The following is a 1,116,266-nucleotide window of genomic DNA, read 5'->3' as shown; positions in this document are numbered from 1 at the left end:
GATGTTGAAAATCTTTTCACGTGCTTGGCCATTTGTATAACTTCTCTGGAAAAATACCTATTCAGATACCTTGCCCATTTTCCAATTGGGTTGTCTTTTTGTTACTGAGTTGTAACTGTTCTTTACATATTCTAGATACAAGGCCCTTATCAGATATATACTTTGTAAGTCTTTCTCCCATTCTGTGGATTGTCTTTTTGCTTTCTTGATAGTGACCTATGAAGCACAAAAGTTTGTAAAGTCTAATTTATTTTTTTCATTGCTTGTACTTTTTGCTCATATCTAAAAATTCATTGCCAAATCCAAGTTTACCAAGATTTAACCTGTTTTCTCATAAGACTTTTATAGTTTTGGCTTTTATAGTTAGGCTCTTTTTAATCCATTTTTATGTAATTCTTACATATGGTATGCAGTAAAGATCCAACTTAGTTTTTTTGCGTACGGCTGTCAGTCTGTCCTAGGACCATTTGTTGAGGAGACTATTCTTTCCTCATTGAATGATCCTGGCACTTCTGTTGGAATAAATTGATGATAGATGTATGGGTTCATTTCTGGACTCTCAATTTTATTATATTCATCTATATGTTTATCCTTGAGCTAGTTCTACACTGTCTTGATTGATTATTATAGATTTGTATTAAGTTTTAGAAATCAAGAGGTATGAGTCCTCCAGCTTTATTCTTCTTTCTTCAACAGCATTTTAGCTATTTGGGGCCCCTTTCATTTCCATATGGATTTCAGAATCAGCTTTGTCAACTCCTACAAAGAAGCCAACTGGGATTTTTTTTTTTTAAGATACGGTCTTGCTCTGTTGCCCAGGCTGGAGTGCAGTTCTGCAATCATAGCTCACTGTAACCTTGCTTGAGCAATCCTCCCATCTCAACCTCCCGAGCAGCTATTATTACAGGCATGCACTACCATACCCAACTAATATTTTTAGTTTTTTGTAGAGACAAGGTCTCACTATGTTACTCAGGCTGATCTCAAACTCCTGACCTCCAGGAATCTCCCATCTCAGCCTCCCAAAATGTTGGGATTACAGGCATGAGCCACCTTGCCTGGCCCCAACTGGGATTCTAGTAGAGATCTCTGTACAATTTGGAAAGTTATTACCTACCATGTTTCCTGATCCATGAGCGTGAGATGGCTTTCCAATTTTTTTAGTCTTTAATTTTCTTTAACAGTATTTTGTAGTTTTCAGAGTATAAGGTTTGCAGTTCTTTTGTTAAATTTATTCTGAATTTGTTTTCTTAATTTCATTTTCTAATTGTTCATTGCAAGTGTACAGAAATGCAATTGATTTTTATATCCTGCAGCCTTGCTGATTTCATTAGCTCTGATAGTTTTTTAGTAGATTCGCTAGGATTTTCTACATAGTAGATCATGTCATTGCGAGAAGAGATAGTTTTACTTTTTCCTTTCCAATCTGGATGTGGCTTTTTTTTTTCATTGTCTTGCTTAATTGTCCTGGCTAGAATGTTTGAAACAATGTTGAATAGAAAGAGCAGAGAGGACATCATAGTCATTATCTCTTCAAATTTAAAATTTAAAATGCTTTGACCCAGTAACCTCATTGTTGTCAAATTTATGAAAGTTCAACAAGACATATGTACAACTATACTTATAAGGGTTTAAAAACAGATGAAAAACTTAATCAAAATATATCAATGACCTAAGTATATGCATTAAACCCACAAACATCTAAGCAGAAAACATAGGAATACATCTTCATAACCTTGGATTTGGTAACTGATTCTTTGATATGATGCCAAAAGCATTAGCATCAAAAGAAAAATCGATAAAGTGAACTTTATCAAAATTAAAATCTTTTGTGCGTCAAAGTATATTTTGAACAAAGTGACAAAACAACCTACAGAATGAAATAAAATATTTGCAAATTGTGTATCTCAGAGGAGCTTAATATCTAGAATATATAAATAACTCCTAAAACTCAACAACAAAAGGACAACTCAAAAGTGGGCAAAGGATGTGTTGGGATAAATATAGACATTTCTACAAACAAGATATATACGTAGTCAATAAGTACATGACAGGACGCCCGACATCCCCTGTCACTAGGAAAAAGTGAATTGAAAACCTCAATGGGATGCTACTGTATACCTACTAGAGTGGCTACAGTAATTTTTTTTTTAAGGAAACTAACACTTGGAGAAATTGGAACTCTTGTACATTGCTGGCTGGCATGTAAAATGGTACAGCCACTGTGGAAAACAGTTTGGTATTTCCTCAAAATGTTAAACACAGAATTACCATATGAACCAGTGATTCTACTCTTCATTACACATCCTAAGGAAATAAAGGCAGGGACTTGACCAGATGCTTTTTTGGCCAATATGCTCCCCAGCACTATTCACGATGCCCAAAGGTGGAAACAATGTAAGGGTCCAACCGCAAATGAATGGATAAAACAACATGTGATATGTACATACAATGCAATTATTTTATTTGGCCATAAAAAGAATGAAGTTCTGACCCATGTAACAACAGGGATGAAGCCTGAATACATTACATCAACTGAAATAGGCCAAACATAAAAGGACAATTATTGTATGATTCCACTTATTGAAATATCTAGAATAAGTAAATTCATAGAGAGGGTAAGGGCCGGACGCAGTGGCTCAAGCCTATAATCTCAGCAGTTTGTGAGCCTGAGGCAGGTGGATTACCTGAGGTCAGGAGTTTGAGACCAGCCTGGCCAACCTGGTGAAACCCTGTCTCTACTAAAAATACAAACATTAGCTGGGCATGGTGGCACGCGCCTGTAATCCCAGCTACTCGGGAGGCTGAGGCAGGAGTATCACTTGAACCCGGGAGGTGGAGGTTGCAGTGAGCCAAGATTGCACCACTGCACTCCAGCCTGGGCCACAGAGTGAGACTCCGTCTCAAAAAAAAAAAAAAAAAAAAGTAAAAGTTACCATGAACTAGAGCAAAAGAGAAATGGGGGAGTTATTGCTTAATTGCCACAGAGTTTGTTTTGGATAATGAGAAACTTTGAAAAAGGATAGGGGTGATGGTGGCACCACAGCATGAATGTAGTTAATGCCGCTTAATTGTACAGTTGAAATGCTCAAAAAGGCAAATTTATGTTATATATATTTTACCACATAACAAAATAAAATAGTTAAGAAAAAGATTTAGTAGTGGTTACCTTCAAAAGCAATGAAAGAGTGAGATTTCTCTTTTGAGAAACCCCTCCTGCACTGTTTGAACTTTTATCACATATATGTGTACTTTTTAAAAGTCAGCAAGATCATCTGTATGTGAAATTGTGAGTTGGTTTTATCTTCTTAGATATGATTTCCCTTATTTTAAAAAAATCTATATGTTAAAAAACATCATTTTCTAGCAGTTTTCTGTTTCTAGAAGTAGAGACATCTTTTGAGCAAATTTTGCTTTGGTAAAATGACCAGAATGGGTGCCTTGAAAACATGTATAAAACAAGCGGCCGCTCATTAATCTTAGGGAAATCTAATCTTAATTATAGCTAATCGTAATTCAAGTCTTTCATTTACAGAGTTTGTTGTTTAGTTTATTAATTGTGGTGTAATTTTGAGTAGTACTATACTCTTGCAGATTTAGAGGGTATTTTTCTCCTAAATTCGAATTAAGGTTTGTGCTTCCTGGGAGATGTGTGTGTGTGTGTGTGTGTGTGCATATGCACGTGTGTCTGGTCCTCTGTACACATATGCTCCACTCTTGCCTTATGCGGGAGGAGATGTTGAACAGGAGCTGGGCAGGGCCTCTCACAGCACACCAGGGAGCATTATGCCAGTGCCTACACCTGGCGCTGGAGCACACCACCGATGCTCCAAACTGCTGGAAATGTGCCATTGTTTGCTGTGACTGCGTAAATGGGCCACAGACTAGCAAGAGACTGGATGAAGAGAAGCAAATCCCCTTCTGTCTCTGGGATTGAGAGCCTTGGCCTAGACCCAGGTCAGGGGGAACTGGTCAGGGGTGTGCCTTTTGATTGGAGGTATATTGACCTCTGTAATCTGCTCATCAGTTTTTATGTATCATGGCTTAGCCCCTCGACAACTTCTTTTTTTCTTTTATCTTTTTGTAAGGCAAGGTTTCTCTCTGTTGTCCAGGCTGGAGCGCAGTGGCATGATCACAGCTCACTGCAATCCCAAACTCCTGAGCTCAAGCAATCCTTCCACTTCAATCTCCCAAGTAGGTAGGACTCCAGCCTAGCAGTTACAGCTGCCTGATTTCTTTCTTTGTATTTTTTGTAGACACAGGGTCACACTATGTTGCCCAGACTGGTCTCAGACTCATGGCCTCAAGGGGTCCTCTTGCCTCGGCCTCCCCAAGTTTTGGGATTACAAGTGTGAGCCACTCTACCCAGCCTCAACTTCTTTTTAAGTGTTTTTCTATTTTCCCCACCATGAGGATTTTTTTTTTTTCATAATGCTGAAGCCCAGGAACTAATCTAGGAAAAAATAATTGTTCCCCTTTCCTTTCCTCACACCTTTTCTTTCTTTTCTATTTTTTTTTTTTTTTTTTTGAGACAGAGTCTTACTCTTGTTGCCCAGGCTGGAGTGTAGTGGCGCAATTTCAGCTCACTGCAACCTCTGCCTCCCGGGTTCAAGCAATTCCCCTGCCTCAGCCTCCTGAGTAGCTGGGATTATAGGCAAGCGCCGCCACACCCGGCTAATTTTTGTGTTCTTAGTAGAGACAGAATTTCATTGCATTAGCCAGGATGGTCTAGATCTCCTAACCTGGTGATCCGCCCACCTCAGCCTCCCAAAGTGCTGGGATTACAGGCGCGAGCCACTGCGACTGACCTCCTCACACCTTTTCAATCTTTCTCTCCCCATTCTCTTTATTCGAAAACATGAAAATCCACCATCAAGGATGGCAAAGACAGAATCACCCCACAGGACTGAGGTGGAGGCAAAGTAGAATGCCGCTTTGGTCTGGACTAGAGAGGAGACTGGGAATATCCCACATGAACGGACCTCATCTCTATGATGTTGACATAGTGTATAGTTCTTCTAACATAGCCTTTAATAAGCAGCACAAGTATCTTCTTGCCTTTTCTCCCTCTGGACGGTAAGCTCCTGGAGGCCAGGGACTTGTCCAGAGCTGTTTCTCCAATACCTGGCAGAGTTCATGGCGGACAAATGGGCATTCAAACATTGGCTGCATAAGTATTTCATGTTTCAAAAGAAAGTGACTTCTCTAGTTGTAATGGCCATCCAATCAGATGATGCAAGGGGAAATGATAACCGTTTTAAAGACCCAGAAATATAACACAGTTTTCAAAAAGACATTTCTTAAAGAAACAAAGTATGAGTAGGATATCATCTCAATTTTCTAGTGGTGTTAGAGTCACTTCCCTGAACAAGAAATGAGAGCAATGATGCAAATGAAATATGATTACAAACACATTGAATTCAAAATGTAGTGGTTCCTAGGATATCATGTGCAGATTCCCAATTTCAACATGTGTTGTTTAAATAAACGACAAAAGATCAGATCTTTTGTGACTAAACATTTATAGCACTGTATATTTTACATCTTATCTTCCCACAGCTCCCTCTTCATACTAGTTTGTTTTTATTGGACCACCAGCAGCAAATTCCTGCCATTTTATAACCTTATGACATTATTGTCATTGCTTTTAGCACAGGCACTGCTACATCTGTTAGTAAAAAAACTAAAAGTATTCTCTCATGAGTCACTAAAACACAATTGCCAAAACCAATTAAACTCGTGCCAAATATGACAAGTCACCAGAAGACTTTTAGCAATTTACAATGTTTTTGCTGGGAAAAGGAAATAAAGAAAAGAGAGAGGTACATTTGCATAACACTTTTTTTTTTCTTTTTTGCTAGTGAGCTTCAAAAGTTATAATCACTGAAATTTAGTAATGCTGACTACATCACTTTCTTCTGGTGTTTTTTACACTATCGTCCAGAGTTGATCATTAAAATTCTCGGTGGTTGGTCCTTCCCATCTCCACACTGCAAAATATTCCTATTCTTCCTGAGCTGGAGGTACTCACCAAAGATGAATGAACAAAGTATAGAAGAAGCAATGGCTGGATTTTAGGTTGAATAATCAAAGGATGGCCAGATATTTAACAAGCAATAAGGTAAACCAGCAGTGAAATTCTGCATATAAACCTGCCTGGGGATAGGAAATTTAGCTCAAATAAAGGCTAGGGATAGAGTTAAAAAGTGCCAACAGGAGAGGTATTTTCCTATCCTCACCTCAGCCAGTTCAAGATGAGTAACACATTGGCAGGACTTGGATACAGGACATCTCACTACATGTAAGCTTTAAGAGAAAAGAGTGTAAATTTATTACAGTGTGGAAAGTACAGGATTAACTAGACTACTCAATTGGCCTTATATCTTACCACCTAGATCTTTGCAGACTCATCCAGCAGAGAACTGAAGCAATTATTTCAACAAAACTGAGGCCCCAATATTTTTTTCCAAAATATTCTAAAAGTAGAGGAAAATATGTACTTAGTTAGACAATCAGTTGCACTATCCACATTTCAAATCCTGCATACATAAGTGTGGCTACTGGCTACCCTGCTGGACAGCACAGATACAGAACATTTCCATCACTGCAGAAATTTCTACTGAATAGTACTAATCAAAAGGATTTGGGGCCACAGTGGCTCATGCCTGTAAACCCAGCACTTTGGGAGGCTGAGGCAGGAGGATCACTTGAGCCCAGGAGAAGGAGGCTGCAGTGAACTATGATTGTGCAACTGCACTCTGGCCTGGGTGGCAGTGTGAGACCCAATCACATGAAAAAGAGGATTTGGGTCACTGAAAAGACAATAGAGAAGGAAAAATTCTTGGCTATTTCAACCTGTAAGAGGTGAGGAGAGTGAGAGAAGCCTGAAGATTTAGGAGTGTACAGAAAGGAAGGGGGAAATCAGGAGTATCAGAAGTCAAGGGAGAAAAAATTTCAAAAGACAGTAAAGAAACAAGAATGCCGCAGACATAAGTGAGACAGTCATTGAAGAGTACCATTGAACTTGGTCATAAGAAGATCATCCATGGCCTTCGAAAGACTCCAGATCACAGTGAGTTCAAAAATCAATGGGAGGGTATGAATTGGAACTGATGAGTATAGACAGTCTTCTAAGAAATTTAACTTTGTAAATAATTGCGAGAGTAACACTGCGCCTGGCACATCCTCTGTGTGTCATCTCCGAATCTGAAGTGTCCCTAACAAGGTGGCTTCTGCATCTCACGGCTTCATGTGGACCTAGAGATCTTATGAAAGTATCATGGAGCAAGATTGTCATAAATAGCCCCATAGCCCCACCTTGTTCCTTTGTGGTAACTTAAGCACTGGGAGGGTCAAACTCACTAAGTGTTCATATGTGGGTCTTATAAACTAAAAGATTTTTTTTTCATTTTTGGTAGCAACGAAACGAAAATAATTCAGCTAACTTTTTCACTTCAATGGAAAGGGGCACCTCACTGGTGGGAAGACAAAAGGTTATCATATTTTGCTTATTTTCCCCTTGTATTAAAGAAATAATTTTATTGGGTTTTTGTTGTTGTTGTTGTTGTTTTGAAACGGAGCCTCACTCTGTCGCCCAGGCTGGAGTGCAGTGGCATAATCTCGGCTCACTGCAACCTCCACCTCCCGGGTTCAAGCAATTCTCTTGCCTCAGCCTCTCAAGTAGCAGGGACTACAGGCACCCGCCACCACACCTGGCTAATTTTTGTATTTTTAGTAGAGACGGGGTTTCACCATATTGGCCAGGCTGATCTTGAACTCCTGACCTTGTGATCTGCCTGCCTCAGTCTCTCAAAGTGATGAGATTACAGGCATGAGCCACCGCGCCCGGTCCGATTTTAGTGTTTTATTTAATATTACAAAAGAAATACATTCTCATATAAAAAGACTTAGAAAACTCATATGAGCCAAAAGAAGAAGTTAAAATTACCCATTATATCTGTTTGTGTGCTTCAGCTCCAGGAGAAAGAAGCCCTGGCTTAAGCAATACAGACTACTACATAACAAGGAGTCCAGGGCCAGGTGGGTGGGTTTCAGGGCTGGTTTTTCCAGTGGTTCATTGATGTCATTAAAAATCCAGATTTATTTCATCTCTCTGATCTGCCGTCTTCAGTGTGGTTTTAACATCAACCCATTGGCTCTTACAATGGTGACAACAGTAGTTCAAGGTGTTACAACAAGACATAACCACATTGAAAGGAAAAAGAGAGACTTCCTCATCTCTTTTACAAGCAAGACATTTTCTTGTAAGAGCTTTCTAATGGACTCTTCCTCAAATTCTATTGGCCAGAACTGGGTGACACGCCCACTCCTTAACCAACACTTACAAATGGGTGGGATTCCTTTTTGAGCAATCAGAGAGAACCATGAAAGCAGTCAACTGCCCGAGACACACGAGTAAACAGGGCTTGGGGAGATATTGAGCCCAAAGTGACAAGTTACTCTAAAGGAAAGTAGGGGGGATGGACACAGGAGAGGCAATCAACATTATCCATAGCTAACAGTCTGCAGGATTAACCTTGGTTAACATCTGAATAAACATCCCTTCTTTTCCTGGGATTGTGTGTGTGCTTCTGGGCGTGTAATAGTACTGTATTTGCTCTCGTAATTTGGAGTTTTCCCCCTCAGCAATATATTGTGTCAGGCAGAATAAAGCTGTGAAGAAATTAAACAATACAAATAGAAATAAATACATTATGGAATTCTGCCATGCCATAAACAATCTTCTACAATATCATTTTAATGAGTACAGATATTCCATTTTTAAGAATATGGCATAATTTATTTACCAAAAAGGAATTAAAAATAAATATTTCCAAGTCTGAGATGAAAATTTTTATTTTAATTCTATGCACTGAAAAGATATTATAAAGTTAAGGTCTTACTTTCTTTGAAGGTAAGTAATAAGGAAGGAATCTTGTATTGACATTTATTTTAACAACTTATGTTTTAAATTAAAACATGACCATTGAAGCTGATGCTGTTGGACCATAGACCAAACTTTAAGAATCTAGGCAGGTGCGGCCAGTCATGACTATAGTCTCAGCACTTTGGGAGGCTGAGACAGGAGAATTGCTTGAGGCTAGGAGTTCAAGACCAGCCTGGAAATCATATAGTGATACCCCATCTCTACAAAAAAATTGAAAGCCGAGAATGCTGGCATGAACCTGTAGTTTCAGCTACTTGGAAGGCTGAGGTTGAAGGATTGCTTGAGGCAAGGAGTTCAAGACCATCCTGAGAAACATGGTGAGACCCCATCTCTACAAAAAAATAAAAAGTTAGCCAGGCATGGTGGTGTGCACCTGTAGTTCCAGCCACTTGGGAGGGTGAGATGGGAGGATTGCTTGAGCCCAAGAGTTCGAGGCTACGGTGAGCTATGATCATGCTACTGCATTCCAGCCTGGGTGACAGAGCAAATTCCATCTCAAAAGTAAATAGATAAATAAATAAATAGCAAGGATCTGCAGCAGTGCTGTTCAGTAGAACTTTCTGTGCTGATGGGAATGTTCTATAATCTGGACTGTCCAGTATGGTAGCACACGTGGCTACTGAACACTTGAAATGTGGCTACTGCATCTGAGGATCTGGCTGGGTTTTTTTTTCATTTTAATTAATTCAAATTTAAATAGTTACAACATGACTGACTAGTGACTACCATATTGCATAGCACAAAATCAGAGTGTTTCACAATCAAAAATATTCTCCCTCTTGCAAATCAAAATCACAATAAGATATCCACCTCACACCTGTTAGATTACCAAAAAGGCAAAAGATAAGAAGTGCTGGTGAGGATGTGGAGAAAAGGAAACCCTTATACATAAGGAATGCAAATGGGTACAGCCATTATGGCAAAAGGTATGGAATTTTCCCACAAAATTGAAAATTAGATCACATTTTAATCCAGCAATCCTACTTCTTTTATTTATCCAAAGGAAATGAGATCAGTATTTCAAAGAGGTACCTCCACTCCCATCTTCATGGCAGCATTATTCACCATAGCCAAGATATGAAATCGACTTTTGTGTCCAACAATTTGGATGAATGTATAAAGAAAATGTGATACATACACAACAGAATATTATTCAGCCTTTAAAAAGAAGGAAATCCTGGCTGGGCCGGGTGGCTCACGCCTGTAATCCCAGCACTTTGGGAGGCCGAGGTGGGCGAATCATTTAAGGTCAGGGGTTCGAGGCCAGTCTGGCCAGCATGGTGAAACCCTATCTCTACTAAAAATTCAAAAAAAAAAAAATTTGCTGGGCATGGTGGTGGGCGCCTGTAATCCCAGCTACTGGGAGGCTGAGGCAGGAGAATCGCTTGAACCCAGGAGGCGGAGGTTGCAGTGAGCAGAGATCGTGCCACTGCACTCCAGCCTGGGCAACTGAGCGAGACTGTGACAATATGGATGAATCAGAGGACACGGAGCTAAGTGAAATAAGCCAGATATAGAAAGACAAATTCTGCATGATCTCACTTACTTGTGGAATCCAGAAAAGTGGAGCTCATGGAAACAGAATAGAATGGTGGTTGCCAGGGGCTGGAGGAGGGAGAAATGGGAGATGCTCGTCAAAGGATACAAAACAAAGTTTCAGTGATGCAAGGTCAATAACTTCTGAAGGTCTAATGTACAGCAATGTGAATATAATAACAATACGGTATTGTATACTTGAAATTTGCCAAGAGGGTAGATCTTGTGTTCTCACCACAAAAAAAAGAAAAAAATGGTAACAATGTGAGGTGATAGATATATTAATTAGCTTGATTGTGATTTCCCACAATGTATGTGTATATCAAAACATCAAGTTGTGCAAGTTAAATATAAAAAATAAAGTAAAATAAAATCAGGCCAAATAAAAGATATTATTGTTAATTTAAAAATGTAGATTCTTCCTCGTTCTGAAAGGTATAGGTTTTCAAGTACTTCCAAAAGAGTAGAGGAAAAAGGAGAGAAGGGGCCAGAGAGAAATGAAGGTCTATTTGCCTGCACTGCATATGATAATATGCAGTATATCTCTAAGCAGAGATGCCGGCTGAGCTCTGCACGGACAGTGACAGGACTCAACCTCACCACCTGTGCCAAGTGGATCAAAGATGCTTCTTCCCACGAGCAGGGAGACTGTGCCAGCAGCCAGTGAAAAAAATGTTCTTTCTCATCAAATGAGGATGCTATAAAGTGCTGACCTGAATTGGGCTTTCCCCTTTGTTCTGTAAAGGGATGGAAGCCATTGAAAATGTATTTCCAGCTGAACTGTGGCTCATTACGCATTGACCTTGCATGGGGACCTTTTGTTCAACAGCAGAGGCAAAGTGGGCATGCCAGCCAGAGCGTAACTGTCCACCTATCTCTCTATGAAAAGTCTTTTTTTTCAGTCCTTTTTGGCTCTAGCTAACTCATGGCAGCAGTTGAAGCTTGGCAGAACTCTACCCACTGAATGAAGATCTGGTGCTGGAATCTCAGACAGGGCATGCTGTATTTACTCCACGCACACTGAAAGCCAAAAACTGTCTTCAGTTGGTCCCGTGATTTTTTTTTTAACCCCTTTTGGTTCTCTATTAGAATCACTTCTCCAGGAATTATATAAACAATATTCTGTTCATGAGTATTTTGTGATCTAAAGATCTAGGCCCTTGTCAGGAGGATTCCCTGGTGTCACTAACACCACAAAGATCTGAAACCTGTCTTCACTTTACATCTTTTAAGTGTGTCATAGCCAGCTCGACTCTCCCCAGGACTTCGGCCATCCTTTGCCAAGAGCAAGGGGAGGAGCCGGGATCTAAAGGCATCGAATGTCCACGGGAGGGTTGAGGAATGTCGTAGAGTTCTGATTGAGTGTCAACACCCAAGACATTCCAGAAGTGATATATCTGCAGGACTTAACATTTTTACTTGAAGCATTCTCTACAATTGAAAGACTGGTTCTACTCTAGAAGATGCCTTACGTTAAGTGAGGCACTAATTGGGTGCCAGCTCTTACTTTTAGGTGCTAGCAATGAACTAAGCCGACAAGACTTCCTGTCCTAGTCTGGGCGTGAGCCACCGCGTGAGCTCTTTGGGAGGCTGAGGAGGGCAGATCACGAGGTCAGGAGTTCAAGACCAGCCTGGCCAACATGATAAAACCCTGTCTCTACTAAAAATACAAAAATTAGCTGGGTGTGGTGGCGGGCGCCTGTAATCCCAGCTACTCTGTCTGCTGAGGAGGGAGAATCATTTGAACCCAGGAGGCAGAGTTGATAGTGAGCCCAGATCCCGCCACTGCACTACAGCCGGGCCACAGAGCAAGACTCCATCTCAAAAAAAACAAAAAACAAAAAACACCTTCCTGTCCTAACATCATCTTTCTGAAAACAGTTTCAGAATGTTGATGTTTATTTTTGCCAAAGGAAAAGAGTTAACATTTCCTATGAGAACTGAATGAGAACTGAAAAACAACGCTAACATTTATTATCATTTTTGTGTGTCGGAAGCTATAGAAAGTGATGTTACATAAATTATCTCAGCTTAGCCTGTAACAATACCATGTATTAGATACTCTATCATCTTCAGTTTACAGATGAGGCATAATAATATTGGGGAGATGATAAACCAGTGGACTCATGGCTTCAGCAGTGGGGGCAAGCCTGACGGACTGAGAGCAGAGAAGACCACTCCTCCGCACCCTAAGGAAGTAAAACATGCAACGTCAGAGCTCTGTCCTGACAAGAAAAGAAAGCCAGTCACAATGAAGGTGTGGAACTTAACCATCTTTGCTTGAGGAGAGGTTTTGGTTCTCTTCTGAGGGCTGTTAACAGGAAAGTAAACCACACTGTTTTCCACTGAAAATCATTTTGTGGCAGGGTTTAGGGCACAGAGCAGCTTCAGGATAAAGAGAGTGGAGGGGGAAGAAAGACCCTATTATTGGTGACCACAGTGTTCCTGGAGGCCAGTCTGCCTCTAGACTTCTCATGATGTAAGATAATACATCTTCCCATTGCTTCATACAGTATGAGTTGAAGTTTTGTATTGTTACTTGAAACTCCAAAATCCTAACTGCCGGCAACCCTGTCTTGGGGATGGCAAGCCACGCATCCTGGCCAGGGGCCCGATGGAAGACACTACTGAGGTTCAGAAGGGCCTGGGGCATCGGGGAGAAATGACATGAGGCCAAGTCAAGGAGGAGAACAGCCACAAACCAGGAGAACAAACCACAGGTTACCTGGAGGAACACCAGGCCCGGGAGCGGAGGAGCTTAGGGGCCAGATGACACTACCCAAAGCAGATGGCAGCAACCAGAATCCCAGGGCACCTCCCAGCCTGAGGCTTCTGCCCTCGGTCACAAGGTCACCGCCACCCCTTCCCCATTTCCACAGACCCAGGTGCCCTCTTGGGAACAGCAAGCTGAGGAAGAGGAAACATGAAAGACTGGGTTGCCCTCCCCACTCCCCTCCCTGGAAGACTGTTTAAACACGAAGTAACCTAAACTCCGAAAGCTGGCAAATTAAAGGAGTTCCCAACCACCTCCCTCCTCTTCCTGAAACTCATCCTTTCCAGCCACCCAGCAAGGTGAGGTTTGCAGGGAAGATTAGATACCTTTAGAAAATAAAGAGGCGATACCTTTTTCTGCCCCGCTGAAATAGCATATGTAAATTTAAGCTCCACAATATAAGGCCTACGGAAGTCTCAAGCGATGTCACTCTAAACCCCTTACTGGTCATCGCAGTTCTATTCCACAGGGGGTGACACATATCTGGCCTACCTGCTGCCTCTTTCCCCTATTGAGACCCATGGCGGGGATCACTGATTGATCATCACACTTTCCTCCTCTGAGCCCGCATAAGGCCTCAGAAGCCTTCTCATCACATGCTGCGTGAAACCACTACCAAGTGATCAGAGCTGAGAAATACATGGAAACTATTTGCAAACAGCAATTTGACGAATGCCAGGAATCAAGATCCTTGCCTTCATTCTTATTAGAAGGTAGTACTGGTGTAGCAGAGGCTCCAAGGCTCATTCTGCAGGATACCAACGCTCCTCCAATGCAGAGGGCAAAGCCTGTGGCACTTAGCTGTGCTTAAGGCAATCTGCATTTTCATACTGACTCCTTTTAGCTCAGCAACAGGCAAGCCTTTTATTCCCCTTTCCTCCCACCTTGTCCTGAGGCATCATAAAGCACACGGGCTCTCCTTCCAGGCTTTCAACTGGTTCCAGAACCCTAAGTAACACCACTGTTTTTAAGACACCTTGCAGCAGCCAAAGTTTAGCCTTCCTGGCGTGGGCTTTCCTTAGCTCTCGGTGTGGTTGAACATCTGACAACCATTTGGTGGAATAAGTGAAGGGATTAGAACAAGAAACACAACCTTTTGTTGACTTTTCTGCTGATCCATTGGAAATTCAGTTAGGCTCCCCAAAGCATGCCGATTCTTACTTAAATATTAAAAATGCAATTTCTGCAGAAGCCGGTTCCCACCTTGGAGGTCATAAAGGGCTGTCAACACAGGATCCCTAAAGGGAGTCCTCTCTCACTCTTGTCTTTGCCCAGCCACCTTTTAAAATTATACCAGAGTTCTTGAGAAGCCCAGATGGATGGCCTCAGCCAATGAGGTCATCTGTTTACTGCCCAAAACCGCCAGGCTGGAGGCCGCATGAGGCTGCTGTGTCACAGCATGGGAAGCCACCTTGCCCAAAGATGCCTTTGCAGGAACACCTCACTCCAAGGGAGTCAGATTCTACCCTCTCTATTGAAATCTGCAGTCCTTCTACAACCCACATGGTCAGGTTCTTGAGCATATTAATCTGAAAATCTTTAGACATCTCCTGGCCCTTCCATAACTCTGAAAGCTACACACAAACCTAGACAAGCTCTGGGAGAATTTCCCAGCCAAATGGGCATGTCCCCAAGGTAGAAGCCTCCTGAGATAGTCAAGGGGGTGGCTTTGGGGTCAGATGGCCAAGTTTGAATCTTATAGCTCCGTCACTTCTAGCTGTGTGTGACCTTGGACGGGTTTCTCCATCTTTTTGAGCCTCAGTGTCTATATCTCTAAGGAGCAGCATAGTAAAACTGGCTACTTGGATTTTTAGGATAACTGAGCAAAGCCAGGGGAATGAGTCTCTGTTCATGATTCTTGCATCCCTGTTCTCTCACCCTCCGCTCATACACACAGGTCAGGACATCTTCCAAAAAGAAAACCCGGTATCATTTTGTTGTCGTTCCTTTCTGAAGGGGAACAGGGTTGCTGTGAGGAGGAAGAGGATCTGTTTGCAGGAAACCCGGAGACACAGTCTCAACCTCGTGGGACTGCTGGGCACGCCGCTAATATATGAAGCCCCGCTTAAGTCCGGAGCTCCCGAGAGTGGCGATGCTGGAGCTGTTGAAGGACCCCGCTGGAGGAGGGGGCCTCCCCGTCCCCGCTCGGCCACGTGGACCCTGGGGCGGCAGGGCTCGTCGTGGCCAGGGAAGCCTGAACCCGGGGGTGCTATCGAGTTATGCTGCTGCATAATGAGGTTTTCACACAGGCCTCCTAACCGGCGGGAGCCAGCTGAACCGGTGCCCTCCGGCCGCGGGAGAGGCGGGGGTGGCATGACCGCCTCCCAACCCCTCCACCCACGACCCCGCGTGGGCAGCGCAGCTGCGCTTCCCCCAGGCCAGTGCGGTGACAGTGCCCCCCGCTGGGTGCCCCCAGCTTCCAGGACCCTCGTGGCCCCCAATAAGGAAGGGCGGGAAAGGGTGGGGACGACTGCAAAGCGAGCTTTAAATGCGTGTGTATAATCCTAGTTGACCCCTAAGAAGATGTTCAGTCAGTGCTGCTGTCCTCTTCTTTAAACCTTGGGAGGGCAGAGACTTAGTTTAGTGGCAAGCAGGGCAGGTGGGTGGCAGCTGCTGGGACCCAAGTCCAGGGGCATGGAGCACATGGTCCTGGGCGCAGATACTGGACGCCAAGAGCTGGCTGGGAAGGAAGAGGGGATGTGGGCCCGCCCTTCATTTTCCAGACGATGAAACAAGGCACGATTGCTGTATTCGCGGGGGAGTGGGCCTGGGAGCCCACTGTCCTGCCTCTCTCCCGTCCCCTTCCCACCAGCCTTTCCCAAACTGTGCTCCACGGAACACACGCTACTGGGGAGCCAGGGTGAGAGGAGTTCTGTAAATATGGACTCTGATCAAGAGGCTGAAACTGGGAAGGAAAGGCCGCCTCCCACAGGCTGCGTGCCATCCCCAACCACCGGTGGCTCAATTCCTGGGACCTGCGCTGTGGGTAACAGGAAGCCCAGAGGCGGAGGCGTGAGCTCAGCTCTGGGCTCTGCAGTGTCAGGGCCACTCGGACAGCCTCCCGTCTCTGTTCTCAGCGCCCCCACCTCCCCGTCACAGGTGGGTGGCCACCGCTCCAACCGCTCCAGGTGTCCTGTTCCCTCACCCTATCTCACGCAAAGGCAGCAGACTCTGGGGCAGCTCTCCCTGCGTTTCTCTCTGTATTTCCCCAAACTCCCAAAGCCCCCCTCCCCTTAAGTCTCACTGACCAGAAGGGCTGAGTCACATGCTCACCCTGTACTGATGACTGGCAAAGGGGACTACAGGGCCTATGATTACCACAGAAATAGGATGATTCACCCACTGGGGCTGGGCCCGGTCTTTCTTTCTTTTTATTTTATTTTATTTTATTTTATTTTTTTAATTGAGATCGAGTCTTGCTCTAGAGTCACCCAGAGTGCAGTGGCACGATCTCGGCTCACTGCAACCTCCACCTCAAGTGATTCTCCTGCCTCAGCCTCCCCAGAAGCTGGGATTATAGGTGCCTGCCACCACTCCCAGCTAATTTTTGTATTTTTAGTAGAGACGGGGTTGCACCATGTTGGCCAGGCTGGTCTCAAACTCCTGACCTCAGGTGATCCACCCGTCTTGGCCTCCCAAAGTGCTGGGATTACAGGCGTGAGCCACTGCAGCTGGCCCTGTGTTTCTTGAACAAAATCATAGTTCTGATCGCAAAAAAAGGAGAAACAGTTATTCAGAAGATACCAATGGGGTCCGCCATGACATAGTTTTTCACTTTGGGACTTCTGAGTGCCTTTCCATGTGTATGTGCACTGTCCATCTCAAGAGGTGAAGTTCACATGCAGCTTCCTAAACTCAGTTGACCACAGAACCCCTCTGTCACCAAGCATCTTCTGAGACTTGTGTTCTATGAACACACTTTGGGAAACACTGCCCAATGCGTCCTCTCAGGGTTTCCCTTCTTAATTTGTGTGACATCACTTTTAGGCTAGACAGAAACCTTCTCTTCAGCCTTGAGTAAACACCATTTCCATAAATGTCTGTCTCCTTGTTTTTTTTAAGTCACTCCCTGTCCAAGTCAAACCTGGATTCTGAATGACAATTTTTCTGTTTCAGCCAAAAGCCTTGCATTTAGACATTCATCCTCAAATATTTTCAGTCCCTACAAAACTCTTCAAAGGTTTAAAACACACACACACACACACACACACAGTGAAGTCCTGAACCTAAATTCCAGCAGCTGTTCTAAAATGTTTTAACAACTCCATCCACCCATGAATACCATGTTCACCCTTACAGGAGGTTCTGTGTGTTTCTGTGTTTTCTCTCTAACTAATTACATGTTTAAGGTTCCTTTCTTCCAGGAGCCTGAACGTGGTGTACACTCAAAAATAGCTGCTACAAGTTCTGTAGCTCAGGATTAAAGGAAAACTTACGTTTGCAGTGAATTTGCAAAATGTTCTCATTCTCTGCGTGATAATTCTGAACTACTGTAGCTCCCACTTCCAGAGCTGTGTCCAGGAGCTGTGCAAAGCATCTCGCCTGCATTATATCCATTCTTTTTTTTTTTTTTTTTTTTTTTATTGACACAGAGTCTCACTATGTCGCCAGGCTGGAGTGCAGTGGTGCACAATCTTGGATCACTGCAACTGCTGCCTCCCGGGTTCAAGCGATTCTCCTGCCTCAGCCTCCTGAGTAGCTGGGATTACAGGTGTGCGCCAGCACACCCAGCTAATTTTTGTATTTTTAGAAGAGACGGGGTTTCACCATGTTGGCCAGGATGTTCTCAATCTCTTGACCTCGTGATCTGCCTGCCTCAGCCTCCCAAAGTGCTGGGATTACAGGTGTGAGCCACTGCACCCGGCCCATTATATCCATTCTTACACGAAGCTGCAAGACAGGCATTCCTATCATCTATCATCCCCAATTTTACAAATGAGAACAGAGTTTGGGGAGGCAAACCCAGGCCAATCTGATTCTGAAGCCTACGTTCCCAACACTAGCTCATTGTAAGATTATCTGCCAGTTTCTGGGGGAAATTTGGGGTGAAACCTTTCTTCTTAGGAAGTGAACCTGGGTGCAACACCTCCCTTTATGAAGTTATAACCACGTAACTAGTAAAATTCGCTCATTGGTTGTATAGAATTTCTACTTCTACTTTTTAAAGTCTAGACTTGACGCAAATTGCAAAAAGTGTAACCAACCTCTCCCTGGGAAGATTTGGTGTTTTGTGTGTGAGTGTGTGTGTGTGTGTGTGTGTGTGTGTGTGTGCATGTATTGGGGGGAAGAAGAGGAAGGGCAAGAATCACATCGTTCCCCTGATAAGTCAAATTAACTTAAAATGTACATTAGGAGCAATCTTGTCTGATGATTTCAAAGCAGGAGAGCACTACTCCTACTTATTAAAAAAAATAAAAATATTTAAATCCAATGTGTTTTGAACATTTCCTAAATGGGAGACATAGTGCTATGTGCTGTACTTATTTTTTCCAAGTTCTTGCAACCATCCTGAAATGTGGGTGTCATTGCTCGAATTTAATAAATCAAGAAACCACAGTTTCAAGAACTTAATCGAGTAAGCTGACGTCACAAAGCTAGATTTGGCAATAAATATGATGGAGTTGAAAAACAAAGGGTGATTACAGAAAGAAGAGTCCTGGCCTAGCTTTGAACTGGCCACAGTAGTTAAAGCCACCTACCAGGTACGGTAGACTCTCTGAGGCACTGACTAGCAGAAAAGGGCCAAGACACGAGGTCTGAACAGTGATGCTGTGATCTCTTCAGCTTGGGTGCAAGACTGGGCAGGATCAGCCTGGCCTGGAACATGTCTGTACATTCAGGCTAAGACACCGGAATCTCTGAAGGGTCACTTGCTTCCTTGGTTGCTCATCTGCAAAGAAGGGCAGTCATCGCTGCCTGCTTGTTCAGGTGATGAGGTGCTTGCCTTGTGAATTAACAAGGCTTATAAGTTACTGTGAGCGCCTTTGAGAAAGGTGCCATTCCACCCGAAGCATTGTTGGACTGTTACTCTTTTTGCTTTTGTTATTCAGCCTGTATTATTAAAATATAGTCTGAAATGTCAGCTTAAATTAAAAGATCCTTTCAATGGATCATTTAAAATGCCCATTGTCTTGATTTCTGGAGAAACTTTGTCTGTGCCACAAAATCTCTTAAAGGAAAAAAAAAAGAAAAAACAGAAGTAAATTCAAGTCGACTTGGTGAAATAAAAGAGAATGTCTTTTCATAGGGCCATGCTTAGGGTTGGCCGCTTTTAAGATGTTTCAAGGGATTTTCTTTCTTTCTTTCTTTCTTTTTTCTTCTTCCCAAACTACCTTCTTTGTTTAGGGGTCCCTATTTGCCCTCCTGCCTTTTCTACAGTGTCACTTATTGCTTTGCCAGAGACTAACTGAATGTGAGGACACAAAGGGACAATGAGGCTCATTACCCAAGGCAAGAAGCCACCTGCATGCATTTAGAGAGGCTCCTTCTCATATGTCCTGCAGTTTGTACCAAAGGCATTAACAAGGAGGGCCACCAGCAGCTCCCTTACTCAGGGGGAACGAGGAGGGAGTTAGCCCCTCAGTGCTCCCAAACTGATGAGTCCTCAGGAAGCCCCGGGAAGAGGCAGTTGAATTATTATTACTGTTATTATTAATTCAGGCCTCTTCTACTACAAAGACATTGCAAAGAAATAGCAGAGCAATTGATCTATCCTGATTCACACTAAGTGCATCTGATAATAACATACGTTCTCGATACCAGCCTGACCAACATGTAGTCTCTACTAAAAATACAAAATTAGCCAGGCGTGGTGGTGCATGCCTGTAATTCCAGCTACTCGGGAGGCTGAGGCAGGAGAATCGCTGGAACCCGGGAGGCAGAGGTTGCGGCGAGCCAAGATCATGCCATTGCACTCCAGCCTGGGCAATAAGAGCAAAACTCCATCTCAACATAAATAAATAAATAAATAAATAAATAAATAAATAAATAAATAACATATTTTCAGGGGCATAAAGAGGCCAGTAGTGTCACTTAGGCCAGATGGCCGGGGCAGATGTGTTCAGCAACCTTCCCATCATTGACAAGCTTTACTGCTATTACCTAGAAAGTCAAGACAATGTGAGTAATTCAACATGTGTTGTTCCTGATAGGAAATGCTAGCTAAGGAGACTGCAGGCCTTTTTGTTTTTCACCCAAACAGTTGGCTTTGTTTTGCCCTTTCCCTCCTTATTTTCTCTCATCTCTGCTTCTTGCTGAATTCTACAGAAATGGCAGTTTGGAAATACTAGGCAGAAAACACTGCACAAAGGCCACATACTAAATATTTTCAAAGGCAAAATAAAAAGGAAAGGATAGCATGGGATGTCTCAACATAAGGGAAGACTCATCTGGGCAATGACAAGTTTATCCAAAGTCATATAAATGAGAGTATCAAGAAAGTAAGTGGTGATTGTTGACATGGACTAAATGGATGAACTATTTAGGCAAGGAACTGGGTTGCATCTAACTGGAAAGGCAAAGAGAGAGACAGAGTCTGCATGGTTTGCTCGCTTCAGATTTTGCCAAGCATGAAACACATCTGCGAGGTTGAATCATGAGGTGATTGTGCAATGACTAGGGGCAGGTGGTCTGAGTCCAGTAATGGCATGTGGCTGTCAGCACAAACCCTGCAGAGGAAGATGCATTCTAGCACAGGCCCCCTGGCCCCCATCCAAGGTGCTTAGTTACCAAATTCCCGAAAGGACCTCTAATCAGGCAAGGTCAGCCACAGTGCCACCCCAAAGATTGTGTATCAGCAGGCCTTGTTACAGCTTTCATTGGGAAACTAAGTTGCTTCCCAAATGATTGGTGTCTAGAATGAATCAATGTCCACAGACATTATGGTGTCTGGCTCATAGTAAGCATTGAATACTCATTGACTCAATGAATGGTTGGCCATAACCTCACCATGACCTGCATTGAGATTTAGTTATGCTGATGGTTTTATAAAGTGCATGTATCTTAGAACTAGCACTGTCTTCCTTCATCATTCTATAAGCTATGATATAGCTGCTATACGTTAAGTGTCACAAAACAAAGGAGGAAAGGGAGGGAGGAAGGAAATTTTTTTCAAAGTTATTGAACAAAATACTGTGTTTAATTATTCCGGCTAGGGAAGGGGGAGGGGAGCCTGCCCAGGTGGTCATTCCAGTGAGCTGGGCCACTAGGGCCAGGACTCTTTCTGACTCATATTCGGATCAGGTATAGCCTAGGGGGTAGCTCCAGCCAGAGGCACCAGAAGCCACGTATTAAGACTTAGACATAGACCTAGACAGAAGCCAGAACATAAAGGGGCAGAGAAATGGAGGGAGTCGGGGCACTGGGTGTAGGAGAAGTAAGTCAGGATATGAAGAACCAGAGGAGTTCTGAAGGAAGGCTGAGGAAAGAAGAGTGATGGGCAAAACCAACTCCTCAGGACAGACATGCTGTGAATTTCAAAAATAGTTTAAAAAATAATTGCTCTTTTTCTCCCTAAACCTATTTTCTCCCAACATTATTAATGTTTTCAAGTACACAGAGAAGTTGAACATTTTACAGTGGACATACTCACTGCCTACCTAGATTTCCCAGTGATCATTCCAGCATACCTGCCTTCTCGTGTATCCATTCATCTACCCATTCTTCTCTCCTTCTATCAATCCATTCTAGTTTTTGATATTTTCTTTTCCAGCATTTTTTTATGAAAACACAACCTTATTGTTAATGCTCATGATTTTTGTTATTTATATAAAGGTGAGTGTAACAGGGGTGGCTAACTCTCCAACAATATATATCCTCCCCTTTATAGTAATTTTTTAAAATATGGACATAGAAATTTAGTATAAAGACTACATTGCCCAGCTCATTTGCAGCTAGGTGTAGCCATGTGACTAAGTTCTGGCCAATTAAATGTAAGAAGGAATATCATGAGACAGCTTCCCGGACCCTTGTCTAAGGGGCAGCATGCCAGGGCCTGTGCCCAGTTTGCCTTCTTCTTCCCGTCTTCCTCCATTCTGCTGCCTGGAACACAGATGTGGCCATCTTGGACCATGAGGATGAAGATGGCAGCCTAGGGATGGCATTGTGGAGCCCTGAACTGGAGGAAGCCTAGGGCCCTGAGGGCTCTGTACAACAGGGCCACCACAACAGTCCTGAACTGCTTATCCCTGAACTAAATTTACATGAGAAGACAATAAACATCTTTCTTATTTAAGCTGTTATTTGCAGCATTCTGTCACTTGCTACTACACTTAATTCTAACCAATGCAACAAGACTTAAAAACTCCATCAGTACAAAGAGCTTATAAAGAAAAGCAGTGAACAAATCCTAATGCCTCCTCAGCCCTGCTCCAGAGGCAAACCCTTTTAAGTGGTTATTTCCACATCTCTAAACACTAAAAATAGAAAAATGTTTCTATTTTTAGGCACTGTCTATTGACTTCAGCTCCCTTGAGCCTCTCCACTACTTCTCCTTAATTCTTCCTGCCAATAAAGGTTCATCACCATTGTAGTCTCTCTATTGTTCCTGTTGGTCAATGTAGTTTTATTTACTCCATTATTTCTTTTTCCATCAACTAAAGATGAAATCTCTTGTCTCCCTGCTTTGTAAGATAGGGTCATCAGGCCACATACCTTCAATTCTTTCTACTTCTACTCCTCTGTCGTCTGCCATCTCAGTCTCTATAGTTTTTATGTTTACACTGTCAGCGTTGCTGGGACATACATCCTTTGGCTGACAGTTTCACTACAGAGTGAGTGTAGGGCATCCTGACATGCCAGAATGTGAGAGGCTTTGCTCTGCTGCATCAAATCCCAACTTAGGTGCTCTAATTTGTCTGTAGCCCTATAACCTCCAATCTAGAATTCACACAGAATACTGTAATTGTGTGTTTACATGTGCATCAAATCCAGGCCCTTTATTCTCAGCAACACACATGGAGGTGTAATGACCTACCAAAGTTTTCTGAGTGATAAGACTGAGCCAGAACCCAGGTAACTTACTTCATATTCATTGCTACTGAACATTTCTTGATAATTCAGTGCTTGAGGATCAATATGGCAGGCCACATTCTCCTGTAACACAATAAGCTCTATCACTTCTTAGCAGATTAAAGCTGAGTTTGCATAGGCACACTTGACATGCTGCACTTCCTCCAGGCTGTGCAGGCTCTAACAACCCTGGAAGACCCCCTGTTGACACCATCCATATCTGAGCTGAAGAACTATGGCTTGGCAGAGTTAGATTCAGGCTGAGAGCACAGAGTGCCCACCATGAATATCTGTTTGGTGGATCACAGAGGGAAGCTGTTGAAATCATAAGATACTGCTCCAGACATGCTATTGGTTCAATGCATGTTTTCTCTACAGAGAAACAGATGAGAATGCAGAAACACATGTTCAGATACATTTGGCTGAAAAGAATGGCAGCCCTGTCATGCATATTCTTGGCACAAAAATCCAAAACCATAATAAACACAAGAAGCAGATGTTTATAAGAATCATTTTTAGCTTGGGGCTATCAAATTGAGGATGGAGATGAAAACTATAAAAGTGTTTTTTAAGTGTACTGATATGCCTTCCCTACATTGTTTCATGCCAGTTTAAATCTGTCTGACTTTATATTGCAGTTTTCAACCACCCAAATGGAGGTTTTAGGATGATAAATTTGGAGATTTTGGAAGGTGATTGCACCCATCCTTTTTAACCAAGTCAAGGTCACAACTAAAACACCTCAGAAAGTCCGTAGTCCAATGGTACCTCTTGGTAATACTGTTACATTGAGACAATTGGCAGTAGAGATTAGTGAGAAGAGGTCATATAAAAAAATAGAAACAAGAGTGGAAAATCAATGAAGTGACCCCATAATGAATGAGCAAGGAATTCACATAGCAGAGAAAAATCCCAGACAGAACCAGATTTTCCCAGAAAAGACACTGAGGTGCTGATGTGCCAGTCCCCAAACCGTACTTTCTTCTACAATCCCACATAGTCAGTGTGCCCACCATGCTGCAGCACCCTGCAAAACGTCCCAGTGAACCCCAGGTCCCTGTCTTTGCTGGCCTCTTATCACACTACCCTCTTTACCATCCAGATCACAGGGTCCTCAGTGGTCAGCGGCTTCGTCCCCACCGCCATCAGCTGTGATTTCTGCCTTCACATTTTCCACTCTCCCTTATGTGCCCAACACTGTCTTCCTCTGCTGTGTGGATGACGATATGGCCGTCCCTCCTAATCTATCCCTTTGATTGCCTTGTTGTCCCCCAAACATTCTCTCTTTCTGCCTTTAATAATGAAATCCCCGCATTTTTGCTGGTCACAGGACAACGTAGCATTAAGACTACATTTCCCAGCCTCCTTTGCTAACTGTGGTCATGTCACTCAGTTAAGGTAGGAAGCTGGGTAAGTTCCAGGCCATGTCCTTCAAAAGAGTGGTTGCGCCTTCCCTCACTCTTTTCTCCTTCCTGCCTGCTGGACTGTGAAGGCATTGTTCATGTCAGGGAGCCACCTGGACCAAAGGAATCCCCTAGGAGAAGGTGGAGTAACAGGGTGGAGAGCCTGGCTCCTTGCCGCCATCAAGCCACCGCTGTAGTGCTGGGTCACCTGCTCCATCCTTGAGTAAGATAAATAAACTTGGTTCTCAGCCACCACATTGAGTCTCTTTGCTATTGCAGTCCGTCCTGTATCTGAATGCAGCACTATTCCCATCACTTTTCACCATGCAGGCTACCTGCTCCAAATGCCAAGGCTCTGCTCCCACACCCCTGGCATCCCGCGGAACCACTCCTCCATGACCCTCAACAAAGTCCCAGCTTTCCCTGTGTTCACTTTCCTTTTGTGCACTGCAGCTGGAGATCTCAGTATTAGAGCAGTGGGTAGGACTTGGTCAGGCTGCTGCTTCATTAAAGGAAACCAAAAGGCATTCTGGATCTTGTAGGGGAAGAGTAACTCCCGGTAGGTTCTTAGTTGTAATGAACCCCTGTTACAAAGGACAGATAAACAAGAGAAAAACAAACAGAAGTTGATTAACATGTGTATTTTATAAATACATGGGAGATACCCAGAGAAGTATCCAGAATCATTCTCCAAGAAGTGGCCTTGACTCCCAGCTTATATAAGATCCTCAACAAAGAATAGCACATTTTTAGAGAAGGGACAAAGGAAAAGGACTGTAAGTCTCTGCAGGCAACTTGTGGGAAGGCAAATCCATGGCGGACAAAGGCTGGCTAGACAGCTGGTGAAGTAGAGTCCTCTGTATCACCTCCAGGCTGATGAGAGTCTAAAGCAGTCTTCATTGGTTAACCTTTGCTCTCCTGGGCAGGAATACTCTTTGTCTCTGTAAATCTATGTCCTGCTTTTAGGCAAATAGAGGGAAGTCTAAAGGGTTCCTGCATCTGCTTCTTAATCGTCTTCAGCTGAACAATCCTTCGTATTTGAGGATGGCATATTCTGATCTCCTAAGAGCTCACAGAAGGTATTCAGTAAATGCTTGTCAAATGAATGCATGACCAAGAGAAAGTCCCACCACTAGGTGCACAGGAACTCGTAGGTGGGAATTTTCTCCCTCAAATTCCTTAAAATAATTATCAACATCATTATCTTACATTCATTTAATCAATGTGCAAGATATCATACTGGTAAGCAATTTGTGAATGTTGTCTTTTAATCTCACAAGAATTGTATCAGCTGATTACTATTATTGTTGTTGTTGTTGTTGTTGTTATACCTGTTTTACAGATGAGGAAACTGGGCTCAGAGAAGCTAAGCTAATTGGCCAAGCCAGAACACAAAGCTCTGTCAGTCTGTCTGCAATGCTACCTGCATCCTTAACCCTTGTGGTAACTGTGATGGTTTAAGGCAAAAACAAGTAAGTAAAGAGCGCAGCGTAGCCCTTACTATTCATGCTTGCTGCACTGAGAAGCCTTCCAAAAGCCTGAGCCCTTAAAAGAATATGTGGGGCCCGTAGGGCTGATCATGCAGGGACCACCTTTTGCCAACCGAGAATGAATAACCCAGATATCCAGCTTTCTTGATATCTGCAAGTCTAGAAGCACTTTATACTGCTTTCAAATTATTTGTTAAAGCACAATAATTCACATTGTGTAGCATTTTACGGTGACTAAATGTTCTGACGAACATCAGCCTAATCACAGAACTGTCTTGTAAGGTAGTTGGGCTGTCGTATTATTCTTCCTGTTCTCCAGAGGAGGACACTGAGGCCCACAAAGCTTGTGACTCTGCTGGGCAGAGGCCGAACAGGGCCCGCCCTTCCTTCACACTACGCTTGTCTTGGTTAGCATGTTACCTTTCCTTTGTCCCTCACCCACCCTCTTCCGCAAAGCAAGCTATGGGGAAATTATGATAGATTAGCCTTTACAGAGGGAAAACCAAATAATGCTAGGTTCCAAAATATTATTTTGAAAAGTTTTTTAAAGGCATCCAGTCCTGTTAGCTAAGAAAGCTGTAAAAAAAATAAACCACAAGAGTTTAGTGGTTTGAATTCAGCTGAGGCTGGGAAAAATGCCATCGATGGCTTTTACTTCGGTGGCCAAGCTGCCTACATTTTTCTAGCAACTTCGGGAGTTGGCCAATATTCACATCTGAAAAACCATCTTGGGCCCTGAGAAACCTCCTGCTTGCCCAGCTCCACAGACAGAAAGACTGTGATGGGGCCCAAAACAGGATTGGCTGAGATCAAGGTCGCGGAAGCTGGCAGAGCAGGTGGGCTGCACGTTGTGACGCCAGCGGGGACCCACACCGGGCACCCACAGGATGAGGGTTTCAGCGGGTGCCAGTCCCACGCCCAACACCCTGTCCTTTATTCCTCTCTCTTCAAACCGGCTGGATCTCGAGCCCACTCACCTGAACGCTGAACTTTTTAGTTGAAAATTTACCAGATACGAACAGGGAGTTTTTGTACTGGGTGTTTATTTCCTGGACCATGGGTACTGCCGGTCGGGGATGGGAAGAGGATGACAAAGCAGCAAACAAAAAGATTTTACAGCCGCCCACCTGCCGAGGACTCCAGCGAAAGCTTGAGTTGCTGAGGATTACTGAGAGGCCGGGGGCTGCCATCGGAGCTAGCAGCCGGAGGGCAGAGAGAGTGGAGTGCTCAGTGCAGCGGGCGGAGGCTGGGAAGAGCTGTCCCGGGCTGTTTTCAGGAGCAGCTGCTCAGCTTCAGCGGCCTCTTCCCTGGGCTGACAGGGCCACAGGCATCGAAAACCCGGCCTAGCCCAACCTCTGCCGGCCAAACAGCCCTCATAAAACCACAGACTCCTTTTAAAAAGCAATAAAAGGAGCCATGCCCAGAACACCAGATCAGGGCAGGACATGGGGTGAAGATGTCTGAGGCAGAGAACTGGGGGAAACAGTTCCAGGAACCTGCGTCTGTGTGCGTGGTGGTGGTGGCGGGGGGCATGGTGTGTGTGTGTGTGTGTGTGTGTGTGTGTGTGTAGAGAGAGAGAGAGAGTTCTTCTTGTAGGGGGAAACCAAGTGAGATGATAGACTCTGGTGAATGGCAGACAATAATTCCACTGTCTCCTGCCCCTCCTGTGGCCTAGTGTCCAGCCCAGGTACACGGGCCCTGCAAAGCGCCCCCTCCTCCCAGCCCCTCCCCTCCTGCCTTCCTGGCCCTGAATGCCCGGGACCACTCAGGCCTTCATCCATACTTGCAAACGGCAGCAGCCACCTCTTGTTTCCCGGCACTGTCGGAGAAGGCTGGGACACTCTGGACAGTCTTTTGGGCACCTTCCAAAACTATGTGTGCAAAAAGAAACAGGGCTTTTAAAAGAGACCTTTAAGAATGAGGGCTCCCTCACCTTCCCTGAATAGGAACAGACTAAGAAATCTCTTCTGCAGCTTCTTTGGGTTTCTCTTTGGAGAGATGTGTTTCCCCTGGCTGTCTGTCGGCAGGAGGGAGGTTTGGAAAGCCTGCAGGATAAGCAACAGTGGGAACACTGCGCATTCACCCGCAGGAGGCCACCCACGGAGACTGCGGGGAACACACACACACTCACACACACAAATACGCGCAAACACAAAGAAACCTCCATTCAGCCCATCTCTCAACATGAAGCAAACGCATGGCAAACATTGCAAAATCTCGGTTTTGCTGGGGAGGCCGCCGGGCCTTTAGATGGGTATTAACGCAATTGGTAGACATTAACCCGTTGTGTGCCGCCTGCTGGTTTATTCTCCAGCTGAGAATGAAGGGAGAAGCTGGGTTTTAAGAAAGTCTCAGAAGCAAACGATGTCATGGCGAACACTGTATACAATTCAGGGAGAGAAGCAGCACACCAAACTGAGTATTTGAATAATACTAAAATAAAGTTAATATCACATTTTTAATGATTCCAATTGCAACACTGATTATTCAATATTAATCCCAACTTTAATAGAAGTATAAGATGCTACCAAGAAAGACACTAAATTGCAGTTGTGGAATTATTAGCTCGGGGCTTCTCAAACTTGAACAGGCACACAACCCTCTGGGGGTCTGGGAAAAACACAGATTCGGATTCCGAGGTCTGCAGCGGGGGCACTCCTAACAAGCGCCCAGGTGGTGATGACGCTGAGACTAGCAAGGTGTGGGTAAATTTTTTTCTTCTTTATAGTATAGCTTTTGGTATCTTACAATCTTCTGTAATGACCATGTTACTACTTAGGCAATCATGAAAATATTTTCCTTTTGAAGATAAGGTATTTGTAGATTAAGTTCCATGCCTCATCTGACCAGTGCCTGGAGCGCTAGGGTATGAGGCTTATCAACAGGAAGGGCAATTCAGAGCTTTGATTCTCAGCCTAGAGTGGGGGTCTCCAGGGAATCCCCGGGAAGCTTTACAAAGCATTTGCCCCCTGGGGACTTGTCAGAATCTGGGGGAGAGGAGGGCTGTGTAATTGGAGAGCTCCCTGGACCACACACCACGCCAGTTGCCCAGGCCTGAGCGCCACTACTGCAGACTTCCCACTTTGCTGTCCTGTGTCGCATACCTCAGTCTGTTCGGATCCAGGCCTGCTCTGTAGCTGTCACTGGAGTGGCTGAGTGCAGGGTAAGAAATATACGATTTGGTGTTTCAGTCAGGAAGATCCAATGTTTCATGTTTATCTGGAGTAAAAAGGGCTATTTGCTGCTCAGACTTAATGTTTGTGCTAAAGAAACTATCGCACAACTCACCTGCAGATCAGTGATTGAGAAGCAAAAAGAATGGTGAGGACCCTGTTGCTATCTTTAAGACACTGTGCATATGGGGACAGGTGAGCAGACTGTCCTCTCCGCTGTGGCTCTTAAGGTTTACAAAGTAGCTCAGTGGTACCAAGGGTCTGACAGTTATAACACCAGACAAACTGGCAGCTTGGTGAGTCCTTCTGCCAATGGGACAATGATCAGGAGCGTGGCTGTGTAAAATGTTCCTCTTCTGTAGCCCTGTGCCATTCGGAATGCCGTCAGAGATAATGCAATGTTAACTTAATCATCAGTGACACGTGCACCGACATCTTTTTGTTGCCTTGCATTGAGGACAAGGAAAACGAGATGGGCTGGTTTGTAAGCTATATCCTCTGTGTATTATTGGATTAGAACTCTTCCCATTCCAACTGGCATAAGCAAGAAAATGGAAACTATTGTCTTATGTAACTGAAAATCCTACCTTCAGGCACAGCTGGATCTAGGCACTCAGATGATGTCATCAGAACTTTGCCTCAATCTTTCCACCTCTTCATTCAGCTTTCCTTCATGCAGGCTCTTTTATCAGGCAGCCTCATGATCCAGAGACAGATGCTGGAGGTTCAGGTTTATTCTCTCTCCTTGCAGAAACTGCAATAAAAGAAGAAAGCTTTTCTCACAACAATTCAAAGGAACATCCCTAAATGGAGTCTTACCAGCTGGACTTGGATCACCTACAGGAATCTGGACCAACTGCTGTGACCTGGGGAATCCATGTGTCCAGTCCTAGCTCAGGTGCCCACCCCTGAACCAACAAGCAAGGTTATGGAGAATCCATCCTCTGACTGGCCAGGCCTGGGTCAGGTGTCCACCATGAACCAATCACTGAGGCTATGAAGAGTCCATGCTATGATAGGCCAAACTGGAGTCAGGTGTCCACCAAAAACCAGTCACTGAGGCCATGAAGAGTCCATGCTATGATTGGCCAGGCTGAAGTCAGGTGTCTACCGGAGTGGACCGATGAACCACTCACTGAGGCCAAGAAGAGTCCTACAGGATTGACCAGGCTGGAGTCAAGTGTCCACCATGAACCAATCACTGAGGCCATGAAGAGTCCAAGCTATGATTGGCCAGGCTGGAGTCAGGTGCCTAGCCCTGGCCCAAATGTTGTTAGAGGTTCAGGAGCACAGAAGTAAAGGCTCTTCTAGAAAAATATACATTCTATTACTAACAGAAGAGTAGTAAAGTCTAGGCAGGAAAAAGAATAAGTGTCCAATTCAGTATATAATTATCAACAGACTAATATTCACAAATGGTCTGTTTTGAACTTCATAATTAAGGTTGATTAGCATTGCCAATGCTTCCCAGCCTTCCTGGGTCACATAGAAAGGTATAATGTGTGTAGGCAGCCTAGGAAAATGGGAGGGGATTTGGGATTCTTTTTTTTTTGAGACAGAGTTTTGCTCTTGTCACCCAGGCTGGAGTGCAGCAGCTCGATCTCAGCTCTGCAACCTCCGCCTGCCAGGTTCAAGCGATTCTCCTGCCTCAGCTTCCAGAGTAGCTGGGATTACAGGTGCCCGCCAACATGTCCAGCTAATTTTTTTTCTTTTTTGTATTTTCAGTAGAGACGGGGTTTCACCATGTTGGCCAGGCTGGTCTCGAACTCCTGACCCCAGGTCATCCACCCGCCTCTACCTCCCAAAGTGCTGGGATTACAGGCGTGAGCCACCACACCCAGCCAGGGATTTGGGATTCTAATAGAGGCTGTCTTAGTCCGATGGACTAACGGAATGCCATAGACTGGGTGGCTTATAAACAACAAATTTATTTTCCAAAGTTCTGGAGTCTGGGAGGTCCAAGATCAGGATGCCACGATGCCGCGTCTGGTGAGGCCCCACTTCCTGGTTTATAGACCTCAGTCTCATTGAAACCTCACACGATGGAAGGGGCAAGGGAGGTCTGTGGGGATTGTATAGGGGTACTAATCCCATTTGTGAGGGCTCTGCCCTCATGATCTAATCACCTCCCAAAGGCCTCTCTTTCTAATACCATCACATTGGGGGTTAGGATTTCAACACATGAATTTTGGGGGGACACAAACATTCCATCTATAGCAGGCTTCTCTGAGATTAATTGGTCAGGGGCTCCAGACTTTCCAAGGGCTGAGGGAGCAATAACTTGTACTGGGTCAACTCTTGGAAAGCTCTGTGTTAGGGCATAATACTGGTGCTTAAGATCCAGTGTGGACATTTAATAATTTTTTTTTTTTTTTGAGATGGAGTCTCACTCTGTCACCCAGAGGCTGGAGTGCAGTGGCACGATCACTGCTGACTGCAACCACAACCTCCCAGGTTCAGCGATTCTCCTGCCTCAGCCTCTCGAGTAGCTGGGATTACAGGTGCACACCACTGTGCCCAGCTAATTTTTCTATTTTTAGTAGAGATGGTGTTTCACCATGTTGGCCAGGCTGGTCTTGAACTCCTGACCTCAGGTGATTTGCCCGCCTCAGCTTCCCAAAGTGCTGGGATTATAGGTGTGAGCCACCACGCCCAGCCTAATAAAAAAATTGTAATGCAGCGCAGTTCAAAGTTTATTGTGACTTGTATCCTAATACCTTCCCGTCCTTACCACACCCTACCTTGCCTCCCCAAAACAATTGTTTATTAAGCAATTATTTATTGAGCACATGCTGTGCTCCAAAAACTATTTTAGGTGCTTGGAATACATCAGTGAATCAGACAGACAAGGATTATTGCTTGGCAGAATTTCTTTTGAGTATATGTGGGTGGGTTGAGACAGACAATGTGCAATGAACATAATAAATCAGTAAATAACAAAGCTCATTAGATGGTGGAAATGTTAGAGGAAAAAATAGAGCAAGGCAGGGAGGCTACCTGAAGAAGAATTCAAGAGGCCAGGCACAGTGGCTCACACCTGTAATCCCAGCACTTTGGGAGGCCGAGGCAGGTGGATCACTTGAGGTAAGGAGCTCTAGACCAGCCTGGACAACATGGTGAAACTCTGTCTCTACTGAAAAAAAAAAAAAAAACAAAATTAGCTGGGCATGGTGGCAGGTGCCGGTAATCCCAGCTACTCAGGAGGCTGAGGCACGAGAATCACTTGAACCCGGGAAGCAGAGGTGGCAGTGAGCCAAGTTCACACCATTGCACTCTAGCCTAGTCAAAAAGAGCAAAACTCCTTCTCAAAAAAAAAAAAGAATTCAAGAAATGCTTCTGCTTTCATAGTTTCAGAGGTACTCCTAGTCTACAAATGTTAGGCGATTTAAGAACGGCTTATCTCATTTTACAAAGGGTTTCAGTGCCCACCTTTGGGCATTAGGGCATACCTGGAAGCTCCGAGCCTGGGCCTACAGTGGCAAGAAAGGGTAAGGCTTTTGTGCAGGAGAACAGCTCATTACGTGGTAATGCCAGCAGGTATGTAGAGTTCTAGACCTGGAAGGGACTGGGGTCCACCCTCTTGTGTTGCAAATGAGGGCTCACACTGCCACGGCAGTAGCTGGCCTCTGACTCAGGGCTTGGGGTGAGAGGATGCAAGTCTCAGCTGGGGTTTGTACTGTTATCTATCACTGCATAGTAAATTACTTCAAAATTTAGTAGCTTAAAAGAATGCCATGTTTTGGACTCATAGTTCCTGGGGGTCAGGAATCTGGGTATGCTTGGAGGACCCCCTCCCTCAGGGTCACTCATAGGCTGCAATCATGGTGTGGGATCCCAGTGTCCCGTCCCGCATGGCTGTCATAGAGACTCAGCTGGGGCAGGATCCACTTCCAGGCTTGCTCCGTGGTTGGCCTCCAGTGGTGGCAGGACCCAGTTCCCTGCCAGCTGTTGGCCAGAAAACACTCTCAGTCCCCTGCCATGTGGACCTCTCCAGTGTGGCAGCTTGCTTCATCAAAGCCCACAAGAGAGAAAGAGTATGTGCTAGCAAGGTGGAAGTCACAGTCATTTGTAATTTAATCACAGAAGCAAGTCACTAGGTCCAGCCCATACCAGGTCAAGGATGACATCAGGGTGCATCTACCAGAAGGTGGGAATTGTGGACCATCTTCAAAGTCAGCCTACCACAATTTCCATAGCTCCTCTCGCTCCATTTTCTAAGGGACGGCACATCCTGCCCTCACCACCTTTCCTTTTGTTCTGAATGCTAGGGCACTCTTTCCTTCTCACCCTGTCCTCAGCCCTCCCAGGTTTCTCTGAGGAGGCATCCGTCACCCACCCTCTTGCAGAAATTGACTGCATCTCGGCTAGGACCACATGATCAATCCACGATCACTTACTCAGATGGTTTTAATTCTACTTCAACCTTCTAGGCCCAGCCAGACTCAACACCGACCACAGCCTCTGAGACATTTGGGGAGAGGGAGTTTTCACCACAGGGAATTTGGAATAGGCAGCAGTTATCAGATTGAGAGGGGAGCCCTGGCAGGGAGGGTCAGTGGAAACAGTCACTGGCAGCTGCTACTGAGGCATTTGCTGAAAGGGAATGGTTCCTTTTTTTTTCTTTTTTTGAGACAGGCAATCTCAGCTTACTGCAACCTCTGCCTCCCGGGTTCAAGCGATTCTCCTGCCTCAGCCTCCTGAGTAGCTGGGACTATAGGCACACACCACCACACCTGGCTAATTTCTATATTTTTAGTAGAGACAGGCTTTCACCATGTTGGCCAGGCTGGTCTCGAACTCCTGGCCTCATGTCATCGCCCGCCTCAGCCTCCCAAAGTGCTGGGATTACTGGTCTGAGCCACCGCGCCTGGCTGAGGGAATGTTTTCTAGGTTTCTAACAAGCTGTCAGATAAAGTGATGATGGTGGAAAATTCTAAATTAAAGAAAATTCTAACAGCCTCACTCCAGTCGTGTCTCTGCAGGTCAGATTGCATGACAAAGAAAAGATACAACTGAGCTTTCCTTCTGAGATCCAAGCAAGGCAATTCCACAATTCCACAATTAATGGGACACAGTTTGGGGGGATGGCTGTGGTCTGTGTCATATTCCATTCATAAGGGGATATTTAGAACAATTGCACAGTATGTCTGCTGTGTGCAAACCAACAGCACTCTAAATACATCCAAGTGCAAAGTAACCTGGGCTAACACAGGCTTCCTTGGCCCCTCCTCCTTAGCCCATTGTGCATGTTTTATTATATATTTTCTTCACAACTCCCCTTCTCATTTTGACATCCACCCATAGTGGCCATTTGAAACTGTCTGCTAAACGTTTGAGTTGTTTATTTCCCTCCCTCCCTCCCTCCCTTCCTCCCTTCCTTACTCCTCGTCCTTTCTCTTTCTTTCTCAGTCTATGATGCCACCCCTCTTGTAACCTTGAATGCCCTTTGTAAACTCTACTGCCTTTTCCAAAGCAGTTTCAAAACTCATCAGAAGGAGACAGGTAGTGGCTACGCTACGAACGCATCCACCGCAGCCCTGCGTGCTTCTCTCCGGACTAAATCCTCTGAAGGCTGGGTGTGCTGAGCACTGTCCGCCTTCACGGTGAGATGTGTGCGTGTCTGGACTTGTCAGGCCGGAGACACTGAAATGTCCTACCTGTATTCCTCTTGGGGGATCCTTGTTTCTGGAAAATGATTTCTCCTCACATCCTTACAGCTACTTTTTAGACAGAGCTTTCATTTCTGCATGGAGTCTCCAGGGTGTTGACGGTGCCTCCTTTGCCTCATCCTTTTAAAGCATTTTTACTGTTTTTCTTCGGCGGGGGGGGGGTTGAGGGGGCGGGTGGGTTCTGTAACTATACGGCTGTGTACACATATTTCTATCCTGGAGAACAGCCATTGTATGAGTTTGCCAGGGCTGCCATAACAAAGTCCCACAGACTGAATGGCTGAGACAGCAGAGATGTATTTTCTTACAATTCTAGAGGACAGGAATCTGAGATGACAGTGTGGGAGGGGCTGTTTGCTCTTGAGGCCTCTCTCCACGGCTTATAGATGGCCGTCCTTTCCTCCCTGTGTCTTCATAGAGTCTTCTCTGTGTGCAAACGTGTGTGTGTCCTCATTTCTTTTTATAAGGACACTAGTCATAGTGGATTAGGAGGGTCCACCCTAATTACCTCACTTCCACTTAATTATCTTGTAAAGACCCTATCTCCAAATCTAGTCATATTCTGAGGTACTGGGGGTTAGGATTTCAACACGTGAGCTTTGCAGGGGACATAATTCAGCCCACAGCAGTCATAAAACAGAAATAAGCAAAATAATAATAAAAAGCCATCTATAATCTCACACTTTTTGATCTTCCAGTGGCTCCCGATGACACTCAAGGGTCAATGCCAGCTCCTTGACCTCAGCCACATCTCCCCACTCTCCCCGCCCCTCCCCCTCTGTCACCTTCTCCTGCATGCTCTCCATGCACAGGCCAATTCTCATCCTGCTGGGGCCTTTGCCCCTGCTGTTCCCAGACAGCTGCATGGCCATGGACACAGCCCAAACCTGGAAGAGCAAAGAGGCCTCCCACAAGCCCTCTCCCCAGGCATTTGAGAGCAGGGTGTCTCCACCTGGCACTCAGTCCATTTGGGGCTGGAGAATTCTCTGTTATGGGGCTGTCCTTTGCATTGTAGGATGTTTAGCAGCATCTCTGGCCTCTGCCCACTAGAAAGCGGCAGGACTTCTGCAGGTGCGACCACCTAAAGTACCCCCCGGTATTGCCCGAGGCCTCAAAAGAGATGGGCTAGGATAGAGCTGAAGAGCGGGGTGAGGCTCTCATCTCAGTGCCTCAACTCCCTCATTTATAAAATGAGGATAAAATTATTCATAATATGTTAGTTCATGCAATGTGAGCTAGTTTAGTTTAATAGGAGGTAGACTGTGGTGAGGCTTCAATGGGAGAAGATGTATTGAGCAAGTAGAGGAAGGCCAGACCCAGAGCAGGTGTCCAGAGAGCTGGAGCCTTCTTATTCTCTCAGGACCCTGATATTTTATTTATTTTTATTTTTATTAATTTTTTTGTGTGAAATGTAGTCTTGCTTTGTCACCCAGGCTGAGTGCAGTGGTGCGATCTCGGCTCACTGCAACCTCTGCCTCCTGCATTAAAGCAATTCTCCTGCTTCAGCCTCCCAAGTAATTGGGATTACAGGCACATGCCATCACACCCGGCTAATTTTTGTATTTTTAGTAGAGATGGGGTTTCGCCGTGTTGGCCAGGCTGGTCTCGAACTCCTGACCTCAGGTGATCCACCTACTTTAGCCTCCCAAGGTGCTGGGATTAAAGGCATGGGCCACCGCACGCAGCCAACCCTGATATTTTCCTGTACATGCTTATTCATTTACAAATGCCACAAAGCAGGTGCCTGGGAGACTTCATGGCACATAGTAGGTGCTTTATATCCATATGCTGAATGAAGAAATGGAAGTCTGGCCCAACTATGGTAGAAGGCACTGTCTGTTGTGTTCCGGGACACAGCTCCAGTGCAGATGGCACACAGCACCTGGCACATAGTAGGTGTTCAATAAATGTGTTGATTGATGGCATATGACAAATGAAGGAGATTTGTTATAAACTCTGGCCCCTATAGCTTCATATTTCCATTACCTGCCTTTTGTTACTGATGTCTCTTCCCATCATTTTTCTTCTCTCCTATGAAGTTTTGAGGAACTTAGAAAACAGACTTGGCCTTTTTCCTCCTGTGATGGGACTCCCAGGTGCAAGTGACATTTAAGGTCCCTGATCAGCTAGTGAGTCCAAGTCCTTGTTTGACTTGTCTGATGTCCCCTTCCCCAAACCCTTCCCGGCACACAGGACTACTCCTATCCCATCTCTGTCCGTGCCCAGGCGTGGTCACCATCTTACCTGCTTCATCAAAATGAGCATGGCCTCCCCCCTTTCCATGGCTCACAGGTGAGTCTATGGCCACCCTACCTTCCGGGAGGTACACTCTTTATTCGGGACCCAGATGTCACAACTGTTACCACACAAGACATACCAAATACTTGTTTTGCAAGCATCTCAACCATCAACCACACAGTGAAGGAAGGTTCCAATGAACGCTTCACAACATCCACAAGTGGTGTCTGTGGTCTGGTCTGGTTTTGGTTGCGTTCTGCCACCACATGGCACCAGCCCTCCAATGCCGTGTGTAATGTCAGGGGGCAGAATGGAGTGCTGCTGATGAAAAAATGACAACAAACACACAGGTGCCATGTGCCAGGCCCAGTTCCAACTGCTTTAGGGCCACACCTCCTGAGTCCTCCAACAACCCCACAAGGTAGCTCACTATGACTGGCAACCCGCAATACAGGTGAGGAAGCTCAAGCTTGGAGCAGTAAAGTAACTTGCTCAAAGGCCAGGATGACCAGCTGGCCTCAGTTCACCTGGGTCTTTCTTGGCTTTAGCACCAAAAGTTTCACATCCAGAAAAATCCCTCAGTCCCTGGCAGGCCAGGATGATTGGTGACCCAAGCCAGGTCACCCAGATGATAAGTAGCAGAGCTGGGATCTGAATCCAGTCAGTGAGACTCCAGTATGCACACTCAACTGCTGTGAAAAGCAGCTTTGGAGATAACTGTGATGTGTGTAACCAAGGATGGTAACCAGGAAAAATCAATTGGCCAATTAGTCAAATTCAGGGAGATACTCTGAAATGAATCTTGCATCCATAATGACAAAATAGGGTGAGTCTGTACACCAAAACCACGGGCCCTATAGAGGAAATAACACTGGTATTTCTCTTTGTCTAGAAGTATCCAGGCCGGGCATGATGGCTCATGCCTGTAATCCCAGTGTTTTGGGAGGCCAAGGTGGGCAGATTGCTTGAGCCCAGGAGTTCGAGACCACCCTAGGTGACTTAGGAAGACCCCGTCTCCACAATAAAAAATAAAAAATAAGAATACTAGTCAGGTGTGGTGGCGTTCACCCGTAGTCCCAGCTACTCAAGAGGCTGAGGTAGAAAGATCACTTGGATCTGAGAGGTCAAGGCTGCAGTGAGCTCTGATCGCACCACTGCACTCCAGCTGGGCAGAAGAGTAAGACCCTGTCTCAAAAATAAAATAAAATAATCCAGTTCACTGTCTTAATTTCCCCCTTTGTCACTGGCCACAGAGACCTAGGAATTTAACTTAGGGTCTTGATGCAGGAGATGTCTTTATTTCTAAAACCATGAGTCAGTCACCTCACAGGGGGACATCAGGCAAAGCTGAAACATCCCTTGTTTTCGTTCCCACACTACATCACATGCCTAGCAAAGACTAAAGTAAACTGCTCCTTAAGTATTTCCTTCTGCCAACAGGATTATTTCCCATAACCAATAATGCTGGCTTAGAATAATGAAATAGGGACTCGAAGGTCAGCTTTCAGGCTGAGTTTAAGTCTGTCATTAGAGGGGGAAAAAAACCCACGGAGTTGGATAGTGCCACGTGTCTTTTGCTTAGCACGTATTGAGCTTGTCATAAATATGCAGACACATCCCTCGGCCTTACCTTTATCTTAAATTAAGAATGGCATGCTTGGCCTCTTTCTGACTACGAATGTCTTAGTTAAAAACCAACTCAGAGCTCTTGGGCTGCGAGGCACTCTCTGGCTTGTGTTCACTCAGTTCTGAGTGCTGCCGGGCCTGCTCCTCTGCTGTCAGGGAGCATTCTTGATGTTTAAGACAATAAGCAACCCAGGAGATTAAAGAAGAGCCGTCCTCCGTAGGGCTCAGACAAACTGTAGGACAAGTTTCTGAGGGTTTACTATGCCTGAGAATTAGCTAGGAAGTTTATCTAAAATTCCCTGGTGATTCTGGATCTGCATTTCTTCATCAGTAAAACGCAGGTTTGGCACATAAACCGTAAGGGTTTTCTTGCTCTAGAATTCTCTGTAACGATAGCTCCTTGCCCTATTAGCAGACCATGAACCTCGGCAGATCTTTTATTTATTTATTTATTTATTTATTCATTAGAGTCAGGTAAACATGAAACCTGGAGATTCTGATTCCATAGGTCCAGGGTGGACCCAGGCATCTTCATTTTTTTTTTTTTTTTTGAGACGGAGTCTTGCTGTGTCACCCAGGCTGGAGTGCAGTGGCGCAATCTCAGCTCACTGCAAACTCTGCCTCCTGGTTCAAGCGATTCTCCTGCCTCAGCCTCCCCAGTAGCTGGGATTACAAGTGTGTGCCACCACGCCTGGCTAATTTTTGTTATTTTTAGTAGAGATGGGGTTTCACCATGTTGGCCAGGATAGTCTTGAACTCCTGACCTCGTGATCGACCCTCCTCAGTCTCACAAAGTGCTGGGATTACAGGCGTGAGCCACCGCGCCCGACCTGCATCTTCATTTTTAACAAGCTCCCCAAATGATTCTCATGAGGTTCAAGGCATGTTACCCCCAAATCTGGCACCTTGGCATTTGAGAAAATAGCAGAAGCGGGAAAGCCCTCCTGCCCTGACACAGGTCCTACAACCTAGAAGGTCACTCTCTGACTTTCTCCTGCTCTTCTCTCCTGAAGCCAGTCATAAGACCCTCATTTGAGAGGTTCCCCCTGTACCCAGAGGAGAGGAGTATCCTTATCTCAGAAGATGCAGGGACATAGAGAAGAACCTGAACAAACGCCTTGCAAGTCCCCCCAGGCTAGCACCGCTAGCTCTCCCCTGTCCAATCACACTTCCGCACGCCTGACCACTCTTCATCAAACCTAAGCTTAAAAATATGCAGGTTTCCCACTTTCTTTGGGTCTTCATTTCCACAAACTCTCATGTCAGGTAAAACTTACATGAAGTCAATGTGTATGCTTCTCACTTGTTAAGCTGTCTTTTGTTATAGGTGCCTCAACCATGAACCTAGCAATGAATGAGGAAAGAAATCTTTCTTCCCCTACAATTCTGCTGGGTTTTGCAATCACACTGTGAGAAACTCTACCCTGAGACGTCAAACCGAGGTTTGTCTCACACACGTTTCCTTAAAATTTCCCATATAAGAAAAAATAGAAGCCTAAAATTTAAAGCATTTTCCACATTTTCTCTTGGGTATATGTTTTGTTTAACTCTCTATCCATGGGTGCTTGGGTAGGCAGGAATGTTATCACACCAGTTGTGGATATTAAGTAATTGGCCTTATTTTTTTTTTTTTTTATAGAAAGAATGCTATTGGCTCCAAGGTGCGGTTTGGAAGACGACCGACCTCTATTCCGACCTGGAGGTCAGCTTTGAGGATGCCTCTGCCTGCCATCTTTGGGCGTGTTCACAAGGCACATTTCTTTGAATAGATTTCAGCAGCGACGCATTTTCACTTCTGTGGGGTGGGTGCAAAAGTCATTCAGAGCTGAGTCTGGTGGAGAGGACGGGTGATATGCTGGGAATACTTTTTGCTTTAAAAAGCATTTAAAGTACTTAAATACTTTTTTTTTTTTTTGAGTCAGAGTCTTGCTCTGTCGCCCAGGCTGGAGTGCAGTGGCGCGATCTCGGCTCGCTGCAACCTCCGCCTCCTGGGTTCAAGCGATTCTCCTGCCTTAGCCTCCTGAATAGCTGGGACTACAGGCACCCGCCACCACACCTGGCTAATTTTTGTATTTTTAGTAGAGATGGGGTTTCACTGTGTTAGCCTTGATGGTTTCAATCTCCTGACCTTGTGATCTGCCCACCTCGGCCTTCCAAAGTGCTGGGATTACAAGCATGAGCCACCACGCCCGGGCTTAAATACTTTTAAAGTACCCTTAAAATTAGTACTTTGGGTCTGGGTGTGGTGGCTCATGCTTGTAACTCCAGCACTTTGGGAGGCTAAGGCGAGAGGATCACTTGAGCCCAGGAGTTCGAGACCAGCCTGGGCAACATAGGGAGGCCCCATTTCTCCAAGGGTAAAAAATTAGCTGAGTGTGGTGTCATGTGCCTGTAGCCCCAGCTACTTGGGAGGCTAAGGCAGGAGGATTGCATGAGCCCAGGAGGTTGAGGCTGCAGTGACCTGTGATTGTGCCACTGTACTCCAGCCAGGGTGACAGAGGAAGATCCTGACTCAAAAAGAAAAAAAAAAGAAAAAGAAAAAGGAAAGAAAAAAAGAAAAGAGCACTTTTGTTTATAAGAGTAGGTAAGATTACTAAAATAATTCAAGTTAAATTTGAGATTTTTTGAAAAACGCTGCATCATCATGCTTTTCTAGAGAAAAAACATAACTAAACACCTGTCAACATTTAATCATCACACAGCAAATTATATTCTATAAAAACAGTAGCCTGGGCTGGGCGTGGTGGCTCACACCTGTAACCCCAGCACTTTAGGAGGCCGAGGGGGGCAGATCACCAGGTCAGGAGATTGAGACCATCCTGGCTAACATGGTGAAACCTCGTCTCTACTAAAAATACAAAAAATTAGCCAGGCGTGGTGGCACGCACCTGTAGTCCCAGCTACACAGGAGGCTGAGGCAGGAGAACTGCTTGAACCCAGCAGGCAGAGGTTGCAGTGAGCTGAGATCACACCACTGCACTCCAGCTTGGGTGACATAGCGAGACTCTGTCTCAAAACAAAAACAAAAACAAAAAAACCCAGTAGTCTGGGCAACACAGTGGGACCTCATCTCTACAAAAAATTTAAAAATTAGCCTGGTGTGGTGGCGTTCACCTGTGGTTCCAGCTACTGGGGAGGCTGAGGCGGGAGGATTGCTTGAGCCCGGGAAGTCGACTGGATGACAGAGCGAGACCCTGACTCTAATAAGCAAATAAATTAAAGATCTGCTAAGGTTCATGGATGGCTCATGGGGTGGGGGCTGTTGTTACAGTGAATTCTAGAGCAGGAGAGAACCTTAAGGTTTATGTACCAAACCTTCCATTTTATGGATGAAGAAATACAGATCCAGAAAAATGTAGTAACCTGGCCAAGTTCTCACAGCCAGCTTGTGCCAGCGCTGGAGCTAGAACTCAGGCCTAGCCTGGTTTGTTAAGAGAGAAACCAAGCGCTACGGTTTCATTACCTGTTACTATATGGATGCACGCCTGAGCTAGAAATCAATATGAAGAGAGGGTCAGATATTTCCCTTATGCAAAACTGCTAATTCAGGGACTACAGGCATGTGCCACTGCACCCGGCTCTGTCTCTCTATTTCCTTACAGCTTAACTTAATTTGTTTCAGACATCTGTGGACATATTGACCTTTATGATTGGGCTCATGGGAGAAAAAGATCATTCATACAGAGCCAGCGGTTTCATCAAGCCAACTATTGACCCCTTGTCTAGGGTTTTTCTCTGGTGAACAGAAATTCCTTGGGTAAAAGAGCAAGGTGCATTGACAGAAAATGCTAATTCTCCAGTAAATGAATAGAGATCGTCCCTTTCTCTCCTGTCAATTGGCTGTGGAGGAAGGAACATGTAGTCAAAGGAGAGACATGTCATAATATCCTCTCAGAGCTGCTTTCTCCTCCAATACTACGTCATGTGCCCATGATTCAGAGTAAAGAGGAGAGCAGGAATGGTTGAAGGAAACAGATTATACAATAGAGGATCCCAGCTAAGGACTCCTGGGGAAAGCTGAAAAAAATGCAAGGTCTCTGCCAAAAGGCCCTGTAGGGAAATTCCTTTCAGAACCCAAATTTGGCAAAAACTTCAACGCTGTAAAAATCGCCATAGCTAGGTTTCTGATTGCATTTTCCCCTGAAACTATATGGGATGTAGCTTGGCTCTGGCATGAGTTTAAGAATAGAAGCGGTAAATACTAACTTTAAATTCTGACTTTTAGCTACTTTGAGACCTTGCATAATCTGTGTGTTTTCCTTCCCAAATATGTAAATAATGTTTTTACATGTATAAGGATTAATTTGGCCTGAGAGCTACATCGAAGAGAGGCCCAGAAGTTTTGCTTTCAGAAAATGTGAAAAGTTTTTCCAAACGGTTCTGTTAACAAAAACTTCTAGATAAATACTTCCTAATAAAGACAAGGAGTAAATTTATATTGTCTCTTGTCTTTCAGAAATTCCCTTTGCTTTGCCAAATAAAACACAGTGTAATTTTTTAACTTGATAAAGAATGATGAATTTGATGTCTTGAATTTGCATACTTTTAAGAAAAAGAGGCAAAGATTTTTGTTGTTGTTTTTGTTTTACTTTTTAAAATAGTTGGCTAATAAAATCTGGATATTTGTTTGTAAGAAATTTGGTAGCAGAAAAAAGGATTAATAAAACACACATATCAAAAACCTGACCCAAGACATTGTGTAAGTTCTAGAGAAGCAAAAGTTCAGTATGAAAGAATTCCTGCATTAAAAGGCCAAGAGAGGATGTGAGGGAGAAAGGGAAAGTCATGGCCTTTAGCAACAGCTAGACCTGAATTCAAATCCCAATTCAACCACTTAGAAGCTGTGTGATCTTGGATAAATTTCCTAACTTCTCTGAACCTCAGTTTCTGGACCTGAAAATTGGGCATAACAGCTATCGTAATCCTGCTGTTGCAGGCCTGTGGCTTAACAAGAGCAAGCCTTCGGAAAGTGATAGCTAATGATGTATTTTATGATTGATGCCCGCTCTAATGCTCATCCCATCCTGGGACATTCCTGTTGCCCTTGAAGTGCTAGCAATCTAGTAGGGGCACAGAGAAGCAGAAACACTTTTCAACTCCAGTTCTGCCTTTCCAACTTCTAACTGGGCATTTCTATTGGAATGTTTTGCCCCAAATTCAAGGTGTATGAAACGAAGCCTTCCTTTCATTATTCAGGCCTTGCTAGCTTCTGTGGAAGGTGCTGTGCCTTCCCAGTTGCTCAGGGTTGGGCCTGGTCCTGCTGATTCTCCTCACTGAGTCCCTTGGCTCTTTCTCTAGGATCTCTGCAGTCCCCCAGGACCCCGCTGTGTAGTCCAGCTGCCTCTGAGCTGCCCACCCTTATGCCTGGATCAGCAGCAGTCTCTATCTTGAGCATCTTACCTTTTCACCAGACCCACCTGCCTGGAATCACTGCTTTCCAGTACTTCCTCATAAGACATGACAAGGGAGAGACTGAGCTCCTCACCGAGGACTCAAGCCCCTCACAATCTGATCACAACCTGCCTCCCCAAGGTTAACGTGCACAACTCCTTCCTGTTCCTTTAGGACAGGTAAATGGATTGTCCCTTGGAAAGCCACTGTGAACACCTGCTGCTGAGCACCTGGCCATGCTGTTCACCTGCAGGTTACCATTCAAGGTGGCCTTTCTCAAGTCAAATCTCCTCCTTGAAGCCTTCATGCTCTCTCCAGACCCCCGTCCCTCCCTTGACTAAACCCTGGCACCGTTTATTCCCTGTAGCACTGCTGGCTTTTCCTATGTGGCCTTGACTAGTAGATAATCTTGTCAGAGATAAGGTTTATCTCCGGGGCAAGCATGAATCCCCTGAGGGTGGTTTGTATGCCAAAATTCTGTAGCTTCCAGCAGTGCCTTGAGCCATAAACATCCCTGGTGTCAAATAAGGACGTGGGCAACAGAGAATTTCAGATTCTTGGTGAAGATCACATAACCTAGTAGGAGCGCAGTGAATCTGGAACTGGACTCCTGTAGGCCCCTGCCTGCAGCCAATTCCTACACCCAGACACTGCCTGAAATTAGTGATCCCCGGACCCAGCACTAGACACTCAGAGGCACTAGAAACTGGTTGTACCCAGTTCCAAGCTTTGGCTTCCCTGGGAAGACAAAGGCAGAAATTCCTTCACACTGGGACGCAGGGCCGGACCAGCTGCCCCTGCCCGCTCCGCACTAACCAGGTGAGAGAACCAGTGTGGTGTCACTTTTGTTATTTAAATGTCAAGGTCCTTATCCCCTGTTCCGCACATGATTTTCATTTCCAAATTTCTCCTTTGAGCCTTTTAATCCAATAGCTGCCAACCCAAGGTCATAAGGCAATTCAATCGCCACCACATTGAGTTCCCGACATGCTGCTTCTGCCAGCCCCCGCAATCACAGTTCTGGATCTGCAGTAGCCTCAGGCTGTCAGTTGATGGTTTAAATGTAGCATCCCTATACTCACCTTCTTTTTCACAGGAAAAAACACGTCACATTATAAACTAACAAGTGCAGCACATAAAAGCTCACTTTAAACAGCTCAGAGCCGAACACTCTGTCCATACATTTCCAACAAAACGGAGATTTGAGATTCCAAAGTACATGAAATACTTTAGGGCCTCCTACCTTTAGAATTTTCTTTTGACCCCTAAGCAGAGTTAAGGAGAAAGATCTGATGCCTAGGAAGGCTGAAAATGTCCAAGGCAGCTCTCATTATCTGTGGTCTGGATCAAGACCACAGACACAGCCCTTCAGTAGACACCCCTCCCCACAAACAGCCATTTGGACGTCCTGTAACCTGAAACACATACTGCAAGCAGTTGAGAGCGGGTGCAAATGACAGTCAGCTACACAAATAATTGGCCCCCAAATGTTTATCAGCTCCCTGCCATGGCCACTTCCATTTATAGCTTATAAACAGTTATTAACTGGCTCCTTCCCATCTGATAGCTAGGCCCCAGAACAGGTGGTGAGAGCGGTGGGTGATTCCAGGCCTCCCTGGGAGGTGCTGTGTGTTTGCCTGTGGGTGGTCTTCCTGCCTGAGCCCAGTGCCCACATGAGAAGACATTGCAGAAAGCCTCCAATTTAGGAGATAACAGTCTGTGTTGTCTGTTTGTGTAAAGCACTGTCCAAGTTACAGCTGGCTTTGCTTTCTGGCCAGCAAACATTGCCAAGAAGGGTTGAAAGGTCAGCATAATCAGCCCCCAAACACAATCCCTTCCCCCTTCTGGCCTTTGCAGATGGGCCACAGTGCTCCACGGATTCTTTTGGAGGTTTGATTATAACAAAATGTTGCTCTAGCTGCGGCTTTGCACAAACCCTGCCAGGAGACGGAAGCCAGAGGGATACGCCCAGTGGGAAGGAGGCAGGGTTTCTAGGGCTTTGGTCCTCTGTGATTTTGTTCTGTGCTAAAAACAGCTTTGCAGGTCCCCACAACTTGCTTTTCTCAGAAATAGTTCCCAATGCAATGGACCACAGAGACATCAGACCTTGGTTCCCTTGGCGTTTCTTTAGGAGAGACCGCAGGAGAAAGAGATGTCAGGGCAGTTTCTCCATCTCGCCACTATTGACATTTTGGGCTAGTCTCTCTTGTGGTGGGCTGTACTGTGCGTTTTAGATTTAACATCATCCCGGCCATCACCTACAAGATGCCATTAGCAACCCCCTCTCCAGTTGTGACAGAAATGTCTCCAGATATTGCCTGGGTAGTAAAATCAACCCCAGTTAAGAGCCAGGGTGTTGAGAGTCTATATATACATTAACTAAAAAACAACGTCCTGAAGTATCCGAATAGGACAGTAGAGGTTTGACAACACTAGAACAGTCTAGTAAAGCTACGCAGAATAGACCGGTGGTAAACATTTTTCATCAGCCAATAAAATCCTGATTAATTTATCTCATAGGGTGGGGGGGAAATGGTAATCAATGATCATAAAATTTGAAAAAGATTTTTAAATAATAACTTCACGGTGAAAAATTTTTAAAAGACTATGGTGATGATGCTGTGATTAGCTATAATGCGGCTAGTATTTTTGAGCACTTTCTATGTGAAAGGCACTGTGCTAAAATCTGCATTATTTTCCTTAGTCGCAGCAAATATATAGGAGGTAGGTCCTGATATTATCTCCATTTTACAAATGCAGGGCCTGGGCCTGGCCCAAGACTGTTTCCAAAGCACTCTCCCGAAGGTTCTCTGACTACAAATCATTCCCCACTCCCTGAATCCAAAACTGAGTTGAAAAGATGGTATGTATTTGGATAATTATGGAATGGGTTTTTTAAATCCCAAACTCAAAATAATAATAACGGCTACTATGTAGCCATTGCCTGGGGGCGGCAGGTGCATCCTCCCTTTCAATGCTCGCAGTTGTCCTGGGTGAGGGACTTGCTGGCGGTGGCCCAGCGGCCGAAGCAAGATTTCAGGGCAGGAGCCGCTGCCCCTGCCTCCTCCTGAGCGGAAATTAGCTCCGAGGGTCTCCAGGTGGGACCCAGTCCCGCTCCGCGCTGTTTCTGGCTGCTTCCCTCCTTCTTTCTTCTCCGCCACACCAGAGAGGGGCACGAAGGAGTCACTAGACTTGGCCTGACCCCCCGCGCCTGGCAGTCCCTGCCCCGGGGTGTCTTGCTTGAAGGTCGGGAAGACAGTCCTTGGCAGGGCCTGACCCCCCCACCCGCTGAGGGCCCTCCTTTTGAGGCCTCTATGGCAGCCCCCGCGGGCTGACCTGGCCGCCCCCACTGAGCTCCCTGGGTCGGTCCTGCTGGTCTCCGCCTCGCTGGGCTCCTCCCGGGCAGTCCCCTGCCCCCCCACAGCTCTGCGGGACCTTCTCCCCGGAGGCGCCGCTCTGCCTCCCGGGGCCCCCGCAGGTCGCTCCTGCGCTCCCCTCGCCTGGGTGTGAGGAGGACCCGGCCTGGGGACCTCCTGCGCTGGCGCCACTCTCCCTGCTCGCTCCCAACCCGCGCCGGGAGGCTCCCGTCTGTAAGAGGACGGGACACTGAGAGGGCAGCGGGAGGGGGGGCAGATCGTGCGTGACGTGCCCCACGCATCTGAGAAGGGGGTGATGTCTTTGGCACAGGATGAACAAGTTAGTCGCATTTTTCAATGTTTAATGCGGCCCCTTCCCTGCTACCTGGCTGTGCGAAGGCGCACTGCGCCCTCCCTCCCTCCCTCCCTCCCGGAGCTCAGGCTCCCTCCCTCCCCGCATCCCTCTTCTCCCTCCCTCCTGCAGCTCAGGCCCCATCCCTCCCCTCCCTCCCTCTCGCAGCTCAGGCTCCATCGCTCCCCTCTCTCCCGCAGCTCAGGCTCCCTCCCTCCCTCCCATCCTCCCTCCTGTGGCTCAGGCCCCATCCCTCCCCTCCCTCCCTCCTGCAGCTCAGGCTCCATCCCTCCCCTCCCTCCCTTCCTCCCTCCCTACCTCCCGCAGCTCAGGCTCCATCCCTCCCCTCCTTCCTTCCCTTCCGCAGCTCAGGCTCCATCCCTCTCCTCCCTCCCTCCCTCCCTCATGCAGCTCAGGCTCCATCCCTCCCTCCCATCCTCCCTCTTGCAGCTCAGACTCCATCCCTCCCCTCCCTCCCTCCCTTCCACAGCTCAGGCTCCATCCCTCCCCTCCCTCCCTCCCACAGCTCAGGCCCCATCCCTCCCCTCCCTCCCTCCTGCAGCTCAGGCTCCATCCTTCCCCTCCCTCCCTCCCGCGTTCAGGCTCCATCCCTGCCCTCCCCCTCCATCAGGCAGCTCAGGCTCTGTCCCTGCATCCTCTCTCTCCCACAGCTCAGGCTCTATCCCTCTCCTCCCTCCCCTCCCTCTGCTGCTGAGCATCCCGACTCACAGACACCACTGCAGAGCCCGCACACGCCTTGGTTGTGGACAGAGCACATTTGTACACATTGGTCAGAACTGGTCAGGCTTTTCCACAGCCTGAGGAGGAGAAAGTGCCCATCTGACTGAGGTACTCAAACGTGACCATAGTTACCACCATGAACAACTTTAGAGTCTGTGTTTTCTTCCTTGGACTAAAGACATACAGGTGTTTGAACTACTTTTGGTTGACATGGTCTTAGAGTCTATAACACGTTGGCCAACAAGCCCATGGCACTAGACTCCAGGGCTTCAGGACTGGTCAGCCCCGGATACTGAGGCCCTCCCAAGATTTCCTTCAGGTAGGAACCTTGTGGAGGCCTCTGTGGGCCCCTGCACACCCTAAGGTGAGCAAATTCAGCCTCTTTCATCAGGAAACCACAGTTTCCTCCGCTCCTCTGTGGGTTTTGAAGCCTCACCTCAGAGTTCCAGTAAGAGCAATGGTTTCTAAACCTGGATGTGTAAACAAAGGGCCTTGAATTCAACATAATTTTAAAATGCAAATATAGGCCTTACACATGTCCTTGAGGGTTTAAGGCTAGACTTGGGTTGCGAGGCCTTGGGCACGTCACTTAACTTCTGGACTCTCCCATATCCATCTTCCAAATGGACCCTAATGCCAGCCCACTCACTCAAAAGGCTTTATCCATAACCAAATAATGTCAGCAAAAGAATTTATAATTTTTTTAATCACATAAATAAAATTTTCTTTTCTGACAAAAGGTTCTACACAGGCCCCTCTTTGGTCCTTTCCATCTCTAACTTGCTGTAATTGCTGGATGGAGGGGCCGCGCCATTGCAACTGAGACTCGTGGGAACTCACCATGTTATGTGCATTTGACAGCTGCCTGTGACTACGAAGGATGACAGATTCTCCCAAACAGGGAGAAATGATCAGCCCTAGCAGATAGAGGGTGAGGCTTGGGAGCAGCCCCGCCCAGGGCACAAAATGGTGCATTGTTTGAGAGACATTAAAAGCAACCATGAGGCCAGGCACAGTGGGTCATGCCTGTAATGTCAGCACTTTGGGAGGCCAAGGCGGGAGGAACACTTGATGCCAGGAGTTTGAGACCAAGCTGGGCAACATAAGAAGACCCCATCTCTGCTAAAAATACAAAAATTAGCTGGGTGTGGTGATACACGCCTGTAGTCCCAGCTACTCGGGAGGCTGAGGTGGGAGGATCACTTGAGCCCAGGAATTTGAGGCTGCAGTGAGCCATCATCTTACCAATGCATTCCAGCCTGGGCAATAGAACAAAACCCTATCTCAAAAATATTAATAATTAATTAATTTTTTAAAAAGCAGCCATAAAACCCACTAAAGGGTCTGCTTCTTATTTTCACCTAAACAACACCAGTGATGAACTCTTCCTTCTTGGCCAAAAAACCTTTTCTTGGTCTCGGTTTTAAAAATTGCTGCGATTTTGTCTGAGCTTTAATAATATAGCTGTAGATTTCAAATCAGCACATTTTCATGCTTACCCTTCAATAACATTCTATTCTCCACGAGGTTAATCTGGTTAATCTGGAGCACTCCCACCTCCAACACGTGCGGACTCAGCCAACGGCATCTGTTTCAAGCTGCATTCAGGAGGGCCCAGAACCGAGGTGGTTTCAGAGCAGGTCATTCCACAAGGCCTGCAGGGCTGCACGTGCCTGCATGTAAGCAGCAGGTTTGAAAGAAAGAGTGACAGCACAGTGATCGTAGAGAGGAAAAACTACAACTGCAGGGACTTGAATTCTGTCACTGCAGGTGACCACTTTCAGTTTTTATTTGTGTTTAAAATTTAAAACAGTGAGACAGCGTACAAACTGCGGGGGGTAGTATCTTTTTATTAAGTGTAGATTGTACTTCATTCATGAAATATTTTACTGGATGGGAATCATATCTTTCTGTTGAAATGTATTTTCCTTTTAAAATTTTTGTTTTAGATCTAAACACTAAGGAAATGATGACTACTAATGATTATTACTTGAAAATAATATTATTGTACAGAGGAGAATATTAAAAAAAGATCCAAGCTAGGTGCAGTGGCTCACACCTGTAATCCCAGCATTTTGGTGGCCAAGGCAGGCAGATCGCTTGAGCTCAGGAGTTTGAGACCAGCCTGGGCAACATAGGGAGACTCTATATCTACAAAAAAATTCTTAAAAAAAGATTAGCCAGGAGTGGTGGTGCAAACCTGTAGTCCCAGCTACCTGGGAGGCTGTGGTGGGAGGATGGCTTGAGTCCGGGAGGCAGGGGTTGCAGTGAGCCGAGATTGTGCCACTGCCTTCCAACCTGGTTGACAGAGTGAAACTTCATTTCAGGAAAAAAAAATTGATTCTGCTCTGAAAGTCAAGTACACCACCAATGATGAGAAGATGTTTATTTCTCTCTGTTGCTGTGACTAGTCAAAATTGGAAGAACAGGTAATAGGAAATGGCCAATCTTCTTCAGGTTTCTAATAAGTTTCAACTACAATGGAAAGCTAATTAGCTCGATGGAACACTTGCAGGGTGTTTCTAGTGAGACATGCCGCAGTTTGTGCTCAACTATCGCAGAAGGATGGGAAGGACTCACTCATCCATCCACTCATTCATTCATTTGACAGTTCTTCAGGGGGTGCTTAAAGACACTGTTCTGGGATTTGGGGGCATAAAATCTCTTGCCTTATGGAACTTCCATTCTAATTTGGGGTGTGAGGACTCTGGCAATAAACAGGTAAAACAGACAGTAGGGTCGGAGGTGTTAAGTGCTGTGGAGACCAGCAGAGCAGGGAAGTGGCAAACAGGAGCCCTGGAGGACTCTTCTTGCTAAGCTGAGGGAGGTGAGCAGCGATGGGAAGGTTGGTTATGGAGGAATGCCATTGTCCTGCAGGTGTTAGGAGGACTGGACTGTCTCTAGGTATTAGACCGGCGGATGCAGGCAAAATACAGTCTGTGGGCCAAATCTGGCCCTCAGCCTGATTTTGTGCAGCCTGAACAAAAGAGTGGGTTTTGGAGAGAAAAGTGAGTTTTGGAGTTTGTTTTTTTGAGACAGGGTCTCACTCTGTTGCCCAGGCTGGAGTACAGTGGCACAATCTCCTCCCCGGGTTTAGGTGATCCTCCCACCTTAGCGTCCCCCGAGTAGCTGGGGCTACAGGCGTGCACCACCACACTTGGCTAGTTTTTTTGTATTTTTTGTAGAGATGGGTCTCCCTATGTTGCCCAGGCTGTTCTCGAACTCCTAGATTCAAGCAGTCCACCCACCTCAGCCTCTCAAAGTGCTGGGATTATAGGAGTGAGCCCCCTCACCCAGCCAAAAGTGTTTCTTACATTTTTAAATAGTTGATAAGAAGTCAAAACAGAGTAATACTTTGTGGTACATGAAAACGACGTGAAATTCAAACTTCAATGTCCATTTGCTTATTTATTTTCTGTGGCTGTCTATGTGCTGTGAGGGCAAAGCTGGGTAACTGCAACAGAAACCATAAGGCTAGCAAAGCCTGAAATACATACTATTATGTTGGTGCGAAAATAATTGCACCAACCTGAAATATCTGGCTCTTTACAGAGGAAGTTTACCAACCACTGATTAGACCATAGAGGGATGAGGGTGGGAGCAGGGAGATCAACAGGGGGCTCTTGCAATAGTCCAGGTGAGAGGATCCTGGCTTGGACCAAAGAATAGAAGAGGAGGCCATGAAAAGTGGTTGTATTTTGGATATACAGATGGTTCCCGACTAACGATGGCTTGATTTATGATTTTTTTTAACTTTACAATGGTGCAAAACAGATACACATTCAGTTGAAATCACAGTACACATTTTGAATTCTGATCTTTTCCTGGACTAGCGATATGCAGTATGACACTCGAGACGCTGGGTGCAGCAGTGGGCCTCAGCTCCCAGTCGGCCACGCAACCACGATCACCATCACTTTATAACCAAGTGTTGAATATCTCATGTAATTTACTAAAGCAGAAAAATCATTTCAACTGAAAGATATGACTCCCGTTCAGTAAAATATTTCATGAATGAAGTAAAGTCTACGCTTAATGAAAAGATATTACCCCTCACAGTTTGTACTCTGTCTCGCTATTTTACATTTTAAACCTGACCAAGACTAGAGATCTTCCTGAAGAAGTCCATGCCGGCCAAGCCATGGACAAGTGTGGATGCCCCAGGGCCTGCTACCAGGTATTGTTGAGGCTCATCAGAAGACAGACATGGATGACCCTGTCACAGTAGCATCCCCATCATCCAATTAACTGTAGTTCAATGTGTCCCATATCCTTCAGGCCCTTTGTGATTTCAGCTGTGGATGTCAGGCCCTATACAGCCCTTTTGTTTTCCACCTCCAGTACAGTACTTAACAAATTGCATGAGACAGTCGACACTTTATTGTAAAAAAAAAAAAAAACAATAAAGGCTTTGTGTTAGATGACTCTGCCCAACTGCAGGCTAACCTAAGTGTTCTGAGCATGTTTAAGGCAGGCCAGGCTAAGCTCTGATGTTTGGTAGGTTAGGTATAATACATAATTTTTTGACTTAATGATGTTTTCAATTTATGATGGGATTGCTGGGACATAATCCCATTGTAAATTGGGGAGCATCTGTATTTTGATGGCAGAGACATCAGGATTCACTGATAAGTCCAGTAAAATATGTGAGAGCCAGAAAAGGGTCACGCAGAAGGCCAAGGGTGTAGCTTGTACAGTTGGATGCTGGGGGTTGCTGTTTACTCAGATGGGGGAAGCTCTAGGAGGAGCAGGATTTTTTCGGGGGGGTTGGGGCAGAGGATCAAGAGTTCAGTGAGATCATATCATAGTCCTGTTGTAGTAGTGAGGGTTGGGTATTCTTTTTCCTATTCACCTAATTCAGCTCTGGTAGCTGCCTGGACCTATAATAAATGGCTAGGTATACTCGCTGACATGGAACCTAATGTCAGTGGTATGTTAGACAGACCAAGAGACTCAGACTAACCTAAGGGACATCACATGGGTTGCAATGGACAATGGTGTCAATAAAATTAAAAACAACAACTATTAAGCAACATTGCAGTAGGTTGGGTTCCCCCAGAAGCTGATTTTGAGACACAGGTTCATGTGCAAGAAGCTCATTTGTGAACTAATCTCAGGAACCACTAGCAGGAGAGGGGGTAAGTGAAGACTATGGGGAGAGGGCCGCCTACAGTCAACAGATCGCTGTTCAGGATATGGGGTTCAATCCTGCTGGGGACCTCTAGGAGACCGTACCAAATGTGCCTCTGAGTTGTCCTACCCAAGGTGAGGCTGTTGGGGTATTTATCCTCCAATTCCTCTTTATTATTGGCTGAGGAGATGATAAATGCCTGGCACTTCCACTTCCCAAGTGTGACCTCGGCATGTTTTTGTAGGTAGAGAAAGCTCTCCAGTAAAGTTGCAGGTGCCACTGGTGTCATTGAGAAGGGCAAGTGCCAGGGAGTTCATATTCCCAGTGAGACAGCAAAAGCATCTGATGGAACATGATAATCATGGAAGTGCAGACACCTGCCACCAGCACTCGCTTGTAATGCCCAGAGCCCTGGGGAAAGCTCGACTAATCCCCAGGCCTGTTTCAAACTACAGCCAAGGAGCTTTCTCAAGACCAGAGAAAGTTTTTGAAGGCCCAAGGCATGGTTTCCATATTTGGCCTCATTAAGTCAATTCAAGACCTTTTTATAACCAGAGCGAAAATGTTTTCATGTGATGTATTTCCTAAATTGCTATAAATATTTTTCACGTATGTAGCTTCAATATCGATTTTATTAGAAACAACATGGATTATCTTTTCATTGCTAATGAAAAGAGAAAACATCACTTCATTTACTGAGAACAGTGGCAAAATATTCTAAGATATTGATCAAAAGTTGGGCTGACTACCACTTGTGTTAGCCAGTAATAGAAGCTTCAAAAGGCAGCCCAGGGATAGGCTGAGTTCCATGAAATGAGAAGAGGATTTAGTAGGCAAAAAGTACCTGGATATGTAGATGCAGGTTCCATGGATAGCAAGGCTGACTTTCAGCTTCAACTTACAGGTAACCGAAAGACTGAATAGATCCCATTCCCTGATACTTCCTGATCTCTTTAGAAATGGTTCCAGTCCACCTACAATGAGATATAAGGGAAATAACAGTCAGGCTGTCCACCTAGAGGGGTGAACAAATAAATGCAAACCTCAGAATCACGTTAGTTATTGAGAAACACTCACACTCACACACCAGATGCTCTGAAGGCCAAATAAGTTGCTGTCTACCAAGTTCATGGGCTTAGCGCTAACTACAAGTTGCTTAGGTATTCTGTTAAATCACCTGGATCGTTTAAGGATTTTCATATTTTCGTAACCGTTAAGAGTGTATACAATGTACAGTGATTTAAAGAAAGCAGAACTGGCCAGGCATGGTGGCTCATGCCTGTAATCCCAGCACTTTGGGAGGCCGAGGCGGAAGGATCACCTGAGGTCAGGAGTTGAAGACCAGCCTGGCCAACATGGCAAAACCCCGTCTCTACTAAAAAATACAAAAATTAGCCAGACGTGGTGGCAGGTGCCTGTAATCCCAGCTACTCAGGAGGCTGAGGCACTTGAGTCACTTGAACCTGGGAGGCAGAAGTTACACTGAGCCAAGATCACACCACTGCACTCCAGCCTGGGTGACAGAGACAGACTGCCTCAGAAAAAACAAAAACAACAACAACAAAAAAGAAAATAGAACTCCCAGGTCCATGAAATCATGACGATTGTCACTAAAAATATATCCAATGTATGGAGGCAGGAAGATTTTGTCATCACACATCACAGAGGCCATAAGCCACTGACCTCGTTGCCTCCCTCTTCTGGCAGAGTATGCCTGGCCTTCAAAGGTTGAACACTTATTTTTCAATATTTATTAGCTTTTTAAATTTGTCTTTGAATTGCCCATTTACAGTTTTGCCCGTTTTCCTGTTAAAGCGTTTGTCTTTTTCATATTGATTTGTAAGAGCTGTTTAAATAATTGAGATTGAACATTTATCTGTTGCAACTATTGCAAATATTCCTTTAGTTTTTCATTTCTAAAACTTTATGTGGCATTTTATGACATGTAGAATTGTATACTTTTATGAAGTTATAGCCAAGGTCTTTATGATTTTTTTTCTTGACTTTTATGTGACTAGATGAATATCCACTGATATTTTTCTAATTCATTTAGGTTTTTATTTTAAGTAAAACTCTTCAGACCATCTGGGATGTATTTAGGCAGGGGGAAGGAAATGTAATATTTTTTTTCCCAAATTGTTAACCAGTAGTGTCAGCCATCAATTACTGAATAATCCTTCCTTACTGATTTGTTAACAAGGTGGAGAATTTTATTCCCCAAAATGCTCCATGAGTTTTCTGTTGAAGTGAGAAACAGATTTGCTTCCTAGCGGCTCTCATGTGCTTTTGCCCAGAGGGTGCTAGGGATGCTCGGGAGATGAGGTGGTTCTAGATGCTCTGGCCATCCTAGAGAGGTCTGGCATAGGGGCAAATGGAAACAGAAGTCCTAGGGGACAATTCTGCTGTCCACTGTGGCACAGAGGAGAAAGAAGCAGAGCATTTGAAGGAGAAAGTCAGTGGGGATGCCATGAGAAAGCTGCGTGGGCGAGAGAAAGGAGAGGTAGCTGGTAGCTACTGTGAGTACTGAAGTTTGGGGAACAGAAATATTTCCAAAGAAGATCTTCAGGAAGTTTTCTAAAGATGAATTTCTTTCAGAAAATCTGTAGCAAAATTTCTATCATTCTTGAAAGTGTCTTAAATTGAATGTGTTTTCTTGGAATGAGACTGCAAAAACTGGACTACATGCGACATATATCTGGGTTCACCATATATCACGAGGCCATTTCAAAGACATTTGGAATGCTGCCTCATTTGTTAAGAAACTTTATATATTCTTTACTTAAGATGTATTGCTAAATTCTTAAATATCATAGCTTCTTTCTGAGATTTAGATTATATTATGTTCTTGTACTAGGTCCTACTTACTTAAATGCTCATCCTTTTAACTTTCTCTGTTACCGCCCATAAGGGATCTTCATCTATCACAAATGATACATCTAGATTATAGTAGAATCTAACCCCAGCCAATGAAAAACATAGCTGGAAATCCATACCTTATTTGCCAGGTAAGAGCTGAGGGGAACTCTTTCCTTGATCTGAGTGGAGCACAATCGATGCTGCTGGTCCTAGGAAACTCCTGGCTGCCAGAACCAGTGGGCTGTACAGACAGCATGTCTGGCTGGGGCAGGATGAAGGGCGACGTGAGCAGGGGCAGAATATGCGGAGCAAACACTGCGACCACAGGATGGCTGAGGCAATGCAGATAAGAGGTCTCAGGGATAGCATCCTGGGACTGAAACTTGGGAAGGAAGAGGAAAAAGTTGTATGTTTCTATTACTATCACTACAGAGTATAAGGAATGGCCCTAAGAATGTGATAAACTTAGAAGAAATTCCGATCTTTACTATGATCTGGAGTTATTCCTTTTATTTTTATATTATGTTATTCTTTTATTTGAGGTTCTTTTCTTTTGCACAGGACTTTTATTATGCAATTTTTAAACACATTGAGACTTAAAGTCAGAATTTTTAAATCTGAGTTTAAAAGAAAGTATGATGGTAGTAAATGTGGGGTAAAGCATTTCAATAAAATTCCAACAAGGATTCTTTTGTGCTGATGAATATCAAATGCGCTGTCATTTTTATTGCCCATGTGCTATTTTACTGTATAGATATTCAATGAATGACCGAATCTGTCCTCTGATTATGGGCAGCTTTTTTTTCCCCTTATTGGTTGCTATTGCAAACAAAGCTGGATTGAACACTTTTGTTTATAAGTTGAATCATATCAGTCAACTGCTTTAAAATCCTTATTGGCTCCCTGTTGCCCTCAGGATAATCCATCCTTTTACATCTGGCACACAAAGCTCATTAGAACCCAGCCAGAGTCTGCGTTAGAGGCTCCTCTCCAGCCAGCTCCATTTCCCAGCCCCTCAAGACCCAGCTCTCGTCCCCTTCTTTGTAAAACCTTTCCCATGGTTCCCAGGCCTGGTGACATGTCCTTGCTCTGAGAAATCACAGCACTGCACTCTCACATCGACGAAAACAAGTATCACATCACAGCACAGTTATTTGGGGGATCGCTGTCTCTTGACCTGGACTCAGCATTCTCTGTTTTGCTTGCTATTGAATACCTAGCCCAGTACTTGGCACCTAGCATAGTGCCTCACACAGAAAAATAGTTGCTCAATAAATGTTTGTTGAGAGATATATGATTAAATAACAGAATGGAATTACACAATGGGTAAAATGTTGAATCACTGCTTTTTTTAACTGAAGTTTAAATTCTCTCTTGGGCTTGAAATGATAGGATTTCATGCATCCCTTTAAAAAGTTAGTAGACTATGACCCAGGAATGAACCGAAAAGACTAGGCTTTGCCATCCTCTGGAGAGTTCTCTGGCTGGGAGGTGGAGCCCCAGTGAGAGACCTCGTATAGCTGCTACTAGAGCTTCACAAGGCCATTTCAAAGACTTCCCAGCAGTGGTGTAGCTGGTCTGGGGCTGGAGGATGAGAGAATGTGTGTGAAGGAAGAGGAAAGGACAAAAGTCTTTCTGTGAGACCATCCCAGGTCCACATTTTCAAGAGTTTTCTAGCCAGCAGAACTGGCTGCCCACCTTAAAGCCAGTCACTGCTGGACGGGCCAGGGGGTGGCCCAAGCACTCCCTTTTCTGAGGCCTGGAATCTCAGTGGAGGTAGATATCTGAGGACAGGTGGTGGTGAACAGCCCTTTGGGGGACAAAATTAGAATTGGAAATGATTTTGAGAAATCGGAAACCTGGAGATAGACAAGGACCTGAAGGCCAACAGGGCCCCTGGACACCACCTCATTCAGGCCAAGCCTTCATGGTAAAAACTTAGCTGTGAATTGAGGAGTTTGCCCTTCAATAACCTTTGTTTCAGTGGCTTCACATTTTTTCATGATCCAGAGTAAGAAATACAGTTTACACCACAAGCCAATATACCGCATTCAATAAATAGGCACAAATGAAACAAAGGTCTCAGATTCATCTGAGTCTATGCAGCATAGCCTGATATTTTCAACTCTATTAGATTTCATTGTTTTAAAAATTCTGGTCATGATCTTGCATTGATTTCAGTTTTCACCCTGCTGTGTGAAAACCACTGCCCAAGGATAACTGCAGAAAGAATGGTCTCCCAATTTCATGAGACCTGGGAGAGAAGTGCTCAGCTGTCAAGTGTGAGGTTAGCAGCCAAGGGCACTGCCATGGGTCTCAGCCACTATCAATCTTAAGTAGGCGAGGAAGGCTCGGAGTTCTTGGTTGTTAGGAAAACACCAACCATAACCTGTTAAGTATTAGTTATGTTTGTGGAGAAGGGAGAGAGAGAGGAGAGAGAGAGGAGAGAGAGAGAGAGAGAGGGAGAAAGTAAGGCAGAGAGAGCAAGAGAGACCAAGATTGGGAAGAGGAAAGGCCTTGAAAACGTCTGCGCCTTTGCCCCGGGGCTGTCGTGAGTGGATTGGTGGATGCCTCAGCAGAAAGGCATAAAAGACACAGCAGAATGCCAAAAGAGTCATTCTGAAAGAGAAATCACTCACACGCAGCTTTTTGTTAACCACACAAAATCAGAATTTGTTAGCCTAATTGAATTAATCTGGACATCGAAGCTCATTCTTGGTCCAGAGAACTGATGGGATTATAGGTAAGAGCTAAGCGGACAGACTGAACTTTTTAATAACACAAAGTTCACAAATATTTGTTCTCCCACTCTTGGGAAAGTAGAAGGAAATAAATTAGAGGCACATGCCAGGACCTTCAACCTCCTTGCCTCCCACCAACTTCTAGAACAACTAAACATCAAGGATCCTTAGTGGCTTCCTCTTTGTGTGAACATGCATGAGCGATGGGAAAGAGATATACTTGGGGCCAGTGCATTTTTAACTCCCTGGGAGGTATTTTTTTTTTTTATCTAAACACGCTTTCATTTGGGCCTTCAAAGATGCAATAATGAAGCAACTTTCCCAAGTGCCATATCTTATTCTATCATCAACTTTTTATAGACTTGCATACTACATCAATTAAAACCTTTTTACTCAGGACAAACTCCTCCTTCGGGAATAGATCTATGGTAAAGGCCATGCAGATAAAGAAGGGGCTGAAGTTGCACGGTAGTTGTGGATTTCGGCACTGTCCTTTACCTAACACAGCAGTAATAAATTTTTTTTGGAGGGGGGAGACAGGGTCTCACTCTGTCACCCAGGCTGGAGTGCAGTGGTGCAATCATGGCTCAGTGTAACCTCCACCTCCTGAGCTGAAGTGAGCCTCCCATGTCAGCCTTCTGAGTAGCTGGGACCATAGGTGCACACCACCACACCTGGCTAGTTTTTTTTTTTAACTTTTTATTTTTTGTAAAATTTTGTATAGTCTCCCTGTGTTTCCCAGGCTGGTCTCAAACTCCTGGGCTCAAGTGATCCTCCTGCCTTGGCCTCCCAACGTGCTGGGATTGCAGGTGTGAGCCCACCAGGCCAGGTCAACAGCAACAGAATTTTCTGTGCCTATGGAATATGCCACTCCCAAAGGCAGGTGCGCAACATTTTAAAATAGCCTTTTTTAATTAAATAAAATGTCATTTCTATGTGAAGACCCCATTCTGGCACATGTCCGAAGCTTAACCTTCGTCAGTTCGGGATAAATTCAATGTAGCATTTTCCCACTTCCCATTTCTCTCCAGGATTGCACCTTATGCTTGACTTCTGGCTGTCAATGACCATCTCCCACACTCCTCTGAGATGTGGACATCCTCCTGAACCCCCCACCTCTGCCTGGGCCATCCACACTGCATCCCTGCTGCACACCCTCAGCTAAACAGTGAGTTCTGGGCAGGTCTGTCATCTAGCGTCTATGACTTTTTCAATATCATGGGAATATTCCACCACTCTGCATGGAAGTGGAAATCCTCATGAGATCCCAGGAAAACATGGCAGAAGCTCCAGGAAGCTGTACTCCAGCAGCCTAATTTCCTTCTACTTTTTTTCTTTTTCTTTCTTTCTTTTTTTTTTTTTTTTGAGATGGAGTTTTGCTCTTGTCACCCAGGCTGGAGTGCAATGGTGCGATCTCAGCCCACTGCAACCTCCACCTCCCAGGTTCAAGCGATTCTCCAGCCTCAGCCTCCCGAGTAGCTGGGATTACAGGTGTGTGCCACCACGCCTGGCTAATTTTTGTATTTTTAGTAGAGATGGGGTTTCACCGTGTTAGCCAGGATGGTCTCGATCTCTTGACCTTGTGATCTGCCCGCCTCAGCCTCCCAAAGTGCTGGGATTACAGGCGTGAGCCATCGCACCTGGCCATTTCTTTTTACTTTTAACATATTTTTAATAGCTTAAATGTGATCAATAGGGAAGATGCTACTTCTTGAGCCCGAGTCTGCACTGTCACCTTGGGGCAGCGAGTGGCTCCCGGCCAAGGTGTGTGTGTGTGTTGCTCCTCCTGGGTCACCCTCCCTCCCTTCCTGCTGTGGTCTGGGCCCCCGACTGGCCTCTACACAGGCCTCACTGGGTTTCCTGGCCCTTTGGCTGCAGTTTGGGTTAGCCAGAGAGTGGCACTGGCAGTAGATCAAAGGGCAGGAGGAAGGGTGGTGGAGATGTTGATCTTGCCGGCTCCCTTCCTTCTGAGTCACAGGTGGGCAAAGGCTGCTTTCCTCCCCTGAAAGCCATGTGCGGGCAGGGGCGAGGGGATCATCTCCTGCAGACCCAGCTGCAGCGAGGGCTCCGGCTCTCTCTGGCCTCGAGTGTCCGTTCCCTGCCCTGCCCTTTCAGCCTGGAAATGGTGACAGCTCTCCAAAGCGTGGCCCCAAGACGTGTCGCCATCCCTTGTTGGCTTCCCTTCATCCTGCCCATGGCTGTGTAAATAGCTCCTCCATTCAGCTCACTCCAGTCACCCTGCTTGCAAGTGCCATCTGTTTTCTGCTGGGGCCTGAAGGAAACAGTTAGTTTTACAGATGCTCAATCATCGTAGGGAGGATGCTCCTGCTTCTGGCCATGGAGTAATATTCCTTGGATGTGGAGTGGGTCAGGCTTTGAGGGAACGAGGAGACTGTCCACACCCCGGGGTGTTGCATCGGACATGTGCAGCCCCTTCAAGGAGACTGCCTGTCCTCATCCCCTGATGAAGAGGCAGCCCCGGGGGGCCTGTTTCTTTCCCCAACTGTCTCTGCTCTGCCTCCTACCCTTGGTACCCATGTGCCTTCCTAGGGCTGGCTCAGCCACTCACACCTGAGCCGAGGAGAATATGTTCACAGCTTGGCCCGTAACCTACACCACGCTCAGCTTAAAAAACTGAACTAGGCTGGGCTCGGTGGCTCATGCCTGTAATCCCAGCACTTTGGGAGGCGGAGGCAGGTGGATCATCTGAGGTCAGGAGTTCAAGACCAGCCTGACCAACGTGGAGAAACCCTGTCTCTACTAAAAATACAAAATTAGCCAGATGTGGTGGCCGGTGCCTGTAATTCCAGCTACTCGGGAGGCTGAGGCAGGAGAATCACTGGAACCCAGGAGGCGTAGGTTGTGGTGAGCCAAGATCGCACCACTGCACTCCAGCCTGGGCAACAAGGGGAAACTCCGTCTAAAAAAAAAAAAACAAAAACAAAAAAACAAAAAAAGAAAAAGAACTAGGCCTATCAGTATCTTCCTTCCAAAACCAGAATCAGGAAAAGTAAAAAGAATAAAATGATTTGTGGCTGAGACAAGTGCGCAGGAGGAACAGAGAGTGAGCAGCAGGCAGAATCCAGTCCACGGTGAGGGGGCCGCAGGGGCCCTGGCCATCGAGGCCACGAGGAAAGTGGGAGCCCAGGGAAGCAGAAGCCATGAGCAGAGGATGAGAACAGCGTGGGCAGCTGGAGGCGGCAGACCCCCTGGGGAGAGCAGCTGAGCAGGGGAGTGACAGAGCCCCTGGGGACAGAGCCGTCTGAGGGTTCCAGTGTCCGCCCAGAGGAGGCTGGGGCTGCCCTCCGGACTGCCTGCCAGGAACCTCGTGTTTCCAGGGCAAGAACATCGCAAACTTAGATGTGATGTCTATGCAGAGTGACTTGGGCTAGGCTGAGGGTCATTATTGTGGGCCCTGGCTGAGGTCCCTGAGAACCCCAAATTCCTCTTGCCCTCGAGGCTCTGGATCCTGCCTGAACAGCCAGCCCTGTCCTGGCTTCCTGGGAGGTTGCCGAGCAGGTCGTTAAGAGCAGGTCTCTGGAGCCAGTCTGTCTGGGTTTCTATCCCAGATTCGCCACTTCTTAGCTCTGTGGCCTCTGGGCAAACTTCTAACCTTGCTGTCTGTTTTCTCATCTGTAAAATGAGGATAATAATTGCAGCCCTCTCACAGGGTCACTGTGAGGATTAAATGAGTTAATACATAGAGCCGTGATTGACACACAGTAAGGGCTGCCTAAAATTATTATTATTGCCACTTTAATAACCCACCCTACCCCCCTTGCTCATTAAAAGGCAGGCGGGGGCGGTGAAACATGAGGCGCCAGCATCAGACCAACTGGCTTCACATCCTGCTTAGCTTTTTACCAGCTGCAGGACTTTGTAACTTACCTCATTGTCAGTTTTCCTACCTGCACAATGGGAATAATAATAATGCTCCCTTTGGAAAGTTGTTGGCGGGGCTCTGTGGCAGTGCAAAGGGAGGGCTTAGGAGGGTCTGGCCACAGTGAGCTGTGAGTAGAGCTCAAGTGTGATCGCTCCTGGAGTTGTCGGCCTCCAGCCTCTCCACTAGGGGAGCCTATCTAAAACAGGACTTTTTCATTTACAAGGAGCTCTTCATCCTAAGGTGTTATCTCCATCTTTGCAATAGTTGTAAAGGTGAATTTACTTTAATACCTACCCAGGAAATAAAGAAAATTTATAGGGCCGGGTGCAGTGGCTCACGCCTGTAATCCCAGCACTTTGGGAGGCCGAGGCAGGCGGATCACGAGGTCAGGAGATCGAGACCATCCTGGCTAACACGGTGAAACCCCGTCTCTACTAAAAATTCAAAAAATTAGCCAGGTGTGGTGGCAGGTGCCTGTAGTCCCAGCTATTTGGGAGGCTGAGGCAGGAGAATGGCATGAACCCGGGAGGCGGAGCTTGCAGCGAGCCGAGATCATACCACTGCATTCCAGCCTGGGCGACAGAGCGAGACTCTGTCTCAAAAAAAAAAAAAGAAAAGAAAAGAAAATTTATATCAATTGTTGGTGGCTTCAATTACTAGATGTCTCCAAAATTTAAAACAAAGGATTATATTCATCAGCCCCTGGAGTTCAATACATGCATTCCTGCCCTGCCCTGTTCATTGAGCACCTGTGGGCCTTGATCTAGGAACTAGTTTCACAGAGATGAGTAAGACCTTATTCCTGCCCAAGAGGAGTTTATAGTTTACTGAGGGAGATGGACACAGGAGCAGGTAATTCCCCTACAATGTGATGCTTCCTCCAAAAGAGAAACTCACAAAGGGACAGTGATAGCTCAGATAAAAGGGGTGAGTAACTCTGCCTCCAGGTAGAGGTAGACGCAGTCTCTAGAGAAGCCTTGAGATATTACATTTAAATTGAATCTTAAAGGACGCACAAGAGTTCACCAGAAAGAAAAGAAGGGAGATGGAAAGGAAAGAAATGCATTCCAGAAGCAGCCATGGGTCCACAGACCTGGAGCTGTGTGGAGGGAGGTAGGGGTAGAAAGGGAGATATGATCAGAGCCAGATCAAGAAGGGCCTCCCAGGCAGGGCAAAGAAATTTGGACCTCATCTGCATGCAGTGGAGGAGTTTTTAAAGAGAAGGTGTCCAATTTTTTGTTCCACACTGGTGGTACAGTGGAGGAGCGATTGAAGCAGGAGAAGAAGATAAGAAGACAGGACATGCAAAGTGAACCTGGTCCCAGCACACCTGAAATGCATAATATGTGGAGAGGTCAAAAATGCACATCGCTTTCAAAAGGATGTTTGGGAGCCTCTCACGTGTGAAATTTTTAGAATCTCTCGTGAATAAGAATGCTGTTTGGAAAGATAGAATGAAGTAAAGTGTTTGCAGGAGAGGCAGGGAGAAGGATGGCCTGAGGCCCCATTCCATGGCCTTGCTTTGGTCAGGACCTCTGTTTTTATGCATGAGGTTCAAGCACCTTGCAACCAGGTGGTGATTAACCCAACCCAGGTTCAGAGACACCCACCATGATAGCCGTGAGTAAGACCAACTATTGGGCCTCCTTTCTTAGGCTTAGACTTTGGGCTACGGTGTACAAATCTCCACTATTCTCACAAGTCATTTTGTAAGAGTTTCCAGGTCGGTGGAGCTCTGGGCAGCCACAGAGAACAGGGAGGAAATGCTTTGGGGCAGCAGGGAAAGCCATTGGAAAGAAAGAAATGCAAGTCCACTGGGACTCTACAGAGCATTCAGAAGCAAGGGCAGCACGCTTGTTTGCAGGAAGGTGGCTCAGCTCTGCCTACATTGTCTCTGATGCCCAGCACAGCAGAAAACCACTTCAGAGGAACTGTAACATTCTAAGTGACTTTGACTGGTGAATGCAATAAAGTCCAAAAGGAAAGGGCAAATTCCCAAATTCCCCTTCCTTGCAGATGCAGTGTTTGACCAGATCTCCACCATGAGAGGGGTCCTCAGATGCTGCCCAGTGGAACTGAGGCATGCTCATTCTTTTTCGTCTTTATTCTTAAAATACACCACAAAAACATATTACTATTGCAGAGGAAAATTCTGCACCATAGCTTACTGATAAGAAATGCCTGATATTGGGATGAGCTCTTTCGTAGCTGTGGTTGCCATGGCAATATAATTCCCAGCCATCAGGGACATACTCCCCTTCCCTGGACATTTTTTTTTCTTCTGTGCATCTATTTACTAGTCATTGATCCAAGACCTACCAGGTCACCTCCCAATTCCTGCACTGCAGACAGCAATTTCACATAGAAACAGCCCATGACTAGCTGAATGGACCCCACATTTAGCTTTGGACCTCTCACCAAAGGCTGCACATCGGCGCCACACACACACACATCTGTGTCCCCATATCACAGCTGCATCAACAGAGGCGCAGGGCGGTTAAGGGACAGCCCTGGATCACCCAGTGAGCCCGTCTGCGCCAAGAATAAGATCTGGGCCTCATGACTCTTGCTCCATTCCCTTATTGCTCTCTGCCCTTATAAGGTGATTAAATGGTTCTTTTTCTCCTTGAAAAAGGCGAGGAGGGAGTGGTGGGAAGTGGAGAGGGGAAGGGTAGAAGGGGGCAAAATTAATTTGAATGCAACTATTTTGCCCAAGTCTCAGAACACTGTAGTTCTTTTATTCGTTTGGAATGAGTGGGTATACAGAACAGCTTTGTTTTTCAATTCATTAACTTCCACAGAAAAAGACCATCCTTTCTGTTTATACTAAAGGAACTGGATGTCAGAGCCATCGCCATGTGTGTGGTGTAAATAAGAAAGGCCACCAATGGAGATCCGTCCCTTTCATGATGAGAAAATAAAAGTTAGTTACTTGGGTTCCAGGGGAAGTTTCTTACTTACCAGATGTCAGCTTTTATGTTTTTTTTTGTTTTCAAGAAGTAGGTAAAGTAGCTGTGTTTTTAAATTCATTCCCTTTAATTTTTAGAACCCCAGTGACTTCTAAAGCACTTCTCTGGACATAAATGCTTTCTTTAATGGAAAAAGAAGGCATCCAGAAACTGCAACAGAGATGAGACATTCAGAGAACAAAGAGCCCCAGGTTATCATGGGGTAATTACCTCCCTGCAGCATGGAGCACAGAGTTGGGTGTCAGTAATTTTCCTACCTAGATAACTAGGCCCCCAAGGGGTTCTGTTATTGCTGTTGTAACATTTCTGTGGTAAAGGAATGTGTTATTTGGATACATCTGTTGAAAGAAGATGAATCTACTTGTGCACGTTGGCCAGAGATGACAAAGGGACATGAATACCAGATCTGGACTTTTCAAATGTTCCATCTGGACATTTTCTCCAGTCCCCGTTCTTGAGCTCTCTTGCCCCAAACAGCAATGTTTGGCAAGCTTTGTAATGAAGACGATGGTGTCGCTCATTTCATCTGTCTAGAACACTCTAAAAACAAAACTCTTAACTGCAGTGTGTTTATTACCCATTTCCAGTTCTACTTGCATAATTAAAATATACAGCAAAGAAAACATTTTTGTAATGTCAGTGATGACCCTTGAACTTTTGCTTTGCTCCATCAGTGTTGTTTGATTTACAAGGAAATGACAGTTTATTTCTGTCTTAAGCTTGTAATTTTCACCCGAGTCCAGCAGTGACCTCAAAGGCACAGGCCAACTTCCTGGGATCAGGGGTGGATCAGCAATTCAGACAAACAGGCTTCATTTCCAACTAAAAACTCAGGAAGCTTCGATGAACCTAAACTTCTCCCAGTCTGGAAGTTCAGAAGCCCAGTGGTTCACTCTAAATTTTAAACTGATTTTGGAATAAGTCAGCTTCACCTGAGCCCAAAGATAACATACCACCTAAAATAGGTGCAGATTTGAGGAATAAGTCTCCTCCTTTCACTAGAACAATTCTCATTCCTTTCATTCTCTTGTTTCCAGTTTTTTCCTGGTTGCTCCTAGCCAGTAGAAGTGGCTTATCAACAGACCTCTACTTCTGTTGAACTTCATTACGTAGCAAATAGAGAAAAACCTGCTCTGAGAAACCCATCTTCTCATTCTGTGACTCTCTGATCCTAAACAAGAAGCTTCATTAGCAGCTGGAAGCCCTTGTCTCCTATGGATTAGAGAGACTCCCATGGCTAATAACTAACATGCATGGGATTTCTTGGCTGACAGTGCTCAGTGTTAACCATTTTACCTGGAGCACACTCTTTTCCCTCACCACTCCCCACACTCAGTCCTTTACCAGATGATTTACTAAATCAAATTCACAACTTGTAACATGACTCCTAAAGTTCCTGATAATCTGGAGCTGCCCCTGAGTGCGCCCCCCAACAACCCTGGACTACACCACCACATTCCCCCTAGACTCATGGGATTCCCATGTGCTGTGCCCTCTGCCAGGAATGCTCTTCCTCCTGTTTCTATACCTGGATAAAACCCACTCATGAATCAAGTATCAGCTGAGAGTCCCCTTTTTAAGGGTAGCATTTCTTAAACACTCCTTGCCCCTGCAAACATAGCTTTTTATCCACTTCAGTAGTTCTTTATCTCTTTCATAGCACTTCTCATGACTCATCATTATATTTTTGTGTCATTATTAGATAAATAACAGTCTCCCTCTGTGGCTGTCTCCCAATACCCACTATCCTCTTCTTTAATGAAAGAATCCCAACTTTTATCTGGGCACATTGTTACCCACCTAAAAAGTCCACATTCTGGCCGGGCGCGGTGGCTCAAGCCTGTAATCCCAGCAGTTTGGGAGGCTGAGAGGGGCAGATGACGAGGTCAAGAGATCGAGACCATCCTGGCCAACATGGTAAAACCCTGTCTCTACTAAAAATGCAAAAATTAGCTGGGCGGGGTGGCATGTGCCTGTAGTCCCAGCTACTCGGGAGGCTGAGGCCGAAGAATCGCTTGAATCTGGGAGGCAGAGGTTGCAGTAAGCCAAGATCACGTCACTGCACTCCAGCCTGGTGACAGAGCGAGACTCTGTCTCAAAAAAAAAAAAAAAAAAAAAAGTCCACATCCATATTCCTCACCGTCTCTTATGGCTAGATGTGACCAGGAAATGAAATGCTGGTCAATAACATGTGTCCTTCCTTGTCATTTTTTCTGCTGACTGGAATGGAGATAATGAGGAGGGCTGCAGCTTGGGTAGCCATGTTGGATCATGAGGTGGAAGTCATAGGCTTAGAAGGTAGCAATGAAAAGAAAGGAGCCTGGGTTCCTGGGGATACCAAAGAGCTTCCACACCAGGCTTGGAGTGTTACATTTTAGTCTCCTCTTCATGTGAGAGAAATAAACTTTCATCTTGTTTAAGCTACTTCTGTTGTCATTAACCTATCTTAAATGAATAGTTTCAGAAGCGATGACTGCACCACCATTTTGCAGGAGAGACAAATAGCTGAGCACATCCTACGTCTTCTCCAGTGTGAGCCGGGGAGGAGACAGGCGCACGGGCAAGGTTCTAGGTCATCAGTTTTTGTTCTTCCTCATGCCATGGATTTGGGATCTATACAACATCTTTTTAGTCTCACAAGAAATCTTTTGGCAAAGATTTCTTTTCTCTCCTTGAATTTTTTTTTTTTTTTTTTTTTTTTTTTTTTTTTTTTGAGATAGAGTCTCACTCTGTAGCCCACGCTGGAGTGCAGAGGTGCAATCTTGGCTCATTGCAACCTCCGACTCCCCAGTTAAAGCGGTTTTCCTGCCTCAGCTTCCCGAGTAGCTGAGATTACAGGTGTGCCACCACGCCCAGCTAATTTTTGTGTTTTTAGTAGAGACGGGGTTTCACCATGTTGGCCAGGCTGGTCTCAATCTCCTGACCTCGTGCTCCACCCGCCTCAGCCTCCCAAAGGGCTGGGATTACAGGCTGAGCCACTGCCGGCGACCTTTGCTTCTTAGCACAGCCTGCCTGGCAATGAGGGCACCAAAATCATAGAATCAATTTTTCAGAGTTCATGCGTTAAAATTCTTAGGTGATATTACATTTGAAGATGCTGTAAATATGGCTTCATTACTTTAACTTGCAAAGAGAACAAAGAGAACTTGCAAAAAAAATACCTCAGGCGAATGTGCCTTGCAGAGCATGTGCCTTAAAAACGTCCTAGACAAAGGTGTGTAAACAGTAACTGGCCTTATCCAATGCAGGATTCACAGCGGCTAGGAAATGAAGCTTTAAGGTCAATCGAAAGGAAACAGGAGATAGTGCCTTTACAGGTCATCACCTACAAGAAGAAACCCATAGAATACTACTTTTTTTTTTTTTTTTTAGAAAAAAATAATTTATGACACCAATAAAAATAGGACTTGTGTTTTAGAAAATTACATCATGGGTTGGTAAACTGTGATCTCAGTTTTGTAAATAAAGCTTTATTGAAGCACAGCCACACCCATAACCTTCCTGATTCTGTGTGTCTGGCTGCTTTGGGACTTGAACTCCAGCAGTTGCAACAGAGACCCTATTGAGTCCGCAGTTTCTTTCTTCCTGCTGTAGAGTTCGTAGTCTCACCAACTCCAAGAATGAAGCTGCAGACCTTCGCAGTGAGTGTTACATCTCTTAAAGATGGCACAGACCCAAAAAGTGAGCAGCAAGATTTTTTGTGAGGACTGAAAGAACAAACCTTCTACAAACGTTCCCACTACTGCAGCACGTTCCTGTTACTGGCTGGGGTGGCCAGCTTTCATTCCTTTATTTGGCCCTGCCCACATCCTGCTGATTGGCCCATTTTACAGAGTGCTGATTGGTCCATTTTGCAGAGTGCTGATTGGTCCATTTTACATAACACTGATTGGTCCATTTTACAGAGTGCTGATTGGTGCATTACAATCCTCCAGCTTGACACAGAGTGCTGATTGGTGCATTTACAATCCTCCAGCTTGACACAGAGTGCTGATTGGTGAGTTTACAATCCTCTAGCTAGACAGAAAAGTTCTCCAAGTCCCCTCTCCACCCAGGAAATCCAGCTGGCTTCACCTCTCACTATTGCCCTCAAAGGCAAATATTTCCTCTCTGGTACTTCACAGAAAAAGATTTCCGACCTCTAGCTTATGTGATGGGGAGGCGTCTTTCTCAGCTCCTGCATTATGGTCCTGATGACTAGAGAGCAGAATGTCCTCCCACACACCGCATTGCCCCTCAGCCCTCACCTGGGCGCCCAGCATTTCCAAGCGGGCCTGTGGGGCATTTGCTGCCTCTGGCCTCTGGCCGAACCTGGCTCCTCTTTCCCCCGGGGTCTGCGGAAGGGCGGTGCGGGCCTCCCACGCGCACCCCCACGGAGTCCGGAGAAGGTGGAGACCCCAGGGAGGCCCCTGGGGACTGTGCCGTCCGCAGCGGCTCCTCCCCTCCTTGCAGCCCGCGGGACCCGGGCGGTGGAGGGGCCGGCAGTGAGCTGTCTCCAGCCCTACGGGCTCCCGCGGGGTCCTCTTCGGGACTCCTCTCCGGCTCCCGGAGGGTCCGGGCTGGCTTGGGGCGGGGCGGGCCCCGGGCCAGCCTGCGGGCGTCCTCCTCCTCCGCGATCACACACACTGTCACCGCGGAGGCTTAATTTCCTTCTCACTGTGTCCAGCCCACACACCAATGCAAAGTAGTCAGAAGCGCCCTTCTCCCCTCCCACGCAAATGAAGTCCTGTCCTGAGGGACACCTCAACGTCTCCCTTGGCCGAAAACAAGAGGCAGCTGCCCGCCTTCCTTGGTGCCCTGCTCCTTCACCGCACACGGGGACCTCGCCCGCTCTCCACCAGTGGGTTTGTGGGTGGTGGGTCTCATTCTCCAGGCTGCTGGGCCGGCGTGACCTTCGCTGGTCGCTTTCACTCGGCCCAGGTCGTTCTGTACCTCCACGTCCAGGAAACGGTCAGCAAGGAGCCTTCCTAGGTGACCGAAGGCCACCTTCATGTACCCCCTCTTCTAACGCCCACTCTTGGGAAGGTTATCCTGTCCATTACCAGTCCCCTTGACTTAAGCAGATGGCCCTGGCAAAAAATATAGAAGCGGATTTATGGATCATTGGCATGTAAGGACCTGGGACGATGGCTGAGCATGCAGGAAAATAATAATAACAGCTAACGTTTGCTCAAGGTTTACAGTGTCAGGCTTGACATATATTCTGTCACTTGATGCATAAAACAACTTTATGGTTGTAGGACCTAGCATTTTCCACAATCATAGGGAAATTCTTCAGAGACAGAGAGATTAAACGATATTCCAGGGTTGACTCAAACTCAGGCAATCTGACCGCCAATCACAGTTTTAAGCACCTGTGCTGTGCCTATCTTAATAGAGTCCTGTCGCAGGCTGCCGCTGCTGACGCACAGTGGTGCAGTTTTCCCAGGCAAACCTCATGAGTGCCTTTCAAAAGCTTTCGGCTTACCAGTTCCACATCTTGGAAATTTTCCAACCCAAATAATGAAAGGTATGGGTAAAGATGTGTGTGTAAGAATGTTCATAAAGTTTTTTTTAGTAATGTGAAAAATTAGTAACAACCTGAATATCCAACAATAGGGGACTAAGTATACTGTGGAATGTATTTCTGATAGACTATCACAAAAGCATTAACAATTATTTGTAAAAAATACTGAAATGGGATATTGTTTATATTGCTAAATGAATGTATCAGGTTATATAACAGTATTCCATAATTATAGGAAAATGCACATATAAATACAAAAAAGACTGGAAGATCATCATCATACCGAAAAATTGTTAACTGTGAGTTTTCTCTGGGTAGTGATATTTGGGGACTAATTTTAAAAAATGATGTTCTATCTCTTCCAAGTTTTCTGAACTATAATTAGAAAAAAAATCAATAAAAATCTTTATACGTATAATTGAGATAGAGGTCCATTCTCACATCTCTCACACCAAAAAGGATTACTCTATCACTTACTTTCACTTCCATGTAACTTACAACAAAGTGTGGAAAATGAAAGTCTCTGGATTCTATGTGGGCAATTGTCTTTTTTCCTCAACTCTGAAAGCATAGAAATAGATCTCTCATTGGTTAAAATAACTTTATAGTTGGGGTTGAAGAATAAAATCAAATAGCCTCCACCACCAAAGACAAAATGTCACCCATCTACTCTGGCCTAGCTCAGCCAGAACTGCCATTACTCAAAACTAGCTTCATCTACTTACACAAAATGCAATATATGCAAAAAGAGAGAAGCACTTCAGAAGAAATGCCCCTGTTTCTCTAGTGTTTATTTCAACAATAAATATCAGTGCTACCAAGCTAGATCTCATGAGGAAAAGCTGTAAACACAAATGGTTGCAAAGGTGTCCTTTGAGAAGATTGAGAGCTCGGAGTAGAGCTGGCAGAAAAAGGAGGAGGAGGAGGAGGATGAGACCAGGAAGAGGAAAGAGAAGGGGGGTGGGGAGAAGTGGAGGATCTGAGGATATAGGGGCCCAGGCTGGATTCCTGCAAGGGAGCTGAACTGATCTTGAGACCTTCCAAAGCTCTAGCACCTCACCTCCTGCACCAACAGCAGCATCATGTGGGAGCTTGATAGAAATGTAGACTCTGAGGCCTCGCCCAAGACCTACTGGATCAGAATCTCCACAAAACCACCAGGTTATTCATATGCCCATTAAAGTTAGAGAGACACTAACCTTGTATTTTGTCCAAAGCCCATGGCTATTTTGGAATTATTTAGACAAGATTGAGACTGTCTCCCATCTCTCTTTAGTGACCCCTAGTGGTAAACCCAAAAGGAACAAGATCTATATTACAGGATGACTGAATTTTGGTCTCCAACCTAAACCAACAACTGTCCAACCTTCAGCCGGTTGACCTATCCAAGGTCCAAGCACTTGGAAGATTAGGATCCTAGTTGGCCATCCTGGTTTAGAAAATCTTATGTAGTCCAATCCAAGCTGGAGTGTTTTTCTGCATATTGCTGCTGTTGGAACTCAAAGACAATGTTCCTGAGTGAGATTATTCTCTGTGTCTGAAAAACACTGATCCAGGTAACTTGGGATCTCTTGATAGAAGACATATCAAGATGGGCTATTACTCATGTTACTAAGTATACCTCATGTGCTTCCTCTCGGACTAGCCCTCATTGAGAAAGCTTTAGCTAAAAAAAGAAAAAAAAAGTGATGTTTCCTTGTTGCAGGCTGCTCAGGGTTCAACTGGACTTTCAATTTATATTGGGGTTTGAGTTTTGTAAGAAAAGTGGAAAAATTCAGGGCATTGTAGAGGTGAAAGAACTACCCTAGACATCATTTAGAACACTACCCAAAGTGTGTTTCACCTGTAGAATATTACTAGAAGTTACAAATAAGGGTTCCAGAGTCAAACTAGTTTGAGAAACACTGGATTGAACAAAGTTGGAAAGTTTGTTTTTTTACTGCAGGACATCTCAGGACTTTTATTCAGGTGCCTTGTAAATTCCTCGAGTTATTCTCTCATAGAAAACACACACACTTTTTTTGGACTCCTGGGGAAATATGATCTACGGAGCCTCAGGGCTGTGAAATATCTCAGTATCTCACCCCCAGTCATTCTTAGAGCAGCACCCAAGCCCCCTGATCCTCCATCCGTTTCTCTGCGTGCTGTGTTATGCTGCACCGTAAAATTGATTCCCATTCTTTTCAACTCTGGTCTTATCCGTCAACCCATCCACCATTTTGTGCTCTATGGATAAATGTAGCAATGTGCAGGAGGAAAAGCAGGAATAAAAGAAGGGGAAGGATAAATTAGAGGAAAAAAGAAGAGAAGGTACAAGGAGAACTTTGCACTCATGTAGAAGTGGGAACTTGAAAATAAAACAACAAAATGGTGACCTGATTGTCTTCCATGCTTTCCTTATCAAGCAGAGAACTGGTGAATTGGTCACAGTGATCATTCACATCGGACCATTAATGCGCTGGCTCAAGTGGTCCAAATTACTACCCCATGTTGATGGACACATAACACCCATTCCTTCAATTAGTGGGCAGGTTACAGACAGCTTCCATATACATCCCCGCTGGGCTCTTCACGACTCTTGGCAGTGTGTCTTTAGTGGTGGGGTCTGTGCTCTTCAAAGGGAGTCCATCTACCATAAGCATTTTCCAGGGGAACGTTTGGTTATTGAAAACACCATGTTGTCTGGCATTTATGCCTTTTCCACCAAATGATTTTGGGTTTGCCCCACTGGGGGCTGGATTATTCCATTGTCAACCTATGTGGTTCTAGGTTCGAGTTGGCAAAAGTGACTCTGCATGATATTTAGGAGGCAGAAGAGAAACCACAGCCACTATGTCCTGAAGGTCATTGTTGAGTGTGGGGCCAGAAGTGCTAGAGAGTTCCAGTGTGTCCTCACCCCTTCCCACTCCATACCCAGCTGTCCTTCCAACCAGCAGCGCTGCTGCCCAATGGTAATGCCAGCCCCCCACCAGAGGCACTGCTGTGGCCTGACACAGGCAGTAGCTTCAAAGAGCCAATGACCTTTGGACTGATATCAACCCCTTGTCAACTTCTCAGTGCAGATGCTCCATGTGCTTCGATTCAAGACTTCCTGCAAACTCTGACTCAGTCACCAGCACCAGGGCTGCCTAATGACTTTTCTCCAAATATTAAACGCCCATTTTCAGGCGCTTGCTTCCTTCCCCATCTTTGCCCACAAGGTCTAATATCTATATTAAATGTTTAGTTCTAAAATATTCATAGTGAGTCTGCTTCTCTGAGCCCTGTCTGATACACCTATGAACTCTGGCTGTTATGTTCTTCTGCTCACAGTCTGGGGTTTCCTGTTGAGACATCCTAATATCGGATTCTGGTTGTACCTCACTCGGCTTTCCTTTGGGCAGATGGTGCCCAGAGTGAAAGAAGCGTTCACTGCTCTTTGAACTACTGCTCTTTTATCTTTATTTCCCTTTACTTTTGCTTTGATCCTCCTGTCCAGGAAGTGGCATCTTTAGACACCGCTTCCTGCCACAAGCCCAAGACTTACTCTATTTCTCACTCTCTCACCAGTGTTTGACAAAGGTTGCTAGTCATAAAGAAAGCAGGTCACTGAATGCTATATTTATACTACTACAGAATTTAAGGCAGTATGAAGAAGGCTTTGCTTTATGTGGCTGGAAACTTAAAGTCTGGGTTTGTAGTGGAAATAAAGATAAAAGAGCAGTAGTTCAAAGAGCAGTGATCTTTCTTGTTGGAGCCATGAGAACAATTAATTATAGGTTGTAGGTTAGCCTGGTTTGGGTGCTAATTTCTAGCTCATAGTCATATGTGAACGCTTCTTTTCAATCTCAGTACGGTGGCGGAATGCTAGTTTCTAAACATCCTTGGGATGATCATATGGTCATAAAATCCTTGGCAATAAATAAGTGCTCTGATCTTTTTAGAGTTAATGCACTGTATACAATGTGTTTTAAAGGAGGGGGGATATGGGATGTTTTATTAGTGCAATGTTTCTGGGCGTGTACTTTTGACTTTCTATTGGCAGTGCTGTAGGGGTAGAAGTTAACTGGTAAAAAACCAATAGCAACATAAAGTAATTCTTGTCAGAGAATCATGGAAATGATTCCAGCTCATTACAATGCAAACGGATTTGACCTGGTAGAGATTAAATTTATTTTCATCTAATAGAAAAGCTAACCCCCAAACATTACAGTTTATTACTGTCTAGAATGTTAATCAGTTTACATTTGTTGGCAAGTTTATTTCAGCATTCTTTTGACTGACCATATAAATCTGTTTCTTTCAATAATTTCAACTTTTATTTTAGATTCAGGGGTACACATGCAGGTTTGTTACATGGGTATATTGCATGACACTGAGGTTTGGGGTGTGAATGGTCCCATCACCCAGGTAGTGAGCATAGTACCCCATAGGCAGTTTTTCAGTCCTTGCCCCACTCCCTCTCTCCCGCCTCTAGTAGTCTCCAGTGTTTACATCTGTTCTTCAAATTCTCTTTTGAACCAGTCTTAACATTTTACTGGTTCCCTCATCAATTAATGAGTCACATACAATTTTGACATGGATATGATTTCTATATCTTTGAGAGTCATGTTTTTAACTTTTTTTTTGAGATGGAGTCTCGCTCTGTCATCCAGGCTGGAGTGCAGTGGCGTGATCTCGGCTCACTGCAACCTCCACCTCCCAGGTTCAAGCGATTCTCCTGCCTCAGCCTGCCGAGTAGCTGGGATTACAGGTGCCTGCTGCCACACCCAGCTAATTTTTGTATTTTTAGTAGAGACAGAGTTTCACCATATTGACCAGGCTGGTCTCAAACTCCTAACCTCAGGTGATCCACCCGCCTCGGCCTCCCAAAGTATTGAGATTACAGGCGTGAGCCACCGTGCCTGGCCTTTAACTTTTTGAAAAGCTCGTTTCATTCACATTTGTTTGTTGTTATTTATGTGATGTTAAGACAACTGAACTTGAGGTTTCAGCTATAAACCCAGTTTCAAAGTACAGCTCCCCTAGTCTTAACTTCTCTTCATATACACTCGGAAACATTTGGATGTCTTAGCACCTAGTATGCCTCGATATTCTAAGCACTATAACACACACCTGGAGAGGTGGGAGGCCCACCTGTACAGGCTAGACCATCCATCTGGGCTTGGCTCTCCTGACACTGATGAGGTCATGCAGAAACTCCTGGGATTTGGAGCACCAAATCTCTCAGTTCTTCCTTTAGGATACAATGGTAAGAAGAGGGGACCGGGCAACCACTGTTGACTTATTAAAGTGGAACCAATGGTTAAGAAGTAGCACAGGATTTATATTATCAAAACAGATAAAGAAAATAAACAAATCAAGCACACAATTGCACAAGGGAACTAAAACCATGAAGATTCATTCCTAATTTCTCTCTTTGCCTGTCTAATGGATCTTATTATCCAGTTCTTTACCAGACTTACTTATGATCGGGCATTGTCCAGTCTTTCTACGGAGGTCCCTTGAGGTGGAGGGATCTTCCACAGTGCCTCACATCCCAGTTTTCTTGCAGTCTCTGCCCCTCCCTTCTTCCACATCCCTGAAGGTGACCTGCTCTTTCTCTATTGTCTGGAAAGTTCAGCATGTGTGTACACATGCACAAGCATAGGCACACACAAACACAGAAACAAACACACACCCCTCCATGATTCCTGCTCATCCTTCAGCTCAGACAGCATTTCTCAAGGAAGCTTTTGAGGCCACTCCAGCCCAGAGCAGGCCTTCCTGTTTTACACCGCACAGACTCGCTGCTTTTCCTTCTGAGCTCTTGTATGTGATCATTTGTCTGTCTCCCCCATTGTCAATAAAATCCGGGATCATTGTATCACTACTGTATTCCCAGACCTGGCAGGATGCCTGGCACATAGAAGGTGTTCTTGAATGAATTAATAAGAACTCAATGCCTGTTTGTTACAGTGATGAATAGATGGCTGTTTGGTCTGTTATGGTCCCAAAAAGCAAAAGAAGCTGTTAAAATAGTGTGACTCTGACTTACTGTTCACGTCTGAATAAAAGAAACCATTCAAATTTTGGACTGAGTTTGACAGTCTACTATGTTGGTGAGTTGTGAGGAATCATTTCCATACATTTCTAGGGGGAACTGGTAAACCTGGGAGAACAATTTGGCAAATCTTTAAAGATTTACAAATTTAAAAACCTTCTGACCCAATAATTTCACTTTCAGAAATATATTCTCTACTTATGCTTGCACTTGCATAAAATTATTTGTGTTCAAGGATGTCTATTGAACATTCCACACTGAACTGAAACATTCCACAGGATGTTTCTGGAAGTATCTATAATAAAGTGGCAGCAACAGTTGCTTTGGGGAGGCGAGGTGTGTGGCTGAAGGGTAAGGGTGAGGAGGAGACTGAAGTTTCTTTACAAGGATACTTTAAAATTTGTAATTTTGTGCCTTAATCATGCATGACCTCTTCCAGAAATTCACAAATGTAAAAAGGTTACTATGTAGTAACTGCAAAAAATATGTATTCATAGGAGTTAGATCTAGATTAAGTTTTACTGATGTTCCTTTGATTTTTTCAACCCCAGATTTTCACACATGTACTGTCAATGTATCATTGGCTTAAGCAGTCCCTGCCGTTCATTCCTTCTCTCCTAATCTCCCCCAAACCTTTCAGTCTTTGCAGCACTCCCAAAGTCTTATCTAATTTGGAAACAGGGGACTCCTTCAATGGGAGGTCCAGAAATAAGACTGCATCTGGATGCACATTGAGGTTTGTGACATAAAATCTCACCACCCTCGTGAAACCTGCCTAGTGCATCCTGGCCTACTCTATTGACTTTGGCATCCTTGCCAGCCTTGTCATGCCAATAAGGTTATTGCGACTAAATTGAATGAGCATGTGGCTATGTCCTCCAAATGTTTTATGATACAGTTAAATGGAAAACTGTAGATTACATTTATTTATTTAGTGATAAACCCTTTGTTTATGTTGCTGGTGATCCAGAAAAAGTGGTCTCCTACAACACGCCATGACCTAAACAACGACAAGTTGAATTACTCTTTCATTTACCATAGGAGACTTTCTACCATGTGTTTTGCAGCAATGATTTCTGACACAGCTTAAGAAATGATAAATTACACCCAACGAAAACAAAGAGAAACTCAGAATTTCATAGCATAATTGTAAAGAAAACAGTTATTTGCATCTCTGTCTCCCACATTTTCAAAAAACAATGTACTTGAAACGAAAAAGACCCAAGAATAGTAAAAACAATTTCATTTTCCTCTTATAATTGGAAACATTTGGAGAAAGCACTTTGTCTACTCGGCCTGCATATTTATGGCTTAATTTTAAATAGGGAATGTTACTGTACCTTTGCCTCTCATTTCATTGTTATTGTAATTTTTACAAATGACCAATATCATGTTATTAAAACAAATGTCACAAGTACAACAGCATTCCTGTATACACACACACTAATATAGCTGTCCTTTGTGTTGAAAGACATTCTATGGCGTGCTAACCTTGTCTGCAAGGTCATATAAAAGTGGGAGGCAAAGATAGCAATGCTTTCCACACCCCTTTCAGCAATAATAACAATTGTGTGGCCAAGTTACACGAGGAAAACATGAACTTCTGGTCATTGGTGCTCACACAAAATCATCATAAAAATCCAGATTGGTGGCCGGGCGCAGTGGCTCATGCCTGTAATCCCAGCAATTTGGGAGGCTAAGGCGGGCAAATCACGAGGTCAGGAGATGGAGACCATCCTGGCTAACACGGTGAAACTCCGTCTCTACTAAAAATACAAAAAATTAGCCAGGCGTGGTGGCGGGCACCTGTAGTCCTAGCTACTCGGGAGGCTGAGGCAGGAGAATGGTGTGAACCCGGGAGGTGGAGCTTGCTGTAAGCCGAGATCGTGCCACTGCACTCCAGCCTGGCGACAGAGCCAGACTCCGTCTCAAAAAAATAAAACATAAAAATAAATAAGTTAATTAAAAAAGATTGTTATGAAAACACTCACAGGGTCTTCGTACATCAAAGGACTTTTTTTCTTTCTTTTTTTTTTTTACAGGTTCACAGTGTTCTGCATTCTCCTTTTCCTTTGAATTATCTCTTATTTGAAACTGCATTGAAATAAATCAAATGTATGTTACTTCATCAATGAGACAAATGCTTTTATTGTTAAGAACCAGTAACAATTTCTACTTTCAGAAACAGTGACTTTAGAATTGTATTAACATTTTGAAAGCTAACATCATTATTTTTAACAGTTCCCAGAATTTATTCTACTAATATCGACTAACCTCAAGCTGCAGATGCATTAATTTAATAACCCAGGAACACATTCTCCTGCTCAATTACCCCAGGAGGTTCGCTATGTTTTTCTTCAAATCAGTTGATCCAAGATAGAGATACTGAAGCTCTATGGGTAATTAATTATTTCTGCTTAAAAAGTTTTAGTGATCAAAATCACCTTAGCCAGGGTTTATGGCATTCTCCACTGAGGACTCAGTTAAGCAGTTACTCCCATGTGGTAGTTTCCTGAAAATTCTGACTCCACTTGGACTCTGCGCCTGCTCACGTCGGAGCTCGTATTCTTGACTGGACTCCTCGTTTTCACCAGAGTGTTAATCTCACCCACCACTTCTCCACTTGTTTAAAGTTCACAAATTCTCTCCTTACACTGGTAAAAGGTAAACTGTTTTCAACAGCAAGGAGTACAAAGTCTCAGCTCCAGGAGCGTAGACCATACGGTTATTTTATTGCTTACTTGATAAGAATCTGCAGGAGAGCTCTCTCCAGAGTGCACTCCCAGCTCCATGTCAGCAAGGACCCACGCTCACTGTTTTTTCTCTTGACCCACCTCAGCTAGTTGGCTTTTCTGTTGCATTTCTATTACCTACTGCAAGGCTCTTGTATTGGTTCGAACCCCAAGAACGCGCCAACAAACAACACAAGGTGGAGTGGAGCAACACGCTGTTTTAATGAGCGCCTGGGTGCAGACGGGCTGAGGCCCAAAATGCCATCAGCCTCAAGTGAGGATGGGGCTAGGGTTTTGTAGTCTCCTGTAAACAGTAAGTGTCCCAGTCTGACGTAACTGCTACGTGGTACACCGAAGGACTCTCTCCATTTCCAGGGGGTATGTGTCTTCTGGCCAGCTCTCTTCCTGCTTCTACCATCTTGCTGAAGCATGCTGCTGGCACAAGTGGTCTTGTGCCTTGGGACTGGGCCCGAGGAGGAAGGAGTTATTCATCTCCCCAAGCTTTCAGGCCCCCAGGCTTTCACCTACCTCATGATAGCCACCATTGCACCAGACATCACATTCATGTTCAAGACAGGAAGAAAGAAGAAGAGGCCATGCCAACATCTTTCTTCTCACATCATTCACTTTGTCAGTAGAGCAAGAGCTTTCCTAGGAGCTCCCAAACCTATTTCCCCTTAGTCTTTCTGACTACATCTGTGTCATCTGGCCACTCCGTGTTGCAAGGAAACCTAGGACATGGACCATCAGGCTTCTATTTTTAAAAGATAGACAAGGGAAATGGGGTTGGGAGTAGCTGTTGAGATAGCTAAGTAATGAGTGGCTGTCTCAACAGGCAAACAGATTGTTGGAACTCCTAGGCTTAATCAGAGCACCACCCTGGGCTGAATTTTACTCATCTTGAGAGGTGAAGCCAGCTAGACTTCCTGGGTCAACTGGGGACTTAGAGAACTTTTCTGTCTTACAAGAGAATTGTAAAATGCACCAATCAGTGATCTATAAAAATGCACCAATCAGCATTCTGTAGCTAGCAAGAGGATTGTAAAATGCACCAATCAGCAAGATCCTAAAAGTAGCCAATCACAGGGAAGGTTGAAAAAAGGGCATTCTGATAGGACAGAAAAGGAACACAGAAGGGGACAAATAAGGGAATGAAAGCTGGCCACCCCATAAAGCAGTGGCAACCTGCTTGGGTCCACTTCCACACTGTGGAAGCTTTGTCCTTTCGCTCTTCACAATAAATCTTGCTACTGTTCACTCTTTGGGTCGATGCCATGCCATCTTTAAGAGCTATAACACTCACCGAGAAGGTCCGCAGCTTCATTCTTGAAGTCAGCGAGAACATGAACCCACTGGCAGGAACCAACTCCAGACGCCATCTCCCCTCCATCTTATGTGTGGTCAGGCATTCTCTTCACTCTTCCAGAAACTCTGAGATCTAGCCTTGAAACCTGCTGGATCAGTAGAGATCACACATTTTTGCCCTTTGCAGAATCACTGTAGCTTACTTCAATAGTAGTGCTAAACCATAAACTTCCATGGAAACTCTTATACTGCAGGGCCCAGGCCCATGAAATCCACTATTGAGCTTGGCTGTAAAGATGCTGTTGAGAACCCTTTCCCTGCATTGCTCCCTGCTCCCTGCTCTCACAGGTAAGCCCTAAGAGATTTCTTTCAGAATTTGGTGCTGGGGAAGGTTTGCTTGCTCTAGGGCAAATTTGTCCATTCCATGGCCTACCGGCCACATGTGGCCCAGGATATCTTTGAGTGCAGCCCAACACAAATTCATAAACTTTAAAATATTATGCTTTTTTTTTTTGCTCATCAGCTATCGTTAGTGTTGGTGTATTTTATGTGTAGCCCAAGACAATTTTTCTTCTTCCAGTGTGGCCCAGGGAAGCCACCCCTACTCTAGGGAAATTTGCACTCCATCTTCTTTCTGATAACACAAATAACATAAAGCATGGTCTCTTCTACCTGTCCTTGGGTACCAGGAAGCACAGATCCAAGTTTGAACCATGACTGTAACAAGTGTTCACCCCAACCCCGGGATCTGTTTGTCTTCTTGTTCTTCATGATATGGGGTTCATTTTGTTATTGTTTTGTTGACTGTATTTTGTTGTAACCCATCACACATTTTCTGTAGAGAAGGGGTAATCGGTAGACAGGGAAGAGAGAAACATTTACTTCAGCACGTTTTATCAAAGCAAACTTCAAAGGCTGAAATAATCACAGCGGTGAAGCAAAGGGGTCATTAGTGGAGAGTAGGTTGACAGGATATCATTATTTCTCAGTCTATAAAATACTTCCAGTTTAAATGGATCCCTACTGACCAAAGGTTGAGTTCTAAAATCTTCATTTTTATATTTTTTATACTATTTCTACCTGCTGATACTTTTATGTATTTCATTTCCCAAATTGTTCTTTTCACTAATTTAATACTTAAAAACCACCAAATGATCAATATTGACATATGTTGATTTTCAGGACTGGCCAGTTGCCCATCAAATAAGCATCCTTTTCTTCTGTGAGGACAAAACCTTGATTTAGTTGGGGGTGCCAAAGTGCCCACCTAAAAAGCCTGTATTTCCCAGCTTCCCTTACGGTTAGGAGTGGCCACTTGACCTGATTCTGGCTCTGAGATTAGCTAGAATTTGCTAGGAGGGATTCTCAGGAAAGCCCTTTAAAGGGGCAGACTCAGCTGGTATCTTAGTTTGAGCTCCCTCAAGAAGGAGCTTGAGACGAACTTGGGTGCAGGTGGTTTATCTTGGAGTTCATCCCAGGTAACAGAAATGGGGGAGAGGGAAAAAAGGAAGAGAGGAAAGCAGTGAAGGAGGCATTAATAGGCCAGTTGCCAGTGAGTACCTCAGTCTGCCGTGGGACCCTGCACACAGTGGACCATGCCTCACGATCGTCTCAGTGGAGGACTACGAGGCTGGGCTGCCTAGTTCCCCATTGCTTGGGATCTCCCTTGGGTTCTTAGCTCCCCCATACTAACTGATTGTTCTTTCATGTGGTTGGGTGGTCTTCTGTGGCTCCAGCAAAGCAAAGAGGCATCATGGTGTGGCTGGTGTGTGATGCTTACCACGTGTGTGGATCTATGGACATGGCTGGCTGGAGTGAAGATGGCCAAGGGAGTGCCGCCAGAGCATCCCAGGCACCCCAGAGCCAGTGTGCATACCTATGCACTCCACTTCTCCTCCTGTACTCTCCCCAAAATGTCAACATGACAGCTGGGACTCTAGTAGCTGTGAACACAAAATGAAGGCCACACTCTAAAAAGGGCTCTGGATTGAAAAACTAGAAAAAGCCTGATGTCACCATGGAGCTGATAAATCCTTGGACTATGTAACTTGAAGCTTGAGAGAAAAATAAACACTCATGTTGTTTAAGCCTCAGTCATTAGTTTTCCTTTTAAATAGAGCTGAACTCAGTCATAATGGATACACATCCCTAGTGCCAGACACATTCACTGGATTCAGGCTTCCTGGTACCATTAATAAGCCAGTGGTCTTCACTGTGACTCACTCCCTCTGGCTCAGCTCAGGCCGAGTTCCTTCTTTGTGAAAATGACCCAGAGGAAATCTTTCTCCCTTTGAATTTTTCTAAGCTGTCTGGAAATCAAGTTGCATTTTTCCTTCCCCATGAATGCTATCGAAAACATCACTAAACATCTGAGTTTACTGTGTTTTTTTCTCTTCAACAGATTTTGTGTTAATCAGAGTAGATGAAGTGCTATAACAAACAATCTCAAACTCTCGGTGACACACCATAATGAAGGTTTATTTCATCATCATTTCACAATCAAGGTTGGTTGGAGGGGGCTTTGATCCATGCAGTCCTCCAGGGCCCCAAGCATCTGCTATCGAGCGGTTCTGCCATCCCCTAGGGCCTTGGAGGCCTCCACTGGATCATCCATGTCTGACCAGCAGGAGAGAGAAGAGCAAGAGTGTGGAGGATGCCACAGGCAGTTTCATGGCCTGAGCTTGGATGTGGTGGATCCCACTTCTGCCACCTTCACTGCTTCTCAGGTCACATGGCCTCACAGACCTGCGGCAGAAGCTGGGAAATTCAGTCCAGCTGGGTTTCCAGGAGGAAAAGAAAGTAGAGCTTAGTGAGTACTTAACATGCCACTGCCATACATGTTTAAAAGCTCCCAAGGAGGCCAGGCATAGTGGCTCACACCTGTAATCCCAGCACTTTGGGAGGCCAAGATGGGTGGATCACCTGAGGTCAGGAGTTCGAGACCAGCCTGGCCAACATGACAAAACCCTGTCTCTACTAAAAACGCAAAAATTAGCTGGGTGTGGTGGCACATGCCTGTAATCCTAGCTACTTGGGAAGTTGAGGCAGGAGAATCACTTGAACCTGGGAGGCAGAGGTTGCAGTGAGATCACGCCACTGCACTCTGGGCAACAGAGTGAGACTTCAATCTCAAAAAAAAAAACAAAAAAGAAATACTTCTAAGGAATCCTCCCAACAGGGCCGGGACAGTCTGGCTACCACGATCTTGAGACTTGTGCTCACACCCTTCAAAAACTGCTTTTGGCCGGGTGCAGTGGCTCACGCCTGTAATCCCAGCATTTTGGGAGGCCAAGGTGGGTGGATCACGAGGTCAGGAGATCAGACCATCCTGGCTAACACGGAGAAACCCCATCTCTACTAAAAACACACAAAAAATAGCTGGGCATGGTGGCGGGCGCCTGTAGTCCCAGCTACTCGGGAGGCTGAGGCAGGAGAATGGCGTGAACCCGAGAGGCAGAGCTTGCAGTGAGCCGAGATTGTGCCACTGCACTTCAACCTGAGTGACAGAGCGAGACTGTCTCAAAAAAAAAACCAAAAAAAAACAACAACTGCTTTTACACATTGTAGAACTTTGTGTTTTAAAGTTTACACCTGGAGATTTTCATCATAAATTTAAACCATTGTGAATGGATATCATTTTTGGCATAGTATAGACACTGAAATTTGTGGTGGTCACCAGACGATGCTCCACCCAGATCCCCCATCAAGGAAAGACTTGTCCCAACCCCCTCCACTGCTGGGAGCACTACCAGCTTGCAGCTGGGTTAGGATGGCCTCAGGCGCAGAGCTGCCTGGCCCTGGTTCATGCCCTTCCCCAGGCAGCCCCCCTCAATGACTGGCTGTGGTGGGAGTACAAGGCTCGAGGCAAGGGTGGGGCAATTCTGATGACCCTTTCAGTGGCAGAGCTTCCCTGGGGCTGCCAAGTCTGCTGGGGACCTGCATCGCAGCTAACTTCTTCCTCTCCCCAACTCCTGCTTCCTTCCCCTTCCTTTCTCAGGGGTTCCCCCCAAGGGCACCCCCCATAGACATTCTACACACGAAACTCCAGCCCATGATCCCCTTTCCAGAGACCCACCCGACAACAGCTTTTCAAAATGAAATGGTCATCCTGTTCCGCTACAGCAGAAATACATAAATATATTTAAATTAACTTTAAAAACAATCCTTAGTGCCATAAGCTTTCAAGCAATTAAAAATGTGTTCCAAGTTGAGTTGCCATTTCAAGTTAATGTCAATCATTATTAAAAAGAAAAAGTAATTTTGGGGGGAAATGCATCTGTAATGGACAGGAAGTTGTATGCTCCCTAGAAGGAAACACCAACACTGGGGGACACCAATATTTGTATTACGTCCTTGTTGGGCACTCTGAAGGTGTTTCTACCTTGAAGCAATTCACGTAAGAATATTCAGGAAGGATAAAGATATGCCTTGCTTTTATAAAGTGGGAAAAGGCCAATTTTAAAAGTAAAGAAAGAAAAACCAACCTAATACCTCCTGACCAATTTTAGAAGAGTACAGCTGCCAATTTATTTTCTGAAAACCATCGGGGTCTGGATTACAAATCTCAGAGCTAGCAGGAAATGTTCACACCCCCGTTTGAAGATCGTGTCCACTGCACAGAATCCTCCTACCCTGTGTTCTTTCCTTTATTTCTGTTTCAGACATGTTGGTCATGTCGATCAATTACAAAGCACTCCCCAAGAGGAACGTCCCTCCCGTGGTGCCTCCTGAAGTGACGCCCCTCTGCCATTGTGCATTGCACCTGCCACAGCTGATTAGACCAGGGGTGGCGTCTGATTTCAGTCTCTCTCTGTTGCCTAGGCTGGAGTGCAGTGGTGCAATCATAGCTCACTGTAGCCTCCAACTCCTGGGTTCAGGCGATCCTCCCCACTCAGTCTCCCAAGTAGCTGTGATTACAAGCATGAGTCACCGTGCCCAGCTGGCATCTGATTTGACAACCACCAATGTATAGGCCAGCCAGTGATCGATGCCTGCACAAAACGATGAACAGAGCCAATCAGAGCCTCTGTTTTGAAGGAATCTGAGTTGTGGACATGGAGAATACCATGCAGTTAGAAAAGAAAGCAGGAGGCAAGTCGACCCAGGAGAGGAGCCAAAGGCCAGAGTCACAGCCACACAAGGCCACTAGGTGAATGGGGGTGAGTCTATAGGGAGGAGGAGATGGGGAGAGAGGTGCTGCTGCCCCCCCTCTCAGGAGCTCAGCATGCTGGGCACCAAGATCTCCTGGATCCCCACAGGCGCCTGCACACTTGACGATCCCTAGTTACCATGGTATCCATAGGGATGGTGGCCATCTCTTGCTGCGTAACCAACCTCCCTTAAAACGCAGTGGTTTAAAACAACAGGAGTCACTTACACTGTTTATGTATTTGCGAGTAGGGCGGGGCTTGGCGGGGACTACTTTTCCTGCTCACAATGAATCTTAGCTGGGATGTCTGGGGGCTCAGATCCCGGAGCCAGTGGCCCAAAGTCAGGTCCCTCAAGCTGTCCAGTGCTCCTCCCAACCCCAGGTTGCTTCTTAGGTGAAGGGTGGACATTACCAGTAACTGCAAGTTGCTGGAGTCCTGTTGCCCCTTCTTTGTTCTCCCTGGAGCCATTTCTCACCACAGGCTTCCTTTTCATGGCCAGCACAAAACTCCCTGAGTTCTGAAGGATGTAGAATAATCGCAACAGTTACGTCCAATTGTCTGCAGTTTGACCTGAATGCTGCTGATTCAGGGCACGGGTGGAGACCACACCCCATGGGTGGTCCAGGGCTATTACTTCACTTTGGAAGGTGGTCAAATGAGCTACCACTTTACCTTGGAAGAATTATCAGTGGAAGCGCTTGGGGCACCAAGGAAAGAATACAGAAAGTTCTGTCGCATACACAGTGCTCTATAAAGATGTCCCAGTTATCTTTTCATCCAGAGGCTCGAACTGCCGGCTTACAGAAAAAATACAGCTTATACAGATATTTATCTTGCTTGGCCTATACTCTGCTTAAAAAAAATTCCCGACTTTTAAAACCTGGGAGAGTTGTGTTCAAAAAAATGGCTTTATGGCCGGGTGTAGTGGCTCACGCCTGTAATCCCAGTACTTTGAGAGGCCGAGGCGGGCAGATTGCCTGAGCTCAGGAGTTGGAGGTCAGCCTGGGCAACATGGCGAGACCCCATCTCTATTAAAAATACAAAAAAAAAAAAAAAAAAACAAGCATGGTGGTGCGCACCTGTGGTCCCAGCTAGTCGGGAGGGTGAGGTGAGAGGATCGCTCGAGCCTGGTGGGTGGAGGTTGTGGTGAGCTGAGATTGCACCACTGCACTCTAGCCTGGGTGACAGAGCGAGACTCTGTCTCAAAAAAAAAAAAAAAAAAAAAAAAAAGGTTTTCTGACTTCTGTTGAAGAGACTGGAGGCCGTGGAAATACCAGGCCACTTTCTCGCATGGACTGAGTGGTTCCTGAGCCCCCGTCTACCTGCCTCGCTCCTTCAGGCTTCTGAGTTTGAGGTCCCCATGGCTTTCAGGGGAAACATGAGTGGCAGGCAGTGGCTGGAAACAGTGTGTAGCCACATTTTAGTCTTGCATTTCATAGACTGCCATGCCAGCCCCCTGTTAGTTTTGAACTGCTTGTTCAAGGCCTGAGCTGACACACATGAGACAGGGTTGAGGCTGATGGAACAAGAGGGGAGCTGGCCTAGGGAGTCAGCCAGAGGCCACAGACTCTGTGCCATCAAGCACAGGCTCTCCCTCTCCAACAACGCCTTGCGAACCTGGAGACTGGCAGGTTACCTGGGGTGAAGGTCCCAGGTAAGTAGGGCCACACGGGCTGCAGTTTAGCATAAAGATTGTTTCCCAGATGCCGGGCCAGAAGATTCTGCAAGTGTAAAGGAAGCATATTTGTCGAGTGATACTAGCTTCTTCCTCCACACATTGACATGATTTTTACTGCATTTCTCATAATCATTTTATTACCTATTAAGTGCAAGTTCCCAGGTCCTAATGCTTCTCGCAACGATGGCATTGTTGGCACAGCAGGCTGTTTCGGTCAGGGCTGCTGTCTGCTGGAGGGGAGTCCTTTGTCAAGGAGCAAAGCTTGTTCTCAATCTAACATCACACCAGGCCCCAGAAAAACCACAAGTCCTCGGAACTGAATGTTGAACCACAGTGTTCTCCCCAGGGTCTGGTCCTCAGCTTGGATTGCCTGCAGGAGGAACCTGTGCCTCCTGAGGACATTCTAGTGGGGGGTAGATGTCACATCGTCATATTTCTCTGGCTCTACCACCACTAGAAGAACCTCAGACCCCAGTTAGTGCAGGGACGCCCTGGAAGGTAACTCACATGTGCTCCACAGGTGCCGGCTGGCATCGGCTGTTTTCCCTCTCTGATGCTGCTTCTGACTGCTGATGCCTGCAGCAGAGACCACCCAAGCTCCAGGGAGGCTGGCATTCCTGCATGACCACATCTGGACCTCTGGCACCCCAGCCATGCGTGGCCTCCAACGGGGACCCCAGGGAGAGAGCTGTCTTCACTCCCCACCCCACCGCTGCAGCCCGGTCACCCAGAGCAGAGCTGCCTGGGCCCCACACCTGGAGCTCTGAGTGTCACTGATCTTTGGAACTTCGTCTTCCAGGGCTCAGCTCTGGTCTATGGGGCTGGGGCTGAGGACAGCCCAGGCAACCAACACCATGCAGCGTGTTTCACTTGCCCATTGCTCATGAACCTCAATTCTTTCTGCCATTTATTCAAGTCCCTCCAGCCCCCCACACTGGTCTGGATCCTAGGCCTGAACACGGCTCAGGTTCCCAGTGGGACCCTGGACTTGGGGCTACACATGGGCTAACCCAGAGCAAAAGCTGCACAAGGTGTTTTCCTGACCCCTCAGATAAAATATGGCCCTTCACCCCTCCCGGTAACCCTCTCAGTCCCTTCCTCTGCTTATGTTTTCGTCTCATTGCTTCCTGTTCTATTTTACTTTATTTTTTATTTATTTTCTGTCTCCTGTCACGAGAACGTTAGACTTTGAGAGCAGGAAATTGATATTGATGAGTGCTGTATTCCTAGCACCCCGAACAGTGCTGGGCACAAAGTTGGTGCATAATAAATGTGTTGAGATAAAAAAGTAAGAGTGGACAGGGGTTGATTTTCCATTCTATAACATGACTTCTTTCACTTATTAGGCATGGCTAAGGAACCGAAGACGCAGAGTGGAAGATAGGATGGGAGGGACTTGCTGGGCTCTGCTTTCTGTAATCTGCCTTGGCAATAAAAATGGCCAAGGAGAGAAAAGATGCTACGATTCTTTCCAAACTGATACAGGTTTGATCACTTTGAATGACAATGACATTCCCAGGAGACAAGGAAAAAGCTAGAGTTCCTGGCCCAAATGTAGCAGATTGTTCTGTGTCAGATTGTGCCTTCTCTAGCATGGACACACCATGTCTTCTACTTGGCCCAGGGTTCAATATCAATCAATATCCATAGAAGGATAATGTGCCTGGCACTATGCTAGGTACTAGGTAGAGAGTGACAGATGACATTTGGGAGTGACACAAGAAATGAATAAACAAATAAGATAATTTCAGGTAGTGACAAGTTCTTTATAGACAATAACAGCAGGTGACATGATGAGGGTGGCATCTTATCTGTATTGATATATGCCCACTGTGGAAGGATGCCTCTTGGATATCTGACTCTGAGTTTTCAGAAGACTGTAGAACTAAGCCCTTTACATTGCATTTTAAAATATCTAAACCCAAGCAGGAGACTAAGAGAGCTTAATCTGGAAGGCTTCGCTGCACTTACAAATTCACTGGAAATTCACCAGCATCTGTTATTTTTCTGTTGAAGATGGTTTATATGTCAAATCTGGGCTCATGAGTCTATCCCACTTAACTTTCTTACTCATTTCCAATTTTTAACTGCCTCTTAAATAATAAACATTTATTGAGTTTGCCATGTGTCAAGCTCAGGAGCAAGAGATACGAAATGAATGTGATAAAGGTGAGTGGGTCTTCTTAGTGGCTGAGGGCAGAGACTATGGAATCAGGCAGGTTTGGGTTAGAATCCTAGTTCCTGCCCTTCCTCCCTAGCAGCTAGCTCCTGCCTATTGGAGCCCTTTTCCTCTCTTGTAAAATGGGAACGATCCTATCCAGCTTGCAAAGTTGTTGGGTTATTTAAATGAGATAAATGTGGTCTCCCATAGGAGATATTCAATAAAGGGAAGCCATTTCTTGCCTGAGACACCTGGTTTCCGGGAACAAGCAGGAACTTGAAGCGGTTCAGTGATGCATTCTCCTGAATGGGGACCTCGCATTTAAGGAATTGGTGCAAATGGAGGCTCAAAATGCTGTCTATTGTCCCAGAATAGTGTGTCACAGAAAGCCACGGTGGTGACTGGGGGCGGCACATTCTCTGTGCATGGGACATGGACACTTCATGTAGGAGCAGCCGGCTTCTCTGGGGCCATGGCTCCCTTCGGGCACAGTTATCAGATTCGTGACAATGTGGAAGATCTAATAATAGTGTTTTCCACCCCAAGAGCAGGGGGCTGCTTTGCATATTTTGCATCTTTTGTAGCTCCCTAAATGACTTGGTAATCTGAAACATGCCCATGGAGAGCCTTGTTTTGTTTGTTCTTATGCTTTCATGCAAACATCAAGCAAGAGGAATTTGTTATAAATAGCTTGCAACTATTTAGTGAAAAAAATAGAAAAATAAAGTTGGGTGGTCACTAGGCAGACTTCTGGACAAATGCAAGCTCCCTCAGCAAGAATGGTCAAGTGGAACGGCATGCCATGGGTGCTGGCTATGGACCTATGTTCATCCTAACTCAACCCTGAGGAATGTCTGCTTCCAGGGCCTCGTGTCTGTGAGTGGCTTGGAATCACGGGTGAGGGAAAACATCTCCCCAGAGCCCACTCACTGGGACACGTTCACCCACATGGAGGGTCAACCTTAGACAGATTTGGAAGAGTAATTCTCAGCTTTAGGAGGCCAGCGGGGGAAAAACTAAGAAATTCTGTAAAAGGAATAGTGTGGAACTTTCCATCTAGTTTTTTCTCTGTAATTGCTGGTTCAAATTTTCATATTTAGAAGTTGCAAGCTCAGTGTGGCAAACATGTGAAAGGGCATCTACTCTTTCTGCCACTTCCTTCATCGCCAGGAATCTACTGTTGGAAAAGGACAAGCATGTGTGTGTGTGCACGCGTGTGTGTGTGTGTGTGTGTGTGTGATGAAGAACCTTCTCTTATGATTCCATTATGGTGCTATTTCTGGAGAGTAACTGCAGCAGTAGGAAAGTCCTGATTTGTGTGTTCAGTAGGCTATTGTGACAGAATAACCCAGGGAGTGGATCTTTCCAGAGGCCCTTGGGACTGCCTAGGTGCAGAGATACTTTGCTAATGGTGTTGATACCATTTTTCATAAACACATTCTTCTTTGTGCTGTAATTTGCATATGACATTTCCATGATTCTGCAGAATTCATGAGCTGAAATCTCTATTGTTATAAACTTTGCAAAGTATTTTAGAAATAATTATATAAACTCAGCATAAGCTCGATTTCCATTCTTGCTTTATCACTTTTCTGGTCTCTGCTGGGAATGCCTCATGAATATTTGATGCATCCATGGTACACTCTTAAGGAGAAGAGCATTTTCTGCTGTAGATGAAGTAGAAGATTTTTCTGTCCACGAATGGAACCTGAGAGGAGCTATTTTCCTTACCTTCTTTCTCAAATGAAGCCACCAGTGCAGACGATGTAAATGACATAATTGTCTGTATGTTGTGTGCGCATGTGTATTTTGACTAACCATGGGAATACTGTTCAGGTATTCCTTAGATTGATTACTTCTATCACTAGATTTTGCTGCCAGCTTGGGCCTTTCATCAGAGGCCTTTCTGGTTGAATGAGAAAAGCAAGGCAGTAAGGCACTGCGTGGAGAGAACATGTGCTTTCTGTTCACTGATGGGGAGAGGGTCTGCCACCCCAAAATGACAATGTGAAGACAAAGCAAACACAGTCTCCACTTTCTGGCCATACACATTAGCTTTGGAAAATGTGTCTTCTGAAATTCCACCTCCTCCCACTCTGCCATCCAAATAAGGCCTCTTTCCAAGAAAAACATCAGCGGTTCCAGTTCTGCTTCCAGTATCTTGCATGGGAAGTCTCTGTTTTAATAGGGGTACTGCTGGGTATATTTCACTGTTTCCAAGAGTGGAATAAAGCAGTGTGCGGGCTATCAACCTTATTAGTAGCTGATGACAGGTATTTGCAATCCACGGAGAAATATGTAAAGATGGAGTAGACTGAAGCAGATTCTGGTGATACTTTAATAATAAAACACATCCCCAACACGGCTCACACAGGCAGAGTTTGTCATCTCCTCCTCTGTTCCCAGAGGTTTCTATCCATATTGCAACTATGGAACTCATATGTTAACATGACTACCCAGGCCACGTAGCCTTGAGCTCTGAAACCTAAGGATATGACTTGCTGACTTTGGATCCTCAGTGCTTAGAGCAACTTCTAGCACATAAAATAGATGGCTACTGACTAAGTGGTTGAATTTCAACTGCTTTATCATTAACAAGGATTTCCACATGTATTAGCATATCTATCTGAAGATTCTGAATGTTCTGTCCCTTTAAGCTCTCTTTGACTCTTCAGTTCAGCCCTATGTTGACCAAAATCAGAGTTCAGCATGGTGGACACCAAACAACTAATCAATTAACTTACCACTCTTTCATCAATTGACTTTATGCTGTATGTAAATTTTAAAATCAATCATTTATAAACACAAGCAGCTCTAAAATTGCTTTGGCATCTTGGGTTTTAATCTTTAAGAAAAACAAAATCATCTTTGAAGAAAAATCAGAAGAAAATTTTTTTTTACATATTCCATATCATCTGAATTTCTCTGAATCAAAGTGCTTTTTTCAAAAAAAGCACCTATTTTGACAGAAATAAGATAAAGAAATGATTAAGCGGAGAATGCACAGTTAGCCTACATATGGGATTCTCAAACTTTAGGGAAGCATCTAAACAGAAAAAGATGTCTGGGTGGGATCCAAAAACTTTCAGTTCTAGCAAGTTCCCAGGTGACGGTGATGATGATGATAATGGTGATGGTGATGCTGGTAATGGTGATGGTTGTGATGATGGTGACAGTGGTGCTGGTGGTCATGATGGTGGTGATGGAATGGTGGTGGTGGTTATAGTAGTGATGGTGGTGGCAGTGGCGGTGGTGGTGATGGTAGTGGTGGTGGTGGTGGTGATGGTGGTGGTGGTGGCAATGGTGGTGGTGGTGGTGGTGGTGATGGTGATTGTAGTGGTGGTGGTGATGGTGATGGTGGTGTTGGTGTTGGTGGGGGTGATAGTAGTAGTGATGGTGGTGGTGGTGGGTGGTGATGGTGGTGGTGGTAATGATTATAACGCTAAGTGGTAATGATGGTGATGGCGATGATGGTGACGTCAATGACATTGGCCTGGAGACCACACATGGAGAACCCTGAATTCAATCAGAGAAGTAGTATAAGGGTTTGGAATTGAATTTATCAATTGTTTGATGTGATGCAACAGATGGATGTCTTGTCATTGGACAAAGTCTCTCTTTCTATATGTCTTATTGTTTTCCCCATTAAAAAAAAAAATCTGGGCCAAGTGTGGTGGCTCATGCCGGTAATCCCAGTACTTTGGGAGACTGGAGAGACTTGGGAGACTTTGGGAGACTTGAGCCCAGGAGTTCGAGACCAGCCTGGGCAACATGGCGAAAACCCTCTCTACAAAAAGTTTAAAAAATGAGCTGGGCATGGTAGTGCACACTTGCAGTCCTTGCTATTTGGAAGGCTGATGATCTCCTGAGCCCAGGAGTTCAAGGCTGCAGAGAGCCATGATGACACCACTGCACTCCAATCTGGATGACAGAGGGAGACTGTGTCTCAAAGAAAAAAATCTGTATATATTTGACAAAGACACCAGATTGGGAGGATGGCAGAATAGTGCAGTGGTGAACAACCAGCTCTCAACAACAGTAGCAACAAAAGCCCTGATTTGCAGCATTTGCCTCCATGGTGCAGCTCCCTCTGCTGTGGTCACCCTCAAGTTGCCAGCATGAATTCAGGGGACCTGGAGTCGGGAAGGGCTAGCAGCACACACTTCGAATTAGACACAGGCCCAGCCCTGTTCCCTAAAGCCATGTGTTACCTTCTGGGCGTGAGGCTTAATCTCCTTAAGCCTCCTTCTTCTTATCTGTAAAACAGACATAGTAATAGCCCCTTAGGAGCTTGGAGGAGCTGCCCAGCGCCGGGCTCCAGCACTCCACAACAGTAGCTGCAATGTCTAAGCAAAGCATTGCCTGGTCTCAGCCACCTGTGCGGAAGCGGAGAAAGCCTGTTTGAAATAAGGTCTTCTGTGGCCGGGCGCGGTGGCTCACGCCTGTAATCCCAGCACTTTGGGAGGCCGAGGTGGGCGGATCACAAAGTCAGGAGATCGAGACCATCCTGGCTAACACGGTGAAACCCCATCTCTACTAAAAATACAAAAAATTAGCCGGGCCTGGTGGTGGGTGCCTGCAGTCCCAGCTACTTGGGAGGCTGAGGCAGGAGAATGGCATGAACCCGGGAGGTGGAGCTGGCAGTGAGCCGAGATGGTGCCACTGCACTACAGCCTGGGCGACAGAACAAGACTCTGTCTCAAAAAAAAAAAAAAAAAAAAAAAGAGACAGAGAAATAAGGTCTTTTGTAAAAAAGCTCTCGCGTCATCTTTGTCTCTGTTTTATAAACCTTCCCGTGGGATGTTCCGTAGGTCAGCTTCCACATGATTACTGAATTCGCTTTCAGAGCAAATTAAATTTCTCTCCAATTCGTTCACTTGGTTCTTTGTTCTAGTACCCAGAAGGTTTTGTCTTCTGGATGCTAGAAACATACACCATACAGATAATTGGAGTTTCAAAACCATTGATGCCCTGATTTTCTTGGGCAAATTCATAATCTGAACATGGGTCTGGTACTTGGATTGTAAACTTCCCTGCATTCCTTCCACATATCAGTGAGCTAACGGGTTGGCAACCTGTGAGCAGTGAAAAGTAGGCATGGGATTTATAACGGTGGAAGAAACTGGAAGCGAGGCAGAGGCCCCGGATGGAGGGTTGGTGAGTAAAGTTGACCTCATCACAGGATGCTCCTCACGCAGCAATCAAAAATGACATTTGTGAAGTGTTTCTAAGAACATAAAAAAATGCTATGACTTGTTCTGTGACAAAAGCAGCACACACACACACACACACACACACACACACACACAGACACACACATATATATACACAAATGACCCTTGAACAATGTAGTGGTTAGGGATGCCAACTCCCCACAAAGCTGAAAATCGGTGAATAACTTTTGACTCCCCCCAAACTTAATGATGACTCACAAGAACAGTGTATAAATCAGTGTCCCTATGAGCTGAGAACCCAAGCTGAAGCTGTCTCCACTCGCCACGCAGGTGATTCTCTGAGCGTCCCCGGTGATCCACAAGTCTTTGCATATCTCTGTCATCCTACAAACCAAACTTTATTTTTTTTATTTTATTTTTTTTTATTATACTCTAAGTTTTAGGGTACATGTGCACATTGTGCAGGTTAGTTACATATGTATACATGTGCCATGCTGGTGCGCTGCACCCACTAATGTGTCATCTAGCATTAGGTATATCTCCCAATGCTATCCCTCCCCCCTCCCCCGACCCACCGTCCCCAGAGTGTGATATTCCCCTTCCTGTGTCCATGTGATCTCATTGTTCAATTCCCACCTATGAGTGAGAATATGCGGTGTTTGGTTTTTTGTTCTTGCGATAGTTTACTGAGAATGATGGTTTCCAATTTCATCCATGTCCCTACAAAGGATATGAACTCATCATTTTTTATGGCTGCATAGTATTCCATGGTGTATATGTGCCACATTTTCTTAATCCAGTCTATCATTGTTGGACATTTGGGTTGGTTCCAAGTCTTTGCTATTGTGAATAGTGCCGCAATAAACATACGTGTGCATGTGTCTTTATAGCAGCATGATTTATACTCATTTGGGTATATACCCAGTAATGGGATGGCTGGGTCAAATGGTATTTCTAGTTCTAGATCCCTGAGGAATCGCCACACTGACTTCCACAATGGTTGAACTAGTTTACAGTCCCACCAACAGTGTAAAAGTGTTCCTATTTCTCCGCATCCTCTCCAGCACCTGTTGTTTCCTGACTTTTTAATGATTGCCATTCTAACTGGTGTGAGATGATATCTCATAGTGGTTTTGATTTGCATTTCTCTGATGGCCAGTGATGATGAGCATTTCTTCATGTGTTTTTTGGCTGCATAAATGTCTTCTTTTGAGAAGTGTCTGTTCATGTCCTTCGCCCACTTTTTGATGGGGTTGTTTGTTTTTTTCTTGTAAATTTGTTTGAGTTCATTGTAGATTCTGGATATTAGCCCTTTGTCAGATGAGTAGGTTGCGAAAATTTTCTCCCATGTTGTAGGTTGCCTGTTCACTCTGATGGTAGTTTCTTTTGCTGTGCAGAAGCTCTTTAGTTTAATTAGATCCCATTTGTCAATTTTGTCTTTTGTTGCCATTGCTTTTGGTGTTTTGGACATGAAGTCCTTGCCCACGCCTATGTCCTGAATGGTAATGCCTAGGTTTTCTTCTAGGGTTTTTATGGTTTTAGGTTTAACGTTTAAATCTTTAATCCATCTTGAATTGATTTTTGTATAAGGTGTAAGGAAGGGATCCAGTTTCAGCTTTCTACATATGGCTAGCCAGTTTTCCCAGCACCATTTATTAAATAGGGAATCCTTTCCCCATTGCTTGTTTTTCTCAGGTTTGTCAAATATCAGATAGTTGTAGATATGCGGCATTATTTCTGAGGGCTCTGTTCTGTTCCATTGATCTATATCTCTGTTTTGGTACCAGTACCATGCTGTTTTGGTTACTGTAGCCTTGTAGTATAGTTTGAAGTCAGGTAGTGTGATGCCTCCAGCTTTGTTCTTTTGTCTTAGGATTGACTTGGCAATGCGGGCTCTTTTTTGGTTCCACATGAACTTTAAAGTAGTTTTTTCCAATTCTGTGAAGAAAGTCATTGGTAGCTTGATGGGGATGGCATTGAATCTGTAAATTACCTTGGGCAGTATGGCCATTTTCACGATATTGATTCTTCCTACCCATGAGCATGGAATGTTCTTCCATTTGTTTGTGTCCTCTTTTATTTCCTTGAGCAGTGGTTTGTAGTTCTCCTTGAAGAGGTCCTTCACATCCCTTGTAAGTTGGATTCCTAGGTATTTTATTCTCTTTGAAGCAATTGTGAATGGGAGTTCACCCATGATTTGGCTCTCTGTTTGTCTGTTGTTGGTGTATAAGAATGCTTGTGATTTTTGTACATTGATTTTGTATCCTGAGACTTTGCTGAAGTTGCTTATCAGCTTAAGGAGATTTTGGGCTGAGACGATGGGGTTTTCTAGATAAACAATCATGTCGTCTGCAAACAGGGACAATTTGACTTCCTCTTTTCCTAATTGAATACCCTTTATTTCCTTCTCCTGCCTGATTGCCCTGGCCAGAACTTCCAACACTATGTTGAATAGGAGCGGTGAGAGAGGGCATCCCTGTCTTGTGCCAGTTTTCAAAGGGAATGCTTCCAGTTTTTGCCCATTCAGTATGATATTGGCTGTGGGTTTGTCATAGATAGCTCTTATTATTTTGAAATACGTCCCATCAATACCTAATTTATTGAGAGTTTTTAGCATGAAGGGTTGTTGAATTTTGTCAAAGGCTTTTTCTGCATCTATTGAGATAATCATGTGGTTTTTGTCTTTGGCTCTGCTTATATGCTGGATTACATTTATTGATTTGCGTATATTGAACCAGCCTTGCATCCCAGGGATGAAGCCCACTTGATCATGGTGGATAAGCTTTTTGATGTGCTGCTGGATTCGGTTTGCCAGTATTTTATTGAGGATTTTTGCATCAATGTTCATCAAGGATATTGGTCTAAAATTCTCTTTTTTGGTTGTGTCTCTGCCCGGCTTTGGTATCAGAATGATGCTGGCCTCATAAAATGAGTTAGGGAGGATTCCCTCTTTTTCTATTGATTGGAATAGTTTCAGAAGGAATGGTACCAGTTCCTCCTTGTACCTCTGGTAGAATTCGGCTGTGAATCCATCTGGTCCTGGACTCTTTTTGGTTGGTAAACTATTGATTATTGCCACAATTTCAGAGCCTGTTATTGGTCTATTCAGAGATTCAACTTCTTCCTGGTTTAGTCTTGGGAGAGTGTATGTGTCGAGGAATGTATCCATTTCTTCTAGATTTTCTAGTTTATTTGCGTAGAGGTGTTTGTAGTATTCTCTGATGGTAGTTTGTATTTCTGTGGGATCGGTGGTGATATCCCCTTTATCATTTTTTATTGTGTCTATTTGATTCTTCTCTCTTTTTTTCTTTATTAGTCTTGCTAGCGGTCTATCAATTTTGTTGATCCTTTCAAAAAACCAGCTCCTGGATTCATTGATTTTTTGAAGGGTTTTTTGTGTCTCTATTTCCTTCAGTTCTGCTCTGATTTTAGTTATTTCTTGCCTTCTGCTAGCTTTTGAATGTGTTTGCTCTTGCTTTTCTAGTTCTTTTAATTGTGATGTTAGGGTGTCAATTTTGGATCTTTCCTGCTTTCTCTTGTAGGCATTTAGTGCTATAAATTTCCCTCTACACACTGCTTTGAATGCATCCCAGAGATTCTGGTATGTGGTGTCTTTGTTCTCGTTGGTTTCAAAGAACATCTTTATTTCTGCCTTCATTTCGTTATGTACCCAGTAGTCATTCAGGAGCAGGTTGTTCAGTTTCCATGTAGTTGAGCGGCTTTGAGTGAGATTCTTAATCCTGAGTTCTAGTTTGATTGCACTGTGGTCTGAGAGATAGTTTGTTATAATTTCTGTTCTTTTACATTTGCTGAGGAGAGCTTTACTTCCAACTATGTGGTCAATTTTGGAATAGGTGTGGTGTGGTGCTGAAAAAAATGTATATTCTGTTGATTTGGGGTGGAGAGTTCTGTAGATGTCTATTAGGTCTGCTTGGTGCAGAGCTGAGTTCAATTCCTGGGTATCCTTGTTGACTTTCTGTCTCGTTGATCTGTCTAATGTTGACAGTGGGGTGTTAAAGTCTCCCATTATTAATGTGTGGGAGTCTAAGTCTCTTTGTAGGTCACTGAGGACTTGCTTTATGAATCTGGGTGCTCCTGTATTGGGTGCATAAATATTTAGGATAGTTAGCTCCTCTTGTTGAATTGATCCCTTTACCATTATGTAATGGCCTTCTTTGTCTCTTTTGATCTTTGTTGGTTTAAAGTCTGTTTTATCAGAGACTAGGATTGCAACCCCTGCCTTTTTTTGTTTTCCATTGGCTTGGTAGATCTTCCTCCATCCTTTTATTTTGAGCCTATGTGTGTCTCTGCACGTGAGATGGGTTTCCTGAATACAGCACACTGATGGGTCTTGACTCTTTATCCAACTTGCCAGTCTGTGTCTTTTAATTGCAGAATTTAGTCCATTTATATTTAAAGTTAATATTGTTATGTGTGAATTTGATCCTGTCATTATGATGTTAGCTGGTGATTTTGCTCATTAGTTGATGCAGTTTCTTCCTAGTCTCGATGGTCTTTACATTTTGGCATGATTTTGCAGCGGCTGGTACCGGTTGTTCCTTTCCATGTTTAGCGCTTCCTTCAGGAGCTCTTGTAGGGCAGGCCTGGTGGTGACAAAATCTCTCAGCATTTGCTTGTCTATAAAGTATTTTATTTCTCCTTCACTTATGAAGCTTAGTTTGGCTGGATATGAAATTCTGGGTTGAAAATTCTTTTCTTTAAGAATGTTGAATATTGGCCCCCACTCTCTTCTGGCTTGTAGGGTTTCTGCCGAGAGATCCGCTGTTAGTCTGATGGGCTTTCCTTTGAGGGTAACCCGACCTTTCTCTCTGGCTGCCCTTAACATTTTTTCCTTCATTTCAACTTTGGTGAATCTGACAATTATGTGTCTTGGAGTTGCTCTTCTCGAGGAGTATCTTTGTGGCGTTCTCTGTATTTCCTGAATCTGAACGTTGGCCTGCCTTGCTAGATTGGGGAAGTTCTCCTGGATAATATCCTGCAGAGTGTTTTCCAACTTGGTTCCATTCTCCACATCACTTTCAGGTACACCAATCAGACGTAGATTTGGTCTTTTCACATAGTCCCATATTTCTTGGAGGCTTTGCTCATTTCTTTTTATTCTTTTTTCTCTAAACTTCCCTTCTCGCTTCATTTCATTCATTTCATCTTCCATTGCTGATACCCTTTCTTCCAGTTGATCGCATCGGCTCCTGAGGCTTCTGCATTCTTCACGTAGTTCTCCAGCCTTGGTTTTCAGCTCCATCAGCTCCTTTAAGCACTTCTCTGTATTGGTTATTCTAGTTATACATTCTTCTAAATTTTTTTCAAAGTTTTCAACTTCTTTGCCTTTGGTTTGAATGTCCTCCCGTAGCTCAGAGTAATTTGATCGTCTGAAGCCTTCTTCTCTCAGCTCGTCAAAATCATTCTCCATCCAGCTTTGTTCTGTTGCTGGTGAGGAACTGCGTTCCTTTGGAGGAGGAGAGGCGCTCTGCATTTTAGAGTTTCCAGTTTTTCTGTTCTGTTTTTTCCCCATCTTTGTGGTTTTATCTACTTTTGGTCTTTGATGATGGTGATGTACAGATGGGTTTTCGGTGTAGATGTCCTTTCTGGTTGTTAGTTTTCCTTCTAACAGACAGGACCCTCAGCTGCAGGTCTGTTGGAATACCCTGCCGTGTGAGGTGTCAGTGTGCCCCTGCTGGGGGGTGCCTCCCAGTTAGGCTGCTCGGGGGTCAGGGGTCAGGGACCCACTTGAGGCAGTCTGCCCGTTCTCAGATCTCCAGCTGCGTGCTGGGAGAACCACTGCTCTCTTCAAAGCTGTCAGACAGGGACACTTAAGTCTGCAGAGGTTACTGCTGTCTTTTTGGTTGTCTGTGCCCTGCCCCCAGAGGTGGAGCCTACAGAGGCAGGCAGGCCTCCTTGAGCTGTGGTGGGCTCCACCCAGTTCCAGCTTCCCGGCTGCTTTGTTTACCTAAGCAAGCCTGGGCAATGGCGGGCGCCCCTCCCCCAGCCTCGTTGCCGCCTTGCAGTTTGATCTCAGACTGCTGTGCTAGCAATCAGCGCGATTCCGTGGGCGTAGGACCCTCTGAGCCAGGTGTGGGATATAGTCTCGTGGTGCGCCGTTTCTTAAGCCGGTCTGAAAAGCGCAATATTCGGGTGGGAGTGACCCGATTTTCCAGGTGCGTCCATCACCCCTTTCTTTGACTCGGAAAGGGAACTCCCTGACCCCTTGCGCTTCCCAGGTGAGGCAATGCCTCGCCCTGCTTCGGCTCGAGCACGGTGCGCACACACACTGGCCTGCGCCCACTGTCTGGCACTCCCTAGTGAGATGAACCCGGTACCTCAGATGGAAATGCAGAAGTCACCCGTCTTATGCGTCGCTCACGCTGGGAGCTGTAGACCGGAGCTGTTCCTATTCGGCCATCTTGGCTCCCTCAACCAAACGTTATTGTAACAATCTATTTATGTATCTGTTTCAGATGTTAGACCAGAAGTTCCTTGAGGGCAGGACTGTGTCTTCCTTTTTGTACCCCTGGCACATGGATTTGGTCAGAAAGTGTGTGAATGATCTCATCTCAGGAATGGAGAGGCCAGTCATACAGTGCAGTCCACAGAGGTGTCATGAGCCCTTTGGGACATGGTATTCTGAAAGCTCCTTGTGAGTTAATGTGTGGGAGGACACAAAATTCTTTCTTAAGTCCCAGCAAACCTTTTCCAGCCCTAATATAAATCCCCTTTTTCACAGTACTGAAGACCTCAAAGAATATTGATTGGTATTTGGTACAAAACACACTGATGTGCCTACGTATGTACTCATACTTCTCTTGTAGTAAAAAGGATTTCAGTTGACTTATAAACCTCCAACGAAATAACGTGAAAGCAGGAACAAAAAGAAATGGAAGCCAGTGGAACAGGGTGGGGACACAAGCAGCTGGACCTCAAGGAACTGGAACACAGAGCTCAGCCCTGCCAAGGTTTTCCCTCCACCTGCTGCTTTTTGCATTTTCACTTACCTTGCTCAGGCTGGCTTTGTCCACATGGTGACTAAGAGGTTTCCAGGCTCCTATATACCTCTTATCTCTCAGCATCACATCAGAGGGTGATCAAATCTTTTTCTCTGGTTACACTTTAACAAATCCCAGGGAAGGACATAATGGATCAGGATTAGGTCAGGTGCCTAACTGGAAGCAATCAACCATAGCCGGATGAATGTGGGAGGCACCCTAGGGCTGACTGAAGGCTGGTCAGGGCACTTCCTTAGTCAACAGGGTCTAGCCCAAGAAAGGAGCTTGAGGAAGAACTTGAAAGCTGCATTTGAAACCTAAGGCTGGAGAGGTGGAAGAAGCTCTTCTTTGATGAAGTGGGGAGAAAGGTGAACAGACAAGACACAGACATCCATCACAGCTCCTAACCCCTCAGGGATCATATGGATGGCAGTCACAGTGGAGTGAATAGGATGGGCAGATGGCATATTACAAAGCAACTTATTTACTGATAGGTTGCTATGGCCCTCAGAAGCTTCTCAAGGTATGGGAAGGACAGAGGCGGGGGCCCTATAGCCCAAGGACCACACTGTCTTCGTTCATGTATAGAGTTCATATATAGTGTAGAGCCTAGGAAGAGTATAGTCGGTTCTTCTTTCTCAATTTTTCTTAGGAAATAAATAACAAATATAAGGTCAAAATAAGAAAATGTTTATATCTGTTTTTATATGCTATAGAAACCTTATAAATTTACATGCAGCAAACAATAAAAATGTGGTAGTGAAATCACTTTTAAAGACTGCTCTACAATAAATGCATTTTAAATATTTAATAAAAATATTAACCCTTAATAATTCTCAGTCCTTAGTTTCATGGCTTCTTTGTGACCTCCTGCAGCTCTACCAGGTTTCACAAGACCTTCATGCTACAAAGATGGCAGCTTCTGTCACCATTTAACAATAATAGAGTGCATAAACAATCTGGGTCAGGCACTGTGCTAAGTGCTATGTGTACAGTGCTGGGCTAGTCAAAAACTGTCCCTGCCCTCACAGAGCTTATGTATCAGTTCGTTCTCACATTGCTAGAAAGAAATACCTGAGACTGGGTAATTTATAAAAGAAAGAGGTTTAATTGACTCACAGTTCCACATTGCTGGGGAGGCCTCAGGAAACTGACAATCATGGCGGAAGGCAAAGGGGAAGCAAAGACCTTCTTCACATGGTGGCAGGAGAGGGAAGAGTGAAGAACAAAGTTGGAAGAGCCCCTTATAAAACCATGAGATCTCGTGAGAACTCACTCACTATTATGAGAACAGCATGGGGGAAACCTCCCCCATGATCCAATCACCTCCCACCAAGTCTCTCCCTAGACACGAGGGGATTATGGGGATTACAATTCAAGATGAGATTTGGGTGGGGACACAGCCAAACCGTATCAGCTTACATTCTAATGGGAGATACAACTGGAAACAAGCATTATAGATGTTTCTTTAAGGAGAAAACATTCAGGGAACCATAAAAGTTTCAAATGAATGAACCTATGACCACACAGCAAAAGGACTCATACCGTAGAAATGGACTCCAGGCCTGTCCTGGTCCAGGTTACCTAGCAATACACTTCCTCTCCTCAGAGGAGAGGAGAGCTCGAGGCACACACAGAGCAATTGGAATAGGGGTTAGAGAGTTGGAAGGGCAAGATGTGGATTTTCCTTCTCTGTAGCAACTTGTATCTCTCAGTTCCCAAACTAAAAATAAAACCAAGCAGGGTATGGTGACATGCACATGTAGTTCTAGCTTTTCAGGAGACTGAGGTGGGAGGATCACATGAGCCCAGGAGGTGCCCTGAGCTATGATTGCTCCACTGCACTCCAGTCTGGGCAACACAGTGAGACCCTGTGTTTAAAATAAATAATAAACTTTAAAAAAAAAACCATAGATGGGATAGATCTCATTTACTTGCAACAAAAATGTCTTATACATGGTAACTGTGTTCAATTCATTGGCATACTGCAAGAGAAACAGAAGAAAGCTCTTCTCTCTTGGATTTAGGGGAGTGAGTTATGACCTTTTTAATTCAAGATTAAAAAGAAAAAACGCCAGGCGAGATGGCTCATGCCTGTAATCCCAGCACTGTGGGAGGCTGAGGCAAGCAGATTACCTGATGTCAGGAGTTCGAGACCAGCCAGGCCAATATGGCAAGACCTGTCTCTACTAAAAATACAAAAAGTAGTCGGGTATGGTGGCACATGCCTGTAATCCCAGCTACTCGGGAGGCTGAGGCAGGAGAATCACTTGAACCCAGGAGGCAGAGGTTGCAGTGAGCTGAGATCATGCCACTGCATTCCAGCCTGGGCAACAAGCGAGACCCTGTCTCAAACAAACAAACAAACGAAAAACTCCCTAAGCTCATTATAAACAAACAAATAACAACTGAACTGCCTAGAACACTAGTTAAGAAAACATAGGCTGCATTGGGAGTGTGAGATGTTTTCATAAATACCATAAAAGCTTAGAGAAGATGGGTGTTTTTGAAAGGTTCATTTTTAAAGAATAACTGTATCAGTCAGGGTAAGTCTAGGTTATGCTGCACTAACAATGATCCTGAAACTCAGTGGCTTCAATAACACTAGGTTGTTTTTTACTCACGCTACGTAGACATCACCTGTTGGTGGGGGTTTGACCCATGGTAGTCCCTCAGGGGCCCAGGTTGGAGGTTCCAAACTGCACACATTTCCACAGTAAGGTGCACGGTGAATCATGCATTTACCATTAAAGCTTCTGCCTAGAAATGACACATGTCACTTAACTCACCTTTGGGCTAAGCAAGTCACACGGTTATACCTACTTTAAGTGGGACAAGAGAGTGCAATACTACAGCAGTGACTGGCTTCATGAAAAATGGGAATAATTGGAGTGTTATTTTTAAGCGTAGGAAATCTATCTCAACTGTACTTAATTCCATATGTTTTAATTTTTAGAAGATATTTTCCAAGGCTTTAATCATCTTAACTACGCACTTGAATTCATAGAGAGATGGAGTCTAATTACCCTCCTCTTGAATCTAGGCTGAAATTAGTAAACTGCTGGAGCAATAGAAAGTGGCAGAAGTGATGTTCTGGGAATTCTGAGGTTAAGTGTTCAGAAGGCTTTGCAGCTTCTTGCCAGCCCCTAAGGACCTGTGATGGGCAGTGCCCCCTGCCCACCTGGGATGCACTGGCAGTGAGACGCACTTGCTCCTGCAGCCCCAAGCTGCCATATAACCAGACCAGCTACCCTGAAGCCACCATGCTGGGGAGGCCACAGGAAGAGATCACACAGTGTGGCCCAGAAACTACACGAGGAAAGGAGTGCCCCCAACTGGAGACGAGTTTACTTCTTTGATTTGAGTGTTTTGACGCAAACAAATGTATTTCTGCCTTCTAAATGTTGTGTGAAGATATAAGTATCCCGAGGAGTGGTTGTACCTCTAATTGATTTCTTTGGGCTCTAATTCCTTGTGCGAATTAGTGGATCAGAAGATGTTTTTTCTTGGTTGCTGAGAGCCCTGGGGGAAAGGAGTTTTGGTTCTCTAAAGGAAAAGAGAGGACAGGAATAATTTTGAGGCTCCAGTTACTGTCTAGGAAGGCACATGCTTGTGTGGTTGGGATACGCACAGGGTGTCCTGCAACCAGCACAGAAAAGGAACACACCCAGAAGCCCAAGAGCAGGGTGCCTGGAGGAACCCCCACCCCATTTTGCCAGGACCACCCTGAGCTGGTAGCGGCGTGGGCTCTGAGCAGATGTGAGATACACCATGAGCTCAATCTTGTCTCCTGGAAACCTGCAGCCATCCCATGGAATCGGCTTGGGTCTTTTGAGCAGAAATAGGTAGAAGCCACCCTTTTCCCTACCTAAGTTCTAAAAATATTGACCAAAAAACCCCCCAAAATGCACCTGAACTGGGGATTGAAACAGCACATTGGTTCTGTCAAAGCTGACAATGTCGAGACGGCAGTTTCTGGTCTTACAGCCTCATGGGCTTACCCTATGAACCCCAGAATGAGGCAGACTTCATCACCTGGTCACAGACAGCATTGGGTGACAGTGGGACAGCTGATGTGAGCAAAACTTAAGATGCAGAGGAGCGTAGGAAAACACACGCTTCCTGTGAGCCTCTCTCCCCCGAAAGAAAGTAGAGAGGGATTGAAATGAGCAAGCCCAATGTATTTCTCCCAAATTTGTGAAAAAGAAAGTCTTTCCACATTCCTGGGATGCAGTAAATAAAGTGGGAGAAAGAGGCTTGGAGTGTCACACTAGCTGAGCTCCCTCCACAGGGAAGCAAACAGTAGCAGTGGAGAGGAGCATCTCACCCACTGGTGGAGTTGACGGTGCCTCACAAGACGGGCATGCACCTACACCCCTAGCAACGCAGCGCTGAGCAATTGCATTGGCCTGGAGAACCTGGCAGGTTCATCAGATCTTACACTTGCTTGGCATGTCATACCAGCCCTCATTGATTAGATGTCTGCTGTAAATCTCTCTCTTGGTCGTGTGATCCTAACTCTAAGAACCTGTATTAGTGAAGATACAGGGGAGCTTTTATAACCAAAAAGCCACCAACACAAAGGCTCTATGCCAGGCACTCATCCAGGCTCTGGAATAAGGAGATGAATAAGACAAATATTCTGTTATTAAGGAGCTGTCTGTTCAGTGAATGAGCCAGGCAAGTAGATAGAATTTTTTTTTTTTTTTTTTTTTTGAGACAGGAGTCTCGCCCTTCACCCAGGCTGGAGTGCAATGGTGCGATCTCGGCTCACTGCAACCTCCGCCTCCCAGGTTCAAGCGATTCTCCTGCCTCAGCCTCCCGAGTAGCTGGGATTACAGGCATCCACCACACCCAGCTAATTTTTTGTATTTTTAGTAGAGATGGGGTTTCACCATGTTGGCCAGGCTGGTCTCGAACTCCTAACCTCATGATCCACCCACCTCGGCCTCCCAAAGTGCTGGGATTACAGACGTGAGCCACCGTGTCCAGCCCAGTAGAATATTATAGAACAACAATAGTGCTATCCCAGGGCCACGTTCACAACATCACAGAAGTAAAGAAGCCATCAGCTCTGCCTGAGAGGCTGGAGGAGGTGCACAGAGGAGGTGAGGGCTAAGCCAAGAGTGGTAAGAATTTGCCAAGACTGGGGAACAGCCTGTGGGAAGGCATAGCACTGGGAAAGAGAAAGCCCTGTGCCCAGACTACAGCAGTTTCTCTCACTCAGCGGGTATTTATGAAACACTCCTGCCATCCGTTTTAAGGGTTTGATGTTGAATGAGACAGGCACAATCCCTGTCGTTGGGGAATTTATCATCTCACTCTATATAGAAAAGGGAGTAATAGGAGACAAGACTGGAAAGATAGACAGGGGCCAGATCATGGAAGGTCTTATGTGTCATGCTGTGGAGGTTGCAGTTTCCACAAAACCTTTTCCTACTCTGCTATTGTCCACACCATACTGCAGGACTGGCTCATGATGGGGACATGCCACATCCCTGCTCAGGGGCCAAAGTGGCCATGGGTGATGGAAAACAGAACGTCCAGCATAGCAATTGCCTTTTATGTCCAAGCAATTCTAGAGGTACAAGGAGTCTCTTACATTTTCCCCAAGCCCAGTCATAATAACAATGAGTAAAAGCACTAGGAAAATAAACCAAAGTTAAAACAAGGATTTGTATCCTTATTACACTTAATGGTGGGAAACTTTTAGCAAGTCTTTTGAAAGTACCACAGGATTAAGTCAAGTCTCAGAAAAGAATGGCTTCCTGGCCCATAGAAAAAGAAAAGGAGGGAGCTTATGATCCCCTGCAAAGACCTGTCCAGATTTCTTCTAGTTTTCAGGATTCTATTATAATTTTTTTTCTTTATTTAGACTCAGAAGATGCTGAGACTGCCTTGCTAGGTTTTTTCTTGGAGACAGTTAGAGTGAAAACCAATTCAACAACAAATACTTATTGGGCACCTGTACACTGTATGCTTGGTACTATAGCATGTGAGAAAGGTACACTGTCTCTTTAGTGGATATTCAGTGTTTAGAGTTGAATAAATAAAACTTCATTATGCTCAGCCTAAATATGTTCCTAAAAGTAAAGTTCCAGTCCATTTAGTTTTTTAAAAGAGGAAACTGGGCATGTCTTCTTTGGAAATAAGTTAATCTGAAACAATTGTAGGGGCAGACTGCTTAAGTGTTTATGAATAAATATAAGCCCTTGAGCAAGTTTCCAGGTTTTTCTGATGCCCCAGGGATAGATCTTGCTTTTGAAGGGAGACAATTAATCCCTTGTGACTGGGGAAACAAAGATAATGATGGAAATTTATATTGCTGACCTGAAAATGTACTTTTTAGTGTAATTGTCTCTCTGTTCTGGCTTTTTTCAAGCTGCAGGGAAGGCAGAAGCCTGGGTTTTGAGGTTCTCATTTCAGTTTTTAAGCAAAAAAGACAGGCATCACTGCATTCACTCACAAACATTACCCCAGGATACTGAGGTGACTGTTAGGATCTTTCACAAATATCATGGTTGCCCTCTCCTTCCAGCTCAGGGCAAGTGCGAGCCTCCCCACCCTCTTTGAAGTTAGGTGTGGCCGTGTGTCCTGGTTTAGAATCAGGCCTGTTTGGAGAGTGGAGAGCTGGAGAGCTAGCCTGTTCCTCACCACATGTCCTTCTCCCTGCACAGGCCCTCTGCGAGGGTATGACAACATAGCACCTCTTTCCCTGATTTTTTTTTTTTTGAGACGGAGTCTCGCTCTGGTTGCCCAGGCTGGAGTGCAGTGGCGTTATCTCAGTTCACTGCAACGTCCGCCTCCCTGGTTCAAGCGATTCTCCTGCCTCAGCCTCCCAAGTAGCTGGGATTACAGGCACCCACCACCATGCCCGGCTATTTTTTGTATTTTTAGTAGAGATGGGGTTTCACCATGTTGGCCAGGCTGGTCTTGAACTCCTGACCTCAGGTGATCCACCCATCTCAGCCTCCCAAAGTGCTGGGATTACAGTGTGAGCCACCACACACCTGGCCACTGTCCCTGAAGTAATTCTACGAGGAGAGCCTCTCAGCAAGAAATAAACTTGTTGCCTTAGGTCACTAGATGTGTTATTCCAGCATAAGGCGCCTATGCTGGCTTGCCAGATGTTCACATGTAACCACCCTGGTGCCAGGCTCTGAGGGTACAAAGGTGTCAGACAGCACCTGCACTCTCCTTAGGGAACTTCTGTTCCAGGGGGCAGGAGAGCCAGGAAAACAACTCTGAGAGAGCCACACCCACAGGGGAGAGGAAATCCAGCCTCAGGGGACCCCAAAAAAGAAAGGCAGTGAGATAAGTCTCTTTCCTTTAAAACAAGAGGTGGATCGACTAGGAAAAGCTCCTCTACGTATTCAGTTACAACCTGACCTATACTCAGTTATAGTCTGTGCTATTTATAGTGAAGTGATGGGATTGTTTATATGCTAGCAGAAAGCTTAATATTCTACTTAATATATTTAAGTGTTTCTATGGAAATCCAGTTCCAAGATGGCAAATGGGGGTCATATTTTGGATTGTCTGATAGATAAGGAGTGGTTGCCTGATTTTACTTAAGAAAGATTATGATGCTGCATCCAAGCTTGGGAGAAGAGTGATGTGATCAATTAGCAATGTCTGTCTTGTGGTTAGCAGACGGGATCAGAAAGCCATATGTTACTATTTGCCAACCTACATCTATCTGAAACAAAATGACAGTTTATAGATTGGTTACGCGTGTTTTAGCAAAATGAATTTCCTGGTTTTGATAACTGTACTCTACATTTGGAAGATGTTTGCTTTAGGGAAAGCTGGGTAAATACTACGTGGGAACACACTACTATTTTTGCAATTTTTCTGTACGTTTAAAGTTATTTTTTTTTAAGTCCTGTCATGTCATAGCAACACTTTTCACATGAAAGGCTAATGAAAGGCATGGAGCCAGAGGCCTAGAGCCCTTGAAGGACGCCCATCTCCTCTCCATCCTGGGCTATTCCAATAGTTACGTAACTCATCTCCAGATCTTCATTCTCTCCCCAGCCGCTCAGTCTGCCTGGTCCACTTCCTGTACAAGCACAATTATCTTGATGTCCCATACAGAACCCAGCAGGGGCTCACCATTGCCTAGTAGAGCAAACCCACACTTTTTTTTTTTTTTTTTTTTTTTTTTTTTTTTTTTTTCAGATTTTATTTTAGGTTCGGGATAGATGTGAATGTTTGTTACATAGGTAAATTACATCTCACAGGGGTTTGCTGTACAGATTACTTTATCACCCAGGTATGCTTATGCATAGCACCCGATAGGTAGTTTTCCTATGTTCCTCCTCCCACCATTCACCCACAAGTAGGCCCTGGCATCTGTTCTTCACTTCTACGTGTTCACGAGTACTCAATGTTTAGCTCCCACTTATAAGTGACAACATACAGTATTTGTTTTCCTGTTCCTGTGTTAGTTTGCTTAGGATTATGGCCTCCAGATCCATCCATGTTGCTGCAAAGAACATGACCCAATTCATTTTTATGGCTGCATACTATTCCATGGTCTATATGCACCACATTTTCTTTATCCAGTCTACCACTGATGGGCATTTAGATTGATTACATGACTTTGCTATTGTGAATAATGCTGCAATGAGCATACATGTGCATGTGTCTTCATGGTAGAAAGATTTATATTCCTTTTGGTATATATCCAGTAAAGGGATTGCTGGGTTGAATGGTACTTCTGTTTTAAGTTCTTTGAGAAATTGCCAGACTGCTTTCCACAATGGCTGAACTAATTTACATTGCTACCAGCAGTGTATAACTGTTCCCTTTTCTCCCCAACCTTGCCCGTAACTGTTATTTTTTGACTTTTTAATAATAGCCATTCTGACCGGTGTAAAATTGTATTTCATTGTGGTTTTGACTTGCATTTCTCTAATGATTAGTGATATTGAGCATTTTTTCATATGCTTGTTGGCTGTATGTATGTCTTCTTTTGGAAAGTGTCTGTTCATTTCCTTTGCCCACCTTTTTTTTTTTTCTTTTTTATTTTTTTTTTTGAGACAGAATTTCACTCTTGTTGCCCAGGCTGGAGTGCAATGGCATGATCTTGGCTCACCACAACCTCCACCTCCCAGGTTCAAGTGATTCTCCTGCCTCAGCCTCCTGGGTAGCTGGGATTACAGGCATGCGCCACACATCCAGCTGATTTTGTATTTTTAGTAGAGACGGGGTTTCTCCATGTTGGTTAGGCTGGTCTTGAATTCCCAATCTCAGGTGATCCACCCGCCTCAGCCTCCCAACATGCTGGGATTACAGGCATGGCCACTTTTTAATGGGGTTGTTTGTTTTTGCTTGTAAGTTTCAAACTCACACTCCTTACAATGGCCTACAAGACATTTAATGGTCCAGCCCAAACTTAGCTCTCCACTCTTAACTTCTGCCCCTTCTAGACATTCCTTCTCCTCTCAACCCAACAGGACTTTTTGCCTATTTTCAAAGATTCCATTTTAGGCCCCACCTCCCAGAATTCACACATACTCTTCTGAGTGCCTGGAATGCCTCCTCAGCCTCCCCTCCGTCTGAGATTTCTGGGTTAATTCCTATGTTTTCTTAGAGATCCAGCCTAAACATTACTTCCCCTTCAACACTCTGCACCATTTTTAAAAAACTCTTCTAGTTCTTATTATTAATATTGTGATTCATCTAGTCAGTCATGGTGAGGAATTCTGCTTGGTTCTTGGATGACAAAGACAAAGGACAGAATAGCCCCTGCTTCCTAGGAGCTCCAGGTAGGGGGCGAGGCTGGTGGGGAGCCAGCAGCTGTAGTACAGCGTGATGGATGTGATGGGGTCAGCACAAAGTGGTTCCTCCAAGGGGGAGGATGCAGGAAGGCTTGCTGGGGACATTATTCAAGAGTTCAATCTTAAAGGGTGAATGGAGGTTCCCAATTCTCCTTTCACTTAAAGGTCAATTCTTCCCACATCTCACTGCTCTCCTTCTTCTGCTACTCATTCTCTATCTGTTCCATCATGGTTCAATTACCAGTTCAATGTAGTTCAACAACTTCCCCATATGGTCTTTTATGAAAAGCATGAACTTTAATGACAAAAGTTAACCTGTTCATGCTGAAATATGGATGAGGTCCTCAAAACTGTAGGAGAGAGAACTACTTGTTTTGACCCTAGTACCAATAGAGTGGAAGTTTTTTTGCAAAAAAAAAAAGTATTACAGCTGTTCAGAACATTTAGACATCAAAGAAAAACACAATGAAGCACAGCTTTCAAAATAACTACTTAAGGATGATAAAGATTGTCACTGTTAATGATGACCCAACGGTGTTTATTAATATTGCTTATGCCTGTGGCTCTTAGACTGTGTGTCAAGGCACCCAGGGTTGCTGCAGTAAACATCCAAGAATATGACAGGCTTTTTTTTTTTTTTTGAGACGGAGTCTTACTCTGTCATCCAGGCTGGAGTGCAGTGGCATGACCTTGGCTCACTGCAACCTATGCCTCCTGAACTCAAGTGATCCTCCCATCTCAGCCTCCTGAGTACCTGGGACTATAGGCACATGCCACCACATCTGGCTTTTTTTTTTTTTTTTTTTTTTTTTTTTTTTTTTTTTTTTTTTTTTAGGTAGAGACAAGGTTTTGTCATGTTACCCAGGCTGGTCTCAAACTCGTGAGCTCAAGCGATCTGGCTGCCTTGACCTCCCAAAGTGCTGGGATTACAGGCATGAGCCACTGTGCCCAACCAACAGAATATTTTAAAATTTTGAAGGAAATACAAAGCTACTTAACATCTGTCAGACACTCAGTGAACTAATAGCTGAGCAGAATTCACAGTTTCAACATGAGATTATGCTAGATTCCTTTTCATGATATCATATTTTTGTAAAACCTAGGTTTCCAGTGGTTTTTGTGATAAAAAGCCAGTACTGCATGAAAACCAATGTGGATGAGGAAATGATGGGGAGATGGTCAATCTGATTCCAACATTTGGGAAGTCAGGCAATGCCAACAGGCTTACACATCCCACGATTGTGGTTATTAAAGAATGAAATAAAATGATATTTTTTCTTTCAATCTATGTGTCTTATTTTTTCAAACAGCTACTGAGTTGTTAGAACATAAATATTATTAAGGTGTTTGGACTTACTTCATAAATGGAACTGTTGGGTGTTTCTTTTGGCTTTGAGTGTCACAAGGAAACTTACTGGGAAATGAAGGGAGCCATGAACTAAGAAAGTTTGAGAACTTCTGACCTATACTGTTACTGAATTGACAGTGATGTTGCTCCTTTTATAACTGTTTCATCTGAAGGCCACGGAAAACCTTTGGATTCCAAGGATTTCATGGGTCTTCAAGTGTAAAGACAGAAACACAAAGAAAATCCTTATATAATTAAAGGAAATGTGAAGGACCTGGTTTATTAGTTTGGGCTTTACTGGTGAGTTCTTGCAAACTAAAATGTGCCCGTTCTACAGATTCAGATGCCATTGCTGAGCCTCATCAGAGGATATGACAAGGGGTTTGTGGTATCTTGCCCTGTCTACTTGTGACAAAACAAATAGGCTTGCCATCTGCAAAGCCAGGTTTAGGGTTGCTTGCTGCAACTGATCATGATACAGTGAAATATTTTCTTATTTTTCCTTTTATGATACTACTTGCCTCATTCAAGTTTAAACTCACTACCCTCATCAGCACTGAGACTGCTGTGATTTTAACCAGGGAAACCAGCCAGCTCTTCTCTAAAGCTGCCCTGGCCATGCAATCTTACGTGAGCATCACCAGCCACTGGAGAGAATTGGGTTTGGAAGTGGCGTAGGAAGGGGAGATGATAAGTGCATTTGTTTCACCAAGAGTGGTTTAAGAACATTATCTTCTTCCTGTGAAAATGGAAATAAGCAAAATTACAATCAATGGAATAAAGAACCTGTGTTCTAACAGTTCCTTAATTCTTTTAAAGCTAAAACAAATATTTAATACTAGTATTTCAGTATTAGTGGCACCTACATTGTTGGCTAATAGACATACATTGTTTTTGCACCCTGGAGGGCTCACTATATCAGGCGATTTACTTGTTCATTGGTTATCCATCCAATGCGCTTATTGACAGTTTTTGAAAACCTGCCATGTGTCAAGCACTGCACAAGATCACACTGCTGGCAAATCTGGGGCTGGGGAAAGGGCATGAATCCAATTAGCCTCATCTTTCTTGCCCAACAATGAGAATGTAGGGAATTACACTGTGGTTACTAACACAGTGTCCTCTGTAGATCAAAGAAGGGCGTTTTCCCCATAGGGCTCAATGACACATGGATTTGGGCAATGGCAGAAAGAGTATGTTCTTCCTTGGCTTAGAGGAATCTGTCCAAATATCATAAGAGTGCTTGTCATGAGAGGCCACCACTGATGAATTGTAGGATTGTCCAAATGTTCCCTGTTTCTTGGAACCACATCCTGTTTCTGAAGATTCAGGCAACAAATTAAACAAAAAGTTCATCGTTTAAGTTCCTCCAGGCTCCTGTTCATTTGTGTTCAAATTAGGATTGATAGATATTAATAAATAAATGATATTATCTAAGAATTACTGTTAGACTTTTATAAAATGGATATGGGTAAAGTCGGCTGTGTCATTCCAGGTTATGGAAACCTGGAGTTGATTTCCTTCAACTAACAACAGGGTTAATAGTCTCAGTTATACCAGAGAAAGTTCTTTGGAGGACAGTGATAGAAAACCCAGCCCAGGATGTCTTAAGTAAGAAGGAAATATGCTGGATCGCATAACTGAAAAGTTGGCGCCAAGAGTGGGCTTCAGACAGGACGTCAAAAGAGGGACACTGCCACCAGGCCCCGGTGGCATTCCTCCATCCCTCGAGGCCACTCCCTTGGAGCTGCTTTGCTTGCCTGTGTTTGTGCTCTTGTGGTAATAAAATGGAAGCAGCAACTCCAATCTTTGTTTTTTAATAAATTTTATTGTGTATATTTAAGGTGTACATGATGTTATAAGATACATTATATATATAGTAAAATGGTTATGATAGTAAACAAATTAACTTATGTAACACCTCACATTGTTACCCATTTTACCTCCCATGACGAGCAGCTATAATCTACTCATTTAGCAAAAATCCTGAATGCAATATGCTGTCATTAACCAGGGTCCACCTGTTGCACCTTAGATCTTTCTTTTTCTTTTCTTATTCTTTCCTTTTTTTTTTTTTTTTTTTTTTTTTTGGAGACAGAGTCTCATTCTGTTGCCCAGGCCAATCTCAGCTCACTGCAACCTCTGCCTCCTGGATTCAAGTGATTCTCCTGCCCCAGCCTCCTTTGTATTTTTAGTAGAGACGGGATTTCACCGTATTAGCCAAGATGGTCTCGATCTCCTGACCTCGTGATCCGCCCGCCTTGGCCTCCCAAAATGCTGGGATTACAGGCATGAGCCACCGCGCCCGGCCCCGACCTTTTTTTTTTTTTTTAGATTCCGCATATAAGTGAGATTATGTACTATTTCTGCTTCTATATCTGGTTTATTTCACTTAGCATCCTATCCTCTAGGTCCACCCATGTTGTGGCAAATGGCAGGATCTCCTCCTTCCATAAGCCTCAGTAACATCCATTATATGTAATGGAATTAAGCATACATGCACCACACCAGTTTCTGCATCCATTCATCCATTGATGGACACCTATGCTGTTTTCATATTGGTTCTTGTGAGTAGTGCTGCAATGAACATGGGAGTGCAGACATCGTTGCAAGGAAGGGACTTCATTTCCTGTGGGTATATACCCAGCTGTGGAATTGCTGGATTCTACCATAGTTCTACTTTGGGATTTTTGAGACAATCCCTTAATGTTTTTCATAATGGCTGTACTAATTTGTATTCCAACAACGTATATATTAGTTCCGTTTTCTCTACATCCTCTCCAGCATTTGGTATTGTCTTTTTCATAGTAGCCATCCTAACAGGTGTGAGGTGATATCGCAACTTGCTTTTGGTTTGCATTTCTCTGATAATTAGTGATGTTGAACACCTTTTCCTATATCTGTTGCCATTTTTATGTCATATTTGAATAAAGATCTATTTAGATCCTTTGACCTTTTTTCCATCAGATCATATGTTTTCTTGCTATTGAATTGTATGAGCTCTTTATAAATCTTGGATCTGTAAATTTTTTTTCCCAATTGGTAGGGTCTTTTCATTTTGGTGATTGTTTCCTTTGCTGTGCAGAAGCTTTTTGGTTTTATGTAGTCTCATTTACTTATTTTTCTTTTGTAGCTTGAGATTTCAGTGTGATAGTCAAGATATTACTCCCAAGGCCAATGTCAAGATTTCCTCCTATGATTTCTTCTAGGAGTTTTATGGTTTCAGGTCTTACATCAGGTCTTTTATCCATTTTGATTTTGTTTTTCTGTATGGTGAAAGGTAAGGATCCATTTTCATTCTTTTGCATGTAGAAATCCAATTTTCCCAGCAGCATTTATTGAAGAGACTATCTTTTCCCCATTGTGTCTTCTTTGTGCCCTTGTCAAAAATTAGATGACCATACATGTTAGGATTTATTTCTGGGCTCTCTACTCTGTTCCATTAGTCTAAGTGTCTGTTTTTATGCCAGTAAGCAACTTTAATTTTATATCTTGTCATTCAATTCCAGTAGAAAAAGCACATGTCCCTCTTCCAGAAGTTGCAGCAAAAGTCTCAAACGCATCATCATGCCACAGGGGCCACATGCCCGTACCTGAACCAGTTACTCTAGCCAGAGGAAGACAATGCTCTGATGGGCTTTGACCTAAGTAACAAGCTCCATGTCTGAGCCAGGAGTGGACACCAACCAAAGCCCCAGGCTGTTGATGAAAGATGGAATGATGCGCAAACAGAAGGTGGAAGTAGGGGTGCAATTATCCAGTGAAAGGTAAATGGAGGCAGGAAGCCACATGCTCACCACAGAAATAAAACTCATTTCCTTTTCCAAGGAAGGGGATTTCCAAGAAGCCATCTTCATAGATTGTGGAGTACAAGAAGCGAATGTCTTAGAATAGCAGCCCAGCCTCAGCTGATCAAGTTTTGAAAAATATGATAGGAGGCAGAGAGCCAGGAAGTGTTTGATGACAACTCTCCTGGTGGATGATTTGTAGCATCTACTGATTCCCATGCGTAAATACTCGCACTATGGCTGATGTCAAGCTACCAAAATGGCTACACTGAGCATAGGTTTTGGAGAAGATGCAGCCAGCTCTCATGAGCCAGTGAGAGCCGATGCAAGCTGCCTCCCACACTGGCAATTAGTGATGGTCACAAAAGGCTTGCACACTTATGCCACCAAAATGATCAGAAAAATCCCCCAAAACTTTCCAAATTAAGACAGATGTGAAGGTTGAGGTGAAGGAGGGAACAATTATAAGAGACAGCTTTTGTCACCAGGTCAAAAATACACATATTTTAGATGCTTTTGATGGAAGCCAGAGAAATAAATCCATCATTTGGCTGGTCATATAGCTGTGTCCGGACTTGATGGGTTTTTGGTCTCACTGACTCCAAGAATGAAGCCGCAGACCCTCGCGGTGAGTGTTACAGCTCTTAAGGCAGAGCGTCTGGAGTTGTTCGCTCCTTCCGGTGGGCTCGTGGTCTCGCTGGCTTCAGGAGTGAAGCTGCAGACTTTCGCGGTGAGTGTTACAGCTCATAAAAGCAGTGTGGACCCAAAGAGTGAGCAGTAGCAAGATTTATTGCAAAGAGCGAAAGAACAAACCTTCCACGGTGTGGAAAGACACCCGAGCAGGTTGCCACTGCTGGCTCGGGCAGCCTGCTTTTATTCTCTTATCTGGCCCCACCCACATCCTGCTGATTGGTAGAGCTGAGTGGTCTGTTTTGACAGGGTGCTGATTGGTGCATTTACAATCCCTGAGCTAGACACAAAGGTTCTCCACCTCCCCACCAGATTAACTAGATACAGAGTGTGGACACAAAGGTTCTCCAAGGCCCCACCAGAGTAGCTAGATACAGAGTGTCGATTGGTGCATTCACAAACCCCAAGCTAGACACAGGGTGCTGATTGGTGTGTTTACAAACCTTGAGCTAGATACAGAGTGCCGATTGGTGCATTCACAAACCCTGAGCTAGACACAGGGTGCTGATTGGTGTGTTTACAAACCTTGAGCTAGATACAGAGTGCCGATTGGTGAATTTACAATCCCTGAGCTAGACATAAAGATTCTCCACGTCCCCACCAGACTCAGGAGCCCAACTGGCTTCACCCAGTGGATGCCGCACGGGGGATGCAGGTGGAACTGCCTGCCAGTCCCTTGCCATGCCCCCGCACTCCTCAGCCCTTGGGTGGTCCATGGGACTGGGCGCCGTGGAGCAGGGGGCCGCACTCATCGGGGAGGCTCGGGCTGCACAGGAGCCCATGGAGCGGGTGGGAGGCTCAGGCATGGCGGGCTGCAGGTCCCAAACCCTGCCCTGCGGGAAGGCAGCTAAGGCCCGGTGAGAAATTGAGTGCAGTGCCAGTGGACTGGCACTGCTAGGGGACCCAGTACACCCTCCGCAGCCACTGGGCTGGATGCTAAGCCCCTCATTGCCTGAGGCCGGCAGGGCCCGCCAGCTGCTCCTAGTGCGGGGCCCGCCAAGCCCACGCCCACCCGGAACTCCAGCTGGCCGCAAACGCCGCGCGCAGTCCCGGTTCCCGCTCGCGCCTCTCCCTTCACACCTCCCCGCAAGCTGAGGGAGCCGGCTCTGGCCTTGGCCAGCCCAGAAAGGGGCTCCCACAGTGCAGGGGTGGGCTGAAGGGCTCCTCAAGTGCCACCAAAGTGGGAGCCTAGGCAGAGGAGGCGCCGAGAGCGAGCCAGGGCTGTGAGGACTGCCAGCACGCTGTCACCTCTCATAGCCACACTAAAATAGTCTTCCTCACTTGACACAAAATGTTAAAGAAAAACAGCAATTACGTGACGTCACTCCAGTTGCCTCTGTCCGCGTGAACTGCTGCATAGTCAAGCATTTCTGCACACACATCTCCAGTCCCTTACTCCTCAAGAGGGTCTCCTAGGTTTAAAACTTTCTGGCCACAGAAGACACATCTGTTTGTTGCTATTTTTCTAGACTGCTCATTACAAGAATCCTATGATTTTCCACTCTGGTGAATGAACAAAAACAAGACCCTCTGTCAATAATGTGGCTCGGAACACGCTGGCTTGATCCAAACGCGGAAATAACCACAATGGCTAAGCCTAAGGTAAAATGCTCACTAAGAAAACGCATCTGAAAGGTTTAGGTTTTCCCTTTGCAGTCAGCTACTCTGACTGGGCACCAAGTGGAAATGGCATAACTTGTCTTCAGGCTTATTTGGGAAATAAGAATAAATTCCCCTTTAAAATTTTTCTGGAAAACCAACTTTCTGTGGCAGGATGTGAGTCCAGAACTTGCTTATTAGAGTTTGGGGTGTGGCTGACCTCGAGAAAAAAAGCAACGTTCCTTGATTTGCTTCATTTTCTGTCATGTTGGGCCCTGCTTTGGGGACATCTGGATCACAGATATAAATCAGTCAGGACTATGATTAGCAGGAAGGATGCATAGCTGGAGGAAAGAAACTAAAACTTTTTAAGATCTCTTTTTCCCTCTCTTTCAATGAAGATGCTAGTTGAAGTAGTGCCTAAATGTAATGACACAGCTCTGAATATTTGCCTTTGCGTTTCAAATTCCAGAGCACCAAACTATGAGAAAGTCATCAAATTCTTCCCGAAATGGCTAAGAATCACAAAACTTGTAGTAGCTAAACTGTAGATTTACTAGAAAAATAATATTTAGTGTGTATCAGAATGCCATATGGGGGAAACCTGGAATTGAAATCCTTTCCACCTACTAAAGATAGGATATTAATAAACTTCTTAGTCAAAAGTCACACTCATCCCAGCTCTCAAGTAATTCAGAGTCAATCTACAAAAATAATCTTATTATTGATAGTAATGATGGCAGCAGTGGCCCACCTGGAGTGGCTGCTGCCAGGACACTGGCTGCAGCAGGGGAGGCGCAGCTGGGCTATGTGCTCCACAGAGCCCACAGGAGCTAGGAGCAGGCAGGAACCCCGCCCTCCTGGATGCAGATGCAGCTGCAGCTGCCCAAGTCAGGCTGTGGACCCAGGCCTCCTTGTGCTCTTGAGGGCCAAGAGTACAGCTGTAGCCACCCAAGCTGCCACTGCAGACCCAGACATTTCTGCACTCTCAGGGACCTGGGAAGGCCCCTGTGTCTGGGCAGGCATGGAGGTGTCTGCTTCTGCTGCTTGGCCTCTCCCTGCTCCCTGCACCCATTCTCCCTGCACCCACTCTCCCTGCACCCAGCCTGTTGTGTGTACCACCAGCTCTCTGCTGCCTTGGCTCCCTCCCCACTTTGGACGCTGAGGCGCATGGGAGGGAGGCTGAGCAGGGAGCTGAGGAGAGCTCAGTGCTGGCCTGCAGGAGCACCTTGGCACCAACAGCCTGGACATCATGAATGGGGGCAGGAGGCAAACAGGCTCCTGGGTGGAAGGGGGCAGGTCCTTGGTGAAGCCCCACCTTCAAGCTGGAGAGGACCTGAAGCCTGGGGGCAATTCTGCCAGTCCCACAGACTGAAGTGGGAACTTGTGGTGCTTTTTCCAGGGCCCATGGCTGCCTATGGACCAATCAGCATGCACTTCCTCCCCTCTGAGGCCCATAAAAGCCCTGGACTTAGCCAGACCCTAAGACACAACAGGAGGACCAGCTGCAGAGAGGAGCTACCCACTCCAGGGTCTCCTTTCTGAGAGCTGAACACTGCCCACTGGAGAGGAGCTACCCAATGTGCGTATCTCTAAGGTGTTCTGCAGGTCAATAAATCTCCCTTCGCCTTGCTCACCCTCCACTTGTCTGCATACCTCATTCTTCCTGAATGCAGGACAAGAACTTGAGACCTGCCAAATGGCAGAGCTAAAAGAGCTGTAACACAAATAGGGCTGACACATGCCCCTTCCTTGCCACATTTCAGGCAACAAGAAGGAAAGAAGGAAAGAAGAGCTGCAGCGCTCGGGGAGCCCAGACCTAAGAGCTCCAAGCCAGGGCTGTGACACCCTTTTTGGGGCTCTGCAGTTCCTGGTGTCTCCAAGCTTCCAGGTAACATGGTGTTCTTCAGTGCCAACCTCAGTGGAAGCTGCTTATGGTACTCCTGGACCAGATGCAGTCTTGCAGGGAGCCAGCGCCCATGCTGGTGCCTGGAGCTGCCTGCCCCACACAGCCAAGCATGCCTGGCTATGCACAGTGGCTGGACCCCACGCTCGCCCACACATCCCTCACCACTCCGTGCCTGGCTCACCCTTGGCAGGCATGGGATCCAGTCCAATAGGGCTAGCCGAGCACAGCCTGCCAGGTTGAGTGGGCCAAATGAACCCAGCAGGCCTGAGCAAAACTCAGGCAAAAGTGTCACTGGCCACAGAGATTTCCAGCTGGCAAAACAACACCCCAAGAATCCCATAACAGTAATAATAGCTAACTTAGTTTACAAGTATGCTTAAGAGGGGGATCAAAATATCTTCACCCTCACAACAAGCCCATCAGGTAGGTTCTATTGTCCCCATTTCATAGACAAAGAAACTGAGGCTTAAAAATATTTAGCGATTGGAACAAAGGTCACAAAACTAATACATGTCAGAAACAAAAATTGAAGTTTGAGGTTTTTTTGGTTTTGTTTGTTTGTGTGTTTTTTTCTTGTTGTTTGTTTGTTGTTGTTGTTGTTTTTTGAGACAAAGTCTCACTCTGTCACCCAGGCTGAAGTGCAGTGTTGCAGTCTCGGCTCACTGCAACCTCTGCCTCCCGAGTTCAAGCGATTCTCATGCTTCAGCCTCCCGAGTAGCTGGGATTACAGGCACCTGCCACCACACGTGGCTAATTTTTGTATTTTTAGTAGAGACAGAGTTTCGCCATGTTGGCCAGGCTGGTCTCGAACTCCTGACCTCAGGTGATCTGCCTGCCTTGGCCTCGCAAAGCTGAGCTCTTAATTATACTGAATTTCCAAGTCAATTTCCAGAATTTGCAAAGTACATAGAAAATGAAAGAATAAAGGAAAAATAGAATATTTGGATGCAATACAGCCTTAAACATAAAAACAGTTCAAACTTTGAATGTAGAATGCAAGTAATAATTATTTTAACAACAATTTGTATAGCATGTCAGAATTTGAAAAATATTTTCATGTGCATTTCATCTTCTTAGCAGTTCTGAAAGCAGAAAAGATCTGTGGTTCTCATTCTGCAGAAGCAAAGACCAAGCCTCAGTCAATGACTGAGGAAAACAGATCACTGCTGTGCTATTCTAGGCCACTGAGAAGGATAAAGAGTTTCTCAGCTCATTTTCAATTCTATGCCATAATACACAAATCAGATAAAGACAGACTAATACTATACATGAATTTCACTTATAAATACAAATTCTAAATCAAACATTTCAGATTAATATAAATGCAAAAATTCTAAATAAAATATTTGCAAATAGGATCCAGAAGTATATGAAATAATTACATACCACAGCTCCTGCTATTGTTTGGGTGTTTGTACCTCCAAAATTCATGCTGAAACTGAGTAGCAGTGTGGCAGTGTTGGCAGGTGGGGCCTAATGAGAGGGGATTGGATCATGAAGGTAGAGCTCGCATGGGTTAATGTTGTTATTGTAGGAGTGGGTTAGTTACCAAGAGAGTGAGTTGTTATAAAGTGAACCTGGACTCCTGCTTTCTCTTTTTTGCCTGCACTGGCTTGCCCTCCCACGTTTCTGCAGTGGGATAACACAACACGAAGACCCTCACCAGATGCCAGCCTATGAACCCTGGATTTTCCCAGCTTCCAGAACCAAGAGCTAAATAAACCTGTATTCTTTATAAATTACCCAGACTGTGGTATTCAGTTATAACAACACACAACGAACAACGGCAACTCCCTAGGGCATATCCTAAGACTTCAAAAATGGTCCAACATAAGGAATCCTTATAACGTACCATATACATATGTTATACCTCCAAATTAAGGTAGAAAAAGTACATTACACTGCCAGCTTCCTAAATAGACATTTAATAAAACTGAGTAGCCATTTTTATTAAGTTAGGGAAAAATTATGAAATGGCTACTGAAAGCCTAAGAAGTCTTCAAGTATTCGTTGAATCAAGTACATGTGCTCTAGAATAAGAGAAGAAAATGAGCAGTTTATTTCAACCACATCTGCAGGGGCAAATACACTATATATCTGAAATATATGCATAATTTACCTGAATGAAAAGCCTGCAAACAAAGCCAGTAAAATAACAGGGAGCAACCTTGCTCAGCCCTTCCCATCACAACCGCTTGGGTGTAGGAAGGTTCAGGGAAGCAGCCAGCTCTATCACCAACTTTCTCTGATGGTGAACTGCGGTTGGGTCAGTCCAAAGTCTAATAGCCATGTTTTTCTCGTCTAACCATCTAACTAACCTGTTTCACATACTGACATCATCTAACTGTCTAACTAACCTATTTCACATACTGATGAAGCCCTAATCAGCCCATGAAGAGAGGACATGGAGGCATCTCTTAGTGGAGGGTGCTCCGGCAGCCTTCACAGTCACTGGTCCCTAAAGTCTAAAGTCGTGGGTGGCAGAGAGAATGGTGACAACCTTCATTCCCTGGTGGAGAGTGGTGAGATCCCCCACCAGATCACACCGTTTAAAGCCCATAGTAGCTTTGCCTGGTTGTGCAACAAGTCCAAGTAGCCTTCATCTTCACAATCACAACTCTTCCACAGAACATCCAGCCGGACCCAGTGGGGAATGGACAGAGCCAGCTTTGAGGACAGTCTTGCCCCTCCACATGTAGGCTGCTGTGTTTGCAGAGTTAGCACAGTCTTGTGCACAGGTGTTTTACACTAACATCTGTGGATGAAACAGATCACTGTGCCATCTTTCCTGGGGTGTAGGAAATGGACTGGTCAGTGTGTCCTAAGGGGTCTTGAGCCAAAGTCCGAGCTCCGTTTTCTAATCTTGTTAGCTCATTAGAGTGCTGAAAGAATGGGAAGAGCAGTAAGTATAAAATAAGCAGTATTTTCCAATCTCCTCCTTCCCTAAGTCACAGATGGAATGCCAAAAAGCTCTACCTGGTCCACAATTTTTATTTCAAAATGCTGACCAAAAAAGCTGTTCCACTCTTCTCTGAGACTTCTATAAAGAAAACCCCCAGAAAATCAGTAGCTGCCTAATTATTACACTAAGATCGAGCTTTAACAAAAGTAAATTATTTTTTTAATGCAGTAGACTTTTCAAAAATTAAAATTAAACAAAGTAGCTTTAGCATAATAGTTAGAGAATGTTATTTCTTTGGACTCAAGTTGAAATGTAAGCCTTACATTGCCTTCGACTTTATTTGTTTATCATCTTTTTATTTTTTTAATGAGGTTCCTTTGGTGCATTTTGAGCACTGTGCAGAACTGTTAGACTAACTCATGCGGCAGCATGCCTGTTCCAGTTGGCATGTTTTTTTATTTTACTAACCTCCGTGTATCCTTAGATATTTGGTCAGCTGGGCCAAAACTGCAGAGGCTATTCTAAACAGCATGACCCAAGTATTTTAGCTTAGCAATATTACAAATCTAAAAAGGCAATACTGCCAATCAGACTAAAGCAGATACGTAAAAGTGATTCATTAAACTTATATGTGTTTTTATTTATCTAAATTAATTAAAATAGATAACATGTTTAAAATGTGCCCAGAAGCAAGTTCTTTTTTTATTTTAAGACTTGCATATTATAAAATAAATATTCTAAAAACAACTTGTCAATTAATTATAGTCTATTATGGAGTGACAATATTACATTTGCTATGGGTGAAATTTATGTGTTGGAAACAATCCCCAAAGCAACAATGTTGAGAGATGTTTAGGTCATGAAGGCTCTGCCCTCGTGAATGGACCAATGCCACTATAACAAGGGCTTATGTGAGTGGGTTCAGTCTCTTCCAATGTTCTGCCATGTGGGGAAGAGCATTCCTCCCCTCTGGAGGATGCAGCATTCAAGGCGCCATCTTGGAAAAGGAGACTGTGCCCCTCACCAGACACCAAACCTGCCAGCATCTTGATCTTGGACTTCCCAGCCTCCAGAACTGTGAGAAACAAATTTCTGTTCATTATAAATTACTGTCTCAAATATTCTGTTATAGCAGCATAAAGCAGACTAAGACAACATTCCACTTTTCTCAGTTAGAAAATCGATTAATTTACCCTAATTATTTCCACTTGCTAATTTGCTTCCTCGAAGATTTAATACATCTCAAATATACTCATGTATTAAAAATTACCTCAAAGACACAAAGTTAAAATAAAATTCCATGTTGAAAAGGCCCTTTGTAGGTGGCCAATATTTTCTATGCTAAAGGGAAAGCATTATGTTTGTTGTGGAATTTGAAACCCCAGTTAAAGTAAAACAATAATACCAATTATCTGAGTCTGTTCATGTTTCATCTTTATCAAACTGTGAGAGTGCCTCTCTTTACACATATTATGACATGCACATTTACACAAGACTGTACATTTACAGAGTTTAAAAATCAAGAGGAGTGCAGGGAAAGAGTTGACTGGCAGCATGGAGGTAACCAAATGGAATGAATCCAACTTTGATTAAGTGTTCCCATCAACTCCCATGAACTGGAGAGCAGAATGGTCCAGTCTTGGATGTACCCAGACTGAAAAACAAGCCACAGTTCCTTGAACAACAACAAAAAATCTTACAAAAGTATAAGAGCCGTGCATGAAAATTTTGAAAAAACAAGTGAAAGGCTTTGGTGCATTGGAAAGTTACACGTCATCTGAAAAAATGATTTTGATCACCCTACACATACACAGTCTTTTTTTCACACAGTCTGATTCCCCCTAACATTCTATGAGTTGTACGCAAGCAGGCCACAAGGCATAGCTCAGCACTCATTCATACATTTAACAATTTTGAGACACCTAGTATTACACCCACTAGCAGACTCTGTGCAGATAGAGGGGATACAGGGATAAACAAGGAGTCTTTGATGAGGATATCTGGTAGTTAAACCAATGATTATCACACAACATGATAATTTGCTATACAATGAGAAACGAGAGAATGAAAGAGAATCATGATCTCTGAGGAGAAAAAATGACATCACAGAAGAAGTGAGCTGAGTTGTTCAAGAATGAAGATGCATAAAAGAGGGAAGTAGAAATTATCACCCTGGGGTCATCCTTGAGCAAAGAGTAGAAGAATCTTAATGGCCACAGGAAATTAGGAACCCTGTCTTTATGTTCTGGTCAAGAGCAAATGCAGTGCTGAGAAATGGTGGTGACAAATAGATTTATAGACATTAGAGCAAAATGATGGCTTGGGATTTGGATGACAGGGTTATGGACTGTGGGCTCAGGCCATGCAAGTTTAGACAAAGTTGAGGATGACAGTCTTCTTTTGCTTTCAGTCAAGTACACGAATATTGAGACACATTGACTGCCCTGGCGATTTTAGCTTGGTTAGGGAGGGACCTTCCTTAGCCTTCACTTACTGTGCCCTCCAGTTTTTTTTTAATATACATAATTTCAGCTTTTATTTTAGAATCAGAGGGTACAGGTGCAGCCTTGTTACATGAATATACTACAGGATGCTGAGGTTTGGGGTACGACTTATCCTGGCACCCAGGTACTGAGCATAGAACCCAGTAGTTTTCTAACCCTTCCCCCAACTCACTTCTAGTAATCTCCAGTGTCTACTGTTCCCATCTTTATGTCTGTGTGTACCCAATGTTTAGCTCCCATTTCTAAGTGAGAACACGTAGTATTTGGTTTTTTGTTTCTGTGTTAATTCCCTTAGGATAATGGCCTCCAGCTGCATCCATGTTGCTACCCAGGACATAATTTCATTCTCTCTTATGGCTGCATAGTATTTCATGGTGTATGTGTACCACATTTTCTTTATCCAATCCACCGTTGATGGGCACCTAGGCTGAGTCTATGTCTTTGCTATTGTGAATACTGCTGCGATGAACATACGAGTGTATGTGTCTTTTTGGTAGAACAATTTATTTTCTTTTGGATACATACCCAGTAGTGTGTACCCTCCAGTCTTTGGCATCAATAAAATAGTTGAGATGAATATTCCCCAAGTAGATTTTTGTAACAATTATAGAAGCTACTAACGAAAGAAGAAATAAAAGAGATCCTTCACGCAGTGTCCAGAATGATGATAAAAATCTTTTTAAAGGTTATAAAATTTTCATAAACTTAGTTCTGAGATTTTGCCTTCCATCTTCTTGTAAGCTTCTATCAAATCCTAAAACATCATAATTTGACCCAGTCATTCCACTTGTACAAGGGTGTTTAGTGTTTATGGCAAAGTTGTTTATGATAATAAAACATTTGAAATGTAGGACAAATGGGAAATATTGAAATACACCATCTGATAGAACAATATGCTATCATTGTAAAATCATCTTACCTTTAAAGATATGAGAAACTTTTCATAATGTGAAGAGAACAAAAGTTTACAAGCTTTATCCAAGGAAGACTACAAAGCAATAGCCCAGTGCTTAAGAGTGATTCTCTCCAGTCAATGCAATTATGGGTGAATTTTATTTTATTCTCTATACTTTTCATCATTTTCCAATTGTTCTGCAATTAACCTTTATTCACTTTATAATCACAGAAGTGCTTTAAAATGTTAGTTAATTGAATAATTAAGAAAATACATATGTTCACAACTCTACTTGCAAAATTAATCCTGGAATTCTAGAGACAAAGGTCCACCTTCTGTGAGTTTGACAGTAGTACTCAATAGGGCATGATATGGGATATGGTATGTGCTGTTAGGATAAAGATCCTCCCATTCTTCCCCACACAATGAGGAAACAGTGCATTTGTGGTGATGGATGATGATGATATTAATGACTATCCACCTAAGGTCCCCAAAGTAATGGGGGAAGCACGAGAATCAGACCAAGCAACATGAACTCCATGTGCAAACTGAACTTTACATGTTTACAATGTTTCCATTTATTGAACTAAAAACAGTTGCAAACTCTAGAGATGGCCTCGAAACACCTGGAGGCCTCTTAACTGCAAGGGCAAACTATCTCAATAGCGCTTTGGGAAGGCCACAAGGCATTCCAAGACTCATTTGAAAAAGAAAGTCTTGAATATGGAGCTAAAGCCTAAGATGGGAATTGTTCAGGAAAGGGAATTCGAAAAATCAGGATGTAAAACTGGAAGGAGGAAGAAGGACAGGCACAAAAAAAGATTATCATCTAAAATGGAGATTACTTGGTGAAAAAACTCAATGTAGGAGAAAAAAAAACTGAAAAGTTAGACCCAGAAATGAAAATGACAGAAATCGACACCGAAGGCCAGAGGATTCTAGATCACTAGAAATAAGTATGAACTAGGAGTGGAATTTTTTTTTTCAGAAATGGACAGAAATTAGAATACATTTCTTGCATTCAATTTCATCCATTAGCCTTTAAAATGCTTTATCCAAATGAAATTTACAGCACTTGCTGATTTTTAATGGGGTTCTCTAAGCAGAGCGTGATCAAAGTTGGCTGTCTCCTGGTAGCTGGAAGCCAAATTCAGGTTGGAGAATGACACAAAAAGCGAAAAGCCTCCAGGCAGAAGAGGTGGTCCTTGCGCTCTCCCCGAGAGGAGGTCAGACATCTGGCGGCCACACCTGGCCCGCAGCGAGGCAGCCCAGAAGGCAGCGCCATGTGCAGATGGTTACAGACGCACCTCCCAAGGAGAAGGGCACCGGATCGAGCAGAGATGAGTGTCTGGACAGATTGCTTTAGGCTCGGAGAGAGCTCCGAAGGAACAGCGGCTGCGCCACAGTCACAAACATTTTTTAAAGGATGAGGGCACAGCCTTCCAATGGAAAGAGCTTCTTTATTCTAAGAAATCTCACTTGAAGACCTAAAATCTGACTAAACTGGTTGTCTTGTTTTAAACAAAACATGTATTCAATTCATTATCTCCCTCCCTTCCCTTATGACTTTTTCAAAACACAAATAAGAACAGTAAAAAGCATGTGAAGTGATTTTTAAAGCATTTTAGTAACTTTCAAAACCATAAGTTTGGGATCTTACTGTCACTATGGGGGATCTTTCCCATTCCCTCACTCTCCTCCAGCCTCCCCCGACCCCACGCACCGGTCTTGGGCCTCCCTTCCATTCCCAGCGGTAGCTGCAGGACTCCATCCTCCCGTTCTCCCCGAGAACCACAACCCACTGACCCTTCCCCCCATCCCTCTTTCCTCTTCAGCGCTCAGAGTCCAGGACGTGTCACGGTACCCACTCCCCTGACTGTCCCTCCCCTCTCACCCTCCTCAACTTGCCCCCCGCCCCCGCCTCCCCCTTGTAGGTGTCGGGGGCACCGTGGTGGCCACCCTTCATGATGGCGGTGCTCACTCTCCCAGCTGCCAGATCATTGCTGCTGAAGACTCACAGCTCACTTGTTCTTTTGGAAAAGCCTTTGGCAAAAGGGAGTTGTCCCCTCCAAAGTAACAACCCATCCCCAGAGGCAGCCTGAAACCAATGACAGGGATACAAAAGCAGGGCCTGTGGCTTCGATCCTGTGCAGCTCGGGAACAGCCCTCCGGGCTCCAGGATCCCAGCAGATCAGCCCTGCCCGTGGCTGCAGCTGTGTGGCATTTCAGCTTCTCCCTCTGTCTCATCCTGTTCTCCCACTCCTTTCTGAGTTTTCTTTCCAAAAGCACTCCCCGATAAACCTCCTGCTGGCAAATCTCCTCAGGGTCTCCTTCCAGGGAGCCCGGGTTATCCGGGGTCCCAGAAACAGAAGGCACAGGGGTCACCCAAGAGAGTTCACAGTCTACAAGGGCTTGAGCAAGGGTGTGCAGAAAAACGAGGCTTGGTGAAGTGGCAGGGAATAGGAACAGGGTTGACACAGAAGAAACATTATTCTGTATTCTTTAGTTCTTTAGCTGCTGATTCTAAATATAAATCGATCTAATAAAAAATGAACATTCATTTCAGCTCTACCAAAAAATCAATTAAATCTAAGTGATATTAACTAAGTAGCTACTATGTATAAAATAATCTGCTAAGCACAGCACACCACCAAAATAGCCAGGTAACAACAGAACAACTCCAACCTTCAGCAAATTATCTTGGCTACATGCCACTGGTTGATTTGAAAATGAAATATACTGATTCAACACATTCTTCTCGAATCTGGTAAACAAAGCCATAACAAAACATACATAATTGGCACACCATTTTTCGTACAAGATTAAATTTAATCACCAGGATAAAACTGTCTTGCAGGCATTTCTTTTAATCCACCAATCCATGTAAATACATCAAACACCTGTAAAAGAGAAAGCTCCTCTCCACTACCTCCCACCTCCCATCAAATCTGCCTTTTGTTATATTTTATACTATTTAACACTTTACTTCTTAATTCATAAAGAAACCTTCCGACTACATTTATGTTAAAATTTGGGGACTTGATTTTAGGATTGCATTTTTTAAAGAAGTTGTATTCTCGTAAAAGCTCTAGTATTTATTAACAGCCACTTGAGTGACTTGGCAACACCCAATATATCAATTTCATTAATGATATCATTGCAGTGTTCAGTGGGGAATGTCCATTTTCATACATTTGTTTTCTCAATGCCATTATTTCAGATTTCACTGCCGGAGGATGCTCAATATCTGTTCATTACTCAATTAAATAGAATTTGCTAAGTGTGTTTCATGTCCGAGTCTGTGGAGCACTGGGAAGGTCAAAGAAGTGGAAACTATGGTGGGGAAATAATACAGACCCTTAAATACTGAGAGACAAGGACAAACCCTAGTCTTCAAACTATGCCGAGACCCGTCCAATTCCCCTTGCCTCTGAGAGGTAATTCATTAAAAACCATAGACAGAAGTAAATAATTTTTTCTTGTCTTTGCCACCTGATTTCAGGAGAGAGTATTTTAAATCCGTGCCCTGCAGGGAACATTTTAGAAGAGGCCTGCCAATCTCTGATAATTGCAAAGTAAACAGATTTTTCCAACAGAGATAAAGCCTGAGTTGGCATTATTTGTTCCTTGTCTTAGTATGCACATTTGTATCAGTTTCCAGGCTAAATTTAAAGAGGGAAGATAATTTTGAAGTAAAATTTAAAGATAAAAACTGGTGAGGCAGTTCACTAAAAATGCACATTTCATGCTGGGTCAGAAAACAAATCTCAGTAAATTTCAGTAGCTTGAAATCTGACCACAATGGAATTGAATTAGAAATCAGTAACAATAAGATGTTTTAAGAAAGGATACTTAGAAAATAGCTAAGTATTTGGAAATTAAGTACACATTTCCAAATAACACATACCGTTTTTTAAAAAAGGAGAAGTCTTTAAGGAACTAGAAAATATTTCAAACTGACTGATAATAAATACCCAGTATGTCCAAGTTTGTAGGATGCACCCTACACAATCCTTAGAGAAAAATTTATTCTTTTAAATGTCTGTATTAAAAAAGAAAAAAGTCTTAAATCACTGTTCTAAGTTTCCACCTTACAAAGCCAGAATAAGAGCAAATTAAACCCACAGTAGGGGAAGGCAAATAATAGAAATATAGATAAAGACAGAAACTAAGAAATAGAAAACAAACATACAGAAAATCAACAAAGCCAGATGTTGGCTCTTTGAAAAGCTTACTTAAAAAAAAAAGTCAGCACATATGTACAGATATAGCACATTCCACTTATATACTTTGTTAGGAAAATAAATAAATATATTGCTTCAGGAAGATTAGAAGCCATTAATACTTCTTTCTTTTAAAAGCAGGAGAAGATCATGTTTATGCATGCCACAGACGCAGTTTGGCTTCATATGTCTAGTCAAATGGAATAGCCACAGAAAATGCCCAAAACCATCATTTAAATTGAAACACACACACACACACATGATATAAGGGAATTTTCTGAAAATATTGCTACTTTTGTTAGAAAAATAAGGTCCAAAGTTGCTTTTAAAAAGAGAGGATTGTTATTGCGTCTCCGAGTTCCTCCATCGTGCCTCTGCAATGGGGCTGTTTGCATTCTCTTGAAGCCACACTTCCCTCTCCCTCCTATTATGGACCTCACACTGCGTTGTTTTTTAGTGCAAAAGCTCTGCATAACTAAAAAAGTTTCCTAGCCTCTGTTAATGGCATACTTGTTATGAGTACTGGAGTCAATATATGTATATTTTTAATCAAGAATGCTGAAGCCCCTTAGACTTCAGCCTGATGGGACAGTGTTCATATTCATTCCGGGATCCTGGTACACACAGGGGCTTTCCAAAAATTCAGCTAATTGCAGGCTAGTGGCAATTGCTCAGCTTCATGGGAGGTCATTGTCACAGTAACTGGCTGGGTGCCCCGGGCAGGCAGATTCTCCTGGATTGTGGGAGAAAGACAGAGAGGGGGAGGGACAAGTGTTATGGGGAAGCTTAGCCACCGTGTTGAGAGCCAGGAAAGAACAGGTCTCTCAGGAGACCTGGGTCTCCCTGCACTCCTTTCATCCCAGCCCAAAGGCAGGGTACAGATGATCCAGGGCAGAAGGCAGCAGGGAGATGAGACCCCTTGAGTTGCCTGGAGCAACTCAAGGACAAGCCTCAAAGCAAAAGAAAGCCGGAGCTGGCCTTCTGATGGACTCCGTATGGGCCAGAGCATCCAGGTCCTGTCTGGTAACTCCACATACAGGACCAAACAGTGCCCCGTCGGGCGGTTCTGTCGCATTGCCAGAGTGCATGAGTTAGGAGAAACAGCAAGTTTATCGACAACTATCCGCAATAAATTCCCTTTTACATTTATTTACTCTATCAACAAATATTTATTGAAGGTCTACATGTACCAGTTCCTGCCCTAGGCATGGAGACAATTAGGACAAGCTTTCATGAAGTTTACACTTTCGCGGTGGACAACAAAAACAGACAACAGGTTAAAGGGATCATTTCAGAACCTAATTTTGTCTAAAGGACATAAAACAGGGAGGTGTGATGGGGTGTGACTTTTGCAGTTAGATGGAATAGGGCTATTTTGGATAAGGGGATCAAAGCGGGTCACTGAGACAGGGCTGGCTTCACAGGCATGTGGCTCGCATGGTCGCATAAGGTCCCACATTCAAAAGAAGCCTCGCAGCTGGGCGCGGTGGCTCACGCCTGTAATCCCAGCACTTTGGGAGGCCGAGGCGGGCGGATCATGAGGTTAGGAGTTTGAGACCAGCCTGGCCAACATGGTGAAATCCTGCCTCTACTAAAAATACAAAAAAAAAAAAAAAAATTAGCCAGAGGTGGTGGTGCATGCCTGTAACCCCAGCTACTCAGGAGCCTGAGGCAGGAGAATCGCTTGAACCCAGGAGGCGGAGGTTGCAGTGAGCCGAGATCATGCCATTGCACTCCAGCCTGGACAACAGAGACTCCGTCTCAAAAAAAGAAAAAAAAAAGAAGCCTCGCATGTGGAGACTGAAACTCTTCAGCAGTCATGTTGAAATTCTTAATAACTTTATCTTTGATTTTGTGTTTTGTAAGTGGCCTCTGATGGGACAATGGCACATGCTCCAGGAGTACCCCATGACAGGTTCTCAGCCACCTCCTGCCTCACCTGCCCAGCAACTGTAACTGTCCTCTGCACCCTGAAGGGGCACCAGTGCCAGGTGGGACAGGTTCAGTGTATTTCCCAAGAGCCTGGGAAGGTCTGTATTTGCCCCAGAAGTATCTTGTGCCCCAGGAAGCATGGCAATGAATAGCTAATTTAAAACACCATGATAGTGTGGCCGGGGCTGGTTCCTGCGGGTGGGTTCGTGGTCTTGTGTTCTCGTTGACTTCAAGAATGGAGCCGGGGATCTTCGCAGTGAGTGTTACAGCTGTTAAAGATGGCACGGACCCGGAGAGCGAGCAGTAGCCAGGTTCATGGTGAAGAGCAAAAGGACAAAGCTTCCACAGCCTGGAAGGTGACCCCAGCAGGTTGCCACTGCTGGCTGGGTGTAGCCAGCTTTTATTCCCTTATTTGTCCCCTTCCATGTTCTGTTTCTGTCCTATCAGAATGCCCTTTTTTCAATCCTCCCTGTGATTGGCTACTCTTAGAGTCCTGCTGATTGGTGTGTTTTACAGAGTTCTGATTGGTGCATTTTACAGAGCACTGATTGGTGTTTTACAGAGTGCTCATTTGTGCATTTTATAATCCTCTTGCTAGCTACAGAGCACTGATTGGTGCGTTTTTATGGATTGCTGATTAGTGCATTTTACAATCCCCTTGCTAGCTACAGAGCGCTGATTCGTGGGTTTTACAATCCTAGCTACAGAGTGCTGATTGGTGCATTTTACAATCCTCTTGTAAGACAGAAAAGTTCTCCAAGTCTCCACTTGACCCAGGAAGTCCAGCTGGCTTCACCTTTCAATAGGCCAGGTGCAGTGGCCCACACTTGTAATCTCAGCACTTTGGGAGACTGAGGTGGGAGAATCACTTGGGCTCAGGAGTTCAAGACCAGCCTGGGCAACACAGCAAGACCTCGTCTCTACGAAAAAATTAAAAATTAGCTGGGCATAGTGGTACAAACCTGTGGTCCCAGCTACTCAGGAGGCTGAGATTAGGAGGATCTCTTGAGCCTGAGAGGTCAAAGTTTCAGTGGGCCGTGATCACGCCACTGCACTCCAGCCTAGGCAACAGAGCAAAACCCGTCTCAATCAATTAATCAAAAAAACACTATGACAGACAAGAGAGACTGCAGAAGAAAGAAACAAGCTAATTCCCTGCTTTTTACACAAGGGACTCCCATTTTCATTTTGCACTGTGCCCTAAAAATTACGTTGCAGGTTCTACTCTGAGAAAGTGTCATTTGGACTAGAGGCAAGAGCATTTCAGGAAGAGAGAACTCCAAGTGCAAAGGCCCGGGGCTGGAACAAGCTTGGTGTATTCCACCGTGAAACAGAAAGACAGTGGCCAGAGCCCCGTGAGCAGGTCCCAGCCTGGAACCAGGTGCAGGAAGGAGAAGGCAGACCCGAGGGGCTGAGAAAGGAGGAGCCCTGGGAAGTCCAGGCTGGGCAGTAAGCACATTGGAGTCCAGGTGTTGGTGCTGAGGAGGAAAGCAGAGACGCAGGCCCTAGAGGGAAGGGGACATGCGGGGAGGAGAGGGAGGAACATCATTGCTGAAGACTCAGCCCACTTCACTTCCTGACTTTGCCTGTTAAGTCCTGGAGGACTCTCACACATCTGAGATCTACCGCCTTCTGGCTCAGCTCCGGAATCTAGGAATTTTTATTTCTATTCCCAAGCCTGCCATGAGCTATGGGTGCCTCTGGTCTTCACCTTCATTACTGTGTAATGGGCACTAAGTGGTGTATCCCGTGCCTCTGTGCTAGGACCTGTGTTCCCTGTGCAGCTCCCCCAGATCTTCATGCCACACTCGCAGGCCTTCTTGCCTGTTTCAGATAGGCCACTCTCCACCTCATCCTGGGCCAGCTTCTGCCCGGTGACTCTCACCGCTGCCGTACCCAGCCAACTCTGCTCCCCTCTCAAGACTGTGCCTAAATGTCCCTTCCTCAGAGCCCATGCCAAACCCTCAGCCAAGCTTAGGTCTTCAGTCTTGGTCCCTTTCTTTTATAGCAAAGGTACAATTCTGTGTGTGTTTGTTTCATCAATGTCTGCCTCTCCAAATGTACTGAGACATCCTTGAGGGCACGGGGTAAGTCTGTTTTGCCTGCAATGGTGTCCTGAGCACCGGCTCAGAGCCTGGCACAATGCAGACTCTCAGTCAGGAAGGGCTAAGGGAGTGCGGGAGAGAGATGACCAATCCCTGCCAGGGAAGCTGGTGACCTCCATGTTGGGCCTTTGGAAATGCAAGGAATGGTCTGAGGAAAGAAGAGGCCCTGCCTAAGTATAGATTTTCTTTTTTTTTTAAGTCAGAGTCTTGCTCTGCCACTCAGGCTGGAGTGCACAATTATGGCTCACTATATTCTTGATCTCCTGGGCTCAAGCAATCCTCCCACCTAAGCCTTCCAAATAGCTGGGACCACAGGCATGTGCCACCACAAGCAGTTAATTTTTTGTTGTTTGTAGAGATGGGGTTTTGCCATGTTAACCAGGTTGGTCTCAAACGCCTGGCCTCAAGTGATCCGCCCACCTCAGCCTCCCAAAATGCTGGGATTACAGGCATAAGCCTGTAAGTTCCTGACTTAACTATACAATTGAGCCAAGTGTGAAGGCAGAGAGGAGGAAAGAAATGAACAAGAGATGGCCTTCCCTGTGTCAGGAAGATCGTGAGTGTGAGAGGGGCCTGCCCGCCCAGGACAGCCGCTTGCCTCTCTCCTTTGCCTGCATCTCCACCATCAGCCCTTGCAGATCCCCTCACCAGGCTTTCTGCTATTGTCCCATTTGACCCATCAAAAGTAGTATACCATGGCTGGGTGCAGTGGCTCAGCCCTGTCATCCCAGCAATTTGAGAGGCTGAGATGGGCTGATCACTTGAGCTCAGGAGTTCAAAACCAGTCTGGGCAATATGGCAAAACCCTGTCTCTACAAAAAAATACAAAAATTAACTGGGCTTGGTGGCTCACACCTGTGGTCCCAATGCTAGGGAGATGGAGCAATTGACCCCAGGAGGTTGAGGCTGCAGTCAGCCAAGACTGCACCACTGCACTCCAGCCTGAGTGACAGAGCCAGACACTGTCAAAAAAAAAAGTATATCAAGGTTCTCCTTGGGAACACTGGGGTAGAATCCAATACCGTGGGCTGGGTTGAGACACACTTTTAGGAAAGTAGCCATTAAGTATCTTATCGCTCTGATAAGAGCAGAAATGAAGAAGAAAATAACCCTGTGTGGCAGGCAGCCTCTAGAATGGACTCAGAACCCCCACCTCTGAGTATCCACACTCTTTCATGGTTTCCCCCACTGAATGTGAGCTGAACTTATTGACTTGCTTCTAAAAAGTAGAATATGACAAAAGTGATGAGGTTGAAGTGACAAGTCTAATATTAGGCTATAAAATATTGCGGTTCCTGCCCTAGGCATCCTCTTCTGCTCACCTTGAGGAGGCAGATGCCCAGTCCTGAGGCAGTAGCTCTATGGAGAGGCCCACATGGCAAGGGGCTGAGGCCCGCCAGCAACCACATGAGTGACTCAGAAGCAGACAGAGCCCCCTGAAGTCGAACCTTCAGATGAGACTGCAGCCCCAGCTGATAGCTTAGCTGACAGCAATCTCATGAAGACTTTGAAGCAGAGGCAACTAGTTAAGTGAAACCCAGGTTCTTCACCCACAGAAACTATGAGACAAGTAATGTTTGTTGTGTTAAATCACTGAAAAAATTTGTTACCCAAAACTAGATAACATGCATTGTGGTGGGCAGTTTCTCAACTCCACACCTGTGCTGAGACTTGGTCCTTGAGCAGCAGCAATATGCTGGACATGTGGGCACATGGCACAGTGTTTGCTGGGACCCCTGCTCAGTGCAGCTCAGTAAATGACAAAGGCAGACAAAAATAATTTCTGGCTGAGAAGATTTTATAGCACTGGTTTTGTTAAGCAACATTTAGAAATCTGTAACAATTACGAATATCCCCTTCCTTAAAAAAAGCAACTTATGTAAGAGAAAGGAATTTGGCAGTTTTGACTCCTTTTTAAAGAATCTATTGAAGCATGTGTCTACAATATGTAATGCAGAGTTGACTTGACCAGTTCTTTCTTATCCCATATTTACAAATTGTGAATAATCCATTATATACATGGCCTTTGAAGATTCTTTCTTTCTCTCTTTCCCTCTTTCTTCCATCCTTCCTTCCTTTTGTCCTCCCTCCCTTCCCTCTATCATTTCTTCCTTTATTCCTTAATATTACAGGCAAAACATTAGTAGCCTTTTGTTCATTGAATAAAATGTCCTTCAATTTTGGCAATCCTCAACTTACCTTTTAAACTTGGACATCACTCCTAAAGCATATGTATAAAGAATGTTTTATAAAAGTAAGAAAACTTATCCCAAATCATATTAACTTAGTACTAACTGAGCAGTGCAGCATGTTCATTAATTTCCTTGGAACAGTGCTTCTCAAGCTTGATGTCTACAAATCACTTGGGAACCTAGTTAAAATGGAGGTTCTGATTCCACAGGACTGGGAAGGCTGCAACTTTGCATTTCTAACAAGCTTGCACCCTTCGAGAAGCAAGGCCTTAGATGCAGTCGTTTCTTATTCCTGGGCCTGAGTATCTGCAACTATGAAGTGAAGGGGTTGGACTCATTGATCTCTTAACTTCTGTAGTCTTGTGATCTTCCCCCTTTTTCTACCCCCACCCCCCACATTCCTTGTTGCAGTACATGGCACTACCTCCATCCCCATTTTCCTCTAAAAATATGCAAATGGTCCTCCCCCAGCCTCTCCCCGATACTTGATCCACATGCAGGTGCCGTCAATTTTGCCTCCAATATCACTTATCTCTATCCATCTCTCTTCCCCTTGACTTCCAGGCTCCACTCTATGTTGAGCCCTGATAACCTGCTTGCTGTTCTCCCAGGCTAATAACACCAACCTCCAGGGCCTTTTGACAAGGCAAATCCAACCATCTCGTTTCTCTACTTAAACCCTTTGGTAATTCCTTAAGGCGGCTTGTAATGCAGTTCTCTTTGAATTTCTTAAAAACCACAAGGTTTTTCCATCCTTAAAAGCTTTTGCATGGGCAATCTGCTTAGCCTCAGAATGCTATTCCCCAGCCTTGTCACCCTTAGGATGTGGCTAGCCTTGGAGAAGTCTTGCCTGAGCCTCAGAATGGTTTGGGTATCTTTGGTGCGCAGGCTTTCAGCAGGTTGTGTTTTTCCTTCCTAGCACTGATGATGATTAATTACATTTTGTTTAAGTGTCTGCTTTATGCGTGGGCTGACATCCATATTGGTTCTTGATCACCAACCTATCCTCACTGTCCAGTGCAGGACTAGCACATTTGGGCACATGATCAAGACTTTTCTAATGAATAAATGCTTTTCCACCCACATTCAGAATTCCTAAAAGATTTCTCTACATTGTATCTATAAGCTTTTAATAGAAACTATGGTCTTATTTAAAAATTTAACATGGGCCTCTCATAAGTGGCCGACATTCCCATGTTGTCTTATAATTCTTGTAGCAATTTCCTTGCTAGGAAGGCTGAGACTGGCTAAGTGTGATAATAATTAGTGGATGGAGGCAAGGGGCCTGTGGCTCCTTATTGAAGTTCCAAGTAATTGATGTTGGAATTTTAAATATTGACACAAACAACACATAGAGAACACGTGGCTTCCAGGCCCCCTCCTTCAGAACTTTAATTTGCTTCTGCATTTTTTAAAACAATGAATTTAAAAAGTAAAGTATTGTCTATCAAAAACCCAGACCAGTCCCAAGAACAGAAAAAATGTATGGCCAAGGAGCATGTGTCTACCTAGGAGGTGTGAATGGAGGACTGGGAGCCCTGCAACCACAGTGCCTTCTCAGTCACTTGAACTCTACCAGAAGAAATGTGTTTTTTGGTTTTTTTTTTTTTCTTTTTTTGTTTGTTTGTTTTTTTGGGACAGTCTTGCTCTGTCGCCCAGGCTGGAGGGCAATGGTACGATCTCAGCTCACTGCAACCTCCGACTCCCAGGTTCAAACGATTCTCCTGTCTCAATCTCCAGGGTAGCTGGGACTACAGGTGCCCGCCACCACACCCAGCTAATTTTTATATTTTTAGTAGAGACGGGGTTTCACCATATTGGACAGGCTGGTCTCAAACTCCTGACCTCATGATCCGCCTACCTTGGCCTCACAAAATGCTGGGATTACAGGCATGAGCCACTGCGCCCTGCCAGAAATGTGTTTCTTTAGACCTGAGAGAGTGCTGTAAAAACACAAAGGCCTTTTAGACAGCTGAGCCATCTAAGATGAGAGAAACACACTATGTTCTCAAATCAGAGTATATGTGTACTCACAGACAAAATAGGAACATCTTCCGAAGCCATTTGTTTTTTTCCTACAATAAGAATCTTTAACATATTTTAAACCAAGGAGAGAAATATTTATTTTTTTAGAATAGTGTCAAAATTTGCATGAGTCTTCAGATGAGAGATTGAAGTAAATGTAATGATTGTGGAAGGTATTCCCTAGGGATACTAATTCAGTCCTATGGTATCAAGGATCTCTCTTGCAACATTTAAAAAGCACAGGCAAAGTGTATTCTCTAACCAAGCAGTCAGGCTACAGAGCTGTTGGATGATAGTACGTGTTTGTAGGATGATGTGTGGCAGGGACTGCTGTTCTGTACTTTCCATCTTTCTGAGAATAGAATCCTTCATTTAAATCTTGGACCATCACTAACCATGACAAAAAAAAAATCGGTATTTCCCAGCCTCCCCTAAAGCTAAGTGTAACCCTGTGACTAAATTCTGGTCAAGGTGATGCAAGCTGAAATGTGATGAGACAATTTCTGAAAACTTCCTTACAAGACAACTGATAGTCACGTGGTCATATCAATAGATACAGAAAAAGCATTTGGCAAAATCCAACTCCTATTCATAATTAAAAAATAAAGAACTCTCAGTAAACTAGGAATAGAGGGGAACTTCCTCAACTTGATAAAGAATTCTACAAAAAGTTTATAATGAACATCATACCTAATGGTGATAAATTGAAAGCTTTCCCACTGAGATCAAGAACAAGACAAGAATGTCCCTTTCACCACTGCTTTTCAGCATTGTACTGGGAGTCCTAGCTAATGCAATAAGACGAGAAAAAGAAAAAAACCAACAGATTTTGAACCATAAATAAAATTGTCTTTGTTTGCATATGACATGATTATTTTTGTTAAAAAAAAAAAATAAAAGAATTGACAAGAAAAAAACCTCCCGCAATTAACAAGCAATTACAGCAAAGTTGCAGGGTGCAAGGTTAATACACAAAAGTCATCACTTTTATATATCACCAATGAACAAATGGAATTTGAAATTAAAAACACACATACATTAATACCCCCAAAGTGAAATATTTAGGTATGACTCTAACACATATGTGCAAAATCTATATGAGGAAAACTACAAAACCCTAATAAAAGAGATCAAAATATAACTAAATAAATAGGGAAAAATTCCATATTCATGGATAAGAAGACTCAAGATTGTCAAGATGTCAGTTCTCCTCAACTTGATCTTTGGATTCAATGCAATCCTAATCAAAACTCTCAGCAAGTTATTTTGTGGCTATCATCAAACTGATTCTAAAGTTTATAAGGAGAGGAAAAACATCCAGAATAGCCAACATGTTATTGAAGGAGAAGAATAGTTGGAAGACTGACACCACCTGACTTCAAGACTTACTATATATAAAGTTACAGGAATCAAAACTGCGTTACTGGTGAAAGAATAGGCAAATAGATCAATGAAACAGAATAGAGAGCCCCAAAATAGACTTACATAAATATAGCCAAAGGATATTTGACAAAGGAGCAAGGGTAATGCAATAAAGAAAAGGTAGTTTTTTAACAAATGGTGCTGGAACAACTGTAAATCCACAGGCAAAATTTTAAAAATGAATCTAGACACAGACCTTACACCCTCCACAAAAATGAACTCTAAGTGGATCACAAACCCAAATATAAAACACAAAACTATAAAAATCCCAGAAGATAACATAGAAAATCTAAATAGCCTTGGGTTGGGCAATGACTTTTTAGATTCTAACAACAAAGGCACAATCCATGAAAGAAATAATTGATAAGCTGGAATTCATTAAAGTGGAAATTTTCTGCTCTGAAAAAAAAAAACCATTGTGAAGAGAATGAAAAGACAAACCACAGACTGGGGGAAAATATTTGCAAAGGATATATCTGATAAAGGACTGTTATCTAAAATATACGAAGAACTCTTAAAACTCAACAATAAGAAAACACAGCCTGGGCAACATGGTAAAACCCCATGTCTACAAAAAATATGAAAAAATTAGCCAGACATGGTGGTGTCCACCTGTGGTCCCAGCTACTTGGGAGGCTGAGGTGGGAGGATCACTTAAGCCCAGGTGGTCAAGGCTGCAGTGAGCCAAAGTTATGCCACCACACCCCAGCCTTGGTGACAGAACAAGAGAACAAGACCGAAGACCGTGTCTCACAAAAAAAAAAAAAAAAAAAAAAAAAAAAAAAAAAAAAAAAAAGAAGAAGAAAGACAACAACTTAGTTAAAAATGGGCCCAAAGACTTAATAGATAACAAAGAAAATATGCAGATTGCAAATTAGCATACAAAAAGATACATACATAACATGTCATCAGGGAAATGCAAATTAAAACAACTATGAGGAACCATTACACACCTAATTAGAATGGCCAAAATCCAAAATATTGACCACACTAAAGGTTGGCAAAAGTGTGAAGCAACGGGAACTCTCATTCATTACTGGTGGGAATGCAAAATGGTGCAGCCACTTTGGAGTTCAACTTAGCAGTTTATTACAAAACTAGACATACTCTTAGCATACAATCCAGCTATCATACTCCTTGATGTCCACACAAACACCTGCACACAGATGTTTCTAGCAGCTTTATTCGTAATTGCCAAAGCTTGGAAGCAACCAAGGTGTCCTTCAGTAGGGGAATGAATTAATAAAAAAACAAGGTGATATCTCCAAACAATGAACTATTACTCAGAGCTAAAACAGAAATTAGCTATTAAACCATGAAAACTCATGTTGGAAACACAAATGTATTATGAAGTGAAAGAAACCAATCTGAAATGCCAACACACTGTGCAAGTTCAACTCTATGACATTCTGGGAAACGCAAAACTATGGAGACGGTAAAAAGATCTGTGGTTGCCAGGGTTTAGGAGAGAGGGAAGGATGAACAGGCAGAGCATGGAGAATTCTTAGGGCAGCAAATCTACTCTGTGTGATCCTATAAGGGTGGATACATGTCATTATGCCCACACATAATGGGTTATCCATGGGTTGTCCAAGCCCATGGAATGTGCACCACCAAGAGTGAATCCTAATATCAACTCTGGGTGACAATGATATGGCAATGCAGGTTCATCAAATGTAATAAAGGCACTACTCTGGTGTTGGATGTTGACACTAGAGTCTATGCATTAAGGCTATGCATGTGTAGGGGTATGGGAATTATCTTTACCTTGCACTAAATTTTGCTGTGAATCTAAAACTGCTCCAAAAAATAAAGTCTATTAAAAACAACAGGCAGCTGGCACCTGTCCTTCACTGCCTGTCCTCCCTCTGCCTTCCTTCCTATTGACTGAATTTTCCTGAGGTAGCTGAAGATGGAACAACCAGACATGGCAGTGGAAACTACGTACACTAGAAGAATAAGACAGGAGGAGCAGGACTTACATTCGGGTCCCCAACAACTGACCCCAGACTTCTACAGAAGAGAAAGAGGCATCCACCTTGCTTACACCATGGCTGTCAGGGGTCTGTAACTTGTAAACCTAAACCTAACTAACGCACAAGGTAAAGATTTTTGAAAAGCAATTTATCACCCTACTTCTGGAAGGAAATGGGGTATCAAAACAATATAAAATCTTTTTCTGAATTGCTATTTCATGTTGCTAGAAACAAAATTATATGATTTTTAACTTTTTATTGACTAATAAATTGGTTTTATTATATTGATAGACCTATGAAATAGTTCAACTCAAAGACTATTTTTAAAAATAAACTTTCTAGAAAAATAAGTAGCATATACCTTTGTAGTGTATGTAAATAAAAATCGAAAATTTCTTCATATTGATTATCTGAGTGTTAAAAATTAAAATAAGCAGAATTACTTTTGGTGCCTATTCACATGCTTTGATCAGTTTCTCAGCTATATCTTGAATGCATGGCACTCATTTTTTTTTTTTCTGAAAAATGTACTTTCTTCAAATTGGTCTTATTATCCTTTCATCTTTTTTATAAAATTGCCAGCAATCTTCTTCAAAGTCACTTTTTATCGTTAATAATTTGTGGGTTTTTTTAGACAGAGTCTTACTCTTTCGGCCAGGCGTGATCTCAGCTCACTGCAACCTCTGCCTCCCGGGTTCAAGCGATTCAAGCCTCAGCCTCCCGAGTAGCTGAGATTACAGGCACACGCCAACACACCCAGCTAAGTTTTGTATTTTTAGTAGAGACGGGGTTTCGCCATGTTGATCAGGCTGGTCTCGAACTCCTGACCTCAGGTGATCCCCCCCACCCCAGCCTCCCAAAGTGCTGAGATTATAGGCGTGAGCCACTGTGCCTGGCCAGTTAATGAATTTTAAATTATTGATACCTTCAAGTCACCTCAATAGACCATAGTATCTTTAGTTGAGAAAAAGTCTTCTCTAGGGACAGAGGTACACAAATGCTCCTAACTAGAGAATATTCTCAGTACTGATTTTCCTAATTGAAATGTGTAAATATTTCCACCCAAATATAAATATAAAAGATTTATATAAAAAATATAAGACAAAAAATATAGTTTTTGTCTTTTTAAACTCTGTTCAAAACACTTTTTACAAGGTCAAACGTTTCAAACATGCCAAATGTAGACGCAGCAGAATAGATTTAAAAATGTCATTTCACTAGGGTTCAGAGTAAAAATTTATCTAATTAAAAACAGAATCTTCGGCTGGGCGCAGAGGCTCACGCTTGTAATCCCAGCACTTTGGGAGGCCGAGGCGGGTGGATCACGAGGTCAGGAGATTGAGACCATCCTGGCTACATGGTGAAACCCCGTCTCTATTAAAAATACAAAAAATTAGCCGGGTGTGGTGGTGGACGCTTGTAGTCCCAGCTACTCGGGAGGCTGAGGCAGGAGAATGGCGTGAACCTGGGAGGCAGAGCTTGCAGTGAGCTGAGATGGCGCCACTGCGCTCCAGCCTGGGCGACAGAGCGACACTCCGCCTCAAAAAAAAAAAAAAAGAACCTTCGGCCGGGTGTGGTGGCTCATGCCTTTAATCCCAACACTTTGGGAGACCGAGGCGGGTAGATTGCCTGAGGTCAGGAGTTTGAGACCAGCTTGACCAATACGGTGAAACCCCATCTCTACTAAAAATATAAAAATACAAAAATTAGCTGGGCGAGGTGGCCTGCGCCTGTAGTCCCAGCTACTCGGGAGGCTGAGGAAGGAGAATTACTTGAACACAGGAGGTGGAAGTTGCAGTGAGCCGAGATGGGGCCACTGCACTCCAGCCTGGGCAACAGAGTGACACTCGGTCTCAAAAAAATAAAAAATAACAGAACCTTCTTCAAAAATATTTTTCCCACACACAAGATTTTTGAAATGAAACTAAAGAATCCCGAAATTAAACTTTATACCTTATCTGAGCCCTTGCCTTCTAATTTATTCAGTTACTTCCTCTTGTACGTGTAAGTTATGGAGTCTCTGCTCTCAGCTTTGTTTTCAATACCAGTAATGCGTAATATTACTTGTAATTTCAATACATGTAATAGCTAATACTTTTTTGTGCTCCCTTCTTTAAATACTTTGGCCACAGATTTCCAACAGATTTTGAACAAAATGCAATCAAAATTTAGAAGACTCATTTACAAAAATATCCACTGCCACGTTTAGAGACTTAGGTTTTACTTGTAAAGTTGACCTGCAAAACTCAACCATTTCTAAATGCAATTGATGGCAGGCAGCCAAGGAAGCATGCTTAGCCTGCTATGCTCACTTTTTAAATTCAAATATGGAAGTTTACTGTAGGACCCTCAGATGGTGTGAATAAAGGCAATGGAAATGCCTACATCATGTAGATGTAGACTCATCCGTGATTTGAATTTAAAAATTGTTACAAGCAAGAACATTTTAGTCATCATGATGCTTTCTTTTCTTTCTTCTTTTCGTTTTATTCTTTTTATTTTTCAATTTCAGCATCATATTTCTCAATTTCTTCAGGATTTAAATTCCTGAGGGATTGATCTCGCCTGGTGACAGCAACTTCAATGTTTCTACCACCTGAGGCACCCACTTCCAAGAGCGCCTTCATCACCAGCCTAAGGGTCAGGCCACACCTTTCCATGGCTTCATCCCTTACTTCTTCTCCAGGCACTCACTCACTGCCTTGGTGCCCGGCCTGCAGCACTGGCCCTGCAGGCACGGTGTATACCTGAGGGGTCACCCTGATAAAGTCTAGGGGTGCCATCAAAATCAAAACCAACCATGAGGGCACAGGGGCCCAACAGCCCGGCCCATGCTTGACCCATAAGGCTGCTCCAGACAGTGGAACTATGAAGTGGAGGCCTACCAAACCTACCCCAGCCAATGTATGTTAGTTCAGCCACTGTGAAGAGTAGTTTGAAGATTTCTCAAAGAACTTAAAACAGAGCTGCCATTCCACCCAGCAATCCCACTATGGGGTATATACCCGAAGGGAAGTCATTCTACCAAAAAGACACATGCACTTGTATGTTCATTGCAGCACCATTCACAATAGTGAAAACATGGAATCAACCCAGGCGCCCATCAGTGGTGGATTGGATAAAGAAAATGTGCCACACAAACACCTTGGAATACTATGCAGTCATAAAAAAATTAAATCATGTCCTTTGCAGCAACATGGATGCAGCTGGAGGCCATGCTCCTAAGCAAACTAATGCAGAAACAGAAAACAAATACTATGTGATCTCACTTATAAGTGGGAGTTAAATATCGGGTATACATAGACATAAAGATGGGAACAGAGCACTGTGAAATACAAGAGGGGAGAGGTAGAGAGGAGGGCAAGGGTTAAAAACTACCTCTTGGGTACCATGCTCATTACCTGAGTGATAGATTCATTCATACTCCAAACCTCAGCATCATGCAATTGACTCGTAACAAACTGCACATGTACCCCTGATTCTAAAATAAAAGTTGAAGAAAAAAAACCTACTCTGACTTATTTTAATGTGACCATTAATAATATTTCCTCATTAAGGAATGGAAGACCTGGGACCAATATTAAACCATGTAGAACCCCAGAAAAAGGCTTAAACCAGGACGGTCCAGGACAAGCAGGAATTTTGTATTTCCTCCATAAGGGAAAAGGTAGAACAAAGAAAAATGTCTTCTCCCATTTTATCTAAAGTGTACTCTGAAAGGAGTCATCAAAGTTGTTCCCTTCTATGGGTCTCTTAGCATATCACTCAAGTTGTTAAATCCGATTTTTGTGTTTAATCCCATGAAATACTGTGATTTTTTTCAAGAATTTTAATGTTCTGTAAAACAGACGTCTACAGTTATTATGAATATTTTGATTTTCACTCAATTTCATTCTGTATTTCTTTATTCTCTGAATATGAGCCAATAACATAATTAGCAATTTATGCAATAATGGCCATAACACCAAGAAGATAAATACATTATAGACAGCCCCAGAAGATATAGGAATGGATCCAATTTAAAATCCGGAGCAAACTGGAAGTTGAGGCTGTTCCTGGAAATTAATCAATACATGTTGGACAAGGTGCAAATTTTACTGATTGACATTGTAGAAGAAGAGACAGTGGCTATTGGAGATCTAGTGGAGTGAGTTTCACTATTGCACAAGGGAAAATAAAAGAAACCTTTTTACTGGAAACACATCTTTACTTGTACCCTTACTTTGAAAGAATTAACCAATTAAGGCTGTCAAGCTGCTTTGACAATAATTTTTCAGTGATGGGACCAGGTTGACTTAATTGACTTCTTATTTTTGCATCATACAGACTATCTGTGTTTTGTACAATGAAAACACAAACTAACCTACATCATGCATGTGCTTAAACTTTTTTATGTTTTTATTTTTATTTATTTATGTATTTTTACCATCAAATTTACATAAGCATGCTTAAATATTTTTAGTAGCTCTACATTGCCTACAGAAAACACATGTCTAAACTCCTTCAACTGGCTCTTCATGAGGAAGTCCCTCCTTGCTTTTAGCCTCTTCTCACTTCAGCCCCACCACACCACAGGCCGGCTGCTCCCCTACACACCCACGAGCTTCATGGATGCTTTCTCCATCTCTAAATACCTATCCTGATCTGTGACCACATGGCTCACCTTCAAGATTCAGGCCATGCCTTATTTCATCTCGAAAACAACTTCCAACACCTCTTGTCCATTTCCACCCCAACCTGGGCATAGCCCAGCCCCTCCCTGGGCCGCCTCTGCCCCCACCAACCTGTGGTGCACTCCTGTTTGTGGACCTCATCACACAGTATTAGGTGATTGCTTTGCCTATCACCCCTAGACCCGAGCTTTATGAGGGCTGGCTGCCAGGACTGTGTCCCTGGAATCACACACAGTTCCTGGCCCAAGGTGGAGACACTCAGGAAGTGTTGGGTAGATGAAAGAATTTGGATGGATTCAAGCTCCAAGAATTAAACTTATTGCTTTACAAGAATCACCTCCCGTTTAACTTTCAGAGTCAGACTTCATCCAATGCTTGAAGCTGTATCTGATGACATGTTTTCTAGTTTAAATGGTAGTTTCATAAATGGTGCCCAAGTCTCTAATCAATCAAATAGTATTGTCCAGCAGCGGGGGAACAGCCAGACACCTTCCATTCTCATAGCTTTGAAAGTGTCTAAAATAGAGCGGCTTGGGGAGCAGGAATCAAAGACACTTTCTTCCCTTTTCAGCAGAGCTTTCTGAACATCTGTGTATTATTGTAAGGAGAGACACAGAGAGATGAGACCACAAACCAAAAGTTACACCCTTCTGGTCTGAAAGGTTTGGACAGACACTAGTGTTTCTGGAAGACAGAGAATCCACAAACATAAGAATGTGGGTGTGAATGTTTGCACACAAAGAAAGGCACGTTTTGAAAGCACGTTTGCAGACCACGGTGTGAAATAAAAACTGTTGAGACTTACCGGTAAGAGCACACGTCAACTGTGGGGCTCTGACTGCAAGAAGGGGACGCAGAGGACTCAGCAGAAAGCGAGACAACTCCTGCTCCCATGGACCCACAAAACAAAGCACTAAACAGACTCCATAGTCATTTTCCTTACACGTCATTTCCTGGTAGAATTCCCACCTCCTAAGAGGAAACCTCCGTGACCACATAAGAAAAAACATTTTTTAATTTCATTCCAATTTTTAAATGAGTCCAAACTAAAACAAAGATTTTATGACTCTCCCTCTCAGTCTGCCATGCGGATTTCCGCCTCTGACAAATGCCAGGAATCCTTGTGGCTACTTTAGATGTTCAAACCATTTATTAAGAAGAATGAGAGGGTGCCATGTCGGAAATCGGGCTCCAGAAAGGTAACTGTGGCCACCACTTTGGATGCCAGCCAGAAGAAGACTTCTTGGCAATGAAGCAGGCAGTTTTAGGAATTTCACAATTGTTTAAACTCTCCTGTGCAATTTAAGAAAAGTATTTGCAATGGCAAGGAGGTACCATAGAGCTGGAAATACAGATGGAAGTATTCTCTCCACATAATTGTATTATGCTGAAAATGAAAACTAAAACCTGATAAAATGCTGCCATTATCCACCAGAAGCTCAGACAGAAGCCAATCTCATTCAAAGGATTATCAGGCCCTTGGATAAGAGGAAGAAGAATAAACTGAAGGTACATTTTGAAGAGCACAGACTTGTTAATATCCCATCTAATTGGTATCGGACTTTTGGTGGGAGGAAAAGGTATATACTCTGTATCAGATGCTATTGGCTTTAAACTAAGTAGTGACTGGACATCTAGAAGATCATCTCCTCTGGAAACGTGTGGGTTAAGGATTGAATATCACTAAGGGCACATGTGGATGGGAAATAGAGAGGGGGGAATAGAAGTTAGATCATTGATTAGCTGGCAGCCAGATGAAAGAATAACTTGCTAGTGATGGGGGCCACTCAGCTATCTAGACAGAAATCTACTCCTAGGGTCTAGTGCAGTGCCTGGGACACACACGCACATAAAAAGTGAAAGTCTTGTTTAGTTAAAAGTAAGGCATATTTTTTAAAAATGTGTATCGAATCAGGTGAAGAGCAAAAAAGGTCCATACCCGAGTTAAGAGTATTGGATCAATGTTAGTGCCCAGGTTTTCAAATATGTTCTATGGTTATGTAAGACACTATCATTTGGAGAAGTGTGGGAAATCGCTTGTATTTCATTTCAAAATAAAAGTTATAATAATAATAATTTACAAACAGAAAGGTGGAAGATAGATTCTTGACATGCCACATGTAGAAGATGACTGAGTCTCCAAAAGCCTGGACCCAGAATGGCCAAGTGGAGGAAGGCTGTCCCACTGACCTACTGACAAGCCCAGTACCATCCTGAGCATGACAAATCAACTTCCTTATTATTGCCATTACATGTTTGGGTGTCTTTTTCCTGCAACCTCACCTACCCAAACTAACAGGGTCCCGCTCCTTCTTCTCCTGCTAGCCCATTAAATAGTTGGAAAACCACTCTAATAAAACTTAACATTGGCCTCTGGAAGAGTAGGAAGGAGGGCAAACTTTCAAAGGAGCTAAGCTTGCAAAAACACTCTGAGGACAATGGAAATGACTGTCTTGAGTTATACTCAAATAGCAGGTGCTAGAGAGACAGAAATTTGGCTACAGAAGCTGCATTTTTTAAAGCTGCCTTTTGGGTTGAGACAGGAAGACTTCTTAGAGCAGGGCAAGGTCACCTTGTCATGCAAATATAAGAAGCCCACGCGCCCTTTACCCTGGAAGGGAGAGGGAGGGGCCTTTGTGGCCTGGCAGAGGCTGCCTTTGCCCCTGTGGTTTGCAAGGGTGGGAAGGTTAGTAAACCTGTACTGGAGACCAAGGATCCTGCTGTTGGGAATGAAATGGGGACTCCGCTCTTCCCTTTAGCGTTTCAGCATTGAGGGACCACTTTACTGGGCCCGGCATGCTCTGGTTGATGTCTGCTGTCAGGAAAAGCACCAAGGCCCACAGAGGAGAACTGACTACAGGGAAGGGGAAGCGTGGCTGGCAACCTTATCTCACACCAGGGTCTGGCGGATCTTGAGGGGAGGGCTCTTTCTGTCCCAAAGGGTGGCTGAGCTTAGATGGCCCTTCTAACCCAGCTACCCTGGTGTTCACAGACTACCTTGGGACAGTGCATGGCTTGAGAGTGTGAACCCAAGGGCTCTAGCCTTGGAAGGCCAACAGTGGAGCACAATACATCAGGAACTAGCAAAGGCATGGACTGGCCAAAGCCCCATTACAGTAGTGCACAGGGCAATAAACTGGTGCCAGGATAAGTGGCACAAGTGGGTTAACCAGATTCTCTGACACTGTCTACACCAAACAAGAACAGCACTTGGACTGTGTACCACCCTGGGAATCCTGAAAACCTGACACTGGTGAGAGGCAGGGAGGGCAGATGTTTCAGAGGAACTGGATACCCTGCTAATTTAATATTCATAATTTGTATTCATAGTTAATATTCATAATTTAATATTATATTTTAATATTTGACCCTTTAAAATAGCCATGACCATTTTTGCACTTTCAAGCTATATAGTGGATCGTACCAGCTTCCCAGGGAAAACCCGTTAGGAAAGGAGAGACCTGCAGTCAAAACCTACAGGGTAAGGTTGACAGATGGCAAAAAGCAAGCAGGGAGATTGCATCTTCTTTTACAAATATAGTTATATTTAGGTCAAAAAAAGTAACATAAATGTTAGTATGAGGGAGTGGGACCCCAGTGTAGACAGCGTATAAGAAAGCAGTGAGTGTTCCTATTGAACACTCTTCTCCTAATCTGTACAAATAATACCCAGGCCACAGGCAGAAGCAACCTTTACCAGCAACCACGGAGGACAACTGGGGCCAGAAGAAGGGCCGAAGACCAGAGGCGGGCAAGTGGCATTTCAGTTTCCTGAAAGAGGAAAAAGGTAGATTCTGAAAACCATGCAATTTCAATCTCGGGCAAGTCACAAGAATAGATCATTTAAAGACCTGGGTGAGTAGTAGAAGCTTCGATAGGCTCACTGAGAGCAAGCCATTGCAGATGAACCACGTTTCTTTTTCCAAATTGTTAGAGTAGTAGCTCAGAGAAATGTGACTGACGTAGAAAATGTTGACATCAGAGAAACATTTGACAAAAGCACAATAAAATATTGGCAACATGGGGATATTTGGGGTTAGAGGCCACTGAGTCGATGAATGACTGAATCAAAATGAGTGGGTTCGGTTCATTAGTGATGTGTCATAGGCCTCAGAGCTGGACGTTGTCTCATTCAACTTTTTTTAATGATGTAAATGAGAATATAAATTACAATTTACTACAATTGCTGAAGCTGGGCGGAATATCAGAATCCAAAATTACCTCAAGTTGAATCAAAGGACCAACGAACACCATAGAAATGGAAAAAAGTTCCTTAACAGTTAGCTTTTTATTGCTATTCTTAGTGCCAATTTTTTTTTCTAATCATAGCCAGAGCCAAGGCTAGAAATTTAAAACTATTTTGTAAATTTAGTAAATCATTTCCAAATTATTCTGGTAGGGAATGCATTGCTCACTGCACAACTGTACATAGTAGGAAATTACATCCATTTTCAAAGGCAAATGTATTCCTAAATCTTTCAAATTTAGTGCCCTTCAACTTTCAGTAACTCAAGAAAACTAAAAGAACTTTATATTATTTTTCTTAATCCTCTCAGCAGAGATCTTTTAAATAAAACTTTCGTGCTAAACCATCATTTCTTAAATGGATATTTCATTGAATACTATCCCATTAAAGGTTAATAGTATAGCATGAAGAAAGTGTTCCACAGTCAAATAGATTGAGAAACCCTGGGTCAAACTTGGCTGTCAGACTTCATTTCTGCAGGAATTCTCAAAGCCTTTGAGTTTAAATATGCTAATGTGAAAAGAGCTCAAAGAAGGGGGTACAGCAGAGGTCCAGTCTACAATCCTCAGTCCTCAGGCCAAGTATGACTCAATGCCTGTTTCTCTTGGAACACAGCCACACCTATTCATTTACATATTAACTCTGGCTCTGAGGACAGACTTGAGTAGTTGCCACCAGGACTGTATGACCCTCAAAGCCTAAAATATTTACTTTTATCTCACCCTTGACTGGAGACATTTGCCAACCTCTGGGCTATAGTATGCAGTGTTCTTGAAATTTGTCTGGCCACAGAATAATTTTGGGGAGCACACCTATTATGAAGATTAATTTTTGTGTGTCAACTTGACTGGGCCACAGGGTGCCCAGATATTTGGTTTCACATCATTCTGGGTGTGTCTGTGAGGGTGTTTCTGAATGAGACTGACCTCTGAATTGGTAGACTGAGAAAGCAGATAGTTCTCCCAAATGTGGGTGGATCTCATCCAACATGTTCAAGACTCAAATACCACAAAATGCTGAGTAAGGGAGAATTCACTCTGTCTGACCGTCTTTGAGAATAGGCCTTCTGCATTTGGACTCAGACTCAAGCTAGAATTTACACCATGGACTCTCCTGCTTCTCAGGCCCTTGGACTTGGATTGGAAGCACACCTTTGGCTCTCCTGGGTCTCCAGATTACTGACTACAGATCTCAGGGCTTCTCGGCCTCCACAATCATGTGAGATTGGTTCTGTTTCTCTGCAGAACCGTGACTAACACAGATGTTGATACCAAGAATAGTTCTAGAGAACAGAATAGAATGTTAAGTATGAGTTTTCTGAATTGGTTCTGGGGTTTCTAGAATTGGCTCTCTAAGCTGACTAGATTTAAAGCTTCCAGTAGTAAAGAGAGCATTGAGAGTCCATGGTGTGACCTAGCAATAGAGATGTGCAGAATAGCTCCACTGGATACTCTAATCAGCCACTTTTAAGAAGCAAGGATGACTATGTGTGTGATATTTTCAAACACTTTTTTTAAAACTAATGAATGTAATGAGACTGGCATCAGTCAATGGGCTGCTGACTTCTGGTTATAAAAGGGAAAAAGTTCCTTGGTTGTCACAGTTGACATCAGTCAGTGATATCGTATTGATAACTGACATCACACTTTCACTGAAATGCATACTGGTATCGCATCCTCAGCTGACACCGAGAGATGCCCTATAGAACTCTTCCATGGCAGTTGCAACTGTATTGTGTTTATTGCCCATTATGATAACTGGTTGCTTTGCATCCAGTCTTGCACCCTCCAATACCTTCTCTATTCTGCAGCCAAGATGGTCTTTTTAACATTCAAATTTGATTATACCTCTATCTTGCTCACGACCCTCCAGCGGCCTCCTGCAGCATGAACAGATAATCATGCACTAAACTCCGCGCCCCCTTTCCAGAGTTGAGCTATTGCCGTGAAGTGGCTGCCCAGCCAGGGACTGCATTTCCAACCCACGTTGCATTTAGGCAGGGTGTTGTGACCACTTGCCAGTGAGTTATGTAGAAACAATGGTTCATTTTGGAGGTCAGAATGATTAAGACATGCTTCTTCTCCACTTTCTCTCTCCCCTCCACAGTTACAGGTTGGCTGTAGAAGACATAGGAGACTCATGACAGAATCACCACTGGGAAAGCTGCCCAGCCATCAGAAACATCCCATTAGGCTAATAGGGGAGTAAGGAGAGTAAGCTACAGTGTGCACTGAGCTACTGAAACCCCGAGGTTTATCACAGCAGCGGAGTGTTCTAACTATTAATAACACAATTTATGTTGGATACAGTCCAGAATCCTTACTGTGGCACTCCACCATCTGACACAGCACTTGCTCTGTTCTCTCATCACTCCAACTATACCAGACAATGACACAGACAAGTATAGGTGTCTCCATTGGTCTTCTGTCTGCCTTGCCTGGCAACTTCCTCCTCTACTCTTTGCCTGATGAATTACTGTCATGCCATGGAGAAATGACTTTGGATGTCACCTCTTCAGAGAGACCTTCCCTGACCAGCCCATAGAAAAAGTCCCCCTGGCATACATGCCTGTGCCTCTGTTCTTCCTCATCCATAGCACTCCTTGGACTTGTCAATAATTGCACATCCTGCCAGGCTGTGAGCTCCAAGAGGACAGAATCATTTCTATCTGGTTTATGACATATCTTTCTGGTCACTAGGACAGTGTCAAGTATGTAGAAGGCAATCAATGAATATCTGTTGAGTGCATGAATGAATGAACTGATATTGTGAGAATAACCCTGAGTGTCCCTGTTTAGGAAGATCCAAGGAAAATGTCACTTCAGGCTGTCGAATTCCTAGCAATTTTTTAAAAATTCTATTAACAGTGTTATTCTTACACAATCATCTTTCTGTCTTTGCGTTTGCCTCTAGGAAACTCACAGACGGAATTACAGCTCGTTTTTAAGAACCACACAAGCCCTGAGGGCATGCCATACTGGATAATCTCTTAATCTAGCTCCATGTAATTATTGAATCCTCCCTCTCTCATTCTGAGTTCATTATTCTTTATCCTCAGAGAGTGAAAGTACTTTTGTGGACTTCTCAAGTGCTTTTCTGTACAGAGTGGCATAAAAATTTTAGTTTCATTCTGAATGAGAGGGTTGGCCTGTAATTTCCCCATGCTTATACTAACTTGGGAATAGTTCAAAATTTATTTCTGCCTTTATTTTGCCTATAAATATTGAATCTTCCCTGATACAACTTAGAACAAAGCTGCTCTGAATAGATTTAAGCCACATCACTTATAACAAAGGTCACTATGACAGAGGCAGCTGTTGAAAATACTCCTCAAAAATCAAAAAATTTAAAGATGACAGAGCTAAAAAGAGTCTCAGGGGGTCATATAGTCTAATTCCCTCACATCACAAATGGAAAAGCTAAAAGCCAGGGAGGTCCAATGACTCTCCCAAGACTGTGCATACAGTGACTGGAGCTGGGCCTCTGGCTCTGGTGAACTTGCTCCTAAATCAATGTTCTTTTTACAGCAATCCCCCCCACCCCTGCCTTTTTGTTACTTCATGCCGGGGTGTAATAGGATGAAAAATGCCCCCTCACCCCAAGATATCCACATCCTATTTCTGGGAACCTGTAAACGTTACCTTATGGCCAGCCGCGGTGGCTCACGCCTGTAATCCCAGCACTTTGGGAGGCCGAGGTGGGTGGATCACAAGGTCAAAAGATCAAGACCATCCTGGTCAACATGGCGAAACCCCACCTCTACTAAAACTACAAAAAATTAGCTGGGCCTGGTGGTGCGCACCTGCAGTCCCAGCTACTCAGGAGGCTGAGGCAAGAGGATTGCTTGAACCCGGGAGGCAGAGGTTACAGTGAGCTGAGATTGTGCCACTGCACTCAAGCCTGGTGACAGAACAAGACTCCATCTCAAAAACAAAAACATTACCTTACAAGGCAAATGGATTAAGTTAAACGCCTTGAGATGGTGAGGTTAGCCTCGCTTATCCAGGTGGGCACTAAATGCAACCACAAGGGTCCTTGTGAGAGGGAGGTTTGATTACACAAGAGGAGAAGGTGATGCCATGATAGAAGAAGCAGAGGTTGGGATGATGGAGCCACAAGCCAAGGAATGCTGTCAGGCCTTGGAACCTGGAGCAAACAAGAAACAGACTCTCTCCTGGCACTTCCAGAGAGAGCGTAGCCTGCTTGATTATTTAGCCCAGTGATAGTGATTTCAGACTTCTGTCTTCCTATGAGAGAATACATCTGCATTGTTACAGGCCACTAATTTCTGGTCATTTGTCACAGTGGTGACAGGAAACTAATACACAAACTATAGCCTGTGACCAATTCTGGCCCATTGCCTGTTTTTGTAAATAAAGATTTATTGGAACACAGCCTTGCCCATTCCTCTGTGCAGTATCTATGACTGTGTTAGTTGCAGAGTTGAGTGATTGCCACAGAGACCATATGACCTGCAAAGCCAAAACTATTTACAATCTGGCTCTTTACAAAAAAAGTTTGCTTTTAATGAATTCCACCTTTTCACATATTTTCATTGTCCTTTTGGACTAAAAATAATACATATTCATTATACAAAGTTAAAACATTAACAAATCATATTCCCTAGAAAGTAAGTGTCCCCTACAATTGTTATTAAAAGTTGGGAGTATATGCTTCAATTTGACATTTACTATTACTGATGCTGTTAATCAGTTTTTCTTGTCTTCAGATATTCACAAATTACAAGACTAAACACTTCAGAAAGATAATATAGCTGGGAAACTTTTCAGTGAGCGAGCCAAGGGCAAAGAGAAAAGCATGAAACTGACGGGTTCCCAAGGTGCTCGCAAGACACTCTCCCTGGAGCACCCCAGAGGGAGCAAGTGGAGTAAGTGGCTGTGGCTCGAGTCTTTGCCTTCACCAGACCAGGTCCAGATCCAGATCCCCTCCTTTCCGGAGGAATCATCCCTTAGCCTCTCTGGGCATCAGTTCCGTCATCTGTAAAATGGACATAAAAAGACACGCAGAGCAAGGTCTCATGTAACAAGTACAGAGACAACACTGTGAAACCCTGGCAAAGTGCCCAGTACACAGTCACACTGCATAGAAACAGCTGCCATCACTTTTAGTAAATGAAACAATATTCAAGGCAAAATATTCAAAGCAAATGATTTAAAAAAAAACTGCACAAAAAGTTAATTTTTTTCTAAAAAAAGCTTAATAAAAGCAATGCATGGTTATTGTAGATAATTTGAATTTGACAAAAATCATAAATTTTAAAAATTAAAATTATCTTTTAATCTCACCACCCTGAAATTGCCTTGTTTACTATTTTTTCACATTTCCTTCCAGTCCTTTTTCTAAGTGCATGTATCTGTGCCTATTTATAACAAAAGTTGAATCCTATTATGTGTAAAGTGTGTGCTTGGCTTTTTAAAATTAAACCTGTATGTGCCATTAAATATTTTTGGAAAATATTTTAATAACTTCTCATGTGTTCCCCAGAGATATATTTCAAGCATTTTAATTCCACAAATACATCCCAGGCACCTATCACATGTCAGACATTCTGGCTGATGTTGAAAGGGTAAAAGAGGAATGGATGTTTTTCCTGCTCTCAAGGAGCTTATAATTTTGTAAGAAATGAAAGAGCAAGCAGGCACTTTTGTAGTCCATAATACAAGGTAGGCTCAAATAAGTACAATTTTTAAAAAATACAGTGGGTTTAGGTGTGAGTACAAAGTGCATTTTTCTCCCCCTTCTTTGAATTTTCTGTTGGCTATTTCCTCAATAGAATTTGCAAATAAGTTACTATCATTTGAGGAGTAACAGAGCTAGCAAGAACGTTCTTTGCCAAGAAAGGAGAATTTTCCTCCCAGTGAGCACTCTTTGGGAGGTATTTTGAAAAATGCAGCACGTCCTTTTAAAGAGAGAGGAAATGAGGAGATTGTCGTGTCTGTCTCACCTTAGATAATAAATGCTGGGTCGACATCAGAAATTGGAAACAAATTCTAGGAAAACCTCTCTGAAGTTTCCACAAGGTGATCCAATTAAGATATGACTGGCAGCCATGAAAAGCTTTGGTCCTGCCAAACCACAGAGAAATTTTAGATGTAGAAACACAAGAAATATCTTTCTGGATAACCAAATATTTTTTAAAAGAGCCATATAGTGTAGGCTTAAACTTCCAAGACATCATTGACTATTTTTCTTGCCCTCCAGCCAAAGATAACCTAAAACAAGGGAAAACACTGGCTATCCCACGAAAGCCAGACAAGTAAACAGAAATTTGCAATGAATCTTTCTTAGCCTCCGCAAAGGCCAAGTTGAAAATCCATCTTCAGCACATTGGAATGGAATCTCTTAGGTCAACTAACAAGACCCCGCCTTGCAGGGGTGCTGACACCGAACCACTCCGGAATCTCCTGCGACATGTGCCTCCATCTGCCATCATAAAGTACTGTGTCAACTAGGCTCCAGATGCTCTGGGCATCTTCTGAATGCTTCCAACTTCCCCTGACTGCAGAGAAGACCCAGTTCCCACTCCAACAACAGCTGGTGCCATATATGATGAAACTGTCATGGAGGCATCCTTGAGTCAGATTACCCCACATGACAAGGAATGGAGGCCAAGAGAAGTCGCCGTCAAATCCCCTCCTCTTAAGCAGGAACATCACCCTCACATGAGAACCCTTAAAAAGTCAGACTCCTGACTCCTTCCCATTCTTGAGTAGTCACACTGGGGCCAAGTGGAATATCCTGGGAACCTAGGAAAATCTCCTCAAAACAGGCTACACAAATTGATTGCTTAATAAAATCTCCTCGTTCTTCTTGAAAGACATTGTTTTATGGACATTTCAATTGTATTCTTAAACCTGTCCCATCAGGTAGAACATTTTGAGATCATGGAATGTTTGTTGAGTTTTTGCTTTGTTTTGTTTTGTTTTTTGAGATGGAGTCTCCCTCTGTCACCCAGGCTGGAGTGCAGTGGTGCGATCTCGGCTCACTGCAACCTCCGCCTCCCAGGTTCAAAGTGATTCTCCTGCCTCAGCCTCCCGAGTAGCTGGGACTGCAGGTACCTGCCACCACACCTGGCTAATTTTTTGTATTTTTAGTAGAGATGGGGTTTCACCATGATAGCCAGGATGGTGTTGAGTTTTGACTGAGCAGAATTAAATGTTTCTGGAATGAGACTGGGCATCACTGAGTCAAGAGAACCACAAAGCGCATCTCCAGTCACTGATGGTGTTGGTCTTTCTCATTTCAGGTGTTCGGGCAGGCATGTCATAGTGTCTTATGATAAATTGTGCATTTCCCTGGTGGCTGATGATGTTGAGTACATTTTCATATAACCATTGGCCATTTGTATATGTTCTTTTGTTTTGTCAGTTTTTTGCCCATTTTTAAAAAATTGGGCGTCTGTCTTTTTATTATTGTGTTACAGGAGTTCTTTACATATTATTGATACAAGTCCTTTGTCAGATGTATGTGTTGCAAATATTTTCTCCCAGTCTGCAGCTTGCCTATTGATTTTTCTTGATGGAGTTTTTCAGAATTTTGATGAAGTTTCATTTACATACACTGTTTTCTTTTATGACTTGTGCATTCTGTAACCTCCCCAATAAATTTTTGCCTACCTGAAGGTCATGAAGATACTCCTCTGGGTTTTCTCCTAGTAGCTTTATTGTTTTAGATATTATATGTAAATATTATACCCATCTCAAATTGATTTTTAGATATGGTACAAAGTAGGAATTGAGGTTATAGACACACACAAAGGGATATATATATACATATATATATATGAATATCCCATTGTTTCCATACAACTTAGTAAAGAGATTTTTCTATGTACATTAAATTGCTTTCACACTCATCAAAAATTATTTGGACATCTATTTGTGGGTGGTGCGTCTCTGGGCACTCTATTCTGTCCCACTGACTGACATGTACAGGCTTCCACCAGTGCCACCCAGACCTGATGCGTAGTCTTAAAGTCAAGTACTGTGAGTCCAGAAACTTTTTTCTTCTTTTCCAAGATATTTTAGGCTATTGTTGGTCCTTTGCTTATCCAGACAAAACTTAAAATTGTCTTGTCAATTTCTGAATAAAAGTCTTCAGGCTATATAGTAAAGGCACAGAAACAAGGCTTTGCTATGAAAAACATGAAAGAAACTTTGAGGTGAATATCCTGGTGGCAAGCATGTGGGGGAGGAGAACAAATGACAAAGTAAGGAACATGAGCCAGTGTGGAGGGTGCTCCATGGACTGACATGCCCTACCCCAAGAATCATAAGTTGAACCCCTTACCCCTAGTGTAATGGTATTTGGAGGTGGGCATTTGGAAGATAATTCAGTTTGTATGAGGTCATGTGGGTGGAGCCCTCATGATGGGATTAGTGCCCTTATACAAAATCATGCCAGAGAGCTTGCATCCTCTCCCATCTCCACTATATGAAGACACAGCAAGAAGGCAGCCACCTGCAAGCCAGGAAGAGAGCCCTCACCAGGAGCCAATCAGCCTGCCTCCAGAGCTGTGGGAAATAAATCACAGTAGTTTAAGCCACCCAATCTGCAATATTTTGTTATGACACCCCAAGCTGACTAACAGGCTTTAGGCATAGAGGGGAAATTATCATGTGCCTTAAAGCTGACAATTTAATTTGATTCAAGGGGCCATTAGAACTTACAAATGGCAGATTGATCACAAGCATTATCTCCATTCCCTTCCAAAACCCCACTCAAATAACAGCAAAGGAAAATAGTAAACCCATAAATGCTAAGAGAATGGCAGAAGAGATAATTCAATCAACTTTTTGAAGGTGAAAAGCACATGAGGCAATAGTAACTAATCTAAATTTAACAGAGAAAGCTAAAACCAAGAGGCTGCAGAGGATGCCAAGGAGTAGCAAGGATTTGTTCTGCTGAGCCCTGGAAAGGATCAGGAACTTGAGGCAATGGCTCCCATAGACACATGGGACTAAGACAGGAGCAGGGAGGCCACTGGATCCCTTTCCCAGCAGCCACAGAAGGGCAGCATTGTCAAACAGGAATATAATATGAGCCCTGGATGTAATTTTAGATTTTCCAGCAGCCACATTGAGAAAGGTAAAATTAATTTTAATAATATACTTTACTTAACCTAATATATCATTATTTCAATGTGTAATCAATACTTTACAAATTGAGATAAGGTATAATCAGTACTTTAAAAACTGAGATATTTTACTGTTTTTTGTAATGTCTTCAAAATCAGGTATGTATTTTACACTCACTGCACATCTCAATTCTGACCAGCCACATTCCCAGTGCTCAGGGACCATCAGTGGTGAGAGGTTATGGTATTAGACAGCATCAGTCTAGTGTAACACAACTAAGGAGACCCTGAGCACAAAGACTCAGGCATGGGGAGAGTTAGGCATCTGGAATGAACTGAAAACAGAAGCTCTAAATAAAAACCTTCATTCTGAACAGTGATACTCACAGCTTCCTCTCACCCCCAAACCAGAACACAAACAATGAATCTCTTCTCTCCCCAGCCCCCAGTTCAGGAGATTTGGTCCTTTTCAGTACCTTGGAAGAAAGAGAAGCAATTTAGAGGGCAAAATTAAAACTTCAGAAGTCAGTAAACTCAAAGAATTAATAGAAGATATCACGTCCCTAAAGCAGTACCAGGATACCCTAAAAATGAGGAAGATATTTTGAAAATTAAAAATAGTACAGCTAAGTAAAAATGTCAACAGAGGGTTGGATTTAAAAAGACAACATAATCCGGCAGACAGGAGGAAAGATAAAAAAAATGAACTACAGAAGAGAAAAAGATAAGCAATTAGAGGATTAAGCCAGGAGATTCAACATGCAAAGGAGTTCAAGAAAAAGACAGTAGAAAAGACACTGACAGGAAATTAACAAAGAAAAATATGAGAAAAATTTCCTGGAAGTGATATCTGACTTTCAAAAGTATGTGCATATATTACTTCGATAACATTAAAATTTATTTAAAAACAAAAACTATTATAAAAAGAAAAAAAAAGAAACCATTAGACTTTGCTGTGGTATCTAAGGATGGGGGTAATGGGGTTATCGATCCTTCATGATGAACACAATTTCTGTTCCTAGCACCTGGTAAGTATTAACTGACCAGAGCAGCAAAGCCATCGGAGAGGTTGCCTCCCTGTTTCCCACCCCACCCCTTGTTCTATGGCACTGCTTTAATGCAACAACAACCAAAAATCCTCTGGGCTTCACATTGCAGAAAATCTCTTTTGTACTTTAAGGCATTTTTGTTCACATTCAGAATCTGTGGTCTAGACATTTCTTTGGCACTTGTCATCATCATCCCAGGGAAATGGAACTCAAATGAAAGGAAGGGTGGGGAGTGCCTTAGAATAATCCCCTGGAAGAAGAAACTGCAGAGCACATTCCCGCCCTCAATAGGCAGGCCTGGCTCCAGTGCTGACTGTACCAAGGGTGCAGGGTGGGAAGGGCAAGGAGGTGGTCTTGGAATCCCTGGGACCGGGGGAGTGGCAAGGGGGTGAGTCCATGGATGCCCTCAGTGGGTCCCTGTCTTCAAGGGCTCCCACATCAGAACATGCAGAGGACTCTAAAGGCAAGGTCCAGGAATCCACCTTTAACGGGAACCCCACCCCTCCATGTTACCCCCATTCATTCTCTTGCACACCTGCCAAAATTAGAGGACCACTGGGACACATAGGAGCACTGGAATTGGAATCACAATGGTACTTCTTCCAAATGCAGACATCTGTGATCCACCCCCAAATGTATTAAATGAAAATCTGCTAGGCACAGTGGTTCACCGGGTGTGATGGTGTGCACCTGTGATTCCAGCTACTCGGGAGGCTGAGGTGGGAGGACCGCTTGAACCTAGGAGGCCAAGGCTGCAGTGAGTTGAGATTGCACCACTGCACTCCAGCTTGGGTGACAGAGCAAGACCCTGTCTCAAAAAAAAAAAAAAAAAAGACAAATATATATATATGTATATATAAAGAGAACAGAGTGCTGAGAGTGATTCTCATGTGCTCCTCTACTTAAAAATCTCTGGATCGATGGCTCTCAAACGCATATATATTTTAGAATCTCCCAGGAAATATTATAAAAATGAAAATACCTAGGTTCCATGTCTTCTGAGTTGTGCAGTCATGAGTGAGGCCCAGGAATCTGCATTTTGACTGGCTCCCCATGATATTAGATGCAGGTAGTCCTGAGAGCTCACTGCTGAAAAACACAGCTGTATGCTCTGGAGCTTACATTTGCCTCAGACCACATCTCCAGAAGACCCCTTTGGTGTGCACCCATCTTCCTCAATGGGCTGAAAGAATCTTACATGGGAATCTGGGTTCAAATATCCAGATACTTCCCCAGCAAACACTCATCCGATTGCACCTACACTCACAGCTTAAAACAAGACAGGTTGAGAACTTTAGGCTCAGGACTTTTTACCCCATTTGCTTCTTGCTGACCTTGAGGATGTGCGGCTGGGAGAAGTACTTATGTTGTCCATTTATTTAAACCATCTCTGCCGGAAAAAAAAATAGGCTCATCATATGCTTGGGACCTTTATGTTATGACGGTGGGTGGTGTGGCCATATGTGTGAGTATATGTATGTATTACACAAATGCCTCTATAGACAGTGCTCAGGAATTGGATCTGTGCCAAGGGCAGATATTAAGGAGACATTTGATTAAGATCAAGCCCTGCCCAGTCATTTGAAGTGTATGTTAACAAAGAGTCAGGAAAAGGGGTCTGAGTGCCAATTCTCCAAGAACATGTGGAGGGCAGCCCCAGCTTGTGTGTGTGCTGTCCGGGAGGCAAACAACACTCCCTACCCAACTGCTGGAAACCAGATGAGAGAGTGGCCGTGCCACACTACTGCTGCAGGCGAGGGAATGGGCTTCTTGAAGAAAACATTTTGGATAAGTTCTAGAGGCCAGATAACTGCTCTGGGGAAGTTCAAAGACCTGCAGAGAGAACACAGCTCTCCCTAAAGGCAAGCGTCTGGTCATCGCTTCCCCAGGGGCATTCTCATCGAGGCCAGCACAGCTCTTCATGGAGAATCAAGACTGACAGGAATTAGAAAAATGACCAGAATGAGGCTGTCCGCAGGGTTTCCAAACAAGACAATGCTGCCTGGGCCCAGTGCCTCTGCCTGCCCTCCTGCTTCTAAAGGAGGGTGCCCCACAGGCTCTCAAATCTGGGCCCTTAATTAATCCTCCTGTGTCTCCAGTGCTCTGCATGTGAACAGCAGCAACGATCTACAAAGAAGCACTTACACCTAGAACACATTTACTAGTCCGTTCTCACACTGCTTTAAGGGAATACCTGAGACTGGGTAATTTATAAGAAAAGAGGTTGAATTGGCTCATGGTTCTGCAGGCTGTACAGGAAGTATGGCAGCATCAGCTTCTGGGGAGGCCTCTGGGAGCTTTCAATCACTGCAGAAGCCAAAGGGGTGTGAGGTGTCTCACATGGTGGGAGCGGGAGGAAAGGGGGGAGGTGCCACATACTTTTAAATGACCAGGTCTCACGAGAACTCACTCACTATCACAAGACGAACAGGGAAATCCACCCCCATGATTCAATCAACTCCCACCAAGCCCCACCTCCAACACTGGGGATTACAATTTGACAGGAGATTTGGGCTGGACACAGATCCAAGCCAGATCAACACACAAGGACAATCATCATACTCCGAAACACCTTAGGCACTAACGGGGTTACAAATCCATCTTTCGCATGGGATGTTAATGATCTGGGGAGGGCTTCTATTTGGGAAAGGTGGGTCATACAATGAGAGACAAAGTACTGAAGCTGATGTTTCCTGGCATTATGGTGGGGCATGTACACGTTTTTTTTTCTTTTTCTTTTTTCTTTTTTTTTTTTTTTTTTTTTTTTTGAGATGGAGTCTAGTTGTGTTGCCAGGCTGGAGTGCAGTGGCGCAATCTCAGCTCACTGCAACCTTCACCTTCCACCTCCAGGTTCAAGCGGTTCTCCTGCCTCAGCCTACCAAGTAGCTGAGATTACAGGCACACACTGCCATACCCAGCTAATTTTTGTATTTTTAGTAGAGACAGGGTTTCACCATGTTGGCCAGAATGGTCTCGATCTCCTGACCTTGTTATCTGCCCACCTCGGCCTCCCAAAGTGCTGGGATTACAGGTGTGGGCCACCATGCCTGGCCGTGTACAAGTTTTTAAAATAGAAAAGAGTGCAGCAATATGACAAATTCAGTCAGTCAAACCAGAACTCTCCAGGGTTTATCAATGCAATCTGATTGCAGTTAGAATTTTGCAGTGCACCAAGTATACTATCAACATATCAAAATGATATTGATGACAATGGTGATGATGACATCCTCATCATTTTCTGAGCATAGACTATGGTCCAACCCCTTAATATTTTACATGTATTTACTTTATTTATTCTTACAACAGTCCTGGTATTACCTCCACTTTATTAATGAGGAAACCGAGGCCCAGAGAAGTGAAGTTACTTGTCCAAATCCACACAACTAAAACTGAGAACTTGAGGCAGCCTTACATCAGTACCCATGGCTGTCACCACTGTTCAGTCAACACAATAGACAGTCTATCATTTTTCAGTTTTGCTCTTTGTTGGAGAAAAGAATGAAAACGGAAAGGGTTAGAATGGATTTGAGGGAAATCTGGGAGGAGTTTAAAGTCTAAAGAAAATGAGTGAAAGAGCTCTTGGATAGTTCCAGGGCCTGACAGTGATGGAGGGAAGCTCACAAGTTCCGTCTTCCTGGTAAAAGAAACTATGGAGTCAGATTGCTCCAGGGCCCAAGCCTCACTCTTGGAAACCACACTCAGATCAGCCCATGCAACACCTTTCCCCGGGGGTCGGACTGCCCCCTGAGACATCACACAGACCTCCAAGCAGGGTTTTCCATGCAGAAGCCTCTGGAGGATGAGCGCAGAGATGGAAGCCCTTCTCTCCCATGCGAATGGGCACCTGCAGCACCATCAGGCATCATTAAGGAGCATGCCGGCTGCTTTTTCCAATGGCGTTTGTGATGCTGAAGGACTCTTCTCTATGCAGATTCACCCCCGCCCCCCGCCTTTTTTTCTAATAGATTTCTTTTTACGTAACATCTATTTACATTTCATAGAAGCATTCCATGGCCCATACTAGGGGAAGCACACACTGGCTTAGGTGCTGCTGGTGATAACAAATGCAAGACCACCTCTTCCGTCAGAGATCTTACACTCCCATTTCCAAGACAGGATCAACTCACACCAAACTAGAGAACAAAGTAAGGAGAGTCCCTTCTAGCCAAAAGGTGCTCTGTGCAAACTAACAGGAAAATGGGGACATGTCCCTTACTCCAGGGGCATTTAGCCCCACACCAGGGCACACTGCTGTGAGCAGAGAGCATGGACTAGACTTTTGTCCCAGCTCATCCTCTTGGCCAGATGCCTTGTGCAGTGAGCAGCTTACACAACCTTACATGAAAATAAGACCCAATAAATTAAATATAACCCCATTTCAGTAAGTTTATTACCAATAGTTGAAAAAAGGACAAGAAGGGCATAGTTATCAAAGAACATTCCACAGCTAAATCTCCAGGTGCCCCAGCCTCACTGCAACTTCCCCTAGACTCTGCCTTCCTTCCGTTTTGCACGCATTGTCTGTGTTTCTGTCTCAAAGCCCAATTCCCCTCCCTCTCGCTGACTCGAAGACCTCTCATCTTCAGTTGACCCTTCTTTCAAGCCCCAGCAGTCTCCTCTTTCTATCAAATCATTCCAATCAATTAACAAATGCTGAGATGGCTCTCAGCTTAAAAAACAAACATTTTGACCGCATCTTTTCCAACTCTTGCCCCAATTCTCTCCACTCCCTTTCTTGGTGAAGCTCCTCAAAGAAGATGTCTGTACGGGCCATCTCCCTTCCCTGCCCCTAATCTGGGGGTGCCTCTGCAAGCCTGGCACAGACTTGGTCCCCCCAACCAGCTTAGGATACAGTGGTACCTGGCACTTACTGCACCAGGCTTGGCCTTTGGGGCATCAGTGACAACGGAGACAGAAGTACTCCCAGCTTATCCTCCTGACACATGACCATCATAACGCATGAATTCCCTGAAGCAATGAGACTCCCGTGATTCTATTTCTCTTGCTCTTCCCTTGTATTCAAGTGTCTGTCATCACCAGTCCATCACGGTCTTCAGTGCTCTTCAGCAACTTGCGAAGCATAGAAGTTCCCTAGGTCAAGGCTTACAGACTCAAATCCTTCCAGAGTCCAAGCAACAGTATGAATAGGGAGACCCACCGGGACTGAGAAATCCCAGATGAAGAGGAGTGACATGGAGGCTTAGTGCAGGGGAGCCATAGGGAGGGGTGGGGCCATTGCCAACTTGAAGGCAACAAGCCCTGCCCTGTCTGAAGGGGCAGCTCCTGCTGAGTTCAGGCCAACTGTTGCTTTGCTGGAATATGGGCTTATTGCTGTTCCAAACTCTAATTTTTCAAGAGAAGGTGGAAATCTGGCTTTTTATGTGAAATCTCCAGGTATTTAAAAGTTGGCTACTAATTCATACTTTCTTCAAAATACTGTGTGGACCAACAAACCAGAGGCCAATCAAAATACATATGGGCACCAGGGCTGGCAACAGGCCTTCAGGGTGCTACCTTGGCCTGATGTTTTCATCCTGAGTTCAACCTCCCTTTGATTATTTCTCCCAAGTTCCCCACAATTTTATTATTTCCTTTTCGTTCGCTCCAGCTCTCTTCTTGGGTCTTAGACATGGAACCAGGAGATAGATGGACAGAAAAAAATGTTCTTCCCCACATACTGAACTTAGAGATTCATTACTGATTCACATTGTAATTATGAGTCAAGAAGACTTTTTTCTCAACTTCTTTCTTATATTTCTATTCTAAATCAGAGCACAAAGAATAAACTTCCAGGGTCACCCACCAGATGACAGAGCCACCCAATGGGAATCACCCACATCATTTGTGAGCTCAAAGCCCCAAGCATACGTCTGACCAGAAAATTAAAAGGCAAATGGGACAAGCACTGAGCCAGAGGAACCAAAGACTGAGCTCTCTCCTCATTTAACACAGGGATCTCCAATGAGAATGCCTTCCACGCTTGTTACTCCTAAGAGTGATGGTTGCTAAGGCCAGGGGTGGGCCTGGGGACTGTGTGGTGCTGAGCTGTCAGCAAGGCCATTCTTACCTGCATTCACCTGCATTTCAGAAGCCTGGAAATTAGCAGAACTCCAGCGTTGCTCAGCAGAAGCTTATCCTTCTGCATCAAAGTAGTAGCTGAAAGAGCTGCCATCTTAGGTTAAGATGTTTAGCCTGCCTAAAACAGTGTATTTCTGAGGAAGAGTACATGTCACTCATTTATACTTCCTTTTTACCTTAGTATTGTGTATGTTTCAGACCTTTCCTAAGGGATATGTGTAGAAGAGAAGTTTCTCCAGGAGTCGAGAGGGGGATTCGCTGAAGAGCTTGGACACTGAGGCGCTACAGAGCATGCCGTGCTCACCAATGTCCATGGGCTCCTTCCACGGTTAGGTGGGTGGCATGATGGTTGTAGCCAAGGGCATCGCACTTCTGATTCAGGTGGTTAAGAACCTGGTGCTCCTTTTACTCTTTCTCTTCTGTCCACATGACTAGAAGTACCTGAGCCAACTCAGATCACAAAGCCACACCATGATCCCTGAGTCACTGCTTGGAGGACCACTGCCATGGAGCCACCCCGTTCTCGACAGACTTTGCACACCTGAGAAACACACTTGTATTCAGTTATTGGAATTTGAGGACTATTTGTTATAACAGCTAGCATGAATTACTATAACTAATACAAAAGAGAAACTGGAAAGGGTGGTCAAAATGTATCCACAGTCCTTTCCACAGCCGCTGGGCTGAGCTACAGGAAGTGGAAGCTGTGGTTATTCCACCCCTGTAACTGCTGTCCCCAGGTCCTGAGATAATGTCCACCTGTTCTTTGAGATAATGTCACCCAGATCTCCAGATCTTAAGGACCCATCTGGAATGTGGCCCCCTCCACTGTAGAACCCACATGGTTGCCACGGTTTTGCCTCATCGCGGGCACATTAACAGGTAAGGCCTGCGCGATTTTGCTGAGGAAAATGCAGCTCCCTTCAAGGTTGCCTGTGAGCTTAGGCAGTGAAAAGTTGTCTTAATAGAAAAAGTAGACCAGGTAGGACAGAGGAAGATTTGTGCCTGATTGCAAGAAAGCCACCCTATCTGCCATGGGTGAAGAAGGAGGGGAGAGCGATGACTTTACCTCTTCCGCTTGTTTTGCTAAATTGGTTTGACAGAGTTTCAGCAACAGCTTCAACTCCAGAGAAGCTACTCCAGAATGGCAAATTTGGTTTTCAGGCTCCAGTTATAGAGGCATGACCCCTGATCATCCAGATAGACAGAGAGAACCTTAACTTGGTTAAATAGATACTGTAAAGGATATAGATTAAACTGGCTTCCATCAAAAAATGTCCATCTTCTTTGCCCCCTAAAAGAAAGAAACAAAATAAATAAATAATAAGAAGACAAGGGCCAGGCATGATGGCTCATGCTGGTAATTCCAACATTTTGGGAGGCTGAGGCAGGAGGATCACTTGAGCCCAGGAGTTTGAGACCAGCCTGGGCAACATAGCAAGACCACATCTCCACAAAAATAAAAATAAAAACAAAAATTAGCTGGATGTGGTGGTGCATGCCTCTAGTCTCAGCTGCTCAGAAAGCTGAGGCAGGAGGATCACGTGAGTCTAGAAATTTGACACTACAGTGAGCTATAATCGCGCCACTGTACTTCAGACTGGATGACAGAGTAAGACCCTGTCTCTCAAAAAAAGTTTTTTTTTCAAAGACAAGGAAGGAGCAGAGGAGGAGAAAGAAGAGATGAATGACCCTCCTTATTTGACACAAATGCAGAAAGATACACAGTTGACCATTGAGCACTGTCGGAGTTATGAGTGGTGATCCCTTGAGCCGCCAAAAATTCACACAGAACTTTCAACTCCTTAAAAACCTAACTACTAATAGCCTACTTTTGACTGGAAACCAAGAAGATAAGCAGTTGATTGACACATATTTTGTATGTCTTATGTATTACATACTGTATTCTTACAATAAAGTAAACTAGAGAAAATAAAATGTTACTAAGAAAATCATAAGGAAGAGAAAATACATTTACTAGTCTATAAGTGAAAGCAGACCATCCTAAAGACCTCATTGTCTTCATGTGGAGTAGGACGAGGAGGACGAGGAGGAGGAGGGGTTAGCCTCGCTCTCTCTGGGGGCAGAGATGGAAGGAAAACCATGTACAAGTGGACTCGCGCAGTTCAAACCCGCGTTGCTCAAGAGCCACCTGCATGTTTTGCGATCCCAGGATCCAGTTTCCATTATCTGGAAAGAGTTCTAGCACTTCTGAGTCCCATTGTCCCTTGCTCAGGCAGCATTTGTGGATTAATTTCTCATCCTCAGCATGATGATGTTGGGTGCCCTGTGGTTTGACCCCTCAGCTCACCCATTCAGGTGGGAAGAACTTTTCTTTCTGCTTATTTAGCACAGGCGGGTAGGAAACTAACATCAGTCTTTTTCAGGTGGCCACTGCCCCCGGCCAGAGTGAACAGGACCAGGGACTCTCTGGGGGGTCTGGCAGGAACCATGGCTGTGGCTGAGGAAGCACTCTGGTATGTATCAAGTGCAGCGTGTGTCCTGACTCGTGAGGCTGCCCCAGATCCAATGCATAAAAGGGAGAATCCAGTTGGCCCCACTGTAGTAACATGCCTACCGCTTGGCCAGGGAGAGCAGGGCGCCTTGATTGACAGTCTACCATGCGGGTGAGCTAATTCCCTGGAATGCACAGGACGGGGATGAGGTCATTTCCTGGAAAGGAAATGGGGTGCTATTAGCATGAACGGGGAGCAGCAAAAACAACAAATGTCCATTCTACCTCCTTTCTAAGTTCATAGATTTGATTTTAGCCCAAGACTCCTGGAGACTGATGCTTTCATTCAAAGGCTTGGCATCCATGGAAAGGTGGAAAAGCATGCCCTGGTTGGGTGGTAAAGAGAGAACACCACTCCATGCAGCGTCCTGACACTGGAAACTGATGACTGACCTGGATGCTCATTTCCTCCTGTGAAATTATTCCTCTCCTATTTCAGAAATGAGGAAGGTGGGGCAAAGATGAGAAAACTGCCCAACATCATCAGCTAAGCAGAAACCCGCCATGCGTCCGAGATCTCTGTCTTAAGGCTCAACCTCCCGACCCCAAGCATCCCTCTCGGTCAACTTCCCCTGCTGACAGGAGGGTCCTGGGGGGCTGAGGGCCTCACCACCACTGGAACCATTTCTGAAAGCACGCATCCTCCTGGGGTAGGGGCATGGGGCGTGGCTGTAGGCTTGACTTGAGGCTGACTGTTCCTGTCAAGGCTGGGGAGGGAGGGGACCAGGAAGGGGGTCAGGAACGGGAAGGAACACAACGTGACAGATTTCAAAAGGTGACAATATTTTCCTGAAAATATAGTGTCTATGTGCAGTAGGTTTCGATATAACTAACCTTCTCTCTTGAGTTTGAGCTGGGAATTGATTTTTTTTTTTTTTTTACAGGAAAAGGAAATGCATGGGTGTGGAGCTGCCAGCAGCGAGGGAAGTTCCCAGGCGACTTGTCATGATGCAATTTATAGACCCAAGTCTCAGAAAGGCTGTGGCGGGCTGAGGAGAGGGTGTGATTTGCTGACAGTGGAGCCTGGCACCTGGCACCCATCCACGCCGCTGAGCTCAGCATGCACGTGTGTCGCCGGGACACGACGGCATCAGGGCCATTGAAGTGAAAAGGGCAGAAGGCAAATGCACTCATCCAGAGCGGACATAAAAAAGGAACCCGGAAAGCAACAGAGAGGGGAAGGGGAGCTGGCTCCAGGGTGAGGGGCCTCCCACGACCTCTCCGAGACCTGACTTGCCGCAGCTAATTGAACCTGCCCTCCGCTCCTGAAACACACATAGCATGGATGCTGGCAAGGTCTTCCTGCCCAAGAGAAGAACGTCCCTTTCGCTGTCAGTCCAGCTCTTCTGGGAAGTGGACAAATGGACCTCAAGGGACAGAATCAAATAACTTGACTCCCACCCTGTCCCCGAGGCTTTCCCCAGAGCCACAGAGACCAGAGGAAGCGGCTGGAAGACTCTGCGAGAGCCCATTAGGCAGCAAGTCCTGACAGTCCACATGGCGTCCCGGCCTAGGGCCGCAGCGGTGTTTACAGAGCCCGGGGGCCCTGCCAGAGCTAACATGCCACACGCTCGGCCCATCTGGGCAGGCTGGAAAAAGTCAACCATTTTCCTCTGGATCCCGATGGCTGTGGCTCAAAACATTCCGCACAGCTACATTTGCTTCCCTCCCCTCACATCTCTTCAGAAAACCCACACATCTGTATACACACTTGAAAATAAATAAGCATAAATGCAGAATCCACACTGAAGGTGGGGGGCAGGACAGGCCTCGGGGGCTCCTCTCTGCACGGACCCTGCCTGAAGCTGCTCTCCTGCCCCAGGACAGCCCACCCCGGGCAGGCTCCAACTGCAGCATTTTCTAGAAGTGTGAGAACTCTTACCAACGTGCTACCTGGCTCTGTGGCTCCCCAGTCAACACAAACACAATTTTGAGGTCTGCAGTTCAAATTTGCTTCCCCTACAAGCTTCTGAGCTGGGTTCATAGGGCAAAAAGGCCCGAGTTTCTTTTCAAGTCAATTGGAAACCCTCCAAGCCAAGACCCGTCCCCATACACCAACTTTACCAAGGTTTTCCTTCTCACTAACACAACAAAAGATAAAGCCTCTGCTCTGCTCTTTTTGAGCTTATTCTTGTCCATTTTTCAAACTCGGCCTCGTTGTTTTGATCCTCTTGGATCCTGGGGATTGAAAGTGCCACCTGATTTCTGGAAGCCTGGGGGTGCACGGGTGGTCCTGTCCTCTTAGCATGCTGTGGGGCAAGGGAAGGCAGTTGGGGTTTGAAGCCAGGCTAATTCAGGGTGCCGCTGAACAACAGCCACCACAGAGAAAGCAGAGAGCCATGCACACACACTCGCCAGGGGCCAGCAAAGGGTGCTGCCATCTGCAGCTGCATTGTTGACCGTCACATAGCTGCTTCTCACACTTGGGTGTCTACAAAATGGCCACGATATCAGTTGCTATGGTAATGGGCATCCTGGTGAGTGTGCCAGGAGCCAGCCTTTTGCCCCTAAAACCTCAGCCTCCAGTAGGCAACTGGCTGGGCCCTCCTCTGACTGGCAGACATCTTTCTCCTGTCGAAGTGCAGCTCCCAGCACCTCCTCTGCAAAGCTCCCTCACCCCGGTACATCCAATCACCCCTCAGGATTTGAAAACCCATTTTCTCCCTCACAGTTTTAAGATGACATTTTTAAAAACTTTTATTGTGAGTTTAAATAGTTGCAGAGAATGTCATTTCCTTACTATTGTAAATATTAGCATTTTAAAATAAAACCATTACATCACTCTTTTAAACTCTGCCAATGGAACTAAGTAGCGGAGCAATTCTGTACCCACAATGACCAATTTTTAAAATACATGAAAAGTCTTCTTTATTTGCTTCTTGTTCCATTTTCTCCTTGAACTCATATTTCCATTCCATTTACTCCTCGTACTTCTTAGCAATTGTCATTTGCTAAGGAATATCTTAGCAATTGTCATGTTTGAAAGTTATTTTCATAAATGACCATCATTATCATTCTATTCTGACACAAAAATGCACATACACTAAAATTTTAATTTCAGTATCATTGTAAGACTGTAAGGTTTAAACAGCTTTTTCTAGACCAAGTTTATAATTTCAATAATCATCAGAATACAATTGATCAAAACAACATAGCTCTATAATGTGTTTAAATAAATAATCAAAAAGGTGTTTTTTTCAATCAGCTGATATACTCACAGAAGAAAATTACTTATTGCTAAAATGAAATGGGGTCCAAAATTAATTCTATTTCTATTTCACATTTTTAGAAAAACATTGTGAGAAACTTTGTTCTCCTCAAAAACAAGAGATCAATGAAAGGAGTTTTATGATGTCAAAAATTACATTATAAACTATTATCAAAAATTAGTAATGACCTGTCACCTGACAAATCAACTTGGTCCCCCTTCAATTTTGTCAAAAGAAAAGAAATGGAAACCATGAGACATGAAAATGTATTTGTTACCCAGTCATTTGTCATTCACTGTCTTGATTCTGGGAAATACACCAAAAAGACTGCCCCCAAACTTCTCAGATGACTGCTAATTATACCTGCTACTCATTTACTTAGAGATTCCTTGTTAACATGGAAAAGGTTAGGAAAATTAAAATACTAGTCATTTTAACACAACTTTGCCAATACAATTTTTTTTTTTGCCTTTCAAATTGAGATGTAATTCACATACCAGAAAGATCACTCTTTTAAAGTGTGCAATTTAGTGGGTTTTAGTATCTTCAGAAAGTTGTGCAGCCATCACCACTGTCTAATTCCAGGACATTTGCATCTCCCCAGCAAGAAATTTCATACCTATTAGCAGCTACTCTTCATTCCCCGCTCCACCCTCACGATTTTCAATGAAGTTATTTTATCTCATCATATGCTTTAAGTACATTTTCATCCAAATCATGGCATTTTAGGTGCAGCTCATTCAGTTCATGGAAATGCCTGCCATGTAACCTATTTGGCAAAGCAGTCCATTCATCAAGACAGCAGCCAAGCCAGATCTAGCTTCAGTTAGGAAAAAACTGACTTCAATTTCAAAGCAATGTGTTAATATGCATCCCTTCCCAACCATCTTACTTCTGAATTCTAATTCTGAGATGAGAGATTGATGTACAAGGCGTATTGCATACCTCAGGTTTTATTCCAGACCACCGCAATAAAACAAATATCACAAACATCACAATAAAGTGAGTCACACATTGTTTTGGTTTCCTAGTGCTATAAAAGTTATGTTTACACTACACTGTAGTCCATTAAGTGTGCAATAGAGTTATGTTTTTTAAAGATGTACATGCCGTAATTCAAAAATATTTTATTGCTAAAAAAATGCTAATGATCATCTGAGCGTTAAGTGAGTCACAGTCTTTTTGCTGGTAGAGGGCCTTGCCTTGATGTTGATAGCTGCTGACTGATCAGGGTGGTGGCAGCTGAAGGCTGGGGTGACTGTGGCAATGTCTTAAAATAAGACAACAGTGAAGTCTGCCACATCAATTGACTCTCCGTTTCACAAAAGATTTCTCTGTAGCAGGTGATGCTGTTTGATAGCATTTGACCCACAGTAGACCTTCTTTCAAAATTGGAGTAAATCCTCTCAAACCCTGCAGTGCTTTATCAACTAAGATTATGGAATATTCTAAATCTTTTGTTGTCATTCAACAATGTTCACAGCAGCTTCACCAGGATCAGAGTCCATCTCACTTTCTTTGCTCATCCATGAGAATCAACTCCTCATACACTAAAGTTTTATCATGAGATTGCAGCAATTCAGTCACACTTTTGGACTCCACTTCTAATTTTAGTTTTCTTGCTATTTTCACCATATCTGCAGTGACTTCCTCCTCTGAAATGTTGGCCCCTCAGAGTCATCCATAAGGGTTGGAATCCAGTTCTTCTAAACTCCTGTTAATATTGATACTTTGACCCCTTCCATAAATCACAAATGTTCTTAATGGCATCTACTATGGTGAATCCTTTCTAGAAGGCTGTCAATGTACTTTGCCCAGATCCATTAGAGGAATCACTAAGTATGGTAGCTAAGGCCTTATGAAATGTATTTCTTAAATACTGAGTCTTGAAAGTCAAAGTGACTGCTTGATCCATGAGCTGCTGAATGGATGTTGTGTTCACAGGCATGAAAACAATGTTGATCTCCTTGCACATCTCTGTTGGAGCTCTTGGGTGACCAGGTACATTAACAATGAGCAGTAATATTTGGAAAAGAATCTTTGTTTCTGAGCAGTAGTTCTCAATAGTGGGCTTAAAATCTTCAGTAAACCATGTTGTGAACAGATGTGCTGTCATCCTGGCTTTGTTGTTCCATTTATAGAACACAGGCAGTGGATTTAGCCCAGTCCTTTTTTTTTTTTTTTTTTTTGAGAGGGAGTCTTGCTCTGTCACCCAGGCAGGAGTGCAGTGGCATGATCTCGGCTCACTGCAACCTCTGCCTCCCGGGTTCTAGTGATTTTCCTGCCTCAGCCTCCCAAGTAGCTGGGACTACAGGTGCACACCACCACAACCAGCTAATTTTTGTGTTTTTCAGTAGAGATGGGGTTTCACCATATTGGGCAGGCTGGTCTCGAACTCCTGACCTTGTGATCTGCCCACCTGAGCCTCCCAAAGTGCTGGGATTACAGGCGTGAGCCACTGTGCCCGGCTCCTAATTCTTAAGGGCCCTGGGATCTTCAAAATGGTAAATGAACATTGGCTTCAACTTATAGTCACCAGCTGCATTAGCCTCTAACAAGAGAGTCAGCCTGTCCTTTGAAGCCAGGCACTGACTTCTCTTCTCTAGCTATGAAAGTCCTAGGTAGCATCTTCTTTGCATTTAAGGCTGTTTTACCTACACTGAAAATCTGTTGATTGGTGTGGCCACCTTCATCTTAGCTAGATCTTCTGGATAACTTGCTGCAGCTACTACATCTCCACTTGCTGTTTCACTGTGTACTTTTATGTTATGGAGATGGCTTCTTTCCTTAAACCTCGTGAACCAACCTCTGCTAGCTTCTGACTTTTCTTCTGCAACTTCCTCACTACTCTCAGCCTTCACAGAATTGAAGAGATTCAGTACTGAGCCTTGCTCTGGATTAGGCTTTGGCTTAAATGAACATTATAGCTAGTTTGACCTTCTATCCAGACCACTCAAACTTTCTCCAGGTCAGCAAAAGGGGTATTTTGCTATGTTATCATTCGTGTGTTCACTGGAGTAGCACTTTCAATTTCTTTTACAAACTCTTCCTTTACATTCACAATTTGGCTAACTGTTTGGCTCAAAAGGCTTAGCTTTTGGCCTGTCTCAGCTTTCAACATGCCTTCCTCATTCAGCTTAATCATGTCTAGCTTAATCATTTAATGTCAGAGATATGCAACTCCTCCTTACTGGAACACTTACTAGCCATTAGGGTTATTAACTGGCCTACTTTTAATATTGTTTTGTCTCAGGGAGGCCCAAGGCAAGGGATATAGACAAGGAATGGGCACTCAGAACACACACAGCATTTATTGATTAAGTTCGCCATCTTTTATTGGAATGGTTCATGGTGCCCCAAAACAATTAAAATAGGCCAGAAGCAGTGGCTCACACCTGTAATCCCAGCACTTTGGGAGGTCAAGGTGGATGGATCACTTGAGATCAGAGTTCGAGGCCAGCCTGACCAACGTGGCGAAACCTTTTCTCTACTAAAAATACAAAAATTTGCCAGGTGTGGTGGTGGGTGCCTGAAATCCCGGCTACTGGGAGACTAAGGCAGGAGAATCGCTTGAACCTGGGAGGCGGAGGTTGCAGTGAACCAAGATCTCACCACTGCACTCAAGCCTGGGCGACAGAGCCAGACTCCATCTCAAAAAATAAAAATAAAAAACCCACAATTACAGTAGTAACATCAGAGATCATTGATCACGGATCACCATAACAGGATATAATATAAAAAGTTTGAAATATTGCTAAAATTGCCAAAATGTGACACAGAGACATGAAGTGAGCACGTGCAGTTGGAAAATGGCTCGGTTAGACTTGCTCGATGCAAAAAGCCTTCCATTTGTAAATAAAGCAATATCTGCAAAGTGCAAATAAAGCAATATCTGCAAAGTGCAAATAAAGCAAAGAGCAATGAAACGAGGCGAGGCCATGGTGGCAAATGATTGGTAGACCAGCTGTTCATCTCAGAGAGGGACATCAAGAAAGTACAGCACCACGCCATGAATTAATTGCCTCCATGAAAGAAAGTCTTTGCGATTGCCTTTGATACCCTCCTCCCTTCATTTTTGTGGACTCTTTCTTTAGGGACATACGTTCTTTGATATTATTTATTTAGGGGATGGAAGAAGTGAGCTTCTTGGACAGAAATTCTCATCAATCCTGCTGCCTCACTCTGCAAAACATCTGAGTTCAAAACACTCCAACTCAGGTCAAAATATCCCTCTTCCGAACACGACATTTTGCCCTTAGCGGAACCACGCTAGCATAGGGAGGTGTGCTGGACAGAGTGCACCGTGTGGCTCTCCTCCAGGGAAGCCTTTGTTACCCAGCTGTGGGATTGAGGCCAGCAGATGGCCTCCAGCTGTCAGCTCCTTCAGAGTCAGCCTCAGCTGCAGGGAGGCCAGCCTAGTCTGCCTTTTCTGCCCAAAGAGAGCCACCTTGGTGGGCAATGCTTGCTCCAGCACATCCGCCGGGGCTGACTAAGCGTTTGTCGGGTCTATAGCGAAGTTTGACTTCTTCTGCCCAATCTTGCTTCCTCCCCTGTTCCTTGACAGTTGTTGACCCCTAATAAATATCTGGCACCCCTAACTCTGTCTCAGCTTCTGCTTCTGAGACCCCCCTAAACAGAAAGACACTGGTGGTCTCTCTGCAGGTCAGCAGTGTCCAGTCACAGAAGCTTTGCCTACACCAGTATGTTGAATCATAGCTTTATTGCCCCCAAAGACTCTCACAGTCCAGAGCAAGACCCCAAGGTGAGGTTCAGCATGAGTGAGGGGTGCCCTGAGTTTCTTTGGCCAAGTGGGAGAAGAGAACTGTGACGAGGCATTGGGGAAGGCCAGGGGCTGGCACCCCGTCACAGCTGTGTGCATGGGCAACGCATCTTAGGAGAGTCAATGGAGAGTGAGCATCCACAGTTGACTCCCTTAAAACCAGCTCAGGCCACACCCACCCCAAGAAGTCTCTGAGGACATCTTGAGGGATGCAGGCCCAATTTAAAACTCCTGCCTACAGCAAGGTGTCTGTCTTAATACTAACACACTGCATTCTATGGGTCTGGTAAACATCTGCCATCTCCACCCCATGGGAGCTTCTTAAGGGAAAGCATTGAGCTTCCTTCTTTCATTCACTCCCTCAGTCGATCAGCTGGTCAGTCGGTCAGTCACCAATAACTTTGTTTTTTTTAACAAATATGCCTGAGTACCCACTGTGTACTGGGCAGATACAGCTGAACAATCCTCTAGGAACTCACAGGTTTATAAGAGAAACAGGAAAAAGTGGAGGAAGTGGAAGGAAGCCAAAGCATCCATCCTTTCACTTTCACTGACCACTGAGTGGGTCTCGCTGGGTCTCAGTGAAAAGAAAGCCGTTTCTACTGCTTTAACCCTTTCCAATGCATGTCCCTTCAGACAGAGTAACCCCTGTGAGCTGGTAATCAAACAGAATTTTATTCAAGTGAAACAAACAATGGAGAAATATGGAGTACCCCAAATTTCCTCCCTTTAATTTGCACATTTTGAAGTGCCGATATTAGTAAGTAGTTTATTTACATGAACATACAGGAAATTTAACCTTTAAGAGTTTGTAAAATACGGCTTAGTTTAAATGCATTTATTTGTCTAAAATTCCTGGTAGTTAATTGTACTTTTTTTTTTGGCAAGTTTTCACTTGAAATCTCAAAGTACTTTAAAGTAAGATGGCATTAAAAACAGCAACAGGAATAAGCCGACGTGTCTTAAGGGCTCACCATGTTTAGACACTAAGTGCCGTTAACATGTATCACTATTTACTCCTTGAACTCGTCCTATTTGTTATTATATACACACCATATACTGTATTATTATTATTGTCTCAGCTTCACCGATAAGGAACCCTAGCTTGGTGAGTTCAGAATTGCTGGCAGGTTAGGGAGGAATGGACAGTGGAACCCAGCCCTGGCTGTGCCCAGACCCCCTCTCCTCTGCAATACTGTCTGCCTCTGAGGCGCATGGAGTCCTTCTCCAGCTCTTCAAAGCGTTGCAGGTCCATGTTGTCCCAACAGAATTTAAAAGTGCAGGCCAGCATCACCTGCAAAGTCCCAGGTTGGAAGAGAACCTCGTCTATACTTCTACGGGCAGATAAGGTCAGAAGTACATTTTCCAGTCGCCACGTAAGCTGCAGCTCTCTCTAGATAAACCCGTGTCTGGAATAGAAGAAAATGCTCCCCACGTGCTGGTCTTCTCTGTGACCTTTTAATTCTGGGGCCCGGGGCTCCCTTGTTGGTCAGCTCTTCCCTCCACACCATCCATGTGCTGAGGCCTCAAGCCACCACTGCTCCAGCCTGGACCTCACCCCTAAACCCAGTCTTGTGAGTGCATTTTCTACACTCCCACTAGGGTGTTTAAAGGACTTCTCAACCTTAGTGTGTCCCATAGAGGGTTCCTGAGCGCCCCCCAGAGCTCTGCCTCTCCCAGTCTTTCCCACCTTAGTGAAGTCACTCCAGATCACTTCCTGTCACCTGGAAAATGTGGAGGGTCCTCCTGGAGTCCTCTGTTTCTCTCGCAACTCACACTCTGCACACAAGCCATGGAATGGATCAGGATCCAGCCCCAGCTCCACCCTCACACAGCACCCCACACTCCCACCCCGGTCCAAGCACCATCATCTCTCCTCTGGATCACCACGATGGCTTCCTGGTCCCTGTTTCTGTCCTAGCCTCCCTTCAGTCTATTCTCAACACCCAGCCAGAGTGGCCACCTTACACCATGAGTTGGAGTGTGACTCCACTGCTCAGCTCCCTCATGCCCATCACTCAGAGAAAACGCAGACTCCTCACAGCTGGCCACTGGGCCCTGAGCCGCAAGCACTGCGGCCCCACCATGACTCCTGGGACCTCACCCCCAGTCCCAGCCACGCAGCCTGCTTGCTGTTCCTTAAACACTCCTGGGCACTTGCACCTGCTATTCTCGCTGCCTGGACCAGCCTCCCCCAGGGATCCACCTGGTTCACCCCCCGCCCTCTTCCGTCTCTCCCCAAGGCACCCTTGGTGACACCCTTTCCAGCCACTCTGTCTAAAATGGCAACTCCTATAGGTCGCTCTCCCTTGCTCTGTTTTTCTCACAGCACTGACCTCCATCTAACAACCCACATGTTCGTAACTTTAAACCAAAAAGTGTCTGAGACACTTCTCAGTCAACTTAGTGGCTCACGCCTGTAATCCCAGCACTTTGGGAGGCCGATGCAGGTGGATCATCTGAGGTTAGGAGTTTGAGACCAGCCTGACCAATGTGGAGAAACCCTGTCTCTACTAAAAATACAAAATTAGCTAGGCGTGGTGGCGCCTGCCTGTAATCCCAGCTACTCGGGAGGCTGAGGTAGGAGAATCGCTTGAACCCGGGAGGTGGAGGTTGCAGTGAGCCGAGATCGCACCATTGCACTCCAGCCTAGATGACAGAGCAAGACCCCATCTCAAAAAAAAAAAAAAAGTTTATTTCACCAAGGTTAAGGATGCACCTGTGACTCAGCCTCAGGAGATCCTGACGACATGTGCCCAAGGTGGTTGGGGCACAGCTCAGTATTATACATTTTAGGAAGGCATGAGACATCAATCCATGTGTGTAAGATGTACATTGGTTGGGTCCAAAAGGTGGGACAACTTGAAGTGGAGAGGAGTCTTCTGGGTCATAGGTAGATAAGAGACAAACGGTTGCATCCTTTTACGTTTCTGAGTAGCCTTTCATGGAATACACAATTTACAGCCACTTATGCCTTGTCTGGCTTAGCAAAACAATAGGACAAAAGAGGTAATGGGATATGCATCGGACTCACGTGAGCAGAGGGATGACTTTCAGTTCTGTCTGTCCTTTGCCCACAAGAAATTACCTTGTGGGCAAATTATGAGGGAAGTATGTAGCTTTTTTATCTTTGTAGCTCTCTTATTTAGGAATAGAATGGGAGGCAGGTTTGCTCAGTCAGTGCAGTTCCCAGCTTGACTTTTCCCTTTGGCTTAGTGATTGTGGGGTCCCGAGATTTATTTTCCTTTGACATAACCATCCTGTGTCCTGTGCCGTTGGGATGTAAACTCCAGGAGGATGCAGAGTTCTTGTCTGTTCAGGCACTGTTATTTCTCCAAGTGCCTGCCACACAGTATATGCTCAGAACACCGAGGCTGAAATAAGTAATAAAGTTGTAGGAGAGGTGAGAGGGGCTGCCTCATTCCAGGGAAAAAGTTATGCCCTATGGTCCAAAGTTTGGAGTATATTCCCCTAAAGCCAGCATGCCTCAAGTGGAAGCTTTGTGTCTGTTGGTTTCCCCTTCTCTGAGAGCTGCTTGAGTCAGCTCCTTGCCTTCAGATGGGCCTGTTAGAATCACAGATGGTACTCAGGATGAGATGCTGTCCTTTGAGGGGCCATGATTCCCCAGCAAAGCTGTTTCATGGGTCTGTGAGCTACAGAGGAGGTGAGAACTGCATGCTGACAAAGGCTGGGGCACATCTTGAGCTAGAGACCCAAACTCTCTGCACCTCTATCAGATGAGAAAACCAAACCTGGAACACGCCTGCCTGTCTACCCCAAGAGGCATATGAGATCCAGTGGAGTCAGGCCATGAAAGTGCTTAGCACTGAGCCCCACTGCTGGCTTGGTCATAACTGTGCTCTCCTCCCAGGGCCCATGGTGCCTGCCCTCTCCAGTCCAGAATCCAGTGCTCCCCAGCCACTCCCCTCAGGGACCTCAGTGCCCTGCTGTGTCTCCCCACTACCCCAGAGTGCGTCCCTATGAGGAAGGCAGAGAGAAACCATCACAGCCCCATTCATTAACTCAGGAGGAATCCATGCATCACTCTCGCTATCTCCCTCTCTCACACACAGAAAAATCCAGATAAAATTGGCACCTAAACACCCTTGATTTCTTCCTGATTTTTTTTTCTTTTTATTAGAGACGTGATCTCGCTCCGTTGCCCAGGCTGGAGTGCAGTGGTGCGATCATGGCTCACTGCAGCCTTGAACTCCTGAGCTCAAGGGACCCTCTAGCCTTGGCCTCCTGAGTAGCTGGGACTACAGGTGCACTCCACCATACTCGGTTTTTGTTTTTGTTTTTTTCCTGGTAGAGATGAGGTCTCACTATGTTGCCCAGGCTGGTCTCCAACTCCTGGCCTTAAGCAATGCTCCCACCTCAGCCTCCGAAAGTGCTAGGATTACAGGTATGAGCCACTGCACCTGGCCACCCCCTCCTGATGCGCTGTCCTTCCAGCAATCCAGGCAGAAACTTCCTAGTGACCACCGGATGGCCCTTGGTGGAGCAGTCATCTGCAGGGATTCCCTTCCTTGGGAGCCCCTCGCAGGCCTGACCACTCACTTTACTCTCAAAATCTGCCAAAAGGAGAACTACAGAGAAGCCAAGCAGGGGTATTTATCTCAGACTCCCCGCTCTGCTAAACTGGACCCCTCCAAAATCACTCACTTCCTCGTTCCTCCACCAGTTTCCAAGGCAGGCTATGGGCCCAGATCTCCTCCCCTTCCTGCCGTCATCCTCTCACCCTGGCACCTCACTGCAGCCGCAGCTTTCAGGGACCCCCGTCCATCAAGCATCCTGCTCTCATCATCCTCTCTTTTAAACATACCCAAATATGTCTGCAGTCCTCATGTAGGTTGATGGCTTTCACAGGTAGAATGTTTTGGCTTTCTAGAGGAAAGGTATCTTGGTTGGCACAGTCACAAATGGCATGTCAACAATTTTGATTCTAAAACCAGTTCTCCCCTTCTAGGTGAGAACAAAGTCCCTGAATTCAGAGGTACTGCCTTCTGGTGCCAGGCAGCTTCTCTCACTCCCTTCTCTTTAAATCTAGGTGGGGAACAATGGACACCTCCCGCCTCCCTGCATAAGCACCCACAGGCCGAGCAGGGGCTGGGGCATCTCTCAGAGCCCAGGCCTGGCTAACAAAGAAGACTCAAAGATCAAGGGAGAGACTCAAAGATTGATGTGGGGTAGGGAGGGTAACGGGGGGATATTGGTCAAAGGACACACAATTCTACAACTTGGAGATTATAGTTAATAGCAATGTATTCTTGAAAATTGCTACAAAAATGATAAGTATGTGAAATAATACATATGTTAAGTACGTGAAGTAATACACATGTTAAATATATATACATTGTGGAATTTAGCCATTCCACAATATACACATATTTCAAAACATCATGCTGTACATCATTAATAGGTATAATTTTGTTAATTAAACATTAATTAAAAATTATTTTTTTACAAAAGGCAGATGTCAGGACATGACGCACAGGGAAGACTCCAGGGACCCTGAATCACCCACTGACCTGGTGGGGACTTCTTTTTCCTCTTCTGAATTCTCTCAAGCACCCAAAGCAGGGCCTCTGACAGAGACCCATGAAGGCAGAAAAGTATCTCCTGTTCTGTGAGCGAGCTTGTTCCCAGAACAGTCTTTTTTCCAGAAATGGACAGGTGGCAGCCAAGAAAGCAGAACCCCAACTAAAGCCACGAGAGGGTGGTACGTCATGGCGGAAATTCAAGCCCAGAAGCCTTAAACCTGGCCTTGACAACATGCTGCCCTCTGGGTTCCCTTTTAATCAGGTTATAACAGAGCAAGGCTCAAGCAATTTTTTTTTAATTTCTTTAAATCTAAAAAAAGACTTTTCAGGGCACAAATTAACAGGCCATGATAAAAGTGTATGGAGTGGAGGAAGCGATCCAAGTGACTGTTGAGAATTTCAGCCTTCATGGTTCCAAGGGAGCCATCGCTCAGGCAGAGACCTGCTGGACACTGTGCTCCCATCAGCTCAGAGAAGGGGAAAGTCTTTCTTATCTTTATGCACTTAGTTAATGAATTATAACCCATTTATATGTAATGTTAAAATTGCAAGGTGTGGTGAGACTCCAAAACTTGCAATGCATTTGATCCAGCTCCCAGATCCACCCACAAAGCCTACCACACACAATGCAAGGAAGGCTGCAGGGAGAGAGGTGCACGCATTACAAGGCAGGTCACACCTCTGAACCAGAAGCTCAAATCAGAGCAAGCCCTCAGGAGAGGTTGTCTACTATTGGGAGAGGCACTGTTTATTTTTGAGCTGTGAAAGGAGAAATCTTTTGTTGGCTTGAATCCTACAAGACATCTGCCCAGGTTCATTCAGCCAGGAAGCGATTCCACCAACACAACCTCGCCCTTCAAAGTCCATCTCAATGTTCTCCCTTCCATGAAAGGACTTTTGCACTCGCAAAATGATTATTATCCTTTTCTGAATCCCCATAGCCCTTCATTCATTTTCCATCACATTCACATTCTGTCTTGTATTAATTATTTGTGCACTTATTGTGCCCTTTGGGTAAGGGTTTTTCTCCTTTGTATTGTCAAACTTTGCTGCTAGGTCAATCATTGCTGAATTAGAGCAAATCAAACCCAGTGTTCTCTGATGACAAGAGAGCCTTCTAGTATTTTAGGAACCTCCACTCCCAAAGACACCCAACTAATAAATAATTCGTGGCAAATGAACTGGTGAAATATACCCAAAGCAGGCTGGAGGGTTGGGTGTGTCTACTAACTTCCCTCCACATTGATAGTAAGAGCTAAAAACACGTCCTTGAAGTCCGTTCCAATTATATTTTTTTTTCCTAGACAGAGTCTCTGTTGCCCAGGCTGTGGGGCAGTCACCTCAACCTCTGCCTCCCAAGTTCAAGCGATTCTCCTGCCTCAGCCTCCTGAGTAGCTGGGACTACAGGCACGCACCACCATGCCTGGCTAATTTTTGTATTTTTAGTAGAGATGGGGTTTCACCATGTTGGCCAGGCTGGTCTCGAACTCCTGACCTGAAGTGATCCACCTGCCTCAGCTTCCTAAAGTGCTGGAATTAGAGGCATGAGCCACCATGCCTTGTCCATTCCAATTACTTTTAAAACTCGGTTTGATTACTCCCATGGAAATTTAGGACAATGGGGAATTTTAAATGATATTCTTGCATATACATTAAGAAGAACTTGTTAATTCAGCTACTCATTTGCATTTCTGAAAAGCTATGAAATCAGAAAACTTACAAAGAGCCAAGGAAATCAACAGCAACCCTCTATAGAACAATAATCCTCCACGGTGAGTCCATCTTGCAATTAGAGTCCTCTAAACGCACCCCCTGGTCAGTCGTGGGAGTCTGTTGTTTTTACCTGCCTGGCCTCCATGATCCTTTCTTGGGAGATCAGGGGACCCATATCCAGGGCACACATACCTAGTTTTCCCTAGGATTATCCCCTTAACCTCCCCCTGGTTCATGTGGGGTATACCCCCGTGCCTGGCTGCAAGATCCGACACAGGATGAAGGCATGACCAACATATTCTGATCCTCAGGACATGGTAATGGGCTTGAGGATGGACAGATGATCTATCCAACACATGCAAGTATCATCTGGGAATTTGAAGCCAGCTCAAATGAAAGAGAAAGCTTGATTCTTCAAGGTTCAGTTTGAGCACCTAGATTAAGCCATGCCTGAAGCTCCTAGACTTTTAAGTGAGATAAGCCAATAAATTGCTTTTTAAAAAATATCTTGCTGGGATTGGGTTTATGTCACTTGTGACTATGAGTTCTGACTAATGTAACATAAACGGTACTATGATAAGAGTTATTGTTATATATATTATTTTTAAGCTTCACATTCATGGAAGGGCAGTTATTGTAGCTGCTTTTCCTGGTGAGGAAATTGTGGCTCAGAGAGGTGATTGGTTTGTCCAAGATCACACTCTTAGTGAGTAGCAGAAATGGGACTCGAACTCAGTTCTCCTGCCTCCAGAATCCAAATTCCTGTCTCTGCACCAGGCTGCCTCACCAAGCACAGCACATCAGCTACATATTGCACCAGGGAATAAAGATTCTTTGCAGGCATGATTAGCCACTCATCCATTACATCCAAATAAAATGTAATTATTTTCTATTGAACCATCTCTTTGAGCTTCCACATCCTCCTCGAACTCACCAGTCATGTCTTTTTCTCACCGAATGAGTCCTTTGCTGCACTGTGTGACATTGCTACCTGACAAGAAAGTCTGGGTTTCCTTGCCACTCCAGTGGGGGGCCCAGAAGGAAAGCCCCCAAGAGCTGGACTCTGATCCCCCACAACATTGGGCTGTGTGGTTTGGCACTCATGGAATACGAGCACTGAGACGCTGTCACACAGTTAGGAAAGAGGTGAGGATTTTACTCTGAATCAGGTCAACTTGGCAACTTGCCAGCTCCTGGGTCCCCTCCAGACACTGGACACGTCCCTGGAGGGAGGCAGTTCATGCTGCCACAGGCACCTGGCTGCCCAAGCCACAGGCATATGAGTCAACCCCACGGAGGACTTTGTCATCTTTAGTAGGGAGATTATTTGGGATTACTGGAGATTAAGGTAAAGGGGAAACACAGTATCTGTTTAATCCCATGTCTAATGAGTTGAGAAGGAATTCCCTGTAAGAAAGATCTGCCTGCTTTGCAGGATTGAATGTAACTTATAGACACGTTGACTGGTGCCCTGTGGCCGAGGCTGGGCCAGCCTCGGTGTGTGCGGCGGAGGCACCAGCATAACCGCCCCCCACACACACCGTGGCAGCCCAGACGCAGGCTACTTGCCCCTCCTTCCAGAACGTCTTGTCTGGACTCTCTGGTAAGGTTCAGGTGTGTGTGCAAAGAAAGACCCTTTAAGCCTTTACTGAGCTCCCTTGCAGCATCAAAAACAATGGGTCAGAGAGACTTAAAAGACAGGAGGTAGAAGAAGTAAGAGGTCTGTGAGAAAGGGAGGGCGGGCTGGGCGAGGTGGCTCACGCCTATAATCCTAGCACTTTGGGAGGCCGAGGCGGGTGGATTGCCTGAGCTCAGGAGTTCAAGACCAGCTTGAGCAACATGGTGAAACCCCGTCTCTACTAAAATACAAAAAGAATTAGCCAGGCTTGGCGGCATGCACCTGTAATCCCAGCCACTTGGGAGGCTGAGGCAGGAGAATCACTTGAGCCCAGGAGGTGGAGGTTGCAGTGAGCTGAGCTCAAGCCACTGCACTCCAGCGTGGGCAACAGAGCCAGACCGTCTCAAAAAAAAAAAAAAAAAAAAAGGAAGGGCCCACCGGGCCGGGGCAGGACTTCCCAGTGTCACGACAGTGGCCTCCGACCCAGACCCAAGAGCAGTGGGAACTCGCATAGCCTCAACCCATTTTGCTCTTTACTCCAAGACTGAAGTCACAGGACTTCACAGAGACACCGCCAAGCCTCAGTTACTCAGGGGATGGTCAATGCAGAGTTTGTCAAATGGCAGCCCTCGGGGGGCAGTCAGAGAAACGGCAGCTTTTTATTTAACTGCCATGTTAAGTGTAGGTTTCCACTGCCAAAATAATACACAGATCCGCTCTACTCTTTAAAATTAAAATATTTGGATAAGGCTAAAGTCCTTCTTGACCACTACTCCAATCCCACCCTCTGGGGTAGCCCCGGTGAGAAATAACTCCTTCTAGACACACATGTGTTTGCACGAATGCAAGTGTGGGCACATATACGCCCACAGAAACTTTATGGTATTTTGTGTGTATATGCATCTTCACATAAATAGTGTGCTATCTACCTATGATTTGTCTTTTTCACTCAAAAAAGTTGTCTTGCAGGGCCGGGCGCGGTGGCTCACACTTGTAATCCTAGCACTTTGGGAAGCTGAAGTGGGTGGATCACTTGAGGTCAGAAGTTCAGACCAGCCTGGCCAACATGGTGAAACCCCCCTCTACTAAAAAGCACAAAAAATTAGCCAGGCATGGTGGCGGGTGCCTGTAATCCCATCTACTCAAGAGGCTGAGGCAAGGGAATTGCTTGAACCTGGGAGATGGAGGTTGCAGTGAGCCAAGATTGCGCCACTGCACTCCAGCCTGGGCAACAAGAATAAAACTCTGTCTCAAAAAAAAAAAAAAAAAAAAAAAACCTGTCTTGGGGATGCGTCCATGTTGAGAGCCGCTTGCACCTTCCACGCAGACTTTTTGAGGCAAAGCCAAGTACAATGAAATTGAGCTGCATTGAACATGCCCTCCGCCCACCACCCTTGCTTCTGCCCTTCCTCCCTGGAGCTGAATCAACATTCCTTCATCAAACACTTCTTGGCCTCAAGGAGATGTCAGATTGAGTCCTAGTCAGGCTGAGACTCGTAGCCCATGAGACTTGTGGCCCAGGAGTGTCCTCCAGCACCTGTGAAAATCCTCCAGCCTCTTGTGAGCTCAGGGAGACCACAGCCGCTCCCCACGAGTTGCCCCTGGAGAGACCATTACTAATGTCTGGGCCCAGTCTCTTTCCGCGAGCAGCAGCACAGAATGGGGAAAGCAATGCATGTTTAGAGCTGGCCAGCTTAGGTTTGGGTGCTTCAGCCCAACCATCTACTTACATGCCGTGTTCTTAGACACATTATGTAACATCTTTACATCTCAGTGTCCACATCTGGAAAACGTAGAGAATTCAGTGTCTCCTTAGACGAGGAGCTAGAAGGAATAGCTACTCTGATGATGACGGCTGGGCTGATGTGGCAGCAGGGAGGCTCGAGTTACTCAGTTTGGGGATCACCAGGTTGGGCACCGTTTTTGGAGCATCAGTGGCTCAGACTCCGCCTTTGTCCTCTTTCTGCTTCTGGGATCCCCTTGCTCTCCCCTTTTCTCTCCTTCTCCCATTCTTGAAGTATGTCACACCACTGGGCTTTGGAGGATAGGAAACTCAACAGGAAATGAAATAAGCATCTGTACTCACCTGTTTAGAAAACAGCTGAAGCTGAGAGAAGAAGAGGGAGAAGATTCTCTTTCCAAACTTAGATTTTGTAAAATCAGTGGTAGATTTTGTTTTTTGATACAGGGGAGATTACATCAGAATGGCTAGGAGAGCTGGCTTTGGAGGCTGAGCTGCACAGGGTCAAATGCAAGCTTGCACAGGTGACCTTGGGAGCCTTGGTTTCCCCACATCACGCCTCCCCTCATAAAAGCTGTGATTGGCACACGTAGTAGGTGCTTGATAAATAGGCACTATTAACATTCTCCTCTAGTGATCCCTGTTCTTCCCTAACATGCTTACATGCAAGTTGACTGAACAATTTCTTAAATCCCCTTTTAAATGCCTTAATTAGTGTTAAAAGAAGAAAAGAAGTGAAATGATCTATAAATCACAAGCTTTCATGTTTCAAAATGAAAATAACCAAGATTTAGTTTCATCAAAAATGATGTTTTCCTAGCCTGGCAATATAGCAAGACCCCATCTCTATTAAAAAGAAAAAAAGAAAAAAAAAAGACTCTTTAAATTAACTGGTCTTGATGGCACACATCTGTAGTCCCAGCTACTTGGGAGGCTGAGTAGCCCAGCTACTTGGACTCAAGATCCCTTAAGCCCAGGCAGTTGAAGCTACAGTGAGCCATGATCACACCACTGCATTCCAGCCTGGGTGACAGAGCGAAGCCCTGTCTCTTAAAAAAAAAAAAAAAAAAAAGTTCTGCCATTTCAGAGTTAAACAAAAATCACTAACATTTGTCTTGGTCTGTGGGACATCCACAATGGACAGGAGCAGCAGCCTCGCTGTCCTCGGCCCTCAAGTGTCTCCCCTTACTCACTAGGAAGACCAGCAACAGCTCACTCTGGGACAACCCTGGACACACATTCAACCCTCTGCACAGACTATGACAGAAAGACCCTTATCCTCATTTAATGGGTGGAGAACTGGGTGCTGACTGAATGTTCAGGACTCCAGCTCTCAGCCTCTATTTTAGGATTCCTTTCTTCACCTGGTTCCACGTCTGCCTCCCCCAAAGAGCCTGTATTCTATTGTGCTGCATTGAGACCACTTCTCTATGATGGAAAACAGAGGTAGGCAGCTAGGGTGGAGCGAACAGACCACAGGACTTAGCATCCAAAGGCCTGGCTCATGGTCTATAGGCCGCCCTTTGGACATAGGTAAATCATCATCTTAGTCTCCATGTCTTAATTTATGAAATGGGCAAAACCATACCCCACTGAGCCAAATAACATGATGCATGTATATGAGAAACCACTCCACGAATGTAACATGATGCACGTATATGGGAAACCACTCCATGAATGTAACATAATGCATGGAAATTGAAAACACTCCACAAATGTAAGGTCGCCAAGTCCTTGGCAGGGAGTGAAACAGGAAAATTGGGTAGCATGAAGTTTCTCATCAAACATTTACTGAACCCTCATAAAATCCCAGGCTGGAAACTGCAATGCTTCCAGGCTTCAGAGAAGGGCTTAGGCAGAGACATTGACAGCAGTGCTGCTCACAGCAGGTCCGGGGGCCAGCAGCACCATCACAGTGCCTGCAAGAAAGAAAAATGCATGGGCCTCGCTCCAGACCTGCTATATTAGATTCTCTAGGGGTGAGGCTCTGGAATCTGCACGCTAACAAGGCCTCCAGGTGATCCTCATCGTTCCCAGGCACCACAGCCTAGCGCACTTTGGTTAGTCACAATCACTGCCTTAAACCCAATGTTATCAAGTAGATTGATCTAATACAGAGGCAAACTTGACCCAGGGTGAGGGTGAAATGTCAATAGGCCTACAACCAGGGCAGCTGGGGTTCCCTCGTGGTGAGAAGCTGAGCCGGGTTTGGCTTGGAACAGCAGTGGGGAGGAATTAGTGAGGCGCCTGGCAGGAGAGGTATCCATCAGTGGGGTCTCGACTGCACTGGCAGCTGCCTCTGGCCCCCCAGCTGATGACACGTGGCTAAGTGTTGTTGCAAGAATTAAGCGAGATAATATATATAAAGCACGTGGTAAGTATTCAATTAGCTACTGTCATCATCATCATTATTCTCGCCGTGGCCTCCACACCTCCAGCTTGGGCCGTGTCCATGCATATCAGTATGAGTCAACTCTTTTACCCTTCATGTGTGCCCATGTTGAGAAAGAGGTCAGGAAAGGGCATTTGCATGTTTTAAAACAGGCCCTTTGATCATTCGTAGAAACGCCTATAGTCAATAGGGAACCTCAGAGGGAAATTGGGGTCCTGTTTTGTGCCCTCCAGGCCTCTGCTAACATTGACCCCTTCATCAAAGAGATCGTGGTAAACCAACTGCAAACCAAATGAAACTGGTTTCTGAGATGAGAAGTGATTCAGAGTGTATAGCAGCTCATTAAAAAAAAAAAAAGGCATTTGCTAATGAGTGCGGCAAATGCCTGTAAATGAGACAGACCTGCTCCATTATGACGGTCTCAGAGTTGTGCAAACCTAATTTTGCAGCAGCAAGGAGAGAATAAAAACGTCTAGAGCTGGTCATCCCCCGCTCAGAGACAGGATAATCTTGGGAAACATTTTACGGTGTATCGCTTGAAGAAAAGTGCATTAGTCTTTCCTGGAAAAACATTTGGTTGACCTTGAAAATAAAAGCATTCATGAGAAGTATGAGCAGAAGTTTTCATTATTCCTTAAGCCCTTGATTCAGAGAGACAAAAAATTCCACCCTCCACTGCAGCCCCACAATGCCAAGTTGCCAAGCAACGGATCTTTTATGGTGAATCGCCACGGAGACTGATGTAAACAAAATCATAAATCCCATTACCCTGCTAAATACTAGGTCTGGGTTAGAAAGGGAGCAAAAGAGCTGCTTTTCAGGTTAAAAGAGATCATATGAAACGGTGAGTGGCAAGATCTTAGTCAGAGTAAATTGTCATGGGTGAGACTGTAATTAATGTCGCGCTTTTATTCTTTCAATGGCCAACAGCCCCCAGTTTTCTTGTATCAAGGAAAGCAGTCATCGTTGGAAGAGTCATTTCCAGCTAAAAACTTACCTCCAGTACCCCCCAGGCCCAGGCCCGCCATGGAAGGAGCAGTTCCTTGTGGTTCTTCCCTGCACTTCCCAACTGGACTTTGGCCAGGGCCCACCCAGAGCCAGGGTATGGTCATTCAGAAAACAGCTCCAAGAAGGAGACCCTCGGGAACAACATTTTGTACTTTATTCCCCCTTTCAGACAAAGGGAAAGAAAAGGGACATTCATGGAGCCCGTCTCTATGGCAGACTGTGGCAGATGACCCAGTTGTGGTACCTCATTTCATTCTCGCACAGTTCCAGGAGCTCCAGGCTACCATTCCCATCAAACAGACAGAAAGCTGGAGGCCTGAGGATGAAGACATCTTTTCTAAGGTCACACAGTTAACTAGCAGAAAAAGGGAGATTCCACCTTCAAAGTTGAATTACAGACTCAACGTGGCCCCCACTGAGTTGGACCTCAGGCCTTCTGCGGGTAAAAGCCTCTGCCTCAAAGTGAGCAACAAATCCCACGTTGGGACATTGACCCCTGCAGAGGGAACAGCTCACGTTGTGGCTCCCGTAATAATGACACAGGGCCTCTTCAGTGGTGTGCCAGGAGTGTTTAACAACCAGCTCTCTGGAGCGAGGGGATGAGTTCTGGTTTCTGTGATGCGAATATTTCTCCCTGGCCAATTTCAAGCTATCAGCAAGAGAACATTGGCCCTCCTGAGCTGCACAAGTCAGCTCCAACACACGCTAACCAGCATTCTTAGTGCTACCCTGGCCAGCCCCAGACCCGTCAAACCTGAATTCCTAGGGGTGGGGCCCAAATCTTGGTATTCTTTAAAGAGGAGAGCCAAGGGTTGAGAACTGCTGGGCTCAAAGCTTCATGTTCAGGGGCCAGTTGGCCTTTTGGGTTTTGTCCTGGTGAGAAAATACTAGGCTCCGGAATTAAGTGCTGACCGTCAGATCTGCATTGGAAAGATACTTCTGTTCTTTCCTGAGTATGGCCTGCCACCAAATCTCAAGCCCCGGCCACCACAGCCACATGCCAGCCATTTATTCCAGGCATTTTGCACACATTCAGTCACCTCTGCCCCAGACATAGTGCCCAGTAATTCCTGCACAGGGTCACAAACCCAAACATCCACAGGGAAGACAATAAAGGGATGTTCCCAAGCCAGTTTCCACAGGACAACTGCAGTGTGATGGGAACTCTGGAGGCTGTGCAGAATACCCCTCAGAGTCACCCCAGCCACGAGGCAAAACACTAGGTTCTCATCCAATACCTTGTCTGTCATTGGTGAGAGATGCTTCTGGGACATTAACTTTATGGCACTTTTGGCTGGCCCCGAGCTCAGGCCAAGCACCTTCCAAGATGAGAAAAAGTTCTCACATGTCTTAAAGAACTAAAAATAGAACTACCATTCAACCCAGCAATCCCCCTACAGGTATTGGAAACCAAAGGAAAAGAGATCATTATATTAAAAAGACACCTGCACGCATATGTTTATTGCAGCACCATTCCCAATAGCAAAGCCACGGAACCAACCTAAATGTTCACCAGTGGCGGATTAGATAAAGAAAATGTGGGCCGGGCGTGGTGGCTCCCGCCTGTAATCCCAGCACTTTGGGAGGCCGAGACAGGCAGATCATGAGGTCAGGAGATCGAGACCATCCTGGCTAACACGGTGAAACCCTGTCTCTACTAAAAATACAAAAACTTAGTCAGGCATGTTGGCGGGTGCCTGTAGTCCCAGCTACTCAGGAGGCTGAGGCAGGAGAATGGCGTGAACCCGGGAGGCAGAGCTCGCAGCGAGCTGAGATCGCGCCACTGCACTCCAGCCTGGGCTACAGAGCAAGACTCCGTCTCAAAAAAAAAAAGAAAATGTGGTACATATACACCATGGGATACTATGCAGCCATAAAAAAGAATGAAATCATGTCCTTTTCAGCAACATGGATGGAACTGGAAGCCATTATCCTAAGGGAAATAACTCAGAAGCAGAAAATCAACCACTGTCTGTTCTCACTTAGAAGTGGGGGCTAACCAGTGGGGGCACTTGGACAGAAAGATGGAAATAATAGACACTGGGGACCCCCAAAGAGGGGAGGGTGGGGAGGGGAAAAGGATTGGAAAACTACAATTGGGTACCATCTTCACTACTTGAGTGATGGGTACACCAGAAGCCCAATCCCCACCATGATAAAATACACCCATGAAACAAGCACAGGTACACCCTGAATCTAAAATTAAACATGTTTAAAAAGCAAAGGCTTTCAGGGGTGTTTGCAATAAGCAGCCTCTGGGGCACACGTGAATGTCAAGGAGGTGTGGGCAGGGCACAGGCAGCACCTGCTACACACAGGAACCAAAACACTAGTGCCAAAGCCAGGATGCTAGGTAAGCAGCTCACTGCAGGGCACGGGGAGCAAGAAGACTGCACAGCGAGTCATAGGCAGCGCAAGATGGGGAACTGGGAGACAGCACATAGCTGAAGAGAGAAGAGCAGAGAGCGGGGGCATGACACAACACCTCCCGTGGCCACGGATGCCAGGAGCTCCGCTGCTGATTTCTGCCCCTGCCCTTCTCTGGCCTCCTAGGTGGGCTTCTAAGTGGGCCCAGGACTCAGCATCTGAGAGAAGAGTCCTACAAAATGCAAGACTAAGGCAACATTGTCAGGCATCAAAGGTGTCTTCAGGGCCTCTCTTGATGCTTGCTTCTCTCCCTTTGGAAACTCTGAGTTGTGACCCCTGTGCTCAGTCACCTCCAGCTGAGGCAGGGGCCAGGATGATCCAAGGGAACCACAAATTGTGTAGGAAGCAATAGGCAACCTGGGAGAAGGTAAGTGCCTGTGTTAGTCCAGGTCTGAGGATCACATGCGAAGACAGGATGAAACATGCAAGGGTTGTATCAGCGGAAATGCCTGGATGGAGACTAGGTGGAGAACTGGAGGAAGCTGGGGGAGTTGGCAATGCAGGGCTGACCCACAGAGAAGGAGAGAAGGAAGGAGGGTGGGGTGGAATCGTCCTAGACTGCCATGCAGTGGAGGGAGGCACTACAAGGCTCTGGGGACTCCTGGAGCCAAAGGCAGTTCTCAGAGCAGCTTGTTATCTGTCAGGTGGTAGCTGGGAGCGGCCTTCAGAAAGCGTGACCTTGGCACACACACTGCCATCCATTGATCCATTTCAGATCCCAGCAGAGGATGTCGTTGGTCAATCACACTCACCCCTCTCCCCACTAGAGAATGCTCAGAAATATTGGAAGGGCACTGGATTTCCCACAAGTCGTGGAGGGTAAGGGCTCAAGTTATTTTAATTCAGAGTTAAAGAAGAAAGGATAATACAGTGTATGAAGGATTATTATCTCTAGGCTGTAAGGCAAGTAATGATCTTTCCTTAACCTTTCTTATATTTACGAATCCCTTCGTAGTAAGCACTCGTTGCCTTTGTAACTGGTGGTAGGAGGTATGGTAACTACTATAGATGCCCACTCGATCCCATTTACCAGGACATGTCCTCCAGCTCCCAGTCCCCTTCCCGCTGCTGAGAGCTCAGAGCCTGCTCTCTGCGCCCTGAGTGGGAGCCCCTCTGCCCTGGCATTTCCTCCAGCCCCTACCTCCCCTGGTAGGGGGAAGGGGGCCCCCTGCCTCAAGGTGGGACCAGCGCTGTGTGCAATCCAACCTCAGTGGCCACACCCTTGCTTGCTCCTTCCCCTGCCCAATCCTGCAAAAAATCCCTTGCACCAGAATCCTTGGTTTGGGCTCTGCTTCTAGGAAACCCAACCTAGGCTGGGGTATTTTTTTCAAAATCTTGTGTAGACTCCATTGGGGGATTATTCTCGGGTCTGTAGCCCTTGGTCTGCTGTACAATTTATTTGTGCTGTGAAGCAACTGCTTTAATTTTCAACTTCCCATGCTTCTTGAAATAAAAGATGACTTTATTTCAGGAGTGGCAAATTCAAATTCTCCTGAGGCAAAGGCAGTTAACACCAGTATATAAGGCCAGCCTGGTGGGGACCGAGGTGAGTGGGAAGCAATGGCCTCATCTGAAAGGGGCGTCATTGGCTGCTGCCACACAGGAGTGTGGACTGCAATCACCAGGTCTCCTGGACATCTAGGACATTCCAAAGTTTCAGGTATTTATGTGAAATTCCTGATGTTTAAGCGTTGGCTCAGATTTTTCAAAAAGCTCTGCATGGGCCAAACAAAACACGTCTGTGACTCAATTTGGCCCATGGGTTGTCATTTCAAGTCATTTGTTTTCTGGAACAAGTTGGGAAAAAGAAAAAAATCCCCTTCAGCACTGACTCCCACATGCACGCTGATGAAGGGGACATTCCTTTGCCACTGTCTCCTTTTCTTATCCCAAACCTGATTCTAAACCCCTGACAAGTAACCAACACGACCCTGATCCACACAAGGGGAATTCAAAAAATAAACTCCATCTACACTTTCGAGGTGGACTTTGGGTGATCTGTTGGCCTCCAGAAAATGTGCTGGTTTTTTTTGTTGTTGTTTTTTTGTTTTTGTTTTTGTTTTGAGACGGAGTCTCCCTGTCGCCCAGGCTGGAGTGCAGTGGCTCGATCTCGGCTCACTGTAGGCTCCGCCCCCGGGGGTTCACGCCATTCTCCTGCCTCAGCCTTCCGCGCAGCTGAGACTACAGGCGCCCGCCACCTCGCCCAGCTAATTTTTTGTATTTTTAGTAGAGACGGGGTTTCACCGTGTTAGCCAGGATGGTCTCGATCTCCTGACCTCGTGATCCCCCCGCCTCGGCCTCCCAAAGTGCTGGGATTACAGGCGTGAGCCACCGCGCCCGGCCAAAATGTGCTGTTTTTTAAACGCACTGCATGTCTCCCCACCTCCAATGAAATGGCTCTAGGCTGTTCTTGTGGTCTTGGAGGACTGGCTCTGCACCCAGCTGGCGGTAGTAGCCTTTGCCTCCCGTGGTGCTTGGAGAGTGAAGTGGGTGGTGCACAGGAAGGGCTGAGCCCAGGGCCCGGCCTGCGGTGAGTGCTGAGAGGACGCCAGCCTTGGTGCTGCTGGCAGCGGTGGGCAGGGCTGGACTCAAGCCCTGGCCAGGCTGCCGTTCTCCAGCTGAACCAAATAGGTTCACAGCAGCAGAGGGGTAAAGGCATGAACAAGGATACTCCTGCCCTGGGCAATCCTGCCCTTTTGTTCATTTCACACGTGTTCCTGGAGCATCTTCCTCACTGAGAACATGATTTTTCATGGAAGACCTGAAAGAAGAAGAGCGTGGACCTCCCTGACCCTTTGGGGAAGGAAGGGCATTCCAGACAGCAGGAGCAGCAAGTGGAGAGACCCAGGCGAGAGCAAGCTTGGCAGGCTCTGACAGCTCCCCGACAACAAGGAGGAGACCAGGGAGTGAGGGGAGGTCAGAGAGGTAAGAAGTATCCTGGTTCACGCCTTACCCCCTGCTGGTCTGAATCTATTTGGTTCAGCTGGAGAACGGCAGCCTGGCTGGTGCTTGAGTCCAGCCCTGCCCAACCTGGGCGACAGAGCGGGGACTCTGTCTCAAAAAAGAAAAAAAAGTAGAAGAAGTCAACATGACTCCATGGCTTTTGGCCTGAGCAATTGAAAGGATGGAGTTTCTATTCATTTAGATGGAAAGGGGAAGAAATTATTAGGGAGGGTGAATATCAGTTCAATTTCAGACGTTCAGCAGGTGGTACCCATTATACATCTCAAGATATTATACATATTCAGTTGTGTTATACATATCAATATATAGAGTAATATAAGATTACGTATCTTACATACATAATTATAAAAATATTATATATACAACGTATATTATACATGTGTAACATCTGAGTTATACACTACAACTGAAATCCTCCAGTTGACCATTAGATGTAAGAGATTGGAATTCAAGGGAATCCTTGGCCGGAGATAGATGTATTAATATTTTTCAACTCATCAGGATCAAGACGGGATCTACAGCCATGGGACTGAATGGAATCCCCTGGAGAGTAAATGCAGAAAGAAAACTAAAGGTCCAAGAACAGAGGCCAAGCCCACTGTCACTGTCACAGGGTGGCTTCAGGCGATCATTCAAATACAGGTTTACAAAAGAAGTGATCCTTCCTAAAAAACCCACAGCCAAAGAGTCAGAAGGACCACTCAAGGAGGCAGCCCCTGCCCCCCCCCCGACACACACTCAAGCCATTCACTTACCTCCCAGAAAGCAGAATCTTGAGAAATTTCATCCTGAAGAACACACGTACAATGTTCCTTTTTTCTGTCACCATTTATTTCATGATTTTACCTCAGCCGTGAACTTCACAGTCCTGTTCGTGACTGTTACATTTCACTTCCTCCCCTCTGGGCCAAGCAGACATTCCTGGGTGGCCACTGTTCAGCCTTAGAAGGTATTCATCAATTTTATATGATCACATTTCAGCATTTGAGGTTCTGCAAGAAGAGTTCTGTTGTTGACACCATTGGGTCAACTGGAGACTCCACAGAGTTGCCACAGAGCTGCAGTATGGAGCATTGGTTTCTTTCTTGAGTTGTGCTAACAAAATTAAAGATACGAATTTAACTGGTCTCGAATGGACTGTATGAGTTAGCACTTGCCACAATACTACTGCAAAACAAAACACCTCACAATCAGTGTCTGCAACAATAAACATGTATTTCCAACTCTCACATGTGCAGTTGGCTGGGGTTTGGCTCCTCTTGGTGGGGTTTTGTGCTGGGCTTGACTCTAGACTGCAGGTTTGGTTTGGGTTTGCTTCTCATATTTCGTTTTCTCCTGGGATGAACAGGCTACCCGGGACATGTTTTCATGGTGGTGATAGGAGCCAAAGAGGCAGACCCAATCACACAAGAACATTTCTGATTGTTGCTTGCATCACATTCACTAGCATCACCATTGGCCAGAGCAAATCACATGGCCAAACCCAACATCGTGGAGGCAGGAAAATATTCTCCACCTCTGCTCAGAAGGGAAAGGATATAAAGACAGGGAGGGTTGAAAAGAATCAGGAACAGTTCTGCAATCCACCATGTAGACTTTTCTTTGCCTCTACTCTGTGTACCCATGCCACATAGCAGCAGACATTTCCCAGTCAAACCTATGCATGCATCCATATGTTTTGTAAGTCAGTCGTAACAAGACAGAGTACAGCCTGGAACTCTGTTCTTTGGGGGCAGAGCTTTTGCCATGAACCTGACTTGCTAAAGCAATGAAAACGTTTGTGGGATTGAAGAGAGAATAATGTTTCCAGAGGGGCAAGCTAGGCCAGAGATGCAGACGACTTTCAAAGGGAAGAGTTGGATTTCTGCAGTGTGCTGTGGAGTGGGCTGAGACATGTGAAGTAGGAAAACCACTCAAGGGATTTTTTTCTTGTTATTAATACAATTTTTCTCACCCAGGTTTTACAAATAGAGGGAGTAATGAAATTGGCTCTGGACAATTCACACCCAAGTGTTTTGCTGATTTGACCCTCTAACCACAGGATTAGCAAGACCCATTTACCCTGGCTAGTTCTGCAAATTCTTCCGGTTTCATAATTCAATCCAAGATAATAGTAAATGGAATGAGAGGTTGCTCATAGGAGAGCCAAATGCAGGAGAAACAAAAATCAGGGGAACCAAAGACTTAAATTTTATGTATGTCTTGAATCGGTTTGGCAGGGAACCAACCAGAAAAAAATCTCATTCCCTGTTAGCTGCCTATTTCCAAATCACAAAAGCCTTGTGGGGTCTGGCCTAGCTCTGCAGCTTCTTCTCATAAAAGGCCCAGACTAAAGGAAAGCCCACTGCAAAATGCAAGTTCCCAACAGAGCTATGCAGGGAAATTATTTGGTGGCTTCCTGAACCCAAGGGTGTCCTTCAGCCTTCTGATAAGTCTCCCAGAAACCCACCAGCCAAGAACTCAGAGGAAACCATCCTTCACATCAAGGTCTCCTGTCCAGTGTAACAAGAGCATGTGCTTTGGCGATATCTGGTTCAAATGCTGTAATTGCTACTAACTAACTGTAGGACCTTGGGCACATTACTTAACTTCTCTGAGCCCCAGTTTTCTCATCTATACAATGTAGAAAACAATGACACTTGCCTGGCCCTTCCTAAGGGCTCAGGAAGTGGAAGTTATTATTACTAGGCAGTGCTAAGGAAGCTTTGTGTAGCTACAGGTTCTACCATCCAACAATTCCTCTAATTCCAATCCCCCCTGCTTAGTGGAACTAAAAATAACAAAATATCTTTCATCTTCATAAGTACCAAAGACATGCTAGTGATCCATCCAGTCTCCCCGCAAACCTAACAAAATCCATCCAAAGAAAATAGCCCCGGCTGAGCATGGTGGCTCACACCTGTAATCTCAGCATTTTGGGAGGCCAAGGCAGGAGGATTGCTTGAACCCAGGAGTTAGAGCCCAGCCTGGGCAACATAGCAAGACTCCATTTTTTAAAAGAAAGGAAAAAAAAGCAGGCTGGAGACTGGCAGAAGCAGCCCACCTACAGCCAGGTAGGCCAGGAGCCCCAGCGTCAAGCCAGACATCAGTGGACCTGATCAAGAGGGCCCCTGCGCTGGAGCTCCCACACGCTTCAAAGAACGCCTATGGCCCTTCTCTGGCCACTGTGATCCCCCCACCATGAAGCAAGAAATCTGCTAGTTTAGGATGGGCCCACCAGGAGCCCAGATCCTCTTTTGGAGGCCACGCTCTAGGGTCCTGGGGCCCCAGGTTTCCCTGCCCATAGAGCCCCAAGCCTGCTTCCAGCACTTGTGGGGCCTCTTTCCCTGGTCCTCCGTCCCATGATGGACTGTGCTTCTAGGGCATAAACTTTCAAGTCCAAGAAGTGGCCAACAGTAGATGTTTGCAAGGTACGCAGAAGGAGCTCAGAGGTGCAGGCTGCGGTGTGCACATGCATACATTTGAAGCCCTTTACAGTGTGGAGCAAAGCCGGGGTGTGAAGCCAGACAGGGTTTGCTTTGAGGGCTGAGGGATGGTTCTCCCCACTTAGGAAACTCCCAGGAATTCAGGAAATCCAAATTCAAATCTAGCTTTTCAGTTCATTAAGAAGGATATCTGCCAAGATGACAGGATAAGGTAGTCATTTAACAATTAGTTTGCTTTATTTATAAACTGTAAATATTTAGACATATGGCAGGTAGAGCTCCATATGTACTCTTGCTTTGAGCCTGCAAAAGTTAGGGGTGAGTCTGTCACCTAGCAAACCCCAGAAACAGCATATATTGATGGGATTCTGACACTGATCCCGTTAATTCAATTCAGTCTCGGCTACAGAGGCCACAGCTAGCTCATCCAAACCCCAAACACCTCTGCGATCCCCAGGGACCCTGGGAGCAGCTGCCAGTACTGTCCTTTGGCTCACGGTGACTGCTGATACCAAAGGGCCCAAGATGGCCTCAGAGTTCCAGAATCCCTGGGCCTGTGCTCTGCCCTACAGACCTGGGCCCCATCAGGAGATGGTGGCAGGTTTATTTTCCAGAACTGGCCTCGCACAATTACCCTTGCCATACACTCTTCCAGAACCTTGCCCCTCCCCTATCAAGAGGTGGAGTCCATACCCCCTCCCCTTGAACCTGAGCAGAATTGTGTGACTTCCCTGGCTGGTGGCCTAGGTGGAAAATGCCACGTGACTTCCACTAGATCATACACGGCAACAGCATTGGCTCAGTCCTCCTGGGATATGTCTCTTGGGAGCCCTAAGCCACGGAGTAGGAAGTCCCACTGCTCTGAAATTAACATGGCTAGAGGGACCATGTAGATATAGGGATGTCGGTGGCAAAAACCTGTCCTTACAGAATTGCTGCACGACCCAAGACAGGGCCGCCAAGGTGGAGGCCAGCACCAAAATGAAACAACCCAAAGTCAATTTCTATATTTACAGAGACTAATTTAAAAGATTGGCTCTGAAATGATTGTTCCAAAACTGCTCGGTGGAAGCCGGTTCCACATGCGAGAGGGTGAGGCAGAGTCTATGGGAAGGATCTGTTCCCGCTGCTGCCTGTGGCTACTGATCATCCTGATGGCCTATTGCCTAGTAACAGGCAGCGCTCTCCGTGAATCCGGCCCAAAGGCCCCGCTTGGCCCCCGCGCTGGTCTGAGTGGGCTCCCAGGTCACGCAGCCTCAGTGGATCTCTCCAGCAAGCGAATACTACCACACCTTGGCCCCAGGCCAGGCCCAGGTCAGGGGCCTCGCACAAGGGCTGGCCTGCTGAGTCCTGGAGCATCTGCGGCTTGGTCATGCAAGTGTGAGGGCCAATCATGCACAAAGGGGCCCTGGATCAAAGCCCTGGCCCACCCTAGACTTAAGGGAGGCTCAGCAGGAACTACATATATGAAAATACTGGCCAGAGCTTTCAACACTCACAAGTCAAGCATGTATTGGTCATAGCCCTTTGGGGAAAATTTTTTTTTAATTTATATCTTGTTTTTTTTTTATGCCTCTTTTCATAGGGCACGTCAGTTCAACCATCACCCATGCAATTCAGGCTAGGAGTTTTGTGGTCTCAGGCACAAATCACACAAATCACAAAGCAAGTGCCCACCGGGGCATTGTCAGAGATGTGGATACCTGCAGCAGGCTGGAAGGGGTGATAATGAATCGGATCCCAGGCCCCTGCTCAAAACGGCATGGCCAGCTGTTTGCAGCCTAGTAGGAATGTCAGCCAGTTTTGCCAGGTCTTCACTTTTTTGCCCCGAGAAACAAGAAATGTATATTTTGTCCTATTTTTTAAAATATTGGCAACCAAGGAGAAATGATGGGTGCCACACCCACAACCCCAGGGCCTTACAACTGCAGTGTGTACAAGCTGACTTTCAGCTGCCAGGCATTGCATCTCTGGACCTGGGGGCTTTTTGAAAGCATTGGAAGGCCTCTGGGCCTGAACACAGAGGCTGGAATTGTCAGAGCATTAACTCCTCCCAGGAGCATCCTTCTGGGACTGATAGGACTTGGTGTATACACGCTCCAGCTCCCTCGCCCCAGGCTGGGAGAACCCTGGGAGCCTTGTGTCCTGCAGTGCTCCTCAGCCTTTCCACCAGGAGGAAGCACCGTTGCTAACAAGTTTCATCATCAGTCCTTAACTGCTGGCTGTCCCTTCCCTCTCTCACAGCCCCACTCCCCACGAGCATTCCCTGAGACCAGCCCCATAGAAGCTGTGTGCCCTGGACTCCCTATCTCACACACCAATTCTAAAATGTTTAAATGCATAGAACCATGGTATAGGGATGTCCATGCTGCATACTGTTTTTGTTTTTTTTTTTTTTGAGACGGAGTCTCGCTCTGTCCCCCAGGCTGGAGTGCAGTGGCTCGATCTCAGCTTGCTGCATGCTCTGTCTCCCGGGCTCATGCCATTCTCCTGTCTCAGCCTCCGGAGTAGCTGGGACTACAGGCGCCCGCCACCACGCCCGGAGAATTTTTTGTATTTTTAGTGGAGACGGGGTTTCACCGTGTTAGCCAGGATGGTCTCAATCTCATGACCTCGTGATCCACCCGCCTCGGCCTCCCATAGTGTTGGGATTACAGTCGTGAGCCACCACGCCCAGCCTGCTGTATACTTTTTAAGAGCACTTGGGAGGGTTTACAAGGAGGCTAAAATCCAGCTGAGTGTCTGTTCTCCCCACAAATCCTTCCCCTCAGCGGTGGGCTCAGTGAGCGGGAAATGGGCCAGAAGACAGGCACCCTTCTGGAATTCACACAGCGATGCTGGGTGGGCTGCCAGAGCCTTAAAAACAACCTGAAGCTGGAGGTGGCCCCAGTCACCAGCCTGCACCTTCCGACTTAGGGGACAGCAGAGTCCACTCACAGGGAGGTGGCCCCGGTCACCAGCCCGCACCTTCCGACTTAGAGGACAGCAGAGTCCACTCACGGGGAGGTGGCCCCAGTCACCAGCCTGCACCTTCCCACTTAGGGGACAGCAGAGTCCACTTACGGGGAGGTGGCCCCAGTCGCCAGCCTGCAACTTCTGACTTAGGGGACAGCAGAGTCTGCTCAAGGGGAGGTGGCCCCAGTCACCAGCCCACAGCTTCCGACTTAGGGGACAGTAGAATCCACTCAAGGGGAGGTGGCTCCAGTCACCAGCCCTCACCTTCTGACTTAGAGGACAGCAGAGTCCACTCATGGGGAGGTGGCCCCAGTCACCAGCTCGCAGCTTCCAACTTAGGGAACAGCAGAGTCCACTCAAGGGGAGGTGGCCCCAGTCACCAGCCTGCACCTTCTGACTTAGGGGACAGCAGAGTCCGCTCATGGGGAGGTGGCCTCAGTCACCAGCCCACAGCTTCTGACATAGGAGACAGCAGAGTCCACTCAAGGGGAGGTGGCCCCAGGCACCAGCCTGCACCTTCCAACTTAGGGGACAACAGAGTCCGGTCATGGGGAGGTGGTGCCAGTCACCAGCCTGCACCTTCCGACTTAGGGGACAGCAGAGTCCACTCAAGGGGAGGTGGCCCCAGTCACCAGCCCGCACCTTCTGACTGAGGGGACAGCAGAGTCCACTCCCACCAGGCCCAGCTTACGTCACCACAGCCCGTCCTGCCTTCTGCCTCCCTGGCCAGGCACCTTCCAGAGTTATCTTATTTTGTTCACTATCTCCTACCAAAATTTCATCTGAGGAAAGTAGCACATCAGTTTTTTATACTTAGTTTTATAGGATAGACCATAGCTAAAAGTAATGTCCGGCTGAAGCGTATTTATGTTTTTCTGAAATAAAAAACTCAACAAAAATATCCCTGTATTCATTCATACATCAAATATGTGTTCAGTCCCAGCCACTGCTCTTCCTGCTGGGGAAGACACAAGCAAACAAAACACATAAGGACCCCTGGTCCCTGCACTCGCACTCCAGGTAGTAGAGACAGCCAAGGAGCAACAGACATAATTTATTTGAAGCAGCTTCACTGAGATATAATTCATGTACCAGGAAATTCACCCATTAAAAGTGTACATTTACCTGGCTTCTATGATATACAGAGTTGTGCAATCATCACTTTCATCACTCCAAGAAGAAACCACACATGCATCGGCAGTCACTCCCCCATCCCAGCCCCTCTCACCTCACCTCTGCCAGACACTAATCTACTTTCTGTCTCTATGAATTTGCCTAGGCCGAACATTTCCTATAAGTGGAATCACACAATAAATACGTGGTCTTTTGTGTCTGGCTTCTTTCACTTAGCATCGTGCCATCAAGGTTCATCCACGTGTGGCACTGATCCTTCACTCTTTGCTATTGCCAAATAATACCCCACGGTATGAATATACCACATTTTATCTATTTATTTCTCAACGGATGAGCATTTAGGTTGTCTACCCCTTTTTGCTGTTGTGAAGAGTGCTGCCATGAACATTCATGAACAAGTATTTGTTTTCAATCTTTTCTGGGTGTATACCTAGGTGTGGAATTGCTGGGTCATATTATGATCCTATGCTTAACTTTTTAAGGAACCACCAAACATTTCTGCAGTGACTGTGCCATTTTACATTCTCATCAGCAATATACGAGGCTTCCCATTTCTCCACATTCTCAGCAACACTTGTTATTTTTCTTTTTTAAAATTTATTAGAGCCAGCCAGGCACAGTGGCTCACTCCTATAATCTCAGCACTTTAGGAGGCCAAGATGGAAGGATAACGTGGGTCCAGGAGTTGGAGACCAGCCTCAGCAACATGGCAAGACTTCATCTCTAGAAAAACACAAAAATTAGCTGGGTGTGATAGCATGTGTCTGTAGTCCCAGCTACTCTGGAGGCTGAGGTGGGAAGATCACTTGAGCCTTAGAGGCAGAGGTTGCAGTGAGCCAAGATCTCACCACTGCACTCCAGCCTGGATGACAGAGCGAGACCCTGTCTCAAAGAAAAACAAACAACAAAAATTTCTTAGAGCCATGCTGGTGGGTATGAAATGATATCTCTTTGGGATTTTAAATTTGCATTTCGCTAATGACTAATGATGTGAAGCATTTTTTCATGTGCTTGTTGAGTATTTATATACCTTCTTTGGAAAAACGGCTATTCAAGTCTTTCACCCATTTTTAAATTGTATTGTTTGCCTTTTTGTTGTTGCATTGTAACAGTTCTTTACATATTCTGGATATTAAATCCTCACCAAACATGATTTGAAAATATTTCCTCTCATCCTGTGGATTGTTTTTGTTTTTTTGTTTTGTTTTGTTTTGTTTGCTTTCTCAATGGTAACATTTGCAGCACAAAAGTTTTTCAATTTTGGTGAATTCATCTATATTTTCTTTTGCCATTTGTGCTTTTGGTGTTATATATAAGAAAGCTTTGCCTAAATCAAGTTCATGAAGAGTTACTGTTATGTTTTTTCCTAAGAGCTTTACAGTTTTAGCTCTTACATTGAGGCCTATAATGCATTTTAAGTTCATTTTCATATATGATGCCAGGTAGGGATCTAATTTCATTCTTTTGCATGTGGATATCCAGTTTTCCCAACACCAAAGCTTAATTTTCATCATTGAATTGTTTTGGCACCCTTGTGGAAAATCAATTGAACGTAAATGTAAGGATTTATTTCTGGACTTTCAGTTCTGTTTTATTGATTAATATGTCTAGCCTAATATCACCAACACACTCTCTTGATTACTGTAGTTTTGGAAGCTTTGAAATTTGAAAGTGTGAGTCCTCCAACTTTGTTCTTTTTCAGACTTGTTTCGGCTAATCTGGGTCCTTTGAATTTCTATATGAATTTTACAATAAGCTTGCCTATTTCTGCGAAAAAAAAGAAAAAAGGCAGCTGGGATTCTGATAAGTGTTGTATTGAACCTGGAGATCACTTTGGGGAACATTGCCATCTTAACAATATTAAGCCTTCCAACACAGGAACGTGGGATATCCTTCCAGTTCACTTCTTTCAACAATGCTTTCTAGTTTTCAATGCACAAGTCATGCACTTCTTTTGTTAAATTTATTCTTAAATACTTTATCTTTTTGTGCAATTATGAATGAAATTGTTTTCTTAATTTCACTTTCGGATTGTTCAATACAATAATTTTTGTATATTGTTCTTGTATATCCTGAACCTTGCTAAACTCGTTTGCTAGTTTTAATAGTTCTTTAGGGGATTTCTTAGGATTTCCTATATATCATGTCATCTACAACTAGAGTTAGTTTTTTGTCTTTCTTTCCAATCTGGATGCCTTTTATTTCTTTTTGTTCACTTAACTGCCCTGGCAAACATAATTTTTAAAAAGTAAATTTTATAGTATGGTAGAAGATGATAAGTTCGGTGAAGAAAAGAAAAGGTGTATCCTGGTAAGGAGGGTTCGGAATACTGAGGGTTAGAGTTGTAGTTTTAATTTCTCCTCAATGAGGAGGTGACATTTGAAGAAAGACCTAAAGGAGGTGAAGGAGTTGAATGTGTTGAACATCCAGGTGGTTAGAGTAGCCAGGGCAAAGAGCCATGGTAAAAATGTGACAGGCAGGTTGTCCAGGAAGAGCCAGGTGTCACTGTGGCTGGAGCAGAGTAAACAAGGATATCCCACAGAGGGTCTTGGGATTGGAGGGTTCGGAACAAACGTGTGACCCAGCTTAGGTTTTGAAAGCATCACTGTGGCTTCCGTGCAGAGAACAGACTGAAGGCATGAAGGGAGCAGCCAGGACACAGCTGGGGGCTGCTGTGGCCATCACGGGGCCACATGATCATGGCTTGGAGCAGGATGGGATCCACGGAGGTGGTGAGAGCAGATTGAATTCTAGCCATATTTTAAAGACAGAGTTGACAGGATTTGTTGACAGGTAAGATGAAGAGTGCGAAAAGGAGGAGCTAAGATGAGTTCAAGATTTTTGGTCTGAGCAATTGAGAGGCTGATGTTGCCATCATCTCAAGCTGCAGGTTTTGAGACGAAGACTAGGCATTCACTTTGGGACATGTTTTATTTGAAATGTCTATTAGAAGCCCAAGTGGGGATCTCAGGTAGGGAATTTGATATGTGAATCTAGACTCAAGAGAGAAGCCTGGACTAGAAATGGAAAGGGAGACTGCCATCCAGGTGGCACTAGAGGCTGAGCAATGGAGTGTGGTTGCCAGGGGGGTGGTGTACACAGAGAAGACAGAAGGACCGAGGCCTGAGGTGTGGGTCCTTCCCATGTTGACAGGTGGAGGAAGAGAACAAACCAGGAAAGAGGCTGAAACAGAGCCACCAAGGAGGTAGGAGGAAACCCCACAAGCGTGCCATGACCTGAGACAAGTGAAGAGCTGTGTTAGGGAGGCAGGGATGATGCGCTGTGGCAAAGGAAGAGGAGGACTGACGATTCTCCACTGGTGAACAAACCAAGGCATGAGTTTGTCATTTCAGATACCACAATGTAGAGAGGTTTTTTTTTCCCACATTTCTTTTTGGTAGGGAGAAGCTCAGGTGGGCAGGGCTGGGGATGAAAAATGAGGGCCATCCAGAAGGGTGCTGCCAGAGATGGTGCCTGACTCTCTAGCAGGCATTTAGTATCTACTGCTGCATAACTAATACCCCAAAACTCAGTGGCTGGAAGCAACAGTTACGGTCTCACGGTTCCTACGGATCACAGGCCTGGGAGGGGCTCAGCTAGGTCCACTGCTTCCCAGTCTCTCCAGGCTGTGATCAAGGTGTCAGGGACAGCACTCTTTCCTCCAGACTTGCCCCAGGAAGGGTCTGTGCCCAGCTCATGCACATGGTTGCTGGCAGGACTCCGCTCCCCACTGGCTGCTAGCCAGAGGCCTCCTTAGTCTTTTGCCACATGGGCCTCTCCATCGTGCAGCTCAAAGCATGGCCTGCTTCTTCAGAATGAGCAAACAGGAGTGCCAGACATATCCTGCAAGGAATGGACAACCAAAGTCACGAGTGTTTTGTTATTTAGTCACAGAAGTGATATGCCAGCATTTTTGCCATATTCTATTAGCATTAGGTCGCCAGGTCCAGCCCATATCCAAGGGGAGGAATCACATAAAGGCCTGAACACCAAGAGGCAGGGTCACTGGGAGCCAGGACAGAAGCCGCCTCCCTGCCCAGCAGGTCCAGTGCGGTAAACGGGTTGAAAAGCAGAGGCATTTCACCAGTCTGCATTAATCATTAATCATGAAAAACAAGTTAGAAAACCTACTCAGGAAATGAACTCATTGATGAGATTTTTGACAAAACTTTTAAAATGTAAATCCTGGAGCCGGGTGCAGTGGCTCATGCCTGTAATCCCAGCACTTCAGGAGGCTGAGGCTACAGTGAGCTATGATTGCACCACTGCACTCCAGCCTGGGAGGCAGAGCAAGACTCTGTCTCTAAAAAAAATAAATAAAAGTAAAAAAGAAAGTGTAAATCTTGGCCTTAGTATGCAAAAAACCCACCTTATCAGAAAATCAGCTCTATTTTGCAATTGTTTTATTTAACTTAGAGCCTTGATGTTAGTTCTAAGCACCACAACTAAATGGAAAACCTGGAGTGCAGAGACTAAATCTTACAATATTCAGTGCCAGCACATTGCCTTGCTGAGAAATATGTGAATGACACATTTTCAATGTAATGATTCTTTTAAAAAAGTAGGGGGACACATTATGGAAGAGTTACGTTGTATCATCCCTGTGATTCAGGTTTTATAAGGTCAAATGTGGGCTCACTACTTATCAGCTGTGTGGTTTGGGGCAGGTCACTCAGCCTCTCTGTGTGTCCATTGTCACATATAAAATGCAAATATTCATGCCCACCCCTCAGATGGTTGTGTTGCTTAGATGGGATCCTGAGCACAGTCTTCAGGCATCTGGCCCGTCTTCCGTGCTCAGTGGGGGTAATCATTATTACTGCTATTTTTATAAAAATAAACATAGTGGCCGGGCATGGTGGCTCAGGCCTGGAATCCCAGCACTTTGGAAAGCCAAGGCAGTGGATCAAGAGGTCAAGAGATGGAGACCATCCTGGCGAACATGGTGAAACCTCGTCTCTACTGAAAATACAAAAATTAGCTGGGCGTGGTGGCACGCACCTGTAGTCCCAGCTATTCAGGAGGCTGAGGCAGGAGAATCACTTGAACCCAGGACTTGAACCCAGGTTGTAGTGAGCCAAGATCATGCCATTGCACTCCAGCCTGGCGACAGAGCAAGACTTGGTCTCAAAAATAAATAAATACATAAATAAATAAAAATAACAAAAATAAACATAGCAACTGAAGGAATTTGTGTGGAATGTGACGATTCAAAGAACTAATCCATGAAAGTAACTGTACAAAGTATCTGGCTCATACTATATGTTCAATAAATGGGAGTTACCACTACTACAGTGAATTTTATAGTGCACACTAGAATTCCTGAAGGAATTTGTGTGTGTGTATTCTCATTGACTCTGTTAAATCACATGAATTCTTCAAACAGTACTCAGGTCACCTCCTCCAGGGAGCCTTCTGGGTTCAGTGCCTAGAATGAAACTTTGACTGTCATTGACGTGGGGAAACAGAATGTGCTGTGCTCCATGCTCATGTGCCCCAGGCTGGGAGGCTCCATTCTCAGGCCTTTTCTTGGCATGTCCTATTTCTCCCATTTGGTTATGGCACCTGGAGAGTTGAGTTGTGTATCCTCCTTTTACGTGTCCCCAGGACCCACCAGTGTGCTGTGTACTCCATTCTGTTTCACCTGACATGCGTGCCATACAGCCCCAGACACTGCCCCACAATGGACAGCTGAAATAACTACAGACACCTAGCCAGGTGGTGACCAGCAAGGTGGGTGGAAGGCTACAGGAAGGGCCAGAGGTGAAGGAAGAGAAAAAAGCATGCAACTAGAAGGGCAATCACAATCTATTTGGATGCATTCAATCTTACAGAGAGCAGCAGGAGCCGTGGGTAACAACTGCTCCATGCCAAGGCCACCCACGAGGTTGTGCAGCCGGATGATGGAGAATCAGATGTGGCCAGTCAGGCCACTCCATGAGGTGGGGTCACTTCGTGGTGAGAGGAGAATTTGCAAATGAAGTTGGTTCAACACTGCGGAAGGGTCTTGAGTCAGGCAGCACAGGTCTATCAGGAATGGGTTCAGACAATTAACTTCTCTGAGCTTCTTGCTGTTATAACTAACACGTATGGAATGCTTCCTGTCTACCAAGCCCCTTTCTTAGCATTTGCATGTATTATTTAATGACACAATAACCCAAGAGGCAGGTACTATCATTGTAGGTATTTTACCAGTGAGGAAACTGAGGCACAGGGAGGTAAGAAACTTACCCTTGTTCAAAGAGCTCAAAAGTGGTACAGGCAGGATTTGAATCCGTAACACACACTCATTGAAGTCCTAACTTCACAAGGGTTATTTAAGAATTACATGAGACACTTTATGTAAGTAAAAGTGAAAAAAAAAAAAAAAGAGCAGAGCCTAGCAAATGGTCATCAGTGTTAGCTAAAATGCAAAAGAAAAGATATTGAGAAGAGTTGAGTGATTCAGTTTCAGTTGCTAACAAAGGAGTTTAGGGGCTCAGGGCTTGGCATTGCTCGCAAAGGAAACTTTCCACCTGACTCATTTGCTGCTAAATATGCAGCTTGAACAAGACCAATCTATGCAGGGAACACAGAACTTCTGTGTCAGGTAGTTGAAGGCCCTGAGAGAAGGCTCATGCATCCACTCAAATCCAGTTTCAGCTGGCATCGATTCCGTGCTTGCTGCCTGCCAGGGAACATGCAGGGTCGTCGTCCTCTGTCAACTCCTGCAATCCTCACCATACCTGTGCAGGAGTTGCCGTCATCCTCATGTGGCTGACAGCGAACCGGGGGCACAGAGAGTTTACTGTGGCCCATTCAGGATCTCACAGCTGATAGGTGATGGAGTCGATATGAGAACTCAGATCCACTTTCCCTAAAACAACTGCCACTACTTCTGTGCCCCAGATGTCTGTCTGGTCTCCAAGGCTTGGGCAACAGCACCCCCAATCAGGGCCTAAATTGCCTTATCCTAAGAGGCGGCCCACAAACTCAATTTGATCAAGACAAAATAAGTATGCTCGGGCTGAAGTTTCGGAAATAGCCACTTTGGAGCCTGATCACGGGAGCAAAGAGGAAGGGCGTTGGTGATTTCAGTGAGCTTGCTCTGCTCCAGGCTGGGACGGACATGCTGGAGAGGTCTGATGTCACAGTGCTGTTACGTCATACGATGCCAGGCCCCCGTAGGCACACTGTTCAGAAGACGAAGCCCAGGGCAGGAGCCAGAGGCTGCTCTGCAGAGGACCTCCACTCCTAGAGGGGCGGAAATAGCTTGCTCCAGGGCAGAGGGTGGATGCAGTGGGTCTTTTGAGGGGGTCTTAAAGCCACAGGGCCATTTGAGGAGATGGACCTTTCATGCGAAGGCAGTGAAAACTTCACACCCCATGAGAGCAGCCTCCCATGGACTGCTTTGGTGTGAGGTGGTCTCTGGGTGTGATGGTCTCAGTCTCAGCAGGGGTCCATGTAGCTCTCAGGAGCACATCCAAAGAGCCCAGGGTGGGGTTTCAATATTTGGAAACTGAGAGAAGCATCAGAGGCCAACAGCCCAATGCTGTTCTCTTCCTCTGGCATCAGTTCTATTTCCAGAACCCTCCTGGGTCCAGTGAGTGACCTCTAAACATCTCCTGAGGGACCAAGACCAGAAGGGCGAGTGTCTGGCAAAGGCCGCCAACCATCTCCAGAAGGCCTGGGCTGCCTCTTGTCACTTTCACACAGCACACAGGTTAACGCTCCTATTTCCTGGGTAGGCTTCTCTGAGGATAATGAGCACAGTATGAAACAGACCCCTTTGGGAGGCCAAATCCCAAAGGATCAAAGCGGGCAGATCACGAGGTCAGGAGATCAAGACCATCCTGGCTAACACAGTGAAACCCCGTCTCTACTAAAAATACAAAAAATTAGCTGAGCATAGTGGTGGGCGCCTGTAGTTCCAGCTACTCGGGAGGCTGAGGCAGGAGAATGGCATTAACCCGGGAGGCGGAGGTTGCAGTGAGCCGAGATCACACCACTGCACTCCAGCCTGGGCAACAGAGTGAGGCTCCATCTCAAAAAAAAAAAAAAAAAAAAAAAAAGACCCCTTCACCCACCCCTGCTCCTGATGATGCCTGGAGGGGAAGAGCAACAAAGCAACAGCCAGGACCCACCAGCTTCCAGGCTTCTTGCAGGAGGGCAGGTGTCCCACAAGTTTTCTTTCTTTTGCTCAGTTTGGAGACATTTTCCCAAAAATCATTCTGTCAGCCCAAGTTCAGCCACCAACTGGCAGAATCTGCAACACTACTTCTCTTGAACTTTAGAAATACAGCTTCCTAATTTTTTCCAGTTCCAAATATAAAACAAACCAAAAAAGTATTAAAATAATTTGGGCTTCAAAGACTTTCTCATTCTTAGTGGCCATAATGAAATTAATAAGAATCAGCCTCTCTTTTTAGTCTCTCTCTTTCTCTCTCTCCTCTTCCCTCTCTCTCTCCCTTCCTCCCACCACCTCTCATTTTTCTCCCCTCTTTAAGGAAAAGAAAATAAAGCGAAGAGAACACAGGGCCCATGCAGCCCCAGGAATTGCTTGCACGGCGCTTATTTACCTTCTAACTAACATTTGTAACCCAGGATTAGTGGAGCAGCCTCTTGTAATTACCCGTGTTGCCCCATTTGAGGCCGGCTATCTCCGTGAGGCCAGTAAATCTTGAAATTACAGGCTGACCACCCGGGAGAACTGAGACAGAGTCAGCCACATCTCTCAAAGGCGCTGCCCTGGGTTGCTTCCCGCCCCCCGAAATGACTCGCTGGCCAGGGAGAAGGCCCTGCCTGGGAGTGGCTCCCAGACCTCACTGTGGCTGGGAGGTAAATAAAGCCAGGGTGGCCTAGGACACCCTGCACCCCCTGTGAGTGGGACAGAGGCAGCTGGCCAAGACAGAGCCTGCTCTACCGCCCATCCTCCCACCCAGCGTGGACTCCTTCTGGTTAGGGCCCCAGAGATGGACAGGAAGAAGGAGACAGGACTGAGATGGGGGGATAGGAATGCACTGAAAAGGAGATTCTGCCTCTTGAAATGCTGTTCTCTTCTGTTGAGGAACAGAACACCCACAGAGGACTTCTAGGGTAGTGTGGCTGTCATTTTATAGAAATGGAGATCGTGGGCCAGGTGCGGTGGCTCACGCCTGTAACCCCAGCACTGTGGGAGGCCGAGGCAGGTGGATTGCTTGAGCCCAGGAGTTCAAGATCAGCCTGGGCAACATGGTGAAACTCCGTCTCTACTAAAAATATCAAAAATTTAGCCGGATGTAGTGGTGCGGGCCTGTGGTCCCAGCTACTCAGAAGGCTGAGGCTGGAGATTTGCTCTAGCCTGGGAGGCGGAGGTTGCAGTAAGCTGAGACTGCGCCACTGCGCTCCAGCCTGAGCGACAGAGACCCTATCTCAAAAAAAAAAAAAAGAAAAAAGAAAGAAATGGCGATCACAATTTGACTTGAGAGTTAACCATAATCTTGATCATACCTTTAGAATGAGTGTCAGATGGACCTATGTAACATACACCTGTTCTGGAGCTCTGGGGAATGTCAAGGTATTTTGAATCAAACAGCAAATGTTGCTCAGGTCCAGGCTGTTTTGAAATGAGATATGCTTGGCTCAACCCTCACTGACACCTTTACAAGGATGAAGCCATCACTAAGAACATTCTCCATTTTCTATCTGCAAGTGCCCTACATGGAGGCTCTTTTTGTTATTCCTCCCTCTGATCTGAGACCTTAAACACCACATATAACTTCATTAAAACACAACCAGGATTAGGAGATGTTAAAGCGTCTCCAATGCCAAGAGCCTATGATAATAAAGCGCTCAGCATTCTGTGCATTGCAGGTGGATTCCATGATTTTGCCTTTGCAGAACGCACTTCATTCCATTTTTCAATGTAGGTGTGGATACCTATAAAATCTGCCTTACTGGTTGGGCGTGGTGGCTCACACCTCTAATCCCAACACTTTGGGAGGCCGAGGTGGGCAGATTACGAGGTCAGGAGATTGAGACCATTCTGGCCAGCATGGTGAAACCCCGTCTCTACTAAAAATACAAAAATTAGCTGGGCATGATGGTGTGTGCCTGTAATCCCAGCTACTCGGGAGGCTGAGGCCGGAGAATTGCTTGAGTGAGCCGAGATCGCGCCATTGCACTCCAGCCTGGGCGACAGAGTGAGACTCCGTCTCAAAAAAAAAAAAAAAAGTCTGCCTTACTATGTGCTACTTTCTTTATTAATTCTACTATTTACAAAAGCTCAGCGGGATCTGACACTTAGTAAAAGAAAAAAACGCACAGTTAAACAATTGAAATAATTAATTTAAATGTGTATAAATTTAGTATATTTAATACTAAATATTAGTATAAATCTGGATCATACCTTAAAATAATATTCCCCAACCCATTTAGCATCTATCAATGGCCTGTGGTCCGGATGTCCCGTCTTATCTACTCCACCAGCTCCTCCACCATCATCCTAATTCCCCATATATGTTCTGTTCAGCATCTCCACAAAAGGTACCACTGGCTCTGGGAGGCCCTGTGCCCTTCCCCCATCCCCCCTCACCCATTTACCCCCCCCCGCATTCAAAATCTTTAGCAATCCCAATCTTCATATTATAACTTGAATTGAGGGGACAGGTCTTTGCCGTCTACTGAGAATGGCCCAGAGGATTAGATTCCTTGCCCAAAGCCACACAACAAATCAATGAAATGAGTTCTTTCTTCTGTTCTTTCTGTTGTTCTTCCAACCTCGTAAGATTTCTTCTTGCCCCAGAACATGCGAGTCTGAGAAGCACTGTTCAGATATGGATACTGTTGTGTTTCCATTTCAGAGAAAGCAAGAGACAGCCATCAACCGATTTGCTTGCCACACTCCTAAACTATACACAGACAGCAGGACGTTCCGCATTATGATTCCCATAACAAGTTTACTAACACAAAAAGAAAAAAGAATGACAGAAAAGAAAGAAGAAAGAAAGGAAAAAAGGAGAGAGGGATAGCGAGAGGAAGGGAGGGAGGGAGAGAGAGCCTGCAGGGGAAGTTGTGGAAAGTCCCCTTTGCAGGGGGGATTAGGTTTTAGTTGCTCAAGGAGCTGTAGGGAGGGGAAGGGTGGAAGCCGAGGAATTCATGCCACCCAGTTGGTCAGTTGGGAATTGTTTACAGCCCTGAAGGAGATTGGCTTTTGTGCTGCTGACTTCAAAGTGTAGTCAGATATTAACATACTGACCCCTTCACCGTTTCCACCCCCAAACACAGTGGGGGTTAGGAGGACCATCTCCAGTGGGGAAACTGAGGAATGAAAAGGGGAGCTGGGAAAAGGGAAGTGAGGAGACTAGGAATGCCCCCAAGACTGTGCTGTTAACCCAGTGCTAACATTGGCCACCAAAGGCAGGACCCCTTCCTCGTAAGCCAGCCGGCCTGCATGCTGCGGTGTTGAAAGATGAAAGGGTTCTCTTTGGGACCAGAGATACAGAAAGTCCCAGGTGAATGATGAAATCCAGCAGTCTCCAGGTGCCTTCCCTTCAAGGTGGGCAGTCTCGGTGACCCGCTTTCCTGCTGGCCCTTACCAGTCCTAAGGCCTGGCAGCAGCAGGCCACGCCCTCCCTGCAGCCTTCAAGATATCTGCCTCCATGCCGTGCTTGGATTCCCCTCTCCGTCTCCTAGGAAGAAAGGCTGCTGGAAATCCAGACGCCCCATGGAGGGGACTGGTGCCAAGTCGTCTGGGGCCCTTTCCCCGGGGAAGCAGGAGGCACAGCCAGCCTTGCCACCGTGCCCCAAAGTAGGATGGATGGCCCCGTAAACCGATCCTCACTAATGTAGCCTAGGTGCTATTTCATATAAATACATCCACCCAGACATTTCCCATCAGCACAGCGTCTTTCCCTCAAGGCCTGGCTTTCGGAGGTCTCTGCCCCCACCGACAGCCTCCAACCACCCGAGTTAATGACATACTAGGGTGGAGAAGGGAGTATGTTAATTGTCTTTGCAATGGCAAATAAGGGAGCCCCAAAGCCTTCCCTTTCTTCATTTATCATCTTCTATAATGTACCTATCACATCCCCGGCTTCTCTCATCTTTGCCAAACTAAACAGCCTTAGTCTTGCTAATCTCTCCTCAGATGGAGGCCTGGGCCATAAATCTAATCACTGTAGAAAGAAGGCCTTCCCCAACAGTGCCTTGGGCGCTGGGTACAGCACACATTATAAAACACACAGCAGATAATGACAGAACTGCTGTCACAGGACATGTTATAAAGTGCAGATGTTGTTACCACAATGTGCCTGTTGTGAAGTTTACGCTGTAAATGGGTAAATGGGCCCGCTTGCTATGGGATAAAGGCAATTAAATTTGCTCATCCACCCCACCTACTCTCCTCTTTCTCCTAGGTCCCTACTTGGTACCTTATGTTTGAATGAAATTGTGGGTGGAAAGTGGAAAAGGGGAACTCCTCACTGGTTTTGCCAGAATAACATGAAATTAAATCCCATTCGCTTTTTGAATCAATTTCAAAAGGTAAAAGGACTTCATGGTTTTAGTTCAACGTGTGGTCTATATGCATTTTTTTCAGTAATGGGACACCTTCTCAGGACCCCAGATCTGATTTAACACTCCCCCATGACAACTTCTCATTCACCTCTTCCTCCCAATCGTGAATGTATTAATGCCTTTTTCAACAAGTACTAAATTTTCATGGTGTTCTGCGTTCAGAAAGCGAAAGGAGCTGGGGGGTCTATACATCCTTAGAGAAGATCTTTAGGCCTGGTGACGTGGCTTATGTTTATAATCCCAGCACTTTCAGAGGCTGATGCAGGAGTTCAAGACCAGCCTGGGCAACATAAGGAGATCCCATCTCTAAAATATACATATATATATATATATATATATTTTTTTTTAAGGCTATCTCTAAAGAATAGCACCAAATGGGTTAAATCTCTCATAGCACATTTCAGGGATGCTAATAAGGTCTTTAAGGAAGGCAGATGTGCTGAGAGTATCCCTTGGGCCATCAAGGAAATCTTCAAATTCTTCTTTGTATTTCTTTCTTCTCCCAACAGTCTTCAAAAGAAGAGAACAGTTCCAAGAGACAGGATGTATTGGCAAGAGGAACTATTAAGACCATTGTTACTTCTGTTTAAGCATCTGTCCTGGAGCAAAGAACCGAATTTGAGATTTGGGGAGCACTGAGTTGTGCCCCCATGCCAGTGACCATGGAGAAAGTCCTCTGGCTCAGCTCTCCCCAGGCAGGGCCACATCACAACTGAGAAGCTTCGTTTCTGGAACTTGAGAAATTCCAAGATTGCATCTTTTCTAGCCTTCACCTTGGGCAGTAAATAGATTGAAAAAGACCTAGTTCCAAGTTACCTGGTGTGTTAGTCAAGGTTCTCCAGAAAAACAGAACCAATAAGACAGAGACAGAGAGAGAAATAAGAAGAAGTATTATAGAAAGTGGTCATAACACCAGAGGATCTGCCATCTGCAAGCTGGAGACCCAGGAAAGCTGGCATTGTAATTTAGTCCAAGTCTGAAGGCCTGAGAACCAGGGAGGCCACTGGTGTGAGTCTGGGAGTTCAGAAGCCCCAAAGCTGGGAGCTCCGACATCCAGGGATAGAAGATGGATGTCCCAGCTCAAGGAGAGAGAGAATTCACCCTTCCTCCACCTTTTGTTTTATCTTCGGCCTCTATGGAACTGGCGACACCCACCCTCATTGGTGAGGGCAGAGCTCCTTCACTCAGCCCACTGATCCCAGTGCTCACGTCTGCTGGAGACACCTTCACAGACACACCCAGAAATCAAGTTTCATCAGCTGTCTGGGCATCCTTAATCCAGTCACACCGACACCTGAAATTAACCATCACATCTGGTGAACCGTGCTTCTCCAACAGGTCACAGTAAGAAACCTGAGGAACTACCAGGAAATCCTCAATTCCAAGAGTGAGCACAGACCATCTTACTGAGCCATCAATTCTACCCAATGGCATGTCATTGAAAACATTAATGTGTACATTAAGACAAGCACTTTCTTTTTTTAAGAGCACATTTATTTGTGCATTAAATGCAAAATTCACATACACTTTTAGGTGGGGGGATGATGCAATGAATTTTGAGCTTGTGAGCTGCTGCAGAAATCCCATAGCCCTCTGCTCATATATCTCCCTCTTCTGCAAGTCAAGTTTGAGAAGCGTCTTAGTGGGCCATGCCCAACCCCTAAGAACACAGAATGCAATGGGGGTGGGGTTGGGGGGCTGGATAGAGAGGCCAAAAGAACTGAATTCATGACAACATTGCAGAAATATGGGTGAGGAGTAGCTTAGAAGCACAGGAGGCTGTTCTGAGGATCACAGGGTCCAATCTTGGAGCCCAGGTGTTCCAAGAGCCATCCTCATGAGGTTCAGAAGCTAGGACAAGATAAAAACACTGGAAGGCTGATCCTTCTCATAAACCAAAGAGTTTCCCTTCCCCGCTTAGTCTGTGTTCTCCTGACCGAGACCTTGAGACAAGAATTCAAGGGCAGGTAATTTATTTCGGAGGGGATCCCAGCATGGGGAACAACAGCAGGGGAGTGGGGAAGGGAGACGGAGAAGGACAGCCAGCCAAATAAGGATCCATTATCCAGCAAGTTCCCACCGTGGACAACTGGAGCTTGACCCTCTTGGTCTGCAGAATTCTGGAAGGCACTATGGAACACAACCTCTGATGCATCCCACCCGAGGGGCAAGGGTGCTGGGGTACTTGTACACCACACTCCATGGCCATTGGTGGAGGGCAGCAGAGGGGAGGAGAGTGGTCTTTAATTCCCTAGCACTTTGGCCTGGCTTGAGTAGAGCTACCCCAGGAGACAAAGAAAGCCCTCAGGCAAAGCGTTGCAGGGTCTGGTGGTTGGAAAGCAGCACGCACTGCGAGGATGAGGGTAAGGGTGCTGGCGAGGCACAAACAGCCAACCGCTCTACCCTCTGCATGGAGGAATCTGGTCCTCTTTACTGAGGGTTAAGTAGCAGACATGGTGGCAGAACTGGGCTTGTAGATAAAAACGATAGACTACCGCCACTAAACACATAGGTCAGGCAGTGTGCTTGGGGCTTCTTATTTGGTCCTCCCAGGAAACTTCTGGGTAGGTACTGGGATTAAAGATAAGGAAGTTGACCATCAGAGCTTGAGGACCTTTGGCAGTGTCCTACAGCAGAGCTTGAGGACCTTTGGCAGACTCCTACAGCGGGTGAGGCTGGGGCTTCAGCCTAGAGTCCATGATTTTAACCTCTGCATCTGCAGCAAGAAGGGACTGCCTGTCCTTGTGGTCACTGCCAAGAGGCATAATGAAGTTTTGTGACATGTGACTGAGCCCTCCCACCTAGCCACAGTTTTTTGGACCAAGGGGTGGGAAGCTGACCATTTGACTACCCAGGGCCCTGCGTGGCCTGACTTGGAAAGATGAGCTGGATAAAGCAGATTCCTATGGTGAGATTTAGATTGGTACCTGGAGACCTAGGCAGTTAGCAAAGTGAACTGGGGGTGGGGATGAAGCCACATACAAAGGCAGCATTTCTTGGTTTGGCTTTCCCAGTACCATTCCTTCCCTCCCTCCCTCCCTCTTTTCCTTCCTTTCTTCCTTCCTTTCTTTTTCTTGAGACAGGGACTCACTCTGTTCCCCAGGCTGGAGTGCAGTGGTGTGGTCATTGCTCATTGCAACCTCAAACTCTTGGGCTCAAACAGTCCACTCGTCTCAACCTCCCAAATAGCTGGGACTACAGGCATGTGCCACCTGCCTGTGTAATTTAGTTGCTGTTTTTCTGGTCTCCTCACTTCTCCATTTTTTTTAAAGAACGACCTTCCCCATTGTATGCAATCTTGAGGTCATTGTCAGTCAAGATCCCCTGCCATCTTGGACCCAAGATTCCACTGACTCATGATGGGACAACTGGGACTCCCTCCCTCCAGGGAATTTAACTCCTGAGCAAAATGACTCAGAGAAAGCAGCCATTGAGATCAGTGCTCTAAAGTGATTGTCCACTCTGTGCCACTACAGAGATCCATGGCATATCGTCTGTGAGGCCGGGACACAGGGTTTCTCTTTCACTGCACGTGCTGCCTGCAGCAATGTCATAGGCGTCCTGCCCACATCCCTGGTACTCACTGCTCCCTTATGCGGTTCCTGTTATCTGGGGCTGCATAACAAGCCACCCAGAAACTTAACAGAGTACAGCAATAATTTATTGTTACCTCTCATGGTTCTGGAGGTTAACACAACTGGCTGGTTGTTCTCATACAATTGCAGTCAGTCTATGACTGAGGCTAAGTTCATCTGAAGTCTTCTTCACTCACCTGTTGGTGTCTGGTCTGGAATAGCTGGAACATCTCGGAGCTAATCGAGCCTCTCTTTTTCCTCTTTCCCTCCCTCTTCCTTTCTTTTTTGTTTTTGTTTTGTTTTGTTTTGAGACAGAGTCTTGCTCTGTCACCCAGGCTGGAATGCAGAAGTGCTATCTCAGCTCACTGCAACCTCTGCCTCCTGGGTTCAAGCAATTCTCCCGCCTCAACCTCCTGAGTAGCTGGGATTACAGGTACGCGCCACCACACCCAGCTAATTTTTGTATTTTTGTACAGACAGGGTTTCACCATGTTGGCCAGGCTGGTCTTGAACTCCTGACCTCAGGTGATCCGACCGCCTCGGCCTCCCAAAGTGCTGGGATTACAGGTGTAAGTCACTGCACCAGGTCCCCTGTCTTCTCTCTCTCTCTCCATCTCTCTCTCTCTTTCCATGCAGCCTCTTCATATGGCTAGCTTCGGCTTCCTCATAGCATGGCGATCTTGAAGTAGTTGGACTTCTTCCAAAGCTGCTGATTCCTCTCAAAGTGAGTGTTTCAAGAGACTCAGGCATAAGCTGTGAGACATCACTTTCACTCAATTTGATTTCAGATTCAAGGTGCAGGGGCAGTCAAGGAATAGACTCCATCTCTCAATGCAGGAATAGCTTATGCACACAGAGAGGGAAGGGGATGATGGACAGGAACCATCTTGGAGATAAACCACCACATAGCCATCGGCTCTTTTCACCTGGACTCTGCCAGAGAACATTCTCTGACTGGAACTGTATTCTGCTTGCCTGTGGCAGAATTCAGGAGAGTTAACACCCCCAGATTAACTAAGGATAGATGGGAGTTTGAAGATAAACGCCCTGGCTTCTCCCAGCTCGGGGGCGGGGTTCATTCAGAGGCAAGTCTGTATAGTTCCCCAGAGGCCCCTAAAAAAACCTGCTCTCCTTGTGCCCTGAAATCGCGGCCTTCCTTCCTCAACTCATCTCCCCACTCCACCTGTGCTTCCTGAGATCACCTCTCAGAAAAAAAATCACTTGCACTCAAACCCCTTTCTCAACATCTGCTTCCAAGGTATCCTACTGAACACATGCCCCGCATTCTTCCCAAGTACTTCCCTCTTGGGTAGGTTAACCGGAGTTGGTTTCTTTTGCTTACAACCAAAGACTAGTAAGGGCTAGAAGGAAGAAGTGGCTAGAGAGAGGATGGGGGGGCCGTGGGGTCTGGGTGCCAGTTAGCGTTGGAGGGACATGGTAGCGGGTCCGCAGAGGAGGCTGCTCTAGGGAAGAGTGTGCAAACGGAGTGTCCACACGGAGAAGCCACAACAGAGAGGCCGGGCTGCAGGCCCTGCTCCCATTCCCACGTGTGGTGCACGGTCTCTGTGGACTTCCAGGTCCTCACAGTTCCACAAGATCCCTTCTCCTTCTAAGAAGGTGGCTGAACCCCCTCATGAAAGCAAGCAATTCTTAGGTGTGAAGGGCCCAGTAGAGCCATGCAGATAACCCTCCCGGCAGACAGCAGTGTCCACAGAAACCTTCTTCCTCCCTCTTCTCCTCACTCCCTCCCCACCCCTCAGGGACTGGCCTCCGTGTGAGCTCCATGACTCCATAGCACATGGGATATTCCCCAAAACAGCTCCTTTAACAAGGCCTAGGAGGATTCGTGGAAATGAGGGCATTAGGTCCTTCCCTAAGGCTCATGCGAGGGCAATAAAAGTGGGAAAAACTATCTCAATTAGGAAAAAGTGGGAGATTCAGTGAGAGCTGATGCAAGAGACTGTGGGAATGCAGAGGACAGCCTGGGGGCGGTGCCATGGTCTGTGGGACTCAGAGGACAGCCTGGGGGTGGTGCCATCATCTGTGGGACACAGGAGAGAGCCTGGGGGCAGTACCTTCGTCTGTGGGATGCAGAGGACAGCCTGGGGGTGGTGCCATCGTCTGTGGGGACGCAGAGGACAGCTTGGGGGCTGTGCCATCGTCTGTGGGACGCAGAGGACAGCCTGGGGGCGGTGCCATCGTCTGTGGGACGCAGAGGACAGCCTGGGGGTGGTGCCATCGTCTGTGGGATGCAGAGGACAGCCTGGGGGCGGTGCCATCGTCTGTGGGACACAGAGGACAGCCTGGGGGCGGTGGCATCGTCTGCGGGACGCAGAGGACAGCCTGGGGGCGGTGGCATCGTCTGTGGGATGCAGAGGACAGCCTGGGGGCGGTGCCATCATCTGTGGGGATGCCGAGGACAGCCTGAGGGTGGTGCCATCGTCTGTGGGACGCAGAGGACAGCCTGGGGGTGGTGCCATCGTCTGTGGGATGCAGAGGACAGCCTGGGGGCGGTGGCATCGTCTGTGGGATGCAGAGGACAGCCTGGGGGTAGTGCCATTGTTGTGGGATGCAGAAGACAGCCTGGGGGCTGTGCCATCGTCTGTGGGGTGCAGAGGATAGCCTGGGGGCGGTGCCATCATCTGTGGGGATGCCGAGGACAGCCTGAGGGTGGTGCCATTGTCTGTGGGACGCAGAGGACAGCCTGGGGTGGTGCCATCGTCTGTGGAGATGCAGGGGACAGCCTGGGGCGGTGCCATCGTCTGTGGGGACGCGGAGGACAGCCTGGGGGGCGGTGCCATCATCTGTGGGGACTCGGAGGACAGCCTGGGGGTAGTGCCATCGTCCGTGGGGATGAGAAGAGATGGAACCTGAGGGTAGGAGGTGGACAGAGAAAGAGAAGCAGGAAGGCACCAAAAACCAGCTTGGCCTACATGGGAATCTGCTTACAGCAGGTCTCTCCACTCCTTCCTTCTTTGAGAGAGATGAGGAAACCATGGTTAACTTTGGAGCAAGGCACAATGTAAGAACTAGGTGGTAGAGAATTATGTGCGCACTCAGCCAATGCTTTGAGCCTGCATTAGGTATTTCTATCAGGAAATCTTCAAAGTCTCTGAAAACAGAGACATTACTCCTCAAAACAGGAAAACACCCATTTGGAAATGTTTGTGGGAAGCAGCTGGGATGGAAAAGTTCAATGATTTATCCAAATAAAACCAGAAAAATCTGTCCCTTTTAGACTGGATTCAGAGAAGAGTATCCGCATAATTCATCGTCTCAAGCTGGACACTGTTGAGAGTGAGATGGGGCGCGGGTGGTGCTTACACATTGACCAGGATGTCCCAGGCAGCAATGCAGGAGTTCAGGAGCCTGGGGCTCGTTCTGCTTTACCTGCGGGAAGGTGTGTCTGGCTGGCAAGTGGAGGTCTGAGATCTGAACGTAAACAACACTGGTAATTGTCACATTCCTCCTTGGTAGATGTCGAATACTGGGAAATGCCCTAGGCTCAGAACTTCAAGATCCAGATCAAATCCAGCCCTACCCCTTCCTGACTGAGAGACCCTGAGCAGATCTCACCTCAATCCACCAATTCCCTCTTCTGTAAAATATGGGTGATTCACCCCATTCACGAGGTTGTGTGTGTGAAAGCACCTTGTAGACTCTTGTTGAACAAATGCACAGTATCATTATTATTTGACCATTCACTGGGAAATTTGGACACTCCAAAGCATAAAAAGCTTAGACACAATACAGGAGTTCTTAAAAGCTCTGAAGAGAATTGCACCTGTTTCCATTCTGGCCTCAGCATGCATGGATTCTTTCTTCTGGAAGCACGTCCTATGACAGCCCAGGCCCTTGAGCTTTCAGCTCCTTTCTCATTGGAGAGGAAGAGCAGCTCAACCTCTAAGGGAAGAGGCATGTATACCCCCGACTGCCTGACACCAGGCAGCGTCACCGAAACAGACCGGCGGCAGGAGCAGCTTGCGTTCAGCAATGGGATGCCTCCGTGGCCAGCTTGTGGGTAACATGGAAAAACTTACAGGACATGAGAAGAAGGAGACGGGGGTTTTCCGCTGTAAGGGAAGACCACACACATAGTCCCATGAGGACTGTGCCCTGGACCATCTTCAAAACCATGGAAGCCGCGCTCTCTCCAGCCATGCGTAGGCCTGGTTTAATTAAATGTGGGCCATGAACGGGCTGGCAACGGCGACGCAGAGACGCTGTCCGTGTCTGCGGGAGAAACGTCCCGCAGCTCCGTGTCCCTGATAAGATGGTCCATGTGGAGAGCAACCTGAATGCCTGGCAGATGGTTCCATCTGTTTTTCCATCATTTTGAATTTAGCAGGAAACCCTCAAGATGTGTTTTGACACAAGTGTGCTGCTTCCCTTCCCCAAGTTTGGAAATGGCTGTGTTTGGAGGCTAATTAAATCCAGATGCTTCTGATTCATTTACACTTAACTCATCAAAATGTTTTGTAATCGCCATTTGAAGTCCAAGGCGCCTCTCTTGAGCCTTTTTTTTCTGAAAACCAGGAAGTTTTGATTTGCCAGCCAACAGCAGTGTTCATGTACCAAAAGGTTCAAATGCGGTTCAAGACAAGATCCTAGACCCAAGAGATCATAATGGCTGGAATTGTCCTAAAGCATCATTGTCAAATGTGGGGTGTGACCAGGCACGGTGGCTCACGCCTATAATCTCACCACTTAGGGAGGCTGAGGCAGGCGGAACACTTGAAGTCAAGAGTTCAAGACCAACCTGGCCAACATGGTGAAACCATCTCAACTGAAAATACAAAAATTAGCCAGGTGTGGTGGCACATGCATGTAGTCCCAGCTACTCAGGAGGCTGAGGCATGAGAATTGCTTGAATCCAGGAGGCGGAGGTTGCGGTGAGCCTGGATCATGCCACTGCACTCCAGCCTGGGCACAGAGCAAGACTGCATCCCCTCTCCTGGTCCTCCTCCTCCCTCTCCTCCTCCCTCTCCTCCTCCCTCTCCTCCTCCCTCTCCTCCTCCCCCCTCCTCCGCCCTCTCCTCCCTCACCATCTCCCCCTCCTCCCTCTCCTCCTCCTCCCTCCCCTCCCCTCCTCTTCCTCCCTCCCTTCCCTCTGCTCCTCTTCCTCCCTCTCCTCCTCCCCCTCTCCTCCTCCCCCTCTCCTCCTCCTCCCCCCTCTCCTCCTCCTCCTTCTCTTCCCTCTCCTCCTCCTCCTCCTGGGATGGGTTTGCATAAAGTGTCCTTAGCCTGGAAACTGCCATGGGGGCTTTCAGCTCTTGGGTGCCATAAAAAACAGTTACTTTGAAATATTTGGTGGCCAAAGAGAAATCCAAGTCATTAGGGAAAATTATAACCAAAATGACAGCAAAATTCTCTCATCTGGAAGGGCTTTGAGTCCAGGTCGTCAGTCAGACATTGCTCCCATTCCTTGGGCTTTTATGAGACTGTGGAAGAGCGAATGTATGTGGACGGTTCCAGAGCATTCTAGCAATTATCATTTTAACCCTTGCAGAGCACACTAATTCCGGGCCGGTTGCCCATTTGTTCTTCTATGAACCAGGCCCTGTTCTAAGCCCTTTGCAGTACATGATTCAGAAGGCCTGATTGTCTTCTCATTTGCCGGCAGGAAATCTAAGGCACAGAGAGGTTAAGTAAGTAGCCCAAGGCTTCCCAGCCTGGGAGGTTGTAGAGGCCAGATTCAAACCAGGCCGTTAGTCTGACTGGAACTGGAGAAACTTCCTCGCTCGACCATCAGGCCACGATGCCGCTCCGCATGGAGATCTAGGTAAGTGGAGGCGCGCACCCCAGCTTATTAGAGCCAAGACACGCAGATGTTTTCACCTACTAAAACTCTACCCTCAGCCATAGCATGGACCCTTCACTTAGCCCAAACAAAGCCTGAGAGGAGACCAAGGCCCGGCAGGCTGCGTTCTTTCACTCCTTCCTTTCTCTCTCCGCTGTGTGAATGAATTGGAAAACTCCCGCACCACACTTTATCTGCAGGGTAGCAAACAAATGTAAGGGTGCAAGGAGGCAGCTTGTTCCTGGGACTCTCCTGGCAGCTCCCAGGAGCAACTGAAAACCCGCAGGTGATCCCAGCCTCCAGCGTTGGCACTAGAGGAGCGCCAGCATCTTACAAACGCTCTTCCATGAGGGAGGTGAGCTCACTTCCTGAGGAAGTGGCTGCAGGGGGTGTCTGTAGGGGCCAGCCAGGCCTGGCTTGAAAGCATCTGAAACAGCCTGCGGTGTAATCGAGCATGAGTATTGGTTCAAACACATGATGCATATTTGTCCACTTGGTTATTAGTTATTCACGCGATCGTCCTTAGCCCGTGAACTGCCATGGGGGCTTTCAGCTCTTGGATGCGGTAAAAAACCAGTTGCTTTGAAATATTTGGTGGCCAAAGAGAAATCCAAGTCATTAGGGAAAATTATAACCAAAATGACAGCAAAATTCTCTCATCTGGAAGGGCTTTGAGTCCAGGTCGTCAGTCAGACATTGCCCCCATTCCTTGGGCTTTTATGAGACTGGAAGAGCGAATGTGGACGGTTCCAGAGCATTCTAGCAATTATCGTTTTAACAAACAGGGCTCTTTTCTAATACTCACATTCCTTTCGCATGGCCTCACGAAAACACAAACATTCACTCCATCCGCAAAAAAATGCAGGCGCTCTGGGAGGAAAGAGCCACCCGCTCAGCCCCTTCGCCGGGCTGCAGCCACAGGAGATTGTATCTGCTCCCGGTTTCCCGTGCGGACTGTGTCTGACTCCGCTGAGAAAAGATACCGCAGCCCTGGGTGGCCACTGCCACGGCCAGGCGAGAGATCCGGAGCGCTGGGGACCCTCCATGCAGGAGGCCGGGCTACGGTGGTCAGAGTCGGCCCTGCAGATGGGGCTTTCCCTCCAGCATCTTCATTTTGGAGAGGAAGGAGAGGGCTCCCTGAACCCTGTTTTGAGGACTGCACTGATACAGTTCATACAGTTCTTTCATTTTCGTCTGATTTTCTTGGGTCTGATCTGTTACCAATCTCAAAGGGAAACAGAGTAAGATTTTGGACTCAGCCACTGCAATTAACCTCATAACCTACCCACACGTCCAGAAGTGTTATGAACGTATATGTCAACATGAATTCACCTCTACAGGTCCATTTTAGCTGGGGGGGGGGGGGGGAGGGTGTCAAGTAAAATCAATTGGCAACCTATATTGATGAGCTATTTTCAAAACATTATTATCTGAGAGAAATGAAAGTCAGATCCAAGAACGTGACATGCTCTCTCCGAAAGCAACATCAGGGATTTTCACCTTCTATAGTAGGAGTTTCTCACTCTTCCTGACACAATCAGGTAAATTATTATGTGATTTTAAAATGTTTTTAAAGAAAGGGAAAACAGCAATACCTAGAGACACTCTCCCCCACAAGGAGAGTATTTTGCAGATTCGCTGGATGTTCAGTGTCCTTGTGTGCCCAGAGTTGGTTCCTGCCAGTGGGTTCATGGTCTCCTGACTACAAGAATGAAGCCAGGACCTTCGCAGTGATTGTTACAGCTTTTATTCATTCACTCATTCATTCATTCATTCATTCATTTTTTAGACGGAGTTTCGCTCAGTCGCCAGGCTGGAGCGCAGTGGCGCGATCTTGGCTCACTGCAACCTCCACCCTTGGGGTTCCAGCGATTCTCCTGCCTCAGCCTCCCGAGTAGCTGGGATTACAGGCGCGCACCACTGCGCCCAGCTAATTTCTGTACTTTTAGTGGAGACAGGGTTTCACCATGTTGGCCAGGATGGTCTCACTCTCCTGACCTCGTGATCCACACGCCTCTGGCTCCCAAAGTGCTGGGATTACAGGCTTGAGCCAAGGCGCTCAGCCATGTTACAGCTCTTGCACAGACCCAAAGAGTGAGCAGTAGCACGGTTTGTTGTGAAGAGCGAAAGGAGAAAGCTCCCACAGCCTGGAAGGACATTGGAGTGGCTTGCCGTCAGTGGCTGGGGCTGGCCAGCTTTTATTCCCTTATTGTCCCGGCCGATGTTCTGTATCTGTCCTATCAGAGTGCCCTTTCTTCAATCCTCCCTGCGATTGGCTACTTTTAGAATCCTGCTGATTGGTGCATTTTACAGAGTGCTGACTGGTGCGTTTTACAGAGCGCTGATTGGTGCGTTTTACAGAGCACTGATTGGTGTGTTTTACAGAGCACTGATTGGTGCGTTTTACAATCCTCTTGTAAGACAGGAAAGTTCCCTAAGTCCCCACTCGACCCAGGAAGTCCAGCTGGCCTCACCTCTCACTTGCACAGCACTCCACATAGAGAGAGAAAGGCTGTTCACTCAGCTCGCTGTGCATTATCCACTCGGAATAATTGTTCTAGGAGTGGGGAGATGCAGTGAGTCCGGGAAGGAAGGTCTCTCACCCCTTCACTCCCAGGGTGACCTCCCTGTTCCCAAGAGAGGGCCAGCGCCAGGAGCAATGATGTCCATACACACCCCACACAACACCACAGACACCCAACACAACAGACGCCACACACCAGTACATGCCCCCCACACCTCATAGACTCATACTACACACATCACACATCTTGCACACATTACACACACACCACACAACAGACACACAACACACAACACACACCACCACATGACCCCCACATGCCCCATAGACCATGCATCCTACACACATCACACACACACCACACGCACTGCACACACTACACCTGCACCACACAACAGACACACACCACACAACAGACACACACCACACAACAGACACTACCACATGCCCCCCACACTCCTCATAGACCACACATAATACACATATCACACACACCACACACCCTCCACACACTACACATACACCACACAACAGACACACTGCACAACAGATGCCACAACCACCACATGCCCCCCACACGCCCCATAGACCACACATCACACACACACTACACACACCGCATACATACACATCACACACCACACACACACTACATCTACAATACACACACACCACATAGACCACACATACCATACACATTAAACACACACCACCCAACACCTCCCACACACCTCATATATGCCACACACTATCCCATACCATATGCACACCACATGTGCCACACATACACATACACCACACATACACAGCACACACACACCACACAAACCACCCACCACCCTGTACCCTACACGCACCACATATACCACACATACCACATACCATGCATACACACTGCATGCACTACACATACACACAACACACATCACACACACACCACCCAACACCGCTCACACACCACACATACACACTACACACACACGTCACACACCCATACCATACACACACTACATACACCACACATACACACTACGCACCCACACCCTGTACACACCATAGATGCTACACATACACACCACACAAATACACAAACACACCTGCGAGTGCTGACTTCCCAGGCAGTGAGCCCACTGTGCTGATCTGTGGTCAGTATCTGAAGGGCAAACAAGGGCTTCAACTAGCACCGGGCCTAATTTCGGAGGCCATTATGCAACTGCGTAGCCAAGTGTAACAACATCCTGTGCTACTTCCAAGAGCACAATGGCCGGTCCCCCTCTGTGAGAAGGGGGACCAGGAGGTGGGAAGACGTTGTGAGGCACTAATTTTACCAAAACAAAGTGGAGGCATTCCATATTCTGGAAAGTGTGATTGGCGCTGATTGTGTGAGTGTGAAAAGGAGCGTAAACCTCAGCACTAAATGAGCGCTCTTATTGTTTGGGGCATTTTTTAAAGCAAGTAATAATTTTTTTAAGTAAACTGTGATTTACAATTTTTCTGAGAACAACCCAAATTTCCATCACTAAGGGCGGTGTATACTAGAAAGCTCTTAAATAGAATGAGGCTGATCTGTGATGTGGCCCTGGAAATGGTCACTAAGACGTAGGGTCCACCGGGGAGAAAGACTAAGTGAAGAACCGTGCACAGAGTATGCCATTTACATGAAAAGAGAACTTTATTCCACGGCTATAAACACGTGTGTGAATGCAGAGAAAAAAGACTTGCAGGATCCAAACCTGAGGATCGTTATCTCCCAGGAAGAAAGTTGGATTGTCCTGCAGAGAGAAGCAAGCAGCAAAGAGGCTTTTCCCATTTCACTCTATATGTTTCCAATCTACTTAAATCTCTGAGAATGGAAAATACATTTGGGTATCAATTGCATAACTTTAAAAAGCAACAGAAAAACAGAAAGGGACGTGCTTGCTTTGGCAGCACATATACTTAAAAAACAAAAAACCCAGAAAGTTGGGGGAAGAAGTTGGATTCATACCCATAAATGAGAAGTATAATTTGTTTAAACGGCCGGGCGCGGTGGCTCACGCCTGTAATCTCAGCACTTTGGGAGGCCAAGGCGGGCGGATCACTTGAAGTCAGGAGTTCGAGGCCAGCCTGGCCAACATAGTGAAACTCCGTCTCTACTAAAAATACAAAAATTAGCCAGGCATGATGGCACACACCTATAATCTCAGCTATTCAGGAGGCTGAGGCAGGAGAATCGCTTGAACCCAGGAGGCAGAGGTTGCAGTGAGCCGAGATTGTGCCACTGCACTTCAGCCTGGACAACAGAGCAAAAACCTGTCTCAAAAAAAAAAAAAGAAGAAGAAGAAGTATAATTTGTTTAAATGCATGCCTAAATTGGCAGGACACCCTGGGTTTGGCGGCTCTTTTAAAGCTGAAGACACTTGCTAGATTGCTAGTAGAATACAAAGAGGCTTATAAAACACCAAAGAGGCTTATAAAGCATCTTCAGTGTGCTGCAGGCCCCTAACCCACTGCACAGCAGAGGACCTCCTGGGACTTGCAGGCAACAGGTGTCACCGCAGGCAGAGAGGTCACCAGTGTGAGTCTGGAACCAGAGTCCAGCTTCCAACCTGCATCGGCCACATGCCTGCTGTATGGTCTGGGCCATTCGCTTCACCTCTTTAATGGAGTTAAAAATAGTACCTACCTCAGTCATCAAAGAGTGACTGAAGCCAGGTGCAGAGGGTCATCTCCGTAATCCCAGCACTTTGGGAGGCAGGCAGATCTCTTGAGTCTAGGAGTTTGAGACCAGCCAGGGCAGCATAGTGAGACCTCATATCTACAAAAAAAAAAAAAGCCTGGTGTGGTGGCACCCACCTGTAGTCTCAGCTGCTCAGGAGGCTGAGATGGGAGGATCACTTGAGCCTAGGGAATTGGCGTGCAGTGAGCTGAGATCACATCACTGCACTCCAGCCTGGGTGACAGAGCCAGACCTTGTCTCAAAAGAAAAAAAAAAGTGAGCTAAAAACATGGGAAGTGCTTAAGCACTTCGTGGGACAATTTCTAATTGTTCTAGAAATATTGGCTATTATTATTGAAGCACCACTAGGGATTCCTAACCGAATGCATAACATCACCCCAAATCCAGAATGCAGGAGAAGTTTCCACTAGCCAGAGTCAGGTTTCAAGGCCCCACACTCGGCACTGGGCAAGTATTTGTTAAGCACTGTCAGTGTGTCCACCTCGGAGGGCTCTGCCAAGGAGTGGAGCCGGAGCCTCTCCAGGACCCTCATTCAGGGACATTAGCAGCCAGTACCAAAAAGAGATAAGGATGCACTGCCCAGGCCCAGCACTGGCTGCCCTGGGAGTGGATAAATGTGGGGCTCAGGGCGTCCAGTCCTGTCCTGGGGAGAGGGCAATCAGGTCAAGCTTCTCAGTAGAAGCAACATCTAAGTGTGGAAAAGGCAAGAGGAATGAGAATCTGTCCCAGATAGAACTCAGGAGCAAAAGCGTAGTGGTGAGAGGGACCGTGGCACACACCCAGCCATGCAGGCGCTGCAGGTGGACTTGGAGAAAGGAGTGTGGGCAGACAGGCCCACGAAGTAACAAATAAAAGACGGTTCACACCTAATAAATTATCTGTCACACCACATACCCTACAATAGCAGAGCTCCCTGCTGGGCTGAACGTGGGGCCTGGATAGCTGCACCATCAATGGAAAAAGTGTGCACGGACGCTGGGGCATTTCCAGCAGCAGCCAAAGGGCACTCCTGGGCTGGGAGATATGGAGGAAATTCCATGCCCACAGAAATCCCTTGGAAAATGCCCTCAACAGCGAATCAGCCTTGTTGCACAAACGTCAGACAAGCCAGAGACAACTAAAACCTCAATGATGCAGAACTCCCATCGTGCTTCCCCTCTGCAGGCACCGGCAGGTCGAGGTTTCCCCAAGCCTGGACCTCAGGGCTCTTCTAATGCAGCGTCCTTAGCTGTATGCTGCAATGGGAAAGCTGGTGACGTGGAGGAGGGGACAGGCCCCAGCTCCTTTCAACAGTGGACTCAAACAGCCCGGCCCAGGAAGGCCATCAACGGGGAGGAAATAGACCTGAAGGTCGAGAGTGGCTGAGTGAGCACAGGAGGGTGAATTCCTGTCCTAGAATGAAACCAAGTGAAGTAGAGATGCTGGTTCCCAGACAGAACTCATCCCCAGCTCTCCTGGAAGAAAGAATAAGACAATCAAGATTTATACCTGACCATTTGTTTCCTTTTCAGTGACTTGGGCAAATCATTGCTTGCTGTCCTAGTTTTCCTTTCTGCCCATGGTTTGTTATGGATTCACCTCAAAAGAAACGATAGCCTGAGGAATCCCAGAGCCCAGCTCACCACTTTCCCCGCTGTCTTCGAAGACCCAGCAGCCATGTGTCATCACAGGACTCCAACCCCCCATGCCCAGGGGACCAGATCTAGTGTGGCCAAAAGGAGCTGGGCCAGTGGAATTCCCAGTTGGGAATCTCACTCAAGAAAAGAGAGAATCGGCAGGGCACAGTCGATTACAGCCTCACGCCAGCACTTTGAGAGGCTGAGGCGGGCGAATCACGAGGTCAAGAGATAGAGACCATCCTGGCCAACAGGGTGAAACCCTGTCTCTACTAAAAATACAAAAATTAGCTGGGTGTGGTGGCACACGCCTGTAGTCCCAGCTACTCGGGAGGCGGAGGCAGGAGAATCGCTTGAACCCGGAAAGCAGACATTGCAGTGAGTGGAGATTGCGCCACTGCACTCCAACCTGGTGACACAGCAAGACTCCGTCAAAAAAAAAAAAGGAAAGAAGGAAGGAAGGGAGAGAAGAAGGGAGGGAGGGAGGAAGGGAGGGAGGGAGGGAAAGGGAGAATCGCACTGTGGGAACCCAAGCTGATGGGATATAGGAAGAGTCAAGCTGAGAAGCCATGTCCCGAGGAAGGAGCCAATGGGTGCAGAAGGCAGAGGAGCCCCCTAATAATAAAAAGAAAAGAAAACACAGACACAGAAGCAGAGGCTGAGAGAGTAGCCACACTGGGCTGGGAGTGGAACACTACAGGGAAGGTGCTGGTGCTCCAAGGAACTGGGCTGCGTCCACGAGGGAGCCCCAGGGAGGCCCCAGGTCCTGCTCTCCACTGACGCGGTGGCCTTACAATACGCCTCCCCATAGCCCGCCTGCGAGCGCTTGTGTTCCTTGGGATCCCAGTCTCCTGGAAGATTCAAATGAAAGACTGTGAGATGCCTGGTGAAAAAATGTACCCCCGGGGGCTGGAAGAAAGTGGCTATTTGGTTTTTTTCACCAAATCTCCACTACGGATTTTTGAGGAACTGTGAATCACAGGAGTGGTGCAAAATACATGTACATGGGAACATTCTGTCCATGTTGTATAAAGATGAGCAGGTGGTAGATACCACCACCTTGTGAACTCTGGCTCTATACTGTGCAGGTTCTAGGAAGGAAAAACCAGAGCAAAGGACGTGACCCAAAGAGCTAGGAATGGTTTAAGAAGAATCATTTATGGCAGATTAAGCTCATTGATTTTTTTAAAGTGGCATGGAAAATCAGAGTTTCTAGTAAATGTTTTTATGAGAGTTGACTTTCTTTACCTTTGCCCCAATGTGAAAGCCATTCTTTAAAATACAGACTTCAAAAATCAAACACATCATAAAACGTGGCGAATTAGGCACTGTGAAATCAACCTTCTCCTCAGCTCTTGAGCCTTCCCCTCTTGGAGTCTAATTTTCTCCAACAATAAATAATATGTAATTTGTCTGCTTTCCCTAATTCTTCCTGCCAAATTACCCCTTTCTGTTAGTAAGAGAACAAACAAAATCTCTCTCTTAGATAACCACAACTGTATTAGCAGTTTTCCAAGGATTCTCTTCTTCCTTCTCCTCCTCTTTCTTGTTTTTGATTAGAAGCAGCTTTTATCAATAGATCATTTCCAGGAGTCCAAAAGGCTATATATATATAGGTTCAACTCCTCTCCCCAGAGTCCCCCAGGCCCCCACCCTGGGCAAGGCTGCAAGGTGCCTTGTGGTTTTCAAGGGGCCCTGTCCCAGCCCCTCTTATATGGGCATCCCAGCTATGACACCCAGTAGTGACTCTGGGCTTTGCATCAGTGCCGGCTGCAGCTTTAGTAGCACTGTTTATGGTGGAAGCGGAGGTGTCAGGGCCCAGGTCTTATTAGAGGCAGAATGATGAGAAAGTCCCTGAAATGCAGGGACTGGGACTACCAAAGGAGGCTTCTCTTTCTGTCTTAGGAGCTTGATCCTTGACAGGCTTCATCATTCTTTCTGCAAGACCACACCCTTCTCAATCAGACGCAGGACGTCCCTGCCAGCCACAGGTCCAGTCCTAGAGTGATGAGGTGAGCCAATACAAACTAAAGCATATTCCTGGTCTGCAAAGACTTGAAGTGATTAATTAGACGATTAATTAGACATCCTTTCCGTCTTCCCGCCTACCTTAGCGAAATGCAATTTCTGCTGCAGTGTTATGATAAGTGGGGAGACGTCAAGCTAGACATCAGACGCGTTCCTGAGGAAGCCATGGAAGTACTCGCTTTACCTGGGTGTTTGCTGTGTGCTCTGTTCACAGTGATGTTTAGTTTAACTGGTCTGAAAGAGGAAGTGCTCGAAAGGAAACACTTGGTAAATGCAGGCAAAATCTAGGTAAATGTTTCTCCGGAACAGAATTAGTGCTGGGAGCAGGAGAACAGTGATTTGGGAAGATCATGTCTTTCGGTGGTTTTGTTCACTGTCTGCAGCGGTTCATGCAAATTATTTCAAACATCATCTCCAGCATTCACACAGTCTATTTCCCTGCTCTGCAGACAGTAGAAAGGTAAAAGCCACGCCTCCCGGACTCCCTTACAGCCAGCACTTGTTGAACTCAGGTTGGAACTGATTGCCGTCTGTGTTGTGGGAGTAGGCAGGAGTTCTAGATTATACCCAACAAATGCAGCCATCAGGATGGAAGGTGCCATGAGAGGGGGAAATGGGATCTTCTGGCAAGCCTGGAGAAGGACGTCTTTGTTCTGTGGCAGCCACGGCCAGCGCTCTTCTCTCTGGTCCCAGCAGCATACAATCTGAGTGTTAGAAATATCTCATTGTGTGGTTGCTGTTTCTTCTGGTTGCTTATTCCTGACGATGTAGTATCCAAGCTTCATTCTCTGGTCCTCCTGAAAATTCTGTACTGACTCTGCTTAAACTAGCGGTGGATTCTGTCGTCTGCAATTAAGAAAGCCTGCCTCTTTATGATTTCCAGGAGACAGAGTGGCATCAGGACAGCCACACCACCAGCTCACAGCTTTCTTCTCCAGTGCTCCCAGATGAGACTCCAGGGCCCTGAAAAATGACTCTAGTGGGTCAACTAAGAGACCTAAACCTAATGTTTTCATGCATTACATTGAGCAAACTGAAAGGGTAGGAATGTCCTCACAAACTCCATGCTGAAAATACTTCTGATATCTTTGTGTTCCAAGGAGTATATTTTGAAGAAATTGATCACATCTTATGTTTTTATACAATAAGTCCACTCCAAATGGCATCAAAACAGTTTAAATTGTCTAGGCACAGCGGTTCACACCTGTAACCCCAACAATTTAGGAGGCTGAGTTAGGAGAATCACTGGAGGCCAGGAGTTGAAGACCAGTCAGGGCAACATAGGCCTTGTCTCTACAAAAAATAACAATAATAAAAAAATTAGCCAGGCATGGTGGTGCATGCCTGTAGCCCCAGGGACTCGAGAGGCTGAGGTGGGAGGATCACCTGAGCCCAGGAAGTCGAGGCTGCAGTGAGCTGGGCTGTGTTCACGTCACTGCACTCCAGTTTGGGCAAAAGAGTGAGACGCTGTCTCAAAAAAAAAAAAAAAAAAAAAAGAATAGTTGGAATTCTTTTAAGAAAAAGAAATTCGAGAGGAAAATATTGTGTAGTCCAGTTCATTAGTGAAAAAAAATGGCTGAAGTCGGTGTTTATTTCCTGTCACTTCTTTTACCTTTCTGAATGCAGAATTCTTATTAGGTTTTAACTTAATATTTCAATGTTTCATGACTGTTCTTCTAGAAAGATCATTTTAAAGCAATTGCATTTGTTCTGAGAGCCACATCTAGATCCTCTACCTGGGTCTATAGGTTTATAGAGTAAAAAGAACTCTTTCACTAATTTACACGTTAAAACGATGACCCAGTTGCTCTGGGCACGGCAAGCATACAGATGGTCACTCAGTGAATAAGTAATAACAGTGGAAGAGGGTGAAGAAAGTTTGTTAACCAAAACCAGGAAGTGACTTTTACTTTGAGGTTGACCGTAGGGAGATATTGGCACCACCGGAGAATGAGGTAGAGTAGGCTTTAAGTGCTATAAGAGGGGTTTGATGTCCATAGAAGAGGTTTCCCATCTTTGTCAATGACAACTCCCTTCACCCAGTTACTCAAGCCAGAAGCCTAGGAGTGCTTTTCATACCTGTCCCTCCTTCACGCCTCATATCTGATCCATAGCCAGGTTTGTCTGTTCCAGCTCCAACATGTTCCCCAAATGCATCTTTCCAAGTCTATGGGCAGCATCCTAGTCCTGCTGAACATTGTCTCCTGCCTGGATGGCTGCAGAGGCTTCTCACCGGCCTCCCGTTTCCTCACTTGGCCTCATACAACTCTTTCTGCTTGCAGTAACCAGAACTATCCTTCAGCCCTGTGCAGCAAACCACAGCTACCATTCCGTGGCCTCCCCACGGCCAACCAGACTCCAGGCCAGGTCCCGCCCGCCTTGCCAGCCTCACATCATGCCATCCTCCTCCCCCACACTCCTCCCAGTTCATCCATGTGCCCAGGTCCTCTGTCCCTCGGAGGCCGAACATGAGAACATCTTGCTGCCGGGAACATCCTTCGCCCGACTCCTCACAGGAGGCACTCAGGCCTGAGCTTACCTGTCACTTTTCAAACCAGGCATTCTCCCACTCCTGCCCACATCTTTGGGTCTAAACAGTGCCATCTCTCCCCACAGCCCCTTATCCTCTCCAGCACCTTATTCGTTTCCTACACAGAATGTCTCGCCATTTTTAATTATATACTTAGTCTTGTTTATATGCCTGTCTCCCACCAGACTGAGAGCTTCACACAGGCCAAGCTCTTCCCTGTCTCATTAAATATTGTGTTCCCAGCACCTTGCACTGGGCCTGGCATATAGTGGGTTCCTGTGCATATACATTTTATTTTCCGGACAGACCAAGAAAAAGTGTTGCCCACTTAGCAGCCTGGACAACATAGGGAGACCCCATCTTGACAAAAAAAATTAAAAATTAGCCAGCCGTGATGGCACACGCCTGTAGTCCCATCTACTCAGGAGGCTGAGGCAGGAAGATCACTTGAGCCTTGGAATTTGAGGCTGCAGTGAGCTATGATCACTGCACTCCAGTCTGGGTGACAGAGCAAGATCCTGTCTCAAAAAAAAAAGTCACTTAGGATATTAATTCAGGAGGATTTAGCAATAACCAACAAAAAGGGGATTAAATTGGCCAACGGAACTCCAATTGAAAACAAATCTGGCCAGTACCTTCCAAAATTGGGGGGCTGAGGGATGACAATGAATTACATATACAGCTGGTAGGTTGTTTCCACCTACCAGTCTGCAAAGATATAGACAAAGGTTCTTAAAATTGTACTTACAGTACAATTTTACAGTTTGTAAATTTTACAATTTTACAGTTTGTAAAACAGTTTGCATTCTCTACAAATGTTGAAGAGAAGCTCACCCAGCAATCTCACTCTTAAGTATGACCAAGAGAAATGTGTTGGGCAAGAGTGTTCAGAGCAGCATTATTCACAACAGTCGCATGCTGGAAAGAAGAACCCAATGTCCACCAATGGAATAGATCAATAAACTGTGGCTTAGTCATGCAATGTAATTCAACTACAACTACAGGCAGAAACATGAATGAATTTCACAAACCTAATGGTAAGGAAGCAAAAAAAAAAAATCCAATGCCAAGCTACATGCTGCATAACTCAATTTATATAGAACTCAAAAAAACAGACAAAACCCTACTACGATGTTGAGAGATACATGTTTAAATAAATCCCTAAATTTTAATGCATGCCCTCTCAAGAAAGGCATTGAAGCAACTGTGTAAACTCAAGATAATAGTTACCCTTGGGGAGGCTGGATACGAAGGGATCTCTGCCATTGATAAAGTTCTGTTTCTTGACAAGGGTCATAGCTACATGCATGTTCGTTTTCTGGTAAATAGCTGTTTTTAATAAACTAAATATGCATAAGAATCACATGTTGAAAGTACCAGTTCTTGGACTCATGCTCAGGATACAATGGGCCCAGGAAGCTACCCTTTAACAATGAACTTGAGAGCTTCAGATGGAGGTGGGTCCTTGCAGAAATGATGACTGACAACCTCATGGCTGGAAAGAGTTTTAAGGGACAGCCAAAAAGTTTACCCTGATTCTGAATTTACTGCCTTGGCCTGATCAGCTCAAGCTGTTTGATCCAGGCAAGGCTCTTGTTGGTAGAAGACAGAGATACAAAGAGCAGCAAGATGTTAGGAACATCTCGCAACCCAGCAAGGGTTTAAATCAACTCTGAAACAAAGTGAGGGTGAAGCTGGAAATTGCATTATGGTGTCTCTAAGGTCAGAGCTGTGTGTCTCATGGGAAAATTGATCCTTGCACATTTTCTCAACTCCATTTGATCACTTTCCTTAGCTTTTGAAAGAGCAGTTGCATGCCCATCATTGGGATCATTGTTGGTGATATGTCATGTGCCAAAGGCCATCATTTTGCAATATAGAAAACTAAGCCCAGTCCTGATGTGGGCATTCAATTCATGAGCGCTCATGTCCAGCACAACTGAGCTCCTACTGAACAGGCTCCGGTTTTCCAGGGTAATATACCTGCAAAATGCAAGAGCATGGGACGCACAGACCCAACATTTCCTTGCGTTTCTGTCAGTCAACTTTGCTGAGCTTTCTCTCTGGATGACAGCTCCTGAGCTCCAAACTTCGAGGAGCCCTTCCCCCACGGGACTCTGGGCTTGGCTGACTGGGACTATTGCAGGAACTACAGCTCAGCTCCACAGCACTCCAGGCTGAAGTTGCATTGAAAACCACTCAGCCATAACTAGGCAAATATACCCATTCATCAGAATGACTCTCCTCCTAAAGGTAGGCCCTAACCCTAACTACTCACCAGAGAAGCCTGGGTTGTGTTATGCTGTGTGGTGTCGTGTTGTGTTGTGCTGTGCTGTGTGGTGTTGTGTAGTTTGTTATGTTGTGCTGTGTGATGTGTTGTGTAGTTGTGTTGTGTTTCGCTGTGTGATGTTGTGTGGTTGTGTTGTGTTGCACTGTGTGATTTGCTGTGTGGTTGTGTTGTGTTGCACGGTGTGATGTTGCGTTGTGTGGTTGTGTTGTGTTTCACTGTGTGATGTTGTGTCGTTGTGTTGCACTGTGTGATTTGCTGTGTGGTTGTGTTGTGTTGCACGGTGTGATGTTGTGTTGTGTGGTTGTGTTGTGTTTCGCTGTGTGATGTGTGGTTTGTTATGTTGCGCTGTATGACGCTGTGTTGTGTGGTTGTGTCGTGTTGCGCTGTGTGATGTGTGGTTGTGTTGTGTTGCACGTGTGATGTGTTGTGTGGTTGTGTTGTGTTGCGCTATGTTGTGTTTAACACACCTTGGAGACTTCTGAGATTTGCATACAGCAGAGTCTTCCCTTTGGTTCCAGTCTGTGCTCCTCCTAAGATATTACAGATTTTTGAGAACCTATGCTAAGGATTCCTACAATATTGACTAAAACCAGACATGTTTCGAGAATATCTGGAATCCCGTGTTTTTATTTTCCTGGACCCAGCAGGCAGCTTTCCCTGAAAACCCCCAGTCTGATGATCCCACCTTGCCACCTGGTATTCCCCACGCGCCAATCCCTGGCCCCACACTTCCCAAGTCCTATTGTTTCCAACAAGCGCCTTCTGTGTTTTGACATCCACCTCCCACCAGCAGCCCTCCAGCGCAGGCAGGCCGAGCAGGGAGCAGGCTGGCACAGGCGCGCTCCTAATCCCTAGCATTAAATCCAGGGTAAACTCTGAGGAAAGCGATGAGGGGGACTTTGCTTCCATCAGCGTATTGAATTTGGAAAGTCTGTGGGGGAAAAAGAATTACACATATGCAGGCATAACCTCTTAACACACTTTCCAAGGATCTCAATACTCAAAATGGGAAGAACTGCAACGTTGTGGGTGGTATCATGGAAAAAGCTAGGAGGAGAGAGAAAAAGATTTTCATCCCATTGTCTCTGCCAATAAGTAGTTCTGGTCCTTAGGCAATCTGCTTGGTCTTCAGTTTTCCTCATTTCTGTAAGGAAGTATTTGGATGTACCAACAATTTCTTCTAGCTCAAACATTCTGTAAACCTATGGATACATGTTCTTATCCATACTATCTTTTACATAAGACTACGTGAGCAAAAACTTGATCTCAGTACTTGACTGAACTACTTGTACCAGCCATCTTTTTAAAATCTGTCCCAGGCAGTATTAAATTTCCAACTGTGCCTGCTGGGCCAAAAGTCCCAGCAGCTCGCCCCAGAAGTACAGGCAATCAAGGAGTGTCACCTTCTTCAAGTGTGTGTATTCATCTGGGACCTCAACAAGTGCCTTACTTCTCTCCCGCCTCTTCCTTCGGTTATGAAAAAAGCAAACTCCACAGCATAACATAACACAACAGGCACAAGAAACGAGGGTGGGGAAATGTGAATAAGTCTGAAAAATCACAGCCAAAGAGAAAGACATCAAAGTCCTACAGAGTTCTTAGAGTTCACCCTCAAATTTGGCCCCCAAGTTTCTGGAAGCCAGAGAGGAGAAGGAAGCCTGGGGAAGAGCAGACCAGGTACTCAGTGACATCTCTGCAGTGCAGTCAGTGGGAGAAAGCAGCTGACTTATTTTTGTATTATTTCTCACAAAAGCTGTGGTACAGTCTGTCTGTCTCCCTATGGCTGGAAAGTCAGGTGACACCCAGTACTGGAGAAGTGAAGGAAGCAGGGAAGAGCATGTGGTGGGTGGGGCAGGTGCCACTTGCGTAGGGTGGCTGGGGAAGCTCAGATCAGGGGCATGTGAGCAGAGGTCTGCAGGAAGTAAGGGAGAAGCCCGGATACCTGGGGAAGAGCACTCCAGGTAAAGGGAAGAGCAAATGCACAGGTGCCGAGCTTGGTGTGTCTGAGGGACAGGAGGGAGGCCAGAGACTGGAGTAGGGCAGGTGGAGGAAATAGTGACAGGGGATGTGATTGGGGAGGAAGAGTCTCTGGGGTGGTGTGAAGGAGCAGATCCTGTGTGGCCAGCAAGGACTTTGGCTTTCACTGTAGGAGACATGGGGAGATATGTAGGCTTTGGAGGAGAGTTCCTGGTGTATGTAGCTGGAAATAATCACTACAGCTTCTTCCTCCTTCTGAAATACCCAGAAGCCTCAAAGAGAGAGAGCCATGACCCCTCCTCTGCCCGTGTCTGGGTCTTCACCATCCAACCTGAAGAGCTCCTAAGCTCTGCGAATGAGCACCTCCATACCTTTTCACACACATGCCTTGCCCTCGTCCTGGCTGCCTTAGTCCATTTGGGCTATATAACAAAAATGCCACAGACTCCATGATTTATAAAGGACAGAAATGTATTGCTCACGGTTCTGGAGTCTGGAAGTCCAAGATCAAGGCACTGGCAGAGCAGGTGTCTGGTGAGGGCAGCTCCTGCTTCCAAGATGGTGCCTTGTTGCTAGGTCCTCATACAACAAGAGGCAGAAGCACAAAAGACCTAGCTAGCTCCCTCCAGCCCTCTTACAAGGCACTAATTCCATCCCTGAAGACAGCCCTCATGGCCTGACCACCTCCTAAAGGCCTCACCTCTTAATACTTTTGTTTTGGGGACTGTTTCAACATGAATTTTGGAGACGACATGAACATTCAAACCATGGCATTGACCTTGGTTTCCAAGGCCGGATCCCCAGGAGGGCTAAGATAGTGGTTTTCAATTTGTCTTTGTGCCTTGTAGTCTGTGGGTTCCTCGGAGAGATTGTAGGAGCAATAGTCAGTGGATTCCAAGCATCCCACCATGGCTGCTTCAACAAGCCTGGTTCTGTTTCTACCTGTGTCAAAGCTTACATTTCCTATATATTTGAGTACTTTGTCACTTGGAAAGTGTCTTCCTAGAGAAAGGACTGGAAGGGTCTTCACCAGAGTGTTCTTGGTTATCACTGGTTACCATGGGCATAGGAGGTGTGATGGAAGAAGGGCGCAGGGGGTGAAGGCAAAGCTTATTCTTCTAGATTGTTTCAATTGTCTACAAGTCATTGTACAAGGCATAAATTTTGCTCATTTTAAAAAATGATATGAAAAAATTAAAACCTGCCAAGTCATTTTTCAGCTCTAGGATGTGAGCCTTCTGAGGTGGTTTCTGGTGGATGCTATTCAGTCTGGATAGAGAAGAGAAGGCTGGAAGGGAGTGGAAAAGAGGGAGGCTTTGCTGTTTGGGGACAGCCCCAAACGCTCTAAATATAATAAGAAAAGGCCAGCTTTGGTGAGTTCGTTAAGTGAGTCCAAAGGAAGCGTGTTGAACTGGATGGCTTTCAGCCCTAGATACAACCAAGCAGAAAACAGCAGCTTGAGAGGGTGCCTCTACCAGCTTCCCAGGGCTGCCAACCAATGACCACAGATCACCGAAGACCACAGACCTGGTGGACTAAACAACAGAAATGGGCCCTCTCACAGCTCTGGAGGCTGGAAGTCCAAGATCAAGGTGTGGGCAGGGCCATGCTCCCCACCAAGGCTTTAGAGGAGAATCTTTCCCTGCCTCTCCCAGCTGTGGGTAGCTCTGGGCATTGCTTGGTTTGTGACTCCAATCTCTGCCTGCCTCTCCACATGGCCTTCTCCTACTTTGTCCCCCCGACCCCCCGTGCCTCTTATAAAGACACTTGTCATTGGATCTAGGGCTCAGCCTAACTCCAGGATGATCTCCTCTCAAAAACCTTTACTTGATTTAATCCTCAAAAACCCTCTTTACAAATTAGGTTCCCGGACATGGACGTGTCTTCTGGAGAGCCACCACTCAACCCACTACAGCCCCCCAAATGACACCTCCAGAGACAGTCACCGCTCGCGATAGGTGGTGAGGAGAAGGGAGGATGCAGCCCTTCAGAATCAGGCAGAGGCACCGAACCAGAGGGCAGCCCGTGGGGTGGGGGGCCGCGGCGGGGCGGCGGCTGGGGCGGCCCCGGAGTCTGCAGTGCTGGCTGCGCGCTAGGTCACCTGGGAACTTTACACAATGTACGTTCGCACTCAGGCCCCTCCCTCAGAGATGCTGATGTAACGGGGTTGGGTTGGTGCCAGGGCATTCGTAGTTTTTCAAAGGCCCCAGGGGGTTCTCATGTGCAGCTAAGGCAGAGAAACCCTGGCAGCTGAAAGGGGGCTGCGGGCAGGAGTCAGAGGCCGGGGTCCCCTCCGGCTCCGCCGCTCATGCGGGACAAGGACATTCCCATCTGCGGGGAGGGCAGGCGTGAGGTCAGAGAGGAGAGCCCAGGCTTCCTCCTGTCGTGCGCGTCCACTGCCCCTGGACGCCACCCTCCTGGCTCCGCGCTGGCCGGGCCTATGGGGAGCCGTCCGCGGAGATGCGCTGTTCCGGCCCTGCTGGCCCTCGGTTTCCACCCGGCCCCAGCCTGCTGTGCCTGCAACTCGGCCATGAGGAGTCGTTCACATTCTTACAAGGTCTTAACAATTCAAGCAAGTTGTCTTGGGTCCTCCGCAGAGCCGTGGATCCATTTGATGTTCATCTGTAAGGAGATTTTCATTCTTTCAGGGCCTTCCCCAAATGTCGGCCACAGTTATGCTAAGGACCCCCCACTCTGTCCACAGCTGGGTACGATGGTGCTCTATTTTATCCCTCTGCGCCAAACACTCTTCTCTGGGGCCTGAACTCTGCAGCAGTGACAGAAACTCACTCTCTTCTAGTTTTTTGAAAGGAAGACACAAATTCAACAGGGCTTCTTGTGTTGCAGTAGTTACCCATCCCTAGGCCTCGGGTTTTACTACATACCTAAAACTGTTATGCATATGAGTGGCTGTACAATATCTTGAGATACTAAATTAAGTGCATTTTTCATCCTCTATTTTACCCTTTTCTTCCCCCCACCCCCCGTTCAAGCAGGAAGGCTCTTCAGTGCTCATTGCCAGGAGCTTGCCCTGGTATGCTAGTGGGCAGGGAATGGGCAGAGTGTGGGAACTGTGGAACCAGAGCCCTTGGCCAAGAGCAGCCTTGCGTGGGGCTCCGCGGAGGGCAGCTCAGGCAGAGCGCAGCCTCCAGGGTGCCTGGTGCCCTGCAGGAGGCAAGCACAGCCTCCCCTGCTCCTGGTAACCCTCCGGTTTGGCTGAGGAGGTCTTCCATTGGGAAGTGGCCCTGCCCCCTTGAATAAACATTCTAACCACCAGCCCTTCACTAGAACAACTGAGTTACTCCGAAAGTTAGATAAATAATCTGTCGGGGATGGAGAACTGACTGAAGACAGAAAACAAAGAATAAATGAATGATTCTTGGGATAGAGAAGTGGTAAAGGCAGGCATTTCCTGAGACTAAAGTGGCCTAAGGTTGGGAAGGCTTTTTTTTTTTTTTTTTTTTTTGAGGCAGAATCTCACTCTGTCATCGCCAGGCTGAAGTGCAATGGCGCCATCTCAGCTCACTGCAACCTCCGCCTCCCAGGTTCAAGTGATTCTCCTGCCTCAGCCTCCTGAGTAGCTGGGACTACAGGCGCCTGCCACCACGCCCAGCTAATTTTTGTAGTATTAGTAGAGATGGGGTTTCACCATGTTGGCCAGGATGGTCTCGATCTCTTGACCTTGTAATCCACCCGCCTCGGCCTCCCAAACTACTGGGATTACAGGCGTGAGCTACCGCGCCCAGCCCAGGAAGGCATTTTTTTAAATATTCTGAGCGCCTACAGTGAACGTTCCAGGTTTAAAGATTATAGCTAAACACTTTGAGGGACTGCAAATTACAGAGACAGAAGACAAACTAATCTCATAAGTTACCATGATGTGGTAGATAAGCGTTGAACTGAGAATGGGGATCCCCAGCTTTCAGGGCTGACATCACCATTACCTAATTATACAACCTCGGGGAAGACACTAACATTTCCAGAGCCCAAGTTTTCTCACCTTCAAATGAGGAAGTCAGTTTACAAGGTTACTAGGATGGCTTTCTACAAAAATCATAATCTATATCCATGGGAGTGAGCTGGAAATTAGAAGGGAACTATAGTATGTATTCCTGGCATTGAGCTGGGTGTTCAATGAGATGGGTTACTGCAATCAATTTTTACAACATTTAATGACACATAGGAAGTTCCCCCACTCCCTCTACTCTGTCTACAGTTGAGAAAACTAAAAATTTTGCCCACAGTCACACAGCTAGTAAAAGGTGCACTCACCCACGTTTATTTGACTCCACAATTTATTAAAACATGATTCCTCTGTGTTTGGAATTGTATTGATGAGTTTTCATCAGCAGTTAGAACCTAGCACAATTCATGAAAATAACTGGATGCTCAAAACATGCTTTTCTGGATGAGTCAATGTTGAATCTAAAATATATTTATCTAAAGTAACTCTATGAGATGATAAGATGGTAATTTGCTTAACTGTAGTAATTAGTTCACTATGTCTATGTGTAGTAAGATAAGTATATCAAAATATCCTGTACACCTCAGATATATACAATTTTAAAAATACAATTCATTAAAATAAAATTTATTATCAAACCAGATCACAAATCCACAGCATCTGGAATACACCCTGGCACATAGTAGGTGCGCAACAAGTATTTGTCACAGCAGACTACTCCCTGAACCTATTAGTCCAGCATGCTGTTACAGCTAAGAGGATCAGAGACAAAGGTTTTATTGGCAAGGATATTGGGAACCAAAGCATAGGTAGCATATTCCTATCCTAGCAAGAGGCTGTGTGCTCCTCACCACAATGTGTGGCTGCCTCTTCAAGGCTCTTCTTGTCTCTGCTGTCTGTACCTACAACCAAGAGGTGAAGGAGCTGGAGACAATTCCGAGGGGAAAGCATTTTTGCGTATGAACGACCTCCAGTGCTCTGTTTTCAGTCTTCATTTTCTCAAGCTCTCGGCAGAGTGGATGGCTCCCCTCAGTCCACAGCCTCCTGCTCAGAAAGCTACCAGGTGATCTCCACGGCAATGTTTGTCTTCAAACATTCCAAAAATCTAAGCTGAATAAGACAATTGTACTTGACATGACACTTAAACTCATTCAAAGACACACTGAATTACATCACCACAATCTAATTTTAGAACATTTTCAATGCCCCCCAAAGAAACTCTCTGCAGGCCTGGGCAACATAGTGAGACCCTGCCTCTAGAAAAATTTTTTTGATTAGCTGGGTGTGGTGGCACTCACCTGGGAGGCTGAGGTGGGAGGATCCCAGGAGTTAGAGGCTGCAGTGAGCCATGATCATGCCACTACACTTCAGCCTGGGCAACAGAGCAAGACCCTGTCTCTATTGAAAAAAGTGGTGGGAAGTGGGGGAGAAACCCTGTGCTACAGCAGTCTTCCTGATTCCTGCTTACCCATCTCCTACTCCATCCCCAGACAATCTCTCTATGGATTGGCCTATTCTGACATTTCACATCAGTCATCTGTTGCTTAATGACAGACACACATTTGGAGAAATGTGTCATTAGGCAATTTTCTTCATGTGTACACATCAAAGAGTGTCCTTACACAAACCTAAATGGGACAACCTACTGCAGACCTAGGCTGTATGACAGAACCTATTGCTCCTCGGCTACAAACCTGTACAGCATGCAACTCTACTCAACACTGTAAGAAACTGTAACACAGTGGTAAGTACTTGTGTATCTAAACTTACCAAATACAGAAAAGGTATGATAAGAAAATGGTATAAAAGATAAAAAATAGTACACCTGTGTAGGACACTTACCATGAATAAAGCTTGCAGGACTAGAAGTTGCTTTGGGTGAGCCAGTGAGTGGGTGGAGAGTGAATGGGAAGGCCTAAGGCATGACTCTGCACCACTGTAGACTTCATGAACACTGTACACCTAGGCTACTCTCTATAGAAAAAGTTTTTCTTTCTGAAATAATAAATTAACCTTAACTTACTGTAACCTTTTTACTTTATAACCTTCTCAATTTTTGTCAACTTTTGGACTCCTTTGTAATAACGGTCAGCTTAAAACACAAACACATTGTACAGCTACACAAAAATATTCTTTCTTTATATCCTTATTATACAAGCCTTTCTTTGTTTTCAGTTTTTTTCTTTTTACTTTTTAAACATTTTTGTTAAAAAATAAGACACAAACACAGACATTAGCCTATGCCTACACAGGGTCAGGATCCTCAATATCACCATCTTCCACCACCACACCTTGTCCCACTAGAAGGTCTTCAGGGCAATAACACACACGGAGCTGTCATCTCCTGTGATAGCAATACCTTCTTCCGAGGGACCTGCCTGAGACTGTCTTACAGTTAAATTTTTATAATAAGTAGAGTATACTCTAAAATAACAATAAAAGTATAGTGTATTACATACATAAACCGTAACATAGTCATTTCTTATCATTAGCAAGTATTATATACTATACATAATTGTATGTGCTAGACTTTTATATGACTGCCAGCACACTAGGCTTGTTTATCCCAGCATCACCACAAACTTGTGAGTACTTTGTTGTGCTATGACATTATCACGGCTCCGACATTACTAGGCAATAGGAATTTTCAGTTCCATTATAATCTTTTTTTTTGAAACTGAATCTGGCTCTGTCACCCAGGCTGGAGTGCAGTGGCATGAACTCAGCTCACTTCAACCTCCGCCTGCCAGGTTCAAGTGATTCTCCTGCCTCAGCCTCCCAGGTTCAAGTGATTCTCCTGCCTCAGCCTCCCAAGTAGCTGGCACTACAGGCGCATGCCACCACACCCAGCTAATTTTTATATTTTTAGTAGAGACAGGATTTCACCATGTTGTCCATGCTGGTCTCAAACTCCTGACCTCAAGCTATCCACTCGCTTTGGCCTCCCAAAGTGCTGGGATTATAGGCATGAGCCACCACACCCAGCTGTTCCATTATAATCTTATGAGACCATTATCTATATGCAGTTCATCGTTGACTGGTTGTTATGCACCACATGAGTGTAAACAGAATTATACAATATGTGGCCTTTGCTGTCTAGCTTCTCTTAGTTAGCAAAATGTTTTCAAGGCTCATCTATGCTGTCACATGTGGCAGGACTCCATTGCTTTGCATGGCTGAATAACATTCCATTCCATGGACATACCACAGCTTGTTTATCCATCGATCAGCTGATGAGCATTTGGGCATTTGGGGTTTTTCCACTTTTTGGCTATTATGAACAATGCTGTTCATTATGAACAATGCTGTGAGCATTCAGGGACAACTTTTTTAGTTTTTTGTTTGTGCGCATGTGTGGTCATATGTTTTTTATTTCCCTTAGGTTTATACCTAAAAGTGAAATTGCTGGTCATAGGGTAACTCTATATCTAGTATTTTGAGTAACTGTGAAGCTGCTTTCCAAATTGTCTGCACCCACTTTCAGATCCCACCAGCAATGACTGTGTGAGGATTGCTGTTTCTCCACGTGCTCACCAACACTTGTTATTACAGTCTTTTGATGACAGCCATCTTAGTGGGTGTGAAGTGGGATCTCACTGAAGTTTGATTTGCATTTCCCTAAAGACTAATAATGTTGGGCATCTTTTTTTTTTTTTTTTTTTTTTTTTTTTTTTTTTTTTTTTTGAGACAGAGTCTCGCTCTATCGCCCAGGCTGGAGTGCAGTGGTGCAATCTCGGCTCACTGCAAGCTCCACCTGCTGGGTTCACACCATTCTCCTGCCTCAGCCTCCCAAGTAGCTGGGACTACAGGCACCTGCCATCACACCTGGCTAATTTTTTGTATTTTTAATAGAGACGGGGTTTCACCGTGTTAGCCAGGATGGTCTCGATCTCCTGACCTCATGATCTGCCCATCTCAGCCTCCCAAAGTGCTGGGATTACAGGCGTGAGCCACCATGCCCAGCCTCAATGTTGAGCATCTTTACATGTGCTTATTGACCATTTGTCTATCTTCTCTGAAGAAATGCCTATTGAAATCCTTTTTCAGTAGGTTGTCTTTTTATTACTAAATTGTGTTTTCTAGATATTCTAGATTTAAATCCCTTGTCAGAAATATGATTTGCAAATATCTTCTCCCGCTCTTTGAGTTGTCTTTCTCCCTTTACTGGTGGTACCCTTTGATGAACAAATGTTTTAATTTTAATGAAATCCAATTTAACTCTTTTTTCTTCTCTTGCTTATGCTTTTGGTGTCATTTTTAAGAAAATATCTTCTCACTCAAAGTCAAAAACTCCTGTCTTCTTTGAATGAGTTTTATACTCCTGGCCCGTATGTTGAGGACTATGATTCGTTTGTGTTTTATTTTTGTGGATGGTGTAACAGCAGGTCCAAGTTCTTCAGATGTCCACGTGTTCTGGTACTGTTTATTGAAAAGACCAGTTGTAATGGTTGGAATTACAGGTCAATTTGACTGCTCCAGCAGGTGCTCGGATATTTGATTAGACATTATTCTGGGTGTATCTGTGAGGCTGTTTCTGGATGAAACAACATTTGTATCAATAAACTGAGTAAAGCAAACTGCCCTCCCTACGTGAGCTTTATCCAGTGTGTTGGAAACCTGCTTGAAACAAAAGGCAGAGTAAGGGGAAATTTGCTGTCTCTGCCTGACTCTGCCCGAACACTGATTTTCTCCTGCACTTGGACTAGGGATCAGGCTGGAACTTACACCATTGGCTGTCCTGGTTTTTGGGCCTTCAGACCCCGCCTGGAACTACACACTGGCCCCCCAGGGTCTCCAGCTTGCCAACTGCAGACTGTGAAACTTCTCAGCCTCCATCATTGTGGGAACCAGTCCTTATTTCATACATATCCATCCTATTGGTCTTGTTGGTTCTGTTTCTCTGAAGAGCCCTGACTAACACACCAGTCTTTCCCCTGGATTTATTCATCGTCAAATTCCTATGTCTCAGGTTGGATTTCCTGGGAAGCCGCTGGGTGTTTGAGCACATGGGTGAGGGTGTCTGGGGAGTGCTCACAGCAGCAGTACCCAAAGAAACAAGGCAGAGGGAGAAAGGGGACTGTGGGGAGTCCTGGAGTGGTGATGGCCCATCAGAACAGCCCCAAATTCCCACTTACAGCGGGTCCTGGAGAAGGCGTGCCTATGTCAGGCGGCTTCAGCAGCTGAGGGCAGTTCTCCAGGAGGGCCTCAGCTGAGCTCCCATCAGCCAACACTCCTGGCAGCCTGGAGCAGCAGTGCCCGGCCTCAAATAGGGACCTGGGCCCCACGCTGTAGCATCCACTACACCTCCAGTGTTTACCCAAATCAACGGGAAATTGGGGGAATTTTTAACTAAATCAATCAAGAGACAAAAATCATCCTTTCTGGTCTGTGGGAGGTCTTCCTTAACTGTTTAAGAGCTTTAGCAGGAAAAGCTGAAAAAGAAACAAAAAAAAAAAATTGCCCTCACTAAGTGATGAAAGAATTCTACAGCAGTTGGCAAGAACACTGAGAAGCGAGTGTTTAGATACGAAAACAAAACCTCTAAGGCACTTCCACAAAACACTGGCATTCACAGTGGAGACCCTCACACACGTGGGCAGGCAGGCTGACAGACGGCCAGGAAGACCAGCGGCTTTCAGGACACACAGCTTCGGTTACAGCAGCCAGGGCTTATTTATCCTCTCCATTAGGTGCTGCATTCAAAGGACCTGCATGTGGTTCAATGAAGATCAAAGCACATTCTTTCATAGTAGAAAAACAAAAAAAAAACAGAAAGAATGAACTATTCCAAATATACACATGTTCTGAGTTGTGACTATTTTCCATCCTTTGTTGTAGGAAAATAAGGGAAGACAGGAAAGAACTAGGTGATAGAATCCATTGTGTACGTATCATTGTCAAGACAGAGACACCCCATTCAACACAATGTTAGCCCATCCATGGGTCCAAGCTTTTAGAATTTAAAATCATCAGTGATCGCCTTGCTTAGGATATGTTTTGCTGTGATTACATTTGAGATGTTTGTAAAAGATGATTTCCTTTAAAGAGTTTTCCAGCATATTGAATTGACTTATAAATACCAAAGCATTTTCATAGCGGGTCTCACATCTCACATCTCACTTTTTTCCTGCAGATAATAGCCTATCTCCACAGAAAGCCATATGTAAAGGAAAATAAAAATTATGCACTATGTTCTTGAAATGTCCCCAACAGAAAAGTATTTCCAAATAGTACACATTCAGCGCACAGCCTAACACGTATTAATGGTTGCCTTCTTTGTGCCAGGTATTGGCACTGAGGATCACACAACTAAATCCCAGTTCCTACATTCTTTTTTTTTTTTTTTTTTTTTTGAGAGAGAGAGAGGGTCTGGCTCTGTTGCCCAGGCTAGAGTGCAGTGGTTCGATCACAGCCCACTGCAGCCTTGACCTCCCAGGAGATCCTCCCACCTCAGCCTCCCAAGTAGCTGGGACTACAGGCACGTGCCACCATGACCAGCTTTTTGTGTGTGTGTGTGTGTGTGAAGTTAGGTTCTCACTGTTGCCAGGGCTGGTCTCAAACTCCTGGGTTCAAGCAACCCTCCCAACTTGGCCTCCCAGAATGCTGGGATTATAGGCGTGAGCCGCTGCACCCAGCCTAGTTCCTCCTTTCGGAGTGTAAGGAAGACTGGCAATTCCAATGTTAAGGAAGGTATTCAAAGGTAGCGTGTAAAAAGGACGATGCTTTGGAAACCACCTGCTTACCCCTGCGGAAGAAGGTGGAGGATGAGGAAAGGTTTCGTGGAAGAAACCTTTTTTAAACTAAATCAATTGGACTTAGTTAAGTCTGATTATCTTAACTAAGTTAAGTTATAGGATAAGTGGGAGTTGGATGGGGGAGGAGTCCCAGAAAGGACCGTCCAGGCTTGGGGAATGGTAACTACATACACATACTTGCTGTGTATGAAAGAAAGTGCAGTGAGGAGGAGAAGAACTAGACAGGTAGTCAGAAAACAATTACGGGAGCTCTGAATGGCATGCTAAGGAGCTTGGGGTCATTAAAGAGTCATATGGCCGGACACGCATTTTAGAACGGCTGTTGAGCAACTCCATAGAGGAGGGATTTAAAGGAGACAGTATAGACCTGGGCTTCAATGCATAAGGTGGTTCTTAGAGCAGTCCAGGTGGGAAACAGTGAGGGCCAACTTCATTAGGCAGGGCATGTGGGACCTAGATGATGGGACAAACATGAGAACTATTTCAGAAGCAGTAAGAGACTGGGTACTGCTGGGATTTAGGAGTGAGGGAGAGGGCGAAATTACATATCATTCCATGGTCTCTGGATTGGGCAACTGGCGGGATACACGTATGGGCAGACAGAGAATCCAGTGGAGCATGTCTAGAACAAAAGGATAAGGAGTTTGATTTTAGATATCCAGAGTTGGAGGAAGCCGAGGAATAGGTGAATGTGGGCATGTGTGTCTGAATCTCTGAAGAGAGGCCTGAGCCGAACAGGGACTCGGGAGTCATTCCCATGCTCAGGCATTATAAAGGCATGGATTTGTGTTTGTTTGTATGTGGGTTTTTGGATTTTTGTTTGTTTGTTTGTTTGTTTTGAGACGGAGTCTCATTCTGTTGCCCAGGCTGGAGTACAGTGGCGCGATCTCAGCTCACTGCAAGCTCTGTCTCCTGGGTTCAAGCGATTCTCCTGCCTCAGCCTCCCAAGTAGCTGGGATTACAGGTGCCCACCACCACACCCAGCTAATTTTTGTATTTTTGGGAGAGACAGAGTTTCACAATGTTGGCCAGGCTGGTCTCGAACTCTTGACCTCAGATGATCTGCCCACTTCGGTCTCCCAAAGTCCTGGGATTAAAGGTGTAAGCCACCATGCCCGGCCTATTTTCAACTGATTTTTATGCGCTAAAGTGAACATCATAAATAAATGAGAAATCCACCCAACCACATGCAAACAGAAACCCTGCCTATTTCACCTAATTTTTAAGAACTTCAAAAAAATAAGTTATATAATAATAAAAGGGCGCATCTTGGTTTCCAGATCCATATTCTCGTGCCTACTCAACATCTCCATTTGGATAACTCAAAGGCACTTCAAAATAATTATGTTGAAGATCAAACATGATCTTCCCCCAACTCTTGGTGAATGACACCATCCTCCATGCAGAGTCAAGAGTCAGAAAACTAGGATTCATCCCGGCATCTTCCTCTCCCTCACTTTTCACAGCCATAACACCCCCAGGTCCTGTCAAATTTACATCCTGTGAGCCTCTTGAATGCAGTCACTATCTCTCCCCATCACCCCACACTGGTCCAAGGAACTGCCACCTCTCCCTTGGACATCTGCAATAGCCGACTCATTATTCCATTCCACCGCTTACCCTCTCTGCTCCTCTAGATGCCAGATGCCGATCTGAGCTATTTGTTTGTTTCAAAACACAAATGTGATCACATTTCCCAGCCATGGAGAGCCCTTGTTGGCTCCCTGAGACTCATAGGAGAAAGACCTACCTGTGTACATGGCTGTATGGCGTTCATAGGCATGGCCTCTGCCTCTCTCTCCAGCCTCGTCTGGCTGGCTCTCCCCTGCTCTCTCTGCGCCCAGCAGCCCTTCGCATCCTCAGGCATATTGTGTGCACCTGCTATTCCCTCCACCTGGAACCGTTTTCTCATCAGCCTCCCAAATCCAGCCCAACCCATTTGTCTTAAATAACTCCACTCATCCTCACATCTCAGCTCAAACACCCCTTCCTCAGCCTCGGTTCCATTCCACCAGTAGGTGATTCCATGAAATTCCACTACTATCTCTCAGAGTACGTGATCTCACTTTATAATTACACCCATTCTTCACTGTATAATCATACATTCTTTGTGTAATCAAACAACATCTGTTTGCTTTCCACTGAACCCTAGCCCCCTGTTTTTTGATCACTGATACCCACACCACCCAGCTCTGTGCCAGGCACATGTGTAATAGGTATTCAGTAACTAATTGTTGGAGTGATGGGTGAATATGTGTGGGCATGTGTCTCTATCATGTCCATTTCCAAAGGCTTTGGAATTATTAACCAAAAAATATCTCCCCAAACAGAAGTACTGCATGGTTTTTTTGCTCCTATCTCTCAGTTATTACACAAGCTTAAACAGCATGTGCCTGTACATGCTCCTTGACAAAGTGTTTGGCTATTGTAGATTCATCTGATTTAACTTCCCAAGTTGAACTAAAAAAACTAGAGCAGCTGGCGCAGTGGCTCACGCCTGTAATCCCAGCACTTTGGGAGGCCAAGGCGGGCAGATTGCTTGAGGTCAAGAGGTCGAGACCAGCCTGGGCAACATGGTGAAACCCTATCTCTACTAAACTACAAAAATTAGCCCGACGTGGTGGCAGGCACCTATAATCCCAGCTACTTGGGAGGCTGAGGCAGGATAATCACTTGAACCCAGGAGGTGGAGGTTGTAGTGAGCTGAGACTGCGCCACTGCACTCTAGCCTTGGTGACAGAGTGAGACTCCCTCTCAAAAAAAAAATTAAAAAAACTTGAGCAACACCCATGTAAAAATTTCAGTGAGTCTCTTTCCTTAGATGTACCTCCATTACAAAGAAGAAATCAACTAGAAATGGCAAATGAAATGCTGTTTTATTCTACCCTTTACCATAACACAATATGAACTCTTTTTATTTATTTTTTATTGTATTTACTTTATTTTTTCTGAGATGGAGTCTCACTCTGTCACCGAGGCTGGAGTGCAGTGGTGCAATCTTGGCTCACTGCAACCTCTGCCTCCCGGGTTCAAGCAATTCTCCTGCCTCAGCCTCCCAAGTAGCTGGGATTACAGGTGTGCACCACCATGCCTGGCTAACTTTCATATTTTTAGTAGAGATGGGGTTTCACAGTGTTGGCCAGGCTGGTCTGGAGTGCCTGACCTCAAATGATCCGCCCACCTCAGCCACCCAAAGTGTTGAGATTACAGGCGTGAGACACCATGCCTGGCCTGAACTCTTTTTAAATAAAAAGAAATGTTTTAAAACATTACAGTAAGCAATCTATATATTATGAAAATTTAATCAGGATATTGCAAAGTAAATACTATAGAATTTCAAAAAGGCAAGACAAGCTTTGTAAATATATTTAAATAATTCACAACCATATTTAGTGTTTCACATGGCTATTTCCTCAATCATATAGAGAGAGGAGGTCTTATTGATCTTTTTATTGCCAAGGGATAGGCCCACATGCTTTCTACCCAGTAGCAACAAGTGTTCATCAAATAAATAATTGCCAGCCTCAAAACTTTCACCAAATCTTTCCTTTTTTCAAAAATAAATAGGAGACCAGATGTGATAGCTCATGCCTGTAATCCCAGCACTTTAGGAGGCTGAGGCAGGAGGATCACTTGATGCCAGGAGTGTGAGACCAGCTTGAGCAACATAGTGAGTCCCTGTCTATAAAAAAAATTTTTTTAATTAGCTGGGATGGTGGGCACCTGTAGTCCCAGCTACTCAGGAGGCTGAGGCAGGAGGCTCACTTGAACCCAGGAGTTCAAGGCTGCAGTGAGCTATGATTGCGCCACTGCATTCTAGCCTAGGCAACAGAATGAGGCCCCATCTCAAAAACAAACAAACAAACAAAAAAACAAAAAAGTAAGTAGGAGGCATTCAGTTTAAAACAATATCCACAGGCAGGTGTGGTGGCCCATGACTGTAATCCCAGCACTTGGGAGGCCAAGGTGGGCAGATCGCTTGAGCCCAGGAGTTCGAGACCAGGCTGGGAAACATGGTGAAACCCTGTCTCTACAAAAAATACAAAAAATTAGCCAGGTGTGGTGGTGCATCTGTGGTCCAGCTACTCGGGAGGCTGAGAGGTGGGAGGATCACCTGAGCCTGGGGAGGTCAAGGCTACAGTGAGCCATGATCATGGCACTGCACTGCAGCCTGGGCAACAGAGTAAGACCATATCTTAAAAAACCTAAAAATCCAGAGATTGAATCTCCAACGTTTATAGATATTCTTGTTCCTTTTTTTGCCTCAAAAAAAGATTATGTTTAAAGAGAGAGTTTTGTTGTTTTTGCACAACATTCTAAGACAGGACAACAGAATTCTCTGTTGAAAGGTGAAAAAATATGGCAAATAGAACATCAGAAATCACTGCTGCAGAAGAAACCAACCTATAGGAAAGATGTTTAATATGTTTATTGCCGCAGCACCCGGACAGTTGGTGTTGGATCCAGTGTACTCATTAAGTAAAAACCCTTTATGACTCAGTTGATGACAAGGCCTCATATCTTGCTTGCAAGAAGCTTCCTTGTAGAAGTTTTGGGAATAGGATTCATGTAAATGTCCATGACTGAGTCCAACATTCATAATGGAAATTCTTCCTCATGTTCTAGGTGATTGTCTTAATGTGGGTTTCCCCAGAAGTGGCCCTGAGGAAGGACTTGAGTGCAAGTAGCTTCCTGAGAAGTGGCGAGTGGAAAAATGCAGCAGGGAAGTGGAGAAGAGAGAAGCGGAAGGGAAGACAGTTGCTAAAGCTGCATTATCACAAAAGCCACCCCTGTGGAAAACTGGAGCTCGGTTCCACTGGGGAACTCATGGAGCCAGGGTAAAGCCCGAGAGTCAGTTACTCCAGTCAAGTGGCAGGGGAGCTGGGGTATTTATACATCAGTGGATTCTTGTTTGAAGGTGGCCTCCAGAGTTGTTAATTCCCTAGCTCTTCCAACCTGTTGTGTGAGAGCCACAGAAAGCCCTTGGGCAAAGAAGGGCAGATGCCAGCAGCTGGAAGTCAGGCCTGTGATTTCTGAAGTGGTAGGAAGGGGTAACATATGGGCACCCATAGCATCTGCCATAGGGACAAATCGTTCAAAATTAATTCCCACTTATTTAGTGCTTGCTCTGTGCATAGGCCCTTGCATGTCTTATTTCATTTTCCAACTCATAACAACCCTCTGAGGTGGGTATAGTTGTTAGGAATTTACAACTAAAAAGCAAAGGTAGCTAGCTTTTCCAAGGCTGCACTCCAGTGCACAGCAGAATATATTTGGCTGCAGTCTCAGTTCCGAACCACTACCCTGTACTGGCAGGACTATCCCTGCCCTTCCACAAACACATACAGACCCCCGTTCCATACACAGTGGCGTTGATGCAAGATCAACATGTCCCTCCTATCAGGCACTGTACTCTGCCTTTCCTGATTCTTTCACATTGGCATCAGAGCAGTGCCAATTATTCAACAGTCAGTTGACCAAATACAGGACAACTTTGTGCGGGGTAGCAGAGCTCTATGGGCCTTTGACTGAAACTTCCAAATGAACATTCCATGTGGCCAAGGGCTCAGTGAGAAAGTAGGTTTAATGAATCTCCATGGTGTAAGAGTAAAGGCAGTGCCTGAACCACCCGAGCTTGAATACAATTATAAGGGGGTCATCCCAGTGCTTTGGGGCACAAAGTAACTGTTATCTGAAGTCGGGAAGGAATTTCCTGAAATAGCTGGCAATTGTATAATGAAGCATATCATAAAAGCTTGTTGCCCCGCAGACCCTGGTCACGAAGACAAAATTGGACCAGTTAGGGCATGGATTTAGACCATGAAATTATTTTCAGAGACTTTTCCTCCAATGGAGAAAAAAAAATCCACCTCCCTAAAATAGCCTCCATTTAATAGACCGTTGCAGTTCATAAAAGGCTTTATTTTATGGAACCTGCTGTGTATTCAGAATGAATTTGGACCAACCAAATTCCCAACCTTCTGAGAAAGTACAGTAATGACCTGTTATATAAGTCACAGCATTTTAAATTTTGTCTTGAGAAAACCTGAACTCTTTAAAAGTTAAGTGCTAACTTTTCAGGGTCCTCATTTTTTCTTCTAAATTATGCAAAGAATCTCTGTAGGCTCTTTGTTTCCATGGAAAGCCCACTGCTAAGAAAAAATAAAAAATCATTTTCCCTGTACTCCTTTTTGAAAACTAGACAACTATAAAATGATATTCAAGAGATAATCACACCAAATGCAGTATCAATTTTTTTTTTTTTTTTTTTTTTTGAGACAGAGTCTTGCTCTGTCACCCAGGCTGGAGTGCAATGGCGCAATCTCGGCTCACTGCAACCTCTGCCTCACGATTCAAGCTATTCTCCTGCCTCAGCCTCCTGAATAGCTAGGATTACAGCTACAGCCACCATGCCCAGATAATTTTTGTATTTTTAGTAGAGAGGGGTTTCACCACGTTGGTCAGGCTGGTCTCGAACTCCTGACCTTGTGACCCGCCCACCTTGGCCTCCCAAAGTGCTGGGATTACAGGTGTGAACCACCGCACCCAGCCAGGATCAAATATTTAGGAGAAGAAGCCAGGAGCTTGGCCGACACTAATCCTCCAGTTTTGGCCTGACACTGGTTAATTATCTCTATCATACAAGTTGTCCATCATGGTTCGCATTCTCTTGAGGCAAAAAAAAAAAAAAATGTGAACATACTCCACTCTCTGAAACAATTAATTCAAAGGAATATTGCTGCAAACAGGCATCTAGAACAATTTGGAACTCAAATTAGAGTGTGAAATGTTAGGGTCTTCTGTATTCCAGCAGATACAGTCTCCTGACATCTGCTTTTCTACAGGGAATTTGGTTTCTTGTGCCTTTAGCATAGACATTGTAAAAGCATCAGTTGATTGTAGGATGAAAGCACATTTAAAGTACCGCTGAGAGGAAACCACCAAAAAGAGGGGCCCTGGGAATGACGGGTTCGTAAACCCAGCAATAGGGACTTCTGAGGTTCTGCATTGCCCCTGCCCATTTAAACAACCGACCGCCTCCTTTTCTCCAGCTGAAAGTGGAGAAATGCTTGGAGACGGGCTTTTCTGAAGACCAACTCAAGTATTATCTGTGGTTGGTGCTCATTTTTAAAGGATGCTCTTTCCCTACTAAAACATTTGCCTTGATAAAGCAAGGAGCAGCTCCGACTGTGAGATGTCTAGCTGGAGTTCCTACGACATAATAACTCCTGACCTGTAAAGACCTGGGCAGAGTAAACAAATGTGTGTGAAGGGTTTGTTCCCTGAGGAAAAACTGAAGTACTGCCACTACCATCATCAGGACAATCTTGCGTAAGCATTGTGCCTACCAAATGACATCACTTGTTCCAGCCAGCACAGATTGGGTGACCATAGCACTGGGCTGTGCTAAACAATACTCAGAAATTAAAAAGTTAATTTTTTTAAAAAAAAGCGGGGGATGGAGGATAAAAAGTGGTTTATCTTAGACCTCAAAAAAAAGGTATTTCCGGCTGGGCACGGTGGCTCACGCCTGTAATCCCAGCACTTTGGGATGCTGAGATGGGCAGATCACTTGAGGTCAGGAGTTCGAGACCTGCCTGGCCAACATGGCTAAAACCCATCTCTACTAAAAATACAAAAATTAGCTGGGTCTGGTGGTGCGCGCCCATAATCCCAGCTACTCGGGAGGCTGAGGCAGAGGAATCGCTTGAACCAAGGAGGCAGTTTGTGGTGAGCCAGGATTGCGCCACTGCACTCCAGCCTGGGTGACAGAGTGAGACTCCATCTGAAAATAAAATAAAATAAAATAAAAGTATTTCCTGTCTTCAATCTCAGCAGTTAAGGATCATGCAAAAAATTAGAAATAACATATAGTGATATGGAAAGGCATATTTAAAAATAGTTTAAAACCGAAGATAGATTACTAGTTTTCTATGCCACCTTTTTATAAAGAAAGGGACATATACACATACACATCTAATTATATACAAAACAATCTTAAGAGATAAATAAAGTCCCAAAATGATGGCTGTCTCTGGAGAAGGTCATGAAGGATTTCTTTTTTGTTTTTAACTTTTATTTTAGGTTCAGGGGTACATGTGCAGGTTTGTTATACAGGTAAACTTGTGTCATGGGTGTTTGTTGTATAGATTATTTTTTCACCCTGGTACTAAGTCTAGAACCCAATAGTTTTGTTTGTTTGTTTGTTTGTTTCTGTTTTGTTTTGTTTTGAGACAGAGTCTCAATCTGTTGCCCAGGCTGGAGTACAGTGGTGCAATCTTGGCTCACTGCAACCTCCACCTCCCAGGTTCAAGCGATTCTCATGCCTCAGCCTCCCGAGTAGCTGGGATTACAGGCGTGCACCACTATGCCTGGCTAATTTTTCTGTATTTTTATTAGAGACGGGATTTCACCATGTTGGGCAGGCTGATCTCGAACTCCTGACCTCAGGTGATCTGCCTGCCTCAGCCTCCCAAAGTGCTGGGATTACAACCGTAAGCCACTGTGCCTGGCCCCAGTAGTTATTTTTTCTAATCTTTTCCCTCCTCCTACCCTCCACCCTCAAGTAGGCCGCAGTGATTGTTGTTCCTCTCTTTGTGTCCATGTGTTCTCATCATTTAGCTCCCACTTATAAGTGAGAACATGCAGTACTTAGTTTTCCTGCACAGCTCCATCCATGTTCCTGCAAAGGACATGATCTCATTCTATTTTATGACTTCATAGTAATCCATGGTGTGTATGTGCCATATCTTCCTTACCCAGTCTACCACTGATGGGCATTTAGGATGATTCTATGTCTTTGCTATTGTGAATAGTGCTGCATAAACATATGCCTGCATGTGACTTTATAGTAGAACTATTTCTATTCCTTTGGGTATATAGCCAGTAATGGGATTTCTGGGTCGAATGGTAGTTCTGATTTTAGCTCTTTGAGGAGCCTCCATACTGATTTCCACAATGGTTGAATTAATTTACACTCCCACCAGCAATGTATGTGTTCCCTTTTCTCCATAACTTCACCAGCATCCGTTATTTTTTGACTTTTTAATAATAACCATTCTGACTGGTGTGAGATAATATCTCACCGTGGTTTTTATTTACATTTTCTAATAATCAGTGATATTGAGCTTCTTTTCATATGCTTCTTGGCTCCATGTATGTCTTCTTTTGAAAAGCATTCATGTCCTTTGCCCACTTTTTAATAGGGTGGTTTGTTTTTTTCTTACAGATTTGTTTAATTTCCTTATAGACACTGGATATTAGGCCTTTGTCAGATGCATAGTTTGAAAATATTTTCTCCCATTCTGTAGGTTGTCTGTTTACTCTGTTGATAGTTGTTTTGCTGTACAAAAACTCTTTAATTTATTTAGATCCCATTTGTCAATTTTTGCTTTCCTTGCAATTGCTTTTGGCATCTTCTTCATGTTATCTTTGCCAGTTCCTGTGTCCAGGATGGTATTGCCTAGGTTGTGTTTCAGGGTTTTTATAGTTTTGGGTTTTACATTTAAGTCTTTAGTCCATCTTGAGTTTATTTTTGTAAATGGTGTAAGAAAGGGGTCAGTTTCCATCTTCTGCATATGGCTAGCCAGCTATACTGGCACCGTTTATTGAAGAGAGAATCCTTTCCCATTGTTTGCTTTTGTCAGCTTTGTCGAAGATTAGAGGTTATAGGTATGTGGTCTTATTTCTGGGCTCTGTATTCTGTTCCACTGGTCTATGTGTCTATTTTTGTACCGGTATCATGCTGTTTTGGTTACTATAGCCCTGCAGTATTGTTTGAAATCAGGTAACATGATGCCTCCAGATTTGTTCTTTTTGCTTAGGATTGCCTTGGCTATTTGGGGTCTTTTTTAGTTCCATATGAATTTTAAAATAGTTGTTTCTAGTTCTGTGAAGAATGTCGTTGGTAATTTGACAGGAATAACATTGAATCTATAAATTGCTTTGGGCAGTATGGCCATTTTAATTATACTAATTCTTCCTATCCAGGAGCATAGATTGTTTTTCCATTTGTTTGTGTCATCTCTGATTCCTTTGAATGATGTTTTTTAATTCTTTTTGCAGAGATCTTTCACCTAGTGGAGGATTTGAAGTCAAGGATAGAACAAGGACACTTACTCTTCTTTCTGTACCTTTGGCACTCTTTGACTTTTTGCCATGGATGTGTATTTCTTCCTTTTAAGTACTAAATATTCAGAAATGTACAGCCTCTAGAAAGCAGGAGGAGAAGAACGTAGAATTCGGAATGTGTTGTGCATGAGTAATACCTCTGGACATTGACGGGAGGCTGAGGCTTAATCCTGCAGGGAGACTCTGGGCAACTGCACAGGACATAAGCCTTGGAATTATGCCAACCCAGGCTGGGGGGTCTAGTCGGGGTGTTTATGCACCAACTTCTGAAGGTCCACCACCTGCCACAATTAGACTCCACTGAGAGCTGCTGGGTAGGAAGGGGTTATTGATTCCTCGGCACTGCAAGGTAGTGTGACTTTGGCTGCTGGGAAGGCAAATAGTCCTCAGGCCCAGAGAGAAAGATCTGGGCAGCTGGAAACTTGCACAGCACCCACAGCACCCCTTCAGGCCTCATCCTTTGAGTGCCATGACAGAGTGGCCCACTAACAGGCACTGAGTGCTCCAGCAGATACCCTTGGGACAGCGCCTCACATTCACAGGCCTTGAGTCACACCTGGTAGAGCTTTGCTTGTGCTTTTAGGAGACGTTACAGGGACTTTGTGGAAAATAACAAAGCAATGGAAATGAACAGTGAACCTTGAACAGAAGCAGCAGCTCCATGTGCCATCACCACACCCGGGGTAGACACCACTGCTCAGTCATGCCACTCTCCCCTTTGACCTGACTTGGCTCAGAATCCTCTTCAATAGCAGTCGCTCTCAGGTTATCAAAATCAGCCATTGAAATGTCAACTACTTATCATGTCTTTCCTGGAGGATGCAAACAGTTCCGCCAGACTAGGGAGTATTAGTAACATTTTTTCTTTTTTTAATTGATAAATAAGAAGTGTACATATTTATGGAGTACATGTGGTATTTTGATACATGCATACCATGTATAATGATCAAGTCAGGGTAATTACAATATCTATCACCTCAAACAATGATCATTTCTTTTTATTGGGAGCATTTCTTCTCTTCTAGCTATTTGGAAATATACAATACTGTGTCGGTAACTGTAGGCACCCTGTGACGCTATTGAACACTACGTCTTAGTCCTTCTATCTAATTGTATGTTTGTATCCGTCAACCAACATCCCCCGCTGCTCCCGATTCCCAGCTTCTGGTAGCTATCACTCTATCACCATGAAAACCACTTTTTTAGCTCCCAAATATGAGTGAAAACATGCAATATTTGTCTTTCTGTACCTGGCTTGTTTCACTCATGATGATCTCCAGTTCCAACAATGTTGCTGCAAATGATGGGATCTCATTCTCTTTTATGACTGAATAGTACTCCATTGTGTATAAGAACCACATTTTCTTTATCCATTCATCTCTGGATGGACACTTAGGTTGATTCCATATCTTGACTATTGTGAATAGTGCTGCAATAAACATGGGGGTGCAGGTATCCTTGTAATAAACTGATGTCCTTTCCTTTGGATAAATACCCAGGAGTAGGGTATTATTCCATATGATGCTGGATCATATGGAAGTTCTATTTTTAGTTTTTTGAGAAACTTTCATACTGTTTTCCATAAGGGCTGTACTAATTTAAATTTCCACTAACAGTGTGTAAGAGTTCCCATTTCTCCACATCCCCACCAGCATTTGCTAATTTTTGTCTTTTTGATAACAGCCATTCTAACTGAGGTAAGACGATATCTCGTGTGCCTTGGGTTTGCATTTCCCTGATGATGGGTGATACTGAGCATTTTTCATATACCTGTGGGTCATTTGTATGTATTCTTTTGAGAAATGTCTATTCAGATCTATTGCTCACTTTTTAATGGGATTATTTGTCTTTCACTATTGAGTCATTTGAGTTCCTTGTAAATTCTGGATACTAGTCCTTTGTCATATGAGCAGTTTGCAAATATTTTCTCCCATTCTAGATTGTCTCTTTACTCTGTTGATTGTTTCCTTTGCTGCACAGAAGCTTTTTACTTTAACACAGTCCCATTTGTCTGTTTTTGCTTTTGTTGACTGTGCTTTTGAGGTTTTAGCCATAAATTTTTTGTCTAATGTCCTGAAGTATTTCCCCTATGTTTCCTTCTAGTAGTTTTACAGTGGCAGGTCTTACGTTTAAACATGTTTAAAATAAGTTTTCTTTCTAAGCTTTGGTGTGTTGCCTCAGGCAACAGAGGGCAGGTGGGTAAGGAAGGGAGAGAGAGTATCTACCTGAATATCCTATACTGCCGCCACAGTGACCATAGACTTGTGGCTTACAGCAGCATGAATGTATTCTCTTAGAGTTCTGGAGTTCCGAGTCCAACACACAGCTCACTGAACTAAAATCAAGGTGTCAGCAGGCTGCATTCCTCCCTGTAGACTCCAGGGAGAATCCATTTCCTTGCCTCCTTCAGTGTCTAGAGGCTGCCTGCACTCCTTGGCCGGTGGTCTCCCCCTTCATCTTCAAAGCCAGCAACAATAGGTCAAGTCCCTTTCACATCCCATCACTCTGAGCTCCTTTTCTGCCTCCCTCCACTGTTAAGGACCATTCTGAGTCCATTGGGCCCACCGGGATAAATCTAGGATGATCTCTCCATCTCAGGGTTCCTAGCTATTCACTACCCTGGCAAAGTCCCTTCCCAGGTGAGGATGTGGACGTCTTTGGGGGACCCGTACTTCTACCTACCACAGGTCTTTATCAATAGTATTTATCAATGTCTTAATTTTTCATAAAAGGCACCTAACTCTATGCCATCTCCCTTATTCTTTTTAATCTGTGTAATTTGTGGAACTCTATCAAAGCTATCTATGACTCTTGGCTCATTTGTTCACCTAGAGTTTTACCAGATGTATTCCTCTGACTCCAACTTTAATAATTTTTTAAAAGCATGATTGTGGCACTCTACAGAGACTGATACAGCCAAAATCCTACCCCAAGTTGTTGGTAATTGAGATAAAGTTTTAGAGCTAATCCAATATTTCCATTTAATAAATGAGGAAATAAAAGCTGAGAGATGCTACTCCTGGTCATACAGCTGGTCAGTGGCAGGCCAAAGATTGGATTTGGAGTTTTCAGAGCTCTTTCTATGGCATTGTCTCTGGACAGCTATTCATCCCAGAGAGCAACAGTGCTTTAGTGCTTGCCATTACTATTACTACTACTATTACTATTATTTTACCTGACTCAGATAAACATCCTATAACCCATATCTTGACTATACCTCTTCTTTCATGCTTCAGAACCAAGAATTTATTAGAAATAGTGATGTATCCAACTAAATACTCAATTTCCCAGGCTCCCTTGGAGGTAAGTGTGGCTTTGTGAACAATTCTAGCCAATGAGGTGTAAGCTGAAGGCCAGCCACTGTGAGTGGCTTCTTATAAAAAGGATCAAACTGAAAGTGAGCAAGTGCGTTTTGCAATTCTTCCTTCCCAGAGCATGCCCATGATGCCTGGGTGCTGGTCATCTTTGAAGCATGAGAAAGCACATGCTAAGGCTGGCAGAGTGGAAAGCTACAGAGGGGACTGTGCCTGTGACATCAGAGCCCCTGCACCTTCCCAGGGCCACCTATCTCCAGGCTACTTGGGACATGAGAAAAAGAAACCCTTACTTGTTTTAGGTACTCCGGTCAGAGTTCTGTCAATGCTGCCAAAAGCAATCCTAACTGATGCAGATGGCATCAACAAATGCTGAGGTTCGGAGAAGAGTCTAATTATATGTTTTCAGTCTAATAGGAAAGGATAGAATTATAGCTTGAACTCTCTCTGCCATTCTCATTCATTATCTCCACTGAGTAGGAACTCAGCTTTCTAATTCCAGATTGCATGTAAATTTTCTTTAAGATTTTGAGTTTGTATACTCTTTGTTTTAAATTTCCGAACTTGATTTTCTCTTTTGTTCCAAATTATGAAGCTCTTAACTAATTTTTTTAAAATTGTTGTTTAGACAGGGTTTTGCTCTCTCTCCCAGGCTGGAGTGCAGTGGTGTGATCTCAGCTCACAGCAGCCTCAACTTCCTGGGCTCAGGTGATTCTCCCAACTCAGCCTCCCAAGTAGCTGGGACTACAGACATGCACCACTATGCCCAGCTACTTTTTTTTTTTTTTTTTTTTGGGATAGAGATGGGGTCTCCCTGTCCAAAAGACCAAGTGGTCTCAAACTTGTGGGCTCAAGTGATCCACCTGCCTTGGCCTCCCAAAATTCTGAGATTACAGGTGTGAGCCACCATACTCAGCCTAACTTCTTTTATAGTACATACATCATTGTAGGTTTTAGACCAAAGAGCAATATTCTCCCAGCAAGAGTTCAGTTTAATCATGTTTGATAAAAATTGAGTTGGTATATTAACATTTCTTTAGCTCTAAATTCACCTATTTCCAAGTTCCATATTCACAGAAATATTGTGGAAATACTATAAGAATTTTAATAAATATTTTGGATGCTGCTGATACATTATTTTATATCATTTTTTAATTTTTGTTTTGTTAAAAGATAAAATTTTAAAGGTATTTATGACTCTCATAAAGATATAAAATAAACACCTGTCAAAGATTTTATTGAACTGTAATTAATGAGGGAACTAGTAAGATGTTACAACAGAGTCAGAGGTGAATTGAAGTATCATACTGATGGTCTGATAAGGAAGTGTTGAAATGAATTTACAAGTGGATGCAAAAACTGGCAAAACTGGTCACTGTACACCAAAATAATCAGTTTTGTTTCACTAGAATATTTTTGCATTTTTATAGACAAGAATCGTTTGTGTTACTATCCATTTTCTATGACTTGCAGTTATAAAGTAGCTCAAGGAAATGAAAGTGTGAATGAATTTAATTCTCACTGAATTAAATTATCTCCCTTGTCGGATATTACATTCCTGTATTTACTAGGATCTATTTCTGTGTTCTCTATTCCATTGACTCAACTATTTGACTTTCCTTATGGCTAGGAATAGCCAGACAAAACTCTAAAAGTAAGCTGGAGGATAAGCATGAATTCAGGCTGTCTAGAGAATCTGTCTCTAGGTCCTTAGAGGAAGACAAATAGAATGAAGGAGGACTGAATACGTGTGAATAGTTTGGGGTAAGGAAATACAGCCAGTTATGGTGACACGGAATTTTGAATTTTGGGGAGGTAGCTACATGATGCTGGCTAATTGGCTGTTGAATGAGAAGTCAGGCAAGGCAGTGGATCAAAAGATCACTCATTTAAAAGGAGAAAAGACCTAGCAGTAAGACGAGAAAAACAAATGCAAGATCTGGGCCATCAGTGCCAACTTCCTGATACTAAGACCAATTTCTATCCCATTCGGAGGGCATCTGATGGTCTTCCTGATGGGAAAGGAAACTGTCTCAGGCTATGTGTGAGTCAGGTGACTGACTGCAGCTGGGAGAGACAAGGGCTTGGCTAAGGGACGCCCCATCCGCTAGCTACAGTGGCTGCATTCACAATGCAATTCCATCTCCCCTTTCTCCTTATGCCAGATGGAGACTAGTGGTTCTCAAATTGGAGCAGGCACCAGAATCACCTGGAGAACTCACACAGATTTCTGGGCCCCACTCCCAGAGATTCTGACTCAATAGATCTTGGCGGGGGTGGGTGCTGAGAATTTGCATTTCTAACAAGTTCCCAAGTGAGGCTGCTGCTGCTGCTGCTCCAGGGACCACATTCTGAGAACCACTTCTGTAGACTTTTTTTTTTTTTTTTTTTTGAGATGGAGTCTCCTCCTGTTGCCCAGGCTGGAATGCAGTGGCGTGATCTCGGCTCACTACAACCTCCGCCTCCCAGGTCCAAGTGATTCTCCTGCTTCAGCTTCCCAAGTAGCTGGGATTACAAGCGCCTGCCACCATGCCCAGCTAATTTTTGTATTTTTAGTAGAGTCGGGGTTTCACCATACTGGCCAGGCGGGTCTCAAACTCCAGACCTTAGGCAATCCGCCTGCCTCAGCCTCCCAAAGTGCTGGGATTACAGTCGTGAACCACTGCGCCCGGCCACTTCTCTAGACTTTCACACCTAAATGACTACTAATACATTAGAGATTTAAATGTGATAAGAGAAAGCCTCATTTGTGAAGTCCCTCTGACTCTCTCATGTAGAGTTGATGAGCCCCCATATGCACTGATGAAGTGGCATTTGAGCCATGTGCATCTTAAAGGATACGTGTAAAGTAGAAGATGCAGGAAGTAGGTGAAGGGAAGGACAACGAACAGGTGTGGGAGAGTGAGAAAGTCATAAAACTGCACATCATTCTGTTTCTTCACTAAGGAAGAGTGGCAGGGTGTGGAGACACGCTGGAGAGGAATGCAACAAACAAACTTACCAGGGGCCTTGCAAAACACCCCTGAGAATGTGGACATGGTGCCTGACAAACTCCTTTGGGAACAGAGCAGGAGCTGTCAACGGTGCTGCAGAATTGCTGGCTGTGTATCTTGTGATGGGAAGAGCCATTAATTGAGTCAGAAGAGCAGGTGTGGGGTGTGAAGACGTGATCCTGAATTCAGGTGGAGGAGGCGGGGCAGGGACATGTCAGATCCCCCATAGATCTGAAGCTCAGGGTAGACAGCTGGGAGGAGACGTGGGTAACAGTGGGCTTACCGTCCAGCCTCAAGAGTAAACAATAAGTCAGCAGAAGGAAATGAGGCAGCGCTGGGACCCCAGAAACACCCAATTTGAAGGAGTAGGTGGAAGAACAGGAACCAGTGGAGAGATTGGAAGGAATAGTCAGAGAAGTAGGGCAACAGAGGCCAAGAGAAGCTTGCCACCAGGAGCTGCAGGATGCGAGCACTCCATCGATGAATGTCAGGGCAGTCCTGCCGGTGAGATGGCTGGAGCCCCTGGGGCAGCATCTCCAGCCACAGGGCAGCTTTCCCCAGAACTCTGTGAGTGCAGGTCAGACCAAATTAGAACCTCACTGTTATTTTGAAATGCTTGCTTTGAAAAAGTTCCGCGGTGTTATGTGTTGACTTGTGTCCGCCAAAAAAGAAATGTTGAAGTCCTAACCCTCTGCACTTCAGGATATGACTTTACTTGAAAATAGGGTTGTGGCAGATGTAATCAGTTAAGGTGAGGTCACACTGGAGTAGGTGGGTTCCTAATCCAGGAAGATTGATGCCCTAATATGAAGAGGTGGGGACACACAGGGAGAGCTCCATGTGAAGACAGAGATGGAGACTGGAGAACATCTACAAGCCGAGGAACACCAACCATCAACAGCGGTCACCAGAAGTTAGGAGAGCAGCCTGGAATAGATCCCCCCTTGGAGCCCTCAGAAGAAACCAACTCTGGCAACACCTTGATTTCAGATTTCTTGCCTGCAGAACTGTGAGAGAATATATTTGCTTTAAGCCACTAGTGACTGGTTCTTTATTATGGAAGTCCTGAGAAACAAATGTACATGGAAAACTAGAAATCCATTCGTTATTAAAGTCATACTCAGAGACTGCATGCTGCCATTTTAGGCATTAAAAAATTGATATTCATGGAAGGAAGTTTAGGGTTCTCAATCAAAGACTTGAAAAGCTTTTATTTGGAAGTTTTATATGAATTTCATATTTAATATTTTTTCTAATGCTTTGCATCTTTAAAAACTTTATAATATAAAAGATATAAATTATCTACTAAATCCCCCCATAGATAAGTGCTTCAAACCTCTTCCAGTTTATTCCAGTGTGCATAGCAATATTATTATTCTTTCTATGTGTACCATGACATAAAAAGTTGGAAAGCACTAGAAACTCTAGAAGAGAGGGTGTTAAGAAGTGATTAGGGGAGCCAAATAGAATTGTATGTCTGCGTAAGTGGGGCTGGGAAGGCGTGCATGTCTGCATGGTCAGAAGGGGTCACAGAAATGAATGGGACGATCCGTGAGGGTGGGTGGGTGGCTGTTTCAAATCACAAAGCTTAAACAGAAGTGTTCACCTGTATAAGCAAATAACGAGCTGCAATGTGTGAGCCACCTTCTCCTTTGCTTCCTCCTGGCCAATGCTATCTGTAACTGAATATTTCTGAAGAAGTCTGTCACTTTACGTGACTTCATCATAAAACTTCCTATTGATGTGCCAATTGACAAGAGAGTTAAGGTCACAATTTTATGGATTTTCACTACCATATACATTTATAACTCCTTCTAGTATTTGTAGTAAATAAGTAACATTGCCTTATACACAAGGCACCACTGCAATGTCATTATAAAATGACCCCATTAAAGGGTTGACTTATATATGCAGAATTTTTTTTTTTTTTTTTGAGATGGAGTCTCACTCTGTTGCCCAGGCTGGAGTGCAATGTCGCCATCTCGGCTCACTGCAACCTCTGCCTCCTGGGTTCAAGCGATTCTCCTGCCTCTGTCTGTTGGGTAGTTGGGATTACAGGCGCCCACCACCACGCCCAGCTAATATTTGTATTTTTGGTAGAGACAGGGTTTTGCCATGTTGGCCAGGCTGGTCTCAAACTCCTGACCTTAGCTGATCCACCCGCCTCCCCCTAAATATGCAGATTTTTAAAAAACCACGTTGGGGCTCATAAAGTAACATTGCATTTGCACATTTTCTAACATTAAGCTTTGTATGGCTTAAATCTCTGTAGGAATGGGCTTTCCTCGTTCCCTTGGAGGAGACTGCGTGGGTTTCTAGACTATACTAAGGTTGGTGAGTTGATATGCAGTAAGCATGAAGTCAGTTACTCCCGACGCCAGGGCCTGGGGCCAAGGAAGGGGCTGTGTTCTGGATACTCCCCACTCTCACCGCCTGTCCCGGGGGAATGCCCTTGTCTCGTTTTTTGTTTTGTTTTGTTTGTTTGTTTTGAGACAGAGTCTCACATTGTCATGCAGGCTGGAGTGCAGTGGTGTGATCTCGGCTCACTGCAAGCTCCGCCTCCCTGGTTCAAGCGATTCTCCTGCCTCAGCCTCTCGAGTAGCTGGGACTACAGGCGCCCACCACCACGCCCGGCTAATTTTTTGTATTTTTAGTAGAGACGGTGTTTCACCGTGTTAGCCAGGATGGTCTCGATCTCCTGACCTCATGATCCGGCCGCCTGGGCCTCCTACCGCGCCCGGCCTTGTCTCTCCCTTTGACCTGGTCAGTAGCCCCTCCTCCTCTTCTCCAGCAAGCCCCTCCCCACTTCATGCAGTCTCAGGAGTCAGGACCCAGGCACACTTCCCACTGAGCTCCCACGGTATTTTCTGTGTGCGGCGGCCTCCGCCTTTCTCAAAGTATAGTTTCATGTTCTCCTTCACTCCTTCACTCCCCACCGGACTCTGCATTGATCCGGGACTAGGATGGCATATTTAAAATAAAAATGTATGAAACAGAACATACGATAAAAAGTGTTATCACCTGTATGCACATTTTAAAGAACAATAATAAAATAAATACTTAATGGAGCTTCTCCTCCCTTCACCTCCTGCATTCCAAGACATAACTGCTTCCCTGAATGGGTTTTTCACTCCCTTTTTAAAATAAGTATTACTCTATACAAATGGAATTTATGAATGCATTCTGGTTTTTTGTTTGTTTGTTTGTTTGTTTTTGAGACAGAGTCTCGCTCTGTTGCCCAGGCTGGAGTGCAGTGGCCAGATCTCTGCTCACTGCAAGCTCCATCTCCCAGGTTCAAGTAATTCCCCTGCCTCAGCCTCCCGAGTATCTGGGACTACAAGCATGCGCCACCATGCCCAGCTAATTTTTGTATTAGTAGAGACGGGGTTTTACCATGTTGGCCAGGATGGTCTCGATCTCTTGACCTCGTGATCCACCCACCTCGGCCTCCCAAAGTGCTGGGATTACAGGCGTGAGCCAGCGTGCCTGGCCATGAATGCATTCTTATGACACTTGCTTCTGACCTAGGTATTTCACCCAAGATTATGTTTGTGCGGTTCATCTGTGTTGCTGTAAGGTGGCTGTGGCTTGTTGCTTTTCACTTCTTTGTAGAATTGCATTGCAGAAATTCTCTACTGTTTATGTTTTCTACGCTGATGCACATTGTGGTCATATCCAGTTTTATGTTTCTACAAGCAGTGGTGCTGTGGACATTCTGGTGTGCATCTCCTGAGCCCCAGGGAGAACAGTTTTCTCTTGGAGAGACCCCTAGAAGGGGAATTCAACCTTTCCAGAGAATCCCAAGTTGTTTTCCAGAAGTGATTAAACCAATCTATGCTCAAGGAAGTCATGCGCAAACGTTTCCATTGTTTCACAATCTTGCTCATCTTTGCTGCAGTCAGACTTCTCAATTTTGACAATCTGATGGGGATAAAATGGTATTTCACAGTATTTTAAAAGAAAATAGCCTTTTTGTTCCCAAATTCCCATCACCTAGCAGAGGATGATGCATTTAAAAGCTCACAAACCTTGTATTTGGTGAATGAACAGCAATAATGTAATGTGACAAATGCTGTAACAGAGAACAGCATCAAGAAGATATTCACCAAATAACCAAGTGTCCCTTAGGTCCTCAAATCCAGTTGCACAGCAGAATAATTCAGGTATCCTTTTATTTTCTTTTTGACATTTTATTATGAAAAATTTTAGGCCGGGTGCTGTGACTCACACCTGTAATTCCATCACTTTGGGAGGCCAAGGTGGGTGGATCACAAGGTCAGGAGTTCGAGACCAGCCTGACCAACATGTTGAAACCCCGTCTCTACTAAAAATACAAAAATTAGCCAGGCTTGGTGGCATGCACCTGTAATCCCAGCTACTCAGGACGCTGAGGCAGGAGAATCGCTTGAACCCAGGAGGCGGAGGTTGCAGTGAGCTGAGATCATGCCACTGCACTCCAGCCTGGGCAACAGAGCAGGACTCCATCTCAAAAAAAAAAAAAAAAAAAAAAAAAAAAGAGAGAGAGAGAGAAAAGAAAAAAGAAAAATTTCAAACATACAGCAAAGTCGGAAGAATTTTTCAGTGAACACCGTATACCCACTCCTAGATCCTACCATTAGCATTTTACTGTACTTGCTGTAGTAGTCTGTTCTCACTCTGCTAATAAAGACATACCTGAGACTGGGTAATTTATAAAAGAAATAGGTTTAATTGAGTCACAGTTCCACATGGCTGGGGAGGCCTCACAATCATGGCAGAAGGCAAGTGAGAAGCAAAGTCACATCTTACATGGTGGCAGGCAAGAGCAAGTGCAGGGAAACTTGCCTTTATAAAACCCATCAGATCTGGTGAGATTTATTCACTACCATGAGAACAGCACGGGAAAGACTCACCCCCTTGATTCAATTATCTCCCACCGGGTCGTGGGAATCATGGGAGCTACAATTCAAGATGAGATTTGGGTGGGGACACAGCCAAACCATATCACTTGCTTTAGGGGGATTATTTTTAAAAATACTGATTCCCCAGGGCTGAGAAGTTGATTCTACAGTTCTAGGATGGGGTCAAAGAATCTATTTTTGTTTCTTTGTTTTTAAACTCCCCAGGTGATTCTGATGAACAGCAGCCTTGGAAACGACTGCCTTAGGGGACTTGCTGCTATAAATAAAGAAGACAGATTTGTAATTAGCCTAGCAGTGTTCATTCTTTGTGGTTGGGGGTTGGGGGAAATTCTGCTGGGTGCCTAAAGCCATTTTCTTAGACCACCAACATTCTTAGAAAATGTGTCAGCTAGTGTCTGTTTTGTGGAGGTGTAGACAGGTCTCTGAGAGGGGGTGGGTCAGGTCCTCTCAGCACTGGATGCCAGGAAGGACCCAGCTCCAGTCTACCCGGAGCCCCCCTCCAAACACAGAGCCGAGAAATGAACTTGCCTTTCAGATGCAAGCCAGATCTTTTCAACCTTTGGTTGCTGTTGTGGGCTGAACTGTGTGCCCTCAAAATCCTTCTGTTGAAGTCTTAACTGCTAGTGCCTCAGAATGTGACTGTATTTGGAGACTGGGTCTTTAAAGAGGTAATTAAGCTAACATGAGGTCATTAAGTTGGATCCTAATCCAATATGACCAGTGTCCTTGTAAGAAGAGGACATTTGAGGGCTGAGTGTGGGGTCTAATGCCGGTAATCCCAGAATTTTGGGAGGCCAAGGTAAGAGGATCGCTTAAGGCTAGAAGTTTGAGATCGGCCTAGGCACCATGGCCAGACCTCATCTATATGAAAAATTTAAAACATTAGCTAGGTGTGGTGTCACATGCCTATAGTCCCAGCTACTCACAAGGCTGAGGCAGGAGGTTCACTTGAGCCCAGGAGTTCAAGGCTTCAGTGAGCTATGATCGTGCCATTGCACTCCAGCCTGGGCAACCAAGTGAGACCCTAACTCAAAAAAGAAAAAAAAAAAAGAAAAGAAATTTCAACACAGACACCCATAGAAGATCAAGCGAGGGCACAAGGAGAGAGGCCTCAGGAGGACCCAACCCTGCCGACACCTTATTCTTAGATTTCCAGCCTCCAGAACTGTGAGGAAAATTCAGTATCTGCGTGTAAGCCTCCTAGTCTGTGGGATTTTGCTATGGCAGCCCCAGCAAACTCACACAGGTAGAGAAGAAGGCACTGAGCCTGGGATATGGATGGCAGGGCAGGGCCAGCCCAGACCCAAGCTCCCACCTCCCACACTACAAGAAACCGGCCTCAGTCAACAGCTGGTAACACATCCTTTCCACCTCACAAACACAAGGAATGCCACTGTCTGGATATATGTGAGAAGGGTCTTCAGAACCACCCGCAGATGGCTGGCTGGGTGTCCCCCAGGGCACAGCCTAATGAAAGGACTGTTGGAGGCTCAGCTTCTCCCACATGGCTCAAACTTGCTCCCTTTTTAGGAGTCTGCTTTACACAACTTCTTTCACAAATGGAGTGGATATAAACTTTGACTCACCCCTCCAAATTTTCAATCACGTGACATAATTCAGTTCTGCACCTTCTGCCACCAATCTCAATGGAAACAAGTGATGAATGCTTAGTTGCAACAATGCAGAATGTGTAAGCAGCAACTTTCATCAGATGGAGGCTGTCATTCATATTCACGACATTTAATCTCTTTATTCAGGGCCTCTTAGGTCCAGGTAGAACCTCATGATAAATTTTGGGAACCTACTTGATCGCAGTGGGCTATGTCTCCCGGCACTGACCCATCACCCTCACCACCAGCCACCCTGGCCACACCTGCCTCCCACAGTTGACCAGGCCCCTTGGCATTTCGTTTTCTCAGCACATTCTTCGTTAACAAGGCTGCCCCTGCAGGTCTTCTACATATGGGAAGGTCATCACTGGATGAATAGGAGTCAGTTTGTATGTGTACCTCTGTTGGAGGAAGAGCAACTTGAGTAAGTGTTGTTTTTTGAGGTGAGAGTTCCACAGGTATCTATCTCTCTGTTTCTTCTTGTCCTGAAATTATCATCTGATTTTTCGAACACCTCCAACTGCCTTCCTACTCCTCAGCAATGGGGTCCGACAAAGCCTATATTCCATAGTATTCCAGGTTTCACTCCACCCACTCTGTTTCCAAGCTGTATGTTCTGGTGTTTCTATTCATACAACATCATCGCCTTTTCTGTTTTGCAATCCTATTTTCTTTCTTTTTGTTGTTTGTATTTAAACAATTCCTTTGTTTCAACTCAAGTTATCTTCAATTGTTCATTGGGTCTAATTCGATGTTGTAACAAACACCTTTAAATATTTCTTACCTCTCCAGTCCCCAAAGCCCTAATTCTGAGAGTTGATTTGGCTTGTGAATATCCTCCCACAAGGAAGAGGCCAGGATAGGGAGTGAGGGGGGGCAGTCATTTTAGAATTGAAATCCCCACATTGAGCAAGAGTACTTTTATGAAAGCTTGTGAGGATCTGTCTGATCCAGAATCAAAGACTGACCACGCCTAAGGTGTGGCCAGTGTGGTATGGCCACTGACCATGTGCAAGAGCAGCATTCATCTTGAGGTGGAGAGCTCCTTAAATGTGGGCAACTGTTTCTTCTGAACCCTCAGTTACTCATTTGAAAGCCTTCCAATTGCTGGAGGTTACCGTGAGGGAGGAGATGAATGGAAACTCTTAGGCACCCATTTTTATTGGGAGCCAGAGAAGAGGGGAGCTTAAAATGAAGAATGTGTGAACACATGTATGCATGTGCAAGTGTGTGTATAAGTGTGTATGTTGATGGTACAAGAGTAACACTGGGCCAGGCACAGTGGCTCAGACCTGTGATTCCAGCACTTTGGAAGGCCAAGGTGGGCGGATCACAAGGTCAGGAGATCAAGACCATCCTGGCCAACATGGTGAAACCTCATCTCTACTAAAAATACAAAAATTAGCTGGTGTGGCGGTGTGTGCCTGTAATCCCAGTTACTCGAGAGGATGAGAATTGCTTGAACCCGGGAGGTGAAGGTTGCAGTGAGCCAAGATTGTGCCACTGCACTCCAGCCTGGTGACAGAGTGAGACTCCATCTCAAAAAACAAAAACAAAAACAAAGAGTAACACTGTATCTCCAGTAGCAACAATATTCAGAAAGACAACCTCGCCTATGCATACTCATTGTGGTCTGTTTTCAGTCGGTTTCAGGCCTGTTTCAAAAGTCCTATTGTCCTGTCTTCCAATGCCCCCTAAATCTCCATCTGGCCCTGCCCTGAAATCTTCAGCTTTGGAATTATTCTTCTGTGTATGGCTCCAAAAGTCCAAGTTAACCAGCAAAAGTATTGTCTAGTAGCCTCATCAGCCATTAACACCTGGATGCCAATTGGCTTATCAGACTGGGAAGACTTGGAGCTGAGCGGTGTTGTCTGGTAGCCTTGTGTGCCATTAACACCTCCATGCCAATTGACTTAGATTGGGCAGCACTGGAGCTGGTTTTTGGGAAGTGGGGAGACATAAGCAACTTTAGAAGTGTGGAGGCAGCTGTTTGATGAGAGAGGGCCCACCCTGGTGGGAGTCTCAGAGAAGCACTAGAAGGTAACACATAAGGGTGTTGAGTCCCTGACCCCCAACCAGAACCTATATCATTGACTTAATGCTTCTAGCATCTGAGAGTGGAGAGAAGAGAGGCACAGCACTGACATAATCTGCGAAGATTGATTTCAAAGGAAGGAAAAGAAAGACAGGTTGCTTTTGGGAGACGTTACATGGAAAATGTTTATTTAGAAACAGAATGCTTGTTCCCTGGTGCTGCAAAGAAACAGCACTCGAAGAAACAGCACTCGAACATAAATTTAATTCTCTCAGCAAGGCCATTATTACTTTCTGCAGAAAGGGTGCTCATCAGAGATGAAACAATGTGACAGCACACCTGAACAAAGGAGGGAAGCAATTTTTATCCCTTACATAGTTTGTTCCTGAGACTGTGTCCTGTCTCCATTGGCTGGAGCCAGACCTCACAATCTAAACTAAAACCAGATTGGCTAACAGTTTAAAACTTTTCTAAATAGGTAAAAGTAATGAAAAGACAAAGGAAAACAGGAAGTTGCTTGTGCCATACAGGGAAGGGCCATAGGCTGCCAGCTGGAACTTGCCTGTGAGCATGTCCAGCATAAATATCTTGGTTAAGGTACAAGGACATAGAATGTACTATGTGCCTGTGAGCATGTTTAACAGCTACATACGATAGGGCTTAACAAAGAGTTATTAGCACAAAGCAAGGAGGCTTGAAGGAAGTTAGTTTTTAAAAGAAACTATTATTTTTAACACTTATGATTTATTCTTTAACAAGAAGGGAAGGGGAAACTTTGAAGAGGAACTTTTTACATTCTACAAGAGAGAACATTTCCAGGGGCTTCCCTCCTTCCTATACTTGTACGTTTTAACACCAGATTTTCTACTCCCTGCCTCATTATGCCACTCCTGCCCAACTCTAAGTACTTACACTCTTGTACAAAACAAACTTGTCTTTGCTCCCAATTGTAAAGCCTTGGACTAAGATAAGACTCATATGAACACATTCAGTCCTAACTAAGGGACAGCGTAGACCACCAGGACCACAAAGACTGGGTAGTTCTGTCGTCCTCCTGTCTGCACACTCAAGAAAGGCGATTTCCTAGAAGCCCAGGTAGCTTTAGGGCTCCTCCCTGCCCAGGCCACTTCAAGGCCCTGTACTTAATTTTGTGTTTGCAGTTTTGAGTTGCTAAAGAAGCTCCCCACTCCCCGTTCACTCTGAAAGCTGCCTAAGTCCTAGGCCACACAAAACTAGTGTCCACTCTTGAGTATCAGCCTTGGCCACAACTCAGCAGGAGCATGTAGCCAAGTGTGCTTCCATGAGGGTCTTCATTTTAACTAGAAAAAGCAAACTCCTCAAGTTCTGCTGTAATTTTCCTAGCAACTGTATATTGTGGGCCATTTAAATGCCCTTTGTCGGCTGTTTCTCTTTTTTCTTATCCCCCTTTCTCCCTCATATTCTAGACCCCTCTATTTGGAGATTATGTATACCTTCCTGTTCATAACCCCACTCACATTTATAGATAAACAGGGCCCTTTGATATGACACCAAAAGACAGGGGGAAGTGTTTCGAAGGGAAATGTTGGGTTTTTTGTTGTTGTTGTTACAACTATTGTGACTTTTAGAATCCATGGTCAGCCAATATGCATTTGAGTCCATTTTTGACTGAAGTCACTGGTATGAAAATGACCTTCTGGACCAGCCAAATTCACAGGGCTGCCCCCCTTCTAATGCTTAATTACTTAACGTGTCTCAAACACATACATTCTGGAAACTCAAATGACTCTGCTCAAGAATGGCTACGTCATCTTTGTGGGAGGGAGATCCCAAAACTCCTAGGATGATTATTATTATTTAATAACACATGGGGCACCTCTTCTACCCCCGCCCCGCCCCCCCCGCCCCCAACACACACACACACCTAATCACACTGTCAGCCCAGAATGAAGTGAGAAGAGTCTGGCTTTATTTCAAGACCAGCTAGTCAGCTCTTCAGAGCTGCAGTAAATGTTCTCACTCCCTCTACCCTGCCCTTGTATCTGTAATTCATCTTTATTCATAATGTGGCCCATTTAAAGTCGCAGTGTGTGAAACACCGTCTACCAGCGGCGGGGTTGAGCAGATAAAATGTCAGACATTGTAGCGGGGGCGCTCCCGAATAGAACGCTTCAGTCTTGAGCGAGAGCAGGGTTATCCGCGCGACCCACCAGCTCCTAGGTTTAGGCCAGTCACCCAAGGCCGCCTGGCACAGGACGGCACAGTAGGTGGGAGCATTTGGGTGGCATACCCCAGAAACCACAGGAATCAGAAGAGAAAGGGAGCAAATGTCAATCCGTGATTCTTCGGACCAGGTACAAATCTTGGTTTCCAAGGGACGCCACCTTGGTCTCTTTCAGAAGAAACGGCTTCCGAGGGACCGACACGAATCCGCACACATCTCGTGCTGAAATTTCCCCGGGAAGGCGCTGTGATCTGTCCGGTTTTCCTGCTCCCCGCCCCTCTGGCGGCCCGTAGGCCTGTCATCTAGAAGGCTCCCAGCTTTTCCGCGCTTCCGTGGGAATGCGAGAAGGAAAGGCTTTGAGAATGCAAGCATGAAAGGTGGTGTTCTTCTGCAGTCCTCTGGGAACCCCCCACTTCCCGGACCGCTGAGGATGCTAAAAGGAGCTTCCTTGCTTCCCCACACCTCCCCCGACCGGCGTTGGGACAAGATGGCCAAATGTTAGCAAATAATGTGTGCGGGGGCGGGGGAGCCGAGCACAAGGTGGAGAAGCCGCGGGAGCGCGCGGAGACCCCCAGCCCGGCGGCCCCCCGCAAACACGGCCGCGGGGGGCGGGGAGAGGGTGGCTAGGCTCGCGGGAGCTCGCCGGGCAGGGCGCCTCCCAGGAAGGCGGGGAGGGGAGCGCCTGTTTACCCAGGAGGGCTGTGCTGATAGCACGTTCCTCGAGTTTACTTTGCTTTCCTTGAGTTTATTGTAAAGGGGTAAAGTTTTCGGATCCGTCACGTGACCCTGACAGGTCCTGCCTATGGCGCGGCAGACCACCCACGCCGAGGGCCATGGAACTGCTTAATAGAAACAGGCTTGTAATTGTGAGTCCGCGCTGCACTCCGCCGAAAGCCTCCGGCGGCCCAGCGCGCCGGGGTTTTTACACTTTCCGTTCCTTTTGTAAAGACGGAGGAGGAGGAGAAGAAGAAGAAGAAAACGGAGGAGAAGAAAAAGACGACAGGGGAGACAAAGAGACCCGCAGCGACAAGGCAAGGGGGAGACGAGGGAAGACTGGGAGAAGACGGAGGAGCGGAGGACGAGGAAAGGGGGGCCAGGGAAAAAAAAGGAATTGATGTGAAATCCAAGCCCAGCGTCCGCGCCATCGGCACCCGCGCTCCGAGCAGGGGTTGACGGCCGGCTATGGTGAGTGCAGCCAGCGCGGCGGCCGCCGACGCCACCTCGCCTCGCGCGCCGTGCTCCTCGGGCGGCGCGGGGACACGGGGACGCGGGACGCCCCGCGCGGCGGACGGAGGAGCGAGCCCCGAGCGCCGGGCAGGAGGGGCGGGCCGCGCGCCGGGGCCGTGGAGCCGGGTGGGCTGCGCCGCCTGGGCGCGGGAGCGCGGGTCCCGCGCCTCCACGCTCGCTCGCACGCCCGGGCCCCCGCCCCCGAGGCCAGCCCCGCGTGGCGGGGAGGGGGCTGGCCGCGGCGGGCCCCGGCTGAGGAACGGCTCCGGGGGGAATTCTCACGGAGGGGGTCGCCGGAGCTCCCATTTTCACGCCTGAAAGGGTCGCCACCTTGGCTTCCGCTCATCAGCCTGGTGGTGGCTACTGACTCGCCAGCGGAGGCAGAGCTGGTGATGGAAGGGCTGGTGCGGAGAGTGACAGCGCCGAGGGGAGGGGGCTCAGAGCGCGCGCGCGGAAGCCGCTGCCGCCAGCTCGCGGGAGCAGCCGCAGCCGCAGGGAAGGGCACGCTCGCGCCCCGCAGACCCGCTCTCGAGCCCGCACGCACGCCTAGGGGTGCGGGACACCCGGGCTAGAAGAGACGCACCTTACCCACCTCCCCTCCCATGCTGCGGGAAAAGGGCCAGAGAGGCTTTTGGAGTTCTGGAAGGGGCGGTGGGTAAGAGAGGTGGTGTGTGTGACTCTTATGCCCACCGATTCAGGCGCTTGGGTGGCTGCCACCCTTACAGAGATGGGCGACCAGCCCAGTGCTTAGAGTGCAGAGTGCGGCCTCAGGGGAGCCCGGGGGCGGGCCGGACCGATTCTCACTTTACAGGCCCGGGCCCAGCGCTGAACCCCAAGACCCCCAGAAACTGTGCCTCTGGGTGACATGCGCTGTGTCTCCACGTATTTAGTACGTTCATGTTTAAAATGATGCTAGCGTGTGGATGAGCACACTCTCAGGGAAACTGATCTGTTTCCATCACCTAAGAAGAACCATATGGGTGGGCGGCTGTGGAAGACACCCACAGACCTGTTTTCCTGCACCTGGGAGAGAAGACCGTCTTCCTCCCTTTTTATCCTTTCTTCCTCCCTGGGGAGGAGAAATACAAAAGAACTAGACATAAATAATAAAGAGCCACAATGGGTGGCTCTAAATATTTGATAATTGGATCACTGAGGTCTTGAACTACCACAATAGTCCTTTTTCAGCATTCTGTGTGTGTGCATTTCTTTTAGGTTTTTATTTATTTCTGTGTTTATTGGCGACAGTAGTTCAGCATGCAATTAATCGCCTCCACAAAGAAAGACAATGCTTTATGGTGTCATCCTTTGTTATTGCAACTTAAAATTTCTGGGTGGTACTCCGGATAAATTGTTGCCTCAGGTGCATGGAGTGCCCAAGTTGTAAAACAAGGGGCTTTCGATTGTGAGTTTATGTGTGTTCCAGTTGTCACCCAGCTTCCTTCCACAAGGCTATAAAATGCCTTTGAGTCCATGATCTGTTTCAATTAAAATGTTGAATCAAGGTAGACATCAATAGGCCCCGCCATTCTCAATTTGGGGTATTAGCTTCATTTCAAACTCACTGTGAGTGGTGTATCTAATTTCTGGTTATAAAGTAGTCATAATCTTTGAAGCTATTTGAACAAAACTTAGAACCATTTGGAATTATTTTCTGAAAAGAAAAAGGCTGTTTTACAAAATTATCTTCAACTTTCTACAGATAGATAAACTGATGAGGTTAATCAATGTGGATTAAAATATGTCTCCCGTTTTTATCCTCATTCCTCTCTCTCTCTCACACACACACACACACACACACACACCTTTTATTTTCTCCAGCCTCTGCCACAGTGTATAATGCCCTATTGAGACGTGTAGGCGTGATGTGTAAACCGGATTAGCAGTATGAAAGAAAGACACACAATAAGCTGGAATTGTTTTACTTCCCTTTCATTTCTCATGCCTATATTTCTGATAAATTTGTTGCTCCAGCAGTGGGTCAAAGGGATCATGTTGCTCAGCTTCTTTTTCATGCAGGACCCAATAGCAGAGATCACTGAAATGAATGGTGTGCCTCCTAGCAAACGCAAAGCTTGATAGAGATATATTAGACAGGGAGAGGCGAGGAGAGGGAAGGATGCAAAACATGTTCAAAGTCTGGGTGTTGTAGGAATACATCTCTATCCATGAGAGGAAAGCAATGTGGGTAAGAATATATTTGGAGAGAGAGGGATCAATGCAGGGGTCAATGCTCTGTTTTCTTTCAAGTTCATAGTAGGCTCTGAACATTCAGCAGTTGGTGACATGCTTAGCAAGAGAATACCAATAGCTTTTGGCAATACATAAAGTCTAATTCCCCTTTCAAGCTAGTATTTAGACCTGGAGTAATCAATGTGGAGATTTCTGGGACCTTCTCAGGACACTCCCCTCTGCCGCTTTCCCCACCCCCAGCTCACTGTAAGCTCAAAAAATGCCAGTGCTCCCGGGTTTGTGCTGTAGACCCCTCATTTACTCCTTTGTGGAGTTAGGAGCAGCTTCCCATTAAAGGAGATCAGGGGTAATTAGCAGCATTATTTTGACAAGTTGGCTAGAGCTGTTCCCTTTCCTCCAGCCTGGGGAGGGGGTAAATAAGGGGAGGAAACAGAAGGTGGAAGGGAGTAGGGGAGGGGAGTCAAGCCCAGTAGTTTTAAATTTTGTAGCTGCTGAATCTCCCCCCACCCCGTCCCCGACTTCCCTGAAACCTTTTAGACTCATTTTCTACCATCACCTTTTAAGAATATACAAAAGCTGCCAATGAGAAAATAGTAAGGCATTCTTAGGGAGCCAAGAAAATGTGGTGGATGGTGGCACATTGGCTTGAGTTGAGTCGACTCAACTCATATTCAAGGTACCTGCTTGGAACTGCTGAAGCCCTGCCTTGACCATCACTCACATCCTGTATCCTGGGCTCCCCATGCAGTAAAAGAATATTGCATCAAATCCCCAATTCCTCTCTCCATCCGACCCTCTCAACAAAAATACTGTAGGACTTAAAATCATGTTTGCAATTCCTTGTATTTCTGGAAGAGTATTAAACTCAGTAGACAAAATTATAAATGGCCCCAGGGTCAAATTACTGGAATACATTAACCCCTTTATTCATTTATACTCTGCAAAACTTGCCAAATTACATTGGATTTTAAAGACTCATTTGGTTTGATCTGAGAAACCAGTGAAAAGTTAAATCTCACTGTGGTTTTTCATAACTCCACCAAGTCTGGCTTCCACAATTGCTTACCATTGGAACATCCCAACACAAAGGGCAGATGTTTTATTTCATTGTCATCATTTGGATAATCTGATGTCATTTTTGAAATGTGTGTGGTGTGGCCATGGATATTTGTAGTATTGGAACAGAGAAGGGAGGAGATGTGAGGGAATCCGGAGAGCTTAAGGCATCTGCTTTGAAAACTACACACTCCAATGAGAAGTCTTGGATCATGACTGGGAGACCAAAATGACAATTTATGCATTGAGATGAACTTTACTTGGAAAGGGGAAATGGAACACTCAGCTGTTGCTTCATAAAGGCTGGCAACTCCTGCTGGCTGATAAGGCCCCAAGTTCTCACTTATTTTTATTTGGTAACTGTCACAAGGGGTGCCAGAGGCAGAAGGGCCATTTAAAGGGACTGTCTTCCCGGAGGACACCTTAGCAGGTCTGGCTGCCCCAGTCTGCATCTCAGATCTGTGGAATCCTTGTGGTTAGTTGAAGTTAACAAACCCGGTGTGGCACAGCAGTCCCCTGCACAGGGCATGCATATTAAAGCCGACAATGCTTACAAATGTAAATAAGGGCAGATTGATTAGGAACAACATTATCGCTGGGAATGTCGCACTCGCATGCATCAGCAATGAGGCAAATTGGGGGCAGCCTCAGCCCTGACCACCCAAGTCGAGCAGGCTTTTACACTGGCTCCTCTTCCCTTTCTTAAAACGTTACAGAAACAAGGCCAATTAGATCCTCAAAGTAATTCATCTCTAAGTATGAAAAAAGCAGACCACAGGGGAAGCGGCGGGTGGGGGGTGGGGAGATTAAGATAGCGCTCGTTAGAGCCGAGGCTCCGGAGTGCGTCCTGGAACCCACGGGTAGAATTTACAGGCCGGGACCATTGTCTGAGATGCTGAAAAGTTAACCCATCAAACAGCGGGCGAGGGGGCTCAGGGCACTGAAAGCTCCGGGGATCAATGTTCAAAACGTTTAGGAATTAAGTCAAACTAAGGGATATGGGCCTGAGTGGAAGAGGCTTTGCCACTGAAATGACGTGCATGTGGCAGCCGCCGGAACCAGAGGACATGCAGCCGCGTGCGGAGAGTGAGGCGGATCCATTACGGGCACACAGCTTACCATTTCCTTCCAGAATTCCTTCTTCCAAACAAGCTATACTGAAATCCCTCTAGTAAAAGATTGAGACGAAACACTAATAGTTTTGGGCCAAAACGTGGTGGAGAAGTTTGAAAAGACAAACATAGCAACGTGTCTTTGGCTATATGGTTCCTTGCCCTCCAGCAAGCTTGAAATATAAAAAGGCTAACATGCAAAACTAGGGGTACTACCCCCCTCCCCCAGTTTTTAAAAAGCAATTTCCAGAAGCAAACACACAATGGTTCGACTTGAAGTGTCGGCATAACCATTCAGTAAGAAAAGCTAGAATAGTAAACCTCTTTTCCTGTTTTGTGCTATTTATCAAACCTAATAAACATCAGGATCGTACTCAAAGATGAAACTGGCAATGTGTGGAGCCGTCTGAGCTCTTTATCAACTCAGTGTCATTTTCCTCGCATGCTGCCCGCCTGCTTTCCGAGTTTCCGCAGCCCTTCCCTGAGGCACTCACAAAATCACGTGCTCCTTAAGCGGTCTGAGTTTTGAATTTCCGCGCTGGCCCGGTGCTCAGGTCCCCCTCCGGATCCCGCGAACGCCCCCAAACACCTCCACCCCGTCTCCCTCTCTTCCTCGGGACATCCCGCCCTGACCCCGGCACCGCATACGGTTTGCGGGTTAGGGGGTCGGGGGAAGGGCCTCCCCCTGAAGCCGGGGAGGAGGAGAGGCTGGAGGGAAGGTGGCCAGGCTGGTGGGGGAGGGGAGATTGAGGGAGGGAGCGGGGCGAGGGAGGAAGGAGAAGGCGCAGGCCGAAGGAAGGAAGCGGGGAGGGGAAACCGCCGGGGAGGAAGGAAGGGGGCGGGGAGAGCCGGCGGACGGGCCCCCTGCGGGAGCCGCGTGGACCGCCCCGGTGGCCGGCGCGCCCCGCCGCAGCCCCCAGCGCGCCCGGGCAGCCAGCGCGGGGCCGCTGAATGGGCAGGGACTCGTGAGCGCGACCATTGGCCGGTCGCGGGGAGGCGGCGCGGGCATTGGGCAGCGTAAGGGGGCCGGTCCGCCTTCAGGAATGTACTACGGCGCGTCCGGCACGTCCGTCCGCGCCGGCTGGGCGCGCGCCTCGCCTGGGCTCTCGGGAGACCGCGCTGGAGGCCCGGAGCCGGCCCGGCGCATCCGCCTCCCTACCTACTCTGCCCCGGCCGCGCGGGCGCGGGGAGTCCGGGAGCCGGGCGCGCGCGCGCACCGGGCCTCCTGGCGCGGGGTCACGTGGCCACCGGAGCTCCGCCTTCTCCCTGCTCCTCCCCCTTTCCCTCCATCTGGGTTTCTTTCTTTCCTTTCCTTTCTTTCTTCTTTTTTTTTCAATGAACATACACCGTGCGCATCTTAAAGCCACACCGCCCCATTTCACGACTTCACTAGACTTCTCGCTACTGCCAGTCCCTCTGCAGTTCAACCCCGTTTAAAAAAAAAAATAAAGTGAAGCAAATCAAGGGTTTGCGGGTCGGGTTCCTACCGCAGGGAGGAACGTAATAACTTGGAAACGTAAGAAAAACACATTCCACTTTCCGAAAACAAAAATTTTTTTAAATAAAAAGCCTAGTTGTGTAGACGTGTCTGGCTCCAGAATCCACCTCAAAGGGTCGCGTGTTTTCCCCCTCCGCGGGAAGCGAATCCCCGGGATGCCTTGGTGACACTGGACGCGGTGTCGGGACGAATCCTCGCGATCCGCGCACAGTTTGTTTTCAATGAATCCAGCATCGGGGCATTTATAATCTCCTACGTCATACTATTATTAAATATAACATGCATACCGAGTTTTGTAAAAAAAAATACTGACTATATAAACATCTGGTTAATAAAAAGGGGTGTACAAATGAACCCAAAATAATCAGGAAAACTTTACTCTCTCAAGGAAACAATTCCGTTTCTCTAAGTTGTAAAAAAAGATTCTGTTGTTTCTCTTTTACTTATGTCACATTCGAGATTCAAATAAAAACGCCTCTGCCTCTACAAGACTGCTTCGGTGTCTGGATTCCACGTTTATAGAACACTGACTCCTTCAAACCAAGACTGTGTTTTTTTTTTTTTTAAGTTGGGGGGAGAAAGCGGCTGGGGGGCAGACGGATTTTAAGAAAGATGGCTTTTCCCAACGTCCTTGCTTTCCTCTTTAACTTTCCATTCTGTTTATCTTAATGCGAGGCGTTGTTCCCTGCAAGAGCCTAAGTCTTCCCTTTAGTTATAAAAGAAAAGAGAAGAGGAAAAAAAAATCTGGCACACACTGGCGCACTATCCAGCACGCTGTCATTATTGGTGCAGGCCTGGGAATGCGAGCCGGACCTCCCAGTATTTGCTGCAGCTTGAGGCCAAGGTGCCTCTGAAAGGCTTTTCTTTGAGGAATTTCAGAAATTGTTTAAGCGCTTAAAAAAATATTACATTTCCCCCCGTGTCTACCGCGAGGCAAATGTTCGTGTGTGTGCGTGCGCGCGCGTGTGTGCGCGCAAAGGCATCCCACAAAAAGAAGACACTGTTGAAAAGAAAAGGAATAAGAGAGAAAGGAGGGGGAGCATTCCTTAATGGAAGTATTGCATGCGAGAAGGTTGGCGCTCTCAGAGGCTGCCCCGAAGCCGAGGATGCACACACTGGGTTGCCTACCTGGGTGGTCTCTCTACTTTGGTGAGCTGTTGCTAAGCAGCTAATAATAGTCATGTTTGCTGAGTAATTTCTGCCCTCCGCGAGCCAATCGCGTCGCAGAAACCCAAGCCATCTGACAGCCCCGGGGGCGGGAGCTCCAGCCTTTTTCTCTTTCGCTCGCTCTCTCCCCCTCCACCCCCTCCCCTCCCCTCCTCCTCTTCTTTCTCCAAATGGAGAGAGTTCTTTTTTTTCTTCTTCCATCTCATCTATTGAATCAAGGAGCTGCTGCGGCCGCTGCCCGCTGCACACACACAGAGCGGAGTCCCCAGGTCCCGGGAGCGAGAGAGGCGCGCTGCACGGGGACAGAATGGTCCAGCGGGTTGCCGAGGAGCACAAGAAAGCAGAGTCCGGGACCGAGCAGCCACCGCGAACCCAGCAGCCAGAGCCCGAGCAGCCCGAGCAGCAGCTCCTGGAGCCGCCACCGCCAGCAGCAGCCACCGCGGGAGCAGCGGCAGCTGCGGCTGCCCGGGCCCGGCAGCGCTGAGACCCGCCGGGCACCCTCGGACCCCGCGGCGGCGGCGGCTCTGCGCTTGCCCTCCGCGGCCGCTCGGGCGACCCGGGAGGCGCCGAGAGAGCCAGCGCGGCCGGCGGGAGCAGCGGGGATTCGCTGGCTCTTTCTGCAGTGAAGGGGTCGCGGCGCGGGGCGGGGGGCGGGTAGGGGGAGTTGGGGACCGCAAGGAGTGCCGCGGAAGCGCCCGAAGGACAGGCTCGCTCGGCGCGCCGGCTCTCGCTCTTCCGCGAACTGGATGTGGGCAGCGGCGGCCGCAGAGACCTCGGGACCCCCGCGCAATGTGGCAATGGAAGGCGCAGGGTCTGACTCCCCGGCAGCGGCCGCGGCCGCAGCGGCAGCAGCGCCCGCCGTGTGAGCAGCAGCAGCGGCTGGTCTGTCAACCGGAGCCCGAGCCCGAGCAGCCTGCGGCCAGCAGCGTCCTCGCAAGCCGAGCGCCCAGGCGCGCCAGGAGCCCGCAGCAGCGGCAGCAGCGCGCCGGGCCGCCCGGGAAGCCTCCGTCCCCGCGGCGGCGGCGGCGGCGGCGGCAACATGGCCTCGGCTGGTAACGCCGCCGAGCCCCAGGACCGCGGCGGCGGCGGCAGCGGCTGTATCGGTGCCCCGGGACGGCCGGCTGGAGGCGGGAGGCGCAGACGGACGGGGGGGCTGCGCCGTGCTGCCGCGCCGGACCGGGACTATCTGCACCGGCCCAGCTACTGCGACGCCGCCTTCGCTCTGGAGCAGATTTCCAAGGTGCATTTCAGACTCTCTCCTCCCACTTTCTCTTCCCTCCTCTAACTCTTTGGGATCGCCCCCGCCACACACAAACACACACACTCTCTTCCTCTCTCTCTCACACACACACACACACTCACTCACACCTCTCCAGGAAAAGCAGCAGACAAATGGGGATTGAAAAATTCAAACCCTCCCTCTGGTCCTGGGAGGAAAGGGCTGTCTGAGGTCCGCAGGGGGTGGAGGTGTGTGTGTGTGCGTGTGTGTGTGTGTATACACACGCCCTCCCTGGTGTGCCTTTTCCGGAGCACTGGAAAGCCGTCCACGGCGGACCACCTCAAGGGCGGCCGCGGCACTGTCCTGCCCCGTGCCCCCTGCCCTGAACTTCTTCCTCCTGCGCCCCTGCCCCTATTTGCAGCCTAAACTCCTGTACGGCTGCCACATTTCTTAACATCTTGGAGGGGGAGGCGGAGTGGAGAGAGGCGGAGAGAGGAAGGGGGGAGGGAGCCGAAATAAAGGTGGTTTCCTTTTTTGGCAGCCAGTTTTGGTTTTGTTGAGCATGAAATCTCTGCTCCCTTAAAAAATTATTCTCGGAAAAAGATATCCCCCCCGTTTTCCAGGTTTTGAGCCGCCTCTCCTTAGGGCCTGGTCGGGGGAGGAAAAGTTGTAAACAAATTGCCACCTTAAATTCGCGGTGCGAGTCTGCGGAGCTGCCGGGTTCATTGTGTTTACGAGGCTCGCTGAAATGTGTGGAATCCAGGGAAGGCGAGCACCCAGACGGGGGCCCGCCGGGGCCGCGGCCAGCGCCGGGGAAATGCCGCGCCGGGGAGCAGCCTGCGCCGGCCTGAGCCCTTCCCTTTGCACTCGGCTGTTTTTTACGTTTAACCAGAAAGGAAGGGAGAGGAGGGAAAGATCCATGTGGCTGCCCTCTTCCGATCACAAATATTGTCGTAAGTTGCAGCTGGCTGCCCCACTTCCTAATTCAGCTCACACAGCCTCTCCCCACGCTATGGAAATGCGTCGGGAGTGAACTCCGGCGGCCGCGCTCACCACGTGGATCCCCACTTACTACCATTCTCGGCGGGGGTCCAGTTGGGGGAACCCGCAATATGTTGTTCCAAAGAGCGCTCGCCCCTAGCGCCCGTCCCCGAGGGTGATGGACAGAGCAGGACTGGTTTGCTGGCTCCTGAACCTTGGGCTCCATCGCTGGGATTACGCAGCCCCTCCCTTCTCAGCTCTGGGGTGAATATTGTCTGTGTCGAGTGGTTTCTCTCCTCTCTACCTCGGCTTCCTCTTCTGTATTGCAGCCCCAGTGCCCCAAGTCGCTCAGGGATCCCGCGGGTGGGGGCGCCCTGATGTCCCCGAGGTGCAGCTCCCACGCTGCGGCCCGGCTTTATGACCGAGCCCCCCATGACGCTCAGATCCGCCGGGGCTGCAGTCTCGAGGGCGAGTCCGTGTGCCGCGGCCACCCGCGCCCCCACGGCTGTTGGGGGCTCACCGGGCGGGTGCGCGCAAGCGGGCGTGGGCGCGCGGGCCGCGACTCCCCGGCGCTCACTCCTCCCTTCTGCTTCGTCCCCAGGGGAAGGCTACTGGCCGGAAAGCGCCGCTGTGGCTGAGAGCGAAGTTTCAGAGACTCTTATTTAAACTGGGTTGTTACATTCAAAAAAACTGCGGCAAGTTCTTGGTTGTGGGCCTCCTCATATTTGGGGCCTTCGCGGTGGGATTAAAAGCAGCGAACCTCGAGACCAACGTGGAGGAGCTGTGGGTGGAAGGTAAGAGCGCCCGCCGCGGCGCCCGCGCCCCCGGCCCGGTCCCTCCTCGCGGTTGATAGAGATATTCGCCAGCGCACACCTAGAGCCTGGCTGCGGCCGGCGAAACCCCCTGCCCGCACCCGGGGGATTGTTTATTGTTTGGGCGCCTGGCCGGGAGCCAGGCCCGCCCGACAAAGGCCGCGCTGTAATCTACTCGGGGCGCTGCGCCGGCCGAGGTGTGGTGGGAGAGAGCGGCGGGGGCGGGACGGGGGCGCGGGGCCCCTCCGGGACGGACCACTCTGCGCGCCGGGGGCCCCGGGCCCGCCGCCGCTGCCGCTGTCCGCCTGGGCCGCGCCCCGAGAGGCGCCCCGGGGCTGGCCTCTCCCGGCCCCGCTCCGCGGCCCGGCTTTCTTCTCTCCCCCACCCCCACCCACCGCGTCCAAAGAAAAAGGAGTCGGGGAGAGCCAGAGGCCACCCCTCCGGCTGGCTGGAGTGTGCGCGCCCCCGGCGGCCGCGGCCGCCGCGCTGGGGAGGGCCGGGGGCGGGCGCAGCGCGGGGCTGCGGAGGCGGCGGCGTGTGTGGTCCTGTTTTTGGACAGCTTTCAACTCTGAGGGAAAAAAACATTTGTCTCAAGGTACAAAAAACGCGGGGTGGGGGTGGAAGGAGTGGAAAAAAAAATAGTAAGGCACAGACTGGAACGCATGTTTGCAAAGTAGATTAATGTTTCCTCGCGGGTGGGGGCTTTTTACATGGAATTATTCTGGGGGAAGGCTGCATTTTGCAGGCAAAGAAAAGAAATGTTTTAAGAACGCGGGGTTGAAGGGACCTCTCAGAGGGGTTCTGCCAGTCTTTTATCCACGTTCCTCAGTTTTGGGGTTCTTGAGACCTTAGCAAAGCAGTTGCAGATTTAAAATAGATATATATTTTTTCGAAGACAAACATTTTTACATTATTTTGGTGACAAAGGTTTCAATTTTTTTCCCCCGCTGGTTTCTTATTTATCTTTTTGGCAAGTTCCAAATCCTGCTATTTGGAAACACTTTAACCCTAAACACCACTTTGGGCATCCCTTACCTTACAAGAGGGTAGTAGGGGAGGGTAGAGGTGACTAGGTAGATAATTCAAACCAAAATACCTGGAGCATTCCTCCGGACAGCATGTGGAAGCTGAAGAGTTATGCGCATAATCGCTTCAGTGATCCCTTTCAGGATGCTGTTGGAGACCTTGAAGAATATTTCCTTAATCTCTCCTTGTTTGTGAAGATTCAGCTTGCAGAGTTTTGCAAGCCTGGGGTGGAGTTGGAGTATTTAGTTGAGAAGTGACAATTAAAATAATAGTCTACATAATTAAGACAAAACATTCCTGCCTTAAGTAGTTTGGTAATTAATACAAAAGCGTTCTTTGGATTGAATCCATGGAGTAATTTACCTCAGTTCAGCGATTCAGTATCACTGGTAGATAAAAGAAGGGTTTTATCGAGCAGCTATTATGCTCCTAGCAACAAGTTTCTTGAGCACCTATGATGTCCCTAGCACTGTGTTAAGCACCATAAGAGACTCAAGTGTGTGCGACACTGCACAATTTAAAACTATTAGAATTCGATGCATTTGGACTACATTTGGGTTCACAGCTGAAATGGGCTGTGAAAGTTACAAGAGGGTGGTAGGGGGTGGGGGGAGAGAACTGGAGACGGTAGGGGAAGGAGGGCATTTTAGGCATGGGCGGGACACCAGCAGGGGCCCCAGCTGAGGAGTTTGGAAGTGATGTGATTGGCTAGACTGTAGGGGCGCTGCCGTAGATTCTAGGACAGAATAGGGCATGAGGACAGGGAGGGCCGCTGCCGTAGATTCTTGGACAGAATAGGGCATGAGCACAGGGAGGGCCGGCTCATCCACCACTTGATCCAACCTGTATTTGTTGCCATCGGATGAGGATGACAAAACGTGATTTTGTGGTGTTCTTAGCAAGAGTTTTCAGTGGACCTTTGACATGTTGAAGGAGATAGAATGTGATTTATTTTCTTAACATTGCATATTTCTGGAAATAACTTGCTTTCTGCATAACACGACCCATTTCAAGTCCTGGAAGGAGATGCAGTGTGCTTCCTAGCAGTTTTATGGGAGCTGCCAGTTGTGTAGTGAGAGGGAGTAAAGTTTTTCTTTTTCAATGGACTGGATGAGGACACTTCTGAGGGGCACACTCACTTTGCTTACTTTTGGCAGTTTCAGCATGACTCACTGGTCTTGGGCCAAATGTTATTTACTCAGTACTAATACTGTCACTTGTTGAGCAACTGCCATGTACCAGGCATTTGTTATATATTATCGCATGCCTTACGATTCAATAAAATAGCTATTATTATCTTTTTTTTTTTTTTTTTTTTTTTTTTTTTTTTTTTTTTTTTTGAGACGGAGTCTCGCTCTGTCGCCCAGGCCAGACTGCGGACTGCAGTGGCGCAATCTCGGCTCACTGCAAGCTCCACTTCCTGGGTTCACGCCATTCTCCTGCCTCAGCCTCCCGAGTAGCTGGGACTACAGGCGCCCGCCACCGCGCCCGGCTAATTTTTTGTATTTTTAGTAGAGACGGGGTTTCACCTTGTTAGCCAGGATGGTCTCGATCTCCTGACCTCATGATCCACCCGCCTCGGCCTCCCAAAGTGCTGGGATTACAGGCGTGAGCCACCGCGCCCGGCCCTATTTTGTTTTTATAACATGATAGTGGATGTAATGTCTTTATGATGAGGATTGTCCCATTTTACAGATGGGAAACTATGGGTTGTCTGTTTGTCTCCAGGTCTACTTTGCCTACTAATGACATAAGTCACTTGTTCTGTTGCCCTGTCCTTGATCTCTCATTCATTCATTCATTCATTCATTCTGTGCTAGATTCTCCCCCTAGAGAAGAAGCGACAGTTTCATAAATGCAGATAGACCCAACTAGAGAGGTGACTATACAACAGTAGCCATATAGATTTAATTTCATTTTCAAAGCAGAAGTGATTGTGTAGAGATCTTGTTTGTGACAGAGTGAGCTGAGTGTTCACGTCAGCAGTAAGTAGTGTGAGCATTTGCATTCAGGAGTAAGATTTCCCTGCTGTCCTATACCTCAGTGGACGTCCGTGAATTGAAGTGAGTAATAGCTCCACATTTAAGTTCATTTTGTGCATCAGTCTCATAGATAAATTCCTCATCACTATCAGCAAAGAAATCTGTTAGATGCTGCTTTCTTGGTAGGTTGTTCTTAAGGTTCTAGACATGAATTTTTATATGAACTGGGCATCAACAGAGTGCTTGCTACACAAACGAAATGGATAGAGGTAGCATATTGCCCTAGTTAGAAAACAACAGAAGAGAGGAAAGTATGAGATTTTAAGGGGAGAGGGATGCTGAGGGATAGTTTGGAAGAAGCTCCTTCTCCTGCGGTTTAAAATCACAGGAGCGTGTGTGTGTATGCACATTGTCTTATTCTGCATATCCTCCTATCTGCCAAAGGCATGTTAATGTTATCTTTTTAATACAGCCAGCAAATTAAAGGGATCCACTCGAAAGGCTGTGTCTTCAAATTGACTTTCATGCTTTGTTTAACATGCTGGGGAAATGTGGCTTTATAAAGAGTTGGCTTTATAAAGAGGGCAGAATACATCAGCCACAATGTGCAGACTAATATATGCTAGATGAGAAAGAGTCCGTGTGTGTGCATGCGCGTGTGTGTGCGTGTGTAGGAATTGGTGATAAGAATTATTGTATTCTGTTGTTAAAATGTCCATATAATGATTGCCTTTTAATAAACTGTCAATTATATGTTAAGATACCAGCTTGAGTTTTAGGGTTATAGTGTTTGCTAATCAAAATTGTCAAATCAGTTTCACATATGTGCGGAGTAATGAGGTTTGATAGAGAATATGTTGACTGATGTAGTGGACATCTGCTGTTGCAGAAACACATGACCATGGCAGCAAGGTGGGGGAGAAACTAATTGTCATTGTATAAAAATAGAAGCGTTCATTCTGCACATGTTCTCAGTACCTACTCTGCACCACCATTGCAGAAAGCTCTCCAGAGAGATGTTGGTGAAAAGCCACAGTCTCTGCCCTCAGGGGAACTCCATCCAAACATTCAGCAGGTACACGGACTGGTGTGTGGGTAGTTAACATGAAGGACAGCAGTGCCAAGATGGCAGGAAAATCGGGGACATCTTCCAGGATGGCCTCAAGGGTGGAGGCCTGAGCTAGGCACAGGGGCTGGAGGGGAGAGGGTAGGGGGCATTCAGGGCAGAAGGAACAGCATAGGCAAAGGCTCAGAGAACAGGAATGTGGCCTCCTGGAGGGCAGCCTCCCTTTGTGGGTCGTTGAGGTTGGGTGGGAGCCTGGAAGCTGGGCTCGTCCCTCAGGGCCATTTCACAGAAGTCTCCCTGCTTGGCTGGGGGCTGTCAGCTCTTCCTACTAGCCATCCCTGTCTCACGAGTGTGCTCACGTGTTGGCCTCTAGTGTTTTCCCTGGAGCCACGAATGCTTCACCTGGATCTCACCTTTCTGGGCACAGACTGGTGTTATTTTTAATCTTGCCTGTTTCTTTGTTGGTATTTCCTTTTTGTTAAGCAGTTTTAACCCATCTCCCTCAGTATCTATTTCTTTTCATATCAGCCCCCTCACTGCAGCCCTCCCTCAGAACAAGTTTCTTGTCAAGCTTCTCCAGCGATAGAACATTCATTTATTTCTTTGAGCTTTTTGTTTTTTCTAAAAGCTTGCCCAGCTCCTGGCCTCCTTTTCTGCAGAGGGCAGCAGCCTTGTAATGAATCCATATTGCTTTGGTGTTTGGATGTTAACATTGCTGCAGGCCAGCGTCAAGGAAGAAGGAGGCAAGTTGTGACTTTGACTTTTTTTTTTTTTTAAGAAAAATAGAAGAAATTGTTTTTTAAAATACATGCTTGGTATGTGTAAGTGCTTTCAAGTTTGTACCTTGCTAGTGTTAATGCTTTCAGTGTTCTTGAACTCAGGCAATCAGTTGTAGGAGATAACTGAGTTTCACCACTCCTTCAATTTGGAGCAAGGTCCCTCAACCTCAGGACTATTGACATTGGGGCTGGATCATCCTCTGTTGTTGGGGGCTGTTCTGTGCACTATAAGATGTTTAGCAGCATCCTGGTTTCTACCTACTAGATGCCAGTAGCACCCTCCCAGTTGTGACAACCAGAATGTTTCCAGTCATTGCCAGATGTCACTGGGGGAGAGGGTGTCCCAAATCATCACGATTGAGACCCACTGGTTTAGATGATAAAAAGATTTTGATTGGAAGACTCATGCTGTGCAGATGGAAGACGTTTATTATGATGGAGTTGTGGCTACAATGCATTGCAGAGATGCAAGAGTATTAATCTTCTTTAAGATAACTCCCCCATCCCATTCCTGTATTTATAGACCCAGATAACTATTTTTCTTAGAATGACATTAAATGTCAAAGAAAAACACCGTGATGGGTCGAAAGAGGAAAGAGGCCATGGAAGAAAGAAATAATTTATATTTGGGTACCTTTTGGTGGGGGGTATCTAAATTTGCAGAAAGACTGGTTGCACCTCAACCCCAGTAGCCTGAAGGTTTTTAGCATGGTTGACTTTCTGAAAAGCTTTAATAGAAGACACCACTGCCTTTGTGCATATTGAAATAACAGCTCCTTCAGAAGCCCGGCTAGTGTGTGAACTCCTTGGTGGTCTCATTCTCCTCCAGATGTTTCTGTCACAAACCACTCCCCCTTGTCCCCCCAGGAGCCCTTGTGGAGCAGAACCAAGGGACAGCAAGGGACCAGTCCCAGCCAGAAGGGCAGAATGGATTCTGCTGTCACTGCCCTTCCACAGTGAGCACCTGGTTTCTTTTCTCTGGGGTTGCCATTGTGGGGGCATTTCACAAGGGACAGGAAGAAAAATGCAGCTCCTTTCTGCTCCCTGGACCCCCATACATGGTTTAGAAGGGAGAATATGTTTATAGGTATTTATTAGTTTCTACTACTGGGTATGCACATTTAGGTGGAAGCAGTTGTGATATTTCTTTCATATTTGGAGAAAAACGATTGGAAATGAGAAGCCACCAATGATTGTTTAAAAAAGAACAAATAGCCCTCAGGTGTCTTCTACACAGGGCAGTTGACCCTGCGAATCCTCCCTATCTCTTTGCTGTCTGCCATTCTTGACCCTTCACCAAGTTGAGAGGACAGGTTGGGTAATGGGGTGTTTCAGATACATAGGATGCCGCTCAGAGGTTCCAGAAGATGACAGCTTCCAGATGTATGAACAGCCTGATCCGTGTGTTTAGATTATGCACCACAGCTGATGCCGAGATTAATGCTGGCTGGACAAGCCATGGGAGATTTGTCTGGTTTCCACAATGCCATGTTTATGTTTCATTTGAGTTTCTCCTTCAAAGCTGACCTGCCTGTGACCCTGGGCTCTGTCCACTCGGGCAAGCTGAAACTCGGGCAAGCTGAAACTCGTCTGCCCTGTTCTCCTGCTTGTATTGGGGTAGGGGAGAGTCACAATTGGGCGGAGAAAGGGGCGCTTTGGTGGCCGCCTTCTGCCTCACCATGCCAGCTATCTGCCCAGATTTAGCCCCTGATGAGTGTTCAGTTCTCCTCGGGGATGTGTTTCACTGTAAAAGGTTTTTTGGCTTTTAAAACAAATATGGAAATATTATAAAATAACTGTAAAGGGGACCAGATTTAATAGAAGCCACTTTGCATAAATGTAGTATTTTAACTTCTGGCACTCTTTTGACACTATTTAGGGGGAGAAAAAGTTGAGGGAATTTCAGCTATGTCAGACACCCCCACATAATAACCATGGCTGTGTCATCCTATTATAATACTATTAATGTTTCCTGTGCCCCTCGCTGGCTCCCAGAACCTCTGCTGCCTCCTCCCTCTCTCCCCTGCCCCCTTCCCTCCTGCCCCTTCTCCCGCCCACCCACTCTAACCTGCCCACGTCATTTCCTTCCAAGTGGATCTCTGCAGTTACTAGTGTGAACTCTGAAATGGTAGTAAGTCTGGCTAATCACAACCTAAGAGGAGGGAATGAGAACATTTATTATTTCAAGCCAGCTGTGGGAGATACTAGATACAGAGCTGCCATTTGCATCCTTGGCATTCTTATTTTGGTTAGGGTTGGTTCCAAGACCACACTCTTTGATGGGCTCTTGGCAGAAGATGTGATTCCCCTGTTGAAGAATCATGACTTTTTTTAATGGACTGCTGAGGCAACTTTAAAATCCATTGACAAGTTTCTTCAACCCATACCACACCGCCAGAGAGAGTGGGAAATAAGTCTTGGTCCCCTGTGCTTACCGTGGCGCATGGACAGTGGAAGAACTGGGTTCCCTAGCATTTCTGAGACAGTGAGTGGAGCACAAACCATGGCTTTCCCTCCCAGGTGCCCCACTTCAGGTCTTCCTTGCTTAGAACTCCCACCAAAGCCAGTGGGCACATGGAGCTTGGCTAGATTGAAGACGATGGAATTCCTTATCCAGATTTTGGCCGACTCTGAAGCTTTATGTGTTCCATCCTCACGAGAGGTCTTGGTTGACATCCAGAGACCAGAGGGCCTTGCTGGTGAGGGCACTTCTGCCTGCAGGAGGAGGAAGCTCTGCGGGATTCTCTCAGTGGGAACATTCCTTGAATACACAGATATAATCAGGGTCATCAAAATATAAACACTTCTGTTACTTTCTCTTCTAATCTTTGAATTTGGGTGCTTATGATAATACTCACTGGATTTTTTTTTTCTCTTTAAATTGGATTTAGGGCACTTTTTTTCCTTTACACTGCAATGTCTAATGCCTTCCGTACAGCAGAATACTGCCATTGAGAAACTGCTGGGCTGTGGTGGAGGATTTTAGGAGCCTGGTGTACAGGAAGATGCGCCCCATCCTTAGTCCCTCCAGGAGGGAATATGACTGTTCCATTTGGGGTTTAGAGCATGGCTGGAAAAACAGCTGTCATGTGTTAGGGAAACTGTATTGTTGGTGGGCAGTCAGATACCTGCTAATGAATGGCAAGTTTGTTGTTGGAGAGATTTATAATGTGGGGGCAGGACCTTATTTCTAATCCAGAAACCCAGGTGTGAGTTGGCCCAAATAGTCCACTCTGCATGTGGGTCCCATAATGCCACTGCTATGAAAGCAAGGCTAGTGAGAAGCAAGTCCCCATACCACAGCGCAAGCTTTATTTATTATTGTTCGGATAAATGAAAAGAAGCAGTAGACTTACCCAATTTAGCAACCAAGATAGTTTTCAGTTATTAATGAGACATGTATAAAAGTAAGCAAAAGGAACTGGAAATGGGCTTTGTTAAGTCAATGTGCATGATTTTTTTTCCCCCTTAAATCATTGCTTAAGGGCTTCTGGCCCCTAGCTCAGGAATCCTGCCCAAAAATGCCAGATGTATTACACAGTCAAGTATTGCAATGTAAACACCACTCCGTGCCACGAGGCAGGGTGGTCCATCTCCTATTTAAGAAGAGTGCGAGATTGAGAGGATGGGGGGTGGGGGGGTAAACCCTCTGCTCTGTAGTGAGCCCAGTGGTGGTTGTGTCATTTGTGTTTTTGGCTGCACAGTCAAGATTTGAAACTACAAAACCCAGATAAACACATTGGAATGGCAAAGAATAGCAACTTGAATTGGGATGCCAAACAAATCAAGATGTGGCTTGGATAGTGTTGCTTCATTGGGTCAGATAAGTTTATAAAATGTGGGACAGAATGGAGGGTGGGGAGAGACAGGAAGAGCGCTCTTGTCACAGCAGCATCTTTAAGTTGCATGAGCATCCTGTTATTCATTTGCTGGTGGTTAAATGGAAAGGTGAGTGGAAGCGAGGCGGAGAGAGCCCGAGCCTCCAAGATGACCTCCTCCGTGAGAGGAAGCCCTCCCGGGTGGGTGCACCTTCCAAGCCTGGAAAAGCTGATGGGTTGCAAAGCCAGTCTGGTGTTCTGTGGCACTGAGGGATGTAGCCCACGATATGTTCTGAAGTAAATGGCTTTCCAGTTTTCTCCTGCTTTCTGCATTTCTGAAGTAAGAAGTCTGCTAATGATGATTGTTCGGAGCTGAGAAAGTCACTGGCACTTTGGGCCACCCTCCGGTATAACGTGTCGTACGATGCTGCCAGCAATGACAGGAAATTGGAGTACCCAAATATTACCTATCCTTCCAGATAGCCTAACATGAAGCAGCCCTGAGAGTGACTACACTCAGGGTTTTTAAAAATTAATACGAACATGTTTTGTGAGTTAGGAAGAAATAGGATTTCAGTTTGAATTTGCGGAATTGTTGAAATACCTGCGCCAATATTCTCCTGATTAAGAAATTTATTCTACAGAGTGATCTGAGAAAACGGCTTTAAGAAATAGTGATGATAAAAACAGGAATTTTGAGATGAAGGAAAATGTAGGCTTCTTGACTCCCTCTTTCTCCTCCCACCGCTGTTTTTTTTCCTTTTGTGAATTCTTCCACATTCCCACCCCCACTCCCTGATTTCCTCTGCTCCTTTACTGGGAAACCAGCAACCTTCACAAAATAGACTCAAACATCACACAGCCTCTTTTTAAATAGAGGCTTTCTAAGAGAAAATAACAAAAGAATTTTTCCTAGCTGCCTAAGAAATTCTTTCTTCTTACTTTATTTTCCTCATGAGATTTACACATTGTTGTAATAAGTAAAAAATGATAAATATGATACCATCATTTTGGTCTACACATGATCCAGAAAAAAAAATTGCACATGTTTAATACCTTGCTTAATTGCAAACAAAGCTTGCAATTTGAGAGAATTGGGATTAGGGCTAAATATCTATTAACTGCTCTTTCTAGAGATTTGGGGACTAGGATGACCCTTTTTTTTTTCTTTTTTTTTTTTAATAGGCTACAGTTTCACATGGCTCCCAAAAGAAATCTCTCTCCCTTTTTGTTTCCCACACCAATTGATTTATCATTTTGCTTGCAAGCAGATCCAGAATGTTAGGGCAAGAACACACTCACTTTTTTCTCGTAACTTTTTTGTTGCGGACCGAAACCAGTTGACTTGAATAAATTTTTCTGAGGCCTGAATGTAGCCAGCAACGTGGAAAAATCTTGCCATTCAGGGCCGTCTGAATGTACATTTCAGCCACACAGTAAGCTGCATTGGGAGGCGCTGGACTGCTAAATGCAACCATTTTTCGCAGCAGCGAGTTAGACAGGTGATTAGCATAATTAGCACCGAGCAGCTATACATATGGTAATGCTGAGTGTGTAAATGCCAGCTGCGGTGTAAAATTTATGTCAGGGGTCGGCAGGGCTGTGCGAAAGTATTGTGTTCCAGCTGCAGGTCAGGGCCGCCAAAGCTTACCTCCTTTTCTCTTGTTGGTGAATACGCCAAACAGAAGAGAAAGACAGAAATATAACAGATACGGCTTTGATGGGACAGCCCAGTTCTGTGCAAGAGGGACTGCTCTATAAAACACACACACTCACACACACTTGCAGAAATCCCATTACTTTCTGTAGAAATCGTGTGTGTACTTCATGCAGGGTCCAGATGAGTGGGGCCGGGATGGAGGTAGGTAAATGATTCCCTGGGAGGAAAAAATTCAGTCATTGAAGTTTTAAAAGGAGTTAAAAGTTCTGTTTTGTTTTTCTTCCCACCCATCCTTTTACCCCCCACACCATTCCCTCCACCACTCTCCTGCCCACATTGTCTTATTTCACATTAGATGGGGGGATATCCTTGCTGGATGGGATAGCATTGGTCCTTTAGAAGAGGAGGAACTAACCGTTCTGGAGGTGTTAGCCTTGAACAAAATATAAGGTTTCAGCAGTGCAACTCTTCCCAAACTGCTTGACTAGCTTTAGAAAGGGGCTAAAAAAAGCTTTTGTGGGCTTTTTGTTCTTCCTCTGGGTAGCTATACTTACTCGCCTACCTATACTTACTCCCCCTACCTCCACTGTCAGACCCACCAAATTCTTTATAGATTTAAAAAAAAAAAAAGAATCACATGGGTTTCTTGTTTGAAAGGATAGTCTTGAATGGCTCACATACTTTGAAATGCATGATGCGGGAATTTATTGCTATGATGAGTTTATACATTTTGCACTTGAGGTATTTTCTCTGCCACGCCCCCACCTCCACCCTTCCGTTTTTTGGTTGGTGGCTATAAGAAGTGGTGGTGTTGACAGAATATAGTTCACACCATGCTGACCCGGTGATGAAACTTCCTCACGGCACCAGGGGGTCCTTATGTACTGGCCCCTAATCCAGCTAATCCTGATGGCAACAAAATCATGAAAGTGGCCCCCAGTGACGTGAGTCTCCCTGCACAGATGCAGAGGGAAGGAACAGTGCAGGAGATAAATGAGGCCAGCGTGGTATTCACCGGAGGCCAGGGAGCCTGCGTGCGAAGGTGGAGACTCGCATTGTCTTCTCCCCCATGTCGGCTCAAGTGGGAGGCCAATGAAGAGAGGCCCAGGCTGGATAATGGCAAGAAGACTGTTCAGAGCTGAGAGGTGATGTCAGCCCCACAGAAGCTGAGAGAAGGAAACTGGGGTTAATGTTATGCAATGCCTTGAGTGCTGTGATGGAGAGCCTGCCGTGGAAGCACTTGGGTTTTGTTGTTGTTGTTGGGTTTCTTTCTGTTTCTATTTTTTTAATGAAGACTTCAGGAGGTTTCAACTAAGCTTGATGAAAACACGCTGTGTTGGTTCCTGGGTTCTGCTGCCTGCTGCTGCTGGAGTGTGGCCTCTGAGCCAGCGCGCGCTCGTCATCACACCTCTGGGCCCGCCCACTTCCTGCAGAGCGACGGGACCTGGGTGTGCATCTGCCTGCCTGTTGCGCTTGAGCGGCCTGGTTGCACCTGAGGTTGTGGTAGAACCTGGGACAGTTCCCAGCTTGGAAAGTACGCTGTTCCGGATGGAAGACATTTCCGCCTGTGCTCTGCAGGAAGTCAGCAACGTTCTTGGGCCTGTCTCAGGTGGCGCGGTGCACAGCCCTCATTTGCCAGTGTGGCAAGTAACCAATGAAGAAGGGGCCTCCTGGCAGATGCAGCGTCGTCTCGGGAACTCGTGGCTCCTTGGGAGCTGGTGGGAGCTGCGACAGGCAGCAGGTCCAGCGTGGGCAGAGTGCCGGGCTGACCTGATTGCATCTGACAGGGCGAGCAGGTCTGCGTCAGGGAAAGCCATTCAGAGGGAGCAGCCTGGGCAAGGCTGATAACAGATGGCACTGCCAGCAGCTGGTGGGGGCGGGGAAGCTTGCTTCCGGCGCATGCGCGTTGCAGAACCCCGCGCGAGCGCCTGCGCACTACCTGCGCCCAGCCTGCCACATGCCCCGTGCGGTCCCGTGCGGTTCCGTGGGCAGGTGGGGGTGTCCTTTTCTCGTTATGCTTTGGTGGTTGACCTCTCACTGGGCTCACTTCATGAAGGCACATTCTCTTTGGGCTGATTGTAGCGTTTTTCCCATGGCAACACGCAGGGGCACAATCTCATAAGGAAAAAAACGGCCCAGAAACTTGGACAGCGGTTGGCTCCTCCTGAATAAAAGAGATGGGTGGGAGAGGACTAAAATTCACAGCCCGTGAATTTTCAGCCAATTGCTCACATTACTGAATTTTCTTTTTTTTTTGTTTTTCGATTATAAAAAAGAGGCAGTGCTAATAATTTTGCAGTTACACCCGCTTAGAGATTTGTACTTTTTCGGCCTCACAGTAAGTAAATGCAACATTGAAAGGAGGACCTGAGCAACTAAAAGAAAAAGAAAATCTCTCTAGAGGCTGTTAGATAATTCATGGGATTAATCAAATGCAAATGCAACGCTTGCATATACACAGACCCTATTTTCCTAATTGGACTCTGAGTGGGTACTTTTCAGGCTGAAAGGGTCATTTGTTTTGACTGATTGACTTTTTGAGGCTTTGGGGGGAATTAATAACTTATACAGATGACTGCCTGTTCCCAAGGCTCTGTATTGAGACTGCGCATTCATTTATTCATTCAGCACACTTGGTGTGCCATGCCCCTGGTGCCCCTCTGCGTCCCTCACATACGGAGGTGCATGGGCAGGACTTGAATTTTGTGGAAAATAACTTCGGTTGGTCCCTCAGATCATCTTTATGTGGATCACAATAAGCTTTTGCTAAAAGGTTTTTGTGTGAATGACACAGAAGTTTCTTAAGCTCTGTGCAGAAGGCTGTGCTGAGGAGGGGCACAGCAGGGAAGCGTGATGAGGGAAACATCTCTTGTCTACAGTGGATTGGAATCATATTGGCCTAGAAGTATGGGCCTCTGGGTCAGCTGGCATCCCACCTGAGCTAGCTAGCCTTTCTTCACTTTGGAAAGTTAAGCCTGGCTTGATTTGGGGATGAGAGGATCAGCAGAGCTTGATCAAAAACTTATTTGCAGAAGTGATGCTTCTTTTGCCTTTCAAAGAATTGGCTTAAGCCTTGGATTTCTGGAGAATAAGATGGCAGAATTTGCAGGTAAAGAGGCTTAGGGCTGCATGTTCTCTGTGTGCCTTCATCTGCCCCCTCTAAGACAGGACTCTCTGGGGACCAGAAGGAAAATGAGGCCTGTCCACTGTGACCCAGGGAGCCCTACTGAAAAAAATGCATCTCCTCACTGGCTGAGAAAAGTCTTTGATGCAACATGGTTGTACTTTAAATAAAAATACGGATTATTGTCATATTTCACGCATTCTAAAATTCTAGCTGTGAGCGTAATACAGGTTGAGTATCCCTTATACAAAATGTTTGGGACCAGAAGTGTATGGGATTTTGGATTTTTTTAAGGGGGGGTGATATTCACACATAAGCATGATGAGAAAGCTTGAGGATGGGACCCAACTCTAAACATGAAATTTGTTTATGTTTCAACTACTTTATGCATCTAGCCTGAAGGGAATTTTATACGATATTTTAAGATAATTGTGTGCCTGAAACAATGTTGGTGTATATTGAACTGTCTGAAAGCAAAGATGTCACTATCTCAGCCACCCATGTGGACAATCTGGTTGTGTGGCATTCCCATCCTTCCTGACTTAAAATTTATATGCTGCCGATAAGCAATCATTTTCTTAAACTAATTCACACCTACGTACTTACCAGTAAAAAAACCACGACATTCCATTAATGCAGTGAAAAAAATAATGTGTTCAGGGTACCCAAGCAGCACAATAGCATCACCAGATACCTGCATCAGTGGCTAAACAACAGCAGCTTCCGGTCTCCACCTGCAATGCTGTGTTTTCACTGAGAGGTTACTGTACACCATGTTTTATTTTTTTAGGTGAGAAGAAACATCAGAAGCAGTTGAAGGATCAGGGAGTGGGTTGTGTAGGGGCGAGGAGACATCTGCTGGATGGCTTTTCAGAATGTTTCCTCCAGCATCACCGGCCTCATTAACAATAGTTTCTGTCTTAAGACGTCTCTCTTTGATTTTATGAATTGACATGATTTCCTGTTTGGTTGTGAATGCACGATGCGTTAGTTTTCAATAAGCCCATCACACATTTTTACCAGGTCTGCTATAGTTAACTTTTTGTGCAGTTGTAACATGTCATCTTCATGGTTGTGAGCCTGTTTTGACTGTGACTGATTACATGAGGTCAGATGTGGAATTTTCCACTTGGAGCATCATATTGGCACTCAGGAAGGTTTTGGAGCATTTGAGACCTTCAGATTAGGGATGCTCAACCTGTCTAGTGTGCTCTGTGGAATTTGGCACTCCTAGGCTACCTCCTGCTGTACTCATGTTCTCAGCTGGTGCTCAGAAACCATGAGGCTCGCAGGGTAGTTGGACTCTGGGTTAAAGGGTCAGTTCTGCCTCTTACTAATAAGGTGGGCAACCTTGGGCAAGCCACCCAAACTCTGCAGCTATGCCCCCTCCCCTGTAACATCAGGACAGTGAAACAATGCTCTGTGACAAAGGCATGGGTGAACTGACACTTGCTCCGCTCTTGGGTAAGGGTCTGGGAAATTTCACACACATTGTCAGCTAAGGCTCTCACAGTCCTGTGAGGTTCATCACAGCATTTGTTATCCCTGTTATCCTCAGCAACCAGGAAAGGTGGCTGAGGCTCAGCTGTGTCAGGGACTTGTCCTAGATCTCTCTGCCACTAGTGGCAATGCTGGGGTCTTCCGGTTTCCATTCTCACTGCCTGTCTGGTACAGCTGGCCCCAGCTTGATGGAGGAGCAGCAATGATCAAAATATTTCCAAAGACGTAAAGAATATGGTCTCAAAGGGCTTTGCAAATGGAAAGCACCACCCAAGTATAAAACGTTATTTTGTGTCTCAGGATCCTGAGATAATGATTTTTCTTGAGTCTTGTTCAGAGGGGTTGTTATTTTATTGTTAATATAAAAGGACTTCAGAATATGATGAAGATGCATATGATTATTTTTATAGTTTATTAGTATTATTGATACATAATACTGTATATATTTGTGGTGTACATGTGATGTTTTGATATAAGCATATGATGTGTAATGATCAGATGAGGGTAATTGGAATGTCCATCACCTCAAACACATTCATCATTTTTTTGTGTTGAGAACATTCTAAATCTTCTCTTCTAGCTATTTTGAAATATACAGTGTATTGTTGTTAACTGTAGTCTCCCTACTATGCTATGGAACACTAGAATGTATTCTTTCTACTTAACTGTATGTTGGTACTCATTAACCCACCTCTCTTCATTTCCCCTCTCATTCTTCCCAGCCTCTGATAACCCTCATTCTACTCTCTAAGTCCATCAGATTAATCTTTTTTACCTCTCATATATGAGTGAGTACAGAGATGCCTATTTTTTTTTGCATTGAGTTTGTTTTTAATTCATATCTCTACCAAGTAGCTCTCATATCTATCTTTCTTTTGTGTGTGTGTGTGTGTGTGTGTGTGTGTGTGTGTGTCACATAGAAGGTTTTGTTTTTCTGGGTTTTGTTTTGTTTTGAAGTGGGGTCTCATTCTATTGCCCAGGCTGGAGTGCAGTGACACAGTCACAGTGCACTGCACCCCCCAACTCCTGGGCTCAAGCGATCCTCACACTTCAGCCTCTGAAGTAGCTAGAACTAAAGGCAGCCTCCACTACTCCACAGCTATTTCTTTAACTTTTTATTTGTAGAGATAAATACGTTTATCTGTGTTGCCCAGGCTGGTCTCGACTCCTGGCCTTAAGTGATCCTTCCACCTTGGCCTCCCAAAGTGCTGGGATTACAGGCATGAGCCACCATGTCCAACCATAGAAGCTTTTAATTATACTCTTTCATTGTAGAAAAATTGATAGAAATAAACTCAAAAAAGCAAAGCGGGTAAATATTATCCATAGTCCGGCCAGGTGCAGTGGCTCACGCCTGTAATCCCAGCACTTTGGGAGGCCGAGGTGGGCGGATCACAAGGTCAGGAGATCGAGACCATCCTGGCTAACACAGTGAAACCCCATCTCTACTAAAAATACAAAAAAAATTAGCCAGGCCTGGTGGCGGGCGCCTGTAGTCCCAGCTACTTGGGAGGCTTAGGCAGGAGAATGGCGTGAACCCTGGAGGCAGAGCTTGCAGTGAGCTGAGATGGGGCCACTGCACTCCAGCCTGGGCGACAGAGCAAGACTCCGTCACAAAAAAAAAAAAAAAATTATCCATAGCCTACCACACAGCAAAAATGGCTATTAACTTGGTTCCCTATGCCTACATCTACATAACAGATACTAGATTTAATAGTTATTTTCTTCTGCACTATTTCACGAACATTAGATTATTTTAAAAATATGTTAGGACTTTGATCCTGACAGTGGAAAAAAGTCATGCCTGAAATCCCAGCACTTTGGGAGGCCAAGGCAGGAGGATTACTTAAGCTGAGGAGTTTGAGACCAGCTTGGGCAACATAGTGAGGCCCCCGTATCTACCCAAAAAAATGAAAAGTTAGCTGGGCATGGTGGTGTGTGCCTGTAGTTGGAGTTATCTGGGGTATTAGGGGAGGAGGATCGCTTAAGCCCAGGAGGTTGAGGCTGCGGTGAGCAGTGATTGTGCCACTGCACTCCAGCCTGGGCAACAGAGCAAGACCTTGTCTTTAAATAAAAGAAAAAGAAGGGGGAAACCTATTTCTCCAAGACCATGACCTTCATCTCAGTCATCTAAAATGGGTTCTGTGGGACTTCCTGAGCTCAAAGCTTCACACTTAGGGATGATAAGGAAGACAGCAAGATAATGAACAGCTTTCAGCTGTCATTCAGCAGTGATTTAGGATAGGCGTTTGCTAGGGTAGCAAATGTCAGACGAGTCAGTAAAATTGCTCTATCCTGAAGGGTTTCTGTTTCTGGCAGCTTGCTCCAGAGTGCCTTGGGTCAATACTGATGTCAGAATATATGAGTGTCGTGCACTTTATGACACAGTTATACCCGAGAGGGAGCTGATTCTACCAGTTCACATGGTGAATGACACAAGACTTAATTATGGTCTCACCAAGCTCCGCCACACTTGCCTCCCTTCTCTCCCTGCAACAAGCCAAACCTGAGGGCTTTGCAGTTGCTGGTTCTTCTACCCAGAACGCTGTTTCTCCAGCTCTTCAAAGTCACCTAAATGTTGTTTCCCTTTAGGTCTTCCCTGCTATCCCATTTGAAATATCTTTTCCCCTTCCCCACTACCCAACATGGCATCACCATCTTCGTTTTCTGCATCACACTTGTGCTATGAAGGTATCTTATTGTTTTGCTTGGCTGTTGCCTGTTCCCTTCACTGACCAGCATGCCTCTTGGAGAGAGACTACGCTGACTGGTTTCGTCCACCACATCCCCACTGCCTGGTCAAAGTACCCACCCACCCACCCACAAATGCTTGCTGGATGAATGAATCATGTTACAGCTATTGGTCAGATAAAATGGGTGGCAACTAAACTTCATTAACGTTTTTGAATCATTTTGCAAAACATTCATATTTGGTTAAATATAAGATGAAATATTAGATAAAATATAACCATATAATATGTAAAAGTGAATTGCATTTAATAGTATATATGGCATAGGTGGTTGAGAAAACCGTAGACTTCAGAGTCTCAACTCTAGTTGCTTGGCCACCCTATCATGATAGTCTTAGTTGAAACATCACATTGGCAAAATATTTGTGTTCATCATTAGAGCAAAGAGATGGGGGAGCGACAGGTTTTCCAATTCCAGAGAAAGGACAAATCTATACCTTTATTAAAATGTTTATGTAAATATACATCTTAAAACATCTAAAAAGGGGACATGATGGAGACCCTGAGGTACATTTTATATCTTGTAGAAAATAAATGCCATTTCTGAAACACCCTGTGATAAAATAACTGCTCCATTATGAGGTTGGTCTGGAAGAGTCTGGTAAAAATTTCTTAGCAGCACAAACTTTGTGTTTGGTTTTGCCATTTTTGTGCACACTGCACTCTCAGGTCACTTCGAGGATTATATAGTTAACAGGCGGCTGCTCTGCCAAGGCTCGAGGGGCAGAATCTTGCTGAAGCCAGGCTGTCTGTCATGGACTGCTCCTCACTATAACGGCACCTAGGTCACCATAATAAGGGTGGGGGGTGTGCTTTGTTGCTGCTGTTTTTTAATTTCATGGGTTTAAGTCACCTGATATGTTAAGCTTCAGTAAAGGTGCAGGAGGTGCAACTTTGTAATCAGAATGAAAAACCACGTGCATGCTGATGTTCGAGGAGGCAGTAACAATGGGAATGATTTCTGGGTTTGTGGCATTAGATGTGATAACACAAAGAAAGGGTGAGCAAAAGCTGCATTGAGCTCCTTGGTGGGCAGCTCTGCAGCTGTGACCTCTGGACTCATAACTGGCTTTTTAGCCTCATACAGCTTCTGCACTTCTAGGGGATGTGGGCTGGCTCAAATTCAGTTAATTGGTTGGAAGTCTGCGTGGTGTTAAGTACTGTGCTTTCTGCTAGAGTGAGCAAGCCCCTGCCTTCAGGCAGCTTTCCCAGGGCTTGCAGAAAAGGCCAGCCGAGTAGGTAGATGCTTCTCTGTGCAAGTTGTTTCCCAGTGTTTTCCTGTGATTTTTCCTTAACTTCACATTGATGGCAAGGCCCTCGGCAATGCCCCCTGGCATTTTTCAAAGTTTTCTGCACACAGAAGTCTTATTCCTTTTTATTAACCAACTGATATATTCCTCCCTCCTTCCCGACCCCACACGCAGTATGTTAAACCTCACCTCACGGAGCTCCTGGCCTTGGCATCCGCGTGGACCTGCACAGAGGGTCCTGCCAGGCGGTGAATTTGTACTGGTTTTCCTAATGAGGGCATTATTTGCTTTTTAGCCTGCCCCCTTGTTTATAAAATATGCCAAGAGAACTAAACAACCCGCTGTTCCCAGTCCTTATTTACTTGTCCAAACCAAATGTTTATGTCCTTGAATACTAAACTTGAAGAAAAAGGATTCCTCCTCGTGGGAAAGCTATGATCACTGAGTTTTTTTCTAAACTGTCGCTGCAGGCCTGCTTTTCAGTCAACATGCAACTTATCAATGACTTTAGGAACAATTCAGACCCGCTTCCTTTGCCCTAGACTGTGGAGTGGGGGAGCTCTAGGTTCCTGGGTCTGTAACTATTAGTATCTCCCTGAGACACCTCCCAGCCCAGGTGCAGCATTCGGAGCTTGGCTTGGCCCAGAACCGTTCATTGAACATAACCTTGGGCCTAAGGATGTAAAAAGGAGAGGAAGAGAAAAGGCATTTGGCAGTCACAGTGTTGATGGTTTTCTTTGGTCACCTGCTCCTGCGCTGGCTTTGGGCATACCCCGTGCTGGCCAGCTTGCTGGAAAGCTGGGTTGGTGTGAGGCAGGACTTCTCGGCCTGGGCAGCAGGTTCAGGGTCACCTGGGGTGCTTCCGGAAAACAGGCTGCTCACCCCCAGCTGACTGAGAACCTGGCACCTGTGTTTTCTGGATGCTGACCAGGTGCGTCTGATGGAACCAGGTTCCAGGGACTGCCCATGATGGCTGTGGCTGATACAGTTTGTTCCTCTCAATTGGGATTTCCCCATGGGCATCTGACTTGAATCACTTTATTTATCTTCTCCTGGCAAGTTTTGTGCTGAACACACACTGGCCACCTTTCCTTGTTTCTTTTTCCACAGAGGAGAAACATTTCCTTGTTACCTTTGCCAGTTTACTTAGGAGAAGAGTGTAAATTGAAGCCATTTATCTTGAAATCTGCTGCAGGGGCGCATTGTTTATACAAGTGAAAGAAATTGTAACAGGGTTATTTGGTCTGGTCTGCAAGGAAAAGGTGTCTCAAGTTTTCCTTTCTGCCCCCCACTTTCGTCACACAGTGTATTAGTTAGAATTAGGTTTGTGTCTGTGACAGGCGGGACAGCCATTAATGGGCTTAGTGAGTATTTTTTATGTTTACTATTGGTGAAGTTAACATTGCCATTAATAAAGTGAATGTTACTGCTCACACATCAGCCAGTCTCATGACTAGAGTTCATCTATTGTGTATCCTATGGCAGGTAGTCAGATAACAGATAAAACATGAGTTTGCAGTGATTTTGCTATTCTAATTAAACCTGTACATATTTGTCAGTTGGAGGACGAGTAAGTCGTGAATTAAATTATACTCGCCAGAAGATTGGAGAAGAGGCTATGTTTAATCCTCAACTCATGATACAGACCCCTAAAGAAGAAGGTGCTAATGTCCTGACCACAGAAGCGCTCCTACAACACCTGGACTCGGCACTCCAGGCCAGCCGTGTCCATGTATACATGTACAACAGGTAAGGCCCGCCGCGTCCACCTACTAATGAGCAGCAGGTAAGGCGGTGGGAGAAGGCTGCTGGTTTAGGCCCCGTTATTTTAGTAAATGAAGTTGCCCTGGAAATGCACCTGGAGTATTAGTTCAAATAGCTTTGCAATGAAAGGATTTTTTTCATCTTGATTTATCGTTTCTCGAGTTTGGTAACAAAGCAAGTGCATTACTTGATAATGTATTGCCAGTAAGTATCTTGGCACTGTCCCCAAAAGAGGATGACGCTGAGCCACTTGGGGACTATACACCCAGGCTGTAAGATGTTTCATTGCTTAAGAGATTTTTGGAGAGTGATATTTTGAATTGCCCTTGCTGAACTTAAAAACAATGCGAAAAAGAAGAGCTGCTTCTTGTGACTTTGTACTCTTAGTTGTTTTGTGTCACACAGCACGTTGGGGGCTGAGCCACCATGGGAATTGTTGCTGACACCTTTTTATTTATTTTTTTGAGACAGAGCCTCACTCTGTTGCCCAGGCTGGAGTGCAGTGATGTAATCTCGGCTCACTGCAACCTCTGCCTCCCGGGTTTAAGCGATTCTCATGCCTCAGCTTCCCAAGGAGCTGGGGCTAGAGGCGCCCACCACCACACCTGGCTAATTTTTGTATTTTCAGTAGAGATGGGGTTTCACCATTTTGGCCAGGCTAGTCTCGAACTCCTGACCTCAAGTGATCCGCCTGCCTCAGCCTCCCAAAGTGCTGGGGTTACAAGCGTGAGCCACCATGCCTGGCCCGCTGACACCTTTTTAAAAAGTCATGTTTTAGCATCGTATTGCTAATTTCACAATGCTGTGAGTAGAGTAAAGCATTAGGAAGAGTTCAAAACTCGGTCCTTTTTCTTATGTATCTAGACTGTTGGTTACTACAGGGCAGGGGCCACCTCTTGTCTGTTTTCACCCCAGCATTGAGAACAGAGTGGGCATTCAGTTTGTTGATTGCTTTTGAGGTTGGCATCACTAAACCCCATTTCCAGGGGACCTCTGAGTTGATGTCACCCAACCCCATCACCTCCCCTAGGCTTTCAGCACCTCTTCACTGAGGCCTTTGTTAGTACTGTTTATTTTTCCTGGAAGAGGTGAGGAAGTAGCAGTATAGGCATATTCAGCAGCCAGGGAGAACCAAAGAAGAGAATAAAATTAAGATTTTTCTTGTCCCTTCTCTAACCTCTGCTTACATTCCAGCTCGACAGGATCCTAGGGACAAGCACAGCCAGGGTCGAGTCACATGTCTTTGGCACATTCTTGTTTGTTTATCTGTAACCTGGGCTTATGGTCATGTGTGCTCGTATCCTTCATGGTTCCCAGAACAAGACCAGATACATGAATGCAAGGGCCTTAGAAAATGTAAAATCATGTTTCTGCCAGGCAAACTTGCCCTGTTGGTCTGTAACAAGTATTGTAGGGAAGCAACTACCTGGTACAGTTTTGCAGAATGTGAAGTGGCATCCCTGTGGGGAGCCAGGTTGTCCTGGGGCCACTGCAAGCATGGCCAATGCATTCTTAGTGTTTGTCACCTACATGCTTCAGGAGAAGATGTGAGGGTCTGTGCCATTAAATTACACTCTTAAGCTGAGATGGGTCCAGAGTAATTTTATGCATTGGAATGAACTTTAAGAACATGTAGTTCAACCCATCCCATGTTTTAGGTGAGAAAACTGGGAATTAGACTAATTAGAGCATTTGTCCAAGTTCATGCAGTTATGAAATGAGAGAGCCAGGTTTCAAAGCCTTTTTCTGGCTTCAAGCCCATTCATTTTTCTAATGCACAATGATGTCCTTCTCAAGTGTAAATGAGAGTTGATCAAGTAATATAAAGTGAGAACCTACTCATGCCGGATAGTCTATGTTGATGCTGTATAGAATTAAAATATAAATATGTCCATGGATGTGTGGCTAGGTGGAGGATGGCGGAGATATGGGTAAGTTAGGCACAGCTCTCAAAGAGAGGAAAGACATCAGTATAGATAGACATGGACAAAGGAAACGTGGGCGGTCCCCATGACAGCTGCGCCAGGTTTCAGCAGGAGATCTGCCCAGCCAGGGCTCTAGAGTTCAGGAGAAGGGGGTCATTTTCAACAAGCTTAACATGGGGGTGACATTTCAACAGGGCGCTGAGAGACAGGAAGGCACAGGGAAGAGGACACAGTAAGCTCCTTGGGTGAAGACAGGCCTCCCTTAGGAGGCCAAGAATAGAGCAGTTGGGAGGGAAGTTTTTACTGTGTTTCTTTCTTTTTTTTTTTTTTTTTTCCTTCCCTTGGACTTTTCCATCCCCACTCTTCCAGATTTTCTTTTTTTTTTCGTTAGACTGATCTCCCTAACACACCTGGAAAGATATGGGCTTATATAACACTTTTCTAGAGACAATAAAACTCCCGATTAATTCTTTTTTTTTTGAGAGATAGGGTCTTGCTTATCTAGGCTGGAGTGCAGTGGAGCAATCACAGCTTACTGCAGCCTCGAACTCCTGGGCTCAAGTGATCCTCCACCTCTGCCTCCCGAGTAGCTGGGACTATATATGTGTGGCACCACGCCTGGCAATTTTTTTTTTCATTTTTTTGTAGAGATAGAGTCACTCTCTGTCACCCAGGCTGGAGGGCAGTGGCATAATCACAGCTCACTGCCTCAGCCTTCCAGGATCAAGTAATTTTCTTGTCTGTATAGCTGAGATGACAGGCATGCACCACTGCGCCCAGCTAATTTTTAAAGTTTATTTATTTATTTATTCATTCATTCATTTCATTCATTCATTATAGAGATAGGGTCTCACTTTGCTGCCCAGGCTGATTTCAAACTCCTGGCTTCACGCTGTCCTCCTGCCTGCACCTCCCAAAGTGCTGGGATTACAGGCGTGAGCTGCAGCACCCAGCACTAAATTAATTCTTGATCTGTATATTTATTCACATTTCTGTAAGATAGGAATAGAAGAGACTGTGAAGTTAGAATTTGACCCACCTGGCACATGTTGTTGTTTATAATATTAATGGTTAAGAGCAGGAGAGTTCATTTTGAATACTACCTATTAAGGACATGATCTGCCAGTAAAACATCTCCGCACCTGAGTATGTGTCAATACTTTGCAAACCTAATTTAATCCCCGCCTATTTTGAATTTATGATAATTCAGCTGGGCTGCCCTGAAGTTGTTTAATGTATGTAGAAAAGCAGATTAATGGTGTAAACAAGATTATTGGGAGAACACTTAAGAAAACAAGACTTTTCAAGTACTTTGGTAGCATTCATTTACATAAACACCCTACATGTTAATTACGATTGAGTATTATCTATTCATTAAAGCAAGCTTGCTGGGTCTCTACTTGGCAAAAGCTCTGCTCGTTTTGACAGATGCTTAAAAGTGATCGAAATTGCAGTTCTTTTTATATGTTCTATCATTTCGAATTTGCACTAATTTTCTTATTACAGTGAGAAATTTTTGTCTCTGCTTTTCATTTTATTAGGCAGTGGAAATTGGAACATTTGTGTTACAAATCAGGAGAGCTTATCACAGAAACAGGTTACATGGATCAGGTATATTTTCTTCTTGTTGGCAAAAATTTCTCAGGAACACCCCAGTAGTGTGCCTTAACCTAACGCATGGCCTCTTCTTTTTAACTTTGACAGATAATAGAATATCTTTACCCTTGTTTGATTATTACACCTTTGGACTGCTTCTGGGAAGGGGCGAAATTACAGTCTGGGACAGCATACCTCCTGTAAGTGTGTGATCATGCTTTCTGATGTCTGTGACTTCTCTAGGACTCAGTGTTTCTAATGTTGCTTATCATTGTTTGTTCCATTTCAGTTTTGAACAAGAAATAAAAACATTGAAATTCCATGTGCATTTTTTGAGTGAATAGTCGGGGGAGAGGGGATTTCAGCAGAATGTTTTTTCTCTTTTCAAAAAACAATTCTGTAGGCGTCATTAAATTTCATTCACTTTTACCAACCTATTTATATGCAAATAAAATGCAAATTATTGCAGAGTACGTGTGATTTTTTAACTCTTTAAAATGTTCGTAGTTTCGAAGACGAGGCATTTAGACACTTATTTTTTAAGGAGAGACTTTATTAGTGAGTGGGTTCACATCAGAATGAAATATTTTGAGTTTGAGATCTTCCTGTGAAGTAAAAAGCTAACCTTTCTTTAGATCACACTAATGGCATTTAAGGGGGAAATCCACTATCTGTGAAGGCCACAGTAGGGAATGTTTCACCGTTTAGCAGTTGGATATTATATATACCGCATCATTTAGAGAATAATTGTTAATCAGCATAGACATTTTCAGTTAATTATGCAAGAGTGAGAGCTTGGGTTATTGTTTCTGTCCTGGCTTGCACATATCTGCAAAAGCAATTTGCAGTGGCCATCCCCTGACCTTCAGTGTACAGTTTTAGATGGGAAATAAGGGGTTTTGTGTTTTCTGGTTGGGAGATTCCGAATAATGACTTCAGCCTGGTTAAGCAGCTACAGTGTGGTTTGAACCACATAACAGGCAGCCAAAAGCCTTTCTGGTCTGTCAACAGCACAGATTCAAAAGTGAGTGTGGGGGGAAGTGGCTGTGATGGTGGTGATGGCAGAGGCTGCAGGGGGCTTGCCCATTCCATTGCCAGGCTGTCAGAGAGCGCTCATAAGTATGGGATTGTTAAAGGTAGCAGAGATCAAATATTTTGATTGATGACATTTACAAAGTATTTATTTGGCTGCCAAGTGCTAATTTGATATTGTGACGCCCTCTTTTTTAAAAAAAAAAAAATTTAATTTTGGATCTGTCTTTTTGGCTAATTTTGTATGTAGATATTAAATATACAATATCAGCAATTAAAGATTATTCAGTGCCCTCATTAACTTATGAGTCCTCTCTCTGCTTAGCATCTTCAGTCATGAATTATTTTCCTGACCTAAGTTTTTATGCAGATATGCTGGAAAGGAGCATTTGTTTTGATGCCAGAGTCCCAGAACTGCAGCATTGCCAGGAACCTCCTACAAGGTGGATGCAGTGGGCGCAGCCGTGTTACTTTACGATGCGTTTAGAAGGCTCTTTTCATGGTCTCGTCTCCTAATTTCTTTTGCAGAGGTAAACCTCCTTTGCGGTGGACAAACTTCGACCCTTTGGAATTCCTGGAAGAGTTAAAGAAAATAAACTATCAAGTGGACAGCTGGGAGGAAATGCTGAATAAGGCTGAGGTTGGTCATGGTTACATGGACCGCCCCTGCCTCAATCCGGCCGATCCAGACTGCCCCGCCACAGCCCCCAACAAAAATTCAACCAAAGTGAGTACCAGCAGTGAGCGCTCTCAGAAGGGTGGAGAGCAAAACACTTTTTTGTGTCCATTCATCGTTCACTTTATTATTTTCATTTTTAACATTTCATTCTCCATGATCGTCTTTGTCTATGGAACTAAGTTTATTTATAGAGCTAAATTTTGCTGTAAGATTTGCCATACACCTCCCATTAGCCTTGCTATTAATGTTCTCTCTGAAACACACAAGCCCTTAATGCACTGGATTTTAACAAGGCATGTGACCTGCCTACTAATTCCCATAATTATGTGGCTGTCTTTTTATTTTAGCCTCTTGATATGGCCCTTGTTTTGAATGGTGGATGTCATGGCTTATCCAGAAAGTATATGCACTGGCAGGAGGAGTTGATTGTGGGTGGCACAGTCAAGAACAGCACTGGAAAACTCGTCAGGTAAGCCAGCTCCCGAGGACAATCTATGCCCTGTAGTCTTCTTCCTTTCCTCAAAAGCCACTTCCCTCCTGACATCGGCAAGTGTATTTGTATTAATACTTAAACCGTTATCCTCGCTAGCCAGGTGGCGTCATAGAATATTAAGAAATAGTAGCAGACTGCAACAGCTTGAAAAAGCACCTTGTGGGGAATTTTTCAAGAATGGATTTGTAGTTTTCATCAGGACCATAGTTCCTGACTATAGGGTTTAAGGAGATCTGCCCATTAGGTAGAGAATGGGAGCAGGTGTAAAGTAGGCCGGGACACACTGGTCAGAGAGAGTTGGTGGTGCGAGCTGCACAGTGTCATAGACTGTTAGCAAAAGATGGAGAGCCAGCGGCTCAATAAGAATTATCCTTTGTGCACTTGTGGACTCTGGTCAGTCAGGTGTCTGGCGTTTCGTGTAAGATTTCTCCCTTGGGAACGCCACCGTCTGGGATTTCTGCACAGCAAGTATGCGTCACTGAGCCCGGTGTATCTGTTCAAGCTATCTGCTCCTCTCCCCTTCCTGTTTCATGGAATGGAAACTGTGAAAGGAAATTGCCTATTAATTTAATTTTGGGGTATATCTGTAAAAGGTTTGTAAGGTTATACCTTTAATATGGTACATCAATCTATTAAATAAAATAACCATCCTGGTCCCATTTTAATGGAAACATGTGCTCACAGAGAAGGAAAAGAATTGCAGCCAGTGAGTTGGGGGAGCTGGCTGGGGATTTGAGGCAGTGGAAACTGCTTCCTGGGAATACTGATGATGTGCCTTCCCTTGGACTGTGCTGCAGCGCCCATGCCCTGCAGACCATGTTCCAGTTAATGACTCCCAAGCAAATGTACGAGCACTTCAAGGGGTACGAGTATGTCTCACACATCAACTGGAACGAGGACAAAGCGGCAGCCATCCTGGAGGCCTGGCAGAGGACATATGTGGAGGTAAACCCACCTTCGAATCGGCGTGCAGACTCGCTGGTTATGCAATTCTTCATTTTCACCATTATTTAAAACATTTCTTTCCATTCGCTTTATTTTCAAAACATTGCAATTCTGGGAACTTGATGGGATGAAAACTTTTTTCCTCTTCTTTGATATTGAAAATCCTGGGATAATATCTAAAAGACTAGTTCTAATTGGGGTGCCCTGAGACATGTTTAGTAACCAGTTGTGAATTCCAGAACTAAAGCACATAACAGTGTTTAAAAAAACACTTGGTTAGCAAAGGTGTCTGGAAAACATTAGCAAGGCATAGAATCTGTTCACAGCTGCAGGCCCCTTGGTCAGGTCATGTGACAGGAGCTGGCCTTTGTTTCCCAAGCAGTGACCTCTACTGAGCTGCATGTGACCTTTTAAAAGTGGCCAGCAAATGAACAGGGGGAGGAGGGCCATAAGAATGAGTTGTTTTGGATTAGTGGGGAGCCGATGGGACCGCAAGTCAATTGTGAAGTTAACGGAGAAGAGACGAGCAGTCTCAGCCCTGGAGTAAATACAGCACTCAGAGTGAACTCCAGCGACACCAGCCCTCAGCAGCACCCACTGCCACTGATTAGCCATGGCCCTTGTCCTAAAACAGGGTTCTTTAATGTTAGCCCAACTTCAGCTTCTCTCCCTGCCCTGGAATCACGTAGAACTTTTTTAAAAAATGCATCAGAAAAAAAGAAGGGCTGCGCTGTGTCACCTGAGATCTGTGCTGTCGAGGCTTGTGGAAGTGTTCATTGCATTTGGGCATTTCGCATTCTGTTGTGACCACAGGTGGTTCATCAGAGTGTCGCACAGAACTCCACTCAAAAGGTGCTTTCCTTCACCACCACGACCCTGGACGACATCCTGAAATCCTTCTCTGACGTCAGTGTCATCCGCGTGGCCAGCGGCTACTTACTCATGGTAACGCTCGATGCCATGCTCCTGGGGGCTGGAGTTTGGTTTGGTTGTTTTAGTCTTTACTTTTCCATGACTGCTCCTGCTTCTTAACTGCTCTTAACATCGATGTGCATCCAGGACAGAGAGAGCGTGGCTTCACAGTGGTTTAAAAGTGGTCGTGTAAAGCATTTTTCCCATTTGCCGTTTGCCTACCTTTGACTCCTGTCATTTTATGTGACGCCCTTGATGTAAAGTTTTGTTGTTGTTGGATAAGTTCTGCCTTTTGATTTGGGGTGATGGGTGGAGGGAAACATTAGAATCACAACACATTCTAATGTTCGGCTTTTGTTCTGTGCCCCCATTGTTCTGCTTGCAGCTCGCCTATGCCTGTCTAACCATGCTGCGCTGGGACTGCTCCAAGTCCCAGGGTGCCGTGGGGCTGGCTGGCGTCCTGCTGGTTGCACTGTCAGTGGCTGCAGGACTGGGCCTGTGCTCATTGATCGGAATTTCCTTTAACGCTGCAACAACTCAGGTACTAAAGGAGCCATTTATCTGCTGTCCGTTGACAAATGCCACCCGGCCCCCAGGCTTGGCCCAGCCAGCCTCCTGTGTGCTGTGTGTCCTTCTCACCGGAAGGGTCTTGCAGCCTTTTCCACTAGGATGCTACTGGTTTCAGGGGAATGCTGTCTCTTGATGCTGTCCGCCCTCAGGGAAGTGGGTAGGAAGTCTGTTGGGCTTATTGGTTAGTAGAGACACTTGGCTGATAGGAATGTATGTCATTGACCAGGGTTGTGGCTCTTCAGCTCTGGTGGGCATTTGCATGGCTTGCAGGGCTTGTGAAAGCTCCGATTGCCAGGCCCCACCCCCAGAGTTTCTCAGTAAGTCTGGGGCCGGGGCTGAGAATGTGCACTTCAGGGCAATTCCCAGTGATGCTGGTCCATGGGCCACACTCTGCCAATCATTGCTTAAATGAGTTGGATTCCTTCTCATTTACTAGCTTAAAAAATGATAGTACACTGACTTTCGAAGTAGAAACGTGCAGGATCTCCTGTGAGCTGAAATGGCTAGGCTTTGGGACGTCAAGTGAATTCTTCACCATGAGGTTACGGAAGCCCTGCTTCAGGAGCTGTTAGGTGCTGGTGGCAGAGTCCTAACTAGCTTTAGAATCATCTGAATTGCATCTCGCATGTCTAATGCCACCATCCTCTGTTTTTGCTGTAGGTTTTGCCATTTCTCGCTCTTGGTGTTGGTGTGGATGATGTTTTTCTTCTGGCCCACGCCTTCAGTGAAACAGGACAGAATAAAAGAATCCCTTTTGAGGTAATGCAAAAACAAAAGAAGAGAGCTTTGGGGACATCACAGCTTCCTCTGTTCCTAAGTATTTGTCCTTTAATTTTCCTCAGTCTGACCCAGTAAAGATTTCAGTCCCATGTCAGATGATGTGTCACTGGCTGCCAGTCAATGAAATAAGCTGGAAGACTCTCAGGACATGTATTTGCTATGAGAAGTCCCAAGAGCTGCATCTCGGGTGCCTTTAGGAATACGGGTGTTTGTTTTAATGTGACACTTTATCCCTAACTGCCATACATTCCCAGAGCCTGCATTTGCTTCTCTGGAGATGTCTGTCACTTAGCCATCACCTCCCTCCACTCCCTTTTAAAATTATACTTAAGCGTTAAGTCATTATCTTGCAGCTTTCTTCTCTGGATGGTAATAACCATGAAGAATTGATGACTCTGTAGATGGTACTGAATAATGCTGGTGTTAGGGGGTAAGGCAGGTGGCTCTGTTTCCCTAATGCCAGCATGATAAGCTGTAATAACAGTTGTGTTATTCTGCCACGTATCTGCTCACACAGTCTGTGCTCCAAGGGGACCATGTCCAGTGCAGCTCTCAGCGCTGTGTTTTTTTATTCCCAGGACAGGACCGGGGAGTGCCTGAAGCGCACAGGAGCCAGCGTGGCCCTCACGTCCATCAGCAATGTCACAGCCTTCTTCATGGCCGCGTTAATCCCAATTCCCGCTCTGCGGGCGTTCTCCCTCCAGGTGAGCTTCTGGTGATGAAGGCTGTGGTGATCCTGAACGGGGCACTGACTTCCAGCATCCCATGTCTGCGGTCTCTGCTAAGGCACTTCAGTTACTTATGAAGTGAAATAGAAATGCCTGTGTTTGAGGCTCTGTTTAACTGGGTGGATGCTGCTTTAAGCTTATAACCCTGACACTCCCTCTAAAAAACTAAGCCCTTCTGGAGTTTTTCCTTCCTTTCTAGCCCTATGAAGCCCAGACGTCTGTTGCCTTATAGAGTGGCCATGTCCTTTATGCATGGCTTTCGGGGCTACTCCATGTTGCCCTCTGGGGTCACCAGCGCTGCAGCCAGCTTCTGGGCCATCCCCTGCTTCCAAACACCACTCCCAGTACCTGCACTTACCCCCTCTCCCGCTGCCCACTTGATCCCAAACAGGCTACCTTTTCTTTCGCTTTTGCCAAAGCACCCCCAACCCAAGACAGTATTAAGCTGAGGTCGCATGTCAGACGGCACTGCAGGACCGCGAACTGGCGAGGCTCTGTGGAGAATTTCCTGCAGGGTCCGCCTCGGTGGGCCCTTTCTTTCCACCTCCCTTTCCTAAGTTGGCCGCCACAATCTTTCCTGTCCCCTCTTCTCTTTCCTTTTGGTCCCCTGCTCCCCTCTCAGGCTGCCCAAGCAGACTCATGATCCCTCTCACCTTCCCATGCAGAGCACGTGGGCCCCTCGTGACTTGTCCTCTCCTTCCAGACCAGGCCCCGTCACCCCCAGAGGCCGTCAGGGTATTTTCTAATCCAGACTCAGCTTCTGTGAATTGTAAGCATGGACAGTTCCCTGGGATGGGGATAGAGCTGTAGTCCGTTCTGCGCCTGGAGTAAATTACTGACGTTGCCCTTGAGCTACCTGAAATTCATAGGAATCCTAAAATTAGTTACTGCAGCCAGTAAAGCAGAGACTTCACCAGTTTGTGCCATGGTCTTCCTGAGCGCAAAGTGGCCTGGAGTTTTGATATCTCAAGATGTTGTGGGGGTTTTGTGAATTAATTTCAAATTTCAAAACCTCAATTGTTTCCCCTTTCTTTCTCTGTGATGATATGATGTCTAATTCTCAAGCTGGCCAGGTTGTTAAAGGAAATGACTTCTGTGTCACTTTTTCACTTGTTGTTAGGATGCCCGGCACACTCACACAGCTTTACTCTACTCACCAAGAGTTCCTGCAGATGCGAGCAGGAAGAGAAATTGACCAGTCTTGCATCTGGTTTCTGTTTATATTTTGTCAATATGTTTAGCTCTTTCCTAGTCTTTCCATTTGTCATGTAAGAGGAACCAATCAATCACGTATTTGAATGTCATTTCGCTAGTAACCAAGAGGCCTGGGCAACTACTGATCCTACTGGGTTTGGGAATGGAGGCATCTTTAGTATTTAGTGTGAGGCACAGCTGGAGAAAAGATTCTATGCCAATTACCGTAACCGCCAGCCCCAAAAGAAACATAAAAAGAAAAGAAAACAGGGTTTATTTATATTATAAATTTATATAGAAGTAAAAATAGTGAATCAATGAATAACGTTCAGATCTGATGCTCGAACCAAAGCACAGGACAAGGAAACTCTCTCTGATTGCTCAGTGGCATGAAAGGTGAACCAGACTCGCAGTGCAGCTGAAGTTGTAGAATGCCTTTGTGCGCAGGTGTGTGTCTGCTCAGCACCCTGTGGTACCCCAGTCTCATTTCACGTGCAGCCGGTGCTGGTATTGAGAAACTGTTCTAGAGTCTTTTAGTCATGGGACCCTGTCTGCCCATTCTCTCTCCTCTCCCCTTCTTTTCTGCTTGCCTTTTTGCTCACTGTCTTTCTGTATCTGCTCATACTCCTTCTTTTCTTCTTTTCTCTCTCATTCTCTCCTCTCCTCTCTTAGTACATACTGATGGCTCATCGAGGCCGACTCTCCTTTAATGATACCCTGTGGTGTGGTGGTCTGAAAAGCTACATGAGGTTTCCTTACGAGGAGTAGCCTTGTAGAAAATCCAGTGCGCTAAATTCTCCCAAGGTAAGCACCTTACAGAGACAAAAATGAGTACTGTTGGTTTTTGTGTTTCTGTTTCAAAGCACCACAGTATCACTGTAGAAAATTGCAACTATAGCTTCCAAGAGTCCTCATCTTACTGAAGAATACCTCCTCATGACACTGGTTAATTCTCTGTCAAAAGAAAAAAGGAGTGCTTCGCACGGTGGCTCACGCCTGTAATCCCAGCACTTTGGGAGGCCGAGACGGGTGGATCACGAGGTCAGGAGATCGAGACCATCCTGGCCAACATGGTGAAACCCCGTCTCTACTAAAAATACAAAATTTGCCGGGCGCGGTGGCTCACGCCTGTAATCCCAGCTACTCGGGAGGCTGAGGCAGGAGAATCGCTTGAACCCGGGAGGCGGAGGTTGCGGTGAGCTGAGATCGTGCTATTGCACTCCAGCCTGGGTGACAGAACAAGACTCTGTCTCAAAAAAAAAAAAAAAAAAAATAGGATAGAAAATGCAAAGAAAAGAGAGAGTGTGCAATGATTTTTGCAGTGGCCATCAGAAAATTTTCCCTGGTTCTCTTTTAAATGTATTGACCCTCAAAATTGGCCATTATGTAGCTTCTCTTTCCATTGATGAACAGTATCAGGTTTGACTCTGGGTGTTCAGTTGTGTTTATATTTGCAAGATGCTACAGATTAAACATCAAAAGGGAGTGACCCAAGGCGGTTCTGTCCAATAGTAAACCTGCGTTACCTTCAGAATTTTCCATATAAAACTCCTCCAATTTTGTAGCCTGACCAAATAATTAGATATTTTTTTCCACAAGGAAACTGTCTTAAACCTCATCAGCCTTTATCCATCTGCCTAAATGCCATCTCTACACCAGAAATCACTGGCATCAGCTGTAATTCTTTGTAATTAACTAGGGCTTGCTGGTAGCCCAGTAGTGTTTATTCTTCAATGAAAACTCACAGAACAGAACCCCTTGTTGTTCTGTCTGGTCTAGGAGGGTTCAAGTGGAACCTCCTCTGCATGTGTCCCAGCCTTAGCTGCTTTGAGGGGATGGGGCATTTCCTATGAGTACAATAACTAGAATTGATTCACAGTTGCAGTATCATCCCCATCATCTTCTCTGGTTTACTTACACTCTCTTGCCTTTGCGACAACCCTTCTTGCTTTCTGAGCAGCCCTTGCTGGTTGTTTTACTATTTTGGTGTACACCTGGGGACCTGGCACTGAGAAAATACTCCGCCATACATGTAGTAGGTTATGAGAAAGTCAGTAAGATGGGACGCTGCTTGGGGTTCTTCCCTCATCCCTTCATTTCCGTCATGGACACGGAGCAAGGTGCCCAGCAGGCTTCTCTGACCGATGAGGCCGGCTGGTGCCCATGCCTGTGCCCGTGGGGCTCCCTGTGTCACGAACCTCTGCTCTCCTCATCCTCATGAACACCTGTCCAAATTGGGATGCCCAGGGTCTCTTCTCTACATTCCACTCCTCCATTCTAAACATGACTGATTTTAAAAGCTAAAAGGATTCGGCCCCCAGGATGACATCTGGAAAATCTCCGTTAGAATCCTACCTGTTCTTCCTGCCATCCCCTGCTGTCTCACGGTCAGGTGTCCTAACCCCGTCCACAGACGTCCTCTCAGTAAGGGACCAGATCTCACAAAACTCCCGGTTCTCAGCTGAGCTAGGGGCTTGGCATCAAGTCTTTGTTTGATCTGATTTACTGGATAACCTCAGGCAGGTGACTTGACCGCACTTCGGGGACTTTATCAGGTAATACTGTCAAGAGCAGTGAGAACCTCCTGTTTGCTATGAATCAGGTATGAACGATCTGATCTTCATAGCTTCTCCTTTCTCTTCCCCAAAGTGAATTTCAAACCCCAGCAGTACTGAGGTGCTTGAGCCAGGTGTCTCCTCTTGCACACTCTGTGTTTTTTTCACAGGGAGCACCTGCCATTCCCCTGCTCCTGACTGATCTCTTTTGCTTTTCTTTTTTGAGACGGAGTCTCACTCTTGTTGCCCAGGCTGGAGTGCAATGGTGCGATCTCGGCTCACCACAACTTCTGCCTCCTGGGTTCAAGCAGTTCTCCTGCCTCAGCCTCCCGAGTAGCTGGGATTACAGGCATGCGCCACCACGCCTGGCTAACTTTGTGTTTTTAGTAGAGATGGGTTTCTCCATGTTGGTCAGGCTGGTCTCGAACTCCAACCTCAGGTGATCTGCCCGCCTCGGCCTCCCACAGTGCTGGGATTACAGGCATGAGCCACTGTGCCCGGCCCTCTTTTTCATCTTATAAACCCTGCTGAAGCCTCTCCCGGGAAGCCTGCCTTGACTGACCACCCCTCCACCCCACTGAGCTGCTCTGCAGCCTGACACCTGCCTTCATGACGCCATCCATCATTCGAGATTGTCATTTGTGTATAGGTCTGGCTCTGTGAGAATTGAGAGTAGGATTTTGTCTTATTTATCTTTGTGTCTCCAGCACCCAGCACAGTACTAGACTTTTCTTTTTAAAAGATCTCTCTCTTTCTCAGGTAAATTCTCTTGTCACAGTGGTGATGAGCTTATTTGTGTAGGTCTATCAGACAGGTCTTAAATACATTAGAGTGGTAAGCTAACATGCTTCATATTTTTCAGTTGATGAAGGATTTTCAAGATAGACCAAGAAGAAAGAGGTTAGGTAGTTTTTAGAAGAACGCTCTTGAGAGGGAATTAATTATTGGAAGACATCTCTCCGGAACTCAGGCTTGCTGGTTCACCTTCAGCATAAACTCACAATTCCCATCCAAAGCCCTTTGTGGAAGTTCTCCCTGGATTGTGTTAGGTGGCAGTTATAGCCAGGTTTTCTTTCCTCACCCTAGGACGTTTATCAGTTTGAGATTTGTGAACTAAGCAGTTCTTTGAGAAGCCTCGTTTTTTATTTTCTTTCTTTCTTTCTTTCTTTTTTTTTTTTGAGACAGACTCTCACTCTGTCACCCAGGCTGGAGTGCAGTGGTGCAATCTTGGCTCACTGCAACCTCCATCTCCCAGGTTCAAGCAATTCTCCTGCCTCAGCCTCCCAAGTAGCTGGGACTACAGGCATGTGCCACCACACTCAACTAATTTTTTGTGTGTTTTTAGTAGAGACGGGGTTTCACCGTGTTAGCCAGGATAGTCTTGATCAGGAGATCCCTGACCCCGTGATCCACCCACCTCAGCCTCGCAAAGTGCTGGGATTATAGGCGTGAGCCACCGCGCCTGGCCTCGTTTTTTATTTTCAAAGCCATGTCTGGCAATTTCCTGGCTCCTCAGCATTGCCAGTGCTTTTCTCTGTGGTGCCCCTTCTGCCGTGCCCTTCCGAGCTGGGTCGACTTCCACCGGCTTCTGTTGGCTTCCCCTATTAACAGCCCAATTTTGTAATTTTTACTAGGTCAGCAGAAGATTTGCCAACGCACTGCAGAATTTAGCCCTGTGTTTATTCTAGGTTATGGAGTGACTTTTGAATCTGTACTTATTTATTCTGCGTACTATAATCACACACAGGAATTTCTTTCTGCTTAACTCTCCTTGACCTTTTATGTTTCTTGCTCTCACACCCCACAGGCTACTCCAGAGGCAATTTGGAATGTGCCTATTAAAACCTCAGGGGACACGTGTGAAATTGTATTTCACGTTTTAAAGGGGGACATTTTGATATACTCGATCCACTTTATATAAAAATGTTTAACTGTAAAATCAGGGTCGCGTGACCTCTTGGAAGCATTCTGGAAGGGAACTGCTTCTGTTTGTTTTAAATTCTATCTCGAGTGTGCTCTCTGTTCTGCCTTTGTGGATTTGGTTTGGTTAGGTTACTAGCAACACGTTAGTAGTTTAGTTCCCAGGTTTGTGCCTTATCGGTTTATGGAATTATTAGAGATAGAAAGGCCCAGAAACAGTCAAGACTATTCCTATCAAATAGGCTCTTGATGATGTAGCAAAAGAAACTCTTAACATCTGTCACGGTTTCAAATGCTTCAAGAGGAAAGGGAAAGAAAAATATTGTTTAAAAGCATCTTTATTTTCGAAGCAGTCCTCTGATTGGGCGGAGGCATGTTGGTGACCTCTGAATTTTTTTTCTGCTCCCAGGCAGCGGTAGTAGTGGTGTTCAATTTTGCCATGGTTCTGCTCATTTTTCCTGCAATTCTCAGCATGGATTTATATCGACGCGAGGACAGGAGACTGGATATTTTCTGCTGTTTTACAAGGTACATTTTCAGACTGCTGTGGCCTTTTGATTGGGTGCAGAATGGTGCTGTGAGAGAACTCTTTCAGCCTGTGGACTTATAAAGGAATGTGGGTAACGGGGTTTGTGCTGGTGTGGAGAACGTAGGGGAGAGATTGGACAGAGGCTGCTTCCCTAGGGGGACATCAGAGTCCCTGGGCTTCCTTCTCCCCTGCCGCAGCTGAACAGTCTCACAGCCCTCAAGATGCTGGTTCCGATGACCCCTTTTTCCATCATGAACTGATGTTGCCGATTGTAGGAATGTTTCATATCTCTGCATTAGAGCAGAACAAGATTGAAAAACACCCATCTAGAAAATATATAGTCCTTTGATGGTGGTTTGGTTTTGTTTGGAATTGTGCTTTGAAGGATTCATCATCATGGAACTTGCTTTTGAAAGCCAAATTTAGGATCAGTCCTCCATGTGGCCTCCTCAGACTGACTTTTATCTAGTTCACCAGGCGATGAACCAGGTGATGTTATCAACCAGGCGATGTTTCTGGAATTCAGCAATGTGATGTTTCTCTCCTAAGTCAGAGCTGTGTAAAATGGGTATTCTCCGTACACAGTGAAAAATGGCAGAATGAAAGCACCATTTCCCTGTTTCAGCATAACATTGCAACATGTTTCCCCTCCTTTCAGCCCCTGCGTCAGCAGAGTGATTCAGGTTGAACCTCAGGCCTACACCGACACACACGACAATACCCGCTACAGCCCCCCACCTCCCTACAGCAGCCACAGCTTTGCCCATGAAACGCAGATTACCATGCAGTCCACTGTCCAGCTCCGCACGGAGTACGACCCCCACACGCACGTGTACTACACCACCGCTGAGCCGCGCTCCGAGATCTCTGTGCAGCCCGTCACCGTGACACAGGACACCCTCAGCTGCCAGAGCCCAGAGAGCACCAGCTCCACAAGGGACCTGCTCTCCCAGTTCTCCGACTCCAGCCTCCACTGCCTCGAGCCCCCCTGTACGAAGTGGACACTCTCATCTTTTGCTGAGAAGCACTATGCTCCTTTCCTCTTGAAACCAAAAGCCAAGGTAATCTGCCACAACTTAAGGCTCTTCCTGTCTTCAAAAAAATAACAGAACCTTTGGAGTTCATCAGATTGCTTCTACTTTTCTTCTTTTTCCTTAAAAAAAAAAAAATTTCGTTTAAGTATGATACATTTCAGTCCTCCAAAAGTCAATGCTTTTAGAGCATAGGGCCATTTTAATGAGGTCATCTTCCATGGGAGTGAACCTCTATGCAGCAAGTCTTTTTATGAATGAGGTTGTTTAAAAATGTGATTATTGCCACTTGCGGTGGCTCATGCCTGTTAACCCAGCGCTTTGGGAGGCTGAGGTAGGAGGATTGTTTGAGCCAGGAGTTCGAGAACAGCCTAGGCAACAAAGGCCAACCCTGTCTCTACAAAATATTTTAAAAATTAGCCAGGGACAGGTGTGGTGGCTCACGCCTGTAATCCCAGCACTCTGGGAGGCCAAGGCCAGCGGATTGCTTGAACCCAGGAGTTCGAGAACAGCCCAGGCAACATGATGAAACTCCATCTCTACAAAAAATTGCCTGGGCATGGTGATGTGCCTATAGTCCCAGCTGCTTAGGAGGCTGAGGTGGGAGGGTCACTGAGCCCAGGGAGTCGAGGCTACAGTGAGCCGTGATGGTGCCACTTCATTCAAGCCTGGGTGACAGAGTAAGACCCTGTCTCAAAAGAGAGGGGGAAAAAAGGCATGGTGCTGTGTACCTGTAGTCCTAGCTACTTGGGCAGCTGAGACAGGAGGATCATTTGAGCCCAGGAGTTGGAGGCAACAGTGAGCCCTGATCATGCCACTGCACTCCATCCTGGGAGACAGAGTGAGATCCCAACTCAGATACATAACAAAACAAGGCTGGGCATGGTGGCTCACGCCTGTAATCCCAGCACTTGGGGAGGCCGAGGTGGGTGGATCACCTGAGGTCAGGAGTTCAAGACCAGCCTGGCCAACATGGTGAAACCCTGTCTCTACTAAAAATACAAAAAAAAATAGCCAGGCGTGGTGGTGCACACCTGTAATCCCAGCTACTTGGGAGGCTGAGGCACGAGAATTGCTTGAACCTGGGAGGTGGAGGTTACAGTGAGCCGAGATGGCACCACTGCACTCCAGCCTTGGCAACACAAGACTGTCTCAAAAAATTATATATAAAACAAAACAAAATAAAAATGCGATTACTATGATTTTATCCTTTTTCCTATGGGAGAACAACCCCTACAAGATAAATCAGTTTAAGTGTGGTGGTGAAAACAAGGTATTAACTAGACAGCTTCTCTTTGTCCAGGAAGAGTCAGTGGTGCTCCCTGGGGTCTGACCTTGTGCCTCTTCTGTTCCAGGTAGTGGTGATCTTCCTTTTTCTGGGCTTGCTGGGGGTCAGCCTTTATGGCACCACCCGAGTGAGAGACGGGCTGGACCTTACGGACATTGTACCTCGGGAAACCAGAGAATATGACTTTATTGCTGCACAATTCAAATACTTTTCTTTCTACAACATGTATATAGTCACCCAGAAAGCAGACTACCCGAATATCCAGCACTTACTTTACGACCTACACAGGAGTTTCAGTAACGTGAAGTATGTCATGTTGGAAGAAAACAAACAGCTTCCCAAAATGTGGCTGCACTACTTCAGAGACTGGCTTCAGGGTAAGACGGCGTGGGAGGCTCTCGTCCTTTCGGTCTTTTGCGTGTTCAGCTTCAACAGGTTCCTTTGTCATGATTATGAGAGCGTTAGATTAGAATGTAACACTGACGTGTTTCATGGACTTTTAAGAGTTGCTCAAGATTCTTACATGAACTGTTTCTGCAGCAGCCTCCCAGATCTGGCTTTTACCTATAAAATGATGCAGATAATTCAGATGAGCTTCTGTGAGAATGTACAAGTGCACGTCAGGAAAAGGGGAGCATGTTGTAACAGGTGGAGCCGAGGCTTCTGGTGCTCTTTCCTCTTGGATAGACGGTGGCTAGTTTGGTGACCACATAAAATCAAAGTGCGGCTGGGATTTCCAGACTGATTGCCAAATTATAGCTTACTGCACCAGGAGATGCTAGATAAGCAGTGGACATAGTCTTACACTCCATATTTTGACCATCTCTTTAAAAATTATCTATTTCTAATTGACTTTGTTTTTAGAGCAGTTTTAGGTTCCCAGGAAAATTGAGCAGAAGGTGCTGAGATGGCCCATATCCCCCTTCCTCACCCACACACAGCCCCCTCGACTGTAAACATCCCGCACCAGAGGGATGCATTTGTTACAGCTGATGAACCTGCACATTATTACCCAGGCTCCATAGTTTACGGTTGGGTTCATTTTGACCATTTTTTGATTTGGTACTTGAAGTAAAGTTATAAATGCTTAGTAACATTTCACATTATTTTATAAATAATTAAATTCTGTTTTAAAATGCCTTTCTTGGTGGGGCACAGTGGCTCACGCCTGTAATCCCAGCACTTTGGGATGCCAAGGCGGGCAGATCACCTGAGGTCAGGAGTTCGAGACCAGCCTGGCCTACTAGTGAAACCAGCTCTCTACTAAAAATACAAAAATTAGCTGGGCGTGCTGGTGGGTGCCTGTAATTCCAGCTACTCAGGAAACTGAGGCAGGAGAATCGCTTGAACCTGGGAGGTGGAGGTTGCGGTGAGCCTAGATTGTGCCATTGCATTCCAGCCTGGGCGACAAGAGCGAGACTCCATCTCCAAAAATAATAAATAAATAACAGTGCCTTTATTGGCTTCTTCACTCTTAGAAATGTTTCTAGGAAATATTCATCAGCTGGAGGGGAAAAAAAAGTCTAAATTTTCTCCTGACCGACTGCACGTAAATGTATGCAGTGATTCCAGGAACATCTGTTCATTTATTCTGCATTGACACATGCAAAGCCAAGTAGAGAATCAGGATAATTATCCACCCAATTCAAGCAAAACACTTTTACTGGAGTACCAAATCATTATGGCCCCCAACATTTTTTGGCTTGGATTATCCAAATGATTGTCTTAATTTCCCACTTAATTAGGCTTGTTTAAACACAGATGTAAGTGCCTTTTTTGGTCTGAAGTCAATACACTTGTATGTAAAGACTCAGCAGCCAGTTTCCCTGAGAGTTTGCAGGAAATGGTCAACAACTTGAGGTTGGTAGAGGATGGTTCCATACAGCTTCTGGCCTTGACTTGTGTTTACCAGAACTTTGTGTCTACATGTACACCCAATTTGACTTTCCTTTTGGAGGAAGGTACAGAGAACATGCCATGATTATTATTTATTAACACCCTCCTGAGACGAACGTGAATTTGTTCCAAGTTTTATTTTTCACATTTAGTTTAGAAAGCAATGGTTTTTGGGATAATGAGTTAAAAGAGAGACAGTGGAGAGAGTCCCTGCTTTCATTTTCCCCCCATTGACCAAAGACATATAAATAACTTGCCACAAATGACAAAGAGATCTGCTGTGCCCTGCCAGTCTGTGAGCAGAGAAGGGTTATTGTAGAGTGTATTTCAGTGTCTTTGGCCATTGCTCTGGAGGCTCAATGTGGCATGTTAGGCAGGGATTGGGAAGGGGGTAAAGGGGGATTGTCTCGAGGCAGTGCAAAGGGTTAACCTTTTTATAGAGCATTGTAGATCATCTCTATACGTTTCTTCCTTTATAGATGTAAATCAGCTGGAGTTGAGTTTTTTTTTTTAAGGTGCATTTGAATCATGTTTTGATTGCTGTGTGAACAGCATACACCTAGACCAAGTGAGATCCATTGGTGCTAAGCAATCAGGGTCCCAGGCAGCCCTGGGACTCCATGACTGACTCTTACAGGGTCCGCTAGAGCACTCAACACAGAATGACCAGACACTGGAGCCCTTTGCTGCCTACACGTTTTTCAGGCCTGTTGAATGGTTGATGTGGTGTTTGAACATTTTCTACAAGGAAACAATTATCCTTGAGTCAGCTTTCCTTGCTGACATTTTTGTGTGGCTTTTAAATGGTGGGAGCCTCATTGGTTTTTAATGGAATTCCCATTAAAACTATGTCATCTCATTGGTCTTTATCGACATTACAATAGTTTGTCTTTGATTTTTTTTACTCCTAAAACTATATAATGGTTAATTTCAAAACTATCCCACATGTCACATCTTAAAACATACATGCAAATAAGGCAGAGTCAGATAAAAACCATGCCTCGAGTCATGTACAAATGTGTTCATTTTTATTTCACACTGGATTATGCAAACAAAATTTTGATTAACATTTTACTTCTAGGGTCCCATAGCTGAAGGAAAATGGGCAATTGGGGTTATTCCTTTGGCCTAGAACTTTACATTAGAAAATAATTATTGACACAAAATATTCATAAGAGGAGAACTTCTAGCTAAGATATTAAGGTTTGCTGTAAAATAAGTAAAAAGTCACAATTTTCTAGAGTGTGCATGCATTGGAATATGAAGCACTGGCTAAAGGGCAGTGGAAACCCAACCTTATCCCTTGTTTTGTATCCAGGGTCGTACCTTGTACATGTGCTTAGGCCAGCCCCTTGTTACTTGAGCTTTTTGGTGATTAGTCAGAAAATACTGTAGTAATGGGGAAAGAACTTAACTGTTCCAGAAAGTCGATGACTGTTTCGTATTCATCTTTGAACCCCCAGTAGAGTGAATGGCACCTAAGTGACCAGCAGTGTGGATTCTGAGTTGAATCGAGTTTCCAGCAAGGCTGACCTCCCCAGATAGGATCTTTCTTCCTTTGTTTCACCCTCGGGTGTCCCAGAAGTCTTTGTGTGTGAATATCATAAAACCGCCCCCAGATTTTGGGGACCCCGTTTGCCACCAGATGTTATTGATGCTGGAGTTGAACCTGCTTGTCTTACTCCTGCCTTTGACACATCCTTGGGTACCACGGTGTGTCCCCGCACTGTAGGCCAGTGAGTGGCTCCAGCTGCCTCTGGTGACTTGCTGCCTGGGTTTGAGCTCCATCCAACACTCACCTGCTGGGTGGCCCCCTCCAGTCTCCCCTTTCCAAGACTCAGTTCCTCCATCTGTGAAGCCGGAGTGATTAACTCTAACGGGGCTGTCCCTTGGTTGCCGTGGGATGCCCAGCGCCACCCCACACTCACCAAGTGTGAGCCTCTCTTCAGGATTAGCTGGTTAAGGGAGAGGGGCTTAAAGCCCAGGACACGTCATGACATCATGAAAATTGTTACAGCGAGGAAAACAGACGAGGCCTCCCTTTTTGAGGGGAAAGGAGGCGCAGTAATTTTTCTTCTGCTGTTTATTGTTTTTCAAAAACAGAAAGAAAGGGCTTTCAGTAATAAAATAACATCTGCTCAGTACCCTGTGTGTGCATGCCTCCCTATGAAAACCCGTCTGTCTGAGAGGTGCACGGCCCACCCGGTGGTCTCCTGTCCCGTCTCCCCTCCACGCTCACCCTGACACAGACTCCTTTCACCACCGAGCCCACTGTCATCCCCAAATTGTTCCTCTAGCCAGTAGTGTCAGAAGGAGGGTTTCGCTTCTTAGAGAGACAGAAGGGGGCCTGTGCTCCCCCTCCCTCCCCACACTTCAGACCCCAAGAGCTTAACCATTCTGAGCACTAACGCAACCAGATTTTTTTTGAAGCCTTTGAAATCATCCAAGGCATGTCCCGAAATGAAATAAACGCTTCTCCCTTCTTACTAGCCGTGTCCAACCCATACATGTACAGCTTGTTCAAAAGCTGTGGTTTCCTGAGCTGCTGGGGCTTGGGAGCTCTACTTGGGAGGTGGCTGGGAGGGGCAAGGGTGGGTGGGGGGAGGGGGGTGTCCCGGAGAGCGTGCGCACCAGCCAGCGCTCAGACCCTAAGGCCGGGTCACCGGGGCCCTGTTTTCTCTTCCAACATGCTTATCTCTTTACAGCTGCAGCCAAACCGTCAGGTCTGTAATGATGGTTTTGATTACTGAGGCCAAGCGCAGCTGTGTGTGGTGTGCTGGCGGGCTCGCCCATCCCCCAGGCCCAGAAAGCTCTTTCCTCCCCCTCCCCGGCTTGTGGTTTGTCATCTGTTCTCACAGAGCCTCCTTGTATTGGCCTGTGGCTTCCTGTTCTCAATCGGATCCAAATTTACCCTGTGAGGTATTTCCCTGCGTGCACACGAGCGCCTTCCCTTCCTTCTCCTCCACCCCCTCTCCTGAGGAAGGGTGGCAGAGAGGAAGAGAGCAGTCGAGAGTGAATAGGTGTTGGCTGTGATCTTTACACAACCTGGCAGCGGATCCCACAGCTTGTGTTAGCTCCACAAGTCGAACAGATGGAACAAATTGACAGAATCGTGTTCGCTCACCCTGGGCTCCAGAAGCAGCTGAGCTGCTGTTTGAAGTTGGGGGAGTTTGAATGTGCTTTTTCCCCTCTGTGTGGAATTTCTGGTTGTATTGAAGAACTCATGACTTAGCACCCCGAGTGGCACGAAACGGTTAATGACCCTGGTGCGTGTCTTTCCGTCGCACTCTTGCCTTCTTTTGTAATTGTCATGGGGCGAAAGGAGGAGAGTGGTTTTTCTTAAGATAAAATATGAGTATTTGTTTCATAGAAACAGATAATCTCCTTCCCCCCTTTTGAGCAGTGGCTGGCAGCAGCTGCAGTTCATTCATGAAAGATCCAGTGCTTTCAGTCAAAGTGGATGTGGGACACAGAGGGTGTGTTTCTGATGGACGTCTAAGAGCCCCCTGCCCTGCTCAGTCTCCTCAGCCCACCCCGCTAGGACCAGGGTCCTTCTGGCTGCGAGTTATAATGTGTTACAATCATTTGCCATTTCTAGGACTTCAGGATGCATTTGACAGTGACTGGGAAACCGGGAAAATCATGCCAAACAATTACAAGAATGGATCAGACGATGGAGTCCTTGCCTACAAACTCCTGGTGCAAACCGGCAGCCGCGATAAGCCCATCGACATCAGCCAGGTACTCCAGCTGCTGGGCACTGAGGGCGCTTCCAGGGCTGCGGGGCCGCTGCCCTGGTGGAGGCTGCTTGACAGCGTGTGACCCCACCCTGTGCTCTCTGGAGACCTAAGGCACTGGGAGCTGGTAGAAAGAATATTGGGTGACTCTAATTCACCTCCTCCCACCAGCTAATTGTGTGACCTCAGGCCAGCCAGTGCACCTCACTTTCCTCATCTGTCAAATGGGACAGGCGTGTTCCTACCACCAGAACAATTGTCAGAATAAAGTGCAGCCAAGAGAGTGCAGGCTCTTTCCAATGTTAGAAATGCAGCGGCGTGTGATTCTTTCAGTTCTAGGACTCGGTACCTTGTTGGTCTTGATGGTATTCAAGCTTGGAAAGATGGATTTCTTGGGTAGCAGTCATTTGGATGAGCAGAATTTGGGGTAGGTGGGTGGGTTAGGAGATTGGAGAGGTGACAGAAGGATGGGAAGATTTGTTACATTTGAGATCTTTGGGTGGCCCTGGCCCCAGGAGTAGACAGATCGCTCTGTGATGAGTGAAGCAAACGGAAATGTGCACCCTTGGAATCAGAGTGGCTGCGCCATTCTGCTCACTCCTGCAGTAATAACCGTTTCTGTTTGGGAATCATATTCTCCACTTGTGTTTGCATCTTCTTGCTGCCATTTGGATTCCAGCATACCCCTTTTGGTTCTGCAGGTGTGTTCAGGAGTGTGTTTTGGACTCCTCCAATTGCACGGGGCCCGGGCTACCTCAGCTTCCTCGGAGCCTCTTCCCTTGGCTCTTTGTAGCTTGCTTGCTTCACCTTCAGGCAGAAAACCGTCATGCTAATGATCTTCTCAGCAGCTATGTTTATTGTCTCCCCTTTTTTGCTGGCATTCAAGGTGACAGATTTACAAAGTACATTGTTCAGAGTTGTTATGGAGTGTGAAACTCTGAGCTCACAGCAGCAGGCAGCAGACCATCACGTTTCCCAAGGATGCAGGCAGAGGAGTCTGCCTCAGAGACACCAGGAAAGTGCCCAGGCAGCAGGGCTGGGCGAGGGACCAGGGATACTGTGGGACAAATGGGATTGGGCCAGACCCCCAGATACCATTTCCTCCTCCCGGGAGGGAGAAAGGCGTGCTGCATGCACAGAGGCCACGGGCTGCGCTGTTTGATTCCAGGGATGTGTTGAGGACATGCAGTTGTTACATATCCTGTGGATTAATTGAATCCAGATCCCCGAAATCCAGTTCTCTCACTCTCTCCCTGCTCCTTCTTCCTTCACTCCTTCTCTAGGAGCCGCTGTCACTGGTGTTTTTCATTTTGTTTAAAAAAGACCCAAAGCGAGGAATGAGGCCTGAATCTAAAATAAACAGGAAACGGAATTTTTCTATGTATATAAAACGTACAAACACATACTGAGTCCCACAGAGTTCCCCACCTCAGCAAAGCCCACAAGCCCTCCTGCCGAGGGAGCACATTTGGCCACGCAGAGGACGCGGCGTGCGGAGTACTACGACCTCCGGGAATAAGATCACCTGGCGAGGCTTGAGGGTGTGCACTCGTCCCTTGCACTTTCTGGCGCTGGGCATTTTTTGAATCCACAGGTCATAGGAGGCTAGTGTTAGCAAAATTTATACAGATGTTGTTTTATTTTTATAGCTCTCCTCCATTTACTGGGTGGCATTTCCTTCAGTGTTAACAACAGAGGTTAACTGCACACAGACGTGCATGGGGATTCTTGCCAGGTTTCTCCCCCTTCCCCTCCTATAAATATGTTTCTCCAGATTGTTCATTCTCTGCCTTGGCTGCAGACGGTCTTTTAGCATTCAGATTTAATTGGTTCAGCCAATTCCTGGGCCATCTGCAGAACTGTGTTTGTTATAAACACGCCAGTGATTGCATCCTCCGATAAGTGCACATTGAAAGAAATCAAAGGTGTTCTGATGGGATTTTCGACACTTTCAACAGTAGGCATTCTATTCTTTGTTGTAATGCTGTGCGAAGCTCAGCTTCTGTGCTCTCAAGGCAGAAGTGTGTTTACCCCCAACCCCATTCTCAAAGGCCTCTGTTCTTCCCGTTTTTGTAGTTGACTAAACAGCGTCTGGTGGATGCAGATGGCATCATTAATCCCAGCGCTTTCTACATCTACCTGACGGCTTGGGTCAGCAACGACCCCGTCGCGTATGCTGCCTCCCAGGCCAACATCCGGCCACACCGACCAGAATGGGTCCACGACAAAGCCGACTACATGCCTGAAACAAGGCTGAGAAGTAAGTAGCGTTTTATCGGGAGGTCTGGGAACTTACAGAGGTGCCTTCCCTGGTTCTCCAAACTCAGCAACAGCCTTCATCCGTTGACGCTACCCAGGGTTCAGAAGTGTAAACAGAACAATCTATTTCTTCTCGTTTAAAACTCTGGGAGACGAGGATGTGTAATGGGATACAACCCCCGCACTCTATCACATTGGGAAATCAGTGTCTCGTCTCCATTCGTAGCTTTAATGCTAAGACGTTCATTAGGCGTTGCTCTCACGTGCCAGCTGTTCCCTGTGAACACCGGGGACGCCTCCAGGTTAAGTGTTATTTTACTATTGCAGAGTTTTATCGCTGGGGATTATATGTTTATCTTAACTTTGTCAACTCTGGTGTTGAAGGGATTTTTGGCACATTGGGTCATTCCTATAAGCCACCAAGCACCTGCACTGTGTCAAAGCTGTTTAAACCGGAGCAGAAAAGTCTGTATACAACAGCGTCCTCTTCCTTTCACCTCTCAGCCCAGAGTTTGAAAGGTGGTTCTGTGTGGATTTCATTTGCATTTCTGGTGGAGATATTAGTAGCGTATGCTTTGGATACCGGGCCAAGGGAGGATGTGAGAAAGAAGACGGGTCCCCTTGCAAACATGGCTGGAGACTCAGCGAGTAGTGCTTCCCCGGATCCAGTGCTGCCCAGAGCCCTGTGGCAGGCAGCCAAGGCTTGTCTTAATGAAAATTTATAGTTGAGATTATAATAGGGCAAATCATGTTTAGCAAGTCAACTGAATGACCCCAGAGGGTCTGGAACACACAACGGCAGTAACTAAATGCTTGTTGTGTAAGGATTTCTTCCCCTGTTGCTGAAGACTTAGCATTGCATTAGAAAAGAAGCATACAAGGTTGAAGTTTGTTCAGGCACTAAAAGGATAAGTTAAGCATTTTTCTCAGGAAAGCATGACTCTTGAGTTCTTTTGCTCTTGCAAGTGATTGAATAAAACTGTGTGAACTTGGTATTTTCATATGTGTCAAGGGAACAAAAAAATGTTCCCAAAATGTAAGCCTGGAGTTTTTAGACCCCTCACAAAGAATGACTGCTGGAAGATTAAAATCAAATCTTAAAAAATACACACATCACAGAGTTAAACATTTTTAAACCAAATGGGAAGATCGTAAAGGCCTGGAGGCTATGATCAGCATTGTTTGTTCTTTGTATCATGTAGAAGAGCAGTCAGTAAGCTTTCATGCAAAGTTCTTCTCTCTTTCCATTGAAACTGTGATGCTCTTCTACCCTGGGCTGCTCCTAACCTGTGCCCTTCTCTGTCCAGTCCCGGCAGCAGAGCCCATCGAGTATGCCCAGTTCCCTTTCTACCTCAACGGCTTGCGGGACACCTCAGACTTTGTGGAGGCAATTGAAAAAGTAAGGACCATCTGCAGCAACTATACGAGCCTGGGGCTGTCCAGTTACCCCAACGGCTACCCCTTCCTCTTCTGGGAGCAGTACATCGGCCTCCGCCACTGGCTGCTGCTGTTCATCAGCGTGGTGTTGGCCTGCACATTCCTCGTGTGCGCTGTCTTCCTTCTGAACCCCTGGACGGCCGGGATCATTGTGAGTGTATTATAAGGGGCTTTGTGGAAGTCAAATTCCTTTCAGCATAGCTCTTTCTGCAGCCGGGAAGTTTTGTTTATGTCTGGGCCTCTGGAGGAGGGTATAGCTTGCATCATCCGTAATATGTTTATTCTACTCGAGGTGGTGAGGTCCATGGTTAAGGTAGAACCTCTAATGGCCTTATTCGTAGGTCCTCTCTCCTGTAGCTTGAAGATTTTTGTGGAAAGATAGGGGACTTTTTAAAGCACACCTTCCATCACAGCTCTGAACATTTATTAAATCAAAACACTCAAAGCCTAGCTCATTTTTTCTTTAATTGAAAAGTGTCATTTTGTGACCTCATCCAGGCCTAATAACGACATAGCAGGTTCTTCTGCATTTAACATGAAGGGACAATCAGAGAAGTTAGGAGAGTGATATATGGAGAAAATGATTTTGTGTGTTTTAAGTCCTGGGGGAAAATGATAAACTAATATTACGAACCTGTTTTTTGGCATCCCTTCTCCAAAATACTCTCAGATTTTGATGTAAGTTTCATGTAGAGTCTAATAAAACCGTGGCAATGTTTAAATTCTGTGAACTATGGTATAGCCTTTAAAATGCCAAAATTATAAAAACAAAGGCCAGATTTTGTGTCTGCACCGTGAGTCTGTGCAGCAGGTACATTAAAAGGTAAATGTTTAGTCTGTGAGAGTTTTCATGGCACTTAGCAATTGATGTTGTCCATCTTTCATCATTCCTTCCCCTCCCTCCACCTCTGCCCACCACCCACCCCCAGAGAAGAAAGATCATTTTTCTCCTTCTCTTCCATCTGGTAACTTGTTGTTTATTTGTATCTTCTCCGCTTTGGACCAAGAAACTCCAAATCTAACTCACAGATTTTATTTCCATTTCCCCACAAATTTTTACAAGGAAGATGAAAGGCAAGAAGCTTTTCCTTGGATTTTAACAGTTGGCTCAGTCCACCCCAGCTGTCCCCAGCTCTTCAAAGTGCAGGGCTCCTGTAACCTGACAGCGTCAGCTGATGACGACCTCCCCGCTTACCTGGCCCCCACATCATCTTTGCTTAGCCTGCAGGTTCACTCACAAAAGCAAAACTACTTTGACCTGCAAATCTTTTATTCACCCCGTCCTATCAGCTTTCTTTAGAATGGAGAGTGAGGCAACCAAAAACTTAATGATGGGTTCACGGATGGTCTCTGGCGGCTGAGACCCAAGCAGGAGGAGAGATGGGTCTTGTTGTAAACTGTGAAATTCGCAGCTAAGTGATGCGGCCATGCTTGTGCAATTCCTCGTGGATTGCGCTGGTGGAGTTGTTCTGTATGTTTTTTGCTTTCTGGAGAAGGTACATTGGAAAATAATTTGCATTAGAACACTCTACTTTGCCTTCTACAGCTTTACACATCAGCTGTCCCACAGTCTCCCTTCCCAGCGGGAAGATGAATTAGGCAGTAAAGGCAGTGTCCAGAGTTAAAGCAAGTCAGTCCATTCATTGTTTTGATCTGAACCGAGGACACCTTAGCCCTCTGGCGACCTCCCTTGTGGGCAGCCCCAGAGGGTGACCTGCCCGCCCACTGACCACTGTGTGCCCTGCTCCAGGTGATGGTCCTGGCGCTGATGACGGTCGAGCTGTTCGGCATGATGGGCCTCATCGGAATCAAGCTCAGTGCCGTGCCCGTGGTCATCCTGATCGCTTCTGTTGGCATAGGAGTGGAGTTCACCGTTCACGTTGCTTTGGTATGGGAGACATTTGAAGCAAAAACTTTGTGAAAAAACAACCCATTTCCTCTGGCTCTGTTTGTCTCCAAGTGGGAACCTTGCATTCTCCCTGTGCGTGGCAGTGAAAAGGCCTCAGGGCACAGGGGCCCCCTAGGAGAGCCTGCAAGATTTCTGGATTCCTTTCCCTCAAGGGAGGCTAAGGAGAGGGGTATGGAAGGTACATGGCAGCGGGCCCTGTCAGCCGTAGGCAGTGCAGGGTTGGTGTGTTGGAGTGGGCCTTGAAGGGCCGTGCTCACCTGACTTTGACTGTCATTATACCCCCACGATTCCTGACGTTGTGACGTTTGTTCATAAGGCGGATTATGTGGTGAGTGTGTGGGTGGGCATACACAGAGTTTTAAAAACAACAGGAACAGTGGGGATAAAATGAGACCACACTCACAGGCTTGGGGATGGCATCACTGAGGATGAGGTGAGCTGGCAGCCAAGGAAGTACCCTCGGGCTTAGGAGTGGAGGCTCCATTGTTCAGCCCCGGGGAACTGGCTCTTCTACCTAAGCCCACCCAGTTCCTCAGACCTCCCAGCCTCTACATTCATGATAGCAGAAAGTAAGAGAACCAGTGTTGCTTTCAACAGACATTTTTTTCCCTCTCTTTTTCTCTATCTTGCCCTGTGAATGCTTTGTTGGAGGTAATTAAACTTCAGAAGGAATCTTTAGTCCAAGAGATAAATCTGTTGTATACATTTATCAAAGAATTATCCAAAACATCACAACTGTGTAAATTATGTTCTGTCTGCAGATTAGAGCCTAAGAACTTGGGGTTATCAGTAGGCATTCAATAAGTAAATGCGTTCACCTGTTAAATATCGACGTGCGAAATACCCTAGCTAGGAAGCCAGCACTGGGCTTGACCAAATCACTTCCGCCATTGCTTTTGCAATCTCTAGCACAGGTTTCCTTTGGGCTCAGCACATGGCACATGCATGTCTCCACATAGGCTGCAGCCTTGTGCCTTCTGCAGTCTTTCCAGGGCTACTGTGATACAATTGAGAGATTGTAAACTTTTGTGTTTTGGAAGGAATGCTTTGTTGAAGTTATCCCATTTTTTTTACAGTGTATCATAAAAAGCCAATAATATGGCAACAGTATTCTCTAAATTTTGAGCCTGCTCAAATTATTTTCTTCCTTTGAGCTGGGAGGAGGGACTATTTTTTTAAAAAGAAGAGTGCCAGCCTAGAGTTTAGAAAACCCATAATTCCAATACAGTTCTTCAAAAGGGAGATAAATTTGCATGTGAGTTAAGAATCCATAAGTTATTTTATTCTGATGCAAATGGAAACCACCTTTTTTGGAAGCTAGCAGGGCAAATGGGTATCCCAGAGCAGATTTTTACCATGGAAATGCTAACTGCAGTCTCTAAACTCTAGGACTTCTAGTCCAAGTCATTTTCAGTATTCTGATCCTCTATGTGAAATTGCATTTAGAGTTGGCAGTTATTGCTCTTTCAAGGTTTGTAAAATGGTAGAATAAGGCTGTGAAGAAGAGTCTTCTTTCATGAATGTCTTTAGGAAATCAGTGGGTTCCCGTTCATTTGCTGTCTCAGTAACATAGAAACAGTGTGTGACAGGGTAGTCACAACTAGGCCCTTATGGCCTCATGGCCCAAATATGATGCAAGCCAGCATGGCTGAAAAACCCCTTTGGTGCCTTGCCCCAAGAGCAGAAGGCAGCTATATTGACCCTAATGTCTTTACCAACTCTGAAAGAGTAGAACCTGTTTGAGAGAAAAGTATGAAAACTCTTAGCACACCTTTGTATATTTGTATTTTTTCATCTGTTAAGGAGAACGACCGTCTCAGTCCTTCTGCAGGTAGGTAAGGGATAGAAACGCATCCTGCCAAAGACACCCAGCCCTCTCCTCTCGGCATAATCCAGAGCAGCCTGAACTTCAGAGAGAGAACTTGTGCCAGGTTCAACACTCCCTGCAGGGGTCACACGTTCAGGCCAACAGTCTGATCTTCCAGAATTTACTCTGCAAAGTTCCCGTTTAGTTATCAACAGCATTTCTGGCCTAGGAGAGCTTTAGGACTGCAGGAGAGACAGGGATGTGTCCACACAATGTTCAGAAGGGCTTGATTCAAATGTACGGTCCTGTGTATTTCTTGCAATACACTCATAGTGCTTAGATGTACTACAAACATAGCCTGAAACAGTGACAGAAGGTCTCACCTCTGCATAATCGTGAGGAAGTGTGTGTAGCACCCAATTGCTTGGGACACTGAGCTAAGCTCTTAGCCATCCAATGCATTAGCCAGAATCCTGTGCTGTGGGAATTGGAGGTCTCACGTGTGAGTGGTGTGAGATCATTTAAGGAGGGGGGAAACTTCGGGGTGAGTATCAGTGAAAAGAAGGGGACATTTCTGTCCATTTTTATATAGTTTTGATTTTACTGTGTTCAAGATTTACGTCAACACCAAATATGACCCAGTGTCATGAAGAGGTCATCTTAGTTTAAGTCTAGGTGCTGCTAGTTGAGCTACTCTGATTACACATTCTAGCAACTAAAACAGTAAGATGTGAGCAGTTCTGAGAGCTTGTAACATTTAGGACAGAGCTGAGCATTTACCAGGTGAAGTCCAGCAACCTGATCTTGTGAACATCCTCATTGCACAGGCCTTTCTGACGGCCATCGGCGACAAGAACCGCAGGGCTGTGCTTGCCCTGGAGCACATGTTTGCACCCGTCCTGGATGGCGCCGTGTCCACTCTGCTGGGAGTGCTGATGCTGGCGGGATCTGAGTTCGACTTCATTGTCAGGTAAGCAGGCGTGTGCAAGGAGACATGTTTTAGAAATCATTGTGATTGGGCCGGGTGCAGTGGCTCACGCCTGTAATCCCAGCACTTTAGGAGGCCGAGGCGGGTGGATCAGAAGGTCAAGGAGTTCAAGACCAGCCTGGCCAAGATGGTGAAACTCATCTCCACTCAAAATACAAAAATTAGCCGGGCGTGGTGGTGGGTGCCTGTAATCCCAGCTACTTGGGAGGCTGAGGCAGAGAATTGCTCGAACCCGGGAGGCGGAGGTTGCAGTGAGCTGAGATTGCGCCACTACACTCCAGCCTGGGTGACAGAGCGAGATTCTGTCTCAAAAAAAAAAATATTGTTATTAGCTCAGGTGATCTTCGTTGCTTATTTCCTTCTGTATCTGGTAGATTGCAGCACCTCGTCATCGTGACTCTGCTTTCTTTTGAACTTGTTAACGTAGAGATATTCGGAGGTATAAAGACAAGCTCTCTTCTAGAGCTGTCTTGGGGAGTATCTTGAAAACAGAAGGTAAAGGATTTGGGGCTGGCAGCAAAGACAACTCTGCAGCTTGAAGCCAAAGGATCACCCAATAGGTGGCCCATTATTGTCTCGGGTTAGAAACACTGCAGAAAGAAATGCCACATTTGACCTACGCTCCCTCTCCTTCAAACTGTAGAAAGGAAAACTTAAAAATACCTAAAATTGTCACCTGACTTTATTCTTTTAAGAAGTGAAAATGACGTGCTCAGATTTCATATTCGAGTCCCCACAATTAGGAAGCATTTAGCATTGGACTTTGGTGTCAACTCTTGGGAATCTAAGCCTAGTTTGGATCTCAAGGCAAGTCGTTTCCAGTTGATTTAATTAAGAATATGACTTTGTGAAATATAAAAGAACAGTGAGTTTTCCTTTTGAAAAGAATTTGAGAACTGCAGAGGAGGAAACCACTTGCTTCTTTGAGCAGCCTCCATGGCTTTGTGAGGGACCTGCTCTTGGATAGAACTCTGCTACTTTATGGAGCTCTAAGGCCAGAATCACCAATAAGTAAAAGATAGTCCAGGATTAGAACCATGACAGGGCAGAACCAGATGTGAGAAATGATTGGTTTGTTTGGCACGCTTCAGTACTGAGAGGTTGTGTGTGTGTGTGTGTGTGTGTGTGTGTCAGAGAGAGAGATACGCTTCTTATCTTCAAGTAAAAAGAAGAGGGTTTCAACTAGAAGTTTTAGCCAAAGTTTTATTACGGGAAAGAGATGAGTCCATTGGTTGGCCTGTGGCATAGCCCACTGGGCAATTTGGCATCATGGAGGCCGCCTTCTTAGAATGAGTGCCAAGCTTGCTTATTGTAGTTTTTGCATAGAGTGAATGGTGAAGTGGAATCGCTGTAGACCAGCGCTTCTCACACCGATGTGCTGAGGAATCATCTGAGGGTCTAAGTGCAGGGCCGATTTCGGGGGGCGGGAGGTGGGATGAGGGCTGGGTCTGCATCTCCAGCTACCTCCCTGCAATGTCCATGGAGCTAGACTTCTCAGCACAAACTACTGCTAAGCCAGCAAGCCAGTTCCTAAATTCCTGTTTGCCAATACCAAGTAGAGAGTTGCCCAACTGAGTTAAATGTTTTGGTCTGTGTTTTATTTTAGTTCTTAGTTTGATTTTAGCTTTTCCTTTGTTCTTAGTATACACTTTTTCAGGCACTAACGTTATCATTATGATATAAAAGCTCAATGTCAAGTAGAGTTTCTTTTGCATATTTACTTTCTCGTTTAACACAAATATAACAAGCACCCCATAAGTGCCATTTGCACAACAGCAAATAATGGGGACCCCCATATCCCTCTGTGTAGCCTAAGGTCTTTTAGGGGAGAGACAAGTTCACAGGCAAAACCAGGGGAAATGCAAGGTGTGCTGGGGTCTCATGAGTTACAGGAGGGTCTCGCTCAGCCTTGTGGGGGATGCTGAATGAGGAAACTTAGCCTGAATTAGAGCCCCCAGCTGGAAACCTGGCAGCTGGAATCCCAGCGCTCTCCTCTCAGCCGGGGTTGTTCCCGCCCAGAAATATCAGGGTTCCTCTTTCAAGCACTTAAAAGGGCTTCCCATTTTCTAGGATGGGATGGATTAACCTGATAAAGGCCTCACCAAGGTCAAATAAATGAGCAGACACTGTATATGCTAAGCCGTCAGAAATCTAATTGGCCTGTTTATGCTTCAGCTAGATGGATGGGATGCAAATGTCTTAATGTGGCTGCTGATACATGCCCCAGCCGAAAGTTCCAGCAGTTTACATTAGACCAAGACATTGGCTGCTTGGTTTTTACTAATGTAGTTCAGAAGTTTCTAGTGTTTACAATAGCTGTGAGGTATTTGTATTTTTATGGGGATTCTCTCTCCTTTCATCTGATGTCAAAACATATATAGACATGGCAGCACTGGTTGCCTGTTCCATTTTATGAACCAGAGGACCATTAACAGATAGATATCTTGCCCCCCCCTTCCCAGAACATCCTGAGCCTCTCCCCTACCCCAGCCCACTTCCATCAGAGTTGCCCTAGAAATCATTAGTTCCAGAAACGCATCCCTGCGTGGAGTCTGTGCCCTCCAGCCATGCAGAGTGTCTGCCAGAGGCTGTCCCTGGCTGACAGGTTTACCTTGGTATTCATGAAGGATTCCAGACCTTAGCCCTCAATGGTGGGAAAGCAGAACTACTTCTGCACTCTCCTCCTCTGCCATGGTGCTGCGGCCTTTATGTTTGAATTGGCTGACGCAAAACAAGAGTATTCAGAGATGCTAAATTGTTCAACAAAAGATTGGCCCGCAGAGCAGCCCCGCCATTGTGGAGTGCCCTCACCCAGCACAATGCCCCAGCTCCCACAGAATGGGCAGCATTTTCTTTGCAGAAAGCTGGTTCCTGTGTTCTAAAAAGGTTGCAATTGGAGCTATTTGGTAAAACTGGAACTCACAGAATTCTAGGCAGAAAGTTGTGATTAATGAAAGGCCAGGGAAAGCCTTACCTGATATGCTAGAGACTTAATTAGAGATTCTGCCGTAAGATGCAGAAGCATTTCACAGTGGATTAGCAGCCTGCAGAAGTGGGCTGCTTTTCCTCCTGGGCTAAATTGTTTAAATTCTACACCCTTCACTTCATTTGTTTGCTTCTGCTGGGTTTTCACGAGCGGGGCCCCTCGGCATTGTGTTTGTGCTTTCAGTCTGCCCAGCCATTCAGGTCGCATTCCATATTTTTGTGTTTGTGTAACACATTCATAAATAACATTACATGCCATCAGAGTTCAGCAAATTAACAAACTAATTTTTTTTTTCTTCCCTTCATGAACTAACACTTTGGGTTGTGGAATGTAGTCCTCAAAGTCATAAGGTAAAGAAACAAAAAGCAAAAACTCACCTTGTGTTGAATGTGAACTGCGGTTGGATAACAGCCTTTTCAGTGGGGTGGGTTTTGTTCATTTCTGGCGTTGCCATGCTGCTGTGTCGGGCACACGGAGGGTGGCGCGATCCACCCTGTCACAGCGCGTGTTCCCGTTTCCTCTTGATCTCCCAGGTATTTCTTTGCTGTGCTGGCGATCCTCACCATCCTCGGCGTTCTCAATGGGCTGGTTTTGCTTCCCGTGCTTTTGTCTTTCTTTGGACCATATCCTGAGGTCAGTAGTGACACGGGGATGTCCCACGTGTAGGCCGGCTGAATGCTGTGTTTCCTGTGCCGCTCTTCACTTCGATACTTAGGTGCCTCCCCACTTGCTGGTGGTTCTTCAGTAAACATCTCAGAGTCATGTCTGTTTTCCTCTTCGGTGTACTGGCTTTGAGGGCTAGAGGGCGGGTTCGGTTTGGTTCCTCTAAATCAACTGATTGGCAGCCTGGGTCTTACAGATCTTTATACAGTAAATGAAGACTTTCCCCTTGAGATGCATAATTGGACTTCACAAGAGTAAAAAGTACACATCCTGCCTTTCCAGTGTGGAGCAGAGGACAGTTCTTCTGCTCCAGCTGCGGGACCTGAAGGTCCTCCAGGTGGTAGAGAAGGGGAGGTTAATACGGCACAGTGCGCAGGGCCCCAGGGCAGGGAACAGAGGCCCCTGAAAAATACCGTGCTTTGAGCTTTGAGTGTGGCCAGCAGGTAAATGGACAAGAACACTTTTAACATGGAATCCCCTTAAATAGGTGTCTCCAGCCAACGGCTTGAACCGCCTGCCCACACCCTCCCCTGAGCCACCCCCCAGCGTGGTCCGCTTCGCCATGCCGCCCGGCCACACGCACAGCGGGTCTGATTCCTCCGACTCGGAGTATAGTTCCCAGACGACAGTGTCAGGCCTCAGCGAGGAGCTTCGGCACTACGAGGCCCAGCAGGGCGCGGGAGGCCCTGCCCACCAAGTGATCGTGGAAGCCACAGAAAACCCCGTCTTCGCCCACTCCACTGTAAGTGACTCTGCAGAACCAGGGGGAGGGGTCTTCCCACCGTGGTAGTGGGCCTGGAGGTCCAGCGGGGGCTCCTGTCTGCTGAGCAGCACATCACACAGGCAGATGGGATGCAGAGATAAGGTACAGACTAGGTCAAATCATAGGAAATAACCAGTATTTAACTCTTTCTCAACTATACAAATGCCATCTTCCTGTGGTTTGATCTCATAAAGGATAAAAAGGGCAGGGGCCAGTAATGTCACTGCACAAAGCAGTAGCATCTATCTTGTTCAGGGTGAGGACAGTTTGGGCTTCAAAGGCCAGAGATAAAGCATTCCTGCCTTTTTTTTTTTTTTCCTCTTAAGGTGCATGTCATTTGAGAGTGATATTTTCTAAAACTAGTAGTATTTTTATTGCCAACAGAGGTCAGGTTTTTTCCTTCTCTCATTTCTGTTAGGTTTCAATGCCCTTGATACAACATTCATTATTATTGTCTAAATACTTTACCATAGCTTTTGGGGCTCCAAGCTCATGTTCCAGGTGGCAGGAAAGAGCAGAGAGGCCAAGAACCACCCCTGAGTTCTTAGCCTTCAGTGATTCAGGAGGTCACCAGGAGCCTGGGAGCCCCTCCTCGGAGGCTCCAAGGACCTGGGTCCTTTCCTCCACCCTGTGCTCCCTGGGATGGGCTCAGCCCTGAAAACTCAAGGAAGGTTCTGGGCTGATGTTGCTCCACTGAGGGCCCCCTGCTGTCCCTCCAGGAAATGGGTATTCCAGTCCCAGGCCAGAGCAGCCCTTCCGTGAAAGAGAGAAAGGCCAACCAAATAACCTGAATTGTCCTCCTCCTACCCCCCGCGACGACGCCCGCTGAGCTGCAGTGTGAATCTGGTTTTGTTCAGCAGGAGCCTAAAAATAGGTACAAGCTGAACGACTTTGAAGTTGGTCACGGTCCTTTTGATTGATGTGGCCACTGTGTTGCTCTGTGCTTTGTATAGAGACGCAGAGACCAGATTCTTAACAATCAGATGGAACAGGCTGCCCGCCACAGCCCTCCGCAGTGACGAAAATGCCCTCTCTGCTTTCCAGGATGGGAGCCACCGGCCACACGTGGCTGTGGAGCACTTGAAATGTGGCCGGGGCTACCGAGGAGCTGGATTTTGGATTTTAGTTCATTAAAACTTAAGCAACCACATGTCTGGAGCGGCTACTGTGTTTGACAGAGTAGGCAGAGACAGTCCTGCCAGCGTCCTGCACTCAGGCCAGCCAGGGCCGCACACTTAGCAACTTCGGGAGAGGGGCAGCTCAGAGCCTGCAGAACCTAACAGGGTCGGGGGCAGGTTGTGGGGGGCAGCAGCTTGGATGCTCTGACCACAGCCCACATTTATGGGCAGCAGCAGTACGTGTCCAGCCAGCCGTGTCAGAGAAAGCCTGGAAACAGGATTTTCAAACAACACGCTCCTCCGCCAGGTCCTGGAGGTTATTAGAAGGACAGGCTTTTCTTTTGTGGGTGGAAGGCCCCCATTGGCTCCCCAGGGTTGACTGAGTCTTTGGTGAAACCCAAGGAGGGAAGTGTGGGAGCTGCGGGGACCATGCCCAGCCTGGGATACCACCCTTCTAACCCACCCTCACCCTCTGCAGGTGGTCCATCCCGAATCCAGGCATCACCCACCCTCGAACCCGAGACAGCAGCCCCACCTGGACTCAGGGTCCCTGCCTCCCGGACGGCAAGGCCAGCAGCCCCGCAGGGACCCCCCCAGAGAAGGCTTGTGGCCACCCCCCTACAGACCGCGCAGAGACGCTTTTGAAATTTCTACTGAAGGGCATTCTGGCCCTAGCAATAGGGCCCGCTGGGGCCCTCGCGGGGCCCGTTCTCACAACCCTCGGAACCCAGCGTCCACTGCCATGGGCAGCTCCGTGCCCGGCTACTGCCAGCCCATCACCACTGTGACGGCTTCTGCCTCCGTGACTGTCGCCGTGCACCCGCCGCCTGTCCCTGGGCCTGGGCGGAACCCCCGAGGGGGACTCTGCCCAGGCTACCCTGAGACTGACCACGGCCTGTTTGAGGACCCCCACGTGCCTTTCCACGTCCGGTGTGAGAGGAGGGATTCGAAGGTGGAAGTCATTGAGCTGCAGGACGTGGAATGCGAGGAGAGGCCCCGGGGAAGCAGCTCCAACTGAGGTGAGTGCCACTGACAAGGGCAGCCAAGGGACCTAGAGCCAGGCAAAGAGGAGGACAAGGTTCTCCTGGGGTTCTCGGCATCCCCGAGGGGCTGTGGCGCTCGGGCACATCCCACGCTGGACCCCAGTGACCTTTTATCCCCAGAGCAAGGCTGATGTGTCCAAGCTTTGTCATCCTTGGGGAACCAGTCCAGCTCCACACTGCTCTCTTCCCCCACTGCTAACCTGCGGAGGGTCGGTGCAGCGCCACAAGGACACAAACAGCACCACCTTTTACCAATATTTGCCAGTCTTTATGGAGGTGCATGCCACAGCGAATTGGTCACATGGGAACGCATCCGTGTAACCAGCCCCCAGATGAAGGGAGAGGTCACAAGCAGCCCCCAGGGACACCTCAGGCCCACACCCCACTCTCGTGATTTCTAATACCAAGGTTACTGCTGCCTGCTTTTGTACTTTATAAATACGGACTTGCACACCTCTTACTCTGTTCAACTTCCTTTTTTGCTTCCTTTTAAAGGGTGATTAAAATCTGAAGCAAAGAGGCCAAAGATTGGAAACCCCCCACCCCCACCTCTTTCCAGAACTGCTTGAAGAGAACTGGTTGGAGTTATGGAAAAGATGCCCTGTGCCAGGACAGCAGTTCATTGTTACTGTAACCGATTGTATTATTTTGTTAAATATTTCTATAAATATTTAAGAGATGTACACATGTGTAATATAGGAAGGAAGGATGTAAAGTGGTATGATCTGGGGCTTCTCCACTCCTGCCCCAGAGTGTGGAGGCCACAGTGGGGCCTCTCCGTATTTGTGCATTGGGCTCCGTGCCACAACCAAGCTTCATTAGTCTTAAATTTCAGCATATGTTGCTGCTGCTTAAATATTGTATAATTTACTTGTATAATTCTATGCAAATATTGCTTATGTAATAGGATTATTTTGTAAAGGTTTCTGTTTAAAATATTTTAAATTTGCATATCACAACCCTGTGGTAGTATGAAATGTTACTGTTAACTTTCAAACACGCTATGCGTGATAATTTTTTTGTTTAATGAGCAGATATGAAGAAAGCACGTTAATCCTGGTGGCTTCTCTAGGTGTCGTTGTGTGCGGTCCTCTTGTTTGGCTGTGCGTGTGAACACGTGTGTGAGTTCACCATGTACTGTACTGTGATTTTTTTTTTGTCTTGTTTTGTTTCTCTACACTGTCTGTAACCTGTAGTAGGCTCTGACCTAGTCAGGCTGGAAGCGTCAGGATATCTTTTCTTCGTGCTGGTGAGGGCTGGCCCTAAACATCCACCTAATCCTTTCAAATCAGCCCGGCAAAAGCTAGACTCTCCTCGTGTCTACGGCATCTCTTATGATCATTGGCTGCCATCCAGGACCCCAATTTGTGCTTCAGGGGGATAATCTCCTTCTCTCGGATCATTGTGATGGATGCTGGAACCTCAGGGTATGGAGCTCACATCAGTTCATCATGGTGGGTGTTAGAGAATTCGGTGACATGCCTAGTGCTGAGCCTTGGCTGGGCCATGAGAGTCTGTATACTCTAAAAAGCATGCAGCATGGTGCCCCTCTTCTGACCAACACACACACGACCCCTCCCCCAACACCCCCAAATTCAAGAGTGGATGTGGCCCTGTCACAGGTAGAAAAACCTATTTAGTTAATTCTTTCTTGGCCCACAGTCTCCCAGAAATGATGTTTTGAGTCCCTATAGTTTAAACTCCCTCTCTTAAATGGAGCAGCTGGTTGAGGCTTTCTAGATCTGTTTGCATCTTCTTTAAAACTAAGTGGTGAGCATGCATTGTGGTGTAGAGGCAGGCATTATGTAGGATAAGAGCTCCGGGGGGATTCTTCATGCACCAGTGTTTAGGGTACGTGCTTCCTAAGTAAATCCAAACATTGTCTCCATCCTCCCCGTCATTAGTGCTCTTTCAATGTGATGTGGGAAAGCAGGAGGATGGACACACCCCACTGAAAGATGTAGGCAGGGGCAGGTCTCTCAACCAGGCATATTTTTAAAAGTTGCTTCTGTACTGGTTCTCTTCTTTTGCTCTGAGGTGTGGGCTCCCTCATCTCGTAACCAGAGACCAGCACATGTCAGGGAAGCACCCAGTGTCGGCTCCCCATCCAAATCCACACCAGCACCTTGTTACAGACAAGAAGTCAGAGGAAAGGGCGGGGTCCCTGCAGGGCTGAAGCCTAAGCTACTGTGAGGCGCTCACGAGTGGCAGCTCCTGTTACTCCCTTTTAAATTACCTGGGAAATCTTAACAGAAAGGTAATGGGCCCCCAGAAATACCCACAGCATAGTGACCTCAGACCCTGATACTCACCACAAAACTTTTAAGATGCTGATTGGGAGCCGCTTGTGGCTGCTGGGTGTGTGTGTGTGTGTGTGCGTGCGTGCGTGTGTGTGTGTCTCTGCTGGGGACCCTGGCCACCCCCCTGCTGCTGTCTTGGTGCCTGTCACCCACATGGTCTGCCATCCTAACACCCAGCTCTGCTCAGAAAACGTCCTGCGTGGAGGAGGGATGATGCAGAATTCTGAAGTCGACTTCCCTCTGGCTCCTGGCGTGCCCTCGCTCCCTTCCTGAGCCCAGCTCGTGTTGCGCCGGAGGCTGCGCGGCCCCTGATTTCTGCATGGTGTAGAACTTTCTCCAATAGTCACATTGGCAAAGGGAGAACTGGGGTGGGCGGGGGGTGGGGCTGGCAGGGAATTAGAATTTCTCTCTCTCTTTTAATAGTTTTATTTTGTCTGTCCTGTTTGTTCATTTGGATGTTTTAATTTTTAAAAAAAAAAAAACTTTGCTGATATTTATAATTTTGTATCATAAGAATGTTTTCCTCTACAGTATTTGTCATGCCAGTTTATAACAAAAAAAAATGCAGGGATTTTATTTCTATTGGAAACATTACAGCTATGTTTTACTTTTGGACAGAATTTTTATTTGTATAGAGTGCTTACTAATGTTAAATAGTTCAGAGTATATAACATTTACATTAAGGACTCATGGTAGGTTTTAGGGTAAGGAGTTTAAAGGAAATAAATATTCAAACTGGGTCTCATTGCCAATTTTGGTGGAAATGAGTTTGTGTCATTTCAATTACAAAGATAAAAGTATGCCATATAATTTATTTATATGAAGATTTATTTTTGTAGTGTACATAGTAGTCATCAAGTCTTTTGACAGAAGTATATTTTTAAAGAATTTATATGTGATGAATCCATAATGTCTGGAACTTTGCTGAGACATGAGTGGGCACAGTTTTCATTGTAAATTACAGCAAGGAAAGAAAATGTTTAACAGTGTTAAGAGAGTCAGAGCAGAGTGGATATTCATGCGATTATGAAGTGTTTATTAGTTACCATTGGCGACCTAGCATGCTTCTCATTTCAAACCTTGGAAGGTGAAAATGTACAAACTCTCTAAATAATTAATGTTCAAACACTGATAGAAATTCTAACATGAATAAAAAATAATATAACTTGTTGGTTATATCTTTGTTTGTAGAATGCTTTTTTTCTTTAAAATACTTGGGAGAGACAGTTAGTGTTGGAGCCATCAGAAACTGTTGTTTCATCTTGCTGACCTTGTGACACTCTTCTTTTTTGCTCTATCTGATGGAGAGAGTTTTAGGTTTTCCTCCTTTTTGTTTTGTATAAATAGTGGGTATAAGCATAGCTCTGTTACATGGATGTATTACAAAGTGGGGGCTGAGCTTTTAGTGTGATCATCACCCAAATAGTGTACATTGTACCCATTAATTAATTTCTTATCACCTGACCCTATTTTTGTTTTCTCATACCAAGAAACTTCCTAAGTTAACCATCAAAATTAGTCCTTCTGTCATCTCTCTTAGCATACTTATTTCCCTTATGTGATGCCTAATAATGAGGGAACATAAATAAAGCCAAATTCAAAGATGATTATCATCAGTGAAGGTGTCATACTTCTAAACAGTGTCAAAGATAATATGGAATTGATTGAACCTGATACAGAACAGTTTTTGAGTGTTTCCTGGTAAGCAATGATTTCATCATAGGCATGGAGAAAAATATGGCCAGGAATATCATGTCCATGTTACAGCTGTGTAAGCAAGGAGTGGTGGGGCTGAACTCAAGGCCCACACTGCTGTGCACATGGGCAAGTTGCAGAGGGGTCAGTGAGCCACAGCCGGCTGGCCATGTCCTGTTGCACAGGTTCATGAGGAGAGAGTCGTGCCTGTTGCCGCACATGTTGTTGATGGCTGTTTTTCTGCTGCAACGGCAGAGTTCAGTAGCTGCAACACAGACTATGGTCTGCAGAGACTATGATATTTACTATCTGGCCGTAAGACACCTGCCAATCCATCTCTAGACAAGGTAACATAGGCCAGTGCTAGTCAAGTGTGGTCCACGAATCAGCCTGCCTTGGAAGCTTGCTAGAAAAACCGAATCCAACACCACCTAACTCAGAATCTTGGAGTGAGGTCCAGGAATCTGCTTTAACGATCTGTCCTGGTGGTTGTGATGCACCAGCGGAGGCGATCCCGAAATTCCAGCTGAGTGTGGCCAGGTTCTATCATTTGGCTTCGGCTCCTGGGCCAGTGCGGGCCGGATCTGGAAATGGCACAGAGATACCGACTCCACTGTGTGGTCCTTTCACAAAACACATGCTCCTCTGTGGGTGAGCCCAGGCCAGGAGCTTGACTGTTACGTCTGGGAGTCCAGAGTGAGGAACTCCCTTCTTAGTGCTCACCCCACAGTGAGGGAGGACCTGGAAGGAGAGTGTGGGCCCCTTTCCTAGAGGGGAGGGGGAGCCACGCCGGGCCCTTCCACGGAGAGGGCTCCCTGTCACCCACTTGACTGGCTTGGGCAAGTCTCTTAAAACCCCAGAGCCTGTGTGTCCTCATCTGTAAATTAAAGAGATAAATATCCCTTGAAAACTTCTGAAGGGTGGCAGCAGTGATGCTGGTGACGAGGTCTGGATCTCAGGGGCTGGCCGGAGTCGTCTGAGTGAGAATTGGACAGCCCCATCCTGAGGACCCCACTCCAAACCCCAGTTCAATCACCAGCTCTGCCTCAGGGTTCCCATCTTGAAGATGACAAGGGCTCCCCATAGAAACAATGGGCGCTGCTATGGGAATAGTTCATGTTTACTGAGCCCCTCTTGGGAGGCATTTGAGGTAGCACAGTAAATTCTGACCAAGGAATAAGATGTTCAGGTAATACACTGTCCTCCTTAATACTACACATAACAGCTAATTTGGCTCATTTAAGCCACAGAGAATATGTTCTCCCTGAATCTGAGTACGGGAAATAGTAATTGCATTAATTGGAATTCAGATTGGGACATGCTTTCCCCAAGACACGTTTAATACCACCAAAATGACCATTTGCTACCATCCAATTTTATATTCCTTATAAATGACACATAGCTAACTAGCTAACTTAGTTTTTAACCATGTTGGCCTAGGGAGAAGTTTTTAATCAGATTTGTGTCCCCAAATCCACCATATTTATTCAGGACTTAGGTCAACACAGAGCTCCATTTTTTTTTTGGCACAACAGATGTATGTAACAGCTTTGTGAAAGCTGCGTCCTGCTACGTTTCGGCAGCAGCACGTTGATGTAAAGGCAGGTGTTTCATTTTTGATAACTGGTAACCGACCTCCCAAAAGGAGAAGTGGAGATGGTCTATTAATCATCCGAGATGAGTATTTGCCAAGTTTTAATTACTTTTAATGAAGGCTGCGCATAATGAGAACATGCCTTGAACATGAATCTGTTTCATCCTTTGCACTGTCGTGACGGAGGGCATGTCAGGTACCATTTTCTGCAAGGGTTCCCTGCCAGGAAATTCCAACGACTGCCACCATAAGGATCTGGAAGGGATATTCTGGCGTGTCAGGAACACGCTGGGCCTCAGGAAGGATGAACTATAGAGATGACCCAAATCAAACTTGGTGCACATGGGAAGCACATACAGAAAGCGTGCACTTTCTACACCATGAGGTGGCATGTGTATCATAGATTCCTGCCCGCTCTCAGGGAGGTCCCTTTTCAGGGAGGCAAAAGGAACAGGGCCCTTCAGGTGAGAGGCTGTAGAGAGAACCAATTTTGTCAAGACAGTGTTTGCCCTGAGAATGAGTCGTCCCTCTGCAAGCAGTGCCACCCTGCAGAGACAGCCACAGCCACATCCACAGTGGTAGCACCATCACGCAAGCAGGTCTCACAGGTGACCCTGGAACAGCATGGGTTTGCAGTACATGGGTCTACTTATACATGCATTTTCTTCCCCCTCTGCCAATCCTGAGACAGCAAGACCAACTCCTCTGCCTTCCCTCCTCCCCCTCCCTGTTTTTCTTCCTTCTCTCACTTTCCTCCTCCTCCTCTTCTCCCTCCTCCCCCCTTCTCCCTCCTCCCCCCTTCTCCCTCCTTCCCCTCCCCCTCCTCCACCTACTCAACATGGAGACAACGAGGATGAAGACCTTTGTGATGCTCCACTTCCACCTAATGAATAGTAAATATGTTTTATCACCTCCTTATGAGTTTCTTCATAACATTTTCTTTTATCTAGTTTACTCTACTTTAAGAATAAGTATGTAATACATGTAATATACAAAGCGTGTGTTAGTCACCGTGTTATGGGTAAAGCTTCAGGTCAGCAGTAGGCTACCCGTCTTTGAGTAGCGTTGGTCTTTGAGTCAGAAGTTATACATGAATTTCCAACTGCTAGGGGATCAGCACCTCTAATTCCCATGTTATTCAAGGGTCCACAGTGCATCCCACTTTCCTGGAGAGTGTTGTCTTAATTTTTCTGCTTCCCATCCACAGGGCTTGAGGCTGAAGATATAGGAATGTGATGTAAGCTACCAACAAGGCAAATTTCGTGTGCTTGCTTTCAAAGAAGAAAGCAAGCACACGAAATACCTAAGTCAACACACCATCTCTCAGGATAAACACTCTCTTGACAAAATTATTTCTCTCTACAACCTCTCACCAGAAGGGCCCTGTTCCTTTTGCCCCCGCAAAAGGGAATTTCCACAGAGTAGGCAGGAACCAGTGATAATAACACCACCTCGAGATGCAGAAAGGACAACAGCTTGTATTGTTATGGAGAGGGGGAAGGTAGATAATAACCTGTTATACTCTTATAAGGAAAAAAATCCTGTAGTGGGAGAGGGATTGATGAGCAAGTTCTAACTGGTGAGTTATTATGTAATAATGAGGAGTGCAGCATGAAGCCCAAGTCAAGATGCCAAAGAACCCTCTTGGTAATTATAGACCTCCATCAGCAGCAGTGGTCGGTGGACTTGTGTTGAGAGCCTATTTTGCAGTAAGAGGAGAGGAGAAGCAAGACAAGGCAGGAATGGAGACCACCAGCAGGCTCTCTGCTGCGGTTTAAGAGTGAGAGCAGAACTATCCGTCGGTGAGGACTGGGTCAGACATCCAGAAAGTGAGGCCAATACTGGGGAAAAGACCAACCTACCACCAAAATTAGGAAAAGGCCATTGAAATTAGGGAAGAGGTATGAAAAATGATAAAATGGAAGGGTGCCAAGAAACAAAGACCTTCTCCTTCAAAAAAAATCCATGGACTGCAAGAGCAGTGGCCAGCCCCAATCCTTGTATTGTGACCGTGCCGTGTCGACAGGCATACTCGGCCCTTTTGTCAATAGATGCTTTTGCTTTTCCCACACAGCTTCCACTTACATGGCGGCATGGTAGGTTACCATGAATCATAGAAGCTCGTCATGAATCATGGAAGCTCGTCATGAATAAGCTGTAAGAGACCTTTGCCATCTTGTATCCAGGAAGCCTGGAGAAGTGATATGACATGTCCAGTGTTAGCCAACAGCCCCAGCCCTTGGGTCAGCTTGAGAACCTGGATCTCTGGAGTCCAGTCCTATGTTTTTCTCTCTTAGTGTCCTCATCTTTTTCCCTGTTTGTTTCATGTTGCTAATTCCAATATTATGGTGACTGCTGTCTACACAACGACTCTAGCAAGAGTTTCCAAGCCTCTCAGCCATCCTTGTGTGTGTGCAGCATCATGCAGATGGTATATGTTTGCTCTAAAGGCAAACAGCTGCAGTGGAGGAAGCAATTAGCAAATTTCTGAATTATCCTTCTGATTCCACTTAAATTCCAAAAGCTAATTGGCCAAAATGTTCCTCCTTAATTAGAAGCAATTAATATGTGAAACCAGGTTTGCATTTCACAAGAGAGTGTGCATTTCACAATTGAAATTGCATAGTTCATTTACCAATGGTCTCTAATGGTCTGTAATCATAAGGCACACACAATTAAGGTGGGATTTTCAAAGTGTAAGTACGGAAGGAAGCCTGAATATATGAATTATTCTTCTGCTGCTGAGAATCCACTTTGGGCTGTAAAGTATCCACTTTGGGCTGTAAAACATACTTCATGCATGCACACGGTTGCCCAAACACATCCACATGCATAGGCAGTCCTGACCTGTCACCTTTGACCCCTTCTGAATTCCCTCCTCTCTACTCTCGCTCCCTCTCCCTAAGGCTTGTCCTCTCTCCCTGACTCCACCAAGACACTCCCCCTCAGCAGCAATGCCAATAGAAATCTGTCCATGATAAAAACACTGATGGTTGGACCCCATCTTGGGTAGCAGTAATACCGATAACCAAAGCCACCGTTTCCTGCTTAATATGTGCCATGCTATAGCTTCTCTCACTAGATGAACCCAATAAATAAGATGTTGGCAGAGACTAGAAATGAGCAGGAAAGAGCGCGAAGATGCAGGAGGAAATACAAAAGATGAGAAAGACATGGGGCAGGGCAGCGAGGATGAGAAATAAAGAATTATGGAGGTGAACTCAGAAGAACAGAGGAAAGGGCCACACTTGAGTTAGAAGAAGTCAGAAGAATTGAGGCAAGGGCAGGCATTTCTCACTACACCACCCAAGTGATTTTAATGAGAAAGGCGGTGTTCTAAAGTGAAAGTAGAAAGATGGATCATTAAAAAGCAGCGTCTTTGTTTTATGTACTGATGTTTTCCACTATTTCCTTTTCATTGTCCAAAATCAGAGCATGATAGATGTGTTTAGAGTAGGGTCCACAAACTATAGCCCACAGGCCAAATCTGGACCCAACTTGTTTTGGTAAATAAAGTTTGCGCAACACAGCTCTGCCTATTTATTTATGTCTCGTCTAGGCCTGCTTTTGAGCTATAATGGCAGAGTTAAGTGATTGCAACAGAAACCGCATGGCCTATAAAGCCTAAAACATTTGCTATCAAGTCCTTTAAAGAAAGAGTTTGCCATCCCTGATCTGGAGCGTGGTATCTCCACATCAAACCAAATAGGCACTTTTAGCCACTGTACAGACAGGCGCTGCTATTTCTTGATATTCCTCAAACATACCAGGCACTGTTCGGCCTCAGGGCATGCACTTATTCTTTCCTGCACCTGTAATATCAGTCTCCCAGACAGACACGTGGTTCATTCCCTTATGAAATTCAGGTCTTTGTAGAAATATCATCTTTTCATTGGGACCCTGCCTGACCACCCAGTTTAAAGTTGCAAATCCAGGGAGGGCGCACCTGTAATCCCAGCACTTTGGGAGGCCAAGGCGGGTGGATCACGAGGTCAGGAGATCGAGACCATCCTGGCTAACACGGTGAAACCCCATCTCTACCAAAAATACAAAAAATTAGCCAGGCATTGTGGCAGGTGCCTGTAGTCCCAGCTACTCGGGAGGCTGAGGCAGGAGAATGGCGTGAACCCGGGAGGCAGAGCTTGCATTGAGCCGAGATCGCGCCACTGCACTACAGCCTGGGCGACAGAGCGAGACTTCTTCTCAAAAAAAAAAAAAAAAAAAGTTGCAAATCCAATCCCCACCCCACTCAACACATCCCCTCTTCCTTTACTACTTAATTTTCTCCACAGCATTTACCAGTATCTAACATCCTTTATATTTTGCCAATGTATTTGTTTCTCTTTCTTATGCTGCTAGAATAATGTCAGCTCTTGGAAGACAGGGATTTTTTACTATTGTATCCACTACTTATTCCCAAAATCTAGAAGAGAGCCTGGAACATAGTACTCTCAGTTTAGGACAGTATTTGTTATTTTTAAAAATGAGCCCTACAATGCATCTGCAGTATTATTCCTATTTCACAGATGAGAAAGCTAAATTCTATGAGGTTAAATGACTTCCCAGAGATCGCAGTGCTAGTAAGGGGGAAAGGCAGCCATGGATTCCTGAGTTTGCAGGCTAAAGGATCGCGATGGGAACGGTTTCCAGAGCTACTGGTTTCTTCCACTGCTTGCTCATGCTGAAGCTAGCTCAGAGCATAGCACCCTGCCTAGCCCCAGGCACCATGCTAAGTTCTGTGCAGGCTAAAATGATGAATATGACAGTTCCTGACAAAAAGAACCTTAAACTTCTTTAAGTTTCAGTATCGAACTCCTGGGCTCAAGTGATCCTCCTGCCTCGGCCTCCCAAAGTGTTGGGATTACAGGAGTGAGCCACCACGCCCAGCCTACGATGCATTATTTTTAAGAAGGAGTATATTAGGTACAATGAGGCTCAAAGGGATGGATAGATCAGAAAAGATGTCCTGGAAGACGTGGCATTTGAATTTGGCCTTGAAAGCTAGGATTTCAGCAGATAGAAATTGTGGGAAGGGCATTATCAAAAGGAAGGAAGAGCTTGAGCTGAGTCCCAGAGGTTAAGACAGTAGAGGTGGCGTGGCGCGGTGGCTTGCTCCTGTAATCCCAGCACTTTGGGACCGAGGCAGGTGGATCACCTAAGGTCAGGAGTTTGAGGCCAGCCTGATCAACATGGTGAAACCCCGTCTCTACTAAAATACAAAAATTAGCCAGGCATGGTGGCACGCACCTCTAATCCCTGCTACTTGGGAGGCTGAGACAGGAGAATCGCTTGAACCTCGGAGATGGAGGTTGCAGTGAGCCGAGATCGTACCACTGCACTCCAGCTTGAGTGACAGAGAGAGACTTTGTCTCAATAAAATAAAATAAAATAAAATAAAATAAAGTAGAGCTGTGTCTGAAAAACAAACAGCCCATTTTGCAGGAAGAGATGCCACCCATGAGCTGTGGTTCTGAGTGTGGTTCTAGGACTGACAGTTTCAGTGCCAAGTGAGAAATTGCTAGACATGCAAACACATAGGCCCCGTCCCAGCCCCACTAAGTCGGAATTTCTGGGTTGGAGGCCCAGAAATCTGGGTTTCAATTAGCCTTCCAGGAGATTCTTAATCTTCTGAAAGTTAAGAAGTGCCCATGTAAGGTGCACTGGAAGAAGGTGACATTGAATGCTAAACTGAAGACAATGGCCGTTATCTGTTTGCAAAGCAGTGACACCCTCTCGAAGACTGTTGAACAGATACGTGATTGTACTTGTGATTTAGAGCTCCACCAGATGGATGAGAAGTGCAGAAAGAGAACGTTGAAGTGGGAAGATCATAGAAACTTTTTATATTGGTTGCAAAATGGAAACAAAGAAGCAACCTGTTATTCTTCATAAACATGTTTCCCAACATCCACTCACTATTCAGGTCCCCATAACCTAATTTCCTTCTAGAAGAACCATCCCATTTCCCACTCTCAGTCTGTTTGGTTCAGACAGTGCTACCTTCATCGCAGGGTCCAGGGTTGTTCATGTGACTCAGACAGTCCAATAAGAGTATCACATTCTCTTGGCCAACGTTATTGGTTTGAGGATAAGAGCATGGACCAATCAGAATGTGTTACATGTTGTGAAGCTTTGTCTGAAACATAGAATGTGCTTTTCCATGGGTCTTTAATCTAAAAATCTGTAGCCTTAAGGGAATTGAGGGTGGGGGCCTTTTCTGAGAAAGGAGCGAATACAGCAGAAAACAGATTAAATGAAGGAAGAGGAAGAAGTCAACTCTGATTACATCATTTGAACCCCGGGTCAAGCTGTACCCAAAGCTAAATCTATTTCTGCTAAACTTTCCTTTCTAACAGGCCTTTGTGCTCAGGGCAATTGGAATGAGATTTTTTGTCTTGATTGACCCAAACTCAGTCATGGCTCTGGACTTCAGATAAGGGAGTCACAGACTCGTAAGATGTTTGCAGGCTTTGGACTATGATTCAGAGAAGAGAGGGAAAGTCAAGGGCAATTGACAGTGTTGCAGGATGGATTCCATGAGAAGCAGACTGTGAGAGGGAGCGTTGTGTGCGCGAAGAGCACACGGGGGTGGTCCCAAGTCAGCGCCTGTGGGGGAGTGAAGAAGCAGCACTGCGCAGTGGAGGAAGTCAAATTGTCATGCGGCTGAGGCTATGCGGAGCTGAGATGCCCTTTGGAGTTGGCTCAGGTTAGGGCAAGGAGGCCAGAGCCTCATGCCCTCACATTGACCCGTCATTGTATGCAGGTGGCCACCAGGAGACATGATCTTGGGCCACACGTTTCTCTTCCATACAGTGCAACTCTCAAAGAAGGATTCAACTGAGCCATCGGCCAGCGCACTCCCGCAGCCGGAGGACAGAGTGCTGAGTCAGGGTGTGGGTGGAGGGGCAGGGCGCTCAGGACCGCCAGGTTCCCAGCGGGGTGAGCAGCTGTGAGGAGACTGAGCCCTGCAGCTGGAATGAGGAAGTGGGAGGAGCAGATGGCATCAGAGAGAGGACAGATTTCGTTTTGAGCTGGTGGCATTTAAACGCTGGAGAAGGTGTCGACCTGGGATCAATGGGAATAGAAACCACGGTTGATGAACCCTGGCCCAAAGAGAGCGCAGACAGAGACAGTGGGGAGCTCAGAGCTCAGGGAGTGGAGGGAAGAAAATCTGGAGCCCATAGGCCGGGCGCGGTGGCTCACGCCTGTAATTCCAGCACTTTGGGAGGCCGAGGCTGGCGGATCACGAGGTCAGGAGATCCAGACCATCCTGGCTAACACGGTGAAACCCCGTCTCTACTAAAAATACAAAAAGAAATTAGCCGGGCGTGGTGGCAGGCGCCTGTAGTCCCAGCTACTTGGGAGGCTGAGGCAGGAGAATGGCGTGAACCTGGGAGGCGGAGCTTGCAGCGAGCAGTGCTCGAGCCACTGCACTCCAGCCTGGACGACAGAGAGAAAGAAAGAAAAGAGGAAGGAAGGAAGGAAGGAAGGAAGGGAAGGGGAAGGGAAGGAGGGAGGGTGGAAGGGAGGGAGGGAAGGGAGAAAATTTGGAGCCCATGAAGGGGAGGGAAGGAGTAGCTAAAGAGGCAGCAGAAACCAGGCCGTGTTGCCAGATGATAACAATATAAATAGCAAATGCTTATAGACTCTTGACTGTGTGCCAAACAGTATTTACTGTAGAACGTTGTTCTACATTCTTAGCTCGTATTATTTCTTCATAGGAAACAAAGGAGGTGACGGCCAGTGAGTGGGGTGGGTAATCTGCTGATGAGCAGTTAAATCAGGGAAGTTAAATTAGCAGTTAAATTAGGGAAGCATCTGGACTCTGCATGTAAGGTAGATATTTTAAAAGTCATCAAAAAGGAGTTTGTGTGTTTGCTGAAGAATTGTGTCCCCACTCTCTTCATTGCTGTTCTTTTAACAGCTTTATTGGGATATCATTCACATACCATACAATTCACCCATGTAAAGTATATTATAATTCAATCGTTTTTATATTCACAGAGTTGTGGAACCATCACCATAGGCAATCTTAGGACAATTTTGTTACCTTCAAAAGTAACTCCATACCCTTTAGCACTCACTCCCCCCCCACTCCCCCCCCACACCCCCCCCGCCCCGTCTGCCACAACCGGTGCCTGTTCACCTGTGCAACCCTAGGCAATCATGAATCTACTTTCTGCCCTGCTCTGGATGTTTCCTATGAATGCAGTCTTATAGTATGCAATCTCTTTGTGTCTGGTTTCTTTCACTTAGCATAATGTTTTTTCCAGTTTCATCCATGTGATAGCATAAATCAACACTTCATTCCTTTTTATGTCCAAATAATATTCCATTGTATGGCTATCCACATTTTGTTTATCTTTTATCAGTTGATGAACGTGTGGATGATGTCTGCCTTTTGACTATTATGAATAATGCTGCCGTGAACATTTGTGCACAGGTTTTTTCAAACACTTGTTTTCCATTTTCTTAGGTGTACACCTAGGAGTGGAGTTGCTGGGTCTCTGTTTGGCTTTTTAAGGAGCCACCAAACTCTTTTCTGCAGTGGCTGCACCATTTTATCTTATCACCAGCAGTGTAAGAGTGTTCTGATTTCCCCATGTCCTCACCAATATGTGTGATTATCTGAATGTTCATTCTAGCCATCCTAATAGGGATGAGGTAGCATCCCAATGTGATTTTTTGGGTTCCGTGTAGATTAGACTGAACTTCTTGCCCATGCTGACATTAAACTCACATGCAAAGAGATGGACACACACACATCTCACATGGGGAAACAAGCTCAGGGGGGCGAACCAGGGTAGTCCCTTGGGAACGTCCAGCTCTGAAAGAGGAGAGAGGCACACAGGAAGAATAGGAGTGCTTGGCATCTGAAAGCACAGGGCGAGAATAAAGCCAAGCACCGACCATCCTAAGGAATGACCCGACCCTTGACCTTCCACTTCAGCAGTGCGAAGATATTCTCCATTTTGTTTTTGAAGTGGCCATGGATTTAGTCCACCCCATGTTCCACCCCCGCCCATCACCACCTGTTCTGAGGGCTGGGGTGAGGAAGGAAGGAGCAGGATGGGTCCTTTGAGCCCAATTAACACACACATTTTGCTTCCAAAGCTTATTGTGCACCTTATGCCAAGATTTGAGTAGGACTCAACTTAACCAGTATATGTAAAAGTCTTCTTAGAACTTGGAGAAAACAGATGATGCATAATGCTGTGTCGCAGATTATTAAATAATACTAACAGGCAGATCAGGGGCAGGCTTCAGGAAGGGGTAAGCACAGCCTAGAAATTCAGAGGCAGGAAGGATCACTGTGGGCTGGCAGGGCCATTTTGATATTTCTGTGGCAGGAGGGACTGGTTTCTGAGATGACCTTTCTGGCAGGGCTGTAGTCACCTGCCAACCTAAGAATGAAAGTTTAGGAGAGGATGAGAGCAGAGATAGTGTCCAAAATAGATTTGACGTCTTTGCCAAGGACTGTGCTTTACATTTATTCTCTATGTAACTTTTAGAGCAGGCCTGTGTGCCAGACATGAAGTGCCAATTTGCAGTCGAAGAAGCTGAGGCTCAGAGAGGGTATCAGGTAGGGTTCAACCAGAGAAGCAGAGCCAATAGAAGAGATGAGAAATAGATAGACAGACAGACATATAGATGATAGATAGATAGATGATAGATAGATAGTTAGATAACAGATGATAGAAGATTGATAGATGATAGATAATAGATGATTGATAGATGATAGATGATAGATGACTGATAGACAACAGATAGATGATAGATGATTGATAGATGATATATAATAGATCATTGATAGATGATAGACTGATAGATGATAGATGATTGATAGACGATAGATAGACAGATAGATAGATAGATGAAAGATAGGTGATAGATAATAGAGGGATAGATAGATAGATAGATAGATAGATAGATAGATAGATAGATGATAGATAAATAGATAGATTAATTACCAAAAACACTGGCTTATGCAAGTCTGGGGTTGTCCTCAGGACAGACAGTCAGGAAGGGGAGATCATGAGCAGGCTGGAGCCCCATAGGCATGAGCTGAAGCCTCTTATTCATATACCATCTCTAAACATAGGAAAGCCTATACCTTATTTTAAAGGTCTTCAAACTGATTAGGTCAGGCTCACCTATAATAACCTCGTTTTTGATCAGCTTGAAGGGGATTGATCTGGGACTTTCATCACATCTGTAAAATACCTTCACAGCAGTACCCACATTAGTGCTTGAGGGAATACCTGGGAGAAGGTGCATGCATGCTACAAAATGGCCACTGCTTCCCTTCTATCCTCCAATTCTCCAAAAAGAAAATCTCTTGTAGCCCACCCTAACCAGAAACATACTCAAAAGAGAATGCTGGGGTCTGTAGCTGAGCCTAGCCCAGGCAACACATCAGAAGCTGTCACCATCACAGATCACAGACAGGTTAAGGAACTCTGTTGGTCAGGATTCCATTACAGGGAACAGATTTCACTCTCCCTAGTTTAAGCAAAAATATTTATTACAAGGTAATGAATGGTTTACAGAATTATTGAGAAGGCTGGAGGGAAAACTGTGGGATGAGCTTTCAGAAGCAATGCCAATACCACAGAGGCAGACCACCAAGAGGGTTTCTGCCTCTTTTAAGATCAAGAAGCCACCAGTCAAACTGGAAAGTCCTTGACAACTCCTGAACCAAGCCACCAAAACCATGCTTCCCAGGAGAAATACCAGTAACAACACAAAAATGGCCTCGTACTCATTTCTGCGTTCTGCTTTCTCTGACCACACCAAATGTGTAGGACCTAAACACTAGGTCCTAACCCCTAGCTGCAAGGGAGTCTGGAAAATGTTTTCAGTTTCTCATCTCTGAGATACAAGATGAATGGACATAGAGTACCAATCCACGGCAGTAATATACTCAAGATCCTTCTGCCATGAAGGAGCAAAGTCAGGATTCAAACCCAGGTCGTGCTCTTGACCCCCAGAGTGCACTTCATCCCACGATCTGGAATGGCCTTTCTTCCCTTGCCACATTGGGGGCTTGTCTCAGTCTGTTTGCACTGCTATAACAAAATACCACAAACTGGGTAGCTTCTAAACAAAGACATTCATTTCTCACGGTTCTGGAGGCTCAGAAGTCCAAGATCAAGGTGCCGGCAGGTTCAGTGTCTGGTGAGGGCCTGCTTCCTGACTCATAGATGGCCCCCTCTCAATGCACCTTTGTAAGGTGGATGGGGCAAGGCAGCTCTTCAGGGCCTCTTTTATGAGGGCACTAATCTCATTCATGAGGCCCTCCCAAAGGTCTTACCTCCCAATACCATCACACTGGTGATTAGGCTTAACATGTGATCTGGGGGGACACAACTCACATCATAGCAGGCCTCTTTCTTGCAAGTATTTCTGGTCTCTTCTAAGTATACATTTACTGGCTATATCCACAGTTTCCATTCTTGTCATCAGCTGCAGAATATTCTGAAACAGTCCATACGGGAGGAAATGAAAATGATCAGTTTTTGTCTCCAGCCCATCTGCATCACCTCAGGATTGGGAAGGCTGCAGTGTGTACAATCCACTTTTCTTCCCGAGCCAGCCATGTTAAAATGCTTCTGTTTATGGATGTCTACAAAGCAGTGACTGGGCAATTCAGTCCAGTGGTCTCAGGAACCCCTGGAAACGTAGGAGGCACTTGGAAAAAAACAAAACAAAATCTATGGCCATGATAATAGAAAGTACCTGTAGTGAAAACCCTGCCTTCCTCGGGTCTTTTCTTTGTGTCCTAGTCTATCAGCCCCACACCCCAAAATTCCTAAATAAGCCCCAGTGAACAAACTTGGGCAGCTTCTGGGCAGGCACATGAGTGCCGCAGCACGGCGTTCTCGAAGGAGCTGCGACAGCCATGGAGGGCCAGTTCCTGAATGAAGAAAGACCTGCATGAGTCAGTGATGCTCCTTCACACCGGGAGGAACCTGGAAATAAACAGTTTAAAGGCTCTCAAGGGAACCAAATTCACATTCCGGGCAAATGTCCCTGTATTAGTCAGTTCTCGCACTGCTATAAAGAACTATGTGAGACCGGGTAATTTAGGAAGAAAGAAAAACTTCTTTCTTCATAAAGAAAAACTTGACTCACTGTTCCACAGACTGAACAGGAGGCATGGCTGGGGAGGCCTCAGGAAACTTACGATCATGGTGGAAGGGGAGGCACATCTTCACATGGCTGGAGAAGGAGAAAGAAAGCAAAGGGGAAAGTGCCACACACTTTTAAAAACTAGATCTCATGAGAACCCACTACCATGAAAACGGCAAGGGAGAAATCTGTCCCCATGATCCAATCACCTCCCACCAGGCCCTTCCTCCAACATGGGGGATTACAGTTCAACATGAGATTTGGGCAGGGACACAGATCCAAACCATATCCATCCCTAATAGCAAAGTTTCAGGTACATGGTGCAGAACTCCAAAATTTATAAATCCAAACAAATGGATTTTTCCGACACAATTGTACAACTTCTTTGCAGGGAAGCATTCACACAGTAAACCTTTCTTTTAAGGAAATAACCTTTCCTCAGGTGGTTCATTATGTAAACACTGCACATTTGTATTCAACTGTATACACCTAAGGGTGGCATAGCAAAACCTGTGTACATATTTATTTGTGACAATTTATCTGGAAGATTAGAAAAATCCTTGTGGGTCTGCAGAGACCATATATTTACTGACACTGAAAAATGTTCATGACCTACTATCAATGAAAACGTTAATTACCCAAAAATGTAGGCACATTATAATCCTGTTTCTGAAAAAAAAAAAAAATGTATCTTTATATAAGAGTAGAGGCAGGCCCGGCACGGAGGCTCATGCCCGTAATCCCAGCATTTTGGGAGGCCTAGACAGGTGGATCACTTGAGGTCAGGACTTTGAGACCAGCCTGGACAACATGGTGAAACCCCGTCTCTACTAAAAATACAAAAATTAGTTGGGTGTGGTGGCACACACCTGCAGTCCCAGCTACTTGGGAGGCTGAGGTGGGAGAATTGCCTGAACCTAGGAGGCAGAGCTTGTAGTAAGCCGAGATGGTGAAACTGTACTCCAGCCTAGGTGACACAGCAAGACTGTATAAAAAAAAAAAACAGAAAATGTACATTTTTATTATATTATTATAGTATTCATACAGATGAAATTTAATATTGATTATTGATATCAACTTTATATTATTGAATAATTATAATTATTACTTAATATGTCATATATTATTCATTACATTATTTCCTTATATGATTTTAAAAAATTGTTTTAAATTACTTTTAAAATTTGTTGTGGGTACATAGTAGGTGTATATATTTATGGGGTATATTTGGTGTTTTGATACCAGCATGCAATGTGAAATAAGTACACCATGAAGAATGGGCTATCCATCCCCTGAACATTTATACTTTGAGTTGCAAACCAATTAACACTCTTTAAGTATTTTTAAATGTACAATTAAGTTATTATTAACTATAGTCACCCTATTGTGCTGTCAAATAGTAGGTCTTACTCATTCTTTCTTACGTTTTGTACTAACCATCCACACCTCCCCTCAGCCCCGCACTCCCCTTCCCAGCCTCTGGTAACCATCCTTCTACTCTCTATGTCCATGAGTTCAACAGATTTGATTTCTGGATCCCACTAATAAATGAGAACATGCGATGTTTGTCTTTCTGTGCCTGGCCTTTTTCACTTAACATAATGACCTCCAGTTCTGATATGACTGTTTTGTGGGATTTATACTTTGCATGTATTTTTTGTTTGTTTGTTTTTTGAGAGGGAATTTCACTGTCACCCAGGCTGGAGTGCAATGGTGCAATCTGGGCTCACTGTAACCTCCGCCTCCCAGGTTCAAGCCATTCTCCTGCCTCAGCCTCCCTGGTAGTTCGGATTACAGGCGTGCGCCACCATGCCTGGCTAATTTTTGTATTTTTAGTAGAGACGGGGTTTCACCATGTTGGCCAGGCTGGTCTCGAACTCCTGACCTCAAGTGATCCGCCCGCCTCGGCCTCCGAAAGTGCTGGGATTACAGGCTGAGCCACTGCGCATGTGTATCACAGAGCCGTGTATCAGTATTTTTAAGTTAGTCCGTCAAAAACAACCTTGATTTGCACGAGACACATGTTAAAGAGATTTTGTGATTGTCCTTTCTCCCTTGCTTTCCTCGTCTGGCTCCTGGCTGCCCCTTGGGCCGGCGCCTCTCGCTCGCTCTATTCCTTCTCCCCGCGGCTGCCTCGTGCCGGCCGCACCTTCTCGCCGCGGACCGGAGCCGGGGCAGGAGCCGGGGCAGGAACCCGGGCAGAAGCCGGGGCAGGAACCAGGACAGGAAGCGGGGCAGGAACCAGGACAGGAAGCAGGGCAGGAGCCCCGCAGGAGCCAGGTGTCTGAGCCCCGCCCCGCCGCGGGGGAGAGGCCTCCGGGAGCCGGGGCCGCCCAGAGCCGCAGCCGCCGCGCAGGCAGGGCCGGGCCGGGCCGGGTGCGCGGGCACAAAGGGGCCGCTGCACATGGCAGGCAGGCGAGCAGATGCCAGCAGACAGCTTTTGTGAGTCCCTTCATGTTAATTAACTTTTGTGAGAACCTTCATGTTAATTAACTTTGCTTGAGCTTTCCCTAGACTTGAAAGCTCTGGAGTGGTTTGTTTTTGTAAAATGCTTTGACTCCAGGGAAAGCCGCTTCAAGGGGGAAAAAAGGAGAAACAAAAAGAAAGAAAGGGAAAATTTTTAAGTGGGGCTTTGCTTACCAGCAAATTTCTTCCCCTTGGCTCCGTCTCCCCCTCCCCCACAAGCAGGGACTCAACCATCAGAGAGAATTTTAATGGCCTTTTTCTTACCCTAAAACATAAACCCGAAGCAGACCTCCCCGTGGCAGTGGGGGCTCGGCTGGCCGCATCGGGGACAGGGAACAGGTGTGTGCAGGCAGGGCCGCCTGTGTTTCTAAGGAAGCAAATCAAAGTGTGAAGGGCCCTGGACTAATGTACTCCCAGTTTAGAGAAATGGGGACATGGAGCTAGATTTGTGGGGGCCAGTTCTGATAAGTAACAAATGTGCTCACCCACAGAGTCTCAGGGCCCCAGGGTGAGATGCAGGGGGTGGGTCTGCTGCTTCCAAGACTTCTTCCTGGGACAGGACCGGTTGTTAAAGTTTAACCGAGGCCAAGTAAAAAGAGACAGTGCTGGAAAGTGGAAGATCTAGCCAGCCACCCAGCTGTTTATTAATATAAAGGCGGCACAGCATCAAACCACTGACTCAAACCACTGACTCACCTCTTCTTCCCCCAACATCTTATGAAAATTTTTGAACAAACGGAAAAAGTTGAAAGAATTATGCAATTAATACCCATATACCCACCACTTACTTTCTGTAATTAATATTTTGCTATATTTGCTTTTATCACGCGTATGACCACCTGTCTGTCCCCATCTTACCTGTCCACCAAGTCGTCTTATTTTTAAGAATTTCAAGTTGCTAACATCAGTATTCTTCAATCTTTAACACTTCAGCATGTAGTTATCTAACTCTAGTTAGATAACTAGAGTTCAATCTTCGTTTATCGCTCATGGATTTTTTTCTTTTTCTTTTTTTTTTTTTTTTTTTGAGAGGGAGTCTCGCTCTGTCGCCCAGGCTTGAGTGCAGTGGCGCGATCTCGACTCACTGCAAGCTCAGCCTTCCAGGTTCACGCCATTCTCCTGCCTCAGCCTCCCGAGTAGCTGGGACTACAGGCGCCTGCCACCACACCCGGCTAATTTTTGGTATTTTTTAGTAGAGACGGGGTTTCACCACGTTAGCCAGGATGGTCTCAATTTCTTGACCTCGTGATCCGCCCGCCTTGGCCTCCCAAAGTGCTGGGATTACAGGCGTGAGCCACCGCGCGCGGCGGCTCATGGATTTTTTAAGGTAAAACGTACATACAGTAGAATGCACAAATAAGAGGAAATTTGATGAGTTTTCACAATGCATACAGTTTGCTTTTTCTTTTTACTTTTAATTTTTTTTTTTTTTTTTTTTTTTTTTTTTTTTTGAGATGGAGTCTCGCTCTGTCGCCCAGACTGGAGTGCAGTAGCACAATCTCGGCACACTGCAAGCTCCGCCTCCCAGGTTCACCCCATTCTCCTGCCTCAGCCTCCTGAGTAGCTGGGACTACAAACTCCCGCCACCACGCCCGGCTAATTTTTTGTATTTTTAGTAGAGATGGGGTTTCACCGTGTTAGCCAGGATGGTCTCCATCTCCTGACCTCGTGATCCGCCAGCCTCGGCCTCCCAAAGTGCTGGGATTACAGGCGTGAGCCACCGCGCCCGGCCACTTTACTTTTAATTTGAAGTAATTTCGCACTTGCCAAAAAGTTGCAAGCACAATCCACAGATCTCTTATTTGCTCTTTACCCAGATTCCCACTTTTTTAACAAGTTGCAAGTAAGTTGCATACATCATATACCTTTATTTCTTAATAATTCCATATTTTCTAAGGACAAGGCTATTCTCTGATTTAGAAAATTTGATTTTGATATAACACTTTTATTTAAACTACTGTCCATATTCCAATTTTGACAACTGCCCCAGTAATTTTCTTTATAACATTTTCCTCCAATACAAGTTCCAGTCCTTTGCGAACTATGGTTTCAGCTTTACTAAATCTCTTTCATCTTGTTTAATGCTTTTTGGCTTAAATGCTACTTTGTCTTAAACTGTCATAACAATCCCTGAATTCTTATTGTTTCTATTAACCTGGTAAATTTTTGTTTTTATTCCTTATTTTTTACTCGTTTTGAATCACTGTGTTTTAGATGTGTCTTTTGATCACAGCATAGACTTCGGTTTTGCTGTATGAGGCAACTGTTCTGTTTTGTTTTGTTTTGTTGAAACACAGTCTTGCTCTGTTGCCCAGGCTGAAGTGCAGTGGCATGATCTCAGCTCACTGCAATTTTTGCCTCCCAGGTTCAAGCGATTCTTGGGCCTCAGCCTCCTGAGTAGCTGGGATTACAGGTGTGTGCCACCACGCCCAGCTAATTTTTGTATTTTTAGTAGAGGCAGGGTTTCGATGTATTGACCAGGCTGGTCTCGAACTCCTGACTTCAAGAGATCCACCTACCTTGGCCTCCCAAAGTGTTGGGATTATAGGCATGAGCCACCGTCCCTGGCCCTATATGAACCAATTTGAAAATCTTATCATAAATAGGTCAATTAAGTCTACGCACATTTAATGTGACATGTTTAATCTCGACTCTGTCATATTACTTCATGTTATAGTTTGGTGTATATTTTATACTATTTATTGTGCTTCTTTCTCTATTTAGTATGTCATTCATATTAATTTTTTTTGAGACAGAGTCTCGCTCTGTTGCCCAGGCTGGAGTGCATTGGTGCCATCTCGGCTCACTGCAACCTCTGCCTCCTGGGTTCAAGTGATTCTCCTGCCTCAGCCTCCCAAGTAGCTGGGACAACAGGCACACACCACCACACCTGGCTAATTTTTCTTGTATTTTTAGTAGAGACGGGGTTTCAGTATGTTGGTCAGGCTGGTCTCGACCTCCTGACCTCAGGTGATCTACCTGCCTTGGCCTCCCAAAGTGCTGGGATTACAGGCGTTAGCCAACACGCCCAGCCATTCATGTTAATTTTTAAGGTTTCTTTTGGTATTTAAGAATATTTTTGTTCTAGTTATTACCTTTGTTTTCATATATTTTATGTTATGGTTTCCCTAACTCCTTTTCTTTCTTTACTTAATCTTTTATGATCTAACCTGTCAGTAGTGTCTTCTGATTCCCACATATTACAACTGGCAGTGATCTTATTCAGCCTTCCCCCTCCTCCTGTTCCTATCTCCTCTCACTTTTACTGGTATTCTTCCTCTCTGCCAGAATGTATCACCATTATATGTTTTCCACCCATGTTCTCTCCCTTGTTTTACTCCTGGCTCTGCAATTAAACATATTAAGTACTGGTTATTTTGCTGAAGTTTCCTCTATGATCACTTAAGGTTGGATGAAGTCTACTCTCCAGTGTATTCTTCAGGAAGAGCATTAGCACACTGTTCCATGGATAGCTTGGATGGATATTAAATCTGTGACTGGCACTTTCTTTCCTTGAGTCCATGAAAATGCTGCTTCACTCCTGCCTGACCTTTTCTGTGGCTGTGAGAAGCCTGATACCCTGCCTGATTTTCTTTCCTGTAAGTAACTGGATCTTTTTGCCTGGAGGCTCTGATGATTTCTTTCCTTTGTCTTTAAAGTCTAATCATTTTACCAGGATATGTCTTAGAGTTAATTGTCTGTTGTCAATTTTCTCATTTACACAGTAAGTTTGCTCTATATGTAGAATGAATTTTTTTTCATTTCCAGAAAGTTATCTTAGAATATAAACTTAAATATTAGCTCTGTTCCAATATTTTGCTTTCCTCTTTAGAGAGCACAATTATTCATATGTTGGACCTTCTCTGTCTGCCTTCCATTTCAACCACTTTCTCTCTGACTCTAACTTCTTTACCTCATTTTAAATCTCTTGGTCATTTGCCTACTTTTCTTCAGTATCCCTTATTAAATTTTTGTTGAATTCTGTTTTCCATTGGGACTTATAATTTGTTCTTCATTTCTGAAATAATTCTTTTTCTTTCGATATGTTTTTTGAGATTAGTCAATTTGTGTGGTATTTCTTCCTGTTTTATGTCCATTTCTATTCTTGGTTTTCTAAAAATTATGATTCTAACATTTTAAAAAAATCCATCTTCATGTATTTGGTTTAGGATATTTAACTGAGTTTGGAGAGTTGTGTAAAGTTTTATTCTACTTTCTGAATTTTTTTTTTCTTTTGAGGCAGGGTCTCACTCTGTCACCCAGGCTGGAGTGCAGTGGCACAAACATGGCTCACTGCAGCCTCAACCTCCCAGACTCACACAGTTCTCCTACTTCAGCCTCCCGAGTAGCTGGGACCATGAGTGTGAACCACCATGCCTGGATAATTTTTTAAAATTTTTTGTAGAGATGGGGGTATCACTATGTTGCCCAGGATATGAATTTTTTTTAGAAAACACTTTCATCAGTCAAACATTACAATTAACACTTTCTGTTTTCTTCTTACATTTGCTTTATAGGAAGTCAGTTTGATTTTTTTCTATCTCTGGGTGTTTTGTCAGGAGGGTTCCTAGTTGAGTGTCGTCTTAAGATAGTTTAATTGAAGTGCAATTTATTTAATGGAAAATATTGTTGGCAGTTGTGGTGGTGATGGTGGTAAAGAAAGGGGACTGACAGATGCAGTGGTCAGCTGGTAAATGTTTAACAGCCAGATCTCCAAGAAAAAGTAGCCTGATTGGTAGCATTTGCCATGACACGTGTACTCCCACTACAGCTGATTTTAACCTACCAATGGGGTGTCACCGAACACAGAGTTGTGAAGAGATGATAATAACCAGTCCTCGTGAGCCGTTATGTTTACCGCACATTTTATTTCTCCTTTAATGTGCCCGTCTCACTTCCTTCTTCTCCGTCATGGCAGCATCTTCAAGGGCGAATCCCTTCTCTATTCTTTCCCAGCAGCACTGCTTCTTCATGGCTGTGGTTTCCAGTGCCGTTCACTGCAAGCCCCCATGCTGTAACTGTGGCTTTCCACTACTATGTCCCAGACATGTGTTCAATACTTAGACACTTACTGTTGGGCTTTTCCGGGGTGAATTTGCCTGTGCTTCATCTGTATCTTCTACTTCCCTGTCTCATTTTTTTATGGGCCTCTGAAAGCCCCTTCTCCATACTCTCAGCATCCACAGGCTTGTAGGTGGATGGTAGGACTCTCCTGGGATTTGGTATTTATTTCTCTATCTACAAGTAATTTGAAGACCATGGTATTCTCTGCCACTAATAATGCTAAAGGCATGATTCACGTGTAGTTTTGGGGGTGTTTTTGTTTTTGTTTTTTTAAGAGACAGGGTCTCACTCTGTCACCCAGGCTGGAGTGCAGTGGTGCAATCATAGCTCACTACAGCCTTGAACTCCTGGGATCAAGCCATTCTGCCTCAGCCTCCCAAGCAGCTGGGACTAAAGGTGCATGCCACCACACCCAGCTAATTTTCTTTCTTTCTTTTTTTAGAAACGGGGTCTCACTATGTTGCCCAGGCTAATCTCGAACTCTTGGCCTCAAGCAGTCCTCCCAGCTCAGCCTATGTATGGTTTTATTGACACTCAATGGTGATTTTATATTTTGAGGGTGGATGTAGAAGAGAGATTTGGATTTAGGCAGCCACCAGTATCTCCCAGCCATCAAAACCCTTCTGGTTTTACTTTTTACTATCAAATTCATTGATTTTTTCAGTTTCATGTTGACCCAGGATGTGAGCTTTTCACTTTATTCCACTTCAAGTGAGATCTAGCCCCTTAGTCTGTGTGCCCCAGTAAGTAAAGCATGGTTTTAATATCCAGTCAGATTGATTAATATGGTGAGTGGTAAATGCCATACCTACAATTCTGGGTCAGTGGGGTTGGTGAATTGATCCAACCAAAACTTCAGGTCAAGTCTCATCCAGCTGTTCCTGTCAGCCTGACCTCAACATATGCCAATTAGGCAGAGATGCTTGGACTTTGATGGCTGTGACAGAAGGAGAGGGAGGGGAATGTGTCAAAATAAGAGCATTTTGAAGCTGTTTTTAATTTTGATGTCTAATAGAATAGGACAAGTCCTCAATTAAAAGCTATTCAGTGTTCCTGTGGCCTCAGTATTCACAAATGCATTTAATCTTCAATTGTTACTTCATCCCATCCCAGTGTGTCCCACTTATTAAAGATTTACTCATCTTTCCGTTTACCACAGTGCCTAGCAAAGATCCATGAGTAAAGTTGCTGATTTGTTAATTAATTTTATTTTACTTTGATTTTATATTGTAAAGCCGTTTTTTTTGAGAACCAACATAGTAAAATCATTGACTCAGCAAAGCACACAGGCTACAACTCCACACGCTCATACACTAGGTCATTCATTCAGTCAGTCAACAAACATTTTGAACACAAGCTCCAGGGACTGTTCTGAGGAATATGGTAATAAGAAAACTAATCTGGCCGGGTGCAGTGGCTCATGCCTGTAATTCCAGCACTTTGGGAGGCCGAGGCGGGCGGATCACCTGAGGTCGGGAGTTCGAAACCAGCCTGATCAACATGGAGAAACCCCACCTCTACTAAAAATACAAAATTAGCTGGGCGTGCTGGTGCATGCCTGTAATCCCAGCTACTTGGGCGGCTGAGGCAGGAGAATCGCTTGAACCTGGAAGGCAGAGGTTGTTGTGAGCCGAGATCGTGCCATTGCACTCTAGCCTGGGCAACAAGAGCAAAACTCCATTAAAAAAAAAAAAAGAGAGAGAGAGAGAAAATGAATCTGACACAGATCCTGCTCTGAGGTACCTGGAATATCGGTTCCTTTCTACCTCCAATTTCTGTTTTAATTCTGTGCCTATACAACACTCAAGCAATTGAATGAAAATTTGAAAATCCAGTTTATTGTTTGCATCTATATATTTTGTCTATAACTTTAGATTTTTGCTAACATTGAAGCAACTTGTGACTTTTATGTATCACTGCCATTGCTATGGTAAAGCACCCACATCTGATTTCATTTCCATTTTCATTTCTCTGTTTTGACACATCATAGGCACCACCACAGTTTCATAGACCTGGAAAAAAAATTCTGCTTTCTAATTGACTTAAAATGGAACACTTTCCATAGAGTACATAAACACTGATAGAGTTTTGAAGTTCATCTATTCATTTCTTCTTAAGAATTTATTGTAAACTTTAGTATGTTGTTTTGATGGAAAGAGATAAATACATCTGCAGAAAGACTATAATATTTTTAAAGACTTTATTCCAAGATTGCCTTCTAGTAATGGAAAAAATCAGACTTCAAACTAACTAGACCTAAGGTAGTTTGGTTTGGTGAGGTAACATTCCAGATGGAAATTCTGAAACTCAAAGAGAGTAACACAAATCAGATGTTCATCCAAGGGATTGAAGATGTGTGTGTGCATGTAAACACAGCCTCTGGATTATCAACCTGTGATTTTCTTACAGAGATTGTCATGCACAGCATGATACAGGCCGCTCTTGGTAAGCAACCTGCTTTGAAGCAATCCATCATGCTTGGCTCCGTAGATCTTGTAATTTTTCTTTACCCGTGATGCATTTACCAACATCCCCTTGAATTATACATAGGACTGCAGACTCGTGCTATGCGCCTCCTGCTTCCTTGGCTGCGTGAGGGAGACCCTGTGTGATTCCCTAGCTTCGTTGAAGGGGAGAAACACTTCAGTGCCCCTCACCTTCAATGTACAGCTACAAAGCTGCCTTGCTTGGGTTATATAAAAGTTTATAAAGAAACACGATGATTAAAGCTGGGGAGGCGGCCGGGTGCGGTGGCTCACGCCTGTAATGCCAGCACTTTGGGAGGCCGAGGCGGGCAGATCACGAGGTCAGGAGATAGAGACCATCTTGGCTAACACGGTGAAACCCCGTCTCTACTAAAAATACAAAAAATTAGCCGGATGTGGTGGCAGGCGCCTGTAGTCCCAGCTACACGGGAGGCTGAGGCAGGAGAATGGCGTGAGCCCACGAGCCTGAGCTTGTAGTGAGCCAAGATCGTGCCACTGCACTCCAGCCTGGGCGACAGAGCGAGACTCTGTCTCAAAAAAAAGATCTCTTAGCATCTAGATTCCCATTGTTTTCACATTCTACTCCAGGTAGCGCTTCTTGATACGTTAAGATTTAATTTAAAATCTTGCAGCCTTCTTGACTGTTTAAGTATTTTCAACATTTCTGACTATTCACTCTGCATCTTTGAGGCTTCTGAAAAGCAAACCTATTTTTCTTTCTCTCCAAAACACACACACACACACACACACACACCACACCCATACACGTATACACACAAATACTCACACCTCACAGTGGCGATCTCTGGCTAGCAGAAATATGATTTGTTTTGTTGGTTTGTTTCGCTTTGCTTGCCTATATTTTGAAATTTTCTTCGCTGTAGCAATATGGTTTCTGTAATAATGAACAGTTTGCCTGTTTGTTTGTTTTAACAATAAACTAAACATCAACATTTAAGTTTGCCTCCCAGGCAAATAAATAAAACACCGTTCTGTATTCTTACCAACACGTGGCATTATCAGAAGTTTCCAATTCTGGAAATCCAATGGGCATATAGGGTTATTCAGAGTGGTGTTAAGTTGCATTTCCTGATTATTAATGAGACAGCCATTGGTGCTTTTGTCTTGCTCTGCGTAAAACCTACCTTGTTTTAATTATTACATTAAAATTTTTAAAAAATAATAAATCCTGATATCTGGTAAGGCAGCTTCTCCAACCTTGGTCTAAATCTACACTATCCAATATGGTGGATACCCTCTACATGTGTTTATTGAGCCCTGGAAGTGCAGAGTGCAGCTAGTTCAAATTGAGACATGTTGCGAATATAAAATACACATCAGATTTTGAAAGTTTAGTACCAAAAAAGAATATTTGCTGATAATTTTTATATTGATTACATGTTGAAATGATATTTTGAATATCCCTGGTTAAGTAAAATATATTATTAAAATTAATTACAATAATTTCCTTTTACTTTTTAAAATGTGGCTACTAGAAAATTTAAAAATGCCTAATGGCTTACATCTTTGGTTCATGTTATATTTCTCTTGGACAGTTCTATTCTAGAACAATCTGATTTTTTAATTTCTTCTTCATTCAAAATTGGTACGTTACTTTTTCTCCTACAAAATTTTCCATTTTGTCTAATCTTTCAAATGTATTAGCATAAAGTTGTTCATAATAATACATTATGATCTTTTAAAATATCTATAGCATTTGTAGTGATGTCTCCCTTTTTATAAGATTCCCAATTTGGGTTATTTGTGGTTTCTCTCTTTTTTCTTGATTAGTCATACCAGAAGTTTGTCAATTATTAATCTCTTTAAAGAACCAACTTTTGACCTTGTTGGTCCTCATTTTATATGTTTGCTTTGTATTTCACTAGCTTCTGCTCCTATATTTATCATTTTCTTTCCATCCTCTTTGTGTTTATTTTGCTGTTTCTTTTTCCAGTTATTGAGATGGAAGTTTGAATTGTTGATTTTCAGACTTTTTCCTATTACATTTTTTTTTTTGACAGGGTCTCACTCTGTTGCCCAGGCTGGAGTATAGTGGTACAATCGTGGCTCACTGCCGCCTTGACCTCCTGGTCTCAGCCTCCCAAGTAGCTGAGACCACAGGTGCACACCACCAGGCCTAGCTAATTTTTTTAAATGTTTTTGAAAGATGAGGTCTTGCCTTGTTGCCCAGGCTGGTCTTGGGGGCTTAAGCAGTCCTCCTGCCTCAGCCTCCCAAAGTGCTGGGATTACAGCTATTCTATGTTTTATATTTCATATGTCTTAATATGTATTATTTCATTTTAGTTCAGTTAAGTATTTTCCAAATTTCATTGTGATTTCTTATTTGACCATAATATATTTAGGGTTGTCTTACATAATTTTCAACCAAGTGGAAATGTTTCCTTTTAATTACTGATTTTACTTTTAATAATTGATTTCTGACATAATTTCATTGTGATCAGAGAACATTCCTCTGTAAAATTTATTGAGACTTGCTTTTTACCTCCAATATATTGTGAATTTTTGTATATTACTTGTTTGCTTGAAAATAGTGTGTATTGTGCAACCGTTGGGGACAGGATCTACACATCATTTAGTTTAGGCTTGTTAATCATACTCAAATCTTCTATATCAACAATTTTTCTTTCAACTACTGAGCAAAGCGTTTTAAAATTTCCCCTATGATTGTGGGTTTATCTATTTCTTATTTTAGGTGTCACTTTTTGTTTAATATATTGAGGTTATACTATTAGGTACATACAAATTTAAATTTATTTTTATTGTGAATCTAGCCTTGTATCATTATGAACTGGCCCTTAAAGAATACATAAGTAATTATGAACAGAATGTTGATGGAAATATGGAGGTAAAAGCCTTTCTGATGTTGTCTCAGACGTAAATGAAGAGTGTTATTGGATGACGGTGGAAAGGCCATCCTTATTATACAGTGGCAAATAACTTGGCTGAATTGTGTTTGTGTCCTAGTGTTTTGTGGAAGGTAGTACTTGCAAGGGATGAAACTGGATATTTTACTGAGGAGATTTCTAAGCAAAATGTCGAAGAAGTGACTTGGTTCCTCCCAGTTGATTGTAGTAAAATGCAAGAAGAGAGAAATGAATTGAAAAAGGAATTGTTGAGCAAAAATGAACCAGAGTTTAAAGATTTGGAAAATTCTCTGTCTGTTCATATGACGAAAAATGAGAAAGTGTGTACTGAAGAGAACACTAAGGGTGTGGTGGACCAACCATTTCATAAAGAGATTAGTGTGGCTGTGTACCATGAACTTAATCAGCCATTTCAACAGAGGCCGGGAATACAGATGGGATTACACCTGCAGAGACACTGCTGGCTGGGACTAAAAAAAACAGAACATGGAATGGAATGAAGGAAGGCCGTGACTTTGTGCTATCATCTAGTAAAAGGGATGAAGGGCCCCGAGGCAATTTGGAGGTCCTCTGCCTCCAATTTGAAGGACTATTGCCCTGGTTTCAATAGTCCAGACAGCTTCCAACCAAAGATGTGGAGGCACAATCTTTGCCTGGTAGAGAAGCTAGGGGTGCAACATCTGGCCAGGAATGCTGCTGGGGTGGGACCTTTACCCTAGTGGCTCCAGAAGGCAGGGCATCAAACCAAGGATTACTCCCAAGCCTTAAGATTTCATGGAGTTTGCTTTGTAGTTTGGACTTGCTTGGGACTGGGTCACCCCTTCCTTCTGTGTTTCTTGCTTTTGGAATGGGAATGCCTATCCTATGCCTGTCCCACCAATGTATTTTGGAAGTATACAACTTGTTTGGTTTCACAGATTCGCAGCTGGAGAGGAATTTTGCCCCAGGATGAATCATAACTCAAGTCTCACTGTACCTAATTTAGAAGATATTTAGAAAAGACTTTGGACTTTAGACATTAGCGTTGTTGCTGGAATGAGTTAAGACTTTGGAGGATGGAATGAATGTACAGATGCTCCTTGACTTAGAATGGGGTTATGTCCCAATAAACCCATTGTAAGTAAAAAAATATATAAGTAAAAATGCATTCAGTACCCTGATAAACCCATGGTAAAGTCAAAAAATCAGAAGATGCTTTTCAACTTACAATGGGGTTATTTATTTCCTGATAGACCCATCGCAAAATTTAAAAATTGTAAGTTGAACCATCATATGTTGAGGACAATGTGTATTTGGCACATGAGAAGGACATGAATTTTGGGGGGCCAGGGGTAGAATGCTATGGACTGAACTTATGTGTCTCCCTAAAATTCGTACGTTATGACCCTAGTTCCTAATGTGATGAGGAAATAAATGTTCATTGTTTAGGCCACCCAGTCTATGGTATTCTTTTTGTATCATCTTGCACTGACTAAGACAGGCATTTATGAAATACAGTTGCTCTGGCACTAAAAGGAACAAATGATATGCAGCAGTAAGGATGGGTGTTAAAAAATATTGTGCTGAGTGAAAAATGCCAGACCCTCCCACAACATATCCTCTACGTAATTCCATTTATATGAAGTTCTATCATTGGCAGGACAAATCTAATGTATGTGATTGAGATCAGATCAGTGGTTGCTTTGGGAGTATGAGGTGGGATTAACTGAGAAGGGGTACAGGGAAACTTTCTAGGGGATAGAAATGCTCCGTATCTTCCTCAAGATATTAATTTGTCAAACCCCATGGAACTCTACAATTAAGACCTGTGCATTTCACTGTATGTAAATGATACCTCAGTAGTGTGGTCTCTATGTGTGTGTATATACATGTGTGCGTGTGTGTGTATCTGTTCTTTGCCCTGCCCCCTTTCCATTCCTGCCCTGAGAAGATAGAAGACCTAGGAAGTAGAGAATGCAGTCCCATAGAAAGGAAGGCAGTCCCAAGGAGGGCCATAAAAGAAGTCCTAGAAGGACCGAGAAGGAGAGTGGAGGGTTCCAGCAGGGACGTCTACAAGAAAATGGTGGCCCAGATGGATGACTTCATGAGGAAGCTGGAGGAAGTTGTGGGAAGTTATACCAGGAAGTTATTAAAAGGTGTGAGAAAGAAAACTAAGGAAAAAGAAAGAAAAGCAATCATTAACATGAGGAGGCAGGGGGCAGTAAGGACAGGGGCATGGTCACAGTACCCTACAGTGCTCGGCTGGGAGTAATATGTACATAGGATAATGTAAACACTATGTGTTATTTAATCCTACAATTTGCAATATAATTATATTGAAGGACTGCTGAGGGAGGGCTGAAGGATGGCTCCTTGACCATCATGTGAAGTTAGTAGTTAAAACGGATGAATCAGAAGAGGTCAGGGTGCACACATTACTTAGAATCAAGAACATGTGAATGCCAGGAAAAAAAATTGCTTAAAAATTATGTGGACTTTAAATTCTATCTACCAGGCCACATTAGTCTTTTCCAGTAACAAAGTTGAACCCTCTAAGGAGATTTCTAGGGCAGTTTGAAAAAGACCCAAAGCTGTTTACTAATGTAGTTTATTAATTAAAGTGGCCCTGGAGTCACACACCACAGGTACTACAATTTGTCATGACATTTGGCCCTCCATGTCCAAGGGTTCCACATACACGGATTCAACAAACCTCAGATCAAAATTATTCAAAAAATGAAAATAAAAAATAATAATGCAACCATATGACACCTTCCAGTTGCCTGACTGCCTCTTCACCTTTCCCATGGGAACTCCAGCGTCTCCTTTGCTCAAAACGGACCCCAACAGCTCCTGCACCACTGGCGGCTGCTGGCCCTGTGCTGGCTCCTGCAAATGCAAAGAGTGCAAATGCACCTCCTGCAAGAAGATCTGCTCCTGCTGCCCTGTGGGCTGTGCCAAGTGTGCCCAGGGCTGCATCTGCAAAGGGGCAACAGAGAAGTGCAGCTGCTGTGCCTGATGTGGGGACAGCCCTGCTCCCAGATGTAAATGAAGCAACTTGGATACAAACCTGGATTTTTTTTTTCATATGACCCTGAGCCATTTGCTACATTCCTTTTTCTATAAATATGTAAATAACAGTAAAACACTTTTGACTTAAAAAAAAATGCAACAATATGAAGTAATACAAATAAAAATACAGTGTTAACAACTATATACATAGCATTTACATTGTTCTAGGTATTATAAGTCATCTAGAGATGATTTAAAGCATGTGGGACAGTGTGTGTGGGCTATGTGTACATACTGTACCATTTTATGGAAGAGACCTGAGCATCTGCTGCTTTTTAGCATCCACGGGGGTCCTGAGACCAATCCCCTGAAGATACTTAAGGTTGGCAGTACTCATTTATTTGTTTACTTGTTTTCAGAAGTTCAGACTAAAACCAGGTAAGCAAAAATTATTGACGGTAGCTCTGAAGCAAGCAAGAGGGAGGAGCCCTTACCTCCCTGCTGTGGTGTGGCAGGAGTCCCTCTCCTGAAGCCGTTGGCAAGACTAGACCTCTCTCATACATCCCCCACCGCAGCCTCATTATCAGCCAGTCAGTTCAATATGATGTTTCCTCAACTCTCAGATCTTCTGTTCCAAAACCCACCAACAATTTAATAACAGCTTTGCAGCTGACAAGCCTACTTTGACCTGAATTGCAAAATGCATCTCAATTTCAGAAATATTAATATGTGGAAAACCATGTATCTCTCCACCAAAGATTCCGTTAAAGGACCCTGGTTTGGGTCTTGTTCCACACCTCCCATCTTGGCCTATTGGTGGAGGTATTTTTGTACAGCTGAACAGTGTCCCAGAGTCCCCCGACAGCTCAGGCCTTCATGCTCTTGGCTATACCGAGTGTTGGCTGCCCACAGCTCTCAACTGAATTCCTCTCTGTGATTTGCCTTCAGCTCAAAACAGCCACTTTCCCGAGTTCATGCCCCTTCCCCAGGACAGCTGTGTCCAGTGGGCAATGGGGCAGGGGTACAAAAGCCCCGCCCTCTGAGGGCTCTTTCCACTTCAGACTTGCCCTGGGGTTGTCGGAGGCCTCGTGGAGACTGCCTTGCAGCTCAGCATCTCTCTGCCTCATCCTGCCTCTTTCTCTTCCTTCACAGATGTTGATCCTGGGAGTACCTCAATAAACTTCAGGAGGCAAATCTCAGAGTCAGCTTCCTGAGGTCCCAAATGGGACAAAGTCTCATTTCAGCCTATTGTCGTTCCCTTCATGCCGTAGGCATTTCAGGGGTTCATGACTGACCACCCCGTCCAGTCTCTGTGCAGACATGAACCCATTACACCTGGAGCCCTCCCTGACTTCCTAAGGCCCTGAGCTGGTGCTTTTCTGGGCCAAGCCCATCATGAGGCTTCTGACAGATGAGGTGACCATCCTGCTCTGCTACTGACGTGACATGTGGCTTCGGCAGATTGCTCACGGTCCCTCCGCCTCCAGGTCCTCATCTGTCAAACGGGAGGATTCAGCAGGAGGACTGCGGTGAAGCATTAAGCACAGGCCTGGCACATGGCAGGGGCTCATTCCTTTTTCCTGTATCCCATTCCAGGTCGTCCAGTCTCCCAGTCATCCGCCTGACCTGCTCCTGTCTGAACATCCTACCGCGAGTCAAGGCAAATGGGCTCAGCCGCTGTTCCACTCCACCCAGGCTTGGAGTGGACTCCCCGTGAGCCTGCAGAGGGGCAGGATGCTGAGTAGCAGGCCATGCGGGTGCGCCCGGGGTCTCACCCCAGCCCCAGGGAAGAGGCTGTTTCATTCAGTGAACCAAGAGGTGATGAAGGGGAGAGCTCAAGCGGCCTCCTGTTCCCTTGGGAACTTGAGGGGGTGTCGGGATGTGTTCCCTTTCTGCACTCAGCTGGGAAAGAGCTGGTGGAGAATTTTCCCTTCTGAGCAGAGAGAGAATTCTCTTCACCTCCCCCGCCCCGCCCCCGCCCACTCCCACAGCCACCAGTTCTCTGGGCAACCCTAGTTAGCAGTTTGGGCCTTTCTTTCTGCACACAATTGACCTGGAGGGCCTGAGTCTGGTCCATTCAGAGGCCACATGGAACACTCTGTTTTTGTCACTGCCCTCTCATCTTCTAGAAGCATAACCTTATCCAACAGAAAGAGGCAAAAGCGATTGGGCCCGACCTCTCCCAGTGACAGTGTTTGCACTTCATTCCATGGCACAGCGTCTTCTGTAACTTTAAGATTTAACATTTCAGATTATTTTCCACTGGGGCTCCCATCGATGCTGAGTTCTGGCTACTTTTTTCCCCTGATGCTGAAAGGTTCGATTCTTCCATCTATCCATCAACAAATCACATTGAATGACGGTGCTCAGTGACCCAGGATGCCACTGGAGACAAAACACACTATACATATTTTCTGGTCTCCCTGGAAAATTAGTGCAAACACTTTCATCACTGCGGAGAAGGGAAATATGCGCGGAGCTGTGAAAATCTGCTTTGTTTTTTGTTTTTCTAAGAGGAGATTTCCCCCTCCTTCAAACAGTGAAATTTATATTGTTCTTTGTCTGCAAATTAACCAGTTAAGTAGAATTCCTGTATGTCTCTTTCACTTTCTGCAAGCCAAGGCCCCTCTTTCTCTCCACCCTGTATTCATACATAGTCCAGGATCACCCCCTGTCCCCCTCCAATGCTGCTTGAAATTTCATTCCATTTTCGTCCTGACTTGTTCAAAGTAACATTTAAAATATTTTAATTCAAATTCTTATCTCATCCATCCTGTTTAAGTTCCATTTTAAAGAATCTTCTTTTCTTATGAATGGTCTGTTTTTGATTCAGTGGAAAACTTGGGCTGCTCAACCCTTTCTCTCTCCTGTTAAATTTTCACTTTTATGAAGAGATCAGATGTCACCCTCTGGAAATGGAGCGGGAGGAGACCCAGGAGCTCTGGCCCTCCCTGCAGCCCCGCGTGGTGCTCCCTGTGCAGCCGCTCCCCCTGTTCAGTGGAGAGGACAATTAATCTCCCACTACACAGAAGTGGTGCCTGAATGCACCAAGATGAAAATGTTTGTGTACAGGGTGGTCTATTTAAAACAGTTCCCATATGATGCAATGCAGCTTGACAAGGAAACTCTTTCAGATGACTCACCATTTCACAATAACAATTAGCATTTGAGAATCTTGCATAGAACACCCAGCAGAAGAATATTTTATTGATTTCTTAAGAGTTTCCACACGCTGGCTGGGGCTTCAATCAAGACAACCTATTAAAGACTGATGTCCAATTTCATTTGTATGAGTTCGCAGTAAGGGAGATAAAGTTTAACAGTGCAAAAGAGAAGGACTTAGGAAATGCAGACTTCAAATTCAGATAAGCCATCAGTGGGACCTAGTTTTTCAAAAAACCAATAAAATGTCTGGATGCATTAATGAAGGCATAATATTTCAAATGAAGGAGGTGATAATCAATCACATTATATTCTTTGATGGTCAGGCTATATTTGGAGTATTTTTTAAGTTACAGGCAATGAATTTTAAAATAACCAGAAAGCATCCAAGGTAGACAATCTAAATAATGAAGACTGAAAACTAGATTCTCTAGAAGAACAGGATTCTGCATTAGAATTGGGTTGCAGTCCTAGCAGTCCCTTACCAGCTGTGAGCTTAGGCAAGTTACCTAATCTTGCCTCAATATCCTCATCTACAAAAAAGATGATAATTTTTAAAAACCCATACCATGGGGTTATTCTGAGGGTTAAATAATTCATACATAGTTAGTGGCAGAGTGCCTGGCACATAGCATGTGCTCAATAAATATTAGATATTGTTATTAATGTTGACAACAAAAACAGTGATTATGATACCACCTTATGGTGGTATAGCGTTTTCAGTTTATAAAGTGACTTTATATCATTATGTTTTCTAATGTTCATGTTTAATACGATTTGGTCATTACTATCCTCATTTTTGGAGGAAGAGAACTTTGGGGTCATCTGCCCTGAGAGGGCCTTTCCTTCCTGCTCAGCTTGGCTGGGCACCAGCCTCCTATGCCACCTCCAGGCAGTCCTCACAGCCTGGGGCGCCTCTGGCCCCCAGCAGCTGACCCTCCTCCTGAGGAGGAACCAGCCCTGGAGGGAGGACCCCTGACGATGGATTTGGCCATCTTTGTGATTACAAAGTTTCCAGTCAGCCTCGCCATTCAAATCTCATTGGTCCATCTATGCAAAAAAAAAAAGCAAAACAAAACAAAAAATTGTGTGTATGTGTATGTGTATGCACATACACATCCATGTTCGAAAGAAAATACACCGCAAGGTTAACACTGGTACTCTCTGCGTAATGGATTATAGGTATTTTTAAATCTTTCTTTCTAAGGTGTATTTTCTAATTTAAATTTTTTTTTTCACTGTGGATTTGTATTGCCTGGGAATAAAGAACTAAGAAGTGCTTCACAACAGCATGGGGCTGTTGTGACCGGTTCATTGTAACTAACATTAGAAAGGCCCACAGTTTATAAAAGATGATGAATGGGCAGAACCTGCTAGCATCCATCCAATATCCGTTCTGTCCTTCTCCCTAACCATGGTGATTTTGACAGGGCAGCACTGGGCCGAAAAATTACACACCTTCATTTGCAGCCAGGGGTGGTCACACAGCCCAGTTCTAATGGATAAGATGAGAGCAGAAGTCTCTGAGTGAGAATTTAACTTTATCCTTTTGTTTTTGTTATGATTTTCTTCTACCATATACTTGCAGCAATAGGAAGACTTTATTGTTGTTATTGTTTTGTTGTTATTGTTTTTGAGTTGGAGTCTTGCTCTGTCACCCAGGCTGGAGTGCAGTGGTATGATCTCTGCTCACTGCAACCTCCACCACCCGTATTCAAGCAATTCTCCTGCCTCAGCCTCCCGAGTAGCTGGGATTACAGGCGCCCACCACCAAGCCCAGCTAACTTTTTGTATTTTTAGTAGAGACAGGGTTTCGCCATGTTGGCCAGGCTGGTCTCAAACTCCTGACCTCAAGTGATCTGCCCATCTCGGCCTCCCAAAGTGCTGAGATTACAGACATAAGCCACCACACCTGGCCCAGCAATAGGAAGACTTTGTATGAAGCATGAATTGCAGCATTTTTTTTCTACCTAAGAAAACATTACAGCCCAGGCACGGTGGCTCACGCCTGTAATCCCAACACTTTGGGAGGCCGAGGCAGGCGAATTGCCTGAGGTCAGGAGTTCAAGAGCAGCCTGGCCAACACGGTGAAACCCTGTCTCTATTAAAAATACAAAATTAGCCTGGCATAGTGGTGCATGCCTGTAATCCCAGCTACTCGGGAGGCTGAGGCAGGAGAATCAGTTGAACCGGGGAGGCAGAGTTTGCAGTGAGCCAAGATCATGCCATTGCACTCCAGCCTGGGCCACAAGAGTGAAATTCCATCTCAAAAGAAAAACAAAAGAAGAGAAAGAGAGAGAAAAAAAAGAAAGAGGAAAGAGAGGAGAGAGAAAGAAGAAAGAAAGAAAAGGAGAGAGAGAAAGAAAGAAGGAAAGAAAGAAAGGAAGGAAGAAAAAGAGGAAGAAAGAAAAAGAAAGAAAGAAAGAAAAGAAAAGAAAAAAAAGAAAAGATTACTGCAGAACTGAAGATTGTGCAAACCAGGTGGGAAACACCTGGGACAGCATATGGGCAGGATCCTCAAGAAGGTGCAACTCCCCTTTGCACTCCTCACAAAAATGTGGGGTTGTGGTTAGATTCCAAATCTGGAGGTCTTTTCAATTGATCTAGACCAAGCAATAGAAGTAGACCAAGGAAAGGGAGGCAAGCAAGGTGTGAGTTTTTTCCTCTCCTAAGTTTGGTAATTCTGAATGTCACAAAGGTCCTTTGTTTAAGAATCCTGCATGTTCCAAGCAATTCCTGGAATTTCTTAAATGGCTTCCATTTTCCTGGAGGAGAAGCTCGTAATGGTCTGCTTGGCTCTCTGCCTTTATAGCCTCTACTGGAGCCACTTAACCCGCAATTTGTAGGTTCAGCTGTACCCCCAGGCCTAAGGCCACCCCTGTCCCTAGGTGAGGGAAGATAAGTTCAACCCAGCCTACCCTGCCTCTGTCCTCCCTGGTCACCTGGCTCATCTACAAAAAGCGAAGATTCCCCCTTAGTGTCTGGCAGAGATGCACATTTACTCCTGGGTAGAAGTTAAAAAAACAAAAGATGTATTTGCTTTTTTTAAATCTGCTTGGAAATATAAACAAAGGTGAAATCTTATAAAATAAAGTGTTCCAAAAACACTTGCCCAGGTATCAGCACTCCTAGGTGGTCAAGCCGTTTAATGCGTGGGGACCTTCTGCTTCCAAGTGGTCACAGGAGGCTTAGGGGATCCTTTAGGGTTCATTCTAATTTTCCAGGAAACATCCCATTTAAAGGGAGAAAAAAAACACTTACAAAATTTCCCATGAAGCCTCCACTATACAACACTTAACAGAGAGGCTCTTCCTTTAAAAGCTTGCACATTTTCATACTATCCCATTTTTATTCACACTGGTCAAAACTGTGCTATTTTTTAACTTAAGGAAAGTAATTTGATGAAATTTAACAGCCCTAATGAACTAAGCGGAAGAAAATGCAGAAGGCTTTAACAACAGCAAACCTATTGAAACGAAAGACCCTATACATTGTTCTACTGACAGACTTACCAGCAGAGCAAACCAGATGTAGGTTGCCAAGGGAAGTTCAGCTTGTAAATTGTAAGAAAAGAGTATACTGCCAGGCTCTGCTGGGCTCTGTTATTTCTTCATTAAAATGCACTGTCAATCAGATTGAAAAGAAATGTCTAATTAACACCATAGGGCACCAAAAATTTAGCGTCAGAAACTCAGCTGCTATCCCTTTTTACAACTGTATCTCTCTGAGCAACTCCAGTCCTCTTTCCACCCTTTCCCCACGCCATTGCCCCTCCCCCATATCCTACTTGCTTATGATTAAAAGCATCAGAGAAATTGCAAAATGCATTGCATTACACAATTCCTTCTTTATAGCTGTGAACCCACTAGAACTAAAAGTTTCCAGCAACTTCATTTCTTTTTATGCCTTGTATCCATGCAAGAACCCAAAGACAATGGAACATAATGAAAACCAACAGGTTCCATCCTGAGGTCTCCCCTTTCAAGATGTGGAAGGAGGAGGACAGGTCTAACCTGGAGTAGCCTAGTCCAGGCTCCCCGACTCCCCAACCTGTTTGACTTTGGGGATGTCCCTTCATGCTGATGAGCCTCAGGTTTACCACTCAGAAAACAAGTAAGGACGAAGGGCTCAACCACCTACTTCAAGGATCCATTGAGGCAGGGTGTGTGAAAAGGCTTCGTAATATTTAATGCACCATTAGTACGACTCCAGTCTCAGAAGGGCTGGGTGGAGTCCATATTTTTTTTGTTAATAGGAGGCTGACTGCGTTCTGGTGCTTCTTGAAAGGTCATGGTTCCCAAGGTCTCCCCAGGTCACAGTGGCTGAGTGGAAGCTGAGGATGAACCCAGGGATTTGGGTTTGGGAACGTTCTAGAAGGGAATACAAGGTATTAGTGACTAGAGTCACTAATACCTTGGAGGCTTAGAGCAGAATCCTCCCCCACTCCCTTGCCATCCGGGCACCAAATACTGTTGATTTCTCCATTGTGATGCCTTCTCCACCTCCATACACTCTTTCCACTCTCATCACTTCTAGGGAAACACACTGGTACTCCTACGATGGGATTTGTGGTTGATCTTTACGCTACCCTCACCCTTTTTGTCCCTTCTGCACATGCCTACCAGATTAGTCCTGGTTAAACCCCACTTAGCATATGTCAGGCTCACTGTTTGGAGATTTCGGTGGTTCCATCATGTTCATATACAAAGTCCCTCTTTCTTCACTGGGCATTTTAGGTCCCACAGTGATGCACTGTCTGCTTTGCTGACTCACTCTCTTCTCTTCCATTTTAAGTCCACCTGGTCATTTGAAAGTCTCTTTTTCCGTAAGTGTATGTTTCATAGCCTCTTTTATTTCTTGAAATATATTTCTTCAAATATATTCCAACTGGTCATTGTGCATTCTGTGCATGGGCATTCTTTTTTTAATTATTATTTCAATAGGTTTTTGGGGAACAGGTGGTGTTTGGTTACATGAATAAGTTACTAAGTGGAGATTTCTGAGATTTTGGTGCACCCATCACCCAAGCAGTGTACACTGTACCCAATGTGTAGTATTTTATCCCTCACCCCCTCCTATCCTTTCCCCCAAGTCCCTGAAGTCCACTGCATCATTCTTATGCCTTTGCATCCTCATAGCTTAGCTCCCAATTGTGAGTAAGAACATACGATGTTCGGTTTTCCATTCCTGAGTTACTTCACTTAAAATAATGGTCTCCAATTCCATTCAGGTTGCTGCAAATGCCAATATTTCGTTCCTTTTTATGGCTCAGTAGTCTTCCCTGGTGTATATATACACCACATTTTCTTCATCTACTCGTTGACTGATGGGCATTTGGGCTGGTTCTATATTTTTGCAATTGCGAATTGTGCCGCTATAAACATGAGTATGCAAGTATCTTTTTTGTAAAATGACTTCTTTTCCTCTGAGTAGATACCCGGTAGTGGGATTGCTGGATCAAATGGTAGATCTACTTTTAGTTCTTTAAGGAATCTTCACAGTGTTTACCACAGTGGTTGAATTAGTTTACCTTCCCATCAGCTGTGTAAAAGTGGTTCCCTTTTCACCACATCCATGCCAACATCTATTATTTTTCAATTTTTTTATTATGGCCATTCTTGCAGGAGTAAAGATATCGCATTGTGGATTTGATTTGTGTTTCCCTGATCATTAGTGATATTGAGCATTTTTTCATATGTTTGGTGGCCATTCGTATATGTTCTTTTGAGAATTGTCTATTCATGTCCTTAGCCCACTTTTTGATGAGATTGTTTTTTCTTGCTGATTTGTTTGAGTTCCTTGTAGATTCTGGATATTAGTTCTTTGTCAGATGTATAGATTGCAAAGATTTTCTCCCACTCTGTGGGTTGTTTACTCTGGTGGTTATTTCTTTTGCTGTGCAGAAACTTTTTAGTTTAATTAAGTCCTATCTATTTATCTTTGCTTTAGTTGCATTTACTTTTGGGTTCTTGGTCATGAAGTCTTTGCCTAAGCCAATGTCTAGAAGGGCTTTTTCAATCTTATCTCTTAGAATTTTTATGGTTTCAGGCCTTAGATTTAAGTCTTCAATCCATCTTGAGTTGGCTTTTGTATAAGGTGAGAGATGAGGATCCAGTTTAATTCCTCTACATGTGATTGGCCAATTGTCCCAGCACCATTTGTTGAATAGGGTATCCTTTCCCCACTTTATGTTTTTGTTTGCTTTTTTGAAGACCAGTTGACTGTAAGTATTTGGCTTTATTTCTGGGTTATTCATTCTGTTCCATTGGTCTATATGCCTGTTTTTATACCAGTACCATACTGTTTGGGCAACAGTGTCCTTATAGTATAGTTTGATATCAGGTAATGTGATGTCTCCAGATTTGCTCTTTTTTCTTAGTCTTTGCTTTGGCTATGCAGGCGCTTTTCTGGTTCCACATGAATTTTAGGATTGTTTTTTCTAGTTCTGTGAAGAATGATGGTGGTATTTTGATGGGAAAAGCATTGAATTTGTAGATTGCTTTTGGCAGTATGGTCATTTTTACAATATTGAGTCTACACATCCATGAGCATGGGATGTGTTTCCATTTATTTGTGTCATCTATTATTTCTCTCAACAGTGTTTTGTAGTTTTCCTTGTAGAGGTCTTTCACTTCCTTGGTTAATTATATTCCTAAGTATTTTATTTATTTATTTATTTATTTATTTATTTGCTGCTGTCGTAAAAGAAGTTGAGTTCTTGATTTGATTCTCAGCTTGGTTGTTGTTGGTGTAAGCAGGGCTACTGATTTGTGTACAGTAATTTTGTATCCTGAAACTTTGCTTAGTTCTTCTGCCAGTTCTAGGAGCTTTTTGATGAGTCTTTATGATTTTCTAGGTATACGATCATGTCATCAGCAAACAATGACAGTTTGACTCCTCTTTACCTATTTGGATGCCCTTTATTTATTTCTGTTGTCTGATTGCTGTGGCTAGGACTTCCAGTACTATGTTGAATAGAAGTGGTGAAAGTCGGCATCCTTGTCATGTTCCACTTCTCAGGGGGAATGCTTTCAACTTTTCCCCATTCAGTATAATGTTGGCTGTGGGTTTGTTATAGATGGCTTTTATTACCTTAAGGTGTGTCCTTTCTATGCCTATTTTGCTGAGAGTTTTAATCATAAAGGGATGCTGGATTTTTAAAATGCTTTTTTCTGTGTCTGTTGAGATGCTCATGTGATTTTTGTTTTTAATTTTGTTTATGTGTTGTATCAGATTTATTGACTTGTGGATGTTAAACCATCCCTACATCTCTGGTATGAAATCCACTTGATCATGGTGGATACTTTTTTGATATACTGTTGGATTTGGTTAGCTAGTATTTTGTTGAGGATTTTTGCATCTATGTTCATCAGGGATATTGGTCTGTAGTTTCTTTTTTGTGTGTGTTATGTCCTTTCCTGGTTTTGGTATTAGGGTGATACTGGCTTCATAGGATGATTTAGGGAGGATTCCTTCTTTCTCTGTCTTATGGAATAGTGTCAGTATGATTGGTACCAATTCTTCTTTGAATGTCTGATACAATTCAGCTGTGAATCCATCTGGTCCTGGACTTTTTTTTGTTGGTAACTTTTTAATTTCCATTTTAATCTCGCTGCTTGTTATTGGTCTGTTCAGAGTTTCTATTTCTTCCTGGTTTAATCTAGGAGGGTTGTATATTTCCAGGAATTTATCCATCTCCTCTAGGTTTTCTAGTTTATGTGCATAAAGGAGTTCATAGTAGCCTTGGTCTTTTGTATTTCTGTGGTATTGGTTGTAGTATCTCCCGTTTTGTTTCTAATTCAACTTACTTGGATCTTCTCTCTTCTTTTCTTGGTTAATCTTGATAATGGTATATCAATTTTATTTATCTTTTCAAAGAGCCAGCTTTTTGTTTTACTTATCTTTTGTGTTTTTCTTTGGTTTCAATTCCATTTAGTTCTGCTGTGATCTTGGTTATTTCTTTTCTTCTGCTGGGTTTGATTTGGTTTGTTCTTGTTTCTCTAGCTCCTTGAGGTGTTGACCTTAGATTGTCTGTTTGTGCTCTTTCAGACTTTTTGATGTAGGCATTTAATGCTATGAACTTTCCTCTTAGCACCACCTCTGCTGTATCCCAGAGGTTTTAATAGGTTGTGTCACTATTATCATTCAGTTCAAATAATTTTTTAATTTCTATCTAAATTTCATTGTTGACCCAATGATCATTCAGGAGGAGCAGGTTATTTAATTTCCATGTATTTGCATGGTTTTGAGGGTTCCTTTTGGAGTTGATTTCCAATTCTATTCCACTGTGGTCTGACACAGTACTTGCTATACTTTCAATTTTCTTAAACTTACCGAGACTTGTTTTGTGGTCTATCATATGGTCTAAAATTTTGGAGAATATTCCATGTGCCAATGAATAGAATGCATATTCTGCAGTTGTTGGGTAGAATGTTCTGTAAATATCTCTTAAGTCCATTTGTTCCAGGATATACTTTAAGTCCATTATTTCCTTGTTGACTTTCTGTCGTGATGACTTGTCTAGTACTGTCAGTGGAGTATTGAAGTCCCCACTATTATTGTGTTGCTGTCTATCTCATTTCTTAAGCCTAGTAGTAATTGTTTTGTAAATTTGGGAGCTCCAGTGTTAGGTGCATATATATTTAGGATTGCGGTATTTTCCTGTTGGACCAGTCCTTTTATCATTATATAATGTCCCTCTTTGTCTTTTTTTAAACTGCTGTTGCTTTAAAGTTTGTTTTGTCTGATATAAGAATAGCTACTCCAGCTCACTTTTGGTGTCCATTTGCATGGAATATCTTTTTCCACCCCTTTACCTTAAGTTTATGTGAATCCTTCTGTGTCAGGTGAGTCTCTTGAAAACAGCAGATACTTGGTTGGTGAATTCTTATCCATTCTGCCATTCTGTAACTTTTAAGTGGAGCATTTAGGCTATTTACATTCAATGTTAATATTGAGATGTGAGTTACTATTCTATTCACTGTGCTATTTATTTCCTGAATACCTTGTGGGGTTTTTTTTTTCATAGTATTGTTGTTTTATAGGTCCTGTGATATTTATGCTTTAAGGAGATTCTATTTTGGTGTATTTTGAGGATTTGTTTCAAGACTTAGAGCTCCTTTTAGCAGTTCTTGTAGTTCTGGCTTAGTAGTGGTAAATTCTCTCAGCATTTGTTTGTCTGAAAAAGACTATCTTTTCTTCATTTCTGAAGCTTAATTTCACTGAATACAAAATTCTTGGCTGATAATTGTTTTGTTTAAGGAGTCTAAAGATAGGACCCCAATACCATCTAGCTTATAGGGTTTCTGCTGAGAAATCTGCTATTAACCTGATGGGTTTTCCTTTATAGGTTACCTGATTTTTTTTGCCTCCTAGCTCTTAAGATTCTTTCCTTTGTCTTGACTTTAGATAACCTGATGACTGTGTGCCTAGGCAATGATCGTTTTGCAATGAATTTCCCAGGTGTTCTTTGAGCTTCGTGTATTTGGATGTCTAGATCTCTAGCAAGGCCAGGGAAGCTTTCCTCGATTATTCCCTCAAATATGTTTTCCAAACTTTTAGATTTCTCTTCTTCCTTGGGAATATCAATTATTCTTAGGATTGGTCACTTAACATAATCCCTAATTTCTTGCAGGCTTTGTTGATTTTTTAAAAAATTTATTTTTCTTTGTCTTTGTCAGCTTGGGTTAACTCAAAAGCCTTGTTCTTTAGCTCTGAAGTTCTTTCTTCTATTTATTTGATTCTATCGCTGAGACTTTCCAGTGCATTTTACAATTCTCTGTGTCCTCCATTTCTAGGAGTTGTGATTGTGTTTTATTTATGCTATCTATTTCACTGAAGATTTTTTCATTCATATCCTGTATCATTTTTTAAAATTATTATTTCTTTGAGTTGGACTTCTCCTTTCTCTGGTGCCTCCTTGATTGGCTTAACAGTCAACCTTCTGAATTCTTTTTCTGGCAATTCTGAAATTTTGCCTTGGTTTGGATTCATTGCTGGTGAGCTAGTGTGATCTTTTGGGGATGTTAAGGAATCTTGTTTTGTCATATTACCAGAATTGTTTCTCCAGTTCCTTCTCATTTGAGAAGACTGTTTCAGAGGGAAGATCTGGGGCTCAAGGGCTGCTGTTCAGATTCTTTAATCCCATAGGATGCTCCTTTGATGTGATACTCTCTGCCTTCCCCTAGGGATGGCGCTTCCTGAGAGCCAAACTGCAGTGATTGTTATTTCTCTTCTGGATCTAGCAACCCAGTGGCGCTACCAGGCTCCTGGCTGGTACAGGAGAATGGACAGACCTGATCCATCTTCAGGCCTGTCAGCCATGGATACCAGAACCTGCTCTGGTGGAGGTAGCAGGGGAGCCAAGTGGACTCTGTCAGAGTCCTTGGTTGTATTTTTGTTAAGTGCCCTGGTTTTGTGTTGGTTGGCCCCCAGCCAGGAGGTGGCACTTTCAAGAGTGCATCAGCTGTGGTTGTATAGGGAGGATACAAGCTTGCCCTAGGGTAAGGCAGTGGGCAGGGCCATAGAGCTCCCAAGGGATTATGTCCTTTGCCTTCCACTGCCAGGGCAGGTAGAAAAAGACCATCAGGTGGGGGCAGGGTTAGGTCCGTCTGAGCTGAGACTCTCTCTGGGCAGAGCTTGCTGCAGCTGCTGTGGGGGATGGGGGCATGATTCCCAGGCCAATGGAGTTATGTTTCCAGAGGGATTATGGCTGCCTCTGCTGCGTCATACAGGTCGCCAGGGAAGTGGGGGAAAGCCGGCAGCAGCAGGCCTCATCCCACTCCCCTGTGCACAGGCATTCTGTTTGGTGTCTTTGTTCTCCTGGTTCTGCTGTTTGTTGCTTTGCTGGTGCTCACTCACGATACCTTGTTCTCTCACGTGCTCCGTGACTGCTTTCATCGTGATTCATGTTGGCCATAATATGATCTGAAGGAATTACTTGAGGCCTGGGTTTAAGGTCATTCCCCCAGAGAAGATTTTAGTTTGCACCACCATGGATCTCAGATACTATCAACTCTGGTTCACTTGGAAGTAAGTTCTTGGCTTGAGATTTATCAAGCTACATGGACAGTGTAAACTGGGGCCTCATTTCTTCATAAGTGAAGAACAGCAACCTCCGCTTCCCGAGTTCAAGCAATTCACAAGGGCCTGCCCTGTGGTTACAAATTTCAGGGACTTTTTATTTTTTCCTGTGTAAAAGCCAAAAGAGGACAACTTTTCTTCCAATGCCCCATTGAGGGTCATATGTTTGTCTAGGTCACACATTGAAGGTGTGTTATACAGGACTTAGGTTTATGGTGGGAGAGATCCCCAATGTGACTTCTCTTCTCCCCTGTCACCCTGTGCAACCCTTTAAAACCAACACTCAGGCCAGGCGCAGTGGCTCATGCCTGTAATCCCAGCACTTTGTGGGGGCTGAGGCAGGCAGATAGCTTGAGCCCAGGAGTTCAAGACCAGCCTGGGCAAAAGAGTGAAACCTCATCTCTACAAAAAATACAAAAATTAGCCAGGTGTGGTGGTGCACATCTATAGTCCAAGCTACTTGGGAGGCTGAGGCAGGAGAATCTCTTGAGCCCAGGAAGTCGAGGCTGCAATGAGCTGTGATTGTGCCAATGTACTCCAGTCTGGGCAACAGAGCAAGACAAAAAACCAACTCCACAGGCAATCAGGGAGGGATAAAGGCCCACAGAGCAGCAGCTGGCTTCAGTGCTCATCACTGAATTCATGATTTAAAAAAATTTTATTTAGTACACAATAGATGTACATATTTTGGGGATACATGTGACAATTTGAAACATTCATACAATTTGTAAAGAGCAAATTCATGTAATTAGGATATCCATCACCTTAAATATTTGTCTTTTCTTGGAGCTAGAAACATTTGAGTTATTCTCTTCTAGCTACTTTGAAATATACACTAGATTATGGTAAACTATAGTCACCCTCCTGATCTAGCAAACAGTAGGTCTTATTTCTTCTATCAAACTGCATGTTTGTACCCATTAATTAACCTTCATTCACCACCACTGCCTCTTCCTGGCCTCTGGTAACCACTAATCTACTCTATGAGAGTATATTGAATAGGCACTCCATGAAATCCACTTTCTTTTTTTTTTTTTTTTTTTTTTTTTTGAGACGGAGTCTTACTCTGTGGCCCAGGCTGGAGTGCAGTGGTGTGATCTTGGTTCAGTGCAACTTCTGCCTCCTGGCTCAAGCAATTCTCCTGCCTCAGCCTCCCAAGTAGCTGGGATTATAGCCGTGAGCCACCGTGCCCAGCTAATTTTTGTATTTTTAGTAGAGACAGGGTTTCACCATGTTGGCCAGGCTGGTCTCAAACTCCTGACCTCAGGTGATTCACCTGCCTCGGCCTCCCAAAGTGCTGGGATTACAGGCGTGAGCTGCCATGCCTGGCCAAGACCCACTTTCTTAGCACCCACATATGAGTGAGAACATGTGGCATTTGCCATTCTGTGCCTGACTTATTTCATTTAACATAATGACCTCCAGTTCCATCCATGTTGCTGCAAATGACAGTATTTTATTCTTTTCTATGGCAGAATAATATTCCATATTGTATATATACCACATTTTCTTTATCCATGTATCTGTTGGTGGACACTTAGGTTGATTCCACATCTTGGGTTTCGTGAATAGTGCTGCAGTAAACATCGGGGTGCAGGTATCCCTTTGATGCATGATTTCCTTTCCTTTGGGTAGATACTCAGCAGTGGGATTGCTGGATCATATGGTAGTTCTAGTTTTAGTTTTTTGAAAAACCTCCATACTGTTTTTCATAATGGCTGTACTATCTTATATTCCCACCAACAGGGTACAAAGGTTCACCTTTCTCTGCATCCTCACCAGCATCTGTTATTCCCTGCCCTTTTGATAAAAGCCATTTTAACGGAGGTAAGGTGATCTCTCATTGTGGGTTTGACTTGCATTTTCTGATGATTAGTAATAATGAGCATTTTTCATATACTTGCTGTCTATTTGTATGTCTTATTTTAAGAAATGCCTATTCAGATCTTTTGCCCATTTAATAAATCAGGTTGTTTTTTTTTTTTTTTTTTTTTTTTTTTTTGCTATTGAGTTGTTTGAACTGCTTATATACTCTGGTGATTAATCCCTTGTCAGATGGATTGTTTGCAAATATTTTCTGCCATTCTATGGGTTGTCTCTTCACTTTCTTGATTGTTTCATTTCCTGTGCAGGAGACTTTTAGCTTGCTATACTCCCATTTTTCAATTTTTGCTTTGGTTGCCTATGCTTCTGAGGTCTTACACAAAAAAATCTTTGCCCAGATCAAAGTCCTCGAACATTTCCCTAAGGTTTTCTTATAGTAGTTTCATAGTTTCAGATCTGAGATTTAAATCTTTAATTCATTTTGTTTTGATTTTTGTATATGGTGAGAAATAAGGATCTAGTTTCATTCTTCTACATATGAATATCCAATTTCCCCAGCGCCATTTAAGAGACTGTCCTTTCCCATTGTATGTTCTTGGTAACTTTGTTGAAAATGAGTTTGCTGTAAATGCATGGATTTATCTCTGGGTTCTCTATTCAGTTCCACTGGTCTATATGTCTGTTTTTTATGCCAATACCACGCTGTTTTGGTTATTATAGCTTTGTAGTACGTTTTGAAGTCAGGTAGTGTGATGCTTCCTTTGTTCTTTTTGCCCAGGATTGCTTTGGCTATTCAGGATCTTTTGTGGTTTTTTTATAAATTTTAGGACTGTTTCTTCTATTTCTGTGAAGAATGTCATTGGCATTTTGATAGGAATTACATTGAATCTGTACATTGCTTTGGGTAGAATTGTCAATATTAATTCTTCTGATCCATGAGCATGGATGTCTTTCCATTTGTTTGTGTCCTCTCCAATTTCTTTCATCAGTTTTTGTCATTTTCCTTACAGAGAAATTTCACCTCCTTGGTTAAAGTTATTCCTTGTGTGTGTGTATGTGTGTGTGTGTGTCTATTATAAATGGGATTATTCTCTTGATTTCTCTGTCATATTCTTTGCTATTGGTGTATATAAATGCTACTGATTTTTTTTTTTTTTAGACGGAGTCTGTCTCTGTTGCCAGGCAGATCGTGCAGTGGCGCGATCTAGGCTCACTGCAACCTATGCTTCCCCAATTGAAGTGATTCTCCTGCCTCGGCCTCCTGAGTAGCTGGGACTACAGGCCCACTGCCACCACACCCAGCTAATTTTTGTATTTTTTAAGTAGAGATGGGGTTTTACCATGTTGGCAAGGATGGTCTTGATCTCCTGACCTCATGATCCATCTGCCTCAGCCTCCCAAAGTGCTGGGGTTACAGGCGTGAGCCATCACACCCAGCCTCAGTGATCTTTTTAACGAGTTGTTGAATTCAGTTTACTAGTATTTTGTTGAGGATTTCCCAACCATGTTCATCAGTGATATTGGCTTGTAGTTTTCTTTTTTGGTCTGGTTTTGGTATCAGGGTAATGTTGACCTTACAGAGTGAGTTTGCAGTTATTCCCTCCTGTCCAATTTTTTTTTTTTTTTTTTTTTTTTTTTTTTTTTTTTAGGAGTTTGGTTAGAGTTTGGTTTAGAATTCAGCACTAAAGTCATCAGGTCCTGGGCTTTTCTTTGATGAGAGACATTTTATTACGGCTTTGATCTCCTGATTCATTATTGGTTTGTGGATGTTTTCTATTTCTTCATTGTTCAATTTTGGTAAGTTGTATGTGTCCAGGAATTTATCCATTTTTCTAAGTTCCCTAGAATTTTTAAAAATTTGTTGGCATGTAGTTGTTCATAACAGTCTCTAATGATTCTATTTCTGTGGTCTCAGTTGTGTCTCCTTCTTTGTTTCTAATTTTATTTGGGTCTTCTCTCTTTTTTTCTTAATCTAGCTAAGGGTTTGTTGATTTTGTTTATTTTTTCAAAAAACCAACTTTTCATTTTATTGATCTGTATTTTTAAGTCTCAGTTTCATATATTTCTGCTCTGATCTTTATTATTTATTTCCTTCTACTAATTTAGGGTTTGGTTTTTTCTTTTTTTCTAGTTCCTTATGGCACATTTTAGGTTGTTTATTTAAAGTCTTTCTACTTTTTTGATATAGATATTTATTGCTATAAACTTCCCTCTTAGTACTGCTTTTGCTATATTCAATAGATTTGGTATGTTGTATTTCCTTTGTGATGTAGTTCAATAAATTTTTTAATTTTCTTCTTTATTTCTTTTCTCACCCATAGGTTGTTCAAGAGCATGTTGTTTAGTTTCCATGTGTTTTGTGGTTTTCAAGGTTCTTCTTGCTACTGATTTCTAGTTTTATTCCATTTTTGTTAGAAAAGACACTTGATATGATTTATATTTTTAAAAAATCTGTTGAGACTTGTCACATGGCCTAAGATATGATCTGTTCTGGAGAATGTTCCATGTCCTGATGAAAATAACGTGTATTCTGCAGCATTTGGGTGAAATGGTCTGTAAATGTCGCTTAGGCCTATTTGGTCTGCTATGTAGTTTAACTCTGATGCTTGAATTCATGCTTTTAAGTACTTTTTTGGAATTTGAGGATTTCCCTTACTTTTTGAAAATGTAACTATAAAGTCTTTAAAAAATAAGCATTTTTAGGGATTTTGTAGAGGAATGATTTTCAGGACATCTAGTCTACCTTATTGCTATTACTTCTGTACAAGATTTCTTGGATCATCCAAGTAATCTTTTTGTTTTGCGAGCCTGCCATACACATTGCAGCTTCCTAACCATAGCTCATTATGTCTTGTCTCTTTGGAATGCCATAACCATGTTCACTCACTCTCACCTCGAAGCTTGTCTAAGCATTGTTGTTTTGTTTTGTTTTTTTTGAGATGGAGTTTCACTCTTGTTGCCCAGGTTGGAGTGCAATGGCACGATCTCGACTCACCACAACCTCCACCTCCTGGTTTCAAGCGATTCTCCTGCCTCAGCCTCCCGAGTAGCTGGGATTACAGGCATGTGCCACTGTACCCGGCTGATTTTGTATTTTTAGTAGAGACAGGGTTTCTCCATGTTGGTCAGGCTGGTCTCGAACGCCCGACCTCAGGTGATCCGCCCACCTCGGCCTCCCAGAGTGCTGGGATTACAGGCATGAGCCACTGTGCCCAGCTAGCGTTGTTCTTTTTTAAGGGCTAGATCAAGTCCTGCTTCCTCCATAAAGTCTTTCCCTACAACTTTAGGTTTCCATAGGCGTTCCTGTTATACTTTGTGTAACCCAGTTATCACTTACCTGTGCTGTAATGCTGCTTATCATTTTCTTTAGTCACTACCAGTTTTGAGGGCTTCCTACATGTCAAGCACAGAGTCAAGTACTTTTCATGTATTATACCATTTAACCTTATAAAAACCCTGACAGGTGACTACAGCCAGCACCCAATTTTTTAAATGAGAAAATCCTAGTGTCAGAGAAGTTAAGGAACTTTCCCAAGGTCATATAGCTAGTAAATTAATGGAGGCCAGATTCATATCCAGGACCACTGGATTTCAAATTTCATTCTAATACCCACTAAACAAAACCACATTACACAAAACTAAACGTGTAAGTTTCACATTAAGTTTTCACAGTCATATAGTTTGTTCTCTAAGGGTAGAAAAAATACCTCATACATATTCTCTGCATCCAACACAAAATTATTTTCTCAACAAATATCAATTACTTGTTTATTAATCCGACATGTATTAAACCATCTACTGTGACAGACAGCATGCTAGACTTCATGTTGCAGAAAAAAAGCAGACAAAATCTCTGACCTTGAAGAGTTCAAAAGCCAATAGAGAGTCCTCCTTACCTGCAAGAGATACATTCCAAGACCCCCAGAGGATGCCTGAAACCACACATAGTACCAAACGCTATATATACTAGTTTTTTGGTCTGATAACCAAGAGGACTACCAAGTAACTAGTGGTCAGGCAGCATATGCTGAGTAGATATGCTGGATAAAGAAATGATTCACGTCCTGGGTGGGATGGAGCAGAAAGGGGCAAGATTTCATCATGCTACTCAGAACAGTGCAAAATTTAAAACTTATGAATTCTTTATTTATGGAATTTTCCATTTAATATTTTCAGACCACTGTTGACCACAAGTAACTGAAACTAACTTTCCAAGCAAAAGCATGGATAAGAGGAGACAACTGTAATAGGACTTCCAATTCCACCAAGATGAAGTAGCTCCTTTTCCCCCAGGTCCTCTCCTTTACAACTAAAACCCATGGACATAACACAACAAAATAAAAAAATGCTGACAAAAGAAATCAACCTATATACCTATAATCAACCTATAAGAAATGACCTATATAAATGGAGAGACATACTAATTCATGAATTGGAAGATTCAGTATAGTAAGCATGTCATTTCTTCCCAAATTGATCTACAGATGTAATGAAATTCCTATCAAAATCCCAACAAGGTTTTTTTATAGACAAAGGTAAGTTTATTGTAAAATTTATATGAAAAAAGCGCAGGCCCAAGAATAGCTAAAACAATCTGGATGAAGAAGAAGAAAGTGGGAGAAATCACTCTATTTGATTCATTAATTCAATTTCATTACAACTATTATCAAGTTGGGGAGAAATGACATCTTTACTATACTGAATCTTCCAATTCATAAGTACAGTATGTCTCTCCATTTATTTAGTTCTTCTTTGATTTCTTTCATCAGCATTTTGTAATTTTCAACATACAAATTCTATTCATGTTTTATTAAGTGTATATTCTAGGCATTTCATTTTATTTGGAGCAATTAATTATAAATGACATTGTGTTTTAAATTTTGCTTTCCATATGTTCATCGTTAATATGCAAAATGTGATTGACATTTGTGTATTACTCTTGAATCCAGCAACCTTGCTGAACTCACTTACCAGTTCTAGGAGCTCTTTTTTGGAGATACCTTGGGGTTTTCTGTGTAAACCATCTTGCCATCTGAAAATAGGGACTGTTTTATTTTTTCCTTAAGGCTTACAATAATAGCTGTAGTCATTAGACCATATTATATTGGCAGAGGCATGGATGCAAAGATGATTGGAGCAGAATAGAGAACCCAGAAATAGAGCAACAAAAAAATGCTCATCTGATTTTTTACACAATTACAACAAATGGTGCTGGAGCAACTGGACATTGACCTAAACCACATAAATTACACCAAAAACATAGCTCAAAATGGATGAGGGACTTTAAAACTATAAAACAGTCACTCTAGAAAACAGGTTGGGCTGGATGCAGTGGCTCATACCTGTAATCCCAGCACTTGGAGGCCGAGGAGGGAGGATCACTTGACCCCAGGAGTTCAAGACTAGCCTGGGAAGCATGGCGAAATCCATGGTCTCTACTAAAAATACAATAAATTAGATGGGCGTGGTGGTGCATGCCTATAGTCCTAGCTACTCGGGAGGCTGAGCTGAGAGGATCACCTGATCCCAGGAAGGTCAAAGCTGCAGTGAGCCATGATCACACCACTGCACTTCAGCCTAGGTGACAGAGTGAGACCCTGTCTCAAAAAAAAACAAAAAAGAAAAGAAAACAGATTGGTAGTGCCTTAGAGAACTGAACATGCAACTACGATACGACCCAGCAATAGTTCTCTTGGTGTTTACTAAAGGGAACTTCAGAAGCTTTTCCAAAATTCACATGGAGAAGCAAGCTGCCAAGAACAGCACATGCTAAGGAAAAGAAGAAAATTATAGAAATAAACAGGCAGCATCATTCTGTTTATATAACGTTCAAAAGCAGGCACTAAAGGAGATATGGTTCACAGATACACACACGAGTGGTAGACGTGCAAATCCCTCCAATCACCTCTGGCTGAACGTCCTAAAGGTACCAAGTAGAGTAAAGCGAATCAGATGCTTCCCACTATCGTATTCTGTGCCTGTGAGTCTGAAGCCACCTATAATACTGAGATGTCTCAGGAAGGAAATATTCTTGTAACATGGTTTCACTGATAACTCTTTTAAAATCTGAAATCCTTAATATCTGAAATAATAAAGAATTTCTTTCCATATTATGACATACAGTGCATACCCATTGGCTGGTGATAAAACTATTACAGAAATAAGATATAAATTGCTTGAAAAGGTGTTTGGAATTTTGTAAGATAAAAAGTATTTCAGTCTCCTATTTCTTTGTAACTTACAAATTAAGAATTAAAAGATATTCATTCCAACATGCAAATAGCACTCTTCATACTAGAATAATCTACAGTTGAAATGCAGAAGTCAGTCCTAAATTAAAGGTATGGTTTTACTTTTAATACTTTCTTTCTGAAAATCAGGCATGTTTAAGTTAATTTAAAATTATTTTGAGAAAAAAGGAGTCACTATCTTCATTACAAATATTTGTGATCATGCATCCTTTAGCGAAGTAATAATGAATGGTTGGACTTCTTTAGGCATGAAGACAGTCTAAGCTTAGGGCCTAGACCTTATTTCCTTCCAACACAAAAATGGCAGTCTGAGTAAATTAACCTAAGTAGTGACACAGGAAACAAATCATGCCCAATTCCCAACCTCGAACCCAACAACTTGCTTCCAACAGTTAATGGTCTTCCTTATCACTCTTATTAGGGCACGACAGATTCCATCTAACAGATCTGCAATTACCATAGTTCCTTTTCTTTTAATCCAGTATTTAAACCATTCAATGATTTCCAGTTTCACAGAATCCATATCTACCTAAGCCTAAGTGGACAAAGTATAATTCAGCGAACAATTCCCATCTGCAGGAAAACTAACCATATAAAACATGTTTTCGGAAACACTTGTCCCCATTACATGGTTAGGAAGCAAAATTCAACAAGTAGTCATTGACAATTTTGCCTCTTTCATAAACCACACTTTGAGATGTATAAAAGTATTGCTAATTTCAAATAAGAGAAGAAGCCAAGTCTAATTAATTTTTTCCTCAGAAAATCTGAAATCTTACCATATGTTTAAAATGGACTTATTATTCAGCACTCTTTTAATGTTTTTGTTTTTTTAGGAGATGGGCTCTCAGTATGTTGCTCAGGCTGCTCTGGAGCTCCTGAGCTCAAGGGCAATGTTCCCACCTCTGCTCCCAAGTATGCACTCATTTATGTAAAGGTTGGTGTTGATAAAACACATATTGACCAAGCCCCTTAATAAGACGGTTGAAACACAATTAAGATAAGTAGGTTTAAACCAATCACATTTTCTCAGTGCTGCCACCATTGACATTTTGGGCCTGACAATTCCTTGTTGCAGGGGCCTGACCTGTGCCTTCCCGCCTTCTACCCCCTCAATGCCAGGAGCCCCCTCACAAGTTGTGACAACCACACATGTCCCCAGACATTGCTCAAATCCCCTCAGCAGCAAAACCGCCTCAGCTGAGCAGCTCTTGTTTAAACACACACCCATTTTTAGAACTGAGTTTGGATTACAGTTTTTGAACATTCATCTTGTCTCTGGGTTAAAGATGAATGTTACCAATATAAAGGAGATTTGTGTGGCTGATAGAGAAACACTCAGGAGTTACTATCATGTGAAGAAAGCAAGTCATATAATACAGTCAGCATAATTCCACTTATGTGAAAACAAACGTAAAAGTTATTTCCATATATAAAGGCAAAGAAGACTACAAGAATCTGCACAGCCCACTGATATCAGGTTACTTCTGAGGAGGCTTTTGAGGTTAGGGGGAGACTGCTGTGCTTGGACTGTTGGATTTTTTTTTTTAGAAACTGTATTGATGTATTAATTGTGTAATTAAAATAATAAAGGAAAGAAAGGTCTTGGAGCTTTAAAGTTAAACAGACTCTCAGTCCTAGCTAGTGACCTTAGGGTAATTTTATTTATTTTTATATTGTTATTATTATTATTATTATTATTATTCTGAGACAGAGTCTCACTCTGTGGCCCAGGCTGGAGTGCAGTGGCACAATATTGGCTCACTGCAACCTCCGCCTCCCAGGTTTGAGCGATTCTCCTGCCTTAGCCTCCCGAGTAGCTGGGATTGCAGGCATGTGCCACCACGCCTAGCTAATTTTTGTATTTTTAGTAGAGACGGGGTTTCACCATATTGGCCAGGCTTGTCTCAAACTCCTTACCTCAAGTGCCTTGACCTCCCAAAGTGCTGGGATTACAGGTGCGAGCCACCGTGCCTGGCCTTAGGATAATTTTTAAAAACGGTGTTAGGTCTCCTCAGTTTTCAATTCCATAAAATGTAGATGATAAAACTGACTTTGAGGAAGTTCACAGAAGTGAGTGAGGCACATGCACGGGAAGCAGCGAGCATTACGCGCTCCCAGCACGTCTCCCATCTGATGCTGCTGTATCTGAAGTCGCAGTTCGGATGAGCATGGAGTATAATCTGAGAGCTGCGTAACCCCAGTTCCTGGGTTCTGGATACCTCTAACCTTCTCCCTTCTCCCTCTTCATGGTCACGGCCAAGGCCCACCTCCTGCCCTCTGGCTCATCTCCAATGCCTGCTCCTGCATACATACACTCACCTGACGATATCATCTCTAGGTCTGCCACAAATGTATGCAGAGGCCCAGGAGGAGCCAAGACTGAAAACCGGAGGGCCTAAGTCAGCGTTTCTCAGGATGTGATGTGCAGAGACCTCAATCTGAATTATCCTGCAGACCACCTTGGTCCCACCCAGCCCACTGAATCCAAACCTTTGGGGGTGGGCCCTAGAATCTGCTCTTCCAACAGGACAAACACCCCCTTTCCACTGCACTGTAAAGTCTGGGGCTCACCAGCCACAGACCTGACTATAGCTCAAATGCTGTGTGTCTTTATCTCCTGTGCACTAGGGAAAGAACCAGGAGAGGACAGCATAGGGGGAAGCCCAGGTCATCCTGTGACCTCCCCACCTCTGCCGGAGTGACCCCTTCCTCTGGTTCAAAATCTCCAACAACAGGGTGCAGACATGACCTAGACCACCGTGTGTGGTGAGATTACTTGAGGACCTGAGGTAGAACGCTTTCAGGATGGAAACGTCTCAAGACTTGGAGTCAGACCCATTTAGGTTCAACGAGTGGTTCTGCCACTCAGTAGCACTGAGCACACGTAGAGTCCAGATCTTGGTTTCCAATCAAAGGAATCAGGGCTCCTTGGAAAGATGGCTGATTCTAAGGCTGGGGCAGGAAACATGCAAGATGAGCCTGGAGCTTCTCGTAGTGACAGGAAGTAAGGAAGCACTCAAGTGTCCCCCCCACCCCCACACACCCCCACCATTGGTGGAGCTATGTCAGAGGGGCGCAGAGACAACTGCAAGGCTTCTAATGGCCAATGCTGGAACAATGACAGCAAGGAATAAATAAAGTGATATTTAATTATAACCCAAAGCATACTACAGCTGTTCATGATCCCATACTGACATAAATAAATTGTTGAATAAATTAATAAATGGAGAAGAAACAAACCTTCCAGGCAGAAGAATTCCAAATAATGTATGTAGATGCTGCACACTGAGAGAGATAAAGCATAGCTCCCCACTCCTAAGTGTGGGCTACACATAGTCACTTTCTGCTCAAGAGTACAGGATGGAAAAAAGGAAAAAAAGAGTAACATTCCAATCACCTGCACCATTCAGGTGATCGAGGTCCTCATCAACAGTCATAAATGGGCCAGGCACAGTGGCTCATGCCTGTCATCCCAGCACTTTGGGAGGCCGAGGCAAGCAGCCCACTTGAGGCCAGGAGTTCGAGACTAGCCTGGCCAACATAGTGAAACCCCGTCTCTACTAAAAATTAAAAAATTAGCCCCGAGTGGTGGCACACACCTATAATTAAAGCTACTTGGGAGACTGAGGCAGGTTCAAGACTCGCTTGAACCTGGGAGGCAGAGATTTCAATGAGCCAAGTTCGTGCCACTGCACTCCAACCTGGGTGACAGAGTGGAGACTCCATCTCAAAAAAAGAAAAAAAAAACATAATTCATGTTGCTAGAGTGTCCCCTTGATATGGCACTTTCATTCTGTGACCTTCCTCCCCAAAATCTATAACCCGTGTCCAGTCATGTAAAAATCATCAAACAAATTCCAGGAGAGGAGCATCCTACAATACACCTCCCTAGCACTCCTCAAAACTGTCAAGGTCATCAGAAAAAAGGAAAGTCTGTCACGGGGTGTCCAATCTTTTGGCTTCCCTGGGCCACACTGGAAGAAGATGAATTGTCTTGGGCCACACATAAAATATGCTAACACTCAGGATAGCTGGTGAGCTAAAAAATAAAAAAGGTCCGTGCATCAATCTCATAATGTTTTAAGAGAGTTTACGAATTTGTGTTGGGCCACATTCCAAGCTGTCTTGGGCCACATGTGGCCCATGGGCAGAGGATTGGACAGGCTTGGTCCGTCACAATCAATAGGAACCCAAAGAGACAGAACAACTAAATGTCCTGTGGTATCCTGGATGGGGTCCTGGAACAGAAAAGAGATACTAGGTTTAAAAAAAAAACTAAGAGAATCAGAATAAACGATGGACTTTGGTTGCTAATAATATATCAATATTGGCTTATTAATTGTAACAAATGTACCATACAATGTAAGGTGTTTATAACAGGGAAGCAAGATGGTGGGGCTGGGCTGGGAACTCTATCTGCTCGATTCTTCTGAAATAAAGAACTGCTCTGAAAAATATCATAAGTGCAAATCTTATAAATCTGGGGAGAAATGTTTAAAAGGTATTAATAATAGATGCAGCCCCTAATGCTCCCTAAAATCCTCAACAGCCTGGAAAATTGCCTTTGATGCAAAATAAAACGAATGATATGTTGTTGTTTTTAGAGGTAGAGCAGGAAAGTAGAGAGCAGAGCTGCCTGCTGATGAGGAGGCAGCAGGAAAATCTCATTAGCGCCTGAACCTCTGGTTCCTCAGGGTGTCCATGGGACCTGGTTGGTGAAGCTGTTTGTTATTTTTCCCAATTTTCCATGTTTTCCTGGTACTGAAAATACCTCTCCAGTAACTCTCCTAGAAACATGTAACCCCATGGAGAAAGCTAGACACACCCTGGGGCTAAACAGGAATGTCAGGACACCTTGCCTGGGTGGTCAGGAGAAGGTGCTTTAGTTACACCTACAATAAACTCCCGCGTGTCAGCAACCTGAATGGGTCTCTGCTCCTCGCAACAAGAAAGAAGCACAGAAAGGACGGAAGTTACTCAATGTACAGTGGCACATTGGTGATTTCTTCTCAATGCAGCGGCATTATCAGAACCATGTGTTAGGGAAATAATGGCTTAAAAAAGAAAACTGGAGTTTGGAAGGCCCATTACAGCAGTGCTTCTCAGCTGTAGGGTGGGTGAGAATCCCTTAGAGAGCTGCTTCACATGGATTCCCAGGCTCCCGCCCCAGAGATTCAAATCCAGTAGGTGTGGGCTGGGGCCTGAAAATGTGCTTTTCTGGCAAACTCCCCAGTCCTGTGGCGGTGGCAGCTGGTCTTGTCCCACTCTGAGGAATTCTAAGGCAGGAGGGCTTTGCAAGTCTGTCAGGAACGAGAATGAGAACAAGAGGACAGGGTCAATAAATGACTCTCCTCTTCTGTGGTGCAGGATACCGTGTGCATTTTAGTACCTGGTATGTGGACACTAGACAATGATATCCTGGGACCTAGGACCACAGGGAACTCACTGTTACTTCCCCAGTGTTACATGCTGTCCGGTACAGAGGGTGAGCTTCATAAATAGTTGTTAGCTGAACAAGTGAATGTAACATGACTTAGCGTTTGCCTGGGTATTGGGAGTGATGACGGTTTGAGTGTTTATGTACCCCCCAAAACTCAAGTGTTGAAACTTAATCACCACTGTGATAGTATTAAAAGAAGGGGCTTTTCAGAGGTGACTAAGTCATGAAGGCAGAGCTCTAGTGACTAGGGTGAAGGCCTTTATAAAAGAAACATCACACAGCATTTGCCCCTTTTTTGCCCGTCCACTTTCTGCCGTGTGAGGACACAGCACTCAAGGCACAATCTTGGGAGCAGAGAGCACCCCTCACAGACACTGGACCTGTGGGTGCCTTGATCTTGGACTTCCCAGACTCCAGACCTGGGAGAATATACATTTCTGTTCTTTTTTTTTTTTTTTTTTTTTGAGACGGAGTCTCGCTCTGTCCCTCAGGCTGGAGTGCAATGGCGCCATCTCGGCTCACTGCAAGCTCCACCTCCCGGGTTCATGCCATTCTCCTGCCTCAGCCTCCCCAGCAGCTGGGACTACAGGCGCACGCTGCCATGCCCAGCTAATTTTTTGTATTTTTAGTAGAGACGGGGCTTCACCGTGTTAGCCAGGATGGTCTCGATCTCCTGACCTTGTGATCTGCCTGCCTCAGCCTCCCAAAGTGCTGGGATTACAGGTGTGAGCCACCGCACCCGGCCTTACATTTCTGTTCTTTATAAATGGCTCAGTCTATGGTATTTTGTTACAGCAGCACCAGTGGACAAAGACTGGAGTGGAAGTTAAATGTTTTGTTCTGGTGGAGGGGGACATGGAACAGTGGTGTCAAGAAAAGGACTGGAGATAAAAGAGAAGACTAGAACATGAAATAAAGGAATCAGCAGGGGCTCTTAATGTCAGCAGCTGAAACTTACTCCTGCTGCTTTAAGCGAGGAGAAAATTCACTGACAGGTTATAGGGTGGTTCATGGAGGCTAGAGAGCCCCGCAGGGCACCCACATGGGCGGGACCATAGTTGGGATTGCCCCGCAGAACTGCTCCAGGAGGACCCGGGTGTTATGGGTGCTGTACACAGGCTGCATTTCTTGCCCCGTGCCCACCTTTCCCGTGGGTGTCAGACACCCCCCCATACTGCCCCTTGAGTTCCCTGCCACTAAAGGTTCTCTGCTGTCACTGCTGGGCAGAACCTGGTAAGCCAAGCCTTTACCTGGTGTCAAGCGAGGCTGGGGAGGCAAAGATATGGAGGCTTCAGCCTCCAAGATGGGAGCCAGGATCAGGCAGGGCATCTCCCAAGTATAGAAAAGGGGCTAAAACTCACAAGCATCCAGGACATCTGGCTTCACAGATTGGTCAAGAGCACTCAGTTCAGCAATCAGAAGTGGCCAGGACAGGGGGAAAAAGTTCAGTCTGTGTTGCCTTCTTCACTGGCATTGCCAGGGGCACCTCAGTCCCCCAGAGGAATCATCCAAGAATACAAGTAACCAGAAAGTCAACTTAGCTTAAATGAAACCGTGTCTATTGCAAACCATTTTAGTAAAATAAACTTGCCCATACCAAATTAGGAAATCTGGAAGTAACTTCTGAATTACAATCTATGTAATTATTTTGTTGGTGAAACAATTTTTTTCTCATATACAATTGGGAAAAATAAATGGGTCAATGCTGTGATGTGAGACTACTGTGACATGGAGATTTCTATAGTATCATATTTATTATAGCAGGATTTTATTGGTTTTTAGCAAAGTGGCAGTGACATTAAAGGAATCTAACCAAGCTGCTTTGCCTGAACACTTCCAAAGGGAGGTCTGAGATTCCAGAACACGTTATCATTTTGAAATGCTAGTCAATCCAAAGATGGGATTAAGATAAGCAAATTAGCTTACTATCCACATTGGAATGCAAGTCTTCCAAACAGTGAAATATCTCAGAGCATACTCTTATCTCATCATCTCGTTTTTTGGAATGAATTATTCTGCCTACAAAAAAGCCTCGCTGAACCACCAGGGTAACTGGCAACCTGTGGAGAAACCACAAGCTACCCCGAAACTAATTCACGAGAGTCCCCTCAGCAGATCCTATTTTATGTAAATAAATTTTTTCATTGTTAGGTGTAAAATCTGCAAGTCATTTCACCAACTTTGACTGCATTTCTCAGCCACGCAAGTCTGCAGCTGGCAAGGATGCAAACAGCAGGCCAGCAGCTCGTAAACAGGGTTGGGCAAAGCTGTCAATGTTATTCAGGTATTTTCTGGTTTTAGCCTTTAGCTCATCTAAGATCCTTTGCTTATTTTCCGACTGCAGGCTAAAACTAATTTGTTGAGCTTTTATCAGGGCTGGCTGGCCCTATAGAAATTTAGAATGTTGTTGGCTGGGTGTGGTGGCTCATGCCTGTAATCCCAGCACTTTGGGAGGCTGAGGCGGGTGGATCACGAGGTCAGGAGTTTGAGACCAGCCTGGCCAACATGGTGAAACCCCGTCTCTACTAAAACTACAAAAATTAGCTGGGTGTGGTGGCGCATGCCTGTAATCACAGCTACTTGGGAGGCTGAGGCAGGAGAACTGCTTGAACCCAGGAGGCGGAGGTTGCAGTGAGCTGAGATCACGCCACTGCACTCCAGCCTGAGCAACACAGCAAGACTCCGTCCCAGAGGAAAAAAAAATTTAAAGGTGGCCCTCCTTGTATTTGACCTCGAACTCGTCTTCCAGCAGTTTATTTTCCTCCTTCACTTCTCTCTAAGCGCCCAATATTCTCGAGCCGCCGCTTCCTACCTACCCACCGGCTCCTATGACTCCACCTGTGGGTTTGGCATGTTGCCAACCTGACCAGGCCAGAGGGGCTGAAATGTAATTAAGTTGTAGATGAGCTTTTGTTTTAAATCAACTTGGAGAAAAGATAAAAACCAAAATGTGATGGCCCAGGGAGATAATTACTTTCCTGTGGCTGTTTGATGATCCAACGCAGGTTGGCTCCCAATTTGTCAAATAGCATGTACTGAGCTTCAAACACACAACAAATCTTTATTAAGTACCTTCCGTGCGCTAGAGGCTGTGCTAGGTTGTGGGAATAACCAGAAGAGGTAATCCATGCTTTCAGGTAGCTCAAGGTCTGTGAAGAACACGGGGACCAAGGGAAATAATTACAACATGCAATTAGTTTCTCTACCTTGGAGTTTCCATTGCATTAGGTACAAATGTCTGTTGGCACTTACCTCACACCATGCTTTCCCAGCTCCTAACATGGTGTCAGGCATATAGCAGACTCTCAAAAATGCCCATGAAATAATGAATGAATACACAAATGAACAAACAAAACATTATGGGAATGCCAATATAGAGTGTGGTGGGAGCAATTAACTCTGGCTGGAGGAAAAAGGAAGTCTTATAAGAAATTGTGATTTGAGTTGAGGTTTAAAGCATGTCTAGCGCGGTGTCTGACCTTGAATGAGCCCATAATAAAAGTCAGATGAATTCACTTGGGTGGAAGCTCAGGTGGAGAAAGAGGGCATTCGGAGGCGAGGGTGTTCCAGGCAGAAGTATTCCAGCACTTAGCCTAGTGCCTAGCACGTGGCAGGAACATAAGAAGTACTTGTTAAATGAATGAATGGACCAATGAGTGTAACACACGGCACAGACAAAGTCACCAGTATTGTGAAAAAGTAGACACATTTAGGGAGTGACATATTTGGAAAATTCTATGATTATAAGAGAAGAAGAGAGAGCGAGAGAGGTAGAGAAAAAAGAATGGAAAATACAAGAAAAGTGCAATGCAAGGAGTGGAGCTACTTGGGGAAAGAGGAACTTTGCAGGGAGGAAAAAGCTCCAATGAGAGCATGGAAATAAGCCAAGGACTATAGAATCAGGTGTGGTGTCTGTGAGGAGGAAACCTAAGGATCATGTCTTAATATGACTGTGGCCAAGGGGGCTTTCCGGCAGCAGGGCTCGGGCGAGGAACAGAGTGTGGTCAATCACTGAGGACAGGCAATCTCTCAAGGGACTCTGGCCCAGAAGGAGCTGAGTCATTGAGAAAATAAAAACAAGGAGAGTTAAGAAAAAATGGATTGTCTTAAGCTGGGGCAAATCGGAGTGAGCTATATTAGACCACGTATTCGTTATCTATTGCATGTAACAAGTCACCTCAAAACTTTGTGGCTTTAAGCAACGATCAACCTTTATTACCTCAGACAGTTTCTGCAAGTCAGGAATTTGGGAGCAGATGAGCTTGGTGCTAAGGTCTCTCATGAGGTTGCAAGAAACATGTTGGCTGAGAGGCAGCCATGGGAAGGCTTGGCCAGGCTAGAGAGCAGCTCAAACACATGTTGGTGGGCGCTCCAGTTCCACCTCACACAGGGAGCAACTCACATTAAGTGCATTGATGTCCTTGTGATGTGCAGCTGGCTTCCCCCGGAGCATGTGTTCCAAGAGAGGGCAGAGTAGAAGCTGCAATATCTTTCATGACCTACCTTTGGGAATCGAATGCCATCATTTCTGCAATATCCCATTGCCTACATTGATCAGTCCTGTTCAAAGTGGGAAGTGGGGCTGGGCACAATGCCTCACGCCTATAATCCCAGCACTTTGGGGGGCCAAGGTAGGCAGATCACCTAAGGTCAGGAGTTCAAGACCAGCCTGGCAAACATGGTGAAACCCCATCTCTACTAAAAATACAAAAATTAGCCGGGTTTGGTGGTGCATACCTGTAGTCCCAGCTACTTGGGAGGCTGAGGCATGAGGATCACTTGCACCTGGGAGGCAGAGGTTACAGAGGTTGCAATGAGCTGAGATTGCACTATTGTACTCCAGACTGGGTGACAGAGCAAGACTCTGTCTCAAAGAAAAAAAACAAAAAACAACAAAGGGAGCCGACCACGGTGGCTCACTCCTGTAATCCCAGCACTTCAGGAGGCTGAGGCGGGCGGATCACAAGGTCAAGAGATGGAGACCATCCTGGCCAACATGGTGAAACTCTGTCTCTACTAAAAATACAAAAATTATCTGGGCATGGTGGCGGGCACCTGTAGTCCCAGCTACTTGGGAGGCTGAGACAGAAGAATCGCTTGAACCCGGGAGGTGGAGGTTGCAGTGAGCCGAGATCACGCCACTGCACTCCAGCCTGGCGACAAAGCAAGACTCCATCTAAAAAAAAACCACACACACACACAAACGGGGTTCAACAAAGATGACTAGAAGGTGGCAAGAATCACTGGGGGTAACTATCTTGGAGCACTATCCAAGAGACAACTCCAAGGTGATATTGGAGGCTGGTTACCACAAACTGCATTCCATAATTACCTAATCTGATGGAGTTCTCTAGATTTGACAGGCAGGTTCAATAAAAGACGACAAAAGTAGCCTTCCACAGCTCTGGGCTTAAGATATCCTCCCCATAGTAGCTAATCCCTTCAAAAGGAAAACATCGCATCCTCATTGTAATGAGGCTCATTGGCCTGGCTTGGGCCCAGTAAACAACCGTGAGCCCATTTATTGTGACAGGATGGCTCCATTCCATCTGAAGTGCATAGATGGAGTGTGAGGGACCCACCAGCAGTGACTCGGGCAATTCACTCTTTCTGGTTCCATTACTGGCTCTGTTCCTCCAAAAAGAAGAGACGCAGAGCAAATGAGAGAAAAGGTGGCAGGTGCCCTCTACTGCCCCAATGGAAAAAACCGCCCACTCTGCCCATATCTAAGCTTTTTCTTAGCTGGCGTAACATCACATCCTATATCTACTTGTCTTTTTTTCAATCAACATTTTGTTATTATCTGAATATATTGCAAATATAGATATATCACTACACCAAAGATTTATGAGACCTGGAGGCTGAAAACTATGAAACATTGTTAAGAGAAGCCACAGGGCTGGGCACAGTGGCTCATGCCTATAATCCCAGCACTTTGGGAGGCTAAGGCTGGTGGATAAGTTGAGGTCAGGAGTTCAAGACCAGCCTGATCAACATGGCGAAACCCCATGTCTACTAAAAATACAAAAATCGGCAAGGTGTGGTGGTGTGCGCCTGTAATCCCAGTTACTCAGAAGGCTGAGGCACGAGAATTGCTTGAACCTGGGAAGCAGAGGTTGCAGTGAGCCAAGATTGTGCCACTGCATTTCAGCCTAGGCTAGGCGACAGGGTGAGACCCTATCCCAAAAAAAAAAGCCACAGGAATAATGGCTCACACCTGTAATCCCAGTTACTCAGAAGTTGAGGCAGGAGGATCGCTTGACACCAGGAGTTCAAGACTAGCCTAGCCAACGTAGCAAGACCCTCACTCTAAAAAAGTAAAATAAATAAATTAGCTGGGCATGGTGACATGCACCTGTAATCCCAGCTACTTGGGAGGCTGAGGTGGGAAGATCACTTGAGTCCTGGAGTTCATGACCACAGAAAGCAAGCTATGATTGTGCCACTATACTCAAGCCTGGGGAACAGAAAGAGACCCCATCTCTAAAAAAGTAAAAATAGCCCAAGCATGGTAGCTCACACCTGTAATCCAAGCTCTTTGGGAAGCCAAGGTGGGAAGATCACTTGATCCCAGGAGTTCGAGACCAGCCTAAGCAAAATAGCAAGACCTCTTCTCTACAAAAAAGAAAAAATTAGCTGGTGTGGTGGTGCATTCCTATAGCCCTAGCTACTTGGGAGGCAGAGGCGGGAGGATCACTTGAGCCCAGGAGTCCAAGCTTACATTGCACCATGGCACTCCAGCCTGGGCAACAGAGCAATACCTTGTCTCTAATAAAATAAAAAGAAAATTATAAAGAAAATTAAATAAACCTAAATAAATACAGAGATATCCTATGTTTATAGATTGGAAAACAGAATATTGTTAAGATGCCAATTATCCCCAAATTGATCTATAAATTCAATGCAATCCATCAAATCCAGGAAGACTAGATTTTTATGTTCAAATTGATAAGGGGATTATAGAATCCCTACGGAAATGCAAAATACCTAGAATAGCCAAAACAACATTGAAAAACAAGGACAAAGTAAATAACTCATATTCATAAAGCTATAGTAATGAAGACAGTGTCTTATTAGCATAAAGATAGACAAATAAATGAGCGAAAACAGAAAGCAGAAGCAGACCCAGATATACATGGCCAGTGGGCTTTCAACAAAAGAGCAAAAGTGATTCCATAAGCAAGGATTGCTTTTTCCACAAATGGTGCTAGAACAAATGAATATGCATATGTAAAAAAAAATTAATCCATGTCTCACACAATATATAAATATTAACTCAAAATGAATCATAGCCATAAATATAAATCCTAAAACTATAAATCTTCTAGGAGAATACATAGAAGAAAATCTTTGAAACTTTGAGTTAGAGCTTTTTTAGAATAACAAAAGCACAATTTATTTTTAAAAATTGTTAAGTTAGACTCCATCAAATTAAAAACTTCTGCTCTTCAAACAACACGTTAAGAGAATGAAAAGACAAGCCACAGCTGGAAGAAAATATTTGCAAATTACATATCTGATAAAGGACTTATCCAGAATATAAAAAGAACTCCCTCAAAACCCAGTAATAAGAATATAAACAATCCACTTTTTAAAAGTCACAAAAGGGCTGAAGAGACTGATGAAAATATTTAGATGGCAAAAAAGCTGTGGAAAGATCTTCAACATCATTAGTCATTAGGAAAATGCAAATTAAAACCACAGTGAGATACCAGTACATATCATTAAAATGACTACGATTAAGAGGACTGACTATACCCAGTGTTGGTGAGGATGTGAACAACTGCAATTCTCCAGCCCTACTGATGGGAATGTAAACGGGTACAACCACTTTAGAAAACAGTTTGGCAGTTTCTTAATGAGGTACACAAATACCTAACGTGGGACCCAGCCATTTGACTTCTAGGGATCATAGACCTACATTTCTTGAGATTTACTGAAAAGAAATGAAAGCATTGTGCATAAAAAGAGTTGCACATGAATTTGTAATGGCTCAAAACTAGAAACAACCTGTATTAGTCAAGATTCTCTAAGAGAAACAGAGCCAGTAAGATATGCATATGTGTATCTGTGTGTGTGTGTATTTCTTGTGTGTCTCGTACATGTCTGATAGGTAAGTAGACAGATAGACAGATAGCTAGACATCATGTTGGTTCTACCACTCCGGGGAGCCTTGGCAAATATGTATTTGTGTAATTTATTAGAGAATTGGCTCGTGAGATTATGGAGGTCAAGAAGACCCACAGTCTGCTGTCTGAAAATGCAGAAAAGCCAGTAGTATAATTCTGAGAACCAGGAGAACTACTATCTGAGCACAGAAAAAAGATGGACGTCCCAGAGTGAATAGAGAGGGCAAACTGCCCTTCTTCCACCTTTTTGTTCTATTCCAGCCCTCAATGGATTGGATGGTGCCTGCCCACATTGGTGAGGGCGACCTTCTTTACTCAGTCTACTGATTCAAATGCTCATCTCTTCTGGAAACAACCTCAGAGCTACACCCAGAAACACTGTTTTACCAACTATCTGGACATCTTTCAGTCCAGTCAAGTTGACACAGATTTAACCATCACACAACCCCGTTGTCAGTTAATAGATGAATAGGTAAGGAAATTGTGGTATATACCATAGAATACCACTCAGCCATGGAAAGGCATAACTACTTATATAACGCAACATGGATGCAGCTCAAATAGTTCTGTCACGTGTATACTCTATGATTTCATTACATAAAATTCTAGAAAATACAATTGATAGCGTTGGAAAGACAGCAGTGGTTACTTGGGGGTAGAGAGGCACAGGGAGGGAGAAGAACGGGGTTACCGAGAGAAATGGGGGCTTTTAGGGGATCATGGATACGTTTATTATCTCGATTGTGGTAATGGCTTCGTAAGTGTATACCTGTGCAATTTATTTTAAGTCAATCATACAATCATACCTCAATTAAGCTTAAAAAAAAAAAAAAAAAACAGGTATGATGGCTCATGCCTGTAATCCCAGCACTTTGGGAGGCTGAGGCAGGCGGATCACTTGAGCTCAGAAGTTCATGATGAGCCTGAGCAATGTGGTGAGACCCCGTCCCTACAAAAATACAAAAAATTAGCTGGGCATGGTGGTACACACTTGTGGTCCCAGCTACTTGAAAGGCTAAAGTGAGAGGATTGCTTGAGCCCGGGAGGTGGAGGTTGCAGTGAGCCAAGATCACACCACTGCACTCCAGCCCGGGCTCCAGAGTGAGACCCTGTCTCAGAAAAAAAAAAAAAGAAAAGAATGCAAGGTTTCAATTTATCTCCTATAAATCTGTATCCCCAAAACCAGGACCCTTTCTCAAGAAGCTGCCTGCAGCCAGGTGGCACGGTGGCTCACGCCTGTAATCCCAGCACTTTGGGAGGCTGAAGCAGGCGGATCACGAGGTCAGGAGTTCAAGACCAGCCTGGCCAACATGGTGAAACCCCGTCTCCACTAAAGATACAAAAAATGAGCTGGGCGTGGTGACGTGCGCCTGTAATCCCAGCTACTTGGGAGCCTGAGGCAGGAGAATCGCTTGAACCCAGGAGGCGGAGGTTGCAGTGAGCCGAGATCGCGCCACTGCACTCCAGTCTGGGCAACAGGGCGAGACTCCGTCTCAAAGAAACCAAAAAACAAAAGAAGCTGCCTGGATGATGGGGATAGCATCTTCACTGTCATATGCGTAATTCCCTACAGCTGACCATCCCAGGCATGAAGGTCTGGTCTATTTCAGATGTCCCCACCGACCACTCCAACTTGGAGTGAGCGCTCATTCTGCCCCACTGGTTTTATGCTTATGACAATCCAGAATGTTCTTTGGTTCTTCTGGTGCACTGGCTCCTTTGTTCGTTGTTGTTGTAACTTACATTTTGTCGAACACCCACCATGTTGCACTGTACTAGGCAACTGTGTAGAAGGTGCCCGTAGCAATCGTTACAGTTCAGAGTGAAAGTAGTGCAAAGTCCAGAAAAAGCAGTGATTGACTCTTCCGGCGAAGGACACTGGAGGAGAGCCAGGTAGGAGTCTTGAGCTGATTCTTGAAGGATGAATATGGTTTTGTTTTGTTTTGTTTTGTTTTGAGATGGAGTCTCACTCTGTCGCCCAGGCTGGAGTGCAATGGCGCGATCTCGGCTCACTGCAAACTCCGCCTCCCGGGTTCACGCCATTCTCCTGCCTCAGCCTCCCGAGTAGCTGGGACTACAGGCGCCTGCCACCAAGCCCGGCTATTTTTTTTTGTATTTTTATTAGAGACGGGGTTTCACCGTGTTATCCAGGATGGTCTCGATCTCCTGACCTCGTGATCTGCCCACCTCGGCCTCCCAAAGTGCTGGGATTACAGGCATGAGCCACCGCTCCCGGCCAAGGATGAATATGGGGTTTTTTATGAAGTAATTTTTATCTTCAGTTACATTGTAAGCAATTCAAAACAGGCACCGTGTCTTATACTTTTTGGTTCCCTCATATTTGTTACCGTTGCATGGAATAAATGTTGAGTATTTATTTGTTAACTGATTAATAAATTCATGTAGATGAACAGAGATGTGGACTTCTCAGCTCAGAAATTCCGTTTTCACAGAGCAGTTCCCACAGATGTCATTAAGCATTACAAACTTGTGTTCTGTGACCCGCACTGAGATAGTCCAATGTGATTACTGACTTTTTTTAAGGCCATGGTCACTACGTTGCAGAAATTAAAATCATAACATCTTAGGCAATGTGGAGATAAGAGCTGCCCCTCTGTTATGTAAAAGTATGAATCTTGCCTCCTTTAAACATTTTCAATTTGGGACAGAAAACATTCATTGAATTAGCCAAGCCCTGTGGCACACAACTGTAGTCCCAGCTACTTGGGAGGCTGAGGCAGGAGAATCGCTGGAACCCAGGAGGCGGAGGTTGCAGTGAGCAGAGATTGCCCCACTGCACTCCAGCCTGAGTGACAGAGTGAGACTCTGTCTTGAAAAAAAAAAAAAAAGAAAGAAAACATTTATTGAAATGTGGCATAGTCATATGTCACAATGATGTGAAATATTTCAAGCTCACCCTTTAAAATTAAAGTCCGCAATGACCCTTGGAGCAGGTCATTATTGTTAGAAATAACTTGTGGGTGTCCGTCTGCTGTATCGCCACAACCATGCCTCACCTGGGAACACTGTGAGTTGAAAATTACACGCTTATGAGAGTTTCAAGCACCAAGTCAATGAAAGAAAGAAGTGTTAGCAAACCCATTAACAAATCTGTAAGATACAAATCATAAATTCTGCTTCTTTATGTGGGTGTCTGCCTCCCACACCCCCTGTTATTTTTTTACCTCTGGGTGTTTCATGAGTCAAGGGGAAGAGAAAGAAATACAGGGATTGAGGGTGTTTCATGTTCAAAAGGTAACATTCGCCCCTAAGTTACCCCAGGCGATAGGAAGGAAAGAGGTTTCTGGCCTCTGGTGTAAAAATCAGGTTGATACTGGCTAGTTCACTCTTTTACCGTGGGGTTGGTGGTGATAAATCATACATAAATCATTAGCAGTAGTTTTTCCCAGATGAGGTGGGCTCTGGAAAAATACACAACACTAAGTCACGTCTGAAATATGAGACTGGCACGGCCCACTTTGATGTCATTTAATGTTTTTAGAATCAGTGTCAGTTTTATTTTGCAATTGAAGCAGACATTTCCTCCTTTGGTGTCTAAGAACTCACTGAATTCAATGTTGAACTATTAAAATATATTTTGGTCCTATGTACTTGAATTAGTTCAAAATAGGGGCTTTTTTTTCTTGCTATTGCCAATGTATGCAAATATATCAAGCATGAAATCATTCTCCTGGTGCCTTCTTCCCACAGATGTTTTGAGTTCTCATTCTTTGTACAAGAGACATACAGGGAGTGTGATAAAATTGGCATGATTGTCAAAAGGGCAGGACAGGTGCACTTCCCAGGTGGAGATATTGTGAATGAATGTCAGTCGGGAGAGACAACTCCAGAGTGCTTCCCAGCAACCAACCTGCGCCTGGTTGCTGAGAAGGGATTCATTCTCAGGCCCTCTGAATCTGCCAGCAGAATCTCTTTCCCACATGATTTCCCAGCCTGGTCCAGAGGTGAGCTGGCTCAGAACGAGGTCCATACACTTCAAAAAAGATCTCCACGTTTACAGCTGTGTTTCTGTAATCATTCTTAAAATTCAAAGTTGCCAGAGACTAGGTGCATCTTGTTTACGCAGGATGTGGGTGTGTTTATGCAGTGCTCTGTTAAACCCACCACTTGCCAGCCTGGCTAACTGCCCAGGCATAGCCTCCTGGAAAGCTTCCACAGGAAGTGGGCAGGGGCTGAAGCAGGAGAGTAGGGATACTGAGAGATTCATGTGGCTCCAGGTGAGATGACACAGATGTCAGAAAAAGTAATCAAGCCTTGGAATTTGGGAGACGCTGGGATCTGCAAAAGGTGAGGAAAGTAGGTTTTTATTTCATTACTTGTAAAAATAACAAGAGTATAGTGCAAAAAAGTGTTTTCCTAAAACGAACTCAGGCAACATTTATTGAGTTCCAACTGAGCTAGAAACTGAGCAAGGCTCTGGGATCACAAAGATGTTTTTCTATGGGCAGAAGTTAGGCAGACACAAAATTACTCCGGAAGCATTGATGAAGACACCAATGAGTAACATAGGTATCTGTATCAGCTAGGATGCTTCTGGCTGGAAATAATAGAAAATCTAATTCAAACAGGCTTATGTGATCAAAGGGATCTACTGGCTCCAAGACTTGAAAAGTCTAGAAGCAAGAGTATCTTAAGGCCTGTTCCAGAAACATAGCCACATGACCACGGCCGGAATTTCTCCCCAGTTCTCAGAGCTGCTTTCCCAGTGCTGGCTCCGTCCCGAGGGTGGCTCCTCTCACCAGCCAAAGACAGCTGCCACCAGATTCCAGGTGACAGGCTTTGTCCACATCAGTAGGAAAGAAAGAGTACTTCTGTCCCACCATTGCAATAAATGTCCTGAGAAGACGCTGATGGAAACAGGGTGGCTCATAGGACCCCCCCACCCAGGAAGCAATCACTGTGACGAGGACATGGAATGTATTATTTAAATTAACCTCCAGGTCACACGCCAACCAGAAGAGTAGGAAAATAGTTCAGTTTATCAGCAAACATATGTTTGGGATGCTGAGTGCAAAGGATGTGGAGATATCTGACTCTGCCCGAGGAGGGTGTGGTGTAGACTGGGAAAGAGGAGGTTGGGGAAGACTTCACAGAAGAGGAGATGTCAGGCCAGGCGCGGTAGCTCACGCCTGTAATCCTAGCACTTTGGGAGGCCGAGGAGGGCAAATCACCTGAGGTCAGAAGTTCAAGACCAGCCTGACCAATATGGTGAAACCCATCTCTACTAAACATAAAAATACAAAAATTAACCAGGCTGTGGTGGTGCGTGCCTGTAATCCCAGCTACTCAGGAGGCTGAGGCAGAAGAATAGCTTGAACCAAGGAGGCGAGGTTGCAGTGAGCCAAGATTGCACCACTGCACTCCAACCTGGGCGACAGGAGACCCTGTCTCAAAAAAAAAGATGTCACTTGGGACCAGAATGTGAAGAACCCTCAGTGTCATGCTAAGAAACTTGAACCTTTAGCTCATCTAAAAAGAAATAAGTTGTTAAAGCAAATCCACAGCATAAACCAGACGGGCTGACTTATGCTACCGATAAAGCATCATTTTCAACAAGTTAGTTGTATGAGAGTCATACAACTATAGGATGAGTACATATCAAATTTTATTCAACTAATTAACGAGGCATCCAGTAAGAGTTCAAAGCTGGTTTTAAGAACATCTGAGGAGCCCAGGAATTTGAGACCAACATAGGCAACATGGAAAGATCCTGTCCCTATAAAAAAATTTAAAAATTAGCCGAGCATGGTGGCGTACACCTGTAGTTCCAGCTACTTGGGAGGCTGAGGTGGGAGGATCATTTGAGTCCAGGAGTCGGAGGTTGCAGTGAGCTGAGATTGTGCCACTGCACTCCAGCCTGGGCGACAGAGTGAGACCCTGTCTCAAAAAAAAAAAAAAAAAAAAAAAAAGCTGGGCACGGCCGCTCATGCCTGTAATCCAAACACTTTGGGAGGCTGAATAGGAGGATTACTTGAGGCCAGGAGGCTTGATTACTTGAGACTGCAATGAGTTATGATCACACCACTGCATTCCAGCCTGGGTGACAGTGAAGCCTTGTCTCTTAAAAAAGAAGGAAGGAAGGAGGAAAGGAAAGAAGGAAGGAAGGAAGGAGAAAGAAAAGAAACAATAAAGAAAACCTAAAAAAAAGAATTCAGAATAACATTACTTGATCAGACATACAAGTAGCTAGTTGTGTTTCAAAAAGAGATGGAAGCCTAACTTTTGGGGTTTTCTACCTGAGAGAAATAATTGGTATTTCCACTGCACACAAATCTACAAGTTAATACTTACTTGCATAGAGTCTGAGTCTTTAATTAAAATAACAAGCAGAGTAAAATAATAGTACAACCTTCTATCCCTAGAGAATGAAATAATCTTTAGATAGGCTTGTTAGACAACGCTTTAGTATGGCCTTAAAAAGACAGTCATTCTCTTGGCTTTATTTCTAAGTTTTGGATAATTTTTCCTAACACCAGAGCAATCTATTTAAGACAGTTTTGTTTTTTAAAGTGGACTTAAGCATGACAGTACTTGCATATCAGTGAATACTGCTAATTGTAGTCAGTTTTAATATTGTCATTAAGAGAGGGCTGGGCGTGGTGGCTCACGGCTGTAATCCCAGCACTTTGGGAGGCCGAGGCGGGCGGAGCACGAGGTCAAGAGATTGAAACCACCCTGGCCAACATGGTGAAACCTCGTCTTTACTAAAAATACAAAAATTAGCTGAGTGTGGTGGCACGTGCCTGTAGTCCCAGCTACTCAGGAGGCTGAGGCAGGAGAATCACTTGAACCCGGGAGGCGGAGGTTGCAGTGAGCCGATATCGCGCCACTGCACTCCAGCCTGGCGACAGAGTGAGACTCCATCTAAAAAAAAAAAAGAGAGAGAGACTTGAAGAGGTTTACAGAAGTAAAGAGCCCAGCAAGAGGAGGCCCCAGTGTCACAGAGACATCTCCAGGGCGTTATTCAGAAAGCAGCTAGCGAGGGAGACATCAGCTCTGAACCCAGCCCAAGCTGTGGGAGTCCCACTCCCTGGTGTCTCTTCTGCCCCTGAAGTGTTTTGGTTAAGAGAGAAAGACATTCCAGACACTCAGTAATCAAGTGCAACCACGCTAAGCCACGTTTAGAGCCACATTTTTGGATAACAGATTTATTAATGGGCTGGTTGAGAGAACTGGACCATGTGGTGTGTGGAGAAATTCAAAATATTTCAAATAAATACTTGGTGTACTTTCTGTCTGACTGCTGTAATGTGTTCAGTTACTCTTATGTTCCCTGTTGAAGATTAATTAAATAGAAATTGCTCACTAAAAATATAGTTCAGAATATTAAAAAGCTAATTAATATAAATTTTTCTAAAAAGGAAGGCATTTATTTCAATAGACGCTCACCTGTCCAAATCCAATTTTTTTGTTTACTGATAAAGTTGTAGGTGGAGTAATTGCCATAGAGAAGAGAATACACCCTATCTACACTTCCAAAAATGAGGATTGCCACATTTAGCAAATAAAAATATGGTATCCCCAGTTAAATGTGAATTTCAGAAAAACAATGAATAATTTTTTAGTGTAAGTATGTCCCATGCAATATTTAGGACACACTTGTGGCAGGTAGAAAAGGGGCCAACAAAGATGTCCATGGACAGATATTCCTAACACTTGGAACATATTCCCTTACATGGCAAAAAGGATTTTGCGGATGTGATTAAGTTAAGGCTTTTCAGAGGGCAGGTCGTCCTGGGTGAAGTGACTGGTCCAAATGTAACCACAGAGTCCTTAGAGGAGGGAGGCAGGAGAGCCAGAGTTAGAAATTGAAGGTGGAGGAAGGACCAACCAGCTGAAGGATGCAGTCGTCTTCTAGAAGTGTGGGAATAGGCAAAGAAACGGACTCTCCTTGAAGTCTTCGGAAGGAGCATGGCCCTCCTAGACACTGATTTGAGCCCCAGGAGACCCCGGGGCTAGCTACCTGCAGCAGTGTTAGATTAATTTGTGTTGCTTTACACCACTGTAATTTGTTACGGAACCAATAAGAAACTCAGATAATGCTTATACTGAAAAAGTTATTTGTTGTTTATCTGAAAATCACATTTACTTGGGGCATCCTGTATTTGTCCTGGCAGCCCGACCTAGAACGCCAGAGCAGGAAGCAGCCGGCAGTGGTGGGAAGCACTGAAACAGCTTCGGGAGGTCCCACTGTCTCGCCTGGGGAGTCTCTTCAGATTCAGGCCTCCAGTCCCTCCAGGGAAATCTGAGGAGCTGTCTGGCCTGGGTGATCACTGAGGCTCCCTCGCAGTCCGTGAGCCTATCTAAGAAAAAGCCTTTTGCCAATACGAATAAAACAACCAGCCTAATTAGCGAATGTTCACAGTTCAGACAATTGCCGCCTCTGGGCTGTGTGCCCCTCTCCTGCCGTCCACTACCCCCTCCGGGAGGCGGCCCACCTGCTGGTGCGTCTGCATTGGGCCCTGCCCAGGGCTGGTGTCCTGGTACTTCTCCCTGTCTCCTCACACCTCCTCCTAACTCTGGGACAGACAACGCCAGGCGGCACTGCATGAGTTTCGTATTGCAAATTACCACACAGCGGCTTAAGAACACAAACTTACTTTAAAGCTCTGAAAGAAAGTCAGAATTCCAAAAAGGATCTTGTGGACCTAAAATAAAAAGTGTCCAGAGAGCTGTGTCCCCACCTCTAGATGCCGCCTGCTCTCCTGGGCTCGCAGCCCCACACCATTCTGCCCTCTGCTTCTAAGAGCGCATCTCCCCTCAGACGCTCACCCGCCCACCTCCCTCTAGTGAGGGGCCTTGTGATTACAGTGGGCCCTCCAGGTAACCCAGGAGAATCCTCCCGTCTAATCACATCTGTAAAGTTGCCTTTGCTGTGGAAGATAACATAATCACAGGTTCCAGTGATTTAGTCATGAACATCATTGGGGGGCCATTATTCCACCTATGACACCTACCTAATGTCTATTCTTCCCTTCCTTCTAACAGAATCATTATTTTGTTCAGGGTGACAATATGCTTGGCTAAAGAATTTTTTTTTTTTTTTTTTTTTTTGAGGCGGGGTCTCGCTCTGTCGCGCAGGCTGGAGTGCAGTGGCGCGATCTCGGCTCACTGCAAGCTCCGCCTCCCAGGTTCACGCCATTCTCCTGCCTCAGCCTCCCGAGTAGCTGGGACTACAGGCACCTGCCACCACGCCCGGCTAATTTTTTGTATTTTCAGTAGAGACGGGGTTTCATCGTGTTACCCAGCACAGTCTCGATCTCCTGACCTTGTGATCCGCCCACCTCGGCCTCCCAAAGTGCTGGGATTACAGGCGTAAGCCACCGTGCCCAGCCAAGAATTTTTATTTACAAAGCTGCCTTGAAGCTTCCTGCAGTCATGTGGCTGATGAGATGTTAGTAGACGTCTGCTGGCCAATGAGAAGTAGGAGTCTGGCTTCCCAGAAGGCTGCTGTTTTCCCAATTAAAAGATGGAGACTCACTTGGCATATACCTTTTGTTCTCTCTCATGACCTCTTCATCCTCATGGAAAATGAACGTGATACCTGGAAGGGCAGCCACTATATTGTGACCTTGACAATGAAAATCACTCAAAAAAGATGACGAAGCAAAGAAAAGTGGATAAATCTGCAAGGAAAAGTGGACAGCTCCACCATCCCTGAGACACTGTGGAAAAGACTCCTTCTTCCCTGTCTGCCAAGCTTCAGATTTCTAGATTCATGAAAACGGAGAAACTTTATTTATTTATTTATTTAAGGCAGAGTCTCGCTCTGTCACCCAGGCTGGAGTGCGATGGTGTGATCTCGGCTCACTGCAACCTCTGCTTCCTGGGTCCAAGCCATTCTCCTACCTCAGTCTCCTGAGTAGCTGGGATTACAGGCGCCCGCCATCACTCCCAGCTAATTTTTGTATTTTTAGTAGAGACAGGATTTCAGCATGTTGGCCAGGCTAGTCTCAAACTCCTGACCTCCAGTGATCCACCTGCCTCGGCCTCCTAAAGTACTGGGAGTACAGGCGCATGCCACCACACCTGGCTAATTCTTGTATTTTTGTAGACAGGGCTTAGCCATGTTGGTCAGGCTGGTCACAAACTCTTGACTTCATGTGATCCTCCTGCCTTGGCCTCCCAAAGTGCTGGGATTACAGGCATAAACCACTGCACCTGGCCTGGGAGGAACTTTTAATTGTGGGAGGCTGGTAGTCAGTTAAATGCAGCGGAAACCAGTTATAACAGATGCAAGCTCTGTCTAAATCCTCACTACTTAAAGCGTGCTCCTGTGGGAGCAGCAGGGACAGCCCCTGGGAATGTGTTGGAAATGCAGAATCCAGGGCCCCCCACAGACCTGAACCAGAATCTGCATTTTAACAAGATCCCCAGGGAATTGCTCTGTATGCCCTTCGGAGTCACCACAGCTCTGGAGCCCACAGAAGCTGAGAGGGAAAGTGCCCTGGATTCCTTCACCCTGTGCTTGAAGACACGGCCTGTCTGGCAACAATAGTAAGTACTCTTGGAATTTACTGGAACGAACGTCAAACCGTGGGAGGTGGGTGCAAAATTGTATATACAGTCGTCAAGTCTGCTTCTCACCCCACCACCACCAATTACCCTGATTTAGTTCTTTTCTTTTCTCCCTAAAATTGTATATTTCATGATTAGTCAGCCTAAGACTCCTACATCCATTTCATTCAATCAAGACCAACATTGATAAGAAGTTGAAGACCGGGTGAAATCAGGAAAAAGTGGAAAATTACCTCCTTTTAAAAGTTTCTTAAAACTTTTAAAAACTTTTGGTGGTTTGTAAATAGACCTGAAATTTCTTTGATGCTATCAGCCACCCAGATGAATGAAGTGCAGTATATAAAGCCCCCGACTTACGATTCAACTTGGGATTTCTTTTGACTTTAAAATTTTTTGACTTTATGACTTTAACCCCATCGTAAGTTAAGGAACATCTGTAAATATATAAATCCACAGAGAGGAAGAAAGATCCAGAGAGCCTTTCAACACACTGCATTTCTCATTTCCATTAAATCCCTCAAGTTATACATTTAATATGGACTGTAAATTGTGTACTCATTTTTCTTCAATGATTTCTATTCAGAATATTACAAAGAAAGAGTTAGATTAAAGCCCAGCTACTGTTTCCTGGGGACTGGAGGGGACGTCAGGGAAGTGAGTAGATCATCCAGCTGACTTTGCCCTCTTGTTCTGGGAGGGTTTTTAAATTTATTTTTTAAATAGGTAAATCCAAAAGGTATATAAGCATATATATAGACAGTGAAAAGTCTCCTTTTCCTTCAGTCCCTCCCTCCAACTGCCAAATTTCCCTCTCTCAAAGCAACTCTGTTACCGGTTTCTTGAGAATCCTACCACGTGAGCACGCTGCATGCTGGAAGAGGCTAAAACATGTGGCTGAAAAACAAGAGGGGAGTGTGTAGACGGCTTGGAATTGTTCTTGAGGGCATGCATTAAAATTAATCTTTGTCATCATCCAATTGCTTTCTGTTAAGATCTTCTGCTGGCATTTAATTTTTCCAATCATAGATAAAATATCTGTCAAGTAAAGAGCCAGAGTTGCCACCTACTTGTTCCAGAGGATTAAGGAGATAACGTTTATAAAACACTTGGAGCATCTCAGAGGAAGGCTCTGAATAAACAGAAACACTTGTTAAAGCTGCAGCCCTCTTCTACATAATTTACATTTTATCACTCTGTCCTCACCCCCAGCCCACTACATACTTGCCCCCACCTCCTTGCAGCACGGTTTAAGGGTGAGAGGTTAATAAGAAAGGGTGATTGATGTAAGGCAAGACTAAGTAGACTGCTTTGAGGATTTTTGCTTTGTTTCCTAAAGCTTCCCAACTCGTCTGCTCTTTAAAGAACCTGGAGTTTTTTTCAAAAAGAGAGACACCTAATTGCATAAGTCAACTTTGTAGTTGTGTGGCTTTATTTAATAATTCAAATAATTTAAGAATATTTTCTTTTTTTAAAAAATGGATAATTTACATCCTTTCTTGTTTCACTTATTAATATGTTATGAGCATTACTGTTGTGAACAGCTGTGTTGATATAGCATGATTATTTGAAAAATAAGAAGTGTTTCTGTAATTAAAGATACCCATAAGGAGACTTGGTTCACATTTATGCAGTAAATTGATATATGCACGTTCAGGGCCTACTATGTGCTAAAACAAAAATGGACACCACAGAGATACCTAAGATGTTTTCCCTGCCCAATACAAAGCCCTCGGTGACAAGTGTGAAATTGGAGGATTCAGAGGGCATTTTCTTGCACCTGACAAATAAGGTTGTTTGCTTAAATTGCTGCACTTTAGGAAGACTTTGTTTTGTCCTAGATCACTTTGAGTACCCCAGTGGTCTTATAGACAAATGAATAGACTTTTCTAAGAGATAAAAGCCCCCACATAAAGATTCTAGGAAAAAATATGAAACCATCTCTGGGAAGGGATATAAAAATCATAAGTTACTAAAGTAGATAGAAATAATAGACTATCTACTATCTACTACTAAATATAATAGAATATTTAAAAGTATTTCCCTTTTAAATATAAAATCTTTAATTGTAAAACTGTTGGGCAAAGAGCTGAATGATGGTTTAAGCCATATGAAAGGCAAGTCTGCAGATCAGCTAATTATTGGCCAAAACGATAATTGCCCTGTACCTTCCAAATTAAAGGACACAGCCCATAAAGATAGTAGTAAGAGTTTATGTTTCCTTCTCCTTAATCTTGTACAAGAGTTAACCTCCTAGACCCAAGACATTTCCAGCAATTAGTGATGGGTTGAAGTTAACAGTGCTGACAAAGCCTTGGTCACTGATCCCTTCGGCTTGTCATTAACCTCTAAAACTGCTAAATATGATGCAAAAAAAGTATTTCACCAATATTATTTAAAAGACTGTATCATATTTCATACATAAATTTCCAATGTAGAAAAATCTCTTACAATGTATATATGTGTGCAAGGTAGTTTAAAGGTTTTTTTAGTTTTTTATTTCCAGAATTTTCTTCCAGTATAAAAGAGTAATTTGAGGTAAATATTCTATGTATATAGGGAAGGAAAACTATTACTAAGATCAGGCATTCCAAAATGTTTTTCAAAGAAAAGGGTTATAAAATTCACTTTAAAAAACGGGAATCTTTGTTTTTGCCTATTAGCACTTTGAATGAATTTATTGAAAGTTTTAAGCAGAGTGAAAAATTGGATCATAGGTTAGTGTCCTCTTGAAAATGGTGGTGTATGTTTCTCATACTCTTAAAAGAACAAAAGGTAAAATATCATTGAAAGAACACAAACATAGCCCCATTTATTATTATAACTACAAATCATATTTTCGTAGTAACTTGTTCTGATTTAAGAATTTTCATAAGAAAAGATATGAAGTCTCAATGGATTGTAATGTTACTGACTCTATTCAACATGTAATAAGCTTTACTCTGATTTTATATCCTGAGTCCATAAAGCTTATTAAATGACACTTCAAAATTTCTTTCAATGGTGGAAGCTTTGGTTAAGTGAAAAAGCCTGTTGGGGTTTTCCCCCTGTAGTTTTCTAATTAGGGCTTCCTTATTACATCACAAACATTAATCACCACATTATCCAGTAACAGATCAGACTTACCCTATCTTTCAGATCCTCATTAATCTACTAGTAAAGTTATGAGCTCCATTAACATGGTTACATTTAGAAAGTCTCCCTGAAGCACAGTACATCCATTACTGGGGCTGAATAACCCAACAGCTATGTGTCTTATCCAGTCCAGATACGTTTTTGAAATGTCAACTTTGACAGAGAAACTTTCTGTGCACCCCCCACATAGGAATCCTACAGAATATTTGCTTTATTTACTGCTTGGGGTACTATTTTAGCAGAAGATAAATTCTCCGAGCAGGATCAAGTTTGCATTTTGCAGAGACGGAGCCATCTGTTGTTGTCCAGAGCTTGGCTGTGTTCCATTTGGAATGCAGGGCCAGCCCCGGTTAAAAAAGAATGTGAACTCTTCCTAGTGTGATCACCCCCACAAACAGAGAGAACGCTGCAAGTTCCTTGCAATCCTAAACCAGCCAGCACTTCCTGAACACCTGCCCTGAACACAAATGTTCCTTTGGTGAGTGACAGTGAAAATGACAGGGCGTCAAGTTCACCTGGCCATGTCCACATCGATGAACCAACCTGGCCAGTAGACGCAGAGCCCACTGTGGTTCTGCAAGAGCACACATCGGGGAAAGGTGCTCTGGTGCGTTCACACGGTCTTCAGATTGCTCAGAAAGGCGTATCATTTTCTAGATTTAGGGAGTGTGGGCTTTTATTTCAGAACTTTACAAAAAGAAGTGTCTAAGTCTCTCAGCTTACCTTGGAGTTGAATTTATTGCATTCATGGCTGGATTTGTCAATTACTGTTTGCTTTCCGTCCTTCCATAGGGTGCTATATAGACGTAAGCAAGCCATTTCCTTCTAGAGGATGCAAAAATGAATAAACAGTTAACAACGTATGCTACATACATATGGCATTTATCATCAGACTCATTTAAGAGAACCTAGATAAATAGAAAGACACTCTTTTTTTTATGAAGAGGGAGTCTCACTCTGTCACCCAGGCTGGAGTGCAGTGGCGCGATCTCAGCTCACTGCAACCTCTGTCTCCTGGGTTCAAGCGATTGTCCCGCCTCAGCCTCCCAAGTAGCTGGGATTACAGGCACCCACCACTATGCCCAGCTAATTTTTTGTATTTTTAGTAGAGACAGGAGTTTCGCCATGTTGGCCAGGCTGGTCTCAAACTCCTGACCTCGTGATTCACCCACCTCAGCCTCCCAAAGTAGGCATGAGCCACCGCACCCAGCCTAGAAAGATACCCTTAAGGAATTTTAAAATATTAGAAAATATTTTCCTGAGGAGAAACATGTTGAAGTCAATGAATATTTTGTTCAAAATGTCAAATGGATAAGACAAAATTCAAAGATAGACAAGGTGAAGGAAGGGAAATACCAATAAAAAAAAGAAAGTCTATTAAAACAAAACTCAGGAGACTTAAAAAAAAATTTCAAAGATTAGAAATTACGTATTTGTGAGCAGAGTAATGTGGTTATCAAATTTTTCTGCAAAACAATCTAGTTTTGGAATTTGAGGACTGTGTTTCATTCTTTTTTTTTTTTTTTTGTAAGTCGGAGTCTCGCTCTGTTGCCCAGGCTGGAGTGCAGTGGCCCAATGTCGGCTCATTGCAAGCTCTGCCTCCCGGGTTCACGCCATTCTCCTGCCTCAGCCTCCCGAGTAGCTGGGACTACAGCCACCAAGCCCGGCTAATTTTTTGTATTTTTAGTAGAGACAGAGTTTCACCGTGTTAGCCAGGATGGTCTCGATCTCCTGACCTCATGATCTGCCCGCCTCAGCCTCCCAAAGTGCTGGTATTACAGGTGTGAGCCACCACGCCTGGACTGTGTTTCATTCTTGAGGTCAAGGACATCCTATATCATTTAGTGAGCTTCATGCAAGAAATGGTAAGGGAAAATGAAATAAGCCTGGAAATAAATGAACAGTGTCCTGGTTTCAGATAGGTGCTTTTTCAGTCGTTTATGATATTCTTGTAGAGCTCATGGAAAACTGAGGCCTGAGTAATAGTACAGTTCTGTGGATTTATAGTTGATTAAACCAAGAGGTCACAGAGACAATAGATCAGTGTTACATGTCCAGGAGAGCTCTAGGGCTTTCTATGTGACTTTGCAACAGAGAAACATGCTTCTCAGATTTGTAAGGTGTGTAGAACTCAGGATTCAAAAAGATCTCTAGGCTGGGTGAGGTGGTTCATTCCTGTAATCCCAGCACTTTGGGAGGCTGAGATGAGAGGATTTATTGACACCAGGAGTTTGAGACCAGCCTGGACAATAATATGAGACCCCCATCTCTAGAAAATTTTTTAAAAAATCTGTAACGACTGTGCAGATGAATGGAAATCAACAAAATGAAATTGAATGTAAATAAAAATAGAAACCTGCATTTAGGTTCAAAAAGTCCACTATAAAGTATACAACCTGGCGTCAGAAGTTTATATGGGAAGACAGACACACATACCTCAGGTGCTTTAGTTGATTTCAAGGCAGAATGAGTCAGGAGTCTGTGAGCCAGAGAATGAACTAGCTAATGAGATCTTAGTTTGTATTAACAAAAGGATGGCATCCAGATCAAGAGAAATCATCATCCCCACAGACGCTTCCCTGGCCAGGCCACATCTGGAGTTGCAATTCCATGTGCCACCCTGGGGAGCGCAGGCTGGGCCGAAGGGTAATGGAGAACAGGCAGAGGTCAGCGACGAGGGAGGTCGAGGGGACAACTTGCAGGGATGCTGAGAGAAGCTGGCTAATGAGAATCTAAGTCTTTGAAAGCTGGGACTTTCCCTTAACAGGGGCCCAGGCTCATTTCTTCCAGGCGAAAGGTGGAATGTTAAAGGGGCTAAGAAACTTTAAAATAAAAGAAATTCACCGTTATGCCTCCTACCACTCCAACACAAGTAAAAAATAACCTGCTATAGTAATTAAGGGGTTTCTTCAACAAATAAGTGGCATGAGGAAGAAAAGGGGAACCTGGGATGGATTTTCAAAGAGGCTTTAGAGACTTAACCACATTTATTCTGTGGGCTTTGTTAATTTTTTTTTTTTTTTTTGAGACAGAGTCTTACTCTGTCACGTATGCTGGAGTGCAGTGGCGCTATCTCAGCTCACTGCAACCTCTGCCTCCCACATTCAAGCGATTCTCCTGCCTCAGCCTCCCGAGTAGCTGGAATTACAGGCGCCTGCCACCACCGCAGGCTAATTTTTTATATTTTTGGTAGAGACAGGGTTTCACCATGTTGGCCAGGCTGGTCTCGAACCCCTGACCTCAAGTGATCTGCCCGCCTCAGCCTTCCAAAGTGCTGGGATTACAGGCGTGAGCCACCATGCCCAGCCTGGCTTTGTTAGATCTTGATTTCAACAAGATCTACCTGGTAAAAGAAACACTTTTTGAGATAATCAGGGGAAAGATTTTGTAATAATAGCTTTATTGAGATACAACTCACATGCCATAAAATTCATCCTTTTCACAATGTTGGGCACCATTCACCACTATTTAATTCCAGAACATTTTTATCATCCCAAAAGGACACCCCATAGACATTAATAGCCACTGCCCACACGCCTCACTCCAGCACCTAGTAAGCATTCATCTTTTCTCTCTATGGGTTTGCCTCTTCTGGGCACTTAATAGAAATGGCATCATGCAATCTGTGGCCTTTTATGAGTGACCTCTTTCACATTGTCTAATACTTGCAAAGTTCATCCATGCCGTACCATGTATCAGTACTTCATTCCTTTCCATGGCAGGATACTATACCATTGTGTGGAGAGACCACACTTGTTTATCCATTCATAAGTTGTTGGACATTTGGGTTGTTTCTACTTTTTGACTATTATGAATAATGCTGCAATGAAAATTCACCTACAAGTTTTTGTGTGGACATATGTTTTCAGTTATCTTTAGTATATGCCTAGGAGTGGGATTGCTGGGTCATATCCTAATGCTACGTTTAACATTTTGAGGAATTGTGAAGCTGTTTTTCCGAAGAGGCTATGCATTTTGCATTCCCACCAGTAACGTGTGAAGGTTCCTTTCTCCACATACTCGTCAACACTTTATATTATGACTTTTTTATTACAGCCAGTGTAGTATGAAGTAGTATCTCATTGTGTTTTTTGTTTGTTTGTTTGTTTGTTTGTTTTGAGACAGAGTTTTGCTCTTGTTGCCCAGGCTGGAGTGCAATAGCGCAATCTTGGCTCACTGCAACCTCCACCTTCCAGGTTCAAGCAATTCTCCTGCCTCAGCCTCCCAAGTAGCTGGGATTACAGGCATCCACCACGATGCCTGGCTAATTTTTTGTATTTAGTAGAGACAGGGTTTCCCCATGTTGGTCAGGCTGGTCTCGAACTCCTGACCTCAGGTGATCCACCCGCTTCGGCCTCCCAAAGTTCTGGGATTACAGGCATGAGCCACCGCGCCCGGCCTCATTGTGGTTTTTATTTGCATTTATCTAATGACTAATAATGTTGAGAATCTTTTCATGTGCTTATTGGCCATTTGTCTGTCTTTAGAGAAATGCCTGTTCAAATAATTTGCTTGTTATATTGGGTTATTTGTTTCCTTATTATTGAGTTATAAGAATTATTTATCTGTTCTAGGCCAGGTGCGGTGGCTCACACCTTAATCCCAGCACTTTGGGAGGCCAAGGCAGGTGGATCACTTGAGGTCAAGAGTTCGAGACCAGCCTGGCCAACATGGTAAAACCCTGTCTTTACTAAAAACACAAAAATTAGCCGGGTGTGGTGGCCCGCGCCTGTAATCCAAGCTACTTTGGAGGCTGAGGCATGAGAATCGCTTGAACCCGGGAGGCAGAGGTTGCAGTGAGCTGAGATTGTGCCGCCGCATTCCAGTCTGGGCAACAGAGAGACTCTGTCTCAAAAAAAAAAAAAAGTATCTATTCTATTCTGAATCCAAGTCCTTTATTAGATATATGATTTGCAAATATTTTCTCCTATTCTATAGGTTGTCCTTTTACTTTCTTAATGGTACCATTTGAAGCATAAAATTTTTTAATTTTGATGAAGTCAAATTTATCTAAATTTTCTTTCTTCATTTGTGCTTTAATTTAGATTTCTATAATTAGATTTTTAAAATAACTTTTCATCTATTAATTTAATGTAGTTAAATATATGTTACTACAACTATGAAATAACCCTTGTGTTGTGGTTGCAGAAGAGATGTTAAAATGCAGTACACTTAATTTTATTAAGGTAAATTAGGACTGCCTCCCATGGTAAAGATGCGTAACCAGTCTGTTACAATTTTTAAATCCACATTATACCATCAGTTCAACTATCACAATAACGTAGTCAAGTTTGGAAGGTAACGGAACCCCCTGAAAGTCACTGTGTATAGTAATATGCATCATTTGAAAATTCCTGGGCCGGGTGCGGTGGCTCACGCCTGTAATCCCAGCACTTTGGGAGGCCGAGGCAGGCAGATCACCTGATGTCAAGAGTTCGAGACCTGCCTGACCAACATGGAGAAACCCTATGTCTACTAAAAATACAAAATTAGCCAGAAGTGATGGCGCATGCCTGTAATTCCAGCTACGTGGGAGGCTGAGGCAGGAGAATCGCTTGAACCCGGGAGGCAAAGGTTGCAGTGAGCTGAGATCGCGCCATTGGGAGTCTGAGAGAGAAAGAGAGAGAGAGAGAGAGAAAGGAAAGAAAGAGAACTCCCTTGCCTCAAATTTTACAGAACACAGTTATGCTCATGAGTAAGGAAAAAATGTTGCTTCTAAAATCATCCTCAACATAGTCTTAACAACCTGGTAAGGTCATGTGCCCTTCCTCCAGCCCCGAGTAGGGGTACTAATTAGAATCTGCAGAAGTGAGAACATGTAACTTGGAAAAAAAAATCAGCACTATTTATTTGTAAACGAAAACAAGGGCTGGGTGTGTTGGCTCACACCTGTAGATCCTAGCACTTTAGGAGTCCAAGGTGGGAGGCCAGGAGTTTGAAGCCTACCTGGGCAACATAGGAAGACCCTGTCTCTGCAAAAATTAAAATATTTAGCCTGGCATGGTGGCATGCACCTATAGTCCTAGCTACTTGGGAAGCTGAGGAAGGAGGATCGCTTGAGTCCAGGAATTGAAGATTGCAGTGAGGTATGATTGCTCTACTGCACTCTAGCCTGGGAGACAGAACAAGATCTTATCTCTAAAAAACAAAACAAAACAAAACCTCAAATATATAAGGTAAAGTTCAATAAATGTCTTTTAGGCTCTTAAGAAAAATGTATTAGAAATGACAAGGTTTGGGCAGGGAAGGGTGTGGCTCACGCCTGTAATCTCAACACTCTGGGAGGCGGAGGTGGGCGAATCACCTGAGATCAGGCGTTCGAAACCAGCCTGGCCAACATGGTGAAAACCTGTCTTTACTAAAAATACAAAAATTAGCCGGGCATGGTGGCATGCGCCTGTAATCCCAGCTACTCGGGAGGCTAAGGCAGGAGAATTGCTTGAACCCAGAAGGTGGAAGTTGCAGGGAGGCGAAGGTTGCAGTGAGCCAAGATTGCGCCACTGCACTCCAGCCTGGGCGACAGAACAAGACTCCGGCTCAAAAAATAAAATAAAATAAAATAAAAAATTAGCTGGGTGTAGTCATGCACACCTGTGATCCCAGCTACTCGGGAAGCTGAGGCAGGAGAATTGCTTGAACCCGGGAGGCAGAGGTTGCAGTGAGCCGAGATCGCGCCATTGCACTCCAGCCTGGGCGACAGAGCAAGACTCTGTCAAAAAAAAAAAAAAAAAAAAAAAAGAAAGAAAGAAAGAGAGAAAGAAAGAAAGAGTAAGAAGAAAAGAAATGGCAGGGTTTGGGGAATGTGGTGAATTTTCTATTTCTCCAAAAAAGATATGAGTTTAAAAATATTGAGAAACAGTGTAACAGTGGATTAGATGATTAACAGTACAGAGAGTCAAATCTCAATGCTCCTACCCACCATTTAAAAATGTTTAAATGTCTTTAAATAATAGATACTTTCAGATAGTATTGCACAAATAAGTATATATGGAGTAAAACTTGGTTTCGTCTGATAATCAGTGTCCTCATATAAACTCAATTCCATAATCCCTGGGTCATTATACATAACTATACACTAAAAATTACATAATACTTAAATACCTGTATTAATCTTAATTAAATCAGTAATTCATCATCACATAACAAGTAGTTTTTAAAAAGTAATTACTATAACTAATTGCTCTGCCTTAACTTTGTTCCAGGAATGATTTTTGCTTTCACCAAACTGAAATTCACATGGATCAAAATCATGATTATTTATATTTGTCCAAAGTTTCCAAAGCTGTATCTATTTTCTAGAAGTAGCTCAAGCTCTAAATTTTCATTAGTTTTAAAAGAGTATGGAAAAATCTAAGAAATGACCCTCAAAGACATGAAGTAAAAAGTAAAAATCTTTTATTTTTACATAAATAATTATATGAGGCATGACACAAATCACTTCCAATTAAATATGCTGATTAATATATTTTAATTTTTGTTCTTTCCTGAAACCCCAGTAGAGTAAAATAAATTAAACATGGAGAAACCCAGAAGAAAAAAAGAAAGCAGAGAAAGCAACAGCAGAGAGGAGATCTCAGCAAACTTTGGAAGTTGACAGGAAAATCAGTGGATGGCCAGAAACCAAAACTTTACACTGACGGGAAGATCAGAAGAAAGGAACAGATTTAAACTACTCAACTCTGGGACAGCTCAGAAGTGAGAGGTACTGGGTAAGCACTTCAGAAGCATAGGTGCAGGGTGGAAGTAAAAGCAAGAGGAAAGTTGATGGTGCTTGTAAGAAACAGTCAAACCACCATGCTGCACTCCTCCCCTGGCCCCCCAAACAACCAGGAATTACCCTGCCCCTCCACAAGTGAAAGCCAGGGTTGAACTATTATGGACTCTAATCTTTGAGCTACTCGCTCTGATTTAGGGCAAGATAACATTCTGTACTAAAAACTCAAGTGGAAACCTACACACTGAACTTCAGATTTCCAGCCACAATTCTCTCCCACTCCCACCATGCCATGTATCTGCTCAGATCCCGTTACACTGGCAGCCAGGCATATACTCCCAGGCAGGAGCTAAGACAATGCATCATTACTGGCAAAGTAACCAGCCCCCTCCTCCCCGATTCTGTAGATACTGGTATTTGGAGTTCTCCTGCGAAAAGGCCAGGGACATCTAGCACCACCCAGCGAGACCTACTCATTGACAGGTTCCACCCAGGTAGGCAGAATTTCCAATGAGCTTTTAGTGCTTGGAACTTAAATATGAATAAACAAAATCATCAGAAATTTGAGGGAAGCTTTTTAGCATGGAAAACAAAAAGGGAAACAGAAAAAAGAAACTCAGAGGAAACAGATAATTCAAGGAAGAAGAAAACTTCAAAATTAAGGTATCATATCCATGAAGAAAAACCAGATTATAAACATGAACATTTAGAAAGCCAAAGAAGAGCTTTTGGAAATAAAATACGATTGCAGAAATTAAAATTTTAACACAAGGGCCAGGCGAGGTGTTCATGCCTATAATCCCTGCACTTTGGGAGGCCAAGGTGGGAGGACTGAGCCCAGGAGTAAATCCAAGACCAGCCTGAGCAACATAATGTGACCCTGTCTCTGCAAAAAATAATTTTTAAAAATTTAGCCAGGCATGGTGGTGCATGTCTGTAGTCCCAGCTACTTGGGAGGCTGAGGTGGGAGGATGTTTGAGCCTGGGAAGATGAGGCTTCAGGGAGCTGTGATCACCAACTGCATTCCAGCCTGGGCAACAAAGTGAGTCCCTGTCTCAAACAAGCAAACAAAATTCAACACAAAGTTCAGAAAATAAAGATGATGAAATATCTCAGTAATTAAAAGGAAAATGTCAATGAGGCAGAAAATTGGACAATAAATTATAAGATAAGTAGAGGTTCATTCATTCATTCATTGAATGCCTACTATGTGCTAGATATTATTCACAATATATGAGTGAACAAACCAACAGAAGATCCCTGCCCTCAAGGACTTTACATATTAACTGCAGAAGTCAGAAAATAAACAATAAACATAATAAGTAAATTACATAATATGTTAAGAGATAGTGCTTTGTTCAAAAAGAAAAAAAAAGCAGGGAAAGGGGATTGGGAGTGCTGAGAGGGTTTTGTGGTTTGTTTTTTCCATTTTCTGTCTTTCTGTTTTGTTTTGGTTTTGGGTGTGTGTTTGTTTGTTTGTTTGTTTGTTTGTTTGAGACAAGGTCTCACTCTGTTGCCTAGGCTGAAGTGCAATGGCAAGATCATGGTTCACTTGACCTCCCAAGCTCAAGTGATCTTCCTGCCTCAGCCTCCCAAGTAGCTGGGACCCCAAGCACACACCACCATGCCCGGCTAATTTTTTTATTTTTCACAGAGACAGGGTTTCTCCATGCTGCCCAGGCTTTTTGATAAAAGCCATTTTAACTGGGATAAGGTGATATCTCATTGTGGTTTTGATTTGCATTTTCTGATGATTAGTGATATGGAGCATTTTTCATATACCTGCTGTCTTTCTGCATATCTTATTTTAAGAAATAAAAAATATTGGCTAGGCGTGGTGGCTCATGCCTGTAATCCCAACACCTTGGGAGGCCAAAGTGGGTGGATCACGAGGTCAGGAGATCAAGACCATCCTGGCCAACATGGTGAAACCCTGTCTCTACTGAAAATACAAAAATTAGCTGGGCTTGGTGGCACGTGCCTGTAATCCCAGCTACTTGGGAGGCTGAGGCAGGAGAATCGCTTGAACCAGGGAGCCACAACACTCCAGCCTGGCGACAGAGCGAGACTCCGTCTCAGAAAAATAAAAATAAAAAAAATGGACAGGCATGGTGGCTCACACCTGTAATCCCAGCACTTTAGGAGGCCGAGGTGGGCAGATAGCTTGAGCCCAGGAGTTTGAGACCAGGCTGGGCAACATGGGGAGACTTTGTCCTACAAAAATACCCAGGCATGGTGGCATGCACCTGTAGTCCCAGCTTCTTGGGAGGCTGAGGTGGGAGGATCACTTGAGCCTAGGAGGTCAAGGCTGCAGTGAGCTGTGATCGCACCACTGCATTCCAGCCTGGAAGGCAGAGCAAGATACTGAGAAAGAAAGAAGGAGAGAAAGAGGAAGGAAGGAAGGGAGGGAGGGAGGGAGGGAGGGAGGGGAAATGTAAACTCTGAGGTTAATTTAAAATAATTATATAATTATATTGGGAGGAAATGTGTAGTTTTGTGTGGAAGAAGTGAGTATGTGGGTCTGCGTGTGTAAGACAGACAGCAACAGAAAATGAGCTTGCATATTTGTATATCGATATGTTTAAGTCAATAGATAATATCTTTAATGGAAAAATTGAGAAACAACAGTATAAATATAGCATTTACAGATATGATAGTAAATACCAGACCAGCTAAGAGTTGAATATTGTTGTCTCTGTAGAGCAGAAGACTGCTATTTTTATAGTAATTCTTATATTATTTGTTGTTTTAAACAATGTGCATGCGACTACTTTGAAATCTTTAAAACTTAAAAAGTAATATGGCTTATTTTAGAAATATAAAAGAGAAATAAAAATGAAATCAGTACACTGAGATTTTCTATTATATATCCTTGAAACCATTACCATTTTCTTTTCCTGCTTTCCATTGGACACTTTGAGATTTCCTTGGCTGGTTGAAATTAGATGGTATTTTTGTTCATGCAATGGTTGTCCTTATACTCATTCACCCCTCATGATTTCTTAGGTGTATAACACCTGCTTCTTCCCCTAAAGAGACTGGTCTTCTAAGCTGAACTTACTTCCCACATTCCCAGTCCTCATTATGTCAATATCATTCAGATATTTAGTTGTGTTTTCTTTGGTCCTATATTTTTCTTGAAGCAACAAAAACCTGTATCAAAGTATTTGATCATTGGCAGGGCATGGTGGCTCATGCCTGTAATAACACTTTGGGAGGCCGAGGTGGGTGGACCATCTGAGGTCAGGAGTTCCAGGCCAGCCTGGCCAACATGGCAAAACCCTGTCTCTACTAAAAATTCAAAATAAATTAGTCAGGCATGGTGGCGCACACCTGTAATCCCAGCTACTTGGGAGGCTGGGGCAGGAGAATCGCCCGAACCCTGGAGGCAGAGGTTGCAGTGACGAGAGATCGCACTACTGCTCTCTAGCCTGGGCGACAGAGTAAGACTCCATCTCAGAACAAACAAACAAAACAAAAACAAAGTATTTGATCATTGTTACTTCCTGTCTCATTTGCAGTATCTTTTTCAATATGTTTACTGTCTTCTTTAAGTAATTTTTTTTTTTACCATGGGTAGTGCTTGGTTTATTGGTATTAAAAATAGTTCTTATGTACATAACAAGCTGATATAAAGGCACTCTTTTTTTTTTTCGAGATGGAGTCTAGCTCTGCTCCCCAGGCTGGAGTGCAGTGGCATGATCTGGGCTCACTGCAATCTCCGCCTCCCGGGTTCACGCCATTCTCCTGCCTCAGCCTCCCTAGTAGCTGGGACTACAGGTGCCCGCCACCACGCCAGGCTAATTTTTTGTATTTTTAGTAGAGACGGGGTTTCACCATGTTAGCCAAGATGGTCTCGATCTCCTGACCTTGTGATCCGCCCATCCCAAAGTGCTGGGATTACAGGGGTGAGCTACCGCACCCAGCCTGTAAAGGCACACTTTATGCCGGGAGCGGTGGCTCACGCCTGTAATCCCAGTACTTTGGGAGGCCGAAGCTGGCAGATCACTTGAGGTCAGGAGTTCAAGACCAGCCTGGCCAACATGGTGAAACCCCGTCTCTACTAAAAATACAAAAATTAGCAGGGCGTGGTGGCAGGGGCCTGTAATCCTAGCTACTTGGGAGGCTTAGGCACGAGAATCATTTTTGGCATGAGAATCATTTGAACCTGGGAGGTGGAGGTTGCAGTGAGCCAAGATCTCACCACTGCACTCCAGCTTGGGTGACAGAGGGAGGCTCTGTCTCAAAAAAAAAAAATTTTTAAATAGAAGTTAAAGTATGGATTACATGGAATTTTTTTTCCTGGAAGCACTTAAGTCACAAATATGCCACAATGAAGATATCAAACACAAAAGAGGGGCGTGGGCAGGAACAGTGATCCTCATCACAGCTTCTGATCCAGCAGATGTTGACTGTGGATGGAAGGTGGCACATGCCCGCAACTTGGTATAGAAGTGAATTCCCACCAAAACCCAGGGGTGCACAATGTGTAGACAACTCACTTGCATGTTAGAATACCAACAAGATTCAGCTGCAGAGTAAACCCTGCATCGCAGCTAAGCCATGAGGTTGAGTTGTGGATCTTGGGGGACTGATGAAAGTTTGCTGGACAATTACCGTGTAAACGTCATGACCCGTCAGTACGTAACACTGCTTCCGTCTCTACAGTAGCCACGGGCACCGCAGCGGCCTCAGAGCAGAAGGCACAGGGTACTACCAGGGAGGCATCGCAGGGCGTCAACACCGAGGACCTGAGGCCACCGCCTTGAGCCACGCCGCGTGCAGGAGCGGGTCCTGCGCGTTCGGCCCCGGGAGGCGGCCTGCAGAAACCGTCCAAAGGGCTGGCCTTGTTGTTCGGGCACACCTCTGACTGGGCCCCAGTTTCTGGAGGGCAGGTGTGGGGAAGGCTTGTCCCCAGCACCGGGCTTTGCACATCATCTGTGCCCAAGGTGTTTGGGGACCAAAGCTCTAAGCAGCGCCTATTGGTGTGCGCGAATCAAGAAAAGGAAATTTAAAATGGACACGTTGTATTACCCTTTAGAACCATGACTTAAAATGAAGAACAGTAACTCCATATAAAAAGAAGTGTATTGCCAGGCGCGGTGGATCACGCCTGTAATCCCAACACTTTGGGAGGCCGAGGCGGGCGGATCACCTGAGGTCAGGAGTTCAGGACCAGCCTGGCCAACATGGTGAAACCCCATCTCTACAAAAATGCAAAAATTAGCGAGGCATGGTGGCGCAAGCCTGTAGTCCCAGCTATTCCAGAGGCTGAGGCAGCAGAATCGCTTGGACCTGGGAGGCGGAGCTTGCAGTGAGCCGAGATCGCGCCATTGCACTCCAGCCTGGGCAACAGAGCGAGACTTCATCTCAAAAAAGAAAAGAAAAAAAATAACTTTATTTAGATGTTAGAGTCATCTAGTGATTGAACAAGATTGGACATGAATCCACCCAGGCCTGGGGCTGCGCTGCAGAGCAGCCACCGCGGACATCCGCGGATTTCACCTGCAACAGGGAGCGGTCAGTGTGCTAGCTGGCCTTTGTGCTTCCAAACGTTTTTCCAACAGACGGCTGTGGCTGCAGTTTTCAGAAGATATGCTCTGGACTCCAAGGACCAGCGTGGTGGGGAGGGACCCTTTGTATAGAAAGTGCTGTCCTGGGAGCTTCCCCACGGACACTTTCGGGCATCTAAGCGATCCGCGGAGCGGGCAGCTGTGGCCTTCGGTCCTCGAGCTCCCACGGCGGCCACAACCAGACTTCTTCACCAGCAATCAACCAAAAAGCATCCTCTCAGAGTCTCTTTGAACCTGGCTGTGATGATAAGAGCCAAATGTTTGCTGATCTAAGACGTGTATGCAAAACACAGAAGACTGCAGTTTAGGAACACCCTACAAAATCGTATTTTCCAAAAACAGGGCGCTGGGAGCCGGGGCGCGCCCCTGCCTTTCGCGTCAGGAGAACCACCTCCGCCTCCGGAGGGAGTCCGTCCCCGTGAGGGCCGCTCCCAGCCCCGGCTCGCCGTCTGAAGACAGCAGTTCCGGGAACCGCGACGACAGCATCGAACTGGAGATCAGGAAGTTTTGGTGGAAAAGGCCAAGGAGTGGTGTGCACGCGGAGCCCGGGACCCGGGCGGGGACAGAGCGGGAGCGCGGGCGCAGCCCGTTAGCGCCGGCGGCAGAGTCTCAGCCAGAGGCTGCGAGGGGCCCAACAGGCCGCCAAAGGTGCTTCTGGCCAGAGATGCCACAGCGCGCACCTAGGCAGGAGGCACAGGGGACCTTTCACAGGGGCTGCGGGAGCTGGCGCTTCCCCGCCCTAGGCCGGGAGCTGAGAGGGGCTCTAGCGCCCAGGCCGACTGCGCCCTGACCGGGAGCCACTGCGCCCAGCGCAGCCCGAGGGCGCTGAGCTCGGAGGATGCGGCGCGGGGCGGGGGTCTCGGGAGCAACAGAGACTGGGATCCGAGGGCCCGGCCCGCGCTGCTGCCCACGCAGCGCTTCCACTTTGGAAAGAGTGTCTCCCGCGCGGCGGGCCGGCCTCTCCAGCGCGCACCTGGGGCTGCCTCTGCAGGGCCACCCCCGCCTCCAGGGAGGCCCACGCTCGCCGGCGAGGAAGGATGGTGAGCCCTGGCCCAGCGGGAAGGCTGGAGGAACGCAGGCTCGGAGGAAAAAGCCTTTTAGACCTGGGCCATCAACGAAGGTCTCTATAGGGACTACCAGGACCGGGACGCCGTGGGCAGAGGCGCCATGCCTTCTGCGCCACCTCCCTGGGGACCGCGCGTTAGCTCGTGGTGCAGGGCCGAGCCCTGGGGCTGTGAGCGCGCGTCCCGTCTTCGTGCGCTGGTGGAAAGCGGGGTGTCCGTGCGTGCGTCTGCGAGCGTGTGTCGGCTGTAACCGCAGGGAGCGCAAACAGGCCGTTACGCATGTGTCCTGGTAGATAGGATTTTTGTAGCTTTTTGTAAATTATCTAAAATGATGTAAAAATATTTTTGGAAAATTAAGTAATTTTTTAAGAGAGCTTTCAGTATTAGCCTTTGTGTGAAAAACCTTTTGTGGCCGTGTAAGCCTGGGGATATTTTTTCACACCCTCGAGTTTTGAGAGTTTGGCTGGTGTAAAATGCTAGGTTCAAAGCTCTTTTTCCTTTAATACTTTAAAATATAAATCTATTAACTTCTTGCATCCTGTATTGCTTTTTTTTTTTCCTTTGAAACGGAGTTTCAGTCTTGTCGCCCAGGCTGAAGTGCAATGGCATGATCCCAGCTCACTGCAACCTCCATCTCCCAGGTTCAAGCGATTCTCCTGCCTCAGCCTCCCGAGTAGCTGGGATTACAGGCGTCCGCTACCACGCCAGGCTAATTTTTTGTATTTTTAGTAGAGATGGGGTTTCACCATGTTGGCCAGGCTGGTCTCGAACTCCTGACCTCAGTTGATCCACTCGCCTCGGCCTCCCAAAGCGCTGGGAGTACAGGTGTGAGCCACCGTGCTCGGCCTGCTTTTTTGATTTTTGAAGGTTATCTCTAAAAGATATTATCCCCAGATACTTTTAGAATTTTCGTTTTGTTTCTTTTGTTGTTTTTTTTTTTTTTCCTTAAGACAGGGTCTTATTCCATTACCCAGGCTGCAGTGCAGTGGCACAATCTCAACGATCTCAGCTCCCTGCACCTCTGCCTCCTGGGCTCAAGCAGTCCTCCAGAGTAGCTGGGACTACAGGCTAGCACCCACGATGGCCGGCTAATTTTTGTTTGTATTTTTAGTAGAGACGGGGTATCTCCATGTTGCCCAGGCTGGTTTAGAACTCCTGGGCTCAAGTGATCGGCCTGCCTCTGCCTTTAAAAGTGCTGGGATTACAGACATGAGCCTAGGTTTTTTTTAATGTTTTGAAACCCTATTCTAATATTAATTCTTTCTCTTTCCACCTCAGCATCAAAAGAGCCTTTGAATCTGGGAAATTTATCTTCACTATTTCTTCCAATAATTCCTCTCTTATGTCACTCAGTACTGGCACTTATATTTTATCTTCCATATCCATGAGCTTTTTTGTTATATTTTCCCTTTGTCTTTCTTTTTATCTTTTCTTTTCTCATTTTTTTGTTTTAGTGTTTGTTTTCTGAGACAGGATCTCACGGTCGCCCAGGCTGGAGTGCAGTGGTGCAGTCAGGGCTCACTGCAACATTCACCTCCCAGGCTCAAGTGATCCTCCCATCTCACCCTCCCAAATAGCTGGGACTACAGGCATGCACCACCTCGCCAGGGCTAATCTTTGTACTTTCTGATGTCTTCTAAAACAGTTCCTCAATCTTTCCTCAGCTGCACCCATTCTGTAATTTATTCCCTATTTTGTATTCTTTTTCCAACTATTGTATTTTCTATCCAATATTTCTCCTTTGTTGTTTTTTATGCTTTCTTGATTTTGCTTCACATTTCTAAGAAATTCTAGTATCTATTAAATACATTTATCATACTTATTTTAAACCTTTGGTCCCGGGCCAGGCGCGGTGGCTCACGCCTGTAATCCCAGTACTTTGGGAGGCTGAGGCGGGTGGATCACGAGGTCAGGAGTTCAAGACCAGCCTGGTCAACATGGTGAAACCCCATCTCTACTAAAAATACAAAAATTAGCAGGGCATGGTGGTGCGTGCCTGTAATCCCAGCTACTTGGGAGGCTGAGGCAGGAGAATTGCTTGAACCCAGGAGGCAGAGGTTGCAGTGAGCGAAGACCACGCCACTGCACTCCAGCCTGGCAACAGAGTGAGACTCCGTCTCAAAAAATAAAAAAACTAAAAAATAAACCCTTGGTCCCTGTGTTCCAATAATTTGGTTTCAGAAAAAGTTTTTAGATCGTTGCTTGTAGTAGACTGAAAAATGGTCTCCAAAAATATCAGGTCCTAATTCCTGGTGTCTGTGAATATTACCTTAGTTGCAAATATAGTCTTTGCAGATGTGATTAAGTGGATGATCTTGAATTTAGGAGATTGTCCTAGATTATTCAGGAAGGCCCTAAATGGCATCACAGTGTCCTGATTTGAGAGAGGCAGAGCGGTATTTTACATGCATATGCACACACATTAGAAAGTGACATGAAGATGAAACAAAAAGAGATTTGAAGAAGCTGGCCTTGCAGACTGGAGTGATGTGGCCACAAGCAAAGGAATGTCACCAGCCTGAAAGAGACAAGGAACAGATTCTCTCCTAGAATCTCTAGAGGGAGTGTGGCCCTTTGATTTCAGCCTAGTGATATTGAATTTGGATTTCTGACCTCCAGAACTATGAAAGAATAAATTTATACTGTTTTAGGCCACCAAATTTGTGGTAATTTATTAAGCAGCCACAGGAAACTAATCCATTGCCTTGCCCCTGTTTCATAGTGTGGTTGTGTGCCTCCCTGTCCAGTTACTTTGGCTTGTGCCTTCATTTTCCCCAAGGGACTCATCTACCCTGTCTGACAGTGTGTATTAGAGAAAGGTCAAAGACCCTGTGATGTTTCTTACAACATTGTTTGTGATGGCCAGGAAGTTAGAAGCAATCTGAGTGTCCATCAGTGGCAGACAGGATAGAAAAAATATGGTGAATATACACTCCCTGGAGTACTATGTAGCATGTAGGTTAAAAACGTGGATGGATTTTAAAGACATGATACCAAATGAAAATTTAGCAGCCTGGGCAACATAGTGAAGCCTCATCTCTACTAAAAATAAAAAAATTATCCAGGCTTGTTGGCACGTGCCTGTAGTCCCAGCTACTTCAGTGGCTGAGGTGGAAGAATCACTTGAGCCCTGCTTCAGTGAGCTGGGATGGTGCCACTGCACTCCAGCCCTGGTGACAGAGCAAGACCTTGTCTCACAAAAAAAAAAAAAAGAAGAAGAAGACGAAGAAAAAGAAAATAAAATTAAGAATCAGATGATTTCTGTGACTTACATCATTTATGTGAATAAAAAACACACGCAACAACAATGTGCATTTTACAAGAACACATATAAAGAAAGGATGCGGCCGGGCGCGATGGCTCACACCTGTAATCCCAGCACTTTGGGAGGCTGAGGCGGGCGGATCACAAGGTTAGGAGTTCCAGATCAGCCTGACCAACATGGTGAAACCCCGTCTCTACTGAAAATACAAAATTTAGGCCGGGCGCAGTCGCTCACGCCTATAATCCCAGCACTTTGGGAGGCCGAGGCTGGTGGATCACGAGGTCAGGAGATCGAGACCATCCTGGCTAACATGGTAAAACCCCATCTCTACTAAAAAATACAAAAAATTAGCCAGGCATGGTGGCACGCGCCTGTAGTCCCAGCTACTCAGGAGGCTGAGGCAGGAGAATGGCATGAACCCGGGAGGCAGAGCTTGCAGTAAGCCGAGATAGCGCCACTGCACTCCAGCCTGGGCGACAGAGCAAGACTCTGTCTCAAAAAAAAAAAAGAAAAAGAAAATACAAAATTTAGCCTGGCTTGGTGGTACATGCCTGTAATCCCAGCTACTCAGGAGGCTGAGGCAGGAGAATCACCTGAACCTGGGAGGCGGAGTTTGCAGTGAGCTGAGATGGTGCCACTGCACTCCAGCCTGGGCGACAGAGCAAGACTCTGTCTTAAAAAAAAAAAAAAGTAGGATGCATATTAAATATATTAGAATAGCATAGCTTCTTATGGGAGATCAGGGGAATGCAAGAGGAGAATGGAGGATAAAAGGGAATTGATGAATAAATAAAAACAAGATGGAGCCTGAAAGGACCAACAATGGTTTGCACTAGAAGCAGGAAACGGAACTCTCTGGACCCGAGGTCCAGCCTAAATCACCATCAGCTCATTCTTATCACTGTCATCAGTTTAAGATGAAAAAATACTGGACTGAGAAACTGTGATATTGTGAAATATATGTTTGGTCTTCAACCCTATTTCCTGGCACACAGCTCCTAAAATTCTTAGAATCTCCAAAGTGCTGACTTTTTGTATGCTAATGATTGACTGGAGGCTGGCAGCCCCTGGATAACTACAAGATGGGTCTGGTCACCAGAAAGACCAAGGCAGGGGTAGGATTGGGACTTTCAGCACCACCCCCTGACTTCTGGGGAGGGGAGAGGGACACCTCCCACAAAGTTGAGTCAATCACCAGTGGCCAATGATGTAATCAATCATGGTTACATAACGAAGCTTCCATAAAAACCCAGTATGACAGGGTTTGGAGAGCCTCCTGATAGCTGAACACATGGAGGTTCTTGGAGGTTGGTGCACTTGGGGAGGGCATAGAAGCTCTTTGTCTCTTTCCACATACCTTGCCCTAAGCATCCTTCATCTGCATCTTTTGTAATATCCTTTGTTAAAAAAGAAAAAAAAAAAAACTGGTGACGGCGGGGCATGGTGGCTCACACTTATGATCCCAGCACTTTGGGAGGCCAAAGCAGGTGGATCACTTGAGGTCAGGAGTTCGAGACCAGCGTGGTCAAAATGGTAAAACACCGCCTATACTAAAAATACAAAAAATAAAAAATAAAAAAAAAAGCCTGGTTGTGGTGGTACATGCCTGTAATCCCAGCTACTCAGGAGGCTGAGGTGGGAGGATCGCTTGAACCTGGGAGACGGAGGCTGCAGTGAGCGGAGATCATGCCACTGCACTCCAGCCTGGGAGATAGAGTGAGACCCCATCTCAAAAACACAAACAAATAAAAAACTGGTAACATGTTTCCTTGAGTTTTGTGAGCTGCTCTCACAAATTAATCAAGCCCAGAAAGGGAGCCATGGGAACCCCAATTTGGAACTGGTCCGAAGTTCCGGAGTAGAAGGGGGGTCTTAACGGGACAGAGTTCTCAACCTGTGGGATCTGAGGCTATCTATCTCCAGGAAGATAATATCAGAATTGAGTTATAGGACACCCAGCTGGTGTCTTCTGCAGAACTGATGACTAGCTTGATGTGTAGCGGCAACCCCACACGACTGATCACGGAAGTATCCTGTGTTGATTGTTGTCATAGGAGAGCAGAGGAAACACAGTTTGTGGGCTTTTTGGTTTTGTTTTATTTGGAATTAACAGACTCCTACTTTTGAACTGTGCAACACTGAGCAGATCATTTCTACTCTGTAAGCATCTGTTTCATAGTCTGTCAATGGGAATGAGTATTGCCCTCACCACAGAGATTAAAACATGAGATAAAGTGAGACAGTGTATGTGAGAGTTATTTCTAAACCACAGGGATTATCTGCAGAGATTACCTTGTTATTAAGCTCCTGGACCAGACTGAAGTCCAACATATAATAGTGGAATTGGGGTTTGGGGATGGGGAGTCTAAAACGAGGAGGAAGGAAGTAGGGGCCCACCTCTGTGATCCTGCCCATTAACTGGTCCTTCTGACCTTGCTCAAAATGTCCCTCCCCAAGGTGCTCCCACCACAGAGCTGGCTCAGTGCTTCCCACAAACAGGGCAGAATGCCTAGAATAGGGGCCACACACACAAATAACTTTCAGGGCTCAGTCACATAGCAGATATGGCAAGATTGAAAGGTTTATGTCATAGTATAGCTTGTGAATGCAGAGAAAATGGGTATCTTAGCTGGGTTACCCACAAATGGACCTTGAGATGAGCTTTTGTGTGCAAGGCATTTATTGAGGAGGGGCTCCCTAAGGAAATCAGTCAGGAGATAGAGGGAAAAGGATGGGAAGGGGATGAAACAAAGCAACAGAACAATTTCAGAGTCTGCAGCCTGCAGGCTCCAGGAGCCCAGTTTTCCAAAGCAAGTCACAGCAGGGCCTGAGCCTCAGAACAAAAGCACACAGAAGCTAAAAGAGGGGGCATCTGACACAATTCGTGTAAAATGTTTAACAGGAGTGAGGACATACCACCAAATTAATGCATCTTCTTTATTTTGACTCAGTTTAATCTGATCTTCGTCATGAGCCTCCACCCATTGGTTCAATGGCACAGGGGTGGAAAGGGAGTTAAAAAATTAACTATTAGTTCTATCTGGTTTAAAGATTGTAGCATGTTCCCTTAATCTCATCAGTGTCTTTAGTTATTGCTCAGTCTTCTCATAGATACAAATATTCCCTTTCTCAGTTATCCTTCATCCCCCTTGCTCTCTGTCCGAGGCGGTATCTTGAGAGAAGGGGAGTAGAGTGTGCCTCACACAGGTCCTGTGGTGACGCAGAAGGGCTGGGTCTCCGCGGAGGCACCTTCCACTTCTTGGCCTCTGGGGAGGGGCCCTGCCCTGACTGTTTGCAGGCTGCCTGGATGTCCCCGACCCGTGCTCGGTCTGTCAGTTTGGTCCCAGTCTGGGGTCACCCTCTCTGACTTGTCATCACGTTGGCCTCCACTGGCTGTAGACACAGGGCCTGTTCTATGTATCCGTTCCATCTTCCTGCCCAGCAGTTACAGGTCCATTTTCTGTCGACTCACTCCGACCATCAACTTTCGATTCACCAGTTTGCTGTGGGGAACCCCAGATTGTAGCAAAATACCTGTAACATAAAATTAGTCATTTTAACCATTTTAAGTGTGCAATTTGGTAGCATTATTAGATTCACAGTGTTGTACAACCATCACCACTACCTATTTCTAAAAATTTTCAACTCCCCAAATAGAAATTTCCCTAGTTACCTCCTTCCCCCCAGCACCCGGTCACCACTAATCTACTTCCTGTCTCTATGAGCTTGCCTATTCTAGATGTTTCATATAAAAGGAGTCAAAAATTTGTCATTTTTGTATCTGGCTCATTTCACTTATAATGTTTTCACAATTCATCCATGTAGCATGTATCAGAATTTTGTTCTTCTTGATATGTCAACTTAAAATCATTTCTTCTTCTTCTTCTTATTATTATTATTTGAGACAGAGTCTCACTCTGTCACCCAGGCTGGAGTGCAGTGGCATGATCTTGGCTCACTGCAACCCCCACCTTCCGGGTTCAAGCCATTCTCTTGCCTCAGCCTCCCAAGTAGCTGGGATTACAGGCATGCTCCACCATGCCCAGCGAATTTTTATATTTTTAGTAGAGATGGGGTTTCACCATGTTGGTCAGGCTGGTCTCAAACTCCTGACCTCAAGTGATCCTCCCACCCCAGCCTCCCAAAGTGCTGGGATTACAGGCTTGAGCCACTGCACCTGGCCTAAAATCACATATCCTAAAATTTGGGAAGGAGACTTTCTTATAAAGGCTTACAGTGTGCGAAGTGGTCATTCTGACAGGCTGGGAAGGGTGCCCTCTGGCTGAGATTGTTAGCAGGCACTTTGAAGAAGGAGGGGCTGGGGCAGGAACATTATGCTGAACTGGTTGGTTAAACATACATATTCAACAGGCCACAAGATGAGCTATGAATATTCATGAGGGGAGTCACACCTGTATGTGATAAGCAAACATGCATGTTACATGTGACCTGTGTTCATTTTGGGGTGGAGACTTAATGTTCAAATGCATTACAATTAGTCCCTATATATCAGAAAGTGAAGCAGGGACAGGATGGCACTCACGTGTGCAGCCTCTGTAAACCGGCCAGAACCAAGCCATGGCTGGTGGTCTTCTTATCAGGAGAAAGTTACTAAAATTGGTCTCTTGTCCAGTCACAGCTGTGGTTCTGGCTGGTGGAATGGGAGAGTGGGTGTGGGACTGGGACTTTGGCGGTCATTGCCTGGCTGTCAGCTGTGGATGAGCTGCAAATTGTTTTAATATTGCTTATTTCAAGGCCAGTGCTTGTTTAACTGCTAGAGAAAAAGAAAAGAATTCATGGCCGTTAGAATATAGTTTATTTTTTAAGTGTAGGGGTGAGTGATTTAACCCTCACCTGGCATGGCCTTAGATCCTGCTTATAATTTGGTTCCTTATACCACAGAGAGTCCATTCTGTCAGTCTTATGAGCTCCATTTTCACGTGAATGCTGGTCAGTTGTGTCTAAATTGCACAAGGCGGGGGTGTATAACGAGGCATGGCCAACCTCCCATCCCTTCATGGCAGGGAACTCGGTTTTTAAGATTTCTCTGGGGTGCCTTTGGCCAAGAGGGGATCAGTTCAGTTGGTTGGGGAGCTTAGGATTTTATTTTTCCTTTACATATGGTTGAATTATATTCCATTGTATGTATATACCATATTTAATTTATCTATTCACCTGTGAGTAGAAACAAAGGTTGTTGCCATCTTTTGGCTAATGTGAATAATGATGCAATAAACCTTAATGTTTGAGTCCCTATGTCTAATTATTTTGAGTGTATACCTAGGAGTGAAACTGCTGGGTCATATGGTAACTCTATGTTTAGCTTTTAGAGGAATTGCCAGACTGCTTTTCACAGCATCTGAACAACTTTATATTCCTACCAGCAATGTATGAGGTTCTGATTTCTCCACATTTTTACCAATACTGTTATTTTGGTTATAGCCATTCTAATAGGTGTGAAGTGGTATCTTACTGTGGGTTTTTCTTTTTCTTTTCTTCCTCTGCTTTTTTTTTTTTTTTTCTTTTTTTTTGAGACAGGGTCTCACTCTGTCACCCAGGCTGGAGTGTAGTGGCACAAATACTGCTCACTGCAGCCTCAGCCTCCTGGGCTCCAGCAATCCTTCCACTTCGACCTCCCCAAGTACTGGGATTATAGGTGTGAGCCTCCTCACCTGACCTCATTACAGTTTTGATATGCATTTCCATAATGATTAGTGATGTTGAGAATCTTTTCATGTGGTCATTGTCCATTTGTATATCTTTGTAGAAATGTCTATTTATGCCCTTTGCACATTTTAAAATTGAGTTGTTTATCTTTTTTGTCAGAGACAGATTTTTTTTCTTTTTTTTTTGAGACGGAGTCTCGCTCTGTCGCCCAGGCTGGAGTGCAGTGGCGCGATCTCGGCTCACTGCAAGCTCCGCCTCCCGGGTTCACGCCGTTCTCCTGCCTCAGCCTCTCGTGTAGCTGGGACTACAGGCGCCCGCCACCACGCCCGGCTAATTTTTTGTATTTTTAGTACAGACAGCGTTTCACCGTGTTAGCCAGGATGGTCTCGATCTCCTGCTCTCGTGATCCGCCTGCCTCGGCCTCCCAAAGTGCTGGGATTACAGGCGTGAGCCACTGTGCCCGGCCATGTATACATATTTCAAAGCAATATGTTATACACGATAAATAGGCACAACTTCTATTTGTCAATTAAAAAATGCATTTAAAAATTTTAAAAAGAGGCTGGGCGAAGTGCCTCACACCTGTAATCCCTACACTTCGACAGGCCAAAGTGGGAGGATTGCTTGAGCCCAGGAGGTCGAGGCTGCAGTGAGGTATGATTTCACCACTGCACTCTGACCTGGGCAACCAGAGTGAGACCTTATCTCTTTTATTTTTTATTTTTTAAATTTATTTATTTATTTTTTTGAGACGGAGTCTCACTCTGTCGCCCAGGCTGAAGTGCAATGGCGCGATCTCCGCTGACTGCAAGCTCCGCCTCCCAGGTTCACACCATTCTCCTGCCTCAGCCTCCCGAGTAGCTGGGACTACAGGCGCCGGCCACCGCGCCTGGCTAATTTTTTGTATTTTTAGTAGAGACGGAGTTTCACTGTGTTTGCCAGGATGGACTGGATCTCCTGACCTCATGATCCACCCGCCTCGGCCTCCCAAAGTGCTGGGATTTAAGAGACCTTGTCTCTTAAAAAAAGTTAAAAAAAAAAAACCCCAAAAAACTAAATTTATTTGTTTGCCACGGTTTGGAGCATTAAAACGACCAGTAGCCTTAGAGTTACAAGGTGGTTCAAGATCTGGTTTTGCAACCCACGAGTTGCTATGGTCTGAATGTTTAAGTCCTCACAAACTTCGTGTGTTAAAATCTTTACCTGCGAGGTGATGGTATTAGGGGGTGAAGCCCTTGGGAGGCAATTAGGTCATGAGAGCAGAGCCCTCATTAATGGGATTAGTGACCTTAATGAAACAGGCCTAAAAGAGAGCCCTTGCCCCTTCCACCATGTGAGGTTAGAGTGAGAAGACAACCATCTATGAGGATGCAGGGCCCTTGACAGATGCAATGAACCTGCTGTTGCCTTGGTCTTGGACTTCCTAGCATACAGAACTGTGAGAAATAGATTTCTATTGTTTATAACTACCCCTCCCTCACCAAAAAAGAAGATGATAAATACATTCAGCTGCATTTTCTTGTCCTGAACCTGGAGAAGTTACCTCATTTTTTTCGCTGGGTATTCTTTTGTAATCGAAATCTCCTTCCACTCATTTTAAAGAATGCCTCTGAGATTTGGAAAGGCAAAAGAGAAATCATGTTAATAATTTTCAAAATGCTATTTCCATGATATGTGAAATTGTTATGGGCTCTTCGGGGTGTCGTTTTTCTGGCCAGAAGCCTCTGTGGCCTGTGGCACCTTTGCTTGAGTTTTGCTTGGGCCTGCTGGGCTCGTTTTGCCCACTCAGCCTGGCAGGCTGTGCTCAGCTCACGCTACTGGCCTGGATGCCATGCCTGCCAAGGGTGAGTCAGGTGTGGAAGGGTGAGGGGTGTGTAAGTGAACGTGGGATCTTGCCACCGCACACAGACATGCCAGCTGCTATAGCTGGTTGGTCAGCTCCAGGTGCCAGCATGGGTGCTGGTTCTCTGCAAGGCTGCAGCCAGACTGGCACTGGGGAACATGTTGGCGCCTGGAAGCTTGGAGACAACAGGGACCGCAGGGCCCCAAAGAGGGAGTCACAGCCTTGGCTTGGGAAGCTCCTAGGTCTGGGATCCTGGAAGGGCCACAGCGACCCTTTGTTCCTTCTCTTCCCCCACAATGTGGTGAAGAAGGGGCATGTCTCAGTCCTGTTTGTGTTACAGCTCTTTTAGTCTTGCCATTTGGTGGGTCCCAAGTTCTTGTCCTGTGACCAGGAAGAATGAGGTATACAGACAAGTGGAGGGTGACCAAGACGAAGAGGAGCTTTATTGAGTGCTAGAACAGCTCAGAGAAAACCTGCAGGGGCAGCTCCTTTCACAGCCAAGGGGTCCTGATGAGTGTTCAGCTCCTAGTACAGAGAGTAGCTCCTCTCTGCTAGGCAAGTCATCCCAACAAGTGTTCAGTTATCAGCAGAGAGGGTAGCACCTCTCTGCAGCTGGTCATCCTGTTCTCTGCGTGGCTCTCAGCAGAGAGGAGGCCCTAGAGTGGGTGGCACCTCTTTGCAGCTGGTTGTCCCAATGTCTGCTGCTCTCAGCAGAGAGAAGGCCATGGAGTGGATAGCTTTCCTCTACCACTGGTTGTCCTGACATCTGCTCAGCTCTGGCTGAGCCTGGGGCTTTTATGGGCCTCAGAGGGGAAGAAGTACACCCTTGTTGGTCCATGGGTGGCCATGGGTGGCCCAGAAAAGGCACCACAAATTCCCACTCTGGTCCATGGGACTGGCAGCCCGGTCCCCAACCTTCAGGCCCTTCCTGGCCTGAAGGTGGGGCCTCATCAGGGACCCACCCCCTTTTGCAGGGAAGCCTGTCTGCTTCCTGCTGCTGTTCATGGTGCCTAGGCTGTAGGTGCCAAGGGGCACCTGCAGGCCAGCACCAAGCTGCCCTCAGCCCTACCTCAACTTCCTTCCTATGCTTGTTGGCACCCAAAGCCTGGTGGGGGCTGAGGTGGCAGGGGGCTGGCATGTCAATACTGTCCCAAGTGTGTGCACACCTGGCTGGGGTGCAACAGTGCCTGGGCTTGGCCTCTACTTTGCTCCCAGATTGGAGTGGGCGCCGACAGCAGGGAGAAGCCACACAGCGGGAGCAGGCCCTTCCAAGCCTGCAAGGACAGGGCCTTCCCAGACTCCCAAGAGTGCAGGGATGCCTGGTTCCTTGCTCCCTGGAGTGGAAGGCCGGGTCTGCAGCTGGGGTTTGGGTGGCTGCAGCTGTGCCCTGGAGGGTGGGCATCCTGCCTGCTCCAGTCCCTGAGAGCACAGGAATGCCTGGGTCTGCAGCCGTGACCTGGGTAGCTGCAGGGGCACCTGGGGAGCTCCTGCCCCAACTCAGAAGGGTGGGGCTCCTGCTTGTCCCTGGCTGTCACCAGCTCCACGGAGCATGCAGCCCCTGTCGCATCTCCCTGTTCCAGCCAGTGTGATGGCAGTGGTGGCTCCAGATGGCCCGCTGCTGCCATCAATATAAATGAAGTAGGCTTGGTCTTAGTGGTATGTGGAGGGGCAGGTGAAAGGTAGTTAGCTATGAGCTTCATCTATAGCAGTACTTCTCAAATTTTCATGTATATCCAAATCACCTGAGAATGTTGCTAAAATGCAGATTCTGGCTCAGGAGAGCTTTTAACAAACTCCCGATTAATGCCAATGCTGCTGGTCTGTAGACTATACTTTGATGTGCAACGTCTTAGAGGATAATTTATACATTAAAAATACGTAGTAAAAATGCCCTCAAACAGTTCCTGGGCCAAATTTGGGTTTAGCAAGCAGTTTCCACATTTGAAAAATGAGGTGATAATGTTAGGATATCGCTAAGGAGAATTTCTAAAGGGTGTCTAGCATAGGGGTCTCAAACTCAAATACTTACAGGGGCCAGACTAGGGCTGGGTGAAGACCGTGAAGCTGGAGAGCCTCTGCCTGCCTGCAGGGGGCACTGCCACAGAACTCTAGCTCATGGTTACCAGGCAGAAATGCTGGCACAGGGTGCCCATATTAGCCAATTTTTTAAGATAAGTGAAATCAAAGGATTTTATGTGAAATTCTCTGATTTCTAAATGTTTTCAATTAACTTTTTTCTCAAACACTCTTCAAGCTAAACAAAACAAGTCCGTTGGCCAGATGCAAACTGCAGGGTGTCTGCTTACTCTCTCTGGTCCAGTATTTTGCTAGGCCCTTGATAGATATAAAAGAAGAGGACATGGGTTCAGCTCTTGAGATGAGCATAGCTTTGTTGGGAGCTAAGATATTTGGATAGGAAATAGCCAGGGAGCAATTCAAAGGCATGTGTTTGTAAATGAGAAAAAAGAAATCCAGGCCATCTAAAGGAGCTGTGAAGTAAAGCCGGGATGACTTCGGATACTATCCCATAGCTGAATCTTGTGATTTGTAGAAGTGCCCTATGTTTGGGAAATATCCTGTTTACTTAATCTTAGTGGGTTAATTAGTGCTGATAAACAGTGTAGTTATTTCTGCTCAGTACCAACTTTGATAGTTAAGCAGGTAATAGTTATTTGATACAAATCTGTTCAAAGAAATAAATTGATCTGCAAATATTAGTGGAATCTGTCATTAAACACTATAAGAAACAGAGAGCCTTTGAAGAAAGTAGATTTCCTAAAAGTCATATGAAATAAATTACCTTCAATACTATGGAAACAATATGCAGAGCATTATGCATCATTATGTGAAAATAGAGTCATGAAAATGTATTTAAATAAATAAATGGGATGTGGTAAGCTGAATAATAGTCCCCCAAAGTTATCCATGTCGTAGTCCCTGGAGTTGGTGAATTTGTTACCTTACATGGTAAAAGAGACATCATAGATGTGATGGAGTTAAGGATCTTGAGATGGAGAGACTATCCTGGAATTTCTGGGAGGGCCCAATACATTCACGAGGGAGAAGCAGTGTGGTCAGAGAGGGAGACACCGGAGGATGGGGCCAGGGCCAAGGAATGCAGGCAGCCGCCAGAACTAAGAAAGGTGAGGAAACAGATTCTTGCCTAGGACCTCCACGAAGAACAAACCCCAGCTGACACTTTGATTTCAGTCCACTGAAACTGACCTGAGACTTCTAACCTCTAGAAGTATAAAATAATAAATTTATGTTGTTTTAAAGACTAAATTACAACATAATGGGGTTGGTAACAAACCAACCCCATAATGAGATGGGTGATTTGTTACAGTAGCAATAGGGAACTAACACAGATGGCAAAGATACAGAGGCAGGAATCATGAAAATACTTCTAAGTTTCGAGTTTCCAATATAAACAAAAGGAAGTTTTTTTGGTTTGTTTGTTTTTTTTAGACGGAGTCTCACTCTGTCGCCCAGGCTGGAGTGCAGTGGTGTGATCTCAGCTCACTGCAACCTCTGCCTCCCGGGTTCAAGCAATTCTCCTGCCTCAGCCTCCTGAGTAGCTAGGATTAAAGGCATGCACCAACATGCCCAGCTAATTTTTGTATTTTTAGTAGAGACGGGTTTCACCACATTGGCCAGGCTGGTCTGGAACTCCTGACTTCATTATCTGCCTGCCCTGGCCTCCCAAAGTGCTGGCATTACAGGTGTGAGCCACCACACCCAGCCCAAGGAAGTTGTTTCCTATTAAAGCTATTCTGTCACTTGCTGTCCTGAAATTTTTAGTAAACAGATTTCTTCTTCTTCTTCTTTTTCTTTTTTTTTTTTTTCTTGAGATGGAGTCTCACTCTTGTCCCCCACGCTGGAGTGCAGTGGTGTGATCTTGGCTCACTGCAACCTCCGCCTCCCGGGTTCAAGCAATTCCCCTGCCTCAGCCCCCCGAGTAGCTGGTATTACAGGCGCCTGCCACCATGCCCGGCTAATTTTTGTATTTTTAGCAGAGATGGGGTTTCACCATGTTGGCCAGGCTGGTCTCAAACTCCTGACCTCAGGTGATCCGCCCTCCTCAGCCTCCCAAAGTGTTGGGATTACAGGCGTGAGCCACCAAGCCTGGCCTGGTAAACAGATTTCTTCTAATACATTGATTGACTTTATTGACATGTGCAACATGACAGTGACACTTTTATTACACTTACATGTGGTGAAATTATGTCAGAGAAACAAAATCAAATGAGATAATAAGCATAAAGTGCCTGACACAATGCCTGACACATAGTAGGTGCTTATTAAATGTTAATTTCTTCCACTTGTCCTTATAGATCATGGATTTTAAGGTATGCAAGTAAATATATATGCATGTTGATATTATGTTTGAAGGTTGTTCCTTTATCGTGTAACACTTATTTTATTGTATGACTTGGGTGTACTAAAACCTTAATTTAGCACATTAATATTATACATAAAATAATGAAACTAGGCTTGGAAAATATTAGACAATTAAAGAGTCAATCTGAAACAGACACAAGAATGGGATGAAATTTACTTATTTTTGACTAAACGGTTGCCAGAATTAATGAAATCACAAATGTGCATAATTTCCTTTTCAATTTGAATTTTTAAGTGCTTATTGTTAGCAGTTCTTTAATATTAATTTCATGCTAAATGAATCATTATGAAATACTTATGAGGGAAACTATTTTTAAGACGTGCTCCTTTAAAAATGTAACTTATTACTTTCTGCAGGCAATAAAAATGTGTTACATTAGTTATAACACATCTTACTTGGTGGGATGCATGTGCTGAATAAGAACGCATTTTTTACTGAACTAAAGAAAATTGGACTAAAACTGGCTTAAGGTTCTTTTGAAATAGTGTATCATTGCTCAATGGAAAAATGACAGATTTTTATTAATGACAGATTTTTATTTTCTGGGAATTCTGTCAGATTGCACAAGGATAGTTTTTTCTCCATTCCACAACATTCACGGAATTTTAGTAAGCAGATAAGAGAGTTTACTCTTCTTGCCTCTTGGTCTAGTTTAGGTCCTCCCATAGCCTCTTTTTTAGAATGAAACTTGCTACTTTCTTGAGCTTACCTCATTTTGACAACTATGTATCTATTGATTTATGCTTCAGGAAGAGCACACTTCAATAAATTAAAGGAAAATTCCCTTCACTCTGCTAAACTTCACAAGGGCATAGAACATGTTTTTTTTCTTCTTTTTTTTCATCCCATTAACCCCAGACCCTACTATAGTGCTTTGGTTGAGTTCTGTTGCCAGCCACAGAGACCTGAAATAACAGTAATTTAAACAAAATAGAAATTTGTTTGTCTTTATTATGTGAAAGAAAAATCTTGGTGAGAGGTGAAGTCAGCTGGACTTCCTGGGTGGAGTGAGGACTTGGAGAACTTTTCTGTCTTACAAGAAGACTGTAAAACGCACCAATCAGCACTCTGTAGCTAGGCTTGTAAAATGCACCAGTCAGCACTCTGTAGCTAGCAAGAGGACTGTGAAATGCACCAATCAGTGCTCTGTAAAATGCACCAATCAGTGCTCTGTAAAACACACCAGTCAGCACTCTGTAAAATGCACCAGTCAGCAGGATCCTAGAAATGTCCAATTGCCGGGAGGATTGAAAAAAGGGCACTCTCATAGGACATAAAGGGAAACATGGGAGAGGGCAAATAAGGGAATAAAAGCTGGCCACCACCCCCCCCAACCCCCAGCCAGCAGTGGCAACCTGCTGAGGTCATCTTCCATGCTGTGGAAGCTTTGTCCTTTTGCTCTTTCCAATAAACCTTGCTACTGCTCACTCTTTGGGTCCACACCATCTTTAAGAGCTGTAACATTCACTGCGAAGGGCTGTGGCTCCATTCTTGAAGTCAGTGAGATCACAAATTCAACAGCAGGAGGAGACCCAACTCCGGAAACATTGAGGTCCCAAAATCACTAAGCTAAAGGGAAGAGTCAAGCTGGGAACTGCTTAGGACAAACTTGCTACTCATTCTATTTTGCCCCTCTGCTCACTGAGATAAATGCATATCTGCTTGCCTCCTTTGGAGACGACAATCAGAAACTCAAAAGAATGCACCTGGCTGGACACAGTGGCTCACGCCAGTCATCTCAGCACTTTGGGAGGCTGAGTGGGCGATCACTTGTGGTTGCGAGTTCAAGATCAGCCCAGCTATGGCCAACGTGGTGAGACCCCACTCCACCAAAAACACAAAAATTAGCTGGGCGTAGTGGTGGGCGCCTGTAACTCCAGCTACTTGGGAAGCTGAGGCAGGAGAGTCACTTGAACTTGGGGGGTGGAGGTTGCAGTGAGCCGAGATTGTGCCACTGCACTCCAGCCTGGGCAACGAAGTGAGACGCCATCTCAGAAAAAAAAAAAAAAAAAAAAAAAGCACCCATTTGTCTCTTATCTACCTATGACCTGGAAGACTCCCTGCCTGCTTCGAGTTGTCCCACCTTTTTCCAGACCAAACCAATATTCATTCCACATATGTTGATTGCTGTCTCCATGTCTCCCTGAAATGTATAAAACCAAACCGTGCTCTGACCACCTGGGGCACATGTCGTGAGGACCACCTGAGGCTGTGTCATGGGTGCGTATCCTCAACCTTGGCAAAATAAATTTTCCAAATTAACTGAGACCCTGTCTCAGATATTTGGGGTTCACATTTTGGTAACCACAGAGGGATTCTGAGTGCAGATGCCCTGCTCGTGACCTTTGACAAATCTCCTATTGGTGTTTGGTACCAGCATGAGCCAACTTTATGGTTCAAATCAACAGGACAATTTGCTGAGGTCTGGGAGCACCCCCCTCCAGAGAATCCCTGGTCTCCCGAAATTTGGTTGTGATCTAAAGTTTATTTTTATTTTGCTATACAATTATCTCTCTCTCTCCTTTTTTTTTTTTTTTAAGAGTTTTACTTGCTTCCAACAAGGAAGGCAAGATTTCCTGCTTCCATGATGATGGAAGGCAGGTAACTCCTTTATGAAGTCTGAGTTCACTCGCAGCAGGGAAGAAGAATTTCAGTTTTCTTTCCCTGCTTCTGGGACGGTTGAAGGCAGTCATCAGCCTGAGACCTGTCTCTAGGTAGGTATCTGAATTGGGGTTTTGGCTTGGCTAAAGTTCAGCAACCACCTGGCCTTAATTACTCCTTACCATTAGAGTGCTCAGTGATCATATTGTTGGGTTTGTTGTTGTTGTTGTTTGTTCCGGTTTTTCTCCCATCAGATTTGACCAACTCTACCTAGTGAGGTCAAATCCTAGTGAGAATTCTAAATTATGGGTAACAAACCCTCTCTAATTTGGCTAAAATTCCTTGCAGCTGCAAAAGGGGGAGAAAAAAGCAAAAATCCATGCTTGCGTTTGCTTCCTGTCTTAAATCCAAAAACAAATTTCTTTTGTTTACTTTTCTTCCAACCTGTACTTCCTTCCCCCTTTGCTGTCTGCAGTACCAAAAAAAGTCTAGAAAAGGCTTCTAATGACTTGAACCCCTTTAAAGAATTCAGAACAAAGGTGTCACTCAGCCCTTTTGGGCTGTTCTATTTTCTATGTGGAGTTTAAAGAGTCATGGGCAGATTCTTCTTAGGTCTAGAGCTCTGTTTTCCTCTATTGCATGGCCTGGCCTCTTTAGCTTTGGGGGTACCAGAGATGACCTTGTACTGTGAGAGGATTTGACCTTGGTGTGTGTAACGGCGGACGAGAGCTACAAAGTAGGGGTGGCTGAACACAGTTTACAGGAAGTGGTCTTAGCTGTTGTTTTTTATTTCTCTCCTAGAAAGGTGTTTAAGGACCCTAATTCTAATTAGGAGATATATTCTAAAGGGTCTTCTCTATTGCTTTTTCTCTCAAAATTAATCCTGATTCAGCTTGTCTATACGAATTTGCGTGAGGAACTGAACTGTTGTTTTCATAGGTAAATGAGAGATTGAGTTTTCTTTAGTTCCAAAGAGAAAGGGCATTTGCTCCTCCCAGCTGAAAGGTGCCCCAGGTGATGGAGAGGGGGGCCTCGTAGAAGTATCTGGGGGATTGATCCCCTGTGATGTGCAGTGGCCCTACAGGGAAATCCCCCACAAAAATTAATTTTTAAAAAAAGGCCTGTCCGGGAAACACATATAAGGGCTGATCATCCAGCATTTTGATCCCTCTCAGAGGTCAGGGATGTCTGGAGAGAGAAATCGAGACACGTGAAAGGGTGGAAACAACTCTGTGGTTACACACTGTGGAGTCCTGTCCACAAGCAGCGTATATAAATCCACCAGGCAAAAACCTAGCCTGCAGCTCACAGCTCAGTTACTCCTTTTAAGAAAAGAAGTGGGAAACAATAAGAATTAGGAGAAAACGAGGAGAATGACCCCCTTTCGAGCACTTTGTAGATTTTATGGCACCCCTACTTGCCACAGTTTATGTAAAATGGAACTAATATGGTCTCTATGCACAATTACATTAAGGAAAAAAAAGCCCCTAAGGTCGATCTGCAAACTATAGTGTTCCTAAATTCTTTTTTCCTCTATTTTATTTTCTGCCTGCTTTAAATCTGCTGTTATTTTTCTATTAAGATAAAAACCACTGGCTGGGCCCAGTGGCTCATGCTTGTAATCCCAGCACTTTGGGAGGCCGAGGTGGACGGATCACAAGGTTAGGAGATCGAGACCATCCTGGCTAACACAGTGAAACCCCGTCTCTACTAAAAATACAAAAAATTAGCCGGGCGTGGTGGCGGGCGCCTGTAGTCCCAGCTACTCCGGGAGGCTGAGGCAGGAGAATGGCATGAACCCAGGAGGCAGAGCTTGCAGTGAGCCAAGACTGCGCCACTGCACTGCAGCCTGGGGGACAGAGCGAGACTCTATCTCAAAAAATAAAATAAAACCACTGTTTGAATCCAACAGGTTTTTTGTTTGCAAGCCAGTGAATTTGTATTTAACTCATGGCCAAAAGTTCTGAAGTAAAAGCTATAGGGTGTGTGTGTGTGTGTGTGTGTGTCGGTGTGTGTGTGTATTTAAAAGACCTTTATGATTTCTATAATTTTATGTTTAATTGGCAATTAAATCCACTTTAATTTCCCTCTAGCGCACCAGACTTTTTCTCCTTGTACAATATGATGTAAATCTTGCTATTTGATTTTCACCTGAGTTGGCCCCTTTAATATGAAAATTTAAGGCTATTTAGCTGACAACTGGCTAGGGTAGTGAAAACAGGCTATCAAGAATTTGAAGGCTGGGCTCAGTGGCTCATGCCTGTAATTCCAGCACTTTGAGAGGCCGAGGTGGGCGGATCACCTGAGGTCAGGAGTCCAAGACCAGCCTGACCAACATGGGAAAACCCCACCTCTACTAAAAATGCAAAAATTAGCCAGTCATCGTGGTGTGCGCCTGTAATCCCAGCTACTCAAGAGGCTGAGGCAGGAGAATCGTTTGAACCTGGGAGGCAGAGGTTGCAGTGGGCTGAGATTGTGCCACTGCACTCCAGCCTGAGTGACACAGCGAGACTCTGTCTCAAAAAAAAAAAAAGAAAAAAGAAAAGAAAAAAGAATTTGAAAGTCTAAGATAGGAAAAAAAAAGCTCTTAAGAATCTATGAGATGTACTTCTATCAGCATGCCTAACACATCTCTGTATTTATGTGTTGTGTACACAATGTTTCACTACTGAAAATATATAAAGGAACTCCAATTAATTGGCTTAAGAAAGTAAAGGTGGTTGAACCAAATACTTTCTCAGGAAAAAAGACTAGTCAAATGCTTTTTCAAGTTTACATAAGTAAAATCTTTTCATAAATAAACTAGCTTTGAAATTATTGGTGAAGTAATGTTAGAAATGGGAATTGCCAGCATACATTTTTGTTTGCATTTGTTAATCAAGAAATTTCATGCTTATCCCTGCCAAATACTATAGGGTGTCAAAATTTGGCATAGGGGCTACAAAATTACAGATCCAGACCAAGACAGAATGATCTTTGCTTATGTAATTTTTTTTTTTTTTGAGACAGAGTCTTTCTTTGTCACCCAGTTTGGAGTGCAGTGGCTTGATCTCGGCTCACTGCAACCTCCACTTCCCAGGCTCAAGCGATTCTCCTGCCTCAGCCTCCCAAGTAGCTGGGATTACAGGCACCTGCCACCACACCCAGCTAATTTTTGTATTTTTAGTAGAGACAGAGTTTCACCATGTTGGCCAAGCTGGTCTTGAACTCCTGACTTCCAGTGATCCGCCTGCCTCGGCCTCCAACTGGGATTACAGGCGTGAGCCACTGCACCTGGCTGTAATTTTAATAAATAAGACATAAATATAGGTCTAATGAAAATAGTTACATCTTAAATTTAGTAAGATTACCATAACTTCTAATCTTGTGACTTTAGGCAGTCTAGCCCACAAGCAGTAAGGTTTGTTTTGGGAAAGGACTGTTATCGTCTTTGTTTCAAAGCTAAACTGTAAACTAAGTTACTCCCAAAGTTAGTTCAGCCTATACCCAGGAATAAACAAGAACAGCTTGGAGGTTAGAAGCAAGATGGAGTCAGTTAGGTCATATCTTTTTCATTGTCTTAGTTATAATTTTGCAATGGTGGTTCCATAACTTTAAAAGAAGACTATTGTAGTTTTCATAAATATCTAGGTAAATGATTAAAATACAATAATTAACCAAATGTAATGGGATAAATACTTGTAGACAAACTCATCATAATTTAGAAGCTAAAGTTATATTAAAGTAAATAATAGATATGTCATTATTTGGGTATTTTCCAATAAAACTATATTATAGGAAAACATTATTTCAAAAAAGTGTGTCTTTTTTAAAAAGGTGAACAATTTTTGTCTAATTCAAACCTTATATAAATGTTATATATAAAACAAGGTAAAAGGAGCCAGGAAATAAGAGAGATGAAATGAAAGTTATAAAAATAAAGAGGTTTTTTTTTTTTTTTTGTAAGAAAGCTTAAAGAGAAATAATTTTACATTAGACAGAATCTTGTATGGTCAATTTAGTCCTAAAATAAAATGACTGGTTGTTTAACAAACAGGGATGTTCAGGACAAACCAGAAAGTCCAAGCATGTCATGAATAGTCTGTGTAAGTCACAATAAGATGATTTATTTAAAAAACCCCCAAAACTTTTATATGATCAAATTGTCTATTAATTAAAGGGAAATTGTAGTGGTCTTTCTACAGATGGGGCTTGATGTAAAAAAACCACTTATACACTAAACAATTGGTTAGAGCAATGAATTTTTTTTTTTTCAGATGGAGTGTTGCTCTGTTGCCAGGCTGGAGTGCAGTGGCACAATCTCAGCTCACTGCAACCTCCACCTCCCAGGTTCAAGCGATTCTCCTGCCTCAGCCTCCCTAGTAGCTGGGACTACAGGCATGCACCACCATGCCCGGCGAATTTTTTGTATTTTTAGTAGAGAGGGGTTTCACCATGCTGGCCAGGCTGGTCTCAAACTCCTGACCTCATGATCTGCCTATGTTGGCCTCCCAAAGCACTGGGATTACAGGTGTGAACCACTGCGCCCAGCCTAGAGATGTTAATTTTTTTTTAACCTAAATTTTAACTTTTATTGCACCTTGCCATTTTCGGTTTTCTCTCCTCTTTTAAAGGTTGACATACAGTAACACTCTCCAACTCATCTTTCAGGTAATATAAGTTTTTTTCCTCAAGTTCTGTTTGTCGTGGCCTGATGCTAACAATGTTTTCTTAAAGGTGTAAGGGAAATGTTTTCTTCCAACATAATATTCTGTGCAGTGCAGAAGTTATTCTCTTTTGCCTTTTAGGAACTGGCCTAACAGATTTTATGGCTTATTGAAACAATTCTTATGCCATTATTATTAAGTTTTCGGTTTCCTTAGAAAAAAACTGAGATTAAAATATATTTTTTAATTAAGGTTATTACATCCTTGTATCTTTCTGTATGGGCTTTTAAAGTCCTTTTGACATTGAGTTACAGGGCTTTCAGTCCTGGGTCTAAGAGGACACTAAATCCTGCTAAATCTAAAATACAGCAATTAAAGCCTCATCTTCAGGCCTCGTAGAAGATGTCAATCAAAATAAACTGCATTCCTGAGACACAGGGCCAGAAATTAAAGCTATTCAACAACTCAATGTTCGGGGACTATCGCAGAAGATGTGGGTGTGTGGGATTGTAAGGGCCCATTTTGAGAGATAAAATAAGTTCAGTTTTTCTATAAATTAACCATTAATGTTAAAGGCACACTGATGCAAGACCATCATATGGACCCCTCTGTCAGATTAACAAGGTTTTCTTGAAGCATTAACCACCTCCTTAATAAAGGTTATGAAGGTTATAAAAGGCTTATGTAAGTTATATCTTATGGTCAAGATAAGATAAAAATCATATAGATTGTTCACAAAATTTTGAAAAAAATTTAATTGGCTTCATACTGTTTTTATTAGGACTTATTGTTTGAAAAATTAAGTCTCCTCTCTCAAAGAATGAAGGTTTTCACCTTTTTTGGAAATTCTTGAGTTATCACCTTAGTCAAATGAATGACTTATTTTACAGTGATGTGTGATATCAAGTGTTTTAAACCTTTGATATTTAACAAACTTTCCAAAATCAAATGATAAATTATGTCTTTTTCTGACCTGATTAATCCTTTAAGATATTAGTTTCCCTAACGTCCAAAAATGACATAATTTGGCTTATTGGTATAAAAAGTATACAGAAAACATTGTCAAATGTGAAATAGTGTTTGGTTTTCTCTGGGCTGTATTTGTATAATTATGTTATTGGTATGTGTTCCAAAATTATGGGAAATGCCTATGATTCTGATGTGACTTAGTGTACATTATCAGTAATAATTATAATTGTTAAGTTAAATTATTATGTGCCACAGAGCTAACAAATTTCCTTGTCAGCTGTGTCTTTGACTATGGCTGCCATAAAACGTTTTGTCATCCACAGACAATTGTCTTGTTTTGGTCCTCTTTAGAAGGTGGCTTTATAATCAGCTATAAAACTCTAACAGGTGCTCTTGAATATAAGTTTCTGATAACTTTGGAAATTGTGGCATCAGAATAGGAGAAAAACTTTTGGGATTCATGGAGAACTGAAATGTTTGTGAATATCAGGCAGAACAGAAATTAACCACATGGACTGAACTAACAGAAGACTAAAGTAATCTGTTTGACTTTTTGCTTAAAACGTTTCTCATCCTTTGTTTTGTTTCTTTAGAGTCAAAGAAACTTTTTTTGAGCTATTAACAGCTTTTAACAATTTAGTACACTTCTGTGAACAAAATTTAGAACATATTTGTTTCTCTCTACCTGATTTCTCAGGAATTTGGAAACCATTTGTGAATATTCTTAACTTATGGCAATACAGTGATTTGCATAAGTACAGTAAGAATATGTCTTCATTTATAACAGGACACAATTTGAGAAACTGGTTATTTTACCAAGACTTTGACTGGAATGATGTGCTTTCCTTTAAGGAATCAGACTTGACTTATGGAGCCAATAAAAGCCCCTTGGGAAAACAGACCTCATACCTTGTCTACATAGTCCCTGTACAGGGTTCCTGACCTGTGGTAAGTAAAGAATGTAACTTTCTGACAGGCCCAGGAGCCCCAAGTCTATCTTGGAACCTCAGGAGTAGAGAAATTCACCCAACTCATAGGTATTTGATGGTACAAATCCATGGCTGGGCTGGACTTCAAAAAAGTCTTATCTCAGATTCCTTCTATGGAACAAATTTCCATCAAAGGCAATTTAAAAGCCTATGTAAACAAATAATTATTCTTGCTGCACTGTATACAAATTGTCAGTTCAAGTGTAATAAAGCAAATCAGTCTTACCATGATTTGGCTGTAGTAAAAATGGGAAACTGAAGAGAGAAAAATTCTGTTTCAAAAACTATAGTACACCTGTTGTTACATTTGAGTCTTGCCTAATGTTTTCCAGTTTTTATTATTTTCTACAGTTTGGGCCAAATTCTAATTTTTCTTGGCTATAAGTCTTCAAAATAATGTTTTCATTTTTTTCCTTCTTTTCCCCCCCATTTTCCCTAATTTGGAGTCACTGTTGTAAAGCCTTGCAAACTGAAGCTAAACAACTTAAACTTCAGAAGAAAATAACAGCAACCTATTTACATACATAATCCACTTTCATACCTACCTACTGATGTATGGACTTCAGAATCATATGGCCTATACCAATTTTCCAAGATTGTTCTTTTGTTTGTTGTTGTTTTGCTCCCTTCCTCCCCCTATTTTCTCTTCATAAAACATAAGATTTCACAACCTGTTAAAAATGAACTTTCCTAATAACTTGGGACCTACCCATCTAGGAATAAACCTTGCTAGCCATGAGAGATCAGACAAAAATGAGACCAGAGACTCATTTTCTTCTAAAATTCTTTCTCCAAAATATTTTTTAAAAAGAAAAGGGGGGAAATATGAAAGGAAAATAAATCTGGGGGCCCCAAAATCACTAAGGTAAAGGGAAAAGTCAAGCTAGGAACTGCTTAGGGTAAACTTACCTCCCATTCTATTCAAAGTCACCTCTCTGCTCACTGAAATAAATGTGTATCTGATTGCCTCCTTTGGAGAGGGTCATCAGAAACTCAAAAGAATGCACCCATTTGTCTCTTATCTACCTATGACCTGGAAGCCCCCTCCCCACTTCGAGTTGTCCCACCTTTGCTTTGAGTTGTCCTGCCTTTTCCGGACCGAAACAATATTTATCTTACATATGTTGATTGATGCCTCATGTCCCCCTAAAATGTATAAAACCAAACTGTGCTCTGACCACCTTGGGCACATGTCATCAGGACCTCCTGAGCCTGTGTTATGGGTGTGTGTCCTCAACCTTGGCAAAATAAACTTTCTAAATTAACTGAGACCTGTCTCAGATATTTGGGGTTTGCAATTATAAAGTCCAGAGTTAGGCAAGCCAGGTAATTCTCATGATTATTGGGAACCCAGGGTCCTCCTTCTTCTTTTTCTTTTTTCTTTTTTCTTTTTTCCTTTTTTGAGACAGAGTTTCACTCTTGCTGCCCAGGCTGGAGTGCAATGGAGTGATCTCGGCTCACAGCAACCTCTGCCCCCCAGGTTCAAATAATTCTCCTGCCTCAGCCCCCCAAGTACCTGGGATTACAGGCATGAGCCACCATGCCCAGCTAATTTTATATTTTTTTTAGTAGAGACAGGGTTACTCCATGGTAGTCAGGCTGATCTCACAGTTCTGACCTCAGATGATCCACCCGCCTCAGCCTCCCAAAGCACTGGGATTATAGGCGTGAGCCACCGTGCCCAGCCCTCCTTTTTTTTTTTTGCTCTGCCATCCTCATTCTGTGACTATCATCCTTGAGAGTTGTTTATAGTCCAAGATGACGGAAACTTAAGCCCTTCTGCCCTTATACTAAGTAGGAAGCAGGAGAGAGGGGAAGAGGGCTAAATATCTCCTGGCCTCTCTTGTCTTTCCACCTTTTCTCTCTCACTGGCTACAGCTGAGTTGCTGGCCACCCCTAGTCGGAATGGAGTCTAGTTGTAGGGAAGGTGGTCCTTTTTATTGGGCACATTGCCGTGCTAAGTAAAAGCAGTGTTCTGATACTAACAAGGGGAGGAAGTGGTAAAATGAGATGAATAAAAACAACATAATGAGTTTTTCATGAAATAAAACTTATTCAATTTAAAAGACTGTTCTTTGAGACTTTTTCCCTTCATCTTGTCTTAAAGTTAAAAATACATTTCTTAAAAAATGAAATTATAATTATGGCAGACTTTTTTCTCCTAAGGTCTTTACTTGACCAAATAAAAAGTTGTTAACTCTGTTAACTTCTAATATTACTGACATTTCACTGGCCCCCTCCCCTGCCAAATCCAAAACCTAGAGAACTCCTGCTTTCTCTCAACTCTAAAATACTTAGATCTGTGTCTTTCACACAGCGTATAGGCTTTGTGCTTTATGCTTTGTAGTGATTGGGTTGAGAACATGCTTCTGCTAAATACAGCATGTTGATATTTGAAAACATGGCAGAAGCTGGAAAGTCACTCTCACCTTCCCTCCTCTCCTTTCTCCTGATGCGGGTCATAAAACCTTGGAATGATTTTCTGAACTTCCCCTGAAGCAGGTCCTAAGACCCTCATGTAAGAAGTGCTGCCTATATCCACAGTACCTATCTCCACAGGAAAGGTACTTTCTTACCTCTGAAGACTGACGGGTTACAGAGAAAAATCTGAACAAATAAGCCTTGCTAAATTCCCCCCAAGTTTATTCCCATCTTTGTTCAACTGTATCTCCCCACAACTGTCCACTCTTCATGAAACCTGGCATAGAAACACACAAGTTTAACAGCTTCTCTGGGTCTTCCTTTCCTTAGGAAGGCTCCTATGTCATGGGAAACTTACATGCAATGTCTATGCTTTGCTCCTGTTAATCTTTTATTATGGAGGCCTCAGCCATGAACCTAGGATGGGTACAGAAAAGCCATTTTTCATTCCCTATAGTAATCTCGCAATAGGTATCTATTGATTAATTTATCAAATAGGCTCAGCCAAAGTGCGAATGCCCAGTGACACAATGAAGAGCTGCCACCTCCAGGTTCTTAGTCAGGGCTTGCTTTGCAGTGAGGGAGAGAAACTCACTGAAGTCAGCATAGGTAAAGGGATGACTGTTGCAAGGATATGGGGCAATCCTGTGGACAACTAAGAACAGAAAAAATATATAGTCAGTTAACCTTAAAATTAGGCTTAAAAATAAAAAATAAGGAATGGAAGCTCCCCTCTCTCTCACAGAATAAATAACAGCCTTTCAACGTCATTTTGCTTTTCTCTGCCAGCCAACTTTCTTTGCTACTTACATATTTTTCTTCCCCAAGTAACTCCAGTTGGCATGAGGGCTTTAGCTCCTGTTGTATAGAGATGTTACAGTCTCTCAGTGTTGCAATTCCAAATTCCCCAGCAATAGTTTGATTGGTTCAGCTAGGGTCAGGCTACCATCTCTGGTTCAATTAGCTGTGGCTAGTAATGGAGGCTCTAGTACAAACATGTCCTCCTAGGTGCATTCTTTCAGCAGAGCCTAGGGAGTGAGCATATCGGGGGCAGGGTAGAAGTGGCAGCTTCCATGCAGCATTTATAATACATTTCCCTTTTTCCATGAATTTCCATCTCCTGCAGCCATCCCTTTCTTGGCCTTTTCCCCTTCACGGTGGCAGATCAAAGCCCTTCACTATTATCTGCTCCGTTTCTTAAAGTGTTTCTGGCACAAAAAATATTCTCATTGTTCTCTTCTCTAGTTCAACTTACATTTCCTCAGTTGGAATGTTTTAATGGGAAAGTAATGTGGTGATTAGAGTGCAGAAGCCTCTGGGATCACCTCACCCTATTTTCAAGTCACCAGCCTGGGCCAGGAGCAAGAACATTATAAGTAAGAGGCCACTGTAAATGGAGTTGAAGCCAGGTTCCACCCTCCACTAGAAGAGATGGCTCTGTGCATGAGTTTCTGTATCTGTGAAAGTGGAATATTACCACTGTGGATTACATAAGATCACTGTGAGAATCAAAGGGAATAACCCAGGCCAAGGAGTTAGCCCAGTGCCTGGAACTTCAACACGCATTATTCACAACTGAGGTACAAGAGGCAAATATCAAAGCCATGGACAAGATAGTGTTAAGGGCGTGATGGCATGTGCCTGTAATCCCAGCTACTCATGAGGCTGAAGCATGAGAATTGCTTGAACCGGTGAGGCAAAGGTTGCAGTGAGCTGAGCTGAGATCATGCTACTGCACTCCAGCCTGGGCGACTGAGTGAGACTCTGTCTCAAAAAAAAAAAAAAAAAAAAGAAAAGATAATGTTAAATGTTGGGGTGCCAAATAAGGACTGGAAACCAGGTGGGTGGTGTCTGAACTAATTCTGGAAGTAGGAGTCTTGGTACAATGGTTTCCACAACGTGGATTCTAAGACAGTTGATTCTATTTGTTGAACTTTGAAGGAAGGTTTGATAATGTCAGGAACTTTGCAGCACTCAGCCAATTGACTTGTTTTCCTCTAGAATGTAAAGATTTAATGTAAACGATGTAATAATTTTCACCTAAATAGGCCATTTTTCATTTTGCGACATTATTTGTGATTGGGTTCTATACTACAACCAAAACTGTGTTCCAGAGTAACACACACCTGGGCCCGGTGGCCCACGCCTGTAATTCCAGCATTTTGGTGCCACTGAGGTGGTTGGATTGCTTAAGCGCAGAGGTCGAGGCTGCAGTGAGCTGTGTTTGCACCACTGCACTTCAGCCTGGGTGAGAGTGAGATGCAGTCTCAAAACAAACAAATCAAAACCACACACACACACACACACACTCCCACACACAAACAAAAATTGGATCACCCATAATCAATTTTATGATTCAATTAAAAAGAGGGTTTGTATTGAAATATCTGTTTCTCTGGAAACTTTCTGGGCATTTTACAAAGTGAACATCTCACTATTGCTTAAAATATTATTAAGATAGTTCCATGTATATGAATGCCAGGCAAAATGAATCCCTATAAATATAAGTTTGGATCTTTATGCTATATATGCTTCCTATTTAGGTCTAATTTAGGCCTAAACATGGTGTCATTTCATATACTGCAAAGTTGGATGAGCCTAGCAATTCTTTATTAACCACTGAACTAAAAAGACAGAAAACTGGGATATGGCAAGACATCAATCATTAACAAACACTAAAAATGATTTTTCAGCGAATATGTAAAAGGATGTGGGTACCAAAATAGATAATTTCTCTCAAGAAATACATACTTTAATTGCTTTCTTTGCTGATAAATGCAGAACTTAAACGTCAACTCACTCTCGATTTGTTACCACAGAGGTGACTTTCTCATGGTCAAGGTGCCACGATGAGTGCCCCTCAGGCATGTATTTCCCTACCCAGGACTTGCTTTTGATTTATCCATGTCACACTATGCACACATCAAAAACACATCGACCTCTCTGCTGTAAAACAGAACGAAATCATGTCCTTTGCAGCAACATGGATGGAGCTGGAGGACATTATCCTAAGTGAACAAACTCAGAAACAGAAAATCAAATATTGCATGTTCTCATAAGCGGGAGCTAAACAATAGGTATACATGTACATAAGAATGGGAATAACAAGACACTGGGGACTCCAAAAAGGGAGAGGGTGGGAAGGGGGTGAGGGCTGAAAAATTAGCTATTGGGTACAATGTTCAATGTTTGGGGGACAGGTACACCAGAAGCCCAATCCCCACCATTACACAATATACCTATGTAACAAGCAAGCACATGTACCCCCGAATCTAAAATTAAAAAACAATCAAAAAGCACCGACTTCCTTAACTGGCATGGAATAGTTTCGAGAATGGATGTAAACACCGAATTCCTTAATGTAGTTGCAGATTCTGCCAGTTTTGTCTCAACCTCTGGATCGGTTCCTTTTTTTAACTACCTTTAATTCTTAAACAGATTGTTGCTATTGCTATGCTATATACTTATTGTATCACTTATAAATGTATAACCTCTGCAAATTAGTCTCTGAATTGAAAGTATTCATTGGTAAAACGGGTATTTCTTCACCATAGGAATAGTTGGACATGTTTAAATACTTGAGAGCTATTTTTATTACAAGCACACACAGCTTTGTGGTGTTTTTTGTTGAGACAGAGTCTCGCTCTGTTGCCCAGGCTGGAGTGCAGTAGTGCGATCTTGGCTTACTGCAACCTTCGCCTCCTGGGTTCAAGCAATTCTCCTGCCTCAGCCTCCTAAGTAGCCGGGAGTACACACTAATTTTTGTATTTTTAGTAGAGACGGGTTTTTGCCATGTTGGCCAGGCTGGTCTCAAACTCTTGACCTCAGGTGATCCACCCGCCTCAGCTTCCCAAAGTGCTGGGATTAGAGGTGTGAGCCACCGCGCCCGGCCTGTAGTGTGTTTTTGAACGTATATGTGAAGTTGTAGCTTTTTTTTTTTTTTTTTTGAGACGGAGTCTCCCTCTGTCGCCAGGCTGGAGTGCAGTGGCGCGATCTCGGCTCACTGCAACCTCTGACTCCCTGGTTCAAGCTATTCTGCCTCAGCCTCCAGAGTAGCTGAGATTACAGGCGCCCGCCACCGCGCCCGGTTAAACGTTTTGTATTTTTAGTAGAGACGGCGTTTCACCATGTTGGCCAGAATGGTCTCGATCTTCTGACCTCGTGATCCGCCCGCCTTGGCCTTCCAAAGTGCTGGGATTACAGGCCTGAGACACAGCGCCCGACCTAAGCTGTAGTTTTATGATTATGATTTATGGTTGTGAGGCATTGATTTAAGACATTTTAAAGCTTAAGTCGTCAGATCCTAGAAGAAAAAAAAATTCACCAAGACAAGCTAATGCCATTGTCATAAATGGGAGTTTGGAGAAAATTTTATTAATATTTGTTTGGGTGGTTTATGTACAGCGTTGAACTGATTTGAACCCCGACCAAACACTGTATGGAACTAATGTACGGTAGGGGAAATCATTAACTGAAGATGCCTTTTTTGTTGCTATTGTTTAGAACGCAGTTAGAAAATCTTATTTTAGAGGTTTTACCCCGTTGACAAAGCCTCAACTTTTCTTCAAAAGAACTAATTTCCATTTTACCTCCCCTACATTTTGAACAGAATATGGAAGAAGCCAGCGCCCCTTCTCCGCGGGCGCTGCTGCAACCCTGCTCCCGCCGGGGCTTCCGCGCGAAACCGGGAACACTGGAGCAGTACCGACTCCGCTCGCCTAGAACCCGCCCCAGCCGGGCCCACTTCCGCCAGAGCCCTGGCCGCGCCCGCCCCGCCCCACGGACCCGAGATTCGTCGGAATTTTCCCGCGACGCCGCGGGAGCGCGCGGGGCCGCTAGCCAGGCCCCAGAATGCACTGCTGACACGTGTGCGCGCGCGCGGCTCCACTGCCGGGCGACCGCGGGAAAATTCCAAAAAAACTCAAAAAGCCAATACGAGGCAAAGCCAAATTTTCAAGCCACAGATCCCGGGCGGTGGCTTCCTTTCCGCCACTGCCCAAACTGCTGAAGCAGCTCCCGCGAGGACCACCCGGTAAGCGGCAGGCCGCAGAACGCAGCGAGGGCGGAGGCTTCCCTCGGGGGTCTGGCCGACACGTCAGCGGCGAGAGCGGGAGGAGGAGGCGAGGGGCAAGAGGGAAGGCTCGCGAGAGCGGGTGGGCCAGGCGCGCCTTGCGGTGGGCGAGAGGGGTTCCCGCCGGCGCAGGGCTGTGGCTAAGGCTGAGGCGGGAGGCGGGAGGCGGGAGGCGGAAGGTGGCGGGCGGTGCCAGCCCGCGGGGCGGGGCCAGGGCGGGGAAAGCGGGGGCGGGAGCCGGCGCTGGGGTCGCGCGGAAGGGAGCCCCCGGAGAGGCGGGAGCCGGGTGTTGGCGTTTTGGTTCTTTTTGTTCATTGAGCGCAGGCAGCTATGTCTTCTTCAAAGGAGAGGAGCAAAGGTGAATTTCTCTGCCTCGGACTCGTGGGAGCCGTGAAAAGCTCGCCCCTTTGAGCCGGTCGCCCTCTACAGCTGGCCTCGTCCTCCCCGTCCCTCACACCCCTGCCCCCAAACCCCATTCGCCGGGGCGCCAGGAGGGGCGAGGTCCAATTAGAGGAGCCCGGGGCGCGGCTGTTACCCCTCCCGCCCTCCGCCTTTTATTCCCGGAGGGAGGCGGGTTCGCAGAGGCCAGTGTCTTCCCTCCATTCTTTTTGTGGACGCCAGGCCATATCTTCAAAGCCCGTGAGAGATTTTTCAGGTGCTGTTTGTTGGTTTGCTCTTTTTAATTTTTTAGGTGGGTGCGTTTACAACTACGAACCCTCTATGATCTTATGTGTCCAGCGCACCGAATGGGGGAAAAGACTTGGAGTTTTATAACATGGGAAATTGGGTACCAGAATCTTAAGGGAAGAGACCAAGGAGTTTTCTAGCAAAGTCCTGTATGTGCCTGGACTTTTGTTCTAATCTGAAACTTGGAAAACTCCCGGGCATCTGATTTTATTCTAACTTGTGCCCCATTTAATGCATCTAAACTGTGATGTGATTTGACTTAGCATTTATCAAATGAGCAGAGCACTTTTGGGCCACCCAACTTCAGCTCTTTGTGGCTGTCACTCACTGTCAGTGATATGCCCTCAGACAGATCGTTTTCTCCTTACTCCCCTGAAAGGTTGTTACAAACAGTAGAATTCATACCATGTGTTGAGATCATTCATTACCTAAGCTTAGATGGAAAACATGTTCATTGCGACTTTATACATTAAACTTGAATTGATGTTTCAATGTTATGTGCTGTACCAGAGTCACCTGGAAATAAGCACTCATATACATTATTCATATACAAGAAAGGCTGCATCGAAAAAGAATTTGTTTTCCTAGATATATCAGAGATCTTTTTCACCAACCCACTACTCCCAGTAATAGAGCCTGCTTCTTGAGAACTGGACTAATTATACTTTGTATATTATACATTCGAATTTATTTTTGCTTTATTCGGTCATATTTTCTCTTGATTTCTCCAAAAACGTTTACCAAGGCATCAGAAAAGAAAAGCAGGCTCTATATTGGTATTTTTTGTTTTGTCCTCTAATAAAAAGCATTAACTTGATTGATTGGCTGGTTGTGGAAGATGTGTTGCTGCATGTATGTGCAACTGTGCATGTACATTTTAAAACAAATGGTACTTTTAACCAGTTCCATATTTCAGCAGGTAGTTCCAATAACAATTATACAAATTTCGTGTTTATGAGAACCAGCTACAGGGAGGCCAGCCTGGCCAGTAGAAAGTTGGATTGATTATCTGGGCCATGGAGAGAGCCAGAGGAAACTCACATGAGTGGTAGTTCCAAGTTGGTAGTGTTAGGGCCTCAAATCGGGCTGGAAATGAGCACCAAATGATTTTTAAAAGTTTTATTTTAGGCTGGGATATGTGCATTCTCTGTCTTGTTTGTGGATCTTGAGTGATTGACTTAATGTGAAAAAATACATACAGGAGAAGCACCTTGGAAGTTTTGCAATGTTTTAATAAAAATGCAGAAGTGGAGAAGGAAAGGCAATTCAGATAACAGGCAGAGCATGGTGGCTTATGCCTGTAATCCCAGCACTTTGGGAAGCGGAGGCGGAAGGATCACTTGATCCCAGGAGTTCGAGTCCAGCGTGGGCAACAGAGAGAGCCCTGTCTCTACAAAAAGTTAAGAAATTAGCCGGCCATAGTGATGCGGGGCTGTGGTCCCAGTTACTCGGGAGGCTGAGGTGGAGGATCACCTGAGTTCAGGAGGTCGAGGCCACAGTGAACTGTGATTGCGCCACTGCACTCCACACTGGGCAGCAGACTGAGACCGTGTCTGGAAAAATAAAATTGGTAACAATTCAGATTGGCCACCAGAGTTGGACTGGGGGCTAGCAGGCAATGGTTTTACCTCCATTTTGAGATTGGCATCTTCTAACTCAAGTTTAATACGGGACTGAGGGTAAGAGACCTGCATGCCTTTTATGTCAGCATTACATTATCTTGATTATGGCAGCTTTATAGTAAGTTTTGAAATTAAGTAGTGTAAGTTATCCAATGTTTTTCTTCATTTTCAAAATTGTTTTGGCGGTTCAGGGTTCCTTACATTTCCATATAAATTTTAGTATCAGTTTGTTATTTTTTTTCAGAAAACCGTGCTGTGATAGACTTTGTAGGAATTGCATTTAATTTTGCATATCTATTTGGGGGAGAATTGCCATCTCATCATGAACATGGAATCTCTTTCCATTTGTTGAGCGCTTTAATTTCTCTTAGCAGTATTTAGTAATTTTCAGTGTACAAATTTTGCCCTTTTGTAAATTAATTTTGAAGTTTTATTTTTGATGGTATTGTGAATTGAATTATTTTTAAAATTTCATTAAAATTTTTTTTATCGATAAAGTGAAAGCAAGTTTTTTGTTTTTTTTTTGAGACAGAGTCTCGCTCTGTTTGCCCAGACTGGAGTGCAGTGGCACGATCTCGGCTCACTGCAATCTCCGCCTCCCGGGTTCAAGCGATTCTTCTGCCTCAGCCTCCCGAGTAGCTGGGACTACAGGCACCCTTCACCACGCCCGGCTAATTTTTGTATTTTTAGTAGAGACGGGGTTTCACCATATTGGTCAGGCTGGTCTCAAACTCCTGACCTCGTGACCCGCCTGCCTCGGCCTCCCAAAGTGCTGGGATTACAGGCGTGAGTCACTGCGCCCGGCCGAAAGCAAGTTTATTAAGAAAGCAAAGGAATAAAGAATGGCTACTCCACAGGTAGAGCAGCCGAATTATTTTTAAAATTTCATTATGGATTGTTGTCAGTATATAAACATACACTTGATTTCACTTATTAATCTTATATCTTGCAACCTTCCTTGTTGAACTTGATGATTACTTCCAGTTTTTTGTGAATTACACAGGATTTTCTACATACGGCATCATGCCAATATAGTTTTACTTTTCTTTCCATGTGGATGCCTTTAGTTTCTTTTTTGCCTGATTAATTTTTTTCTTACCTGGTTCGACCCTCCAGCACTTTGCTGAATAGACATGGAGTGTATATTATTGACTTATTTCTCATCTTAGGGGGAAAACATTTAATCTTTTACCATTAGATACGACGTTAGCTGTAAGTTTTTCATAAATGCACTTTATCAGGTTGAGAGATTTTCCTTCTGTTACTAGATTGTTGAGAATTCTTATGAACAAATGTTAGAAATGTTGCTTTTCTGCATCTATTGAGATGACTGTGGTTTTGTTCCTTTATCAATATGATTTATTAACTGATTTGTGTATTTATACTAACCTTGCATTCTAAATCCCATTTAGTCATGTTATATAATCCTTTTTACATATTGCTGGATTTGGCTTAGTAATATTTTGTTTAGGATTTTTGTATTATGTTCATGGTAATATTAGTAATATTTTGTCTTGTGATGTCTGTCTGGCTTTGGTATTACCGTAATAGTGGCATCTTAGAATGAGTTGGGAAGTGTTCCCTCCTATTTTTTCAGAGTTTGTGAAGGATTGGTATTTTTTTTTCTTCAAATATTTGATAGAATTCACTCACAAAGTCATCAGTTCGTGGATATTTCTTTATAGGGAAATTTGAAATTACAAATTCAGGTTCTCCAGCGCACGCATGCGTGTGACTTCTCCGGTGAAGGTTGTCGTGCGCGCACCTGGCCGTGACTCCTCCAGAGCGAGGTTGTGCACACATGCGCGCGCCTTCTCCATCGCCAGCTTCCACATACTTTCTCCAGCACTGGTTCCCAGGCACACACGTGACGCTTCTCCAGGGCGGAGCTCCCATAGTGTGTGCGGCTTTCTAGCGCTCACTCTTGGTGGGTGTGCTTTGCCAGCGCTAGCTCCCTGGGGTGTGCCGCTTCCCCAACGCTGGCTCCCGTGCTTGGGTGCCGCCCCAGCACCTGTTCCCAGGCGTGTGCACGTCTCCAGCGCTAGGTCCTTGGCATATGTGCTTCTGCAGCGCCGGCTTCTGTGGTGTGTATCTTCCCCAGTGCAGGCTCTTGTAGTGCGCTGTGATCAGCTGCACCCAATGGTCAACTGTGTACCTCAGCATCCCCCTCAGGCGATTTTGTAACTGAGCCTGTGGTGGGACACCTCCCTGTGAACACTTTTCCTGGCGCCCTAGAGGATGGGTTTCTGGCAAGTTACCAAAGGTGGTTTTCCAGCAAGTTGTACTGGTACAGCACCCACAGAGACATCTCTCGTATTCAGTGAGCCATGGCTGTGCTCCCTCCAAAAAGTTCTTGATCCCATTTCTGGGAAGAAGTGGGTATTTTTCCTTAGGGCACCCACCTCAGCCCTAGGGGCAGTGGCTCCTCCTTATATCTCCTATTCCTGTGTTTTGTAGAATTCTCTGTACTTCTTACTAGCCAGCACCTTGTTACTCCAGTCCTGTTACAGTGAATAGTTCTTGACTGGGCATGGTGACTTATGCCTGTAATCCCAGCACTTTGCGAGGCCGCAGGGCTTGGGAGAATTACTTGAGACTAGGAGTTTGAGACAAGCCTGGGCAACATAGCAAAACCCCTGTTCTACAGAAAACACGAAATTATCTGGGAGTGGTGTGTGTCCCACCTACTACGGAGGCTGATGTGGGAGGATCGTTGAGCCCAGGAGGTTGAGGCTGCTTGGAGCCATGATTATACCATTGCATTCCAGCCTGGGCAACAGAGTGAGACCCTCTCTCTAAAAAAGAAAATGACAACAACAACAGTAATTATTTATAGTTGACTTTCCTTATTCAAATTATTATGTGGTTTCTTTTTACTGACTGGACCCAGACTGATTTATCACCTTTGCTCTGAACTTCCTCAAGAAATCATGAGTGGTGAGAGTATTTAGTCTGTTCATTTTCTTGAATTGTGAAAGTTAATCCTAAGGTTTCTCCCACTTCCACATGACGAAAGACACGTTTGTGTGAGAGTATGTAGGCTTTTATGAAGTGATGAAACTGCCTTTCCATGCCTTTGCAAATTAGAAACAGTATAGATTATCATGGAAAGTGGGGTCAGAGATTAGGAGGGGAGGAGAAGAGGACAGGATTAGAACTGTGGTCGACCTTATGGCATCCAGTGGGCAGGGTTCCCAGATGACCTGACTTTAGATGTGACTGTACTTCTCATTATCTTTCACCCCTGTTTTTCATTTTTCAGATTTCTGGGACTTGTGTTTTCATTTTCCTCTAGAGCCCCAATGATGCTTTTGTAATTCAGAAACATTTATGTGTGATATAAACATTTTATATACATTTAGCTATTTTAGTGGAATCTGAGATCTGTTACTCTGGTGACTACCCATAAGACAGTTTGAGGCTGCGGTTTTTCACACACACACACACACACACACACACACACACACAGATTCAGAGGAGACTATTTAAACAATATGAATTTGGCTGGGTGCAGTGCTGTGCACCTGTAGTCCCAACTATTTGAGAGGCTGAGGCTGGAAGATTGTGAGTTCAAGTCTCCTGGGCAAAATTGTGAGACCCTATCTCCAGGGAAAAAAATAAATAAATAAAAGGCTATGACTTTATGTCTGTGATTCCTTCTTTACCTGGTTCAGTTCAAAGGTATGGAATTGCCAGACACTTTTGCTTCTTTTATAAGATTTTGGAGGTGCCATTTACCTTAGTGACTTCCAACACCCTCCTATGGCTGGTTCCTTTTTGTTGTCATTTTGTTTTTGTTGGTTGTTACTGTTTACTTAAAGCTATAACATTATAAGGCATTGTACTTAGCCTAATCCTATTTTTGTAATTATGCTTGTACATTCAAGTGCTGTACTCAATAGATTTCCTTATTAACTCCTGATTTTTTTTTTTTTTTTTTTTTTGAGACGGAATCTCACTCTGTCTCCCGGGCTGGAGTGCAGTGGCGCGATCTCGGCTCATTGCAAGCTCTGCCTCCCGGGTTCACACCATTCTCCTCCTGAGTAGCTGGGACTACAGGAGCCCACCACCACGCCCAGCTAATTTTTTGTATTTTTGTTAGAGGCGGAGTTTCACCGTGTTAGCCAGGATGGTCTTGATCTCCTGACCTCGTGATCCGCCTGCCTTGGCCTCCCAAAGTGCTGGGATTACAGGCGTGAGCCACCGCTCCTGGCCAACGCCTGATTTATTGATGACCATTTGTGGTTATGCATAATGACTTTTCCTCTGTCTTTGTGCACTGCAGTTCATATTATTGCCTTATGTGTATATGCTTGTTTCCACAACTCTTAGCCAACTTCTTCAGGGTATATTCTTTTTTATTATATAACTGCATTGATGTTTGTTGAGTGCCAACATCCTTTCCTCCCTTCTCTGTCATAACAGACCCTAGATTTTCTTTTAGTAGTCACTATTCTATGGGCTCTGGGGAACACTGATACTACCTCTAGCTCCTGGGGGTGGACTTTTATTGGTTTAAGGAGTGTGTTTTATTGATTCGTCACAGTCATTGGTTAAGGATGGGCATAAGCTCAAGCAAGTCCAGTCTGAATACATCTGAGGTCTGTCTCTTACTTGGGATGCTGGAACAGAAGTATGTACTCTATTTTTGGGTGGTATGGATGTGATGTGACTTCTGTAATGGCTAAAGCTGTTTTGCTATCATGAGGGAAGCAGGATGGAGAGACAGATCAACTGTGAAGTCTGCCCTGTTTCTGGACTTGCCAGTTTCTTGAACCAACGAATTCCCCCCCTCCTTTTTTTTTTTTCTCTTTTGAAACAGGGTCTTGCCCTGTCAACCAGGAGTGCAGTGGCACGAACATAGCTCACTGCAGCCTCAAACTCCTGGGCTCCAGGAATCATGCCACCTCAGCCACCTGAGTAACTAGGACTACAGGTATGCACCACAATGTCTGGCTAATTAATTATCATTATTTTTGTAGAGACAGAGTCATGCTATGTTACCTAGGCTGGTCTTGAACTCCCAGCCTCAAGCTGTCCTCCTGCCTGGGTCTCCCAAAGTGCTGTGATGAGAGGTGTGAGCCACCATGCCTGGCCTCCCATTATTGTTTTAGCTGGTTTTGCTTGGTGCAGCAGGGGCATTTAATGCTTACTAAATATTTAGATCTTCCCTCACATTTCCCAGTTCACTTGCAGCTAGGTAGGACATTGTGATTGTTCTAGCCAATAGATTTTAAGCAGGTTATTTCCAGGTAGAAGCATTTAGTAGCAGATTCCTGACCTAGCTATCTCTTCTTTTTGCAATGGTGATTCTGGAGGCTAGGTGTTGAGATGTCTGAGCACCTGTCATGCTGGATCCATGAGTGACTGTGGAGCAGAACAACACCCCCACCCCACAAACATGTGTGTCCCACATAACATGTTGGACATATAGTATCAGAAAAAAGTTACTACATCATAACTTAGCCTATCTTGATGAATAGAGTTGGGTTTTCAATTACTGGAAACCAAAGGCATCCTAGGTGATATAGTATAATTTTGTAATTCTTAGTGTGTATTTGGTGATTTACAATGTATGCAGATTATACATTGTAATTGATTAGTAAGACACTTGTCTGAAGGAATCAGTTATATTTAGCCCTAGCTTTCTGAATTTGGTGTACCCAAACATGACCTTGTCCAACATGGATTGTAACGATTACTTAGCCTATCTACCCCTACATATTAAAGATTATAATAAAACACTATATAAAATATACATTTATACAAATAATATCGAATTGCTGCTTTTGCTTGAAGCCGTTAGCTAGGAATTTCCAATCATAGGCCGTAAGAGTGAGTAACCGTTTATTATTGGTATAACAGCATGCATTTTATTTATGAAGTAGTATTTTCTGCAGTATTTGGCACCCAGAAGAGTATCTTGTGTTTCTGATACTGACTAGTACCATTAGAATTTTTAGTCATTACACTAAAAAAGTTGGCAAAGCTAGTGAAACTTTTGCTTGATGATAAGTATTTTGATAAGTGGTGACTTTTTGAAACTATGCAGCCAGTTTTAGGAGTAACAGAAATATTTTTATATGAAATGGTATAATATGACTGATTTTTTCTTAAAATTGAGTAGTTGTAAGCAAGAAAAGTGCAATACAAATATCTTTTTCTTTTTTCGAGATGCATCTCACTCGGTCCCCCAGGCTGGAGTGCAGTAGTGCAATCATAACTCGTTGCAGTCTTGCCCTCCTGGACTCAAGTGATCCTCCCACCTGAGCCTCCTGAGTAGCTGGGACTACAGGCATGAGGCAGACACTGTGCCTGCCCTTAAAAATATCTTGAATTTTGGTAGTGACATTCCTTTGAAGGTATTAAAAGCTAGAAATTTGTTTCATTCTATCAAAGTTTCAGGTATCTTCATTTAGTTCTACACGTGTGTGCTGTACCCATCTAATGTTTGCCTAAAATTGTACTGTCTTTTTGGTTTTAAAATAATTTAAGTCTAGGCCGGGCGTGGTGGCTCATGCCTGTAATCGCAGCACTTTGGGAGGCCGAGGCGGGTGGATCACTTGAGTCCTGGTGGTCAAGGATGCAGGTCGGCTGGGCAAGGTAGCTCCTGCCTGTAATCCCAGCACTTTGGGAGGCCAAGGCGGGTGGATCACTTGAGGTCAGGAGTTCGACTCCAGCCTGGCCAACAGGGTGAAACCTGTCTCTAATAAAAATACAAAAAAAACTAGCCGGGTGTGGTGACATGTGCCTGTAATCCCAGCTACTTGGGAGGTGGAAGTACAAGAATCGCTTGAACTCGGGAGGTTGCAGTGAGCTGAGATTGGGCCATTGCACAAACAAACAAACAAAAAGCGGTGATCTGTGATTGCACCACTGCACTCCAGCCTGGGTGACAGAGCAAGACCCTATCTCAAAAAAAAAAGAAAAAAAAATTAAGCCTAAGATGTTTAATTTAAAAATAAGTTTTTAAAAAAGTATGTTTTTGAGGCAAAATGGTGAGAATAGGACAAGTATTTGAAAATATTGTGGTACTTGATCAGAACCACCTTTGGTTACATTGTTTTGTGGCCAAAGTGGCTATGACTAAATGACTACATGTTATTTTAAAAACATTGTTTCTAAGGTATTACTGATGTACATGAATGGATTGATATTATCATGGAGTGGTTTGTTATAAAAGCGAGTTTGGCCCTCTTGTGCTCTGTCGCTGTGTGATGCCTTCCATTGCGATGTGACCCCTCAATCTTAGACTTCCCAGCCTCCAGAACTGGGAGCTGATAAATTTCTGTTATTTGTAAACTACTGAGTCTCACATATTCTGGTATAGCAGCACAAAACAGACTAAGACAGGCAGTTGGGCAACAGCAAGTCTGAGTTCCCTTCCAGCAGCAACTGGCAGGAGTGAAATCCTGGCTGTCTTCTTTGCAGTCAAATGCTCTACCACTGAGCTATACCTACTGGCTATCTTCTTTGGACAGTTGCTGTTTTTCACCACAAGCCTGTCTAATTGCTTTACTCATTTAACTTATCTGTTGTGGACTTTGAATTTATGACCTTTGTCTAAAGTAATTTAAGTTTTGAATAATTCTGAAATGCATTCAGTTGTTAAACTAACACTTAGAAAAAAATGGACAGATCAGAACAAATTTGTCATACTTATTGGAGAAATTACTGCATTAATCAGGGTTCTCTGGTGACTTCTAAGTTTCATATCTGTAGAAAAGGTTATTATTATTCTTGAGCAGTAAGATACTGTATACCCTTTATAAATCAGAGCTTTTTGTTCTGTTGATTTTATACAAATACGTTGGTTTTATAAGCATGGTTTTTTTTTGTTAACTACTTCTTTTGATTTCTTAATTTATTTCTAACATTACTTTGGGCAATAGCCCTATTAAAAGTGCTTTGTACTTTCCAAATTATTTCCATATAGATTATATGGGATTCTCACAATAACCATATGTGCTAAGGTAAGATAGGCATTTTAAAAAAAGAAAAACAGGGCTGAGCACCTGTAATCCCAGCACTTTGGGAGGCAGAGGTGGGCAGATCACTTGAGCCCGTAAGTTCAGGACGAGCCTGGGCAACATGGCGAAACCTTGTCTCTACAAAAAATACAAAAATTATCCAGGCGTGGTGACATGCAACTGTAGACCCATACAGTGTGACATGCAACTGTAGGCTGAAGTGGGAGGATCGCTTGAGCCTGGGAGGTTGAGGGTGCAGTGAGCTATGATCATACCACTGCACTCCAGCCTGGGTGACAGAGCGAAACCCTGTGTCTAAAAACTAAATAAATAAATAAAAATTAGAAAAGAAAAATAGAATGGAGACTTTTCAAAAAAATTACTTTGGCTCATAATTAAGGAATTCCCAAGAGATTGCCCAAAGGAGGATAGCTACTGATGAACTTCTTGGGTTGATTGTGTGTGTACAGCTTTTAAATGTGTCTTAATTGTTATGAGATGATAACCTTTTCAATAATCAAAAGAGCCGGGTATTTCTGGTTACCCAAACCCAACTGATTTTAGCAGAAAACATTTGCCTTAAATAATAACTTCTCTTTGAAATGTTTAGAGAGAAGGAAACTGAGTTTAATGGCAGGGTTGTTGGCTGTTACCCAGGGAAACTAACTCCTGTCTGGTGCTCTTTTTGTTGCACCAGTAGTTCGATGTCCAAGGGGGGCTGAAGCTTCCTATGGAAGCATTGTTAAGCAAGTCTTTCGCAGGCTTTCGGTTGCATCTTTCTACTGTGTAAATAGGGGCATTAGGAGAAATGTAATCTTTGAATACTGCCCAACCAGTTTCTGCTTGGTAATGTGCCCTGAAACCCTCAATGAATGCCAGCAAACAAATTAGATCCACAGTGTATTTGATACGCATGTCTTTTCCCCAAACAAAATTCAAATTTCACAAACACAAACTGAGTCATTTTCCAAATGTTTGTATATGAATGGAAGTTTTTGTCCTGTTCTTCTGTAACCAATACCATAAAACTTCTGAAGGTCCTTGATGCATTTATTGTACAATGTTAATCCAAAACAAAACTTTATTCTGACTAAACTTGTAGGTATAGAGAGATACCAAACTCATTTTTGTTGATCAGTACAACATGTTTGTACCAACCAGATCTAAAAAATGTGTAAAGGAGTGCCATGCTGTAAAGACCTTATTACAGTTGTAAACATCAGTGCAGCTGTTACAAATCTAGCAAAACCTCAGGTTAAACAATTTCAAATTTACTGAAGATGACATTCCAGACCCAGTTTTCATAACATAAACACTCTAGGAAATGCCTTTGAGATGAGTGGGATTGTCATTAATATTAATGCCACCAAATTCAAGGCTGAGAAGTCATTTCTTTTCAAGCTTTATTTTCACTCCTAATTTTGGAATAAAATATACTTTTAACCTGAAGTATGGCGTGTCTTTTCACAGCCTGAAAACATTTGATCCTGTTGCCTTTGAATTGTAGGAATGCAAAAATACAGTATAAGTCTTTTATTCTTGATGGTCATTTAACTTAAATGAGTTTGTTAGAATTAAAGTTGGGAAGAATTAACTGTTAATGGAACTCAGTTGCATTGTTCAATTAAAAAATAAAAGGATGCTAAAAATAGTTGCTGTTTAAGGATTGTATTAGTGTGACATTTTAGAATGCTGCATTTAGGGAAGGAATTTTATTCTAAAGTGATTTGAAGCACATTTTTTTGTGGTCCTGTCTTTCATCTAGACAAGGTAGGACAAGCATTCAAAACCTGTACCAGTCTTAATCTGTTTTTTTCTTCTTAGTTTCCACTTAGTGGGACATCTGGTGAGGTATCATTTTGGCCATATAGTCATTTCTAAAGTTTCTTTCTGTGCTCTGATTTCCAATTAAGTCTTCTATGATGTTTGCCAAATTTAAGAGCATGCAGGGGTCCACTGGAAGTGCTGAATAACTGGGCTTTGGCCTAATTCTTTGTGCATGGCTGTATGTGTGGGGTGATTTTGTTTTCTTTGCTTGTTTATTGGTAATTGCATTAAATTCCATTTGCCTTTACTGAATTTTTTTTTGTTGGACTTTTGGGGAAACCTCTAAATTGGATAATAGAGCAATTAAGTGACTGTTTGTAAGCGATCCTCAGTGCTCTATTAGAGAGGCAGCATTTATCAAAAGAAAACAGTTGAATTTCTCTTGTTTAAACTTGCTTTTGAAATTCTGTTAATTTTCTAATAAGGAGAATTGAAGCCAAGCATTGTCAAGTACCATATTGTAATCTGAAGTTGGTAACTGTGGAAGCACATAGTTGATATGGTGATACCTTTTTCAGAGGAACTTTGGCTATTTCCATCAGCATAAAGGACACAACAGACTGCATCTATTGCCTTCACCTCTGCCTTATTTCTTCTGTTTTCCCTTTTTTTTTTTTTTTTTTTTTTTTTTGAGATAGAGTCTTGCTCTGTTGCCCAGGCTGCAGTACAGTGGCACGATCTTGGCTCACTGCAACCTCCGCCTCCCAGGTTCAAGGGATTCTTGTGTCTCAGCCTCCAAAGTAGCTGGGATTACAGGCGCTCGCCACCACGCCCACCTATTTTTTTTTTTTCGTTTTTAGTAGAGACAGGGTTTCCCCATGTTGCCCAAGCTGGTCTTGAACTCCTGGGCTCAAATGATCTCCTCCCTCAGCCTCCCAAAGTGCTGGGATCACAGGTGTGAGCCAACACTCCTGGCCCCCTTTTTTTTAAAAAAAATTAAAGAGGTTGTGGAGGTTTCTTTGAATTCTTTTGGTGTTTTTAAAAATGTTATATTTTGAGAAGAAAATCTGGGCAGGTACAAAGAACCCCTCCCTTTCCTGTTTGAAAACTTTTTTGCAGTCGCCCTGGAATTTTCCTTCACTGTCATTCATCCTTCTCTCCTTTCTTGATATTGGGTCTTCTGTTTACTTTATTTTCTTTCTTTGTTTTCTCCCTCCTCTTGATGTGAAGCAGATGTTCTAGTATCTTCCTAAAGCAGAATGTGTGGGAGATGAATTATTTCTAGTCACTGCCTGTTGAATGTGAAGTTATTCTAGTCACATTTGATTGATAGTTTGTCTAGATAAGAATTCCAGGTTGGAAATTATTTTCCTTTAGAATTGTGAGGCATTGTTTAATTTCCTTCTACCTTCCTGTGTTTTTACAATTTCATGATGATGTGCCTGGTGTGGATCTCTTCTCATCCATTTTCTTGGGCACTTGGTCAGCCCTTTCAATCTGGAAACTCCTGTCTTTTCGTTCTGAGAATATTTTTGGTGATTATCTCTTCCCTTCCATATTGGAACTCATTACAAGAAAGCTAATTAAGGAAGAGTAGAGGGTTGTGTTATGGGCTGAATTGTGTCCACCCCTCCCCCATTCATAAGTTGAAGCTGAAGCTGTAACCCCCAATGGGACTGTATTTGGAGATGGAGCCTTTAGGAAGTCATACCGGTGGGGTCCTAATCTGGTAGGATTGGTGGCCTTAGAAGAAGAGGTAGAGAGAGAGATCTCTCCCCACATGAGCACAAAGAAGAGGTCATGTGAGGACACAGGTGGCTGCCTACATACAAGCCAGGAAGAGGGCTCTCAACAGGACCTAATAGGCCTTGATTGTGGACTTTACAGCCTCCAGAATTGTGAGAAAATACATTTCTGTTATTTAAGCCACCATGTATGTGATATTTTGTTATGGCAGCCTAAACTGACGAAGACAGGTTGAGGTCAAGCTAGGACCTCAGCTTCATAAAGGTGAACTGCATGCGTTGCAAGAGAATATTAACATGATGCTGGTGCGCGTGTGTTCTCCTTTTTGACTGGTCCCTTTTTGAACTTAGCTCACTCATCTGCATATCACCCTTTGTGAGTTAGCACAAGTCATTAACCCAAGGTTCTAGATCTGTGCTGACCAATGCCATAGTCAATAGGTACGTTTAATTATATAAATTTACATTAATTAAAATTAAATAAAATTCAAAATTCACTTCCTCAGATTCATTAGCCATATTGCATGCGTTCAGAAGCCACATGCAGCTGGCGCCTGCAGTATTGGATGGACAGATAGAGCCAGAACCTTTCCATCCTTGCAGAAAGTCTGGCTGTACAACCGTATTCTAGATACTTGCCTTACACCTCTCCCTCTCTCTTTTTTTTCTTGTCCAGTGGGTCTGAACTTTTTTAGGTTCAAGACATACTTAGGAATACTAGAATTTGTAGTGGACATCTTCAAGGTTTTAAAACAACACTAAGAAGTAAACAGCCATTATAGTGCAAACTCTGCCAAAGTGTCATATGCATACTGAGTCTATAACTGCGTCTGCAGTGATCATGCTATTCATTTGGCCATGCTTCTGCAGTATGGCCCTTAGAAGAGCTGTTTTTTACCCCTACTGGGCTTTCTGATATGTTTGTAGGACAGAGAATTGCAGGAAGCAGGCCTTCATATCTGAGCCGTGCTGCTCTGGTTTGCTGTGCTGAATGTTGCTGTGCTCTCCCGGAAGAGGTAGGCACAAGTGCTTTAGAAGGAACTGTCAGAACCCCACTGCTCTACTGAGCACTGGTGAGTCTGAGGATTCACAGGCTAAAGGCAGGTCACTGAAAGCGGCCTACATTCTGGAATTTCTCGGAACAGATTATTTCCTGAGATGACAAAAAGTATAATTTTGGTCAGAAGGATCACTGAATTTCCTGGAATCTACCCCACCAGGCTGTGTCTTCATAGGTGGGAACTGTTCTCAAGAATCCTCAAAACAGCCCTTTGAGGTAGGTTCTGTTTCACTCCCAAAGAGAAGCGAGGTTGGCACTCAGAAATTTCACATCATTTGCCCTGGCTCACTGAATGAACTAGTGAATAGTGACGCCGGGTTCAGACCTTTCCGTTTTTCTTTAAAACTTGTGTTTCTTTCTACCAGAATGCAACTAGGGTTGGCCAGTGACCCCTTCTGTCCACCACGTGGGAGCAGCTCTCCTAAAGCTGGGCTCTGCATTAAAGGGATTGTTTACAAATTCATTAAATTAAACATGTTTAATTCAGGGTAAAAACTGAATGATTTAGAAGATCTTTTTTCTTTTGTTTTTTTCTTTGTTTTTTTTTTTTTTTTGAGATGGAGTCTCACTCTGTCTCCCAGGCTGGAGTGCAGTGGCGCCATCTCTGCTCACTGCAAACTCCGCCTCCCGGGTTCCTGCCATTCTCCTGCCTCAGCCTCCCGAGTAGCTGGGAGTACAGGCGCCCGCCACCGCGCCTGGCTAATTTTTTTTTTTTTTTTTTTAGTGGAGATGGGGTTTCACCGTGTTAGCCAGGATGGTCTGGATCTCCTGACCTCGTGATTCACCTGCCTCGGCCTCCCAAAATGCTGGGATTACAGGCGTGAGCCACCGCGCCAGGCCTTTTTTCTTTTATTTTAAAGAACTGTTGTTATTTTTATTTCAATTAAATTGAAAAACACAGGGAAAAAATGCAACAACAACAAATCCCAGGCAGGGCATGGCAACTCACGCCTGTAATCCCAGCACTTTGGATCACTTGAGTCCAGGAGTTTGAGACCAGCCTGGGCAACATAGTGAGACCTCAGCTCTAGAAAAAAAGAATTAGCTGGGCATGGTGGTGCATGCCTGTGGTCCCAGCTACTAGGGAGGCTGAGGTGGGAGGATCGCTTGGAGGAGGTTGAGGCTGCAGTGAGCCTAAATCAGTCATGCCACTGCACTCCAGCCTGGGCGACAGAACAAGACCTTGTCTAAAAAAAACCCAGAACCAAAAAAAACAAAAAACCCCAACAAATCCCTCATAGCACCAGCACTTATTTTTGAAGACTTCCTGTACTTACACATATAAATATTTTGTACAAAAATGTTATGATATTATAAATATTTTTCTGCAGCTTCCTTATTTGACTTAAGAATTTATGATGAACATCTTTCTGAGTCAGTCAGGAATATTCTTCATGCACTGTTAACTCCTCTGTTACTTTAACAATTTTGTGTGTGTGTGTGTGTGTGTGTGTGTGTGTTTTGATGGTTATTGTTATACTGACTTTAGCCACTTTTCATCATTTTAGCCTTTAGGTCTCTTTTTTTCTTTGTGTGGTCTTAACCGAGAAATAATTGCAAGCGAGGAACAAAGTCTTAAATTTGGTGGCACTCACCACCAAATAATTGCAGATGTTTGCCTTCCTTCTACATAGAAAGAGCCCACTCTCATGCTGTATTTGTTCTTCTCATCCTCCCCTGTCTTATTTCTCTTTCATTTCGTTTAATTTTAACCTCAATACCAGACTTATTTTGTGCAGCCCTTGGCCTGCTGCGGAGTTATCTTTGCCACTGGCTCTCTTTCCAGCCCCCAGTCGCTGATGTGTCTCTTGGCAGCTAGTGTAAATGATGGTGGTCCTCTCATTCTGACGTGGGAGCACCCCAAGTCAGCAGTAATATTTGGTGTAACAAGTACCAGGGTGGGATAACCACATATCCCTGGACTGGGATTTTAAAATTGTCAGTTGTCCTGTCATTTGTGGTTTAGGGATCAACTTGAGCAAGAGAAACTCCGTCTCTACTAAAAATACAAAAAAAAATTAGCCAGGCGTGGTGGCAGTTGCCTGTAATCCCAGCTACTCAGGAGGCTGAGGCAAGAGAATTGCTTGAACCCAGGAGTCGGAGGCTGCATTGAGCCGAGATCGTGCCACTGCACTCCAGCCTGGGCGACAGAGCGAGACTGTCTGAAAAAAAAAAAAAAGAAATTGTATTTATTTCCTACAGACTTCTTTTTCTTGGTTATCACCTGACATTGCCTTATCAGGTATTTTATTATGTATTTTATTCCTTTTTATTATTTTTGGCTTAAATTTTCCTTTTAGTCTTTTACTTGGATCATTCTTTCTTATTTTCTCCTCCATATTTTGGATTCTTCAGACTTCTTCCCTTTTCTTAATCTTACCATTACCAGATTTCCCTTCTGCTTAAATTTCATGATCCAGTTTTTCAGTGGATGGAGATAGAAGGCTGAGGTGAGGAAGGTGGGGGTAAATACGATACTTGCTGAATTTCAAATATAAAACAAGATATTAAGGAACTTATTTCCTTTTTTATTCCCTATATTTGGGAGACCATAGAATTGGCTGGCCGCTAATATCAAGTGGCTTTTGTGTGTAGACCCTTACAAAGAAATGACTGATAAAGTCCCTACTTCTGGGAGTTCTGATAGTAAAAAGTGTGACATCCATGACACATACATTGCCAGTCAATGATGGATAGAAATGGACAGACTTTGAGGAGATGAGTTTTGAGTATACAGAGATACCATTTTGTGTGTGTGTGTGTGCGCATGCATTTGAGACAGGGTCTCACTCTGTCTCCCTGCCTGGAGTGCAGTGATGCGGACATGGCTCACTATGGCCTCGACCTCCCAGGCTTAAACAATTCTCCCACCTCAGCCTCCCGTGTAGCTGGAACCACAGGCATGCGCCACCATGTCTGGCTAATTTTTTGATGTTTTGTAGAGCTGAGGTCTCACTATATTGCCCAGGCTGGTCTCGAACTCCTGGACTCAAGCGATCCTCCTTCCTCAGCCTCCCAAAGTGCTGGAATTACAGGTGTGAGCCACTGCAGGGCCGCAGAGATACAGTATATTTGTGATACCATTAGTAACTTTTATTTGACAGAGGGTTAAGTATTGACTAAGGGATAAAACCTATTCTGGGGCTTAGAAAACAAGGTTTTGCTCCAAGAAGGCGGTTAGATGTGGATAACGGTTTCAGTACTGAATTTGGAACCTTTTTACTAAAATGTAGTCTACATGTGGGTATCTAGCAATAGAGTCACTGTTAGTAAAGAACTATATATGTGACATACAGAGGAACCACATACAGTTTCTTAAAATAATATGTTCTTCATCTTTGAGGAAATCCTAGACAAAGCTGGAAAAATTTCAAGTTTTCTTATTGCTCATTACAAATTATAGGGATTTTGATATTGTGCAGTTAAAAGTTCAGTAGATTTTCAAAACTAGTTATTAATTGACCTCGGTTCTGCACATTTTTGTTGCTTTGCAAGAGTACCCTTAAGGCTCAAATAAAGTTAAAAGTAAGGTAAATGGTGTGTTAGACTAAAACTGTATTTTTTGTCTGTCAACACTTAAATAGAAAAACAAACTAGCTTAAGAACATGACTGCAATTTAGGATCTTAAAACCATATATACCGTAGTATTTTTAAAGCCTGCAACCAAAAAGTAGAATCATTGTGTTTTATAGCACTTTGAAATTCTGTCTGATGTTACTGTATGTCTGTGCTGTCCTGATATGGCTTTTGGATTGCGTTTGTGGTACAAGATTGATTTCTTGTATTTGTATATTACTTGGCTGCACAGATGGTATCCGCTTCAAATCTACTAAATAAAACTAGAACAATGATTTTGCCAGTTGGTTTTGACTGCTTTTATTTATTTTGGATGGCTGTAGTCTTTGTGAAGATGGCAGACTAAACCTGGAAGTGACAGCTAAGAACAGAATGGGTGGGCTACAGGTCTGCTAATTGATCTCAGCAGAACTCATGCTACTTCTCCCTGGGTACAAGACGTTTTCTTCAATTGAATGTTCACAGGCCAGCTGAGCCATCCTTTGCTCCCATATCTCTATTGTCCTTGGCCCAGACCTTTTCTCATCCTCCCTGGGTTATCTCATCCATTTCCATAGCTTTAGTTACTGTCTCTCTGTTGATGTTTCTACATCTATGTCTTCAGCTCAGGCCTGTTTCCTAACCTCTTCCTCACATACCCACTGCCTATTGGACCTCTTCATTTAGATGCCCCAGGTCTCTTGTACTCACCATGCCCTAAGCTGAGCCTATCTTTTTATCCAAGTATGTTCCTACTCCTTTGTTGCCCCTTTCAGTGTATGGTGGCATAACACATCTAGTTCTCTAATCAGAAACCTAAGCAACATCTTTACCTCCTCTCTATTCCTTTTTTTTACTATGTCTGATCTAAATACTAAATACTATGTGTTCTCCCTGATAAGCATCTCTTATCTGGGTGCTTTTCTCTATTCCTTCATGTGACTAGACTAGGCCTCAGTTACTGTAAGATGGTCTTCCATCTTACAGTATGATCTTGTCTCCCCTGGTGGTCCATTTTCTATATTGCTTGTGTGATTTTTCTGAAACAGAAATCTGAGTATATCACTTTAATGCTAAAAATCCTCCAGTGACTTACCTTTGCTCTTAGAATAAAGTCCAGAGTCCTTACTCTGTTTTGTAAAGTCCTTTTAAATCCATCTACTACTTGCTTGAGCAGGGTGACAGTCTTGGTAAAATGTACTTTTATAGCCAGAAGTCCCCCTCACACTTAACATATCATGATGCTTTCCTTTCTTGTGAGAAGCGAGAAATTTTATTGTGACATTTTGTCCATTAGTAAACCACACTCAGATCTGTGTGCCCCTCTTCCAAAAAATACATTATACATATTTCTACAAAGAGAGAAAACATGTAATAGTTGTCAGGTTCTTTTGAGAAATCCTTTTGTAGAAGTTATGCTTGGTGTTGTTTTAATGTTTTTATTACAAAGTAGAGAGCCTGTCTGATGAATCTTACACAAATAAAGTAATGGAGGTAATTAGATAACACCACAGCCTTTCCTTTCTCTCCAGAAGAGGTAACAAGAGTCAGCATTCATTTGGAAGCAGTTGCCCAGACATGCCAACAGAAGTTGTGGGCATCTGTATCTCCTTCTAAGAAAGCGGGTTTCCTGAAAACCTTGGGAAAGGAAGGAAGAGAGGGACGGAGAGAGGGAGGGAAGATGCTATGTAGGTGGGCCAGTCACCAGCAGAGGGATAAAAAATGGTGAGATCAAAATATAAAAGCACGAGTAGTGTATTCCTTTGGCTGGCCTCTATCTCTAGATGCCCTAAAATGTTTATCTCCATTATTATAAGTCAGTGTAGATGCCTAGAGAAAGGAGGCATCCCTGATTTGGGCAGGATTCTAAACAATTGCCTTTTGTATTGTTAGTCTACACTTTGCTGAAAGTCCCTCTTGCCTCAGTCTGCTGTTCCCCTGGTGAGCCCCCACATATGGTTCAGTTCTCAGTGTCAGGTCTCTTTTTCTGGAAACTTTCCTCAACACCCCAAATCTGGGTTAAGTGCTCCACTTAGTCTGCTGTACTATGTAACACTTCTCACTCTGCAGTTTTAGTTTGTATTTTAAGTTCAGTGACTATGACTAATGTTATTGTTTGAAATGAAAGAGATTTTAAGAGTTTCTTCAAGAGGATTGACCAGAGTCCTGAGACATTTCTCCATTCCTAAATATATAAAAGCCATGAGTTGCCTTTGAACTTCATTACAATTTTGAAAATTTTTAGACATATCAAAGGTATTCTGTAGATGAGAGCTAGCCCGCTTCAATCCAGTTGTGACTATCTTGAGTGTGAATGTCAGTGTTCATGTTTGATGTTCTTTATTTTGGTGTATACTCTAGGTGTAAAGCCAGCCCAATATTGTCCCAACACATGACTGTGTTTGTTTGGCTAACTGAATACACCTTACCTGCCTTTTCTCCACTTTCTGTCTTCATATCGAAATCCATACACTTGAAATATTCTAATCCATTAGATATATGTAATTTCCTCATTTATGCTTTACTGAAACCCTGTTGGAAAATTCAAATTAATTACCCTTAGATTAAAAAAAAAAGCCTAACAAAGCTCTGTGGATTTGGTATGGGAACATATCAATAAATTTTTTAAAATAAAAACCACATAATTATTTTTAAAGACAACATTTATTTTCAGATCTGTTGAGTTTTTCCACCTATTTCTTCAAAGTTTTCCTTGTCATCCAAAGACATGACATTTGAGGATCTGTCTCTTTACTACTTTTCTATTTTTCAGGCAATGAAACCTCTTGTTACATTTAATTAGTGTGTCTAGGTCATGATCCTTAGTCATTTTAAATTGGAGTGTGATAGAGAGGTTTTAATATATTGTGCAGTAGATCCTTGATATTTTCAGATGTAAAAGGTTTGTTTTGATTTTTAAAATCACTTTATTGAGATATGATTGATATATAAAAAGTTGTACATATTTAATCTATAGAACTCAATGAGTTTGTGGATAAGTATATACCCATGAAGTTATCACCACCATCAAAACTGTAAACATACCCATCACCTCCCAAAGTTCCCCCTGCCTGTTTTGTTATTATTTTTTTGTGTATGGTAAGAACACTTAATATAAGCTCTACTCTTTTAGTACATTTTTACTATACAGCATAATATTGTTAGCCATGGGCACTATGCAATATAGTAGATCTCCAAAATTTACTTCTCTTTTAGGACTGAAACTTTGTACCTTTAACTATCACCTCTCAATTTCCCCTCCTGCCAGCCCCTGGCAACAGCCATTGTACTCTTTTTTTTTTTTTTTTTAATTGATACAGGGTCTCACTGTGTTGCCCAGGCTGGAATGAGTGGCGTGATCATAGCTCACTGTAGCCTCAACCTCCGGGGCTCAAGAGATCCTCCTGCTGTAGCCTCCTAAGTAGCCAGGACTACAGGCATGCGCCATCCTGCCTGGCTAATTTTTTATTTTGTACAGATGGGGTTTTGCTCTGTTGCCTAGGCTGGTCTCAAACTCTGGCCTCAGATGATCCTCTCTTATTGTGGTTTTGATGTGTATTTCCCTGATGATTACTGATGTTGAGCATTGTTTCAAATAACTGCTAGCCATTTGTTTGTCTTCTTTGAAGAAAAGTTGGTTCAGGTCCCTTTGACCATTTAAAAGATCAGGTTTTTTTGTTTTGCTTTGTTTTGTTTTGCTTTGTTTTGTTTTGTTTTGTTTTTTGTTTTGTTTTGGTATTGAGCTGTTTGAGTTCCTTATATAATATATTCTGGATATTAACACCTTCTCAGATGCATAGTTTGCAAATATTTTCTCCCATTCTGTAGGTTGTCTCTTCACGCTGTTATTTTCTTTGCTGTGAAGACATTTTTAGTTTGATGGATTTTTAGTTTGATGTAATTCCATTTGTCTGTTTTTGCTTTTATTGCTTTTGTGGTCTTATCCAAAAAATCTTTGCCCAGAAGACCAGTATTATGAAGCATTTTCTCTATGTTTTCTTCTAGTAGTTTCATAATTTCAGGTATTACATTTAGCCCATTTTGTGTTGATTTTTCTTTTTTTTTAGATCAACATCTCAAACTTTATAATACACTCACATTTATACACAAATTTCTGTTTACAAGTACAAAAGGCAAAGAACTGCAAAGAAGCTAAGCAACTGCATCATCAGCCACATTCAATCGAATTAATACTGTTGTCCCCCGTCCGTAGTTTTAATCCAGAGGAAATGGTAGATGCCGTCTCACACATGGACTCCACTGTTAGTTTTAGAAGTTGGAGACTGTGTGTGGTTCCGCAGAAGTCTGGGTTTCTACAGAGCTGAACTGAGACTCCATCATGTTCCAGGCCATATCAGCCAGAAGAAAGTCGTCCATTGTTGTTTGAGTTTCGTTGTTGGTGAAGAACAAGCTCCCCAGGGTTTCAAACCCAGAACTCATGGTCTGTGTTTCTATACTGTTCAACTGAACTTTGCTTTCTAGAGCAGGTATATCTTTAACAGTGGAGATTCCTTCAGTTTGTGTCTCTGTGTCAGATGAATCAGTACTCATGGAAAAGCTGGAGTGTTTCAGAATACTTCCCAGAGGCAGATGAGGGCTACTGTCTAAGAAAAAGTTTAAGTCTGTCTGTGTTTGTCTGTCAAACATCTCAAGGCCTAAGAAGTTAGAATTTCCCCTACACCCATAGGACTGAGCAGAGGTATCTGCGAGTAAGAAGTCCGTTTGAGTCTCTGTGTCCAGTGACTCCAAGACTGGCTCAGTGTTCATGGTGCTAAGTTCACTCTCTTCAGTTTGAGTCTGGATATGTGAGGCCGAAAAGAACTCTTCAATATCAAAATTGATTCCAGGGTTCTGGGCTGGGCCAGATGGGAGCTGGGTGTCAGGTCCAGGATTTGTGTTAGACAAAAGACTATGATGATCCAATGTCTGAGCAGGCAGATTACTTGACAAGATGTTTTCCAAATCACTTAATAAATCTATGGTTTGGGTCTGATTATCTGTCATGTTCTGTGAAGGAAGCATACTGTTCTGTGCACTGAAGTTTATAATTGGTGCACATTTCTCAATCTCTTGATTTAAAGTCTTAGGCTCATTCTGAGGTAACAAACTATGAGTTACTATCTCTGCTACTAAACTGTTGCTTATAATGTTACTTGTAGCAACATTATATGATGAATGAACACTCAAAAATGTCTCTGCACATTCCAGCTTGGTCCATCTGTACATGGTCATCCGTTGGACTTTGTATCCCACTGGTTTGAGTTTCTCAGGAGACCCCACCCGACTGGAAACAGGTGTCCATAAATGCATCAGTCTGAGCAGCTATAGATGAAGTTACCTTAGAGCTGGGCAAAAATGTCTGAGTGTGAACACTAATGGGAAGAGACACTTGAGAATCAAACAACAAATCAGTTTGAGAACAAGACGACACAGAGGAATCAGCGGTGGCCCACTGTGCAGAAGGTATAAAGTTTTGTGAGGCATAAGACAGATCTGTCTGCACGTTGATTGAAGAAATGCCGTTCTTCTGACATGTGTTCCCTAGTTCTTGTAAAGTATTAGATGGACTTTTACCCAAGTTCACTTGAACACCAGTACTTATTGGCTCAACAGCAACAGGATCAGCAATTTAGAAAAGAAGTAGGCTCTCTTTAAGAGAGCAAGCCTCTGAATCTAGGCCGAGGATCAGGGTTCCTACTGACAAGGGCAGGCAGTAAGTGCACAGCCCCTGTGGCAGAGCCCTGATCAACACCTAACACCACAGGCTGGGCTGAGGAGTCGGCTGTAGGCACAAAGACAGGCATGAGAGAAAACTGCATCACGGGTAGTTTAAGCAAAGCCACTTTGGGCTTTGGTAAAAGCAACTTTTGAGGCTATCTCGGTGATGTTGTAAGAAAGAGTCTGCTTGTCAGTGTTAGAGCCACAAGAGTCTTCAAAAGATGGTTCTAGCTTTATTTCTGAAGCTTCTAGTTCTTGGGTGTCTGGTCTAGGGATTGGTTGGTTGTTAAATGATTCAGTGGTCTTGTTGGATAACTTCTGGTTTTGCACAGTTTTCCATTTTCCTTTTCTTACTAGGTGGGTCCCTGTGTTCTGCAGGGATCTCGTGGCCAGTTCGGTAGATGTGAGACTGCAATGCTTTTCTACTGGCGTAGGGACAGCCGCATGTGCACCGGAAGGTCTTGCCACAGTCCTCTGCAAGTCTTTTCAGGTCCCATTCTGTACCGTACGAATTGCTGCACTTGCTACATTTGTGCTTCTTCTCAGCATGGATTTTCATAAAGTGCTGTTTTACGAGAGAAAACTGAGAAAATGGTCTGTCAGGGCCTCTGGGGCAGCCTTCGATTGGACAACAGTAGAATTTCGGTACAGTTTTCAAATCTTTTCTTATTATTGGATTGACTGTGCTATACTGCATGCGGTGGCTCTTGACCAGGTGCATGTTGAGCGCGGGGCTGTTGGGCAGGATCTTGCGGCAGCCGCGCACGGTGCACAGGATGTTGGGCCATGTGGTCTGGGACAGCTCGCTCACCTACTGCTGGATCAGCTCCCCCGCCAGCACGGAGGCCGCGGGCTGCTGCGTCACCCCCGCGGGCCGCGGCCGGCTGCCCCTCAGTCGGGGTCCCGGGGGCACCCACGGGCCCGAGGCGGCGGCGGAGGCTCCTCTCGTGGCCGCCGGGACGGCGCGGGCACCCGCCGCCAGAGCCGTGGACCCCGCCGCCGCCACCGCCTCCGAGGCCGCCATGGCTCCCGCAGGGCGGCCAGGCCCAGCTCGCAGTTGTGTTGATTTTTCTAAGTGGTGAGAGATAGGGTCTACCTCCGTTTTTCTGCATGTGGATATCCAGTTTTCCTGAACACCATTCATTGAAGAGACTGTCCTTTCCCCAGTGTGTGTTCTTGGCGCCTTTGTCAAAAATCAGTTGACTGTAAGTGTGTTCTCTTTTCTGTTCCATTTGTCTGTGTGTTTTTATGTCAGTACTCTACTGTTTTGCTTACTATAGCTTTGTAGTATATTTTGAAGTCAGGTAAGATTGATGCCTCTAGCTTTGTTTTTTTGACGCAAGATTGCTTTGGCTCTTTGGGGTCTTAATATATATATATATATATATATATATTTTTTTTTTTTTTTTTTTTTGAGACAGAGTCTCACTCTCTCACCTAGGCTGGAGTGGAGTGGCGCGATCTTGGCTCACTGCATCCTCCACCTCCTGGGTTCAAGAGATCCTCCTGCCTCAGCCTCCCGAGTAACCGGGACTACAGGTGCCTGCCACTATCCTCAGCTAATTTTTGTATTTTTAGTAGAGATGGGGTTTCGCCATGTTGGCCAGGGTGGTCTCGCACTCCTGACCTCAGGTGATCCACCTGCCTCGGCCTCCCAAAGTGCTGGGATTACAGGCATGAGTCACTGTGCCCAGCCTCCATACAAATTTTAACGGACTTTTAAAAGATACGAATTCTTCCAATCTGTGAACATGGGGTATCTTCCCATTTTTTGTGTGTCTTCAATTTTTTTCAATATTTTATAGTTTTCATTGTAGAGATCTTTCACATCCTTGGTTAAATTTATACCTAAGTATTTTATTTCTTTTTTTTTGGCAGGTATTGTAAATGGGATTGCTTTCTTGATTTATTTTTCAGATAGTTTGCTATTAATATTTGGTGTATAGAAACACTAATGATTTTTGTTTGTTGATTTTATATCCTGCAACTTGACTGAATTCATTTATTAGTTCTAATAGTTTTTTTTTAGTGGAATTTGTAGGGTTTTCTATGTACTGTGTCATCTGTAAACATAGACAGTTTAACTTCCTCCTTTCCAGTTTGGATGCCCTTTCTTTCTTTCTCTTACCTAATTGCTCTGGGTAGGATTTCCAGTGCTGTGTTGGATAGAAGTGGTAAGAGTGGACCTCGTTGTATTGTTCCTGATTTTAGAGAAAATGCTTTTAACTTTTCCCCAGTCGGTATGGTTAGTTGTGGGTCTGTCACAGATGGCCTTGTGTTGATGTACATTCCTTCTATACCTAATTTGTTGACAGTTTTTTTTATCATGAAAGATGTCGAATTTTGTCAAATGCTCTTTCTGCATCTATTGAGATGATCATATGATTTTTATTCTTGGTTCTGTTAATGTGGTATATCATCTTCATAGATTGGCGTATGTTGAATCATCCTTACAACCCAGGGGTAAATTTCATTTGATCATGATATGTGATCTTTTTTTATGTGTTGTTGAATTCTGTTTGCTAGTGTTGTGTTGAGTGAGGACTTCTGCATCTAAGTTTATCAGGGATATTGGCTTATGATTTTCTTTTTGTGTCTTTGCCTCCTATTCTTAGCAGTGTTCCCTTGAAAGCAATTTGTCTTTTTATAATCTCTGTCTGCTTTTAGGACTTCCTCTTTGCCTTTAGTTTCTGCAGTTTTACTGTGTATTTTACTTCAGAGGAGTGTGTTTTGTCCCATTTTCCAGAGGTCTTGTTGGACTGAGCTCTGGTTACCTACCCACTCTGGTAGTTGGCTTAATAACCCTCCTTTCATTGGCTGTGATTCCCTGTGTCACTTCTCTACTTTCTTAATGGTGTTCCCTTTATTGTCCAAATAAACTACTCTACTCAAATCCCTTTTTCAAGATCTCCTTCTTGGGAGTAATAGGGCTTCTTCGATCTGAGGATTAATGTTCGTGTTGATCACAATGGAATAGTGATATTGCTGACAGAAAGATATCATTGGTTATACTTGGAAGATCCTCAGTTTCCCTAATGGCAAAAGACTTGGGAATCTGTGGATCAAGATGGAGCATATATGATCCCAGACAGAAGTATTGTTTCTCAGGTCCCCCAGAGTTCCCCAAAGGATGGATTTGCATGGCAAGAGAAGCTCCCTTATCACTTCTAATGGGGTTTTATATGGTTTTGGTCAATTACCCTTCCACTGCTTGAACATTACTCTTCTGGAACCCAGTGACATGTGTGCCTACTCAGGAGGTAGAATTAACTGATTCACAACAATTGCCAAACGTTTTTTAGAGTTTACTGCAAGGTTGGATGACATGAAGACCAATTTTCTGGAATCAGTCTTTCAGAAGATGTAAGCCTCAGGCATGTCTGATTTCTATTCTAAAACGTGTGGCTGGGCACAATGGATCATGTCTGTAATCCCAGCACTTTGGGAGGCTGAGGCAGGAGGATCACTTGAGCCCAGGAGTTTGAGACCAGCCTGGGCAACATAGCAAGACCCTGTCTCCACAAAAAATAAAAATAATATCAGATTAGTCAGGCATGGTGGCATGTGCCTATAGTCTCAGCCATTTGGGAGGCTGAGGTAGGAGGATCCTTTGAGCCTTGGAGGTCAAGGCTGTAGTGAGCCATGATAGCACCACTGTACTCCAGCCTGGGTGACAGAGCAAGACCCTGTCTCAGTCAGTCAATAAAATATCATACAGTTATGGTTAAAAACTAAAACAAATTTTTAAAAATTTGAATGAACAATAGAGAATGTATTAATATGCTTTGAATTTATATTAATTTTGTGGAGAAGAATCATTTAGAATTTTAGCTCAATCATAAGCCTGTAGATGATGACACATGAAATTATTATCCCCCCGTGAAATACAAGTGTGAAAGATGACTACCTTTTTGTGGTATGATTTCTATATACTATACTCACGCGCACTTCAAGGTTCAGTTGTGTGGTTTTTCAGTTCTTACTCCAGCCACTGGTTGTGCAAATACTCCGTGATTGTGTAAAAATCATACCTGTTAATTTATATATACTGTTACTGGCAGGAGACAGACAGATAGTGCTATTTATTAGAATTATATGTGCTTCTGAGCATTAGTTACCTAATCAGGTATTTTAAAAGTTCAGAAAAAAATTTTTAAGTCTGAACCTTATGTAGTAACTCTGAAAAACTATAGAAAACAGAGTAATAAAATATAAAAGTAGTAGATTGAAATGATACTCTTCTTATTATCATTATTTCTAGAGACAGGGTCTTGCTCTTTTGTCTAGGCTGGAGTGCAGTGGCATGATCCGTAGCTCATTGCAGCCTCAAACTCATGGGCTCAAGCAGCCCTCCCTCCTCAGCCTCCCAAGCAGCTAGGACTACTGGTGTGTGTCACCACACCTGGCTAATTTTTGTTTGTCTGTTTTTTTGTGAAGATGGGGTCTCACTGTTAACTGAGCTGGTCTCAGAACTCCTGGGCTAAAGTGATCCTCCCATCTCAGCCTCCCTAAGTACTAGGGTTACACGCTTGCACTACCAAGCCTGGTCTGAAATGAGACTCTTAAAGGAAACAGGAAACAGTGAACAAAGAGAAGAGTCATTGGAAATTAAAAAAAAAAAAAAGTGAAATGCCCTATGTGTGATCAAATAGAAGCACTGGATTCAGATTATCAACAAACTAATCAAGATGGAAGAGCATAGGAAATTTCCCCTGGCAAGAGCTTGGTAACCAAGACGTCAGGGGCCAGAGTGAAACATGCTGAATGCATGAGCCAAGTGCTGGGACTCAGTTGACCTATAAGAACAAATAAAAAGAAATCCATGTAAATCCATATAAAACACAAAACCATGGACACTTGTATTAAAGTATGGCTTGTCAATAGAATTTGCATCAGTGCATGCTAAGGTTAAGTCACAGTCAAAGCCTATTCAAAGAATAGCCTAGCGGTTTTCAAGTAGCTGGGCAGGTAAAGAAAATCCCTTGACATATATAACTCTTAAGATCTGCTGTAACAAATAGTTATTATACTAGCCAAACCAAGTTTAATTTTCTCCTATATATGGTCTTGGTAAAGGCATCATGTTATATAGAACAAACATGATCGACTTGGATAATGAAATTGTAAATAAAATCCTGCTTTACAAATTATTATTGCTGAAACAGCCTGTGTTTTAGAGAAAGCAAGAATGTTTTTAGATAAAAGAAATAATTATTCCACTTATTAATATTAAAATTAAATTATAGCATTTTATTTTAATGTCAGAAGTACTTGTTCTGTACAGAGATTATGAAGAACTGGGATCATGAATCTGTTGCTGATAAATAAAATTTCAGAGGTCTTGGGATAAATTATGAATTCAGTTTGGGAGAACAGGGGTTCCTTATCAGCTAGAAAAACTGATTTTACTACCATATGGCAGTGGTAAAAAAAAGTCCATACCAAATTCCTTATCTTGGATATGTATCTTGAATTTTTATGCAACAGAACAGAAATACAGTTTTGTTCAGGAAAAAAAATTGCAGAAATACTACTCTGTGCAGCTCCTGTCTAGAACATGCCTGCCTTTTTGTTGTACACAAGAAAGAGAATTTTCTAGTTTAATTCCTTGAAGAGCAATTTGAATGGTTTCCACTTGGGAAATTATGTAATTTCATATTAAATAGCAGGTGGTAAGGTAGTCAGATGGAAATGTTCAGTTCATCCAGCATCATCAGATTGATTTGACAAATGGAATTCTTTTAACTCTATGGAAAGCATTTTTCTCCCTTTATCCTTTGGCAGAGGCAGACATTGTCTGTGGTTTCCCCACAAAAGTTTGAGTGGGTAAACTTTGGATGTGTAAATATAAACAGCAGACAGAGACATTGCCTCTGACAGCTGGAAGGATCCACTGAGGATCTTAGAAGGAGACTGCTGATATGGATGATGTTGGATAGAGAGACTTGAGGGAGGAATTAACCAATGTGAACATAAATGAGGAATGCACATGCTTAGAAAAAATGATAGTTCCTCCTTAAGTTTAGGTTGAGGTTGTTGAAAATTTTTGCTTTTGATATGGATAAAAACAACAAAAAACTGACTTTTATGGATAAAAACAACAAAAAACAATAAAAAACTGACATACCATGTGGATGAGCACATGGTATGTTTCTTGGTGAGTGGCTCCATCTCGTACATGATATGTAACCTTGGGCAAGATATTTGGGCAAGATATTTACTTCTCTTTTCCTTAGTTTCCACACCTGTATAGTGGGATTGTAGGGACTGAGATAAGTTTACGGTGCTTATAATTGTCCTTGGCATAGAATAAGCACCATGTAAGTGATAGCTGCTATAAAATAATAATAATTATTATTTTGGTGGATTGAGAAATTCCCTTAAGGAGGAAGCTATTTGCTTCCTCTAATAACCTTAGTATAGTTGATGTATTTATATATAAATGAGATACAGAATTCAGGAGCAAATTATTTAGTGTTTAAGATGATTTATAAAGATATGTTCATATTACCTTTTAAAAATTAAATTGTGAAGAATACTGCAGGTGCCCGCCACCATGCCTCACTAAACTCTGAGCCTTTGCACGTGCCAGGAAAGTGCTGTGGCTGGACACTGGGTCTGATGATGCTCCCCTTTTCTTTGCTTGAACAGTAATCAGCCCTCGAGACTCTTCTGGTTTGTGAAATCTTTGTGCCCCCACGTTATGTGTGTGTGCTGCCATTAGATCAATTTCACATTATTATTGGAATTTTTGTTTGCATATCTGCTACCCCACTCAGTTGTGTGTTTTCCAGTCTACTATAAAATGTTTCAAAGATTAAAAATTACATCTTTTCATTAGCCACAGTGCCTGCTGCATAGTAGGTGTTTTTAGGTAAATGATTGAATGATAAATAAATCATACCGGTCATGACAGTATTCAAAAGAAAACAGTTCTTCTCTTGTTTTTCCTGTAAGGAGCAAGGAAATCTTTCCTGGAAGCCCCTACACCAGACATCTCCACGTATTGGCCTAGGATACAGTCACTGACAAGGGAATGGAATTTCCCTAGTTGGCTTGGAAAAGGCAGTTTGTGTTTAACCACAAAGATCACTGCACTGGTTACAAAAATAATACATGATTATTATAGGAAATTTATAAATTAATGAAAAGTACAATAAAATAATCTGGCATTACACAAAGAAAACTGTTGTTAACATTGTGGTGTTTGCTTTCCAGTTTTTGGTTGTATATGTATATGTTTGTGTGTATAGAAGAAAATTGCAATCATATTGTATATAGCTTTTTATAGTCTTACATTTAAGTCTAACATAAGCAGTTTTCCGTACCATTAAGTCATATTTTTCTGAAATTAGACTAATGGCTTAAGTTCCTTCATATGGCTGTATTACAAATTATATAATTCATTGCTTATTGTTGGAGATATAGATTGTTAGCAGTTTTTTACTATTGTAAATAAATATGCAGTGAACATCCTTTTATATCAATCATGTACATCTCTGGTTATTTCCTTACACTAAATTCCTAGAAGTGGATTAATGAGTGAAAGGGTATAAACACATTCAAAGTTTTTTGATATACTTCTCTGATTATCTTTCAGAAAACTTGGACCAATTACATTACCAGAAACCTGCATATGAGTGGCTGTTTAACTGTATTCTTGCCAGTACTGGGAATTTTTTTTTTTCAAGACAGGATCTTGCCCTGTTGCCCAGGCTGGAGTGCAGTGGTATAATCATAGCTCACTGCAGCCTCAGCTTCCTGGGCTCAAGCAATCTGTGAAGTATTTTTTAATCACTGATTTTATAGTCAAAAGTGGTTTCACTCTGCTTTTTTGACTTGTAGTGTTATTTTTCATTTAGTCAGCATTTAGTAGATGTTTGTTGAAAGAAGAAATCCGTGTTTCTTGATATGTATATTGTTTATTCACATCTATTATTGGCATTATTATTTTTGCTTTTTTATTGTGATATACAAAAAGTACATAAGCTGTACTAATGTTAAGTGTAAAACTCCATATAATTTATGGCATTCTATTTTCAGTTTGCTGTTTTGGATATTAGTTTGTTTAGTTTATAGTATTATAATAATTTATAATATTATCTCAGCCAAGTCTGTTGGGTGAGATTTATTCCATCATAGTTATATTCTCCCTAGGGCTCCTAATTACATAGAGACTTCATTTTTGGTTCTGACTGAGAAATAAATTATTTCTTTCTCAATTCCTTTATATTATTTATTACATGTCTATGGTTTTTTTGCACAATCCTTCTCTTTGGCAACATACCGTTTTATTTATCTTCATGTTCTTCTAGATATCAAAATCTTTTTTTTTCAGTATTTAGAAGAACCATTAAATTATTTCCTTTTTATGCTTTCTCCCTTATTCCTTGGCTCAGATTTATTTTTTCTGTGTGTGTGCGTGTCTCTCTCTGTGCGTGTGCGCATGCGTATGTTTGTGTGTGTGTGTGTGTGTGTGTGTGTATGTGTGTGTGTGTGTGAGAGAGAGGAGTCTTAGAGTTCAAGTAAATGATACTTTCCTGTGTTATTTATTAACAGTTACAACTGCTGTTGTTAATATTTATCTCATTTAATCTTTTTTTGTCTGGTAAGACTGGTACATATCATTGTGTTTTTCATTTAGAGGGAAGTGAAATATTTTGGGCCATACTGTTAATAGTGCTGTGTGGATCAGAGCTGAGATTAGAACCCAGTATGCTAGTGATATGTTTGGATTTCAAGTTATAAACTGTACTGGGTTTAGTCTTGCACATAAAAAGAGGCTGAACTGAAGTTTCCAAGATGTTGAGAAATTTACAGTTTATTTAAATTTGAGTCTTGCTCTCAAGTACACTCTTTTCCCAGTTATTTGCAGCTAGAAAAGCAAAAGTCTTCAAGTATAATTTAATATGACCAATAGGAACCACATGACTTTTACAGTCATTTTGTTGCGTACTAGTGTTTATACAACTCATGACTTGACAGCCGACCAAACTGTCTTATCCATCTCATATTAACATATTGTGAATGTAGTAGGAACTGGCTTAGCAAAATCTTGAAACCTCTGACTCTAATATTTGTGGGATAGTAAAGTAAACAACTTTGGGGCTTTCAGGCTGTGTGATGCACAGCCCGTTCAGGACATTAATGCTTATTCTCTCTGTTGACTCCATTGCTTTTGTGAACAGTTTTGCCGACAGGTGTTTAGGCTTGCCAAGAGAGATTATTTCTAGCTAGTAGAGGACTCTTGGAGAAAGACATTGGTTTCTACTTAGAAATACAATAACTAATGATAATAACTGACATTGAATGGGTGTTAAAATGTGCCAGGCACAATTCTAAGTGCTTTCTGTGTAATTAATGTATTTTATTATTCACAGCAACCCTACTAGGTTTTTCCCATTTTACAGATACAGAAACGGAGGCATAGACTGGCAAAATAACTTCCCAAGGTCACATAGCTAGTATGTTATAGAGTAGGGATTCAAACTTCGGCAGTCTGCCTCCAAGTCAGCCTTCTTAATCACTCTGTTATGCTGACATTTATTAGATGAAAAGAAAGAGGCACAGGTGAGTCATAAGTGGCTGTTTGTGTTTTTGGAAAATATTTGACTTTATGCCTACTGGCAGCTTGAAATAATTAAGCTGCTACCATTCATTAAATTTTTATTTTTTTGTAAAGTGAGTTATTTGCTTGCATGTAATATTATAATTGGAACATAGTGAGTAAAGTATACCCTTTTATGTTTGTACAAATTTAGGGTAAGCCTGTATTTTCATTAAAAAAGTGGTCTTTGAGAAAGAAAGTGTTTGAAACAAAACTTTGAAGAGTGGGTTCAGAATCAGGGTGACAGCCACAGAGTAGTAAGTTATTTGGTCAATGCTCTGTAATAAATAGCAGAGACTGCCTTATTGGTCCTGTGCGCCATCTTGAAGAGCTGAATGTTGCAGAAATGGCAGGCTAAATGTTTTGGAGTAACCCAAGCTGACTCTAGGCAGAATTTGTCTTTGGCATCTTCTCATTTTGCCTGTCACTGGCACCTGTCTCATTCACCTTTTGTCATTGCCAGATATGGTATGGTGCCTAACAACCTTTACTAACTATCAACAAGTCCAGCTGGGTGTGGTGACATGCACCTGTAGTCCCAGCCCCTGGGGAGGCTGAGGAGGAGGATCCCTTGAGCCCACGAGTTTGAGGCTGTAGTGAGCTATGATTGTGCCACTGCACACCAGTCTGGGCAACAGAGGAAGAGCCATCTGTTCAAAACAAAACAACAACAAAACAAGTTTCTCATAAAATATTAATTAATGTTTAATAAAAGGGATATCCTTTCTCAGGGTATTTGCATTTAATAGATCATTCTCAAAGTTTGGGCTTTGGGTTATTTTTGAGAGTTGGCATTTATTGCTATAAACTTCCCTCTTAGAATTGTTTTTGCTCTATCCCATAGGATTTGGTATGTTATGTTTCCGTTTTCATTTGTCTCAGGATATTTTTAAATTTCTCTTTAAATTTATTCATTAACTCATTGTTTAGGAGCATGTTGTTTAATTTCTATGTATTTGTAAAGTTTTCAAGGTTTCCCCTTTTATTGATGTCTAGTTTTATACCATTGTGGTCAGAAAAGATACTTGACAAGATTTTGATACTCTTAAATTTAAAAGACTTATTTTGTGGCCTAACATATGATTTATACTGGAAAATGATTGATGTGCAGTTGAGAAGAATGTGTATTCTGTACCTGTTGGATAGAATGTTCTGTAAATGTTTGTTAGGTCCATTTGGTCTAGGGTACAGTTCATATCTGATGTTTCTTTGTTGACTTTCTGTCTAAATGATCTGTCCATTGCTGAAAATAGGGTGTTAAACTCTTCTACTAGTATTGTGTTACAATCTATCTGTTTCTTGAGATCTATTAATATTGGCTTTATGTATTTAGGTGCTCTGACATTGGGTGCATATACATTTACCCAACATCAGAGCACCTAAATATGTAACATATCCTTTTGCTGAATTGACCAACCCCATTATCATATATTAATATAATGACCTTCTTTGTCTCTATTTACAGATGACTTAAAGTCTATTTTATCTGATATAAGTATAGCCACTCCTGTTTTGGTTTCCATTTGTGTGAAGTATCTTTTTCCATTTATTTACTTTCAGTCTATGTGTATCCTTATAGGTGAGGCAAGTCTTTTGTAGGCAGTATATAGTTGGGTCTTGTTTTCTTTTTTTTTAAATCCATTTAGCTACTCTGTGTCTTTTAATTGGATAATTTAATCCATTTACATTCAAAGTAATTATTGGTAGGTAAGGATTTACTACTGTCATTTTATTAATTTTTTTCTAGTTTTGTAGATTCTTTTTTTCTTTCTTTCTTCCTTTGAGGTTAAGTGATTTTCTCTAGTAGTATATTTTGATTCTTTGCTTTTTATTTTTAGTGTATCTATTATAGGCTTTTGCTTTGTGGTTACCATGGGACTTATAAAAGTATGCCTTATAGTTATAAAAGGTTATTTTACACTGATAGCAACTTTGATCGAAAAGAAAATACTCTTTAACTCCACTCCCCCATTTTGAGCTTTTGGTGTCAAAATTTATATCTTTTTATATTGCATGTCCCCTAACAAATTATCGTAGCTATTATTTTTAATTGTGTTGTCTTAACCTTCTTAAAAAAATATATGATGTACATACCACCATTACAGTATTAGAGACTTCAGAATTTGACTGTGTACTTGCTTTTATCAGTGAGTTATATACTTTCAGATGTTTTTGTGTTGCTCATTGCTATCCTTTTCTTTCATCTTGAAGAACTCCCTTTAGCATTTCTTGTAAGACAGGTCTGGTGCTGATGAATTCCATCAGCTTTTGTCGTCCAGAAGTCTTTATTCTTTTCTTCATTTCTGAAGTACAGCTTTGGTAGGTGTAATATTCCTGGTTGATAGTTTTAATTTTTTTTTCTTTAGGACTTTGAATTTCTTCAGGACAATGTTTCTGCTTAGAGGTCTCTTGTTAGGCATATTAGTACTCCCTTATAAATTATTTGCTTCTTTTCTCTTGCTGCTTTCAGGATCCTCTCTTTGTGCTTGATCTTTGACATTTTGATTATAATATGTTGTGGGGTAGTGTTATTTGGATTAAATCTGACTGGTTGCCCTTGATCTTCCTGTACGTGGATAGCTATAGCTTTCTCCAGGTTTGAAATACTTTCTGTTATTATTTCTTTAATAAGCTTTCTACTACTTTCTCTTTTTCAAGGTTCCCCCTTGAACACCAGTGACCCACATATTTGCTCTTTAGATGTTACTCATAAATCCTGTAACTTCATTCCTTTTTCCTTTTTCACCTTTAGTTACGTATTTTCAATTAACCTGTCTTTGAATTCACTGATACTCCTCTAATTGAACAATTCTGCTATTGATGCTTTCTGTTGGATTTTTTATTTTGTTCATTGTAGTTTTTAGCTCCTGGATTTCTGTTTGATTTTAAAAAATTATTTCAATCTCTCTGTTAAATTTCTCTGATGAATTTCTGAATTGTTTTTCTCTACTTTATTGAAGTTAGCCAAATTTCCTTAAAACAAGTATTTTGAATTTCTGTCAGGCAGCTTTTCTATAATCCTCTCTTTAGGATCAGTTACTGGCAGCTTATCTTTGTCCCAAAGCATGTTTTTCCTCCTTTGGGCCAGCTGGTTATTTAGTAGTGCCTTGTTCAGTTTCCACATTTGTGAATTTCCTTTGAAACTTCCTGCATTTATTTTTAATTGCTTTTTTTGTCATCAGAGCACATTTGTTATATTACTAATGTTCTTTTAAATATATGAAGACTCATTTTATGACCTAGCATATGATCTGTTTAGAATATTCCATGTGATCTTAAGAAAAATGTATATACTATTGGGTGGAGAATTCTATAGATGTAAGTTAGATCTAGTTGGTTTATAGTGTTATTCAAGTGTTCTGTTTTCTTGTTGATCTTCTTTCTAGTTGTTTTATCTATCACTGAAAATGACAGTTTGAAGTCTCCAGCGATTAATATTCAATTGTCTGTTTCTCCCTTTCTGTCAATTTTTGCTTCATGAATTTTGGTCCTTAGTTGTGTATGTTTATAATGGTTATATCTTCCTGATGGATTGACCCTTTTATGATTAACAAAATGTCCCTCTCCATCTCTAATAGCTTTTTGTTTTAAAATTTGTTTTTTTTAATATCAGTATAGCCACAATTAAGTTTCTTGTTTTTGTATGTTTGCATGACATATCTTTTCTATCCTTTTACTTCCAATCTGTTTGTATTTTTCACTCTAAAGTGTGTCTTCTATAGACAGCATATAGTTAGATCATGTTTTCTTAAAGTCTGACAATCTTTGTCTTTTGATGGGAATTTTTTTTTTTTTTTTTTTTTTTTTGAGACAGAGTCTTGATCTGCCACTCAGGCTGGAGTGCAATGGCACGATCTCTGCTCACTGCAGCCTCCGCCTCTCAGGTTCAAGCGATTCTCCTGCCTCACCCACCCGAGTAGCTGGGATTACAGGCACCTGCCACCACAGCCAGCTAATTTTTGTATTTTTAGTAAAGACAGCGTTTCATTATGTTAGCCAGGCTGGTCTTGAACTCTTGACCTCAAGTGATCCACCCACCTTGGCCTCCCAAAGTGCTGGGATTACAGGTGTGAGCCACCGTGTCCAGCCTGATGGGATTGTTTATTCCACTCACATCCATGATATTATTGACATAGTTGGCTTTATGTCTGAACTTTTACTTTTTCTGTATATCTCGTCTTTTTTTTGTAACTCTGTTTCTCCTTTTATTACGCTCTTTTAAGTAAGTATTATCTGTTTTTTTTTTTTTTAGACAGGGTCTCACTCTCTTGCCCAGGCTGGAGTGCAGTGGCATGGACATGGCTCACTGCCACTGTTGACCTCCTGGGCTCAAGTGATTCTCCTTCCTTTGCTGCCCATGAAACTGGGACCACAGGCATGCACCACCACACCTGGCTAATTTTTCTATTTTTGATTTTTTTTTTCTTTTTTTTTCTTGAGACAGAGTATTGGTCTGTCACCCAGGCTGGAGTGCAGTGGTGTGAGCTCGGCTCACTGCAACCTCTGTCTCCCGGGCTCAAACTATTCTCATGGTTCAGCCTCCTGAGTGATTAGGACTGCAAGCATGCACCACCATGCCCAGCTAATTTTTGTATTTTTAGTAGAGACGGGGGGTTTCACCATGTTGGCCAGGCTAGTCTCTTAAGTCTTGGCCTCAAGTGATCTGCCTGCCTTCACCTCCCAGAGTTCTGGGATTACAGGTGTAAGCCAGCATACCCAGCCAATTTTTTTTATTTTTTTGTAGAGATTTTTTGTTGCCCAGGCCAGTCTCAAACTCCTGGGCTCAAGTGATCCTTCTGTCTTGGCCTCTCAAAGTGCTGGGATTACAGGCATGAGTAGTAACTGATGCCTGTAAGTGAATATTTCATAATGTAGCATTTTAATTTCTTTAATGATGTTTTCACTATTCTTTTTGAATTTTTTTTTTTTAGTGGCTACTCTAGAGTTTGCCGTAGAATAATTACCGTGATATATAGAAATGTTACTCCTATACATATGATTTTTGACTTATGTCCTATACATATGATTCTCGACTTATGATGGAGTTATATCATCATAAGTTGAAAATATTGTAAGTCAGAAATTCACTTAATACACCTAATGTAGTGCACATCATTGCTTAGTGACACCGTGCACTGTAGAGTGTTACTTGTTTACCCCTGTGATTGCTGGGCTGACTGGGAGCTGTGGCTTGCTGTCACTGCCCAGCATTGTGAGAAAAGCATACTTGAGAAGAATGTATGTTCTGTTGTTGGGTGGAGAGTTCTATAGATGTCTGTTAGGTCTGCTTGGTTATAGTGTTATTCAAGTGTTCTATTTTCTCGATCTTTTTTCTAGTTGTTTTATCAGTAGTTATGGTATCACATATCAGTAGCCTGGGAAAAGAGCAAAATTCAAAATTTGGAGTATGGCTTCTACTGACTGTGTATCACTTTCATATCATTGTAAAGTCAAAAAATTGTAAGTCTAACCTTCATAAGTTATGGATCATCTGCATAGCTTTATTCCCTTCTCTTCCTTTTTTTGTGACATTATTGTTATACATATTACCTCTCAATGTTATGAATTCAACAATGTTTTAATTATTACTTTAACATGTGTAGTTACTTCCTTAGCCCAATACAGCTTGGCTGTTTAACTCATTTGCACTGTGTTTGGCAAATATATTTACATATCTTATTCCTTTCTATATGTTATAGGCCCAACAGTACAGTGTGTACATATCATTTTATGCAATTCATTTTTATGTCAGTTATGAGAATAAGAGAGAAAAAATGTGCATTTATAATTACATAATTATCAGTGTTCTTTTATTGTGTGGATTCAAATTACCTTCTGGTATTAATTCACTTTTTTTTGCAAAGTGGGTTTTCTAGCAACAAATTCAGTTTTTGTTCTTCTGGGAAAGTCTTTATTTCACCTTCATTTTTGAAAGGTAGTTTTGGGGGATATGGGATTCTTGGTTGACAACTTTTGAGCACTTTGAATATGTTTTCCCATGTTTTTCTGGGATCTTTTGTTTCTGCTGAGAAGTCACCTGTTAATCTTATTGGGGTTCCCTTGTAAGTAATGGGCTATTTTTCTATTTCTGCTTTTAAGACTTTCTCCTTGTCCTTGACTTTCAGCATTTTCACTACAGTGTTTTTGTTTGTGGATCTCATTGCATTTATCTTATTTGGGGTTTGTTGATGTTCCCAAGTGCCAATAAATTTGGGGAGTTTATATGTTTCTTTTTAAAAATTATTTTATTTTTAATTGGCACGTAATGTGCATATTTATAGGGTGCAATGTGATGTTTCAACACATGTATATATTATGTACTGATCAAATTAGGATGATTAGCATATCCGTCATCTGAAACATTGTTTCTTTGTGGTGAGAACTTTCAAAATCCTCACTTCTAGTTATTTTGAAATATGCATACATTATGTTTAACCCTTTTCCCATTTAGGAAAAAAGGTGCAGCTCACTACCCAGCGCTCATTTAATTTTACATTAATGTGCTCTTTGAGGCTGAAGCAAATCTGACAGATTTTCAATGTGAAAATAAAATATAAAAACTGTTTTTGGAGTTATTTCTAAACAGAACTAACATCAGAATTGTCTGAATCATCAGAATCATCTATTTCAGAAAAATTGAATTGAAATGGATCTTTGGCTAATAACTGTTCAAGAACAATGTTACCATCATGCGTAGGAATGCTGCATTTTCTAGGATTTGATATTTTCAGCGATTGAGAATTACTATATTTTGTAAATGGAAATACCAGTGCTAAAAACAGAATGTTATAAATAGAATGATGTTTTTTGTTTCCAAATTCAATGTACTAGAGCTTGCGAAAATAGTAGTAAAAGCGAGCAAAGTTATCTCAGAGTAGACGCTGCAGCCTCATGTACTGTGGGCGAGTATTCTCTGGGCAAACGGGAAAAGGGTTAACTGTAGTCAACCTACTGTACAATAGAATACAAGAACTCTTTCCTCCTGTCTAACTGTAACTTTGTACTGGTTGATGAACCGATAATTATGCTTTTTAAGCTCGTGGAAAATGTTTCAGATCTTTAACCACAGTTAGTAGGCAAAAGTACTCATACTCTTTCTTTGATTTTTGTTGTTGTCGTTCTTGAGATCCTACTCAAATCAATGTGGTGAAGCCTTCTGAGTATTGCCAGACCAGATATAATTCTTGGGGTATGACAAGGAATGAGTAGTAGCACCTTATGAAGCCTTAGGTTAGGTATACATAGAAATAATCATGCTGTTACTTGAGATTGCCCTGCCCCTAAATAAGTGGTCTTGAAGATGTGGTAGGCAAGGGACAGAGAAAGACCAAGCTCCCTGTGACCAGAAAAGGATTATCTGTTATTTAGAGGAAAGGGTTAGAGAAAAGCTGGCCCATTGAATTAATGCAAGAAACCAGAGGTACTGTTAGGATATTCTGCAGACTAAGTCAGGGTGAAAACATATTTAAGAACAAATTCAGCAACTGAGAAACTTCATGTCTTGAATGTGAGAGGCAATCTCCCATATGAAACTGTTAGTTGACGTTGAAAATTCATTCATCCTGGTGGTTGGGTTAGGAGGAGACCCAAGAAGAGCTTTTGTATTTAGTTTCCTGGTGGTTGGAGAGTTCAAACACTAGACTTGGAAGCAGATAATACCTCATAGTACAAGGAACAGGAACTTTTCTCACTGTCTGGAAAAACCAAGCATCTGGCTGTCTGATTTTAGTGAAATTGTAATTCAGGGGGAACTGATTAATTTTATTAGACAGGGTGTGAGTCCTGTGGCTCCTGCCAGGTGTAACTGAGATCCACTCTTGCCTTCTCTCTCTGCTCCTGCTATTTATGATCCTTATGCTCAGAGTGTGTAGAGTAGGTTTGCATTCTTTTTTTTCTTTTTAGAGACTGAGGTCTTGTGAAGTTGCCCAGGCTGGATTTGAACTCCTGGGCTCAGGCCATCCTTCTGCCTTAGCCTCCTGAGCAGCTGGGATTACAGGCATGCACCACCTAGCTAGGTTTGGGTTCTGTTTGGCTACACTTCCTCCTATTCCTGCCACCAAGGTTTGTAGTTGTCGTTGATTTTAATAGACTATTTTTTAGAGCAGTTTTAGGTTCACAGCAAAATTGAGCAGAAAGTACAGAGATTTCCTCTATACCCCATGCCCCCACATGCATAACATCCCCCTACTGTCAACATCCCCCACCAGAGTGGTACATTTGTTAAAATTGATGAACATGCATTGATACATCATTATCACCTGAAGTCCATAGTTAACATTAGAGTTTACTCTTGGTGTTGTACATTCTATGGGTTTGGACAGATATACATGTGTCCGCTATTATAGTATCATACAGAATAGTTTTATGGCCCTACAAATCCTCCGTGTTCTACCTATTCACTCTTCCCTCTCCCCTGCCCGAGTGGAATTTCTGTTTTTATTTTATTTTATTTTTTGTTTATTTATTTTTTTGAGATAGGTTCTTGCTCTGTTATCCAGGCAGGAGTGTGGTGGCACAATCATAGCTCACTGCAACATCTACCTCCTAGGCTCAGGTGATCCTCCTGCCACAGCCTCCTGAGTATCTGGGAGTACAGGTACACACAACCATGCCTGGCTAATTTATTTTTCTTTTTTTTTTTTTTTTGTAGAGACAGGGTCTTGGTATGTTGCCTAGGCTGGTGTCAAACTCCTGGGTTCAAGCAATCCTCCTGCCTCAGCCTTTGCAATCCCAAAGTGCTGGGATTACAAGCATGAGCCACCACGCCTGGCCTGTTTTTATTTTTAAAAATTACTTGAGGAACTGGTTCTAATTCCAGTCCTGTGCTGAACTTGTATCATACATAGTTCAGAGAATTCCTACCTATGTAGGGACTGCAGATATCCTCCCCTTATCCCTTTCCTCCTTTCCCTTCCCCAAATAATGGCAAGTCAGTGCCCATACTGTGTATCAGTCCATTTCATTTTTTGAGATTTCCTTGATGGTCTGCTAATTTGGAGACACTTCTGGACAAATGATAAATTTCTGGCAGTACAAGCCCAAAGTAGTAAGGTTTTGTTCTAGACACTGGAGCTAGAATGAAATTTAAAAATGGTTCCTTGCTTTTACACTGTTGGTGGGAGTGTAAATTAGTTCAACCATTGTGGAAGACAGTGTGGAAATTCCTGAAGGATCTAGAACCAGAAATACCATTTGACCCAGCAATCCCATTACTGGGTATATACCCAAAGGATTATAAATCATTCTACTATAAAGACACATGCAAATGTATGTTTATTGCAGCACTGTTCACAATAGCAAAGACTTGGAACCAACCCAAATGCCCATCCAATGATAGACTGGATAAAGAAAATGTGGCACATATACACCATGGAATACTATATAGCCATAAAAAAGGGTGAGTTCATGTCCTTTGCAGGGACATGGATAAAGCTGGAAACGATCATTCTCAGCAAACTAATACAGGAACAGAAAACCAAACACCACATGTTCTCACTCGTAAATGGGAGTTGAACAGTGAGAACACATGGACACAGGGAGGGGAACATCACACACCAGGGTCTGTCAGGGGGTGAGGGATTTGGGGAGGGACATCATTAGAAGAAATACCTAACGTAGATGACGGGTTGATCGGTGCAGCAAACCACCATGGCGTGTGTATACCTGTGTAACAAATCTGCACGTTCTGCACATGTATCTCAGAACTTAAAGTATAATAAAAAAATTAAAAAATGGTTCCTACTCTCTATTTACAAATTATGACCACTTCATCCAAAGATCACAAATTCTAAAGTGATACAATCTTTCTGGGTAGCCTTAACTAAAAGAGCTGTATCACTCTTGAGTTCCTCTATGCATATGCCAATCATTTCCTCTTTGCTACACCCTGTTTTGAAGTGTCTGCCCAGACAGTAGTACTCATCAACCACCAATCTTTGTGGGATGAGCAACTGACCCCGTAGAAAACTATCTAAAGGGTCTGTTGGCTGGATTGAGCCAATCACATCCTCTTCCCTGAGAATGGGGACCTTGAGATACTGAGCTGATTAGATAATGGTTAGTTCTTGGGCTGAAATTTCGTATAGAATTGTGACCACCTTCTGAACTACAGCATAAAAGACGTGCAAGCTGGGGGAACAAAAAAAGCCACAGACAGCAGAGACAGCAGAGGCAGCTAGTGTACAGAGAGATGTGCTTGAACGGAGCAGAAATGTGGACACCCTGAGATGTGGCAGGAGCTTCTAGTTCCACTTCCTATTTGGACCAGCTAAACCTTTTCTTTCCTTGGGTGTTGTTCATGAGATCTTTGGTCATAGCCTTTTCATAACACCTCTTCCCCCATTTGACTTGTGCTAGTTGAGTGGATTTCTGTTCTAGAGCTGAAATGCAGTGCCAGCAGAATCTAGTGCAATAGAGTCTTATGTAATTAAAGTCCTAAAGACTCTTTGGGTTGTGAGACACACAAAAAGATAGAAAACCAAGGTTGATAATCAGTACAAAATAACTACATGTTGGGGTACCCTTCAGTCAGTCAATGTCTTCCTCACCGGTAGGCATTTAGTGACTCGTTCACCACCCTTCCCTCGTCGAGGCTAAAGAATGCCTACGTCATTTCATCTTTTCTCAAAAAAGAAAAACATTCTGCTGTTTTCTGCTTCTTTATTGATCACATTTGTCCTTAATTCCTTCATATAACCTCAGGTAGAATATTAGTCTAGGTGCCAGGGGATGTGGGTTCTGTTCTTGTTGGGGTTCTAACGGGATGGATGGTCTCTGTAAGGTTCTTCATCTCTCTGTACCCCTACCCCCACACCTTTGCCGGACAGTGAAGAGTTATGCTGATCACCGATTTCTAGCTGATAACTCCCACAAAACAAGGTGTGAATAAAGAGTGTGAAGAAATCAAGCTACTTCACAGGCATTTGCTATAGATGAAATAAATATGCCTATCCCTCACTTAATGATGTTAATTCTAAGAATCCTGCCAGTAAGTGAAAAGCTAGAAAATGAAAAATTACTTCTGTTAATTTTTTTGTTGTTGTTTTGGTTTTGTTTTTTGAGACAGAGTCTTACTCTGTTACCCAGGTTGGAGGGCAGTGGCGTGATCTCCCAGCTCACTGCAACCTCCACGTCTCGGGTTCAAGCAATTCTCGCCACAGCCTCCCGAGTAGCTGGGATTACAGACATATGACACCACGCCCAACTAATTTTTTCTATTTTTAGTAGTGACAGGGTTTCACTGTGTTGGCCAGGCTGGGCTCGAGTTCCTGGCCTCAAGTGATCCACCCGCTTGGCCTCTCAACTGCAGCCGGCTAACTTATGTTCATTTTAGTGGTAAAAGTTATGATGTGTTCCATCCCAACCTAAGATGTCCAAATACTTTCTACAAATAGAAAAATATATCATTGAGCAATGAAAACTTTTTATTAGTAAATAATCCAAAATTAAATAAATGTAATTGGTACATAAAATGTGTTAAAATGATGCTTTGTTGCCTCAATAAAAAAGAGGAGGCGGGGCCGGGCGCGGTGGCTTGTGACTGTAATCCCAGAACTTTGGGAGGCCAAGGCAGGCGAATCACGAGGTCAGGAGATCGAGACCATCCTGGCTAACATGGTGAAACCCTGTCTCTACTAAAAATACAAAAAAATTTAGCCAGGCGTGGTGGCGGGTGCCTGTAGTCCCAGCTACTTGGGAAGCTGAAGCAGGAGAATGGCGTGAACCCGGGAGGTTGAGCTTGCAGTGAGCCAGGATCGCGCCACTGCACTCCAGCCTGGGCGACAGAGCGAGACTCCATCTCAAAAAAAAAAAAAAAAAAAAAAAAAAAGAAGAGGCTTGATGGGATTGATGGAAGAGGGAAGGAGCCATACTTTGGAAGGTGGTTGGTGAGTCAGGTGATAAACTTTTAAGGCGTGCATTCAGCAGCAAAAGTGCTTAATAATATTTTTCATTGGGGATTTTGACAGTAGAAGAAACTCCTAATGTGGAAACCTTTGGTATATTGGTAGAAGGGAATCTTCAGATCAAAAAAAAAAGCAAGATGTAACTTTGCTTCCCTTTTTGTAATTTGCAATTCATACACCTCCTTGCAGGATGCGATATTAGTTTCCCGAAGCTGTTATAGCAAATTACTACAAACTTGTTGGATCAAGAGAACAGAATCATATCTTGTTGCAGTTCTGGAGGCCAAAAGTGTGAAAACTGACATGGCCACATTCCCTCTGGGGACACCTTCCTCTCACTTCTGGCGGCCAGCATGGCATTCCTGGGCTTGTGGCCGCATCCCTCCAATCTTTGCTTCTGTCTTCACTTTGCTGCCTCCTCTGTGTCTGTCTCCAACTTGCTCTGCCTCTGTCATAAGGTTGCATGTGGCCTACCCTACCCTGATATTCCAGGACAAGCTCCTTCTCTCAGGATCCTGAATGTTACCACTTTGTAGTAGTTGTTGTTGTACAAGGTAATAGTCATTCCTTTGCCATGTAAAGTAATATTCACAGGTCCCATGTGCTAGTGTGGGAATGAGGTGCCGACATTTGGGCTGCTAATTCTTTGTTGTGGGAGACTGTCCTGTGCTTGGTAGATGTTCAGCGGTGTACCTGGCCTCTGCCCACTGGGTGCCAGTGACATCCTTCTCCCAGCTGTGACAACCAAAAATGTCTTCAAACATTGTCAAGGGTCCCCTCTGGGGCACGACTGTCCTTGGTTGATGAGCACTGCTTTAACCTAATCAGAGCCCATTCTTATCCCACTCAAATATGCTGACTGGGAAGTTTCCAGTCTCGTTAAGAAGGGGGAGGGTGGAGAATGGATGCTGGAGAGGTGACTGCTCCTCTCCACTACACCTAACATTCTAGTGAAGTCCACAAATGGGCCAAATCGAGCAGGATTATGAAATTTTTGCTAGACCCCTGTTAGTGTATTCTAACATTGTGGCATTTTATATTAGTCAACTAAATCTCAATATTATGTTTTAAAAAAATCCAATGGACCTCTGAATCCCCAGGTTGGGTTTTTTCTACTTTACCTATGTTAAATATGTTAAATACCTAGGTTGCCCTTTATCTTAGAATTTGTCCATGTATCACCTCATTCTTTTTCAGCAGGTCCCTTTCTGGAGGTTTTCATACTCAGTTGGATTTATCCTCCCTGCGACTGCTGCCTGCTCCTTGCCTTGCCATGCGGCATTAGTAGAGTATGAACTGCACATTTAGCACAGCAGTTTATGCACTAGAGAATCAGGATTGGAATTTTTCTGAAGTATCTTATTTTTCTGTGAAATAATTGAAACAGAGTATAGACACATTTGCTGTTTTGAAGTTTTTATGATTTCCAAAGTAATAAATGTGCACTCTCACAGTTCTCGGGTGGCTGATCTCTGGAGTGCTTGCCGTTTCTCCGGGTGGTTGCTTTGTACAGGCTCCCCTCTCGTGTTGGCCTGCAAGTGCTCTCGCTGCGACGGGTCCCTGACCGGTACTGGATGAGAGGACTAGTACTGGTGCAGATGTTGGCATAAACAAAAGCTGCAGCTTTTTAATCATGACTAAGGCATGGGAGAGGCTGACATATAATTGTGGGGAAAAGCGAGAGAGATCAGATTGTTACTGTGTCTGTGTAGAAAGAAGTAGACATAGGAGACTCCATTTTGTTATGTACTAAGAAAAATTCTTCTGCCTTGAGATTCTGTTAATCTATAACCTTACCCCCAACCCCGTGCTCTCTGAAACATGTGCTGTGTCAACTCAGAGTGGAATGGATTAAGGGCGGTGCAGGATGTGCTTTGTTAAACAGATGCTTGAAGGCAGATGATCAATAAATACTAAGGGAACTCAGAGGCTGGCGGGATCCTCCATATGCTGAACGCTGGTTCCCCGGGTCCCCTTATTTCTTTCTCTATACTTTGTCTCTGTGTCTTTTTCTTTTCCAAATCTCTCGTCCCACCTTACGAGAAACACCCACAGGTGTGTAGGGGCAACCCACCCCTACAATAATGGTTCCCAGAGTGTCCCTCTCAGACCAATAAAACATAGCAAAACTACGTGATAACCAGGCTGGAATGTATGTGAATTGTTCGAGTGAGTCTGTGTCACTTGAACTGTACTGGGCAGTACCTAGGGGCTTCATGTAAGGCATGAAGGGCTCCAGAAAGAACCCGCTCTTTGCCTTCAGTTGTATTCTATATGTTTAATACACAGCACAGCAGAAGCAATCAGCTCTCCCCAATGTTACTTATCCCATAAATCATCTTTCCTTACACCTACGTATTTTCTTCTGTATTCAATTTTATTAATGGATCATCTGATCTCCAGCTTTGCTGGTTTAGAACCTCTGTGCTCATCTTAAGCTCCTCAAGGAGAAAAGGACTATTGTAATCATCTTTCAACGAGTTTGTAAAAACAATTCCCCCATCACAGCACTGTGCCTCATAGGGTTTAAAATTTGACCGAATGACTGACTTTACATACATCCTTCCCAGACCCTTTAGGACTACTGCTCCCCTAGAGGTTTTCTCTGCCCTTTGGAAAACAGGTAGGGGAAGAGGGATCTAGAAATGGCAGTATTCATTAAGATAGCCAAAGCTTGATAGGAAGAGACATTCATTTTACTGTGGTAATTAAAGTGAAAATGGGAGAATAAGAAGGCATGCTGCTTCTTTTTCAGGAGTCTTGGCAAGGGTTCTAGTTTTAAAAGAAAGAGACACAGCCAACTAGATTGAAATGATGTGGAGTTCATCCCTCCACAGTCATATTTTACTGAGCCATTTTTCAATAAATGGACTAAATTGTCCCTTGGAACTCAGTAGGTGGTGCTCTTGTGCTATAGCATAGCATCGGCTTTGGAGAGGTTCTGAGAGCACAGCGGCTGGTTCCAGGGCCTGTGTCCTGTCAGTCCCCTTTCATAGCTGCCAGGCACACACCTGGAGGGCATCACATGGCTGGTCTGGTGAGAGGCTTTCTGTCTTTGGAAATGAGGGGGTGAATTAAGGTCTTTACCTTCTCTAGCCTGTCTGAGCTCTGCTTTCCAGGGGAACCTAAATGAGAGGTTTTCTAACCTTTTAAAGAAAAAAAAAATGTGACTGTTTATCCAAACAATTACGATGTGTATTGTTACCAGTTTTCCAAGATTTTTTATATTGTTATTCATCTGTGATTCCTCAAATCAAAGTTCCTTTCCACATAACTCAGGGTATCATTCTTGTTTATGTTTTCCTTTATGTTAATGTTTGTTTCCTGTTTAAGCTTCAGAGAAGATGCAGCAGAAAGAAATAAATATGTAGTAGAGAAATTTGGAAGTGATGAAGGAATACAGGTGAAAGCCATCGAGTTCATGCAGCAGCTAGTAGTAACTTAGCTGACAACAGACCCTTTTGGCAGGAGCCCATTGCTTTACTCCTTTTGCTATATAATGAGTTCCTTGGTCCGAAGTTGGTTGTGATACCATGATGGTGAATAAGGAATCCAGTCAAGTCCACATTTGGTGATGCTGGAGAAGTGTGGTGGGCAAAGAAGATAAATTTAAATCCAGAGTGAGTTATCTATTACAAGGAGGACAAATCTGTTGCCTGAAGCATTTCAGGGTCTGCTTTTTCATCAAGTTTCTGTAGGGGTTGTATAAAACGAAAGTTACTTCACCTATATCCACCAACTGGTAGGGGAGAGGCAAAATGCTAGTGGGACTCACAGCCTGGATGTGCTGATCTGACCCATTCAGTCACCTGTGATGTCGAAAGGCTACCAGCCAGGTCCGAGTGAGGCCAGGCTGTGGGGCCAGCAGCTGGGCTCCTGAGCTGTGCTGCTGCAGATCCAGTGATGTGCAGTGTGTTTTGTCAAGACAGAGTGCTTCCTCTCCAGTCTACTGTCTAGTATCTTGTGCACTGAGTTTTTAGGTTTTAATGACCGTAGTCCTGATTTACATACTTTGCAGTTGATTTTTTTTTAGCCATCTTTTAATTCTGCCTTTTCAATTTATACTTTCTTATTTTTTAATTAGCTTTTTTAAAAAGCACCCTAAATATACTGATTTTTGTTGGTTTTAAAAATCACCTTAAATATATTTTGTTGGGATTATTTTAGTGTCTTAAGTATACTTTGTTAGGATTTTTTAGCATCTAAATATACCTATTTGTTGGACTGATTAACTTCATCTGAAGTGAATTTGTGATCTAATGTCTGATATTGTTAGTTGCATTTATTTCTTCATGTACTTTAGAACTTTGGTTAAATGACATGTTTTGAATGAGGTTTTAAAAACTTTTCACTCATTCAGTCATTTTTCGCCTCTTTCTCCCTCTCTGCACACTCTCCCCTGTGTAGCCTCATTCTGCTTGTCTCTGTCTGGCTTCCATGGAGCCTGGGTGCAGAACTAGCTTTCACAGTGGGGGCTTAGTTACCTGGGCATTCATGGCTGCTTCACGCAGTGCCTGGTCCTGCCTGACAGGTGTCCTCCATCCTCCCTAGACCGCCACTCCATAGGAGGCAAGGATGCTGCGAGCCTTCCTTCAGGCATGGAGGGGTAGGGCTCTAGTCAGCACCTTCCATCCCACCTTCCAGCAAGGGTGCTAGTTTCTCACTCTGTCGTTTGTGCCTCTGTTTAGCCCCCAACCCTTCTAAGACCCAAACCTACAGTTTCATTGCCTGTTTTTGGACCCTAGCATAGGAGGGGCTGGCTGCTCATGGTTTTGTCCTCGGGGTCTTGCCTCTTTGTGTTTCTGTCTCGTATCGATTTCATAGAAATGTTTATTTTGTGTGTGTGCTTGCCTGTATCCTTTTCCTTTTTTCTTTTTATGTTTCCCCTCTCATTGCTGTATGTTTGGAGTAAAGAGAATCCATCCAAAAGTGAATTTACCGTGCCATCTTAACTGGAAGTCACATGGGCAGAGAGTTTAAAGGAAAGAAAGATACTTGGTTTTACATAGTACTGAAAGCTAACCACAAGAACGCTTCCTATGTGAGCTCAGTGACCCATAGCATATAGTTACTTAAACTCCGTCTGAGGCTTGCAGGCCCCAAAAGATGAGTGGGATTAGGCAGGTGGGATTTATTAGGGTGCTATGGTTCTCTACAAAGGTTTCACCTTCTATTTTTCATTTTGGTGGTAATTTTTTAAAAATTCATAATTCCACACACCTAAATGCCTGCAATTCTAACTAAGTAATGTCTTAAAATTTCAGTGCCTGGAGTTGTGTTTGTATTGGTGCCAAGGAGCACTGCTTTAAATATAGGGAGATATTATAAAAGAACAGAGGTGAAAATGTAAATAACGTGTTTGAGCTAAGAGATTGCCGTTGCACAGTGGTTCTGAAGAGGAAAGTGATGCGTGAATTAAGCTGTCTCCCTGCATGTGTTAGTATTGGCCAGTCAACAGAACCTGCCTGTCGGTACCAAGCCCTACATGGTTAGTCCAAAGTGAGTTTCAATGACTGCATCATTGATCACGCTGAATTAATTTTGTCAATTTAAATTTTACTCATTTTGTAGATTTGTTGGTATTTAATTTGTATATTTTTTATATTGTGGTTGTGTAAGAGTTACAAGCATAAAGGTTTTACTGGTTTATGTTTGTTAATATTTAACTAATAAGAAGAATGACTTTAGATAATACTGGGAGCTCTCAACAGTTTTTAAGTTTGAGAACCATGGGTCAAATGGTAATTTAACTCTTGCTGTTGGTTGCAGCAAGCACCTTGCATTTGATTTTGATGTCTTTAGCTCACTCCTGCTCATGCTTCCTGACCTGCTTAGCTCAGGATCGTTTCTCTCTGGGGACTCTGACACCTCCATGCCGGGCTGGTGCCCCTTCCTCATGCTGCCTGCAGCCCCCTGTGTTTCCTTCTCTCCCAGCCCTTCCCACAGTGTAATCTGTGTATGGGTCCCAATTTCCTCATTAGCCATAAGTTGCTTGAGAGTGGGGAACACTGTCATCTTTTTATTTGCAGTGATTTTCAGAGCTCTTGTCATAAAATAGGCTCCTAATAAATGTATGGGTTTCCTTGTTTTTGTTTAGGTAGTAATAAATTACCTGTAGAATCAAGGAGAGAAAGAGGCAGAAATAACTTGGAGCCAAGTCACAAGGCAAGAAGAAGCTTCCTAATATTTTAATAACTAATGTGTTCCTCAGCTCACTTTCTAACTGGTCTAACCAAAACCCAAGTCTTACTGTCAGGTAAGTGAAGTGAGGACAAGAAACGCAAGGAAAGGAAGTAATGATTGTAATAGAATGCATGAGGGAAGGCTGGTATTTTTCAAGTCCGAATGATGGCTCCTTGGTGCTCTGATGGAGAACAAGGTCAGAGATTTCTGTCTTAGCAGCCTCGATGGCAAGCGCTGTGGTGAAGGGATGCTTTTATTTTGAAGCCAAGTCCAGAGAATAGCTCCTCTCCCCCCATTGCTGAGGTCTTGGGTGGGAGAATTGAGCCTAGTAAATCCCCAGAGTTATCTGCTAGATTCAGTTTCCTTAATTCTTTGCAAAGTCATCTGAAGAGTATATATACATACTCTGCACCTGGATTGAAGTTGCCTCCTCCAATTCCTTAGGCCCAGATTTTGTTTACAATTGAGGTTTGTTTGAAATTATCTGCAAATTTCAGGTCTGTGTTTTTGATTAGACTATCTCAGAGGTGGAACGCCACTGACTCAACAGAGAAATAGCCAGCTCCTCCTAGTGGAACTTTTCTTAAAACCTCATTGGTTTTAGGAGGAAAAATACCATTTGTTTCTTTCATAAGCACTTAATGGGAACAAGAATCTTTTATTGTGACTTTCAAAAAAAAAAAAAAAGCCACAAACACAGGGGTAAATTGACCAGTCTTACCCTGTGAAGTGAAGCAAAGAAACATTACATTTCAGCAAATTAAAAATAGTTATCAGGCTTTCATCAAGGAAGAGGAAGAATCTTGTCAACTTAAGTGGAATTGAACATAAATTTCTTAATTTTATATTTGATTATATTTTAGGGGGTTTTAAATATTTTCTGACAAGGTCATGGTGCCCCTAGTTGATGACATTGATTGATTGGAAGCTAAGTATTTGATTTGTCTTTTTTTTCTTTTTCCATAATTAGTGTGTTTTGTAGCATTCTCTCCATACATCTCCTGTTTGGTGCTTATTTCATGAGAGAAAGGACCTCATGCTGAGGGTAAATGGGAAAAAAGTGCACTTTATCAGGTCGCCTCCACTTTGAGAAGCTTATATGGTCCATATTTGGCATGAGTAGACTTAGCTCTCTGGGCTTAGAGATGTTTTAGACCAAAGGAAAGCATTCTTAGACTTTCTTGTCCCCCTGACAGGTACCATGTATAGCTACTTTTGTGTGGTTTAAAATGAGCTTTGTTTTAAATGTTAACAATCTTGGAGCTACAGGGGTTTCTATCAACATAAAATCAGTCAGAATTTTATCTGTTTTATTTTTCTTCTACAACAGCCTTGTTGCTTTTTTTATGTATTTATTTTCCATACATTTGTTCAGTACATATTTATCATGCTCCTACAATGTGCCAAGTATTGTGTGAGTTTGTGGGTTTCAAAATATGCTCAGCAAACTAGGTCCTGAGATGTGTCAGCTAGGATGTGTTTGATTGCAAGTAACAGGAAAGCCAAAGAATGGTGTTAAGGGATTAAGCAAAAAGAGCAGTTCCACATTTGGCTCCTTCATTGCCTCAACTATGCTGTGAGGACACGGGGCTGTGATTCTTCTTTGCTGTTTGCAGTATGTTGGCCAGTCCCCTCAGGTTTCCTTATCCCTGGGTCTCAAGGTGACTGTTACCGTTCTGAGTATCACACAAAGACTACTATGTCAGATATGGAAAAAAGTGAACTCATTTAAAACTGAGGAAAACTGAGAAACCTTTTGTTGAAGTTCAGTTCTCATGCCCTATATTTCCATAATATACCTGTTCCTACAGTTTGATAGGCGAGCAAAAGTAAATACCATGACTGGTCTGTACTAGCCATTCCCAAAATGTGGCTGAGGGCCCAGGGTCCCCGAGACCCTTTTAGGAGGTTCACAAGGGTAAAACTATTTTTATAATAATGCTAAGCTGCTATTTGCCTTTTCGACTCGCATTCGCTCACTAGTGTGCGGTGGCGTTGTCAAGAGGTTACATGATAGATGATGATGACCTCTCTCTGACAGCTAATGGAATGTGTGTTTGTATATTTTGTCTTTTTAATTGTTCTCAGTTTTAGTTTCTGGTGGTAAATATCTATCTATCTATCTATCTATCTATATCTATATATATATAGATATATATATATATACACATACATACACACACACACACATATATATATAAATAAAACTCTTTGGGGTCTTCAGTAACATTGAAGGATGTAAATGGGCCCTGAGAACAAAACATTTGAAATTACCTGCTCTGTGTGAATCAAGATTCACCCCTGGCACTGGCGGATATCCCAGTCTCCCTAAGACATATGGCCTTGAGATTCCTGGACAAAACTCTTAACAAAGAGGAAATGGAGAGCTTAGGGCTGCTGGGTGGGCAACTAGCAGTGTGTGCAGCCCTGTTCTGAGGGGGCCCTGAGGAGACAGCAGGGCAGGGATGCAGCATGTTCTCCAGGCCCCACCTCTGCTGGGCCAGCCAGGACTGGAGCCACTGTAGGTTTGTCATTTGTGTGTTGTTGGTTTTTTAATTGTGGTAAATATAAATAAGATTGTAACCATCTTAACCACTTTTACATGTAATTCAGTGGCATTGATTACATTAACATTGTTTAACCATTGCCGCCATCCATCCCCAGAACTTTCCCGTTATCCCAAACAGAAACTCTACCCATTAAGCAGTAACATTCCATTACTGTCTCCCCTCATGAATTAATTTGCCTCTGTGAATTTGACTATTGTAGGTACCTCATCTGTGTGGAATCAAAGAATATCTGTCCTTCCGCATTTTGTCTGATTTCACTTAGCATGGTGTTTTCAAGATTTATTCCTGTATGTATCAGAATTACATTCCTTTTTAAGGCTGAATGATATTCCAGTGTGTGCATATGCCACACTTCGTGTATCCTTTTCTCCACTGATGGATATTTGAGTTGTTCTCACTTTTGGCTGTTACGCTGCTATGAAATTGGGTGTACAAATATCTCTTTGAAACCCTGCTTTTAATTCTTTTGGGTATATACCTAGAAGTGGGATTGCTGGATCAATGGTAATTCTATGTTTAGTTTTTTCAGGAACCACCATACTGTTTTTCGTAGCAGCTGCGCCATTTTACATTCCTACCAGCAGTGCACGAGAGTTCTGGTTTCTCTGTGTCCTCATCAACACTTGTCGTTGTTTTCTTGATAGTAGCCGTTCTAAGTGAAGGGAGATGGTTTTCTGTTTGTTTTTAATGAATTAGGATGCATTGCCCCAGCCTGTCACCCAGCGTCTCCTCCCTCTTTGTTATCTTTCTTCAGACACTGCTCAAGTGTTTTAATGCTTTTACTTCCTTCTGCTCTCATGAATTGTGCTTGGTGAGCTCCATATTCTTGTAAGGTACATTTTCCATGAAGTTTTTGAATATATCCTTCTCCTAAAGGATAGAATTCACCAAAATGAGGAACCTTTAGTCCTGAGGTAATACTCTTTGTTGCCTGCTGTACTTTGAATCTGAGCCATGTTATCTCGGTGACTCAGACCATGAGCCCCTGTGGACAGTGGTGTATCTTTGTATCATGGCTATTTGAGTTCATAAAATAGTACTTAACAAGCAACCAAACTCTTGAGCAATTTATATGTGTGAGAAGAAGGGCAATGGCAGTGGTCCTAAGCTGATGCCATTGTGAACTGGTTCCTTTTCAGTATCTTGGATGTTTGCATGGCCCCATGGCTGGTTTCCCTTGGTACTTTATCCCAGCCCCTCACCTCTTCCTGCTTCTGAAGGATCCGCTCCCACCTGGCAGGAAACAGGGACAGGATCAAGCATGTGTGGGTCCTTCACTGGACACTGCCTTCTGTTCCAGCGTCTGCATCTCTCTGCTCATACGACTTTGCTTTAGTCCCCTCTGCATAGGAATTTCTGAAGGTCTTTATTTAATTTCTTTATTTTCTCCTGGAAATACTTACTGAGGGATCTAACAGCTTCTGTTGTTTTTAGTCTGCATACGTGGAGAAGGTGAAATCATGGTTTGTTTTGATTCCTTAGGGACTGGGTAAATGCACTAAAAGATACATTATGCAAGAAATGGAAAAAGTGGATTTCCTTCTGATTTTTCATGCCAATTGCTTTTGCTGCATTAGTATATGCTGTGCGTGTATGCACAAAATACTTGTTAACATCCTGAGTTTTCAGGAAATATGTTATAAAACATTTACCTTTTTTATTTCTTAAAAATGCTAAACAGTATTTCTCTAAGAGCTAGTAATGAAATGAATTTAGGTACATACACTAGGCAGAATCATAAGAAAGTCAAGGACTTACATTTGGAGCAAGATAAAGGATTTTGGTATTGAGCAAAAAATATAGTCAGCTGTCAATTGTCTAATAGGTTTGTAGATTACCTGCGATAAAAAAGTAGTACATCTGTGAAAAAAGTTGAAATTACCATAAATCTGAAGAATCAGCCCCATTTTTCAAGGCATGCATTTTTTGGAGCTGCACGGAAGCCACCTTATATGTCTGCTTCGGGTGACACTGTCTTATTCCTCCGTGAATAATGAATTGAACGTCTCTCCCTCTTTGTGACAAAGCCCTCTGGGGCAAAGCAGTAGCCGTACAGGTAAGATAGGGGGTCCAGACAGCAGGTTTTGGATTTTCCCCTCCTTAGAGCCAGGACTGGAAAAATGGAGTCATTATTTGAGGACTGGAAGGAAAAGGAGGGAGCAAGTGCTAGGACTGTTATCTCTGCCCATCCTGGTGGGTGGTTTTAATATTTCCAGACAGAGAACTCAGTTAAAAAAACAAACAAACAGAAAATACATACTATTTCAACAATTTGCAAAATTTTGTTGTATTCATCAAGTACTGTCCATCTTTATTCACATTTATAAACTATAATACTTTTTCCTTTTTTCTTTGCCTGTGGGGTGATGTCTTTATGGTAAATGTGTATCTGGAAGTTTTTTTTTTTTTTTTATATTTTAAGTTCTGAGATACATGTGCAGAATGTGCAGGTTTGTTAGCCAGGTATACACGTGCCATGGTGGTTTCCTGCACCCATCAACCTGTCATCTACATTAGGTATTTCTGCTAATGGTATCCCTTTCCTAGTCCCCCAACCCCCTGACAGGCCCCGGTGTGTGATGTTCCCCTCCCTGGGTCCATGTGTTCGCATTGTTCGACTCCCACTTATGAGTGAGAACATGTGGTGTTTGGTTTTCTGTTCCTGTGTTGGTTGCTGAGAATGACGGCTTCCGGCTTCATCCACGTCCCTGCAAAGGACATGAACTTAGCCTTTTTTATGGCTGCATAGCATTCCATGGTGTATATGTGCCACATTTTCTTTATCCAGTCTATCATTTATGGGCATTTGGGTTGGTTCCAAGTCTTTGCTATTGTGAATAGTGCTGCAATAAACATACATGTGTGCATGTGTCTTTATATAGCAGGATGATTTATAATCCTTATATACCCAGTAATGGGATTGCTGGGTCAAATGGTATTTCTGGTTCTAGATCCTTGAGGAATCTCCACACTGTCTTCCACAATGATTGAAGTAATTTACACTCCCACCAACAGGGTAAAAGCGTTCCTGTTTCTCCACATCCTCTTCGGCATCTGTTGTTTCCTGACTTTTTAATGATCGCCAATTCTAACTGGCGTGAGATGGTGTCTCATTGTGGTTTTGATTTGCATTTCTCTAGTGACCAGTGATGATGAACTTGTTTTCATATGTTTGTTGGCTGCATAAATGTCTTCTTTTGAGAAGTGTCTGTTCTTATCCTTTGCCCACTTTTTGATGGGGTTGTTTTTTTCTCGTAAATTTGTTTTAAGTTCCTTGTAGATTCTGGATGTTAGCCCTTTGTCAGATGGATAGATTGCAAAAATTTTCTCCCATTCTGTAGGTTGCCCGTTCACTCTAATGATAGTTTCTTTTGCTGTGCAGAAGTTCTTTAGTTTAATTAGATCCCATTTGTCAATTTTAGCTTTTGTTGCCATTGCTTTTGGTATTTTAGTCATGAAGTCTTTGTCCATGCCTATGTCCTAAATGGTACTGCCTAGGTTTTCTTCCAGGGTTTTTATGGTTTTAGGTCTTACATTTAAGTCTTTAATGCATCTTGAGTTAATTTTTGTATAAGGTGTAAGGAAGGGGTCCTAATTCAGTTTTCTGCATATGGCTAGCAGTTTTCCCAACACAATTTATTAAATAGGGGATCCTTTTCCCATTGCTTGTTTTTGTCAGGTTTGTCAAAGATCAGATGGTTGTAGATGGGTGGCGTTATTTCTGAGGCCTCTGTTCTGTTCCATTGGCCTATATCTCTGTTTTGGTACCAGTACCATGCTGTTTTGGTTCCTGTAGCCTTGTAGTATATAATTTGAAGTCAGGTAGTGCGATGTCTCCACCTTTGTTCTTTTTGCTTAGGATTGTCTTGGCTATATGGACTTTTTTTTGGTTCCATATGAAATTCAAAGTAGTTTTTTCTAATTCTGTGAAGAAAGTCAATGGTAGCTTAATGGGGATAGCACTGAATCTATAAATTACTTTGGGCAGTATGACCATTTTCATGATATCTATTCTTCCTATCCGTGAGCATGGAATGTTTTTCCATTTGTTTGTGTCCTCTCTTATTTCCCTGAGCAATGGTTTGTAGTTCTCCTTGAAGAGGTCCTTCACATCCTTTGTAAGTTGTATTCCTAGGTATTTTATTCTCTTTGTAGCAATTGTGAATGGGAGTTCACTCATGATTTGGCTCTCTGTTTGTCTGTTATTGGTGTATAGGAATGCTTGTGATTTTTGCACATTGATTTTGTATCCTGAGACTTTGCTGAAGCTGCTTATCAGCTTAAGGAAATTTTGGGCTGAGACAGTGGGGTTTTCTAAATATACAATCATGTCATCTGTAAACAGAGACAATTTGACTTCCTGTCTTCCTATTTGAATATGCTTTATTTCTTTATCTTGCCTGATTGCCCTGGCCAGAATTTCCGATACTATGTTGAACAGGAGTGGTGAGAGAGGGCATCTTTGACTTGTGCCAGTTTTCAAAGGAAATGCTTCCAGTTTTTGCCCATTTAGTATGATATTTGCTGTGGGTTTGTCATAAATAGCTCTTATTATTTTGAGATACGTTCCATCAATACCTAGTTTATTGAGAGTTTTTAGCATGAAGGGATGTTGCATTTTATCGAAGGCCTTTTCTGCATCTATTGAGATAATCATGTGGTTTTTGTCATTGGTTCTGTTTATGTGACGGATTGCATTTATTGACTGGCATATGTTGAACCAGCCTTGCATCCCAGGGATGAAGCCGACTTGATTGTGGTGGATAAGCTTTTTGATGTGTTGCTGGATTTGGCTTGCCAGTACTTTATTGAGGATTTTCGCATTGATGTTCATCAGGGAATTGGCCTGAAATTTTCTTTTTTTGTTGTGTCTCTGCCAGGTTTTGGTATCAAGATGATGCTGACCTCATAAAATGAGTTAGGGAAGAGTCCCTCTTTTTCTATTGTTTGGAATAGTTTCAGAAGGAATGGTACCAGCTTCTCTTTGTACCTCTGGTAGAATTCGGCTGTGAATCTGTCTGGTCCTGGGCTTTTTTTGGTTGGTAGGCTATTAATTACTGCCTCAATTTCAGAACTTGTTATTGGTCTATTCAGGGATTCAACTTCTTCCTGGTTTAGTCTTGAGAGGGTGTAAGAGGGTGTATGTGTCCAGGAATTTATCCATTTCTTCTAGATTTTCTAGTTTATTTGTGTAGAGGTGTTTATAGTATTCTCTGATGGTAGCTTGTATTTCTGTGGGATCAGTGGTGATATTCTTTATCATTTTTTATTGTGTCTATTTGATTCTTCTCTCTTTTCTTCTTTATTAGTCTGACTAGCGGTCTATCTATTTTGTTAATCTTTTCCAAAAACCAGCTCCTGGATTCATTGATTTTTTTGAAGGGTTTTTTGTGTCTCTGTCTCCTTCAGTTCTGCTCTGATCTTAGTTATTTCTTGTTTTCTGCTAGCTTTTGAATGTGTTTGCTCTTGCTTCTCTAGTTCTTTTAATTGTGATGTTAGGATGTCAATTTAGATCTTTCCTGCTTTCTCTTGTGGGCATTTAGTGCTATAAATTTCCCTCTAAATACTGTTTTCGCTGTGTCCCAGAGATTCTGGTACGTTGTGTCTTTGTTCTCATTGGTTTCAAATAACTTCTTTATTTCTGCCTTCATTTCATTATTTACCCAGTAGTCATTCAGGAGCAGGTTGTTCAGTTTCCATGTAGTTGTGCAGTTTTGAGTGAGTTTCTTAATCCTGAGTTCTAATTTGATTGCACTGTGATCTGAGAGACTGTTATGATTTCCGTTCTTTTGCATTTGCTGAGGAGTGTTTTACTTCCAATTATGTGGTCAGTTTTAACAGAAGTGTGATGTGGTTCTGAGAAGAATGTATATTCTGTTGATTTGGGGTGGAGAGTTCTGTAGATGTCTATTAGGTCCACTTGGTCCAGAGCTGAGTTCAAATCCTGAATATCCTTGTTAATTTTCTGTCTCGTTGATCTGTCTCATATGACAGTGGAGTGTTAAAGTGTCCCACTGTTATTGTGCGGGAGTCTGAGTCTCTTTGTAGGCCTCTAAGAACTTGCTTTATGAATCTGGGTGCTCCTGTATTGGGTGCATATATATTTAGGATAGTAAGCTCTTCTTGTTGTATTCATCCCTTTACCATTATGTAATGCCCTTCTTTGTCTTTTTTGATCTTTGTTGGTTTAAAGTCTGTTTCATCAGAGACTAGCATTGCAACCCCTGCTTTTTTTTTTCTTTCCATTTGCTTGGTAAATATTCCTCCATCCATTTATTTTGAGCCTATGTCTGTCTTTGCACGTGAGATGGGTCTCCTTACAGCACACTGATGGGTCTTGACTTTTTATTGAATTTGCAAGTTTGTGTCCTTTAATTGGGGCATTTAGCCCGTTTACATTTACGGTTAATATTTTTATGTGTGAATTTGATCCTATCATTGTGATGCTAGCTGGTTATTTTGCCCATTAGTTGATGGAGTTTCTTCACAGAGTCGATAGTCTTTACAATTTGGTATTTTTTTGCGGTGGCTGGTACTGGGTTTTCCTTTCCATATTTAATACTTCCTTCAAGAGCTCTTGTAAGGCAGGCCTGGTGGTGACAGAATCTCTCAGCATTTGCCTGTCTGCAAAGGATTTTATTTCTCCTTCGCTTATGAAACTTAGTTTGGCTGGATATGAAATTCTGGGTTGAAAATTCTTTAAGAATATTGAATATTGGCCTCCACTTTCTTCTGGCTTGTAGAGTTTCTGCAGAGAGATCCGCTGTTAGTCTGATGGACTTCCCTTTGTGGGTAACCCGACCTTTCTCTCTGACTGCCCTTAACATTTTTTCCTTCATTTCAACTTTGGTGAATCTGACAATTACATGTCTTGGGGTTGCTCTTCTCGAGGAGTATCTTTGTGGCATTCTCTGTATTTCCTGAATTTGAATGTTGGCCTGTCTTGGTAGGTTAGGGAAGTTCTCCTGGATGATACCCTGAAGAGTGTTTTCCAACTTGGTTCCATTCTCCTTGTCACTTTCAGGTACACCACACACCAATTAAACGTAGGTTTTGTCTTTTCACATAGTCCCGAATTTCTTGGAGGCTTAGTTTGTTCCTTTTCATTTTTTTTTTCTCTAACCTTCTCTTCATGCTTTATGTCATTAAGCTGATCTTTAGTCTCTGATATCCTTTCTTCTGCTTGATCGATTCAACTATTGATACTTGTGTATGCTTCACGAAGTTCTCATGACGTGTTTTTCAGCTCAATCAGGTCATTTATATTATTCTAGTTAGCAGTTCCTCTAACCTTTTTTCAAGATTCTTAGCTTCCTTGCATTGGGTTAAAAAATGCTCCTTTAGCTTGGAGGAGTTTGTTATTACCCACCTTCTGAAGCCTACTTCTGTCAGTTTGTCAAACTAATTGTCCGTCCAGTTTTGTTCCCTTGCTGGAGAGGAGTTGTGATCCTTTGCAGGAGAAGAGGCATTCTGGTTTTTGGAATTTTCAGCCTTTTTGTGCTGGTTTTTACTCATCTTCATGGATTTATCTACCTTTGGTCTTTGATGTTAGTGACCTTCGGATGGGGTTTTTATGTAGACGTCCTTTTTGTTGATGTTGATGCTATTCCTTTCTGTTTGTTAGTTTTCCTTCTAACAGTCAGGCCCCTCTGCTGGAGTTTGCTGGAGGTCCACTCCAGACGCTGTTTGCCTGGGTATCACCAGTGGAGGTTTCAGAACAGCAGATATTGCTGCCTGATCCTTCCTCTGGAAGCTTCGTCTCAGAGGGGCACCCGCCAGTTGCCAGCCGGAGCTCTCCTGTATGAGGTGTCTGTCGACCCCTGCTTGGAAGTGTCTCCTTGTCAGGAGGCATGCGGGTCAGGGACCCACTTGAGGAGGCAGTCTTTCCCTTAGCAGAGTTCAAATGCTGTGCTGGGAGATCTGCTGCTCTCTTCAGAGCCAGCAGGCGGGAACGTTTAATTCTGCTATAGCTGCGCCCACAGCCACCCCTTCCCCCAGGTGCTCTGTCTCAGGGAGATGGGAGTTTGATCTATAAGCTACTGACTGGGGCTGCTGCCTTTCTTTCAGAGATGCCCAGCCCAGAAAGGAGGAATCTAGAGAGGCAGTCTGGCTACAGCGGCTTTGCTGAGCGAACATCCCTGCGGCTTTGTTTACGCTGTCAGGGGAGAACCGCCTTCTCAAGCCTCAGTAATGGGGGACGCCCCTCCCCCCACCAAGCTCAAGCATCCCAGGTTGACTTCAGACTGCTGTGCTGGCAGCCAGAATTTCAAGCCAATGGATCTTAGCTTGCTGGGCTCCTTGGGAGTGGGATCCACTGAGCTAGACCACTTGGCTCCCTGGCTTCAGCCCCCTTTTGAAGGGAGTGAACGGTTCTGTCTCGCTGGTGTTCCAGGTGCCACTGGTGTATGAAAAAACTCCTGCAGCTAGCTCGGTGTCTGCCCAAATGGCCGCCCAGTTTTGTGCTTAAAACCCAGGGCCCTGGTGGTGTAGGCACCCAAGGGAATCTTCTGGTCTGTAGGTTGCGAAGACCATGGGAAAAGCGTAGTGTCTGTGCTGGAATGCACCATTCCTCACGGCACAGTCCCTCACGGCTTCCCTTGGTTAGGGGAGGGAGTTCCCCAATCCATTGTGCTTCTTGGGTGAGGTGACACCCCACCTGGCTTCTGCTCACCCTCCGTGGGCTGCTCCCACTGTCTAACCAGTCCCAGTGAGATGAGCCGGGTACCTCAGTTGGAAATGCAGAAATCACCTGCCTTCTGCATTGATCCTGTTGGGAGCTGCAGACCAGAGCTGTTCCTATTCGGCCATCTTGCCAGCCTGTGGAGGTTTTAAAAACTATTTTTTAATTGTAGAAAGTAACATATTGAAAAGCATATAAATACGATTTATACTTTGGTGAGTTATTAAAATGTGGATAGATAGTCATTGCCACACAGGTCAGGAAATAGAATATTGCCAGCATCTTGGTGCCATTCTTGCACACCTTCCCAATAGCACATCTTCCTTTCCTCTAAAGCAGGGTTCCCCAAGCCCCGGGCCACAGACCGGTACCAGTCCGTGGCCTGTTAGGAACCAGACCATACAGCAGGAGGTAAGTAGTAGGCCAGTGAGCATCACTGGTTGAGCTCCGCTCCCTGTCAGATCAGTGGCGGCATTAGATTCTCATAGGGGCATGAATCCTCTTGTGAACTGCACATGCAGGGGATCTAGGTTGCACGCTCCATATGAGAATGTGACTAATGCCTGATGATCTGAAGTGGAACAGTTTCTCATCCCACAAACACATCCCCCCCATCCCTGCCCCCGCCCTGGTCCATGAAAAAATTGTCTTCTGCAATGGGAGATGGGTGCACCAGAATCTCACAAGTCACCACTAAAGGACTTACCGTGTAACCAAATACCACCTGTTCCCCCAAAACCTATGGGAATAAAAAATTTTTTAAAAGAGAAATATCTGAAACAGTAATTACTGAGAATTTTCCAAGTTAATGTCAGACACCATACCACTAATACAGGAAGCTTTCTTATTTTGAATGGAAGCCGGAAGAAAAATGCACTTTACCTGTAGAGGAGCAGAACATTCAACTTCTCCTCAGAAACCATGTAAGGAAGAAGAGAGTGGAGTGAAATATTTAAAAATATTGATTTAAAATGTTGAGAGAAACACCTTACATTATTAAGAACATGAGCTCAGATACCTCTAGGGATCTAGATTAAGAGAGCCTTTGAATGACTGAGTTCTACCTGTCAAGACTCAGATTCCCAGCAGGGTCAGATATGCCCAACAGGTGTGATCATCCCACATGTGGCCGATGGCACAGGGTACTTTAATTAACCAGATGCTGGCAGCAGCCATCACCCACACTCCCTGGTCATCACAACTACAGCACCATGTTTTCACCCCTCCCAGCCCCAGAGGTTGTGGAGCAGCATATTGAGGATCAGTGCACTGCATGATTCCTAAAGCTGTTTGCATTTAAAACAATCAGATACATTTCTATTGCTGAGCGAAGGTTGTTTGCCTTTTTTTCTTTTTTAGACAGTCTGGCTGTCTCACACAGGCTGGAGTGTGGAGTGCAGTGGTGCTATCCTAGCTCACAGAGGCCTTGAACTCCTGGGTCCAAGCGATCCTCCTGCTTCAGCCTCTAGAGTAGCTGGGACTATAGGCATCTGCTATTATGCATGGCTAATTAAAAAAAAAAATTTTTTTTTTTTAGAGATGGGGTCTTGGTATGTTGCCCAGGCTGGTCTCAAACTCCTGGCCTCAAGCGATGCTCCTGTGACCGCCTGCCAAATGCTGGGATTACAGGCATGAGCCACTGTTCCAGGCCTGCATTTTTTTTTTTTTTTTTTTGAGACAGAGTCTCGCTCTGTTGCCCAGGCTGGAGTGCAGTGGAGTGATCTCGGCTCACTTACAAGCTGTCTCCCAGGTTCATGCCATTCTCCTGCCTCAGCCTCCTGAGTAGCTGGGACTATAGGCGCCCACCACCACGCCTGGCTAATTTTTTGTATTTTTAGTAGAGATGGGGTTTCGCTGTGTTAGCCAGGATGGTCTCAATCTCCTGACCTCGTGATCCGCCCGTCTCTGCCTCCCAAAGTGCTGGGATTACAGGCGTGAGCCACGGCGCCCAGCCCCGGGCCTGCAATTTTATTTGAATAAAATGTTTGTCTCTTTTATCAAAAAGTTCTTCATTTTACTGGGTTCCCAAATATCTAAACTGATCTGCATCTAGTGCCATATGAAATATATAAGAAATTCATCAGTTTGTTAGTTTCTTCAGTTTCTTTGTTTCTTTTTTTTTTCTTTTTTTTTTTTTTTTTTTTGAATCAGTCTCACTTTGTCTCCCAGGCTGCAGTGCAATGGTGCGGTCTCGGCTCACTGCAACCTCTGCCTCCTGGGCAAGTGATTCTCCTGCCTCTGCCTCCCAAGTAGCTGGGATTACAGGCTCCTGCCACTACGCCCAGCTAATTTTTGTTATTTTCAGTAGAGATGGGGTTTCACCATGTTGGCCAGGCTGGTCTCAAACTCCTGACCTCAGGTGATCTATCCACCTCGGCCTCCCAAAGTTCTGGGATTACAGGTGTGAGCCACTGTGCCCCGCCTCTTCAGTTTGTTTCTTTAAGGACACAGACTTTAGAGCCAGACCCTGGATTCATATTCCACAATCATAGCTCTGCTGTTAACTAGCAGTTACTTCCTTTCAGTTTTTACATAATCTTACTTTGGGCAATTATGTAATCTCTTGGTGCCTCTGTAAAATGGAGATGATAATAGTACCCATTTCATAGTGTTGCTGTAATGATTAAATTAGTATGAATAAAGTATTTAATATATTGCCAAGAGCATAGTGTAAATGTATGCAAGTATAAACTATTATTATATTTATAAAATGAGATATTACTAATTAAATTTCACACAGGCAACATAAAAATACCTTAAAATTTTTTTTGGTGGGGAATTACCTTTTAAAAATTAAATTACTGGCTGGGCACGGTGGCTCATGCCTGTAATCCCAGCACTTTGGGAGGCAGAGGAGGGCGGATCACTTGAGGTCAGGAGGTCGAGACCCGCCTAGCCAACATGGTGAGACCCCGTCTCTACTAAAAATACAAAAATTAGCCGGGCGTGGTTGTGTGTGCCTGTAATCCCAGCTATTTGGGAGGCTGAGGCAGGAGAGTCGCTTGAACCCAGGAGGTGGAGGTTGCAGTGAACCAACATCGCACCACTTAACTCCAGCCTGGGAGATAGAGTGAGACTTCGTCTAAAAAAAAATACATAACATAAAAATAAAATTAAATTACTTCATCTGGAGAAGCGTTTTGCTGTGGCATTTAGCTTAGAACTGTACTATGAGGAATACCGGTGAATTATTCATTCCTTAATTCAGTATTTTTTGAGTGTTTGCCAGGCATATGCTGCATTCTAGGAAGACAGGGAATTTACACACCAGTAGAGGAAGCGGTAACTAAGTGAACGAATAAAGCCCAGGATAATTAACTGGAATCAGCAGAAAGGATTTGTTGTGTGCATGAAGCAGATGAGAGGCATGGGCTGGACCGTGGTGAGCTGGGGAGAGAGGAAATAAGGGCTGTCAGAGACGGTGCTGGAGCCATGTTTTGCAGGGTCTTCAAGACTCCAGCAAGCAGCTGGGAGTATCTACGGGGAGTTTAAGTTTCTTTTCAAGGAAGCGTGAAGAGAGGTTTTACCCAGGGGAATGTGCTGGTCTCATTTACATTTGCTAAAGTTTTTTCTGTCTACTGCATAGAGAATGAATTGGAGACGGGCAGGCCCAGCCTGGCAGTAGACAAGTGCAACACTCCAGGGCTAGGCTGAGGGGTGGCAATGAGGTGGAAGGAAGTGCATGCAGTCAAGTCGGATCACACACATTTATTTTGGTGGTAGACTTGACAGGTGGTGATGATAGCTTGGATGAGGAAGACAATGAGGAGGCATGGACATTATCTAGATTTTTGGCTAAGTGCCATTTTGACAGTTGCATATATTCCCTCTATTATTAAACTTTCTTTTCATTTAGACATGATCCTTCTCAAAACTGTAAATGTTCTAGTGTGTGTGCTGCCCAAGTGAACATGAAGACTGCACATTTTTTAGGTATTTTAAAACTTTCCCGATCTAGATTTTTTTGCACTGCAGCCAAATTGTACAGTCGTTTCAAATTTCTTCTTTAGTAATGGGAACCTCCTTTGTTGATATCTTGGGTATTTAATTGGGAGCATTTTACCTGTTAATTATGGTTGTTGAGGATTTTAAACTCACTTTATTTACCACTAGTCTTTTGAAATTACATTGCTGAATATCCTGCCTGCCCTGGGGAGTGTCAGAGCCTGTGAAGGCCTGCACCTGTTGAGAGGCAGCCTTCCCTCCTCTGCGATTCCTGCTTCTGGCTTCCATGGGTGATGAAGGGTTGTGGGATGGGAGGGGCAGCTGGAGCCGCTGAGCCAGCTCCACCTGAGTCTCACTGTGTAACTCCATTGTTCTTTTTAGCATGGCCTTCAGGGGTAGGAAGTCAGGCTTATGAGATTTTATCTACTGTCACTGGGACTAGTATACCTCCTCAGTAAGTGGAATTTATTATTATTTTACTAAAATATGGTTTCTTCGTGTGAATGAAGTGAGATCAAGCATATAAAGCAATCTTTAGTTAAAAGATTGCTTAAATTGTTACATGTGGAATAAATTATTTTACTTTTTTCTAAGAAATGAAGAGAAACTGGGAAAAAAATTCGTTAGACAGTAATGCATAGAGATTTTTTTACACCTAAATGAGAAGCCAGAAATTCATATAAAACATAAGAACTTCAAAAACATTTCTTAGGCACAGACTATTATTAAACACTCATGGATGTTTTTTATTTTCTATTACATTAAAATACTCAAGTCAACTTCATATTCAGAACATTTAAAAATAGCTCAATCTTAAAAAGAAGATATAAAGTATTATCAGCTGTGCTTTTTGTGCATAATTAGCGTGTGCCTGTGGAGGTATAAAGACTTCTAGCCTAATGATAGTATCATGATAAAAAGTTCAGATGGTAAAAATTGGAGCTCCAGCTGGATGACATATTTTATAACAATTCAAAGATGGCTCCAGCATAGAAGCCATGCTATTTTAGTTCTTTGTAATCCCTCCTTCACCCATCAATGGGTCGTGAAGGCACTGATAAAAGAGCCTTTTAGAAATGCTTCTATTTGTTCCCTTTCTTACAGATTTAATGTGTGCCGACCATTTCCTTCAGTGCTGGACAGGCTGCTGTGAAGGGACATCACCTTTTCGCTTTTTCCAAGATGGCTCAAGATTCAGTAGATCTTTCTTGTGATTATCAGTTTTGGATGCAGAAGCTTTCTGTATGGGATCAGGCTTCCACTTTGGAAACCCAGCAAGACACCTGTCTTCACGTGGCTCAGTTCCAGGAGTTCCTAAGGAAGATGTATGAAGCCTTGAAAGAGATGGTAAGTAGTGGACCAGAATAATGAAATTATTTTCTGACTTCAGGGACTCTACCAGATTTCACCAAGACAGAATGCCACCCAGAATCGGGACTTGTGGTATTGACTGAAGTGCCGATGGATTAGGAAGACAAATTACTCAAGAGCTGGTTTCCTAGTCTCCGATTTATTATATTATTATAATTTCTTCTTGAGTAGCTGTATTGTTACATGACACTTCCTGACCAAGCAAGTTGTTCTTAAATAATCAAGATTTCATGCTTGTTGTCAAGTAGTAAATGGGATTCTTTTGAAGGCCTTTGTGTCCCTTGAATCTTGGAGAATTTGCTACATGCTTAACCCTTCTTCAACCCTCTTGTCAAGTGGGCTGTCCTAAGAGATGATAGATATTAAGATCTCTTCTTATAATACTTTTTATAAATATTAAGATTTTGAGTATCTTTACTATTATATAATTTATTATTTTCAAAATTTAATATATTTTCATTTTGATGTCATGTTTCTTTTATTATGATAGATATTTTTATGATTTAGCACATGTTGTTATATTATGAGCTAGTATTTTGTATTTAATTTCAAAATGAAAAGCAAAATTGTCACTTAACAAAGTGTTCTTGTGTTAAGCTTTTCTTCCCTTAATCAAAGAGTAAATAGGAAATTTGAAGAATAATTTGTATTGATAATATGAGTTCATATGTCTTTAGAAACTATAAGGAAAGATACAGTCTGTGTGAACAACCGATGCTAATTTTTAGAATTGTTTTTTTAATGAGACATACGTAACTTGACCTTTATATGGTCCCAAAAAGTGTAGGACCAGGCTTGATGCTGGGACACATGTGAGAGATGTTTTGCTGCAGTAGCAGAAAGTGCCCATTGTGTCGGCTTACCTGCATGTTATCCTAGTTTGCTTTTATTTTTGAAATTTTATGAAAGGTAACAAGTGGAAAAAGGTCCGGTTGTACAATAGCATGCATGTGTGTTTTTAAATCTTAAGCTGTTTTCTATTTGGTTGATCCTTTTTCTATTTCAGGGTTTAGATTGTTACAGACTATGATGTCATTTGCCATACAGTACTCAAAATAGTAATAAACAGATATATACATTTATGCTTTGGCTGCTTTTATTTCTTTTTACAAGTTCCAGAGTTCTCATCCCTTTAAACCTTCTTCTTTGAAATAGTCTTACTGGAGCTGAGTTCGTAACCTCTCTTATGTTAGAATAAAAAAACCAGGATAAAGATACGGGATTATATAGTTATTAATCACCAATAATGTGTTTTCAACTCTTAAGCAGTCTTTATTATTTTTAAATAAAGTAGCCTTTACTGACTATTAAGTATGAGTAGAATTAATTTTGCAACACAATTGATTTTACCTATGTCATACATCTTAGTTTGGTGACCCCATTTAAGGATGAAGTAAGTTGGTTGGTTGCTTTTTAAACTTTATTTGAATTACTTACCTAAAGATCTTCTCTAATCCTTTTGTGCTTACTTTTAAAAATGGTATACTAAACAAGAAGCATTCACGTTCCCTCAATCTATAATGTCAGTTCAGTATTTCTAAGTTGCATAATGCCTTTACTGACCAAAATTTATTTTTCTTTCACAGGATTCTAATACAGTCATTGAAAGATTCCCCACAATTGGTCAACTGTTGGCAAAAGCTTGTTGGAATCCTTTTATTTTAGCATATGGTAAGAATCAAAAACGTGTCCTCTCAAAATGGCTATTTTAATCTTTGCATTGTTTCACAGAGGCTTACATTATGAACCTTTCTCCTAGTTTTTTTTTTTTAATGGAACAACTTATCAAATGTATTCATTGTTCTATTACAAAGATGGCTTCCTATACTGTTGTCCATGTATGTGTGTGTAGGTTTGTATAGATAAACACACACACACACACACACACACGCGTGCACGCACCCATGCAGATCTTCAGGAAAATAGAGCTCTTCGTATTAGAGGACAGAAACTCCCAGATGATTTAAATATCTACTTTTGCCTGTAATCACTTTCATAACTTCATTTTAAATTCAATATAAAATGGCTATACTAATGATACCGAGTTAATTTTGTTTCACGGTTTCATAACTCACACACTCTTTCCCATGTTGTAAAGTCATTCTTCAGAGTGTGAATCCTGCCGTGACTTTGCCTTTGACATTGGCTGCTTTGACCTTATTTAAGGGTGCCATTTTGGTTTTATCCAAGGTGGAGATGAATGTGGGGGCACTTTGGGGAGGTATTCCTTCACTGAGCTCCTGTCTGCTGTCCAGTCTCATTTCCTGTTTCATCTTTCACAGCTATACCTCATGGTGGTAGCCAGGTCCTATTACTAACAGTGCCTGAAGGCACTTTGTGTCAGGATTCCTTTCACACTCATTCTCCTTTGAAATAGCCTTACTGGCCTGAGGTAGGAGCTGCTGGGAGTGTCTCCATGGCCTCCAGCATCTCCCTTTAATACACTTACTTCACTGTCTGATGCCCTGGGAAGACAGCATGCCTCTCGAGAACAGGAACCATGGTTTTAGTTCTCTTTGTTGTCCTAGGGCCTCCCAAGGAACATGGCTGAGGTTTGCTTTGGATTGACTGTATTATTAGCTAATGTAATATTTACTTTTAAGATTTTTTAAAGTCAAAGACTAATTGCATAATATAATGACATTAGAACCCAAAATAAAATGAATATTCCCCTTTGATGTTTTAAAGAATCATGCAGTTTCCCATTTATAGGTTGTCATAATCATTATTGGAAGAGACGTGAACTAGGCAGGAAAGGGACAATATGTGTGTTTAGCCCTGTGAGCAGGCGTGCGTGGACGCCCACACACTCAGCCTCCCTCACTCTACCCCACCCTCGTATGTCCCTCCTCCTTCCCACTTATACCTCTTCCCCCAACCCCTAAACTTCTTCAAGTTCTTGATTCAAAATGGCAAAACCAGTGAGGCAGCAATGTGTTTGCCCACCAGGACCACGCTTACCTGTCCTAGGTTTATCTATTGCAGTTAGGTCAGTGTTTCTCAGACATCTTTGACCAGAAATACATTATGTATATGCATATGCACGTGGATATGCACACACACAGTGAAACACATCTCATGAAAAAATGCATACAATGGCACCCCCCTTAGACTTTCTGCACTTGCAGTTACTCACAGTATAGTACAATAAGATTTTGAGAGAGATGGAGAGATCACATTTATGTAACTTTTTTTTTTTTTTTTGAGACAGAGTTTTGCTCTTGTCAACCCAGGCTGGAGTGCAATGGCACTATCTCGGCTCACCGCAACCTCTGCCTCCCGGGTTCAAGTGATTCTCCTGCCTCAGCCTCCCAGGTAGCTGGGATTACAGGTGCCTGCCACCACACCCAGCTGATTTTTGCATTTTTAATAGAGATGGGGTTTCACCATGTTGGCCAGGCTGGTCTCAAACTCCTGACCTCAGGCGATTCACCCGCCTCGACCTCCCAAAGTGTTGGGATTACAGGTGTGAGCCACCGTGCCTGGCCTAAGGGTTTAACAATGACAACAATACAATAAATCAACTGTAACAATATAGTGTAGTACATAACTTCTATTACACTATATTGTTACAGTTGATTTATTGTATTGTTGTCATTGTTAATCCCTTGCTATGCCTAGTTTATAAGTTAAACTTTATCATAGGTATGTGTATAGGAGAAAACACTGTATTTAAGGTTTGGTACTATTCTCAGTTTCAGACATCCCCTGAGGGTCTTGGAATATTTCCGCCATTGATAAAGAGGGACTATTGTATTATTATTCTGTGCAGTCCATGTTCACTATGCTGTTCATAGTGAATGGTGTTCATGACCCGAGACTGGATTTCATAACCCTTGATGCTTCTTGACCAGAAGTTTGAAGAACATTGATCTAGGCCAATATCGATGGCAGGAAAAAGGAAAAGAAATTGTTGAATGACCTTCATTTGAAAGCAGTACCCATTGTTAGGGGCTTCATGGATTTATTAATTGCTTTTTAGAAAGAAAGAAATATTACGTCCTTTAAATGTACATCGTGGATGTAATACATCCTCAAGTCAGAAATGTGAGAAACGTGGGGAGGTTTATGATGTCGTGTGAGAGGCATTGCTCACTTTGAGCTGGGCACTGTTCTCTGTGGGCTACATAATGGACCTAATTAATTCTTGATGACAGTGTTGCAGGGTAGATAATTATGGATTAGAGTCAATAAGTCGCTTTCCCTAGAATACAACACTAAGAAGAGCCAGAACCCCACTCCTCATGTGACTTTAAAGTCCACCTTCTGTAATGTTCTGTCCCTATTGGATCACATCTTGTGATCGAAGTGTTCCAGTCTTGGCATTCCCACTAGCCAGCTTCACTTGCACATACATATTAATTCAGCAGGTATTTACCAAGTGTTGGGTTTTTTTTTTTTTTTTTTTTTTTTTTTTTTTTTTTGAGACAAAGTCTTGCTCTGTTGCCTAGGCTGGAGTGCAGTGGCGTGATCTCGGCTCACTGCAACCTTTGCCTCCCAGGTTCAAGGGATTCTCCTGCCTCAGCCTCCTGAGTAGCTGGGACTATAGGCACCCACCACCACATCCAGCTAATTTTTTGTATTCTTACTAGAGATGGGGTTTCACCGTGTTAGCCAGGATGGTCTCAATCTCCTGACCTTGTGATCTGCCTGCCTCGGCCTCCCAAAGTGCTGGGATTACAGGCGTGGGCCACTGCACCCAGCCTACAAAGTGTTTTTTTGTGTGTGCCAGCCCTTAGGAAAACGCGGCTCACTGTCTCTGCCCATTAGGAGCTTCCAGTCAGGGAAAAAGAGATACTTAAGCAGGTCAGCCTGACTCAATGTGATGGTTCTCTGAATGGGAGTAGCAGTTGCTGAGAGGAAGGAGGGTTTCTCAGGAGAGCCCCTGCTGGGGCAAACTTGAAGATGTGATTCTCTAAGACAGGGCATCTGAACTCGTGGGGTCTCATATTTCTTCTTTGTAAAAGTAGGAGTTCAGACTGATTTATTCTGGTGTCCTTGAACTTGTATCTGTCTGTGATCTTTCCTTAGCACCTTATCTGCATTACCTTGGCCCCTCTGACAACCAGAAACAAATTCTCCATCCCTTTCTGTCTCAACGCTTGTATTACCTTTTGAACTGCTCATAAATTTCAGTTTCCTGTTGAGGTATGCCCTGGCTGTGAGCTCACAGAGGTGGCTGAATGGCATGAAACTCCATTAGCAGTCAGATGTTGCCTGTGTCGCCCCTGTTGTTTGACTAGTTGGGCGCTTTCTTCCTGGAAGGGATCTTTTCTTATGGTTTTATAATATCAGAATTGCTTTTTTTTGAGATGGAGTCTCGCTCTTTCACCCAGGCTGGAGTGCAGTGGTGCGATCTCGGCTCACTGCAAGCTCTGCTTCCTAGGTTCACGCCATTCTCCTGCCTCAGCCTACCAAGTAGCTGGGACTACAGGCGCCCGCTACCACGCCCAGCTAATCTGTTTTTTTTTTTTGTATTTTTAGTAGAGATGGGGTTTCACCGTGTTAGCTAGGATGGTCTTGATCTCCTGACCTTGTGATCCGCCCACCTCGGCCTCCCAAAGTGCTGGGATTACAGGTGTGAACCACCACGCCTGGCCCAAAATTGCTTTTTAATTACAGTAAAAGCAAACAATTTTCATCATGGAAAAAAGTAAGTCATATGTAGTGTTCATGGAGAATAGGATCAGAAAAGGGTAATAAGGAAGGAGGGATGATTTGGAAATGAAAAGATACTGAAAAGAGAAGAGACAAAATAGATAATAATGGAAAGTTAGAGAATACCTTTTTATTCGATGATGTCCTCAGCATAAAAATACTGCCTTCACCTTCTGAAATTCTGATCCATTGCTTCTAACTCTGCCCTCACGATTAAGCATGACAGCTGTTACCTCTCTTCTTCACTATTCACTATTCCTGTATAACAAATTTCTGCCAAACTTAGCAGCTTAAAACAGTGAATATTGTCTTAAAAATTTGCTGCCTTCATACTTTTAAACTATAGAATTAAAGTTTAAAGAATTGCTTTAGCTTTTATGTAGAATTTCAATTCCAGATATCAAAAAATAAAATACAAGATGGCAAGTGTATGTTGTTATCTTCCTTTCCTTTCCACTCAGTTTTAGAATCCAAATTTACACTAAGATGGGCTGTCAGTGACTGTCCCTGCAGTGAATCCCAGGCAGTTTCCCATCTCACTTAACATGCCCTGTGGGATGCTCCAGCCTGAGCTCAGGGCCTCCAGGGAGGAGCCTGACAGATGCCAGCCCCTGGAGTGAGTGCTGGTGGCACTTGTGAATAACAGTCCATGGCTCATGTTTGTAAATTGCCTAAGCAAAGCAAACTGTAAGCTCATTAGCAGTGCATTTCAGTGCATTGACTCTGGGCACAGAAAGTCACCTCCTACAGGTTGGGTGGAAGTTTCTCTGGCTCCTTCTCTTTTTTTATTTTTCTCCCAAAAAATAAAATTTTGGGAGAAAAATAAAAAATAATATACCTTTTGAACTAAGTTTGCATAATCACTCAACACCTGGGGAAACTCCCAGTTTTGGGTATTCTTTTAGATTTAAGCTTCATAAACTCATAAACTGACATTTCCTTTCTTTTTTTTTTTTTTTTTTTTTGGTGGTGAATGTCTGGTTTTTGGAAATGCTCTCCATCAGATTACATTCTTTTTAACACCCTGCTGCATGCGTAAGGATGCCATTGGATGCATCTGTCACACTTACTACATGAAGCTAGGTAGAATTTCTTCTAATATTGAAACTATGGGAAGCATAACAGTCACATTTTTAATTAGTGGCATTGGTTAAACCTGAAGAATCCTAGAATCTTTAGTGGTTAAATTATACGACTCTTGAAATGAACTGATCTCAGGCAAGCCAGTGCTTTATAATGCTTTATTTGAGCTCATAAAAGCTAGGGGAAAAAAATGAATGGCCTCAGAATAACCCCTGATAAAGTTTTTTCAGAGATGTTAGTTATTGGAAAAGCATAAGCTATGTATGTTCACAGGGAAAAAAATGGGTTTAAAAATTACTGTTAGCATTATTTAGTTTGTGGATAAAAATACAGAAGTCGCTTACTAGAGTTGGTATTGTTCTTATTTCTTTGTTAATGAAGTCCTTAGAAATGCTGGGTTTTGGCCAGGCACGGTGGCTCATGCCTGTGATCCCAGCACTTTGGGAGGCCATGGCAGGAGGATCACTTGAGCTCAGGAGTCGGAGACCAGCCTGGGCGACATGGTGAGATCCAGTCTCTACAAAAAATACAAAAATTATCCGGGTGTGGTGGCACACACCTGTGGTCCCAGCTACTCAGGAGGCTGAGGTGGGAGAATCGCTGGAGCCCGAGAGGTGGATGTTTCACTGAGCTGAGATCATGCCACTGCACTCCAGCCTGGGTGACAGAGCGAGACCCTGTCTCAAAAAAAAGAGAAAGATTGGGTTTATTAGATTGCAGAAGATGAGGTGGCAGAGAGTACTGATTCCAGGCACCGGCTGTCTTAGCCTCACCTCCATGGCCTTGTAAAGTCTGAAGTTGCTTTGCCCTAGCTCGGGTACTGACATCTTCAGTTTCTAGGCCCCATTTTTGTTTCTTAATTGTGTTATAAAATCATCCGCTGGAATAGACTCAGTCACCACAAAAGGAGAAAGAAAGTAGCTCATCAAGTAGATGTTCCTGCAAAATGTAAGATTTCAAAGTTCAGATTTTCATTGCATGTTTGGTAAAGTTTTATAAAGATTTACATTTTAGAGTAAAAGAGCATGTAAGAGACTTCTATTTTATCCAAAGCACTTGGTACTAGAAATATATTTTAAAACAATCCTTTTTATTAAATTTCTTTTTAACAAGTGGAGCTATTTTGGCAAATTAAAAAATTAAAAGATTAAATCACAAATACTGGCTACCAACTGCCTATAACCATTAAGTTGCCTTAGAAAGGTCGAAATTACTAACCATTTGAAATGTGAAAAAACTGATCATGAAAAAAGCCCAGTTCTCTTAGTTCTTTCCATCATTCTCGTTTGGCTTTAAAAATTGATACTGTTACAGAAAGGAAATTGACCACACAAGAGTTAAGTGATCCCAAGGCCACAAGAAGGACAAAACCCCACAAAGTTAAGTTTAGGGAATTCTGAAGGACAGCTAGGAGAGCAAAGATAGAGTGAGGGAAAATATTCCCATCAGCAGAAAGAGAATGTGCAAAGTATGATGGCGAGAAAGCAAATGTTATATTCAGGGATACTTGTTCTGTGAACTTAGTAGTTTGAGATTTTCCTAAATATAATGTTTACAGTGTTTTTATATTAATGATTTTTTCTGCTTGATAAAACTTATTAAGTTTTCCTTTTTGTAGATGAAAGCCAAAAAATTCTAATATGGTGCTTATGTTGTCTAATTAACAAAGAACCACAGAATTCTGGACAATCAAAACTTAACTCCTGGATACAGGTAAGAGAGTAAATCTTGCTCTGCACTTCTTTGAATTAAATTGATTATTTAAAAGTGCTGCTTAAAAAAATTTTGGGGTGGGGTGGAATCCAGTTCTATGATGTTTTAGAAACTTTTTCAAACATACCCTTCACTGTTACATTATCTTGCTGAGTAAAAAGTTTTTCAAGAGATTTCAATTTTGCTTGACTGTGAATTCCAAAAGATACCAGTCTTTAGGATGAAGACCTAATGTTGAGTGGTTTTGAAAAGTTTCTTTCAGGTGATTAAAATAATGTATTCCATTTCACTCTAGCAATTGCTATCCTTCAAAAAATTGTTTTTCCCTATCAACCTGGTTTAAATTCCTTTCCACATGCTTCCATGCCTCTCTCAAAATCTATTTTGTAGTGAAATGAAAATTCAGCAGTGCGGCGGGAGCAGCACTCTTTATTTTGTGTCCCGAAGTTGGTGCCTGAGCCAGCATATGCACAGACTGGATCTTGGTGCTGCGCAGCCTCTGCTGCTCACTCACACTTTCCAGTTGGCTACCTACTGTGCTAGTCCAGATAGCTGACAGCTTTCTAGATTTCCCTGTCTGCTTCTACTTTCTCCTGAAGGGTAGGCATAAGGTAGAGATGTGGTGAGGCTGGGCTGCAGCTGCCCTCACCAGCAGCGCATTGGCTGTTCTTTTCTGTTCCCCGCACTGCCTTGCTGCAGCAACCCCAGGACTGGCTGATGCCTGTCAGACTCCACTTAGTATGCTTGTGGTTCAGATCAGCTGCTTAGTATTATGAAATCATCCAACCAGATTAGTGCATATGGTTTTGTCTATCAGTCTGACTGGTGATATCGTTACATTCACTGCTTTTTACGATTTCTTTGTTTTAGACAAAATTGCTAACAGATGATGAAGACAGTATTTATATTTTTCTGTTTGAAAGATAGAAGGGAGTGAGAGGGATTGGGCAATGGAAGGAAAGAATACAAACTTTAATTGGAAGGAAAATTAATGTAAGGAACTGAAGAAAGGAACAGATAAGTAGAATTAGGGAAGAAAGAATGTGTAACAAGGCTGAAGAAACAAAATGACATATTTAGTCCTTAATTTTTTTAATTGTTGCTTTTATTATTTGATATTTTAATGAATATTTAGCATATAATTTTGTATTAGATAGCTCATTGAGTCCTGAAGTAGGCCATCTAATGAAGTGTTTTTAGAGTGACTGGATTAACTTTCTTCATTTAACTCATGACTTTATTAGCCTGTTTAAAAATTTCTAGCCTCACATTTTATTGTTTTTCTTGTTTAATACTATATCTACTTACTAGTAGGTACTTATTAAGTATAGTTCAGGGAGTTAAAACACTTAATCTGTGCCTTCGGGGAATTCCCAGACTGGTAACCAGGTCACTCCAGGGCAGCGTGGTTGAGTTATTGCTAAAGCTGTGTTTAGGTGTGACGCTGACGTAGAGGGGGACACTTGCTCTGACAAGGGGGTTTGGAGACATTTCCTGGGGCAGGTGACGTGTTAATTGAATTCTGAAGAACAGCTAGGAGAGCAAGGATAGAGTTAGGGAGAATATTCCTGTCAGCAGAAACAGACTATGCAAAGTATGGTGGTGAGAAAGCAAACGTATTCAGGGAACTGTGGGTACTTAAGTGTGCCTGGAACTTGGGGTTTTGTGGAGTTGGTGATGAAGCATGAAGCCAGAGAGACCAGCAAGCACAGTCCTTGCATATGACTATAGAAGGTTTTTATCTTGATGACAGTGGGGCAGCCACCAGAGTATTTAAAACAGAGAAATCATGCCTGGGCGCGGTGGCTCATGCCCCAGCACTTTGGGAGGCCAGGGTGGGCAGATCATGACGTCAGGAGATCAAAACCATCCTGGCTAACATGGTGAAACCTTGTCTCTACTAAAAATACAAAAAATTAGCCAGGAATGGTGGCACGTGCCTGTACTCTCAGCTACTAGGGAGGCTGAGGCAGGAGAATCGCTTGAACCTGGGAGGCAGAGGTTGCAGTGAGCTGATATCATGCCACTGCACTCCAGCCTGGGTGACAGAGCGAGACTCTGTCTCAAAAAACAAAAAAAAAGAAAAAAGGAAAAAAAAAGCCAGAGATATCATGTAGCCAGTGTGAGTTTTAGAGACTAACAGCAAAAGGAAGTTGGTTGGGAAGAGGGCAAGGATAGACGTTGGAAGCTATTGTAGTGATAAGTTGAGAAATTGCGAGGGCCTCAAAGAAATGGAGAAGGGGGCCCGATTTATAAGATATTAATAAGGCAAATACCCAGAAGGTATAATGGCAGATTAAATGTCGATACACTTAGGCATAGCTGGAAATGTACAGAGAGCAGGTGAATATCCCATTGTCAGGAGAGCAAGCTGATTTGCTGGCAGAGGATTGAAAGTCAGCCACCTGTGGGAATAGTGGAAGCCTTAGGTGAGGTAAGGTCCGCTCCCAGAGAGTGCTGGGGTAGGGGCCCAGGGGAACTAGAGAGAGCCTTGGGGAGACACTGACCTTAAGGGGAAGTGGAAGAATGATTGATGCTACAGAATGTAAGGAGGGGTCCAAGAAGTAGAAGGAGAGAAGCAACGGAGAATGAGTGCTCATTCATATCTAATGCCATACAGCAGTGCTGTCCAGTAGGAATAAAATACATGCTGCATAGATAATGGTAAACTTTCCAGGTGCTGCTTTAAAAAACATAAAAAGAAATAGTTAAAATTAATTTTAAGAAGATATTTCACCTAATTCAGTATATTCCAAATACCATCATTTCAACATTTAATCATTATTAAAGTTATTGAGATTATTTATAATCTTTTTCATGATGTATCTTTGAAATCCACTGTGTATGTTACGCTAACACTTATATCTACGTGTTGTATCTTCATTCAGATGTTAAATTTTCTTTGGAAATTCTTGATCTGTATTTAGATTTTATAAAATGTAGGGTTGAAAAAGTAGATTCACATACCCAAGTTGTTCCGAGGAATTTTATAACTGAATCAAGTATCGGTATTTAAATTAAAATTGAATTAAAATTAAATACAAAGTTCAGTTATTCCCTGGTGCTTACTGCACGGCAGTGCTCTGCAGCCACATGTGGCAGGCGGCCGCCGTGTTGGACAGGGCAGCTGTGGAGCATACAGCAGAAGGATCAAGAAACACTACTTGGATTTAGCCACTGTGAGCAAAGACTCGGTGAGGAGAGGTTTAGTGAGAGGTGGAGGGAAACAGCCAGATTGCTCCAGATTGAGAAATGTTGAAGAGGTGAGGAAGCAGAGATAATAAACTTCACTCTTTCAAGAAACTTGGCAGTAAAGGAGGGAGAACTTTGGCAATGAAGGGGGTGATAGCCAGACTAGGGTGGGGTTGGCTGAATTGAGCAAGTCCCAAACATGCTTTACATTGAGATGAATATGTGGGTAGGGAACAGGTGAGGATATGCGAGGTTGGGAAAACAGTTTCCTTCCTCAGTTACCAAGCAAGCCTGAACTAAATAACATGAACCGATAAAAAGATGTCTAGGAACATATTAATGATTTAACTCTTAACAATTTATTAACATATTAATTATTTAACTCTTAACAACTCTAAAGCTAATTACATTGCCCATCATCAGTCAGTACATACATAATCTCATGTTGGCTGTAAATGCAGCAAGATAGAAGATAGTCTGTAGGTTGGTTTATAAATCAGTTCACATCTCCGGTATACTTGATTTTATCTTGGAGGTGATATTTTCTTCATGGAGGTTTTAGAGTGACATAGTATCTGTTAAAGATGTGTACCTTGACATCCAATATCCTTGTGAAAATTATAAAACAGCCATATTTTAATGTTTGCTAATTCATTCAGCAAGCATTTATTAGGGCCTACCATGTGCTAGGATGTTCTAATTGTGGTAATAAAATCTTGGGTCATTCTGTGTTACTGGAGCATTACAAGTATGATTGAAATACTCTAAATCAAAAACTAAGAATTTCTACAGTAAATTACAAAATTCAGTAAACATTCAAATTAATTAATAAATTTGAAAATGATAGACTGAGTTGTATTTTTAGCACAGAGAAGAAATAATTCTGTTTGACACTTGACATGTTAGCATGTGTTATACTGGAAACACATTGATAAAATGTTTTGGAGTTTTACTGACAACCTTGAATGTGCCATCATAGAGCACCACCTCAACAGCTCTTCTTACAGTTCAGAGACGAAGTTCCGGGACTCTTTCATGTATTTTGGGAATATGTGGTCTTGAAAAATGTAGTTTTACTGGTAAATCCACTGAACAGATACTTTTTGAGCACCTACTGTTTGCCAGGCACAACTATAGAGGCTGAGGATACAGCACTGGACCTAGAAAGACAGTCTGTTCTCAGATGCTACAATAGATGGGGAAGGTTTCCAGGGCCTGCCAAATGTAAGAGGATGCCTGTCTTCTCTGGCAAAACCATACCACTATTATTTTTTGATTCTGATAGAAAGAAAAAAAGACAAAAAAACACAACAGGGTACCAGGAACAGAGATCAAAAGGTGTTGTATTCTATCTGTATTTTCTTTCGAAATGCAATACTAAGCAATATCCAGATAGCGTCTGTCCTCTACTTTCTTCTTTTTTCAAAAAGAAAAAACTTATAAATTAAAAAATCTAACAGACTTACACAAAACATAAATGCCAAGCTTAATAAATTGTGACAGATCCTTGTAATCACCACCCAAGGAAATAGAACAGAACATTGACTGCTCCTGGATGTCCCTGCCCCCCATGTGCCCCTTGTTGCTTTTTTTTTTTTTTTTTTTTTTTTTTGAGGTGGAGTTTCACTCTTGTTGCCCAGGTTGGAGTGCAATGGCGCAATCTTGGCCCACTGCAACCTCCGCCTCCTGGGTTCAAGCAGCTCTCCTGTCTCAGCCTCCCAAGTAGCTCAGATTACAGGCATGCGCCACCACACCCAGCCAATTTTGTATTTTTAGTAGAGATGGGGTTTCTCCATGTTGGTCGGGCTGGTCTCAAACTCCCGACCTCACGTGATCTGCCCACCTCAGCCTCCCAAAGTGCTGGGATTACAGGCGTGAGCCACTGTGCCTGGCCACTTTGTGCCTTATTTAAGAAATTTTTCTGCAGTCCAAGGTCATGAAGATCTTCCATATTATCTTCTAAAAGCCTGTTGGTTTCCTTTTCCTATGTAAGTCTGTGATCCACCTGTAACTTATGGTGTGGTGTAAGGTGGTAAGTAGTCCATTTTCATCTTATTTCCACGTTGATGTCCCATTGCCTGACACCGTTATTGAAAATCATGATCTGTGGTGCTACCTTCGTCATGCATCAGGTTCCTTTGGGTGCATTTCCCACTGATCTGTGGTGCCACCTTCATCATGCATCAGGTGCATTTCCCACTGATCTGTGGTGCCACCTTCATCATGCATCAGGTGCCTTTGGGTGCATTTCCCACTGATCTGTGGTGCCACCTTCATCATGCATCAGGTGCCTTTGGGTGCACAGGTGTGATCCTGCATCTCTCCATTGGTTTTGTTGTTTATTTATGGTATTAATCTTAGTATCAACTTGACTGGACACAAGGTCCTGGTAACATTATTCTGTGTGTTTCTGTGAGGGTGTCTTGGGGTGAGATTAACATTTAAATTAGTTGACTGAGTAAAGCAGATTGCCCATCCTAATACGGGTGGGCCCTATCCAGTCAGTGAGAGACCTGACTAGAAAAGAAGGCTGATGCTCCCGAGTAAGAGAGAAGTCCTCCTGCCTGAAAGCTTTTAAACTGAGACATTGTCCTTTTTCCTGCTTTCACACTCAGACTGAAACGTCACCTCTTCCCGGGTCTAAAGCCTGCTGGCCTTCTGACTGAAACTATACCGGTGACTCTCCTGGTTATCTGGGCATTTGCTCTCTTGTGTCTCTGACTTGCTGGCTACTGTAATGGTGTTAGCTGATTCCTTATAATAAATCCCTGTGTGTGTGTGTGTCTATCTTATTGGTTCAGTTTCTCTGGATAACTGACAAATATACTATATTTATGCCAGTTCCACACTGTCATCATTAATGTGGCCTTGTAAGTATCTTGCTATCCAGGAGGAAGTTCTTCCATCTTGTTCTTCATCAAGACAGCCTTGGCTAATATTGGAACTTAGCATTAACTGTTACATAAATTTTAGGATGTGTGTGTCAGGTTTCACTAAAACACAAAATAACTTGTTGGCATTTTGATTGGCATTGTGATTAGTCAGTTTGGTGAGAATCTCAATGGCCACTATCCTCTAAGGCAAAATTGGTTTTTCTCAGTTTTGTTTACTATTAGCAAATTGAACAGTACCTGGCACGGCATAAATTTTTGAATAAATTAATGAATATATGATATGCATAAATGAATTAAAAGTTGTACAAATTTATTTTTTCAGATAATCTTCCTGATAACTTTGAAACATTTTTGCCAACTTTTAATTAGCATAACCTTTTAATGAGGCTGATGATTCGCTTGCAGAAGTGTCTGTGCTACCATTTCCCAGTTCTCTTAGGTTGCATTCATAGTAGTATTTTTAATCTCTGACTTCTTTGCAGGGATCTTTTGAAGCCAGGTGTCCATCTGATGGTTCCTTTAGTTAGATAGCATAATCAGCAGACCTTCCTTACTGGTCACATGGAGACCATAATGCATATCCTGAGAGGAAGTGGGAACCGGAGGGCTCCTGCCAGCCCTCTGTGAGGTGGAATCCCCACCCTTCCCTCAGGGTCCCACTTGGACTACTTGTGACACATGACCATCTATAACATCTAGACTGGCTAAGGTCGTAGTGTGAGTACATTTGTGAAATATTAATAAAGCTTGATTTCTTCTTACATATAAATATTCTAATGTTGTTTTCACATCTCAGTGGACTATCTTGTGCACTACTTGGAGTACACACCCCAACTTTATTAACCAGTAATAAATTTTGATAAAATCCACATTCTACCTTGGTATATGCAGCTTCTCTTCATCTTTTCTCAACCCTAATATCTCCATTTTCCATTTTTGCATCCACATATCATGAAGGCCACTCCCTGATCTTCCCAGATCCTAGCATCTTGCTGCACTAGCTCCAGACATGCCAAACCTATGCACAGATTTGTACTTGGCAGAAATTTTCTTTCCTCTCCTTGGAATGGTTTTATACCCTTACTAGCCTGGCCTGGCTGAGATATGGAAACCTAGGGAAATAATTATTGTTCAAGTTTGAATGGCAATTTAAAAGGGAAAATAAGATGATTAGTGAAAAATAGCAGAGGCAAGGTGAAATTCAGAGATGAGGCCAGGGATGTTAGCGATTCCTCTTCCACAGCTCCATCTACTATTTTTATTACTTTTAAGTAACAAACACATTACTGATATTTTTTTTCTACCTGCGTTCTATTTGCTTGACTTTCTACAACCTCAGGGTTTTTTTTTTTAAAGATTAATTGATAATTGAATTTTTGTATTTGCCTGTATAGGGGATATTTATTCATTGCTTTTCCAGTATCCATCTCCCCTCCTTTCCCGCCTTCTTAATAGTACCCTGAATTTCCCAGCTGTGCATGATTCATTCTGGGTGAGAGGTATCTTATGTGGCTCCTGGAGTGGGTCCTACCTGGCTTAACCAACACAGCTTCTCTGTTCCTCTGGCCACACTGGTTGGTCAAGATGAGCCCCGTCAAGGCTGATGAGATTCAGGGCTGTAACATTTGTTTGCAAGATTGGGAAGTGGATTGTATCTTTCCTGATGAACATGAATTAAGTAGCACATAATCCCTGAAGTTGCTGTTGGTCATGTGGAACCATGAGATCAGAGCGTCTCTGGAAATGGAGTTAGTCCTGACAAAACATAGCTGAGAAAAACAGCAAGAGAAAACAGGTCATATTCACATTGTGTGGACCCTGGATCAAGTCTTTTCCAGGCATAAATGCTCGAATTTCTTTCCTTTTCTATTTGAGCTGTTTGGTTCAGGATTTTGTTACTAAAAGCCAGGAGTGTTTTGAGATAACATTGTTTGGGGCATAAAAAAACATTTCTTTGAAGGTTTTTGAAACTCAGGGACACATGGACACAATTGCAAGAAAAAAATCTTATTTATTCAAGGATGTTATGAATAAATAGTGAATTTAATAAAGTACTTTCAGTTTCTTAAAAATTGCTCTAATTTGTATTTGTTTTTTCACTGCCATTCATTGTAGAAGATATATGCATTCAATAAGGCATCCTTCTTCCCAGCCTCAGTTAATTTTACTCCTTTGCACAATCCTGAAGTGAGTTCATAATATATGTTTGTCACTGATATGGTTTGGATCTGTGTCCCACCCAAAACTCATGTTGAATTGTAATCTCCAATGTTGAGGGTGAGTGGGGCTTGGTGGGAGGTGATTGTATCATGAGGATGGTTTCTCACAAATGGTTTAGCACCATCCCCCTGGTACTACTAGTTCTTGCGAGGTCTAGTTGTTGAAAAGTGTGTGGCACCTCCCTTGTTTCTCTTGCTGCTGCTCTGGCTGCGTGACATGCCTGCTCCCCCTTCACCTTCCACCATGATTGTAAGTTTCCTGAGGCCTCCCCGGAAGCCAAGCAGATGCTGCAGTGCTTCCTGTACAGCTTGCAGAACCACAAGCCAGTTGAAGCTCTTTTCTTTATAATTACTTCATAAATTATTCATTGCCTCCATTACTCAGTCTCAGGTATTTCTTTATAGCAATGCGAGAATGGACTAACACAGTCAGTCAGCTTATGCTCATTTCCATGGTTGCTGAAATGGCATAGACCCAATAATTGGAGGTCACCACAAGATCTTGGCAAAAGAGAGAGTGGCCTTCAAGTAATACCTTTATTCCATGTTATAACTTACCAAATAATAAATAAGTTTCTTTTTAAAATATCCCTCTCTTTGATTTGCACCCTCATAAGAATTCCTCTTTAGGTTAATCACGAACTCTGTTCTCCACACTTGGAACTTTCAAATATAGGATTGTTGCAGGACTTTTCCCTAGTTCAGCTAAGGACGGGGTTCTTTATCCCATGGCCATGAAAATTCAGGCTTGTAGACAATTTGAATGGTGAGTGAGACTGGGTTTTATTGGGTGAAAAGGAAGAAAATGGGGAGACAGGGGCTCTCGCTAGACCAGAGTCCCTGCTGGAGTGCTTCCCGCCTGCCATTCGAATCCCAGGGTCCTCACAGGAAGAGGAGGGGCCAGGCGCCTCCCTGCTGCAAATGTTGTGAACTTCCTGAGGCTCCACCTCAGTCAGTGGGCAGGCTGGTTGGAGTTTCTCCAGGGACCCCTGTCACCTGGCTGTCTCAGTATGACCTTGATGTATCATTTTTAGGAAACGTGTTTGCAACCACCATTGAAAAAGTAACATAGTTTGGATATTTTATGGACTTGGTTTTTACTTTCTGCAAATATTGCATATAGATCTCAGAAAAGTAAAACAGAAGGAGATAAACTCATGGTCTAAAATAGTATTTGGTATGACAGTGGAATTCAAAGGTTCATACTTGAAATTGAACCTAATGCAAGATCAGACTGGTAAAATGGAGTGAAGTTACAAAAAGAAATCTGATAATGAGAGGTGAAGCCAGCTGGACTTCCTAGGTCAAGTGGGGACATGGAGAACTTTTCTGTCTAGCTAGAGGATTGTAAACGCACCAGTCGGTGCTCTGTATGTAGCTAAAGGATTGTAAACACACCAATCAGCACTCTGTAAAAACAGACCAATGAGCACTCTATGTCTAGCTAAAGGATTGTAAATGCACCAATCAGCACTCTGTAAAAATGGACCAATCAGCACTCTGTAAAATGGACTAATCAGCAGGATGTGGGCGGGACCAAACAAGGGAATAAAAGCTGGCCACCCCAGCCAGCAGCGGCCACCAGCTCACTTGGGTCGCCTTCCACACTGTGGAAGCTTTGTTCTTTCGCTCTTCACAATAAGTCTTGCTGCTGCTCACTCTTTGGGTCCGCACTACCTTTATGAGCTGTAACACTCACTGCGAAGGTCTGCGGCTTCACTCCTGAAGTCAGAGAGACCACGAACCCACCATAAGGAAGAAACTCCAGACACATCTGAACATCTGAAGGAACAAACTCTGGACACACCATCTTTAAGAACTGTAACACTCACTGCGAGAGTCCGCGGCTTCATTCTTGAAGTCAGCGAGACCGAGAACCCACAAGAAGGAATAAATTCCGGACACAATAAGGTTAAATAATTTTGCATTGGAAACTGGTTCTTTATTCATCCATGGGCCAGATGCAGCATAGAAAGCAAGGTATGTGCTTCCAAAGATATCTCACCCCTGAAAGGAACCTTGAGCTCTCGAAACCACTCACTGGTATGAGGAACAGTTAGATTGCACTCCAGGTGGTGGTGTGACTGCACTGCAGCCGCACTACACCGCACGGAACCCTGGCTCCTCAGACAGACCTCTTTCACTAGGCTGGAACTGCTGGGGACGGCACAGGGCTAAGTCTTCATTGTGGCTTTAAAGAAATACCTGCATTGATTTCTGAATGGCAAACTTAAAAAAATTTTTTTTTTACTGAAATAATTAAGGAAGCAACCATTTAAAGAGGATTTGTCAGCTTTTCAGACATTATATTCCGCAGAGTTGGGCCATGTCTTTTTGTTCATGTTCTTTTTTGTTTTGTGTTGTAACTCATAGCAGGCACAAAATAAAAAACTACTGAATGGATAAAATTATTTAAAATTTAATAATTCAGAATTTTTTCCCTTCTCTTTTTCTAAAAGGTAAGACTACCCAGAATTTTGTTTTATTTTGAACTGATCTGTTACAAGATCACTGGAAAGAGCCATGAAAGAATTACAATGTGTGTGTGTGTGTGTGTGTGTGTGTGTGTGTGTACATGTGTGCACACAAGCACTGACAGGTCCTAAGTCCACATCTCCAGGTCGAACCTTTCCCCTGAGCCCCACATTTTCAGCTGCCTGTGTGACATCTCCACTTGGGTGACCATGAGTATCTCAAACTAAACATGTTCCAGATTAATTCCTGATCTTTTCCCCAAAACTTTATTCTCCCTCCAGGCTTCCTTAACTCAGTTAAAAAGCAGCTTCATTCTTCCTGTTTCCTCAGGTCAAAAGCCCTGGCATCATCCTTGGCTGCTCTTACTCTCCCATCTCACCTCAAGTCTATCAATCCATCCAGTCTGTTGATTTTATCTGTGACACGTGTCCAGAATCTGACCACTTCCTACCAGCCTCACTGCTTCTACCCCCATCCACGCCACTGTTGCCCTCTCCAGGAACATTGCAGTATCTTTGTGTGTGCTCTCCTAGAGTCTCAACCAGAAGGATTTTTTTTTTTTTTTTTTTTTGAGAAGGAATCTCACCCTGTCGCTCAGGCTGAAGTGCAGTGGTGTGATCTCAGCTCACTGCAACTTCCACCTCCCGTATTCAAGTGATTCTCCTGCCTCAGCCTCCCAAGTAGCTGGGATTACAGGCGCCTGCCACCACACCCAGCTAATTTTTGCATTTTTAGTAGAAATGGGGTTTTGCCATGTTGGCCAGGCTGGTCTTGAACTCCTGACCTCAGGTGATCCACCTGCCTTGGCCTTCCAAAGTGTTGGGATTACAGGTGTGAGCCATCGTGCCCAGCCAAGAAGGATCTTTTTAAGTGTCTCTGTTCAGGAGCCTCGGGTAGGTTCCTGTCTTATTCAAAGTGAAATGCAAAGTCCATGCTTGGCTCATGAGGCCCTCTGTGACCTGGCTGTGGGGTGTTACTGATTTTCTCTCATATTCTCACTTCTCTCAGCCACAGTGGCCTCCTCACTATTCCCCATGTGTGCCCAGCAACTCCTTCCTGGGGTTTGGGGGTTTAAGCATCTGCCTTCACTGCTCCTCTCCGAGAACAACACTGCTCCTCTGGGTACCATTTGGGTCACTGCTGGATGTCACCTCCTCATGGAGGCCTGCCTCATCATCCTGGGCTAGACCCTCACTCTCTTCGCTTGCACGCGGTCTTAGTGCTCATCAGCTCCTGACATGCTGGGTTTTTTTCTGTCTCCCCATTACCTCCCAACTAAGTTACATGTTCCATGAGTGCAGAGACCTTCTTGTACAGGCTAGGATAGTGCCTGGCACACAGTAAGCGTTCAGTGATTATTTGCTGAATCAGTAAAGAAATGAATAGGAATTTTTGTGGCAAAATGTGGTGGGATGAGGAGAGGGACTTCCACATGGAGAGGAGAGAATGGACAAAGTTGACCATGGCCAAGAAATAGTGATCACTCCAGTTAGGCTGGAGAATGAGGTACCTAGAGGGAGAAGTTAAGGTTAGAAAAATAGTTTGGGACGCATTTTGGAGGACTGTGAGTTTGTTTATAAATTAATGGTGTGAGGCAATAGTGCTGCGAGAGTGTTGTAATGTGGCACCTGTCATGCTCCGCATGCCCCTGCTTCCGCCCTGGCTCCCCTCCCATCTTTTCTTCATCCTCCATCCCTCATTTATTCCACAATTGTATCCTGAGTGCCTACTGTGTACAAGCAGGTGTTGGGGATGGAAAGGTCTTGCCTTTGAGGATCTGGTGATTTTATTGCATTTTACCAAGTGAAGGGGTGGAACAGCATGCAGAAGGCGCTGAGGTAGCCAGAGGGAAGGGAGAGACACTTTGTTGGAGGAGTGCAGAGAGGTTGCAGGGGTGGTTAAGAGGCTTCCAGAGGGGAACAGTTGAGTTTGCAACATGAAGAACAAGGCCCCAAGTGAGCAGAGGCTGAGGGCCTGTATGGTACTAGGAGACCTGAAAGTGATTTGAGGTGTAGGCAGAGAGATAGCTAGAAACGTTCTTCTTGCTAATGATAAGAAGAATGGCCATCTCATTAATCAAATGTTAGGTACTCAAGAAGGTTTAGCTGGGCCTGATCCCAATGGGCCACTTGGCCCGTAGTAAAGAATTCACTTAACTTGGAAGGCAAAACTTTTAATTGAAAGGGTTTAAATGGGGGCTGGGGGACACATATGTAAATATAAATCAGATGGTGGCTTCTTTGTTGAAAATACGTTCAGCACAGTGCAGGAGGGCAGGAATTGGCAGGTTGAGATGTTGGAGAAGTGGGAGTGGAGCAGTGGAGGATAGCGTTAGGTTTTAGGAGACTAATAACACTTCTGTCAGTCGTCTCCTGTCTTAGGAACTAGTTGAGAATAAGATACCAGAGGCAGGCAATTGGACAGTTCCTTTACACCTAAACAGATTCAAGAATGTAGCTTGTGTCTGTGGTTTGGTTGGCTCCTCTGGATTTAGTAGATAAATCCACCAGGCACTGGTGAGCTGAGCCCCCAGAGGCCTACCTGGCTGGGACTGAGCCTGCCTGGCCCAGTATGGTGCAGCAGTAGGCCAGGACGCATCCTTTCTGCAGGCAAGGCAAGTTGGAAAGACAAAGGAAAAAGGACCTATGGCGGGCAGGGCATTTTAAATTTTCTCTCCCGAACTGACCAAGTAGATCATTTCTCTTAGAGAGGAGAGAGAGTGGGTTGAGAGATGATGTCATAGGTCGGGCTCTCAGGAACTCTGACTTTGAGATGGAGATTAGTGTTCAGGGAGTGCTTTGGGGAGGAACAGCTATGGAGTAGAAAGGAAGGAGACAGGACTGTGCAGAGGAAAAAGTTTAGCTGCACTGCAGTCTCCACAGAACCGTCAGCTGTGCCTGTGGGGGTAGAAGCGAGAGACCCCTCAGAGCTTTCCTGTGCTGGGACGGGAGGGCTGGACCTTTGTAGCTCTACATCCATCAGTCCTTGAGATGTGGCCACTATGGGATGGGGGTGTGACCTTGGGCAAAGCAGAGACAGCTGAATATGATATGGTTGTCAAATCACAACATCCTTCACAGATATTGCACTTGTTCCTCCCCTGCTTTGCCCTCCTGGGGAGTGGGTGGACATTCTGTCTTTGGGAACCTGGGCAGTTTATTCTGTCTTCTCTGGGAACCCGGGCAGTTTGTCTTCCTCTAAGAAGGAATGCCGAGGTTTTGTGGTTGAAGATAGACCTTTCCCTGAGAAGTATAAGGGGAAGATGTGGTGGGATCCATGACAGAAGTCACTAGAATGTGCGAAAGGGAGGAGCAGGAGACAGCGCATCCCAGCAGCTGCCCTCACTCCTGTCTGCCGTGTTCCTGGGCAGCTACCCTCACTCCTGTCTGCCGTGTTCCTGGGCAGCTGCCCGGGGAGACGCTGTCTTCTCCTCTGCCTTCCTCACTGCCTTTTGGTGTCCTTTTCCATCCCTAGAGCATAGATCAGGGACTACAATAAAGTTGAATCCTTTTCCTTTTCACCCCCTGTCTATTATTGAATAAAAGTGGCTAGTAACAGGCATCTGAAAAAGAGAAATTGTGGAAAATTTTTTTATACTTTTGTAAGTGTATTTTTCCTGGAGGTTTGGAAACCACAAAAGTTTTCTGTCATACTTTATTAGGGTAGCAGAATTGGTGGTAGGTTCTAAATTCAGCAAGTACATTTAGTAAATCCACAAAATGCCATTGCTTTCTTAAATATCATGGTTTTATTTAGTCTGAAAATTTTTTCTCAGCATTTCATAGTTTTGCAGTGTAAATATGGCATTTAGCATCATTTTACAGGGCTCTGGAAAATGTGGAAATTACTGTTATTCCCATTTTCAGTATTTCAAGTCCATTTGTTGTGATCAGTACTTCATTCCACACATAAGGTCTAATTGTGAATTTTTAAAATGTCTCTATATGTGCATGTTTTGTGGGAGTGGTAGCTGTCTCCTGAGTCATTAATGTGAGTGCACTGAACTTCTTAAACTTCCCATTATGAAAATTTGCCTCCCCTAAAGGGGTAAAATGAGATACCATTTGTATTCCTAGGTAGGTTTTAATTTTGTTTGGAAGTTTTGTTTTATTTTGTTTTTTTCATTTTATTTACATGGAGTTCTGCTTATTATAATTCTAATTGTATCAGATTGTTTCTTAGTGATTTGCCAGTGCTCAGATGGGCCAGATCAAGACATCTATTGCCAATTAGGAACAGGATGTTTATGGTATTTACTGATGTTCTCCGGATGACCTGTTTTATGTTTTCAGTTTGTTTTGTTTTATGATCATGTTGGCTTTTCCATTAAACTATAACTTTAACTGAGTTGGCTTAGTTAGTAAAACATTGACCAGCTCCCCTTCTCTATCCTCCAGGCCCCTTCTGATGCCTCTTCCCCTATTGTGCCCCAGCCTCAGTCTGAAGGGAAGCGAATTTTTAGGTCTCTATGTTCCAGATGTAATCTATATTTCCAAGACATAAGCTCACTGTATTTCAACCTAAATTGCCTGAGTAATGCTCCTTGGAACATTTAGGGATAAATCCCTGTGAAAAGTAAATTTAAACAGTGACGTCTGTAGTGGGAGGTATTTCTTAATGAATAGCCACTAGTGAGGATGTGTGGATGTCTGCACTACACGTGGCTGCCTGATCGCTACATCTGTTTTGAAGTTCAGTGATTTCCCAGACCACATGTTCATTTCTTTAGGGGGCTGACATCCCTCCCAGGATCCAGTCATTGTGAGCTGGTAACTGTAACTGGCTTACTCTTTTTGACCTAGAGATTATTATACTTTGTCTTAGTTTGACTATTGTTCCTATCAGATCTGACAATATTGGAGTTTCTATAAATTAGCAGCATGGCAGAGGAACCAAGTGTATTTAAACCCATAAATCATGATTTCCAGGTCTTTTAAAAGCTGTGTGGTTTGAATAGTACTTTACTCTATGGTAGACATAAAGAGTGGTTATAAAAATTCTGGCTAATCAGGAGGCTTTTGTAGTTCAGCTGAAACTACAAAATAACCTCAGATGCGTCACTCCTTTGGGAATCAGACCATCCAGATTTGTCCTGGCTCTGCCAGTGAGATCTTTTACAAATTACTTACCCTCATTCCTATATATTAAAAAAAAATAACAAATACTATATGATTCCACTTAAATAAGGCACCTAAAGTAGTCAAGTTTATAGAAACAGAAAGTAGAACAAGCTGGGGAGCGGGGGTGATAGGGGAGTTGTTTAATGGATGCAGAGTCTAGGTTTTGCAAGATGAAAAATTTCAGGAGATCTGTTGCACAACAGTGTGAATGATTAAGATGATAAATTTTCTGTTTTTTTTTTTTAACCAATCTTCAAAAGGATGGTATTACTGTTAACTGAATGCTTGGTATGTGTTATGCATGCATTATCTTGTTAACTATTCACAACTCCATGAAGGTAGATATTGTCACCGTGTTTATAGGTGAGAGAACTTAAATGGAGTTTACTAGCTAGGAAGTGGCAGACCATGTTGGGCCTAGATGTGTCCGTAAAGCCACTTGAAAAATGTGTTGCCACCAGCACACTTAAAGGCAGGCTCACTCTCGGGCTTTTTAGCTCTAGAATCTGTGATTCTATGATTCTGAGACACGCCAGGGACTTTGCAAAGACCCATCAAGTAGGAACAAAGTTTAAATGTTTATGTGTTCAGAGACCACTTCTCTACTATTTTTAGTGAATACAAACTGCCATATTATATGTAATCTGTGGTACATCAGCAGCACCAAATGCTGGTTTGTGAGAGGGTGAGATGTTACTGAAATGTGAGAAAAGTTAAGGTGTAAATAGTAATTACTTCTTTTTTTTGTTCGTTTGTCTGTTTGTTTTCCTTGAGACGGAGTTTCACTCTTGTTGCCCAGGCTGGAGTGCAACGGCACGATCTTGGCTCACCACCACTTCTGCCTCCCGGGTTCAAGCAATTCTCATGCCTCAGCCTCCCGAGTAGCTGGGATTACAGGCATGTGCCACCACACCTGGGTAATTTTTGTATTGTCAGTAGAGACGGGGTTTCTCCATGTTGGTCAGGCTGGTCTCGAACTCCCGACCTCAGGTGATCCACCCGCCTTGGCCTCCCAAAGTGCTGGGATTACAGGTGTGAGCCACTGTACCCTGCTAATAGTAATTACTTCTATGGAATGGTTTGGTGAAGACTGAGAAGAACCTCACCTATTCATTATATTTTTCGACTTTTTGAGTTTGTAATAATTAGCTTGTATTACTTATGTTATAGGTTGAATTTGTGCCCCCAAATTCATATGTTGAAGTACTAACCCCCAATACCTCAGAATGTGGCCTTACTTGGAAACAGGGAATTGCAGAAGCGATTAGTTAAGATGAAGTCATACTGGATTAAGGTGGACCCTAATCAACATGACTCTTGTCTTTATAAAGAGGGGAAATTTAGACGTAGACATGCACACAGGGAGAATGCTATGTGGAGATGAAGAAAGAGCTCAGCTGATGCTTCTGCAAACCAAGGAATACCAAAGACTGCCAGGAAGCCCCAGAAGTGTAGGGAGAGGCATTTCCTCACAGCCCTCACAAGGTATCAGCCCTTAGGACACCTTGCTGTCAGAATTCTAGTATCAAGACTGTGAGACAAATTTCTGTGGTTTAAGCCACTCAACTTGTGGTACTTTGTCACAGCAGCTCTAGCAAACTAGTACAATTTCTAAAATAAAAAGGTTTTTATTACATACAAAAAAATGTTAACCATGGTTACTGATAGTTTATCCAAAGCAGTGTTGAAATTAAGAAATGATCTTTATATGTGAAGATGTTTATTGTAATATTTTTTATAATCAGAAAAAATGAGAATCCAAATATCTAGGCATTGGTGAATAACCAGGTATAACAAATTATAGCATAACTACTTGATGAAATATTGTATGGTCATTTTGTATAGCCTTTGAAATGTGAAAAATGCATATAACATAAATAAGCTGGATGAAAATTTTTTATACAAAATGATAACAGTTGTATGAAATATATATGCATCAGACTGAAATTGGAAGGAAACACAGAAAATGAAAAAGCTTTGTTAGGATTATGGAATCATAAGTGGGCTTTTTTCTTTTAATCTTTTAATTTGTTGCTTTTATTACATAGAATTGTGGCAATGTATTATTGTGTTATATTATTTTTTAAAAATCAACTTTATTGAGGAACATTTTACGTGCGATCAAATGCACTCTTAAAGTGTATAATTTGATAGTTTTGACACATGTATACCTCTTTATAACCACCGCCACAATCAAGAAACAAAACATGTTCATCACCCCAGAAAGTTCTCTCTTGCCCTTTTATAGTCAGTCCTTCTCCCAACTCTGGTCTCAGTTAGCCACTGATCTGCTTTCTGTCACCATAGATGAACTTTTTCTTTTCTATAATTTCATATAAACATAATAATATAGTATATACTCTGTGTCTGGCATCCTTCATTCGGCATAATGTTTCTGAGATTTATCCATGTTCTAGCTTATATGTAGCTGATTACTTTTTATTGTTCAGAATGTTCCAATGGTATGTTGTATCCATATACCAGTTTGTTTATCTGTTCATTTGTTGATAGCAATTTGGATTGTTTCTAGTTTTTGGCTATGAGTAAGTTGCTATGAACAATTTTTTTTTTTTTTTTTTTTTTTTTGAGATGGGGCCTTGCTCTGCTGCTCAGGCTGGACTTAAACATCTGGGCTCAAGTAATGCTCTCACCTCAGCCTCCCAGGTAGCTGGGACTATAGACATGTGCTCCTAGGCCCAGTTTGAACATTTTTTGTAAAAGTTTTATATAGTCATACATTTTCATTTCCCTTGGATAAATGCCTAGGATTGGAATTGCTGGATTGTGTGATAGTATGTGTTTAATATTATAAGAAACTGCCAAATGGTTTACATTCTCACCACCAACCTATGAGAGTTCCAGTAGCTGTACATGTTCACCAACACCTCACATTATCAGTCTGTTTTTATCTTAGTCGTCCTCATGGATGTATAGCAGTCTCTCAAAGTGGTTTTGGTATGAATTTCCCTGATGATTTGACACTGATCATCTTTTCATGTGATTCTATCTTCTTTTGTGAAGTGTCTATTAAAATATTTTGCCCATTAAAAAATATTTATCTTCTTCTTAAGGTGTGTAAGACTACCCTTTATATTCCAGATACTGTTCCTTTGTCAAAGATATGTATTCAGAGAACATATCCACTCAGTTGTGGCTTGCCTTTTCATTTTCTTAATTGTATACTCAAAAGTGCATATGTTTTAAATTTTTACTTTAAATTTAAAAATTTTCCTGATTTGTCATTTTGTTCTGTTATAATTCATGCATTTTTTTCTATTATAATTCATGCTTTTTATACCTAAAAAATTTTTGCCTATGTCAAGTTTATGAAGATTTTCTCCTGTGTTTTCTTCCAAAAGTTTTATGTGTTACTTTTTACATTTAGATATGTGATCTATTTTAAGTTAACTTTTCTAGACAGTTATGAGGTGGGAGTAGAGGGTCTAGATTTCCATTTGTTCTCTGTTTTCTTGTTTTAGCTCGTTGAACATAATTTCAGACAGATTTTGTGTGTGGCTTTTTGTTTTTGTTTTTGTTTTTTTCAGATGCTCTGTCGCCAGGCTGGAGTGCAGTGGCGCAATCTCAGCTCCCGGGTTCAAGCGATTCCCCTGCCTCAGCCTTCCGGAGTAGCTGGGACTACAGGTGCATGCCACCATGCCTGGCTAATTTTTTGTATTTTTTAGTAGAAACGGGATTTCACCATGTTGGCCAGGGTGGTCTCGATCTCTTGACCTCGTGATCTGCCCGCCTCAGCCTCCCAAAGTGCTGGGATTACAGGAATGAGCCACCACGCCCGGCCCAGACAGTTTTTTAAAAGTCTTTGTCTAGTAAGTTCAAACCTGTATTTCTTTTATTTATTTATTTATTTATTATTATTTTTTATTATGCCTTAAGTTCTAGGGTACATGTGCACAGCGTGCAGGTTTGTTACATATGTATACATGTGCCATGTTGGTGTGCTGCACCCATTAACTCGTCATTTACATTAGGTATTTCTCCTAATGCTATCCCTCCCCTCTCCCCCTACCCCATGACAGGCCCCGGTGTGTGATGTTCCCCACCCTGTGTCCAAGTGTTCTCATTGTTCAATTCCCACCTATGAGTGAGAACATGCGATGTTTGGTTTTCTGTCCTTGTGGTAGCTTGCTCAGAATGATGGTTTCCAGCTTCATCCATGTCCCTACAAAGGACATGAACACATCCTTTTGTATGGCTGCATAGTATTCCATGCTGTATATGTGCCACATTTTCTTAATCCAGTCTATCATTGTTGGACATTTGGGTTGGTTCCAAGTCTTTGCTATTGTGAATAGTGCTGCGGTAAACATACGTGTGCATGTGTCTTTATAACAGCATGATTTATAATCCTTTGGGTGTATACCCAGTAATGGGATGGCTAGGTCAAATGGTATTTCTAGTTCTAGATCCTTGAGGAATTGCCATACTATCTTCCACAATGGTTGAACTTGTTTATACTCCCACCAACAGTGTAAAAGTGTTCCTATTTCTCCACATCCTCTCCAGCACCTGTTGTTTCCTGACTTTTTAATGATTGCCATTCTAACTGGTGTGAGATGGTATCTCATTGTGGTTTTGATTTGCATTTCTCTGATGACCAGTGATGACGAGCATTTTTTCCTGTGTCTGTTGGCTGCATAAATGTGTTCTTTTGAGAAGTGTCTATTCATATCCTTTGCCCACTTTTTGATGGGGTTGTTTGATTTTTTTCTTGTAAATTTGTTTAAGTTCTTTGTAGATTCTGGATATTAGCCCTTTGTCAGATGGCTAGATTGCAAAAATTTTCTCCCATTCTGTAGGTTGCCTGTTCACTCTGATGGTAGTTTCTTTTGCTTGTGCACAAGCTCTTTAGTTTAATTAGATCCCATTTGTCTATTTTGGCTTTTGTTGCCATTGCTTTTGGTGTTTTAGTCATGAAGTCCTTGTCCATGCCTAGATCCTGAATGGTACGCCTAGGTTTTCTTCTAGGGTTTTTATGGTTTTAGGTCTAACATTTAAGCTTTTAATACATCTTGAATTAATTTTTGTATAAGGTGTAAGGGAGGAATCCAGTTTCAGCTTTCTACATATGGCTAGCCAGTTTTCCCAGCACCATTTATTGAATAGGGAATCCTTTCCCCATTTCTTGTTTTTGTCAGGTCAAACCTGTATTTCTTTAGGGTTGTTTCTAGAAATTTATATCGTTCCTTTGAAGGGGCCATGTTTCCCTGTGTCTTTGTGTGTCTTGTGATATTTTGTTGACAACTGGTGATTTGAAAAAAAACAGCCAATTCTCTCAATTTTTGCAGACTGGCTCCATGTGGGGAAAGACCTTCAGTAGTTAGCCCAGTGTAAAGGCCTAAGGTCTTACACTTTTTTGGCATATACATCTTCCTTGGATTTGTCTGTCTGGTTTTTTGTTTTTTTCCAATTCCGCTGTATACATGGCTGCTGTTACATGTATTAATTTCTCTAAGAGCCTTACTCCTGCTGCTTCACAGAGACTCAGCTGTTCTGCTGTTTTTCTCTGCCCATAATCTCTTGCCCACAGGTGACTGCAGTTTCCTGCAGTTTTCATGCACTACAGAACTTGCCACTACCTTCTGCAGCCTTCAACCTGAGATCCAAAGTGTCCCAGCATTCCCATCCGAACTCTGAGTCAGGCAATGAAGAACCAGTCCCTTGGGCAGCCCGCAGACATACTTTTCTCTGTAATGAGGGAGAAAACTAGGAATTGGGTCTCTTTGTCTCTCCCATGCTATGCCAGGGAAAGGCTAGGGCAAGTGCAAGCAAGCACAGCATGACATTTCCTATCGTTTTCAGTGTGGCTTTTTCTTGATTGGGTGTTTGCTTGGTTGCTGCATATCCTTGACCTGTTTCCACAGCTTCCACAAAACCATTTTAATCAGCATGTAGTTGTTTGTTTGATGTTTCCATGGATGAACGGAGAGGGCCATCCTAGTCTGCCATCTAGCTAACATCACCCTATCAAATGCTGACTATTTTTAAATGTTTTTTCTGCATCTATTGAGATGATCATATAGTTTTTCTTCTTTATACTATTCTAGTATGGAGAATGCAGTCACTGATTTTTAATGTTAAACCTACTTTTCATTACTGGGATGGTCCCCATTTAGTCATGTAATGTTATCTTTTTAATATATTGCTGCTATATGCTAAAATGTTAAGGGTTTTTATGTCTATGTTCATGAGAAATATTGATCTGTTGTTTTCTTACAGTGTCTTTGTTTCGACATCAGGGTAATTCACTCTTATTATTATTTTTTTGAGACAGGGTCTCCTTCTGTTGCGCAGGCTGGAGTGCAGTGGCCAATCATAGCTCACTGCAGCCTTGACCTCCTGGGCTCAAGCAGTCCTCCCACCTCAGCCTACTGTGTAGCTAGGACTACAGGCATGTACCTCTGCAGCTGGCTAATTTTGAAATTTTTTATGGCAACGAGGTTTTCCTGTGTTGCCCAGGCTAGTCTCGAACTCCTAGTCTCAAGCGATTCTCCCACCTTAGCCTCCCAAAGTGCTAGGATAACAGGCATGGGCCACCACACTCGGCCTGCCCTTATTTTTCTTCCTTAAATGTTTAATTGAAGTCACTAGTGAAACTTTATGGTCCTCAGATTTTCTTTGGGGGAAGTTTTTAAATTGCAGGTTCCTTATTTTTAAAATAGGTAGTTTCTATTCAGGTTCTCTGTTTCTTCTTGAGTCGGTTTTAATAATTTTTGTCATTTAAAGAATTACCTATTCCATCTTTGTTGTCAAGTTTATTGATATAACATCCTTTAATAATGCTTTTAGTATCTGTAGGATATGTAATGATGTCTTCTCTTTTATTTCTGACATTGGAATTTGTGTCTTCTCCCTTTTTTCTCCCCCATGAACTGAGCAACGGTTTAACAAATTAAATTTTTTTAAATAGCCAGGTTTTGGGTTTATTGATTTTATCTATTGTTTGTGATGTCTTTGATTTTTGCTCTTTATGATTTTCTTTCTTCTACTTACTTTATATTTAATTTGATCTTTCTTACCCTAGCTCTTAAGCTGGTGACAAATACTTGCTCAGAGACCTTTCTTTATTTACACCATGAGACTTAAAGCTATAAATTTCCCTCAGTCGCTGCTTTATGTGCATCCACTGAATTTTGATACATTGTGTTTTTATTTAAATTTAGTTAAAAAAAATTTACTAATTTTCCTTGTGATTTCTTTTTTTGACCATTGGTTATTTAGAAATGTGTTTTTTGTTTGTTTTTTTTTTGAGATGGAGTCTCACCGTCACCCAGGCTGGAGTGCAGTGGCACAATCTGGCTCACTGCAACCTCTGCCTCCTGGGTTCATGCCATTCTCCTGCCTCAGCCTCCCGAGTAGCTGGGACCACAGGCGCCCACCACCACACCCGGCTAATGTTTTGTATTTTTGGTAGAGATGGTGTTTCACCATGTTACGCAGGATGGTCTCGATCTCCTGACCTCATGATCCACCCACCTCGGCCTCCCAAAGTGCTGGGATTACAGGTGTGAGCCCCCAGGCCCGGCCTAGAAATGTGTTTTTAAATTAACAAATATTTGAGGCTTTTCCACATATCTTTCTGTTACTGATGTATAATTTAATTTTGTTGTGTCTGATTATATATTTGTATTATTTCAGTCTTCTCAAATTCACTGAGAATTGTTTTATGGTTCTGAATTTGGTTTGTTTCAGTAATTGTTCCATGTAAACTTCAAAATAATGTTGGGTGGAATATTTTCTAAATGTCAGTTGGGTTAAGATGGTTGATAATTATCGAAGACTGTGGCCGGTCTGAGATTTTTTTTTCCTTCCTTTTTGGAAGGTAACAAGTTAGACTGCCACTGTTTCATGCATGCTGGCTGAAGACATAGGACTTCTGGGTCAGAGACAAAGGATTTTATAATCACAGCACAGCAAGCCACAAGAGTTTGGTGTTTGTATCTGCTCCTCTGGTCCCAGAAGACCTATGGGAGAGATGCAGAGAGTCCTAGATAAATACTGTGCACATGTGGGTTTGTGTCACAGCTGAGGAACCTACAGCTTGTATTGCTCAAATCTTTTATAATAGGCTGCAAACAAACTTCCTTTTTCGTGGAGGAAGACATTATTCTTATTGTTGGACAGTTAGCAAACCTGTCCCATTTCTTCTGAATGAGACCCTGTCTCTTTTCCAAAGGGGTTGGCTGTACAAATATCATTGAAAATATAGTCTGGAGCAAAAGCAGAAATGCAGCAGACCCATGGAGAATTGTCTACCAATAATAGTGTTGTTCAGGTCCCTATAGTCTTCTGATTTTCTGTCTATTTTTATCAATCTCCTAAGAGATGATGTTGAAGCCTCCAATTATGAGTTATTAATTGCTATTTTCAATTCTGTCATTTTTTGTTTCATTTATTTCTAAGCTCTGTAACTGTGTATAAACACATTTAGAATTGTTACATCTTCTTGATGAATTGACCCTTTTATCATTGTGAAATCTTTCTTTTTTCCTGGTAATACTTTTTGTTTTTAAGTCTGCTTTGTCTGACATTAAAACAACAGTAACAACAATAACAGTTTTCTTTTGATTACTGTTTGCATGGTACATCCTTTTACTTTTAACTTACTTGTGTCTTTAAAGTGGGTTTTTCATAGGTAGCGTATAGTTTTTGGTTTTATCTAATGTGACACCTGCTGCTTTTTCATCTAATATTTAAAACATTTCTATGTAATATAATTATTGATATGGCTGGTTTAAATCTTTAATAATAGTTGCTGTTGTTAAGTAACAAGCCATTCCAAAGTTAGTGAATAAAATAATAATCCTTTTAATGCCTTTTTAGATTCTGGGTTAGGAACTCCACTACACAATGTAATTGGCCTCCACTGGGAAGACTTGAATGCTGGCAGGATTCAGCATCTGGGGCTGGAGTCACCTCCGTGCTTACTCCCTAGTTTTCCTGACGTTAGTTGATACCGACTGTCAGCTGGTTCCTCAAATGAGGCTGTCATCTGGAACCCATGGCCTCTACGTGGGGCTTCTTGGCTTCCTAACAGCATAATGGCTGGGTTTCATGAGAGTGTCCCCAAGAGAACCAGGCAGAAGCTACATAGCCTTTTGTAACCTATCCTCAGAAATCACAGAGTTATACTGTACTCTCTTAGCAGGAGCAGTCATACTACCCCACTCAGATTCAAGGGAAGGGATCTGAAACCCCACCTTTCGGGGGGAGGAGTATCAAAGATCTTTAACACCAGACTTCAAAACTGCCACATCAAGCACCTTGCTATTTGTTTTCTATTTTTGTCATCTGTTCTTTGTTCTTTCCTCCTCTTTCCCATCCTCCTCACTCTCTCTCCCTATCTCCCTCTCTCCATCTCCCTCTCCTCCTCTCCTACCACCTTCTTCCCTCACTTTCTTGTTTCTCCTTACCTCTTCAGAGACCGTATAAACTGCTCTCTGCTCCCCTAAGAGAGGCTCTTGTTTTTAGGAATTTAATTCTTTTACATTTCTTTGCATCCTCAGATGCAAAGTGGTTTACCCATTTTATCTAGTTATTACTGCAGAAGCAGTGATCTGTATCCGAACTGTAAGAGATATCTTTGTCTTTGAACTGGTAAGTTTACACCATTTAATTTTTTAAAATTACTGCTAGTTTGGAACTCTTTTTTATAACTAAATTTATTACTTCAATTTGACCTATTTTTAATGTTTCTTTTAAACTTTTTATCATATATTTTTGTGGTAAAATGCATATAAAATTTATTATCTTAACCATTTTTAAGTATATAGTTCAGTGGTATTAAGTACATTCATATTGTTATGCAGCTATTACTACCATCCATCCTCAGAACTCTTTTCATATTGTGAAACAGTACCCATTCAACAGTAATTCTCCATTTCCTCTGCCCCGGCACCACCATTCTACATTCTCTCTCTGTGATTTTTGACTACTCTAAGTACCTCATATAAGCGGAGTCATACGTTTGTCTTTCTGTGTCTGACTTACTCCACTAAGCATAATGCCATCAAGGTTCATCCATGTTCTAACGTAAGTCAGAATTTCCTTCCTTTTTAGGACTGAGTAAAATTCCATTGCATGAAGAGACTGCATTTTGCTTATCCATTCGTCTGTCAGTGGACACTTGGGTTGCCTCTACAGTTTAGTTGTTTGTGGATAATGCTGGTGGGAACATGGGTGTACAAATATCTCTTCAGGATCCTGCTTTCAGTTCTTTTAAGTATAAACCCAGAAGTGGAATTGCTGGATCATCTGGTAATTCTATTTTTAATTTTTTATATATTATTATTATTTTTAGAGACAAGGTCTTGCTGTGTTTCCCAGGCTAGAGTGCAGTAATGTGATCATGGCTCACTGTAGTCTCAAACTCCTGGGCTCAACCGATCTTCCAACCCCAGCCTCTTCAGTAGCTGGGACTACAGGCATGCACCATCATGCTCAGCTAATTTTCCAAATATGTTTTTTGTAGAAATAGAGTCTTGCTTTGTTCCCCAGGCTGTTCTCAACTCATGGCTTTAAGCAGTCCTCCTGCCTCGGCCTCCCACAGTGCTGGGGTTACCAGTGTGAGCCACCACACCTGGCCCATTTTCTGTTTTTTTCATAGTAGCTATCTTAATGGGTGTAACATAGTATCACATTGTAATAGTTTTGAGTTGCATTTTTCTAATGATTAATGGTGTTGAACATCTTTTCATGTGCTTGTTAGCTATTTGTATGTCATGTTTGGAGAAATGCCTGTTCAGTCCATCTGTTTTTCAGTTGTGTTGTTTGGTTTTTATTGTTGAGTTTTAGTTCTTTATACATTCCAGGTATTAATCCCTTATCCTGGTATATGATTTGCAAATATTTTCTCCCATTCTGTGGGTTGCCTATTTACTGTATCTGTAGTGTCTTTTGAAAGTTTTAAATTTCGACTATTTGATTTGCCTGTTTTTTTCTTTTGTTGTCCGTGCCTTTGGTGTCACATCCAAGAAATCATTGCCAAATCTGTTGTCATAAAGCTTTGCCCTATCTTTTCTTCTAAGAATTTTATAGTTTTAGGTCTTAAATGTAAGCCATGGATGCATTTTGAGTTAATATTTGTATATGGGGCTAGGTAAGGGTACACAGTTGCATTATTTTCCATATGGATAGTCAGAATTTCCCACCATCATTTGTTGCAAAGGCTGTCTTTTCCCCATTGAATGATCTTGGCACCCTTGTTGAAAATCATTCAACCAGATATGCAGGGATTTATTATTGGACTCTGTATTCTATTCTACTGATCTGTATGTCTGTCTTTCTGCCTGGACCACACTGTTTTTTATTACTGTAGCTTTTTAGTAAGTTTTGAAATCAGGAAGTGTGAGCCTTCTAGCTTAGTTCTTCTTAGGGACTGTTTTGGCTATTCTAACTCTTTTGATTGATGGTTTTTACTGTTTCCTTTCATCTCTACTTTTTGCTTATTAGGCATATCTTTTTATCTCTTACTGGCTGCTCTAGGGCAGCAGTGTCCTATAGAAATATAATGTGAGCCACAATTGTGACCCCCATATTTCCCATTAGCAACATTGAAAAACTCAAAAGAAAGAAATGAAATTAATTATAAAAATATTTTATTTAACCCAGTATAATGAAAATATCATTGCAACATGTAGTCGAAATAAACAGAATGAGATACTTTGTTCTCCTTCTCATACTAAATCTTTGAAATTCAGTGTGTAACTTGTAGCTTATCTCAGTTCAGACAAGCCACATTTGAAGCTTTCATTTGCCCATGTGGTCAGTGGCTACTGTGTTGGGAAGCACAGCTCTAGGATTTATAATATTCATATTTTGCATAATACATGACTACAAATATTACTTGAAAATAGAGTGCATAACATATGTGTATACTATTAGAACCTCATCACAGTCTACAGCCACATCTCCTCTCCCTTCTGTTTATCGTGGTGGTACATTTACTTCTAAACATTTTATAAACCCACAGTATATTATTAGTTTTAAACAAAATTACTGTTTTAAGAACATTGACAAGTAAGGAAAAAATCTTTTCTGTTTACCCACAGATTCTCCCTTTTCAGCACTCTCCCTTTCTTCCTGCAGATACACATTTCCATGTGATGTCACTTTCCTTCCTCTTGAGTTTCTCTTACCATTGCTTGGAGTGCATGTCTGCTGCTGACAAATTTTCTCAGCTTTGGTTTCTCGGAAAGAGGCCTTATTTCACCTTCATTTTTGCATGATAGATTTCTAATTCGACAGGTTTTTTTCTTTGCTATTTGGTACTTTAAAGAGGTAATTCCATTCACCTCTGTCTTGCATAGTTTCTGAGAAGGCTGTTGTCATTTTTATCTTTGTTCATCTGTATCTTTTTCTACTTAGGCTGCTTTTAAGAATTTTTTCTTTATCATAGATTTTCAGAAGATTGATTATGATGTATCATGGTATGGTTTTCTTTGTGTTCATCCTAGCTGGAGTCTTTCGAGATTCCTCTATTTGTGCATTTATAGTTTTCATCAGATTTGGAAAAAATTTAGTTATCATTCCTTTAAGTGCTTATTCTGTCCTGTACCCCCTTTCCTAGGACTTGAATTCTATCAGTGTTAACCTACGTGAGATTTTCCCAAAGATCATTGAGGTTCTTGTCATAATTTTCCCCATCTGTTTTCTCTCTCTGCTTCCTTTTGGATAGTTTTATTGCTATGTCTTTAAGTTTCTAAAGATTTTTCTTTTAAAAAAAGGTTTAAAGAAAGAATGACTTTAAATCTTTAAGTCTTTCTCCTGAAGTATTTAGTCTGCTTAATTTTGCTTTGTGTATTTTTTATTTCATATATTGTATTCTATATCTGTAGAAGTTGTGACTGGTTCTGGTTTTTTTTTTTTTTCTTACCATTCATTTCTCTCCTGATTATGTTTTTCTTTAAATACCTATAATACGTGTAATTGTTTAAGGTCTTTACTACTTCCATCATCTCTGCCATTTCCAGCCTGCTTCCTTAAGCTGCTTTTCTTTTTGGTTATGGGTCATATTTTACTGCTTCTGAGCATACCTAGTAACTTTTTATTAGATGCCAGGTATTATGAACATTGCATTGATGAATGTGTTGATTATGTTGTCTTCTTTTAGAGAGAGTGTTGTTTTATCCCGGCAGACATTTATGTTTTGTAGATTAGGTCTATCCTTTCCAAGCTTGTTTGTAAACGTTGTTGGGGCAGGTCTATAGTGGCCTTTCTCCAGGGCTAATTTTATCTGCCCTTTCATATGCACAGATAATTAATTTTACCAAGGCCAAGTAGCATGTTAAGGTCAAGTAGCATAACAAGGTCAAGTAGTACCCTACATATGCACAGATTATTATTCAGCCAAAAACTCAGAGCCCCCATGTTGATTTCTGGAGCCTTTTCTCTATCTAGTTTCCTCTTGGCTCTCAAATTGTAGCTATCTTTGCCTTATCAGACTCCAGTGTTGGTCTCCTTAACTCAGTGAAACTTCTGTGCTCTGCTCACGATGGCTCTCCAGCCCTGATTCAGAAAGTGCACCCAGGCAGAAAGCCAGGCCAATCATAGGGATTCCCTCATTGGTTTTTCTGCTTTCAGGATCACAGTCTGGTGCTGCCTGTTGTCAAGTGTCTGAAGATATTTTGTTCAGTTTTCTAGTTTTCTGTAGCAGGAGGATACATATAATAGCTTGCTAGGGTTAGAAGTCCTGAAGACAACTGGAGTGCTTTAAAATCCTTTGAAAAAATTGGTAAGCCTTCAAGAAATTTTTAAGTAGTGTTAGAGGTTAGTATATATATTAATATGCTACTTGACCTTGGTAAAATTAACATTTTTCAGGTTACAAAGATCTATTGTAACCTGTCCTATTAGTATATAGATAGAGTTTATGGAATATATATGACATGTTTTCAGAGTCTCCATTCTGTAATAATTGCCATTTGTTAAGATTGTTAAGTTGAAACAAATTGTTGGGCATCTAGATCAGATTTAAAAGGAGTTAAACCAAATTGAGACTGAATTTTGGAATGGCTATGCCAAGTACTCTGCAACACAGCTAATTGCCTGGGTTCAAATCCTGGTGTGTCACTTACTACTTATTACCCTGGGCAAGTCATATAACTTTTCGAAATTACAGTTTTCTATCTGTAGTGACAAAATAACTTTACCACCTCGTAGGATTGTTGGATTAAGTGATTATATATAGTGTGTATGTGTATGTGTGTGTGTAAAGCTTTTAGAACAATGCCTGATGTTATGTGCTCAAAAAATGTTAATTATTGTCATTGTGATTGTCATTGTTAGGGAACTGAGTTTCTGATTAAGGTTTATTAAGCCTGAATTTTTTTTTTACCATTTTAATTGAGACTTCTCTTGCTTTTTTAACCAAGTATATCATTTTATAATTTAAAAAATAATAAATAACACATATCTATCATCCAGTGTTAGGAATAGAATGTTACTGATATGTTCAATATCATCCACATAACTGTCCCTGCTCACATATCCTATTCTCTCTTCCTATCTTGAATTTTCTATTTATTGTCACCTTGCTTTCTTAAAAATAGTTTTGCTATGTATTGATTTAGTCATAAATAATATATATTAATTTTTCCTGTTTCTAAAATTTTATATAGATATAATGACATGTATTCTTCTGCCACCTGCTTGTTTGCTTGATGGTGTATTTTTTTGAGATTTGTTCATGTTGGTGCATGTAGTCGTGTGCATTCATTTGTACCAGGGTAGAGTGTGTTTATTTCCAGGTTTTGCTGTTACAAACAGTAGAGCTCTGAATATTTCTGTGCATATTTCCTGGTATACATGTGCAAGAGTTTCTCTGGGTATATGTCTGGATGCAGATATTTCAGGTTACAATCTTTAGCAGGCTGCTCGCTGGAGCAGGCCAGAGTGGAAGTAGGTTATTGCAGTAGGCCAGGCAAGGGGTTATGAGGGCTTGAACCAGAGTGATTACCTTGGAATGGAGGGAAGCAGATGAATTGGAGATTTTGTCTGGAAATATAATCAATAGATATTGATGGTGTATTTTATAAAGGGGGCCGGATGAGAAAGAACATCAAGGAGACTCCCAGGATTTTACATCAAGTTGCCATTTACTGAAATGAGAACTGCTCCCAACAGATAGACATATTTTATTTTGTTTTAATTCATACATGGGCTTTTAAAAAGAATAAACTTTATTTTTTAAAGCAGTTTTAGGTTTGCAGCAAAATTGAGTGGAAGGTACAGGTATTTCCCATATCTACCCATTCCTACACATGCACAGCCTCCCCTGTTATCAACAGTCCCCTCCAGAGGGATGCATTGGTCACAACTGATGAACCTGTCCTGACACATCGTTATCATTCAGAGTCTGTAGTTGACATTAGGGCTCACTCTGGGTAGTGTACATTCTATGGGTTTGGGCAAATGTGCAATGACACATATCCACCATTACAGTATCATACAGCGTAGTTTCACTGCCCTAGAAATTATTCGTGCTCTCCCTGTTCATTCCCCTCTTCTCCCTAATCCCTAGCAGCCAGTGATCTTTTTACTGTATCCACATTTTTTCCTTCCCCAGAATGTCCTGTAGTTGGAATCATAGATTATCTAGCCATTTCAGATTGGCTTCTTTCATTTAGTAATATCATTTAGTAGCTCATTTTTAAAGTGCAAAATAACATTCCATTGTCTGGATATATTACAGCTTATCCATTCACCTACCGAAGGTCATCTTGGTTGCTTTCAAGTTTTGGAATTATGAGTAAAACATCTGTGTTTACTAAAACACAGATGCTAAAAACATCTGTGTGCAGGTGTTTGTGGGGACACAAGTTTTCAACTCTTTTGGGTAAATATCAAGGAGTATGATAGGTGGAGAATATGGTAAGGGTATGCTTAGTTTTATAAGAAACTGCCAAAATGTCTTCCAAAGTGGCTGCACCATTTTTCATCCCCATCAGCAGCGGATGAGAGTTCCTGTTGTTATACATCCTTATCAGCATTTGGTGTTAGCAGGGTTCTGGATTTGGGCCATTTTAATAGGTGTATAGTGGTATCTCGTTGTTTTAATTTGCATTTCCCTGAGGACATATAATGTGCAGCATCTTTTTGTATGCTATTTTTCATTTGTATATCTTCTTTGACGAGGTGTCCATTACAGTCTTTGGTGCATTTTTTAATCAAGTAGTTTTCTTCTAGTTAAGTTTTAACAGTTCTTTATATGAATATGTCTTTTTAAAATATTTTCTCCTACTCTGTGGCTTTTCTTTTAATTCTCTTGATAGTATCCTTTGCAATGGCATAGTAGGAGATAATATGGGTGACTTTTCTGTTAAAAGGTTTATGGAGGCCGGGCGCAGTGGCTCATGCCTGTAATCCCAGCACTTTGGGAGACCGAGGTAGGCGGATCACCTGAGGTCAGGAGTTCAAGACCAGCCTGACCAACATGGAGAAACCCCATCTCTACTAAAAATACAAAATTAGCCAGGTGTGGTGGTGCATGCCTGTGATCCCAGCTACTCAGGAGACTGAGGCAGGAGAATCGCTTGAACTCGGGAGGCAGTGGTTGCCGTGAGCCGAGATTGCACCATTGCACTCCAGCCTGGGCAACTAGAGAAAAACTCCATCACAAAAAAAAAAAAAAAAAAAAAAAAAAAAAAAAAAAAAGGCTTCTGGATTAGCAGAAGGCATTTACAGAGTTTAATACTTTCCTGTCCCTTACCTCTTACCTGCAAAGTTTATTAGAAGATGGATTTTTAACATCTAGGCTGAAATACTACAGTTAGAGCCATTTGTGTCACACTCCTGAATGTAGTCTAGTCTGTATTATTAAAATTTTAAAATAAACACCGAAAAGACAGACACACACGTACACACACACTCACCCTTCATTCCTCTTCCTTAGGATGAAGTAAAATTTGTTAAGTTATATTAAGCCTCTAAACAAACTGCTTTATGGCTCCAGCAGCTTTGTGTTGTTTCTTATCTTTGTAACATTTTGCCACAGGTACAGTATATAATGAAATAGGTGGGGGTGGCTAGTGGAGAGGTTGTAACACTGTCAATGAGAAGGCACCCGGGATTTGTCCGTCTGACCTGCTCAGTCAGAGTAGTGGAGCCACCCGGAGTTCTAGGGAGCATCAGTCTAGGAGGGAGATGGGCAATGTTGCATCTCCTGGAGGCCAGCACAGTTCAAAGTTGGTTTTCTGAGTCTCGGTCTTGTGGTTTTAGGATTTTATGGCTTTTGGTGGGTATGTTTGGGAAGGAAGAGCCTTCATTCCTTGCTTAACCTGTGCAAATAATCTTCAAGGACTTTGATCACTGGGCAGAGGGATAGGAGACTGCCATCTGTCCTCCAGATGAAAGGTTTCTTCTTGGCAGGAGCACTACAGAGATGGAAGTTGTGATTTTTTGGTTGTTTTGACTTTATGCTTCTAGAAAGGATCTTTTAAAAAATTCTTATAGCTCTTTTGTTTTCTTTTCTTCTTTATGGTTTCTTTCCTTTTTAGTGATAGAAGCTGTGGCCAGCTCTTCATGTGAGTTCACCCACTTGCCCCTCCCAAGGCAGGCACCCTGATATAGACCAGTTTAGGTGGAGGTTTAGGGTCTTCCTTGCTCACCTTTGAGCCAGGCTGGGCTGCCAATTTCTGGCTGAGCTGACTTGACCTTTAAAAAAAACAAACTTGATATTATCTTGGCTCCTACAGAGAAGACATGCAGTGTGGGGCTGGGGGCTGGGGGTGGAGCAGGGTTTGGTTGTACTCCCATTCATTAGTTCACCTCTTTTTCTGAGTTCCTATGCTGGGTATCCTGACTGACCCTTATACACTGTACCTGGGATAATGCTCCTGGAAAAGCATGTCTTTGCAACCCCATTACTGTCATCATGAACAAAATTAGAATGGAAAGCAAATTTTTGTTACAAAAAAAAGTTTAGGGGTAAACAGACCTGCAGATTTTTACAACTGCTATGTTTCTTGGTATTCTTCTGTGTGTTTAATCACTGGACAGATGTAAGGGTGAATTTTATTGTTCCCTTGGTGCATGTTTAACCTGTATCTTAGCTATCTGTTAAGGGGTTTAACTTGGGCTGTATATCTTCTTTAAGAGCTTGAAAGGGAATTTAGAGTGGCATATCTATTTTCATTGCAGCGTTAGATGTACGGTAAGTTAAGCCATTTTTGTGAAAATTGAAAGCGTAATGTTAAAAGTGTCCAGTTTTTTAGCCATTTGTGCACATTAAAAATAACTTGCTATTTATGTTCAGTGGTTTCCTTGTTAGACGATGTAGGGGACTTGCCACAACACATGCAACAGATTATAAAAAGACTGCAAATTTAATAATTACAACATGGCACAGACCGCGCTGGCAGATACCGAGATCCAGCACACTCTTTAATCATCATGCTTCCCATAGTGTGGGTGGTCATGGTCCGCAGACATTTCAGGCAGGCCAGTCCCGTTGCAAGAGCACAAGTAAACAGCATTCCACAGGCTTTTCAGGATTTTTAATTTGAAAAAGTATAGCATTTCTTTTAGGTTGCTTTTCCTTTCTCCTTCCTCCTTCTCCCGCCTCCTCCTCTAAATTTTCGTTGTTTAGAATGTTTGCTTTTTCAGCAAAACCTTTTTACATATGATGCTTTTGTGTATTTCTTTTTCCAGCTTTTATTTGGGGCAACAAAATAAAACATTTCTTAATACTCCTGAAGCCTGTTTCAGCACAAAAGCTGAAAATGACCGGTAGGATATTTTGCTCTTTGGAGAAGTTAGCAACTTTTCATTATAAGTCCTGGTAAATTGAATTTAATCAATTTATTTCCTTACTATTTTTTTAAAATTTAACTTTTACCGCTTGTTTCCTTTGATGTTTGTTTGATTAAATGAAAATTTGAGTCATCTGCAAAGTTTTTCTTCCTCATTCAAAAATGTTGTTCTTGCTAGCCTGTTTTGTTCTTCTACTTTCCATTTTTTTGAAGCTTTTATGATCTTAGTCTTTAATGTTAATGAATATTGATAAAAGAAGCAAGTCACTAGTTTTTGTTGATTAATGAGAATTATGGAGTTTAGTAAAGCTCTTGGTTAGTTTCTCTCGGGAGGAGTTATTTTAAGTAATAAATGTGTACAAATGGAAATGTATCATTCCGAAGCTTTAACATTTTCTCTGAAAGTGTTTTTTTTTTTTAAAGAAAAACTTGGAAAAACACAGATATTTTAATAAAGAACAGTTAATATTACAGATGCGCACCTTTCTCTTCTTTCCTTCCCTAGGGATTTCCTTAAGGGATGCTGTCTTGTTGCTTTAAATTATAGACACTGTTCCTAGTCTTCATATATATAATTAAAGACAGTTGTCAAGTTTTTTAAAATATAAAATATGACATCTTAGCTGCTATTTTATATAGGCACACATAATTGAGTAAAAGAACTATGTAAAAAAATACTTTAAATGTATATATCATAAGATACAGTCCTTACTAAAGTCATAGTATACTATACCTTTTTTTACATAAGCTGATTAAAAATGAATTGCTAACAATTAGAATTTATAATGACATTGTCAAAACCAGCTTAAAGAGAAAGTGGTGTGATTATACATTTTAGAAGGAATAACTTCCTTTTACAATCATACCTGTATAGAATGCAGTGCTATACATAATTTTTGGAGTTTTGTTATTGTTCATGAAAGCATTTTAAAAATGCTTTAGTCATTTTCATTTGTGATAAAGCTAATCTAATTCTCTATTCTGATGCTTCTTGCCAAGCTTTAGATCATAACAGCTTAATTTAAGACAAAAATTGCTGGCTAATCCCCTTTGGTATTTTGAAGCTATTTTGGGCTCCCTTTGTTCTATGGTACGTTCCATTCTGTTTATGGGGAGCCATCGGGTGTTTGATGTGGGACCCTGTGGCAGAGGAGATTGGAACTCCAGAGTCTGGGTGCAACTGGGACAAGTTAAGGATGCTGAATTTAACTTGCTCTTGGATTTGTGTTTCTTCTATATAAATTGAAGGATTACATTTAATTTTAGATGGAGTAGGGGTAAGGCAGATTGGGTTTGATTTTCGAAGTCAACATTTGGAGTTTGGTAACCATATCAAAAGCGAGGATTTTGACAGATTTAATTTTCATATTACTGGTTAACATATACTTATGACTAAGTGTTTAGTCTCCCCTTTCCTGAGCTTCCTGATGGGTGTCAGATTTGCATTAAGACACCAAGGCCAACCCGCCTACACACAAAAATTGTGTTTTGAAAGTTCTTAATCCCTCATTTCAGACTCATGTTGTGGTTCCCACCAAGTGGGCTGCCTGAGACCCAGTGGAAGTTTAGCAGATTTCTATTCACAGGCATGCTCTCAGAACATCTCCCAGTTACCAATGCCTAATTAATGTCCTTGTGATGGATATCCATGGGTCTATATAGATGAAGCTTCTTGAACTCCATTCATAAAACAGATATATAGCCATATAATAGACATGAGTAATGGACGCCTAGAAGACTAAATGTTCTATGTATTGTTTTTTGTGGTTCCTTCAGTGAAATTAAAGGATCAATGTTTTACGTAAGTTTAAACTACTATTGTTGAAATTATTTTACTTTCCTGGCCTTTTGTCTATAAAGAACACATTAGCATATACTAACCGTGTCTTATTATTGGACACAGTGCTTCTTTGCTCCTGGGGATATTTACAGTTATCCCCTCCACTCTGTCCTAAGTGTAAGTATACATTGTTGTGTTTTTGTGTTATAGATTAACAGCTCTGAAAATGTGGTCCAAGGACTCTGGGGTCTTCAAGACTATTTCAGGAGGCCTACAAGGTCCTCCCTTTTCCAGCTATGTAATTTTATTATGCTGGATTTTCTTTATAAATTGAACTAAAGCAACATATCACAACAGATTGAATGCCGCAACAGATAGGAGAACACAGCTGTCTTCTATTGAGACAAACATTAAAGAGATTTGCAAAAAAATGTAAAACAGTGCCACTCAAAATTTTTTGTTTTGTTTTGGAAAACATATTTTTTCATAAATAATATTTTTGTTAACATGTAAAGGGTTATTATCTCATATTAATTACTAGATAAATATTTTAAATTTTTCTGAGGCTTGATTACAAGTACAGTAAATAGTGATAGGTAAAACCAAAATAAAAAGTGCTTTGGGATCCCAAGACCAGAAAACTTAAGAACTGCTAATATATACAATTGGGATTATTGCTGTGGTTCTAAAATCAAACTTCCATTGGCTTCTCTGAGAGTTTTAGCCAAGTGAGCATATAAAATGTAGTGAAATTAGCCTGCGGTTACGAGGTTTTAATGAACTGTCTCCTTCACATTTTCAGGTGTTTTTTTTTTTTTTTTTTGAGACAGGGTCTTGTTCTGTCACCCAGCCACGAGGCTGAAGTGCCCTCCAGCTCTGGGCTCAAGCGATCCTTCCACCTCAGCCTTCCAAGTAGCTGGAACCACAGGCACATGCCACCATGCCCAGCTATATTTTTGTATTTTTTTGTAAAGATGGGGTCTTGCTATGTTGCCCAGGCTGGTCTTGAACTCCTGAGCTCAAGTGATCTGCCCACTTCAGCCTCCCAAAGTTCTGGGATTACAAAGTGGCATGAGCCACTGTGCCTGGCCTCATGTGTCTTTTTATAAATAAATTATCAAGCAAAGCTGCCACTGTCCTCTTGTAAATTTAATAAGGAGTCATAGGTTTTAGAGTTATGATCCCTTTTACTTATTTAGCTGATATTTCTTTGCAGTTTGACATAATCTGGACCCATCTGAATTGTAATATGTGACTTTTAACAAACATTGTAGATTACCATCTTTCATATGTGATCTCATGCCATTCATGGAATCTATGGCAATTTCAGTAAGGATAGAACTCATCATTCTTGTGTATACTTGGGATGTTTCTAACCACATTTGCCTCAGTTACCTAATATTTTTTGCTTTTCAATTGATTTCTAGTTTGGGGATGAAGAAGAAAAAGAATGTAACTGGCAAAATAGCCATTATTTTTTGCCTTTATTCTTATTTCACACTTTCTATTTTTAGTTTATCTTGCTTTGTAACCAATCCTTTAGAATGTAATTACTTCTTAATTGGAAGGGGCTAACTGCCCCACAGAAGAAACTTCTGTAATTAGAAAAAGAGTCCCATAACATCTGATCTGGTTCTTTCGCCCTGAGCATATTTGTTGGCAATTTATGGCAAGGTTGACTCACTGGTGGGAAGCTGCCTCACTCCTAACCTGTGCTAGAAAAGCTGCCTCGTTCTAGAGGCAGCCCTGCCCCTGTTAAGCCCAGTTCTGCTGCCTCACTCCTAACCTGTGCTAGAAAAGCTGGCTCTTTCTAGAGGCAGTCCTGCCCCCTGTTAAGCCCAGTTCTGCTGCCTCACTCCTAACCTGTGCTAGAAAAGCTGGCTCTTTCTAGAGGCAGCCCTGCCCCGTTAAGCCCAGTTCCCTCTGCCCTGGCATCTCCACCTCTACTGGGGCAGTTTCCCCAGTTCTCTTCCCAGCCAGCAGCACCCCTGGAGCCTTCCTTTTAGTCTCCGGTCACATGAGTGAAGAGGAAATTTTCCTCCTTCTCCGAGCTTAATACAGCAGTTTTATATATTTAACATTGTAGGTGATTTGCATGGCAATGAGCTTATTAGGCTGTTTTTTGAGTGCTGCCAAACACCTAATTGATTTTTTCAGTTTTCTTCCAAGATTATAGTTGTCAAGAACCATCTGCCTTATATATTACATTAAATGGGTTAAAGCTGCAAATGCTTCTTTAAGCAAAATATAAGTGTGTATCTTATAGAAAGTAATGCAATATCACCAGTCTGAGGTTTGGAGTGTATTAAGGTACTTGGTTTCTGGAAATCTTTTTAAGCTTGGAAACCTTTAAACCTGCGACTTAAAAAAGGATCTACAGCTATCTAAGTAGGTGGCCTTCTGTGTCTTGGCTAGTTTTAGAGTGTGGTGTTTGTTTCTTACGCAAAAAGGAACAAATTTAAATCACTAGGTACTCAACCAACAGATTTCAGTGTGGATTAGTTAAGAAATAATTGTAGTTCTTGTGTGGTGGCACAAATTTTTTTCCCTACATTTTGTTTATGCAGACTGTCTTTTTTTCCTTCATCCTTTTCTTTTTTTCACTGAAAAAGGAAATCGCAATTTTGTTAGTGGATTGCTTTGAAGAAAATACGGAGGGAAAGAGAGAACCAGACTTGACTTGTGATTACTTTTCATGAGTGTGGATAAGTGTGGGCTTCAAGACTTGCCAGGCCTTCAATTCTTTGGCTTGCTTTTTTTCTTAACATTTCCAAAGGTTTTGTTAGTGACTTTCAAATGGAACTTCACGCCTTGGAACAGTTCCATTAAAAAGTTGTGTGGTGTTAGCCACAGTAGCAGCATGGTTTATTTTTCCTGTACTAGTTTCACAGAGGTTAACTGAGCTGGAAATGATGAGAGACTAGCAGTGCAAGCGGGTGGGTGTGTGCTATGTGTATGCTTTTTCCCTCTTGATTTGTGCAAAAAAAAAAATTTTTTTTATTGGCATTAACGTGTACTTCAAATGTTGTTTAAAAAGGAAGCAAGTCAAATTATCCTAAAATGCTTTATACTACATTGTTGAAAACTTTCAAAAATGTTCTCTTTTGTTAATTGTATTTTTACATTGCATAGTACCAGCCCACATTTATAAAAGGCAATTCATTATAGAGATTTGCTTTCTTGATGGGAAATGTACTACAGTTTACAGCTCAGCATAATCTTAGTTGACGTGTTCTGGAGAGTGCTTTTTATCTGTCTGAATTTAAAAGAACACTTGACTATGTTCATGATTGAGACGGTTTTATTCCTGGTTCAAATAAATATCTTGAAGTTAAAATATGCGCCTTTTATTCCTTAGGTGAGTATATTTTTTAAGAAAACATGGTCTGTTATTTATATGTCATCCGCTTGTTATATGCATAAGTTACTTGAAGAATAGTGAATTTCTAATGAAAATAACAATTACATTAATACTTTAGATTTTAATGCTGTTTTGTAAATTTTGAAGCAAATTCATATATCTCATTTAATTCTCACAACAACCTCATGATACCCCAGGGCAGATATAATTATCTCCATGTTATAGATGAGATGAGAAATGTAAGGCATTTGCCTGAAATTCCCCATTTGGTAAATGAAGGAGCTGGATCAAGTCCTCACATCCCTGACTCTGCTGTTCGTCTTGCCACTCTCCCGTAAACAGCTGCTTAGACCTCCTTGATAGTTTACACCATGGCTTGTGGATGGACAACTGCCATAAAATTGTTTATAACACACACTTATTGACTGCTTACAAAGTTTCGCACATTTTGAAATGAGACTTACCCCAATTAATTCCCTCACCAACTCTCTGAGTTAGGAACTATTATTATATCCCTATTTTGTGGTTGAGAAAACTCAGGTTCATTAGATAGGTGAGTTGAGCTTCCTAGGGTAATGTAGCCAGTAAGTGGTGGGTACTAATGTGAACCCCAGCAGCTTTGCTCTGAGATCCAGGGTCCCTGACTGCTACCGTGCATGAACTCCCAGTGGTTCATGTGCCGGATTTTCAAACGCCAGGTATTCACTGGTATTTGTAATAGCATCTGTTTGCATTCATCTGTAATCTTGAAGATCTGACCATGAAAACTTAGAAATGAGAGGTTTATCCTCTGAATTTACACCGAAATAAAAGAAAAATTTTAAATATAAAATACATATTATTATCAGTAGCTATACTGCATGGAGCAGATAGCTACTAACTTGTATAAATCATCCTAAAAATAAGATAAGTGTTTATTAAGAAACAAAGAAGGTTCATATAAGCTGGGGAAATTTTTTTTATCTAATAAATGTCCTCTCTGTTGTATAGAGGGTTCTTAAAATGTAAAACTTTTGGGGAGAAATGAAGTATGAAAGGTTTCACCTAAACAGCAGAGCCATTGTACCAAGGCGAATGTATATACCTTTCAGAACTCTGGAAGTCACTACTGTAAACACTCATCCTTGGACTGGAAACCAGGAGCCTCTGGTGGTAGTTTTTTCTCTGTTCCCCCACCCCTCCATTCAACAAATGGAATGCCTGTGTGCGCTGGGCACTGTCTGTGCTGTGCTGGGCACACAGTGGTGCTCAGATGGTTCAGGAGGCAAACAGCCATCAGTCAGTACTTCCTTAGACCGAGAGACCACGCCCTGGGAGAAGGGTGGCTAGTTAGGTCATGGCAAACGGACATGAGGTGGTCTTGCTGGAGCTGACACCGGAAGAGCAATTCGGGCTTTAGTAGGTGAGGAGAGGGAAGGGGATGTAGGAGGTGAGCAGAACGCACTGGGAGGAGGCATGGTGAGTAGGAGGGGCCCAAGGAGGCAGAGAGGGCTGTGGGTGCAGGGTGGGGCTGCAGGGTGGGGCTGCAGAGTCAATCCTGGGAAGGCTTCTCTATATCTAAGCAGCAGCAGGAGGAAAGGATTTTAAGTACTAGGGGTGAGGTGGGGGGCTTCGAAAACTGGCCAGAGTGCAGTCTGTGGAACAGATTGTTTTAAGGATTTGATACATGGCAAGGTCTAAACCCATTCAGATCCAACACCGGTTTTTAATAACAGATGTTTTATAATACCTGGTTGGAGATCCTGAAATGAAATTCAAAATACTCTTTCAAAAAAAATTCATATATTGCCTTTACTACAATATAAAGAAAACTAGGTCAGGCACAGTAGCTCACACCTGTAATCTCAGTACTGCAAGAGGATCACTTGAGCCCAGGAGTTCCTGGCCAGCCTGGGCAACATAGCGACACCCTGGCTCTACAAAAAAAGTTTAAAAGTTAGCCAGGTATGCTGGCGCACACCTGTTGTCCTAGCTACTTGGGAGGCTGAGGCGGGAGGATCACCTGAGCCCAGGAGGTGGAGGCTGTAATAAGCTGTAATGGCGCCACTGCACTCCAGTCTGGACCTGTTTCTAGTAAGACTCTGTCTCCCCTCCCCCACACACACAAAAAAAATTTTAATAAGATAATGTACATTTCCAGTGTAAATACTTGGGTCTTATGAGACTGGGAGACATCATGAACGGATGCATGCATCTACACATGGGCTCTCTGAGAATGTGACCACTGCAAATTCAGGCTGTTAGAGGAGGGCCTCATGTGGCCTTGCCTTCCAGGAGGTGATTTTCCAAAACGATAGACAACTCTTGATAATGCTATGATGAAACTGCTGTAAAATCTTCCCTGACCAACAGGGTAATTACATTTTCAGAGAAGTCAGAGGATGCCAGAACATGCAAAACATATTTTGTATTTCTATGTAAAACAGCTTTAGGCTCTAAAAGAAGGTTCCACATACATGATGATACAGTGGAACGTCTGAAAATTGTGTGTGACAGTTTGCTATTATATGGTATATTTCTAGTTTTCCTTAACCACTAAATGCCAGTAAAGCCACAAAAATGTTTTAATAGCAGATTAGTGGATTTTGAATTGGCCCCATCAAGAGTCACTGTTGTGTTCTATAGCCCTTTCCCACCTAAGTCCCAAGCTAAAGACAGTGAATTGTGGTAGCATTTCAGAAATTCCATCTCCACTAGCTGCTGGGTCATGACGTGTGTCTCACTCCTGCGAGTGCTGGCTTAGGGGCCTTTAACACCTCTGAGCCAAGACTCTGGCATGGAGCCCTTTGCCCATCCTAGGAGTCTTGAGTCTCAACCCGTGATTATATTCTTGATTGTAGACCTTCTCCCCTGATGAGATCAACCCTTTCTCTAGGGACTCCTGGAATTTGGCCACTGATGCCTACTTGACTACTATTTTTGGGTCCTGTGGGGACCTCTGCTGTGTTGTTCCACCCACTCAGAAGGGCTTTTTGGATGGCTTCATCAGTTCAGAACATGTCCAGGCTTGAGACTTTGTTTCTTGGCCTTCTGCCTGGTAACTCCTTTATGTCAACTCAGGGCTTGGCATCTTGGCTGCAGCAGCAGTAGAAGGTCCTCTTGGGCCCAGCACCACTGGCCTTCCTCAGGAGTCAGCTCTGCAATTTAACTAACAAGCCACGATTCCTGCAGACTGTGAGGGCCATGTGCAAGATAAGCATGATGACAGGGCTAGATGCACAGTACCTGGCAGAGAAAGCTTTCAGTACGTCTCAACTATAACTACCATACAGTTCCTTTATTATATTGGGGTTTGTTTGTTTGTGACGGGGTCTGATTCTTTCACCCAGGCTGGAGTGCAGTGGCACAATCATGGCTCATTGTAGCCTTGACCTCCCAGACCCAAGCAGTCCTCCAACCTCAGCTTCTCAAGTAGTTGGGACTACAGATGCGTGCCACCATACCCGGCTAATTTAAAAAGTTTTTTTGTAAAGACAGGGTCTCCCTTTGTTACCCAGGCTGGTCTGGAACTTCTGGGCTCAAACAGTCCTCCTACCTCGGCCTCTCAAGGTGCTGGGATTACAGGTGTGAGCCACTGCACTTGGCTATAGTTGGCTTTTTTAACTTGAGGACCTTGGGCCCTGGTGTTCATGGATGGGCTTCAAAGGGTCAGAAAACTCCATGAAATTGTGTGGAAATATTGTAGGCATATATAGTTTTCCTGGAAGAGGGTTCACAACTTTCATCAGGTACTCAGGATAGGTCATGAGGGACTTCTGTTTTTAGCAATTGCAAACTCAGAAATCAAGTGACACCTCCTCCTAAGGATGAGAAAACTCAGACTAAATATGAAAAATATGCTTCAAAGCTTGAAAAAGCTCATGATATAGTAAATATGTTCTCAGTCAGAGTCCAGGGAAAGGTAGAGGCCACAGGAGGTGAGCCTATGGTTTAGGACTAGGGGTGTCTGCCAGTTACAAAGGAGACGATTAAGCAGCAAGGTGCTTTTGGAGCATCACAGGACTAGGAGGGCAGAAATTAGAGTCCGTGGTCTGCCAACTGAGCACATCCTGGTGAACCTTTTACTTGAGGTTGGGATCTTGAAGGGAAGCACCTGAAGAGTAAATGTGAACCGAAGCAGACAGGCCCTCAGAGAGTGTGCAGTTTACCCTCAGATCATCTCAGTCACTGACCCTGGATTAGGGTAATCCTGGATTGCTAGTGATTCAGGTGTGACAGAAGCCTCTTTGGAGGACGACAATATTATCTTGGTATCTCAAATTATTTCTGCCAGCAGTTTTGCAAGTGTAGTGTCGTGTCTGGTGTAGATAAAAATAACTAGGTATACAAAGAGCCAGGATAACAAAATTGAATCAGTAGAAATAGCAGACAATAAAACAGACACATAGGGGCTCCAGATATTAGCGTTAAGACTCAGACTTTAAAATATTATAAATCAATCAGTGTAATCCACCATATTAAAGAAGAAAAAGCATGTGATTATATCAATTGATGCAGGAAAAATGCATTTAATAAGATCCAATACCTATTCATGATTTAAAAAAAAAATCTCCCAATAAATTAATAGTGGGGAATTACCTCAACTTCATAAAGGGCACCTCCCAAACACGTAGAGTGAATATCATATTTAATAGTGAAAGATTGAATACTTCCCCCCAAGACCAGAAACAAGGCAAGGAGATTCGTTCTTATAACACTGGAAGTTCAAGACACTGTTATCAGTCAAGAAAAAGAAATAAAAGGCCTGCATATTGTAAAGGAAGAAAAACCATTGCTATTTGCAAATGATATAATCGTTTACATAGAATATCTTAAAGAATCTACCAAAAACCAAAATAAATCAATTGTTAGAATTGATAAATCAGGTCAGCAGAGCTGCAGGATACAAGATCAACACACAACAGTCAACTCCATCTCCGTATACTATCAATGAACATTTGAAAACCAAAACTAAAAACACAATATATTTTAGAGTCACTCCAAAGAAAATAAAATACTTAGGTATATACATAACAAAATGGGATCTGTTTAATGAAAGTTACAAAGTGCTGATGAAATAAATGCTTAAAGACTGAAATAAATGGAGAGATATTTAGTGATGATGCATTGAAGACTCAACTTAGTAAAGATGTCAGTTCTTCTCAAATTGATCTATAACTTTAAAGCATTTCCTATCAAAATTCTAGCAAGGCTTTTTATATTCATAGGCAGACTTATTCTAGAATTTATAGGGAAAAGCACAAGCCCTAGAATAGCTATAACAATTTTGACAAGAAAACGGGGAGAAATCACTGTATTTAATACTAAGTCTTTACTGTGATAGCTGCAATAATTAGATCCTGTGATATTGACAGAGGCGTGGACACATAGATGAATGGAACAGAACAGAGAACCTGGAAATAGACCCACACAAATAAGTTCAACTGGTTTTTGACAAAGGTACAGAAGCAATTCAATGGAGAAATTTCAACAAATGGTGCTTTTGCAGTTGGACATCAACCTAAACCTCACAACTTATACAAAAATTAACTCAAATGGATCAGGGATTTAAATGTAAAATGTAAAACTATAAAACTTTTCAAAAAAAAAAAAAAAGGCTCTGGAACTAGGCATAGTTGGTTTTTTTTTTTTTTTTTTTTTTTTTGAGACGGAGTCTCACTCTGTTGCCAGGCTGGAGTGCAGTGGCGCCATCTTGGCTCACTGCAACCTCTGCCTCCCGGGTTCAAGTGATTCTCTTGCCTCAGCCTCCCAAGTAGCTGGGACTGCAGGCACGTGCCACCACGCCAAGCTAATTTTTGTATTTTTAGTAGAGACGGGGTTTCACCATGTTGGCCAGGCTGGTCTCCATCTCCTGACCTCGTGATCTGTCTGCCTCAGCCTCCCAAAGTGCTGGGATTACAGGCGTGAGCCACCAAGCCTGGCCAAACTAGGCATAGTTTCTATACTTGCTACCCCAAGCATAATATGTAAAAAGAAAAATCAACTGTGTTAGGACCTCATCAAAACTAAAACCTTGTGTTCTGTGAAAGCCCACGTGAAGGACAATGGCAGACTGGGAGGAGATATTTGCAAGCCACAAATAACAAAGGACTAGTATCTAGATAATCAAGAAATCTCAAAACTCAATGGTAAAAAACAACCCAGTTAGAAAATGGGCAAACACTATTTCACGAAAAGGTGAAATAAGTTCATGAGCAAAAAAAAAATGGCAAATAAACACATGACAAGATATTTCACATCATTAGCCATTGGGGAAGTGAAAAAATAAAACCACAGTGGGCTATCACTACGCACCTATCAAATGGCTAAAATAAAAGCCAGCGAGAACTTAAAATGCTGGTGAAGATGTGGAGGAACTGCGTTACTCATGCATTTTTGGTAGGAACATGGCTGTGGATAGTTTTGTACCCAAGGCAAATGCTCTCCTGCATCTTCTTAGTGCCAGCCTTGACAGGCTGCTTGTTGACTTCTTACAGAAGTAATGGAAGCCAGGAGACAGTGTAATGATATCTTCAAATTCATGGGGGTGGAGGAATCCATTAAAAATGAGACATTTTAGGTAAACGAAAAGTAGGAGAATTTGTCACCAGCAGAGCTCCACAAAGGGAGTACTAAGACTGTTCTTCAAGCAGAAGGAAAATGACCAAAGTAATCCTCCATCTCCAAAAATATACGAAATTTAATTAATCTAGTTTCCATGCTCTGCCTGGCCCAGTGAGTTTTGGCCCTGGCTGCACATCAGAATTACCAATGGAATTTAAAAAAAAACACAACCCTCTATATCCTTCTTCAGTTGGTTTGGTGTATGGCTCAGGGTCACTAATGGTACTGGTGTGCAGCCTTGGAAGTAACAGGGTGGACTCAGAAGGAGAGAAGAAAGTGGTGTCATGGCTTAAATGGAACACACTGTCCTCCTGGTTCCTGGGCCTCACCTTTATGCCTGGTATGTCTTCCTGTGGCAGCATTCGTTCTGGCTAGGCTGAAATGACCCTCCGTAGCTCTGAGTTCTCCCTCTTTTGCTCCAGTGAGCACCAAATCCCGTCTATCACACCTGTGTGGTATTTCACACTTTTATCCTTTTCTCTTCATTGCCATTGCCGCCCTTGCAATTTGGGCACCCTTTACATTTTGACTGTGATAGCTGGTCAGTGGCAAAAACCGCAGTTACTTTTGCACCAACCTGTAGTATCTCAGTTTCCAATGTCATCTTCCTCTTTCAGTTTGTCTTGCACAGTCTTACCAACCCAATTTTTGTAAAGCATAACTCATGCTACTGCCCCATTTAGAGACATTTTTAGTGCTCCCCTCCCCAATGTTCACAAAATAATCTCAAATTTAATACTTTTGAAAACAAAATCAAGTTGTTTACCTATTGAATACCCTTTGATCACACCCACGGCTCCTGTTACCACAGCATACAGGATGCGACATGATTGGAGGTCTGTTTCGTCTCCACCCTCATCTCATAGCACTCCTTCTTCTGCTCGCCATGGCCTAGCTAGAGTCTGGGTTTTTCCTTGCCTTTGGGCTGAACTTGCCGATTACTCCACAAGCTGTTTGCATGCTCTTTTCTTACCTTTCAGGTCTTGATCCCATGCTTAGTCTTTGGAGTAGCGCCCCCTTGCTTATCTAAAGTGAATCGTATCCATTTCTAATCTAATCAGCATGCTCTTCATTTCTTTTATTGTTGGTCATCTTCATCTTGTTGACTTCTATATGTGTTCGTTGCCTCTTCCCTTTTCCCTCACTGGAATGTAAACCCCTTGAAGGCAGCCACCTCAACTCTTGTTGGCTGCTACATCTCCAAAGCCAGGTACATAGGAGGTGCTCAATAAATATCCCCTAATCTATTTTGAATATAGATACACTATAGTAAAGATTTTATAACAAAGGAACTTTCTGACAAGAGAATCTTGTTTGTTCAGTGATTTGGACAATGTAGTACTATGTAGTTGGTTATTGAAATTCTGCCTGTTCCCATTCTTACATGTAACCTTTGGATGAATGAAGGGCAGGAAATGTGGTAGGAAATGAAACCGTATAGGAAAAAGCTGATGTCTAGGTTGGACAAAGAAGCTGGAAATAGAATTCTGTCATTTCTGCAAGATCCAAGAGTCTCTACTTTGACTATACCTTTATGTCTCTGAAATTTCTGTAATCTTTTTCTGTTGCTTCAATAATAGTAATTTTAAAAATTTGATAGTCAAATTCCAGGTACTGTTTTTAAAGGGACATTTCTAGAGACGTTATATTTAATAACATATTTGAATGGTGTTCTATAGTTTGTTCATTCGTAATTGCGTTGAACAGCTCCCTGTGAAAAATGTTATATCCTCACTTTGAAAATGAGAAAAGTGAGGCCCTAAATGTTAAGAAACATTTAAAAAGCTAGTTAAGTTGGGAAACTGGGACTGAGGTCTTTGAATGTCTAATCCAGTTTCTGTGTCACTACTGGGTTTCCCATCCCTGGGGCGTCAAGTTTCAACTGAAAGTACCTGTGGCAGGAACTGGAGATGTAACAGACTTGCTTGTCTCTCAAATCTGGGAACAAGTGAAGGTGACTACCACCAGGTCACCTTCACATAGCAACACGATGTCTACCTGGTGATGTCCTTGGTCGTTGTCCCTGCTCCTCCTGTCGTTGGTCCCAGCAGATGTAGTTGTCCAGCTTGACATGGCTGAAGCACCGTGGGAATCGATTTTAGATATCACATCCAAGGTGTTCCTCCCATTGTTCCCTGCATCTTCATTCTTAAAAAGGAAATAAGTCTCATCAAAAGTATTACTGCATTCAGAACAACTCACATTTCTTACTCATAAAAATTGTTTTGGCCTTAAGAGAGATATGTCCTAACATTCCCTCCTCTTGCTGCCTTATGGAAAATGGATCTCGGGGGAGGAAGCAAGAATAAAATGAGAAAAACGAGACTGGAGGCTGTGACAGCATGCAGGTGAGAGATCATGGTGGCTGGGATCACGGTGAAAGCAGTGCCCTGGAGAGAAGCAGACCTATCCAGAGTGTAGTTGAGCTGTAATTGGCAGGACTTGCAGATGGGCTGCGTATGGAGGATGAGGGAGAGGATTTGAAGGATGAGTCGAAGGTAACATCTAAAATGTTGACTGGAGCAACCATGTGGTTGGTAGAATCATGTTCTTGGGTGGCAAAGATGAAAAAGGGGCTTGGGGATGGCTGGGCTAAGAATCTTAGTTGTGTTAAATTTGAGATACCAATTGCACAGTTGCAGATGTCAGGCAAGCTAGTTGCATATATGATCTGGAGCATAGGAGAGATGGCAGGGCTGGAACTAGAATTTTGGAAGGTGTGGTCACCCTATAGAAGTAGGATGCTGGCCAGGTGTGGTAGCCCATGCCTGTAATTCCAGCACTTTGGGAGGCAAGAGGATTGCTTGAGCTGAGGAAGTCTTGGCTGCAGTGAACCAAGATCACACCACTGCACTCCATCCTGGGAAACAGTGAGACCCTGTCTCAAAAAAAAAAAAAAAAAAAAAAAAAGGAAGTAGGATGGTGACTGGGGCTGGGCTGGGCTGGGCTGGGCTGGGCCTTGTGAGGTTTGAACCCCACCCTGGGCCATAGGAGGGAGCACTCAGGCTTTCTTAGTCTTCTGTTGACCTGCCCAGATGCAAGGCCGAAGGGGAAGTTGGCCTGGAGTTCAGTCTTTTATGACAGAAGACCCCAGCATAGAAATGGCATCCACAATCATGGGACTGTACAAAATCTCATGGTCTTGAAAGCCACTGTCCTGACACCTCAAGACTGGAGTCCAGCCCTTCATGACAGAAGACCTCAGCATAGAAATGGCATCCAAAATCCCGGGACTATACAAAATCTCTTGGGGTGCAACCTTTGTGACAGAAGACCCCAGCACAGAAATGGCATCCAAAACCACGGGACTATACAAAATTTCCTGGAGTCCAGCCCTTCATGACAGAAGACCTCAGCATAGAAATGGCATCTAAAATCATGGGACTGTACAAAATCTCCTGGGGATCACTTGAGCTCCCAGGTCTCCAGTGTCTAAAAATGGGGTTGAAGAGAAAGTACCAGCTAAGTTAGACTAGATGAAAAGAAAAATGTGTAGCATGCGGTGTACCAGCAGCAGAAACCAGGGCCACCCTGCTGACCTGCTCTGGTCTCACCCACACAGTGCCAGGGCGGGCAGTGTGTGTGCATCCTGGAGATGTACAGGTGCAGCCCTGGGGGAGAGGCAGCCCAGGGCACCGCTGAGTGGGCAAGCAAGAGGGTGCAGGGGTGGATCCCACGGTTTGTAGCATGGAGTTCTGACTGGTGAACTGGTAGGGATAGAAGCCAGATTAGAGAAGCCTGAAGAATGAATGTGAGTTGCAGAAGCAAAGAAGGCAAGTTTAGACAGCTTTCTCAGGAAATTGTGCTAAATGCAGAACACAGAGATGAGGAGTAATTAGAAGGAGGGAGAGGTAGGATCAAGGAGAACTTTTTTCTTTTTAATCTAGGTAGCTCTTCTAGCATGTTTGTAATTGACATGAGAAATCCAGCAATGACGCGGGTCACTGCTGCGGAGGGTCCTGGCGAGGTAGGAGTGGAGGTGATCAGGGCCCAAGTGGACAGCTGCACTTTATAGGAGCAGAGACACTCCTTCCATCTGAACAGGAGGGAAGACAGGACATGGGGGGTGTGCGTGTGCAGGTGAGCTTGTAAATTGGTTAAATTGGTTGGTGGTGAGATGAGTGAGTTTCTTGCTAATTGCTATTTTCTCAACTACATATGAGATGAGCTCCTCACCAGGACTTTTGGGGAAGGGGTGGTGGTGTGATGAGAGAGGAAGCAGGAAATAATTACTCAGGAAGTGGCCAAGCAAAATGACCAAGGATGCATAAGAAGATTGTGAGGCACTGCTGAGCCCCTTCCCTTCAAGGGTTGTGGTCAGAAATCCAAGCCAACGCTGTCAGCTCAGTTGTCTGATATTCTCCAGCAGTGTTCAGCTGTGTGGGCACCAGGAAGAAAAGCTGCAGCATGGATTCACAAGGGCCAAGGTTTTACACAGCAAGTACCACTGGACTTTAGAAAAGGGGGCAAGCCAGGGAGATGAGGGTGTTTTCAAAGGGATGATTATTTAAGCCTGGCAGAATATTTATCAAATGCATGATCTGCTCCTAGTGAATGTATTTAGTAAAGCACACATTTCCAGGTCTGTGTATCTACATATTTCTGTATACATTCTTATAGATACGGTTTAATGCCATGGTTTCATTCAGGCTTATTTTCTAAAGCCTTTTGGTTTTGGTTTTTGGGAAGCCTACTCTATTTCCCCCCCCGGAACTAATGAGCGAGCAAGCAAGAGGTTCTGTAAGCAAAAGTAAAAGCTGCAGACTTTGTTATGGTTGGACCTGTGTGTGGAAATTCTGTGAATTGTGTTCTGTCAGCATCCTGCTCACGGAATAGGCTATGTAAACAACGGGCGCTGGGAGGGTCTGTGAATGAGCAGCCTTCCTTCCCACTCACAGACTTAACCACTGCAATTCTCCAGGTTTCTGAGTGTTTATTTCATAGTAAAAAGGGCTCTAAAAATACCAGGGCAGTTAGGTTTTTATTGTAGATCATTTCACTTAAACTGCAATGGGACATATAAATTTTAAAAAGGGAAAAAAAAAACATTGAAGGCAGGATTTTGAAGCAAAAGCTACAGAAATGTGTCTGCAGTAATTTGTTTTGGCTGTGGATGTAAAACTGCAAAAGGGATGGGAATAAATTTGTTCCATTTTTTTAAGTTAGAGCAATTGGCGTATTTAATTGATATTCACAGTATTTGAATAGCATCCCAGAATGCACAAATAATATGCTATCATGAGAAAATTACATATACTGAGATGTAAATGAAAGGAAATTCTTTTTTTGAACTTAAAATATCATTTGTAACTTATGTGTAATTTTTTAATTAAAAATCATAGGGCACATCATACTGTAAGTTTGAGTATGCAGAGTGAAATGAGAAAAGGATTCAGGCAGATTAGGCTTGAGGACAGGAGGCAAAGCCCCAAGAGTCAGTCCAGGTAGGGATTATAAATGGCAGGGTTCGGGAGGAGTGGACATAAAAATGCGAGAGAACAGGAAACTGCAGGAAGTAACAGTTAGTGGGAAACAAAGAGAGAAGTTACTGAGAAAACAGACACAAACACTGACGTGTTTCGGACTGCCATGTGACCACCACTGAAGGATGATAAGGTTTACTGAGTAGGAAGATTTGAAATTATGGACAGGAGCAATATGTACCAAGGAAAGCAAATATTTTGCTTTTCACTGGATGGAAATTTCTCCCTTCTAGGAACTCCTGACCTTCTTTATGGGACCAAGCAGTGTAAGTTGTAGGCTTGTGGTTCCTTCTGACTTCTTGTGTCTTCTCCCTAGGGGCAATGATGGTGCTGGGGTGTGATGTTTTCAGTATGAAGTTGTGCTTGGAGGCAGTGGCAAGAGCCAGTGGGAGCTTTTCATGGAGCAGGCTGCATTAACCCACGCGCTGTGTGCCTCCTGAAGCTGTGGCAGTAGTGGCGTGACACCTGCCTTCCTGGGAGCCTGGGAAGAACCCCAGGAAGAGACAGTGAAGATTGCATCTCTTGTGGGAGATAGAAAAGAGTTCAGTTTAGTATTGGCAGTGATAAATGCTTGCTGTGTAGGCAAACAGAATGATGAAACAGAAGACATTAAAGACCTCTTTCTCCCCCTAATTAGGATAGGTTCTAGACATTTGGCCTGTGTCAGAGAAACAGCCCTGGCACTGAACCATGGAAACTAACATTTATTTCGCACCTACTATGAGCCAGATCTCTAGCCGGGCGATTTACATGAAGACACTGATGCGTAGTGACAGTAAGTGAGTTTCTTCACTGAGTGGCAGAACTACTCATTGAACCTAAATGGGTCTGACTCCAAGTCTTGAGACGTTTCCATCCTGAAAGCGTTCTACCTCAGGTCCTCAAGTAATCTCACCACACACGGTGGTCTAGGTCATGTCTGCACCCTGTTGTTGGAGATTTTGAACCAGAGGAAGGGGTCACTCCGGCAGAGGTGGGGAGGTCACAGGATGACCTGGGCTTCCCCCTATGCTGTCCTCTCCTGGTTCTTTCCCTAGTGCACAGGAGATAAAGACACACAGCATTTGAGCTATAGTCAGGTCTGTGGCTGGTGAGCCCCAGACTTTACAGTGCAGTGGAAAGGGGGTGTTTGTCCTGTTGGAAGAACAGATTCTAGGGCCCACCCCCAGAGGTTTGGATTCAGTGGGCTGGGTGGGACCAAGGTGGTCTGCAGGATAATTCAGATTGAGGTCTCTGTACATGACATCCTGAGAAACGCTGACTTAGGCCCTCCGGTTTTCAGTCTTGGCTCCTCCTGGGCCTCTGCATACATTTGTGGCAGACCTAGAAATGATATCGTCAGGTGAGTGTATGTATGCAGGACAGGCATTGGAGATGAGCCAGAGGGCAGGAGGTGGGCCTTGGCCGTGACCATGAAGAGGGAGAAGGGAGAAGGTTAGAGGTATCCAGAACCCAGGAACTGGGGTTACGCAGCTCTCAGATTATACTCCATGCTCATCCGAACTGCGACTTCAGATACAGCAGCATCAGATGGGAGACGTGCTGGGAGTGCGTAACGCTCGCTGCTTCCCGTGCATGTGCCTCACTCACTTCTGTGAACTTCCTCAAAGTCAGTTTTATCATCTACTTTTATGGAATTGAAAACTGAGGAGACCTAACACCGTTTTTAAAAATTATCCTAAGGCCAGGCACGGTGGCTCGCACCTGTAATCCCAGCACTTTGGGAGGTCAAGGCACCTGAGGTAAGGAGTTTGAGACCATGTGGTGAAACTCCGTTTCTACTGAAAGTACAAAAATTAGCCAGGCGTGGTGGCGCATGCCTGTAATCCCAGCTACTCAGGAGGCTGAGGCAGGAGAATCTCTTGAACCCGGGAGGCAGAGGTTGCTATGAGCTGAGATCACGCCACTGCACTCCAGCCTGGGCCACAGAGTGAGACTCTTTCTCAAAAAAAAAAAAAAAAAAATCCAACAGTCCGAGCGCAGCAGTCTCCCCCTAACCTCAAAAGCCTCCTCAGAAGTAACCTGGTATCAGTGGGCTGTGCAGATTCTTATAGTCTTCTTTGCCTTTATATATGAAAATAACTTTGTTTTATGTTTGTTTTCACATAGGTGGAATTATACTGACTCTTACTCTGTGACTTGCTTTCTTCACATGACAGTAACTCCTGGACTGTTTCTGTAGCAGCCACACAAGTCTCCTTTATATTGCCAATATCTATCTTTATCCCAAAGACAAGATGAATGTTCAAAAACGGTAATCCAAACTCACTTCTAAAAATGGGTGTGTGTTTAAAGAAGAGCTGCTCAGCTGAGGCAGTTTTGCTGCCGAGGGGATTTGAGCAATGTCTGGGGACGTGTGGTTGTCACAACTTGTGAGGGGGCTCCTGGCATTGAGGAGGTAGAAGGCGGGAATGCACAGGTCAGGCCCCTGCAACAAGGAATTGTCAGGCCCAAAATGCCAATGGTGGCAACACTGAGAAAATGTGATCGGTTTAAACCTGCTTATCTTAATGGTGTTTCAACAGCCTTATTAAGGGGCTTGACCAATATGTAGTTTATCAACACCAGCCTTTGGTGTAGTGGGGTGAGTTGTGCTCCTGTTGGAGAAGCAGATTCTAGGGCCCCACCCACAGAGTGCATACTTGAGAGGCAGAGGTGTGAACATTGCCCTTGAGCTCAGGAGCTCCACAGCAGCCTGAGCAACATACTGAGAGCCCATCTCCTAAAAAACAAAAACAAAAAAGTGCTGAATAATAAGTCCATTTTAAACATATGATAAGATTTCAGATTTTCTGAGGAAAAAATTAATTAGACTTGGCTTCTTCTCTGACTTGAAATTAGCAATACTTTTATACATCTCAAAGTGTGGTTTATGAAAGAGGCAAAATTGTCAATGACTACTTGTTGAATTTTGCTTCCTAACCATGTAATGGGGACAAGTGTTTCCGAAAACATGTTTTATATGGTTAGTTTTCCTGCAGATGGGAATTGTTCGCTGAATTATACTTTGTCCACTTAGGCTTAGGTAGATATGGATTCTGTGAAAGTGGAAATCATTGAACAGTTTAAATACTGGATTAAAAGAAAAGGAACTATGGTAATTGCAGATCTGTTAGATGGAATCTGTCGTGCCCTAATAAGAGTGATAAGGAAGACCATTAACTGTTGGAAGCAAGTTGTTGGGTTCGAGGTTGGGAATTGGGCATGATTTGTTTCCTGTGTCACTGCTTAGGTTAATTTACTCAGACTGCCATTTTTGTGTTGGAAGGAAATAAGGTCTAGGCCCTAAGCTTAGACTGTCTTCATGCCTAAAGAAGTCCAACCATTCATTATTACTTCGCTAAAGGATGCATTAACATGAATATATATAATAAAGATAATGACTCCTTTTTTCTCAACAAATTTTAAATTAACTTAAACATGCCTGATTTTCAGAAAGAATTAAAAGTAAAACCATACCTTTAATTTAGGACTGACTTCTGCATTTCGATTGTAGATTATTCTAATATGAAGAGTGCTATTTGCATGTTGGAATATCTTTTAATTCTTAATTTGTAAGTTACAAAGAAATAGGAGACTGAAATACTTTTTATCTTACAAAATTCCAAATACCTTTTCAAGCAATTTATATCTTATTTCTATAATAGTTTTATCACCAGCCAATGGGTATGCACTGTATGTCATAATATGGAAAGAAATTCTTTATCATTTCAGATATTAAGGATTTCAGATTTTAAGAGTTATCAGTGAAACTGTGTTACAAGAATATTTTGTTCCTGAGACATCTCAGTATTATAGGTGGCTTCAGACTAACAGGCACAGAATAGGATAGTGTGAAGTATCTGATTAGCTTTACTGTACTTGGTACCTTTAGGACGTTCAGCCAGAGGTGATTGGAGGGATTTGCACGTCTACCACTCGTGTGTGTATCTGTGAACCATATCTCCTTTAGTGCCTGCTTTTGAACTTTATATAAACAGAATGATGCTGCCTGTTTATTTCTATAATTTTCTTCTTTCCCTTAGCATGTGCTGTTCTTGGCCCCTTGCTTCTCCATGTGAATTTTGGAAAAGCTTCTGAAGTTCCACCAAAAACCCTATTTGGAATTGTTACTGGTACTGCATTGAGTTTCTATGCCAGAGAACTGACATCTTTGTGACATTGAATTTTTCTTGCTAAGATCCAAGGTCTTCCTTTATGCAGACCTTTCACATGTATTTTTAACAGTTTTGTAACACGAATCTTCTTTGCTGTCTTGTCATGTAATGCTTTGCCGGGGAGTGGTGGTCCATCTTACTCTGTAGAGGACATTTCTTTCTTTTTTTAGTGAAGTAAATGTAGGTGGTGCTTATGAGTTGTTTTAATTTCTAGTTTGTCTTTGTTTGCAGGGGGAAGTGATAATTTAAAATTGTGTTGTAAGAAAATTGGCCAATTTTCACCATGGTATTTAATTTAGAAAAATATAAGTCACTTGCAGGTAATTTAGTCAGTTTGGGCATTTTGATATTAAGTAAACAATTCCAGTATAATAACATAAATGCTTTCCTAGATGTTTACATATAATGCCATAATTATGTAAATAAATAAAATTCATTTAATTACATTAAATTTTTTTAATGTTTACATTAAAAAAAGGGGGGGAGAAGCAACTAATTCAGCATTCGGGCACAAGTATTTTATATGGTCATGGTCAGAGAGCCCTCCAGGTATTCGACATGGTAGCATGGCCACAGGCCCAGGACTGAATAGACTGGTTTGAGGAAAGAGAAGGTTAAACACACTGATTTATACCTGAGAAATACATTTTGGTGGGCCAAAAATAATTGAGTGTATCGGATGGAACTAACAAAAGCTTTCTTTTACTAACCAGTTTTGCAGGAAAAACATGTTTTAAAATATGTAGATATGCATTATAACTTCTATTTAAATACAGCTGAGGTTGAATTTCTCAGGACCCCTTTCAGCAAAGATGGCCCTTTGCTTCTGCTTTTCCTGTCCGTCCTGGATGTTCTAATCCCAGCACCCGAAGGTTACTGCAAGCTGAGTGGCACCAAAGCAACACCGTAGCCAATGAAAGTACATCATCATTGGTGTGCAGGTTCTGGTCAGTGTTACCAACATGAGTTAATATCTTTGAAGTAAAAGCACATAGCGATGTCATGTTTTCCCAGTATTCTGTGGGTATTTTATGACCTGCAACTTAGGAAAGCAAATTGTGAAAAAGAAAACTTGTTGTGTTCTCCTATAACAAGGTCACAAGGGAATCCTGCAGCGATTATGTTCTTCACTAGCTGTAAGAGAGCAATCTGTGCTCTTGGTTTTGACTCAGCTGGTCTTTATTGAATGACTATTGTGTGGCTCCCAGCTGTGGTAGGAATGTGAAGGACAGCGAGGCAGTGCCTGCCGTGGAGCGCCTGCATGCTAACGGTGGACAGAGGAGAGCAGGCTCACCGTTACACTGCAAGGTGACCTTGGAAGGTGCAGGGAGAGAAACACAAGGGAGGAACCACAGAGACTCCAGAACAACATCTTGCCCAGTCAAGAACTAGAACAGGAATCCTAGAGAAAGGTGAATTTTGAAAGATGGGTATGATTTTGGCAGCTAGAGATGGGGGCGGGGAGGTTGTTGGGTTTCTCAGAAGAAGGAAAAGGTCTGGAGGTGGGAAGGGGCTGGGTGAATTTGGTGACCAGCCAGGAGTCTGATGTCACCAAGTCACAGGGATGAAAGAGAAAGGCAGGGGAAGTGAGTTTGCGCAGGCGGGCTGAGGCCATGTAGGGGCAGGCTGGAGTAGGGGCCGGGAGCCTTAGGGGGTGACAGGAGAGGTTTTCCCACCTTTTTTCTCTACTCCTTCCCCAGTCACCTTCCCCTGTCCCAGCGACATCACACATGCATTCTTTCTGTCTTCCCCTTGCCTCTCCCTCCTCCACTTTGTCTTCTTCCCCAGCCCTCAGAATCAGTTCAGATGCCATTGTCTCTGGAAGTACCCCAGAACCCAGCAGTTGGAACTCATCTCTCCTTGCTCTGTTCCCACAGCGGCTGCCTCACCAAGAGTCATTCCAGCACTCAGCAAGCTGGCTCACGTGATGGCTATTCCCACCTGCAGCACCCTTCACCAGGCTGCAGGGCTTCTCACCCCAGTGGTCCCAGGAGAGTGGCTTGAAAGCAGATCATCCTCAACCTGTGTTTGTTGAATGAATAAATAAGGGATCCCTATTTATAAGCACGTTTTTCTTGGAGATGGAGTCTTTCTCTATCTCCCAGGCTGGAGTGCAGTAGCGCGATCTTGGCTAACTGCAAGCTCCGCCTCCTGGGTTCACGCCATTCTCCTGCCTTGGCCTCCCGAGTAGCTGGGACTAAAGGCACCCGCCACCATGCCCAGCTAATTTTTTGTATTTTTAGTAGAGACGGGGTTTCACCATGTTAGCCAGGATGGTCTCGATCTCCTGACCTTGTGATCCGCCTGCCTCGGCCTCCCAAAGTACTGGGATTACAGGCGTGAGCCACCACGCCTGGCCAACACCTTTTTTTTTTTTTGTATATTTTGTATAAAGAGATATGCCATGGAGAGCAAAGTGGTGGAAATTCTAAAAGACTTTAATGATCAGATGAAGAAATTGTTTAGAGAAGCATAATATACGTGCTCTGTCTTAGTTTGAGAATACTGACCACAGTTTGGCTCTCCTAGCCCTTTGCCTGAGCAAAACCCACAACCCTTCCTCCACACCCAGACCATGTTCCAAGCCACAACCCATTGCTCCAGCTTTCCTAACCTGCCTGCGAATGTGCTGCCTGTTACACGAGGGAGCAGATACAGTGAGGCAAGGACAACTAACAGCACCCAAAAGCAAGGGCAGTGGATTTCCCTCTGCTTTATTTAAAACTCCCCTTCTTAGGAAAGTTCACTCGCATGATCTAAGCACATTCAATGGCTTTTCACACATGAGCAGAGTTTCATTCTTTTACATGAATCGAAATTGGGCTTAAAATCATTTTAGATACAGCCATCTTGGTTCCCATACTTTCTACTCATGAAAGATTTTATATCAGTGGTCAGGATGATAAAATCTGTACATCTTTATGTCTGAACCTGTTCATTTATATCCACATCCTTTTCTTAAATACTGATTTGTATATTTAGAAACTCAGTGCTTCATTAGTAAACTGAGGGAGTTAGAGTAAAGGATCTCCAAGATCACTCTGCCAGCATTTGAGAAAGAACCTATTATTATATGACTATAGGAATTTATTTTTGTCCAAGAGCCAATGCCTAATCTTTAATGGTTTTGTGTTTAGACTATTTACCACTAGGTGGCGGTAAAAAAAATTATTCTTAGCAATGAGAAATGCTCATCAATATTTAAGTTTACTATAAAATAAAAATTTAGAGGACCAAAGTTTGAGGTGTCTGTTTGAAAACTACGTAACCATATACTGGCCTCTGTATGTTGTTTCTAGGACTTAACACTTATTTTATTCAGGGAAAAAACTCTTGTGGCACTTCATAGCCACTTATATTACAGAATTATGGAAAAACGTAAATTAAAATATGTAATTTTGTTTCATACACACACACACACACACACACACACACACAATGTGTACGTGTGTGTGTGTGTATGTGTATATATAGAGAGGAGAGAGAAAGGTTAGGTACATTCAAGGTTTCCGGCATCCACTGAGGGTCTTGGAGTGTATCCCTTGCAGATAAGTGAGATACTACATTTTCATTTTTCCAGGACATTATATGTTAAAGTCAGCTCGTGCAATGCAGACATTGGAAGTTTAGTCATGTGCCTTATAATGACATGTTGATCAACAACAGCCTGCATGTACAATAGTGGTCTCATAAGATTATAATGGAGCTGAAAAGTGTCTATGACCTAGGGACATCATAGGTGTTATAATGTAGTATAACACATTGTTCACATGTTTGTGGTGATTCTAGGTAAACAAACATCCTGTGCTGCTAGTCATAGAAAAGGATAACACATATAATTATATATAGTACATAATTACTTGATAATAATAAATGGCTGTGTTATTGGTTTATGTACTTAACATACTATACTTTTTGTTATTTTAGAGTGTACTACTTATTTAAAAAAAAAAAAAGTTGGCCAGATGTGGTGGCTCATGCCTATAATCCCAGTGCTTTGGGAGACCAAGGCAGAAGGATCACTTTAGGCCAGGAGTTTGAGACCAGCCTGAGTGACATACTGAGACCTACCTCTACAAAAAATAAAATTAAATTTAAAAAATAAGCCTCAGCTTATTCAGTCTCAGCTACTTGAGAGGCTGAGGCGGGAAGATTGCTTGAACCCACGAGTTGAAAGTTGCAGCGAACTGTGATTGCTAGCCTGGGTGACAGAGCAGAGCAATACCCTGTCTCAAAAAAAAAAAAAAAAAAAAAAAAAGAGTTAACTGTAAGACAGCTTTAGGCAGGTCCTTCAGGAGGGATTCATTCCAGAAGAAGACATTGTTATTACAGGAGATGACAGCTCCACATATGTTATTGTTATTGCCCCTGAAGACCTTCCAGTGGGACAAGATGTGGAGGTAGAAGACAGTGATATTAATTACCTGACCCTGTGTAGGCCTCAGCTAATGTGTGTGCTTCAGTTTTTCTCTTTAATATTTAAATTTTTATTGATACATAATATGCATACAGAAGTACATGCACAAAGCATTAAGATAAAGCTCAGTGAATTATTACAAGGCAAATACATTTTTGTAACCACAAGATAGAATCAGCCTTGTTCATGCTTCTGACATCCACTTTCTTCCTTCTTCCTCTCCAAAGGTAGCCAAAATCTTAAGAGCTAATGTTATGGATAAACTTTGTCTTTTTAGACAAGTGTTTTATTACAGAACATTTTAAACATATACAAAATAAACAAAATGGTGTAATAGACCTGACACTCAGCCTCAACAACTACTCATCATGTGCTATTTCTGCTTCATCTATACTTCAGCTCATTCCCCATCCCTTTATTTTTTTATTTTTATAAGATAAGATGTATGTGCATTGACATGTATAATCTTTATTGTACCTTTTTGACAAATCAGTACACCCATATAACTTTTTATCCTCTTAAGAATAGAATACCGGCTGGGCATGGTGGCTCACACCTGTAATCCTAGCACTTTGGGAGGCTGAGGTGGGCAGATCACTTGAGGCCAGGAGTTCGAGACCAGCCTGGCCAACATGGTGAATCCTTATCTCCACTAAATACACAAAAATTAGCTGGGCGTGGTGGCACACACCTGTAATCCCAGCTACTCTGGAGGCTGAGGCAGGAGAATCACTTGAACCTGGGAGGCAGAGGTTGCAGTGAGCTAAGATTGTGCCATTGCACGCCAGCCTGGGTGACAGAGCTAGTAACAATCATTAATGTGCATATGAATCACCTGGAAATATTATTTTAAATCCAGATTTTAATGAAATAGGTCAGATTTTGATAAAATAGGTCAGGGTTTTGTCTGAGAGTTTGTATTTCTAACAAAGTACAGATTCATAGAGCACATGCTAACTACAAGGTCTCTTTTATCTAAAGTAAATAAAATTTGATGAATAAACTAAGGGAAATTGACCTTAGATGAAAGAACACATCAAAACACATGTGCAATATGCTATCTGTAGGAGCATTTGGTTAACGAGCATAAACCAACCAAGCAATTTTATAATTATTTTAATCCAAAGTTAGCGAAATCTCTATTATGGTTTCCATGGAAATGCTCCTTCAGGCTAAGAAATGTTAGTATCACCAGAGGGCACTGGTTAAAAACACCACAGATTTGGAAGTCGATGTCTTATAAAGTAAGTGACAGACCCCTCTTTACACCCATAAGTGGCTTTTACAGAGTTACCCAAAATTCAGTCATTTGTACACCAAGTGTAGATAATTTTCATAGCTTCCTATTAAAATTATATTTTAACGCCCTTACAAAATTTAACTCAATTTTCTTATAAAATGAAATAACATTTTTATATGACATTGTTATTCAGCTTAAACATACATACTTGTATTGGGTGCTGTGTCCGTGTGTTGACCACCCAGTGTTCTTTGGGGTTCCACTCTTTGCACAGGCACCACAGCTGGAGAAACACAGACGCACAGACACAAGCTGGATCCTGCGTCTCTTCCTGCCTCCGGGCACAGGGCGCCAGTCAGCCTGGTTGTGCGAATGGAGGTCGTGTTCCTTAGCACAGAGGGACTCATTCCAGGGCGCTCCCCTCAGAGGAGGAAGAGACCGGAAGGTCGTTTTAGGGGGCACTTCCTGGGACATGGGCCAAGCCTCCTAAGGAGTGAGGGCTCCAACCAGCAGGTACAGACCTCTCAGAAGTCAGGGATAAGGCGGCCATTCTGAACCTGGATCTCCACCACCCCTTGTCCCATCTCATCAAGACAGTTCTGAGGGGCTATTCTGGCACATGTCTGGACGTTAGAGGCTGGAGGACAATGTGGGCTTTGATGGGATTCAGATAAGGTCTGTTCCAGGGAGGCAGGAGGTTGATGCTCAGCATCTGGGATGGTGTCCTTGTGGACAGTGAGTTGCCTCTTTGGGTACAAGTCCATTTTCACTACAGAAGAGACTAGAGCAGGGGTGTCCAATCTTTTGACTTTCCTGGGCTACATTGGAAGAATTGTCTTGGTCCACACATTAAATACACTAACACTAGTGATAGTTGATGAGCTTAAAAAAAAAAAGCAAAAAATAATCTTATAATGTTTTAAGAAAGTTTACAAATTTGTGTTGAGCTGTGCACTGACAAGCTTGGGCTGGAGAGTCTGAACGGCTCCCCGATCCCCTCTCTGATTCTCTTTGGCAGCAAGGCCTTGAAGGGGCTGAGTCTCAGTGTCTTGGGGGAATTCTGGAAAGCCTGTTTGGGAACCTGAGAAGACCTCTTGCCTGGAGCTTGAATGCTTGATTTGCTGTCCTGGCCACATGCATGCTTGGCAGCCAGAGAGCGGGGTTTGCATTCACACCAGCACAACAGTGAGCCAGGGGTTGAAGTGACCAGGACAAGTGTCTGGGTGGCAGTGTGCCTCAGTTTTTAACAAAAAAGTTTAAAAAGTAAAAAAAAATTAAAAAATTAAAATAGAAAAGCTTATGATATAAGGATATAGTGAAAGAAGATATTTTTGTACCGCTGTACAATGTGTTTTAGGCAAAGCATTGATTGTAATAGTCCAAAAGTTCAACAAAAATAAAAGGTTTATCAAATTTGAAAGTTGCGGTAAGCTAAGAATAGTTTATTGCTGAAGAAAGAAACAAGTTTTTAAGAATTTAGTGTAGCCTAAGTGTACAGTGTCTGTGAAGTCTACAGTGGTGCAGAGTCATGTCTTCGGCCTTCATATTCACTCCCCATTTACTCACCCAGAGCAACTTCCAGTTCTTCAGGCTCCATTCATGGGAAGTGTCCTATACAGGTGTACCATTTTTTCAGTGTTATACCATAGTTTTACTGTACCTTTTCTATGTTTAGATAGGTTTAGATCACAATGTTACAGTATTCTGTACAGTCCCATGCTGCACAGGTTTGTAGCCCAGGAGCAATAGGCTCTCCCATGTAGCCTAGGTGTGCAGCAGGCTGAGCCATCTGGGTTCATGTAAGTACACTCTGTGATGTTTGCACGCAAAGAAACTGCCTAACGAAGCATTTCTCAGAATGTATCCCAGTTGCTAAGTGATACATGACTGTAATATCTAGGGAACTATTTGTGGCTATTTTAAACATTACTTAAGAATTATTTACAATCTCTCATCTCACCCTCTGAATCTATCAAATGTCAAGACGGAGCTCATACAGTATTGGGAAGTCACCCTCCGTGAGCTGGTCCCAGGCCCAGGGTGTGAGTGCTTCTGGGAGGCTGTGGGTTAGGGGAAAGCCTGGGCATGGTTTTGTTTAACATCTACAATCTTAACTGACCCTTAGCTGTTACTGCTCAAAACTGGTTTCCTTCAATTACATACTACATTACTTTCCATCTCAACCAGGTTTGTAGCGCCTTGCGCTCTAATTTTTTAAGGGTGGATTGTGATATACAATAACAGTAGCCACCTGTTTATGGGTGGCTTAATTGAAACTTTGCTGAATTGAATTTGATTAAAAACTGAGCCTGGGATTTTCAGTGAGATGCCACACTTAGAGAACATAGTGCCTCACACATTGTAAGCACTTGGTAAATTGTGGTTGTCACAATTGCTAGAATTCCTTCAAGAAGTCAATTCTCACAAGTGAGGGGCATAGGAGAGCTCCCCAGGCAGAGGGGATTGGACATACTGAAGTCCTGATGGCCCAAAAAGCCTGTGGCCCTCCAGGGTCGCAAACAGGCTTGTAAGGAGAAGTCAAGCCTGGTGGCGGGTGTGGGGTGTGCTGGTGAGCCAGGCTGCTTCACTTTGAGAAGTTTGGGCTTCACAGTAAGAGTAACTGGAAGCTGTAAGGGTCTCAGACTGAGAGCATTCAGATTTGCATTGTTAAAAACTATCCCAACAGTCTCATGGACAGTGGATACAGGGAGGTTCATTATAAGGTTTGGCCATAGAGTAAATAACTAGCCTTGGGCAGGCTGCTTAAACTGTCTTGATTTCCTCCTCTTTAACCCAGATTCAGTAACAGTACCTACCCGTAGGCTGTGAGGATTAAATGAGTTGCTATTTGTAATTGGCTTAGAACAGCCCCTGGTGTGTAGTAAATGCTTTAAATGAGTGTTAAATAGAATGCAAAAGTCTGGTTTCTGAGCAGAAGGTTGCATTCTTCTGACACTGCCCTCCCCTCACCTAGCATCAGACTGACCTGCTCTGTGCAAACCCAGACTGCTGCCGACTTGGAGCCCACCTACTTTCCAAACCAAGTCCTCCCTTCTCTGCCTGGGTCTGACTTGGACACCTCCGCGTGGATTTGACATATGGCTGGCCAGACCTGGCCGGGCTTTCCCTTTTCCCAGAACACCTGCACTGCACCCCACTGGGGATTCAGGCTCCATCCTGGCTTGCTAAGAGCACCAAGTGCTCTCCCTGCTGTGCAGGCCCCACCCTCCGCCTTCGCAAGTTCAGTGGAGTCCAGCAGTAAGCGCAGCTGGCAGTAAGCACTTCCACAGATGGCACGCTGGCTTGTACCTGAGCTCCCTGACTCTGCCCACCCAGCCATGGCTGCTCCCTCTCTCTCCCAGATTGCACTTGGTGTTGGAAGAGAACACCACCAACATGGAGACGAACTCTCTTGGGGCTATGGTCAGCTCCTATTTGCTTTCTGTATTTGCGGCAGATTTGAACTGAAAGAGGGAAAAAACAATAACAAGCAAGTGGCCCCATCCTTCTCTCTACCTTAAGCAAGGTTCACTCTAACTCTCTAACTCTGTAAGGTTCCTGTTTTTACCCCTTTCCAGTGGATTCATTTTTTTGTAAATCATGTAGTACATATTACTGGGGGTTTTTTGTTGTTGTTTTTATTAATCATGAACGTCTTCTACTGAGTAGTAATGTTTTAAAGCTACTTTGTTAACTTGCAATTCTAATTTGAAAACTGTAGATAGGATGTCATGTAGAAATGGCAGGTTTCCACTTACATGACTTAGGAGTGTTGCCTGGATTCTCTTTTAAGGATACGGAGGCAGGGGTGAGCTCACAGGGAGAAAGTACATGATCTGCACAAAAGGATGCATCCCAGATTCAGGGTAGAGTTTCCCCCAGGGGTAGGGCTGTTGAATCATGATGGGGAAGGGCAGAGGGCATAGAAGGCTTCTTCTGTATTTCTAATGTTTACTGATTAAGCTTGAAGGTTTGTGGAATTTGACATAATATTTTGTATCTTTTTGGATGTGTGAGATACTTTATGATGAAATTGAAATGACCACCGTGATAATGGTAACCACTCAGAGTGTCACTGGTATGTGTGCCACGTGCTTGTCGTCCCGGGTCTATGGAGCCTGCCTGCCCATCACTGAGGCACCCTTAGCCTCCACCCTGGATTAGACTGTCATCTCCAAGTATTTGTGTATGAAGTTACATACATACATTTATATGCACAGATGCAAATTCATTTTATCTTGTAATGTGTTATCACAAAATGCAGTATAGGACTTTTTTAAAGATCAAATATTTCCAAATAAAACTTTTTCAAAAAATATTTTTCCTGGTAGTAAAAGAAGCACATACATGTATGGAAGGCTAGGAAATTGTACTTAAGTAGAAAGAAGAAGAAAAAAAATATATATATATAATGTTAATATAAATGTTAGCAGTCTCTAGGGTGGTACTATTATGGGTCTCTAGCACCACCCTAGAAACTGCTAACATTTGGTGATAGCTGTGATCTAAATATATCCCCTAAAATTCATGTGTTGAAACTTAATCACCCATGTGATAATATTAAGAGGGGCTTTGGGGGTGATTAAGTCATGAGGGCAGAGCTCTCATGAATGAGACTGGTGATTTTATAAGAGGTGGAAGAGAGTGCCCTGGGCCCTTTTTGCCCTTCTGTCCCTTTCACCATGTGAAGACACAGCATTCATAGTGTCCGTTTCCTCTAGAGGGCACAGCAACAGGGCATCACCTTGGAAGCCTTCAGCAAACACTGAACCTGCCAGCTCCTTGGTTCTGGACTTCCCAGCCTCCAGAACTGAGACATAAAGTTTTGCTCTTATAAATGACCCAGTCTGAGGTACTTTGCCATAGCAGCACAGACTAAGACAGTGATGTTTTCTTCCATTGTTTTTCCATTCTCATTTATGGATTATTTTTATATTGATGAGATCATTTCTGAGTATAACATTTTACATCTTTCTTCATTTAGTAGTATAATATAACCATTTTAAATACTATTAAAATTATTCATAAACTTTTCTTTTCCTTGGAGACAGGGTCTCACTCTCAACTCCCAGCCTGGAGTGCAGAGCCTCAATTTCTGGAGCTCGAGTGATCCTCCTGCCTCAGCCTCCTGAGTAGCTGGGACCACAGATGTGCACCACCATGCCCAGCTAATTTTTTTGTATTTTTTATAGAGGTGGGATTTCTCTGTGTTGCCCAGGCTAGTCTCGAACTCCTGGGCTCAAGTGATCTGCCCGTCTCGGCCTTCCAAAGTGCTGTGATTATAGGTGTGAGCCACCGTGCCTGGCCCCTTTGTAAACATTTTAGTGGCTTACAGTGAGCCACTATATAAGCATATTAATCATTCTCTGCTGTTAGACAATTTTTACTATATGAGAAATAACCACTATAGTGAACATCTTCGAGCATAGTTCCTGTCATCATATTTGCATTTATTTCCTTAAATGTATGCCACATATATCAAAGGTTCTGAATATTTTGAAGACATTTAATATATTTTTTTCAAGTTGCTTTCTATAAGGCAGGGCCTCTGTTAGCCCGTAATCGGTCTTTGTTCAGGTGACAAACCTCTAGGCAGACACACCCCTGGAAGTCCAAGCTTCATGATGGGTTCCGGGCTGTGTTGCCTCTGCTCACACTTTGGGCGCCTCGGTGCCATTCACAACTGCACTCTGTATGGAAGACCCTATTTCTATTCCTCCAGGAGCTCACACAGAGTACATGTTTCATAGAACCCCATACAGCTTAGCTATTCATGTCTGTAAAAAACTTGAATTCATTAAGTGAAAGTGCCATACAGGTGTTTTACCCTACCCTTTTTGATTATGGAGGATGAACATTCATTTATGTGTTTCTTAGCTATTTGTATTTTATGAATTATCTATTCATATTCATTGTTATGCTCTTAGTGTTTGTCGTATATTTTGTACATTAATTTGATAATATAGAATCTGTACTGTTTGTTGTTAACATTCTTCTTAGTTTGTGCTCATATTATTTTTCTGGTAAACACAAGATTTTATTTTTATTGAGCACAGCCAAGCCTCTTCCCTGATGATTTACTCCCAGGATTTTCAGTTCTCAGAGTTCTTTCTCATTCAGATACTTGAAAAATGTTCATGTTTTCTTCTTGTGTATTATTTCATTTTTACATTTATCTCTTTGATTTACATTAAACTGGAGTATATTTTGATGAATAATACCCGGTGAGAATCTTTTTTTCTTTTTACAGATAGTTTTTGAGGCACCATTTATTACATAATCTGTCCTTTCCCTACTGATTTGTGATGTGTTCTCTATCTTATATTAAATTCTAATATCTGGATCCTTTTGTAGTTCATGAGCGTGATGATTGGGTGTTTCACGCATGTGTGTGCAATGTGCCACCCTTGAACCTTGTATGACATCGGCACGTTACCCATCTGACCTCAAAAAAAAAGCAAAGAAAAATTATCATCTCTGTTAAACATATTTTACTGAGTTTAAAAACAATAAAGATTCCATTCTTAATATAGGTAAAGCACTGCTCATTGATGATATATATTTTTGTTTCACTGCTAATGTTTGTTTAAATTGACTTCTTTTTAATGTGTTAACTTTAATGCTAACATTTCTCTTTTACACTTTGAATCAAAGTAAATTGGGTACTTTGACAAACAGATTTTTTTGTTTCATAGAGACCACCCCCATGTACAAATAAATTGTAGGCATTGTACATAAAAGGCACTTGCATTTACTTTTAAAGAAGTTAACTTTTTCTGTTTATGTTTTTTAGGGTGTATTATCTCATATACTTTCAGCACTCAGATTTGATAAAGAAGTTGCTCTTTTCACTCAAGGTCTTGGGTATGCACCTATAGATTACTATCCTGGTTTGCTTAAAAATGTGAGTATTTAAAATTTATCACTTTTGAAATGTTTAATGCTGAATGTGCCATCAGCAAAAAGAGTAAATGGAAATATTTCAGTCCTCCAGAAGAGATGTTTAACTTTTCTTTGTTTATCTCTTCTTACCTTGGGCAGACTTATGGCCATGTACGGAAGAAATGTGAGATGGGAAGTTATGAGAAAGAAGGAAACCAGGAAGGGTTTTCCTAAACCAACCAATCAGCCTCTCTTTCTAGGGACACATCTCACTTATTCACTCAGAGATGTTTGGGAGAAGAGCTGTTCTTAGCTATTATAAACACAGTCTTGTACTGTTGAAAGAATCTTGTATTTCAAATAACCTGATTGGAATTTTCTGTTAAAGCAAAACAGAAAATTCAGTACATAGTTTTAAATATTTACCTCTTAATATTAAAGCATTGTTTTCTTCTGGCTTAAATTATAGCCAAATGTGAGAAATTTTAACTTACAAACTTGATGTAACTCTTCTAAAAAATGTTATGAGATTTTTTAATGTTTGTTAACCATTCCGGTGTTTTGGAAGCTTTGTACAATAACAACTTTTTTTTTTTTTTCAAATGAACTGAATTTTAAATGAAGAAGTAAACTAACTTTTCTTTAAATGGATTTGGTTTTAATTCTTAGGAAATTAATGACCTGTCTATTGTTCATTGCTTAAATAGGAATGCAGAATTATAGACATTAAACATAAAATCCCAATTATTAGTAAATGTGACATGGCACTGCTTCCTTTTCACTCTGACAGAGTGAAACATGAGAAGATGGGGGTTGGGGGAATCTCAACGGAAATATCACTCACACCAAGAAAAATAGAACTGATGTAATCCTGTTTGCAGCGTGAGTTAACCTGCAACTGATTTTGTTTTACAGATGGTTTTATCATTAGCGTCTGAACTCAGAGAGAATCATCTTAATGGATTTAACACTCAAAGGCGGTAGGTGTTAAACTAAACATCCTTCTTCTCAGGTTTCAAAATGTATCAGTTTGGTTATGAGAGGAAAATTTTACAATTCATAGGAAATGGATGTTCAGTTATGGTTGTATTTTATATAGAAAGATTATTTTAGTGGAATACATAGCAAATTGGTGAGTTTTTTCAAACTCTTTTAAAAATCACTATTTTCTCAACTCTCACAGAGCAGTAAGTAAATCATACAATGTCTTTTGTGGGCCCATTAGGTAGAAAGCCCTACATACACAGTAGGGAGCATAAAAGAAAGAGCAGTACTTAGTTTTACCCTGGGATTGCTCACTCTGCAAGAGGAGAATGTGCACAGATGCAAGTGTATGCTCTCACACTAGCCTGCCCTGGCTCTGCCTTCTTCTGCTCCCAACACACACACACACACACACACACACACACACACACACACACGATATTTACAAGGCAACATTTGATGTGAACATATGCCCTATTTTAAGAAACATGATATTCCAAAATCTAGACTAAACAAATCAAAGAGATTCAGACAAATTAAAAGGCAATTAATCACATTACAAATGTTTCTTCACTCTGTAAAAGAATCTCAGTTTTCATTGGTGGGCATTTCATTTTTGACATATCATTAACCAAGAGAATCTGGGACTGAGGGACTTGGTGATTTTTTTTTTTTTTTGTAAAGCTATTGCTAATTCAAGCTCTATCAGAAATTGTCTTTGTCCTCAACCTTTAGGAATCCTTTGCACCTAACCCTTAAACTATATAATTATTAGAGGAAAACATTGGAGATAATCTTCATTATGTTGGATTTGGCAATGTAAGAAGAACCATAGGAGACATGGAGAGTGTTTAGATTTATTTATTTACATGTCAGGTAAAGACTTGGATTTGGTTGTGAGGTGAATGTTGACTGATGGATCTTTTGAATTATGTAATTATAAATTTATTCAAAAAGACCTTAAAAATCAGTCAGTGCAGTGTGTATGTACTCCCTACACCAAACTCCCAAAATATGCATCACAGTTGATTTTTTAAAAAGCAGCTGACAATAAACAAAATAATTTTTAAAATCTGTTAACAAATAGAAACAAAGGATCAGAATGCAAAATATAGAAATGACTTGCAAAAATAAATCATAAAGAGGCAAACACTCCGTTATAGAAATGAGCAAGGAATATAAGCAGGTCATTACTAGAAGATGAAAACTGAATTAATAATAACATTAAAGGCGTTCTTCAGGAATGACATCAGCAAGATGGCAGAATAGGAAGTCCTAGACCTTATTTTCCAGTAGAGACATTGACTTAACTACAGCATACATCCCAAAAAATTATAGTGAGAACTACAGAACCAATTAAGAAGTCACAGTACTGCAGGCAAGCTCAAAGTCTAGAATAGCCACATTGAAATTGATTAAACAATCTGTTTCATGTCAACTGTGATAGCCCTTTTCCAGGTCTGGCAGCTTGGTGAGATTGGTAGGAAAAACCCAGCTTGTGGCTTCTCTTCCTTGGGAGGGAAAAAGAAGAGTGGAATGTGCATCCAACATTCTCACTTTTTAGGAAGCAGACTGAGGAACTGATTTCTGTCTCTACTGACCGGGAGCACTGATGAGGAAATCGCATACAGTAATCCCTCCTTATCTATAGGGAATATATTTCAAGACACCCAGTGGATGTCTGAAACTGTGGATAGTACCAAACCTGATTGCCACCAATCATAACACATTTCTGTATTCCACTCACAACTTTAATGTCTTTTCCATCGTAACTAAGCACTTATCATATATGATGGCTGTAATTTTTGCCATGTGAGATGCAACGACAAAACTAACAGAAATTTTTTTCCTTCTTTACAATTTCACAGATAGATGATTTGTTTTTACTATAGATCTCAGCAACCTCAGCATATGATTTTTTTCTTTCCTTATTAAGTTGAAAACTTTCACCTTTTCACTTAAAGAAAGCACTTTACAACTTCTCTGTGGCATATCCAAATTGCCAGCCCCAGTGCTCTTGGACTTTGAGGTCATTATTAAGTATTAATAAAATAAGAGTTACTTGAACACAAGCACAGTGATACTGTGACAGTTGATCTGACAACCAGTATGGCTACTAAGTGACTAACGAGCAGGTAGTGTATATATTATGGATACCCTGGGTAAAGGGATGATTCATGTTCCAGATGGGACAGAGTGGGACAGCATGAGATTTCATCATGCTACTCAGAACAGTACACAATTTAGGCCAGGTGCGGTGGCACATGCCTTTAATCCCAGCACTTTGGGAGGCTGAAGTAGGTAGATCACCCGATTTCAGGAGTTCAAGACGAGCCTGGCCAACATGTCAAAACCGCATCTCTACTAAAAGTACAAATTAGCTGGGCGTGGTGGCTTATGCCTGTAGTCCCAGCTACTCGGGAGGCTGAGGCAGGAGAATCACATGAACCTGGGAGGTGGAGGTTGCAGTGAGCTGATATTGCATCACTGCACTCCAGCCTGGGCAACAGAGCAAGGTGCCATCTCGAACAAAACAGTGCACAATTTAAAACCTTTGAATTATTTCTGGAATTTTTTCATTTAATATTTTTGGACCACGGGTGACCATGGCTAGCTCAAACTACAAAAAGTAAAACTGCAGATAAAGGAAGACTACTTTTGATGCCTTGGGGCCATGGAGAACAAAAGAAAGCTTAGTGGTTTGTGGTAGCACCAGAGAATTGACAGTGCTGCCGATGGAGGCTGGCATAGCTCAACAGAATTGGGAGGAAGCACTTAGCTCATGACCTGTTCTTTGGGAGGGGAAGAGAAGCCTCTGGCTTCTCAGGGGCCTACTAGAGGGACTGGTATCTGTCTTGCCTGACTCACAGCACTGACAGAGAAATGGCGTAGTTTGGAACAAGAGAGCTCAGCAGCTTGTTGCAGCACTGGAGAATCTGCAATACCACAAACGGACACTAGAGGGGAGGGGAAGATTAGGAGCTCTTGAAAAACCAGTAAAGCCCTCTAATTTGGAAATCACACGCATAAGCCCAGAGAAGATATATCCCTGGAAAAGGTTTGAGGGACCTCCAGAATGTCTAGCCGGGTCCACTGGTGAAAGCCTTCCTTTGTACCATGTTAGTCGATAAAGACTGAGAGAAGTAGATGTTTCTTTAAATGTACAAAATACAACAAAAATAACAAGACACAAAGTAAACCAGGGAAACGTGGCATAATCAAGGGATGAAAATAAATCTACAGAAACAGACCCTAAAGAAGCAGAGATCTATGCATTACCTGACTAAGTATTTGAAATAATTGCCTTAAGGGATCTCAAGGCACTACAAGAGAACACAGATAAACAACTAAATGAAATCAGGAAAACAATATGTGAGCAAAATGAGAATATCAACAAAGAGATGGAAACTAGAAAAGAACCAAACAGATATTCTGGAGCTAAAGAACCACAATAAGTGAATTGAAAAACTTACTAGAGGGGTTCAGCAGTAGACTTGATCAAACAGAAGAAAGGGTCAGAAAACTTAAACACAAATCATTTGAAATTATTAAGTCAGAGAAACAAAAAGAAAAAAGAATGAAGGAAAGTCAAGAAAGCCTAAGACACTTGTGGAACAACATCAAATGGAACAATACACACATTTTGTGAGTCCTAGAATAAGAGAGAAAGGGGCAGAGAACTTATTTGAAGAAATAATGGTGAAAACTTCCCAAATATTAGGAAGGAATTGGATATCCTAATTTCAGAAGCTCAGCAGACTCCAAAGAATGAACCCAAAGAGGCCTACAACAACATACACAAAAATCGGATTGTCAGAAGTTAAAGACATAATCTTGAAAGCAGCAAGAAAAAAGTGACTTGTCATGTACAAGGAAGGTTCCAGAAGATTATCAGTGGATTTCTCAGCAGAAATATTACAGGCCAGAAAGGAGTGGGATGATACATTCAAAGAGCCAGGGAGGAAACAAAACAAAACAAAAAACCCTTCCAATCAAGAATACTGCATCTGGGCTAAATCATCCTTCAAAAAATGAAGAAAAAAAGACATTCCCAGATAAACAAAAGCTGAAGGAGTTCATCACCATTAGACCTGCCTTACAAGAATTGCTAAAGGGAGTCCTTCAAGTTGAAATGAAAGAATATTAGCAACATGAAAGCATGCAAAAATATAAAGCCTTCTGGTAAATGTAAATATACAGACAAACACAAAATCTTATAATACCGTGTTGTATAGTACAGTTGTCCCTCAGTATCCAGAGAGGATTGGTTCCAGGACTTCCCACACATACCAAAATCTATAGATGCTCCAGTCCCATAGTAAACTGTATGGAACTTACAGATACAAACGTTCAATCTTTGGGTTCTACATCCTGCAAATACTATATTTTTGATCCATGATTTAGTTGAATCCATGGATACAGAACCCATAGATATAGAGGGCTGAGTGTACATAAATCACTTTTTAATTCTGGTATAGAACTTAAAAGATAAAAGTGTAAAAATAACTATTAAACTGTGTTGATAGATACAAAATAGAAAAGGATGTAATTTGTGATATTGATAACATAAACTGGGGAGGGAAATGTAAATGAGTAGAGTTTTAGTATGTGATTGAAGTTATCTCGTTAGGTTGTTATAACTCTAAGATGTTTAATGTAATGCCCATGGTAACAACAAGAAAATACCTGTAGGAGATGTACAATGGAAAATGAGAAGGAAAGCATGTCACTATGAAAAAAATCAATGAAACCCAAAGGAAGGGAATAAGAGAAAATCGTGAACAGAATAACTACTAGGTATATGGAAAACAACAAAATGGCAATAGTAAGTCCTTCTCTATCAGTAATTACTTTAGGTGAACATGAATTAAACACCCCATTCAAAAGATGTGGAATAGCAAAATAGATCAGAAAACAAGATCCAACTATATTCTAGCTACAAGAGACTCACTTGAGATACATAGGCTGAAAATGAAAAGATGGAAAAATGGCAACCAAAATAGAGCAGGCATAGCCATACTTATATCAAACTATCAAAAGAGACAAAGAAAAAGATTATATAATAATAAGAGTGTCAATTCAGGGAGATACAACAATTACAATAATATATGCACTTAACACAGCATCCAAATATATGAAGCAGATACCAATAGAATTGAAGGGAGAAAGAGACAGTAACACAATAATAATAGATTTCACCACCCCACTTTTAATAACATATTGATTAACCAGACTGAAGACCAATAAAAAAATAGAACTTGAATAATGCTGTGGACCAATTGGACCTAATAGGCATATAGAGAACATTCTACCCAATAACAGCAGAATATACACTCTTCTCAAGCACATATAGAACATTCTGTAGGAAAGACCACATGTTAGGCCACAGAACAAGTCTTAACAAATTTAAGAAGACTGAAATCATAGTAACTATTTTTTCTGACCACAAGGGAATAGAAATCAGTAACAAAAAGAAAATTGGAAAATTCACAAATATGTGGAAATTAACCCACTCTTAAACAACCAGTGAGTCAAAGAACAAATTACAAGAAACACAGACAATAACTTGAGACAAATGAAAATGAAAACCCAACATATCACAACCTATGGGATGCAGCAAAAGCAGTTCTAAGCAGGAAGTTTATAGTGGTAAATGCCTACATTAAAAAAGAAGAAAGTGTACATGCTTTTGAAGGAAGAAAAAAAAAGAAAATAAGAAGGATCTCAAATCAGAAACCTAACTTTACACCTCAAGCAACTAGAAAAAGAACAAACTAAACCTAAAGTTAAAAGGGAGAGACTAATAAAGATTAGAACAGAAATAAATAAAATAGAGAATAGAAGAAAAAACTAAGAGTTGGGTTTTTGTAAAGATCAGCAAAATTGACAATTCCTTAGACTAAGAAAAAAAAAGAGAAGACTTAATAGCAAAAATCAGGAATAAAGAATAGAAATTAAAACTGATGCCACAAAAATTAAAAAGATTGAGACTACTATGAACAATTATATACCAACAAATTGAATAACCTAGAATAAATAAATGTCTAAAAATATACAGCCTACACGACTGAATAATGAAGAAATAAAAACATCTGAACAGACCTACAACTAGTAAAGAGATTGAATTGGTTATTCAGAACCTTCCAACAAAGAAAAAAACCAGGACCAGATGGCTTCACTGGAGAATTCTATCAGACATTTAAAGAAGAATTAACACCAGTCTTTCTTAAAGTCTTCCAAAATATTGAAGAAGAGGGGACATTTCCAAACTCATTTTGTGAGCAAGCATTACCCTGACACGAAAATCAGGCAATGAAACTACATGAAAACAGATTAATATCCTTCGTGAATCATGATGGAAGGATTCTCAGCAAAAAGGGAATTCAACAATACGTTAAAAAGATATGTATAAACACCATGACTGAATGAAAATTATTCCTTGAATACAAGGATGGCTCAACATACAAAAATCACTATATTGCACCACATTAATAAAATGATGAACAAAAACCACATGGATCATCTTAATGCAGAAATGGCATATGACAAAACTCAATACTCACTTATGGTAAAACCTTAAACAAATTAGGAATAGAAGGAAATGACCTCAATGTAGTAAAGTAGTAAAGGCCATATTTGAAAAATCCATAGCTAACATCATACTCAGTGGTGAAAAAGGGAATGTTTTCCCGCTGAGATCAGGAACAAGGCAAGAATATCTTCATCCTCTCTTACCACTTGTATTTAATATAGTATCAGAAGTCCTTGTCAGAGGAATTGGGCAAGAAAAAGAAATAAAGGTCAACAGATGCTCCAAATTCTTTCCATCCAAATTGGAAAGGAAGGAATAAAATTGTCTCTGTTCACAGATGACATGATTTTATATGTTAATAATCCTAAAAGATTTCACACAAAAAAATTGTTAGAACTAATAAACTAATTCAACAAAGTTGCAGTATACAAAATCAACACACAAAACCAGTTGCATTGCTATACATTAATAAGAACAACCCAAAAAGGAAGTTTAAAAACAATCCTGCTTACAATAGCACCAAAAAGAATAAAATATTTAGGAATAAGCAACTAAGGAGGTGAAAGATTTGCACAGTGAAAGCTATACATTGCTAAAAGAAATTAAATAAGACATAAATAAATAAAAAGATATCCCATGTTCATAGATGGGTATGGTTTTTTTGGGGTTTGTTTGTTTGTTTATTTTTGTTTTGAGATGGAGTTTCGCTCTTGTTGCCCAGGCTGGCATGCGATGGCGCAATCTCGGCTCACTTTAACCTCCTCCTCCTGGATTCAAGCGATTCTCCTGCCTCAGCCTCCCGAGTAGCTGGGATTACAGGTGCACGCCACCATGCCCAGATGATTTTGTATTTTTAGTAGAGATGGGCTTTCTCCGTGTTGGTCATGCTGGTCTCGAACTCCTGACCTCAGGTGATCCACTTGCCTTGGCCTCCCAAAGTTCTGGGATTACAGGTGTAAGCCACTGCACCCAGCCTATGCTTAGTATTTTAAATGCCCGTACTACCCAAAGCAATCTTCAGGTTCCAGTGTTATTTCTATCAAAATGTCAGTGGCGTTTGGTTTTTCTTTTATTTTTTACAGAAATAGAAAAAGAATCCTTTAATGTATATAGAATCTCAAAGTACCCCAAGTAACCAAAACAATTTTGAGAAAGAAAAACAAGGTGGAAGCCTCATACTTCCTTTTTTCAAAGCATATTACAAAGCCACAGTAATCAAAACAGTGTGGTACTGGCATAAAGGCAGACATATTGACCATTAAAACAGAATAGAGAGCCCAGAAGTAAGGCTTCACATGGAAGATCAAATGGTCTTTGACAAGGGTATCCTGTCTATAAGATTGGGAAAAGATTGTCTCTTCAATAATTGGTGTTGGGAAAACTGGATATACACATTGAGAAAACAAATTTGAACCCTTACCTTTCATTATATATAAAAACTAACTCAAAATAGATGAAAGACCTAAACGTAAGACCTGAAACTGTAGGAGAAAAGTGTCATGGCATTGGACTTCGCAATGATCTTGGATATGACACCAAAAGCACAGGCAAGAAAAGCAAGAATAGACAAATAGGACTGCATGAAATTTTTAAGTGTCTGTGCAACAAAGGAAGCAATCAACAGATTAAAAAGCAGCCTATGTAATGGGAGAAAATATTTTCAAACCTTAAATCTGGATAAGTGATTAATATCCAGAATATACAGAGAATTCCTGCAACTCAACAACAGCAAAATAATCCAGTTTAAAAATAGGTCAAAGACTTGAATAGACATTTCTCCAAAGAATATATACAAATGACCAACAAGCATATGAAAAGATGCCCAACATCACCAGTTATCAGGGACATGATAATCAGAACCATAATAAGATACCAGTTCACACCTATTAGAATGGCCACTATCAAAAGAAGAAAGAGAAAATGACAAATATTGATGAGGATGTGGAGTACTTGGAACCCTTGTACACTGTTGCTAGGAATGTTAAACTAGTGCAGTCACTATGGAAAACAGTATGGAGTTTCCTTAAAAAATTAAAAATAGAATTACCAAATGATCCAGCAATCCCATATTTGTGTATATTTCCAAATAATTGGGAACAAAATCTCTAAGAGATATTTGCACACCCATGTTCATTGAGCATTATTTACAAGAGCCAAGAGGTGGAAGTAACCTATGTGTCCATCAGCGGACGAATGAATAAAGAAAATATGGTATATATACACATTGGAAGATTATTCCACCTTAGAAAAGAAGGAAGTCCTGTCATATGCTACAGTGTGGATGAAACTTAAGGACATTATGCAAAGTGAAGTAAACTAGTGACAGAAGGCAAATACTGCATGATTACTTACACTTATGTGTGGTATCTAAATTAGTCAAACTTGTAGAAACAGAAGCTAAGGGCAGGTGCAGTGGCTCACACCTGTAATCCCAGCACATTGGGAGGCCAAGGCAGGCGGATCACCGGAGGTCAGGAGTTTGAGACCAGCCTGGCCAACACGGCGAAACTCCATCTCTACTAAAAATACAAAAATTAGATGGGTGTGGTGGCGGGTGCCTGTAATCCTGGCTACCCAGGAGGCTGAGGCAGGAGAATCGCTTGAACCTGGGAAGCGGAGGTTGCAGTGAGCTGAGATCGTGCCATTGCACTCCAGCCTGGGTGACAGAGCAAGATTATGTCTCAAAAAAAAAAAAAAAAAGAAAAGAAAAGAAGCAGAAAGTAGAATAGTGGTTACCTTGGGATGGGAGGAAGAGGGAAATGGGAGTTGTTGTTCAATGGGTATAGAGTTTTGGTTTTGCAAGATATGAAAGTTTTAGAGATCTGTTGCATATAAGGACATATAGTTAACACTACTGTACTGTATAGTTAAAAATGGTTAAAATGGTAAATTGTATGTTAATGTGTTTTTCACCACAATTTAAAACTGGTCTATGAGCTTTTCTGTGCATTTTCAGGAAAGTGTAAACTAACAACATCAGTTAGACATCCATTAGGTTATGGTGAGCTTTAGGAGGTTGCTGATGGGAACATAAATAGGCACAACCACTTTGCAGAACAATTTGGTCTTCCTGGAATTTGGGATTCCTTGTTAGTCTCTCGATGAGTGCTCTGTTTACTGTAGCCTCCAATAATTATGGGAAGATCAAGAGGTAGTGTTGATTGAGGTTGCCAGTAAATTGTATTCTGGGCCTTAGAGGACTCCCATATTTCCTGGAGGTTGATAGCCATTTCGGGCTGGCTTCTCCTTCCAGGCCTCCTTCCTCCTTCCTCCTTCCTGTTGGAGTCAGGACATTTCTGTTATCTCTTGCCTAAAGACAGTGGATAAGAAGAAAGAGTGTATAATGTATAAGGCCTTGGCAGCTGGCTGTCAGGTTGCCCCCTGTTCCTTGAATTCATCCCCAAAGTAACTCTTATCTTTTATAGTAGTCCTCTCTTGGCAAGCTTTTAGGGCTGTGGTATTTTCCTTCAAAAAGATCCCACCTACCTACCATCAAGCTTTTCTCAGAATTCATGGGTCACCAAAAGCCCCCATTTTACAGTATTATATATTTAATTGTAAAAACTCTTCCATCATTGACATGATTGTATATTTAGAAAACCCCATTGTCTCAGCCCAAAATCTCTTTAAGCTGATAAGCAACTTCAGCAAAGTCTCAGGATACAAAATCAGTGTGCAAAAATCACAAGCATTCCTATACACCAATAACAGACAAACAGAGAGCCAAATCATGAGTGAACTCCCACTCACAATTGCTACAAAGAGAATAAAATACCTAGGAATACAACTTACAAAGGATGTGAAGGACCTCTTCAAGGAGAACTACAAACCACTGCTCAAGGAAATAAAAGAAGACACAAACAAACGGAAGAACATTCCATGCTCATGGATAGGAAGAATCAATATCATCAAAATGGCCATACTGCCCAAGGTAATTTATAGATTCAATGCCATCCCCATCAAGCTACCAATGACTTTCTTCACAGAATTGGAAAAAACTACTTTGAAGTTCATGTGGAACCAAAAAAGAGCCCACATTGCCAAGACAATCCTAAGCAAAAAGAACAAAGCTGGAGGCATCATGCTACCTGACTTCAAACTGTACTACAAGTCTGTAGTAACCAAAACAGCATGGTACTGGTACCAAAACAGAGATATAGACCAATGGAACAGAACAGAGGCCTCAGAAATAACACCACACATCTACAGCCATCCAATCTTTGACAAACCTGACAAAAGCAAGAAATGGGGAAAGGATTCCCTATTTAATAAATGGTGCTGGGAAAACTGGCTAGCCATATGTAGAAAGCTGAAACTGGATCCCTTCCTTACACCTTATATAAAAATTAATTCAAGATGGATTAAAGACTTAAATGTTAGACCTAAAACCATAAAAATCCTAGAAGAAAATCTAGGCAATACCATTCAGGACCTAGTCATGGACAAGGACTTCATGACTAAAACACCAAAAGCAATGGCAGCAAAAGCCAAAATAGACAAATGGGATCTAATTAAACTAAAGAGCTTCTGCACAGCAAAAGAAACTACCATCAGAGTGAACAGGCAACCTACAGAATGGGAGAAAATTTTTGCAATCTAGCCATCTGACAAAGGGCTAATATCCAGAATCTACAAAGAACTTAAACAAATTTACAAGAAGAAAACAAACAACCCCATCAAAAATTGGGCAAAAAATATGAACAGACACTCTCAAGACATTTATGCAGCCAACAGACACATGGAAAAATGCTCATCATCACTGGTCATGAGAGAAATGCAAATCAAAACCACAATGAGATACCATCTCACACCAGTTAGAATGGCGATCATTAAAAAGTCAGGAAACAACAGGTGCTGGAGAGGATGTGGAGAAATAGGAATGCTTTTGCACTGTTGATGGGAGTGTAAACTAGTTCAACCATTGTGGAAGACAGTGTGGCGATTCCTCAAGCATCTAGAACTAGAAATACCATTTGATCCAGCTATCCCATTACTGGGTATATACCCAAAGGATTATAAATCATGCTTCTATAAAGATACATGCACACGTATGTTTATTGCGGCACTATTCACAATAGCAAAGACTTGGAATGAACCTAAATGTCCATCAATGATAGACTGGATTAAGAAAATGTGGCACAAATACACCATGGAATGCTATGCAGCCATAAAAAAGGATGAGTTCATGTCCTTTGCATGGACATGGATGTAGCTGGAAACCATCATTCTGAGCAAACTCTCACAAGGACAGAAAACCAAACACCACATGTTCTCACTCACAGGTAGGAATTGAACAATGAGAACACTTGGACACAGGGTGGGGAACATCACACCCTGGGGCTTGTTGTGGAGTGGGGGGCAAGGGGAGGGATAGCATTAGGAGAAATACCCAATGTAAATGATGAGGTAATGGGTGCAGCAAACCAACATGGCACGTGTATACCTATGTAACAAACCTGCACGTTGTGCATGTGTACCCTAGAACTTGAAGTATAATTAAAAAAAAAAAGGTCAAAAAAAATTCTTCCATCATTTCTAGCAGTTGGGAGTATAGCATGAATGCTAGGACATCCGTGTCCTTAGTTCATTGCTTGATGCAGTCTCTTAGGTTACATTTTCATCTTATTTTCTCTTGACTAGATTAAGAGAGTCACCATTCTTCATAGGTCTTGCCTTTGAGTCCTCAGGATGTGTAGCAGTTCTACACCAGAGCTACTCAAAGTGTGGCCCTACCAATCAGCAGCATCAACATCCCTCGGGCAGAGACCAAGAAATATGACTTTTTAAAAACATCTGTCCAGACATACTCTCTGGAAGTTCAAGAAATGCTGCTCTACACTACTTCTTTAGAAGCAGTTCCCATAACTGCATATCAATCCCTGGTAACAATCTGAATACTTTATGGTGACATGATAGAATTTTATTTACGGTTTTTATTTTTGTTGATGAATTCCTATAAATTGTTAATATTTTTGCTGTATTCTTGATAATAGTAAATTCTCATAAAGATAATTTTTTGCCAAGCTACCCATAGTGATCTATTATGTGTGAACAGTTTGTCTTTTCTCCTCAAATATTCACCTTTTCTAAATTGTTCTTCCTGTTCTCTACCGCTTCTTAAGTGGCAGATATCCTTTCAACATTTACCTTCCATAGTGCTTTATCATCGTTCTCTTACCACCAAGATGGTTTTAGATCTAAAATTAATTAATATGCTTTTTGAGTCTATCATCTAAGTTGTTAACAAAAAGACACATTTAGCATGAGTTGTAAATATCTTAAATTTTTGGAATATATGAGCTTAGTGGGTGGGCTGGTAGAGGAAGAGGTATGTGGGGGTGTGTGTGAAGGTGTATACTTTGCACATAGCCTAGCAGAATATATTGCATAGAGTTAGGGCGGGATGGATGTTTGTGCAATTGAAAGGTAGGCCGGAGAGTTGCCTGTGTGCATCACTCATGTAGCGTCTCAAATAGGCAGGCAGGTCTCCAGCCTGACTCATCAATCTTCCTCCCTAAAAGATCTCTAAGCGCAACTTTTCTCTCATCTGAAAAGAGGAAATGAGAAGAGTCAGAGATTATTACTGGGGACTGAGTGGGTGGAAAGACTGTGGTTCTGGGGACATTTATCAAGTATTGCAGTTCATGGCTGCAGATTATATCTTCTGTTTAGGCTGGAAATGATCCAGGATAATTTTCCTGAAAAATTTAAAAAATCTCATAAAGACAGGTAGTTCTTGGGTATACCAAAATTTGGGCAGGCCAACTGATAACCTTCCCAAGAACTTCAAGGTGCACGCAGCCTTCATGGCTCCTCTTTTGGTCTGAAGTTTGTCAGAGTGTGGAGATCCAAGTTCAAGTGGAGAGTTACGCAACACTTTCCAGATTGAATTACACTAAGCATTAGGTCTTGACTGGTTGCCAGAGCAGCACTTCCAAATAATTTCTGCACAAGAATTCAACTGCAGAAGGCTAGACGGTAACCATGTACTGCTGGGAACATCCTTTCTGTGTGGTTGTATTGTAGCTTCCAAACCATCTGCCCCAAACCATAGAGCTACAGGATAAGCTGACGATGCTCAGAATGTTGCTCCTTCTAGATGGTTTGTAGCAAAGAATAGGATAGAATTTAAACATTCTGTCACTGAATTGTTGACTTTACTTGGTGGCAAGTGAAACTCTATTTAAAGCCCTATGACAACACCATTTATCAGGCCTCTAAAAATAATGCAAAAAGAAAGTAAGCTAATTTTCCCACTTTTTTTGTTCCTCTGGCGATCTGTGCATCTGAAATTATGAGATCAATTTCTATATTTTCTGAGACTTTTTGAATCTTTGGAAATGAACTTTAGACACTGAAGTGCTAAAAAATTAGAAAAAATAAATGCATAGATGCCTTCTAGAAGGAAAAAAAAACACAGGAAAACAGCATAGCATTGTTTATATGGTGCTTAAGTTTGGGAGCTCTTGGCTGCTTCGACATTTGAAGTCATACTTGTGAAAGGAGAGGAATTAGAAACTTAGATTCATAGGTGGATGGGACTCTCCTGACTTTAAGCATATACTGGAAAGTAGTTTGCCTGTTATGCTGTGTTCTGATTTAATTGTTTCAATTTGTAAATCTTAAAAGTGGACAGAGAACTTCAGATATGTAGTAGAAAGTTATGTGGTATTATGATACCTATTTTAATTGTTATTATTAATGACAGCAAAAATTATGATGGCTGCAGCGTGGTTGACAGCTGTTTTGCAAAGGTTATCATGGTGTCAGAGATGTTACCTGATTTCATTAAACCGGCTTCTACTTGAGATAGAAGAATACACTTGGCAGAATTTATAATTCACTGGAGAACTGTGGACTTGAAAAGTTTTGTTCTCACACAAGCTTTTAAGAATCCAAGTTAAAATTTTATGAATGGTGATCACAAAAGCTTCTAAAAGGGCTCAAAAAGCATGTTACGCATCAAATTGCTTTTTAAATTCAATCTTCTGATAGGTATAAATGAACTCAGTCCAAGAGATTGAATTATCTTAAAAACTATATATAAGGGCTCAACACATTCAGAAAAGTACCTGGACAAATTTATCTGGTTGAATTATAAAATTCTTTAAAGAAAAGATTCTAAACATCATTCAGTAGAGCAAATTAGGAATGTATCGGATGTGTTGGTTTACAGGGAGCACTCTGCTAGCACAGGCATCTCATATTCTTAGTAAATTCAGTTAAGAATTTTACTGATTGTATCATAGCTTTGCTTTGACTAGGAATATCCTGAACTGCTAACTAAATTAATTCCAATTTTATCCTTGCTACTCCTGCCAGCTGGGATGCCAGCATGGACATCCTTCAGTGGACTTCGCTCTGTGCCAGGGAATTTGTTCATATTACTTTTGAAAAACAAGCATTCTTAACAACAACAACAACACCAAAAACCAATTATAAACTAGAGAATAAACCTCTTCCAAAGTGGCACAATCTGGCACAAAGGCAAATTTTTAATCTATAAAAGTTGTTTCAGCCTTGGCACAGTGGCTCACTCCTGTAATCCCAGCAATTTGGGAGGCCAGGGTGGGAGGATTGCTTGAACCCAGGAGTTTGAGACCAGCCTGGGCAACATGGAGAAACCCCATATCTACAAAAAAAAAAAAAACCCAAAAAAAGCCAGATGTGGTGGCAAGCACCTGTAATCCCAGCTACTAGGGAGGCTGAGGTGGGAGCATCGCTTGAGCCTGGGGAGGTTGAGGTTGCAGTGAGCCAAGACTGCACCACTGCACTCTAGCCTGGGTGACAGAGCAAGACCCTGTCTCAAAAAGAAAGAAAGAGAAAAGAAGATTGTTTCAGCTGATACCATCCAGCAGAGTCTTTTAATTGTGGTCCAGGAGACTTTAAAAACCTCTGTGAACTGCTTGTCTTCTGTCCAAGGGTGAGAAAATGAAAAGCACAAATAATTCTATAGAAATACCCTGAAAAGAGACCAGTAGAATCAAATAATGGGAAGAGTGCAAAAAAAGATGTAAATAAAGGGGAAAAAATACTCCAGAGGGAAATAAATACTAAGCAATTTAAGACTGATTAAGGATGATTAGTTTTTAATGAGCTACTTTTGCTGTTTTGGAAATAAGAACCTGAGGCAGGAAGTAACTCCTTTATTACGAATATTTTCTTTTTCCTCCCTCCCTCCCTCCCTCCCTCCCTCCCTTCCTCCCTTCCTTCCTCCCCTCCCCTCCCCTCCCCTCCTCTCCCCTTCCGTCCCCTTCCTTCCCCTCCCCTTTCCTCCCCTCCCCTCCCCTCCCCTCCCCTCTCTCTTTTCTCTCGCTCTCTCTTTCCTTTCTTTTTTTGACAGGGTCTCACTTTGTTGCCCAGGCCAGAGTGCAGTGGCATGATCTCAGCTCACCCCAACCTCCACCTCCTGGACTCAAGCCATCCTCCCACCTCAGCCTCCCGAGTGGCTGGGACTACAGGCGTGTGCCACCACACCCAGCTAATTTTTGTATTTTTTTGTAGAGGCAGGGTTTCACCATGTTGCCCAGGCTTATCTCAAACTCCTGGGCTGAAGCAGTCCACCCACCTTAACCTCCCAAAGTTCTGGGATTGCAGACATAAGCTACCACACCTAGCATGAATATTTTCATTTTCAGTATTTTACTAGTTAACATTGTATTTTAGTTTTTTAAAAGTTTTATTATAAAACACTTATGTCATGGAAAAACTGTGTGCCTGTTGCCCAGGTTTTATAGTGCTAACATTTTATTTATATTTGATATTTTTAAGAAAAAGTTTCAATTAGAGCTGAAGCATCCTTCTCCTATTCCATTTCTTTATTCTCCCCGCTGGAGCAAGCACGCCCAAGAAGTGGGGTGTAGATTCTTCCTGCCATGTTTTAACACTTTTACTTCACATTTCGCTGTGCTTTAAAACTTTACATAAGGATGGTGTATTGTGGATATCTTTATGCAACTTGCTTTCTTCATTCATTCAACTTTTGAGATTTATGTATGCAGATAATGTAGGTACAGTTTATTCATTTAAACTGCCATATAGCATTCCATTCTGTAAATAAATAATCATTTATTCATTTCTGTACAAATTCACAGCAAGATTGAATCTACCTTTTACAAACAGTCCTGTTTGTCTCCCTAACCTGTAAGAAGAAATGGTAGCACGTTGCTACCAGTTGTTCTCCAAAGTGTTTGTGCTTATTTATTTATGTTCCTATCAGAAACATCCTGGAGTTCTCTTTTCTCTGTAATCTGATGGATTTCCCACTACAATTTTTTTTTTTTTTTTTTTTTTTTTTGAGACGGAGTCTTGCTCTGTCACCCTGGCTGGAATGCAGTGGCGTGATGTCAGCTCACTGCAATCTCCACCTCCTGGATTCAAGCAATTCTCCTGTCTCAGCCTCCTGAGTAGCTGGGACTACAGGTGCCCACCACCATGCCTGGCTAATTTTTGTATTTTTAGTAGAGATGGGGTTTCACCATATTGATCAGGCTGGTCTCGTACTCCTGACCTCAGGTGATCTGCCCTCCTCGGCCTCCCAAAGTGCTGGGATTACAGGCATGAGCCACCACACCCAGCCCTCCCACTACAAATTTGATGTTATAGTTTGTATTGAACAACAAACAACACATTGAAGTACTAAAGAATTAATTAGGGTTGAAAGTAATTTCTGGACATCAGAAAATGGGGATAGGAATGCCCTTTCAAAAGCTACTATTTTGATTAACTTTGAATAACTATTTGACCATTTCAAGTAGTTACATCAAAGAAATAAACAGACAACCAACAGAGTGGGAGAAAATATTGCAAACTATGCATCTGACAAAGGACTAGTATTCAGAATCTACAAGGAACTCAAATCAAGAAAAAAGCAATCCCATCAAACAGTGGGCAAAGGATATGATAGATATTTCTCAAAAGAAGATGTACAAATGGCCAAGCATATGAAAAAATGCTCAACATCACGAATCATCAGGGAAATGCAAATTAAAACCACAATGAGATACCACCTTACTCCTGCAAGAATGGCCTTTTAGATGTTGGCATGGATGTGGGGAAAAGAGAACACTTATACCTGCTGGTGGGAATATAAATTAGTGCAACCTCTATGGAAAACAGTATGGAGATTCCTCAAAAAGCTAAAAGTAGATCTATTTGATCCAGCAATTACACTACTGGCTATCTACCCAAAGGAAAAGATGTCTTTATATAAAAAAAAAACCACTTGCATATGTATTTTTATAGCATCACAGTTAACAATTGCAAAGATGTGGAACCAACATAAGTGCCCATCCACCAATCAGTGGATAAAGAAAATATGGTATATATACACTACTCAGCCATTAAAAGGAACAAAATAATATTTGCAGCAACTTGAATGGAGCTGGAGGCCATTATTTTAAGTGAAGTAACACAGGAGTGGAAAATCACAAACTGTTATGTTCTCACTTATTAGTGGGAGCTAAGCTATGAGTACACAGAGACATACAACAAGCTTGTCGAACCTGTGGCCCATGGGCTACATGCAGCCCAGGACAGCTTTGAATGCTGCCCAACACAAATCTGTAAACTTGCTTAAAACATAGTTTTTTTGCGATTTTTTTTAAGCTCATCAACTATCGTTGGTATTAGTGTATTTAGTGTGTAACCCAAGACGATTCTTCTTTTTCCAAAAAGAAGGAAGCCAAAAAGATTGGACATCGCTGGCATACAGAGTGACATAATGGACTTCAGAGACTCAGAAGGGGGAGGAGAGTGGGATGGGGGGTAGTGAAAAAAACTACACATTAGGTGCAGTCTACTCGGGTGATGGATGCATTAAAATCTCAGAATTTACCACTATACAATTCATCCATGTAACAAAAAACTACTTTTACCCACAAGCTATTAAAATAAAAATTTTAAAGTAAATAGTCTAAACAAAAAATATAGTTGCATTTATTAATTTCATAAAAATGAAAACTAAATTTTTACAAAAAGAATATGCAGGCCCCTACAGTGATCTACAGAAGCCTTTCCGCCATCCTCCCCGGTTCACTGGGTGTGGCCACGTTGGTCCCCTTGCTATTTTCAGATGCTGAGGGCCTTTGCTTTTGCTTTTCATCTGTCTGCAATGTTTTCTTCCCAGATATATACGTGCTTGTTCATGTACTTCCTTCAGAGCTCTGCTCACATATCACCTTCTTGGTAAATTTCTGTCACTTCTGAGTATTCTTTACTTTTCAGCATGACACTCAGTATCATCTGGCATTATATTGTTCCTCTCCCTGATGAGACATTGTCATCTTTGCATCTGTGTCATGTACACCTCAAACAGAGCCTTGACTACAGTAGGGGATCAATAAATAGGTATTAAATGAACAAATAGGACAAAGATACACAAATATATAAACAAATTCTCTGAAGAGGAAATACAAGTGGGTAACAATTACTGTCTCACAAGTTATCAGGAAAATGCAAATTAAGGCAAAGAAATAGCAATTTTTGTCCGTTAAATTTGCAAGAAATAGAAACAAATAATGATATAATTGGAAAGGGTGGAAAAGTAAATTGGTGTGGTCTTTTGCAAGGCAGTTTTTTTTTGTTTTGTTTTTTGTTTTTTGTTTTTTTTTTTTTGAGACAGGTCTCGCTCTTGTCTCCCAGGCTGGAGTGCAGTGGTATGAACACAGCTCACTGCAGCCTTGACCTCTTGGGCTCAAGCAACCCTCCCACCTCCGCCCCCCCGAGTAGCTGCAACGCAGGCGTAAGCCACCACACCTGGCTAATTTTTGTATTTTTTGTAGAGTTGGGGTTTCTCCATGTTACCTGTGCTGGTCTTAAACTTCTGGGATCAAGCGATCTGCCTGCCTCAGCCTTTCAAAGTGCTGGGTCTCCATGTGTGAGCCACCACCCCTGGCCTTGGAAGGCAATTCAGTATGCAAATACTCACACATGGGCACAGACAGGCATGGGCAAGGGTAGCACCACAGCCCTGTCTGAATAGTGAAAAACCAGAAACAGCCTCAGTGCCTACTGATAGTGGCATTGTTAAATTACAGAACATGTTTGTTTTAATAATAGGCAGCAAGTTTTTAAGAATGAGGAACAGCTACATGCTCTATACTGTGGTTTCATTTGTGTTTCACAAAACACAAGACTAAATTTCTATATTTACAATTACATATGAAAATACCTAGAATAGCCTCCACCCAGAACTTTCATTTTATTTATCATTCACTGGAGACGGATTTGTTGAGCACGTGCTGTGTGTGAGGAGTTATCCCTAGGTGCTAGGAATAGAGCGGTGGGCAAAGTAGGAGAAGCTGCCTGCCATTGTAGAGCTTCTGCCCTCAGAGGAGGAAGCGAACCATGAGTACTATAAGGGAATACTGTGTAGGTCAGGTGGTGAAAGGTACCAGGAAGAGAAGTAAAGCACGGGTAAGAGGGCACTTGAAGCTCGAGTGTCCAGTGGCGCTTTCTGCAGTCCCAGGCACATCCTGTAAATGTGCACTGTTCGGTACTGTAGCCGCCAGCCACCTATAGCTGTTGAGCACTTGAACTGTGACTAGTGCAGTTGAGGAGCTGGATTTTTAATTTTATTTCATTTTAATTCATTTGCATTTAAATTGCCACACATGGTAGACAGTATAGTGACATGGGATGATCAGAGAAGACCTCACTTAACAAAGGGACATTTGAGCTGCAACCAGGGAGCTAATCATGTATTTCAGGCAGAGTGAACAGCAGGACTTTATTTGGGGCAGTCAGAGGCAGAAAAGACAAAGGTAAGAGTGGAAGGAGATTAAGTCAGTGAAACAGATGGGGACCCACCATGGAAGGACTTGCTGGCTAGTGAAAGACATTGCTTATTCTCTACATGAGGTGAGAAGCCATTGCAAAGCTTTGAGCAGACAAGTGTTGTGATCGGAATTTTTAAAGGGGTGCTGGAACTGTTCTGATGTTAAACTATAGGAGTGAGTGCAGAAACAAGAAATCCAGAGGCTACTCTGTCACCCAGGCTAGAGGTGGTGGTGAGTTACTCTCCACTTAGGAGGACAGTGATGGAGGTGTTCAGAAGAGGTCAGATGTGTTGCTAGTATTCACTGATGGATCAGATGAGGGGCCTGAGAGAAAGGGAGGAATCAGGATTTGGGCCTGAGCAAACAAGATAGCACTGGGGAAAGGGAACACTGGGAAGGGAATTCAGGAGTTGTGTTTTGGACATATTAAGTGCCTGTGAATATAAAGAACAAAGTCCTGACCATGAATGACACTGAAACAGCAATGGTAGCTAAAAGATTTCTTCCTAAAGAATTGGATAAAAGAGAAGTGTTCATCGATGGTGTTAGAGTCATTCTCTTTATTTAGAGGCAAAACAGGTGATCTGTCTTTGACCTTTTTAGCATGAAGGTTTTTATATGTCCTTAATTATGCATGGCTCTTAGATTTGAGTGATTATTTCTTATTTCTTCCATAGAATGGCTCCCGAGCGAGTGGCGTCCCTGTCACGAGTTTGTGTCCCACTTATTACCCTGACAGATGTTGACCCCCTGGTGGAGGCTCTCCTCATCTGTCATGGACGTGAACCTCAGGAAATCCTCCAGCCAGAGTTCTTTGAGGCTGTAAACGAGGCCATTTTGCTGTAAGTGGCAAATGTTTCCTGTCATCCTGCGTCGTTTTTCCTTTTCTTAGAAGGCTGTGGTGTGTTGGAAAGACTGTACGACAGCAGTGTCCAAACGTTTTTGTCTCAGTACCCTTTATACTCTTAAAAATTACTGAGTATCCCGGCCAGGTGTGGTGGCTCACACCTGTAATCCCAGCACTTTGGGAGGCCAAGGCGGGTGGATCACCTGAGGTCAGGAGTTTGAGACCAGCCTGGCCAACATGGTGAAACCCTGTCTCTACTAAAAATGCAAAAATTAGTCAAGCATGGTGGTGTGTGCCTCTAATCCCAGCTACTAGGGGGGCTGAGTCAGGAGGATCGCTTCCACCTGGGAGGCGGAGATTGCAGTGAGCCGAGATTGTGCCACTGCACTCCAGCCTGGGCAACAGAGCGAGACTCCATCTCAAAAAAAAAAAAAATTACTGAGGATCCCAAAACATTTTATTTTTTTATTTTTAACTTTTATTTTAGGTTTGGGGGTACATGTGAAGGTTTGTTACATAGGTAAACACATGTCATAGGGTTTTGTTGTACATATTATTTCATCACCCAGGTATTAAGCTCAGTCCCCAGTAGTTACCTTTTCTGCTCCTCTCCCTCCTACCGTTGCTCAGGTAGGCCCCAGCGACTATTGTTTCCTTCTTTGTGTTCATACATTCCCAAGAGTTTTAAAAATCTGTTAAACCCTTATTAATATTTATCATATTTGAAACTAAATTTTTAAAAATGTGTTTGTTACTTAAAAAATAAAAATAATTTTATTACACGTTAACACAAATAGCTTATTTTTATGAAAAGCAATGCTCTTTTCCAAGGCAAAAAAAAAAATGTTTGACAAAAGCAGCATTGTTTTTACATTTTTGCAAGTCTCATTTTCTACCCTAAGACTGCTGAATTCTCATATCTGCTTCTGGTGGGACGTGTTGTTTTGGTTGAAGTGTATGAAGAAAATCCAGCCCCACATAGATAGTAATTGGGAAAGGCGGGAATATTCTAGTAGCCATTGCAGATCATTGTGGATAATTCTGCTTTGATAGCTCACCAAAATTTGAAAATGGTCATTTTTTAAAGGGTAGTTGCAATGTGGAATCTGAAATTATGTCAGTTAACTTTCCATACTCTGTTACATTAGAAACCCATTGGTCTGTCTTGCACTTTCAATGGATCTTTTTTGCCAACACACATAATTTTGTAGCATTATGCATGGTTCATTTGGAAAATCTTCATTCATTGAGTTATGTATATCTTCCAAACATTGACATATTTCATATGCAGTATCAAAACCTATAGTCATTACTGCCACCATGGAGCTCATCAGAAATGACTTTAAGTATTGGGAAGCTGTCAAGCTTATGTTGGTGGACATAGATTTTCCAAGATTCTAATTTCTGCTTAAAAGCTAAAATTTATCATGGGCTACAAACACTGTCAGTCATTTTCCTTAGGGGACTGAGTCACTTTGCTAATTATTGAGAAAGTATGTGCCTAATCCTAAAATGTGACTGACCACTGCCTGTCTGCTAGTCATTCTTTCAGGTCAATTTCCATGACAAAAAGTGGTCAAGTGAGCCCACTGCTGAAAGAGTTGTGCAGGTGTACAAGTGGAGTGCTTTTCTCCAGGCAACCGTCTTTTTTTGTTATGAAGCAGAAGTGCTTTATGCACACTTTCCTTTTCACCGTACAGAATTCTTTTTTAAAAGTATCCTTGAGGGCAACAGTTTAATAAAGTCAGTATGTTAAACTGCTTCATCAGACATTCATATGTGAAAATGCAGTGTTTCGACTGTGTGTGTGTGGTGGTGAAGAGTAGCGTGAGGGCTGTCTCGGCTCTGATTCCCACTGAGACACAGCTGTGTTACCCACTGTTGCTTTTGCGCTATCAGTGCAAATGTCAACACGGTTATTCCAGGAAAAACCAGGAGATTCAAAATAGTTATTCAGTACTTTAAGTATTTCCCTACCACTTGGGTGTGTGGCCAACTTTCATATAAAAGAGCTTCTGTGCTTAAGTTGGTGCTGATACCAGACAAGTACAAGCAATACAGTAAGTCCAGAGATTCTATTGTAAGGCAGAAGTACAGTTCTCTTGGTGACATATTAATTTATCACATCTGCATTTAAATTTTTTTTCTTCAGACTCTGAATGATTGGTCTCAAACTGATGTGGCAGTTAACTTGCACCATAACAGTATTCAAAATATTGTTGCATAAGACACAATAAGGTAAATCATTAACATCTGTAAAGGCAAGGGAAAAATAACTTTCCTCACATTTTTTGTCTTTATTTACAGTTTAGCCCACTTTCTCTGTAGCAGATGTCTCCATCTCATGAGTCAGAGAATTCTCTGATGTGTCAGTTTCATCTTTTCTTTTCTTTTCTTTTTTGAGACAGAGTTTCACTCTTGTTGCCCAGGCTGGAGTACAGTGGTGCAATCTCGGCTCACCGCAACCTCTGCCTTCCGGGTTCAAGTGATTCTCCTGCCTCAGCCTCCCGAGTAGCTGGGATTACAGGCATGCACCATCACGCCCAGCTAATTTTGTGTTTTTAGTAGAGACAGGGTTTTCCATGTTGGTCAGGCTGGTCTCGAAATCCCGACCTCAGGTGATCCACCCACCTCGGCCTCCCAAAGTGCTGGGATTACAGGCGTGAGCCACTGCGCCAGCCAGTTTCATCTTTTCTTGATGAAACATCTGTAGGATGAGAAATTGAATCTTTTAATCCTCATTTTTAAAGCCAGTGATCCATTCTTAAATGCAAGAAAATACATCATAAATAAATGTTACTTTTCAAATAGAATATTGTAAAATTCCAAAATAATAATCTAAAATATATATTAAAATATATAAGTAAAATATACACTGTATATATACATACAAATATATATCTAATAAAATTATCTAAAATAACTTAGATAAAATTTAAAAATTAGAAAAGTTTTCAAAATTAAAAAATATATATTACTACAAAACCCAACAAAGTGTACTTATTTCTTCTTATGTTTCCACGTAGGCCCAAGAAAAATGTAAGAATTTTTTAAATAATGATTTTTTCTTTTAACGCATCTCAGTTCTTCCCTCCCTCTCTGGAAACAGTTCTTTGAACCCCACTTTGAAAATTGTTGCATGGCCTCTGACTACTGCTGTAGTCATGACTCCAAGTTACGAGTGGCTCTGTCTGCAGTGTTTGAAAACACTGTGAATCCACTGTGTGGTATAATTTGCAGAGCCCTCTCCGTCTCAGATAATGAGATCCAAAGCATTCACATTTCCGAATTCAAGGTATACATGCAATGTGATTTTAAAATGATACTTACTGCTTATAAACTTGACATTTTGTTAAGAATACTGTGGTTTTTAAATCATTTTATTAATACTATTTACGTTTTCAATTTTTTTTTTTTTTTTTTTTTTTTTGAGATGGGGTCTCACTCTGTCACATAGGCTGGAGTGCAGTGGTGCAGTCTTGGCTCACTGTAGTCTCAAACTCCCAGGCTCAGGCGATCCTCCCACCTCAGCCTCCTGAGTAGCTGGGACCACAGGTGTGTGCTACCATGCCTGGCTAATTTTTTGTATTTTCGGTAGAGACGGCATTTCACCATGTTGCCTAGGCTGGTCTTGAACTCCTGGGCTCAAGGAGTCTGCCTGTCTTGGCCTCCCAAAATGTTGGGATTATAGGCATGAGCCACTGTGACAGGCCCAATTCTTTATTTAAATACTTTCAGTGAGAAATTGGAGAATTGTTACATATGTAGACCCTTCCTTGCTATACAATGCATTTTAAAAAAACAAAACTACAATACCATTATTACATCTTAAAATTGACATTAGTTCCTTATCATCATCACATATCTAGTCAGGAATTAAATTATCCTGATTGTCTTAGAATTTTTCTTCCAGTTGGTTTGTTAGAATCAGAGTTCAAATAAAAAAAAATAAAGAATCAGAGTTCAGATCTACACATTGCCTTTGGTTTATGGTTCTTTTAAGTCTCTTTCAATCCCTCTTTGTTTTTTGTTTTGAAATTATTTGTTGAAATAATACGGTTGTTTTCCCCGTTCTCCGGTGGTAAAGCATGTCCGCCCTCTTGAGTGTGATAAAGGGTGCGTGCCTCTGGAGCACAGTCCTGTGGGCTTAGGTGGTTCCCTTGTCACATTCTCAGTTCTCACATAGTCAGGCCTGTTTTGTTACCTTCTGTTCTGGTTCTCTGGTCTCTTGCATGTGCGTGCGGCAGTATCACTGCTTTAGTGCTGGCATCAACTGTGTTCAATACAAAATAAGGATCATTCCCTTTGATTTCTCTTCTTTACTAGGGTTGTTATTAGTTTGTTTTGCTATCATTGCTTGTCTTATATTCCACATAAACTTTGAAACCAATTTTTCTAGTTGCAGGGAAGACACCCAGTGTTGTTGGGGGAAGACTCCTGTAAGTATATAGATTATCGAGAGAGCTGGCGTTTTCATGATGTTAAGGCTGTCTGTCCGCCTGTTCAAGAACACATACGTTTTACCATTTGTTAAGCTTTTGTGATCTGAAGGGAGTGTTGTATATATTTTTCACACATTGGATTTACACATTTCTTGTTCCTAATGTTTTGTTGTATTTGTGTTTTCAATGTTTTCACTGTCATAAATGGATCTTCTCCTCCATCTTCAAATAGATTTTCATTGTGTTGTTTGTTGCGTTTGGAAAACAAAACAGGCTCAAAACCACCGTTGTTCTTACAGTTCAGAGTATTTCCATTTTTTAAATCTATAACTCTTAAAAATTAGGATACATATTTTAATTTCAGTTTATATGAAAGGTTATAATCCAGGATTTTGTGAAAGTGAGATTTAAAAAGAGAATTAGAAGATTAAGTCACTTGATTCGAAAAATGGTCAAAATGCAGGTTTCATGGCTAAAAAAATAAAATGGCCTTTTTTCTACCTACTCTTAAACCTTCTGTCAAAATTCACCCAGTAAGTGGAGTGAGCTTTCTGAGGAGTCCGAGCGTTATGTTTGGTCCTTATGTGAGATACTGAGTAAAGGGCGTTGTGAACGTGCGGCGCGGCGCTCGATTCTTTCCTTACAGTGCCCAACACCCGCAATGGAGCACACGCTTCACGGCCCCACCACTGATCACACCAACTGGCATTTTTACTCTCCACGGCGATTTTTCAAAATACTTACAAAGAATATTTAACTAAAATGCTCTTGCCTTTCACTGTGGCAGCTCCCTTCTTGATTCATCTAGGAATATATTTCACAGGAGAATATGGTCTCAGCCACCCCCGTGTCTAGCCTTACTCTTTCAGCAAGAGCTGAATTAAAGGGAATCTGGAAGTGAATACTCCTGGTCTTCTGTGAAACCCCAAAAGCTGTTTGAGAAATCACTGGCCAGGCGACGTGCCCAGAGAACAGCTACTCCTGCTCTAGCACAGTGCTCAGAGGGACGCTGAGGGCAGCGGCTCCCCAAGCAGGCCCACACTCCCTTGCTTGTAATTTTGCTTGTGATAGCATGTTCTCCCTCAACAACTCATAAAATTTATTTGGTTTGGAAAGTTATGTCTGCTAATCCATAAGGGACAGACTGTCCAGAAGTGCTGGGTGGTCTTCAGTGTGTCCAAATCCTGTGGCTTCAGCTCAGCAAGTTCCCCAAGCAGTGGCGTAAGAGCTGGAGCCTCTCCATGGACACTTTCCCGTAGGCGGAACATCCCAGCCACATGTTGACACAGCGAGGCTGATCCAATCAATCAGTGCAAATTACCAGCCGCGCCCAGCCCCCCCTCCCCAGATGTGCTGCGTGGTCATTTGGAAACCACATGCTTTCTTTGACCAATGCACTCTAACCCGTGTTTAGCCTTCCAACTATTTGCTTACCACAGTACACCAGTGGAATTTCATCTGTTTGACAATTGGCTGGTGTCTTTGGTCTTGGCTTCCAAATGCAGTCATATATTTTCAGCAGTGGTCTGCCTGTCTTTTAAACAGCAGATGCTTGCCCCTCTTTATGGTTTAGATAACCTAGAGGAACTTTTAAATTTCTTGGCCTAAATGTCAACTTTTCATGTCTGTCCCTGGGGCTGCCGTCATAGGCACCTGCAGGCTAAAGACGGCATAAAACCTTCCTGGGCGGGCTGCTGAGGTCCTTTTGTAAGTCTGGAGTATAAGTAATACAGCATGACATGTCCTCTGAGGTCATCCGAATCCACTGCTTCAAAAATACTGAGAAGCTTGAAGACTGGATGGAGAATTTGTTCTATATGCCTGAATGAATGAGACACTGAACAAGTGAAAAAAAGAATGAAGGCATGACGGTGATCTCGTGATATAATAAGAAATGTGCATTTGGTCTTCATCCAGGCTCCTAAAACCCTTGAAATTTCCTGAGTGATGAGGTGAGAAGAGCATCTTTTATTATTCATAAGTCCCTTTTCACCACACCTGAGTGTAGGCTAATGAAGTGACTCCTGGTGGGCCCCCAGATAGCCTCGGGATGGGGGCTGGTAGCCAAAGGAACCAACCACACCTGACCCCCAGAGTTCGACCTGATCACTACTGGCCAGCGATTTAATCAGTCGTGCTTACATTGTGAGACCTCCATAAAAAACCTAAACTGTGGGGTTCAAATAGCTTCCAGATTGGTGGTCACATCCAGGTGCTGGGAAGGTGACGTGCCTGGAGAGGGCCTGGAAGCTCAGAACTTTCCCCCAGGCCTGGCCCCATGCATCTCTTCCATGTGGCTGTTCCTGAATTGTATCTTTCAGAATAAATTGGTAATGGCAAGTAAAGTGTCTTCCTGAGTTCTGTGAGCCATTCTAGCAAATTATCAAACCTGAAGAGAGGATCATTGGAACCTCTGATTTTATAGCTAGTTGGTCAGAAGAATGAGAGGCCTAGACCTGTGATTGGCATCTGAAGTGGGGGCAGTCTTGTGGGACTGAGCCCTTAACCTGTGGGGTGTGTGCTAATGCCAGATGGTGTCAGAATTGAATCACTGGACACCCAGTTGGTGTCTAGAGAGTTGGGAGCATTGGTTTGTGTGGAGGAAGAAAATCCACACAGTGAGTGTGAGAAGTGCTCTGTGAGTAAAAACAGCTTCTAAGTAGTGGGAGTGACTGACATACGAGTCTCTGACCACTCTAACACTCGCAGCTCGGGGTGGCTCTGAGTGTTAAATAGGGTGGCCATATGATTTAAAATCTAGACCATGCCACTTCTGAGAGTTAAAAGAGATCCCTTTTATAAGTATAGTGGGATAACAGAAATAAACTTACAAACTAGGACAAATACTTACACTAAGATTTAAATGGGTTGAATGACTGTAATATTCTTAGCACAGTGCCTCGTATCCACAGTAAATACCCCGTAACCATTAGCGTCTACAGCCACTCCACCCTAAATGTGCCCAGTCTTGCCTGATCTCAGAAGCTGAGGGGGGTTGGGCCTGGGGATTAGCGGGTGCTGTAGGCTTTAAAAAATAAAAATAAAAAGACAGGCACAGTGGCACACACCTGTAATCCCAGCTACTCAGGAGGCCAAAGCAGGAGAATCACTTGAGGCCAGGAGTTCAAGTCCAGCCTGGGCAATGTAGCAAGACCCTGGCTCTAAAAAATAAAAACTGTTGGTGGCCGGGCACGGTGGCTCACACCTGTAATCCCAGCACTTTGGAAGGCTGAGGCAGGTGGATCACCTGAGGTCAGGAATTTAAGACCAGCCTGGCCAACGTGGTAAAATCCCATCTCTACTAAAAATACAAAAATTAGCTGGGTGTGATGGCAGGTGCCTGTAGTCCCAGCTACTCAGGAGGCTGAGGCAGGAGAATTGCTTGAACCCGGGAGGCAGAGGTTGTAGTGAGCCGAGATCGTGCCATTGCACTCCAGCCTGGGCGACAAGAGCAAAACTCTGCCTCAAAAAAAAAAAAAAAAAAAAAAAACCCCACAAACTGTTAACATATTACTATTACCATTATTGACTCTAGTAATTGTATTATTTTTGACAATGTGTAGTATTAGGTTTTTGCAAACTCATATTTTTCCCCCTAACAATCACTGAACTAAAACCAGATGTAAGCTTAATTCCCATTGCTGAAAGAGCTAATATGGCTTCCAACAATGCTTAATAAGAAAACAATTCATTATCTATCAGAAGAACCTAATTTATGCTTCTTGACTAACTTATGTATTAGTAGTTTACTCGTCTGTTATGCTCTTGCATATCAAGTTACCCCAAAAAAGGAGCCTAACTAGAATTACTCTTGAGGAGCCACAGATTCTTTTGAATACCCTCAGCATCGCTGTAGCCATTTTACAAATCAGGAAAATGAGACCTCTGGAAATGAAAACGTAAATTAGAAGAAAGGGCCGACCTACAATCAAGATGTTGGGTTTATGTTTTTTTCAACTTAGATAAGGAAAATCCAGATTTAAATGTTGTCAAATCATATAGGTGAGTGTTTAAACAAAGAAAAGTCAGCATAATACCAAGGACAGAAAGGTGGCAAAGAATTAGCAGTAACTAAAACTCCCATTTCTATTAATATTGTTTATCCATGATGGAAACTGAGAGACTTCCTCACATCCTTTTTTTTTTTTTTTTTTTTTTTTTTTTGAGACAGGGTCTCACTCTGTCACCCAGGCTAGAGTGCAGTGGTACAGTCATGTCTCACTGTAGCCTCGACCTCCCAGGCTCAGGTGATTCTTTGACCTCAGCCTCCCGAGTGGCTGGGACTACAGGCATGTGCCACCATGCCTTGCTAATTATTTTGTATTTCTGGTAGAGACTGGGTTTTGCCATATTGCCCAGGCTGGTCTTGAACTCCTGGACTCAAGCAAACCACCCTCCTTGACCTCCCAAAGTGCTGAGACTACAGGCCTGAGACACTGTGCCCAGCCACATCCTGTTTTTTTAACCTTAATAAGATATGGTCACAAATTGAGTCACAGAAAACTTTACTTTTCTAATAAAAAATCTGCTTATATTGACGTGTAATTGCCAGACATTCTGGTGTGTTTGGGTTTGCACATTTCTTCTGCTTGTTGGTGGCTGCCTTTTGAGAAGTGAGCTGCTCTGTACATGCAGATGATAATGATGGCAACTTTTGTCTGAATTATGATGCATTGCTTAGATCAGGCTGTCACCTAAATACAACTTTAGGATCAAACAGTGTTCTTTTCAGTTCCTTGGAAGTAAGCAATTCTCCATAACAGTTAAATCCAAGTTTTGTGAGTTTGTCTGGCAACCCAAACAGCCTTGATCTCTTTCTGGTTTGAAAAGGTGGACTGTTGCCAGTGCACCTTTGTCTTGGCTGAGGAAGCCCTGGCCTCCCCTCTACTGCTCAGACAGCTTTAGAACACAACCTCTCAGATGGGCCTCCCTCATCAAGAACCTTTCTTGTGAAGAATTTAATTCTGCATTCTGGTTTTGTTTTGTTTTGTTTTGTTTTTTTGTAGCTATAAAAATATTTGGAGCCAAAATTATTTAGTAAGCAGTTGGACCAATTTCTTTACCTGCTACCTCTTTTTGTAAAGGATGAGAAAACACAACTGCCTCACTAAACTGAGTATTTGGGGGAAACAAAGTAGAGTTTTCTAAATCTCAAGGAGGTGTCTTTTGGAAGAGTCTGTTGGACAGGGGAGAGCGTCCTGTCCAGGCTTCCCTGGCTCATGGCAGACGCTGTCACTGTAAATCAGATTTCTAGGTGGAGCCCTGACTGGAAGCCTACTGCTCATTATTTTAAAGGAGAAAATAGTAATGTATTACACATAAATTCTAAATGTCCACCCCATTTCCTAAAACATAACTATGATACAGAAAACTCTCCCAATTATTAGGTAGGGATTTGGGGGAGTCAAGTTTTTATCTTACTCTGTTTTCTTGAATTCATGATTTTGGTCAATTCCAGGCAGGATGGATGGAACCATTATAGAGAAGAAAAAGGACAACCTTAGCGTTTCTGTCACTAACGTATTGAACAGAATGAAATTTTTTAGTTTCCCTAAAAACATTTTTTTCTTTTTTACTTTATTGTCCCTTTAAATTTTCCACAGAATGAATGAATATATATATTTATATATATATATATATAAATATATATATATTCATTTTGTCAGGTCAAACAATACAGCACAAGGCATATACAGAAAATGTTCATTACCTCCTCCTCCTCATCCTGCAGTAATTCTGGTAGCCATACCTTATGCTTGTTAAACATAAAGTCCATATAAAGCCATTGTCTGCTCATTGTCAAAACAAAAGCAGCATTACACCATAGCCACATCACTCCAGAGCCTGCTTTTTAACCAGCGTGTCTTAAATACCCCTCGCAGGACACAGATCCAGCTCATTTGAAATAGGGGCATACTCCGTGGCACGAGGCCCACACTCTGTTCCGCCATCCCCGTGGGTGCACACTGCAGTGTTTATAGTTTTGTCCTTATCATATATAAGGATTGCAGTAAATATCCTCAAACTGATGTTTCTATTTCTGCCAGGCAAATTGACAGCAGTACGATGATTAACACGGGGCTGTGTGTCTTGCATTTTCTTCAGTGGCACCACATGACTGGCCATGTGAAGCCAGTGCCTGCCTGCCTGTGAGGAGACGCACCCTCTGCCTACCCCAGCACTGGGTGTTGTCACTCTCCTCAGCGCCTACACGGAGAGGGTGAAACTGAGACCACGTCGGTGCGTTTCCCTTCCTTTACTGTTAATTAGATGGGAGAGCTGCACATTTTTATCGGCCATTTGCAGTTCTTTTTCTGTGATTTGCCTTTTTATTTAAAGCCAGCCTGGTTCAGACCACCAGGTAGAACACAAATATGTTGGCTCGGCCAAATTCTGTTAAGCAAGCATATCAAGATGATACTGCTTCGGCGATTCCTTCATTCAGGGGTGATTACAAAGAGTTAAGTCACTGAGGTTTTAGAGCAAAATCTATCCAAATATTAAACACAGGTCCATAAACATAATCACTCACAGCAATTAGTAGGGTGTGCTCTGAATCAAGGCTCTAATAAAAAGACAGCTATTAACACACATCGTTTTCAAACTAGAATGGGCGCATCACGCACTTTACTGACTGGAGTGTGACTCGTGTGCTTGAGTGACTATGCTAAGCAGGATGGGTCGGTTCTTCATTGGTTCATGTGAATTTGCTGCTGCTCCTGGCGGCCTGGCCTGAGTGCTGCAGCAGCTTCCCCACCACCACCTGGCAGGATGAATGACAAACACCGTGCCATGGCTCTCGGCCAGGATGTGGTACTGGCAGAAGACCTCTCACTGCAGTGAAACGCCTTTCCAGTGACATACAGATTCGTGTTACATGGATCCTGAAAAAAGATAAGGCATGAGGAAAGCTGGTCAAAGCCAGCACTGCTGCTTGAGAAGGGAGGAGCCACTGAGAGGCGAACTCTCCTATTCAGAGCTTCCTGGCTCCATGATGGAAGCTACGAGCACCCTCTCCACACCCAGGGGTGTTCTGCTTCCCCATGATTACTGGACAGGAACCCCTCTCCAGGGCTCCATTGATGTGGCTAGAATTGGCTGACCACCTGGATGGAAAAGCCTTTCCTCTTCACAAGGGGCATAAGCACAGGCACGGCGTCTGGCCCACCCAGTAAAGCTGCCCACTGTTCTGCTGAGCCCAGGCCTGGCTTCTTGCACCCCTCCTCAGAGCCAACGTGGTCCTGTACTCACTCCAACCTCAGCCGCCCTGGCTTCAAGTGTTACCAGCTGCGAGTCCTGGTCCTCTCTGACCTCGGCTGCCTCTTCTGTGCGGGGAGGGGATAATTTTGTACCTGTTTTGTAGGGCTGTTAATGAGGATTCAAGTGCAAGCGAAACAGCATCATTCCAGCCACTGCTTTTCAGCCTTTCCCACTCCTCTGCGCCTTGCCCGTTGGCAGCCTTTCAGGAGCACACTAGGCCCCACCTCTGGGCCGCCGCCTGGGATCACTCCCGTTACCGCCAGTCCTCTGAAGTCCTGTCTGCAGTCCTGGCTTCACCTCCACTCCTCTCCTCTCTCTGCCATGTGCTGCCATCCAGGGCCTGCCCGGCACACTCAGGGTTCATTCGCCCCTTTGTATCTTCTCGTGCTCTGATGACGCGTCCTCTGCTTCTGTGCCTCCTGCCATCTGCAGCTGCTCCTCCTCCCCTGCCTGCCTCCACACTCAGAGCTTCCTCCCTTGGGGTTCTGACACCCAAATGTGTACCTTCAGCCAATTCCTCTCCCGGAGCTTCCACCTTGGATATTCAAGGACCTATTGAATATCTCTGCTTGGTTGTGCCTCAGACACTCCAAATCCACACACCTCAAACTGATCTCTTAGTAAATCCTCCAGAAATCATTTCTTCTCTTCTTTTCATCTGAGGAAATGGCATGTCCAGTATTGAGGGGGTGTGGCACCATGGCAGGGCTTTGCCAGGTGTGGGAGGTGGGGAGATGAGGAACGGGGCCTGCCGGTGGGTCCTGGACAAATTGAAGCTCAGGGTGTGAGCGTGAGATCAGGAGGCTCTGAGGTGAATGTACCCTCCCTCCCTTCTCCCTTCCCCCTGCCTTCTGCCAGCTCCTCCGCAGTCTCCCCGGGTCTTCAGCCTCTTCCCTGCTGCTCTTGCCCCACGGTCAACCCTGGACAAGGTCTGCAGGAGCTACACCAAGCAAGCAGAAAAAGTGAAACCTCTAGGAACTGCTCTCCCCATGTCCCTTCCTGTCCCTGGACCCAGTTGCTGGGCTTCACACCAGCTCTGCAGAGAAGTGGCCCAAAAGTCATGGTGAAGGGACAGGCCTTGAAGGGGTTGTTGGGTCGGTGGGAGGCTTACGCCCCCACTTTAGTTTTCCTTATTAATAGCAGTAGCCTTGTTTTTCTTGGGGCAAGACAGGAGGGAGATTAATGAATAGACATCAAGTTTGAAAAGCACCCACTGGGAAGCACCCACTGTCTGGGATGTGCAGGTAAAGGGCAGGTGGCTCTCGGGGGCAGCTCTACTGTATCCCAGAGCCAGCAGTTGGGGCTCAGAGACAGACATGTGCCCCTCATGCTCCCTCCAGGGAGGGGAAGTGGAGCCCCAATTCACTGACACAAGAGGACCTTAATATATGTTCCTTTAGAAACAAATGTAGCTACACAAAATGGTTGTGTCTGGGGAGTAGTGGGGCTCAGGCCTGTATTCCCAACATTTTGGGAGGCCAAGGCAGGAAGATTGTTTGAGGCCAGGAGTTCAAGACCAAACTGGGCAAAATAGCAAGACCCCCATCTTTACAAGAAAAAAAATAGCCAGATGTGGTGACGTGCACCTGTAGTCCCAGCTACTGGGGAGACTGATGCAGGAGGATCACATGAGCCTAGGAGTTTGAGGTTACAGGGAACTTTGATCACACCATTGCACTCTAGCCTGGGTGAGAGAGCACGACTTTGCATCTTTTTTTTTTTTTAAAGGAATCTTTGATTCCCAGTCCTGCTAACCTATCCAGTATCACACTTAAGGTCCAGTGCATCAACTAGGCCATAACTACCATATATGAAATTGGATTTTTTTCTTTTGAGACAGGGTCTTGCTCTTTTGCCCAGGTTGGAGTGCAGTGACGTGAACACAGCCTCCTGGGCTCTAGCGATCCTCCTGCCTCAGCCTCCCAAGTAGCTGGGATTACAGGTGTGCTATCACCATGCCAGGCTAATTTAAAAAAAAAATTTTTTTTTGTAGAAGCAGGGCCTCACTATTTGACCAGGCTGGTCTTGAACTCCTGGGCTCAAGTGATCCTTCTACCTCAGTCTCTCAAAGTGTTGGGATTATAGGTGTGAGCCACTGCATCTGGCCTTGAAATTGTTAGAAATATTTTCAACTTTCAAGCAACCGATTATAATTAGTTATTGGATATTTATGTGCCAAGCACTGTGCTAATCACTGTACGTGTGTTGTTGCATTACAAGAACACTGTGAAGGAGATAGGCCCATTTTACAGATGAATAAACTGAGGTTAACTTCTCTGAGATCATACAGTTAGTAGGCAGTGGCGCTGGGACCGAAACCCAGGTCCGCATCCCTATTGTGAGGCATGATTACGCGTGTTTGAACATGCCTATTTCTTCAGTTAGGGACTGGGCATCACGAGGCCTTTTCCATCCCGTTTTTTATCGCTCCCTCTTTCTTCCATCACTAGACATTTGCTTATTCTTTTTGAAAGCAATTTTTTTCCTGAGCATTTCTGATTTCTTAAGGTGAGTTGAAGTGGAAGCATATTCACATTATTTTGCAAATGAGCACTTGGTAAATATTCACTGATTCTATAAATTATTAGCCACTGCTGTGACCATGATGAGAAGTCTCACAAATTGGATTAGTGATTGCATTTTGAACTTTTTTTAATCTTCTTTTTTCAGTGAGCCATTTCTGTTTAAAATTTTGTTTATTTCTTTCTGAAAGGAAGAAGATTTCTCTCCCCATGTCAGCTGTAGTCTGCCTCTGGCTTCGGCACCTTCCCAGCCTTGAAAAAGCAATGCTGCATCTTTTTGAAAAGCTAATCTCCAGTGAGAGAAATTGTCTGAGAAGGATCGAATGCTTTATAAAAGATTCATCGCTGGTACGTACTGGGTTTTGATGAAGGGAAAAATCCTTGAAGGAGATGCTTGGAATCATTTCTTTTAGTCAGAGAATGAAAGGGGGGGATGTAAACAAAAGAGCAATTGGAACCTTTATATATAATCGTGTATTTACATTTTATTTTTGAAATCACTAACATAGGGGGCTTTTCTGCATCCTTGGAGCATGCAGGGAGAGATCTGAGGTTTACTTGATTGATATGCCGTATATCACATGTTCACAAGAATTGACATTTGCACAACAGACTTTTTAAAAACAGTATTTCTTATTTCAGCATGGAAAATAAGTTTTTGGAAATGAACATATGGGTAAGAGGAAGAATCAATTAAAAACATTCAAAAAATAAACTTGTAGCTCTTCACTAGAGGAAAGATGAAATAAGAGACACAAAACCCCAGAAAAATGGTTAAAGCAGCAGAACCAGCTAAGACTTCTGTAAGTTTTCTTTTGGTGTGAGGCCACCTGCCTTCACCCTCCCCTGCGCGGTGGCGCCTGGCTCCCTTCCCGCTCAGGACTGTGCAGCTGGGGACTCCAGCCCACGTGGACATCCACCTCCTGGCCCAGTGTCTGGCACCCTGGGCTCTCAGTGGCCCTCGCCACCACTGACTCGCCAGTCATATTCCTTTGTGGGAGGCAGCTCTGTGGGATTGGAGCACATTTTGTAAGGACAGGAATAAAGACCAAGGCACCCTGAAAAAATGATTCAGAAACCTGCAGGTGCCATGGTCCCGCAGCCTCTGTCTTCCAGGAGCTCCAGTGAACTCTGCCCTTTTTCCCTTTAGCTTTCGTAATCTGCAGGGATGTGGCACAGAGATTGCCTTCCACTTCTTCCTGCTTCCTGCAAGTGGAGAAAGTGAGTTCCAAGAGCCACAGTGAACGGTCCGGTCTTTAGTTAGTGGCCGGGACACTGGGAAGGAGGGAGTGTTCACCCTCGCCCTTGAGCTGAGACTGAGGAAGTCCCTGAGGTTGGCTGTGCCCACTTTTCCTGAGCTCATAGAACCCCTACCTCCTAGAGGCCTTCAACTTGTTTAGTTCAGTTGGGACTTCTGTGTTCTTTCTTTCTCTTTCTAGTTGGAGACTGTCTAAGGGAATCCTAATGGAATCAGTTGCCTTCCTCCGCGATCCCGTTTCTCCCCTTGTTTCATGGCCCCTTTCACCCTTCCCCTTGGCCTCCCAGGGCGATGTGCATAGGGTTGCAGGTGCTGACAGCCACGCTGCTCTCACCTGTACCTCAGGCTGCACACACGGATCCCACCTGACTTGAAAGTTTACCACGATAGAAGAGAAAGGAAGACGTGTATATTAAGACTGAGAGAGCCCAAACAGATTTCTTAAGGATAATTACTACCTAACCTTACCATCCGGAAGAGTCATATATTAAGGCAAGAAATAGGAATGCACCTTATTTTAAAATGGTTGCAGTACAATTCAAAATAAATCATGACTTTCAGAAGCCCTCTGACAGCCCATTCCTGGTGATTCAAGGTCATAAATTACCTTTATTGTCTGCTAAATCTATTACTAACTTACATGTGCATACTAGGATTTCAGTTTCTCTGGTCCCTTTTCAGTGGCAAAATGATAGTAACTGGGCTATATGCTTGCTTCCAGGGTGCTTATGACATTTTCCTTAAGTCTTCTCCCTATTGAAAAATTCTAGTCCCATTGCCTTTTTTCCAGCCTTTCCTTAATCCTTGGATTCTTCCCTGAACCTTCTCCATGTCCTTTTTGCCTGTGGCCCTCATGCCTGAGCAGCACTGTGGTGAGCACAGCAGATGCAAGACAGAGAACGCAGGCCGTCCCATTGCACATAACTGTATAATGCTCAGTCTCCAGTTTGTAGTTTACAGTAATCTCCCACGAGTCACACAGCTTTGAAGTCAGTTGACTTACAAAAGCTTTTATCGGGATCATGTGTGCAGAAATTCAGAGCTTCCATTATGGCTAAAGGGGGATTCTAGAGGGTGTTATTTGGTTTAATTTATTGTGGCATTGGCAGGATGTGACCTCTCTGTGCCTCATGGTTCAAGGACGTAATTACAATACAGACGATGGCTGGAAGCCCCTGATTGGTGTGGGCTGTTCTCCTCAGCATCCTGGGCCTGCAGTGCCAGAAAGCCAGGCAGGCCGCAATAGGCCTGTGACGTGGCTAAGTGATTGCAGGGGTAACCTGAAGAGCCTGCTTCCTAATTGCATCATCTGATTCATTTATCGCAGTGCAGTATCTTGGTGCAGTGACAGGACTGTACAGAAGTATCAGAGAGATCTCTAAGACTCAGATAGCACGAGACTGCTGCGCTGTGCTCCAGAGGAAACCTGATGCCTATTACATTAGAGTTGGATTCTGAGAGTAATTAAAGTGTGATGGTCTACATAACTTGTGTTTTATATAGAGCACTGTTAATTATATTTCTCTCTCTTGGGACTATGCAGAATGAGTCCTGGAAATTCTATAGTTACCAAAATGTAACAAAAACAAAAGATAAAAGTGTGGTACAGGTTGTACAAAGTGAAATGACCTTCCCAAATGTTCTTTGGCCTCTTGGACTCGCAGGTCTGATATTTTCCATTAAGACCATGAATAATGAGGGATTAGTCTCTTATTACCTGAGTTCCAAATGACTATGTATGTATTTAACATCTAAAATAAAAGAAAAGTTTTCAAAACCCGTTCACTTTTGAGGCTTCCCCTTTGGCTTCCGTGCGGTGGACTGGACTGCTGTCGAGTCATGCTGTCTGCCACGGTTGGTAGCTCCTACATCAAGTGAGGTATTAGCCCTAGATTGTCATTTACTGTACAGACTGAAACTTTTCAAAAGCAGATGGTCTTGTGTTTTCCTTGACAGCATGGGCACGGGAAGACCATAATCCATAGCTTCAGACCTGACCTTAAAAACCGATGTCACCGACAGCAGTGAAAGCCACTTGTTAATTATGCAGCCTTCTTGGCATTGTTCGGTTTCCCAAGGCTGGCCCCAAATTAGAAGGATGTTATGTTTTCCAGTTACAATTTTGTTTGTGGAGCCCAGAAAGCTATTCTTTGGATTCCACATTGGAATGAAAAGTGTCTGCAGGGTGTCAGGGTGGCACTGTGCTTGGCTGGCAAGCTGCATGCCAGGGCCGGAAGGTACCCGATTCTCATGCCCTCCCATTTGCTGGCAGAGCCCGCCCGCAGCTGGGTCCAGAGGAGCTAGCCTCACCTTCCCAGGCAGACTTGTCCCCAAAAGAAAGGAGCAGAGGAGGCGCCCAGGAGGCAGAGTTGTTTCTGCTAAGATTTGATATCAGAATATGCTTCATTTTCTCTCCTACCTAAAAATCTTTATGGCTTAATTCAAAAGATTACTTTATCTAATAAGAACTTAAGAATAAAAAGCATCTAGATACCTCAGTATCCTCCTCAATATGGGATAGGTTGTGTTTTTTTCCCTCATTCTCCAGGTAGCAATTGTAGCACTTCAGAAAGAAAAAGAAACTTCCTTTACACAGACTCCCAGTATGCAGCTCCTCCTTGGTAAAATATTGTGCTGAAGAGTTCACTCTACATCCTGGGTGATATTGTCAGTTTGCTGTGCTTAAGTAGCTTTTCACTAACATGCCAGGGTTTTCTTTTCCTGCTTTTTCAGTCTTTTCGGCACTTCCTTTTGAGCTCTTTAATGTGGTGCATGTAATTGAACAAGAGCTGAAGTAGATAATTTAGCAGTAGTCCAGTAGTGCTGGCTGATGTGTATGGCTAAAAGCTGGGAGGTTCTGCATCTTGGACTGGAGTTGCACTTTCCAGAATTAGCCTCAGGGGGGCACCAGATCCTCCAGCATAGTCTCTGTGAAGAAAGAGGCCCACGTTGCGAGTTTCCTTGCAATGGAATTGCAGTTGGGGATGCAGACCTTGTGGCCAGAGATGAAGGGAGAGAGGGAAAAACCCAAAAACAAAGCAGGGGTGGACGTAGGGGTCATTGCCACTCAGGCTGAGCTGTGAAGCAGCAGGGGGCTGAGGAGCTTTCTTCCAGCTTGGGCTACCCGGGCTAATTGGATAGAGGCCACTGGGCAAGGCTAGAAGGACTTCAGGCAGGGGAGGGGGTGCTGGGGATCCTCTGTGTCCAAACACAGAGAAGAGCACATGTAAATTTAAGACGCAAAAGTACATTTGGTACTTGTTAAGTTCTTAAGCCCAGGAATGACAGATTTATCACTAATTAAACAATAATTGCATTATGGAGTACTGAAAAAATTGTTTGTGTATAAACAACATCTGGTAAAGATTAAAAAGAAAGAATAATTTTTCCGAGCTCAAATTTGTTAAAAGGAACCTGAATGTTTTAAAACAAAATAGATCTGAAAATGTAAAAGGGATATTTAGAGTCTTATGTTTAGTATTTTGAAAATAGAAAAGAAGCAAATGGCATAATAAAAAATACATATTTATAAAGGTGCCTCATTGTACATGATAGATGTGAAGGTTTTGTATAAATAGGTTTTTCTCAAGCCAAATCATTTTTCACTTCAATAGAGGAGTTCACTGGTGAAATGACTCTTATGGAGAATCTTCTTTTTAAGAAGAAAGGTATTTTGTAGTGAATATGCACATATTAACAACAAGGGCTTCCCACTGTGGAGAGAACAGTGGCTCGGAAACAGCTACACGGTGGGACGGGATTGTCCGGCTGCTGGGTAAACTGGAGGGGAAGCTGCCCATCAGCTGATTCTTTAAATGACCCATTTCCTAAGTAAATATTTAAGCTACATGCAAGTACATGAAAATACCAGGAAAGAATCTATTCCAGGCTTAATGAACTTCAGCTTCTCTGTCATCTGCTATTTCCTTCTTTATTTTTAAGGCGAATATATCTATGAAAGGTGATAGATGGAAAGCACTTGATAATTTTTTCTGTTCCTTCACTGCCTTTTTATTTTTTCTAAAAGGGATTTGCTTTTGTCTGTGAGTTACCTTAAATCATAGTATAATTTCCCTTTTTGGTTTGTTTTCTGTCCCTCTCCTTTTCCCTATTCTCTCTCTCTCTCTCTCTCTCTCACACACACACACACACAGAATCAGCAAATGACAGAAAGAAATGCTTCTTCCTGAGAATTCTGTTCTTCTTGTTCTCAGGCCTCTTTCAAGTGGCAAGTGGCTTGTAATAATCATTGGTGAGTTGGTATGAAAATAACAGCTTAAGTAAACATCAAGGACCGGGCACAAGAGCCTGTGTAATTTGCACAGTTCATGGTGCAGAGTGACAAGTTGGCCTCTCCCTTGCCTCTCTTCCAAAACAGGCACTGAGACCATGGTTATTGTGTGTTGATTCCATGTTGACTTTGTCTTCCCTTGTGTTTTGAGGGATGAAGATGGGCTTTCTTTCTAGGTGGAGGGGAGATAAACAATGCAATTCTGGGTAGCCATGAGGGGAGATCAGAGGGAAAGCTCTTGTTAGCCCAAGGGGATGCACACCCAGCAGAACAATCGGGTCTATACAAGAGGGAGGGCAGAACCCAGAGCTCTCCATCTTCGCTCCCTAGTCATCCTGGGCATTCAGTGAAAAGCCTGAGGGGGGAGATAAGGAGGGAAGGACAAGACTCATGTTATTGAAGACCTCCTGCTGACATAGCTCCCCTCGAGTTGAAATGATCTGCCTGTGGAAATTGTTAGGCCAGATGGAGAAGAGAGAGCTTGAGAAGGAACAGATTTTGGTAGGATGGAGAAAAACAAACAGATGGAAACCACAAAAGGTTTATTTTATTTCCCCGCTTTTATAGAAAAGATAATGGCCGCAGTCATGGGGCTTCAGAGCCCTGGCTTGCAGCGTGACCTCTGGTGTGTTACCGGAGTGCCCCACCTTACAAATAAAACAGGATCAGAGGTTAGATGCCTGCGTCATCACTCATGAAGATGCTACAGAGATTTAGGGGGGAAGATACGGCTTCCAAAGAAGCGTGTATTAAAACCTTAATTCTATTTGGAAGATTATCTTGATAAGAAAAGCAGCTTAAGATTGCTTTTGTGATTTGATGTCGCTGGGACATATGCCTGACCTGTAGTACTCTAGTCCTCATGAGGGGACTCACTGACCCTGAAATTATGTGCTCAAAAAGTATAAAGAGTGTCATTTTAAAAGCCATCGGTGAGGGGTGCAGATGAGAAGGAGCAGTTCACAGCTGTAGGGGTAGCAAGGGAGACTGGTTTTCTTTTTTTTCAGTGAGGTCAGGAGATCGAGACCATCCTGGCCAACACGGTGAAACCCCATCTCTACTAAAAATACAAAAATTAGCCAGGTGTGGTGGCACGTGCCTGTAATCCCAGCTACTCAGGAGGCTAAGGCAGGAGAATCTTTTGAACCCAGGAGTTGGAGGTTGCAGTGAGCCAAGATCACCACTGCACTCCAGCCTGGCAACAGAATGAGACCCTGTCTCAAAAAAAAAAAAAAGGAGACTGGTTTTCAAATCAAAATCTCTGCCGTTGCTGTTTCTGCAGGTTCCCCTGCCTCCTGGCCTCTTACCTGTTTTAAAAGCTAAAATGGGTTGTGGAAGCAGGCTGAGAGTAGCCAAGGGTCTGAAATATTTGGAAAGAAAGAAATCTAAGAGGAGAGTCCATCTGTATGGGGAAGAACAAGCAGATTCCACACAGCCAGCAGGCATTTAAAACATTGGATTGAGCGATTTTGCTAGAAAACAGCGCACAGAAGAGGAGCAGATCTAAGCTCTCACTCTCTTCTAACAAACTGAGTAAGAGCTGTCTTCCTTGCTCCCCCAGTGGTTTTCATAGTAGCCCTAATCTACATCTGATCATCATTTTCTTTGCTGTTTGGAAATCCCTATAATTAGTATTGAATGATTCTCTACTAGCATCAAACCTATAGAATGGCTCTGGGATAGTTTGACCATTTAGAAAAAAGAAATTTAATTTTACCATTTTCAAGTTTCATCTTACTTTCTATCAACGCATTTCCAAGCTCTTATCTGTCTGCCTGTGGGCACATAACAGTGCTATTTGATCTTAAACACTCTTATTCAATAGGCATGTTGTTGTACAAACTTTGAAAATTGCTCTGGCAAACTTAGATGAATCACATTTCTTCAAGACATACGGTTGCTTTTCCCTTGTTTTATTTTTTCATTATGAATACATAGAAACTTTTATATTTTCCGTGCTTATATCCGGTGACCTCTTAATAACTTTTATTATTTACAGTGAGACTGGGCATCAGGAGATTAACTGACATGCCTAAGTTCGAAGCCACGAAATAACCTGCCTCTCCTCTCTTGAACGGTGGTCCTGCCAAATTATTTTCTTGCATAGATAATGAATTTATCTGTAAGAATATCAAGTTGGTTCCTTTTAGATAAAAATGCACATCAGTGAAGGATGAGGGAGCATAGATTATTTAAAGAGTAGGACATTTTAACTTGCAAATTAGAAATCTTGAAATAATTAAAAGGAGATTTATCCTGTCCTGAAAAAGTGGCAGAGCTCCTGCCTGGAGCCCGGCGGGTCCAGCAGTGCTGACCAGTGGACGCTAGATGGCGCGGGCTCAATGTCATCGGGGAGGCCGCGAGGAGGCGCGGTCCTGCCTCAGTGTGATCCAGGGCACGGCCGGAGCAGAGCGCCTCCTTTTTTCTTGCCGACGGGGGCCTGTGAACAGTGTTTCCCAAAGCTAGTCATATCAAATGCACTCTGACTTGAATTTCCAATAGCGCCTGATCCACTAACATGTGAATGCTGCTGTGAAGCAGGGGTCCCCGCCCCCTGGGCGCACAGCGGAGAGGAGCCCCTAGCCTTCCCGCCCGCACCTGCCCCTGTCAGAGCCCCGCGCTTCGCTTCCCACGGAACCAGAGCCCCATCCTGACTGCGCATGCCTGGAATCGGGTTGTCCTCTGATGATCTGAGGAGCAACCGTTTCATCCCAAAACCATCTCCCCCTCCCGGTCTGTGGAAACATTGCCTTCCAAGAAACCGGTACCTGGTGCCGAGAAAGTTACGGACCCTGCTATAAAGGATCTGTTTTGGAACACAAATGGGCATTTTCATCTGGCATCATCTCATACTTTGAGCTCTGGCCAAAAAGATAGGGAACCAGGGACTGGGCCAGTGAAGCTCCCCCCAGCTCCCAGGGCTACCGGAGGCCAGCTTCTGCAGACTCAAATAATCAGAACCCATCACCGAAATATTCAAGGAGAAATTAGATAACTTTTATTCTTCTTCATGAACCCCCTTTTCATCTTAACGCAAGCTGTTAAGTGCATTAAGATGTGATGTGATTTAGTCCAGCGTGGTAGTGGTCACTGGTTTGCCAATAATAATTCTAAATTGTTATGTACCCATTACCGAATAAACAGGCTGCAGGCACGGGCCTGACCTCGAGGCACATCTAGCCATTTGAGGAGGTCACACAGGCACACTTCAGTAGAACTGGCAGTACAGGCAGGCTCCACGGCATGCGGGCAGAGGGATGTTTAAAGTTTCTCTAATACTTACTGATTCTGTATTATGGATCGCCTGAGCTTTTATAGAAAATGTGGGACATACAGGAGTATACAGAGGAATAAGCTGCCTGTAACCCCTGCCCAGGGAGACCACCGTATGCACTTGTATGTGGGGCGTTTTCAGTACAGCAGTGGTTCGTTCTTCTAACCAAAAGGAGTATGCCAGTTTTCTGGACATCAGCAGTTCCCAGTAACTCCTTTGGCTGATAATAGCAAGTTTCTGAGAAAGTGCTTGTGATATTTCACATTCTCATGGTCTTCTCCTTTTACAGCCTCAAGCAGCCTGCCACCCTGCCATATTCCGGGTTGTTGATGAGATGTTCAGGTAAACGTTACACTGTTTCTTCTAGTAATTGATGTAAAAAAGGTTCCATTTCCAAGCATGAATCAGAAAATGTTGTGGTAGTCTCTGGCTGTATCATGGGGAAATTAGAGTTTCTGATTCCCTCCTGTTCCTCTGAGCTTTTTGGTAATTAGAGGTAAAAACTCAAAAATCAGTGTAAATTTAAAGGCCAGTGCCTAAGAATTAAGATAACTTTATTTTCTTTAGCCTTTTAAGATTCTAATAATAGAAACACAGAATTGAGTTAGGCATTAATATCATGAAATATTCATGTAGGATTTTTCTCAGCTCAGAATAAAGGGTAGCAATATACTCCCTTCACCATGTGAGGGCTGACCAATATTTTTAAAAGACTTTAAAGCTAAAGAAAGCCAAGAAAAATAAAAGTCATTCTTAACAGAACTCTTCTGAAAGGCAAAATACACCATGCATGTTCTCTTACAACACATTACATTTTTATTTTGAAAATATGAGTACTTCTTGGGAAATGCATTAGATTTACAGACGGCAAGAGACGAGGAGCTCACAGCCATGAAGCTGAGATGTGGCTGGCAGTTAGTGGGAGTTTTAACCATGGAGTACTAAGTTAGTGGGAGTACTAACCATGGAGTACTAAGACTGGACGCCCCTGGGGAGCTTGTCACCTGGGAGTGTCCCAGCCCCTCTTCCAGGGGAGCCCATATCAGCTCTCTCTCTAGCCCCTCCCACCTAACACACAGCAGCAGAGGCTGCAGGGCAGACTGCAGACTTTGGGGAAAGGAATTTTTACTGTGACAATAACTCACCAGTAGTCAGAACAGTGTTGGGGGTTTAAAGCTAGCAAAATTTGAGAGTTTTTTTGTTTGTTTTGTTTTGTTTTGCTTAAACAAACATAAAGAAAAATTAATTGTACAATAATGCATGGAAGCGAAACCAGGTACACACACATTATTTTCCTACTTTGCTGGGTGGATGGACGAGGCCATTTTACCCTTTGAGCAGCTTCGTCTCCACTTGTGAAAGCAAAATGTTGATGTTGCGTGTCCAGGCATACAATACAAAAATATTTGTACAGAGTATGCAAGCCTGTGTGGAAGGGATTTGCATTGCTTAATAATTTAAGAACCAAGAAAGAGAGCTCTGCACGTTGCAATTTTAAAGAAAATATAACAGGGAGCGACAAATTTATCCTGTTTTCACACAAGGACTGAAATCTGATGAGTTGAGATACTGCTGAAGCTTATGGCACAAAAAAAGTGTTTCTACTTTTCCCTTATACAGTGCAGGTTTTCATGTTTGCCGGATTACTTGTTAAACGTGTTCTGATCTGACTTTGCATTGTTCAGGTGTGCACTCCTGGAAACCGATGGGGCCCTGGAAATCATAGCCACTATTCAGGTGTTTACGCAGTGCTTTGTAGAAGCTCTGGAGAAAGCAAGCAAGCAGGTTTGTTATATCACATATATTACTCATTCATCCCAGAGAATAAGACGCTGTTGAGAGTATTTTGGACAAGAGCACTTTATTTTCAATAATTTTGATGGACTGTTTTGCTCACAAAGAAAGGTTCCTAATGAGTGCCCCAACAAAGGTTAAGCCATTTTAACTTAACATAAATCAAGATCTGTCTGCCCCGTGCCCTGATACCCAGAAGCATCTGTCTACTATTATGTCTGAGAACTCTGTCATGCCAGCATGCATGGCCCTGGAGGACGGCTCTTCTTGGCCCTGTGTTGTGCACTGTCTGCCGAGCAGGACACTGCCCCCTGGCTGCATCTGAGCCTCCCAGGTCAGCAGGAGGCACCCTGGGGTCTATATGGCATGTGATGAATAGGAAAGGGCACTTATTACAAAGCACTCCTGGACATTCTTAATTATTAGCATCTTCATTCTTATCAGAGACCCAAATGTGAATTGGCTTCCAGGAAAGGAGGTGGTAAGAGTGACTGGGAAAGGCTTGACTAACTAGAAGGGGAGTGAGGAAGGGCAGTGAGCGGGAGGTGTGTGTTAGACACAGTCAGTAAACCAAAGGCCAGGCCCGCACCCTGCAGAAGATTGTGCTCCACGTCCCCAGCAGCAGAGGCTGGGCAACAGCTGCCAAGAGTCAATGACCAATTAGAGGGACCTCGTGAAACAGGGACCTTTGCTACCAGCGAGCTTTCACCTTTCAGCATATATATTTGGCCTTGATTTCTAACGGCCACAGAAGTAATGTTTATGGGACACATTGCCTGTCGAGAGTGGTGCTGGTCCAGTGCATCTCATCTGTAGAGTATGTCACGGCCCCTGTGAAGCTCTCCGCAGTTTGACTTCCGAGAGGAGAACTACAATGCTTGGCTCCACCAGATCACACCCCCCGCCAACGTCAAATAGATCTCTCAGGTTTTAGCCGATATTTCTACTTTTTTTTTTTTTTTTTTTTTTTTTTGAGACAAGGTTTTACTCTGTCACCCAGGCTGGAGTGCAGTGATGTGATCTCAGTTTACTGCAGTCTCAACCCCCCAAGCTCAGGTGATCCTCACACTTCAGCCCCTGCGTGTAGCTGGGACCACAGGTGCATGTCACCACTCATGGCTACTTTTTGTATTTTTTAATTAAGTACAATTTCCATTTTATTTTTCTCAAGAGAATAGTCCGTCTTCAGACTTTAAGGACTCAACTCCTTACGTGGGCTTTGGTGGGGGTTGTGGGGCAGCATCCGCAGGTCTAAATTGGAGTAGGGGTGTTCAGTCCTTGTGGGCTTCACAAGATCGATTCCTGACTACTTTGCTGTGAATTGCACAACTCAGACAGTAATGTAGCTTCAAATACAGCTTGGGAAGCACATAGGCATCAAAGACGCTCGCTTCAGAAATGTCCCTGACTGCTGCAGCCTCCACTGTGTTTCCAATGATGAATTTGTTAATAGCCTTGTCCTTGGGCACACATTGGGCACAGTTCGTGTCGCAAATAGGCTGCACGTGGCCGCGGCCCTTTTTGGTACGACCGTTGTTCCTTCTTTTTTTCATCATATTGGAGGCACGGACTGGAGGAAGCACTAATTTTTGTATTTTTATTAGAGATGGGGTTTCACCATGTTGCCCGGGCTGGTCTCAACCTCTGAGGCTCAAGCAATCTTCCCACCTTGGCCTCCCAAAGTGCTGGGGTTACAGGTGTGAGCCACCACACCCAGCCTGTTTCTGCTTTTTAAAGCAACAATAAATATATTTTTATTTTATTTTATTTTTTGAGACAGGCTCTTACTCTGCCACCAAGGCTGGAGTGCAGTGGTATGATCATGGCTCACTGCAGCCTTTGGCTTCGTGGGCTCAAGCGATCCCCCCACCTCAGCCTCCCAAGTAGTTGGGACCACAGGTTCAAGCCACCACGCCCAGCTAATTTTTAAATTTTTTTTTGTAGAGATAGAGTCTCTCTGTTGCTCAGGCTGGTCTCAAACAGCTGGGTTCAAGGGATCCTCCCACCTTGCCCTCCCAAGGTGCTTGGATTCCAGGCTTGAGCCACTGTGCCTGGCCAACAGTAAATATTTGTGATTTATTTTTTCCCACCCTCACTTTCCCTGGAGAAGTTAGCTGGGCTGTAGCAAGCTGCGCTATCCATGGTCCCACCTAGAATTTTGGAGGTGGCTCGGCTGGAAGGCACAGCTGGCCCTCACGGTTATTTTGAGCCTAACTGTAAATGTCTCTGAGCCTCCCTTGTGCATTCTTTGTAGACCCCATTAGGAACGGGCCTCTGGGGAGTCTCACCTGTGGCCTCGCGGAGCACACCTGGGTTGGAGCAGAGGCCACGGAGGAGTGCCACTGTGCTCTTTAGGGTTAGCTCGCGCCTCTTTTTCTTCTTAGCTTCACCCTCAGCCTCTATGTTGGCCGTGGGCACTATGGATTGGGACTGATGTTGCAGTTGCTTTTAATTGAGACTAGTACCCTGACCAGGCATACGTATCTAAGGACGTGGGACCACACACTGGGTCCTGGTGTGAGGCAAGGCAGGGATCCAAAAACAAACAGGAATTCACCACCCTCGCCTTCAGCTCAACAAAGGAAAGGAAAGTCTCTTTGCTTTGCCAATGCCTGCATAGGTATCTGTTAGTTTATTTCTCTTCCTAGAGCTGGACCTGAGTGCCTGTCTTTTTAACTGATGGCCATCTACATCTTTTGACCCTCTGCCTTCTTGACTGTCCATTTTTAGCTAATCAAAACCCTTCATGTCATATTTGGTAGATGCGTGACCCTCTTTTCTCTCTGTGTTTTATTCATTAATTCCTTCTTAATAAAATGAGTATCTGTAAACCTGATATCTAATAATCTGAATATATGTCTATCCACGTGCTCCTCCCTGCCTCTCTCCCTCCAGGTAACCTCTGGTTTGAATTTTATGTGCCAGGCGTGGTGGCTCACACCTGTAATCCCAGCACTTTGGGAGGTCGAGGCAGGCAGATCACAAGGTCAGGAGATCGAGACCATCCTGGCTAACACGGTGAAACCCTGTCTCTACTAAAAATACAAAAAAATTCGCCGGGCATGGTGGTGGGCGCTTATAGTCCCAGCTACTCAGGAGGCTGAGGCAGGATAATGGCATGAACCCGGGAGGCGGAGCTTGCAGTGAGCTGAGATTGCGCCACTGCACTCCAGCCTGGGCGACAGAGCGAGACTCCATCTCAAAAAAAAAAAAAAAAATGAATTTTATGTTTATTATCCCTTTGCTCTTTCTGAAAGTAGTTTGATCACATATATATGACTGCCTAAACAATGTTTTGTTTAGTTTTGGTTGTTTTTGCACTATATAAAACAAACAGGAGCAGCATACTCTGTGCAATCTTTTGAGACTTGCTTTTCCACTCAGCAGAGACTTCTTGACGTTGCCATGTGTGGCTGTGGGGAAGTACTGTTATGCATAGTCCATTGTGAAAACGTATGGCAGTGTAGCCATCCTCCTGCTGGTAGGCACTTGAGATGCTTCCAGGTTTTGTTTTTTATTACAAACAATGTTGCTCTGGACACTCTGGGATAGATACTTAGGAGTGGAAGTGTATTTGGAATACAAAAGTTCAACTTTCATAGATCCTGCCAGACTCATTTCAAAAGTGTTGGTGCTCATCTGCACTTCCTGCAACAGTTTATGAGTGATCCCATAAATCCACATTCTCTCCTATCATCAGAAGCACTCATGTCAGTGCTTCTGTCTCTTCTTACCCTTTCCTCTTGTCCCTGTTCTGTTTGGAGGACACAGTCAGCTCCATCAATATGCCCTATCAGACAGTAGGCAGAAATTGAAATGGGTGTGACAAGCCACTTTTTCTAAGCCTGCACTGTGGCTCAGTACAGCCAGTCAGGTCAGTTTCTGGTTGCAGCCATGACAGCATCTGGTAATGAGCTAGATTAAATCATCTCCCACAGATAAAAATGATAAACTCCAGGCAAAGTATTTTTAAAAATCTATTTGAAGGCACTACAGAGCACCTGAAAAAGTGGACAGAAACTGGAGGCCATCAGCCCTTTAAAGGGACATCACACAGAGAGGTCTCCTGCCTCCCCCCAGCTGCCCTCATGTGAGGTTGGAAGGCAGGCAGTGTGGGGCCAGGAGAGGGCCAGAACTTGGCACAATCTGATTGACTTAAGGTGCCAAAAAATAGAAGTGTAAGCTGCCAAAGGAACAAAAAAATTGAGGGGAAAAAAGAAAACCAATGTCAAAAGATAGACCTAAACCCAAAACTACCAACAATGACATTAATTTCAGCAATTAAATGGAAGTTAAATATTCTAATAAAAAGGCAGAAACGTCAGATTGAACAAAAAAAATGAAGACCTGGCTGGGCACGGCGGCTCATGCCTGTAATCCCAGCACTTTAGGAGGCCAAGGTGGGAGGATTGCTTGAGTCCAGGAGTTGAGTTCAAGACCAGCCTGGGCAACATAGTGGGACCCCAGTCTCTACAAAAAAGTAAATAAATAAAAAATTAGCTGGGCATGGTGATGCATGCCTGTAGTCCCGGCTACTCGGGGGGTGAAGTGGGAGGATTGCTTGAGCCCAGAACGTGGAGGCTGCAGTGAGCCATGATCACACCACTGCACTCCAGCCTGGAAGACAGGGCGAGATGCTGTCTTAAAAAAAAAAAAAAAAGATTTTAAAAGCCATTGTAATCAAGACAGTGAGGTATTGGCAAAAAGACAGCCATAGATAGATCAGAATTGAGTCCAGATATAGACCCATACATATGTGGCCAACTGATTTTTGACAGAGATGCCAAGACAATTCAATGGGGAAAGGAACGTTTTCAACAAATGATGCTGGAATAACTGGATGTCCATATGTAGAAAAATGAACCTCAAACATTACCTTGTAAAGCACACAACAGTTAATTTGAGAGGATCATGGGCTTCAACAGAAATGTTAGAAAGATAAAGCCCCTAGAGAGAGCATAGGATAATGTATCTGTTTGACACTGAGGTGATCTAAGATTTCTCAGAAGCACTAACCATAGGAAAAAATGGATAAATTAGACCTCATCAGAATTTAAAACTTTTAGGCTGGGGGCATAGCTCACTCCTGTAATCCCAGCTCGTTGGGAGCCCCAAGGCAGGAGGATCTCTTGAGCCCAGGAGATGGAGACCAGCCTGGGCAACAAAGTAAGACCCCTTTTCTACAAAAAATACAAAATTTAGCTGAACGTGGTGGCACACACCTGTTGTCCTAGCTACTCGGGAGGCTGAGGTGGGAGGATCACTTGAGCCTGGGAGATCAAGGCTTCAGTGAGCTGTGATCATGCCACTGCACTCCAGCTTGGGCAACAGAGTGAAACCATATCTCAAAAAATAAGAAAGGAATGTAAAATTTCTATTCTTTGATAGATATCATTAAGAAACTGAAAAAGCAGGCCAGGCACGGTGGCTCATGCCTGTAATCCTAGCACTTTGCAAGGCTGAGGTGGGTGGATCACGAGTTCAAGAGATCAAGACCATCCTGGCCAACATAGTGAAACCCCGTCTCTACTAAAAATACAAAAATTAGCTGGGCATAGTGGCATGTGCCTTTAGTCCCAGCTATTTGGGAGGCTGAGGCAGGAGAATCGCTTGAACCTGGGAGGTGGAGGTTGCAGGGAGCCAAGATCACACCACTGCACTCCAGCTTGGCAACAGAGCAAGACTCCATCTCAATTAAAAAAAAAAAAAAAGAAAAGGAAGAAAGAAGGAACTGAAAAAGCAAGCCGTTAGCTAGGAGAAAATATTTGTAATATATGTATACAACAGAGGACTTGTGTCGAGAATATATGAAGAGCTCTTATAACTGCCTAAGAAACCAGTTTTTAAAATGGACAAAAGACTTGAATATATACTTTCAAAAAAGATACATAAGTTGGCAGTAAGCACATGAAAACTGTTCAGCGTCATTTGCCATCAGGAAAGTGCAGAGTGAAACAGGTAGGAAAGCAAGCATACATAGGGTTATGTTCCCAGCCACTAGAATGGATGAAATGCTGGGGAGTATGTGGAGCAACTGGAATTCACATACATTGCTGGTGGGCGTAAGATGGTACAACACCGGAAAACCATATGGCCTTACGATGTTAAACAAGCATCTATCTGTGACCCAGCAGTTCCATTCCGATGGCATCCCCAGGAGAAACAGAAACACATGTCCATGAAAAGACATATGTATGCATGTTAACTACAGCTTTATTCATGACAGCCCCAAACTGGAAGCAGCCCAAATGCACATCAAGAGGAGAATGGCTAAACAGACTATGGCATATTCATACAATTCAGACTACTTCTGAGCAATAAAAACAGAATGATCTACTCGCACACAATAACGTGGCTTAATCTTTAAGAAAATATGTTGAGCCCAAGAAGCCAGACACAAAAGAAAACATACTTTATGTTCCCTTTACACAAAATTCAAGAATAAGCAAAACTAATCTCTCTTGTCAAAATCAAAACATTGGTTGCCAGGGTGGGGTGGAGGGAATGATTGTTAAGAATTGGAAGGGGACTTTTTGGCGTGATAGAAATGTGTCTTCACTGGGGTGGTGGTCACATGGATTTGCACATTTACCAAAACCTCATATACTTAAAGCCCATGCACTCCATGCGTTATAGATTTTACCTCAATTTTTAAAAAAGCTTCTGTGCCCCTTGGGGGCATAGATAGCTGTAGCTCTTTGGCCCTCGAAATGCGAGCACAGTTTTACACTTTTGTTGTTATTTTAAAAACCATGCTGAGCCAGGCTCAGTGGCTCATGACTATAACCCCAGCACTTTGGGAGGCCGAGGCAGGTGGATCACTTAAGCTAAGGAGTTCAAGACCAGCCTGGCCAACATGGTGAAACCCCATCTCCACTAAAAATGCAAAAATTAGCCAGGTGTGGTGGCATGTGCCTGTAATCCCGGCTACTCAGGAGGCTGAGGCAGGAGAATCATTTGGACCCGGGAGGTGGAGGTTGCAGTGAGCTGAGATTGTGCCTCTGCACTCCAGCCTGCGCAACAGAAGGAGACTCCATCTCAATAAAAAAACAAAAACAAGCCGGGCATGGTGGCTCACTGTAATCCCAGTACTTTGGGAGGCCGAGGCGGCCAGATCACCTGAGGTCGGGAGTTCGAGACCAGCCTGACCAACATGGAGAAACTCTGTCTCTACTAAAAAGTACAAAATTAGTAGTGCTTGGTGGCGCATGCCTGTAATCCCAGATACTTGGGAGACAGGGAGGAGAATCGCTTGAACCCGGGAGCCAGAGGTTGCGGTGAGCTGAGATCGCGCCATTGCACTCCAGCCTGGGCAGCAAGAGCAAAACTCCGTTTCAAAAAAAAAAAAAAAAATGCTGAAATACCTAACATCTCACAACGGCTTTGGCAAGTCTTTCCAAAACAGAAGATTTATTTGTATAATTGGGTTCATGTGAAGTAGAACTCATAAAGACATCAAGAGCATAAATTTTTAAGTCCCAGAAGGTGACTTTAAAAAGGTTAATTATTCTGGAAAATATGAGGTTATTGGGAGCTTATTTTTCAAAAAATAAATGTTTAAGAAAGTGTTCTGACCATGTTAGTACTGGTGGGTCTTTTTTGGGCAGAGGACTCAGAGTTTTGTATTTTCCTGACCCCGTTTCAATCTTAATGTTCATGCTCTTTGGATTTTCCATCCTGTGGCAGCTGCGGTTTGCACTCAAGACCTACTTTCCTTACACTTCTCCATCTCTTGCCATGGTGCTGCTGCAAGACCCTCAAGGTGAGTTAGGGTTGACTTTGCCCACATCAGAATGATTTCCTGGGAAGAGCATTGTCAAATTATGACCTCCTCATCAGGCCCTTATCTACAGCATGAGGGAGACAGAACTGGTTATTTCTAAGATCCCTTTAAGCCCCCAGGATCCCACATTCTGTGGATTTTGATATGAGAGTCTGCTTGGCTTCCCAGTTGTGATCACTTACCAAAAGAAGAAAACAAACAAAAAAACAATGGCCTCTGGTAGGTGTTGCTAGTCTGCCTCCAGATAACACAGGCTCTTCTGGTGCCAACCAGATCCACCAGATGCCAGGAACAGGCTAAGACTTGGCTGAGTCAGAATAAAACAGTACATTCGTTTGCTTTTCATTCTTTCTACTCTGTGCAGCCTTGTTGCAGAAGAAAAGACAAAATGATGGATGAAGCTGAGGAAATGCAGGGGAAGTTTCCCCTAACCAAGCTAAGGGAAGGATTTTGAGAGAGTTCAGTAAGGTGCTTCATCCACAGCCTCTCCTGATATCCTTTGCCAGCCTTCCAAAGGCTATCCAGCTGGGGAAGTGATGGTTCCAGCCTTCATTCGACTGGTGTTGATCCAGGAATGTGGCTGTGAGCTCACGCTTAGGAGACATTTCGGAAATAGAGAATAAGGGCATCCTTTCCCTCTGAGGCCTGAAACCTGATGGAAGGCAGTCCTGACATGGGCACAGACTGCGCCAGCCAGAAAGGGGCCTTATTGGAGCATGGGAGGAGAGGAGACAGAAGGGAACGAGCCAGTCACATTTCCTTTTTATGCCATTTTGGGCCTGCCTTTTTTCTGAGACTTGAGTGAGTAGATCTGTTTGAGAAATGCAAATGATTCAAAGTTTCAGAGCATTTTACAAAACCTAAATTCCTCTTCCTTTTTCGAGAAGATGTAGGTTCTTGCCCAGGGTGATCCCCTAACACTGTCTTCTCAGATGCTGGAGCTAGGGGTGGGATCTCTGGGTGACAGTTTTATGAAAACTCTTGGGAAAACTTTATTAACAAGACAGAAAAATGAGGAATTCACTCTCCCAGGGTTCACCTTACGCTTAGGTCAGATCAGCAAAGCCTAAAGTCAGCCAACAGGGGACGCTGAGTGAGCTCCAGAAAATGTACTGGAGTTGTTAGTGTCTCAGTTTGGAAATAGTAAATAAACGGTGAGGTGGTGCATGGGCATGGGCCCAACCCTTTACCTTTCCGTTTGTGTAACTTGTAGATTTATGTCCAAATATAAATAGGTGGCTTCGGGCAGAAGTACAAGAACCTCTTGTGCTAGTTCCTAGAAGAGCTGTCTGTATATTACTTTGGGAAACAGTGTTATGGTCACAGATTGAAGAAGTGTTTTTTAGTGGCATGATCTTCTGTTTATCAGAAATTTATTTCATACCCATTGTGAAGGCCGGGAGAGGGGTGTAAAAGAGGATCACTTACGAGCCCTGACTGTGTAGACACTACAAGTGGAGGAAATGCGAAATAAACATCTAAATAGCTAGTAAAAGGAAGAAACGAAAAATACCTTCAAAAGGCTGTGCACCAAGGGCCGCGGGAGTTCAGAGGAGGGAGGCGCTGGCCTTGTGGAGTAGCAGCAGTTTGTCCATCACTCGCCTTACCTTCCTTGTGTGTTCGATTATAGCATCTATCACTATGTGAAAACTTTTGCAGATGCTGCACAGAACTGCAGATACGTGCTGCTCAGCTGTATTTAAAACCACAGGATGACTGTGAAACCAGAGCAGCTCACTCAAGAAAAGACATTTGTTTGCATAATGCTCACTTATTTTCTTTCCTGGCCTTTTTTTCCACTGTAAACCTGAAATCATATTGTGAATTCATCACAGCCCTAGGAAAGCAGTCAGGCAGTCTATTCCTAATTCCTTATTGGCTGCTTTACTACAGTCTCCGTCTATTTTGAAATCAACACATTAGTGATGGAGGAGTGTGTAGGTAGAAAAGAAGAAACCTAGGGCATCCGCAACCCGGCATTTCCCAGTCTCAGCGGGGGCTGCTTATGCAATCTCTAGCTACTTCCATGTACCTGAATTTAAAATTACTTGAGGGCAAGCGTGGTGATTAATGCCTGTAATTCCAGCACTTTGGGAGGCCAAGGCGGGAGGATCACTTGAGCCCAGGAATTTGAGACAAGTCTGAGAAACATAGTGAAACCTCATCTCTACAAAAAAATTTTAAAAATAGCTGGGCATGGTGGTGCACCCCTGTAGTCCCAGCTACTGGGGAGGCTGAGGTAGGAAGATCGCTTGAGCCCAGGAGGTTGGGGCTGCAGTGAACCAGGATCGTACCACTGCACTCCAGCCTCTGACCAAGCAAGATCGTGTCTTAAAACCCCACAAAACTAAAATTAAAAGATTAGATTCTTTGATGTTCAACTCTGTGTGACATGGACAGATCTTACTTCCCCAGGCTTAAGAGATAGGTACTGGCTGGGAAAAGCATGAGAACAGTATTGGGTTCCGTGAACCAGAAGTAAAGGGCGTCTCCCAAAGACTCTTCAGGTCATCCCTGCAGGTGGTTCCTCATGGGCTTGACATTTCCTCAGTTGCCCTCTGACGTATCTCTCTCCACCCGCAGATATCCCTCGGGGACACTGGCTCCAGACACTGAAGCATATTTCTGAACTGCTCAGAGAAGCAGTTGAAGACCAGACTCATGGGTGAGCAAACACTGACCACTCCCAAATCTACTTCACACATGGTTTCCCTAGATCCTCATCTGCCCTTTGAGCAGGGCTGACAGAGGAAGGCATTACTGGTCTGGGACCATCACCAAACAGGTGAGCACCATGGTGAAGTGAGAAGTGGAGGAAGCGCATGGCTGCACGGATGGCTTGGAGCAGGTCAGGATGAATAGGCATGCGCATGTATGCATGTGCCAATACCTGTATCGAAATGTTTTCTACATTAACGTCTGGTTTTAGATTTTGAAATATACAGGCATAACAATAAAAAGAAGAGGCCTTGGAAAAAGCAGCACCCACCTGCTGGGAACCCCTCCCTGGCCGCACAGAAGGGAAAGGGCACTTGTTTGGGTCCTGTGGTCTTCCCTCTACCTCTCTAGGGAAGGAGATTTGAAACTCCTACACAGTAGGGTGGAATGTTAAATGCTTGCTTTTCCTTCTCTCTAATAAATCTCTCTAAAATGAGAAAATCTATTCTAATATAAATTCTGGGTTGGTTGGTTTGTTTTAAATTTTTAGAGATAAGGTCTTGCTCTGTCTTTCAGGCTGGAGTGCAGTGGAATGATCACATCTCACTGTAGCCTCAAATTCCTGCGCTTAGGTGATCCTCCCACTCAGACTCCTGAGTAGCTGGGACTACAGGCGTGTACCACCACACCTAGCTAATGTTTAAATTTTTTTGTGGCCGGGCGCGGTGGCTCACACCTGTAATCCCAGCACTTGGGGAGGCTGAGGCAGGCAGATCACAAGGTCAGGAGATCGAGACCATCCTGGCTAACACGGTGAAACACCATCTCTACTAAAAATACAAAAAATTAGCCGGGCGTGGTGGCGGGTGCCTGTAGTCCCAGCTACTCGGGAGGCTGAGGCAGGAGAATGGCATGAACCCAGGAGGTGGAGCTTGCAGTGAGCCAAGATCGTGCCACTGCACTCCAGCCTGGGTGACAGTAAGACTCCGTCTCCAAAAAAAAAAAAAAATTTTTTTTTTTGTAGAGGTCTTGCTGTATTGCTTCAAATTCATGGGCTCAAGTAATCCTCCTGCCTTGGCCTCCCGTCGTGCTGGGATTACAGGTGTGGACCGCTGTGCCTGGCTTGTTAATTTCTTAACAGTAGTGTTAGGTACCCTCTTATGTGTGTGATTTTCTTGAAAGCATTCACATTTATGCCTTGCTAAATTCCTTGTATCATAACACTCTTTGGCTTCCTCTTTCAGAGTATAATTTTATTCATTGTCCCTGCTAGCCTACTAAGACTATCTTATTTGTTCCTTTTGCCACTTTTCACTCCTGGAATTCTCTGTAGTCTCACACCGAGTTGACACAGACAATGGGTGACACACCTATGTCCAGCTCCGTGATTGATGGCTTGGGTGCCAGCTGCTCACTCCTTCCTCACCATGATTCTTACCGACAGAGACCAGACAAAAAAGGCCTGCAGCCAATGGAGGCTGCGGGGTTGGCCACATGAATAGCCTGCAGTGGCCAGTCGGCCCCCCACACACCCTCCCTGGTTGTCCTGGTGTTACACAGAGCTGGACCTTGAAGAATCTTAACTCGGGGACAGGACGTAGATGCAGGTGGCATAAACAGCCCACCCTGTGATTGAGACATGTTGTGCAGTGGGTGCCCTGGGTGTTTTTCTCTTCTCTCTACCCACCCTCTCCACCATCACTCAGAATGTGTGATGTCAAATGCGTGAAGACTGGAATAAAACAGCAACCAGAAAGGGCGCATGTGGTGCTGCAGAACAGGACTTAGACCTCGTGGGGCTCCCACTTCAATCCAGACCTTGGAGCCATGAGATACCTTTCAGGTGGCCACATGGGACTGCTTGTGCATTCAGCTACTGGTGGAAGACAGAGGGAAGGACCAGACCGGTCTCTGATCCTGATCCAGTCACGCTGCCAACCTGGGAGCTGGGAGCATGAGGGAGCCTCACTGCTCTGTGCATCTGTCTACCCTGACATGGTGCCTGCAGGGAAGAGGCATGGCAGAGTCCCCTCCTCACTCTGGTACAGCCTAACCCAGCCCACAGCCAACGTGGCCTCCAGAGCATCAGCTCTGACCATGTCCTGGGAAAGAGGGACATGTCTCTGTTGCTCAAATGTAGAACATTTAACCACTTGTTCTCAGGGAGGACTGGGGCAGGAGGACAGCAGTGTCCAGGGAGGCGAGGACAGTGCTTAGAGCTTGGGAATTCCATGGGCCAGGCAGAGGAACATGCAGGAAGATCCAACAAAGGGGCCAGGAACACTCCTGTTCCAGCCACTGCCCCAGTCCAGAAGGAATGTTCTCATCTAATGTGATCTCAGGCTGGTCTGTTCCATCCTCTCCAAGGGAGATGTTCACCTGCTGAGACCGGCACTGCACACAATTAGTAGGCCCTTATCTCAAGCAAATTCTACCCTTAAAACAAGTATTGCAACTCCCATTTGCCAGTGTGGCGAGGGGATAGCTTCACAAACACTTCAACTTTCTGGCATTGATGCACCCATGATGACAGCAGCTCATTAAAAATTCGTAGTTGCTGAAATATCCACCTGAACTTTGCGTCTTGTCAGAAGGGAAATAGCCCATGTTTCTGCCTGCGTCCTACCCTCCACCTCTTTCTCCCCATCTCAGAAGGCAGGGAGGTGTGCCGCCACATCCTGCCACATTCCTGTTGGTCATGGCCGCAGTCTTCCTTCTTCAGTGCCTGTCCTCACTGAACGTACCTGGATTAAAGACTCCGATGTCCAAAGGCCTCAGGCCTCACGGGGGTCCTGAGAGGCACTCTTTCGATGTCCTGTGATGGTGCAGAGTGGCGTTTGGACAGGCTTTCTGAATCTAAATTGTATTCCTTGCAGGTTGCACTTCAGTGGATAAGTACAATTTAAGCCAACCGTTGGCAAACGTTAAAGTTGCTTTAAAAACCCAAAGGAAGAAGAATTTAGGTTGTCAACTGCCATGTGTTCTGCCTCTGTTCCAGGTCCTGCGGAGGTCCCTTTGAGAGCTGGTTCCTGTTCATTCACTTCGGAGGATGGGCTGAGATGGTGGCAGAGCAATTACTGATGTCGGCAGCCGAACCCCCCACGGCCCTGCTGTGGCTCTTGGCCTTCTACTACGGCCCCCGTGATGGGAGGCAGCAGAGAGCACAGACTATGGTGGGTAGCAGGCCCCACTGCATGTGTTTGGGGTGGGCTCTGGGGGGCTGAGAGGAGCTTGCAGAGAGGGGCTCTGTTGTGGGCTTGGCTTCCATGACACCTGAGCTCTGCCCACAGATGGCATATGTCATGGCAACCTGCAGGCATGGTGATCTCCAGCCTTGTGGTCAGAGGCGTTCTCCTGTCCCCACCGAGGTGGCCAGAGACGAGACGCTGCCAGCCCATTCTCCTGCAAAACGAAGACCCTTCTTCCCCAAGGTCATTTGATCTGTTATTGCTCAGCTGCCATATCTGCCCCAGGGTCGCGTCCTCCAAGGCGTGCCCTGCAGAGGCGGGCTGTTCTGAGGGGTGTGCCGGCAGCAGAGCCTGGCCACAGCCAGGGCCCTGTCTCGCTCCCCAGCAGCCCGGCCAGGGCTTGCTTCCATCTTGACTGTCTCCTTTCTTGGATCAGTCAACAGATCCTCACATTACTGGCTTTATTTACATCTCTTACTAAAGTAATCAGATGATATTAACCACTTTGCTTCTGAAAAAGAAGTTGGTCATTTCCTAAATAACAGAGCAGCTAAGTATGGGACTGGATAACTGTCTGTGGCAAAGACAGTTGTTATTTTATGTGGAATATAATAATTACAGGAAGCAATGCTTTGATTAAAGGCATTGGCACCTCCCTTGCAAGCATTGATTTGCTAGGTTCTTAAAACTTCAACTGCCAGTGCTCTATGCTGATCTTAGTAGTTAAAGAGGACAAGGCTCATTTTGTATAGAGCCCTGCTTCTCTTGGCTTTGGCATTTTCTGTTGTTTGAAAACACACAGACTAATAAAGATGTCTGCGTATTTTGTTTAAAGGCTTGCATGGCATAGGAAAGAAAAATAGTTTTAGATTTTAAAAAGTTGAAATTTGGTGATAATTTATTTTGGATCAGAAATAAAGCTTTGTGAAAAAATTATAACCCACGTATGTATTTGAGGATTGCTGTCTGATTAAAAAGAAAGCTTTTTATTTCTTCCCCTTTAAAAGATCACGTTAAGCTAAGGAAAATCCTGGTTGATGTTTTTAACAGTAATAAGATGTACGGGGCACATATGGTTTTTAAAGCCCTTTTATATTCTGTCTTATTTGATTCTGAATAAGCTAAGTTGGTAGATATGTGTTCAATTCCATCACAGTCAAAAGGTTACTGACAGAGAATCACTTTTGAAGTATAAAGAAATAAATTATTCAATAACACTTAATTTCTAGAAAGTTCTACATTGGCACATCTTCTACTAGCTAACTTGGTCCTTTTTTATGAAAAAATAAAACCCTTGCGTAGTTCTCCCTCAGGGGATGCCTAGGATTTTGGATGAGAACGTATTGGCTCAATGTGAGTGGGGCAGTGGCAGGCATCCATTTCCCTTCCCCCCATTCTGTCACAGGTGCCCATCTGCCTGGCAGTTCAATCCAGTGCTCATGTTGGTGACTCCAGAGCCCCTTCCTTGCTGGTGCCTGCCTGAGGCATTGGTGTATGTGGCGTCCTGGGAAGGGGATTTTAGTTTAATGAATGATACGTACCTCTTGTTTTCCTGGGTTTTGTGAGCTTTAATCCCTTGATGGTCTGTTGGGAGGCTTGAGAGACAAACTGTGAACTGTGTTAGAAAGCATGATTCGTATGTGATTGAATTGAAATTAGCAGTATCTCTGCATTTGTGCATTTACTTAAAAAGGCACAATTAAATCAGCTGGTGGCGTATCCCCGCATCGTGTGCTGGGCCTGGCGTCACTGCCTCTGTGGATGTCCTTGAGGTGAAGAACATGGGTGCAAAGACCAAGCGTGTCCCCGCCCAGGATGTGTCCTGCCTGTGAGAAGGCCTGTCCCACTCATGGGCAAGCCACCCTTTCCACCAGCAGCCAGAGTTCATCTCCTTTTGCCAACAACTGAATCAGATCACAACAAAATAAAAAAAAGTCGTTTAGATACCCTTAAGAATCAGTAAGGTACAATGATGCCTAGAGAAAAAAAGGAAAAAAAAAAATCAGGCAAGGGTTCATACCCTTTAACCCTGTGGTTCCACTTCTAGGAATTACCCTGGGGAATAGAGATCCATGCAAAGGCTTATGTATAAGAATATTCAGCACAGCATTGTTCATAAATACAACAATGGGAAATGGCCTGAACTTTCAATAGTAAGGCTACTGGCCAAATAAAGTGTGGTATATCCTAACCATGGAATAGCATTCTGTTACATACCATGAAAAATCATGCTCTTGGACGGGTGTGGTGGTTCATGCCTGTAATCTCAGCACTTTGGAAGGCCGAGGTGGCCGTATCACTTGAATCCATGAGTTTGAGACCAGCCTGGGCAACATAGACCCCTGTCTCTACAAAAAAATAAATAAAGAAATTAGCCAGGTATGGTAATGTGTGCCTGTAGTCCCAGCTACTCGGGAGGCTGAGATAGATGGAAGGATCGCTTGAGCTCAGGAGGCAGAGGTTGCAGTGAGTAGAGATTGCACCACTGCATTCCAGCCTGGGTGACAGAGCAAGGCTCTGTCTCCAAAAAAAAAAAAAGGTCTTGAAGAGCATGTTCTATAGATACAGTGAACTGAACTGCTTATAGTACATTATGGAGAGAAAAATGAAAGATACAAGGCATTATGTGTAGTGAGTGGTATGGTCTCAGTGCGTAGAAAAAAGACAAGAAGTATATAAACCGAATTATTAACAGTGAGTCTTTTTGGATGGTAGAGTTATAGATCATTTTAATGGTTCTTCTTTTTCTCTTTTCAAATTTTCCATAGTAAGCATATATGTCTTTATAATGCAGGATAAAAAATACTTTAAAAAGAAAAGAAAGCTTTTATCTTTCTCCTGAAAAACTTAGGACATGTTTAAAGTTAGTTATCGGTGTTCAAGTGGAAGCCCATGAGCATGGACGGCCTCTGAAGGGAAAGACAGTCTGGGCCAGACATAAAGGAAGATAGACCCCATCTTAGGGATTATTGGACAAGGGCAGAAAGTCGGTTGTGGGTCAAGAGAAAAAACAGATATAAAGGCATAGCCTCCTAAACCCTGACATTTTTGCAGACCCAGTTAGATGGCAGAATGGCCTTGGGCTCCCGTAGACACCATCAGACCCGGCAGGCTGGGCCGGCTGAGGGGCGAGGTGGGGAGAGTGAGGCCTGCCCTGCTGGAGCGCTGCCGCTCCCCGTGGAAGAGCCCGATGGTGCAGTTTCTCACGGTCTTGTATTGTGGTCAGAGGAGCTCACACAACACACCCAGTGTACTGGAGTTTATGACAGACTTCATTGAATGAGGCCTTGACTTCCAGGGAAAAAAAACGCCTCACACAAAATCCATAAAATCGGTCATGGGAATTCTCAGAATAGGCCTAAGTATTCTTTCAGAAGTGATGGAACATAGCTGTTCACGAGTTCCATGTGGCATTTGGAGCTATGGGCTTTCGGTTTTTGCTTTGCTTTGTTTTCCAAGTCACGACTGGGTGTACCATTCTTGTAGCAAGCAGAAACATCTCAGCATGGAATGAGTATTTTTTATGCAAAAGCAACCTGCAGACTTATAATTACCATTATTATGTGGGTTCCACAGACTTGTGGCCTCTGCTTGAGCATTAAACACGTATGAACAGATTGTTCCGGCATCTAAAACAAATGTGTTCTTGTGTGTGCATGCATGTGTGTATGACCGTGCTTGTGTACACGTGCGTGCATGTGTGTGTGTTCCCCCCGACCCCCCGCCCTGACCCCCAATATAGCAAGAAGCAAAGGCAAGCCTACATTCGTATGGGAACACTGGCTCGGCGGAGGTCTGACTGCGTGGGGCTTTAATTGATTTGTGGCTGTGATAGGCGAGTCTTCAAGGAGCCTTTTGTTCTTTTTCCCACAATATAAAAATCTGACTACATTCTGTTGAGAACTTTTCTCTGTTTCCTTTTATACAAAAAAAGGTCAGTTCCTGGCATGGTGCCCTGACTGCTTGGTGAGCAAGACGAAAGAAAGTCAAGAAATTTCCATTCCGCCCATTTGGGTTTGTGTGAAATCGAGTGTAAATTCGGCCGCTGCCTAGCTCCCTCTCTCAGGGGCCAGTGCTTACCCGTTTCTGGGGGTTGTTTCAAAGCAAATAAATAAATCCTAGAAGTATGTCTGTCCTGCCTCTTCCTAACCTCTCCCCTGTGAAATACTATTGCCCAGGTCCAGGTGAAGGCCGTGCTGGGCCACCTCCTGGCAATGTCCAGAAGCAGCAGCCTCTCAGCCCAGGACCTGCAGACGGTAGCAGGACAGGGCACAGACACAGACCTCAGAGCTCCTGCACAACAGCTGATCAGGCACCTTCTCCTCAACTTCCTGCTCTGGGCTCCTGGAGGCCACACGATCGCCTGGGATGTCATCACCCTGGTAAGTCTCCCTGTGGTCCAGCATCCTAGTACTCATTTCTGCTCCAGGCGAGAGGTGGGTTACCTGTCCGAGGGTCTGGCCTCTGCACAGTGTGTGTACCAGGATGCTGCCCAGCACAGATAAATGGTCAAGGAGGTTGACAGCTGGGATGGACCCCAGAGCCTGCCCCTTCCAGCACCTTTATGTCATAGAAGAGAAAACAGAGGCTCAGAGACAGGAGATGCCATCTCCTGGGCCCACGGCTTGCTGCCAAAGCCTGCGGTAGAAGCCAGGTCTCCTGTCCCCCTACGTACATTTCTTTCCATCGCAGTGTGCTGCTCTCCTCCTCCTCATGGAAAGAAGTAAGGCCACGATGAGAATGGGCTCGCAAAGCAACCACAATGCTATTCACTGCAACAGTGCAAAGAATTCTGTTAATCTTTAAAAAAATTGGTTTATTACAAAGAAATCCTTCCTGAAGCCCACTTGACTTGAGGGGTAAAAAACGGTCCAAGTCAAAAGTGAGCACTCTTTGTGACATTAGATTTGGCAATGATTTCTTGGATATGATACCAAAGGCACAGCAATGAAAGAAAACAATAGATAAATTGGACTTTATGAAAATTAAAAGCTTTTGTGCATCAAATGATACTGTCAAGAAAGTGAAAACACAATTCACAGAATGGGAGAAAAATATCTGGAAATAATATATATGATTAGAGTTTAGTATTCAGAATACATAAGGAATTCTTATAACTCAACAACAAAAAGATAAACAACCCAATTCAAAAATGGGCAAAGGACTTGAACAGACATTTCTCCAAAGAAGATGTACAAATGGCCAGTAGGCATGTGGGGAGATGCTCACAGAAAGGGCATGAGTGGTCAGGGAAAGGCAAAGTGCAGCGAGATGCACTGCACAGCCATCAGGATGGCTGTCAGCAAGGAGAGAAAAGAAACGCCCGTGAGGATGCGTGGGAACCGGAACACTCATATGCTTCCCGGTGGGGACATTAACGTCGTGCAGCTACTGTGGAGAAGAATGGGGTGGTTCCTCAAACAGCCAAACTTGGAATTACCATGTGGCAGGCAGTTCTCCTAGGTCTATAACCCAGAGAGCCGAAAGCAGGGGCTGGAGGGCCATCTGGCCCAGTGCTCAGGGCAGCACTATTCTCAGCAGCCAGCAGGCAGAGATGGCCTAAACGCCTGTAGAGGGACAAGCAATGCACCGTGTGATCTGTACCCACAAGAGAGTACTGTTCAGCCTGAAGATGGAAAGAGGTTCTGACAGTGCTACAACATGAATGAACCTGGAAGACACTGTGCTGTTGAAATAAGCCAGAAACGAGGATGTTGTATGAGTCACTTAGGTGAGGCACCTGGAAGAGTCAAGTCCAGGGAGAGGAAGTGCTAGAGTTTCCCAAGGCAGAGGGTGGGGAGTCAGTGTGGGGATCATGGAAAGGGGCAGGAGACGGCCAGTGCTGATGGCTGTGCAACACTGTAAACATACTGCATGCCACCAAATTACACAAATGGGTAAAACAGCACATTTTATGTATATTTTACCACAATTTAAAAAAATACTCATCTCAGAAAAAGCACCAGCATGCTGGCTCTGGGAGTTTTGTTTTATTTTTTATTTTATTTGTACTTTTGTTGACATATACATACAGAAAATACACAGCTTGATGAATTTCACAAACCAACAACACCTGTGCAGCCAGCAGCCAACTCGAGAGGAATATTCCCAGTCCCCAGAGGCCCCTCCTGCTCCCGTCCAGGCCGGGCCTGACTGAAACGTGAATGTCCATGTACAGAAAGTCCCCGTAACATGACCCACCTGCCAAGAACCAGGGCCAGGAGATTGTCTCCATCCTGGTAGGACAGTCCTGTGGAGTGGGCCCAGGCTGTGCCTCCCAGGTGCTGGTGTCTCAGCTAAGACGAATCCGAGTCATGAGGGTGGCCCAGGGCTAAAGACGACTGGCTGCCACATGCCAGGTGCCACCTCTTTGGGCCCGGCCCCAGCACAGCGAGAATGCTTTCGAGAATCTATTGTGTACTCTTATAAAATGCACACCTGCAACAATGCGGCCCAACCTAGAGGGCTTTACACTGAGCGAAATAAGCCAGACGCGAGAGACAAATGCATGCTCTCACCTATGGGTGGGATCTAAAAAGTCGAACTCACAGAAACAGTGGGAAGGTGCTTATGGGGGGCTGGGGAGGGGCAGTGGGGAGATGGTCAGCCCTGCCCTGTGACAAGGACAATTCCAGCTCAGGCACTTCCTCCCCAACCCTGTGGCCCGTGTGAGTGGAGAAGGCTTAGCAGCAGGGGTCAGCGTGGGAGTTTGGTGACTCCAGCCCTGCCGACAGGGTGTGAGAGAAAATCACCCAGAGCAAGCACCCTAGAGACACCCAGGTCTCTGCTTCAGTTATCCTGATGCCATGTTTCCATCTACTCGGAGGAAACTTTCAGTCCACATTCAAAGCAGATCGCCCTCAAGACTGGGCCCAGAGACATTGCTGGGAGTAAGCCAGATGCTGCAAGGGCCAGCCTGCATCCTGTGTGGGGCAGTCCCTCCTGACACGTGGTTCAGCCCCTGCTGCGGATCCACACGGGAACCCTCAGGAGCACAGAGGGCCCCAGTGCTTTGTCATCACATCCCCCAAGTCAGTTCCGCCACAGAGAAGACACACACAGCAGAAGCCCATTCCCAGAGCAGACGCCAGTGTGGCGCTCATGCACTGACTCTGTCAGGGACGGATGCTGGCCATCTGGGCACCCATCGTGGTGAAAGCACCTCCTGGGGGCTGTCCTTTCGGATGTTTTGAAACCATCTTTATTGACACGTCAGTCTTCCTAATGAGAAGCCTTCGCTGCGGTGGCCGCGTGGCAGGGAGGGCCTCTGGGGAAGGATCCCTCCCACCACCCCTGCCTCTCCTGGCCTTTGTCAGTTCCTCTGCCGACAGCACCTTGGAAAGAGCCGGGTCTGCTTGGCCCACGAGCAGGTGGTGGCCAGATGGTTGCTTTGGTGGGACGGCCTTTCCCTCCTACAGCTTGGGTCTCTCCACCCTCAGGACCTAGCACGAGCGCAGCCACCTCCCAGCTGGTCCCAGGCTCTGCCCTCTATCTTGGCATCCAGATTTGGAGAGCAGTGCCAGCTCAAGGCAAAGGCCACTATCTCTCTTCAGAGCCCTTGCACCCTCTTGGAGATGGCTTGAGCGAGTGGCTCCATCTGACCTAAAGGACGCACTGGTCCTGCAGCCCCATCTGCCCACAGCCTGCCTCCTGTGTGGCCTCTGCAGTGAGCTCTGCGCAGTGGGCTCTTCTCCAGGCACCTGGAGGCCCACTCCCCGGCTGTCCCGGAATCCTCTTCTCTGACCTCGGCCCTCCGATTTTCCCCAGAACGCCATCCATGAGGCCCTGCCCAACGTCCCTGCGGTTCTCCTGCCTCTCTGGCTCCTGGCCTCTCGCCAGGCACTCCTCTGCCTTGCCCCAGCCGTCCACTTGCTCCCTCACTTGTGCCTGCAGGAGGCCGGCACAGAGCAGAGGACTGCATGGAGTCCACCCCTGGGGCTCCACCTCCTGTCCTGTCCTGGATTCACACTTCTCCTTCTCCTGCCTCCTGCTGCTGGGCCACAGCAACAACAGCAAAAGTTAGCTAGATTCCGAGATGCAGAGTTCAATTCTGTAGTCGTTGAACTCAAAATGAATTGAACCCACTCTTGGTGCACCAGCCAAGGCCAGCAGGGAGGCAGGTTTTCCAGGCGGCTGCAGGGCTGCGAATTTTTGCATGTGACTAGAGAGCTGGGAAGGGGCCCACCCAGGAGTGTTGGTGTGTAAGGAAGATGCAAGGTTGGATTTGTAATGACAACTCGGCCTTTCTTCAGACATGGCCAAGCCCATCAGCATGGGCATGGCCAGCCCCTGAGCGGGGGACAGTCCTCCCGCTCAGGGTCTGGGTGGTATATTAACTGAAAGGGGTCCACAGCAGGCTCACATTGTTTCCTTGATGAAGGACAGGCTGCATCTACCGAAGGCCATCAGCACTATGTGCCTGTCATTTCTGAGTAAAAACCAAGTGATAGCAATACAGACGCCCAGGGACACACTGGCACGTGCCTGGGCTACAGCCGGAGCCCCCGTGCTGGCTGCACTGACCCTGGCGGGCTCGTTGCAGGCCGGCTGCAGGCCCTGTGTGCTGCCAGGGGGGGCCGAGGAGAGCGAACGTCATGGTCCACACCACGTCGTTTACTCTTAGCTCTGCGTCCCCACGCTGCCATTCACACAGTGCGCATGCGACAAGAGGCTCCCTTTAGTGGTGGTCAGGAGGTGGAAGGCCCAGTTCTGAAGGGTGTCCTGGGCTGTCGGACCTGAGGCAGTAAAACCAGAATAGTCCTGGGAAAACCAAGGCAGTTGTTCACCCTCCCAGAACGGCCCAACCCTTCCAGAGGAAGCTGACCTTGGGCTGCTCTGGCTAATTAAACATTTGCGGGTTCTGTATAAACTGACACACACTAAGTGAATATATCGGTTACTCTTTCAAAAACTTAAGCCTTCTTAATACTGCTTGTGCTTAAAGAACCATAAATTCCCCACACAGCTAAATTGTAAGATTCTCACCCTTCCCTTTTTTCTTAACCGAAGTTTTTAGGAAAATACTTACAGGCACCAACAAGTACGAATGCCTTGAGGCTGTGTCTCCTGCTCTCCCGCAAGAATCAGGTGTTAAAACCTTAGAGGCCTATTAAAAAGCAAGTAGGTCCGGTTGCTAGCCCAGGGATGCCAGGGGCTGTTTCTGTGAAAACAGGTGGTATTTTCCAATTCTCATGTTCGTGTGAGCCTTTTGCAGAAAGTCAAGCCACAGCATGCTCATTTGCCTTTGTTCCCCACAGTGGATCATCCCACAACTTGTGACTGGCATTCTGAGAAGCACTTCTGATTGCAAGCAGCGCTTGTTTGTGGCCTTTATGAGTCTAAGGCTGTTGGCAGCTGAGCTCAATGCGAGGAGGCTCGTTAGGAAATGGCACCGCTCACTGTGTAGCCAGCCTTGGAGACAGACTTGCTATGCTAATCACCTTGCAAACTAGAGCCCCTGATGCTTTACTTTGGAACTGATGGAAATGCTGGATAGGGCTTCTTTCAGGGACTGGGTGGTTATGGTCCGTCCCTGGACAAAGGACAAATCTGTCTGGAAAGTGTTTTAATTTGCCTTCTCTTCTGTCCTGATTGCAGATGGCTCACACTGCTGAGATAACTCACGAGATCATTGGCTTTCTTGACCAGACCTTGTACAGATGGAATCGTCTTGGCATTGAAAGCCCTAGATCAGAAAAACTGGCCCGAGAGCTCCTTAAAGAGCTGCGAACTCAAGTCTAGAAGGCACGCAGGCCGTGTGGGTGCCCGGCGTGAGGGATCAGGCTCGCCAGGGCCACAGGACAGGTGATGACCTGTGGCCACGCATTTGTGGAGTAAGTGCCCTCGCTGGGCTGTGAGAATGAGCTGTACACATCTTGGGACAATCTGCTAGTATCTATTTTACAAAATGCAGAGCCAGGTCCCTCAGCCCAGACTCAGTCAGACATGTTCACTAATGACTCAAGTGAGCCTTCGGTACTCCTGGTGCCCGCCCGGCCAGACCGTCAGCTTGATAATTACTAAAGCAAAGGCCTGGGTGGGAGAACAGGTTTCTAGTTTTTACCCAAGTCAAGCTGCACATCTATTATTTAAAAATTCAAAGTCTTAGAACCAAGAATTTGGTCATGAACCATTAAAGAATTTAGAGAGAACTTAGCTCTTTTTAGACTCTTTTTAGGAGTCAGGGATCTGGGATAAAGCCACACTGTCTTGCTGTATGGAGAAATTCTTCAAGGGGAGTCAGGGTCCCTCAGGCTTCCCTTGTGTCTCCCTGGACCTGCCTGACAGGCCACAGGAGCAGACAGCACACCCAAGCCCGGGCCTCCGGCACACTCTTTCCACTCTGTATTTGCTAAATGATGCTAACTGCTACCAAAAGGCCCTTGGGACATCAGAGGAGCCGGCAGGCGAAGGTAGAGGATGTGTTCCAGAAACATTAGAAGGCAGGATTAATTCAGTTAGTTAGTTCTCTTGTTAAATGGAAATGGGAATTGGAAATTCCTGATAAAGAATTGGCCTGGCTGGGTGCAGTGGCTCACACCTGTGATCCCAGCACTTTGGGAGGCCAAGGCAGGGGGATTACTTCAGCCCAGGAGTTCCAGACTGCCTGGCTAACATGGCAATACCCTATCTCTACTAAAAATACAAAAATTATCGGGGTGCAATGGCATGCATCTGTAATCCCAGCTATTCAAGAGGCTGAGGCATGAGGATCTCTTGAACCCGGGAGGTGGGAGTTGTAGTGAGCCGAGATCATGACACTGCACTCCAGCCTGGGCAACAGAGCGAGACCATCTCTTAAAAAAAGGCATTGTTAGTGTAATCTCAAGGTTAACATTTATTTCATGTCAGTACAGGGTGCTTTTTCCTTTCAGGGACATTCTGGAATTGTATTGGTTGTACATTCTTTTGTGTCTATTCTGTTTGTCAAGTGAGTCAAGACTTGCTTTTGTCCATTTTGATTTGTGTGTATTAGTCTGAGTCTTGGCTCCGTTTTGAGGTATGAGCAAAGTTTTGCTGGATTAGAAGTTAACCTTTAGGGAAATTCCTTATTTTGGTATGTGGCAATGCTAATAGATCCACTGAAGATCTGGAAAATTCCAGGAACTTTTCACCTGAGCCTTTCTTCTGAGAAATGCTGCAGTCAGAAGGGTGTGCTGGTAAAGTATTTTGGTGGCAGCTGCCATCATGGTCATTGCCTTCATATAACATGCTTCGTGCTCATGGTCATTGCCTTCATATAACATGCTTCGTGCCATCATGATCCTTGCCTTCATATAACAAACATGCTTCGTCAGAGGTGTTGGGGTTGAAAAAGGAGCTGCATGCTTCACTGGAGTTGAGGGCCTCTCTCCTGTTCTGACTTTAAGCCAGAACTTGTGGCTGGGCCATGGAAGCTGTGACTCCTCTGTGGACATGGTGGCAGCAGGGAACCCCTAGAGAGAGGGGCCACTGGGACCAGGCCTCCTGTTGTGGAGGGACTCCTGGGACAGTCCTCCACCCTGTCCTGTGGTCCTGTGTACAGGGTTGGCCTCTTCCTCCTCCCCTGCCAGGCCTCTGCCCATGCCCCTTCCTTCCTTCTCCTGGGACTGGTGAAGCTAGGCATCTGGAAGACTTCTTCCTAGCCTGGAAGCCCTGACCTCGGCCCATCTGCAGAATCTCCCAGTTCCTTCACAGCTGCCGAGTCCTCTCACGGGTGCGGTGGAGGCGGCCTTGCCGGTGGTGCTTTCTGGGCAGCCAGGGGTTCCTGGGTGGGAGGACTGTCCCTCTGGGGACGTGGCACTGAAGTGCCTGCTGGCTTCATGTGGCCCTTTGCCCTTTCCCAGCCTGAGAGATGCTCAAAGGTGGGGAGCTGGGGGAGCCACCCCTCGGCCATTCCCTCCACCTCCAAGACAGGTGGCGGCCGGGCAGGCACTCTTAAGCCCACCTCCCCCTCTTGTTGCCTTCGATTTCGGCAAAGCCTGGGCAGGTGCCACCGGGAAGGAATGGCATCCGAGATGCTGGGCGGGGACGCGGCGTGGCCGAGGGGGCCTTGACGGCGTTGGCGGGGCCTGGGCACAGGGGCAGCCGCAGGGAGGCAGGGATGGCAAGGCGTGAAGCCACCCTGGAAGGAACTGGACCAAGGTCTTCAGAGGTGCGACAGGGTCTGGAATCTGACCTTACTCTAGCAGGAGTTTTTGTAGACTCTCCCTGATAGTTTAGTTTTTGATAAAGCATGCTGGTAAAACCACTACCCTCAGAGAGAGCCAAAAATACAGAAGAGGCGGAGAGCGCCCCTCCAACCAGGCTGTTATTCCCCTGGACTCCGTGACATCTGTGGAATTTTTTAGCTCTTTAAAATCTGTAATTTGTTGTCTATTTTTTCATTCTAAATAAAACTTCAGTTTGCACCTAATGTTGTATCCATTAAATATTACAATCCTTCTCTCAGGAAAAAGCTCCCCCGATGGCCCCAGACAGTGGAAGCTTCGGGCCTCAGGAAACCTAGATGTGCCCTGGAAGAGACCGAGGATGGCTTAGCCTCTGGGCCTGGGAACCTTGCTACTAAATACCTAAAAACTAAGGGTCCTGTCACCAAGGAGGAAGCAGGAGGACAAGGGCAGGCATCTGGCAGGGCCTGCCAAGATCAGGTTACATGCGTTTCATATCTGTGTTTTCTCTAAGCCAGGCTTGACCATAAGCCTCACTTGAATTGTTCTGTCTCTTCCCTGATCCCTGAAGCTGAAGGCCTCGTCCCACCAGCATAGCCCACCCACTCTTGCTCGCTCCGTTGCTTCACAGGCTGCTGTCCCCTCCTCCAGCCCCACAGGCCCCTCTGGGAGGCATGAGTGATGCGGCCAAGGCGAGCAGCGCCGTGGCCACCCCCAGGACCCCCACTGCAGTGGGGTTTCCAGCACTCCCCATGCTTCCGGCTATGGGACACTAGGGCCCCTCTCGGGGTCAGGAGGGCGCCTGAGGGAGCAGACAGGAAATGCTAAGACACTCCTGAGGAGCCTCTCACTGGAGCAGCCATGGTTGGCAGGGTTTCGTGGTTTGTTCTTCACCCTGTCCTGCCTGGTGTCTAAGTGGTGGGACAAGGTGCTAGGACAGAAATGGGAGCTAGGACAGAAATGGGAGCTAGTCCAGGGGATGGGAGGAAGCCGAGTTTTCTGTTGAAGTGGAGAAGTTACGAATGGGGTCTTGACAGGGAAGCCAGAGAAGAAGGGACCTTGGTGAGCCTGGCAGAGTGAATCCACCCAAAATGCTGGGAAGTCAAAACCGAGCCTGGCCTTACGCTGCCCAGAGGACGGCGGATGCACTGGAGGATTTGCACAGTGGGAGCAAATGTGAGGAATGTTCTCCTTATTCAACAAGGAATCCAAAATTTTTTTGCTTTCCAAGGAAGAAGAGAAACAGTTCCCCGTGCTTCTCCCCTCGCCTTTTTCTTCCTCTGTTTCCAGCCCAGGACCACCTCCCCCAGCCCGGGGGCTCGGGTGCTAAAGTTCTTCCCTCTGCCAAATGTTGGGAAATCCGTAGATTTTGTCGAAAAATCCTAAGTCATTAATCATCGCTAAGCCATTTTACAACCAAAGAACAAAAATTAAGATACAGTAAGTACATAACATGTCTTCAAGCCTCCTCCTAAAATCCAGTTCCACAATTGGTTTATACCATGGGTCCAAATCACACCCCTCAAGCCCAAACTGGTAATGGAGAGCTCATAGCAAAGGCCTTCCCTCCCGCTCCTGTCATGGTGTCTTACTGCACTTGCTGTTCTGGGCAGGGAATTTGTTCACCCAGGACTTTTGGTTGCAAGCAACAGAAACGTGCACTGAATGCTGAAAGTAAAGGGGAACTGATGAAAAAGGTATTGGGCTGATGAGGCCTGGTGTGAGCCGGCCAGCAGCAGTCCCAGCCTTGCTTCAGATGCTCTGGCAAGGCCAGTCGTGCTGCCCAGCCCTTCCGGACCCCACTCCAGCCGGGAGAAAGGCCCTTGTGCCCACTCCTTTCCACACCCCTGCCCAGGTGCATCAGATGGAGGAGCCTGGGTCAAAGGCCTGCCAGGGATGCTAGGAAATCACGCATCTGGCTTCAGCTTCTTTAACGTTATTGGGTACCTTGGATACCACCAAAAGCATCACCCAACTACAGGAAGGGGCCAAACACTGGGCAAATGGAGACAATAAAAATGTCTCCAGCTCATTACAGCATCTATACTTTAGCCTATGCCAGAGCATTTTAGAAGGTTGCGTCCCATGAAACAGCCCAGCAGCCAGCACCAGAACAGGCAGAGGTGAGCCTTTTCAGAAAGATGTTTTGTAGGCACCTAAATCTGGGTTTCTTAAATGCAGCACCATGAGCACTTTGGACCAGATGCCTCCCTGTTGTGGGGGTGTCCTGTGCACTGCAGGGTGTTGGCAGCATCCTGGCCTCCACCACTAGGTGCCGGTGCACCCCTTCCACCAGTGGTGACAAAACTTTCTCCAGACATTGCCCAATCCCCTTCCAACCGAGGGTACTGCTGTAACTGCTGGCCTCTCCCTCTGGAACGACATCCTAGACACAGACACTAACGGTTGTAGACACAGCGAATAGACAACCTGATTCCAACATTCATATGGACAGTAAACGTTCATGAACAGCCAGGCAAGCTCTGAAAGTGAAGCGTACCACGCACTGACACATACTTTGGTGTGAGGTTCTCATGAAGGGAAACATGGGTGGGGCTGAAAGGGCCCCCGTGGCTGCAGCCAGCGGCCAGCTCTCAGGCCTCATGGGCCGACCTCCTCCCAGCTCACATGCTCCTCCTCTTCTCCTGACCCCCTCCTGGTGGGCGCCCTTGGACTCCACCTAGAGGCTGGACCCTGTCCTGCCCGTGGCTTCACATGGCATCTCTAGGCAGAGGGACCACACCTGCCCCTGGATCACCGGCCCGGAGAGCCCGCCGCCTGTTGGGCATCACCACTGGCGGTGTGAAGACCCTCTCTGCTTACCACATCCCAGGTGGGCCCACCTGCTCCACCCACCTCCCGCACCCACCAGCTCCCCATGTTGCCGATGGCCATTCCATCCTGCCAGGGACTCAGGGCGAGTTCTGAAGCCACTCTTGACCCCTCCCTTTCTCCCACCTCCACATCCAGCCCGTCGGGGAGCCAGGAAGCTGGCCCTCTGTCACTCCCCGCTACTCACTGCCTAGGTTTCAGACATCATCTCCCGCCGAGTAAATCACGTGTACATGTACAGAATTTAGTATAAGATAAAGACATTGCCATCAACGGGGAAAAGATGGTATCAGGAGTAAAACTGTTACAGAATAAGCTCCCCAGCCCTCTGCCTTTCCCAGCGTCGGCATCTGGAGCATGGCTCGTTCTGGGATCTGTGTGTTCTGAGAAGCCTCTAGCAGTTCCCCTGCTTCGGAGAGGCAGGGAGGCTGCAGCCACTCTGGGGAGATGCTGCATTACTTACTTAGATAAATAAGGATTTCGCTTATAAAATTGAAGCTTCCCTCCTCCCAAAATGCAGAAAGCATTTTCTGGTCTTTCATTTAGAACTTCTTTGTTCCTCAGTGGTTTGCAGATGGTCACACCCTGTCCAGCCCCGGCCACTCCCTCCCGGCCCACCCACACCCCTGCGTGCAGGTCACTGCCTCAGGGCAGACTCTCCAGTCCTTTGGAGGGAGGAAGGGGAGCTGAGAGGATGCCGATCTCACGAAGAGGGGGCGGGACCCAAGGCTCCAGCGCATCCCTGCGGACTTCCATGCCTCCTTTCAGGCCAGGCCGTGGGGACCCCCCACGCATCTCCCTTGGCTGTGTCTGCCACAGGGAACCCTTTCCATGCCCAACGCAAAAGCAAGAAACCACAGGAGAAAAGGTGGGTAAAACTGGCCATACAGAAATCAAAAGCAAACTCACCAAAGTATCTCAATACACATGGTAAACTGAGGGAAGAAGAAGTATTTGCAGCACATGAAAAAAGCGAATTTCCTAACTTCTAAAGCTCTTCTACACATCAGTAAGGAAACAGCTGCCAGCTCGAAACGCACGGGCAGGGACACACACGACACAGGGAACGGGACGGCAGGGGCTTTTCCACAGCGTGGCAGAAGCCCAGGTGCTCCCAACCATCTCCACGGCAGCTTGGGAAACACTCAAGGCTGATGCTCCCCATGCTGATGACAGAGTGCGGAACAGGCAGAGGAAGGGACAGGAAACTGGTACCACCTTTTCGGAGGACAGCCTGTCAAACATCCAAATTTATCAGCACCGTAAGATAGGGTGAAAAAAATCAAAATAGAAAATTGACTCTGGAAACAGTATGGTAACCTAGAACTCTGATCTATCCATTCTGCCTCTAGATGTTTACCCAAAAGAATGCAAAGTAACAGCTGAGGAAATCCTGGACGCCATGTTCCTGGCAGCACTCTCCTGGACAGCCAAGAGGCAGACAGCTGCATCCGCCAGCAGCCAAGCCAGTGCAGAAAGGAAACGTGGTCTGTGTGTATGGCAGGATGGTCCTCAGCCTTAGAAGGCAGAGATCCTACACTTTGGGAGGCCCAGGCAGGCAGATCACGAGGTCAGGAGTTCAAGACCAGCCTGGCCAACATGGTGAAACCCCGTCTCTACTGAAAATACAAAAATTAGCTGGGCATGGTGGCGCACACCTGTAATCCCAGCTACTCGGGAGGCTGAGGCAGGAGAATTGCTTGAACCCAGGAGGCAGAGGCTGCAGTGAGCCAAGATCGTGCCACTGCACTCCACTTGGGCAGCAGAGTGAGACTCTGTCTCAAAGAAAAAAGAAAAAAGAGGCAGAGATCCTGAGCACGCCACAGTATGGAGGAACCTGGAAGACTTTATGTTAAATGAAATCAGCCAGACATAAAAGGACAAAGATTTTATGAATCCTCTCATATGAGCTCCCTAAAACAGGCAAGCCTCAAAGACAGGAAGCTGCATGGTGCTTCCCAGGGACCTGGGGGAGGGGAAGTGGGGCACGAGTGTTGAATGGGTCCCGTTTCACTGGGGAAGATGAAAAAGTTCTGCAGGCGGATCGTGGTGAGCTGCACAACAATGAAGACACCGAGGCTGCTGAGCTGGGTCCTGACACATGGTTATACTGGTCAATCTTATGTGTATTCTGCTGTAATAAAAGCACTAAGATCGAAAAAGATTATATATCCTTTCTCCAAGGAGCAGACACCCAGTTCTCCTGACCCCACTCCCTCCACTGCAGACTGCAGGGATCCACACTAGTGCGCACATCTAGGGCTTTCCCCGTGGATATGCCGGCGCCTGTGCGTGTGCAGGATGCGACAGCCAACAACCACTGGGGCAACTCAGAGGTTCACATAAAGATATAAATGAAAGGAAACAGAGAGGGAGGAAAGGGAGAGAAAGGAGAAGAGCAAGAAAGGGGTGGGGGAGAGAGAGGAACGAGAGAAAAAAAGGAAAAGCCTGCGTGCAAGCAAGTGCACACTCTTACCCTTGAGCCCGGGCCTGCTGTCCACTTCACACACACTGACCCAACAAAGTCAGCTGAAGCTTACAGAGGAGGAAATGCAAACACAGAGAGGCCGAATAATGTGCCCAAGGCTACACTGAGGCCATCTAGCAGGGCTGGGACTTGAACGAAGCCCCCAGAAGGTGGGGTGTCACTGCCTCTCGAGTTACAGCGCGTCCATGCAATGCAGCCATCGACACAGAGAAGCGAGCGTTATGTACGTGCCAATCTAGACCCGTGTGAACACTGTGCCACCCTCCGTGTATAAAGCAGGGCCTGCACACGTGCTTGCCGGCGCCAGGGTGGAGACGGTAATCAACTTCATTATAGTGATTTGGGGAAGAGACTAGCTGAAAAGGCAGAGAAAACTTACTTTTTGTTTACATATTACCTATATTTGTTTGCATGTGTGATCTATGAGAAAAATAAGTTGTTATCAAGTATGCAAAGGAAGACTCTTTGTTTGCTCTAAGAGAGGGCTGCCGTTAAACGCTGCCCTGAAGGGAAGGAGGCCAGGCACCATCTGTAACTTTAAAAGGAGACAGCGCCATCTCTGATCCTTGCACCGTAGTCACCGTGGTGGTGCTTTTGTTTCTTATTCACAGGACTTATGTTCTACCATTGGACAGAATTTTCTAGAAAAAGTCTACTTACTATGACTGGACGCATGTGCCCTGACATTTGTTGGGCCATGACCCAGCTTTCCAAAGACCCATCCTCCATCTGCCAGGGCCCTGTGCTCATCATGGCTTTCCTCCTGTACGCAAGTCCTCTGCCTCAGCTGTGCTAAAACCAAGTTTCTGCAGTCACTTCCTCCACGCTTTTAACTTAGTAAAGCAGATACAATCATCAAACTATAGCTCCTTCCCCATAAATTATCTGTGTTTTCTTTACAACCCAACATAAATGCACACTTGTTCCATTCCATCAGCAATCACTGAAACGGACTCCGGCCTCATCTCTGAGTTATGCCGTAATTCATGTTCTTCCTGAGCCTCCCTCCCTAAACATAACTGCAGCTGAAGTCCCTGGGGACTTAAATCATAGGGTCAGAATGCAGAAACCTCAGGGATCACGGGTGAAGAGTGTGGTGTCTTAGCCACAGAGGGCTTCCTTGACTCCTGCCTTTCAGAGCTCGCCATGAGCGTCCGATCCAGTCGTCAGGAAACGCACTTCTGTTCTGTCAGACCTCGTTGTGGCAAGGGAGGACTATGAGAGCAGAAAGGAACTTTCTGGAACTCAGGACTCTTGGCAGTGAGTCAGGGTCTGACCATGGGCAGCTTCAGCACCCCACCCACACCCCGCTGGCAAAAGCACCTCCTCGGCTGCGCTTTAAAGTGGCGGACAGATTCCACAAAGGCCCAGGCTGAAAGAAATTACAGGCAGAAGGAGCACAAAGAAAGCTTAAGAAAATGGAAACCACAGGGTGCACACCCAGTCGCCTCTGTGCCCCAGACAAAGCCACAGATGAGCTGTCTGGGCAGGCGGCCCCAGGCAGGATCAGAGCTGGGCACTCCTCTCCCAGGTGGGGAGCCTGTGGGAGACTCAGAATGGACAGTCCCCCTGGGAGCAGCCCCAGGCCCGCCCCCAGGCCCCACTCAGCGACTGCCAGGGTCAGGTAGGGGTGGCAGAGCAGCCAGATGCTGGGTGGGCCCAGGCGGGGGTGGGAGGCTCTGGTCTTTACAGCAGCTCCCCCTGGGCCCACCCCCTTTAAGTCCTGGGGCTGAGAAGCCAAACCCTGACCTTGTTTTATCTCAACAAACACCGCAGGGACCGGTCTGGTTCCTTGTAAGCTGTTGGGACTAGACAGAACTGTGTGGTCAGAGGTCTTTCTCTGCATTTCTGCATTTAGCCCTGCACTGCCTCTCCCTACTAGTGTGTGTGTGTGTGCACACACACACACACACACACACACAGCCTTCAACAGGCTTTTGGTGCCATCAGCAACTCTCTCAGGCCACAGCCTGGTGACCGAAGCTCTCAGCCTTTCTTCTCTTCTGGATCTATGTGAGAACCACGGGGCATCAACCCCCTTTTCCCACCCCCAGCCCCAAGAGTGGCTTCTCAGGCTGGGCCTCCCATGGGGGCTGCTGGGGTGGGGTGCGCACATGCACACGTGCCAAGTTGGTCTTGGGACATCTGTGGCTTTACGGTGGTTTCCTTCCACCCCAGGCTCGGCTGCCGGCCTTTCTCACACCGTCTAGTTATCCGACTGGAACAGGAATGCCTATCGGGTGATCAGTCTCCCAGACAGCAGGGAGGGTGGGAAGAGATCTATAAAACCCTGCCACTGAATAGTCACAACTGGCCTCTCCTCACTTCCACCTTGTAAATCTCCAGAGCCCAAGCAGCAAGGCCAAGGTCACTGTCCCGCGGGTGCTGGGAACGACCCTGGGAGGTCCAGGCAGCCCTTTCAACCTCCAGCTCCCCCAAACCTCTTGGGTGGCCACCGTCTCCGTGCCCCTATACAGTGACTGTCATGGCTGGGCCCTGCACAGAGTGAGCCTGCAGTGGCTCAGCCCAAGGGCACCAACTAACCAAAGAGCCACCACACTTTAATGTGAACCCCTGACAAAGTGCCAGGCAGCACCCCGCTTATTCTGGGGAATGGGGTGTGGTGGGCCCTGCGCACCCAGAGTTCTGCTTGGAAGGAGCCTCCCAGGACAGACTGTGGCCCCTTGCCGGGTGGGACTGCCTTGCCAAGGAGCCCTCCTTCCCTGCCAGCACCTCCCCTCACCCCCACCCATGACCCACACAAGTCCTCCACTGGCCCCATCTATAGAACAAGGACGTGCTTGGTCTAGAACTTGAAACTCTAAACAAACTGTCCCTTGAAAGCGGCCCTTGGCCTTGCTTTCAGCTGCTCTGTGGGTCACAGCTGCCTTTGGTGAGGTCACTGCGGCACAGGTCCCTCCCCTCGGCCTCCCCCAGGCCCGGCCACCGGCTGTTGCAGGCTGAATCGAGGTGGAGGGAAGCCGCAGCCTCCCTGGACCCCTTTGTCATTGAGGGCAGGTTTTCCGTCAGGGCTGTCTTGGGTGTGGCTGGCCTCCCTCCATGCTGCAGGCAAGGTCACCTTGCCTAGCATGGAGGCTATTATTTCAGTATTTTGGTTTGAAATTCCAATAAACATAAATGCTTTAAAATCCTTTAATCCTCAAAGGAAGCTGAGCTGGGACCTGACCGTCTTCCCTGGTGTTTCTTTCCTGTATCCTCCCTCACCCCACTTTTTGCCTTTGTCCAGCCAGAATTCCCTGCCCTTATACCCCTGGCTGTGGTCCAGAGCCCTGGGCTGGGGAGGTCCTCCTGTCCCTTCAACCCCAGCAGGGAGGCAGGGGCTGCCTTTCTAGGCCGGCCCCAGGGTGCTGGCGAGGCCTGCAGGCGACCAAGTGCAGGGTGTGGTCACTGCTGCTTCCTCCCTTCGAAGGGGGGGCCCTCTGGGCTGGGGTCACCCTCAGATGCCCTGGCTACCTCCCCTCCCGCAGCAGGCCCTGGGCCCGGGCCCAGCCACAGGTTGGCGCAGCCTGTGTTCAGACAGCCGGAGGCGGCAGCAGGGGACATGGTTTAAAACGTGCTGGCCTCTGGAGAAGTGCCCTGCACTGGGCTGCCCGGCTCCTGCGGGCTGAAACACTGGCATCTCTGCGGCCTCAGGGGGAAGGACTGGACCCGGCATCCGTTTGTTCTCCTGGAGGACAGTGGCAATTAACCCATTAACTTGCTGCCTCTCCCTGATCTTTTATTAAACCTGGCAAACCCAGTTAACTGTTCGTACCTACCACTCAGGGGACAGATGGCCCTGTGACGTTGCTAGTGGCTGCAGGCCACAGGGGCCAGGGTGGCGTGTTGCGGCCTCTGCCCTCCAGCCCCTCAGTGGCCCTTCAGTGCCGTTTAGCCCCACGCAGCCTCAGGGCATAGCCATGGGGCTCCCCCATCCCATGGCATCTGCAAGTCATTTTAGAGCCTAAGAAAGCCCCTTGTGAGCAGGTGTTTCTTGGCTTCTACCTAGACAGGAAGCTGATGTGTCTTGTGGGGACCCTCCAGTCCTGGGTCCGTCTGTTCAGTGGAGGCGCTGGCTTGTTGGTAAAGAAGGTTGTTCCTGTCAGTTTCTTACAGCCTGTTGCAGGGTGGGGGGAGCTAATATCTTCACATCTGATTAACTGAGAACCTGTGACAGGTCCCACCCATGGGTCGGCCGCGGGGAGCTGCTGAGCTGAGGCTGGGAAACAGCACTTAACTGGCGGATTCAAGTTCAGGTTTCCATGCTTTCCAAAGCAGCCCGTGCCCCCACCCAGCCTGCCCTTCCATCAGACTGGATTAGGAGTGAAGGCCCAGGGGGGCCTCTCAAGTCTTGGCTGCTGAGTGTGACAAGACAGTATCCCCAGGAGTGCCTGGACACGGAGGCTTCAGCAGATGTCAACGAAGGGCCCACAGCTGGGGAGGCATTGTGGCGTGGAGGAAAGCTCTGAGCCATGTGGACCTGCGTTCAAACCCTGCCACTTGGCAGATGAATCCACAGTGGGAACTCAGGTTCCCCAGCACACCCACATCCTGCTCTTCCAGACAGCCCGTCTTCATCCAAAACTACTATGTCCCGTGCAGACAGCCCTGCTCTCCGAAGGTGCTATGGCTGGGCTAAGGCAGTGAGCGTTCTAGCCTCAGTTGTCACACGCCCTTTGATCTGAGCTAGTTTCTGATGTGATACTTCACTTAAAAATGGAAGAGTACTGGTCACATCTGTCTCCTACTGACCCCGAGACCCCGGTTTGCTCTCAGGCTGGAATCTAGAGGCCTCTCTGCCAGGCCCTGGGTGGAGGTTCTCTCAAGTCTCTTAGGAGATGCCAGAGGAGCAGCTAGCAGAACCCATTCAGAGTCAGCTGAGGCACGGGTGAAGGATGCCGGCGAGGGCAGTTGCAGAGCCTCGGGGAGCCTCCTGCCTGGAGAGAGTGGCGGAGCTGCTCTCCGGCTTCCTCCCTCCCTCACCTCCAGGGGCAGCCCCAGCACGGGCAGGGTGCCCCCAGGTCTGGAGGCAGCAAAGGCCGACTCCTGGCAGGACCTCAGTCAAATCCGTGACAGCAATGTCCGGTTCTGATGAGGTCCACCAAATTTATGCCACCCACTGGCCAGATCCCCGGTGGTCAAAGCAAGTCACAAGACCCGGTGACTCACAGGAGCCAGGGGATTAGTGGTCTTTGTGCAGAACCCCACCTATTCAGCAGTTCAGCTTTGCTTTAGTGGTTTCTAAAGAAGATAAAGCATGGCTTTCACTTTTTGGAAAAGCAAGGTCACCCCAAACCACTGGGCCGGTGAGCCACCCGCAGCTCTTGAGAGCTCCAGGTGCCAAGCATCTGCACACAGTGGGAGTGGGAGCCTCGCAGGGCAGTGCGGCCGGTACTCCCACGGTCCTTCCTGGCTCTGCCTCAGTGAAAGCCAAACACACTTAGAAAGCGCAGAGAGAGAGAGAGAGAGAGGCCGGGTACAGTGGTTCACGCCTATAATCCCGGCACTTTGGGAGGCCGAGGCAGGTGGATCACGTGAGGTCGGGAGTTCGAGACCAGCCTGACCAACGTGGTGAAACCCCATCTCCACTAAAAATACAAAATTAGCTGGGCATGGTGGCGGGAGCCTGTAATCCCAGCTACTCGGGAGGCTGGGGCAGGAGAATCGCTTGAACCCGGGAGGCGGAGGTTGCAGTGTACAGAGATCGTGCCATTGCATTCCAGCCTGCGCAACAAGAGTGAAACTGTCAAAAAAAAGAAAGGAAGGAAAAAAAAAAGGCAGCAGCACACAGAGAGAAAGCATCGTTCATTCTAAATCTCCACAGGAAGCCGCGGTCGTGTATTTATTCAAACATAACAGTCAAGTTCTGAGCCATCCTCCACGATGGCACAGCCAGCTATACAGTCCCACGCAAAGGCATGTGACAGCAGAGAGCAAATCCTAAGAACGTTCTGGAATCAGTCACTGGGACAAGAAAAGAGAGTTCTGGAGACCAAGGCCTCCCAGTCCAGAGCTTCTAATGAGATCCATGGTAGAGCCCCACTTCACCCCAAACAGGCCAGAATTTGTGCTGCCCCCTGGAGCCAGGCAGAGGAGACTGTGGGTGTGTTCAGGTGCACTCATGCTCAGCCCAACTTGGCACAGGGCCCATGGCTGCACCCGTTCCTACAGCCTTCTCCAGGCATTTTCAAACATTCTGCCCCATGGACAGTGCCAAGGAAGCTCAGTGCCCAGCTTCTGTCTATACCCTAAACCTTGTGGAGAAAGAAAAATCATACCACCAGACTCCCACGATGCCTGAATATGCCCAGGCTCTCCATTTTATCGGAAGAGGGTGCCCCACGCGCAGCCAAATTACTTTTGTTTTCAGGCTTCTAAGAGAACTAACACTACCTTGAAAACAACAAAGAAACTAGTGAGGTGGGGGGGGAACACCAGAATGTGGAGAATACCTTTTTCTTGTACGTGCTTTTTTTTTTTTTTTTTTTTTTTTTTTGAGATGGAGTCTTGCTCTGTCGCCCAGGCTGGAGTGCAGTGGCGCAATCTCGGCTCACTGCAACTGCCACCTCCTGGGTTCAAGCGATTCTCCTGCCTCAGTCTCCCGAGTAGCTGGGATTACAGGTGCCCACCACCACGCCCGCCTAATTTTTTGTATTTTAGTAGAGACAGGGTTTCACCATGTTAGCCAGGATGGTCTCGATCTCCTGACCTCGTGATCCACCCACCTCGGCCTCCCAAAGTGCTGGGATTATAGGCATGAGCCACCGCACCTGGCCTTTATTATTTTTAAACAGTATGAAATTTAGAAGCAAACACGTATACAAAAAAAAAATCCATTACATTTATTAATAATATATCTTAGATTCTCATCCTGTTCTTTTAAATGGCGCCCACTGGTCTCATACAGAGGAGCTGTGTGACTTTCTGGAATTATAGAAATATCCGCATCCAGCCATGTGCTGAGCAGACCAATGTAAAATGTTCAGCAGGTTTTCCAATGTCTCTTGGATATATTTAATCATCTCTGCAGAAGAACTCAAAATCTCAGAGCAGCTCCACTCCAGATCCAGGGCAGGAGGCAGCCTCCAGGGAGGGAGGCTGCGTTTACGAGAATCTGCCTTTTGTGTGTGCCTGGCTGGGACCAGCCTCTGGGAAAGAGAAGCACCAAGATGTGAACAGGGCTGTGGGCCGATGGCTTTAGCAGCCACATAATCCCTCCTTTGATGTCCAGGGTCAGTTCGAGCCTGGTCCCCCAGGCTAGGAGGAGACGAATGAAAGAATCTTGCTGTGGTCTTTCCTGCAAAGGAAACAGCAGTAACATTGATTACCCAGTCACCGGGAGGAATTCTTGTGAGCGCGCACCTCTGTGTGCCTTTGCTCTCCACTTTCAAGAGAGGACTTTAATCACAGGACAAGGAGAAGACCCAGGCCCATTTCAGTCTCCGGGACGGGTCACAGCGAGCCGTGTGACGCTGGCCTGCTCACACGTGGCCATGACACCAGCAGGCTGTACTCAGGCTTTGCGTACACAATAGCTGCTAGGAGTACCCATTTCAGACACGCACCCACTCTAACTGTTCTCAGAAAGTCTCAGCTCACCTCGCCGTGGGAGAGCTGGGCCCTGCCTCCCTTACACATGGGGGCAAACGGCCCCCTGCTGGCACTGTGTCCTGCCTTCAGGCCTGGGAGCTCTTAACTTTCTGCCAACAGGGTTTTCCAAGTCTACAAACCCCCACGCCGCAGGAGCACATGCAGATGACTGGCACCGTGCTGCCGCCGGGCCGGGGTGGACGCAGGGTGGACGCGGGCCTGTCTGCCGCGAGTGGGAGCCCCAGCTCTCCTGAGCCTCGGGCACTTACAGACACGAAGGCTTTTTGCTCAAGGGCTCGACTCCTGTTCCTGCTGAACTGAGCCAGTGTGTAAAATGAGAACTGATATCAGCTCAGTAGGCACCGGAGGGCGGGTCCAATCGACAGCCCGGAGAAGCAGCGCCTCAGCTGGGAGCTCCGTGGGCACCGTCTGCTGGCGCAGGAGACGCGAAGGCCTGGACTGCAAATACAAGAGAGAGTTCACCGCGCCCAGAACAACAGGAGCTCCTCCGAAAGCCCCGCCCCGCCCCGCTCACAGCCATGAGCTACCACATGATTTCACACGACTTAGGTGATGCATTTGGTTTTAGTTTTTTGTAAGAAGAATTTTTGCAACTTTCAATACATTTGACCTTTCAGACAGATGTCCGATTAGTGCATGTTTCTGTGGACAGACTTAAGGACTCAGTACATGGCTAGCATTCCCAGCAGGAGACAGTGCATCCTTGGGGTCAAGTGGTCTCTCATCCTCCAGGATCGCGCTCCGCACCCAAGCTGACTGTGCAGCAGCGGCCGGCCCGTCAGCAACGGCCTCTGCCCCAGCGGCTCCAACTTAACTGTCCCCATCTCACCTTCTCTTCAGGTGCAGAACTTAGCCACTGTGAACAAAGCGGAAACCAATCACTGTTCACCAATCAGCTAAGCTCTGCACCTTGTTAGAGAGGTCATCGCTGGGCATAAATAAAGGGACGGTGACCGGTGAGCATCTTCCTCAGCTGGTGGCTTCTTTTGTTTCCAAAGAAGAGCTACGAGATGCACCTGTTCTCCAATCTGCAGTGAGCGCGACCACGGTTTCTGGAGGAGCAGCCAAGGTCGTGGTTGCGTGGTAATCCCTGGCAATGTGATTTTAATCTTAAGTCACAAATCAGCATGCCAGGAACCCAAGCAGCCAGAGCACCTGAGAGCAGCGCCACCCCGTGCTGTCTGCACACACTGGGCTTCCGCGGAAGGACGCCGGCGACACTGCCGCCTTCACGCCTGTTATGCTAGCAAACAGGTGGAGTTTCTGTTTGTTGTTCGTTTAGTTGGCATCCTAGAGGTATAATTTCTTGAATCAAAGGGACTCCAGAGATGACCATAAAAATGCCAGTGCAGCTTTGGAACTGAAGAAAAATGCAGGGACCGGCCATGCGACACACACAATTGCTAAAGGCAGCTGTCCTTGCTATTAGTTTACTGCCTCTAACCCTTGGGGACAAGATCCCTTCTCTCCAGGCAGATTCTAGCTGCCCTGGGAAGGCTTTGGGGACTCTCAAGTCAGGAGGTCCCCCTGCTGGAAGGGGCCCTGGGACAATCCCGGCCACTGTTCCTCACGGGGACTGGTTGGGGGGCAGGCTTGCAACCCCTGGATGCATCTGGAGGGGTGGGGACAGGATCGAAGATGCTGGGGAGGGGGAAAAGGGAGACTTGTGACCAAGATGACTCCTTTGCCTGCCTGGGCAAAAATTCCCCATAAAGAGTGGCGAGGGGTGTGCCCTGTGGTGCTGCTCCAAAACCTGCACCAAAGGGAATGATGAAAGGACTAGCTGGCCTTGTAGTTTCACACACTTTAACACGTACGCCACGAAATAACAAAACGAAAGAGAAACACCATTTACACTGATTACTATTATGAGGCCGGCAGTGAGGTAAGTGCACAGTCTGTGTGCCGCCAGCCCGTCCTGGAGGGGAGCCGCGTCAAGTCTGCAGCAGGCGTTTCGCTACGAGACGCTCAGTCCCGTTTCCCTTTCCTGGCACACATGGTTCCTGACTCTTCTGGAAGAATATGATCATGCTTCTGAAAAACTTTTTATTTCTTTTCATTATTAGAGTTCTTTCAGATAAATAAGCTACTTAAACACGTTACACAGAAATGGTTTTCATAAGCACAAAACATTAGAAGAAAACTCAATGTTCAAAACTGAGTGAAGAATATCAACACCAAATATTCAATATCCATGAAAAATTATAGAGAAGCTATAACACGAAAAATGCTTCAGATTTGATAAAGTTTTTTTAAAGATACAAAATTAGACATCCCCTATTAATATCATATAAAACACTGAAGAAAAACGGAGCAGACACAGAAATAATGATGATTGTTAGAGAAAAAAAATCTCACAGCTATCCTAACAAAACCTTGTGTACTACCGCTAGGTTGCTTTAATAGTGTAGAAACCCATACTGAGCAACTAACTGCTAGGAAGTAAATCTAACAGGTTAATTCCAGGCACAATTAACAGAGGAAGTGATTTAAATAATCTAGGACTCCAATAGAAGCCAGGGGAGAAATTCCGCTCCAACACAACAAAGCAAAAAGTAGGACCTGCCCTCAAGACACAGGGTCATGGAGGCCATATGCCACGTGTGCTGTGTGCGCCGCGGGTGCTGTGTGGTGCGTGCACTGTGTGTGCCACATGTGCTCTGTGTGGTGCGTGCGGTGTGTGCTGTGTGTGCCGCAGGTGCTCTGTGTGGTGCACGCGCTGTGTGTGGTGTGTGTGCTGCATGCAGTGTGCGCGCTACGTGTGGTGCATGTGCTGTGTGTGCTCTGTGTTGTGCATGCGCTGTGTGTGGTGTGTGTGCCGCGTGTACTCTGCGTGGTGTGTGTGCTGTGGGTGCTCCAGGTGCTCTGTGTGGTGTGTGTGCTGCGTGTGCCGCGTGTGCTCTGTGTGGTGCGTGCGCTGTTTGGTGTGTATGCTGCATGTGCCGTGTGTGCTCTGCGTGGTGCGTGCGCTGTGTGTGCTGTGTGTGCCGCGTGTGCTCTGTGTGGTGCGTGCGCTGTGTGGTGTGTGCTGTGCGTGCTCTGTGTGGTGCGTCCTCTGGTGTGTGTGTGCTGCATGCAGTGTGTGTGCTACGTGTGGTGCATGTGCTGTGTGTGCTGCGTGTGCCTGGAGAGCCTCCTGCCAGCCGATGACCAGGCGTGGACAGCCCAAGGAACCTCCAATTCACACATGGCTAGAAGAAAACATCTGCTTGCAGAAGCTAGGCTTTGGAGTCACACGGCCGCTTAAACTCCTGTATCAGCCGTGACCCTGAAGACTGGACCAGCGCTTCTGCCAGGCTTCCCATTCCATCTCTAAACCTACTCAAGATGTTCCCCCACAATTTTTGTTTCAACAGATTATAAAACCTGAAGTGGCCAAAATAGTGCCAAGGAGTGCCGCTGTGCCTCCAGGTGGACAGCCTCTGCTTCCCGGTGACTGCCACAGCCAGGCAAGGTGCTCCAGGGACCCGGGGCTCCCATACCAGCCCAGCACCCACTTGGCCAGTTACTCTCCAGGCCCTGGGCCAGGGAGCCGACTATTGATGCTGCGGGTAGTCTTGGCTAACTATTCGGCTTACTGATTTAGTTGGCTCCTAAAAGGAGTATCTGGTTAGAACTAAATGACAGAAAGGAAAGGGAGAGAATCACCTCGTTAAAATAACATTTCGGCCACCACCTGGGCTGAGGACCTATCCATCTGCTCCTTGGTCCGCTCGAAGCACCTACGGGCGAGCTGCTGCTGTCTGGCGTCCTCACTCACCATCAGCTCCCCGTAGAGGTACACACCCATGGCCTGCAGGGCACAGAGGCCAAAGGGCATCAGGCGAAGGTGTGGGTACCCACACACACGCACACATGAGCTCAGTCTGTGCTTGTTCCACACACACTTGCTGGTCTAGAAATTGCAAAGACCCCAGAGAAGACAGAGGCCGTGGGCTGACTGTGCTTTTGGAAGCTGCAGTCTGCAATCCCTGTCTCCTCCTTGTACTCAAAACCCCAAGGAATCCTCAGCTCCCAATTCTCTACACAGACTCTGACGATTTCACTGGTGACAGAACGATGAGCAGGCATTCCCACCATGATGGCCGTGTCAGGAACGCTCTGAACAGACAGAGATGGTTCCCAGAATTACCACGCGGAGAGCCTGTGTGGCATTACAGACACGGGACTCCTGCCCCGCAAAGTGTGTCCCTAGGAGTAGCTGGTCTGAGCTCATCCGGGAAGTCCTTCACCTGCCAGGGAAGCAAAGAGCACAGCAGGCAGCAGCCGCGGCAGAGACACATCACGATGCCCGCAGAGACGCCCACCCCGCCTGCGCCCTTTCCTCCACAGCCCTGCACCGTAGCCCGCACCGGCTCTGCTGCTTGGGAACAATGCCGCAAACACTCACATCTGCATTTTTCCTGTATTTTTAAAATAGCCAAGGACGTTCTAGAAGACCCAAGGGCCCATCTGGATCTGTCTACTCTCTTGTGCCATGCTTAGTTATGCCACGAGTTACATTCCGCTGGAGTAAACTAAAAGAAGGGTCTCAAAGACATCGCAAGAGCAAAACTTCGTAGTTAAGGGTTCAAAAGTGCTTTCCCAAAAAAGTCCAGACATGGTGATCCTTATTTGTCAAAGATCACAATTCTAAATATACTGCAGTGAATTCTGGTCTTTAGAACAGACCATAAAGTTGCTCTTAAATTTTGTCCTTCTTATACTCCTGTATGTTTTTCCAGATACCTCTTGCTCTGCTGTGCAAATGTGACATTTCTTCTGGTACAAAGGCATGTACTTTTCTTTGTAGGAATAATGAGGCCTCAGGCCTCACTGGCTGGCTGTCCCCCACACTGAGACCCTATCAAAAGTCCTTTTGTTTGCCTCACTCCCACTCTCCACCCCAGCTGGAAGGCAGCTCCATGCTGTTACCCACAGTGCTTGACAGGCCACTCATTCAGAGGCAGAGGGGGTGGAGAGTGGGGAAATGGGGAAGGCGTGGGAGGCTGTGACGTGTTACAGGACACACCTGTTGGTGACCTGACACACTGCGGACATCAGAGGCGGCCAATGAAGGTCTCCCCAGATCCGCTCCCACATGCGCACTGCCTGTGAACTCCTAGGAAGGTGACTGCTGTCCCTGGTGAACAGTGAGAAAAGCTCTCACAGGAAGGAAACCCGCCTAGCACAGCACGGCAGGTGCAGGTACAGACCGAGACTGTCCCGTCGGGGCTCTCCCAGTCTGACTTGCACGTGTACTTTAAATGAGGGCCACTGAAATCAGGGATCTACCCCACGGCGTCACCAAGGGACACGCATGGCCTAGCAGGTGCTGGAGATGCCGTGAAGTGTGAGCACGCAGCATCGGATGACGTGTGGGCCACAAGGCGGCATTGAAGGTGCTCAACTCAATCCTTCAAAGACATTGAGAGAGGAAAAAAGCAGCTCAGAAAAATCAGTGTTAGGCAAGATCCCACCAGTCCTTAAGAATCTCTGTAACAGATTTAATTATTTGTTATGAAAGAGATACTGAGAACGTGGATTCCTGTGTGAAGTGCAGGGACAGCCTTTACAGAATCCCCATCTGCTGAAAGATGACACCTACCTGATCCTCCTGAAGGAACCTCTCCACACTTTTGTAGGCTTTCGTGAACTTGTGCTTAACAATGAGTTCACACCACCGATGGCGAACCTGGAGGAACAAGAGAGAGCCCAGTGAGCGACAAGCAGGCAGGCATCCCAGCCCACCGGGCCCAGTGACAGGCAGCCTCTGTATTCCGGAAAGCTGTGCTCTCAAATGGGCTGGCATTGTTGACACACTTAGTTTTACATTTTCTTTTAGTATATTTTTTTTACTTTTTATTTTCTTTGAGACAGAGACTCGCTCTGTCACCCAGGCTGGAGTGCAGTGGCACGATCTGGCTCACTGCAACCTCTGCCTCCCGGGTTCAAGCAATTCTCCTGCCTCAGCCTCCCAAGTAGCTGGGATTACAGGCACCTGCCATCATGCCCCACTAATTTTTGTAGAGACGGGGTTTCACTATGTTGGCCAGGCTGGTCTCGATCTCCTCACCTCGTGATCCGCCCGCCCCAGCCTCTCAAAGTGCTGGGATTACAGGCGTCAGCCACCGTGCAGTAAGTTTACTTTTTAAAGAAAGAAACCACAGTGCTAATTAGGGCTGTTGGTCAACTTTAGAGAGAAAAGCAGGTGTTTCTGTTGGGTGTTTCACTGTTTTAAACATGATTTTGCAAGATGACAGATACTAAACGCAAAGCATAACGGGAAATTCAATGCACATTCCGACCAGGCTGCTGGTGCTCCTTCCTCAGGGTGCTGTGAGTGAGGGTTCCCTTTCAAATCACCACTCCTTAAGTTCCTGCAGCAGATTTGACTCAGTGCTGCTGATTTGTAACAAACACAGTAAGAGGCGGAGACACTGCTCTCTAATTCCCCGAAAGAGGCAAAGCACCCTTCTGAGAGTCTGGGGAAGGAGTAAGCCCAGGACACCCCTGAAGTGGATAGTTCCTGCTGTGTATCCACAGGTGTGTAGGTTTGCACAACATTGAAAACAGACAAGCTAAAGGTGGATGCTGTTCTTTTAAAAGATACACTTTATTAAACGTTCACCTGCAGGAATTCGGAAGGAACCCCCACTCCCACCCTCTTCAAATCTCCGGACACAGTGGAAGAGTCCGATGCCAGCCCTGGCCGCCCTCTGGACACAGGCAGAACCACCTGCGCAAGGTATTCCCCACATCCCGGAGCAGGCGGCATTGCTCGGTGCTGCAGGCACATGCTCTACAAGAAGATTCACCTACCACTTGTTTTTCAGAATCCAGTCCCCTGCCTTTTTCTACTGCATCAAAGCACTCTCAGTTATACCACGTCAACCATTTTATACTCCATCACTGAACCAACATCAGCCATACATAGAAGTGATTATGTGCATTTTAGAAGAGCCTCCTTCTATCACCCCTTGTTTTTACTGACTGTGAAAGAGGGAGATACTCTATAGTAATATATTTGCAGCAATAATTAAATGTAAGCAATGTCAACATTTTGGCGAGGGCCCCTGTAAATGACATCATTATCCACTGACCTAGCCAGATCTCTCCTTTAATCTACTCTAAATAGGTTTACATGCAAACAGTTAAGATTGAAGGAGAGAAACCAATCTTTTGGAAAGAATCCTTCCCCCAGGCCACAGTGCCCTCTGAGAACGGGTGTTAACTCAGGAATTCCACTGGGCGGCCCTGGGCTCGCAGGCAGCCAGGCCCTTTGAAGTGCTGAAGTGGCATGCCTCTGGGAGGGGCTGATAGCCTCTGCCCTCAGAGCAAAAGGGAAGGAGGCTGGGACGGCAAAATCTTTCCACCTTCAACAAAATGTGCTTTCCTGTACAGCCAACAGAAATTAACGACACACTATACAAGAAAGAGTCCCTCCACCTCCCCAACAGAAAGAACAAGTGACCAGAGCTCAAAGAAGTTAGCTCACCATCCCATGCCAGAGGAAGCCGCTAGAAGAAACTGCGCCCAGCTGTGGAGAACCCAAACTGCCCGCTGGACGCCTCCGTCCCTCATCTCTCTTCCAACTCACAGCCACCTAAATGTGCCACCAAACTGCCAGGTCCACACACCAGCAGAGGTGTCATCTGCTGCGAGCTTTGTGAAGATGGGCACCAGCTCCCCAAGGCTGAAGGGCCTTGCAGGCAAGCTGGTGTGGTCTGGCGAGATGGCCACATATGGATGGGAGCGACAGCTGGGGACAGGAGCTGCTGCTCTGAGACTTAGGGAAAGAGCCTATTTTCTTAACTGCACAAAAGAAACCCTACGTGTGCCAGCTTTTAGGGAGGGTCCCGTGCGTGAGACCTGTCGGTTTCTAAGTGTTCTTTAAAGTGTTCTAACAACCAACGCTTGTCTGATCTGACCACACCACACTTTTGGCAATGACTGCTGTCACTCTAAAACTTGGAGGACATTATACAATTTAGATTTGATTGTGAGAATGGAGGGTTTCGCCTCTCCTTTTCTTTCTGTGCTTTCCTTCATCTTATTTACACACACAGAAACAACGAAGCATAAACTGGGGCTTATTTCCTAGTAGAACAAGGCCCTCGGTGGCGGCCGGAGGCAGCGGCAGCCCACAGCTGGTGCAGGTCCAGATGGCGGGTGGAAGAGGCTCTTTCACCACGGATCTGAAGTCAGTATTTCCACGTTTCTTACTGTTAGAAATAGTTTACTGTCAAGATTAATAAGAGACCCAGGCTTCTGACCCCTGGAGGCTAACAGCATCCAGGAAGGACAGACCAAGCCCAGTCTCCCACCCCCACTCCCTTTCCCACCCCATCAAGAGAAGATAAAAACAAGTCTTTTCATTATAAAGAGCTAAGTGTATGTCAATATTTCGGCGACAGGATGCTGAGAAGACATCACAGAAATGCTGCGGGAGGCTGGGCAGGCCAGATAGTTCCTGCTCACGCGCAGTCTTCACTTTTCTTCGTTCCTTTGAGAAACAAAGAAAATCCTTATTTTTATCCCCCAAACTCTCAAGGACCCACAATTCGCATGCCATTCGTCACCACAGGGAGTGGGGATGACATCAGTCTCACTTAAGCCCAGCAGTATTTCCAAAGGAGCCCTGACAGAATATCTGTCTCCAGACCACCGAGGGGCTTCAAGGTCGTGAAAGATGCTCTGCCCTCCTGCATCAAGTTCCTCCGCAGCTGAGAAAGCAGGGAAGCCCTACGGGCCAGAGAGGTGGGGCCACAGAGTTCCACAGCATGCCACCAGAGGACAGCTGTCCAGTCTAGAGGTCTGCTCTTATTTCTTAATTTATTAACGAGGGTGGTCAACGTGTCTTTCTGTAATTTCCTCAGTCAGAATAAAAATAAACAGGGACAGCGCATGCTCCCAGGACGGTGCCTGGCACCAGTGGGCACTCCTCACTGTCTCTTCTGGTCGCCAGCCACCCCGCAGCATCCTGGCGGGGCGACCGGCCTCCCTGTGGACCCGGGCAGTTGTCTTCTCTGCACGATTAGGAAGGAGTTTGCTTTTCAGAGGTGAAAGCCACACTTCCTGGCTGCCTTTCTGCTCCCACCCTGTCTGGGAGCCGGGGCAGTGCTGGAGGCTGGCCCAGGCTCCCCCAGAGCCACAGCACTGTGCTGTCCCGTGCCTAGGAAAGCAGATGCTGGCAGGAGAAACACATAACCTGGGCTCCTGGGGACAGCCAGCTGTGGCTGCCTGCCACAAAGGACACAGAGGGCCGTCTGCAGGGGAGCAGCTGTGAGGGTCAGAGGGACCTACCAAGAGATAGTGTCCCCTCCCCCTCTCCTCCCCAGGCCTGGAAGGTGGCAGGAGAAGAACCTGATCAGACCCTTCCCCAGCCACAAGGTACCTGCACTGGAGATCTGAACTTTAAATCTGAAATTATGATAAGGGCTTGGCTCCCTAGGAGACTGGACAAAGTCCAGCTGGGGATAGGGATGGGAGAAAAATGTAACTGTTTCATTTTAGACCCAATCAAATGGAGACTGATCAGCAAATGAATCACACCCCAAAACAAGTCAATTTCTATTTCTCAGCTTTTTAGAATCCTTTTTTCTAGATTAATATACAAAATACGGTAAGGTCTTCCCCTCATCCCTATGCCCAGAGACTGCCTTCAGTCCCTACTGTGCAGGTGGCCACTGGGCCAGTGTGTTTTACACACACACAATGTATTTTTCCTTTTCCTCCTAACAAAGATAACTTCATGGATTGCATTCCTCTGTACCCTGATAAGGATATATATTTACTTTATATAATTACATTGATTATTTAATAGGATATCTTGACTTACGATTCCCATGAGTGCAGGAAGAGATTCCCCATTCCTTGTATTAATGGTTGCAGGGTAGTCTATGATACTACAAATAATGCTAAGATTAGCGAGACCCTGACAGATAGACACAAGTTTACATCCTAACAGTAAAGACTGAAAACAACCTCTGATGCAATGAAACACAAGGTGTGGGTCATCCGGTGCCCTGAGGTATCTGTGTGCAACTTCCTAGATGTGGGGTGTCCAGATCAGTGTGTACATCTTCACTTTGAGAGGCTGCTAAATTGCCTTCCATGAGGGTGTAGCAATGTACACTCCTGCCAAAATCGACGTGAGACCCCACCTTCCTGTACCATCACCACCACTGAATTACCAAACTTTTGATAAGTGAAAAATGGTGTCCATGAGGTCCTTTAGTTTTTAATTAAGAGAGAACTTGAGGAAGGGACTAATTAGAAAGGTGGGGACAGTATTATGGACACCAGCCAGGTACGGTGAAGTACCAGAGACCATGGAAGCGGTAGCTACCCACTGGCCTGAAGAGGTGTGAGGCTATTTCTGGAACAGAGAGAGCTAGAGCCCTGGGAGGGGCTGCCAGCCTGCAGGAGCGGGAGAGCCCCCATCCCCATCGGGGCAGCTTAGGCATTCTATTACCAGTTGAGTATGGCTGCTTTCTTTTGTTTGTTTGTTTGTTTGAGGCAGGGTGTCGTTCGGTCATCCAGATTGCAGTGGCTCACCACAGACTCCACCTCCCAGGCTCAAGCGATCCTCTGGCCTCAGCCTCTCAAGTAGCTAGGACTACAGGAATGTACCACCACACCCAGCTAATTTTTTTTTAATTACTTTTTGCAGAAATGGGGTCTCTTATTGTTGCCCAGGCTGGTCTCAAACTCCTGGGCTCAAGCCATCTTCCCACCTTAAGCTTCCGAAAGTGTTGGGATTATAGGTGTGAGCCACCATGTCCGAGCATTTTTTTCATGTGCATAAAATCCTTTCTAGTAACTGTCTATTCATATTCTTTACCATGTTTTTCCTATTGGATCACTGGCTTTTTCTAGTTAATCTGTTGAGTGTTTTTGAGTACTAGGAAAATTAGCTCATCTTTGATGAAACTGCAGCTTTTTCCAGGTTTGTCAATCTGTCTGACTTTGTTCATGGCGGTTTTGCTTGTATTTCTTAATTGCATACAGTTATCTGGCTTCTCAGTTCTCTTCATTGATGTTTAATGTTTCATGGGTACATATGCCAAAAGTAATCAAATGGTACACTTCAAATATTCACATTTTATTATATTTCTATTGTCAATATAGTTGAAAAATTTAATGACCTTTAAAACTGTGATTAAAATTCATCAAGTCACTCCAAATCTATGCCAGGAATCACCTGAGAGCCTAGAGTCAGCATGTATTTCAGCCCTACACAGACCCAGACCGCAGACCATGACCAAAGGGGCGAGGGAGGAAAATGATGAAGTTGGTGTGGGAGGGAAGGAGACTGGGCAAGTAGAGAAAGAACAAGACGGCAGAAGGGAAACAGGGACAGGGCACGGAGAAGTGAGAACAGAGCTGCCCGTGGCAGTGAGCACAGGGTCCTGGACACCTGCAGCACCCACACCTCTGCCCTGGATCCAGCCTCTCAAGCACCCAACACCTCACCTATCAAGGATGTGCTCATCTCTTCCCTCTGCCGCTGCCGGTGCTGACGCTGGGCAGCAGACAAGCAGGTGGCCTGGGAGGGGGAAGAGCAGGTGCGGCCTGGGCCTGGCTGGCCTCCTGACCTGCCGGAAGTGGGCGAGAGCTCACATATGAAATAAATCAGCACAGCTCTCGCAAGAAGAAGTGGCATCTGGGTCTCTGGATCCTTTCCATGTCATCACAGTGAAGTTGACTTTTGCACAACACACAGGTGTGCACCCTTGAATGCTTTAGTCCAATAAAAATTACTTTGGACATCTGCTGTTCAAAGTGTTCTGCTTACGGGACATGCTCAACAGAAACAATGACAGTGCTGCCCTCACTTAGCGTACAGGTCGGGGTAACACAGAGGCGCAATTTATACTGTTGGAAAGGGATTCAGCACTTTCCGGGTTTCCAAAGCCTCCATGAATACAGGGTAATGACAGCAAAGATTTCAGCTTCTCCTAAGAGTGCTCCACACAACTGCTTCTTTGAGGCTGGGTGCAGGTGGGAGGGTCTTGGAATCTAGGGTGGGAAGAATGAAGGGCAGGTATGTGGAAGCCAATTCACATCAGACACATATCTGGCAGTAGAGAATTAAAATCCTCAAGGAATCCAAGTAATGGTTCCAGGATTGTGGACCCTACCCCACTGACAGACTGCCACAGGGAGGACGGGGTATGTCTGTGGTACAGGCCTGAGCCACCTAGGAGGCCCAAGCAGACATGCAACCTGGGTATCCAAAAAGCACGTGGAAGGAAGCACACACACAGGCACTGGCTATGAGGATGGGGCTCACTGATTCCAAGCACATTCATGGCAGCCAACTGCATGACAGGCACTGGGAAATGGTGCGGGGCAGAGTGATGGTCAGTACAAACACGTATGCATATCTATGTGTGCATACGTATCCACAAATGTGTATATGTAGAACATATAGACACACACTGAAATCAAAGTGTTATTTCCCAACACTTTCCTTCACTACACGCAATGCAGTCTGGTATTTTTATTCTTTGTTTTTTGTTTTTTGAGACCGAGTCTCACTTTGTTGCCAGGCTGGAGTACAGTGACGCGATCTCGGCTCACTGCAACCTCTGCCTCCCAGGTTCAAGCGATTCTCCTGCCTCAGCCTCCCAAGTAGCTGGCAACACAGACATGTGCCACCACGCCTGGCTAATTTTTTTGTATTTTTAGTAGAGATGGGGTTTCACCATGTTGGCCAGGCTGGTCTTGAACTCCTGACCTCAAATGGTCCACCCACCTCAGCCTCCCAAAGTGGTGGCATTACAGGTGTGAGCCACCGCGCCCGGCCTGCTGGGATTACAGGTGTGAGCCACTGCGCCCAGCCTTCTGGGATTACAGGCGGGAGCCCCCGCGCCCGGCCTGCTGGGATTACAGGCGGGAGCCACCGCGCCGGCCTCTTCTTTCTTTTTTTAAAATGCTGACTGGTGACCTACTAGATGGATTTCATAACCCACTGTGTCTTGACTCCCGGACAGTGTGAAAACCTACATACAAGCTCGGCTTCCAGAGCCTGATGCTCCAGGCTGGACCCTCGTCGGCTCAGGCAAGCTGCTCTAACCAGGCCCCACTCCAGCTCCAGCTCCCCAAGATGGGGGTTAGAAGAGCGTCAACATGCAGGGAGGGCCACAGACAGGCTGGGCTGGCATGAGGTAGGAGGTAGGAACCACATGGCTGAGCAAGAGCCTGGGCCAGGTCAGAGACTCGCAGCAGGACAGCAGAGGGAGCAGGGGAGTCCCAGGAGTAGTAAGGGCCTGGGAAGAGCTACAGCTTTTCAGGCCATCTCCTGGGAGGGAGACCCAGGGACAGGCACCTGGGAATCCTGCAAACCATTTGTAAAGATGGCTCCCTTAGCCTTGCCCCAGCCTCAGCCCCAGCCAGACTCCACTTCTGCCTTTACAGGAAACTTATCACACACTACCCAAGAGGTTCCATGGAGCTGAACTCTGGAAGGCTCAGAAACACAGTGGAGGGGGAAGCCTGCTCTTCTGACTTCCTGCAATGCTAGAAAAATGGCACATGCCTAGAAGGGCCATTTAGAAACCACATCTTGGATTTGGGACACAGGTCCCGTGACAACGGGCATGTCTATGATATAACAATAATTTTAACTAGGATATGGTAAAGGGGCCTCACCCTTATTTGATTGCTTTTTTTCTTGGAAATAGGAAAGCTGCTGAAGCTTCCTCACAACTTGAACCACTCTAATCTCTTTTTTAAAATAATATTTTTTAAGACAGAGTCTCACTCTGTCGCTCAGTCTGGAGTGCAATGGCATGATCATGGCACACTGCAGCTTCCAAATCCTGGGATCAAGTGATCCTCCCACCTCAGCCTCCCCAGTAGCTGGGACTACAGGTGCATGCCACTATGCCTGGATAAGAGTGGGACCCTGTCTCTATAAAAAATACAAAAACTCCTGGGCTCAAGTGATCCCGCCTCAGCCTCCCAAAGTGCTGGGATTACAAACATAAGCCTGGCCCCTAATCTCTTTTTAACCCAAGATATCTTCATGTGTCCAGAACCAGATTCCTGGTAAACTCCAGAAGAGAGGCTGGCAAATTTTTTCCTTCAAGAGCCAGATATTGAGCACTTTTGGCCTTTTGGTCAAAGCAGCCTTAGACAACATGTAAATACGTGGGCATGGCATGGCTGCCTTTGGATAAAACGTTATTTACAAGAACAGGCAATGGGCTGCACAGGCTCAGGCTGGGGTTGGCTGATCCTTGCTCTAGAATGGGTGCCCAAGCTATGGCTCCCAGAGCACAACATACACAGTGGTGTACTGGTGTTCATCCCCCAACATCCACCAACATGATGTCACTGAACACAGAGATGAGGCAAAAGGTGAACAACGGCCCGAGTGGGTTTGGGCCAGCTTTAGCACGACTCCACCAGAAAATCAGAGGTGCTCCTTAATGCTAGTCCTGACACCCTGGGCCTTATTCTTCCCTCTGCAGGTCAAATTCCTCTGTACAAGGAAACATGGTCTGGCATTCATCTTGAATCAGACTCATTAAAAAGGGGCACTGTGTCTTTAGAGTACCCCAATACTGGAGACAGAGTCTGAAAACCAGTGTCTTACAGAAAAATTACTCTGCCTGAAAAATAAACATCATTCACAAGGGCCTGAGCAGACATGGCTACAGGCACGAGACAGAGCAGATGAGCTCTTAAGAACTCAGCCAGTATACCCAACTTGGTTCCAAGAGCTGCGGTGCCACCACCAAAAACCATCAAGACCAAAGACAGGAATGGCCTCATTGTCTCTTCCACGGCAATCCTGGAGCCAGGATTCAGTTTGGTGCATGCTCGTCACCATGCTTAGAAAAGCACGTATGGCTCCTTTTGGTAGCTGCTTTCCTTGCTTTATTTTTAAACATTTAAAAATTATAAGCAGATGACTATACATAAATACGGAACCCAATGTACATGAAATTCTAGCCATTCATGTCAAATTCACTTTTGATGTTTCCAACAGCAACAATTGATACAGATATATATTCAGCATCCCAAATTCAAAAATCCGAAATCTGAAATGCTCCAGTGAGCATTTTTTTGTGTGTGTGTGTGGGGCGGGGGGAGGGTCATGTCAGCACTCAAAAAGTTTGGGATTTTGAAGCATTTCAGAGTTTGGGTTTTCAGATTTGGGAAACAACCAGTTAAGTATAATACAAATATCCTAATAACTGAAAAAAATCTGAAATCTGAAACATTTCTGGTCTCAAGCATCTTGGATAAGGAAGACTTGACCTGTATATTACTTTGGGTTTTTCCTTCTCCCTGCCTGCCACTGTTGCATTTACTGGCATGGTGCCCTTCTGTTAATATACTACAGCTCACTGTCTTTCCGTCTTCTGATGACACTACAAAGTCTCAAGTGTGTCCTAGTAGCCTTTAGCCTTTTAACAAGAAAGCTATGCTGGAGCCAGCAGACAGAGGGTACAAGGAAATCTGCTGTGACACTAGATGGCATTGCTGTGGCCACAGCTCATCCAGCAGACCCAGGTTCACTTGAGTGATCTGACGCGTCCACATCTCCTAGTTCACCTCTGCAGCCCAGAGATCAGCTCCCAGTGTGCCCCCACCGGCCACTCTCAGAGTTGGGCTTGCAGCCTTTCCAGCTCCCACTGCTCTCTGCACTGCCGTGTCCTTCTCCGCTAGTCTGATGTATTTATTTACAGCATCATGCAAGTCTGGGGCATGCATGGGCCTCTGGGCCATCTTTGGGCCTGTCGCAATGCCCAGCACATAGTACATGCTTGATAAATGCTTCTGAGTAAACGTACCACTTGAAAACTTGGAATGCTTTTCAGCCACTCTGAAATTATAATGCACAGTTAGAGGCTATAAAATGCTTTGAAGAATGCCACCAGTCCTATTTATAACAGGAAGCACTCCCCTTTATTTTTAGTCCTTTTGATTTTCAAATTTACTGTTGAAGAAGGAAAAAAAAAATCTGTCCAGGGAACATGATCTGGGAAGCCCATTAAACCTCATTTAGAGTTCCATTTTATTTCTGTAAACAGAAAGACCAGGGCTCATGGCTCTTCTAAGTTAATAAGTCTACCCTGCAATAAACAAACCTGCTTTGTCAATTTGTGTCCTTAAATTAGATTTAACTTGACTTTACAGTGGGCTGACTGGCTGGTAAGGGGGGCCTCTGCAGAGTAGCCACAGGGCAAACGGCATTCCAGTGGGGGACTGCCCCAGGGGCTTCTGGACAGGTGGAGGCCGTCTACCTGCTCAGTCCCATGGAAAGAGGAAAAGAACCTTTCACTGTGTGGTGATCACATCAGGGCTGTCCACATTTGTGTTTTCATTCTTTTCTTTTCTCTCTCACCTTTTCTGCTCCTTATTTCTGAAGGGCTGCAATCTGAATGTTATTTTTTAAACTAAAGGAAATTAAAAGTTACTTTATTTGCTACCGCAAAGCCAGGTTAGTAAATTCCTAGGCACAGGGTTAAGAGGACAAATGAAGCACTGGAGGCTCTTACCACCCTTGCTGGAGTCAATTCCTACAGCTCTTGTCTACACCTTAACTGGTTAGAGCTAAAGCAGCAGCAATGTGCTGCTCAACTGCTACCAGGGCCATCACACTCGACATGCACATGGAGATCATGGTGAGGGTCAAGTGTGATGACAAACATCAAATATTGATGTCAAATACAAACGTCAAGTATGATAAAAGAGGCAACCTTGCTTCACCTGTGTGGTCTTAGACAAATCTTAACTACTTTTGAAAACCTGGAATGCTTCTTATTTTCCTCCAAATAGGCTCTTTTATTTAATAACACTGGTGCTATTAAAGGCTCCAAAAAGTACAACGTGGGAGCCCATGTGGGGTTCACTTTGAAATATGGCACAGTTTGCCTTCCTTCCATACTAAGACTCTCATTGAATGGCTATCCATCTCAATATGTAATTCTGAAATTAGAAAATAATACACCCTACCTTCTTTCTTCAATTTATTGACATGTAACTCACAGCCTTTGCTGAAAGGGACTTTTACTGCTGGCAGAAACAGTGACCATCGTTACCTCCTCTAATAAGCCCTGCAGACACTCGTCCCCTTCCCTCACTTTCCCTGGAGGTGAATTCAGCCTGGAGGACCTCCCCAAGTCTGAGGGATGGCTGACTCTCTCCCATCACCTTGCTGTGTCAGACATGAAATCCGGGTAACATCATTCTCCAGCAAGTAAGTCGATTGGGCATTGAGGATAAAATGGTGACTAAAATAGATAAGCACTTGTCCTCTAGGAGCTTACAGTTCAGTAGGAAGTTTAAGAAAAATCCAGTAAACCAGCAAGTGTAGACTCGTGTTGGTAACAAAAGCCACGAAAGGGTGCATGAGGCAACAGGGAGTGAACAGGGCTGTGGCAGGAGCGCAGTCATAGAAAGCTCCTTGAGAAGGGCCACGCACACTGAGGCCTAAAAAAGGAAAAGAAACCCACCACTCAAAGGGGGCATCCTGAGCCCCGCCAATTTCTAGCCATATCACGTTTTACTCCATGAAAGAAACTCAGCCTTCCCTCCCCCTTCTCTTCTCAGTGGCTATTTCTTCTGATACCCTTCTGTTCAAGAGCTAGAGAAACAGGCTTTTAAAAATAAACCCCAGAGACTAAAGAACTAAAACTATACAACTTTTAGGAAAGACACAGGCATAAATCTTCATGACCCTGGCAATGATTTTCAACAAAACAAAGGAGATACACTGGACTTCATTAAAGTGAAAATTTTTATACCTCAAGGGATACCATCATATAAGAGTATATTTTTGCAAACTGTATTTGAGAAGGAACTCGTATCTAGACTATATAAAGAACTATTATAACTCAGTAATACAAAGACAAACCAATTTAAAAATGAGCAAAAGGTTTAACTAGCCCTTTCTCCAAAGAAGATATGCAAATGGTCAATATGCACATGAAAAGATGCTCAACACCATTAGTCAATACGTGAAAAAAAGGAATGACGACGACAGTGGGGTACCAAGTCACATCCAACAGGATGGCTAAAATAAAAAAGACGGACAACAAGTGCTGGTGGAGGCCGAACCCATACTCACTGCTAGAGAAAATGTAAGATGGTTTAGCCACAGCAGAAAACACACTGGCAGTTCCTCAAAAGGTTAAACAAGGGTTATAATCCAGCAATTCTACTCCTAGGAATATACCTAAGAGAAATGAAAGCATATGTCCACACAAAACCGTACACACATATGTTCCTAGCAGCATTATTCACAATAGTTAAAAGTGGAAACACCCTAACTGTCCATCAGCTGATGTGTGGATCAACAAATGCCATCCATCCATATGACTCAAAATATTTGGCAATAAAAAGGAATGAAGTAATGATATATGCTACAAAGAAGGATGATCCCCGAAAACATTATGCTAAGTCAAAAGAAGTCAGTCACAAAAGACCAAATATTATATATAATTCCATTTATGTGAAGGCCCAGAATAGGCAAATCTATAGAGACAGAAAAATGAGTGCTTGCCTAGGACTGGGGAGCTAGGGATGACAGCCAAAGGGTACTGGGTTTCTTTTGGGGATGACAAAATGTTCTACAAGTGATTGTGGTGATGGTTGTACAACTCTGTGAATATATTAAAAACTACTGAATTGTATACTTTAAAATGGGTGCACTTCATGGTATGTGAATTATAGCTCAAAAAAGTTACTAAAAACAGTTACCCCTCACCCTAAGAACCAAGTTGAGAAAGGCTGTTTCAGCGAAGGGTACTATTCTACACAGTCTACTCTCGAGAAAAACTACCTGGTGCCCTGAGAGCCGAGGCCATGAAGTCAGCTTTGCGCTGGCTGGTTCCCTCAGTGCCTGGGAACTTCCTGTGCCCAGCCTGGGCATTTGCTTCCACCCATGGATGGGCAAAACCAGGTGGTCTACAGAACACAGTTCCATGTGGTTCAAGGTTGCAGCAAAGCAATATGCAGAGACTGAACAGCCTAAAAATCATTTTTAGTGCCACCCCACAAAGTTTAGCCAATCTCTACTGTGTTTATGTTCTAAATATCATACCCTGCCATCCACACAAAATTCCACCATTACACGCAGAGCAGGCCTGGGAACGTGCTTCCGCAAGCTGACTCCGTGCGAGCGGCCTGAACACAAGGGGTAAAGCTCACATCCTATCTGTGCTGTGAGGTTCTCACAGCCTGAAGTCCAGACAGATCCACCTCTCACATCCTGGTGTGCCACAGTTCTAGAGAGCAAAGATGGTGTACATGAAAGCCACCAGAAGGCAGAAAAGCCACCTGGAAAGCTATGTTGAGAGCTGTGGCAGAGTGAGCCCTGTATTTCAGGGCATTTAAGGTATACTTTAAATGGGAATATGGCTAAGTTTACAATTGTAAAAAGAGACGGCAATGTTCAAAGAAAGTTGTGTGGTTTCTGGTGTGGATTTCAGAACAGAAATCCAATACAAAAGTATGTAAACTACTGACTGAGCTGTAAAGAACCCAGAAGCACCAATTAAAGTCCAATGCATTAATTCCACTCGAGAAGCCTTTGGACACACAATGAATATGAGATGCTGCTGGTTTCCTGGCTATACCGGAAGAAGAGCATCAGGGCACTGCTATTTAGACCCCAGAGAATGTGTAAATCTCCATCTCCATCTTTCTGAGAAAATCTATACAGACTGGAGAGCGCCCTATGGAGCAAACACAGAGGCCCTCACATCTTCAGAGGTCGGTAACAGTGGGCCCACTGCTGAACCCTGTGCAAACAGCAGACGGCAGGGACACTCTGCAACCAGTGGCTTTTCTAATAAAGTCTGGCTGAACCTGTAGCTAAAAGCCACCTATTAAATGCCCTCTCTCTTTAAACAGATAAATGCTAAGCTGACCATTTAAGAAAAATTAGCCAGATTATGCTGTCCATGGCTTGCTTCTTCTTTACTTTCATTTGCTATAAATTCACAGTAAACAAAACACAATCTTCAGGAACAACACAGGAAATTATTTATCTAAAAAAGAAAGTTCTTTGTGATTTTAGATCAGCTTTTTAAAAAAAAAATCCCTTTATCACAGTATAACAGGGGAGATGCTGTTGCAGGCTTTCCACAGGAAAGTTCCAGAGGCACTGAATTGAATAACAGAAAGAAAACCCTAAGAAGGATGTACTGAGAGACAGACCGTCCTGACTTTGAAAGAATGTTCTGAAACATCGATTAAATGTTTCATAAACCAAATAAGACAAAGAAAAAATGCACAAATAAAACCAGAGAACTCTATTCTTTCTCCTATCATAAAAAGCAGATGGTGTAAAAAGATATGTCTAAAGTAACTAAAGACAATTACCCCAATCCCTTTTTTCAATCTATACCCACCTTTTAAACTCTAGAAAAGGAATAATGCTCTGTCAAAGGGACAGCCATGACCCTCACAAGCATGGTCTCAGCTTTCTAAAAACCTGAAGTCACACTATTCACAGGCCATGTTCTAAAGTTCAGACTCATCGGTATCTGGCCTCTTGATCTGTAACCTAAGGTTGATGGCATCAATGGGCCAGTAAGCCAGACCCCTGTACCTGCAATCATACTGTGAGAAACGGCCTAATGCTGAGCTTCTGTGGGTTGCCAGGTGGAGGTGGCAAGTGTCAACTTGCCCTTTTGGGATCCCGGGGGGACCTGGTTCCTTGTATTTTACCCTATAAAAGCATTTCACTAATTGCACACACTACTCTGACACTCCACAATGGTGTTCTTTTTCATGTTCAATCTGAAAACCTGCCTTGTAGGGCTCTGTTCCACAATGGTGTCTCCTGACAATGCTGGATGATGACGTGGTGAGCCAGCTGGCTTAGTAATGAGGCCCTGGATTCGCCTGCACCAAGGGCAGCCAGCAGGAGAAGGGGAGGAGAGGAAAAGGGGGCCTGGGTGGGCCCCCTGGACATCACCAAGATGGTGCCGGCGCCTTGGCCGGCACTGCTCCTATTCATAAGCCTCGGTGTCCTACGGGGCAGAGGCCCTGGTGCCAGCACCGTGGTGGGAGAGGCAGAGCTGGGTGCTGCCCTCACACACCACGATGACAGGACCTGACGTCAGCATAGCCAGAGTTTCTGCCTTTATTACGCTTAGACTCTGGATCAAGGCAGACAAGAGGAAGGACTTCTAAGTTCAGCACACTACATATTAATAAATCTAAAGCATCGAGCATCCTGAAACAGCAACAGAGCCCAAAGAGATTATATCTAACCTTTCCTCTAAGCCACTCTGTAACAAAACAAAATAGAAATGTCTTACTTATTTGTAGCCAGAATACTATGAAAAAGCAACCAGGGAAGAAAAAGAAGCTCCAACAGCAGGGAAAAGACCCTCCTGAACATTTCACATCTCCAAGCCCTCCAAAGCAGAAGACGAAAGTCATCTCTAATGGAAAGAGTTCTAGCACTGAAAGGAACGAACAGAACCACAACTATGGATCAATTTTAGAATCTGGAGATGTAACAACCATCAAACCTTCATTCTTTGCCCCTTTGGTAAGTTCCTCTAGAGTTCTATTAATCATTAAGTGCTTGAGTCACAGAACTATGCTTTTGGCCCAAATGAAATTCATAAATGAGCATTAAAGCTGTCACATGATTGTGTTGCTGGACTCACAACTTCCACCTTTGGACTGCAAATAAATGCTATGGTGCTTTCTTCCCAAGTAAACAATGTATTAGTAACAGCATATTAAGATAAATACCAGCTTGTGGACCCGCCCCCTGACCAATGGCTTGTGTACGATGCATCAAAAGAGGTAGACGAGGCCAGGCGCGGTGGCTCACGCCTGTAATCCCAGCACTTTGGGAAGCCAAGGCAGGTGGATCATGAGGTCAGGAGTTCGAGAACAGCCTGGCCAAGATGGTGAAACCCCGTCTCTATTAAAATACAAAAAATTGGCTGGGCGTGGTGGTGGGCACCTGTAATCCAGCTACTCGGGAGGCTGAGGCAGAACTGCTTGAACCTGGGAGTTGGAGGTTGCAGTGAGCCAAGATCGTGCCACTGCACTCCAGCCTGGGAGACACAGCGAGACTCCGTCTCAAACATACAAACAAAAAAGAGGTAGAGGAGACCTAGACCCATTACACAGGGTCTGCAGGGCCTCTTCAGCTACTGCCCGTGCTACGGGACAGGCCTGTGACGCTGGTCGTTTTTTCCATTTCCAATCAACCTGGAGTTTCCTTTCTATCCTGGAAGGCAGCCGGATGAGTGCTGAAACAGGTATGCCCTTACAATCTGTTTCCTCACATTCACTTGCTCCTACTAGTTTAGTTTGCAATTCTACATGAAAGAGTGGAGCCTCCCAAGGTTACATTCTTTGGCACTTTGGGAGAGTATAGCTGTCTTAGGGTGGCCTCTAAATGTTGTTAGCAAGCTTTTTCTAGCTACTCCCCTCTGTGCTGACACCTTACTAAGTTGAGATTTTTTTTTTTTTTGAAACTGCCTTTTGTCAATTAGCTGTAGTCAGTCAGCAGGAAGAGCCGCTCACGTGCACACGAGCACCTGGGGCCAGGCATGAGGGCCAGACCCTGAAGGGAGACCTCCAGTGAAGCAGCACCCCGGAGAAGACACAGTCACAACACACGATACCCACACTTTCTTGCTCCAATCCAATCTCGGAGTCCTCTTCCTTTCAATCAACACTATTTCCCCCACACAGTGAAGGGAAGAACGGGTGCTACCAAATTCTCCCAGAAAACTAATGTTCTTATTAAGCATATCAACCAAACTCAAAGCAGGGCACGCTGCAGCATGGGCCTTTCGGATTCGTGGCCACCAGCAAAACAACACAGGGGGAGCCCATCCCCTGAGGCATGGCCCCAGTCTGAAAGCGCTCAGTGGAGTCTGCAGAGATCTGAAAGCGCTCAGTGGAGTCTGCGGAGATCTAAAAGCGCTCAGTGGAGTCTGCGGAGATCTGAAAGCGCTCAGTGGAGCCTGCAGAGATGCTGCTGCCTGAAGGTCAGTCATGGACTTCCTGGGGGAAAGAGGTCAGAAAGGCAAGGTCCAGGGATCCTCATCTCACTGCCATGGGTAGCTATTTTTACAGCTTAAGAGACCTGCTAAGGCAGGCAGGAAATGTGTTACTTAAAAAGGGATCTTAGATAACATGTTTTGTTCCCAGAGTTAGCTGTCAAATATATTTTTTAAACTTTTATGGCTATTTGAGAAATATACTCAAAAACTGCAGAAAGACAAGGTGCTTCTGTGGAACGGATTTCCCTTCGGCTCATTTTCCGTGCTGGCTGCAGTGGCCCAGCACCCGCCCATAGTCCTGAGGCCTGCTACATACAAGATGGCTGACTTTGAGGTCAGCTTCACTCTCCAGGCCAAGGAGCATCAAGGAGCGCAGCCTGTGCCCGCCCTGCAGAGGGGTGGCAAGGCAGGAGGTAGCCTGGGATGGTTTGCCTACTCCACCCATGCTCTCAACTCTGTCTGTCCTTGAGCACTTTTCCTTTCACATTCTGAACACGGGGGCATTGCCTCCATGAAGAGCATACACCTGGGTCTTCACATCACGTGATGCAGGCACATGGAGGGCAGGCAGGGTGTGCATAACCTGAGATAGTATTCAGAACCCTGGCCCCACAACCCCTCGACATTCAAGCCCTTGGCAAGCAGCCGCAGCAGACTCAGTGCTACACTCAGAAAATCAGACCAACAGATCAGATGCTCTGTGAACACAGCCCATACACAGAAGCACCACACATAGAAAGAATGGTTAATAGTAATCTCGTCCCTCCTTTCTTCCTTCTCTGTGTGGGTGGGCCTGTACCGGCCCATCCACATGAAAAGAGGGAGGGACAGACCGGGATGGCAGCCCAGGAGCTAAAGCAACCATGGAATAGGCTTCTCACTTGCAGCCGCTACATCCCGAACACGCTGCTCAGCCAACAAAACTCCTCAGTGCACTTTGCCATGAGGAGCAGGAACAGCTGGAGGCAGCAAGCTTACCCTTCTGGAAAGGCAGCTTTACATATGCATCTCGGTCACATGTAGAGCAAGGGAAGCCTTTCTGCGTTATCTCAAAAATATAGGGGCACAGAAGGTAAAGAAATCTGCCCCCACCAGGTCCCAAGCACCCCTGCGCTGTACTAGAGATCTGCCCCGTTAGCCTGGGCAGGTGTTTCTGAACCAGCCACCTAATTCAACACTGGCCTTAGCACCCACAGCCGTTCTTCTCAAAGGTTCTAAGAGGTTATATATAACAACTAAGTTGAGCTGCAAGAACAGGACATGTTTTATGCTAAACGGAAGGGGGCCACCTCATGGTTTCCGGACATCAAGTGACAGGTGCCCGGTGCCTGCTCTGATCCTCCCCTCTGGTCTGTCCATGCCCATCACAGGGTCCTGGAGGTTTGGTGGTACTCCACCCTGATTAAAACACAGCCTAATGACTATATATAGCAAAGTCTTTTAAACACTAATTAAAAATAACAGTCTGGCATTTGAGAACTCCTACATACAAAAATATAAGAGCTGAAATAAACAGCAACAGTTGTAAATTTGGTCTATGCTCAGGTGGGTAAAAAGCTACATGTCCCCTCTGGAGTTTTTCAATCACTGTTGAGTTTATGGGGCTTTAAAATGCCTAACAATGGCCATCTTACCTTTTGGTTAATAAGGAACGGGCTTTTCTCAATTACTCCATTTTAATGATTATAAAATTCATTACAATAATATTTAACCTAATATATCCCAAATATCACTAACACTATAATCAATTGGGACACATTAAGTTATTTTGTCTTTCTTCATTCCAGTGTCTTCACTATTCATTGTGCATTTTATACTTACAGCACATCTCAACTCAAAATAGCTGCATTTAAGTGTTTAACAGCCACACATGGCTAATGGCTGCTGTACTAGACTGCACAGTTTTAAAATGTTCAAAACCAAACTTACTTTCTGCATTTTGGGAGTCTTATATAAAAGAGGTTTTCTGTTTAAGCTCTTGTTTTTACTTAAGATGTCTGAATACATTATTTACTATTTTGTATTTTTTTAAAACCCTGGAATTTGTCTTAGGATTCACACTGCATTCCTCACAATAAGGTAGAAGATATTAAGGACTATATCACATTGCTTTCTCGCAAGCATCCAATTGCCTTTTCCAACTACAGCTGCTAGATTTAGTTTTCATTCCCTTTACACATGGCTCCTTTCCTGCCCTAACTGAATGCAACCAAGAAGCTCTGACACATCTGAGCCAAGTTTCCTTAATGTGCAACAGAATGGCACCACCGTCAGTGGGCACAATGACCCACCCAAGTTTACAACTCAAAAACATTCCACTCATTCCTTTAGGAGACTTATGTCCATCTTTATGATTTAAGAAGAGGGAAAAACTTAAGACCTCAAAATACTCTGATTAGAAGCATAAGCATAATCAGATTAAAGCACTTAGTTCTTCACTCATACAGCAAACACATGAGATTTTGCTAATAGAAATGGTGGTTTCAATAGTTTGGGACTGCAATGGGATCACCATTCTTCAACAACAGTGGGGACCTGCTGGTTAAACTCCGAGAGTGTTCCTGGTTACCTCTGCATCCTGATCCTGGAGGTGGTATGTCCTCTGGAGGCTTTGCAGAGTTCGGGGGCTCAGAGTCTTCTGCTCCAAGAGATGCTCCAGAAGCAAGACCAGCTGGTCTGGAAGAAGCTAAAGACAAAACCAAACAGCCTATGAAAATGCCATTCAGTTGATGAGAAACAACACCCAAATGTTCAGACTGAAGACCACATACCCAGGGTAACCTGGGTGCTTTCAGCATATATTGGCAACATGGAAAGACTGTTCGGCTGACTTTTGTAATTCCTCAGGGCCTACATTGTCTGTATTCCCAAAGACACTACATTCTGGGGTCTGCTTTGGCCCCGTTTTCCATGACTAATCATTTCAGTTCTATACTTAGAGCAGATCAAAACTGTGCTTATCTTAATAAAACATTATCGTGGTTTACTGGATCTCTTCCTTTACAGCACGCATACACCAGAAAATGTAATTTAGCCTAGACAAAGATTCAAGGAGCCATCCAATTACAGGCAAACACCTGGAAATTTCACAGAACTAAGATGCGGCATTCAGTCTTTTTACCACATAAGCTCTGCAAATATACCTGCTGCACACTGAGAAATAAAGAGCACATACTGAAAGAACTGTGTCTTCCCTCCATTACGAAAATCATACTTATAATCCATTAAAAAGCTCAAAAGGCTGTACACAACTATATGTGCAGCTATACACACAGACACACAAAGTTACCCATATTCCTGAGTTCTCATACAGGAATGGTCAAAAGTGGTGTTACAAGTTAAGGGCAAAGACAGGAGATAGTCTTAACATGGTACAAAAATAAAACACAATGTATGTGAAATACAAGAAATGAAGAGAAGCATGTGTAAGACTTCATCCGTGTTACTCGCTATGCAACAGCAGGGCCAGGCCTGGTGGCCCTGTGAGATCGGCCCTGTAGTGCACTGGAGGAAGAATCAATTTGAGATATGCCTTGTAGGAAGTGAAAAATATTTACTCTAAAATCAAGATTTTAAAATTAATCCTATGAATTCCATGGTTCTCTCTGCTGAGCTTCTCTCCATCCCTGTGTATGTGCAGATCATTCCTGTCAATCCCAATTACAGGTCTGGAAGCTGATATCAAGTCAACAGTACATTCATAAGAACACCTGGATTTTAACTGCCACTTTCTGGTGTTCTAAAACAATTTTTAAAAAGTACTGGTTTCCCTCCCTGCTCCTCATCTTTCTGCCCCCAAGTGTGCACTCTGCCTGACCCTCCCTACCCCCTACCCCCTTACCCCCTCACTCATTCACACACACATATACTTTTCCAAAAGGTATGCGGGGGGCAACGGGCAGACAGCAAGCACTGCAAACACCACACCCACCGCACCATTCCACTAGGTATCTGTTTTCTCACCTCACTCTTCTAAGTTCTAAGAAAGCCCCCACTTGCCTACAGACAGAGGCAGAAAGAAAGGAGACAAGACACCAATGCAATCACTTGGTTCTTGGGTATATTCTGTACTTCATGACATCGCTTCATCTGAAAGACATGCTGTGGCTATTCTCTCAGGAGAAACAAGGCGCCTTCAGCAAAACTGCAGTACAATCAGCACTGACAAGGACCCAAAGAATTACTAACACTCCATTTCTTTTCATGAGAAGTCAAGTAATTGCAGCATGTTTTAAAGATATCAAATTACTACATAACTACTTGTAACAAAATCACCCATCCACCATACGGTATTAAAAAGAAATCTACTGTTTTACAGAAGAGGCCAAACCCAGGCGCCCAGCCTCTGGTAGGCCTCCTCACCATTCATACCATGAACACTGCCGGGTGCATGTGGGTATCCAGCACTTCTGCCCAGGCAGCCCAGTGAGACTGGTTCTCTTTCTCCCTCTGCCCTCCTTCTCCTTCCAGTTCATCTCACCCTTCAGCCTCCTGTGATGTTCCGAGAGAGGTGCTTTCCTGCAGGAGGCTGGGCCTTCAACCCATGGCCTCAAGTACCCCTAACCCGTCTCCCAGGGCCACTGACTGAATGCCCTCCAGCCCTTGAGCCCTCTTCCCAGTGTCTTCCTTTTCACCCCAGTCGTGGGCTCTCCCCACTTCACCTCACTACTACCCTTTGTTGTGCTGCTGTCAAACAGCAGCTCCACGAGGGGTACCCAGGCCAGGCCACAACAGGATGGGGACCTGCTCTACCCCACAAACACTCAAAACTGGTGAGCAGCATTTCTCAAGACAGACAGTCCGAGGACAACAGGCGCCTGGCATCAAGGCCCCTCCAGACAAAGGCAGGCAGGCTTTGGGGAATGGGCTCAGCCTCACAGAGAAGTGATTCTCGGCACCACCAGCCCCTAAACACCCTTTGCCAGAAGTGGGGCCTCGTTTGCTAACTAAATACAGAAGGAACCAGCCCTGCCAAATTGCAGAATTACAGGGAAGGGGAGAGTAGAAAGAAAAGCATCTCCCCATATTATACGCTTGTGCTTACAAAGAAGCCTACTGTTAGAACTCTCATTTGGGATTTGGTCTAAACTAAAGAGACACACAGAGCAAAGAAACCCTGAGTAAGACAACTAGCTTGGTCCTCAACTTAACCCCAACTAGGTTTAACCAATAGATACAGCTCCAGTTTAAAATCAAACAATTACCTATATGTGAACCTACAAAAATACCTGCATTCATACCTGTATATCTGAGTTTTCTTTTAAGCTGAAAGCTCAGCAACTCTACACAGAAACAGAACCAAAAGGATCAATGGAAGCTTTTGTCCTCTCCAAATTTTACACAATGAAAATATTTAAAGCTAAACTCCCTGACTTAAGACCGCGAGATGGAAGTAAGGGAGGGAGCACACTGACTGACTCTAATTTGAGAGAGGTAAGAAGCAAGGATGGACACTCCCCTCAGGTATCTGCTCCCCCTAAAACAAGGCCCCCGACCACAGTGCTGCCAGAGCCAGCTTCATGCTCCCAGGTTTCTGTGAGTCCCATTCTTCTGAATAGACTTGAAATGACTCTCACTTGGTAAACAACCTGCGGCCACCTGGCTTTTAGTTGTAACTATTCTAACTCATGGGGGGAAATGTAGTTTCTGAAAAAAGTAGGGAAAAAAAATCAGTGAACAAACGTTATTTTGGGACACAGACAATAAAACTAATAAAGCATCTTTCATTCGCAAAGTACACATTACAACATTTTTAAAGGATAAGATAATAGACCTTAAAAAGAGCATATTGAAGCAAAAATGTGGTTAAACAGCTTCCATACATTTGTCTTTGTAAAATAAACATTTGCTCCCCGTAAAGCCACCCTACAAATGAAAAAGCAGTGGTCATGTAATAAACCAAAATGTTTGTAAAGCAAATGAAAGAGACCACGTATCAGCAGATGTGCTCAAGGCAGCACCGGGTGGTACGAGGAGCCCGGGGCGGGCACAGGGGGAGTGGGACATGCTATGTGGACCACTCCACTTCCACCCACGTGGAAATCAAAGCAAACTTCACATGACTTCTAGGCCAGCTGCGTTTATTTATTTATTTTAAGATCAGCTGAATTTAAGACTGAAAGGCCAGCTGTGTTTAATACAGCAGCACTGGCGGGAGAGAGATAAGGCTTTGGTCGTACCACAGAGTGATCGTGAAAAATAAAGGACCTTACCTCCAAGCATCACCACCTAAGAAAGCAGCTCCTTCAGACAGTATAAAAAGAACTTGCCTTTATTTCTGGGGGCCCAACAGTGCTCACACCCACAGTTCAACAGTGACAGGAATGCAAAAGTCCTTTCCTTTGCATAAACAAGAAATTCATGATGGGGTTATTTTTTCCATACAGAGACCAGCTCATTATTTTTAAAATGCATCTGCCTCGGAAATTTACACAAAATAGGACTACAAGGTGCCAAAGTGATGTGGGTACTTGCAAGAGAACTTCACAGAACTATGAAACTTACTGAAATGAGTACAAGAAATAAAATGCTAAACGAGGTCAGTCAAGTACAAATGCTGCTTGTTAAGGATTTTAGAAGTCTGTGTTCTACTCTAAACATGGAAGATCTCATAGTTGCTAAATACTAAGAACTGTACAAAGAAAAAAGTCCACTGCATGTTTTTCCCAACTTCAGAGTCGACGCAAGCTGTACGACTTTGAATGGTTTGGGAGAGTTTTTATGCATGCTCCTGGAAAGAAAATATGAATTTTCCAAACCCACCCTCCTAAACTAGAGGCAGCTCAACTAAGAAAAACCCCTGACTCTTGCAGAAGCCTCTTACTGCTGTCACGGGGGCATCACTCACTCTGTGCTCCCAGAAGACCACCCACGCAACTGAGGTTCCGCCACCATTTCTTCCATTAGCATGATGCAGAACAGGCCAGCTCACCTCCTACATCAGAAAATGCCACGGACATGTCCCATGACTGACCTTGCAGAGGCAGGGCCTGTGACAAGAGACCAGCAAATGGCAACATCCAAGCCCCATTGCCTGCACCCCTCCGAAAGCAAAGGAGGGCACCTCCCGGCGTGGCCCAGCTGGTGCGCTGCAGCCTCACACGAAGAAAGTCACTGTGCGGCTCCCCAGACAGAGAATAAGCCTGGGACTAATGCAGCCACGGATTGACAGTGGCATGAGTTCTATTATTACCCCATTATCACTCTGGGATCTGTGCCTAAATGAAGCATGCTTCCTCCCTGATGCCATTTCCTTTTATCCTGGCTGGAGACTAAAAGCGGATCAATGGGGGCAATACATATGATGTCACTTCAATTTACAGCCACGGCCTCCCCCTCTCCAGTCTGTCTGAAACACACAGAAAGATCAATTCTTCCCAAAAATGGTTAAAAAATGCTTAGGGAGCATTCTTCTTCCAGAAAAGCATTCTCTGCTATATTTGTCTATGTTACTACGCAGGGAACTGTTTACATGGAACAAAAACAGAAGAAACGGTGGGGGTGGGGGAAATCTCAAATTCTGTATGCTGGAGACTTGCTGGCTGAAATTCAACACAAGCAGGGTCCTTTGAAAGTCACATGCAGGCGGCCTTCGGGCAGGGGCACAATAGAAACCAGTTTTCTTTTGCCCCTTGGATTAAAAAGGTGATCCCACTGACATAAAATATCTTTCATTTTTATCAAGTTCCCCCAAAGGCTGACAAATCCCCTTTCACTCTTCCCAGAAAACACACCCACCACCTTAGCAGACCCTCAGGTTGCCCCTTCAGTCCACAGGAATGGGAGGAAACAGCTTCTAATCACACAGTGCCCTCATTAAAGGAGACAGAAAGCTTGGCTACAGGACACGAGACAGAACTTATAAACTAAGTCATCTTCCAGACTCGGCTCTGAACCAAATAAAACACAGTGAAAATCTATACGCTGCATAAATTTTCACATGGTGCTTTTTGCCAATAAGGCAAAATTAAGATATAATCAATGAAGTTCCTCAAAACAAAACCAAGAGTTCTCCCTCCTCATAATCCAAAAAGAAACAGAAAACGTTCAGAGCCACAGAACCCAGGTGCAGTCACCCCTTACTGCCCACACACTAGCCAGGCCACAGTCTTCAATAAATGGTCTTCTTCCATCTGTTACTTTTTAAATGATAAACATTTCTAAGAAACAAAAGTAGACAACTTAATAATACATACACATATCAGGTGTCTGCCCAAGAGCCTGCCTACTAGGATATCATGACAGAAATGAAATATATTTATTCTAAATTAGTAATTTGTATAATGGAAAAATACAATTGGTTTGAATTGCTGCTGAAAACACAATTCAGAAAAGAAAAACCTTTATATGTTGAAGCAAAAACTTAACATATTTTAAAGAATTGCCGAAACTTACAAGTAGAAGTCTCTACTGTTCACATTATTTGTGGGGCATAAAATTGGATTTGCCAGCAAAGGAAGCCACCAAATAATTAAGAGGAAAAAAATTTTCTTCAAAATAAAGAAAATCAATCAATTGGTGCATATTTGTCTAGCAGAATCAGTTATTTCTGATTATCAAACATCTTTAGGGAGTATGTCTATAAACAAATTTTGGAAAGAAAATTCAAGTAGCAGCAAATATTCATATAGCTCATTTTATACAAAGAAAAGCATATTTATTAGATTTTTGGGAAATTCTAATAGTTACAGTTCAAAAAGATTACTACAAACTTTGAGCCATGGTTTGCTTGTGGAGTTTCTAAAAGTGGCACCACAGAACCTAAAACAGACACATACCATCATTCGCAAATACTATCTGAAATAATTTACTGGCATAAATAATTCTCATGTTTCCAGATTGTAAGTGTCAAATGTTCCCGTGCTATTATTCCCCTAACTCTTGTTAAAAGCATACACTATATGCAATCTAACACAAAGCATATTATTTAAATGATGAAACATGCAATCCTCTGGTCAACTGGATCTCTTACAACCACGTGTACATTAATATTTTATGTTATTATATATGTTGGAAGCATCATAAACACTCAAATTGAAAATTTCCAAGTATTTCACAAGAGATGTGTGGGATCCTTGTGTCCACCTCCCCAACCCCAGATCCTGCCAGACCAATTACAAGGGGCCAAAGGGAAAACATTCCTGATCTATGCTTCTCAAGAAAATAATCACTCATGAAAAAGAAACTAAATTCCTAAGTGATTCTGTCTATTCACCCTGCCATGACAACAATGGCATGTTCAATATATGCCTGAATATTTCTAAAGAAATTGGAATACTTTAAAGTATCAGAATATTCCTAACTTTTCTTGTATTCACATTTTCATAAAAATTTCCTTCTTTTTGTTTCCTTAGAATTAATGCTTTTGCCACAAGTGGTAGCTCACACCTGTAATCCCAGCACTCTGGGAGGTCTAGACAGGAGAATGGCTTGAGCTCAGGAGTTTCAGACCAGCCTGAGCAACACAGTGAGACCTCGCTCCCTACCCACCCCCAAAATTAGGTGTGGTGATATGCATCTGTAGTCCCAGCTATTTGGGAGGCTGAAGTGGGAGGATCATCTGAGCCCTGGAGTTGGAGGCTGCGGTGAGCTATGATTAATCCAGTAGACTTCAGCCTGGGCAACAGAGCAAGACTCTGTATCCAACAACAACAACAACAACAACAACAACAAAAATGAATTAATGCTCTTACCTAAATTAATAACAGTGTACGTAATATACTTGTTGTATTTATCTTGAAGGAGAGTATACATTTTATAATTCTGAGTTCCTAATTTACAAACAGTGACATTTGCTAGCTCCAATTCTAGTTATACATTAACTTATAACCCCCTAAGGCCCAGCATATGAGTATACCTTTACTGTAAAAAAACGGTTGGTTGAGTATATGAATCAAAACATCCTATATGGTATGTAGCCATGCAATGGAATACTATGTAGCTATTAAAAAGAATGAGATGGAATTATTTTTGTAATATAGGAAGATGGCAAGAAATGTTTTTAGAAAAAAGGTTCAGAATAAAATGTAAACTATGGTTCAATTTGTGTAAATTACATTCTAAAGATACATAATAAGAAAATAAGGAATGCTTTGTGTCAACTGTTTCTCCGAGTAACCTACCTGAACTCTCTGGCTTCCCCTCTGTCCATTTTTCTGCTTCCAGCTGAAGCTGAAATATTTTTCTTAAATCATGCTACAAGTATTTCCTAATAATTCACTTAAAAGAGAGATCTACTTTATGAAGAAATTCATTACCACAACCAAACCTAAGAACACTGAAAATAATTAAAGCATGTGCTCTAACAAAGTACTGAACCAGGCAACTGGAAACCAGGGGTTTCTCTAAAGCTGGCCCGGTAGGTATGGGAAGACCTCCTAGCACTAAGTGTGCACCGAGAAACCTATCATTGTCTCTCTAGTCTTAGTCATAACATTTTAACATTGGTTCTGTGCAAGCAGCAATCAAGAACTGGAAGAATTTAAAATTTTCCAAATATTCTGTAAACAGATATATAGGAAGCACAGTGTCAAACAGTCACATGCTCAGGTTTTTAGGCTGTTACTTACAATACTAACAAATTATAAAATATATTCAGATTTTTTTTCCAAGGGAAAAAACCAGTAATTTCATCCAAACCCAGAATTTCTTCCTTTCTATAACTTCCTATATTACTCCAATATGTCAAAAATCACAATCAGATGGTCTGTGTAGGATTATTCATTACAAATTTAGTAATTTTAGTTAATAATTTATCAACACGATTCTTCTTTGGTTAAATGTTTTTTATACAGCCCTATATTCCTGGTGAATAGTAATCTATACTATGCACAAAATTACTGTGTTCATATGGACAAATAGGCAATCATCACTAACATTCAGTGTGATAATATGGTTTTTCCTCTAAATTAGAAGGGATTAGCAAATGGGGAAAAAACTCAGCTCTTACAGAAAATACCTATCTTCAGAATTTTATGTACAGAAAATAGGATCCTCTCCTTTTGAGTTTAAACAAGGAATAACCGAGTTCAAAGAAAACTATATTTTAACTTCTATAAAAGGAATATACATTTTTAAGGCTGTGTCTTAAATACTGGAACCAGATTTTGCTCATGTCATGTGCTATCTACCCCCATCCTTGATAGTCAAATGTTTATCACATTGAAATAAACGACTTAATGCCCAATATAGTAAGAAGAAATAATAAGGTAACAATGTCTGCAAGAATAGCTGTCAATTAACAATCTGGTGATTTAAAAGAATTTATTAAAAGCAAATTTATATAGCAACACATGAAAATTCAGACCAGGAGTGGTTCTCATTCCTCAACTAGAACATATCTAAAAAATACAAATTTATCAACTTAAAAAGTTTCATAGGCCAGGCACGGTGGCTCACGCCTGTAATCCCAGCACTTTGGGAGGCCGAGGTGGGCAGATCACGAGGTCAGGAGATCAAGACCATCCTGGCTAACACAGTGAAACCCTGTCTCTACTAAAAATACAAAAAATGAGCCGGGTGTGGTGGCAGGCGCCTGTAGTCCCAGCTACTTGGGAGGCAGAGGCAGGAGAATGGCGTGAACCTGGGAGGCAGAGCTTGCAGTGAGCCAAGATTGTGCCACTGCACTCCAGCCTGGGCAAAAGAGTGAGACTCCGTCTCAAAAAAAAAAAAAAAGTTTCATAAACATTCTTTACAGTACAGATCTGGTTAATTATTCTTCATATTTAAAAAGCTAATGGTAAAATGACTGAAAATGCCTCTTTAATTATAACAAACTGCAATCAATGAAATGATAGCTCTGCAATTTTTTAAAAAGCAAATAGATGGGCTGTATGAGGAGTTATAACAATCTAGTTTGCTTTATGTGCAAAAACTCAACTGTATGTCTTAGAAAGATCTCTCCCTTTGCCTTCCATAGTCTCCTTGTTAAAACTTACTATTAACGATTAAGGGTTTTTTAAAATCAAAACTCACAGTTAAAAAAAAAAAGTATGGCTGGGCACAGTGGCTCACTCCTGTAATCCCAACATTTTGGGAGGCCGAGGCAGATAGATCACAAGGTCAAGAGATCGAGACCATCCTGGCCAACATGGTGAAACGCCATCTCTACTAAAAATACAAAAATTAGCTGGGTGTGGTGGCGCGCACCTGTAGTCCCAGCTACTCGGGAGGCTGAGGCAGAAGAATCACTCGAACCTGGGAGGCGGAGGTTGCAGTGAGTCGAGATCACGCCATTGCACTTCAGCCTGGGCGACAGAGCGAGACTCCGTCTCAAAAAAAAAAAAAAAAAAGTAAGCCACAAAAACATTTTAGAGATAACAACATAATAGTTGCTAAGTGAGAAAAAGAATAGCAACAGAAGGACAGAGAAACCAAGTCAACCACTCCGATCCTCAGGTGAGGCAAGTGATTCAAGTATGGACACACACATACACTCTTAGCAAATTCTGAAGCAGGAAACATAATTTATAAATTATTTTCACTCTTGGGTATTTATTCTGGAGTCGGAAACACTAACATTCCATTACTCCCAGTTCCTGTCCTTTCTTGTGCATAGACACACAGTCAAGACAACATAAATATTTTTTTGGTCACATTTTATTTTCTAATATTCTTTATTTTCTACCAAATCCAAACTAAGCATAAATTTTAGCCACATGTCTACAATTTGTCAGGTGGTTTCTGCCACCAAGTTGACAAAGCAACCTGTCCATTTGTAAGGAGAGCCGACCACAACTAAGGAGCAGGGGGGAGGTGGTGAGGTGAGTCCAACTACATGAAGGATTGCTGGAAAAATAATGGAAGTTGTTTTCATTTAATAAAAATGTGTGGAGAGTACTGTACAATCTCCTATCCAAAGTTTCAGTTTTATTTCACAGAATGATTTAATGTCTACAAGGCATAGGAGTCACATTTCCTCCAAATTCTGCAGTTTTGGATTCTCGTCCACACAGTTTACACACTAGATTAACTGTGAAAAGTGTTATGAGGAATAGAGCAAAGGATTAATTCCTTAACAGCCTCTTGGACATGTAAGGAAATTCATGCTACTGAAAATAAAATGGATTTAATTTCAGGAGAACAAGGGCAGAAGTCTCAGATTTCAAGAAATGTTTAATTTTCCTACATTACATAGGACAGAAAAGGCTGCCTTGCCAATGTGTGAGAGGTGATGCGAACAACATCGAGTCTGTTTGCCCTTAAGTTACACATTTTGCACAAATAGCTGAATAATTCATTAATTTAGATACTGCCCATCACGACAGAAACTATTTCCAAGGAAACAAGTAGACTGAAATAGCGTTATAAAAATGTTCTTTTATGGCAAAACGTCACTTTACTGCTATGAGTTTAGACATAATCTTAGTTCTACTGTGAGTTCCAGCCTGGACCCAGAGCCTGGAGCAGCCTGAAGTTGATAGGGGAGCAGGGGATCTGAAATGCGACTTTGCTGCCAAAAAAGTATTCTCTTACATAATTTCAAGTACTTGATAGTCAATCAACGAGTCTTCAAAAATGCAAAATGGATACTCACAAGTGGTGGTTAACTATGGATCTAAAATCCTGGTAGGTCTTTTCATAGGCGTTGGCATGAACATGATTAAAACCTAAGATGTGCTTTCTAGCAATAATCTAAATTCTCAAATGTATGCAAGACTTCAGGAAATTTGTTTAGAAAAATTTCGCAAAAATGGTTAAGTTTTAGAATTTCTAGTATTTTTGTATCTTCCTTTACATATGTAAAATGTGCTCCTATAAGAAAAAGTATTTTATTGGAATTTTACTTTGATGTTAAAATGTAACATTTCCTATAACTTCCCGAAGTTACAGGAATAACATTTCTGAGCTTTCTGATTATTTAAATTTTAATGGAAAATAGTCTATAGAAAACCATACTTTCCGTCCCTCCCCTCAGTATTCCCATTTATCTGCAGAAATAAGAATTTATCTTTTAAAAAGAGGCTAAAATGAAACACAGGCTTTTAATTGTTTTTCTTATATAAATTAAGCTGAAAAAGAAAAACTTTTAAAAATGCTCCTGTGGCTACTGCTTGCATCCCGCATTTTTACAGAATTTCCCTTTAACATATCAAAGTTCCAACAGAGCAACTATAATCTCCACCTTTACTCCAAAGTGAAGCTTGACTCCTTTAAAACAAACCAGCTTGAAAAACCAGTGAGCACAGATCCTCAAAAAGTAAAGTGGATAAACAAACTTTAAAATTTCTAAGAACCACTTTTCTGCTGATTTCACAGTATAGATTCTCATCTCGGAATTTAACAAGTAAGAGCTAACTCTGACAGAGAAATGTTTGAAAACTCACAGGCTGCTCCTCTCTGTGGAGCCCAGCCCTCTCCCCTGGAGCCGGAGTCTAGAGCAGGCTTCTCCCGGCGGCAGTGCAGGCGAGGTCCCGTCGGGTGAACGCGCGCGTGGCTGCAGAAATCCCAAGCCTGAGCCCGCAAGGTATGTCACTTTCTCCCTGCTGGATTTGTCCTTCGTGTGAACTTTCTTGATAGCCCCAGAACGTGTGTTTGCCTGGCCTTTTTGATTTGAAGGCCTGGTAAATAAAACACGCACGAAATCACAATTCCGACGCCTATGCCCTTGAATCACTCTGAATTTAAAAGGTTTACCGCCAGCTTGGAAGCAAGAAAGCACAAGCAGTAGCCACTCAGCAACGTCCCAAAGCGCGCCCGAGGGACATAGCAGCCCCGCTCCCGTCCCTGCGTGTCACCTGGGCGGCGGCAGCGCGGACTGGGAGCCGAGGGCAGGCGTGGGCGGAGAGCCTGCGCTGTTCTGGTCCCGGCCGCCGCGGCCGGAGGGGTGGGCCGTGGTCGGTCCCGGTGCTGTCAGTCTCCCGGCCAGGTCCCGCGCCCGTGAGTATCTCGGCCGCCGGCACCTCGCCCCGCCCCTGCGCCCCAGGCCCCGCCTCACCCCGCCCCGCCCCGGATGGGCCGCTCCCACCCGGCAATTAGGCAATTACTCTAATGAGAAGTTCTCATCTCAGCACTTCAACAAGGTACAAACCAGCCCCAACACAGCCGGCAATTCAAATGGCTTTGAGAACAAAGGCAGTCATAGCTGTAGCAATTTCTCCTCTCACTTACACAATGTGAGGACTTTCTCTCTTTGCATATGGTATTTAAGAAAAAAAGTTTAAAACTATAGCATACATGCCATTTCACAAGGATATTAGTATTACTGTGGCAAAACATCAGACCTGGCCGGCTGCAACTGAAAAAAAAAAAAACTTACCAATAAATACATAAATAAATTTTTAAGTTTGGTCCCTCCTGCAGAACAAATGTTCCTGGACCACCTGGTGGAAATCAGCAACATGCTGAGGTGTGAGAGGACTGTTTTCTTATAGCTTATATCATGTGAATAAAAGAGCAACAAACCACCCAGGGCAGCTTTCTGTAAGAATAAACAATTTATACAATTCTTAATCAGCACTGGTGGAGGTCGCTAACTGTTCACACTAAAATCAGAAAAAAACAAAATGCCAGAGATAAGTTTTCTGTATGCAAGGACAGCTTTAATGGTTAATTACTGGTATCTTCATCCTAAACAACCAGAACATTTGCATGGCAAACAAGAAACCCATCTCATTTCCAATCTTGCAGCAATCTCAGTAGATAAAAGTCACCAGAATCGACCCCAACAACAAAATCAAAAACTCCAACAAGGATTAAGAGGAATGTGATTTATTGAGAATAAGTGAGAGGTAGGTATTCCTAGAATGCACTTCAATCAAAAACAGAAAGATGTGGCCCCAAACCACAGGATAGGGACCCACCTCAGGAAGGGAACTGATCAGGGCAGTTTTCCCTAGAAAACTGTAATAGTCCATTCACAAGTTCTGCATGTTAAACTCTTCATTCTAATTTAAAATGTAATTAGAATGTTGTAGATGAGAAAAATTATAATTAAAACATGCTTAGAAAAATAAAACATCAAAAACAAAGCCTTCTTATACTTTGACAATACTGATTTGATCTTTAAATAATCTGCATCCATTTAAAAGAATTACTGAACAAAGTTTACGTGAAAGGTTAAAAAAAATCAGGCAATGAACTACTGAATGGAGGAATATTAAAACCCCACCACTATAAAAACTTCGCATTAAATAGGCTGAGAGTCTTCCACTTTCAAACTGTATATTTTTCAAAAACAGATTTAAATTTTTAAAACACTTCAGGTAAGTATGGCTTTCAGTCCCATTCCATGCATTTATAAAATGTGAGCTAAAATATCTCCATCTAAAAGTCAAGAAAATCCTAAACTGTTCATGTGATAGAAAACTTAGTACCTTATTTTCTTACAAAATGCCATGTTTGGCAACTAAATTTGCCTCTCTAAATATTAATATGACAAATAGCTGAATACAATTTAAATTGTAATAACCACTTTAAAAGTTAATCCTTTTTTAAACAAGAAAATTAACAGATTTTAAGTTAAAACAAGCAGAATAAGAAACAATTAAAGTGAGTACTTTCAAATGCTAATATGTCTACCTTAACTTACAACTTTAGTTTCCTGAAGTAAGATGACATTCTTACATACTTAAAACTAAGAAAATCAGGTGTCTGGGAAGTAAAAATATAGAAATGACTCCCAAACACTTGTTCTGCAGATGAAATAAACACGGTGAGCAACTGAGAACCTAGGGAGAAAACTCCTTCAGAGAAAATGTAACACTCCCAAAAAACTTATCCTTCCCTATGTTCCCCACACTCCCAGGTCTAGAAGTCGTTCTTAGCTGGGTCGATCTCTTCGTGTACAGCACACAACACTCCCCTTTAAATGTTAAGAACACTAATAAGCTTTATGCATGTTTTCAAATGCATAAGAACATTACAATTAAATATAATTCCCTTAAAAATTATGTCAGTTTGAAAAATTCTTATCTACCTTTAAAAAACAAACATTCTTTAATGAGAGACAGAAATAAAGAAGTTTTACAAAATACACCAAAACATTCTTGGCAAAAGTAAATCTCCACTTCAGGTACCTACGCTATCAGCCTCATCGCTCACACAAACATTTTAGCATGTACTTTTAAAAGCAAAAAGCCACTGCCGATTAAGTTGGTCAAATTTGCAATTCTGCTTTCAACTAAAAGGTAGAGAGTAAGCCTTTGGGATAAGCCACAAAAGGTCTTGAGAGTATTTCCATTTCAGATAAGCAGTTCTCACTAACATCACAGATTTAACTTATCAAATGATTCCGACACTATTTGTTCACGCCATTTTTATAATCTCCATTTTGCTTTTCGGAAGTTGAATCAGTGGCCCTAGTCCACTGACATTTTTTTAAAGAACCCGTATCTGGGAACCCATAGCTTCCTTTCTAGGCCCAGCGCAGTCCTCTGCTGGCCAGCAGTGCTCGTGCCACCTGAGCACCTACCCTGCGTTCCTACCGTTGTTCAAAGTGGAGGTGGCGGCGCCTTCCCAAGGCATTTCCAAAGCAAATCCCCGAACACCACTCTCCATTCCGCAGGGGCCGGCAGCGTGATGCTGCCTGAAATCTACTGGTACTGCTCCCCTCTCAACTGGCCTCAAGTTCGTTTAATGAGGGTTAGGGGAGCTACGTTACATGGACATCTATCTGTCCCTGGAGCACCTCTGTGAAGGCTTAAAGCATGACCTATTTAAATTAGAAGCACGAGGACCACAATCATCCATAGAAAAAAAAGAAAACACCTGGCCCTTAGGAGAGGGCAGCTGCTGTACAGCAATCCTTGACACGAGTAACTGGTTCTGAAGCCAAGGCCCCAGGGTGGGTGCAAGGGTCCCGACCCAGAGCCCTCCGCGGAGAGGACCCAGCCACCAGCATCCTTGACCGCACTGGAAGGTGCGGGAAGACCGGAACAAGAAGGCTTTAGAAAAACTCAGGCGTGTCCAAAAGCCTGGCTCCAAAGCTGGGAGCACACCTAACACAAGGAGGTTTTAACAAAAGCAAGTCGCGCTGGACCTGGGGCCTCTCACCGACCCCTGTCCGCAGTGGACGCAGCGGAGGCCCGCCGGGTGCAGGGGCGCGCCCCAGCCTGCAGCCGCCCCAAGGCGTCCCCAGCCCGCATCCCTCCTGCGCCTGCGGAGCTGCACTGCCGGGACACGGGTCCGCCCGCTGCAGGCGATGACACTCCCTCTTTAAAACCTGTCGTCCTTTCCTCCAAGCACAGTGATTTCGCAGACGCTAGGGGCGCCGTTGGCTGGAGAGTAACCCGGACCAGGGTCTAATCCTGCCTGGCTACTCACCTTGTGACCTTGGGCACAAGCGCTGTGACGCCCAACTCTCCAGGGTGTCAGGAAACAGCACCGTCCTTGGCGCGCCCTTTCTGGCTAAAGACCCCTGTTTCTGAGCATGAATATAAAATGGGCCACCCTCTTCCCCACGTTCCTTCAACACCAACTCTGCACAGCCTGAGATGTGTGCCGAGAGGGACTGACGCAACCCATGATCCTACCAAATGTAACCCTCAAATGTAAACTACAGGTGCCAAGTAAGCTCTCCACTCTCCCCCTTCCCCCACTGCCAGCGCCTCTCTAGTGCAGGCCCTAGGGGCACACCAGCCCTGCCTTACCACCAGGTGGGTTCCCTGACTCCCACCCTGCACTTCTCTCTGGCTGGGGACTGAAACAGTGACATGTATGCCCTATGTGTGCAGGTCACTATGCTCATTTCCAGTCCCAGTCCACTCCTCAGCCCTTCAACAAACCTTTCTGCAGCCTTCTCAGCCCTCTGCCTGGAATGCCCTCTACTCAAATCACTATTCAAGGGGTCACGTTTTTCAAGAACCCTTCACCAATCTTACCCTTCCAGATGCAGAATTTGCTTCATGGGTTTTACTCTCATTCATTTTCACGTGGGCTGTTACGCTATTCTGCCATACAACAGAATTATCGGAGTGCTGCTGCGCATGATGCTCCCATTTCTGAGCTCCTTGCAGGTCTGGGATGTCTTTACTTTTAATCCCCCCTCACTCCCACCCCCACCTGCATCCAGCGGAGCCAGTTTTGAATTAATGTAACCTTCTTGTAGCAGGATCTAAGTTTCCATTTGTGCCCATTAGCAGTGATTCTTAGCAACTAAATGATGAAAATATGTTAAAATAGAATCAACTTTAAAAGACAAATTAAAAGATAATACTTTTTTTAAGCCTTGTACCATTAATTTCACAGGCAAAGAAAACCATTACAGGTAAATGTCTTATCTGTTTCAGGGACATTTTCCCTAGGAAGCTGTTGACAGCTTAACCTCGGCAGCTCTGCTTTATGCAAATGCAGATGGTGCTTTTCTCCCAGAGAACTTCGCACGTGTTATCTCAGTTGACTTTGCAATGGCCTTGTAGACAGGAACACATGTTACCCACAGTCTTAGATGACTGGGGAAAGAGAACACAGGAAGGTCAAGCCACTTAATACACCATATGTACACAGCGGTTACAACTATGTAAAAATTTTGCTGAGGCTGGTGGATCATGTGGGCCCACGAGTTTGAGATCAGACTGGGCCAAAACTCTGTCTCTACAAAACATACAAAAATTAGCCAGGCATGGTGGCATGCGCCTGTAGTCCCAGCTACTTGGGAGGCTGAGGTGGGAGGATTGCTTGAGTCCGGAAGGTTAAGGCTGCACTGTGCCCTCATCTTGCCACTTGTATTCCAGCCTGGGTGACAAACTGAGATCCTGTCTCAAAAACAAAACAAAACAAAACAAACCTAAAAATTATACAGATGTGTGCACAAAAAAGGATGTTTACAATGTTAAAACTGGAGTATCATTTTAACTGGAAGTTTTCCTATGTTAGTACAAATTATAAAATAAAAAATTTCACAAGACAAAGCAAACGATTAACTCAATTATTCACAAGTCAATAAAACTATAACTGAATCATTCTTTTAAATAGAAATGCCAATTTCCTTCAAACTAAAACCATAAATTAGTTTTATGTCACACTGAAAATTTCTCTTTATGTCAGCAGTTGGCATGTTAGCTATTACAGTGTAACAGAAACTTCATTTAAGCGAAATGCAAATGACTTTTTCTACTATAATAGCATATATCTGTATATGTGCATATACAGATGTATCTGTACATATATACAGATATATATGTATATATATATCTGTATATATCTGTATATATATGCACATATACAGATACATATGCACATATACATTTTCCTGATGGTAGTTATGAGAAGCTGTAAGAAAACTACAAAACTACTAACTACCTCCCACCTTTTCTTATTTTTGTGTAGATGAGGTGGCTGGGGGGTCTCAGTTTGTTGCCCAGGCCGATCTCGAACTCCTGGGCTAAAGAGATCCTCTTGCCTTGATCTCCCAAAGTGCTGACATTACAGGTATGGGCCACTGCACCCTGCCAAAAAACCCCTACCTAATACTACACTCTGTATTTGTCAACTATCAAACCCTATGAACTCCCCAATTCACTACCCTTTACATTATCAACATCCTCTGAGGTTGTAGGCAGGATAATGGCCACATTACCTGGCAAAAGGGAATTAAAATTACAGATGGATTAAGGCTGCTAATCAACTATTAGATTACCCTGGATTATACAGGTGGGCTCAACGTAAGCATAAGTGTCCATATAAGTAGAAAAGGCAGGCAAGAGAGAGAACCAAAAAGACAGCAGTGTGAGAAGGACTTGGCCAAACCATGCTAGCTTTAAAGATGGAGGAAGGGGCCATGAACCAAGGAATACAGGCAATCCTAAAAGCTAGACAAGGCCAGGAACTAGATTCTCTCCTAGAGCCTACAGAAAGAAAGTGCTGCGGACACCCTGACATTAGCTAATGAAGGCTGATGTTGGACTTCTGACCTCCAGATACTATAATAAATTTGTTTTAAGCCACAATATTTGTAGTAATTTGTTAAGACACAATAGGAAATTAATACATCTGAGTTCCAAGTTCCTCATAATCAATGTCATTGCTTCTTAGCCTGTTTGGTGCAACACCTAAGGACAATGACATCCTTTATTTTTATTTATTTATTTATGTATTTATGTATTTATTTATTTATTTATTTATTTATTTTTGAGACAGAGTCTCGCTCCGTTGCCCAGGCTGGAGTGCAGTGGCGCAATCTCGGCTCACTGCAAGCTCTGCCTCCTGGGTTCATGCCACTCTCCTGCCTCAGCCTCCCGAGTAGCTGGGACTACAGGTGTCTGCCACCACGCCCAGCTAATTTTTTGCATTTTTAGTGGAGATGGGGTTTCACCCTGTTAGCCAGGATGGTCTTGATCTCCTGACCTCGTGATCCGCCCGCCTCGGCCTCCCAAAGTGCTGGGATTACAGGCATGAGCCACCGCGCCTGGCCAATGACATCCTTTAAAAGCTCTTGGCTACACTTGAATTCATCAGTTTCCTTTTAAAAGAGGAAGGTTTCTTCCCGTTCCCTCCCAGATCCCTAAGTGTGCTGCTTTATAGATGATTTCAGGCTCAGTTCTGAAGGTTGAAGAGTTTGTTGGGTTTGGGGGGAGGGGAGAAAAGGCGGCTAGATAGGAGGTCTACGGGCCTTCTGGGTCCGGTTCTTTAACTGCTCTGCTGCTTTTATAGCGCCACGGAGGCCGAGGCAAAGCGTGTCAATGAAACAAAGGACAAACATGAAACAAAGCGCCAGGGGCCACCGCGTCTTGATCAAATCTAAGAGCGATTCCAGTTAATGAGTAACATAACCCCACCACCTTTTTCATGGCTTTAATTATTACAGCCGGTAAGAAATATTCAAGCCATCCCTGTTTAGTGATGTTTTATTTACCCCTAAAGGCTGAAGTCTTCATTAAGTGCAGAAGAGTTGTGTTCAATTCAACACATATGGTGAGATCACAAACTGGCTTATTGTACTTTTTTAGTGTCTCTCCCTCTCCACACACACACACACACACACACACACACACACACCCCCAAGGACTCTGAGTACACAGTATACAATCTCAATCTGGCAATATCACAATTTCAAATTACCACAAGGATGATTTTTTTTTTTTAAATCTTATTTCTGAATAGTTTCCTTATTCTCAATTTTTCTAGCACAAATCCATCTTCTCATAAGGCCATTTCCTACACTGATTAAAGCGCAAGTCACTCTTGCTACAAAGGAGTCTTTCTTTGGCCCCAAATGTTTCACTCACATACATGAAAACTGGCTAAGTTCCTGAATGGCACAGAGCCTTTTGGTTTGAGAAGCCTGACAAAATGTCTAAGTAGTAAAAAGAACTGGTAAAACGTGAGAGCCTGTTATTTATTGCAATTCACATATCCACACGATCAACAGCCATTACTTGCTTTTTTTTTTTTTGGAGTGTGGAGACTTAACTCTGTCATGGAACTCCCTGATTATGGTATTTTCTGAAGTTCACAATGTTATGTATTCTAAAGGGAAAAAATTAACCAGCCATGGCTTTCCAGGTACAATCTTTGAGGAAGGGAGACTGTTTACCGTGTTTTCTATCAGAAAAGGAATGTTTTCAGCTCATCTGCACTTGGATCAATATTTTTATCTTTGGGTATCATTTGGCATTGCTGTCACTGGAGCTGCAAAAAACATGGGAGGAGCCAGGATAACCCAAAATTCTCATCCTGCACTTTGCAAAAGAGAGGACAAGCTGGGTGTCGCTCTGTCATGTGTGGTCCCACCTCCAGGAGCTTGGGCCAGGAGGGAACTGGGAATGCCTATGCCCATCAGCAATAGGCGTCCTGGGGGCACCTGGTCAGAAAGACATAGAGGAGGGGAGGGAGAAAGGTCCCTGCTCTCCTCTTTCATCGCAGAGATGGAGACAACTTCTGAGGAAGAGCTGGAATCCTGGGGTCAGAGGAGGCAGCCCAGGGGGAAATGCACATGGCCTGGGCCTCAATGCCGTTCCTTCAGAAAAAGGGGGTTACCACGTGGCTCTGTGGTGGCCCCAAGGTGGGAAGATGAACTTGGCTTTGTGTCTGATCATCCACTTTATTAGCAGGATCACATATCGTGGGACACAGCCTTTCTTCCGCTCCAGTTCTCAAGAAACCATTCCTGATAGCAATATAATTCTAAATGTGAGTAATAAAATGCATAATAAAGAGGCTGGGCACTACATTTTACAGAGGATGGGAAAGCAAAGTTGATTTTGTACGTGCAACTGTTCCTGTCAATGGACAAACAAGCCTGTGGGAAGGGACTGGGGCAGCAGAATCCCCTGGTGTGGCTCTGGCCTCAGGGTCCCCTGACTGTGTGCCTCCTCTCTCCTCTACCTACTGAGGTCCCCTGGGAGGGAGGAGAAGCCACCTGTAACCTCTTGCTGCTCAGGTATTAAAGCAGGGCTGATGAGGCCTGTGCCTCTGAGCTCCTCAATGCCCCAATGCTATTTTTATTATGTTCCCAGAATTAAATTCAAATAGCATCTTTAACATGCTTTAGTTCTGTGGGAAAAGGAAACACATCAATCATGCAATAACTATAAAAATTTAACATCCTGAAACCTGTTTTTACAAACTCTAAATAAAAAGTCAGCAATCTTAGTCTGCCATCACAAATCATTGTTCTTGACAATAAATAATGATAGTGGCTATTTTAAAGATTTCTTAAAATTAACATGAAAGGTGAATGAATGAATGAATGAATGAATGAATGAAGAAACATGTCTATAGCAGGGATAAACAAATTAGCAAGCTCCTAAGTTGTTTCTGTTTATACAGCCTGCTTAAAGCTTTTGAGAGAAATATTACTTATGTTAAATGTATTTAATTATAGGATAGGAATTCCTTAAAACTATGGTCCAGTTTTATTTTTTGTTTTTGAGACAGGGTCTCACTCTGTCACCCAGGTTGGAGTGCAGTGGTGTGAACACAGCTTACTATAGCCTGGACCTCTTGGGGCTCCGGTGATCCTCTCACCTCAGCCTTCCAAGTTGCTGGAACTACAGGTGTGCACCATCACACTTGCATCATTTTTTAGTATTTTTTTTTGTAGAGATGGGATTTCACCATGTTGCCCAGGCTTGTCTCAAATTGCTGGGCTCAAGTGATCTGCCCGCCTCAGCCTCCCAAAGTGCTGGGAATACAGGCATGAGCCACCGCACCTGGCCAACAATTTCAGTTTTTAAAAAATTTTCCCATAGGTCTTATTTTTCTCATGCCCACAATACTACTTTTCTTTGGACCATTCTCAATTGCTCCATCTTGCTCAAGATGCAGACTCCAACAGCATGGGCCGATCCCATGTTAACTCCACCATTATGCTATTCAATATTTAAAGACATTGAACACATGCTCACATGTGTTCCATTTGACTTCTGTCCATCCAGAAGGCCCACAATAACCCTCTTTCAAACCCAGAGCTGGTCACTTTGGCACATGAATCTAAACAGTGCTTGGTATAACAGGATCATTTCGATTGCCAAATTTACTGGCAATCCTATGTTAAGCCCGCCTCATCTGTGAACTCATCGAGGTTATCCGTAAGTCCCAATTTCTAGTACAGATATTAAGCCACACCCCAGAACTGCTCCTATCACCTCCCTACTGGCGGCAACGGAGGCACTGATGAGCACCCTTTGGGTCAGACCTGTCCGCCTAGAAGTAACCTGGACTTACCGAGCTTGCTGCTAGCAATAAGAAGATGTACAACTTCTAAGAATCTTAATGTAAGACTAATTAAAAGAACAGGAAAAGAAATGAAATCTCCCTTAACAAGACTCGTTCCCTTGAGGAGATGCCTTCTCTTGCAGGGCACCTTGGAGGCAGAGCACACCTGATGTGCTTGCGTTGTAGAGACATTATCACTGTGCAACAAAAGAAGTTATTTATAGCTGCTTTGTCTTTATTTCCTAGGTCTAACCACCAACATCTCTACTTAGCCAGGTAGTGGCCTGGATTTGTTTGCTATAGTTACTGAGACTTGTGGCAAACATGGTTTATATCATTAGGCTTTTTATTGTTTCATTCTGTTTTGGGGGTGTGTATGTGTTTATATTCAGATTTAAAATGTGTGCAAGTTGCCTAGAAACCAAAGTGCAGAATTCACAACCTAATGCATGCTAAATTGCAGCTGCTGGAAAACATGTTCCTTCACCTACAGTCTGGGCTGGGCTCATTCCTATCTACCCTGTCATTCAAGTTTGATGGTATCTAGTTTTCCAGGGAGTTTGGTTTAGTTATATCATCACTTTTGGTATAACTGGAAAGAAAGTGTTTTTTGTTTTTCACCTTGCTTAAAAGCCCATTTTTTCTCCCCAGAAAACTTAGGTTCTTCTCCTGCATCAGGACAGTACATATAACTTTCGGTGTGGGAGACACAGGCTCAAGAGGCCGAGAACTTGCTTGCATGGAGCATGGACGGACAGACAGCTGGATGGAAGGTTTCTCACATTACTGTATTTCCCACACCGAGCACCTTTCATCTAAGGAGCTCCACACCATCTCATACGTGCCTGAGGTGCCAACCTTCCCCACCACGGCATGACACTCAGGGTCTCAAGGCAGAAAGCCGGTCAAGATCACTGTAAATTAGGAAGTGAAGCCAAATAAGCCCTTAGGAATGTATTAGCTTGCACTGAGAGGTACATTACTTACAGAAGCCCCTTCTACTGTTGCCGCAATTCTTCAGGAGTAAGCATGGCCCTTCCCCAAGAGCAGCTGAAGGCCCACAGACAGACGCTGAAGAGGAACAAATAGTGCTCCAGGGTTTTTCTTTTCAGTTTCACTAGCTGGACCATTCCTACTCCTGACATGCTCTTTCCTAAGTCCTTCAGCAATAAGAAACTGTGCCCAGAACAAAAGTTATGTTTTATTTTATGCCACAAAATTAGGAGTGGAAAAGAAATGTGAATATCTTATGAGAAAAAAATGCAAGTTAAACTTCCTGGAAAAGACCTGAATTCATCGAGCTTTGGTGCTTGTATACTATAAGCTCAGACAATAAAATTCTACCCACTCTCTTTAACTGAATGCGGTAATACTTTTGACAACAACTTTAAGGTGTCAAGGAGAAAAATATTTTTCATGGTTAACTGTACAGCCTATCATCTTCTATCAATGAACACTAATCAGTTTTCTGGCTGAAATAAAGAATGACTTCAGAAAGAGTTCTTAAGATAAAATGGTTAGGGATTGATAAAGGAAAACCACCCCCCTTTAAAAAATCAAAATAAAGGCTAAAAGGTGAGGTAAAAAAAAAATTATCCTGAAACTTCATAAAATAGCTATTTAAAACCAAATCAATAATACTGCTGTGAGGTCTTTTTAGAAAAAAATTAAAAGCCTCTATGGGTTTGCTACAATTTTCATGCCCACTCTTAGGCCGAAGACAGCTCATACATCTGTGGTGTTCAACTAACTAGCAACTTAGGTTCTGAATAAAAAGTACACAGAGATGTTACCACTTTCTGCAAGTAGCACACTGGAATGCATTATCTGCCACATCACAGGGAGCATCCATCCCATGACAATGACATTGTCAAAAGATGGCACACGGGCTGCAGACTGCTAAGGCAAGCTTGTGGCCAGGCTGGAAGACTGACAAGATGAAAAGATCTCTAAAAACCCACAGTCCCTTCAGGGTGACTTTAAGCCAAGGTGCCCAGGCAGCAGCTGTCCCTCCATCTCTCAGCTGAGCTATGCTTGGCCACCTCTGAAACAAACTATAGTTTTATTCCCCACAAAAAAAAAAGAAGAAGAAGAAAGAAGAACAAGAAAGGAGAAGAGGAGGAGGAAGAAGAGGAGGGCGGGGAGGAGGAGGAGAAATAAAACAAAACCCAACATTCTGACATTTACCGAAAGGAATGAAGTGCTGCTCTTGTTTATAAAGAGCAAGTAAACACATACTTTATGGCAGATATTTGAAGATAATTAAAAAGTAAGGAAACTTTTAAAAAAGATTAAATACCTTTAAAAGAGATGAAAGATTTTCTCTCACCCCAACCCCCAACTATGATTCTTGTCATTTAAAGGGCAACTACTATTAGGAATTTGTTTAAAAGTTGGAATTTTTTTTCCAAAGGCAAAGATTTAAAGCAAGTAAGACCTATCAGATAAATTCCATCTTCATGAATTATAACTTAAAGAAATAAAACATTTTATTTTCATGCTTTCAAATATGAAATGTTTTAAAATATCCTGAGAAATCAGTGGTAAAATCTTAAGAAAGCAGGCAAGATCAGTGGAAGATTCCACCTGTCCTCAAGCCTAGGCTTAGGGAAAATGAGATCACACAAGATCATATGCACATCCTCACAAAGGAACCTTTAAACAGGACAAAAATTCTTAAAGCCATGTAAATCACTAGACAGCAAAAATCTAGGGAGATTTAAAACACAAATATTTGCATAATCCCTTCTATTCAAGAAAACTCAGTGTGACCACCATCACGGAAACCTCTCCCGGGGGTCTACAGTCACCACCCTCAGACCTATTTTCTGGGTAAAGCATCTGAAAGCATGTGGTAGGAGGGAAGTCTGTCATAACTGAGTGAATGATTGGGGGCCGGTGCCTGCTTTTACTGACAAGCAAGTAAGGCCACACAGCAATTTCTTTAAAAAAAAAAAATTATCTGGGCTGGGCGCAGTGGCTCATGCCTGTAATCCCAGCACTTTGGGAGGCTGAGGCGGGCAGATCACCCGAGGTTGGGAGTTCAAGACCAGCCTGACCAACATGGAGAAACCTCGTCTCTACTAAAAAAAATACAAAATTAGCCGGGCATGGTGGTGCATGCCTGTAATCCCAGCTACTCAGGAGGCTGAGGCAGGAGAATCACTTGAACCCAGGAGCCGGAGGTTGCGGTGAGTCGAGATCGCGCCACTGCACTCCAGCCTGGGCAACAAGAGCGAAACTCCGTCTCAAAAAAAAAAAAAAAAAAAAAAAAAAAATTATCTGAAGCTGGTGTCAAAGAGATTTATTTTAAAAAACAGCAAATCACTAATACAAAGGAAATTCCTTAGAGATTTACTACCCACCTTAGATACCTTTACTTAGATTTTTCAAGATGTTCCAACTGGCCCTGAACTTGATTGCATCAAACTGTTAGGTCTGGCTGCTGACTGCTCCTACGAGATACATCACAGGAGCAGACTTCCCCAACATGCCAACAATTAATGTCCAGGTTCAGGAGAAAACTGGTATGTCATCAATGTAGGGATGGTTTTCTTTCAACCAAACACCGCATGTTCTCACTCACAGGTGGGAATTGAACAATGAGAACACACGGAAACAGGGTGGGGAACATCACACACGGGGGCCTGTCATGGGGTGGGGGACAGGGGGAGGGATAGCATTAGGAGAAATACCTAACGTAAATGATGGGTTGATGGGTGCAGCAAACCAACATGGCACATGTATACCTATGTAACAAGGCTGCACATGTATCCTAGAACTTAAAAGTATAAAAAAAAAAAAAAGAAAAAAGAAAAAGAAATGGTTTTCTTTCAAATATTAAATGAAATGTTGGGTGTTATTGGATGTCTTCCCACTTCTCTCCCAAGTTCATAACAAAACCTGAATCCTATCAATCAATCCAATGCAGCGATTAGAGGAAATCCCAGCAAGGCCCGCTTCTCAAGCTCCTCTTCTGAGAGATCTGTATCAGCAAACCAGGATCCGCTTTATCTCAGTGTGCTTCATGTTGAGTCAAAGACTGTCAGTTGATCAGAATTAAGAGCAAACTTGATCCAACCTTTCCCTATTAAAAACACAAGGGTATTTACATCTTCCAAACAAATGCCTTCAGCCCATATAAAAACTGATGAGCCAAAATGAGGCCTCGCAGGCCACTGTGTGTGATTCAAGGGAAAAATTATTAATATCCAAGTAGAGTTTCATGATTATCTCTCCTTTTCAAATTGCTTCAACCTCAGCCCTCATGTCATTCCTGACCCATGTATAATTCTCAAATTATAACAAGCATAGTCTCAAATCCTCTCATCTAAATGACCTGTACAGACACTTAAGTAGCATTTACCCATTTGGTAGATTCTTTGGTATTTCCTAATACTATTCTATCAAACCCACCTATATTGCAAGGAAGGAGAAAATGGGAGAAAACACGTCTTAATGGGTGTCTGGGTCTATTTTCCCTTGTCAAAGATCTCCTTTATGAAGACACCTGTCCAAATTACTATATAAAAGTACAGTAAAAATAAAGTGGAAGCAATCGCTACCTACATCTTGGCTTCAAGCAAAAAACAATAATATCACTATGTCTCAAATATAACTGAAAACTCCCTTGTTTTCAAATAGGTACCCTGGAATAAAGCAGTATCAACGTCAGGACTCAGAACCAAACCTCTAATGGAAGACAAGGCAGGGATGTGTCTTCAGTACGTCATTTAGACAGCAATTCTGTCATCATCAATGACCTCACAGAACTAACAGCTGACAGCAAAGCAAGGGGAGAAAACAATATATAAGATTTTTAAATCTCCACTGGGTTAATCAAATAATATAATTTGATATAAATTTATTTTCACAGTATCCCCAAATTTAACTGCTCACAAATGAAATTGGGGATGTTTAACTTCTGAATATACAGAATGATTTCTGTGACTTCTATATGTAGAATCCTTATGTATTTCATACTCTTATTTCTATAATGTTACAAAAGAAAGTAAATACGAAACACTGTATTGTGATTTGCTGAACCCTGACAAAGACTGAATTCAGAGATAATTTTTAAATGTCAAAAATTTCCCATGTGGCCTTTTTGATGAAAGACATATTAAGTAGAATACAGGCTTTATTATTAATTATAGCGTCATATAATTAACCTACTACTTCATTTTTACGAAGGAGGAAACTTCAGTTAGGGAACTGTAGCTTCTTTAGAAATGGAACCTTTTCTAAAGAAGGTTCTAAATGGAACCTTTCTAAACATGAAGAATCACACCGACTGATGGAGACAGAACCACATACACATGAGCCTATCAATTCTGGCTCATCATATCACCTATCAAAGAATGGTAGAGAAACACAACAGGGAGGGAGGAGAGGGAAACTGAATGAGTACATTTTGCTGGAAGGAAGGAATCACCACTTGGGGTTTTAGGGGGTAAGAGAGGAGCATGGAGAGACATGCTGAGCACACGGCACCAGAACAAACAGGTGGAGGAGACGTTAGTACTAGAAAGAGGAACAAAAGTACAAGAGAAAAAGGCGTAGAACAAAAGAAGAGGTGAAATGAGGACACAGCGGACTTATATCTGTTTGGCCAACTCTAGACTCCATGGACTAGTGGTAAGGAACCGTCTCCGAGATTAACAGCACATAGCACAGGAGCTATTCTTAGCTGGCTGCGCTGGCTGAAGCTGTAGGCACCTTCCCCCAACCATGTCAGGTGTGCTTCCAACTGCACTTTTTCCAACTGCAATCTCCCTGAACAATACGTGGCCATCCCAAAAACAGCCATTCTAAAATGAACTCTAGTGTTCTAGCACTTGGCACAGTATCAGAAGAATCCTTATCCCCATTATACACACCTATACATGCACATGCCCATCACATAGCCTGGTCAGAAAAGAGCTCTGGGGCTCTCAGGGCTGCACGTCCTGTAACATCACTGATGAGGCTGTTTTGTCATAAAATAAAAGCACAGAGGTGGGAACAACTCCAAACCACCCTCCCCTCACTTAGTCATGTATTTACCTACTGATTTGGGTGCCAATTATTTATTCCTAAGTAACACCTAGTATTTACTAGCTACAAAACAGGCTCTGTTGCAGGTGAAGTATTCCAAAGTGAGGTTTTGTGCCTAGAGCAGAGTAGCCTGGGAGAACATCAGCTCCTCAAGAAAACATTCTCCAACTAGCCCACTGTACACCCAAGGTGAAGGACCCTCTGGTAGTGCACATCGCCACCTTTCGCTGGCTCACCATAGGACAGAGGAGAACGTTTTCACATTTCACTCTCTGGCTTTTGTTTCAGTAATACCTTTGAATGGCAGAGTTTACTTAACAGATAACATATCTGAAAGCCTCACTTGAAAACCAATGCTGCAGTATCTGCTTCATTTCCCTGGGAGGTGGACAGGCTTCCTGATGGGCCATGCGAGGTCTGCCAGTCTTTCTGGCCCAGAACAGCTCCCCTGCACCTGTGAACACCTGGCTGGCCACAGCACTCAAGCCAAGAGGCCTATCTACCACTCCAGGTGGGGGTGGCCTGAAAAGGAAGGGCCAGAAGCAGGTGGCCTCCGCTGGCCAGGTGCAGTGGGGTTTTTCTCAGACACACACGATAAAGTGTGTTTGCAGGCTCACTGTGAGTCCTGCTGGAGGGTTTCAGGGCCCCCCAGTTAGTTTGCTTTCCTGGGACATGTACCTTCTGATCATGCCCCTTTCCATGTTATGGTTAATGTAACAGGATGAGAGAAACCACAAAGTACAAAAAGCTACAGGACACTGAGCCACTTATTCATGCCCCTGTAAGCACTGAAAAAAGCTGTCTTTAGCAGAAACACATGTAATCAAAAGAAGAGGCGGGGGCTCTGCAACATCAAAGCCCCTCAGTTGTGGCACATGGTCCACAAACAGGATAATCCTCCAGTTATCTGGGACAAGTCACAAGACAAGAGGAGCAAACAGTGTTCGCTTGTTTGAACTGGGACACATTTCCAAAAGGGAGCATGAAATGACATGATCCAGCAGCAGCTTAGGGAGCTTATGTTTTAATTCCCCCCTACCCGGAGAATCGGGCTTGAACAGGATTTAAGGTGCACAGGTGAGCTTTAGCAATTCATCAGTTACGTGTAGAGTAGTAAAATCCAACAGCCCCCTTTGATCTGCAAAAGTGTGCAGTTCTGTCCTCACTCCCCACCAGTTGGCCACTGCTGGGGCATTGGCAGAGCTGGGCTCTTGTGCTTTGATAGATGGTGATGTTTAAATCGGGTATCAGTTTCTATTAAAAAATGCTGAGGGACTTAGCTTCTAATCACACTAAAATGAAGACCTAGATGACGTCGTGTTCTGGCATTCTGGGTACACGTGAAGAATGCCCACCAAGAACACGCTCCGTGATTGGATGTTTAGGAGAGAAGAGAAACTACTTCACTTTCATGACATTCTTTTTAAACTAAAAGAGTAGACATGTGAAGAACAAAGACAGACCGACGCACTGACTTCACTTCATTAAATACATACTGGTAAATGCAGAGAAATCTATTAACTGCCAAAATAATTGACATTCTTTGGCCACGCATATTTATATTTAACACTTTGTGCTGTTAACACCACCAGAGCTCATGTCATGTGGGGGTGCATGTGACTGCACACCCAGGGTAAAACTGCACACTGTGAACACCACACTTTCCACTAGCCTGGGATCAAGCCTAGCAGAGAAGGGTCGGAAAAGCCAGCCAGGCCAGACAACATAGTGGAAATACTAGAGAGGAGGCAAAGTATCAGTTATACTTCTTTCAGGATTTGATTATGCTACTTTGAAGTGAGGACTATTTGCATTTTAATAAAAGCCAGAAAGCAGGAGACAGCTGTGTAACTGCATGTTTCTTAGAAATAAGTTGAGTATCCATTTCAGTGTAACCCATAAAGTAGAGCAGAAATAGACCCACGGTTAACTGCTGAACCTTGAAGCTCATCTTCCATAATTTCCATATTGCGCCTACAAACTAAACACACAAGTCATGATGGGGAGCTGGCAGTGTCCCCTGAGATTCTGAAATGGATGCCTGTTTGATTCATGTTCAGAGAGGAAGAAGAGACACAGAGAGGAAGAAGGATGGCTGCTGCCAGTTTTTACATCACTGGCCACATGCAGAAAGGCAAAGGTAAAGGACGAATGCACAAACCTTCCTCTCACAGTCCGACACGATCCCTTCATGAGGCTCAGACGCTGCTCTGCACTTACAGCCATTTACTCCAGGACACAGGAGATGGTTATCAAATGGAATCAGTTAAGGTATACATATCCCCAGGACTACAGCTGCAGTTAAATGCTGAATTCCAGTACTCATGGTCAATGAAGTTGCTTTTTATGAAATGTACATAACAGATCTTTCCAAAAAAGCAGAATTTCAAAACAACTGAATTCAATTATTTTTTTAAAAAGTAGCCTGCATGAAACCACCTTTGAAGTCACAAAGTCAAAGTCACAAATATATAACACGCTCCCATTCTTCTTCAATAATTATTCTTCTTAAAAGACAATCAAAATACTAAAAGTGCTGGTTGAGTGACTGGATTACTGGTAATTTTGAAATTTCTTCTTTATACCTTCCCATATTTTCAGAATTTTCTGTAACAGACAGTATCACTTTGATATTCAGGGGGAAAAAAAGTTAAATTTCTTATCTTGAGTTGGTTTAAAACAAGAAACTAAATATGCTGAACTGTAATAAAAATACAGGAAAGGTATCACACCAGAAAACAAAGCTTGGTTACTTTATGCAGAGACCAGAATCATACCACGGCTGCAATGGTCAACTCAGCACTCAAATCCAGATTTCAACAACTTGAGCAACATGAACTGGACTCCCAGGGGGCCTCCCTACTTAGGAGTGCTGGGCACACCATCAGTAATGCCACCCATCTCCCAGGACAAGCACTACGAAAGAGAGGCCAGACTATCACCTGGATTTCATATTAACAGATTTGGTTATTATAAATTAAATTGAAATGAATTTCAACCTCCTTCCCTTGAGTAACTTTCCTTTTTAAATTCTCACCATGCCCCTGATAAGCTGCTGGAGAAGATGCTTACAAAACACTGAAATGCCCAAAATATAAATAACAAATGAAAGAAGGACAACAAATACTGGAAAACTTAGAAACTCCAATCAGTGCTGAAACAGGAGCTGCTAACACATGGCGTCTCTCAAATTCTGGGGGTGAAGGAGTGACTGGCATGGCACTGAATGGATGGCAGGTGTGAGGGCCCAGGAGGGTGACACGCAGCACACAAAAAAGAAACAGCACTTACACTTGAGGATCTCGAGTAACTTTACCCTACTGAGAAAACACAGGCTTTGGAAGGGGCCACACCGGTTTACAGGGCATGGCTCATCAGTAACACACGCAGACAAAAGGACAAAGGCCAGGAAAATTCAGACTGGTAGAATGATTTAATGTATGCATCTACACAATGCCCATAAGGAATTCAGTAATGTCCACCTGAGGCCTGCCAGCCTGATTGCCTCTCACCCTCACCTCTTCTCAGAAATGTGTGGCTGGTCTTCTGGCACCCCCAGTTTCCCCAAGAGAGTGCACGGTGACAGGAGATTTCATGTTGGTCACGGCAGCAAGTATAGAGGACCACATCCTAGGGAGTCCCAGGCAAGCCCCTGAGAGAATCAGTTTTCAGCAAACGAGGACAGCTCAATGCCACACAGCACCTGCCCACACAGCTACCTGGAAACTCTGCCCCATGTGCGTTCCTCACCAGCTGGCGCTGCCTTCCAGACACACTAGGCTAGTATCTCAGTAATATGGACCAAAACACTGCGGACATCTGGGGCCAATGGCTCTCGCGGAATTCTTGGATAACCTAACACAAATAATATACACAATTGGGCAGGGAAATTCTAATACAATGCTCTATCTATAATAGAAAGCAGAATTAAAGGAAAAGTGAGTTATAAAGCATTAATATGGACGTCAATATTTACAAGCTGATGCCTGAGTACCCAATTAAATACAACAGTGAAGCAATGGGCTGCCTGGAGAATCCCCACTAACACACAGCTGTTAATGCAAACTGAAGCAGCTGTGGCAGGTGGTCACTCAAACATCACAAATGCATTCTCACTGCAAAAGAGATTTTCTGAAATGGCAAGTAACTCTTGGAAAAATTCAACAAAATACAATCTTCCCAGATTTACCCTTCAGACTCATTCCCAGAAACCTGAGTCAATATTAAAACTGTGTACATAAAAGAATTTCTAAGCCCAAATATTAGACACCAGTTTTTCACCTGTACAGCTCTCCAGCTGGCACCTGAAGGCTGTGTGGGTAGTGACGTAATTCTCCAGTCTGCTGGAATGCACTGTGCACCACAGGCATAGTGCGCCTGGACTCCATACACCCACGGCCAAAGCACCCCGATCACAAAGCACCCACATCACTCCCACGAGGGTGATTCTGCCCTATGAGAACCGTTCCTTTATAACAAACTGCCACCACATGACAAAAGTGCCTCTGGAGGCCAAAATAATTGATGTAAATTGTGTTCAGTTGAGGTTGTTTATTCAGATATCAGACCCTAAGAAAATCATCTCTGTCACTATTTTCCTCCCATGAACTTCTGGCACTGGGCACCTGGGTGCTAGGTGTGAACTGGAATGCCTCTCATCTTTTCCTCTTGACAGACTGCATGCCCCGCTTCAGAATATTTGGACAAGCACAAATTTGAAAGATAAACAGGCCTGCAATGAGTGTTCTGAGGCTCATGATTCTGCTGAGACCCAAAGGGTGGTCCTGAACTTCACCCACGACGAGAGGGTTATTTCACCGGAATGCTCTGTCATGACTGATGATACGACTTATTTAGAAAAATAGGTTCACTTGATTTGCTCACTGCCAAAATTAAAAATACCTGCAAATTCTAGAATAAGCAAAAATAATGAGAAACTCTGGTCATTTGGACTTGAAAACGTAGTAACCCCTGCCATGTTCTAATGATGTGATAAAGTTTCCTGCACAACTTTTGCAAGGCTTTTGGAGATAGCCTAGATTCATACAGATACTGCTAGTTGCATTTTTAATAAAGAATCCTTAAAAGCTACCAAATTCTAACACCTAGAACTTCACTATTTAATTATTTAAAGCACCCCAAAACATGGCTCTACAGACACATGTGTGTCTTTTCTATATTAAAACAATGTGTATAATCAGAAATACAAACTGACAAACATTGGTTTGAGTAACAGAACTAAAAAAAAGAATTCAAAATACCAAAAACATCACTCCTCAAAGTAAATTTAATTTAGACAATATCACATACACACATCAACTCAATACTTTATATCAAGTCCACAAGAAAAAAACATAATTAAATGGAATGTGTTTAACTGTTGCATGCATGACTGGTGGTAGAACCTAGAGAGTAGGGAGGATAGGCATCAAAGACTACAAGTTTATTTATTTTATTATTCTATTTTATTTTATTATTTTTTGAGACAGGGTCTCACTCTGGCTCTGTCACCCACACTGGGGTATAGTGGTGTGGTCACAGCTCACTGCAGCCTTGAACTCCTGGGCTCAAGCGATCCTCCCACCTCAGCCTCCCAAGTAGCTGGAACCACAGGTGCATGCCACCGTATCCAGCTAACTTTTGTATTTTTTTATAGAGATGGGGTTTCGCCATGTTGCCCAGGCTGGTCTCGAACTCCTAGGTTCAAGCGATCCACCCGCCTCAGCTCCCAAAGTACTGGGATTACAAGCGTGAGCCACCACTCCCACCCTACAGTTTTAATTAACATGTGTTAACAATGCTTGAAAAACTGTAAATACCTTAAAATAGTTCCTAGCTTTCTTCTGTACCTAAGAATATAAAACAAGTCAACAGTTAAGGTTATATTCCTTATAGCTCATGGCAAAGATGTGGAGAAACTGGGACCCTTGTTCATCACTGGTGGGAAGGTAATGTGGTATAGCCACTTTGGAAAACAATCTAGGCTTCTTAAATCACTCCATTTACTCAACTGCTCATATAAATTTACTCAACTTACGTGACTCCTAGGTCATCTATCGGAGAGAGGTAAAAGCATATGTTCATTTAACAACTCATCTGTACTTACTGCAGCATTACTACAGCCCTAAACTGGAAATAACCCAAATGTGCATCAACTGGTGAACAGACAGATAAAATGTGGTGTAACCATAAAATGGAATACTGTCCAGGAATAAAGGGAACACAGCGATACACACTGCGACATGCATGCACCTCAATACGTTATGCTAAGTGAAAGAAAACAAACACGTAAGACCATGTATTATATGATTCCACTGATATGAAATGTCCAGAAACTGCAAATCTACAGAAACAAGAAGTAGATTTACAGGTTGCCTAGGGATGAGGAGAGGGGGAAATAGGCAGTGATTAGTGATGGATGCCAGGGGTTTCTCTGGGATGATGGAAATGTTTTAAAACTAGATTGTGGTGATGGTTGCACAACTTAGCTAACTTACTTAAAATCAGTGAATTGTTTATGGCACGTAAATTACGCCTTAAAGTTGTTAAAAACATATATATACACAGAAAGAACCTGTGCTGAAGCCCTGGGTAGCTATGAAGTGTTAAATCTATATTCCGGTTTTCTCTTACTTTCTTGACTTCAGAGTGGAAAAGATGACATCAGTCCATTAGCATTATGAGAATGCAGAATTTTGCTATTCAATTTCCTCTAAAGATAATAAAGGAACACGGGGGAGGGACGCATGCAGGGGAGCAAATAAATCTGCTCTTTCCTCATTACGGAGTTCAAACTGGGTCACAGCCCTATTAGGCTTAACCACTCGGAGCTTACTTATTACTGCTTGCTGCCGGCGGAGGCAGTGCTGGGGCCTGGGAACTGGCAGAGTCCAGTGATGATCATGACCACTGCCCTAGGAACACACGACTTTTAGAATGGGCTAACCCAAGCAAGACACCTAGGCTAAGCATAATGGGCACTCTGAACAATTAGGAAATGACACTACAGAAATTCTTATCTTTAGCTCATGTAACCTAAAACCTTACACAAGTCACTTACCTCCCAAACTTCAAAGTTATGTTTTATTTGTTAAAATCACTATCAACTTAATAATTATACAAAACGAAAATACCAATGTGGTAAGCAGGCAGCCCATGCCCAATAATCTAAGACGACCTTTCTTGCACCTTTTCTCCCAACTCCTGATGAATTAACTTTTGCCAAGTACCTACTAAACTCACTGCTTTGCTCAGTGGGGTCAGCTCTGGCAGCTAACCTACCAGCTCTGCTTTGCAGACTCATCAACAACTCTTGTCTGTCTGACAAGGCACTGAGCCGTATCCAGCACTGTTGCTGTGGACAAGGAAGTAGCAATGGGCCACGTCTGCAGTGGCTGTGGGCTGACAGTATCTGTTAACAGAAGGCTGGAAGGAGTAGGGGGACACCAGCATATGTAATGGCCTCTGCTGGGAAAATGGATCACGGGAGAAGGAAGAACAAGGACAAGCCAGAATTTCTGACCATCCAAAAGCCAGGACACCAAGACTGCCCCAGCCATAAGACCATGACACATGCACCAGGTGCAGCAGGTGAGCACTGTAGACCATCTTTTATTCCCTGTAGAAAAGCTATTGAGAATGGTTCTAGCATAAAGAAAAGACAAATATTTAAGTTGATTGAGATCCCAAATATAATGATTTGATTTTTATAAATTATATGATGGTACTAAATCACATGTACCCTAAAACTATGTATACCTATTATCCATCAATAACAAATAAATAAATATGAAGCTAATAAAGTAAAACAGTTCATTGGCCTAAGGGGAAAAAAAGGTTTTGAATAGGAAAGCAAAATAATAACAAGTATGATAAGAGGGCCAATCTGATAGAAATGGTTGGAATTATTTTTAGCTGAAGTCGATAGGATGAAAATCTAACCGTATGAAAAGTGAAATGCTGTGGAAGAGTAGAGGAAGCAGGAAATCGGAAACGCTATATTTATCCCCTCCCCTCCCACCATTCCCTTGAGTATTTCCTTTATTTTGAGAAGAAAGCAATAAAATTATTCTCCATACCAACATTCTCCCTCCTCTCAGAGACACTCTGGCAAACAAACCGGCCAAAGGCCTCATGGAACGTGGGGCCACACGCTCAGGCTCAGAGTACAAAACTACTGCCAGCTCTTGGGCAGTCGGTACTCACACAGGGGTCAGATACCATATCTAGAAACGGCTCTGGCCAATGACCAGGTGGCGTTTCCCTAGGCCTAGGAGATCCCTGGTCACTCTCAAGGCTGAGGGGAAGAACAGCACAGCCTGGAGAAAACAATGAGAATGCTCCCGAGGCCTCATGGAGGCAGTGCTGCCAGTGGCTGCTCACGAGCTTGTGGATGAACTGCTACTCTCTGTTGACAAAGGTAAGGATATTCCAACAAGGACACGGACTATGGAAAACAACTGGTGGCATTTTTCTCATGATTCATTCCTATCCTACGTTCTCTCTCATTCCTGACTCTCCATTTAAAATAAACTTCTCAAGGAAAAGCAGGGATCAGGTGGGGAAAAACAACAACCTGCCTGGATGATAGAGCCGGCTGGCTGATCTAACATTTGACATGAAAATTATCCGACATAAAACCATAATTTCTTTTCCCATAAAAAATTCAAGCATGCTCATAATTTACAGGGCATGTGGAGTTTCAGCCCTTAGCAATTAGGAAGCCAGTGTCGGTCCACTGAGCTTTATCCAATGACCCTTTTAACTACTTGAAAATGATGTCTGATTATCAAGTAATGTTATGGCTTACCTATAAAAACTTCTTTTCAAAAATATTGATCCTTGACTACATAAGCAAGGCCTTTCTGAGAAGCCTTTTTAAATCATGCATAACCCATTACTCATAGCTGGGACAAACACTGGACCCATTTCTTCTGTGACTAAGTGGGTTTCTGTTAGTCAGCGCTCAGGGAAACTTATTAACGATCCAGAGCCAATTCCACACAAGAATAATAGTTACTGCAAACTCAGACCTCTGTAGTTGCTGGGAGGCGGGGGTCAGGGGAGATCTCAACACTTGTTGTTGAAAGGTTTCTGGAATTCTTCAGTTGCTCAGGACACCAGCAAGCATTTTTTTGTGGATAACCAGACTTTTTGTAAATTGAGCTCACAAAGACCTCAACCAAAATCAATAAAACAGCTCTAGTGACTTCAACTAAAACTCCCTTTGGAGGAGCCGACTGGAAACTTCCAACTGAACCTGAGGCAGTATTTGACTAGGGCAGAGTGGCCCCATGGGGCAGCTTCCTGGGTCTGCCTGGGAGGCAGGCGTCCTCTGCACCTGTGGCTGGGACCCACTAGAGAAGTGACTGGGCTGCTTTCCCAGTCTTAATGCTGGGGACACTTCAGCTGGCCCACATCCGCCACGCTGATGTTCCAAACGTGCCCTCATCGTCATTCTTCCTGCAGCTACACTTCCTGGTCTCTCCTATCAGCTCTCAGGAACATCTTCTGTTCCCATAACACACCACAGATAACAAATGACTTTAAGTCTGAAAACAGTACTGGAAAAGCCCATTCCCCAGTAACATTAATTACTACTGTCTGTGACCCATGATGCAGGGGCAGCTCTGTGCAAAATGTTTTCCCGTGAAGTCTGTTTTGCAGATGAGGAAACTGAGACTTAGAGAAGCGAGTCGGTCCAGCGTGAAAAAGCCGGTGAGGGGCAAAAAGGTGGGATTTCAATCAGTTTGTCTGATCACAAACCCATGTCATTCCGGACTACAGCGGGGAGAAAGGTACCTTAAGATCTCAATTTAACCCTAATAGCACAGGTGACCCACAGCATCAGCTACAGCCATGGCCAAAGTTCTATGGAAAAATAAGTTAATGGAAACCACACATGTTCTGGGCAAGGGGGGAAATGTTTCCATCCACAACAGACAAACATTTTTCCTGCTAAGAAAACTACATCAAAAAACTTCTTGGGAAGTAAAACACTCTCAACAAACTATTTCTACTGAGCTATTGTTAAAACAGCTGCTTTATTTTGAGTGATTTCTAACATATTAAGATAGACAATAATGAACTGTCTTTAAAAAAAAACAAAATAGGCCAGACGCGGTGGCTTACGCCCGTAATCCCAGCACTTTGGGAGGCCAAGGCGGGCGGATCATGAGGTCAGGAAATCGAGGCCATCCTGGCTAACACGGTGAAACCCCATCTCTACTAAAAATACAAAAAAAATTAGCCAGGCATGGTGGCGGGCACCCGTAGTCCCAGCTACCCAGGAGGCTGAGGCAGGAGAATCGCTTGAACCCAAGAGGTGGAGGTTGCAGTGAACCAAGATCGCACCATTGCACTCCAGCCTGGCGACAGAGACCCCATCTCAAAAATAATAATATAAGGATGTATTCCCAAATATGCTGGCAACAGTTTTTCAGAGGAAAAAAACCCCACTAAGAATACCATAGAGGCACTTTCTGTTTTATTCTTAACCTTCATGTAAATGACATACCTCACCCTCTAGACACCTGGAACATCATTTTGAAGAGAAGGAATAACACTGAAGTCCACACGTTTATAATATGCCTCCTCTCTTTCTCTGTAACAGTGTATGATCTCAAAACAGGTTTGATACAAAGAAAAACAAAAAGCTGAGACAAAATCTACAACAATCACTTGCGACTACTCTCTTCTCCCCTCCCATTGAATAATCTGAACCAAGAGCAAGAGTCCTGTAGCAGTGTCTGATTTCTTCTCTTCTATGACCTTGAACTCCATCAGGGGTTCCCAAGAAAGTGAAAATGCGGTTAAGCAAATCTAAACAGAAATAGTCCTTCTTCGCCTTCTCTTCTGGAGCCGGTTTACTTGCTCCACCTTTACACTTCCCACTGAGCCTCTCCCTGGGATGGCTCCTGATGACAGTGACTCTTCCATAAACGAGGGCAGTTCTCCAGAAACCAAGGCGTCGGTCAGACCGTGAATCAAGAGTTAGATGCACACAGCGATGTAGCTTCAATCTAAGATGGGAGACTGTGGTCACACAGCAGGCCCCAGCCCAAACCTGCCCCCTGCTCAGAGGACAAAGGCCAATTAGACTCTCTGTGTGTGTGCGCACATGTGCATGCTTGTATGCACACACACCCACACAAGCTACACATGCATGCTGGTACATCACTAATCCTCTGCTGGAAGATACTTCGGCATCATTTAAATTTGTCTTATGATAATCTGATGCTCTGTGATTAGGTAATGCTATTGTTGACCAAGTCATTAAATTAATCTTCAATAAAGACTCAAGGATGCCAGGATCCTCAAGGCAGGGAAAGGCAGGTGCCTTTTCCCAGAGCCTTTCATTTTGCTAAGAAGGAGGAGAGGAAGCTTTCTGCAAGTCTGAATCAGCTCAGTACTTGCCTTTTCTTGCCACCTGCCCACTTCAGTATCTGCCAGTTGTGTTAGAGAGAAAATATGTCTTTTTCCCTAAGCCAGACTATTCCTACCCATTTTGCCCTGCCAGTAACACAGAGAGTTCTGGGGCACTAATCCCTTCACAATCCAAGTTTTGGGGAATGAGGGTAGTTTGATCTGGCCTATGAACAAACAGCCAAGTTAGACAGACTGCAGAAACTCTAAAATTGCAATATATCAAGGTATGAATATATATAAACATGAAAATCAGCTTTGCATTTTAGAAAACAATACTAACATATATATTTACAAATACCAGCACAGACTGGTGAAAAGGTCATTTGTGAGAGTGCCATTACTGCATTTCAAAACAAAATGTCAATTTATCTGGTCATGCTTATGTCTTTTTTTTTTTTTTTTTTGAGACAAGGTCTCACTCTGTTGCCCAGGCTGGAGTACAGTGGCGCAATCTCGGCTTAACTGCAACCTCCACCTCCCAGGCTCAGGCAATCCTCCCACCTCAGCCTCCTGAGTAGCTGGGACCACAGCCATGCACCACCACACCTGGCTAATTTTTGCATTTTTAGTAGAGACGGGGTTTCACCATGTTGCCGAGGTTGGTCTTGAACTCCTGAGCTCAAGCGATCCACCTGCCTCAGCCTCCCAAAGTGCTGAAACTATAGGCGTGAGCCATCATGCCTGGCCCTATATTTCTTTTTTTTTTTTTAAATAATACTGTCATGTCACAGTTGGTCTATAACAAGCATCACAAAAATGTCAAATAATCTGTGCCTTGTAAAATCCACTAATGTAACATGAAAAGCACAATTTGACATCAACCCGTGCAGTGAACCCAGCTGTGTTACTATAGAATCCTTATCTGCTCTTTGGAATTACTGATCTCTCAAAATCTGACTCAGTTTACTTCTAGCCCAAATGGAAAAGTCCTCAATAAGCCAGGAAACAGCCCTCCCTTTGGATGTGTGTCTAGTCTACAAAGGATGGCCTTCTGGGGTACCATCTTGTGTCTCCCAGACCTTTCCCTGTCTCCCTCAGTGTCTGTGCCCCACAATACAACAAAGGCCACCTGGACACATCTCTCCTTACCTGGAACCCAAAGCAGCTCTGCCTCCATGCCTGCCTTGGGGAGCTACCTGGGCAGACAGCTGGAAAAAGCAAGAGGAGACCCAGGCTCTAGTTCCAGGCCAGCATGCAGGCCTGGGAATCAACTTCTCAGGGCCTCTGCATTCTCATATGTGAAACAAGGACTTGAATTAGAGAAGCTTGTGAGGTCTTTCCCAGCTCTCACAACTCCAGCCTTGGACAACTTTCCAAACAAAGTGCTCAACTGAAACTTCAGGTGTTCCTCCGTGGCAATCCTTCTCCTCTTCCTTCTCCTTAGGACTAGCACATGCATCTATGGAGGACCTCTAGTAGCTTTCATAACATTCTACTCACTAGCACACTCCTCCACGTGCTTGGGTTATAATCTTCCGGTTATTTTAGACAGCTTCTTGCTGGTGGTGACTTTATTTTCTCAAGTTGCCTGAACTTTTCAGTTCTTCCTGATGGTCTGTGCAGCACCATGGTACCAAGATGAGATTTCCACAGGTCAAAAGCACTATGTTCTCTTTAACATTTAGAAGCTCAACATGACCAAGAATCATTTCAGAGAAAATAATCATTTCACAGAAAACTAGAGTACACTTTTGTCATGAAATACACTGCAACACTGCAACTGTGTTTAGCAAAAGGGTAACAGGTAGCTGGAACCTTCCTTTAGACAGAAAACTTCAATGTGATGATGCACATGGGCCCAATCTTAAGTGCCTTTCATTAGCTGGGTATTTGCAAAAGCTCCAACAGCCTTTAAAGGAACTTCAAATCAAAACTGTTTGAAAAAAAGAAACAAAATCAGCGACTTACTGCGTATAAAAAATGATGATAGATTATCTAAAATGGAGCTTTGATAGAATACAAATCTCATCAACAGCCTGACCACCACCTAGGGAGCTTCCAATTTGGAGACGGGACAAGGACAATCTATTGTACTATAATGGACAAAGTGAAGAGAGTGGCAAATAAAACAATACAGTTGCTCTGAGAAACACAACTGGTTTTCTTGAGTAAAGCCAAAAGGCAGGGAATAAACACAACAACTCATAAAGTACTGCTGCTGTACTTGCTGCTGCTGTACTTGCTGCTGTATACTTGCTGCTGTATACTTGCTGCTGTATACTTGCTGCTATACTTGCTGCCGGCTGAAGAACAGTTACAGGAAAAAACCAAGCCTGATTTTTTTTTAACGTCTATAAATAAATTTAGGAATGTTTTCCTGCTTCTCTGTCATGGAGGAGAAAAAAACAAACGGATGGCATCGCTATCCACATGCCATCACGTAAGCAGCCTTCCACCGCCTTCTGTGAAGAGGTGCCTTAAGATGCATTAAGTATTGAGTGAGTACTAGCTGCCTTAGAGAAGTCCCCTCACTAACTCCCACAAGGCTCTGACGAGGCACGTATCTGCCCTTTCACAGGATGACATGCGGTTGCACAGTCACTGTGGAGACAGCCTCGGAAGCAGGTCTGACCACCCAGCGCCTGTGTGCTGCAGCCAAGAGGCAGAGAGAACCTCTCCACAACACTAGCATTCTTCTGCAGAAAACAAGCTGCATGTCATCAGACACAATTCCAGAGAGGATAAGAACAGATGATTTTGAAAGGATAAAAAGAAAGGCACACCTAACAATGCTACAAGGACAGAGAGGATTCTGAGTCACAATAGTTGACAGAACAAAAGCAGGTTGCTACAACTCCAACTGACGCATGAAGATTCTAGGCTCAGTGACTCATTTGGGAATCTCGGGTGAGACATTTAGATTCCCATTTACTGGGCCAATGCCTTCTGGTCTGTAAAATGGAAGACACGAGCAGCATTAAGGTATCTAGACACTTTCAAATCCTCTCAAGAAATAAAATGTTAAGTATAAAAAAGCACGTTTGAACACCCACCGGAGTGGCTAAAATAAAGAAGTCTGACAATACCAGGAGCTGACAAGGAGGCAGAGAAACTAAAAACCTTAAACACTGCTGGTGGAAATGTAAAATGGTACAGGTACTTTGGAAAACAGTCTAGCAACTTCTTAAAAAGTTAAACATATACCTGCCATATAGCCAAGCCATTCAATGCCTAGGTACCCACCCAAGAGAAATGAAAACATATGTCTACACAAAGACAGTTATACCAGTGTCCACAGATGGGTTATTCATAATAGCCAAAAACTGCAAAAAACATTCCAAACATCTCATAACCAGTAAGTGGATCAACAAAATGTAGTATATCCATACAATGCAAAACTACTTTAAAATAAAAAGGAACTAGTGATACATGCAACACCACTGGAGCTCAAACTTTACAATGAAAGAAGCAGATCCAAAAGACTGAGTAGTGTATGATTCAATTACATGAAATTTCTAGAAAAGGTAAACTATAAACCAGAAAGCAGACTAGTACTTGCCTGGGGCTAGGAGGAGGAATGGGGATTGACTACAAATGGATACAAGGAACTTTCTGGGTGATGGAAATGTTCTAAAACTGGACTGTCGTATCAGGTACACAACTATAAGCATTTCTTAAAACTCAACAAACTGTCTGTGGATGAATTTCCTGGCATGTAACGTATACATGACATATAACTCAAGAAAGTCATTAAGAGCGAGACTCAGAATCACCATCTTTGCTGTCTGTGGGGGCACTCAGCAATCTTTACCTTTGTCATCAGGAGTAAATGTTGAAGGTAGAGCCACACGCTGCATAACGACATTTCAGTCAACGATGGGTCACATACACAACGGTGGTCCCATAAGAATATAATACTGTATTTTTACTGTCCCTTTTCTATGTTTAGACAGGTTTAGATACATTAATAATTACCAATGTGTTACAATTGCTTGCAGTATTCAGTACAGTAACATGTTGTACAAATTTGAAGTGTAGGAGCAATAGGCTCTACCATCTAGGTTTGTCTAAGTATACTCTATGATGTTCTCACCATGATGAAATCACCACATGAAGCATTTCCCCATAATTAAGTGATGTGTGACTGTATAGCTTTGACACTGAAAACTAAAGCTTATGTATGTGTGATGGTTAGGGAGAAAAAAAAACAGAAACCCACTTGTATACGAATAGGATCCAGAGGTACATTCTGCTTTTCTCCTGGATTCTTTCTGCCATTCCTGTTTAATGTCTCATGCCCTTCATAGCTTTTTCTCCTCTTGGACACCAAATTAATGGTAGAAAATTGCCACATTTTATATATACATAAATTATATATATAATTATATATAATTATAAATTAATAGCATGAGCTATGTGACTTGTAGTTACAAGTGAGGCCACATAAAATGACTACTGTTACCTTATCTAAGAAAATGCCAGGGTCGGGAGTGGTGGCTCATGCCTGTAATCCTAGCACTTTGGGTGGCTGAAGCACAAGGATTGCTTGTGGCCAGTAGTTCAAGACCAGCAACATAGAGACCCTGTCTCTTTTAAAAAAAAAAAAAGCTGACATGGTGGTACACACCTGTAGTCTCAGCTACTCAGGAGGCTGAGGCAGGAGGATCACTTGAATCCAAAAGTTTGAGCTTACAGTGAGCCATAATCATGCCATTGGACTTAAGCCTGGGTGACAGAATGAGACCCCATCTCAATAAAAAAAGGTCATGCTATATCTGTGGTGCTGGAAACGTGTGGGATGCTATCTGAATGACAACCTAACATTCAAAAATCACAAAAGGGCCTGGCGCGGTGGCTCACACCTGTAATCCCAGCACTTTGGGAGGCCAAAGTGGGTAGATTACCTGAGGTCAGGAGTTCAGCACCAGCCTGGTCAACATGATGAAACCCCATTTCTACTAAAAAACAAAAATTAGCCAGGCGTGGTGGTGGGTGCCTGTAATCTCAGCTACTCAGGAGGCTGAGGCAGGGAGAATGGCTTGAACCCGGGAGGCTGACGTTGCAGTGGGCCAAGATCGCGCCACTGCACTCCAGCCTGGGCGATAGAGAATACGTTTCAAAAAAAAAAAAAAAAAAATCACAAGAGAAGGAAACTTTGAATAACTCTAGAACTTAAAGTTACCATCCCCAATTCTGAAACATTTTATTTTGCCTTAAAACCAAAGGTTTACCGTGGGGGGAAAAAAAAAAAAAGCTTAATGCAAGTAAAAGGAAAAAAGAGTGAGAGTAAAATAGACTGAACCAAGTTCAGAGGTAGCCTAAACTTGCTGTGGCACTTTGATTTCACATTTATGAGCCAAAGATAAAAGATCAATTTCCGGGGCCAGGCAAAGTGGTTCATACCTGTAATCCCAGCACTTTGGGAGGCCAAGGCAGGCGGATCACTTGAGGTCAGGAGTTCGAGACCACCCTGGCCAACATGGTGCAACCCTGTCTCTACTAAAAATAGAAGAAAAAAAATTTCATACTGAGTATGTGCTCATGAAGGCAATCTGGATTTTGAGAATACAAATTATGGTATCCTCGATTATACAAAATAACAAGAGTTGAATGAAACTGCACAGGTATTTGTATCCTGCTATCAGCCTGAAGGAGGGCTTATGGACAATGAAAATACCCAAAGTGATGACTTCCCTTATAGAGATCCAAACTGTTCCGATACCTCCTGCACTTCCCTGCACCTCTGATACAGGTGTGATTCAATTGTCTTCTATCCTATAATAGTTTTCTACATCTATCTATAAATTCTCCTATCCTATATAGTTTTCTACTTCTAACTATAAACTATTCTATTCATCTCAGTATTCTCTACTCCTGACTCAGGGTTTTGTACGTTGTGAACATCAAATAAAAATTGTAAATTGTTTGAATAAATATAGAATTTAATAAGAAATGTGTTATGCACAGAATAATCAACAGTATTACATTTCTGGCCTTGGGTTTCCAAATCGTCTTGATTCACAGGTGTCAGCAGGACTTCTATAATAGGTTCCAGCTTTACTTGCAAAACATAGATGAATTTTTAAAAGCATATATTCAAATAAAGACACTAACACTATTTACATATACATCAATCAAACCCCTATCTGTGCTTACAAACCAGGTAAAAGCACTAAAATGGACTCAGTTAATTCAATTATCCAATTTCCCACCATAATTTCCAGCCTACATGTGTAAAGTGTTGCTTTATCAAAACAAAGACCAGGCATGGAAACTCTAGCCCAGGGTAGCCTCGGGTAAAAATGCATCATATACTCATGTCTTTAGTTTGTGTTATGCTGCTGTGGATTTATTTATCACAGGATGCTTTGTAAGTGATCTTTGATATGCTGTGTGTTTGATCTCCCCATGGCCAGAAATGACATTTCTCATGTCTCTTTGGTATTTTCCAGCAGCCTCTTACGTGGGGGACTTATGTACAATAAATTCAAGAAAATGTACTGGTTGTTCAGGCTGACTTAGGTTTTCAGCAATCCTCATTATCTGAAAAATAGACTACTTTAATTTTTTCCAGTGTTTCTCTATGCACATATAAACTGAAATCATGTAAACCCAGAGTTCTGAGTGGGGAACTAACATGACAGGCAAGAGTGTGAGAAGATAAATGGAAATGGAGTTTTCTAGATGAGGTACTTCAGAAAGCGCCACTTCCTTCAATCCAGTAGTAGTCCTCCATGAGTAGATGCAGAGATCCTGCTTACCACATGGAATCAGGGAAAGGTTATTTACTGTCGGGACATAGAAGACTCACTGGGTAGCCACTATTTACTTTTCACAGACAGAACATCAACTCAAGTCCATACACTCATAAAATGAAGTACTCTTAAGTTTCTTTTCTCTTTTTTTTTTTTGAAACAGGGTCTTGCTCTGTCACCCAGGCTGGAAGGCAGTGGCACGATCTAGGCTTATAGCAACATTCGCCTCCCAGGCTCAAGGGACACTCCACCTCAGCCCTGGAGGAGCTGGGACCACAGACATGTACCACCACGTCCAGCTAATTTTTGTGTTCTTTTTTTTTTCTAGAGATGGGATCTCGCTATGTTGCCCAGGCTAGTCTTGAACTCCTAGACTCAAGCCATCCATCCACCCTGGCCTCCCAAAGTACTGGGATTACAGGCGTGAGCCACCATGACCAGACAATTTTTGTATTTGGTAGAGATAAGGTTTTGCCATGTTGCTCAGGCTGTCTAAATTTCAAAGTTCCTAATAACAAGAAACTTTAAAGGATAACAAGATAGTAAAATAATACATTTAAAGCACTTCATATATAATACCTTATTTGGCTTCATATCTACTGTGAGCAAGCAAAACAAAAAAGTTATTCTCATTTTACAGACAAGGAAAATAAAGCTCAAAAGCCAAGTGACAACCAGGAAAAGTAACCCACAATGAGACATATTAAACTAAAATTATTGGAATGTATAGAAAAAATCTGGGTGTCCAGGAAAAATGACCAGGTCACTCCCCAAGGGAAAGAAATGAGACCAGCATGAGACTTTATGTAGGATGACAATGGAGTAACAGACTTTAGATAATTAAATTAAAAAATATGAACCAAGGATTTCTTATTTAGCTGACATGACCTTCAGGTATAAACAGCACAAACTTAAAACATGCAAAAAACCAGGACTATAGCTGTTCTAAGCTCTTCCTGAGAATTCTACTAGAAAACAAGCTTCAGAATTGACTGAAAAGACATCAATCTAAAAGCAGATGATGAACATTAAATATAAACCACAGAATTAAAACTTAAGTGATTTTATAAAGGGTACAGCATAGTATGTAATGCCTATATGCTCTGACATTGTAGACACAGTCCAACCATCAAGAAGGGAATAATGAGGAGATTATATTGAAAATACAATCCTCCGGCCGACTGTCTTACAGGTATTTACAGGAAGTAAAAAAAAAAAAAAGGATAATATTTCAAGTTATATGATGGAAAATAAAGAGAGGAGGGGGAAGAAAAGGTAAATGACTGATTTATCACTCACAGCGGGAATCAATACACAAGAGCAGAAAAAAAAAGTATTACATCAAAGTAACCATTAAAACAAAAATAGATGCCTTCCTAAATGCCAAAAAAGGATAATACTTTTAAAAAATCATAAAACTAAGGGAAAAACTTGAAGTCAAACATATTGATTTTATTAATTATTATAAATGGGTTTAATTGGCCTACTGAGTAAAAGGATTTTCAGAGGAAAGCAAAGGTCACGTGACAAACTCAAGGGACACATGATTAGGTGGTACAGTTGGGACCAGTATAAGGTCTTTAGGAATCCAAGCTCTCTTTATAGAAAAGATAAGAGATAATCGCCCTGCCCCCCCCCCCAAAAAAAAAACAGGAAAACTCTACCAAATATACTTTGATGAAAACCTCTAACGTTAAAAAAAAAAAACAAAATAAATAAAAACCTGAATAGCGAAAAAAAAATTTTTAATGCAATAGCCAGGTATGAGTTTATAAAATAAATGCCATTTGTGGGATTCATTCATTTAATTCATTCAACAAATACTTATTGAGGCTGCATGTGGCCAGGCCTTTTTCTAAGTGTTGGAGATTAAAAGCTTGAGTTTAACTCTTCTGTGGGCACAGACCCTGAACATATATTTCCAGAAGGAAATATATGTTGGCTAGACTCGATACACGCTGCTGTCAGCCTCCTCCAATACAAGATGAATGGAAACAATGGCAGGCCTGAGCCCACACAGACATCAGTACGTGCTACAGAAAAAAATGCACCTTATTAGTGCCATATGAGACCCAGGCACAAAACAGCAGCTCCTTAAAATGTCGATGAGAATGACTGCCAAGTAAAGCATTCTGTCACAAGAATGAAACTAATACTGCCTATAAAAGTAACTAAAAAGCCACGAAATTTTTCTCTGCCTGCCTCCCTTTTCCAGCCGAACTCTAACATTTTATATAAAAATGGCTTTCATCTCTTATGGCATAGAAGAGTTGATGGCTGCTGGCATCAAACTTGCTAAAATCAATAGTAGTGTAATTATCAGCACACTTCCAAATGTTTTCAAATACATCCCGGCTGGGATTTTCCTAAATTAGATATGTGTGCTTTATGCTGGTGGTCTAGGATTGTCAATAACCTGCACTAAAGAGAATTTTCAAATATTGCCCAAAGCATTCTTTTTTATAGCAATTGTTTGACTTCTTTACACCTCACCCCTTTCAAAAAGTGTTTGATGCACTCTACAACATCCTAATGTCATATTGCTGGTTGTGATACTACTTTAATTGTACATTTACATGATCTGATACATGTAATGGATTTAGAACAGTGCTTGACACATGGGAAATGTTAGCTATTATGATATGAATAGTTCCATTCAAAGATTCTTTTTAAAATATGTGAATAAGTGTATGTGGGTAAGTGGATGATGATACTTTAACTTTCCTTATTATGCTAGTTAAAAACGGGAAGGAATTTTGTACACAGAAATCTTGGAACTTTTTTTTAAACTATAGATTTTTTTTGTTTTTGTTTTTGAGTTTGGGTCTTGCACTGTCACCCAGGCTGGTGTGTAGTGGCAGGATTACAGCTCACTATAACCTCTAACTCATTAACTCAAGCGATTCTACTGCCTCAACCTCCTGAGTGGCTGGGACTACAGCCATGTACCATCATACCTAATTTTTACTTCCTTTATGTTTTGTAGTGATGGGGTCTCTCTATGTTGCCCAAGCTGTCTCGAACTCCTGGTGTGAAGTGATCCTCCTGCCTCAGTCTCCCAAAGTGCTTGGATTACAGGCGTGAGTTACCATGCCCAGCAAAACGGCAGTCTTAAAAAAATACATCAGCTGTGCGCGGTGGCTCATGTCTGTAATCCCAGCACTTTGGGAGGCCGAGGTGGGCGGATCACGAGGTCAGGAGATAGAGACCATCCTGGCTAACACGGTGAAACCCCATCTCTACTAAAAACAAAAAAAATTAGCCGGGCATGGGGCGTGGTGGCACGTGCCTGTAGTCCCAGCTACTCGGGAGGCTGAGGCAGAAGAATCGCTGGAACCCGCGAGGTGGAGGTCACTGCACTCCAGCCTGGGGGACAGAGTGAGACTTCGTATCAAAAAAAAAAAAAAAAAAAAAAATCAATGGCTAGGGAAATTAGGAAAAATAAGTAAATCTATACAACAGATAAAAATTTAACAGTAAATTATACAGATCAGATTTCCTTCCTGAGGCTACCAAAAATACCTTTTATCAGCAATTATTCCTTGGTCCAGCTTAAAAAAATATATAGCAAACAAAGCTAAGACTTTGTGAAACCTCATCTAAAATGAGACCTGGGTACAGAAACTTTAATACATTATTTATTAGGGATTTACAAGGGAAAATCAGAGACCCACAAATAGGACCAAGAATCTCAAATGAGTTCCAAATATTTCAGCAATAAAGTAACGAATTGCGTATTAACAGCACTGTAATTACTCCTTTTGTTTGGTTTCTTTGTAATTACTTTTAATAAATTATTCTGCCTCCCCCCATCACTCAAGTAAGTTGCCATCCAAAGGCACAATCAGTACAACACAGGATACAAAGCCACTCACAGTTAGGGAGGAAGGGATGAAGGGAGGGAAAACGGGTAGGCTGGTGCTTCAAGAGCCGTGACTCACTAGAATCCATAAAGCTTTTCTATGGAAATCAAGTATCAATGAAGCTATTGTAAGAGATTACGGCTATATAAATGTAGACTAGTTATGAATTCTCACAGAGCAATGGCACTCTCAAAAAGAGGCAAGGGCACCAACGCCTGGGAAAGCACTCAACTGCAATGTTGCCTCAGTGGCATAAGAGTGGCTGCCTAAGCCTACTATTTGCTGAAAGCGGGGTAGTTCCTACAAAGTGAAGGGACCCTCAGCTCAGCACTCCATAGGTTCATTCTGTGCCATTTTGCTAAGCTTTGTGTGCTGATGGCTCTGGAGTCAAGCCTACCACAGTCACCATCTGTTGTTTTGGGTCCAAGAAAGAGCCAAATAATTTTTATTAGTCTTAATATTCATTTTCAGAGATCATAAACTGAACATAAAATATACCTTTGTAACAAAAGACAAACACAGCAGTACTTTGTTAAATAGTTTAAAATTTGTACCTACCTTTATCATTTTGAATAATATTAGTACTGTAATAAAAGTATTCTCTTACAATATATAAAATTTAAAAGGAACAATAAACGCTAAAAAATGCATAAACCAAATTGGATTTTATATACAATTTTTTAAATCTGAATTATTATTCAAACTAAGATTATCACTGATTTTGGTTCAGAGTCAAGTATGTACAAGGAACAAATGAAATAGAAGTAGAGTGAAAATACTCTAGAATTTAGGAATATATTATAACAAGGAAAATCTTTTTTTTTTTCACTTAAAAGACTTGGAAAACAGAATTTATCATTTGGGCTCAATGAAAATGCCCACTAGATACTATAAAGTCTATACTTTTCACAACCATCCTTCTAGATCTTTATGTTTCACTTTGAATACATGAAGGAAAATTTCAGGAAATTTTTAACAATTGGAACACTGAGTAGCTCAAGAGTATTGTTTTTTGGGTTCTGGCAGAAAAGAATTATGAAGGTAACATTGAAGTGCGCTGTTGTTGGAAACCATTTGCACCATGTTTGTTGTGACTAATCCTAACAGACAGCTGACAATCTCACCCCAGCCAAGACCACTCGCTTGGAAACGCTAATACACGTAATAGCCAACCTTAGCATGGCTGAATTTTCAATGATTTGAAAGTGAGCCAATGAATACTTCTGACATCATCATACACACTTACTGAAGACCTGAAATGAGCACTGTAAAACTAGTTCTCCGCTTACTATATATATAGACTAGGAAGGGTGCTTCCTTTGAATCTGAAAATTGAAATTTTCTTCCTCTAAAGGAATCATATACCAGTCATATATTTTCCATAAGTATATTATTTCATAAAAGACTATTCTACTATACATTCTAATCCTTAGAATATTGATAAAAGAGTTACTAAATCTTTATATTATATGTATATATTTATAAAAACATTCCTTAATCTGTGATGGCACACAATTTTATCTTTGAATCAGCTAACGAAGGTAAAAAAAAAGAAAAAAAAGTGCATTCCTCTTCCAAAACCAATAGCCATTTAGTGAAATCTATTAGTTTAAAAACACACATAAAATCCACTGTTGCAATCACAACCGTTCATCCTGTCCTTTGCACAGCTGGCTGATCCAATCATCCTAATTGTTCTTCGTTAGTTATTCATACTTTCCTTGTTTTTCTGTTGCAAAAATTATTCAAACTAAATGAAAGGAACTTGAAATAATAAAAAAGAGTATCAGAATAGAAGAAAAAAATACCTGAGGACCAGAAGTAGAAGAGGTGAGTTTTGTCATTTTAAACGAAAAACAAAATATAAAAGAATTCAGTCATACCAGGAGAACAAGGGCTAAAATATGAAACTAAAATAAAATGGAAATAAATGTCAGAGAAAATATGAAAAGACGCATGAGACAGAATGATGCATCTTCAGAGAGATAAGAAATGAAGCCTGTTAGGACAACACAGAAAGATGGCACAATTCTCTGGTGGGTGGGATGACTGGAAGCAGAAGGCGGGGAAAGGCCGGCAGAGCACTTTACATCACTTTATCTGCATGGTACATCTCAGTCCCCAATTTACTTTATTTCACTATTCGTTATTTTAACCCACAGCTGAGCACAGGGTGAGTTTGTTTTGCTTCCCCTTGTGAGTTCACTGAAAAACTCAACTAGTATTTCAGGTTACATCAGACTGTGCCTACTACTCAGCACCTTCGAGATTTTCTTTAAGGGGAAAACAAACATCCCTGGAAGATGCCGTTCTACCGTGTAGCTCCTTGCTCAGCGCCCGTGGTCAGAGTCCGTCCTCTCACTAGAGCACTGTTTTCCTTTCCCGGGCAGGTCAGAGGTTCTGCTTTCCACACGGCAGGAAAAAAGCTGCCCCCTCCTATCGGAGGAAAAAGGTTGTGACCCCCAGCAGAGTTAGTACAGATGACTTCACCGAATTTACTCATCTAGGCTGAATCCTGAGAGAAGCCTGCAGGTGTAGACAGACCCTTCGGGGCTGGAGGCAAGGGCAATGTGGAGGGGATGAACGGAGGCAAGGAAAACAAAGTAGACAATCAAAAGCAATGGCTACATTTCAAAGCGGCATCTACCAGAAATGACTAAGATTCATTTTATTTTACACTAATACAAAATGAATAAAATCAGAAAATACCATAGCTTTATTTTAACACAGAAGAAAAATATAGTGGATGCAGGAAAAAAGAGAAATTGAATAATCTGCTTCTACTTGTGACATGGCAAACGTTTTTAAAAATAACTTATTAGACTCAACAGCAAGTGAACTGCGTCGGCTCCTACTAATAACAGGTTCAAATCCTAGCAAAAGGTTAACACATAGACCTTGGAATGAATACACATGATCACAAAGCTCAATTTCTATTTCAGAATAGGGGGAAGGCCCTTGGAAATATCGCATGTTTTGCCTCAGCAAGCTCTGAATCTTCTCCTAGGTGTGGCAGAAGCAAAACAGTGAGCAAAAGGGCTTGGAAGTGCTGTGCAGAGCCAAGAGAAACATTGGAAACACTGACAGTTCATATTCTCTGATATGACTCTGAAATTTGCTATCTTCTAGCCCTTCCTCACCTCCACCCTCAAACCTCCTCAGCTTTAAGTTTCAATCCATGAAAGGAAGTTCTGAATGTTGGTTTCAACCTACTCCATTTTCATGTTCTCTTTAAAATTGCTGCCCACATTTTCCAAGAAAAAAAGTGAGAGGCAAATCTTCCCCCTAAGTTTTAACGCAAGAGCTTGTATCAAGAGGAAACGGTTGGGCAAAGAACTTCATTCTCCTGCAAGGTAAAATAATCAGTCCCCCCCCCACTTTCTCCCCACCCCGATTCTCAGGAGACCCAGTAGTCAGGTCATGGGTGTCACAAATACGGTTACTTCTAGGTTAGATTTTGGTAGTGACAACATCTAGTAATCCACAAAGATAATGGCTTCCCCTTCCTTTCTACAGCACATTGTGCATTTTGGTAATCTTATTTTTGGCTTAAAAATTAACAGCTGGCAGGGTGCAGTGGCTCACGCCTGTAATCCCAGCACTTTGGGACACCGAGGCGGGCAGATCACGAAGTCAGGAGATCGAGACCATCCTGGCTAACACAGTGAAACCCCGTCTCTACTAAAAATACAAAAATTAGCAGGGTGTGGTGCCATGTGCCTGTAGTTCCAGCTATTCGGGAGGCTGAGGCAGAAGAATAGCTTGAACCTGGGAGGCCGAGGCTTCAATGAGCCGAGATCACGCCACTGCACTCCAGCCTGGGTGACAGAGCAAGACTCCGTCTCAAAAAAAAAAAAAAAAAATTAACAGCAACGACACATTTTTTAAAAAATACCAAGCAAGCCATAATTCTTTTCCTTCTTTGGGTATTTTATGATCTCATTCATCACCTCACAAACATTTAAAAAAACACCTAAACCATTAAACACAACTTACCATACCATGCTGAGGTATGGTCAGAAAACTCAAGTCTGTTCCAAATCACAACTTTTTCTATTATTCTTCAACTGAAGTGACATATATGACCCTCTGTGGAAAAAGAAAAGGGGTGGGGTCCCCCTTTTCATGCACACTGAAAGTCCAGCTACAAACAACTATATTCGCAGGCTGGTTCCTTTTCCAGCTCTCTCAGAAGCTGCCCTCTGGTATCCTGACGTGCACTCTGCAGCTCTGGGATCACCTTTATTCTGATGTGCTTTGTGCACATTCTCGGACGCTGCAATGCCCATACTAAGGCAACATAGCACAGAAATTGGCAGCAATGCTATCAGCAAGAATTTGGCTTCAGAATCAAGAGTGATTCATCATACATTCTAGCAGCAGAAAAACACACCGCTATTTTAATCCCTTGCTGGTATCAAGAATCAAAAAACAGTGAAATGTAATTAAGCAAAAGCAACAAAAAAACCTATCTGCTGTAATATTTGTCAAAAAATTATTCACTTTTACGAGTTTTCCGCAAGTCACTTAGAAAACAACGGGCTACTTACCTTATTTCATGATATTACAATGACAAATCAAGTTTTAATACAAAATCAAAAGACAGGCAGTCCAAACTTCTGCAAAGTAACATACTGAAATTCTAAACTTGGGCAAACAAATTTCTCATCTGCTTTACAGTAAATAAAATTCCTCCTAGTGTTTTAAAAGTAATCCACTTCTTTCTTCTTCTCTCTCTATTTCTTAGATGACTCCAATTTAAAGTCTAGGTGAGAGAAAGTACAGCATGGAAACCTAATACTGTGGGCGATTTATTCGGAACACTTTTCATTTTTCAGAGGTACCTTAACACTGAGATAATAAACACTGCTGATCTAAAATAATAATGGAACCCACTTAAGTCCGATTGCTGTATTTAATGAGCATGAAACAAATTTCATGGGCTACTCTCTCCTAATGAGACTATATAAATGATCATTAGCCTTATCGACCAATATTTCTGTAGAATTTCCCCATATATTAAATCTATGGTTTATTATAACAAAAACTTTTTAAATTAAACACTACTCTATTGTCATGACCAGGTCCTCACGGGGCAGAAGCGGATTTACCAAGACCTGCACCGAGTACCGTCTCGGGAACCCCTACCTTTTCAAACACCTCTTCCTTCTCCCTGCGCTTCCGTTTTCGGGGTCTCCGGTTCACTCCAATCCATTTCGTGACCTGAGGTTCAAAAACCACAGCATTTCAAAGAAGGCGACAGGGTCCTGACGGCCATCCCCCAGCGCGAGAAAGCAGAGACCCCCGGCCTCGCGACCTGGTCTTCCCCGCACCTCGGGAGGCCACCCGCGCCCGCCCGCGGAACTCGCCGGGCGCCTCACCGCAGGGGCCGCGACCTTCGTCACGGCCGCTCCCCGCGCCCGAGCCGGAGCCTGGCGGGTAGTCCCCGCACCCGCGCGCCGCAGCGCAGAGCCAGGGCCTCTCGCCAGCCGCGGTCTCGCGCCGGCGCCACCGGGGCGCAGGGACCGCGCCGCCCGCACTCACCTCGGCGCGCACTTGCCGCGCAAGCCCGCACTCCGCCCCGGCGCGACGCTCCCTCTGCAGCGGCTGCGGGGGAAGAGGACACAGTCAAGTTTACCGCGGGAGCGGCCCCGGCCTCCCTGCCCCGCGCCCGCTAACTCGGCGTGCCCGCCCCGTACCTCGCCCGCGGCCGGGGAGGACGCAGCGGCGGCGCCGGAGCCCGCGCCCTGCGCCCGCCCGGGGTCCGCATCACCTCAGGCGCGGCGCGGGCGGCGGGCGCGGGGCCTGGGCGGCGGCGCGGGCGGGCGGGCGGGCACCGAGCGGGGGCGGGGCCTGCCTTAAAGGTATAGCGGCCGCGCCGCCTCCCGCAGGTCGCCCTCCCGCCCGCGCCGGCATTGTATTGTTCTCCCCACGAACGGCGTGCTCCCGCTCCCGGGCTCCGGCCGCCCCGCGCCCCCGCGCACCTTGCCCCCGCCACCCCTCCCCGGGCTCCGGCCGCCCCGCGCCCCCGCGCACCTTGCCCCCGCCACCCCTCCCCCGGCTCCGCGCCCTGCGAGCGGCTTCCCGGCAGCGAGAGGGGCCCGCGCCGCCCGCCGCAGGCTGGAGGGAGCGGTGGCGGGGAAGGAACCCCGCCCGTAGCCAGCGTAGCGCGCTCCTGGAGTCGGAAACCTGGTCCCGGTGGCTTTCGCGCAGGGAAAGTAACTTTCCTAGTGGAGTTTTCTCCGGGACCGGGTTCTACGCCCTCGAGTAGACGTTTCCCAGTGGCCCCTCGGGGCTCCGGGCAGCGGCAGGTGACCTCCCGGGGGGCGAGGCCAGGGCGCAGAGAAACCCAGCCCCGCGCTCCCGCGAGTGTGGACCCGCAGCCCTCAGACTGCCGTGGACCCCCAGAACCACTGGGTAGAATTTAAAAAGAAGGGGTCAATCTGTTTTCATAATTAGGGAGAAAGTTTACACTTACTTTATAAAAATGTGCGATACCCCAAGATTTTCCTCCACCCGCCAAAGGCCTTCTCATCCGCATCAGCAGTTGCTGGAACCCGCCTGCCGGTGAGGGCGGGCCGGGGCGGAGAGTCGGGTTGTCCTGTTGCTTGCTGGGTCTTGACCATCCCTTTAACTTTATCACATTTCTTTAAAGAAAATCTGTCTTGCCCTCTCTTTATTGCTACTCCATCCTTCTTTCAAGATCAAAAGGTTTAGATCAAAGCCAAGATCAAACTCACTACTTTAAATAGCAGCAACTTTGCCATGGAGTATTTTACACAGAGGAGCTTAATGGAGACATCAGGAATTTATCCCTTCATTCCATATTCATAACTGGACTACTTAAAATTACACGGATGATGTATGTCTATTTCCTAAAACAAACAACAAGTCTGCTCAAATGAGGGATTCTTACTGTTTCCAGGAATACAAAAAAGTTGAAATCTAGAGAGCAATATAAATAGACGTGTTAACCATTTTGCGTCATTATTATAATAGCTAAGTGCTACGAAATGTGTGCTCATTTGCTAGAGATTTTTCAATGTGTTATTATATCTTTTAGTATAGACTGTACAGCCATCATATACAATTTTTTACTGTAAAGGAAATATATATAAATAGTTAATGGTTTGGAAATCTTGCACATAGGCAGGTAAATAATTATAAATGGTGAAGTGGATTATTCTGAGCTGCTTAATTTTAAAGGGAAAGAGAACTTTAAACTCTTCAACCTTTTATGCTGCTAATAAGAGTTCCACAATCAATAGAAATCTATCTTGGCAGGCACTTCCTTTTACCCACTAGAATTTTTTTCCTTGGGAGTTCACGATCCCCAGAAACTGTGATATGAGCCATTCAATATTGATGTACTAAAACAGTGCTCTGCTTAAATACAGTTTTTCAACATACAGTCTTGGAAGAAACAAAATCCAAAATAAATTCCAATAGTCCAGTAACAGGAATAAAGACAACTATTGCAAATTAAATCTTACAGACTTATATGAAAGCTGTTGTTAACAGCTGGGTACTAGTTATTTGAAAAGTTTTTTCCCTTTGCAGTTTTTAACTGGTTGCAGTCACACACGCGCGCGCGCGCGCACACACACACACACACACACACATTCTTAATTCTATAAATCCCATTGAACCACTGGAAAGATCTTAGAAACTGAGACCTGGAAACCCTGTCTTGCTCTGCTACTGACACAGTCTCCTTTCTTCCTAGCACCCAGATCATGGATAACCTAACGGTTTCCGGCATGAGCTGAACAAAGGAAACAGCCTACTGTCACTCTGCTCTTCTAGGATTTTGCTAAGTAGGAAGCAAAAGCTGTGACCCATCCTAATTGCCTCTTGTCTCGTTTGTCCTTTGTCCCCCAACTCTCCTCCCAATTGCCATCCCAGAATCCATCCTCCACAGAGAAGCCAGAATGGTACGTCCAAAGGTAATTCAAATGATACCACTTTGCTTCACTGAGAATGCTTTTCCATCTCTTCTTTGCGTGGTAGCCCACTTATCCTCTAGTTCTGGGTTTAAGCAGCGCTTTTGCAGAAAGGTCTTTCCTTACTCCCCAGTCCAAATTATGTCACTCCACTATACTTTCTAATAACATTCTGTTTATTTCCTTTAGAGTGATTCTTAGAGCAGTTTTAAGTTTATAGAAAAACTGAGCAGAAAGCAGAGTTCCCATATTTGTACCCACTCACCAGCTTCCCCATATTTAACATATTGCATTAGTATATTTATTATAACTGAGGAACCAATATTGATACATTATTATTCACTAAAGTCAAATTTACATTAGGGCTCACTCTGTGATGTTCAGTTATTATAGCTCTTTTAAAAATGTACTGAACGTCTCTCTCCCCAGCTGGATTTTATGCCCCAAGAAGAAAGAGATCCCGTATCTTTTGTTCTTGATTTTTGTTCAGTCCACCAGAAACATTGCCTGGCATATACTAGAAATTCAATAAATATGTTATATAGTGAATGGAAGGATAAAGGAACAAATGAAGGACACCTAAAATTTCAAGGGGGAGAAGTCTTAAAATGAATATCTTTCTAATTACCTCCTGTTTGTTTCACCACTAAAATGCTTAATTTGTAAAGAGGCTAGAATTTTACATTTTTACAAAAGGGAGACCATGGGATATTAGTTATATTGCCAGGGTAACTTTATAAACAGGCTGTGCACGGTGGCTCACACCTGTAATCCCCGCACTTTGGGAGGCCGGGGTGGGAGGATCTCTTGAGCCTAAGAGTTCAACACCATCCTGGGCAACATAGCAAGACCCCTGTCTCTACAAAAAAAAAAAAAATCAGCCAGGCATGGTGGTGTTAGCCTGCGGTACCAGCTATCTGGGAGGGTGAGGTGGGAGGATCACTTGAGCCCGGGAGGCAGAGGCTACGGTGAGCCATGATGGCACCACTGCACTCCAGCCTGGGCAACAGAGTGAGATCCTGCCTCAAAAAAATATTAATAAGTAAATAACGATAAATTTTAAAAAATTGAAATGAGAAAGGTTCCTAATTCTGTCACATATGAATCACTAAAATTATATTCCAGCATGGTGCTACAAGCTGAATTTAATCTAGAATGAAAGATTTACATATTGCATGACACGGAAAAAATACTTTTCTATTGTGTTCAATCCAGCCTGAACACATTTCTCCTGTTGTCTACCTGAATCTCCCCTTCTTCACAGGCTGATGCCAATGAAGGTAGGGTGTAGAGAAACTGGAAGACCGCTTTTTTAAAAACTGGAATTCTATAGTGGGGGACAGGTATTCTAATTACTGTCTTTGAGAATGTAGTAAAAGCACTTTAAAGCTGTCTCTTAAAACAGATGTTTTCTATCTGAATTGTATCTTTAAAAATGCCTCATCCAGTAGATACGCATGTTTTGAAAGGAAGTTGTTCTAAGAAACTTTTTTTGTCAAAGCAGTTCATAATAGCTGAAGACAACGTCCGAGGCTGAGGAAAATACCATTGCTTTAAAATTATTTAACCTCGTGATTGATTGGAGATTACTTTTGGAGGGAAAGCCTTTTTCAGTTTTCTTCCTTTTCTTAGACAAAGAAGAAATTCCTCCTATCACTGGAAAAATACAGTGAGACCAACTTCACATTGTTACGGGTGTGTTTTCTCTTCCTGCTTCTACTTCATGGAGGGGGCACAGGACAGAGGAAGGAAGAGGAGCCAGCCTTCCTAGGCACCAGGAAGGCCACAGGGCAAGCAAGGGGCTCTTCAATGTTCCCAAACAGCCACAGATGGCAAATTACATTCCCTCAGGCACAGCGGAGGGAAAACTATCCACTAAAAGAAACCGAAAGATCTTTCAATACCAAACAAGGTCGAGAGTTCCAGAAGCTTCCACTGGTTTCAGAAGCGTTCTATTGCCAACATACGTTCAGGGTGAATTTAAAAGTAGGAATCTACACACGTCTAGAAATAAAATCAAGGTTGGATTAAGTTTCAAAAATAACAGAGGGATTAGGAGCAAAATTATCAAATATTTATATCTTTAAATTTGGTTTATTTATTTATTTATTTTGAGACAATGTCTTGCTCTTGTCACCTAGGCTGGAGTGCAATGGTGCAATCTTGGCTCACTGCAACCTCTGCCTCCCAGGCTCAAGCGATTCTCCTGCCTCAGCCTCCCCAGTAGCTGGGATTACAGGCGCCTGCCACCACGTCCAGCTAATTTTTATACTTTTAGTAGAGACAGGGTTTCACCATGTTGGCCAGGCTGGTCTCAAACTTCTGATCTCAGGTGATCCACCCACCTTGGCCTCCCAAAGTGCTGAGATTACAGACGTGAGCCACCGTGACCGGCCATCTATTATTTTTAAATGTAACATCCTTTATGTAATATTTTTGGATGATTTTAGAAAAATTATAAATTAATCCAAAAAATATAAAAGATGCTACATAAAGGATGTTTAGAGGGTTGTTTATTACATTAGATAGTAATTTTCTATGAGGAGCCACAGGACAGTCTTCTCCCTGGCGTCAGCATCAGGAATAGTTGGACTTGATCAGCTGGTTTGTTTTTACCTGTTATTTGTATTATTTTTATTTGCCCATTTTGTCTCTCTCTTAAATAAACACCTAGTTGTTGTTGTCATTGTTTTTTTTTAGGAGGATTTTGGCCCTGCCAAACGGACCTCTTAGTGGAAGTCCTTACAAAGCATAATTTTCAAAAAAGGAAGTCAGTTTCATGCTTGGCGTAGTGGATTGCTGAGGCTATGGTTCTGCAGTGAACCAGCTAACAGACCTTCTTTCTCTCAGTAACCATAACCTGAGCTCACTGCTGCTAAAAACGTTTACAGAGATCAACTGAGGGAACATGTACAATGCTTAGTTCTTCCATTTCTTGACCCCCTCTGAGATTCTAATGAAGGCTAATGGTGCTATCAGCTCCTTAGAAAAAAATACACCTACAGCACACACACATGCATGCACACACACACACACACCCCAATTGTCAGGATGTTCACAGATTCTTCTGTACCTAAACTTGTAGTCTGGATACTCTAAAATCCCTTCTTGGAATAAGCCAGACCACTTTTAAAGCTGGCCCTGGACTTGGTCTTATGGGCACTCTGTGAAAGTCCTGTTATCGCATTAAGTTCTGGTAAGAAGCCATCAACATTTATTGAGGTGCATTATAAGAAACAGCCCCATAAAATCCATCACAATGTTTACCGGAAGGATGGATTTAGAGGGTTGTTTATTCCATTAGATAGTAATTTTCTGTGAGGAGCCATAGGACAATCTTCTTCCTGGTATCAGCATCAGGAATAGTCGGACTTAGGCAGCTTTTTTGTTTTTACTTCTTGAATATTGCAATTTATCCCTTTTCCCTCTTCTAGAAAGCTTGGAGTTCTGTGACCCTGTTTAACCAGGCATAGGAACTTCAGGGTGTGCATATTATGTGCTAATTTAATTCCTGGCCCCATCCTTTTTTTTCTACCATTATTTTCATGTTGCTTCATTTTTCTTGTTTTATTTCTATCATGTTATATTTATCTGTTTTGGAAGCTGCCTTCACTCCATTTTGGACAGGGAAGAGGATAACTCAATAAAGTATTCTGGGTTTTTTGGGGTTTTTTGTTTTTTTTTAATTTCCTTTTTCTCTTTGGATGGGAGAAGGGAGGATCTGGGAAAATCTTATGGTTCTAAGATTTATCTCCATTAACAACGTTTAGAAGTAAAGTACAGGAGTTAAGGATGTATGACTGTTCTTAACTTATAACTCTACTTATAAAATTCTATGAAAAGAACTGTCAAAATATATAATACTACGCAGATATAATACTATACAGACATCATCAAATAAACATAATACTATACAGGACTATTACAAAAAGGCTAACCAACCAAATATTTTACTTCTTGGTATCAAAACCAGAAGAAAGGGGCTTAGATTATGGAGAGAATAATGTAAGTTGAACATATGGACAGGTTATTCACATAAAAGACATATTAAATGCCTACTGTGAAACAGAGCACTAGATTTCGTGAATGCAAAGATGAGTAAGACGTTGTCCCTGTCCTCAGGAAACTCCTGTGACAACGCAGTAATACAGCAAGGTATAAGGAGCACACAGCCGGCTTGCCTAGTAGCTGTGTGGCCCCTCTAAGCCTCCTTCCTCATAAAGTTCTGATCAAATGACATGTAATTTGCTTAGAACAAGAAGCAGTTGTTATTTATCAACTTCTAAATGACTAGAATTAAGAAGCAATACAACATTACCAGAAGCTGGAGGGAAGTGACTTTAAGACAAAAAAAGTATTGAAGCACCCCTACCAGAGAGCACAGGACCTTAGACTGCTAGAGAGAAGAAGAGTGGCAATTACCTACAGAACTGAAGGCTTTACAAAGTGCTTCCATATACAGACTGTTCTGCTCGTTCCTCACACAGTCCCATCTGAAAGATGGAAAAACTGAGTCTCAGGGGATTTCATATCGCTTGGCCCCTAGGTCTCCTGGTTGGAAATGGAATACTCTTTCTACTCCAGCGTGAGTACTTACGGAACATCTAGTGTGACTGTCTCACTTTAACATATTTGTTCATTATATGGATTAGATCAACCCCAGATGACAACATAGGCTGGAAAATATAATTCCATACCATAAAAGTCTACTGAAAAATACATTCTAAAAAGCAGACATTATTATATTCCCTTCAATGCCTGTTACAACTGCAGTTATTTACAGGGCTTGATATTCATGGACATTATAACCTTAAAGAGTTTTCAGCTGTGTGTGGTGGCTCATGCCTGTAATGCTAGCACTTCGGGAGGCTGAGGTGGGAGGATCACTTGAGGCCAGGAGTTCAAGACCAGCCTGGGCAACATAGTGAGATCCCATCTCTACAAAAAATGAAAATAAAAAATTAGCTGGGCACGGTGGCGTATGCCTCTAGTCCCAGGTACTCAGGAGGCTGAGGCAGAAGTATCGCTTGAGCCCTGGAGTTTGAGGCTCCAGTGAGCCACTGTTGTGCCACCGCACTCCAGCCTGGGTAATAGAGCAAGACTCTGTCTCAAAAAAAACAAAATTTCACAGGTGAAATATAAAATGATGTAAGGGTGCCTTTAGATCAGTGGTTTCTACTCTCGAGTGCTTATTAGAGTCACCAGAAGGTGTTTTACAAATCTCAATGCCCAGGTGACCACTTAGGTTCACATCTCTGAGAGTGGGACCCAGACATCAGTCATTTCTGAAGCACCTCCACCCCTCAGGATTCCAATGTGCAGGTAGCATTGAGAACCACTGCCTTAGATAATTTTAATGATGCCCCATCTCAAATAGGTTACTATGGAAAAAATTCCAGATGCTTGGGAGACATCTAAATTTCAAAGTCAATGCCACAGATGATAGCCACTCACTATGCTTTACTACAGTAAGTCCAATTTGGCAGATGGCAGACACAATGTTGGGCAGGATGGGCTGGTGGTCCAAACCAGGAGTCACTTCCTGCAGCTTACACCAAGGGATAAAATTTTGGGCAAGATGAGTTAAGCACACACACAAAAAGAACTAAAAAGAAGTGGAAGATTTCAACATTCTACCCAGAAGGGAGGCAACAATGGGCAGATATCTGACTTTTTTTCTCTAAAGCTAATACAGTTCTGGGTCCTTAGCGAAAAGTGCATACATCCTTATCTTTAGGAACCCAATCTTAGTGCTGACCTGCAATACTGTAAACATGAAGGTGGTATTTCCAACTCATCATCTGTAGATGATGTTCTAATTATGCTGAGGGCTGCCATCCATTCCCTTGAAATGAACATCTGCATTTGGAAGATTGCTGGCTAGAATTAGGGGACAGTGTGCACCAATGGAAAAGACCCTTTGCTGTGTGCAAAAGGTATTGTTCCATTCAGGAAGCAACCCATGCTGACTTCCTCCAGTCTTGAGCACTGTGCTCTAACCACATGGGCTCTATTGTTTAGAAAACACACACACATATATTGCTGCTATAGGAAAATTATTCTGACAAAATGCCTTACAAAAAGGGATTAGTTACTACTGAAAAACACAAAAATATCAGATGTTGATATTTCACCAGCTTGAAAAGCAAACAACCATGTCTAGGTACTTTCCCGTTATTTCCTAAGATAGAGCAGGTGTGGTATCTGGAAGTGTGGGCACATGGACATGTGGATGCTCCACAGTGCCTCTGAAGGAGGGGACGTGATGGGAGTCTGTGGCCCTGGCAGGTCGAGTTTTAAAAAGCTTGGCACTCAGACTGTGTGGCTTGTTATATATCCTCCAAAAGAAAACCAATGAAGTCACAACTTGCAACAAGAGGAATGGGCCTGATTCATCCATCCCTTGATGAAGAAGTAAAATCTCTCTCTCACACACACACACACACACACACACACACACACACACACACAGAGGCAAGTAAAATCCACCACATGTGGGGGGTGGAGTGGCTGTTCCAAATATAAATAAGATATGAGAGAAAGCTATTTTCCAGAATGTTTGTTCACCAAACATTCAGTGCCATACAAGGAGGTGTTCCAGGAAAACAATGGGAAGGGCCAGAATTAATTGGCTGCTAATCTCTTCACTTTTTGTAGGATGTTTTCTCCAGCGGTGGATGAAATCAGTGTTTAATGCTACACAGGCCGAGCTGTGTCCATATAAGGAAAGCCCAGGCTCACGTCTCTCCGTGAAAAAGGACCTGTCCTCCCCTCCCTGTGTTCTGCTTCCACCCCCTGCATGTGGAGGTGGAGAGTGGGAGCCGGGGAATGTGAACTTGATCCAGCACTGATCAGCCAAGCAGCAAACTCTCATTGTTCTTTAGATACCAAACATAACTTCTTTCTACTAGGGATAAACCCAGCCATTCTGTACATAACACAGCTTTTGTGCTCACCAGTATGATAGTTGGAAAAGAACCACAAAGAACATTAGAGCTTTATTAGACACCTCCTAATATGCAGGATTTAAGAACCTACCACCCAGTTAATTTATATTCAGATTTATATTAGGTATGTTAGAATCTTATTAAATCTATCTTCTAGGAGTTTCTGAATGCTTTTATAATTATGGGTTTCAATTTATTATGTAAATATTATGGCCTGTTTTGCCTTCTATGGGAGCATTTCTTACCATCACTGCCTTGATCTCTGAGTTTCAAGGATACTGGAAATCATGATAAGGGACAACCAAATATGCTGTTGCTGTTTTTACATGTCACCCTGTAAATGTGACTTAACTGTTTCAGTACAAAGCCATGGTGTCATAGGAAATCCACAGCTGGGAATTTAGACTAGGCACTCTCTGTCATTGCCACCAAGAAGCTCTGTGGCCTTGGACGTGCATGTCACACAACCTCTCTGAGCTATGAAACAGAGATAATGCTGTGGTGAGGATAAAATGAGATGGTGCACATGGTAAAAGGCACAAAATAGACCAGTAAATGCAAATCCCTTCCTCTTTCCCCTCAGAAACAAAAGTCTATCTGGTATTTTGAACCTAAGTAAATTTTCAAAGGTATCAAAATAACTGAGTTGTGACGTCATAATAAAAAGCCTGGCCTGACAAGCACACAGGCTCAATGCCCTTGTACGGAGCCTGCAAAGACACAACACATCTGAGCTACTACAAACAAGTGTGTATCCCTTCCAATGACAACCAATGGACATGAGAAACCAAGTTCTGTTTCTCATGTGTCTTATTATAAAGGAGATAATTCCATTTCTGGTCCTGTCTCATTCAAAACAGTAAGCTGACTGTTATTACAAGAATATCACAAAGTGAAATTTGATACTTCTTTTTTTCTGTTTTTGAGATGGAGTTTCACTCTGTTGCCCGGGATAGAGTGCAGTGGCATGATCTCAGGTCATTGCAACCTCCACCTCCTGCGTTCAAACAATTCTCTTGCCTCAGCCTCCCGAGTAGCTGGGATTACAGGTGTACACCACCACACCCGGCTAATTTTGTATTTTTAGTAGAGACGAGGTTTCACCATGTTGGTCAGGCTGTTCTCGAACTCCTGACCTCAGGTGATCCACCCACCTCGGCCTCCCAAAGTGCTGGGATTACAGGCATGAGCCACCATGCCCAGCCTGAAATCTGATATTTCTACATTGCTCTCTGAAGATACCACCATGGTCAGGTGCTAGATGCAAAAATAGCTATAATCCTAACCAGAGCTACATGCATTTAAAACCAGTATAATAATTAAGGATGAAGGCTTTTAAGTCAGACAGATTTGGTTTTCAGTTTCTTCATCTGTAAAATGGGTATAATAACAATGTCTGTCTTACGGAGTTGTGACTAGGAGAAATAAATAGCTATTATGTATAATGCACTTAGTATATAGCCTTTTCTGCTCATTCTGGATGTTCTAAATGTAAAATAGGATACTCTAGTCAACTGGAGGCAGGGAGGTGAGGGGAAGGAGGGAAGGGAAGGATTAAGTTAAAAACTACAATTCTATAGAGAGTTAGACAATCTACATATTCTTAGATTTACCCATTTGCAGCTTAATTGACTAGAGGCATTTATGCAAAACCCAGGCAGATGTCTCTCAATTATAAAACCAATGACAGTGACTAGGAAATACAATTTGAGGAGGAATAACCAGAGAGAATTGTAGAGCAACTGCCTTTGCAATAAACAGAATCCAGAAGCATCTTAAGGAGAAGTGTGTCTCTACCTGGCTGCATGGAATGTGAAAAGTGGCAGCATGCGTGGCTCGGGAGAAGAAGGGAGACACCAGAGAAAAACAAGAGGAAGCGCTTGGACAAAAGGCAAGAGACGCTGCCTGACGTGGGAGGCAGCTTCTGCGTCCCAGGGAAACAGACCCCAGGAATGGAGGGGTTATCTCCAGCCGAATCCCATTATTGCTTGTTGCCCTGGAGTCTGAGTCCCAAATTCTGATGTATTGACTTTGGCCTCCCTTCCATGCATGTTCATGCCAATAAAGTTGGTGAAATTAAAGAAGAACTGAATTGTGAAGTCTTCTGGCATAAATAATGTCATATTGCAAAGTCAAGGCTAATAACAACCAGGATGCTGGTAACACTCTTACGGAAAACCATCTGATCTACGTCTCTCAGTGCGGTTTGAAACTCCCCTCGGCCTACAAAGGAAAATATTTTTAGCATGTAGCACACTTTGTAACAGACATATAAATGCACCAAAAATATAATTTTAGGAAAGCATCTGGGTTTGATCATTTCAACCCCAAATAGGTTCTACTTTCTCAATATAAGAAATACTGCAACGTTTTGCTATAAAATATGCAGCGATCACTGTAGCAATTTCTCACACACATTTCATTACTGGTTCTGTTTGTTTTTTTAAAAGCAGCAAATACTTGAATGATTGAGATAAAAAGCAGCATAAAACACGAAGTGCTCTTTCTAGAGCATTGGGCAACAATGGCTTCCCCTCCTCCAAAAGGCAAACTGGACTCACTGGACTTTTCCCCCAAGGTTATTTAGGCAACGGGCATAAATATTTTATCTCTATGTCTCAAAATGTATCTTAGAAATAATAATTGTCCCTGTCTAAGGTAAAACTGACCTGCAGTTACTACTGACCCGTAGGAATTTTAAGACTAAAAAGGCCAGCAAAAATTTTTTCATCTCCTGATCAAACAGGTTAATCTCTATGAATAATTGATTTCAACTAGAAGCAAATGCCTATTCTTCAGTGGTCAGGCAGCATAAATGCTTTTGTAGATTGATTATTACTCAGTTCTCTCAATCATCTCTCAAATAGCAATTTTCCACTGGAAAAGAAAAGAAATGAAGAAACAGGGTTCCCAGATAGTGTAACTTTGTAAAACACCATACAGGACAAAGTATATTTAAAAAACTCTCCCAATACCAGTCCAAGCTAAGGGCAACTTTTAAGTCTGAGGGCAATTCTACAGGTTCCAAGGACAGAAGGAAAGACACATGAAAGTAAATCCCAACTTTTCTCCTCTCAGATGCGACCAGGTACACCTGCATTGCAGGCCTCAGCACGGCACCGGACGCAGCCCAGAGTGCCTTCACCCAGGCCAGCTCCCCTTACCCCCAAAGAGGCAGTGAGCCTCAGAGAGGGCAAGTGGCTCGCCCACTGCTACACGGCTTCGAGGTGGTAGAGCTGACTCCAAAGCTGGTATTTAATGGATTCACTGACGTCTTCATCCACTATAGGACTAGCCTTGCTGAACAAAACTTCATAATAAAGAACTCTGTGAAAAAAACATGGATTTGGACATAACAAACCGACTTTCCTCCTCTACCCAGCCTCCAATCTTGCTGATTAACTTTAAAGTAACGCTGTCTTGCATGTTATGCACCAAACTGTTTGGAGCCCACTTACAGTGTGACGGTGGTGGCTGTAACTCGACAGGATCAGAAGCAGAAAATACTGGGGTCGTAAAGGCCCAAGCTGGAGGACTGACCTGGAAGAACAGGGTCTTTTGCTGAATGATTGCAACAGACTCCTTACCAAGCACCAGTGAAAAGTAGACAGCTGCCATCCAGAGATGTGTGACAAGAACGCTGGCCTTTTTAAACACACACTGGGATCTGTGCAGTTCAACAATCATTGACAGTTACCCTGACCTGTGAGACACTTGTTGGCTGGCCACCACCTTTGTGCTCTCTGACAGTCTTCTGCTCTGGGTCAGCTTCAGGGCAAAAGACAGGGACTCTGGTTGGAAGTGTGCTTGTGAAAGCAAATAAGAGGATATGAAAAATGTACATCAAGATACACTTTTTGTTTAACCATTTACTTTTTCCCATTCGTTTGTTTGTTTGGGTGGCCTGGTATTATGTAATTTAGTTTCCATCTCAAGTGAGGAATGGCTGTATCTTTCCAAATGCAAAGACCTAAACTAATCTCTATATACAATCACATTCACTCACACCAAAAAATATACCAGCTTTTTGATGCAATGGAGCCCAGTATTTCCTATGCAAAATATTCCATCTAGATACATAGGGCTACCGTTTAGAAATATCTAGTGGAAGAGGGGCATGTATATCCATGACACATATTTGTGAAAAGCTCTGGAAAGTGAGGTCCATATCCTGCATCTGTGAAAGAATAGGAACAAACAGCTTCAAGAAAAAGAGGAGTCATTAATGAAAAATCATCACTTCTCAGGGCCCTCTGCCATACTCCTTTATTATCTACTCATAGGTCTTCGTAGAAACTAAGGCAAAGATGGGACCCAAATTACAAAATGCTTTAGTCTGATGGGCTGAAGACTTAGAATCCTGTACTCAAGCCATAGCTCTGCCACTAACTAGTGCTGCGAGCTTGGGCAGATACTACACTTCTCCTGGGGCTCCGCTCCCCCAGTAAGAAGAAGACGCACTGCACTCTAAGACTCATCTGTAGCCTGTGATTCTACAGCAAGCTCAAAGTTGCACAATACCAGAAAAAACTAATATTTAACCATGAAGCAGCAGAGGCCACACAGGAGAAATACCATGCAGGTATTAAATGTATACCTATTTGGTACCACATAATGGCTTCCACAAAAGAGAAGGAAAAAAAGCCCTGACTGTAAAAGTAGCCAGGTGCTCCTGATGGCTTTCCCGGTCAGCAGGGTGCTCTGGCTGCAAGAGCTGGGACAAGCCACTGTGAGCATTGTGCAGGGCCACAGTGGGGGCAGCAGCCTAAAAAGCCCTGGGTGTTGATCTTCTATCAGCATGTGCCATGATGCTGTGCGATGTCAAACAGCCAAGGGGTCATGCTTGTGTATGCAGCCATGTGCACAACTCACTCAACTACTGCTTTGCCGGGCTTTACCTTCCAGGTGTGGGAAGAGTGCAATGTCAATATAAAATAATCTGCTTTTGGCCAGGCGCGGTGGCTCATGCCTATAATCCCAGCACTTTGGGGGGCTGAGGCAGGAGGATCACCTGAGGTCAGGAGTTCGAGACCAGCCTGGCCAACATGGTGAAACCCTGTCTCTACTAAAAATACAAAAAATTAGCCAGGCATGGTGGCACAGACCTGTAGTCCAGCTACTTGGGAGGCTGAGGCAGGAGAATGGCTTGAACCTAGGAGGAGGAGGAGGTTGCAGTGAGCCGAGATCACGCCAGTGCACTCCAGCCTGGGCGACAGTGAAACTCCACCTCAGAAATTAATTAATTAATTAATTAATTAATTAAATTAAATAATCTGCTTTTGACGAAGAGTCTACCAGAGTATGTCTTTAGCCTAATAAAAGAGAAAATGGGGGCAGTTTTTCTTAAAAAGCAGAATCAGTTGTTTTTCTATTGATACAAGGTTTACACTCTAGAGCTGCTATCTTTGTCCTAGTTCTTTGAGTTTGCATTGCTCTTTCTTTCTAAAAAGGTTTCTCTACAAAATAAGGCAGCACTGCAGTGAAATCCTATTACAGGTCCGCTCATTATTAGGGATGCAGTAGTCCTTCCTTCAGTGACTCTTTCTGTGGGCCAATACTTGAAAGCCTGAAAGACAGGTACTGCCCATGTGTCCAAATATGGCTCACCAGACTACACCTTGAGGACAGTCATGCTGGCTCCTTTGCACAATGGGCCAGCTGACTTGTGATTGAGTGGGGCTTAAGGGCAGTCTCCTCCCTCCAAGCGTATTTGTTTTCTTACAGATTTAGCCTCCCAGCGGAACATGGCAAACACAAGACATCAACCTCTACAGTTCTTCGCAGGTCTCAAACTCTGGGGTGGAGACCTGTTGGGCAAAGGTTGGTTTGCAGATGCTTCCACAAACCATGAGCTCATGGGCAGGGTCTGTGCCCTTTCGGCTTTATATGCAAACCACCCAGCGCAATGTTTGGCAAACTGCTTGAACTAATAAACTAAACCACAAAGCCAAATGTTTGGGTTACTTGGCCGGGCGCAGTGGCTCATGCCTGTAATCCCAGCACTTTGGGAGGCCGAGGCGGGCGGATCACAAGGTCAGGAGTTTGAGACCAGCCTGGCCAATATGGTGAAACCCTGTCGCTATAAAAATACAAAAATTAGCCGAGTATGGTGGCTAGTGTCTGTAATCCCAGCTACTCAGGAGGCTGAGGCAGGAGAATCTCTTGATTCGTGGAGGTGGAGGTTGCAGTGAGCTGAGATCACGCCACTGCACTCCAGCCTGGGCAAGAGAGCAAGACTCTGTCTCAAAAAAAAAAAAAAAAAAAAGTTTGGGTTACTCAGGAAGGGTATAAAAATGAAGGATTCTAAGGGTTTAGGTTGTACTTAGAAAAGAAGCTTCTTGGCCAGGCACAGTGGCTCATGCCTGTAATCCCAGCACCTTGGGAGGCCAAGGAAGGCAAATCACGAGGTTAGGAGATCGAGACCATCCTGGCCAACATGGTGAAAGCCCGTCTCTACTAAAAATACAAAAATTAGCTGGGCGCGGTGGCCCACACCTGTAATCCTAGCACTTTGGGAGGCCAAGGTGGGCGGATCTCGAGGTCAGGAGATCAAGACCATCCTCGCTAACACAGTGAAACCCCGTCTCTACTAAAAATACAAAATAATTAGCCAGATGAGGTGGCGGGCACCTGTAGTCTCAGCTACTCGGGAGGCTGAGGTGGGAGAATGGCATGAACCCGGGAGGCAGAGCTTGCAGTGAGCAGAGATCATGCCACTGCACTCCAGCCTGGGTGACAGAGCAAGACTCTGTCTCAAAACAAACAAACAAACAAACAAAAAATAAAAAAATTAGCTGAGTGTGGTGTCGTGCACCTGTAATCCCAGCTACCTGAGAGTTTGCCCCCGCTGAGGCAGGAGAATTGCTTGAACCCAGGAGGCGGAGATTGCAGTGAGTCAAGATTGCGCCACTGCACTTCAGCCTGGGCGACAGACCGAGACTTTGTCTAAAAAAAAAAAAAAAGAAAGGAAAAGAAACTTATTTTGATAGAATATATTTCAGAATATGAGATAATTACGGATTATGTTGACCAGTTCCAGCCGTACCTATGGAGATGCTGACTCAGTAGCAGGTTTGGGCTGGCTCCGGGATCTGCAGTTTTAATCCGCCTCCTACATGATTCTGATGACCAGGTCTCCCTGAGCGCCTTCAACTCAAGCCTGCAGAGCTAGACTTCCAGCAAGAACCCAGCTTGATCCTATTATTAAAACCCACACGTACATGGGCCACTACCAACTGTCTCCATTAGCTGCATTTTTTAAATGCTAGTGGCCTCTGCTTCCTTTTCCTTCTGGTTATCCTTCGATGTTCGAAGGCAGGACTGGGTTATCCTTCATATACCTAGCAAATATTAGCTTTCTCTCTACGGTGTCATACTTTCAATGTGTCTGTTTGCATCTGAGCCAGTTCAGAATTCTTATTCTTTTTACAGGAAAAATGTCTCAAATGCCCTTTATCCCTAATGAGAAAGCCATCCTCATATGCCTTCCTCTGTGCTCACTGAAAAAATGTACGTCTAATCCGAGATTGTGAAAGCTGTGGGCAATCGACTCTCCCTGCCGACTTCCCAACGTCCTTCCCCGTCGTGAGTAGGATTTGGGTGCATCAGCTGCATCACATTGATCTGTGCTTGTTTCTTGTGGCTTCCTACTCATTCCCATGGATATAGGCGTTCCTCAGCCCACTGCATGTCCTCTCTGGATAGACAGACACCATTGGTTATCTAGATACTTAATGCTGTTTTTAGAAGTATCCATGTAAATGAAGAGCTTCTGGACCTGAAAGTTCAGTCAGAAACCAAGGAGCTAAAGTCAGTCTAGCTGTTCCACACCCTCCACTAGACTACCTCTTCCCTGCACAGAGGGGAAAAGCATGGCTTTTTACCCGGGGAGCTGTCTTTCCAGGCAAGGCTGCTGACCCACCTGACCATGTTTATCTAAACATGCTGCTCAAGTCCTGTCACTCCTTGCACAAGCATCAGTGGCTACTCAATCTGCAGGAACTCTCTAGCATCACATTCAAGTCCCTGTGTAATCTGGCTGGGTCCTGCCCCACTAACCATTCCCCCTCACAGATCCTGCCCTCTATGTAAAACAAGCAAGAATTAAACATGTCCCCAACAAGAAAAACAGAAAGGGAAAAGATTACAACCCCAAATCACAATCAAAATGCGTTCACCCAGTATATTTTATCAGTATTTAAAATGCATTCATCCCTCTATTATTCAGGAGCAGAACAACCTTGGTTAGATTGTTGCAGGGGCTGGGAGGGACCTGAGAATGAGAAGGAGGCTGAATGGGAAGGATTCTTGCCCCCACCCTTCCAGCTGAGGACGCCACCTTGATTTCACTGGGGCTGGGATGCTACCCGCTGAACCTTCATCATGGTTGTGACACTAGTTAATCAGCTTCCCAGCACTGAGATTTGACTCTGCCTGATGCTGTTCAAACAGGCACACTGAGTTTCCCAGCAGCACACCTTGGTTATGTCACACTCCCTGCCCGTAAGGGCCTTCTCCACAATCTCCACCTGCCCATGCTCTACCTGCCTGTCCTTCAAGATTGGCTTCAAATGGTACTTACACTGTCTCTGCTTCCACAAATCAAAATGGCCTTTCTTCTGAACACTAAGCTTTCCACTACTTATTGCTTTCTGCCTTACGTCAGTTATTTATGTATCTATTTTTCCTATTGAATTATTAAGCATCTTGAAGGCAAAGCCTGTATTTCTCTCATCTTTGAATCATCCACAGTCTCTCATCAAGAACCTATGTGTGGGATCTACTCATGGGAAGAAGGATAGGAAAGGACTGGACTCAGAGGTCTGATTTCAGATCCTGGAAGAAGCTTCCTCTTGCAAATATCATCCATCTGGTCTGGATGCTTGAAAGTTCTACCGTAGAAGCCTAAGCTCTAAGCTCTGACACTTACAAAGGAAATCTTCAAGAGAGAGGAAACATTTTTAATTCTTGTTATTCACTTGAAGTCTAGTCTTAGACTACTGTGAATGAGATTCAAACTCGTTCTGGAAATCAGGTTTTGAAAGACAGAAATGAAGGAAGCACACAGCTTTCATTTGGGGGCACCAGAGGAAAATGTTTCTCATTTCATTGTGATGGCTTGTGCTGTAAAGAGGTCAATATATTTGGACAGTGTCAAATCAGATGCCCCAATGTTACACAACACGCAGCACAGACCTTCAGCTATTACCACTTTCTGGGGGAATGGACCCTTCCCACATTTATTTCTCTCGCATGCCATGAAGACATGATTTTTAATTCTTGTGCACTCACTAGATACTAACATCATTTGGGACCAAAACATGTACCCAAAGCATATTCATCCATAGGGGAATAAAATGCAGTGAGGTTGCGCTGAGTAATTTTTATTGGCCATTCTGAAGGGATTCATTAGAATGCGGAACTAGTGAGAGACGTACTGTGAATAAGGTAAATAGGAATGGCTAAATTGTGTCCCACCAAATTCATATATTCAATTCCTAAACCCCAGTACAACTCACAATGCAACTGTATTATTGGAGTTACGGCCTTTAGGGAGGAAATTAAGGTAAAATTAGGTCATATTGGTGGGCCCTAACCCAATATAACTGGTGTCCTTATAAAAAGAGCAGGTAAGGACAGACATGTGCACGCATACAGAGCAAAGACTACATGAGGACATGATGAGAAGGTGGCCGTCTACAAGCCGAGGAGAGAGGCCTCACCAGAAACCAACGCTGTTGGCACCTTGGTCTTGGACCTCCAGCCTCCAGAACTGTGAGGAAAAAAATCTCTGTTGTTTAAGCCACCCAGTCTGTGGTACTTAGTTATGGCAACCCCAGCAAACTCATTTGAGCACAAAGCCTTAGATGCCAAAAATAAAGGAAATTAAGCTAAAAATGAAAAGATTTTAATAAACCCTCTCCCTGTCTTGTGATTCTGCTGAGCAGTAGAGCAATTTGAAGAGCCTATGGAGGGGGCCAGGTGCTTGGATGAACGGAAGTGACTGTGATGACTCAGGCATTTTGGGTGCTGCCTCAAGTGAGGCCGCAGAACCTATTCCACATGTCTTTAAGGATCCTTGACAAGATGTTTAGTCACTTAGAAAATACAAGTTTAACTACTGGACAAAAATGACAGCAAAATTATTAGCAGCCCAAATAGTATACCACATTATGGCAACTGCTATTATAGATATAAAAGAAGCAAACATATCGTAGTTCATATAATTTGAAAAATATACTTTCTCTGAAATTTGCAAAATAATCAGTTTCAGTTTTCTTGACTGACCATTAAATGTAGAATTCTTCTAGACACCACTGAGATTGAGTATCTTAATAGGCCTTAAAATTATATTGATAATACTGCATAATATGTGCTATAAGAAGTCTACTAGTCATTCCCCTATAAAACCAGCTGGATTTCTCTGTGCTAAAAGCACATCGTGACTACAGTGACATAAAGCCTCCTGCATACTGTCTTATCAAGTATTCTCAATTCTGTGATTGCAGCATTTTCCCTACAAGACTTCAGTTTTCTATCATGTGCTCATGCAGCCTCTGGCAACTTGCAGGTGTTTGCTCGGAAAGAAGTGGCATTTTCCCAAGATGACAAAATAACCTGTTGTTCTAAATTCTGGGATTCAGGAGAAAGTCTGGGAACCCAAGTTGCTTTCTGCCTATTTCTGGGACACATTATTGTCGGCTCATTTCCCATCTTCTCTCTCCTCCTCACTGCCGCTGCTGTGATGATTTTGCCAGGAACTGGCGGCTGAGCACTTCCTCCAAAGAGGAGACTGAGGTACAGAAGACACGTGAGGTTCACCTGAGGCGGTGTGCTTGTGGTTCACACCTCAGGAAACTGGTCTACCAGGAGTTGAAACCCACAGCTAATGCAAGGCTGCTAGTTCATGCCCTCTGAATGTCTACTGTGAACCCAGCACTCCCGCCCCGTACCTGTGGATTCTCATCATCCATGCTGTCACAGCAAATTGAAGGGTGTCTATGGATTAACCAGCTCTATCTTTACCCCGCATTTGACAAAAATACAGACGATTTCACTCATATCTATTCTGTGGGTGACTTTAAGGCATTATGCACTCAGATTTTAATCCAACTAATAGCTTTAGAACAGCTCTATTCAACAGGAATATACGCAAGCCACATGTGTCTTTTAAAATTTGCTAGTTGCTACATTTAAAAAGAAGTAACAGGTAGGATTAATTTTAATATATTTTATTGGGTATATACATTGAGTTGCAATGTATCCAAAATATTATCATTTCAACATGTAACCAATATTTTTAAAAACATTGATGAAATATTTACCTCCATTTTTGTACTAAGTCTCCTAAATCTGATGTGTTCTCACAGTCCATCTCAATTTGGGTGTTAAATTTTCATCAGAAATGTTTGGTCTCTATTTATATTTCATAACAGTCCGAGTTGAAAAAGCAGACTCATTCACATACCCAAGGTATTTCAAACAATAACTAAATTATGAGATTTTAAATTTAAATTTAATTACGACTAAATTAAAAAATCAGCTCCGGCTAGGTGCGGTGGCTCAGGCCTGTAATCCCAGCACTTTGAGAGGCTGAGGCAGACAGATCACGAGGTCAGGAGATCGAGACCATCCTAACACGGTGAAACCCCGTCTCTATTAAAAAATACAAAAAATTAGCCAGGCGTGGTGGCGGGCGCCTGTATCCCAGCTACTTGGGAGCCTGAGGCAGGAGAATGGCGTGAACCTGGGAGGTGGAGCTTGCAGTGAGCCGAGATCATGCCATTGCACTCCATCCTGGGTAACAGAGCGAGATTCCGTCTCAAAAAAAAAAAAAAAATTAGCTCCTCAGGTGCTTTCGATATATTTCAAGTGCTTACCAACCACATGTAGCTAGTGCATTGGACGGTGAGCTCCTGAGCATCTACTGTTAATATATGCAAGGCCCAAAAGAGATAAGCACCACAACAGGTACTACAGGATGAGGCTTATAGACATAACCCTTGTTTCCGGGGGAGGGGGGAGGGGAGGGGACGGCATGGGACAGATACAGAGAGAAACATGTAAGGCAGGTTGTGATGTATGCTAAAGAGAGGGAGAGGAAAGCATGCCAAGGAGCAAAGGGCATGCACAAAGGCAGGCTGATGGAAAAGCTTGCAAATACCTGTGCACCGACAGTCGTGAGCGGGCGAATCTCCAGAATGCCAGGAAATAAAGTTGAAAAGGGTGACTTTGACCAGTCTGCTGGTAGCCTCAAATAGCAGGCCAAGGAGTTTGTTCTAAATCCATTGTCCATGGGGGAAAAGTCTCTGGTGAGAAGAGTGGGTCTGAGCTGGGTTGTGGGAAGATTTACTTGGCATTGATGTGAACAATGAATCAAAAAGGAGAGAGCTAAAAGACCAGTTTGCTATTGCACCAGTCCAAGCGAAATATAATTTATAAATGGCAGAGGTGCTAGGAAAGAAAATTAGACATTTGGTAAGTGTGTACAGAAGGGCCTCAGGACTTGGCAATTTAGGGAGGAAATCAAAGAAAGGGAGGAGTCAGAGTTCTGTAGAAACTGGCTGGCTCGCATCTGTAATCCCAGCACTTCGGGAGGCCAAGGCAGGCGGATCATGAGGTCAGGAGTTCGAGACCAGCCTGGCCAATATGGTGAAACCCCGTCTCTACTAAAAATACAAAAATTAGCAGGCATGCGTGCCCGCCTGTAGTCCTGGCTGCTAGGGAGGCTGAGGCAGAAGAATCACTTGAACCTGGGAGGTGGAGGTTGCAGTGAGCCAAAATCGTGCCACTGCACTCCAGCCTGGGTGACAAAGCGAGACTCTGTCTCAAAAAAAACAAAAACAAAAACAAAACAAAACAAAACAAAAGCGCAGTTCTGTAGCAACTAAAATAAGGAGTGTAGAAGAAAGGCTGGATGCAGAAATTTATTTCTAGTGTATTTATTTCTAGTGTATTTGCATATAAATGTTTTAAAAGAAGACTAGAATATATGGCTATGGGGCCGAGGGAAACCTTTGTTTGGACATGAAAAAAAATCCAAAATCTATTTATAGAGCTGTCAAATTAGCGGAATGTGCAACTTTCTGAGAATAACTGTACAATAATATACTATTCTAATAGTGTGGGGTAGGCCCCGAATAAGTTTGATTATGGTATTATTCATCAGGAAGCGGTGCAGCTCTTTAAAAGTATTGCCCTTTCACTGCAGCCCGGGAGGTGTAGGCTGCAGTGAGCCATGATCATACCACTGCACTCCAGCCTGGGTGACACAGTGAGACCCTGTCTCCAAAAAAAAAAAAAAAAAAAAGTATTGCTCTTGAATTATATTAAGGGATGTGGGAAACTACTCAGTGTATATCCTTAAATGAATAACTTAGTTTGGAAGATAAGACTCCAATTTTATTTCAAAAGAATGTGCGCCTACATGCTGTTCAGCACAGAAACTGTGTGGGCGGACACACAGCGGGCTGCTCTCAGGTGCAGGTGATCTCTGGAGGTATGACTGAGGGCAGCGAGGAGTTTCACATTTTCTATTTTGCTATTGTTTGAATTTGCTACGGAGGGCATGTTATTTTTACTTTTAAAGAGGGAGAGAAAGGAAAACGTAAAATATGTATTTATATACCCAGAACAATGAGTGAAAGGATGTACATAAAAAATTGTCTCTGGGTCATTTTTATTTTCTTAGACTTTTTTATATCCCAAAGTAAATGTGTACTTCTTCTATAACCAAAAAAAAAGTCATAAAAGGAAATAATCTATAGTACTGATGGTACAATCAATTTTAAATCTCTTTGTAAGGCCAGAGGTTATAGAGTTGGGATATTCTTTAAAGAGGTTAGGATCCAATTTCTTTTGCTTCTTCAGGGCTCATGCTCACTTTTACTGAAGCTATTTCCACTTTTTAAAAATGATTTCCATTCAACGTAGCCAAAAAGGAAAATCGAGGCCAACCACAAGGCAAGTCTTCCTGAGAGAAGACAAAAAGCCTCTGTAACCTGTGGAATGAAAACTCCACCAGTAGAACATGACTCTTTTGTCATGAATGACTTCAATTGCTGGTAGACAGAAATTTTTACGAGAACAAAGAGCATCAGAGCAATTTCAGGGCCCTGGTTGTCATTCCAGGGCAAGCATCCTAGTAACTTTATATTATAATGATGGGGACAAAGAACAAGGTGTCCCATTCACCACAAGCCTCCTGCAACCGGAGGGTCCCAGGTCCTTGTAGAGCCTTTCAGTGAAGTGGAAACGGCAAGGAACTCTCAAGGAGTGGGAAAGGGGCTGAGAGTAGATAAATCAGCAGCAGCCGCAGAAATCATGGCCGAAATGGGTAGAAGAGACGCAAAGACACCATCTGATCACCCACCAATCATGCGCTAAATCAGGGTCTTTTCTGTCTGACCCTGTTGTTTTTACTGAACAGTGAAGCACCCAAGGAAATACCAGTTGGGTCTTAAACACAATTTATAGCCGGTTGGCCTCATTGCACCTGGCTGTTTTGACAGCAGGTTTCTTCAGTTTATAGCAGAGATTCTTGTCTACACTATAAGCTGTCACTAATGCAACTAGACCTTTGGAAAAAATGTATAGCTCAGAGGCAAATCTCTCCCTGCCACAGACCCCTCCCTCTTTTAATGAAAACCAAAAGCCTCCTGCTGGCAGCTAAAGCCTCCTCCTCTGCAGGGGAAATTACAGAGCCCCCGGCAGTGAGAGAGCCAGCCCCAGCACCACAGCCTAAGTGGAGTGCGCCTGCTTCTGGGCACTGGATTAAGGTCTCTTTCTTTCCCCCTCCCTAGGGGCTAATGGCTGCAAACAGCAGCCTTCTTGTTCCAGGCCAGGAAATTTGGGAGCCAGTTACTGGAGCTCCCAGCTTCCAGGCCACACTAAGAATGTCTGGGAGCCTTGTAACAGCCTGGCTTAGGATCACAAGGCAAACTTCAGCAAATGTCCCCCACCACCTGCACTCCCATCTGAAACATGAAGGAAAAGGGTTGGTTATTCACACCTAGACAAACCTTAACTTGTTTTTCCTGGATGTTTGTCCTCAGTGAGTAGTCTGGTTTGGAAGTCACCGTCTCAGAGCTCACGGGCCCTCATTGTCACACACGTGAGTGAAAGGCGCTGCCCCCAACCACGCACTGCCTTGTCCTACCCCTGGTCTGTTTTATTTGTAAAACTCGGGATGTTTTTTCTTTTTTCCTCCCAGAAGGACTGGACCAAAGAAATAATTTGTAACAGGTGACACACATTCCTGAACTGAAGGCAAACTGTCCTTTTTTAGGAATGAGCTTATGGTTGCTGATGGCTGACATTTCCCCTGTGGTGAAAATGGACAAAGATGTGAGGAGGGGGATGAAAAGGTAATGGAGAACAGCCCCTCCTGTCCCTTCATTTCATGGTTCACAGACATTCACTGACATTGAGACCCTCCTAAGGGGAAGCTCATGTAACCAGCCATGAAACCAGAAACCAGCAGGCTACAGGGCCTGCCTCACCACACGGGACCGCCCCCAGATGCCAAGGCCCATGACCCTGGGTCAGGCCCAGCCTGCAGCCGCTCTGGGGGCTGCCCCAGACTGAGAGAGCTCCCAGCCTGCAGGGTCCTCTGACCGCGCATCTGGGATCCCACCCTCAGACTTCCCAGGGCCTAGGCTTGCCATGGCCAGCATTTGATTTGGCGAAGGGGCCTGGGCTGTCCAATGGTCTCTGGGAGGCACAGGGCCAGAGGAGAGTGGACGGGGAGAGGAGCTCCAGGCCAGGTGATTTCCACAGAGCTAGGGCTGGCCAGGAAAAGGTTTCTCCCTTAGAGTTGCCCATAGACTGAAAGGGAGGGAGAGAACAACAATCTCCAGCTGGGATGAGCCCAGGTCCCTAAGACAGAGAAATGAATGGAAATGGGTCAGCCAGGTGAGAAGGCCGGCCTGAGACAGGAGCCCAATGCAGAACCAGGAGACGAGGGAGCCACAGGCGTGTCAGGGAAACAAGGGACAGGGACCATGGGGCAGGACAGACGACGGCGGCAGCAAACCAACTCCTGTGTTGGGCCGCATCCAAAGAGCAGAGCTGGAGGCTGACTGCTCCCCCTCAACCTGCTCCCCTGCCACCTGCCCCCCCACCACCTGCCCCACGGGGCATGGAACTGTTGGCTGGTGGTTCCACCCAAAATCTACCCCACGTCTTGCAGGGTCTCATTTAGCAGGGAGTTCAGGAGCTACCATCAATTCCACGTATACCACGGTCACTTGAAAGTGGCCAGAGGCACACCCCACAATGAGGGGGGGAAATGCGGGAGAGACTAGTGTTCTGACTTACAGATACTTGCACTCAGTAAGATAATTACTTTCCTACACATATATTAAGAAATCACTGTCATGATTGATGTGCTAAGCAGCAAGCTTTACTACTCTCCATGGATTCTACCAAAGTGGTTATCTTGAGTTACCTTTGGTATTCCGGAACTCTCAAGCCAGTCTTGGTAGATGTTTTCAACAGACAGCTCAAGCCTTTAGAAATAAAACAACAAAAAGTAAAGGATTAAAAAGTTACAGAGCGCTTATTACACAGACTGGTTCTCTCTAACTGGGTACATCACAGCATCGATCTTCCAGAAGTGCCCGTGCTTTACAGAAAGGGCAGCGCTCCCCTGGGTTGAAGTGTGGAAGGGAGCCCAGTCACATGAGACCGCTCCTCTTCACCCACAGCAACATGCACGATGAAATCTAAGGACCCAGGCACAGCATCATGGGTGCTTTCAGTGCTTTGAAAGGAACTATTTGGTTGGGAAAGCCAGTTTCGGGAGGATAAGGCATATTCATCGCACACATCAGGCATGGCTGCTTCCTGGAGAGTAGTGAAACAAAGTGAAATCTGAACATCATGGCATTGAGTGCGTCAACACGAAATCTGCACTTTATAGGAAAGATGGACTACAACAAGCAAAAATAATACAAATCACTATCAGACCACAGAGAGGCTCAGGTGCAAGGAATGAGGACCACTTCCACTGTCTCCTTTCAACCGGGCCCCGTTCTGCTTTATTTGAGGTGTTATCATTGCTTGATATGTCCAATCTAAAGTCAGCTGAAATTATTTTGCTTTCATGCCCCGCTGACTTGAGTACTCCTTAAAATCACTAAGTCTTCAGTATATTTAGGATCACCAGATCTCCGGCTGTGTCCTTTTGTCTTCCTTGGCTAATGCAGCTTAAAGCACACCCATCCCCTCAACCTCTTCCAGGTAACTCTTGCTCATACCCAGGATCTCTGCTTACAGAGAGGCCTTTCTTGACCTCCTCCCAGACTGAAGCAAGGCCTCCCCAGTGCCATAACATCTGTCACACGCCCTGTTCTCTGCCTCACAGCCTCCACCCGAGTTTGTGACTATTTGTTCGACTACTAGACTTAGTTACTGTCTCCTCGTTGGATTGAAACCATCTGAGATCTGATCCCTGGTATGAAAGAGGATCCTCATTTTTTTTTTGAATGAATGAACGCACATTTAATTGTAGACTCATTAAAATCATTCCTTTTAAAGATAATATTCACCTTTCCACCAAGATACTTCCAAGTTGTTAAGCTCTGCCTCTTTTAAATTTTAATGTATTATACACTACATCATATGTAAAAGTATGTAACTATATACCTGCTCTCTCCCTCCCTTTTGGAATTCTAGAAGTTATGAAAAGATACAGTGTTACACACACTGTTAAGGAGCTGGAAGGCCAAGTGCACCCCTCTGCGACCCTGTGGGTGGGTGGTGTTGCAGACGGGGAAGTAGTGAGGTAGGGAGGGAAGGAGGGGTTGGCTTTGGGAGGGCTGGAGGAAAAGGGGACTGACTGATTTTCTCTTCCTTTCTTTCCCCCTATTGGTCGCTCACTGGTGCCCCTCGTCCTCCCTAGCCAAGGGCAAAATGAAAGGCTGCTTAAAAAGGCAATTGCTATTTCAAAACAGAAAAAGTTCATGGAGGGAAAGAGGGCTTATGCAGAAAAAGGGCTTTGAGTTCATATGAAAGATGATGGCCCTCTGTGTGATTAGCAGGCAAGAGAAGGGGAGGGGACTACCTCTCTAGGTCCTCCAGGGTCCCAGACTCAGTGGAATTACCGGGCAGACCTCACAGAAAGGCCTGTGCCACCATCGCTGGGCCTTCCACTGCTTCTTAGTGGTCATTTTCATAGCATCAGCTTCAGCGCAAATGGCCAAGTCCCCCTGTAAGCTATGAGAGTGTGGGAGTGTGCGCATGCATGGATGTGTGCATGTGTATCCGTGTGTGTGTGGTGGAGGCAGGGGAGACTTGAAGAGAGGAGGAAGCTCTCAGAGCACCTTCTATGAGGTCATTGTTCTTTTTTAAGCTTTATTTACCTGGGAGAGAGGCTGGAGATTCCCTTAATGGGCAGTAGCAATTTGCCAGAGCAGTGGGGCTAACTGACCAGCTAGAGAGAAACACCAATGAAGAAGATCCGAGAAGAAAACAGGCCTGTGCCTCTAAATCAGGGCAGGTGACATAGAGTACTGCAGAAGCCTCCACAAGCTCTGAAAGCCCAGGGCTGCTCCGGGTTGCAGGCAGGAACCTGACCCCTCCACCAAATGAACTATCCTCTCCAGGGGCATGTCCAGCAGCAGATAAGGTGGGGACAGTGCGTTCATACCCACCAAGAATAGGCCTTCCACTGGGCAGCCTTGCTTTCAATGCACTTTATAAAATCTGTCTTACCTCCATCTTCACACATTTCATGAGAAAATAAAGCAACTTCAAGCTTACTTGTGCACAGGTAGGAAAGTGTCCTTCACTGGCTTCCTTTCCAGCCAGAGAGGGACGTTTCTGTGCCCAGAACCCTGAGCCCAAAGCTCCTTTCACCCATCCTTCAAGCGATCCTCAGGAAAGCCAGAGCAAGAGGCTGACTTCTGGGCCAGGCACAGTGGCTCACGCCTGTAATTCCAGTGCTTTGGGAGGCTGAGGCAGGAGGATCACTTGAGGCCAGGAGTTCAAGACCAGCCTAGGCAACATGGCAAAACCCTGTCTCTACTAAAAATAAAAAAATTAGCTGGGCATGGTGGCATGTGCATATAGTCCCAGCTATTTGGGAGGCTGAGGTGGGAGAATGGCTTGAGCCTGGGAGGCAGAGGTTGCAGTGAGCCTGGATCACACCACTACACTCCAGCCTGGGGACAAAGTGAGACCCTGTCTCAAACCCCCAAAAAGAAAAAAAAAAAAAAAAAGAGGCTGTCTTCTGAACTGAAAACAAGTCTCCACCTTTCCCATAAGATATTTAAGAGGAAGATGCAGAATTTGGAAAGGACTTAGAGAGAGCAATAGTGACGATCAAAAGGGGAAGAGCCCACAAGGGAGGTAAAGGGAACTGAGGTTAAATATCCCAGAGAAGAGAAGTCCGAGGAGCGACTTAATTGCTATTTTTGAGTGATTTTACAAAAGACAGTGAACAGCTGTTGTGTATCAGCATGGGGGAGTGAATATGAAGACACGGACATAAATTTCCTTTGGGGAATTTTCACTTACAGATGCTTCTCTAGGGGTGGCATGGAGTGGGGGCTGGGGAGTTGAGCCCTGGAATGTTATTAAGTGAGGTCCAAAGTCTTCACCAGAGAAGACTGAAAAACAGGCAACATTCTCTATGTGGCAAACATTCGCTGGATGGCTGCTGGGCAAAGGTTCTGTGGAAGGCTGGGATGGGAAAACCCAGGGAGTGACTGTGGATTAGGGATGTGTAATAGACACCAGGCAGAATGCTACCAGCGCCTGTAGAGATGATGGTCCTCTAGGTGTTGAAGAACCACTGCTGCAGGTGGGATAGGTAAAACAGGACAAGAGGAGGTGCATCAGGAGAGGCTTCCTAAGAAGGCCATGCATGACTGGGTCCTGGTGGGGCAAAGCCAATAGAAATGGAAGAAAAGCACATCGGGGCAAAGATAGCAGGAGCAGGAATGCCAGTGCAGTAGTGTGCAGACTCCGTTCAGCTCAGTGGGGCTGGCCTCCAGAATGAGCTGAGAAAGAAAACAGCGGGTCCTGCGGGGACTCTGCAGTCCCTGCTACCGGGCCCTGCCTTTGTCAAGGAGGCTCTGGAGCAAAATTGCAGAGGGACACGGCAGAGAACTGAGTCAAGGAAGAAAAAGCGGAGAAGAGGCTGGAGGCAGGGAGACCACACCAGAACTTGCAGAATGTTTCTGCAGGAGGCAACGAGAGCGGCCCACATGGATGTGGCGTGCAGGGGACGGATCTGCAGGGCAGCACTGAAGCAGTCCAGCTGCAGGGTTGGGAGACACTGTGCAGATAGTGGGCCCCAGGAATCTCTGCAGGATGACTTTCCGTAGGAAGCATGTGGCTGCATACAATTTGCCTGTGCCACAGTCTTCGGCCAACTCAGAGGGTTAGTTCATTGGCAAATTCTGCTTTAACATAGTTAGTACTTGCACACACAGACACTATTCTACCGTGGCACTAAAAGTGAAACAAATAAAAAGTCCTCTATCCACTGCCAAGAAAAGGCATAAAACTAGAAGCTACTGCTTATTGAACACCTACTGTGTGCCAGACACAATAGACAGAGTATCATCTATACTTGACAATAACTGTGCAAGACCAATATTATTATTATTACTTATTATTATTATTATTATTAGAGACAGAGTCCCACTTTGTCACTCAGCCTGGAGTGCAGTGGTTCAATCTCAGCTCACTGCAACAACCTCCTCCTCCTCCAGGGATGAAACGATCCTCCCATCTCAGCCTTCCGAGTAACCGGGACTACAGGCATGTGCCACCACGCCCGACTAATTTTTGAAATTTTTTATAGAGACGGGGTCTCACTATATTGCCCAAACTGGTCTTAAACTCCTGGCCTCAAATGATCCCAGCCTCCCAAAGTGCTGGGATTACAGGCATGAACCACCACACCCAGCCAAATGACCAATATTACTGTCTTAATCTTACAGACAAACAAATACAGGTTCCAAGAAATTGAGAAATGTATCCAAGGCCACACAGATGGTACTTGAAGAGCTGGGATTTGAACCTTTGGTGCGTGGCTATGAAACCCCAGCTTTTCTTTCCGTGCTAAACTCAGGCTTCATGACACATGGGTTTCTACTATGGAACTGACAAGCTGGCAGAAGGGGTGGGCCTGTGCCTGCTCCAAACCATGCCGACTTCCCCCTCTCACTAATCTCTCCTGCTGAAGACAGCCTGGCTCCTGCTGAAGACAGCCTGGCTCCTGCGTGGTTGCCCTGTTTGTCAACCCTTCGGTTACATTTCTGAAGAGATCAGGAGACCCTTGGGAGGGGCAAAAGTGTGGGAGCAGGAGAGCTCGTCAGTGAGCTGCATCCAGAGGCAAAAGGCCCTCTCCGTGAATGAAGAGAACGTGTGTTTTCAGATCACTTTTCTTTGGAAAGGTTCGAAGCATCTTATAACCATTACTCATTTCTCATAATATCCCTGTGAAGTGAGTGTCCACTGTTGTGTGGCTTCTTAGCACAGGAGCATAGGAGGACTCTGACCCAAGTCAGCAAAGGAAAAAAATCCAGATTTCTAAACTTCCAGTATCAGTGTCGACATCACACTGCATCATGCCCTATTTGGGGATTGTTAATGTGGAATAAGATGTTAAATTATGAGAGAAAGATGAAAGCATTAATTCCAGCTGCTAACAAAAATTTTTAAGGTACTATGAGTGGCCTTATCTCCCAAGGAATCATGGGACACCATAGGACAATGTTTAATTTTCAGCAAAGAAATGGACTAATATGTTGCAGAAAGAACATAGCATGCAGGTAGCTCAGGGAAGAAACAGGATGTAGGTCTCAGGAAGAAAGATGACATGTGTGCAGGTTCTGCTGTTTGGAGCATAATTATTGAAATGACACTGCAGGTGAATTTTTAGGTCTGGGATTGGATTTATACAGTGGTTAAACTAAAAGCTGACTTTTTCAAATCAAGATATTCAGAATCCAAGCCAACGGTGAATTTTTTCCCTCTGAGGTCATGTGGCTTAAATAATCGCAACAGACAAGCAGAAGCATTTCCACTTAGCCAGGACCTAGAACTTACAGGAAATTACTCTTCTGCATGTCTGATCACTATGGAAATTGATTTTATACAGAGAGCTAAAAGTACACAGACCCATGACTGCGAGTCCTGCGTATCCGTACTAGTGAGCGCGGACTTTCCGCCTCAGTACTGAAACCCAGGCCTTAGCCCTGGGCCTCCTGGGTATGAGGAACAGCAGGTGGCTTTGCCCTCTGGCTGGCTGTTCCCTGGTGCACCCCCACATCCTATAGGGCGACTCTGAGTGTCAATGGTCTCCAGTTCCTCGGAGCTATAAATTTGGTCACACTTAGTTAACACGGCAGGGGAGAGAATATGCTGACCACCTGGCATGATACTGGTTAGAAAAACAAGCTGTGTGTAAAGCCAGAAAGTAACCAATTGTTCATCTCTTTACGAAGTTAAAATAAATCAACAGGCTTGTGTGAAGACGGTGTTGCCCATGCCTGTATTTGCTCGCTCAGTTGATTTCCAAGGTGGGATGACAAGAATGGGGATTATAGGATGGATCTGCTACTTGTGCCTATCAACATGTTGCTTGATCAAGAGAAATGTCTTCATCACTTTTGGCTCCTGTCTTCAGCTCTTGAGATCCTAAAGATCACAGTCTGTCAGTGCCTCTGAAGGGAAGCACACAGCCCCAGCAATTTTCACATGAACTAAATGACAGACTTAAAGAATTGGGAAGTGCAGCCAGATAGAGGTAAGGCAGCAGAAACTGCAGAGCTCAGGGTCTGGAATGGAAAATGCCCTTTTCTGGAATTCAATTTACATCTGTGTCGATGTTTACATTTAGTTTACATGTTTAAATTCCCTCTCTACATGTGGGTGGATCTCAAAGCTGTGCAGAGTTACTTATTTTCTTCCTTTTTTTTTTGAGACAGGGTCTCACTCTGTCTCCCAGGCTGGCGTGCAGTGGTGCAATCTCAGCTCATTGCAGCCTCAAACGCCTGGACTCAAGCCATCCTCCCACCTCAGCCTCCCGAGTAGCTGAGACTACAGACACGTACCACCATGCAGGCTAATTTTTTGTATTTTTGGTAGAGATGGGATTTTACCATGTTGGCCAGGCTGGTCTCCAACTCCTAAGCTAAAAGTGATCTGCCCACCTTGGCCTCCCAAAGTGCTGGGATTACAGGCATGAGCCACGGTGCCCAGCTGATTTATTTTCTTGATCAAAACATTCATTTGTGCTTGGGTAGATAATAAAGATTGCTGAGGTCACACTTATAAAACAAGTACTGTGTAGCTCCGTGGGGGAGGAACAGTATTAGATTAAAACAAACACAGGAACATGCACACACAAACACAGTAACTGATGGGCAAGGAAAGAAGTGGCAGCTGTTACTAACACTGGAACACCAGGCAGCAAGGACACTGGCATAAGGCGTTCCACGGGGCTCTTTCACCAGGAGAGACTGCTGCTCAGGATTGTCTGGGTTTTCTTCTGAGCCCTTTTAGTTTTACCTGACAGCATCTTTCTGCCTTCCAACGCTCGTCCCTTTCACTCCCTCTGCCCCATTCAGACTCCCCAAACACCTGCCCTCCTGCATTTCCACTGCTACTTCAGAGTGTGACTTAGTGGCTAAGAAAGAAAGGTCGGACTCAACTTTCACAACCAGTCAACCAAGTCTTTTCTGTGGCAACTCTAAAGTATGCCTTGGCCGTTATTTACTCTCAAACCCACCACCACGGTCACCGTCCCTGCCATAGCTCCACCTCTCCAGGTCTCTTGACTGAACCGCTCTATTGGTTTCTAATTGTTTTCCTGGCTTCCAGTCCTCTCCGCCCCCATCTCTCTGCCACACTGCCCTCGGCCACACTGCCCTCGGCAGGTGTCTTTCCAATCTGTTGACGGCACTGCCTTCCTTAAGCCCGTTAGAGGTACAGGTGCCTGAAGGCTCAGAGCTGGGACTGATGGACCCTCTCTGTGTCCCCAGGACTCTGAACCTCAGCAGAGCACTTCCTACATGGAGTCATAATGACTTGTTTCTGTTTTGTCTTCAGTAGTCGGCTAGGAGCCTCCTAGGGCTACTCATGGGATTTATTCCTCTAGGTTCCCCAGTGTCCAGCCCAAAGCCTGGTATGGGAGATGCTCAATAGAGAATGTTGAGTAAATCAAAGCAAGAGAACAATGCAAAGGCAGTAAGGCCTAGAGAGTGCCGGCCCCTGAACACTGACAGACTGGTCTAATCTGAAAAACCTTGCCTCATCAGAACAGTTCACGTGCCTAACAGATGTGCCCAAGGATCAGTTTGCAACAGAGGCCAAAGATTAGAGGCTCCGGGGGGTAGGTGTGGGGCCTTTGGAGACCTAGATAAAATTGGTACAATATGTCGCATAACTAATAGGGTAAACAGTCTGTTTTAATAGCTGAACTAGATTCTGAGATTAGTTAGCAGGCAAAAAGATTTTGAATTTCAAAATATATTCTGGTATACCTGCTGAAATCGATTCATTGTAAAAATGAAATCTCCTTAGCTTTTAAGGAGATTTTTTTAAAAAGAAGCTTAAGCCTGCTAGACAAAACACGATCCTAACCGGGAGAGGTATCCTATCAAAAGGCATGTGATTGGTGATTGGGGGCCACCATTAAGACAGGGACACTGCTCTTAAGTTCCACAATTACAACAACAAAAGTCTCTTTGTGGGCTCAGTGTGCAGCCTCAATAAATATTCACAATGATAAAATCCAGGTTCCCCCAGAGCCAGAGGGCTCAGGGGCCATCCAAATGAACTCCATAACCTTATTAGGAAGAGGATTAAAAGAGAGACCTCCAAAACTAAAAATGCACTTTATTGCTTCAGTGAAAATTACTATATTTATGCCCTAAGAAGTTCTTTTGAAAGAATGCATAGTCACCACTCAGAAACAGACTTTGGTAACAGTCTAAGAAAGTAATACACCATTTCTATTAATTTTCTTTTTTTCTCGGTTTTAGTTCCTAAGGAAACTGCTTCATTCTGTGAGAGGACCTGAAAAGTTATTCCGGGGTAGGTACGAAGAAAAGGAAAAAATATATCCTGCAGGTAAACTGTCTTCTTGATCTTAACAGCCACATGTGATGGGATTTTTGCATGAAGAAATCCCATATGTCTGTTTTTTTTTTTTCAAGACAGCAAATCTGAAAACATTTCAGACCTCCCAAAACAAGCCACATTTCCTTTGAGCAGCCTCCTGAAACACTTAGACAAAGTTTTATCCAGGGAGACTGCGTGGGGCCTTGGAAATCTTGGCCAATTTCTAAGGCCCCACGCAATCTCCCTGCATAAGATTTCTTCAGCATCAAAAGGAATGAACATGAAAAGGTAGAAACAAAGAAATGTATCAAATATGTGTATGTTAATCCTTTATGATGCCTGGCTTGCTTAATGTGTGTGTATAGTGGGCATAAAAACACATTAGTGAAGTAAGATCTACTGTTTGATAGCACAGTTGGGTGTTTAAAGCTAACAGTAGTTTGTTGCATTGTTCAAAATTGCTGGAAGAGAGGAAGTGAAATGTTCCCAACATAAAGAAGGGGTGGATGTCTGGGGTGACTGATGTCCCGGCTGCCCTGGTCTGATAATTCCACATGGTATGCATGCACCAAAATACCACATGCACCCACAAATACAGACCACTATTAAGTATTGAAAAACCTGACTAACAATAATACTTCCACTATTGAAGAAAGAATTTGGAGCCATTCTGAATGGAAGGTGAAAGAGAAGTTTACACAGAAAAAGCCAAACAAAAACCCAATGCTTAGAACAAAACCTCCACGTCCTCATGAGCCCTGGATCCTCTCCTGAATCTGCATGTCATCTCCTCCACCTAGTCTGGTAGCATAAGCCCTGACACTGTACCCTGGAGACACCCAATTCACACTGCCTATAAGACAGTCTCATCAACATGGAGGTTACTGGCCCTGCATGAATCTAAGTCTATGTCTGTGTCAAAGAATTCATTTCCACACTTGGAAATCTGTTCCATGCATAAAAACATAGCTAAAACTGTGGGTCAGAAATGAGGCAAGCAATGTTAACTCTTCTTCAAAAAATGTTTAATTTCTCAAGATGCCTCCGTTTAATGTTTGAATACCAATTTTGCTATTAGAAATTATGTTGGCCAGGCGCAGTGGCCCACGCCTGTAATCCCAGCACTTTGGGAGGCCGAGGCGGGCAGATCACGAGGTCAGGAGATCGAGACCATCCTGGCTAACACGGTGAAACCCCATCTCTACTAAAAATACAAAAAATTAGCCGGGCGTGGTGGCGGGCGCCTATAGTCCCAGCTACTCGGGAGGCTGAGGCAGAAGAATGGCTTGAATCCAGGTGGAGCTTGCAGTGAGCCAAGATCGTGCCACTGCACTCCAGCCTGGGTGACAGAGTAAGACTCCTCAAAAAAAAAAAAAAAAGAAATTATGTTTCAGGGTATTCACTTTTTAACGCCTAAATCAAGATAGGAAATTAGGAGAGGGTTGGAATGAGCGTATTTTAACCCCAAACATTGGTTCTAAGACCCCTCTGCAAACCCTGTCGGTGGTCAGCCAGCCTAAAACTGGATACCTCCAAAAATGAGAATCTCCCTCCTTCCAGGGCAGTGAGCTGGTGCTGAGCAGTGTACTGAAAAAACACGGGCCAGATCCAGATGGGCCTAATTCCATCTATGCTGTTTTGCTTGCTGAGTGATCTTGGAGTCTCAGTTTCCCCATTTGTAACAAAGTAGATAAGAGCATAGGTTCTAGAGCCAGACTGCTTGGGCTAAAATCCCAGCCTGCTGCATACAGCTGTGAGATCCTGGGCAGCTTACTCAGCCTCTCAGTATCTTGGTCCTCTTGTTGGTATTATCGGGATAAAAACATCATGGACCAAATAGTGTTGTTTTGAGGATTAAATGAGTGTCTGTATGTGCTCAACTTCAGTGTTGGCTTATAATAATCACTATCATGATGATGCTGAACAGCACTGTAGTAAGAGTTAAATGATTTCTGTATCTAGATCCTGGATCCAGTGCCTGATACACAGAGGATTATAATTTATCTACACCAATCATTAATTGAACAGCTACTTTTAAAACGTATGCTAGCTCCTTTAATCCTCTCTAAAACCCTGATAGGTTAAAAAACTAAAATTTGGGGGGATTATGTGACTTGCTCCAAATGTCACAGTTAAGAAGTGGCAATCCCAGCACTTTGGGAGGCCAAGGCGGGTGGATCACTTGAGGTCAGGAGTTTGAGACCAGCCTGGCCAACATGGCGAAACCCCAACTCTACTAAAAATACAAAAATTAGTGGGGTGTGGTGGCACACCCCTGTAATCCCAGCACTTTGGGAGGCTGAGGCGGGCGGATCACCTGAGCTGAGGAGTTCAAGACCAGCCTGGCCAACATGGTGAAACCCTGACTCTACTAAAAATACAAAAATTAGGCATCGTGGATGCCTGTAGTCCCAGCTACTTGGGAGGCTGAGGCAGGAGAATCACCTGAACCTGGGAGGTGGAGTTTGCAGTGAACCGAGATCTTGCCACCACACTCCATCCTGGGTGACAGAGTGACACTCCATCTCAAAAAACAAACAAAAGAAGTGGCAGAGCTGGGTTTAAAAATCTAGGAGAGCCTGATTTTACATCCCAAGCTCTTACTACTATACTACATTTTTTCTTTTAATTAAACAGTATTTCCTTGCATTAAGCCACATTAACTAGAGCTACCCTGAGTTTTCTAACCTTCCTCTCTTCCATTCTTTCCGCAGCAGCAAAGGCCACAGATTGCGCTTGGCTTGCCTCCCATATCACTTTTGGGGCTCCTGACTTTGGGGATCTTCAGTCGTGCACACTGGCTCCCAATATCCACTGGGGCTCATCCCAAAGGTTGGCTGATGATCCTGTACTCCCACTGGCAGAACTAGGTCCTTGCCTCTATTAGACAGAAAGACTGAGCTTTCTAGGCTGTGACAAGCCAACCAATGGCAATGTCATTTTTAACATTAAAACTGGGCTCTTAATTCCAAAATTCCTAAATTGGTCCTTACCTTTTTTCTTCTGGAATGTTCTCCAGTAGCATTTGAAGGAAATCCTGGGATTAAAAAAAGCAAATCATTAAAGATGTCCATCAATAAATAACTCTGCCTGGAACCATGCCAGAGGCTGAGTGCTCCCAGCTACTGACAGCTCACCTGCTTGAGAAGCTAGACCTATGCTGACTTAAAAGACTATAGACTCAACTTATTAATTTCCCAGGGTTTCAATCGAATCATTGAAAGAGATCTGTTTTGTAAAAACCAAGAACACATTAAAAAGTGGAATGTTTATTATTCTGACCTAATCCAACAGTCTATTTTGTTTTGTGTTTAGCCATTTTCAAAAGGCTGGCCATCAAGTAAAGCATTATCCCTCTCTACTCCCCCATCGCCTCCAATTCCTGAACCTTCCCTAGAGATTCCTGTACTCCTAGAGTCTAGGAACTAACTGCAACTCTCTTGCGTTGCTCTACCAAATGGTAAAGATAAATATCAAGATGATAAATATGCCATCAAGGAACAAAGATGTCCACAACTCCAAGCATGGCTCACAAGCCCCTGCCTCCATCTGTAGCCTCTTCTCATGCCCTTGTACAAGTCCTCGGTCACTGGACATTTGAGATGTTTAGATGATAAGTTTTTTAAACCTAAAGGCATGGCTTACACACACATACACACACGCACATTTTATTTTCCTTTACTATGGAAAATTTCAAGCACAATCAAAAGTAGACAAAACTTTCACATACCCATCAATGCACAGCCCATCCCGCCCTATCCACTTTCCCTCTTCCTGTGTTATATAGAACCAAGTCCCAAACATTACATAATTTCATCAATAAAGGTTTTAGTAAATATCTCTTATTTACTCTTAAAACATACCACAAAAGCATAAAGACCTAAAAAATTCGAATATGAATGTTCGTTTATATTTAATTTGTACTGTGAATATTGTGACCCCCTTTTCCAGCCCATTTCATTCTGGAATCTTGATTTGTTCTTAACTAGGGTTGTCAAATAAGAAGAGATGCCCAGTAAAATTGGGGGCATAACTACATTAAAAAATTATTCGCTATTAAACTGAAATTTGAATTTTACTGATTTTTCTGTTCTGTATTTTTATTTGCTAAGTGTGTAATCCTAGTGTCAACCTTTCCTCATCTGAAGATTTAATAAGATATACTTTGTATACTTTGGATAAATACAGAACATGAAACAAACAAGAACAATATTTAACTTTCTTGGAACTTGATGATAATGAGTAACAAGTAAGATCTATACTTGAAGTTTTTATTTTAATAAATAGAAAATAATCTTTTAAAATGGGTCTGCCCAAACATGACAGACAAGAGTCACTCCAGACTAAGCCCTCCCAATAGAACCAAGTCTGCAAATACAGACTCCACACAAGACTCTGATGACACCCATTTAACTGCAGACTGAAGCCTACCAGTAGAACCAAGTCTGCAAATACAGACTCTACACAGGACTCTGATGACACCCAGTGAACTGCAGACCGAAGCCTCCCAATAGAACCAAGTCTGCAAATACAGACTCTGCACAGGACTCTGATGACACCCAGTGAACTGCAGACCGAAGCATCCCAATAGAACCAAGTCTGCAAATACAGACTCTGCACAAGACTCTGATGACACCCAGTGAACTGCAGACCGAAGCCTCCCAATAGAACCAAGTCTGCAAATACAGACTCTACACAGGACTCTGATGACACCCAGTTAACTGCAGACTGAAGCCTCCCAATAGAACCAAGTCTGCAAATACAGACTCTACACAAGACTCTGATGACACCCAGTGAACTGCAGACCGAAGCCTCCCAATAGAACCAAGTCTGCAAATACAGACTCTACACAGGACTCTGATGACACCCAGTTAACTGCAGACCGAAGCCTCCCAATAGAACCAAGTCTGCAAATACAGACTCTACACAGGACTCTGATGACACCCAGCGAACTGCAGACCGAAGCCTCCCAATAGAACCAAGTCTGCAAATACAGACTCTACACAGGACTCTGATGACACCCAGTGAACTGCAGACCGAAGCCTCCCAATAGAACCAAGTCTGCAGACACAGACTTCACACAGGACTCTGATGACACCCATTTAACTGCAGACTGAGGCCTCCCAATAGAACCAAGTCTGCAGATACAGACTTCACACAGGACTCTGATGAGACCCATTTAACTGTGAGATGGAAGCAGTAGCACAGATCTTCACGTTACAGAACAGCTAGAATTACAGAGGGATAGAAATCTGCAAACCATTTGTATGACAAGGTGTTCTTCTTCTATCATCACACAGAAATACAGCTACCACTACACTAGTGAAGCTGGCTGTCTGATTTCTACATGTTCATGGGTGGTCACAGTCCATTTCTTCCGGAGACAAAGTCTCCCTATTAAAAGCATTAATGAAATATTTATTTCTTGTAATGTCTGTTCTCCTTCTGAGACTTTACTTGTTTATTGCTGTTTGACGTGAAATAACAATACAAACAGTAATAAAACTAATGTTTAAAAAAATGGACCACGCAAAGAAAATGGGAGCGGGGGGACAACCCCAAACTGACTGATGCCTCACAACTGAAGTCGTTCCTTGCACCTGCAGTGGATATACAGAGAAAAATACCAAAGGAAACGAGCAGTATTTAGAATGCAAAGAATTATTTGTGCGTGAGGTTCTTAGTTATCATTTTTATTACTTAAAAATTATTTTGCAAAAAAGTTGAATTAGACATTTATCACAATCTAATATATTATTTTATAAATTTAGTATCTTAATAGATAACTTTGTAGATTAATTTCTCACTGGCTTGTGGATAGGATTTTTGATTCTTAAAAATCCAAGTCCTTGTAGGGGCCGGGTGTGGTGTCTCACGCCTGTAATCCCAGAACTTTGGGAGGCCAAGGCGGGCAGATCACAAGGTAAGGAGTTCGAGACCAGCCTGGCCAACATAGTGAAACCCCGTCTCTACTAAAAATACAAAAAATTAGCTGGGTGGGTTGGTGGGCACCTGTAATACCAGCTACTTGGGAGGCTGAGGCAGGAGAATTGCATGAACCTGGGAGGCGGAGGTTGCAGTGAGCCGAGATCGCGCCATTGCACTCCAGCCTGGGCGACAGTGAGAGACTCCGTCTCAAAAAAAAAAAAAAAAAAAAAAGTCCAAGTACTTGTAATGATAACTTTTTACTAAGTTTACTTCATTATCTCCTTGTAGCCTATACTAATTTATCCTATATTTGCCTGGTAATTTATGCTCAATTATATGGGGGGAAATTACATTAACTCAATGGCAACGGGGGGAATTTAATTGCATGAGAAGCAGGAAATTCAGAGTTAACCTTAATTCTGCCCTTTTGCATTTTCCAGTTACAATTGGATCCTTCTGTACAGGATTGCAGAGCACAAGTATCCAGAATTGGGTGTTGAGTTCAGGGTAAGCGCAGGAGGCCCCGGAAACCCTGCTTCATGTTGAAGGAAGATGGTTGTCCTGCCTCCCAGTGGGCTGTGATCCTGGAGCACCTGCCTCTTCCTACCTCAGAGCTCAGGCCTGCAGGCAACAGAGCAGTGAGCTGGAGGCTGCCAGCGATGCTGGGGATGGCAGGCCCAGGGGATCGCAAAATCCTAACACCTTGGGCATCTCTAAGACATGGGGCTGCATTCCCACAGGCTATGGGAATGTCTTTCTATAGCGTTCGATATTCTTCTGTTCTGTGTTCCATCCCATTCAAGATAGCTGGTCTCATCCAGGCAGTCTCTGTACCATCTATCAATGGAATTAACCCACTGGCCCTTCTTACTCCTGTCATAGATTCCATCTTTAACCATGAAACACTAGTTTTCCTGTTTCTTTTCATAAATTGGCATATACCTCTAAAGTGGACTTATGACAGAAGCTTTTTCCACTTTCTACAGCACAAGAAAATAAAAAGAAAAATGTCTCTTATGATTATTCCTTCCTGCACCACCTCTTTTCAATTCTTTCGTCTGTCTTCTTTCTTTCCTACAGTGTATTGGCAGTTTTGTGAAAGCAAATTATAAATCTTATTTGGACAAGGAAGACTTTTTTCATAGCTGATTCTAGAAAAATTTGACAAAGTTAGCTAGCAACAAATAGTAGGGGCCCCAGCTTGTCACCTCTGCAGTGTGCCTGAAAACAAATTAAAACCAAAGCCCACCCCCACTCCCCAAAATCTATTGATAAAACAATAGATTTATTTAAATCTATGAAGGGGATGAAATTCTATCTGGACCCTTGGCGATGGTTACAAGCCCACACTCCAATCAGAAAATACATTCCTTTAGAATTTTTTTTTCATTTCCTACTGTCCTAATAATCTATATGCCAATCAGGTCCATCGCATACAGCTTGTTTTGATTAACACCTAACAACACTAAATTAAACACTACACATTTTTGAAAAACTAACACTGATTTTGGCACATGGCTAATTTGGTAACTATTTTTTAGTCCTGGTGAAAGTATTCAACAGAAAGCAGGTACATGTAGATTCTACTGGATAAACTGACACTGGCTTGACTATTACATGGGGCTAGCAATTTCTGTCGAGTATTTTATGAATAATTATCATGTTCATGGGGAAGGGGTGGGAGGTAGTAGAGGCAAAACAAAATATTGAAGGAAGGACAGGATTGGCAAGATAAAAACTGAGAAGAAATGAAATTGTCAGGAAGAAGTTATTGTTACACTCAAGAGAGGGCTTTTAGTGGGGGCTACAAAGATGATAATATTGGCTGGATGCGGTGGCTCACGCCTGTAATCCCAGCACTTTGGGAGGCTGAGGTGGGCGGATCATGAGGTCAGGAGGTCGAGACCATCCTGGTTAACACGGTGAAACCCCATTTCTACTAAAAAATACAAAAATTTAGCCAGGCGTGGTGGCGGGTGCCTGTAGTCCCAGCTACTCGGGAGGCTGAGGCAGGAGAATGGCGGGAGAATGGCGTGAACCCACAAGGCAGAGCTTGCAGTGAGCCGAGATCACGCCACTGCACTCCAGCCTGGGTGACAGAGTGAGACTTCGTCTCAAAAAAAAAAAAAAAAAAAAGATGATAATATTGAAATGCTGGACAGGGAGGGCATTTGGAAGGGAAAGGATTAAGATGTAAACTGGAAAAGGAAGAACTTTAGGGACTTCTGAGTAAAGAAACTGGATCATAGACCTTCATCATCAATAACTAACTAGCAATTTACACAAAAACACAAACCATTAAAGTAATTAAAAATGTAACCAGCAGCATTCAAACAAGGACAGCCTCATGGCATAAACTTCAAGAAGATGCAACTAAGGAAGAAATCTAAGATTCAAACACAGCTTCTAACTCTCCCTCTGCACCGACCCCCAGCCTCATGCTTAGCAGTAGCAGTACTGGTGAACTGCACAAACCCGGCAAATTCTCACAAATATCCACACATTTGGGAAAAAATAGGAATATCTTTGTCTGTCTTCTTTTTTGCCTGTGGAGGGGCTGGAAGTGTTTGCTGGCAAGAGATGAGTAAAACGTGGGAAATAAACAACTGAGGATGACTCTCTTCGGTGAACTGCTCATGTTCTAGGGCTGTCACCTAAATTGGAGGAACAATATTAATTGAGAGGGAATTAATTAATATTAACACAGTGGGAAAAAGCTGCACCCATATTAGGTCACAAGAATCTTGGCAGGGGACATTTAACAAGTTTTCAAGAGCAGCACAGCCACATTTTCCCAACAAAGGCTGTATACAACTCCAGTGGAGCTTCTCTCCTCCTCCCCTGTACACATAACATCCAAGTTTCAAACTGTAGCTCAGAGGGAGAGAAAAACAGGCATAGCACAAGTTGGAAAAGGAATCAAAGATAATGTTCCAATACATATGAGAATAAACGAAAGGTCAGGAGAGTGCTACCCAAGCTGAGAATGAGCAAAAAGAAACGTATGGCAACCATGCAAACTAACACAACAACAACTCACATAGAAAGAAAGCAGCATAACACATAAAAGATAAGGAATCCCGCCTTGAAGAAAACATAATCCAAGGAATAGAAGAAAATTCTCCATGAATACTTTACACTATAAAATAAATTAACAGCTACAGAAAAAATAAAAACATAAATTTGGTAAAATGAAAGCTCAAAGATAAGTTGACAAAACAACAAAATGAAAAGAACATAGAGATTTCATGGCAAAGGTAATAAATTAAGGACCAGTACAAGAGCACTAATAGAAACGTCAAGGAAAAGAACAGACATTAAGGAAAATAACACTAACAATAAAGGGGTTGCTTCGGATTAATACAGGTCATGAAGAAGAAAAAGATAAACGCAATTGGAAAATAACAGGTATAGAGGACAAGGATGACATAACACAAGGAAAACTGGTAACCTTGAAATCCAGAACCCTGCAAGGGGGAAAAACGAATTCAAAAATACAATGAAGACATACTTATTGAAAGAGGAAAGAATAGAATCTAGGACTAAAAATAAAAATGCACACTATTTTTCCAGGGGGAAAAAAGATAGAAAACCATAGACACCAAGCCATTTCCTGATAAAATTACTAAACTTCAAAGATAAGGAAAGAATTCTTCTGTCATCTAAGAGGCAGAAAGGGGGAAAAGCAGGATGACTGCAGAAGTTTCCACAGCAGGATTTAATGCCAGAAAGCAGCTGAGCCATGTCTAAAAAGTTTTGAGGGCATGAAAATGTGACCCAAGAATATTATATCCAGTCAGTTTATAATTCAAATATAAAGAAAACAGGCAAGCATTCTTTTTTTTTTTTTTTTGAGACAGATTCTCGCTCTGTCGCCCAGGCCGGAGTGCAGTGGCGCGCAATCTCGGCTCACTGCAAGCTCCGCCTCCCGGGTTCACGCCATTCTCCTGCCTCAGCCTCCCGAGTAGCTGGGACTACAGGCGCCCCCCACCGCGCCCGGCTAATTTTTTGTATTTTTAGTAGAGACGGGGTTTCACCGTGTTAGCCAAGATGGTCTCGATCTCCTGACCTCGTGATCTGCCCACTTTGGCCTCCCCAAGTGCTGGGATTACAGGCGTGAGCCACCGCACCCGGCCCACAAGCATTCTTACGCAGTAAGAACTCAGAAATAGAGCCTGTGAGTCTGCAACGAACACAAATTTGATAATGAAATTCAGCCAGCAAAGAGCTGAATCAAAATAAAATATTCATGAAAAAAGGTAAAATAACTGGTGGTAAATACTGAAATCCTTTAACAAGCCAAGATTACACAACTGTGAAAATTATGGTTATAGTCAATTTTGTAAATGAAATAAATCTTAATATATAAAAATAATAATTAAGAAAAATTTAGAATTAAGGGGAAAGTAGTTAAAGTACATAACTATTTAATTCCTCATCTTTTTTTTTTTTTTCCCTGAGATGGAGTCTCGTTCTGTCCCAGGCTGGAGTGCAGTGGCGTGATCTCGCCTCACTGCAACCCCCGCCTCCTGGGTTCAAGCTATTCTCCTGCCTCAGCCTCCTGAGTAGTTGGGATTACAGGCACTCACCACCAATGCCTGGCTAATTTTTGTATTTTTAGTAGAGATGGGATTTCACCATGTTAGCCAGGCTGGTCTCGAACTCCTGACCTCATGATCCACCCGCCTCAGCCTCCCAAAGTGCTGGGATTACAGGCGTGAGCCACCGTGCCCGGCCAATTCCTCATCTTTTACAGTAGTGAATAAACTGATGTTTTCTACAAATGGAATATATAGGTAAAGGGAAAAAATAATTTCAACCTCTTAATTCTTTTATAATAATGTTTCTTAACCATAAAAAATTCTTTTAGAAAATAATCTTTCTTACATTTATCTTAAGTTTGGGAAGTTATCTCCACTTTAGTTGCTTTTTCATTCATTAAATTCAAGTAAAAGAAAATTTAAAACACTTCATTAAAATGCACATATAATATAATCCTATTTTTATAAAATTATTTCTGTCCAGTGACATCAATGTCTGTATACACACATATGCCATATATACATACATACACAGATACATGTATATATATCATGTATAACATATAAACATTGAGGGATAAATAGTATGATTTCTGGAGTGTCACTCACACAATATTAATTATAGGTATTTCTGGGTGGTGGGATTTTGAGTAATGTTTCACATTCTTTGTATTTTTCTGCATTGCTTATAATTTTTTATAATGAGTATATGCCAGGTGGAAAAGCAATAATTTCCAAAGTTAATACAAAGCTACAGTAATCAAGACAATATGATACTAGCACAAGAATAGAAATAATGATTAATGGAATCAAATTGGGAGTCCAGAAGTGAATGCTTACATTAATGATCAACTAATTTTTGGCAAGGGTACCAAGGCAATTCAATGGAGGGAAAGAACAGTCTTTTTAACAAATGGTTTATGGGACAACTGGATATTCACATGCAAAAAAAAATTAAGTTGGACTGTAATCGTCACAACATATATAAAAATTAATTCATCACACCTGTAATCCCAGCATTTTGGGAGGCTGAGGTGGGTGGATCACGAGATCAGGAGATCAAGACCATCCTGGCTAACATGGTGAAACCCTGTCTCTACTAAAAATACAAAAAATTAGCCAGGTGTGGTGGCGGGCACCTGTAGTCCCAGCTACTCGGGAGGCTGAGGGAGGAGAATGGTGTGAACCCAGGAGGCGGAGCTTGCAGTGAGCCGAGACCGCGCCACTGCACTCCAGCCTGGGTGACAGAGCGAGACTCCATTTCAAAAAAAACAAAAACATTAATTCAAAACAGATTAGAGGACTAAATATAAGAGCTAATGCAATAAAACTCTTAAAAAAAAAACATAGGAGTGAATCTTTGTGACCTTTAATGAAGCAACAGTTTCTTAGTTATGACACTTAAAGCATAATAAACCAAAGAGAAAATAGATACATTGGACTTCATCAAAATTAAAAACTTTTGTGCTCTAAAGGACACCATCAAGAGAGTAAAAACACAAAACATAAAATAAAACAAAATATTTGAAAATCATATCTCTGATAAGGGACTTATATCCAAATAAAGTAGTCTTAAAACTCAATAATAAAAGACAATCGAAATTTTAAAATCAGCAAATAATCTGAATAAACATTTCTCCAAAGAAGAAATGGCCCATAATCACATAAAAAGTGCTCAAAATCATTAGCCATCACAGAATGCAAATCAAAACCATCATGAGCTATAATTTCACACCCACTAGGATGGCAATAATAAAAAAATCCAGAGGGCATTAAGTGTTGGCAAGTGCGTGAAAAAACTGGAAGCCTTGTGCATTTCTGGTGGGAATGTAAAATGGCACAGCCAATATGGAAACAGTATGGCAATTCTTCAACAAGCTAAACATAGAATTATTGTATAACCCAGCAATTCCACTTCTGGGTATATACTGAAAATAACTGAAAGCAGGGACTTGAACAGATATTTTATTCACTAATGGTCACAGCAGTATTATTCACAATGGCCAAAAGATGAAAAAAATGCAAATGTTCATGAAAGAATTAACAGGTAAACAAAATGTGATATATACATGCAATGGAGCATTCAGCTTTAAGAAGGGAAGAAATTCTGGTACATGCTGCAACATGGATGACCTCTGAAGACATTATGCTAAGTGAAGTAAGCCACATACAAAAGGACAAATACTGTGTGGTTCCACTTACATGAGGTACCTAGAAGAGTCAAACTCACAGAGACAGAAAGTAGAATGGCGGTTGCTGGGGCTGGGGGAGGAAAGAATGGAGGGTTATCATGATGAAATATTAATGGTATGGGAGATGGATGGTGGTAATGATCGCACAAAAATGTGAATGTACTTAATGCCACTGACCTGTGAACTTAAAAATGGCTAAAATGGTAAATTTTTTTTGTATATTTTATTACAATTAAATGAACATTAAAATAAAAAAGAATGAAGTACTGATACATGCTATATGAACCTTGAAAACATTACGTTAATAAAGCTAGACACAAAAGTTCTCAAAGCATATGATTCTTTTATATGAAATGTCCAGAAAAGGCAAATCCATAGAGACAGAAAGCGGATTAGTGGTTATGTAGGGCTGGGGGAGTAAAAATGGGGAAATGACTGCTAATGATTTCTTCTGGGTTTGGTGAATATGTACTAAAATTAGATAATGATGACGGTTGAACAATCTTGTAAATATACCAAAAACCACTGACTTGTAGACTTTCAAAGGGTTAACTTTATGGTATGTGAATTTTATCTCAATAAAGTTGCTATGAAGAAACAATGAAGCTTTTCAAAAGAGATAAACGGGCTGGGTGTGGTGGCTCACACCTGTAATCCCAGGACTTTAGGAGGCCAAGGTGGGCAGATCACCTGAAGTCAGAAGTTCAAGACCAGCCTGGCCAACATGGTGAAACCCCATCTCTACTAAAAATACAAAAATTAGCAGGGTGTCGTGGCAAGCGCCTGTAATCCCAGCTACTCGGGAGGCTGAGGCGGGAGAATCACTTGAATCTGGGAGGTGGAGGTTGCAGTGAGCCGCGATCGCACCACTGCACTCCAGCCTAGGCGACAGAGGAGAATCTGTCTCCAACAACAAAAAAACAACAAAAAAGAGAGAAGCAAACGAAGAACTGAACAGTTTGGTTAAGAGAGCAGTAAGAGTTCCATGGGAAGTGAAAATCAAAACCTCCGAAGTCATGGTAAATACAATGCACTTATTTAACACTGCAGTCTCTTGGTGAGAAGTGGCTTCAAGCAGTAGGAATTTGTACTAATCAGTCAACCAAGCATGTAAGACTTCTGAACCAGTTTTCGAATTGCTTTTCCAAATATATGCTTAGGGAGGATTTTCCCCACACCCAGTACAAAAATAAAAAGAACATAGAGGAACAGCCATCCGGTCTTGTTACGCTCATGTGATTCTTCCATCTGTGTTCAAATTATACGTGCACATCCTTTACATCTAACACTGGAGATAATGAGACTCACAGCTGTATATGAGCACAATTATCAAATATGAAAAAGGTCCATTAGTCCAATCTATGCTAAGGATGCATCACCTATTTTCTATTAGTTATGAGTGTCATTTTTCAGAGCCTGCCACTCCTTGTTAACTTCCTTGCTATGTGCTGCTTGGCCCCATGCCCATACGAGCTGACAGGGTCTCTCTCTGATAGTTTTGTGGCCAGGCTGTCTGCATATTTCAGTGTATCTGGTTATTAATCTATTGATCAAATATTTATGGAGTACCTACTGTGTGCCAATCATGTGCTAAGTACTGGTGAAATAGAATGGTCTGGCCTTGTTGGGCATATACGTAGAGTGGAGGACAGCGAAAAGAAACAAATAGCCCCATGATGAAAACATAATTACAGACAATGGCAATGACAATGAAGGCAATGGAAAGGGCAAAGGGGTGGGACACGTGAGCCTGGATGCAGATCTGTTTAGCCGGGTGACTTGGAGCCTGTGGCGTTCAAACTGAAAACTAGAAGGTAAGAAGGAGGCAGTCTTCCAAAGATAAGTCCAGGTAAAGAGAACGGCAGGATTGTTTTATTTTTGTCTTTAACTATCACTGTGTACGAGACAGCTTTGGGTTATAGTTTATTTCAAAACTACAGAGAGATCACCTTCCCTGAAGCAACCCTTTCTTTGTGTCCATTTCATTAACTTCCTATTTTTCCCACTGCATTAAATGGGAAACCTTTTCCCTACTCTTTAATACTGGCATAATCTAATCTTCATGTGCCATACCCCCTCCAGTCATACATCATGGACTCATGAGGACCCATAAGTTACCTGGGAAAGAATCAGCTGTCCATGAAATGTGTGCACAAATTTTCTTAAAAATGAAAAATAGGTTTCATCTCCAAGTCTTTTGGCAAGAAACCGAAGAAGGAAGTAGCCCTAGAAGAAAGAAAAAAGAGAGAGAAAAAGAGGCCTACCATGAGTTCATAAAAAAATGGTTATATAGTCAGCCCTACCTAACCCATAGTGCACTTGTGCATCTAGAATGTGCCGTCCTACCTGTCCCTGGCTGCCCTTTCCATTTTCACCAGGAAGGCGTGGCCTGGAAATTAATTAGTTCTCAACTCCTTTGTTAATGTTGTCATCATTTTTGTTTGGACTTGGTTCACATGAAGGCTGGTTGTCCATCGCAGATGAAAAGAGAAGAGAGACCCAGTTCTTCTCTACTCCCCCTACCAGGAAAGGCCTTCACGACAGAAAACACTTCCTTCTCACCCATGTCTTTCAGTTGGAACCTGACAGCAAAGTGAGAGTTCTGCTCCTCAGGCAGGGAGAACAGAGGTACAGGGCAGGGAATATTTCAGCCTTTGTTCATTCAGTCTTTCCTAACTTGGTCTCCTTTTTTGGGCATGAAGTGCTTTAATTACTGAACGCTCAGATATCTGGCCAGTCAGATATCATTACAGTATTTTCACCTCAGTCTTGTTACTAATCATCATTGTTTAATTGTGTGGCCTAAAAAGTGCTGCACCACAATCACTGGCTTCTGCAACTGACATGTGCTTACCTTTAAATAATGCACCTGCATGAAGATCTTCTCCGGATTAAGTCCATGCTTGATAACAGATGCTCCCGAGTCACTTGTGTGGCCAGTTTTGTCTTTACTGGGTCTAAAACGATTTAGTAACAATTTATTTAAGTATAGCACATTCTTAAGTAATTAGGTCATAATAGCATCTTATTTGTTATTTTCAGAGTTGCTCAATATCATCCTGATTCTATTCAACAGTACCAGGTATAATTTAGAACAGTTTGTATTACATACTCGTCTACGGGATTTATATTTGGGTTGGGAACCTGAAGTTGGCTATTGGCAAATATTTTACATCAATTTATCCAAAATTAAAGTCTGCCAGACCCTCAAGGGTTCTAAGCTCTACTATAAATTATCTAAGAACGTATACCCTTTTTTGATGACAGACTGGGAAATGCAATGGAAAATGAAGCTTTACTTGGAAAAGTAAAGAACTTATATCTCTTTCAAAAAATTTTGAAAGCCTCAATGTTATCCACTTCTCTGGATTTGCACTTAGTAATTAAGGCTCCTTTAATAAATATTTGTACTTTCCACCCATATTAGAATTACAAAAAAAGGTCATAGAAGCTCATGTTTTTAGAACAGGTGGGAACATCAAGAATCACATACTTCAACTTCCTCATTTCACACAAGGTAAACTGAGGCACACAGACATTAGTTCTACAGTAAGTTTGTCCAACCCACAGCCCATCCATGGGCCACATGTGGCCCAAGATGACTTTGAATGCAGCCCAACACAAATTCATAAACTTCTTAAAACATTACGAGATTTTTTTGCGATTTTTTCCTTAGCTTATCAGCTGTCGTTAGTGTTAGCTTATTTTACACATGGCCCAAGACAATTCTTCTTCTTCCAATGTGGCCCAGGGAAGCCAAAAGATTGGACTGGATAGTCACGGTCCACTCAAAGTCTTTTTTTTCCTTCGAGTCAGGGTTTCACTCCCATCACCCAGGCTGGAGCGCAGTGGTGCGATCTTGGCTCACTGCAACCTCTGCCTCCTGAGCTCAAATGATCCTTCTGCTTCAGCCTCCCAAGTAGCTGGGATTACAGAAGCCTGCCACCGTACCCAGCTAATTTTTGTTTTTTTCTGTAGAGATGGGGTTTCGCCATGTTGGCCAGGCTGGTCTCGAACTCCTGAGCTCAAGCCATCCGTCCACCTCAGCCTCCCAAAGCGTTGGGATTACAGGTGTGAGCCACCACGCCCAGCTTTATGCCTTGTTTTGATTTGTAGTGACATTAGGACTGAAACCAGCGACTCCTTATTCTCCATGAAGATCTTTTCCACTGTGCTATTTGGCTTTAAAATTTTAAATATTTTAAATAAAATGTAACAGATCCTTTGGGCCATCTAGTAAAGATTTGTGCAGTGTTACAGTATAGCTTCAACAGCTGAATCAAAATAAGTGAGGAGGTATTTACAGCTTTCGGCTGTTCTAAAACCGGCCACTCACTGGATCAACACTGAGGAGTGTTGAGGTGAAGGAAGGCAAGGAACCACGAGAGGGTTGGTGCATCAGAAAAGCAAGGGGTTATTTTAAAAGGTAGTGTGGTGGTGCAGAAGGTATGCAGCCTTTGGAATATGAGACCTAGTTTAGACTAGCAGCCTTACTTCTTACTACCTGTTACTTACTAACCTTCATTTACTCACTTGTAAAATGGGAATAATCCTACCCACCTTCCCTGATCCTGCAGAGAATAACTGAAATAATACATTGCAAAGCCCCTAGCAAGGGCCAGGGATACAGAAATTACCTAATAAACTTAATAAAATATTCCATTTTAGCAAACAGGATCCCTGATTAAGTCTTAGCTGAATACTCTGGGACATTATCCCAGCAGACACAAGGCACAGAATCAGCAGATACCTAAAGGAAAGATGATGATGAAAACCATCAGAGCTAACTGCATACTTTTCATTTTTCTACTCGATCCCTGACTTACCTACATGCCCACACTTGTAAGAATAACTAATCCATTTCATCTTCATTTAAGACTCCCCTGAAAAGAATCAGCTTTTTTCACTGCTCTCAGGTTTGTCCTGCCATGCAATGTTTTTGTAAGAAAGCCACACTAGCTTTGATAAGGAAAGCCCATCACCCACTGTCTGGGGGAAGGGAGACTTCTCAAGAGTCAGTCTGAACTCAAACTAGGTTGCCCAGCCCTAAGACAGGCAGAGTTGCCGTGCGTCTTTTTTGCCCTTGAGCCCTGAATTGAGACTGCTCGAAGGGGAGGAACACAGAAGAATGATGTAAATCTCTGCTCAGAAGGCTGGCTTCCAGGTTCCAGTTCCCAATGACGCCTTCAGTTGCTGTTTTTTCCTTTGCCTAAAAATGTCCTTCCCGAAAGCATCCCTCTCTAACTCTCTTCTTCCATCCTCTCCAAATGAAGAAGTGCTCAAGAAAATTCTTCCTGCTGACAGCATTCAAAGCCAATATACAAGTCCCCAAGAGATTCCTTTGATAGCAGCTTGCTGCTGGAGAGGGCAGTGCACAGGCAAGCTTTGCAAGAAATCAGAGGGGGTGGTTTCTAGGAGGAAATGACACTCTATGAATGGAAACAGGAAACTTCCATCTCTGTGCTACTCTGGTTCTCACAATGCTACTAATACCAGGTCTGCGTAGAGAGACAAAGTACCGGAGAAAGCAGATGAACTACAACCACACACAGTAACACAGATGACTCTCACAGGTCAGCCAAAGAAGTCAGGTCCACGAAGTGCACACACACATGTACAAGTCCATGTCAATGAAATCCAAGAACAGGCAAAACTGACCTATGGGGATAGAGATCAGAATAATGGTCACCTTGGGAGGGAGTGTTGACAGACAGCAGAGAAACAGGAAGGTTTCTGAGATGCTGGGACTGTTCTATAGATTGATCTGAATGTACTTTCATGGGGATAAATCATAAAAATCCTTTGAGCCATCTAGCAAAGACTTGTGCACTTTAATGTATCTATGTTATGTTTCATTTAAAAACTTAAGCGATGCACGTACATGAAACAGCATACACTTGCGAGCAGGAAAGGCCATCAGTCTAGAAAAGGGGCTTTGCCACTCATGTGCCACTGGCACACGACTAGGATGAACTAAGCCCTATGCACCTGAGGACCAATGCAAAATTTTTTTTAAAATGACAGTGTGAGAGGCAGGAAGGGCTGTGGCAAATCCAACTGGTCGGTCTACTCCCATTCTCATTTGCCTTCTTCCTTGCCACTTGTATGACTGAATCTGAAAAGCTAATGCTCATTTTCTAAGTGTCTCTTGCAGCTGTGGCACTTAGTCCAGGCCAAAATGAAAAAAGCAGATGTCTGCTGTGATTCCATGCTGGGTGGGGTTCTGGGAAAGCTTTTGCTTTCCTTATAAAGGGGGAAAATGTGACTGCTACCGCACCTCTTCCCCACAAGCCTGGTGGATGGAGCAGTGATGGCCATCTTGCAACCATGAGGCAGCAAACCAGGATTCTGTGGAGAGCAGAATGGACTGAAGGAAGGCAAACAGCCTTTACTATCATCATGCTGCTCCTGGCCAGCCTGGGGATGCCTGCCTTCTGACTTTGTATTGTGTGTGAAAGATAACTACCATTTGTTTAAGTCAACCATTGCTTTATTGCTGCAATAATTGTAGCCAGATTCGTTTCTAACTGGACTAGTACTAACAGCTAACGTTTCCTGGTTATCCTCTGTGCCAGGTACTCAGCCAAGCTCTTCTTATTATGCATCACACCCTCTTCCCTCATAAGATCCTGATGAGGCCACATCCTGTTTATGCCCATTTAAAAGTTAAAGAAAGTGAGTCCTAGAGAAGACCACAAAACTGGTTAGTGGCAGAGTCGAGGTTAAGAACCCAGGTCCACAGAACACCAAAGTCCTTGCTACACTCTGGGGCCCCCCCAAGATCCAGGTCCCCATCTTGGCTGTGCCAAGTACTAAGTGGAGAACCTTAGAGGAATTGCTTACCCTCCCTGAAGCTCAGCTTCCTCACCTGTAAAGTCTGCAGTGAGGCTCAGGTCATGTGGAAGCATTCCATAAAAGCAAAAGTGTTCAGTATCTCTTAGACATTACACTCTGGTGTTTATTTCTTTGGCTGGAATACATGGAATGTGAGAGATCAAGTTACCAAGGTCATCTGAGCTCAAATGCCCTTGGTTTCTGTTGTACTTGGCACCAAATGCAACAACTGAGATTGACGTGCCCTTTCCCTTCCCCACGCCTTCCTTTTCCACCACAACCACAGAGGCAATGTGGATATTTAAAGAGTGGGCAGGTGGCAGTGATATTTGATACATAATGATTTGATTTCGAATCGGGCCTCCTGAAGAAAGGTCCAATCCTGCAGGATAACCCCAAGGGTGGGATTTGAGAAAATGCCTCTGAACTGTCCTCTGGCATGTCAGCTGGGTCTGAATACCCACCTGCTGCTCTGCCCCCACCCAGGCGGGCCCTCCAGCAGCACTCTTCCTCTCACACTCCCAGCAGTCAGCATGAGAGCCACAAGAGATTCTTCAACTATAAACCTGCTGCTGCCACGCCTGAGCCAGGGACTAAGCATCCCAGAAATGAGACAGAAGGGAATTAATGATCATTTCAACATCTCAGTGTTTCTGTTAGTCGCAGCTGCCCCACCAGGTTTGACAGCTTTGAGAGCAGGACCTCACTCACCCTGCAACAATGGAGGAAGTGAAATCTGACCCTTGTGTAGAGACTGGCCAACAGTGCCCATCTGAGCCCCAGATGCACAGGTGAGACCTGCAGGGGAAGGAGCATGACCACTGGGTGAGGGCTTGGACCCAAGTCTCTCCACTGCCATGTGATCTTGAACATAAGCCCCATGCAGTCCGGCTCCCTCATCTGTGAAAAGGTGACAGTAAGAGTCACTGGGGCAGCTCCCAGAGCTGAGTGGCACCAGAGCACTCAGCCAGAGCTCCTCCTGGCATTCAGTAGCTCAATGTAAATGTGGCTATTATCTGCGTTCTGTGTTCCGACTATGTTCTGACTGAGCCTCCAGTAGCATCAACTAAACCTTCCTCTGACAGGCAAAGACATTAAGAAGACATGGCACCATAGTTACGCATGTGAGATGCTGTCATGGGGGAAAGCTGGGGGAGGGGACACAGGAACTCACTCTACTACTACAGTAATTTCTTGGGAGTCTAAACCTATTCCAAAATGAAAAGGTTTTAATGACACCACACACAAATGTAGCCTATACTCTCCCTTGGTGAGACTGCTGATTTTGAATGCAAACCCTTTAAGGGCTGGTCTTTAAGCTTGCTCCTTGACTCATCATCATCAGAAAATAAATAAAAGAAACAACAAATTTCAAGAGCCACATAAAGTCCTACTAAGCTAGGTCTGGGCATCTTCCTTACACACTCATCCCCTTGGTCTACACCGCTCCACGAAGACACCTCTGGGTAAAAAATGAAGGCAGAATGATGAAAGCACAGGAATTCTCTATCCACTGTTTGTTTTCGGTGACAATTTTCCTATCTATAAACTGTGAATAATGAACATTTGCCACTGACTAGCATTTGCAGTGCTACCAAAAGGTTGTGAATAAACCTTTAACTAATAAATTTGTATTGTATCAACACCGCTGGTATTTGGCAGGTGTGACTGTCTGTATGCTTTTCAAAATGGATTTAACAGCTACCCAGCAGGAAGGGCTTCCCCACTGGGACCATCAGCCTGCAGCAGACACAGAAAGATATTCCTCTGGTGTTGAAAAAGGCAATTGCTAAGATGATTTAAGACAGAAGGAGGATCCCTCTGAGGAGCCACGGGAAAATAAACAAGGTTTATTCTGTCCTCCTGAGAGTGAAAGGACCCAGTGGTGGGTACCCATAAGAAGTCTCAGCGTCCCGGGTCGGCTGCTAAAGAAGGTGATAAGGAGAAACTCTGTAGTTAGCAGAACTGTGGAAAATGCAAACAAACTCCACACATTTTAATAATCAGGGTGGGAAAATGAAAGATGAAACTCAGAAAAGCAATGAGTATCAACACAAAACCAAAATGTCCTCAGGTCTTGATTGCCCATGTATCAGAAATTCCTCTGAGAAGCAAAACACCACATGGAGAAAAAATAAGAAACCAATCAATGCAATGGTCTGAGTGCTATATTGTCCCATTCAACACAGCAAGCGATGATCTAGACACATTCTCAAAAGAGACAGAGAAAAACGGAGAGCCAAGACACCCATGTGACTGCACAGGCAGTTTCTGCTAAGGGTGGTTTTCAGAGAACACAGACAATAGTTGAACGGGATGCTGGAGAAAGGAAAAACCCACGCTACATAAAGAGAGCTGGGAGGCTGTAAAATGACTGCCAAGAAGGCAAAACTTCAGGATGGGCTAGTGGAGAAGGCCCAGGACAACAAAAAGGGCTTTGGAGGTGAAGTTGGGAGCATAAGGAAGACCAGGTGCCAAGAGGTGGCAGAAAGAACAGAATGACTCAACTCCCATTTTGATTCAACTTTCCTGCCAAGGAGAATGATTTTCAAGCTACTCATGGTAGAATAAGCCCTGCTATGTGGGAACTGCTGCTTGGTACTGGTAGACAGGGCTCCTTCACCCTTTAAAGGAGTTCCCATTCCAAGTCCAGGTGAGGGACAGGCTATAGCTCTGAAAGCTTCCACCTGTGATATGTGATCACAGATCTCTGCGGGGAGGATCAATTCACACAGACAATGAGAAAGAAGCTGAAGGAGGTAGACAGCTATTCCGATTTGCAAAGATAAGAGATGGGGGGCGGGGCAAAATTTGTGATGACGTTATTGAACAGTTTGTGAGCACTTAAAAGAGAAAATGATGAACTACAAGAGTTAGAATGGGATCCTGAGGGCCAATTCCAGAAATTCAGTGGGGCATCTTGACTTCTGCAAGGCAGCTAGTAGAATGGATGTGGTGGAGAGCATGCAACGGTGAGCATATGGTAGTTGTTTCACGGCTTTATACAAGGCTAAAAAACAGAGCCCCAAGGGTGTTGATTAATTATTTGCTATAACCTGGATGGAGATCCTTAGGTCTGTGCCTAAGGAATGGTGATTTACTGGCTTAACAGATTTGCCTATGAGCTATAGTTGGGAGTCTACCTGGTTGACTGACAGCATCCACAGTCAAGAACAGCAACCGCAGGCTGAACTGAGGGTCCAATGAATAAGAAGAAAATATCTAATAGAGAGAAAGAGTTTTTAAAAAATTAACTGTTTGCCTATGAAAAATATTTAGTATATTTAATTTTCTGTAAACTCAACATGTAGCAGGAGGTGACTGCTGTGGCTTCCAACATAGTAAGCACAAGGGTGGGCTGGATCAACAGGAGGAATGCAAATGTAATGGGAATCCCACTGGGGGAGGTGATGTGGAGAGGAGCAGTTAGGAGCTGGGCTCTGGGGTCAGATGCGCCTCTGCTTTCACCCCAGTGCTGCTGCTTACTCGCTGTGCAGATAAGGCTGACTGCTTAATATCTCCATGCACCTGCTTCCTCCTCTATCAAATGGGGAGGAAAATGGTACTATGGTACCAGCACTTCTCTCACAAGGCCATTTTGGGATCAAATGAGATAATGTATATAGAATGCTTAGGACAGTGTTTGGCATATTAAAAGCACTCAAAGAATGTTATTAAGGAGGAAAAATGCATGGGACTTGGAATGGTAGAACTGCCATGACAAGGTGTATTATACTGAATGTAAAAATGAAATATGGGGCTGGGTGCAGGGGCCCAAGCCTGTAATCTCAGCATTTCAGGAGGCCAAGGCAGAGGATCCCTTGAGGCCAGGAGCTCGAGACCAGCCTGGGCAACAAAGCGAGATGTGGTAGTGCTCGCCTGTAGTCCCAGCTACTCAGGAGGCTGAGGTGGGTGGATCACTGAGCCCAGGAGTTCAAGGCTGCAGTGAACTTTGATTGCGCCACTGCATTCTAGCCTGGGCGACAGAGAAAGACCCATCTCTTAAAAGAATAACAAAAGGCCGGGTGCGGTGGATCACGCCTGTAATCCCAGCACTTTGGGAGGCCGAGGCGGGTGGATCACGAGGTCAGGTGATTGAGACCATCCTGGCTAACACAGTGAAACCCCGTCTCTAATAAAAATACAAAAAAAAAAATTAGCCGGGCGTGGTGGCAGGCGCCTGTAGTCCCAGCTACTCGGGAGGCTGAGGCAGGAGAATGGCGTGAACCCAGGAGGCGGAGCTTGCAGTGAGCCGAGATCGCGCCACTGCACTCCAGCCTGGGCGACAGAGCGAGACTCTATCTCGAAAAAAAAAAAAAAGAATAACAAAAAAGAAACATGGTATATATATATATCTGAGTGAATCCCACTGGATGAACACTTGTCCTTCCTTTCTGGATGATCCAGATCCAGGGGTGCAATAACAGTTCCACTCCATGCTTCATGGGTGGCGCCTCAAAGCAGGCTGTGTTCAGTTCAGTTGTCACATTTGGAGAAGACCACTGTCAACAAAGAGAACAACCAAGGACCAAGCCCAAGAAAGCGAACGTTCTCCCAGGCATGCGGTATATATGCTAAATTCACCCAAAAAAGTGACCTATTGGTCAGGAAAAGAAAGAAGAGCCTTCAGATACGTAGATTGTTTTGGTGGGAGCAAGGCGCATTCTGTGCAATTCTGGAGATAAGAGCTAAGAGGACTGCGCAGATGTTACAGGAGGCAGATTCCAGCCAAATCTGAGAAGGGCCATTCTAAGGATCAGGCTCTTCCTACAGGAAATCTGCTGTTTGTTAGTGCAATGAGACCTGGATCCTGGAACTGCTCAGGTAGAAGCTGAGCACAGGAAATCTGCTGTTTGCTAGTGCAATGAGACCTGGATCCTGGAACTGCTCAGGTAGAAGCTGAGTGGCCATCTGTCAGGCACAGGGAAGGTTAGGCAAAATCACTTTTAAGGTCCTTTCTGACTCTAATATCTACAATTTTAAGAGACTGTACAGCCCGGAATATATTTAAGCTAAAGCATGTGAAGGAAAACATTATTCATCCATTCAGTAGAGTCAAGAGGTTTGCTACATAGCTTTGGCCTTGCTAAATCAGCATCAAGTGTGGTTTTCATTTCAAAAAAACTAAACTAAATGAATTATTTAGAGGAAGCTTAACTGAATTGTATTAAATATATATTGCGAGATAGAATTAACTTTTTGAGTATAGGATCCAGGCAGTACAAGGCCTTGACTGTACTTTTCACAGTGTTCTGTTTGGGGCGGGGTAGAGCTGTGCAATGTGCTGAGACAGGTCTCCTCATAAGCTGGGTTCATCTATCAGGGTTAAGGTGATCATAGTGACTCAGCCATAACTCAGGCTGCTGGTGTGCCATACACATTCAGAACACAGGAATACAGAGAACCTGAAAATTACTGGAAGCAAAAGTAGAAAGAATAAAAATGGAAAACTTTTTCTGTATTGCATTAAAAAAAAAATCACGACTTCTTCTGGAAAGAGGCAAATGAGACAAACATTGGCTTCATTTTACAAGAGGAGGCTCGAAGCCCGTTTTGAACACCAACAGCATGTGCAGTGCTGTGTGCTGAGGTAATGGGAAGGATCGCCTCATCTGATGACTCAACGAGGAGCAGATGGCCCGTGGGAGCTGGAGAAGGACTTTTCCCTCCTCAGTGGAGGACAGCACGGCCCTAGGCATGGGGGCGGCAGCGGCAGGGGTGGAGGGCTTGCCTGGTTTTCAGCCCAGTACATACCAGGATGCACAAGAGGACGAGTCCTCAGCAGAGGAGCTCTCTTCTCAGCCTTGCCAGCAACAGTGTGCTCTTTGGGTCTTCTATTTCACATGCAGTGCATCTAACAGTAAGTGTGAGACCATTCACCATAGCATTGTTTATGAAAGCAAAAAACTAGAAATGACCATGATGACGCCCAATGGTTAACAAATGTTTGATGGTTAGTAACGGAACATTCATATCTGGGAATACTCACAGCAGTTAAAAAAAAACAAATAATTCACTGTGTTGATGACAGAACACTAGCCAGGATTCTATTATTAAGAGGACAATGGGAGGTATAGCATGGCATGGATAAAACACACAATCTTGTGTGTATACACTTGTGCTTGAGGGATGCTTTCTTGGGAGTGAATTATCATTCCACGGGGTTGTTATATCACAGACCCTATGGAGATGTCTTCCATCCATCCAACGCTGGAAATGGCCCCGTGGGTCTCATCCAAACCTCGGAGGTCACCAGTCGCCTCCTGCCCTAATTTCTTTTTCCATGTCTCCTCCAGATGATTGTTGATCAACCCCACCAGGCTACAGGGGTATTATGAGACAGTAGAGAACATTAAATGATTTCCATCAATCTCTCTCTTTTTTAAAAAATTGAGATGTAATTCACATATAGTGGTTTTTAGTGTACTCATAAGGTTGTGCAACCTTATGAGTTGCACATAAGTTGATGATGTGCAATAAACTTTAGAATGTAATCAACTTTAGAACATGTTAATCACCCTAAAAAGAAACCAAATACACACTGGCAGTCACTCCCCAATCTCCTTCCCACCTCCACCCAGGCCCTGACCATTAATCTACTTCTTACTTTGGGAGATCAAGGTGGGAGGATTGTTTGAGCCTGGTAGGTTAAGGCTGCAGTGAGCCATGATCGTGCCATGGCACTCCAGCCTCGGGGACAGAGTAAGACCCTGTCTCAAAATAAAAAAATAAAAATAAAAAATCTACTTTTTGTCTCTATGGATTTGCCTATTGTGGACAGTTCACATAAATCACATGATACAGTATGTGGCCTTTTGTGTCCAGCTTTTTCCGCTGAGCATAATGTTTTCAAGGTTCACCCTTGCTGCAGCAAGTATCAGTACTCCGTTCCTTTTTATGGCTGATTAATATTCCACTGTATGGATATAACACATTTTGATTATCCATTCATCTGTTGATGGACATTTGGGTTGTTTCCATTTTGGGCTATGATGAATAATACTGTTATGAACATTTGCATATGATTTCTTCATTTCTTTTGGTTATTTAGCTAGGAATGGAATTGCAGGGTTATATGGTCACTCTATGCTTAAGCTTTTGAGGAACCACCAGGCTGTTTTCCACAGCAGCTGCACCATTTTACCAACAGTGAACAAGGGTTCCAATTTTTCCAAGTCCTCACTGATTTTTATTATCTGTCTTTTTCATTGTAGCCATCCTAGTAGGTATGAAGTGGTATCTCACTGTGGTTTTGATTTGTATTTCCTGATAGCCAATAATGTTGAGTATCTTATGTGCTCATTGGCCATCTGCATATTTTCTTTGGAGAAATGTCAACTTAGATTGACCTGTTTTTTTTTTTTTTTTTTTTTTTTTTTTGAGATGGAGTCTCACTCTGTTGCCCAGGCTGGAGTGCAGTGGTACAATCTCAGCTCACTGCAACCTCTGCCCCTCGGGTTCAAGTGATTCTCCTGCCTCAGCCTCCCGAGTAGCTGGGATTACAGGTGCGTGCCACCACACCCTGCTAATTGTTTGTATGTTTAGCAGAGATGGGGTTTCACCATGTTGGCCAGGCTGGTCTTGAATTGCTGACCTCAAGTGATCTGCCCGCCTCAGCGTCCCAAAGTGCTGGGATTACAGGCATGAGCCACTGTGCCCAGCCAGATTGATCCTTTTTTTTTCTTTTTTCTTTTTTTTTTTTATTTGAGATGGAGTCCCACTCTGTCGCCTAGGCTGGAGTGCAGGGGCACGATCTCAGCTCACTGCAACCTCCATCTCCCAGATTCAAGCAATTCTCCTGCCTCAGCCTCCTGAGTAGCTGGGATTACAGGTGCATGTCACCACACCTGGATAATTTTTGTGTTTTCAGTAGAGACGGGGTTTCACCATGTTGGCCAGGCTGGTCTTGAACTCCTGACCTTAAGTGATCTGCCCACCTCAGCCTCCCAAAGTGCTGGGATTACAGGCGTGAGCCACCATGCCCGGTCCAGACTGACCATTTTTTAATTGGGTCATTTGTCTTTATTGTTGAGTTGTAAGTGTTCTTTATATATTCTGAATACAAGTCCCTTAACAGATATATGATTTGCAAATATTACCTCCCATTCTGTAGGTTGTCTTTTTATTTTCTTGATGGAGTCCTCTGTCGCACAAAAGTTTTTAATTTTGATGCAGTCCAATTTACTGATTCTTTTTCCCTTCAGTTGCTTATGCTTTCAGTGTCTAGTATGTAAGAAACTATTGCCTAATGCAAGATCATGAAGATTTACATCTACATTTTTTCTGTTTGTTGTATAATTTTAGCTTTTATATTTGGGTTTTTGATCCGTTTTGAATCAGTACCTTATTATCTTTGATGCTACTGTAAATGATTTTTTTTTTTTTTTTTTTTTTTGAGACAGACTCTCACTGTGTCCCCTAGGCTGGAGTGCAATGGCACAACCTCAACTCACTGCAACCTCTGCCTCCCGGGTTCAAGCGATGTAAATGAATTTTTCCTAATTTAACTTTCAGATTATTCTTAGCTAGTGTATGGAAATACAGCTAACTTTTGTATGTTGATCCTATATCTCGAAACTTTACTGAACTTGTTTATTAGCTCTAATTATTTTTTTGGAGGATTACTTAGGATTTACTCCACATAAGATTATGTCTACAAATGGAGACAGTTTTACTTCTTCCTTTCCAATCTGGATGCCTTGTAGTTCACTTTTTTGCCTAACTGCCCTGGCTATAACCTCCAGTACAATGTTGAATAGTACAGTCCCTGTTTCTTATTCCTTCTGTCCTCAACCATTGACTTGAAAGGGGCAAGAACTCCTGTAAAGCAGATTTGTAACATCTAGCAGGATGTTCTTCTTTCGTGTCTTTGTGGCAGGTCCAGCAGAATACCCATATAGTTTTTGTCATCCATTCTAGATCAAAACTGTTGGCCAAAACACAAACTAAATGGTAGGAAAAAGGGGCACAGGAAGTAAGCAAATACTCTGTGGAACAAAGTGAATTTGGCGTTACATGAGAAAGCACTCACTGGATGAGAGTTTTTCTGAATGGGAAACTAACGCTCATTAGCTGAACATGTAATGTACATAGTGATTCTTCCTACTGGCTGAGTGCATAAGATATCCTTAGGATGGGCAAAATAAGAGTGAATTATTATGGACTGGCATATGTACATGAATAATTTTGTACGAAATATTTTATAGTCAAATAGCATTATAATGAATCAGTGCTACACGGAGCAGCAATATGGAAGTATGCATGTATACTTACAAAATTTACTTTCCCAAGATTCACAAGAAAACAGTAGCAGTAATTATCTTTGGGTAAGGGACTACAGTGGTAGTAAATGGAATTTTATACTTTTCTAAACTGCTTGAATTTTCTTACTATGTGCTTTGAAAAAAATTAACCAAAGTTAACTAACCAGTGATTATGAAATGTCTTGCTTTTTCATGTTTTTCTATATAAAGAAAAAGGACCCTACTAGATGTTATTGCAAAAATGAAACACCAAGTACTGTAAATATGTAATTAGGGGTCTATGGAGAATTCTCTCCCCCTTAGAAAGACCTGAGTGCTGACTAACCAGGAAATGGTCTGGAAAAATAAAGAGGGAAGGTTATTTGAGTTCAATTATTCAGGACATGTCTGTCATCTTTGCTGTTTAAAAGAGCTGAGAGCTGAGGGTGTCCCTCTAACAGGAAACAAACTGAGTGGGCAGCTCAGGCTGGTGGAGCTGACCTTTGAAACAGGAAAGGGCAGAGTCCATTTCTGGCTAGCTGAGAGCTCTAAAGTTTTTCAGAAAATGCTGGCATAGGTATAGCATCCTCCCATCAAGAACAGGTAGAAACACTCTTCACAGGTCGCTTGTTAGTGTATGTGGTTCAAATAAAAACACTAGACAGACAGGAGTGGGTAGGGGAATCCCACGTGCCTGAGGGATAGAGGGGTGTAGGGCAGGAATTCTAAGACATACAGTTGAGACCTTAGGAGAGGCACAGGCCAATGATCAGGTAGGAACTCTCGGAAGCCATAAAGGCAAGAACTTTTTTCCACTCTGGACAGTGGTGAGATTTTGAACAGAGGCCAGAGGAGCTTTACAGAGAAGAGCCAGAGGGGACCCAAGGGTTGCCCTTCAGAGGGGCTGGACTAGATGTAGGTTCCAGAAGGGTAGTCTTAGAAGTGCTGCTCATTCAATTCTTACCTCTAGCGATTTGCTTGAGCATCTCTGTTGAACTTTCAGACTCTTTCCTTTTATGCCTGTGCTCTACATTTGTAACCAGGCATTCTTGCACTTTTTTTTTTAACATTCTCTTAATTAGTAAAATTAACTTGTTGAACATTCCAGCCAATTATACTTGTCAGGAAGGGAGGGAGGTGTTTCCATGTTCTGGTTGGTCAAGAGACAGGAGCAGATGCCTTGTGTGGTCCCCAGGGAAGGGTGGCAGCAGGGAAAGGGAAGGGCCCAGCTCCAGAGCCATGCGGACATGAGGGGACGAGCCAGGCTGAGGAAATCAGAATAAGCCAGGAGGGGCAGTGGGGGCTGTGTCCCTGTGCCCTCTGCCACTTGTTGGACAAACCTTTTCCAAGTGCCAGAGGACATAGATGATAGCATCAAACGTGTTAAGTATTTACCTGAACTGTAGGAAATTGCCAATATTCATTCTATTTTATTTTATTTTATTATTTATTTATTTATTTATTGAGATGGAGTCTCACTTTGCTGTCCAGGCTGGAGTGCAGTCTGAGCTCACTTCAGCCTCTGCCTCTCAGGTTCAAGAAATTCTCGTGCCTCAGCCTTCTGAGTAGCTAGGATTATAGGCATGCCACCATGCCAGGCTAATTTTTATATTTAGTGGAGATGGGGTTTCACCATGTTGGCCAGGCTGATCTCGAACTCCTGACCTCAAGTGATCTGCCCGCCTCGGCCTCTCAAAGTGCTGAGATTACAGGCATGAGCCACCGCACCTGGCCCTGACAATATTCATTTTAGATCCACCAAAACAGCAATTGCCTGTGATTCAACTTAACATACATGTTCTAAATGGATTGCATGTATTCATTGTATTTATTCCTCACATCCACCTATAAGGTAGAAACTATTGTGTTAATCATCCCTGTTTTACAGCTAAGGGGACTAAAGCTAAGTGTGGTTGAGTAACTCTCTCAAGGCCACACAGCAAATGTGTGTAAAGCTTGAGTATCCTTTATCCAAAATATTTGGAACCAGAAGTGTTTCAGACTTCCGATATTTTTGGATTTTGGAATATCTACATACAAATGAAATATCTTGGGGATGGGACCCAAGTCAAAATACAAATTTATTTATGTTTCATATATAGTTGGTCCTCCCAATCCTCAGGTTCTCCATGCTTGGATTCAATCAGCTGCAGATTCAACCAACCTCAGACTGAAAATATAGTACTCCAGGGATGTAGAACCCCCAGATACAAAGGACCAGCTTTCTGTTTCCTCAGTTCCACAAGGCTGACTATGCATCCTGAGATTTTGGTATGGGGGCAGTCCTGGAACCAATGCCCCGAGGATACTGAGTACCTTTTATACACATAGCCTGAAGGTAATTTTATACATTATTTTAAATAATTTTGTATATGAAACAAAGTTTTGACTGGGAGCCACCATCACATGAGATCAGGTATGAAATTTTCCATTAGTGGTCATGTTGTTGCCCAGGAAGTTTTGTTCAGATTTTCATATTAGAAATTCTGAACCTGTAGTAGAGTCAGAACTCATCCAGGCAGCCATTCTCATAAACCCCATCCTACCATCCTGGGTCAAGACCAAGGGCGGAGGAGCTCTGGAGTGAAGCTCAATCCATATCCTCAGATGATGCCTCCCTAACACGAGGCAGGATCAACCAGACCTTGGCCAAGGAGGAACATGGGCTGTTGTCTTTCCCTCTTTTCAAAGACTCACAAACTTCACAGAACCCCCGAATTTAACCTTTCTTTTAATGGGTCAATCCTTATATACAATGGGGATGGCTTTACATTGTATTATTAGAAGCCTTCTTTTTTTTTTTTTTTTCTGACACGAAGTCTCACTCTGTTACCAAGGCTGGAGTGCAGTGGCATGATCTCGGCTCACTGCAACCTCCACCTCCCAGGTTCAAGTGATTCTCCTGCCTCAGCCTCCCAAGTAGGTGGGACTACAGGCGCCTGCCACCATGCTCAGCTAATTTTTGTATTTTTAGTAGAGATGTGGTTTCACCATATTGGGCAGGCTGGTCTTGAACTCCTGACCTTGTGATCTGCCGGCCTCGGCCTCCCAAAGTGCTGGGATTACAGGTGTGAGCCACCGCGCCCGGCCTAGAAGCCTTCTTTCAATCCATTTTTGATAGCTGCAAATGAACAATTCAGTCAGATCTTTAGGCCAACCAAGGTCTTCCGAACTTATGCCTCTGTTCCTCACACAGCCACCTGATTCCATCTGTTCTCTAGACTCTTTCTCTTTGATCATATGTTATCCCAAACGCTGGGTAATCTTCCTAGAACTCTACTTTCATTATGTCATTCTTGGAACATAAAATACCTCACCATTACCCAGAGGATCACATACGAGTTCTTCAATTTGGCATCCGAGGAGCTCCATGACTTAGCCTAGCCTTGCCTGGCCCACCTTCAGTCTCACTGGTTCTTTTCGTGGCTGTCCTCTCCAGCAAGTCCATTCTCATGTTAATGTCCACATCCACAATCCATTCCTTTTTATGCCTACCAGGCTTTGCTCCTTGAATTCCTCTCCCTCTGCCTCTTCACCCATCTCAGTGGTATCCTTTCTTACTATCCCAGCTCAAGCCTCACATCCCCCTGTAGCCCTTTCTAACTAAATCTGTCAACAGTAAACTCTCAGTTCTTAGAACTCTGAGGATGTAGCCTAGGATTACCTATCTATCTTGGGACCAGTATTTCAGCTCTCCAAATAACATATAAAGAACCTCAGGGACAGACATCATGTCTATGAGATTCATTTTTTCAACACTCACGGAGCACCCTCTCAGTGCCAAGCACTGTGGTGCACTGAGAAACAAGACGTAATCCCTAGGGACAAAAGTCTGAGGGTCAGAAGCGAGATATGTATTTGGTTGGACCATATGAAATTGTTTTTGGCCGGGCGCGGTCGCTCACGCCTGTAATCCCAGCACTTTGGGAGGCCAAGGCAGGTGGATCACAAGGTCAGGAAATCGAGACCATTCTGGCTAACACAGTGAAATCCTGTCTCCACTAAAAATACAAAAAATTATCTGGGTGTGGTGGCATGTGCCTGTAGTCCCAGCTACTCGGGAGGCTGAGGCAGGAGAATCGCTTGAACCCAGGGAGGTGGAGGTTGCAGTGAGCCGAGACCACGCCACTGCACTCCAGCCTGGGTGACAGAGCGAGATTCCATCTCAAAAAAGAAAAAAGAAATTGTTCTTGTAGGGCAAAAATGGTCAAATATTGGCAATTTAATGTGGTAAACATAAAAAGAATGACCAAATCATGTAGTAAGATCAGAGAGAGACAGAGAAGAGAGCCTAGGAGTACAGAGGAGGGACAGCAGCTTACATTAGGATAGGGTCTGAGAGTTTCTGGGAAGGCAATGCAATCTGTGCTGAGTCATAATGATGAGTCATAATGATATGGAATTATGCAGCAAGGCAAGGATATTCTAAATAGAGACAACATCTTTAAAAGGCATGGAGGTAAGAAAGAGCAGGCAGATGGTAGGAGCTATGACTGAACTGGGTTCCCCCAAATGTATATGTTGGAACCATATCCCCCTGTACCTCAGAATATGACTGTCTTTGGAGATAGGGCAGTTGAGGGCTTCAAGGGGTGGTTAAATTAAAATGAGGCTGTCAGGGTGGGCCTATTCCAATGTGACTAGTGTCCTTTAGGAAGAGCAGATTAAGACATACAGAGGGACACGAGGGACATGCACACGCAGAGAAAAGGCCGCTTGAGGACACAGCGAGAAGATGGCTGTCACACTGTGGAGTGTATATTTGGTTTTTGTCCTCGTTTCCTGGCATATAATTTCTAAAATCCTCTGGATCTTCACAATTACGCCTTTGTATGCTAATGAGTTGATGGGTGGCTAGCAGCCCCTAGGTAGCTTCAGGAGGAGCTGGTCACTGGAAAGACCAAGGCAGCATTAGAGGGTTGGGACTTTCAGCCCCGCCCCCCAATCTCCGGGGAGGGGACGGGGGTAAAGGTCAAGTTGACCACCAAAGGCCAATGGTTTGACGAATCATGTCTGTATAACGAAGCCTCCATAAACCCCCCAAAGTTAGGAGAGCTTCTGGATAGCTGAACGCAGGGAAAGGGGCACATCTGGAGAGGGCAGGGAAGCCTCACACCCCTTCCCTCATACCTCACCCTATGCATCTCTTCACCTGTATCCCTTGTAATATCTTTATAATAAAGGAGTAAATGTGAGTGTTTCCCTGAGTTCTGTCAGCTGCTCTAGCAAATTAATAAACCCAACGTGCCAGCCATGGGAACCCCAATTTATAGTTGGTTGGTCAAAAACACAGGGTAGACAACCTGGGGCGTGTGACTGGTGTCGGAGGTGGAAGGCAGTCTTGTGGGACTGAGCCCTCACCCTGTGGGATCTGATGCTCTGGACAGTGTCAGAATTAAACTGAATTAGAGGACACCCAGCTGGTGTCCACTACAGAAGTTATTGCTTGCTTGGTGTGTGGGGAAACCTCCTACACATTTGGCCACAGAAGTCTTCTGTGTTGATGGTTGTGGAGTGAGAGCAGATGAAAAACAGTTTGTTTTTTCTGCTCAGTGACTGCAAGCCAAGGAGTGAGGGCTCAGAAGAAACCAAATCTGTCAACATCTTGATCTGGGACTCCTGGCCTCCAGACTGTGGGAAGATAAATTTATGTTGGCCTTTAGTAACTTATTATGGCAGCCCGAGCTGACTACCACAGGAGGGGTCTCTGAGCTACCTGGAGGGAGAGGGTAAAGCAAAGAACGACAAGAGATGAGATGGGGGACAGAGGTGATGTGCAGGGACTTGCATGCCACACTAAGGGGCTTGAAGATTTTCCTGCAGGTGAGGGGAAGCTTTTGGAGAGTTTTAGCAAGGAGGTGGCAGAACCATGAGGTGTTTTAAGGAGAGCTCTCTGGTGGCAGCAAGGAAGGGCAAGACCAGAAGTAGAAAATAGAAAACACTTTGGGGCTGTTGGACTGCTACAAGCAAGTGGTGAAGAGAGAGACAGTGGTATTAGGGGTGGAGAAGAGGAGTTGAATTGAGGAAATCCTTAGGAGATGAAATTGGCAGTTGTTAGCAATGGCTCCCAGGGAAGGAGTGAAGGAGAGGCAGGAGCTGGAGCTCCCAGTCTCCTACCCTGTTGTGGGTGGACCTGTGCCACCAGCGATGAGTACAACACTATGGGAGGGGAGCAGATGAAGCAGGGTAGAGGGGATGATCAGTAAGAGATGACTGTGGGGTAACCAGGAGAGATGTCAACGGGGAGTTAAGCATTCACGCTTGATCTTTAGAGAGAGTGGGGCTGCTGGTGGAGACTTGGGAGCCTTTGGCTTAAAAGGGGGTATGGCCGGCCATGCCCACACCCCACCCGTGTGCACACCAGCCCTTGGCATGCTCTCTGCGACTCTTCGTCAGAGGGTGGCCCTGGGGTTGCCTGAGCCTGTCTTTCCTGTGAACACATGGAGCTGGAAGCACCTGGGACTGTACATTTTTCCAACCAATGAGACAAGTGCAGGGGTACATGCACCCTGGGGGTCCACTGCCTGATGCGAACAACTGAGGGTGACCCATGCTTCTTCCAGAGTAACCCTGCATGACCTGGCCTGATGTCACGGCACCCTGGCTTGGCCTCCTCACTTCCATTTCCCTTCCCTTTCCACCTCCTGGGAACATATATTAGTCTGTTCCTGAATTGCCATAAAGAAATACACAAGACTGGGTAATTTATAAATAAAAGAGGTTTAATTGGCTCACGGTTCTGCAGGTTGTACAGGAAGCATGATGCTGTCACCTGCTCGGAGGCCTCAGGAAACTTACAATTATGGCAGAAGGCAAAGGGGAAGCAGGACATCTTACATGGCTGGGGCGGGAGGGAGACAGTTGGTGGAGGAAGGTGCCACACACTTTTAAATAACCAGAGCTCATGAGAACTCACTCACTATTGTGACCACAGCACCAAGGGGGGATGGTGTTAAACCATGACAAACCACCTCTGTGATCCAGTCACCTCCCGCCAGGCCCCACCTCCAACACTGGGGATTACAATTCAACATGAGATTTGGGCGGGGACACACAGCCAACCCGTATCAGAACAATTCCTAATAAATCTCTTTCCCATACCCCTTGCATCAGGGTCTGCACCTGGAGACTCCCACCTAAGATGGGGGTTTAGATGAGACCACTCTGGGAGGACACGCAGCCGAGTGTGGAGGCCCCGAGGAAGATCAGCTCTGAAGACACAGGCAGGCAAAGGGCAGACCTCGAAGGAGATGGAGGAGGAATGACAGAGGGCAAGAAGAATCAGGTGAGGGACTGCCACAAAAGCCAGTGACAAAAACTTCCAGAAGAGCTGTCAACAGTACCAAACAAAGCAGAAGAGTCTCAAAAGATTAAAAATAAAATTTGCTTCCATAATCTGGTGACTGTCAGGGCACAATGAGCCAAGGAAAAAACAGTTTTCCTGTACTGGTGAGAGCAGAAAGCAGATTCCAGAGGACTGGAAGTTCTTAAGAGCTGTGGGAATGGAGACAAGAAGTGTTTTGATAATTAGATGAGGGTGCAGCAGTTTAAAGGAGAGATTATTAAGGATAGGAGAGGCTGGGTGTGGTGGCTCGTGCCTGTGGTCCCAGCTACTTGGGAGGCTGAGGCGGCAGGATCACCTGAGCTCCAGAGTCAGAGGTTGCAGTGAGCCGAAATCGCGCCACTGAACTCCAGCCTGGGCAATAGAGCCAGACTCTGTCTCAAAAAAAAAAAAAAAAAAAGATGGGAGAAGTGTGAGCATAGTCAGCAGTTAGAGGGAGAGGGAGAGGGAAGGGAGGGAGGGTGGAGGACAGAGGACCGTGGGTGACGACAGAGCCAGGTCCTGGTGGAGGAGGGCCTCAGGTAGCTGGTGCACTGGGCAGGGGCCCCAGGACATTTCCGTTTTGGAGCTTCTGCCACCAAAGCAGATGAAACTGAGATTTTCCTCTCTCCTTATCAGACTCTTCCTTGAAGCCTGTAAGCTTTCAATTTAAAAATAAGATGGTATATGGCTGGGCGCAGTGGCTCACGCCTGTAATCCCAGCACTTTGGGAGGCCGAGGCAGGCGGATCACAAGGTCAGGAGATCAAGACCATCCTGGCTAACACAGTGAAACCCCGTCTCTACTAAAAACACAAAAAATTAGCCGTGGTGTGGTGGCGGGCACCTGTAGTCCCAGCTACTTGGGAGGCTGAGGCAGGAGAATGGCGTGAACATGGGAGGCGGAGCTTGCAGTGAGCTGAGATTGCGCCACTGCACTCCAGCCTGGGAGACAGAGCGACACTCTGTCTCAAAAAAAAAAATTAAAAAAAATAAATAAAAATAAAAAAAGGCTTCCTATTTTAAGTGGAATGTACAGTAGGCATCATACAAATTCACAACACTTGTGGCATGCAGACTTTATTTTGGCTATGGATAGGGTTACATACTTGGGGTTTTCCCCCTATTATTAAGGGATGTTTTTGTGATCAAGGGATGAGGCATTCAGGAGGAAGGTTAGGGAAAGATGCTCGCATTTATCTAGCATTGTATCAAAGTGGAGGCAGCAGCTAAGATTAAGAGTTCCATAGACTCCTGCCTGTTGCACCTCCTTAAAGCGATACATTTTAACGTTTTCCTCAGCAGGAGCTTGAATTTAACAATGAATCCAGAAAAAAAGAGAAGTCATAATAAATCACAAACAATAAAAAAACAACAGATTTCTTCTGACCCTGCCACCTTAGCTCTTCCATCCCTGGGGCCTGTCAGAGTGTGCTAACTGAAAGCACTTAGGCAGAAGCTGCCGGAATCCAGCTGCACCCTGGAGACAGGAGGCATGGCGAGCCTTTCGGAAGCTGCCATGCATCTCAGGCAAGAGCCACCACTGCTGCACGAGTCAGGAGGGGACCTTGTAGGCAGGGGATAGATGACAGGAGAGAGCTGAACAGTGGCAGGACAGAAAGGAACACTGAAATCAGACTTTGCCTGGGGAAGAGTTCTGCCCAGGGCCAGAGAGGAGATGAAGAGTCTGGGAGAGTCCTTGGGGTCTTATCTGTGGGAAAGACATCTTCAATAATTAACAAATGAAAAATGGCATGTGACCCCTAACATTTTGAAACTGAGCAAATCGTCTTGCCTCAGAAGCCTGTAGCCACATTACAGGCTCTCCAGCCAATGAAGGCTGAGAAGGCTAGGAAAATACAAGAAACCTGTTAACGAATGACTTACAAGGAAGTCAATCTCAGACACATCGGATACAAAGGAAACACAGCAAAGTCAATCTAAGAAACATCTGGGCTGGGCGCAGTGGTTCACGCCTATAATCCCAGCACTTTGGGAGGCCGAAGCAGGCAGATCACTTGAGGTTAGGAGTTTGAGACCAGCCTGGCCAACATGGTGAAACCCTGTCTCTACTAAAAATACAAAAATTAGCCGGGCATAGTGGCACATGCCTACAGTTCCAGCTACTTGGGAGACTGAGGTGGGAGAATCACTTGAATCCAGGAGGCAGAGGTTGCAGTGAGCAGAGATCATGCCACTGCACTCCAGCCTGGGCGACAGAGCAAGACTCTGTCTTAAAAAAAAAAAAAAAAGAAAGAAAGAAAGAAAAGAAAAAAAGAAACATTTGATGAAACCTCATGACTCAGTGGATGTATGAAAGGCACAAATGGAAAGCTGTTCTTATAAATTACTAAAACTAGTAAGTCAGAGCCAAACAAAATTTTAGTTTTTCTCTTTTCACTTTGTTAATACTCCAGTATCTATAACCAAGAGAATGTTGAATGTTCCTTTTTCTCAATGTCTTTTAAAATAATAAGACACATACTTCATGTGTTAAAAGAAAAAAGATGCTTGGACCAAGCATACTTTTCACCCTGACCTGTATGTCCTTCCAGAGCCCAAGATACCTGCAGGTTTTTTGTTTGTTTGTTTTTTTATTTGTTTTAATGCAACTAAATGCTCTCAGTTCCCTGAAGACAGGAATATGGTATAGGGAACCGAGAAGAGTTTCCGTCCCTGGGTTTAAATCCCTGTTCTCTTCTTTATCAGCTAGAGGAGGTTAGACACGTTATTCAGTCTTTCTGAGCCTTGGTTCTTTATCAGCTAGAGGAGGTTAGACGCATTACTCAGTCTTTCTGAGCCTTGGGCTATTGAAGTGGAGACTGTTAACCTGCCAGCAAGAGAGGTGAGGAAGGACTGGCCACAGAGGCAGAGGGAACTCAAGGAGAGTAAGACACACAGAAGCCAGGAGGAGAAAGTGCTTTAAGAAGAAAGCGTTTTTAGGACAGAGTGGTCAAACATGTTGAACAGTGTGGCAAAGATCTCAAGAGAAGCTTCCACTGCATCCGCCAACATGTGGAAACCTATCAAGACATAAAGCGAGATTTTTACGTTGTTATGGCCCATCATTTCAAGACCATGGGGCATCTTGAAAGAAAGAACAAGATAGCATCTGATTGTTTTTAAGGGACTTCTTTCCCAAGGTCTCATTGAAAACAAAATCTGAGAACAAATTTTTACAAGTCTGGTTCTTCCTTTTACTTTCAATAACTTCCAGGTTCTCTGTGTCCATTTAAGGGAGAATTCTAGGGGATGGGAGTAAACGAAACCTAGACTATATAATTCAGGGCAGGTTCGGAAACATTTCCTCCTCATTGTAAGTACATCTGATAACAATATTTTCCTTATTGATGTGCAATAAGCCTTTCAAATGCAGTCAATTCATGGTTAGCCTAAATTTAGGCAAACAAAATTTCTGAATACGAAGACAAAGAAAAGCAAATGCCATAAAAAACTGTCTAGTACAAAGGTCTAAAAATACTAGATTGTTCTCCCAACTCCACACACAAAGGAAAAGATCTTGGCCATCAGAAGCTTGGTTGACTCAGGCTCCAGGGAAGCCAGAGATGAGGCCCTCCTCATGTGTGAACTGACTTCCCAGGGTGCAGTCTAACTTGCTTACAAGTTGGAAACACAGTTCACCAAAACTCACATTTACTGAGATGCCCCTACCCCACTGAAGGACTATGGTTATGCAAAACCAAAGGGATCAAAGGGACTAAGAGACGTAATGGAAATGACCTCTTAGGTGGAGGGACTGAGCCTTTAAGAGGTGAAGGGATTTGCACAGTGAGGCAGCTCGCAGGTAAGCATGCTCCTGGGCGCCCTACCTGAAAGCAAACCTCTCTGGCCCTCATGTCCCTCTGCTACCTTCCCAGTCTCGCTTCCTGGGCCAACACACCCCCTCTCACAGAGCCTACAGTTACCAGCCCCGCTTCCTGACTTCCCATCCATGCTCCTGTCCACTTCAGCCTGACTTCCTTCTCCATCACCCATGTAGTCCCACTTCTCTCTCTTTCGCCCCTCTTCATCCCCCAGGCAGCTTCCAACATCAGCCACTCCCACCTGCTTGCCTCAGCTTCTTTTCTGGCTTCCATGGCCCCTAGTGCCCTGGTTTTCTCTGGGGAAACACATAATGGTTTCCCCAGAGTCCTCTGTTGGCTCCCCCTCTTCCTCCTGACCTCTTCTCTCACTTTCCTCTCTCCCTGAGGATTTCACTGTGTTCAAGATTTAAAGGGTTTTATAGGCTGAATGTTCCAGTCTCTCCAGTGAGCTCCTGAATTGTAATCTCCAAAGTTCATAATATTGAATATCTATTGGTCATCACAAACTTAACACATGCAAAGCTGGAAACTTCATTTTCCTTCCAAGCTCCTCCTCATGTCTTTACCATCACACAAATGGGATCACCATCTACCCAACTGTCCAACTCAAAAACCTCAAAGTCATTCTGGATACACTCATTTTCCTCTTCTCCACATTCAATCAACCAAAGACCTGCCCGTTCCACAGCCAAAACACATTTCAAATAGGTCTGCGTCTTGCATCTGTCACAGGCACTCCAGGGCCTCTTGCATGGACTACTGCAAGGCTGCAACCGTTCTCCTGGCTTTCCGTCGGCTGCCTGTGGTGCTCTCCACACAGCAGCAGAGCAGCACCGTCCAAATACTGAGCAGATCATACCACCTTCCTGCTGAAGGTCCTGGAGCAGCTTCTGAAGAACTTGGGGAAAGACTCGTGTGACCTGGCTCCTGCCTGCCTCTCTTGGCCCCTGCCCTCAGTCCCTTTTCCAGCCACACTGCCCTTCTTTCTGTCCCTAAGGCACATGAAGGCCTTTCCCACCTCAGGCAGGCTATGCACAAGGCAGCTCATTTTCAGAGAGAAATTCCCCACCTCCTTATGCGCCGCCCTCCAGTTAGTATGGACATCACCGAGCAGTCTGCTCACAGTGCTGCGCACCACCTGTGACCGGCCGGTACCTGTAGCCATGTCCCTGCTAAGTGGAAGCTCTGTGAGAGCAGGGGCCATGTTCACTTTGGCCATAGGAGTAGCTGTCCTGCCTGGATCAATCAGCATTGGCCAAGAGAAAAGATGCTGGAACAATGGCTTTGGGGCGGGAACACAGGTCTCCTGGCTCCTGGCCCGCTCCACTTCCCTCCGCTAGATCTCCTTTCCGAAACAATGGATGAGTCAACTTGGGAGTCCGCCTTAGCGTGCAAGCGCAGGGAACTTTGCTGTGGGAAGGGTGCAGCTTGCCATACCCCAACATTCTGCAGTGCTGCACAAAAGTCCCAGCCAGCTCCCTCCCTGGGGTGCATTTGCGTTAGGCTTCAGTCACAGTCAGGCGAAGTGGGGGTGTATATTTAAAAACAAACAACAACAGCAGAACCATCCAAGGCAGGCCTCTGCCTGGGAAAGTAGATGGGCCTTCAGGGCGGCCATCTAAGAACAGGCGAGGAGAGGAGCAGTTCCTGGATGGCCATCCCTCCCCACCTGTTTGATGGCAGATTACCAACATCTGACTCTAGTGGAAGAGGAGGGGAGGTGATGGAACCTCCTGTTGCCATAGCAACCACAGTGCTCCCGGAGCCTAGGTACCAGGTTTCAGATAAACATTTCACAAAGAAAAGGAGCAAAGCAGAGAGGGACAAACGTGGAAAAATGGCATGAAATAATCCTGCACATGCCACAAGCCACAGTCTACAAACAAAACTCAGGAGCTGGCCATGGAATCCTGCTGCACAGGGGAGCAGCAGAGGCTTCCTGCTGGGCTACGATGGAAACAAAAGGGCCCATTGACACATACATCTGTGACCACTAAACACTTAGGAATCAATATTTTCCTAAAGATTTTTTTCCCCTTTGGCTTTATAGGTTTACTGTCTGCCAGGCTGCCAAACCCCAACCCTCGCCACATCCGCAGCCACCACGTAAAGTGACTGTTAGAACTTCAAACGAAGGATCTGACCCCCGGAAATGGCCTCATGCTAGTTTTTTCCTAAACAGTCACCAGGAAAATGACGGAAGGCAAATCGAAACGCATGCCCTGAAAGACTTAGAACATAACCATCACATCTGGGGGACAAGAAGCCCACCCCAACTTAATTTAAAAAGGAAACACAGCAGATGTCATCAGTTGGCAGGGAGGTGTCTTGAAGGAAAGAAGGAGGGGAATGAGAGGGCTGTGGATCACCATGCAGCTTTACCTTAACACCTGCATCTCCTCGGGGGAGCATTGCATCTCGTCCTGGAGGCGACGCCAGCGCAGACAAGCCCTCAGCTCCTGCTGCTCCCGGGCCTCATAGGGGGCCAGCTGCTCAGCCACAGACACACAGACACACATGCACAAAACACAGTCACTGTTGTGGTCCTGGTGCAATGGCTCACTTTGTTTCAATGGGGGACAAGATAGCCTGCCCCTGCTCTCACCTTGCTTCCATCAGAAACCTAAAGGCCACTGGAGCCTCTTAGTGCCTAAAACAAAAAACCAACCGTGCACGCTCGCTTGTGCTGCTGGCCGTGGAGCTGGGCCTGCTGTTTGGCGGAGGTCGCCTTGTTCTGGAACCCACCCATCCCACCGACACACACCTGGTCTGGAGAGAGTGGGCTTCCCTTGGGACCATTTCCACTTTGATCTGTCCTCTTTTCCTGCTTTGTCTTTCTGCACAGGATGGGGAAGGCCCCACCGTTCACCTCCGATTTTCCCCAGCCCTCAATTTTGTTAAGGACTGTTTCCAGCGGGGCCTGCTAATGCAACCCAGATGATTCTGTGTGCACATAACTAGAAGTGCTGCCTGGACTCACTCTGGGGGAGGGGAGGCCATCACACTCTGCCCTACTGAGTCAGAACCAGCTGCCGTCCCATGGTGTGCTCACTGGGCCACACGGCCCCGACCTCTGTGAGGGAAGGCAGCAGAGCACCCACTGGGGAGGGAAGACGTCTATCCACGGGTGTTTCTGGAAATCAAACTTTCCTGATAATTCGTTCAACAGATATTTACTGAGTCTCTGCTAGGCCATGGGGACATTACAGACAGGGCCTGGGGCAGCAGCCAGGGGAGGGAGAGATGGGCAGGAACACTAACATCAGAGAGCAGGTGACGGGAGAGGTGAAGGGAGAACCCAGATGCCCCCTTGCCCACCAGGGCTTCCTGAGGAGGTGGTGGTGACAGCACTGATCCTCAGGGAAGGAGGAGTCGGCCGGGGAGGAGGGATTTCGGGAAGAGCACTTGCAAGGCACGTCGGGCCAGGAAGTGTGTGATGTGCTTAGAGAATGGCAAGGCATATGGTCAGGCCTGGAGCAGACTACCATTCTGGGAGGGAGCAAGGTGCAGGGAAGCTGGCAGAGGCCAGACGATCCTCAGACCCCATGTGCCTGCTGTTATGGACTAAACTGTGTCTCCACAAAATATATGTGTTGAAGGCCTTACCCCGGTGTGACTGTATTTGGAGATAAGGCTTTCAAGGAGGTCATTAAGGTTAAGTAAGTCATGAGTGGGGCCCTAATCCTACAGGGCTGGTGTTCTTATAAGAAGAGGAAGAGCCAACAGAGCGTACTTTCTCTCTGCATGCACAGAGGAAAGGCCATATGAGAACGCAGAGAAAAAGCAGCTCGTGGCCACCTGCAAGCCAGGAAGAGTGAGGGGCCTCACCAGAAACCAACCCTGCTGGCACCTTGGTCTTGGACTTCCAGCCTCCAGAACTGTGAGGAATAAACGTCTGTTGTTTAATTCACCCAGTCTCTGGTATTTATTATGGCAGTCCAAGCAGACTAATATGTCTGTGAAGGCATTTAGACTTTCTCCAGGTTGATGACAAGTTACACCATCCAACCTTGCGACTGACTTGATTCACAAATCCCTGCGGATGCCTCTCTGAGTGGAAGGTGGTCTCCATCACCTTGTTGAGATTTCACATGTCCCCCGCAACCCACCCCCGGCCCCACCATGCTTTCTACTGCTCAGTGCTGCAGAGCACAGTCTCCCAGGCAGCAAAGTGACCCCGGTGACCCCTGTCACCCTGTATCCTCATGCCCTGCTCCCGGGTGGGGCCTGCTGGCCAGGAGCACCTGGGAGGTGGCACACCCACCCCTGCCCCACAGGGCACTCCCCCACTCCCTGGACGGTCTGAGGCAGGCACTCGCCAGGGCCAGCAACAGCCCAGTCTCGCACTTGAAGGGAGAGGTCAGCCTGGCGGACTTGCTCTGGAAATGTTTCAAACTTTGTGCTGGAATCTAGAATGGCAATTTTGCCTCAGGGATATTCATGTTTTCACATCTCGAAGAGTTACTGCATGTACCTCCAAGGATGATGAGGGGGCTGACTCCTATCATGTTAAGGGAAAAGAGCAACAGGGCAAGCTCAGCTCCTGCTGTCCCTTTAGGCTCACAACAGAAGCCACCGCCTCCACAAAGGCTTTCCAGGCCCGCCCAGACCTGTCCTCTCCTACCTCGGAATTCTGACAATATTTAGTGTTTACTTCTCTATGTAAACTTATCAGTCAAGAGGCAGGACCAAGCCAGCAGACTAAGGAGTGGCCTCCTAGAAGTCTAGGCAAAGGGAAGGGTAAGGAGGAGCACTCTTTGGAGATGCAGGAGATAAAAACTGGAGGTTCCATGATCAGATGCCTGGAATGCACCACAACTGCCAGGACCAGCGCGAATCTGAGAGTCTCAGAAGGGAGGCACTCCAGGGAAGAGATGGTGATAGAGGCACGTTCATATTAAACCCCTGCTGAATGCCTGTGTGTAAGACGGAGGGAAACACAAAGAGGAAGGGAACAGGTATTTCTTGTACATTCTCCACGTGTCAGGCACTGTGCTAAGCTCATTCACACCTGATCCCATTCACCCTGCAAGCTTTGGCATTCTTACATCCATTCTACAAATGAGGAAACGGAGGCTTGGGGAGGCTACCTAACCTACCTATACTCACAGAGCCAACGAATGGCAGAGCCAGGACTGGAAGTCTGTCTGACTCAGACCCCAGAGCCTTTTCTGTATCTATCATGTGGCCTCTCCTCACAGGACTCCATGTGGCAGGGGACACTGATGTGCACACTGCTGGGTCCACGGCCAGGGTATGAAAAGCAAGACCCAGCTCCAATTTAAAGCAGGTATAGTCCAGGTGTGAGGATAAGGAAATGACACAGTAGAAGGAAAAGAAAAAATAAAATAAGTTTAAAAAGGTAAGCACCAAGTATTGTGGGAACCCACAGTGTGTAGGAGGGTAGTGTTGAATTGTGAGCCGGGTAATCAGCCTGGGCTAGCTAGAGAAGGTGACCTCCAGCTGGTTAGTGAAAAATAAATAAGATTTCAACAGACAAAGGACCTTGAACAATATCATGCAGGTATGCACAAACTTGGGAATTTTGGAAAATGCCAAATAGTCCAGTGTATAAGGGACAGAGATGACAGGGGGAAAAAAGTGACCTAAACATTAGGAACTTGAGGCTGGGCGCGGTGGCTCACGCCTGTAATCCCAGCACTTTGGGAGGCCAAGGTGGGCGGATCACGAGGTCAGGAGTTCGAGACCAGACTGGCCAATATGGCGAAACCCCCGTCTACTAAAAATACAAAAATTAGCTGGGCATGGTGACATGTGCCTGTCATCCTAGCTACTCAGGAGGCTGAGGCAGAAGAATTGCTTGAACCCAGGAGGTGGAGGTTGCAGTGAGCCAAGATCGTGCCACTGCACTCCAGCCTGGGCGACAGAGCTAGACTCCGTCTCAACAACAACAACAACAACAAAAATAGGAACTTGAAAGTAAGCACGAAGCAGCTTAGTTGCTTATCATCCTCATTGGAACTGGTGGCCAATGCTTTAAGGTAGAGGTTGCAAACTGGGAGCGTGTGCACCAGGTCTGGCTTCTGGGTATGTTTGTCTTGCGTGGTATTTTTTAAATTAGTAAACTTCACATAAAAGTCCAGAATTATAAGTTACCTTAAAAAACTAATAGTGTAGGTTATATTGAGCCCTCCTTCCTTCACCATGACAATTGGTTAGAGCTGAGTAGCTGCTGTCAGTTTGCCACAGTTCTCACCATTCCCTAATCTATACCGCCCCTGCTTCATTCTTCATTCACTACTTGTGAGCAGACATCTGAGATGACTCTGGATTTATGTTTTAATCTCTTTATTTAAAACACACACACATACACTGCACACACACAAGTCACCACAATCACAACCACAAAGAAGTGCTTGAGTATGCTATAGCATGACCTTTTCTTCACATCTCTGCTCAAATATCTCCTTATCAGAGAGGCCTTCTCTTACTACCTTCTAAAATAGGACCCACTGCCCCTCTATGGGTCTCATTTCTCTTCACAGTACTCCAACACTTGACCCATTACTGATTCACTTGTCTACTCTCTCTCCCATCTCTAGATTGTAAATCCTGTGGGGAGTAGGGGCTTCCCTCTCTTATTTATGCAGCCATCTCCCCAGCAAAATTTGTGCCTAGTGCATAGTAGGCCCTCAGTCCATAGCTGTTGGGTGAGCAAATGACCAGAAATGGAATTTGACTCTGGGTAGTGAAATACTTAGGGTCACTTTAACCCACCTGCTGTGCTGTGGCCCAAAACACATCCTCCAAGTGAGTGGCGAAGCCTTCACTCAGCCACTCCTCCGTCCAGTCTCGGGCCCCGATGGCTAGGCCAAACCAGGCATGGGCAATTTCATGGCAGAGGCGGGTCCCACAGAGATGGTTCCCTCCTGTCAAGATGCTCTGAGAGAGGAACATGATGTGTGGGCTGTGGATAATGGGGGAGAAAATGCACAGAGTCTTGTTAGAGCCTGTCCTCATGGCCATCCGATGGGGCAGCTTTCCTAGCCTGGCAAGCCTGTTATTATCATGTGCATGCTAGATCATGACAGATAGGCTTGCGGCTTAGATGCTTTCAGACATAAATAAAGTGGCAGTTTATGTTTCTGGCTGTAGTTCAGGTGGCCGTTTCTGCCAACCAGTTTTCTCCATCATCAAACGGCTATTACCTGTAATAAGTAACCTGCACCAAAGTTTTACACTCAAAACAAAAATTACAAGGCAATGGAAGCATTTACTCTGAAATCTGGACTGTAAAAGAAGAGCAGGTGTGACAGTGTGAAGCCTAAGCTGTCAGGAGAGTGATCAAAGAAGACCCTTCAGCCAAAAATCTGAGCAGCTTACAAACAAATTGAGAAGTCATGCAGAAGGACAGAAAAAGCCAAGAAGAATGGAGCAGAAAATGTTCCATTCTGCACGGGGAGCTGGCTATGATGTTAACAAACGAGCAGGTGCCGGGGATGGCTGAGGTTTCCAGGAGGCCCGAATAAAGGCCGAGACCGTGTAAGGCCAAGCTTTTCCATCATATCTGCAAGTGCTTATAGACTCACATGACAGAACAAAATTATGCTGACAGAAAGAAGGCAGGGAGTTATCCCACCCAGGTGTGCAAATGGCCCCAGGACTGGCACCAGACAGGGAGATTTATCTAATCTCATTTTCCATACCTTGTGTTAAAACCCAAAATATCACCATTAAAACTGCATAGGTGGAATGGGAAGAAGGGGAGCTGACGAAAGAGGCCCATCAAATATCTTCCATGCCTCCTCCTTCAGCAATTATCCTTTTTCCAGGACTTGTTTACAGTCTTCCTAATGAAGAATTTGCCCTTAAAAAAATCTCTCCTCCATCAGTTGAACAAAAACAGTTGTGAAACCTTCCAAATTAGGAAACTGTACACACCGGTTCCTCCCTTCAAAAGTCATTTGTTTGCTATCATGTCGGCTCGGCACAAGCCAAGACTGCTCGCAGGTTTTTCTTCCACTCCCACAGCCACCATTAGAGAAAACCCCACCTCGAGTTCCCTTACACAACATCACCCATTCAGCTCAGAGAGCTCAACTGCAATCATGGTAGTCATGTCTGCCAAAACAGACAGCTTTCATGTGAAGTAATAACAGGGCAGGCATGCAAATGAAAAAGCATCTGCCAGGTGCTCTGAAGAGGACACCAGAAACCCCAGAAATTACAAGTGGAGTTGGGGCACTCAGGATAAAGGGGTGCGATGCAACAGGCACCAACAGTATTGTTCAGAGCACTAACTCAGGGGAAAAAAAAAAACAAGGAAGGAAGGAAGAAACTGAGAGACACAGGAACTAAACTCCCCTAACTGAGAAAGTCACCCCGTTGAGAAGACAAACTGTGCAACCTGGCATTTTCAAGTAAATGGCTCTGGCATGTGCAATGCTACAAAAAGCCACAGAAATGTACCAAGTAAATAACATTCCAGACATACTGCTGGCAGCAGTTCACCCTTTGGGCTAAAACAAGACAGAAGTAACTTCAGGCCTTATAAACAGGCTGGAGGGCAAGCCTGCGTGGGCAGGGTCTGCAGCCAGAAAGACAGACACGCACGTCCTTACAGAGACTGGAGGGCGGACTCCAGCCAGGAAGCTTCCACGAGTGGATGACTGCGAAATCGCTCTAAGACTATTCATGAAGAAAAAGCCTCCACTGTCCGGGGACCTGCCTGCTCTTCTGTCCCAGTGTGGAAGCCTCACCAGGGCCCATTTATGCAAATATAAAAGTCTGCGAGGGCCTGAAGGAATGCACAAAAGCAGCTGTGGGGAGGGTGGGTGGCACTTCTTTCTCCCACCCTTTCATTTTTTCCCCTTGAGCAGTCCTTGTTGTCTGCACCACACTTCCCTCCCCACCCTTCAATGTTCTGGAGACACGACCCCGGCCTCAGTCCATCTTGTTGGGCTTGGGACAGGACCCAGCGTTGCCAGAATTCCACCTAAATTTCCCCTTCCCATCTTCAATCCTTTCTTCTGAGTCGGGGGTAAATGTACTTCCTACTGTCCTCTGAGGGAGGCCAAGTCTGAACATCCTGCCGGCTCAGAAGGAAGGGCGTTTAACCATACAAATGACCCCACTATCTGCGGAAAACATGACCTTCTCCCTGAAAAGCAATTTTCCGGCTGGGAACCTGAATCGAAAGCCTCCGGGGCCCGTTTGGCCCTCTAAGGTTGGGTTTGACATACTGGATACTCTGGGGCTATTTCCCTATGAAGGAAAAGGCTTCTTTTAAAAACTAAACCAAAAACATGGAGTAAGGTTTTGATAACCTTTCTCAAAGGCTGTTAACAAAATCCTGACATAAAAGGACCAACAGAATATTCTTTCAAGGAGAATTTCCTTCCCTCCCTTGGGCACTAAATGTCTGAACGTCTCATGTTAAGTAGATTTAACCTCTTTTTTTAGATTGCTTTTCTTCAACAGTGAGTGAAGAAAAGTAATTCTCTTTAGCTCACTTCAAGGAATAATATTAAGTATTTCTTTCCCAACAGGTAATCTACCCATGTCCACCCACAAAACAGAACGGACCTGTAAAACACTGCACTCCTACCTCAGCCTGGACTCAACAGCCCAGCCCGGCTCCTCCTCATCCCTGCATTCTTGGAACTGTGCTCATGGTCCGAGCCGGCCTGCCGGCGATCAGTCTTCCCCCTGACAAGCCTCACTGGAAAACTGTTTCTTTTTTTCCCCTTGAAAGGGTCTGTGTCAACTGCCTCTACAAATGCCAGACTGTCGATTCATCATCATTACAGAGAATGGAAGATAATCACTTCAATGACATCTTCATCCTAAAAACGTTTCTTTCTTGTCTTTTTTTTTTTTTTTTAAATCACAGAGTTGATTATTTTTCCCAAATAAGAGATGGGCAGGAAAGTGATATTTCAAATCTCAAAAAACACAAGCCCTCTTGCTTCTATTCCCCACCATAAATTCTTTTTGGCTCCAAGTGGTGGAGGAAAAGGAGGTGGCAGGCAGGGGTGGCTTGCAGCCACACTCCCGTGTTGTCATTCTTCCCCAGCAGACCACCTCTGGGGCTGCCTCCTCCACAGAGGCCAAGCGTATTGCATGTCTGCCGCCTTGCCCCTCGAGATTAAAAATATCATGTCTGGTCTGAAAACACTTTCTCAAGGCTGTTCCTGAACACTACCTACCCACCCAGATTAGAAGACTGCGTCTGTTAATCTAAAACATGTTTCTAGCAGAGGAGGAAGGAGTGCCTTCATTACTCCCAGGAGCTGCTCCCATCCTTCGGGAGGAATTCAATTTGGAGCGGAAATGGAGAATTTCATCAGATCTTAAGTAGGAGCTGGTGTTTGATTTATTTGTGCTTTTTCCGTGGAGCCCTGACCAGCACGGCCCATCTTGCTGTGGGTGGAGCGACCCAGCACTTGGCGGCCCTGGCTAGATGCTGCTGCCACAGCAGGTTCCAGCAGGCTGCAGGGGTAGAAGGAACCCAGAGGACGGGAAATTGATTGCCCTTAAGGACAAGAAGAGCCCCCAGGCCACCCCTCCCATTTTACGGGAGCAGACCCCAATTCCCCTCATGGAGAGCAAGTTTACATTTTTTTTTTTGAGACGGAGTTTCCCTCTTGTTGCCCAGGCTGGAGTGCAATGGCACGATCTCAGCTCACCACAACCTCAGCCTCCCAGGTTCAAGCGATTCTCCTGCCTCAGCCTCCTGAGTAGCTGGGATTACAGGCATGCGCCACCACGCCCTGCTAATTTTGTATTTTTAGTAGAGATGGGGTTTCTTCATATTGGTCAGGCTGGTCTCAAACTCCAGCCTCAGGTGATCCGCCCGCCCCCTCTCAAACTCCCAACCTCAGGTGATCCGCCCACCTCAGCCTCCCAAAGTGCTAGGATCACAGGCATGAGTCACTGCGCCTGGCCGCAAGTTTACTTTTCACACAGATCCTTGGGAGGCATCATACAGACTTACATTTATCAAGCTGGTACTTCTTATGGATTCAACGCTTTTCACAATTTCAACATGTGCAGCCCAATATCCCATGATAGAGACAAAGGAAGACCCGAGAGAGGGGGGAACCAGGCTCATTGCCCTCTAAAGTCCAGCAGGATAGATAGTTCTAAGGGTCTTATAATCATGAGCAGCAGCTTCTGCTTGTGTGACTTCATTACTTGCTAATTTAAACTGGACAAGTGAAACCGTAGACTCGTAGTAGCCTGGGGCCATCTGAAAGGGAGACAAACTGTCGCTCCACCCCTCTTAGGTTCATAGCCTGTCTTCTCTTTCCTTCATCAGGTGTGAAGTGATGTATGTCAACACTCTCGCCTACACATTTACAAGCCGAACTCTCAGCCCCTGCCCCTTCTTCTAAACGAAATCCCTTAGTCCCTCTCTCCTGGACGCAGCCTAACGTAGGAGATGCTTCTGTAGTCCTGAAGCCAAAGTGGGGGGGTGGCCCAGACAGCCTGGCAGGACCCTCCTTCCCTCTGGCCCTGAGACTGCGTGGGAGGGAATCAGCATCTTCCGCTTTCCTCATCTGGCACCCACCCGACTGCAGTGTGTATCTTTAAACGGGAGGCTGAGGAGATGAGGGGATAGTCTTCTGGGGATATGGGACCTTCAGTAGCCTAAAGTGGAAACCAGTTCCAAAAACTTGAAGCAAACTTGCTACGTCTGATCAATGTGTAAGGGGATCTGAGTTTGAAAGAAAGGCTTAAGGTTAGAAGTGTTTTCTTAAAAATTCTGAAAAACTTTGGGAGGCTGAGGTGGGCAGATCACAAGGTCAGGAGTTCAAGACCAGCCTGGCCAACATAGTGAAACCCTGTCTGTACTAAAAATATAAAAAATTAGCCAGGTGTGCTGGCAGGTGCCTGTAATCCCAGCTACTAGGAGGCTGAAGCAAGAGAATGGCTTGAACCTGGGAGGCGGAGGTTACAGTGAGCCGAGATTGCACCATTGCACTCCAGCCCAGGCAACAGTGCGAGACTCCGACTCAACAACAACAACAAAATTAAAATTAAAAAAAAAAAAAATAGTAAAACATCCACTCATTTGCCTAAATGAATTTTGACTCAAATGTGACTACGGCAGAGAGACTGAGGAAAGCCCCAGGGCCACATTCCTTATTCTTGTACCCAAACATCTTCTCCTTCTGAAGACTGACTGCTCAGTGTTTGCTACGTGCCAGGCACTGTATTTTACACATGCCATCTCATTGCTCTACCCCACAACCTCAGGATGTTACTATTATTCAATTTCATTATCTCATTTTACACGTGAGGAAAGTGGGTACAGAGAGGCAGACTGACTAGCCCAAGGTCACACAGCTGGCAAGCAATAGAGCCAGGACTGGAGCTCACACAGTCTGGACTCTAAAGCCTCACTCTGATCCACTCTGCCCAGTGTCACTGGGTTTAGACCTGTGGCTTCTGGGCTCCCGTCCCTCTGTGCCAGCTCAAGCCCATGGGCTTCATGCTCACTACTCTCCCAGGAGCTCTGTCTTCAGGAGGCACCAATGGGAAGCTATCAACCACGTCCTGAGACCTCTGTTCCCTCAATCTACATCATAGCCAGAACTGGCCCAAGGTGAGCAGGCCTCCTCCTAGTGAAAGGAAGGTAAGAAATAAGGGTACAGAGGCCATAGGGGGGCATCACTACTCCACTGTTGATGCCCCTGAAGAGCAATGCCTACTTCCTCATAACCCTGTCCTACGCTGGGAGTCCCCAGTGGGTCACAGGGGCATGTGTTAGACAAGCCCTTACAAAGGTACTTAGGTCAGTCCCCAGGAGGGTGACACACAAGTCTACCTCTCCCTGATCTCCACCTCTCACCTATATTTGCTAAAGCCTGGTATTCTTTTCAAGTAGAGATGGTTTAAAGCAGGTCACAAACTCAAAGAGCTACAGGAGGCAAGAAGATAACAAAATTAGGGCCGTAGAGAATGAGATGGGGAAACCGATAAAAAGATGAGGGAAGTAGACAAGGAAAGAAGCAGAGAAAGGAGCTGGGGGAGCAGATGAGGGAAATAAAGATGGAGATGAAGGAAGCAGATAGAAAGATGAGGGAAGAAAATAAGACGAAGGAAGCTCATTACAAAAGAGGCCAACAGGCTGAGGGTAGCAGATATAGGTAACAAAAGGAGGGAGACAGAGAAAATAGGAAGGACAGACAACAAAGGGAAGGATGCAGAAGACAAGCTGGGGAGGCAGCTAACAAGATGAAGGAGAGAGAAACTGAGGTTAGGGAAGTAGCAGTGATACTATAGGGCAGTGGGCAGCTACGTCAGGGAAGCAAACAACGATGCCAAGGCTAGGAGCTCCAGCTTTATGATCTGGTTTAACTTCTAAGTGCTCTCAGAGGAGGCTTATGGTTTCATGTCACATGGAGATGTAAATGACAGATACCTGGATCCTAGCAAGGTTCAAGGTGGGTGCTCATGGGGGCCAGGGAAAGGCTCCAAAACACAGCACAGACGACACTGGGGAGGAGAGAGGCATGAGGGCGGAAGGGGAGGCTGGGGACACAAAACACTGTAGCCAGCTTCACCATTTGCTTTAGCGTTAGCTGTGGCCTATTGCTAGCAGGAAAAACAGCATGGCAACGACAAAACATGGAGACCACCTTGAGTCTAGGAAACACAGAGACCACCTCTGGCTCAGTGGCAGCTCTGCAGACCATACAGAAGGCTCAGCTACTGACCAGCAGAGCAGCGGATACATCCCTTCTGACCCCAGGGCAACACATCCCGAGAGAACGTTGTGGAGACCTCAGCCCTGCATACGGAACAGGGCAGCACTGCTGTCTGACTCTCAGGAGTTGGCCTCACCTGCCTCAGCTGCTCTGCCTTAGCCTGGGGGTGGGGTGGGGGCAGGTTCTGCCGGTTATGGTCATCAAAAAAGCTGCATGTGAAAGTCTCAGGTTTCAAAGCTAAAGAATCAGAGGGAGAAACAGTATTTTATTCAGTTTTTCAACTAGATTTGGACTCCTTTCCCTCTCTCAATGTGACAGTACATGTTCTGCCTTAAACATTCCAGAATCTCATAGATGAGAACAAAAAATTTGTTTTTGAACAAATTTTGAACATTCTGTTCATTTAGTTATACATTTTGGAGACTATAGATTTTGGTTGTCAGGGGACACACCCATACCCACACAATATGAACAAATATTTATTGTAACTGAACATGTCTTTATTTATTTATTTATTTATTTATTTAATTTTTTTTTTTTTTTGAGAGGGAGTCTCGCTCTGTTGCCCAGGCTGGAGTGCACTGGCGCTTACTGCAACCTCCACCTCCCGGGTTCAAGCAATTCTCTGGTCTCAGCCTCCCGAGTAGCTTGGGACTACAGGTGTGCCCCACCATGCCCAGTTAATTTTTGTATTTTAGTAGAGACGGGAGTTTCACCATGTTGGCCAGGATGGTCTTGAATTCCTGACCTCATGGTCTGCCCGCCTCGGCCTCCCAAAGTGCTGGGATTACAGGCATGAGCCTGGCCCTGAACATGTCTTTTGAATCATCTATAAATTACTTATGAATGAAAGCTGTGTATTTTCTGCAGGATCTGGGGAACTCTTCTGGTAAGTAAGTAATTAATGTGAGTAACCAACTAAAACATGTCGGCAGCCTCATTGGAGCACGCAGATGACAAAATGTGATTCCACTCCCTCACCTCCCCACGGCCCCCACCTCCGTCCTCCCCAATCAGGGCGATGATGTTTGTTCCCATAAAAAGAGCTAATAAAATTAGCCTCCACTGTGATACAGGGAAAATCTTTATTTAATAAAATAATGTGTTTTGCTCCATTTCCAGAACAGCAATAAAATGGCACAACTGAGAGCCGTAATAGCTCATCCTGGTGGTTTTCACAGCGAGCACAAGTCTGTCCCGTGTGGCGGTGTGGAGGCCTGGAGGGCTGCTTTATGGAGGGACACGTTGGGGCAGCTTGCAGCCATTCTCAGCAAGGACAGTTTGGTGACTGCTTTGCTTTGAAATACACTCTTTGGGTCCACAAATCAAATCTTCCCATGTTCCTTGTCTGGAAAAAGTTGTGGGGATTTCCTAAAGTGTACTCAGAATTCAATTGGTGAGGAAGGCATTCATTGTTTCCCCAACTGACAGCAAGAAGCCAAGCCCCAGTCAGGCCCTCTGCAAATCTGAAAATCCAAGGTAGGGTCAGGAAGCTGTTGACTTGCCCTGCTGGGCTGGTGAAAGCAGACACGAAGTAGCAAGGCTGGTCTGTACAACAAGAGGCCTGAGCGCAACAGAGGCACTGCCGGCTGACAGAGTTCAGGCAGCAGGACATTGGGGTGGAGGCAAGTGTGGGTTCCCTGCCAGACCACCACACTGTCAACTAGATTTCAAAGCAAGGGTAACTCTGGTCAGGCAGCAGGACGTCGGGGTGGAGGCAAGAGCGGGTTCCCTGCCAGACCGCCATACTGTCAACCAGATTTCAAAGGAAGGGTAACTCTGGGTAGGAACAAGCAACAGAGTGGCCTTGGGGAATAGCACGTTAGAATCAATTCTGCTAAATCAAAGTTAGATCCAGGAAAAAAGAATTGAAGGAAGATGAGTTCTCATATTCCCTGATGGCTGCGTGGTGGCAGGAGCGGTGATGATTAGAGCAGAAAGAAAAGAAAAAATAAAATGATGATACTAAACACATATATTGTTTATTTTCTCCCAGGCAAAGTTCTAAGTATTTTATGTTCGTTAACTCATTCAATTCCAGCAACCACCCCATGAGGAAGAAATTATTATCGTGCCTATTTTACATGTAAGTAAACCAAGCCACACAGAAATTATGTCACTTGCCTAAAATCCCAGAGTTAATATGTGTCAAAGCAGATTCAAACACAAGCAGCCTGGCTCATACACATGTTTTGCTTGATCAACACCAGCGGGTATCAGAAGCACCGGGAGGTAGGTCCGCTAGATAAGAAAACAGCACACGTACTCAAATTTGAATTTCAGATAAACAACGAATAATTTTTTGGTGTATGTTCCATGAAATATTTGCTAAAAGCTGGCAGCCCTACCTGAAAGGCTTGTTAAAACAGATCTCTGGGCCTCACCCCAAGAGAGTTTGTTTCAGTAGGCCTGGGTAGGGCCTAGGAACCTGCATTTCTGTGAAGTTCCCGGGTAATGCTAATGTGGCTGGTCCAGAGACCACATTGAGAGCTGCTGATCTGCACTGTGGTGGCTGCACAGCATCAGCTTAAATAGCAAAAACTCATTGCCAAAGTTTATAAATGGGAAGATTTTATCCAGAAATCCAGATTTTGACATTACATTAAAAATTTGAAAGATGTGGCCACACTAGGCCCAGGTCTTTTTTAGAAGTGGGCACATATTTATCCTGTACATACACACACACACACACACACACACACACACACACACACGTCTAATGCCAAAGGGCAATATTTTATCATTTCCTAAGAACAATAATAAGCATTACAGAGCATTTCAAAGATAGGATTTTATCAGGTCCCTGTTATGATTCATCCTGGTGAAATCCGAGAAGCAGGCAAAACCTGCTTTGGAGTCCCTCATCACAGGCCTGCATTCTTATGTAGTAACTGCAGCTGAATCGGAGCTGGTCCTTTCAGACAGGGCTTGGGCTCTCCAGTTTGCTGTGGTCCCAACTTCTCCCTCCCGTCTCCCTGCCATTGGCTGAGCCTCCTTGTCATTTATAATCATGTGTGTGGTTTTTTTCCTTCTTATCACAGGATTAAAAAGTGAAATATTTCTTACATCCATGTCTCCATCAAAAGTAGACCAAGTGTTTCTTAGAGGATGCTCTATCCAACCCATTCACTAATTTATATTGCTGCCTGGCCCCTTAGAAGCATTAGGATTTAAGCTGTTTTGTTTAGTTTTTCTTATGAAGAATTCCTATTTATGGCTATAAGATGATTTAGCAAACCCTTCATGCAAAGGGCAAAGACACAAACTTCTGCCTAGCTCAGGTTGATCAGACAAATTCCATATTACTAAGGGTGAAATTAATTGGGTTTATTGTATTTGTGAAATCCAAACACAGTTTCAGTTATTACTAGCCACTAATGGCTTATAATGAAGGCAGAGCTTGTTAACTAAGCAAACAACTGGCATGTTTGTTTAAAGTGTAAATAGAAGGAAAATTCATGAATTAAACGAATGAATTCACTGATTGTTCTCCCTTGGCTGTAAGGGGGCATTCAGCTGCCACAATATATGTCACCACCTTTGTTAAACAAATTCGCCTGCTCAAGTTATCTTTATCCGGTCAGAGACCGTCTTAGTGGTAGCTTAAAAAGTAAATGTCTCTCTTAATTTTTCAAAGTACTCATCTGCATCAATAAATGCCACTAAGTATAAGGGATCACCTGGCTATTGGGGATTCATAAATAATTGAACTTTTAAGAATAACAGCATATTTCCTAATCTCAAATTATGACTCCATGGATAGACCACCATGGCACGCTTGTCGAGATAAGGAGACAATATCCTTCTTATTTCCCAGGGTGGTCCTGGAAAATATGTGACAGATGGTCATCCTCAGAGGTATTCAACTTAACAGCATGTCCCTCTGAAAGGTAATAAACCTCACCAGAAACAAAAATAAACAAATAAAAGTCTCTCCAAAGTCTCTCCAAAGTCTCCTGATTTTAACTAACCTTTCCATTTAAAATTATGAGCCTTCTATTTCTTCTCCCCAAATGGAATGCATCAGGTTTATTGGATATCTACAGCTCAATCCCATTTCTCTGGATGGTTCCCTTGACTCATCATTCTTTGCATGTGTTCACCGTGGTGAAAATGTGGGCAAGGATCCCAGGAATTCCTTTCATTCTAAAGAATTCTGCCTGCCCATGTCCCCATTCCTAGGTGGTTACCTTTTTGTGATCTGAAAGGCACCCGGGTCTGTTTGGAATGTATTCAGCTGCAAGTAACAAAAAATACAATGAACACTGGCACACACTGGAGAGGTTTTTCCTTTCTTGAAACAATATCACTGGAGTGACAAGACCTTGCTGGGGCTGGTGCAGTGACTGGCAGTGCAGCGGGAGCTGGAGGACTTGCTATACTCCCACTCTCCATCCTTCCTGTGTGCACTTCTTTCCTCATGCTTGCCCCTCATGCTCACGGGTTGACCACTACACCTTCATGCACCATGTTCGTGTTTAACATGGAAGAAACGCGCTGTGCCAGCAACAACGATCCCTTTCATCAGGAAAGCAACTTTTCCCAGGGAGCCCATAGCCGAGATTCCTACTCTTTAGTCTCTGCTAGCTGTTAAGGCAGCATGGGAAAGATGCTTTTTGGTGTTTTCTGACTCTGTAGTGGAAGATGGACAAGGAATTGGGTCTCACACGGTCAGCCATGGCACCGTAGTGTAGCCCTCTTTCTCATAAATAGCAGAAAGTCATCACTTAGGTCATCTTTTAGAACGCAAATACTTTAGGAAGAGATAACGCACTCAACTCACACTGAAGTGTTAGTAACATATCACATTCCTTCTTTCCAGGCAGGGGACATTCTGAGCATGGGGGTCGGGGGCTGGGCAAGTCAGAGTACCTCAAAGACACTGGCTACCTAGTACCCAACTTAACTGCACGCTGGCTGGCACTTGCACTTTCATTTTACCTTCATACCCTCACCAATGACCAAACACCTAACAAAGCTAAGAGCGGTACTATCTATTCTAGTGGTTTTTAAGAACTCGGTCTTTGGGGACAGAGCTGGGGGTCAACTCCTGGCTCTCCCTCTTGCCAGCAGCATCAGTGCATTGGTTTCCTAGGGCAGCTGCAACAAACCACCACAAGTACGGTGGCCTAAAACAACACAAATTTATTATTTTACAGCTCGTCAGGTCAGAAGTCGGACACAGGTCTCACTGGGCTGAAATCTATGCTGCTGGAAGTCCTTGTGTGTGTGGTTGACTGGAAGGGGCACAGGGGTCTTCTGGAGTGCTGGTTATGTGCATTTCTTGGTCAGGGTGCTAGTGACAGGGATGTCTACAGTTTGTATCCAACAAGCTGTATGCTAAGATGTATACTTTTCTGTTTTACACTGCAATGAAAAGTTAAAAACAGACAAATACCCTGGGAGGTCCATCTTTTCCATGGAGAAACTGAGGCAAAGATGAAGTTAGAGCTCTGTCAGTAGGGACAGAACTGAGACCAGGGTCTGGGCAGCCCACCTCCTAGTCTTTTGAGTTTAATGTATTCGAGGCCAATTTCCAACACTAATTATGTATTATATATTTAAAATCTCTTGAGAAAAGCTTTTTTTAAAAAATTTCTTTTGCCATAGAGTCACATTTCTATTGCAAGTGAAAGGTACCTTGTATGCTTCAGACACACCTGTAAAAACAGAACCAATCCTGTCATATATCCCTGTCTGCTTCACTTTTTTTCAGACGCTGTGAAAAACATGCCACAATAATAAACCCCTTTTCCATCCTAGCCAGCTGGAAAATTACGTGATGCTTGAAGTGACATCATTCAGCTACGACACCAAGCCAGTGGCTGCTCTGAGAAATCTGGGTTAGACAATGACAGCATGGATGTGAATGCCACTAGGCAATGAATCCCACCCTTTTTATTAGCAAATGGCTGTTTTTATCACCATGACATTTTAAAAATGAAACTGTGACAGCTACATTGTCTGAGGCCATTGATCACCCAACATCTCTTATCTCCAAAAGGAAGCCCACTGGCCAGAGGTGTCCTGTTTCAAAGCAGGGAAGACAAGAATGGAGGTAAAGGAGAGCTCATTTTAAACCACTAGTTCCAAAGGGAAAGACCAGGGCCCAGGACTGAGGTACTGGGGTCTTCCAGGGGATAGACAGTCTTCCCTCTATCTCTATCAATTGTTTCTAAAGTGAGCTCAAGTAGCAGTAGTGATAATACCTTAAGTAGTAATGACAGTATCTACAATAATACTCTTTGCTATAGACACAGATACTGTATCATAAACCCTAGGCAAAACCCCAGGATGCTTATTAGGTAAACATAACATCACGAGGAGGCCCAGACATTCCTCCACCTTTTTGACCTTTAAGTTGAACTACATAAAATGCAATAAGTGACCCTTTCCAACTTCAAAAAATGGGCAATTTCATATGGCTCATCCTAATAGACTGGCCCCTCCCCCAAGATCCTTCTCTGCAGATGTGTTAGGAACTGCCAAAAGATCTAGGGAAATGTCCATACTTCTCAAGCAACAGAGAATTAGAAACACTGCTGCACCTCATCATATAAAAGTGCAGAGGATGGCCCTGGGGCAAAAGACGTCCTGCTGTCCTCCGAAAGAGCTGGACCCTCGACCAGTGGGCCCTCTGTCCTTTGCCCACTCAGTGTGAAGCCAGGTGCAATAGGTTAAAAGCACATCCTCAAGTCAACAGCAAAGGCAGAGGCGTGCCCACAGCAGGGAGACTGGAGTAGCATTAGGTCCCACCCTTGAGGGAGCCCAAGAAGATCCGCGGTTGATGTGCTGCGTGCTGCAAGGCTGCCCGAGACCCAGTCCTCGCTCGGAAGCCAGAGGACAAGGAAGCTGGGGTCCTACCCGGGTAGCAAGGTTTCAGATGACCAGTCTGCCACAGGTGCTGGATGCTTCTGCACTGGAGTGCAGGGCCCAGGGTAAGAGAGAGTACCCTGCTTCAGAGCCACTCTCCACAGGTGAAGAGGCATGGCCTAGTCGGTTCACAATCTGCCAGGGAGGGCTCTGGGAAGGAGAACCGGCTGCTTCTAATGCAGGACTAGAGGTGAGGAGGAAAGGTGAGAATGGACGGAGGGCTGCCAGGGAGAAAACTAGTTAAGGGGAAGAAGTGTCCATCTAGGCAGGGACCCGCGATTCAAACGCCTGCATAGCTCTGGCTCACAGCAGTCTTGCCGCAACCGAAATGGGGGAGACAGTCTGGGGAGTATGGATGTGCTAGCGCTGAACCTTGGGAAGGAGTGGGGCTGGTTCTGGAATCCCCAGACACTCGATCCAGAAGGGCTCTTAGAGGCCCCACCCCCTCCCATTCTCAGATGAGAAAGCAAGACCCAGCGAGCTGCAGCCTTCATCCATGGGGTGGGAGCTGCTGTGTGCCATGGCGGACTCATGACAGCCGTTTAAGTCTGCAAGGTATTTCCTTCAAAGCTCTTTTACAAAGGCCCAGTCACCTCAGAACCAACAGACACCCCTTGCCTGAAACTGGTGACTCACCCCAAGCTAGAGGCTTGTGGGGATCTAGGGCAGACATCAGCGTATGCCACCCTGTGTAGTTACATTCACACAGGCTTTTGAGATGGACGTCACACACGTCACAGCAGTTGACTGCGATGCCTTCTCTCTGGGAATACTTGGCCTTTACTTCTGCTGACAAATGGCTACCCTTAAGTTTCAGCCTCATCGTTCCTTTTCTTTGTTTTGGTGGTTGGTTGACCAGTTTCATGTGAGAGGAAAATAACAACAAACAAAGAAAAGAAAACATTTCATACTATTTTCTAAGTATAAAAGCTGTCATCTTTTCACAGTTGTATAACCATAATGGTTTACCTAATTGTTTTCAAATTTTCTCATTCTTTTTTTTTTTTTTTTTTTTTTTAAGGCTCCAAAAATTCACCTTTGGGTTGAACACATCTGTGTGAAAAAAGCCTGGCGGAAAGAAAAACTGGATTATGCTGACGCTCAATGCGCGTAACCTTAACTACAGCATGTTTGCTTCTGCAAACACTACAGTATATGAAATTAAATATTAATAGCCATCACCTCACCCCTTCGGAGAACAGGCCTGAGTCACAGCTCCTGTGTGGCGTGATTTCCATTCACGGACTCACTGTGAACGCTGCTCACGTTACGAAGCCTCAAACCAGGCAAAACCAAAGCAAGTGTGTGTTTTTATTCCATAATGTCATGGGGAACATTGCTTATTTTGGAGGCCAAGTTCAGTTCTCCTGAATTTACCACCTATGACACATTTTAAGACTAATCACCTCAAAACATACTAGGAGAAATGACAAAGTTATTTTTAAGTTAGAAAGGAAAATATTGGAATAAGATGAACATGTCTGTTATTTATCAGTGACGAGATTTGCAGCACTCGGCTGAACTCTTCTGACATTTGAAAGCACCAACATATTTGTATTGGTGAATATATTTCCAGTGCCCCTTATCTGTGCATTGCAAATGGACATAATTAGATTTTTAAACTTTGCATGGGTGGTGTCAAGTATGCCAAAGATATTTAGCTTCCTGGGGGTTTATGGGAGGTCTGGTTTCCCCTCTCTACCTCTGCATGGTCACTGTCTTCTTGATAAGCTTTAGACTCTCAGCAGCCTAAACCATTTGACGGTTTTGTGTATGATGATTACAAAGCAGAGTTAAAGGAAAGAATGAAAGTCAAGCAGCCAGCCCAGTACCTGGCACGCAGCAAACATCCCACAAATGTTAGCTCCCTTTTCCCTTCCCCACTTCTTATACTCTTAGAGGGATAAGTGCTTTCAAGTCAGTGTTCAGAATTGATTCTTCAAATCCCCCAGGAGATAGTGTAAAGTGAACATTCCGCTTTTATTGGTGAGGGGCCAACAAGGGGAGGATGGAGGATTTACTCTGTGGGATGGGATCCTGGCACAGTCAGAGACTGGACCAAAGCTCTCTCTGCCACAGCTTAACAGCAGGGCTCCTGGGCTAAATCGCTTCTTTCGGTGGCCTGCCACACCAAGGTGTGTTTTTAAAATCTGCGCAATAAAATTTAGTGTGGTTGGAGAGGTGGCAGCGGATGGGAACCCACCCACAGGCAACTGACGTCAAAAAACCAGAGGGAAACATTAGGCTTCTCTGTTCTCGAGAAGCTTCTGCTCTGTTAAGCAACCTGAGAAGGAAGCTGACTTTCCATTAAAAAACGGCCACTTTGGCAGTTGTCAGAGACAGCCTGGTGTCTTATACTTCCCCTCTCAGGAAAAGTGAGGAAAATAATTTCCATAAGTTGGAAAGGAAGAAACCAGCAGTTCAAAGAATAGAGCTGGAAAGGAATTTGAAGGGCACTTAGAGTAACCTCCACCTCCAGAGAGCAAATGAGGAAAGAGGCCCAGCGAAGACTGGGGACTAATCTTGCCCTTAAATTTGCAGGGTAGCCCACCCTGTAGGCCACGCTGCCTTCACAAAGCTAGCTAGCTGCCTGCACCTTGGTCAGCTGTTGAGAGGGACATGCCTCGAATTCTAGTCTGAAGAGGGGTTGCTGCAAGGGAGGCTCCCAGATGCCTGGAAGGAGAACTGCACTCTAATGTTGATACCCCGAGGCTGGAGATGTTGCTTTGGAAGAGGCTCTGGGGAAGACTGGTGTGGGGGAGGGTGTGCATGTGTGTGCACACATGCATGTGTGTAAAGGGGCAAAAAAACAGGCAGCCCTTTCCTCCTTACACCTTTCCCCGCGGAAAACAACCTGATGCATGACTCTGTGTCCTGATGCTTGACTCTGTGCCCAGCCAGCCTTCTCCTGGCTGGTCTCTGAGGCCAACACTGTGTACACACAGAAGACGGCTCTCCTTGAAACATGGCAGCTGCACTTGATCTGGACACCAGCCTCTGGGTCTCTCAGTTCTTCAGTTTTCTCCTTTCTAGAGAAGCCCGAGAAGCAGCATGCCAAAATCAAAGAGCAGAGTTGTTCACATGCTCCACACATGCCTGCAGGTGTGGGTCTTCCCTGTGTCTGCAGGAAACCAATGTGTCTGATTTTAAAATACGGTGATGTCACTCATAAGACTGTACTTTCCTTAGGAAATTAGTAATGTCCTTATTTCTAGGGGCCCTTCATATCCATCTTTCCTCTCTTTTTCATTGAATCTCAACAGCTTTGTGAGGGTGGTGGCCTTTTGTTCCCTTCGGGTGAGAAACAAAGGCTCAGAAAGAGGAAAATTCCGACCTGGAACAGCAAGCCAGTGATGCAGCAGAGCCAAAACTCGGGCCCACCTCTCCTTTCTAGTATCAGCTGGATGTACACATGGGGGGAACAGCTCTGTGTCTGTGGGTCACCAGGTGATTCCATTCAGGGAACACACACCTAAGTCCAAGACTGGGTTGGGCAAACAGGACATAGAAGGTGGACAGTGCTGCTGCACCATTCATTGATTCAGCAAATATTAACTGAGAGCCTACATTGCCATGCTCTGTCCTGGGGGCTTGGGATACATTAGCAAACCAAACTGATGTGGACTGGGGTCCTTAGGGAGGTCACAGTGTAGCAGGAAGAGACATTCAATAAACAAAAATATTTTTTAAGTTTTTAGAGACAAGGTCTCACTCTGTTACCCAGATTGGAGTGCAGTGGCACAATCGTAGTTTACTGTAACCTTGAACTCCTGGGCTCAAGCAATCCTCCTACCTCAGCATCCTGAGTAGCTGGGACTGAGTAGCTGAGACCTGGTTAATTTTATTAAAATCTATATTTATAGAGAGGGGGTCTGTTTTTTTATTATTATTATTATTATTATTATTATTTCAGACAGGGTCTCACTCTGTCACACAGGCCGGAGTACAGTGGCTCACTGCTGCCTTGACCTCCTTGGCTCAGGCAATCTTCCCGCGTCAGCCTCCTGAGTAGCTGGGACTACAGGCATGCATCACCACACCCAGTTAATTTTTACATTTTTTTTTTTTTGTAGAGACAGAGTCTCGCTATGTTGCCCAGGCTGGTCTCGATCTCCTGGGCTCAAGTGATCCATCCACCTCGGCCTCCCAAACTGCTGGAATTACAGGTGTGAGCTACTGTGCCCAGCCAGAGACAGGGTCTCACTATATTGACCAGACTGGTCTTGAACTCCTGGGCTTAAGTGATCCTGCCACCTCAGCCTCCCAAAGTGTTGGGATTATAGGTGTGAGCTACCATGCCCAACCAATAAACAAAATTCTTTACTTTTTTATTCTTTATTAAGTTATTCGTTTCTTTCCCTGTCTTGATTCCCACAAATTTTCACAGTAGATACTGGAGGTCATGTTTGGATCTGCATTCTGCTGCATGATCTGCTGTCACTTCTGTCCACTACAGGGCCCCGGCCCCCTCCCCCCAGCCCCTTCTGCACTCCCTGCAGAAATGACAGGGATGATGGATGGTTCCCTCAGTGTCTTGACTGCTTTAGTCTGAGTGTTGGCAGTTGTTAGTGATGGGTGTTATCATCTGATCATTGATAGATTTCATTGTTTGTAGCTTTCTAGCAAGGCTTTTACTGGAAGTCCTCTGTGAGTGTGAGTGTGTGTGCATGTGTTTCCCAGAGCATACTTTATAACAGATTTTAACAAGATTGGGGCAAAAGCGTGAGGTGAGCAACCTCCAATAAGGGCTCCATGATATGTACAGGAAGGTACATTTGAATGATGAGGCTATCCCTCTAAATATAACAAAAAAAAATGACAGAAGAACATGCATATTTACCATTTTGATAAAACTAGAATTTGAAATCAAAATTTTAGTCCTTTTCCTTATTTTACGGAACTCTTAGTTTCCTGCTCCCCCATCTCACCTCTGTTATCTGAGGACGTGGAACAGTTATTTAATGCAATCTGAACCATAACTGTGTTTATAATGTTTTAAAATAATCCTCCTTAAACGATATGTAAGTGGAGCATAAAGAAGCCAATATTTTAATTTTACTGAAAGATTATTGATTGCTCTTGAGCTTGTTATTGAGATGAACGAAACTCATTCTTTTATCAGGAAAAAAAGGATGAGAAGAAGAAATCACATAAAAGAGTAAGTAGCAACTCGAAAATTATTTTCTTGGTTTATTTTATGTTGCAGCTACACAAGCCATCCCTTTTTGTGTGTCCATCAATACGATATCTGTTGTGCTTTTGTACAAAGAACAAAGATGCTTTTATCAATTCTCAAAAGTCTGTAAGACAAACCATTCATGCTGTCAAACCCCCTAAAACCCTTTCAGCAAATAATGAAATCCATCAGTGACAAATGTCAACATACTAATTTGTTAAATGCAAAACAAAAGCAACATTCAGACAAGGCGCTTCATTTCATGTTATATCAGCACTCCAATTTGTACCAAGTTTATGGCAACCCACAGATCATGCAATATTAAACAGGGCTGTATTATAATGACTAAAACTGGAACAATAAACTCCCCTTAGCTAGACTGCTAATAAAGCAGCTGAAATACGTGCTATGATTCTAGTACATTCAACTCCTTCCAAACTACTAGAAATTCTACAAAGATACCTATTGCTAATAATTTGGTTTAACCCAAATATATGGCTTTCAGATGGATAAGAAACTTGAAACACAAAAGTGAAGTCCCAGAGAAGACTTTAGAAATCATTTAATCCAATAAGACCAATTAGAGCAAAACAAAATTCTTAAAGGTATGAAATATGTAATAGGACATTCTTGATTTTTATTATTGGTCATGATTTTCAAAAACAGATATTTTAACTGAAACTATCCCATTCCACAATTCTGGAAGACTTTTTAAAAAGCCCAAAAGAAACAACTCACAGATGCCGAGATTCAGAGCTCTATCTGCAGGGTGTGAGGGAGAGGCTCTGAGTAATGTTTCTCCGTGACTTTTTTGAAAAAAACTGCTTCAAATAATACCCAGTGCCCCATGTGACTTCAGGCCAAGTTCTTTACCTCTCTGGCCTCAGTTTCATATAAATGAAAACCACAGCCACTGTGCAGGGAAGCTGTAGGATTTCTAGTATCATGTATGCAGTGGGTAGGTATTCCATATCTTTTTGATACATGAATGCCTTGGTCAGGCTTTCCTCAGATTGGTTGATTTCATCTCCTTTACTTCTGGAGGGATTAATTTAGTTGGGCTCTTGGGCAGCTCAAATGCAGATGCAGCAAAGGACACTATTCACATGAAAGGAAGGCAAAATTGAGTAGTTACGGTATGTAGTCATCAAATGGCAATCACAAATGTTTTAGTAATTTTTTTTTTTTTTAAGAAACAGAGTCTTGCTCTGTTACCCAAGCTGGAATGCAGTGGCACAATCATAGCTCACTGTAACTTTTTAAACATTTTTTGAACTTTTTTTTTTTTTTTTTTTTAGACAGAGTCTCACTCTGTTGCCCATGCTGGAGTGCAATGGAGCAATCTCAGCTCACTGCAACCTCCTTCTCCTGAGTTCAAGCAATTCTCCTGTCTTAGCCTCCCTGGGATTGCAGGTACCCACCACCACACCCAGCTAATTAGCTCACTGTAACCTTGAACTGCTGGGCTCAAGTAATCCTCCTGCCTCAGTCCTCCAAGAAGCAAGGACTACAGGTGCATGCCACCACACCCAGGCAAACTTGAAAACTGTTTTTTTTTTTTTTTTAGAGATGGAGTCTTGCTACATTGCCCAGGCTGGTCTTGAACTCCTGGCCTCAAGCAATCTTCCCACCTCAGCCTCCCAATGTACTGGAATTATAAGTGTGAGCCACTGCACTGGCAGGTGATATTTTTACAAGTGTATCTAGTTGGATTTCCATGTATCTTCAACCAATTCGATTACTGTAAAGAGATGATGAGGATGACACCTGCTATCACAGATCCATTTGCTACCACTTTCCCCCACAATGGGGCCTGCTGCCTGTTATGATCTTTGAAACAGAAGCAAACAAGCAGAGATACTTCAAGAAACCTGAAATGCAAAAGGCTATCAAGAAAAGGTTTTAAGGCCAGGCATGGTGCCTCATGCCTGTAATCCCAGCACTTTGGGAGGTTGAGGTAGGTGGATGACTTGAGGTCAGGAATTCAAGACCAGCCTGGCCAACATGGTAAAACCCCGTCTCTCCACAAAAAAGACAAAAATTAGCCGAGTGTGGTGGCAGGTGCCTGTAATCCCAGCTACTCGGGAGGCTGAGGCAGGAGAAGTGCTTGAACCCGGGGGGCAGAGGTTACAATGAGCCAAGATCGGGCCACTGCACTCCAGCCTGGGAGACAGAATGAGACTCTGTCTTCAAAAAAAAAAAAATCTTTCGGGTTCAAGAGATTCTCCTGCCTCAGTCTCCCGAGTAACTGGGATTACAGGCATGCACCACCACACCAGTGAACTTTGTATTTTTAGTAGAGACAGGGTTTCTCCATGTTGATCAGGCTGGTCTCAAACTCCCAACCTCAGGTGATCTGCCCACCTCGGCCTCCCAAAGTGCTGGGATTACAGGTGTGAGCCACGGTGCCCGGCAAAAAAAAAAAAGATTTTAAAAAGAGCTTTAAATTTTCTTTCAAATGACACACAGATACAGAGCCCCAGGGGAACACACCCACAAGTACACACACACAGCATATTTCTATCTAAGAAAATTCTAGGAAACTGAAGACCAGAAAATGTATGTACCTAAATTGTGACAAATGAGACAGATGAACACATCTTTGCAGAAGAAAAGTGACATAATCACTAGTACTAATGTCTTGGGTAAATTCTCAACTAGGCAATTGGTATTTGAGACAGGCAGGTCTAAACTACCATTCCTGACCATTTCTTTTGGATACAATACATTCTTATGCTTCTAGTCCTCAGAGGGGGTGTGGTATTGGGGGAGATGTTAAAACAGCTGCTGTCTCACCCCCGCAGTAAACTGTGTTTTAGCAGTTGACCCTGCTCACCCTAACCCCACTCCAGCTCAGTTTGCTGAGCTGAGGCACAGCACATAAAGCAAGATCCAGCCAGCTTTATTAGTTTCCTTTCTCACCTGCTGAACATCATTCACACAGAACCCTGTTAACCCTTCCTCACCCTTTCTGTGTGTGTAAGAAATATTAAATGACATACTCACTGGAAAGCTAAACCGTGTTTTTCCTCCCTGCTTAAACACTCAGTCAATTAACAATATACACAAGTCAACTTAGAGTTCTTGATACTCAAAGTGTGGTCTGTGACCAGGACCAGTGGTCCTGGTCTAGACACCTGGGCTCTTATTACAAATGAAGAATCTTAGCCTCTTCTCAGAACTGCTGAATTGAAATCTGCATTTTAACAAGATCCCCAATTCATTCATATGCACATTAAGGTATTTTATTAGCACTTTTTCTTTTCTTTTCTTTTTTTTTGAGACACAGTCTCACTCTGTCACCCAGGCTGGAGTGCAGTGGCGCGATCTCAGCTCACTGCATCCTCAGTCTCCCAAGTAGCTAAGATTACAGATGTGCTCCACGACGCCCGGCTAATTTTCTGTATTTTTAGTAAGGACGGGGTTTTGCTATGTTGGCCAGGCTGGTCTTGAACTCCTGGCCTCAAGTGCCCACCCACCTCAGCCTTCCAAAGTGCTGGGATTACAGGCATGTGCCACTGCACCCAGCCTTCTCAGCACTTTTCTACGTGAAAAGTTATTATACACATTTTAAGTGAAGGTTGTTGAAGATGCGAGGTGTTTTGTTTTTGTTTTTTCTCTTGTGGCTAGCAAAAGGTATGTGAGATACTGAGAAGCAGCGAGGAGTCCTAAGGACTCAAGGGTTAATCCGACAATCAGGAGAGAAATCCCACATTTAACAAATACTAGATAAACACCGATCATAGGTGGAAACTTGGGCTAGGTGTCAGGGACTTAAGGATGAATGAAGACAGTGCCCATCCTCCCATTTAAAACATGTACTATACTATACTATTAGGTGATTAAAGCCGCTACATTGAAAAAATACATTCTTGCTATGGGGGCTCAGAGGAAGAAGCAATCGATTCTTATTTGAGCAAACTTGAATACTCTATACTTTTTGGCCATTCTTCATTAAAAGCTGAAAGGGCCATAAGTATAAGTCAATTCCACATGAGTCAGAGAAGATTATGAAATTTTGATTTCTTGCTTATTGACAGTAACACATTCTAATTGTTTTGATAATGTCTCCCACCGAACCACTTACTGAAATGATGTTTCATATTACTTATTGAACTTCGCATGAATTACAAATAAAAAGCCAAATGGCAACCACCTTTTAACAGGAAGGAATATTGGAATGGCCAGTTTGCCAGGGTCTGAGAGAAAGTGGGCTGATCCAAGCACAGCATTATTGCAGGAAAGAGTTGAGCAAGTTCTAAAAAAATGGGCCCTTGGAAAGCATTCAACTTACTTGTGAGTCAGATGTGTCTTCACTGCAAAGCTTCGTGATTTTGTTTAAAGTCAGTTCCCAGAATCGCAGATCTATCCAGAACTCAAAGCTAAGTAGAAAACACACTCTAAAGCCAAATATAGATGACATTTGGATTGTCTACATGCCCCACTCTCCTCAAGCAGGGGAAACTGAAAGTTGACTAAGATACAGACATGCAGAGAAAAATGTTTCAAAGAATTATTCATATCGGATCCTGTTCCAAAGATGGTAGTCTGTTTCCCATGAAATCTTCTACTCGAGCACGATGAAACACTTTCCTAATGTCAGATGGGGCAGAGGCAGTGATAAATCAGGAAGAAGAAGATGAGGAGGAGGCAAGAGATTCTCCTGAGAGAGGGGGAAGCATGAGGAATACCCAGAAGGCTAAAGATGGTGAGAAAAACAGCTCTGCACTCACCTCCCGAAGGGCTGAATAATCGCCGGCCTCAGCAGATCATCTACCGAGGAGAATTACTTGACGACCTGGGAAGGATGGTGTTTTGGCCCTGAAACTGTGACCTGAAGAATAGTGCTTACATTAGCAGGCTACTGTGGTCCTCACAATCACCTTGGTGCCATTGAAAGTTTACAGGTTACAATATTCATAAATCACAGAATTTGGTTGCTAGAAGGGTCTTTTACCACTTCCTTTTACCCCCAGTCTCATTTCACAGACAAGAAAACTCAGGCTGAGAGGTTGGCTCACATAGCTAGCTAGTTGGCGGCGGCCAGCAGTCAGTCTGGCCTTCATCCTCTGACCCCCCTGCCCAGTGCTCTTCATATTATAACTGTGGTTTCTAACCTGGGTTCCCCAGACCCCTCCATCTCATTCAAGTCCACAGGAATCCATGAACTATGACTCACAGACTCATAGTTCAGTATTTCAAAAAGTTTACTTGAATCTATATATTTGGCTGGGGGGGAGGGGTCAGGTAACACATTAACCTGCTTGGGGCTAGATTTAACTCAGTAACTCAATAATTCTAATTATAGAGACAGTAAGTTGGGACTCAAGCAACCTACGTCTAAAAATTTTGTAATGCTTATTGAAAAGGGTTGTCTGTACTTTGTTCCAATTTCTTTGTTCTGAGAATTTTATATTTTTGTTTTTGTTTGTTTTTTTTTAGATAGGGTCCCACTCTGACACCTAGGCTGAAGTGCAGTGGTGCGATCATGGCTCACTGCAGCTTCAACATCCTGGGTTCACGCAATCCTCCCACCTCAGCCTCCCAAGTAGCTGGGACTACAGGTGCACACCGCCACGTCTGGCTAATTTGTAAATTTTTTGTAGTGATGGGGTCTCATTTTGTTGCCCAGGCTGGTCTCAAACTCCTGGGCTCAAGTAATTCTCCCATCTTAGCTTCCCAAAGTGCTGGGAATAAAAGTGTGAGCCACCGTGCCTGGCCTTCATAATTTTAATTATTAATAAGCTAACAGTTGCACGGTTAAAAAAAAGTCAATATAAAAAAATAGCAAATGTAACACAGTGAAACCTCGTCTCTACTAAAAAAAAAAAAAAAAAATAGCCGGGCGTGGTGGCGGGCGCCTATAGTCCCAGCTACTCCGGAGGCTGAGGCAGGAGAATGGCGTGAACCCAGGAGGCGGAGCTTGCAGTGAGCCGAGATGGCGCCACTGCACTCCAGCCTGGGCAACAGAGCAAGACTCCCTCTCAAAAAAAAAAAAAAAAAAAAAAAGCAAATGAAGAGGCAAATTATCTTCCCTCCTCCCATCAGTCCTCCACTTGGACTTTTTCTCCTCCAAGGCAACCAGTGTTAAAAAGGTATTACGAATTGCTCCAGAAAATATTTTAAGGTAATAAGGACAAATGCATGATGGACATTGCATTTTGTTTCTTCAGTTGATATTATACCAAGGAGCTTCTCCCACATTTGGTCTACTTAAGTCTTTTTATTTATTTATTTATTTGAGACAGTGCCCAGGCTCGCTCTGTCGCCCAGGCTGGAGTGCAATGGCGTGATCTCGGCTCACTGCAAGCTCCACCTCCCGAGTTCACGCCATTCTCCTGCCTCAGCCTCCTGAGTAGCTGGGACTACAAGCGCCTGCCACCACGCCCTGCTAATTTTTTGTATTTTTAGTAGAGACGCAGTTTCACTGTGTTAGCCAGGATGGTCTCGATCTCCTGACCTCATGATCCACCCGCCTCGGCCTCCCAAAGTGCTGGGATTACAGGCATGAGCCACTGCACCCGGCCTTTTTTTTTTTTTCATTTTATTTTTTATTTTTGAGACAGTCTTGTTCTGTCGCCCAGGCTGGAGTGCAATGGCGCGATCTGGCTCACTGCAAGCTCCACCTCCTGGGTTCAAGCGATTCTCCTGCCTTCAAGCGATTCTCCTGCCTCAGCCTTCCAAGTAGCTGGAATTACAAGTGCCCCACACCTGGCTAATTTTTGTACTTTTAGTAGAGATGAGGTTTCACCATGTTGGCCAGGCTGGTCTCGAACTCCTGACCTCAGGTGATCCGCCTGCCTCAGCCTCCCAAGGTGCTGGGATTACAGACATGAGCCACCACGCCTGGCCAGCTTCATTCTTTTTAAAGGCTGCATAGAATTCCACTGAATGGTGCAGCAGAATGCACATATCCTGGCCCCTCATGAGTTTCCAGAGCTTTGCTTTTACCAGCAATGCTGAAGTAAACATTCTTGCTTATTTAGCCACCTACACTTTGGTGAAATTCCTAGCAGTGGAAGTGCTGAGTCAAAGAGAGCATACTTTTAGGCTGGGCACAGTGGCTCATGCCTGTAATCCCAGCATTTCGGGAGGCTGAGGCAGTTGGATCACCTGAGGACAGGAGTTCTAGACCAGCCTGGCCAACATGGTGAAACCCCATCTTTACTAAAAATACAAAAATCAGCCAGGCATGGTGGTGCGCGCTTGTAATCCCAGCTACTCTGGAGGCTGAGGCAGGAGAATCGCTTGAACCTGGGAGGCAGAGGTTGCAGTGAGCCGAGATAGTGCTATTGCATTCCAGCCTGGGCGACAGAGCAAGTCTCTGTATCCAAAAAAAAAAAAAAAGGCATACTTTTGAAACTTCAGTAAATACTGCAAATGGCCCTCAAAGAAGTCACAACAATTTCTATCCCCACAAAAAAACAAATGAGAATGGCAGTTTCATTTGCCAGCTTTACTAATGAGTTAATTTTTATTTGGGGAGAGAGATTTTTATTAAAACATTTGTTAGAACACTTGATAAAATAAGAAACTTAGCCCTTTATTTGTCTACACCCCCTTTCATTTGTTGTATTTCTTTTTGTATTTCTTTCAATTAGAAGTTTGAAGTTTTTATTAAACATGTTTTATCACTATTTCTCTTTACAGCTTTTGAATTTTACTTTCTGACTCTAAAAAGTTTCCCACATATCAAGAATGCATTTATTTACTCATGTTTGTTTCCTACTGTGGTTTGATGTGCTTTTTTTTATTTAATATTTGATGTGGAATTTATTTTGGTGAAAGAAATATGGTATGCAGCTAAATTTCCAAATTGTGAATCGGATGTCTCAATAACATTTATTGATCAGTCCATCTTTTCTTCATTGATTTGAAATGCTCATTTCATCATATAAAAAAATCTGAATGTATTTGACTTTATTTTTGAGTTTTATTCTTTTACATTTCAAGGGCTTAATTTAACTTCTCAAGCAACAAACTATTCTGATTAATATATCTTTATAACATGTTTTAGATAGAAATATAATAGAACCCCTCATCATTACTCTTCAAAATTTTTTCCCATTCATCCTCACATTTATTTTTTCAGATGACTTTTTTAAACCTTTCCAAAAATATATATTTACATGTACATGACCAGGGAAATTTACTGAGGACAAACTATACACCTTATGTTTCACATTCAAATTTTGGTGCTTTTTAATTTAAATAAACATTTTACTTTAGTTTTAGAAACACAAAAGTTAAAACCAAAAACCAAAAAAAAAAAAAAAAACCCACAAAAGTTGAGACATTTGTCAAAATGTACAATGCTAATACAATTAACCAATATTAATATGTCATTATTAAAGTCTGTAGTTCACTCCGAATTCCTTAGTTTTTACCAGAATACCACATAACATTTAGTCTTCATGTCTCCTTAGGCTTCTCTTGCTTGAGACAGTTTCTCAGACATTCCTAGATTTTGATGACCTTGACAGTTTTAAGGTGTAATGGTCAAGTACTTTACAGAATGTCCTTCAATTTAGGTTTGTCTGAGATTTTTCAGTTAGACATGGGTTATAGGTTTTTAGGAAAAAGAATAGAGATATAAAGTGCGTTCTCATCACATCACATCAAGGAACCTGCTATCAACATGACATCACTGTTGATGCTAACCTTGATCACCCCGCAGAAGCAGCAGTCCAGTCTGTCAGGTTTCTCCACTGTAACGTTATTCTTTCCCCCCACTTTCCCTACTGTGACCTTTGGAAGGAAGTCACTATACACAGTCCACACTTAAGAGGCAGGGCATTATGTCCCATCTCCTCGGAAGGGGAGCATCTACATGCAGTATTTGGAATTCAGTACAGGAGATTCTTATTTATTCATTCCATAATTTATTCATATCATATAGACTCATAAGCATTTCTTTTCTGTGCTTTTCTAAATGGGAGCTCTTCTTCCATTATAACTGTTTGTTTGTAAATCAGAAAATGAATGATTTTTAAGAAGTTTATTTTGTAACCATCCATCTTATCGAGTTGTATTGTTTCTATTTTCCATTCAGTTGATCATCTTGGTTTTCCTATGCATCCTCCGAAAATAATGATAATTTTGCTGCCTCCTTTCAATAATTCTACCTCTAATTTCTTTCATTTATCTATTAGTATTGTCTAGAATAGAGATAGGCAAACATTCTCCATAAAAGGATAGCAAATATTTTAGGCTTTATAACATACAACCTCTGTCACAACTACTCATTTCTGCAGTTGTGGCATGAAAGCAGCCACAGACAATACATAAATGACTGGGCAATGCTGTGCTCCAATAAAACTTTATTTAAAAAGCACAGCCGAGTGCAGGGGCTCACATCTGTAATCTCAGCACTTTGGGAGGCCGAGGCATGTGGATCACCTGTCAGGATTTCAAGACCAGCCTCTCAAACATAGTGAGACCCTGTCTCTACTAACAGTACAAAAATCAGCTACTCCAGAGGCTGAGGCATGAGAACTGCTTGAACCCAGGAGGCGGAGGCTGCAGTGAGCTGAGATCATGCCACTGCACTCCAACCTGGGTGACAGAGGGAGACTCTGTCTCAAAAAAAAGAAAAAAGAAAAAAGCAGGCACTTGGCTTACAGGTAGTTTACTAACCATGAGTCTAGAATCCAAATATTATTACATAGTGATGGTGATGGTAGGTACCTTGTCTTGTTTTAATCTTAACTTTAAATAGAATTTTCTTTTGTTGTTTCATTACTAATATAATGCTAGCTTTTTTTTTTTTTTTTTCCTTTTTGTGTGTGTGAGACAGGGTCTTGCTCTGTCACCTAGGCTGGAGTGCAGTGGCATGACCACAGCTCACTTTAGCCTTGACTTTCCAGGTTCAAGCAATCCTTCTACCTCAGCTTCCTGAGCAGCTGGGACTACAGGTGCACACCACCATGCCCAGCTATTTTTTTTTTTTATTTTATTTTATTTTTTTTTAGTAGAGATGAGGTTTCACTGTGTTGCTATGTTGCCCAGGCTACTCTCAAACTCCCAGACTCAAGCAATCCTCCTGCCTCGGCCTTCCAATGTGCTGGGATTACATGTGTGAGCCACCACATCCAGCCTCATGCTGCCTTTTGATTACAAATACACACACACACAAACACACAGAGAGAGAGTTTACATAACATTAAAGAAATATCACTTCGTCCTATTTTCTCTAGAAGTATTTATTAGAAATATTATTGAATTTTGCTAACTGCCTTATTTGCAACTACTGAGTTTTGACATATTTGACCTATAAATATAAGTTTTCCTAACACATTTCTTAAGATGGAACCATCCTTACACTTTTAGGATAAAACCCATCTAGTTTGGGTTTATCATGCTTTTGATATGTTATTGAGTTATGTATGTTGTTTGTTATTTTTACATTGATATTTACAAATAAGAGTAGCTTATAGTATGTTATTGTTCTGTCTAACTTGTCAGGTTATGGCATTAGTATTTTGCTGGTCATAAACATAATTTGAAAGCCTTCCTTTCTATGAAAATATCTTTACAGTTAGAACTGACCTGTTTATTGAAATTTTGAGCAAATTCACTTATGAAAGAAACTCTGTGGGTCTGGTGTTTTTCCAGGAAAAATTCTTTGCTAACTTTCTTCCATGGGTATTGTTTACTTAGGTTGTCTAATAATTCATTCGGTATCAATTTTTGGTGACTCATATGTTCTTAGAAAATCATTTATTTCAGTCAGATTGTCAAAATTCTTTGCTGAAAAGTTCACAAAGTACTATATATGATTCTTTTAATTTCCTCTGCATCTGTTACTATTTGTCACTTATGATTTCTAATCCTCTGGATTAGTGAGTTTTTCTCTTTCCCCTCTTAATGCAGTTAGCCAATGTTATCTCTGTTTTATTGGTTTTGGCAATAAATCAACTTTTGTATTTGTCAATTCTGGTTTTTCTCTCATATCTTCTAATTAATTCATATCTGCTTTGATCTTTCTTTCTTTTGCATTCTGTAGGTTGATTTTATTGTTGTTTTCTAACCTCAGAAGTGATGTTAGACTATACATTTTTCATCAAGAACAATTTTGGTGGCATTCCATAGATTGAGCTATATATTGTTTTCTAGATATTCTGCATTTTGGGGTTAATTTATTCTTTGACCCAAAAGTTCAGAGAGGTTTTAGTAGAAGAGGGATAAATTGTTCTTCTTTTATTATTTCCTCATTTTATTACCTTACTGCATTGTGACCAAAGATAGTCTTATTTCTACTTTTGAGGAACTGATTGACATTTTTAGCAAGTCTTCCAATGTGATTAATTTCTACAAATGTTCCATGAACTGTCAGTTTATAAAGCAGACAATTACACATTTTACATTTTTCTTTCTAAGAAGAGAATAATGTTATTTCTGTATTATTGGTTTCTTAAGAGAAAGAGACCTGTCTTGTTCATTTTCTAACTCTAACACCTGGTATTGTATTTGGTACATAGCTGTTGTTCAGTAAAGGTAGGCTGAATGAATGAATGCTGTCTGTATTCAATGGGTTTATGTTTCTGAGGTTAACTGGCTCTGGAAAGCCTCTCCTCACACAAGCACAAGACTGACTACTAAATCATTAGTTTTATAGGGATGCATGGCAAAATGAGCCAATAAGAAAGAACAGGATTTGACATGTAGGTTGTTAAAAACCTGGCTTATATACCTCTTTTTCTCAAATGTCTTCTCATTTCCTCATTTTATACTTACCTTTTCAGGCTCGAGTCTGGACTCATCCATGAAACCAGGCCACCTGCCCTTCCTGACCCCTCCTTCACTCCTCCCGTGCCCTCACTGACTAGACTCATTCTGCATGCCATCCAATGGGCCTTACACTGCTACCTGGCTATTTCCTGTGTCTTTATCTTCCCGGTAAAACTATAAGCAACTTGAGTGTCTTATGTTCCCTTCTATCCTATAATGCACCCAAAAGGGTGTTCAATAAATGACTGCTGGAGCAACAAGAGAAAAGCTAAGAGAAAATAATACTCTAGAGTTCAGTTGCCATTCTACCACGTCACAGTCTTGTGACCTTAGTGAAGTAATTTCACACTCTAGGTCTCAGTTTTCTATAAGGGTCTTCTCAAGGCTTAAAAAATGCAATCATTCTGTCATATATTTGATTATACAAAGCAGAGAGAGGCACTATATCAAGAAAATAGCATAAAACATCCAAGTGAGGTAGCTAACCCCTGGAATCCCAGCACTTTGGGAGGCTGAAGTGGGAAGATTGCTTGAGGTCAGGTGTTCAAGACAAGCCTGGGCAACCTAGCAAGAAACAATTAGTCAGGTGACGTGGCCTGTATCTCTAGTCCTACCTACTTGACAGGCTGAGGCAGGAGGATTGCTTGAGCCTAGGAGTTCAAGACTCCAGTGAGCCATTCTGGTACCAATACACTCCAGGCTCAGTGACAGAGCAAGACCCTCCCTCTTTAAAAAATAATAGAAAGAAAAAGAAAACAGCATAAAACATTCTAGTTAGCCAAATGACAACAGGACAATAGCACCTTCACTCTACACAGAAGTCAGCACCTGCTCCATGGTTTCTTTTCTCTTCACCCTCCAAATGAGGCCATCTCACAGAAACTATCCTCAGCCCTCACTCTTCCTTCTTGCTCCACTCAGAGAATTTATGGCTGTCACTAACATGTCTGTCTCTTAATCTGCCCCTTTCTGGGCCTGCTTCTTCCAGCGAGCTCTATGTAGCCAACTTCTGGGTGTTTTGAGTGAACTTGATAGCATAGTGGAGATAGAATCAATGAATCTGACAGCAGATCAATAAAATTTACTCAATTTGAACAACAGTGAGAAAATAGAAAAAAATGAACACTGCTTCAGGGTTCTGTGGGAAAATAATAAAAGATCTAAATTCATATCATAAAGGTCTCAGAAAGAGAGGAGGAAGGGAGTAGATTTGAAAACTTCTCAAGTTTGGCAAAAGACATAAACCTACAGTTTCAAGAAGCTGAGTAAGTCCCAAATAGGATAAACCCAAAGAAACCCATGCCAAGATAAATTAGGATTAAACTTCTGAAAACAAAAGACAAAGAAAAAAAATCTTGAAAACACAGGGAAATTACACATTATCTATAAGTAAATACTAATTTGAAAGACAGTGGTTGTCCCATCTGAAACTATGGAGGCCAAAAGGAAGATGCATAATATTTTTCAAGTGCTGAAAGAAATATCAACCCTAAATCCTTTCAGAAATAATGGGGAAATAAAGACATTCTAAGATAAAGGATTAAGAGAAATTGTTGCTAGCAGACCCACCTTTAAAGAATAGTTAAAGGAAGCTCTTCTTAACAAAAAGGAAATAATAACAGAAGAAGGTTGGGACATTCAGAAAGGAAAGAAGAAAAGAATGAGTAAAAATGTAATAGCCTATTCTTCACCTTATGGGTTTTAAAAATCTTATTTTATGGTTGAACAAAAGTTATAACACTACCTAATATGACACACAATGTATCTAGAGGAAACACCTAAGACAAAATATATTTCAGAAGTGAGGAGGGTAAAGGTATCTAAATGGAAGAGTTCTGCATTTCCCTTTAAGGGGTAAAATGTCAAAAACAGTAGGCTGCCATAAGTTACATATGTATATGGTATTGCATGAAAGAACCACTAAAAAAATCTGTAAAATGCAATATGCTAAAAAAATCAAAATGAAAAGCAAGATAAAAGAAACAGAAGAATAACAAAACAAGCATAAAATAAAAATAAAATGGCTAACTTAAGCCCTAGCATATCATAATTACATTAAATATAAATGGCCTAAATATGCCAATTTAAAAGTAAAACCCAACCCAACTATAGAAGAAACTGTAAGAAATTCACTTCAAGCGTAACAACATAGGTAGGTTGAAAGTGACAGGATAGAAAAAGATATATCATGCAAATATTAATCCAAAAAAGCAGGAGTGGCTATATTACTATCAGATAAAGTAGACTAAGTAGACTTCTGAGCAAAGAAAAGTAAAAAAGACAAACATTACTCTCTGCCAAGAAGCTATAGCTATCCTAAATGTGTATGCACTAAACAAGAGCTTAAAAGTACATGAGGTAGAAACTGATAAAGCTAAAAGGAGAAACCGGCAATCTACAATTGTAGTTGGTTATTTCAGTACCCTGCTTTCAGCAATTCATAGAACTACTTGACAGAAAATCAGCAAGGATCTAGAAAAGCTGACCATCAACCAACAAGATCAAATTGGCATTTAAAGAAGGCTCTACCCAACAACAGTAGAATACATATTCTTTTCAAGCACCCATGGAACATTCACCACAACAGGCCCTGAGTCACAAAACAAATATTAACAAATTTAAAATAATTCAAATCATAGAGAATATATTCTCTGGCCTTAATGGAATGAAACTAGAAAGAAATCAATAGAAAATCTCCAAACACTTGGAAATTAAACAATAACACATAATAATGCATGGATCAAAGAGTGTCAAAAATTTAAAAATACACAGAACTGAATGAAAAAACCAAAGTTTGTGGGATGCAGCTAAAGCAATGTGGAGAAGCGAATGTATAGAACTGCTGACATTAGAAAAAAAGGAAAGATCTACAAACAATTTTTTAAAAAGAGCAGAATAAACCCACAGCAAACAGAAGGAAGGAAATAGTAAAGATTAGAACACAAATCACTGAAAATGAAAACTCTCAAAACTGCATATTAAAAATCAAATAATACAGCCAGGCATAGTGGCTCATGCCTGTAATCCCAGCACTTTGGGAGGCTGAGGCGGGTGGATCACCTGAGGTCAGGAGTTCAAGACCAGCCTGACCAATATGTGTGGGGAGCAGGAGCCTGTAATCCCAGCTACTTGGAAGGCTGAGGCAGGAGAATTGCTTGAACCCAGGAGGCGGAGGTTGCAGTTAGCCGAGATCATGCCACTGCGCTCCAGCCTGGGTGACAGAGCAAGGCTCCGTTTCAAAAAAAAACAAAAAAACCACAAAAATTAGCCAGGCATAGTGGTGCGCACCTGTAGTCCCAGCTACTCGGGAGGCTGAGGCAGGAGAATTGCTTGAACCTGAGAGGCAGAGGTTGCAGTGAGCCAAGACCATCACACCACTGCACTCCAGCCTGGTCGACAGAGTGAGACTCTGTATCAAAAAAAAAAAAAAAAATCAAGTAATACAATTAGAACATGGGCAAAAGATATGCACAGATACTTCAAAGAGGATATACAGATGGCACTTAAGCACATAAAAATATTCAACATAATTAGCCATTATAGAAATGTGAATTAAAACCACAATGTGGTACCACTACATACCTATCTGATTGGCTAAAATTACAAAGTGGTAACACTAAATGATGGTGACGATGTGGAAAGACTGAATCACTCATACACTGCTAGAAGAAATGTAAAACGGCACATTTCTTTGAGAAATAGTTTTAAACTGAAAAGGGGCTTACCATATGACCCACAATTGAACTGTCTTGGGTATTTATCTAGAGAACTGAAAAATTATTTTCATGCAGAAATTTGTACATGATGACCAGGTGCGGTGGCTCACACCTGTAATCCTAGCACTTTGGGAGGCCAAGGTGGGAGGATCACTTGACCCCAGGAGGTCGAGGCTGCAGTGAGCTATGATGGTACCACTGCACTCCAGCCTGGGTGATAGAGCAAGACTCCATCTCCAAAAACAAACAACAACAAAAAGAAACTTGCACATGAATGTTCATAACAGTTTTATTTGTAACATCCAAATAGGGAAAATTGTCCAAATGTCTTTGGTGGTGAATGGTTAAACAAACTGTGGTATATTCATACCATGAAATTCTACTCAGCAGTAAAAAGGAACAAACTTTTGATACATACAGTAGATTGAATTAATCTCAAAAAAATTATGCTGAGTGAAAAAGACTAATTTTAAAAAGATATAGCACTTTGGGAGGCCAAGGCGGGTGGATCACTTGAGGTCAGGAGTTTGAGACCAGCCTGGCCAACATGGTGAAACCCCATCTCTACTAAAAATACAAAAATTAGCCGGGCGTGGTGGTGGGCACCTGTAATACCAGCTACTCAGGAGGCTGAGGCAGGAGAATCGCTTGAGCCCAGGAGACAGAGGTTGCAGTGAGCTGAGATCACGCCACTGCAAAAAGGAGAACAGAGGAGAGGTTTCGAGGGGCAGGGGAGAGGAAGCCGCCGCTAGAGCTCTAAGCAAGTTATATGAGGGAGCCTTGAGGCAATGGTATACCACAGTCATGTGGTGGTGGTTACATGTGGTGGTGGCAGCTTCATGCATGATAAAATCACCTAGAACTATACACGTACACATGCAGAGAGAAAATAATGCATGTATAACTGTTGTAGTCTCATCAGTGTACCAAGATGTAATAGTCTCTTGTTGTCTGAGATAGTAGTCCCTTTACTCATGTCCAAGAGAACTAAGGACTAAACACGTTCCTTCCCCTTCCCAGTCCATAAAAACCCTAGACCCCAACCTCATAGGGGACAACCCATTCAGGCCTCACCTTCCACTACAAAAAACTTTCTTTGACTTATTAAAGTTTCACTCCACCCTTGTGTCCACACTCCTTAATTCTCTTAGATGTGAGACAAAGAACTCCAGGTACCATCTCAGACAACGACAGACTAGTACATCTTGATACATTGACAAGACTACAACATAACTGCTGAAATCTGAATAAATTGTGGATTACACCAATGTGAATTTGCTGGTTTTGATACTGTATTGTGGTTATACAAGATGTTAACACTATGGAAGGCTGACTGATGGGTACATAGGCCCTCCTTGTACAGGTCTTTGCAACTTTCTGTGACTCTATAATTATTTCAAAATAAAAAGTACACACACACACACACACACACACACACACACACACACGGTAAGGTTCTTCATGATTCCATCTCAATTTATTCCTTGGATTCACATCACTTGAGGTCACTATGGACAAAATGTTTAAAGTCTCATTTTGTGGAGAAGAGAATAAAACTATAATTGGTTGACACAGTCACCTCAGCTGTTATGGAGAGATTTTCTCGCTTATTTTCATTTTCACTCCTTGACTTGTCACTTATCAAATTAGTTAGGTGCTACTATAATTAAAATAATCCTCTTTTTAAGATGTAATATTGGATAAAAAGGTGAAAGTTTAGTGAACAAACATATTTTCAATAGTCAAAGCAAACAATGGCCTTATACTTGGATAGCTTTCAACATGACAAATCCTTTCCCAATAAAACCCACTGCTCACTGCCTAATGAAGGAAATTTCCAGTGTTTACACTGAATTTCTGTAGAGGCTTGTTTCACTTAAACATGCGCAGCCCTAGTTTCTCTGTATGGACTGAAGTTTCAGAAAAAAAAAGCCTAATTTGCTTTCATTACTTCAGATATGTTGACACCACTCTGTGCACAGGTCTATCTGTCCTGTCTGCCCGTGGACAGGAAAGAGAGGACCGAGTTATCTCACTGATTTGGTCTTCCAATGTGACTTCCAGCAAAAACTTATGAAAATGCAATAGCAGTAACACTGACATGGTACCTGCCCTCCCAACACTCTCAATCTAGTAGCAGCCTCTTGATAGGTTTAGCACTTTAGAGTTTATGTCATTTCACTTCATCTTTAATCCAACTTAAGAAGTAAGTAGTAGAAGCCCCATCTTACAGGCATCAGAGGTAAGGCTTGGAAAGGTCAAATGACTTGTCCCAGGTCATAAAATACCAGGACTTCCAACTCAAGTACAATGCTTATGCCATTATACCATGGAATTCCATCCTGTGTGAATTTAACTTACATGAATTATTATTATTATTATTATTATTATTTTGGAGACAGGGTCTGGCTCTGTCGCCTAGGCTGGAGTGCAATGGTGCAATCTTAGCTCACTGTAACCTCTGCCTCCCAGGCTCAAGCCATCCTCCCACCTCAGCTCCCCAAGTAGCTGGGACTACAGGTGCATGCCACCATACTTGACTAATTTTTTTTTAATTTTTTGTAGAGACGGGGGGGGTCTCACTTTGTTTCCTAGGCTGGTCTCGAACTCCTGAGCTCAAGGGATCCACTCACCTTGGCCTCCCAAAGTGCTGGGATTACAGGCATGAGCTACTATACCTAGCCTTACCTGACATGAGTTAAACTACGCCCACTCATAATAATGAAACAGAGACTAATAATTTAAATAGTACCATGAAACAACACTTGGCATGTATATTTCATTATGGACTGTATTTTAATCTATATTACCCATTCATACTAAGCAACAGATTTATATATACAAACCCATATATAACTGTATTTTAATCTATATTACACATTCATATTAAGCAACAGATTTATATATACAAACCCATATATAGTATATATTGTGGGTACTTTAAAGAATTTTCAGGATGATTGCAACTATTGGGATTTTTAGACTTATGAGCTTAATTTAAAATGTTGTACAAACCTTGCATAAAATGTGACTGCACTGTTCCACAACAATTCAAGAATGCAAAGTAACAGAAAACAATCAAACTGTAGGAAATCAGTCTAAACACTTTTTCTAAGAAAATCTTGCATAATATTATCTTTTTATTTTTCTTAATGCTAACTCAGAAACTAATATGTTTGTTGCAAAAAATTTGAAAAGAAAAAAATTCATAGTGAGCCATTTATATTCTGAATTTTAAAAATTATCACAAGTTTGCCTTCTTAAATATGTAACATAAACTAGTGTGACAATCTTCTTCAAGAACATTGGTAAATGCTTAGGCTTATAAAACCACATGAATAAAAAGGATTTTTTAACCTTTTCTGTAGGCGTAATTATATAGGTATCTTTTCTAAAGCATTAAGACTAAGTTTTTATAAATCAGCTTATGGACGTCTCAGGAATGTTCACACACCCAACACAGCACACCTGGTCCCTGGCTCTATTTTCTTTGTGTACTTTAGAAAGTAGCTAGGAAATTTCACTGCCCAGCACCTGACAGATGCCCTGGCTTCTGCTTCTCCTTTGGGCTAGCTTTTTCATCAATTTTCTATTGCTTTCACCCTTGGGTTCCATACAGACCTCTCCATTGTCCACAAAGCTTTGTGGTTTTAATTTTACCAACACCTTTTTTGTAGTACTCTACTAACCTCAGGTCATACTGATACTAATCCTGGCCACTGAACCAAGAGAGTAAATATGGATTTTACAATGGTGGGTCAGTTGTTCGTTACTGAACAGAGAACTCTGCGATCTTCTGGCACTGCCCTGATTTCATACAATTATATCCTTTTCAATAAAGGCAACTCTTTAAATATACAACCAAATTAATTTAATTTTTATTATTTTATAATACTTTTCATACAGAAAGCTTTTGTAAATCAGAAAAAATAATGTTTAGGCCACACACTCCAATTCTGCTAGCAAAATATGATTACTATACATGTATTTTATCTACTTGATCTGTCTATTCCAGTGGTTCTTAACCCAAGAATGCAAAACCATGTAGGCACTTATGGATGGGTTTTGGCTTGATGAAGACTACTCAGCAAAATTCACATTCTCCTCTTGTTCCTGGGCTCAAAGTGTTAGGCTACATGTCCCAGCTTCCCCTGCAGTTAGCTGTGGCCATGTGAGTTCTAGCTGAGGAATGCGAGTAGGAGTGACACCAGCCAGCACCAGGCCTGGCTGATAAAAACTTCCTGTGTGTATTCCTCCATGCTTTTTCCCTTTAGCCACGTGCATTCAGTAAATAACTAATATAGGATATATTTGTATTTTTCAGTACAAAATAATAATGCTAGCACAATGTCTTTTTTTTTTTTTTTTTTTTTTTTTTTTTTTTTTTTTTTTTTGAGACAGGATCTCACTCTGTCACCCAGGCTGCAGTGCAGTTGTATGATCTTGGCTCACTATAGCCTCAACTTCCCAGGCTCAAGCGATCCTCCCACTTCAGCCTACCAAGTAGCTAGGACTACAGGTACACATCACTGTGCCTGGCTAATTTTTGTATGTTTTGTAGAGATGGGGTTCCTCCATGTTGCCTAGGCTAGTCTATAAGTCCTGGGTTCAAGTGATCCACCCTCCTCATCCTCTCCAAGTGCTGGGATTACAGGCGTGAGCCACTGCATGCGGCAAGCACAAATGTTAATATAGCACTTTGCACCAGTGTCTGATTTTTTTTTTTTTTTTTTTGAGACGGAGTCTCGCTCTGTCGCCCAGGCTGGAGTGCAGTGGTGCGATCTCGGCTCACTGCAAGCTCCGCCTCCCGGGTTCACGCCATTCTCCTGCCTCAGCCTCCCGAGTAGCTGGGACTACAGGCGCCCGCCACCACGCCCAGCTAATTTTTATATTTTTAATAGAGACGGGTTTCACCATGTTGGCCAGGATGGTCTCGATCTCCTGACCTCGTGATCCGCCCGCCTCGGCCTCCCAAAGTGCTGGGATTACAGGCGTGAGCCACCGCGCCCGGCCAGTGCCTGATTTAAGAGCTATACATGCATTTACTCGCTTCATCTTAACAACGCTGTGAGATAGGTATGGTAGTAATATCATCCCCACTTTTTGGATGACGAAACTGAAGTTTGGGGAGGTTACGTAACTTCTATCACACAGTTAACTCGTAGCAGGTCTGGGGGTCTGGGGTTGGCACCCTGCGGTCCTGCTCCAGAGCCTGTGCACTGTGCTGTACAGCCTCTTTATATCCCAAGTCTTTCCTGGTGGTAGTGTTTCATGTTTGTGATTATGCCAAGTTAGCCTTAATGTCTATTTGGTCAGAACATCCTTACTGGCTAACAGCATCTCATTTTCAACTTTCCTAGTCTCACTGAGGTACCACAGGCCAATTCCGTACAAACTCATTCCTTAGCTGGTAGAATAGCTATCTTGGGTTTGAATTTCAAAGTCTCACGTAAGCACCCTTAATTGTTTTTTGTTAACAATTGTACCCACTGATATCAAGGAACAATCTGAGACAAAGGAAAAAGTAAACAGGGCTATTAGAAGGAATTTAATGGTTTCTTCTTCTCGCCATCTGTCTCAGAATCAGGAGGGCAAAGGCTTCGGATTGGGGCTTCTTTGTGCTGATGAGGACAGACACCCAGAGGGCAGGTCCAAGCAGCTCTCTGCCTTCCAAGGCAGGTGCGCATGAAGCAGGGATGCCCCTCGTGAAATGTCAAGGTAGAAGCAACCCATGAGGAAACTCTATCTTGGGGTCTAGTCCTGATGGATCAAGGGGTGGCCAGAAGTTTGCTCTGGGTCCCAGTTTTCAGAATATTGACGGGGATGGAGGTCCCACAATACCCACCATTCTGTGTGGTCTCCTGGCTCATCCTCTTCACATGGTCTTCAGTATGTCAGATACAATTTCTCAGATCTCTAGGTCAACCCTCAACTTATGTTTAACATTTTAAACTAACATCCTCTGCCATCAACTGAAACTGTCTCATAAGAATAAACTTATGTTAGATGAGAGAAATATATTTTTCTGATACTTAGAGGTACTTATTCTTAGAACTTTATTACTCTAATACATCATGATCTATACTGTTAAATCCAACTAAAATTTGTTCTGAGAAAGCCTTGGTATTAATACTTGCTTCCTTGAGTTCTTCAGTCTGAATTGTAACTTAACTTAGTGTGTAACAAACTGAAAACCTGAGGAGTTTCTTCTGTAACAAAAGCTGAGCCTCAGCCCATCACTCTAGCCACACTTCAACCATTGACAGGCAGCCAACTGTTCAAACTCCCTTAACATACTGGCAAAGTCAAGCTGGAACCAGTCCAGCTGTTTATGTACCTCATTTTCCTTTTTCTTTTTTTGGTCCATAAATCTTATCTGCTCATGTGGTAGCCCCAAAGTTTCTCTGAATCTGTTTTGATTCTGAAGGCTGTTCGATTTGCAAATCATTTTTTTCCTTGCTCAATTAAACTCTGTTAAATGTGTCTAAAGTTTTTCTTTCATCAGATCTGGAGTAGAAGTGAAGAGTGAAGTACAATTCCAGTGACTCCTTGGAACAGCAGGCAACGAAGCGGGGCACCTGCAGAGCCAATTGTGTGCGCTCTCTTGTTTGTAACTGGAGGTTTGTGGGTGAGTTTTCTCTCAAATCCCAAGCTCCACTGACTTGTGTTCTCAGCTCCCTGAGTTGATGTAAGCAGTATTTATACTGCACTGGGTATAGCATCAGATTGAATTTAGAAGCCCCAGACTTCAGATAAGTAACTTTTTGATAATGTGTTCATATCAATCCAAAGAATCAGAGACTGTAGCTTCTGAGACTCCAGCTAAATTTATCCGTAAAAATTATGGGTCCACAATGTACGTATTTTTGGAAAAACGGGTTAACCTTTCTGGAGACAACTTAGAATTAAGATGACCACAATAGGGAAGTTTGGTTTTTATTTTCTGTTTTTTGTTTTGCTTTGTTTTTTTGAGACGGAGTCTCGCGACGCCCAGGCTGGAATGCAATGGCACAATCTTGGCTCACTGCAACTTCCGCCTTCTGCGTTCAAGAGATTCTCCTGCCTCAGCCTCCCCAGGAGCTGGGATTACAGGCTCCCACCACCACATCCAGCTAATTTTTGTATTTTTAGTAGAGACTGGGTTTCAACATACTAGCCAGGCTGGTCTTGAACTCCTGACCTCAAGTGATCCACCTGCCTTGGCCTCCCAAAGTGCTGGGATTACAGGCGTGAGCCACCCCACCCAGCCAATAGTTAAGTTTTATTTTGGATAAGATTGTTTAGTTGGGAGGCGTATTAGAAAAAAGGGGATTTTAAAAACCCCACAAAACAATGAGATGTGTTCTTTAATTGGTATGCAAGGCATCTAAAAGGCTAAACAAATTAAAAATTGCCTCCTTAAATGATTCTTTGCAAAAAGCAAGCAAACATTTTAAACAACAGACTAAGAACATGACGAAAGAGGACTGTACTCTGAAATAACCCTGTTTCCTCTCTTTACCCATCTCTACCTAAATAATTTGCTCCACTAATCTTCTAGTCAAATTACCCTTTCACCCTTTAAAGATGACGAAAAAAGAGAAGTTGGACAGATGTCTTACAAAGTAAGAGCTTGTGATCAGCCAGGCCTTCCCGCCATAACCACCTTCACTCCATGTTCTAAAGCTGAGCTTAGAGCCATAGTAAAGGACTCCCTAGCCCAAGGGGAAGTCCTCAAAAATTTACTCATAAGAGCTTACAATCCAGGACTCCCTGACCTTTACCAGTTTATTCACATGATACTGGGACCTGTGGAAGCTTGAAAATGAGTGACAGCTGCAGAATGGAGCCAACCTGAGGAGGGTATTAAAGACCCCTCCAAAACCCCCTCACAGGAATGGCTGAAATAAGCTAGAAACATTGCCAAAATCATTTTAGATTCAATTCCTAAGATTTTTCCACACAAAAAAATTGACTGGTCCACCATACAGACAAAAGAAGTTTCGGACGACAGAACTCACTTAGAAACACTGCTTGTGAAGCATTTGGGGCTCAAAATAACAGCAAGGAATATTTCCTGCAGGAACTGCATCAACTACTCTATTTATAAATGGACTCTGTCCCAAACTTAGCAGTTTAATTAAAAAAACATAAACCTGGATGGGAAGTTACAGACATGACTGAATTGGTGGCCTTAGCTGAACATTTTGAGAGGACTCTGGAGCAAGAAAAAACCCAAAAGACTACCAAGCTTATGTCTCACCAATTACAACAGTTACAGGGGCTGAGACCAAAGGAACCTTCTTTTTTATTTTAAATCACAACCAAGAGATAGATCCTAGAACAAGAAATTCTTTTCCCCGAGATGTCTGCCTTCCTTGCAAATAAGCAGGACACTGGAAAAGAGTTGTCTGCTTCTCTGTTAGTCTACCAATAAGCCTCCTCCCATTAGGCCACACTGTTTCACCACTAAAGGAAGCCTAAGACAGATCCTGTGTCTTAAAAAAAAAAAAAAAATAGAAGCAGCAGCAGCCACCAAGTTGCTACAAGTTTCATCTGAGCTGGTTTTAGGGAATGAACTTAATTTGCAAATTCCACATGCTGTGGAAAGTCTATTAAATTCCAACCAAGCTCAGCATTTTTCAGCAAGAAAACTAACATCTTATGATCTTATGAAATTTTCTCCTGCCTCCTTCTGACCTCCATCTAAAATGCTACTCCATCTAAAACCTACTTAACCCTGCTACTCCATTACCTCTGACTGACTGTGGTAAAGATCACAATTGTGTAGGTGTAGTATCCAAACTAGTAGCCCCTTGTGTTGATTTATGAGATGCTCCATTGGATAATCCTGAGTTGATACTTTTTGTTCGTGGGTCCTATGCCAAAGTCTCAGAAGGAAAATATCAGGCAGGGTATGTTGTTACTGCCCAAAATGAGTTAATAGAGAAGGGAACTCTTCCTCAATTTAAGTCCGCTCAGCTGGCAGAGCTTTTTGCTCCCACCCAAGCTTGTCATATAGTTAAGGACACGTCAGTAAATATTTAAAAAGATAGCAGATATGCTTTTAGAGTAGTACACAATTTTGGCACATTATGGAAACAATGGGACCAGGTGCGATGGCTCATGCCTGTAATCCCAACACTTTGGGATGCCAAGGCAGGCAGACTGCTTGAGCCCAGAAGTTCAAAACCAGCCTGGGCAACATGGCAAAACCCCTTCTCTACAAATTATCTTGGCATGGTGACTTGCGCCTGTAGTCCCAGCTACTCTGGGGGCTGAGGTGGGAGGATGGGTTGAGCCTGGGAGGTCGACGCTGCAGTGAGCCATGGTCACGCCATGGCACTCCAGCCTGGGCAACAGAGAGAGACCCTGTCTAAAAAAAAAAAAAGAAAAGAAAAAAAGAAAAAGAAAAAGAAAAAAAAAGACAAATATGCATAATAAAAATTACATTATTAAAAAATAAACAATAGGGGTTTCTCACTTCTATTGGGACTCCAGTTAGATGAACTCCTTTCAGCTATCCTGTTAACACTGTTATCATCACAGATCGTTATGATTAAGATTGAAGATGATACCTGTAAAACTGAATCTGAATATCAAAGGAATGCCCTAGCCGATGTGCATGTTAAATCAGCTAGTGCTGACACTGTGAGAATATGCAATCTGAATGAACTCCATAAGACTGATCCAAATCAACTCCCATACGGTGATCTATTTAATAAACAGTGCAATGCATTTAATTTGGAAAAACAAAGTTGGTATCTAAAAAAATGTAAATTCAATGTTAAGCGTGGATTCACAAAGGGCCTGACAACCACTTGGTCCTTCCTGAGTCTTTAAAGCTTCCGTTGTTAAAAGGCCTGCACTCCACAACTCATCATGGAACACACAAAATGATCCAAATTATAAAAAAAATTGGTGAGGTATATGTTCCAAAACTGCTAAAATGGGTTACAACCAATGTTTGATTTACCAAACTCATAATCCGAGGAAAACAATAAAAACTTCAGATAGTATATTTCCACCATCTGATGGACCATTTGAACATTTACAAATGGACTTTATTCAGTTATCGCCCTTGCTGAGGTATCAGTTTTTGTAATAGTTTGTATGTTTTCTGGTCAAATCGAGTCTTTCTTTGTAGAAAAGCTGGTGCTGTGCCAGCAGCTAAGAAATTATTAGAAAATGTTTTTCCTTTATGGGGTATTCCTGGAGAAATCTCCAGCTATAGATAGGGAAACTCATTTTACTGGGTAAGTTAAAAGCAGTTAAATAAGGTGTTGTGGATGCAGTGATACTACCATTGCCTTTATCACCCTCAGTCTTCTGGAAATGAAACCACACTTGCAAAATTATAACTGAGACAGTGAAAGAGATCTGAGCTAACCAACTCCATCTTGTTTCTAACCTCCAAGCTGTCCTTGTTCATTCCTGCACATATGCTGAACTAACTTTGGGAATTACTTAGTTTATAGTTTAAAACAAAGATGCTAACAACCCTTTCCCAAAACAAACCTCCTTCTTGCCTGGGTACTAGACGGCCTTTTTAGGACTAATAAATTAGCCTGAAGATTAGAAATTGTAGTTTAGGAGTCATACAGCTGGAGGCTACAAGATTCCAACCCTCCCTAAACTGCTCCTAAGATCAGTGCTTGAGATATTTTGCAGACCCTGGATCAGCTGTCACCACCCAGATTGATAAACTGGCTCATCTGATCTTGTGGTCCCCACCCAGGAACTGACTCAGCACAAGAAGACAGCTGAGTTCTTCCACCCACCCAATTACCCTTAAAAACTCTGATCCTCGAATGCTGAGGAAACTGATTTGAGTAATAATAAAACTCCGGTCTCCCACAAAGCCAGCTCTGCGTGAATTACTCTTTCTCTATTGCAATTCCCCTGTCTTGATAAATCAGCTCTGTCTAGGCAGTGGGCAAGGGGAACCCACTGGGCAGTTACAGAAAGGCTGAAAGAACAAATGGTATCTTAAAACTGAAATTGGCAAAGTTAGCTGAGCCAATTGGGTTGTCTTGGCCAAAGGTACTACTGTTGGCATTAAATGGCAATCAGATCCACTCCCACTGGAAAACATAAGTTGGCCCCTTATGAAATAGTCACTGGAAACGTATGCCCCTAATAGTAGAACCTAATGGATGTTCCACTCTCCTAAACTCTGATATGACTAAATAACGCAAGGTTTTAATGCATTATGCCAAAGTGTATTTTTACCAGGTACAGGAAGCTTTTTGTGATCCACTGACTAAGTACAATCAAATCCTTCATGGTCTAGAGCCTGGAAATTGGGTCTTCGGGAAATAACATCAGAGGAAGACTGCCCTTGAACCCTGTTGGAAAGGACCACACCAAGTTCTTCTCACACCCACACCTGTAACCTTGGGTCCACATCTCACAACACAAAAGGGCCCCTTCAGACTCTTAGAACACCTGTTGGAGACTTTAAGGTAAAGCTGACCAGGAATACTTCTCCCCGAAAGTGGACAGCATCCTAGATGCGGACAGCTTTCCCAAGATCACAGATCAAGACTTTTCTGCCATTATGAAAGCCTTGTGCTTTTTGCTTTTTTCCTCTAATCTTTTATCCCAATACTTTCCTTTTTCCTACAGGAAAATCCATGGGACCATAATCACTAGATGGCATTAGCTCTACCTTATGTTCTAGCACAAAACCAGAGTAACTGTTGGGTTTGTGGGCAAATGCCAAAAAATCAGAAAACAATTCCATTGATGCCTCTCCATGTTCCCAATGGCAGTGATTCAAACTCCAAAGGAGGAGGGAGTGGAAACCTATCCTTGATATTCTAAAAATGACTGCTTCATTTGCTTTCCTGCACTCGCTAGAAACAGCACTTTAACTTTTCCAATGAATAACCTGGTTGTTACCAAACATAGAAAACCTATCCAAGTGATGCCTGCAAAAGGTATATTGTGCTTCTAGACATCACGCACTTGAGACCTGGGAATTAGCTATATGGATACAAGTAATTGCTTGTATAATGTTACCAGATTAAATCCAGTAGGAGGTTGGGAACAGTGGCTCATGCCTGTAATTCTAGCACTTTAGGAGGCCAAGGTGGGCAGATCACTTGAGGTCAGGAGTTCCAGACCAGCCTGGCCAACATGGTGAAACCCTGTCTCTACTAAAAATACAAAAGTTAGCCAGGTATGGTGCTGGGCGCCTGTAGTCCCAGTTACTCCAGAGCCTGGGGCAGAGAATCGCTTGAGCCCAGAGGCAGAGGTTGCAGTAAGCCGAGATCGCACCACTGCACTCCAGCCTGGGCGACACAGCAAAACTGTCTCAAAAAAAAAAAAAAAGAAAAGAAAAAAAAATCCAGTAGGGTCATTTTTTTACTAAATGTGGCTATACACCCTTACCGCATGCTATAAACGAACCCAAAAAAGTACATTACCCACTGAACTTTGTTCAGGAGCTATGCAGATTTACAGACAAATAAATTTAACTGACCCTTGCACAAATGCAACTAGGTAACCCTCTTTTCCAATCCCCATGGGCTTCTATTGGGTCTGAGGAAAATCTGCTTCCTGTCTGGTTTGGATGTTGCTATTTAGCCTGGCTCACTCCGGCCATTCAAATAGCTTCCCCTACAAATTCCCATAACAGCTCCTAGGATCAGAGGCCAAAATAATCAATAACTGAAATTACCCCCAACCTTAAAATAGATAAACTATTTTCAACTAAGAAGAAACTCCGGTGGGGCTCCTGGGGGCTCACTTTTGGCAGTAGTGGGGTATCAGTTGTATAGAATTTAAAGATAATCTGTAAATTGGGAAAAATCTTGGATTTTGTAGACAGTCAGACCTCCCAGGGGTTCAGATGGGTAGATGTCCCTCTCTGAAAGGTGGATAACAATATATGCATTCAACCAAAACACTTAATGGAACATCATGCAACTTTAGGGCTCCTTTTTGCTCTAGTTGGGGGCTTATATTTGGTACTGAGGAAAACTGAGTATCTCTCCCCTGATTTTGTTACTACAGAAGGCTTAATTTAAAAGGTAGCCTTAGATACTGCCACCAAACATACTAAGGAAATTAATCTCCTAAAAGAAGGGAACACGGCTAGGTGCAGTGGTTCACGCCTGTAATCCCAGCACTTTGGGAGGCCAAGGCAGGCAGATCACGAGGTCAGGAGATCGAGACCAACCTGGCTAACACGGTGAAACCTCGTCTCTACTAAAAATACAAAAAATTAGCCAGGTGTGGTGGCGGGTGCCTGTAGTCCCAGCTACTCGGGAGGCTGAGGCAGAAGAATGGTGTGAACCCAGGAGGTGGAGCTTGCAGTGAGCCAAGATCGCGCCATTGCACTCCAGCCTGGGGGATAAAGCGAGACTCCATCTCCAAAAAAAAAAAAAAGAAAAGAAAAGAAAAAGCAACTGATGTGTTTATGAGAGCAACTAACAGTTGGTCTGCAGGCATCCTCAATGGTGGATGGCAAGCTTGGGTTTTCCAAGGTTTTGTCATCTTTAAATATATTCTAGGTATGTCTCCGGGTTATTATGACTTGTGTTACCAGGCTAACAATGAAAATGAATACCTCTTTCAATCAGGCCATTATACAAGCAACTGTGGTCCTTAATCACCATCAGACCCTGAACAAGGACTATGACCAATTAGACTCAAATACTGTTGAACTGCCTATATTGCCTCAATTGTGACTTGTTTCATTTGGTTTGGTTTGTTTCATAAGAATGCTTGTGAACTCCTTGCTCTTTTGATATCATCCTCTTGGAAGTCATCATAATAGTAACTCTGGTGCCTTGTGTCTTCTCACGTCTTAAATGTTTTGTATGCAGCTATCTATTGAGTGTTGAATGGTCTCACTTCAACTAGGTAAGTAAGAAAGAATTATTCAGCTAGTTTCACATTGTCATCTGTGAATTCCATACTCAGAACAAAGGAGTCATTTACAACTGTAATGAGAGTGGTGCCCATGCTCAGAATTTAGGTTAATCTCTCAAAACTGAGAGGCCGACCAAACAGGTGGAATTCTGAAATCAAACTAAAATTTAGCCTGAGAAAGCATACGTACTCACCTACTTCAGTTCTTAGAAATGAACTACAATCTTAGTACATAACAAACTGAAAACGTAACTGAGGAGTGTGCTTCTATAACAATGGCTCAGCCAACCACTCCAGCCTTACTTCAACCACTCACAGGTGGCCAACTATTCAAACTGTCTTCAAATAAGGCAAAGGTCGAGGTATAAACCAATTCAGCTGTTTCTCTACCTTACTTCTGTTTTCTGTGTATCACTTTCCTTTTTCTGGTCCATAAATCTTATCTGACCATGTGGCAGCCCAAGTCTCTGAATCCATTTTGACTCTGGGAGCTGCCTGATTTCATGAGTCTTTTTTTTTTTTTTTTTTTTTTTTTCTTGCTCAATTAAACTCTGTTAAATTTAATTTGTCTAAGTTTTTATTTTAACAAGACATATAAACAGTACTTTCATACCATTCTTTAACTGGAAGTGAAGTAATTAAAAATCATGTGGGTGAAAAAACATGGACCCTGGGTTGAAAAATAACCCCCAACACAACTCACTGCTTTAACACCCTAAAGGGTAGCAGAAAGGCTACTGATTTTACCTATCAAAGAAAATTGGAAAGATAAGGCTAAATCTTGAGACTATTAATAAATAAAATCTTAATGCATACTTCATAAAACTTCCAATTACTGGCAGCCTATTTTCCCACCTTTGGCCTGGGAAATATTTCCAGAGGAATTCTTCAGCCAAGAATCCATCCTTGAGCCCCTTACACAGGTGAAAGGCATGCATTCATGTTTGGCAGGATATTATAAATAATATAGTTGCCTTGTTAAAAAATAAATAAGGAAATACTGATTAAAATGTCAATTCAGCAAAGCAAGTCTGCCTTCTGTATCTTGGAATAATTTAAGGCTCAAATCTTCTGAATGCCTTTCTGGACTGTTCAAAATATGTAGAGATTTCCGTCTCTGGTTTTTGAGTCGTAGCATGTGTTATTGGGAATTGGAAGAACTTTTCTGTGGCTCCTGCCTTCATCACACTGAGTTCCTAGTGGGTTGGGACCAAGCCATATTTCTTCTGGCCTTTAACAAGAAATAAAAAATAAAATAAAATTTAAAAAAAGAAAAAGGGAAGAAATCAAAACAATAATTCTTTTAAAAAAAGCATCCGCATACCTTAGGACACAGTGAGTTCTTTGAAACCAAATGGAAGCAGAATTACTGCCCAATCTGCTAAGTGTGTCACGGATTGATGAGTCAACATTTCAAAAGTGCTTGAAAGTTCTTAGATGAAAGACCACAGATCTGTATAAAGTATTATCATTATAAAAATAACTCGATTTTCCTGTGGCTTTTTTTTTAAAGGAATGTTCTTTTAGATGCTGTTTGTAACCAACTTTCTCTTTAAAAAATAATAAAAACCTCTGAAAGTGGGATATTCTTGTAGAAAAATATTAAATCATTAGTACTTTTCCTGGATTAAAAAAGGGAGTGGAGACTGAGCAATGCCTTTGAGAACACTCACAGTGCTGCCTGGTATATAACATTGGAGAACTGTATAATGCTTTTTGAAAAATTTATAATCATATCTAATGACTCATTAAATACAAAAATTTCTAATCACATTTTTATTTTTTCAATTCAATATTAAAGTGAACCCATATTTCTCCATGATCACAAAATAAAACATAGTTATTTCTAATATACTTTACATGTTTCCTATCATTCTTCCTTTTTTGTGTGTATACATCCCAGGTATACACAAAAAGGAATGTACTCAATAAACTACTAATAGTTTATTCATCCTCCATTGAGAGAAGATGTATAATCTTCTCACTTTACTGTGTGTAGTGGCTATAACTTGACTAAACATGTCAGCAATATATATCATTTACTGAAACTTCTACTACCTGAAAATTTGTATAGCATCTTGATGAAACAAAGAATAAGACAATATCATATCAAAGAAGTTGCTTGAAAAAATATTAAGCATTCGGTCACTCTTTGTTCAATCAATATATTAAATATGTAAACATAATAAACCAAAGGAAACTAAATTTGTTCTTTAAGGTCTACAAATAACTGCTCAGATTCTTCAGGTTGATTCATAATTTCTCATGAATAAACCAGATACAAAGGAAGGGAGAAATGATGTGAAGGCAGCAGTTTCCCTCTTCTGTCTCTTCTTTGAATCTGTGCAAAGTCCCCAGCTCCTTCTCAGAGTTATCTCCTAACCACTCATGCAACTGTTATTTATCAAGTTATGCTCTGGCTCCAAAGATGTCAGGTGCTTCCCAACATAATAAGATAAGGACCACACCACATATTTGTTAATTCCAAAGAATTCTGGAATCAGGACTTTCAAATTATATTCTTGGTCAAAAGGTATAACACTGTCTTTCGTAGTCTTTGAAGTAAGACAAGTAAAAATAGAAGCTTGGGGAAAGCATTCAAGTATTTTATCTGGGAGGTTTCTCCTAAATTTCCTTTGGCCATGAATCCAAAGCATTTCTGACAGATAACTGGACTAGAAACAATGCCCCTGGAAACCATCAGCCAGTATTCCCACCCATTAATTAGGTGATTCATTTTCAGTTTTTTCCTCCCTGTTTTTTTTCCCCTCATATCCTTTCCCCACCCTTTCCTTGTTGCCTTCTCTTTGGATCATCGGCTCCTCTGCTATCCGCCTCAACCTATTTATTTGTGTTATACTTCACTGCCCCTGGATATATTTCCTTTCCTTATTGCCTCTCCTGGACTCTGGGTTCCTCTTTGACAAATCTTCCTGCCTGGCTACTTAACCTGCCAGTAAAGACCTTAACCCTCTTGTGAGTGAGAAAGCTCTCTGGATGCCTCCCGTGACTGCCCCGACTTCCAGTGATTTTTATTTTCCTTAAAGTTTTAAGGCACCAATGATTGCACTTAATGGCTGTTTGTTCATCTTTCACGTCTTTTCTTTCCAAATGAGTAGGCAGCTACTTGAGAAGAGGAAATATTTTATCTAGCTCTTGGAAAATATACCATCCATATAAATGTAATGAAGCATTCACAAACTGAGCAGGATGGTGCACACATCTCACCGAGTAAGTTATTGCCTCATTTGGGGATAACAGGATTTGAGGTTAAAGGAGTTTTAGATATTAAAGTCTTTTACTGAAGAATATAGGAGACACGGTGGTATGAGAAGCTCACTGATGGAACATAGAACTTTTGCCTTAAAGAGGCATGTCTGCTGCTTGTTGAGTTAATGATCCAGAATCATGTGGGACTTGGGTTTTGAAATCCCTCCTAGGGGTTCTGAGAACATGCACTCATGAGCCCCGGGTTTGGGCCCATTTTTGCCATGTAATTCTCTGAGTAGCGATGTAAGGCAACCTTTCTTGGCCTGTTTCCGCCTCTGTAAAATGAGGGGTTAGACAGATGACCTTTAAAAACCAACCAACCAAAAGAAAAACACGACTGAAGAATGACTACTGCCCCCGTTTAGATCTCTGCCAGAGTGCGTGATGGTTCGCCCTGCCATCGATCCATTTTAAACACACGCCTCACTTGTAGGATCACTTATTCATATACCCAGAAAAACTCATCCCAAAAAGACCTGGGGGAGGAAAGTGACACGGAAATTCTAGACACTACTTTTGCTGACTCTAGAACCATATGTTTCCTATAGGTGTCTTGCTGAGCTAGAAAAAACTAGGAGGAAAATTTCGTCTTTTTTTTCTTCTTTGAGACAGGGTCTCCCTCTGTTGCCCAGGCTGGAGTGCAGTGGCACAATCAGGGCTCACTGCTGCTTCGACCTCCCCAAGCTCAGATGATCCTCCCACCTCAGCCTCCCGAGTAGCTGGGACTACAAGCACACACAAACATGCCTGGTTAACTTTAGTATTTTGTATAGAGACAGGGTTTTGCCATGTTGCCTAGGCTGGTTTCAAACTCCTGGGCTCAAGTGATCCACTGGCCTCAGCCTCTGAAAGTGCTGGGATTACAGGCGTGAACCACCATGCCCAGCCCATATTTCTTGTTACTTTGATGAATGAGATGCAAGATAGGAAAAAAAAAATTAACCAAACTTCAGTACCAATAAATATCAGATAGGCAAAATACTTTTAAGTCTGTAACAATCAAGTTGATAAGAGGTTGCAGAAATTCAAGTGTGCTGGAATGCCAATCTGACACTCCAACATTAGTAAAACCAAAAACAGCACATGCTGAGCTACTTTCTTCAATCAGACAATCTCTGTGGTAAAGGAAATGGGATCAAAATATCAAGATGAGCATGCCATTGGCTTGAGGTATGTGTCAGATTTATTGTGGCCAAGAAGATTAAAATCAGCCACCATTACGCAGGGTGGTATGTCCCGCACTCAGATGTCAGGAAGTCTGAAAATCATGTGATCAAACCAGAGAGGTTCCTGGGTAGATGATAAATAAAAGACATGTTTAAAACAGAGGCCTGTAGATAAAGTGATCACTTGAGTGGTGGCATTACCTGTGCCTGTGGTTAAGAGAGCAAAGCTAAAGATAGCAAGTTGAATCAAGGTCATATGAAAGGATATAATAAGAGTGAGTAGAAAGGCTGCTGACACAGGCTCAAAAATATGGTGTCAGGGTGGGGCATCAGAATGCCCTCCAGGCTACAGACCTTTGCAGAGAATGGAACTGGGAGTCGCGCCTGCGCCCACACCCACATTAGGAAGAGTGGAGGAGGAGGGCTGAAAAAGGAGTGGAAAGAAAGAGGAACAGCCCACATGTGCACTACTTTACTGCTGAGGGAGCGGACAATGGCCTAGTCCAATCAGGGCAGAGAGAGGAGGGCAGCAGCCCGAACACCCTTATGAAGGCCAGCCAGACACAGACAGACCTCAAGTAGGGCAGCGATCCTTTGAAGCCAAAGGCAGGTCTATAAAAACCCAAAAGATAGTGACTTTAATTTTTCTGGCTCTTCCTTAGAAACCACATAACCACTAACATTTTACTACTTTTCCCACTTGGCCGACCCAGATCCAACTTATATCTTCACTATCCGCAAATGTCACAGCGTACATCTAGTCATCACCTGGCACCAGGCACCAGTGGTGACCCCTGCCTGAGACAAGGCTGGCTCACTGCTAAACTGTAGCATCAGCAAGCTTGGCTTACTGGAATATGTGCAGTCCTGCCTCTGTAGCCTCTGGGTTCAAATACCAGCCTTCCCATCACCAAATCTGGGACCTTGAGGGAACTTTGTGTCTAAACTTCTCATTTATAAAATAAAACAAATACCTATCATTTGGGGTTGTTGTGAGGACTGAATGGGATTTGAATGTATGTAAGCCACTCAGCATCTGCCAGACAGACTGGTAGTCTAGAAATGAAAATGATTATTATTAATTCTCGATACTCTTCTCCTTAAAAAAATTCATGTTTTGACTGCCCCCCTTCCCTTTTAAAATAATTAATGTCTTCAGCTGGGCGCGGTGGCTCACGCCTCTAATCCCAACACTTTGGGAGGCGGAGGCGGGCAGATCACCTGAGGTCAGGAGTTCGAGACAAGCCTGGCTAACATGGTGAAACCCCGTTTCTACTAAAAATACAAAAAATTAGCCAGGCATGGTGGCGTGTGCCTATAATCCTAGCTACTTGGGAGGTTGAGGCAGGAGAATCGCTTGAACCCAGGAGGCGGAGGTTGCAGTGAGCCGAGATCGCACCATTGCATTCCAGCTTAGGCAATAAGAACGAAACTCTTTCTCAAAAAAAAAAAAAAAAAAAAAAAAAAAAAAAAAATTCATGGCTTCTATTCCTCCCTCTCCTGCCTGAGGACGAAGTGCCCAATCATGTTCCATCTTTCCTATTAGGGGAGAAATCAATTTGATAATGCCACTCCTATCAAAGGGTCACACTTAATATTACAAACTGTAAAAAGTAATGAGTATAATGAGATTGGGCAATGATTACCTAAAGGAAAAATCTGTGGAGAGAGATTCACAGCAGATACGCTGTACTCAGATGACATTCTACAGATAAGTAATCATTCATTCTGCTTCTGGGTAACACGAGCCGTATCTGGCTTTGATTCTATATTTCTACAGGCTTCCTTTTACACTAATTCAATTTCATTTGAAGGTAAATGGTCTAACCCAAAAAACATTACCAACCCCATTCTATGTGGGCTGTGCCATCCCACAGCAATTGATTGCCAAGAGACACTAGTAAACTTTTCCAGCCCACATTCCGCCCAGACAATGGGCTGAGTGGAAACTCAATACAACAGATAAGGGTTGATGACTCAAGTCTCCAAACAAATTTTTGGTTAAATACAGCCTCAAAAGCTAATCACTACATGCACCCCACCCAAGCTAGAAATAGGGCATTCACTAACAGTCAACAACTTAAAGGATCAAAAACTTGGAACTTCAGACACATAAAATTAAACTGGACACAAAGGCTATTGCCACAGCAACATGGACAAATTTTTAAAACATACAGCAAATGTCTTTATTTTTATTTATTTTTTATTTTTATTTTTTGAGACGGAGTCTTGCTCTGTCACCCAGGTTTGAGTGAAGTGGCGCAGTCTTGGCTCACTGCAGCCTCTGCCTCCCAGGTTCCAGGGATTATCTTGCCTCAGCCTCCCAAGTAGCTGGAATTACAGGTACACACCACCATGCCCAGCTAATTTTTGTATTTTTAGTAGAGAAGGGGTTTCACCATGCTGGCCAGGCTGGTCTCGAACTCCTGACCTCAAGTGATCCACCTGCACTGGCCTCCCAAAGTGCTGGGATTATAGGCGAGAGCCCCCATGCCTGGCCAAAAACATACAGTAAACGTTTTGAGAGGAAAAAACAAGCTGCAGGTTCCTAATGACACTGTCCACATTAAGTTTTAAAATATGGCAAGCAATACTAAATACATTCCGAATACACATGAAGTAAAATAATAAAGATACACATGAGAATAGAAAATTATAGTGGTTGCTGGGAGAGGGGCAGGGAAAGGAATGAAATCAGGGAAGGTAACATAGGGAGCTTCCACTGCATTGGCCTGTGTAGTCACAAGGCCCCACTCATCCCACACTTGGTTTAATGATCTGCTGTCACTGTCTTGAAACTCCTGTTAATGTTATCTTTGGACCTACGCTTTGTAAGTGAAATCTGATGCAGCAATGGAGCATGCATGGGAGCAAAGAAGCTTGGTGCAAAATGAAAATATGGGACACACAAATTATGTGTGTCTGCCACCATTTCTCACCACCTCATCCATACTAGCAGTCAAAATGCCCATGAACAAAGAATTCCAGTGGACCCTCAATGCACGGGAATTCGGTGAGACTCAAAGTGAGTACAAGGTAGCCGTGTTACATCTAAAATTGAAGAAAATAGATGTTCTCAAGTCAGCAAGCACAGTCCTTGAGATCAAGTGATTTGCAGGTATGATTACTCCCAGACAACTGCCTTCCCCAAACTGGTGAACTGCACTATTTCTGGTACATCTCAGTCTGGAAAGAAGAGGAAGTCACCTGTGGCCTCCAAGCTGCTTTACTAGGGAATGAGTGACACAGGCCTGCTATCCCAGTTGTTATGACCATTCGTGCTAAAGCAGCCTAGGAATTAGTAATTTTGGTCAGTTGTTTTAGTCAGCATTGGATTCGTTCATTTGCAGCTTTGGAATTTTTCTTAGTCATCAACAAATCTTTAAATTGGTGGTCACTGTCTGTAGGCAAATCTCCAGAGTGTTCTGTCAGAATGGAAAACAGCCAGGGGAGCATGGGTTGAGAAAACAGGAAGGATTTATATTATAAACATGTTACTCTGTCCGGCCTCTCATTTTCCTGGCTGGTCTGAAGTTATAGCTTTATTTGATACTTTGACATGGTTGAAATGAAAGGCAACTGGCTTAAATTACCTCGTTACAGGGAAGTGACTGCACCAGTATATAAGAAGCCAGGTTTATTCACCAAGAAATGTTCCCTGATATTCCGAATCAGAACAGATCCTATCAGGGCTGGGAAGACTTTCTGAAGAATGATAAGGGGTGCTGACTACAGTTTCATTCTAACTTCAGGCCAAGGTGTTTGCAAAGGGAGCATTCAGCTATCCTGGCTAGAAAACTAGGTGTCTTCCAGTCAGGAAAAGAGTCTGACAGAATAAGAAATCAGAAAGAAAAGCAAATCTACTCTTCAGTGTATGAGGTGAATGTTATCACTGTTTTAATGTACATTCAAATAATATGGGCTACGCAAAGTAGGAAGAATGCCTCAGATACAGTATTTTCTTTCCCTCTGTGAATCGTGTGGAACAGGCAGACTTATACGTGGACTGCTGAGGCTGACACTGAAGTGACCTCTGAAAGCAAACAGGCCAGGGAAACTGTTACGTAAACTGAAATGACTAGACATTCCAGGCCACCTCGGCCGAGAGTGGGCCGTGCTGACTACAGCCTGGTACCTGGAAATAGCAAGTACTTCTAAACAGAAAGGGGATAAATGCAAATCTTCTGTGATTTTACATTAAGCGTTGTATAAAATTTTGTTAAGTGAAGGAAATCTAAAACACTTCAAAATTTCAGAGAAAAGCTTTATAAACTTGATAGGTAATAACAGAAAGGCTTTGCTGTTTCAAATCTGAATGGTAGGAAGTAAATTTAATCAAAATAGCAGGCAGCAGACTGAAAAGTATATAATACAATATGGACTAATGTGTCATTAGCTCATCTTCACTGCAATGAGATTAGCTTCCCATAGCATCATAATTAGATCTTGGAATTTTGCTGGGTTAGATTTATGTCCAAATGACATACAGCCAGAAATAAGTTTCATGCATTTCACACCAACATTTTGACTTATTTTAAATAAGGCTGCTATTAAAAAATCCTCACATTTTATAAACTGATTATGAGTCACCAAACTCTTCAAAATCCCTTAAGTAAACAGTCTAAAAAATCCAATTTGAACACTGGTTACATTGATGCTGGCTGTATTTTTAATCAACCAATAAGCTTTATTTGTAAAACCAAAGATTTGGTTTGAAAAAGACTTATATTTGATGTACTTCACACCAAAAATTTCCATATTCAAATAAATTGTTTTTATAAAAATCCTACAATTCTATATACTGATTGAAATCATCAATCTCTTCTAATGCCTTTTCTTAAAGTAAACAATCTAAAATTTTGAAAGGTAGCTTCCTTGATGCTTGAAGCTACCTTCAAATTTTAGATTTTACATGTAAAGCCTATTAGTTTATTAAAAACATTATTATGATTAGTTTTTAATGAACTAGTAGACATCATTTGTAAAATTTAAAGTTTGGTTTCCAAATGCCAGGAGGCCTGGGTAGAATCATCAGAGAGGAGTCCTGTATTTCCTTTGTGCATGAGAGTTAATAGGATTAGGGCTGGAAGAATTGAATAAACCCTGAGCTGGTTAAGATGGATGTATCACATTTCAGAGTCCCCATTTCATAACCGGCATGCCCCACATTTCACAAAATAAAACACGCTGGTGAGCTTATTTAAATGATTCTTCAGAAATACACTGATTTCAGAAACTTGAAAAGGGCACGCATGTCCATCTCCCCCTTGAGCCACATGGCTCTTTGTGTGCTCGGCCCTCCTGGCTTCAGGCCGACTCCTGCTTCCCAGTCAGTGACTCCTTGCTACGGTCTGGTTACATGGAAAAAGAGAATAAAGACTTTTGTGTTCGGAGAATTTCTGTACGTAAATTAATAGTTTCTAATTTTCACAATGATGCCATTTGCAATGGCCCTCATCTCTGTAAATGTAGCAAATCTGAGTTAAAATGCCAAAGACCTGTTACCTTCCTCTAGATCCTGTCATGGAACAGGGGTCTGCTGCTTTCTGCTATCAAGGTGGTTATTATCAAGTATAATTTGCGGTTGGAAATGTTTGGCATTCCTGTCTAGCAGTAGCCCAGATTGTTTAGAATAGATTTTTACATAAGAGTTCCAACATCTGTCTGTTTTAGGTCAGATTTCTGTGAGAACCTATGCATATAGTCTCTAAACATATGCAGCTGTCCAAGATTAAACAGGAATGGTTTCTTGCATTACAGTGACAACAAAGGGTCAAGTTTAAATTAAGAATATAAAAATAAGGCTAAGAATGGTAAGCAAAAGGCATTTCCACCCTACAAAATGCCAAGTAATGTTACCAATTAAAAGTGGGCTTGAAAGCAGTTTAAGCCCTAGCCTAGCAAAAGACTCACTAATCAGCAATTTATAACACCAATATGCCTATGGACTGAAATGCAGCATTTCAATTTCATTACAGATTCCTTTCATTTGTAATTCCTGTTACAGAAATCAGTTCGTTTGAAGTGAAGAGTGGTTATTAAATAAAAGCTGTATATAAAACTGTGAAGAAACTTAACATCAAATTTTGGAAAGGAAGTAAAAAAAGAATTAAAACAAGCTGCGATGCTCTTAACAAAGACACACAAAACCTGTTACTAGGAGAGTCGTTTGGTCAAATTTCCTGTTTTTTCCTAAGTCCTCATTTGTTTTAAATATGTCGTCAGCACAGAGTTTATTGCTGTTGATTAACGTTTCTACATGTAAAATCCAGAACCATTCTCTAGGATTTCTTATTTAAAGATATTCCAAACAATGCAGATTCCCTTTTTTCTCCAGATTCTGGTCTTCATCATAGTTAGGAGATGATAAACCATGGATTTAAATAGCTGAAAATTAGTGTTAGACACTAGAAAATTACTCGAGTGTGTGTTAATGAAGGAGTCGTAAAATGAAGATTGTATAAAATAGCTCCTTAACCCTAAGCAATTTTAGTACAAGACTCCAGAAATCAGCGTGGAGTGTTAAAAAGTACATCAAATCAAAGCCACACAAGTGTTGCTGATGGCTCTTTGTTTTACTCACATTTTAAAAAAATCTCTCCTGCAAAGACAGATCTGGCTCTAACAGCAACCTATTATAAAATTAAAATAACTGAATTATACTGTTGTGTATGAAATGCAGGAAAATAAAAATTCCTACCTTGGGAAAAAAGTATAAAACATTAATATTTTTCTAAGTATTTTATAAATTACATTGCTTTATTAAACACATACCATTAGAAGTCTCTTCTATTACTGACAACACTTTTCTTAATGGTCTTTACATGTTTAAATAAATGGCTCCTGAAAATGTGCATTCATATTATATAAATAAAACCTTAATTAATATAAACATACCCAGATATAAACTTTTTAGAAATGTCAGCGTAAAACTTTCCAGTCTAAATAAATCCTCTTATGAATGGTCCAGCAAAGCAATTTTTAACGCATTTTTTTCCCCTCTAAAAAACTCATAGAGATTTACTGGCACAATCCAAAAGAGAAACCAAAATAGCTTTGATGAAGACTGAATGTCTCATTCATATAATAAGCAACTGAGTAATAGCCAATAAATGGAAAAGTTTTTAAACCAAGACCATGTGACTTTTTTCATATAGTACTTACTATTATCTCATAATTATTTCGTTCATTTATTTGTCCTCCTGTGTATTGTCTCCCCATGCTGAATTGTCATCTTTCTGAGAGTAAAGGCCATATCAGTCTTTTCTCTGTTCTATCTCTAATAATTACCACAGAACATAGCAGATGCAAAAAGTGGCTCACTGAGGAATTCATAAAGGGTCTGATAAGGCTAAAAAGACAGTTATTTCAGCATACCTTATTTCATCCAAATTGGCCCATGTGTGGGAGTATCCAGCTATTTTCCCCCTTCTTCCTCAGTACCCCCAAGTTTCCACTGAATACATGGCTATCTAGAATGAAGCCTGTATTCTCCAACCTCCCTTGCAGCTAAGTGTCACTAGGTTTGAACTGGTAAGATGCAAGCGAAAGTATTCTGCAGCAGCTTCTGGGAAAGCTCCTTGAAGGACAGTTGGTGCAGGCCTTTCACTCTTTCTTCTTCCTCCTTTCCTCCTTCCTGCTGCCTACAATGTGCATACACATACACTTGCTGCATTTCCAAAAGCTATTATGTACTATGAGTTGACCCTGAGAATGAAAATCATATGCTATGGCCAGGCGTGGTGGCTCACGTCTGTAATCCCAGCACTTTGGGAGGCCGAGGCGGGTGGATCACTTGAGGCCAGGAGTTCAAGACTAGCCTGGCCAACATGGCAAAACCCTGTCTCTACTAAAAATTCAAAAATTAGCTGGGCGTTGTGGCATGCACCTGTAATCCCAACACTTTGGGAGGCCATGCAGGCGGATCACCTGAGGTTAGGAGTTTGAGACCAGCCTAGCCAACATGGCAAAACCCCATCTCTACTAAAAATATAAAAAATTAGCCAGGCGTGGTGGTGGGCGCCTGTAGTCCCAGCTATTCGGGAGGCTGAGGCAGGAGAATGGCATGAACCCAGGAGGCAGAGCTGGCAGTGAGCCGAGACCACGCCACTGCACTCCAGCCTGGGTGACAGAGCGAGACTCCGTCTCAAAAAAAAAAAAAAAAAAGAGAAAAAGAGAAAGAAGAGGGAAACAGAGAGAGGAGAGGGGAGGGGAGGGGAAGAGAGGGGAGAGGAGAGAAAGAAATCATAGGCTAGGATGGTAGAGCAGCAGGAGAGAAGCGAGAAGCAGCCCCGGTTCCCACTCCACCCTGGCCTCTCTACCTGTGCCCTTGTTTCATATGGGGAAAGAAGGAAACTTCTGTCTTACCTAAGTCATTATTTCAAGTGTTCTGTCACGCACAACCAAATTAAATCTTGCCATTATGCTTTTGAAAATAATTTGGAAAACAAGTCCATGTAGACTTTATGTGTGTCTTTTTAAACCTATTACTCGACGAACACACTGAAACTCTTTTCTAGTGAATGATCAAGTATTTGTGCGCATATACTTTGTCCCGAGAATTAAGCCTAACACTATGAGAGAATATAAAGAAGTCCAAGACGGAGTTCTTGTCCTTAGGAAGTTAGTGAGTTTGCCACTGAGAAAGGACAAACACGCACCACCTATCCTCTCTCCCAACACATCCACCCAGAGGAAACAACATGAGGCAACAAAGTGCAAAACTGTGCAGTGTGATTGCAAGTGGGGATGGAATCCAGAAACCAAAAACAGGGAGGACGGAGACTCTGGGAGAAGGTTCCAGGGAGGCGCTGGCCCTTAAGGTGGGCCTTGCAGGAGGGGCAGAACCTGGAGATGCAGTGGAAACTGGCTGAGCATCCTCAAGGGTGGGGACCAGTCGCAGGCAAACCGCTGTTTCAGTAATGAACAGAGCATGTTCAAGGAGACTGGAAGGAGGTCAACCAGACGTGTGGCCTCTGGAAACAGAGCCCTCCCTTTTCTCAGGACATGGTTTCTCAGCCTTGAAAAAGAGTCCCTTTAAAGGATGATTTACCTCCCCATTCACCCCACATCTGAGAGATCAATCTGTGCTCCAGATCCTCCCTGCCATGCATCTAACAGGCTTGACATTGCTCAGACATCCCTGAGCATCGCCCTGAGGTATGCCTGAGGCCCAAGAACACTGTTTTTCTGTGGGGGTCCTGCTCAGCCAGCCCAGTGACTTTGAAAGAAACGTCCTTTTTACTATGCAACAGGCACATGTGAAGTCTCACTCACATACTCTGATGAGGTGTTTCAAGTTAAACTGTTAGGTAGAGGTGGTGTGCTCTGCTTCCTATGTTGTGAAATAGTAATAAACCAACAGAATGACTGGTCATTGCTTCCAAAGAGGAGGCCAGGGAATTTAATCACTCACAAACTAGCCACGATCACAGGATGAAGCAACTTTCCTAGTAAGCTGCTTTTCATAAACAAAGCCGTTGTTGAGTTTTTAAAATCCAACCAAACAACAAACAACTCTGAGGACAAGAAGAGCACCGTCTAGCCTCATGAAAGACGTAGTGCAGCCTTCACTCGCAGAACGTGCTTCAGAAGAGCAGGTCCTACAGAAGCACGGAGGACCCGACCCATGCAGTTACAGGGAGGATGGCTGTGGAATCCAGGCTGCACCAGGTGTACTACTCGTCAAGCACTGGCTGATGAGAGGGCCTGCACATTCAGTGGTTTTATATCGGGGGTTGGGAACAGTAAATAACATCTCTGGGATCTAGTCTAAGACAAATGAAACCAAATGACTCTTTTTCCAAAAATGGGCCTAAAACAGCTCATGGGAACCACCCCTGGCAGCCTGGTGGAGCAGGAAAGCACAGGCCAGGTGTGAAGAGACCTGAGTGCCAGCTTGGCTCTGTTGTCATGGAAGTCGTTGTTGACCTTGGTTGCTTAATCTGTAAATTAAGGGAGTTCAACTGGAGATGACCCATCCCTGATACTCATTGTGGCACTAATGATGACTCTGTGTCAGTAACAGATGAATACACAGGAAAGAACCAGTATATGTTTCTCTCTTCATCTTCTTTTCTGCCCATCACCATTTCTCCATATGCCCCCACATCATATTAATTTGCCAATTAATAAACAGCCATCCTCAGTTGCAATGTCATCTGAAGCTCAGTGGATTTCATGCTTGTTTGGTGACAGCAGCTGCTGCTGCTGCCCTCAAACCACATCCTTCCCCTTCGTCATGAAGCCTCCTCGAGAGCCACAATTTGCCTTGGCCAGAGCTCCCCGTACGTCAGCTTCCACCAGAAACTGCCATCCATATGCAGAGTTCTGGTTCATCAGCCCCTCTGAAGCAGATCCAGCTGGCCACAGTGGATTCCAGGTGGTCAAGACCAAAGAATCTCATAGCATTGTCAGCACACTGAAGCTGAAAGAAACCGCAAAAAGCACCGAATCTGACTGCCCCCAATTTGTAGATGAGGACACTGATGCCCTAAGAGGTTTATTTATCTAACATGGACTAGCCAGAGCTAGAACCCAAGTCTCCTGACTCAACGGTCAATTATGACTTTGAAATGGACAGAATTAGAAGCTACTAAAATCTACTATTTATGGTGTGCTCTGTGTCAGGCACTGTGCTAAGTGGCTTCTTAAACCTGACATGTACAGAGAACTCAGAATCTTTTCTCCTAATCTGCTCCTCTTCCTGTCCTCCCCACATTAGTCAATGGAGCACCCATCCATCCAGCGGCTTCTGCCAGAAACTCGGGAGTCACCCTTGACATCTCCCTCTTCCTCATCATCTCCCCATATAAAACTCTCAAGTCCTGCATTCTCCAGAGCATATCTTGGAACTCTCCAATTTTCCCCACCAGCACCCTCTCCACCCAGGTCTAAGCCACCTTCATCTCCTGCCTGGATTGCGGCCACACATCATCTCATCTCACCATTCCACTGCCACTACTCCTGTCGCTTCATTCTAGAACCAGAAACCTGAGCAATCTTGTCAAAACATAAGCCAGGTCACGACCTGCCCACCCCGTCCCCACCCTTGCCACTGCTTAAACCTGCTGGGCTTCCCAATACGCTCAGAATGAAGCTCAGATTTATATGAGGCCCTGCTTGGTCTGACGCCCTTATGATGCTGCCAATCTCATTTCACGCCAATCTTCCCATAGGTCACTAAATTCCATGAACACTTCTTTCGGGTCCTCCAAAGTTCCAAGTTGCTTCCAATCACAGCCTGTCCTCCTGTATAATATGCCCTTCTTCCTACTCCTGGCCTGGCTCACGTTCCACTGCCCTTCAGGTTTCAGCTTCTACATCACTGCCTCAGAGGCACCTGCCCCAAGGCCCTGCCAGGAGTGTTTCCTCTAACCCTGCATTCCTCCCACACAGGACTGACCAGTTTGTCGTACTCCATTTTTGAGAATATTTGTTTAATAACTATCTATCTCCCCAACCAGACTATAAGCCCCTTGAAGACAGGGACTGTCTCTATTTGTTCATCACTGTAGCCGAAGAATTTAGTGTTCAGTACATAGGACGCCCTAAATAAGTGTCTGCTGAATTTATTTATCAATTAGTTTACAGAAAACTTGAGTATAATAGTGCCTGTCATTTACAGATGAGCAAACAAAAGCATAAAGAACTTAAGCAATATGCCCAAGACCTAGAATAAGTAAGTAGCACAGAAGAGATTCCAACACAGGTTAGCTGACCCCAAAGCCCATGCCCTTAACTCAGATCACACCAGGATGGAATAGGCTGAGAGAAGATATAAGAGGCAGTAAGCCTTGATGCTTACTTGATTCATATGGAACAAATAGAGTCTGTGAAAGGCTGAAAAACAGCTCCCCAAAAGATATTCATATCCTAATTCCTGGAACTGTGAATGTTACCTTCTATGGGAAAAAAAGAAAAGCAAGCATGGGTCTTTGCAGATGTAATGAAGTTAATAAGGATCTTGAGTTAGTCAGATTATCCTAGATTATCTGCATGGGCCCTAAATGCAATCACACATGTCCTTGTAAGAGGCAGGCAAAGGGAGATTTGGCAGACAGAGGACATGGGGATGTGAAGACAGTGCCGACAGAGATTTGAAGATGACCTTAGTTCAGGCTGCTAGAACAAAGTACCACAGACTGGGTGCTTATAAACAGAAATTTATTTCTCACACTTCTGGAGGCTGGAAATGTGAGATCAGTATGCTAGCACGGTCAGGTTCTTATTGAAGACCCTCTTTCTGGTTTGCAGATGACTGCCTTCTCATTGCATCCTCACATGGTAAAGAACAGAGAGGGAAAACAAGCTCTTGTGTCTTTTTGCTTTGAGACAGAGTCTCACTCTGTCGCCCAGGCTGAAGTGCAGTGGCACAGTCAGCTCACTGCAACCTCCACTTCCAGGTCTTCTTTTTTTTTGAAATGGAGTCTCGCTCTGTCGCCCAGGCTGGAGTACAGTGCTGCAATCTTGGCTCACTGCAAGCTCCGCCTCCCGGGTTCACACCATTCTCCTGCCTCAGCCTCCTGAGTAGCTGGGACTACAGGCACCCGCTACCACACCCAGCAGACAGGGTTTCACCATGTTGGCCAGGCGGGTCTCCAACTCCTGATCTCAGGTGATCTGCCCGCCTTGGCCTCCCACAGTGCTGAGATTACTGGTGTAAGCCACCGAGCCCAGCCTCAGTGTGTTTTATAAAGCACTTATAGCATTAATGAGGGCTCCACCCTCCACCCTCATGACCTAATCACCTCCCAAAGGCCCCACCTCCTAATCCCATCACATCAGTGAGTTAGGATTTAAACACATCAACTCTGGGAGGGACATAAACATTCAGTCCATAGCAAAGATGTTGGCGATGTTGGCTTTGAAGACTGGAGTGATGTGGCCACAAGCCAAGGAACATCAGTGGCCACCAGAAGCTGGAAGAGGTAAGGAATAAGATTCTCCCCTGGAATCTCAGGAGGGAGTGTGGCCCTGCTGCCACCTTGATTTTAGCCTACTGGTCGTACTGATTTCAGCCTTCTGGTCTCCAGAACTGTGACAGAATCCATTTCCATTGTTTTAAGTCACCAAGTTCGTGTTAATTTGTTACAGCAGACACAGGAAACTAATATAGAATCCATAACGTTATTTTGCTAAAACACAGAGGTTTACATCTGGAAAGGTTTTACTCCCTACTTCCCCCATCTGTACAGCGCCAGATATTTCAGACACAGATAAACACAGCACCTCCATTCTTAGCACCATTTCCACTATACATACCCTAGGCCAAGAATCAGCATTGAGGAATCGGAAAATCGGAAGACAAAACGATGTAACAATTAACCAGGGTTCTAAATGTGTTTTTGTTTTTTTTTTTTTTCAAACTAGAACTAGAAATGCTTCAGGCCAGACGTGGTAGCTCAGCTACAGGCTGAGCTGGGAGACTTGCTTAGTCCCAGGAGTTGGAGGTTGCAGTGAGCTATAATCACACCAGGGTACGCCAGTGTACGCAGTGAGATCCTGTGTCTTAAAAAAATAAAAAATGCTTCAAAGCCCAGCACTTACGTGAAAACCAACGTAAATGATGTCTTAACATAGCTTCCAAAATGTTTTTGGATCCACAGAGATCTGTGTTTTCATTTTTGCCATACAATAAGTAACCTGTAGTAGATAAGCAACTGCTTTAAAATAGCTAAATAATCACATTCCATGAAATGATAAGCCTGTACTTGCAAGTTCACCTTTCAGCCTCACTTTGGGTCCTTGTTCTGCATCATATACTGGGGTTTGGCTTGAAATACCGTTAACTCACTCTGCTTGAAGACAATCTGTAATTTTATAAGATAGATAGGTAGAAATATAAATTTTAATGGCTTGTTTTAACATCCTAAGAAGTCAAATAATATTTACAAGGTGAGATACACTGAGAAGAAAAACATTTTAACATACTCTCAATCTCTCCTCCCAGAAGACAAGGAAAATGCGCTCCTACCAGAGCAGCCATCTTGCTATTATTCCATCCAGTTTCCAGATGGGAAAGGAATATTAAGTCGTTGGAGATTAATCCTACCAAAGCAAATCGGAAATTTCCAAAGCTGTTGTCAATATGGCTCTGCAGTTTAAGATGAACATACATGAGGTGAATTCGCAGCAGTTAAAACATGGTTGAAGAAATGACGATCATAAGAACTGCTATAAGAGAACATAACACGAACTCTATGATGAGAGGGATAGAGAAAAGATGGTTGAGGAAACTAGGTGAGCTGACTTCAGGTTGCTGAATCTTCACAGAGACAGAAGGGTGAGGATATTTCCATGTAAGAAAATGTCCTGAGCAAAGATATTTTTTCAGAGAGCCCAGAGCAGCTTTGGAAAGCAGTTAGAAAAACTTTAAAGTACTTCACTTACAATAATATGTCCAGAGCAGGAAAGAACTTTTAAGTTCAACAGCCCCATTTTATAGACGAAAAACTGAGGCAAAAACAGGTTAGGTCACGTCCCCAAGGACAAGCACCTGGTAAGTGGCCAAGCTGTGATCCAAATTTGGGCCTTTTAGACCCTCTTCTAGTACTGTCTGTTGGGCCATGAGCGAACTCTTTGCCTCTCCATGTTTATTTCAGATGCTAGAGGTGTGTCTACCAGCTTAAATAATGAATGACAAGCTACCTTTTATTTCTTATAGGCCAATTAATGTTTAAGCACTATGAATCTATCCTATGAGTCGCTTCAACCAAATTGCTTTTTACCAATTCTTTGTAATACGACATTTACACAAATGCCACCCCTCATCATCTACCTGCTTTTTTTTTTTTTTTTTTTTTTAAGACGGAGTTTCACTCTTGCTGCCCAGGCTGAAGTGCAATGGCACGATCTCGGCTTACCACAACCTCTGCCTCCCGGGTTCAAGTGATTCTCCTGCCTCAGCCTTCAAAGTAGCTGGGATTACAGGCATGCACCACCATGCCTGGCTAATTTTGTATTTTTAGTAGATACAGGTTTTCTCTATGTTGGTCAGGCTGGTCTCAAACTACCAACCTCTGGTGATCCGCCCGCCTCAGCCTCCTAAAGTGCTGGGATTACAGGCGTGAGCCACCGCACCCGGCCTTCTGCTGCCTCTTTTACCCTGGCGTCTCCTTGATCTCATGGGTAGTAAATAGCTATTTGGCCCAATTATTTTTACTGAGACTACCTAGCTTTTATACCTGAGTCCTTACCCGCCACACTGAAGAAAAAAACCTGTGCTAACACTATACCTGAGTACAGACACTCAGCAGGTGTGGACGTGTGCATGCTGGTCTATGAACACGTGGCCTGAGTCAAATGCACAGACATGGCACATTCCCAGCCATTCGTGGTCAGGGCCATTAAGCTCTCTGCTGCTGTGCCTCCACCCTAGAGCTGATGCCTGGAAAAGCTGCTTTGTGGCCTCAGTAGATAGAACATAGGGTGTGAGCAACCCCAGGCAAGAAACCTACGTATAAGTCCCATTGCTGGGGTTCTTATTCTAATGTTTCCTCAATGGTGACATCTGATAATAGGAGCATGCCTGTCCTTTGTTATATATATTCTTTCAGTCTCACCCCAGAATCTAAGAAGAGGACACCTGTGACTTTGTATAATGTAGGTTACATAAGGATAATTTATATATTTTCTCTATTTCTAGGTCATCATTTATCAAGCTTAATGAGCATTTGACCCACATGCGAACCACCAGTTCTAGGCAAATTAAAAACAAGATGCCCCACAATTTCTTTTTCTTTTTTTTATTTTTTGAGACAGAGTTTCGTTCTTGTTGCCCAGGCTGGAGTGCAGTGGCGCAATCTTGGCTCACCACACACAACCTCCACCTCCCAGGTTCAAGCGATTCTCCTGCCTCAGACTCCCGAGTAGCTGGGACTACAGGCATGCGCCATCACGTCTGGCTAACTTGTATTTTCAGTAGAGACAGGGTTTCTCCACGTTGGTCAGGCTGGTCTCGAACTCCCGACCTCAGGTGATCCGCCCGCCTCAGCCTCCCAAACTGCTGGGATTACAGGCGTGAGCCACCGCACCTGGCCCACAATTTCTAAATAATAAACTAAAACACGGCCAGGCCTGATGGCTCACACTTGTAATCCCAGCAATTTGGGAAGCCAAGGTGGGCAGATAACCTGAGGTCAGGAGTTCAAGACCAGCCTGGCCAATGTGGCGAAACCCCGTTTCTACTAAAAATACAAAAATTAGCCAGGCGTGGTGGCACACGCCTGTAGTCCCAGCTACTCAGGAGGCTGAGGTAGGAGAATCGCTTGAATCTGGGAGGCAGAGGTTGTGGTGAGCCGAGATTATACCATTGCACGACAGCCTGGGTGACAGAATGAGATTCTGTCTCAAAACAAAAATAAATAAAATAAAATATGCTAATTCTAAAATTATTTTAAAGAATAGGTTCATATCTATGAGCAGGATGATACTGTTTACAGTACTGTTTAGAGTATGTATAGAATCTGACATTTTATACATGCTTGTTACATGTATAATGACAAACAGTTTGAGTTGTCCTCCAGGTAGTTCATTTTCTTACTTTTTGTTTCTTCTAAGTTAGAACATCCTAACTCATATGTAGAGCTCGTTTGGTGCCTCTGTCAGATACATTTGGATGTTCCGATCCAACATAGTCCTACAAATTATGAGGTGATTTCATGTTTATTATGGTAAACATAAATTGATGGGCATATTAAATTCAAGAGCTAGAAGGCTGGGTTAAATGTTCCATCGGGGAAGAGAAATCAACAAATAGATGTGTAACCTGCTTTTGGTTGCAGTTAGCAAGCATGTTTTAGCATTTGGATGTCGTTTTAAAACATAACCTATAGTATGTCATTAGTTCTTTGACTAAGGAATAAAAATCCATTCATTCAGCAAATATTTAGTAGCTACTGGTGACACTGCTTGGCACTAGGGATACAGCTGGAAACCAGAAGATGGTCTCTGCCCTCACATACCTATAACAGGATTTCTTGTGCTTAGCATTAAAAATCTTAATGTTCAGCCTTAAAATAGCACATCATTTGAGAAAGCCACCTAAATAATAGAAATGGCCTTTAGAGACACTGTTCAGTGTCATGTTTTTAATTCATACCACATTCCAAAATCTTTCATGAGGCACCTTTGCCTCCAGTACATGACTTGCTGCCCATTTTCTTCATTTTTATAAGAAATTGTCACATTTTCACAATTCCTTTCAACTACAGTGTCAGCAGGCACAGTACAGACCACCACCTGCTCTCTGAAAATAAAATACTGCCGTCCACCATATTCTAATGCAACTTCTGAGTCATGTAACAATGTCCTTTTTGTCCTTTCTTACTGGTTGCCACTGACCCAACTTACCTTTTTCATTCTCCTTCATGACTCACAATATAATCATTAACCAAATCAAACAAAGCAGTCTTCTCTTACGATGTGGGTTTTCATTGAACAAAAACTCATCAGGCAATTCCCTTTCACATAAGTGCTGCGCATGTGCTAAGAGGTGATTGATAATCTGCCCATCACTGGTTCTGCCCAAGTGTGAAGTAAAAGCTCTGCTAGCATGTACCTATGAGAGTAACTGCTTCTCCATGCGTGTACCATGGATATTATACAATATCTGTCTGATGAAGAATACCCTATTCTGCTTTCTCTGCACATTAAACTCATCGTTAACGTCAAAGCTAATCTTACTAAGCTTTCCAATAGTAGTGCGACTTGTACCTTGTTTTCTCTGTGTGGAGTAGAGCTCTGAATATTGCCTCTGACATTTTTACCTAATTTCTGATATCACTGTAGAATCTCAAATTCAACATTTTCAAATCTCACTTTGAAAAACCACTATTTTGGATATGTTCTGGAAACAATAGGTTTATCTTTGTGTTTAAAAATAATAGAAAAGCTTCATGACTTCATGTCACCATCTGATAAAAGGACAGTACACAGTGAGTGAGGTGAGACTGAATGGACTGCTTGTTCGATAATTTTTTTTTTTTGAGATGGAGTCTCACTCTGTTGCCCACGCTGGAGTGCAGTGGCGCAATCTCAACTCACTGCAACCTCCACTTCCCAGGTTCAAGTAATTCTTCTGCCTCAGCCTCCCAAGTAGTTGGGACTACAGGCACACACCACCACACCCGGCTAATTTTTGTATTTTTAGTGGAGATAGGGTTTCACCATGTTTACCAGGCTGCTCTCAAACTCCTGACCTCAAGTGATCTGCCCACGTCGGCCTCCCAAACTGCTGGGATTAGGGGCATTAGCCACTGCGCCCAGCCTTGTTCAATAAAATCTAATTTCATATAGTAATAATTATTTTTTCCTTTTTTGGCTGTTTGTGTTAAATCATTCTACTCAAAGGAATCATTTGTCTCATCCACAACATATACATTTCTATATCTGTACTGTGGTCCTAGTCACTATAGTTCTAATATTTTTATGAATTCTAATATTTACTCGATTCATTCTATCTCTGCTTTTGCCCTTCAACACTGAGCCATTGAGCTATTTTTTGGAATTGGCGTAGAATACCTATAATCAATGAAAATTTGTGAATAAGAATGGCAGATAATGGAAAAATATATCAGCTGAGGTGAACTGCACTCAGCTGACCAAATACTAGCCAAGACAAAGTGATTAACACTCTTTTTGGCATATATATAATCTTAAAGATGATTAATAACAGGATTCCTACAACAATAATGATTCACACGATTTTTAATTAATAAAATACGTAAGAATAAAATGACTGCATTGATTTTTCCTCTGAAACTGCGAAAGCACCTGCAGATCACCTAACTGACTTTGGGGTATGGTGGTGGGGGGATCCCCCAGTGGTCTTTGAGCCACATTGAGAAACTCTGCTCTCAGTCTTCCAGCTTACATTAGTTAGGCTTGTGTAAACACACAGCCAAAAGTTGTCATGATATCCGATCCCACTGTCAATTCAAACTGAACTCCATGAAGAAGTATCTGTCTTCTCTCCTTGTTCCTTACCCTATGTCCAACTCCCAGCCACTGCTCTTCCCACCCTGGTCTATGCAAACCTCTCCTCAACATCTCAAGTCAGGAAGCCTGTGATACTAACATTGAACTAGGGTTGAATCCTACTGCTGTTCTTCTAAGGCAGTAATTCTCAACCTTGGCAACTCATTAAAATCATCTGGGGAGCTTTAAAAAAATTTCAAAGTACTGCTGCCTAGAAGCTACCCCAGATCAATTTAATCAGAATCTCTGGGGTGGGATCCAAGTACTTGTATTTTTAAAAGGCTTCTCTGGTGTAGGCAGGATGAGGATAACTGCCTAAGATGACACTGACATAAGGCATCTCCCATAGCAGCCGCTCAAATTATCATGTCTACGGGGTCCACCCTTGTTCTAGGTTCATCTCTCGTCAGGGCTACTGTGACAAGCTTCTTGTTGGATTCTCTGGATCCAGTGACATCTACTGTCATCACAGTTGTCAAACGGTCTTTGCTGTCTTTCCCTCTGGCTATGTCACTCTCTTCCTGCAACTCTCTTCCCAACTTGACTGCACACTGGAATCACGGAGGCCTATAAAGCACCAATGTCTGGGCTGTACCCCATACCAAATAAACCACCACCTCCAGGGATGGGAATCATGAGAGGGGTTAAAAAGCAGCTAGGATTGAGAAGCAGTATTCTAGGAGTTGCAGTATCTAGTATGACTACCACATCTAGGTTAATTTAGCTACTACAGATGAGCTTGTTCTGAGCTGACAGCCATTCTCAACAAGGAACTACTTTCGCTCAAGAGCTTACAGTCCACTGGCAAAGACAGACTTGAAAGACCAGTCATCAGATCACAGTGAAGTAAGTGCCAACAGAAAGATTAAACATCTTCTGAGGAGAGAGCAAGTAATGGCTGGTTAAGTTAGGGAAGGCTCGTCAGGGGAAATTATACTTGAACGAGGTCTGGAGGGAATCATCCAGCCCAAAGGATGAGGGGCAAAAGACGTTTTCTTAGAAACATACATTCATTCTTTAAAATATTTTAATTACCTATGCATACTGACACATAACATTTCTATTACATGTTTTTGATCAGTTAAGACAATGCTTCCCACTCTTTTAAATGCCATGATACAAAGAGAAAATATCTGCATATTCCCTGATTAAAGGAGGCTCTTACTGGTGGAGGTAACGGGCGTGGGACTCCAGCTGAGGGCAGCTAGATCTCAGCATACCGGTCACCCTTTGCATGCCAAGGCACGCCTGCAAGGACGCTCCAAATGAGCACCCCTTTGGCTACCAGTAACAGAAAAGCCAATTCAAACTGGCCTAAGCGACGATGGGTCTTTTCCTCTCACAGAATGAAAGGCACAGGGATGGGCACCTCCAAGTATAGACTGTCAGAGCTCCGCTTCTCCGTCATTTTCTTGGCTGTGCCTTACTTGGCATTGGTGTCATCCCCAGGCTGGTACCAGATTGCTGCCACATTGCTAGATGTGATCAGGTCAGGGGAGGAAGAGAGGTGTCCTTCCTTGTATGTCTATGTCTCCCTGTGAAGAAAGTTTTCTGAGAAGCCTGCAGAGAGTTACTCCTCATATTCCCGCAGCCAGAATCTTGTCAAATGTCCCTGCCTAACCCAATCTTTGGCAAGGAGAAATGCAACACCATGATCAGCTTAGATGAACCAGGATGAACTCACAGAAATGTGGACCAGATTTGCTTTCACACAGACACATAGGGAGGGGTAAACAACCACACAAAGTCAAGGATTTTCCAGCAAGTAAGACAGTGGGACTGGTTGTTGGGTAGGCAACCAATAGCGTTTGCCTCATATCAGAAAGAGGCTGTACAGCATCGTAATTAAGGGCACCACTCTGGAGTCGGGCGGTGAGCTCAAATTCCACTCTACCATTGCCAACTGAGTATATGGGCTTCAGTTTTTTTGTCTCTGAAAAGGAAATGATACGAGTTCCTAACTCGGGGTTGCTGGGAAGATGAAATGAGGATTAAAGGTACATTGCTTAGAAGCAACTCTGGCATATGTGCACATTATGATGTGGCTCAATGTTAGTGGTCATTTCTGTAGTGTCCGCCATGGGTTATAACAGCCAACAGGCAGGACCACATCTGTGGGTAAGACAGGTTTTCTCTGATTAGCACTGAGCCAGTGCCACACTCAATTAGACATTCAATAAGTTCATTTTTTTGCATATTAATAATTTAAAATCTATGTCTTCTTCTTGCTAATAAAAAATATGCTACCAACTAAAAAGTAACTTTTTTACAATTAGAAATACTTCTAAAGCAGAGGTGCTCACCCCGCAGGCTGGGGACTGTTAAGAACCAGGCTGCACAGCAGGTGAACCTCAGGCAAGTGAGCATTCTCGCCTGAGCTCTGCCTCCTGTCAGATCAGCAGCAGCATTAGATAGTCTTTTTTTTTTTTTTTTTGAGATGGAATCTCACTCTGTCGCGCAGGCTGGAGTGCCGTGGCATGATCTTGGCTCACTGTAACCTCCATCTCCCGGGTTCAAGCGACTCTCCTGCCTCAGCCTCCCAAGTAGCTGGGATTACAGGCTCACGCCACCACGCCTGGCTAATTTTTGTATTTTTAGTACACACGGGGTTTTGCCATGTTGGCCAGGCTTGTCTCGGACTCCTGACCTCAGGTGATCCACCCACCTCAGCCTCCCAAAGTGCTGGGATTACAAGCGTGAGCCACTGCGCTCCGCCTGGCATTAAATTCTCACAGGAGCACAAACCCAATTGTGAACTGTGCATGAGAGGGATCTAGGTTGCAAGCTCCTTATGTGACTCTAATGCCTGATGATTCGAAGTGGGACAGTTTCATCCCTAAACCATGCCCTCCTCCCCACCCCCGTGGAAAAACTGTCTTCCACAAAACAGGTCCCTGATGCCAAAAAGGTTGGGGACCACTGTTCTAAAGTATTTGAAGATATTACTGCAAAAAAAAAAAAAGAAAGAAAGAAAGAAAAAAAAGAAATGTTACCAAGTAAAAGGTAACATTTAACAATTGGGAATACTTCAAAAAATCTACTGCTCCCTGGAAAGTATATTAAGATAACAGTAATTACAATTTACTATGAATATTTATTGAGCCTTCACTATGTGCTGGGAACTGCTTTAAATGCCTTACATACATTATCTCATTTAACCCTAAAACCAATCTTTGGAGTCAGGATTATCAGTAAAACACTTAAAACTAAACTTCAATGAAAATATAAGTTTGTTTTTAAAGGACAAACTTTTCCAGAATTTCATGTTAAACAAAAATTTAAGCTACTCAATTCCTAGTTCTAAGACACACTTTCTCTCCTTACTATTCCTACCCCCTGCCCCATTTTAGCATTTCTGAACTCAGGATGCCTCTTAAAATATTTAGACTTGGCCGGGTGTGGTGGCTCACGCCTCTAATCCCAGCATTTTGGGAGGCCGAGGCGAGTGGATCGCCTGAGGTCAGGAGTTTGTGACCAGCGTGGCCAACATGGTAAAACCCGTCTCTACTAAAAATACCAAGAAAATTAGCTGGGTGTGGTGATGCATGCCTGTAATCCCAGCTACGTGGGAGGCTGAGGCAGGAGAATCGCTTGAACCCAGGAAGTGGAGGCTGCAGTGCCATTGCACTCCAGCCTGGGTGACAAGGGCGAAACTCCATCTCAAAAAATAAAACAAAATAAAATGTTTAGACTTCACTATAATAATGCTTTCCCCTTTTACCTGGGCTATTAGCTTGGTAGGGCATTCACAGGAGAGGAAGTGCAGCAGTTACAACCATCTCCGAGTCAAGCTCCATGTTTTTTTTTTGTTTTTTTGTTTTTGGTTTGTTTGTTTGTTTGTTTGTTTGAGTGGGAATCTCCCTCTGTCACCCAGGCTGGGGTGCAGTGGCGTGATCTTGGCTCACTGCAACTTCTGCCTCCCGGGTTCAAGCGATTCTCCTGCTTCAGCCTCCCAAGTAGCTGGGACTACAGCATGCACCACCATGCCTGGCTAATTTTTTTTTTTTTTTTTTTTTTGAGACGGAGTCTCGCTCCGTCGCCCAGGCTGGAGTGCAGTGGTGTAATCTCAGCTCACTACAAGATCCGCCTCCCGGGTTCATGCCATTCTCCTGCCTCAGCCTCCTGAGTAGCTGGGACTCTAGGCACCTGCCACCATGCCCTGCTAATTTTTTGTATTTTTAGTACAGATGGGGTTTCACCGTGTTAGCCAGGATGGTCTCGACCTCCTGACCTTGTGACCCGCCCGCCTTGGCCTCCCAAAGTGCTGGGATGGATTACAGGTGTGAGCCACTGCACTGGCCCAAGATCCATGTTTTACTTATTAACCAAGTATATGCTGGTGAGATCCTCTCTTCCACAGAGGGCCTTAAAATGAGAATCTAATAAGTAACTGCAGTGTCACATTTCCCCTGATGCTGGTAGCCAAGTAATCCCCACTTTAGATTGTAGAAATTTTGTGAAATAGTGTGGACCTGAACATTAAAGCCTAAGTGATATGTCCCCAGTCCTGCAGGTGGTTTATCGCCAAGATTTCTCACTTTGCTTCAGTCCAAGGACCAAGTAAAGAACTAGAAATTCAAGAACACCATTTAAATCCTAGGTCTACCAACTGATTTTCTGGGTGCTATGAGCAGTGACTGAAATGCCCTGGACTCTCCTCCTTCATCTGTTAAAAGATATCAACAGTGCCTACAGAAGGTCTAAGGGTATTAAGAGTAACTAACAGGATTGTTGTGGTTCCAAAATACCTCACATTTTCTCCCACTCATATCTGTTTCCTCCCTTACTGCACACGAAGGCCTAAATCTCCCAACCCATTAATGATTCATCTTATTAAAGGAAATCAGCTGCTTGCCTGGCAGCTAACATAGTTCTGCTTCATGACTACTTGAATTAATTTGATTTTCTTCAATCATCTATAAGAATCTATTCAATTTCAGAAAAGTACGTGTTAACAACGTATTGACAGAATAAAGAAGTAGAGTTCACCTGGCCCTGGCAGCAGCCTCTGTGCCCCAGGTTTTCCCAACCAGCCCTGCCCCACTGGAGTTCCTGCTGCCTCCACATCCCACAGAAGATCAGGCTCTTCCCATAATTACTAGCCACCAGGGCTCCCCTCTGCCCAAGAATGAGATCCAAACTCCTTAGGTGAATGGAAGAGCTTCTCCACAATATCCATTCCCCACCCACCCTTCCAGCTTCACAGCCCATCATTTCCTCCTTGTACCCTGCACTGCAGGCATGGTGGGAGGGTGGGGATGTGTGGAGAGAGAGAGAGAGACAGAGACAGAGAGAGAGAGAGAGAGACAGAGAGAGTGTGTGTGTGTGTGTGTGTGTGTGTACAAAGGGAACCACCAAATCTACCAACCTCCCTGCAGCCACCTCCACATGTGCCTCCCCATCTTTGATAGTGGGTAAACCTTCTGTGTGCTCATCAAAGACCCACTTTACTCCTATTGTAGATCCCCACCCTCCCACCACCTCAATAAATATGGTCACTGCAATCATCCACTATCCGCTCCATTCTCATCAGCTTCATTCATTCATTCATTCATTCAGAGACAGAGTCTTGCTCTGTCACCCAGGCTGGAGAGCAGTGGCGCCATCCCTGGCTCACTGCAGCCTCAACCTTCTGGGCTGAAGTGATCCTCACACCTGAGCCTCCCAAGTAGCTGAGAACACATGTACACACCACCATCGCAAGCTAACTTTTTAAAATTTTTGTAAAGATGGAGTCTCACTTTGTTTTCCAAGATGATCTTGAACTCCTGGGTTCAAGCAATCCTCCCACCACCTCGGCCTTGGAAAGTGCTAGGATTACGGGCGTGAGCCACCATGCCCAGCCAGCTTCTTTCTCTTTGCCCAGGTTATTCTCTTCAGCACACAAATGTGCTCTGATAGACTGTTCCCTTAAAACATCCTCACTTGGCTTCACATCCTTCTCCAGCAATTTCCCTATTTCTTTAATTTTACAGTAGGACTCCCTGAAAGAGCTGCCTGTACTTGATGTCTCAACTTTCTTGCCCCACCTTCTCTCAACTCACTCCAGTTAAACTTCTTTTCCCAATATTCTATCACAATTGCCTTCTTCCAGGTCACCAGTGACCCCCACTGAACCAAATCCCACAGTCCACCCTCAGTCCTCATAACTTCCACTTCTCAGCAGCTGATATTCCTGACACCACAGCTCAGTCCGCACACCACTGATCTTCTTTCCACCTCCTTCCACGTTGTGCTTCTCCAGTTTCATGACGTCAAATACCATCTGTATCCTGAAGGCTCCGCAAATTCAGATCTCTAGTCATGGGCTGCCTCATGAACTCCAGCTGTATTTCCACTAGCCATTTCAGACTCAAATTTTTTTTTTTTTTTTAAGATGGAGTCTCGCTCTCATCGCCCAGGCTGGAGTGCAATGGCGCCATCTCAGCTCACTGCAACCTCCACCTCCCAGGTTCATGTGATTCTCCTGCTTCAGCCTCCCCAGTAGCTGGGGTTACAGGCACCCGACACCACGCCTGACTAATTCTTGTATTTTTAATAGAGATGGAGTTTTGCAATGTTGGCCAGGCTGGTCTCGAACTCCTGACCTCAGGTGATCCACCCCCACCTTGGCCTCCCAAAGTGCTGAAATTACAGGCGTGAGCCACTGCACCCGGCCCAGACTCAATACATTTAAAACCAACCTTGATTTTCTCCTACAACCTTATTCTTCCCCTGCCCAGCCCTCCCTCAACAAATGGCACCAAATCTTGAAATTGTTCTTGACCTCTTTTTCTCTCACATCTTAGACACAAACCACTCCAAAATCCCAACAGCTCTTCAAAATATCCCAAATTTGAACACTTCTCACTGTTACCAACCCTAGTCCAAGCTACCATTATCTCGCATGTAGATTTCTCTATTAGCTTTTTAACTTGTATGTCTGCTCTTCCCTGCCCCTTTCCTGTCCCGTTCCCCCAAAACGGGTATCCACCCAGCATGATCTTTTCAAGGCACACCTCAAATCGTGTTACTCCTTACTTAAAACCTTCAAATGGCTCCCCACAATTGCTCAGAATAAAAACCCTGTAAGGCCCCGTGGAATTGGGTCCTCAGCAACTTCTCCAGTTTTACTTCCTACCATTTTTTCCCTCGTTCATTCAACACCAGCAGCCTGGCCTTCCTGCAGTTCTCCCAGCTTGCAAAGTGCTTCCCACCTCGGGGGCTCTGCCCCACCTGACTCTGTGTCTTGTCTGTGCTGGAATACCACAGTTTCCTAAAGTCCCACCTGAACATCCCACAGAAACCAGCAGGGTTCCTTATTCCCAAGTTTCCTTTCTCTGCTTTATTTCTCTTCATAGTGCTTTCATTACCTAAGAACATATTAAATATTCATGCATCTGCCTATTTGTCTCCCCTAGCAGAACTCAAGTTCCATATGCAATGGGCTTTGTTCTGAGCACCTGGAATAGTGCTTGCACATAGTAGGTGTTCCATAAATATTTGTTAATTGATTGAATGAATAATTAAATTCTTGGACTTCATCTTTTTTTTCTGAAATGGTCACTTTTCTATTTCCACAAAGCACTCACTCAGGTAACTTGTACCCTGGCCTCACAGGTACCATACCATCCCACCTGAACCCCACTCCCACGGACAGCCCACATCCGGCCTGCTCCAGTCTCACAGCAACCCTAGGAACAGACCATCTGCCCCCTGAGACTATGAGTTCTTCCAGGGCACAGATTTTGGATTTGTCTGGTACCCCAGTGTCAAGAGTTTCTGGCACAAAGTGGCTATTCGATATGTGTCTGTGGATTTAAATAATATGCCAGCATGGGGAGGAAGGACAGGAAAGGTTGGTCAGTGGGTACACAGTTACAGTTAGACTGGAAGAGTAAGTTCTGGGTTCCACTATACAGTAGGGTGACTACAGCAAGTAACAATGTAGTATATATTTCAAGATAACTTTAAGAGAAGATTTTGAATGTTGTCACCACAAAGAAATGACAAATGCTTAAAGTGATGGACATGATAATTACTCCGATTTGACCATTATACTATGTATACATGCACTGAAACATCACATTGTACCACATAAATATGTACAATATTATGTATCAATTACAAATTTCTTTTCAAAGTAATTGGATTTTTTGCCTTTTTTTCTTAAAAGGGTATGGGGGGCTTCTCAAAAATTAAAACTACTAGTTAGTGACCAGCCTGGCCAACATGGTGAAACCCCATCTTTACCAAAAGCAGAAAAATTAGCTGGGCATGGTGGTGAGTGCCTGTAATCCCAGCTACTCGTGGGGCTGAAGAATAAGAATCAGTTGAACCTGGGAGATGGAGGTTGCAGTGAGCCGAGATCGCATCATTGTACTCCAGCTGGGCGACAGAGGGAGACTCTGCCTCAAAAAAACAGAACAAAACTAATAAATATCCTCCTTTAAGAAAATAAATGATATGCCAGGCATGACTGTGCAACTCCATGGAGAAAAATAAATAGCCCAGATATAGTCAGATGAAGTAATAACTTTACCTAAATTTAAAAATAAAAGATAGCAATATCTTTAAATAACTTACCAACAAAAAGATAGCAATAACTTAAAAAATAACACCAAGGCATACATGAGATGATGGGAAGGTATATTTGAGGGAAACCAAAAGTCAAGTGCAAATACTATAGTTTGGATTATGAGAGAAAAAACAATGAAACAGTACAATCTTTTCCTTTCTGAATAGTAATGGGGTATTCAAGAGGCAAAATCATTAGAGCAATAATAGATGAGATAAAAAGCGAGTTGGGTTAAATGGAATGAGTTTAATATCCACTAAAAACTTGGTTTCAAAGGCTCATGGGCATTCTATATCTGGTCCTCAACCTATCCAGGAGGCTGAAGAAGCCATATGGTAATAATAGCAAACTGACTGCTCAGCCTCTGGTTGAGCCTATTCTAGATGCCAGACACTGTGCCCAGCACTGAGGACATAATAAGACACAGTAGACCTGAGCTCCTGAGAACCAAGGCTCAGAGACACTGACACAGACCCAGCAAACTAAAGTACAAAAAGGTCAATAAGCACACACGGACTCTACAAGGGTTGGAGGCTGGAATTAACTCACTCTAGGTGATCAAAGACAGGCCACAAAGCATGACATTCCTGAAGTGGATTTTCAAGGATGAGTAGAAGCTTGCTAGGCAGCAGGAAAGTGGGGTGGGGAAACAGGAAGGGGAGGCTAGGTAAGGGAAACAAGATGTGAAAAGTGCCGAGGCCTGAGAAACCCTGGAGCACGGAGGAATCTGGATGGGAGAGAGATCAGCGTTTCTGCTGAGTGAACCAATACTAAAAGGTCTAATATTTGTGTCGTTAGAGTCCCAGAGAGAGAGAAAGGCTGTAGTACAGAAGAAAATATTTGAAGACATAGAGTCAAAAACCCCACAAAATTGGCAAAATACATAAACTTACATACCTAAGAAGATGAGCAAAGCTTAAACAATAAAGAAGTCAATTCCAAGACAAATCATAATTAAATACTGAGAACTAAAGACAAAGTAAAAATTCTTGAAAACAGTCACAGAAATCCTTCTACTACTTATAAGGGAAGAATAATTTGAATGATGGTGGATTTCAAAATAAAAACTTTGGAGGCCAAAGGAAAAAACATAATGTTTTTATTTTTTATTTTTATTAATTTTTATTGAGATGGTGAAATAAAGATATTGTCAAATGAATGTAAATTGAGATAATTTCTTGTCAACAAATCTTGCTCTAAAATAATTTCTAAAGAAAATTCTTTAAATAAAAGGAAAATGAAACCACAAAGAAACCTCAAACATCAGAAATGAAGAAAGAACAGAAATGGTAAATATCTGGGTAAGTAGATTATCTTTCTGTTATTCAGTTATTTAAAATGTGTTTGACAATTGAAAGCAAACATAGGATTGTCTGATGAGATTTTCAATCTTTGCAAATGTAATATATAAGACAACTATAACATAGAGGGAAAGGGGAAGGAGAGCCTTGGATAGACAACTCCATCCAATAACAGCAGAACAGACATTCTTTTTTATAAACTTAGTTTTGGTTTTATTTTGTTTGTTTGTTGTTGTTTTTCTTTTTTTGTAAGACGGAGTCTCGCTTTGTCCCCCAAGCTGGAGTAAGTGGCACAATCTCGGCTCACTGCAAACTCTGCCTCCCAGGTTCAAGCAATTCTCCTGCCTCAGCCTCCCGAGTAGCTGGGACTACAGGTGCACGCCATCATGCCCAGCTAATTTTTGTATTTTTAGTAGACACAGGGTTTCACCATGTTGACCAGGCTGGTCTCGAACTCCTGACCTCAAGTGATCCTCCCACCTAGGCCTCCCGAAGTGCTGGGATTACAGGTGTGAGACACCACACCTGGCTTCTTGTTTTCTTTTTGTTTGTTTTTTAGAGACAAGGTCTTGCTCTGTCACCCAAGCTGGAGTTCAGCGGCACAACCATAGCTCATTGCAGCCTTGAACTCCTAGGCTCAAGTGATCCTCTCACCTCAGCCTCCTAAGTAGCTGGGACCACAGGCATGTGCCACCACACGCAGCTAATTTTTAAAAATTTTTGTAGAGACAGGGTCTCGCTTTGTTGCCCTGGCTGGTCTCAAACTCCTGGGTTCAAGCAGTCCTCCTGCCTTGACCTCCCAAAATGTTGGGATTACAGGTGTGAGTCACTGTGCCCAGCTAGGAGTAGATATTCTTTTAAAGTACACATGGAACATTCACCAAGATACACCATATCCTGAGACAAAACTCTTAAATTAAAAAAAGAAAATAATTTAAATCACAAAAAAAGTGTCCTTTGACGTAAGTGAATTAACTAAAAATCAATAATAGAAAGGTAATAGGAGCATCTCCCAACAACTGCAACTCAAACAACACACATCTAAACAGTCCATGGATCAAAGAGAAAGTCCCAAAGAAAATTAGAAGGCATCAAAGTGAATAAAAACGGAACATAATGTATCAAAATGTGTGGAGTGGCCAGGCACGTTGGCTCACATCTGTAATCCCAGCACTTTGGGAGGCCAAGGCAGGCGGATCACCTGAGGTTAGGAGTTCAAGACCAGCCTGGATAACACGGTGAAACCCCATCTCTACTAAAAATACAAAAAAATTAGCCAAGCATCGTGGCACACGCCTGTAGTCCCAGCTACTCAGGAGGCTGAGGCAGGAGAGTTACTTGAACGCAGGAGGGGGAGCCTGCAGTAAGCTGAGATCGCACCATTGCAATCTAGCCTGGGCGACAGAGTGAGACTCCGTCTCAAAAAAAAAAAAAAAAAAAATTGTGTGGAGCACAGCTAAAGCAGTGCTTAAAGGAGATTTATGTCATTCAGTGCTTGTTACAATAGAACAAAGGTCTCAAATCAATAAGCTAAGTTGCTACCTTAAGAAACTGGAAAAAGAAGGGCAAAATAAATTCCAAAGCAAGTAGAGGAAGGAAATAATAAAAGTAAGATCAGGAATCTATTAAACTGTAAGCAAGAAAAACAACAGAGAAAAATCAATGAAACCAAAAGATGATTCTTTGAAAAGATCAATAAAAGTGACAAACCTCTAGCCAGATGGACAAAGAAACAAAGAGAAAAAGAACAACTTACCAACATCAGGAATGAAATCATCACTAAAAACCATGAAGACATTTAAAAAAATGGGGAATACAATGAACAACTCTATACAGATAAATTCAACAACTTAGATTAAAAAAAAAATGCATGAATACTATAAACTTCCAAAACTCTCCCAGGATGAAAGAGACAGCATAAATAGTCCTAGAAATTTAATGAAATTAAATCTGTAGTTAAAAACCTTCTGAAAAGGAAATCTCTAGGCCCAGGTTTCACATGTGAATTATATCAAACATTTAAAGAAGAAATAATACCAATTCTACACAATCTCTTCCAGAAAACATTCTCTTCTAGAAGGGAATACTTCCAAACTCAGTTTATAAGGCCAGAATTACCCTGATATTAACACCAGTCAAGAGTACAGGAAAAGAAAACTGCAGGCCAATATCCCTCATGAACACAGATGCAAAAATACTCAACAAAATATTAGCAAATTAAATCCAACAATATATAAGAAGAATAATACATCAGAATCAAATGTGATTTTATCATGGCAATGGAAAGCTGGTTCAATATTTGAAAATCAACCACTGTAATCCAACATATTGACAGCCTAAAAAAGAAAAATCATAGATCCTGTCAATTAATACAGAAAAAGCATCTAACAAAACTCAACACCCATTCATGATAAAATTTCTCAGTGAATTAGGAGTAGAAGGGACTGTCCTCAACCTGGAAAGGACATTTACAAAAACCTACAGCTCATGTCATACTTAATGGTGACAGATCAAACACTTTCTCAATAAGATGAAGAAAAAGAGGCCAGACGAGGTGGCTCACACCTGTAATCCCAGCACTTTGAGAGGCCAACACAGGAAGATTGCTTAAGCCCAGGAGTTCAAGATCAGCTTGGACAACATAGCAAGGCACCAATTCTACAAAAAATTTAAAATGTTAGCCAGGTGTGGTGGGGTGCTTATAGCACCAGCTACTTGGGAAGCTGAGGTGGGAGGATCAATGGGGCCCAGGAGGTTGACACTGTAGTGAGCTATCATTGTACCACTGCACTCCAGCCTGAGCGACAGAGTGAGACCCTGTCTCAAAAAAAAGATCAGGAAGAAGAAAAAGATGTCCACTCTTACCACTCCTGTCCACATCATATTGTAAGTCCTAAGAGTGCAATAAGGCAGGAAAAAGAAAAAGTCATATAGATTAGAAAGAAACAAATAAAACTGTCCCTATTCACTGACTCACAGAATAAATGAGAAATAAAATGACTGGATACAAATCACCCACAAAATGAATCATATTTCTATATACTAGTTATGAAAATGAAACTAAAATACAAAAAGAATACCACTTATAGGCCGGGTGTAGTGGCTCACAGCTGTAATCCCAGCACTTTGGGAGGCTGAGATGGGCAGATCATGAGGTCAAGAGATCAAGACCATCCTGGCCAACATAGTGAAACCCCATCTCTAGTAAGAATACAAAAATTAGGCTGGGCGGGTTGGCTCACGCCTATAATCCCAGCCACTTTGGGAGGCCGAGGTGGGCGGATCACATGGTCAGGAGATCGAGACCAACCTGGCTAACATGTGAAACCCCGTCTCTACCAAAAAAAAATACAAAAAATTAGCCGGGTGTGGTGGTGGGCGCCTGTAGTCCCACCTACTCGGGAGGCTGAGGCAGGAGAATGGCGTGAACCCGGGAGGCAGGGCTTTCAGTGAGCCGAAATCGCGCCACTGCACTCCAGCCTGAGTGACAGAGTGAGACTCCCTCTCAAAAAAAAAAAAAAAGAATACAAAAATTAGGTGGGTGTGGTGGCGCACGCCTGTAGTCCCACCTACTCGGGAGGCTGAGGCAGGAAAACAGCTTGAACCCAGGAGGCAGCGGTTGCAGTGAGCCGAGATTGCGCCACTGCACTCCAGCCTGGCACAGAGTGAGATTCCATCTCAAAAAAAAAAAAAAAAAAAAAGAATAGCATTTATAGTGATTAATTATAGTAATTCCAAAAAAAGTGAAATACTTAGGTATCAATCTGGTAAAATACATACAGGACCTCTATGTTGTAAATTACAAAACACTGATGAGAAAAACAATAGAACCTCTAAATAAATGGAGAAACATATTTGTGGATCAAAAGATTCAAAGTAAGAACCATCATCTGGAAGAGACACTGGGAATAACCATGGTCAAGATGTCAACTCTTTCCAAATTTATCTCAAGATTTAATGAAAATCTGAACCAAATCCCAGCATAATTTTTTGGTAGATATACACAAGTGAATTCTAAAATTTATATGAAAAGGCAAAAGACCCAGAACAAAACAATTTTTAAAAGAACAATAAAGTTGGAGGAATCAAATCAGCCAATATTGAGATTTACTAGAAAGCTTCAGTGATCAAATCAGATGTGTTATTATAGAAGAGAGAGACAGAAATCAATGGAAGAGATGAAAACATCCAGAAATAGACCCACACAAGCATGGTCACTGATTTTTGATAAAGATGCTAAGGCAATTCAATGGAGAAAGAGTAGTGTTTCAACAAATAATGTTAAAACATTATTGGGTTTTTTGGCCAGGCACAGTGGCTCACGCCTGTAACCCACCAATTTGGGAGGCCGAGGCAGGCAGATCACAAGGTCAGGAGATCAAGACCAGCCTGGCTAATGCAGTGAAACCCCATCTCTACTAAAAATACAAAAAATGAGCCAGGCATGGGTGGCGGGTGCCTGTAGTCCCAGCTACTCGGGAGGCTGAGGCAGGAGAATGGCGTGAACCCAGGAGGCGGGGCTTGCAGTGAGCCGAGACTGCACCACTGCACTCCAGCCTGGGAGACAGAGCAAGACTCCGTCAAAAAAAAAAATTACTGGGTTTTCTAGATATACAATCATGTCATCAGCAAACAGTGACAATTTGATTTCCTCTTTACCAATTTGGATGACCTTTATTTCATTCCCTTGTCTGATTGCTATGACCAGAACTTCCAGTACTATGCTGAATAGAAGTGGTGAGAGTGGGCATCCTTATCTTATTTCAGTTCTCAGAGAGAAAGCTTTCAACTTTTTCTCATTCAGTATTACGTCGGCTGTGGGTTTGTCATAGATGGCTTTTATTTACATTGGGGTATGTCCCTCGTATGCCAATTTTGTTGAGAGTTTTAATCACAAATGAATGCTGGATTTTGTCAAATGCTTATTCTGCATCTATTGAGATGATCATGTGATTTTTGTTTTTAATTCTGTTTATATAGTGTATCACATTTATTGACTTGCGTATGTTAAACCATCCTTGCATTACTGGTATGAAACCCGCTTGACCATGGTGGATTATCTTTCTGATATGCCATTGGATTCAGTTAGCCAGTATTCTGTTAAGGATTTTTCTATCTATGTTCATCAGGGATACTGAACTACAGATCAATATCTTTTTTTGTTATGTCCTTTCCTGGTTTTGGTATTAGGGTGATACTGGCTTCATAGAATCATGCAGAGAGGATTCCCTCTTTTTTTGTATTGTGGAATAATGTCACTAGGATTGGTACCAATTCTTCTTTGAAGTCTGATAGAGTTCGGCTGTGAATCTGTCCAGTCCTGGACTTTTTTTGTTGGTAATTTTTTTTATTACCATTTCAATCTCACTGCTTGTTATTGTTCTGTTCAGAGTTTCTAATTCTTCCTGATTGAAGCTAGGAGAGTTGTATATTCCTAGGAATTTATCCATCTCCTCTGTTTTCTAGTTTATGTGTGTTAAGGTGTTCACAGTAGCCTTGAATGATCTTTTGTATTTCTGTGGTGTTGGTTGTAACATCTCCCATTTCATTTCTAATTGAGCCTATTTGGATCTTCTCTCTTCTTTTCTTGGTTAATCTTGCTAATGGTCTATCAATTTTTTTATCTTTTCAAAGAACCAGCTTTTGTTTCATTTAAAATTCATAAAAAATTTTTTTAAAAAATAATTAGACAAGCATAGGCAAAAAAAATGAACCTTGAACTAATCCTCGCACCATACAAAATATTTATCTCAAAATGACATTAGTTCTAATTATAAAGCATACAACTGTAACATTTTTGTAAAAACATAGTAGAAAATCTCTGTGATCTGGAGTTAGACAAAGAATTCCTACCCATAACACCAAAACCACAATCTATGAAAGAAAAGATTGATAAATTGTACTTCATCAAAACTGAAATTACTTGCTCTATGAGAGATACTGTTAAAGGAATGAAAAGGCAAGCTACAGGCTGGGAGAAAATATTTGCAAATCATACATCTGACAAAGGATTCTATCTAAAATACATAATGGAACTCTCAAAACTCAACAGCAAGAAAACAACCCAATTAATAATGTGCATAAATGACCTGAACAGATATGATGCCAAAGAAAGTAAGCATATGAAGAAATGTTCAATATCATTAACTATTAGGGAAACACAATGAGAAACTACAATGAGATACCCCTAAATACCTAATAGAATGACTAAAATTTTAAAAACTAATAATACCAAGCACTAGCCAGGATGCAGAGCAAGGAAAACTCTTGCTCACTGCTGATAGGAATGCAGTATTATAAAGCCAATTTGCTAGGAAATTTCTTAAATATATACATACCATATGATCCAGCAATCCCTCTCCCAGATATTTACTCTAGAGAAGTAAAAATTTATGTTCACACAAAAGCCTGTGCTATGACTGTTTATAGGAGCTCTATGTATGTCTTAAGTTACATGGCAATTACATTTTCCTTGGAAAAGGTGCATGTGCTTGTACACGTGTATACACACACACACACACACACACAAGCAGGAAACAAAAATCAACCAAATTCAGGCAATCTGATCAAGGTCCTTTCTTCTGTAGGTAAGCATCCCTACCCTGTACCACTGCACCTCAGACCTCAAGATCCCTTGCTTAGGGATTGACTAGTGATTTGGGTTAGAGGTATGGAGAGGTATAGGGATAGAACAAAGACAAAAACAAAGAGCGGTAGAAGAATCTAGAAAACCCACTGAAACATCAATCAGTTGATCAAAGGAGCCTTTGAACCATGGTCTGGAAGAGACACTGGGAACAGCCATAATAAAGAAATACCTTGGCCCTACTGCACTCCCTCCACTCACCCACTCTTTGGAATTTTGCATAGATACCACTTCAACTGAAGCAAAAAGAAAAACCGTTCAGGCATTTGCCTATAAGCTGTTAAAGTCTTTGCTCTGGTCTGGTTTAAACAGAAAGAGACAGAGCAAGATTTCAACATAAACAGGAGTCTCAATGCATTTCTCAGAAAGGCCTTGCACCCTTGTACTAATTTAAGTCACTGGGACGTGCAGGAAACCAGTTTGAGACAATGAGAGCAAGTTCAACTTCTTTTAAAGGAGAAAAAAATAGAGGTTATTATTTGATGGTTGCAAATTTTCTGTATCCCTTTCCATCCATCACTAGATTCTCCCCACTGTTCTGTTTCTAGTGATATGCAGAATAAAAGAAAATACTGGCCAAGGTTAGGAAGAGACAGACCAGGGGGATCACAGGTCGGACAACAGATGAGCCAAAGCAAAACCTTGACCACATCTATCCTTAGTACAGAGTCAAAGTACTCATTGTTTTGGGGAAAAAATTACTCCTGTACATCCTGTGGTGGCCTCCCCTAGCTAGACTCTTGTCCAACCAATCTATTCTGCCCACTTACGCACAATGAAATGCACTAATGGGGGGAAGGGAAAGTTATTCCAAAACAATACCCCGAAAAGACTGTCCTTTCCCCCTATGAAATAACTTAGCATTTCTGTTGAAAAGCAAATGACCATACATGTGTGGGTCTACTTCGACACTCTACACTCCTTATCCTATTACCATGCCTCTTCCTTTCTCAGGTACCCATAAGGATTATTCAATGTCTCTCAGATGAAGTATAAATTTCCCATTCTGACATTTGAATTACTTCAATCTAACAACAGAGTTTGTCTCCCTCAAAAAAATATTTCGGTATATAGCTCTAAAAGATAAAAAATCTTTTTTGTTTTATTGTTTGTATGTATGTATGTATGTATGTATGTATGTATGTATGTATGCATGCATGCATGCATGCATTTAGAGACAGTCTCGCTCTGTTGCCCAGGCTGAAGTGCAATGGTGCAATCTCTGTTCACTGCAGCCTCTGCCTCCCAGGTTCAAGCGATTCTCCTGCCTCAGCCTCCCGAGTAGCTGGGACTACAGGTGCACGTCACCACAGTGGGCTAATTTTTTGATTTTTAGTAGAGAAAAGGTTTCGCCATGTTACCCACAATGATCTGGAACTACTGGCCTCAAGCGATTCACCTGCCTCAGACTCCCAAAGTGCCAGGATTACAGGCATGAGCCACCAGGCTCTTTTTTAAACAAAGACTCTTTTTTAAACAAAACCACAATACCATTCTTGTACCTTAAATAATATAATAATTCCTTAATATCACTAACTATCCAGTCAGTGTTCAACTTCTTGATAAGCTCATAAATGTTTGTTTATATTTGGTTCATCCAAATTGGGATCTAAATAAGGCCCACACGCTGTAATTGGTTGGTATTTCTCTAAATTTCTTTTCAGTTCTCCCAATCTCTCTCTCTTTTCCTTGCAATGTATCTTTTGAAGAAACCACGTTGTTTATCTTACAGAGCCTAAGATTGCCTGGATTTTGCTCACTGTACTCCTGTGGTATCATTTAATTTGTTCCTCTGTACTTCCTGTAAATTGGTAAGCAGATATTCCTGATTGCCTATCAGATATTTCTATCCTCTGTATTCCGGTAGTGTCATTTAATTTGTTTCTCTGTCCTCTTTACTTCCTGTAAGCTGGTAATCAGATCTCGGGGCTTGATCAGATTCAGGTTGGTGTAACTTGGGCAACCTGGGCAAGAGTATTTCAACAGGGTTGTTATGTACTCCCATTAGGAAACACAAAATGATCATTGCCTAGATCCATTAATGATTTACGAGTTGCAAAAAATAATACTCTCATTCTACCATTACTTAATTTATTAGCTACATTCTATAAAGACAAACTCCCCTTCTCAACGATTTATGCTGAGATGCTGTATACAGGAAGACAAAATAAATGCCTGAGTCTCTTTATTTACCAGTTTTCAAAATAATGAGTTAATTCCCTGGTATCCTTAAAAGGTGGCCAATGATACAAGTTTATTTTTATTATTATGAACTCATGGACTTGATGCGTTTCAAACCATTGCAGTTATCTTATTAATGCTCAAATTGTCCCAGTAGAAACTTCAATTTGGTTCCTGAGTCCCTTGGTTGTGGCTCTAATAATCTTCAGTAGCTTCTTTGCTTCCTGGTGTAAGAAACTTCAGGCACAGCCAGGCGCGGTGGCTCACACCTGTAATCCCAGCACTTTGGGAGGCTAAGGCGGGTGCATCACCTGAGGTCAGGAGTTCAAGACCAGCCTGACCAACACAGTGAAACTCTGTCTCTACTAAAAATACAAAATTAGCTGAGTGTGGTGGCACACACCTGTAATCCCAGCTACTTGGGAGGCTGAGGCAGGAGAATCACTTGAACCTAGGAGGCAAAGGTTGCCGTGAGCTGAGATCATGCCATTGCACTCCAGTGTGGAAAACGAGCAAAACTCCATCTCAAAAAAAAAAAAAAAAAAAAAGGACGGGTGTGGTGGCTCATGCTTGTAATCCTAGCAGTTTGGGAGGCAGAGGCGGGTGGATCACTTTAGGTCAGGAGTTCAAGACCAGCCTGGCCAACATGGTGAAACCCCATCTCTACTCAAAACACAAAAATTAGCAGGGCATGGTGGCACGCACCTATAATCCCAGCTGCTCAGGAGGCTGAGGCAGCAGAATCGCTTGAACCCAGGAGGCGGAGTCTGCAGTGAGCAGAGATCATGTGCCACTGCACTCCCGCCTGGGCAACAGAGCGAGACTCTGTCACCAAAAAAAAAAAAAAAAATCAAATTTACAAAGCAAAGTATACTGAGGAGAAGTCTAACTCTTACTATCTGTACCCCCGACCTTTTCCCCCGCTTTCTTCTACTATAGGTAACCACTTAAAATTTTTTTATCATTTAAATTTCCATTGTTTTTATAAAAGTCCAATGGAATTGACATTTAACATATTGAATAAACTCCACCTTGCTCTTTTTACTTAACAAGACATCCTGAAGATTACCACAGTCTTAGAGATAGTGAACATTCATTTTTATAGCTATAGTGCTGCATTGTGTGGATATCCCAGTTTCTTTAAACTGGCACAAACTGATGGGCATCTGGGTTGTTTCTAGTCTTTTGCTATGCCAAAAAACAACTGTGTGTATATGTGCATATTTTCACATTTTTGCCAATGTATCCTTAGAATAAATTCATAAGATTTGGAGTCAAAGTCTATCTTGTTTTGCTAGATACTGTAAACTCCTTCCCATGGAGGTGAAGCCCCCTGCATTGACGCTTCCCCTGCAACTCCAAGAGAGTACGTTGTCAAACTCTTGGATGTCTGCCAACCTCATAGGTAAGAAATGATATCTCAGTGAAGTTTTAATTTGTATTTCTCCTATGATAAGAAAAGTTGAACATCTTTTCATAAATTTAAGAGACAGTTGCATCTCTTTTCCTGTGAACTGTTTGTTCTTATCTCTAGCTCATTTTTCTATATGACTGTTGTTTTTTCTATTCTGTTTTCAGAAGCTCATATTTGTCTGTGTTATAAATTAGGAATATTTTTTCCCAATGAGTCATTTGTTTTGCTTTTTTACATGCAAAAATATTTTGTATTCATGTGTCTAATATATCAATCTTTCCTTCTATTGGTTCTGGGTTTTAAAACCAGAAGTTTTCTCCACTTTCAGATTAAAAATAAATTCACCCATTGGCTCAACACAACATTTTTAATGATCATCACCTTTTCCCCTTCAGTCCCTTGGAGAATATACAAAAGCAGCCTCCTGTCCAGTCAGTTCACTTAATGGAAGCAGTCCACCTCTCATTTTAAAAATTAAACACCTTTGTTTGTGTCCTCTCTGATTTCCTTGAGCAGTGGTTTGTAGTTCTCCTTGAGGAAATCCTTCACTTCCCTTGTTAGCTGTATTTCCAGGTATTTTTTCTCTTTGTAGCACTTGGGAATAAGAGTTCATTCAAGAAGAACTACAAAACCCTGCTCAAGGAAATCAGAGAAGACACAAACAAATGGAAAAACATTCCATGATCATGGATAGGAAGAATCAATATTGTGAAGATGGCCATACTGACCAAAGTAATTTATAGATTCAATGCTGTTTTCATTCAACTACCACTGACATTCTTCACAGAATTAGAAATAACTATTTTAAAATTCATATGAAACCAAAAAAGAGCCTATATAGCCAAGACAATCCTAAGCAAAAGGAAGAAAGCTGGGAGCATCCCACTACCCAACTTCAAACTACACTACAAGGCTACAGTAACCAAAACAGCATGGTACTTGTACAAAAACAGACACACAGACCAATAGAACAGAACAGATAACTCGGAAATAAGACCACACACCTACAACCATTTGACCTTTGGCAAACCTGACAAAAACAAGCAATGGGGAAAGGATTCCCTATTTAATAAATGGTGCTGGGAGAACTGGCTACCCATATGCAGAAAATTGAAACTGGAACCCCTTCCTTAACATCTTATAAAAAAATTAACATAAGATGGGTTAAAGACTTAAATGTAAAACCCAAAACTATAAAAATCCTAGAAGAAAATCAAGGCAATACCATTCAGGGCACAGGCACAGGCAAAGATTTCATGACAAAAATGCCAAAAGCAATTGCAACAAAAGCAAAAACTGATATACGGGATCTAATTAAACTAAGGAGCTTCTGTACAGAAAAATAAACTATCAACAGAGTAAACACACAACGTAAAGAATGGGAAAAAAATTTTGCAATCTATCCATCTGACAAAGGTCTAATATCCAGAATCTACAAGGAACTTAAACAAATTTACAAGAAAAAAATAAACAACCCCATTAAAAAGTGGGTGAAGGACATGAACAGACACTTCTCAAGAGAGGACATCTGTGCAGCCAACAAACATGAAAAAAAGCTCAACATCACTGGTCATTAGAGAAATGCAAATCAAAACCACAACAAGATACCATCTCATACCAGTCAAAATGGCAATTATTGAAAAGTCAAGAAACAACAGATGCTGGCAAGGTTGCAAAGAAAAAAAGAATGCTTTTACACTTGGTGAGAGTGTAAATTATTTCAACCATCGTGGAAGACAGTGTGGCCATTCCTCAAAGATCCAGAAGCAGAAATACCATTCGACCCAAATAGGATGTAAGCAATACCATTACAGGGTATATACCCAAAGGAATATAAATCATTTTATTATAAAGATACATGCATGTGTATGTTCATTGCAGCACTATTCACAATAGCAAAGACATGAAATCAACCCAGATGTCCATGAAAGATAAGCTGGATAAAGAAAATGTGGTACATATACACCATGGAATACTATGCAGGCATAAAATAAACAAGATCATGTCCTTTGCAGGGACATGGATGGAGCTGGAAGCCATTATCATCAGCAAACCAACACAGGAACAGAAAACCAAACACCACATGTTCTCACTTATAAGTGAAAGTTGAATGATGAGAAGATATGGACACATGGTGGGGAAACCACACACACTGGAGTCTGTCACGGGGAGCAGGGAGAGGGAGAGCATCAGGGAGAATAGTTAATGCATGCTGGGCTTAATACCTAGGTGATGGGTTGATCTGTGCAGTAAACCACCATGGCACACGTTTACCTATGTAACAAACCTGCACATCCTGCACATGTACCCTAGAACTTAAAAGTTGAATAAATACATAAATAAATAAATAATAAAAATTAAACACCTGATGTAGTTCATGCAGTCACTCTCCTAATTTTGTTCTTTCACACACATGAACCCTTAGATCATGCAGGCAAAGCACAGAGATAGGTGTGAATATGTCATTGTGTTTCTCCTTCACAGAACTCCCTTGGGCCACCTGTAGTCATGACGTCAGATGGTAACTAAACCACCAATTGCTCCAAATGCCAAGAGAGCTAGAGTCAAGGCATTTGTTCCCTCCCTATTCAGGGAGTGAATGGCAAAGGAAATATAGGTGTAATGGGGTATTGGATTCTCCCCAGGGTTAACATATCTGACATGTGGCCAGGGTGAACATATCTGACATGTGGCCAGGGTGAGTGGAGGGGACTCACAAGGGTGTTTTGTGGGAGCTTTTATGAAACAGAGAATTTCGGTAGAAAAAGCAGCTGCAGCCAGCTGCTGAGGGAAACTGCCCCGTACCCTGGCATCATGGGCGTGGCCTGTTTGTTTTGTGAAGTACATCCAACTTAAGAAAGGGAGAAAAGTTTCTTACTTCTCTTTCCAGAGATATATCATGTTTCCCATCAAAACATTTCTTTGTCAAGATGCTTTTGGAAGAATGACTTCCACAACTGCAGTTGGGTATGTGGTTAGACAATGGCTTCACTTCTTTGGATCTCAAACTTTTAAGGCCACAGAAAAGGCCTGAAATTTTTCCACATTGAAAATAAATAGGTATTTGATAATCATCTAAGAGGAAATAATAAACAGGCCTAGCTAGCTTTTTTATATGTATTTATTATATGTAATTATGTGTGTGTGTGCGTGTGCGTGTGTGTGTGTGTGTGTAAACTGGTTTATATCTTGAAACTTAGTGGCCAGGCACAGTGGCTCATGCCTGTAATTCCAGCACTTTGGGAGGCCAAGGCGGGCAGATCACTTGAGGTCAGGAGTTCGAGACTAGCCTGGCCAACATGGTGAAACCCCGCCTCTAATAAAAATACAAAAATTAGCCAGGTGTGGTGCCCCGCGCCTGTAATCCCAGCTACTTGGGAGGCTGAGGCAGGAGAATCACCTGAACCCGGGAGGCAGAGGTTGCAGTGAGTCGAGATTGGGCCACTGCACTCCAGCCTGGACAACAGAGCAAGCCTCCATCTCAAAAAAAAAAACAGTAAGAAGAAATACAAATAAGATGTGAGAAATTATGTAAGAAATACATATAATAAGAAATATATATAAATAATGTGTTTATTATATAACTAAAGTATGTGATTTATATATATATATTGTGTGTGTGTATATATATATATTGTGTGTGTATATGTGTATAATTGGTCTGTTTGCTTTTTTAACAGGCAATCCAGGTAATTCTATGCAGTTTTCCTCATATTACACTTTTTGAAAAACTCTGCTCAAGAGCTGAATTCCTCCAAAAGTCTACCTTCTCAAATTTCTTGAAATGCTGTCTTTGCCCCCAGGTCCTGAGACACTATGACACTGATGACTGTTTTGGTGACTATTCTATCCCTGGCGTCCAGCACAATGTCTGGCATTTAATATGTACATAATATACATTTGATGAATTAAATAATAAAAATCTGGGATAAGTAGATATCCACAGGCAAAACACCCCTCCTCACACCTTACACAAAAATCAACTTAAAATGGATCAAAGACCTAAATATAAGAGCTAAAATCATAATAAATAAATCACTCTTAGCAGAAAACACAGGGAGAAATCTTTGTGACTTTGGAATAGGCAATGAATTCTTAAATATGACACCAAAAGCACAAGAAACTAAAGAACAAAGTAGATAAATTGGGCTTCATCAAATATAAAGACTTCTGTGCGTCAGAGGACACTATCAAGAAAATGAAGCCAGCCCACAGGGTGGGAGAAATAAACATCTATCGCAGCATTCTCCTCCACGCCTCCTATAAAAATATTCCCCGTGCTGACCACAACCACTGCTCCTCCTCCCTGCTTCCCTCGCCTTCTGCCTCTGGTCCTTTCTTTGCCATTACTTCTCCTCTTCTTTTTTTCTCTGTTCTCATCTGGTTCTCTCCCTTGTTCTTATTCTGTGTCCGGGAAATGCAAGTTATATTTCTGATTTTTATAAATGGGAATCTTTTTAAATAATATCACTAGAGAATCTGAGAGTTAAACAGCCTGGGCACCAGAGTCTACACTACAGCCTGCCTACTTCTGTACCCCTCTCTCTGGCTTATGAACAGGCACACACAAAGTAGGCCTTTGATCTTGAAAGCCTAGGGATCCCACTGGGACGAGGATAACTATTTATCTCTATTTGCTTTTTTCTGCTGGGGCCTGGTTTCTGGCTTGCTCAATGTCCTATTTGGACAAAGACCAGTCAGGTCAGGAAAAGATCACTCCACAGTTCCAGCCCTGAAAACATGCGGTAGGAGCCTCTAAACAGTTCCCATATAAATTTTAAAAGGGTCATCTTAGTACACTATCAGTGTAAGGAAATGTGTAGGAAGAAAAGACAGTCTATGTCCTCATGATAAGTTAGAGAAGAAACCAAATATGGAACATTCTCTTATGAATTTCTTCCCATACACTCACCCAAGACAACAAACATTTTAGAATGTTCTAAGAAACTATCTGGTGGCTTCAGTGGACGAAAATGTAAAGGGTTTGAGGCTCAAAGACCAAGATTTTCAAATCCTATGACCCAAGCCTCACTTTCCTCATCTGTAAAGTCAAGATAAAAACTTACTTTACAGAGTTGTTAAAAAGATTTACTGATTTAATATGTGTAAATCACAGGGCATGGTTCCTAGAATGTGGTTAAGCACTTCAATTTTGGTAGAAATACCACCATCTCTCTACTAATGACTCTGGGGTTCCAGAGCTCCAGCTCACCGTGTTCTTTGCTCCTAAACGAGAAGCCACAGAAAAGAAGAGAAGCTGTTCTCTGGCTCTAAAATGGAGACCAGCTTCTGAAAAGGGGGCATGTATCCATCTCTTCCACAAACCAAATTTTATCATGCATTGGTAGACAAGATCTACCAAAAGCCAGTTGCAAGTTCCACTGGGGCATGTTATGTAGAGGGAAGGGACAATGGCAGATTCCCTAAGCTGCTGCTTTCTGCAAAGATGAACAATGACTTGTGCAAACAGCTCAGGCAGGCAGGCAGAAATCTATAGCCCCAACTGTTGCCATGACCACTCATCACCACTGTCACCTCCCCCACTTCCACTGTACTGCCACCACTACCCTTGTGGCCATCACCACCTCCACTAATATCATCAGCTCCATCACCATGACCAATACCTCTTCTCCTTCCCCACATTACAACCACCACCACCACCACCATCATTATTATCACATGACATCAATCAAGACCCTAGCTGCTAGAAAAAGAATTGCTAAAGGTAAATCTGTCTAGCATGAAGTTTTAAAGAAAGTTTTATTGGAGAACTTTTGAATCACCTGTGCAATGTGTCACACCCATCTGTCAGCATGTACAAAAACAGACCCACCTAAAGCTACTTACTGCAACAAATGCCACCGAGCTGAAGAGAGATTCCTAGAGAGGCAAACTCCCTCCTCCCCTTCCCCACCATGTGGATCAGGAAAAGGGAACGAAGAGGCTCTGTGGTCCCCCCAGTGGGTCTCTATTATAGCTCTGTACCTGTGCTGCTCACTGTGTCCCAACATGTAGGGCCAGAGGGACAGGGCTGCGGGGAAGAGGAGAGTGGCCATGGCCTCACGATGGTTGGTCATGTTTCTTCCATCTGCCAAGAGGCTGCTGTGCACTCCTTGGCCAGGAGTTCTGTCACAATGAACTTGAAGCCCGCGGACGAAACAGCTTTGCCAGCAGTCCTATGGGAGGCTCATGTCTTCGGAGAACAAGGAGGGCATGTTCTGGTGCCCTGCCCGCTGCCACAAGGAAAACTGAAACAATACCCTTTTAAAATAGCTTTGACACAGATTTCACCGTATTTTCCTTTGAAGACATAAAAAAAAAAATCTAATAACTTTGTCCACATTAAAAAAATATGGGTCACAGGTTTTTGCTAAAAAAAGAAAAAGCTATTTTTATTTCCTTGAATCCTTGTAACAACAGTTATAAACAGCTAAACAGAATTTTTTAATTATCCTTTTAAAAATACTTTTTAAAACGTAAAGGTTATTCCTAGGCTGACACTGAATATGCCAGGTCTGTAGCTAGAAGCAAATTTTTATAGCTAGTTATAAACCCCTGAAATATGAGTTTACATTGGAAAAGCTGAAACAACCTTAACTTTAACCATGCCGATGGGCGCCCTGTAATTATAGTCCCTGAATGGAATAAAACAGTCTCTCTTCCACGGTAGCATCACAAAGAACCCTATTAACTCTCCAATTACCAAATGAGGAAACAACATTCTCTAGAACCCAAGCCAAGGAAAAAAGAACACTGCATGTTCCAACTGAAAACCTTAAAACTGAGCTTCAAAGTGACAGCGCCTAGGGAGGGCGCTCCCCTGGAAGGGAATGTTTACTTCACTTATTTAAAACGACTGAGCGTCTTCACCAAGGCTCACACAACACTACTTGTTTAACAAATAAAGATGTATGTTTCCTGGAGTGTTTCTAATTGGGATTTGAGGTCCCACCTCCTAAGAAATTCCGGGACTGGCTATCTCCCTGGAGATGCCTTCGACAACGTGGGTCTCCCCTCTCAAGGGGAGAGAAGGGCCCAGCCTTCGTAAGTAAAGAGGCACAGGCAAAACAGCAGGATGCGGGGCTGGTCTTCCACCAAGGCATCCATCACACTTTCAACAGGAAACAAAAACGGGGAAGCACAAAACCATATCCAGTAGGATTTGTAAATTGAGCTATTCAGTAGGCAAGCAAACTTTAAAAATAGTAACTTGGGGGAGGCCAATTTCCCTCCTCTCCTCCATTCTCTCCCTCCTCCCTCCCCAATCTGCTGTGCTCCCCTGGCCATCTCTTCTGCAGCAGCAGTTAAACAGCCCTGTTTTCAAAGCCATGCTAACATCTTGGGAAACGCCAGGGCAAAAATCAAAGATTCTTTGGTAGGGCGTGTAATATAAAACTTGAAGTTGTTTCTGTTAAATTGAAACAGCCATGTTAATTTTGGTGCCATTAAAAACACAGGAAAATGCTGTTGTCAAATGGAAAAAAAAAAAAAAACACTCACCAAATGGGAAGCAGTTGTATTTTAGAGACTTGAGAGTGGTATTACAAAAAGTAAAGAGCAAAACTGAATGAGAAAAAAGAAGTGTAAAAGAATGGTTATTTTCTCGAATTTATTATGTTCTTTTTCTCCACCAAGTTAAAAGAATGCATCCATCATTTCAAGGAGCCCTGAAATTCAGGTCTCAGGAGTTTCATTCTCTTGCTCTGCAAATAATGAAACATTTTCCTGCTTGAGCCATGAGCTCCTGGTTCCACCCTTCTGCAAATGCTCTCAATAACACACTCCCATGATATACAGATTAACTGAGCTATGCAGCAACCAGGAAAAATGTTCTGTACTCAAGATCCTGTTTCGAGCTGAATTTGACAAATGATCAGAAGAACAGAAATTTTCTCTTTTCTGGTTCCACCTGAAAGTTAGAGAATATTCCCAGTAGTGTTTCTAAACACCTCTGCATTCATAAACACAAGAATACATCAAGCTATACCTACAACGATGGTAATCATCTCAAAGGGTCCTCAGGAGTCATCCTCAGTCGATTTGACATCTTAGAGTATCCAAAGAGGCAGGGGCCATGATGTTACAGAAGAAGCAAGAACTAGAGAGAAGCAAAACTAAAGACTAAAGGCTCTTGAAATCCTCTTTTTGGGGGCTTAAGGAGATTTTGGAACACTGACTGTTGTTGTTCCTAAAAAACGTGTTGTGAGAGATTTTTGACTTTCATTTTAATTTGGAGGATAACTGTCACGGTGATTCCTGTTGTACCCTCCTCTGGTTAAATTGGTGTACATTGGGGAAATCACACTAGAGGTCTTCAGCAAAAAGCAAAATAACTTTAATCACCACTGCGATTCCTATTTCTATATCCCTTCTTTCTCTCATTTAATAAATAGTAGCAAAGGGTCACTTCCATGCCAGGGACTGCATAGTAAGCTGGGTGTGATACAATTCAACGTCACGTGACTATCTTTCATAGATGGTGTTTTCACTCCAAAGGCATGGCTTCCACAAAGTGATAGCTTGGCAATGCCTAGGGTTCTCAGTGATAGCAATGAGCACCCGATAACTGTGGACTTGAAACAAAATCTAAGTGAGATTTCCCTACTTCTGAGGCTATTGTAAAACTCTGACGAATTCTCCAAATTTGAAAAGATAGCTACTACCTAAAAATTCACGCTCCCAGACAGCTTGCTCAATCTACACCTCCTTCCACTCAGCCTGGTGTGGGAACCCGGGGAAGAGCCAAGGTAAGTGTGAAGGATGACATCACAAAGGGCAGTGGACACCTAAAAGCCCCCAGGAGGCTTGCCAGTTAAGAGACTTCATTAGATGCTCCAGAGAATCAAGCTACAGGAGGTGAACATGCTCTAGAAGGACCAAATTAGAATTCAGTGAGATTCAAAGAATCTGGAAAAGTGGTTCAACAAAATGAATTTCCAGAAGGACATGCAGACTAGTCTGAAGGAAGGCATGACTAACCATGTGTTAATAAAGGAGTAAAAGGTAGAGAGGTATACTGACCTTTAAATAGAAAGCGAGTCAACTGCCCAGTACAGCTGTTAGCATTTCATATAAGCCAGGCACGGTGGCTCACGCCTGTAATCCCAGCACTTTGGGAGGCTGAGGTGGGCAGATCACCTGAGGTCAGGAGTTGAAGACCAGACTGACCAACACGGAGAAACCCCGTCCCTACTAAAAATACAAAATTAGCTGGGTGTGGTGGCACATGCCTGTAATCCCAGCTACTCAGGAGGCTAAGGCAGGAGAATCACTTGAACCCAAGAGGCGGAAGTTGCGATGAGCCGAGATTGCGCCATTGCACTCCAGCCTGGGCAACAAGAGCGAAACTCCATCTCACAAAAGAAAAAAAAAAAAAGATTAGGGGACAGGTGAGTGAAATTGTGGCACCAGGGATAATGGTTCAGACTGCAGGCTCCACAGGCAGGGAACTGGGTAGAATTTCGGCACTATCACTTAGGAGACGGGCGAGATACAGAATTACTCTTTTCTCAGTTTCCTCATCTACAAAATGCCCAAATGGAATCTATTCCATAGAGGATGCAAGTCTTAAATGGGATGATACATGACATGTACTCAGCGCAACACGAGGCACAGAGTTCAGAGCTCGATAAACAGTTCCTATCATCAGCTATGGAGACATCTTTCCAGCTTGTTGTGTCTGGTTTCAGACTTCTTAATTTCCGAGCAATGAAGAGAATCAGAAAATGCTCCAGCAGAAAGCAACTGAGATGACTAAAGAATAGGAAAATAGAAGTTATAAAAACGGAACTCAAAGCTGTTGGGATTATCTAGCCCAGAAAAGAAAAATCTGGAAGGTAGCAAAGCAAATAAACAACAGTGCATTATTCAGCATGAGGTAATCAGATACTCTGCTGTTGGAATTAGGCTGTGCAGGGAGGTGTTTTGTTAAAGCAAAAACAGCAAAGCTTAGCCATAAAAAACAAAACAAACAAAAAACTTCCTTAAACTTTTCTTTTTAGGAAAAGTCATTTCCCTTGGTCTTAGAGACTAGACAAGCACAAGTCTATTTCACAGCTGATCAGGCATTCATTTGAAAGCACAACAAAATGACCCTCCTGCTGCTGTTTCAGCTTCTAACAAGATCAACACATCCTTAAAGGGGTCAAAGGGCCCTGCAAAGGGGCTAGAGTGTGTGACACAAATGACCAGCAGCTCGTCTGCCATGTTCTCTGGGCCTCTCAGCCCTTCTATGATGGTTCTCTTTGTCTGTTCCCTCTATGTAATGAGTGCCCTGCCAAACCAGCCTGGGGATCACTGTATTTCTGTGTGTCTATAGCACACAGCCACGAGCGGGGTCAGTAGGCTGAATGCCTGCGTGTGTGTGTGTGTGTGTGTGTGTGTGTGTGTGTGTGTGTGTTTACACACACAGGGTGCACAGATCTATGGCTTATGTTAATTTTGTATCCACTAAAATGGTTGCCTTTTAGAAATACAAAAAAAAACTTGCCATGCTGGTAAAGAACATTTTCTGAATTTGTTCTTATTGTCATGCCTTACTAAGGCTGAGATAAATCACATCTATTGCTTGCCTCCCATTGATGTTACCACCAAAAAGAAAAAATAGATTAGTTAGGCCAACATGAAACCATAACAGGGTAGCAGCATAGGCTCTGCCTACTATTTAAAATTGAGTTTTGGGTGGTATGCTCTAGAATTACATGTCAGGGGCATACGGATGTTCAACTGAGTCTTTAAAAAAGGTTTCAGCAACTCAGCTCCAGCTCAACTCACTCTTCCTTGAGGAGCCTGGAAATTCAAACACATCTGGTTGTTTCTGGAAGCCACCACTTTCCACTTCCCTTTCTGTCATGTCACTCCACTTTCTCTGTATTCAAATCATGCTTGGCCTCTGCCAAAGTCTGAAGATTAAAACCACTGAAAGTCTCTGTCTTCTCAACATCCTTCCATTTTAACAAAAAATACAGCATTAGCCTTCCCCTTCATTTTTTCTCATTGTGGTAAAATATGATTTCCCTTTAGTTTGTAAGACTGGTGGTTGGTCTTTTGGGCCAGGATCTGGGCAACCTCTTGCCTGCTCACCACTGAAACTGTGGGGTGAACGCTCTATCCTGAAAGCCCTGCTGCAGGTCCCCACACCAGCTAATGTCATTCACTCAACGCCAAGGCACCACCTAAATAAATAAACCCAAAAGCCCAAAAAAGCATAAATAATACTTACTTCTCTTAACCAGAAAAATAAATTGCATTTCTCCATGCTATTTAAAAACACTTGGTATGTGGATTTACTTTTTCAACAGAGTTTCTCTTTAAACTTCCAAAGTTAGTGAAAATAGGATGAACATAACTTTATAGAATTGTTAAAATTAGTGAAACCTGAAGAACTACATCGTTATAAAATTGCTGAAAAGGAGTCATTACGGCTTCCACTTGGTTTATTAAACAAGGTCTTAGACCTAAATAAGCAAGATCTTCACCAAGACACATTAGGTTGGGGGCGAGAGACTTCTTTTTCTTATCTCCATCCCTGCTATGGCATGTAGGTTTCTCTAAATATCAGTGAGCTACGCAAAAGTGCTGATATTCTACTGCTTTTAAGATTTCCCCAAACAGAAATTGCATGTGGTTCCACCTACAGTTACCAAGCACTAGTGAAGGATAAATAAGATGCAGGCACATCCCTACCTCCCACAATATGGCAGGTATGTTAATGAAATCTTTGTGATTCACTGACTATTTAAATATACCAGGTGCTCAACACAGCATTGTTTACAACAGTAAAATTTTGGAAAAAGTCAAAGATCCATATTTTGGAAAAGTATAACTGAGAGCATCCATAGACTAGAATACTATGCAGCTAAATAAAAAAGAATGAGAAACTCTTTAAGGCCTAATATTATATCTAGGGGATAATGATAATTGACAAAAGCACAGTGTAAAATAGGGTGTGTGTTCTATCTCCTTTTAAGAAAAGGGAGAGAGAGTAATAATATGTATCGTCTAATTGGCCTGCATCTGCATGAAGGAACACAGGGGGTTAATACAAAAAGCTCATAAAGTACTATACCTAAGGAATGGAAAATCGGAACAGAGGTGGGGAACAAAAACATAAAAGAATTGCACTGGCCAGGCGCGGTGGCTCACACCTGTAATCCCAGCACTTTGGGAGGCCAAGGCAGGCAGATCACCTGAGGTCAGGAGTTTGAGACAAACTTGGCCAACATGGCAAAACCCCATCTCTACTAGAAATACAAAAATCAGCTGGGCGTGGTGGTGGGCACCTGTAATCCCAGCTATTCAGGAGGGTGAGGCAGGAGAATGACTTAAACCCGGGAGACAGAGGTTGCAGTGAGCCGAGATTGCGCCACTGTGCTCCAGCCTGGGTGACAAAGCGAGACTCCATCTCAAAAAAAAAAAAAAAAAGAATTGCACTAAAGAAACTTATTATTCAAAGCTCTTTTAAGGTTGGTCCTTTTGCAAAATTAAAATCCCTTTTGGGCTGAGCACAGTGGCTCATTCCTGTAATCCCAGCACTTCAGAAGGCCAAGGCGGGAGGATTGCTTGAGCCTCAGAGTTTAAGACTAGCCTAGGCAACGTAGTCAGACCCCGTCTCTATGAAAAAAAAAAAAAATTTAGCCAGGCATGGTGGCACATGCCTGTAGTCCCAGCTACGCAGGAGGCTGAGGAGGACTGATTGAGCCTGGGAGGTGAAAGCTGCAATGAGCCCAGATCGTGCCATTGCACTCCAGCCTGGGTGACAGAGTGAGATCCTATCCCTAAAACTAAACAATAAAATCCCGTTTGCAAAGTGTCTTGAGACATTCCATTCTGGCCTACAAGATTATCTCAACCAAGACACACAGTTACTATTTACAAAATGCTGTGTATGCCCCGGGGAGGGCTGGCCTGTGAACACAGGCGGAGAGGGCTAGGCATTCAGAGGAAGAGTGGCGGGCAGGAGTTGCCCTGGCTCCCCGCAGCTGCTGGCCACACACTTGGTCTTCTTAGCCTTCTGACTCTGGGCCTCTCTGGCTCTATTTGGAAGATGCGGGTGGGGTGACAGAGGGTTCTTTCAGAAGTTTCCATCACGCAGTCCTTTCAGACACAAGTCAGATAATGGCTCAGATAATACTGAGAACAGATCAGAGACAGCTGTTTCAGGAGCTGACAGGCTCAATCTCTGATCCAAAAGTGATGGGAAAAGAGGTCAAGGACAGAGAGCTTTGTCTAACTGGTGGGAACAGAACTCCAGGAGGGCTGGAAGCCAGGCAAATAGGGCTTGGATAGTCTAGTTTAATCCAGGTGGGATCCCAAATCCCTGAAGATCAGGTACAAGATTTCTTTTTATTTTTTTTGTTTGTTTGCTTTTGTTTTTTGAGACGGAGTCTCACTCTGTCGCCCAGGCTGGAGTGCAGTGGCATGATCTCGGCTCACTGGAAGCCCGGCCTCCTGGGTTCATGCCATTCTCCTGCCTCAGCGTCCCGAGTGGCTGGGGCTACAGGTGCCCGCCACCATGCCCGGCTAATTTTTTGTATTTTTAGTACAGACAGGGTTTCACTGTGTTAGCCAGGATGGTCTCGATCTCCTGACCTCGTGATCCGCCCACCTCAGCCTCCCAAAGTGCTGGGATTACAGGCGTGAGCCACCGCGCCCGGCCTTTATTTGTTATTAAATGTGGAAAAGGAACTAAAAAATACATTTTGAGCTGAATCAAATAATGTCTGGTTTCTTTACCTTTACTGCCTTCTTTACCCTTCTTTTTGGGGGGAAGAAAAGTGAGTATGTATATTAAAAGTTCAAGCTACAGCCTTGAAGGAAAACCTAACAAAAATGTAGGTGCTGCTCTAAATGCTCCTTCTGAAACGGAGAAATTCCAATGTGTACAATGTAAGGAATGTGGACCAACAACTCTGTAACAAACCTTTCATATTGTCATACTACCATGCTAAGTCACCATACCTATTTTTATTTTCTCCCTGGAGCTATTATTTTAGAGAATTATTTTAGACATTGGGTTGATAGGAACTGTAGAATCTGTGATTCACACTAATAAGCCACAAAACTTATGTGTTTATTGACCCATAAAACTACCAAATTTTCCTAAGCCTACTGAAGCAAGGAACCAGTATCTGCTGAGGACCTAAGATGTAACGGCATCTACACATAATCTTATCCACAAGAGTTCTGGAGATGAGTGGTCTATGGCACCTTACCAGGGAGTAACAGGACACAGCAGTCAACGGCAGAGCTGGGGATAGAGCACTGACTGCAAAGCAGAGCTCTCTCTCCATCATCTTGGGCGACAAGCAGAGGTGGCAGGTCTGAGGCACCATGGTAGGGTGGTAGGGTAACATCCTATAGCTTGTACTGTGCAGTGGCTGGATGGCTTCCAAGGAGCATGATGACTTTTGCCCAGGAAGAGGCTTCCATTCTCCCAAGGGACCAGCTGTGCCAAAACACTGACCCTGGCTGGGAACTGTTTTCTCTTTCCCATTTTCTTTAAACTCAGCTCCTGAGATTTTCTCTTCTCATGCTTCTTCCTCATACTTCACATGAAAGCTTAGGGAACTCTTTGGACCCAGCAAGATAGGCATCTTAGATACTGCCCTCCGGAATGCCAAATCTAGGCCTAAAGTTCTTAAGGGGCCCCTTCAAGGTCCTTGGTTTATTGGCCATGCTAAATCACTTCTGTTCCCAACTTTTACTTGAGGATAAATATTCGGATGGATATTGGCATGCTTGCTGCTTTCAAATTATGCCATAACTCGTCCTACTAGACCTCAAAAGCCTTCTCATTTTCAAAGCCCCAGGAGCCAAGGATGCCTGGGCAATGCTAGGGCTCCAAGGACACCTGGACACTAAGGCAGCCAGCCAAGGGAACAAGGATGCTTGTCTCTCAGGCATGGCCATGGAGCTGGCCAATTGTAAGCACCACACTCGTCCATGCAGCATTTCGTAAATACTGGGACCAGTCCCTCCATGAGGGAATATGTTAACTTTCCTCTTCTTCTTCATTTCATGCCAAAGACAAGTCAAGGCCTTTCTTTTAGAACATAGGGTACAAGGGCCAGGTGTGGTGGTTCACGCCTATAATCCTAGCACTGTGGGAGGCCAAGGCACACAGATTGCTTGAGTCCAGGAGTTCGCGACCAGCCTGGACAACGTGGCGAAACCCCATCTCTACAAAAAACACACAGAAAATTAGCCAGGCATGGTGGTGCACGCCTATAGTCCCAGCTTACTCAGGGGGCTGGGGTAGGAGGATCACCTCAGCCTGGGAGGATGAGGCTGCAGCGAGCCATGATCGTGCCACTGCACTTCAGCCTTGGGTAAAAAAGTGAGATCCTAAAAGGAAAAAAAAGGAAACAGAATGCAGTACAATGGTAAGAGAACATGACCCTAAATTGTAATACCATTTTGCAATTAGATCTTTTTTATCAATGTCAGGAGAATTGAACTGAAACACCATGTGCACAGGCCTTCGTGGCCCTGTTAGAACCTTGACCGTTGCAGGAACTGCTGCCTTTGTTAGACTCACATCCCTTTAGGAGAACGAAATGGGAACCAGATATCCTAGATGATACCCTTTTTGGGAATATACCTCTCATAGCCTTCCCCCACCTCCTAACCCAGACCTAGGTCTAGCACTCCCTGCTCCTCCCTACCACCCAATTCCACCTCCAACTCCCCAGTCTTCTTCTAGCTCCACCATCTCCAGCCCTTAGTCTCCCGTTAGCCCACCTCCTTACCAACCTATATGCCCTCCCTACTGAAGGAACAGAGCCCTGCCAGGGTCACCTACAGTGGCATTTCCTACCTTCCTAACCATTCTAAGTTATGCTCACTTAGGGAGGTGGCCAATGGGGATGCTGGGACCATCCAGGTGCATGTACCTTTTTCAGTGTTTGATCTAGCATGATGTAGCCAAAGGTTGGGCCAATTTTTAGAGGACCCAACTAAATTCAGGACGAATTTCAGGCTCTCTCACTCTCACCTGAGTTAACTTGGTGAGTTATTCATATTACCTCGTCCACATGTTGCACCCTGGAGGAAAAGCAGTGTATCTGCGTGGAGGCCAAGGCTTATGCTGACAACTTATTAGCTGGGGACCCTGAACTATACACTGTGGGGGCCATGCCTGTGCCTAACAATGACCCCAACTGGAACTATCTACAAGGCCAGGCTAATCCAAGAAAAAGAAATTGTATGGCAATTTGGTTAGTGGAGAGAATAAAAAATGTACACTAAGGCTGTGAACTATGATAAAATAAGGGAAATAAGGAAAGGATGAAAACCAAGCTTTGTTCCAGGGTCACCTTGTGAAGGCCCTAAGAAAATATATTAACACTCACCTCAGTACTGATGCTGGCCAAATTTAACTAGGGACACACTTTATAAGCCAGTCAGCACCCAACATCAGGAGAAAATTACAGAAATTGTCTTTGAGACCCCAAATACCTATTAAACCAAAGCTTGATGAGGCTTTCCAGGTATTCAGTAATAGGGACAGGGCTGAAAAGGCTGAAAGGACCCAGTGTGGCAAACAATGGGATAGATGGCAGGCCCAAATGATAGCAGTTACTATGAGCAGCACCCTGCAACCTCAGGGTCATCCAGAGAGATGCTTCACCCATGGACCAAAAAGGCCTAACAGCAACCGTGCAGGCAATGGTTGCTGCTTCAAGTGTGGGAAGCCAGGACATTGGGATAAGATCTGTCGCAGCCAGGGGAGCCCACCCAGATGCTGTCCTCACTGCAAGCAGGGGAGCCATTGGAAAAGGGATTGCCTTCAGCTCCAAAGGAATAGGAGGATACCCAGTCCATAATGGCCATAACTGAGGCCTGAAGGGGCCCGAGGTTCTCGGCGGCTCCCATAAAAGGCCTGGTCATCATAACTGAGGAGCCTCAGGTGACTCTTGACATGGCAACTAAGAATATCAATGTCTTAATTGACACAGGGGCAAGTTACTCTGTCCTAAATGGCCACTCTGGGCCCTTATCTTCCAAAAGCTGCACTGTCATGGGTGTCAGTGGCACCCCAAAATCAAAACACTTTACAGTGCCTCTGAACTGCAGGCTAGGAAACTATATGGTAACTCATGAATCTCTAGTTATGCCACAGTATTCTACTCTTTCATTGGGATGGGACTTCCTAGCCACCCCTGAGGCCACTTTACATTTATCAGGCCCTGGGTGGGGGGCCCTCCTTTTTGGCAGTGTTGTTTCCTAAGCCAGCCTCGGAATGACAGGAGATCCATCCCAAAATAAGGTCTCAGACCCACAAATATGGGACCAAGAAAGCCCTGGCAAAGCAATTTATGCTCAGCCAGTGATCACCTCTTTAAAAGACAAAAATAATTTCCCACACAAGCGTCAGTATCCTCTCAAACCAAAAGCCAAGCAAGGACTCCAACCTCTAATTGACAAGTTTTTAAAACATGGCTTCCTGATTCCATGTCAGTCTCCTTGTAATACTCCTGGTCCTTCCTAACCAAAAACCAAACAGAGTACCGTCTAGTTCAAGACTTGAGAGCCATTAATGAGGCTGTAATTCCCTTACGTCCGACAGTGCAAAATCCTTATGCCATACTTACCCGAATACCGGGAGACCAACTGGTTCACAGTATTAGATCTTAAGGATGCTTTCTTTTGTATCCCTTTGCATTCTGACTCTCAGTATTTGTTTGCTCTTGAGAGGACTAATCCTGGAACTAATATTACCCAGCAGCACACCTGGACAGTACTGCCTCAGGGCTTCAGGGATGGCCCTCACTTGTTCAGAAATGCCTTGGCACAAGAGTAAAAGGAGCTAGAGCTAGAAATGGGGAGTCATTCTCCAATATGTGGATGACATCCTTGTATGCAGTCCCACTAAAGAGGACTCAGAGAAGAATGCCATTCAAGTCCTAACCTCCTGGGAAAGTCCTAACCTCCCTCTTTGGGTATCAGGTCTCTCCATCCAAGGCCCAGATTTCTAAAACCAAAAATTAAATACCTGGGGTACATCCTAAGCCCAGGAAACCAGACCTTCTCCACAGAGTGAAAGGAGGCTGTCTAAAAGGTGGGACTGCCACAAATGAAGAAGCAACTCAGAACTTTCCTGAGTACAGCAAGATTTTGCAGGATTTGGGCTCATTATTAAGCCATCATATGAGGCCCCAACAGGGCCAGAGCAGGAACCAATTGGAGGTGTTTGTGTGGTAATAAACCACACCTATTAATCTTATATTAACAATTCAGGATTAAACTGCAAGTTTGAAAGATTTACCAACAGACTACCTTGCTACATAATTTCAATAACCCCACTGCTCAACATAGATATTCCACCCCTTGGTTCAGAAACCCATAGAGATAGAAACCCCAGCCCCCCTTGTGCATGACTCTCTCTCTTTAGTACACCAAACTCCCTTTTCTTGAGTGTGTACTTTATCTTCCAACTTGTCCTTGAATTCCTTCTTGTGGCGGTGTCAAGAGCCTGAACACAGCCAGGGTGGAGGTCCCTCGAGTATCAATCTCACATTGCATCCTATGGGGAGCAGAATATGAAATGTTCTTGGTTGTCTGGGGCTTGCCCTTGCTCATGCTCCAACCCATTTCTGCAGCTCAGCTCAAGCAAACAACTCACCATTAGGATCCACCTGCCCTGTGCTTCAGAGGCCAAGAGCTATAGAAGCCCAGGCCCTGATCCACTGTCAGCACCTGCTGGGACTCATTACCCTGCATGAGAAACTCCTTAGGGAACCAGAAAGCACAGCTTGCCCTTCCTGGTGGGTGGAAAATCATGGGAGGGGCAGAGCAGAGAGGTCTCTCTGAGTAGCAAGGATTCCAGGTCTTAGCACAGGCTGGTGAGGGGGAGGACAGGGCTAGTCTGGAAGGAAGTTACAGGAAGCCTGTGATAGCAGGGCTGTGGAAGGACCTGGAGCTTGTTTGTGAGAGGAGACATATCTGAGGACACCCCGAAAGCTATAAAGTCAGGTGGTATCATCATCAAAGAATCTGAAGGTCAGAGGTGGACCTTCATCAAACCAGACACTGTCAGGTTTACTCAAAGCAACCAAGATCTTTAATCTGAAGAAAGTGAGTTATTTTAGATTATCAGGTCCAGAGAGACATTAAAATGAGGGAGCAATCACATCTTACCCCTCCCTTTGAGCTATGCACTCATCTCTTGTAACTGTTTGCTACTGCCAGAAGTAGCTATAAATCAACCTAATAATGCCACAGCAGACTCTATAACCCACCCTATAGCTTAACAACGTATAGCCAATCACTAATCAATGTTATTTCGAAAACCCACGAGAATTCCTAATAAACCACTTTGTACAGCCCACTCCTTGTCCCCTTTTTTTTTGCCTCTAAAAACCTGCTTGTAACAAAGGCAGGATGGAGCTCATATCCAAGGTTCCTTGGGTCTGAGTTTTCCAGGCAGCCATCCTCACTTTGGCTCAATAAAACGCTTTAAATTATATTTGGTGCTTCAGCTTCTTCCTTTTAGGTCTACACCACTGACTCCCCTTCCCAATCCTAAGGTCTAACTGATGCTTTTGCTTGTAAAACCAAAAGGGAAGTGTCCCTTTGTAAATTATTCAGGGCTGTGGGTGTAAACAACAGAAACTCAACTCAACCAGCTTTGACCAAATAAAGTCCTTATTTGAAGGCTCAGAGACCCATAGGAAGGGCAGGGGCACAGAGTGAATGCCATTTCTCTCCCTTACTCTGCTTCTCCTACATTCTCTGACACCAGGCTCCTCCCAGTGATAGGAAACATGGTCCAGTCATTCTCATACCACACATTTCTCAGCCTCCTCTACTTGGCATTCTAACTGGGAAATCCCAGGGCAGGATGTGTGCCAAAGGTAAGTAATAAGATTCCCTTACAGAGGTGCCCCTCAGGCAGGGGGTATAAAGAGAAAGTGGTTTGAGTCCCTTGGAGCGAGACAGTGTGATGCACTTCTATGGCCTTGGGAAGACTTCCGGATTCTGGGGAGGACAGGTTGGCAAGCACTGGTCTTCCTCTTAGATTCTAAGTCAGATCTCAGCAAGATATCTAAGGGGCCAGGCAGGGACCCTCTCCTTCATATGTTCCCGTAAGCCCACCAAACAGTGGAGCACATTGCTGGTGGTGTTACCCATTAGAGAAGTAAATATCTAGCTCTGGGCCTACTTCTTCCCAAGTTTAAGGAAGTATTACAGAGTGAGAAGATGTGCACGTGGTCCTAAGAACAAGCACCCTTTCCCTCATCTCTACCTTTAGAAACATAGTACAGGAAAATCCAAGCCTCATGATCTAATTAGTACAGGTCTCCTTCCTTGGACAAGGAAGCTGAAGAAGAAGTGTTCCCTGGATAAGGGACCATCAATTGTACTCTCAAATAACTTGAAACTATCGAAGTGTTGGTAGGCAGGAGGATGAATCCAATAGGTTCCTTTCATCTGTCCATTTATTCTCCTCACCCCAACTTGCCAGCACAAGCATGTGTGGCCTTTGAGGGTACGGGAGACACTCCAAGTTTAAACAGGTAAAATTCAGAGAGATGAACCTGGACCATCGGAAAGGTTAGAATAATCCTAAGAAGTTCTCCCCAGACAACACTTAAGCTGAGGAGATGCCGCCTCTGGGGGCTGCACCTGAGTGGTTACCGGGACAGGCACAGGGGCCTGGGCAGGCTTTCTGGGTGCAATTTCCTGCAGTGGCCTGGAGACTGGGGCCCAGTCCCCTACCAGGCAGTGCACCCTGCTGAGCTCTGGGACCCAGCATCTCCTGGTTGCTTACAGCTCTGCAAGGAGATATCAAAGCCAGGATAAATGGTTTGAAGCCAAAGTGGTGGTGGGGGGCAGCTGTGGTAGAGAAGGGATTGCTGATGGGGAGTGGAGAGAGCCCAGACGGAAGAGGTCTGGGGGCAGGGAGGGAAAGGCCAAGGGAGAAGAGAAATCAGAATTAAATGAAAACAGGGTTTGTAGCTGCGCCCCTCTCAGTAAAGTTCTGCCATGCATGCATTAACCTTCCATCAATGAAAACAAAATCCAGGGACCTCATGCCTGCCTGCTGGGGCATATAAAGCCTAGGGGACATAATATCTTCCAGGTGGGTGTGCCCAGAAGCACACATTGGTACTTGACAAGTCATTTAAAACTGACTGTCAAGGTCAAAACAACACCACCTGCAGGCACAACTGAAATGTCTTCATCCATTCCCCCGCTCTGAGTTCTCTGTTGTTGTTGTTTTAAACTAAAACACAGTTTGAGCAGCAGACAAGCCTGACAACTGTTCAAACATATGTATGTGCAACTTATTAGCTTGCAAATGGAGATATCTGGAAGCTAAAGACATGTGACAGGGGTAGGGGGCAGGTTAGCCACTGACTCTGAGGGGTCAAAGGAGGAGGTCCTTTGATGGGCTGAAGGAAGAAGGCCTTCAGTGATGGAACCCACTCCTGATGGAGTATTTGAAAATGATGCTTTTCACTGATGACACACAAAACAGAGGCAGTTATTATGAAAAGAAGGGGCCCCTGCCCTTGAGATCTGTTTATTTTGCAATTAACAAGGGTTAAAGAGGCCCCCTTCTGAAACTTTTGCTTGGGGGCCTAAAATTTAAACACCTACTACTGCCTAGGTGCCCACAGAGTCCAAGAAAATCCAAGCCTCATGATCTAACTAGCTCTTACATCAAAAAGAAAATATACATGTATTTTAAATTGCTGAACGAAACTGAATCACCCCCATGCCTTGTTGAAATAAAAAACCTGATTAAAGGCCAGGCGCAGTGGCTGACGCCTGTAATCCCAGCACTTTGGGGGGCTGAGGTGGGTGGATCATTTGAGGTGAGGAGTTCAAGACCAGCTTGGCCAACATGGTGAAACCTCATCTCTATTAAAAATACAAAAACGAGCCAGGTGTGGTGGCGCGCACCTGTAATCTCATCTACTCGGGAGGCTGAGGCAGGAGAATCGCTTGAACCTGGGAGGTAGAGTATGCAATGATCCGAGATTGCGCCACTGCACTACAGCCTGGGTGACAGAGCGAGACTCTGTCTCAAAAAAAAAAAAACAAAAAAACCCTGATTAAATCAAATGTAGGGGCCCTAAGACATTCTGCGGGTTATTCTAAATCACCCCCTTACTTTTCCAGAGAAGAAAATTAGGCCAGGGAGGCCCAGTGACTTGCCCAAAGTCCCCGCCTGTGACTGGATGCAGTTCCTAGGAAGCACGGCCTCCTTCTGAGCAACAGAAAAGCAGGAAGCCTCACCAGGGAGCTTTCTCACCCATTCACCGGCACGCTCCAGCCTCTTCCTGACCTTCTTACCTGTGACATGACGGCAGGGTCTGGAGTCAGTGCAAGCTGTCTGGGTGATACCAGTCCACACAGTCCCCAGGCAACACACACTGCTCTCCAACACCTGCAGCACAATCAGCTGGGAAGACCTGTTAGCCTTCCAGATACCAAGACTGCGGCTCAATTCACTGAGTCAGTCTCCAGGGTAGGGCCCAGGCAGCTGAAGGGAGCCCAGGGCACGTGCCAATTCTTTGGGATAAAAGTGACAGAATTTACTTTCATAATTGTTTTTTTCTCATCCTTTTACATTTTCTATTTTGTGTATGTGTTTTATAGTGTACCTAATATATTAACATTGTACTAAATGCATATAACTTATAAATAAATAAATATAGATATATGAATTGGGTAATTGCTCAAAAAGAGGTCTATAAACAGAAAAGCATGGGGGCCTCCTGCACCAAACTGTGAGTCCCAAGAGGGCAGGACCTGTGCTTCCTCACTGCTGTAAAGCAAAGCCCTTGCCCAGGGCCTGACGCATGCAGGTCAGGTCCTCACTCACCACTGACAGAATGAAAGGCGAATTCCATCTCCAGCTGTATCATGGACTCCCAGATATTTCTGAATAGAATCATCTCCCAAAGTGTGTTTTGAGGAGGTGGTTTTTTTGAAACCACAGTGGTTCCATGAAATGCTCACTGTAAAAAGGGCTCCCTCGACACAACAGTTGGGGGAATACTGCTTATCCTGTCTCTGTCTTCAAGATGCACAGATATACCAGGATATTAAATCAGGATCATAAGAATATTAAAGGCTTTCTTAGAAGCCCTCCAGTAAAGAATCTCTTTTAAGTTTATTTAATCCATTTATTTCCTAAACTAATTAACCTACAGTTCCTTTTCCCACATTATTAACATTCCATAAAACTAGTCTTCCTTGAAACCAACTTTAGAAACTCCCAATTTAGATTTAGGCTAAAGGTCTATACTTCCTCATGGCCACAGCATCATCAGCATTCATCACACCTGTCCGTTGATACATGTTTGTCGAGTGAGTTCTTGGCTTTGTCCATCCACCCCTTTCCAACTGCGCTTTCAATAGGATGTTCTAAGATTGCACATCTATGAAAAAAGGCAAAAACTGCAGCTGGCTCATTCCCAAAGAAAAGCACCATCCTTAGGTCCTCAAGATGTCCTTTTAGAGGAGACCTACTCAAAAACTAGGACCTGCCAACCACAGTTTCCAACAACTTAGCAAGGTGGGCTCCAAGGAGCACAGGCCAAGGGTGGGTAGGACCAGGCTCACAGGAGCACCTCCTCCTCCTTGCCTACCCCAAGTCTTGGCTGGGGAACCCAAATATCATTCACACTTTCTTAGAATGAAGTTCCAAGATTTCCATTTTATGGTGAGAAACAGGGAGGTGATTATTCTTAGCAAGCTAGCTGGGAAGGTAGGAGCAGATTTGGTTTGTTCAATGACTGCAGATTTGGCATTCTGTCTTCTGGGAACAATGTCTAGACTTTCCGAGGAGTCACCTCTATAAATAGCATGGTTAGTTAACCAAGAAATATAACATGTTCTACTCTGAGCTCCACTCTGGGGTTAAATCAGGGCGGATTTGTGCAATGTACCTCAACTCCCACTTGGTATTCAATTTTTTTTAAAAAAAAGTAATCCATTTTTGAAGGGGGCATCCCCCTCACATCTGTGGCATTTTAATATAATAATGTTAAACTTCTCTTAAAGAAAAGCTGAGGCTGGGCACGGTGGCTCACGCCTGTAATCCCAGCACTTCAGGAGGCCGAGGCAGGTGGACTGCCTGAGCTCAGGAGTTCGTGACCAGCCTGGGCAACATGGTGAAACCCCGTGTCTATTAAAATACAAAAAATTAGCCAGGCGAAGCAGCGTGCACCTGTAGCCCCTGCTACTCAGGAGGCTGAGGCAGAACTGCCTAAACCTGGGAGGCATAGGTGGCAGTGAGCCAAGATTGCACCACTGCACTCCAGCCTGGGCAACAGAGTGAGACTCCGTCTCAAAAAAAAAAAAAAAGAAAGAAAAAAGAAAAGGTGGCTGAGACACTCTTCCAATTACTTATTAGGGGTGAAATGTAGAGACAAGGCAATTTCTCACCCACTTTATGCAAACAGGCCTCTATGGCGCAGAGGTGGGCTCCAGCTGCATCTTGGCAATATTCCCTCCAGCAGAGCTGTTCACACATTGTACTTTGCCTGAGGACTTTCCAGAGTTGGTGTTTTCCCTAAAAGAAATCTACCCTTAAAAGAAATACTTACATAGCTCCATGACCACATGCATACATCAGCAGTACAGAAGCTGGTAGTATTTGCTCACTCTGTGTAGTGGTATAAGGAGAAAGAGCTTGCAAGATTGGGAATATCCCAAGTTAGGTAACTTTGTGCACTGAACTCCATTGTTCTTTTTCACCCAGGGAGTGTGTATGTTCTATTCAGTAATGATGCTTCGGTAAAGAAATAAGTGGCAAGGCGGGGGAAAAAGCCTTTTCTTTGCAATGGAAAAAATGGCAAGGTGGTGCTGACTGGCCGTCTCAGGCTCAAGGACTGGAAGACATTAGGAACCTAGGATGACATCAATAGAGAGATTACAAACGCAGGTAGAGGAATGATTGCTTCAGGAAGGCCTTTCAAAGGCCTGACAATTTCTCTTGAAGGATGGCCCCAGCAGTGTTCTCTGAAGGTAGGACTGTCAGTCTTTGTGTGGGGAGAACAGTTCAAAGAAAACCAAACACTTAAGCATAATCTTTCAGAGGGTGAAGAATCATGGTATAATGATGATAAGATGCTACTTCTCGATCTGACAAGCAACACAGCTGTTTAATGGCAAAAAGAAGATTCTAGTTAACCCAAAAGCTGTGAGTTCACTCTGCCTGTTGCTCCAACAGAAGAGAGAGAGCCTGGCCCCCAAGAACTCATGTGATCCAGGAATTTGCCTGGTATCCAGATTCTATGGCTGCCTCAAAGCCAGCCCACAGTGAATGCTGATCTTCAATGATATCTTCACTCACAGGGTCAGTATGGTTTCTGTGTGGAGACCCTAAATCAAGCACTCACTGCCTTAGAAACAGTTACACATCAGCCTTGCCTAAGTCTGGACCACCAGACTCTTGACAGCCATCACAAGATGAGGCCATTTTACTTGTCTCCCTGACTTCCTGCTTCTAAGTGACTTTGGGACATTATATATCCTCTTAATACCCGCTCTGTAAAAAATGGAACATACACACACATTCTCACTACCTACCTTGCTTAGTACAAAGTGGTATTGTCAAGACGAACAAAATAATCCTGGCCAAGGGCTTTCAGGGTCCCAGAAGAACATCACTTTATGAATACCAGTTACTATTTCAGGAACACAAAAATGAAAGAACCAGAACACATTAGAAGGGGAAAGCCCCTACCTATAACATAGGACGCAAATAAAGTCAAATAATTTTCTCAAGAAGGATAATTGAAATAAAAGAGAAAATGGAGAAAGTGAACACAAAGAAAGCAACAAAGGGGAAGCACACATGGGCATAAATCACCTTGCATGTGCCTCACAGCTCACAACTCATTCTGTTTGTTCATCTCTACAGCAACAGCAGGGTTGCCAGTAAACAAGGGATTAAAATTTTACAGAAAAAAAGGATGGTATGAGCTGCTTTCTATCATTCACACCCACCTGTTTGAAAAAGCAGAGAAGAGTTATACCACACAACAGGGGAAAGAAATGCCCATTCAACATCTTTTTAAAAAACAATCCATGCAGAAAGAAAATTGAGAATTTATTAAAATCTGAGAAAGAAACGACAACAATAACAAGAAACAAAACCCACACACAAAACAAAAATATGCAGCACATCGGAGAAAGTAGAGAAGTTGGCAGCCATGGTGAATTCAAAGGCATACTAATTTAAGGCTCAAAATCTGATTCCTGAGGCAAAGAATCACTATGGCTGCATCTTGCCTTGAAATCAGGGGGTCACATCCCCTGAAATCTAAAGAAGGATTGTTTAAAAGTAGGGTGGTTTTGGTTTGAGGGATCAAAAATTCAAGTAAAGCCAACAAAGAACAAACAAAGAAAAATTCTCAAAGCTGTGAAACCTTGCTACTTAAGATAATGACAGAAATTTATGACTGCTTCCTTCCCCAGCAGAAAGGAGCATAATTAGAAAGCTGAAAACAACAGGCCCTTTGTACCAGCATGTTATGTTTTGCTTATTCTATTACACATTGGCTGGGAGATAAGAATAAACAGGACAACACCCTGTCTAACCCGGGAGGAGGGAGTGGAGGAAAAGGCTGGTTACATTCATTCTTGGGCATGTACGTGCATACCGTTTATTTGCAAATTGAGGTACTTAAGAAAATTGTGCATGCAATAGTCAGGAACTAGTATAAACATTCAGAAGTCTTTTATTGCACAATCAAACCTTTTAAGAATAAGCCTTGTGTAATAGGGAGCTTTATAGTTTTTCCTCATAGTGAAGCATGTTGTGAAGATTTTAATAATTGATAATTTTTTCTATGGTCTTTAATTGTCAATCCTATTTTCATTCAGTTGTTGTTGCTTTTTTTAAAAAAAAAAACAAAAAACAAAAAACAAAAAACCTTTCAAACTAGGATGAGCAAATAAAACTAGGATGAGACACAGCTTCCCTCTCTGTGACCAACGATGTCAAAAACCCTTGCAAAGAATCAATCAACAGCTGCCAGGGGAAGAAAACGTGGTGATCTGAGACTTCTCCCTTCTCTACAAAGGGACGGTTGCCCGTCTGGGTGCCAGGTGTTCTGATAGCTTCAGCCATGGAGAATTCTGCTCAAGAACAGCAGCTGCTAAGCCAATCAGGTTCTCATTAGCCAGTCGGGAGATGGTATAGGTATCTACGGTCCCAAGAAAAAAAAAAAAAAATTTGATCTCTTCCCATAACCCGTCTGCCTAGAATGATGGACCTGACTTAATCTTGCCATTTCTTAGTGACTCACTTGCTCCTGGCACCCAAGCTCACTAAGAACGGGGCTAAGGAAAGCCATTTTAAGACCTCACTGACCTGCCACCATCCTGGCCTTCATTCTACTCCTCCAACCCATGAGAGTGGTTCCCACCTTGAGGCCTGTGGACCGGAGTGCTTTTCCACCAGATGGTCACAAAGCTGATTCCTTTTTATTCTTCAGTCTTAGCCCAAATGTCACCCTTTAAGGAAGCTTTTCCCTCTCACCCTAACGATGCTATTGATTCTCCCACTGTGACACTTACTTGATTTTATTTTCTTCATAGCATACATCTTAATTACTTGTTTCACGTACACTAATTTTCTCCCCTGACTAGAATGTCCATTTCATAAGGACAGAGGCCTCCTCTATCTCGTTCACCCTTGTAGGCTTTGCATCGTAAGTACTATCTGGCACACAGTATACGCTTGATAAATATTTATTGCAAGAATAAATAAACAATAACCAAATTATCAAGATTATCTGGTATAGAACAGGTGGGGAAAAGCTCAAACAATCTGTCACCTGTCATCGGCCACACTATAGTCATTTTTTTCCCCTCAATTTTCCCAGTGGGATGAAGGGTGAAGATGCATGTGAACAGCTGAGCCATGAAGCAGAACTACACAGCACATGGTTTTTTAACTTCAGTGCTCTTCACAGAAAACCACTCTGAAATAAGTTGCAAGAGATTCTTGAAATTCAAATACAAGGAAAAAAAAGAACATATATGGACGACAGCTAGGTAGTTCTGCCAACCTAACTATGCCATGACATGTAATTGTGAACTGCTGAGAGACAAATGCAAAGCAAAGCATTTCCTATACACACATACAAAGGTAAGATTAAGGTGTTAATTTTTAAGCAACTGTCATATGCCTGGTTCTAGAATATGATTCCATTAACGTTACTGCTGTTATAACAGAGAGTGTAAGTGTGATGATGAGCTCCTTTCATTATTTCTCAAAATTAAGAAACTAGGCTTGCCAGTCAATCCCCAGCAGAGACTCTGAGAACATACGAGGACACAATGAAAACAGTAGAATATTAATTAAACCAACAGGAAGAGAGCTGTGTGTACTTCAGAGATGCATTTTAAATGCATGCATATCTTCATACAGACATCATAGTAGTCAAGTCAAGAAATGTATACTTTACGGTTCCTGATATGGCAGATTCAGTCTTCATGGAAGGCAAAAACACAATGAAACAAAAACTGAAAGCCCACACACACCCACTGAGGAAAGCATCTGAAAGGCAAACTAGTGATTTTTCTCAGCAAAGAATTAAAGTCCCTCTCCCCTGGAACAGTGATTTGGAAAAGGACCAGGGTAGGGGAGGGGGTCAGTTAGTAATGGCTCCTGTTATATTAAAAGGTGACAAAAATCATGAAGAGCAGTATTGATAAATGTTCTAGTTACTGCCATGTTTGAAAAGCATTCGAAATTCTAAAATATTATTTGTGTATTATTTACCTTCTTATAAACTGATTTGTCATTATCATACATTCAAGTTTTATAAATGTGTTTTTCCTCACTTCACTGAAATATCAGAATCCAGCTCAAAAACAGAATCAAAGAGGAGACTTTTAAGCTTATTCAATAAAAACTATGATACGTAATATTCAAAATAGTGAAATCATTATATTATCTAAAATTCTCAGAAACTGCTTAACATGATTAATAATTTACCCATTTTAGTTCATGAGGGAATGTTTAATATCATTTGCCAAAAAAGAATACTGAAATGGTATAAAATGGTATTCATTATAATTAAGACCTAATCACTAAAGAAGTCCAGAGGTATGGAATTTACGATCTTGCATACATGTTTATAAAATATGGACTCGGGAAAGAGCCATTTAATTTACCAAGAAGTCCTTTGATCTCTCAGCATATTATAACTAAGAAGACAATGGCAGGTTTCAGTATGGAGGTCTTTTTGGATGACTCCTCCTAGCCTTGAGGTTTCTCTATTCCTGTTTAGGGTATGAAGTTGACTTACAAAACCATCGTTTTTGTTCTAGCTTTGCTTTATAAAACCTCAAGCAAAGTCTCGACCATAAATAAAGCAGCAGGGCCCCAGTAGCCAGCTGAGTCATAAACCCCACTCAGCTGCATGTAGCCCAAGGTGTTGGGATCCCGACAGAGTCAAGCCAAGCAAGCAGAATCAATTGAAGCCAGAGTTTGGAAAAACAGAGCACCTCCCTTCCCCACCCCACCTGGCAGTGGAAGAGACCACAATCCCCCTTCCACAGCTCTCATCCAGGGAATGGTAATAAGTCCAGAAAAACATCTAGACCTGGGCAGACTTTACTTCCACAGTCTAAAAGGAAGGGAAAAAAATGGTATTTGACAACCAACCACAAATTTTGAATATACGGTTCTCCTGCTTTTAAGCATAAAAGCAGTCTTGTTGTTGCTAAGTTATGATCACCACCATATTTTTCAAAATTTGTGCCCAGGACCATTTGGTCTTATGGTACTCAGGCTTGCCACTCTAAAAATACAGAGTTAAGCATGTTTAAATCACTTCAAATATCGCAAAAAGCAGCAAACACACAGCCTACCTGCTTGGGCATGCAAACTTGAAAAGAGAAGCTTTAGAGAATTGCCTGCAGGTCAACTCATTCTGTATTTGGCAGACTGATGTCAGGAAGGAGCTATAGAAAACAGAATCCTGTGCATGAAAAATACTCTGCCTTTGGTTCCCTCAGGCCAGAACTTGGAACTGCTAGCAAACATGCCTTAAAAAACTGCAATTCTCATGAAGTGCTAAAAACTCCCAAGTAAATAGGGCCCCTCAAACCCATGTACAAATAAGAAACATTTAATGAACAACTCTTTTTTCACCAACACCTCTACTACTTAAATTAAGGCCAGCAGACTCTTCAAAGGGACAAAAGAAGCCCCCCCCTCCATTAAGAAAAATTCTATATATAGACATCCAAGACAATTATATGATGCACGTAACCAAATATATATAATTATCCTAGTTCCTGCATTCCCATTATCTTCATAAACATAGGATAAAAATCAGTCTAAATGACTTTCTCAGACCTCCTCAAGGATTAAGGCAAGCCAGCCAGTCTTTAAAGTACATACATGTAGTAAAGATCAAAAGCAAATGTTCTGGTCAGTTCTTTTCTGCTCATGGTTTTACTAAGAATGTGTGCAGTTTTCAGGGAAAACACCACAAATGACAGCTGCTCAAAAGCATGGGAATTAATTGGCAGCAGGAATTTCCTTGACTAATAGGGAAAAACTTGAAGTCACATGTTTTGATGAGCTTATTTTTCCCATCCTTAGTCAAGCATATTCACTGCTAATGATTAAGATTTTAAAATGGAAATATAACCAAGTACATTCTCTATCTTTTCTCAGTGGAACACAGATACCCATTAATGACTGAACAATGGCATTAATTAATAGATTTTAGCTTAAATAAATACAGGGAACCAAACCAGGACACAACAGCAAAAGTGCATTTGTTAAAAAATAGTAGCACGTGACTCCTCCTCCAACCCCCACAGTAAGCCATCTGCTTTGAGCTGTTTTTCTAGCAGTAGGGATAGATTTACACTGATCCATCCACAGTCTATCTGACTCAGGGTCTCTCAAGTCATTGCCCTTGTGACCAGTGGTGAGAATGGACAAGACAGCTGGTCAGGATTAGGTGAGTAGCCTGTGGCCTTGGGACCAAGTCATGTTACTGTGCCCAGAGCCTGATGCTATAACCTTTGGCTCATTAGCATTATGCTGTCATCATCCAAGCTAACAGCCACTGATCAGCCATGATCCAACAGTCACCACTCAGGGGGCACTATGTATTCTCAATCCCAGCAACAATGTGAGCCTTTTCTTTTCAACACAGTCTGAACTGAGCCCATGACACTCAAAGGCTCGTGCATGAGGGAGTCTGCATTAAAATTGTCCCTCAAGGCAGCAATGAGATGTCCAAGCATGAGCAACCATAGCCCCTCCATTCTAATCAAATGACTGCTCTGACAGAGCTCAAGGAAAGCAAGACATAGTCAAAGAATTTCCAAAATGTATGTACCCCAAGTGCCACAATGGAACAACATACCTGGCCATCCCCAGACTTGGAAAGTTGGCAGGGACGATGAGAACATCCAGCCGAGAGAACGGGTGTGCTCCCAGAACAGAATGTGCTGCTGAGAGGCAAGGAGGGATCAGCCGCAGAAGGGTCTCTTGGCAGGCACCCGTGAGGCACACAGGGGCAAAGACCCGATGAGGAATGATCTCCTGGGTGGTGGCAGAAGCATTCTGGAAGCGGCAGGGGTATTCCATGTGACTGCAAACACCAACATGCCTGGGAATAACACAAAATAAATGGTAAAACATGTTTATTATTCTTGCTGTGGAGGTGAGGCAATCTTGCAGATGTAGACAACTTTTAGGAGACAGAGGTTCAGACAGACTCACAAGCAAAGACTGCTCATTTCAATTCTTGGCTTGACTGGCTCTGTGCAGCAGTGAAAATTTACAGGACAAAAACGTATTCATGTGTTTGAATCAATAGACTAGCTTCAATCTAAGATAAGAGAAAGCAGTAAAATCTTGTTTTAGAATAAACTTTGTTGTGGGGGGACCTCTAAAGACTCCAAACAATAAAACTTCTCACCAAAATACAAACAATTCCTGCCCTCGGTTAGATGTTTTCAAGTATCACCATATGAACAATCTCCAAATTAGAGACAATTCATAACTCAGAAAGGAAGGAGCAGTACACACAAATTAAAGATCCAATTCTGGGATTACCTAGAATAAAAGACTTGGACTGAGGGAGAACCATGAACCAAATGAAAGTTACAGGCTCAAACTCCTCGAAAGAACACAAACCATTTTACTGAATAGTAATCTAAATGTTCTTTACACAGCCCATCAAAAGCTGTTATTAAGGAATACAGAGGCACTTTTGATACAGTATTTTTCCCAACCCACTTTCAGAACAAATTTAACTGAGCCAGCCTTTTAAGGAAACAGATCAGACCCCAGCCTGCTTCATCCGACCACTGCCAGTTATTCCATCAAAGGCGGAACTGAAAGAGAATTCCTAGAACCTGACTCACAGGACTCAAGAGAACTTATCTACTCAAACCTACATCCAACAGTACTCCATTTTTTCACCTGCTAACATGTCTTTTATTCAAACACAATGAAAAACCCCTCTAATCATTATTTATTTCATTATTTTTTTTTTTTTTGAGATGGAATCTAGCTCTGTCTTCCAAGCTAGAGGGCAGTGGCATGATTTAAGCTCACTGCAACTTCCACCTCCCAGGTTCAAGTGATTCTCTTGACTCAGCCTCCTGAGTAGCTGGGATTACACGTGTGTGCCACCACGCCTGGCTAATTTTGTATTTTTAGTAGAGACGGGGTTTTACCATGTTGGCCAGGCTGGTCTCAAACTCCTGACCTCAAGTGATCCACCCGCCTCAGCCTCCAAAACAGCTAGGAGTACAGGCTTGAACCACCGCAACCGGCCTATTATTATTTAAGACAGGATTTCACTCTGTTGCCCAGGCTGGACTGCAGTGGCAGGGTCATAGCTCACTGTAGCCTCCAAGTCCTGGGCTCAAGCAATCCTCCTACCTCAGCCTCCTGAGTAGCTAGGACTACAGGCATGTTGCCATGCCACATCCAGCCTTTTTTTTTTTTTTTTAAGAGATGGGGTCTGGAGATGGGGTCTCACTTTGTAACCCAGAGTGGTCTCAAACTTCTGGCTTCAAATGATCCTCCTGCCTCAGCCTCCCAAAGGGCTGGAATCATAGGCATGAGCCACTGCACCCAGCCAATTATAACTACAGGTGCTCACTTGATTCACAGTGAATAATGAAAAATCTTAAGATGCTGGCATGTCCCAATATGGGCAGAATGCAACAATAATTCCTCTCCAAATGTAAGAAGTACCTTTCACTTACCCAAGGCCAGCGCTCAGGAGACCAATATGGCTAGGTACAGATAAGCCTCACCTTCTAGCAGCATGGTTCATAGAACACAGCTTCCAGCACTGAAGGCATTTCACCACAACGGAGAGTAAGAAAATGGATGGAGGCCCATAAAAACTTGTCAGAATAAGATGACATGAAGAATATAATTCTTGACATTTAATTCTGGCCAAAGTCCCTGGATTGATAACCTTGCTTTGTGGAGAGAGTGAGTCAAGGTGCCTGTTGGTGAACATTTAACTAAAAAGGCTGCAATGCCCACCTAATGACAAGTACTGTGCTTGTGCATGAATGTGGTCAAAGGTCTCGCAAAGTGAAAAAGGCCACTGATTAAATTAACCACCACAGTATCTTTTTCTCATGTATTTACACAGGTATATAATGTGCTACAGTAATTTCAGTTCATATAATCTCTATTGCAAAGCTTTCAGATCGTGTTAAACCACAGAGAAACTGGAGTGTGCAGGCATCTTCTGGACAAAGCTGAGGCATAAGCTTAAATTATATCTACCACAGCACAATTTTGCAAAAAGGTCATTCTAATGGTCTCTCTAAATATAACATGGGAAAAGATTATTTCCTGCTGCCAAGAACCCTAAAGTTAGAGAATACTGAGGTAGCCAAAGATACACCCAAAAGTGTTTGGCCGGATGAATTTCTGGTGATCGTATACAACCTAAACCTGATAGACAACATTCTGACTCCACGGTAAGTTCTCTCATATCCTTTTCCAATCAGGAACAAGGCAAGTTAGAATCTCTCTGGGCATAAAAGGCACTAGCTCAGATGATGAAGATGATTCTAGTTGTGTGAATTAGTACCATTGTAATCAAAGCCTGGGAAAAAATGCAGGACTTTAAGGCAATCAAGCTCTGACCAGGTGAGAAGGGTAAGGCTCCCATAGAAATGGACACAGAAATGGCATCAGGAAAGCCACTTCTGCGTTCCCACATAGGGATCAGGAAACCTGGGCTTCACTGTCTTCTCAGACTGGCTCACTTGTGACCAAGGCAGGCAACTCAGTATCTGGGGCTTCTTTTTCCCCATCTTTAACATAGTCTCACCAAAGTGGCTGCTGGAGGAGGTAAGGAATTGGTTAGAAAAGGATATGAGAGGCCAGACATGGTGGCTCATGCCTGTAATCCCAGCACTTTGGGAGGCTAAGGTAGGTGGATCACTTGAGGTCAGGAGTTTGAGACCAGCCTAGCCAACACGGTAAAACCCATCTCTACTAAAAATACAAAAAAATTAGCCGAGTGTGGTGGTGCATGCCTGTAATCCCAGCTACTTGGGAGACTGAGGCAGGAGAATCACTTGAACCTGGGAGGCAGAGTTGCAGTGAGCTAAGATCGCACCACTGCACTCCAGCCTGGGCAACAAAGCATGACTCTGTCTCAAAAAAAAAAAAAAAAAAGGTATGAGAGAATTTACTAACTTACTGTGGAGACTGAATGTTCTCTATCAGGTTTAGGCTGTATACAATCATCATAAACTCATCAAGCTGAACACTTAAGATCTGCACGTTTTGTTGTATGTTAATTATACTTAAAATATAAACAAATGAAAATCTTTTCTAAGGTTTCTTCTGGCACTATGATTCTATGATAACTCAGCACATAAGCCATTCTTCATAGAATCGCCTTGTTTCTGAAGAGGTCAGGGGATTCTGTACTTTTTTTTTTTTTTTTGAGACGGAGTCTTGCTCTATTGCCAGGCTGAAGTGCAGTGGTGCAATCTCGGCTCACTGCAACCTCCGACTCCCTGGTTCAAGCAATTCTCCTGCCCCAGCCTCCTGTAAGCTAGGATTACAGGCACACGTCACCACACCCAACTAATTTTTGTATTTTTAGTAGAGACGGGGTTTCACCATGTTGGTCAGGATGGTCTCGATCTCCCGACCTCGTGATCCGCCCGCCTTGGCCTCCCAAATTGCTGGGATTAATGGCGTGAGCCACCGCGCCTGGCCAATTCTGTGCTTTTTACAAAGTAATAGTCTTCCATAGATTCAGCACCGACTCAAAGATGCTGTACTTCCTATCAAAGCAACTTTTCATATACTTTACAACTCTAAAGAAGACCTGTTCCCCACCAGATTCTTCTTTCAAATAATCAGTCTCAATGTGTTTTCTTCTTTGTAGTGCCCATTTTCCATGCCTTTAATCATTTTTGCTAAGTTCCTTTGGACTTTATCCAAGTTTCTGTGTCGTGTTTAAACTGTATGGCCCCCACAAAGGCCTCAAGAGGTTAAAGAAACATAACACAAAGATTCCCCTGTGGCTGAAGGTTATACTACAGCTGAATAAAATTAATAAACTTTCAACAGCTTATCTGAGAGCCTTATAATCAATGTATTTACTAAAATGCTCACCCAGAGTGGCTGGAGCATGTGTGAAAGTGGAGCTGGAAGAGGGAATGTTCTTACTATAATTTTACCCACATGAACACTGATCATAAAAGTTCAGTGACCAACACTTTGGCCAAATTTCTGGAACCCAGATGAGCACTTTAGGCAAATGAAAACCTGTGGTATAGCAGGCCCCTGTGAAAGTTGGATTTACATGAATTTGATTGGTGGTCTTAGGAAGGTTTGAAGTAGAACGGGTGCTGGGGAAGGCAAAAGGGACCAGATGTGAACATAACCAAAAACACCACTGTGACTGGCACTTCAGAGCACCTTTGCTGGCAAACTTTGCATGCAGTCAGACATGTAATGGATGAAAACAAAGCCACTTTCTGACAGCTAAAGACAGCACACATGAAGTGCACAGCCAGGGCAGAACTAAGCAAATGCAAGCTATGATTTTATCAGCAGCATATTCCTGAAGGACAAGCATATTGATAAAGGAAGGGAAAACTCAGTCACAGTTTATTGGACATGGAAGGGGGCATGGGAGGAACCCCATTCACCAGTCCTCACAGTTCCATGGAAAGACGCGCTTCCCTAGAGTGGCACCCGGACCTCTCCCCAGCTTACCTGACTGGCTGGGCCATTCCAGGCTTTCTCTTTTGAATCTGCTTGCACACAGAGGGTGCACTTTGGGCCTGCCCCTGCCATGTGTCAGGTGGACTCTACATCTGTGTTATAGAGGACAGCAGCAGTCCAGCTGGGCTGGTAACTGGGTGGGTAAATTTGTCTCATTTGGAAATGGAGTCTCAGAAACCCCACTGAGACCATGCACCTGAGTATTCCTTCAGTCCAGCTTCTGTCAATAATAAAACCTTTATTTTTATCTCCTCTGTCTGTTCCTCAACTGGTGAATTTAGGAGGACAAGAGAGGAGTTGTACTTGCTTCTTCCCCTAAAGCCCGACAGGAATTTTAGACATCATCTCTTCCCAGAATCTTCATTTGATTTAACCATTTCTTCCTCCTTTCAGAATAGTGGATGCAAGAAAACTGAGAAGCCATTTAAGTTGCTTCTGAGCAGGAAGGAGAGAGCACAGAGTCAGTGGCTGCTGCCCACTCCTCAACCCCACATCTCTTTGGAATATGGCTAGAAAGGCAAAATAACAAATGTCTGTCTTTGCCTTCCCCTAGCCTTCCAAAGGCACACATTTTCCAACTGCACAGCTCCTCTAACAATCAATCAATGCTGAGGCCTTAGATGAAAAAGAGAAGAGTACTTCTTCACCATCAAGAATTTGAGAACCCATGGACAAAGCCTTCATTCTACAGATAAGGAAAGTGTGGCTTTGTCCAAAGAGGTATATCCAACCACCAAGAATGGCACTTTCAGGCTCAAAGGCATTGCTCTCAACTTCTGTTTTCTGTTCCAACACAACACACTCCAGTCAATAATGGTGGCTCAAATCATGGCAGTGACTCTCCAGATGGGAAGGTGGATCAGACTCCAGGTGAGGCATTAATGTTACATACAGTTTTTTAAAGTCTCCAGGTAAGATTCTGACTCACCTCTCTCTGGGGTCAGGCCTGGATATAAATCCAGGTATTGCTACTTAGTAGGGACATTAATGTTAACAAGTTGCTGAGCTTCAATATCCTTATCTATAAAATGGGAATAATAATCTATCCAATCTGTTTTGCAGGCTTATCCTTAGGACTAAATGAGATTATATTTAGATCAAGACTTAGTTTCTGACTTGGAACAACTAATGGCTACTGTATCAATTCAGGATAGGCTAGGATATGCTGCAGTAACAAACAACCCTGGTGTTTCAGTGGCTTAACACAAAACAGTGTGCTTCTTGCTAATACCAAGTCCACTGTAGATCTAAGTGACTCTCCAGACCACCTGTCATCCTCACTCAGAAATTCAGACCACCTGAAATTACAAAACAAAGCCTCCTCTGTTTTGTAGGCTCTGTTTTGTACTGCAGGAAAGAGAGCACAGGAGGATCTCACATGCAATTAAAGTTCCCACATGAAACTAGAATATGTCACTTCTGCCCACAATTCCCTTCTTCCCTCAAGAATACAGAAGTAAAATCTAATACGCAATCTAGGATGTTCATATAGCTCAGGAAAGACAGTCCAAAATAGGCAAGCTACTGAACAGGAAGTGGAAATTACCTCCCTTCTGCCAAAAAAGGAAAAATGCAGGCAATAATACATGCCCATCAGAAGAGAGAGAACATAGCTTCATCTCTGAAAGATGAAGACCAACTGCCACAGTTACTGTGGTACTAGTAAAAGCAGCATGACAAAATAAAACCAACACAAAAGGAATCTGCATTAGGAGTATACCTTAGCTGGTTTTCAAGGAGTAACTAATCATCTCTACCATTACCCTGGGCTTTCTCCACCAGAAGGTACTGACTTAGTGACTGTCTGTCAATAGGAAAAATGACACAATTGAGCCGGGTATAAAATCCTGGGAGTGCAGCATGATGCATGTGCTGTGCACCTTCTCAGCGTCCCCCTTCTCCCTCTTTTGGCTCTCAAAGCTAGAAACCATTGAACATCTAGACAGGCTGCCAGTAAATATCCAATGGCCTATAGTAATTTTTTAAAGCCTCAAAATGATTTTATCTGGTTCATACTTCAAAAAAGAAAGAAATCACTACTGATGTTAACAAAGCCCTGACCAAGCAGGATTCCCTTAACCCAAGGGCTTTGCATCAGTTTCCTTGTGTCCTGTGCTCCTAAAGCGGCGACTAGCCCCACTGAGGGAGATGCTGTCCCTACAGTGCACCGCTAACAGCAGTTGGTACAACCAAAACAGCAGAGTAGCATAGAAAGTAATCCATCAGAAGCTATGTTTTTGACCACATAAGCACTGAAAACCAAACTTAAAAGGTATGGGAGGAGAGGAGGCATTGAATCTGAGGATTCCTTGAATTTAGCCAAACACATATAAATATTTCAGCAGACTTCACATGATTTCATATATACTTACCTTCTTCTCTCTTTCTGCATAAATAATAGGCTCACATCTCTTCTTCTCAACTCGCTTTCCTTTCTTTTTTCCTTTTTTTTTTTTTCCAAGACAGAGTCTTGCTCTGTCGCCAGGCTGGAGTGCGGTGGCGCAATCTTGGCTCACTGCAACCTCTACCTCCCAGGTTCAAGCAATTCTCCTGCCTCAGCCTCCCAAGTAGCTGGGATTACAGGCATCCGCCACCATGCCCAGCTAATTTCTGTATTTTTAGTAGAGATGGGGTTTCACCATGTTGGCCAGGCTGGCCTCAACTCCTGACCTCGTGATCGACCCGCCTCAGCCTCCCAAAGTGCTGGGATTACAGGCCTGAGCCACCACGCCCAGCCTCTCTTTCCTTTCTTCTTTGTTTTGTTTTGTTTTGTTTTGTTTTTTGTTTTGAGACAGAGTCTTACTCTGTCACCAGGGTGGAGTGCAGTGGCGCAATCTCAGCTCACCGCAACCTCTGCCTCCCGGGTTCAAGCCATTCTCCTGCCTCAGCCTCCCGAGTCGCTGGGACGCCCGGCTAATTTTTTTGTATTTTTAGTAGAGACGGGGGTTTCACCATGTTGGTCAGGATGGTCTCAGTCTCTTGACCTCGTGATCCACCCGCCTCGGCCTCCCAAAGTGTTGGGATTACAGGCGTGAGCCACTGCGCCTAGCCCTCTCTTTCCTTTCTAATAGGGCTTTTCCTGCTTTGATTAATCCTATTTTGGTTTAGTTTCTCAGCAGGAATGACTCACATTCCCAGTGCTTGGAAGAAATGCATCATACCGCTCCCTCAAGTGTTTTTTTTTTTTTCCTTCCCAGCAAGTCCCCAAACACAAACCTGAAGTTGGCCTCAGAAGGTGAGAAGGGTCTCTCTGTTGCCAAATCATTTGATGACCATGTCTCCATCTTCATTTCTGTCCAGCATCCCACTGCAATTGTGAAGGTGGAGGCTGGCATTGGCATAGTTACATAGTAATACCAGCTTGAGCACTCTGTAAACAGGAAGAGAAAAACCATAATGAGGCCAATATATGATCCTGGGCTCTGCTGTATAATTTCTTCTCGAGGCACTTGAAGAGCTTTTGTGATAAGCTGGTAAGAGCCAACTCTTGGAGGTCGGTCACGTCAGCAGAAAGGGCACATTTCAGGGCTCAGGGAAAGCACAGGAGGGATGATGGCTTCAAGGCAACCAGGAAGGTCTGGGTCTCTTCCACGGATCAGTTTGAAGCCCTTCACGTGAGGGTGGTAGTGCAGGGGGTCCCTCACAGCTGTAAACACAGAAGGCCACAGGCTGTATGCTCCTACAGAGACAGAATACGTCTCATTCATCCAACACAGTATTTAGCATTAAAAAAAATGCTCAATTGATACCTGTTGAATGAGTGAAAGAGTGAGCAAAGCAGTGATTGCTTTGTGCTGTAACTATCTTGTCCAAATTCAATTCAAGGCAATATAAAATGAATATAGTAGAAAACACATGAGACTAGGGAAGGGAGACACTTGGGTTTTCATCCCAACTCTGAAATTAATTAGCTGTGGGAGTTCAGGTCTTACCCTTAGTCCCTGTTATCTGTTTAGCTGGTCTTCCACTCCTTGCTGAGCAGATGAAAAGCACGTGTAGAGGTTTAACGGAGCCAAGGACTCCTAACTAGTTTGTAACAGGACCAGGATTAGAGCTGGGGCTCCCCATTCCAGTTGAGGGTGTACTCTCCACTTGGTCCAAACCTTAGAGGCTTTTTATCAAAGGAATGAATGGCTGATAATTTGTAACACTATACTCCCCTCATTTCTGAGATGTAAAAATAATTTTCATGTTTCTGAAATCTGAATGTGTCATACAACCTGATTTAACAATGGTATATTTTCCGAGCATCTGCTATACATTAATCGTGTGTCTTAAGCAGAATTTATATCATCTTTTTTTTTAACTTTTATTTTAGGTTCAGGTGCAAGTTTGTATAACAAACTTGGATAAACTGCATCATGAGGCAGGGTAGGGGTAGGTTTAGTGTATAGATTATTTTGTTACCCAGGTAATAAGCATAGTACCCGATAGGTAGTTTTTCTTTTTTGAGACAGGGTCGCGCTCTGTTGCCCAGGTTGGAATGCAGTGGCGTGATCACAGTTCACTGCAGCTCAACCTCTTGTATACCCAATATCCAATGTCTCAAGTGATTCTCCCACCTCACCTTCCAAAGTAGCTGGGACTACAGGTATGTGCCACCACACACAGCTTACATTTTTTTTTTTTTTGAGAGACAGGTTCTCACTATGTTGCTCAGGCTAGTCTTGAACTCCTGGGCTCAAGCAGTCCTCCCACCTTGGCCTCCTGAAGTGCTGGAATTACAGGCTTGAGCTACTGTGCCCAGCCTGATAGGTAGTTTTTCTGTCCTCACCCTCCTCCCACCCTCCACCCTCAAGCAGGCCCTGGTGTCTGTTGTTCCCTTCTTTGTATCCATGTGTACTCAGTGTTCACCTCCCACTTATAAGTAAGAACATGCAGTATTTGGTTTTCTGATGCTGTGTTAGTTCACTTAGGATAATGACCTCCAGCCCCATCCATGTTGCTGCAAAGGACATTATCTCATTCTTTTTTATGACTGCATAGTATTCTATGGTATATATGTGCTACATTTTCTTTATTCAGTCTAACATCGATGGGCATTTAAGTTGATTCAATGTCTTTGCTATGGGATATCACTTTATATTATGGAACACATTTCTCCACTCCTCATGTTCCCATAGGGAGGAACTTCTGTTAGCGTAAATCTCTCTTTCAGTCCCTTCACAAACTCCTTTACAGGAGCTATTATTCCTTCTCTTGCTTTAAGTTTTAGAGGGTTAAACACATTTGACATCCAATCACTGACCAAATTGGCCTGTGGTTGTCCAATTTGGTCGGTGATTGGATGTCAAATTCAGAGCTGAAATATTAACATGCCCCTACTGGCCAGCAGACCTAACATGACATTTTTTAAAGTGCTTTACCACTAAAAACCAATAATAGAGATTAGATTTTGATCTCCACGTGCATGGTTCCTTTGTCTATCTCAAAACAAATTCTGAACTCAGGAAGGTAGGACTTAGTAAAAAATAAATAATATTTCGGTGAGATTCAAGTCTGGAAGCCATGAAGAGAGTTACTTGAAAGAGAGAGACAAAAGATGTGCTCAGAACTGCTGGAAACCCACCAGAGCCAGCCATTCTCTCCAACTTGCCTGGAAGCTGCACCCTGCTTCTGGAACCAGAAGGGCCACTCTTGAGATCCCTCTCTTTGTAGCTAAGAAGTTGAAGGTAGGCCGGGAGTGGTGGCTGTAATTCCAGCACTTTGGGAGGCAGAGGCAGGCGGATCACTTGAGGTCAGGAGTTCGAGACCAGCCTGGGCAATATGGTGAAACCCCATCTCTACTAAAAACACAAAAATTAGCCAGGTGTGATGGCACGTGCCTGTAATCCCAGCTACTCGGGAGGCTGAGGCAGGAGAATAGCTTGAACCTGGGAGGCAGAGGTTGCAGTGAGCCGAGATCGCACAATTGCACTCCAGCCTGGGTGAGACTCGGTCTCCAACAAAAAGAACAAGTTGGCCGGGCGCGGTGGCTCACGCTTGTAATCCCAGCACTTTGGGAGGCCGAGGCGGGCGGATCACGAGGTCAGGAGATCGAGACCATCCTGGCTAACACGGTGAAACCCCGTCTCTACTAAAAATACAAAAAAAATTAGCCGGGCGTGATGGTGGGCGCCTGTAGTCCCAGCTACTCGGGAGGCTGAAGCAGGAGAATGGCGTGAACCCGGGAGGCGGAGCTTGCAGTGAGCCGAGATTGCGCCACTGCACTCCCGCCTGGGCCACAGAGCGAGACTCCGTCTAAAAAAAAAAAAGAACAAGTTGAAGGCATACTCCTCCTTAAAGGGACAATCAAATCCAGAGACACTGAAGCCAATCCAGTGACAGCTTCTACTGGGCATGAAGCAAAACCACAGCCTCAAAGAGAATCACTGCTCTGATTCCAAGCCAGTAGAAGGAGGTAGGGACAGTCACAGACGTCTTGATGAAAGAATGACATGGATATGACATGATGGGCTATAGGGACTCCACCTCTCCCATTTTTCTGTCTTTCCGTAACTACCTACATTACCTGGAACCCAATGTCTCCCATGACTGCTCCATAAAAACTTTCATTTTCTACTGGAAACATAATGAGAGCTGAAGCAGGCAGAAAGGAGCGTGCAGATGGAAGAAGAAGCAAGAAGTTATGGGTAAGGAACTAAATCTTTTGAAAGCCTCTGGTTTAAAAAAAAAATCCTAAAAAAAACACATTTTCTTAATCAAAGGGCTGTGGTCTGTCATTCCTTCTCTGAAGTACATTTTAGAGTTTACCAAGAACCATTAGAATTTCCTTTTTAAAAATTCAGACCCTTGGCAGCTCAGTAAATAAGCAGCAATGGTGAGGCTTTCAGGTAAAAAGAGAGGTTTAACTGTATGAGGCCGAGGCCACCTTTGCTTCCTCCCCAGACTCTATTCAGGAACAGTAAAAGAACTTCTTTTCTAAAGACATGAACCAACAAGGAGAGAGAGAATAAAGCAGGAGACAATTCCTGCAGAATACTGGAAGCTAGAATGCAGATGGCAGAGTGGCAAATGACACAGCAGACCTGAATCCAGACCTGAATCCTAAGTTGGCAGTAGGGAAAGATAAGACCCACCTCATTTTACCCCTTAGAAGCTCCAAAAGGCTCTAGGGTAGAGGAAATGCTAAACTAAGCAGGCCCAGCTGCACATCTAAGAAGTGGTCAGATCCACAGATGGTCTCCCCAGCCCTGCACACCTGGGCTATTTGCCCATCCCACACATATCCCAACAAATAACTGGAAGTTTATTTTCTAGAAAGACTAAAGGGAGGGCCTCTGAACTGGCAGCTGTGGTGCTGGAGGAGAAATGGCACAGTTGAAGGCAAGTGAATGGAATTAGATGAATACATGCACATAGGATGCTGAGGCCACCAGCCATCCTCCCTTATTTGGTTCCAGAAGGCTGACAGCCAGGCTTTCACTGTCTAGGCAAGAGACTGAAAGAAGGGGATTAGCTTAAGAAATCAGTCTATGGTGAAGCTGATGGTTGACAAGCCCTCCAAATGTATTCACAGCTTCCAATTCATATTTCAGTCCCCTGCTCCTGAATGCTTGCATGCAAGCTTCCAGCCATCCCTAGAAAGCCTCTATTAGAAAATCAAGATCCAAAAGGACAAGCAAATGGGAAAAAAAAAAAACAAAGCATAAGACAATTATTAATTCCAACCAAGAAAAAAATTAACATGTACAGAAATAATAAGTCACAGTTTTGCTACAAGGCTTAGCTCTTAATAACACACAAAAATATAATGATATAAATGAAGGCCGGATGTGGTGTGATCCTAGCACTTTGGGAGGCCTAGGTAAAAGGATCACATGAGACCAATAGTTCAAGACCAGCCTGGGCAACACAGGGGGATCCCATCTCTACAAAAAAAAATTTTTTTTTATTAGCCAGGTGCATTGGTGGTGCCTGCCTGTGATCCCACGTACTTGGGAGGCTGAGGTAGGAGGATCACTTGGGCCCAGGAGGTCAGGCTGCAGTAGAGCTGTGATCACACCACTACACTCCAGCCTGGGCGACAGAGGAAGACCCTATGTCAAAAATAATAATAATATAAATGAAGAATACTGATCTAATCAACATTATGATATTAATTACATTGAGAAGACAGGATTTTAGGAAGGGGGCTTGTGTATGATGGAGTTTGGGGAGGGAGGAGGACAGCTAAATTACTTACCTGCCATAGTGGGAAGAACAACCCTGAACAATAAAGCATCTTACTGAAGGACATGCAGGTAAATATCAAGTAATCAGCCGAAAGAGGTAAAAGTGGTTACTTCTAAAAAGCAGGAAAAATGGAGGAAGAGAGATTACAAAGGACTGCTGCTTGGGAAAACGGGTATAATAAACCCATCAGAATTACTTGACTCTTTAAATATTGCATATTTAATGTAAAATAATTGAACTAATCAATTAATTAAAAGGTAATCTTAACAGAAAAAGAATAACACGTCTGGTACCAAGGTACTATTAAAATGATGAAATATAACTCAGAAGAAAGAAGCAATTTAGAGATAAGGAGCAGGCACTAGCCTATTAAGAAATCCTTTTAAGAATGAAGCACTACGCACAACAGGCTTTCTCCCTACATTTGCGTTGAATTTTTGACCTGATTTTCTTGCTGCCTGTCTGGTTCTTGTACCATCCACGTAGTCCATGGGCAAGATGATACTTGTGGAAACAGCAGAAACTGAAACTTACTTCCAAGAGAAAACACTGCTAATGGAGTAGAGGTATTTGTTAGATCCCTGCACAAGGTCAATAGAAATCCACGTAGAGCGCCCAATCCCATCACAACCCAGCACCTTCATCAGCATGTCTGCACTCTCAAGGTGACATGGGGAAGACACCGGAAGTCACAGCAGGATGTGGCAGGGGAGAGAAATGGAGATTAGCAATTAAAAAGTCAGAAACCGTAAATGACCCAGAGTTTGAGAGTGAGATAGCAATAGTGGTAACAGAACCTGAGGTGAGTCCAATAAAAATATGTTAAAACTGTCATTGTTTCCTCACAGTCTTCTCTGAAGTTCAATAATGGAAATAAAATAATTGGTTTTTAAATATCACACAAATTCATACTTTAAGTGCTCAAGATGATTTCCTCCTATACAGCGCGCAAGTTTTTTTTTATTTTCTTAGATTCCTAAAGTTCCTCTACTTAGTAGAGCTCATTTGGAATCAACTGTTTCAGACTTCAAGCTTTTAAAAGCAAAAAGGTTTCTTGGCTACCAAGTGACAGTCAAATCGGGGCAGATCAATTGGCTGGGCCAAATAAGAACCAGCCAGAAACCCAATTCCTTGTCAAACTCTTCTCAGAAGCTTCTCACTAGAGTCTGGCCCTGGGCTTCTTGCCTGGATCCTGGTTGAATGCTGGAGCCAGCGCTGAGATCATGGAGCGCTGCTAGTGCTCTGGAGAAGATTTTCATTAGTTCCCTGCTATGAGGATGTTTCTAGTATCCTCATTTGATAGAAAAGTCTCTTTTGAGTTGTCTCTTCATGGATTATTCCAATGAGCCCAATCTTACATGAAGACTGCCCACTGCCACAGGGAACAACACCTAACCTTATCTTCCAATCAGCCTACAAAAATTGCAAAGAATAAGGTGGAAATACTGCCCCAGAAAGCAGAGCATGCATTCCCAAAACAAAGATAAATAATTTCAGGATTGTCTATTGTTTGGAATAAGCCTACCTTGCAAGAGAATTAATGAGAGTTTATTGCTTTTGGATATGTCCATTCATTGAGTTCCACCTCTGGAATCTGACAGCTAGGGTTCAATTCCCTGCTCTGCATTTACCAGTTTGGGCACATCACTTAATTTCTCTAATGCATCAGTTTCCTCATGTATAACAAGAGAATTATCATAGTATCTTGCTGTGAGGATTAAGTTAGGATTAAATTAGATAATCTATAGAGTGATCACTAGGCATAATAATTGGCACAAAGTAAGTGTTCAAGAAACATTAGGTGCTGTCATCATCTGTTGTTGTTGTAGTCTTCATCTGCAAGCTCTCATCTTTACAGCTGTCTACCCTTGATGCTCACTCAGGCTAATTTTCTGAAGGCAAAGGCAAAGAATGCTGAAGGTATGGCTGCCACATGTGTACTGAAAACCGCGACCTGATGAGGCCCACATATGGAGTTCAAGGTTGAATGGCATTAAAACACAGTCCACACAAAGCGATCCATTTAAAGGAGAATGACAGCCTAAAGGGGGCATCCTGTATGACTTCATATAGAATGGGCCATTTGGAGACTATTTAAATGGTGTTTACTTTAAATGAGCCATCCTTGATGAAACAGACAGTGAATGCCTTCATTTTCCTTTTGATTCAATCCACTTGCACTAGACTCCCTTTGCTACACCAGCTGCAAAACAAAGAGAACACACTGTACTTGAATTAACCCAGAGTTTTTCCTCTGCAGAGGCCAGAAACCCCTCACACCACTGGATGATTTCACAGCCAGGTCGGGATTCATTAGCAAGACTAACAGAGAGGGTTGGTAGGAAGGGATGCAGAGGAAACAGCACTCCTTAACTTCAGGCACAAGCCGCCACCCAGCTTGCCCTTCTTTCTGGGCAGATTCTGTAAAGCTGGACTTCTGACCTCCTCAGAAAGAGACCAGAGTTCTCTAACGCCCCTACATCACTTTCTCCTATTGGACTGTATTTAGGGGGAAAAACTCTCATACTTCAGTTGTCTCACTAGTAAGATACATGTATCGTATGACGTATTGACAATAACAGCTGTTACAAGACCCAAATAGACATTTTCATCTCCACAACAGGACTGAAATTTTCCTTAGATGACTGTGCTTTTTGCAGCTATAACAGAACTTGAAATGGATCAATTTTCAAATCACAAGAGGCAGTTTAAAATTTAGTTTTTGGGCCGGGCGCAGTGGCTCACGCCTATAATCCCAGCACTTTGGGAGGCCGAGGCGGGTGGATCACCTGAGATCGGGAGTTTGAGACCAGCCTGGCCAACATAGCGGAAACCTCATCTCTACTAAAACTACAAAATTAGCCGGGCATAGTGGCACATGCCTGTAATCCCAGCTACTCAGGAGGCTGAGGCTGGAGAATCACTTGAACCCCGGGAGGCGGAGTTTGCAGTGTGCTGAGATCGTGCCATTGCACTTCAGCCTGGGCAACAAGAGCTAAACTCCGTCTCAAAATAAAATAAAATAAAATAAAATATAGTTCTGGGCCAGGCACAGTGACTCACGCCGGTAATCCCAGCACTTTGGGAGGCCAAGGCGAGAGGATCACCTGAGGTCCAGAGTTCAAGACCAGCCTGGCCAACATGGGTGAAACCCTGACTCTACTAAAAATACAAAAATTAGCCAGGCGTGGTGGTGGGCACCTGTAATCCTAGCTACTCAGGAGGCTGAAGCAGGAGAATCACTTGAACCCAAGAGGCAGAGGTTGCAGTGGGCCAAGATTGCACCACTGTACTCCAGCCTGGGCGACAGAGTGAAACTCCATCTCCAAAATAAAAATAAAAATAAATAAAATTTAATTTTGAAAATAAGTATCATAACTAAAGAGTGTTAAAACAGTTATCTTAATTATTTTTTCAATGACTTCTAAAAACTGTCCTGTGAATAGTTTTGAAGATTCTATTTTCCACAGGAGGAAGAATAATTCTCAGTGAAGAGGGAAAAAGGAAGAACATGAAGGAGTAGTCAGTTCATGAGAGGAGAGAGAACTTTTTATACTAAACCTGTGAGAAACTTAGCTGAGATAATCATTTTTCATAAAAAATTTTAAGAGAAGAAAAATCAAGATACGGTAGTCATTTTTACACATCAGTCATGCCTACCAATAGTAAATTAAATAAGAAATTTATGAAAAGTCAGTGTCCTATTAGTAGGTGAGTCTTGGATAAACTCACTTAATATAATTAAAAGCACAGCTATAACCACACACACATAACCACTCTGCTTGTGCAGAGGCTAAGTTAGATCATAGCTCTGCCAAGTTAAGCATCTCATGGAACTTCTCATATTAAAGAGTTATTGTTTTCACTGCAAATTAAAACAGGCACTTAAATTCTTCCTATGAAAACCATCCATTTTACTTTTTCAACCTCTCCACTATAGGTTAGACAAACAGCATGAAGCATTCGGAAATATCAAATTGATACGTGCTTTTATTTAACATATAATCTTTCTTTCCTCAATCCTTCAGTAGCCCCTGCTACTTTGCTACCTCAAAATTGTTTCTTTCTCTAACCACAATTCCTTATTTCAGCAATTCCTATCCAAACTATTATATATGTTATGATTACTTTGGAACATCTTTGTATCACAAATTAAAGATGCCTAACAATGTTTACAGGAATATGTATATTCAGAAACATGTACACTTATAAGTGTATACAGACATACTATAGAGAATGTATATATCATATATTTTAAATATATAATATACATACATCTGTACAATAAATATAATACATTCACGAAAAGGAGAGAGAGCTCCCCATTTTGGCTGCTCTTCCCCTCCTGGCCTCCTTCTCCACTGCTTGGGTCTTTCAGCAAACTAGCTTTCTGTCAGGACTTTGCAGATGCCGCGTCTACACCTTCCAGTTTTCTAAGTGAGTGCCACCCTCGTGAATACCCATAGCGTGACTGTCTCTTGTTAGTTCTTCTCCGCAGTTGCTCAAGGGTTGTAACTGGCACCAGAACAAACGAGACAGTAAGACGCCCTGGGCACCAGCATTGCCTAACCAGGGCAATGTGCCAGGTCAGGCCACCACTTTGCAAGCACTGATGCTACCCAGCAAGGCTTCGGTTTTCCTTGCCTGCAACATGGTACCGCCTCAGGCACAGGAGAGGCAAGAGAGAATGACCTTCAAGATCATTCTTGTGAACTAGGTAAAAGAGCGCCATCTGCTGAACACAAGCGCCTCTATAGGTTTTCCTTGTTGGCTAACGGGATACCTAAAGGAATATGCCCCACCAGGCTTGTTATTCAAGTCTCACCGGCCACTCTGACCTTCAATGCAGGTGACCCAGTTCCCCTTAAGCTGGATCAGCTAACTGGACACCAAATCATACTGCTCCAGGTGGTCACAGGTAAACTTGAGTGCTTTACTCACATGGAACATTCATGAATGTCAAGTCCAAGACAAAAATCCACAGCAATGAGAACTGGTATATACATGCCTGCCAGAATCATCAATGTCTGAAAGAAACCATGATGACTTTCACATATGTCGTGTACAGTAAGCGCAGTGCCAGGAGGGTAAGCAAGAACTAGTCAACAACAAATCACAAAACAAAAGAATTAACTGACACAGATTTAGAAATTACTGGCTCACCGGCATCTTTCTAATGGGAAAAGATTAATACGTTTACCCTTAAAAACATAGGAATGTATGTGTACTGGCGTGGAATAAAGTTTCCCTAGTTCTAGAAACAAGGAGCTTTCTCTACTTTGCATTCTTTCTTTGTGAGGAAAATACTTAATCATAACCATTCCTAAATGCCTCTTAATTTACCATTTCCTCATACGTAATTCCTGGTTGCATACTATGGGAGCAGTCTAAATAGTACTGCTCATTTGAAAAGTTGGCTTTCAGTTGCACACAGGAGGGTCTGGACTCTCAGATCTTGGCTTTTTCCTGGAATTTCCCACACAAAGTCAAAAGAAAGAGAATGTCAGAGAGCTAGTCTATTGGGCAGGCCAGAGAGTAGCATTTTGCCCAGAATGAAGTAATGTCTACAGTCTTACTTTTGCACTAAAAAATGAAATCAGATCCTATGCAAGGGCACATGTAGTTTTTAACACCTTTCACTTGTTCATATGCTTTTTCTCCTTCATCTGGAAGGAGCTTCCATTAGGCAGTCTTCTTCATTTACTTGAGGCTTCCCACAAAAAACAGAAGCAGAGTATTTTCTTTTTCTTTTTTTGTTTCTTTTTTTTTTGAGACGGAGTCTCACTCTGTCGCCCAGGCTGGAGTGCAGTGGCACGATCTTGGCTCACTGCAACCTCCGCCTCCCGGGTTCAAGCAATTCTCCTGCCTCAGCCCAAGTAGCTGGGATTACACGCGCCTGCCACCACGCCCGGCTAATTTTTTTTGTATTTTTAGTAGAGACGGCATTTCACTGTGTTAGGCAGGATGGTCTCGATCTCCTGACCTCGTGATCCGCCCGCCTCGGCCTCCCAAAGTGCTGGGATTACAGGTGTGAGCCATGGCACCCAGCCCTCAGAGTATTTTATTTTTCTAGGAAGCAGGGATATACTAAATTAGACTCTATAAAAATAAAACTTTCACGCCTATAATCCCAGCACTTTGGGAGGCCAAGGCGGGCGGATCACAAGATCACGAGATAGAGACCATCCTGGCTAACACGGTGAAACCCCGTCTCTGCTAAAAATACAAAAAATTAGCCAGGCGTGGTGGCGGGTGCCTGTAGTCCCAGCTACTCGGGAGGCTGAGGCAGGAGAATGGCGTAAACCTGGGAGGCAGAGCTTGCAGTGAGCGGAGATCGTGCCACTGCACTCCAGCCTGGGCGACAGAATGAGACTCTGTCTCAAAAAAATTAATTAATTAAAAAAAAAAAAAACTAAACAAAAAATTACTAGAAGAAAATAATAATGTACTAAACCAATTCTTTTTAAAATTTATTGAGGCTGGAAAAAAGGCATAAACTGTAATTAAGCAACAAAAGCAAAAGAAATGACCCTGAAGTCGATTTTGTTACTATCACTAGTAGTTTTAAATGTTTCTTCCATGAACATACTACTTCTGCCTGATTATAAAGAACACATTTATTCCACAAATGCATATTGGGCACTTATTCTATACAAGGCACTGTATTAGGCATTGGGTCTCTGCGCTCAATAGTTTAGCTATATTTTGGTAGAGAATATAGGCCAACAATAAGCCACAGGATAACATCTCTGTCTGCCCAAATCACATTATGCTGAGGAAGTTTAATAATAAAGGAGAATAATAAAAGAGCCAAGCAAGTTAATCTAAATCTATGGCCTTGTCTTAGCCTTCTTTAAAAAAAAAAAAAGAATAACAACTGCTCAGCTAATAGAATTCTTACAATGGTCATCACCCTACATCCAAACCATTACCCTTCATTTTAAAAACAGTTAGGAGAAATGATTTCCCTTATGAAGCAAGGACCCAGAGATCTGTCTTCTGATTTCTGTTCCCTGCCCAAGGGCTGCTGTCATTTCTGTTGCTGTTATCTGCTCCCAGGTGCCTTGCTTCTGTGGAAAAATCAGCTGGTGCCCGGGAAATGTGCTAATCAGGCCTATGTGTCACTGTGATGGAAACTGTGACTTGCTGGGTCGCGCTTTGCCAGTCATGTTTTCAAAGATAGCTCATCGTTTTAAAGGGCATTCTGCACAACAGAGTAGAGGTCCTATGAGACCAATCTGCCAATCGAGAAAACATGACTTAGAAAGGAAATAGCATCATCTTGTATCCACATCCCCTTTCTCTAAGGAGTGCAGATACATTTGTAGACATTATTCCATCCTCAGAACAGCCATTTTGGTTCTGGCAAACAGCTTTATTAGTACTGTTTCCTGATTGTCCTCTGATAAACCCTGTCTGTGGGAGGAATTGCAGTATTAAGCATAGAGTTCTTTTATCTTGTCTAGCTTAATTCTCCCTCAGCTTGAACTGGCAAAGATTGTTCTGTGATATCATATAAGGTGTAAGTGGTGTGAACGTAAGTAAATCTCAATAAGCATCTATTTTATTACTCTGTCCTCAACTGGAATTTGGGGAAAAAAAAAGGTCCACAGATATATTCCTGGGGTTATAAAAGTTTTTCATATTTAAAGTTAATTCTCAATTTTTTGATAATAATCTTCAAATAGATACACAACAACAGACAGACAGATGAATATGACAGAGGTCAGAAAACTTTTTTCTGTAAAAGACCAGGTAACAAATATTTTAGGCTTTGCAGGACCTTGTTGCCAATACTCAACTCTGCTGTTGTAACATGAAGGCAGTCAAAGACAATGGCCATGATCCAATAAAACTTTATTTACAAAAACAGGCAGTGGACTAGATTTAGCCAGCAGGCCATAGTTTTCTGACCCCTAAAATCATCCAGATGTGAGTACTGCCAAATGATTTCAGAGTTCCCATCTGTATTAGTGTATATGATTGCATGGGGACGTGTAGGACTGCGATAATTATCAAGAGATAATGAGAAAAGAACATAAGGATGATGCTTTTGGCTGAGTAAAGGCCAAACGATATCACAGCATGCTGTGTAAACAAAAGTTTACAGGGAGATGAAAGACAAGTGGTGGAGAACTGGATTATTTTGTGGCTCAGGGTAGAACAGGTGTTCAGTCTCAAAAGAAACTGCATGGAGCCGTCAGCACCATATTCATATTGTAAGGGGCAATTTCATCTCAGCAAAATATTAATATTTATATTCAATTTATATTTATATATTTATATCAATATAAAATTCAAATTATAAATTATAAATTTGAATTTTATTGATTTGCTAGTTTGATCTGCATTTCATTTATAATTTTATTTTGGCTTTACGGATGTGTAAGAGTTGTAAGAACACAGAGTTCATATCTAGTCTTAGATCTATAGTTTTTGAAATGTCATTCTAATATAAATAATTTAGGTCAACTGTGGTAAATCATGAGACCTTTCCCTCTAAAAAGAAGAATAATGCTCAAGTTTGGGAAACATTGTCAAACACAAGGCTTTACTGCAGGGCCAAACCATGAATGAGAAAATATGTAGGCTTGGTGAGGTGAGGGTGGGGAGAGCCACATGGCATCTTGGGAGGTGGAGTTATCACAAGCACACTGCTATAGGCAGAAATGTGAGTAGGCCACCTATCAGTGCCTATCTGAAATTGCAGTGTTTCATATACTCAATCAATTCAGCAAGTCAGGGAACCAAACAGAGACAACAGAGAAAAAGCCTATGTGAGTCTAGCAGAACCTGACTGGACAATTGCCAGCAAGACACTAGAGCCCAGATAAAGAAGCTGCGTGTATCTGCCAACCCCTTTAATCCAGTCAAGTTGACACCTAAAATTAACCACCGCACATATACAATAAATGTGTACTTTTTTTTTTTTTTAGACAGTATCATTCTGTCACCCACGCTGAAGTGCAGTGGTGTGATCTCAGCTCACTGCAACCTCTGCCTCCCTGGTTCAAGCAATTCTCTTGCCTCAGCCTCCTGAGTAAATGGGATTACAGCCGTGTACCACCACGCCCAGCTAATTTTTTTGTATTTTTGTAGAGACGGGGTTTCACTATGTTGCCCAGGCTGGTCTTGAACTCCTGGCCTCAAGTGATCCGCCCATCTTGGCCTCTCAAAGTGTTGGGATTACAGGTGTGAGCCACCACGCCTGGCCATAAATGTGTACATCTTAAATGTGTTGTTCAATGAGATTTCACAGATAAACACACTTACATAATCATTACCCCCATGAACATTTCCATTACCCCAGAAATTCCGCTGTACCCTTGCACTCATTTCTTCCTAACCCCATTCCAGCCAACCACTGATCTGGTTTCCATCAGTACAGACTGGTTTGACTTCTTCTCAAAATTCATATAAAAAGGGTCATTCAGTGTGACTCTATTTTACTCAGCATAATGTTTGTGAGATTCATCCATATTGTTGCAGGTGTCACTAGCTATTTTTTTTTTTTTTGATTTATCAGTAGTGGTCCATTGTGTGAATAAACCATAATTTGTTTATCCATCTACAGTTAGACTGTTTTTGGTCATTATGGAAAATGTGCTGTGAACAATCAGGTATTAATCGTTTTGTGGACGTAGGTTTTCATTTCTCTTGGGTAAATACTCAAGAGTAAAATTGCTAGATCGTGTAAATATATGTTTAAGTTTGTGAGTATCTGCCAAACTATTTCCAAAGTGGTTGCATTCTTTCATACTCTCACCAGCAATGTATGAGAGTTCTAGTTGTGGCTTATCCTTGGAAACACTTGGTATTTTCTGTCCTTTTAATTTTAGCCCTCTAACTAGGTGTAAAATACTATCTCATTATGGTTTTAATTTGCATTTCCCTGATGACGATGTTGAGCACCTTTTCATTTACTTTGCACATTCTTATATCTTCTTTTGAAAAGCATCTGTTCATGTCATTTGCTCATTTTCTTTCATGTGGGGTTTTTTATTGTTTTATTATTAGGTTATAAGAATACTTTATAGGCCAGGCACGGTGGCTCACACCTGTAATCCCAGCACTTTGGGAGGCCGAGGCAGGTGGATCACTGAAGGTCAGGAGTTCAAGACCAGCCTGGTAAACATGGTGAAACCCTGTCTCTACTAAGAATACAAAAATTAGCTGGGCATGGTGGTGCATGCCTGTAATCCCAGCTGCTCGGTGAGAGAATCGCTTGAGCCCGGGAAGCAGAGGTTGCAGTGAGCTGAGATCGCGCCACTGTACTCCAGCCTGGACAATAGAATGAGACACTGTCTCAAAAAAAAAAAAAAAAAAAAAAAAAAGATTATATAATTCTAGGTACAAGCCTTTTGCCAGATATATGTATTACAAATACATCCGGTATATGTGGCTTGCCTTTTCATTTTTATTTACACTTCGTCCTACTGATTTTCCATAGTGACATTTTTGTTCCTAATTTCAGCAGTAGAGATTTACATTATGTTATTTTAACATTAGTTTTCTTTTTTTTTTTTTTGAGATGGAGTCTCGCTCTGTCGCCCAGACTGGAGTGCAGTGGCACGATCTCAGCTCACTGCAAGCTCCGCCTCCCGGGTTCACGCCATTCTCCTGCCTCAGCCTCCGGAGTAGCTGGGACTACGGGCACCCACCACCACGCCCGGCTAATTTTTTGTATTTTTAGTAGAGACTGGGTTTCACCGTGTTAGCCAGGATGGTCTCAATCTCCTGACCTCATGATCCGTCCCTCGGCCTCCCGAAGTGCTGGGATTACAGGCGTGAGCCACCCCGCCCAGCCTTAACATTAGTTTTCTGTCAATCATTCAAATGAATGTCAATCATTCATTTTAAAAAATTTTCCTTCAAGAATGTTATACTTCAGTTAATAGGGCTGCTACAAATAAAAATATTAAAAAAAAGAATGTTATACCTAGCCAAGGATTGTTCATAAGTGAATACAACAAAAAGCCAATCTAAATATGGGAGGGCTCAGAAAATGTACCATTCATCCAGTCTTCTAAAAAAAAAAAAAAAATGAAGCTATTTCCCAGCCAACTTAAGAGCTCAAGAATGAAGAAAGTCTAAATACTTATTATGAAATCATTTGAAACTGAATGAAAATACAATAATAGTAATTCCTAGAAAATACATAATACAAAAAGTTATAGAGAAAATGTGAGTCCCAAATCCCAAGTTTTATTAAGTAAAACTGGAGAATATGGGTGCGGAAGGATAATGGAGTAAATACCCATCCAATTCCTTATTTGATATGAATTCCAGAGATATTGGTTAACTAAATTGTAAAACATCCATTTATAGGATACTCATAGCCATAACATAATGAGGAAAGGTCGGGCGCAGTGGCTCATGCCTGTAATCTTAGCACTTTGGGAGGCCGAGGCGAGTGGACTGCCTTAGCTCAGGAGTTCGAGCCCAGCCTGGGCAACACAGTGAAACCCCATCTCTACTAAAATACAAAACATTAGCCAGGCATGGCGGCGTGCGCCTGTAGTCCCAGCTACTCGGGAGGCTGAGGCAGGAGAAATGCTTGAACCCGGAAAGCAGAGGTTGCAGTGAGCCGAGATCACGCCACTGCACTCCAGCCTGGTGACAGAGCAAGACTCCGTCTCCAAAAAACAAATAATAATAATAAATAAATAATGAGGATACTCTTTACGCTCTGTTACAAAATATCTATAAAATAAATTTATTCTAAAAGGGAAAGCACAATACAAAAATGTGTCTAGCATGCTACAATTTGTACAACAAAAGAGAAAAAACATATTATTCAAGAGAAATTGGTAACCTTGGTTGCCTGGGGAAGTGTTACTGGATGTCTGGGAAATAGAGGTAAGAAAAACACGTTATTGCACATAATGCTTTGTCCTTTGTTCTTCTATAAATGAACCACGTAAATGTTACTTATTTTTAAATATAAAAATTTTATTTTATTTATTTATTTATTTATTTTTGAGATGGAGTCTCACTCTGTCACCCAGGCTGGAGTGCAGTGGCGTGATCTCGGCTCACTGCAAGCCCCGGATTCACACCATTCTCCCGCCTCAGCCTCCCGAGTAGCTGGGATTACAGGCGCCCGCCACCACGCCTGACTAATTTTTTGTTTGTTTGTTTATATTTTTAGTAGAGATGGGGTTTCACCGTGTTAGCCAGAATGGTCTCGATCTCCTGATATCATGATCCGCCCACCTGGGCCTCCAAAAGTGCTGGGATTACAGGCGTGAGCCACTGTCCCAGCCTAAATGTGTTGTTTTTAAGAATCAAGTAAGGCTGGGCGCAGTGGCTCACACCTGTAATTGCAGCACTTTGGGAGGCTTAGGCGGGCAGATCACGAGGTCAAGAGATCAAGACCATCCTGGCCAACATGGTGAAACCCTGTCTCTACTAAAAATACAAAAATTAGTTGGGCATGGTGGTGTATGCCTGTAGTCCCAGCTACTGGGGAGGCCGAGACAGAATCGCCTGAACCCGGGAGGCAGAGGTTGCAGTGAGCAGAGATCGCGCCATTGCACTCCAGCCTGGCGACAGAGCAAGACTCTGTCTCAAAAAAAAAAAAAAATCAAGTAAATACTCATCGGTGACTTCAGTACATACGTTAATCTAGCTTATGATAAAGACATCACAAAATTTAAAAATTCAATAAATGATCCTGAAGCAACTGGTTTTCTATTTGAAAAAAAAAGACAATGTTTAGTCCTCATTTCACAACCTGATGAGAATAAATTACAGACTGATTAAAGAGTTATAAAAATTAAACTATAAAAATATCAGAACAAAATGAATCTTAGAGAAATCTAATAAATTTAACTTCATAAAAAGACACATCATATAAAATTAAAAGATATACCAAAAGCTGGGAGCAATGCTTTTCATAAATATAAGAAATTAATATCTTTTTTTAAAGAGCCAATAAAATTGAAAAATAAGACAAATGGCAAAAATCTAGGTCTTCAGTATAAAAAATGGGCAAAGGAAATAAACAGAAAATGAAAATGGTTAAGAAACATATAAGGACATGTGAAACTCACTAATCATCAAAGTAATCCAATTAAAGAGAGACCTGCTGCTGCCTATCAGATGAGCAAAGTTCCAGGTGACAAGGACCCTCATAACTACAGATGAATGTATAAATTGGCACAGCCTTTCTGGAAAACATTATGGGATATGTACCAACAACCTTAAACATGTTCCAACTTTTGACTCAGTAATTCTAATTTTATATAAAATGTCTCCCCTGGAATTTAATGCAACTTTATTTATAACAGGAAAAAAACTGAAATAATCAAAATATTTAATATAGAAATGTTAAATTCTGATATATTCAGATAAAAAATATTGTGCCAATGTTAAAATCATATTAAAAATATTTAACGACCTGTAAATTGTTCAAGATACACTATAAGTGAAAAAGGCAGAATAAACACCATCATATGCTATCACAATTTGAGGATGATAACTGCACAAAACATATAGATTTTAAATACTGAAAGGAAATGTAACAAAATCTTAGCGATAATTTTCTCTATAATTTTTTTAATTTATTTTTAGTTTTCTGTATATTTTAAAGTTTCTATAATAAATATGTGGAAGGAGATGCCCTTTTTTTTTTTTTTTTTTTTTTGAGATGGAGTCTCACTCTGTCGCCCAGGCTGGAGTGCAGTGGCGCCATCTCAGCTCACTGCAAGCTCCATCTCCCAGGTTCACGCCATTCTCCTGCCTCAGCCTCCCGAGTAGCTGGGACGACAGGCAACCGCCCCCACGCCCGGCTAATTTTTTGTATTTTTAGTAGAGACGAGATTTCACCGTGTTAGCCAGGATGGTCTCAAAGGAGATGCCATATTTTAAATAAAGAAATAATATAACTATAAAAATGTTTCCTGGCCAGGCACAGTGGCTCACACCTTTGGGAGGCTGAGGTAGACAGATCACTTGAACCTGGGCATTCAAGACCAGCCTGGGCAACATGGCAAAATCTCATGTCTACAAAAAAAGTGCAAAAATTAGCTGGGCGTGGTAGCATGCACTTGTAGTTCCACCTACTTGGCAGGATGAGGTGGGAGGATCAATTGAGGCTGGCAGGTCAAGGCCACGGTGAGCCGTTATCAAGCCATTGCACTCCAGCCCGGGCAACAGAGCGAGACCCTGTCTCTCAAATAAACAAATTTTTTCCTGGCATCAACATGCTCAGGATCTCCACTGAAAAAGTTAAATGCTGCAATAAGAAGTAATTCATAGATAAAACCTTGATGATGCATTAGCACTGCCTTCCATCTTTCTTATACACCTTTGGTTCAGAACTTTACACAGGCAAACCATGTGTAGAAAAGATGCTTCATTAAGACAACTCCAGTGGGCCAGCCAACAAGAGCACTATCTCTTAACATAATGAATAACCATGTACAGACACCATAACAAATCACAGACAACTCAACTCTAATGGTGTTTCCATGGTACACCTGCCTGTTCAGAACGTCTTCAGTCAAGACCACCTACTTATGGCCTACAAACCACCAGGTGAAAGCAACTGCTGAAATAGTCTATGAACCGACAACTCTAGTATGAAGAGCCCCAAATCCCATGCCCAGGCTCCTAAGTGTCCCTCCCCATCCCCTGCTTGTTTTCCCTGGCAGGATGTTTTATACTATGATCATTTCCAACCCAACTAATAAAGGAGCTCTTTAAAGTTTAGAAAAATACTGTTTATTGGGTTCCTGGGTCCACATGTGTGCAATACATAAATAAGCAAAGAACACATGTACAGTACCTTCCCAAAGCTGCGTTGGTTTGGCAGAATTTTCCCCACTCATTAAAACAACAAAAGATGCAGCTGCTCGAACTGTAGCCTGCCATGTTGACATGGCAACGGGTGGCTCCTGGCATGGAAAAAGGGCCCTGTTGTTTATGGGAGATCCCACAGTATAAACACATGGCCTGCAGAAGAGAGACAAAGAAAGAAAGGGGGTGAATCTTTAAAATGAGTTGTCACTTTTCTCACCAGTATGGTAGTGCAGGTTAAGTTGAGCTTTCAAAGAAAACATTTGAAACTTTGTAGTTGACTGGTTTCCTAGCATTTTGAACTGAAGCTGCCAAGGGCTGGCTATGTGAATAGCTGAGTGGTTACTTCTCTCAGATGAATTACTTAAATATGTAAAAAGAGTTGGTTTATTTAAGGAGAAAAATATTTTTTGGATAAAGTTTTAAATACTAATCGGCCAAGTTATATTACCCTTGCCCCCTCCCCTCAGGCCCTGGTGCCTTCAAAAGAAAATTTTTAGAGACATTCTTACAAATCTTTTGGAAAGTATTCTGGAAAAGAAAATATGTTTGGAGATCACTGAGATATTAATGCTTGGAAAAACAAGCTGGTGGTCTCAAATCCAGGGCTGGCAGGCAGATACCCCCAATCTTGGAAGCCACCATCTCAAATAGAACCCTTGTGGGAATCCTTGTGTGGAGGCCAAGAACAGGGGCTGGCATATGAACAGGACTGTGGGTCACAACAACCAGGCTTGTGATGGGAAAGCCAAGGGCGCAGAGTCGTTACCAAGTCACCATGTGCAAAACCAATGACACAGCATTAGGACTCATTCTGCTGCGATTAGAAAGTACAGCCCTACCCAAACCAAGAAAGATCTGTCCCATGATAAAGTCATGGTTGACAAAGATAAAGATTCTCAAGATCAAAGGGTCCACTCTTGACACCAGAGTAGAAGGAACAAGACTGACTCCTCATAAAAAACTCAGGAGAATGTTTCTACTTTCTGTTTTTCAGTTATGACAAATGACAAATATGTAGTTTTAGTCAGCTTGACTTATAAAGTAAATGAATAGAGCAAAGCACTACTTCTTTTGGATAAACTCATTTTCTTTTTTCATTAACATCATTATAATTGAGCATTTATTGTGTTCACACAGTGTGCGAGAAAACACAGAAAGATGGTTCAACTCCATCAGTCAGGGTCTAGTATGGAAAAGAGAAACCAGTCTAGGTCTTAACAAACAGGTAATTTAAACTCGGGAATGAGTTTAAATGATAGAAGAGCGGAGAGACCAATCAGAGGACAGTAAGACAACCCAGGGATTAGCCACAGCAGTAATCAGCTGTGACTCCTCATATTGGAGGAGCTGGGTGATTACTGGGTTATGAGGCAGGAGTCATCTGGCAGAAGCCAGAGTCACAGTGGGGACTGTCCAGGGGGAGCTGGGACCACAGGAGACTCAACCACACTGAAGGGGCCAAAGGAAAACAGGAGGAGGAGAAATACGTTACAGAAGTAACGTATTTCTAGCCAGCTCCTGCTTTCAAATCTTCCACCAGTGGCCCCCACTGGCCAAACCTAGCAGGAAGCCAGAAGACAAGAGAGCCTAGGAAATGAAGTTCCTTGTCACTTGGAGAAGATCACAATAAGAGCAGAAAATGGATCTCAGCGCAAACAGGCAGTTGCTGTACGCTTATCCTACAAGTATACATGCCATGATAATGTGAAGGTTTGACATGGGGCAGGGAAAGATCAGAAAGTCTAAACACCTTTGTACCACCTGGGTTGCCAACTTACCAAATGACTGTGGGGAAGCTCCTCAACTTCTGAGTCACGGGTGAAATGGGTATTGGGCTGGTGAAGCGGGGAGCAGGTAGTGACTTCTATTGTCTGTTCTGTTCAATAAGCACCTAATTTGCATAGGGTAACTCTGTGTTATGGGTCTTCCCTTGCCTGCACAGGGAAGAAATCCTCCCCAAAAGACTGGCTTACCAAGATGTTGGTCTCCTCTCTATAAGGCTGGGTTGGAGGCCATGCTAGCATATTATTACACATTCCACTTGTGCCCTTAGGTATGTGGCCCCCAAGGCTGCCTCCATCAGCTTCCATACCACTTCCCCAAAGAAACAATCGGATTTGAGATGAGGTCAAATCTGAGAAATACTGTGCAGGAAGAATCAGGACTTAGTAAGTGATGTGCTGAAGAAGAGGGAGAAGGAAAGGAAGACTTCTGTGAAGTAGCCAGCTGCTGAGCTGGCCTCCAATATTTACAACCCCTTACTCCTAATATTTACATCGTTGTGTAGTCCCCTTCCATACTGTACCAGATCTGTGTGCCCAAACAGACCTGTGTAGAGCAAACAGGCAGTTGCAGTACACTTATTCTACAAGTATACAGGCCGTGATAATGCAAAGGTTTGACCTGGGACAGGGATGCAACAGGATACAGCAGAGGTGACGGCATGTCACTTCTGAGACTATTTTAAAATCTGTGGTTTTTATCTTAGACTATCTTTTCTCACTCTCTCTCCCATCATTTACTCTGGGCCATGAGTGTCATGAAGTCACTCAGGCAGCCTAGGGAGGCACCCACATGGTAAGAAACAGAGACCTTTGGCCAACAGTCAGTGAGGAACCAAAGCCTGCAACAGCCACGCGAGTGAGTCTGAAAGAGGATTTTCCAGCTCCTGGCACACCTTGAGACACCTGCAGCCCCGGCCAACAGCTGGACTGTAACCTTGCAAGATATTTTGAGCAAGAGACACCGGCTAAGCTGCTCCTAGATTCCCGAGCCTCAGAAACTGTGAGAGGTAATAAATGTTTGTTCTTTTAAACTGCTAAGTGTGGGGGTAATTTGTTGTGCAGCCATAGTTAACACAGACTTTTCTGAGGTTTCTGGCTCAAGTGATAAGATGGATGGCAAAGCTACTGAACAAGAAAGGAAGAACAGGATGGGTCCAGGGAGAAAGGTGGAGGGCATGCACCTGTTTAATTTGCTTATAAAGGGCTTTACATAAGCACATGACAGACGACACTTTTATGGACACAGAAAGGATGTTTTCCTAATCCCAGTGTGGTGTCCATGAATGGGTTCAAATGTCTGAAATCAGACCTGCCTCAGAAAATGTGAAAATGATGATTTGATGAAGTAGGACGCATAGATATTGTAGGCATATTTGAGTCAGTCGATGGGGGGCTGGTCCTTCCACCAACTGGATTAAAATCCACCATGTTGTCACCATCCTTTCCTTCCCAGTTCAGTATTATGTCCTCTTTAGCTATCTAGTTCTAGACATTTTGTTCTAGAATTTTGTCCTGATCCCTTCTGTCACGCTCTTGAAAGCTCTTTCTGCCATTGTGCATCTGGGCACCTGACCTCTTCCATCAAGGGGGTCAGTTACCTGGCCAGGCCCCCAGCAAGCTCTCACCTCCACCCTCCCCAGTGTGCTTACAATTCTCTATTCCCACCCTCCTCTTTCCATGGCTGGGTTATCTTTTCTGCTAAAGTCTAACATTTTTTTAGCTTCCACTTGGTATCCAGAGCTATAACTCTGAACATGTAGATCAAGTTAGCAATCTAAAAGCCACACCCCATTAATATACCCATGTCTGATAGGAGACTCAATCACATTCTTACTGAAATCCTTTCAAAAGCAGGAAAACAATCACATAAGAGGGAGGTCTTAGGGTAGGCACACCTTGAAAATGTAAATTATCTTTGTGCTCCCAGCCTATTCTTTTCTTGGCCTTTTTCTCTTCATCAGCTGCAGGCTCACTCTTCCCTTCCCAACATGCCCAAACCAAGCGCTAGGGAGTTAAGAGTCTTTATAACCAATGGCTTTTTGCTGTTTCACAAGCTGATATCCTATGCATGTCTGACATCACAGTGCAAACCTGAAATCAGTCTACAGTTGGGTAGCTACATTTTAGCAGTGTGAAGGTTTTATCCTCTGAATAAAGCTCTACTGGTGGAATCTTGGTCATCTACCAGCAAATTTAGGATGGGTGAACATGGGGCCTTCCCAGAGTCATGAAATCATACCCACTACATAGTGACTCCAGACTAAAGATGGCCCCCATCATGCACACATTCAAATGAGAACTATATGGAGGGCCAATTCCCTGCTTACCCATCCATGCCTTCCCCTCCACAGAAGGCAGGAAAATCTATGTGTGTTTATAATGAATGTGTAAACATAGAAATAAATGCAGCTGTGTTTATCTGACATGCACAGCCTTGCACCTCGGCCATGTTGCTAAAATGCTCATAGGATAGACGTGCAGGCAGCAGCCTGAAATTCTCCAATGCTTGTAACTTCATTATTTCTAGATCGAGTAATTCCTTCCAACATGCAAAGGAAAACTCTCTCACCAGGGTTCATCTCACATGCCCTGGAATACCCAATTGTATGGAAGACTCCTTGGGGAGCCCAGATTAACTGCACAGGAGTTGTGGGAATGAGAGGACAATGAAAATCAGAAAGAAGAGAAAAACAGGGTAGGACAGGGTGAGACACAGGTCCACGGCTTGCTGCCATTAAAGAACTTCTAAATTGAGGAAGAACTTGTCAGAATAACAATCACTTCAGCTTCTGGCTAAATGTTTGTGCATTTGCAGAGTGGTCAAATGAGGATGAGACATACTAACTCTGCCTTTCAAGGTAAGAGGTCAGCTAGGACTAACGTGTTTGCTAGTCTTCCTAAGGAGGAGCTACGCAACCAAACGTGTAAGGGATTGCTTAAAACCATATATTTTCTTTTTCTTCCGTTGACTGCTATACGCATTTGTCTTTTCGCAGCCAGGAGAAAAAGGGGTTTTTTTTTGTTTAAAAATGTTTTAAGTTCCACTACAGTCCATCAAGTCACCCTTTTTCTGAGACCTGGTTACTACTGTTAGGTGACTGGGGAGAAGGCTGCCAGAAGTAGGTTGGAGGTAATGAGCCCACAGTGGCCCCATGTGTGGCTTGATGAGGCCCTGACCTGATCTCTGGGGAGGGTGGGCCACAGATGCGACAGTTTAGGGGGTCAGAATCTTTTATAAGTTTCCAAGGGTTACAAGGTCTTCAGGCCTCCTCCAATTCCTTTCCATCTGTTCTTCTTTCTGCACTAATCTTTTTTATAACTCCACGTTCTCATTAAACCTAGATTACAGTCTCCATTATACGTGAGCAACCCTCTTGCTTTCTTGTGCCACAAAGAACCAGAACTACTAAAAGAAGTGTTTAGCAATGACTCACTCTCTCTCCTATACACACACATGCACCTCTTCCTTATTATTATTCTACTTTTCTACTTCCGGGCACAATTACCAAAACCAGAATTCATCAATCATACTGAATACATGGCAGGTCCAGGGAGAATGCTGCTTTGACTCAGAAAGATAGATTTTACGTAAAGTCAAAACGGACAAGGCTGCAAATGGCTTTGAGTCAGAAATTCATCACTTCTTCACCAGAGATGTTTTGGGTGCAAAACAGGCAAGCTGCTTGTAAAGGCAAAGACAGTTATTTCTCATCTGGAAGTGCTTGTGGGTATAGGATTGTGTACATGGAAAAAATCTGGAGATGCTCTCATGGAATCTTCTCGTTTTACAGATGAGGAAATGAAGAGACCTAAGATGACTATCTGAAGTCACACAGCTAGTTACCACACAGCTCTCACTAGTACTAGGTCTCTTGGCTTCCACCATCCAGGTTCTTTTGAACACACTATGCTCTTGGTGATACGGGGCACTGCGATTTGTTATTTTCTGTAGATGCTTTGTTACTTATTTCTCATTCGGTTGGTTATGTTGGTTACTTGTTGAGACTGATACAGTCCATCCTTGTATTTTCTTCCATGGTGACTCAACTGGGATTCTGGGAAATAGACATATGCACAGCCTGGGCAGCAAAGAGAGAAAGAAGCTAAAACACGACCCTTCCAAGCATTTTCACTCATGATTCCGACTCTGCAGTCATACAATATCATAGAATTAATGTGTATTCCACTTTAGTTCTCATAAATTTTGCATTGGTTTCTTGAAGAAAGTAAGGGGAAAAAAAGGTGCTAATTGTGGAAATGTTCCTCTTAGACCTGAAATCTCTCCCAAAACATCTTCTGCTCATTCTTTTAATTTTAAAACTTTCCTTTAGAGTGAGATATAAAATAATGAAATTAATTCAGTGGGGGGAGGGGGGAGGAAGAACATGTTTTAACATCTGGTTTTGATACTCCAAACTAAAAATACTCCCAAAGTCTACATCTTCCCTGGCCCAATAGCTGAGCAAGAAATATTACAGAAAAAAGTAGTTCTCCTTAGGATTTTGCTAACTTCATCCCAGTCTTGTCTAAAACAAACAAACAAAAAAATCACAATGTTTTACAAAAGTTTAAATGTTAATATTACTTTATCTTATAATGTATTTTCCCAGTTAGCTCTCTTATCTTTAACAAAAATCCAAATAGCTATAGTTTTTCTAATAAATTTCCTATACATAACCGAATTTTCCTCCATTCAATTCAAATTCAGTGATGTCATCAGCTTAAGCTCAGACCTCCTAAACCACTTGACTGCTTCCACAACTATTATAATGATTCTAACGAAAAAGAGAATGGGTTATCAAAGAGAATGCTTCAGTTTGTTTTGTTTTGTTTTGAGATGGAGTCTCGCTCTGTCGCCCAGGCTGGAGTGCAGTGGCGCGATCTCAGCTCACTGCAAGCTCCGCCTCCTGGGTTCACGCCATTCCCCTGCCTCAGCCTCCCAAGTAGCTGGGACAACGGGCGCCCGCCACCACGCCCGGCTAATTTTTTGTATTTTAGTAGAGACGGGGTTTCACCTCATCAGCCAGGATGGTCTCGATCTCCTGACCTTGTGATTCACCCGCCTCGGCCTCCCAAAGTGCTGGGATTACACGCGTGAGCCGCTGCACCGGGCCAATGCTTCAGTTTTAAATAACGTTTTCTTCAGGGGAATAGAAAAAATGTTAAAAATACAAGGAAAATGAAGAAAACACATCAACTTTGAATAAAGGTTTCCATTTTAAAAGTTTATTTCTTACGTATACCAAAGATCTAGAATTAAAAACATATTAAGTCCCATTCCTTTCTTGAAGCTTGGCAAGAACACCTTTACACAACTCTTGACCCTGTCTTTGTTCTCATCAAAATATTTTTAAAGGGCACACAGACCCGCGTACCACAGAAAAGCAAACATCTTTTCCAAGAAGCACATTGTATCTGATTGTTATATATGTATTCCTTCCATCAGTCATTTTAAATGTCACCTACAATCCAGTATCTGAATGATACAGGCAAGAAGCATTTAGGTTCAACAACTGGCACAACTCCCAAATGGCTAAACTAAGGTAGGAAAATTGAGTTTTCTATTTCCAGATATTTCATATTAGAAGTAGAATAATAATGATAAAATTATTGGTAATCATTCATAATAAATACTCCTTTACAGCTTCAAATATGTTTTCTTCTCCAGAGAACCCTGCCACATGGTAAAGTGGGAAAACAGCTCTTACAAAAGAGATTTCAGGGTAGAAATCTCCAAATTTGAAGTTATCTTTTTAATAATTTTTTTTCAAGACGGGGTCTCACTCTGTCGCCCAGGCTGGAGTGCAGTGGCACAAACATGACCCACTGCAGCCTCGACCTCCCTGGGCTCAAGTAATACTCCCACCTCAGCCTCCCAAGTAGCTGTGACTTATTATTATTATTATTATTATTATTATTATTATTATTATTTTTGTAGAGAAGGGGTTTCACCATGTTGCCCAGGCTGGTCTTGAACTCCTCAACTCAAGCTATCCTCCTGCCTCTGTCTTCCAAAGTGCTAGAATTATAGGCATGAGCCACCACATCTGGCATATATTTTTTTATATTAAAACAGTTTTAGATTTTAAAAATTGAAAAGATAAGGCTGGGCGCAGTCAGTGGCTCATGCCTATAATCCCAGCACTTTGGGAGGCTGAGGTGGGAGGAATGCTTGGGCCCAGGAGTTCGAGACCAGCCTGGGCAACATAGCAAAACCCTGTCTCTACAAAAAAATACAAAAATTAGCTGGGCGTGGTGCTGCACACCTGTAGTCCCAGCTACTTGGAAGGCTGAGGTGGAAGGATCGTTTCAGCCAAGGAGATTGAGACTACAAATATATTTTCTTCTCCAGAGAACCCTGCCACATGGTAAAGTGAGAAAACAGCTCTTACAAAAGAGATTTCAGGGTAGAAAGAACTTGGTGAGCCAAGTTCATGCCACTGCTCTCCACCCTGGGTGACAGAGTGAGACCCTGTCTTATAAAATAATAATAAAATAAAAACTAAAAATAAAAATCACAAAGATAATATACAGAGTTTCCATATACTCCATACTCAGCTTTCCCTATTACTGGCATCTTATATTAGTATGCTTGTCACAAGGAGTGAACCAATACTGATACATTTACACACTTCATTCAGCTTTCTTTAGTTTTTCCTCAATGTCTTTTTTCTGTTTCAGGATACTACATTACTTTTATTTTATTTATTTTATTTTATTTTTGAGACACAGTCACGCTCTATCACCCAGGCTGGAGTGCAGTAGCACAAAGACAACTGACTGCAGCCTTGACCTTCTGGGCTCAAGTGATCCTCCCACCTCAGCCTCCCAAGTGGCTGGGACTACAGGTGCCTGCCACCATGCCCAGCTAACTTTTTGTATTTTTAGTAAAGATGGGGTTTCGCCATGTTGGCCAGGCTGGTCTCGAACTCCTGGCCTCAAGTGATCTGCCCACCTCGGCCTCCCAAAGTGCTAGGATTACAGGTGTGAGCCACTGCACCCGGCCAGGACACCACATTGCTTTTAATCATCATGTCTCCTCAGGCTCCTCTTGACTGTGGCAGTTTCTTAGACTTTACGCTGACCTTATTCGTTTTCAGAAGTGCTGATCAGGTATTGTGTTTAATGTCCCTTGACTGGGATGTATCTGATGCTTTTCTCATGATTAGATTGGAGTTAAGAGCTTTTGCGAGGAAGACCACAAAGATGCCATTTTCATCATATCATACCAGAGAATAAACTATCCCCATAAATTATCACTATTGATATTGACCTTGATCATCTTGCTGAGGTAGTATTGTCAGATTTCTCTAGTGTAAAGTTACTTCTTTCTCCCTTTCCATTCTGTTCTCTTCGGCAGGGAGTCACTGACTGTATAGTCCACACTTAAGGAGTGAGGAGTTATGCCCCACCTCCTTGAGGACAGAACATGTCCACAACTAACTTGGAATTGTTTTGCACCATGGATTTGTCTATTCTTCCTCATTTGTTTATTTATTCAATCGTTTATTCACATCAGCTGGACTAATGGCTATTTCATACTTTTGGATGTCATTCGAAACTACTTGATATGTTTTGTTGCTTGGCTTGGGGCATGAGGAGCTCTTTCGGACGGCCCCTTGTCCCTCTGGCATACCCCCATCGCTGTGGGTTGTTGTTCCTGCTGTTTGAGGGCTTCCTTACTTTCTGACATTACAAGATGCTCCAGACTCATCTTGTATATTTCCTGCCCCTGTTCTGGACATTTCTCCAAGAAGTCCTAGTTCTCTTCATTGGAAAATGGTATCAGAAACTAAGATCTGGGTGCTAGGTGTGCTTACTTCTAAGACCCTCTCAGCTGACAAGCCAAGATACAGTGTGTGTATACACAAACACACACACACACACTAACCCTTGGAAACACACATATCTGTAATTATTTCCATATGCAACCATCCATATCAATATTAAGCTATTTCATTTTGATACAAGTTTTATTCTCAGCTGGGATACAGTACAGGTGGGAAATGGGGAAGCCACTAATGGAACTTAAAAGAAAAGGTACCAATTTACAGATTTTCTTATATTTGTCTAATTTAAAAAAAGAAATTTATTGAAAGCTAACATAATAAATTTATGTTTTAAATATACTTGAAAGCTTTGCATACAGTAAGTGACGTGAAGATCAAATTCAAAAAAAGTCATTCTCTTTCTCACTTGAGATACAGATTTATCTAGAAGCTTCCAGTCATTTTATTTTCTTACCTGTAAAATGAGAATAAAGAGCTTCTCATCCCAGCCTGAGAACTTAGAGCGGGTATAACTGATAATATTCTGCAATTCAGGAACAAATATGTAGAAACTATTTTAGTTTTAATAAATGTAGACAGACTCTGTCCCGTGGAGGAATAAGCTCTAGCTAGTTATGTTTTTCACGCAACTGTAAAATTTTATATTTTCACACAATTATATTCATAAAGTATTGTGATCCTGATAATTACTATTCATTTATATCACTAAGAAGTTATTTCTGTCTAGCAACTGGCATTCTTTACTCATTTTAAAGTCCTTAACATATCCAAACAGTTACCAGTACATCCTAAGATTTATTCTGCAGCGCAAGGGAGAGTTGAGAGAGACCTGGTGCTCATTCACAATTGACTGTAAATAAAACTCCCCACCCCAGAAAAAGGGAAAAAAAGAGAAAACACCTTTCTAGAATTTGTTTTTTAAAATAATTTTTCTTATCCTCAGAAGACTGCACAAATGGCATTAATATACTAACACATATTCCCAAACTTCCAAGGATACAGTTTAAACATCTTCTGTGATCATATATATTTACTGAATTATCAGAAAATGAGATATCAAGACTAAATTTATCATTTGAAGGAGCAAAATGTGCCCAAGGACCTCTTTAATTTCTTTTTTTTTTTTTTCTTTTTGAGACGGAGTCTCACTCTGTCGCCCAGGCTGGAGTGCAGTGGCACGATCTTGGCTCACTGCAAGCTCTGCCTCCCGGGTTCACGCCATTCTCCTGCCTCAGCCTCCCGAATGGCTGGGACTACAGGCGCCCACCACCATGCCCAGCTAATTTTTTGTATTTTTAGTAGAGACAGGGTTTCACCGTGTTAGCCAGGATGGTCTCGATCTCCTGACCTTGTGATCCACCCGCCTCAGCCTCCCAAAGTGCTGGGATTACAGGCGTGAGCCACCGCGCCTGGCCCTCTTTAATTTCTTCATAGAAACCATCATTTATCTGTAAGTACTCATCACTTTTACATGTCATTTAATTCACCAGTCTAATCTCTTTGTTTGCAGTAAGCACTCAGGAGAAAGTCATGTTTGAGGCCATAAATATTTCTTCCAAATTCTGCCAATAGTTCCTTCTTCCTCATTATTCTAGTTCAAAACTGAAATATCTAGGAGTATAAAAACTATAATTTCCTAGTTAAATATTCAGATAGTATATTGTTATATTGTATTGAAATTCCCATCTTTAATAATCTCAAAAAAGTGTGAAGATACAATAAGAACACCCGTTTCATTCTTTCACAGTCTCCAAAAACTATCTAATAAGGTATTCTATAAATAAATCACTACGCTTTTGTACTGAGGTAAGTTTGCACCAACCCTGCAATTTCACAATGGCTGCCTCAGACTCTAACAGAAATAAGACAGGAAGTGAACTCATTCTGAGCAGGGTGAGAGACCAGAACAGAAGGTAAGATTAGAGGCAAGGAATGAATAATTAGAGCTCAAAGTCAAAGTGAGGCTTTAAAAAACTATAGCTGCAAGGTGTTTTGGGGGATGAATTGAGGGAGACATGTAAGCAATTGCCGAAGACCACTGCTTCAATTAAGGAAATACAACGCTATAAAAGAAGGCTCCCAAACCCAGCTAACAGAGGTCAACGTTCCTCCATCCAAGCTCTGCAATAATTACCATATTGATTTGCAGTACTTTAGCACAAATAGGTAAAATACGGAGGAATCAATAAAGTTTGATTTTAAAATTCTCAAATTTAAAAAAATCTGAACAACTGTTGGAGGAAAGACAATAAGAAAAAGATTTTTAAAAATCTGAACAATTGTTAGAGCAAGGTCTGCCTAAATGTATCCTCTAGAAAACGACACCTCCATCAATTCCTTCTCCTCGAACGAAAACCCAGCGGTCTTTCTGGTACCAAATACCAAGAATCACAGCCAAAGAAGCCAGTGTGCAGTCTCAGAGGACTGTTATGCTGCTCAGAAACAGGTCTTTTGTATGCTTTGGGGGGGGTCACGTTACATGAAAACTGACAAAAGTCAGGGAGGCATAGCTGCCAATAGACAAGTACGGTAAGGAAGGCACAAAGCAGAGCTGGCTTTATTTGAAAGCACTTTGCCAGGCTTCACACCAACCCAGCTTCATGGCAGTCTGGTCTCTCAAGGGACTATGAAGGAACGTTAAGCAAGTATTCACTCGGAGACGTATCACTCCCATCTACAGCACTCCAAGTCACCAGCAGAGATCTCAATGGAGAGCGAGGCTCAGGATTTCATCATTAAGCATGGCTTTCAATCTCTTAACTCAGAAATAGGGAGGGCTTAATAATCTTTTCATCCTGACTTAAGGGAGCTAATCCTATTAAGGGTTTAGCATGCCTGGGAATTTACCTGCTTCACTGTAGGTCTAAGGATTTGAGGCTACTTGGGTAATGTCACAGAAGACACAGGAGCATCTCTGCAGAGCCGGTCTCATGTTTGAAAGCATCCCCGCAGCGTACAAGATTAACAGGCACAGGGCTTTGAAGTGCTTGGATAACCTACCTGCCACTCTGGTCTGAGGTCCATGTAACCGATCGCCCTTCAGGTTTAGTTTTGTACCATATCCTGATAGCATGAGGAAAGTCAGTAGCTGTCTGAGCCCCTGTCTTCCTTATCTGCAAGCTCCAAGTGTCAGTGTCAAAGAGGAGTTCCCCACAGCCAGGAGCCTGGCTGCAGCGAGCGTAATAGTCTAACTGCTCCCTCCAACGATTTGCAGGCAAAGTCACAAGTTCACGTACAATCTGATTCCTGAACTCCTCAGAAACAACCGTGAGCTCAGGAGACCTTGTAAATTTTTCCAGACCTGGCACAGCAGCAACATCCACCTCCTCGACTTTTAACACAGATAAATCACAGCAGTCCAACACTAGCAAAAAATCCTCACTCCCATGATTCCCTGTGTCACAGCAGTACTTTGAGCTAGAAATCCCAGAAGCATGTTCCTGGTTGTCATGGTTACCATCTTTATCAGAAGTATCTTTTTCACCTTTACTACAGATTGCAAAATCATTATATTCCATTTCAGATGAGAAGGTCCTTGCATTTGTCACGGGAATATGGCAGGGTTCAGGCATCCCAAATTTGCAGGCTTTGTTTGATTCTGATTGGCAGGCTTCCTCAATAGAGCTATTCTGTTTCTTGAATCTGTTTCCATCCTCGAGGAAAAGCACTATGGTCCCCTCAATGACTTGACTTTCAAAATCCACATCCAAATCCAGTACATAGTGCTTCACAAGTATGTGGCTGGTGTTGGCCATGAGAGGCAGGTCATCTCTGGCAGGGTCCAGCTGTATGTCCATGATGTGGTTTATTGTTTGAGGGATTTATTAAAATCTCAGATGGGGTTTCCTATCTGCCTTAATCTTCCAGAATCATAAATAGCTGCTTATCAAAGAAAACAACTGATGTCACAAATTATGGTTCCTTTCAGTCTCCTGGCAAAAAAGGAAAGCACAATTAGATAAAATTCCAAATAAGACCTAAGTGCTCCTGCAACTGCTGCTCCTGCAAGTTGACCACCATCCTTAAATAATCCCCCAAGCGGTAGATGCTCATGGCTAGAAGGCTGACTTATCTTTTCTACTGACATGAAAGAAAGCTGCATTATGGGTTTCTAAAAATATTTCAATTACCAACTGGATGGCATGGGCCTCCACAAAGCCAGAAGAAGCACGCTCCAATGAGAACTGTCCTTCTTTTAGAAAACAGCAAGTGTTATGCAAAAGTGTAACCCAGCATCACTGTGCCTCTAGTCTTAAAAGATATTAAATGTATCCCTTCTAATTTTGTGCATCAAAAGATAAGTGATTGTTTTTCCACTGTGATTCCAAGTAACAAGTGTGAATGAAGGCTAAATGGCCCCACACATTTTATTCCTTGAGAGTAATAATTTAATACATACAATGTAACTCCAGGGATTAATGTACTTTTCACATTAGGACTGCTCTCATATCAGCACTTCCAGTAAATTACAGGAAAATGAGCCAATTTACCAGGAGTGCATTCTAAGTATTCCTTTGAGATTGTTCACGGAGATTTTTCAAATTTATAGTTAAATACTCAAGGTATATCATTACATCTTAATAGCTGAAAACCCATTAACATTCTGGATAATAGCCTTCTTGTGGCAAACAAAAGGTCTTCTCACTTGAAAAAAAAAAGGCAGGCAAATACCTATAAAAGGAAGGAGAGAAATTAAAATGTAGAAACAGATGTTACAATAAAATGCACAAGTTCTTCATAAAAGTTCTGAATCAAAATATATTCTTATTGTATACTAGCAATCTGGCTAAAAGAAAAATTATTTGAAATTATTTCAGTCCCCGTTGTGTACCTAGTTTCTTTCAGCATATGCTGTTCTTTTTTTATTCTTTTACCAAAATCAAAAAAGAAATGGCAGGAGAACAGAAAGAAAAACTCTGACAGAGCAGATATGTTTAAAATAATTTTCGTATTTCTAAATATCAGGAGGCATTCTTTCAACAACTGCAAAACATCATTACTTGCTTGAATTTTCAAGTAAATCAAGCCCTCCCTTTGTATCCTAACTCCTCCTCACTTCCCTGCCAGCTTTATCTGCATCTCTACTAGACCCTTTTATTTCCTTTCCTTCTAGAATCTCATTCTAGGTTAATATCCCATTGATTTCAGTTTCTACCTCTCTCCACAGACTATTTCCTCTTCAAAATCTCACCTAACCTTAAAAAATCCTGCCTCCTGCAGCCTTGTACAATCCAGTTTCTAGCTACTTTTCCAGTCATGGAGACAACATTCCCTTGCATCCTTGTCCTCTAGCCAAAGGGCCTACTCAAAACACTGCTTCCTGAAGAGGACTTGACTCTAGGCCTCAGTGCCTTTTGGACTAACCCATGTGCTAGACCTGGAGCGCTCCTGGCTCCTGCCTTCCACCTCCACCTGCCAAATCCTATTCTTCCTCCATGTCCCAGTTTAAGTGCAACCACCTCCTAAAACCCTTCCCTGGTCCTTGCTCCCTCCCCCACTGAACTATATGTAGCACACTTTCAGTGCAATAGAAGTAGAGAGAAACAAGGTTGCAAAGAACAGTTTGAATTTACTTTATGGAGAAGCTGGTATTTCCCTTGGTTCTAGAAAAGTGAATGAGCACAGGGGATAAGCCAGAGTATTTTCTGTCCTGTCATTTTGAATAATAACCTTCGATAAATCCATTGGCTATTTCTATGTAATCAGAAACAGTGATCTTAAAACTTCATTCTGATGGTGGCTGTGGCTGCTAACATACAGTATTTTGTTGACTGGGCATCTTTGAAAAAACTTGTTTGATTAAAAAAAAGCCCTGAACACACACATGCTCACACACACACAGAAGGAAAACCAGCATCAGCTGAGACAAGGGTCAATTTAGTGGCTGGCTAAACTATTATATTCAGAGAAAAAGTTTAGTATTTTTAACATTATAGATATAATTATTTATTGTCTAACTCTAACAGATTCCTAAATTCACTTCTAAAAATCTGTATAATTTAGGCATAAAATATATTCTACAGAGCAGTTGTCACCACTTTTGTTTCTGGTGGCAGAGAATGAGGCTGCCCTAGAGCCCTATCCACTCAAGCCTGTTAGCAGAACCACTGTTATGAAAAGCCATGGCTGGCTTTCCAGTGGCTAACCACTGCCGCCTCTAAAATCAGTGTACTACGTGGTATGTGTTTTAAGTGATGAAACGTTTGTCACCCTGACTGACAATCCATTGGTTCTCTTTAGTGGATTCTTTCGCATACTCTCCACAGAGGCAATTCTAAAACTTTTAACTTTCCAATTCCAAGCTTGCTGACTCATTCTCAGTTGATGATCTGGCCCCCTGCTTTGCTGAGATAATTCTGAATCTCTGCAACTCAACCATACCTCAAAGTATCATTAGTTCTTCATAAGTATTACCTTCTCTTGATTCAGAGGGAACAATATCCCTTTTCACCAAAGCTTATTAAGCTTATTCTGCCCCACTGAATCCCAACTTCTGGGGTTTTGAGAGAGCCAAGTAAACAGCACATTCCTCTCCTATCCAGATTCTGAATGTAGCAAGAAATAAGATGAAGATATGGCAAAGGCAGACCAAAATATCGCTACTGATGAAGGCTAAGCTGGAGAACATGGCTTACTGTGAGAGCCAAAGGTACCTGGAAACTGAATCACAAAATTAGGTTTATCCACATGGTCACAGGCAATGCTGGATCAAGTTAAAGCTTCCAGAACGGGGGGTAGCCTCCCTCAGGTAAGACTTAAGGCCTGGAGGAAGAGAGAAAAATGGTTCTCTGTGGTCAGGAGTGCTGCCCAAAAGCAAAAGGGAGGAGATGAGCAGAGCACATCCAGTTTCTTCTTCCCAAATTTATCAGACTATGTCACCCCACCTCCCTTAGGATAAAGGCACCAGGAGTGTTACACTGACTGAACTCCAACAAGGAAGGAAACATGAGAAGTGGGGAAGAAGTGTTCTCTCAACACCATCCCCTTCCACTTACTTGAACCCTGTTTCATTTGACATTTTTCTCTTGCCAACATTTTCTCCCCTTCAATGATTACACCCTATTCTGAACATTCAAACATCCCTAGGGTTGCGGGCTCAAGCGATCCTCCTTCCTCAGCCTCCCAAGTAGCTGGGACCATAGGTGCATGCCACCACACTCATCTAACTTTTTAAATTTTTGTAGAGACGAGGTCTTGCCATGTTGCCCAGGCTGGTCTTGAACTCTTCAGCTCAGGCGATCTGCCCACCTCAGCCTCCCAAAGTGCTGGGATTACAGGTGTGAGCCATCACACCTAAGCCAACCTTAGGGTTGCCATCTTTTTTTTTTTTTTTGAGACAGAGTCTTGCTCTGTCACCCAGTGGCACAATCTCAGCTCACTGTAAGCTCCGCCTCCCTGGTTCACGCCATTCTCCTGCCTCAGCCTCCCAAGTAGCTGGGACTACAGGTGCCCGCCACCACACCCGGCTAATTTTTTTGTATTTTTGGTAGAGACAGGGTTTCACCATGTTAGCCAGGATGGTCTTGATCTCCTGACCTCGTGATCTGCCTGCCTCGGCCTCCCAAAGTGCTGGGATCACAGGCGTGAGCCACCCTGCCTGGCCTAGGGTTGCCATCTTTAAAAACAATCAACAACTTCATTTGGCCTACTTTAAGTCATCTTTATTTTATTGAACTTTGGAGCTGAAAAATTCCTTAGGGCTCACTGAATCCAACTCTCTAATTTTACAAATGAAGACAGTGGGTCCCAGAGAGGCAAAGTAATTTGCTCAAGGTCACCCATTTCTTTTTGTTTGCCACTAACAGAACATTTCCCACTTGCTGATGCTTTTCCTTGGAATTCTCATCTCCCAGGTCTCATGGCCATCTCCTTCATATTGTCTAAGTCATAAATCAAATGTCACCTCTAAGTCTCTTTTCCACATCTTCCTTTGACCTTCTTTATCTTCTTCAAGTTATGCAGACTAGTAACCAATTCTTATTGTAATAGCTTTGGGGGGCAAAGGAGAACTTTTAAGCCAGCCCCAGAAGATTCTGAAGAGCACTGTCACTTCTGCATGATTTCCAACCTAAATTATATATAAGTCTATTAAGTTGTTGCTTATTTGTCTATGTCTTACTTGTCTTAGATTCATGGATGACCTAAATCATCTTTCTCTCTGCAAGTACGTAACGCTCACTGACATCAATCAGGGTCACAGCCCCACATTTAGGGAAAAACTGAACTGCCTGTGGTTGCAAATGCATGTATGTGGCCACCTTGCAAGGCCTCTCTCAGCAAATGGAAACCATATTTCTAAGCAGTCCGTTGACTTCAGCACTTTTGGCTATTACTGTGCTCCAATTCAAAATGCCAGCCTGTCTCACTGAAGCATTTTTCCATTCTCTGTCATAAGCCATAACATACAAAGGTCCCCCCTTATAAAAACCAGTGGTTAGTTTTCCAGTGGCTAACCATTGCTGTGTCTAAAATAAGTGTGCTAAAAAAAAAAGAAAAAATAAGTGTGCTATGTGGTATGTATTTTAAATGCTTAAATGATTGTCTCAGCAGCACCATTAAAGGCTTTGAAAGGATTAGCGTACAGTAATATTTTTCTTAAGGGGGAAGAGGATCACATACTAAACAGAGCTATGGCACAAAGAAGAAACTGCTCTGCCATTCTCAGCCATCCAAAGTGGAATGCACCCATTTACAAATGTGGGATATAACCTCTGTAACGCCATCCCCAATCACCCCAACGAAAACAATTTCATTCTCCTTTCAAGCTACAAAGCAACGTGTATCCTCACGATTCTAACTTATCCTGGCTCATTTTATAGTTACTTCCATCCTCCAATGCTCTAAAAATTCCCTGTAACTCCTGAATCATTTTTGTGTTCATGACCAGGTTAAGTGGAGTATCCTCAACACAGCAGGTTCTCAATAAATATTTGTGGAATTGCCATCCAAAGGTATTTGTGATTTCAATGTCTAGTTACTTATACAACAGGGATTCTAGCTTGCCTGTACTCTATAGTCTAGTGCTAAGTTATTGCTTAACTAACATCTCCCTCCAGACATCTCATTTTTTCTTCTCAGGATACACCTGTGCCTCTTTTTATGCCTCATCTTTTTACTTGTAAGCAACTGGGGGAAAGGAGAAATTATTTTTGCACATATGCTCATTCTATAGCATAGAGCACACTGTTGAGTAGTTACTATTTAATTCCACCGATTACTTGATCAGAGAATGACAGCTTTCTGCTATTCCAGGTGTGTCCATTATTTAGGATATGCCAATTGCTCTTAATAACAGTCAGTGTATTTGCTGAAATACACTGTTTCTGGGCACAATTCTTCACACACTCAAATGCATATAGTCACAGGAACATAGCTTACTACTGTGAAATTCAATAATTTCAGAATTAGAAGGAAACTTAGAAGTTCAAATATACTGTTTTGTGTTTATAAATGTCACACTGACATATTACTCTGCAACTTCTTTCACTCAATGGTTTTGAAATATAGACATGTTGATGTATATAAATCTGTCTCTTTTAACTGCTGTTTAATGCCCCCACAGGAATATTCTATAATGTATCCATACGTTCCCCTACTGATAGTTATTTGAAAATTTTCTTGATTGCAAACAATGCTGAAATGAGCCTCCTTACGCACATCTCCTAGCTGCACACATGCAAGTAAAAAGATGTGGCATAAAAAGAGGCACAGGTGTATCCTGAGAAGAAAACACGAGATGTCTAGAAATTCCGTTTTGCCTGATGTTAATACTGTCATACCTACTTTCTTTTGGTTTGCTTTTTCCCGGCACATCTTTTCAATCCCTTCATTTTTAACTGCTCTGGACTCTTTTTGCCTTGGCTGTCTTTTTAAAACAACATTTGGCTGGCTATTTAAAAAATATAATTATCATTTTTAATGACTGAAATGAATTTCTTTACATTTATCACAATTACAGTTGTAACAGCACCATCTCAATCAACATATTTTATGTTTTCTATCGCCCATGATTTTCTTTGCTTCTTAGCTTTATTTTTCTGCTTTTTATTGAATTTTTCTACATTCCTGTTTTCCCCTCCACTGTTTCATAACTTACACAATCAATGCCTTTAATATGCCTAAAGTCAATCTCGAATAACCTTCCAAACAATATAAGGACCTTAGAAAGTTTTATAACCAGTCTTCCTCTTCCTTACTCCATAACAGCTTCCATATTATTGTTGCTATTATTTTAGTATCACATTGTTTGTTAAAACTCCATCCAACTTTTTTAAAGTCAATATTTATTTGTATTTACAAATATATTCACCAGCTTCCTTACTCCTGATAATTTATACATTCCACTCCTTCCTTCTGGGTCCAATTTTATTCTACTTGTTGCATGACAAATTAACTTTGTAGCTTCAAACAGCAACCATTTTATTATATTCTATAGGTCATGAATGTGGGTAACAGTCAGCTGGGCCACTCTTCTACATCTTATGAATCTGTCTATGTTACTCAATGGTACTCAGTTGGAGGATGGACTTGTCTGGAGGGTCTGATGCCCAGAAAGGCCGCTTATTTAAACTTACTTAAATAAGTTTATTTAAATAAAGCTTATTTAACACTGAGCTTTTGGAATGGCTGTACATCTTCTATGGTAGCTGGCAGCCCCCAGCACGAGCATCTCAAAGTACCAGTTGAAAACTGCATGGCCTTTTCTGACCGAGCCTCAAAGTCAACATGGTTATTATTGCTACCATAGTCTATTGCTTTCAGGTGCAAACTCATAAGGCCAATCCAGATTCAAGGAGAGGGGATTAGACTCCATCTTTTGATGGGGGAGTAGCAAGGTATACTGTAGAAAAGCATGGAAGATGGTAGATATTGTTATGGCCATTTTTGGAAAATACAATCTGCCACAATTTCCTTTTTACTTAAGTTTATCTTTAGTAATTATTTTAGGAGGAGTCCATGGGTAACAAACTCTTTTAACAGTTGTATGTTTGAAAATGTCTGTATTACATCCTCTCTACTGAATGACCACTTAACTAAGTGTAGAACTTTTGTTGATAGTTATTTTTAATTAACACTTTGAATACAAGATTCCACTGTAACCTGGCATATCTTTTTGCTGATAAGAAAGAATTTTGTTATTAGCATGCATTTACTGATACGTATGTGTTCTTTCTCCCTGGTACATGCATGTGGGGTGTGTGTGTGTGTGTGTGTGTGTGTGAGAGAGAGAGAGACTTGTGTGTCTGTATGTGTGTTGTTGTTTCTAAATACCTGAAGTGGAAGGGAGATTTCCTTACACTTCAGTTGATCACATTGGCCAGAAGCCCACAGACTATGATATACCACTTAATGGTCCAGACCCACAATTCCTTTTGGTGAAGAAGTTTTCATGAGGCTGGGTGCAGTAGCTCATGCTCGTAATTCCAGCACTTTGGAAGGCCAAGGCGGGAGGATCACTTGAGCCCAGGAGTTCAAGACAAGCCCGGGTAACATAGGAAGACCTCTCTCCACAAATAACAGTTAGCCAGACATGGTGGTGTACACGCCTATAGTCCAGTTACTAAGGAGACTGAGGTGGGAGGATTGCTTGAGCCTGAGAGGCCAAGACTACAGTGAGTCGTGATTGTGTCACTGTACTCCAGCCTGAGCAACACAGCGAGACCCTTTCTCAAAAAAAAAAAAAAAAAAAAAAGTTTTCATGGGTACTCTGTTCACAGTCTGAATGATGGGATCAATAGAAGCCCAAACCTCAGCATCATGCAATATACCCTTGCAACAAACCTGCACATGGACCCCCTGGATCTAAAATTAAAATTTCAGTTAAAAAAAAAAAAAAGAAATTTTCATGTAGGGTATTCTTCATTGTATAACATTAGAGGCACCAGAGCTATAGATTACCTTTTATTATCACAGAAGCCCAGAGAGATGATTAAAGATTGAGAGGTTAACAATATGTGCAAAGAAAAGAAGCCCAGATACATAGAAAGCTGGATTATATCACTCAATCAACAAATACGTGGAATCCTCTTCCATTCTGTCTTTGTCTAGTAACTCTCTGGACCCCATCATGTCCTCAAGGAAAACATTCCTGACCTCACCAATTAAGTCAAATTCCCCTATTATTAGATTTCATAGATGTGTGCTTCTTAGTAGCACAACAAACACAGTTTTAGTTTTACATTTAGTTTTACATGTGTCTGCTTGATTATTTAATTAATATAATTCTGCCCTCTCCTTAAATGAAAGGGAGTACCACTTCTGGTAATAGTGGAGTACCTTCTGGCAGACTAATCCTCCCACTGATAGTACTTATAAACTCTAGACAAAAAGACAAAATTTCTGAAGGCCCATGAGAGTGAGCAAAAAGCTGACAAGAACTGTAAGGCGCCAACACGTGGAAGAAGGGAATGGCATTGAGCTTCCTGCGTTATAGTTTTCCACCGGAGAGAAAGCCCTAGTTGGTGCCAGGCAAGGCAGTTAACCCATTTATGCCAGAGGTTGCAATTTTTCTTTTTTGTGAAAAATCAGACCTTTGGCCAGGTGCGGTGGCTCACACCTGTAATCCCAGCACTTTGAGAGGCCAAGGTGGGCGGATCACGAGGTCAGGAGATCAAGACCATCCTGGCTAACACGGTGAAACCTCATCTCTACTAAAAATACAAAAAATTAGCCGGGCGTGGTGGCAGGCGCCTGTAGTCCCAGCTACTCAGGAGGCTGAGGCAGGAGAATGGCGTGAACCCAGGAGGCAGAGCTTGCAGTGAGCCGAGATTGAGCCACTGCCTGGCGACAGAGTGAGACTCCGTCTCACAAAAAAAAAAAAAAAAGAAAGAAAAGAAAAGAAAAGAAAAATCATCAGACCTTGGAGATGAGCTCGAGCAGCAGGATATAAATAACTGCCATAAGTTTAGCATTCCAGTAATGGAACGCTAAGCATAAATGGGTTAAAACTCAGATTGAAACCTGAACTTTTTTTTGTTTTGTTTTGTTTTGTTTTTTTGAGACGGAGTCTCGCTCTGTCGCCAGGCTGGAGTGCAGTGGCCCAATCTCGGCTCACTGCAACCTCTGCCTCTCAGGTTCAAGTGATTCTCCTGCCTCAGCCTCCCGAGTAGCTGGGACTACAGGTGCCCGCCACCACGCCCGGCTAATTTTTTGTATTTTTAGTAGAGACAGGGTTTCACCATGTTGGCCAGGATGGTCTCAATCTCCTGACCTCGTGATCCACCCACCTCAGCCTCCTAAAGTGCTGGGATTACAGGCGTGAGCCACTGCACCTGGCCGAAACCTGGAGTCTTACTGGCTGAAGAATGAGAGACTAGAGTTCAAGACCAACACAGTAGCTGGAGAGAAAAGAAGGAAAACTTTAGGAAAGGTGATGTCTACAAAGCAAGAGTCCCATATTCTGTATATAAACTCTGCCCAATTCCCTAATTGTCCCCTGAACCATGCAAGTATGGAGGAGATCAAACAGCCTCCTTCAGGCAAAATGAACTCAACTAAACTGAGATTTTGATTGCTCTCCACAGCAGCAAAGGCAAAGTTAGAAGTCTGAGTTCAGCCAAGTTAACTGTCTGTTAATACAAAGCATCAATATTCTTCAGAAGAACATAACAGAATCCAGAGTTTCTACAAAGTATCAAATACAATGTCTAAAATAAAACATAATACTAGACATAAAAGAAATAAGAAAACATGACCCAAACTCAAAGAAAAAGCAATTAGTAGAGACCAACTTGAATGGACCCAAATATTAGAATTAACAGATAAAGATTTTAAAGCAGCTATTCATATTATAATTAGGCATAAATGCTGTAATACATGAACTAAAAGGAAAACTCAGCAAAGAAATAGGAATTACTTTTTTGAAAAGGAAAAGAAAATTCTAGAACTGAAAAATACTATATTTGAGATAAAAACTTCACTGGATGGTTTTAACAGAAGATTCATGATTATAGAAGACAGTGAACCAGAAAATAGTTACATAGAAATTATCCAGTGTAAAGAACAGAAAAACGTGAAAAAGAATGAACAGGTACTTTTGGGACAAATAATTGGAGTCCAAGATGGACAGGCAAAAGAGAATGTGGTCACAAAAAAAATACTTTAAAAAACAGTAAGCAGTGAGCACAACTGGCACCTAGATCTTGGTTTCTAAATACCATTTTCCAACAAAAGGAAACAGCCCTCCTTGGAGACATGGCTGATTCTCAGGCTGGGCAGGGAAAATACAAGATGGATCTGAAGCATCACATGGACCTCTAAAGTAAAGAAGAAAACAGACAGACAAACAGAAGAATTGGGACACAGGAACCAACCTGAAAGAGCTTTCAATGCCCAAAGCTGGAACACTTTGAGTAAGAAAATAAATAATGATAGTATTGGATTAAACCCAAAGAATATTCTGATATAAACAAATAATTGAATAAGTAATCATTTGTTTAAATTGAATAAATAAATTTGTTTAAATTGGTTGAACAAATAATCATGAAGGGAGAGACTACATCTTCCTTATGTAAGAATTCCAAAAAATCGATGTAGATATTACCTCTTCAAAGATGTAGAACTTAATTCCTTTCCCCTTGAATATAGGCCAAACTTAATTATTTGCTTCCAAGCAATACAGAATGGAAAAGAAAAAATATTATGTTTACAGTAGAGATATCAGGCAGTTTAATCAAGTTTAATATCACCAGTGATAAGTCATATTGTTATCATTATCCTCTAGGATGATGCAATGAGAAGGGTACCTTACCTCTGTAGTATTCCTGAAACTTCAGTGTAAGCATGAGGAAACATCAGACAAACCCATACTGAGGGACATTCTAAAATATACCTAACCAGTACTCTTCAAAAGTGTGAAGGCTATAAAAAACAAGTAAAATCTGACAAAGTGTTACAGAATGGAGGTGTCCAGGGGATATGATAAAATGCAATGTGGTATCCTAGACTGGATCCTAAAACAAACAAACAAACAAAAAGGACATTAGTGGAAAAACTGTAGATAAAAGCATTATGCCAGGGCTACATTTTTAGTTTAATAAATATACCATGATTATAAGAACATGAAGAGAAGCTGGATGATGAATTGGGAACTCCCTATACTATGTTTGCAACTTTTTGGTAAATCTAAAAGTATTTCAAAAGAAATCATTTATTTAAAAATAGTTAAAATTTTCCAAATTTGGTGAGAGATATAAAGCTTCAAAAGTTTATTTACACAGGAAAAATACAAAGGAAAACATACCTAGGCACATCATTATCAAACTACTGAAAAACTAAAAATAATCTTGAAAGTAGCCATTACAAAATGACATATTACACACAGAGGAACAACGACACAGATGACAGGGGGCTTTTTATCAGAATGATCTGAATTCTCAGAGAAACAATGAAGGCCACAGAAAACAGTGAAATGATACCTTTCAGGTGCAGAAAGAATGGGCAGGGGACATATTTGCTTCAAATATATTAGTCCTGAAATCTTACTTATATTATTAATTTATTAGAAAGTCTTTATTTTTGTACTTAGCAAAATGGCAGCCCATTCTTGGTTAATTTATCCAAAGTTTTGAATGACTAGAGGCTGAACTAATTTTTACTTTATTCAAGATTGGAATTTCCTATTTTTTTATTTATTATTCTATTTCAAAATAAATATATTCTAAAACACTAACCATCCCTCCAAAATATCTACTGGCTTCCTCCTTCAGGAGAAATTCTCAAGAATATTGGTTTGGACAAACTGACATAGCATGGAACCAGTTTTTTCCTCAAATGTTGGGGCAGGTGTTAAACTTTCCAGCCCTTCAGCACTCTTCTTTCAGCTCACTTTCATATCTCCCCGACTTGCTAAAAATTGTTCCTGGTACCCTTAAACAGTTAATAAACTTTGAAAGCTGATGTCATTTTAAACAGCAGAAACTGGCCAATCTAATGACCACCATTATCTCTGGTAAAATTTTAATCTTTGAGTTTAGGATATGCTTTTAGTCATTTTATTTGGTTTCTTGCATTTCAACCTTAAGCTTTTCCCCTTTGTTCATGCCTATTTATTTTTCTTTTACTCGAAGTAAAAATATAGTGTTAAAACAACATTGAGCTATATGTTCTAACTGTACAAGTACCAGCATATTCAGAGTTTAAATTCTCTCTGGAACCGTAACTCTAACTAGCATAAATATATGCTACAATAGGGTCTTTCACTACAAAACTCATACCCGTGGGGCAATGTCATTTATCACTGAGTAAATAATGCAAGATAACATAATGAAAAGGGGATTTTGCTTTATTCCCTTAACTATAAATAAAAATATGTAGCACTTTGCAGGATTACCACATGTGGTATGATATTAACTTAAAGACCAATCTTTAAGCCAAACTGTAAATAAGATAAACTGTGCTCTCTGGTCTCAAGTTTTAAACAGTCTCTCTTTGCTCTAAATTTACTGCTTTCAGGAAGCACGTAAGAGTGACTGCATATAATTTGTGATCATGTAATGAAAGACTCTATTGTGATATGTATATTCAAAAAAAAAAAAAAAACCCACTGGAGTTAATGCTGTTGTGGGAATTATAAAAAGTGCCTGTGTTGAAGATCAATGCAGTAAGGCCAAGTCAGTCTCAGTCAAAGACCTTTTCCTGAACAAAAAAAGCAAATCACTGTCAGTTGTGGCTTGATTTATATATTATAACCAGTCAAGTGGGGGGGAGGGGGTCTAAAATGTGAACATTGAAAACAAAAACTGATTTTATTCCATCAGTATATGTCTACCCTGAACTATGCTGAAACATGATGTGATGTGATGAACTCTGGCTTCCCTGATGGCAGCTTGTGTTGACTCTGGCTTTGTTGATCACATCTTCGCACCCAGATGCCATTCCTCTTTGGTGCCTAATGTGTTTATGCTCACATTATCAGCAGGCATTTGGGTTGCAAAGATAAGATTGGAAGTGATTTCACTCTACTTTAAAAGGTGAAAGAATGTATCCCTTTGATTGCTACTTGCTTGCAAAGTATAGCATGTTTCAGTTTTCTGAAGCGTACCACTTAAACTAAATTATAGCAGAGTGGTCAGAAAAGGATTCCTGGGAAAACTCATTACAGTTATAAAGAAATGGAGATTTCACTTTTCTACTCCATTTTTTAAGAGGTTATACCTGCCTAGGGGACTGACAATCAAGGTACTGGAAAGATTACAGATAATGAAATGATGCTCAGAGAGCCTAAGTGTCTGAGATTTCCAAGATGTCAACCCAAGCAGTTGAACTCCAGAGTGTTCTTAACCGAGATATCCATGGCCTCTATTGCACAGCAATCCAAGTAACCATGACATGATACCTTATATCAATGTCACATGGAAAACCAAACAGAGGTCCACTACCTACCATAGCAAAGGCTAGAGGAAACCCACTGGCTGGATTCAGGGTGGTGAAGGGAGAGTAATTAGGTCAGGGAAGGGAGAGGCGGGCACAACAATAGACACACTACATCTCTGCCCAGCTCTTGTCTCATTCTAACACTCGAAAGAGTTCAATGAAAGAGGCAATAACGAACGCAAGCAACGATGTGAAGAAAGGGGAACCCCTGTCGTACATTGTTGGTGGGAATGTAAATTAGCACAACCACTATGAAGTACAGTATGGAGGTTCCTCAAAAAATCACAAATAGAAATACCGTATGTTCCATCAATCCCACTGCTAGGTATATACTCAAAAGAAAGGAAATTAGTATATCAAAGACATACCTGCACTCCCATACTTACTGCAGCACTATTCACAATAGCCAAGATTTGGCATCAACCTAAGTGTCCATTAACAGACTAACAGATAAAGAAAATGTGGTACATATACACAGTAGAGTACTACTCAGCAGTTAAAAAGAATAAGATCCTGTCATTTGCAACAATATGGATGGAAACGGAGAACATTATGTTAAGTGAAAAAAGACAGGCACAGAAAGACAGACTTCCATGTTCTCACTCATCTGTGGGAGCTAAAAATTAAAACAATTGCCGGGCACGGTGGCTCACGCCTGTAATCCCAGCACTTTGGGAGGCTGAGGCAGGCAGATCACGAGGTCAGGAGATCGAGACCAACCTGGCTAACACGGTGAAACCCCGTCTCTACTAAAAATACAAAAAATTAGCCGGGCATGGTGGCAGGCGCCTGTAGTCCCAGCTGCTCCAGAGGCTGAGGCAGGAGAATGGCGTGGACCCAGGAGGCGGAGCTTGCAGTGAGCCGAGATCACCCATTGCACTCCAGCCTAGGCGACAGAGCCAGACTCTGTCTCAAAAAAAAAAAAAAAATTAAAACAATTGAACTCATGCAGATAGAGTACACTGGTAGTTTCCAGAGGCTAGGTAGGAGGGAGAACGGGGATGGTTAATGGGTACAAAGATACAGTTACAGACAATGTTGAGATACAGTATTTGATAGCACAACAGGGTGACTACAGTCAGCAATAATTTGTTTTGCATTTTAGAATAACTGAGAGTATGATTGGAATATTCGTAACACAAGGAAATAATCAATGCTTGAGGTGATGGATACCCCATTTCCCTGATGTGATTACTACATATCGTATACCTGTATCACAATATCTCATGTACCCTTATAGGTACATATATACCTAATATGTATCCAGAAAAATTAAAAATAAAAAAAGAGCTCAATGAAAATGAGAAGTCAACAGATTATTTCAACAGGTGGAAGTTTTGAAGCATTTTTCAAATTTTACAATGTTTAGAGCACTTAAAGCACTGTATCTGTATTTTTCATAACTTTGCTGAGTGTTTTCCAAAATTAGATATAATTTAAACTAAATAATTTTATCGTAAATCCAATTTGTACCATATTTTATTCTTTTTTTTTTTTTTTTTTTTTGAGACAGAGTCTCACTCTTGTTGCCCAGGCTGGAGTGCAATGGCACAATCTTGTCTCACTGCAACCTCCGTCTCCTGGGTTGAAGTGATTCTCCTGCCTCAGCCTCCCAAGCAGCTAGGATTACAGGCATGCACTACCATGCCCAGCTAATTTTTGTATTTTTACTAGAGACGGGGTTTCTCCATGTTGGTCAGGCTGGTCTCGAACTCCCAACCTCAGGTGATCCGCCCACCTTGGCCTCTCAAAGTGCTAGGATTACAGGCATGAGCCACCGCAACCAGCCCACCATATTTTGTTGTTGTTGTTGTTGAGACAGAGTCTCACTCTGTCACCCAGGCTGGAGTGCAGTGGCACGATCTCGGCTCACTGCCAAGCTCCGCCTCCCGGGTTCAGGCCATTCTCCTGCCTCAGGCTCCCGAGTAGCTGGGACTACAGGCGCCTGCCACCACACCCAGCTAATTTTTTGTATTTTTAGTAGAGATGGAGTTTCATTGTGTGAGCCAGGATGGTCTCAATCTCCTGACCTCGTGATCCGCCCGCCTCAGCCTCCCAAAGTCTGGATTACAGGCATAAGCCACCGCGCACAGCCCCATATCTTATTCTTAATCATGATTAAGGATTAAGTAACCCCACTCCATTCCTCCCTCCCCACCATTGCCTTGTTATTCAGTAACCTTCATTTTTACCGAGTGTGGACTAGAGGAAGAAGCTGAGTAGCCCACGCTGGACCCCATGGTCACAATGTCAAAGCACTTCATTAATGCTCTCACTGGGACTCCCAAGTCCCTGCTCGCTTAACTCTGACCACATCTACCGCAGCATCAAGACTAACTCCCAGGTATGCCAGCTTGCATTTTTCCCTGTTTGAGTCAACTGAGATTTGCAGATTCCCATCCACGTTTCCCCTCCTAATGACCTTATCTGCTGTGTGGGTAGTTACCTGGGTTCAATCCAACCCCTGTCCTCACCCCCGGGTCCACTCCCATGGCCTCTGTCCTCCACTCCATTCCCAGCCATGGAACACTGCCATCTCCCTCCTCCCTCATTGATTTTCCCATCTTCCAGGTGGTAGAAGCCTTTTGAGTTGCTCATGATTTCCTATTGGAAAAAACAATAACAAAATGTGCTTTCCCTTGCTGGGCTCAATAGCTAACACTCTAGTTGTTGCTTTTGTTTATCTATCAAACTTTTCTGACCAGAAGGTTATAACCTTTTCTATTTTGTGACTGCATATTTCTTAAACTGTTGAAATCTGGCATCTGATCACACCACTTCACTACAAGTTTACTTTCAAACATTCACAATGACTTACTTCTTGCCAAGTCTAGTTTAACCTCAGGCCTTATTTTCCTTGACTCTCTGTGGCATCTCATACCACTAACTTTCCACCACCTCCGATGATTCCTGGGACACAGTATCATCCACATCTCTTCTTCTTCTTCTTCTTCCTCTTCTTCCTCTTCTTCTTCCTCTTCTTCTTCCTCTTCTTCCTCTTCTTCCTCTTCTTCTTCTTCTTCTTCTTCTTCTTCTTCTTTTATATTGCAAAGTGAAAGCAAGTTTATTAAAAAAGTAAAGGAATAAAGGAATGGCTACTCCACAGAGAGCAGCCTGCATCTCTTCTTACATGCCTGTCTCCAGAACACTGGGTGCCTCCCAAGGCTTAGCCGTGGGCCCTCTTCTCTTTCTGAAGTCTTTCTCTTGCTCACATCTCAGGTACTCAACTCATTATTCTACAAAAAGGATTCAACTTGCTATCCAGCTCTGATCTCTACATCCCTGCCTCCTATCTCCAAAGCAATGCTTCTCCAACAATCTGCGGTTATTTTTCCCCTTATACTTTCATAAAATATAATAAAAATAGATCACTAAAAAGAAAAAGAAAAAAACACAAAATTACATGCCCCAAATTTGTATTAGATTCAACATAAATATAATCAGGGCAAACTATAGCATAGAAATAAAGAAAAGTGGCCAGGTGCAGTGGCTCACGTCTGTAATCCCAGCATTTTGGGAGGCCGAGGCAGGCGGATCACGTGGTCAGGAGATCAAGACCATCCTGGCCAACATGGTGAAACCCTGTCTCTACTAAAATACAAAAAATTAGCCAGGCGTGGTGGCGCGTGCCTGTAGTCCCAGCTACTCGGGAGGCTGAGGCAGGGGAATCACTTGAACCTGGGAGGTAGAGGTTGCAGTGAGCCAAGGATCGCGCCACTGCACTCATCAGCCTGGCGACAGAGTGAGACTAAGTCCAAAAAAAAAAAAAGAATTAATATAAACATTTCTAAATGAGTACCCTCTATTTCTGCACTTATTTCCTTGCAAACCAATTACTGCCTGTGGGTAGGCACTGGTTGGTGGGCTACTCATCAAGGAGCACAGCTCTAGAGGCCTTGAGGGCACCCCACTGGTCTGCTACCATCCCCTCAACACACACCAAAAGTTTTGCTTCACATTGACTCCTCTCTTCTTTGTAACTCGACCCAATCAATGATCAACTTTTAAATTCTACTGCTTTAAATTCTTGTATACAACTCTTCTCTGTATTGACTGCAACAACTGTGACCCAGCAGCTAAGACCACCCACTTCAACTATTACACAACCACCTTCTAAATAAGACTCCCTGTGTGGTCGTCAGTGCTATTTTTGAATACTTCCAGTTCTTTCTACCCAGCCCCTCCCCACAAACATAGAAGGTTTCTTGAACCCCTGTAACTGGTTACTGACATGTGACTGCACTCTAGTGCTGAGTTGTAAATGGAAGTATGCGTGTCCCTTCCAGGCCTAGCATTTAATCATTAGTGCATAACCCTCTAGAGTGCTCTTCTCTGCTCTCTAAAGGTAAACAAAATGTGACATGTTGGTTGTTCTATCAGCCTGGGTCTCAGAATGACTGTGATGAGCAGAGTCCCCAGTTCAGCTGTGATGGAATAGCATGACCAAGAAACGTACCTTCTTTTTTGGGGGGCCGCAAAGATTTTGGAGTTGTTTTTAATTACTACTAACTTAATCTATTCTGACTTATATAACCTGTCCAAGTCTCTCCTCTCTATAGAACCATACCACTAAGAGTAAGATTCCTGAAGCGCTAATTTAATGTCACGTCCCTGCTTTTAAAAAAAAGAAGGGGGAAGGCCGGGTGCAGTGGCTCACACCCGTAATCTCAACACTTTGGGAGGCCGAGACGGGCAGATGACGAGGTCAGGAGATGGAGACCATCCTGGCTAACACGGTGAAACCCAGTCTCTACTAAAAATACAAAAATTAGCCAGGCATGGTGGCGGGCGCCTGTAGTCCCAGCTACTCGGGGGGCTGAAGCAGAAGAATGGCGTGAACCTGGGAGGCGGAGCTTGCAGTGAGCCGAGATCGCACCACTGCACTCCAGCCTGGGCGACAGAGCAAGACTCCATCTCAAAAAAATAAAAAAATAAAAAAATAAAAAATAAAATAAAAACAAAAGGGGGAAAAAGGCCCTGAATGAATTTCCATGGTTTAAAGAAAAAATGCAAAATCCTTACCATTCACAACTCTCACCAACCTATTTTTTCAACCTTATCCTATCAGACCAACCTTCTATTACCTGAATTTGCCAGGCTCATTTCCAGCCACCACCCCACATCCACCCCAACCCAACAGAGAAACACTTTCTCACTCACTCTCTCTCTCCTCCTGCCACCTCCCCATCTTTAAGGTAACAATCAATTGTATCCACTCTGTGAAACTTTCCTCACCAGCCCTATAACAGCTGATGCTTACTGAGTTCTTATTAAGCGCCAGCCTTTGTGCTAGGCCCTTTCAATGTATTAACTCATTTAGTCTTCACTGTAACTCTGATATGGGTACTACTATTATTAAACTTATATTACAAATAAGGAAACTAAAACACAGGAATTTTCCAGCTTGCTTAAGGTTACACAGTTTGTAACTGATGAAGCCGGATATGGACCCAGCAGCCTCTGAACCACTGCCCTCTACTGCTTCTACAACATTCTCATCTCTCCTTTCTCTGAGCTCCCATTATACTATGCTGAACTTTCTGGCATGTGATCTTGTGTCCTGCATGGCTGGTCACTTTCATGTGTGCAGGCCTTATTTACTAAGCTAGACAGTAAACTCGAGGGGTGCAAGGAGCCACTTTACCATTCTTTCTATCACTCAATAAGAAAATGCTCCCAAAAGAATCACTTGTGTGATAAGCACAGTTCTGCTGGAAGGGTTATGCATTAATCATGTTTTTTATTTTCTATATTTTATGATGTTTTGACATCTTGGAGCCTTGCTAATCCTGGAGAAATTGCTCCTCCCAGGGCTAATTCCAAGAGATAGCAAAGAACTTGCCTGTGAGCATGCCTTTCATAGGCAAACCAACCAATCCACAGTCCACAACCACGTCCTTATCTAACTCTCATAGCCCAAGCAATATTGCCACTGTCCTACATCACCCCACAGCCAGGTACTACACAAGCAGGGACCACCCCTAGAGCCCTCCAAAATTATTCAAACTAGCCAATCCTTCATCTGCTCAGCCTGCTAGCCTTGCCTTTCCCACAGAAACCCCAATAAAAGCTCCTGCCCATGCTTCCCCCAACTCTTTCTGCCTCCTGACCAATCCCGGTGCTTCCTCATATGGCCCTGTGTCATATGAGGGCGTGATGCACCCCCTCCTTCTGGGAACTATAATAATAAACTCTTCTTTCAAAAGCAGCTTGTTTCTGTGTCTGTCATCATGCCATACCTGATTAGAACAAATCTGAGGTATCTTTTAAAATAGGGCATCAACTTATCTAGAGGTCCTTGGCAATGCAAACTCCACCCTCAAGATGGGGAGGGCTCTCGTGGTTCTTTCCTGATTTCCTCAGTCTCCACTAGTGGTAGAAAGGAGGGGTTTCAGTGGGTAGAAGAACAGTCCAACCAATAGAATAGGTCTGGTGAACTTCATGCCTAGCGTAACAAGGAGAGACGCCTGGTCTGGCTTCCAGTTACATCTTAGCGGTTACTATTTAGCAGTGGACTGATAACTACAATTGTAAACACTCCAAATCTTTTTTTTTTTTTTTTTGAGACGAAGTTTCGCTCTTGTCCCCCAGGCTGGAGTGCAATGGCACGATCTCGGCTCACTGCAACTTCCACCTCCCGGTTCAAGCAATTCGCCTGCCTCAGCCTCCCAAGTAGCTGGGATTACAGGCGCCTGCCACCACGCCTGGCTAATTTTTGTATTTTTAGTAGAGACAGGGTTTCACCATGTTGGTCAGGCTGGTGTCGAACTCCTGATATCAGGTGATCTGCCCACCTTGGCCTCCCAAAGTGCTGGGATTACAGGCGTGAGCCACTGGGCCCAGCCAACACTCCAAATCTTTAAACTGCCCTTATCTTTAACCAAATCTTTAAATTGCCCTTTATTTTTCCATAAGGATTAGTAAGAAAATCCTTAACCCCAAAAGGGTCTGAAGACAACCACCAGGACAACAAGGAAAGTTGGGAGCTAAGGAAAGTACGGCCACGCTGCAGCCAACCTTGGGAAATACAGAATTCCAGGAGATGGGTGGGTGGAGGCAGCTCTGAGAGCAGAGGAAGCCAGATGAGCCCTGCAAGCTGCCTTCAGGAGGAGAGCAGTTAGAACCTGACATGGACTTGAGACGTAGTTTTGGTCATGAGTGGCCCAGGAGCTTTCCTGGCATTCTTGCTCCTAGACTGACCAGTATGAATTCATGCTTAATAGACACTTTCTGAATAGATATTTCAATCATACAAAACTGAATGTAGTTTTATTATTCATGGGGATTTAGTTACAGTTCACTTTGTCCTTATCATTAATTTAAAATATTTTTCTCTTGGGGCACAGCGGCTCACGCCTGTAATCCCAGCACTTTGGGAGGCTGAGGCGGGCGGATCACGAAGTCAGGAGATCGAGACCATCCTGGCTAACACGGTGAAACCCCGTCTCTACTAAAAATACAAAAAAATTAGCCAAGCGTGGTGGCGGGCGCCTGTAGTCCCAGCTACTCGGGAGGCTGAGGCGGGAGAATGGTGTGAACCCGGGGAGCGGAACTTGCAGTGAGCGGAGATTGCGCCACTGCATGCCAGCCTGGGTGACAGAGCGAGACTCCATCTCAAAAAAAAATAATAATAATAATTTTTTTTCTCGTGTCCTTTTCTGTATCTCCTGTAGCACAGGTGGTACAAAACTGTTCACAGTGCTCTGATGTTCTAGTGTTCCTATGGATTATCTACACATTTAGCCATGCTCCTCTGAAAACCGCCAGAGAACTCCCACTACACAAACACTTCATGTCAGAGGCCAGGAACAAGGCAGGGACATATTCAGAGAGTGGAAGGCCAGGAGAATCCCATTCACCCAAAACTTCCCCAGGTGTTGTCCTGAGCAGGCAACAGGAACCTAGAATGACTTAGAGAAACCAGGTGAACCAGAGTCTTTCTCCTTTGGGAATTCAGTGAATTCAGAACTCCTCTATTCAGAAACCTTAGAGAAGGCCCTTGACCTTCAGACACTCATATTAACAAGTAGCAACTGCACCAAAAAACTATTGGCTGCTTGCTATGAGACAGGCTAGGTACATGAAGTACACTATTGCATTAAATCCTCACTACCCATTGAGGTATGTACTGTCATCTCCATCTTACAGATAAGTAAACTGAGGCCCAGAGAAGTTAAGATACTTTCCTGGGTTCACAAAGATGAGATGGCAGAAGTGAGATTCCCCTGGTTTGGCCCCAGACCCTGAACTCTCAGCACTACACTCTACTGCCCGAACCCCAGTCCAAGCCTAGATCAAAAATGGCAGTTTAAAGCACAGAGCAGTACATTCCATCCTAAGCTGAACCATAAGCTGAACCAGACAGTCAAAAGTGAAACAGGCCAGGAACTCCCTATATCCCCAACCAAATACGGATATTCACCACAACCAGAGACTTCTCCCTCACTCTTAAGCACACCACATCTTGTTGCTTATTGGCATGGCAAGTTATACATATTGCAGTCTTATATTTTAAGAAGTGACTAAACTTTACACATTATACCAAATGGAAGGTATATTTTAATCCTGATCTAATAAAACTTAGCTATATAAAATTGTATAATATCAAACAGCACTTTACAAATTTATACACTGTTGTTAAGGCTAAAATAATGCATTAATGCTGATGCAATAATTTAACATTCCATATATCCTGAACAGGTAAAATACAATCCAGAAACCATTCTTACCATCAGACACTGGACTAGATATTCTAGGAACTGAAAGATAGTGGAAAGGTACATAAGAATGAAAAACTGGGCTGGGCACAGTGGCTCACACCTGTAATCCCAGCACTTTGGGAGGCCAAGGCCAGAGAATTGCTTGAGGCCAGGAGTTTGAAACCAGCCTGGTCAATATAGCAAGACCCCCATCTCTACAAAAGAAAAATTTTAAAATTAACCAGGCATGGTGGCATGTGCTTGTACTCTCGGCTACTCAGGAGGCTGAGGCAAAGGATCGCTTGAGCCCAGGAGTTTGAGCCTGCACTCCAGCTGGGATAGCAAAGCAAGACTCTGTCTAACAGAAAAAAAAAGAAGAAAGAAACATTAAAAAAAATCTCCATGTTTTTGGCCTACTTATAACCCAACAAAATTAACAGCCTGTTGACATATCCTTTCACTCCAGTTTCTCCCCACTACTACCCAAAGGAAGAATAAGATTTCTCTAGACAAGCTCTGAATGGCTGGGAGGGCTGTCATTGCCTGAGTAGTCTCTTTAACAACTGAACAACCTCCATTCTTTCAGCCAACTCTCACATGACACAGTTTCTAAACCCTTCATAATCCTAGTCACATGCAAGTTCAGTCACTGTCCCCACTGCAGAGTGGTGGGCCCAGATTTTGAGTACCACAGTTGAAATAAGGTATGAGGAGAGCAGATGCAAAAAGGACCTTAATTCCATGAAGTGCTTTGCGCACTGTGGGCCCAAGGTAAGTACTATTAAACACTTTTATGGATATCATTCAATTAATGTAGCCTTTAAAAATAAAAAGAATTGGTTAAATATTTAAAGATGAAGGTGGTATCAGACCACCCAGTGATTTTTGTCATGCTGGGATAAAAATTCACAAAACATTTTAAACTCTATTAGAACTAATATAATTTATTACTGTCCATAAATATTTATGTGCTGGAAAGAGGATCTAGATTAATAGAGTTGGGTTATAGGGTTCGGTAGAGTAAAAATGAAGAGATTGGAAAAGAAAAGAAAATACAGACAAAAATACCAGCTTTTTCAGTAAGAGTTCCTCCTCCCCAGAAATGCTAAAGAATACTATTTTTAATAGAAACTATTTTGAAATATAGTCCTTAAACAAGTCATGTAAAAAGATTTTTTTCAATATCAAATGTTCTGCTATGAAGAAAAAGTAGCTGCTCTAGCTCTTAGAAGAATGTATTTCACTAGCCCAAAGAAATTACAGATACAGACTCCTCAAATCCATGAACAGAAGGGACTCTAAATCCAGTCCCCACTTCCTATAGGAATCCCCTCTAAGACACTCTACAGAATTATCCAGTGATGATTTGAAAAGGCCCAGATATAGTTAATATTGTTTTAAAAAACATACGCACAGCAAAACAACCAAATGACCATCAACTGATGAATGGATCAACAAAATGTCCATCCACACAGTGGAATATTATTCAGCTGTAAAAAGGAATGAAGTACTGAAGTACCGACATGCCACAACCTGGACGAACCTTGAGAACACCGTGAGACGTGAAAGAAGGAAGATACGAAGGGCCACATATTCTATGATTACATTTACATGAAATGTCCAGAATAGGCAAATCCACAGGGACAGAAAGTAGTTGCCAAGGACTGGGATAAAGAGAGAATGAGGAGTCACTGCCAATCAGTACAGGGATTCCTTGAGGAATGATGGAAATATCCTAAAATTATACAGTGGTGATGGTTGCACAATTCTGTAAATATACTAAAAATCAATAAATTATATTCTTTTAAAGAGTGAATTTTGTGGCATGTGAATTATATCTCAATAAAGCTGTTACTTTAAAATCACTCTCCTTGGAAATTTAGCACAGTGTTTCTCAAAATGTAGTCTGAGAACCACAAGCCCAATAAACAACGTTGCAGGTTGGGGGTGGGCTGGTGTGAGTGGTGCCTGTTAAAAATGCAGATTCTTGGCCGGGCGCGGTGGCTCACACCTGTAATCCCAGCACTTTGGGAGGCCAAGGCAGGTGGATCACGAGGTCGGGAGATCGAGACCATCCTGGCTAACACGGTGAAACCCTGTCTCTACTAAAAATACAAAAAATTAGCCGGGCGTGGTGGTGAGTGCCTGTAGTCCCAGCTACTTGCGAGGCTGAGGCAGGAGAATGGCGTGAACCCAGGAGGCAGAGCTTGCAGTGAGCCGAGATCGCACCACTGCACTCCAGCCTGGGTGACAGAGCGAGACTCCGTCTCAAAAAAGAAAAAATGCAGATTCTTGGACATGCAAGGATAGCAGCCAATAATCTACATTTTACACAGGATATCAAGATAATTTTTATGTATCTAGTGTTTCTGAACCAATGAGCTACTTAAACCAACTCTTGCCATCACAAAGCCATGAAAACAAAATTTCACTGGTCAATGCATATATAAATATTAATACAATCAAGGAATAAATATTTAAAACGAAAAAAGAGGCAAAGTGAAAAGCTCTCTTGTATTATAATCTGGCAGAATTTAGATTCCAGACCAGGGTGAATTGTAGCCACAAATGGGGGTATTCTCCACCTACAGGAACAATGTTGCATGTTACTGGTATCTATAACTGAAGCTGTTTTTTCCGTCCTTCAACTTGAAACAGCATTCCCTGCCATCCCTATATAAACATCAGAAGATGTTCTAACATATAATGAAGTTTTCACTCATTCTTTCCCAATATTTTGACTTTGCCACTACAATTAGGTTGAATTGGCTGGGCCAGTGGTTCAAACACAGACTACTGGGCTCTAAGAATCTGCATTTCTAACAAGTTCCAATATTAATATGCTGGTCCAGAGACCAAACTTTGAGAAAAGGCTTAATCTAACTCTGGTCTCCTCCCAACCAGTACTATTTAAAATCCACTGTAGAGTTCAGTGATGCTAAAAATGGCTGCATCTGGCAAATTCTCTGGCCACTTACTGCAGGGCTTCCTGTGTAGGACTCTTGCTGTTAAGTATATTGAGGAAATTCTCATTATTGAAAACTTGTATATGGGTGATTAGCAGGCCTTTTCTTGGCAACTCCAAGTATAAGCAGGCTTCCTTATCCCTCCCCCAATTGCTGGCCTCTGTCTGACCTTACAACTCCCACTTCCTACACTGCACCAACCATCTTTCTGTCCTTCTCTGTAGGACATTATACTTCCTATAACAGGAAAAACTGTAGGAAGGGCAAGAGGTCCCTCTGTTCCTGTCTTAGGCAACTACACTTCCTTCAGCCAGAAAGCAAGACAAGCTCCCCCACCCTAGGATTTATTTGGTGATCATGTTCCCGGCGCTGCAGCTGTGCAGATAAACTCGGCGGGGAGCACTGTATCTAGAGGCAAAATAAGCTCAAGTATAAACTCAGAGGATTGCCAAGGCCAGTAAATAAATCAATCAATAAAAATAAATAAATAAAAGGCATTCAGATCTCAATATTTATATTCTAGTTCTTTGTGGGAATAAATATAGAACGCACATTTCTCCATTCAGAGGAAGATCCAGACTTTACACACTGCAAATGGGTGCCCCTTTCTCTCTAAATGGTTTTGAATCCACCTCATCAAGGTTTAAAATATACTCCCAGCACCAGATTCTATGTGGTAAACTGAACATGTATTCAGTTCATCCTTGCCAAGACAAAATATTTCAACAAATTCCTGGAAATTGAAAAGCACCTGGGATTAAGGTAAGAAAATGCATTTGGTATAGCTTAAATATCTTTAGATCTTCAGGAGCTCAATCATCTTTTAAATTTAAACAGGCAACTGACACTTAATTTGTAGGTCATATTGAAATGAATTAGGAAGTTTTAAAGGTAAGTTTCAACAGTTTATTTTCCTTTAAGATTCCATTTCTTATAAAGGCTAAGGTATATATGCTGAAGAAAAAAGTGTAAACCTAGAGAACAAATACAGAACTACACCAATACAGAAGGAACCTAAGGGTATGTTTAAAGTGCTTGCCATGAGCTGGTTACACGGTGCAAATACTACATAACATTACAATTTGCCATGTGGTGTAAAAATAGGAATTTCTAAAACCATCATAAGAAAATGACTAGGCCAGATGCAGTGGCTCACACTTGTAATCCCCGCACTTTGAAGGTCAAGGCAGGTGGATCACTGGAGCCCAAGGGTTCAAGATCAGCCTGAGCAACACGGCAAAATGTCATCTCTAAAGAAAATACAAAAAATTAGCTGAGCATGGTGGTGCGCACCTGTAGTCCCAGACACCCAGGAGGCTGAGGCAGGAGGATCGCTTGAGCCTGGGAGATTAAGCTTGCAATGAGTTGTGATCATGCCACTGCACTCCAGCCTGGGCAACAGAGTGAGACACTGTCTCAAAAAAAAAAAAAAAAAAAGAGAAAGAAAATGATTAAACACAGCATATACAGTAACCATGATATTTCCAGAACCTGAAATACTCTCTTATTAGAAAAGATGTTATGCCATGTTCCAAAACAAAAAAAAATTTGTTATAAACTAACTGTCAAAGTCCTTGGGCATCCACTTGCTCAAACATGACCACTGAAGGATCTTGACTTGGCCAAGATTGCAGACAGCACAGAGACTGCTGCAGATAGGACACAGACAGATCTGTGCTATCTGCCACTAGAGAGCAACTGCCAGAATGTAATGCTGCTGCTTTTTAAAGTGTTAAGTTATTTGATAAAACATAGTCTTCTGTCATGCTCTTGAGTTTATATTCTGTATTTAGTATAAATGTCCATTTTCATGGTCTGGAGAGAACAACCCATTTCTCCTTTGATGTGCCAGATCCTAAACACCAAAACAAATCAGGTCCGTATGAAATCCTAGTCATCACTCTTTCTTGAGGTAATATCTTTTTCTTAGAAATCCTCATATTTAAGTATGTGAATAAGGTAATAAAATATCATTATTAAACACCAATAGGGAATTTACTGCCTATCATAGGAAATTCCTTGATAGAAGACACTTCTTATACCCTATCAAATAGACTAGATTCCTGAAAAATTTGTATGAGAATCAAGTTAAAACTCCAAGGCTTTTAATGCCACCTACTTACTGTTTTTCAGTGACAAGACTAATGATGTAACAACAAAACCTACATCAGCTTGTATCTGTGGATAAGACAGTTGTGTTTTTAATGCTTTGTAAAAGAGATGGGAATTAGTACCCATTCTTACTTGATGAATAATGTAGGTTATGCTCATAAAGATAAGGTAAAAAAAAAAAAAGTTGACTGAAAGCATGGATTATCAAACATGGGGAGAATATTAAAAGGCATATTCTAGAAGTTGCTTACATCCTCTAGAGTATACTGTAATTAGTTCCCAATTAACATTGTACATATGTATATGTTAAAAACGAATATGGAACAATAAAAAGTAAAAGGGAACAGGCTGGGCGGGGTGACCCACACCTGTAATCCTAGCACTTTGGGAGGCCAAGGTGGGCAGATCACTTGAGGTCAGGAGTTCGAAACCAGCCTGGCCAACATGGTGAAACGCCACCTCTACTAAAAATACAAAAATTAGCCAGGTGTGGTGCCAGGTGCCTGTAATCCCAGCTACTTGGGAGGCTGAGGCAGGAGAATTGCTAGAACCAATGAGGTGAGCAAAGATCATGCCATTGCACTCCAGCCTGGGCAACAAGAGCGAAACTCCGTCTCAAAAAAAAAAAAAAAAAAAAAAAGGCAAAAGAGAACAGACTAGGGAAAAAAGGCAGGGGGAAAAAAAACCTTCTAAGAGTTGTAAAATTTAAAGATATGTTGACATTTCTTTTACCAACGAGAGACTTTATAATCAGATGCCCAAATGCAAAAGAACTGCTCTAAAAGTATATCACATAGCACAGAAACCAGGGCTTTTTGGAGGCCTAGCAAAAAGATGACAAAATCAAATCAAGAGAATACTGAAGAACTATTCACCTAAAAAGTACTATTTAAAAAAACAAGTTGGGCCGGGCACGGTGGCTCACGCCTGTAATCCCAGCACTTTGGGAGGCTGAGGCAGGCGGATCACGGGGTCAGGAGATCGAGACCATCCTGGCTAACGCAGTGAAACCCCATCTCTACTAAAAATACAAAAACTAGCCGGGCATGGTGGCGGACGCCTGTAGTCCCAGCTACTCGGGAGGCTGAGGCAGGTGAATGGCGTGAACCCGGGAGGCAGAGCTCGCAGTGAGCCGAGATCGCGCCACTGCACTCCAGCCTGGGCGACAGAGCGAGACTCCGTCTCAAAAAAAAAAAAAACAAGTTGGATAAGTCTCTTGACTTGTTAAAACACTACAAGAGAGAAGTAAAAGTTGGGGGAAATGATTATGCTAGAAAAGAGCTGAGAAGCACTTACCGGGCGGAGTGAGAAAACAAGCATCCAGAAAGCCTTAGTCCTGGTGTCATTTCAGAAACTCTGAGGCTGTCCTGCTGCTGCTTTTCCAACCTGCTCCCTAACCACAGGTAATATTATCTCCATTTCCCCACTCTCAAAATGACCTACTCAGCGCCAACAACCTTCGCCTTCACTGCACGTAGCAAATTAATCGTCTTTTTTTTCTTTAACATTACAAGACATGCTTTACTTAGTATATAAATTTCTCAGTGTACATAAAATAGTATAATTATATTAAACAACCAGTCAGAATTACAACCACCGACCCAACTATGTCCTAATTCTTCATAACCACTGTGATGATGACTACACAATCCTGAGAAAACCTGCAGCAGAAACTAAGGTTGAAAACTAGTTTCTGAATACGTCTGAGTTACGCCTCTTATTTAGGCAACTATTTCATCCTTTTTGCTGTTTTTTAAAAACAATTTTTACTTGTAGAAAAAGTGTTTCTTCTCATTCTGTCCGAAGATAGAGAGATCCTATATTTTGCCATTTGGTATAAATCTCAATGTAAAATAGAGGTTTATTCTCAAATAGCATGTAAGTTACACGCTTTATGAGTCAAGAAATAAAAAACATCACTTTTCAAAAGAATTACTCAACAGAATTAATGGAGGTCAGGCTGAACAATGGTCACTACGCCTGGAAGTGGAAATAATCACTGCTGTTAGGAAACAGGCCTGGATGTCGTTTTTTCTTCACTCTCAAGGAAATGCATTAATGATCTCTGATATTAATCTGTTTATAAAATTTATACTAGACAGAAGAAGACCAATGGTCCATTCTTGACTTTTTTTTTTTTTTTTTTTGAGATGGAGTCTCGCTCTGTCGCCCAGGCTGGAGTGCAGTGGCGCAAACTCGGCTCACTACAAGCTCCGCCTCACCAGTTCACGCCATTCTCCTGCCTCAGCCTCACGAGTAGCTGGGACTATAGGCGCCCGCCACCACGCCCAGCTAATTTTTTGTATTTTTAGTAGAGATAGGGTTTCACTGCGTTAGCCAGGATGGTCTCGATCTCCTGACCTCGTGATCTACCCACCTCGGCCTTCCAAAGTGCTGGGATTACAGGCGTGAGCCACTGTGCCCGGCCCAGACATTTTCATTATGTGGAAGAGTTCCACCTGTGACATAATTTCAATAGTCTAACCTCCAAGCACAGCCTCCCAGTCTTCCTACTCTTTCTCTTGCTTACTTGCCAGCTCTTTCTTTTTTCATCGAGACTCCAGTCCCTTAGCTTTAACATTTTCTCCAATCCATCTGCTTCCTCTGACTCTATGGCAGTGGTTCTCAATTGGGGCTGATTTTGCCCCTCAGAAGACATTTGGCAACGTCTTGAGACATTTTTGATTATCACACTGGAGAGGTCTGCTACAGGCATCTAATAGGCAGAGACCAGAGATACTGCTAACATCCTACAATGCACAGGACAGCCCCCCACAGCAGAGAATTATAAATGTTTCAGAAGTAGAGACTCCCTGCTCTATGGTCTTCTTTTCTTTCTTTTTTTTTTTTTTTTAAAGACAGTGTCTCATCACTGTGTCTCCCAGGCTGGAGTGCAGTGGCGCCACCACAGCTCACTGCAGCCTCGACCTGCTGGGCTCAAGCTAATCCTTCCATCTCAGCCTCCCCCAAGTACCTGAGACTACAGGCATATGCCATCATGCCTGGCTAATTTTTGTATTTTTCGTAGTGGCAGGATTTCATCATGTTGCCCAGGCTGGTCTTGAACTCCTGGGCTCAAGGGATCCTCCTGCCTTGGGCTCCCAAGGTGCTGGGATGAGTGAGCCACAGTGCCCCCAGCCTCTATGGACATCTTTAGAATAACATAGTTCATTTCTTCAAACACTCTTGGAACATTTTAACCTCAAGTCTCTTGCTCTTTCATCCTTCTGACAGAACTTTTATAAAACCAAACCTTTAAGCAATGGAATCATCCACCTTCTGTACTTCTAAACTACTAAGCTCAACAAAAGCTGAATAAATATCACGATCACAAGAATATCTGACTCTAGATATTCATAGACTCCAACTTTGGTGGGACACCAACTTTCCTGGACAGGCAACCCTTCATGTTTCTCTCTAGTCTCCCCATCAAACCCTGTCCTTTTCCCTCAGTGATTATTCTAAACTTCTACCAACTTTCCTCAATCCCTATCCCAACAAATCAACGCAATGTCAGCAAATTCACCTGCTGCACTTAAGAACTTTTGCTCCATCACACAAGAACTTCCACACATTTCTTCCTCATCCCACACACTCACTCACGTCTGTGCCCACCCTTCTCCCCATCCCTCCCAGGAGAGTGGAAGAAGTGTCCCTCGTGCCCCGCATAGCCTGAAGGTGGCCTCTGCTCTGGAGATCGTCTTTTGGTGGCCTCTGGGACCTTGCTTCATCAATCATCCAGCCCTCTAAATCCTTGACCTCAGCATCTTCCTGTTTCCAAGCCCTTTCCACCTCACAAATGTGAATGTTCCAGTCTCTTCTTACAGGAAAAACCCACAAATGAACAAAACCCTCCCTTAAGTCCACATCTCCCTCTAACTCTTCTTTATCTCCTCACAGCCAAATTCCTTAGAAGAACTGTCCTCGACCGGGCACAGTGAGGTCAAAAATCTACTCGGCATCCTGAGTGTTTAAGAAGGCAAGAAATTGTGTAGTACATTTTTAAAATTTCCATCTCAAAGAGTCAATAAAATTTTCATTTCTAAAGAAGTATTAAGCTCTCAACTGTAAAATTACCCATTCCCTGAGGACTCCAAACAGCAGGGTTTTACTGCACAATCTTGTTTGCCATTTATCTCATTCTTAAAAATAAGGATGGTGTGTGTGTGTGTGTGTGTGTGTGTGTGTGTGCATGCGCGCACGCAGGAAGGATCACAAATTAAGCTTTCCAGGTGTTTTAACTCCAGGAATATGGGAACTTAACACAGTATTAAAGATATTAAAAAGTGTTAAATCATTTGTGTAGGTGAACAAACTCATAAAATTGTGTGCAACTATTGTAAAAAGCCTAAAATTTGAGCATTAGTAGAGTCCTTTAAGAAAAGTGCAGGCTTTGAAGTTATATTCAGACCTGAATTTAAATCTTGATTTTGCCATTTAGTTAACTGTGAATTTTTAGCAAGTCAATTTCATATAACCGAAACTCAATTTCCTTCTCTATAAATTGGGGGTAATAATTCCTAACTCACGAGGTGGTTGTATGAAGTAAGGAGAAAACATATGCAAAGTGTTGAACACAGTACCTGGGATAAAGCAGATGGGCCAACAGTAAGCAACTATTATTATACCCTAACCTTATTCTACTTTGTCCCCCAAATATTGGAAGAATCTAATCTTCCCAATTAGCAAGTCATTGGAAGGCTTCCCAGACTTATACGAAGCACAATATACACTATTCAAAAATGGAACAGACTAAAAGTATTTTAAAAATACAAAACCAAACAATCAATGAGATCAAGGATTTCAGAATTCTGCTTCTCGTCCCATATACTCAGCATCTATTCTGTCTGGTTTTGTAATAACCCATATTATTTCTTTATCAACCATATGAACCTTATTGTTGTTTTTTTGCGATCTAAACATCCCTAGCGGGTTATGTTACTTATTTTGAGGGCTACCTTTGCAAGGGTAATTGTCATCATTGCACGAAAACCAAAAAGAAATCAGGTACAAGGGGCATTTTATGCAATGCTATTAACTGTTCCATGCATCTCAACAGTGGATTGGATCCTAAGTGGATATTTTATTATCACAATAGATAATCATAATCACATTACTGTGCCACCCCCTCCCCGCCCATGCATGCGTTCATGAACAAAACTCCAGACTAACAGTATGAATGTTCTATAGGGACCCCAAAACTCAAAATGTGGTGCTCTCAGTAAAGATCCTCCGGGGGAAGAAGAGGCGGATGGGTTTCACTGCAAGTGGAAATGAATCGAATCGAAACTGTTCTGCCTACTTAAGACTGGAGATGAGCCCTGTGGGGCTAGAAGCCGAGACCGGCAGGTGACCGAGGGCCTGGAGGCAAGAGACGAAGGAGGAGGCACCCAGAGGCTGAGAAAGGTCTGTGCCGCCGGGGAGAAGACAGCCAGAGCCCGTGGCCACCTCTACAGCTGAGGTGGTAAGATGTGACCGCTCCGCCCAGTCCCCAGGATGGGTTTCAGCCCCAGGAGTCTGGGAGAACTGAGGAGGGGATGCGGGTCCTCGCTGGTCGAGCAAAAGTGAGGGTAAGGGAGGGTTCCCCGTCGCCTTCAGAACGGAATGATGCTGTCCCCGCCGCCATCCCGACGCCGGAGGAGAGGAAGGCAGGGACCCAACAGGGAGCGAACAGGTTACCTGTCTCAGCCGCGTCCCACGGGTCACCACTTCCGCAGACTCGGGGTTACTACGGGCTACCCCGGCACGCGCCGGGTGACGTCATCCACACGCGCCCGGGGCCGCATTCTGCCTGACCCGCCTTCCGCTAGGCCCGCCCCCTTAGGATGAGAGGGCGAGACCGCCCGGGGGAGATCTGCGCAGGCGCGGAGCTGCCGCGGTCATAGGAGGGCGCGAGCAGCTTGGCTGGCTAGGGCTTGTAGAGTTGCCCTGGTACCCTAGTATTCCTAATTGCAAAATCTTTATGAAGCTTAAGAAAAAAATCACCAGCCTGGGCAACCTGGGGAGGCCCCGTCTCTACAAAAAAATTAAAAAATTAGCCGAGTGTGGTGGCGTGCACCTGTGGTCCAGCTACTATGGAGGCTGAGGCAGGAGGATTGCTTAGGTCCAGGAGTTCGAGGCTGCAATGAGCTATGAACGTGCCACTACACTCCACCCTGAGCCACAGAGCAAGACCCTGTTTCAAATAAAATTTAAAAAAAGTTACTGAAATACAGATGTGCAATTTTATTCCTTAGCCTAGTCTCACCTCTGCTGCATGTGACTATTGTTCACATATTAATTCCACCACAATTTAAGGTCCTCCTGTGTGCCAGGCAAGCACCCTTAACAAAAGCTGGGGAAACAACCAGGAACAAGACAGACGCTGTGCCTTCCCTCATGGGGATTACTTTCTAGTTGAGAAAGCAAACATTAAATGTAGAAGGAAAGGCCGGGCGCGGTGGCTCACGCTTGTAATCCCAGCACTTTGGGAGGCCGAGGCAGGCGGATCACAAAGTCAGGAGATCGAGACCATCCTGGCTAACACGGTGAAACCCCGTCTCTACTAAAAATACAAAAAATTAGCCGGGCGAGGTGGTGGGCGCCTGTAGTCCCAGCTACTCGGGAGGCTGAGGCAGGAGAATGGCGGGAACCCCGGGGGGCGGAGCCTGCAGTGAGCCGAGATCGCGCCACTGCACTCCAACCTGGGCGACAGCGAGACTCCATCTCAAAAAAAAAAAAAAAAGTAGAAGGAAAATAAGTTGCTGAGAAATTAAAGGAAGACAGGTGACCTTTTGATTTGAGATGTCAAGAAAGTGCCCTCTGAAGAGGTTCAGTAAACTGAGAAGCAGCCAACTCTGTGGAGAGCTAAGGAAAGAACAGCCAAGAGAAGAATCTACATGTGAGCAAGCAATAGGGAAGGGGCAGAATGTGGTGCCTTGGAGAAAGTGAGAAAGTAGGTCATGGGAAGAACAGAGGATGAGATCAAGAAGGCAAGGAGAGTCCCCATCATGCACAGACTCTCTGGGTTCCTGTGAGGAATACGAGTTTATTCGAAGTGTAAGGGGAAACTAGTGAAGAGTTATCAACACGTAAGTGACAGGATCTAGTTTTATAACATCACCCTGCTAGCTGCTGTGTATACATGAAACTTTTGAGAAACAATTTAAAAGGATGCAAAGAGAAGAGTTGCTTTTGCAATGAGCAGGTAAGAAATGATAGAAATGGACAAATTTCAGGAATAATTCTGAGGTAGATGTGACAGACTTGGAGATGAGTTTAGATAAGGGAGATAAGGAAAAGAAAAGTGTCAAAAATAATTCTTAAATTTGGGGCCTAAGCAAATAGCTGGATCATATAGCTAAAACAAGGTTTGTTTCACCTCCTTTCAAACTTGATTTCTTTGCTTGTTTCCAAGTCAGTCCTCTAGGTTCTCCTGTCACCTATCTTTCCTCAGTTTCTATCACTGGCTTCCACTTTCCCTTTTCCTGAGCTCTTTTTTCCCTTGGCTTTCTTAGGCTCCATCAGAGGCTGCAAACCCCAAAGCCTACAGCAGCCGGGCAGTTAACACAAAGGAGTGAAGCCCAGGGATAGAGACTGTGGTGATCTGGAGCTCGTGGTCCCTACCACAGCTCTGTTGATTTTTGCCAACCAGGAATGCTGACCCGGTGATGTCAGATCCCCTGCTTAAAAGATAATCGAGGGCCGGGTATGGTGACTCACGCCTGTAATCCTAGAACTTTGGGAGACTGAGGCGGGCAGATCACAAGGTCAGGAGTTCAAGACCAGCCTGACCAATAAGGTGAAACCCTGTCTCTACTAAAAATACAAAAATTAGCCGGGCGTGGTGGTGGGTGCCTGTAATCCCAGCTACCCAGGAGGCTGAGGCAAGAGAATCGCTTGAACCCAGGAGGCAGAGGTTGCAGTGAGTCAACATCACGCCACTGTGCTCCAGCCTGGGTGACAAAGTGAGACTCCATCTCAAAAAAAAAAAAAGAAAAAGAAAAAAAAACACCAATCGATATACAGATATTTACATGAAATCTCACAAATTTTAAACATTGCTCACTAATTCACATTTTATTAAACTTCTGTTTTGGACCAAACAAAACACATCTGCTGTCCATATGAGGCCTGCAGGCCTGCACAAACTTTGCCTCCTTGATGTGTATTTTCCCAGGGTGGTGACTTTGTCTCTTGTCAGGTGACTACCACCTGTAAGTTTGTAAGCTGACAATTCCCAAGTCTATCTTTCCATTCAGACCTGTTTAAAAATTTCTTATTCAGGCCGGGTGCGGTGGCTCATGCCTGTAATCCCAATGCTTTGGGAGGCCAAGGCGGGAGGATCACCTGAGGTCAGGAGTTCGAGACCATCCTGGCCAACATGGTGAAACCCCGTCTCTACTAAAAATACAAAAATTAGCTGGGCGTGGTGGCATGCACCTGTAATCCCAGCTACTTGGGAGGCTGAGGCAGGAGAATGGTTTGAACCTGGGAGACGGAGGTTGCAGTAAGCTGAGATCATGCCATTGCATTCCAGCCTGGGCTACAGGGCGAGACTCTGTCTCAAAAAAAAAAAAAAAAAAAAAAAAAAAACTTATTCAAATATCCAGATTCCACTTAAACATCGGGCTAGCATTTAAAAACCTGAACTCGTCCTCTGTCCCCACCTCCAAACCTGACCTACTCATGTATTTTTGTCTGAGTTAATAGCATCAATATCCACCCAGTCACCCAAGCCTGAAATCCAAGATCATCCTAGACTTGTCCCTCTTTGTCATCCCACAGTCCAATCAGTATTTATCACACCTGCTCATCACCTCCATCCTTAATAACTCTTGCACTGGCTCAAGACTTCATCTTTCTTGGGAAACCTCAGTTTTCTCACTTATAAAATGAGAAGATGGAACTAGAAGATTCCTAAGATGTATTTATTTCCATCTTTATAGCCACCAAACATGTCAGAATAGTTGCCTGGAATTTGGGGTTTTATCTCATTGGGTTTTTTGTTGTTGTTATTTTGCCTGGCTATTGTTATGCCAAGGATATTGTGACCAGGTTGACAGGGAAAACTGGACTTGATAGAAATAAATACAAAATGAAATTAACAGTGGCCAAAACTGAACACAATTTAGTTATAAAATTAAAACTGACTGAAAAATAACTGCTGATTGGTAACATTGAAAACAGGAAAAATTGGCCGGGCGCGGTGGCTCACGCCTGTAATCCCAGCACTTTGGGAGGCCGAGGCGGGCGGATTACGAGATCAGGAGATCAAGACCATCCTGGCTAACACGGTGAAACCTCATCTCTCCTAAAAATACAAAAAAAAATTAGCCAGGCGTGGTGGCAGGCACCTGTAGTCCCAGCTGCTCAGGAGGCTGAGACAGGAGAATGGCGTGAACCCGGGAGGCGGAGCTTGCAGTGAGCCGAGATCGCGCGACTGCATTCCAGCTGGGCGACAGAGCAAGGCTCCATTTCAAAAAAAAAAAGAAAAGAAAACTGGAAAAATTGAGAAAAACAGACATGGTAAAATGTGTCACTTATTTTAAATTGATGAAAAAATCAATAAAATCTTTTTGACAAGATTTAGATCTACAAAGTTTCAGCGGAAAAACAACTGGTCTTGGTTAATTAACCACAAAAGAAAACTCATAATGTCAGAAACTCTAATGACTATAATTTGTCATGAAGTCAAAAAATAATGCTAAATTGTAACTTCAATGGGAAGCTTACATGTAAAAGAACTGGAAATGATTCCAGTGAAAATAATTCTAGTGAAGTAGAAAAATGAGAAACAGTTATATAAATGTTATATAACAGTTTGTATGTAATATAAAATTTAAAACATAAAATATTAAAATGAATTTTTTATAAATTTACAAAATGAAATTTGCTCCAGGACATACTTTTATTGATGCAAATCATTGATGCAAATATAATTTTGATTTAAATGTTTGTGTTTATATATACAAAATCAACACCTCATGGAGTCAAAGTGACATGAGTCAACATCTTGTATTCATTTGGTTACTCCTGAGAATACTAAGTGTTCCACTTGCAAAACTTACATTGATGAGTATTCATGTCGCAAGCAGAGATATACCCCTAAGGTCTGGGCTTAGGAATGTGTACTCCCTAGTGGATATGATTTTCATTAATGGGTTGAGATATGATTTTCATTAGTGACTTTTTTCCCCTCTGATGCTGTCAGCTCCATGAAATCTACTCATATCCTCACCGAGATTTAGTGCATTGGATTAAAGTTCAAAGAATTTCTGACAGAATTAGCCCAGATGAACTAAGTTCAATAGAGGAGAGGATGACAGAGATTGCTGGCCGGTCCTCAATATCCAGTTGTTGTTGTTGTTATTTTATTGTTGTTGTTTCATAATACTAGAACGCTCACATTCTAGGTAATAAAATATCTTTATCTAATTCTAACATGGCCACCCAGAAGAAAGACAACATTTTTCAGCCTCCCTTGCAGCTAGCTGTGGCCCTGTGACTATGCACTGGGTAATGGCTGTAAGAGAAAGTATCATGTAGCAAGGTGTGGCAACCATCCTTACCAAACAGATAAGACAAAAGTTTGTCTTCTTTTTTTCCATCATCCTTCCTTTTGATTGAAATGCAGATGTGTTGGCTTGTCTAGGTAGCCATTTTAGATCATAATTCAACCCTCAGAGCATTAGAGGAAAGCAGCAAGATAGAAAGAGTTCGGTCCCTGAGGACTTCGTGGACAGAGCTACCACATAAGTTGCACTTTAACCAAGATAAATAAGCTGCACTTTCATTTAAGTCACTTTATTTTGGGTCTATGTCTTCCACCAAATCTAATTCTAACTGAATCTAACTGAAGGACTAGGAGTCAAAAGAAAAATACACAGTAAAGACATTTGCAAACTTCACCCAGACTGAAACTGTCTTTGCAAAGATTATGACAGTGGGAGAAATCTAGCATGGTTGACTCCATCTTGCTTCCAGCCTCACAGGCTGGCTGTCTTTGCTCACTCCTGGGTGTAGGCCAAGCTAACCATGGGAGGAATTTATAGTTGAGCTTCGAAGCAAAGATGGTCCCTCAAAGTCCTCTTTGTTCAGAGACTGAAACTGCCTTTGTACAACTAACAAAAGGCCACTAGGTTAGGATTGTGGAAGGGGCCTTAATCTGCTAAGATGTATGTGTAATTAAACAATAACCAGCCATTGTCCCTTAGCTTGCTTTCTTATAATCCCTTACTGCTCAAAAGTCATAAAGCTGGAGGTCACAAGATTTGGGACCTCCCCAATTGCTCCTGTAGATAACATCATTATTGTAGAACCTAAGATTGGCCTTTTAAGATGTTTTTCAGACTTTTGCTTTCTGGGACCAACTGACTCCACCTGGACACATCACCCATGACTCAGCCAGTCCTGTGGCCTCACCCAGAAACTAACTCAGCACACAAGGACTGTTTTCCACACTCCTATGATTACATCCCCAACCAATCAGCAGCAGCACCCATTCCCTAGCCCCTTGCCCACCAAATTATCCTTAAAAACCCTAGCCTTGACCGGGTGCAGTGACTCATGCGTGTAATCCCAGCATTTTGGGAGGCCGAGGCGGGTGGATCACAAGGTCAGGAGATTGAGACCATCCTGGCTAACGTGGTGAAATCCCGTCTCTACTAAAAATACAAAAAATTAGCCAGGTGTGGTGGCGGGTGCCCGTAGTCCCAGGTACTCGGGAGGCTGAGGCACGAGAATGGCGTGAACCCGGGAGGCGGAGCTTGCAGTGAGCCGAGATTGCTCCACTGCATTCCAGCCTGGGCAATAGAGCGAGACTCTGTCAAAAACAAAAAAACAAAAAAAAAAAACCCTAGCCTTGGCCAGGCGCAGTGGCTCACACCTGTACTCCCAGCACTTTGGGAGGCCAAGGCGGGCGGATCACCTGAGGTCAAGAGATCAAGACCATCCTGGCCAACATGGTGAAACCCCATCTCTACTAAAAATACAAAAAATTAGCTGGATATGGTGGCGGGCACCTGTAGTCCCAGCTACTCGTGAGGCTGAGGCAGGAGACTTGCTTGAACCCAGGAGGCAGAGGTTGCAATGAGCCCAGATCATGCCATTGCACTCCAGCCTGGGTGACAAGAGCAAAACCCCATCCAAAAAAACCAAAAAACAAAATCCTACCCTCTAGGTTCTTGGGGAGACAGATTTGAAAATTAACTCTCATCCTTCTACTTGGCCAGCCCTTCAATCACTGTAACTCTTTATTTGCTGCAAAAACCTGCTGTTCTGAGTGCATTGACTTTTCTGGGCAGTGGGCAAGATGAACCTGTTGGGTGATTACAAGACCTGAATAGCATGAAAGAGCCTCTTGAAGAAAGTGGTGGCTCATTTCCGGTCCCAGACCACGAGACCAGAAAACAAAGGCCTGGAAGATATGTTGCCCGAAGGCAGTAACTCCTAAAATCAGTTTCTTAAAGCAAATTCTTAAGCAAATACTTTGTAGCCTCACTTATTGTATCCTACCCAGTATCCCCTCTTCCCCCTAGTAATAGAATGCTGATTTTGTGGAAGAAAATCCGTTGATCTCAGAGAATATAGACCCCCTCCTCCAACCTCAATGGATGAATGGTTATAAATCTGAGGCAGTCATGAAATCTCATTGCCCTCTGTCCTGTATTTATGGTCCTAGTTTATTTTACAGCTAAGGGTGGTCCTGTGACACAGTCTGGCCAATGAAATGGAAGGGGAAGGCTCCTAGGGGATTCTGGGACAGATGTTCCCTGCTTATGAAAAGACAGTCATAGGGCCGGGCGCGGTAGCTCACGCCTGTAATCCCAGCACTTTGGGAGGCCGAGGCGGGTGGATAACAAGGTCAGGAGTTCGAGACCAGCCTGGCCAAGATGGTGAAACCCCATCTCTACTAAAAATACAAAAAATTAGCTGGGCGTGGTGGCGGGCGCCTGTAATCCCAGCTACTCAGGAAGCTGAGGCAGGAGAATCGCTTGAACCCAGGAGGTGAAGGTTGCAGTGAGCCACGATCGTGCCACTGCACTCCAGCCTGGGTGACAGAGTGAGACTCCGTCTCAAAAAAAAAAAAAGACAAGCCAGTGAAAAAGAAGAGCTAGCTGGCATAGTACTCTTCCTCTCTATTGCTTGTGATGCCAGCCTGGGTGGGGGAAATGCCTGAAACACCCAGCAGCCATCTTGTGAAAGCAGGTGGCAAGCATGAGGGTGAAAAGTCAACAAGTGAGGAAGGAGGAAGGAGGCAGAGCAGGAGCAAGAGATCCTGTGTCATTGCTAGCATTGTTGAGCAGCTGACCCAGCCTGTTATCTCCCTCCAGACTTCTTAGTATAGAAACAATGTTGCTTCTAGGTTTAGCCCCTGCTAGTAGGATTTTTGTTGTTGTTGATGCTTGCAATTATTTTGTTGTTGTGGCTGCTTGCATTTTAAAAGCGAGACAGGGAAAATTCCAGCAATTTTTTGTTGTACATTTTCCTCTTCACTCTTTTCCATACCAACCCTTGTTTTCCATGCTTAAATACTAATTGCTGATGCTTCTGCTGTTTCACCTTGTTCTTGTTCTTCTCGCTTCGGTTGTTGCTACCATCTTTCTCTTTTGAATATGCTAGAGAAACCCTTCTGCATGAATTTAAACTATCTTTACAATACCCCTTTTGCATAGCTCTAATACCAACCCAGTTTTTGGTATGCGTTCGCATTGTTTTAGGCTGAACCATAAACAGTTCACAGGAAGGAAAGGGGTCTTTGTGTACAATAGAAGATATAGTTGTGCCTTGCCTTGTTATAGGGACTTCAGGATTTCTGGGTGGGAGCAGGCCACTAAATCTCCACCCACTAAAGGAAAAATCATAATTATTTATTTATTTATTTATTGTTTTGAGACAGAGTCTCGCTCTGTCACCAGGCTGGAGTGCAGTGGCACAATCTCAGCTTACTGCAACCTCTGCCTCCCTGGTTCAAGTGATTTTCCTGCGTCAGCCTCCTGAGTAGCTGGGACTACAGGCGCACACCACCACGCTCAGCTAATATTTGTATTTTTAGTACAGACAGGATTTCACCATGTAGGCCAGTATGGTCTCGATCTCTTGACCTCATGATCTGCTTGTCTTGGCCTCCCAAAGTGCTGGGATTACAGGTGTGAGCCACCGTGCCCTGCCAAATCATATTTTTGACTCTGCCACTATCTATATGACTCCAGCAACTCACTCGACTTCTCTGAGCTTACATTTTTCTCAAGTGTAATGACAGAATGTCTCTAAATGATTTTTTAGGATGTGGGAGGGTTGAAATTTTCAAGTTTCTACTCTTATAACTACCCCTATATACAAAACATAGTTGCATAAGCCTTTAAGATCTTAGAAGAATTTCCTTAAGGATAAGGAAATTTGTCTAAAGCCTGTCTGCCAGGTTTCTGACTCACGTAAATGTCACCATAGTCTGGCCACATGATATGGTTTGGCTCTATGTTCCCACCCAGATCTCATCTCGAATTGTAATCCCCATGTGTGGAGGGAGGGAGGTGATTTGGTAGAGCAGCATGAGGGGAAACCACCCCCCATGCTGATAGTGAATGAGTTCTCACGAGATCTGCTGGTTTTGTAAGTGTTTGACAGTTCCTCCTTCACAGGTTCTCTTTCCTGCTGAGTTGTGAAGAAGGTGCCTGCTTCCTCTTGCACCGTGATTGTTAAGTTTCCTGAGGCCTCCCCAGCCATGCAGAACTGTGAGTCAATTAAACCTCTTTCCTTTATAAATTACCCAGTCTTGAGTATTTCTTTATAGAAGTATGAAAATGGGCTAATACCCCACACGTTATACCAAAGGGAGTGAGCCTGTTCAAACCTCGCTTGGGTTTGCATGTCATTATCTCCTACGATGGGAACTGTTGCAAAAAAAATTCTCTCTAAAACTCACTGTGGGTTGATGAGAGACAAGTGGGATGAATGTGTCAAAATAGAAATGCAGGATTTGAAATATTTGCAAGTTTCTGGGAGAAAAATCCTACTAGAGTAGGATGGGCGGTAAATGAAAGTCGAATACGATGATGAGTTTACAGCCATGAGCTACAAGTCATCTCAGTGACTTGGTCAAAATGGGTTGGAGAGATTACTGTAGATTTTATATATAGCCATATAGCAGTTTTGGCTACAGGTTCTATCACTGTGGAGAGTATTGGTGCCTGATGCAAGAAGTAAACAAGGAGAAAAATCTGGCTCAAAGGGACAGAGTCATTTCCAAGGGCACTGAGACTGAAAATGATGTTCTTTTTACTAAAAAGTAAAAAATAAGAGACATAAGGAGATGTCAAAGTATTGTTGCCAAAGAGGATGGAATGTCATGATTCCTAGAAAGAAAGAAAGTGAAGGAAGTGGTATTCACAATGAAATCTTTGTTTATACTTGGGAAGGGGGCAACAACAGTTTTCAGAGGATTCCACTGAAAGTAAACACTAGGGGGCCAGGCGCGGTGGCTCACACCTGTAATCCCAGCACTTTGGGAGGCTGAGGCAGGTGGATCACAAGGTCAAGAGATCGAGACCATCCTGGCCAACATGGTGAAACCCTGACTCTACTAAAAATACAAAAATTAGCTGGGCGTGGTGGCGTGCACCTGTAGTCCCAGCTACTCGGGAGGCTGAGGCGGGAGAATCGCTTGAACTCAGGAGGTGGATGTTGCAGTAGCTGAGATAGCGCCACTGCACTCCAGCCTGGCGACAGAGCGAAACTCCATCTCAAAAAAAAAGAAAGTAAACACTATAGTGGTTCAGCCATGGGTGGCACAAAGCCTCTGGCTTCAAGAAAAGAGAATCTAGTCCCTCTACCCCCATCTCTGGTCTATCTTTTCTTCTCTAACACTAGTGAGCTTTGTAAGAATGGGTATGTGTAAGATTTAGCATTAACATATTCTTGCTAATTACATGTGTATCGTTACATTCATTTTTTTTTTTCAGCAACTTTGAGTGCTGCTATGTATTAGGTGTATTTCTGGGCTCTGGGGACACAAAGATGAAAAAATGTGTCCCTGACATCAAAAGAACTCCAGTCTACTGTGGAAATAAAAGTAGTTTATTGCATTAGCAATCAGAGCCTTAGACTTTGCCCTATGTAGGTACCAAATAGCAAAGCTAGGATGGCAAGAAAAGACAAACCAACCAAGAAATGGAGATAAAATGGGGGAGGGGAGATGGATGTTGAGAAACCAAGAAAGCTGGAAACAAAGTAGAGTGGATGAGGTCAAAGGGAGATAGATGGCCTGGGGTGTCCCTAGGATAGTCTTTCTGGTGGGCAGAATGGGAGAGGGAAATGTGGATTTGCTAGCTTCAGACTAACATGGAGCAGCTGGCCTTAACACTGGGCACTGCCTGGCCTCTTGAAGGTGCTCAGTGCATTTTTATCTATTCATTGAAAGAATGAGTGAATGAAACATAAGACTCGGTCAGGCGCGGTGGCTCACGCCTGTAATTCCAGCACATTGGAAGGCCCAGGCAAGTGGATCACCTGAGGTCAGGAGTTCAAGACCAGCCAGGCCAACATGGTGAAACCCTGTCTCTACTAAAAATACAAAACAATCAGCCGGGCATGGTGACATGTGCCTGTAATCCCAGCTACTCGGGAGGCTGAGGCAGGAGAATCACATGAACCCAGGAGCTGGAGGTTGCAGTGAACCAAGATTGTGCCACTGCATGCCATCCTGGGCAACAGAGCGAGACTCCATCTCAAAAAAAAAAAAGAAAAAAGAAACATAAGACTCCTGTATGACTTCTGTTTTCATGTTCTTGGGAGGCAGAAAAGCAGACACATGAAAAGAAAAATGTTTCCCACGGGTGGAACTAATGGGAAGCTTATTCTATCTAAACCCAGACATTAAGCCAGTACAGAACAGTATAATATTTCACCCAAGCACAAACCCAACAGCATAGCTTTGAGAGGACCCAAGCAAAACTGTCTTTGGTGGGCCCCATCACAAGGGACTGAGTCCCAGCAACACGGGCATCTACCTTGCAGGAGGACTCCTCCTGAACATGCTTGTGCAAATGAAAGCACATTGTCCTGACCACCAATGCAGTGTTGGAAACGGACAGGATTGGGGTACATTTGCCCACTAGAAGCCCAATGATTTCACAAACAGTAGCAAAAACTTACGTTTGTCCCAACCTAGAGAAACATTACTCCTAAGAACGTGTGGGATTCATCTGGACTGAGGCTTTTCAAAAGTCACCAAACTTTTCTAATTCCATCACTGCCAGTAACAGCAATGTTTTGTTTTGTTTTGTTCTGTTATGTTTTGAGATTGCCCAGGCTGGAGTGCAGTGGCACGATCTTGGCTCACTGCAACCTTCGCCTCCTGGGTTCAAGCAATTATCCTGCCTTACCTCCTGAGTAGCTGGCACTACAGGCGACCACCACCACGCCTGGCTAATTTTTTTTATTTTTGGTAGAGACAGGGTTTCACCATATTGGCCAGGCTTGTCTCGATCTCCTGACCTTGTGATCTGCACACCTCGGCCTTCCAAAGTGCTGGGATTACAGGCGTGAGCCACCACGCCCGGCCACGGCAATATTTTAAAGATTCTGACTATAATTCCTACTTAAAATATAAACACTTCCATATAAGGATTCAAAAACGCTCATCTCTTGTCTCCTGACAAAAGGTTGGATGCTCGTATTAGTTGGGACTCTGGTTTGAAGAATCATGTAAGTTAAAAATGGGAATTTATTATAAAAATGCTGTGGTGACTCAGAGACCAAGAGCAGGAATGCAGCTGGGTCAAAGGAACCCTGGGAGCCTGCAGAACTCTCTCTTCTCCTTCTCTGTCTTCTGCTTTCAGGCATTTCTGCTTCACTGTCCTTTCTTCCTAGATGGACTTTCCCTGAATCTATAGCCATGCATTGGGCAAAGATGGTTATCCCAGAATCCCCAAGTTTATATCTCTTCCTTCTAAGGGATACCAGATCTCTTAATTCCAATTCCAAATTACTGAGAGAAGGAATATATTTAAGACCATTTTAGGTCAAGTGTCTACCCCTAATTCAGTCAGCTATGGCCGGGGGCAGGTCACACAACACAACTTTGGCTTCTGAGTACCTTTCTTTAGAAGGCGGTGGAGGAAAGGGTGTTTCCTAAGTCTGATATTTTATTGCCAAGAGCATGAAAATACCCCATCCAGCAGATGAAGCAAATTCCCATGCTCATCCTGCAGAATTTCTGGGTAACTGGTGGCATCTCCTACGGCGATATGAGAATGCTGGCTGATGGAGAGGACAGCGATAAATCTCGGCAGCTTGACAGTATCACTGCCTCCTTCCCTCTCCCACATCCCTGGAAAAATTTAAAGTCTGCAGATTACCAGATGGGACCCCAAGTTAAATGCCTGCATACTCCCTGGGTGTGTATAGCTGCACCATTTGGTGCAAGAATGACTCTAGCAAAATAGTTTCAGTGAGGTTTCTTGTGCCAAGCCCTATTTTACTACTGTTGGCAGAAAAGTAATGTGATGACTTACTTCATAGAGAGGCATTGAGATTAGAGTCTGGGCTACATATGTTCTTTGTCCTGAACTTTGGTTTCTTTTAAATCATTAAAACCTAATTTGAGGGAAAAACATCCTTGATTTTCAAGAAATGAAAAGATAAAGTCAAGGAAAATTATAAGCATCCTCTCTTTCTATATTTACCTCTAGCCTTTTCAGAGGAAGGAGCCCTCTGATAAAGTTGCGTGTGGAATGAGATGAACATTCCCCAACATTCTCATCACCAGTGTTTGTATCTTTTTAAAAATCACGTAGCGCCTTATTGCCAACTGAGTTTTAGAGAGCAGGAGTCTCACTGTGAAGTCACACTGGAGAGGCTCTTGGGAGATTCTTTTGAACACAGAAAAAAAAATTTATGTGTTTCTCCAGAATGTCTCCAGTTTTCCATCAGTGCTTTTGGTTTTTGTTCAGAGAACTTGTTAGTACATTCTGTATTTTCTTTTGAATGAATTCAAAGAAGAGCAGACATTACTAAATCATTTCATTGATTGAAATGTGCCCAGAAAAGGCCTGTGGCCAAAGAGCCAGTGACCGTGACATCTTTGAGGAGAAGTAATGTCTGTAAAGATAATACGTATGTAAGAGGAATTTCAACCATTAAACAGTGTCTTCCTACATGAATAATGAATGCATAAGGATACGATTATGGAACTACTTTTGATGCAATAATTATGGCAGAATAAATGGTTTCTTCCTCGTGCTGTGGAAGTGAATAAAGAGTTGTCTTCTTTCCCCTTCCCAAGAAGTCTTCATGTTCTGCGTGCTTGTTCCCTAGCCTAGGAATGGATTTTTTGTAGAAAAGCTGAAGTGTAAGGCACCTGGAAATCAATTCTCTACCATCCAGCAAGGAGAATGGATGACGGGAGGATGGGACTAGTAATGGGCTTAAGGCATAGCTGGCCAAGCAGGGAGAGCAGTGGAAACCTTATCCTACAGAGGGGCGATGACAGCAGTGGAAGGTCAGATCAGCCTGTGGAAATGAGGGCTGAGGAGCATTCCAAGAGGGACAACATATGCAAAGATCCTGTGGCCAATAGATGCATGGTACATACAAGGAACTTGCATAAGAGAGGAGGAGCAAAGCAGGACAGAAGGTCTGAGGGACCAGGCTCTACAGAGTCTGTTAGCTGATATTAAAGATGCCGGTCTTTTTCTTGAGAACAAGGAGTTTTAAGCAGGGGAATGAGACAATCCTATTTGCCTTACAGGCATTTTAGCTTTATAAATTATGGATTATGATTTATACTTTATACAGCAATTCAATAAAGAAGATACAAAGCAGCGTTATGGAAATAGCTCGGAGGAAGCTTAGCAGCCCTATAATCGTTGTCAGCCACCCCGAATGAGCATACATTCTTATCCCAGACAAAAAGAGCAGTGCACCTATTGTGGAAATGCAGCTTCTGCACAAGCCCTTAAGCACTCCATCCTAACACCTGGCTCCACCCATATTCCCCTAGGCCCCGGGAGGTCACCTCCAGACAGTCTTCTTATGTGCCCACCAGCTTCCTGTTTACCACTCCATAAGGACGTTCTCTGGCCACTGGCATCTGTTTGACCTGTGCAGAGAGGTTTCATCTCATAGAAGTGACACTCAGCCAAGAAGGACAGGAGTTGGGAAATTAAGCCCAGCTTCCTCGCCCCTGTCTCAAATGATTCTGAGTTATTTTTCACAAAATCTCTCAAAGGATCCCCAGCAGCATGGAGCCTCAGTTGCCCACAGAAGTAACCTGACCATTAATTTACCCTTTATTGCTTTTTCTCCCTTCCCTACACATATTCCCTAACTCTCTCTTAGTGCTTCCTGGATCAACTTGTATATAAATTACCTGCACCTAAATTTTTGTCTCAGAGTCTGCTTTTGGGAGGACCCAAACCAAGACAGCTCTTACCCAATACAGTCTACTGCCTCTCTTAATAGTCACTGGAAATTTTCCCAAAAAATTCCCCCCGCCCCTTTTTTTTTGGAGACAGAGTCTCACTCTGTCACCCAGGCTGGAGTGCAGTGGCGCGATATTGGCTCACTGCAGTCTCGACCTGCTGGGCTCAAGCGAAACTCCCACCTCAGCCTCCCAAGTAGCTGGGACAACAGGCACACGCTACCACACCCAGCTAATATTTTGTATTTTTTGTGGAGATAGGGTCTTGTCATGTTGCCCAGGCTGCTCTCAAACTCCTAGGCTCACCAATCCGCCCACTGGGATTACAGGCATGAGCCACTGCACCTGGCTATATTCCCTTATTATCAGATCAATTTAACGTGCATTTAATAGGTAACATGGCCCTGTATCTGTAGGTACAAAGGAGCAACTTATGACACCTATTTGGTCCATGACTTTGGTCAGAAGGTAAGAACTCCAAAGAGTGAAAAAGGAATAAATGGCTGGGCGCGGTGGCTAACAGCTGTAATCCCAGCACTTTGGGAGGCCGAGGGGCGTGGATCACGAGGTCAGGAGTTTGAGACCATCCTGGCCAACATGGTGAAACCCCATCTTTACTAAAAATGCAAAAATTAGCCAGGCATGATGGTGTGTGCCTGTAGTCCCAGCTACTGGGGAGGCTGAGGCAGGAAAATCTCTTGAATCTGGGAGGCAGAGGTTGCAGTGAGCCAAGATCGCTCCACTGCACTCCAGCCTGGGCAACAGAGCGAGACTCCGTCTCCAAAAAAAAAAAAAAAAAAGAGTTCTAATTCCTCCTCCACATCCTCACCAGCATTTCCTAGGGCCAGTCTTTTTTAAATTTTAGCCATTTTAATAAGCATGTTGTAATATTATCAGTGATTTTAATTTGCATGTCCATAATACGAACGGTATGTAGCATCTTTTCAAGCCTTATTTGTGCATGTGGTATATGTGCAATCCATATACCCTCTTTGGTGAAGTATTTGTTGACATCTTTCATCCATGTTTTTGGGGTTGTTTTCTTATTACTGAGTTTTGAGAATTCTTTAAGTATTCTATATACAAGTCTTTAATCACATATATGCTTTGAAAATATTGCTCCAGTATTTGTCTTTTTATTATTGTATTGTATTTTATTTCGTTTTTTTTTCCGAGATGGAGTCTTGCTCTGTCGCCCAGGCTGGAGTGCAGTGGCATGATCTCAGCTCACTGCAACCTCCACCTCCCGGGTTCAAGCAATTCTCCCACCTCAGCCTCCCAAGTAGCTGGGATTACAGGTGTGTGCCACCATGCCCGGATAATTTTTTGTATTTTTAATAGAGACGGGGTTTCACCATGTTGGCCAGGCTGCTCTTGAATGCCTGACCTCGTGATCCACCCGCCTTGGCCTCCCAAAGTGCTGGGATTACAGGTGTGAGCCACCGCGCCCGGCCTTGACTTTTTATTGATCTAAAATATTTTTCAAAGAACATTAGTTTGGCTGGGCACAGCAGCTTATGCCTATAATCCCAGCACTTTTGGAGGCCAAAGCAGGAGGACCACTTCAGTCCAGGAGTTTGAGATCAGCCTGGGAAACATAGTGAGACTCCATCTATACAAATAAAAAACAAATTAGCTAGGTGTGGTGGCACACACCTGTAGTCCCAGCTACTCAAGAGGCTGAGGTGGGAGGATCACTTGAGCCCAGGAGGTTGAGGCTGCAGTGAACCCTGATCACACCACTGCACTCCAGCTTGGATGATAGAGCAAAACCCTGTCTCAAAACAAAGAGCATGAGTGCATGAGTTCTTAATTTTGGTAAAGTCCAGTTTATCAATTTTTTTCTCTTATGACTCATACTTTTGGGGTTGTATCTAAGGAATCTTTGTCTAACCCATAGTGACAAAAATTTTCTCCTACACCTTTTTCTGGAAGCATTATAGTTTTAGGTATTACATTTAAGTCTATAATACATTTGAAGTTAATTTGTGTAAAGGAAGATGGTCAGCAGCAGGCAGCTGTGTAAGGCAGATAGCGAATCAGCCACACCAAAAACAAGATGGATGGAGGTGGAGAACTGGAAACTGTGTCAAGGGCGACCAAGCCCTGTTTCTGGTTTGAGAAAGTCCCACTTATATTTGAAGTGGATGCAGAGGCAACAGAAAATTATGGTTTTTCACTACAGAAAGGAAATGTACCCAGCATACACAACCTGGCTCTGCAGGGAGTATACATATGGTCATAACGACGTGGGTGCTTGATTACTGATTTCACTAAAAGTAATAGAAAACTCCAAAGGGAGAATGAGAATAGTTAAAAGACTAAATCTTCTTCTTTCTTCTCTCAGAAGAAACTCAATATGTAATGTCCAAAATTGAGAAATCAAGACCTAACAGCAAGAGACTATTTTGAGTGATCGAAAGAGAACTCCAGGGAGGGCGGCTTCTGCTGGCTACTCGGCTCTAGGTACTGAGTGGATCTAGGGGATCAGGAGGGAGCGTGGCAGAAGCCAGCTGCGTTTCACTGTCAGCCTTTTAGTATTGTTTGATTTTATTTTAACAATATATATGCTATTTTGCTTAAAATAAAAAAATAGATGGCCGAGCACGGTGGCTCACTCCTGTAATCCTAGCACTTTGGGAGGCCGAGGCAGGCGGATCACGAGGTCAGGAGATCGAGACCATCCTGGCTAACACAGTGAAACCCTGTCTCTACTAAAAATACAAAAAATTAGCCGGGCTTGGTGGCGGGAGCCGAGATCGCGCCACTGCACTCCAGCCTGGGAGACAGAGTGAGACTCCATCTCAAAAAACAAACAAACAAACAAACAGAAAAATAGATTTGGAAATACAGGTATTCTTATCAGAATTTGATAGTTTTGTGTTTTTTTGTGTTTTTTTGTGTTTTTTTTTTTTAGTAAAGTTGAGCCTTTTTAGTTCAATAGTCTAGTGAAGGCCAGAGCTAAATGAAGCTTTTCAAGATGATTAAATCAACTAAGTATAGAAAATGGTCCTTTAATTAATTGACTAACTGTTGGAATTATAAATATCACATAGCCCCACAAGTAGGGTTGCCAAATTTAGCAAATAAAAATAAGTATGTCCCATGCAATATTTGAGATACTTATACTTTAAAAAGTATTTGTTATTTCTCTGAAATTCAAATTTAATTTAGCAGCCTAAATTTTTACCAGCAACCCTACCCCAAAAATAGTAGGAGTCATGAAAATTGCTAGAATGGGACATAACGGGGAATGAGAAGTGGAAGATTTTTCACTTACACATCCTAGATGAAGGTGGCCCGGTATTGATCTCAAGATATTTCTGAGTGAGATCCCAGTGGTGAGGTACATTTTTTTCCTTTGTTCATTCTAGTCTTCCATGCCTCCTATAACCAGTTATAGCAAGTGCATTTGTAATAGAAAGTGGTCAAGTTGCAATCATAGAAAATGACTGTTGGCCTTCTAGGAAGATAATGAACAATTTTTAAGGGCTAAACCATAGAGCAATCAGAAATGGAACAAGCATGCATTTCTGTTACTTTTACTTAATCCCAAAAGTGCAGTGTTGTGGGCATTCCTGAGCGGGAGAAACTTAGGTCTGCAGTTTTATGTTTATTGCTTAGTTGTGACCCTTCCATCAGATTCTCCTCTTCTATAAATGTAAATATATTTTTTTAGTATCATTATAGAAAATTTTAAACATGTGCAAAAGGAGATGAAATAGTTAAATGAACCTCCATGTATTCATCACCCAGCTTCAATAACAATCAATTTATGGCCAGTCTTGTTTCATCTATACTCTTTAATTCTCTCTGGCTATCTTGAAGCGAATTTCAGACATCATCTAATTTTATGTCTAAATATTTCAGCATGTATTTCCCCCTTTTAAACATAACTATAATATCATCATCATACACTCCAAAATCAACAATAATTCCAAAAAACATTTAAATAAAACTTGCTAGGCCAGGCATAGTGGCTCACGTCTATAATCCCGGCACTTGAATCACCTGAGGTCAGGGGTTCCAGACCAGCCTGGTCAACATGGTGAAATCCTGTCTCTACTAAAAATACAAAAAAATTGCTGGACCTGGTGGCACATGCCTGTAATCCCAGCTACTCGGGAGGCTGAGGCAGGAGAATTGCTTGAACCCAGGAGGTAGAGGTTGCAGTGAGCTGAGATCACGCCATTGCACTCCAGCCCAGGCAACAATGCGAGACTCCGTCTCAAAAAAAAAAAAAAAAAAAAGAAAAGAAAAGAATAAATAGGCGGGGCGCGGTGGCTCATGCCTGTAATCCCAGCACTTTGGGAGGCCGAGGCAGGCGGATCACAAGGTCGGAGATGGAGACCATCCTGGCTAACACGGTGAAACCCCGTCTCTACTAAAAATACAAAAAATTAGCCGGGCATAGTGGCAGGCGCCTATAGTCCCAGCTACTAGGGAGGCTGAGGCAGGAAAATGGCGTGGACCCGGGAGGTGGAGCTTGTAGTGAGCTGAGATCGCGCCACTGCACTCCAGCCTGGGCGACAGAGCGAGACAACGTCTCAAAAAAAAAAAAAAAGAATAAATAAAACTTGCTAGATGAAACAGAAATGATGATGTTATAGGATTTTAGCCAACACAATACTTCCCGGTATTAATTAAACAATGTGGACCAGTTTAAGTACCGTCCTGATACCATTTCAGAGAGGGTAAATTCAAACACTTGAGTAAGGTATTAAAATAGCTTGCCATTTTCCAAGGAGCTATTAATATTGTTCATTCATTCATTTATGGATCCAACAGATGTTGATTGAATACATACTATATCTTGTTAAGCACAGGATACAAAGATCCACAGGATCTGCCCTTTGCCCTGAAGACATTGTGAAACAAACAGGTTTACATAAGTACGTGGAATTCAAAGCAGAAGGAATTAGCCACAAATAAGGGTCCAAGTAGAACTAGCAATTGAAAACAGTTCCAAAGGGTGTGCCTCTATCCCGAGGTCGGCAGTGGAGGGTATTTCACTGGAGGGGGTCAGCATGAACAAAAGCATAAAGAAGACAAAGTATCCTAAATGACTCATTCTTCAAGAACGAAGATAGGCCAGGGTGCGGTGGCTCACACCTGTAATCCCAACACTTTGGGAGGCTGAGGCAGACAGATCACAAGGTGAGGAGATTGAGACCATCCTGGCTAACACGGTGAAACCCCTTCTCTACTAAAAATACAAAAAAAAATTAGCCAGGCATGGTGGCACACGCCTGTAGTCCCAGCTACTCGGGAGGCTGAGGCAGGAGAATTGCTTGAACCTGGGACGCGGAGGTTGCAGTGAGCCAAGATTGCGCCACTGCACGCCAGCCTGGGTGACAGAGTGAGACTCCGTCTCAAAAAAAAAAAAAAAAAAAGAGCGAAGATGAGGCCTTCCATATCTTTGCACATGATGTGCCCTGGCCTGTGACACTTAGCCCAGAGACTGATGCACAGTGAGGCTTCAATTAATATTTATTGATGAAATGACTGTAAAATGTACCTTTTACCCAGTAATAATTAATTCTCAGCCCGTCCTAAAACTCCTACATCATACTGTAATTTTTTCATACACAAAGACTGCCACAGAGCTCCTGCAGCTTCCATCAGAAAGACATAACCACTGAATTTTTGTACAACAAGGAATCGTGCTGAACATTTTTGGAAAGATGCTGCCTCCCTTATGCTCTGCTTCTTTTCATGTGCCTAAGTGGTTAGTTGAATTTTTGCTGGTCTCCTTTATTAGTTTAAAACATAACCAGAGCATCTGTGGTCCCTCAGTTATCATGACCTGCCCATTGGCCTTGTAATGAGTAGATATGAGATTTGCTTCACTGACCATTTTCTCTAAGAATAAAAGCCAGAGTCAAGCTTTACTGACTACATGATTAAAATTTATTGCCACTGAAAGGATTTTTCTCGTGTGTGTGTGTGTGTGTGTGTGTGTGTGTGTGTGTATGTAAGACAGAGAGAGAGAGAGTTGGATGAGCTCTAAATTAAAACTTAAATAGCTCTCTATACCCTTCTGAGTAAGATTTACTTCTATCTATTCCACAAGAGAGAAGGTCTGCATATTTGCCAGCCGGCCAGCAGTGTAGTAAACGTTATGTGGAGTTATTTTCCATATCGTTGTGTTTATTTATATAAGCCCAATTAGACCCTTTTAAAGGCTTAACTTAGTGTGGCTGCTGCAGACAGCTAGTTTACACCAAGTCCGTCTTGGCAAGACTTGAAAGCAAACAGTAAATAGCGTAAACAATTGTATGTGATTATACACTCCTAAATAATGTGCATCTGGGATGACAAACCAAACTTATTAAACAGACAACAAATAGCTGAGGTAAATATCAAATATGTTAACTCTACCAAATACAGAGCTGGATCTCGTCAAAGCCTTATTAACGCGGCACAGCTGGATTAGAATAAAAGAGCCATTTAGACTTAAAAGCAGGGGATCTCCAAGTTAGAAAGTCTGGATTCTGTTCCCGTCTCCATCACTAATTCACTAAGTGACACTGATTATTACTTTGATTTTTGCTTGTATTTTCCCATCAATAGAAAGGGAATTTCAGGACTGTTCCTGAGAGCTGGAGAGAATGGTTGCCAGATGCCTTCCCAGGAAGGGAACGAAAGAGAGCTGCTGTCTGGACGCCTCCTGCCTTGCTCTGCCATCTCCCAGACCTGATACCCCCTGGAAAAGAGAGTTGGCCTGGGCAAACATGGGTGAGGAGATGACAGCTGAAAGTCAGGTCACCACTGTGACCATGGCCAGCTCTGGGGACTCGGCTTCAGTATGGGGAGGTTAGATACTGATGACCAGCTCTACTTCTAACAGCTAGTGGGAGGGGAGGGAAGTAGGGACCCACCAGAGACGTTTGGGACCATACATGATTATGAGCATCTTTCAGTCTTCTCTCACAGAACTTGATTCTAATAGAACTTGCTTTAAAGCAAGCATTGCCAATCAATTCTTGTTGCCTACCTCGCACACCAGGTTCCCACTATTCTCTAGACAGAAATTTTCAACTTAGCTGCAAAGAAGAATCACCCAAGGATATTTTTTAAATCCTAATGTCCAGGCTGTACTCCCAGCCTGGGAGTGGGACTAAATCTCCAGGTTTTTTTTTTAAGTCCCCTGGGTGGTTACGAAGTACGACCAAGGTTGAGAGGAATTGAACTACTAAATCAGTGACCATGATTTAAAGCAGTGGTGCTCCTTAACCTTGAGGATGCACTTGAATCACCTGTGATGATTTAAATGTCACGTCTGCGTTAGCTCCACCCAGGCAATATGTTTCCAAATAGATCTCAAATGCAACACTCGTATTAATTCAGGCCACTAGCATGTCTTTCCTCCACCTCTGCAACAGGGTCTCTATTTCCATGGCACCTAGAACAAGCCTTTGGAGCATAAGTCTGGTCATTTATTGCCCTTCTCTCAATCTTTCAATATTTCTTGTAACGAAGTCCAAATTCGTCTGCCCGCTGCACGACAGACAAGGAGACAGGCCAGGCACGGTGGCTCATGCCTGTAATCCCAGCACTTTGGGAGGCCAGGGCAGGCAGGTCACCTGAGGTCAGGAGTTCAAGACCAGCCTGGTCAACATGGTGAAACCCCATCTCTACTAAAAATACAAAAAAAAAAAAGTGGCCAGGCATGGTGGCGGGGCACCGGTAATCCCAGCTACTCGGGAGGCTGAGGCAGGAGAATCGCTGGAACCCAGGAGGCAGAGGTTGCAGTGAGCCAAGATCACGCTACTGCATTCTAGCCTGGGCAACAGAGTGAGACTCCATCTCAAAAAAGAAAAAAAATACAAGGAGACAAGGAGTTGGAGCAAGGAAGGCGACTTTATTTCTGAGAGCCAGCAAGCCGAGAAGATGGGGGACCAATATGCTGAAGAACCACCTTCAGTCCAAATTTCAGGCCCTTTTAATGTTAAGGGCAGAGGGAAGAGGAGGGGCTTGCAATCAAGAGATGAACAATGACTACAGACAATTGGGTTCCAGTGAGGGTCCAGGGAGGCTGGGAGCTTCTTTGTCCTTGTCAGGTCAAAATGCTCCTATAAATCTTTAACAAAACATAGTTGTTTACATACTTCCCCTTTGATCCCAGAGTTAGTTTAAAAAAACTGCATGATTGCTGTTTTTGCATTTTATCTCAGCACTCTAAAATTATCCTAGCCCACATGCAGAAATGAGTAAAGGACCCCTTAAACGACAGTGGAGTGAGTTATGTTCTGCTGTTTCTCCGCTGCATTCCGGACTTGCCAAGCACGTTTTCATCTTGGGGTCTTTATACTTGCTGTCCCTCTCTCTGTGTGGAAGATTTCCTTCCAGAGCCACACATGGCTGGCTCCCTTGCTTCATTCAGGACTTTGCCCCTCACTGAATGCCTTTCTTGATCATGCCTATCTCAAATTTCCCTTTGTTTTGTCCCCTTGCCCTGCTCTATTCTCTTTCACAACTTTTACCATTACCAGAAACCTTGTTACTTGCTAGTGTATCTATTTATTGCCCATTTTCCCCCTAGAGAACAGAAGCTCCATGAGGGCTAGGATTTTGTTTGCCTTGTAACAGAATACCTAGAATACTGCCTGGCACACAATTGGCACTCAGGACCTAGTGAATGAATGCATAAGTAAATGTCCCCTACTCCCATTTCACTTTCACACTCAAACATATCATAATTAGGAGGCTATCCCAGAAAGAGGCTTTTTAGGTCAACCAGGTTTCTCAAATAAAGCAATCTGTGGCTGGGTGTGGTGGCTCACACCTGTAATCCCAGCACTTTGGGAGGCTGAGGCAGGTGGATCATAAGGTTAGGAGTTTGAGACCAGCCTGGCCAATATGGTGAAACCTCATCTCTACTAAAAATACAAACATTAGCTGGGCATGGTGGCAGGCACCTGTAGTCCCAGCTACTCGGGAGGCTGAGGCAGGAGAATCGCTTGAACCAGGGAGGCAGAGGTTGCAGTGAGCCAAGATCATGCCACTGCACTCCAGTCTGGGCGACAGAGTGAGACTCCTTCTCAAAAAATAATATAATAATAATAATAATAAATACAGCTGAACGCGGTGGCTTACACCTGTAATCCCAGCACTCTCGGAGGCCAAGGCAGGTGGATCACGAGGTCAGGAGATCGAGACCATCCTGGCTAACACAGTGAAACCCTGTCTCTACTAAAAATACAAAAAAAAAAAAAATAGCCGGGCGTGGTGGTGGGTGCCTGTAGTCCCAGCTACTCGGGAGGCTGAGGCAGGAGAATGGTGTGAACCAGGGAGGCAGAACTTGCAGTGAGCCGAGATTGCGCCACTGCACTCCAGCCTGGGCGACAGAGCGAAACTCCATCTCAAAAAAAATAAATAAATAAAATTAATAATAATAATATTAAATAAAATAAAGCAACCTGTGAAAGCATTTTGCTCTCACTTATTTGACTTTCTTTCATTTAAAACTTGAATTTTCCTAGATGTCACCAGTTCTTGAATACATTCGGTCATAAAAAACATCAATAAAATTGTCTTTTTATTGGAAAAGAGTGATTGTTCCAAATTAGGGCTGCAAGATTTAGCAAATAAAAATATAAGATAGCCAATGAAATTTGAATCTCAGATAAACAATAATTCTTTAGTATCAGTATGTCCAATGCAATATTTGGGACATATGCTAAATAAGTGTTTCTTATCTGAAATTCAAATTGAACTGGGCACCCTGTATTTTATCTGACAACCTTAATACAAAATGAAATGAAATTTGTTTTGGTACGGGATAAAGTATGAAGTCAGATAACCTAGGTTTGAATCTTAGCCACTTAATAGTTATATAAACTCTGGGAAATTATTTCACTTGGTCAAGCTGTAGTTTCCCTATCTCTAAACCTATTAGATAGTAATACCTGCTTTGTATGGTTATTGCGAAGATTTTTTTTTTTTTTTTTTGAGACAGAGTCTCACTCTGTCACCCAGGCTGGAGTGTAGTGGCGCGATCTCAGCTCACTGAAACCTCCACCTCCCAGGTTCACGCCATTCTCCTGCCTCAGCCTCCCTAGTAGCTGGGAGTACAGGCGCCCGCCACCACCCAGGCTGGAGTGCAGTGGTGCGATCTCGGCTCACTGCAAGCTCCGCCTCCCGGGTTCAAGCCATTCTCCCGCCTCAGCCTCCCGAGTAGCTGGGACTACAGGCGCCGCCACCATGCCTGGCTAATTTTTTGTATTTTTTAATAGAGACGGGGTTTCACCGTGTTAGCCAGGATGGTCTCGATCTCCTGACCTCGTGATCCGCCTGCCTCAGCCTCCCAAAGTGCTGGGATTACACGTGTGAGCCACCGCGCCTGGCCTTTTTTTTTTTTTTTTTTTTTTTTTTTGTGAGAGAGTGCAATCACAGCTCACTGCAGCATCAACCTCTTGAGCTCAAGCAATCCTCCCACCTCAGCTCCCGAGTAATTAGGACTATAGGTGCACACAACCATGCATGGCTAATCTGCTTTTCTTTTTTGTAGAGACAGTGTTTTGTCACGTTGCCCAGGCTGGTCTCTAACTCCTGGGCTCAAGCAATCCTCCCACCTCGGCCTTCCAAAGTGCTGGGATTACAGGCATGAGCCACTGCATTTGGCCAGAATTCCTTTATTTCCAAATAAAAATTTGAGAATTCTTTCAGTTTGAGAAATCATCCTTGGGTCTATGTGAAACAAGATGATGCCTTTCTAAAACTTTCTGAAGTAAAAGGGGCAAGGCGGGCATACAGGGCCAGGTGGAGGATGGGGAGGTGGCTGATGTGAAAATTCCAGATACCTGGAGGAAATCATTTCTGTCAAACCCAGACAAAATAGAGCCAGTAAGGAGAGGAGGCTCAAGCTTACATTCTGCGATAAACGATTTCCAAGGACTTTCTATAAGCCCTTCACACATCTCCTGCTTTAATAAGGTTTATCACTAGACATTTTTTTTTTTTTTTTAGATGCAGTTTCCCTCTTGTTAGCCAGGCTGGAGTACAATGGCGCGATCTCGGCTCACCGCAACCTCCACCTCCCAGTTTCAGTATATTCTCCTGCTTCAGCCTTCCCAAGTCGCTGGAATTACAGGCATATGCCACCAAGCCCGACTAATTTTGTATTTTTAGTAGAGATGGGGTTTCTCCATGTTGGTCAGACTGGTCTCGAACTCCCGACCTCGGCCTCCCAAAGTGCTGGGATTACAGGCATGAACCACCGCACCCAGCCTATCACTAGACATTCTTTAGGACTGCAGTGATTCAAATAAAATGTTCTTGGAAGAACACTTGCCCAGTAGCGACATCTCCACCAATGAACTGACAACAATTCTGGCTTTGAACCTCTGGAACCAATGAACTTGTTTCTAAGCAGTTTATGTCAATTTATTTTTGCTAATAAAAGTTCCCTTCCCCCTTCCTCACTGAATGCACTAGTGGCTTGCCATTCCATGCATTCCAGTCTATAATCCTTACTTCTATTCTTGAGTAAACCCAACATATTTAGAGACAATTTTCTGGTGTCTTTTTTTTTTTTAGGTTGATACTGACTACGTAGTCAGTGTCAGTAGAGGTTAGTTCATACCTTTACAATTATATGGCTTGATAAGCTGGTCTTGACTGTCACATAAACCTACCTACCTTTGTCTTATTATTACCTCTAGTAAACATGTGTCACTCTTTGGCCACCCAAGGGCCATTCTCCCTTCCTAACACTACTTACAGATTCCTTCAGGAAATCTATCCTTTCTCATTCTAGCCCTGTGGCTTGGGAGGGATTCACCCACCTCTCCTGCTCTACGGGTGGACTGTGGTTGGCTTAAACCAATCAGCTTTTCCCATGTACTTACTTACATCCTCCACTGATTCCCAGATAAATCAGTAACCCATTCAGATCCATGAAGACACAGGAGCCATTTGAAGCCTCTGGGAAAGACAAGCTTCCTCCTCTTCCAGAGATGCTACCAGGAAAGAGGCTTGCTCTTCCTCCAGAAGGTATAGGGAGATCTGAGGCCTGGAGTTACTGCAGCCATTTTCTGCCACACATGGAGAGCCAGGAGCTGCCTAGAAGAGGATGGGGATGGCAGGTAGGGACAATGTGGTATCTAAGGATGAAGCTGAGGCAGAGAGGAACTAGTGTCCGGGAGTTCTTGTTTGGATTGCTAGATCAAACCTTACCTGAGGCCAATATCTGTCTGTAGAGATTTCTATTGTGTAAGCCAAGAAACTTCCTTTGTTGTTTAAGCCAGGTCAAATTGGCTTCTCTGCTGCTTATGATAAAATAGCCTTAAATGGGCCGGGTGCGGTGGCTCACGCCTGTAATCTCAGCACATTGGGAGGCTGAGGTGGGCGGATCACGAGGTCAGGAGATCGAGACCTTCCTGGCTAACATGGTGAAACCCCGTCTCCACAAAAAATACAAAAAAAAAAAATTAGCCAAATGTGGTGGCGGACGCCTGTAGTCCCAACTACTTGGGAGTCTGAGGCAGGAGAATGGCGTGAACCTGGGAGGCGGAGCTTGCAGTGAGCCGAGATCGCGCCACTGCACTCCAGCCTGGGTGACAGAGCAAGACTCTGCCTCACCAAAAAAAAAAAAAAAAAAAAAATCCCTAAATGATATAAGTCCCTTGTTAAGAACATTCTATGGCTCCCCACTGTCTATAAAAAAAAGTTAATGGACATAAATATCTCCTTGATGGTGGTGATTGCTTCATAGGGGTATACTTATGCCCAAACTTATCGAGATGTATACATTAAGTAGACACAGCTTTTTATATGTCAATCATACCTCAATAAAGTGATTTTGTTTTTTTTTTAAAGACAAGTTTAAATTCCTTAGCTTACCACCTAAGACAGTGTACAAGTGAAACATGGGTAACCTTCTTCTTCTCATCAAACTAGTCTTTAGCTGTTCCCTCTGGCTTGTCCCTTTTCTCTGCTTATCCCTCCTTAAATTTTACATTTTCCACTATCTGAATTTCACATCATTCCTGATCTTTCCAAACAATACTTATCTCTCTTGACCTCTGTTTCCCTTCACATTCTTCTTCCAATTATAATTTAAACTCCTGTCTTTTCTTTGCCCTTTTCGAAGACTGTCATGTATTCTGAATTACTTTAATGTATATTTAACCTGTCTTCTTGAGAACAGGTCTTACAGGCTTCTGATCAATGTCTAGCTCATAGCATCTAGAACTATGCCTTATACATAGTAGGTATTAGAAACACATGCTGAGTAGTTGGCAATAGTAGTGTTTTTTGATCAATGTCAACACAAATGCTTATGTCTGGTTAAGGATCAGGACTCAGAGACTACCTAGACACATGCAAACAACAAACCAGAGGGGATCGACTAAATAGTTTTCACTTGAGAAGGCAATGGGCTACTCCACTATAAGAAAACCATCTGTATGAAAGAATCTTGGTGAGTGGACTGTAATCTAACTCTTCAAATCCCAGGGCTCATGGAAAAAAATGAAGTAAACTTATTTGACTAATATATCTCTATTGTGAAAGCACACTGGAGCTTGCTTAATCATAAGCAGGTATCAAGTGGCCATATAATATAGCCCTGTGATTCAAGAGCTGCCTGTGGCCAAACAGGCCTGCCAAGAAGCTGTGCAATTTGGTGGTCCCAATTCCCAGTTCTATGTAAAGCCTCTGGGTGACTGGCCAATCAAGAGGCCCATAGACCAAGTAGCCTGCAGAGCAGCTATGCAGAGCCTTCATGCCATCATTTCCCGCATCACTTCCCGCCTACCTTCCCTCTGGCTTCACAGAGTCTGTTTACAAAGAGAAGTGAATGCCCATATTCTGCTTGGCCTGCAGTGTAGGTGTTATTGTAACTCTTTAAAGCTTTATGACATTCAGTGGTGTACTTCCCTCGCATTCCTGAGTGACCCATGTCACGGTGGAAACAGGCTGTCCTTAGCATTTCACAGGCTGCACACTTAATGACATCATTCTGTGAGATGAAGGGAGAGCTCTAAGAAAAACCTAATTTGGCCTGCTGCAGCAACAGTTGCCTTAATTAGTCTCGATTTTTAATGCAATAAAAGGAATCAAGGTAAAGGTGGCTGGCCAGGAAAATTAATAAGCTTTCAGGTACACTTGGTTACTATGATTTTTCTGTTAGTAGAAAACGTTAAGCTGCTGTTTTGCTCTCTGTCTTGAGAACACAGGTTACAAGAAAAAAGAAAGGTACACACAGACATTGTTAAAAAGGCATTAGTCCGGGCAGGGTGGCTCATGCCTGTAATCCCAGCACTTTGGGAGCCCAAGGTGGGCGGATCACGAGGTCAGTAGTTCGACACCAGCCTGGCCAACATGGTGAAACCCTGTCTCTACTAAAAATACAAAAATTAGCTGGTCATGATGGCGGGTGCCTGTAATCCCAGCTACTCAGGAGGCTGAGGCAGGAGAATCATTTCAACCCCGGAGGGGGAGGTTGCAGTGAGCCAAGATCATGCCATTGCACTCCAGCCTGGGCAACAGGGTGAGACTCCATCTCAAAAAAAAAACAAAAAAAAAAAGCATTAAGATGAACTATCTGGTACTATCTGCCATCTTGGCATCTTATTCATTCCAGAGGGCATAAGCTCTTTTTCTCTGAATTGGTTCTTTCCCCTCCTTGCTAAGAGCCTTATAATATTATGAAACACAAAAATGTAATATGGAGCTGGACTGGGTTCACTCCTCACTATAGAGCTGCATTAACTACATTGGCATCCCTCTTAAGCAATCTTTAAGCAAAGAGGCATTTGGGACATCAGTAGAAGAAGGGACATTTTCCCTGTGCGTGGGCTCTATTCTTCTGAGTAAATAGATGCTTTAAAACCAGCCAAGTCTCCATTTGGTGCATCTGAGTAGGAGTTTGATATTTGCACTGAGAAATATTGAATTCCTAGAACACCAAGAGGTGATTCAAGAATTTTCTTTCAAGCCAGTTAGACTTTAAATAAAAATTATTTACATATTCATGAGCAGATATATTTCTCTAGTGTGTGCTAAGCATGAAAAAAAGAGCATCAACCATCAAGTTTACCTTTGCTATGGGCATGTCTTGTGATACACCAGAAACTTAGGTGATACAGTTTTGAAAAAAAAAAAGGATTCCATGTAAGATCCTCAGGAGGAATAACTACCCCGATCTTTCACACCTGTGGAGTTAGACCAACCATAGCCCTGATAAGGTCTCTGACGTGTTGTGATCTATGAATTGAAGTCCATGCTGGAAGTTATCAAATCACTTGCTAGTTAGGGGGCCTGGCCAGCCACCAGCATTCACATTCAAAGCAACTTTATCGCCCTCTTCCTCAGATAAGACAACTCTTACAACTTGTTAAAGACATTCCTCTAGAAAAATGGCAACGTCTCTCCTCCCCCAGCTCTCACCTCCAAAAAGGCAACGAATACTACCCATGGAAATGAAAGCACAGATGAAAAGATCTAACAGAGGAGTGGTGTTTATGCTCAGGCTCTCTCGAACATCAAGGTTGCTATGGTTGTGTGACCTTCAGCAAGCCACTCCACCAATCTAAGCCTTGCTCTGTCCTTTCTTCCCTCATTCCATCATTTCTTTGTCCCCTCACATACTTAGTATTTATAGACCACCCACTATGTGTCAGGCCCTGGCCTAGGAGCTCTGGATATAACAGTGAACTAAGCCAAGTCCCTGCCCTTGTGCAGCTTATGTTCTGGTGAGCAGAGGGAGAAGGAAGACAGACAACAGGCCATAGCATCTGGTCATTTGTAGTCAATTCACTGGGACAAATCAAGCAACTTTATTCTTATTTAATGGACAAGGCTTTATATTCCATTATAGTAAAATAAGGACTCTATGCCTATTGGTTAACCTTTATAAAATATTGCAAAGGGGCTGGGCACAGTGGCTCACGTCTGTAATCCCAGCACGTTGGGAAGCCGAGGCAAGCAGATCACTTGAGGTCACGAGTTCAAGACCAGTCTGGCCAACATGGCGAAACCCCATCTCTACCAAAAATACAAAAATTATGTGATGGGATGTGATGGTGAATGCCTATAATCCCAGCTACTTGGGAGGCTGAGGCAGGAGAATCACTTGAACCTGGAGGCGGAGGTTGCAGTGAGCTGAGATCTCACCACTGCACTCTTGCCTGGGCAACAGAGAGAGACTCCGTTTAAAAAACAAAAATAGGCCAGGCGCGGTGGCTCACACCTGTAATCCTAGCACTTTGCAAGGCCGAGGGGGTGGATCACGAGGTCAGGAGATGGAGACCATTCTGGCTAACATGATGAAACCCCATCTCTACTAAAAATACAAAAATTAGCCGGGTGTGGTGGCGGGCACCTGTAGTCCCAGCTACTTGGGAGGCTGAGGCAGGAGAATGGTGTGAACCTAGGAGGCAGAGGTTGCAGTGAGCAGAGATTGCACCACTGCACTCTAGCCTAGGTGACAGAGCAATACTCTGTCTCAAAAAAAAAATTAAAATTAAATAAAAATAAAAATAAATGACTGGGCGCAGTGGCTCACACCTATAATTCCAGCACTTTGGGAGGCCAAAGCGGGCAGATCATGAGATCAAGAGATCGAGACCATCCTGGCCAACATGGTGAAACCCTGTCTCTACTAAAAATACAAAAATTAACTGGGAATGGTGGCAGGCACCTGTAGCCCCAGCTACTCAGGAGGCTGAGGCAGAAGAATCGCTTGAACCCGGGAGGCGGGGGTTGCAGTGAGCTGAAATCGTGCCACTGCACTCCAGCCTGGTGGCAGACTGAGACTCCATCTAAAAAATAAAATAAAATAAAGTAAAATAAATTTTAAAAAAATAAAATATTACAAAGGGCATATTCTGGTACATTAGAGTATCATTCAGTTTAACCTGGAGACAAAGGAGAGAACAAGGCAGGCCCTCCTCCACTTACTGAATGTTACCCCTGCAGAAGTCATTTAGCCTTTTCACCCCTCAAGGTGGCAAGAGTACTTTCCTTACCACCTCCTAGGTTAATCTAAGCACCAAACTGAGCCATGGACAGGGAGCTATGGGATAATGGCTGATCAACCCTAAGCATTATGAAATACAGTGGCTGCATATGGTGATGCAGATTAAGGTGAGGTGATGTAGTGACGATAACTAATCAAGGGAAAGCACATACGGTCATTTCTCCCCTGAGTTTCTTCCCAATTTCTGAGGGGATCCAGAGTCAACTTAATACGGCACCATTGACAAAGAAATTGTGTTAGGCACTTGCCTAAGCATACACCTGAACCTGTAGATTCTTGACTGGCACTATTCCCTCTGCACTCATTCATTTCCTTGTTGTGCACCTCTGGCCATGGGCATTGCCAGACCAAATCCATCAATTAGAAGAAACTTCACCTCTGCAGGAATTCTCAGTCAATTTCGGCTCTGAATGAACAGTGCCTTTGCTTTGTGTTCTTTGGCACCCACATTAATATTTAAAGACATATAAATGGTTGTCGTTAGTTGAAAATGAACAGATGATTGGTGAAATGAAACTGTGGATAGAATATATCTTTCTTGATTCTCAATCTGTTTTGGATTGAAGACAAGAAAAGACCATATTAGCAAAGAAAAATTGGCCTAAATGTGAGAACAGTTGGCTTTAAATACACACACACACACACACACACACACACACACACACTCACACATATATAATTAAGTATTCACAGATTGGCATGAGGCCAGGAAAGCACTCAGTGGAGTTTTCCATTCCACTCCCCACATCTTGTTTGCAGAGTGTGTGCTTTTTCTCTTAAAGCACCATGCTTCCAAGTTGAGAAGCTTATCTGCACTTTAGAGTAGACTTTCTTTCTACTTTCTAGGTAAATAAAACAGTTAAGTAAGAGGCAAGCAGATTTTTGACTTGAAGAACAGATAATCAGACTAATAAATACTAAGCTAACAGAAGCCTTTCCCCTCGAAATCCTTGTCCTTGTTAGGAATGACGGGCTGGTCCTAACACAATACAGCTAAAAGCCAATTGACATTATAATTCCCCCAGCGTGGGAGTGAGGCTGGTAAAGAGACCAGGACCTGAAATCATGCAAGGGGTGGAATGATTATTTGTAGCTTCTGCTGTAATTTTGAGATTTTAAAAATTCCCTTCCACCTAAAAAAGATACATGTCATGATGTAGCAATAAAAAGGGATGCACTGCTGGTCCAAGCAACAACACGGATGAACCTCAAGACCATGTTCACAAAGGAGGCCAGATATGAAAGAGGAGATGCTGGATGATTCCCCTTACATAAAGTTCAAGGACAGGCAAAACTTGTCTCTGGAGAGTTCGGAAGCGTGGTTGCCTCTGGGAGGGAAGTATTGACTGGAGAGGGGCCTGAAGGAACTTTCTGGGATGATGCAACATCGCATATCCTGATCTGGGTATGTGTTGAGGTATGATATATGTCATTGAGCTATACCTTATGATTTGTGCACTTCATGTAAGTTGTATCTCTTTTATTTATTTACTTACTTATTTATTTATTTATTTATTTATCTGAGATGGAGTTTCACTCTGTCACCCACGCTGGAGTGCAGTGGCTCGATCTAGACTCACTGCAACCTCCACCTCCCGTGTTCAAGCAATTCTCGTACCTCAGCCTCCTGAGTAGCTGGGACTACAGGTGCGCACCACCATGCTCCACTAATTTTTGTATTTTTAGTAGAGATGGAGTTTCACCATCTTGGCCAGGCTGGTCTCAAACTCCTGACCTCAAGTGATCCACCCTCCTTGGCCTCCCAAATTGCTAGGATTATGAGCGTGAGCCACCACGCCTGGCCTCATTATTTTTTTTTAAAAAGACATCACATTTAGGAGCCACTGGAGGACACATTACAATGATTGATATGTTTATAACATTTGCCAGTCGACAAAAGACTCAAATGTAATTATCTCTTGATTCTTACAAGCATCCTTGAGATTAAATGAGGAAAGTGAGGCTCACTGGAATTCAAGATACTGAGGCTGTCCCTCCCCTCTGCATTCCAGCAGCCCAGGAACACCAGCATGGCTCCCTAGCAGCCCTTCTCAAGGGGGAGCTGCTGGCATTTGGTCAGGACAGGTCTTCATTGCACGGGTCTATTCCATGAACTGCAGAGCATGTGCCATTGCTGGCAAATGCTTTTCCCCGAGGACCAACGGGTCTGCCAGAAACACCTTCACACATTTCAGATGCCCTCAGGAGGGTATCAGACCCTGGCTGAGAACTTTGTGTTTACTGCATTCCTGGATACAGGAGCTCAAACCCCAGTTAACGTTTAACTCACAGAGAAGCTGGAGCCCTGGTGAGAGGCATCTTTGTTTGGGCACTGATGCAGAATGGAATGTTGGCCCAGGTCCTCTGGATGAGCCACCTGTCCTGCTTTGGCTTGAGGCCCACACACAATTCCCTTCACTTTATCCATTGGTTCAGCATCCAGCGTCCATAGGTGTGGTTCTGGGGGTGGGGCTGAGCTCACTATGTGTTCCCTGGAGGTCCAGGGCCATGTTTCTTTCCTCTGCTCTTCCTCCAGGACCAAGGATCCGAACTCCCTTTGCCCTCAGAACAGAAGGTTAGCCACCAACTCTACCTCCGCCCTATGCCCTGGGGAGTGGAGCCTCCATTGTCGGTGGAATCTCCCCCAGAGCCTTCTGCTCTAGGTTGGTAACACAATAATGAACCGAGTAAGGACTTGAGCCCAGCTCTCTTCACCTCAGTTTTGCTCTCAATCTACTACATCACAGGGTGGGACATCACAGCCCATCGTCCAAATCTGGTCCACTGCCTGCTGGCTCTAGGATGTTTTTTAAATATTCAAATGGTTACATTTGTGTCTATAGAAAATACCTCAATTTTACTTCTTGGCCCACAAAGCCTAAAATATTTACTATCTGGTTCTTTACAGGGAAATTTTCCAGATGTCTGCACTGCCATTACGCTTGCTTTATCCCGGTTTATAACTGGCAGAACTCTGACAGGGCTTACGAACAAAAGTTTCCCTGTTTGGAGCAACTGGGACTTCTTTTATACTGCAAGAACAAGACAAGGGTCAAGGAAGACATTAACTTTATTAAGATATCAGCCAAGCCTATTAGGGAGCAAAGAGAGATAAATGAGGGCATGGAGACAATGAGTCACATATAAGGTCCCATCATTTAAGTTAAATAGTTGTATTACACTTTAGGAGGCTGAGGCAGGCGGATCATGAGGTCAGGAGATCGAGACCATCCTGGCTAACATGGTGAAACCCCATCTCTACTAAAAATACAAAAAATGAGCCAGGCGTGGTGGCGGGCGCCTGTAGTCCTAGCTACTTGGGAGGCTGAAGCAGGAGAATGGCGTGAACCCAGGAGGCGGAGCTTGTAGGGAGCCGAGATCGCGCCACTGCACTCCAGCCTGGGCGACAGAGCAAGACTCCATCAAAAAAAAAAAAAAAAGTAGTTGTATTAGATTATCTCCCCACCTGACACTCCTCAGCCCCGTGACAGCTTGGTGACCAGCTCCTACATTGAGCTAGTTGACATTAAGAAAATCCCTCAAAAATGGCAGGAGAACATTAATGTAAAAATTTAGCAATTTGCTGAACTGTTTATATTTTTGCCTTGGAGTTCTTAGGGCCACACATAATTCATTCATCCATCATCAGACATGAGGATACCGAAGTAGGGGAAAGAAGAATTCCTTCTCTAGAAGAACTTACTGACAAGGAAATTGATGTGTTCCATGCTGCAGAGGCAGGAGCAGGGTGGAGGTGCGTGACCTCACTGGAATGAAGAAGGCGAAGCCCAGTCGAGGTCTCCAAGGATGAGCCCAGCTGCAGGTAAACAAGGATAGGGTGGAAGGACATTCTAGGCAGAGGAGAGCATGAACATCTATTGTGTATTTTTTGTTACTTTGCATATAATAAGTAAATTAAATAAAGGCATGGGAGCAAGATAGAACCTGGAGTGTTAGAAAAACAAAAGAGAATCTGGCATGTCAGGCACCAAAGTCAAATGTGAGGGCATGAGATGACCCTAGAAACAGGGCAGGAGCCAGAGCCTGAAGAATCTTGCAGGCAAGTGTCTTAGGTTGGGTTCCCCTAGCAGCAGACCCTGGCACAGGTGATGTACATGAAGGACGGCTGCAGTTCTTTGCTCTTTTTCCCATTTCAGGGGGCTGTCTTATTCATGACCCTCTGAATCTGGGCTGGACTCAGTGACCTGCTCAGCCAACAGAATTTGTAGAAGTAACATTCTGGGACTTCTGAGACTAACTTACAAGAAACCTTGCTGCTTCTACCTGGGTCTCTTGGAACACCCTCACTCTGGTAGCTTTGAGCCACCATGGAAGAACTCTGATGACTCTAAATTGGCCAAGTTAGAGAGATTACATGCAGGCTCTCTGGGACGTGGTCCCCGTCAGGTCCAGCCTTCTAGTTGTCTCTGCGACTCTGCCAAAGTGCCAGACAATGAACGGAGCTGTTGTGGATTCCCTCGACTTGCCCAGCTGTCAGTTGGACATCTCAGTCAACACCACATGGAACAGAAGAGTTGCGCAGCTGAGCCCTGTCCAAGTTTCTGACCCACAGAATGTGAGATAAAGAAAACGGTGGTGGCCAGGCGTGGTGGCTCATGCCTGTAATTCCAGCTCTCAGGGAGGCAGAGGCAGGAGGATAGCTTGAGCCCAGGAGTTCGAGATCTGCCTGGGCAATATAGCGAGACCTCGTTCTCCACAAAAAGGAAAAAAAAAAGACCAAAAAAAAAAAAAAAAAGAAAACGGTGGTTCTGGCACTAATTTTTGAGAATATTGTTATGCATAGCAATAGATAACTGTTAGTTTTCTAGGACCCCTGTAACACAGTACCATAAACTAGGAGGCTTAAAACAACAGAAATGTATTCCTTCCCAGTTCTGGAGGACAGAAGCCTGAAACAAAGGTGTTGGCAGGGCCACACCCCCTCTGAAGGCTCAGGGGGAACCTGTGCCATGCCCTTCTCTTAGCTTCCCATGTTACTGCGAATCTTTGGCATCCCTTGGTTGGAGACATGGCACTCCAGTCTCTATTCTTCTGCCACCTGACCTCCCCTCTCCCTGTTCACATGGCGTTCTCTTCCTTATGTGTGCTCGCTCTACTCTTATAAGAATACTAATCATAGTGGATCAGGGCCCACCCCTCATCTTAGTTATATCCATGAAATATATCTGATTAGATCCATGAAAACCCTATTTCCAAATCAGGTCATGTTTACAGGTACCAGGGGTTAGAACTTCAACTTTTTAGAGGACATAATTCAACCCACAACAATAGTCAAAACACAAAGATTTGAGTACAAGTTGTTTATTTGAGGGATGATTCTAGGAAGCTCCAGTGGGGGCTGGTGGGAAGGCGGGAGGGGGAAGGTAAGAAGGTCAGAATAATGGGCATCGTGGCCCTGTGGGCACTGGGAGTCAATGCCACCAGGAAAAATCTGGCAGACAGTGTAGAAAACACCTCAAAGTGATTCTCTCTGCACTGCCCCCTCCCTCAGGGGTGGGCAAGGTGGACAATTGGTCCTTCCATTCCCATCTCTCACTGGCTGAGGGCTGCTGCCTGGGAGCATTAACTTCCTCGCACTTAAGGCTCACTGCCCAAAACCAAGAGCAATCCCTCAAGTGAAGAGCAGCAGGTGCTTGCAGCAGGGCCCTGCGGGCATCATCTGGAACAGCAGGTGCTGAGGGGCATGGGTGGGGGGCTGACAATCTTTGCTATTGCCATGCTAGCGAGCTTGAATTGTTTTCTGAAGGTTATGGGGGCTGGAAGGAATTGAAATACTTAATGCAGCAGAGTGGTGAGATCAGGTTTGAATTCTAAGTCACCCAGGTGGGAGTCGAAGTGGGGCAGACTCTCCAGTTAGGAAGCTACACCTGTAGACCAGGGGAGAAATTGCATGCACAACCCAGTGCCATGGCCGGTCAAATGGAGGGGAAGGGCTAGGCTCAAGGTACATTTAGGAGGCAGAATCAACAGGAAATACACAAGGAAGGTGGGGACAAAGTTGAGGAAATTCTGGGACCCTGAAGAAATGCCTGACATTGAGCTGAGCAAAAGGTGAAATCTTATCCTGTCCATTACAGAAAGGAAAAGCTACTGATGTGACAGCAACCTGCCTCAGGACCCTGGCACAGGCTGCTTCCTCAGCCTGTGACATTTTCCATCCTTGCCCCTCTTCCCCAGTCACATGACTCACTCCCAGACACATTGCAGGTCTTTGCTAAAATGGCCCCTCCTCAATGGGGTCTTCTTCCCTGACTACCTAATTTAAAATTGCAAGCCACCTGTCCCCCACCGTCTTGCCATTTCTTTCTGTCACCCTATCCTGCTTTATCTTTCCCCACCTGTCACAGTCTGATATACATTTACTTTAATTATATATTGGTTTATTGTCTGTTGTGTTCCTTGTCACCATCCAAATATGAGCTCCATAGTGGCAGGGATTTTTGGCTGTGGTCACAACCCAGCATCTAGAATAGGGCCTGGCACATTGAAAGAAACACACACATACTTGGTTTGTTCTTGTTTTTGGAGATAGATCTCATTCTGTCACCTGGACTGGAGTGCAGTGGCACAACCACAGCTCACTGCAACTTCAAACTCCTGGGTTCAGGCAATCTTCCTGCCTCGGCCTCCCGAGTAGCTAGAACAACAGGCACACGCTACCATGCCTGGCTACTTTTTTTTTTATTTTTGTAGAGATGGGGTCTGGCTATGTTGCCAGGCTGGTCTCAAACTCCTGGCCTCAAGCGATCTCCCACTTTGGCCTCCCAAAGTACTGAGATTACAGGAATGAACAACTGTGACCGGCCAATACCTCTTTGTTGAATGAATGAATGAATGAACAATTCAAAAACCTATTGTTAAATACAAATGGGCTGGGCGCAGTGGCTCATGCCTGTAATCCCAACACTTTGAGAGGCCAAGGCGGTGGATTATTTGAGCTCAGGAGTGCAAGACCATCCTGGCCAACATGGCGAGACACCATTTCTACTAAACATACAAAAAATTAGTCGGGTGTAGTGGCGTGCACCTGTAGTCCCAGTTATTTGGGAGGCTGAGGCAGGAGAATTGCTTGAACCTTGGAGGCAAAGGTTGCAGTGGGCTGAGATTGTGCCACTCCATTCCAGCCTGGGCGACAGAGCGAGACTTCATCTAAAAAAACAAATAAACAAAACACACACACACAGAAATGGACTATAGCTGCTTCTGTCTTCTAAAGGGGAGAGGTAATGGTGGCATAATTTATATTCTAGGAGAAATAAAATGCCTCTACCATGCTCTTTCCTTCACAAACACTGGAGGAGAAAGAAGAAAAGGAGGTGTCTGGGCAGATGCCAACTTGTGTGAGCAGAATGCACGTGGCTCTTCTAAGCAAGCAAGGGAGAGGCTGGGTGTCAGGCAGGGAGTGCAGCAGGTGAAAAGGGAGAGTGTAAGCCTGTATGTATTTTGGGTTCTTGAGAAGAAAAGAATTTAAAGAGTGCAGCAAGGGGCCCGGTGGTAGAATGGCTAAAGAATTTTTCAAAGCAGGTGAGTCCCAGACTCAGTTTTAAATTATTTTGGAGTTTCTGCCATATAAACCCACTGAGTATCCTCAAAGACCTTAGTAAAGTCTGCTACAAGCATAGGCCTCATGTAACTTTTTTGGGAGGGAAGTTGAGGATAGGGTGCAAATCCCACATCTGGTTTGACACATGGAACGTGAACAGCAAGTAGAGAACCTGAGATGAAACAGAAATGGAATTCAGTGGAAGCAGAAGGGACAACCCTGATGATACAAGGCTGTGGTAATTATAGAAAATTGGGGAAATACTTTTTTTTTTTTTTTTTTTGAGACGGAGTCTCGCTCTGTCGCCCAGAGACTGGAGTGCAGTGGCAGGATCTCGGCTCACTGCAAGCTCCGCCTCCTGGGTTCATGCCATTCTCCTGCCTCAGCCTCCCGAGTAGCTGGGACTACAGGCACTCGCCACCATGCCCGACTATTTTTTTGTATTTTTAGTAGAGACGGGGTTTCACCGTGTTATCCAGGATGGTCTCGATCTCCTGACCTCGTGATCCGCCCGCCTGCGCCTCCCAAAGTGCTGGGATTACAGGCGTGAGCCACCGCGCCCGGCCAACAGTGTGTTGTTTTTATCTTCACCCTGTACAACAGAGAGATTAGGGAGTTCACCCAAGATCATGTAAATGTCAGAGCCAGAGCTGAACTTTGGCTCTGTAGACTAGAAGTCAAATACATTACTACCTTGCTCCTAGCTTTTGCAGATTCAATATTTGGGCTTTCAGCTATTTGAGAAGTCCAAGCCACGCAGTGATTTGATACTTTCGCCTCTGCACAGAAGAGAATCCCCTGTTCTGGAAGCCTGGTTTGCAGAAGGGAGTCCCTGGGCTAGTGAGTGGGCTGAGCCACTTGCTCAGCAGCCACAGTGCAACTCAGTTTTGTTGATCTCTGCTGTGGTACATGATAAAAAAAATTATAGCCTGGGAAGGTCTTTGGACCTATCTATGCAAAGGGCAAAGGGCAAAAACTTTTCTAATATGTTTCCAGGAGCGGGAGCTTACTGGTGCTTTTAGAGAATAAAATTATTCCAATTTCTCATGTCATATTTGGGTCCTCCATGGTTAAAAGCAGAATGGATCATAAGTCTGGGTTTTGAAAGTTTGAAAAGGTCTATTTCCACTATCTGTCTTCAGTTTAAGCCGTCGCCATGACATCTTACCCAAAGTGGCCTGACTCTTTTCCCAAGAGATTGCTCTTCTGGGAAAAAATGCAGTGATACTCAAGTCAGAACTGGAACACGCCACAAAGGACTCGTAACTGCTTCTTTGGGTTGAAGAGGGGAGGTATTTGTAGTTCTGGTTATAATTGGAGCAAAAATATTTTACATGGACCCTAATTAAAATGAGGGGGAAATGCACTTAAAGTTTTCTTTAACACGTGTGCTTATGAATCAAGTTTATGGGATGGGAAATCTATCCACTTGTTAATCCAAAAGATCATCCACAAATAGAACCCAGGGTGGCTGTTGTATGAAATTGAATTACGTGCCCAGATCTATTACAACCACTTTCTCCTCCTTTCTGTGAGTGGCTTCAGTATGCCCTGAAGTATGCACCAAAGGTAATTCTGTGGAAAATTAGCATCAAATCTTCTATTTCTGGTGAGACTAAGTGGGATTTGGGGTGGTTTATTTGCTATTTTTTTTGTACTTTTATTTATTACCTGATTTTTAAAATTATGACTGTGTATTAAATTCCAAAAACAAGTGTTTGCATTTAGAATTAAATAACCCATAACAAGGGAAAACTTGTCAATAATGATACTAGAACACAAAAGAAGAGAAAATGCCAAAGATTCAACTTGGTTGTATGTAAAAGCCTTTGCCATCTCAGTCAACTGAGAAATGACCAAACTTTAAGACTGTTCTTACCCTAGGATATCGTTAGGAGTGTCACGTATACACATCAGATTCATTTTGAGTCATGTTTTATTCAGTTCCTCACTTATACTTACTTTGTGCTGTATCTACTCTTGCCTGAAGAAGCAATATTGCATGCTTAGGATTTTTAAAAAAAATTTTCAGGAGATGCTGAGTGTTGCTACAAGGAGGAACTGCCTTTGGTTCTTCACTCTATGAAGAGCTTTATTATTTTATAATTGCATAATGAGTTCTTGGAACATTGTCTTTAAAAGGACAGATGTTGTATTGTAATAAAATAATGTTATTAAAATTTGATAACCTGGAAACAATCATTTGTGGTTCTTTCAGTACTTAGGGCTCCTTCAAGATGGTACTTGCAGTTTTCCTGAAGTGCATTATTTATGACTATAAAGGGAGAATAAAGGATTATGAGTTATGAAAAGAAATGTTATCGAGTACAGTACAAACAGTGCAATTGCCTATGGCTTTTCCTGAGCTTCACCTTCTTATCTAGCCCCATAGTTTAGTGGAAAGAGAATGGATTTTGGAGTCTATCAGATTTGGGTTCAAAATCTTGCTCTACGCCATTTTCCAGCACAATGACTACTGCCAGGATATTTCTCCATTCTGAGGCTCAGGCTCCTTATCTGTAACATGGGAATGATCCATCTTAGAACCAAATAATATTGTCGTTGCTCAACCATTTTTGACTTATAAATATGGCAATTTTATGTGGCTCAGTCTAGTATGCACTGCACAGCTTGGTAGCGAATTGAATGTCACTAAAGATGAAACACTTGGCTGGCTGGCTGCAACACTGTCAGTGTTCAAGGGATGGGAATTCTACTAATGCTGCCTTTTATCTAGTTTGACTTTGAGAGCATTTAAGGATCTACCTCTGTTTCTTTCCATTTATACCTTCTCTGAGCTTCTGGTCCCTCTGATCCTTTATTTTTATTTTATTATTATTTTTACTTTTTTTTCACTTTAATAGTGACGGGGGATCTCTCTCTATTGCTCAGGCTGGTCTTGAACTCCTGGCCTCAAGCAGTCCTCCCACCTTGGTCTCCCAAAGTGCTGGGATGATGCGCATGAGCGACCACACCCAGCCAGCCTTTATTTTTAAATCTTCCTGGTCTATTAAGGCTCTCAAGGCAGATCCTTAATCATCATCTTGAACCGCTCTTTCTAAACCTATGATCAGTTTTATCCCAAAACCAAAATGACAAGTTATAGGATCAGAAAAGACAATGTTAGGCCGGGCACGGTGGCTCACTCCTGTAATCCTAGCACTTTGGGAGGCCCAGATGGGTGGATCACTTGAGGTCAGGAGTTCGAGACCAGCCTGGCCAACATGGTGAAACTCCATCTCTACTAAAAACACAAAAATTAGCCAAGCGTGATGGTGCATGCCTGTAGTCACAGCCACTTGGGAGGCTGAGGCAGGAGAAGCATTTGAACCCAGGAGGTGGAGGTTGCAGTGAGCCAATATAGCGCCACTGCATTCCCAGCTGGGCAACAGAGCAAGACTCTGTCTCAAAAAAAAAAAAAAAAAAAGGCAAAAAAGAAAAAACAATGTTAGGCTGGCACAGGTCACTACAGTGTCAACCTCAGAATCTGTAGCATGTAGAAGATATAGGCGCGTTGGCAAAATCTGAATACAGTAAATCCTACCATATGCTCTGAGTGAGAACCAGGACCTGAAGACAATAAATCCTACCATATGCTCTGAGTGAGAACCAGGACTTGTGTAAAACGTAGGTTACGTTATTTTTAGGTCAACAGAGTGATAGGGATGAGCCTCTGGGCGAGCCAGGAGCTGGCCGCTGGTCCTCACACTTCCCCTTT

General features: G+C 43.7%; 3 protein-coding genes, 11 long non-coding RNA genes, 7 other non-coding genes and 5 pseudogenes across 111 annotated transcripts in view, besides 112 other annotated features; 12 read left to right on the top strand and 14 right to left on the bottom strand.

Annotated features, from left to right (window-relative positions):
• Positions 1-23,744: 23,744 nt before the first annotated feature.
• LOC105376161 (uncharacterized) lies at positions 23,745-35,095 on the bottom strand. Its single transcript, XR_930145.4, has 3 exons — positions 34,988-35,095; positions 29,918-30,084; positions 23,745-25,251 (listed from the first exon to the last, which is right to left on the bottom strand). It is a non-coding gene; the product is annotated as an uncharacterized LOC105376161 (long non-coding RNA).
• Positions 26,476-27,433: an enhancer, noted in NCBI's record as "H3K4me1 hESC enhancer chr9:98534876-98535833 (GRCh37/hg19 assembly coordinates)". NCBI's record gives its function as "activates a minimal SCP1, AML or CMV promoter by ChIP-STARR-seq in naive H9 embryonic stem cells {active_cell/tissue: H9 hESC(naive)}" and the evidence as "EXISTENCE:reporter gene assay evidence [ECO:0000049][PMID:30033119]".
• Positions 26,476-27,524: a biological region, named in NCBI's record as "H3K4me1 hESC enhancer GRCh37_chr9:98534876-98535833".
• Positions 27,355-27,524: an enhancer, noted in NCBI's record as "experimental_110740 CRE fragment used in MPRA reporter constructs". NCBI's record gives its function as "activates a minimal promoter by MPRAs in K562 erythroleukemia cells, with activity observed for the non-introgressed 9:98534870 variant allele {active_cell/tissue: K562}" and the evidence as "EXISTENCE:reporter gene assay evidence [ECO:0000049][PMID:34662402]".
• Positions 37,362-37,411: a silencer, noted in NCBI's record as "silent region_20074". NCBI's record gives its function as "represses an Ori minimal core promoter by ATAC-STARR-seq in GM12878 lymphoblastoid cells {active_cell/tissue: GM12878}" and the evidence as "EXISTENCE:reporter gene assay evidence [ECO:0000049][PMID:35858748]".
• Positions 60,588-60,757: an enhancer, noted in NCBI's record as "experimental_110728 CRE fragment used in MPRA reporter constructs". NCBI's record gives its function as "activates a minimal promoter by MPRAs in K562 erythroleukemia cells, with activity observed for both the introgressed and non-introgressed 9:98501637 variant alleles {active_cell/tissue: K562}" and the evidence as "EXISTENCE:reporter gene assay evidence [ECO:0000049][PMID:34662402]".
• Positions 62,158-62,680: an enhancer, noted in NCBI's record as "H3K4me1 hESC enhancer chr9:98499629-98500151 (GRCh37/hg19 assembly coordinates)". NCBI's record gives its function as "activates a minimal SCP1, AML or CMV promoter by ChIP-STARR-seq in primed H9 embryonic stem cells {active_cell/tissue: H9 hESC(primed)}" and the evidence as "EXISTENCE:reporter gene assay evidence [ECO:0000049][PMID:30033119]".
• Positions 62,681-63,203: an enhancer, noted in NCBI's record as "H3K4me1 hESC enhancer chr9:98499106-98499628 (GRCh37/hg19 assembly coordinates)". NCBI's record gives its function as "activates a minimal SCP1, AML or CMV promoter by ChIP-STARR-seq in primed H9 embryonic stem cells {active_cell/tissue: H9 hESC(primed)}" and the evidence as "EXISTENCE:reporter gene assay evidence [ECO:0000049][PMID:30033119]".
• Positions 75,443-75,542: an enhancer, noted in NCBI's record as "active region_28641". NCBI's record gives its function as "activates an Ori minimal core promoter by ATAC-STARR-seq in GM12878 lymphoblastoid cells {active_cell/tissue: GM12878}" and the evidence as "EXISTENCE:reporter gene assay evidence [ECO:0000049][PMID:35858748]".
• Positions 89,254-89,437: a silencer, noted in NCBI's record as "fragment chr9:98472872-98473055 (GRCh37/hg19 assembly coordinates)". NCBI's record gives its function as "represses an EF-1alpha promoter that drives an FKBP-Casp9 reporter gene in an ReSE screen in K562 erythroleukemia cells {active_cell/tissue: K562}" and the evidence as "EXISTENCE:reporter gene assay evidence [ECO:0000049][PMID:32094911]".
• Positions 129,217-130,132: an enhancer, noted in NCBI's record as "H3K4me1 hESC enhancer chr9:98432177-98433092 (GRCh37/hg19 assembly coordinates)". NCBI's record gives its function as "activates a minimal SCP1, AML or CMV promoter by ChIP-STARR-seq in primed H9 embryonic stem cells {active_cell/tissue: H9 hESC(primed)}" and the evidence as "EXISTENCE:reporter gene assay evidence [ECO:0000049][PMID:30033119]".
• Positions 130,133-131,049: an enhancer, noted in NCBI's record as "H3K4me1 hESC enhancer chr9:98431260-98432176 (GRCh37/hg19 assembly coordinates)". NCBI's record gives its function as "activates a minimal SCP1, AML or CMV promoter by ChIP-STARR-seq in primed H9 embryonic stem cells {active_cell/tissue: H9 hESC(primed)}" and the evidence as "EXISTENCE:reporter gene assay evidence [ECO:0000049][PMID:30033119]".
• Positions 133,206-133,500: a silencer, noted in NCBI's record as "tiled region #8876; K562 Repressive non-DNase unmatched - State 21:Repr". NCBI's record gives its function as "represses a minimal TATA promoter and a strong SV40 promoter by Sharpr-MPRA in K562 cells {active_cell/tissue: K562}" and the evidence as "EXISTENCE:reporter gene assay evidence [ECO:0000049][PMID:27701403]".
• PSMA7P1 (proteasome subunit alpha 7 pseudogene 1) lies at positions 146,856-147,140 on the bottom strand (annotated as a pseudogene).
• Positions 171,713-172,912: an enhancer, noted in NCBI's record as "CDK7 strongly-dependent group 2 enhancer chr9:98389397-98390596 (GRCh37/hg19 assembly coordinates)". NCBI's record gives its function as "activates an origin of replication core promoter dependent on BRD2, BRD4, P300/CBP, MED14 and CDK7 cofactors, with strong dependence on CDK7, by STARR-seq in HCT116 cells {active_cell/tissue: HCT116}" and the evidence as "EXISTENCE:reporter gene assay evidence [ECO:0000049][PMID:35650434]".
• Positions 171,713-173,444: a biological region, named in NCBI's record as "CDK7 strongly-dependent group 2 enhancer GRCh37_chr9:98389397-98390596".
• Positions 171,946-172,240: an enhancer, noted in NCBI's record as "tiled region #14573; HepG2 Activating non-DNase unmatched - State 21:Repr, and K562 Activating non-DNase unmatched - State 21:Repr". NCBI's record gives its function as "activates a minimal TATA promoter and a strong SV40 promoter by Sharpr-MPRA in HepG2 and K562 cells {active_cell/tissue: HepG2 | K562}" and the evidence as "EXISTENCE:reporter gene assay evidence [ECO:0000049][PMID:27701403]".
• Positions 172,765-173,444: an enhancer, noted in NCBI's record as "H3K27ac-H3K4me1 hESC enhancer chr9:98388865-98389544 (GRCh37/hg19 assembly coordinates)". NCBI's record gives its function as "activates a minimal SCP1, AML or CMV promoter by ChIP-STARR-seq in naive H9 embryonic stem cells {active_cell/tissue: H9 hESC(naive)}" and the evidence as "EXISTENCE:reporter gene assay evidence [ECO:0000049][PMID:30033119]".
• Positions 196,063-200,589, top strand: LOC105376158 (uncharacterized). The gene is made up of 3 exons (XR_930142.4): positions 196,063-197,215; positions 197,868-198,056; positions 199,862-200,589. It is a non-coding gene; the product is annotated as an uncharacterized LOC105376158 (long non-coding RNA).
• Positions 198,397-198,896: an enhancer, noted in NCBI's record as "H3K4me1 hESC enhancer chr9:98363413-98363912 (GRCh37/hg19 assembly coordinates)". NCBI's record gives its function as "activates a minimal SCP1, AML or CMV promoter by ChIP-STARR-seq in primed H9 embryonic stem cells {active_cell/tissue: H9 hESC(primed)}" and the evidence as "EXISTENCE:reporter gene assay evidence [ECO:0000049][PMID:30033119]".
• Positions 198,897-199,398: an enhancer, noted in NCBI's record as "H3K4me1 hESC enhancer chr9:98362911-98363412 (GRCh37/hg19 assembly coordinates)". NCBI's record gives its function as "activates a minimal SCP1, AML or CMV promoter by ChIP-STARR-seq in primed H9 embryonic stem cells {active_cell/tissue: H9 hESC(primed)}" and the evidence as "EXISTENCE:reporter gene assay evidence [ECO:0000049][PMID:30033119]".
• Positions 226,258-226,427: an enhancer, noted in NCBI's record as "experimental_110694 CRE fragment used in MPRA reporter constructs". NCBI's record gives its function as "activates a minimal promoter by MPRAs in K562 erythroleukemia cells, with activity observed for both the introgressed and non-introgressed 9:98335967 variant alleles {active_cell/tissue: K562}" and the evidence as "EXISTENCE:reporter gene assay evidence [ECO:0000049][PMID:34662402]".
• Positions 234,609-235,108: an enhancer, noted in NCBI's record as "H3K4me1 hESC enhancer chr9:98327201-98327700 (GRCh37/hg19 assembly coordinates)". NCBI's record gives its function as "activates a minimal SCP1, AML or CMV promoter by ChIP-STARR-seq in primed H9 embryonic stem cells {active_cell/tissue: H9 hESC(primed)}" and the evidence as "EXISTENCE:reporter gene assay evidence [ECO:0000049][PMID:30033119]".
• Positions 235,109-235,610: an enhancer, noted in NCBI's record as "H3K4me1 hESC enhancer chr9:98326699-98327200 (GRCh37/hg19 assembly coordinates)". NCBI's record gives its function as "activates a minimal SCP1, AML or CMV promoter by ChIP-STARR-seq in primed H9 embryonic stem cells {active_cell/tissue: H9 hESC(primed)}" and the evidence as "EXISTENCE:reporter gene assay evidence [ECO:0000049][PMID:30033119]".
• Positions 246,214-247,178: an enhancer, noted in NCBI's record as "OCT4-NANOG-H3K4me1 hESC enhancer chr9:98315131-98316095 (GRCh37/hg19 assembly coordinates)". NCBI's record gives its function as "activates a minimal SCP1, AML or CMV promoter by ChIP-STARR-seq in naive and primed H9 embryonic stem cells {active_cell/tissue: H9 hESC(naive and primed)}" and the evidence as "EXISTENCE:reporter gene assay evidence [ECO:0000049][PMID:30033119]".
• Positions 247,179-248,143: an enhancer, noted in NCBI's record as "OCT4-NANOG-H3K4me1 hESC enhancer chr9:98314166-98315130 (GRCh37/hg19 assembly coordinates)". NCBI's record gives its function as "activates a minimal SCP1, AML or CMV promoter by ChIP-STARR-seq in primed H9 embryonic stem cells {active_cell/tissue: H9 hESC(primed)}" and the evidence as "EXISTENCE:reporter gene assay evidence [ECO:0000049][PMID:30033119]".
• LOC105376157 (uncharacterized) lies at positions 249,555-276,811 on the top strand. Of its 4 annotated transcripts, XR_930139.3 has the most exons (5): positions 249,555-249,673; positions 249,922-250,175; positions 259,813-260,024; positions 273,897-273,954; positions 276,730-276,811. It is a non-coding gene; the product is annotated as an uncharacterized LOC105376157 (long non-coding RNA). The 4 variants fall into 4 exon arrangements; XR_930138.3 differs by lacking the exon at positions 249,555-249,673 and having other exon boundaries at positions 249,770-250,175; XR_930141.3 differs by lacking the exons at positions 249,555-249,673; positions 259,813-260,024 and having other exon boundaries at positions 249,770-250,175.
• Positions 252,485-252,654: an enhancer, noted in NCBI's record as "experimental_110687 CRE fragment used in MPRA reporter constructs". NCBI's record gives its function as "activates a minimal promoter by MPRAs in K562 erythroleukemia cells, with activity observed for both the introgressed and non-introgressed 9:98309740 variant alleles {active_cell/tissue: K562}" and the evidence as "EXISTENCE:reporter gene assay evidence [ECO:0000049][PMID:34662402]".
• PTCH1 (patched 1) lies at positions 283,056-357,047 on the top strand. Of its 10 annotated transcripts, none has more exons than NM_001083603.3 (24): positions 283,056-283,404; positions 293,428-293,620; positions 314,153-314,342; positions 317,824-317,893; positions 317,987-318,078; positions 319,439-319,637; positions 319,937-320,058; positions 320,880-321,027; positions 321,841-321,972; positions 322,325-322,480; positions 323,170-323,268; positions 323,868-323,993; positions 330,096-330,214; positions 330,874-331,276; positions 332,602-332,911; positions 338,029-338,171; positions 340,244-340,427; positions 341,734-342,014; positions 343,614-343,751; positions 346,407-346,549; positions 350,087-350,186; positions 350,704-350,958; positions 352,576-353,116; positions 353,636-357,047. In NM_001083603.3, exons 1-23 carry the CDS (start codon positions 283,207-283,209, stop codon positions 353,113-353,115), a joined length of 4,341 nt encoding a protein of 1,446 aa, NP_001077072.1. In that variant the 5' UTR covers positions 283,056-283,206; the 3' UTR covers position 353,116; positions 353,636-357,047. The 10 variants fall into 10 exon arrangements, 9 of the variants coding, with proteins under 9 accessions (NP_001077072.1, NP_001077071.1, NP_001341848.1 ...); NM_001083602.3 differs by having other exon boundaries at positions 283,056-283,558; NR_149061.2 differs by lacking the exon at positions 283,056-283,404 and adding an exon at positions 290,761-291,866 and having other exon boundaries at positions 332,768-332,911.
• Positions 286,995-287,967: an enhancer, noted in NCBI's record as "VISTA enhancer hs1417". NCBI's record gives its function as "enhancer in: forebrain[5/8]" and the evidence as "EXISTENCE:transgenic organism evidence [ECO:0001131][PMID:17130149]".
• Positions 286,995-288,594: a biological region, named in NCBI's record as "VISTA enhancer hs1417".
• Positions 287,833-288,594: an enhancer, noted in NCBI's record as "H3K27ac hESC enhancer chr9:98273715-98274476 (GRCh37/hg19 assembly coordinates)". NCBI's record gives its function as "activates a minimal SCP1, AML or CMV promoter by ChIP-STARR-seq in naive H9 embryonic stem cells {active_cell/tissue: H9 hESC(naive)}" and the evidence as "EXISTENCE:reporter gene assay evidence [ECO:0000049][PMID:30033119]".
• Positions 288,522-288,571: a silencer, noted in NCBI's record as "silent region_20073". NCBI's record gives its function as "represses an Ori minimal core promoter by ATAC-STARR-seq in GM12878 lymphoblastoid cells {active_cell/tissue: GM12878}" and the evidence as "EXISTENCE:reporter gene assay evidence [ECO:0000049][PMID:35858748]".
• Positions 288,595-289,358: an enhancer, noted in NCBI's record as "H3K27ac hESC enhancer chr9:98272951-98273714 (GRCh37/hg19 assembly coordinates)". NCBI's record gives its function as "activates a minimal SCP1, AML or CMV promoter by ChIP-STARR-seq in naive H9 embryonic stem cells {active_cell/tissue: H9 hESC(naive)}" and the evidence as "EXISTENCE:reporter gene assay evidence [ECO:0000049][PMID:30033119]".
• Positions 288,792-289,231: a silencer, noted in NCBI's record as "silent region_20072". NCBI's record gives its function as "represses an Ori minimal core promoter by ATAC-STARR-seq in GM12878 lymphoblastoid cells {active_cell/tissue: GM12878}" and the evidence as "EXISTENCE:reporter gene assay evidence [ECO:0000049][PMID:35858748]".
• Positions 290,312-290,861: an enhancer, noted in NCBI's record as "NANOG hESC enhancer chr9:98271448-98271997 (GRCh37/hg19 assembly coordinates)". NCBI's record gives its function as "activates a minimal SCP1, AML or CMV promoter by ChIP-STARR-seq in naive H9 embryonic stem cells {active_cell/tissue: H9 hESC(naive)}" and the evidence as "EXISTENCE:reporter gene assay evidence [ECO:0000049][PMID:30033119]".
• Positions 291,506-291,825: a silencer, noted in NCBI's record as "silent region_20071". NCBI's record gives its function as "represses an Ori minimal core promoter by ATAC-STARR-seq in GM12878 lymphoblastoid cells {active_cell/tissue: GM12878}" and the evidence as "EXISTENCE:reporter gene assay evidence [ECO:0000049][PMID:35858748]".
• Positions 292,447-293,080: an enhancer, noted in NCBI's record as "H3K27ac hESC enhancer chr9:98269229-98269862 (GRCh37/hg19 assembly coordinates)". NCBI's record gives its function as "activates a minimal SCP1, AML or CMV promoter by ChIP-STARR-seq in primed H9 embryonic stem cells {active_cell/tissue: H9 hESC(primed)}" and the evidence as "EXISTENCE:reporter gene assay evidence [ECO:0000049][PMID:30033119]".
• Positions 292,606-292,655: a silencer, noted in NCBI's record as "silent region_20070". NCBI's record gives its function as "represses an Ori minimal core promoter by ATAC-STARR-seq in GM12878 lymphoblastoid cells {active_cell/tissue: GM12878}" and the evidence as "EXISTENCE:reporter gene assay evidence [ECO:0000049][PMID:35858748]".
• Positions 293,186-293,425: a silencer, noted in NCBI's record as "silent region_20069". NCBI's record gives its function as "represses an Ori minimal core promoter by ATAC-STARR-seq in GM12878 lymphoblastoid cells {active_cell/tissue: GM12878}" and the evidence as "EXISTENCE:reporter gene assay evidence [ECO:0000049][PMID:35858748]".
• Positions 293,856-293,915: a silencer, noted in NCBI's record as "silent region_20068". NCBI's record gives its function as "represses an Ori minimal core promoter by ATAC-STARR-seq in GM12878 lymphoblastoid cells {active_cell/tissue: GM12878}" and the evidence as "EXISTENCE:reporter gene assay evidence [ECO:0000049][PMID:35858748]".
• Positions 294,076-294,135: a silencer, noted in NCBI's record as "silent region_20067". NCBI's record gives its function as "represses an Ori minimal core promoter by ATAC-STARR-seq in GM12878 lymphoblastoid cells {active_cell/tissue: GM12878}" and the evidence as "EXISTENCE:reporter gene assay evidence [ECO:0000049][PMID:35858748]".
• Positions 302,904-304,450: an enhancer, noted in NCBI's record as "VISTA enhancer hs1258". NCBI's record gives its function as "enhancer in: neural tube[4/5] | hindbrain (rhombencephalon)[4/5] | midbrain (mesencephalon)[4/5] | forebrain[3/5]" and the evidence as "EXISTENCE:transgenic organism evidence [ECO:0001131][PMID:17130149]".
• Positions 304,867-305,606: an enhancer, noted in NCBI's record as "H3K27ac-H3K4me1 hESC enhancer chr9:98256703-98257442 (GRCh37/hg19 assembly coordinates)". NCBI's record gives its function as "activates a minimal SCP1, AML or CMV promoter by ChIP-STARR-seq in naive H9 embryonic stem cells {active_cell/tissue: H9 hESC(naive)}" and the evidence as "EXISTENCE:reporter gene assay evidence [ECO:0000049][PMID:30033119]".
• Positions 305,211-305,430: an enhancer, noted in NCBI's record as "active region_28640". NCBI's record gives its function as "activates an Ori minimal core promoter by ATAC-STARR-seq in GM12878 lymphoblastoid cells {active_cell/tissue: GM12878}" and the evidence as "EXISTENCE:reporter gene assay evidence [ECO:0000049][PMID:35858748]".
• Positions 305,481-305,530: an enhancer, noted in NCBI's record as "active region_28639". NCBI's record gives its function as "activates an Ori minimal core promoter by ATAC-STARR-seq in GM12878 lymphoblastoid cells {active_cell/tissue: GM12878}" and the evidence as "EXISTENCE:reporter gene assay evidence [ECO:0000049][PMID:35858748]".
• Positions 305,591-305,680: an enhancer, noted in NCBI's record as "active region_28638". NCBI's record gives its function as "activates an Ori minimal core promoter by ATAC-STARR-seq in GM12878 lymphoblastoid cells {active_cell/tissue: GM12878}" and the evidence as "EXISTENCE:reporter gene assay evidence [ECO:0000049][PMID:35858748]".
• Positions 305,591-306,348: a biological region, named in NCBI's record as "H3K27ac-H3K4me1 hESC enhancer GRCh37_chr9:98255961-98256702".
• Positions 305,607-306,348: an enhancer, noted in NCBI's record as "H3K27ac-H3K4me1 hESC enhancer chr9:98255961-98256702 (GRCh37/hg19 assembly coordinates)". NCBI's record gives its function as "activates a minimal SCP1, AML or CMV promoter by ChIP-STARR-seq in naive H9 embryonic stem cells {active_cell/tissue: H9 hESC(naive)}" and the evidence as "EXISTENCE:reporter gene assay evidence [ECO:0000049][PMID:30033119]".
• On the bottom strand, positions 330,008-336,418 carry LOC100507346 (uncharacterized). The gene is made up of 4 exons (NR_038982.1): positions 336,230-336,418; positions 332,807-333,098; positions 332,581-332,695; positions 330,008-331,368 (listed from the first exon to the last, which is right to left on the bottom strand). It is a non-coding gene; the product is annotated as an uncharacterized LOC100507346 (long non-coding RNA).
• Positions 336,239-336,740: an enhancer, noted in NCBI's record as "H3K4me1 hESC enhancer chr9:98225569-98226070 (GRCh37/hg19 assembly coordinates)". NCBI's record gives its function as "activates a minimal SCP1, AML or CMV promoter by ChIP-STARR-seq in naive H9 embryonic stem cells {active_cell/tissue: H9 hESC(naive)}" and the evidence as "EXISTENCE:reporter gene assay evidence [ECO:0000049][PMID:30033119]".
• Positions 336,892-337,031: a silencer, noted in NCBI's record as "silent region_20066". NCBI's record gives its function as "represses an Ori minimal core promoter by ATAC-STARR-seq in GM12878 lymphoblastoid cells {active_cell/tissue: GM12878}" and the evidence as "EXISTENCE:reporter gene assay evidence [ECO:0000049][PMID:35858748]".
• Positions 336,892-337,840: a biological region, named in NCBI's record as "H3K27ac-H3K4me1 hESC enhancer GRCh37_chr9:98224469-98225332".
• Positions 336,977-337,840: an enhancer, noted in NCBI's record as "H3K27ac-H3K4me1 hESC enhancer chr9:98224469-98225332 (GRCh37/hg19 assembly coordinates)". NCBI's record gives its function as "activates a minimal SCP1, AML or CMV promoter by ChIP-STARR-seq in primed H9 embryonic stem cells {active_cell/tissue: H9 hESC(primed)}" and the evidence as "EXISTENCE:reporter gene assay evidence [ECO:0000049][PMID:30033119]".
• Positions 351,496-352,480: an enhancer, noted in NCBI's record as "NANOG-H3K27ac-H3K4me1 hESC enhancer chr9:98209829-98210813 (GRCh37/hg19 assembly coordinates)". NCBI's record gives its function as "activates a minimal SCP1, AML or CMV promoter by ChIP-STARR-seq in naive H9 embryonic stem cells {active_cell/tissue: H9 hESC(naive)}" and the evidence as "EXISTENCE:reporter gene assay evidence [ECO:0000049][PMID:30033119]".
• Positions 365,052-365,623: an enhancer, noted in NCBI's record as "H3K27ac-H3K4me1 hESC enhancer chr9:98196686-98197257 (GRCh37/hg19 assembly coordinates)". NCBI's record gives its function as "activates a minimal SCP1, AML or CMV promoter by ChIP-STARR-seq in naive and primed H9 embryonic stem cells {active_cell/tissue: H9 hESC(naive and primed)}" and the evidence as "EXISTENCE:reporter gene assay evidence [ECO:0000049][PMID:30033119]".
• Positions 365,624-366,196: an enhancer, noted in NCBI's record as "H3K27ac-H3K4me1 hESC enhancer chr9:98196113-98196685 (GRCh37/hg19 assembly coordinates)". NCBI's record gives its function as "activates a minimal SCP1, AML or CMV promoter by ChIP-STARR-seq in primed H9 embryonic stem cells {active_cell/tissue: H9 hESC(primed)}" and the evidence as "EXISTENCE:reporter gene assay evidence [ECO:0000049][PMID:30033119]".
• Positions 372,940-373,329: a silencer, noted in NCBI's record as "silent region_20065". NCBI's record gives its function as "represses an Ori minimal core promoter by ATAC-STARR-seq in GM12878 lymphoblastoid cells {active_cell/tissue: GM12878}" and the evidence as "EXISTENCE:reporter gene assay evidence [ECO:0000049][PMID:35858748]".
• On the top strand, positions 373,197-413,532 carry LOC105376156 (uncharacterized). 4 transcript variants are annotated; one of them, NR_188613.1, is made up of 4 exons: positions 373,197-373,303; positions 388,350-388,571; positions 402,744-402,824; positions 411,414-413,532. It is a non-coding gene; the product is annotated as an uncharacterized LOC105376156 (long non-coding RNA). The 4 variants fall into 4 exon arrangements; NR_188614.1 differs by lacking the exon at positions 402,744-402,824; NR_188615.1 differs by lacking the exons at positions 388,350-388,571; positions 402,744-402,824; positions 411,414-413,532 and adding exons at positions 376,735-376,926; positions 383,863-385,194.
• Positions 386,512-386,910, top strand: MT1P1 (metallothionein 1 pseudogene 1; annotated as a pseudogene).
• Positions 387,772-388,391: an enhancer, noted in NCBI's record as "H3K4me1 hESC enhancer chr9:98173918-98174537 (GRCh37/hg19 assembly coordinates)". NCBI's record gives its function as "activates a minimal SCP1, AML or CMV promoter by ChIP-STARR-seq in primed H9 embryonic stem cells {active_cell/tissue: H9 hESC(primed)}" and the evidence as "EXISTENCE:reporter gene assay evidence [ECO:0000049][PMID:30033119]".
• Positions 388,066-388,360: a silencer, noted in NCBI's record as "tiled region #12092; K562 Repressive DNase matched - State 5:Enh". NCBI's record gives its function as "represses a minimal TATA promoter and a strong SV40 promoter by Sharpr-MPRA in K562 cells {active_cell/tissue: K562}" and the evidence as "EXISTENCE:reporter gene assay evidence [ECO:0000049][PMID:27701403]".
• Positions 388,392-389,012: an enhancer, noted in NCBI's record as "H3K4me1 hESC enhancer chr9:98173297-98173917 (GRCh37/hg19 assembly coordinates)". NCBI's record gives its function as "activates a minimal SCP1, AML or CMV promoter by ChIP-STARR-seq in primed H9 embryonic stem cells {active_cell/tissue: H9 hESC(primed)}" and the evidence as "EXISTENCE:reporter gene assay evidence [ECO:0000049][PMID:30033119]".
• Positions 389,701-389,870: an enhancer, noted in NCBI's record as "experimental_110630 CRE fragment used in MPRA reporter constructs". NCBI's record gives its function as "activates a minimal promoter by MPRAs in K562 erythroleukemia cells, with activity observed for the non-introgressed 9:98172524 variant allele {active_cell/tissue: K562}" and the evidence as "EXISTENCE:reporter gene assay evidence [ECO:0000049][PMID:34662402]".
• Positions 432,922-444,719, top strand: LOC105376155 (uncharacterized). Its single transcript, XR_930133.3, has 2 exons — positions 432,922-433,162; positions 443,812-444,719. It is a non-coding gene; the product is annotated as an uncharacterized LOC105376155 (long non-coding RNA).
• Positions 432,926-433,220: a silencer, noted in NCBI's record as "tiled region #1060; K562 Repressive non-DNase unmatched - State 21:Repr". NCBI's record gives its function as "represses a minimal TATA promoter and a strong SV40 promoter by Sharpr-MPRA in K562 cells {active_cell/tissue: K562}" and the evidence as "EXISTENCE:reporter gene assay evidence [ECO:0000049][PMID:27701403]".
• Positions 457,231-457,732: an enhancer, noted in NCBI's record as "H3K4me1 hESC enhancer chr9:98104577-98105078 (GRCh37/hg19 assembly coordinates)". NCBI's record gives its function as "activates a minimal SCP1, AML or CMV promoter by ChIP-STARR-seq in primed H9 embryonic stem cells {active_cell/tissue: H9 hESC(primed)}" and the evidence as "EXISTENCE:reporter gene assay evidence [ECO:0000049][PMID:30033119]".
• Positions 458,019-458,520: an enhancer, noted in NCBI's record as "OCT4 hESC enhancer chr9:98103789-98104290 (GRCh37/hg19 assembly coordinates)". NCBI's record gives its function as "activates a minimal SCP1, AML or CMV promoter by ChIP-STARR-seq in naive H9 embryonic stem cells {active_cell/tissue: H9 hESC(naive)}" and the evidence as "EXISTENCE:reporter gene assay evidence [ECO:0000049][PMID:30033119]".
• On the top strand, positions 482,318-700,973 carry FANCC (FA complementation group C). Of its 22 annotated transcripts, none has more exons than NM_000136.3 (15): positions 482,318-482,501; positions 550,658-550,900; positions 552,511-552,595; positions 559,284-559,378; positions 627,880-627,990; positions 628,884-628,948; positions 649,940-650,104; positions 664,525-664,681; positions 673,446-673,498; positions 674,842-674,941; positions 682,637-682,712; positions 685,317-685,398; positions 688,390-688,564; positions 692,758-692,961; positions 698,177-700,973. In NM_000136.3, exons 2-15 carry the CDS (start codon positions 550,736-550,738, stop codon positions 698,318-698,320), a joined length of 1,677 nt encoding a protein of 558 aa, NP_000127.2. In that variant the 5' UTR covers positions 482,318-482,501; positions 550,658-550,735; the 3' UTR covers positions 698,321-700,973. The 22 variants fall into 22 exon arrangements, with proteins under 22 accessions (NP_000127.2, XP_006717064.1, XP_006717065.1 ...); NM_001243743.2 differs by lacking the exon at positions 482,318-482,501 and adding an exon at positions 482,773-482,898; XM_024447451.2 differs by lacking the exon at positions 482,318-482,501 and adding an exon at positions 483,128-483,195.
• Positions 482,647-482,966: a silencer, noted in NCBI's record as "silent region_20064". NCBI's record gives its function as "represses an Ori minimal core promoter by ATAC-STARR-seq in GM12878 lymphoblastoid cells {active_cell/tissue: GM12878}" and the evidence as "EXISTENCE:reporter gene assay evidence [ECO:0000049][PMID:35858748]".
• Positions 486,801-486,860: an enhancer, noted in NCBI's record as "active region_28637". NCBI's record gives its function as "activates an Ori minimal core promoter by ATAC-STARR-seq in GM12878 lymphoblastoid cells {active_cell/tissue: GM12878}" and the evidence as "EXISTENCE:reporter gene assay evidence [ECO:0000049][PMID:35858748]".
• ATMINP1 (ATMIN pseudogene 1) lies at positions 505,020-507,718 on the bottom strand (annotated as a pseudogene).
• Positions 531,006-531,300: a silencer, noted in NCBI's record as "tiled region #1693; HepG2 Repressive DNase unmatched - State 8:EnhW, and K562 Repressive DNase unmatched - State 12:CtcfO". NCBI's record gives its function as "represses a minimal TATA promoter and a strong SV40 promoter by Sharpr-MPRA in HepG2 and K562 cells {active_cell/tissue: HepG2 | K562}" and the evidence as "EXISTENCE:reporter gene assay evidence [ECO:0000049][PMID:27701403]".
• Positions 558,597-558,766: an enhancer, noted in NCBI's record as "experimental_110548 CRE fragment used in MPRA reporter constructs". NCBI's record gives its function as "activates a minimal promoter by MPRAs in K562 erythroleukemia cells, with activity observed for the introgressed 9:98003628 variant allele {active_cell/tissue: K562}" and the evidence as "EXISTENCE:reporter gene assay evidence [ECO:0000049][PMID:34662402]".
• Positions 606,626-606,920: a silencer, noted in NCBI's record as "tiled region #1665; HepG2 Repressive non-DNase unmatched - State 13:Ctcf, and K562 Repressive non-DNase unmatched - State 13:Ctcf". NCBI's record gives its function as "represses a minimal TATA promoter and a strong SV40 promoter by Sharpr-MPRA in HepG2 and K562 cells {active_cell/tissue: HepG2 | K562}" and the evidence as "EXISTENCE:reporter gene assay evidence [ECO:0000049][PMID:27701403]".
• Positions 621,612-621,781: an enhancer, noted in NCBI's record as "experimental_110513 CRE fragment used in MPRA reporter constructs". NCBI's record gives its function as "activates a minimal promoter by MPRAs in K562 erythroleukemia cells, with activity observed for both the introgressed and non-introgressed 9:97940613 variant alleles {active_cell/tissue: K562}" and the evidence as "EXISTENCE:reporter gene assay evidence [ECO:0000049][PMID:34662402]".
• Positions 627,429-627,532, top strand: LOC124902339 (small nucleolar RNA U13). Its single transcript, XR_007061915.1, has one exon. It is a non-coding gene; the product is annotated as a small nucleolar RNA U13 (small nucleolar RNA).
• On the bottom strand, positions 649,803-1,073,328 carry AOPEP (aminopeptidase O (putative)). Of its 53 annotated transcripts, none has more exons than NM_001386068.1 (17): positions 1,073,276-1,073,328; positions 1,040,937-1,041,117; positions 1,039,447-1,040,378; positions 1,026,859-1,027,025; positions 1,007,109-1,007,262; positions 999,025-999,270; positions 875,852-876,041; positions 871,496-871,602; positions 844,748-844,850; positions 844,012-844,119; positions 832,226-832,269; positions 820,600-820,660; positions 794,807-794,869; positions 794,411-794,485; positions 739,217-739,333; positions 719,247-719,333; positions 712,868-713,345 (listed from the first exon to the last, which is right to left on the bottom strand). In NM_001386068.1, exons 3-17 carry the CDS (start codon positions 1,040,241-1,040,243, stop codon positions 713,085-713,087), a joined length of 2,580 nt encoding a protein of 859 aa, NP_001372997.1. In that variant the 5' UTR covers positions 1,040,244-1,040,378; positions 1,040,937-1,041,117; positions 1,073,276-1,073,328; the 3' UTR covers positions 712,868-713,084. The 53 variants fall into 53 exon arrangements, 40 of the variants coding, with proteins under 40 accessions (XP_011517423.1, NP_001372997.1, NP_001180258.1 ...); NM_001193329.3 differs by lacking the exon at positions 1,040,937-1,041,117 and adding an exon at positions 717,308-717,452; XM_047423978.1 differs by lacking the exons at positions 712,868-713,345; positions 1,040,937-1,041,117 and adding exons at positions 713,908-714,097; positions 717,308-717,452.
• On the top strand, positions 657,486-657,578 carry RNA5SP288 (RNA, 5S ribosomal pseudogene 288; annotated as a pseudogene).
• Positions 661,108-661,277: an enhancer, noted in NCBI's record as "experimental_110500 CRE fragment used in MPRA reporter constructs". NCBI's record gives its function as "activates a minimal promoter by MPRAs in K562 erythroleukemia cells, with activity observed for both the introgressed and non-introgressed 9:97901117 variant alleles {active_cell/tissue: K562}" and the evidence as "EXISTENCE:reporter gene assay evidence [ECO:0000049][PMID:34662402]".
• Positions 661,108-661,857: a biological region, named in NCBI's record as "H3K27ac-H3K4me1 hESC enhancer GRCh37_chr9:97900452-97901082".
• Positions 661,227-661,857: an enhancer, noted in NCBI's record as "H3K27ac-H3K4me1 hESC enhancer chr9:97900452-97901082 (GRCh37/hg19 assembly coordinates)". NCBI's record gives its function as "activates a minimal SCP1, AML or CMV promoter by ChIP-STARR-seq in primed H9 embryonic stem cells {active_cell/tissue: H9 hESC(primed)}" and the evidence as "EXISTENCE:reporter gene assay evidence [ECO:0000049][PMID:30033119]".
• Positions 667,344-667,846: an enhancer, noted in NCBI's record as "H3K4me1 hESC enhancer chr9:97894463-97894965 (GRCh37/hg19 assembly coordinates)". NCBI's record gives its function as "activates a minimal SCP1, AML or CMV promoter by ChIP-STARR-seq in naive H9 embryonic stem cells {active_cell/tissue: H9 hESC(naive)}" and the evidence as "EXISTENCE:reporter gene assay evidence [ECO:0000049][PMID:30033119]".
• Positions 668,366-668,660: a silencer, noted in NCBI's record as "tiled region #8238; K562 Repressive DNase unmatched - State 12:CtcfO". NCBI's record gives its function as "represses a minimal TATA promoter and a strong SV40 promoter by Sharpr-MPRA in K562 cells {active_cell/tissue: K562}" and the evidence as "EXISTENCE:reporter gene assay evidence [ECO:0000049][PMID:27701403]".
• Positions 669,806-670,100: a silencer, noted in NCBI's record as "tiled region #10736; K562 Repressive non-DNase unmatched - State 23:Low". NCBI's record gives its function as "represses a minimal TATA promoter and a strong SV40 promoter by Sharpr-MPRA in K562 cells {active_cell/tissue: K562}" and the evidence as "EXISTENCE:reporter gene assay evidence [ECO:0000049][PMID:27701403]".
• Positions 676,089-676,526, bottom strand: RPS26P37 (ribosomal protein S26 pseudogene 37; annotated as a pseudogene).
• Positions 683,501-683,580: a silencer, noted in NCBI's record as "silent region_20063". NCBI's record gives its function as "represses an Ori minimal core promoter by ATAC-STARR-seq in GM12878 lymphoblastoid cells {active_cell/tissue: GM12878}" and the evidence as "EXISTENCE:reporter gene assay evidence [ECO:0000049][PMID:35858748]".
• LOC107987102 (uncharacterized) lies at positions 691,281-693,559 on the bottom strand. The gene is made up of 2 exons (XR_001746847.2): positions 693,255-693,559; positions 691,281-693,139 (listed from the first exon to the last, which is right to left on the bottom strand). It is a non-coding gene; the product is annotated as an uncharacterized LOC107987102 (long non-coding RNA).
• Positions 696,358-697,004: an enhancer, noted in NCBI's record as "H3K27ac-H3K4me1 hESC enhancer chr9:97865305-97865951 (GRCh37/hg19 assembly coordinates)". NCBI's record gives its function as "activates a minimal SCP1, AML or CMV promoter by ChIP-STARR-seq in primed H9 embryonic stem cells {active_cell/tissue: H9 hESC(primed)}" and the evidence as "EXISTENCE:reporter gene assay evidence [ECO:0000049][PMID:30033119]".
• Positions 697,869-698,368: an enhancer, noted in NCBI's record as "H3K4me1 hESC enhancer chr9:97863941-97864440 (GRCh37/hg19 assembly coordinates)". NCBI's record gives its function as "activates a minimal SCP1, AML or CMV promoter by ChIP-STARR-seq in naive H9 embryonic stem cells {active_cell/tissue: H9 hESC(naive)}" and the evidence as "EXISTENCE:reporter gene assay evidence [ECO:0000049][PMID:30033119]".
• Positions 707,825-708,574: an enhancer, noted in NCBI's record as "H3K27ac-H3K4me1 hESC enhancer chr9:97853735-97854484 (GRCh37/hg19 assembly coordinates)". NCBI's record gives its function as "activates a minimal SCP1, AML or CMV promoter by ChIP-STARR-seq in naive H9 embryonic stem cells {active_cell/tissue: H9 hESC(naive)}" and the evidence as "EXISTENCE:reporter gene assay evidence [ECO:0000049][PMID:30033119]".
• Positions 708,575-709,324: an enhancer, noted in NCBI's record as "H3K27ac-H3K4me1 hESC enhancer chr9:97852985-97853734 (GRCh37/hg19 assembly coordinates)". NCBI's record gives its function as "activates a minimal SCP1, AML or CMV promoter by ChIP-STARR-seq in primed H9 embryonic stem cells {active_cell/tissue: H9 hESC(primed)}" and the evidence as "EXISTENCE:reporter gene assay evidence [ECO:0000049][PMID:30033119]".
• Positions 709,325-710,074: an enhancer, noted in NCBI's record as "H3K27ac-H3K4me1 hESC enhancer chr9:97852235-97852984 (GRCh37/hg19 assembly coordinates)". NCBI's record gives its function as "activates a minimal SCP1, AML or CMV promoter by ChIP-STARR-seq in primed H9 embryonic stem cells {active_cell/tissue: H9 hESC(primed)}" and the evidence as "EXISTENCE:reporter gene assay evidence [ECO:0000049][PMID:30033119]".
• Positions 713,933-714,013, top strand: MIR3074 (microRNA 3074). The gene has a single exon (NR_036109.1). It is a non-coding gene; the product is annotated as a microRNA 3074 (primary transcript).
• On the bottom strand, positions 713,939-714,006 carry MIR24-1 (microRNA 24-1). The gene has a single exon (NR_029496.1). It is a non-coding gene; the product is annotated as a microRNA 24-1 (primary transcript).
• On the bottom strand, positions 714,486-714,582 carry MIR27B (microRNA 27b). Its single transcript, NR_029665.1, has one exon. It is a non-coding gene; the product is annotated as a microRNA 27b (primary transcript).
• MIR23B (microRNA 23b) lies at positions 714,723-714,819 on the bottom strand. The gene has a single exon (NR_029664.1). It is a non-coding gene; the product is annotated as a microRNA 23b (primary transcript).
• MIR6081 (microRNA 6081) lies at positions 734,581-734,677 on the bottom strand. The gene has a single exon (NR_106729.1). It is a non-coding gene; the product is annotated as a microRNA 6081 (primary transcript).
• Positions 736,540-737,249: an enhancer, noted in NCBI's record as "H3K27ac-H3K4me1 hESC enhancer chr9:97825060-97825769 (GRCh37/hg19 assembly coordinates)". NCBI's record gives its function as "activates a minimal SCP1, AML or CMV promoter by ChIP-STARR-seq in primed H9 embryonic stem cells {active_cell/tissue: H9 hESC(primed)}" and the evidence as "EXISTENCE:reporter gene assay evidence [ECO:0000049][PMID:30033119]".
• Positions 751,271-751,630: a silencer, noted in NCBI's record as "silent region_20062". NCBI's record gives its function as "represses an Ori minimal core promoter by ATAC-STARR-seq in GM12878 lymphoblastoid cells {active_cell/tissue: GM12878}" and the evidence as "EXISTENCE:reporter gene assay evidence [ECO:0000049][PMID:35858748]".
• Positions 754,372-755,137: an enhancer, noted in NCBI's record as "H3K4me1 hESC enhancer chr9:97807172-97807937 (GRCh37/hg19 assembly coordinates)". NCBI's record gives its function as "activates a minimal SCP1, AML or CMV promoter by ChIP-STARR-seq in naive and primed H9 embryonic stem cells {active_cell/tissue: H9 hESC(naive and primed)}" and the evidence as "EXISTENCE:reporter gene assay evidence [ECO:0000049][PMID:30033119]".
• Positions 767,273-767,772: an enhancer, noted in NCBI's record as "H3K4me1 hESC enhancer chr9:97794537-97795036 (GRCh37/hg19 assembly coordinates)". NCBI's record gives its function as "activates a minimal SCP1, AML or CMV promoter by ChIP-STARR-seq in naive H9 embryonic stem cells {active_cell/tissue: H9 hESC(naive)}" and the evidence as "EXISTENCE:reporter gene assay evidence [ECO:0000049][PMID:30033119]".
• Positions 770,990-771,140: a silencer, noted in NCBI's record as "fragment chr9:97791169-97791319 (GRCh37/hg19 assembly coordinates)". NCBI's record gives its function as "represses an EF-1alpha promoter that drives an FKBP-Casp9 reporter gene in an ReSE screen in HepG2 liver carcinoma cells {active_cell/tissue: HepG2}" and the evidence as "EXISTENCE:reporter gene assay evidence [ECO:0000049][PMID:32094911]".
• Positions 775,549-776,748: an enhancer, noted in NCBI's record as "CDK7 strongly-dependent group 2 enhancer chr9:97785561-97786760 (GRCh37/hg19 assembly coordinates)". NCBI's record gives its function as "activates an origin of replication core promoter dependent on BRD2, BRD4, P300/CBP, MED14 and CDK7 cofactors, with strong dependence on CDK7, by STARR-seq in HCT116 cells {active_cell/tissue: HCT116}" and the evidence as "EXISTENCE:reporter gene assay evidence [ECO:0000049][PMID:35650434]".
• Positions 781,014-782,213: an enhancer, noted in NCBI's record as "CDK7 strongly-dependent group 2 enhancer chr9:97780096-97781295 (GRCh37/hg19 assembly coordinates)". NCBI's record gives its function as "activates an origin of replication core promoter dependent on BRD2, BRD4, P300/CBP, MED14 and CDK7 cofactors, with strong dependence on CDK7, by STARR-seq in HCT116 cells {active_cell/tissue: HCT116}" and the evidence as "EXISTENCE:reporter gene assay evidence [ECO:0000049][PMID:35650434]".
• Positions 794,687-794,976: a silencer, noted in NCBI's record as "silent region_20061". NCBI's record gives its function as "represses an Ori minimal core promoter by ATAC-STARR-seq in GM12878 lymphoblastoid cells {active_cell/tissue: GM12878}" and the evidence as "EXISTENCE:reporter gene assay evidence [ECO:0000049][PMID:35858748]".
• Positions 795,067-795,256: a silencer, noted in NCBI's record as "silent region_20060". NCBI's record gives its function as "represses an Ori minimal core promoter by ATAC-STARR-seq in GM12878 lymphoblastoid cells {active_cell/tissue: GM12878}" and the evidence as "EXISTENCE:reporter gene assay evidence [ECO:0000049][PMID:35858748]".
• Positions 795,267-795,516: a silencer, noted in NCBI's record as "silent region_20059". NCBI's record gives its function as "represses an Ori minimal core promoter by ATAC-STARR-seq in GM12878 lymphoblastoid cells {active_cell/tissue: GM12878}" and the evidence as "EXISTENCE:reporter gene assay evidence [ECO:0000049][PMID:35858748]".
• Positions 803,826-804,120: a silencer, noted in NCBI's record as "tiled region #14176; K562 Repressive non-DNase unmatched - State 23:Low". NCBI's record gives its function as "represses a minimal TATA promoter and a strong SV40 promoter by Sharpr-MPRA in K562 cells {active_cell/tissue: K562}" and the evidence as "EXISTENCE:reporter gene assay evidence [ECO:0000049][PMID:27701403]".
• Positions 809,886-810,180: a silencer, noted in NCBI's record as "tiled region #2222; HepG2 Repressive DNase matched - State 5:Enh, and K562 Repressive non-DNase unmatched - State 23:Low". NCBI's record gives its function as "represses a minimal TATA promoter and a strong SV40 promoter by Sharpr-MPRA in HepG2 and K562 cells {active_cell/tissue: HepG2 | K562}" and the evidence as "EXISTENCE:reporter gene assay evidence [ECO:0000049][PMID:27701403]".
• Positions 819,475-820,473: an enhancer, noted in NCBI's record as "H3K27ac-H3K4me1 hESC enhancer chr9:97741836-97742834 (GRCh37/hg19 assembly coordinates)". NCBI's record gives its function as "activates a minimal SCP1, AML or CMV promoter by ChIP-STARR-seq in naive H9 embryonic stem cells {active_cell/tissue: H9 hESC(naive)}" and the evidence as "EXISTENCE:reporter gene assay evidence [ECO:0000049][PMID:30033119]".
• Positions 833,886-834,180: a silencer, noted in NCBI's record as "tiled region #10357; K562 Repressive non-DNase unmatched - State 11:FaireW". NCBI's record gives its function as "represses a minimal TATA promoter and a strong SV40 promoter by Sharpr-MPRA in K562 cells {active_cell/tissue: K562}" and the evidence as "EXISTENCE:reporter gene assay evidence [ECO:0000049][PMID:27701403]".
• Positions 847,285-847,514: a silencer, noted in NCBI's record as "silent region_20058". NCBI's record gives its function as "represses an Ori minimal core promoter by ATAC-STARR-seq in GM12878 lymphoblastoid cells {active_cell/tissue: GM12878}" and the evidence as "EXISTENCE:reporter gene assay evidence [ECO:0000049][PMID:35858748]".
• Positions 849,415-849,593: a silencer, noted in NCBI's record as "fragment chr9:97712716-97712894 (GRCh37/hg19 assembly coordinates)". NCBI's record gives its function as "represses an EF-1alpha promoter that drives an FKBP-Casp9 reporter gene in an ReSE screen in K562 erythroleukemia cells {active_cell/tissue: K562}" and the evidence as "EXISTENCE:reporter gene assay evidence [ECO:0000049][PMID:32094911]".
• Positions 854,473-873,007, top strand: AOPEP-AS1 (AOPEP antisense RNA 1). 2 transcript variants are annotated; one of them, NR_147613.1, is made up of 3 exons: positions 854,473-854,587; positions 865,083-865,254; positions 871,164-873,007. It is a non-coding gene; the product is annotated as an AOPEP antisense RNA 1 (long non-coding RNA). The 2 variants fall into 2 exon arrangements; NR_147614.1 differs by lacking the exon at positions 865,083-865,254.
• Positions 869,926-870,426: an enhancer, noted in NCBI's record as "H3K4me1 hESC enhancer chr9:97691883-97692383 (GRCh37/hg19 assembly coordinates)". NCBI's record gives its function as "activates a minimal SCP1, AML or CMV promoter by ChIP-STARR-seq in naive H9 embryonic stem cells {active_cell/tissue: H9 hESC(naive)}" and the evidence as "EXISTENCE:reporter gene assay evidence [ECO:0000049][PMID:30033119]".
• Positions 871,143-871,931: an enhancer, noted in NCBI's record as "H3K27ac-H3K4me1 hESC enhancer chr9:97690378-97691166 (GRCh37/hg19 assembly coordinates)". NCBI's record gives its function as "activates a minimal SCP1, AML or CMV promoter by ChIP-STARR-seq in naive and primed H9 embryonic stem cells {active_cell/tissue: H9 hESC(naive and primed)}" and the evidence as "EXISTENCE:reporter gene assay evidence [ECO:0000049][PMID:30033119]".
• Positions 871,932-872,721: an enhancer, noted in NCBI's record as "H3K27ac-H3K4me1 hESC enhancer chr9:97689588-97690377 (GRCh37/hg19 assembly coordinates)". NCBI's record gives its function as "activates a minimal SCP1, AML or CMV promoter by ChIP-STARR-seq in primed H9 embryonic stem cells {active_cell/tissue: H9 hESC(primed)}" and the evidence as "EXISTENCE:reporter gene assay evidence [ECO:0000049][PMID:30033119]".
• Positions 881,395-881,896: an enhancer, noted in NCBI's record as "H3K4me1 hESC enhancer chr9:97680413-97680914 (GRCh37/hg19 assembly coordinates)". NCBI's record gives its function as "activates a minimal SCP1, AML or CMV promoter by ChIP-STARR-seq in naive H9 embryonic stem cells {active_cell/tissue: H9 hESC(naive)}" and the evidence as "EXISTENCE:reporter gene assay evidence [ECO:0000049][PMID:30033119]".
• Positions 882,994-883,494: an enhancer, noted in NCBI's record as "H3K27ac hESC enhancer chr9:97678815-97679315 (GRCh37/hg19 assembly coordinates)". NCBI's record gives its function as "activates a minimal SCP1, AML or CMV promoter by ChIP-STARR-seq in naive H9 embryonic stem cells {active_cell/tissue: H9 hESC(naive)}" and the evidence as "EXISTENCE:reporter gene assay evidence [ECO:0000049][PMID:30033119]".
• Positions 889,196-889,365: an enhancer, noted in NCBI's record as "experimental_110431 CRE fragment used in MPRA reporter constructs". NCBI's record gives its function as "activates a minimal promoter by MPRAs in K562 erythroleukemia cells, with activity observed for both the introgressed and non-introgressed 9:97673029 variant alleles {active_cell/tissue: K562}" and the evidence as "EXISTENCE:reporter gene assay evidence [ECO:0000049][PMID:34662402]".
• Positions 911,298-911,467: an enhancer, noted in NCBI's record as "experimental_110405 CRE fragment used in MPRA reporter constructs". NCBI's record gives its function as "activates a minimal promoter by MPRAs in K562 erythroleukemia cells, with activity observed for both the introgressed and non-introgressed 9:97650927 variant alleles {active_cell/tissue: K562}" and the evidence as "EXISTENCE:reporter gene assay evidence [ECO:0000049][PMID:34662402]".
• Positions 927,791-928,290: an enhancer, noted in NCBI's record as "H3K27ac hESC enhancer chr9:97634019-97634518 (GRCh37/hg19 assembly coordinates)". NCBI's record gives its function as "activates a minimal SCP1, AML or CMV promoter by ChIP-STARR-seq in primed H9 embryonic stem cells {active_cell/tissue: H9 hESC(primed)}" and the evidence as "EXISTENCE:reporter gene assay evidence [ECO:0000049][PMID:30033119]".
• Positions 933,738-933,907: an enhancer, noted in NCBI's record as "experimental_110389 CRE fragment used in MPRA reporter constructs". NCBI's record gives its function as "activates a minimal promoter by MPRAs in K562 erythroleukemia cells, with activity observed for the introgressed 9:97628487 or rs7848054 variant allele {active_cell/tissue: K562}" and the evidence as "EXISTENCE:reporter gene assay evidence [ECO:0000049][PMID:34662402]".
• Position 933,822: a transcriptional cis regulatory region, noted in NCBI's record as "Neanderthal adaptively introgressed variant 9:97628487 (GRCh37/hg19 assembly coordinates) or rs7848054 in the experimental_110389 CRE". NCBI's record gives its function as "modulates activity of the experimental_110389 enhancer by MPRAs in K562 erythroleukemia cells {active_cell/tissue: K562}" and the evidence as "EXISTENCE:reporter gene assay evidence [ECO:0000049][PMID:34662402]".
• Positions 938,790-938,839: an enhancer, noted in NCBI's record as "active region_28636". NCBI's record gives its function as "activates an Ori minimal core promoter by ATAC-STARR-seq in GM12878 lymphoblastoid cells {active_cell/tissue: GM12878}" and the evidence as "EXISTENCE:reporter gene assay evidence [ECO:0000049][PMID:35858748]".
• Positions 974,175-974,848: an enhancer, noted in NCBI's record as "OCT4-NANOG hESC enhancer chr9:97587461-97588134 (GRCh37/hg19 assembly coordinates)". NCBI's record gives its function as "activates a minimal SCP1, AML or CMV promoter by ChIP-STARR-seq in primed H9 embryonic stem cells {active_cell/tissue: H9 hESC(primed)}" and the evidence as "EXISTENCE:reporter gene assay evidence [ECO:0000049][PMID:30033119]".
• Positions 978,604-978,733: an enhancer, noted in NCBI's record as "active region_28635". NCBI's record gives its function as "activates an Ori minimal core promoter by ATAC-STARR-seq in GM12878 lymphoblastoid cells {active_cell/tissue: GM12878}" and the evidence as "EXISTENCE:reporter gene assay evidence [ECO:0000049][PMID:35858748]".
• Positions 989,970-990,065, bottom strand: MIR2278 (microRNA 2278). Its single transcript, NR_031755.1, has one exon. It is a non-coding gene; the product is annotated as a microRNA 2278 (primary transcript).
• Positions 999,271-999,713, bottom strand: LOC124902220 (uncharacterized). The gene is made up of 2 exons (XR_007061676.1): positions 999,583-999,713; positions 999,271-999,492 (listed from the first exon to the last, which is right to left on the bottom strand). It is a non-coding gene; the product is annotated as an uncharacterized LOC124902220 (long non-coding RNA).
• Positions 1,055,665-1,056,166: an enhancer, noted in NCBI's record as "H3K4me1 hESC enhancer chr9:97506143-97506644 (GRCh37/hg19 assembly coordinates)". NCBI's record gives its function as "activates a minimal SCP1, AML or CMV promoter by ChIP-STARR-seq in primed H9 embryonic stem cells {active_cell/tissue: H9 hESC(primed)}" and the evidence as "EXISTENCE:reporter gene assay evidence [ECO:0000049][PMID:30033119]".
• Positions 1,073,057-1,073,536: an enhancer, noted in NCBI's record as "active region_28634". NCBI's record gives its function as "activates an Ori minimal core promoter by ATAC-STARR-seq in GM12878 lymphoblastoid cells {active_cell/tissue: GM12878}" and the evidence as "EXISTENCE:reporter gene assay evidence [ECO:0000049][PMID:35858748]".
• Positions 1,073,057-1,073,716: a biological region, named in NCBI's record as "H3K27ac hESC enhancer GRCh37_chr9:97488708-97489250".
• Positions 1,073,059-1,073,601: an enhancer, noted in NCBI's record as "H3K27ac hESC enhancer chr9:97488708-97489250 (GRCh37/hg19 assembly coordinates)". NCBI's record gives its function as "activates a minimal SCP1, AML or CMV promoter by ChIP-STARR-seq in naive H9 embryonic stem cells {active_cell/tissue: H9 hESC(naive)}" and the evidence as "EXISTENCE:reporter gene assay evidence [ECO:0000049][PMID:30033119]".
• Positions 1,073,547-1,073,716: an enhancer, noted in NCBI's record as "active region_28633". NCBI's record gives its function as "activates an Ori minimal core promoter by ATAC-STARR-seq in GM12878 lymphoblastoid cells {active_cell/tissue: GM12878}" and the evidence as "EXISTENCE:reporter gene assay evidence [ECO:0000049][PMID:35858748]".
• Positions 1,078,411-1,079,610: an enhancer, noted in NCBI's record as "P300/CBP strongly-dependent group 1 enhancer chr9:97482699-97483898 (GRCh37/hg19 assembly coordinates)". NCBI's record gives its function as "activates an origin of replication core promoter dependent on BRD2, BRD4, P300/CBP, MED14 and CDK7 cofactors, with strong dependence on P300/CBP, by STARR-seq in HCT116 cells {active_cell/tissue: HCT116}" and the evidence as "EXISTENCE:reporter gene assay evidence [ECO:0000049][PMID:35650434]".
• LOC107987101 (uncharacterized) lies at positions 1,099,868-1,109,636 on the top strand. Of its 2 annotated transcripts, none has more exons than XR_001746846.1 (4): positions 1,099,868-1,100,086; positions 1,107,521-1,107,647; positions 1,108,720-1,108,807; positions 1,109,142-1,109,636. It is a non-coding gene; the product is annotated as an uncharacterized LOC107987101 (long non-coding RNA). The 2 variants fall into 2 exon arrangements; XR_001746845.1 differs by having other exon boundaries at positions 1,108,596-1,108,807.
• Positions 1,108,037-1,116,266, bottom strand: part of LOC124902219 (uncharacterized) — a 10,297-nt gene continuing 2,067 nt past the window's right edge. The window contains exon 2 of the long non-coding RNA XR_007061675.1: positions 1,108,037-1,108,801. This is a non-coding gene — a long non-coding RNA (uncharacterized LOC124902219). The remainder of the gene's footprint in view (positions 1,108,802-1,116,266) is intronic.

The sequence above is a fragment of the Homo sapiens genome, chromosome 9, assembly GCF_000001405.40.
Source record: "Homo sapiens chromosome 9, GRCh38.p14 Primary Assembly".
Taxonomy (NCBI): domain Eukaryota; kingdom Metazoa; phylum Chordata; class Mammalia; order Primates; family Hominidae; genus Homo; species Homo sapiens.
The sequence above is the reverse complement of the archived record's forward strand: the minus strand, read 5'-3'. Positions and strand labels throughout refer to the sequence as shown.

What these genes read in the sequence shown, in the direction of transcription:
- PTCH1 (NM_000264.5), top strand. Translation starts at nt 291,666, where the DNA reads ATGGCCTCGGCTGGTAACGCCGCCGAGCCCCAGGACCGCGGCGGCGGC. An exon ending in CATGTATACATGTACAACAG is followed by an intron (nt 314,343 to 317,823) that starts GTAAGGCCCGCC and finishes TCATTTTATTAG; the next exon opens with GCAGTGGAAATTGGAACATT. An exon ending in TCTGGGACAGCATACCTCCT is followed by an intron (nt 318,079 to 319,438) that starts GTAAGTGTGTGA and finishes TTTCTTTTGCAG; the next exon opens with AGGTAAACCTCCTTTGCGGT.
- FANCC (NM_000136.3), top strand. Translation starts at nt 550,736, where the DNA reads ATGGCTCAAGATTCAGTAGATCTTTCTTGTGATTATCAGTTTTGGATG. An exon ending in ATGAAGCCTTGAAAGAGATG is followed by an intron (nt 550,901 to 552,510) that starts GTAAGTAGTGGA and finishes TTTCTTTCACAG; the next exon opens with GATTCTAATACAGTCATTGA. An exon ending in GTTGTTGATGAGATGTTCAG is followed by an intron (nt 673,499 to 674,841) that starts GTAAACGTTACA and finishes TGCATTGTTCAG; the next exon opens with GTGTGCACTCCTGGAAACCG.
- AOPEP (NM_001386068.1), bottom strand. Translation starts at nt 1,040,243, where the DNA reads ATGGACATACAGCTGGACCCTGCCAGAGATGACCTGCCTCTCATGGCC. An exon ending in GACAGCTGATTCTTTCCCAG is followed by an intron (nt 832,270 to 844,011) that starts GTAACTTATGGG and finishes TTTTAATCCCAG; the next exon opens with GATTTCCTTCAAATGCTACT. An exon ending in GGTTCCTTCAGGAGGATCAG is followed by an intron (nt 713,346 to 719,246) that starts GTAGGTGTCATC and finishes TTTCCTTTGCAG; the next exon opens with GAAAGACCACAGCAAGATTC.